Source organism: Dermacentor andersoni, chromosome 10 (genome assembly GCF_023375885.2).
Source record: "Dermacentor andersoni chromosome 10, qqDerAnde1_hic_scaffold, whole genome shotgun sequence".
Classification (NCBI taxonomy): domain Eukaryota; kingdom Metazoa; phylum Arthropoda; class Arachnida; order Ixodida; family Ixodidae; genus Dermacentor; species Dermacentor andersoni.
In genome coordinates, this window is record NC_092823.1 from 120,602,500 (window position 1) to 121,558,512 (window position 956,013).

The 956,013-nt window shown below is 46.4% G+C and overlaps 7 protein-coding genes, 3 long non-coding RNA genes and 5 other non-coding genes across 25 annotated transcripts; 6 read left to right on the forward strand and 9 right to left on the reverse strand.

Annotated features, from left to right (window-relative positions):
• Positions 1-2,159: 2,159 nt before the first annotated feature.
• LOC126546181 (uncharacterized) lies at positions 2,160-9,050 on the reverse strand. The gene is made up of 3 exons (XM_055061126.1): positions 8,562-9,050; positions 7,124-7,264; positions 2,160-3,176 (listed from the first exon to the last, which is right to left on the reverse strand). The coding sequence occupies exons 1-3, from the start codon at positions 8,853-8,855 to the stop codon at positions 2,601-2,603; spliced, it is 1,011 nt and encodes a 336-aa protein (XP_054917101.1). The 5' UTR covers positions 8,856-9,050; the 3' UTR covers positions 2,160-2,600.
• A 4,442-nt stretch (positions 9,051-13,492) lies between these two features.
• pcx (pecanex) lies at positions 13,493-115,918 on the reverse strand. Its single transcript, XM_050192423.2, has 38 exons — positions 115,606-115,918; positions 109,607-109,806; positions 106,919-107,136; positions 103,377-103,529; positions 99,101-99,172; positions 95,872-96,653; positions 95,394-95,565; positions 92,560-92,829; positions 91,946-92,098; positions 89,361-89,420; positions 86,888-87,009; positions 77,857-78,037; positions 77,438-77,543; positions 76,207-76,867; positions 75,051-75,205; positions 71,566-71,719; positions 68,613-68,645; positions 67,474-67,648; positions 66,839-66,949; positions 64,243-64,334; positions 62,438-62,544; positions 60,587-60,695; positions 57,487-57,579; positions 56,631-56,781; positions 54,857-54,992; positions 53,528-53,705; positions 52,589-52,697; positions 50,712-50,841; positions 50,519-50,577; positions 48,042-48,257; positions 45,023-45,276; positions 43,129-43,359; positions 41,033-41,136; positions 39,219-39,369; positions 38,866-39,014; positions 37,293-37,646; positions 31,858-31,967; positions 13,493-22,338 (listed from the first exon to the last, which is right to left on the reverse strand). Exons 1-38 carry the CDS (start codon positions 115,756-115,758, stop codon positions 21,731-21,733), a joined length of 7,272 nt encoding a protein of 2,423 aa, XP_050048380.1. The 5' UTR covers positions 115,759-115,918; the 3' UTR covers positions 13,493-21,730.
• Positions 115,919-210,271: 94,353 nt separating this feature from the next.
• On the reverse strand, positions 210,272-567,899 carry LOC126544898 (G1/S-specific cyclin-D2-like). 2 transcript variants are annotated; one of them, XM_050192430.3, is made up of 9 exons: positions 566,862-567,899; positions 406,683-406,742; positions 346,889-346,968; positions 285,076-285,159; positions 282,473-282,789; positions 272,610-272,825; positions 243,221-243,389; positions 223,341-223,480; positions 210,272-211,220 (listed from the first exon to the last, which is right to left on the reverse strand). In XM_050192430.3, exons 5-9 carry the CDS (start codon positions 282,698-282,700, stop codon positions 210,999-211,001), a joined length of 975 nt encoding a protein of 324 aa, XP_050048387.1. In that variant the 5' UTR covers positions 282,701-282,789; positions 285,076-285,159; positions 346,889-346,968; positions 406,683-406,742; positions 566,862-567,899; the 3' UTR covers positions 210,272-210,998. The 2 variants fall into 2 exon arrangements, with proteins under 2 accessions (XP_050048387.1, XP_050048389.1); XM_050192432.3 differs by lacking the exons at positions 285,076-285,159; positions 346,889-346,968; positions 406,683-406,742; positions 566,862-567,899 and having other exon boundaries at positions 282,473-283,341.
• A 1,929-nt stretch (positions 567,900-569,828) lies between these two features.
• On the forward strand, positions 569,829-624,598 carry LOC129387992 (uncharacterized). Its single transcript, XR_008615116.1, has 3 exons — positions 569,829-569,875; positions 591,126-591,187; positions 624,460-624,598. It is a non-coding gene; the product is annotated as an uncharacterized lncRNA (long non-coding RNA).
• TRNAT-CGU (transfer RNA threonine (anticodon CGU)) lies at positions 610,565-610,637 on the forward strand. The gene has a single exon. It is a non-coding gene; the product is annotated as a tRNA-Thr (tRNA).
• On the reverse strand, positions 612,853-677,042 carry Cat (Catalase). Of its 3 annotated transcripts, none has more exons than XM_050192429.3 (11): positions 676,723-677,042; positions 640,546-640,673; positions 634,772-634,923; positions 630,748-630,929; positions 627,276-627,455; positions 626,162-626,353; positions 624,942-625,094; positions 621,840-621,975; positions 620,257-620,405; positions 618,783-618,941; positions 612,853-613,077 (listed from the first exon to the last, which is right to left on the reverse strand). In XM_050192429.3, exons 1-11 carry the CDS (start codon positions 676,774-676,776, stop codon positions 613,063-613,065), a joined length of 1,500 nt encoding a protein of 499 aa, XP_050048386.1. In that variant the 5' UTR covers positions 676,777-677,042; the 3' UTR covers positions 612,853-613,062. The 3 variants fall into 3 exon arrangements, with proteins under 3 accessions (XP_050048386.1, XP_072141120.1, XP_050048385.1); XM_072285019.1 differs by lacking the exon at positions 612,853-613,077 and adding an exon at positions 614,286-614,366; XM_050192428.3 differs by lacking the exon at positions 612,853-613,077 and adding an exon at positions 617,536-617,621.
• LOC129387991 (uncharacterized) lies at positions 659,417-661,174 on the reverse strand. The gene is made up of 3 exons (XR_008615115.2): positions 661,029-661,174; positions 660,103-660,214; positions 659,417-659,891 (listed from the first exon to the last, which is right to left on the reverse strand). It is a non-coding gene; the product is annotated as an uncharacterized lncRNA (long non-coding RNA).
• Positions 677,043-684,268: 7,226 nt separating the features above from the next.
• Positions 684,269-684,341, reverse strand: TRNAV-CAC (transfer RNA valine (anticodon CAC)). Its single transcript has one exon. It is a non-coding gene; the product is annotated as a tRNA-Val (tRNA).
• Positions 684,342-694,741: 10,400 nt separating this feature from the next.
• Positions 694,742-713,972, reverse strand: BORCS5 (BLOC-1 related complex subunit 5). 5 transcript variants are annotated; one of them, XM_050192440.3, is made up of 5 exons: positions 713,776-713,972; positions 713,521-713,668; positions 712,081-712,259; positions 701,957-702,145; positions 694,742-699,417 (listed from the first exon to the last, which is right to left on the reverse strand). In XM_050192440.3, exons 2-5 carry the CDS (start codon positions 713,666-713,668, stop codon positions 699,202-699,204), a joined length of 732 nt encoding a protein of 243 aa, XP_050048397.1. In that variant the 5' UTR covers positions 713,776-713,972; the 3' UTR covers positions 694,742-699,201. The 5 variants fall into 5 exon arrangements, with proteins under 5 accessions (XP_050048397.1, XP_054933881.1, XP_050048396.1 ...); XM_055077906.2 differs by having other exon boundaries at positions 713,521-713,671; XM_050192439.3 differs by having other exon boundaries at positions 713,758-713,972.
• Positions 713,973-716,454: 2,482 nt separating this feature from the next.
• On the reverse strand, positions 716,455-727,224 carry LOC126544900 (uncharacterized). 2 transcript variants are annotated; one of them, XM_050192433.2, is made up of 9 exons: positions 726,962-727,224; positions 726,443-726,523; positions 723,916-724,135; positions 721,584-721,673; positions 721,368-721,457; positions 721,157-721,240; positions 720,674-720,754; positions 719,078-719,155; positions 716,455-716,676 (listed from the first exon to the last, which is right to left on the reverse strand). In XM_050192433.2, the coding sequence occupies exons 1-9, from the start codon at positions 727,076-727,078 to the stop codon at positions 716,600-716,602; spliced, it is 918 nt and encodes a 305-aa protein (XP_050048390.2). In that variant the 5' UTR covers positions 727,079-727,224; the 3' UTR covers positions 716,455-716,599. The 2 variants fall into 2 exon arrangements, with proteins under 2 accessions (XP_050048390.2, XP_050048391.2); XM_050192434.2 differs by lacking the exon at positions 720,674-720,754.
• Positions 727,225-731,704: 4,480 nt separating this feature from the next.
• On the reverse strand, positions 731,705-887,762 carry Nmdar1 (NMDA receptor 1). Of its 3 annotated transcripts, XR_008615117.2 has the most exons (20): positions 887,670-887,762; positions 790,239-790,408; positions 785,554-785,803; positions 780,004-780,132; positions 777,617-777,793; positions 776,493-776,593; positions 775,231-775,343; positions 774,562-774,736; positions 773,241-773,385; positions 771,905-772,112; positions 765,881-766,005; positions 763,765-763,929; positions 762,630-762,864; positions 761,891-762,039; positions 760,432-760,589; positions 757,766-757,938; positions 755,966-756,073; positions 755,230-755,375; positions 747,559-747,679; positions 742,511-742,596 (listed from the first exon to the last, which is right to left on the reverse strand). XR_008615117.2 is itself a non-coding variant. In XM_050192426.3 (19 exons), the coding sequence occupies exons 2-19, from the start codon at positions 790,388-790,390 to the stop codon at positions 742,288-742,290; spliced, it is 3,018 nt and encodes a 1,005-aa protein (XP_050048383.1). In that variant the 5' UTR covers positions 790,391-790,408; positions 887,670-887,762; the 3' UTR covers positions 731,705-742,287. The 3 variants fall into 3 exon arrangements, 2 of the variants coding, with proteins under 2 accessions (XP_050048383.1, XP_050048381.1); XM_050192426.3 differs by lacking the exon at positions 747,559-747,679 and having other exon boundaries at positions 731,705-742,596; XM_050192424.3 differs by lacking the exons at positions 742,511-742,596; positions 747,559-747,679 and adding an exon at positions 750,076-752,587.
• LOC140213741 (uncharacterized) lies at positions 769,087-825,991 on the forward strand. The gene is made up of 4 exons (XR_011890664.1): positions 769,087-769,213; positions 796,078-796,151; positions 816,137-816,240; positions 825,462-825,991. It is a non-coding gene; the product is annotated as an uncharacterized lncRNA (long non-coding RNA).
• A 720-nt stretch (positions 887,763-888,482) lies between the features above and the next one.
• Positions 888,483-888,555, forward strand: TRNAV-CAC (transfer RNA valine (anticodon CAC)). Its single transcript has one exon. It is a non-coding gene; the product is annotated as a tRNA-Val (tRNA).
• Positions 888,556-890,144: 1,589 nt separating this feature from the next.
• TRNAV-CAC (transfer RNA valine (anticodon CAC)) lies at positions 890,145-890,217 on the forward strand. The gene has a single exon. It is a non-coding gene; the product is annotated as a tRNA-Val (tRNA).
• A 1,460-nt stretch (positions 890,218-891,677) lies between these two features.
• On the forward strand, positions 891,678-891,750 carry TRNAV-CAC (transfer RNA valine (anticodon CAC)). Its single transcript has one exon. It is a non-coding gene; the product is annotated as a tRNA-Val (tRNA).
• The last annotated feature ends 64,263 nt before the right edge of the window (positions 891,751-956,013 follow it).

Genomic DNA, 956,013 nt, shown 5'->3' on the forward strand with positions numbered 1-956,013 from the left:
GACGTCATACTGACGTGCAGGAGCAATAATTCTAGCGCTAATTTCTATGTTTCCTTGAGCAAAGCCTAGCAAAAAGACTTTGCGGACCTCCCACGGGACATCCGTGCCAAGATAACGGTACGACCTGTACCCAGAAACGTACACCCCGAAAACAACAAGGGCAGACGACAAGCGAGAGGACAATTCCTCCTTAACCAAGCCTTGGCGAACCACGAACGCTCAGCTTCTGTGGACGCGGCTGCATACGCGGGAAACAAAGCTTTCGCAGTGGCGGTTGTGGACGGCCGCGGATCCACAAGACATGCAGCCACGGTAATCGCAAGGAAGCCTGAACAGGCCGAACAGGTTGCGATCGCTGTTGCGCTCACCGACGACAATCTTTGCCATATCTACAGTGACTCCATAGCCGCTATCAGAGCTTTCCAAAAGGGCACGGTCTGCGCACAGGCTCTCAGAATTGTTACAAAGAAAAAGATTAAGAAACACGTCATACACTGGTTTCCGGCACACTTAGGACCAAAGATCGGCGACGTCCCCAACCTTAACGAGGCGGCACACGAGGCTGCGTGCGCGCTTACAGACCGCGCTGCTTCACCCGACCACTCGGAGAACAAGGACGCCCCCACTACATACAATGAAATCACTAAACACTACTACCTACAACGTAGAGAGTATAGCACGCCACACCGCACGCTCACTCGAGCTCAAGCGGTTACGCTGAGAATGCTACAAACAGACACATACCCCACGCAAACCAGACTACACCATTACATGCCTGAGCTCTACGACAAGTCTTATTGCACCAATTGCAATAGATCCCTTAACGTATATCATTTACTCTGGCCATGCTCGCAAGCTCACGTAAACTACGAACAGGACAAGCGCAAGTTTGAAGAAGCAATCCGGAGCGAAGAACTCACTCCCCAACTCTGGGCCGTCCAGCAGGCCCACGACGCCGCCAGGAAACTCAACCTCCCGGTTCCATCGTGGGAGACGCCCACTCCATGAGAGCCCAAAGCTCTCGTGGCCTGCAGGACCTCTAATAAAGTTGATTTCCTCGTCCTCCTCCTAGCGCTAATCTCAAGAAATGAAACAAATTTACTTTCATTTTCTTCTTTAATAACTCATTGTCATGAAAGTAACAATACAGATTTCAAAGAATACTTTGTCAGTACATAAATTGACATAGTGTTTCACCTTAGTGGTGTCCTTAAGATGCTGTGTTACGTTGCGCCTCTACCTGGATAGGCTAAGTTTATCCAGTCGTCCATCTTTTGAATCGGCCAAGGTTGTAACGTATCTTAGAGTAGATAAACAAATCGTCGCGCCATCGTCCGCGCCACCATGAGTGATTGCGATGACCGCGAGCACTCAGTCCCAACGATGGCATGAACAGCGCCGGCAGTGGGGAGCGCGCGTGCATTTTTCCAAAGCGAACGTTCCCGTGTGCCGCTCCCTTTACCACTTCAGTATGCAGCGCCTTCGAAGCGAAGTAGATCACGTGACGACCTGCGGTCGGAGCGAGAGTCGCGCCTGTAGTGTCCGTATAATTTACTAAAACACAGGCCACCAATGTACTATAGGCATCGAGCCAACGATCTCTTCTCTTCCAAGCCGAGCACTTGACTCACTACCCGGCCACTTTGCGAAAGGCCCTCCTTAATTCGTCGCTGACACAGGTGCATTGCATGTGGCGTTCCCTTAGTTCCTTCCATCAGCGTTCGCTTTGCTCTGCTGTGCGAGAGGACCGCGTACAGGTTCGTCAAGCAAAGAACCATAAGACAAGTCGGATGAGTCGGTTTAACTGCACGCTTACGTAACTGTGCCAACATGTCAGGCTGAACACAAGGGTGTCGTCCTTACATTGTGTTCCATGTTAAGAGAATGCGCATAAAAAAATAATGTGCCACGAGTAGATGCCACCAGAGAGATCGTTAGTAGGGGCATGTCTTGCATGTCCTGCTTGCCAGTGGATGGCACTCTGTACTGTGCAGATTGCGTCGGCAGCATCGTGTCCTATATTGCTGTTCAGATAAGTTTTCCGCGCTGCATTCTTTCTCTTTCATGGTGTGGCAACGGCTTACTAGAACAGCCGTACATTGCACTGCAGATATTTCAGTGCATATGTCACAAAATTAGCATTCAAGGCACGGAGTATCTGTAGCAAAAACATTATGCATTGTGGAATGGCTAAGTTAGGATCTTAAATTAGAAACAATGTGCCTAAATTAGTTAAATATATATACACATTTTGTTCATCATCGCACGGGCGATTATCGAGTAAATCCCGATGCCCGCCACGGCTGCGAATCTTGGTAACTGCGCCGTGTTCGTCCTTTCTTCGTCTTGTGCTCAGTCAAAATTGCGCTGCCCCTCTACTTTCGCTTGGTTACCAAGAATAATTATATTTGTGATCTCCTATGTTTAGAAGTAAATCTCATACAGTCGATGCAGAAATTAGCTGCACATTAGCGCTCATTCGTGCGTCATCTGCATGCAATGTGTCCCACTGAAAAACAGTGTTCTCTCTTCATTTTAAACGTTATAACTATGCAGAGATCGTTCCGATATCAGTATTGGTTGTCCTAAAAACGCGGCGATTATGTTACAAGAACGAGTTTTTTCGTGGTGGCAGCGGACGAAGCCGTCGTGGTCGCGCTTCTCATGTACGCCGGAGGCTTTTTTGACGGTGGCGGGGAGACGGGGCGGGAAGTGTTCTTCCTGTGAGCCAAGACGACCGCTTTCCTGGCAGGCCTGTTCGGCAGCAGCAGTACCAGAAAGATGACTATGGACAGCAGGGCGAACGCCGCGACCACGTAGGGCGCCGACTCGCCGCTTGTCGGCGCTGCTTTCCTCACCGCTGCTCCCGTCGAACCCTTCGTGCTAGAATGTACAGAGCCCATCGAGTGGTCGATGCCGCTCTTTGTGCGTCCGGCGCCCGGCAGCAGCTGCATAGAGTTCCAGCCTTCGCTCGCGTCGGGGCTTTTCTCCGCAATCTTGTCGACCGAGATGGCCGCCGGCGGGAACTGCCCGACGCAGGTACCAAGGCCGGGACTGGAGGCCCCGCCCTCGACCTTGGTCGTCGGGGCGCCGTCGAGCGTTGGTGCGTAGGTAGCCGAGGCAACGTTCCCGGCGTTCGCTGTGAACGTTAACTTGGGGCTTGCTTCTGATCTGGCCTGAAAAGAAAGGAGAGCGGAGGAGATGGCAGTAAACAGGCGTAAGCAGAGAGGCCTGGTCATGTGAATTGATTGATGAGACCTGATCATATTGTGATTGTCACTGATTGGTTAATAGAGTGTTTGAGCGATTGTTCAGGACCAACAGCCGAGTTGTGAGGGACGCCATAGCGGGATAGTCTAGATAAATTTCGACCAAATAGAAATCACTAGGTTATTTTTAGTGGACTTGCGACGCAGTACCCAAAAGTATACGCTTCGCTTTTACTGGGACCCAAAGACCCTATCAAAATACTCTCATATAAAACGTATATTCCACACACCAAATAACCTTATATGAACCCACATTTCTTATATTAAATTTCATATGATCTTATCAGATTATGGGATATGTGCTAGACAAGATTATTTTTATACAATACGCTTGCGCAACAAAGACGAGAGTAAAAATGAAGGACGGATTTGATATTCTGGTTTGAAATTTGTTGTAACCTCATGATGTTTGTAAACCATCCGCTCAAAACTACAGTAAAAAGGCTTATTAAATAAATAAACGTCACAGTTTATTCTAACGAAACTAAACACCAATATTTCAGTGTTTAATGGCTTATTTGCGAACAAAAATGGTAGGAGCGCCCGGATATAGTTCGGAATCCATGACGTCATACCAAAGTATCGACGTTATACAGTGCGGGGTGAAATGCAAAGGAAACTTCCCCTAATTGGCACTGCTGATGACGTACCTTCTCACGCCAAATAAATACATGTCAACTCTTGAAAAATAGGCTTCACAAGACAGTGCTTTTATTATTTCAAATACCAGAAGGCAGCTCAGGGACACAATCGCTTTTCTATATTCTGTTCTTACGGTTTTCTTGTATGTTCTGAACGTGAAAAACCTTTTGTTTCCTTGATTGTTTCCTTGTCAGCTTGCTTGTTCGTTTTTTGTTTGGTCGCCTGCATTGTGTTTGTTTCTTTGCTCGTTCCCGTTTCTATTTTCTGTTTGTCTTTGCATTTGGTGTTAGCCTTTGCTTCTGCCTTTGCTTTTTCCTTTGTGTTTGCTTTTACGTTTGTTTTGCTAACTTGTTTGTTTGTTTTGCTTGTTTCAATTGATGCTAGTTTAGCTTGTTTTGCTAGCTTGCTTACTTATTTTGCTTGCTTGCTTACTTATTTTGCCTGCTTGCTTGTATTGCTTTGCTTGCTTTCTTTTCTTTACTTGCATGCTGCTTGTATTGTTTTGATTCTAATGCTTGCTTGCTTGTTTCGCTTGCTTTCCTTGCTTGCTTACTTGTTTGCTTGTTTGCTATGTTGCTTTGCTTGCTTGCTTTACTTGCATTTTCATTCTTCCGGTTTGCTAGCTCGCTTTGCTTTGCTTGTTTTGCAGGCTTGCTTCTTTTGCTCTGCTTGCTTCCTTGCTTGCTTTGCTTGCTCGTTTAACCTGCTTGCTTGCTAGCTTGCTTGCTAGTTTGTTTTGATTGCTTGCATGCTCTGCTCTGTTTTATGTATTGCTTTTTGCTTTGCTTTGCTCTGCTTTGTTCTTTGCTCTGCTTTAAGCACTGCTTTGCTTTTCGCTTTCTTTGCTATGCTATGTACTTTTCTCTGCTTTGTAATTTGCTTGTTGCTTTGCTTTTTTGCTTCGATTTGTGCTGCTCCGTGCGTTGCTCTGCTTTTCTCTTTTCTTTCTGTTTTGCTCTGCTTTCTGCTTTGTTTTTCTTTTTGCTTTGCTCTGCTCTCTGCTTTTCATTGCTCTGCTTATGCTTTGCTTTCCTTTTTGCTTCCCTTTGGCCTGCTTTCTGCTTCGCTTCTTGCCTTGCTTTGCTCTGCTTTGTGCTGCGCTTTGCTTTTCTCTGCTTTGTGCTTTGCTTCGCTCTGCTTTGTGCAATGTTTTGCTTTTTGCTTTCCTTTGCTTTGGTTTATGCCCTGTTCTGATTTGTGCTTTGCTTTGTTTTTGTTTACCTATTGTTTTGCCTTACTTTGGCTTGTCCTTTGCTGTGCTTTGTGCTTTGCTTTTGCTTTGCCCTGCTTTGCGCATTGCTTTGCTTTGTGCTATGCTCTGTTTTGTGCTTTGCTCTGCTTTGTGCTTTGCTCTGCTTCGTGCATTGCTTTACTTTCTCCTTCACTTTGCCCTGCTTCGTGCGTTGCTTTGCTTTGCTTTTTGCTTTCATCTGCTTTTTGCTTTCGTTTGCGCTGGTTTGTGCTTTATTCTTTGTTGTTTGCTTTTTTTCTTTGCCTTACTCTGGTTTGTTCTTTGCTCTGCTTTGCTTTTCTTTTGCTTTACTCTTCCCTACTTTGTGCTTTGCGTTTTGCTTTGTTCTGCTTTGTGCATTGCTCTGCTTTACGCTTTGTTTTGCTCTCATTTGTGCTTTGCTCTACTTTGTGATTTCGTTTGCTCTGCTCTTCTTTGTGCTTTGCTTTCTGCTTTGCTTTTTCCCTTGGTATGCTTAGTGCTTTCTCTTGCTTTTTGGTTTGCTTTGCCCTGCTTTGTGCTTTGCCCAGCTTTGTGTTTTGCTTTGCTTTGCTCTGGTTTGTGCTCTACTCTGCTTTGTGCTTTGCTCTTCTTATTACTTTGCTTATTGCTCTGCTTTTTGCTCTTTTTGCTCTTTTTGCTTTGTTTGCTCTGCTTCCTTGCTTGCTCGCTCGCTCGCTCCCTTTCCCAATGCATGCGTCAACAGAGCTCTCCTGAATCTTGACGTCATGGATTTTACAACTTCTAGTTTATCGTGTTTGAAAAACAGCTGGTGCAAGAAAGCTTCTCGAAACTTTCTAGTTTATCTCTTTAGACCCCTCAGAATGCCATCTTTGTTGAATGATAAAAAAAATGAACTACACTACGGCCGAAGGTTTAGGACTTCAGGATGTCACGTTGAGCTGGCACTTGTGCAAACTTCGGGTCAGTGTCGACACCCGATTTACCTTCGTTTCTGCATCTTTTCTAGCATACCAGGCTTCCTTTTGTGGCATAGGAGCAGTCGCCCTGTCATTGCAGAAACGAAATTTATTACTACAGCTCACCTTCACTTTTATCGAATCCTTTTCAGTATCCTTTTAACAGCGGGCGTAAGAACGCCACTTTACCAAAAGAAATGGAATGCAAATGCATTGGACTATGAATAAATAGTGTTCTAGCTCAGAACGAGCACGTTGACACTGTTACCATTGATTGCCTTCGTAAATTCTTCTTTCTAAAGCGCTCGTTACTTCAGCTTTTCTCCTACTGGCATATAAAACAATTATTCGCTCAATCTTGAAACACTCTGAGATCATGTAGAATCATTTCACTAAACATGACAGTAGAAGTACACAAAAGGCCTTGAGATTTGTTTATAATTCATACGGTCAAACGTCAGTCAGTCAGCTTGTAACACGAAGTGGTCTGCTACCTGTACTGTGAAAAAAAAAACGCATTCAATCGTTGCCTGAAGTTATTGATTCAGATAAATAATGTTCATTTTTAATATGATCAAGACCTCATGAATTCTGACGTAGTCCTCGAGTTACGTCAGTCGGAAGCAACACCGTAAAACTTTAATACAGCTAACCTGCCGAATTAATTGTTTTAAGTACTTGTTTCCTAGAACAATCATTAAATAGAATAATTTTATTGCTGATGTTGTAGTGCAAGGTGCATTCTCTTTGATCGAAAGCCACGTTGTGTTTTACACCTGTGAAACTCTGTTCATGCTGCATTATCTGACACCGTCTTGTGCAAGCTTGAAGTATCCGTAAATAACTAAATAACAATTAAAAATTGGTGATCGAAAGAACGGGTGGCAAGTCTGTATTCTGAGGTACACCGCGTACGTCAGGCGTTCACGGTCTCTACTCTCGCGTCGCCGCGTTTCCACAGGCTGATCGCACAACCCTTATTTTGCCTCCAATCCCAGATATAACACTGACACTTACATGCTCGCTCGGTATTGGCACAGCACATTTGAAACGGCACTGACCTTATTTTTGAGCTCGAGTAATGAAGGCGTTGGCACTGCGGTCACATGCTGCGACAAACCCGAATCGCAAATATTCCGCCTGGGAGGTGTCCAGCAGCCCGCCTTTACTCCGAGGTAGGTCACGTGATTTTCTCTTTGATCCTGCAACAAGCCCGATAAATGTGCCTCAGACGACGAAAACGTTTTCAAGTGCAAAGACAGAGACAATGAGGTAGAGCATGGGCTCGCGCATGGTCGCTAACAACTCAGCTCCGTGCAGATTAGAAGGCCGCACTACGTTCAACGTGTGCCAGCGCAAAGGACGCACATGGACAAACATGGACTCGTGTCATTCATTCTTGTTCGTGTCTCTTCTTTGGGCTGCTAAATGACGAACGTGACCACAGTCACTCAATTCTCTATTCTTGTACGTGCAGCACTACACATTTCCTTTGTGCCTCCACGCTTCAAAACGTAGTTGCCGAGATATGCCAACAGAAGAAAAATTCGTCTTTGCTATGCCTTAAGCTACACCTCAAAAGCTGTGTTTGTCGGTGTAACAACGCGCTACCTTCAAAACCATAGTGGTCGTCTTGGTTGTCGGACATTTATGCACCCCCTATGCAGCAGTAGAATTTCAATACTTTTCGGTTTTCAAATAATGACGACGTTCGCGAAGCACCTCATTCGTAACACGCACCTTTAAATTTGTGAGGTAGTTGACAAAAAACATAAGAAAGTTTGAAACAGGCGTCCTCAAGCTATTTCGGAGGCTATCGAGGCACGTATAATTGATAGTTATCCGGTTGAACACCCCAAAGATAATAAATTAGGGCGCCTAGACGTCAGCGCTGCTGAAGCGAGGTATCGGGGCACTCTATATTAAATAAGCTATGAGAGGCGCCCTTTAAAGCCACGCCCTGTAGAATATTTTGGTAATGCACTACAGACAAGTTTGAAAGCGTCGCCCAGGGAATGTTATACCGCAAGAATTTTGAAAAAAGGTTCATTACTAGCCGAGATTTGAGCAAATGAAATGTTTCGAGGTAATGTTGCGAAGAGGCGAGCTACTCTCCCGTAGCGGAGACACTCTCCCATTGCCTCGGCTAGAGCGGTATTACACTCAATCTCTGCTCTTGCGTCCACTACCGATGCGCATGGGTGTGTCAGTTTGCAGACGCAATCGTCACTGCGTCACCTGCGCAGATTGTGAAATAATTTGCACCCTTGAAAGTGAATAAGGGTGTAAATCGGTTTCTGACACACCTTTAGACCCAGAAATGGTATACTGGTGCGAGTTATGGACCAACTTGCACCTTTATTCAGTTCTAAGGGTGCAAATTATTTTACAACGCTCTACGCTTGTCTCTTTGCAATGACCAAACTTGGTGGCAGGCCCATTAGCGCGATTCAAGCCTGATTAGAAGTACTACGCTGTGAAAGTGCCCGAACCGCTAACCTTGGGCGCCTTCTCCTCGTGGCTGGCCGCGTCGTTGCGCTTGGCACCCTTCTTCCTGCGCTTCCTCTTTCTCTTGCTCCTGCGCTTCCGATGCTGCTTTACGGGCGCCGCTTCCTGGGGCTCGAGCGGAAACGCGAACATAACGGGCGGCAGCGGTGTTCCGGCCACGGGGCTGTCTAAGGGGGAGTGCCTGGTCGCCGGCGAGCTCGGGCGTATGACGAAGTGAGGCGTCCCTCGAGCGGGTGACCCGGCGTCACCTGGACTTTTGCTCGGTTCCTCCTGGCTCCAGTACATGGCGTCCACCTCTTCTTCTTCTTCTGTTCCTACGTCGTGTGCGCCTCTCGCATCTATACGGTTGTTGATGATGATTTCCAAGAATGGCCAAAACCCGCTGCGGGCGTGGTATGGTATGGTATGGTATTCCTTATGCGATGGCGCACACCCACTGTGCGGGCTTGGCCAAGATTTGGATGAAATTAGACTTCAGCGCCACAGGTGCCCGCCTGCTCGTCCGTTTGGGGATGGCGTGCCGTTTGTTCAAGGATGTGCAAGCCGACTAAGCATTAAATTTTTGCAACGTATTGCACACCTGTAGGCCCTATAACTCCTGATGAACACTAGTTGTTTGATAGATTATACCTAATATGGCATAGCGTGCTCTCTCAAACGTGTCCATTCCTACTCGTATAGACAAATGTACTACAGAACTAGACGCCTCTCCGAACGCCGCGCTCGAGAGACTTAATTTTTTTCTCTGATTGCATCGTGCGCGACGCGACGACAACGCCATCTGCACACGCGACATAGGCATGATCGTCTAATGGCCTCTTTCCTCTACATGATACCGAAAGAGAGCGCATGGCACCTATTGACGCATTATAAAGCTTGTTTAAATTGTGATGCTTCTAGTGGGCCCACCGTACATAATCAAAGGTGGTGGGCATGAATTGGCGTCCCTCTGTCTTGCCATTTCTGGTAACCCTGCGTGTCGAACACGGGGCACCGTAACCGAGCAAGTTTGAAATTTCTGCAAAAATTAGACACTCGAAGGCCTTATACGATTCCTGATGAGCAGATGTTTGAGTTTGATAGATTACATCTACTATGGCTGAGCGAGCTTTCCCAAGCGCGACCACTTCAGCTCGGATCGACAAACGCACTGCCGAGCTACGCCTCTCTGAACACCGAGCGAGAAGCTCGGTGAACGTGAGACATGCATGATCGAGTAAGGGTTTCTTTCCGTCTACACTGACACCAAATTATTGGTGCAAATATATAAGTGACAACGCTATAATATATTTTCGTTACAGCGGTTTCCGCAAGCAATCCTCTCTGACTGTTTTCTAATACCTGAAATTGCACAGCTGTGAACGAGCGAAGAGGTCACTCGCTGTCGCAGTGCGTAGAAGCTAACTACTTTTGCATGTGAACCGGACCGACAAATTTGTTGCACATTTTAGCATTACAGCGAAGTTTCATCTAGTAGATTAGAAAAATATATCGCACGACACGCAAACTTACTTCGCATGCCAATATACAGTGAACTCTCACTTGAGTGAACTTCAAGGGACCGAAGGAAATAGTTCACTTAACTGAAAGTTCACTAAACGGAATATTCACTAGACCAACATGAGACATGGCATACAGAGTCAAAAGTTTGAAGTGCAATTCATGGAGCAAAAGACATGGCAACCGTAGTGTTAGAAATGTGTGAAATGGAATTTGTACATATCAGCAAGTACAAGGTTCATAACAGTTATAATGCTGCCTTTCTCACTTAGAAAGAAATCTGTAATCTTCTGCACTTGTACTTTTAAAGCACAGGGAGTAACAAAACTGTCCAAAGAGTCAATGTTATTGTACACTTCTTCTGGCACAGCTTGCTGTTGAGACACAAAGTGTCTCTACTTTACAATGTACCCTACAACCTCCGCTAGAGTTATAGGGCTCGAAACTGGTTTGGCAGTTGCCTCTCCTTCGTCTTCTACACCTCTTCTTCGAAAGAAAGAGACGACAACCATGCCACGACTAGCCGGTCGGAAAAAAAAAAAAAAAAACACATCACGTGGCCTGTAGTTTGACAGATCGCCTCTTTGCTCTGGCGGCGTTGTACGCGCCAGCGATGTTACTTTGTTCATGGCCTCTGAGATTACATGCTTGCTCGTTTTGTGCGGGTGATCTCGGAGGCCATACCTAGTTGCCGTTCGTTTTCCGCGCCGCCGCTTTGCCCCAGGGGCGCTGTAGCGCCAGCGGCGTTACATTGCCGCTGGAGCGGCGGTTTGATGAGGGCGGGCATCGGTTCTGATCGTAAAAATAAGCCTTGGTCCTCTGAGCGAGTTCGTTAAACTGAAATATTGACTGTTGCGAAAATCGCTTAAGTGAAACACTTTTGCATAGAAACTATAAGAAAACTGCCGGGGATTTTTAAAAAGTTCGTTCTTTTGAAATATTCGATAAACCCACGTTCGTACAGTTGAGAGTTTACTGTAGTTGGTGTCCAAATCCACACCCAAGCGACGGCTCCCTTTGGATAATGAAAACTAATCTCGAAAGCTGTGCTTTTGCAGAGAGCAGATGCCGGAAGTGATTGCAGAGCCGTAAATGCGTCCGGGCTGCCATGTTTTGGACACTATTTATTCCAAAACCCTATAACTTCTACAAACGTGGACCTATTCTACCACTTTTAGCAAAATAATGATGCTAAGCAGACAAATGAAGCGCACAACTATGTCGACATCCAAAACAGTCGATGTTTTGAGCTCGTGGAGCACGTATAAACTACAGAATTTTAGTGCGTCCGGTATTCCGGCAAGCGCGGGCGGTTTGCCGGTTTAGCGGGGGCGTAAACGCGAGCGGCCAGATTAGTGGCGCAGAGCTCAACCACACAAGCATACCTAATTGCTATATTCTGCTTAGCTGCTGGAGTAAATTTTCGACAACGGCATAATCGTTTTCACAATTACGCCGATGTCAAGGATTTGCACCAGCAGCGAAGCAGGATATAGTGGGTTACTGCAGTTAATAGTGACCTGTACTGCAGTTTTAGCTTCACACAGATGACGTGGCCTAGCAAAATTCCTTTTATTATTATTCTAATTATACGAACGCACTAAGCGCATTCTGTCAGTGTTGTCGTGCTGCCTCGCTTGTCGACGGGGCGTGTTCTGCTCGTGTTAGAGGGTTTCCAGAGGGGTGAAGTGTGTTTTCCCGCACAAGCGACAAATTGAATGAAGTGGAGGCACCTTCAACGCTTCCAGGACAGCGTTAGCCCTTCCGCTGCTGCCATGAGCATTGTGCACGCGCATGCTATAAGGTTTATGCACGGTCTGAGTAGAACCGAGAGTAAATGTTTTTCCAATATTTCACTGGGCGCCGACCAACGCCCGTGGTTTTCCCGACCCTCTCGTGCACCATTGAGGTGCGATGCCTGCCACGGCAGCTGGTGGCGCTCCTCACCAAGCCAAACATGGCGAGATGCTCGTCAGGGAGCGTGTGCTTGCCAAGGCTGGCTGCATGACATTGTGCTCTCTCCTAACCTTTTCCTTCCTCCATACTGCCAGGGCACCGTCCCTTCTGCCCAGCAGCAGACGACTTGTGTGCTGCCTCGTACGTGCTATGCCGCGCCCGCTTATCATTAGAACACTGTCTGACGAGTCCGTACGTAACATTATAAACTTGATGTTGCTGTCAATGCTTCGCCCTTCGGGCGGAACTTCGAAAATTTTTTCCGGTTATGTGAAAAAATAGGGGGCCGACTTAGTCGAGAAAAAATGGCTGAAGATTTACTTCTTTTACTTCAGGGGCCAAAATGCATCACTGCAAAAGTATGACGTCACGGATTTGAAAACCTTGATTGGAAGTTAGCGTTCATCCCCGTCTCATGCGGTCCTGATGATAATGCTTCGCACTATACAGTAGAATACTTATTACAATATAAGTATTACTCTGCTCATATTGCAGTGAACTGGCCTTCTGCCTGCGCCACCAACAGAATTGTCACATCATATATTAGGTCTGTAATGTATGTTTAGGTCAGACCACGTTTGTATGCCTTGTCCTTCAAGGACGTAATGCCTTCATTATCATTTTGATCATGAATGCAAACAGTGTGCTGTGGAAGCTATGCACAAGTGCCGTCATACAGACTTAAAATCATGTCACTCTTCTTGTGACGTGTTCCCTATGTAACTGCTTTGCAAGTTGAAGCCAGATTTTACGAAGTTGACGGGGAACAGACAAACTCCCGTAAAATCTGGAATTCCGTAAAATAAATTTTGCGAGAGTGCCTAGTTAAACCTGGACTAATTTGTTTCTAGCTGAAAAAGTAAGTTATCTCGCTTTGCCCACGATTTGTCCGCAAGGGCATTATGCAGCTCCTGTAGTGATGCCAAGAGGGACAAAAATAAAGTTCACGCAATTAACCGGGGGAAGGGACTGGCAGGCAGGTGTTATTGCACATCATTTTATGCCAGGTATCTTGGTACACATAAATTCCGGGGCAACGTGGGGCCATCTGTTTGGTGTCTACACCCGGTGAGATAGTGCTCCTCTAGGAAGATAGATGTTCCTTTAGGAACTAGAAGTCGAGTGTTTGACCTGCTACTCGGGGTTGGCTAAACATGACCTAACTTATTAGTTGTGCAACATCCCAAAACCAACAGCCTACAGCAATTGCCATGCATGCATAACAATGAAAAAAAAAATTGTATGCATAGCTCTGCCCAAGACCACGTTTAGTTGTTCTTTTTGCCTCTTGGAAGGAGCATCACAATATCGTGAGCAAAAAATATGATTTCAAGAATTTCATGCGAACAGACCAGCAAACCATCTAGGACATGTCCGTCATCTGCTCGAGCTCCATCTTCATTTTTATGTTGGTATATATTTTCTGGAATTTGCCACTAGAGGAAATAAATGAACACTCAGACGCCTTCTTTGTATTGATGGTTTAATAGGCAATACAAAAAGCAATGCACTGATGGGTTCTCAAGGTACTAGACCCCAGGAACATAAGAATACGAAGAAAACCTCTTCAACCCATTCATCAACGGCAACTTACAAATCAGTAGAAAAATGCTTAAAGCTAGAAGCATCTCAGCCACTTCATCCCAAGGGAATACACACGACACAATCACACAAGAGTCAGCTGTACAGCAGAAGGAATCGTGCCTCAGTTCAAGACTAGGAGAACAAGAGCTCGGTTCCTGCAGGCCACTGTTGCAGCCACTGTTAACACCGCAAATAGGAATCAAGTCCATTCCACAGGAGCTCAACAAGGTAGCACACACACACAGTCACACAATTAAGAACCAAAGCCGGAAATGCTGGTAGAACTATGTACAATGTGTCCCGTATCACATGCTTGAAGAATTGTTCTAAGCTTTACTGGACGTCTTCCAAAACGAAAGTGGCCGATGACCTTTTTTTTTTTCTTTTTGTACAGTATGTACAACTGGTACCTGTTGGAAACGGGCATCAGTCAAATGTTCTACTGTGTATTTAAAAGGGTGACTAGCGAGTTCTTGCTGCTGACCTACAAGCACCGATAACCTGCGGTTACTGCTCTTCTTGAGGCAATAGAGTAAAAAAATTTAAAAATAAATAAGAAAAGCTCGAGCAAGCATTGTGAATCGGATGTTTGTGCACTGGATGCTCTTTACATACAGTACACAATACTAATAAAAATTAACACAATTAACGAGATGCCCCAGCAAACAGTCCGGCAGAACATCGGCATTCTTATGGTGAGTTCCAGTGTGACAGTATTTAGTGTTAAGTATGAAGTTTCACACTAGTTAAAACAAAGAGAGAAACATAAACATGAATGGTATCTTGTGCACTTGGGAGCCCCTCCCCATTACTGCCCAATACTGATGACAATTACCACAATTAACCAACTACATCAGCATACAGGATGTCGGCAAGACCTTGGCTTTCTAACAATGACTTTCAGTGGGTGAAATGAAGCGGTGTTACGCACAGAGCTTCGCACCGACAAAGCAAAAACGAATAAAAGTTATACTTTGCGTGAACTGGTACCTTGTGCAAATGATGTGTCTCAAATTCAGCGTATTTTTACCAATTACAATTACCACTAATCGGCTGAAACATTGAATGGAATGTCGGCCAAACAATGGCATCCTTTCGACAAATTCCAACAAGTGAACAGTAGTACTGCCAAGCATACAGTTTCGAATTAACAAAATAAAGAAAACAGAAACTTAAAAGATTGCACAAACTGCTTGCTTTTGCATCTTTGTCCCGTGTACATCCGCAGCACGAAAATAATTGGTCACCATAATTAACCAGCTCCGTCAAGAAACAGGATGCGAGCAGAACATTGGCATTGTTGCAGTAAATTTCACTGGGTGAACAGTAGTAGTGCAAGCAATTTCGTGTTAAAAATAATCAAACTATATCTCTAGTGTCTGCATGCATCACCAGTATTGTTCAAATGAATGAATACTCATGTTCCAGGTAGCGTGGATAATGACGGGCGGTACATGGATTTACATAAACTTCCTCCCTCTAGGTTCAAGTGTACCTACGACTTCCTAAAATCTTGAAGCTCACAGAGACTACAGAACCTACCATTTCTCTTTTGCTGCATTTGCATCGTAGAAGAGAAAAATACTTGTTTAGATCGTCAAAAGTTATATACGTGTGGCTAACGCTGCTGCCTGAAGGCTGTCTACATTTAGGGACACGCACGCTTTATTGTGCTCCGATCACATAATGAAAATTACATCATAAGATCAATTATTTTTGTGGCATGCATGCAAAACAGCAGAAGCCAACGCAAAAATAATGAAGCTACAGCATGGCTTCACAACAGAGCCAAGTGAAATTGTGCAAAGATCTACTTACTAAAAATGTTAACTGCAGTTAAGCAACCAAAGCACGAATGGTTGTATTTCCTAATGAACAATTTCATTTGAAGTGTTGTTGTTTTTTCGGCTCTTCGTCAATAGCTTGGACGGAGCCACATCGCCATTATAGCAGGGCATTGGTCATTCGGCATGACAGATGAAAAGAGTGGAAAAAGAAACTCGTCTATATAAGATATTCACGCAGGGTTCTGCCTAGTAATGTTATTGTGAAACACTATGCTGTTCCTAAGTGCTCTTTTAAGGGCTTCTGTTGGCACTGGCTGCGACATTGAACTGGAGGCTGCAGCACCATCACCGCATTAGTGCAGACAGGCAGTCGCGCCACGCGCATTGGAATGTACACGGTGGCATTTCGGTGCTGGCAATTTCAGCTGATCGTATGCCAATAAAGCGCACTGACTGCAGTGAAATAGTAATGTATTGCTCTACAGCTCAACATTCTTGCTCGAAATGCACGGAACATTCCTATATTGCGTGATTAAAGTGCAAACTGTCATTCGTACAGGAGAGTGGCATTCAGCCACATAGTGTGTTTCAGCGCTCCCTTGGTGTTCTTTGTGCGTGTTCCGCTTGCATTCTGCCTGTTCTGTTGGTATTGTTGTCGCGCAACTGAGATAATGCACTAATTTCTGGTAATATTGAACAGGCTTAATAAAAAGCCTTTTAATATGTTAACTGGTAATGTGTACTCTACTTCCCAACTTGTACGCATCACTTTTGCACTCTCTGTGAAGTCCAGGACAGTTAAACAGTAAACAAGCCATGTCACTATGAGTGAGAGTATGTTTTATGATTGCCATGTTGATCCACACATTATTTTTATCGCAGTAATAATAAATACATCGCATTTATGAACAAAGAAAAAGAAATAAAAAGGACAAAAAGGATTACGGCGCATGACGGTGATGCGAAAGCTTCAACTTACATTAAGCACCAAAATACGAGGGGAGATCAAAAGGTGTTGCAACTTGGCTATAACCAAATGCCTGAGAGTGATCTCTCTCTATCTTTTGTTTAGGTCATCTCTGCAGCCTAGCAAGGCCTGAATATCAAGCCTTCCAGTTTGTTACTTGGTCTGCACCAGTCAGTCAAACATGGCATCCTCCCACGATTTCAAGCTCGAGTACCGGAGCGTTACCAAATTTTTGTGCAAAGAAGGAAGTTCTGCCAAAGAAATCCACAGTAGGATGGTGATTGTGTATGGCAGGGAATGTCCTTCACATGCTACAGTGATTTGGCGGTTCAATGAGTTTAAACATGGCCACGTGTACGCGGGAAACGACCCAAGGTCAGGGCGGCCGCCCACTTCAACCAATTTGGACCGTTCAGCCTCAGCAGAGAGCCTTATCATGAATAATCACCGAATCAAGCTGTCCGAAGTTGCCGGACAACATTTCTCATGGCAGTGCTTTCACTATGATTCACAATGTTTTGGGTATGTCAAAGGTCTCGGCATGATGGGTGCCACGGAACCTCTCAGCACAAGATGGACACCACTGCTTGCATCCATCAAGGGAACTTCTGCACCTCTATTCAAGCAACCCAGAAAATTTTTTCTCCAGACTTGTGACTGGAAATCAGATGTGGCTGCATCCGTGGGACCCAGAAACAAACAGCTGTCTATGCAGTGGAGGCATTTGGGGTCCCCTCCCCCGAAAAAATTCAAAGACCCTACGCTCGTGGAGGAAAGTGATGGCGACACTTTTTTGGGACGTGAAAGGGATCCTGCTCATTGAGTATCTTGAAAACAGTAGGACAGTTACAGGCGAATACTGTGTCAACATTCTTCAAAAACTATGTAAAGCCATTGTGAAAAAAACGCCGAGGATTAGTGACAACAGGTGTCCTCCTTCTGAACAACAATGCCCCGGTTCACAGGTTTCGTGTTGCCCAGGCTGCCATTCGAGAGTGTTGTTTCGAACAGCTGGACCACCCACCGTACAGTCCAAACCTGGCCCCAAGTGACTTTTATTTCCGAATTTGAAGGAACAACTCAAGGGAACGAGGTTTGATGACTTGCACTCGCTTCAAACTGCCACAGAGGAGTGGCTTGGCAACCAGGAAGATTTTTTTTTTTTGCAAGGTATCAAAAGCCTTCCAGGAAAATGGGAGAAGTGCATTAGTGTGAGAGGAGATTATGTTAAAGAATAAATTTTCCAGGGTCTGGCAGTTTTCCTGATATGCAAGTTGCAAACTTTTATATCATTCTTCGTATTATGTTGTTGCCTTTATTGAATTTCAGAGGAAACACGGGGAAGGTGGGAGATGGAAATTTAAGACGATGAGCTAAACGAGAACAAGGCAAAAGCGAGAGCCTTTATTGAAGTAAATAATGGCTGCTACCTTCAGTTAAGCTTGCACAGCCGCCGAAAATAAGTGTTAAGATGTTCTGTCTAGCGACTGCCATGTCGCGCCTGATTCTCGATCATGTGATACTCACTTTTCGTTTCCATTTTCTAACATAGAATTACAATGCTAGACTGCCATAATTCAGTTAAGAGGCAAAATTATTTCTTTGTAGTGGGATCAGAACCACATATAAAAGGATACCTAAGCACACGTAAAGCTGGTCATGCAAGTAAGCGAGCGTCATGCAATTATATGCCTAAGATATTATACAAGTTCCTAGGATATTTTTTTATACTACACGCCACTTCGTGTTTCATGGCATTAAAAGGGTTATGGAATCATCGTAATTTCGCGACAAGAGTCACTAAAGCGCTTCACTCACTTCACGCTGCGACGACTATTTCTATAGAACGCAAAATGCGTTTTCGATATGCTTGAAACAAAAAGCGGTAACAAAATTGAAATCATTGAGGAGAATGAAGGGTGCAATGCTCACATATTGCACTCTTGACATGCGTGGTCATTGGTATTATTACAATGTAAAAGACTGCAGTGGAAGGCCATGAAAAAGTATATCATCAAGAAGGCATACCAGCATTTGCACTGTACAGACAGGGCTGAGGTAATACCAATAATTCGTGGTGCTCTTCGGACATTCCTGGCCCTTGCGCCATTAAATGCCACATATCATTATCATCATAATAATAGCACAGAAGCTGCCAGCTGCTTTGCTACCTCCGTTAGAAGAGAGACATTCATCTATATGTCCCCTGATATTTTCTATGCCATCAATGTAAGCTTTGTTTCAACATTACTATGTTCTTAAATAGTTTGACAGAAACATCTGAATGTGTTCTTTCATGTTGAATATAAATTTCACTGAATAAGTCGGCCCAAATGTTGCTGCTGCCTCTACAGTTGGTTAATTGCACCCCACTAAATTTTTTAACATCTTAGAATGAGGGCGAAACATTGAAGAAGCTTTGCAAACTCTAACACCTAAATATAACTAAGGGCTGTGCCATTTGTTTCAAGAAGTTAACCATGTACAATCTTTGCCTTTCAACAGAGCCTGCCTAACTGATTAAGTCTTTAAAGAAAGAGAAACATGTATGTGAACGCTAATATAAAGCAGTACAGCTAACCTGTTCAGCATCGATCCATAATCTCTTGAGCTTCCACAACCAAACATCCTTTTAGAACACCATCGTCACCAACAAAAAAAGCTTTTGAAGCAGCTGGACATAATCCTGCAGCTAGATCACTGAAATCTAGAAAATGAAAAGCCATTCGATATATCGATGTCCAGAAATGAAACACAAGGAGCACCAGGCACGCGCATAGTATATGTACTATCTATCTGTGCCTGCATGAAAGCAGGCACATATTGCGAATTGGAGATATTCAAAGTTCCTTGAGCAAGCCTGCCTGCAAGAATACTCACTACAATGACTTCTTTCGTAACTCTGTTGGTGCAATTTGCCAACAGTGCCGGACATGCACTGTATTGCACGAATTTCTAGTGTAATGTGTTGTGGAAGTACATGTCCAGCTCTGATTTACCAATATATTTACCCATACTAATATACAATTTACCAATATTACAATACCATAAACAGTACCATATACAGTACCATATAGAATACCAATTCACCAATATATACCTATATACAAATATATTGGTATGTAGTGAACCTAGAAGAAGTTAAACCTAAATCTAAGAGCTGCGCTTACTGAATAATGCTTACACTAAAAGAGGTTTCTATTAAGTCCGAATGGAACGTTAGTCTTATCTACTGACTGTATAATATCTCAAAATATACTGCAATAACTCTGAGTGTAGTGAGTTGCTGACGAATGTGGCAGCTTAGATTTTATCTTATATTTAACAATTTACTTATACACACTGAACCTAAACCTACAGGATGTGCATACTTGATAATGTTTGCACTCAATCAGGTTTGAATTATAAGCCTAAAGAGACTACGAACCAGGACACCTCTAAACAGATCAAATCAACAGTATTTTTCAAGTGAAGGTGTGCATGGCACTGCCATGTTTATGGCATTGAAATGCAGGCTTGCTCATGAAATTTTGCAACATTGCCTATAATAGCCCAAGTATCACTGCAGAGGGCACACAGTGCGCCACACCGAAAATGTCAACACAAGTTGTGTAACGAAGTCAAACCTTCACCGGCCTTTTCCCAATGTGGCTGACAGACGAGCCAACTAAGACATTGTCACTGTAACCGGAAGGAATACGGTTCAAGTACTAACGCAGATCAGTATGTCAACAAGCCTGACAGACTGTGGCTTCATATAAAACAGGGTGTTCTTCTTTTCTTACAGTGATGGCAAGAGAAGGACACAAACAATCAGGCAGAACATGCGGACATTCACACCAAGCCAGAAGGACATGGATGACAGGGAACCATCAGCACCAGGACGAATGAACACTTTAAGTAGTTCGAACCAATGACAACAGCTGAAACTATCTGCTGTCAAAACAAGTGCCGACAATGTGAACAAACGCACTTTCAATTCATGCATTTTGGGCTGACAGTTCTGGGTGAGAAAGAAACGAACCTAAGAAAGCGACGGACTATCAACAGCAAGTTCACGAAGCACAACAGAAGTACCGCAACAGTAGAACTTTGAATAACAACGCGATTTTTACACAAGACAAAAAAATATAATGGGTACCATTGTCATTTGTGACGAAGTACATAGTTGTAACACTGTTGGTCATCGCAGACAATACAGTACAACGTAGACACACAGGCACGCACGCACGCGCGCACACGCACACACACACACACACAAAGAGAACATGGACGTAGCAGAGTGAACTTTGCAGTTGTGGCTGGAAATGGCTTCCCTCCCTATCAATTCAGGTTCAAGGCTCACATGACTTGCATTACCTTGTCTTTCTGCTCACTAAAAAGCTAGAGGCAGAACTCGGCCCATCACACAAAGAAGAGAGATGCGGTTCCCAGGTACGACGACATATTGTCGGGTCGCTATGGAGGAAATGCTACAGCAGGTTCTCAACAAAGCACTCAAAAAGTCAGTCCATAAGGGTGCCACAAGAGGGGATTTTCTGGGTCCAAGGGTCTCGCACCATTCGGCGCATTTAGTGAAAGCGTACAAAGTATGTCTGACCTTTAACCACTGTGCATAAATGTGAATTGGGTTTTGGCTTACCCCACTGAATATATATATATATATATATATATATATATATGTATATATATATACTCTTCTCAGAATGCACCACCAGCTGTAAAGTAAGCCTGCAGTGGCAGCTGAAATGAAAGGTCCACGCAGGTCGTCTCCATTGAAGAACAAAGTAAAAGAAGTGAATATACAAGTTAATCAAATCACCGTCCCACCTGAAGTGCACAAATTGACTATTGCGTTGACTTTGTTGACGGCAGTCTGGCAACCGTGGCATTCTGTAGGGGAGCGCTTCTTGTCGTAACCGCTTAGCCCATCGGTCGGAATAGTGGCCGAACTTTCGGCGATGCTGACTGAGAGTGGTCATGTTTGAAGCAAGTCTGGCTATGCTTCACTGCTGAACTCTCAAGCGCAGTGGGGACAGCATGGCCGGACTCCTCCATGCAGCATCAATTGGGAGTGACGACTCGAGATGGTAACAGAATCGCGATGCGTGTGCACCTTGCCTCATTTGCTGACTGAGCGCATGGACACCCAAGGAGCATACATGGACTCAGATTTAACGCCATCCTTGTTATGACAGTCCAGCAGCCAGTGCCATCTCCTAGAATGCCCTATTGACTGTAGCTTGCATCTAGCAGTGGCAGTAGAATCATGTGAGATCGCTGTGCCCGGCTTTGTTCACCATAATAAGAAAAAATATGCAAGGTGCATCAAGATGGCCCCCCTTCACAGGGTGTTAAAAACTCGCTCAGATGTTGACTTTTTCCGTTGATGGCACACCGGAGACCATTGCTGTCTCCCGGAGGGCACTTCCAGCCGTAGTGGCGATGCTTGTGGGGATGCCGACCGATGACGCTCCGGCAATGCTGACGAGACTGGTCAGGTTTGCTGCGAGACTGGGTATGTTTGCCGCTATGCTGCCAGAGTAAAGAGGGGGCACTGCCGCCGACGCCGAGCTCCTTCGAGTGACCTCGACCACAAACGGTCCCGAGCATGCCGCTCCCAGGGGCGGCTGCTCCACGATGAACGGCTGGTGCTGCTGCCTCGACGGCGTGGTGCTCAGGATTGTCACGCCACTGCTGGGTGTCGTCCCGCCAGGCTTGTACACGAGCGAGGACGACACTGTGAGGTTGTTGAGTGAGGTCCTCGTGAAGCTGGTGCTGTTACGGCCGAGGCTGCTCAATGTGCTCCCGCGGCCGATGCTGCTCGAAGCCGATGTTCGGCCGACGCTGCGGCTCCCCTGGTCGAGTCCGGCACCGATGCCGCCGCTGTTCCCGCCACCGCCGCCGTTACTGCTCCCAGTTTCTGTCCCTGTGTAGCTCACCGAATGCGAGCCGCTTGAGTGGCTGCGGCGGGCTGCATTTACATGAAACAAGAAAAAGCACAGAGAAGGTTCTTTTGCTTTCTTTTCTTTATTATTCTTCTTTCTTTTTCCAAGGGAACCCAACCCTTGTTCAGCAAAACAGTTAGAGGTGGTATTCTCTAGCGATCACTTTTGCAAGAATTCGCGTGACTCAGCACCAAAACATTGGCACACGTGGCTGACAGCATCCCAGGCCCTGTGTCAAGGCACTGTATCAAGCTCGCCATCTTTGCCTAGTGTGGGCAACACTGTTGGCTGCATCTGCTGTAATCTGGTGCAGGCTCCCACATGCATCTGGTGCAGACTTGTGCCTAAATTTCACAAAGGTGGTCACATCCCCTAAAGTGATCGCGTGAAAATACTGCCGCTGTTCTCGACTGGTACTAACTCCTATGGCACAATTATATGAAAAGTCACCACTGAAAGGGACAATTATTATCTGTGCCAAAAGTAGCACCCAAAAGTAGCTTCACGCCTATTTCTGGTGCTACATTGGGGTTGAAGACAAGTTTCCTCTTTTGCAAAACTTACAAGAACATTGGCCAAACAACGGATGGCCTTGGGTGATACCACCATTTCAACAAGAGGACTTGTCTTTTTCACGGCAAAGACAAAATCTTTGTCAAAATAGTCGCCCCAGGCAGAAGTCTCCCTTGTTTCGACACAAATGAACACTTAAAAAAAAAAGAAACAAAGTCCCCGACATTCCTGACCCTTTTAGAGTTAAACCAGCAAAATTTTGTCATTAGAACATCACCCAGAATGAATATTCAGAGTGACACTGTTATGAGGTGTTCCACAGCCGTTTTCATACAGTGCACTGGTGAGGTTAGTATAAAATTTTAATCAAAGAACAGCCAGAGTCCAGAATTTTCGCTTTGAAATGCATCTGTCAATCATAAAACAAAAAGTTGTCTTGCGCATACCTCACTCAGATAGATGACCCCTTACTTGCGCTTTTCTTTTTGTATTCAGGGTTCCATAACATTTGTTTCTCATGTTGCATTTTAGGAGGTCACGTACGAATTTGTATGGCTGTGGCAACGAAAGCCAAAGCCGTAGTGCTCCGACGTACGCAGCTTGCATGCTGGTAAAGCAACAACAATGCATCATTGCTTCTGCATTCGAGCGAGGGTGTGAACCAGCAAATGGATCCCTAATACTTTCAAAGGGTGTGAGCATTCACTCATACAGCGCTGCTGACATACAGCTGTGAAGGAAATTTTTTTTTTTTTTTTTTTTGAGAACATACAATAACGCCCAAAATCAAACCAAATCATGACGTTTAACATCCTAAACGCAATACATGGGCTCTAAGGGATGCAATGTAGTGGGGGTCTCTAGATTAATTTCAACCTCATGGGGTTCTTTAACTTGCTCCTAAATCTAAGAAAAGCACATGGTTTTGCACTCAGTTCCCATCGTTATGGGGCTGCCATGCCCAAGAATTAAACCCATGACCTAGGCATATGCTAGGCAGCAAAACCCCACAGCCACCATGCTACCATGACGGGTCAAGAGCAACATCACATCAAACTTGGAAACTACACAAACCTCATTTCAACAACAAGCAAACAAACAACTGCCCACAGTGAACCCTAGAAAGCAGCTTAAAGATTAGAGATTAAATTAGCTACACTTTTGCACTGGCCCAACACTGCTGGCCAGCCGTGCAAACAAAATCTGCTTGAAAATTAAGTTCAGGGATTCGTGGCCCCATCTAATCAAACTTAGCATCACTGGCTTTCGTTCGTTAACAAACACTCCTGTTCGCACTCGCGTCTCCTCAAACTCACCAGCACTTGCTCCTGCCCATAATTATGTACACACATTGTCATTCACTAACACTCTACGTAATGCCAGCGAAAAGAGCGTGGAACAAGTAGGAGTTAGTGTACCCGTGGGTGGGCCAATCTATGTTGCCACCATCTCTTCCTGGCTACCTAACTTGCTGTTTGCAAGCGCACCCTCAACAACACAAGGGTGCTGCAAGCAAGCAGCTGGCCATGTTGTGCAGGGCTACCTAATGGTGTAAGAAAGCCCGCTTCCAGTATTAGGTACATCCCTAAAGCACTGCACAAATATTACAGAGGTAGCCGGAGGCAGCCTATCGCTAATTTAGCTCTCATTCACAATCGCTTCTACATTCTGCTAAAGAAACAACTGTTTCCCCTAACCTTTCCTTGGCTCCATATGGCAGTTATGAAAATCAAGCCCTTAGTTTCCGAGATTCTTATCATCCCACATGGTGAGTATATTCACAACTAGCAAGCACAGGACAGTCTGGAAAAGTAGTTCATTCTTCAGGGGGCACATCTTGAATGCGCACGTAGACTTTTAAAATTATTAAGTAGAACCACAAAATCTTCAGTGATGCTGTTTGGCGCACACAACCAAAGTGAAGAGAAGAATATGCGACAGAAGTTTTATTGAAATCCGTGAATCTAAAAGATCTGAAAAGCTGTCCTTTGAATGTGCTTTTCAATTATTTTCGCCATTTCAGAAGGCTTGCCGAGGAAAGAGAAATTAAAAGAATATTGAGCCTGCATCTTGTAAATAATTCTTTTCATTCTCAATCCAGCTTTCCCTTTGTGATTGGTTCACATGATGCTGCACCCTCCCCTATTGCCTGGATTGGCCACTAGGCAGGATGGCTGATAAGAAATGAATAAAACTATATGAAAGAACCACGGCCCTTGGCAACGTATCTCTGTGGAAGCTAGGCCAGTGGCCTGTTTAGTTCACAGTAGTTTGCATAAGTTAGAGCCAGCTGTCTAAAGACCCAGCTAAACAAAGCACGTATTACAGGTAGCAAACTGCACAACATCAATTGATACGTCGAAAAATGTGATTTATTAAAAAAAAAGAAAAATCTGACAGCATTCAAGTAAAAACCTAATGTAGGCAATAGAATGCCACATAAAGTGCAACATAAAGTCTGCCCTTTAGGACACATCAAGTTTCTCGTAACAAAATTACACACACACAACACACATGTTAACCTCTGTGAATCAAAGCTTTCTTGAAGCAGTTGCTTAAACGCTAGAAAACTTAATGCAATGCCTACAACTGTCTTTACTATCACATATGCAATGCATAATCTCGTACAATGTAAATGTTTATGCACTGCACTGGTTACAACTTTAATGTGATGCAATGCTTATGTGCTGCACTGTTCACAATCTAAGCCAAGATGCAAATGGCAGTTCCACCATTTGCATCTAATGTCATTGTTTGCCAGTAATGTCGTCACCGCATTGACACTGAAACGTCGATGCAGCAATGTCCAGAGGACGAAGGTGATGTTTGTCAAAGGAAGTGTGGTGAGGACAGACGCATGCTGAGAGAAGTACGATGCGAAATACCGGGGTAAAGTTGAACATTATTTTTTTACGTTTCATTCGTGTGTCTTTGGCCTAATGCAAGCTCAGTGGTGGTCCAGCCGGTTTAGGATTTGATGAGCACTTTAGCTATGATGAGCGGAAACTCGACCAGTACCTAAAACTGCCTTACAAGTAAGCTTACATGCACAATCGCCTGCTGTATACATGCAACGATGATGCAGACCATGTGTAGCATCATCTTCATCACTGTAAATTCTAATCGCTTGCATAGCTTGAGTTGAGAACGTGCTGATGGGCGAGTTGGTTGTGCATGATTACAACAAAGGCACCAAATAAAACACCGGATGAAGAAAGGAGACATGAGACAATCATGTAGGCGCACTAACAACTGAGCATTTTATTTCTTGACACAGGAATAAATAGCTGCTGTCAAGGATCAAAACAACAAGAAGAAACAGAGCCGTCATCTGCATCGCACAAGGAAACCACAATACAGAACAACTAAGTGCTGCTCCCAAGATACACCAGTTCCTTTGTCGAAAGGGAAACAGACACTTCACTGATACAATCAAGACCCCGCTTCCTGATATAAAGCGCTTCCAATATCTCCCTTGTCATTTGATCATCAGCTCTGTTCAAAACACAGGTTCTATCAAAATCTGGAATGCACTTGTGAGCCTTACAATGCGCACTTATGTGACCGGAGAGCTGGTTTTCCATCTTATATCGATGCTCATGCAATCTGTCATTCAGACATCTGCCCGTTTGGCCCACATATGATGAACCACACGACAAGGGAACCGAATAAACTACTTTCTTTACACATCCAACATGCTTCTGCCTATGTTTTTTTCCGCACACCTGCTTATTTTCCCGTTGTCCTGCGTTCACCTTGGCACACATTGGATCAAGACGTTTCAGAGCGGAAAATAAAACCCGAACACCAGCTCATTTGCTTACTTTTTTCAGAGTGCGAGATATGCCGTGAACATATGGAATGATAGCACACCTGGTTTCAGAATGACTTGCTCGACCCTGGTTCACAACGTTAGGTAAACTGTTATCCGCCGGAAGCTCGTCAGTCAGGATGAGAGGGTGCAAGGCTGTTTAAACTCGCACAATAGTAATGATGACTGAGTCTCCAATTCTGGACTGTCACGATCTAAGAACACTAAAAAATCATCCACAAATCTAAAGATCTGCATCACATTTGTCCCCGATAAGCTATCCGCCTTCTCTGTCGACATAAAAGACTTGTATTACTTGATACCACAAAATGAATTGATGGAATGCGTCACTAACTGTATCGATAAATTTGGAGCAGTTGCTTTCCAGAACGCCTGTGGCATAGCAGTAGGCTCCTTTTTGGAGCTGCTGTCCGTGTACCTGAAGTCCACGCGCATAATATGGAATGACGACGCCTTTCTACAGAAAGAGGGTGTGTGTATTATAGGTTCATGTATAGACCCTGTTTTAAGCAACATCTCTTTAGCTTCAAAAGACAACCTGTTAAAGCAGTGCTTATCGGGGACAAGTGTGATGCAGATCTTCAGATTTGTGGATGATTTTTTAGTGTTCTTAGATCGTGACAGTCCAGAATTGGAGACCCAGTCATCACTAGTATTGTTCGAGTTTCAAACAGCCTTGCACCCTCTAATCCTGACTCACGAGCTTCCTGCCGTTAAGTGTTTAAGATTTTTAGATTTGAAGCTCACTTTCTCATCGTGTCTTGTGTGCTGGCAGTTCAAGCCAAGGCCTAGCAAACCCATCCTCTCTTACCATTCCGCTCACTCAAAAGTAATAAAAAGAGGCATCATTCAATCATGTCTAACCAATGCACTTAACAAGTCATGAGGGCATCAGCTGCAAAGCAGTTTTCATTGTCAGGTCAGTCGCCTCAAAGGGGCACATTTACCTCACCATCTGATCATATCTGTTGCAGAAAAAATGCTCAGGCTGCTCAAGGAACCTAATGTAAACCAGGGTCGAGCAGGCTCTTCTGAAACCAGGTGTGCTATCATTCCATATCTTCACGGCGTATCTCACAATCTGAAAAAAGCAGGAAAATGAGCTAGTGTTCGGGTTTTATTTTCTGCTCCGAAACGTCTTGGTTCGATGTGTGCCAAGGTGAACGCAGGACAACGGGGAAATAAACACGTGTGCGCAAAAAAACATGGGCAGAAGCATGTTGGATGTGTAAAGAAAGTAGTTTATTCAGTTCCCTTGTAGTGTGGTTCATCATATTTGGGCCAAACGGGCAGATGTCTGAATGAAAGATTGCATGAGCATCGATATAAGATGGAAAACCAGCTCTCCGGTCACATAAGTGCGCATTGTAAGGCTCACAAGTGCATTCCAGATTTTGATAGAACCTGTGTTTTGAACAGAGCTGACGATGAACTGACAAGGGAGATATTGGAAGCGCTTGAGATCAAGAAGCGTGGTGTTGATTGTATCAGTGAAGCCTCTGTTTCCCTTTCGACAAAAGAACTGGCGTATCTTGGGAGCGGCACTTAGAAGTTGTTCTGTATTGTGGTTTCCTTGTGCGATGTAGATGACGGCCCTGTTTCCTCTTGTTGTTTTGATCCTTGACAGCAGCTATTTATTCCCGTGTCAAGAAATAAAACGTTCAGTTGTTAGTGCACCTACGTGGTTGTCACACGTCTCCTTTATTCGTCCGTTGTTTTACTTAGCGCCTTCGTTGTAATCATTGAGTTGAGAGCAGAAAATAGATTGAGAGTGTGTTCTGTCCTCAGCTCAAAACATGAGCCAAACGCAAATGCTTGGCTGCAACAATAATTGTGCCTGGTCAGAACTCACGGTAATGAAGGCAATGCTAGATCCCATAGATCCGTTACACAAAATGTTTTGTCTCTTACACACGCAAGCAAGCAACCGTGAAGGGCCCCTCACCAGGCCCTGTGGTAAATATTAGTTAAACAAAAATTACGCAGATCCAACACACATGTTGGAATCTATGTGAAGCAAAGAAAGCTTCAGTAACCAGTTAATGAAATGCTATAAATTTGCCCATTTCATTCTTGCGTCTTTGGCACTAGGAAATGTGACAAATCTTATATCGGCTTGGATTTCTTCATTTCTTCCTTTTAATGCGTTGCCATTAGGAGTGTCAAAGTGGAAAAAAATTATGAAGATCCCACGCACTGTGGAAATCTGTTGAATTTCACCCGAGTCAAAGTGCACCATCTCCTCTCAACCATTCCATCTAAATCCCCTCTGGACTGTTGCAGGTTAGTACAAAGGTATGCACAGCAGTTTCTGCAATGCTTTTGCGGGGGGGGGGGGGGGGGGGGGTCGAAGTTAATTACAGCAGACTAGAGGACATTGTGGCGACGCCCAGGCAGCTACAGGGGGCACTGTGGTGAAGCCATAGAAAGGTACGTTTTTACGCACATTTAAAATGGTAGCTCCATTTTAAATTCATGCATACGTAGGTACATACACTTTAAATGATTCAACCACTTGGCCAATCCCCCATTGTGGGTTTGTGCCATAGTATGGAAATCATCAACATGCGGCGATCATCTCAGATATATAGAGGGCGTTGGCACAATATGCACTGCTAGCTACTTGGGCAATCCCCCACGGGTATGAGCCAAGCATGGAAATGGTCATCACAACCAACACGTTGTGACGGTATAAAAGAGTTAGTTGGTGTTGGAATGAGAGAAGTAGATTTGTGATTATGGCCTAACAGAGCACCGGGCTGCTGCACGGGGGCGGAGGCTTGAATCCTGCTACTGGATGCACTTTATTTTTTATTTGTTTTTTTTTAAAGACTTATCAGTGAGAATCCGACCACCAGCGACCAACCAATCGACCGGCTGACCAAACCAGGCGAAATGGTGGGACGATGGGCAAAGAAAGCTTTGCTTCATTAAGTTGTGAACGGTCATTTAAGGAGTTTTCTGCTGCAATAATTTTTAGGACGGTTACATACCTGTCAACCTCACAGTTTCAAATATTATTAAATATCTTACAGATATGACAGGATTGGGAGGGGGAATGGGGGAATACCAGCATTTTCTTTAGTTTGCCCTGAGTGCAAAGGCATTCTGGGATACATAGGCTGTTTTTTAACGATGATTTACCTTTAGACACAGCAGCCAAGCAGCAGAAGACTTAAAACAGCAGAGACCAAAAGGCATCGTACACATTTTTTATCACAGTCACTCTACTGCTGCCAATACGGCCTGCTTCGGGAACTTGTCTTAGTTCATTCAAAGTAAGTACCCCTCTGGTAGAAGGTGTCTTGCAATGTCCCACACAAGTGTGGTGAAAGTACCATATTTATTTATTTTTTTTGTACGCATTCGTTGCAATGTTGCCCCCGCAAAATCTTTATTTAAACACCCTCAACTTTTTTCGAGAACAGAATTGATGCAACTTTTGCGAAATCTTAGAATGAGCCCGAATTTGAAAACTATGAAAAATTTGGGAGAGGTATGGAAAAATTTTGGATGGCGCATTTACAGAACACACTGCGTTTCGTGGGAACCCACGAGTTGCTCTCGCTACTGCTGGCCACTTGTGTGTTGCACATGGCATGTGTGTGACACAGATAAGCACTACACGTAAAGTAATCTTTACTTATTCATTTATTTACTTATATACCCTAAGGGCCTTTCAGAGCAATAACAATTATTTGATCGGTAACAAGTCACAGAATGCATAAACAAGTACACTTAACAATTTATAGAAGCGCGTAAGAGTACAAAAAAGAATATCTTATGTGCAGCTGGGATGCCTCCTTCGAAGAGAAGAATGTGCGGGCATTTGAGTGAGGACATAGAACATAAAGGTACCTTGGTTATACACAATATTGGTTATATGCATGTATTCATTACATGCTGACATTGGGGAGAAATATCTTAGAGTTACTTAGTTATACCTGAAAGGAAGGGGATTAACCGAGGGGCCCGATTTTTTTTTATTAGTCATATCATAAGTAGCCAACAAACACTGACACCAAGAACAACCTAGGGGAAATTACTTGTGCTATTATAAATGAAATAATAAAGAAACGATAACTTAATGGAAATGAAAGTGGATTAAAAAACAACTTGCCGCAGGTGGGGACCGAGCCCACAACCTTCGCATTTCGCGTGCGATGCTCTACCAATTGAGCTACCGCGGCGCCGTTTTCCCATCCACTTTTTTGGGTATTTATGTTTCCTAGTAGAACCCTGGGAGTGTTAGCCAGCGCCACCACTCACAGACCTTGGCGGCGGACGTGGTAATTTCACAAAGCTTGCAGCTCGCCGCCCCCCAGCGACGCTTTCGACGACCTTTCTGCCGCAGGCGTCATGAGAACATGATCTTTTTGGGTGAAGGCAACTGGTCAATAAACCCAAACATGCTACCTGAAGGCATCAATGTTGCCGGATTCGAGACCCTCGTTATGTAATAAATGAGAAAGGAAGGGGACTAACCGAGGGGCCCGATTTTTTTATTAGTCGTATCACAAGAAGCCAACACCTGATAATTCGTTTTAGCCACACTTGTTATATCAAGGTTCGAGTGCATTTGGCTATTCTCACGGCACACATCAGCTTTGCAGACACGATCGTCCCCACACAATCTGCACACCACAATTGTCTGCCTGGAATGCCCAAATCTGGTGAGAGGCCCCTTGGGTAGGTGAAAAATTGAAAAGAACAAAACAAAAGAAGCCCTATTTCTTGCTTCTGTGCTACTTAATTTGACACTTGCCTGCCAGGTTGAACTCTGCCTCCACAAACCTTGCAATTCACCTACAAGGAGCAAAACAGAAGGGGCGACAGCAGAGGGTACTACACGCTGTCTTCAACTTGGTTGACAAACTGGTATCGCACGCTGCCCGAGATGCCTGGGATGAGCCAGAAAAGCACGCGGAAGACGTGCGTACGAGCCAATGAACACACACGTCAAACGGCGTCAGCGCAAGACGTCTAGAACGGTGCGTGGAACAAACGAAGCGTACTAAAAGAAGCGTTGCTCGCCTGTCGACAAGCGGGGAGTGAAAAACTTACGTACACACCTGTAGAAAGAGGGAGGGAATGTGCGACAAAGTATTTTTAAAAAAGCAAAAAGGAGGAGGAAGAAGTCGAGCGTACAAAAGCGTGACGACGCAGTGCATCAGAAAGACGCGGGAGCCACTCAACTCACCTCTCGAGATGCTTCCAGACAGGGAGCCCGCCATGGTGTAGTCAAAGATGTTGTCGTCCTGAATGGCCGTGCCACCGCTCGAACAACCCTCGCCACATCTGATCTTGAGGCTACCAACAAAAAGAAAAATCACAGTGGGAAATGCTTGCAATGAAGAATCAAACTATTAAAAACAGCCTCAGCAGAATGAATAGTGTACCACATACGTATGATACACATAGAGCAACTACTTTTAACATAACGGAATCGAACAGAAATATAATCTTGTGTATTTACCTGAAAACTGTCTTTTTTCTAGCAAAGAATACATAAGCGACAGTAGCACAGGAAATAATTTTTGAGCTCTTTAAGAAATGTACGGTGGCAGCTTGCCGCACGACATGCAAAATGTTTTAAAAAGTACATTCAGCGCCATTCTTCTCTGTGAAGGTGAATGACCAGCAAAGTTGTGTATAGTGATGACTACACTGATTTAATATATGGTGATCACTATATATATTGAATAAAGACACATAAACGTGACTTCGTGATTCTACCGTCTCTTATTTTATTTTGTTATCCTAGTGATCATAGCTTTATGGCCACTATGGCAGACGGCCATGGGCTGAACGACAATGCTGGAAAGATACTTTAGCAAACGCCAAGTCTATACATGACCGACGATGTGTAGTTGGTACATCGACATGTGTACAGCATTGAATGCTGAACCTATCCTCCTCACGGCATTCGGGGTCCCAACGGGCATCGCGCACACGTTTGGCGTTGGCAGCCCGCTCATCGTCGGTGGTCTCCTTCTGCCGCCACCGTGCCCATTCCCATTTCTGCTCGCGAAGGCGATCTTCACGGGTACGCTGCTGTTCTTCATCGGACTGAAGGCAGCCATGCGACAATCCAGGCCCGTCGACCAACGATCGCTCAGCGTTGGCAGGTTCCCGCCGCCTTCGCGCCCGTTCCCGCTTCTGCTCCCGCCGTCAATCTTCGAGGGCAGGCTGCTCTTACTTGGTGCGCACAATACGCGTCCTACCCATAGCACGGCCAGTATGCAACTGCTGATAACGACGCTAGGTGATGTTGACGTCACAGTAGAGAGGCGCACACTTATATAACGTCGAACTATAAATGCACCTTTAGCATTTATAGCGCCTGGCACGTCGGAGTGCTGGAATTAGCTATATCGATTTCAAGGTCTGCGCGAACCTTTTCTATGCACCCAGAAAAAAATAGAAACATAGCCATATAAACCTTAGCTGTAATAAATAGGTTACTTTCCCACTTTATACTTTTCAAAATGGCACACAAGAATACCAGGGTATGTTTTAGCTGTTTGTCAGTCCACTGTAATGTTTTGAACAAGAAAGACATTTGGGTGGCTCTGTGAGGCAAGCATCAATTGCTGTATCATATATGATACAGCATGCAATCATGAGTTGTTTTTAGAGCAATAGCTCTCATACTACAGGTATAAACCCAGAAAACACCTGGTTCTATAAATCTGGCCTTCAAGCTCAGCCAAGGTCAAACTGGGACTTAGCCCACCAATACCGGTGACTGCAACGTATGCCACATCACATGGGCGCCCGTATCTTGAAAACGATCTGCGATGTGGACAAAGTGCACAGTTGTGCAGGCCTCATCTTCAAAGCGATTATCTGCTATGTTTACAAAGAGCGCCAAGTGCTGTTAGCTTCGTATGCACTGTGTTTTCGACACTTAGTTCACGCTGAAGTGAGACACGGCATGAAGGTTAATTCAATTCACTTGCTGCTGCTGCTGCGCCGAGCAGCGCCTGTGTGTTGTCTTGAGGTGCAACTGCAGATGCGATAGCTGCAGTCAGCGTCGAGCAGCATCTGCGTCCTTTCCCAAAGCAAGCAAAACTGTGCTATCGCTCGACAAACTTGGTTTAACCGCGTTCAAGAATGGCAATTTTTTTGAAGGAGTGCCAAGAGCGGATTTTTTGCGAAAGAACATGACTGATGGCAAATTATAATGTTTGTATACAAGCCATACTTTCTCTTAGCACCATAACTGCTGATGAATAGGCCAGAAAATGAAAATGCAAGCAGTCATCACAATGAAGATGGCATGTTTCTTGCCATGTCCCGAGAGCTAATAACAATAGCAGCAACCAATAACTTTTTGAGGAAAAGAAAGAAGATTCTGTTTTGGCTTGAAGTTGGTTGAAGTTCCTAAAAACTATGCAAAGCAAAAGTTGGCATAAGACCAAAGTCTAAAAATGATCCTGCCCAGATATTGAAGCTATCAATTGTTCAATCAAAGATGGCGTCATAAAATATTAAAGGAACTTGTACTAGCTGGTACTGTAATAAATGCACACCTTACTTAAAAGCAATATTTCAAGCTTTTTCACTGGTTCTGATGTTTCTGCAAGTTATCTGCCATTAAACGTGTTTCTGCATGGCCATAAACTACATATATGCATTACTGTATGCTATATCACATATTTGACACACAACTTTGGTTCATAATATTGCGACCAGGCATTTCTTTAGAAAAGTTTAATTTCTTTTAGGCCTACCTGGCCTAAACAAAGGCTTGTCTAACTTCTTTTCACAAGAAAGTAAAAACTGATGCAGTTAGAAGTTAAAGAAGAGCTAAAGGCAAATTGGCAATACTTGCTGATTAGGACAGACTAAAGTGATTGGTTAGGCTAAGAGAGTATGAATTTGGACAAGTCGGTAATTTATATTTAGACGTGCAAAAGCACGATAGTGACAGGACAGAAGCGAAAGGGACACATACAACAAACACGGAGTTGCTTACAGCTGAGGTGGCTTCCAACAGATTACCTTTGCAAGTTAAATATAAATTTCATAGCTTATAGCTCCGATATGTTCAAAGCACAACTTTTGCCAAGAACAGAATAAAGTGACGTAAATTACATTAACATAAAATATGGCTCCCGTTCCCAGGATGAGTTATGCGTCCCGCTCGTAGATCGTAATTTATGGCCAACCACCAGCAGTACAAGTGTTAGCCACACTGTTTTTTTAACGTACAAGAAAAGACAGTTTACCCAACCTTGCTGTATTTAGCTATGGGAGGAGACACTGGTGCTGCCTCTTCAAATCGCCCTGTTGGAAAATTTTTGAAGGGACTGTGATGCCCTCTCTGTGCAGCCATCCGAATCATGGCTGGCACAAGCACACAACAGAGCATGGCTTCCAAAATAGACGGCACAAGTGCGTAAGCGACCTCCGTCCGTCATAGGCAATCTGAACTGTGAAACAATGCCCCTTAAAGGGACACTAAAGTGAAAAATGATTTCTTCTGCATCAGTAAATTACCATTCTACAACATAAAAAACACCACTCTTACAACGATAAGATGTTTGGTAAGCCAGAAAAAGCGCAAGAACGAATTACGGGTGGCAACGCCTACTTAAGTTCCCGTTCCTGGGGGCTGTGACGTCTTGGATTTTAATGGCATCTTCTAAGGACTACTAATTACATATAGCGGTACAGATTGACTGCATAGTATTCTAAAGGAACCAAATATTAAACATGGCAAGTTTTGGGAACCTTTATTCAGCCAATGCGGCCCAAATGCGAAAAGATACTTTGGAATCCCTGACGTCACGCTGACGTACGGCGCTGGGGTTTCGGCGCGAAATTCAAATACCGTATTTACTGGCATAATGATCGAACTCACGTAATGATCGCACCCCTGCATTTTGTCGTCAAAATTCTATTTTTTTTATTTCCCGTGTAATGATCGTGCCCCGAACTTGCCGGAGCGATATGTCGTGTGCCAAGTCTAGCTAATAATGATCACGCTTACTATCTGTCGAATGCTACGCGAACGACTCTTGAAGACAAGCCAAGCGGTCTGCACACACCAAACATTCTTAAGTAGATGCCTCATTTCATTACTTTCATCACTTTCCGCACTTCCATGACAAAAAGAGGTACAACCAAACTTGCCTTTATTATGGGTTGGCTTCATGATGGTTGTGGTCAACAAAAACAAAAAAGGCGCCTTTCGATTCTTTTCATCTGCACTCGTGGGCACGCAACAAATCGCGAGCGACAATGATAGTAGCCACGTTTACACTGATACGTTAAATGTGTACCCTATTCATACGCGGAACCTTGTAACACAGCTAAGATATTCGCCCACCCTTACTGGAAACGCGCCGTATTAGATAGTAGCGAAGACAGATACCGCAGTTTCCGCAGCACGCCGGCTATGCGTTTCTATGTCATTGGCAGCTAAGCGCGCCCATCTGTTTCTGTCCCCTCAAAGTGGACATGGCTGCGTTATTGCCGCAACCTTGCCGATATTAACGATATTATTCATCACTGATATTGAAAGAAACTGTTTCAATGCACGTAATGTACTTCGGAGAAGAAAAAAAAATATTGTTTGGCACATTCGGCTTGCTCCGCCGGCCGCCATTTTTGTTTTGGTGTCCCGCACCCGCATCCCACAGCAAATGCGGGACGGAAAAATTTTTTCTTTCTATTTGCGGAAAATTTAACCCACGCAATGATCGCACCCCTGAATTTGCTTAGTTTTTCTGACAAAAAAGTCCGATCATTATGCGAGCAAATACGGTACTGATACTTGGACCTTCATTTTCTCATCTAACAATCAAACTATTCTTTTCTTTAAATGACTGCCTGCAGGGTTCTCAAACAATGCATCATTAGTCTAAACTGATTGATTGTTTCGCTTTAGTGTTCCTTTAAGTCACTATTTACTTTTGAAATAGGTCATCTCTTGGCTTAAAAGCAATGCTGCAATATTTCCAGATTGCGTATCTATGGGGGTGTTGTGCGAATATTGGAAGTTTTGATAGAAATCAAACAGATCTGTTTGAATCAAAGTGTTCCATTTGAGAATTTGGTCTTCAATGTCTTTGAATATTAAATTAGGTCCAAATATATGCAGTTGCTATGATTGTTGAAACTGGACTGTAGTAGAATAGGGCTGATGTACATGGCACACCGGCCGCTTAAAGTGCACATTACGAACTAACTTGAAACTATGGCAAGTTATCTAACATAAGCTGTCCTTTTGAATGTACTTACCGATAGTGACACCTGCACTGAACACATCAGTTTTTGTTTAGTTTTTTTTCATCTTTCCTTGCTTTATTTCTTTAGTTACACTGAAAGGAAGAAAATATTTAAGATTCCAATTTGATTCGATTAGATAATTTCACTATTTGCACACCTCTAGTAACGCAGGGCCAAATTCACAAAGCTTTCCATTCGTAAGTTGTCTATATCATTGGCCTGCCTCTGCCATAATGTGTCCAATATCATGACTGGTCACATCTGGTCTTATCAACAGCTTTAGCTTAAGAACCCTTCAGGGAATATAGACCCTGACCTATTTGACTGATTCAGCATTTGCTTTAAGTGTCTTTCCAAGTTCTCAAACCTCACTTAATAAATTCAAATGACACTGACCGGTTCCAGAACCCCAGGAGGGCACCACCGAACCGCGAAATGCTGAGGGGTCCCCCGATCAGTCCGCACAGCTGGGCCGACGTCTCCAGGAATGACGTGGTCAGCGGCGACACGTAGATGGGATAGCCAATGGGCTGGTCACATGATGAGTTGATGATGTTGCGCAGTGCCTGGCGGGCGTTCTGGATGCTGCCACGCTCCGGGTTGCGGTTCCGCAGGTACACCAGCTCCTGCTGCTGTCCCGCCCACAGACCACGAACGCACTCGCGGTTGACCTTGATAACCCGAAAGCTGAGCTGCCTCTTGTTCAGCATGATGATCTTGTAGTCATCTGAGCTGTCGTCAAAGACGTGCCTGCGTAATCAGAGCACGGGGTTTTGGCACACGGTGCTACGCAGCAGCAGGCTTAGATGGCCTAGTGGCAGGTGCCTTAATTATGCCTATCGCACCCCGATTGCATAAATTAGTTTGAGTGCCACTCGAAAGCTTGAAGGAGCCATGTACACTGCTTTTTACACCTATCATTATCAACACCATTAGGCGTATGTACGCTGCAGGAGAATGCCTCTCCAAGCAATTTCCAATTATTTGTGTCTTGCATCAGCTGACACCACCCTAGGCCTGCAAATGTCGTAATTTCATCACACCACCCACCTCTCTGCCATCATCGAACGCATTTTCCTCCCCTTGGCACCCCATCCCTAATCCTTTACCCTAATCCTCTAATCCTTTACCGTAATCACCTGTTATCTGCTCTACGCATCACATCACCTGTCCAGCCAAGTTTTTCCCTCTTAATATCAGGTAGAGTATTGGCTAACTTTGCTAGCTCTGTCATTACCACCACTGTCTTCCAGTTTTTTAAGGTTACACCTATCGCTGCATATTTCATTACTCAGTATACGGTCCCTAGCTTCTTCTCAAGCTTCCTTATTATTCTAGTACACCTAGCATGCAGGGGACATAAGCACAGCCAACTGTAGAAGTTTTCGAAGCACTGAACTTGTGAAAAAAAATTAATTTACTTGACATTTTGTCTCACAGCACGGAATTTAGGTAAGCAATAAGTTGGCAACACATGGACATACTATTCTCTCCCCGTTTCAAGCCACACAGAAATATATTGGCAAAAAAAAAAGTTATCTTTTTTCAGATCTTGTGCTCCAAAAATTTTTGTGCTAGGGGCAACCATTGATGCCATTGATTAAAGAGTTAATAATCACTGGCATCCAGAATTGGCACTGCATTTGTTTGTATGGCGAGTTGCATGCCACTCCTGGCTTGCAACAGATGTCACTGCACAATGAAGAGAAGAAACAATTTAAACTAGGTAACGATCAGGAAAGGGTCGCCCACCAGAACTCACATGCGTCAGAAGGTTTTCCAACATTTCCTACGATGCGAGCAACTCGAGAATTCCGTATCTTAGAAAACGGCAAGTTCGGACAGCTCAAGCTGCAGAGAGAATGCTCGACCCAGATGTTAATGACTGTGTGCTTCAGCAATGACCCCTTCTCGACAAGCAAGCCGAAAACTAGGCAACAGCAACAGCGACCACACAAGGCCAACTCACCGCAGAGCCAGAAGCGATGGAACACTTGACAGCACTGCATTGCGCCAGGCTGGGTCAGCTTCGTGGGAGATGACGAGGTTCTTCTCGTAGTTGCTGATGGCATCGTACAGCGTCGCATGGTCGTCGTACTCGGCAGAGAGGAAGTGATCCTGCAGAGCATTTGAATTTACAAAGCAGGTACCTAAATGAACAAAAATTGCTCGAGCCAGAAATTTTTCACGTGGACCCACCCTCGCAAGGTAAAGAGACTGCGTGCAAATCTTCGAACTAATGTACTGTGCCAAAAAAAGAATGAGGGATACCGAAGGACTTGACTCCACAAAGACATTCGAATGCTTTGCTCGTTGACCCACCTGATGCAATTTGAGGGCCATGCGTACGCTGGGTGCAACGACTCGTCGGAGGAGTTCCATATCCTGGAAGACCCACTCGTCCCGGACGCACGTGATGCGGAAGTCACCCTTGAACAGTGCGTGCAGGCCGTACAGCAGAAGGTCCACGCTGCTGAAAAAAAAAACAAGTCACGTGAACCTGGTAGTGAGAATGTGGTTGCAAAGGCCAGAGGCTTGGGCAGGTTTGTAATTCATGGCAAAACAAGCACAGCACGGAAGAACAGGACAAAGAAAAAAATGCTACATTTACAAGCAGTAACTCCGTGTGTGTCATTTTCTCAAGGCAGCATTTCTGGCGGTGTCACCATTTTGGGGAGACGATATCTTGGGTTCTACTTCTCTTATTGTAATATAATTGTTTTCCTCTTTCGAAAAGGCAGAGAAACAGAGATTGCAGTAAGCATATAATGTAAACAGATATTCTGACAGAAATTTTCAAAAAGTGACAGTTTGTCCTCGGTGTTACTAAGGGTTCATACATTAAAAAGTTTGACATGCTATTATAACTTTGGCTCAAATTAGTGTAGAGCATTCATTCTTACATCACTCCATATTCTGGTAATTCAATATCTACTTTATGTGTAAATTTTATCGCACCATATATAGTTTAGTAACTGGCTCACTCCCAAGCAAGTTCCGAATTTTTTGAATGAATGTTATTAAGTTTGCAAGAAAACTGAATATATTTCTTAAATTAGCACATGGAAATACACAAATCAGCAAGTTTCGCCCAAATCTACTCGGAAAAGAAAAAAGTTCTTAGATGAAGCATTCACCCTACATTATACTATGGTATACTATGCTACGCTGTACCATACTATCAATTCATACTATACATCTCCATTCATAGGCACCTAAGTTACTAATAGCTAGCAAGATTGTTGTTAAGTAATGCGATTAGCCTCCTGACCATGTGGAGCCCTGTGCTTCTTGCACAAAATTTGGAAGCATAAAAGTTTCTTTAACTTTTGCAATATTCGATTCGATTTGGCTTTTTTTCTTGGTTCGATTCGAAATCTACTAGTATTCGGTATTCACATACCCCTAATAACTTAACAATAGGCCTCAACGTGAGCAATTCTCGTGATTTTTTTAGTGTTGTCTAGGGCAAAGATATCTGCCTCAAATTTCTTCGTCTTTCATGGTAACAGGCGACAAAATTTGTAAACCGTGCTCTTCGCAGATACGGAGAAAAAAAATCTCAACCTTGACTAACATTGTGCAATGTTTCATTTTCCACAATTTTTTTCTCCACATCATAGCAGTCATGTCTGTAATAATTACTTATAACGGATGCTATTGACCCATACTCTATCATTCAATATTCTTATAGCCCTAGCCACAACACCTCCTCTTTGGAAGCTAACCAAAACGGGGATTGGGCAAAATTCACAAAAAGCATGTCTGACAGTCCGGGCACTTCCATATTTATTTCGTGAAGACCGATTTTTTTTTTCTTCCTCACAAAGACCGATTTCATTTTTCTTGACACTCATGCCACAAACATATTGTTTTAAAATCAAATTTAAAAACGGTCACCAGACATGCCTGGCCCAATTAAATTGAACGTCAACTACATCAAACTAATATGTACTGTGTTGTCTGTGCACATACAGTACCAAACAATAAGAGCACGAGAATACACGAAATGCAAAGGACAGGCAAATACGAAAGACACAAACAGGGGTAATGCCTACATGCAAGTGATGAGAAAACAAGAGTTAAGGTTGTGTCGTGCCACCAAGGCTGCTGCCCCCAAGCAAAAGGTCACTGACCTTGAGAAAGAGTTGTGCGATGCAGTTCCCAGTGCCCGCCGGGCCAGCAGACTCAACGAAAAGCACAGTGACACGACCAGAGAGTTTCGATCGTGCTCAAGGCTCTGAAACAGGGCAGAAAAACAAAGCTGCCTTCAAAATGTGTCTTAACCAACTCTCACGCTCCAGCTTACAAATGTCAAATCAATGCAAAAATGACCAACGCAAGTCCATACAGTGTGGCAGGTCATCAATGCTATAATTTTTACAATTTCTACAAACGGAAAAGCATTTGGGTTGATTGATACAAGAAAAGATGTCCGCCTCCTGACCCACCATGACGGCTGTTCAGATTTTCATTCAAGTACTAGTAGCTAAGCAAGTCCACATGACTTCCACGGTAGTTGAGAATATCAACATCAATTTTGCAAAACAGGCTGAGCAAATTCAACTACTCAGCATGGTGGACGTTAGCATTGCCACTCGTGCATTGCTTCGCCTTTTTGCAGTGACAGAATTGTCAAAATCATGTTATAGCTCTCTCACATGATTTGCCTGCTGTGTCAAACTGCGATGCCACTAATTTGATAGCAAAACAGACATTCCTATCAGACTGTACACACAATATAAACAGCGCAGTCCATTTCCGAATCTACACACACTACTGACTGCCTTGGAAATGTAAAAGGACAAGCACACAAATGGCAAATGGACTTGAGCACTGCGTTTTCATTCGACAGATGGCTCACCATGTTCAACTCATTGTAGTTACTTGACAGTTCTTCTGTTATTTTGACACAAGTGTAACAAACAGGGAACCCAATTCTTCTGTTCACACTATCACCCAGTGGCACTATTGTCTTTCGAGTGGGAATAGTTGCTTGCGATCCTCTGACCCACATGGGAATTGCTAACAACTGCCATTCAAGTGCAAGTGGCCAAGTCAATATGAACACAGCGGCAGTTGTTACAGACAGCCACAACCTGTCACACGATCACGATGATAGGCACTCATGCTACCTTTCAAGCATGTATGACCACTACAACACTTGATATCACCGAGCTACTGAGCACAGTTATGATATAGATATGATAATGACATGCAGGAGCAAGTGCCCAGATGACAGCAGCGGTCCGTTAGGTAGTAATCCAAGCCTAACAGTGGAGCGAATTCACAGAAAAACCAGTGTAACTCATGCTGCTGCAAGACAGTTTCAGAGCCAATGATACAGCAATTCACCCCAAAATATCTCACAGCTTGCATTTTTGCAAACGCTACTGACATTTAAATGCAATCAGTTGCACAAGGCAAGCCTTCAAGTACATTTTATCAGACTGATTAAAGCAAAGGGCCTCGATTGAAGCAGCACCCATCCCAGTCATGTAAAAGTTGATTTAGCCATTGACCAGTCAATGATCAGCCAATCATGATAACTAATGGTCAATCATAAAGTGAACGGTATTTCACCACCTGCATTTTTCCATACGCCACAGACATTAAAGTGCATCTAACTGCACAAAGCAAGCAAATCACAAAACACCTAACAGCCCACATTTTTCTAAACAATACGTACAATCAAGTGCATTCAAATGCACAAGGCAAGCCCTTCGAGTTCATATTAGACTTGCTAAACGGGTCTTAATGGAAGCAACACCCACTCAAGTAAAACTGTTTCTATTACCAATCAGCCAGGGTAGTCGACGGTGATAACTAATGGCCAATGATAGAGCGAAACCAACCCACAACACCTACATCCAGCATTTTTTCAAGTACAGTGTATTCTCGATAAAAGGAAATCGCTTCAATGGAACGCCATCCTCCTGGCTGGTTGGTTTTGTAGTCATGTGATTGTATTCAGCTTTGTTTCTCAGTAAATGGAACTCCTGATAAATGGAACCAATTTCCCTGGATCCCTTGAGGTTCCTTTTAAAGAGAGTCTACCGTACATACATTCTCGTGGATCCATGTGCACAAGGCAAGCCCTTTCGAGTACACCTTATCAGACTGGTTAAAAGTAAAGGGCCTTCGTAGAAGCAGTAGCTAGCCCAGGCAAGTAACAACTGTTTTAACTGATGATCAGAAGCATGCATGCTAAGGGTTAAGAATGCTGTCTCACCTTTCCAGACCGAGCAATGCAGAACTGCAGCCAGTCGAGGTACACGTTGCAGAAGGAGTTGCGCGAGATCCCCGAGGCCCGAAAATCATAGTCTTCGTCGATGTTCATGTTGAACACCGGGTCCACATCCGTGTAATTTCTGTCCAAGGTCGGGTGCAGTGCGTCTCTCACGGTTGGCAAGGCAAGCCACTCTTCCAGATGATTAGACGTAACCGTGTAGTAGACTATGGCCTGCAAAGGAAAGCACCCCTGTTGACATTGGAAACAACACGTTGACAGAAGAATGGAGATGAAGTGATTAACAGTGGCAGAACAAGGCAGGCCTCAGTCGGGCGCGGCATTTTAGTAAGAGGGTTATGTGTCATAACTGAAACAACCCCGTTGACCTGATCCCCCATGTAGAAACGCCGAACTGGAAATTCAGCTTACCTTGTTTGCCTACTGCTGTTAACACTGACTGTCAAATTATTAGGAAGTAAAGTGGGAGACACACGGTCCGATTCGGTGTCCGATCCGGCGTCCGACGCGCCGGAATCGAGGTGTTTTGCCGTGCCGAAGCGCCGGATCGGACGTCTGGCATGCGACAAACCGGGCAGATTTTCATCATCCAACGCGTCCGACAAACGCACCGCCGTCTGGCCGCAGCCAATGACAGCGCGGCTGGCATGTGACGTTCTCTGACGTTCCCTCCATGGAGGCGGCACTGGCTGGCCGGTTTCTTGCAGTGTTTCTTTTTTTCCTTGCCTGCTGCAGTTTGTTTCCGACACGAAATAGTTACCAGTTCAGTAACATTATCTCGAACGTGTGCCTGTTATGCAAAGCAGCGCCTAGCACACTAGCCCTAAGCTACTGGTGAGATTGGGAGCCGCAACGCAAGGGCATTTCGCGGGCAGACAGCACACACCGACCGTCTGAGCGAGGCTGCTCACTTCACTTGCACATCTGCCCTTCGCAACGACTGCTCCGAGTAAACCAATTGTATTTCATTATGGGCGACCTAAGTGTACAATGTTAATTGTTTTGGCAAACATAAGTGCTCTTCGGCGAGCTTGGGATGAATCGTAAGCGCCGTCAGCCGTGGCGTCTGCTTAGCTAGGCCTACTGGCCCTATCGCTGGCTGTTAGCAGAGTCGTCAGTGGACAATGCGCCATCATGAAGTGTTCTGTCACTCGCAGGGGCATAATTTTATTGACAGTGTTCGCGTAAAGCAAAGCAGTGTTGTGCAGAGTTGTTTATATTGCGTTACTCGACGTGGCTATGAAGTGAAGCTGGTGGGCTGGATCTTGGCGGAGCTTACGCGCTGCTCGATCTTTCAGATGCACACACCATGTGCCCCGAATCGTTGTATGCCGCACGTCGGATCAGACGCCGAATCGTACCGTGTGTCTCCTGCTTAAGGCACACAAGTGAGCAGAGAACTGTCCACACTACATTGACTAGAAGACAAGAATACAGACAAGTTGGAGACAAGTTGGAGGCAAGAATTTTGGCAAGCTAGTAGAGAGCAATAGATGCTCAGATGGGCTTCTTAAGTACACTGACATGCATCTGAGCATACGCAGATTGCATGAAAGGCTGTAGAAGCTGCACACACTTAATCCTGTTAATATTAAGTGGCATTCAACACAAAAATATTTTCGTAATACGTACACACTATTTGTTAAAGGCATGTATTCATTACATGCTGATATTGTTGATAGAGAGCGGGAATTTGCCTTCTGCAAAGGCCTGCTGGTTTCTATCTCCTCCCGATCACGAAAATCAGAGGTATGCTACTTTTCTTTCTCTTTATAAAAGAAGGTGTGTGCAATAGATTTGGGGACGCATTAGAGTCAGGTAAATACAGTAAACATCTGAGCGTTTGCAAGAGAGGTAGAAAGAGTTTTGGCTGCACCTTGACGTAGTAGGTAACGAGTGCCTTGCGCAGCTCGAACACCTGCAGCATGGAGACAGCAGAGTTGTCCGAGATGGAGTAGCCCTCGAGGACGTAGCGGGCGGCCGCCACCTGCCAGGCAAGCCAGCGTTGGCCAAAGGCCGCATTGGCCGACAGCAGATGTGGCAGCCGACCCGGCTCGCAGCAGCAGCAGCCCTCGTCCTCCTCGACGCCCTCCGAGATGGCCTCCACCTCGCGCTGCTGGCAGTAGGTGCCTGTTGGGACAAAAAAAAAAAAAATATGGCAGCAGCCCCGTGAATGGTTCTCTCCACGTGCACTTGTGCAATTACGGGCCAGGCGTTTTCTTTTTATTTTTACATTTAAAACAAAAAGAAGATTATCACAGCTTCAACCGAAAGGTGAAGCATCAACAGCTATATGAAGCATAGACATCCAGTAGCTTATTGGCAACATTGCTCTTGAATAGTCAGTGTCCTAGCACGAATAGATAAGACAGCACATGTGTACACATGACATATGGAAGCACTGCCTCTCAAACATTTCTCTTGGATGCATCAAACCAGGGCCCATTCCGTGGATTTTCATTAAACAGAACTTCAAGGGACCAGGGAAACAAGTTCCCTTTGTCGGGATTCCCATTTGCCAAGAGACTGAGCTCAAGAGTGCACAAGGTGCTTTACTGAAAGGGGCAAACACTTTATTGCCAACTGTAGATAATCGGTGAAGCAGGTCTGGTTACCAAGCTTCTTGTTACAAAGTTTCTACTTGCACAAAAGCCACTGACTAGAGCTAGCAGCACAAAACATAATTACGAAAAGAAATAAAATGGCCATTTCATCAAAAAAAAAATGAAATTAAAAAGTAATTGTTTTAGTGAAGTGACCGTTCTCAAAGTCCTCGAAAACCTTAACTTTTGTCTGCAACGCGAGTGTGTCGTCCGGGCGTTTTTGTGCCGCCATGAGAAACGCCAAAGCAAACTCACATCTAGCACAAACGAACACCAGCCACGACCATGGTAGAACCACACAAACCATGGCACCAACAAAAGTCAGCAAGAGCCACCTTGGCGAGAACGTGGAGAACCGATGAAAAAATTGCAAAAAGGAAAGGCAGGAAAGGCAAAGTGATTGGCATCGCAACGCCACTGAGATTGGCCGGTCAGTTTCATTTGCGACAATATTTGTAGTTCCGTTTGCCCGGATTTGAAAATATAAGGTTCCATTTAATAGGGTTCCGTTTAACAAACTTTTATTTGCATTGCCTTAATGCCAAACTAACCAATCATAAGACTGTTGTTCCATTTACCCAAGTGGCAATTACGTTTTAAGCGATTTCCGCTTACCTAGATTCTACTGTACTTTAAGAACTTATCTCACACAAGTGCTTTCTGCGATTGGCTATCACTGCAGCTTTTAACCCAATATAGTGCCAATCTTAGCCAATAGTCTTGTGCACTCTAGTGCCAGTCAGTGGCAAAAATGCCCTTAGACACAATAAATTTAATGAATACTACACATTCAGATTTTTAAAACATGCAGCCATGCACAACAAAGTGAACCAAGGCAGTTGGAAATTAAAATAAACAGATGGAAGTCAGTGGCTTTGCATTGTTCTGTATGACGTTTTAACATCTCCAGGAATCAAACCCCTAACCTTACATTCAGCAGTGGGCTGCTATAGGCAACCAGCACTGAAACTTTGTGTGCCAGCAGCAGTGCCATAACAAACAACCTGCTGCACGTAGGAGCTGTTTCCAGTGGGAAACTCGTTCTTCAGTAGAAAACTGTTTACAGTAAGAGATGCTGCGGTTTCATGCCAGCAAATCAGCCACTGATGTTTAGGCTTACGTTTAAGAATAAAGGGACCCATTGGGCTAATTTCTTTTTTTTTTTTACACTCAGGAGTCGCGACCACACCAAGCGACAGAATATGAAGCCGTAGAAAGCATACGAGAAGTTAATCGTTCAGTCTAATTGCAATTAGTCATAACATTTACATTACAATTAAATATGACAAGTTGAACAAAAGAATAGGCGAAAATGCCGACCAAAAAAGGAAAATCTTTTAAGAAGTTTCCGATTTCATATACAGGCTGTTGTTTCGCCTTCTGAACAATGTTTTGGCTTCGGTATGAAGGCCAAAACATTGTAATTAACCTACCCTGTTTTGGTCGGCTTTTTACTATTTCTTTTGTTCAATATGCTTCCTCCCGACCAGGTGAGATGTTGTGAAACCATTAATTTCATTAAACATAACAGCTTTTCCTACGCTTTTTGTGGCTACACATTCTGTCACTTGGTATGGTTGCTTTGTTACACGTGGCTCCACTGTACAGGAACATGTCCGTTCTTGGCAAATCAGTTCTGCAGAACTTCACAAGGTGGAGGAAGTATTCATGAAAGATAAAATTCTCATCCACCAAAATGTAGCACGAGGCTACAAAGGAAACCCATACGGGTTTGTCAGAAATACCGCTTCACAGTTGATGATAAAAAATCCCAGACCAGGATGAATTTTTTCTCATCTTTGAAGCGTTACATCTGAGCTGAGCGTTACATAGCTTTCTGCTACATTCGGGTGGATGAGAACTGCACCTTTCATGTATGTCATTGATCAAGATATTCCATTCTCATGATGCCCCTACTAGACAGTGTCGTCCCTTCTTTAAGCTCGACCCTCAAAATAGCCATGGCACCTCCTGGCCATCGCAGGTTTCCCATAGCCACCCAGCTGTTCGGGCAGGTTAAATTAAAATTAAATTATGGGGTTTTACGTGCCAAAACCACTTTCTGATTATGAGGCACGCCGTAGTGGAGGACTCCGGAAATTTCGACCCCCTGGGGTTCTTTAACGTGCACCTAAATCTAAGTACACGGGTGTTTCCGCATTTCGCCCCCATCGAAATGCGGCCCTCGTGGCCAGGATTCGATCCCGCGACCTCGTGCTCAGCAGCCCAACACCATAGCCACTGAGCAACCACGGCGGGTCTGTTCGGGCGGGTCAGACAAACACCACCCACCTCTGAACTCGAGTCCCCTGAGCTGGAACGTGACGAGCCCGTTGGCAAGCTCGATGATGTGGAGCAGGCAGTTGAGGTTGTCCGAAGCCAGCACAAAGCAGTCGCCCTGCGTCACGTTGCCCCAGCGGCCTAGGGCCAGGTCCCCGTACAGCGACTGCTGCAGGGACCGCGTCAGGTGCTCGTAGAAAATAGAGTTCAGATTGTTGTCATCCGAGCCTGGGCAAAGGCAAGTGGCCACTGAGCTTAAAGGGATGCTGAAGAGCAACACAGCGTTCAGTTTAAGCTGATGAAATATGATGCAATGATACAGCAATGATGCTATAATGATGATGATGAGCAATAATGAAGAGGACTTGCAACAAGTGACCAAGGATCTTAGCACCACAGTGTGTAAAAGGGTAGGCTTGAAGATTAACATACAGAAGACTAAGGGCACATTCACACCGGCGACTTGGGGAGGTCGCGCGACCATTTGCGACTCGCAATCAAAAAGCGACCGAAGGCGACTGATGTTCACACCGGCAAGCCCGGCTGAGCGCGACCCGCAAGTCGCAATCCCGGAGATTATCGTTCTCAGCGAGAACTTTCGGAATCTACGCGGAATTTGAACGCGACGCCGGAGGAGGCCGGATGTAGACACACGAAAGATCACTTCCGGTGCGCCGCTGATTGGTTTATCAGTTTTGCGACCACGGTCGCGCGACTGAAAAATCGCGCAGAGAGCGACTGGCCCAAAATGGTCGCTTTTCAAGAAAGGAGACCGTTTGCGACCATTTGCGACTGGTCGCATTGCGACCAACTTGGTCGCGCGACCACTGTCAGTCGCCGGTGTGAATGTGCCCTAAGGCGATCTTGAATAACCTGGCTAGAGAACGAGAATTTACAATTGGCAATCAGCCTCCAGAATATGTGCAAGAGAATGTTTATCAAGGTTTATCACTCACACAAGACTTCAATCATGAAAAGAAAATTCAAAGAATAAAAATGGCGTGGCGCGCGTAAGGCAAGCATTACCAACTCATGACTGGCAGCTTACCCCTATCCTTGAAAAGTAAAGTGTACAATCATTAGACTCTACCACTATTAATATATGAGGCAGAAACTTGAAGATTAACAAAGAAGCTAGAGAAGTTAAGTACCGTGCAATGAGAGATGGAACGAAAAATGACAGGTTAACATAGAGATAGGAGGTGAGTGCTGTCTGTGAGACATCAAACGGGAGTAGCTGATATTCTAGTTGACATCAAAAAAAAAAAAAAGTCGCAGTTTCGCCCAAAAGGTGAAGCATCGATTACTATAGCAAATTAGTACATAGCTATACGAAGTAAGGGTAGTAGTTTTGTCGGCCGTAAAAACTTGGAAACAGTTGCTTCATAACTGAAATAACAAGCATGATGTCAGCGCGCACAAGCAAACCTGAACACATCACACTCAAAGAGCGCAGACACTCGCCGCAAAAACGCTGGACACTGGTATAAGCAAGCACAGCAGCAACAGCGAGCGAACTGACATTCGTGAGCTCTATCACTTCCATGCAAAAGCAGTGAGAATACAGCGCACACTGAGCTATCTGCAGGTCCCTTTCAAGATACGGTGTGCGCAACGCCGCGCGGCTGTCCAAAGTACACACTTGATGGCGGAGTCGAAGCCACCCCTCCTCGCTCTCATGCTGCCTCCCGTGCCGCTTCCCTCACCGCCTCCCGCGCTGCCTCCCTGCATTGCCTCCCCACGTTCCTCCATATATGACACACGAGATTGAGCCGCGATCATCAGTTCCCCTTGTGTCCGGTTATGAAATGCACAGTTGCTGCTGAAAGCTGGCACGTTTGCTCACTGCTTTCTCCTTTGCATGCGCCAGATCGAGCCGTAATCGCCGGCTTCCCTCCCGTGCTTTCACTCGCACATGCAGCATATGACACGCAGCAACGGTGTTATCGCCCTTGAACTTTATACGGAATGTCACGGCGATGACAACAGCAAAAATGTGCCTAGAGTGTCCATATAATTGCAACTGCAATAAAAATAGAGTTGTACAGGCCATGCAATGCATACGGCATTGCATTGTCTATTAGAATTACAGAATGGTTGCCAAGGGAAGGAAAGCACAGTTGAGGATGGCAGCAAAATTAGGTGATGCGATGAAGTCAGGAAATTTGCAGGCATAAGGAGACAGGGGTAATCGGAGATTGGTGGGAGAGGGCTTCATCCTGCAGTGGACGTAAACTGGCTCCTGCTGCTGATGATGATTGAAGTATGAGAACAAGGGCTTTAAGGCATGCTGTAGTAGGAAGCTCCAGATAAATTTTGACTAACTGGGGTTCTGTAGCTACAATGCAAGTTCAAGTACTCAAGCATTACTGCATTTCCCCCAATCAAAATGTGGCTGCCACGGTCGGGAACCTGAACCAGCAACGTTGTGCTCAGACAGAGGATGCTATGCCTCTGACACATCATGGAGGACAGGGGAACCTCCTTACCTGGATTTCGTTCCAGCTGTGACGACAACCGTGTGTTTGAATGGTCCACTCTTTTGGTGCTGTAAGGAAGTGGGAGACCACGCATGCAAACTGCATCAACAAGTGCTGCACCGAAAAAGCATTCTGCAGTTTACCTAGCCAGGTTCGAAAAACAAGAGAGTGAGAGTGAAAGAGAGAGAGAAAGCTTGCTTACTTGTAGTCCCGCTCCCAGAATTTGACCGGCCTGACATACGAGGTGAAGAAGATGGCGCTACCCAGGACCGGACTAAGCGGCGTCGACAGGATCGCCGATATGATGGCTTGCACAAAAAGCATGGCCGAATCTAGAGGCGAGGCAGCTTAGGAAAAAAAACCAAAGCATTGCAGTTCATTCATGCCCGAATGGACGTTAATTCACAGATCTAGTAAGGACGCCCGGCTCTGTCGTGTCCCTTGACATTTGTTTTGCCCGCACAACAGTTGTGACTCCTGACATTCAACTTCCCCGTACGATCCGTACTTGCAACGGTGGGAGTCTGATGTTGATGGTACAGAGCTACAATGAGAGCTGGCACAAGTGTTCAGGTGCTAGCGCCATCTGACAGCATGGATCACTCGCATGCGAAAGGAACTTGTTTCCTCCTCCTTGGCAGCAGGACAGTGGCGCAGGCAGACCGGCCACGTTCCCCTTGGTTGCTTCATGAGACTGTCCCATGAAGAGCTGTTGTTTGTAAGCTTGCACTATGGTGCTGTCGTGTCCTTAGTTGCCAAGAGCTTTTTGACCCCGCAAACTTGAGTGCTGGAGCTAATTCAGAATGCGTAAAGCACAGCTTGCTTCTCTGTTCAGTGCAAGCAAGAGCTCTATTACAAGAGCATAATGTCTAAATTTCTCTTTTAACCAATTGCCAGCCCCCTGGCATCAGCAGGACACTACAAAAGAACCTATTTCAGTGTCTTTGAAAAGCAAACTTCGCAGTTGAAGAAAGATTTGTCCTCGTTTGGGCACCTTGCAACAACGGCTTCCCGGGGCAGTCACTGTACCATCTGCATTAACTATGTGCACATTTGTGCACATATGCAGAGCACAGGCATGTTTCTTTCAAGCGATAGCATTACTATAGGCAGCTCTCACACATGTTATAAGTATCCGTCCGACGAAAAATATTGGCTGCCTAAAAATGCAGTGCCGTCTAGAAATTTATGCCGCTTCCAAAGGCGATGCAGTCTAACACAACGTCTGAAAGTGCTTTCCGTCAAGAGGGAAGTGTGCGAGAAACTGCCACTCGATGCATATGCCACGAGTTTCAAAGAACGACTCTGGCACGAACGAAGCCCGCATGTTATCGTGGCCTAATGGTTATAGCATTGGGCTGCCATGCTAGAAGAGATTCGATCCCACCATCCATCATGCATTTCTTTGTAGCATTATAGGCAGACTTCACCCACCTTTAGAGGTATCTGACAGAAAACTCCAGGTGTGTTGTACACATGCAATTGCAGCATTACTACTGTGTTCCTTTTGTTTCTGGTAAATAAAACTGACTGATTGATTGATTGATTGATTGATTGATCGCGGCACAGTGTACACAAATCCCAAAGGAGATACGAGGTCTAGAAACATTACTTTAATAAATGAGACCATGCAAGACCACCCGCAACACACGTGCTTGCAGCTGTCAAGACATCGCAATCCAAGTTTGCCATCACATACTATGATAGATACAGTAGTGGTGCTGAGTTCTGGCCTAATTTTATTTTGGTTTGAGTTTCTGACATTTATATAACATCAATTTCAGCTTAACAGCTTCATCTTAAAGTCACTTTGCTGTCTGATCCCATAATTCTTCCAAATGCACACTTTGTATGTAACCTATGCCAGCTTGTAATAGAGGGGCAAGAACCTGTACAAATAATGTTTAAAGTTAAAATAAACATCAATAAAAGGCTATTAATGCCTTTATCACCTGAATCCCCATTGCTGTAAGAGTAACTCGATCTTCAAGTCATTTAAGAATGGTCGGTCTACCATTCTTGGAAGTACAACTAAACTGCTGCAGCCGAAAACACGGACAAGCAATCTTCGAAGGATACGTGGGACGCTGAAGGGCTGTGCAAAGGCATGGAATGCTGATCCCCAAGTGATCTGCCAGGGGGCGATGTAGGTGATGATGAAGCTAATCTTGAGCAACAACTCGTACACCTGCAAAGACAAAAATATGCATACAGTCAGTTTCTGGCTCTGGTTCTTGACCAGAACAAAATCCTGTTATTTAGCAATGCCCAGGCTCAGCAAAAATTTGTCCTAGGCTAGACATGCTTCAATCAGCTCACACATGTGTGGATCTATATCTGCCAAGCCCTGGTGTCAATAGTTGCCACAACACAAATGAAACAATAATTTTTGGGCTAGATGGATGTACACTTATTAAGGTACAGTAAAGGCAAAGGTTGAATCAATACAAGTTGTTAAATTACAGCCCTAGAAACATAATAATGCCTATCTTGTGCCTAAAGGCAACTTAAACTAGGGATAAAATAAGGACTTATGGGGCCAAACAAGTCTTTCTTTTTTTTTGTTTTTTTTTTGTTTTTACAAAAAATATCTCTTGCAAGCACCAGATAAGTGTTACAGAGCTGGGCCATCAATCTCGAAGGTCATGCTCTGACAAAAAGCAGGCACTTCTGCTTGCTTTGTGTTAGAGGGTTACGCATAGCAGGCACGACAATCCTGTAAAAAAGTGGTGGTAGAGCAATGTGCAGAGGTAGCTCCAGTGAGTTCTGCAGGAAAACCCAAGAAAATTGGCCTAACTGCGCTTCTTGTTTAAATGTAGTGTAACTTCTGTTATTGTTAATGCTTCATTTTAGCTTATCATTGCCTGTGGTGTCCACATATCTCCCCTCCCTCCCTGTTCTCACCTGACAATTCCCACTGAGCTAATGGAAGTTGTACAGTCGAATCTCTATATGATAGCAGTTGGCAAGAATTACGGGAAACACATTTACGGAGTCGGCGGAACTCGCACACCGCACCTTGGAGAAGACAAACAGGCAGCAGAAGTAGTTGATGAGGAATGGCTCCATGGGTCCCCGGTAGTCGTAGGTGAAGAACAGCACCGTGAAGAGCAGCACAAGGAAATGCTGCGACGGGTCGTTGAAGGCACTACGCAGGCACTTGAGGGCGCACACCACCAACACTAGGCAGCCACCGCTGATGGCATGAAGAAAAAGGAAAGCGTAGGAGGGGAGGGAGTATGACAAAGCCTAAGCTTGATCGATCGACCGACTGGCTGGCACTGTTACGGTGTGACTGAGTGCAAGTACGAACAAGGTGCACGACAGAGTAACGACACCTTTTGTGCAACACTTGCGCAGGTGTTTCTGAGCCATTTTGCCCTATTGATCTTGCATTACCTTGACTCCTATAAAGGAATACTGACACAAAGTTTTTAACATCTCAATTTTTACGTCTAAATGGAGGCCCTAGACCTCTAAGCACTAGAAAAAATACTGGCAATGAGTGGCAACATAGCAGACAATTGAGTCCAAAGGAAGGTTCAGAGACTGACAAGCGGAACTTGTTTCCCAAACATAAATTATTTTTTTAAAACTTGATGCAATATTCGTGAAGCCCCAAAATGAGTCTAAAATGAGCGCAAATCAATACGAATTAGTAAACTTTACAAAAACATTCTGGAGTTCGCAGGTATACATCTGGAATGCAATTTCAGGAGTCAAGAAACTGCTAACCAAGCAATCTTTAAGCAAGAGAAACAATTTACTGACAGGTTAACAGCCCCCCACCATGGCTTCTAATGAAGCCATGGCCGCGGAGCTGTTTACTGCATACACTCGTGTAACGGCCACACTTTTGACAATTTTGACGAGGTGCGGCCCTTCATCATCATCATCAGCAGCAGCAGCAGCAGCAGCAGCAGCAGCAGCCTGGTTATGCCCACTGCAGGGCAAAGGCCTCTCCCATACTCCTCCAACTACCCCGGTCATGTACTAATTGTGGCTATGTTGTCCCTGCAAACTTCTTAATCTCATCCACCCACCTAACTTTCTGCTGCCCCCTGCTACGCTTCCCTTCCCTTGGAATCCAGTCCGTAACCCTTAATGACCATCGGTTATCTTCCCTCCTCATTACATGTCCTGCCCATGCCCATTTCTTCTTCTTGATTTCAACTAAGATGTCATTAACTCTTGTATGTTCCCTCACCCAATCCGCTCTTTTCTTATCGCTTAGCGTTACACCCATCATTCTTCTTTCCATAGCTCGTTGCGTCTTCCTCCATTTAAGTAGAACCCTTTTCGTAAGCCTCCAGGCCCTTACGGCCTGAAGCGACCAAGTCCACTCACGCGACTCCGAAGCGGTTGATGATGTCAGGCGTGCTTGTGCTCACGGCACTGAGGAAGAGCAGCGGGTAGATGATGTTCTTCTCGATGAACCACATCCACACCTGCAGCTTCTCGAACCACATCACTCGGGCTGGTTCTGCGATAAGAACGTGGAAAGCAAAGAGCATTGATTGATTGACTGGTTGCTTGACTAATCGATTGATTGACTGTCTAACTGGTTTGACTGGTTCAATGACTGATTGTTTGAGTATAAAGGCATAAGGCGACGCAAGAGTTTTGGGAGATGCCAGGGTGGAAGACTCTGGATTAACTCTGGCTGCATGGAATTTCTTTAATGTGCATCCAAGGCGCAGCAAAGGTGAGTTTTTCCCATTCTGTACTGCAAGAATGCAGCCACTGCAATCGACGATTAAATCCCCTATGATCTCAAAACAACAGCCACTCATCCATCACAATGGATTGGAAGTGTCAGTGAGGAAGAGGCGGTGATAGGTGAAAAACTATACGTCCTGACGACTAAAGCACTGCACGTTAAATCATCTTAACATTCTGGCCCATTTCAACACTGTGTGCATCACCATCCCTTAGCCTCCTGGACAAGGAGATGGCCTACCTAGAGATAGTTACGTGAGGAAAGAAACGGTGCTCAAGGACACGACAACAACAGACGACAGACTTGCTCACTGACTAACATCCATAAAGTTTACTCGCGATGAAAAGCTACATAATATGCGAGAACCATCCCATGCAAAAGGACAAACGCAATTGAAAGTCACCCAGTTTTAGCTTAGAACGAGCAGAAAGAGGGTTCACCGAGGGGCCCGATTTTTATTAATCATATCATGAGAAGCCAACAAATAAAGATCCCAAAGAAAGCATTGGGGAAATTACTTGTACTTATTAATTGAATTAAAGAAATGATAAATTAATGGCAATGAAAGTGGATGAAGAAACAACTTGCCGCAGGTGGGCAACAATCCCAAATCTTCGCATTATGCATGCGATACTCTAAATGTCTTTGTTTGTTGGCTTCTCATGATACAGTTCTAGGTTAGACCTTTAGTAGTTATAAATGCCCCTCCTAAAGCGGGCACCATCCAACAATGAATGCCGGGTTTCTGCTGCGCATTTGAGTGTGCTCGTCTATGACAGTGGTGGTGTTCAAAAGCATGCGTGAATGGTACCATTGGCCACACTGCTCAAGTGTTGCTAATAAGAGAACTGGAAACATATTATGTTGTTGTTTTTCTTTCTTCTTCTTTTTTTTGATAAGCAGAAACAAAACGTAGGGCTTTTGTTTATTTCTTATCGCCAGTCGTAGCGAGTGGCTTGGCATCACGCCAGCCAATGACGGACGGCAACAAGAATGGAAAATGATAAGAATCATTACAAAACACACAAGTTTTGTGCACGTTTCCACTCACCAAAACAAGAATGCACACTGCAACTGCCCATTTTTGTAATTGCAAAGCTAGCTTTCCTGCGAGGCAATCTGCCAAATCAGTGACGTGGTAGTCATTCTTGTGAATCGGCGCATACGAGAAGAGCTTGTTCGTCCTCCGACATGGAAAATGTGGGCGTGGCTCTCGTGATGAAACCATGTGCAAGAGACAAGCCCCAGCCATGTACGTATGTGTAGTAAGCACTTCCGTCTTCACATGAGCCATTAGGCAAATGTGCAATGCAGCGAAGCGCACCTGCTTAAGAAAAAGAAAAGGCTACATCCTTCAAGAAACACTAGTGGTACACAGTCTTAGAGAAGAGCTTCACTGACCGCGCACTTCGAACTGCTGATGCTCGTTCGACTTGAGGATGGGGTGCGCGCAACAGAGCCAGGGCAGCTGCTTGCGCAGCTGGGGCAACACATAGTGCAGCAAGAGGCCCCACACGACCGCCGTCAGGTGAAGCAGCATTTCCAGGTACGGCTGCAACATTACAACACAGCAGTAGGTTACTTACCCCTCGTTCGTCCCAACAAGCAGCCCAAGAAGAAGACGGGCGAGCATGTCAACAGGACAGCCGTCAACTAGTCAAAGCACACTCTCATGGCGAACAGCATGAAAATCGCAAAACAGTTTGGCATAGTCGAGTGAAATTACGCCGGAAAGTATTTAACACCAGCATGATTTCTTCACGTATGCCATCAGAGCTCTCCGCTTCTTGATGCTTTCTATCATGCTTGTACCACGCGCAATAAAGCCAGCGTCACCACACAGAACCAGCAGCACCTACGGAGCTCCGAGCATTGCCTCTGACACTGCTGACACACCAGTGCGTGTACTGAACAGCTCAGATAGCCCAAATGACACAAGATACAGGAAGAGCAATGAAAAGAACCACACTCGTCTGGTCCGTTCCTCTTTTTGTGTCTTGTATCGTTGTTGCTGTTCTTTACCATGCAGTAAAGACATACCACACGGCGTACCTAGCACAGCAGAATGAACAAATAATGAATTCCTTACAACTATGCAGGTAGAGGAATAGAAATATTGTAACTTAGCGCCATACATCATCACACGTGACATGTCAAAAATAACATATCAGAATAACATTGCACACACAAATGGTTGTCCCCTTACACAGAGAAGCAGAGAGTACTGCACCAACCAGTGGCACTAGAGAAGGCTTACCTGAAGAGCTGAGAACATTGTGCTGACGTGCACTGCAAATACAAAGATTGCTACAAAGACACAGTGTATCGCATCCGTCCTAAGTCTGGCCCTCTGCAAAAATGAAAAAAAAAAGAACAGCGCCATTTAGCAATGACTATCTCGAACTCATGCAGACTACAGTGCAGATGTAGGTACACTAAAAATAATTCACTTTTTCACTAAACCTTACGTATTTCAGAATACCCCTAAAGGCCCTCTTTTGAGGATACATGTGCTCTGAGGTGTCACAGGATCAAGTAAAACATACCTACATGCACATTATTAAACAATGTGTAATATCCAGCCAAAAAAAAGCACTTAGGAGTTAATTAGAAGCTAAATTCTGATTAACCCTTTCGCTGTCACGGACGTACCGGTACGTCATCGCGCTTCCCCCCCATGGTGTCACTGACGTACCGGTACGTTCTCTATCGTGCGTTCAAAATTTCGCGCCTGAGCGCAAAGCTGGCGCTCCTGAATTGGCCATGCCATCTGTTGACTCTTTCTACGAGTTCGTATATTCTCCCCGACCTGTGTTAACCCATGTATTGAAGAGTACGGTGCGACTGCCACTCCCCACTTTCTCTTTGCTGAGTGGCGCGGTGGCTCGGCGTTCGCTGGATCCTTGCGTCGCGCGCGTGTGGTTATGGGTTCAAGGGTTGTTCTGCCATCTCCGCTGGTTTGAAGGTTTTTATTTTTCTTCTGTTGGTGTGTCTGCTATGCCGCGTCAAGTTCAGGCGCACGTGCCGTTGCCTCTCCGAAAAGGGTGACTCGATTGCTGCTTTCGCTGTCTCGCCGAACCCTCGCTTCCGGCTTGCAGCAGTAAACGTAAAGCCCTTCGAACTTTGTTTAGCCTTTTTCCATCTCCCTCTGTCTTCTTGATCACGCAACATTCCATTTCTCTCCGTTGTGCGGGCGACTGAAAGCGCATCCTCCCAGCGCGCGGTTACTTTCGAATGACTGAGCGCGCGGGACCTTCGTCTGCTCATTGGTGCGGTGGCTCAATTCCGATTTAGAATACGAGCCGAGCTCGGATTCGGACTCGGACAGAGTCGCATGCGAGGAAGAGGGTTCCGCATTGTCAGATTCGGATGTTGAACGGATTTTATAGTCAGGTTGATGATGATGATGATGTTTACTAACAGCAGCTGCAGAACACTGAAATGTGCATATAGCATTGACTACACTATTTGTATACTAATCATAATCAAAAATAAATTGCTATGCTCATTCCCTGTTATGCTCGTTCCCTGAAACCAAGCCGACGCTGGGGGTGCGTCACGGCCAGAAAGGTCCGACAGCGAAAGGGTTAAAGCAAAACAGACCACATAAGTTACACAATAAATAAAAATATTGACTTCAGTGTAGCTATACAACCTGCTAAAGTATGCACCATGGAAAACTGGCACTGCCCACAGGCTCGCAAAATATTTCTCTGGGTGACAGTAACTGTGCCCATATGGAGGTCAGATTAGTCCATTCAGGCATCATTCTTGGTACAAAAGACATATTAATGTCTTATTATATGATTGCACCTATGAAATGTTACTGAAGGCATTTGAAAAGAGTTCTTTTGAAGTGTTGATGAAATAATGCTACATTAAAGTCCAAATTAAAGTCCATTAAAGTCCAATGAATCCAAATTTTCACTTGGGCTTAAAATGTCACAACCGCACAGTACATGTCACCAAAGCAATTGAGGCAATGCGGAGGGAGTGGAAATGACAACAAATTGTGTCCTTAGGAAGCTGGCGAGTCTACAATAACTAATTTTGGAGGCCATCAGCCACGCCTTTACAGCACTGCTCATAAATAAACTACCTGATGCAATGTGTTCCATCACATATCAGCAAAAGTTAGTCCTTAAAGAGAAATGCATGACTTCAACCGTCACCTAGCTGACTGATTTCAAAATGTAACGGTCAATGTAAACCACAAACGTGCAGAACAATGTAACAATGTGCAGCTTTCTGCAACATTTTGCATCCCCAAACACAGGAAAAGGTATAATAAAGAACGCAAGAGGCACATAAAAAGTTGGCCCGAAGAATTTTTACTAGAGGTGTTTACTAGATAACAACGATCCCGCCGCGGCTCGAGGCCGCAACGAGGTGCTATGACCAAGATGTCCAAACTCAGGCCGTCCAGCAGATCTCGGCGGCCCTCGAAAGGCAACGACTGAGCGAAACCGGAGGGAGGCTGCCACCCCAAAAGAGGGGCAGGCGCGGTCGACCAAAGGGAATAGTGCGGCCGCGGCCGAAGTAGAGGCGCCACATGCCGCGAAGAGGTTATGGCCGCGTCACGGTAACGCCTCCCTAACAGGGGAAGGCTAACCGTTCTGCAGGCGTTCACAACAAAGTTTCTTCACTCACTCACTCACTACAGGTGTGTGGATACCGAATATATAGTAGGCTTCGAATTGAATATCAAATCGAATCAAGAAATAAAGTCAGATATAGAATCAAATTTCGAATATCAGGAAACTGTGAACGACATTTAATGCTTACGAATTGCGGGCAAGAAAATACGGTTCCGCAAATGCTTGGGAGTCTCTTAACATCTGCGTGTCAGACGAAAGGACCGCGCGCCGCGTGACTGGATCACCGCTTCACACGAAGCCAGCAGCAATGGTAGAAAGCAGGTGATGACTGTGCCAGTTCACTGTCAGGTTTGTCATAATTTGCCACCTGTCAGATTCTATTTGACAGGTGGCCCATTTCTACCCATTTCAAGAAATATTACCTCACTACCTTTCGGGGTGCCTTGGGAATGTCACCAATAAATTTGCTGCATTCCTGATGACCTCTATTTCCTATATTGTGCCTCAACATAGTTTTTAATGTAGTTTGATTCTCACGAGCAATAAAAAAAATTATTTGCATGCCATTTTTCATGTTGCTCACAACCTTTCCAATTTGTCTGCTAATATGACCATGAAAAAGCAAGCATTGCTAATAAAAAATAACAGCATCGTGAGTACACATAAGAGTATTACCCAGCCAAACGAAACTGGCAGTACACACACAAAATAAAGTAACACACCTCTATGACTGTCGTTCGACAAGAAAAAAATACTCACAAATGTTTTTTCTAGTTTTGCTGGCAGTGGATCCACATATTCGGGAGCGCTGTCAGTGGCATTGGCAGTTGGCAAGCTTTCAGACCACAGGTGGCGTTTGATAAGGTTCCTGTTCATCAGCAATATGACAACAAAGCACATAACCCACTGAGTGCTTGCACAATGGTAAGAAAAAGCTCGCAGGTCCTCGCACTTCACTTTCAATCAATCAATCAATCAGTCAATCAATCAATCAATCAATCAATCAATTTTTATTATTACATAAACATACTATACAGATAGAGGTATAGCTTTAGCAGCTGTAATGCGACAGTATTGTGAGGTCCTATCATTCGCTGATTATCTGTCAACATCCACATTACTTCTACCAAATTCACCCGATTCTAACGTGCGCATATTTTTCTGAATTTACTAAAAAATAACATGCACATTAATTTCAAGTACAAGAAGAAACTGCATTGACTCAAATGTTTTCTCTCTTTTTTTGTTGTTATGCAACCAACGCGGCGCTGCAGCTGTAGTAGTTGCGGTACACTTCGGTTAATACGACTCCAGTCAATTCAATCCCAACTGAAGATCCCGGCCAGCACCCATAGATTTCTATGGGCCTAAACTTTCGTTATTTTGATCTTAAAACTGGCCTTCACCGGTTAATTCGAACTTGACCAGTTAGTGTGCATACGCCTTGCCCCTAAATGGCGACCTCAATAGCGACCCCTTTACTGACAGCATCTGTCTGGCCAGAGCTCAGGGGACAGTGAATATATTACACACGTTATTTCCTATTGAAAGCACCAATTTTTGGCGCACCCTAGGAAGATATTCTGGCAATAATGGTAGCTCCCCAATGTCTGATCATGGTATTTACCTGATTCTAAAGTACGCCTTTTTTTTTCCAAGAAAACTTGACGCAATAGCATGTTAGTGGCAATTGTGTGCTTTGCCGCATAACGCGGCTGTATTGCAACGAAGCTGAACTTTAAAAAAAAAAAGTGCACTTGAATGTAAATTGCACCAGATTTTTAAAATTAAGAATGTAGCATGCCCTCCACGTTCATGATAAAAACAAACGAAACATGCAGAATTTACCTTCACAAAAGGGAAACATTTTTTCTATTTTTTTTTGGTGAGCTTTCATAATGAAAGCGGCATGTCGATGCCAGTTGTACGTCACTGGCCACAGATACCAAGCGCACAGGAGCGGTATTCTCGAGCGATCACTTTTAGGGATGCTATTGTAACTTCACAAGATTTTACGTAATTCTGAATTGTCCTTGTCGAAGTGTATAGCTGAGATTGTTCCTGACACTGTAAACAAACAGATAGCAAGCTTGGCACTACGCCAGGAACACTGGCGGCCATATAGTACGCCGAAGCATATGGTGCCGAGCCATGTGAAACCTCACATTAACATTATTGAACATTATGAGCACTACTGAACATGAACACATTACAAACATGAACATTACTCAGCGGGAATAACATTCCAGATCGTAGTCGAGCCCGGAGTGAACCCACAGCAAACTTTACAAAAACATGCTCTGCTGCCATTTTGTGATGCCAACGATGCTACATCGAACGATAGGCTGCTGCAAACGTCGCAAGTGCGGTTTCGGCTTCATATTCCATTGCAATTGCGATTCGTACAAACAGAGTGGTTCAAATTGCCCTGAAGATACTGAACGCCTGTCGATCAGCAGAAGTTGAAGGCAAGAAAGAGTGAACACAACCGCTTCAGAGATCGAAATCCACACGCTCAAAGGTCACATAAAGAGTCACGTGTCCGAGAATACATGTTGGCAAAAGCAGCACTTCACCACGCTGCAAATGTGGTGACCGGTGAAGACTCACCAGAGAATGGTGGGATCACTGGCACTCCTGCTGAGCAGGTAGCAGGAGGTGACAAGAAACCCACAAAACAGGGAAAACATTATGTGCTGTGATGGATTGTGGCCCTCCTAGAGAAAAGAAAAAAGAAAGAAAGATATGCGCAAGTGATTTAGCAAAGTATTTATACAAACTGACACAATCAACAAGGAGGCCACACTTCGGTTACAGACATTCACTCATTACCGTGCTCAACGTATAGCTCCATGGCTCTTTCCATCACCGCACAGCACACACTGCGCCAGTCCAAGTGCGAGTCCTGCCACCTCGTGTTCCATCTAGCGGCTAAGGTCCCTTGTGAAACACTTACGCCATCTCTTGGTATTCCCCCTAACTACTTGAAAGTGCGCTGGTGCAGCCGCTCCCTCTTTACAAAACTTGATACAAAATTCCTTGAGACCCCTTAAAATACTCGTATCACCTGAAACTTGAGTAATCCATAACGAATGATTGCCCCACAACCAACGCAAAGGCCACACATTATATAAGGTGATTCCATTAGGTTTGAGGAGTCATTGATGGCTTTGCGGACTATTCTTCCTGCAATGTTGTCAAGGGCACCCTTCAGGAATGCATAAAACTTTGTGCTCGTTTCTTCACCTACATTCACAACACTCACTGCAAACCACAGTGAATGCTTTCTTTATGTGTGCGGGTCTCTGCCACGATGGTCAAAGATTTGTGTTTCAAACATCAGCTTCACAACTGCCTACCAAAGCTGCATTCCCCTATGTATAGCAGATCTCACAGGAGCACAGAAATTCATATCACTCATTCTGAACTGAATGAGGGTTCCAGTCATCCCAAAAGAGCCTGTGTTCCACTTAGTGCTGTAGTGCCCAACGTATTGCATATGCGTACACTGAGCTTGGTACCTCAAAATTCTTATTTAAGCAAGGAAAACTTATTGCATAGCCTACAGTAGCATTTATGATAGGCTGGAGAGAGTTTTCCAGTTATGCGCAAGTGATTTAGCAAAGTATTTATACAAACTGACACAATCAACAAGGAGGCGTTGTAACCAATTCATTGTAACCAATTACTAATTATTCTTACAAATGTACTCCCCGTGGCCAGAAATAAACATCTTGTTCTAACGTGTAAATAAACATTTAAACATGTTCAAAGTTTATTTGGGGTCAAACTGTGTTTGCACATTATATGGTTAATTCATTCTTACCAGAACTTCTTGAAAATTCACATTAGCATAAAATTCAGGTGAACTCTGATCGCATCTTTGATATTTGACTGCACAAGGTAAACGTAAACATGACACACCGGGGCATGTTTAACAAGTCAGAGAGCGAGAACAATAATCATTTTCACTAGCTTGTTTAGTTCACACTGAAAGAAAGACCTTAAAAACTATAATGGCAAAGAAAGAGCAAAGAACACACGCATATTTGAATTTAGCACTTCAAAATACACAATGCGTGGCACTCCCATCTCGAAAATGTTCATTAAAAAAGTTCCACTGCTCTTAACACGAGTGAGTTTTGATTCCACAGACATGTGAGAAGTGGGCCCATAGCTATATAACCAGAATAAAATTCTGCATATAATCATGACTGCAAATATAAAGTTCTAATTTGGGGTCCCAAATCAGAAAAGTTTGCATATAATACGACTAAAGGACAATTCCATCTTCATCATATCAGACCACAGAGAACTTACCGCTGAAAATTCCAAATCATGCATAATGCAACAAGCAGATTTGACATGCTGAAATCCGAAACAAAATCCTGCATATTAGCAGGTTACAGAATTACCTTTAGGGCGACGTAGGCCAGCCCAAACAAGCACACCACAAACGCCAGGCTCCGTGACACACAGTAGATGGCTGACACCAATCCAGTGGTTGCTGATCATGCAATAGGTATGGACAGGACAGCATGACAAGCCACACACTTTATACAGTCGAGCGTCTCTACAGGGAATGCCTCTAGTACAATGAAATGACCCATATAATGAAGGAATAATTATATCCCGGTTCTATTGCGACTTGCATGGTGCACGACCTTTACAGCGAAGCGACCTGTATACAAAATTATTTCCAAGTCCCCAAGCACTTCATTGTAAAGGCAGTTGACTGTACAGTCGAACTCATTTATAACGAACTCGACAGTTCCATGAAAAGTGGCCGTTATATCAGTAAGTTCGTTATTTATAAGCTCGCCCATAAAAGCGCTCAAAAATTAACCGCACAGAATCAGCAGTTACAATGCGGCGGCATTTTGGTGTGAAAACCAGATTCCCAGCGTAATTTTTCTTCCCGGTGCGTTCCCGCACCTAGCTGCAAACTTCCATTCGAGACGTTCAGCTAAAGCACAAAACGCAGGGCCGTACATGGCTCTTTCAAAATTGCAACCGATTCTGATCACCTGTCATTTCAGAACTGCAAGTGCAGCTGCCCTTCTTAATTCGAGAGCTTATCATATATCTTACTACCAGCGAGACATAACTGCACTCTGCACAAAAGAGCAAAGCGTTCTAGTTGACTGGAAGCATAAACTTCGGAAACTACTGCGTCATGCCGCCATTCTGCAAATGTCTCTGACACCATGGTCTCGGCATTACGACTGTGCATTAGCCACAAAAAACCGTAAAATTACGTAATATGTGTCGCTTCAGGTGAAAAAACTGCAATGTTCAAAAGGTAAAACGGCACCGCGTACTGTTATCAGCAATAGGCAATGCATACACAAAGCTCCGCCAGATCGTGATCTCCCAATAACGGCACAGTAACCGCCGATCATTTGCAACTCGTGTGGCAGCAGCACATGGTGCAGCATTCTTGTCAATTCGGGCCATGTCGACATGAACGCTTGAGCGACCATTGTTTCCATGGTGGAAGGTCATAGATGGTCATTCCAAATCGTTGAAACAGGCGTAATGTACGTGGTGCCGCACGGACAATTGTTCAAAAATTAGAGTGACGCCATTGCGCCCTCCGACGCATCGGCACATGTGCCTGTGCACGCCCCGCGCCATGCAGTTTGCGCTGTACGCCTCCCTCCCTGGAGGCATGCCTCGAAAGTCTGTGACCTTCTTTGTGTTTGCGGCTTCTGAAATCTGTGTGTGGCTGTCACTCGCTCATCTCTAAGGACGCAGCATCGTCGCGGTTGGACTGGAGCGACGTGCGCCCAGTTTGGTCGTGCCTCCGTGCTTTGGTACTTTGCGCTGGTGGTCAAGATCGGAATACAATGCCGCCATACGATACATGACGCTGCCTTTGCACTCCCTGCAGCAGGAAACGCCGGTGCATTCGGATTATTGCCCATTAAAAGTGCGCAGTACACTCCTAATGGCACTACAGCCCATGCGCTGTGAAGCAGATAAGCGAAGATGCTTATCGCAACAGGGTTGGCAGTGACAGCTGTGAATGCCGTGTGCAATGACCTGGGAGGAGATTTGCTGATACCAGAACAAGAAACTTAGCGCGCACCAGCGTTTTCACGTGAGATGGGCGGACGAGCACTGCGGCGAGTGGCCACTGTTCACGATTGCACCCGCTTCGCACTTTTCCTTGTTCATACGAGATCTAGCGGCCAGAAAATGTACCATACGATCACAGTTCGGCAATCTACTGAATGTTGGTGCTAAAAGATCATGTTTTCCGGGAACGCATGAAACGGTAAAAAAGTAAGCATAATGTATTGGGCAATTTTTGGGGTTCCCGATCGCGAACATTGCGCCGGGAAATCATATATAACAGGATCATATCAATGAGGTTTCACTGTACTTTGCATTTGTGGATCGGAAGTATCAGTAAATACTCACTCATACGCACTCGCCAATAGTTTTGCATACTATGTATTAAGTAACATTCGTTGTTGCTTCAATTTCATTCGCACGTGCCAGCACCCATTCACATTCATGCAGTGAAATCTCGTTGATTCGAACCTACTTAATTCAAACTTCCGGTATAGTCAAACTGATGCTGTGGTCCTGTCAAAGTTCTATGTATTTCAATGTGTGAGAATGCCCTGTAATTCGAACATGTAAGCGTTTGTGACGGTTATATTGAACCCACCGCACCGCCAACCATGCTCCCAGCAGTATGACCAACTCACACGGCGGCGCCTCAGACCCCACAGTGATGCTGCGTGCTGGGTGCTGCTCCTATCTCCCATTAAAAGTACCATATTTTGGTGCATATAACCTGTACCAAGAACTTTATAAATTTAACAGTAAAGTCGGGATGCGGGTTAGAAGTGAACTTTGCCTTATCGCACGAAAATTTTTCCTAGGAGTGTGCCTCCACGGCAGCGCAGCATGTGTTGCCATGAAGACACTCCTTCAAAACTTGTCACCTAGGTCAGTTCAGTGCACAATTATTTGGCAGGACAGAGGGGTAACACTTACCTGATCCACCAAACAGGTTCATGTCGATCTGCTCCAACAGGTATGTCACGAATGTGTTGACTTGGGGCAGCAACCCCAAGCTGAAGGTCACCGGGAATGCCAAGATGAACACTACAAAATGATTGCACAAAAAAAAAAAGAAAGAAGGAGAGCAAACTTCAGTGACTCACTTATTTCTGAACTTACTTACTGCGACTGCGGTTACTCCCCTGACTACCTCCAATGTCCTCAACATCGCATAAAACCCCAGCAATCATGTGCAGAGCCCACCCCACCGCTGCTACATGCCGTGATGATGGACAGCGATGACAGAATGACAAGCACTTGCTGCCACAACACTGGCAAATGAAGAGCTGTCCTTTGTTAAACCCACGGCACACAGTGTGCAGGCCACTTATCGCACTTGGACTTTACACGGAACGTCACGGCGACAGCAAAGGCAAAAATTCGCCTGGATTATCCGTATAATTGCTAGTATCGCCATTACAGTGAAGTTAGCCAAGGGTGGAGCAACGTGTAGCCCACAAAAGTAGGGTGTTTGCTACAATAGAGGGCACTCCATAATAACGTGAATGCAGTAAACAGAATGAAGAAAATGATGATTACGGTCGATGAACACATGTCCTCTCACCCACCTATGAGGAAGCTTCGTGCCCAAGCCACGGCTCCGTTGGTGATGAGTCGCATCCCATAAAGGGTGACCTGCGGGTACTCGATGTTGGAGTCGAGCAGGAACTGTACCAGCATCAACATCGAGCAGCACAGGCAGAAGTACACGGGCCGACTGTACAGGACCACCCGGTTGTAGCCCTGTGAGGAAAACGACAAGAGATGTAAGCGCATCCTAACTTGTTGCAGTAATGGGTCATTCACACTTCACACGGCGTTTTGACGACTGCACATGTTCAACCATGAGGTTCCTTACAACATGACTCACACTCAGATAGTGATATTGGTACTGCCGCCTAAGTCACTGTTTTATGCACCGGAATGCCAGTATGTGGTGGCTTCAGAACAGTATCGTTCTCAGGGAGCCTGGACAACTTGAAGGCGCACCTGAATAGTACCGTTCCATCTGTCACAACAGGCGTTCCCAAGGCGGCACAATGCCCATTAGGAAAATCGCATAGACAGTGGCGCCAGAATTCCATCTAGGTAAGATTATAAGAAATTCTATGCGTGCAACACCTCGGCATTCCATGCTTAAGTACTTGCCAAGCCGTGAAGGTTAAAATTTGTAAGTCATATGTACATGACACCATGTGGGAAAAGTTGGGGTGGGAATAGGATGCATTTCTTTTTAGAGCTTGCCCCGAACGCACGCCTTTTGTGAGATACATAGACATTTTCCTAATGATAATCCTTTCCACCTTTTGCTACGAGTTCAAATGCCATTGTGCAAACATCATGGTCAGAATCAGCTTTTAAAGCTATGGAAGATGAAGCGAGACAAAAGAACACCAGCCCTAGTTGATCTATTCCACAGCAAAAAAAAAAACATAAGGAACACACAAGGTGGTTAGCTTAGTTAATCAAAGTATGTAACGAGTTCCAAATTGCTCACTGTGTTCCTGAACTTGTTTGGGACTGAGGTGATGCCTCAGGAAACAGCAAGATAGGTGTAGAAAAGCTCACTTAGCGTTACTAAGCCAAAAATAGCTATAATTATGATTTTACACTACAATCAGATTACCCCTTCAAAAAGCAAAGTTTTAGGTTTATGGGCTCCGGTGCAGATTTTTGTCGGATAGAACACAGGGGGTGGGCTACTCACGTGAGTCGGTGAGGCAGCATCTGGCTGAACACTCTGAAAGTACAGGAGAAGAACAATGTTGAGCGTGAACAACACCAGCAACAAAGAGAGTTCAAGGAGCATTCCCGGCCCAACCATGATTACCAAGAACATGCGCAGCCTCTTTACAGTCACCGCCCGATAATTTGGACCCAATGGGGACTGCCAAAACTTTAATATAATCAGAAGTCTTTAATATTGGATTCGCCAGAACATAAGTGAGTTTATTTCACAATTGACCGAAAAAAAAAGGTGCATTGTATTCTTGGATTGTCATTTTCGTTAATACCTTAAGATTCGCAGTGCCTAGCACAAGACACATCATCACCTACGAGTGATGCCCTTCTTGGCACAATGCAAAGCACGCTATCTTTCGCATGATTGTCAACTAATGCATTCGTGTCTACAAGCGACGACATTCTTGACACAATGCTAAGCACGCTACATCATCACAGTGGCGAAATGCTGCCACGTCTTGACATGTTCAGTGCTGGTCACATAAAATATCGTGAAAGTGAAAGTATTTTCAAAAGTGACTGTCTGAGAATACGGCCCAAGTTTTCCAGTGTGCAGGTACGCTTGTCTTTAGCCTTGACAGTCCACGGCCGCAATTTTCTAGCAATGCATGCCTTTCATGCACTCCATTTGAAGCTTTTTGCGCTTCGTCAGTGGTCAGAGGGATGCTTTGCCCACATTGTCAACGGGATCAACCAGCCATGAATGAAAGATGATAAGAGCAGCACAGAACTCGCAGGACAAATCATGCAAATCGCAAATGCAGCCTTTACGACTTAGTGGCTTGGCTTGGCTTGTACAGTGGTCTGGGCGTGTTCAGTGACTGCTAGATCAGCTAGTTTTGGTTTTGAGATGCCAGTATGCATGGCTGGCAACCGCGTCGGCGATGTATCAAAAAGAAAATATTGCTATTGCTGCCCAACTCAGTGGCCAAATTAGCACGTGATGCAGCTGGGGGTTTAAATTATTGCATGACATGCTGTAAGGTGTCAGAAATTTCGGTGGTCCTCAAGTTTATGGGGCCGCTGGTGGTGCTGCAGAGCTGTCCGATTAATCAAGAATGTCCGAACTATTGGTGTCCGAATCGTCGGTCGGTGACAGTACCTGACCGTGGCGCAAGAAAATTCGAGTCGGGACTTGGCAAATGTACATTACTCAGCGATTCAAATGAGATACTTGGAGTCAATGACTGCCGGAACTTGTGCCACCAATGGGCACCAAGGAACACCGAGCTGAAGCATTGTGGTACACGATGAGGTCGAGAGCATTTGTGATGCATGGCGACCGCATTTGGATGCTCCTGCGTTCATCGGTGGTGCTTCCATACGGTCCGGGTATCACATTTGAATCAGCGATCACTGTAAGTCGGCTAAAGGTTCACCTCATCAATCACCGTTACATAGTTTCCAGCATGTAGGGTAGAACACAAACTACAAAGGAGCATTTTGTGACAATCTTGAAACCTAGTATAGAAAATAAAAAGGAGTTGTTAAGATTGTGACAATCATAAGTATTGGGGAGAATCAAAATGGCTCGCCTCAGGTGTAACTGTTACAATGTATGACATTGCATAATATCAACCAAAGGAACAGCAGTTCCTAGTGTTAACAGTTAAACACAGCTTGATGCTAAATGAACCAAACAGGCATCTAGTGCACTGCAAAAATAACTGGTACATGAACAAAACAAGACAATAGACAGATGACAGACAGAAAGAGCACTGGCTCGTAAGTGATATGTTTAAACAGAACCTCATTGCATTTCACACATCAGGGCCAAGATGGCAGGATACAAGACAGCATACCAGCAAGCCTGCATCACAACCCTAGTTAAAGAGCAACACACAGAATCTATATCAAGGATTGAACCAAATAAATCTCTGAGGTGAAACTGAGCATGCGTTCACACAAATGTAGAGCCGTTAGCAATACGAGTGGGAACACCGAATTTGTTTCCGAGAAACTATTACTTGTGATGTGTGAATTGAAATGTGACATAACATGCAGCAGGTAGCTCTCCCTCTTAACATTTAGCAGCATTGAGCACTTTTGAGCTTCGAATGTGTGTTAAGCCATTACAGCGTGTTGAAAGCAAATTTTGTGTTCCCTTTCATATTGCTCGAGGGGGTCAATGCTTCAAGGGGTGATCTGACAAGTGATCATCCAAGAGAACAATGGAAAGATGGTTTATTATGAACCTTGAAATGTGACAGGTTCTTCCCATAAGCCCTGTGGCTTCTTCACAGTTTGTAATTGTTTTTTAAAGCGAAGCAAGTCCTGGCACTAAACTTTTTTATTTATCACATTCTTGATTTAAATAGAGGTTCAAGTCCTTTAAATGCTAGAAGAAATACTGGGAGATGTCAAAGCACCCTGAATAATTTACTTTCATTCTTGTTCCCATGAACCAGACTCATTGTCAGTGCCAAGGAAATGGATACTATATAACAATGTCACGATGCAATGGCTCGCTTCATTTCTGCAATAGACACAGTTGCCAGACATGCTCGCAGCACTCAGTATTTCTTGTGTGAAACGCCACGATACCTGGCTTTGCTGCCACATGACCTCGGCAAATTTTATGGTGTCGTGACACCACAGTGATTTCAATGACGCCAGGTCTGGCCTTTTGAGACCAATTATAGCATCAAATTCAGATACCTTAGATGTGTTTCCAAACCTTCGTAAAGTGTAATACAAGGAGTGTGGAGTTTGCTTTCTGCAAATTTGTAAATACGCGTCAGTAGTACTCCCTGAAGTCTTTAATATTCCTGGCAAAACAATTCAACGACTAAGACAACGTTAGGTTTGTGCCAGATGAAATGAAACAGTTTTGAAAGAATACTTTGCTAGAAGAAACTGATTTACTGTACTTCTTTATTATGACTCTAAAAAAAATTTATATCGCGGAGGGAACCAACCTTGAGCAGGCAGTATTGGCAGCTGGCCATGACAAAGCAGAAGAGAAAGCTGTAAATGTCCTGAAAGAAGCCCCTGGAGAGGCACAGGGATCCCAGGACAGCCACCAGGACTGCCAGGACAATGGACAGGACATTCTCCATCACCGTCAGGTTCCTGGACATCAACCAATGAGCTTACCATGTTGTAATGCGACAGCATTCACATACAGGTAAAAACTGGGCAGTCAGGATTGTAACCAAGATTGTGTCATGGGCCAAACCTGGAGGTGGTCTAAAAAGCAGGGATGGGCTAATCCAGATACAGTAAAAGCTCATTAATTCGAATTCCGCGGGGATGCTATGAAAATTCAAATTATACAAAATTCAAACTAATGAAAGTCAAGAGAAAAAAACAGCTCGGTTAAGGCGTGTATATAGCCTGACGTGGCGTGAGCACGCGCGCACACGCTACGTCACGTTGGCGTGAACAACGTCTATACTTCGAAGCACTGGCGCAGCCAATGTAACCGGACGCAGCCAGCGCGATCTGACGCGCCCGACGTCGAGATGGCTCTTCCTCCATCCACGCGTTCGTCGTGCTCACTGGGCCGGAGAAAAAAAAAATGTCGCAGTCTCGCGCGAAAAGCGAAGCATCGATTGCAATAGAAAATTAGTAGATAGCTATACGAAGTAAGGATAATAGTTTTATCGGCTGTATAAACTTGTAAGCATTGGCTTACTAAATAAATTAACAAGCACTGTGTCACACGCGCACAGATAAGCATGAATGCATCCCGCTCGATGACCGCGGAAACTCGCTGAAGAATGCTGGAGTGAGGACACGCAGCAGTAGCAGTGAGCGAATTGACGTTCGTACAGCTCTCACTTCAATGTGAACGAAACGTAGAAAGCACATCACATATGAAGCTACCGGCACTACGCGCACTCTGCAAACATCGCAGATCGCTTTGAAGATGAGGCCCATGCAAGCGCACACTTTGGCCACATCGCAGATCACTTTTAAGATGCGGTGCCCGCATGGCCGCGCCGTAAGCAGCAGCCGCCGAAGATCGTCTTCCCGTCCCTACCTCGCCTCACCCCCCTGCCTTGTGCGCAACAAGTGAGGGCGTGCTCCGCCCCACCTTCCCCTCTCGCGCACGCGAGATTGAGCCACGTTCGTGGGCTCACCCTAGCATGCTCGTACACAAAGAACACGGCGCGCAGCGACGGTGTTATCGTCCTTGCCGCTGATCGAAAAAGCAAAGCTGCGCGACCCGCGCGGCGACGCCAGCATGCTCCCGCGCACTAGCACCCTCCCCATCCACGATGATGCGGAGTTCGAATTATCGGTGGCGGTGCGGATTTCAGTGTGAATAAGCGGGATGTGTTACATATTGCTTTCAATACATTGTTGGATGGACCGCGGCAACTACTTCGAATTATCCGAAATTTCGAATTAACGAGTACTGAATTAACGAGCTTTTACTGTACCAGTGTGCTACATGTGTACTTGTAAAGGTTTTAAGGTGGGCTTGCCTATTTTGATATTTAGCTCACCATATTTACCTTTGCAAGAGTTTTAATGTAATTGCATTATACAGATAAAAACTTAGTCTTAGGCGATTTAAGGAGGTAAGTTCTCGCAGCCAAAGCTAGCAGAGCTGAAGCGACCCGGCACTCGCATGTGACCACAAGGTAGAAGTCATGAAGATGTCGACAGGTCATTATTGAATGATAGAATCTCATAATGCTATTGCATTATAGTCACTAGAATGAATTTTCAACTTTGAAGTGAATTCAATTAATTAAAACCAAGTGTGAATCATACTGAATATTTTTTCAATTACGATTCCTATTGGTATTGCAGAAATTAGATTTTTTTTCACCAACCAGAGGCACTAAAGAACAAAGCAAGTTCATTGCACAGCAAATAATGCACAGGAAAATTATACTTTGTGGTGAACAAAATCCTCTAGTACAGCACTTCTGCAGCATCATAACGGCAGTTATTTAATGTTGCCATAAAGGGAGGATAGCTGCTCGACATGCTTGGGGAGCAGAGTCCATCCTCCTGGGTGTCACAATTCCTTCAGGCTCTGAAAAGAGCTGCTCACTGGACGCACAGGTATCGGCAGGTATCTCTTTGCAAGCCAAACCAACAGTTGGCCCTATGCTCACACCACCAGTAAGATTGATCTTCTTTATGGTCCAAAATTTCATCATGCACATGTCTTTCAACTTGTGCTTGTTGCAGTGAAAATTGCTGCCACAAACAAATAAAAGTTGCTGCTGGTTGATGAGCTTATCAAGGTGCTGATGAGGAAGAAGCATCTTCATAAGGTTTCGTTGTTGAGGACATATCTGAGTTCATTCCTTCTAAAGGCACCTTTTTAATCTCATTCGCCACTGAAGAATCCTGGTGGTACTTAACTACTTTAGAATGACAGTCTAAAACATTGCCAAGCTTGTTACTTGGTCAAGTGTGTTGTTTCGAAACAGTGTTTTAGGCACTTAGCCATACTTATAGCAGACAGAGAGGTTTTCACTTGGCAAATGGTGTTGTCCAGATGCATGGAGAGACAGTACAGTGTAGGTACTTGAGCTGATAGTGTCAGGCAGCCCTAAGCACCAGCAGCAGCCCCGTGGGAATGCCCCCTTTTTACTTGTGATATGCTTCATCAGCATCATCATCAGCAGCAGCATCAGCAGCATCAGCCTGGCTACGCCTACTGCAGGGCAAAGGCCTCTCCCATACTTCTCCAATTACCTCGGTCATGTGCTAATTGTGGCCATGTTGTTCTTGCGAACTTCTTAATCTCATCCGCCCATCTAACTTTCTGCCGCCCCCTGCTACGTTGTACGGCACGATAAATATGCTTCAAGGCACAATAAATATGCTTTACCGCAACACAGTCTGTATGTTTCACCGCATAACAGGGATACAATGCGGCGAAGCTGACTTAAAAAACCGACAACTGCAACTTTTTTTCTGGGGGGGGGGGGAGGGGTCGAATATTTCAAATAGTAAGTGTCGTAATAGTAAATAGTAAGTGTAAGTAATAGTAAGAATCGAATACTAATCAATTTGAATTGAATACTCAAAGTTTTCAAAACTCACAGACCACTACAACATATAATTTTGATGAGTAGAAATCTGCCGCTGAAGGATAGCGGCTCAACATGCTTGGGGGAAGCCTGCTGTTCCTCAGCTTGAATCGCCTACGCCATAACAGATGAGTTGACATGTTCCCAAAGTGACCTCCCCGTGCCAGTGCTGACGTCACATGAGAGTTACCACAACACAAAATAGGCTCAGCTCCAGAAAAATTTCAGAGTTTTTTTTCTCATTGAAGAGCAGCGCATACCCAGTGGCATATATACCCACTGACTTAAGTTAACAAGAAAAATGTTGGACACAGACAAACAAACACGCCACAAACTGGGTGAAGCTTTCAAAGAATGCTAATCAGATTAAAAAAAGAACAGAAAGAAATGGCCCCACCCACCTGTCCAGCACAGTGATGAGGGCCAGGCGGTCGAAGCCCACCTTGATGGTCTTGCAGGGCAGCAACCGGAAGCGGTAGTAATGACGCGGCTTGCCGTCTCGCAGTGTCCCACTGCCCACGAATCGCATGTGACACGTTGAGTCCAGCTCGGTGTCCTGCAAGATGACAGAATATACGGATGCCATGACACACTGACCAAGGTCACAGTGAAGTCGTTTAAATTCAAAGAAAGTTGGGCTAATTGGTGGGCAGTATTCCAGGGTTGTGATGTATTGACCAGTGATAAAAAGACATAAAACACGAACAGAAAGCACACAGAACAGAACATTAGTTTTCAACTGTTGTTTTTATTATTATTATTATACCCTCAATGCCTCTGAGATCTTACAGAGAAGGTGGGTACAAACCATTTACCAATGTTTTGTCATGAATCTATTGCCTGTCATCGTGCCCCCTGTGTTTTAATTGAAGATAGTGTGTCAGACCCTTTTTAAACAAAAGCTGAAGGCTAGGATTGTGTCCTGTGTGCTGCTCATTCTTGTCCTGCTTTTCTATAGCACTAGTTAAATGGCAAATGTGCCACAATCCTGAACACATCGATCGGCCTTGGTAGATTGTACAGCAGCTATCGCAGTTGTTAGGTCACCCACCATGGTAGCTCCAAAGCTACGGCTTTCTGCAGTTAAGCGCAAGGTCATCGGTTCAATTCAAAGAGCAGACAGCCATGTTGCAATGAAGGCACAATGCAAAAATGCCTGGCTTTGAGTGCCCATTAAAGAACACCATGTGGTCTAAATAACTCTCACGCCTTCCACTACGGCATCTCTCAAAGCCCGTTAAATATGATAGCTTAATTTTAATTGTAGAAACCAGATCTAATACCTGACCACTAGTTATAGTTGTCGATGCATAGTCCATATAAACATTTAGTTATTGCAGCTGTCCCAGAAGTTGCATAGGGTACTACAGCAAGACAAAAAGCCTGATTGCATGACAATGCCTTGCGTTGGGCCATCTGCAGCTCAAGGGAAGTGAAAATGATATTTGTGGCAATTGCTACAACACACCTTAGTGGCACCAAGGCAAACTACTACATGTGCTCCAGTTCCAACCACCTCATTGTTGTTGTTCACTAGCTTCAACAGGGTCACCTCACCTGTGAGGATGCTGTCTGAGACAACGTTGCAGGTCCAACTCCGGCGCCATTCGCTGCCGCTGCCATAGCCATGCGGCTGAGAAGAGATTCCGCAAGAAGAACCGGTCCACTGCTGCCTCTGGAGCCATCAAACCGGACGCTGGCCCCTTCGCCAGCGGCGCCCAGATCAAACCGGTTCTCCAGCACCGTAGCGCCGCCCCGCCTCAGTCCAAGCGCCGCTGCCCCTACTCCGGAAGGGAGGGAGAGGTCAAGTGAAGATGGCACCATGGCTCCAACATCCTCCCCTCGCTGACCACCGCTGTGATGACCGCGCCGGCGGTGGTGATGTCGAGGTTGGTGAGAATACTGTTGCAGTGAAGTCGAGGATGACGGCTGTTGCTGGAGGAGTTGCTGTTGCTGCTGCTGCTGCTGTGAATGGGAATGGTGGGTGTGGTGGTGCAGACGGTGCTGAGGCTGATGGGGGGATGGCCGCAGCATCGAGCCAGTCACCATGGTCATGGAAGAGGCCTCTGTCGTTGTCACGCAGGGTGTCATGCCGGGCGCAGGACTGAACCCCATGGCAATCGGACAGCTGCCGTGAGGGGGCACGGAAGCAGAGGCGGCGGGACTGTCAAGCATCGTGGTGGAGCTTGAGCTTGAACTGCTGCGAGATGACGTCTCCCTGCGAGAGTCGAGACATGGGCTGTGCTTGCTTGACAAAGTTGTGCCACAGTGGCGCACTAAACTCAGGTACATGCTAAGCCTCATTGCATGCTAAGCCTTACTGCATGGCAAGCTTAGTTGTACGCTAGGCCTAGGTGGATGCCGGTCCTAGTCAAATGCTAGGTTTTGTTCTTTTGAATAGTCATACTCTTTTATTTCCGACACAACAAGTTGCAGGCTAGGCCCGGCTGCAGGCTAGTCCTAGTTACATGTCAAGCCCAACAGTTAGGCAATATTTACCCGCCAGCCAATCACATATACAAAAAAAAAAAAAAGCTAAGCTCAACTGTGCTTTTCTGTTTGTATTTGCACTCCAGTAACAAGAATGCTGTTGCACACAGCAAAAATTAAGGTCTCATATAGTCTGCAGAAGTAAATGCAAGCATAAAAATACATGCTCATAGCGAAGCTTCAGGATATGCACATTCCAAACCATGTGCTTTATTTGGAGTATGTTCTTTCATTGGCCCGATTATCATCCATATAATAATTTTCACCACAAAAGAAGCAACATTAGGGAAACACTCACCACTTGCTGTCGAACATCATCTGGAATATCTTGGTGTCTGGTGACATCTCAAGGCCCCTTGACACGCCCGTGCTGTTCTCATCAAAGGTGTATGTCTGCCAGTTCCCTGAAGCACAGGAGTACAAATATGTTGTCAATATCATGCCTGCTATATTTCATCTTTTTTTCCTTTGTCATTTTAACCATGTCAAATTGAAATGTTTCAAAGACCGCTATATAAGATTAAGGACACTTTTCGAATAATTTTTTTTTTGAAAGCTGCCTATAATCCCGTTTTTACAGATGATGCGATGAAATTAGGAAATTTGCAGGCGTAAGATAGGGTCAGCAGGCACAAGACCAGGGTAACTGGACATCACTGGAAGAGGCCTTCGCCCTGCAGTAGACACAAGCAGTTGGGTAAATGATGACTCCCTTACCGTGTTCATCTTGGAAGCAATGTACCGCACCAGGTGAAGTGTCATCGTGCGATATGGCTAAGTGGGTGCCAGGTGTTGACAAGATGCTCGCCAGGAGATAAGCTGGCGGTCCCCGGTCGGTGCAGTTCCGCCGGCCCGATGAAGTCCAGCCAGCCATCGCTGTTGCTGACTCTTCATCTTTCTCCCTGCACAAAGCAGTCAGACAGCACTTATAACATAGTAGACTCCTTCCAAGATGAGCTCTGTCAAACTGGATGCTCCAATAAGCTGACCAGTTCAGAACATGCCTGCTTTCTGTTTTGTATTCGGTGTATTCTGCATACTACCGTAAAGAACTGCCTATAATACAAGGGTTCTTTCTTAATTTTACCACGTGAAATTTCTGCCTTGTACTATATGCAGATCCCAGGGATTCTGGCCCGAAATTTGCAATCCCGCTTTCATCGCCGATCCTACATGCAGAGGGAACAGCGTGAGTGCCGATACGTTACCAGACCTGGCGTTCGTTTTGAATGTAACAACAGCGCACTGGCAAAATACGTAGGAAGATTTGGGGAGCGACGATGCGCTGATCGAGATCACGATAGGCACGGGCCCGAGCGGTCGTGGTACTAACCCTGAGGGCAAAGGCCGTAAGCTCAAACTCGTGAAGTGGCACACGTTCCGCAAGAAGCGAGAAGAAGGGGGGCGAGGCGACAAGCCGATTATGGACATAGACGAGTAGACCGAGACGCTCAGAAGGGACGTAGGCGCAGCAACGAGTGACGTTCCACCCGAGGCGAACCTCGAAATAATTGACAGCAGGCTCCTACACATGTGGGAAGCAAAGCGAGCCCTCCTAAAGAGATGGCAATGCCAAAGACATACCGTATTTATTCGCGTATAACCCGCACCAAAATGTGAAAAAACGCGTTTAAAAAGTGGGGGTGCGGGTTATCTGCGAATTTTTTCCTTGGGAGGGGGGGGTCGGCTTCACCGCAATGTGCGGCGGCCTCCCCGTGTAGTCCGCCATCCCCATCGTCATCGACGCTTGTCAAGCCGATGAAGGGCCAACGAAAGGCCAGCATTGTTGAGCCTCGCGTTAGGCGCTGTTTAGTGTACTTACCCCAGTTTGCACTGTTTGCCTGCTTTGTTTTGGCATCATGAGTGCGACTCGACGGCAGTGTTTCACAGCGAAAGAGAAGCTAAAGATTATAGCCGCTGCCGAAGAAATCGGCAACAGAGCTGCTGCAAGACAGCATGACGTCGACGAGTCGTGCATTCGCGACTGGAGGAAGAAAAAAGAGAGTCTCGAAGCAACGAACCGGGACAGGCGAGCGTTTCGGGGTCCGAAGACTGGCGCGTACCCCCACCTCGAGACGCAGCTTGCGAAGTTCATTGAGGAGCAGAGAAGTCGTGGCCACGCTGTTTCGACTGAGATGGCGCAAATGGAAGCCCTGAAGTTGGCCCGGGAATTGAACATTCCACGTGAGTTTCGTGCAAGCCGTGGATGGCTTCAGCGCTTCATGCGAAGACATGGATTTTCTATGCGGCGGCGAACAACCATGTGCCAGCGGCTTCCTGAAGCCTACGAGGAAAAGTTGTTGAACTTTCAACGATATGTGATCGCACTTCGGAAGGAGCACAGCTATTTGCTGTCTCAGGTGGGAAATGCTGATCAAACACCTGTGTACTTTGAGATGCCGATGGACACGACCATGGAAAAAAAGGGCTCCAAATCAGTCAGCGTGCTGACCGGCGGAAATGCCAAGCTGCGCTGCACAGTCATGCTATGCGCTTTGGCTGACGGCACGAAACTGCGCCCGTATGTCATTTTCAAACGCAAGACGCTACCTAGCATTCCACTGCCCCCAGGAATCGTTGTGCGTGCGGAAGAAAATTCGTGGATGAACAGTGGCCTAGTCGGTGACTGGCTTCGAGTAATCTGGGAGCGAAGACCAGGTGCCTTGCTGGCACGCCGGTCGATGCTCGTACTAGATTCCTTCAGAGGCCACTGCACTGATGCGGTGAAGGCTCGCCTTGCCGAGACCAGCACCGACCTCGTCATAATACCTGGCGGCATGACGTCCATGCTACAGCCACTCGACGTGTGCCTGAACAAGCCGTTCAAGGCACACGTGAAGCGGCTGTATGCCCAGTGGATGACCGACGGCATTTACGCCCTCACACCGACGGGACGCGTGCGAAGGCCTGATATTCCATTGCTGTGCCAGTGGATCGTGGATGCGTGGAAAGCGATACCGGCCGATTTGGTGCGGAAAAGCTTTAAAAAATGTGCGATCAGTAATAGTTTGGATGGTTCCGAGGACGACTACGTCTTTGAGAGTGGCGATGAAGCCTCGGATGGCAGTAGTGAGAGCGGCGACGATTAAGAATCGGATAACCAGTGACGTGGTGGCGGTCGTTTGAATAAATGTTCTGAAAACGAAATGATCACTGAGTGTGAGTTGCATCTTTCTAGCGCTCATTTTTTTTTTTCAGGTAAACGTGCGGGTTATACGCGAGTTTTTTTTTTTTTTTTCCGCCGAGTTCAAAGTTAGGGGTGCGGGTTATACGCAGGGGCGGGTTATACGCGGGTAAATACGGTAATAAGGCGTTTCTCAAACGCATAGCACAGTTAGACAGAGGCATCGAAGAACACGCACTTCAGGTATGCAGGGCACAATGGGAAGACACGTGCAACGGCCTCGAGAGGCAGATGACCGGGGCGAGCGCTTGGCGCCTTTTTAGACACCTATTAGATCCGGAGGAGACTCGGGCTGCTCAAGGCCACAAGACTAGTAGAATAGTAAGAGATTATAAAGGCGATAACTTCCTCGACGGAATACTTGACCGTTACTTTAAGAAAGCCGAAAGCATCCAGCACGGCGAGTACGACGGCGTCACAAACGAGAAACTGGACGCGGAATTTAGCGAATCGGAAATTCGGATAGTCCTGTTCGAACTCAACACTCGATCGGCGCCCGGCCCGGACCGGGTTACCAACAAGACTCTCCGCAACCTAGCCGACGAGTCAATCTCCCGACTCGCGGCCTACGTCAATGAGTGCTGGCGAGAGGGTTCCCTTCCCGAATCGTGGAAATGGGCCCGCGTTATCATGATCCCTAAACCTGGCAAGCAAGTTACGCTAGATAATCTAAGACTGATTTCGCTTACGTCTTGCGTCGGCAAAGTCGCCCGCGTGACCGACTTTCTCGAAGATTATGACGCGTTCCTGCACACCATGCTAGGATTCCGCCGCAACCTCTCCGCACAGGACGTATTGCTTCAGCTTAAACACCAGATCGTAGACATTCACTACCAGCTCCACTAAGGCAATTCTAGGCTTAGATATTAAAAAGGCCTTTGACAACGTTAAGCACGAAGCGATCTTAAAAACAATTAGAACATTAGGACTAGGCCAAAGAATGTATAATTACGTTAGAGATTTCCTCGCGGGCAGGCGCGCATGCGTCGTCGTCGGCGACGAGGAATCGCCGGAATTTGAGACGGGTCCGTGCGGCACGCTGCAAGGATCCGTCACATCACCATTACTCTTTAATTTAGTTCTACTTGGTCTACCCGAGAAATTAACAGAAATAGAAGGATTACATCACAGTCTCTACGCGGATGACATCACCCTCTGGGTTCCCGGGGGAGGATGTGACGGTCACATCGAGCGAACGCTACAGGCAGGAGTAGATGCGGTTCAGAATTACTTGCGTGGAACGAGCCTCGAGTGCTCGGCTACGAAGTCTGAACTCTCATTCTACAAACCCACAAGGAGAGGTCGTAAAACCCTACGCGAAGAGGAACGGGAATATTCCAAAATACGCATTACATTGGCAGATGCTACTCCCGTACCGCACGTAGAAAAAATTAGAATCCTAGGGTTACACCTGCAGGCAAACGGCCATAACGGATAGACGGTGCGAATACTTCGTCGTTCGGTAGATGACACGATCCGACTCTTGCGTCGCATCACGAATAGACGCAATGGTATGCGTGAAGAGTGCGCGATCCATCTCGTGCAGGCGTACGCGATAAGCCGCATAACGTATGTTGCCCCCTACCTGGGGTGGATCGGGTCCGAAAAAAACAGTCGAATGCATGATCCGAAAGGCTTTCAAGAGGCCGGTCCGCGTTCCACTCAACGCGCGCACTGACAAGTTTCTAGAGCTCGGAGTTCACAACTCCCTTAACGAGTTAATCTAGGCGCACGACATTGCGCAATACAAACGATTATCGAGGTCAAAGGCAGGTCGATGCATCCTCAAGTCGCTCAGCATCGCGTACCACACTCAGCATGGAGAAAAGACGGCGGTTCCCGCCTCTGTTCGCGACCGCCTGATCATCCCGCCGCTTCCCAAGAACATGCACCGGACGCACCACGCCGGGAGACGCAACAAACAAGCAAGCGACCTTCAGAAGTTTGGTAACAGCAACGAGGCGGTGTACGTAGACGCGGCGCGATATGGAGGAGAGAGAAGCGCACACGCAATAGCGGTTGTAGACCACTCGGGTAAGTGCCTCGCGAGTGCCACGGTGACCACGGGACACACGGAGGCGGCCGAAGAAGCCGCGATAGCCCTAGCACTCATCGCGGTGCCGAACGCTGCGATCGTGATCAGCGACTCGCAGACTGCAATCCGCGGCTTCGCGAGCGGTCGTGTCTCGCGGGAAGCGGCCTGCATACTCCAAATTTCTGACGACGGCGACTCGTCACCGCCCTCGCAACCCCAAAATTCTACGGTCTTCCTCCTCTGGACCCCGGCACACACCGATGTTCCGCTCGCGGGCAACGAGGCGGCCCACGACACGGCTCGAGGTCTCACACGCCGAGCCGCCGCTGATTATGTGGCCGCCTCCACCCCCGAGAGCGGGGCATCGGATCTGCCGGATCAGGACACTACAACAGAAACACAGCAACAAGAAACACACTGGGCGTAGGACGATCGCCTAACCACGTTCAGAGACCTCACCCAACACTAGACTCGAAAGACGCACATTCCCGCCACCGCACTATAAATTGAACAGGAACGAGGCCGTAACTTTACGCTTGCTCCAGAGACACACCTACCCTAGCCCCGCTATCTTACACCACTGCTATCCGCGTTTATATCCAACAGACGCGTGTAAAACATGCGGACAGAGAGCAACGCTGCGACACATGCTCTGGGAGTGTGCCGGCAACAACAGTAATCAAACCAGCTTCGTTGGCGACGCGTCCATAATCGCGGCCGTTGCCAGAGTAGGAGAAGGCTCGAGCTCGCTTCTTCCCGACGCCGCCCTGGATGCGGGAGCCGCCGGGGACCTTCTCCGCAGGCGTCACCGCTGCTGGGAGGCGGCTATCAGAAGTTCAGAGCTGGCAGACCAGCTCTGGGCCGTCCGGCAAGCCGAAGATGCCGCTCGAGTCCAAGGACTTCGAGCCATCACCTGAGGCCACTACATCAAGAACTGCCGGACTATTCTTTACTAAAGTTTCTTCTTCTCATTCTTCATCGTTGATCAGCGCTATCATCATCAAGACTCGTAGCGAAGGATGTGTCATCATACGGTGGCGTCGATAGGTTGTTGCTGCTTTCAACCGGTGCCATTTTGACCACGCCAAGAATCGGCACATTCACCTAAGGCTATCTCACACGATGTCGGGATTGCTGCCTCTAAAAGGAAAGTTATTTTAGCTGCCGCACCGAGACCATCAGGAATTACGCTGCAGGGCGACACTTCGGCATCACCGAGGGCAGAGTTCATGGCTGGAGGAAGCAAAAGGAGGCAATTTTTTCATGCAGAGGTCTGAGAAGAAGCTTCCGGGGGCCGAAGAACAGAGTCTTTCCCAAGATTGAACAGGAGCTGACCGCACTGAGCTGCTACAAGCGAAGGCAAGAGAAATTAAATTGCCCAGGAGAAAGGCATTCCGCGGAATGACTTCAAGGCCAGCAAAAACTGGGTGTCGCTATATGCGCCGCGCTGGATTTTCTTTACACCAACGAACGTCAATATCCCAGAAACTCCCTGAAAGCTATGAAGAACAGCTTGTGGCTTTTCACAGGCACATGACAAAGCTGCGGAAAAATGTTGACTTTCAGCTGGGCCAGATCGGCAACGCGGATCAGACACCGGTGTGCCTTGACATGCCGTCGGTGCTCACAGTGCGGGAGAAAGGCTCCAAGCAAGTTTGCATAAGGTCGACTGGCAATGAGAAGACTCGTGTCACCGTAATTTTATCCTGTACGGCAGATGGTCGCAAGCTTCCACCTTACGTAGTGTTTAAGTGAAAGACACTGCCGAAACATGAAAAGTTTCCGAAAAATGTTGTTGTGCAATGCCAGAACAAAGGGTAAATGGATGAAGCACTGGTACTTGACTGGATTAAGTCTGTCTGGTTTCGGTGGCCTGGAGTACTGCTGGGGCTCCCATCCCTACTTGTGTTGGATGCTTTTCGCTGTCACCTGGTTGATTCCATGAAGAAACTACTGCACGAATCTCGCACCGAGCTCGTCGTCATTCCTGGAGGGATGACATCCCAACTGTAACCGCTGGACGTTTGCATTAACAAGCCTTTTAAAGACTGGATCAAGTGCTGCTACCAAGTAGGAGACCTGGAAGTAACGGCTGCCGGACGGCTGAAACGTCTCCTCTCCAGCAGTGTTTTGTAGCTGGATCGCGGATGCCTGGGCCAGCATTCAAAAGGAGCTTGAAAGTCGCTCTTTTAAGAAATGCGGCATCTAAAATGCATTTGACGGCACTGAAGACGACTTTCTCTGGGAAGATATCTCCGACAAGTGGCTTTTGGGAGACAGTGCCAGTGAAATGGATGACGACTGAACGTTAAATGGAATGCAAATAAAGCCTTTCTCTGAGCTTTCCTCACTCACATTATATACGGATGAAAACTTTTTTTTTTAATTTTTGCTAATGCCAAATTGCACCTCGTATTATATGCGGGTCCATACTATACGCAAGCTTCTACAGTATTTTGGTTTGTGTGAAGTTAGATAAGAACCGACAGATTTCCTAGGCTCCTTCAAGCTTGCCTCCTCATTACGTCTCCTCAACTCCTCATTAGGTTTTGGCAATGCAAAAAGCCAAGCACGTAATGTAGATCATGTGGTGGTGACCACGTCTGCAAAGTACGACGACATAGTAGTTTGCAAGAACAGCTGTGCAAACAAAAGCCTGAGGGATCTTCTTCTTGGAAGGGGCACACTCCCCAAAACCACTTCAGGGAATATGCCACAAAGCAAGAAAAGAAAAAAGAAAAAGAAGAGGTGGGGGTTGTGATGTAGCATCATGTGGGCCTTAGGCTCTGCTATGGGAGCAGACAGGACAGTAATGTGGCTTGAAAGCACTGGCTGAAGCGATGGGATAAAGATTTTGCTACTGGAAGGACAGCTTGCCCCCTTGTATAATCATCTCACAACGTTTTATTCACTTTCTTCACTACTACTGCACCCTTTTATTAAATTGTTGCAGTAAAACGCTCCCTGGACAGTGCTTTGTAACCTTCAGTTTGGAGATCCATTTATCTGCACTGTGACAGCAATGTGTTTGGGAACACAGAAAAGTTCTGGATGCGTGTTTTTGGCACAGATGTGCCAAGCAATAAAAGCATTTTATCCTATAGTCTAATAGAGGTATACAGTCTTTGTGTTCAAGTATAACAAGCACGTCTCGTGCATCAAGCTTATGCACATACCTTTGTTGTGTGCTTAGCAGTAAAATTTATATATCAAACAACATTTTATCTGCACTGCAGAATTCGTGCCAGCTGGAGTCATATATTTGTAGCCTATTGCAACTTGTATTGTCGTCACCTGCTAAGTTTAACGAAAATGGAAGTCTATTGCGACCTGTAGTCTTTTTAGTCAAACCACAAAGACCAATGTATCATTTTTGATGTGCTCAGTTTGATGCCTCAAATTTTCTATTTAGGTGTGGGAAACTTAACTCAAAGCCAATACAGTTGACTTCCGCTAATTTGACCCTGGTGGGACCGATGAAATTAATAGTATTGGTGGGTCAAGTTCAACAAGATGCAAAAGAAAGGACACCACCGCTGATTCAATCGGCGGTTATTGCTAGATTCTAACACACCCCCGAATCAAACGTGCACCATCTATCCAAGTGTCCAATGTAGAAAATTAATGTAGAAATGACATTAAACCTTTACTGACGAGTGTTGCCTACAGGCAACATACCAGAACATTTTTTTTTCTAGCCGAGTTTCAGTACTGAGTACGAAGTTGTATGAATGACAGGCAGCAAGCGCCATTTGTTGGTTTCGACCAGGAACACTGGACGAATTAGTGTGGCATGCAACTCACTGCCTTTTGAAGGTCAGAGGACACATCCGAAGTAAGATATCCAGCCGCACTGGTATCACACATGTGATGTAAGACAAATGAAATGTACACCTATGGTTCACATATGATAAGACCTGTCTATATAAATTGAAAAAGAAGCCTTAGGTGGCTTGGGGTGAAGTGCACTTCCAGTTTCCTCTCTGGTGTTTTCTTTTTATTGGTGAAAAATTTATGAAAAATATTTTTTTTTTCCTTTCTGTTGATTATGCTTATTCTTGATGTGTTTTGCACATTTAGATTTGAGATATGTCTCATCCTTAAAGGGTAATAAAGCACCTAAACAAAGCAGAAAACTAATGAGCCCCCAATTTTTTTCAGCAAGAAAGATGGGCAAGGGTTCCATATGTGTTGCACCATGGCGGCCAGCTTTTTAGCTCAGCTTTGCCTCACAGTTTTCGTGATAATTTTTTTGATAATCAATATTAGATTCAGTACTATTTTTTTTACTGGATTCGATATTCGATCTGAAATCTACTATTCAATATTCGCAAACCTATAGAAAAGACACTTTGTTTTCATTTTTGGTATGAATGCACAGACTATCGGCAAAAATAAAGGTGAACATGTCTTAATTTTCCTTGCGGGGTTAAGGCAACAGCTATTGCTGTGAACGTACTGGGGAGTACACACTAGGACCGGTGTTTGTTCCAGAACACAGAAACCATCAGTCAGTACAAAAAAGGAACTTGCCCATCGGCCGGAGGCAAAGGCGGATTGCTTGGCAGGAGAGAGAGAAACTCGGAGGTGCCATAACTGGCTTTTCGGCGAGTGGCCGCCAGCTTTGGGCGCTTCCGGTTTGCAGCAGGGGCTGAAAAGAGGTAAAGAAGGAAATGACACTGTCCTTGATTTTCTGCATTTGTTGCACGTTGTTGAATACAAGCTGACTCCAAATAGTCGGCGGCCAATTTTTTGGACTCCCTAAGGGCCACGTAAACGTCCTAAAAATCGGGCAGTCTAAAAAAAATGAGTGCGTGCCTTTTACTGCCCTCAAGGGCTCGAATTGCCCCAGACGTGTCCCAAAAAGCTCTGAAGGCCTACCAATACACTTGTAAGGCGTATCAGTGCTCGTACTGCACTAGGAGAGGGCGGGTGCAGCATGTATAATTAAGGAATACATACAGAGTCCCGGGACAATTGCCCCTTCCCTCTCTTGGTATGCTTTAATGAGATACTTTGCCTATGCTTCACCGCATAACACTGCTGCATAGATGCGAAGCTGACTTTCTGAAACTGGCATTATGCAACACCAGTGCTTTCTCGGCTTCGAAGCAATTGGCGAGAATTACAAAAGCCGAGTCGGCAAAATTGCTAACCACGGCGAATTCTGTATTTCTCGTATACTGTAGTTTCTCATATCTGGGCCATTATGGTGCAGTGAAAGCACTTGAAACTTGTCAAATTCGTTCTTTGGCTCCTTTATGCAATGTAGCCAATCTTTGACGATAAAAAATTAACAAGGGACGAATAGATGCAGTCAAAATCCACGACATCCTGACGAGCTGGTGCAAGAACTGCAAGGCATCGTCACCGTTGGTCTTTCCTTCTAGCGTCTTTTCTTGCTTAACAAGTCCCTTTTAAGTTAAAGTGGATCTTTTTGGTATAATAGAAGGGTAACCTGCTATTACAGTGCAAATAGCTTTTCTCTTTAGTGTCTCTTAAACTGCTGTAACAGTAAAAATTCAGCAATTCAGGAAGGCTGGCATGCAGGTTAAACAGCAACCTCAAGAAAATTTTTTTAAAATTTATCTTGCACATGTCTAAATTTAGGTAAGCTCCTCCCTCATATTTGCATTTAGTCAAGTTAATGTCTTCTCGTGCAAGTCTAACATTTTACCCGCCGCAGTGGCTAAGGCGTTCTGCTGAACAAGAGGTCACGGGTTTGCTTCCCAGCTGCGGCGGTCGAACTTCGGTGGGGGTGAAATGCAGAAACATGCGTGCTTAGATTTTGGTGCACATTAATGAACTTCAGATGGTTAAAATTAAACCAGAGCTCTCCACTGCAGCATTTCTCATGACCACAGGGTTGCTTTGGGACGAATTGATCAGTCTAAGAGAAAGTTCTTATTACTCTTTGTGAATTACCGAGTTAGCGGAGATGTAAACAGAAGTAGTCGGGTTGGTGGCACCAACTGGTGGCACAGAGCTCGACCATAAAAACACAGAGCTATTGGTGCAGTAGCCAAGTGTATTCTACTTTGCTGCTGGTGTAAATCTTTGGCAGCGGTGCAAATTATGGCATGTCACAGAGGAATCTTGGTCAGAAAAACTATGAATAAAGCCAACCTAGGGTTGGTTTTATTTACTTTAGGTCTGGCAAATGATTCTTTCCCAATTTTGCAGTGGTCCCATGGGACACGTAGTCATGAGGCTTTAATCGACAGCTTTAGTTTAGCGTACGCAACTATAGCGTACGCTGTACGCTATAGTATAGCATATAGCGTATTCGGATCTCGGAGACCATATGCCGTCATTGCGGCTATCTCCTGACTGTAGCGATAGATGGCACTGACATCTCGAATATTTCTTTCATGATTAGGCTTCGGCTCGTTCGAAATGAGAAGCGATCTTGGAAACACCACAAGGTTATCCATCCATAATAACATGTCGTCGAAGCGGCCTGAGACTAAGCGAAAGCCGTTTACACAGTCATTTGCTACGAATGAAGCACATTTTACAAAAGCAACGCTAAATTCAATTCGAAGCGGGCTGCCGGGACCACAGCCATGTTTCACGGAAACTCCGCAAACAATGCAAAGACGTTAACTCTAAATCTGAGAAGTACCGCGCATACGCTATACGCTATGGGTTGTTTACGTTCTGCGCAAGCGCAGTGACAACCCGCTATTTTATAGCGTATACAATGGTATAGCATATGCTAAACTAAAGCTGTCTAATGTCCACTTTGTGCCAAATGTTTTCGGACCGAGGGATTCCAGAAAAAGCTGAACATCTCCATGGCCTCATAACATAGCCTGTTATTCCGATTTCCCTCCTGTACTAGTATGTACAAACCGCATACTGTTATATGCTTTTAATGACTGCAGTTTCCAAATGGTTTGAAAATTCAACGAGTTTTCTCAGATCACACAGTCTATAAACCATTGACACTGACTGCATCGAATCAGTTGTGCATGAATGAGCAAAGCAGTGAAGCCTGACCTTTGGAAGTTGGTGGGGAGAAGCTCGGAGGTGCCTCCTCGGCATTTGAAGCAAGCCGTCCTGAAAGAGCCAGGACAAGCAAATTGATCAAACGCGCAGGCTTCAGGAATAAAAAGAAATGCCACATTTATTCAAATCATTAGCTGACAGTTCCTTTTTTGCCTATCGCATGAGTGACGAATCTTCTAGGTCGTCTTAGACTTGCCGATTTCTTTAGGAGCCGTCAGGACTAGAAAAATGATCTCTCAAGCGAGTGTCCGAGGAGAGTACCGCAGCTGTCACTATCTGCTACCACGGCTGCGAAGTACTGCAGCTCACTGCAACGGTACGCCACTTTGACCGCACTGAATGCATGCAGTGCAAGCACAGTCACTGTTTTCTTAACATTTGCTTTCGGCAAGATGTCAGCACCAAGCATGCCAGTACAGTACCACCTACAGTGAGCTAGGGAAAGTGCACGGATGGCTCTGAACCGTTGGTAACAAATGTGATTTGCTTTTCGTGGCTGCTGTCATTTACTCTCATCTTGGTCGGCTTGCAATCGAGGAAGTCTTTTGTATTGATGGACCTTCCGAATTTGAGGTGTTGGCTTAGGGTCGAAGCCAGCCTAGATTCGAGTAAGTACGGTAAATAAAAGTAAAATAAAAAAGATTTCAAACATACAAATAAAGAAACAATAAGACAACTACGAAAGCAGAGTAATGATACAAATGCCTTGTCTCGCTTTGTTTTAGTCACTTAAGGGGGGACGCGGCCCTTGAAAACCGAAAAATCGCGAAAAAGTCGATTTTTGAAAAACCATATTTTTGGGTTGTATGTCTCATAAACTACCTGTTCTGTAATTATCAGCACCTAATTCAACCGTAAAGTACCAAAAAGAATGCTACTTTTGAGGCCACCGCGGCCCACAAAACACGCACAAATGCCGAAATGAAGTCGAACTTCGCGCGCACGCCATTCCCGGCCCATGCGGCCTGCCCACGCCATCTTGGTGTCGTTTTGACCGTGGATTCTTTATCTCTATTTTGCCGCCTTGCAAAATGGCATCGTCGGCGCGGTTGAGGCGCTATTGGCGTTTTCCCGCGATGTGATGCGGAGCGCTGATTGGCCGGAGCAGCACGTTCAAATCCCGCGGGCTAAAGCGCGCCTGCCATTGGCTGCTGCGCGGGCGGCGACGGCTGCTCAAATCCCGCGGGCTAAGGCACACTTGCCATTGGCTGCTGCGCGGGCAGCGGCGGGTGCTCCCTTTGATGCCGCGCCCGCCGCGCTCGCGTCGTTGTTGCCCCTTGCTCCGTCCGCCTCAACATGAGCTTGCAAGCTGCTCATCGCCTTGCGCTATCTTTAAGATTATTTGCTCAGCTTTTGTTTTCGCTAGTTCTCCGCTGCACGCGATGCCAGCAAAGCCCAAGACAGTGCAGATGTTCGGTGCACGGGAGCGCGATATGCGTCTTGTACGAGCATCGAACTTCCGATCTTCCGCAGCGAGTGCCGACTACGTAGACATTTCTCAGCAGCGTAACTGTGCTGTCGGTTGTCGCCAGTCGAAAATCCGACACACTGAGTGTGCCTGGAGCGGCAAGAGCTAATTAGAAGCTCTGCAGGAGCTTTCTAATAAAAAAACACATGTGTTCAACTTTAAGGCCTGTTTCCTCGGAATGGATTTTTTCTCTAGTAGTGGTGCTGGGGAAGGCGATATCTCAAGAACCGCTCTTCAGATTTGTATGCTGTTTTTTTTATTCTGTTCCTAAATGACTTTGCCAGGGGGTAACAGGCTTCTTTTTTTGAAAGCTGGTGCAGTTAATTTATAATAAGCAATTAATTTTTGATGAATGTGGTCATTACTGGCTACATCAAATTCAAGGTTGTCTTAAAATTTTTTGGAGGGGAAATTAAAGAAAAAAGCTCTTTAGCCCCCTGGGATATCTATCAAGGGATCATCACAGTGAATTTCTGCTTCCTACAATGTCCTGGCATTTCTCCAGGCTCTTCCTCAGGCATATACATGAATCACCTAGTTAGACCTCAATAACTCTGGAACTAATAAACATATCTTCATGAAACTTTGCAGTTCCTCATAGTTCGGTAGTGTGAACGAAACCTGAAAGTTTCATCTGGATATCTTAAAAAATAAAAAAAGTTCGGTCTCCAGGGTAGCCTCCAAGCTGTTTTCTTGGAAATCAGAGGTGATGGTCAGGTTGTACTGTAAACCACTATCGCAAAGCCAGTCAGCTCAGTCAAGGAGCCAGCCAAGCAGGCCAGCCAAGGCATTGGCCCAAATGCACATGTGCGTCCAGAAAGTGTCATTTCAGGTTCGTCTTGTCAAGTATTTGAAATTTTCTGCTACCAAAATACCTATTCTGAGCTGCAAGCGGCTGTGAGCAAACAAACATTTGCTCCACTGTGACCAATAGTGTCTTGGATCTTGCATTTTCAGTTTCATTGTTGCAATAGAATATCTTGTGAAGTAAAGCATTCCCAATAAAATTTAAAGTTCCTTTGGTAATGTACCTGATGATTCTTTACATCTGTGTTCATTATATTTAGGTCAACCTGTACCAAAAAAAATGTCACTGGTCCCCACTCACGGCAGATGTCCAACTCCCTCTTCAACTTCTGCAGCTCCACTTCACACTCTTGAGGGTCATTGAGGTTGAGAATGTCGAGCAGACGGCGGCTCAGCAATGACCGCACCGTCGTCCGCGTAAACGGCCCAGGAACTGGTGGGTATGCCTGTTCCCCTATAAAGGTTCAAACAAACATTGACCCAACATAGCACTTTCAGCAAAGTTGCTGTGGGAACATAAGAACAGGAGTTAATTTTGTGACGTTTAATGCCACAGCATTTCACAAAAAATAAGAATCAATTTAACTAAGCACAGTCTCAAGCTACGCTATCACCACCAGTCCAACTGAATGGTCGCTAGAAGCAAATATAATGTAAGGCTGAAAGATTCGCTAGTTTATTCACTCATGATTTCTACTGGCAAGAAACGGTTAAGAAGTGAAACAGACGGCATCTTTCCTGTCTAACCTATTCAACTTTTCTGCCGATGCACAATCATGGAGCAAATACTATACATATCTACAGTGGCATACCATGTGTCTCTGATGGCAAGATGTAGGATTTCTTTTTAATACGGTAAAGTGTCATTATGCTTGACATGGGTATAAAACAGCGTACATGTGGCCATACACTCGCCTCTGGCATCGTCTATGTACTGCTTGGGAATGGCTCCCAGAGCAGTGGAGAGGCGTCCCGAGGCACCAAGGGGAGTCATCTCGTCGGGAGACGATGGGGAACTGGCATCAGAGAGGCTCTGCTCCGATGATCCACTGCGGACCCGCATGACAGCCTCCTCGCACTGCCACGGAAGACTGGAGTCTGCATCGCTGGCCCCGATGCACGTCTCAGCTGCTTCGGCTGGTCGCTGTTGGCTGGGCTTGTGCTCCGTCTGCTCTTTGCACAGCTCTGCGAGCAGACAACACAAGACATGGTTTTGTGGCTTTGATCCCATACCTGCCAGCCTGTGAACTTCAAGATTCCTAGGACAGGGAAGCGATGAAGCAAGGGGGGGGGAATCTAACATGTATATTGAAGACAAAATCTTCTTAGCTGTTTGGCATATCTGAGACGTGGATATCTTGCAACCGCTTCCAAGAAAGAAATGTCCCTCGTAGAACTCCCGAGTATTGTAGCAAGTTGAAAGAGGTATCAAACTGTAGGTCTCAACGAGGGAAGAATAGAGAACCAATCGCAGAGAAGGTAAAGTTAACGATACGGGCATAACTAGCACCAATATAGTCAAAAAGTACACACATTACAAGTTAGCCCCTGTAAAGAGTTCACTGCTGTAGATATAGGCATGCCGAGTCAAAGCCACCGTATGGCACCCTTCTGGGAAATGGAGTGAGTTTGCATGGTCTAAGCAGGGCTCGCCAGAGGCAATAGTGTCTGAGGGGTAGCTTCGGAGATGCCCGCAAGAACCGACAATTTGTCACAGAGAGGGAAAAATTAATGATATGGGCACAATAAGTGCCAGTAGAGTCAAACATTAACCAAACTGCACCATAGACCACTATATCCAGGATTGGCATACCTGGCGTTTAGGGTCAAAAAGAAAGGTCAACCAAATGGCAACGCTAAAGAAGGCAAGGTCAACGTACTAATTGTGCGTGAAATACAATACAAATAAGATACGAAATGAATGAATAATGAACATGAACAAGAGACAGAAAAGGACAGAACAAAGAGGTATAATAAATCATAAATCCTTTCAACCACTATGTACGCCAACCTTGTCTTCTTTAGCATAGACACTTGGTTGTCCCATCCTTTTCATTTAACACCCTGAGCATGCACTTTTTATGGGAAACAAGTGCAATCTATTAACAATTATCCAATTTATTTGATAATAAGGCGAGGGTGCCCAGTTGGTGGACCCGAGAAATAGAACTAAGTATGCACCCTAATATAAGGTGATATAGAATAGCCTAGAAGTTAATCAAACTTGGCAGGAACTGTCCGAAATACCAAATAATTGGGTTGCTTCAAAGCTAAGAATTCTGGGGAAAGAAATTTACCTTATAATAGAATAATCGCAGTATTACCTTCAAACAAAACACAAGCAGAAGTGAACTTCGAACAGTGGATGTTCACAAGCAACACATTCTTCTAAAGCCGCAGTGAATATTGCAATTATTTTTCAGCGCCCAATTTGACCTGCTTCAGGAAGTTATGTAAATAAATTTGCTCAAAGCAAGTACCAATACCCACTGGTATAGAACGTCTGACGCTGCTGCAGAGAGCAGTACCTTTACAATTTTAAAAATTTGCATGCACATTTTGCAATCTTGCGCAGCCCAGTTTTTCAACAGCTTTGAAAAATTACGTGAACAGAATTCCCTTTTCGTAAAACTTGACACAACGGTGAAATCATAGAATGAGCCTGAATCCTCAAACATACCGAAAGAAACACGGGAGAGTTGGCAGGTATGCTTCGACCCTTTTACCCTAAAAGGGTCAACACATACCTGTCATACCTCGGACTTGGGGGGGTTAAAGGGGCATTGAAACAATTTTCTAAATAACCGGAGAATGGCCTCACTATTAAAGCAAATCACCTTACAGATCTCCTAGCGAAAGAATTTTTCAGATTCTTCAAGTATAAATGCAACTGGATGTAGTTATTGCACCGGTGAATGGCTATCTCTCTCCTTTGGTCTGCACTAGCGTGCTGGAAGCTGCACAGGGAAGATGGCAAATGTAGCAAGGCTCTGTCCAAAAGTAGAGTGCCTCACCAGCAACACGACTCGTGGCAGGCTCAGTGTCTACGTTATGCAGCAAGCCATTTTCTCAGCGGCCACACAGCTGCCGTGCGTAGACAGGCAGTGCAAAGATGAAATGCTTCTTCTGTCTTTTTGAGGTTGCAGACACAAATTTTTCATTTATCTGCCTCAATATCAGCAATCATAGTATTACAGAGAATGTTTTCGCAATCATGAAATAAGCTAACAGCTGTTGGTGGGCTTCGCTGCTTGCGATGACGACACTGAAATGGCAAGAGCAAGCAATTTTTCACTGTTTGCCACATGATATTGTAAATTCCGTGCTCCAAGTAGTGCATTAATATTTGGATCACATGTTTACAGGAGCCTCTTCTACAATGCAACAGAACACGAAAAAGAAGAATGCGCAAATGACAAATCTTTATGCACTAGAAAAAAAAAGTGAGGACATTTGGCCATCGTCCAACTGGGTGGAGTGAGGACACGGGACATATAGCGAAAAGTTGGAACCGTCCCGGTAAATTTGTGACAGTTGGCCACACTAGTTTAGACTGGTCGTCTTTCAAAACTCACTTTGTGCTGATTTGGATGAAGGAAGCTATTTAGGTATTACAGAAGAAAATAAGGGCCAGACATCACTTTCTTGAATATTACGCCGAAACCTCAACACCGGCACCAGTGTGAGGTACCAGTGCTCAATTACAGAAAAGGAGCGGTTAAAGCTCAGAAAAGAGGAGCAACTTTTACCCAAAGGTGCCAATGTCTTTGTCTCGTTCGCTGGTTGGCTTGTGGCTATGGCAAAAAGCCAATCCAAGCCAGCCACACTGCTACGTTCTGAGCAGGCCGGAGATGGAAGTGGTTCCGGATTTCTGGGGTTCCCTTCTAGCCATCCAGGGTACTGCTCAGGCAAGTCAAGTTCCTGCAAGCATAAAACGTGTGCATGTGTTGACATAAATGTGCAGCACTGTCATTGCTTTGGCACAATCTGAGTAAGCATCATAAAATGCAGTTCCCATGTTAAGCACAACCACAAGCAAGCAAACATTATGAACACTACAAAATCGCTGACTAACCGAATGTGACGACAGAATTGATAATGACACAAGATCTAGCACTGACTAATTATTGTCGTAGTTGTGGTTGCTAGCTCCCACTCTGGGTGCTTGCAGCTAGCCCAACCAAAGCCAAAACATTCATCGCTCTATAAAAAGGGGGATAACCTTACCTGTGGATTGCCACTGCATGGATCCAGTGGTTTGTAGATGACTGTGAAGTGGCTGCTGCTTCGATCAGATTCACCAGATGCCGACGACACGCTATCTGTCGACGGGAAACAACGGCCCGCCGCGGCATGACCGTCTGCACCACTTGACACCACTACCCCAGTCTTTTCCTCCTCTTTCTTTTCGCTGCCACGTCGACCACGTCGCTGCCTTAACGTGGCCGCGTCCAGCGAGCGGTGCCTAACCAATGACTTCATGCTGCTCGACCCACTAGATGCCGTGCTAGCCGGAGTCTCCGCAGCTGGTTGCTCCGCAATCGTCTTGATGGCGCCGTCGTTCATCAGTGGGGGCCGCGAGAACTCTACACTCCTCCGGACGTGCCGGACATTCGCTGGCACGGGGGTTGAAGAAGACGATGACCCGACGCGGATGGCCTCCAGTGAAACTGGATGAGACGGCGGAATGGAGGACCGCTGCTTCTCAGCAGCGCTGGTCTCGAGCTCGCTATGGGCACGCCGCACCAGCCAGTTGGCATCGGCATCCTCGACATTGCCGCGAAGTGCGTGACTGCTCTTGCGCTGTTGTGCTGCGCGCGCCAGCTCCGCGGCTCGGACGCTCGGGTCCTGCGACAGGAAAGCCAGCTCAACCGAGCCGGTGGCATTGCGGAGCGAGCCAGACGAGGAACCGGAAGAGAGGAAGCCGGTGCCGCCACTCCGGCGCCTGTGCTGGCTACGGGTCCGGTGGTTGTCTGGGTGCAGGGACGTCGATGAACCTGAAGCCACAGCTGCAGAAACAATGGAAAGATCAGCATTTAATTGACTGTATGTTTGGTAGGGTTTAACATACCCTATCAAAGCAACATAAACGCTACGAGAGACTCGGTAGCAGAGAGTTAACTGTTTAAAGGGACACTAAATAGAAACACCGAGTCAGTTTAGACTAATAAATTATTCTTTCAAACTTTAGTTTCATCAACTCAAAGCACAGTAAAACCTTGGTAATGTGTGCCTGCCTAAAAGGCACTAATGGTTAAAATGTAGTTGCGATGAATCTCAGACCCAGTCTCCATAGGGCCTAATGCATTGGCTGACTGCTGAAGCTTGTCGTATGACTACCGGTTAGTTCGTACCACAATCACTTTTTGTTAACTGCGCTTCCTCAATTCTTGGTGTAGCAGATGCAATGCTGTGCCGCAAAGTATTTTCTGCCTTTTAGGTAAGTACAGAGACCGGTCGACCAATGAGCCCTGCTTTGGCGTGAGTGCAGTGATGCTTTATGGATAAGCATCTGAAATGCACGGAGGCGTGGTAGCAGCCTCAGCAATGAATATAACCACTGACCAGCATAACGGTATGACTTATTGCCACCAACCTTATCGCCATAAACATCTTCGGCTATCTGCTTGACAGTGCCTAGCGCTGTAGTCAGCCTACTCCACGCTTTTAGATAAGCGATAACCCAAAAGCATCGCTATTCTTGGTCGACTTTTTGAGCAGGACTGCTTCAAGATACGCGCTGTTGGCACCACATCCGCGTGCCTCCAGGTGCAGCGTGGGCACAAAGAAAGCCCACAGCACAGACACCAAATCTGCCGGCAAACATGCCCATCAGATGAGTCACTTTCCGCTATTGTTTCACGTTTCACTTTGGCGAGACTCAGGCCCTAGGCCCGTCGAAGTGTACGACTGACAGCGCTTTTGGCATTCGGGAAATCAAAACATTCCCCAAAAGTGATCACTGGAGAAAACAGCTTCAGCAAGCGTCCCGGCAGAGCGACAAATCTTGGTGAGGATCTGTGCTCAGTAGGTGATACACGGATTGCACGGGACGATCGGCATCACACGGCGTCAGGTATGACGTTTCGACAAAGCAGTGCCGCCTTTGTTGAGCAGCAGATCACTGTAAATATGCCCATTTACACATTGGGGAAAGCCGCACAAGTTGTCTGCACAGCGGCCATGTCTACTGCTGTGTTCGCTGTCGCGAGTTTTGAGATGCTCCTTTGGTATTGCCACTGTAGTGTATTGCTTCTGCGCTAATGCACGGTCGAGCGAGAGAGCGAGAATTTTCATGTGCTTCCTAGTGCATATTTTGGCCAACGTTTAGAGCAGCATCACATTTATTTCTTTGTAGGCAACGACGGCACACATCAGGAAACACAAACTTCTACATGGTGGTTAGTGCATGCTACCGTTTAGGGCGTAGTTATGTCGCGTTCCTGCCAGGTACGCATTAACGAGGTTTCACTGTAACTGGTTCATCATTAGACAAAGAAAAGATAAGTTAAAAGCAAAGTTTTTAATCTCATGCCAAGACATCAGCACCCACAAGTCAGTATGGCAACATGGTTTCAAAAGCAATTTTTCATACCTCGGTCAACGTCGCTCAGTTTATTCTACGATTCTGCAAGAATACAACATAGTCAATCTTAACTGAATAAGTTTAACGGTGTCATGGCTAGCTAGTGTAAGAATTTCAACGTGGCGACGCCATCCATCTTCAACTTACTTTTTAAATTTTTTTCTGGCTTAGCAGGCCTCCTCCGATGGTAAGGGTAGATCTTTTTTTGTATTTTTGGGGAGTAATGAACTAAAACAACTAAAAAATTTTTTATTTGTTTTTCCTTTAGTAATTATTTTAAGGGGCACGTTGTAACGTGTAACTACAGATATGAAGCCAGCCAGAACTCAAGGCATCAGCTTTAATCAGCAGTGAAATGCACTGCTGATCCATTTATTATGTTTTTGCACGGTGTAAAGAAAAGTTGCACAGGAAATACATCAATTTGAACAGCATAGCATTTCATAGCACATTTGGGGTCCATCTTTCTCAAAACTGGTGATAGGGAAAAACTTCCTAGGGAACACTTCCTAGGAACACTTCCCTAACACTTCTCTAACTTCCTAGGAAGTTAGGGAAGTGTTAGGGAAAAGCTTCCTAGCAAAAGGTTATGCCCTGAATACTGGCTGACTTAAAATACTGCAACTACAATGCACCTCCCTAAACTTATCACCCACAAGGTTAATTAGTGAAATTTTGCTCATTTATATTCACACTGCCAATTATCATGCATATTCTGACAATATGCCACAACTGTGGCATATGTAAACTGTGAACCTTGGTCAGCAAAGATTTCATCTCAAATACTCAAATTTTAATAACGCAGCACTGATGTTTCAGAAACCAGCAGTACAACTGTGATATTATGCTGCCAGAAAGCTCCAGACTCACCAAGCTCGTCACCAGTAGACAATCCTGCTGGCGCAGGTAGCATTGAAACGGCCCCAGACTTCAGGTCCGACACTGCACAAGGGGCAACAATGCAATGAACAAGGTTCTTGCAATGACTTGCATAAACAGAAGAACCAAGTGTACATGATTCTTCCTACTAAACCACTTGCTCATTCATACTCAAGTTTTCCGCAGAGCTAGCATGCCATAGTAAGTTTAGTTTATTACTGTGTTTGCAGGCGTTCTATACTAGTTTCATCCACAATAGATTAGAAATGGGTGTCTTCAGTGGCACCGCTCAAAACATGACGATTTCGTTGCAATAAAACAGTGGCGCCATCTGTGATGGCTATGGTGAACACAATGTTTTCGACATTGCTGTGACAGATAGCACCACTGTTTTGTTGCAGCAGAATTTAAAATGTTTGGCCAGTGCTGCTGCATAGAGACAGTAAGAAAAGTGGTGGGCAATACAGAACCATCAATGTAAACACAATAACTAAATAAAACAGCTAATCACATCACTGCAACCTGTGCATAGATTATAAAATTATAAAATACAAGTCATAACAGATGCTGCAGATGGCATACAGTAAGTGAAATAAAAATATAGTTGAATGTGGTGCATAATTAAGCACATAAGTTTCAAGGAACCTAATAACATGCAAGCGTATCATATTCTGAATACATTTTTATTCTCGAGGAAATATGTTTTAGGAATACAGTAGCCAAATGATTTTCTGGACCTCACAAAATTGAAAAGCAGTACGAAAAATCAAACAGCCTGAAATATTTGTTAAGCCAAAAACAAATTTGTTAGGCATAGAGCAACCTTAAAAGATCTCTAATGATGCCCTGTCTCATACTATGCCTGAAGGCGATCAGATTTGCTTGCAACAAGAGGGCAAGGTTCCGACTGATGTTGTAGAAGCCGTGGGGCACTTTTTCGTTGCTGGGTGTACAACGGAAATAACTTCTCGTGCATGCAGCGCTTGTGCTGGGTCGGTCATGCTGGATTACACCTTCCTTGCGCTTTATGGTGCTGCACCTTCAAAATAACATCAGTGATTTTCCTAGGGGAACAGTAGGCTCCCTAGTACAGACCGGGCCTGCTCTTCTGGAGCCGTACCTTCACTCGTGCCAGGCTTTTCGCATGCTGCTCTCTGTGACTTTTCAAAAACATTTTCAATGGTTCCCTTCGAGTTAGATAAATGTTCTTCTGCAAAAACATGTGCCAAAATCGGTAGGTGGGAGCCGCGGAGCTAGCGAAATGGGAGCAAAGCAGGTACGTCCGATGTACCTTTAGTCATGGCATTATTAGGTACTCTCCCGAGGCCTTTGTTTGCCGGTTACATGTGCTCTCCTGGAGCAGTACTCGTAAAAAATCCAATCAATTATCGCGCCAAAAAAAAGCACACAGCAACGGAAAAAGCGTCCTGTGACTTCTACAACACCAGTCAGAACCTTGCCAACAAGAGATTGGCAATCTCCACCAACGGAGTTCGTCATAGCGACAGCAGTAATGAGCCATGTTTCTTCGCACCGCTTGGCACTCGCAAAAGGCACAGGAGGTGGCGCTGATCACACAAATGCGAAGCCGCATAAACACACAAATTTGCGATGTCTCTGAAACGCACCTTCTCAGTGGACACACCACAAGCAAAACAGCAACTGAAACTTAAGAAGAAGAAAAAAATACATCCCGCAGTGATTATGATGATAGTTTTGACAAAAGAAAGAAAGAAAAAAAGAAACAAATGGAGTCCCCTGGAGCATTTTGTGAGCCGAGGAAGAGCAGGCATAGCCTCCTAGATGGAATGATGGCGCGCTCTCTCTATTTATCGCATGCACCTTCTAATCTTGGACGCCATTAGAGCGAGCCACTGGGAACTAAGCCGCGCCAAGATTGGGTACGTGGCTCGGAACGAGCGATTTGGTCCAGAAAATTGAACTTTGAGGCCTAAGTTCCCCTGAAAAATCAGTCGCGAGGGTGCATTAGCTCTATGGGAACCCCGCTGGTGCATATATGAAGTCAGAAATATCCATCAAGTTTAAATTCTTGGAATCTGAAATACCGTTTGCTATTGTATTAACTCTTTTCTTACCATAAAAATATGACCCTTTTTCATGGGGCTAAGAACATTTTGTCACCATATACAATGCTTTAGCATATGATACAGCATCGTAACTTGCAGAGAGCTAGTTGGGGTTTTTAGGAGGGACACAGCTAAAGTCTCAACTTCCGACAGAAAATTTCTTTTTCTAATTTTGTTCGTTTTGCATTTCTAAACATATACAGAAGCCCCTCACCAAGTTTGGTTATTATCTACACGATAGAAAAGGAGAAAATTAGCTTTTATTTACATCGTGACGGCACAGATTTCATATTGAAAGCGCCTATGAAACCGTATTCAAGATGTGGCCACGGAGTGGGAGGAGTGCCTAACAAAGAGTCAATTTACTCACCAGAAAGTTTGATTTTCAAGCTTTCTAGCAATGAGAGACTTTCTGTTATGCTTTTTAGTGATGAGAGGCTTTCTGTTGGGAGTATCAAAAAGCTCTCAAAACAAAACGAAATAAAGGCACATTTTTGGCCACAGCTTGTCTGAATTGCCTGCCGAACCGAAACTGAAGCTTGGATTGGTGGAAATGAGATACATGAGATTCCATTTTTCCCGCCTGCTAGGTTTAGGTGACCTACTTGATTTTCATTATTGTCAGCGCTAGTCATTCGTATTGCTCTTGATTTTTTTGCTAGCTCATTGTGATCGGCAGGTAGCCGCCACTGCGGTTAGACTATGCCCGCCAAGAAGTCTTCGACACAGAAAAGCTTCAGAATGCTAAAAAGCACTGCAAAACAGAAGCAGTTGCCGCTGAGCGGCGCCAAGCTGAAGAGGGTCTATTCCATGCAGCAGGGATGTTCAACTGATCATTGTTGCCGGGAGGATAAAATGGTGTGTTATGAAGCTTTTGAGTTGATTTTTCTCAGTTCCCACTTGTTGGCCAATTCTCACTTTTGGGAACATCATTGTTTCGAAACTACAATGACGAAAACTGTTTGCAAGATCATTTTTAGGCTAAAGATTTGTGAGGTACAAGAAGTGATTTGATTTCTAGAGAAGAGGGCATACACTTGCTAGCGATTGCCGCTATCCTGTAACATAGGGCGCCAATTATAAAGAAAGGATTTTTATAACTTTATAATTTTTAAACAATATTTTTCCGAAAGTGACACACTCATTTGCTCAATGGGACATGAATAACTTTTTTCTCATTTGCGCTATGGTAATTAAATTTTTTACATGTTGTAATGACAAGACGGAGCATTCTGCCGAATTTTGTTAAAACTGGCATGTTGGTTCAAAAGCTTACCTTTCGGCCCCGTATCTCCCCTTATATGCATAGGTTGCTAGAAAAACTGTTTAAGAGATAATTACAAGAAATTTGTAAGGTTGGAAGTTTCCTGGCCACTTGAATGAAAAAGTCAATATATCTACAAAATATCAATGTCAAAAGAAATTTAGAATACAGTTGATTTACGTTATTTGAACCTTGATGGGACCAACAAAATTAAATTTACTGAGTTACTCAGCTAGTCAAATAATGCTGAAACACACCTCCTGCTTCACTTGGCAGTATTTTTGCAATTTTGACACGACACCAAATCTTAGAAGCAGCCAGTATTTTTTTAGCTCGAAGTTGAAAACATACAACAGGACATTAATGCCCCAAAACAAAATAGAAAGATAACATGCACCCGAATTTTGTAAGAAAAATGTAGGCTACCTCCAAATTCTGGAACTGAGAAGTGAAACCAGCAAAGTTTACCTCCGGATAGTGGAATTTTTTACTCTTAATGTCCACCATCATCATTTTCATACAGTACTTCATCACTGTCTATGGACCGCAAAGTGTCGTTCTCCGTATGTTCCATCGCGGATTTGATAATCCACATTTTCAAACAATTAAATTATGGGGTTTTACGTGCCAAAACCACTTTCTGATTATGAGGCACGCAGTAGCGGAGGACTACAGAAATTTCGACCACCTGAGGTTCTTCAACGTGCACCTAAATCTAAATATACGGGTGTTTTCGCGTTTCACCTTCATCGAAATGCGGCATTTTCAAACAACTTCACAACAATCAGAAATGGGGTGGTGGCCCATGCCTAGACTAAATACTTCGTAAGTTCATGCTGTGACAAGTTCAATTCTCAAAAACGTCAAACACATGATATTTGCTTTTACGTAAGCAAAAGTCAGCTGGGACACCCACCTTCCTTCAACACTTCATCAACAAGCCCAAAGTCCGGACTCCCTGGCCCTGGAGCCGCTGAGCCAGTCCCGTGAAATCCCCTCTCCTGTTTACCGGAGGCTGAGCCACCTGAACTGCCTGAACTGTTCCGATGGTGCACGTCCACTTGGAGGTCTGGACAGTGACGGAACACAGAGGGCCAAAGGGATCGATTACAGATGCTCCGACATTCCCTTATGGTCAACACACAGAAGCCCAGTCCAATGCCTCCTTTACTAGATGCCTGCCGCGCTGTCCGGTATGCTCGGTTCCATGCCCTCTCCCTTTTCTCGTCTCCGCGAAAAGGCAACGAGCGCCTCTCATGGCAAAAGCCTGCAACTTATATCACGTGCTACGGCCTCTGCGATTACCATGGCATCTGTCATCATCTCGGAGGCCTGCGATAACGCTCACTAACAGACGCCCGCTCATACAACGCACCGGCGGAAGCATTCAGCCGCCGCTGCCACATCCGTCGGAAGTTGAAAAGGCAACGAGCGCCGCCTCGCGAAATTTATGCTGAACTAAGGGAACCGCTGCTACAATGGGAAAGCGAGCAACACGGCGGGCATCTGGTAAAGGAGGCATTGCCCAGTCAAGCAAGTGTGTGGCAAGCAATTAGTTCAAACCACCGAAATAATGATGCCTAAAACGTACTGCATACATGTTGAGACACCTCTGACTGAATTTGTGCTCCAAAATTTGTTATTATGCTCAAAATGTGCTACTATAAGAAGGAGCTAGAACACAGTATTTGGGGGAGGGGGGCTCTTGTTTGCGACAACAGTATGTGATCATGTTGTGGACACCCATGTTTAGTTCGTTTTAAATTTCAATCCGGCAAATTTCTCAAGTGGTTGCGAATTTTCTAAGCCCACCTGCCATGTAACAGCCGACTATGTTACTGCACCTGAGATATCTTTTACAAATAAAGCACTGAAAATTCAATTACAGTAAAAGCTCGTTAACTCACTACTCGTTAATTCGAAATTTCGGATAATTCGAAGTAGTCGCCGCGGTCCGTCCAACAATGTATTGAAAGCAATATGTAACACATCCCGCTTATTCACACTGAAATCCGCACCGCCACCGATAATTCGAACTCCGCATCATCGTGGATGGGGAGGGTGCTAGTGCGCGGGGGCACGCTGGCGTCGCCGCCCGGGTCGCGCAGCCTTGCTTTTTCGATCAGCGGCAAGGACGATAACACCGTCGCCGCGCGCAGTCGTCTTTGGGCACATTCACACCGGCGACTTGAGGAGGTCGCGCGACCATTTGCGACTCGCAATCAAAAAGCGACCGAAGGCGACTGATGCTCACACCGGCAAGCCCGGCTGAGCGCGACCCGCAAGTCGCAATCCCGGAGATTATCGTTCTCAGCGAGAACTCTCGGAATCTACGCGGAATTTGAACGCGACGCCGGAGGAGGCCGGATGTAGACACACGAAAGATCACTTCCGGTGCGCCGCTAATTGGTTTATCAGTTTTGCGACCATGGTCGCGCGACTGAAAAATCGCGCAGAGAGCGACTGGCCCAAAATGGTCGCTTTTCAAGAAAGGCGACCGTTTGCGACCATTTGCGACTGGTCGCTTTGCGACCAACTTGGTCGCGCGACCACTGTCAGTCGCCGGTGTGAATGAGCCCTTTGTGTACGACCTTGCGAGGGTGAGCCGGCGAACGCGGCTCAATCTCGCGTGCGGTGAGGCGGAGAAGGGGAAGGTGGGGCGGAGCGCGCCCTCTCTTGTCGCGCGCGAGGCAGGGGGGTGAGGCGAGGGAGAGACGGGAGGACGATCTTCGGCGGCTGCTGCTTACGGCGCGGCCATGCGGGCGCCGCATCTTGAAAGCGATCTGCGACGTGGCCTAAGTGCGCGCCCGCGTGGGCCTCATCTTCAAAGCGATCCGCGATGTTTGCTGAGTGCGCGCAGTGCCTGCCGGTAGCTTCGTATGCACTGTGCTTTCTACGTTTCGTTCGCGTTGAAGCGAGAGCTGTACGAACGTCAATTCGCTCGCTGCTCCTGCTGCGTGTTTTCACTCCAGCGAGTTTCCGCGGTCATCGAGCGAGATGCGTTCATGCTTACCTGTGCGCGCGTGACACAGTGCTTGTTAATTTATTTAGTAAGCGAATGCTTACAGGTTTATACGGCCGATAAAACTATTATCGTTACTTCGTATAGCTATCTACTCATTTTCTATCGCAATCGATGCGTCGCTTTTCGCGCGAGTCTGCGACATTTTTTTTTTCTCCGCCCCAGTCAGCGCTACGAACGCGCGGATGGAGCAAGAGCCATTCCGACGTCGGGCGCGTCGGACCACGCTGGCCGCGTCCGGTTACGTTGGCTGCGCCAGTGCTTAGAAGCATAGACGTTGTTCACGCCAACGTGACGTAGCGTGTGCGCGCGTGCTCACGCCACGTCTGACTATATACGCGCCTTAACCGAGCGATTTTTTGTCTGACTTTCATTAGTTCGAATTTTGTATAATTCGAATTTTCATAGCATCCCAGCGGAATTCGAATTAATTAGCTTTTACTTTATAAGGTTTAATTTCCTAAAACTGCACAGAGGGTTATAGGGGATGCCACATATAAGTCGGGGGGGGGGGGGGGGTCGTCACAACCTCGTTCCAACTGTTTTTTTAAAGCACACCAATGCCTAAGAACATGAGCATTTTTGCACTCTGCCCCACTGGAATGCAACTACTGCAGTAGGGAATCGAACCCACAGCCTCATGGTCAGCAGCAATATGCCCTTGCCAGTGAGCCAACATGGCAAGCTGAGAAATGAAATGGAATCAAAATTTGTTGATGCAGGAAAACTTGACAAGAAATTGTTGATATGTTCTACTGTTGTATCTTTTCAATGATTACGAGGAAGCAAGATATGTGTCAAAACTAAATGTAGTACCAGCAGGGTGAAGTGGCACCTGAAGAGGGATGTGCATCTATAGAATTTACTCATGCAAGACTCGTCCTTTGTTTAGTGGAATCGTGGCAGGGCACAGCTCTTTACACAAGTATGACCACGCACATGCCCAATAAACCATGGACAATATTAGGAACCATTGACAACATGCCCTACACACACATTTATTCCCCATTCATCACCACTGATCAAGTTCCATTTTATTCTTCATCGCTCCCGCTGTCAATGTTACAATCTTGTCAATCTTGTGAATCAATGTCAATCTTCATTGGAGCTAGCTATTTTGTAAAGCAATTTTTGTGAAACATTTCCAAGTTTATGACCTACAAAGTCGGGGTGCAAGCCTTACATAAGTGCCCATCTTGCGAGTAAATACAGTATATACTAACATACCCATATTCCAGCTCTCAAGGACAGTCACCTACCAGCTACTTTCCTGCCAATCTCTTTTTGCATCCGTGCCATAGACTGGCTTTCTTTTTTCAGCCACTTCTGAAAATTTCACAGCCATTCTTTTATATGTATATATATATATATATATATATATATATATATATATATATATATATCTGCCAACCCTGATACCAGTGTCTGTCACTCACCGATTCCGCAGACACCAGTGTGTGACTTCATCTCGAAGTCATCGGAGCGGGCCAGCCGCCCCAGCAGCTCCATGGAGGCAGTGGAAGCCACCGCGCTGCCCGGGTGGATCTGGGCCTGGGCCCCATCATTGAAGGAGTTTCGTGAGCTGCATTGCACGGGTGGCGTCTCCTCATCCGGCCGCTGCTTCAGGACGGCCATTTCAATGTGCTCCGAATCCCTGCACCGGGCACCCCGTCGTCATCAGTCTAGTTAAAACAATGCCTTAACCTGAATGAGCTGGTTCACCTTGCTTTACAGCGTTTATGGTGCTTTAACAGCATCAAATACAATTACAGAGAACAGGACAGGCATATAAATGCCAACTGCAATGAAATTTCACCTTGAATAAACATGTTATTAAACAAGCAATGGAACAGATATGGAAGCAATCGAGGTAATGCTGCAGGGATGGTAATTGTCAAATTTCACAGGGAAGCTTTTAAAGGAAGTTTCACAAAGGCTTTCATGCGGTGGCAATGCGGTCAGTCATCATCATCATCAGCCTGGTTACGCCCACTGCAGGGCAAAGGTCTCTCCCATACTTCTCCAACTACCCCAGTCATGTACTAATTGTGGCCATGTCGTCCCTGCAAACTTCTTAATCTCATCCGCCCACCTAACTTTCTGCCGCCCCCTGCTACGCTTCCCGTCCCTTGGAATCCAATCCGTAACCCTCAATGACCATCGGTTATCTTCCCCCCTCATTACATGTCCTGCCCATTTCTTTTTCTTGATTTCAACTAAGATGTCATTAACTGGCTGGTCAGTATCAAATGTCAAACCCCCAGCAATGCAACCTGCAACCAGGGCATCGGTGAGAATGTGCCGCCATATGCCCACACTTCAATGCAGGAACGTGCATTAGTTATAATGAAGAGTACAGAAGCACTAAGCTTGGATATAGTGAAGCATTTGAAAAGGATAGGGCATAGCAAAGGCACTCCTTCGGATAACTGAAGAATTTGCGAAGTCTTGAGTAGATTTTGGGCAGTGGCAGCCCGTAGGAATTCAAAGGGTGCAGTAACTGCCTTACACAGCTTCGCTTCCCTTGTTGTATGAGCTGCTTGGACTGACATACACCTGAGAAAGTTTCTTTCTTACTGATAATTACTGAACAGCACCTCACCAGATGATGCAGGCACCTAGTAGTTCAAACAGACATGACGCAGTTACATATACTATGTACAGAAGGGTCTGTTCTTAAAGGGAACACCTAGCTGGCAATATGGCCAATAGAACTGAAGAACTACTACTTTAATGAGAGAAAAAAGAAATGTCTGACGGGTCATGTCAGGCTGACATTTCCACATTAAAAGATAATGTACATGCCTTCAAGCCACAATTTAGATGTAACAATGCAACAAATCACTAAGTGAATGTAGTCTTTAACCCCAAACCACACTGCACATCATGTTTCCATTATATGATTGGGAGAGGGTAATCAATCTTGTAGAGGTATTCATACAAACCAGTCAATCAGTGGTCATTCTGTTCACTGTAATGCCACCTGGTGCTGAAGAGTGATGGCGACGGCCTCTCTTCTCTTCTACTTTATGCCAAGAGTTAGGCCCACATTTGAATCAGTGAAAGCCATCCAGAATTTGAGGAGATAAAAAGACTCGTTAAGCCAAGGAAATACACTACAAGAACATTTCCTAGCCAAAAGTTGTTGAATGCCAACCTGTCCAAACACCACGACAGGTAAATGGAGAATTTCGCAAGTGTCTCGGCAAAGCTACAAGCTTGAATCCGCTTATATAATAAACAAAAAATGTACCAGACGATAGTAAATGACAACTTAAGAATTCAGTGGCATTTACACCACTGTCCCACTCACAGAATTTGTACAGATACACTCATTTCTGTGATGTCTTAATTATAGTGGAAGCAAACTTCTGTCAATGTCATTGTCTCGCATAAACTGTTTTGGACATCAGTGGTACAGGGAGCCAGTGCAATGTAGTGTTGCGGATGGAGCTTGTAGAGTAGAAACTTGTTAATATCAAGTAGCAACTGATGTGAAAATACATTCATCATATGCAATAATCGTTAAAAGTGCACACACTTACATTGGTGGCTAAGAATTCGAGATTTAGTCAATGCGAAAGACATACAAGTGTGTGGTGCCTCTGATGGACCAACAAGGGGTCTCTCCTCAAGTTCGATAGCCCAACGGTGGCTTGCCATGCTGATACATGGCACATAAACAGTGCTGAATTAGAAATTAGCTTTGCACCATAGTAACCACATGGGCTCAGCACTTGTGCTAGCTGGTTGCGAGCCAGCCAAGCCATTGGCCAAAATTTGCATGTACGTCCAGAGTGCACCATTCCAAATAGTTTTTGCCAAGTATTTGACATTCTTGCTACATGGATACATACTATGAGCTGCTGAGTGAGCAAATATTCAATACACTATAACCACTGTTGTCTTGGAACTTGCATTTTTTATTGCACTATAGTAGCAGAATACTCACTGAAATAAAGCACAGCCAACCAAATATCAGATTTACTTTAGTATATCCACGTTCGTTCCCCAGGTTGTTGCTAAGTGTACATATGACCTGGAACTTCTATCAATGACAGTGTAGCGCGTAACAGAACAGATGGGAAACAACCAACACGGACAAGCATCGTAACAGTGCTTACTTTTTCGAGCCATGGCCCTGCGAGCTTTGTCCAGTATGGTCTGCGGACACGGACCGGTTTGAATCATCGCTTGACTCTTCGATGCACTCCCCGCTGTCAAACATTTGGTGGAGCCGCACGTTGATGATCTTGAGCGTCGCAAACAGCGCACCCACAATGGCCGCATAGCACAGCCAGACAGGCAATGCTGGCTTGAGGAACTGGAAAAAAAAAAGGCAGAAAATGATTGATTGCTTTATTCAGTCATTCATGAGATTGAATGTCCCAAAGCAACACTGGAGCCAGGAGTGAAACTGAAGTATAGCAATGCGGATTAGTTTTGGAGCCCCCCCGTGGTTCTATAATGCCCACCTAAATCTAAGCACACGAGCTTTAGCATTTCGCTCATGCCAAAATGTGGCCACTGCAGCTGGGTTTCGAACCTGCAACCATGTGCTCAGCAGCAGAACGCATAGCAACTGAGCCACCACAAGTGGCAAGACAGAAAGTGAAATAATTTTAGATTTCTAGACGGCCATTTGCGGTATTCTAGAATGTTCCCCTACTCAACACACCAACTCTGCTTAAAGAAAGTAGATGGTAGTGCCACACGACAGAAGTGGCTGGCAATTGTGCTTCATCGACAATCCATGGCAATTCTCGAGACGTGTGGCTTTGTTTCGTTGATGGGCAGTGCCATGGTCAACTAGGTAGAGTAAGAGCTTTGATTGGAGGAATGTCTGAGAATATTGGGACTAATATTGGGAATATTGTCTGATTCCATGGTCATTTTATTTTTTGTCCATTTAAAGGGACACTAAACAGAAATACTAAGTTTGCACATGTAGATAAAGTATTGTTACAAAAACAGTTAAGTTCGAGGTATGAGGTTGATTAGTAGAAAAAAAAAGAAACGAAGGACAGACTGCCACTCTTTTCTTAATTTCATACCAAAACCCCAGCACCGATAGGTCAGTGTGATGCCACAAGTTCCGAAGTATCTTTTTTTCTCCATATCCATGCCATCGTGGTGCAGTAAAATTTATTCAAATTTTCCATGATTCAATGACTTGCTCACTCAGAGTGCAATGCAGCCCATCTCTACCAATAATATAATTAACAGGGTCCAATTAGACCCCGTCAAAATTTACTTCGCGGCAAGCCAATGCAGGCAAGTTCAAGGAAGTGTCGCCACCCGCCTTTGGTCTTTGCATCTTTTCCTGACTTACCAAAGCTTCCTCTGAGGGTAAGAGTGGCTTGTTTCTTTTCGTATTGTAAAGAGGTAATTGACTAGTATGACTCAACATACCTTTCTCCTTGCTGGCTCTTTAAATGTTTTCTAAATTTCTTGAGACGTCAAGTGGAGACTTGGACTAAAGGCTAAGAGAAACTGGCAGACACTATAACCCCTCAATTCTTAGTCGTACTGGTGACCTCTGGCGCGCCGCAGGGTAGTGTTTTGGCACTGGTATTATTCTTACTTTTTGTAAATGATCTGCCTCCATCTGTTAATGTCAAATGCAGATTGTTTGCAGACTGCATTCTGTACAAAGAAATCAATTCCCATGATCACCACATCACCTTAAATACAGCCTTAGAGGCAGTTGCAGTGTGGTGCAGTGACTGGCAAATGCACATTAACGAAAAAAAAGTCCGCTCTGTTATCCATAACTAGAAAAACACAGTCATCCAACTTTAATTATACCATTAATTCAAATAACATGTCTATAAAGGAGCATAAATACTTGGGTGTCATATTGTCAGAAGATCTATGATGGGATTCTCATATTCACTACATCACATCATCTGCCCTAAAGAAACAATTACAGATAGCGCCACCAGACACAAAGTTACTGGCCTATAATACACTTATGAGACCCATCCTGGAATACACAAACACTGCTTCGTTTCTGTATACAAAAAGACTAACCAACAAGCTCGAAGGAGTTGTGAAGCACTAAGAGTCATTTTTAACAAATTTAACTGAAGAGATTCACCCACAGAACTGCTTAAGAAGGCTGCATTACTAACCATAAAAAATAGGGCGAAATTGGCACGCTTAAAGGTAATGTACCAACTGTTACACAACCACCTAAATATACACAAGTCCTGTAATTTTAAGCAATTCACAGTAAGAACTACCTGCCAGAAACATTGCAATACCCTTGCGTCTTACAAATTCCATACAGATGCCCTCTAATTCTCGTTTTTTTCCCCGGGCGATCAGGGAATGGAATAACCTGACCCCCTCCATTACCAGTATCGCATTTTTAGCTCGTTTCTCTAAACTAACCGAACGCAATTTGCTAGCCTTGCTATTCGGAAACAGTGTTATATTTTTGCCTTTGTCCTCATATAAGCCAAATACCAATGTCATTTTGTCTGTGCAATTTACTTTTGTAGATTTTGTTGCATGCCTTAACAGCCCTCAATTGCATGGCATTTCGTAGTATAATGTTTTATTGTTTTTTTTTTTGCCTTGTACTAAAACCTTCTTTTCTTGCCCTCCTGTTATAATCTATATTGAGATTGACAGTATGTATAAATAAATAATTCAATAAGTAAATAAATAAATCTTGATGGCACAGTGGCCATGACATTCTGCAGCTGGGTGCAAGGTTGTGGGTACCATTCCCAGCTATGGCAGCTGCATTTCAATGGGGCCAAAATTCAAAAACTCGAGTTCACAGATTTAAGCGTATGTTAAAAAGAACCAGAGGTGGTCAAAACTGGTCTGGATCCCTCCATTACAGCACCCTTCATGACCCACCGTGGAGTTATACTCCAAAATTTATTTCATTTAGCCCCCCTCAATATATATTGAATTTTTCATTTGTGATGAACTCAGAGCGCTGAAAGAAGCAATGGCTCATGAAGCACACATAGCAGTTCACGTCGTAGTGCTCGGGACCGTCTGAAACTAGCAATGAGGTGATACAACGGACGTGAAAGATGAATGTTGCAAAGAAGCTGGCAACCTATTTTTTGCCAACACTTCCAATATCACAAGAATAAGTTAAAGAAGTACAGCTCAGCCACAGAAGAAAAATTGCAATGCAGCATCTGCCTGAGGAACCCCACCTTCAGCTCCCCATGACAGTCTAGGTTTGCAACATGCCAATTTCTATGTTGACATAATCACCAATGTGTCGCAACAGCAGCCTGAAACATAGAGCTGTTCACTGTCAATGATGCTGAAGGTTGCACAGATCTCCTCGGAAACTTTTAGAGCACTTTTTTCTGTTAACAGTGGTTAAAGTCTTAAAGGCTCCAAGGCATTAGCAGTCATTGCTTACTTCAACCATTTTGAGCTTGTCTGTATATTTTTACAAGGACCCAGTGACCCAAGTTGTCTACCAGCTAGGGCCACTACATATGTGCTTGTGGTGATGATGTCATCGTGGTCATTCCATCGTCCTCATTACAGCTTCTGTGATTTGCTTCTCGTCATGTCGTGGTTGTCACGCCTTCTATGCGAAACCAGTGGCCCAAGTTGCCGAATAGCTCGAGCCACTAGCTATGTGCTCACGATGTCTTCAGAGTCACTGCATTGTTGTCATCCAACTGTTGCCATGCTGTCACCGTCATGCATTTTTTGTCCCACTGCTGTCATGACACCGTTGCGGTCATTCTATCGTGATCTATCAGCTTTGTGACCCGACTCTTGTCATGCTGTTGTCATCACACAGGCTTCCTGATGCAGTCATCGTCATGCCGCTGTCATCATAAACTTGTTGCCATCCCATTGTCCTCATAGCATTGTCATGCAATCGTCATCATGCATACGTTGTCATACCGTCGTCGTGGTTCCAATGTCATAATTCTAACATCCTCATGTCATCGTCGTCATGCCATTGTCATCACACCATCTTTTTTGTTCTGTCGATGTCAAACTTTCCTTACCCTTCTATCAAATAATGCTGTTGTCATTTCATCACGATTATGCCGCCGTTGTCATGCCATTGTCATCAGACAGTGTCTATCATGTATTCGTTGTCGGACCATTGTGGTCATACTATCATTGTCATCATCGACTTCTGTCATGCCGTTGTTGTCACGCCATTATCATGCGGGCTTCATGATACAGTCGTCACCTCATTGTCCTCATATCATGGTCATGCATCGTCATCACGCATGTGTTGTCGTACTGTTGCCATGATGTCGTCGCGGTCGTTCCATCGTCATCATTTTAACTTCGACATCCGACTCTCGTCACGCCATCACATTTTTGTTTTACTATCGTCATCTCTTCGGCAATGTAATTCCTCTGTGATCATACTGCATTTGTCGATCTATTGACGTCATTCCTTCTTTGTCATTCTATCGTAATCATGCTGTCATCATTCAATCAAGATTATCTTGCCATGGTCCTGCCATCGTCGTCACTGTGTTGTCATAACACAGTTGCTATCATGCATCTGTTGTACCATTGTGATCATCCCACTGTCTTAATGTCTTCGTCACGCTGTCATCGTTTGCCATCTTCATCTCATTGTCATCATACCACATCTGTATGTTCTAGAGACCTTATACAGCTGCCATCATGCCACAATGCTAATGTGCGACCTTGGCAAGTGAGTGGCATAGCAAAGTACGACAATGCCGGAGTATGCCGCATATAGCCAAAGAAAGGGAAGTCTTGGAATGTCCGCTACCTGTCCACTACATGTCCAAACAAACATGACGTCAGGAAGTAGTGCGCTACACATCGCGAAAATTTAATTGCATTACTGTCAACAGTCATCATTAGACGAGTTCTGCCGTAATTAGTTTTGCAATTCTGCTCTCATCAGTATGTGTCCACTATGGTTAGGAATTGAACTTACAACCATGTGATCAGCACAAAAATTCCACAGCCACTAAGGCGGCGTAGCGGGTGTTTGTATTTGTTGAATGAGAACACTTGCTACATCAGGATTGTACGCGATAAATTGGATCATTTTAATTTCATGAATTAGTTTTTCTGTCACACCTGAAACTACATTAAAAACTAAATATAAATGGTTCAAATTCAATGTGCACGGTTAAAGCTTTTGCAATGAGGTGCTACGGACATCACATCCATAGTCCAAGCATCAATGTCAATCCAATGTTTCAGGATAACTGGACTGCTAAATATCTTGGGTGCATGAGCCAATATGCCCTCCGGTAACAACTTCATGTGAAGAAGCACCAATTTACTTCACTGAACACCTAGTGTACGCAACTGAATTTGTTTAAACAGTGCTTCTATTTATAAATGCACATTGAGGTGAATTTCGACACACTGAGGTACAATGCTGATATCTCTCCGTGACTTACGATGCTGCGCTGTTGCTCTAAAGTTTGTAGCCTTACTTGTTTTGCGCGAATACGTGCGAGATATTACAAAAATGCACAACGCACTTGGCCGGATTCACTACCTCTAGCACCTCGAGATGACTGGCGAGAAACTGTACATACCCGACAGGTACACCATACATTTGTGCACACAAATCCCAAAGAAACTTCTAGATATATGCAGTAACGTCGACAAAGAGCCTAAACTGTAGCATATGTAAACACACGTGCAACGTGCAATGTCAACGCTGCAGTGAATCCAGCGATGAGCAGTCGAGCTGCCCAATAGAGCGCTGCTATAATTGAACCCTCATTACAAGGAGGCTCGTCTAGAAGCTAAAAGCAGTGATACAACTTGAACAAATATTGCAAATCATTGTACCAGACAAGTAATCAGCTTCAGGGCCAACTCCAATTACACTTCTTTTCACCGTGTCTTATCTGCTGCAGGAGGTGTGCTCCACCGTGTCACTTATGCTAAACACAGACTTGCAACAAGTGGCTGCTCACAGCCGTTTCAGAACTAACGTTTCGTAACAAACGCGAAAAAAGTGTAACCGCGAGCATCCGGTTACGCGTAACGCTGAAATGACATCAAGCCTACATATAACAAGGTGTAGCACGCTTTGAGCACACAGCGAGGAGGGGACAACAGCACACGGGTCACGGTGCAACCGGAGACTCTTCGGAGGGTCTCTCACCATGTGCAACGAGAACGGCAGGCACAACAGGAACAACCAGAGGTAGAGGTGCAGAATGTTGGACTCATGGTCCTGCCTCGGATCGTAGAACCAGCCTCCCGTGAAACTAGCCCAGACCCCTTGACGGAGTATCTCCAATGTTTGGGAACCCATCTACGGGTGCACCTCGCGCCGCTGCGAACGAGTCCGTATTCTGTGTCCGCCTATCATTTCGCTGCTCGCCTTCCAACGGTCACTCATCGTGTCCGCACAGGCCTCAAACAAATGCAATTTCCCAATGGGTTCATTGCACAGTGATGGGAACGACACTCCATGACTCCATTTACAAGTAAAAAAAAGAAAGTTAACTGTGGCGAGCGATGCTATGCCGTTGCGAATGCCGGCTACTTGCTGAGGGCTACAACTTTAATACGGTTTCGGTTTCGGGATCTTTGTAGTTTGTTTGAATGTGCTTTTAGTGTTACATAAATTTACTTGCTCTGAAATCACAGCCCGAAACAGAGCAATCAAATGAATGTTTACCAACGTAGATGCAGATTATGTTATGTAAGGCCGCCACTTACGATAATTACAGTCCGACTTTGGAGTCTTCGAGCAGGGTTGGTCCTACATCACACATCCTACGTTGAAAACAGAAGTGCGCGTTCACCACGCGCTCCCAGCCGATCAGCGCTTCAGCAGCAGACGAAATGGACATATCCACTAGGTGGCCACTTGCAGAATGCCCACACTGCTCAAGTAAACCTCTGAGGAACGCTATGTCCGAGTTAACGCATTCCTCGACGAAGCTAGCGGTCTTCCAAGGACTTCTTTGTGAGCGTCAGCAGCCGGTAAGCGTGCACGGAGTAGGAAACTTGCTTTTGAATCGCAGTTCGCGCGGAGTGAACGACCATCCGGTGTTCCGCAGCCAACATATCCGGATCTCTTTACGCGCGCCATCTCGCTCGGCGCAGGTTAGTACGCGAGAAACAGTCGGATGACGGAGCTCGAATGAGAACGATGCCGGGACCACGCCGGTAACGCGAACTTGAGCTCATACCCAGCAGCTATAAAGCTGGTAAGCACCGCCAGCCCCGCCAGTGTATAGGAGGCTAGATATAGATGGTGGATAGACTCATATTGGTTGATGTTCGCAAACAATGCTTCGCATTAAAATCGTTTCGCTGAACGCGCCGCGCAACGTCTTATCAGCGATTCCGAAACCATGACGCAGCGTAGCCGGTTCGACGTTTCTTCTGTGGTTTGACAGTATAGTGTGCTCGAGTGTTATCGGCGGTTACGTGGTGAAAAGAAATCTTGTCGGTTGCGCGCAGCCTCGCACATATCGATAGTCCTTCTGCGAAGTCTCATTCGAACTGAGTGAAGCATTTTGTGGCTGTGTTTTCCGCTTTGGGCGATGGAACTGCATGCGGATACGTGCTCCGTGGACAACGGCGTCAGTGAAATTTCTGTGCTCGGGAAATTTCTGTCGAGACGACTGCATCTTGCCAGGTACGATCATCTTTCTCTTCTCTCTGCCTGTTGTTCCAAAAGCAATGTCGGAACCGAATTTCTGCGCAGCTGTAGACTTTATTTCTGGTTGTTGCACAGGGTTGTCTCATACGCACAATTGCATCAACATGAAAAGTTCTCAATCATGTCCTTGATATGCGAGATACGTGTATGCGCGTAATCTTGACATTGTGACAGTTACTTAATTGCTGTCTTTTAACATAGATGCGCGTAGATTATATTACGCTGTGGTATATACGTCACAGTCGGAGTTTTCGTTACCCACTGAACTCTGCCGGCGCTTCACAGGCAGCGCGCCATGTTCGTACACTCAGCAGTAAAATGCGGCGCGCACTGCAGCAGCTGCGCGTCGAATAAATTGTGCCATGCGCTGTCGTGTGTCGCAGCAACCACTTCGAAGTAAAATAAGATTAGCTAAGGACGACGCAGTGGAAGGAGGAGGAGGAGGAAACAACTTTATTGACACCAAGGAGTGGGCCAGGTGAGGGTGGGATGGGGGTCAGGGGAAGAGGAAGACGGTGGCCCCTCAAGCCTCTCTAGGTGGCCGAAAGTCCTTGTGCTTCGGCGACCCCCTATGGCCCAGCATACGATCCTGAGTTGGTATTCCGGCCGTGAGCTGCGCAGAGCAGCCTCCCAACGCTCATGTCGCTTAGCTGCCTCAAAGGGGGAAGTAGGTTTGTTTCGACAATAACCATATATATGATTAAATTTGGCTAGCAGTCTCGAGCAGTGACGACAGTGGCGTCACCCTGATGAATTAGAGAATGGATGAAAGGAGAAATCAAACTGCTCGTTTGGAGTTGACGGCAAACGACATGCTCAACCTGGGAGAGAGATTTGTGAGGTGGAGGGTAGCTCATGCGGGCATTGCGGTAGTGTAATTTCATGATAGGTAAGTAGGCATTCCTGCGCGCTGCGAAAGGAAGAGAGACAGTCCACAGCTCGGTTGCTGAGTGCTCGCGCTTGTTCGTGGGAGGCTGTATTCCCGGATGCCCGCAGTCCGCTGGAACTCATAGGATGGTGACCAAGGGTTTGGGAAGAGGGGTGCACAATTGTAGGATACGGTAGGCGGGTAGTGAATTCGGCGCATAGAAAAGTTACGAATCACGCTTTTTGAGTCTGAGAAGATGTATTCCGCATGTGTGAGCAATGGCGGCTTCTTCTGCCTCGATTGGTTGAGCCACTCGGTCGACGTTGGCGCAACAACGGTCAAAAGTACGGGTTGGATGGGCATTTTTCGGTAATGGTGGAATGTAGGCACTGTCGATAGGCACTGCCGCCGAAGGAGCTGCCCGCCTGTTTCAGACTGGGAAAGACGGGTGTAATAGTTAATCAGGTGTGCTTCGACTGATTCAACAGTCGTATTGTGCACCCCAGTCTGGAGAAGTTTACTTGTAACGGTACTCTTAGGAAAGTGCATGGGAGTTTTGTATGCTGTGCGGATGAGGTGGTCTACCTGGTCCCTCTGGTGCGGATAGGGGAGGGAGTAAGTTATCTTACAGAGGCAGAACGCTTGGACTAGGCGGCGCGTGTCTGCTTCGGACATCCCCCTGGGGCGATCAGAAATCCGCTTTATGTGGGCGGAGCTTTTCTGCACCGACTTCCGTATGGCACCTACAGCGATGGAATTGGAACCGATATTGTAAATGTGGAGGCCTAGAATACTTATGTTGTTTAGCCCTGGAATGAGGTCATCATCCATAGATATTGAATTTGCCGAAGGGGAAGGGCCTTTGGGGCGAATGAGAAAAAGCTCTGATTTTGGAGCTGAGCAGCTGAGCCCGATGCTTCGCGCGTGTCCTTGGACTGTTTTTACTGCTCTTTGAAGAGTGTATCCGGTTGCGCCACTGTTGCCCGTGGTGGTCCAGAGAGTAATGCCATGCATTGGCGTGCAGTGAGTGCTGTAGGGCCGGTACGGTGGATTATTTTTGCGCAACTGGCATTTGACTTATATTAGGAAGGAAATGGGATAGAACGGCCCCCTGCTTATTGCTCCTACTGCCGAGGTTGAAAGTTGGGGATTTAGCCAATTCTAAGCGTATCTCCATGGTTATATTAGTTAAAAAGGCAGTAACATATTGTTAAGTGCGGGAACCCGCGTTGAGTTGACTGAGGTTTTGGAGAATAGCCGCGTGTCGCACATTATCGAAGGCTTTAGTCAGGTCAAGTGCCAATACTGCTCTGGCAAAATGTGGGAATTCGAGATTTAGTACCTCCTCTTTGAGTTGCGGCATTACATTTTAGGTGGAAAGGCCTGCCCTGAATACGAACATGGTATGAGGGAAAATGTGGTTTTTCTCCATGAATCTGTTTAGGCGATTGAGGATTACATGTTCCATGAGTTTGCCTGCACATGTAGTGAAGGAGATTGGGCGCAATATAGCTATAGGTCGGCTGGCTTTGTGTTAAAAGTAACCTTTGCATGTTTCCGCTGAGGAGGCAGTGTGCCTTGTTCCCAGTACTGGTTAAGATATTCAGTTAGGACCTCGATATAAATACTCGTGGCTCAGTGGTAGCGTCTCCGTCTCACACTCCGGAGACCCTGGTTCGATTCCCACCCAGCCCATCTTGCAAGAGTTGAGCCAAAGCCACCTAGAAAGCTCTAGTAATATGCTTCGCATAAAAGCGCAGCTGCTTATATACCGCCGCGACGCCGCGAGCGACGGCGCGAGTTGGAGCCCCGTTTCCCCTCTGTCGTGACGTCACGGTGTCACGTGGTATTGAAGGCGACACCGCCGCGCCTGAGGAGCTGGGTTGAGCTCTAGTAATATGCTTCGCATAATAACCTTGGATGTTGTTACGGTGCATTGGGACAGGACCGCGCGCAAGCGAGATACGATCGAAGAGGAAGTGGTAAACTATCTCCTGGAGCTGTTACCTTTGTACCAGCTTGCGCGATTACCCCAAACTTTACCCCATGTAAGTAGTTATACTGTAAAGGATGTTGACAAACGGCGTGGAGGCTAAGAAGTAATTTCGCCCCAGAATTGTGGAAGATCACCGTTTTTTGGGCTTCGCCGAGAGCAAAACCAGCTGGGCGCTTGGGCAGTGAGTCAGGAGGCGCTCTTTGGCGGCAAAGAGCCCGCGTCGCCACCTCAGGGCATCGTAACCTGTTGCACGTGTGGTCTGGAAACGTGGGGAAGGGTGTGACGCTGGGGGCTCTTTGGCTCGGAAACGCGGACGGAGGCGCCCTGCGTGGTACGGACCACGAGCAAAGCGTCATTAGGGCGTCAATGGGCATGCCTGGGGGACAAAGGGGCAACTTCGAAGCCTGAGGGATCGGTGACCCGATGCGCGGTCTCTTGAAAGACAGGCTGGCACCGTAGACACAATCCATCGCTGCACTTAGTTTTGTGGGCCCGCCGGAGGAGACGAACCACGCACAAAACGGCATGGTGAATCGGTGGCTGCGCTTCGGCAGGGGTGCCCTTTGCGGCACGCAGTGCGCGATGGTTTTAATTAAGGTGCGAGGACGGGGCGACGCAGATGTTCGTTCCCCGTAAGTATTCTTCAAGATGTCGGGAGACTTTCCCATACATGTCGCAGAGCAGGACGGTTGGAATGTTGTTTGTTTGATTGTTGTTTGGCGGTGGTTCCTTTCTCTCCCTCTATCTCTCTGAGTGTTCCGAGGAACGCAGGGAGAGAGTGAGAGAGAGAGTGACCAGTGAGGGACAGCCCAGTTGACCCAATCAGGTCACTGGGGTGTTGTGATTGGCCGTGTGCGGATTTGAGAGGAGCAACTGAGGGGTTAAAACCTGGCTTCCGACCTCTCACGGGGGTTCCGGACGCAAGAAAGCTGCTCTGCCGAGTTAAGGCGCCGGTCCCAGTGTAACCGAAGGGTCTTGACGTACGAACGGTGTTATGCACTATCGGCTATGTCGAGTTGATACGTCAGACTCACTGTAAATAGCTGTCGATGTAAATATTGTGTACATAAAGTCTTTAAGTGCAAACGTCTATGGTGTCCCATCTCTAATGGAAGAGGAGAGTCGACGACGATGACAACTGAAGAGAAGTTTCTCTACCAATTAAGCTGGTTCCGCCAGCTTGGAGCACTCTGTGCTACGAGCGTAGGAAGCTAGAAAATTTAGTTACCCATACAATTGTGCATAAGGCTTCATATTCGTAACATTTGCTGGAAGTGCGGGGTAACGACTCAGCGTGGACCTTCGCAGTGGCCGCCGTTTCGGTTCTCCACCGATGTCGCAGGAGACTGTGTCTAGTTGGGCAACGCCCGCGTCGACTGTGTCGACTGTCGTACTCACGCATCCGCGTGATCCAGGAACCTTCTGGGGCATCGATGGCGCCGACGTCGACGACTGGGCGGAGATGTATGAGCGGGTGAGTAGCCACAACAAATGGGATCCCACAGTGATGCTGACCAACATAATTTTTTACTTGGTGGGAACTGCGCAAGTGTGGTTTCAAAACCACGAAGAAAAACTGCATGACTGGGATACCTGCAAGTAGAAGCTGCGAGATCTCTTCGGAAAACCACTGGGTCGGAAGGCCGTCGCCACGAAAAAGTTGGCACCACGAGTTCAGACGTCCACCGAAGGCTACGTCGCCTATATACAAGACGTGCTGGCACTCTGCCGCAAGGCCGAAGCTCAAATGCTTCGGGCATGTCTTAAAGGTCGGGCATGTCTTAAAAAGGTATCGCCGATAACGCCTTCAATTTACTTATATGTAAGAACTGTACTTCGGTTAATGACATTATCGCGGAGTTCAAGCGTTTCGAGCAGGTGAAAAGCCGTCGTATCTATAGTCATTTACACGGCTTCCCAATACGGCTGCAACATCGACTTGTGAAGACCGACAGGACCCTCCTCCGCGGCAGGAGCCGCCTTTGGAACAGCTGACGAAAATCGTGCGCCGTGAGCTGGAAGCCATGTGTCCCGTGGCTCTGTACCCGCTTGTCAACGATACATGCGCTCCTATGGTTCCCCTTGTTCAGGCTATTATGTGCCAAGAACTCGTCAATGTCGGCTTGCACTCAGTTTGCACCATGGCCAGTTCCCGGCCAACCGAACGTCCTTCGCTCGTGCGCACTCGAAACTAGTGGATCTCTCAGGCTCTCACAACATGGCAGAGTGGCAAACACCGGATGACCAACCTATTTGCTTCAGCTGTCGCCGCGTTGGTCCAGTCGCCTGATACTGTCGCAACCGCTTATCCTCGATGCCGTTCTCGAACAGCCCTCGCCCAGACGGTGGTTTTCGCCCTGTCCAGCCGCAAGCCGAGCTGAACGTGCACGCCACTGACGGTACGACCGCATGGCGCCATCGATCACCGTCGCCGAGCAGTCACCAGTCACGTTCGCCGCAAAGTCGTCGCCAGTCGTCCAGGTCACCTCAGTCCCGTCGCCTGTCGCCGTCATTCCGACCTGGGCGCATACCTTCGGAAAACTAAACGATGCAGCTCCCGGAGGTCTCCGCCGAAGCTCCTCACCCTGTCGACGAGACGCAATATAGTCGATGTAGAAGTTGACGGTGTATTTGTCCCAGCGCTTGTTGACACTGGAACCCATATCTCGGGGATGAGCAACCGTCTTCGTGAACGCCTGAAGAAAGCCCTTACACCTGCCGCATCTGGTGCTATCCGGGTCGCTGACGGAGCAACGCCCATTATCCTTGCTGTGTGCACTGCCTTAGAACTGTTGCTGGTTTTAACACTTCCGTTTTATTTGCTGTTCTGCAACGGTGTTCCCATGACTTGTTCTTCGGCCTCGTCTTTTGTCTTACCATTCAGCACTGATTGACTGCGCTGCTGGCCTCCTTCACCTCGAGCGGCCTATTGACTGCTGTCCTCCAAAATCAGCTTTTATGTTCTGTAGACTTCGTACGGCTGCTCCGTCAAGTCGCCATGACGTGTTTTTGACCTTTGACGTGCATGCCATCTCTTCCTGACGGTGACTATGTACTGACTCCTAATGTCAATATTCTCCTACGCGCAGTTACCGTTCCTCATACCATGGTGACTATCGCCGATAACCGCGTATTTTTTTAAATTTTGGTTTAAGCACGCTAGTTATCCCGAAAGGCATGTCGCTCGGCAACGCTTCTCTCATCGACGATACCGCCATTAAATGTTCCGTGCTCGTCTGCAGCCTGATCTTTGTCGCGTCCTGGAGTCTTATCGCGACGTCTTTGAGGATCGCCCGTTAGGACAGACTTCCGTTGGGACCCATAAAGATTGACACCGGTGATGCTAGTCCTATCCGCCGACGACCTTATCGCGTGTCTCGCGCAGCACACCACGTTATCTAAGCTGAAGTAGACAAGATGCTAACCAAAAGTGAAATTGAGCCCTCTTCGAGTCTTGGGCATCGCCGGTTGTCTTGGTCAAAAAGAAGGATGGCAGCTGGCGATTTTGTGTCGAATACCGTCAACTGAAACAGATCACGAAAAAGGGTGTCTACCCTTTCCCGCGGATTGATGATGCTCTCGACTGCCTTTATAGATCGAAATACTCTTCAATCGACCTCCGATCCGGTTATATTTTGGCAGAATTCGGTTGATGAACTTGACCGTGAGAAGACCGCTTTCGTTACACCGGATGGCTTTTACCATTTTAAGGTTATGCCGGTCGGACTTTGTAACGCCCCAGCAACTTTCGAAAGAATGATGGACTCTCTCCTTCGGGGCTGTCAGTGGTCCACCAGCTTATGTTATCTAAACGATGCCACCATATTTTCCCCTACGTTTTACAGCCACTTCAGTCGCTTGGCCGCTATTCTTGAAGTCTTTGGGGACGTCGGCCTTCAGCTTAACTCTTGTAAGTGCCATTTTGGACACCGCGAAGTCTTGGCCACCTTATCAGTGCTGCCGGTATACATCCTGATCCTGATAAGATTCACGCAGTCAAGAACTCAACAGAAGATGTGCGCAGCTTCGTGGGCTTAGGCTCCGATTTTCGTCGGTTTGTTTAAAATTTTGCGGGTATCACCCGGCCGCTGGCTGACTTTCTCAAGAAGGACACGGCGTTCTTTTGGGGCCGTGGACAAGCCGACACCTTCTACACCCTCATCTGCTTGTTGACAACACCTCAGATATTACGCCACTTCGATCCATCTGCACCAACTCAAGTTCGCACAGACGCCAGTGGCCATGACATGGCTGCTATCTCAGCCCAACAGCAAAATGGAGTCAAGCGCGTCATTGCCTGCGCCAATCACCTCTTGTCCCCTTCAGAGAGCAATTTTTCTATCATCAAGCGCGAGTGCCTCGCTGTGGTGTGGGCAGTGGCTAAATTTTGCCCTTATTTGTTTGGCCACCCATTTTCGGTCATCATGGACTACCATGCCTAGCTGGTTATAGTCACTGAAAGACTCGACTGGCCGCCTTGGTCGCTGGGCACTCAGACTTCAAAAATATTCTTTCGTTGGGATGTACAAGTCCGGCTGTTTATATCTGGATGCTGACTACTTGTCTCGTCATCCCGTCTATCCTCTTGACAATGACGAACAGGATGCCGACACTTGTCTTCTGGCCATTTCCGACTTTCGCATCATTGTTACTGAGGAGCGAAAGGGCGACTCTCTCCGGCGGATCATTGAGCGCTTGACCTCTGGACAATCAGATCGCTCAACCAGAATGTTTGTGCTCCATGACGACATCTTTTATCGACGCAACATCGGCTCTAATGGACCAGATTTACCTCTAGTTGTCCCTCGTCATCTTCATTCTACATTTCTTGCTGAGCTCCACGACGCACCCACTGTCTGACACCTTGTCACCTCCCGCATTTACGACAGAGTTCGACGTCGCTTATTCTGGCCAGGCCTTTACCGCTCTGTGCGGCGTTACGTTGCGACTTGCGACTCATGTCAACGTCGAAAGAGGCCATGTGCACAACCTGCTGACCACCTTCATCAAATTCATGTTCTCACGGAGCCTTTCTTCCGTGTTGGCATGGACTTTCTTGGCCGCTTCCCTACACCCATAAAAGGGAACAAATGGATAACCGTTGCCACAGACTATGTGGCGCGCTATACCATTACACGTACACTGTTCATTAGCTAAGCTACAGATGTAGCAGACTTTTGAATCGAAAACTTTACTAACCCCGTCGAGCTGAGTTTCGCTGTCGCCAACAATTTGACCCTTATTTGACCGCAGCTGCACCGTAGTCTTGGCAACACATCACGTGACTCGCCGCGCCGAGCTCCGCCGCCGCCGCCGACTTGGCACATGCGCTCTCCGCAGCTGGGTCGTCGCCTGACCACGTGACTCTCTGCGCGCCTGGCTAAGAGGAGCGCCGCGCTCGCCTAGTAAGTGCTAGTTTGGCCATGGATGAAGACGAGACCGGGCCGTCTTTTCTGAGCGTTGCGCGGGAGTGGGAGGCTTTGAGCAGTCGTCGCCAAGCGGCGTCTGACCACCCCGCGGATATCGCCCGGCGAGCTGCTTCACTGGCGAGGGTCTGGAATGGAACAGGCATCGCACCGTCGAGATCAATTTAACGACCGCGTTTGCGCCCTGTCCGTTTGTGCTTCGACGCTGGGCATGTTCGCGGCGTCTCACCCATTTTTGACACAACACGAAGCAGTCGGCTGGCGAAGGCTGCAGACAGGAACATTCTCCAATCTACACATCCTACATAAAATGTTTGCCAGTCAATACAGGGACACATGCCCATGGTGTGAGGCCATCCCAACACTATATCACATCACATGGTATTGCAGAAATAACTTCTCTTTCCACAAAGAAAAAGAACCCAGTGCGGAACAGTGCGAGTGCCTGCTCACCAGCGGCGTGCTCACAGTCCAAAAAGGATTGGTGCAACACCCTCTCAAAGTGGCCAGGCTCAGCGGTGCTCTGGAATAGGGGCGCCGACCACTCAAGACGACGGAGACTTCAGTAAAACACGAAGACCTCTGTTAGCCGCTGCAAGCCCACCCATCTTTAACACAACACGAAGCAATCGGCTGGCGAAGGCTGCAGACAGGAACATTCTACAATCTACACATTCTACATAAAAAGTTTCCCAGTCAATACAGGGACACATGCCCATGGTGTGGGGCCATCCCAACACTATATCACATCACATGGGAGTGCAGAAATAACTACTCTTTCCACAAAGAAAAAAAAACTCAGTGCGGAACAGTGGGAGTGCCTGCTTACGAGCGGCATGCTCACAGTCTAAAAAGGATTGGTGCAACACGCTCTCAAAGTGGCCAGGCTCAGCGGTGCTCTGGAATAGGGGCGCCGACCACTCAAGAGGACTGAGACTTCAGTAAAACATGAAGACGTCTGTTAGCCGCTGAAAGCTGTAAATAGAGCAATAAAGTTTTTCCTTCCTTCCTTCGCGGCGTCTAATTGCATATCTAGCACTTGCGCTTTCCCTGTGGCACAACAGGCGTCGCACGGTCGAACGATGCGTGTCTATCCAAGCCTAATCACAGTCATGTCTATAGCCACCGACCTAGGCATGGCCGTCATACCTGGTTTAACGATGATTGTATATGTGTACCTAAGTATAATAATTAAGTCTCTAGTTTGACATCCTCGGTGTCATTAGGTAGCAGGCAAAGGTTTATCAGCCACGTGCCTACTCACCTAAGATCACGTGTTACGTGATGCCATCGGGCAAAAAGGGTGTTCTACATCCGCGCACCGTGGCTCTGAGTGGCGCTAGCTAACACTCCTAGGGCTAGATCCAGTAAACATAAATACCTAAGTTAGTGGACGGACTGGTAGCCGCCGCCGTAGTACACTTGGTTGTGCAATGCTCGCGTAATGCGGAGGTTGTGGGTTCGGTGACAAGTTATCGTTTCGTCCACTTTCATTTCCCTTGATCGTTTTCACATTTCACTTTTAACTACAACTGATTTCCACGATGCTTTCCTTGGCTTCATTATCTGTTTGCTTTGTGTGGTCATGATTAAAAACTCACTGCCCTTCCACTCTGTGAAGAAAGATAACCAGCGAAGCTGTGCATGTGGGCCCCTTAATGGCGAACTGCACTTCCGCCGCGGGTCGGCCCGGCATTGCACCATCTTCGGGATTTTTTTCTACACGCGGACACGATATATATATATATTAGTAGCTGACGGTGGTTTGCTCCGGAACGCCGTCAGTTGCACGCACTTCGCACCTCGCAGGGATAGGACGTGTGTCGAGAGCGAGTTCCTGAACAGTACAGTGTGATAAACGTTGTTTAAATCGCGGATCCGGGACATCAAACAGTTGCGACATAATGCCTGACGCATTTCTCTCGTGTTTACCACTAAACCACCGCTGGTTTTTCACTTCTTTATTGTTACCGTCTTTTACGTGCTCGCTCTTTCTTCATTTAATTTATCTGTATTACGGACGGCAAAGCGTGGAAACTAAATTGAGGTAAAACAATTGCTATAAATATTTTTCTACGACGCATGCGTCCTGGCTATCGAGTGAGGGACCGCCAGGAAGGAAGCATACCTATCTGTTCCACCGCAAGCGCGTGGGAATTCATCAAAAAGCATCTGCAGAATCTGGCGCTGGGCGCAACAGGTTTGACGGAATGGAGCCGAACGGTGGGAAACGCCATTGCTCCACCTGGCGACAGAGGGCGGTGGCAGCGGCAGTGAGAACACACGAATGAAGACGATCCCGGCGTGCCGCAAGTTCCGGCGCGCTGGTCGTGAATGACGTGCAAGCGTGCGCAGGTTCTTCGATTTCAATTTGTTGAGGTTTGCTCGCAGCCCGTGTGGTTATTATTTTACGCCTCCTCTTGTTTCGCCCTCTAGTGGCAGTCAGCTGGCGCTCTCCCACGCCTTCGCTTGCGCCGCTGACAACATGTATCGTTGTGTAATGAGCGATAACCGTCTGCGATGCGGCCAATCCATCAGGTGGAGGGCCTGTCTTGTGGACGCGACCGAGACGGTGGAGGATAAGCTACGGTCGGGCCGTGGCAGTTCGTTCGGTCACCGCTTGGAGTCGCCGCGTCCCCGCTCGACCGTACAGGAACGATGAAGAGGAGACACCTTCTTACTCTCCCCCCCCCCCCCCCATTTTTTTTTCGTTTAGCTCCAGTGTTGGAGGGAATTAATAACGCGTACTTCAGTCCTTGCTGTGTGCCTGCCTCGCCTGCCTGCCTATTCGTCCATCCATCTATCTGTCCATTCATTCACACGATTTCCACAGCGCGCGTACGCGTGCATTCGTCCTTAGCTTCGTACCTGAGAACTGACGTGGATATGCGCAACGCTGGTGTGAAGGTCGGTCACGGGATAGATTGACGGCAACCTTGGATTTTTCGCTTTATACTTGTTTCACGTGCTTTTTTTTCTCGGAGATTGTGGTGGAGATACCTGTTGCCTTTCACAAGGAAGAATTACTATTAGTTGGTCACTATAATCTAAGAAAAATTAATTTACGAATTCCGTAACTTGTGACCTGCAAATTGTCTGCAAAGCTTGGACAAAATATTTTATACTGTTTCTCCTTTGTTTTGCTGCGGTGGCCCATTGTCTATGACGTCATAATGCTGCGCAGGAAGTCGCAGGTTCCATCTCCGACCGCGGGGAGGTGTCCAGGGAGCGGAACAAAGAAGCTCAAGTTGTAGAAATTAATCCGGTTCCCACCAATACGTCGTCCCTCATAGCTTCGGTGCAGCTTTTGAATGTTAAAATGAATGAATGAGTCAAACAATCCCCGCTTGGGTAATAACTACACTTCGGAGCTGGCGGGGTGTCATGCGTTGTGCGAGGGCCATTGTAGACTCGATGTGACTGCAACTCGTATAATTGCAACAGGGTGAGAGGATATTTTCTTTTCCACGTTGTGCAACAGAGAGTTCAGTCGACTGCTTTGCGTCTATCCGCGCCGCTACTTAACTGTTTTATCCGTTAATGTTGCCATTCATGTTAGTTGAAAAATTGATGTCGGTGCTCCCTTAGGTACGGTTATATTTCTAACTTTGTAGAAACGATCCAAACAGCCGGTCGCGAACGCAAAGCCAAACCTAGTGCGTCTCGAAACTGTAGAGAGCTTTAGAATAGGGGCATGCGTGAGATGCAAACTGCGTTTGGGTTTTGCATCGGGCACGCTATTTCACTGATTTAGCGGGAGCCCAAAAAGTTGCCCCAAAATATTTACGTAAACAAGCATGGTGGCACCCATCGAAGCGACGGCTGTAACCTAGCACCAAACTGGGTTCGATTCGTGGTAAGTACGCGTGAAGTTGGCAAGCTAGGAGAAGTGGCTGTGATTATCGCTTTCTCTCAACTAGCGTGTGTTATGAAGATTGATTCATTACACGCCGCTGATTCCGGATTGTGGATTTTATGGTTCGTAGGCCTAACACGACTTAGCTTGGCTGGTGAAGACACGTAAAGTTGTTTACTTAAGACTAAGCGCAACTAATTGTTAGCTGCTTACAGAATAACCTCTAAATTGTAATTGAACGCGAACACACGAAAGTCAAAATCACTTTTATTATCATAAAATGGTATATTTTATTTAATTATTTCTAATAGCTTTTCTTTGACGTCGTAGTGGCGCTGTCAGCGCAAGACGCTATCCACAAACGCAAAGCCCTATTCTAAAGCTCTTCACTCCTGCGTGCCCCAACGCTAACACCCGCAAAGCTCTTTGAGGCCCCAAACTATTGGGGCCCCTATTCTAAAACCGTCGACTGTTGTGCGAACCCGAACCAGCAGCAGTATGATCACTGAGGCCGTGGAGCGAGGACGCGAAGCCTTCCTTCGCAAACGTATGGTACCGTAGAGAAAAGAACACAATGAAATTATAGCTAAACCCCTGAACTCACTTCCGCTTTTGCCACTTCGCGCGGTGTCGGCACCGCTTCGCGTTGTACACTCAACAGCAAAAGTTTACGGGATGCGGTTTCCCCTGCGAATGTCAATTCCTGCACTACTAAGGCATGGTACTTCTAATTTAATGTATCGCTGAGTAGATGGCGAAGGCTCCATCGCCTCATACAGCTTTCCCGCGCGACTTGTGTTGCAAGGTCATTCTAACTTCATCGCTAGTTATACAAGGAGCCTCTCTGTCCTGTTACTGCATGCTGGATAATTTATTTCGAGGCTGTGTGAACACGCTTCGCCAGAATTAAGCTTCTTGGCAGATCCTGCGTCCCGTAAACTTTTGCTGTTGATGGTACGCTTAGTTTGCGGCCTCATGGGCACCTTGCATCAACCAGAGGGCGCTACGACGCTTTTGTTTATCACGCCAGCGTCGCCCACACTGCCCGCTAGGGGTGCGAATGAGGTGACATTCAAGATGACAATGACCCCTGCTTTATCGCTATCCGGAGTGTCACACACTGAGCTTTGCCAAGCCCACATTCAGCAGTGTCCGCGCTTTTGGGGCCGAATTCACAAAGCTTTTCGTTCGTAAATGCTGTTTGCCATTGGCAGGCTGTCTTCGCTAATAATATGTGCAGCATCAAGATTCGCTGTATTTTGCTCTTGCGAACAATTCTATAGCGTAAGTACTTTTTGTGAAATACGGGCCCTTGATGTAGACCTCAAGTACACCCAAGTCACGGGGAGCATGCGCACTGTCCATATACGCGACATTTTCGAGTTTAGGAGAGACTTGCCTAGGGATAAGCAACCACTGCGGGCCCTTCGCGCTCTTTATGTGCTCGCCTTAAATTCTTTTGTACACCCGGTGGTTTGCTGCTCCCGAGGGTTAGGTGCGGCTTGCCTCCCCTAATCTAAAACTCTTTAATGAACTTATTCCAGCTCGCCCAGGTCACTTTTCTTGGTCAAGAATTTGGAGGACGCTTAAGCTTCGCCTTTAAGAGTGGAACGCCCCGCGACAGCATTCAAACATCCCCGACTGCTTCTCACGCTTCCCGGCAACTGCAGCTTATGCAACCGTAATGTTTACCGGAAAACGCTGGCGGCGAACGCTAAGCACGAAGGCGAGCTTTCTGGTAGAAACGCAGCCTTGCCTGGGTCGATCCCGGAGATAGTGCACAGCCGGACCAAAAGATCACATAACGTTTCTGTTATTACCTCACACATTTATTATTTAAGTCTGTGAAGGTTTAACAGAAATTGCATGCGCTGTCGGTGTTTTGTTTCATGACATTTGTTTGTGGGTCCGTCATTCTCAAAATTCCAAGGAATAACTATGTCAAGAATGTAAGGCAAGGTGTGAGCAACTGTAGGGATAGAATGGTGTGGCAATATAACCCGCATATACCGCGAGTCATGCAACAAGGAGTGGCATATACATATACCTAAATGTATACGGCAATTTTCGCTCCCGGACAACTCCGCCGACGCCGACACCACGTTCTCTGCCTCTGGCAGCTAAAATTCAATCGGGAAGAACGAACTGAAGGGGAAAAAAAAGTTGACATGCTCCGCGAAAATGCCTGACCGACAAATGATTAAATTGCATGTCATATGGCAACTCTGTTCTGCGGAATCCGGCAATGTGGAGAAAAGTTCGTGCAATGAGAAAAGGAAAGCGGAAAAATTTTCCCTTTCATTAACTTTTCTCCACCTTGCAGGCTCCCGCAGAACAGATTTGCCATATTCAGGGTCCCAGTGCTTCGCGAGTTATCCATTAGGTCACCCTGGCTCTGTAATCCTTTAGCCTCCTGCTTAGCCTCCTGATTAATCCGTTGGCCTCCTGGTCTAAGCGACCGCCCTGGTAGTATCATTACGATGTCTAGTAAGTACAGCGGGGCGAGGCATTTCCCGAGGCACTCCGGTAAGGCGTTGGTCCCGTTCTACTCCGGCGGCGGCTGCGTATGGCGCGGCCGCGCGGGCTTTATCTTGAAAGCGATCTGCCATGGGTACAGTCTAGATGTGCGGAGGGCTGACAGTTTCGTGCGCGCCGCGCCGTGTTCCCGCCGCTTAGGTCGCGTTGAAGCGAGGTACAGCACGAAGGTCAATTAGCTCGCTGCTGCTGCCGCTTTTACTCACGTCAGCGTTATCTTGAAAGCGATCTGCCCTGGGTACAGTCTAGGTGTGCCGAGGGCTGACAGTTTCGTGCGCGCCGTGTTCGTGCCGCTTAGTTCGCGTTGAAGCGAAGTACAGCACGAAGGTGGATTCGCCCGCTGCTGCTGCCGCTTTTACTCACGCCAACGTTTTGACAGCGAGTGTCCGCAGTCATCGAGTGAGATGTGTTACGATTTCCTGTGCACGCGGGACACCCTGCTTGTACGGTCGACAAAACTGCCATCGTTACTTCGTATAGCTGTCTAATAATTTGCTATCGCAATCGATGCTTCGTCTTTCGTGCAAAACTGACACTTTTTTGCAAGATATGTTCTCTATTTTATAACTTGCCCGTTTCAGCTTAAATTATCCACGATATGGTACACTGTGATCAACATATTTATCGTTCGTTCAGAAAAGATTCATGCGAAAGTGTGTACAAACATCTGGATCACTATTGCAAGTGTCTAATCAGGATCCATTCGATATCCAAGATGAGAGGGAAAAACACAAACCGGGTATAAAGTGCGTATACTACAGCTCTGAAGGGAAGTAAAAAAGAAAAGAAAAAGCATTACATAAACTTGTTACGGAAATTAAAGAAAGAACACGGGAGCTGGGATTATATTGGAAATCAGTAGGGAGGTTGTTTCAAAAAGTGAATGTAACACTACAAATAATTTTTTTTAGTTGTATGTACAGTGGGTGTAAGATGTTACCATGTTGCAAACATTGCGCGCTATACCTAATTCAATGACTAACTGTGTAGATTAAAAGGGGTAAAACTGGCCAGAATGTATCGTCGGGCCAGTTGGTTTTTCATGGCCTGCAAATGGGGGGTGCCATAGAACACGAAGACATCGGCATCCTTGTGATTGCCTTGACGTGTCCTTGCTTGTCCTTCCTGTTCTCAGCGTCGTTTGTAAGCCATGAAAGGTATGTAGTTGTGAACAGTACTCACGTGTATCATTCATCATCCTCATCATTGTCAGCCTGGTTACGCCTACTGCAGGGCAAAGGCATCTCCCATACTTCTCCAACTACCCCGGTCATGTACTAATTGTGGCCATGTTGGCCCTGCAAACTTCTTAATCTCATCCGCCCCCCTAACTTTCTGCCGTCCCCTGCTACTCTTCCCTTCCCTTGGAATGCAGTCGTAACCATTAATGACCATCGGTTATCTTCCCTCCTCATTACATGTCCTGCCCATGCCCATTTCTTTTTCTTGATTTCAACTAAGATGTCATTAACTGCGTTTGTTCCTTCACCCAATCTGCTCTTTTCTTATTCCTTAACGTTACACCCATCATTCTTCTTTCCATAGCTCGTTGGGTCCTCCTCAATTCAAGTAGCACCCTTTTCGTAAGCCTCCAGGTTTCCGCCCCGTACGTGAGTACTGGTAAGACCCAGCTGTTATACACTTTTCTCTTGAGGGATAATGGCAACCTACTGTTCAGGATCTGAGAATGCCTGCCAAACGTACCCCAACCCATTATTATTCTTCTGATTATTTCAGTCTCATGATCCCGGATCTGCGGTCACTACCTGTCCTAAGTAGATGTATTCCCTTACCACTTCCAGTGCCTTGCTACCTATCCTAAACTGCTGTTCTCTTCCGAGACTGTTAAACATTACTTTAGTTTTCTGCAGATTAATTTTATGTATCATTAAGGCTGCTTTAACATTTACTAATTAATGGAACACCATTATAGTCTGTGCATGAAACAGGAAGATATTCTGCATCAGAAGCTGAAAACATCCCTAAGCAATTATATTTTTTACCCTTTCATGAATGGAACGAGACATGAACGGTCAGTACAATTCCATAACGCCACATAGTGTGATAGATGACAATGAAAAAACTGCCGAACGATGTGAAATGTAGTGCCGGCAAGTTTCTATAGCATAAATCAAGCTCTGCCTAATCTATCACAAATTGTTTCAGTGTGACAGTTCCAGCGAAGGCATTAATCCAACGTCATGGCCAGGTGCTGGAATATTTTCTACACACTCAAGTGGCTGTAGGGAGCGTGATAGTACTGCGTACGCTCCAGCATAATGAAAACCGGCTATGTCTTGATGTTTGGGATGCGGGGGGGGGGGGGGGGGAATCTGCGGCGCCAGATAAACCCGCCGACCGAGCAACCACTATATATCGGCTGGCCTCCCACACACATGGCAAACAGCTAAAACACTCGAACTCACTCGCGGCGCGGCGCCTACAAACGCTTGGCCCCCTTCCTTTCCACCAAGCATCCCCGACGTCACCTTGCCGGTGCAAACCACTCGGTCGTCCGAATGCACTCTCCCTTGTACGCCACCTTCATGTGTGTGTGTGTGAAAGGCCTTCTACCTCCTATCATCTGTCCTTACCTTTCTTTCTTTCTTTCTTTCTTTCTTTCTTTCTTTCTTTCTTTCTTTGTTCTTCAGCAACTTCCATACACTGTCTGCAGGAACTCGGAACCTGCGTGAGAAGCTTTTTCCAACTTTGTCATTTCTGTGTATTAACCTTTGGAGCTCCGAATCCTTCCTCGCTCCAAGCGTGGTAATCTGCCTCTCCCGCACCCTCCCCTCTCCCCACCTCCCTCCCCCATGCTTTTCTAATTTTGGTGTGCCACGCTGCTGCACTTCAGCGGTTTTCCTTGCGTATGTGTGTGTGCGTGTGTGTCGTGTTAAGGTTCGCGCTGAACAGGTTCGTGTACATTCTAAAATAGCTTGCAAAAAGAAAAAGAGAGTAAATGTCACTGCGACGCGTTCTGCCGTTGGAGTTGTGCGCTTATCCAAACCTTTCCCTCTTACCGCGGATTTTTTTTTTTTTTCAGCATGTTCAGACTATGCGCCATGGCGGCTCACGCATACCTCCCGAGCTAGCTCCGGTCCGACTGTGTGTCTCTTCGTTTTGTTTACTGTCTTATTTTTCTTTTTGCGATAGAAGAGAAGCGTAACGCGCATGATAACTTTGCCGCCATACACACGGGACGTACCTACCCCGAACCACATCTCCAAACAGGCATCTTAGCCACTTTCTTTCTTTCTTTCTTTTTCATTCCTTGACGTTTCTTCTTTGCTTCGCCTTGACACTCGACCGAGCGGCTGCCGTCTCCGACCTGAAGTCGTTAAATATATCTGTCCGAGAGTCTCGCCGGTTCTCGAATGTATTACATAAAGCACCGCGCTTGTATTTCGGTACGTCGTCACTGTACATACACCGTGTGCTTCGGTATGTGTGAGCGTATACGCGTGTTTGTGCCTGAACGTATGTGCGTGTGCTTGTGTACAAGTACGGGCGCGGTAGCGCTGATGTTAGCGCGTCTTCGTCGTGGAGAGAGCAGCGCGAACGAGAGTGCATGTGTTTGCTCGATTATGTGTGTGTGTGTGTGTGTGTGTGTGTGTGTGTGTGTGTGTGTGTGTGTGTGTGTGTGTGTGTGTGTGTGTGTGTGTGTGTGTGTGTGTGTGTGTGTGTGTGTGTGTGTGTGTGTGTGTGTGTGTGCGCGCGTGCTTCTGTGTGTACGTGTGTCTGCCCACGCAGGTGATAGTTCGTGCGCTTACATGCGTGTTTGGGAGGGCAATGTTGACGCCAGTGAACGTGTTCTCTCTTTCCCGAATGTATTTAGCTCGTGTAAGAATCAAAAGAATATAGGTCTGGGTGTAGCAAGACCTGTTGGTGAGACGAGGAGCCTCTGGCGCTCGTATTCGGGTGCCACATTCTTCTCGTCGTGCCAATAAAAAAATTAAGCACAAACGAACTAACAAAGTAGAAAAACAGAAAAAGAAGTGAACACGTTTCACTGATGCTGCGAAAGCGCAAAGAATTGGAGTGGTGCGCGAGAAAAATATGAAGCAAAGCCGAGAAGAAATGATTTGCTATGCGTGCGCGCAATATCGCCTCTACGCTATATAAAGTCGAGCTCCGATATCAGCATCCGGTGCGAGGGAAATCGGGTTATTCGCCGCTGAGAATTTTTTGTGATCACTGCTGTAGGCGAGGCCCGAGAGAAGAGCTGCTATCTGGAATGTCAGGCCTGTATAAGGTATACGCATATAGGAGGCATGTAGCTATGGTGAGCTTTTGAAGAGAGAGAGAGAGAGTGAACCCGTAAAGACATTGCCTACTATGAGCGGCCAACCTATCCCTTTTATTTCTCATTGTAAATGCAAAGTGGGGTACGCTACGTAGTCGACGTGACACTTCGTTGCATGTTAAGTTTCTCGCGGTAACAGACGATTCCTAAACAGCCTCGTGCCTTGTTTCTGTGCTCTCTTGAGCATAAATTTGAATGGTTTGAATCCGGGCCGCGCATGTATTATGTGCAAGTGGGATCGCACAGTGTAGTGAAGCTGCAGAGCGTGACGTCATGAAGTTGCGGTGGCGCTGCCGTCGCCATCTCATTCCGTTCGAAAAAATAAAGATATAAAAAGAAAATAAAGGACAAACGAACTCTAAGGTGCGAATTTTCTCCGGAATAAGGCGTCGTCAATGAACGAGACCGAGTTCTCAAAAATTACTTTGCAGATTGTTGTTCGCAGCAGCAAACAGCGAAGAAGACTCAACACAGTCGTCTGCTGTTCTTATCTGTAGTACGTTCATTTTTTTAAATTATGGGCTCGTCGATCTTAGTGAGCTTATTTGCAAAATTAAAGTTTGTGGCTACACCACGGCAGCGTGATGGAACACAGGCAAAAGAAGGGAGTCAAAGGAAATAAGCAGGACGTTGCGCTTTACCCGCAACTAAAGTTTTTATCGCGATAGCAATTACATGACACTCCAGGCGGATTTCCGCCGTCGCCGTGATGTTTCAGAAAAAAGTTTATTTCAATAAAAGACGATACGAACACTGAGTCACAATGACGGTACAATTCCACCAGGATGATAACATAGATAACATATACAAAGTACGAAGCGTTGTATACAATTCCGTGACGTTCCGTATATGTTTACCTATGTCTGTCTCTGAATGTCAAGGTAGATGCTATACAATTGAACCGCCATGGTTGCGCATATCAGGCCCTATCTTTATAACTAAATTGTTCCTAGAAATTTTCGACAGCGCGCAAACGAAATTTGTAAATATTTCATGCAAACCGCATTTATTTTATCCTAAATATTTTCAGACCATTAGAAATTGTAGAACAATGTTACTGCTCACAATCTGAACGTGAATAATTTCACTGGCGCCGCTCTTTACGGGCAGCGTAGAGGCATCTGTGCGATGTCATTACAGGCCCTACACGGCGCGTTAAAGTTTTTAAGGGTACCTGAAATTTTAACGCACCAGCGTACACGTCGCGTCCGCGTATAGTTAGAACACCGTCCGAGGAGTCAGCTCAACGCTAAACTTTTTCATCGCTGTGGGTGCTTCGTCCTTCGGGGAAAGTGCCAATTATTATTGAACAAAAACGCTTATACCAGGTGCTCCTTTTTTTTTTTTCAGACTACATCAAATTTTTAAACTTGCCTGTGGCAGACAGCACAATTCTAACCGTGAAATGAATGTCTCGAAGAGGCGGACATTACTTGCACAATAAGTCGAAATGCACAATTGAATATTAATCAGTATTTTGCTTATTAAGTTTGTTATAACTTTAGGGCACACATTGTAACTTAAACAGTTCATTTGGCCGCGCCCTCTTATAGTAGTTCGGCATACATTTAAACATTGGCTGAAGTTAGCTGGGACGCCGCGTATATGTTTTCAAAAGCATGCGTATCTGATTCTTTATGTGTTATGTATACATGTCTGTCGTCTTTCTTTCGCATAATTGACAGTCCAACGTTTCCACTACAAAGATGCGTACGGAGCTTTCAGAAAATCCCGCGTTACTGCCACGTAGCTTCTTAAACGCACCTGTCACGCACCTATATGCATACAGGGTGTCCAACTATCATGCACCAAGAGTGAAAGATGTGCAAATGCCACGTAGTTGGACAGAACCAAGGTAATGCTGTTTGTTGTCGCTTGGAGACACACATTATTTTTTGCATTCCCCCTAAATACATAATCAGTATTAATTAAATAATCAACTTCTCAAATATTACAATTAGATTAAGGGTGTCAATAAGAAAATTGTACAGCAACATGAAAAACACCCGCTACATGTTTCTTTTTCTCAGTACATGCCACGTAAAAGTGTTTTCCCGAGCGTGAAAAAAGCCCGCGAATGCACGCAATATTGCCGCGCAACTGGCTGCTCGAGGCACATAGACCAATTATGTAATTAGGTGAAATGCACAAAAATAATCTATCTCCAAGCGACGGCAAACAACATTATCTTGGTTCTGTCTAGCTACGCGGCACATTTGCATATTTAAAAAAAATATCTTCGTGCATGATAGTTGTGACAACCTGTATACGTTTCACATACTATATATGACGCGCAGCGTGGAGTACAGAGTTAGCGCAACACTTTTCTTTCTACTGACTTCTTGCTTACGTTACGCCGCGTGTTTCAAAGAGGAGTGCTGTCGCACATTTTTGAAGTTGTAGAAACTCTACCTATGAAGCACACACACAAGACGCGCGCACCGTGCTACGTGTCTTAGACCATACGGAACTGAGGGCGCGTTTCGTTGCAGTGGTCGTAGTAATCGAACAGCTCATCGCGTACGGGGGCGGCAGCGAGTCTATAAGGCCAGCGAACCCTTGCCGACGTACGCCCGTATAAGCCTGTCTCTACCGCCCTGCGATTCGCCGCCGTCGAGGCTCAATCACGCGGACCCCATCCTTCGCACGCTGGGTGGTTCCTGGGCGCGCCTCGATCCTTCTCGGCCGTTCCCCGGGCGGCTGCCGCTGGTCGGTGCGGCGGCCGAAAGCAGGGAGCGCGCCGCCGTCGTGGGAAAGTCCCGGCGACGTGTATAGTGTACGTGCCGTATATACATACACTACGCTAATCGCTTCCCCCCACCCCCTAGTTTCCACCAGGCGGCGTGGCGGCCGCACTAACATGCAAGATAAGCGGCCATTAGAGCTACAGAGAACTGCTGATGAAGGAGCTTTTAACTCCCAAGTAACTGCTTTACTTTGAACATCTGAAAATAGGATATCGAGGACAAAGTGCTGCAGGCGAAAGTTTGAAAATGTTTATATTGGATGCATGCGATTGCGAAGGAACTGCAGCATGGCTAGTAAATTGGGCCGGTTGACATAGTAGAGTTCAGATTCTGGGTAAAGATTCTGGATTCTGGAGAAAACATTTTCGGAGCACCCCGACCAGAGTTTTTTTCCCGGTAAAAGGGTTAAGAGAGTCGAGAGACATGACAAACACCGTCGAAAAAAGAAATCTGGAGTTTTATGAGCCAAAACCACGATTTGATTATGAGATGCGCCGTAGCAATGAACTCCTGATTCATTTCGACCGTCTGGGGTTCTTTAACGTGCACTCATGCACGGTACTACACTGTTTTTTTTTTATTTCACCCTCATCGAAATGCGGCCGAGATTCCATCCAACGCCCTTCAGCTTTAGAATGCAACGCCATAGACACTACGCTACCATGGCAGCTGATCAACACTGGAGAGATTGGATATTTTAGAGCTATGCTCCGTTTCTGGTAACCGAGTGAACAAGCGCAGCGAAAGATTAAAGTGCGAACACGCAGCGCAGCGGGGGATGAAAGGCGGTGATAGCGATGAAAGCGCGAGGAGGAAAGGGGAGGAGGAGACTGCAATGAAAGCATAAGGCGGAAAGCGGAGGAGGAGAGTATGGCGAAAGAGTGCGAAGCAAAGCGTATTGCTGCGCAAGATGGGCTCTGCGACGACGATCGCTACGAGATGACGCCAGAGTAGCGCACCGTCGTCTATTCACCGATGGCATACAGCGAGCGCGTCGACCCATGCCATATATGGAAACAAAGCGCTGCATGAGCGAAAGTCTGTCGGCGGCGGCTGGAGTGAATAGCTCCCAAGCGTCATCCACGCTTTCTCGGGATCTCCCTATTAACGACGTAGTCGCGCCACTTTTTATTCCGTTTCCAATGTGCCGCAGGAGCCAGGCTGTCCGCGCCAGCCAATATATCGCGAAATGAAAACACGTATAGAGCTGCGCTCAAATTTCGCATTAGGGAGTAACGTAATCGTCGGTGATTTTCGTTTTTTGCCAAAACCTTTCTCTACGAAAGAACTGGCTGCTGCTCCATTGATGAAAGGAAATAGTAAAGCTGCGCTCAAATTTCGCATTAGGGAGTATCGTAACCGTCGGTGATTTTCTTTTTTTTTCCAAAGCCTTTCTCTACAACAGAACTTGCTGTCGCTTCAATGACGAAAAGATGGTGAGTTTGAAAGATCTTGAGGTAGCATTTCAATGTCCTTTTTCACGAATTTCTCGGCCACAAACGTTCCTCCAGAGTGCAAATAGTGCTCGACCCCTCCGAACGTTCTCCAGAGATACAAAAGAAAGTGTTGATGCCTAATTTATCTCGGCATCGAATAAGTAAGAGTTCTTTTATCAACGTAAGCGTCGCGAAGGCCGAGCGGCTTGGTATGGCACACGATAGCAGTGGAGAATCCAATTCAGACTGGAATGCCTATTTGCCATACCAATACAGACGGAACTCGTGTCTTTGTGTCCTTAGGGTCCATACCGTCTTTCAGCAGCACTACTACTCTTGCCTCTCGGAAAGACAGGGTTATCAGACAATTCGTAACGTTGACATGCTGTACTTGTACTAGAGAGTATCTCGAAGAATTTCAAAGTGCTCGTTAGGATGAAGGGGGGAGGGGGGCAGGGGTGTCAGGCCGAGGCCTGGTTGCCTAAGGTTATGATGATGATTATCATGGTCATTATGGTTCAAAACATGGCACGTATACCCATAGGGAAGATAGATAAAAATTCGGGTTGTTGTACGCACAGATTGGCTCCCCACATTTCGTCTGCGGCTGTGTCGGCACACAGCTTCGGCAAGTCATCGCCGAAGGTGGCTTTCACATCGAAAGCAGCCTCTGCGGTGTATGTTTTTTCGTTTCCGAAGTACAGGCGCGTGCGAGGGATCTTTTTTCACTTCGTGCTTGGAAAAGAAATTATGCAGATCCAGCGCGCATGTTGGAATCTACGTGAAGCAAAGCTTTAGTGAAGCGGTAATCTAAATTATTCACAACTAATGCCCTAGTTTTGCTTGCTTTCAGCTTATATTCAACGCCTAATATCACGCAATGCTTTTCCACCACGAAGCTCACAAGCTTATTACCACGCAGTTTTTACGTTTGCGCACTGCATCGTTCACAAGCTGTGCCAAAGTGGAAGCTCCAAATCGGGCTGATGCGCAGTGTGAAACGATTACGCACAGATGTCTGAAAGAACGAAGGCAATTCATCATGCGTGTCAAGAGAAGAATGTCGGTGGCAGGTTCGTGCACAGAAAAGTACACGAGGATTTAGGTATTTAGGTATCCTGTACCTTGTTGTGAAGTAGGGGGTCGGTGCGGTCATGAAGGTTCCATGGATGGTGCCGTGCCAGGTGGCGGGGGAAAGAAAGGTCATGAGCGAAGTTTAAGAGAGCAGAAAAAGCTTTATAAACAAACGTACATGATTCAGTTTTACAAACACGACTCCAAATATCGGAGCACACTACATGCTAGAGTCATTGCATGCCCGAGCGTCTTTCACAGCCGTCCGGGTTCACTCTAAATGCCGTTTATTTCCCTCTTTCCCTCGTCGAGAGAATTCACCGGTCAATCACAAACGCCAAATTGTTCGCAGCCTCCCATTCCACAACGCTCCACGTGTCTCTAACGTTGCACAATATGAGGCAACCACGTGGCAAATGTGAACCTGCCGTCGATGCTTTCCCCGGATGTTCTCGACAATGACACGGCCATCGACCAGTGGCTTCTTCGTGACGGTCAGGAGCGGCGACCTTGTTCTCTTGAAGCGAGCTGTCACTTCTGGGCGCTCGAAAATCTGTAGATCTGGAACCTCACTACCTGTCCGAACGACTCAGATGACGCTGATTGAGCTGCCTTGAGCGAACAATGAGACGTGATCCGCATCCATGATAGCCGCATGTCTGCCGGTGAAGCATCCTTCTTTCTGAGGGATTGTTAGGCTCAACAGCACCCCCGCCACCAGATGGTGCGCAAGAAGGTCATATTGTTCAATGCAGCTCGGCCGGCTTGATGCCTGCATTGCTCAAAGCCATGGGGCCGCGGCTTCCGAGAATGAAGATCATCTGGCCAAAGGCGTTTTGATAGGTGGGCTCTGACTGGACTGCTTAAATGCAAGATGACAAGCTCCGAGGAACGACCTTTGTCAGCCACACAATGCCGCAAGAGCCTATGCAAGCCACTCCCATTGCCAGACTGTACAAATTCAAATAATCTGACAACCCCCTATCTAAAAGAAAATCTTGAAACGCAAGGTGCACGTTAATCTGGGCAACTATATACCAAGAGACTTTCAACTATGTGTCCACGCAAATAGACACAAACGAGGTTTATGTAATGAAGCTAAGTAATCATGCATTAGAGCTTCCACAGATCAGGAACGTGAAGGGAGAAGTGGCTTTGACTAATTCGTATCCGTAACACTCAGCACAAGATAGCTACGTGATCATTACATAATGGCAAATTGTAAAATGAACAAAAGGGAACACTTCTACAACCCTCATGACGTTGCTAAATTGGCTCAGAAGGCCTGATTATTCCTCCTTTCTCCTAGCGCACTTCTAAACGGTGTTAGCACGACGCAGTATGCTTAGAATAAATGACGAAATCCGACTAATAATAAAAAACTTTCCCAAAAATTGTGATGACTATCCAAAAGAAGCCGCAATCAAAATTACACTGAGGCTTTTTATCTTCAGCCTACACCTCCGTATAACTACGGAAAATGAAAAAAACTGACGCTTTCCTTTCTCTCGCGTTCAGCTGTCGCTTTTTCTTGGAAATTACCTAAATATAAAAGGGCTGCCATACCACGAGCAGAAGAGGTCAACGATGTCCGCTGCCTGACAAAAGCTCCTAAGAGGTTCAAAATTTTATATCGTCGAAGAAAGCTCATAAACTCAATCTACAAAACGTGCTTGCAAAAAGAAGCATTCCTACAAAATAAAACACGACTCCTTATGAAATCCCGTAAAAAATAATTTATCAACTGGGGTGTGACCTTCCAAGTTGTATGCAACACTGACTCTGCTTGCCTTACAATTCTACACGTGTCGCATAAACTTTCCTGTTGAAATTGGGGATTTAACCTGAGCCAAAAATGTTAATAAGCTAACAAAATTTCGTGCTATTCCTTACGCTGCTCAAGCGTTTAACACACGACAAAGCTGAATACAAAATGAATAAAAAAGAACATTTGCAACGCGTCTTCCTGATTTCATTTTCGGGCCTCAAACGAAACCTTTCAAACGAGCTCGACGGGACTTGCATTCAGGGGTTTTTGCACGGTATGGGCTCGAAGAAAAGAAAAGCTGCTAATCTGGCTGACGCACTTCGTAGCTGAAACTTTTGGACACCAGCGTCTAAGTATTCGGAGAGGGGTACATTCACAGATCCGTGCGTGTGTTGTTGCCTTATGTGCTAGCCAGTTGCCTTTCTTTGCCCCTGAGAGTGACCGGCTCTTGTAGCAGCCAACAAGACGCTTACCTTGATGCCTCTGTTTATGATGAGAGGCCCGCAATAAGGTTAGGTGACCGTTACTACGCATGAACTTTCGCGAAACTCCTTTTCGCGACGTGCGTCACGCCGATCCTGGATGTCGACAAATGCTTAAGCAGGGATTTACCCTCCTTCGCTTTTTCAGTCTCCGGCTGGATCCTGACCTTGGCGCATTCCCTCTGCCGCCTTGGCACTTCGGTCGTTTGATTCTAGATGCTTCAACCGTATCCGCTTTTCTCATCGTCAGACTATACCTTTCTTCACCATCTGGTCAGACCTATTTTAACAGCCACAGGTGACTTGTTGCCGCCAGTGACTTGTTGCCGTTCTGAAAAGCTGGCCGAACTTGTTACTTCCATACAAAGTCGGCCTAACGGGCCCTCTGTTTCCTGTGCTTTTTCTGGCAGGCTGGCCAAACTTGCCACCTCCGTACACACTTGGCCTAACGGGCCCTCGGTTTTTTGGGCTTTTTCTGGCCTACTGGTAGAATTTCCCACCTCCTGACTCACGTGGTCTAATGGTGCCTCCATTTCTTGTACTTTTTATGGCAAGCTGGCTGAACTTTTCACCTCCGTACACACTTGGTCTAACGGGCCCTCATTCTCTTGGGCTTTTTCTGGCAGGCTGGCCAGACCTGCCACTTTTGCACACCCTTGCACTTAGTGGCGCTCGGTTTCTTATGCTTTTTTGGCAGGCTGGCCAAACCTACCACCTCTAAATACTGGGCCTAATACACCCTCCGCATCTTGTGCTTTTTCTGGAAAGCTGGCTCAACTTATTACATTCGTACCCACTTCGCCAAAAGGGCCCTCCGTTTCTTGGGCTCTTTTTAGCAGCCTGACTAAACTTGCCACCTCCGTGAATACTTGGCATAACGGGCTTTCCATTTTTTCTGCTTTTTTCACAGGCTGGCCAAACTTGTCACCTCTGTACAAACGTGGCCTAACGTGTGCTGCACGTCTTGTTCATTTTTCTGTTGGGCTGGCTGGAAATTGCGACGCCCGTAGACATTTAACCGAACGGGCTCTCCATTTCTTGTGAGTTTTGTGGCAGGCTGCCCAAATTGGCTACCTCCATACACACTTGGCCTAACGGGCTCTCGGTTTCTTGTGATATTCTGGTAGGCTAGCGGAACTTGCCACCTGCATACACACCTCGACTAATGGACCCAGTGTTTCTTGTGCCTTTTCTCGCAAGCTGGCCCAAGTTCACAACTTCGCACACACTCGGCCTAAGGGGCCCTCGGTTGTGTTTTTTCTGGCAGGCTGGCCAAACTTGCCACCTCCGTAAACACTTGGCCATTGGGTTCTCCGTCTCTTGTGCTTTTTCAGGCAGGCTGACCAAGCCGGCCACCTCTGTACATACTGGGCCTAACGGGCCCTCCCTATCTTGCGCTTCTTCTGGCAAGCAGGCAGCACTTGTTATCTCCATACACACTTCTTCTGATGGGCCCACCGTTTCTTGTGCGCTTTCTGGCAACTTGACCGAACTTGCCACCTCCTTGTACCTTGGCACAATAGGTCGTCTATTTCTTGTGCGTTTTCTGGCAAGCTGGCCGAACTTGCCACCTTCAGACACACTTGGCCCAACGGACCCTCTGTTTCTTGTGCTTTATCCCGAAAGCTGGTCAAATTTGCAACCTCCGTACACACTTGGTCCAATGGGTCATCCGTTTCGTGTTCTTTTTCTGACAGCGTCACTGAACTTGCCACCTATGTACACATTTGGCATAACGGACCCTCCGTTTCTTGTGCTTTATCTGGTAGGCTGGCCGAGCTTGTCACCTCCGTACACACTTGGCCTAACGGGCCCTCCGTTTCTTGTGCGTTTTCTGGCAGGCTGGCTGAACCTGCAACCTAGGTACGCACTTGGCACAACGGGCCCTCCGCTTCTTTGGCTTTTTCTCGCAAGATAGCCGAAATTGCCATATCGATACACACTTGGATTAGCGGACCATCGGTATCCTGTGTCTTTTTCGGCTGGATGGCCAAACCTGCCACCTTTGTACACACTTGGCACAATTGGCCCTCCGTTTCTTTGGCTTATTGTGGCAAGCTGGCTGAGCTTGCCACCTCGATACACACTTGGATTAGCGGACCCACGGCTTGTGCTTTTTCCGGTAGGCTGGCCAAATTTGCACCTGTGTACACAGTCGGTCCAACGGGCGCTTCATTAGGTTTTTTCTGGCAGTCTGATCGAACTTGCCACTAATGTAGCCATTTGGCATAACGGATCCTCCGTTTCTTGGACTTTTTGTGGGAAGCTGGCAGAGCTTGTCACCTCTGTACACACTTGGCCTAACGGCCACTATGTTTCTTCGGCTTTTTCTGTCAATCTGGCTAAACCTACGACCTTTCTACAGAATTTGCCTAGTGGGTCCGCCATTTCTTGTGCTTTATCTTGCAGGCTCACTGAACTTGCGAACTCCGTACACATTTAGAATCACGGGCACTCCGTTTCTTTTGCTTTCTTCTGGCAGGCTCGCTGAACTTGCCACCTCCGTACACATTTAGAATTACGGGCTCTCCGTTTCTTGTGCTTTTTCTGGCAGGCTGGCCAAACCTATGACCTTTCTACACAATTTGCCTAGTGGGTCCGCCGTTTCTTATGCTTTTTCTTGCAAGCTCGCGTGAACTTTCCACCTCCGTAGCGATTTAAAATCACGGGCTCTCCGTTGCTTGTGCATTTTCTGGCAGGCTGGCCAAACCTATGACCTTTCTACACAATTAACCTAGTGGGTCCACCGTTTCTTGTGCTTTTTTTGCAGGCTCGCTGAACTTGCCACCTCCGTACACATTTAGAATCACGGGCTCTCCGTTTTTTGTGCTTTTTCTGGCAGGCTGGCCAAACCTAAGACCTTTCTACACAATTTCCCTAGTGGGTCCACTGTTTCTTGTGCTTTTTCTTGCACGGTCACTGAACTTGCCACCTCCGTACACATTTGGAATCGCGGGCTCTCCGTTTCTTGTGCTTTATCTTGCAGGCTCACTGAACTTGCGAACTCCGTACACATTTAGAATCACGGGCACTCCGTTTCTTTTGCTTTCTTCTGGCAGGCTCGCTGAACTTGCCACCTCCGTACACATTTAGAATTACGGGCTCTCCGTTTCTTGTGCTTTTTCTGGCAGGCTGGCCAAACCTATGACCTTTCTACACAATTTGCCTAGTGGGTCCGCCGTTTCTTGTGCTTTTTCTTGCAAGCTCGCGTGAACTTTCCACCTCCGTAGAGATTTAGAATCACGGGCTCTCCGTTTCTTGTGCATTTTCTGGCAGGCTGGCCAAACCTATGACCTTTCTACACAATTTGCCTAGTGGGTCCACCGTTTCTTGTGCTTTTTTTTGCAGGCTCGCTGAACTTGCCACCTCCGTACACATTTAGAATCACGGGCTCTCCGTTTTTTGTGCTTTTTCTGGCAGGCTGGCCAAACCTAAGACCTTTCTACACAATTTCCCTAGTGGGTCCACCGTTTCTTGTGCTTTTTCTTGCACAGTCACTGAACTTGCCACCTCCGTACACATTTGGAATCGCGGGCTCTCCGTTTGTTGTGCTTTTTCTGGCAGGCTCGCTGAACTTGCCACCTCCATACACATTTATAATCACGGGCTCTCCGTTTCTTGTGCTTTCTCTAGCAGGCTCGCTGAACTTGCCACCTCGGTACACATTTAGAATCACGTGCTCTCCGTTCCTTGTGCTTTTTCTGTCAAGCTGGCAAACCCTACGACCTTTCTACACAATTTGCCTAGTGGGTCCGCCGTTTCTTGTGCTTTTTCTTGCAGGCCTCGCTGAACTTGCCACCTCCGTACACACATAGAATCACGGGCTCTCTGTTTTTTGTGCTTTTTCTGTCAAGCTGCCAAAACCTACGACCTTTCTACACAATTTGCCTAGTGGGTCCGCCGTTTCTTGTGCTTTTTCTTGCAGGCTCGCTGAACTTGCCACCTCCGTACACATTTAGAATCACGGGCTCTCCGTTTCTTGTGCTTTTTCTGGCAGGCTGGCCAAACCTACGACCTTTTTACACAGTTTGCCTAGTGGGTGCGCCGTTTCTTGTGCTTTTTCTTGCAGGCTCGCTGAACTTGCCACCTCCGCACACATTTGGAATCACGGGCTCTCCGTTTGTTGTGCTTTTTCTGGCAGGCTGGCCAAACCTAAGACCTTTCTACACAATTTGCCTAGTGGGTCTGCCGTTTCTTGTGCTTTTTCTGCCAGGCTCGCTGAACTTGCCACCTCCGTACATTTAGAATCACGGGCACTCTGTTTCTTGTGCTTTTTCTGGCGAGCTGGGCAAACCTACGACCTTTCTACACAATTTGCCTAGTGGGTCCGCCGTTTCTTGTGCTTTTTCTTGCAGGCTCGCTGAACTTGCCACCTACGTAGATATTTAGAATCACGGGCTCTCCGTTTCTTGTGCTTTTTCTGTCAAGCTGGCAAAACCTACGACCTTTCTACACAATTTGCCTAGTGGGTCCGCCGTTTCTTGTGCTTTTTCTTGCAGGCTGGCTGAACTTGCCACTTCCGTACACATTTAGAATCAGGGGCTCTCCGTTTCTTGTGTTTTTTCGGGCAGGCTGGCCAAACCTGCGACCTTTTTACACAGTTTGCCTAGTGGGTCCGCCGTTTCTTGTGCTTTTTCTAGCAGGCTCGATGAACTTGTCACCTCCGTACACATTTGGAATCACGGGCTCTCCGTTTGTTGTGCTTTTTCTGGCAGGCTGGCCAAACCTAAGACCTTTCTACACAATTTGCGTAGTGGGTCTACCGTTTCTTGTGCTTTTTCTGGCAGGCTCACTGAACTTGCCACCTCCGTAAACATTTAGAATCACGGGCACTTTGTTTCTTGTGCTTTTTCTGGCGAGCTGGGCAAACCTACAACCTTTCTACACAATTTGCTTAGTGGGTCCGCCGTTTCTTGTGCTTTTTCTTGCAGGCTCGCTGAACTTGCCACCTACGTAGATATTTAGAATCACGGGCTCTCCGTTTCTTGTGCTTTTTCTTGCAGGCTCGCTGAACTTGCCACCTCCGTACACATTTAGAATCACGGGCTCTCCGTTCCTTGTGCTTTTTCTGTCAAGCTGGATAAACCTACGACCTTTCTACACAATTTGCCTAGTGGGTCCGCCGTTTCTTGTGGTTTTTCTTGCAGGCCTCGCTGAACTTGCCACCTCCGTACACATAGAATCACGGGCTCTCCGTTTCTTGTGCTTTTTCTGTCAAGCTGGCAAAACCTACGACCTTTCTACACAATTTGCCTAGGGGGTCCGCCGTTTTTTGTGCTTTTTCTTGCAGGCTCGCTGAACTTGCCACCTCCATACACATTTAGAATCACGGGCTCTCCGTTTCTTGTGCTTTTTCTGGCAGGCTGGCCAAACCTACGACGTTTCTACACAGTTTGCCTAGTGGGTCCGCCGTTTCTTGTGCTTTTTCTTGCAGGCCTCGTTGAACTTGCCACCTCCGTACATTTAGAATCACGGGCACTCTGTTTCTTGTGCTTTTTCTGTCAAGCTGGCAAAACCTACGACCTTTCTACACAATTTGCCTAGTGGGTCCGCCGTTTCTTGTGCTTTTTCTTGCAGGCTGGCTGAACTTGCCACTTCCGTACACATTTAAAATCAGGGGCTCTCCGTTTCTTGTGTTTTTTCGGGCAGGCTGGCCCAACCTTCGACCTTTTTACACAGTTTGCCTAGTGGGTCCGCCGTTTCTTGTGCTTTTTCTAGCAGGCTCGATGAACTTGTCACCTCCGTACACATTTGGAATCACGGGCTCTCCGTTTGTTGTGCTTTTTCTGGCAGGCTGGCCAAACCTAAGACCTTTCTACACAATTTGCCTAGTGGGTCTACCGTTTCTTGGGCTTTTTCTGGCAGGCTCACTGAACTTGCCACCTCCGTAAACATTTAGAATCACGGGCACTCCGTTTCTTGTGCTTTTCCTTGCAGGCTCGCTGAACTTGCCACCACCGTACACATTTAGAATCACGAGCTCTCCGTTCCTTGTGCTTTTTCTGTCAAGCTGGCAAAACCTACGACCTTTCTACACAATTTGCCTAGTGGGTCCGCCGTTTCTTGTGCTTTCTCTTGCAGGCTCGCTGAACTTGCCACCTCCGTACACATTTGGAATCGCGGGCTCTCCGTTTGTTGTGCTTTTTCTGGCAGGCTCGCTGAACTTGCCACCTCGGTACACATTTAGAATCACGTGCTCTCCGTTTCTCGTGTTTTTTCTGTCAAGCAGGCAAAACCTACGACCTTTCTACACAATTTGCCTAGTGGGTCCGCCGTTTCTTGTGCTTTTTCTTGCAGGCCTCGCTGAACTTGCCACCTCCGTACGCATATAGAATCACGGGCTCTCCGTTTCTTGGGCTTTTTCTGTCAAGCTGGCAAAACCTACGACCTTTCTACACAATTTTCCTAGTGGGTCCGCCGTTTCTTGTGCTTTTTCTTGCAGGCTCGCTGAACTTGCCACCTCCGTACACATTTAGAATCACGGGCTCTCCGTTTCTTGTGCTTTTTCTGGCAGGCTGGCCAAACCCAGGACCTTTCTACACAGTTTGCCTAGTGGGTCCGCCGTTTCTTGCGCTTTTTCTGGCAGGCTCGCTGAACTTGCCACCTCCGTACACATTTATAATCAGGGGCTCTCCGTTCCTTGTGCTTTTTCTGTTAGGCTCGCTGAACTTGCCACCTCCGTACACATTTAGAATTACGGGCTCTCCGTTTCTTGTACTTTTTCTGGCAGGCTGGCCAAACTTGCCACCTCCATACACGCTTGGCCCAACGGACCCTCTGTTTCTTGTGCTTTTTTTAGCAGGCTCTCGAAACTTGCACCCTCCGAACACACTTGGCCTAACGGGCCGTCTGTTTATTGTGCTTTTTCTGGCATGCTGGCCAAACTTCCCATCTCTGTACACACTCGGCATAATGGGCCCTCCATTTCTCGTGCTTTTTTGGCAGGCTGACCAAAATTGCCTCATTTCCACACGCGTGGTCCAACGGGCCCTCCGTTTCTGGCACTTTTTCTGGTAGGCTGTCCGAAGTTGCCACGTCCGTACACACTTGGCCCAATGGTCTCTCTGTTTCTTGTGCTTTTTCTGGTAGGCTAGCCAAGCTTGCCCCTCTGTACACACTTGGCCAAACGGGCCCTCCATTTCTTGTGCTTTTCTGGTAGGCTGGCCTAACTTGCCACCTCCGTGCACACTTGGCCTAATGGATCCTCCGTTTCTTGTGCTTTTTCTTGCACGCTGGCTGAACTTGCCACTTCAGTACGCTTTTATTCTAACGGGCCGTCCGTTTCTTGTGCTTTTTCTGGCAGGCGGATCAAACCTTCCATCTCCGTGTACATTTGATCTAACAGGCCCTCTTTTATTATGCTTATTCTGGCATGCTGGCTGAACTTGCCACATAGGTACGCACTTCGCCTAACAGGCCCTCAGTTTCTTGTGCTTTTTTGGCAGGCTCGCTGAACTTGCCACCTTAGTACGCCCTTTGTCTTACGGGCCCTCCGTTTCTTGTTTTTTTTTGGTAGGCTGACCAAACCTTCAAGCTGCGTATACACTTGACCTAAGAGCCTTCTGTTTCTTATGCTTTTTTTGGCACGCTGGCCAAACTTGCCACTTTTGTACACACTTGGCGTCACGGGCCCTCGGTTTTTTGTACTTTTTCTGGCAGGCTGCCAATCCTGCCCCCTCAGCACGTACTTGGCGTGACGTGGCCTCTGTTTGTCGTGCTTTTTCTGGCAGGCTGGTTGATCTTGCCACCTCCATACACACTTTGTCTAATGGACCCTGTGTTTTTGTGCTTCTTCTGGCAGGCTGGTAGAACTTGCTCCCTTCTTACTCATATTGCCTAATGGAGCCTCCATTTCTTGTGCTTTTTCTGAAAAGCTGGCTTAACTCGTCACCTTCGTACACACTTGGCACAACGGGCCCTCCGTTTCGTGTGCTTTTTCCGTCATGCTGGCCAAACTTGCCACCTCCGTACACACTTGCCCTAACGGTCCCTCTGTTTCTTGTGCTTTTTCTGGCAGGCTCTCCAAATTTGCCACCTCCGTACAAACTTGAGTAATGAGCCCTCCATTTCTTGTGCTTTTTGGCAGGCTGGCCAAAATTGCCACTTCTGTACAGACTTATCTTAACGTGCCCTGCGTGGCTTTTGCTTTTTCTTGCGGGCTGTCCAAAAAGTGCCACCTCCGAACACATTTGGCCTCACGGGTTCTCCATTTATTAGGCTTTACCTTGTATACTTGCCAAGCTTTCCACCTCCATGCACACTTGGCCCAACTTGGTCTAACGGGCCCTCCGTTTCTGGTGCTTCTTTTGGCAGGCTGACAAAACCCTCCAGCTGCATACACATTGGGTCCTCTGTTTCTTGTGCTTTTTCCGGCATGCTGGCCAAACTTGCCACCTCCGTACCCCCTTGGCCTATTGGGCCCTGTGTTTCTCGTGCTTCTTCCGGCGGGCTGGTAGAACTTGCCACCTCCTTACTCACTTGGCCTAACGGACCCTCGATTTCTTGTGCTTTTTCTGACAAGCTGGCTGAACTCGTCACCTTCGTACACACTCGGCCAAGGGGTCCTCCGTTTCTTGTGCTTTTTCTGGCAGGGTGGCCAACCTTGCCACGTGTGTACATACTCGGCCTGATGGGCCCTCGGTATCTTGCAGAAGCTGGCAAACTGACCGAACTTCTTAACTCTGTACGAACTTTGCCTAATGTGCCCATCTTTTCTTGAGCTCTTTCTGGCAGCCTGACCGAACTTTCCACCTCTATGCACACTTGGCACAACGGGCCCTCCGCTTATTGGAGTTTTCCTCGCAAGCTGGCCGAACTTGCCACCATCATACACACTTGGCTCAGTGGGCCCTCTGTTTCGTGTGCTTTTTCCGGCATGCTGGCCAAGCTTGTCACCTTCGTACAAATCTGGCATAATGGGCCCTCCATTTCTTGTGCTTTTTAGGCAGGCTGGCCAAAATTGCCACCTCTGCCCACGCTTGGCCCATCGGGCTCTCCATTTTTTGTGCTTTTCTGGGAGGCTGGCCAATGTTGCCACCTCCATACACATTTTGGCCTAACGGGTCCTCTCTTTCTTTTGCTTTTTCCGGCAGGCTCTCCCAACTTGCCACATCCATACAAACTTGGCATAATGGGCCCTCCATTTATTGTGCTTTTTGGCAGGCTAGCCAGAATTGCCATGTCTCACACGCTTGGCCCAACGGGCCCTCCGTTTCACGCACTTTTTCTAGTGGGCTGGCCGAACTTACCACCTCCGTACATACTTGGCCTAATGGTCCCCTGTTTCTTGTGCTTTTTCTGGCATGCTAGACAAGCTTGCTCCTCTGTACAAACTTGGCCAAACGGGCCCTACGCTTCTTGTGCTTTTCTGGCAGGCTGGCCGAACTTGCCTCCTAGGTACGCAGTTGGCATAACGGGCCCTCGGTTTCTTTTGCCTTTTCTGGCAGGCTGGCAAAACTTGCCACCTTCGTACACACTTTGTCGAACAGGCTCTTCGTTTCTTATGCTTTTTCTGGCAGGCTGGCTGATCTTGCCACCTCCGTACACACTTGGCCTAATGGGCCCTGCGTTTCTTGTGCTTTTTCTGGCAGGCTGGTAGAACTTGCTACCTCCTTACTAACTTCGCTTAACGGACCCTCCATTTCTTGTGCTTTTTCTGGTAAGCTGGCCGAACTTGTCACCACTGTACACATTTGGCCTAACGAGCCCTCGGTTGTGCTTCTTCTGGTAGGGTGACCAAACCTGCCACCTCTGTAAATGCTGGGCCTAACAGGCCCTCCATATCTTGTGTTTTTTCTGGCAAGCTGGCCGAACTTGTTACGTTCATACAAACTTCACCTAATGGGTCCTCCTTTTCTTGTGCTCTTTCTGGCAGCCTGACCAAACTTGCCACTTCCGTACATACTTGGCATAACGGGCCCTCCATTTCTTATGCTTTTCTGGCAGGCTGACTGAACTTGCCACCTCAGTACGCCCTTTATGTAACGGTCCCTGCATTTCCTCTGCTTATTCTGGTAGGCTGGCTTAACTTTCAACCTCCGTGCACACTTGGCCGAAGGAGTGCTCAGTTTCTTGCGCTTTTTCTTGCAAGGTGGCCGAACTTGCCACCTCAGTACGCACTTGGCCTAACGGGCCCTCCGTTTCTTGTGATTTTTCTGGCAGGCTGACCGAACCTTCCAGCTGTGTACACACTTGGCCTAACGAGCCCTCTTGTGCTTTTTCTGGCAAGCTGTCTGAACTTGTCGCCTCCATACACACTTGGGCAATGGGCCCTCTGTTTATTGGGCTTTTCCTGGCAGGCTGGCAGAAGTTCCACCTCCATACACACTTGGCCTAACGGCGCCCCCTTTCTTGTGCGTGAAAAACGCCTCTCTCTACTGCGTTACCCTCGCTACCGACGACTGAAACGTTTCACTTGTCACTGCACGCAGCTGTCTCTGGAATTGTTTCATTATCCTCTGTCCGCGGCTCAATAGGGAATACGCCTGTCAGTCTGTCAATGTACTCCTGCCTTTGTCCCCTGACAGCTCCCATATTGGGGGATTCTCCTCGTTCCCTCAATATTTGCTTTGACCTATCCAAAGACGAATAGCTGACTTGCTCTGGCAGGTTCACCAAAATTGCCGCCTCCGTACACACCTGGCATTTCACTGAACGCTGTCACATATGCGGTTTGTACAGGTGCTGGTTGTCGGAGTCCTGAATTGTGGCAAATGCCATCAGCTTGTCACAGCTCCTGGCAATGTGGCCCTTATCTGTGCAGTTTTAAGAAACAAGATTTTTCTGCGCCTCCAGCGCGCGTACACAGTCAACGGGGGCCTTCGTTTCTTGCACAACATTAGGTACGTCAGCCTCTTTCTCCTGATGCGTGCCGGTGGAGTTGGAAATCTGCGGTTGAAAATTCCTACGCAAAGACTTGTTAGCCTTTGGCTTCCCGGCACCAAATCCTGCTTTGTCGCCTCTTTCTGTGATCGTCGGGGAGTAATGTGAAAATTTTGGCGTGTGAGCAAACCTCGGCGCGATCTCCCGCTATCTCTTCTTGGCCTTCAAAGTCGGTGTGAAATGCTAAACCCAATGTCTGAACAACGCCTTCTTAACCCTATCGTAGTTTTGCGCTCTCTCATCGGAAAAGCAGTTTATGAAACACTTAGCTATACTTAATGGTGTCAGCGCTGGTAATTTCTCGGTCCACAAGTCCCGGCTGATACCCTCCTTCTTAGATACTCATTCAAGTGACGAGAAAATTAGCAATATATTTATTCGTGTGCCCTGAAAGTGGAGCTGGCGTCATGCTATGTGCCACCTAAGTATCTGACTTTTGCACTCAAGCTCTTCCATGCTAAGATCATTCCGTTTCGCTGCCTCCTGCTCGCGTCTCTCCTGCACTTCTGCTTCGCGCTTGCGCCTTTCTGCCTCTTCACGCTCGCGCCTCTCGCATTCCTCTGCTTTTCCCTTCCTTTCAAGAATGATTTCCCGAGCCTTGACCGCTTCCTCGACCATCACATATTTTGCGTTCATGACGTCGATAACTGCTTCTTTTATTTTTTAAGGATCCATGTGGAAATGCCGAACTCCTCGCAAGCTTGAAGGATGTCCTCAACTTCGAGTTTTGCCATAGCGAAATTGTTTGCCTTCAAAATTCATCCTTCCATAAAATTGATTTCACTATTTAAAGAAGGTAAAATTCAAAAACAGTGCCCACTAGAGAACTCAAACATACTATCCTAACATCTGCTTACTTGTACTAGAGAGAGTTCTGGCGACATGAAGAGCAAACATGAGGTACTTCATAGCCTGTCGTCATCGCTATCAGGAGACTGCAGAATTTCACAGCGCTCCTTCCTTACCAAATAATTATTCTGACCTCATTGGCTTCGTCCCAACTCCTCTCCTCCTTCTTAAAAAGCCGTAATTGTTACCTTTTGTTTTTCGCAGGGCCAACCGAAATGCCCATTTTCTCACGACTTTCTAGGATTACTTGCATCTGAATGTTATCATGCATGTTTACAGTGCACCCTGTGTTTCTTCCCCACTTGTAGTTTAGCCCACGAAACATTATATTCTTGGTCTACGAGAGAAACTCACTAACACCGAACACCATTACCAACTACCTGGGCTAATGAGCCTGGCGAAAATAGAAGCAAACACGTAGCGCTCACCACACCGATGTAGCCAACGCAAACCGACCCCATAAGCTGCCAGCAGCCGCTGTTGTGAAGTCGGGGATCCATGCGGCCATGAGAGTTCGATGAATGGTGCCGTGCCAGGTGCCGGGAGAAGGAAAAGTCCCGTGCGACGTTGAAGATAGAAGAAAAAGTTTTATAAGCAAACGTACGTGATTCAGTTTTACAAATACGGCTCCAACTATCGGAGCACGCTACATGCTTAAGACTCAGCATGTCCGAGCGTCTTTTAGAGCCGTCCGTATCCGCTTTTTATGCGGTTTATTAAGAGAACAGAAAAGGTTTATATTCAAAAGTACATAATTCAGTTTTACAAACACGGCTCCAACTACCGGAGCACACTACGCTCTAACCTTTGCATGTCCTAGCATTTTTTCACAGCCGTCCATTTATTTCCCTCTTTCCCTCGTCAAAGGAATTCGCTGGCCAATCACAAACGCCGAATCGTTCGCCATCATCTGTTCCCCAACGTCCCATGTCTCTCCAACGTTGCACAATACGAGGAAACCATGTGACAAACTATGAACCTGCCGTCCACCCGCTGTTCCCCGACATCCAATGTGTCTACAGCGTTGCACAATATGAGGCGACGACGTGGCAACTGTGAACCGGCCATCGACGCTTTCTCCGGGAGTTTTCGACAATGTCTCTGTCATCGATCAGTGGCCTCTTCGTGACGGTCAGGAGAGGCGACGTTGTCTTGAAGCGAGCTGTCATTTCTGGGTGCTCGAAAAGCTGAAAATCTGGAACATGACTGCCTGTCCGTAAGACTCAAGTAATGCTGATTGAGCTGCCTTGAGTGAACGATCAGGCGTGATCAGCAACCTTGATAGCCGCATGTCTGCCGGTGAAGCATCCTTTGCTCTGAGGGATCGTCAGGCGCGACCTCTTGTGTTACAGTAGGACATACCCATTCCGGAGGATTGACCAAGAACGGGCACAGCCTCGGCCACTGGCACATACTCTATGACCTACAGGTGACGTCTATGGGTCGTCTCGCCTGCAGAAACGTCATTTCCGGCGGCGCATACAGCGAAAAAAATGGAGAGGCCCCGAAACCTATTCGACACGGCAAGCAATCTACGGGGTGATCATATTTAAGTTTTCCGGAATTTAAAAATGAAATCGCCTGTTGCCGATAACATAACCCTAATCATTGAGCGTGATTATTCACAGAGGCGGATATGAACAAGAAATGGCAACGTATATTCACCTAATTAAAAAAAGCTTAATAAATTAACTTCTTCCTAATTAAATATTTTAGGCATATATTGCAATTTGCGAATTGTAGCCGCGGATATTGCAGGGTATATTCACGTTAATCCATTTCCATAGTGACACCAATTGGACATGCACCATCAAACATGCCGTAAAAACTTGAGTACTGTACCACTTACTTTTTTTTTACAAAACGCTCTTTTGAGTTTTGCATAACAGCATTTGGAACGCCCGTGCATTTCGTCCTTTACTTTGAGAAATAGTATCTCAAAACTAATTTCATCCTTAAGGTTAGCCTCAAGCGGATACGCATTGCAAATTCAACGACTACAATTCATAACTTACAGTACGTGCCGCAAGGTTAGGACGGTAATTAATGGTCTACGTTAATTATACTTGAATATGTGTGTCAATTTCTCGTGTTAGCAATTGCTACCTGTTCGAATAATGAAGCTCAAGGACAAGAATTATGCTATCTGACATGGTAGATTTTTTTTTTAATCCACAAAACAAAAATGATCACAGCTTATTATGCGAGCATGTAGGCTTTGTGCTGCGCATGTAGCGGAATAATAGTTGACTCGCATGTTCACGGCAGCATTGCCTACCGATCAAAAAAGTTTTGATACCGTGTTTAAAACATGCTCTCATACCTCTTCAATGTGTGTCCCTGCGTCCATGCGTAGCACGATGAACGCCTTCGTCTCGAGGCTGCCTTCCCCACAAGAAAAGGCTTGGTGAGGTGAAGCCTACTTCTGCGATTGCCTTAGTCTCACAAGCACATGTTCGACGCGTGTGCACTGCATTAAGGTGAAGATCACAAGCCACGTTGACGCTGCACGTATCAACTTTAGAGAGAGAAAGAGGTGCTGGCTTTAATGAGAAACTGGTATGCTCGCCCACCAGCAGGCCTCGCCTACTTGGCTATGTGTTAGGTGAGAAATGTGATGGAAATGGTGATCACAGGAACGCTCAAACTGTACATGTGCTCGAGGACACGCGAAGACATGATCAAATCACTCAGAACGCGCAGGGGGTGCAGGAATGTCGTGCGGCTCCAAGCTCGAGGCTGAAAACGAACACTTGTTCCCATTACGATTTGTCCAGTTGGTAGCTTAGCTCTGGGTTTGGTCTGGGGTCTAGTTGCAGGGAGTCAAGTGAAAAAGCGTTAGACGAAACAAAATTGAAAGTCAGTTTAGCATACGTCAAAGAGGGGGAAGGCAAAAGCCTGCGCGCTCAAAAGACACCCTTTTCATTACTTGACATTCTCATTCGAATGCGTTGTTACTTGTTATTACTTGTTTTCTCCCACCAAAGGTCGTGGTTTCGAGTACCTTAATGATGGCTACCTTTATTAACTATACGTTGATCAAATTCGCCCAAATTAACACCAAAGGGGGTGGGTTCGAGTGCCTTAATTAATTCTATACAAATTATTTGCGCCTTCTCGCATGATTAGCGGCAGCGATGTGGCAGCGATGGGAAGAAGACGAACGCGCAAGCAGTGGCGCGAGCGGTCCAATTTTCTGCACCTAACAACGCAACCTTGACACATACAGATCTAAGGCATTCGCCGTAAGAGTTAAAATGCCTCATTAGCAAGGTTTTATCAGAAGTAAGGGAAGAAAAATTTGGAGAACGCTTTAGCTTCGCCTTTAAAAGTGGAACGCGATAGTATTCAAAAATTTCTGACTGCTTCTCACGCTTCCCGGCAACTGCAGCGTATGTAATCGTAATGTATACTGGGAAACGCTCGCGGTGAACGCTATGCACGAAGGCGGGCTTTCTGGTCGAAACGCTGCGTCATGCAAGGGCTGCGATGCGGCGGAGGCGAGTGCCATCTGAAAGTCTTTCAAGGAAGCGCGCGCGCTGCTCCATGGACTCTGAGATATTTACGCGCCGGCGTGCGCAAATGGCGGACGCCGTCTTCGGTCTGTGCGTTGTAGAAATGCTGGAAAAGAGGTTTGTTTGAGTTTTCGCGTAACAGAATTATGTTCGCGTATATTCAAATTACAATCCGATGTCTGTAGGTTGTGTGTAAGTAGTAGTTTACGATTTTTTCATGTATTTTAGCTTGAGAAATTCACTTGGTTCAGTAAATTCCTTGCGTCACATGAACGGCATGGGTATGTGTGGTTTTGCCGATGCGACGTCTTACGGCGGACGCTTGGCGCCGATGTGGCACACCGGACGCCGAAGCCGCCGCCGACGCCGGATTTTATGCGACATGGGTTAAAATTATGGGGTTTTAGGTGCCAAAACCACTTTCTGATTATGAGGCACGCCGTAGTGGATGACTCTGGAAATTCAGACCACCTGGGATTCTTTAACGTGCACCTAAATATAAGTACACGGGCATTTTCGCATTTCGCCTCCATCGAAATGCGGCCCCCGTGGCCGGGATTCGATCCCGCGACCTCTTGCTAGCAGCCCAACACCATAGCCGCCGAGCAACCACGGTGGGTGCGACATGGGTTCCTTAACGCGATTGCGTTAAGAGCCGAAGAACAGCTATTACCCGAATATTTATTATAAAGAGCTTATACGTTAGCTTGTTGTTTGTCATTTTTACTCCAAATGGGGTTACTGTTCCAGATGCAACGGGTGCCCAAATTTTATGTGTATCTGAGATCGATTATATTCTTTTATGTTTTGTTGTCATATACATCTCGGACAACATCTAGACTTTTGTCGCATTTTTTTCTAGCCCTATTCGTGCTTGATTTGCTGAACGTAGGGCGTTATTCCTGCTGCTACACGATAAACAAATGCATAAGTCACAGCGATTAAGTCTCCTTATTTTACTGGCAGTAAAAAAATAGCCTGGCAGGTGTATTATGTGATGTAGTGTATTATTATCAAATCTTATCATATTCGATAATGATCTATTGAAATCCACATGATTTCCTACGTCATGACCATGTAACTTATACGTGACCTGCTGTTGCTGTCTAGTACCCTGTAACGTCCAATATGGTCGACCTAAACACTAGAAAGAACGACTCTTTTTGTTTGTTGCTCTTAACCACGATACCCACACACCTCAGCCATCGCCATGTGGTATACCATGCATCTATCGCTATACAACTCAATACACGTCAACTATATCTTTATATAACCATACGCACACGCATACAGCTAAGTAAACCGTTCCTATCGCTTCATTACCACCATGTCCTCCCCAACGAACTGGTGGAGAGCATACCGCTGGCGCCCGCCGCACAACAACGAAACCACCACCACGTGACTCACCGTGTCACGTGCCTCGTTACGTCACACCACTCCGGTGCTGCTCCTTCCCCACTCGATCGCTCTCACCCCACCAGTCGCTCCCAACCGAAGACATACCACTCTGCATTACCGAATATCGAGTCTTGATCTATATAATGCTATCGCATCAAAACCCTTCCGGATCAACCTATCGCGCTCTGGCATCAGAATCAGAATAACCACTACCTTTATTACACTACCTCCTTATCGGCTCGCGTTACAAACTCGGGGTTCAATGCCGACAAACCAGTTTCTATCTGTGTAATGCTGTTGTAGCAAGGCAAGTTGCTTTATGTTCATGGGTGAAAAGTAGCGCAAATTGAACACGGAAGGACACCGATCGGCCATGTGTTTATTTTATCCTTTCAATTTGGCGCTGTTTCTCACCATAATGCTATTGCATTAACAAGAGCTATTGATCGTCAGCACATCACGTTGCAGTTAATGTACAAGCGAAGAATCGTATCTGGGCAGGTAATGCAATGCGTAGGAAGCAATAAAGGAGAAAAAAAAGAGAAGTGAAGCAAATGAGGTGGCGACGTGATTCCGACGAGGCTGTTTCCGGGCGTAGCCCGCCAGGAGCGACCCATTTCTCATTCCGAGGCCCCTCCATGCGTCCGCGCATCCCTATTTGTCTGGAAGCGTGCTCGGCGCGGCCGCTTGTAAAATATTGGGCCCGACGCCGGGGCCGACGATGATGCTCACCGTGGTCGCCAGCAGCGCCGCTACGAGGTGGTGTTGGCGGTGTCTTTGCTACGCAGTGAACCGACGCTCACGACATGCCCATCAATTGTCTCAGTGCCGAGTCTGGCTCACCGGGGAAGCCGACCGCTTTGGAGCGGACGTTGTCTCTGTCGATTTGTTTCTGCCTCTTTTCTTGCTTTATCTAGATCTCTTTGTCCTTGTTTTCGTTTCTTCGCTATTTTCGTATTTCCTCACTCTTCCTCCATCTTTTGCCTGCTGACCTTGCGCACCCCGAGCCGAAATTGTTGCGTGCAGCAGGGTCTGCCCTGTTGGCCCCACAAAGCCCGAACGCCGTTCCGACTTTGTGCTGCCAGATCAATCAGAGCGGACTAGAGACATTTGTTCTCGTTTGGCGATGGAAAGTACAATTGTGCAGAAAGAAATGATAACTATGAAACATTACTTGAATAAAATAATTGTGTAATCGTTTCATAAACTCTTGCTGAATTATCCAAATTTGGAGACTCGCTCCAGGGTGTCAAAATACACTACAGCCTTTGCATTAAGTTTGCCGAGTTTAAATTAGAATTATGAGACATTAAACACAGCGTAGCAAAAATGACACGTTGGGATTTGTGAGGTTCAAAGGGAACTAAAATGACATTTCCGACTCGTTTTTTTTTTCCTTAGCACACCCTTAAGGCTAAACCCCATGAGAGCGATTTTGTGCACGACAGCGACGAGCGACGGCTTCGAGCGACGGATCGGGTCATCGCTTGAACAGATCGCTTGGTGTTGTCTCTCGATTGCTCGGTTTTACAAATCCAGAATTCGTCGCTTGTCGCGCAGAAATCTTATGAGCGACTAGCCAATAGCGCGAAGCCGGAACTGGATGTACTTTACTCCAATACTACTTATTGTCGCACGGAACGAGCAAACGGTTGAGCTTTTATACGTGCTACAATAAGAACCTACTGCAGGACCTTCGGAAATATTTTATGCCACTCTTTACAGTAAAATACATCAACTTAAATTAGTAAAGCACGAGTCACGCTAGACCCGACGCGTATTTGCTGCCCTCATTCCGGCAAAACCGGGGAGACGTCGCTTGAAATAGTCGCTCGGATGAGGTACAACTTGTAGGCGACGAGTGGACACGACAGCAATCTCCATCGCATCGCTTGTCGCTGTCGCGCGCAAGATCGCTTCCATGGGGTTTATACTATAATAACTTAAAGCAACACTAAAAAAACGCTAGTGCAGGCTATAGACTGATGAATTATCCTTCGAAAACTATATTTCGTTAATTTCGCAGTAATAGGTTCTTTATCTGACAATGAAATACAGGTAGAAATATTACTTCTTAAATTTTGCGACGAAACAACAGCGCCTGTACGTTAGTGTGACGTCACTGATTTCAAAGTGTTTTCATTAATTTTTTGTTGTTGTGACTCGGTAAAATGCATCAGGCTTTGGCTCTGTTGAAACACAGTGTCGCCCACCTTTACCAATAAAAAAAAAATAAGTCGTCTCGAGTCGACGTCGTCAAAATCCATGACTCCACAGTGAGATGGTGCGGAAACTTCAAACAGCAGCGCCATTTGTCTTTCATATTTGCGTCTATCCTGGCTTGGCAAGCTTCTATCATTGAGGGCTTTCGTGTTTCCATGATAGTAGAGCAATTTACAAATGCAGCTGAAATAATATTCCCCTTTATGGCCCCTTTAAGGTCAAGCTTTAGCTCGGGTCGAACTCCGATGCGGCCTGTTCAAATACATGTAAAATGGAGGAACGCTGTGCTGAGATAACCACTGGGCCGATTTTAATCAAGTTTGTTGCATTGAGAGAGAAAATTTAAACTTTAGTGACTGCTGGAAGCGCATCTTGATTTAATGCCTTGACTATTTAACTGGAATTAAAGAATGGTAAGATGGAAGGAGAATATAGAAGCAAGAAATTCACAACCTTGTAGCTCTGCACCGAGAAAATATATCGTAGTTATGTGAACTGCATCCATTTGAGCGTTCAAAGCGGACATTTGATATATGAACTTGTATATCTTATGTTAAATTGTTACATTGTTTACAAGGCTTTTGAAGAAGTCCTACTCCCATAATAGTGGTATACTTGAGAGCCATGTGTATATATACAACGTTTGTCCGCTTTCGATGTACTATTTGATGCTAAATACAGAATGGTGATATTGTATTTCGCTGCTGAGTTACAGAGTTGCAAGCTGGATAGTTTCGTTTCTTTAATTTGCGATTTTAACAGTGCTTATTAAATAATCGACGGCCTAAATCGAAAATTCGCTACCAGCAGTCACTAGAATTTAACATTCTCTCTTAAATGCAGCAATCCTCATCAAATTCGGTGCAGTCGTTGCCGAGAAGGACTATTTCTCCTAACCCATGTTAGGAGAAATAGCACTCCTAGCCAGATATGAGCCCCTGTGCTAAAGCTTCCACCTGATACTTGTTTCTAGGAACCGGTTTCGATTTCGGTACCACGGAGGAGGATGCGTCATGACGTCATGACACATCGGCTCGGCTCGTACCTGCAATCGCTGAGGCTTCCACATGCTAGCGCAGCCAGGTGAAGCCCGCACAGTAGTCTCGTTTTAGTGTTTTGGGAGCAGTACTGCCATACTATTGCCTTGCTACACGACGTCAGCGAATTTTGCTCTGTGTTATGGCGTCACGATAATGACTATCGCGCCAGGTTCAACATTGCGAAAATTAGTATACAGTATCAAGTTAAAATACTTTATAGGTTTTCCAACCTGCGTACTTGATAAATGTATTATTATGGATACATAATGCGTGGTAACGCTTCCACAACTTCGAAAATTACTTGTCAGCACTTTTTAAAGTTATCTTCTCTTATACTGTGGTCGGAACTACTGCTTGCTTGACGTGTTCTATTCTTTTCTTCAATTTTTTGTCCTAAAACGTAAGTTCACCAACGGAAGCATCACTCCAACTTCTTGCTTTGCTTCACTGTGGGATAACGGAGAAGGTCCCCGTAGATTTGCATAAAAGAGAGACGCAGAGGCGAACCTTGAACTGTCGTACCCATAGAAATTGTTAAAAACTGGAGTTTTACATGCCAAACCGACGACCTGATTATGAGGCACGCCAAACGCGGGTACTCTGGATTAATTGTTAACCTCTTAGTCTAGCCTGTTGTCGCCATTTCATGGCACCTACCGAATCTGATTTCGTAAATTAAAACGGGATGCTTAAGCTAGATAAATATGGATGTTGACGTCATGTGTGGTCATCCAGCAAAGATCCGTTAACATGTCACCATCTCTGACTCGGAAAACGCCGCGTTGTGCATGGTGCTTCCGACGAGGGTGAACACGCCAAGAGACTCGTGCGGCTGCATCCATTCGGGCGAAAGAAATTGAACCGACTGTTTTAAAGACTACCGTGAGAGGTGAGACGGTTCACTGGTCAAGTATGCTCTGGGTGAAAGCATGTGAATATAGAAGCTATGTTTTGTGCCAGATGCCCGTTTCTGTTTTAACGCAGCAGCGTTAAGAGCCCCGTGTCACAGAAAATTCGGCGTCGGCGTCAGGTGTGCTCTGAGTGAAAAATGCCATATATATTGTACACAGCCCTAAAGTTTTTCTGTCACTAAAGTTGCTCATACCTTGTCTTACATTCTTGACAAAGTTACTCCTCGCAATCTTGAGAATGATAGCCTACAAAGAAACGTCACGAAACAAAACGCCGACAGCATTTACGTTAAATCTTCTCAGACTGAAGTATTAAAAGTGCGAAACAATAACAGAAGATCGGCCCACGTAAGAGGCTGCGTTTCTACCAGAAAGCTCGCTTTCGTGCATAGTGCTTGTCGCCAGCGTTTCCCGGTAAACATTACCGTAGCAAGAGCCGTTTATAGCACGGGATCGGCTTATTACCCACCATGACATCTGTACACACTGCTGATTAGACCGGTTAACCTTTCCGACACTCATGCGCAAATCGCCGTGCAGGTGAAAAGTTCTGTGGTGACAGCTGCAAACTCACACCTTTGCTTTTTCCATCGCATTCATCCCACCATTTACCTTTCTCCCTCTTGTAAATTCTGCGTCTCTCCCAAAGCGGACTTAAACCACATCAAGCCCTTTCCTCATGCAATTAATATCTAATGAGGATCTGTGGGAGGTGGCCTTGCGCAGCTCGAGGCCTGACATCCTGGAGGCCATCCTGGAGTGGGCAGTGAGGATAGAGGAGGTCTTCAAGTAGCTCCTCCCCCCCCCTCTACCCCGTTGCCCCCTTCCCTTTAATGAGGGATAAAGTTTTTCATTGATTCATTCATTACATAAGCCTCAGTTGCCGGGAAGCATGAGAAGCGGTCGGGGATCTTTGAATGCTACCGCGTTCCATTCTTAAAGGTGAATCTTAAACGTCCTCCAAATATTAACGCGACAGCGTTAAGGAGCTCGTGTCGCAGAAAAGCCGGTGTCGGCGTCGGCGGCGTTGGCCGTGAGCGATAAATCCCAGCAGGCACTTCATGAATAAAAAACAACTTGCAAGATGGGCTGGGTGGGAATCGAACCAGGGTCTCCGGAGTGTGAGACGGAGACGTTACCAGTGAGCCACGAGTTCCATGCTTCAAAGCGGTACAAAAGCGCCTGTAGTGAACGCGGTGTTGCCTTAGAAACGAGCTGTTTCTAAGGCTCAGGCGTGCGTCGCTTGCTCAGGCGCACATTTCGTTGTCGCGCCGAATGCTGCTTTGCTCGACGCTCACCGCGTCCGATGCGGGGCACGTAGTCGCTGCACCGTAGCCCATTGTCTTACACCCCTTGGCGGGTCGACGGGAACGCTGTCGCGTTCCACTCTTGAAGGCGAAGCTTAAGCGTCCTCCAATTTTTTTCTTTAAATGAGTCTAAGAATATTGCCCCGGTGCAGCAAATGGCGTGGCAGTAATTGTGGATGTTCTTACCTCACATACAAGTATTTCTAACTGCACTTCTAAAGTATTTGTTCAGGCGAAAAAAAATGTAGGATATGAGAGGTAAATTTCCACCCACACGCACGGTGCACGAGTGTCTTTGCTTTCCGCCTTCATCGGAATGACGCCGCCGCGGCGGGTATCGAACCCGTGACCTCGAGCTCAACAGCGTAACGCCTTAGCCCTTGAGCTACCACGGCGGGTCCGTCGTATACCTTTGTTCGAATCGTCAACCTGCACGGAATATTTTTAACAGCCCATTTCGTATACAGATCGAAGTGACTTGAAGGCGTCCACATCGGGGTCGATCGAACTCGACTGAAGTGCCTGATTGCATCTAATTAGCTAGCTTATTTTATTAATACTTGCCGATGAGAAGACATTCTTCAGAAGGTTATGATGCATCCCCATCACCCCCTTTCTCCTAATAGGCCTTCGGTCACATCACGTATACACGTTCGCTGACAGCCGTTAGACTTAGAGCTGCGCTCTCCATATATCACTGAACTCTTCTACCTCCTTTTCTTTATATTTTTCTTTTTCCCCACTCTCGTTCCCCGCCTCCCTGTTGAAGTGTCTGCGATTGTGCGAGACCGTTACCGTAGTGGTTGTTGCCAGTAACATACGGCACCAAGGTTTTCTATGCTTCTCATAGTCACTGCTCCTCCTCACTTCATTCCTCCAGGTTCGGAGGAATTGTTTGTCTACAGTACCTTGTACATGCATGCCCTTTTCGTGCGGCGCAGTGGCTGCCTCGTGATGTGTTAAATCGTCAGGAACTCCCTGCACAATAAAATACTGATTGCAGTGCGTTGGAAGGTGAGCTTCCAGAGCAATACCACCGCGGCTATAAAATGCGCGTGCCTCTTGTGTTTGCCAACAATCTATGATTTCCTTCTGTCATGATGAGCCACCTATCACAGTCACAGTAACACGCTGATGGTCACTTCGGGTGACATCGGCGCCATTGTATACACTCTTGCGACCAGCGAGATTACTTATCATCGGTACTCGTGTAAAATGGAGCGCAGTGTGTCTAAATAGCACGCAACTTAAGCGGGTGATAGGTAGATATCGCCTTGTCTTTGCAAACCGGCTTGAATGCCCGCCACGCAAACCCGCACAACGCAATAAGGTGATATTTAAGTAGAGACTTGAATCAATGGTGGATGCACAAAATAAGCGTGTGCACAGGACCAGCATTCTATTAAGGGGACTTTCCGCGTGTGTCCTGTGGCTCTTTTCTTCCTGACCTTGACTTAAGTGGCCGCGCAATTGTAACGGACATTTCCAACTGACCCAACTGTCTTCCTATAGTATAGACGCTTCTTTATCAGGAAGCCGGAGCCAGTGTTCCGAGAAGAAAATGGTCGAAACGTTATGAAGACTTGTCCTCGCGAGGACAACTCTTCATACGCGTATGAGAACATCGGTTTCGAGTTGAGGCTTCTCTCCTTCGCCCATTGTCACGGGGAAAGGAGGAGCTTTTGTTCTTGGACGGTGTCAGCTTACTGTGACAATGTGGTCCGCAAGTAACATTCAAAGCGCTCACGGGAGACCCGACAAGAGCAGCTTTAGTCGGTTTTGTAGGATTGAAATCTGCGTGTTAGGGCTGCCATAACAGGTAGATATATCAAACAAAGCGCCAGGTCACACTGGGTCAACTTTCCCGCGCCGAATTGGTCAGCTTACTCACGTCTGGCCTGACAACGTAAACGTTGCAAACGTAGTGCTTAACCTTGCATAAGAAGCATTCCGTTTGCTATTATCTGCGCTCTTTTGTCTGTTATCGCTTCTTTTTGTGTTCTAAAGCGCCGTTTGTTCAGCCGAATAGGTACAAACTGACCCAAATAAGCCCATTGTTACCGTAGACGTGGCGAGGCCGGGTCGCATTGGAGGAGCGTGGCAGCTACCACTTCTTCCATGACCGGCCCTTCACATGTAAAAAGCGTGTGCTTTTTACCTTTCCAAAGCGTGTGCGGAGGCTAAATATATAAGGGCTTAGACTCCTCCTTCCTATTCCACGTATACAGTTACGAGGTCGTGACACTGCCGTCGTTACACATTATTACCGATCATGGGTCAGAGTCGGTTGTCTGCTGCCTCCTGAACGCTGCAGGCAACTTCGAAGAGCCTGGACAAGAAGTGTCGGGAGTTAGGCGTTCGAGCATGTTGCCATTCTTTCGCATATCGATGACGGTGGTTGCCGGTCAGAGAGAAGAGCCGTACGTGTCAGGATCTTTCATGGGTGACGCCTTCTCATGGCGCATTGCTCAACACGCCCCCCCCCCCCCCTCCACCTTGACATCGGTAGCGGCGCTGAGACGTCATTCGCTTTTCCTTTTTGTTCTGTTCGGTGCTTTTGCCCGAACTGCCACAACGTCCAATTTCGGTGAGACGCGCCACCGCCTTCGGCGGCAGTCTTCCCAACCTACGTCCCGCTGACGCGCTGTCTTCTTTGTAGCACCACGGGTGGTGGTCGGTCGTGACCGGCGAGGCCTGTCTCGCGATTTGGTCCCGCGTACGAGGACGGGGTCGGTCGGCCCGCAATGGCACGGATTGAGCGAAGAACGTGCGCATCAGGACTCCTGCGGAGCCACGAAGGCCTTCGCATCGCTCCACTCCGTCGCCATCCTGGCGGCATCGCTTTGACGGGCCTGTACCTGGTGGCGGAGCTTCGTTGTCGCGACTTCACAGTAGTTACACAAGCGCGTGTGGTCGCCGAGTTGACGCTGAGTTCAGGAACTTCAATTACGAGTTTTAGCAACAGGGGAAGCGCCTGTGTCTCGGAAGTTCATGCGCTGGCCACAACATGCTCACTGCCTCTGACGTGCGCCGTGGACACCAGATATAAGTCGCGCTCAGTTAAACAGCTTCAATTATGAGCTACCAAAGCAGAGCAGGCGATGTATGTGTCACAAAGGTTCGTAGGCTGGACACAACACGTGTTCAGTCCTTGGGATGTATGCCGAGGACAGCAGGGATTTGTCCAAGGGTATTAGGTGTTGGTGCTTCGTGAGACGCAGATGAATGAGTAATGTACTTCTGTAGATCTGTGTAGTTCTGTTAGAAGGGTTAGAATGTTTTCAGAGACGCGCAGTGCGTTTGGTGCAAAAACGACCAAGCTAAGTGCACGCACAGCCTCAGTACGCTCAGTCGGCTTTGCGTGACTTAAGGCAGCGTTCTGGCTTCCGATGCGGGCATGATCGCTGTGTACAGATATATGTCCCTGCAGAGCAGTTTTGCGTATGCCACACAGTGGTGTACACATTGTTATAATGAGAAAACAACGCTGCACGAGTTAAGGCACACACATAACGTGAACACAAGCACAGAGGATGAAGCGCTTCTATCAGCATTTTTGTCAAGTGACCAGTGCATACACTGGTCTGATCGCAACAGAAAGTAAACGTCCAGATATATCTACCTAATCGCGTCTTTGGGGGCAGCGAAATGGTAGCGGTTTTCTTTGAGTCTCATTGTGTGTACCACCGAGGTGCGCCGCCTGCAACTTTGCTTGTTGCGCTCCTCATCATATCAGCGTTCTAAGGCGCCTTCAGCGCTGCGCTAAACCTTGCTATCGCTTTCAATGCTCACCTTCAGACAAAACTGCCATCCTTCTCTTCTCCCGGCTTCAGATACTGAGACATCACATCAATTAGGTTGACTATCAACGCAGTTAGGGTTACCACAAGAACCGAGGCGCCTCAGCACAAGAACTCAGGCTTACGTGCCCCGCAATCTCGTGCGCTATTATGTGCGCCCGGATTTCATCTGGCAGACGCACTTATGGGTTCACGAATATCACAGATAGGCGTTTAGCAGGGGAGCTCTGAAGCAAAATGTGCTAACTGCTGTGGAATCACAGTCAAGACATTAAATTAACAACGGGGTATATTTGGAACCGAAAATGCAAGTACGGTTCAAGTTAAAGTGTGGCTTCCTTCTTGTGCGGTTAAAAGGTACTTTCTATTTTTTCCTCGCGTGGGCAGCCATGAGCGCCAGAAGTTTCTTGGGAACAAACTGCAGACATGTGTTGCTTATTGACAAGGATCAGCGACTCATAGTCTGCAGGCTGGTCTGCTTGTATCCTGGTAGTTTTAAGCACTTTTAAAGCGATACCGTTCTTTAGCTACTTCGGCTACTTTGGATGGTTGGTCGCTCTCGCACAATAAACAGTGGGACATGCCGAGTGAACCAAGTTGTTTCCATCTCACAACGAGTTGGTTGCAGCATTGTGTAAGCTACACGAATTATGAGCCAATAGGAAGGCTGATTGCCCCTCGAGATGTGCTCATCCGCGCCGTGTGGTCTTCTGAGCGTCTACTCGCCATCCTGTTGCATGCTCCGTGGTTGGTGGATTGACGCAAAAAGTGTTTTGACGCCGTAACCACAAGGCGCGTTTACATGCATGCGACAGCAGGGCTTCCCTTTACCTGCACGTTTTCCCCGCACTTACCTTGCAGCCTCCTTAGCAAGAAGTACGTACGAGCGAGTGCACTTACAAATGTTCACCGGTGCTACAGCGTCTGCTTTGCGTCTACTTGGCGTTAACTCGCTACCGTCATCACGTACCATGCTAGAGCCGGGTAGTATATTAATGGTGCAGTGAACAGTATGGCTTTTATAGCGTTCCGCATAGTCAACGCATCACCAATACTAATGATGGGGCGCCATACCTGGTAATTAGAAATCAAACCAGTTTTACGGCAAAAGCGCATCGATGCCGCTTATGCAGACTGAGCAACGTGAAAACAAATGGCCGGTCTCAGTAGTTACGACAAAACGTGCCTAATGATTTGACCTCAGCTCGCGATGAGAATTAGCGATGACGGATTTCGCCGCCTGTTTCTTGCTGACAGGGTGGAGAGCCAGTAACAAGCGCAAATTCGGATATGAGTGGGAGGTCGGCGCTGTATGGGTCCCTCCATGTTACACGGTTAGGGTGACTATTACGATTACCGGTGCTAACTGTGACAGTAATTCTCAGTATATGACGTGCATGGGCAAAGGTCCCAACATGTGACGTCTCGCTGTACCGTATCATATAGCAAACAAAAATAAAACTCTCTAGTGTAGCCAATAATCAGCCAATTATGCCTGGAACGGTATACCGCTGCGCAATGATTTTGCCTGTGTACGATTTGTACCTCCGGCAGTGCTAAAACCAGGTTGTGAAATGGAGTATAGCTTTTGTCACTGGGTATGCACCGGCATGCTGTCTTGCCGAACAGACAACGTGGGCCATAAGGTATGTGCCCAAATAGACAACTTGCTGGTGGCTGCTGTCTGGCCTAGTGCTCAAGATAGGCTACTGTATATGTGCCACTAGATATGTGCCTGTAGACACACCCTCAGTACAGCGTGTGTGATATTGGTATGCGCCCACTCTTGGCCAGACCCCCTGAATGGATGTACCAAAGTGACACAAGGGACATGTAGCATTAAATATATTAAAACGAGAGCACCCCATCCACAATAGGCACCTCCGTGTTGAGTGTGGCCGCTTGAGGGATAGCCGCTACAACGAAGATGCAGCTAGAACACTAGTAAACTGGGGGGTTGCATAGAATTTCAACTGGAGTGCAGTGATCACAACGAGATACACTATATCATGATGTCATTTAGCACTGTGGTTTGCCGTGAGATTGCCTCTTCGTGTGTATGCTGATAAACCCATAAGGTATCGTGATTCATGGATAGCCCTGGGATATGCAGCAGGTTACACAAGAAAACTATTGCTCACTTTCAAGATCATCTTAGGTGGCTTAATTCTGCCACAATTTTTCTTCCCGTGTTTTCTTTGTTGCTGCATAGACATAGCCATGGCAGATGGCGAGCACCCGCTGCAGGCATGGGTTCAGATTGCTATATACAGCTCAGGAGGTGTTCAGGCGCTGGGTCTTATCGCCCACGTTACGAAAAGTGTAGAGGCCGCCTCAGTCTTGGTTCTCAGGAGAGATACCTTCACGCGGGTGAGATCACGATGAAGATAGGAAATACAGTCGGGGATGAGAGGTGTGGGTCTCATTGAAGAGATTTTCGGGCTGTAAGGTTAAATGGATTTAATACACGAGACGTGGTAGCTAGTAGTATCTTAAGTTAGTGGAGCATTCGTTTCGTGCCTCAAAAGAAAGCTATGCGGGTGGAATGCCGTTTTGTGACAGCACACAGATTTGCGCAGCTTCGGCAAGTAACAATTGGTCAATCACTTAGGATGGCATGAGCTACTGCTGTGCGTTTTGCAAATCTAAGAACTTTATTTTTACGCCTGCCTTTTTGTTTTAATGCTGTTAAATTTATCGTTTTGTTTTGTTCATATTTGACAACATCATTATACCTATTTCTCAGGTGCCCCAAAAAAAAAAACACACACAGCATAAAAGAGAACTGATTCTGGCCAGAAGCAGAAGTACGAAAGCTAGGGAATTAATTGAAGCATTTTATATTGTAACGCACAGTTGAGTGACGGTGCTTTAATCACCTTACCTTGGGCGAACTTGTGCCCGACAAACAGCTAAACGAGAGCCTCACTAGAACGTTCACAGTCTTTTCGCAAGAGTCCCGCACCTCTTCTTGTTCCCTCGTGTCCCGCGCTGATGACACGTTGCTCCGATCGCGCGTGCCTTGCGAGCCCGTGTTGCCCGCTTCACTGCCGCTATCTTTCGCCGGTAGCAGTAAACAACTGGACGGACGCAGGAGGCGGCTGGCGCGCGTAACTTGAAATCATTTTGTGTCAATATTAATGAGAAAGGTAGCTTGTGTATTAGTGAAACGTCGTTACCATTACTTAAGTCAGAGAAACAGTTTTTTGAGAGAGCCTTATCTTACCGTACTTGTTGCTTGAGCGTGCTTGTTGCGCAGGCGCTGACCGAGGGTATATATGTACGTGTCTTCTGTGAAAATAAAGTAGCTGTGAGTGGCGCTCTGTTCCGTTATTGTTCTCTCTTGTGTGCTGTGTATGGTTTTGTGGGGCCCTAAATATAGGTATAATGAATCAATACCAACTTGCCCAGCAAGAAGTTCTCGTTGGCCACATCAGTACTCGCGTACTTAAAGTTCTGTAGATGACTCCTGTTAAGGCCAACTCTTTATAAGACTAAAATATTCTTGCGGTCCCTTTGAGGTTGCTTGAGCGGGGTCTATTGTACCGCTAATTTATAACCAATTTAGCCAAAGTGAAATTACATTACGCGTGGCCAGTACACACACACACGCCTATGCAGCTTTGTACGGACGCATTCTATGTCAAATCCCGGGCACACGAGAAAACGAACCGAAACAGTCGGTGGCGCACGAACGAGCGTGCGCGCACCAGAGTGACATCTGAAAGCCGAAAATGCTCACAGCCTCAATCTCGCTAGTGTAAGCGCACACGCAAGCCCATTTACGCTCAGCGGACGCACGCATAACCGCTTTCCCACACGCCCCTCTTTCAATTTTCGTGTCATGCGACGGAGACGCGCGTTCAATTCCAACACTTGACTGGCCTGTACAATCAGCGAGGGCGTGCATGCTCGGAGGCAGCGGAAACTCGTCCCCACGAAAGAAGAGCGGCAGGGCGAAATTGGGGCGCAAGCATTTCGAGCGGCAAGGCCAAAGAAGCCCGGCCGAACAGGCCCTGAGCTATAATGAAACAAAGATAACAAAAAATAGCGAACTGCAAAGTTGGCACTGCGCCTGTTTTGTGTGCTTGCGCGTTTCTTAAGGAAATGGCGAGAAAGTAGTACACACGCTAGAGCAGCTAGCCATTTGAGAAGCCAGCAAGCCGCAGTGGATTATAGAAGCTGGCGTTCGAATCCCGAGGCACGAATTGAAGAAGTCGGTGGCAAGAACTACTTCAGAGCGTAGGGTTTCCTGCTTTGCGGGGAAAGATAAAAAAGGTGATATAGTTTCAACTAGAAGGCGCACACACGAAACGGATTGTCAGCGCAGCACCCCTATATATGAGGCGTCTCTTCAGCGAATCGGTAGCTCTGTAGTGTTTGTGCTTAGTGCGACGTTTGTGGCAGAAGCCACGTTAGGCTTAGCCTCGAGTGCATGAACGCCCCCTTGCGGGCACGCGCGCGTGTTGTTTTGGTGATCATTCTTGCGCAGAGAACAGAAAACAAAAAAATACGAGCGCGAAAATCCGGTGATCCCTCACACGCCTGACAGATGCTGACACCCGCCCGGTCTTGACCGCAGGATCCCCGCCTCTACCTCCACAACTAAGGCGAAAGCCGAAATGGCTGCCTTCGGTAGATTGCCCACGCTTCCATCTCAGTTCTCACGAGGCGCGCCATAGTTCTGGGCAGGGGTCTGACCAGGATGCGCAACTAGTTGCCCAGAAGTTTGTCTGCGTGGAAAGCGAACAGTGACTATATATATGTATGCCTCGGTCACGGACAGCCATGACAACGGCGAGTATATATATATATATATATATATATACATGCATGCAGCCATCCACATACCGCGAAGTCAGCAACAAAGGTCTCTAGCGGTTGGTTTGTGTTTTGCTAATTAAGTTGTAGGGTTGTCCTTACGATAGACGTATAGGTCAAACAAGAGCGCTTGAGGCGTTTTGTTACAGAGACACTAAAAAGCAGCACAAGATAACTTTAGACTGGTGAACTCTTACCCCAAAACTACCTTTTATTATTTTAGCGAGAAAAAAAGTTAGTTCCACTGCTGCTGTCCTGACGAAGAGGCGTGTGCGTGACGTGCGCACGAGAGAACATGCGCGCGTGGGTTTCTATTGGGTGAAAGACGCAGGAATGAAACGCACGCGCACTTCGAATGAAATGGACGGACCAGCAGTTTTTAAAAGTGAGGTTGAATCTACTCTGCGAGAAGTCCACCAGTGACCGACCGACCGACAGACCGCTGACCATGCAATCCTGGCCAAACCATGGGATGGTAGGCAAAGAGAGCTTCACTTTAAGCCAACGAACAAACAAACACGCAAGCAATCAAAGCAAAGCAACCTAAAGCAAGCAAACAGCCTAAATACGCATGCAGTGGAACCAAAGCAACGTAAAGCAAGCAAAGCAAAACAAGCAAATCAAATCAAAGCAGCGCAAAGCAAAGCAACCAAGCAAGCATGCAAAAGGTAAGCTTCGTCTCTAACCGCAACCAGGGTCTGTTATGAGTACAAAAACGTTGTGTACCATTGAACATGCTTTCGATGGGTGCTTTCGGTTATAACGTTACTGAAGCTATAATGTCGCTTAATTGTGATGGTAACGAGGCGGCCTATACATATACGCGTAATGCGTTTTTTTCGGATACTGCGTCCTATTACTGCGGCCGCGTTGAAAGCGTGCGAGAGATGTGGTACTTTCATTTAAGGGCAGAGTGCGGGGAGGTCGCCAAACTTGTCCGCGTACCTAAATGTCTTACCACTAGCAGTACTCACTGGCGTTGTCGAGCAGATAGAGAAGGCAGATCAGATAGAATTAGCTGCTTTTGCAGTGAATGACTTCAGAGTCGGGGGAATTGCTGAAGTCCGCTGATTGTGTCTACGCTGTCATTAATATTCTATCATCATCGGCAAAAAGCACGGGGGCTCGCGACAACCCTTTAGGCAGGGTCCACACTTCCCAACACGAGTTATCACAGGGGCTCCGTTCTTCGCTACTCTGATAGATGAAAGCCGAGATCCCTGTGCATTATTCGGAGTGGAGCACGCACCATCGTTATGATCATAACTACGACGGCCATTCGACATTGATAATTATGACCAACATGGGTCATATACTTGCAACGCTTTTCATTCACAAGAAATGCTTGTAATTCGCCTACCAACTTTTCTAAGAGTTCCTGCCCGTCTACATATTACCGGCTACAGAATTAGCGGCGAGTGGCGCCCTCTCACGAGTGACGACACGGCCAGGAGGCCGCTTGCTCCGGCTCGCTCAGCTGCCGCGCGCTCTCGTTACCTTCGTGTATGCTTGAGGTACGAATGGCTCGAGCCGTACTTATTGAAGGATATGTCGGCTTCTTTCTGCTGCCATGCCTGAACCAGATTTCCTTCTTCAAAAGCGCGTTAGACGAGAAAAATTTCGGCTTGGATATCGCAAGCTATGTAGCGTTGAAGGTGTCTACTGGTCCACTGGATGCATATATGCGCTGGGTGGTGCGGGTGGTGGTGGTGGTGGTGGTAACAATTTTATTGACAATCCGGAAAATTCGTGGCCTGGGCCTAAGCCGTCCCCGAGGAGGTCCGGGGGTCCTGTCTCCTCGCCACCTCACGGGCTTGCTGGATGGCCCATAGTTGATTTTGGAGGTTTGGGCTGCGCAACGCGGCCGTCCATCGCGCCGCAGCTTCATCTGGGGTAACGGCATTTTCTCCGCATATAACCTCACATTCCCAGAGAATGGGTCTAAGAAATGCGTGAGCCCTGCCGCATAGCTTGCAGTTATCGTCTGAGTAGATGTCAGGATACATCCTCCTGAGATGGACGGGGTTGGGGAAGGTCTTGGTTTCGGGTCTGTCCATAAATTTTGCATAAATAGAATGATTGCAAATTCAACACGCGAAGTTGTGTATGATGCTTCGCTAAACACTAAACATTCCCTTAGTACTTAGCTATGAGAGACATTACATTTTACATGGGAGAAAAATCTTAGTATTAAATTTGGTGTCAATGTGTTATCCGTGTTAGAAAGTCACTGCCCAGCGAAGCTGTCATCATGATTTGTATTACTCTGGTGAGTTGTTCTAGTCAAATATGACCACTTTAATAATGCATAAAAGAAAGAGTTAGGCATTTTGTATGAAAGAGTTCGCTGCTACTTTCACCACGCTCTGAAACAGGCCGCCATAAAACCAATTGCTCATGCCTGCTAACGCGACGGCCTGTCATGTAGAGTATTTACATAGTTAATTCGCAAGTACCATAGCAGCAATCACCTGTAATAAAGGTTTCGTGGTCAAGAGGGATGGCCAATTAATTGCAAGCGATGAAGTGGTTCATGGTGGCCCTCAGTAGCCTTTATCGACAATGTGGCACACCGCTCATGCAACGGTAGCAACCGACTGTCGTTATGGCGAGGCACGCATTGTTCGCGAAACCCACCAGTTTACTACAACTTCGAATTGAAACCATGAAGCAGTTTTTTTACAGCGCCAATTGCAACGCCTAGAGTATACTCGAGGTACTACAGCGCAGCTGAGGGTGCCTAGAAAAAGAAAACTTAAGCACCTTCTGCGTCACCGTGTCTCGATCCAGCGTTGCTTAATTATACAAACGGAGAACTATTCGCTTCGTCAGTACCTAAAAAAGAACCTCGCAAACCTTTACAAGGAAGATACCACAAGCGTTACATATTATACTTTATTTTTGACGCTCCACAGGGGAATTATGATATATTCAATATGTCCCATACTACTAATGAATGACGCTTCGCCTTCTTTCTGGCTGCAGCCATACGGTTCAAAAGGCATATTTCACTAAAAAATTTGGGCTCAGCAGCCTGTGTCAGTTCGCGAAACAGATTTGTTATGTATATTCTTCAAGCAAAAACACCAGTAAATTACTCAACTGAGTTTAACGTGTAGCACGGAAAAAGGAATATATATTAGTACATTCCTTTTCGTATTCTGCAAACAGCTGTAAGCCTCAATTAGCTTTACTTAAAATTACCACCACTTAACATAAACACGTGAAGAATCGCTTAATTTTGAGAAGCAATTCAAGGAGCAAGTAGTGCTGGTAGAATCTAAACTGCAGTGTTAAGTTCTCGTGTTACTGCCGAGCGTTTATGTGAAGAAATGCTAAATTTCGATATACTATGAACTTCCCATCGTGAGAAAACCTATTTTCGCAGTTGAAAATCAAAGTAACTGTTGTAGAAGTCTTATATAGCCAGGGTTTGTTACATACTTGTTGCAATGCGGCAAATTGGTATCAAAACTGCATTCTTATATGCTATATTTTTGCGGTTGTCAATCCGCGGGCATGAATAGGCTGGTCTTCGCTCCTTCGGCTGGCACTGTGACTTTGCCTTTGAGAACTGTATTGTCGTCGAAGAAATAAGCTCTATAAATGAATTTTCTGGAACGAAGACGCCGCAAAAATATATTTGAGACGACCTCCATAAACATACAAGCGGAAGGAACGAGAGGGAACAAACGAAAACAATGCAGAAGGCGCCCGACACCGCCCCAACTGCAGCAGACGACAGGCGCGAGTCCGTGCCCTGACGTCACGCGAGCGGCGCTCGCAGTGCCCCTATAGTTCGTTCTCGGGACTAATACCGGGCTGTCGGAGACGTAGATGTGAGCAGCCGAGTCGTTGGTGCCATCTTGTGGGCCAGAGTTTAACGAGAGTGCCACAGCGTACGCAGAGCTATTAGAATGAACAACGACATTCTGCTACCGCAGCTGCTTCTACTGCTGCTGGTGGTGCAAAGCGCCAGCAGCCGCGTTAAAATGCAGTATTTTTTTTTTGTTAGAGCACCCATTTGTTTTTTGAAAACACTCTCGCAACACAAAAAAATTTTTCTAATACGTTGGGGTAGGACAAAGTGTCACAAGATGTCATCAGCGTTGTTGCTGCCGTATATCGTCAACGGTACAGTTGACTACCTCTAAACGAACGCATCTACAACAAAATAACCAGTATAACGAAGAAATATATTCTGTCTGGGTTCTATTGGAGGTAGCGTGGTGCGCGGCCTTTGCGACGAAGTTACCTGAATAACGGATGATTTTGGAGGCCCCAATCTCTTCGTTATAACGGCGTTCGACTGCATTGTGGAAGGACAAGCTCGAACAGCAGTATGTTCGAGTTGGCCACTGTCCGACGCCTGTGCTCCCACACAGCTTCACCGAATAGCGGGCTCAGATTTCTCTTATTATTGAGCGTTCAACTTGGGTACCACTTCGAGAAGACCTCTTCTGGCTTAAGCCCTGTATCGGTCACGCCCTCGCCATTGCACACGTCACGCAATTCGGTGCGGCGGCGGCGGCGTTTAGGGCTAAAAGGCGTTAGCGCTAAAAAACACACCTCTCGTATCTCATTCGTGCGGCAGCGGTTCTTTATTGGCCGTAAATCTGGCACTTTGCTGCTCGCGGGCCTGGCTTAGCTGTGATCTCGAGTATAGCTGATAAGGACCAGCGCTGTCCGACTGTGTGTGTGTTCCTCGTGGGCGCCATGTTGTCCTCTGCGGGCTCCGCTTCTCCTTGCACGGCGCCATCACTGCTTTCTTGGAAGCCAGTGTAAACTTAAAAGGTTCCCCATGTGATTATATACGACTTCGCCGAACCGCGTGAGCCGTGTACAATATATATTGAAGGAAGCACGCCGACCGGCTATTGAGCATATCTGTATATATGTGCGTTCAATTCTTCCTTGCCGGCGCAAGTTCGGTGTTGGCGACAAATTTATGCATATGTGCGTTCTCTCGCTCGCGCACCGAAACAAGGCCTTTGCGTTTAGAGTGTTTGGAGGAGTTCCCAACTCTTCGTCGATTTACCGGAAACGAACCGGTTTGCAGCGAAGAATGACCAGTCCCATCTTAAGGGATGGTTTCTACGCATAGTCTTTCTTTCTTTTTTCTGCCAAAACTAAAAATAGCGCGGGACGTTGCTACGCATGCAAGAAGCCATTGATAAGGTCTCTTTTTTTTATTCTGTTCTTTTATGCGCTCAGGGCAGGTTAGCTGCTTTCGGAACGGAGTTGCAGTTAAATATCGTGAATTGCTCCAGGGTTGCCTGTAATGCTGCAATCGCTCAAACGTTACTGGAATGCCGGGCATGTATTTTGCTAATTTTTCTCAGCGGCTTCGTTGATAGTGCACCTTTCGGTATCGCTAATGGATGGTGTGTAGTAAGATAAAGCGTGACCAGGCTATGTAAGCGGGGCAATATAATGCTTATGATTATCCGTGGCAGCTCGATGTGGTTCGAATCCTGCGTCGTGGCAGTATTATCTTTATCGTATATTTTATTATCACTTTTTTTACTTTATTGTTACCTACTTGGTTCGATCCCGCGTAACGGAGGAAAGGGTTAGCCGAGGTATTTTATAACTCAGTTTCTGCACGGCAACCCATTTATAACATAACAGACAATTTATCAACCGCCATGGATTTCTTTCTACATTTATCATGCGCACCTATCTCCGAGAATACGGAATTATTTCAAGAATATTGAAGATAAATGTGACTCTGAAGTATACAAACCAAACAGGGTTATAGGGTCGATTGAGCGAGCGAATACAGTGTGTCTCGTTTCTTCCATGCAGTGCGCGTGACCCTGCAGGTACAGTTTGCGTAACCCCAGCAAGTGAACACTGTATCATCGTATCACTTTGCAACTCGACCCGTTTTTCTTTTCTTTTTATTTATTGTTTCGTTAAATAGGAATCATGCAAACTTTACACAAGAAGGGACGCTATGTCTGTGGGGTCCATGCCGTATATCCTTTCTATACGGTGAACGATGCATCCCCTTCGTCATATAAGTCCGAGAAATCAGTGTGGTAACGTTGTTCAAATTCGAGAGACTGCAATTCGTATAGCACGTACGGCATTTTCAGCACTGACGACGCAGGGGCAATGCTGCACGCAACTATATATACAGTGCATTCGAGAGAGACCTGATGCTTAACTGGAGATGTTTAGAAGGAAAAGAAAGCATTGATTGAGAGGGCGATGAAGCAATGTATCATTCCGCGACGCGAATCTGTAACCTCGGCTCCGGTATTATCGGGTATACGAATTAGAGGAGGGAGGGTTGTTACGAAAATAAATCTTTCCTTGTGACAAGAGCGGTTAGCATAGGCTGATGTACACGTAGTTGTAGAGGGGTAATAAGAATGACTGACGACGATGGAGGGAAATGGCAAGGGGGAGCAGGGGAGCTTAACTGTGTCACACACACACAGTCAGACATACTCGTATCGACACATAGACTGACACAGTCGCCGACAGACATGCACACACGTGCGCACTCCTGCACGCACACACACACACACGCACACACACACACACACACACACACACACACACGCACGCACGCACGCACGCGCGCGCGCGCATACACACACACACACACACGCACACACACACACACACACACACACACACACACACACACACACACACACACACACACACACACACACGCACGCACGCACGCACGCACGCACGCACGCACGCACGCACCTGGCGCGCCGCCCAGTGGCTATGGGGTTGCGCCGCTGAGCTCCAGGGTTCAATCCCGGCCGCGGGGACTGCATTCCGATGGGGGCGGAATGCAAAAAAAGATAGCGTCCGTGTACCATGCATCGGGTGTACATTAAAGCACCCCGGTTGGTGAAAATTAATTCGGAGCCCCCGCTACCGCTTGCGCCACAATCAGATAGCGATTTTTGGCGCGTAATACCCTAGAATCGAATTTAACACACAAACACGCACACACAGGCACGCACACATACACACCACTCACAGCCTCTCTCGCTCGCTAGGAGACCGGACAGACCACCGGCCAGGCGGCCCATGTCCCCGTGACGTCTTTATCGTGGCCCTAATCCCCGTCGCCGGACGGGTCGTTCAGTCAGCCGTGCTGGATCGAGGCCGATCGGTTGCTCTTGCGTTGACCGGGCAAGAAAAGACTCTGAAGCGAAAGGATTGTCGCCGAGACCACCGCCGGCGCTCAGTTATTCGCCCGTGTGACCTCAAGGTTGCCTTCACCGCTCTGGGATAGAGCCTGCATTTGTTTCTTCTTTTCTTTTTTGCGTTAGGCTGGAGATGAGTAACAATTTCTAGTTTTTGTTGCTGCTGTATATATACGTCGTTGTTTGGCTAATGTTCATATCTTCACCGACAGATGAGAAGAACCACCGTTCTTGATTTTAAGCATCGCCTGATTCGAAGTGCGTACAAGTGGAGAATGAATACTGAGGTGTTCGTAGCTGCGTGCCACTCTGATGTCTTGCTTAGTTTTTCGTCGTAAAGTATGCGTTATTAAAATTATTTTGGATCAAACCCCCTCGTCGGTTCCGCAAACGTCCACTTAATTCAGAAGTAAAAGTCGCTGTCTGCAGTAGCTTTGAGATTCCCCCCCCCCTTTCTTTTTGCTTTGTTCGTTTAACGAGTGAGTCTACGACAGAGAGCTTTCGCCTGGAGAGGTCGATAGGTTGATCTACATATTACGTCCATGCGCGCTGCTGTATAGTGCGACTTGTTCATATAATATAACCCTGCAGCTTTTCTCGTCACTATGTATGCTCCGTTGCATATTTAGAGGTTGTGCTGTCAAGTAAAGAACAACTTGAATGCGAACCATCTATTTCTTCTGAAAATCATAGTTCATCCGCAGCCCCTTTATACTAACCCTATAGTTGCGCCTGTGGGATTGTGGCGTCTGGTGCTTCATTATTGCGCTTCCCTTCGTTGATATAATTTTACCCCGACTTCAGCTTCAATTCAATTGGCGTTGGGGGAAAATATTTTTCTTGTTATGATTCTCAATAACGAACTTATGCGATCGTGGGTTCTGACTACACCGCATGACAGATGCGGACAAAGGACAAAGCCGTTCACTGGACCACAAACGCTTGTGGCCGGTGTTAACAATTTCTTGATCACCAGAATACCCCAGAAACTGCATTGAAAATCTCTGTACATATCACTATACGTGTCTTGCTGATGATGCAAATGCGTATGCGCATTTTCACTGACTTTTGTAGCGCAAACTTCTAACGCAACGCTGTGCGTATACGCCCATCGTTCTACGCTAGATCACTCAAACAGAGTATAACTTTGATCGTGTGCTTCCCAAACTTATTAAGTTTACCTTCATCGCGTGTTCCCGAAAGGGAGTATGTTAGCTCCGATCGTGTATCAGCAGAGGAGGAATGTACTCCGTGGCAGAGTACTAGATTTCTAGAAAACTGAGGTAAGTATGGGACAAGACATTCAATTTCGAACAAAGTTTCCAACGCGGTATCGTTTACGCTATGTGGCGAGCTGGGGGCAAGTTGGTTGGTGATCATCGCGGAAGTTATACTCGCCTTAGTCGTCCTTTTATTTGTCCGTATTAAAACCTGTCGCGCTTTCACGATCAACACTATCGTTTCTAGTGCGTAACGCGACTCAATCTGATTGATCTGGTGACTTGGTGTTATATGCGCATGATCGCCTGCGGGAATTAACGTGGACGACATACTTTTCAGGTGAAGAGTGAGGATGCGCTGTCAAATGTTTGTGCGAGGGAGGAATAACCGCTTGAGCACATGCCAGGTCAACGTACCAGGTCAACGTTCCAGGTCAACGTGCCACTGGGGGCCGAGTTGAAGTCAGACACGTGGCGAAGTGAGCCGTTGCATAGGGAAAAAAAGTTGCACAGGAAAAGAAAGTTCGCCGTCGTTTTACACATATATTTTTTCAGAGGTTGGCAGGCATTAGAGACTGCGACTGAAACGCTAGAGTGAGCACGTGAATTCCCTCGATCACAGACCCTGCAAAAACCGAGTGTGGGCTGAGCGCAGTCAAGCGCCATTAATCGCCAGCGTCTCCCAGGTTCACTGCTTGTACCAGGGATCTCTGGTAGGGACCGACAACCGAGTCGTTCCGGTCCGGATCACACTTGTTTGTTGCATCAAGGACAAGTGCTGTCGTCAGCTCGTGACCTTGGGCCTGGGACCTTGGTTTTTGAACGCAGTTGTGTAAAGAAGACTGCATGCTTATGGAAAGACCTGGGATATAGTCTTAGGTAGAATTGTTATACCTTTTCCGTTCCTAAAGGTTGTTTACCGTTCGCTGGCCACCTTCGCTCACAATATACCCACCGTGAAAATTGGCTGATATTTGCTCCAACGAACAACGGTAAGAACTATTTGCTACTGCCCCTGAAGCAGGTCGACCGCGTTCTATCTTTGGTAGATTATAATTTATAAGTTGCGTTTAGGCAACTGTAACCAACGTAACCAGAGTTTGTGTCTTCCTTTTCGTCCCTCTTGTTTGTGTTTTAGGCGCCTAACTTTTCAAACCATGAATTCTTTCTCACTCGCTCAGCTTTCGATATTTATAAGTACCATCGGCCTATAATGTGCCCTTTCTTGACTTACTTTATGAATTCACCAAGAAAATTTGATAAATCTGTAGAAGACAAATTTAAAGAATACACAGAACATGCATAGAATAGAATACAGAGCTCAAGAACACTATCAGAAACTCTACAGAGAAAAAAAAATATTCAGAAAGGATTGTTCAGCCTTCACGTAATTCTTTAAACCGAAGTTTTCTCGAGGCCAAGCAAATCCAGAGTTATTTATATAGTCATTTGGAATCTAAACTTATTGGGTGCCCCGTTAAACAAATTTATTCTGGCGGATTCTGCTTATAGTACCTATGGACTGCAGTCACCTACGTCATTCACTTAGAATTCGTGGCAAATACCGTATAGACTCGTGTAACGGCCGCACCCGTGTAAGTGCCGCTCCACCAGCTTGGCAGCCCAAAATTTCGAGAAAAAAATCCAACACATAAGCAATCGCGTTCGGGGCCCTGATGCAGCGCGCGCGCATCGGCGAATTTTTTTGCGCACTGCGTACTTCCGCGTGTCGCTACTAGATGACAAGAGCTGCGCGTTGACCTCTGATGCAATTCGTCCGGGATCTGCAGAAGTCGCTGGCTAAGCCGGCACCATTTTGATCTAAAGGTTCGGTCCCGTGTAAGGGCCACACCTTGTCATACTTTTGAAGACAAAGTGCGGCCCTTACACGAGTATATGCGGCAAGCACTCACTCGAGGTGTTTCGTGGCTTTGAGAGAGGGGGAGAAGATAATGGGGAATGATGGTAACCAACCAGGACGGCATTTTATTTGCTACCCTACCGCAGGTGAGGAGGTAATAGTCGCAAGAGGCGTGGAGGTCGTTAGGCGCAGGCCCACATAGTGGAGTACACTGCAGAGGCAAAACCCGCCGCTGGTGTCCATTGGCTAGCTTTTATTTTACTGATGAACACGAGGTCGCGGGCTCAATTCCCAGCCGTGCACACTGGCATTCCGATGGAGGCGAAGTGCGAAAATGCTCGTGTACAGAGTTTTCGGGTACATTGTCAAAATTAATTTAGAGCCCTCCACTACGGAGTCTCCCCATAGCTCCTGCGTTGCTTTTGGACGTTAGTTAATACCCAGTTGACACCGAATGCTGCACTGCGGAAGACGCTCACACAGACGCTGGCATAGACCTTTGTTCTGCTCTAGGAGTGAAACTAAAGCTCAGTGACTCCACTAATTAGAACGTGCTTTGTGCCGGCGGAGTGCTCAGAAGCCGGATGGCATGCATTATGATGCCACATGCGTTTGGCTTAGCACAGTTTATTAAGGTGCAGTGAAAGTCATCTTCGTAACACAATACCATCAGACACGCTGGGAATCCTCTGAATCAGTGAATAATGAACGATGACGTGACTTTTTTTTTCGTACACTATTCGGACTGATAAGCTTCGAGTACATCCGGAACACAATATATAGCTGATGTTGCACGTTTCTGCCCATTTCTTAAGTAAAAGCATTCGCTGTGAAATTAACATTCATGGAGAAGGTTCGTGCAGGTAACGATTATTCAACTCATTAAATTATGTGAGGGTTAAAAATGTAAGTAACAGATTCTCATCCTACACCCTAATGAATGGAAAGCGACAAACCATTATAACATCCTTTAACATTCGATCGTCATTGATCGACATCCACGATTACTAGTGCCCCCTCCTGACCTCTTGATGTACGAATATTCGAAGTTTCGAATACGAATAAAATATTCTTTGCTATTCCATTCGTATTCGATTCGAGAATTCACTATTCGAAGCTGTCGAACATTCGTTCACTTCGGGTTTTATACAGGTCAACGACATGTGTTGTAGTCTCTACAGTGGATGGATGGAAGGATGGATGGATGGATGGATGGATGGATGGATGGATGGATGGATGGATGGATGGATGGATGGATGGATGGATGGATGGATGGATGGATGGATGGATGTTATGAGCGTACCCTTTGGAACGGGGTGGTGATTTGCGCCACCAAGCTCTTACTATTACAGTGCCTAATGTCCTACCTAGGTTAAAGAAACCATATGAACTCCCATAACCAAATTTTCTAATCCCCTATAGCGAACTTTGCTTTTGTACATCTCCGTTTTTTTGTCGTTTCCCTACTTTTCTTTCACCAATATTCCAATCGCCCCTTACTAATCCCTATTGCGGACATGTTTACTTTCCCACTGCTCTGGCTGAACCCAAGGGCTTCAAGGAGGCCTGTGGTGCCTAAATCGACCGCTGGGCAGACGTCCTCACATTCTAACAAAACATGCTCCATCGTTTCCCTAGCTTTACAGCAGCAAGCTCATGCTTCTTCTTCCTTTTTATATCTCGCTTTATAGGTGCGTGTTCTATGGCATACCGATTTTGCTTCGAAAAGTAATGAGCCTCCCTTTGAGTTATGATAAATTGTTTCTTTCCTGATTTCGTTTTTTTCCTCTTAAGTAGTTACTCATGGCAGGTTTCTTTTCCATTGCCGCCACCCATGAGATTATTTGAGCCTTTCTGGCTTTCCGCTTGACATTCTTTGTTGCTATGTTGCCCACCCTACAGGCCGCATACTTGTTGGTAAGTTTCTAGTCCTTTTCCTCCACTGTGAATAACTATTTTTCCTGTACAGATACCTCAAGTCTCTCCCAGCCATTTACTTTCATATTCCTCAGTCGTTCTTCATAATCAATTTCACTGTGAGCTTACCTCACTTCAAAACTAGTAAGGAAAAAAAACTAAGGAATACTAGTAAGGAAAAAAAATCCGCACCCATTTCACCCTGTGAAAGTGGATGTACAGCGAAGCTGTTGCCGACGTTAGTCAAGTATCACCACCCGAACTTACGTTGGACGACGTTAGACAAGCACCAACCCCACAAGCGGCGTACGTCACGTACGCATCCACGTGCCGCGGAAGTGCAGCATATATTCTCATTATTCTAGGCCCACCGCCAAGCGCAAGTGCCTAGTTGAACGCATTGATTTTTTCTTCAAAGTAAATTGCGTCAGCAAATTATCAAAGTACGATTTACACACATGGTACAGACATGATAGCTTCGAGGTGTAATTCGAATATACGAGAAAATATGATTCTGTTACACGGAAACTTAAAGACAAGGCCCTTTTCCAGCTGCCGTTTGATGTCTGTCTGAGTGGCCGCTAGGTGGCGATACTGTTTTGGGTGAGCTTAGAGCTCACGAAAAATCCCGACCAACTAGAGGGTATCAGTTTCCCTGTAAAAACATGCGTGCGGAGAATCTTCCTAATGATTATTCTGCGTAAGTACCACAGTTGTCGCACAGACGAAGCATTTTTTGAGCGAACGCATTGAGATCGCTTCTGTTTCCAGTCAAGCAAGTCAAGCAAGTAAGCCTGGCATTCAGCAGCCTGTGAATTTACCATCAGTTTAGGCAAGACCATTTATGATTTGGCCTTTACTATCGTACTTAGATTTTAATAAAAACAGTATGCGGTGTTGCGGCACTGTATTTAGCTCCTTGAACGAGGGCTGCGATTTACTATGTAAGTGCATCTGATGACCTGCTGCCCCTATTTCTTTTCGCGGTCACTATCATGGTGCACCAGATCAGTTCACCTCTCCTCTGTATTTTTATTTTCAAGCCTCTCAGTTGACCCGAAATCCTGTTTTTAGCGGCATCAGATGTATCAAGTAAGTATTTAATCACATCTTTACGTGATCTTGTTACAATGGTTACAAGGGTTCTGAAAGTGTCTATACTGACATATAGGTCAGAGTGGTACATAATAAATTAAATTTGTCCGCTTTAGATGTATAATTAGGTGCAGTTTACACAAATGTGATATAATTTTTAATTTCTTAGTTGTAAACTTTATAGTTGCGTTTTCGGAAATATAGCAATTTTCAACAATCTTTCTTAAAACGTTGACGGTTTAAGTTGAGAATATGCTTCTGCCTGCAGTCACTAGATTTTAACTTTTTCGGTTAAATACAACAAACTTCATCACATTCGGCGCAGTAGTTGCCGAGAAAAAAGATTTCTCCATTCGCATGTATTTAGATAGGAGACCCCCCTAGCTAAAGTTTCCTCTTAAGACCTTAATTTAGTGGCGCTGCGTTCGTACTCCTCACTACTTTATGATTTACTGATTACATTTGCTGACGGTGCAGCTTTTGCGAACGCTTCTAGTACAGTGGCTGCTACGCGTCACTGTCACATGACCACCAGTAACACAACATCACGATGCTCGACGCCCCAAACGCGGGATTAAGCGCCACAGTGATTAGGTCGTTGTTATCCGTCTCTCTTGCATAGCAACCTTTTCGAGTACACACATAGTACACTGCTATAAGGATCGCCAAGCAGGCACAGGACATTAAGAGAAAAATGATTTGAGCTGGGCCAGTAAATTATCTTTCCACAATGCCAAGAAAACTACTTTTACCGCGAGGGTTAAAACACGTTGGCGGGCTAGTTGGTTAAAATCCATGATAGAGTGTATAAGCGTGACTGAACGAGGACGTAGAAAGAAACAGATACACAGAAACAGCACTTCACTTTTAACCATATATTTTATTTTCGCACGCATCGATGTATATATACCCTACGAGCGGAAACAAACGTGACAGGAAAAAAACATTCAGTGGTGCATACCAATGAACCGTACACGTGTGCAAGACATGGTGAAAACACATACTGCAATGGTTACAAATATAAACCGAGGAACTGTCTCTCCTTTTCAGATAGCGACACTGATGGCTTGCTCACGCACCTTTCCTGTAATTCTTAGAGTGTATAAGCGCGACGGAACGAGGACGTAGATAGAAACAGACACACAGAGACAGCGCTTCACTTTCAATTAAAGATTTTATTTTCGCACGCACCAGCTCATATCATTTTTCTCTTAATGTCCTGTGCCTGCTTGGCGATCCTTATAGCAGTGTACTATGTGTGTACTCGAAAAGGTTGCTATGCAAGAGAGATGGATAACAACGACCCAATCACCGTACGAGCGGAAACAAACGTGACAGGAAAAAGAGATATTCAGTGGTGCATATCGATGAACCGTAGACGTGTGCAAGGCATGGTGAAAACACATACTGCAATGGTTACAAAAATAAACCGAGGAAACGTCTCTCCTTTTCAGATAGCGACATTGATGGCTTGCTCAAGCACCTTTCCTGCACCTTTCCCGCGAGGAGACACTCGGAAAATCGAAAAAAAAAATAATGCAAAAACGAAAGACGGGGGGGGGCGGCACTGCCTTAAAGTTCCCTCGCCAGCTAGCCGTGACGTCATGGATTATGGCGCCATCTGCTGTGGCCTAGTTCAGACTGTTATCAGTAAAAATTCACTACATTCAGTTGTAAAAGAGCCAAATACTGAATTTGGGAAGCTTCAGGAACTTTTACATGATCTGTAGTGGCCAGAAATGCTAGAAAATACTTTGCTATTCTTGATATCACGATGACGTACTAGTACTGGAGTTTCGGCGCGAAATTGAAAAATGACACTTTGACCCTTTTTTCCTCGTCTGCGTTGACTTCGTACTGCGAAGTCAGCGCATGTGCGGTTCTTCAAGTACACTTTATCAATCTAAACTGGTTCAGTTTTTCTTTTTAATTTCCGTTTAGTGAAGGATGACTTCGGCATCAGCCAGGCGGGAGTTATAAGTAACATCAACGAAAGATGGCCGGTGACTTGTCCCACAATATGCCATCGCATTAAAGAACAAAAAAAAAACAAGTGCAAAAGTGAAGGTAAGTGTAACACCGGGGCAAGAGATGAGCTGGGAGAAAAAGTGATCTGAAAAGGTCAGATACCAAACAGAAAAAAAAACTACGAATACGAAACCAAACAAACGTCTTGGAAATGCACCAAGGCTAGGTTCTCGTCAGAGGCCACGAAGTTTCGAAACGTATCCTGGAATGAGGGCGGTCAGCTGCTGGGAAAAACCATGAGTGAATATAGTACGGCTATCGTCCGCGGCCATTCAGCGTGTGTTTACAGGGCGGCAGGAATTGAACGGTCAGTCCTACGCGCTACGTGAAGCATGTGTACGTTCCTTGTCGTCACCAACCGCGCCTCAGGGTCGGTAAACTCCGGTAGACGAGTAGCGGATATAAACCACGCCGTGCTATTTTCCCACCCCACCTTGTTTCTGCTAAAACATAGGCGGCGCCAAGTCAGTCAGCGTGAATTGTGGCCGGCACTACGGCATTAAAAATACAGAAAGAAACAAGCCCGAGGGCCAGGCGGATCTTACGCACTCGCGCGCACACACCTCGTTATCCGCACCGAGTAAATGACCCCCAATGCGTACAGAATGTGCCGACGCAAGGCAGCACCTCCGCTAATCCCCGAGCACTAGTTCAATTCTGTGCAGTGTGGGAGATTTCAACGGCTATGTTTTCTGTCATTTCAGGTATCATAGACTTTTCTGCAACGCCAATGCAAGTTCTTTTCAGAGAGTGTAACCGGCCTTGTGGGAATCGTGCTGTACAGACATTTCTGCAGTACGCGGAATAGAGATGTTTTGTGTGAAGCTTCGCAACGGAGCCCTCTTGTGAAGGCCGCGTTTCCTGAAGCATGCATTTCTTGCGCGTCGGCCCTTCCAAGTGGTCTTTCTGCAGCGCTGTTTCAAGATTTCTTGCAGCGTACAGTTCTTGCAAAGATTATTTTGGCTATTTTTGACCACAAGCAGTTACCGATACAGTCATTTCATGCGTTTCCTTATTGTGCCTGATTTTTAGAGAGTATATACGTGAGATTCATAACGACCAGGCCACGACCCGGACAACGACGTAAATGGCGAAACGCTCCAGGAAAAATAAAATACAGTATGAAAGCTTAGGGTAAACAAAGTCTAGTGCCCCAAAGTCTAGATGAAAGCACCTAGAATTTTATATATACAACCCTAGCATTATGTACAATGATCTGGAGACTCAGCGCTTCAATGCACCATCCTGCAGGATGCGTTAACGCGCAAGCGAATAGTATCTAGTGGTTTCTTCAACCTCGCTGCACGGAAATTATGATCAGTCAGATCTTAGGCAAGCCCTCCTCTTCGCGAAGCCATAGGCGATACCTATCGGGGCATTCTTTTAACGGGTCGCGGGAGTGGTCAAGAGGAGAGAGGGCGGCAGCTCGGACAGGCGACGCAGGGCGAAAGCAAGTGCAACGCCGTCGTACGCCCTCCGGCATCGAAACAAAAACCACCCGAAGAGTGCAAAAACGAAGCAAGGGAGCAGCAAACGAATGCAAGAAAAAAGAAAAAGCAGAGCGCGCAATGCTGGAGAAGCGTGCATCTCTCGGATCGCTCGCGAGCCGTCCTCTCCTTGTGGGTCGGCCTTTCTCTTCTTTTTTTCTCGAGGTGGTCGTGGAGGAGCTGCAGATATAAGGGCGGTGCACTTATTAGTCGGCCTCCGAAGTCCACTAGCGGACCTTCCTCTTTCATTTCATGTTCGCCGCGCAGAGGCGCTCCACCTCGCAGGCTTCGGGGCAGCGGGCACGCACACGCACCGAAAGAGCGACGGCCATTTTATAGCGCAACACCGCCGCCGACGGCTCGGCTCTTGGCCCGGCTCGCGTTGGCTTCGTGCACTGCAATGGCACGACGAGCGTGCCTCCCGTTGGAGGACGGCGAAGGTGCGGTGGAGGAAGCGGAGGAGGCCTTGTTTACTGCGCACGCGGGAGTCTTTAGGGCATGGTTCAGGGTGTTCACGCTTTGGCCACTGCCGCCGCCGCCGTCGCCGCCGCCAAGATGAGTGGTTCACGGGCGCGGGAGATTAATCAAGGAGCGAAGCGGGAAGGCGGAGGTGACGCGGAGCGCGCGTTTGCCTCCCTGTTAATGGCGTGTCGGCGCCGTCCGCTCCATGATCGGTCGGTCGGTAGGTCGCGGCCAACACCGGAGCTTGCGGAGTCTGCGGCGGAGCCATCGCGCGAGTTCGTGAATCAGTTTTGGGCCAGCCGGCAGCTCTATCAGACAGAGGTCGATTGAAGCGAGAGAGAAAGCTGGGTATATTCATTGTGGGTTTTGCTTTTCATGATCTGTCGGCCCCCGCCGGTCCGGTAAGCGCAAACTGCGTGAGTGATGTCAATTATACCTGAAGCACGGAACCTTGTGAGGTACACGTGTGTACTGTGCGAAATTCGAAGGAGGCTGATCTTAATCTGTCGTCTCTGCATGGCCGGTTGAGGAGCGGCGCGTGATGGGTGGTGCCATGTTCGGCGGATCGTGATCGTGTAGGGCAAACACTGCGACTCAGCATAGTCGATGCTAGGCGCTGATTCTCGGTGTGCCGTGCGACTGACTGGTGGCTTGCAGGTGAGTTCACAGTTACTGTTAGGGCGAATTTCGGCGAAAGGGGCGATCGCGATCGCGATCGGCACCTCCAGAGGCAGTGAACACTGGCCTGCAGCATAGCAGAAGGGACTCGGAGATTAGTATGTTGGATAGCCAAGTTTTATCATGATATAGGCCATCCAGCGAACGTCTATTACAATCGCGTTTGGTGGTTAAGGTCTTCTAGGAGAAGAATATTAGTGTGCGATCGCTTAGAGTCTGAAATAAAGCTGAAAGAACACGATAGCAGAGATTTCATCTCATAATGTGCCGAGTACACTTGACAACTGCACTGTAAAAAATAAGTGACAGAAGAACACTGTAAAGTAATATACACCCTTAAAACTGAAAAAGGGTGTAAATCTGTCTATAACTCACACCCTTAGGGTGTCAGTTATATAAATCACACCCTAAGGGTGTGAATTATAGACCAATTTACACCTTCTTTCACATGTAAGCGTGTAAATTATTTTACACTGCCCGGGAAAAAGAAACCCAAAAATTTTGCTACAGAAAGTTCTACATTGAACGACCCCTACCATAAAATGCGATCTTGCTGCGAAATTTCAACAACAGAGAAGCGTGGTAAACAAATCATCTTTCTTTTTACTCATAACGCTTTTAAGAGAAGAACGGAAGTGCCCCTGCTCTACAGCAATAGGTATGGAAACCGCAACCGTCTATCACCTCAAACACTTCAAGAGCAAGTGTGTGGTCAAGGGGGTGCTCAGGGCTTCTCCAATAGTATACTGCATTCACGAGGATACTCGAAGCGCGAATTGGGAGATCTTTTGTAGCATGCGCTACCAACCATCCCACCGGTCGCGGTAGCTGGTTCATATAAAAGCCAATGTAAAGAAACATACGAGCCAGGAGTTCTCTTTAGGTGTAAGCGTACCTTTCTTAAAGCCCAGAACAGTCGTCGTTAATCATGCGGCAGTCCGGTAGAGATTACGTGATTAATCGTAAGCGTTTTGTCAATAAAGAAGATAAGCTGCTATTAGATAGGCCGCAAAGCGCCGCATTCCAAATTGAAGGGCGGAAAGAATGCTGCTAACAAATTCGGGAAAAATTTGCGGAAAACCGAAGAACGGAAGACTGCAGGACAATGGGAAGGGAAAGATACACTGCTCGTACAATAAACAAGAAGAAGAAGATGGAAAGGAAAAGGCAGAAAGTCCGGGCAGAAGAGACCGAATACCAGCAGTTCGAAGGGGGCTCAACGTTCGCATCGGCCATCGATGACCCGAGACGTTTAGTGGCTCCGAGATTGTCAATAAAGACATCCGACGCCGATAGCGCGCCGTCCGGAGGCAGGAGGAGACCGCTGCCGCTGCAACGAGGGGGTCGCACGTCAAAGGAAGGAATTCCGGAGTAACCGCATCGAGGACATGCTTCAGTTGCGAGCCGCCGCACTGGACGGGGTGCATGGACCTCGGGCGTCAAGCAGCTCGGCTCCCCGAGGGACGCACGGCAGCAGGTTGTGGAGTGGCCGAGGGCCCGTTGGGTCCTCTCTGCCTCCATTCTCAGCCCGTGGAATGCGCCTACCTGCATTTAATGTGCGCTCCGTTGATTGGACGGCTCCGCTTAATACGGACGTCTGCCCACGAATTGCGGACATGTCTGCGGCGGTGGCACGTATACAAGGCAGGCAGAGAAGCTCCTACCGATTGGTTTCGCGTGAGCTGGGTGCTTCGATAAATACCAATAAGTTTGATAGCCCTGTAGCCACTGCGCTGTCGTTATGTACGTTGTCCAGCGTTTCATTTTGATTGATTCGCTTTTATTTGTGCGTGTTGTGTGTAGTTTTCATCTCCTCGTGTTGCCAATCCCGAAATTATAGGGGTAATCTTAAGTGACAAGAAGACGACAGCACAGTTTAAAAGCAAATTCAGGTGTATTGATACAAATGCACTTAGGAACGTAATACATTACACAGAGCATGTAACAGGTGGTCTAATATAAAAACTGAACGGGTGCCAAAGGAAGGGAAGAATATTCTATGGTAGCAATGATGTAGGTGGTATGGTGGGATTAAGTAATTAGCAGGTCTGTAGGGTGAAGTTGGTGGACCTATGACATATGGACTATTCGAGATTGGTGGAAAGTGCCTTCGCTTTAAAGTGAACAGGAAATTATTATGGTGGTGATGTTGTCGGTCTTCATAAGTACGGGTAAATATTCAGCGGCGCTATGTTTCTGCTTTACATATTCTTGTAGAAATATGCGTATATAGCCATTAGATGGACTTGTGCAACGATGGCTAGCAGTTACTGATGGTCATTAAAGTAAACGATGCAATGGCCGAAACTAATTCAACCAAAATTTATTTTGTTACGGACAGTCGGCTCAACGGGGCGAGTTATCACACTGAATGGCTAACGCCAGTAAGAAGCTCGAGCATCTAATTAAGCTTTTGTTTAACCATATTGGCTGTTAAGACAATGTGGACTAATGGCTTTCTGCCGCTGAGAACACAACAATTGTTATTGAATTTAAAAATCTCAGCACGACGCTTTCTCGTGAGTGCCGCGTATAATATAGCTCACACTGTCAGGAAGCGCGCTTCTTCTACAGCTTCCGAAGCAATCAACTAAGCCTGTACTGCCGTCGTACGTGTACTGCGGCATGCGAGTCGGAGCACTGGAATGGTCCAGAGAGGACGCGAGGCGACCTGCTGCGCCTGTGCTGCGAAAGCTTGGGCATGATAGCATCGGTGATCGCGCGGGAGGTCCGAAAGAAGGCGCCGGCCGTGGCGGCGGCAGCAGCGGCCATCGGCTATTCAGACGCCAGTTCGCTTTGCCCGGCGTGCTTATTTCTCTTAGGCGGCGTGTGCAGAATTTACGTGCTATGACACCAAGGGACGGCTTCCTTTGCCCGCACTGCTTATCTCTCTAACTGCCCCCAAGCAAAGCAACGAAAGCAGTCGCCCTACGTCGTCGTATACTCTATATAGTATAAGGAGAACATGGAGTGTCACTGCCATAATGATTATGTAGGCTTTGACAGAAATGATTTTCCAAATGGGATGTCCCATTTCCTTCTGCAGGGAGACAGCTGGAGGGAGACAAGCTGCTGGGACATGGCGGTTGTTTGTAGGTGAGTGTGAATCGTTCGATGAAAGCGTGACTCCACAAGGGACTACCCGCATGCATGCCGGATGATCTTTCGTTACCATTGGCAACGCAAACTTCCTTAGTGCACGTAGTAAATATGAGGAACACAAAACGGATTTGCGATTCCTTAATGCAATTCGTTGTCTCAAGACGTGGTAATTATTGGAATCATTAACATATCGATTCCTACCTGAGCAGACGAATCTATGTCGAACACACGATAATGCAAACTTTCGCGGTGTGCGTGTACGAGACATTTTGTGAACAGGGTGCACTGGTGTGGTCCCAGTGTGTGAATAACGCCAACAAGGAAGGCTAAGTGACTGCAGCTTGTGACATTAGCATTCTCGCCTGACCAGACCAAGGGAAAATCTAGGTCTAGACAACGGGAACTTAATGTGGACGTGGACAGGATTAAGAAAAAGCGCCCGTATGCAGTTTCGAAACGCATGTAGTCTCATGGAAACTTGGCCACTTGCTGGCCCGGAATATTCATGTCTCACTGCACGAACTTTTCCCAAAACCTTTATGAAGGAAATCGAATGGTGCGTTAGTTTGTGAGCGAAATTCTCGCACACTCCCGCGAAACATATACCGCTTCATTGCGGTTGTTGTGCACAATTATGGGGGACATCTCTGTTTGTGTGTAATGAGACAAACGTATGTAAAACCTTCGGTACAAAGGCTTACTTTATAGCCGTGTGTAGACAAAAACACATTTCGAGCAAGAAGCATGTTTCGAAGCGTGTTTAACTGCACCAGTTGTTGAGTAACTACAATTAGTGGCATCAATAGTTACGACTTCGCAGCGGAACTTGCAACCTTTTGAGAATTGCGGGCAGGTAATCCTTATGCCGTTACGAAAGTTCAAATATTCTTGCAAAACTTGAAAAGTGACAGCAGTTATTGACCACTTTCATTCATGCCTTACCGGACGAATTTGCATAGAGTCTTTCATAATGCAAACTCACAAAGTGTGCACGGACAAGGCTGATTGTGAGTAAGGCGTTAAAGTTCGGCTTCGAAACCGAACAACTCATCCCATCAAAACTTCTCTAGAGAGCGAAAGATAGTGATATATTTATTCGTACTTTGTCAATCCCGTGAACTATCTTTCTCCGCTGAATGTGGTGTTCTTTAGCCTCTGGTAAACCCTCCGGATGGGTAGAAAATAAGATGACTTGTTGAGTAACTGACGAACATGCAAACTAGAGAGAGAGAGAAGGGAAGAAGGAAAGCAGGGACGTTAACCAGACTGAGTCCAGTTTGCTACCCTACACTTGGGGAGGGGAATGGGGAGGGAAAGAGAAAGAAAGAAAACATGAGTCTATAGCGCACTTTCACATGCACTAAGTTAGGTGTAGGACGTCTATAGTCTGGTACTCAAGTCTGTTGGCTTCAGGTAGTGAAGAAGCGCTCGAAATTCTTTCTGGGCTAATGAACGGTGAGGCCAGGCTCCCAAGATCTTTGCTTCTGTAAATGGCCTGTCATCCAGTCTATTCAAGGCACACTGGAGAGTCTTACGTTCGTTATTAAAGCGAGAACAGTGGCACAGAAGATGACTGATGGTCTCTTTACACTTGCACTTAGCGCACATTGGTGAGTCCGTCATTCCAATACGACAGCTCTAGGAGTTGGTGAATGCTACTCCTATAGCCGACACATCAGTGTTGCGTCACGTCGTGAAAGCTTTCCTGGTAATTTAAGCTTTAGTGATGGGTCGAGGCTGCATAAACGACACTTAGAGTTCTGTGGTAAATGCCAGTAACTTAATGTGATGGTACGAGCGAGACGGCAAACTACGTCGGTTCTACAGTAAGCGTATTAACTTTAGTTCCATAAAAACGCGACCGCTCCTAAAACAGCCACAGCACAACGATGCCATATAATGGTTCTTGTTTCATATCACACTTTGCAAGTCTGTGTTTTGTCTGAATGTTGTATTTTCTATGTCGCGTTCCCACGCTCAAACATTTGTGTGTGTTATATATGCTACTTCTCGAAAAGCAATTTTCTATAGTGCTCTGCCGTACTGGGTCAAGCCCGAAATCAAATTTGATTTTGCACTACTGATCAGCTTTTCTAGAATGGCATCAATAGTTCGTGTCCGTCTGAATGCAACATCAAGTGGGAGAAAAATTGGATACGGAAGCTCGGCTTTGCTATTAAAAATGAAGTTTTTTAAACGTCCAAATAATACTTTGGAGCTGGTATGGCACTTTCCCACGTAATTTTACTCATTGGTGATTAGAGTTACTGTCATCATAAAGCACATTCCAGCATAGCGCGACGCGCGATTTGCTATCGCGACGCGCATCCCTGGTGGTTTGCATGCGCATGCGTAGGATTTTTCAAGCGTTTCAAGATGGCACCTTCGGCTTGCGTTTGACTGTAGCGTATCACTTACAGCGCTATGAAGAAACACACTAATTAGAGAGTTTCAGGTTAGGGGTCGCAAGGAGCTCCCAAACGTTGGGTGTATGCAAACCGCCGGGGGTACAAAACAACCCAGAGCGAACACAACGGAACTATAAAGCCCACAATAGAGTTCGCGCCCCCCAACGCTTGGGTGCGGCTTGCCGTTACCCCTAATCTTAATATCTCTATTATCATCCTACCGCTACTGCACATCTGGTCAATCTCTCACTTGGTCTTAACGGCACACACTAGTTTTTTTTTTTTAATAGGGAGCATTCAAACTGCAAGAGCAAGGCTTATGGCCCTGTCTATATACTTCGCTATTGTGCTGTTTCTGTTTGAGTGTTTTGCACGTCCCACTTGGTTCTTGACAGATCGACCTGCTCATGCCCTTTCAACACCTTCAGCTGATAAGAGGAGGTTTTCACGTCGCGCTCGTCGCTTCTATGTGTCTGAGTCCACCGTGATTTTTTTTTTTTAATAGATGTAACCACCAGCCCTGTTGAGAGCCCGTCCTCCTGTCTCTAATAGGAATGACAGGTACATCTCTGCACCACCTGTCCGTGCGCTAGCGGAAATCATCGTAACTGAATCATTAATTAACGCGAACAGGAGAAAACGCAGAAACGTTCCCCTCCGTCTATCAACGCGTTCTGTTCGGCTGTACCGCGTTCCACTATGGGAACTACAGCCGCATTCTGAGACATTACCTTTCTGTGCGTGCCATCAACTGTGGAATCTTGAACGCGCAGCTTATCAACAAATCTCCGAAGCTAGGCAACATTGTGCTTTGTCGATACTTTGAAAAGAGACACGTTTCTATATGAACGCTGTGTAGAGGTGGTGTTTCTTTCTGTCACTGAACGGTTCCAGTGTGTCAGCTTCGATTGGGACAGTGTTTCTGCGTATAGAAGTTGTTGTTCCTGATCCATAACAAGCACTTAAATAGAAAACAGAGAGTTCTGTCGGAATGCGCCAAATTAACTTACACAGGGCCCACACAACGACTTCCTTCGCCGATCACGTGTGAGGTGAAAAAAATGAAACAGCTAAGCCTGAAACAAGGTTGTCGGATGCTTCCCCAGAGCAACGCGGCAATCGATAGGCAAGTCACGGCACCGTCAATATACGCTGGTTCAGAGAATCTGTCTCTTGCACTCCCTCTCTCTCTTTCTCTCTCTTTCCTTGTGCGACCTCGTGCCGCAAGGCGAGAAGAAGCAAAGAGAGTAATGCAAGTTTTCTTCGCCAGTTCGCGCTGCGGAAGGCAAACGCGTACGTGTATTTACGACGCCGCAGAGCTGTTACCGGCCGGCCCAGCCAGTGACGTCACGGGAATCCGGTTCCTTTCTTGTTTTCTGGCCGTTTTGCTCGTATCGGTTCTTTGGAGAGGGGCTGCTCGTGCCTTCCAAGTCCAGCCGCCACAGCGACTTGGCCTCGGCCAAGGTCGATTCATTAAAGTCCCGTCGAGACCGGCCGCCGCATGAAGCAGGAGTGCATCTGTATATACACATACTACAGAGGGCATTTGAGACGCTTCGCTGGCCGAATCGTCACAACACGGGCGCGGTTCCCACGCATCAGGGTGGTGTGATGACTGGGAAGTTTCGGCGACCTCAGGTTCATACGAGAGAAGAGTGTTCGGTGAATGAAAAGGTAGTCGCGCGGAGATTAGTGATCACGTGCGTCTCGCGAGCAGTTGCTGTCGCACCTGCAACGCCGGTTTATGTAGAAAATGCATCCGTATATAGATTACCCTCAATATCGTGGCGAACACGACATCTCAGGCTCATATCAGTGACACGCATGAAATGTTCGAAGCGGATATGCTCGATAATATTTCTTCGCGATTTCAAGCAATGCTTACGTTATGCGGCCCTCAAATGTCCTGCAAATATTTTAAAAGTTTTGGAAGCACCAGAAAACGTTTTTGGGGAGTCGTATTCATCGGGGCTTTATAAATTAGCAACAAAAATGATATTGCAATTCTCTCATGTGTACCTGCTGAGATATATGGCAAACAAAATGTACATATTAGACGCGGCTCTAAGAGAAGGCTAATGCTTACATACATACGAGAAGTAAACTAGACATTGCAAGTAAAAATGGAATCATTACGCTAAGTTAAAAATAAAAACTCTAAATTAATTCCTCGAAACTGGTGCAGTCCAGAGAATTCTTTCCAAGTGGATGCACCTTGTGAACTCACTGGCTATCATTTGTAGATATAAATATCTGTCGTAAAATAATTAAAAGGTTAGTTAGGGGGGAATTATATATTAATTATATATGTAGGCATATTGATTTCTCTTAAAGGTAACGGCAGCCTCATCGAGTAATATAGATCAAGGGTTAGAATTGCGCTACTGCCACATGCAACTTCTTTTTTAAAAATTTGGGACCTACTAAAAGTACACCCGGTAATATAATGTTTGCTCTTATGAATCTCAAAGCACACAGTGCCTTCTTCTTGAGCGTCTTACATGAAGAACGCATATTATTCCATGACATTTTAGTCTTTTTTCTTTAATTTGGTGCATTTGTCCTTCACCATTTCATGGGCAGCTGATTATGTGCTACGATATGCTCCGGCTTAAATATTATGAAATTCTTACCTATAAAGTAGTGCCATTGAGTGCACCTCGGTTCTGCGTAATATAGAAGTACCTGACTACATAAAAGCTGTATGTAAATGCTGTTTCAAAGTTATAGCTGCATAAAGCGCACTGACATCTACAGGACTTTGAAAGGCTTCTATGATTTTCTTAAATTTTCTATATTTCGACTGCCCATTCTCAACCCATTGCTTTTGTCGTACTGAGTATGGGTCCATATTCGGTCAGTACTCCATACCCTTTTAATGACGACACGTATAAATACACCAAAATTAGGTAAATTTTCTCTCTAAATGTACAAAACAAATCAAGAATAAGCATAATCAATGAAAAGAAAAAATATTTGTGGTAATTTTTTGGAGCAGTAGGTTAGAAACAACAGACCGAAACTGAAAGTGGGCTTCAGCCCAAGCCACCTCAGGCTTCATTTGGAACTTGTATGGACAACTTTCACCGTATGCAAACCGTAGGTGTACATTTCGCTTGCTTTACATCACGTGTGATAGCGCCACTGCAGCCTGATATCTTGCAACTGATCTGTCTTTGACCGTGTTCTCAAAATAAAGCGAGTGGCGTGCTGAACTTCGTCCTCGTGCTGTGCTCCTTCTCTAAACTGATAGATGATGTTTGCTGCCTGCCATTCAGTTTTGGCCGAAGGTGTCTGTACGGAAACTTCTTACTCAATACCAAAACTCAACAAGAAAAATAATTCTGGTATATTGTTCATAATTGTAATTATCCCCATTTTTATCATGAATAAACTGATTATGATTCTGATTGTGAAAGGGAAAATAGGTGCTACTGTGATACAGTGGGGACGTATGTATCGTACTTCTCTGTAAGCGTCTCATCAGTCTTCCCTAGACAAGCATCATACTACGATCACTTTACTCCTCGTGACATTGGTGAGTCGGCGTTAAATGGAATTACATGCATCGCATTTAGTTGCATAGCCTTTATACAACAGCTTCTCTTCACCTAGATTCCCACGTTTCCGTTGATCTGCATAATTGTTTTATCTATATGCTAGCGGCCTGAAGAGTACGCGCATCTTTTCTTCTGATGTGATAGCTTTCTGTTAGCTACATCGGCAAATTTGGAGGGACGGCGACCCATCTCGCACAATACAAACCGGGAGGATAGTCAACTTGAGCCACTAGGTGTGCGCTGAATGCTGTCTTGCCGAGCAGACTGCAAGGGCTACTAGTAAGTGCTGGAATAGACAACTTGCTGCTAGCTGTTGTCGGACCTAGTGGACAACTTGCGTCGTTGGGCATGTGCCCGAACAAACGACTTCAGCACTGCATACGTGACATTGGCCCGTGCCTGTTCTTGGCCAATCAGACAGAATGAATGTTCCAAAATGAGACCAATGCTACGTGTCATAAGCGGATCATAAAATGAGCATACGCTACTGACACTACAACAGCGATGGGATTCCAGGAACACTCCGCTGTTAAGTTCGCAAGATGGACGGATTTCTATTGTTGTGGCAGCTTCGAGATTGCACTGTGAACTTCCGAAACTGCGAAATAAAGACATCTGAATAAATAATAAATCAAAATGTGCATTCAACTTGCCCAGGACCTTCAACCTTGCCATTAAGCGCTATCGCTTGATGGATAGCCGTTACAACGAAGGAAGGAAGGGAAAAGTGGAGAAGGAAGGCAGGGAAGTTAACCAGTTTAGCTTAACCGGTTTGCTACCCTACACATGGGAGCGGGATGGGGGGGATGAAAAATGCAAGCAGAATACTAGGGAGTGTGTGTATGTACGGAGTGTCGACTGGGTTGCTGTGATTACAACACATATACTGTGCCGGGGTACCATTTGACATTGTGTTTGGCATCATGATTGCCACTTTCTATGCTTGCTGATGTTCCCATAAGATTTAGTAATTCAAAGATGGTTGGGGATATGCAGCAGGAAACACAAATAAGCTATTGCTGACTTTTAGTCTGCTCTTCGATGGTTCCTCCCACATTTTTTAATACGGATAGCATTTTTGGCATTGTCAGATCAGTTTTATTTAAGGCTAGCTAGCCAAAAACGTATGGGCTGCTTCCGAAGATAGTGCGGTCTAATAATGGGGACCTAAGCGCCTTCGCGGTGCCTCTTCAATGCAAAAAGTCCCTAAAAGTTATTTGGTGCTGGGCTAAATCAAAATCGGGTCACATGGGCTAAGTTCGTCGAACCACACTCACTCTAGTGGACATTCTTGGAATCAAGCTCCGTCTTCGGCGCGTGCATACGCGACTTCACGTGCTCTATAAAACAGAGGAGCCTCATGTTCAGTCTTATGTACACTCTGACCTGGTTCTTGCGTCGAGTTCATCTCGCTTTACGTCGCCGTTACCCGCCAAATAACTACGATACATTTACATTACAAAAGAATGCTATATTCGTATACTTGATCGGAATCGTAGATCAGCTCTTCCAGATTTTTTTTTTGTTTTTTTGTGCAGGTCACGAGCACTGTAGATTTTTAATACAGATAATTTTATCATATTTTCGTGCAAACATTTTGTAATTATTTTTCAGTTATGCGAACAAACACGAGCCGCTTCAAATCGGTTTGAAGAGCTTTTTTTTCTTCTCTAGCATTAGACCGGAACTGGACCATTTTCTCTGAGCCGGAATGAAAACTGGAACGAAAAAAGTTTCGGCTTTACACTTTGACTGTAAGGTCTCAGCCGGGCCTCAATAGTTCCTGAACAAATTCATCTTAGCCATTGGTGCCAAAACCTAAGTTTTTGCAGCCATGAACCGGAAAAACATGTTGTACAAGGTCTGAATAGTTCTTTGCAAACGTGCTTAAAGTGATTTGAGTCAAAACCTAACTTTTCTTGCGGTGCTAGATCTGAACACATCCCTAGATGACAGGGATCTGTAAGACCTGTAGGACCTGTAACATCTGTAGATCAACAAGTATGCACTGTAGCAATTGAGTCTAACTAGAACACATCCCTAGATGACAGGGATCTGTAAGACTTGTAAGACCTGTAAGATTTGTAGATCAACAAGTATGCTCTGTAACAATTGAGTCTAACTAAACGTTACATTTTCTTTCTTGCTGTCACGGATGGGAACGAATTATAGTGCGACATACTCTTTCATCGAAAACTCACTCTCTTGCAGTCCTAGATCTGGACAAACTACAAATGACAACAATAAGGTCTCGCACAGGGTCTGAATGGTTCTTTAGCAAGTATTCTCTGAGCCACTTTTGCCAATACCACACCTTTGGTAGCCCTTGAGCTGGCCAGATTTCTAAGTGTGTGGAATCTGTGAGATATCGTACAGGCTCTCCATAAGTCCTGAAAAAAATTTATGCTTGTGCCAAGTGCGAAGAAACCGCACTTATTAGCGTTACTAGTAGACATTGACCCATTACCTAGAATAACTATACGCTGGCAAACAGCTTCAAGATCTCGTGCACAGTCTGAAGTCCCATAGCAACCATGCTTTTACGCCATTTTTTCACAAGGCCCATCTTCGCAGTTCTAGACCTGGAGAAATTTCAAATAGGCAGTCAGAGGTAAGGCGTCTATGAGGGTCTTAACATCGCCTTAGGAAGCATGCTGATGTGCCAATTGTGTGGAAACCTGATTTTTTGCAAGTTCTAGACCTGTAACAATTATAAGGTGACAGACAGGTTCAAGATATCATGGAATACCTCAGTTCCTTGCTTAACAAGTGCGATTTCTCACAGTATTACCCGCTTGCAGATGCACACATGAATTTCCATAGTGGCATGGTTCGTGAAGAGCCCTTATATCATTTTAGCCAGGAGGAATCGGAGGAACACTTGTCTCTCAGTATCGGCCGCCCACTGTTGAACCGATTGTGGCCACATTCTATCGAGATCTTCTCCAGTCTGAGTATTTTGAACAAGGAGACCATGCGCTGAATTTTACATCTGTGAGTTGACAGAAAGCATCAAGCGCCCTGATGTGAATAACTTCTTCATACGATTGTTTTGCGTGGGCTAACGCTTTTCATTCGGACATGTGGATGAATCAAAATTGCGGACATCCTCATGACATCTGCCGCGGAGACCCAACATCTTTTCAGCAGGCAGGCACTACGGCGTGTCTTGCTGTCTGTGTGGACAATCAAAGGATTGGCCACACGGATGCTTGAACTGTGCTACCACCAATACTCCGAAGTCCTAACTTTTTCGGAAGCAAACCATGTGGAATGTTAAAAAAAGTTATTGGCGTTTTACGTGCGAAAGACCACGATATGATTATGAGATACGCTGTATAGTGGGAGACTCTGAACTAAGTTTGACCACCTGTAGTCATTTAATGTGCACCGAATTTATGCATAGTACACTGCCATTTTTCAGTTTCGCCCCCATCGAAATGCGGACGCCATGGCTGGAACCACCGTAGGCCCCTTTGTCTTGGGGCTAAACATAATCTTTCGCCATTCTATCTTTGGAAGAGTGTTCCTATGCCATGCGTTTTTTTTTTTTTTTTGTGAAACCAACTTCATAGTCGCAATATCACCTGTGGCTGACATAATTGACGGTTCAACTATCGCAATGTTGTAAGGTGGCAGTAACTAACTGTAGATATTAAGGTTCAATTACATTCATAGGGAACAAACGGACCAAAGTGAAAGACCTCCCGGCGGTGCTATTTGGGCGTTCTGACTGTTTTAGCAAACATCCCTTGGTGACAGAGTCGCGTTCGGTTCACGTGACAAGTTTTACGGAGCAGACGTACCCTGCGATGACACGCGTGGTCATTTTCATTTTAGAAAAAATTAAGCAACTCTTAATTCTTCATCACGCTATTTAAGTAGGAAGTCGAGGATGACACATAGTGTGCTGCTCCAACATCAAGTTGTCTGTGTTCGATTAAGAATACTGTTTGAAAGTTGGATGTAATATATATGGCAAGATTCGGCTGTGAATTAGTAACACTTTGACAGAGAGACATTTTCTATATCAATGAGTCAAGCTCACGCATTTATTGCCACTTTTTTCTTAGATAGAACGATTCTACGACGTTCCTTTCAGTTTTCCTTTTGCCATCCATTAAAATTTTTGTATGTTGGAACTTGCGAGTCTGAGAGCAGTTTTGCAATGGGCAGCGCACTGTCTCAAAATTGGTGCCGTGCACAATCTACACGTTACAGCTGTGCCGACATGCTCAATTATTAAGGCGCCGACAGGTTAGACCTACTACTATTTTTTCCAGGGTACGCAATCAGCGCTTGTCCTGTTCTCCACGTTTGCATCTTCTGTCCTTCACCGGTTGTATTATTGCAGTTTCCCTTAAAGAGAACCGGCAAGCACTCGGCAGGATTACATAGCACCTCAGTTCACACAGCAGATGTCCCTATATTTAGGAGCAGTTGGCATAGTTAGTTTTGTGAGAGTAACGAATTTTGTCTTGTATGCATTTCTGAAACGACAATAAGGCGACACGTGATCGGTCGCGGCCAGGCGCTTTGCTGCGAACTTAACAGTGTACTTGTGAAGACAGCGGCGCAGTTTGTTCATGTCAGCTTGAGATCTCTGCCCAACTGTCATCAGTTGTACCTTTTTCATGTGTGTTTCGATGGCAAAATGCACCGGTAATGCCAAATCAGAAGAACACACCGGCAGGGAAGGCTCGGACGCAAGGAGAACATTTGTCGTTTTCATTTATTGCGGGGACAACAAAAACATCACTGTTCACGATCAAATCATATTTACAAATGGAGACGTGCGAGTCGTCATGCGTAGCTTTTTTTGTTGTTTTTTTATCTTTTTTTTTCATTCCACAGGTGACGCAACAGGAACAGTGCGTACACATTTCAGGCACTTTTTGTAAACAAAGAGAGCACTGTACCAGATCGGTTACATGAAACACAGTCAGACAAAATCTTTTTTTTTTCGTTTTTTTTTCTCCTAGCATTTTATTTTATTTTACTATTCACTTTCGGAATAGAGCAAGTGTGCTGGAATACGGCCCTTCTTTATCGCAATGATTGCGAATGGAGGGTAACAAAAAGAACATTGCGTATCGTAGTGATCGCTGATCTGTTCTGGTTCGGCAGCCTCTCCGATAACGTTCTTCTTTCAAAAAGCTGCATATTTGCGGAAAGTCCGCCACAAGCAACGTTATGATAATTAGAGAAAAAAGAATGAACAGAGTGATGGATTTCCTACTGAAGGGTATTCAAGCACACTGTCTTACAACCATGACAAATTGACAAACACTGGGGAAGAAATATGGCCTTGATTCAAACTAGCATTATGATTCTGCATCATAAACTGTCTCCAGATGGATGGTCACGTGACTTCCGCATGAACAAAAAGACCGGTGTAGTGTGAAATACTGAATATCTGTATCGTCGCAAATCTCTATTCAGATTCTTTGTGTATAGAAAATGCATTGTACAAAATGGTGTTCTATTCTAAATACCGTGTTCGCAATTCGTGCTCGGTTAGAAGAAAACGAAAGCGGAAATTTCTGGCTGAGCGAAAAATGCACATACATATCAACGGCCTAGGGGTGCGCGAATATGCGAAATTCAAGCACAAATCCAATACTCGGGATTTCACATTTCACTTTCTCGGAATATTCGGTTATGGCTGAATATGAGCCGGCATGTCGTAGGAAAGGGCATGCGTGTATGTGGTATTGAGAAAGTGCTGCAACCTTTTATATCTGCTCATTTACGAGGTGCTGTTTTCACAGACCTATTGTGGACATTGAATAAATAGAGATATAATTGGTGATCACATTTTTTTTTTCAAGTTTTCTTCGTCAATATCTTTAAGTGACAAAATATTCTGTGTTTTATACGAAATTAGCAGCCCGAATTTTTCGAATATTTGAATCCGAAAGGTTGTAATTCAATTGAAACAATTTTCTATTCGCAGACCCCTAGTACGCGCTACAAAGTACAGCTTTTTCAAGCAAAATTTGCCGCACATCTCCTTCATAAAGACGAGGACGCATTAAGCTGCATCCGTTCGCGCTCGGCTCGGCTCGGCTCGGCCCGGAACACGAAATCGGAAGTCAAAATACTCTTTTATTCTTGTACCTGAGGCGATTGTTGTTTCAGTTTGTGTTTTTCGCTGTGGCGTTACTTAATTTGTACAACCGAAAAGCTGTCCTAAAGGAAGAAAATAACCCTAGTACATATCTCGGGAGGTATCAGTAGCTTGGAAGGGCCTATCGGCTCACTTGGCATTTCTCTGAGGCTGAAAGTCTGAGGAGAAATGAAAAAAAAAATATGATAAAGGGGTGCTGTGGGCAGCGGCCAAAGAAATGCTTGAGAATATCAAAACGGGAGGGCAAGGCCACGGTCGAAGATCTCGGCCACGCTTTCAATAAATAGGGTTTCTTTTCTACAGTTCGTATAAAAACATACGTACTCGCGAAAAAAATTGGGTCTGTAAAGATCACAATTTTTTTCTTCATCTGCAGCTGACGGTTCCTTGCGCTTTCCAATGGACTCTGTCTTAGCGAGAAAAAAAGCAGGTCGTCGCGGTGGACAGGTCAGCTAACACAGAACTGGGACGCAGAAAAAAAATAAGAAAAAAAAACATTTAGAAATGTACTTAAATGCCGGCGGGGTACCTAATATTATTTATATGTATATATAAAATATATATAATATTTATATGCGCGTACTAAACGCTGTGACGAGGAAGAAAAAAAAAAGACGGACGTAGGACGGGTGTCGAACAAATCGAACAAACGAGAACAAACGAAGCTGCGAGGACGTAGGACTGGCTGTTCGACGAGGCAGAAACGTTCAAGTGTACAACATATGACCAGCATATTTTGGCGGAAGACAGCGCACGCGGGGTACGAAATAATAATAAAAAATAATAATAAAGCGAGAGACGGCAACATCAATTTTCAATTTTTTTTTTCTATCAATCCCTGCACCATGCTTGAGGCGTGTGACTGGCATCATTTCTTTGACGAGAAGCTGCAGGATGGGATTTCTTTAGATCGGGCATCGTGGAGCGACAGTCGCGTCGAGATCCTTTTTTTTTTTTTAGTCATCAACTGGAGCATCTCAGCTAAAAAAAGTCACGCACGTTAACAGCTATAAATTACGAGGCTCTGAGGTATTGCTGGATGACTACAACATGCTTAGCGCAGAAGCTGCTCCAGTCAAGAGCTTTCTTTCGTTTCGACGGAGAATAAGGAAAACTCGAATGGCACTTGTCAAGCACTTGTCGGAGCGCTTTAGTACGCGTCGTTTCCACGGGAGGGCGTTTAGTGTTGCGTTTGTAGGAACGTTGTTATAAAAGCACTTCCGCGAACGGCATTGTCGGTGCCAGTGAAAGTTGCCACTTTCTAATTGGGAAATACGTCAATTATTCGTTTATAAACACTGCTCTGACGAAGCGTCGCCGCTATAGATGGCTTGTCGAGGTCGCGATAAAACCGCTTCTGACTCGACACGGACAAAAGAATTCGCCCGCTGACATCCGTCGGGGCTGCGAGAGAGTCGCGTCGAGTCTGTGAGCCCACCGCGTCGTAACGTGGGAGTGAATCTTGACGCGAGCAACGAAAAACAAGATTGCGTCGTCACTAATAAATGGGTTTGCTTCGTGAGGGCATTGTCACCGCGGATATAGCTTACTCTAGCATCAATGGCACGAGATGTCATTTCCGCGAAGCCTCTATACAACGAACCACACGGTTCCCTTTTTTGAGTGTTTTGTCATCGACCCCCGGACCATGTGAAGGTGAAAAATGAGTGATATAAGCACTTAAACGGTGTCGTCTCGTGACGCGTGGACCGCCCACAAGCCAATCCGCATTACGAATTGCTAGCCGCGCAAGAAAAAAAGCCTAAAGCTGACATTGACAATGGAGGTATTAAGTCACTAACGCAGTGGTCACCCCATGTGACAACGGCCATGCCCTCTGGTTTCCAAGTAACCATGGATTGAAGAGGAGCTGGCGACAAAAAAAAAAAAAAGAGGGATAAGATGACACTCAAAGACTGGCACATGCCGTGCCGCCTGTCTCGTCAAGGGACTTGTATAGATAGATATTATGTATGTACACAAAAAAGAAGGCGCAAAAAACACAAGTCACACACCCTCAAAAAATGCCCTGGTGCTCTTCGTGCAACGTTATAGAGGACTTGATAGAATAACAAAAGACAATAAAAATAATTATTGCTATAATATAATAATACCCACTTAATCCTCGAAAACTACTGCCTGCCTTTCCTGAGTTGTTTTTTTTTAACCACACGCTAACTTTCACACACAGCAGGCACGCGGAAAAACACGCAACATCACCACTGAATTCCTCCAACAATCTGGCTCTCAAAATTAAGTTACGCGGCTTCTATTTCCATTCCTATAATCAAAATATTCATCTAAAGTTCGGATCAAGGGCAAAAACCTGGGTGAGAAGTCAGAAAGGTCGCCAAGAAGTGGCTTTGCCGACTTTCTGCAATATGGCATTACACTGATCTACTACTTCTTCATTGCTTCCTACAAAACCTTCCTGCGCCAACTTCGAGCTCTTGCATTTTTTTCTTTCCTTTCTTGCCATGTTCAAACACACACCATACAAGCAGACAATCGCAAAAACACATTTCACACCGCTCAAAGTAGAGAGTGATGTCTTGTACAGCACCATTGCTTTCATTTTCTAGCCGTCGTCTTCATCGTTTCATTTACACACACTGATACAATGCCAAACAGACTAAGCTGAAACACAACATAAAAAAAAGAGTCACGTCCATCGTTGACTAGGCGTCTTCACATCTCTGCGTTCTATTATTTCCGAGACGCACATTTTGCATAAGGCACACTATTGGCAGTCGCACATCATCACCTCCTCTCTCCTCTCTCTTTTCTCCTCTCTCTTTTCTTTCCACTTATGGCCACGGCAAAAGAGTTTTAAAAACAGAAAGGCTTAGAGGAGTACGTAGTGACCATCTTTGACCAACGCTCAACGGCTAAGAGAAGACAAGGAAAGACAGCTTATAGAACACCAGTTCACTTCTTCGGTTTTCAGCGAGCGTTTGCGTCAGCCTTTCAGTTCTTTCAGTATCTTTCACAAGCAAAAAAAGAAGAAAAAAAGCCTTTGGAGAGTAGCAAAGGTGCTGAGGTCAGGTCGACAATTTTTCACAGGCTTTCTTCCCGTTGGCTGGGGCGTTTCTTCTGCTTGCTTTCTCGGCAGGCAGGTGGCAGCAGTGAAGCAACGAACGAAAAATAATAAAAAGAGACTAAATCGAGTGCGCCGAAAGTCTCAAAAAACACCGCGGCCGCACACGCACACATGCACACATACGCACAAGAGTGTTCAAATGTTCCATTGCATTTGCTAAAGGGATGGGTACTCAGTGAACACCGGAGTCCCTCCTCAGACGAGTTCTGTTGCATTTTCTTGCAGCTGTGGTAGGGTTTGGGGAAGGGGGGGACGTAGGAAGGGTGCCAACTTGAAGTGGGAGGCACCACTTCGCAGGGCTTGTGGACCACGAGCAATTGAAGCACAGTGGCCAGTGTTTCTTTTCTTCTTTTTTTTTTGCTTCTTTTTTTTCCTAAGGTAGTCCGGCAGTGCCTAAGCTTGGAGGCCGCAGCTCAGAATAGAACATCCTGGACGTCTGTAGGCGTCTCGGGGGTCTCAGACTCGAGGGTGACCGTCTCGGCGCTCACTTTAACTGCGTAGTCCCCCGACGGTGTCGATGCTGGCGACGGGGTTGGGGTCGTCCCGTTGAGCGTGGCAGCAAGGCTCTTGGTGAGTTCGGGGTAGTTCCTGACCAGCGTCTTCTCGATCCTCTGCTGGCAGTCTTGTAGGCAATCCTGCGAAGCACGAAAGAGTAAGAAAAAAAAAGGCAAGTTAGGCATTGAGTTCGTGTGTCGGGCTTGATTAATCATATTTATCACTCAACATAACATCCGGAGATATTCACCTGCTATACTTCACTGGCCGACAAGCGTTTCAAGCAAATTTCACGCTAAGCAGCAGAATGAGAGCGCTTCAGCTTCACTCACGGTTCGGAACACAAGTGAACCGCAGGTATTTTTCAGTAGTGGAAAGGATGGAAAAAGACAGGATCGAAGGGTATAAGTGAACAATTAACCCTTCACGCCACTCGTAGGAATATACCTGAGGCGCATTGCTCACTTTTTATTTTCGCAATACTAGGAATTTGAGACCGCTTTACGAGTGTCACTGTGATCGTCACGAACAAGAACGAAAACCCACGCGAAAGAGCATTTCAAATTAGTGAGAGACATGAGCCAATCGAACGTCATAATGCCAGCGTAGATGTGCTCCGAGCTCCGTTACCGTTCCACAGTGAAGAAACTTGCTGCAAGATCTTACATGGAAGATCGGCAAGGTCGACAGGCCTTGCGATGCTTTAGGCAACACCTGCTCTTGTCCTCGATAAGCGTTGCACAGTTCTTACAGGCCTTATTTGTTATGCTCGGCTACTAGAATGTATATCAGTCTGTGCCTGATATTCATTAGGAAAACACCGCGCGCGTTGGAAAAGTTTGAGTCCCCCCCCCCCCCCCCTCCCCAAGTGCGGAACCTCCTGAGAACCATGGCTCGAATAACATAGTTGGCGGATGAACGGTGACGCTGGAGCGGCACGATATGTGTTTCAGGGAGAGGTGCACCGAGCCGACATCGCAGACACTTCCGGAGTGCGCCTGGCCATGTGGGAAACTTTGGAAGAACCTTGTCAGCGCGCGGAGACCGACCACCGAGCCTACAGTTAAGGCGGAAGAACGAACTAGCGTGGTGACTTGTATGTCTTTGTCACTTGATCAAGAGCACTGGTTTGTGTAGGTGACTGCGGGCCTGCAAGGCTGTCGTCGGAAAGGAGGAGGAGTGAGGAGCACAACAGACATCGGCGAGCTAAGCAGCTAGAGAAGTCGAGAAGCGAGGAATTCCACCGAAGCAACGTATATCGACCATCAGCGGGAGCAGACCACAGGGGATGCGCGACTGCCACCCGCCGCAGAGACCATATATCTTCAAACGGGGAGCTCCGCATCGCTTGGGCCGTCGCCTACTTTCCCCCCCCCCCCTTTCGGGCGTCCTTCCGCCCTTGTTTCCGCTTTAAACAACCCATAACTCAGCATGGTTATCGAGAGTGGAAGAAGAGATGCCACCGATGATTCCCCGCGGTTCACCAATCAGCGTTTCAAGCTGGGAAGATGCCCGAAGCTGTGGCAGCACGGGCGCGCACGAGCTTCCTGTTGCGAGAATTTAAGATCACCGATCTTATCTCGAGACGTGCAAACACTCTTCGAGACCGCGCATGCCCCCTCGTGAAGGGTAAGCTTCAGTGCTGCACCCTTCGGCATCGCTGACCACCGTGCGGTACTTTCGGCCCCAGCGCTGCATGGAGGAAGACGTCGCCTACGCGCGGATGTGGCGCCACCATGGCCTCAATAATTCCTAAAGAATCGGCTGCCAATAAAACGACTAAAGTGAGGCTTCAGCGTTCCCACATATCTGTCGCAACGTCGAATGCCTACCACAAACTTAATCCGCACCTTGTACGCCTGTGATGTCCACAAAACTGCCGCAGCGTGAAAGTGAGCAGCATTGACATTCACTGTATCAGCATTTTTATGCCTGCCGCTCTGTCATGCACCAGTGAATCGATAATTTGTAGAAGCTTAATGGTGTTATGTAAGTGCGTCTTACGATTCGACGTTTTGAGAGGTGAGACTCACCTAATTTTATGACATTTCGTTCAAGAGGTATCTAATTTACTGACGTTGTGCTCTCAAACTCTCCAACGATTGGCCGATGCTTTTCAGGTAAATATTTTGCGGCAGACGCTCCGGTTCCTGGCTGTATACCACTGACACCGGACTCACACACAAGTGAAGTCGCCGAACGGCGTATCGGGCCTTTAAAGCGCCGCGAACACCCAACGACGCGCGGCGAACGGCAATCACCTGTTGCGCCACGGGCGACAAGGTCACTCCTTGTCTCCACTTCTCAGCTATCGACAGCGAGCATCAGCAGAGAACACGGCTGGCCTGGCAACAAAAGTTACATGCGCCTGACCTACACCCGTTCTCGGAGCATGTGCGGGCTCACGCACGTTTCTTCAAGCGTTCTTTCTTTTCTTTTTTGGCCGCCGGCCATCTCTCTCTCTCTTTAACTTCTTTACATCATTCTGGATACAACGCGTGTGCGCTGGACCACGAGGAAAGCACACAACCAAAAAATGGAATGGGCATGGCACGGCTGGGGAGCACGACGTTTAGAATGTGCGTGGAAGGTCGCGGCAAACCGAAAGCAGGCAAAGGGGTAGGAAGAGGGGGTGGAGGGGGAGCGAAATGAAAAACTGCCCCTGATTGGCTGCGCTCGGTGGCTGGTTAAACGGCGGACACTCCCTCCCACCCTCTTGGGCGATGCTAGGCCACCCCTTCACCTCATTCCAAGAGGGCCAGTATTTTCTGTAGCTTTGGAGCTCCTTGGGAAGAAGGTACGCGAGGAAGGGGGAGGGGGAGAGAGGTTTCGGTGGGTAGCAAGGCGCTTTGGAAAAGAACCGTCCCGCCGACTTCTTCCGCGAATTCAGCCACCGTGGAAGGGGGAGGGTGAAGCCGGCGGGCAGCGAAAACGAAACCTGCAGGCCCCGGCCATTCATACGCCGCCCTCCGCTGTCGCCCGCCCGCTTAGCTAAGCGCTCAGCGGCGGCAAGGCGAAAGAAGCGCATGACAAGCAGGGGAGAAGTGTTCGGAACTGCGGCGTCCGAGAAGGCTTAGCAGGCGAGCCGGCCTCTGCACGGGAGGGTGTTTTGAAGGGAACGTTCGTGGCACCCCTCTCCCTTCCAGCTACCACCACAACCACCAGCTCGGGCACATTCCAGGCGGCGTCGGCGTACGTGGTGCCGAAGGAAGCATCAGTGGCGCAGAAAAAAATAAACAAATGAAAGAAATAAAAGAGGGGGGGGGGGGGGCTGCAGGGTTGGTTGCCGAAGTATACAAGGGCCGCGGCCTCCTTCCCCTCCGCTGAAGAGCGAAAGTACCACTACACTTGATTACCGGCACGCCGCGGCTGCCGCCACAGTGGCCGAAGCCTGTCGCGCCTTGTGAGCCGCTTTTTTCAAAGCTCGTTCTGTCCCGCCTTCTCCCCCCCAAGCCCGTTTCTTTTTCGTCTTCTTCGCGGGCATTTTCCGTGGGGGTCTGCTGTCGGAGGTCTCGTTGGGTTCGACGCGGGGTGTCCCATTCTGCTGTTGTTGTCTTCGTTTTGTTCTGCGTCTAGCGCGCGATCACGGTTTCGGAGGGCGACGGTGTTCGGTGATTCGGGTTCTGGCTGACGGCGGCGGCTCGTTTTTTGAGAGCTGACGTAGCGACCGGCGCTCCCGCTAGATGGCGCTCGTAGCCCACGAAAGTGGATGCCGCGCTGCCACAGCAACTGGCGACGACGAACCTCTCCTCTGTGCTCTCCTCTCTTTCTCTTCACCTCCGCAGCCAGTGCACCTAAGTCTTCTTCGCCTCGGCCGTCCCGAGAAGAGACTTCGGCTCCTCGCTCGCTCCGTTGAAGAGCGTGGGAATGAGGCTCGTGTTTGCTCCCGGAGAATGGGCCGAAACGGAATGCCGCTGTGCCACGTAGTGAAGCGAGGCGGTGTGCATGGTGGTGGTGGTGGTGGGAGGGAGTGGGGGTGTTGGCTGAGCGGGAATGTGGAGGAGACGACGGCAAGTGTGGTGGCGCGCTGACTCGTGTGTCGGTGCGCCCCCCTCGGTCAAGGGGAGGGCGACCTTTTTACGATTATTATTTATGGACAGGTCGAACGGACGGTCGAGCAAAGCGGGGTGCGTGGCCGGTTCACGGAGTTCCTTTTGCTTTCGCCGCCGCTCGCACTCTGATAAGGTCAATCAGCCAAGCGCTTCTTGAATGCCCGGCGCGTTCGAAGGAGAACGACGGCGTTGAAGCAATGGCGCCGTCTTTTTAGTTTTTTTTTTATTGCGTTTCATTTTGGGTCCATTCAAAAGAGAACGACTGAAAGCTCAGTCCTTTCGGACTGACCATTCGTGCCGTAATTGTGTTTCCGAAGGCGGCCCCCCGGCGCCGTGTTGGCAGTGGACGAGATTCGCCAGTTTATGACGGCGATTCCGGCGATGGCATGACGTCGACAATGGTCGCACCTTCTTACAACCCACGGCGCGCACGCACAACAGACCCGCGAACCCTTTCGACCGTCTCAATCTGGAAGGCGTGACCCGACCCGTTCTTTTGTGGCGGGATTCGCGAGAATCCACGCGTTCGCTACACTTCTGTTTTTTGTGTTTGTGATTCGCCGTGAGCGGCTCATCGCTTGACCTTGGTAGGCTTCTGAACTGGAGAGTTTGCTTGAACGGCCGTGCGAAAGGTCTCGAAGAGCGCAGGCCTCCATCGACCTCTCGTGCCACCGTTTAGTTGCCAGGCGTGAAGGTTGTTTTCGTGTTCCGAGGCCGTGATTGTTGTGTTCCGAGCTGCGTCTCCGGTACCTCCCATGCTGTTGAACTCTATGGCCTCGCGCCGAACCGCCACTCGGAACTGACAACAGGCTGTTGAATCGAAGCCGTGACTCCCGCGAGCACGAACCACTTAAGGTGGCTTGCATTCGCCAACGCTCCTGAGTCAACGAGCGAGTCACCATTGTGGCGTTTGTTATACGCGTGAGCAAGAGCACTTTACTCTTAACCTAGAAGTTTAACCTTTTCTTTAACATGCGCCCATGCAGTTTACACAAGCTTATTAGCAACTTATAAGGGAAGTTTCGGCGGTGTTTCAGAGGTAGAGCTTGCAATGGTTGTCTTACTGCTGGTAAGCTTAGCTCTACTTCGCACTACTGGCTGCGACGTCGGGATGGCCCGTCAAAAGCAAGGTGTTGATTAACGCTTTCACGCTTCGTCGTAATCAGTTCGCCTGCGGTTTGACGCGCAGCATAATTTCACCACTCGCAAAGCTCCTCTAATGCAAGATCAAGTTGGCGCTCTCGGAAGTTCCTTCACTCAAAAGTAAACTGTGCTTCAGCCGGTTGTTGCGTTGCATCCATCCAGTGGTTTCGATCATCGCCTGGCCAGTGTAGTTGCTGCAGTCAGCCCAAGCTATAATATTGCTCGCTATTTTTTTTTCTTCAATGATAACCGCGTGGTTATGTGGCTTCCGGTTTCAGAATCACGTTGCCTCCTGCTTTAACGTTTCGGATGCCCATAAGCAAGGTCATGTTTTCTTTGCCGCCCAGCCTCCGTGCAAGGCGCCGAGCCAACCCGAAGCTTCACCGGTCCCGACGTGCGGAATCTATGCATATGCTCGTGTGCACAGAACCTATCCAGTTTCATCGGCCTGTGGACTTGAGCACACTCCTCCCACAGAGGGCACAAGCCAGCCTAAGTTCTCTGAGCATGTGCGCTGCCGCACCGTCCAGATGCGTCAGTGAATACATAACCGAGCCGAAGCTTCACAGGGCAGCGCACTGCGTATTTCCAGATGCTGCAGTTACTGAGACGAGCGGTGCTGCTGCATTTTTCATTGGCCGATGGGCTGCTGCCAAGGCAACCATTTGGCGCGGCAAAGTAGTGGCGCGGCGTTCTGCGTGGTGCGAAGACAGGCGTGTGGAGCAGTGCACACCGCATTTTAATTAATTGGGGACCGCTCCAGGATCTCTGTCGGGCGTGCTGCGCGGGTGGAAATTATTTATGTGGTGACCTCATACGTCGCGCACGAGCCCGCCATCTTGCCAGTCAATGCCCTCCCTCGGCGACTCACACAGCGTCTTTGGTGGGCAGGGCAAATGAACTGTTGCGGAATCCCCCAACGGTGCCGGAATACGAATCTAACAGGCGCTGAAGGGGTTTCGAGGGTGTGAAAAAAATACACTGAAAAGAGTCTGCGGGGATGTTGCGGAGAGAGGGAAGCCTTTATAAAAAAAAAAAAAAAATTTGACGTCTCGGTACACGAGACACGCGATACGGCCCCGAATGTATACAGAATATCTTTTCTGCTAGAGCGAAGTATCTCTTTCGCCTGCCTTACTTGCTTGGTATTTCATTGCTGCGACCCTGCAAACACTTTTTTAATATGTGCCGAGTTAGAGTAGATGTGCGAATGTATCCGCCGCTGCTGGAGCTGGTTTCGGCGACATCCGTTTGGGTCGGCAGTAATAAATGACACGATCCGCTCCTGGAGGCGAAATTCGAGGATGCCCCTCGGTTATATGGACAAACTTAGAGCGAGAAAAAGGAAAGATGGATACAAACAAGAAAAAAAAGAAATATTGTAATGCGTAAGCCTGAGCTGGAAGAGGGGCAATAGGGGAGGGAAGGAAGAATTTCGGCTTGCCCCCAGAGGGCAACCAAGAACATACATCCGCATCGGAGACTCGACGTTGGTATAAAGCAAGGAGCCGAGCGTCGTCGTTTTGGGTTTTACGAGCGTCTGGCACCGCTAGCATGTATTACACTGTTTGGAAAGGAAAAAGAAAACGGGCCTCTAAAGTGGAGAGAAGGTGGGTAAGAGAGGCCGCTGCTTGGTAGCGCATGCGCGCGGGATGCTAATTTCTGCGACGTCGAGCGAGAATGCGTGTATCTTGTTTGATTCGCGCTCTTCCCGCCATTTTGTGTGTCTTTATCCGCGTCATCAGTGCGGTGCTTGCTGCTCTTCCTCTTGTCGGTATATAGGCTTGGTGAATGAATAACACCGTTCGCCAGGCATGGAAAGGGGAGTGGGAGAAGCTGCGCGAATTGAAGAGGAAGAGAAGAAAAAAAAAAAACGTAGGGCAAGGAGTGTCGAGAGGGCGGTGCGAGATGTGCTGGCTGCCGTTTGACAGAGTAATTGCCATCAACGACGTGATGAGTACAGCTTTCCCACAGGGCTTTTATAGTCAGCAGGCAAGTGGCGGGCTATACGGTGGGCGAGGAGATAGCCGTTACGCGGTGTTACGCCTCCCCCTTACCAGAAGAAACTCGTCGAGGTGGGGGAGGGGGACAGATGCCGAAAAGAATAACACTGTGCCTGTTTTTAGAGGCACTCTAATGTTTCACAAAGCTTGAGCGGCGCCACGGAGCCCGCTCCAAGCGCGCTCGCACACATACACACACATGTTGCTCGCAGGCCTTGCCGCCGACGACGTGCCCTTGGCATTGCCAAGCGGCCGAACAGAAAGCCGCTCCCTGCTCGGGTGGAGGGCGACCCTAGCGACAAAAGCCAACGGCCTGCCGGCCGCCGACTCGTGTCACGTGCCCCCGGTGTCACGTGGTGGGGGTCACGGGACTCCAGTGGACGCGTGACTCGAGGAAGCGCTGGGGCGAAAACCAAAGCTGCTTCGGTATTTGCGCGGAATCCCCTCTAATAACTGATGCGGTAACCCTTCATGAGACATTGCAGCGCAGAGAACGTGGAAGTAGTGAGAGAATAGTGAGACATTTTCATTAGCTTACTGGTCAGAAGAGTTGAATATCTCTGGAAATGAAAGCCAAGTTGCACGTTCGAAGCCACTAATTTTGCATCACGCTTCAAGCCATGTACACCCGACACGTGGTGTTAAGCTTGACGCTTTCCATACGACACCGTTGTTGAGCGGTGCAGCAACCTTCAGCTCCATGCGCCGACAGTGGAACTGTATTTGGAGTGCCGTGACAACTGACTTCTCATTGCTTTTCTCAAGAAAGCACATGGCGATCGGTGTGAGTCCTCCATAGAGAAATGTGCGTCTTATATGAAAGAGAAAGCAGATTACAAGTACCAATCGTCGAATGGAATCTTGTAGCTAGTATAACATTACCTTCCTTATCAATAATCTCCTTTCTTGATGGGCATCCGCGTAGTTCCGCATATTCAGTTACACTATCGTGGCAGCTCCAAGAACTAGGAATTAAGTGAGCTGCTGAAAAGTTGCACGCTGATTTCAAGGCCTAATCCATCCGCCCAAACGAAGCAGGAAAGCGAATTTTACCGTGCAGTGCAATAGTTCGCATGTGCCGTACCCAATGGACGAAAAGCTCGTCCCCGAGCGTACGCCTATGCGGGGAACGGACAAATATGCGCGCGGAAACGGGGGCGGGAGAGAGAGAGATGAGGGCAACCACTCCTTTTCGAAGAACAAAACGAGAGCGCTTCGAGTTTCTTCTTTCTCGTACACGGCCTCCTTCTCGAAACTGAAGCGAAAGCATTGGCGCCGAAAGCCTAGAATTCTGTCGGAACCCCGACCAGCGAGTGCCTACAGCACTCCGCCGACAAGTGGAAGCCTCGTCCTACATGCCAGCTCTCTGCAGTCCCTTTCCACATGGTCGACCAACCGCCTTGTACACCGTGGTTCGCTTGGTCCTATTAGACACCGGCGAAGGAACTGCCGGCGCGAACTACGCCAGGGGGCATTGTCGCCCTCCGCTCCGTCGCGGTGTCCAGTTGCCGTCGGCGCGACGCCTTTCCCTAACGGCGGCATCGAGGCGCCGACGTATACGACTATGTCGCGGTACGCCTCCGCAGTGTAAGGCCGCTGGAAGCTATAGCGCATTGCACGGTTTCTGCGGCCGTCTTTGCTACCAGCTCATCCGCCCCCCACTCCCCCCCTTTTTTTTCACTTCTTTGCTTTGAGTTGTCTCTCTCATTTAGGACTTGCAACAGGGAGGGGGGGGGGGGGGGGGGCACCTTCAGTTTTGTAGCTCTTGCTGACCACCATTTATTGCTTTTCTAAGAACGCTTTCGCAGCGCCTGTTCACAGTGAGAGTTTTTTTCCCCTGGATTCGACTGGTTTCCGTTGGCTCGATCGTCGCCTCACGCTGCGTGCGGCATCTCGGGACGCCTTGAAGTCTCGAGTGATTTCAAGCGTTGCTTTCGAATAATGATAATACTAATAGAAAAGATCTGTTTCCTCGTAGCGAATATTTGCTTTTGTTTTTTGACGTCGTACTCGTAAACCAGCGGTGTTATTCTAGGAATTGCCAGATTTCGCCACATTGTCGCCATCTTGTGAGCGCCGACTGGCCCTCAAGGCCGCTTGGTGTCTCTGGTTGGCTCGAAACGTCGTAACTGCAGAATTTAATAACAAGGCGGATTTTCGCAAATGTTTGTTAGCACCCAAGGGGGCATGCAGCGAGCGAACATGACACCGCCATTATTAGCCGCAGTAGCGCCTTGTGTCGAAGCACAGCAGAATCAAGTTTTGGACTGCCATAGGAGGTGATTCTATATGTGGGTGTGTCGTGTTCGTGGGGTGTGCCGTCTTCCCGATGCTGTGTAATGGACTGCGAGCTGTCTTAACGCGACGTGATATAGCATGCAGAAATGATTGTTGAGGCAGATACAGGCGTATCTTAAGCATCGAAGTTTGCCATGATTGCTGTAATTTCCGTTCTCATTGTTCTTAGTTGAACTCAGCGTCACAGGATATGTGCGTCACCGGCGCACCGCGCCTCCGGTTCTTTTCTTTTTTTTTTTTTTTTTTTTGTAAACAGGGATAGTTTCACGAACGGGTTAAAGCTCTCTCGTTGCGGTAAATCGATTTTCAGAACTACGCGTACGAACCGCAACATCGCAGCTCGGAGAAAGGGGGATGAAGTCTTGCTAAACATTACCTTCCGGGCGACATATTTTCGCAGCTAATTCAAGATTAATTATTTCTTTCTAACACTGTGGCTGACCCGCGCCCGCAGGTTGATGCCTACGCGTATACACAACGCGTTTAAATAATAATAATGAAAATAAAAGATACGTGCACCTCTCGAGTGTGATAGATAACCTTGAAGGAAGACAAATGGTTTTCTGTTAAACGAAACATTGCCGCAAGACGGCGGGCAACAGCGAAACCGGTTCGTGGCGCGCGTGCGCGCACGCACACACACATACACATTCACAAACGCGCGTGGCTGCTTCTTTGTATGTGCAGGCGGACTCTTCGCGCAAAGAAATCCATTGACCTCGTCTCGCCAGCGTTGGAAAGTACGAGGACGAATCAAAAAGTCCTTGCCTCTGTTTCTTCTTTAGCCAAACTACGGCTGTGAATGCGAAGTCAACATATTCAATCCCAGCGGTGGACCTTTCTTGAGTCGGCCCGGCCTTACATGCCGACAGCTCCGCGCCATGGCGCTGCTGTCAGCTGTTTAAGATGGCGGTTGCGCTTGACACGTCCACGGCGTACGAGCAACGAAAGTGTGATTCGTTTTCTCGGAGCGAGAGGACATCCGCAGGGAAATGCAGCCCACGTATGCATGGGAGAGGTGTCTCGCTTTCACAAGTGTGAGGTGGTGGTGTTGGGAGCTCGCAAAAGGGCAGCGAAGGCTTGCATGACAATGTGCCTTCGGCGAGACCGCGTGCGTCGCTGACCGACGAAAGCACCGGTCATTTTACTGGGAGAGTCTGGAGCACCCACCATACATTCCGGACCTCGCCTCTAGTGATTTCCGCGTTTTCGGTCCGCTGAAGAAGTTCCTGGCAGGAGAGCGATTCACGCGCAACGATGAAGCCAGAACAGCAGTTCGACGGTGGTTCCAGAATCGGCTGCACAGATCCTACCACAGGGTCATCTCAAATTTAGTGCTGCAATGGGACAAATGCCTGAACCGGTGTGAGGACTATGTGGGGAAATAGTGCAAGATACGTAGAATAGCACGAATATTTATAATTACATGTATGTGCCTTATTCTGGCTAATAAAAAATAGGGGCAAAGTCTTTCTGATTCACCCTCGTAAAATACTGCTGTTTTACATTACTTATATAGCGCATGTTTTCCTGCAGCCCGGGATCATATCAAGAAGAAAAGAAGAACGCGAACGAAAAATACTTTCTCGTATTTTTCGTAATCGTCTTCCCGTTTCAGTGAGACTGCAACGTAGCATGCAAGCAGCGTTTCGCTGACTACTGCCGGGTAATCCGAAACTGAAACTCCTAACAGGGCCGAGAATTCGCCTTCAGCGTCCGCCACCGGACAACCCCAGTGCGCAGCGCAATTCATCAGGCACTTCCTGTGAGCTACGCGATGAAGAATTTCTAAACGAAAAACAAGGGAAGAAAAAACCTGCTCGTGCATATCAAGTTCGTGCAGAATGCTGAATTTAAGATGTAGTGGAATAAACGTTTGCCAAAGGTTCTATCCTAGACACCGTTAAATTACACCACATTGCGGAATTCGACATCTTGTGTGCTCCGATTGGCTCAAAGGGCTGTCAAGGCCTCTGTGATTGGTTCAAAACGACAATATGGCGGAATTTGACCATGTTCGCAAAACCACACGAAGACTTGGAAGTGCTGTGTAGCTGCGATTAGCGAGGATGGATTAGTTTGATTCAGTGCCTCCTCTTGGAGTCGTGAAAGGCTTTCTGCGCAGAGTTGAACCGAAAACAGGAGAAACTAAAAAAAAATTAATGAATAAAACGCAGGCAGAGCGCTTCGCGTGTGTTATGTGTAATTCTGCGCCGAAAGCATGATCGGGGTTAACAATTCCAGTTCGCCGAAATCAGTAGCTTGTTAAGCTCCTGTCGGAACATTATTTTGGTGAAGAGCTTGTGGTAATTCTGATAAGAGCTTTTATATCTCACTGGTCAGTAAAAGATCAGCGTAGATTCAATTAGTTTCGTTCTCTTTAACTTTTCGTACATCTCGCGAACTTCCTTCGCTTTGTGCTGTCTCATATCTGTATGGTTGGCGATGACTACAAAGTACAAGGTCCTGCTTGGTTGACATCACCTGGCTTCGCTTCGTTCAGATTATTCAAGCCTATTCGGGACACCCTGTTATCAGGCCAGGGGCGTAAATTTACATTCGCGATGTGGCATTCACAATACGGATTTCATTTGATTGAGCGAAAACCATCTGAAACAGCTTTTAGCTACAATATTATTTTTATTTTTGTGTGTGTGTGTGTGTGAGATACGCCCGAAGTATACCGTAAGCTTGCGGGCCTTTGTGCACCGCAGACGTTGTGGAAAGGGATAAAAAAATAACTTAGGATCGTAAGAAGACGTACCACTTCTATGCTGGTGATATCGTGCAGCCTCTGCAACACGTCCTTCTTCTGGGTCCAGTTGAGTTTGATTAGACCGCAGATGGCCATACTGATGCTTGCCGCGGCGATCATTGACGCTGGCGACAGGATGAACTCGAATTCTGCACGAAACGAAGGAAGGGGGCGCTTTAGAAGCACATCGCGTTGCTCAAGAATAACGATAATGAGCAGTTGGGCATTCTTCAAATACAGAATGCAGCACAGACAACTACACCTATGCAGCGCTGTGTGCCCCGCATACTATGGGAATGCGTCATCACGGTTAGCAATCGTAGTTTACCCAAATGAAATACTGGGATTCGTAAATAGTATGCTGGGTATTGTAACAATAAGGCTTGAAGCATCTTTGTGTAATCTCGTCTACATGTTTTTTAACACGCATTTCGCACCAGACATTTTCAGCATAGTTCACCAGTCTCTGTGGTGACTGGATTGCCTGGACCCTTCTGGATTCGTTGACTTCACTAGAATCACGTCATCACCGTAGAACCGACCAGAATGTTTTTTTCGTTTATCTCAACAGGGGTGGAAGAGCTCCCTAAATTAATATTGAAAAACAGAACTCTTGGAGTTGCGCAAGTCCGAGCGCACCTTGTCAAGCTTTCGAATGCAGTTTCTGCCACCCGTCTACTGGTATATGTAATGAGGAAACCTACAATACCAACATGTAAATCTTGACTAAGTGCACAGCGATATCGAGGGAGAAAGGAATTACCCGCGATACTCGCGCTCGTAGCAAGCCGCAATCGCAACAGCCCACCGCAACTTTATTTCATTGTTCGCACCACAAAGCCTCGCTGTCATGAAACGAGATCATATAGAAACGGCAGGTACAGCGCCCTCGCTTGGAAAACCGTATGGTTCTTGCAGTACACGTCACGGTCATTACAACCGTCTTAAAGCCCGGTCATTACAGCGTTGCGTCGCTGATCAGCGAACCTAAACTCGTCATTCTTCTCTTCGTGGCAGCAAAGCTTAACCGACTCCTCTCTCTCTCTCTCTCTCCCTCTAATATTTTTTTTTTTTTTTTTTGCAGCTGACGAAAGATGAGGCGGGAGAGAAAGCGCGCTATTTTGACGGTTAGATCCGAGACAACGGAGCGCGTCGTCGGAGAGACACCGAGAAGGGATTCGTCTCCAGCTTGCCACCGCCTCCCCCATTTCGCCCCGTGGTCGTTAACCCAAGACGCCGTCGGCGTCGCCTCGGCGACGCCGATGATTCAGAGGTTACGCGGTCGCGGAGATGGTTTGCGGTGCGGTTTCTTTTTCTTTCGTTTCCAGCGATGGCGGGTGGTCGTAGCGCAGTGGTGATGCTAATAGCGGCTGGCTTCGTCGGGAACACCGCAGCATTGTGGCCTCGCGTCATTCACAGTGATGCACTGGTTCCACTGCGTTAGCTTCACAAATAGAGAGAGAGAGAGAGAGAGAGAGAGAGACATGTTACTGAGGTATTTCTGCCAGTCTTCCCGACGTCTTGCTCCATGGCATTTCCCGGCTTTGTCACACTGTGTATAGTCGTAAAAAAGTAATCGCCTGCTCGCGTCTGCGTCTCGGCGGTTACAGCATGTCGCGACGAGGATGACGCCTCTCTCTTTTTTTTCTTTCTTTCTTTGCTCTTTCTTTTTTTTTTCCTTCTCGTTCGCCACGGACCACACGCGCGCACATTAGCGGTTTGTCAAGGAGGTCGTGGTGACGAGCCAACGCCAGGCGAAGGACGATACAAGACAGCATAAGCGTATATACGCCAGAGACGCCGGCAGGGCTGGTGTTCCTGCTTCTTCTGGTTTCGTTACGAAGGTGCGATGCATGAGCTTGAACGAGAGGAGGAGGAGGTGAGATGGAGGAGAATGAGGACGTGTTCGCGTTTACGAGTGTACACTATACAGCAGAGCTGCATGGTTTATCTAGAGGTGTGGTGAGAGTTCAAGAAGCCATATTTCGAAGTAATAATGGTCGCACGAGAGCGTCGGGGAACTCGTGTTCGAGTCGCGTCACTCTCTCTCTCTCTATTTATTTTGTTGTTTCAATATATCTCGTGTCGCTTCATCTGGAATGCCCCACGCCGAGTGAAAGGGACAACCGGACGCGCGTGTGATGATGATGACACAGCCAAAACACACCCGAAGAAGCGGTTTGAAGAAAGAAATACAGTGAGCGAGCAGCAAGCAAGCAAGCATGTCAGCCGCTTCAGTGAGAGCGCTGTAGTACATTAAAATATTGCCCGAGCACCCAATGCACGAGCTTTCATGCATCTGCCAGAAGCAACTTCGTAGGTTGATTATCATTTAAAGAAACGTCATGAAAGCGCTTATACATTAGCATGAAGCTAGACAGTTCTTGGCGAATCTACTGACGGGTAGAGAAAGAGCCTTGCGAGGTAATCCCGAGGTCCCTCTAGCGGCAAAATGTGTCGCGCCTGGAGCTTTCACGTAAAAGTAGCTGTCTGATTCGGCTTCCCGAACAACAAAGCGTGTATAGTCACCGGCACATGCATGATAAGCGAACGTCGGCATAACATCAATGGGGAATCATTAGGACAGAAACCGGATGCTTTTCTTTCTTTCTTTCTTTCTTTCTTTCTTTCTTTCTTTCTTTCTTTCAGTCATTGTTGACACTTTTATACACTACGTCAAACATCAGTGCAGAACACCTAAGAACGACACCAAAAGAAACTGGGCCCAGAACCACGGAGGCCTAAATAAATTCAGAAGCCAGCGGTCGGTTATAACGAACGCAAACGCAACACCCGCGCCCTGCCTTCCTTCTCCATTGCGCAAAAGCAGATGCTCTTTTACAGTGCAATCTTCTGTCTTTTTTCTTGCTCAACAAAGACGCGAGTCAATGATCGTAGTCGACGGCGTTGACAGCGACGCTCGTAGGCAGCCTTAGCATTGAGTGTCGTTATAACTACGTAAAGCACTGACACGGGGGAGAATGCTCAACGAGAGAGAAAAAGAAATAGCAGTAGGATGGGTAAATGCAAAACCAAACGATAACGCATAAACAAACGCACGTCACCGCCCCCGCTTGTAAGACGAGCGTTAAGGATCCGACGCACCAAGCGCAGCACAATGGCGGGGCGATCTTCACTGATGCGAAAGACGTGAGCCAGTGTTCGTTCCCGTTTAAGAGAGAGAGAGAGAGACACACACACGGAAGCACAATGATCCGTGACCAGCATGGCCCAACACGGTGCTCGATATCGCCGTTAGGAAGAAGAAGGACCCGAAGCCCGTATGGGCGGCGAATGGAAGTAAGAGGGAGTGAAACGTACGCGCACGGCACACACGACTCCATTACGACAATTTCACGGTCTCGCGCGCATCGCGGCCCTCGTGCTCTTCGTACTGTTGCAACGCCCATTACGTGCGCGATCGGCCGTGAGCACAGTTGCGTGCAGTACGGCCCCGAGCCGATATGACCGTGACCGCCGCCGTGTACGCACAACAGCTGTGCTTCGGCCTGCATCGTGTTCATGAGGTGCGGAGGTGGCTCAGCCTATTGAAACTGAAAGTAGCGCGGCTGGGTCTCGAAAGAAAGAAACCGGAGGATGAGCTGAACCGTCACATTCTGTTTATTTTTTTTTTCTTGCTCATCTCATCGCAAGAGGTAGCCTTTTTTTTTTCTTCTATACCGGTCTAGTTAGGCCAGGCCCGTTCTCTTTTGGAATTACACGAACTGTATATACATTGTCACTGTCTGCGAACCACTCGCTTCTCTTTCGATGCACAGTACTAGGATTTGAGTTGCCGGTGGTTGCGACTTGCGGAGCGTATACTGTGTACGCTAAACGGACAGCTAAATGGTGGGCAGGTCTCTGTCACGGAGCGATCGCTGGAACTACGTAGGGCAAAGTGCGATATATGGCAGCTCTGCGAAGGAAGAGGATGAGGGTATGTTTTACTGCTGGCCACGGGTTGTATAACGTCCGTGCCGCGGATGTGCACCGTGGCATTGTTGTTGGAGGAGGGCAGGTAGCGGGGTAGCAGTTGTTGATGGGCCGGCGCGTTTGAGAAGGGCCTCCCCATCCACGCGTCCCTTGCCTTTCGCATTCGCCTTTGAACACTGTTTTATGGCCCTTGCTTTTATGGCCGCATTGTAGCCGCAAGTTCTCGCATGGTCGCGCACGTCGCAAACAAAGCCGTGACGTGCGAGTAACATTTTAGTTAACGATGGGAGTTGACGTCTTAATGCGGCAAACCTTAGCGGGGATTGGTCGGGGGTAACGCGCGTGATATTTATTTACGAAAACAAAACATCGTAGAACGATTCCATGCACTTTCTTCTTTCTTTTTCTAACAATTTTGCTCGGAATCTCTGCAGAATATTATTTTGTAAGCTGTAGCATCGAGAGACGCGCGTTAGACGCAACGTATTAACGTCTGCCCTGCATATACCTGTTTTTATCCCTTGAATTCGCTGCGTCAGCGTGCCCGTGGGCAAATTTGGCAAGTGTTGGTTCTGGACCACCGAAGGAAGCGCAAAAGCGGAGTGACAACGAGAATTCGATTTCTCGCCATGAAAGCGAGTGAAGACTGAAATATTATCGCACTCGGACAGCCGCGATTTCTGTGAACGGAACATTAATTTCACTACCTAATTTTTTAGGCGTTCGCCGATTGCTCGGCGTTGCGGGCGTAAAGAGGCGGTGCACGCCTCCGCTTTAAACGCGTAGACCGGTTGAGGGCACCACAAGCCATTTCGCCACAAGTTTCGCTTTAACAGGCGCCGCGCTTGTAGACTTCGAGTAACTACATAAGTCCGCGCAGACCGGTCTCGAAGCCTTACTAAACACAGCAATTACGCTCGCTCGGTCGTTGACGTACGCATCTTTTTTTCTTTCTTCCTCTTCTTCGGAACTAACCGGCAACGTGTTCTTCGCTCAGTCACTGCCAACCAGTATCCTGTGCCTCCCACACGCGAAGCGGCGACTTCACGAAGGCCGGAAAGGATTGTTCAAGGGCGTAAAGAGCAGTAGAGATCGGAGAACGAAATGAAACCAATAAATCGAGCAGTGAATTACATGCACGTTGGCATGTACGTAATATTCAACCTGAGCAGGGCAAGAGCAAAGAAAAAGGCTTAGCGCAATCAAAACCGAAACAAAAGGGGAAAGAAGGGGCTAGGAAAGCGTCACGATGCGTGCGCGCTCTTTTAAGACCGAAATGGATGGTCCCGGATTCTGCGCAGCAGCGGCTGGAGACGCAAAAGAAGGGTGTCGGCAGAGCATCTCCTCACGGCCTTTATTATTACTTTTTTTGCCATATATGCGCAGCTCTCGCAGGCCCATCATGAGCTCGCGGCGGCAGGCACCACGTGGGGAGCCTGCATACCACAGAAGCCAGACACGCAGACAAGCCAAGATGAGTCAAATAGAAAGGAAAGGCAAGACGGAGAGAGTTGCAGACGGGAAAAGAAGAGTACCGGCAGGGCCCGCGGAGCACGCACAACAGCGCCGTCTTGCGTCTGTGGTGAGGAAGAAGAAAAATCCCGATCAGCGCGCAAAGAAGAGGTGAGACGTGCAAGGAAACACCGGCATAAGAACAGCCGTGATTAAACAAATACTCGGCAGCGAGAGGTCATGCTAACCGCGAGGCGAAGAGAGAAAGGGCCAGCCAAGCACGTACTTACAAGCGCTAGCCCGGACACTGCAGCATGAATGGTTTGGCAGCAGACGGCAGCAGGGAAAAAAATGCACAAGACAAGCATAGCCAAAGGAAAAGGCAGGCCGTAAGAAAGGGCGTAGGGGCAATGAATTAGACGAGCACGTAGCCAAAACCTCTGAAGATGGGTTTCCGAAAAAAGATGGGCAGGGCCAAACTTCCTGGCCTGGGCGGAAGTTTCTGAGCCAGTTGGGCCACGTCGACTAAGCAGACGGCGTTAGAATGGCTAGAATTCCGGTCAGCCAGTACAAGAAACATTACGAGCTGTAACCTAAAAGAGCAACTATGCAGGGCCTATAACGGGCGTCTTTGAGGCATGGGCGTCGCTCAATGTCAGCTGGCGTCACCCCTCCCCCCTTCTCCTTCAATTTCGGGCCCTGCATACATGATCTGGTTGTTATCACCAAAAGAATGCTCGTGATATCTATTATCCGCGTTAGTCTATAGCCAAATTTTGGCCTGGCAAATAGCGAGGGTAATCACGTGGCATAAAATCAACTCGTCGACGCGGGGTCACCCTCGCCTGAAATAAACTGCCATTAAATTTCAGCGCGCATGGTCATCCCAAAGCACGTTTTCTAACAGCGCACACTAGCAGTGTGGGAAAGCAACCACGCACGAAGCCAGGCGTGTATGTTTGCGAAGCCACCTTACTTTGGACAGGCTTTCGGGCGCTGCGCACGAGCAACGCGGCAAAGACCCCACACCAGGGGCATGCCAACTCTCGGGGGCACGCAACGGAGAGAGAAACAGCTCCTCATGAATGGCTGGCTCCCCGCAGGTAAAAAGACGGTGTCGGGAAGGTCCCATCCTCGAACTGTATGCACGCGAAAGCAAGAAGGGCTCCACCCATAGAGTACGTGCCTTGCATTCGAACGTTTCGCGCTGTGCACCGAGATGATGCGGTAAAGCACGATGTGCAGTGCGTGTTCGCGCACTGTAAAGATTTGTTCGCCGATGTATATTTTCCCCCTTCCCCCATTGCCCACGGTGCCCTGCCCTTAGCCCTGTGCGACTGACGCCGTTTCTTTGAACGGAACCACCGAACCGTGAAGTTGTTCATATCAAGCTGTCTTTGCTGCATATCTGGATATTTCTTTCCTTAGTTTCTGTTTTCTTTCTTTCTTTCTTTCTTTCTTTCTTTTTTAGTTCAACAAGTTTTGCGAATTTCGGAAATTTACATGCCATTTCTTGCACTTCTTTATTCCCAGCTTACTGCATGCTAAACTTCTGGAGAGGTGAATACCAATTTGCGAACATCGTTGAGGTGTGTACATTGACGCGGCGAGTACCAAAAAAAGAAAAAAGGAAATATCTTAGTCACAGCCGTTTAAAAAACGAAAAGCGGCAACGGAGAGGGCATGGCCGGGTCGAAATTCTCAGTTGTACCACCGACGAAGCTCGGAGTGTGCGGTAGAGTGAAACAGGTTGGTCTCGTCGTGGAATGCCGGCGCGGAGCGGCTGTTGGCAAAGAGTTCGCCTTCCTTCGTCGTCTCCTTCGGTTCGGCGAACAACGAAGGACAAAATAAAAGCCGGGAGCCAAGACAAGAATGCGTCCCGTCGGCGCGAGCTAAAAAAATAGTAAGGAGAAAAACCAAACAAAATCGCACGAGAACATGGAAAGGAAGGGAGGAGGGAGGGACCGAATTGAGGAGCCAGACCTTCTGCTTCGATCAGCCCGCGGGATGAAAATGGCGCAAGGAAAAACAAGGCGTAAAAAAAAAGAAAGAAGTTTGGACACGCAACCACCACTAGGCGCTGTCAGGCCGCGAAGTCTTTGGCCGATAGTTCGAAGAGTCGTGCCACCGTGAAGGCAACGTATAGTGGGCGCTGCAGGACGGTCAGCTGAGACAGCTGTCCTCCTCCTCTCGTCCTATAGGGCACGCCGACGCTCCCGCCGCGCATTTCTCTCAACCGTCCTCGCCACCATATGACGCCCCCGGGGCCAGGACTGTCTACGCGACGGGCGGCGGCCAATTAAGAGGTCTGCGAACGCGTCAATGAATCCATTCGCGTCGTTCACTGCTTCCCAGCGCACGAGCCGGCATTCTTCCGTCCCCGCTGGCCGGCCGATGAAGACGCCGCCCGGAGAAAGCATCGATGTTGTTGGGCGTCTAGTGGAAGGCGTTGTTGGATCACATCAACTGTTGTTATTAAATATGGATCGCCTTGGCTATTCGTGAGAACCTGACGAACCTGCACGTTTTCTAGTCCCCGCTAGTGCTCTGAGCATGTTAGTTCGTGTTCTTGGAAACTCGGGATTTTCTATTCAAACGTCATGAGATAGCGCGTTGTTTTCTCCCTTTGGACATTAATCTCTGTCCTGAACAGTGAAGTTATACATGCAGAGCTAGCTACAGAACATTTGCTGCTATGAAGATACATAAGCATTTTTACAAATGTCGTGTACCTTGCAGTATTTGATGATATACACTGTTGACTCTTCTGGTATCATGTCTTGCAGTACTATTGTATTGAATACCTCCCCCTCCCCTCCGCCCTTATGTTCGAGTACGTCTTTTTAACACGCTAAAACAAACTAAAACCCTATTTTTCATGGACATGAAGGCATATCGATAGGTGCAGGAAGTCACTGACCCGACAGTGTCGATGACAACAGAGTCGCCGCTCCCGCCTGCATTCTTTCGCATTTGATTATCGCGGAAAACGCGTTCGTTGAAAGAAAGAAATACCAGTTCGGTCATTCCATCGTTCGTCCATTGACGGCTCTCGAAGGCTTGACTAGTGAGGTGGCAGAGAGTGAGACTGAGAGAGAAAAAGAGAGAAAGAGAAAACAACAAGACCTGTCCCTACGTCGCGCACTTATCAACGCCGATTAAGAAAATTGGCGTTGAGGACGCGATTAAGGCCGCAGTGGCCCAACGAATGCGTGTTTTCGCTCCAGGTCGCCCGCGCACCCTGTCATTTCAACCTTCCCACGCTGTTGTCCGTGTGGCTGGCTCGACCCCCCCACCCTTTAAGCACCCACAAGTGAACCCCACCGCTCCCCCCCCCCCCCCCCCCGTATGCACACCTTCGATGACCCTAGCAAGCGTGGGACACCCCCTCACTTTCTTGCGCAGTTCCCGATACTTAATCACCCGTGGGCGGCAGGATCGAGGGGAGTTGAACTGCAGTGGCGGGTCTTGGTCAAACGCTAAAATATTCAGAGCTCGAGTAATCTCGAGTCGCCGCTTCGACAGGCGGAAAAATTGACCAATACTACGGAAACGCTTGGCTGACTGAAGCAAACAGCTCGGCTCTTTACAAGGTCCTGAAAGGCGAAGACTATACGAGCAACACGAGAACAAGGTAAAAGCGGGAGCCAACGTTTCGACAAGTGGACTTGTCTTTTTCAAAGTGTCATATCTTCAAGACAAGTGCACTTGTCGAAACGTTGGCTCCCGCTTTTACCTTGCTTTCGTTCTGCTCATCGTCTTGAATTTCCATCTCCCGCCTTCACCGTGTTTTCCCTGAAAAGCGAAGAGTCACATAAAGCAGAAGGAAAGCCTCTCCTTCCTGGCACCAATGTGCAGTCTACCTTTCAAGTTTGATGATCTCCAGGTTTTGAAGTTACCAAGAAGGGTTCTTACTGCGGGGCATGAAGCACTTTATTAGTACTAAGTATATGCATAAACATTCTTTTTTTTTCATTTAGGTATAATTTCATTTAGGAGATATCCTGCACACATCATTACGCACTTAATTTTAACCGACTCGCTTATTTATCTGCGCCAACACAAGAAGAGCGCAGGTAGAACCTCCTCCACGTGTGCCTCTTTTCGCGGCCCATTAAAGCAACGCGCATCATGAGCTCATCGAGCATTTTCGTGACACAATTATTACATCTCTACGACACGCAAAGCACAAGTCCGAACGACCGGAACGTGTCTGCGCCTATCGTGACAAAGCAAGCCGAAAGCGGTATAGCAGCGCCATACTTTTGCAAAATCATGCACGATATTCAATGGCATCTCAACAAAAAACGCTACAGAACGCTAAAGAAAATCGATAGCGGCATATTACAAACAGGAGGCAATCGATGAGCGAAAGAAAAAAATTGCGCTTTTCTCCCGGGCGCATAATGATAATAGAAACACCGGGAGATGCCTCTAATTAAAACGGTCTTAAAAGGCCCACAAGCGCTCGGGTCTCGCCCGTGCAATTACGCAAGAGAGACAGAGAGAGAGAGAGAGAGAGCCCCCCAGGAGGGGCGTTGCGCTGGCGGCGGCGGCGGCGGCGGCGACAAGGGAGTAAACGCGCTTACAGGGGGGTGTTCGCGGGGGGGTTTGCTGCAGGGTGTCCCCGACAGAAAAAAACGACCTTGAAGCCGGGCGCTCTCCCCTCTCGAGCTTACTGCTAGCAAAGAGCCATTACGCGCTTGTTATATACACTCTCCTGTGGCTATCTATCGTTTTCTTCTTCTTTGGCTGATATTGCGCCTTGTTTGTCAGGCAATTCCGGTACTTCGATGGCCGTCGTTGAAGGCTTTTGACTCTCTACACCTCCTCCTCCTCTCTATTGGAAAGGGTATGGCGTACCCGTAGGCATGCATTTGTCACTTGTGCAACGCGCCCGCAAGAGCTGCGTTTACCGTGGCGTTGTACTGCGGCTTCCTTTAGCTTTCTCGTGTTTTTTTCTCTCGTCTTCCTTGCTGTCACACTATCCTCGCGACACCGCGCTGCCCTGTATTTAGAGCTGCCGAGTGATTGGGTGAAAAATAGGAGAGGTGATCTCTTATCTTCGACGCTGATTGCGTGCGCCGTCATCTCTTATGTATATGTGTTCGGCCCGGGCGGCGGCGTGGGAACGTCGTTAATAACGGTCATTTAGGCTTAGGCCAGAGCCGTGGCGCCCTTCTGCGATGCCGTCTCTGCGCAGGTTCCGAGCGCAGACTCAAAGGGGAAGCCGCCGGCATAGTGTACGGCCGTATGTGTGGACATTCCACGCGGGCCACTGTCTGCACCACGAAGTGGCCGAACTAAGTCCATCTGCCTAAAGCTCTCACGGCTAACTGCGCCTCCTGGAATAAAAGAAATCTCATAACTTAAAGGAACGTTTAAATTGCGTTTCACAGCCACCTCGACGCACTGCATCAGCAAGTAGCAGCGAAAGTCCCCGCACCGCATTCACGGAGAAGTCGTTAGGTGCTCTATGCCTTTGGCTGGCCGCCTTCACAGGGCCTTCGCGAACCATTTGGTGCCGCATCGCGATTGGTTGGAATTTGCTCCTACGAACAATTTTAGCCTAAGAGCATTTTTGTGTATGCGAACCTTGGAACCCAGGGCCGAGATGACTGCGCTTTCCTCGCCTTTGACCCCCCCCCCCCCCCCCCCCAACCTTTTTGTCTCCCGTTCGCGAGACACGTCAAATGAGCGCAAAGGAAGGAGAGAAGGATGCAGATTACGTAAGAGAGTGTACGTCGCGCGCGCGCGTGGAGGAAGAGATTCGCTTGTTCCTGTCGTCATCACACTTCCCGTAGCCGCCTGGAGAACTCACGTACAACTCGCAGCTGGAGTTGGAAAGATAGCGTCGCGAACGAATACCGCAGAATCCAGAATACAAGCCGAAGCTTTTACTAGAATAATAAAGAAAGTACGTTTTCAAGAGTCTCTCAAGAGATAGGATCGCATGCGAACACGCCGGTAAAAATTCAGGAGACCTCTTCTCTACTACCACAACTGTGGTCTCACGTTTCAGGGTTCTAATTCAAAAACTTAAACAATGATCTCCGTTAAGGTAGCTGCAAATTGTGAGCACTTGAAATGATTTCGCACAAATTTGGTTGACGCGAACGTGTTGGTCGAACACTGAACTAACGTCATGAGAATCTGGAGCGTTCTTTTTTTTCTGAACGTGCAGCCCCGCGGCAGCTTGCGTCACTAATGACGTCGGGGCACATTTTATCCATGGGTGCCTTAGTTTAGCTTAGAAAAGTGCTTAATTCACAATACGTTTCGTCAGGTTCGATTACCTATTTTTGCTCTATGGCCTAAGCAATGTAACACTGGCGTACCTCTTGCCTCAAAGGGTAGACAGATGCCTTGTTAATCATCCCTCCATCGACTTATATAACTGCTCTTTTTTCCCCTCCGCTTGCCGTATCGCGTGTCGGAAGTGTAGGTGTGTTATACACACGACTTCCTTGCGGCACACAGGCCGACTGTGTAACAAGTGCCTTGCTCCAGAGCCCTTCATTGACGGAGTCGGGTTTCACAGGATGCAGCTAAAAAAGATATAAACATGGGGCGCCACTAGAAGCGACAGCGGCAAAGCAAAAAACAAAAAAAACTGGGACAGGATGAGAGAAAGGACGTGATTGCGAGGCAGATCCGCTGCCAAGCAGTTTTGAGGCGTGTGTACCAGCTTCATTTCTTTTTCTCTTCTTATTTGTTTTTGCTTTTACGCAATCACAGTTTAGTTCTAAGTTTTTTTTATCCTCAACTGAACCGTGCACAGCGCAGACAACTTCTCGCACGGTGTTCTTACGAGTAGCAGTTCCTCTTTCTCCTACTCGGCGTTTTGAAAGGCTCGAAGTATTTCAGCTTGGAAGTTTTTAAGCAGCGGAGCTGAGTATGAATACGTGCAAATGTCTGCCCACTCGACTGAAATTCGACCGCATATTTGCGTTCGCCTTATTCAGCTGGGGGATAATAAAGTACAAGTCGAGAATGAGCAATGTGCAGCCTGGCTTCTCTAAGGATATAGATGATTCTTACGTGTTCACACGTTAGCAGCCACAGAGATGAAGTAACTTCAAGACCTTGCCTGCCTTTCTTTTATACCATAGAAGGCACTATAACCAAGAAGAAATACTACAAGCTGCAACACTTGATGCACCAAAGTAGCGCAGCAGTTGAGTAAAGTCGGGGTGAATCCGTTAACGAGAAAGAAAGCTACTCTAACAAAAACTGTCAGATGTTAAGAAAACTAAGTGCGTCGTGAAGGGGTATACGTCGCCAGACAGTGACTCGTGACGCACCAAAAGCTGCGTGTTCTGTTAAAATCGTAGTGAAGAGGAGCAAAAGAAAGTATGGAAGGTACACCTGCCGATTCACTGTGTGCACTGAAATACACGTATGAGGTCATCGCGATGTGACAAAGCTTGACGTAGGGCTGTGTGGTCGGGTGCGTCTGATGACGGGGCTTTCTCGGAGCACGCCCCGTACAGAGATAGAAGCTCGGGGCCGGACCCTTTGTAGAAGCAACACATCGCTTCGAACAATGGAAAATTGCGCCCGCGAAAGCGTAGTCGTCAACGTTGTACTTTCTCTCCTCGACGTCCCGCCGAAATGTTGCTGCTAGGAAAAGATACCAAGGGCGGTAGCCACAAACAGAGACGCTTTCCTTTAACGGTTTCGTATATAGACTGTACGTACAGAAGCTGACCTTTAAGTTTTTATAGCAAACGGCAGTTTTCGAGGAAAGGAAAGAAATAGATTAGAACAGTGTCCTTGCGGGACAATGACAAAGAAATTGGGCTGGGCCCCGGACAATGGGGAGGGCACCAGCGGTGCGCTTCCTCCGTAGACAGGCCGCCGGATCTCGACCCGGATCTTGATGGGCCGGGCGCTTCTCACTCGTCGGCACTCAGTGACAAAGACAACGGCCATTCAGAGCTAGGAGAAGACACAACAGCGGAAGTTTTGGGCGTGAACACCTGTAGACAACGGTGGCTCAGCGAGAAGTGGCGCCTCGGCGTCTCTCACTCCGGAGCTCTAATAAACGTAGTGGTGCATGTGTGTGCGTGTGTATGTTTAGCGCTTGTTCTGGCAACAATAGCCTGCGTTGAGTAGCCGGAATACCTTTGGCGGAAGTTTGTGAACGATGCAGCGTTGTTGGTCCGATTTAAGAACTGCTTTGAAAGTCGTCCTTCGCCACGTTTCTAGAACGGTTCAGCCCTTACGGTCGTCGACTTCCATGAGTGGTGAAGCGGTTGTTCGCCGTACTACTTGCAGCCTCTTGATCGACGCGCCATCTCATTCCCGTTTCTCAAAAGATGGAAGAACGACACCGTAAAACTGAGTAGAGAACTGCACTATATGCAGTTTCTCGGTTTGTACGCTAACTTTTTGCAAACTTGCTTACGGTTAAAATTTAGCTTTGCTATATCATCATTTAGCCTGACTCGCCAGAATGCTTATAGCGCCACTACAGTTGAGCCAGCCGCAGCGATGAAACAGAGGAGCATGCACCTCTCTCGAGCTGGGCTACGGTATCCCCTCTTCTGCCGTTCGAGGAGCCTTCTCTTGAGACGTCGCCGTGAAACAATGAGACCACGTAACCACAGAAAAAAAAGTCGGCACGAAACACACAAGCATTCCCACGAGCCTCCATCCGAGTACGCTAACTATCCTATACTTCACCGTATTGAAGCCGGACAACGCGGCGACGGAGATGTACCAGTGTTTGCCCACAGTTACACCCCCTTCAATCGTGGCCCGACATTCAAGTGCCACAGGATACAGAGAAAAGAAGCTATTCTCTGCCCAAGTGTAACACGAGAGAGAGGGCAGCAATGACGTGGCTCCTGTGAATGACGCACGGACTTGCCGACTGGTCGGTGAGGGCTACTACCACCACTGCACACGTGTGGTTCGAATGCGTCGTATACGTGTGCGTGTGTACATTTTACAAACAGAGAAAACGCACCACGTATGTAACGTTCTAGCTCCGCAGCAGCACAATCAGAAGTCAGAAGAGCTTTTTTCTGAATGGTGGCGGTGGTCGTGGTTCTTGAATGGAAGGAGGCGTATGGTTCGTCGGTCGGTGCGGCGGGCTGGGCTGATCACATGTATACGAGGGTCTCGACGGAAAGCGCCCGCGCGTACATTACCGCCAGCACATCCGCGTTCGCCGCCGCATTATGGGCCTTTAGACGTCGTCTCCGTCGCTTCTGGAGCCACCCGAATCGCCGCTGCTCGACGGCTTCGCTATAGGCGAGGGCAGAGGAGTCAGCGCGCCAGCAACAGCGAGAGAGCCGGCTAGCTTGCTTGCTTGCTAGCTGTTGTTGCTGCTGCTGCTGCAGCCGCGAAAAGGGGCGGAGGCAAGAATTTCCTCGAAGACAGGAAGTGAACGGCGGCCGGGCCGGCGCTGCGGACTGTGCGCGATCCTTGAGCCGTCGGCGCGCTTCGGAGTTACGTTCACCGCCGTTGGCGTTCACGAACCCGTCGAGCAAGGAAAGAAGGCGACAGCAATGCCTACGCAATCAGCACGCATGGTGCCGCGCTTTCTCACAGATATTAACATAAACATCTTTGTAGAAAGTGTACAGACCTTTTGTCGTTCTTACCTGAACTCTAGAGATTTATCTGTTGATCGCCTAGGCATTCGTCGAGTAAGCTTTTGGTCATATAGTGCTTATGGAGAATAACAACTTGCTCAGACCTGTGTGGATATAGACTTCTGACGACTTTTGTTTGTAGACATAACCTTCTAACGTGTTGACAAAGAGCAAGTATACGAGAAGACAAAGTGCCTGGGAAAACCACATATAGACAGTGTATAGATTTTCTCAAGTGAGTTTGGCTATGCTGGGTTACGTATGCTCGTAAGCTGTGCCTTTCCATCCAGTGAGTAGTTGATATGGAAAAATTAGTGCTGGGTGGGCACGCGCTGCGCTGACCTGATCTCGAGGGGGTTCGGTAACGTGCTGTCGGTGCGACCTCTCTGCCTCGTAGCGGGGGCTTACAAAAAGGAGGGCATAGTTCCAACGGCGTTGCACGGAACTCTTGTCAAGAGGTTTTGAAAGATGACGAGTACTCTTATACTACGGCGTGTGCATGTCTGCGGCAACCCTCTGGGACGGCGAAGGGCGTCGGGTGGTGCTGCTGGCTAAAGAGGAGCAGACGGGGTAGGGGGGTCTATGGGGGGTGGGGGGCTGGGTAAAGCCGATTCTCGGGAATCCGGGCTCATCAAGAAAAAAGGAGGATAGCAGGCTTCGCTTGTCTGGCGCGTGCTTGACGCCGACGATGGCGACCCTCGGCATTTGCGGGGGCGGACGTGAAGGGAACGCTCATCTCCGCATCATTTATCCCGTCGCCACCACTGCCACACCGACACCCCTGCGTTGGGTCCTCCGGGAGAGAGTCCGGCGAGCTTCCTCTCATTGTCGAAGAAGCTGTTGACGTGTGCGGCGCCCCCGTGTTGCTTTCAGCGATGGTCACGGCATCTATTTGAAGCGCGTGACCTACTATAATAAGGGATGGTCCGGACCTCCCTGCCTTGCCCCTTTGTGTTCAAGATTACGGAAGAAGGATTGCCTATCTTTCGTAGCTCCTGGATCCGTGCCTCCCCATTAGCTACAGATCTCCTCTTTAATGTATACGATATAGAAAGGGAGATTGGCAGTGGGACGGCCCTCACCCTGCAGTCCCCCTTCCCCCGCCCATCACGTTTCTACGGTGGATTCTCAGTTTCGGGTTGGACATCAGGGCGGGGTAGCTTGGCGTGAAACCTCAAAACTATAAATAACCCCCCGCCAACCATTAAGAGGTGAATCGGCACGACCTCACTATCTAGTTAGCTGGCGCGGTTACCAACAAGGATTACTGCCCTATAAATATCGTGCAACTGGTTTTTCGACACGGTATTGTTACGCTTGGCTCAACGGCGTTCGCCGTTCAAAGCCTGTTTTTATAGTAGGTTCTCCAAAAGCAACAGGTTGGTGGCAGAGCCTCATCCGAGTTTTCTGCGACTGACGCCGCGCACTGAGATTACAGTCTGCTTATTAGTCCTCCAAGGTAACTTCGTTTAAAGACCTTTCATTTGCTAACAAACGTCAATTGCGATATTATTCAAGGAGTACTTTCTTTGCTAGCTCTACACGATCGTTAGCAAGCGACGACGTTGCTTTTATGTCTGACAGAAGGCTGCTGCACTCCAATCGTCGCTTCAGTGCAAAGCACGCTTCTTGCTTGTGTGCTAGGCTTGCGTTTGCATGCGAGAGGTTTTGAGCTCTGTACACTGCAATGTGTTTACCAGGGAGATTCTATTGTGCATATCTCAAAACAATAAAGGATGTTGGGATGTCTGTCAAACTTTCCTCGCCTATAGTCTCCAGAACCTTCACATGAATTGTCACGTGAACACTCATCACTCCGGAACGAGGACAACGTGTTCCCGCGGTAAGCACTGGCGATCGGTCGGTGGTTGATGACTCCGCTGTGCTTCCTTCTTGGAGGCCGAAAGAGCGAAAAGAAAGCAAAGAGATGGCGCTGCATCACCTCGCGTCATCATCTTCGTCGTGAGTAGGCGTGCAAGCACTGAGATCAGCCTGCTGCGTGGAAAAGGCAGGGGGGGGGGGGGGGGGGTTGGCTGCGCATTTAGCGGCGGAGAGGAGAGCAGACTCAAATCTCGGCGCGCACTCATGGCCACTGACTCGCGCATAGGCATGCGGCGGCGCATGCGGCCAGCATCTGTCCACCCCGGCAATGACTCCAGCAGAGTTCCCTTCTCGTGCTTCTGCCGCGCCGCTGACCTTGGAGTGACGACCTCCCGAGGCGCGCTGCTGCCGGCCGAGCTGCCATCGCGATGATCCTGCCATCTTGGCAGGCTGCGCCTCGTTTGGAGGGGCAAGGATGGTGGCTGGGCAGCGGATGAATCAATGGAGCAGCGTTCAGGCCAACCCCCCGCCTACTTGGCCCTCGCCCGCCCTCCCCCACTAAGGCCGACACCCCGGAGACGGCAGAGACGGTCTGTGACACCGTGGCCGTCGGGCTTTGGACTGCGGCACAGTGACCCCTATGCGAGTCCGCGCAGAGCAGCGAGCCTGCAGTGATTGACGCTGCCGTCGTTGCTGGGCTTGAATGTGTATAAGGAGGGAGAGCCCTTCCTATCTGTCTCGTCGTTCCTCGTGCCCATCTCCGCCTCGTTGGTTTCAATGGAGGAAGTGGTGGGACGGGGATTTGGTTACTGTTGGGTTGATTTATATAGCGTTGCACCTATGATAAATCTACCGAAGGCCACTTTGAATTGTGAGGATGAGAATGACATCGAGATATGTGGAGCATATATACCCGCTGTGTGGGATCGGTCGGGAATGGGGTGGTGTGAGGAAAGTAAATTGAATTGCGTTCGCTTCGGTGTGGTTTGCTTTCTATTTGTTTTCTACATTTATGTCCGCAAGAAAGAGAAGAAACTGCTCTACTTTTATCCCGACTGAGCGCGAGATAAAGCCCCTCTGATGACGTGTGTGTGGATGTTGTCACTGCAGCTGGTTGTGATGATTACTTGGAAAAGGAAATCCCCACGGTGTTCACACCAGCTAACACCGTGGGGCAACTTCGATCAGGCGCGACCTCCTCTATAGGTTAGAAAAATAAGGGTTACAAGAACAACAAAGTTGAAATGAATTAGGATATCATAATAATTATTATAATATGAAAATAAATGAAGTGAAGGCTGTGTGATGGGGAAGGAAAGTTACCATACGGAAGCGTTATAATGCGAGCGACGCACGCTCATGGCATTAGTTTAACCAGAACTAGGTGATTGTATTTGACTTGCGATACTCAGCAAGCTTTTTTTTTTTCTGCTGAGCAGATTGCTAATGTTTGTGATACTTCGTTGCAGTGTTCTGAGACTTTTGAGACAATGACCACAAAATGTTGTCGCTGGGCTCTGGAGGAGGCCTAAGGTTATGAATGCATGTGAAAAATGATAGAAAGTTAAATAAAGAAGCCTAAGCCCATCCGCGGAGGAAGTCAAAGGCAACAAAAAAGAAGGAAAGTAGACAAATCAAAGGCTGCTTGCAATATCAGGAATATCAAAAGAAGGAAAAGCGTGGGAAATGCCCCGATGCATCCCAGATGCACCCGTAAACGGGCGAAACACGCTCTCTCGTTAATTCAATCGGTGAACCTCTTATAAACTCCAAAGAAAACAAACCATAAAGTGCATAGAAAACAGGAGCGAAAGGCCCGAACGGCGACCTTGCAACCATGAGGAGCACGGGCGTATTTGCACTTGTTTCCGCTCATAATCCAGCGACCCCCTCCACAGAGACACACTCACACGCCGTCTCGCTAGACGGATTCCAACCATGCCGTTCAAGTTCAATGTCACGAGGTCACATTTTCGCTCCCGCGGCCCCTCTTTTTTGCTCGTAGATTCACGGCGATCCCCGACTCGCTTTCGAGGGTCTGCAACACGGCGGGTGTCGCTTAGCCCAGCGCCTTATGTATGCACCGTTCGCACCAGCTGACAGGATTGATAAGCGGGTCTCTCGCTGGCGGCGACGACTCTCTCACGCGCCCGCCGAAGCGGTGCAGTAAGCAACGCCCTCGTTCGGCGAAAGGAGTCTCCTTCCCCCCTCCCCCTCCATCTCAACCATTCGCACACGATGGCTGTGCGTGGACAGCGGTGGTGGTAGTGAATGCAGCAACAGAAGTGGAGTAATATATGCCCCGCTTATCGGCGCGGAATGCGCTCCCCGAACTCGGCGGCCGGTATCGCCAAGCAGCAGCAGCGCCCCTGGTGGCTGGTGCGAATGTCGTTCTGTCTCTACGGTATCGCGTCTGTCGTTCTAGTCCGGCGTCAGTTGCTCGTTTTCCTTTTCTTGTCCTGGAGCGACGGTGCTTTGATACGTAACAAATAGGCGGTGGTTTTTGTAAGCGATGCATTCGGTCGCTGAGACTGCACTAGTGTCTACAGGAAAGTATAGATGAGCCAAAACAAAGATTGCAAGAAATTGCAAGGATTGCAAGGCCTCGGTTCGTGTTGAGGAGTAGAAAGCAATATCTTGTCAGCTTTTCGGAATCATTTTCTTTTATTCCGGCCACACGAGGCTAGAGCACGTGAACCCTCTCCAAAACGTGTTGCGGTTTGGTAGTCCAGTCTGGACATGGTTATATGTCGGTAAGTACTACATTGTTGCTGGCAGGGTAGCATAGACACCAGTCGCCGTAGACTGCTCACGTGCAAAAAATATATGTACAGACTCTGTCAATAGTCCTTAGCCCACTAAGCGCATGACTTAGAGAAGTCATGGGCTTTTCTTCGACGTAAGGTAGAAAGCATTTGGTCTTGTTATCTAAAACAACCCTAGTAAGGAGAAATACAGGACTCATATAGGACTTATTTAACAAGACCTTAGTTGGCACAGGAACCTTTGACGAAGACTGCTTAAACACTTAACGAAGGCGACAAATACGTGCGGGCAAAGCAGGTGAACACTTACCGGTGTAGCAGAGGCTGATGAAGGTCTGCGCATGACTGCGGATGTGGTCCGGGCTGCACCGTGCCTCTTTGGGCAGCTCCAACCTGTGGATCAGGTGGTCGAGGAAGTCGCACGCGATCACACCACATACGTCCCACTTGAGAGTCGAGACAACCACCAGTTCCCAGTCCTGTAAAGACGAGCGGAAGAGAAGGAGAGAGACGACGTCACGATACAGCCGACGCAGATAATGCACAGCTACAGCGACAAGCACAGATGCGAAACGCGGCACTTGAAACTTGATCGTTAAATCTGAGAGCGCTTATGTATATGCACGTTCCCCCTCTCTTCTTCCCCCTGCTGCATTGAGAACTCTTTCAAGATGTTCTTAACTATTTGTTGCGTGGCGTTGAGAATATGCACCAGAAATCTCCTTAACATGCACCTAAGTACACGAGCGTTCTCGCCTTCTGCGTCCTCAGGAATGTGGTTGGAGTTGAAGTCGCAACCTCGTGCATAGCATTAGAACGCCGTAGCCATTAGACGTTATATAGCGAAGAGTCATCTATACAGATACGGAGGGGTATATATACATATATATATATATATATATATATATATATATGCATGGCTGTATGAATTCGTCTTCACAAAGACTGACATCCGCGATCCACCGTGTTGCATCAGAGGGATCGCAAAACGTGGCTACATCCTCGTAGAAAGGTAGGTTTAGTTTTTGTGCTTTTGTCTTCTTCGCCACTGTCAGAAATTCCAGTCGCTTCGACGTATCGGCGCCGCCAAAGGTCTGCGAAGGCGCCTGTCTATAAGCGGGCCGCTAATCCGCGCTACGCGCAGAGAAAACGCCCGATGACAGAACGACGAGGATGCACATGACGGTGCCGACGACACACGTGTACGCGTTCTCGCGCCGCTAGGAGCGTGGGAACGGTGCGCGGTGAGGAGAAGGCGTGCGAGCTCGCCGACAGTGGCTCGAAATATCTCGTCGAAAGCTCATCGTCGACTTCGGCGCCTGCCGCGTCGAACCTAGAAGGCGCCGGGGTTACACACGGCCAGACAGACGTCAGGGGGGGAACAAAGCGCGGCAAAAGGGTGTGTGCAAGTGTGTGTGTGTATATATATATATATATATATATATATATATATATATATATATATATATATATATATATATATATATATATATATATAGTCGTGACGCACGCGTGAGGCCCAGTACATATCCCGAGAGTGGAGCTTTAAGTTCCGGCGAGAAATTTCACAGCCACCCTTCTTCTCTTCTGCCATTACTACTTTTTCCGTTATTGTTGCATTTATCTGACGTGTGCAGAGGATAAAATTGTCCAAAATGTTGGCGTCAAAATGTAAACGCTGAGAGGAAAGAAAAATAAAATAGTGAAACAAGGAAGCACCAAAAAGAAGCAGGCCTTATGAAAAGAATCATCATTGAGAAGCGAAAAAAACATGCAGGCAGATAAACAAAATAGAATAAAGAAAGTCAATGACCTTGGCCATTTACTGCCTACTTCATATGCCGACAAATAGTAATGAGGGGCCATTGTGTCCGGTATCTGCGTTGGCGACAAACACGCACGCACCCACCCACCAGATGGCGGATTCCATTAGGTTATAGCACGAATGTGCCTAAGATGAGATCTAATTCGAGACGTTTGCTCCACGCCTTTTGTGCAAATGTCCATCAAGACGAGGTCCGACGGTCGCTGCTTCAAAGGAATCGATCGAAAAGCAATTTAAATGGAGACGGGGCTGAGCCCTTTGACTGTTCCGGCAGTAATCGCGGTAAGGGGAGGCCGAGGCGAAAGGCGGACAATGCGGCGGCCACATTCGCGCAGGAAGATCGCCTATTTGTTCCGTGATAGTGTGCCTAGCAATCTGTGTGATTGCAACGATCAAGCACCTCAAGAAGTACTGCAACGTGAGTTAAAGCGTGAGCGACAACTAGAGTTTGTTTGAATGCCCATTTACGATACTCGGGAAAGTCTTTGCTTCGAATTTCGATGAAGCTCCCACCTCTAACGTCAAATAAAAAAAAACCTCATTCCCGTGAGGCGCTTTGTTCAGTGCCTTCAGAACCCCTATTATCGAAGACAAATATATATAAGATGGTTTAAGTCGCGGCAGCGAACCAGTAACACTGTGCTCCCCAAAGTGACTACGCAATATAATACCAAACATATAGATAGTGCTTGCGATTCCTGTTGTGGGACCAACTGGCTCCACGCATTGCTTCTCCCCCATTTAACTCTCTATTTTCCGGAGTTCTTGTGATTCCCCAAAAGGAACATACGTTCACTGAATAGGAGAGGAGCAGAGTATGGACTTTCTCCACCAGGGAGTTAAAATGTTGTTAAACGTGCATGTAGCCAGTAGTTACACCCGTATAAAGGGATTACCAAGCGCCCTTGCTTTCAAAGGGTATACGACGAGACTTCGCATAATGAACAAATACACTCTTAGGCAAAGTTACACCCTTTGGACTGCATCTCTACCTCACAACAATAATCGTCATCTGCCTTGCTTGCGTTTCCTTTCTTGAAAACGCCGCGCTCGCTGCTTTCCTGTCGGGAATGCTATGTCATGCTGATAACACGCATGCTGTTCGTTACTGGAAAGTACCGGGCTCGCCGCGTTAAGGAAAGGAAATGCGGACAAGACAGATGACGATTGTTGTTGTGTGGCAGAATGGTGTAATTTTGCTTAAGAGTGTATAGTCGCTTGCAGTAGGTGGTTGTGAGAAGCATTAGTTTTATATATAATAGAACCCACCATTCTAAAACTGAAAAAGAACAACCACGTGACGCGTTTGTAGCCGACTAAACCGAGGCATAATCCATTCAGGGACAGTGACACAACGGCAGTCCATCGCGACTCCCATTCCCGTTTGCGAGTGTTTGCGATTGGATTTGTATTACTATCCGGCCGTGTATATGTATTTTTTCCCTCGAGACTGGAAACCGTGGGGGCCCGTATAATGTCCTGTCGTTCCTTTGCGGCGGTATCATCGACGTGCCACCACCACGTAGGAGAGAAACGATGTTATGGACAAGGTCAAATTGGGTGGAGTCGCCATTTGTGTGTCGCGATGCCTGTCTGCGGGGCCCTTGCTTCCTGCCCGCGCTGGCTGGCGCTGGCTTTCGAGGGGAACGTGTCGCGCGCGATACATTACCGGCCACCTCGTACACGCGGTCTTGCCATGCCATTCGCGAGGAACGTACTTTCTAACCCTTTCCCTGCATCCGTTCGCTGTTTTTTATACGGCGGCAGCAGAGGTACGTTGAAATGAGCCTGAGTATCGTTATAACAAAGACTTCGTTTGAGAAATCTTGAGCGCGCTGATACATCTTACGAAGATGTATTTGGGTTTTATAGTGCACTTCTTCTATTCTCATTTGCTTTTTGTAGAATCGTTATTTTGCATTGTCTACGGACAAAAGCTGGGAGATCTGTTTGTGCTAGCCTATCCCGTCGTCTATGGACTGTAGATGAAACTTATCAGTATGTCTTTTCTTGCACAGGTCTCGCATCGATGTTGTTGAAAGTGTGCCAGCCGGGTCTGTAATTTTTGTCAACACACACACACATACGCGCACAAACACACACGTACAACCAGTCCACGTTGATGCCTACCAGCAAGAACCCATAAATACACTCTTACTACAATCAACACTAACACGTCCACGCTGACAAAATGCATTTACAATAAACTTGAACTGGGTGCCGCTTCTACACTTCCCACCACGAACGGACCGCAGTCTTCGGACGGAGCGGAAGAGGAGGCTATGCGCACGGTAAACGAGGTCATCCGGAGCCACAGAATTCTACACCTGTACCTACGCTGCATCGACCGGACCGTGTCCGACGGACAGGACGGAAGTTCCCCAGCCTCTCACTGGCGCGTTCCCACCGGCGTCGATTGGAATGCATCCCGAGGGCGTCTGTGGTTTCGCGTTCGACACCGCCCGATCCTTTTTGACGCCGCTCCGGACCGCCGCCGTGCATGGGAATGGGTGGCGGGCGAACCGTACACGGCGTCTCTGTCGACGCGCTCTGACCATATGCGCGTTGCAGCGCGTTCGCAGCAGCTGAGCGCTTTAACCAATAAGCTGCGAGAACCAAAGGAAGGAACGGGTTCGTCCAGGACTTTATACCAGTGTGCACCGCTAATCCGTTCGAGATCCGCCCGTTACAGCAGGGAGGATTAGCGATTCGGAAAAAGGTGGTCTGTCTAGCCTATCGCTTGGTTTCTTTTTTTGTTACTGATAGGCTGAGCTCAATATTTGGAGCACTGCACGGATCTAGTGAGACGGTTTACGAATGAACGGCGGTGATAGGTGCTTGTGTAAGCGGGAGACCGCGCGTATACAAGGTATACCCCGACGCCGCCAGTCCCACGCGAAATAGGCAGTGGACCCGCCTCTGAGTACAGTGCACAGGATCATGTTCGTATGAGGCGTGAAAGAGACGCGGTCGAAGTGACGCTATCGGTCTGTCACGTGGCGCGTGCGTCTGCGTTGTCATGGGAGCGCACACACGGGCTGCCCTGCGGTCTCGATGTGCAGCGGCGCAATCTTTTCACAGAAAACCGTGCGCGGTTTCATGCGTGGTTTCACACTCGCCGAGGCTTCGACAATTGGACAACTGTCATTTCTTATTGCTCGTTTACCTTACGGGGGATGCCTCTCGCCTAGCTCTTGCCCATGCGGTGCTCGAGAAGATAATGATGGGTGCCGGCGGATATTGAGAACATGACCACGCGAACCGGACCCATGGTTTCTTTCTTTCCTTCTCTTTTTCTCTTTTAAATTAGAAGCTGGCAGTATGGTGAATTCGAACCATTAGCATAATGCATCTTTCCGTTGCACTCAGGAAAGCGAGAGAAGAAAGGTAGGGAGGTTAACATGGCTCCCAAAACTCGCTGCATTCGAGCACCGCTAAGGAGCTGCTACTATACGTTTCCGTCCAAAATGTTCCCACAAAGAACTTCCGTACGCCAAATGACATCCCCGTGCACGAAATCTGCCACCGTCCAACATTCAGTGGCATTCCGCGCTACCGAAAAAAGGGGAGCGGGCGGTGCGCACCATTATGAGACACTACGAAGCGGTGTTGCCTACTCTTACATTCTCTGGCCCACCATTCATACAACGCACCATGTCTTCTTAATACCACACGCTCTCCCGAGCCACTGGCGAAAGACGCGGGGTGAGCGGTGCCACACATGGCCCGTGACGTCACATTATCGTATGCACTCTCCGCGTGGTCGAGCGCCCCTTCGGCCGTGCCCCGAAATTTGGCCACCCTCTCGTGCCACCTGCCACATTCCTTCAGGCACAATCGCGTACGCGAGGCTACTGCTGCTCGACGGACCACCGTATACGCATAGAAGAGGGTGCTGCAAGTCTGGTGCCAGCTAACCAGACCTTGTCTGTATGGCTCCATTCAATCCGCCCAGAAAGGAGCCCAGCTCCTCCGCCGAATTCCTTCGAAGGTCTGACGAAGACCCCGCCGCAGGAAGTGGACCCCATTTGCAAACAGCTCTGGTGCTTGACGGAAAAGCCCACCTCCTTGCTCTGTGCCTGAATAACATTTCTTTCCGTATCCAGCTCTTTCATTCGATCGTTTTTTTTCCCGACCATGCGGTCCTGACAACGTTGTGGCGGCCGCGGCGTTCGCGCATTCGGCGACTCCTTGATCCCGACGCTGCCTTGTCGGTCTCGCGACACTCTGAGAAAGCGAGACGCACGGCGAATACAGCGGCACAGGACGACGACAAGGCCCCAGCTTTGGAGGCACAGTCCGAAACGAACAGACGTTAGGAATGCGGAGCGCCCCCCACTTGGCGCATGGGTCGTCCCACCACCGCTCTACTTTCGTCGGGCCGCGAACCGCGCGACAGGTCCCCGAACGGTGGTTGCGGCCACTCGACCTCAGCCCCCCACCCCGCCGTTCTCGTCGCCTATACTCTGCTCAAAGAACGTAGTTCTGGCCCGTCTCGGTAGCTGAGGGCTGGGTGGCTCCGGGGCTTGGCTTGACCGGCGGCTAAGGTTGTCCCGTCCTCTTCTCGGTTTCCCACAGGTGAAGGGGAGGGTTTGTGAATGGGAGAGTGGGAGTTGAGGCGGTGCAAGCTTTTCCATTCTCTGAGGAGCCCACGTTCCATTGATGCTAAAAAGGCCTCCTTCATCGCCGGCTGCTTGTGGGTATGCGGAGGGCGTCGACGATGGCAGAGGAACTCGGTGTCAGAAAGGTTAGGTTCATTCAGGAGTTTCAACCTGCCGTGCGAATTTCCTTTGCTCCTTTTTGATTTCCCAGCTCTCCTCACTGCTTGCCCTATGTACGCACCGGCACCGTGTTTCTGAATGAAGCGATGGAATGTGGAAATCGGAGGGAGAACGGGAAAGATAAAAATAAAAGGGAATGGGCGAAAATTCCACGTTTTCGACGCCGAAAATAGAGAGACGTTGGGCATCGAGAAAGAGGCGGTGGCATGTCTGGTGACAAAGAAAGAAAAGAAAGGGGGAGACGGCAAGAGGAGGATGGCGCGCTTATCTGGAGCGGCACCAGACAATGTGACAGAGAAAGAATCTAACTGCTAGGATAGACGGCGTGAAAGGACTCTGGTATGTGACAGGGAGGAATAAGGGAACCACGATGTCGGGGTGTGGGGTTCCGGGGAGCTCTGAGCCGTGGCTGCTGGCGGGGAAGGGACTTGAATGCTTGCCGCCTCAGCGGCTGATGCTTGGCTTCTTGAATACGACGACGGGCTACATCAATGTAAACAAGAATTCCGTGGTGCCGACTCTGCACCTTTCGTTTCTGCCTGCCATGTATTTTTTTTTCGTTCTTATTTCTTTCTTTCTGTTTTCTTTTTGTTACCGTTGCGTTCTCGCTTTTTACTTTTTCCCGCAGTGTCCCATGGAGCAGTGGAAGAATTTCTGCGGAACCATCCAGGGAGTGCGTCGTTTTGCGTGCGTGCGCGCGCGCGTGTGTGTGTGCGTGCGTTTTCACGTGTGTAGAGTGTGTATCACGCTCGCGTTGCTCCTTTCTGTCTAATCGTTTCGGCCCGCTTGGTTCCTTGAGGATTTCGTGTGTGCGTACGTGTGTCTACGCGAAGCCCCCTGGCTCATTCATCGGCTCTTTCCTCGAGCTCATTCATGTGCGCGTCTAGAAGCGGCGCAACTGCGGCTCGAGGCATGGATCTTTGTAACACGGATGTTTTTTTTCTTTTTTTCTGAGAGCTGGCTGCGTACTATGCGTGCCCCGAAGCCCATTCATGGGAAGGCGGAAATTCCGGACGAACTTGAGGGACGCGTCGTGGAGTGTTGCGCTGGGAACGACGTTGCCGATAGGTTTCCTTTGTCGATATTTTTTATTCTTATCTTTCGTATCTTGGACGCCTGCCACGCTGCATTTTGATTCCGCCTACCACCCTAGTGGCATAAGGCGTCGCCGTTGGCTTTTTCAGCTGTGAATACTTCATTGCTGGATGGTATGTATATTGATATTAAGGAAGGGGGGATGGAACTGGCATTTATGCGGTTCATTTGCAGATGGTTACGTTGATAGTCGGACCCTTTGGCAAGGAACTATCATTTATGTGTTTGGGGCAAAGCGTACCCAAGAAATATCGGGGTATAAGGCCTTTGTTTGGGACGTGAACACTTCGACTATATCATTGAGTAATGATTGGACGCCAAAGACTGTCGGGGGTGGCATTGAGAGGTGTGAAAAATCGAGGTGTTTGTAACATGTAACAAACGTATGTAACTAATGTAGGTTATATGCTGCGAATATGCTTTTAGTACGTTCGCGATTGCACAGTCAAAGGTTATGGTCTGGGCATTCATTAGAGAAAAAACAAACCGGATGGCACAGGAATGTTTCTTTCACGAACTTTAAAACTGCCGCTGTTTATTTATTACAGATATACAAAATGACTACGTAGTCCTTGCGAGCCTAAATAAAAAAAAGAAGGCTCCCGTTTTTACGGGATCCCACACATCAAAAAAAAAAACATGCAAAACATAAAAATTGTTTGCACTCCAATTATGCCTAGAACCGCCGCATGACGTCGCCGTTGCACGTCCTTTCGCCTCACCCTGCGCACCACTTAAGTTGCCACCTGTGATTCCCCCGCCATTTGCACCGTAAACTGTATACGTCTGATTATAAGTCGCGCGCGCTCCTAATCTCGGCGCGACGCGTCTCTGTAGAGCCGGCAGAGCGATAGTTTCGCAACAAACATCTCACATACTGCCGCTTATAGACGCGCTACTCCGCATTCCTTCACGCTCTCATAACCGCAAAACCTTCCGCCTTCTCCGAAGCGACGTCTTAAACGGCAACGGCAAGGTTGCAGGCCCTCACGAGGTGAACCAATGCGTCGTCGAGCTTGGAGGATTCAGTCCTCTGAGCTGTCGCCGCGATAAAGCAGCAGCAGCAGCCGGGCCCGCTGTGTAGTCTTACTTTGCGTGACTGTACAAGAGACTTCTAGTTCGTTCGTAAATAGCGAGGAAAAGTCAAAGGCGGCCGACACACATGGAGTCGACGGTGAAGAGCGAACAAGTTCCTCGAAGCTGAGTGAGAGGGTGAACGAGGAAAGAAAAGAAAGAAACGCCGATTGTGATTGCTACTCGTGGAGGCGGCAGGTTCTCCGACTGCAGCAATACGGCTCCGTATCGATAAAACCGTGCAGTACTGTGGAAGCTACGGAGAAATTAGGGTTCCCCGCAAAAATTTGTAGAAGCAACTAGGTGTCGCCTAATGTTTATGGGAGATGCAAGTACGGAGTTTTACCCAGAATGGGAATGATGGTTAGCGTTAAGTCAGGTCCATTTGACTAAACTTCGGCCTTCTGGCTTCAAAGGGCTTTGGGACTTTGGAAATTGGTCATTTTTAGCGAAATATTGCGTTATAAGTGCAATAATTCGTGACGATAATCCACATGCGTAGATACTGGTTTCCTTGCTGTGTTTAGAAAACTGTTGTTGCTTGACAATTTGGAAAGATATGTCGCTCAATAAAGGATGCCACATGAACATCTGAAGCAACAGGCACCAGGGTTAGATAAGTCCATGCATTACCTATCATTCCCACGGTTGCGAAATCATTGGTTGCAGGGCCACAGTTTTCTGAAGTAACTCTTTTTTTTTCACATAACCATGCTCGAAACTTCTGTCGTCTGCTGGACTGCTGCTGCGAACAGACGACGTTAAGGCAGCTGTTAAGGCTCAACAATCCAGCGCGTGCCATACCTAAGTATGTAGTGGGCCCGCATCGAAGAGTTCTCGCGAAGTACCTGATCAGGGCCATTGCGTGCACCTGCGCCCAAACGACGTCCCGGGCACCGCGGCACTGCACGGAATTGCCGAGGCAGCAAGTTACGCGCTCACTTCACAACCAGCGTGCGGCGTGGCCACATGTGTGCTCGCCTGTGCGGCGGCATTTCCTGTTTTGAAAGAACCGGGCGCCAAGAACGGCGGCAGCTCCGCGAAGGAGAGTTATGTACTTTATAGCCGTATGCAACAGCAGGTGACGACTCGGTTTCGACTCGGCGCCCACTCTCTCCCTAACCCTGGCCACGCCCCGAAACCACCTCGCGGTCGGTAGTCACCGCGTCGTAGGAACGGGCTGAAAGATGAAGACATTCTTCGGATAGCGTCGGCTGTGCGTGGAAGAGCATTTCTTTCTTTCTCTCTCTCTCTCTCTGGGAACGCGTCGCATGCCATACCTTATGGTGGCGGAGTAACGAAAAATATGTATTCTGGTGAGAGGGCTGTTGGATTGTGAAAGGCATTACCTGACTCAACGCTTTTTTCTTTTAACGCGACGAAGGAGAGCAAGAAATTCGTACTATATATGTAAGGGCAGGAGTTTTCGAGATGCAAGAGCTGAACAGAAAGATCCGCCTTTCTTATTTTGATCATTTGCACGAGTGAATGTTTTGTAACGAAGGTGGCAATAGCATAGAAAGTTTTGATTCACTGCCACATCACAGACAGCCCTAACAGAGAATTTTAATGTACTGCTTTACCCTTGTAGGTATAAAAAGCTACACGACTTGTATAGGCGGAATTAACACAGCAAGCTGAGCGAGTTGGTGACTGAACATGTTTTTAGGGGGGGGGGGGGGGGACATGCAGCGTGTTCAGAGGGCAGCGTGGCTTCTATTGGCGGCGTGGTCTATGTAGCACGTGCATGGCTGGTATGACCGACATGACAGCACTAACAGAAGCGATGCGCTAAAACTCCCTAACGAATAGATCGACTTCTTCGAAAAGAACCATTGTATTATACCTACTCGGGGGCGGATGGCTTTCATTAGCTTGTTTGCGTGCATGGTACGACCTTGTCCTTCCTACGCAGCTTCAATGGCTGTCTTTACAAACTAGCATTCGTGCTTGTTTTCTCGCTCTATCTCTCTTTCTTCAAACAGCGTTACGTGCCTCTGCTCAGTGGTTGGGCTCGAAATGCCAAGCGCCACATATCTGTCAATGTGGAGAGCGTTCTGGATGATAGGTCGCCATGGCCTTTTGGGGCGTCGCTGTTGCTTCCTCGGCGGCCGACCCGCTCTTGGCCGACTATGCTGTGCGCACCGCCGCCGCCGACAGGAACTACACACACGGCGCCGCGATACAGGGGCCGCGGTCTGATACCGAGGCTCCGGTGCCCACTATACTGTCAGCGCCACCCCACCCCCCCTCTCTGATAAGATATCGCCAGCTAGATTCCGAGAGAGAAAGCGATGAGTGGCGCTCTTCCCACGAGCAAAGCTAGCGAAGACCACCATCACTACCACCACACTGCCCTTTCTCGCCTCTTCTTTCACCGTTTATTTTTGCCTTTTCTTTTGTTCGTTCTTTCTATTTCGTTTGCTTTCCTTGTCCGGTCGGCTAGCCTGCTGCGCCCTTCCTTGGTTGCTCGCTCTTGTCTCTCGAGACTCGAGAGTCCTCGGTGTCGGCTTTCTTTGATGAACCGCGTCGTCGTCGTTGCGTCTCGAGAGAGATGTGAATGAAAGTGTAAGTCCCCGCCGCACCCTCCAACCCGCAGGACAGTTTTTTCTCCATTCACAAAACGCAGGCCCGTGTCTCTCCCTCGGGCAGCCTTGAAGAGGACAGCGCGAGTCGCTCGGAGGGTTCGCCCTCTCTGTGCCGGCGTGGGAGGACGCGGCGCGAGATACGCCGCGAGCGGCACGGACTCTTGGAATCCACACGTGCATGCGCGCGTCTCCGCGTGTGTCCGCTGGGCGACGGTCGCCCGCGAAGAGCGTCGAGCTCTGTCGTAATCGCCGGCGTCCTTTTTCCCTTCCGTTTCGCCACGCGTTCTCCCTTTTTCGCAGCACGTTACTCGATGAAGCGTGGTAACTGTGCGCGCACGCCGAGCAAAGAGCTGGCAGCGGACTTGCAAGTGTCAGCAGCTTGTGCGACACGAGGTGCAATCGTACGCGTTGCCGATCGTGCGGCATGATGACGCAAGCTCTTGCGCGGCAGTGATTGGATGCCACGATATGAAGGTCTGTTATGCATGCTCTCGATCCCATTGGCTGCGTCCTGGAATCGTCGATGGGATTTGGCTGTCTGTCGTAAAACATTTGATACTTTCACGTGTTCACCTGTATCATTTGGCGACTACTGAAGGAACGATTCCTGGTGGCTTAACACCCCGGTAATAGAGGGAGTAGTTCTGTACGCCAGTTTGTGTGTGTGTGTGTTTCGGCTCCGTTTTCAGGAAGTTACGCATCCTTATAGGAGCGCTTTCATGTCTTGCCAGGTAACCAGATGTGTACTCCGTCGGGGGGGGGGTACGAGAACTCTTTATAGCGAAGTCAATCAGTAATAACAGTTACGCTAGCTCAAAGATGCTGACAGAACCCTTTATTGCCGTAGGGGACAAATGTAATTTGCTTTAATTGCTGGCACAGCATGTGGCTGGCAATGAAGCCGATTCAGTTTATTTTTACACCTTTCTACCAGAAGCCTAGACGCGCTGCCGATCAGGGTTGGACGACCTTCACTAGCAACGCACACCTATGCAACGGGGCTCGCTCGCGTGGCTGCGTGAATGAGAAGTTTCGTAGTCGACGCTCGGAGTTCTCAGTTAACGCCGACGCGCATCACGGGACTCCCACCGGATATCGGCCAGCGAGCGAAGCGCCGACGCTTCTGCAGCAGTCATCACAGAGCCCGCGGCGCTGTGAAATAAGAGTAAAAGCTAAAGCGTGAAAAAAAAAAAAATGAAATGCACGCCCTGGCAAAGAGAGAGAATCGAAAGACAGACGGGTGGCAGGCGGGATCAGTGATCGCACGGGGGTGGCCTTCGGCGAGCCCAGCCGAACGACTGGCGCCTTCGGCGACAGCTGAGACGCGAAATTAAACGCAACGTGACGCAGAAAACAGGTATATGGTGCCCAGCGAACAGTGCGTTCCCGTGGAGTTGTGTACCACGCCACGGAGAACAAAGAAGACTGCTTAGAACACCTTTTCGTAGATGTACAGTTGCTTTTCCTGGATCTGATTCTTTTTCTAGAGTCAGCGTACTTCCCAATGGAGTATACGCCACATCTGCGCTTAGTGTGCACTAAGAGTGCACACTTACTCTGTTTGGGAATCGCGACAACTCCGAAAAAGTAGGAGTTATACACGGGACGAACTGTCACACCCCACTAAAGGAGTTTCCAAAATTCCTTTTTTTCCATTTTTTTTAACGTTGGCCACCTAATTTCTTTTTCCAAGTAATATGACCCTTAATTCACAAGGTTACAGCCGTTTTATATAAACAAGCAGTAGAAGAAGATGCGGTGCATTCCGACGAGCAGCAGAAAGTACGATTTAACCGGCACTTATTTATTAAACGTGGACTCCGAGATAACATACGCCGTATTCCTAAATCTCGGAGGCCGTGGTTACGTTATATACTGATTAGGACAATTTAAAACCAAGAAACATTTACGGCACGAACGCGTGCAGACTGGTGAAGCTTTTTTTCTGTTTTCTTTTTTTGTTTTGTGGTTTTGTCACATGGTAGCACGCTTTCTGTGGCACACAGTTTTTGTTTGCTTGGGCCGTGGTGAGGAAACTAAAAACGAGATATTTGCTTACGCATGACTGGAACCAAGAGGCGCGCGCGGGGCGGTTAATATGGGGGCCACTGCTTCCGGTGGTGAGAAGCCCCGCGTTCATGCTTTCCTACGTTGCCCACTCGCTTTCCGTTTCTCCACACTCCCCTTTTCCGTGAGTTTTCTGCTTCTCTCACGTTTTTACTTTTCTCTGACCAATTTGGGGTGGACCGTCCGCGCGTATAGCGTGCCGTGAACCCATTACCGGACCGCCCGCTGCCTAGCGGAAAGAAAGTACGTAACGGCACAGGGTGGAGGGAAAGTAAGAAATAAAGGTTAGGCTAGTGGTGAGAGAGAGAGAAGAAAATGACCAGGTAACAATGCGGTGCGATGGCACGACGCGTTTTTTCGCTCCAAGGAGCGTGAAAATAGCGCCCTCCCCTACCCTCGTATTTTTTTTTTTTTTTCTTCTTTTGCGGCGGTCACCGCGGCTCTCACATAGGAAAGGGATAGAGAAATAAACGTAAAGTGGCCGTTTCGAGGGAGCCTTTGCTTGATTTACCACTGTATTTACTAACGGGCACTCGACTAAAAGCCCTACCTCGACTGCATGCTGATGGTGATTTCTACTGGCATCCCATTCGAAACGGGGCGGTGACTAAATTACGCAGCCTACGTGAGCTGATCAGGTTTTGCTGCATCTAGTGCAGTCTAGCATTTCAACCATCTCTTCTTGATCGAAATTTTCGCTTAGGAATATCCGCTGTATGTCGTCGAACGCAGAAATTATTTGAGTCAGGAGACGGCTCGGAGTAAGAGGCGTCTCTTCGAGTCAAGAGTCGAGTTAGGAGTAACGTATTATAATGTGGACATTATTATTAGCGTTACTCGTTTCCCAGTGGATCAGAGCGTTGTCGAAGAGAAATATTGGAGGAATTGTTTTTCACTCCATGCAACAAATAGGCTATCATTGGGAGGCCACAGTGGAGGTCTGCGTATTAATTTTGGCCGCTTGCGATTACGCAACGGAATGCTAATATGCACAGAACATTAGTAGATGCCTATTGGTACTAGTATTTGTGTAAACGAGGAAGGGTATTCTACGTTTCCCTAAAGCGTAAATTGCATATTTAATTTCGCACTCATTTCGGACTAGTCTCAGGGAAATTTCAGATCCTAAACCAAGAAAGCTAAAGTGCCTTATGGGCCCCTTATGAATGAACGTTGCACGCACATGGTAGGCCAGCATTCCATACGCGACGCTTCAGCCGCAATGCGCTCCGTCTAACACCGAACGTCTGACCGTATTGGCAATCGCTTTTTTCTCTGGAAAGTTTTACACCAACGCCGTTACTCAACACACGGTCAGGCACGTTCGTGGCAGTAGCCGGCCGCGCATTATCTCCGCCCTATCTTCACCTTATCTTATCCGATACACATTTTGGCCATTCGCACTTGCGAGGCCACAGCTGCGAGTGCGAGCCGACGACGGGAGCAGTATTACAACTGCACGAGGTGGAGCGCATGGCTGACGCGAGTTATTCAGACGATCTGGACAACTCTTGAATACGGAATCCAATCCGCGTAGCAACCGATTGCGCTTGCGCGTTCTCAGCGCGGAAAAGAAAAACACCCTCGAACCGGAGAGATTAGAGCACGGACACCTTTCTTTTACCGCGAACGCTGCGCTCCTATTGGTCGTACGCTCTCCCGCATTTTCTCTCGCTGTCTCGTTTCACGCGCCATATTCTTTCCTAGCTGTCACCGCCTAGCGGCACATCCCGTCTGGCGTGAGATCCTCCTCCTAGAGTGGCCGGTATTGACCAGTAAAAGCTCGCCTTATTCCTTAAAGCTTCCGCTCTCTTCTTAAAAGGTAAGGAGACTATGTAATGTTTAATAAAGTACATGGTTTTTCTCGCTTTGAGAAAGAAGGCAAAGAGCGAGAGAGAGAGAGAAAGAGCAGTAATGCGCCAAAAGAAAGGCGAGTTATCAGCATTGACGACCTCTTTCACGCACCCTCCGCTAAGTCTGAGTGATTCTTTAGCCTCGAGGGTTCCGTCGGCTCGTTCCTGAAACGAGCTCTGGGAAGCGCCGAGCCGTACGGAGGAAGGAATGCCTCCTTAATATTCCTGGCCACCGTGTACAAAGATCAGGAAAAACGATACAGGTACGGACGTGCAGTATAAGAAAGCGGCGCTTCCTACAGGTTGGCGCGCAGCCGTATATTTGTTTTCCGGGCTACTTTGTATTCACAGACAGCTGAGAGAACCGTCCAGACGGGAAGGGGAAAAGAAGCGCCGTCCAGGCAGTAATATGTCCGCTGGCTATACGCATATATATGTAAGACGGCCATGCCTTTCCCGATATCTCAAACGTTTCTTTTTTTCAGTATTCACTGAACATTGCAACAAGTGTCGCCATTTACGCGCGAACCGGAGGAAAGAATCGGCTGGCCCCAGCCTGCGCAGTGAGCGATGCAGTGAAAAGCGAGACACAGCAGAGAAATGTATACGAGAGGAATAAAAAACTAGGACTAGCCTCATTATAAGGAAATTAAGTTTTACGGCGTGCTTGCACGAGGAGGGCAAAGGGCAGGAGTAAGTGCATAAGTTGTAAATTATCCCAAGGCAAAGATTGCGTCGCCTTTCCGATGGGCTCTTCGGCTAGCTCTCACCGTGAAGTACGGTTCACAACGGCCAAATAGAAAAGAAAAACGGTTTCAGTCCCGCATATTTCATGGGTCCAGCGACAAATGGGTGCTGTTGTATGGTACAGTCAAAGTCCTCGTTTTATTATTATTGTTATTATTGTTGCAGTTGTTGCAATTTTATGATTAGGGTTTATACGTTGCGCATTCCATATATACTGTTGCAAGGCATAAGAAATCCATTCATGGTGAAAGGAAGGACGGTTCGTGTGCACATCTGGCCATTTTCACTGGCCTGTTTGCCGAAGTGCGCTCTCTGATTGAAGCGGTTTGTTCTTTGCAGCGTACGAACCGACATGCTGCGCGGTGTAGGAGAAAGTCACTATACCAAAGGGACTACAACTCCGCAGATGTTTGGCGTATCGGAGAAAGACGAACGCGTAGTAACAGAGCTCTAAGTTACGCCATAGTACCCGCACTTCACATCAAAGCCCGTCCATTTTCGTGAGCGTCAGCCGACCGATTCCGAAACAATGCAAAGGGACAAACTCGTAACGCCTACGCCCATTCAAATGCGACTACGCCTGAATTGTTTGTCCTCGCATTTGTCATGATAACCATCAATTAGCGCTAAAATACATCTATAATAGGAGTTTTAGTGATGAGGTGCAGTCGCCTCTACAAGGGACCACCCATTACTCCCAAGGACGTCCTTAGAGTCCAAGGAGGAAGAAGCACACCGTTACTGCGTACTCGAAAGGAGTCGAACAGCGACATCGGTCCGCGATCGTGTGCGACACGGGTGCATAGAAAAGAAAAGAAAAATTAAAAAGGACCTAGAAAAAAAAAAAGAAGCATGTGCGTCTGAGAGCTGGCGCGCGCGCCAAAGTGAAGCCGACGGAAAACAAGGCACGTCGAGCGCGCCGCGTCGTGCGATATTCCCGCTCTCTTCGCCAATCGCGCGTGCCGAGAGCTAGAGACCAGCGAAGGCGCTATCAGTGGGAGGCTTCTTTTTTTTTTCTTTAAAAGAAGAAGGAAGAAAAAGAAATGGAGAAAGCGTTCCCGACCACCAGCTCGCTACTACGTTTAACTCCTTGCGCAACGTGCGCTGTCCGGCAGCCGATTTGCGGAGCAGCGTTTCGCGCCGAGACCGGACCGCAGGAATGCATCGTCGCGGCGTGGCACGGCTCACTGGCCATCGATGCAGCAGTTGCCGTTGCGCAGTAACAGCGAGCAGTGTGGTGAAGATCTCGCGAAGGAAGTCTGCGGACAAGTTCCATCGTGACGCCTGCAGTACCACGTTCAAATACAGCACCTAGTGAACGCGACGACAAAAAACTAATCTCGGCTTCTTTGCTCAGAGGCTATGGATATTCGATCAACCTTTCGCGAGTTCCAAGTTTTCTTGCCGCTTATACTACTGGAACACTTAACTATACGGTAGGAGAGCGCTGTGAAAAGTGCCTGAAAGTCTTTAGTGAAGTCCCTTCGCCTCTATGCTGGCTTTCTAGACTGAGCTGCGGTATCTCGGCTCTAGCAGTCCCCCAGCGGTGGGCTTGTGTGGCGCGTGATTCGGCGGCACTGAGTCCCGTCACGCTCGTCCGCAGGTTGAACCGGCAATCCGTCCCGTAGTGTCAGCCCCGCCTTATACGATTCGAAATTCCATTCCGAACTGCGGGGCGTGTTTGCATGCAGCAAAGTAGCTCAGGCCGTCGTCCACTGTCTAAATGAAAGGAACCAAGTCTGACTTCTCGGCCAGTGAAAAAAAAAAAGGAAATAGAAAGCAAGCAAGAAAGGAAACGCCTTTCTGTTGCGCTGAGCGTTCCGGACGCTTGCACGCAATTAACGAGATCGCTTGTGCGAGCCGGGTGGCAGCGCTGACGAAGCCCATTGACAGCGAAGAGACTTATCGCGTCTCTTCTTTGTCGTTCGTTGTTTTTCGTAGCCACGCGCGTCAGTTGAGGTTCATTACACTTCGCAGATTGGCGGGGCGCATTACTTGTTGGTGGCCATGGGTGCTTGCGCGTGCCGGTGCAGCCGGCGTCGACTCTCCCGCGGAGGTTCGAGTTGAATCAGTAATTACCACAGCGGCGGCGCCTTTTTCAAGCTATGCCGCATTTTGCCGTGCTGTGAATAAAAAAAAGAACAGTCCCTCTCCGTACACTGTTAATATGTTTTTCTCTGGGAGCGGGACCGGCTAATGCAGCTGTTTTGCGAGAAGCCCAGGGGTGAAACGGGGTGCGACACCTCGAACGTCGCGAGGAAGCAAAGCGATATGCCTGTCTGCCTGCCTGCCTGCTTTCCATGTACTAGGTACCCTGCTAAACTTTCATACCTCGACTCGAACGAAATGTGTGCATGGAAGCAGGCATTCGTGGACACACCTTTGTATGCGAGTGCGTACCGGCGCGTGTTTGTGTGGGCGCGGTCCACGTCAAGCTTGCGGAGTCGCCCATCCCGGATTCGAACTGATTCTAGAATCGTTCCGGTCTTTTAGAAAGCCAGGAGTGGGATGTTGAGCGATTGCGTGTGAACGGAACGGGAATGGAATGGGTTCGGCGCCATGAAACTTTCTTTTTACTTTTGCCCGGGAAGCAACACGTGAATGTACGGGCACGCAGATGTGTTCAGGGCGTCATTCCAGTGATGTTTTACAGAACAGGAAAACGCCTTGTTATAAAGACTGCTGCCTCAGCACAATGCGGGAATGTAATGTACCTGCATTTCTGTACTGATAATTGACTCGGGTTATTCTATTCCATGGAATTGAAAAGAATGGAATTGTGTCAACTACATCATTCCGCCAAACGGAACGACATTGAAATCGGTAGCCCGATTGCGGAACCCTGGTCTACGCGGTTTTTTTTTTTTTTTTTCGTTTTCTTTTTCTGGGCAACATGACAGTAAGGACAACGTAGTGACCTAATGTGTGCCACTAAGTAATTGAAATCTCATAGTGGATAAAATGCCTTTCTTTCTATATCGTCGTCACCTTATCACCATGGACACTCAAAAGAGTCCGATGTTAGGACTTGTAAGAAACCCGGCAGAGCCATCAGCGGCTCAGAAGTTCACACGGAAAGGCACCGACGTTTGCATAAATCCCACCGGCAAAGCAGGACTTACAGCTGACGAGTATATATATATATATATATATATATATATATATACACACACGAAGAGAGAATGGTAGGAAGAATAAAAGGCTGCATTCCACGACACTCGCATGCCAAAAATGCCAGGCTCGAAGGGAATCCAGGAGTGGCGCGGGCCGCTTCTGAGAGGCGGTGCTGTACGTTTCGCATACGAGGCAATACGATTCCCCTTTTGAAGCAGTAATGTCTAAGGGACAAAAAGAAGAGAAAAAAAAAAGAAAGTGAGGCCAGTTAGGGGGAACCCTTTCGAGGATGGGGTTAGGTTGACATTCGGGGCGTTTCTCCTCCCACTTTTTTCTTTCTTTCTTTTTTACACATAGACATGATTAACAACCACACTCATATTTCCGCCCTAACGACCTCTTTGAGACGTCAAAACAACCTCTTTTTTTCTCCCGGTCGTTCTCCTTTTCACTGAGACGCCCTCCCGTCCGTCTCCACTATTGCATTCTGCTTCCTTTCTACATGCCATCTTTTCGAGCCCGGGAGATTTGTTCCGTTTGAGCCTCGACCGAGATCACCGCGTTAGGGTACCCCGCATTCTTTTTCTGTTTAACCATAGCGGAGGCTTTACCGTCAAATGCGGCCATTGCCAACGAGTGACAGCGCTGAACCCCTATGTACGGCGAGGGTTTGGGCATCTACGCGTTCAGGATACCGCTACAAAGAAGCGCAGACACACCTCTCCATTCTCTGCCCGATGGTCATTATTCCCTTTTCTTTTCTCGCGCATTCGACCGTGCATTTTGGGCCCGCATTGGGTAACCTGGCATCATCGTCCACCATGCCGTGGCGAATTCGAAATTCGTACCCGCGCGAGAGGTTTCCGATGACGCAGCGCTGTCGGAGGAAATCGATGACGGGCTCACTTATCTTTCGTCGCTACTTCAGTGACCCGCTGCTTTCGGTCTACTTCACAATTTCGTCCGTCGTCTCGGGTCGCGTCTGCTGCGCAATTATTTTTCTAAACTGCTGGAATCCCGTATGGTCGGACGACCGTAGCCAGAACTATAGCGCTGCTTTGTCGAGCCCCAACATTGGGGAAAATCCGAGCAATTATTTAGTGCGCAAAAAAAAGAAACGCAAAACGCCCTGAAGCAATCAAAGAGTGAGTAATTCTGACCGACCCTCAATCCAGTGCAAGTGCTTTTTTGTGGTCGGAACGCTAAACATCAGAAAAGATCTCAAAATATTTGTTTTAGAAACATTTATCGCTGGGGAACGAGGAGAAAAGTGAGCAGGGCGCATTTGTTATCTTTACAAACATTCACGTGCTATCTCACCTCCAAAGGAAGGCGTCTGGAAGCTATGCCGCGATTCAAGAAGGCACAGGGCAACGACCATCCGGAAAGACAAGCTTAAGCGTCGACGGCATCACGTGTCATTAAATCTCTTCTTTTCCTTCTTTTTTTTTTTTTGTACATGCGTTGCTCATACTTGGGCCTCGCACCTTCAAACCTAAGTGCTATACGAAAATACGCAGTTGCTCTCTTTTTCTTCAACCTCCATTATGAAGCGAGAATCGCGTGATGCACATAAACAACGTTTTCTATATTCCCGAGCGAAACACGACAACTTTTATCCGAACCCTCGTTCTCTGGCCTGCACAAGAGCTCGGTTTAGAGTCATAACTCACCAAACGATGTTGACGACAACATCTATGGTTTGGGAGCAAGGCTTTTTTTTTCGTATGAATGGGACCTCTAAGTGGGCGCATAGTGGCCACTCGAACAATAAACCTTAAAAGGTCTCGGGCGTCGAAACGTTGTGATTGTAGCACAAAGAGAGAAAAGCTATGAGAAATGCATTTATGCCTCACTCTCCCGTGTGTACCTCCTCCCTGGGGTTGGATGAGGCCGCGTAATGGTCTAAGCCCCTAGATCTGTCTCAAGCGTGGATGGTTGCCAACCCTCTTCGAGGGCTAGAGCGAAGCGTAAATGGCTCAGACCGCTCGCGCAAGCCCAAGGGACGGGGGCCGAAGGCGCTAATGCCACTCACAAAGGGGAGCCGGAGAGAACGCAAATTCGTCCCGCTATGGGAACCGACGTCAAAGAAAGGAAAGCGGAAGGCCGTGGGTTCGAGTCCACGCACCTTCGAGGAAAATGCGGGCAGCATTTTGGCATCAACTCGAGTTGGGGGCCGCTGGCGGTCATTCTCACGACTCTCTTTCATCTGGCTCGCGAAACAGAGGAATGAAGATGACGTGGGATATTCTTAATAAAAACGAAAGTCGTATACGGACGGCCAACCATTCGGGACCCCCTCCCCTATAGGGCAAACCCTTCCCCGCCAGACACGCCCCGTGCCGTTCTGGAATCTTATATTTATCCGGGAATCCGTTGGAGGAGGGGGGGGGGGGGGGGGGGCGGATGCCGAGGTGTATTTAGAAGCGGGAAGCGAAGGAAGCGAAGCGTCCATATATACCCCCCTCCCTCCTTCCTGTTGCGTAACACTAACGACAGGTGGTGGCGACTTTTATGCCTCCTCTGTTGTATTTGTGCGATGTCCCTTCTGCTCCGGTTTCCGGGCCCCTCCGCTCCCATCCGAGGTGTCTACCGAAAGAAAGATCGCAAAGAACGGAGTGGGCATGCCATTTCATTCGTTGTTTACGGCCTCAAAATCCGACGGAACCGTGGACATTTTCTTTTTTTTTTATCCACGGAGTACAAAGAAAGGATACGTATAAGTGTCCTTCTTTTCATTCATCCTGTTGTTATTTGGACTGCCCTGCCCAATGGGTTGGCGAGTGCGGTTCCGCAAGGAACCGGTATGGGGCGAAGCAAACGATTCTTGTTCCGTTGCGCGTTCGCGCGCTTTGGTTGTTTGTTAGTTTGCTTTGACTCCGTCGCTGATCAACTCTGGCGCATCATTTCGAGCATTGGAACTGCTCTCTGAGCAGATGCATAGTAGCGAGAAAAGGTAAGGTTTTTGCCTCAGACGGGCCGGTTTCCGAGTCGAATGGTGAAGAGGAGGGGTTGTTTTGTGAGCGTGCCTCATAAAGCTTTTCTCGGGGGCTCGGTCGCCCCGCCGATGCAGAGAGAGAGAATGTGTATGTGTATATGTGCGTGGGTGTGTGTGTGTGTGCGTGTGTGTGTGTGTACATGGCGGATGAGGAACCAGAAGGGGGTTTGAAGCGAAAGTATTGCGACGGCAGTGGTGGTTGCATCTGAAGGGTGGAGGGACACGAGGGTTCGCTGCTAGAGCCTGGAGCGACTTGAAATACGACGTCTACATTCCGAACAACGGCAGCCGAGGCTTGCCGGCGGTGGCAACGTATCAGTAGACGGCGATACCGTCGGCTTATTTCGACTCTCCCATACCCCCATACCCCACCTGCTCCCTCCCCCCCCACCATCTCTTTCTTGCGCTTTCTTCCAAAAAAACGCACGTAGCATTCTTACACGCAACTCTTGTAGTCTCGTTTCTTCGGAATGACTCTTTTCTGGCGAAAATTAGGTAATGTGACTTCGTCTTGCTTGTAAGCATACAGATTTCCCTGAATGGAACGTGGCGCACTTATCAGGCCGGGTTAGGGTACGGCCAACATGAGTAAGCGTGCGCATATTGGGTAGAGAAAACGCTAGCGAACCGATAGCTCGATGGTATAGTAAGGAACGGTGCTTAAGGCATGGCAAAGTTGGTGCATAATACGGGCGTCCCACGTAAGCACCATAAATTTATATATCATATATCATCATCCTATCATTATCATATATACACACACACACACATATATATATATATATATATATATATATATATATATATATATATATATATAGAACCACTGTCTTTGACCTACTCGATGTGGCAGAGACAAAAAGTTGCTGCACTCTCTTTACTAATGGCGTCTGTCTTGCTTTTCTGATTGAGCATTTCGACTCGTAGTAAAGCAACTCCTGTATTGAGGTGTCATGGCGAAAATGGCGTGCTCTGAAACGTTCCCTCGTAGACCGATCTATAGCCAGTACAAAACTACATAGAAGAAAGGATGAAACTTCGCTGCGTAATAAACACTCCTGGGGGCACATAAGTATCGTGTGCGTTTGGCTATTCGAATCCACGGTGAAGGAAATCAGTCCGTCCGGCTTCTCAAGAAACGCAGGCGTGTTTCGAGCAAAATAGACAAACCTAGGGTCTCAAGAACGTTCTCACAGAACACAAAGGATGCATACGGGCTTTTCTAACGGCTAACAACTCATTGCCTTGCTGGGACAAATGCATCCTGCGTCGTGTGGGATTCGTTCCAATAAGCACAACAATAAACTGGTTTCATAGCCAAGGAACCAGTGTTTTGGCAGGACCAGTTCTTTTTTTTTTCCTTCTTCGCTCTGCTCATCTCTTGAGCGTGCCGGGGGTTACCTCAGTTTACGTTTTCTCGTGTTTGTTTTTTATTTTCCCCTCTTAGCATAAGCACTCCTTTTTGTCCATACTCGTTTTCTGGTTGTATCCGGTCCAGTCGAACGGGACGGCGGAGAAACGTGAGAAGCAAGGGGGGTGAATTATTGCGGGCCACAGCTGAACAAAGGCGACAGGTTCAACTTCCAGGTTCAAGCTGACTATCAGTGACGACAGGAAGACGTATTCGTTCAGCGACTTCGGGCTTTCCGTTTTTGTAGGTGGAAAATTCGCGGGATGATTGTTTAATTTTTTGGCAATAGGATTACCAAGATCACTAAAATCTAGGGAGAGGCTGGATGTCTGTAATGAACTCTTGAGAATAAAGAAACAGGGACTTGCTACAAGGAGGCGACAGACAATTACAACAGTTAGATGCCTTTCAGGAATTGAGCTGAACTGAATTTCTGAACTCTTTCTTCGTGTCGCATACAAACAGTTGTGCTGATAGTTTAATATTTCACAACTTGCGCTGATACAGAAACCAAACCGAAAGAGAGGGCAGGTGCCTATTAACCATAGCGCACGGTTGTGCAATTGTCCAGCGGCGAGAAAGACCGCATGCAGACTATCTTTAAGTTCACTGTCAGATTCTCTTAAGAATAGCAAAGTACGCAAGCTCTGGCCTGAGCAACAGCTTCAGCCAAGGAACTCTCTGTTCAAGGTTCACGTGCAGCAAGCAGGATAACGGTTTGTGCGAATGAGTACGAGAAAGCGGCCACCGGACGCGTCATCAAGGGTCACGGGGTTGGGGAGGGGGTGGCAGTGCAGGGCGAGGCCAAACAACGGAAGCAGCACAAAAAGAGTGCGTTAAAGAAGCACTAAGACTATAGAGGGAAGACTGCAACGTCCGGAGCAAATGAATGAGACCGCGGGAGGCGCTCATGTCGGCAAGAGGGGCGCCCTTCGTTGGTACAGAGGGCGCCACGGGCTGGGAGGTGGCGAGATGGTGCCGAAACGAGAAGAGGGGGCGCACTTTCCTCGAGAAGAAAATTTTGCTTTCTCGCACGGCGAGAGGGGGGGGGGGGGGGGGCGGTGCGTCTGTTTGTTATACTCGGCCGTTTCCGAGAAACGAAACCGAAGCCAACGAACGCTTTCCTCACGCCCCGTGGACTAGCACTCGTTTCTTCGGGTCAATGGGGACGACGCCGGAACGCTGTGTGGCACGCGCACGGAGAACAAAAGTATGCATATCTTCGCCAGAGGAAGAAGGCTGGAACCATCTCGTGCCGCTTGCCCCCTTTGCTGCCGCCGCTGGATGGTCTTGAAGAGAGGAAAGCAAAAAGAACGAAGAGCGAAATGGTCGGCACGTCGTGGGTGCAAGGAATATCCAGCTGGGTCCGGAGGCTGCGCGTGCCGTGGGCTCCGCGGCGCTGTCCGGGGCAGCCGGATCTTGTTTTGGCCCGTATGCAAAGCCGCGATCTGGTGCCGCTTGGGGTCTCTGGTCTCTTTCTCCGCGCCTTCTTGTTGCAGGCCCAGAGGAGAGAAACGGAAGTGGCTGGCACAGACGGACGTTTCACGGCCAACACAGTTTCTACGGGCTTCTTTCTCGCCTTCACCGCCCTTCACGCTCGCTCTATTCTGCGTGCCGAAACATTCCCGCAAGGGGGCTCAGGCCGCGAGAGGTTGTGTTGTTCTTTCGGCATCGCTCGCTGTTCAGGACATGGCGTTCCCTCCCCCTTCCCGTTTTCGACCACATTCCAGGGCCACTCTGCGCTCAAGGCAAACAGTATGATTCCCAGTCCCGTCGCCTGCCGAGACTTTCCTTGCTCGTTATTTCCGTTTACATGAATGACGGTAACTGTGGGGGGCCATGTCCCTAAAGGAAACACGGGTGGACTAATTGGCATGCTTGAGCCTACGGATACAGAATCACCGCACCAAATTGCCTATGCATCGGCGGCGGCCTCTTAACGCTGGCATCGATTGCGTCAGGGATCACTACTGCGGTAATTTGGCGGAAATAGCAAAGTTCACAATAGTGCACAGCGCTTGTCTCGCGTTTCTCTTTATTTCTTCCAGTAAACGACGGCGCACAGTGTTCGACTCATTTAGACTCATGCAATCTAAATTGCATGAGTCTAAATGACTCATGCAATTTAGCGTCTCAAATGATGTCTAGAACGGAGGCTCTGCGTTCAGGAGTCGCACCCGCAGCCTTGTGCTTAACTGCGGGACGTCTTCGCATTCTTCGCATTCCGTACACGGTATCCCATAATGAGTAAGCCTCAGGTCTTAGCCTCTAAACATCGAAGAAGGAACACTTTTACTGAGGACGCTAGCATAACCGCAAGCTTTGTGTGCACGACCATCTGGCCTGTAGAATAGGGCATCTGCACCGGGTGGCTGGGTTCCCTCACTTTCTGCTGTTTGTAGAATTCGGTTTATTCATTCATGCTCGCCAACAGAAAACAGCATCAACCCCGACGCAGCGTTCTCCAGCCACGCAGGCAATAGCGGGTATCAAGCCGCATTACGCACACCCTTTCGGGAAGCAAGCCATAGCTGTTATCTACGAACTCATCTAAAAACTACCGCCCTCCTACACAATGGCCCGGGCGTCGCGAACAGCAGTAAGGGTTAGCGACCGCGCACAAGAAGCAAGCGGCGCCGGCGACTCCCAGACTTGGCGGCGCCCGGAGCTTCCAGCCATCTATCTATCCAGCCGAGCAAGGCCATAAACTTCAGAAGCCACCGGGCTCGTCACGACGACTACCATGCTTCTTCAGAAGCACCGTAACGCTCATCTCTCTGTACGGCTACTAGAGCTCTCGGGGCGAACAAGGCTGTGGTGCCGCCCCCCTCTGCAGCGAAGCGACAAAGGGGTCCGCCTGTCCTCAAGACGTGCCTCGCTCCCAGGACTCAATGGAGAGGTCGGTAGGGAGGCGTAATCAAACCGGTGCGCGATGTGTTCGACGCGTGCGCCTCTTGTTTGTCTAGCCGCGTGATTCGTGGTGGCATCGCCCGGCCGACGCAATGTGTTTGTTATCGCTCGCCTACGTCCCCCCCACCCCTCTTCGACAACCCCTCCCTTCCCCCCTCGCCCTCTCGCATCTCCCCGAAGCACACACACTCTCTTCAAACACCCTTCCCGTTGTAATGATGGCATTCGGCGGCATTGGATTACATCGGCATGACGAAACTGCCGAAAGCAGGAGCTGGATAAGATGCGATGATCGTGAAGAGCTGTCGCGGAGGTGACAGTGTTTGACGAAAGGATTGATGATACGGAATCCGTGGCTTAACTTTACGATCGCTATAAACCACATCGAGCGTTTCGTCTCAATCTTCTCTAGTGCGCAGCTTCGATTCTCAGTAAAGCGCAACAGCCGAGGATGCCGTTTCGTATTCGTCTTCGCAAACGTAACGATTAATTTCGACCTAGGGTTGACTGCGCTCTCTAGATATGTCGATTATATAACTCGTACAGTGCTGCGGTAGATAGCGTGTCATACAGCACTGCGGACAGCCCTCTGCAACATGCCAAATGCCATAATAAGAAGGCCAAATCGATGCGAGCAGCAAACAGAACTGTATTTAAAAACTAATGTTTGCCAGTCCTCTTCCTCCTGAACCACTGCCAAGCGTATACTCGAGACTCGGCTAGTTCTTAAGCCCGGAGTGCCTCATTAGGCGTAGCCCGGCGTGCTTGATCAACGAAATTACCAGGAATTTCCGAGAGCTTTCTTTAGTTTTGCTGCTCATGTAACGCCTCAGTTCACAAGGTGACCTGCCCCTAAAGGCTGCCGGTATGTACGCCCGCCGGCGCCCACGGCACCTGAAGGTTACGCGACTCATAAATCCGGCCGTAACATTTCGCGGTCCGCGTTGCCGCCGGTCATTTGATTGCCCTCGGCGCAGTAGGGTTAAAGAACTGACAGTGAGACGCCGACGGGACAGCAGCTGTCAGATTCTTCACGACTTTGCTTGATAACACCCGTATCAAGATACCGGTCTTCCAGCATGGTGCATATAGGGGGTTGTAGCCCGTACTTGATGCGTTTTTTTTTTCTTTTTTGGTACGGCTACGTAGTACGTTGCGGGGGCCCGGCCCATTTACTGCTACACTCAGAGACCATCCTTCACGGAAACCACCAACGAGAGTGCAACGTTGGCGAAGTGGACGCAATGTCACTGTCCTTCTCCTGCCGCTAGGCCGCAAAGCTAAAGAGAATGCTACGTCCACTTTCCTGTGGTTCTGAGCACCGACAAGGTGCTCAGAAGGTCGTTTATGTAGATACTGGCGCATGGCATCTGAATGTAATTGTCAGTGCTCACCACGAAGCCATTCCGTTATATTTTTTTTTGAAACCTACAGATTTTAATTACACTATGTCGGTAGCTCTAGTGTGCATGCGTGTGTCTGCGGGCTTATGTGCTGTTGTGTGCTTGTGTGATCAGATTGTGTGAATTTCCCGCGCTTCGAGACTGGGCCCGCCTCTTTAGAAGGCTAGATATGCGAATTGAGAGGGCAAAAATTAACTTGCTTTTTTTCGTCTCGTGTCCGTAGACACGCGGGTCTTCGATGTCTCCATACGCAAATAAATGCTCACGAAGCACTGTGGAGGTTAATGGCACCGAAGGCAGGTCAACGAGTGACGAAGGAAGAATGCTTCACTCAGGTAAAAGTGGCCAAAGGTAAACGTTTCTTTTTTCTTCGCCCGCGGTTCCTTTTGATGTCACCTAGCACACGGAGGGGACGTCGGCGAGGATGTTGCCCGATTAGATTACGCACTGCTTTTCTTTACGCACTGGCAGCAGTATTTGTGCGCGATCCATCAATAGTACACACACGAGACATCTTTACAGCTGGAGCAACTAACAGCGAAAGGGCCGCGTGAAACAACAAACGAACAGAGAAATAAAGAAAACGAAAAGGTAGAATACCAGGGAAAAGTCACGAGCCAGTAGTTGCGTGGTCTTGCCAGGGGTCTTTACTGAGACGCTAGACTATCGGGCCGTTTAGGAGGACGTTGCTCCGTCCCATCCACTGCGCGCCTTTTATCTATGCAGGGGCATCACCGGCCTTGCAGGGCGGGAGTCCTCTTCTTGCTGCTGCTTCATTGCTTTTTTTTTTTGTCTCGCTTTTCTCCGCGCCGTGTTCTTTCTTTTGTGACGCAGGGTGGTAGAGGGTACTTTGAAAAGTGCACTGCAGGCTCGATATAGAGTTACAATCCCGAAAAGATGGCGGTAGCACTGCCTGCCTCCTTTGCAGCCGCCGACAGCTCGTGATTGATGCGCAAGCTTTTTTTTCTTGCTTTGCTTTTGCGTTTTTTCGCCCCAAGGAGGTCCCACTAGTCAGCGTAGTGTAGGTTTCAAGCGGTTAGAAGAGGAGCGGTTCTGCTGAGGCACCGAGACGTTTCCCACGACTGGTCACGCCGCTAACGCTGCCCGTGCTACTTTGTCTTTTTTTTAAAAGAATTTTCTTTTGTCTTCGTGGACTCTACAAGTGTGCGGCGAAGCTCTAGGACGCGATGGCAGACTCGACGTTAGATGTAGAGAAATCGACACGACATTTCCGCTTGTGTTGCAGCACCTTAGCGTCAAATCGACGAGGCTGACCTGTTGATGGCTTGTGCTCTGTTTTCTTCCAGACACGCCTCAGCAGCAAGTGCGCCTCCATGAACATTGTGCAAATAGCACGATTTTACGTAAAGATCAGTAGCGTTGCTCTTATGACGCGTGCTTGTCGGTGCAGGTTGGATCAGGAAAACTACCATAACACCGCGTTCTCTGATTCGCTCACTTCACAAATCCCGTGCATGACAATCCTACTCGCCTCGCAAACCAAGTTTCGTCTCTTCTCGTTAGTGATACCTCCATCAGTATTGGTTATAACTATTCAGTAATTTTTGAAGTAAAAATAAGAGTTTGGCAAATATTAACATCCTTAGCTCTAAACTTAGTTCTGAAGGAGCCCCAAGGGGATATCGACCCATCCCAAGCTTGTTGCTGCGCATCTACGTATTTGTGTTTTTTTAAGTTTCTACCGCTATTTACTTCTGCCTGAACTTCTCGTGGTTTGAACATGGCCAGAAGCAACCATAAAATGACAAAAAACGAAGCTACACTGGAACAAACCAACAAAAAAAAAAAAAACAGCAGTGTATATACGCTCACCTTGAGCTCCTCCCTGGTGACCGAGTAGTCTGTGAACATGGAAAGCCTCTCCAGAGACAGGGGCTTCGTCTGGCGAAACTTTGAGGCGAGCAACATGCACACGGCTCCCGTGAGTTGCAGCTGACACTTGCGTACGGGCCGCACTGAGAGGAACCGGTCCAGGCAGTTCATGGCCAGAGGGTAAACCTCCGGGCGGCACTGTTCCACCTCGCACACCTGGGGCACGATGGAACGAGGTTGGGGGGGGGGGGGGGAGAAAAATAATAAAGCGAGGTTAGATTGATTTGATTTCATTGATTCGATTATACTGAAATGTTGGCAACTTTCATCGCCGGCTTTTTGGACACCATTTGGTGGTCAAGACAGAGACGAGCATTGGGGGAGACAAAGCTTGATTCGATGACAAAGCGCAGTGGACGCGTTAAGAGACATGGTTCAATCTGTACATAAATGTACAACTAAAGGAAAATGAGCGTATTGAAAAAATTACATATAGGTAAAAGGAATCTCAAGCATATAAGCAGGCTTTCAGACACTTCCACAAAGAACACGAAAATGTACGGTAAGCCATACAGATTAGTTGATGCCTATAAAACAAGAAGAATGAAACAAAAATGAATGTGAGTATTGTCATACAGTAAACAAACAAAGACTGAGAGACACGCGAAAAAGAGGTCGCAAGTAGGTGTGAACACAAAATGCGTTTTGCCAAGTCGTGCTCGTCGACGGGCTTTTCACAGCGGCGAAATAAGCGGCTGCTATTATCGCCTTAGTTCGGGGTCGCTTCCTCCTTCCTTGTTCATCATCATTACCGCATTTCTCGCTACTTTTGTGCGTTTCTGCGACAAGTCCACTGTCACCTCGCGTTTCCTCTTCGCCTTCGGAGACAATACTACTGCTCACGACAAGCGTTGTACGTAGCTGCAGTTTGTTTGAGCTACTCCTTCACCGCTTCTACACTTCAGCACTCTTACGCAAGCGGTTTCTCAAAGGACTGTGCCCAGAAGTCACGTTACAAGCCGTGGTTTTGGCTCCTATGACGCGTGCTTGACGGGGCAGGTTGGATCAGGAAAACCACCATAGCACCGCGTTCTCCGACTCGCTTACTTCACAAATCCAGTGCATGACAATCCTACTCGTCTCGCAAACCAAGTTTCGTACCTTCTCGTTAGTGATACCTCCATGAGTATTAGTTATAACCATTCAGCAATTTTTGAAGTAAAAAGAAGAGTTTGGCAAATCTTAACATCCTTAGCTCTAAGCTTAGTTCTGAAGGAACCCCAAGGGGTCATCGACCTTTCACCGCTTCTCCACTTCAGCACTGTTACGCAAGCGGCTTCTGAAAGGACTGTGCCCAGAGGTCACGTTACAAGTCGCTGTTTTGGCACGTAAAACGCCATAATCCAATTCACAAGTAATGCTATGCTTTTGCTTTCGCCGAGTATTTGTAACCGCGACGACATCAAAGGCAATATTGTCATAAACGATACATTCAATGTGTATGACATGTGACAGTCAGGTGACCTTCTGAGCAGCCGATCGAACAAGGTAACTATACCCTCGCAGTACCTTGGTTTATAAGAATCGGGTAAGCTGCTTCGTACACGGTATACCGACAACACGGGACCAGTTTGCAACATTTACGCACGACTATGAGAATGTCGCGTGATCGGTATCCAAGCTCGAATTTTGCGTGAATGCCTGAAGGTTAATCTTTCGTATGCAGAAACACTACACATTTTCTTGTATATATGGTAGAAAAAACGTGAAAGATGCACCAAGTATGAATACTGCCTTAGTGTGTTCGTCCTCAGAGCGGTGGGCGCAGTACATACATTTCAATGCGCAGGCTACGTGCCTCAGGAGGCGTTTTTCTTTAAACACAGGGTCTGAACACCGCTGCCTCTTGGCAAATATAAACCAGATGCAAATAGAAGGATTATGTCACGCGTTGGAGAAAGCAACAACTCGGCATTATTCAACCACAGCCATGCGCTGTAGCACGCAGTGATAACAATATATTAGGTATTTCTTCGAGGAAAGAAATCGACCACTCGTCTAAATCTAGTCTGTGCCACACTGATATGGCGTGCAGTTTTCTCGCTAACAGCTATCGAGAGCTCCATTGTTTTGCGCCGCCACGTCTGATAAAAGGGTTGTGCGCGGTTTCGCGTGCCGCTCGATAATCGCAGAAAGTTACTTCAAGTGACCGCTAGAGAGAGAAGCGAAAGAAAGGCAGGGAGGTCAACCGGCGGAGCGTCCGGTTTGCTACCCTACAATGGGGGTAAGGGAAATGGGGACTAAAAAGAGGAAGAGTGTACACTGAGTGTACGTAGGAGGTTGAACAGGGACACTATAAGCGGTCTCTCAAACTGGTGAACTTCATGTAATGCACTAGTGCGCGAATCGCTTTTTTTTTTTTTTTTGACGGGTGTGACCACGGTCCGAGCATCTTTGATTCAGGGAGCGGTCACGAGTCCAGTCAGGTAAAGCTGTCCGGAGAGAGAGGCGTCGTACACAAGTTTATAAAGAAGCCACCAAGGCAGTGACAGAAAATCTATACCAGAACGGCGTCAACTTGGCCTTCTCAAGAGTCTGACGACGAGTTTCTCGCCCATTACAAACAAGAGTTGAGTTGAAATACATAATAGACGCGAGGCGCGTACAAGCGGTTGATGATAAATTGTTGATTTCACGGAGCAAGAATAAATGTCATTGCAAAAATTTGTATTCCGTTACGAGGTAGCAAATGCAAAACAGGACAAAAGAAAATCTCAGGCTTCTTATATATTAGCATATGAAATTCGCTTCACATGTTTCCTCGGGCACAGGAATGTCGAAGTTTACAAGCTTCACAAGGAGCGCCGTACTTTCGTAATCGCATTTACGAAGCTTTCATGAGCGATACCCGAAACCTGATCGGGAAATTACGAACACCGCGGACCAGACATCGAGAATGAACACCAGGTACGTTGTGGGTAACACGTTAATGAAATCGGTAGTACCACTTTCCTGCTATATGCACGTGTATCGAAAGCAAGCGAGCACGTTTCGGGCCAATGCCTCGAGCTTAGCTGCGCAGGATGTCAGACCACACAAGCGCCTCGAAGAACAGCTGACAATACACGGTATAGAAGTACGGTGTATACTGTGATAGCGGGGCTAGATAAAACAAGACGTGAGAGACAGAGAAAGAGAGAGAGAGACAGAGAGAACTGCCGAGAGAGCGACTCCCACGTGTACTGGGCTCTTATATCGGGGGCAGGGGTAGAGATAAAGAAAAAAAGATTAAATAGAAAAACCAAGGCGAGATGATACGTGTGCTCCTTGCGGATCTGCTCACACCTGCTGACGAATGCACGACTCGAGTCGCGAAGTTCAGTGGCAATCTGCGGATCAAGCGCGTTTTCTTTTATTTTTTTATTTTCACATTTTTTTTATCCCCCCTTCACATGCTGCTTGCGCAAGGTCTAAGGAGTTTCACGTACATAGAAGCAAGGACCGCTTCGCGGTCGCGGAAACCTATATACATATGGAGTTGGATGTTCTCTGCACAGAAGACAACAGTTCGTGCTTCGAAATTTCATTACTACTGCTGCATCTCCACTTATAGGAGTTTCGGGGCGTTAAAGACGCTAGAGAACAGTGTTATTACTTTAAAGAGACTTGGCACCATTACAAGTCATGCGTCCATACAAAGCTAATTAATTACTGTCGTTAGGCTAAGTTAATAACCCGTGTTTGAAACATTATGACCCAATATCTTTCAGAGCTAAATATGCGGCATGACTAACATTTATGTAGTGTTTATCTAGAATTCGCATCATGACTTCGTGTCATAACTCGTTAGTGCATGAATGTCTTGGGACCCGCCGTGGTTGCTCAGTGGCTATAGTGTTGGGCTGCTGAGCACGAGGTCGTGGGATCGAATCCCGGCCACGGCGGCTGCATTTCGATGGGGGCGAAATGCGAGAACAGCCGTGTACTTAGATTTAGGTGCACGTTAAAGATCCCCAGGGGGTCGAAATTTCCGGAGTCCTCAACTACGGCGTGCCTGATAATCAGAAAGTGGTTTTGGCACGTTAAACCCCATAATTTCATTAATTTTAATGAATGTCTTGAGGCCAGGTGGTGTCTGCAATCAAGATAAAGGTCATCCAGGCATATACAGACACCAACATATTATGGGTATATGACAAAAAGAAAGAAAAGAAGAAAGGCGAGGCTGTGAAATTTTCTCATAAATATTGTTATAGTATTCTGACAATATTGCCATATTACCAGAATACTGTTGCGGGGAAACAGGTATTGCTCAATGCCGGCAATCCAACAACAGCGTTCGTACGTCATTTCATCTGCACTTTTCAAGGATGCCGTCTGGCAATAACCGTGACCAGTGTGTACAGACTGGGGTCTTTCTGCATCGATACAGAGGCGCATCCTCACAACAAAGCACTCCAAAACGTTCCCATCTGGTTACCTGCCAAACCGCAAGGGGCCAACATTGATAGCAAGAAAAGACAGAAAGAAATAAAAAAAAAAAGTACCGAGCTAATCTAGTGCAGCTGACTAGCTAGTATGAGTAGATGGTAGGGAGATAGCGGAGTGAGAGGGCAGAGAAGGGGATATGAAAGATGGAGAGGGGGCGGGCACATCGTCTCCGAAGTGAAGTTAGAGAGGCAACACGGTAAAACAATGAACGTCCGCGAGTGGACGCGTTTGTCAACCTCTTATCTCGCATTGCTCGTGGCTTCGCGAGATTCTTCGCCCCACGACGGCGCTGAGTGAGCGAACCAGCTTGCGTGCGTCTAGATTTTCTGGAGTCCCTCGGGGACGAAGGGGACGCGGCTGGAGCCCATAGGTGCGGCCGATAAAAGAATCGTTCTCGGAGCTAAGACAAAAGGGGCGAACTTGTCCCGGTTGTGTCCCCTAAAGAGAGTTGTCCTGAAGAGGCTGCAGGCGCCGAGGGCCCCGGATAAGAAAAAGAAGACGACGCAGTACAAGATCTCTTTGCTCAAGAGGCCCCATTCTCGTTGCTCTCTTTCTTTATGTGTGATTATGGCTCCGGTGGGATACGGAGCGTGGAAAGGACTATTTCAATGAGACTATGCTGCGAATAGGGTGGGTATGCATATGTACTACTATTACTACTACTACTACTACTACTACTACTACAGTAGTACTACTAGTACTAGTAGTAGCAGTAGTAGTAGTGAGTGGTTGTTTATGGAACTAAATGTGAGGAATGAGAAGGTAGGAAATCACTACTGGTCACTTGCGTATGTAAGGACGAGAAATTCTCTTAAGACGTCTAGCCGGATAAAACACACGAACATTGCATGGGTTAGAAGGTCATTTCTCGGTGTTAGCACGGTACTTCTGCGCACGTGCTACATCGCAATGAGACCCCGACACAAAAGGAAAAAGGAAGCCGGGCTTAAGGAGGGGGTGAATCCTGAGCCTTGAATAGACACCACCATTTCAGCGGGAACCCGCCCAATTTGTAAGTGACTTTCGCAGGCGCCCCCCCCCCCCCCTCCTTATTTTTTCGGGGCACGTTATACATTCCCAAGATTTTATCGTAAACTATACGACTCCAATGGCCGCAGCTTCTGCCGCAGACCTCTCGCGGATGGCATTACAGCCTGTCGCGCTAGCAAAAAAACACCGTCTAAGAAGGACGACCACAGAATCAGCATTTGAGCGAAACTCGCAAACGTTGACGAAACGATATCTGGGCTGTCTCGAGCGCAGCCTCTTCGAGCGTCGGCGCTCGCCTTAATCCGTGCTGCAAACTTGACTCCAGCCCTCTGCGACAAGCTCCGATGGCTAGTTCTCGGTACGCACGCGTACGCCGTCGCATTTGCGTACGGTCTCTCGCCACGATGACTCCCTTTCGTATGCGTAGACATTGACACCAAGCTCCGTGAAGGTTACAAAAAGAACTCTCCGGCGCGAGCCAGGCGACCACGTTGCGAGAACATGCCCCTGCTAGACAGCGCATGGCAAACGCGGCACCGGGAACGCGTGCGACAAGCTTACGGCGCACTGCATGCAACTGGTGCGAAATAGTCGCCACAGTATCCGTCTGCGGGGAAAGAAGACTACAGCAGAAAGAAGAGTAGAATGCATTCGGGGAGGTGACGTTGAGAACTAGAAAAGTGCGCAGAATAACACAGAAACGCAAAGGCGGGGTAGCAAGTTAGAGAAAAGGAAAGGATCGAAAAGCCCCCAGCTTATACCTGTATAGACACTCCTACCCCCTACCCCCTATGAGCGTCTTTAGCTACTCCCTGCTTTTCTTTTTTTGCCAAGTCCTGTTGCACCTGTCGCCTTGTGCAGCCTTCGGCGCGGTACAGGGCATACAGGCTCCCCTGTGGATCGCCACGGGCGTGGAACCTGACTAGACTTCAATCAGGTCCTGCGCGTTAGCCGAAGGTGAAGCGAAGAAAAAAAGGAGAGAGACGAAAGCATTAAAAAAAGAAGCTGAAGTTAAGGGCTACGATATTTAGGCCCTCAATGCATAGAACACAGAAGAAAGTCGCGGCATGCCTTTCAATTATTACAGGAAGTTAATTTTGGTCGCGTAGCCAAGAGGCTGTCGGTGCGCGAAGTCATTATTTCTCTCTCTCTCGCTTTTTAATGCCGTTTCCTTATTGTGCTAAGTAGGATTACATTATTCGATCTCCATCGGGCTCTCAGCAAAATAGCGCCTTTCAAGTCCGGTCGCACAAACGATGTGGGAGTCCGAGCGTGCTACTACTCTGGATGTATTTATTTTTTACATTCCTTTTTTATATATAGAACACTCGACGTGTTTGCAGGGTATATGTACTTTCTTCTTTTTTCGAGACGCAACAGGTTCTCGCGACTGGTTTGTTCACCCCTTCACTGTGTTATTTATTGCCGCGGAGGCCGGCGAATTGCAAAATATCGTCGACGGAATTAAACACAGCTTGACCACTTCGATAATTAGACTAGGATTGCACTGAGGAATCGCAACACTCTCCTTGCTTTTTCATCAATCTTCATGTTTTTTTTTTATTATTTCGTTTTCAAGGTTCGCAGACCAGCGCCCATTCACGAACAGTGCTCGAGCCAGTGCTCTTGCCGAAGAAGCTTGCAAAGCATCCCTTCTCACCAGATAACTATAGGCAGGGTAAACTGATAACAATGTTGGATGTGAGGCAGCGGCTGTTTGCCGTCGCTCTGGGGAACTCGAACGCACAGGACCGATCCGAAGCACCGTCCCATCTCAGTAGAACATTTCATACCGTGGGCAACCACGAAAACAGAGGAGTTATCTCGAACGCATCGACGGTGCTTCAATGAATCGTAAGGATTACAAGTAACCGGCGATTCTTATTCGATTAAAGTTAACGAATCTGGAGTTGGCTGGAGGTTCGTGCAGGCCATGCGAAAAAAGTTATTGTTGAACGTTGTTGAGTGGGTTACCAGTGGTCAATTGCGGCGACAATGGATTCTAATCGCTCGAAAACCTGGTCGTGGGTGGCAGAGATTTAGACGGAGGGATGCACGTGTGCAGGGTGGTGTACGTTTCTGAACGATGGGAACGATCGGACATATTTAGGTGAAGCACGGGTCTTCTAGCGTCAAGCTGATGAAGATAACGATGATCGATGACTTGACAATTGCGGCTTAAGGCGTTACAGCACTCGCGGTTTTCGAACTGGCCTGCGAAGTAGCGCTTCGTTATATCGAACCTGCTGGGAAATTGGTTTCGCAGGTTTACCTAGAATAGCTGCGTCCGCACCTCGTGGGGAAAAAAAAAAAAAGCTATCAACTCTTCATCATCTTTCCAAGCCAACAAAATACAGGAAAGGGCTAATTCCCCATTTTTCTTCCTCTGTTCTTTAATTATTCAGTTGACTTTTAGGAAAACACTGAATTAGTCTTTTTTTTTATCTAGCATACAACTGACGCATTTACGCCTTCTTATTCATCGGCAAGCGTTGGATAATTTGCTGCCTACTAAAAAGCCTAGTCCCTCAGTTTCCCTCACTTTCCCGCAGTTGTGTCGCGTATATTTCGCAGCAGTCCACAATATGCGACGCACCTTCGGCAATCGCTTGCACCTTCTGATCTTGTAGTTTACATTTACTGCAGTTGTACATTTGCCGGAGCCAGAAACAGCGAGGCGACACTGTAGAAAACCTGGTTCACCATTTTATCACTAAACCAAGACGCTCGCGAAGCGCTTACACCTTCCTGCGACCATCGGAAAGCTCGAAAAAGAAGCAAGAAAAAAAAAATAAAAGCGTGCCACCAGGGAGTTGTTTTCTGGGCGGCTTTCCAACGCGATGTGGTCAGTCGTGCAGATGTACGAAGAAGCGAGCGTTGCAGTGACACTCAGAGACGCGATAAGCAACAGCAGCAAAACCGGAGACGATGACGGTGAGGCCACTTTTCCTCGGCCGAGAGGACGTCGACGACTGCTATCCGCGGCGCACACGACTAAAAAAAAAAAACGAAAAAAAAACGAAGACTAATAAAGCAGCGTAAATTGACGGCCCCTGAATGCGGCTAGTACCATGCGGCCGATGCTAACTTGTCTCGGTCGAAATGCGCTGGCGTTCGGACGAGTCGCCATCCCATCTCGCCGGCGAAAGCACCGATGGGTCGGTCGTCCGCGTACCTAATTTTCTTTTCTCTTTCTTTCGCAAGCGAGTCACGTGTTCTTCTTCTCCGAAATTCGGTGCTTCAGAGTTACCTTTCGAAGTTCAGCTTTTTGTTCTAGAAGCTCAAGTTTCCATGTGTAGATGACCGAGAAGGAAACTCTCTGGCCAATAGAAATGTTCTCAATATGCCTGGACGAAATGATACGTTTCTCGATTGGGCCGATATAAAGTTCTTGCCTTTCTTTTCTGTTTTTTTTGATCGAAATAGTGCATGGGTGCTAAAGAAGCTAAAGTTAAAGCACTTTTTCTTTCACCAATAAGCTGTGAGAGAGACGCCCAGACGATCCACCGGACGGTGCGAGATATCAGAGGAGCTTGCTATAAAAGGCGTCACATCGTAGCGATAAGGACAACTGTGGAGGAGGTCTCGGATTGTCGTTCCGCGCCCGATGTGCTTTTAAGTGAGGGGTAAAAAAAATCACACGCATTTGGCATCTGAACGAGTAACACCGCAAGCTGCTCGAATAAGGAGTCGAGACTAATAAAAGCTAGTACGCAAGTGCGCGGGCTTCACGATGCCGGCACTGCCGGTTCTGCAGGCTGCCTTGCTCGATTCCTGTATTGCGCAATGGCATTGCCGCAACCGCGCCGGCGCGTGCTGCACGCCTTCGCGGAAGCGCGGGCAGCGGAGTTGCAAGACACGTGGAACAGACCGAGCTGGTGCATGATTACGGCTGGTAGCAGGCATCGTGCGTTCGTGCGAGTCATGCCCCACCTTCGCGGGTAGCACCTGCGAACCAGCGGGAAACGTAGCACTCGTGCGTTGGTCGTGACCGCATGCTTCGTAGAGGATCTCTACTTGAGATTTCTCCACGTGAACTAGCAGCATTCAAGGACGTCGTGGCAAAGAGGAGTTCACTGAGGCTGTGGGGTGTGCTTTGCACAAGTCCCAGTGAGCACTTAGTGAATTCTGAATGAATAATCAGGTTAGGTGCGCTAGTCTTGCAGCATAGGCCCTGGGTGACATGCATGGCAAACCATAAACCGGGGTGCCCTTGACTTAGTGGAATTCAAGCACGTTCCGAGCGAGCAGAGAGTTTGTATCAGTCGAACGGGTGCATAAAGGTAATTGTTTCGATCCCCAGCTAGCACAGGCTACTGAGACACGTGACACGACACAGGCAAGAGAAAATCCAAGACGGCCGCGGGCCCAAAAGCACTGACCTCAAGCATCCAGCGTCCGACGATGCGCCTCATGTTGACGGAGAGCTCCTTTTGGACACAGGTGAAGTAGCGTGGGTTGATAGGGTACCTCTCCTCGGATCTGAGCAGGTTCTCAAGCACAGTGCAGTCGTCGAAGATGGCCGGGTCCCTGTACGAGCACACGGAGCCCTGGCCCTCGGGCCGCTCCTGGAAATCCACGTCCTTCTCGAGGCACAAGAGCTCCGTCATTATGCCGGCTGCAGAAGCCACGAAGCGGCGGCCCTTTTACTCTGCCAGTGGCGGGTTTTCCCGATCGGCGCTGGCCTGGCCGTCGTCCTCTGTGGCAGGAGCGACAGGTGCCCGGATGGTGTCGAAGTCAGTGCTCTTCTTCAAGACCCACGCCGTACCCACAAGCAGAAGCGGCTAGGCCTGACCGATCCTGAACACCGACTCGCACATGGGACAGGGTTCGAGGGGCCTGCCGGAACTCTTTTAACTCGGCTATGACGGCAAATTGTGCCCGAACTCGCAATGAGGCTCGTCTCAAAAGTTCCTTCTTTTTTCTTTTTCACGGATAAAGAGAAAAGCGTGAGGGGAAAGGTTCTGATTGTTGACGGTTGGCAAGTGGCGAGCTCCTTTTTTCTTTCACTTTCGCGTCGGCAGCCCGCAACGTCACGACAACCCTCTGGAAGTGTCCCTCGTTCGCCCTCGACAAGCACGGCAATGAGGGGGTCGTGGCCGTGTGCGGGGTGAGTTTCCCAGAGCGAGGAACGACGCCGCTACGAGATGTGCACTCGCCAACCGTCAAGTGTGTGTATGAATCGCGACGAGGGCTCCCAAGTTCGCATCCACGCCCTAGCGAGGAGGGGGGGCAAGTGAAAGCGTACTCTTGCGAGCGAGGGTGAGAGGAATGGGGAGGGAAACAGTGGCGATTACGCGTTACACCCCCTCCCCCCTCTCTCAATCTCTGAAGCTGTGTGCCGCGCGCTGCGATAGAAGGCCCCTCACCCCCTCCGCACACACTACGCACCACTACCACCACGTCCGTCTCGGCGCTTACAGCAGACCTCCTCTCCCGATCTGCGCATGTTCGGGAGTCGCTCGCAGTCCAGCCAACCAGTCTTCGGCGGGACGTCCGACGAGCGAGACGTGGGCCGCTTTTCGCTGCGCGGGGGCATCGTTCAGTTTTTCCCGTGTGTTTTGTCGCTATCGCTCGGCTTCGTCGTTTTCGTCGGTGCTGCTGGGGGCTACGCCGCCACTACCTCGTTGTCCTTCCTGCCCCTGGTTAGACCCAACCTCCTCACCTCATTCACAGTCTACACCCCCTCTCTTTACTTCCTTCACACCAACCTCGCGGAGGGGGGGAGGGGGGTGGTCTGTTGCTACCGGGCCAGTGGGTTAGACTCGGTGGTGCGCGTTCGTCGCCACGTTTCAGTTACTCCGAGAAGGCCGTCTCGGACTTCTCGTACGCTCTCGGAGATTCGATAGCGAGCGCCTCGACTCAGCTGACGACGTTACGGGGGAAAAAAAGAAAGCCTCATTCGAGCCACCTTTCTGTTTCTTTTGCTTTGGCCTGGCCCGGCCCGTGTCGCGGTATCTTCTCCGCCTGCCTGTTCTTTTTTATTTTGTGAGTCGGTTGGTGTCGCGCAGCTAGCTGACGGTGCACTAGGAGGCTACTTGACCGTGTACCTTGCGCGCTCCCGTTCGCGTGAGGTTTCTTTTTTACCCTGGCACGGCAACAAGGTTCGATGACTTTACCAATCCAACTCGCGATGTGATGGGCCGTGAACAGCGACGTGATCACAGAAGCGGTAACTTCTGGACCAGTTTCTTTTAAGCTTCAGAACAATTGTTCTCATCTCTTCTGATGCACAACCACTTCCAATTCATACGTGATAGAAACGCTCGTACGTAAAAGAAAAGACAGGAAAAAAAGGCAGCTTGTGAAATTGGTATAAGCAGTTGGGCATTTATGACCTCACTGGCCAAAGTATTTCGTTCTTTTTTTTCTATACTACTTGAAGTTGGATGTTTCTGGAGAGTGTTGCGTGAGTAAATTCGTGATTCAATACCGACGTGAATGTAGAGTACAAAAGACCAGGACAGACAGTGTCCTGTACTTTCTCTTGTCCTCCTCTTTTGCGCTGTACAGTCATGTCGATAACGTAATAATGGCTCAAACATGTACTACAAGCTGCAAATTTCCAGTATGTGTCAGTCAGTGTTAGCTGGAACATGAATGTACTTTTCGCCATAAACATTGCGGATGCCGTTGTTAAAATTCGTACGAAGCACGTTATTTTTTATAAATGAATATCCACTCATTACTGCATATCTTCAGTTCCTAAATTCTGAAATCTTTCCTAAAGCGAATAATTGAAAAGTGATCTAGTGAAACCTTTTTTTTTTTTTCAATAGTTTACATCACACTGGAATTCACCGCTAGTGACCACCTTTTCAAGTAATCCAACCGATGCGACAAAATGGCGCTATCTGCCGCAGGCGATGTTTATTATCCGTGTTCGTCTAGAAAACCACTTGTTACTTACAAAACTGCATAAGAAATGTTTCAGCAGGACTAAAGATTCTAGTGTGTTGAAAATCTCAAAGGTTCGTAGACTCACCTCGCTTGGCGTCTATGGTCATGCGCGATGCATCGGCTGCATTCGCGACGTTGATTGCTCACAGAGGCCAGTGAGTGCCTGCATCTGAAAGTAGTAGGACACAAGTAATAACTGATTAGGACAACAATACAAACATTCTTTTGGCTTCCTCAAGCTGGAATACGAAGAAAGCTGTGCAGAATTTTAGGTTAGCTTCGAACCTGTGATTTGTTTCCTTGTTCCTGCAATTTCGCTGTAATTTTTGTTAAGCTGCCAATAAAGTTGATAGGAAAAAGAACTAAGTGGTGATCTATGGTTGTTTTTTGCGTCAAAGGGAGAGATGACAGGAAATCACAATATGCAGTGTTGAAGTCGAAACACTTTATTCCTTGAAGACCCCGGGTATAGCAAATGAGGTGGGTGAACAAGATATGTAAAAACAAAATAAAGAACACTGCCGCCACAATTTTCAAATCCAGAAAAAGAAGTAGTTACATCTTGAACAAACTGCGATGGCAGTGACTTCAAGAGGAAGGACATTGTTGTCTTTAAAGGCTCGGCAGAAAAACAAGACCGCAAATGCATTTGTGTGCGAGCAGGGTTGTACTATGCCTGAAGGGGACGGCCTGTGCCTTGCGGTTTGCGTGATGGAAGTCAAACTTATGGTGTGCGATCAAGCGTCGAATAGAAAACCTTATAAAGAGGGAGAGAGAGAAGGTGGTGACTCGGTATAGGTTTCTTCTGTTTCAGCAAAGCGAGAGCGAACGATACTTTCCTTTTTTATATTTTTTTCTATTATCTTACGTTTCATTTTGAACGACCTCCACAACACCTTTGCAACGTTCGTTGTACTCCTGCATATCATGCACCGCGTGCCGTATGCGTGTTCCATAATACACGTAGTTACGTGAATGACTGTCACGCGCTGGATCGAGCCACGCTATTTGAATAGTTCGCGCTCCAAATTGTACCAACGTTTCGTATCCCGCTCAACTGTCTCCACCCGCACGCAAGACCTGTGGAATGTTTCATGCTGGGTGAGTTGCTCAGGTTTAGCCAATGGTGAGAGCGCAACATTGCAGGTGGTTAAATGTGACTTGGCCGAGAATCAAAGTGACTGGGAAGTCCAGAAGACGCTAAAGAAGAAAAGAAGAAGCAGAGTCCAGCTGTGCGCTCTTCATCTTGCGAAGAACAACTTTGCGATGCCCGCAATTAACGCAATCTTCGTCCACCTACAGCTTTGCTTTCTGCGTCTTCCCATGCAAACATCACACCCGACCACTCTCAGAATGCGCGTGGTGTTCAAATAAATCACCGCACAAATTGTCAAGCTCTAACTCGCCGAGCGATATCGCAGTGATTATACATTGCGTCCGGCCTCTTGGAGCTACACGTGTTTACAGTAGGCAGGAAATTCATTCCTCAGTGGCAGTGGCGAGCCGTACATGGCGAGGGTCAGCAGCTCACCTGATGTTGGCGTAACGGAAAGGACACACGGATTCTCTAAAGTACCAGCAGTAACAGGCCCACCTTCGTGAAACGATGCGTACAGTGTCTATACATAGTGTAACTGTTGTCACGTGCAAATGAAATTATTAAGAACGTCCTCTGGGACGCCAAATTACAACTGCCACGGAATTCGAGATAACAAGCATATGCAAACCTGCAGGCAAGGAGGCGAACGAAGACTATTATCTGCGGTGTTTATCTCTGGAAGCGCAGTTACCAGATTAGAATAGACGCGTTCGCCGCCGGTTAAAGGCCAGACGTGGGGATACGCGAACACCGGCTTCTTCTTTTTTCCCCACGTACAAGAGCTGACCGGCTTGTTACGTAGAAAGCTCTAAAAACTCCAATTTACGCTCTAAAAGCAGTTCACACTCTTTGGGACGTATCTTTGTCACATAGCGATATTTGTCATCCATCTTCGGTGTCTCTATTTTAACGCTGCGCGCCCGACATTTCCAGGTCACGAGTGGCATGCGCGTTATCAGCGTGACATAGAATTCTTGACAGGAAATCGGCGAACGCAGATCGAGTTTTCAAGACAAGAAGCGCAGACAGGACAGACTAGGCTTTTTGTTGTGGGACAACGATACGCCCCAGAGTGTGTAAATTGTTCATAGCGTGTGCGTATATACAAATATATTCAGGCGCCTCAACGTCTCGAAAGTGGGGTCGTTAGGAAATATTAGTAAAAGTGACTGCATGCGGCAGCACCTTATTAAAGCCCGTATATTCCTCAGACATGAAACACCAGCTCCCACGTGAAACAACTACGCAGTGCATAGACGAGGACACAATGCGAGGGCAGGGCTTCTTTCATCTCTTCAATATTCTTTTCCGGCACACTAGCTTCTACGACGCGGTGAGTAAATTTGCCGAGCGAGTTGTGGTCACCATGCGTCGGAGCCTTCATCTTTCTAAAGCTAAGCGTAATACCGTTTGAGTTGCTTCCAGTTGTTGACAAATTCGACTTCACTCTAGCATCTGCTAGCCGCCTGCTTAGCTCAGATGGTAGACCCGCTACTCCGGAAAAGTGGTGGTCCCGGGTTCGAGCCCCGGACCAGGACGAATTTTTTTTCAACTTCGAGGCTTTTCTTTCGAGGAACCCGTATGGGTTTGCTTTGTAGCAATTACTACGAACGGGTGGATGTCTGGTTTTCCCTTTATGAATTACTTCTCTCCACCTTGCGGGTTTCCGCAGAACTACTCTGTCAAATTGATACCGCTTGCTACACATGCGGAAAAGCCAGTGTGCGCATAAGCCCGCTACCCCTGAAGCTTCTGGCTGATTTTATTCGCGCACAGCCACAAGTGCGCTTACTAGTTACAGCGTAATTCATGGACATCGGGTACACCGATTTAATATCGACGCGGTGACTAGCACGGAGCATCAAACTAAGCACGAGAATAGATCGATGATGCCACGAACGTTGCCCTGCAAGTTACGGACGTCTTGCTCAAGGCAATAGCGCCTATTGAGGGCAGTCAACATGAGACGTTTTATTGGTCTTGTGCCACTAACTCAAGCAGGGTGGTCGAGAACTGTTGCGTCCATTCGAAACACCTTAACCGGATCAACGTCCACTGCATAGGCATGAACCGACAGCTGCAAGTCAGCTACAGCTTTGAGGAAGTAGTGAAACGGGCGTCGTTAGTCGTGATACTACGAAACATTAACGAATATCTGTAAGCGTGATGCAGCAGAATATGATCGGATCTGAAACATTGTCTTTACGCGTCTCGTTTAACGAGAACATTATAAAGTATTTGTTATGCATTGTTCTTTCTTTTTCTTAATTTGTGGGATTCGTCGCAATGGGTGTGAAGCAGGAATTAAAAAACAGAAAAACGTAAACGCCTGCTGCTGTATATAATACAGGTGCTAAACCTTGTCCTCATTCGGTTTCATGAGATGCATTTCGTATAAAGTTGGCTAGGATTTGCTTTTTGTCTTCATTTTTACGTAGCGTGTCCAGTTTACACACAAAAAATGGACGACGAACGAGAAGAGTTTCAGAATTGTATGTGAGGACACAAGTTTTGTTGTAACTACATTGTATATTGTTTTATGTTGTAACTGTATTTCGTAAGTACCACATATACAGGAGCGAATGATTCGCCGGCGCCGAACTTGTTTGTCAACATCTGCTTATATTACGAGAATAAACAAAGAAGAAAAAATAGAGATTACAGGAGACAGCGATGTGCGTCTTGCATTGTCGCAATCGAGGCCGCGTGCGTAGAACTCTTTTCGGAGTACCGGAAGTCTGGAGCATGTATAACAAGTATGAAGTCGACCACAGATATTTACGGAGCACGGGATTTCGGAAAACGTTGAATTTCCTCGCAGCCTGTAACACTATAGCCAATGAAACCGTACATCTCAATTACGTTCGCATATACTACGCTATAGAGACAAGAAATGCGAATACCAGTCTACACTGTGAGAATGCGGATATATTCAGCTTTATTTCTCAGATCCCTTGGTCCTAAACATTTAGGGTCGACAGCACATGACGAAAAGGAAATGTGCCCCACTTCTTAGCACGTACACTCCACAAGCTCTAAGCAGGCTACTCAACTAACGAGACTTAATACACGAGAGCTGTTTGGCTCTTCGCAGTTCAAGCCAAAGGGGAGTCTCACAAACGACTATGGTGTCTCGGAAGTACTTCACGCTGAAAAATGATACCAAGGACACGTATGCATTCTTTCAGCTTTCAGTGCATGAGGACGCTCATTTGGCCCTCTAGCATTGTTGAACGCACTCACCTTACGCCCAAGTTCGGTAATTGCGACGGAAGTGAACGTAACACAGAAAAAAAGAATAGCGAGCGATCGCTCGCCCGAGTGTCTTGCAAGTTACACTGCTTTGTAGAGGGGAAAAAATGGAATATACACGTATGGACACAGTTAAAGAAGGCACGAGGCGTCGATTATGTTCAATCGAACAGGTCGTTACGAACCATGGGTTGCCGGCGGAACACAAAGGGTCTCGGCGGAAATTGACTTTGGAATAACACGTTGGAAGCAATCACGGCGGACCCCGCAGTATTCCCCCCTTTGTTCTTCCTTTTTTTTTTGTGTTTCTCGCGATTTTTTCCCCCTCCGTTCTAAACTGACAGGAGAACCACGTGTTGACGTCGCTGCGGGTCCGAAACTGGAACTTTCTTTTCTATGAGAGCGGCCGTACTTGCTTGCTCTCTCTCTCGGGCTCTGCGATATACGTGCGTTTATTCTTCGGTTTCTCGGCTTTTACCTTATCGTGCTTCTTTTTTTTTGTTTCTTTAAGGGAAATACAAAAACATATTTCGAGAAGACAAGGTCCACCGCAGTGGACAGAACAAGTGCAGCGACCAACTCGTGCATGAGGAGGGAGGTAAAAAAGAACGGACCACTCCCCGAAGGAAGCGAAGAAACTTAACAGGGGCTTGGCCCCAAATTCTCGGATTCCTGGGAGGAAAGACGACTTAGCGAAATGTAGCAAGAAAAAAAGAAAGAAAAGAAAATATGCAGGGAGAAGAGGATGAGGGTGTGCCGTGTACCGAGAATCCACGCTTCCCATTCCAAGACGGCAACAGCCATTTCTCTCCCCTGTTCCTTTCTTTCCCTAAAAGGGGGCGAAATGAAAGGCAGTGCACACTTGCCGAACCCTGGAGGACAGTGTGTGTGTGTGTGTGTGCGTGTGTGTGTGTGCGTGTGTGTGTGTGTGTGTGTGTGTGTGTCTGTGTGTGTGCGAACCATAGGCTCCTAGCAAGCGATGGAAGCCACGCTGCTGAAGCACGTGCGTTGATGCGCCTCTGTGCAAAACGGAGCCACTGGTTGGAAACAAAACGAAAAAAAAAAGAAACTAAAAATAAGTGACAAGAGCTCTCCCCTGGTCCCTTTTCCGCTTTCCTACCACATCCGAAGCTTTCTGTCGATGCCGCCACGCTATTGCTGACACCGCTCGGTGTTCGCCGGGACTGGCGGAGGAATTTGTGACGCGCTTTTGGGAGCTCCCCGCTCCGTTCCCGGAGCCGCAGGGGTTGTGGCGAGGACCCCCGCCACCTTCATCTCGGAAACGCGTCGACGAGTTCCACATGATTTCCTGCGCTCTGTGTGTGTAGTTGGGCTGCCATCGTGGACCGTCCGTCCGGCGACAGCCTCCGTGTCGCGCTTTTGAAGGCTGCTGACGACGTGGGTTAAGCATGCTCGCGTGTCTAATGAATGAGCGTGTTTGGCTGGTCACCCGCGTTCCCCCTCGAGAGATTCTTGGTCGTTGCACTCCCGTTCCACGTACGGAGGCTTATGTGCAGCTAAGCGTTTGTGCATGAATAGAAGGAAGGGAAGGAGAGGCAGTACCGGAAGAGCGCGCACAGGGTTAACCGGTTGCTCTTTAAATCCCTTATGCCGAGAATGGAATGCAGCTGCTGCCGGTGCAGCACTGGCAAGTGCACTCGACCTGGAGGTCTCTTTGGGAAATGCCTCGTTTGGACGGGAACATGGACACTTTTTTTCTAAATGCTTTCGCGAACGCCTACCGCGGTCGCGTTTTTTGTTTGATATTGCGATGCGGGTGATAAGGCTCAATGAAGTGGAGATAGCATACCCTAGCTGACTTATTCGTCGCACTTCAGCGAAAACTGCCGAGTCTTGTCAGTCAAAAAAAAAAAAAAAAAATGAATAAAGAAGGTGAAGATAGGCTGCTCCATTGCTGCCTCCGGTTACCCTCTGTGTGATGCTGACTGAATGGAAACTTCACGGATCGATTAGTAGCGCACTACACCCGAATGATCTAGATCATCTACGAGGTGTGACACAAAAGAAACGAGACTAAGTGTGTAGCTTGAAAATGGAGTGGAGTTGGCAACAACTGTTTTGCTGACGTAATCCCACACACCTCCTCTATTCATGCCTCCAGTTTCGACGGAACCGATCACGCCAGTTGGGAGTGCTGCGTCATTGAGTGAACATGTGCAACTGCATTCCGCCGGGAAAATGTCTGATATAAAACCCGAACAGCGAATCAACATCAAGTTTCTTGTGAAACTTAAGAAATCAGCCACGGAAACATTTCAAATAATAACCGAGGGTTATGGAGATGTAACCTTGTCTCGTGCACGTATGTTTGAATGGCATAAGCGGTTTTCAGGGGGAAGGGACAGTGTGGAAGATGACGAACATGCTGGGCGCCCAAGGTCAGCGATTACAGACCAAAACATTGCCAAAGTTCGTGATGTGATCAGTGGTAACGGAAGATTAAGTGTTCGTGCAGTGGCGGAGTTGGTTCACTTGGATAGGGAAGCTGTTCGACGCATTTTAATAGACGAATTACACATGACGAAGATTTGCGTGAAGGTTGTTCCAAAACTTCTGTCCGTTGACCAAAAACAGTGCCGTAACGACGTGTGTGCGGACATGTTAGAACGCATTGCAAATGAGCCGAATTTGTTGGAATCTGTTGTAACATGTGACGAGACATGTATTTTTACCTACGACCCAGAAAGTAAGCGCCAGTCAATGCAGTGGAAGTCTCCAGGATCCCCAAGACCCAAAAAAGCGCGCATGTCAACATCAAAATTCAAGGCAATGTTAATCGTCTTCTTCGACATTAATGGAATTGTAATGATTGAGTGGGTTCCCAGTGGTCAGACTGTTAATCAACACTACTACATTGAAGTACTAAAAGGACTTCGTGAAAAAATTAAGAAAAAATGGTCACAGTTGTGAAGTGATGGATGGCTGTTGCACCATGACAATGCACCCGCTCACATGGCCCTATCTGTCAAGCAGTTTCTGACCAGCAAAAACATTACTGTGATGGGGCATCCTCCTTATTCACCTGATTTGGCTCCATGCGACTTTATTTTAATTCCTAAAGTTAAATCTTGCTTAAAGTAACAAATTTTATCTCGGTTGAAGAGGTTCAGGCAAAAACGGAGAATCTCCTGAAGGGCCTTCCAAAAACCTCGTATACCCAGCGTTCCTCGATCGTTCTCGCCATGTCGATCGCTAAAAACATGGCGGGAATGAAACGTCGCGAGGCAAAATAAGAAAAACAAGAGACACAACACGACATACAGCACGGAGGGCATCATTAGTACGCAGGTCACGTTTACGACAGGGGGGAACTCTGGGCTGGGGTTGGGCAGCTCGATGAGTGGGTGTCCATGCGGGGCTGCAGGTTTCCCAGGAAGCGATAACTTCGGGACATAGCGCGGCTGCCGACGCGCATCATCGAAACGTGGGAATTCGTGCAGCTGAAGAAAAAAAAAGGAAACGCGAGACCCTTGAGGAACGTCCCCGCGTCACGCTCAAACTCCGTCTGCGACCAAAAAACGGCCGATCCGGACAGGCTGCCGAAGGTGTCGCCGTGGTCTACATACCGGTGTACTTGCCTTTCCGACGCAGGCCATAGAGATGCGTGGTCGCTGAGCTCGTAACATCGTATCAACGTCGCCGTGACGCAGGAGAAAGAGGGTGTTGGAAAAGTAACACGAAATAAAGTAACCGTGAAAGATTACGATTTCTCTGTCTCTCTCTCTTTGGGCGCACAATGGAAGCATGGAGACAACTTGGTAGATGCCAAGTGATAACATCAAAAAAATGAGAGAGGGTAAGAGAGGAGCTTTAGTACATCTCCGCAGTTATCTGGTTGAATGTTGCAACCTTTGTCCGCAGCAAGATTAGGGGAAGGCGAGTCTGTTGCTGGGATGGAACATTTGAATGTGGACGTTTCTTGATGTATGGTGAGGGACGGTGGCAGAGTTGAGGGGGGCGAAAGGGTGAGATGGCAGCTTTGATGTTCGCCGGTATAAGCTAGAACGTGCAAACGTTGTGCGCAGTAATAGACATTCTTTGTTTTAATGCCCACCGTTGCGTTATCGTATGTTGGCTACTCGGAAACTCTCTTTCGCAATGATTGGGTAACAAAAGCGGATCATGTAAGGGAGTGGCAACAATACACACACACACACACACACACACACACACATATATATATATATATATATATATATATATATATATATATATATATATATATATATAATCTCTATTTGCCCTTTTCAGCCTTATATGTATTTAATATGCCATTTGGTTGCGGATACGTTTTGAATTCCTCTACAAGGGCCTCTGATAACGTCATGATGTACCGAAACGAGCTTATCGTGAAGTGGAAAAAGACACTGATGTCAATAGCACGCTGGAGGCGACATTAATCAATATCTGCGGCTTAGTATTCTCTCGAAAGCCTTGTTCTTTTCTTTCTTTTTGCTATATCAAATGATCATAGGAAAGGTGTAAAAGGTAAGTTAGTAGAACAAGGCATGAAAGTGAACCCGTGGAAGTCCGTGTAACACTTCTTCATGTGTTAACCCTGTAATGCCCAAATATATTTACACATCAAGAAAGACGAAAAAAACTTGTTCACGTTCATTTCTGCACTTGTGGATTTGTACAAAAACAAAATGAAAATCTTTTCCGTAAGAAAGTAATTCCTACAATACCGAATTCATTAACCACATAATTAATAATCGATGTTGCTGGTTGTGCGCAACTGAAGCATCTCTCCGGCGTGTCAGAAATGCTACATTGGGTAAGAGTTAACTTTCCCGTGTTAGATAAAAAATTTTAAGATACAAACTAAGCGTAGCATAAGTTATACTTTGGTTTAACATGTTCTGTATTGCACATATGTCCTCGTAGTCGGACACGATGGACGTTGGGACTTTAGCGCAGAAGGCAAATTGAACAAGGTCAAGGCACAAAAACTTGTTAAAAAACAATGAAGTAAGAAAATGTGTGTAAAAGTTGTACAAGTTCGGCAAACCGCGCCATACAATCTGTAGAACTGCTAGTAGGCCTAATTCTCTTTGCTCTTATGCCTATAGCTGTGCACAGACATCTTACAATGCACGACTGAAAATGCAAAATGTAATCTTGCCACGTCAGTTTCATGCTGCTGAAGCGAAATATCTATATATAAATGACATTGTTGACGACATCCCAGTTAAGGTTAAACTATAGGCAGATGACTGTGTTTTACACTCCGAGGTTAAAAGCACATCTGATCAGCTGCTCTTAAATCAAGCGTTTCAAAGAGTTTCGTCATGGTGTGAAAATTGGCAAATGTCCCTCAAGCTTGAAAAAACAGTAGCAATGAAAATTACTCACAAAGAATTACCCCTCATTTATCATTTATCAAAAACAATTTTCTTACCAAAGTAGCAGAGTATAAGCACTTAGGTCTCTTCATAACAAATGATCTTAGATGGAATAAACACATCGACCAAGTCAGAGCAAACACACCGCAAACTATATTTCCTTCGAAGGGCTTTGAAACTATCCACGCCTATAGTCCGTCTTATTGCGTATAAATCTGTCATTCTGCCTAGGTTAGATTACGCCGCTGTTATCTGGGATCCATTAAAAAAACGAATATTGAAAAGATGGAAATGATTCAGAAAAGAGCAGTTCGCTTTATATGCAGTCGTTATGACCGCACATCTGTAACAGGCTTCTTAACCAGAGCTAACCTAAAACCTCTAGCCACGAGAAACCATCATTCACGTTTAAAATTCCTATAAATAGTAGCGTGACATATTTAGGTTGATGCGTCTACAGTTATTCAATTTTCCGAAGTTTATAACACCAGACAACGGCATGATCGAACATTAACACCGTACCAAATACGTAATGACTGTTTTAAATATTCATTTTTTCCCAAGAACGATCTGCGATTGGAATTTATTAAGAAACGAGCAAGTGTTACAGCTTTCTCTGGCTGAGTTTCTCTCAAGCTTGTGCACATAAATCCGGTTCATTATATATACTCTGTTCTTGTGCTTCACTAGCCTGCTCTGTATGTTTATTGCTTTATATATGAACCAAAGGCGTGTATACGGTATGTATGTGTGTGCATGTGTGCTTATTGATATGTTGTATCTGCATATATCTGTGTATATGAGTGTTTATCTACGAGTATATGGATTGCATCGTGTACATTCTTCTTTATTTTCTCTCTTGTCCGCCAATATTGTTGTATCAAATCGTGTATCGCTTATTTTTCCACCCTATTAAAATCCCGACTAGGGATTGTAGTATTTATAAATAAATGAATAAATAAATGAATATCATCGCTTCTGTGCAAAATGTCAATGTGACTCCCGACTCTTGAAACTACGACGACAAAACGGGGCAGAAGTTGTACACCGTCTTCAGCAAAGACAACAATTTATTCACCATAAATACGGAGTGGGGTCTCCAGTTATCCAAATGCAATTTCTTTTTTTTTTTCAAAGGAAAAGAAGCCCTGTTGAGCTAGAAAAAGTGCTATGTCGGTGGTATGATGAAAAAAAGAAGTTTGCACGCATAAGGTGGATCCAGCAGCTGCGACTGAACATCGCTTCGAGATGCCTTCGTCCTGCAGTGGACATAAATATTTAACAGGGAGAGGCGGGCTAGTTGGTGGTCGATATTGGAATGCATTATGTAACCGCGCAAACGACAACAGAAGAAGAAGGAAGCACACACACTCGACGCTTGTCCTGTATGTTTCCTTCTTCGTCCGTTGTCGTTTGCGCGGTTACATAATGCATTCCAAGTGAACATAAAATAGGCTGATGATAATTTTTCTTCTCTAGCTTCGACTTTTGACATCGTCGCGGTCGCGAGGGAGAGAGTGATGGCGGACTGAGTATGCATATTCTAACAGATCGCTGCCTTCAGACAATCTCACCAGCTCTCTTAAGCTAGCAGCTAACCTGAGAAGATTGGGTCAATGTGCCTCTCAGTCACGCTATACGGAAACATGTCGACAGAACGCGTGATCCATGTAGCAGTTTGTCATCGGAGTGATGCTTGAACTGGGACTTAACGAGTTCGCTCCGCTTTCATTCGTCGTATTTTTTATTTTTTTATAGACACGCAAATGCTCATGCTTATACACTACAGAAGTACGCTCCTCGCTTGAAACAGGAACGAACCAATTAAACAGGGGTATAGTCTGCAGCTTTCAACACAACGAAGATGAGCTCACCGAGAACACGTACGCGTTCCTACGCTTATGAATTTTGAATTTTCGTGCGCGTCTTCTTGCCCACGTCGTTGATGCAGCGCTACACACCTGCAAACAAGCGACGCCTCGGCTGCAGGAAGGTTCGAAATATAACGCAAGATATTGCACGAAACGAAAACGTGCTTCTCTGCTCTATTCAAGGTGACACTGAAGTCCTTGTTGCGGTGCACAGCTTTAAGTATAGGCATGTTGTAGAGTCGTCGGATCCATTTCGCTATACGCGACATAACAAGGAACAACTCTCGAGGTACAACTCGTTGGTGCGAAATAGGAGTAGTGGTGACACAGGTGATTTGACTGGGCGCACTGCACAATGTGGCGCCTAAACTTTCAGTGTGAGCGATAGATGACGAACAGTTCTGGCGCATTTCTGGAGTTCCCGGAAGAGACTCTTCTCAATTCGTTTCGCACATCTGCGCAGAATGAAGGAAGCCGCTGTATTCAATCTCTTACCATGGAGCCACGTTTCGATTGGTCCGCCATACGATGTGCGACATGAAATAAAGCGCTCCGCAAGAAGAGACCCCTTGGCACCAGGAGACTGTGGGAGAACACTTCGTTTATGTCTTTTCTTTTTCGAATTCAAATACAAAAACTCGTGCGATAACACTTTTTAAAACAAAGCCTAGCGACATTTGAGCTTTCGACCATTTTTCGCTTATGCGTGTGTGCGTTCTCCGTTACCACCTACGAAAGCAGAATCCCCATTAATCACGCAAAGTTCATTAATTAAAGCGCCAAGCAGTCGCGCGAATGCTCCGAAAACGCCCGGCAACGCCGTTCTATTCTCTCGGAAAATCCTGCCATCTGGAAGCTTAGGAAGAGGGTTCATTTCTACATTCCCAATCGAAGAGGTCATTTATGGCACCGCATATGCGTAGAACGAATAGAACGCAGGCACATGCAACCACGCCATGACAGTCCTTGAAGGGGTTTTTCGGCGCAGACGAAAAAAAACATTTCAAACTAACGGACCCCGCACTCAGATGCCGCCTTCGTTATGAAGCCCCGCGCATGTGCGGTAATGGTTCGCCGGATCATTTGTTAAATAGCCAGTGGAGACAGCGTGTGAGCCCTTGTCCTTGGGTGGTGATGGTTAAACAAAAGAAGCAGGCGCCCGCTAGCAGGAAGGCGAGACGCTCATCACCAGGCGGCGCTGTTTTCTTGCGACCGGGAAGAAATAACACCTGGGACAGTGGCGTGCTCGGAGGAGTGGCCAGGCCGGCCGAAGATAGCTACAAAGATAGCTTGCGTGCATATACCCCGCAGAACAATAGCGCGGCAGTTGACGTGGTGGAAATGTTCGCGCCTCTCCGTAATCCTGCTATCGCGCTGGGTCGATCGGGACCTGCTGCATTCCGGTGTGTGCACGAAACATCGTTTGTAGCGCGTTCGTATGCATGCTGCATGGTACATGTGTGCTCCATCGCATGTATTTCGAATGAAATCAAATGAAATTAGATTTTATTTTTCAGTAAGGACAATCAATGCTCGTCTTGGTGGGCTGAAAGCTACATAAGTATACAGCTTGACTGTGGCCCAAAAGACCTTATATGGCAGTAGAATGGAATCATTTAAATAACGCATTTCGTGGCAACCCTAAAGCAATCTGCATACGCACACGTAAAATACGTTCAACTAGACCACATTGGACATTGTCAGAGATCACTATGGCCAGTAGCAGTGGGATTCAAATGTCTACAAATATTTACATAACGTCTTGTTGTTACAGTAGATATACACGCAGGAAAAAGTCAAGAAGAGACTGGAATATAACAAAATGTATGCAAATTTAACACTAAAACAGCCTATAGACTCATGCACAAAACACCTTCTAATTAGTCACATGCAATACTGTCTTCTCAAGCAAAGAACTAGACTCTCGACCCTTGTGCTCGCACTACATATGCGATGCAATGTGTTGTGCTCTCCTCTTTTTTTTTCCCATTTATGTGCGACTCCTTCTATTTTCTTTCTTTTCTTCCTTTTCTCTCCTTTTGAAACCAGTGGTGGTCGCATATGTTTCGATAATTATTGGTAATAATAACATTATATTTATAATTGTATTTATGTTCGTATGTGTGCTGCACACATCGCTGTTTCGATACGTTTGTGTCATCGCAGTTAATGTGCGTCATCACCAGACTCGCGATGCCCCTGGTTTTAAACTTGTTTTTTAAGACTCCTAATATATTGTATGGAACATTTGATAACTTCTTTTTCGTCACATCTCTCAGCTATGTATTCTTACTCAATAACAAGATCGACATCCCTGTATCAGCTGACTCATTTCGATCCATTAATAGTGGCAGTGACTGCCATAGCAAGGTTTAGCGTTGCAATTGAACTTCTCGGAAGGTGTAACTACAGATAGTTTGCATTGACGTCTACTTGGCCGCCATCTTGGCGTAATGGCATGCCGGGAAGCTGCGTAAGCAAGAAACGTGCCAGCACGACAGCCCGACATGACGCGTCATGCACCGAGCGACCGATCAGTAACAATGAGAGTTCGGTGAAAAACGGCCACCGTCGAAAAGCAAAACGATGTACGCGTGATGATATGGTATATCTACGTCATCGAGGCCGCCATATTTGAATACTAGCACGGTGAGAAGCTGCGTCCGATGACGTCACGTGCTAGCTATATACCCATACACGGATGCGCAAAAAACTTCTGAAACCCACAAAAACATGCCGTGTAGGGCCTGTAATGACATCTCACATGCGCCACTACGCTGTCCGTAAAGAGCCGCGCCAGTAAAATTACACCACTTTAAGGTTTGAGCCATGGTGTTATTTTGTATTTTTAATATTTAGTGGTCTGAGATGATTTAAGAAAAAAAAAATTATGTGTTGTGAATGCTCCGTTGCGTGACACATGTTTGAGGGCTGTTATTCTCAAAACTTTGTGGAATAATGTACTCGGGAACGTATGACGTGATATGAGCAACTTTAGTCATGGAATAATGGGGCAATATGACCAGCGGCATGGACTCGCATATAGCATGCACATACCTAAGTAAAAGCGGAGCCCCACGGCAGCGCTGACGGGGACAGGGTAAATTCGCTTGAGCTGTCCATGTAATTGCTACCGCAATAAAAAATTATGGCAGTGTCAGTTAGCAGTACAAGTGTCAAATTAAGGCATGGTGCATATATATATATATATATATATATATATATATATATATATATATATATATATATATATATATATATATATATATATATATATATATATATATATGTACTATAAGTGACTAGCAACAAGTTGAACTCCAAACAAGACAGCGGCTTCACAGGAAGACAGAGCTTTGAAGTGATCGACAATTGTTTACCCATGGAATCTGGAGCCAACTTTCTGATAAGACGACTTCTCTTGGTCTGGGCAACTCGTCTCCTGTCTCGGAAAGACAACGAGCGAGCGTGGGGTAAGTCAACTGCGTGTATAAACGATGCCAAAGAAAGCAGTTCTTTTTTCAGCTCGCGTAGGCAAGCACCCTTGTCCAAATGTTGGCTAGAGCCAAAGTCTCGCCTTGTTGACCCACTGTTGAGCACTTCAAGCGATAAGCTAACAAAAGAAATTAAATTAATCATGGTAGTGCACGAATAGATATTTGGAAGCAGGGTAATCCTAGTTGAGATAGCATGAAAAGGAAAAAAAAATGTCATCCACTCGAATGTGGCACGAAGCCACAAAGCAAACCCATCGGGTTTCTCGGAAAGAACGTTTGGTAGTTGACGAAAAATTCGTCCTTGTCCGGGTCTCGAACCCGGGACCACCGCCTTTTCGGTGCGGTCGCTCTACCATCTAAGCTACGCACTGATGAAAAATTCGTCCTTGTACTGGTCTCGAAGCCGGGACCAACACCTTTCCGGGGCTGTCGCTCTGCCGCATAAGCTACGCAGTTGACGAAAAATTCGTCCTTGTCCGGGTCTCGTACCGGGGACCGATGCCTTTTCGGGGCGGTCGCTCTACCATGTAACCCGAAGCGTTCGCTCAGATGGTAAAGCGACCGCCCCGAAAAGACGTTGGTCCCGGGTTCGAGACCCGGACAAGCACGAATTCTTCCTCAACTGCGAAGCGTTCTTTCTGAGAAACCCGTGCAGGTTTCATTTGTAGTTTCGTGCTACAATTCGGGTGAATGACACTTCTTCTGTTTCATGATACTTCCGCCACCTTGCGGGATTCCGCAGAACTGATTTGCCATAATTGAGATAACCACAAAGAAATTGAGTTGAGAGGGTCGTGGCGATGGCGTAGGCCATGTAACGGGTTGTCTATGCGCTTCCAATGTTAGCCGCTGCTGTCAAGCTGTGAGGGGAAATGCTACAGGGGACGGCGAAGGGTGGCGTAATGTGATTAGATAACCTGAAGTTATAAGATAGAACATACTGATATGAGAAAATGATAGTCAGAGGTCAAATCTTGTATTCTTGTATTTGTGCAATCTTGTATTTTATATTGATTATCTGTCCTCCCTACTGTAATGCCCAATGGGCGAAGTAGGTATGTAAATAAATAAAAATAAATAAATAAAGGAAGAGTGCTTGGTCTTGTGGTGGACATAAATAGGCCGAAGATCATGAGGACATGCATTCACCGTCCTTGCGAATTCGTAGCCGCGCACCCTTCTGATGCAAAAAATTGCCGCATAGGAAAAGACCTCCTCGTACCGGCAATCCTCGTTTAAAAGCGAACCTAAATCGCGAACAACGAGCTACCCAGGCTATTTGGGCCCATTCACTAAACTAGCTTCGCTGGGACGCTTACATTTACTACATCGCTTTGCGCGCCAAATAAAGAAACAAAACGAAAACTATGCAACACTGAACAGCAATGGAAAAGAACGAATCAGCCGTAATTCCGGGTCTAATCTGTGCTTGCTAGTCGCGCAGGAATTGATGATAGCGGCCGCAAGCCAGAACCTTGCAGCAGCGCAGATTGGTTCCTCGCTTGTTCCTTCATTCCGGTTAATGTCTTTAAGGCGGGTTAGGTGGCGTTGGCCCCACGTGTTGCACGCACGATTACCGTCCATCCAAAGGCGGAACGTGGAGTAACAACAACACCACCAGCAACAGCAGCAGAAACAACGAGAGCAACAACAAGAACAACAACAATGCGAAAACCCGAAGAAGAGACACACGCACGAGGTGGGCTGCTGCGAGCCGGCCACACCGAAAGGAACGAGCGAGCGAGCGAGCGTGATTTTAGCCCGGCCGGGTATAGTTAGTCGTGTTTCTCTTCCTAGCCAGCTAGTTCTGCTCTGGGTGGAGTCGGGGTGGACGTGGCGAGGGAGTGTTTAAAGAGAGGTCTGTGCGCTCGGGCTGAGGGCAGAGGAAGAGAGAGGCCTGAGCCGATCATGCCGAAGAAGTCTGTTTTTTCGTCCGCTGCCTCGCCGGCGGCGTCAGTAGGTGAGTGGAGGTTGGGAGAAGCGTGGCGGCGGCGAGAAATAACCAGAACCTGCCACGACTAAGCGAGCGCTGCTGCCTATAACAGGTTGCCACCATCCGCATTCCTGGGTCACGGCGGGCGCGAGGCGTGGGAAATGCCCCCTTGCCGCCACCGCCGTCAACACCACCAGGGGGCACTGCGAAAGCGTTCCTATAGTTGGCGTATTTAAGCACCCGTGTGTTCAAAAACGTTGAGTCGGTGCAACAACAACAAAAAAGAGCCAGAGGCCGAATTCGCAAACATTGTCGCTCGTAAGAACTATCTGTCATTGACCATTCACTTTTCTCTCATCGTACTTTCGCTAACGCGATTGGCCGGAACCTGCCCTTACGAACTCTTTTGTCTTACGATCTGACTTGCGAATACCGGCTGAGAAGAACACCCAAAAAGTATCACGCAAATGTCAGGCCTCCAGTAGGGAGAGACTTTAAAGTATTACTGGTGCCTGTGTGTATTTGTGATGAGTCTGAGTACAGCGAGGTGCAGAATACGGAAGTATGTTTGCTCGCAAGCGGTAGAGCATCAACTACCGACTAATTTATGTCTGTGACCTCTATTTTACTCTCCGTCTGTCCCTCTTTTATAGTACATCACTTGCAGTAGGTATTCACGCGTCCCAAGTGTCTGCATTGTACTTACCGTAGAAAGAAATGCAGAGATGCTTCCTCTGTTTCTGCGATATATGTTCCTATATTCAATCGTAAAGTCTAGCACATACAGTCGGCTGTCATTAGCTATTACGTTTCGGCCCGCGCACATCACCGACACGTTGATTTACTGCCAAGGGAGCTCGGTACAATTGCGATCAAGTAAGGTGACACGTCGTCTGACGCAGCGTTCTTCAGCGGAGTGGCATTACATGGCCTCGGGATGTTTTCCATATGTACTACCGAGTAACACCGATGACGTCAAAAATGGAGTACTTCGTAAAATGTTTCTTTGCTGGTATTTCTCACACTGAGTTCCGAACAAAAGTATGCATAACTAACTCATTGGTAACTTAACTCCCTTCCCTTCAGAATTCGCTCCACAGCACAGTATTGATAACGCATTGGGAAACCAGCCGACTTCACGTTTAGATAACTAGGCGGTGGCGGCCAAAAACTCCTGCCAACGCATGCGGCGATTCCTTTAACGCTCAGCACTGCCGAGGTAAACTTCTCAGAATTTGTCCGCGCGCATCGGATGACTCGTATTCGGCTGGACGCATTCTCATTGCGATTTGCTTTCTCCTTTTTTTTTTTTTTTTGCTTGGCACTACGTTGGCAATACGTTGGCACTACGTTGGGACTTTTCTCTGGCTGGACTTTCTTTTTTCCCCTTGCCTGCCAAGCGTGCTATCGATTCATTTTATTTCGCAGGGTAGCTTCCTCCCTTTTGTTGGCACTGCACAGATTCTGCACCGGACTCGGCTTTATCGACTGTGCGCACGCCAGCGGCAATGACGTGCCTCCGCCTCCGGTTTTGTCTACCAGCTTGACGCGACAAAGTAATCGCATCCGTTGAGAACCAACCGCCTGCTGCCCAATGTGACCTACATATGCACCTTAGGGCTGTCAGTTAGGAATGCGGTGTATTACGATTGACGAGAAACGTCTTACAGGGGTGAGCGACGTAATGGTCGTCTCTATCTTTACGTGGAAGAAAAGAAATATTTCACGGGATATATGCGGCGCATGCCTAACTTACGATCAACACTAAACTTTTATTCATGTCGCTGCACTCGCAAACGGAACTTCAGGAGTGTTTTTTTTTAAGGAATGGTGGATGTTAAGTATATTTCTCGCTGCTGATTTGTCGCAGATCACATTCGGTCACTTTGGGTTCCGCCACATGTGCCATACGTAACCAAGAGATTTTGTCGAGAGGAAACCTCACTTCTACGTCGAATAAGCACAGGGTCTGCTAGTACACCAGCGCGGCTATTTAAGACGGGGCGTATGAGTTCTCCGAACTGTACGACATGCGACGAGACAGGACACATCGAACACTTTCTGTGGTCGTGTCCAAAATTCCAAGATGAAAGGGACTCTCTCCTGGAATATCTGCAACAAAAGGGCCTTCCGCATACTTGCCTGCAACACCTTGTGTCCCCCGAAGGACCAGTTATAGCCCGCAAAGAAACTTCGCATCTCATTACCGCTTTCTTTATGGAGACTGCTCTGATGGACATGTGCTGGAACACCGCAGTGATTCTATGAGAGACGCTCGGGCGGAGCAGTTGCCGGCCTTGATCCCCAGGCTAAACGCGATTGTTGCTAGGATTCACTCAACACCACTACCAGCACCACATTAGAATATATCAATGGTATTGCAAAGCAAAAGGCGTTTCCTTCATTGTTCCCTGCGTTCCCTGCTGCTATATGCGGTGGAGCGGAAGAATTAGCGGCGCATTAATGAATAGTTTTTTTTAATGAGTTGGAAATACAGGACGTACAATACATGTCGCCGGCTTTTCCACGTTGTTAAACTGTTGAATGAATGGGTGCTGCCGATAGGCGAAGTGAAGTATTACCTGGACTGCTAAATTAACGTTGAGATTTAGGCAGATTGTAGTAGCCCTAGGCTTAACATTTGATATTGTAACGGGAATCCTGCGCCGCTAGCGGGATCCATGAGGTACATCCATGACACCACATCCACGACACTACGTCCATGAGACACACCCATATCACACCCAAACGAACTATTCCCCTGACCCGCTGCTACTCTATCCTTCTGCTTGCCCTTTTCTTCCTCTTCTTACACTTGCGGAATTCTTCGTTATCATTACAATATTTATGGAGACCAACTCATTCAACGTTCTTCATATTTGTGTTTCCTTGTGTGCATCGTGTGCAGGAAACAATAATTATATATGATGGAAAGCGTGTATTTTGTATTCACGATTACGGGTGGGAGGGAGAAAGGGGCATGCATCCTCTGCCATAGAGTTAATTATGAAGCAGCAATCTTGGTTAAAGCATGGCACGAGCCGTTTTTTTAGGCCCACGCTTTGCCCGAGCCCCAAAGAAACGGCGGCTGCCCGAACCGGATTCGGTAGTTTCAAACGTGACCCGTACCGGGCCCGGGCCCGAAAGATTTGAGCCCGGACCGGTTCGGCCTGCTAGCCCTCGAGCGTAAGCGAAGCATGGTCATATTCTCGGTTTATCGTGAATATACAATCCGCGGCACAGGACATTCTTTGACTGTGTCCACGTGGTTTAGCCCTCTCTGTAGATTCTGTGGGGAACTAGCAAGACTGAATCACATAATGTGCGACTGCGAGGAGAACAAGCCTCTTCCTAACCTGGTGGTCTCTCCCTCACCTGACGCATGGCAGGCGGTGCTGCGCAGTTCTATTCTGAACAACCAACTCCAGGCCATAGAACGAGCTGAAGATATCGCCATCAAACATCGATTGACGGCCATCTGGCCCGCCTGAAGAAACCACGTTTAATCACCCCACCTAACGCTGACGAAATAAAGTTTTTCCAAACTACAGTAGGTCGTTTTCAAAAGTCACCGATAGCATACCTGGCCTATTAAGAGCCTGACGGACACCCGGGCATATTACGGTACTGACCAAGGCGCGGGCCCGACCAGAGCCCGAAGCTCCTAGACCCGAGCCCGGCCCAAGCCCGCAGTAGAGATAGCTTACCCGACCCGCGGGCCGGGGCGGGCTCTGGCTTTCGGCCTGGCCCGGGCCTGTGCAGTGTTCTAATCTAGGTATCTCTACGCAAGCTCTGCAATTACAGAATGCGGCAACGGCAGCAATGCTTCACGCATGCCTCTGGAACCCTGGATTTGTATATGAAATCTTGTGGCAATAATTCGATGCTTCGAGCATCCACTAAGGTCAGCCAAGTAATTTTCCGACTAAACTAATGTCGCGGGACACAGGTAGGATACATCGTTTTCAACGATGAGCATGCAGATTTTATTGCTACAGACAAAAAAAGTTACATAAACACTCTTAGCTGGTAAACCAGGACAACGCCTCGGATCATACCGGTGGATTGCCTTCACTTTTTGATTGCACGAACTTCGGGCCGATATGTCTATACGAGATCCACCAAGCTTAGCCAAAAATTAAATAGAAATATCTTCAACCTTTTCATGAAATGTGAAGGTTTTAGAGACTATTGTAGTTACACTTCGATATTCAGGTGCTCTAATAACTGCTACGGAACTCTGTGAACTGTATCATCAGTAATAAGTGTGCACATCGTTCATAGTTGTGCCCGAAAGAGGTTGCATGAGGAGGTTGCAGGAGATTAGAGGTTTCCTATCCTAAACTGTTTCTTATTTCGGTCAACATGCGATATGGTTATTAAACGTGAAGTTCTACATACGTACAACTGCTTTGGCTATGTTGCATTCACCTCGTTTGACTATTGCAGGCCATCCCATACCTGGGTTGAAGCGCTTTAATGACCCCCATGGGTGTAGTGAATGTGAGGTTTTATAGCGGTATATACAGGCTGTGACAGGGACAGTATTCATAACAGCCTGCTTAGGATAAACGCAGGTCTATAGCAAGCATACTATCATGAACCTGTGACGGTTGTTCGAATGATAGCAATCTTGATACTAGCGTTTTCGTTGCTGCTCTACCGTTTTCCAGGTAACCATGCTCGCAAGCGCAACTGATTATGCTGTGACTGCGGTACCACGCTCATCGCTATATATAGTTAGTGTTGTGAATCAGCATGCGCCGCTGACACGTGTTTGTTTTGTTAGATTTACCGGCCTTGCCTCTTGTGAATCGGCAGTGGCTGCGGCTGACGTCACAAGATAAAGACTATAAAAGCTATCTAACCTTTAATAAAGCCTTGTTCATTGCCAACTGCTTCTCGAGTTACTTCAGTTAGTGTCCGCTATGAACCACACCAAGGCACATTTGGGGTATCCACTCCTTGGGATGCGTGCGAATAACAGCGTACGTACTTCGAGTAAGGTCTGCGAGTTGCTTTGACGTCACTACTACACCGCGCAGTTACTTATCAGTTATCTCAAGGAAGTGTAAGTCAGCTGAGGAAGGGTCGGCGCACGTTTCCCAAGCACACCGTACTCGATTCGCCTATTCACGACGAAGGTCCAGGTGCTGAGATGGTGTGTCAATATCAATCGTAGGCTGCGCGATCTTTTATCTGGAAATGGTGCCAGACAGGAACCGCCAGAGGAATTTTTGCTTGCAGCTAGAAGGAAGAGAATGGATGACAAAGAAAAAAAATGGAGAGAAAGAGCGAGAGAGCGAGATAAGGCAGAGAGATTATGCAGATGTTAGTTTACGGTTCGCTACCCTGCATTGAGGCAAGGGAAATAAGGGTTGGAAAGCGGACAAAGAGAGAGAAATTGAGGGAGGATGGGAATTGGGAGAAACACGCCGTTTTTTTTTGTTTCTTTTTTTGTCTGCTACTTGGCGCCGTATTGAAGATGTTTCCAGAATACGTGCCGTCCAAGAACATGAACGCCAAACAACAAGAACCAACCTAGACAGGCAGGAATCTTCCGATTCCTTTTACTTTTACTTGGCTTTGCCACTGAAGAGCGCCACACTCGTGCCATCCGAACCGGCCATGCGATAGTTGCGTTTCGCTCACCGCTGGCTGAATAAACCAGGCTTATAAAGTGAGGCTACACATACGTGAAGCGCCTAAGCCGCGCAAATTTGCCATTCCCCCGGCTGGTTCAATGCGAGCCTATCTGCCGCATGCCGTGCACAAACTGCGCTATTACGATAGCTGTCACCGGGACCGAACTACTTTCATTTTTATCGCAGCGTTTATCATTCCGGGCGCGGAGTAACTACCTACAGACTTGCGATGAGGGACAAACAATTTGAATTTCCTGTCGAGTCCGGGGCCGGCGCGAACAGGTTTTCACGCAAAAGAGCTGCTCGTTATGTACGAGTATATATATGTATATCTTTCAGACTAGTTATTCGGAAGCTCCTTGTCTGGCATTCACTTTTTCTTTTTCTTTCTTCTTTCTTTATTTTGTTTTTGCGAACAGGATTAGATTGCGTTTGGTCTGGTCGGTCTCGAAAAACCGGTCGCGCTTTGCTCCCTGATGCGCTCTGGGTGTCCTCTTCGCGTCACATTCCCAGCCAGTAAAAAGAAAAAAAAAAGAAAAGGAAAGAGAGAGAGAGAAGCGCGTGCACAGCTGGTCGGGTGACGCATTCATCGTAACACGTGGCCTTGGGAAATTTGAGATCTCACTTCGTGATGACAGGATTAGCGGGTTGGCCCTGGTGGTGTCCACTGCGAATCGGCGTATCCGCTGAAGTATTTTGTTGCACCTAAGTGACCTCCCTTATCACCTAACCGAGAATCACGACGTAGATCTTGACGCAGCTATAGACGTACTTTATCAAGGTGTAATATTTAGTTATAAGTGTTCTGTGCCTATAGGCATCGCCACAGCCTGCTAGCGAACCTCACATATATATATAACGGAACCGGCGTTGCCGTAGATTGAATTAATGGAGCACGTAGGTGTCATTGTTTAGTGACTGCGTAAAGTTTGATTCTTTCATGTACTGAACTTTGTTTCTTGAAAACAAAGATATATAATTAGCAAGTGGTAAGAGAGAGTAAGGAAACGAGGTTGAATAAACAAAAGCTATGTTTTGATGAGAACTACGACTATTTGAGGCGGTGAACAACATTTGTAACCAGCTCGCACGATTTAATCAGTGAAAAAAAAGAAAAACTTTAACTCTTCCATGCGCAAAAGTTTCTTTTTGTGGCACAGTAGAGTATTGTCAGGAGGCGGTGGAAGACACTGAGAAAGCATCTTTCAATAAAACGAGTAGGATGCTTGCTTGAGGGTAAGTAGATTTGAAGTGTTGAAGACGTGTAACTGATATGACAGAGTGGTTCACTGAACTTCTCGTGGATCATCTGCCAATAAAGCTATGCTTATTCAGAGAAAGACATCGCAACCTAGCGCGATCTTCCACACTGCTTCCACATTCAGGGTTACGTTAAAGGTTCCGTCCCTGTTGGCGAGATTAAAAAAAAAAATTCTTCCAACAGGCACCGGCAAGGGGTCGTGGTTTCGGTCACCGGCTGCAACAACGGAGCCCTCCACTATAATTCTGTTGAGTTGATGATGATGAGTTTCTGAACGTCAAACCCCATAATTTTTAAGAGGCTTGCTTGAGTGTGGCGTTAGAGTGTCTGCTGCCTGAAATTAGGATCAGTAAGGTTTCAGAATAGTTTCTAGTGATAGCAAGAAAGGAAAATTACTTTTGTCTCTTTAATACTTACGTTGCATATCGAAGGTATTTTTCGTGCTGTACAAAGATCATCAATGTTCACCTGGCATCGAATAACAACGTTCCTGTTTGTATTTGCCCAGGAGATCTAATTTATTCGCTTGGCGTTGCTTGCTTTACTAATTCAAAGTTGCTTGCTTGATGGAAACAATATCTCAAATGAAACAAACTGACCGGATTCTTCTGTTAGTAAACACTGCTGTGTCAGACAAGGGCTTGTTATCGGAGTGATACCTACAAGAATCCTGATAGATATAGGGTACGTGGACAAATTATTAATAGCAGCTTAGTACACGTCAACATAAAACTATTAAAGATCCATAGATTAAAAAAATGATGCAACCAAATTAAGTTCAGCGCTAAAGACAGCCTTTTCTTAAGCTGACGAATGGTGTTCAAACAGTGTTCTTCATGACTTCTGGGAACACCGCCTAAGCTACGAAAGCCTCCATATGGGTGTGACAAAGAAAGCGCCCTTGTACCTCCAGTGTTTAGGTGGCTTCCCTAGCAGGCTGACTAATCTAAACTTTGGAAAGTAGTCACGAGATTCAGCTGCCCACTTTCCACCGGTAAATGGGACATCAAGACGAAAAAGTATTTCACCAGTTAGTGCCCCTTAACCCGGTGACATATGACTTACGAGGTCGGTAGCGCGGACATGTTATGATGTTATAGCGCGCCAAGCCTGCTTACGAGGTTCCGAAAAGGCATAACAAGATCACGTGCAATACTGTAACATGGCTTCGCACTTAGTGACTTGAATGTTTGACGTTAATAGTAAACAACAGCACACAAAATTCCCCACACAGCACACAGAGTCCTTTTTGTAGTTGATGGGCTCTCGCGGAGTGTGCGTGTTCTTGTGGGCCTGTGTGTCTGTGTTGCGTGGTATTTATGAAATAGGACGTCAAAGCAAGTGTAAAAGACTCGCGGACTTGATATCAACATGACCGAGCCACGCAAGTGGCGTCTGAAATTTAGAACCTTGAATTTAGAACTCAGGAGAAAGGGGCACAATTAAAGATAATCAAGGAATAAACCGATATTCTGGTGCTATCTGTAGTGTAGTATTGTTGGTCAACTTTTCTTGAAAGTGACAAGAGCTTAAAGCTCATTAGGCTGTTCTCTGCTCTTCAACCATCCCCATAGCTCATTGACCTCCATCCGCTACCGCTTACTGCACGAAAGCGAGGTAGCAAAAAATTTAAACGAAAAAAAGTCGAGAGTGTCAAGGCCAGGCGCGTGCAATGTTGCCGCTTCCTCCCTACCGCTGTTACCATTTTTAGCAGTCCCATCGCGCATATTTATATATACTCGCACACTTGGTGCCTCCCTTATGCTGAGCTTGTAGCTGCAGAGTGGTTCTTGTGCATGTGTCTAGTGCCTGTCGTATTCCATATATAGCTCTATCATCTCGCTCGCCATCTACGGAGGATCGCGGCAGCATTACGCGGAAAAAAAAAAGAAGGCAGGGAGGGGGTGGCTTGCGGGGTCTGCGCAACGCTCAGAATGCTGCGGGCGACAAGTGGCCAATAATCGCCTCGAGGGGGGTAAGGAAAACGGCCCCTTTCCACCCCCGCTAGACGGCGCCGCCGTCGACACCAGGAGGCGCTGCGGTCCGCCCGCTGGCTAAAGCCCCCTAGCCTGTCAACGCAGTGGCGGTGACGACGCAGCTCGGGGCGGAAGCGAGGGAGCTTTGTCTTTAGCTGGGAGTCGGCCGAAGAGTCGTGTATGAGTCACGGGGGGAGCGTGGCCGTTTATTCGATTGGAGCCACTGGTCGTGCGGTCACTTCTAGCGTTGTTACGTACGCCCCCGGTCGGCACTCTCTCTCTTCTTAGCCACTTGCGCGCGCACGAACTGTAAGCACCGTGTCCGCGGCCTTCCGCTTCGGGAGTGCACGACGGGACCGGCGCCGGTAGGAGAGTCCTTATGTCATCGCTTTGGTTCTATTGTTCTTCTCCGCTCTCCCGCCGTGTTAGTGGTGTTAAAGTGAAGAGTGGTGGCGGCGGGGGGAGGCTGTTTTCGGGCGCCGTTAATGACGGCTAATAACTTGCGCCAGAAGGGTTGGCAGCCCGTATTCCTGTGCCACCATTGAAGAAGAGCTCTTGGAAGAGTGGGGGCAGCAGCGGGGCAGAGGTTCGGAGGAGGGAGGCAGGTAATGAAGCCCGGGTGGTTTTACAACCCTGTAACGTGGCGTCTGTTGAATGTCGTTTTAGTTAAGTGGCGTTAGCAGGATAGGAATGAGTGTGGAGAAGACGTCTGTTGCCGAAGCATTGACGAAGCACCGTCATCGCGTATGTCCCGTATGTTCGCACGTCCTTAAAATGAAAGAAAGCAAAATGACCGAACCTCGTAAAAGGTATATGTCTTTTAGACCGGCAAGCTGGCGGTGCCTAGGTATCAAGCACGTTAGTATGCAATGACCGCATTCACTCGCACCTTGAAGCGAGTCACCAAACTTAAACCAGTCGCCCATAAAGTTTTTTTTTTCCCCTACGCGGTTTTTTTTCCACAATGGGCGCGATTTTGTAATATATCTTGAAAGTTGGCTTTGATGCTGGCGTACAACCCAGCTCGTCTTATGTGCCGAACTACAAGGCGCAGCCGTATTCAACAGTTCCACTCCTTTAATCCTTCAATGAATGGGTGTCGGCGTCTTCTCATCGCGTGATTGTATTGTTACGTTTCGCCTACAACGCGCGGTAATGCCGGCGCGGATGCAACGGACGCCGGGGCTTCGTTCAAAGCGGCGGACATTTTGGCCCGTTCGAAGCCGCCGCAACGCTTCCCCGCCAAGCGTGTCCAGGCGTGTTTCAGTACCACGTGTCTTCGTGTGTGCGTGTGTGTGTGTGTGCCCTCGCTTGTCAAAGCGCGGCAGCCGGGGAGCGGAGTTCCCCGAATGAGGAGCCTGGAGGTCTCTCGGCTCAACCGTTCGCGCCGTCGTGTGGGCGGGTTGGCGATGCGTCACTACACTCGGTTCAGCAGGTCTCTCGGCTCGACCGTGCGCGCCGTCGTGGGCTCATGCTCCGCCGTCCCGTGACCTTCATCCCGTGACCTTCATCCCGTGACCTTCCCTTTTGGACCGCGACGCCGAGAGTATAAGAGCAGCTGCCCCCGGACGCCAGGAGAGAGGCTCCGATTTGTACTGTTGAGTTACGTGCTCTCCCGTCTCTCCACTTCGGTCGAACTGACCGGCCGCTCTTTTGCTATGTTAGAATAAACAAGTTGTTCTGTTACCAGTCTTCTCTTGCTTTGCCGGGACCTTCGGATGCTTCCAGTGCCCCAGGCCGCCAGGCCAACGCTACCCTTGGGGCTTGCGACCCATTGGCAATAACGGGCGTCAGCACCGAGACCCCAACAACTCGTGCCAGCGGTGCGATTCCTACATCTGGTTGCCAGCGGTGAGATCGCGACAACGGAGGCCAGCAGCGAAGAGATGCGGTTGACTGTATGCTGAGCAGCACAACGACCATCCGGGAGCAGCGCAACGAGCCCTGTGTGATGACTGGTTGCCTGCAGCGGAACGACTGCGCTGAAGTCTTGGCTGCGAGGTTTGGTGAGTGCGGGACTTTCTTCTTCTGAGTTTTGCCAGGCTTTTGTTAGTGTCAGAAACAGAGCTGGAAATTGTGGTTGTCGTTGCTGCCGGGTTAGTTTGCGGCAAGACAATAGTAGGCAGTAGAGAAAGCAGCATTCAGAGCAGCCATGGATTTGAAGTCGTTGCGCAAACCGATATTGCTGGAGCTTGCAAGAGAGTTGGGTCTGGATGTCTCAGACAAACTCAGAAAACCAGAACTGCTAAGGGCTATTCTTGAGTTAGAAGCTGAGGATGACGAGCTGTCGGAATGCCTTGAGACCATTGAGGAGAGGGAGCGTGAACTTAAAGAGCAAAAAGAGAAACAGGAGCGTGAACTTAAAGAACAAAAAGAGAAAGAAAAAGAAGAGCGCGGCCGTCAACACGCTTTGGAAATGAAGCGTCTCGAGTTAGAGATGGAACGCGCTCGTAATGGAAGTCAGGCACACGGTGCAGGAGAACGAGTATTGTTCAAAATGACTGACCTGATGCGGCCGTTTAAGATTGGAGAGGACATTGGTTTGTTCCTGGTTAACTTTGAGCGAACGTGCGAGAAGCAGGGGTTCTCTCGGGAAACGTGGCCACAGCGCTTGCTCACTTTGCTACCCGGCGAGGCGGCCGACGTAGTCGCTCGCTTGGAGAGAGAGGAGGCAGAGGATTTCGACAAAGTGAAATCGAGTCTGCTAAAAAAGTACCGGCTGTCAGCGGAGGCGTTCCGTCGGAAGTTTCGGGAAAATGAGAAAGGCAAAAGTGAGTCATATACAGAGTTTGCGTACAGGCTTATGTCAAACATGCAGGAGTGGCTCAAAGAAGAGAAAGCGTTTGGTGACCATGAGAAAGTTCTGCAGTGTTTCGGGCTAGAACAGTTTTATAGTCGGTTACCTGAGAACGTGCGGTACTGGGTCTTGGATAGGCCAGACGTTAGTACGGTGGCTAGAGCCGCTGAGCTAGCCGAGGAGTTTGTGACGCGTCGGGCTCGCGGAGCTAAGGACGGTCAAAAGGGTGAATTTGGCTCCAGGTTTGAGAGGCCGAAGTTCACACCCATGAGAGCAAAGGGGGATACACGTAGTGCGGATGCGAGTGAAGGCAGTCCGACCGAACGTACGGAGACGGCGGCAACCGAAGCCGAACGCAGAAAGCGGTTCGAGACGAGGCAAGCGCGCGTTTGTTATACGTGCCAGAAGCCGGGTCACTTTTCGGCGCAGTGTCCAGAAACAAAAACACAAGTCGTGTTTTTGTCTATATGCAGCACTGACGAGAACATGAAGCTTCTCGAGCCTTACATGCGAGACCTCCTCGTGAACGGGAAAGAGTGCCGAGTGCTTCGCGATTCCGCAGCTACAATGGATGTAGTTCACCCCTCTTACGTAGAACCCGATATGTTCACGGGCGAGTGCGCATGGATCAAGCAAGCAGTGGAAGCTCATAGCGTGTGTCTGCCGGTAGCAAAAGTGCTTATTGAAGGACCTTTCGGAGCACTTGAGACGGAGGCCGCAGTGTCATCTATGCTGCCCCCCCAGTACCCGTACCTATTTTCGAACAGGTCCGATCACCTCCTGCGCGAGAAGGGGCTTTTGTTTGGTGAGGCTAGCGTTCAGGCCTTAACCAGATCGAAGGTTCGGGAGCTCGCTGCAAAGGCGGTAGTTGCGGGGCCGACGTTGTTGAACGATGAAAAAGGGTCAGAGGCGCAGCAAGCTGGTATTCAGAGCACGCCCGAACGGGATAAAATTGAGCCTGTAGCGTTAAAGGCACCAGATACTGGAGAGGAAATTCCCGATGCGGGAAAGTTAGAAGAGCTTCCGGTCGAGCTTCCGGGACTAGGCTCAGTGACGAACAGGAAAGACGCCGATCAAGTCATTAGTGACTTAATAAGTAAAGCATCGCTGTCGCCTGAGCAGAAAACCGAACTACACCAGCTCTTACAAGAGTTTCAAGGTCTGTTCTCTGAGAGGCCTGGTAGGACTTCTGTCCTTACTCATGACATAGAACTTACCTCCCCAGAGCCAGTACGATCCAAGGCGTACCGGGTGTCACCCCGCCAGAGCGATATTATGGAGGCTGAGGTAAAGAAAATGCTACAGCTCGGTGTTATTGAAGCGGGTGAGAGTGATTATACCTCCCCTTTGATTTTAGTTGAGGTACCGGGCAAGGAACCTCGTCCTTGCGTCGACTACCGCAGGCTTAATTCCATCACTAAGGATCAGATTTATCCGATCCCTAACATCGAGGAGCGCCTTGAGAGAGTGAGTAGCGCTCAGTTTATTTCCACCCTAGATCTTGTCAGGGGTTATTGGCAGGTTCCACTTACAGAAGAGGCTAGTAGGTATGCGGCGTTCATTTCACCAATGGGGACATTCCGTCCTAAAGTTTTGAGTTTTGGTTTGAAGAACGCGCCATACTGCTTTTCAAGCCTCATGGATAAAGTGTTGCGGGGACAGCAAGAATTCGCTTTACCGTATCTAGACGACGTAGCGAGATTCTCCGCATCCTGGCCTGAGCATATGGCGCACTTGCGGGCAGTGCTAACCCGCCTGCGCGATGCGGGCTTGACAGTCAAGGCTCCCAAGTGCCAGTTAGCACAGGCCGAGGTTGTCTACCTCGGACACGTGATTGGTCGGGGTCGTCGCCGCCCCTCTGAAATAAAGGTGGCCGCTGTGCGAGACTTCCCGCAACCGCGCACGAAGACCGATATTCGGTCGTTCTTAGGTGTCGCCGGCTACTATCAGAGGTACATCCCCAGGTACTCTGATATCGCGGCTCCCTTGACGGATGCTCTAAGAAAGACAGAGCCGCAAACAGTCGTCTGGGATGAGACGAAGGAAAGAGCTTTTAGCGCCCTAAAGAGCGCCCTAACAAGCCAGCCTGTGCTACGATCGCCCGACTACACAAAAGGGTTCGTTGTTCAGTGTGATGCTAGTGAGCGAGGCATGGGCGTTGTACTGTGCCAACGGGAAAATGGAGAAGTAGAACACCCCGTCCTGTATGCTAGTCGTAAGCTGACGAGTCGTGAGCAGGCGTATAGCGCCACCGAGAAAGAGTGTGCGTGTATCGTGTGGGCCGTTCAGAAATTGTCATGTTACCTAGCCGGCTCGAGGTTTATCATTGAAACGGATCACTGCCCTCTCCAATGGCTGCAGACCATCTCTCCCAAAAATGGCCGCCTCCTGCGCTGGAGCCTCGCTTTGCAACAATATTCCTTTGAGGTGCGTTACAAAAAGGGGAGTCTCAACGGTAACGCCGATGGCTTAAGTCGAAGCCCCTAACGTGGGAATCAGCCTCAAAATTGCTTGTTACTGATGTTTTTCTTCCTGAGGCAGGATTTTTAACCTATTGCTTTTGTGTAGTGTTTCAAAGTGATGATGTGCTTTTTAGTGCAATTTTTCCGATTTGTGGACGCGTTCTGAGTGCTGCCAAACTACTGTAAGGAACTAGGCAGCAGCATAAAAGGGGAAAGAGCCTGGCAGGGCTTAGTGAGGGTTGTGCCGTGCTTGTTGACTGAGCGGTTGACTTTCGGCGTAGTTCTAACGCTTGCCGGAAACGAGAACAAAAATGTCAACTCTCCCGAAGTCACTTTGCAGTGTCCTGTGTGCACCTGAACGTGAGAACGAGGCCTTCTCTGTGCGCTGCGCTCAAGAAACGCCAAAGGACGCCCGACTTCGGTTATGAGCATCATCGAGCGACATCCCTCCGGACAGCGGATGCAGTCCCCTGACCATCGGGATCTCCTTCCCCCGGCGGGGCGGTGTGTTACGTTTCGCCTACAACGCGCGGTAATGCCGGCGCGGATGCAACGGACGCCGGGGCTTCGTTCAAAGCGGCGGACATTTTGGCCCGTTCGAAGCCGCCGCAACGCTTCCCCGCCAAGCGTGTCCAGGCGTGTTTCAGTACCACGTGTCTTCGTGTGTGCGTGTGTGTGTGTGTGCCCTCGCTTGTCAAAGCGCGGCAGCCGGGGAGCGGAGTTCCCCGAATGAGGAGCCTGGAGGCCTCTCGGCTCAACCGTTCGCGCCGTCGTGTGGGCGGGTTGGCGATGCGTCACTACACTCGGTTCAGCAGGTCTCTCGGCTCAACCGTGCGCGCCGTCGTGGGCTCATGCTCCGCCGTCCCGTGACCTTCATCCCGTGACCTTCATCCCGTGACCTTCCCTTTTGGACCGCGACGCCGAGAGTATAAGAGCAGCTGCCCCCGGACGCCAGGAGAGAGGCTCCGATTTGTACTGTTGAGTTACGTGCTCTCCCGTCTCTCCACTTCGGTCGAACTGACCGGCCGCTCTTTTGCTATGTTAGAATAAACAAGTTGTTCTGTTACCAGTCTTCTCTTGCTTTGCCGGGACCTTCGGATGCTTCCAGTGCCCCAGGCCGCCAGGCCAACGCTACCCTTGGGGCTTGCGACCCATTGGCAATAACGGGCGTCAGCACCGAGACCCCAACAACTCGTGCCAGCGGTGCGATTCCAACAGTATACAGGAACCGCGCGCTACGTGTCATGCATTTGTTTTCTTACGTCTTACAGGCTATAAATGTGAACAGATAGTATTACTTATATAGAGGCCGGAGTATTGGAATTGGCTGATCACCCATTGAGGGGGCAGTGAGGTAAGGTGAGAGCCCTGGCGGGTGTCGCTGGTCTTTTACCCGGGCCTGTCTGACGTTCATGTCCTCCTTTTTTATTTCTCGTGACAGTGAGTGCAGAGGGAGGGAAGGGGAGAGGGGTTAATGTTACAAGGAAGGTGCTCACGATCCGTAGTGTCGTTGTTCAAGGCTGCTGTTACCTAGGGCAAGTTGATAATGCACAGTGTGCAGGGGGTGCGCTAAAAGACAAGGGCCCGTATTCACACAAAAGCTCTTACGTTGGACTTGCTCGTAGAAGAGAATTTCATCCAATCATCATGCTGGACAAATTAATAGCAAAGGCGACCGGCCAATGTCAAAGAGCACTTACGAACGAAAAGCTTCGTAAATTCGGCCCAAGGACTGAGAGAGGCCACATATATGAATTTGTAACATTGTAACACATATGTAACACACAAACGCACACACACACATGTGTATATATATTAGCTTAGTCGATAATATACTTTTCTAAACTCAGAAGAAAGTGTGTGTCACGTGGTTCTGAGATTATGTACTTGCAAGCAGGTGATATTGTCACGTGTTGCGTGTGCAATAAACGTAAATAATGCACTGCCGTATGCGTCCTCGTGTGCCTCACTCAATTCTAGCGTTCTAGCGCCCCTCTTCACCGATTCTCATTTACGGTGCTGTCTTGTATGCGCACACGAATCTCAAGGTCGTCCATTTTGACATACTTGGTTGGAGCTTCCTTGGGCAAAATATTTCGTGCGTCGTGTACCTTTGCAGACTCCATCGCAGTGGCAAGACATGAAATCCAAAAGTTGATAACTTGCGATAGTTGAGAGGGCAGTGGCCTGCTACTTGCTGTTCAAAGCGAGATAAGTTATGCGAGGACAAGAAATTGTGGGAAGAAATCTGCCAAGGGCGATCTCGAGCATAGCATTTGGAGACGGGGCGAGAACCTTTGATTATTTTGTTACAATGTTACTTTATCCATCTCGAAGTTAGTGTAAAGGCAGTAAGCCTTCCCGAGGCTTTGGTGGTGTTAAGCAACCATATGCATGAATCTGCGCTGAAGAATAAATTAAGGTGGCGCAGAGATATCATCATTATCATCAACCTATCTGTAAGTCCACTGCAAGACGAAGGCCTCTCCCTGGGATCTCCAATTACCCCTGCGTTGCGCTAGCTGATTCCAACTTGCGCCTGAAAATTTCCTAATTTCATCACCCCACCTAGTCTTCTGCCATCCTCGAATGCGCTTTCCTTCCCTTAGCATCTATCCTGTAACTCTAAGGACCCACCGGTTGTCTACACTACGCGTAACATGGCTTGCCCAGCTCCATTTCCTAAGGCGAAAGCCTTTATCTATAGGCTCATGGTGAAGTTTTGTCAGCAGACCTGACCGCCGGAGTGTGCGCCCAAGCGTCATCACGCCACACGAAAACAGATCAGACACATTAAAGAATGAAAAACGATTGATAGTGATAGTGACTCATAACCTTATAATAGAGATTGGTAGAGGTTGATAATGACTAGTAATGACTAATAATGATTTGCAATGTCTGCTAATGACCTCGACATGGCCAATATGTCTAACGACGGCTTGTAATGGCTACAATTGATTAGAAATGACTAGAAATGTATAGTAACGAGTAGTAATTACTAAAATGTCCAATGACTTGTAATGACTACGAAATGACCAATATGTCTAACGACGGCTTGTAATGACCAAAATTGATTACAAATGATTAAAAGCTTACTAGTGCGCAGCAATTACTAATAATGACTGAAATGACTTGTAATGATATGAAATGACCAATATGTCTAACGACATCTTGTAATTACTACAATTGATTAGAAATTACTAAACATGCTTGGCAACGACCAGTAATGACTAATAATGACTGAAATGACTTGTAATGGCTATTAATGACCACAAAGTGACCAGTATGTATAACGACAAATTGTAGCCACTGCATTGAATTAGAAATTATTAAAATGTTTAGTAATGACCAGTAATGACTAATAATGACTGAAATGACTTGTAATGACTGCTGATGACTATGATATTACCACCTTGTCTAACGGCGGCTTGTAATGACCCTAATTAATTACAACTTACTAAAGATGCTTTGTAGCGAGCAGTAATGACTAATAATGACTGAAATGCCTTGTAATGACTAGTGATTACTACGAAATGACCAGTATGTCTAACGACAACTTGTAACGACTACAATTCATTAGAAATGACTAAAAAGGCTTAGTAATGACCAGCAATGACTAATAATGACTGAAATAACTTGTAATGACAACTAATGACTATGATATGACCAGCATGTTTAATGATGGCTTATAATGACCACACTTTATTACAAATTACTAAAAAGTCATAGTAGTGAGCAGCAATCACTAAAGGAAAGAAGAGAAAGAGAAGAGGTAAAGAGAACGAGGCGAATGATAAAAGGAGGAAGAGTCGGCTCTCGCCGTTCACCTCTTAAGAGATATCTTAAGAAACCCTGTAATTTTTTCTCTTGATGTCTACTAGAATGTCGGCTATCCCCGTTTGCTCTCTGATCTACTCTGATTTATTTTTCTGTAAGTTTCCTTCTCACGATCAGGGTCTCCTGTGAATAGTTGACCTAGATAAGCTTACTCCCGTACAGACTCTGGAGGCTGACTATCGAGCCTGAATTCTTGTTCCCTTGCCAGACTATGGAAGATTATCTTTGTCTTATGCACATTAATATTCAAAACCACTCTTACTCTTTCTCGGTTAAGGTCCACAATCATTTGTTGTAATTCGTCCCCAGTGTTGCTGAACAGGACAATGTCATCAGTGAACCGTAGGCTGCTTAGATATGCACCGTTTATCCTCACTCCTAATCCTTCTCAATCCAACAGCTTGAATAATTCTTGTAAGCATGCACGGAATAGCATTTGAGATATTGTGTCTACTCTCCTGACCCCCTTTTTGATAGGTAACTGATAGGCAACGAAGGTGTGGGCGGGGCAAAGTCACAGAAAAAGCACGGCGATGGAAACGCTGTATAATAACGCGATAGCTTAAGGGCCCCATGTCGCACAATGTCCGGCGTCCAGCGTCTGACGTCGTTTCGGCAAAAATAATTTCGACCCACGCATACACAGGCCCTCCATGTGGCGCAATAAAGTTACCGAACTAATAGAATTTCTCAAGCTAAAATACGTAGAAAAATCGTAAAATACGGCTTATACACAATTTCCAGACATGACAGCGTCGGAGGGTAATTGGAATATATGAGAAAACCTAATTTTCTTACGCGATAACTGAAACAAACCCCTTTTCCAGCGTTTATATCATTCATAAGACCGGCACGCGCAAATCTTGAAGGCCACGGAGCGGTGTGCCCAGTTCCTTGCAACACCTCCAGATGGCGCTCGCATCCGCCGCATCGCGGCCCACGCAAGAGGCGGAGTTTCTACCACAAAGCCCCCTTCGTGTGTAGCATTCGCCGCCAGCGTTTCCCGGTAAACATCACAGTTACATACGCTGCAGTTGCCGGTAAGCGTGAGAAGCAGTCAGGGTCCTTTGAATCGTATCACGTTCCACTCTTGAAGGCGAAGCTTAAGCGTCCTCCATATTTTTTTTGGTAATTTAATAATTAAGTACGCAAGAGCTAAATAAAAGAGCGGTGTCTTGTTAACACGAACCGCAAATATTTAGGGTGAAGTCAAAAAACAGCTTGAAGACAAGAAGTAGAAGCTAGGTCGCGGATGCTATCACACCTTTTCAAAAAACATTGGTGTCATCCACCTGCGCATCCAACCGTCCATCCATCCATCCATCCATTCATCCATCCATCCATCCATCCATTTCTCCATCCATCCTTCGCACCTGGCACAACCATTCTCGTGCCGACTTCCAGCAGAGATGCGATACCCGCCAAAACTCTCATCGGAGCGCAGTTTTCTGAACCCGCCGGCTTCCCAGAAAGATATACGCAACGCCTGACAGGAGTCCCGATCACACCATCGCCGCGCCCTCAGCCTGAGATCAAACGACTCGCAGAAGCACAAGCTGGCGAGCCTTTTGGTGGGGGGGGGGGGGGGGGGGCAGGAGCTTGTGCGGTCCAAGGGGAGGGGGGAGGTAACAAGGACCCTCCACTGAGTGTTGACGCTAAGACTGGCGGCCAAGTTTGTCGCGGCTTCGATACCAACACGACAGTGCGACCACCACGGAGGCGGCAAGAGCGCTGCAGCGTTGCCGCTTTGCGTGCGTGTATGCGCAACCCTCGCAGTTGCCAGGTGACGTGCGGCGCGCAAAGGCATTCCAATAGACGGCCCACTCTCGAGCAGCCATCGTTGTGCCCGCGCCGACCGCCGCGCGGTCTTCAAGAGAGGCGCGCCAGGCGCTCGTCGCGGAGATATAAGCGAGTGTCAGTGAGAGTGCGGCCAGCGAGAACCTTGAGGAATGCCGCCTTGCAAAGAAGAAATCTTGTCTTACGAGGAAGTAACAAGCAGCAGGAAAATAACAATAAGAAAGCAAACGCAACAGGACGGAGAGAGGCGCCACGGCTTCGTCCACTTGGCGAGTGACAGCCGCTCGCGGCTGCTCTCACTTGACGACGTCGTCGGCTCGATCGAGGCGTTGTCGATGTAAACACGTTGGCGTGCCCTACGCGCCTTTGTTGAGCGAAGACGTTGAGTCTTTGCTTAAGCCGAGCTTTTTTTTTTTTTTTTTACTTGGTGCACGTGCTCCGGGCACGCGCCACGTGCGCGCAGCGAGACGAATCTCTGTCTTCGAGCTTGAACGGCTGAGCCCCCGGTTGCACTCGAGGAACCGGAATTTAAATCCCGTCGGGTACGCCTCACTTCAAAGCGCAGGTGCTTCTATCGGTTGGCCGGTGGCTGTCAGAGTCGCGTGTATACTCATCGTTGGTGGTATCGTTGCTCCTACAGTTTGATTTTGTTGTCTTGCGTCAACATTGTTCAACGGAAGCTTGACAGAGACTGAACTGTATTCTAAACTTCCACGTCTACTTGTTGCTTTAATATTTCGCAGCTTGGCTAGACCAGCACACATTTTCCGTTCTCCCCTGTTTCGGAGTCCCAGCTCTTTCATTCTATGTCATCATCATAATATATGTGACCACAGAAGGACAAAAATGTCTCTCCTAACGTTCTCCTATCACCGCGCTACAACATAAGCTGCTTGCGCACTGTGTCTGCAGGGTTTCTTATCTCATGGCACCGCTTAATCTTGATATATCCGTTATCCGTTTGATCAGTATGTTAACCCACCAGCCTTAAATTCTTCAAGAAGTAATTTCTTGCCATCCTGAAGCCTTCCGAAGAGTGTGTACTCGCCGGAGTGATCTGAACGACTCAACATAATTTGTTGTACGAATCTTCTTAGGCCATGTGAAGACTCTTCGTAAGCGTCGAATTGCTGTTTCGCGAGCAACGGACGCATTCCATTCGATATACGAATCACTGACCCGCTGAAAACCTTAGCACAAGACGCTGTCAGAGTCTTGTCGGAGCAGATTGTGCTTGAGCCTGAGAAAAAGAAAAGCAGCTTGCCTGGCTTCTTGATACGAAAACTACAGAGTAGTTTCTTTCCCACGCGTTTAATGGCGTCACCTTCTACCAAAGGGCAAGGAAGCCCACGCAACGAACCTGCCACAGCCATCAGAGGAACTAAACTGGGTCTTTGAACATCTCCGAAATGCGTTCTCGACCCTTCGAGGCCAGCCCACGACCACTCTTCACGGGCACGGCCTCAAATGGCATCCGTAATTACATCTCGCCACACCGCCGACCTCTTTACTATCTCCCTCGGCCCACACTTAAAGTCACTATCAGGCCGTCAAGTTTCGCAAAGCGTTCGCTGCCATTTCATCGGCAACGGCTGCAGGAGGGGCCATTTTAGAAATAGTTATGAGGGGTGGGGGGGGGGGGATTCCGGTTACTCCGGAGCTCAGTTTGACCGGCTGAATGGCAGTCGTGCGACGGAGGTTACGCATGCAAATAACCCCGAAAATGGCTCGCCCCGGCAGCAGTGGAAGAGCTAGCCCTTTCACCGGCACGTGGTCATGAGCAGCTCCCGGCGCGGTGGGTGTATGCACGCCATATAGAAAGGCGACGTCGAGGCGCGTGCGTCTACGGGCTCGACAAGGCGCGGACGCCGATTAGATCTGCTCGCGGAAGGTCGAGCCCATCGCAGTGCCTTTTTCGCTCCTCTCTTTTTATCTCCGCCGCCGCCGACGTCCAGGCGTCCGCGGCGACGTCGTAGTCGTCGTCCCAATAACAGCGTCGTGCGAACAATGGGCCCATAGGGGCAGACCCGGAGCACCGAGATGGGTCGAGCTTCTTTTTTTTTTTTCTTTTCCTCGTTTCTCCCGTGGCCCTTTTCTCCGTGGCTTTCGGCGAGATGTGCATTTATGTTAGCCTCGACTGGTCGTACCAGTGCCCCGGGAAGCGTCTGACATTTCCATCTTCTCGTAGTTCGTGCAACGATATACGGCCGCCGTTTACGATTGCCTGTACATATTTCGAAAGGTCACGGCCGACCAGCCGCGGTGGCTCAAGTCACTGTGGCGTTCTGTGGCTCAGCGGGTAGGTTGTGGGTTCGACTCCCGGCCTCGGCGGCCGCATTTAGATGAAAGCGAAATTGAAAAAAAAAGTTAAAGGAAAACGTTCGTGTACCTAGATTTAGGTGCACGTTAAGAGGCCCCCGTGGTCGAAATTAACCTGCAGCACTGTTGTCGTACGTCAAGCAGACTTTGCAAATGACTGGGCACGCGTGTGCTTGTTTCATGGCAAGCACAACAGGCACCACCGTGTAGCGGACGAAGACGAAGTTGTTCCGCATCGGAAAGAAGTCGTTTTGGAGAAGACAGCGCCATTATGTGAGGAGCAGACAAGGAAGCAGCCAAGCAAGAAAGCAAGCTAGCTAGTTAGCGATAGCAACCCAAACGATATGGCATTGACCGTAGTTACAGCCTCCTGCTGCCGTGGCAGTAAATGCGCTGAATGCCACCGGAACCACCGTGCTTGTCTTTTTTGTCTTTTTATTTTATGAGGATTCTAGATCTGAGGCAGGCACCTTAGACTCGTTTTGAATAATAACCACTCTTATTTATTATTATTATTTTTGCTACTATGCGCAGCACAGATATTCGTGCTTTAATGGTTTGCGTCCTGTGTCCCGTCGCCCTACCGCCTCGCATATTAAAAATTGTGCCTTCTGTATTCGCAAGCGTGCAAAGCAAACTGTCCCCTCGGAACATCGGTCACAGGAAAGGGTGATTCGTTCAGCTGAAATGTAACGATTGGACAAACGGATTATGCACTCGCACAACGAAGGTGTCCGGCGCTGTTGAAACTTCTTGGGCCCCGATGTGTGCGCCAGGCAACGATGCCTGACGGGAATCGTGGCCCCTGTGACGCACTCAGTATGAGAAATACGGCACATAGAATGAAGGGTATGCAGAACTTGCAGCATACAGCGGTAAATACCGCAAAAATGGCAAAAATAGAGAAACGTATTGATGAATCTCTATGCAATAAATACTGGAACGACGGAAATAATAAATAAGTAAAAAGGCTTAGACTATTCGCACACAAATATGTTGCTATGAAAAACAGCGTTCTAATCGCTCAGGACGGGAAATACAGGTCTAAGAAATTTTCTGACGCCCAAGCTGGTTGGTTTCATTCCATTTCAATCAATCGATCGATCGATCGATCAATCAATCAATCAATCAATCAATCAATCAATCAATCAATCAATCAATCAATCAATCAATCAATCAATCAAGCAATCAATAAATCAATCAATCAATCAATCAATCAAATGTGTTCGTTAAAGTGCCCAGGAACAACCTCGAGGGTCTTGGTGCTGGCGCAGTTCTAGATAATAATAATAATAATAATAATAATAATAATAATAATAATAATAATAATAATAATAATAATAATAATTATAATAATAATAATAATAACTTCATTAAGAAATCTTGCAAGCACAATTACAGAAATCAGGCTCGCCAAAGCCGTCGCAGTGGCTTGTCGTGCGAAACTCGGCAGTCAGCAACAAGCCTCAGCCACAAGAACTCCGTATATTATAAAAAAAGAAAAAAAAAGAAAAACAGAATAAGAGTGACACTGAAACCTATTTGTAGACAATTAAATACAAGGCACGAAAACGGACAGAAGCCGAAGACAGGATTCATAACGACGCATATGGGAAAATATGACACCCATAATCATTCCATGTATAATTCATTTAGTTAGTTTTGCGAATGTCGCGTATATATTCACAAGAAGTGATTCCGGAGGGAAAAGCATTGAATATGACGGGAACCTAATAGGCTCGAGTATATCTATCAAATTTAGTGAGTGTGTGAGGAACTGAAAAAGCGGTTGTATAACGTAAAGGGCGGCAAAAGACAGTGTGGACTTATGTATCGGTCCAGAAATGTTTGAGTACCACTGTTTGAAGAAAAAGTGATCGTAAATTCGGCAATCTTAGCATCTGATAAAGGTTAACATCTTGCGGGCGGCACACGCTACGAGTACCAATTTTTAACATGCATTTTAAGAAATTTGGAGGATGTGTAAGCTTCGTCTGTACGAGTGGAACGCGATAACATTCAAAGATTCCTGAGTGCCTCCCACAATTCCCGGCAACTGCAGCTTATGTAACCGTAATGTTTACCGGGAAACGCTGGCGGCGAATGCTATGCACGATGGCGAGCTTTATGATTCGGGTGTTTCTGTCTTTTTTTGATGGCGTGCAAGGGACCGAGGGGGCCGCGCCGCTCCTGCTAAGAGGGACCTCTAACGGCAGCTGGAAAACGCTATCGCGTTAAAGGGGGTTGGCGTTTGAGCTTCCGCGTAGGAGAATTATGTTTTCTCGTATATTCAGATTACAATCCGACGCTAACGTGTGCGTAGGTTGTGTGTAAGTCGTACTTTGCGAATTTTTCTACGTATTTTACCTTGAGAAATTCAATTATTTCAGTAATTTACTTGCACCTCATGTAGGGCCTGCGTGGTTGGGTATGCGTGGTTCGAAATAATTCTTGCCAAAGCGATGTCCAACGCCGGACGCGGGATGCCGACGGCGGTCTTTGTGGCTTTGCGTTAGTGAATGTGGACTCCGACATTTCTTTCAAAACGTACCATGCATACCATGCTTCGTACTTTGTATATGTTATCGTCCTGGTGGAATTGTACGAACAATTGTTGTATTCCATACCTCAGTACACTCTAGGTTAACGAGTGAACCTAAAGTTTCCTGGCAGACAGAGGTAAAGACACTTTGATGCGATACAATAAACAGAAGATCTTACGGAGTTTGGCGCATGTACAAGATAAATGAATCGAAAAAAGACCGGAAATAAACCATATGACCAAATACTATAATAATAATAATAATAATAATAATAATGATAATAAAGAAACCAAGGACAAAATATGGCACGCAAACGATCTAATATGAAACCATGTCTTTATGTAATACGTACCCTAACATTGTTGACGAAGCTATATATTCTAGAACAATTCACAAATTTAAACATGCAATACAAAACATATTTTCTGATCACAGTGTGTTTAACGAATGTTAATAAAGTTTGTTTAATGTCAATAGTAATGTTATTAATGTTCTATGCTGAATGTATAACTTTGGTTAATAACAGAATGTTCTTATTTTTGCTGTGCTGTATTTATTTAGTTACTTGATATTTGGCAAACGGTTGATACTTTTCAATGTGTTTAAAATTTTGCTGTAAATAGTTTTGATGTTTTGTGTCTTATTAGTTGAACTTTGTTTTATCAGTTGACTGCTACTTTTGCTGCTCCAGCGAGGTAAAGGCCTTAGTCAGGAGGATTACGCCCTCCTTTTGCCTTACGTTGCGGGCAAACCTTGTATTTGTGTTGCCCAAATAATAATAATAATAATAATAATAATAATAATAATAATAATAATAATAATAATAATAATAATAATAATAATAATAATGACGATGATGATGATGATGATGATGATGATGATGATGATGATGATGATGACGACGACGATGATGATGATGAGAAGAAGAAGGAAAAGTTATTATTTACATGGAAAAGTACAGTTTGGTGCAGTACGCTGTAGCATTTGAGTGCCATGACATGTTCTAACTTCAGGGTAATACATGTGCATGTTAAATAGGGAATCTTAAGAATAGCGCAACCTAGTGGCTTAGCGTACATAAAAAGCCCAACTTCATTGTAGGCCTTTGCGTCCTCTTGTAGGCCTGACGGATTGCGCCCTCTTACTTTGGCTCCCCTATTTTTTAAACTTCCTAATGTCTGATATAAGCCCTACGGTTCACGTAAAGTTGGTGCCTAATGAACTGACACTGTGGGAAGGGAAGATACAATTTGTGTTTCTGGGCAGTCAATAAAGAAACATCAGGAAAAAAAATACCATAGCTTTTGTTGCTAATTTGGTTCCGGCTGGACCTAGTCCGGACACACGCGTGCCCACGATGATCTAACAACGGCTCAACGTTTTTTTTTTTTTTTTTTTTTCCCCCGAGTATACTCTCGTTTAAAAGTGGCGCCTCTAAATCATCCTACCCGCAGTTCAGCTCATCTTCCAGCGTACACCAGGATATCTCGTACACGTGGGAGGAATCACGAACGTTTGACAAGAAATTCCTCGCGCAGATTCGTGTTCCCAGACCCGGGGGCCCTGTAGCATTTACCATGCGATAAGGCGTGATCCGTAATTCGGATCCGTGTCGGCACGCCGATTAGGGCGAAGCTTATAAGGAGAGGATGAAATAAGCTTGCCAGCTCGAAACGTGAAGTGGCCACCCGCAGAGAAGTCAGTAGTTGCTCTTGCGATTTTTCCGCTCGAGAAGGCGGACTCTTCGGCGCAGGTGCGATCTGTTAACGGGACATTGGGCTCCGCAGCTCTCTCTATATTAGGAAGGTAGGAGATGGCGGGAAGAAGACCCGCTTTACGCAACTTTTCATATATATGTATATATATATATAGTAGTTGGTATGAAGCAACGCACGCAGCAGTGGGACACTGGCTGGGCGGCAGGTGCGAACGAAGATCGCGAGCTGTTGACGCCGGTAGAGACTGTCTTTGCTGTGCCCGTCGTGCGGCCCTTCCGCCTGCCGTCCAACCGTAATAAACCGCCTTTGAATATATATATATATATATATATATATATATATATATATATATATATATATATATTCGCAGTTGAAATTGTCATGGAACTAGTCAATAAGTGAACGCCGTCTTGGAATTTTAGTTTTTAGTAAAGACACCCGCGCATTGTGATATAGACGCGTTGTGACTCATGCATTGGCGGTAATAACCTTATTTTCTCTAACCGTTTACAAGTGAGATTTACTTGAATAGATGGGGCGACTCTACATCAGATGTTAAAGGGCGGTAGGCGGCGGAGTGCAGTTTTACGGACTTTAAATTCGGTTTTGATATCTTTTAGCAGACATGCACTCAGCGTCTTCTCAAGCTGTATAGACCACCTTGGCTGAAATGACGACAATCCCGTACATCTTCAAGGCTTTTGTCAAAAAAGCTAGCCTGTCAGCAAATGCTAATGAATCTCGTAGCTCCCTGGGCCGGTTTCGAAAATTAAGCACCACCAATTATTATTTACTATGCCTAAGGTGTTGGTTAAGCTAGCGGAGTTCCTTGCCACGCTTGGGACTTCATATTTCCGACGAATGTGAGTAAAAAACAATGGTCTGTGGTCTTCTGGTGTACTCGAAAGGTTCGAGATTTTCTGCAGAGTGTCTTCATTTAAAGAAGGTTCTAGCTCGTGGAGAAAAAGGTTGGCTACAGGCATATGAGTGTGCACAATTGCACCTATATATAAACCCGCCGTAGTTCATCAGCGGCTAAGGCGTTGATGCCTGCTGATCACCAGGTCGTTGGTCCTAGTCTCAGCCGCGGCGACCACTCGTATACCATGCATTGGGTGCCCGTTAGAGAAATCCAAGTATATAAAGGTGTCTCTGGAGCCCTCGATTACAGCTCTATGGCATTCCTCACCAACTACTGTGCAGCTTCAGGTGGTGGTGGTTCCTCCACACAACAGTTTCACGCGTTTCTACACAACGCTTTCGCACGTTCCTATACACGACAGTTTCGCTCGATCCTCTTACAAAACGTTATCGCATGCTCCTACACAACGCTTTAGCACGTTCCCGCACAACGTTTTCGCACGATCTTACAAAACGTTTTCGCATGTTCCTACAGCGCTTTCGCACGTTCCTACACAACGCTTTCGCACTTTTCTACGCAGCAGCTTCGCACGATCCTGTACAAAACGTTTTCGCATGTTCCTACAAAACAGCTATGCACGATCCTATAGAAAATGTTTTCGCATGTTCTTGCACAACGTTTTCGCACGTTTCTGAACAGCAGTTTCACACGATCCGGCAAAACGTTTTCCCATGTTCCTACAGAATACTTCCGAACGTTTTTGCCCTACAGTTTCTCACTATCCCACAAAACGTTTTCCTATGCTCCTACACGAGGCTTTCGCACGTTCCTGGACAACGCTTTTGCACGTTTCTACGCACCGGTTTCGCGCGATCCTGCAAAACGTTTTCGCATGTGCCTACACAACGCTTTCGCACTTTCCTGCACAACAGTTTCGCACCATCCGGCAAAACGTTTTCGCACGTTCCTACACAATGCTGTCGCACGTTTCTGCACAGCCAGTTTCGCACATTGCTACAAACCATTTTCCCACGTTACTACACAACTTTACCACACGCTCCTACACAATAGTTACGCACGTTCCTACGCGACGTTTGCCGGCAGTCGCCTGCACAGTTATAATGTACTGATCGCAGCACGCGGTGTCCCCTGCATTGCACTGCAGTGAGGTGCCTCATTTCGCTATAAAGCATTACTGCGTAAATCGTACTGAAGAGAGACAGAAAAAAAAAACAAAGACACGATGGGTCAAAGAAATAAACGGTCTCTGGGAGTAAAAGGGGAGACCGCCGGCGCCGCCCCTGACGATAATACGCTGGGGCAGGCATAAATGCCAGAGATAAGGATACCGTTGGCCACAAGTGGAGCGAGAAATGTCCATGCAAACGAAAAAGAAAGTGACGAAAGGGCAGCGAGAACAGACGGCACACCTGCCCTTCCTTTAGCTCCCTTCACGGCCTCTCAACCCTATCTCACCTCGCAAGGCAGTGGCAGTGAAGACGTTGACGACACATGCCAGAAGAAAAGCAGAAGTAAAAAAAGAACCAGACAGGAATGACGGAAGCGTGGGCCCGTGAAAGTGAAATCCGCGCACGAGGAGGGGACACTTTGGTGTTGATACTTCGTCTCGAAATGGCTGGCAAGGGCGCCGTAAAACAATCGCCTGTCGTTTCATTTTTTTTCTGGATGCTTTTACGCGAAGTGGCAGGTAGGGTGAAGTCTAGATTATGGGGTTTTACGTACCAAAACCACTTTCTGATTATGAGGCACGCCGTAGTGGAGGACTCCGGAAATTTCGACCACCTAGGGTTCTTTAACGTGCACCTAAATCTAAGTACACTGGTGATTTCGCATTTCGCCCCCATTGGAATGCGGCCATCATGGCCGGGATTCGATCCCGCGACCTCGTGCTCAGCAGCCCAACACTATAGCCACTGAGCAACCACGGCGGGTGGTAGGGTGCAGTCTAGAGACATCGCTGTGATACCCGTATGAAGTGAACCGGCAATTAACGGTCAAGGAAAGCATAGGAAAGTGAATTACATTTTTTCCTTCAATTGATATGTATATTAAAATTGAGAGTTAAATTTTCTATGAGCTTAATATCTTTAGTAAAAATTTAAAAAGGGAAGGCGATGAAAGCAGAACGAAAGAGAATTAGCCGCCGGTGGGAGTCGACCCCACAACCTTTGCATGACGCATGAGAGCTCCGCGGGCTGCATTGCAACGCTTAAAGCGAGGGCAGGAAAAGAATCAAGAACCACAAGACATCGGCTGGCGAGTTCGTTCTCTTGTGGTAACTACAGCATAACAATTTTAGTTCTTGCGATTCTCATTTTTTTTTCTTTTAGACTGCTAATGCCCAAACTGCGTGGCTTAACAGAAGACTGGCTATAGTAGCAATTCAGCGAATTTAGTAGGGAAAAATGCCTTTTGATGCCACTCAGTTTCATCGGATTAGTGTCGTTGGACAATCATCGCGCTTAGCATTGCTCTCGGAGCAGGAATACCGAACATTTCTAGTTCAATTACTGCTACGAAAGTCGTGCGGAATGTGGCGTGTGCCACACAATTGCTTTTCAGTAATCCTTGCTTCCTTTTCTGAATGACAACATTGGTGTCGTGAATGTACAAGGATAGTCTTGTGTGTGGTCGACTTTTTTATCGTAGGGTTATAGGCTAATAAAGTAAGACAGGCCACATCGTGGTGTCTAAGACACCACGATGTGGCCTGTCTTACTTTATTTTGTTCGTCCAGGTGTCTAAGACACCTGGACGAACACAAACATGGCAGCTATGATTAGCTATAATTATTTGACCATTATGCTTACAATTCGTACCGTAGTGTTCATTTCTAAGTCGTATTGCTCGAATGCGCTTGATGTTATTTATTTCCCCCACTGTAATGCCTGCAAAAGTGCTGTGGATATTGTACAAATGAAACAAAATAATATAAATAAACAATTGGCTGCTAATTTTCATGGCAAACGCTGGAGAGCCGCATGTCACTCGTGATGAAGCAAGGTAACAACAACCCGGTCATCACCGGCAGTTGGGCAACAAAGGCAAGAGTCCGCGAAGGTCCAGCCCCAACGTCAACGAAAAGAGACAGGTGGCGTAGCAGCCGACAGTCTCATCCACGGCACCCGTTCGTGGGCATGACGAATAGCGGGTCGTTCTCACTGTATCACAGTAACAATGCCCAGAGACGCTATGTTGATAACCGCGGGGGCCCCGGAGACAAAAAAAGGATGAAGAAAGAAGAGCGGCGTCGGAATGCATGGCAGTCCCGATATTATACAGATTAGCGCTGGCGCCGCACTTCTCGTATGACGCCAGGCGCGTGCTGTGTATCTAGGAGCCATGCTAACTTTACACGATATCTTTGTTTTTCTTCTTCTTCTTTACGCTGTGGCGACGTGAGTTCCGCGTAATAGATTCCCTCTTGTGGACTGCCTGTGGACTAAACGTGGTAGGGGCAGTGTCATCTGATGTGTTCGAAATGAGCTGTATGTTAAGACCTTAAGAGGGGAAAATAAGATATCCACCAGTTCACAGCAATTGCTACAAAGGAAACCCATACGGGTTCCTCGAAAGAAAAGCCTCGAAGTTTAAGAAAGATTCGTCCTGGTCCGGGACTCCAACGCGGGACCACCGCCTTTCCGGGGCAGCCGCTCTACCATCTAAGCTAACCAGGCGGCTAGCAGACGGTAGGGCGAATTCAAGACCTTACACGTGACTCGGTACACCTGGCGCCTCTAGATATGTGGTAGTATGGTTGTGAGAGTAGATCTGTATTTCTCCGAGTTTTCTCATTCCATAAATTGATTTCCTATTTAGATTACAATTCTTATTTGGTTTCTGTACGATATTCCGTGGAAGTAAAAGCTGGGCGCGGCAGCCTCGAAATGTCGGTATCTTAGTCAATGCGGCATGATTAACTCGGTAAAAAAAAAACCTAAACGCAATAGCTGTCTTTGTTGGGTAAGGTCTGTGAGTTGGACACGAGTGCGAAGCGAGGGAAAGTACATTCTCGGTAAAATTTGACATTGGGAAGGGCTTGTTGTGGAGCGGCATGTCAATTTCCACAATATTTTCAAGCCCGCCGCTATCATACCCGCACGAGTGCAATTTAATTATCTTCAGTAAGTAGCGTTTTCTTCCATTTGTCGAATCGAGAAAGGCAAGAGAGCAGTCTTATTGCTGGCGATGAGACATCTGTACGATATGTATAATACGCCACAGTGAATCCTTGTGCCCGGCGTACGTCCTCCTCTAGGCAAAAAAAGTCGCGGTTCGATTATCTGCTCTGATGGCTGCGATCGGAAGTGGACTCAATGACAAAGCGCCCGCACTAACTTGGGTTTGTTGGTACAAGTCAGGTGACGCCCACGTAGTCGATAATAATCCGGTCTCCCGCTTCACACATCAAACTTGATGGATCATTCCAGTAACAAGGTCACAGTTGATTGGGTCGACCATGCGGTTGATAGCGTTTATATAAATGGATGAATCAGTCAGCCAGTCAGGTTGCAAATGCGCGTGAGACTCTTGTAATTCATTGAAAACTACATTTATGGGAATTTGCGCACCAAATTCACGAGCTCATTTGGAGGCAGACCGCAGTACGGGCGGTTCCGGATTAATTTTGAACGCGTGGAGGTTCTCTAACGTGCACATAGTGGACGGTACACAAAAGTTTTTTGCATGCCAACCCCGTTGGCGTGCGGCCGCCGTGGCCGGGATCGAACCTGAGACCTCGAACTCAACAGCACAACGCCGTAGTCACTGGGTGCAACAGCGGTGGGTCATAATTTATCCATGATTTATTTATTTAGATACTGCCATGTCCGTAAAAAAGAGATATAAGAGGTTGGGTACAAAGAAAAACATAACGTAGATATATACACGAATGTTTAGACAAAAGAGAAAGTGCAAGAGTGTAAGAATATTGGAAACACTGCATACGATACGACTTATATTAAAAATAAAGACACACCAATTAGAGATGGGCAGCTAATGTAGATTATAATAGGCTCTTCAGTCAGCAATACATATTATTCAAGTTTTCAGTTGCATCAGCAAAAAAAAAAAAGTCTGCACTTTTCGCTTAACATTGCTGGGTGCTAGAAGCCTGCTTCACTTCCGGCGCGGGTGGGCCGGGTTTTGCAGTATCTCCGGGATCCGGCCACATTTTGTCTTACGTGACAGACAGAGGGTTTTCTCATTGGGTAAACATAGAAATGCTTACGAATTTAAAAGAAAAAAAAGAAAACGTAGGACAATCCATGGTGGGAATTCTGTGGCGCTATACGTTCAACGAGTTTTTACTGGGCCGATAGCATGCGGAAGTGCTGGTAAGCGAGGTAGGTACTTCAATATATCATAAGTGTACTAGGAAGTCTTGTGCAGTGACATAAAACGTTCGTATGCGAGTATCTGTGCCGTGCAGTGGCTGCAGCGATAAGCTTTCAGCGTGCGAAGGAGTCCAAGAAGTTTGTGTCATCAGTATCACTTGCATGCGAATCTATTCGCCTTCTTTAGGGCAGCATCAAGGCCCTCCGTGTCGCAAGAATAATGAGGCGACCAGACTGTAGACGCTTATGTCGTGCCCATTAGAGATTTATTAGCGGTCAGTCGGCATTCGTTAGTTTTGTTATATTCTAACTGCTGTTCTCAGTCTCTCAAAGCTGGCAGAACCACTGCGCTCGCAGTGTCCGTAGACACTGGCGCCCTCTATTTATATCCTAACAATTTTTCTACGAAACACTTTACAATCAGCCCGTGCTCTAAATGGGGATGCCGATGTCCCGTAACTAGAGGAGGAAAACCGAAACTATGGCACGCGTTTCGTGCATCTTAACAGTCCTAGCTGCATGAGAAATATGCAATGTACCGGACCTCCCAACAAATACGTTCGCGCCTTTTGCAGTGGTTGCACCCATTACACTCGATACAACTGCATTATGAGCAAAATAGTTGTGTTGCTTGCATTGCACCTGCAGTTCTTGCTAACTGCTGGTTGCGTACGTAGTCTGAACGTAGCCTTACTTTCCGTAAGGTTCACTTTTAGTTTAGTGAGTGTACATCTCTGTGCCGTCTAGAAGCCAGCTGCAGCGAAATGTTATTTGTGCTCAATTAGATTAAAACTGACAGTAGACATCATGAAAGTAATAGCAGCAATATCCTAAGGCCAGTAGGCACACCTACATTTAGTTAACAGCGCTTAAACTGCAGCTTAGCGGATAACAGGCAGCCTGAGCAGTGTGTCAACCAGCAACATGGTATGTGACAGATATGACGTGAATTCCAGAATTTCACGCGGCACGCTGGGACCTGTCGCAGTTGCATTTTTTCACTTGATGCACAAAGTGTATTGGAAGGGCTGTCGCATGCTGCATACAATATGCATCTGAAGAAGTGAGCAGGCACGTTAATTGGAGCCTCGAAGTTTGGGTTTTGCGTCATTTCTGGCGGACTCTAATGGTGGCGCTTTTTTTCCAGTTTCAGCATGAAAAACTGTTATTTTGCCGAGTTGCTTCTGATGCATTCTTTTGCATTTCGCGCACAATGTTTTGTAGTATAGGCTTAATTCTAGGCAGCTATAGTATCATTACAAATATTTTTTTTTACTCAATGCAAAGTTTACTCTCTCTCTCTCTCAATGCAAAATTTTGACTCAAGTTCCGTGACCGGTAAGATTCTGCGGTGCTCATTGGGCATACTGTAGCGGTGTTATCTCGATCAGACGTGCAACGTATGTTCGCGGCTAAACTTCAGATTTAGCTGCGAACTCGTTGCGATGTATCTGAGCCCACTGAGATGCTTCAGACCTGCAAGGCCTGTGTAATTAACTCCATAAGATGTTTCTTATCTGTATGTGAAGGTTTGGTCACTTTCATTCCACTTTGATTTAGCTACTTTCACTTGAGCAGAAGTGCATCGTGACAACAGGTCCAACTGGAGAAAGCATTCAAGTTCTTTTATAGCGAAGGTTTCTTCGCGAATCCTGCCAGAGTTCCTTGACGCTGGCTGCGGGGTGCTGCTGCTGTCTCTGTGATTAGCTCATACTTCAAAAATAAGAAAACAGATGTTGAATTACGTACGCGATACTGAGACTGGAACTTCGGCCCCCCAACACAACAGCCCAATAGGCTACGTATGCCCGTATATACTTTAACTGTGCCAACGCCAACTAACTCTTTGCCATGATCGCCCCATGTGTCACGTTGTGAAGCACGAGTGTGCATGAGCACGTGCACGCGCTTCATTTTACTATAAGTTAATGGCGCAGAAATGAAACGGGCAAATTTTGTAACATTTGATTAACCACATCACGAAAGCTTCGTTTCACATGGATTTACAATTTGCGCGCTCTATGTGCATATTTTATTGCAGAACAAAAGTAGAGGGATATCATGCAAAGCCTGCTCTCAACAATCACCGTCTTTTTCATCTTGATGGTGTGATTGTGGATTGCCTCGACGAATGATTACGTCGGCACATATCAAAGCAGCCTGACCAACACTGCGAGTTCCGATAACGCGCTGCTCTCGAGCTGAAGCAGCGTACGAGGCATGGGAAACGCCTACTTCGCTTCTTGCCTTTTGGTGAGCTGATATTTCGCAGTCCAGGAAATCGTTGGGCCCCAGCTAAGAAATACCAATACCGAGTTCTCGCAGCTTCCTCGAATGCGAGCTTGAGTGCATGCAAAACGGTACTGCAAGCGGCTTGCAATCGCAGGAACGGTGAAAGCACTCTCTCGAAAGTTTGAGCACTTGCCATTCTATGATGATTAGGCAGCAAGTCCACACCCGCCGTGGTGGCTTAGTGGCTCTGGTGTTAAGCTGCTAAGCACGAGGTCGCGGGATCAAATCCCGGTTGCGGCTGCCGCATTTCGATGGCTGGCGGAAAGCAAGAACGCCCGCGTTCCGTGCATTGAGCGCGCGTTAAAGATCCCCTGGCGGTCAAAATTAAGCCGAAGTTCCCCAGTACGGCGTGCCTCACAATCAAATCGTGGTTTTGGCACGTAACACCCAACAAATAAACGTATTGACTGCGACGTCCGAGTCCCTGGCTTTCCATGGACAGCTCCCAGTGTTGAGATGTCATTAAAAACGACTACCCAACTTTCAACGGTGCACTCTTCTAGGGATCACACCGCACCAGGATCTAATAGTGCATTGACCTGGCCACACCGCACAGATAAGAAGGCTGTCCCTATGGGCATGATCCTGGGCGATGAGCGCGATCGGTCGCTCTCGAGAACCTTGCGCTTTCGCTTTGTTTTTATCTCGTTCTCTCCTTCCCCGTCGTTGCCTTATTCCTTTGTTTCGCGATATCTCGCAGCGCAATGATCGTCACTGTCGAGTGCGATCACTCTTACCATAGTACTCATGTAACAGGCGCGCCAGCGATCGCGATATTAACATGCACGCCCTTTGACTCGTGCATGACCTTCTCGTATTTAACTGCTTTCAGCGTGATTCCCCTCCTTGCACGCTTGCGGTCCCTTATCACGCACTGAAGCAGCATTTCCCTGCGAGTGTATACAGATGACTTCTCGGTGTGTAATCGTTATCTCACCGTTTCTAGGAAAAAAAAAGAACGCGTGGCCAGTAAAACATCGGGTTAGGGAGATGGCGGACGCTTTCATAACACCGCCCGGCGACACTATGGAGGACATAGAATTTTATTGCTACTAAAACTTACCAGAAAGATCCCTGGTGCTGCGACTTTTTAGCTACCGTGAAAATGATGGCCAGTATACACGGAGTTTTCTTCCTGCTTGTGGCTGCAGACGTTCTTGTGGCCTTATTTCTCACGCTTTATTCTGCCTTTATTGTCCCAAATTTCGAAGCTAATAGATAGTGTCCGCATCCACGCCCCAGCGACGGCTCCCTATGTGTAACAGAAGGTAATCTCGAAGGCCATGCTATTCGTAACTGCGTGCGCCGGAAGTGATTGCTGAGCTGGAAACACGTCATCAACGGCATGTTTTAGACGCCAACTATTCTAATTATTTAAACGCAGAATGCGGTAAAGCTCTCAGCACATGCGTAATTACTGGCGATTGTGGCATTTGCGGCGCAATATTTGGTTGAGGGTGATCAGTTTTCAAGGTACCAAAGACGTCTGAAGTTAGAAGGACGAAGTTTAGGCAAAGGCATGTGCTAATTACCATTGCCATGCTGGCTGAACCACATGTGCCTGCAGCTCCCACAGACAGTAGCGCCAGGTTTCCTCGTAGTAATTTGTGTAGGAAACTCTATGATATATACTTTAGAGTGGGCTCTCACAAATCAAGGGTTACCGCAGGACTTGGCGTCGAACATTGTAGCACATTTAACGCGACAGCGTTAAGGGCCCCGCGGCGCAGAAAATCCGGTGTCGGCGTACGCAGTCGGTGGCGTTGTACGTCAGAAAAAAATTTATCCCGAACCACAACCACGCAAGACCTCCACGTGGCGCCGAGGCGTTACTGAACTAATTGAATTTCTCAAAGTAAAATGCTTCGGAAAGTTCATAAAGTCAGACTTACCCACAACCTACAGACATGATAGCGTCGCATTGTAATTTGAATATACAACAAAAATAATTAGAATATACGAGAAAACATAATTCTGTTACGCGGAAACTCAAACACAAACCCCTTTTCTTTCTTGCTTACGGGGGTATGAGCCATTCATGAGTGACTGCTCGTAGCCTCTGCCTTACGAGGGTATGAGCTGCCGGGATCGGACTCTTTTGTATCGGGCACCGTGTCGCGAAATATCCGGTGTTGGTGTCGCCGTCAACAGGGCCCGATAACCCTATCGCGTTCCACTCTGAAGGGCGGGGCTTAAGCGGCGCCCAAGAAGACGACGGAGACCTCGAGACGCCAAATCCTTGAAGGAACCAGATAAAGTTTCTCTCTCTCTCTCTCTCTCTCTCATGAAAGATGTTAGGGGGGTGGCATAGTCACGATTAAGCTGTTAGGCTTAAGTAGAGTGGCCGGTCTGCTGTGGAGTAGCCGTCTTGCAGAAGCTTGATACAATACCTAATCACCCTCTTTAGTGTCCCTCGAGGGCACCTGGGCAACAGGAAATCGAGAGACGATGGCGGTGTACAAACACGTACAATAGTGAGTACGTTACAGGTGTTTGTCACATGGTCCACATGTGGTCAAAATTTAACCGCATCCCGCCCCTCTACGGCATATCTCTCACATCCCATAGCATTGCTTTTGGACGTTGAGTCACATGGATCAGCCGACTTCTTTTTTTTTTTTCTGTCGTGATCCATGCGCCAGCGGAATGGGAAGCACAACGCGAAGGGTATATATATATATAGTAAGCACGCAACGGCGATTTGTGATCCGCAGCATGCGTCAGTGCGCTGGTCAATCACGACTGCCCAAAGACTCGGCAATGAGCTCCCCATTCGAGCAAATACCGTGGTTCATGTGCCGGAACTTTGCAACTTGGGTCCGTGTTTTGTCGAAGGAAAATGCAAATATGACGACGCAGTGCGGCTTCCGGAATGCCCAGGATGGTCTGTTTGCTGAGCCGTTCGGTTGCTCATTCTATACGAAGGATTCTGCTGGATTCATGGTAAAGACGAAGTACGAACACAGTAAGAACGATAGTGCAACACAGAATTTGCGGTGCCCTTCTTGTTTTATTGTGTTCGTGTAGCGTATAGTCGACCACAAAGGTTTACGGAGCATGGGATCACAGAAAACGTTGAATTTCTGAGCAGCTTGTGAGAGCAGCCATTAAAACCTAACATCAAAAGGTAGTTCGCGTGTACTAGGAGATGCGAATGGGCCCGTTGTAAGGATGCGGAGATAATCAGTTTTCTTTCGGGTCCTGTGGTCCAGTATAGGCTTTTGTGGTCGACTGTTCGCCTGCCTTTCCTGACCATGAATGCGAACCAACTTGTCCCGCTTTCTTTATTCACGTCATGCTCTATTTACTCGTCTTTGGTAGTGAGATAGTTCAGGTGCCCGCGGTACGAAGATAGCAGCAATACGGATGCCCGCGGCCACACACAAGCTTTTTCTATTACACTACTTCTATATTTCTGTGTGTGTTGTTTTTCTATTAATTAATTAATTAATTATTTAATTAAATAATTATCAAAATAATTAATTAATCCATCAGACATTTACATTGATAACTCATCGGCGATCACACAATAAGAGAACTCATAACAATCTTTCTAGCAACCGAAAGTTTAAGAGGGGCCGCAGTGAAGGACGCGCTCTTTTGAAGCAACATTAAACGAAAGCATTGATTACTTCGAGCTAGATTAAAAGATTGGGCTTCTGTAATACCGAATTGGTCCTTCGTAGCGAGAACACGCCTTTTTGTAAATGAGAAAATGGCGAAAATGGAAAATCGGTGCGACGCCTTTCATGAGATGTCAGCTCTGGCTGATTCACAGAGAGCGCCGGAGAGGCAAGTCACGTGGGGATTACGTCAACTCGTCCGTTTCGGCGCGGGTGGTTCAAATTGAGGAGCAGCAACGGGAACTACGCGGTTGCAATTTCCCTCGCAACAGTCATACGAGTACATATTCGCACATATGCAACGATAATAGACTTCTAGACGGATTGATTATTGATCTAACCCGGCCTAACATGTTGCTTCGGGGTCTCTTAAAGGAAGTTCAGCTCTGCTTCTGAATACTGCCTTCTTTCTCGGACCTGCTTGCGTGACCATCGAAGAAGCCATGTCGTGTGTGTGTGTATGTGTGTGTGTGTGTGTGTGTGTGTGTGTGTGTGTGTGTGCGTGCGCGGAACAAATTTGCGCCAGCAGACAAAGACATTTAGACAATGGGTTAATATGGTCTCCTCTAATAGTCGGTAGACAACGTTCGCAAGAACTCGTAACCACCTTACCCCGAGATATCTCGCAAGATTAATTGGAGCGAGTGAGTAGGATGCGGGGATTAGGTTCCGCGGGAGTGGGAGTTGATTACAGCACCGGGAAAACGCGGTAACGCCGCGGAGGCCATCGTACGGTGCTCCCGGGTAAGGGAGGCGCACGGATAACAAAGCGGGCGTGAGCGAACGTGCAGGACTCGGGACTCGCGCGAGACCAACGCGTCGTCTCTCGCTCCCATACACATGTAGCTGCGGCTCCTTCAGGCCGTTCGCGAGGCGGGCCAACACTGCAATCACGATCGCGCATCCTGGTCGGCCTAAACAAGGAGCGTGCATCTCTCTCGCATTATACGTCTCTCGCATTATACGTCTCTCGCATTATACGGGACAAGAAGAAAAGAAAAACTACCGCGCGAGCTCATCGGGCACGCACCGCTGACACTGTTTTCTGGTTCCTCTCGCTTAACAAGGCTGCAGGACGTTTCTGCATGCAGAGAGAGAAAGGCGGGTGATCTTTTTTATGTAAGTGTGGCTGGTCAGTCCCGGGAGCTACCCCTTCACGCCGATAGTGGGTGCGAGCGTGCTCGAGTGTGCTCGTATACGCGTGCGTTTGTGTGTACGCCAAGGTAGAAGAGGTGAAGGTCGTTCGTGTATTGAGGATGGAGGGTTCGTGGCGGGCAAGCCCTGTCCGTTTGTTGCGAGGCTGGCCCATAGGAGTGGTGAGGGGTGGACGTGAGGCGAAAAGTAAAAAAAAAAAAAGGGTGAAGCGCGTGTGAGTACAGCGTGCGTGTGTGTGACGTGCCCAGTCACTTAGGCGGTAATTGTTAAGTAGCGCTATAAGCTTGATATTATATATTAGAAAAAAAAAAGGAGGCCGCCGCCAGCGCGGGCTTTAGCGTGGTTTGATCATCACGTATTACTGCCACGGTACCCTTCTTGGAGCGCGTACTATCAACCCGCTGGGTCGGCGGCGCGCATTTCGTTATGGGTGCTTTGTCTTCTCTGTACCTTTGCATCGTCTGGGTAGCTTTGTTGTACTGGTACTAGGCGTTCCTTCTTTTTTTGTTCGTTTGTTTTGTTTTTATGCGTGTACTTGAGTGCTGCTTGATACAGAGGCATCTGCATTCTTTGCGTGGGGCTTGGGAGGAAGGGGGGGGGGGGGGGGGGGACTGCTGAGACAGGTTATTCGAAGGCGGGAGATAAAAAAAAAAATCGTGTAGACGGGAGTAGCCGCTCCACCACCAGCCACCTTTCCTTCTGCTGTTCCGCCTTTTATGTATTCGGTTCGGTCCCGAAGGCTTGCCCCCCTAAGAGGGGCGCGGGATGCCCTCTCTTTCAGTGATCATGACGTGATCGTTAATTTTGTACGCGGTCTACGAATGTAGGTCTCTGTGGAGAAAGGTTCTTCTTGGAGGAGTCCGGGCGTTAGCCGGTCGGACGTACGTGAGTTCTGGTTCCTTTGTGAAGGGGTAAGGGAGTTGGGGGGGGGGGGGGGGTGTATCTTTTGGTGAGTTCGAAATGGGGCTCTGCTGCCGTCACGTGGTCCTCGCGATCGCTGCGACTCTTGGGCGCATGGAATGACTGGATGTTTCTAAATTGAGGTGATGTTTCGGTTTGCGGACGCAAAGCAAAGATGTAGAATCGGAAGAAGAATGCGACCGCAAACGTCGTTCTTCTTAAGTTCAATATGTGCCGTAAAAAAATAATAATAAAAAGCTACGACTGCGTGCTAGCGAAAATAAGTAATCTCAAAGTGAAAGAAAGCCAGATTTTTTTTTTAACATGGCCATTACCTTAACCCACAATACGGCTCATAAATTACGAGAAGAACATGATCAGCATGCATTTTTTTCCACCTTGCGCTTTTTACGCTTACTTTCATTGACCTTTTTCGGTTTCGTTATGATGAATTATCTTGCTTCACTTGAAGAGAAGTTCGAAACTTGCGAGTTTAGTTGTGGCTTATGGTTTGTCAAAAAGCCCGTAAAAATGGGGGGGGGGGGGGGGGGGGATGGCTAGGCGCGCAAGTTATTTCTGTGTAAGTTCACCTAACTTATCATATTTTACCGTGATTAGATTTATACCATGACGAAACTCAAATAAAACGGTAATGGGCATTCAGGAAGTACCTAAAATGTTTTAGCACTCCTGCTTTGTTTTCCGCGCCAACTTTGCACCTTCAAAGTATTATGTACTGCCAACACGCAAAGGGATGGTTTTCTGTTTTGCATTCACATTTATTCTTCCGTTGCAGCTTCGTCATATCTTGCCGCCAGTGAGTCGGCGTCGAACCCACAACCTTCGGCCTGAGTTTAGTCATTCCATTCGACCTTTTTCGTCCCCAGATTCCAGAGATATTTTTATTAAGACTACCTCGCTCTGCTTCCTATCCCGGTGAGGCGTGGATAAATTCAGTGTAGCAAACCGGATCTTTTTCTCTGGTTAACCTCCCTGCCTTTCCCCTTTCCTCTCTCTCTCTCTCAGTCTGTTGAAACTTTACAGTCTAACTACATTTCTTATATGATCAGAATCACCAAAAAGCGTACATCTACACAGCAAATTAGGAAGTTTGAACAATTCTTCAGCGAGTTTTTTCAAGATCACATTATGTGGACTCGATGCCACAACTCTCTTACAGGAACGTCAAATGCGAAAACATCAACTACTTCGCGTCTGGCATACTCGGAAAACGCTTATCCAGCCACTTTGAAGATCAGTCCGATGTAAAACATTGCGAAAAACAATGGAATAAATGAAACCGTTGTACAAGACGATGTATCGACCCCTAGAATAGTCAGGAGTCGAACTTCCAGCTTGTTTTACTGAAACACTTTACACGTACATATTATTCAAACTTGCAGCAGAAGTTCAACCAGAAGTGTGTCAACATGTGTGCGACGACACGTCTCGAATCATTGTATTCATCAGTGCTTTTGCTTTCGATACACTATACCGGCGTGTGCGATTGTGCACAAAGCTTCCGAAAAGGGCTGTGCCCACAACACCAAATTCCAAGCGTGTTCCTTTAGCTACCGTTAGATAGCATAAAGTCTCTTTTTTTTTTAACTGACCCTAGTCGTGCTGGGTATACCCTCGCGGACTGTGTGAGACGACGCGCAAACCCATGAATTCTCATCACTGAAAGGAAGCTCGAAGCACTGGTGTGCAAGGAGGAAAATCCATGTCAAGAGGACGCGCCGCAGTATACCGGGCGGCTATGGCATTCCGCTACGGAGTTCGAGGTCGAGGGTTCGATCCCGGCCGCATCCCGATGCATGTTGAAGAACCCCAGGTGGTCAAACTTAACCCGGAGCCCCGCCCCACTCCAGCGCGCTACATAATCAGACCGGGGTTCTGGCCTGGAAAACGTCAGAAGTTAATTTTTCGTATGGTTAAATGACATATGATTTAAAAGAATAAGTACATAGCCAAAAAATACCTGTCAGATAAAGTGGGGCCTGAGTTCGATCTCAGTTGTTTCGACGATCGTCAAAGCAAATATTTTCTCAGTGAAACGCCCTGTATTTTTCGTTTCTGCTTTCATTGTCTATATAATGACGCTAGCCTAACCTTCATACAGTGCATGTGTTTTCTTTTTTTATTGGCGTCACTTTTATTTCTACGCCTTTCCTTCTCTGGTCGCGAGTGTATTTTCTTTTCCTCCTCACTTTTTTTTTTTGCAGGTACTGCTTTCTCGCACAGATGCCACTTTGTATTTTATGTCAAGTGAATGTCAGGGTGCGTACAGATATTACCCTTTCTTTCTATCCGTGTTTTCTTCACACTTTCATGGTGATATTGCCAATTGTATGTTTATTTGTCTATATTATATATTTCTTTTAACGCTAAGAGACCAAACTGCGCTTGTATTGTTTATATTGTTCGCATATGGTTCACATTTATGCATATTTAGCGTCTATAACACGAAGGTACACACGTGGTCGCCTAGTTATATTCAAATAAGTAATTAAATAAATAAACACGGAACCTCTAATCCTACCTAATGAAATTATACATATAATTCAATCGCATCTCAACAGTAAGTTGACTGAAGCCAACAAAACCTCAACAGAAGCGCAAAAGAACTCGTATAACGATTCTTGTAACGTATGCGCCTTTTGTTTCCCGCCCCGCCTTGCTTGTACGCTGCTTTCGAGTCGCGAACCTCGGCCACCTCGCCCAAATTGTCATTCTGACCCACGAAAATGCGTAAGTCGGGCCATCCTGGCAGCGGCGGCGGCGGCGAAAGCAATGTCTGCCAGTCTTCTTTTTTTTTACGACGGAGAAAGAATCTGGCCCGAGGTGTGGTCGGCTCGGAGCACCGTCCTCTCCTCTGCGGAGATCAAAAGTCAACAAGAACAGCGACGACGCCGAGGCGTTCGACGGCCCTCGGAGACTCTCGGGCAGCAGGGCGAAGAAGCTAGACCTCCGAGAAGAAGAGGAAGCCATGTTGGAGGTTAGGGAAGAAAAAAAAGAGAGAGAAAGTCGGCGAATTCAAGGCGGCAACGCTGCAATGGCGACGTGGGAAGTGCATCGCAAGCCGCTTTTCTGTGCGTCTCTCTCCTCCTGCACTGTCTGTGTATCTGTCTGCGTGCGTGCGTGTCTGCGCGAGCACGATCAAGTAGTAAGAAGAGGAAGCAGGCGCCGGAGAAGAGTTTCTTTTCTTTTTTCCTTTTTTTTTTCTGGTAGGCAACGGGCGGCAGCGCCGCGTGGCGTCCGCGGCGCGAACTCGAGGAGGCACGCGCGGAGGAGCATTCCAAGGACAACTGCTGCTGAACCAGACCTACACTCCGCCTCCTAACAACCCTCGGGTTGCCGCTGCCGGCGCCCTCAGCGGTGAGGCGTCGGCGACGACCCTCCCCGGGACAAGCTAGTGAGCAAAGGATTGCCGCGCGACGCCTTCGGCCTGGACGCGGTGCTTCTTTATGCGGTCGTCATTTGGGGGTAGAGAGGGAGGGGGGAGGGAGGGGATGTAGCTCGCAAACGGTCACTGCACCGTGTCGAACACCGTTGAAGCAAGGTTCCCTTTGTTGACAAACAGAAAGTGCGGGCCAAAGAACGATGCAGACACGAGGCTGTGTGTCTGTGAGAATCTAAATGGAACAGAACTTTGAAGTAGCGAAAAATAGGTGTTTTATTTTTTATTTTTTGAACAGTGGATACACGACTATTTCACTGCCCAGAGACAGCAGTGACGGTAATGATAATGTTGTGAAAATGCCCTTTGACATGGGGTGGTTACACATTCCACCTAGGGGCTTTCTTTTTCTTCTGGTGTATATGAAGATTTAAATAATGTTACACACTAAGCCGCATCCAATGTAAATTCGCGCAAGATAACAAAATTGTTAGCTTGAATTTTCGATAGATAATCTTCAAATTTTTTCAAACCTGTTGATACTTACACAATAAAGCGAGAGCGAAACAAGGCAGTTCTTCCCTTGTCAGTTTACCGGGCCAAGGCTTGCCACTGGCTGCTGGTTTAATAAGTATGCAGCATCAAAGCAGCGCCCAACCAGCACTGTCAAAAGCCAGTCGAGAGTATGTCGGTGGGCCATTGCGTGGTGAACGTGCTCAAATTTAAGGTACACAAGTATGTTTACAGTAAGAAGTAAGGTTACGATTGGCTGAAATGCTCAGGGGCTTAAAACATTTCAGATGAAGCAATGTCTGCATGCCTGCCGCACGTTGTACTAGATGCAATCATACATCCCCTCCCCCCAAATTCTTCCACGCTAAGGCGCAATCTCCCTAAGAAAATATACTTTCGCCATTGGAATTCTGCACTACTTACCACAACTATCTTCTTTGGTTAATGATCGACGTGGCCCCTCGTCAGCAGGCGTCAGTGTCCCCACCTTCCGCCGAGTGTCGCTGCGTAAGAAACAGGCAGGACAAAATAATTATACACCATTGCATGTTTACCCGTAATATCAACTTCATTTACGACATGTAAGGCCCGCATTTACCTAAATGCCCTACTTAAACATTTAGGACGTGATTTTCATATCCGTACGAAATACATTTCAGCGGTGCCAAAGATGCTGCATCATAACAATTTCTTTATTATTGTTCTTGTTAATAGCTAATCACGGATCAGCGTTTTTCCTTTAAGAACTCTGAAAAAGAAAATGTGGTTACAACTGGTTTGTTCTCGCTTAAATTTCGCAGCAAGATTGCATATTATGGTCCGGATGGTTCAACAAGTTCAAGCACTTGGGGCTGTTATTTGCGTAATTTCCCACACACACACACACAAAAAGAAAATCAAGTTTGCCTATGCCTGCGCCCCATATAATGAGGGATGCTTGAAACATGGTGGCTATCTAACTTCCGGAGTCTGCAGTACGGCAAAGCGTGGCCTTTGAGATCGGTTTTCAATAATCGCTGGGGGGAGGGGGGGGGGGCGTGCGTCCGAGAGGCGCAGACGAAGGAAAATTCGCAGTTTTCTTTCTACCAACGAGGCCGATCACCATGATTAAATTGATGGTGGCAATGTAATCAACGAATTAAAAATGCAGTTCACGTACGACAAAAATGTTCCTGGGAGTTCACAAGATATAAATGTTCTTGGGCAGATGCAAATCAGTTGCCACGTTCCAATCACAGCACTCGAAAACACGGACGCAGGAGCTACGGAAACAATCGCCACCGGTGCAACATGGTCTGCATACGTCGAGTGGGTTACCTAGAAAACATTTCTTACATATACAGATAATTTTTGAAGTCTTTGTATCCTTGCTTCCGGTCGAATGTTGTATACAGGCTGTCCCAGCTAACTTTAGCCAGAGTTTAAAAATATGCAAGTGCCACTTAGCTGCACAGAACAAAAATAATGTTGTTTTCCGTCGCTTGGACATAATATAATTAATTGTTTTTCATTCCGCCGAATTGCATAATTAATCTTAATTAATTAACCAACTTCTCGAATAGTATAGTTAGATGCAAAGTGTCAATGAGAAAATTGTAGAACGACATGAAAAACTCCCGATACAGCTTTCTGTTCATCAATAAGCTTTACATAAAAGTGTTGTTCCGAGCATGAAAGGAGCCCGCAAAAAAAATGTGGAATGAAAAAAAATAGTTTGACTATCTCCAGGCGACGGCAAACGATATTACCTTTGTTCTGTCCAGCTACGTGGCATTCGCGTATTTTAAGCTCTGGCTAAAATTAGCTGGGACACCGTGTATATATGACCATATGCCGAGCAGTGTCAGCGGTAAACCGCGACTTAATTCTTTTTTTTATGTAACTGGAGGCCCCCGGTGATCATTCTAGCGCCGGCTTTTCCACAAACAATACATGGTTAAATTAGTAAAGGATGTTAACATGTGATACGACAGCTATCCAGCGAATAAAGCACTTTTCACAAACGTGCGTGGAGTTATTTGAATACCGAAGAACTACAACAACAACAAAAAAGAACTCATGTAGAAGCACGCATGTTCTGTAGTGTCATCGATCGGATTAACGTCTTCCTGCTGGAAGAAGTGGCCATGTGGATGCTTTCTAACCAATTTCATAGAAAACATAACGAAGCGTTCTTGGACTAGAAGAGGATAAGGACAGCATTGTAGACAAGAGCACTGACATTTTTTTTTTTTTTTTGCCATTCTTGTCTTATTCTCTACACAACTAACGATTCCTACTTTTCACGAAATGTGCGGTTCGCAATGAACGCAGGTGTTTGAAAAACTACCTGACCTGAAATTGTTTTCAGGCATGCTTGCGAAATCACACAAATGTCTTTTGTAGGCTGACCTTAATTAACAGGGACAGTGCGTTCCGAATATTTAACTTGGGTCTGCTATTAGCAAGTGTTTATTTCGGATTAAGACACACCTGGACCTGTGGACTTGAACCGCGGTCGAAAACAGGGTCAACCACACATTTGTGGCTGCCCTTGAGAAAAAAAGTATAGGTGCTTACGAATAGACATGCACAAGATTATGCAGGTGACGCAAGTTATGGGCACTCAGGTGCATCTATCTATCTAAAATTTGTGTCATATACTCACTTGATTTTCCCGGTGAATTGTTCACGAGTTGTCGATGCTGATCGTAACAGGGCACAAAGCAAGGTTCAGTTGGAATTTGCCTCAGGATGACAGTGAGTTTAAGGCTGCAGTGACCATGTGACCTTCGTAGATGGCGCTATTGATTTAGTGAAGAAACGTAGCCAGAAAGACTAAGCAAAGGAGTACACGTACGCATAAGTCACCGTATCCTGCATCTGGCACGGTAGCACTGTATGCTTTAGCACAATGCATCGATATGCACGTTTCCACACTGCACTAGAACTGCACGTGGAATGGAGCTCAATGACGTCAGGAATACAAAAAAAAGGTGGCCGTAGTTTTTCTGTTTAAGGCACTGTCACACAATGAACAGCTGCTCACTAATGCCTGCAATGGGCAACATAAAACCTTGATTACGTCACTGGATACGACGGTATAGCGTAAGGGCACGAAAGCGCATGGACTGTACCTGTCACCCTATCCAAAAAATCAGGTACCAGTGTAGAAATGTTGTAGAATTGGTAATACCGGAGATGTATCGCAAAGAGCGCTTAATGGCGTCAGTAGCCTTGAAGTTGTCCTTTCTCCGAGGCATGCGAATGGGACTACACTTTACCTATGCCGTACTCATGTAGCAATTCATATCTCGTTAACACACACACAGACGCATATATATATAGGCTTTGTCCTGTCAAGCTGTCAAAAAGTCAACAACTCGCCTAACTGCACCTCTTAACAAGCTTGACCTCTCAGCACCCAAATTAGTCCCTCATAAAAAGAAGCACAAACCTGAGTGCAAAAGAACGCTCCGACATTCAGGAAATAAGCACCTATAGGTCATTTCAGTATAAGCACTTTCGCCACCACGTCGAAATGTCATCGGAAGGTATCAAGCACGTTTAATCGCAAGGAAGTTTCCCGTCAAACCTTCTGGAGAGGTGAACAACCAGAACAGTACGGAATAATACTCGGCGTCATGAAAAAGACCTCTCGCGCCAACCGCTTAACCTCGCGGCACCTCCGGAGACCTTGTTCCCGAGAAGAGAAAAAGAAGGCGCACACCGGACTATCTGAAGACTACGACGTCCTTCTCCAAGAATGCATTCTACATCGCCCGGGTCATTATATAAGCGCTTCCGCTGCCACGCCGGACAAGCATCCCTGCGACCGCCTGCAGGTAGCGCTCACAGGGCTTTCCGCTCCCCCTCCCCCCTCACCCCCTGCTTCCCGTTAAGCAGTGTGTGTGTGTGTGTTTGTGTGTGCTGAAGAAATCGTTTTGGAACGGTCACTTAGGCGCCGTTTGACCGGCACACAATGGGCCATCAGTGCCACGCGGCGTCGGCTCCCAAGTCACGCTCTGATGATCACAGCGACCAGCTGGGAGGGACCGCTGCGCCACTGTCCTCCCCAGAGTGTATACACAGTTGCTGAAAAATCGGCCGCCCCGTTTTATATGCCAGCCTTCCCGGCACTCTCCCATCTCTTACCTGCCCTTTCCACCGTCTCCGAATCCCTGTTGTCTTCCAAGGCGATGCAAGAAGTTAAGGTGCCTCGATGTGCCCCCCCCCCTCGCCGCTCCGTGCATCGAGGCACCATACAAGAAGTGGGCACGCTGCGACGCCTGTGAGACGCGTTTCTCGATCGCACGGGATCGCTTGGCCCCGTGAAGAACTGTCACGCCGGATTTAACGCCCATTTCAAGTTGATTGATCGGTCGATTACTGCATAGGACCGACAAAAGAAATGAAGAATTTCAGCAGAACTGGGCTGTGAGCTTTTGAAGGAAGCAAGCGCGTGCTTCGACATCCCGTTAACTGAGCGAAGGCATGCTGAAAGAACTTCGTCAAGGTGAATGATATAGTAGAATGTTCTGTTTTTTTGCAAGATGAAAATGATTATATTTTACGCCGTTGGTTTTTTGCCAAGGCATTTTTTAAGTGTTTCGTCAGAGGCGAGTTTAATATCAGCTTATGAGAAGTAACACTTTCTGTGAGGTGGGGGGGGGGGGGGGGGGGCGCTTACGGTTATGTGGGCATATACTTGTTCGGGTTCTCATTGTTATTTTAACCTTATTTGCACTGTGTACTTAAATATATGAGCTTGTCTTTTCATGTTTACTATGTTCGCTACTCAATGCCTGCACTTGAATACCTTAAGTGACACCCTTTGTAACCAATGCACCTATGAATAAATAGAGATCGTGCTATTTCTTACACGTCATTAAGCCTCCTAACCACGTGACAAAGGCGTGCCACATCTATGCTCATTTACGCAAAGCCAGGCAGCCTTAAGGTGAAAACAAACTTATATTTAGATGAAGTGCAGAAAAAGTTTCGTTATTTTCCCTGTCACCATGGAATTTGTCCAGATCTCGAGTATGCTTGGTAAGAAACTATTGAAACCCCCTGCATGAGATCTTACAGCTTGGAATTCATTCGCGGTCAGCACTGCGACAAAGCGATGGTTCCGTGATGTTTCCCCCATATCAATTCGCGGTAAAGGCCGATCGAACTGGGAACTTACATTAGCCGCGGCTTATGAGCCAACCAGTACCACAAGCCAATCCCACAGTTATGGCCCGAGACAGGGCTGCCATCGTTTATCGTGCGTGCCATGTGGCAGCCCGTTCGCATCAAACTGCCGCAACGGACAGGACAGAACAACAATAGATTTACGGGTCCGGATGCTGCTGGAGAAATAGAACAGAGCCTGCGTCTCAGCTGAGCGCGCCGGAAACTTCGCACCTGTTCTGTACTCACGGGGTTGCTAAACAACGCCACCTTACGGCGGCGCCCTCCGAAACGGACCGGAACCCACCACCTGCTGTACGGCTCGGTCACACGCGTGCGGAGGGAGGGAAGGCGCGTGGTGGACGCGTGTCCCCCCTGGCGGACCGCAACAGACGGGCACCTGTTGGCATGCGGCTAGTGTTGAAGCAGAAGCTCGCGCGCTCGTGCCGCAGCCAAGACTAGCCAAGCGTGCGGAAGACGTCGTGGCCTCCGTGTTGGGGGAAGGTGTGTGTGTGTGTGTGTGTGTGTGAGTGGGGGGGGGGGGGGGGAAGAAGGGGGTCGGGCTGTTCGCGTGCCGCGGTTGACACCTGTTCGCAGACGGCTGAAAGCTGAAGAGGGTAAAGAAGAAGCCTCATTCGCGTGTCTCTCTCGGGTTAACGGTCTGGCGAGACCTAGCGATTTATTTAAGAAAGCCTACTATGCTCTTTCTGGTTCTATAACCGATTTTGTCACCCTCTATTATTTATTTGTTCCTTTGTTTACTTGTTTATCTGCTGATTTATTCACCTATTATATTTATTTATTTACTTACTTATACCGCTTCTAGAAGCAACAAAAAATGAGAAATAAAGATGTCTGACTGTAAGCCGAACCCCGTGTTATTCTTGGGGCGAATTCACCAAGCCTTTCGTTCGTACGTGCTGTTTGCCACTAGACGAACGCCTCACTAATAGACATATAATTTACATTAGTGTACATTATATATTATTATTATACATGTGTTCCCCGGCATTGCAATGGACTGGCAGCTGCTCTTAAGAACAGCTTGAAAGGGATAACCTTTTTGTGAATGCGGGCCCTGAGTGTAGTACGTAATCTTCATATTCTTATATATCACGTATTCTTCCGTTCTGAACATTTGGTTTTGCTTCGACTCAGGAATTCACTGTTTGAACAACCCCTGCCATTTCTAAAGCTCAACTGATTAAGCAGTTGAACGGGCCCAACAAATAGCGTCACAGGCACTGCCCCACGTGCAGGACCCAAACTCTGTTTGGGTTGCTTTGTACGCAGCGCCGATAGCGTCCGCGGACTTGGTGTCCTTTGCTTTGAAGGCTCCCTAGTTTCGCTTATCATTGTCAGCTGGCGCATCAACAGTCTGAACGCACGTCAGCGCCCGCCTGAACTTTCCAAACAACGGTGTTGTTGTGGCCCGCGGGGTGTGAGAAATCAAAAATAAAGAGGAGCCAGGTACGGCTGACGGCGACGATCCATGGGGCTTCTCGCCCCAACTTCGACAGTCGAGCTGTGAGCGAGTCTGCGACGGACCTATGCATCATTATGTAGCTTGCTCAATCTCTGTCCTGCCTACCGGCGATTCAGGCTTTTCAAACAACCGGTGTTTTGGTGATCCAGGTGCGTGATAAACCAGAGACAAAGATGAGCCAGATACGATTGCCGGCGATGATTCAAGGGCATTTCGAGCCAACTTTGACATGTCCATCATGTCATTAAAGCTTTTATATCTCTGTCTGTAATAGACCTACATTATTATGGCCTAATCCCTGTCCAGCCCTCAAAGTAAACTTCTAGGAAACCCTGGTATCTCACATCAATCTGGAGCAGTGAGACGCTGGTCCAAATGCAGAATAAAGATGTTTATTATATGTATATTTTCCTTTTTTTGTAGTGGAGCACCCTGGCTCAATTTTGACGGCATATGTTCTTTATTATTTTTGATGACTATTAAAGTTTAGCTACACGAGCCTATTGTCACAATCTATGACGTCACAGTGGCGCAGAAACTTAAGGGTGGCGTCGCCACCTAACTTTTTGTTAGTTTGTTTGTTTGTATTGCGTCTTTTCTGGCTTACCATGGTAAGTTCCGTTCAATATGCATTGAGGAATGGAACTTGAAATATCAAGTGTTTTGATATCAAAAATATTCTGTGAGAATCATCAACGATGATGATGACGACGTCAACAACAACAACAACATGATTTCACAAGATCATACAGTCTCTCCAACCTCCATCTTTCGATTCTAACAGACATTTTACAAATTTTTTTTACTCCTATTTAGTACGTTACTCTGACATACGTGATTCTGGGCCAATGGCCCAGAGTGGGTACGTGCCAGTATTTCAAAGGTTCTACATCTACTTATATATCTACAACAACAGGAGGGCAGTGTCTGCTACGAGAGCTAGCTACTGTTCCAGTAAATGAATTCGGGGCCGGATGAATCGCAAAAGCCTGCTGTACATTACTATTTCGTGGCACCCTCGCCTGCGTTACGCTACGTTAACACCACGTGAGTGGCACCCCACATTATGGGGCTGCACTATACAGTTGCCCCGAGATCGTGGTTTGCCTGAAGCACTTTATGTACAGGCTGGAGTACGGCGCGTCCCACGCTTATACCCTACAAAAGCGCGCCGAGAGACGAAGAAACCGATAGCAGTGTGTTCAATGGGGCTGGTTGGTTCATCGTTAGAATAAAAACAGGAACAGCGCAACAGAGGATGAGCAACTAGAGAGCCAGGACAGAGCGCTGTGGTCGTCAGCTGTAAGCGAGCTGTTCTGTGTTCTCTACTCGGTTGTCCTCTAATGCGCTGTTCCTGTTTTTATTCTGAAAAAAAAAAAGCGTAATTATTGCATTCCTGCTTGGTTTGAAAGGAGAGGGAGAGAGAGAGAGAGCGATAGGACAGGAAAGGCAGGGAGGTCAACCAGACGAGCACCCGGTTTGCTACCCTACACTGGGAGGAAAGGAGAACAGAAAGAGGAAATAAAGGGAGAGAGTAAGCACTGAGTGCGTGTGGGAGGGACACACGATATGCACCTGGACACCAGCAAGACAGTCTTCAGCGTGGTGTCCCGAACCTAATTAGCCGCTTTTGCACACTATTATTTATTTGCTATGCAGCATGGCGCTCGAACGCTTCAGGTAAGCGCGAAGACGTGTACGTATACAGGCGGCAAGCTCTCTAGGCTGGGAAAAAAGACGTCGTCAGGCAAAACGAGGCACACGTCGGACAGGCCTTGACCCTGCAGCGAATTGAGAAAGGCGTCCAGTTTGTTTTTTTGGTCGTCGAACTTGGCTGAAGCATCGGATCGGCCAAGGTCGTCGGCTGCCGTTATAAGCAGTGCGCGGCCTCCTCGCAGCGTTTCTTGTTTGCGTTTTTGTTTTTCGGTCCTCGGCCGGGCAAGTCTGTTTCCTCTGGGAGTACAAAAAAAAACGTGTTGCACCATTCGCGTTGCGATCCGGATCAATTTCCCATGGGTCGCGGGCGTGTGAATCTGTCGGTGTGTGTGTGTGTGTGTGTGTGTTTGCCAGTGGCACGGATATGTATTCTTGCGGGTGATTTTGTTTGTCGAAGACTCCGGAGAGTTGTTTCTGCGCTCTCGTCAGTGGGTGTGGGCGATGCGCTGTCGTTTGTTACCGCTCGCACTGACGACAGGAAGTGGATGAATGAGCGGTGTGTATGCAACAGAACTTAAGCGAGACTTGTGATTGGGCTAGACTGTACTCGACGACTACTGAACTTGAAGCGCAACAGAGACAGTCTGTGTTTGTCCTGTCGTCTCTGTCAATCCCCTTGCGCTTCAAGTTTATTGGTCAGTAACAGAACAGTTGGCTTCAAATGATTCCGGGAGACGAAATTTGCGAAAACAAATTAATAGAAAGCGAAATTTCCATTTAGCCTGAGCAGATAGCCTATCAAAGTTATTTTCTTTGTTTGCGCCATAGTTAAACTATGTTTTGGCGCTCAAATATAGTGTCGTCGTCTGCTTGTTGTGTCACGAACGACTGGTAGCACAATTACGCGTATATTTTTTTTGCGGAGTTATCCACGTTCTTTCGCGTGGAAAAACTGGGGGGATGAAAAGTTGCTGCATGCTCACAAAAGCACTGCAGTGTAAAGCCAAAACAACAATGCAACATTACGAAGAACTTTTCAAATTAACCTTTTAAATTAAATATAACAACACTTATAACGTGCAAGGTGACAGTGCAAATAAAAACAAAACACTATCGACAAAATGCTTTCTACAACACACCAGTCTGTAGAATAGTTTCTGCAACGTAGAAATTGGTCCATTGAGTTAGACACGCTGTCCCTTCAAGAGGGCAGACATTCGCGTTTGTCGTGGAACCCGCGCGCTGTGACCTTTTGTTGTCGACCTTACGTGGGCGCCTTTCGAACCACCTCCCCCCTAGCCTCACAATCTGAAAGCAATGTTTTTTTGAATCGCTAACGGGCTCATGCTCTACAATAGGCAGTTCTTCTTGGTTTCTGATTACCTGGAGGAATCCACTTGTGGGTGAAAGTGTGCTTACGCAGCCTGGACTTAGTGACTGCTCATGCTCTACAATAGGCAGTTCTTCTTGGTTTCTGATTACCCGGAGGAATCCACTTGTGGGTGAAAGTGTGCTTACGCAGCCTGTACTAAGTGACTCTTTATCCATAACTTCCTGGTTGTTGACCACCTTCTGATACGTCGCAAGCAGTTGAATAGGCCTGCTAATAGAAGTAATCTACAAAGAAACACGATGGAGCACTTCTACAATGTTTGAGCCGTCCTTAATCGTACTGGTAATATATATGTTAGGGGGAGAATATGCTATGGGTGGCAATACGGTGCGATAACAAAAAAAAAAGAAAGTTGTGAAGTTGTGTTGCTTTCATTTTCTTTGAAAAATTATGCACGTATGTTTTTCTCAAACAACATTTATGGCGAATAATGCTCAAAATTGGTCCTGCGTAAGCCCGCAAGTTGGAAGAAAGTTCATGAAAGCGAAGAACTGACAACCATCCTTCTTGCGGCACGAAGCTACCAAGGAAATCAATATGAGTTTCTCACAAAGAAAGACTTGCAGTTGAAGAAGATGTTGCCCTGGTCCGGGGATTTGAACCCGGGACCTAAGCCATTTAGTGCTGGTTCCTCTACCATCTGATCTAACTATAAGGATAGCCAATCACAGAGCGCGGGCGAAGTAGTCAACAACTCGAAGCACTGGAGCGCTGAATAATGTTCGCTGTCCCTTAATAATGTGTTGTCGGAATCGTTTTGTTAAAAAATTCAAACGGAAATGAACGACGAAAATCATGGAGTTATGAAATAAAGACTTTAAATGCTTTAAATGTATGTATAAATTGACTGATTCTGACAGGTGGAGTTCTTAAATTGGAGGAACCTTGTGTTATAGACACAGTTCGTAGATTACATTAAACTATAGTGTTTAACGAACCGTAACTCCACAGTAAGTTATGAGGGACGTCGCAGATGAAGACTACGGATGAGTTTTGACCGTCTGATGTTATTTAACAATCACCTAATTATAAGTAGACCAGCGTTGTTTGCAACACGACCTCATCGAAATACGACCACCACGGCCTGTAAATCTAAGCTGCGACTCCGCGCTGAGCAGCATTCAATCCACTACATATTCAGAGTTGTATTCTTGGAGCGGATGCCTTTCTTTATTGCATATTTCAGTTTCAACTTTCACGAATTCCAATCAATCAGTCAGTCGGTCTGTCGGTCTGTCGGTCAAGCCCTCATTTCACCTCCAAGAGAGGAAGGGGGGAGTCACGAGAAAGCTGCTTACGAACTCTTCGACGAAGTCCGGCCTTCCCAACCTAAGTTTGTGCGCCTGTTAGTGTCACCAACATTTCCGAGTGCTCGCGTCGTAACCACAGGACAGCCCGCGGCGAATAGCTAACAAAAACAAAAACAAAAAAAAAACCGGCCCGGCAAAGCAAAAGTGGCGCGATCGCGGGAACGTCACACTCGACGGACGCGAGCCCCTTCTCGCGTGAGCATCGCTTCGGAATCGGTGGTTGAACAGCGAGCTCCGCCCCATGACACGACGGGCGGGTTTGCGCGGTCATCGGCTGGCATAATGGCTTCCCCGGAAAACAGGGGCGCGCGCTCGGAGCGCGCTTTTCGTACTTTCGGCGGTGGATCTCAGGCATCTCCCTCTAATAGGCACCACCGAAACTGCCAATGCATTCCCTCCGCACTTCCCCGGCTGCCTCTCCTAGAAATAATAATAATAAAGAAGTTACTGTGGCGTAATAGGGAGGCGAAACTTCTAGTATACCCCGCTCTCATTTCGGCCGGGACTGCTGCTGATGCCGGCGAGCGTCTGCCATAGCAGTTAGCTGTCGGCATCCTATACGTCTTCTAACCATCACTGCCCACGGCAGATACGTAATCCTGGTACAGCTGCCTAAGCGCAGATGATGTGTGCCCCTTGTAGCATATAAGACTCGAGTGGAACGGCGTCGTGCTAAGCATATTTTGGTCCACTATGTAGTTACGTGAAAACACCAGGCATGGACCGCATGACGGGTTTTTGTGGTGTCATCGGGTTAGGCGGAAAGTGGGGCGAGTTGGGTGCAGTTGCTCCTGTGTGGCTGTGGAATGTGAGCAAGAGTTCAGGAGAAGCAGTCACTGACGACAAAAAAAAAAGCGAGACGGTTTTCTCGGTAATCTGACTGCCCCTGATTCACACAAGAAAAAAAAAAGAAACTTTTTCAATGCGCAGATGTTTTGAAACATCGAAGCGCGGCACGTCTACCACGTCCAAGCAGGGCTGTGGCATCGAGGGGATCGTACAGGCTTAGACAAAATAAACATAAACCATTTCGTCTATAGACTCTGCAGTCAGTCGCCTATGGGGAGTAGTAACAGCTGTGCCACTTGTTGAGCATACCGAGAATTGCACACGCGATAAATCACGTCCTTTCAGAACACGTGGGTAGTTGCAGCTCGATGTTTTTCCCACTGGACATTGGTTACGCAACAGAATTGATCAGCTCTATTGGCTAAAGTCGATATTTATTTTTTCGTGAATCGTGAAAGTGGGCTTCAATATGTTTTATAAAATCCACAATTCGGTCCACTTATACATAATCAAGCTACCTTAATATCAACATTTTTTTGATTTCATTTGGAGTAAATGTTCGATATGATGCATTAGGTAGACTATGTTGATAAAACATATTTCTCCTGGCCTTCTTGTGAAGCCTAGACTGGTATTATAACCTAACACTTTTTACTGCGAACCTATATATGGCTAGCCGATTCATCCGTCTGTCTGTCGCCTGTACGCCGAAAACTCCTCTGGCGCAACCCCATGCGCATGAGCGAAAAAAAAAAAGAAAGACAGGCGCGCAATTGGCTGCGCCAGTAGTGACGTCGTTGATCTACGTCACCACCGACCGCGCGTGCAGTAGTTTCTCTCCGGCTCCGAAATGTGTAGGCCACGCCTCATACGCATTCCTGAGGAGCAGGCAGCTTTCGATCAGCAACGCCGGGAGCAGAACCGCGAACGAGCTCGTCTATGCCACGCCGATGCCGCGCCCGGGCACATTAACAGGCTCGCGCAGCCGAGCGAAAGCTACAACTGCGTACCAAGGATCCGGTAGCCAACCAAGCCGTCGTTTGATGAACTGTTTGAATTAACCGAGTGAGGAACACGGAGGCCGCACGTTTCAGCTTCGCTGATTAATCATCTGTACGGGGTGCTTGGGCAGTGATTTTTCTTTGTTCGATTCTATTCCTTTCATACCCTTTACCATTCACGACCGGCAGGTACCGGTGATAATGAAATAAATGTGAAATAAAATGAGGAATAAATAATGTGGTCGGAGCGCTGCTCGGGCTACTGAAGAAGCGCGACAAAGTATAGCACTGGATTGAAATCGTTGCGTTTTCCCGCGCGTAAGCTATACTGTCAGGTCTGAAATACTAAATAAGTGCTTCATTTAAGGGTGGCCTAGTCTTTACATCAAGCGCACGGTAAAACAAACAGTATAACAAATAATTACGCCTATTAGCAGGAGTGCAGTACTTCAAGTTTGTCCCGCAAGTGCAATTTCAAGTTCGTTCAGTTACGTGGAAAGCACGAGGGCACCAAGGCGCACATACGCGATCTTTGCAGCGCTCTAATACTGAAAACTAGCTTCAAAAGTGAACTAAGTCATTTTCTACTTACCTGAAGGTCATTTTTGAACATTTGAATTTGGCGGACAGCGTGACCATACGCAGTAGGTTGTCAAAAATTAGGGGCTTCCACTGCTTTATGCAATTGGGTCGATCTGTGATTGTTATTGTTTTTTTGTTCGGGCATTTCATTACTCGCGCAAAAACTTCACATGCGTTCGTGGTATTCGAATTCCTTAGCAGTCTTATTTTTTATAGTGCCATGTTGTACTTTCATTTCTTCTCTGCCCTGCGACGAACACTACTATATATCTTCCAAAGTTCCTGTCTCTTCTTAATTTGTATGAATAAGTAAGGCGTCTATAGGCTTTCAATAGACTGTCTAAATTTTATTTTAAGTAGAGCAATGACTTGCTTCAAGCAGAATTTTACGCCTGGAACCGAACGGCACGATTTCCCCCCATTCAAGAAGGAGAAAAAATTCAACGTCCCCAGCACGTCACTATCTGACAGCTATGGTCGTGCCAGGAGTTCTCCAGATCAAGGCAGGATGCTCGTTCCACGTATCAGTATCGGCAAACTGCTTCAATGTGGAAGGAAGAATTGCTTCACCACCATGCGCGTTATGCATTTGTGCCTCTCCACGTTGCGTTTTACTGCGCGTCTAGACACCCGCACGAACGCGCACACCAGCCATTCATATATAAAGAAACACCCGGGCGAGCACGTCAAGGGCATCAGGGTCCGGAAGGAAGTGGCCGCCGCGCAACAGAGCGCGACAGCGCCCTCCGGTGGCGATCGGCGATGTCTCATCGCGGAAGGGAGATTGTTCGTGGCAAGGAGGAACGGTTGTAGTAGAGACTCGTCGAAGCCTTGGGCAACATTTTTTTTGCGGAAGCCCGGCATCCTCCCGAAGGAGAAGTGGCGGTTGCGCTAACTGGACGGACCCGGATAGGGGAAGAACTGCACTGGCGACGAAGAGATAGCGAGTTGTGCTGGCCTGCTGGGAGGAGGAGAGCGGAATTGTCGCCCCGATTCGCGACTCGGGATATCTCTCTGTGTATATGTGCGTGTCGCCGGTTCCGCGTAGGCAGCCGCCACGCAGGCTCAATGGCGCCGGGGCGTTGCGAGACTTGAGCACGAGGTAGCGGGTTCGATACCCGAGCCGTAGAGGCGGCATTCCTGTGTGGGCGAAATGCAAGAACGCTCGTGCACCGCGATTTGGGTACACGTTAAGGAACCCCAGGGGATGGAAATTAATACGGCGCCCTCTGCCCGCAAGGTCCCTCACAATGAGTTCGGCGCTGTTTCGGAACTTTAAACCCCGTAATTAAATATTTTTTTCGTATATCGGCAGTGACGAAAAGACAACTGTTATAGACACCACAGGGTTTCTTTCAAAAATCGCTACAGGGAAATTTGGCGCCAGTGTCTAAGAGAGTGCAGAGGTGACGGTTCAGCGGTCGCCATGGGAATGATAGTTAGCATAACGTGGATCTGCCTGAACTCCGACGTTATGGCTTCAAATAGATTTGTGACTTTTGCAAATCGATCATCTTTCGACGAAATATCAGCCTGTAAATGCAGCGATTCACATTTGTTCGGCGGGCGCGCATGGTACTTATTGCCTTCAGCTCCTCAGAAAAGAAATGCGATTGCTAGTAATTCAGAAGGATACGGCGTAATAAATAACGCGACAAGAGCTTCTGAAACCACATATGCGAATATTAGGCAAATGTATGCGCAGTCACTGGCAATTTCAATACGTATGATTGACTGCGCGCGAAGCTTTCGTGCTATATATTCGCGGCAAGAAAGAAGCTTGCGTTCACAGAAAAGTGACAGTGCAAGACAGACTGTACGAATGGCTAGCTAAACCGGTTGATTTTCTTCACCTGTTCACTAAAATAACTAGTATCTGGGCACTTTATGCTAGTTCACTTAGGACTAACCTGGTTCCGCTCATAAAGTCAGCAACTGTACTAACCACGATTGTCGTGGTAGCAGATATATCGCAGTGGCATAGTTCCTTGCAGCAATTTTAGAGCGTAGCTCTTAGGAGCCCGTTCCTGCGGCCTCCCTCGGCGTAACCGAGCGAACGAGCACAGCGAAGGATGAAAGAGCGAACGCGGAGCGCAGCGGGGGATGAAAAACGACAGGAGGAAAGCGGAGGAGGAGGGTATGGCCAAAGGGGGAGGAAAAAAAGCATAGTGCAGCGACGATTTCTGCAAGATGGCGCCAGAGTAGCACGCGTCGTCTCTATAGAAACAAAGCGCTGCATGAGCGGAGGTCTGTCTGCAGCGGCAGCTGGGAATAGTGCCTACGTGTCACCCACGCACTGCCACTCGCTATCTCTAGTTCAGCTACAGACAGTCGCTCCCATACTTCGCTCCGTCTTACAGCTGCGCTCGAATTTCGCATGAGGGAGTATCGTAACTGTGGGCGAAACTTTTCCAAGAAACCTTGTGCTTTCACTTCATTCTTTATTTCTCCTTTTGAGTAAGCCGTTGTTTCTGCCACTGTGTGAGCATAAACGAACTCACCAATAACAAGGCCCGGCCTTATAGACAAAACGCGCTCGTGCGAGGATTGTTTGTCAGAGCAAATTCCAGCCAGTCCTGGAAGTATTATTAGCCAAGGCTGCCGGCTAATGGTAAAGATCGAGCACAACGAAACGAGAAGCTTTGTGAATGCGGCTCCGGAAGAGCGCAATCATGGCCTCCGATTTTTGAAGGAATCTGTGTCTTCTGTGAGCTATGTGTCATGGGCCCACCTATATTGCGTTGTTTTCTTGAGTACTCAATTTTTCATCACATTTTAATTACTTGATATCTTCCAGGATATTTGTTGTTTTGCCGTTTTTCAGTCACCTCTTTGTTTGTCTTTGGTTTTTTTTTCCAAGCCATGTCAGTCATTTCCTATAATTGTGAATTATCGTCTGCCTTTCTTTAGCACCGAAGTATAGGGTGCATGAAGAGTAAGTTACGAGAACGAATCGAATACGAATGAAATAATGTCATAAAGCTAATCTAATTGAGTATAGAATACTTTTCGAACAGTTTTCGAATAATGATTAGCCCTTTCCCTGATTGATCTAAAATGATGTTCGCATTCTAGGTAGTATTCATAACGTTCGCAAGTTTCTTTATTTATATGGCACGTTATGAGGTGTGTTTTATCAAAAACAACAAATGGAGCGTTAGGAACAATTAAGCAGCTCTCAGGTAAAGGACTCGTCAGACACTGGGAATGATCGTTGTAAAGAAGGTCAAGTTTGGCTTCCTCCTCGACGTAGCCTGCTGCCTTACGCAAGTTCTGTAGTTTTATGCCTATACTATGTACATGAACGCCAAATTAGCTTACTTTCGCTCCAGTTTTGTGTTTGATAGTGTGCTGTTGATGTTTTAAAATGTTCGAAAACTATTCGAAAAGTATTTATACTTATGTATAGTAACTATTCCATTAGAAGGCTGTATAGAACAGCAATTATTAAATTAGTTATTCGAAAGTTTCCATTATTAGCGTACACGTGCACAGGAGCCGCATGTGAGTAGAGCTAACACAGTCCTAGCACCAGTCTTGTGCATCAATTGTTCAGTGTGCCCGCTTTACAGCGACATCTGTAGCTGCGCGCGCAGGAAGCCGCAGATAGCTACAGTGATAGCTGAAGCATTTGGAAAGCGATAGCGAAACTCTTATCCCCGTATTCTCGAACGATTCTCAACCGAACTGACCACAGCGCCATCGGTCGACTGAAGAAGACGCCATGGTTATAAATAATTGCCGTGGCGCGTTGTTGGCACCGCACTGATCACTTTTGGTGAGGGGCAACACTGCCATTCTCTTTTTCGAAGATTTGTGGTGCAGCAATAGCCTGGAAGCAACTCGGCACGCCGTAATGGAATGCCAAGATATCACCCAGCGAGGTGCACAGGCAAGAACCACCTTACAGTAGCGTTGGGGTTCAAAGAGGTTGGAAGGATTAACTGGTCACCAGTCGAGATAGTAAGAGACGCCTGGAAGTGCTGGTGGAAAAAATTCAGGGAAGAGACTAATAGAATCGGAGTCGCCGCAAGGGTATAAGTAACTGTATTATATAGACGTAGAGGTTTCAGTGACGAAAGATCCAGATCAGATAGGCAAAATGTTAGACGGCGATAGATGTAGTAAAGCTTGATTAGATCAAGTAGACTGAGTGACTATTTGTCGCCGCATTGTTTCAAAGGAGATGCCAATAAACACCCCATCATTATCATCATCATCGTGAGAGGTGGAGGGTTGAGTGTAGGGACGTTCTACAACGCAGTCATTAAAAGGAATCTGCGCTTGCTAACCATTCTCTTCCCTGCCATCATGATTCCTTGGTAGAACTCGCTAGACAATCCCATCTCTCCCCACTCCAGATCCATACGTAGCCAGTCTACACGACGTGAGAGACATGTTGTAGTTATCGTGATTTGAACGCCGTCGTCATGCTGTCGCAGTCATCACCGTCTGTACTGTTATCGTCGCCGTTCCTCTCGCCAGGTCTGCCACTGCTGTTTTGGGTAACACTTAAAAACTTCCTTGCAGCAATCCGTTTTAGCTCTGGTAACGTGAAACTCAGTCCCGCCGACAATTCGTACAGCTTGTTCCATCGACTCTGCTTTCTTCCGCGTGTGAGCGTGCCTCTGGTTTCAAGACAAGCCCTTTCTTTCTCTGTCTGCACACTCGAAAAGCGCCGCCGGAAGCAAAGTAGAGCATGTTCAGCTTCACCATCGTGTACGTATTAAAGAGCGCTGGATATGCGCCAGCTTTCATTTCGACATGTAATGGCCGCTGGCCGACCGCAGAGCCGCGACATGGTGCCAGTGCTCGAGTTGCTGTGACGCTGAAATGTGGTATCGTATTTACTCTGTTTCAACACACCCTCAATTCTAAAGTGCACCCTACATTTGACGGCGAGAAGTGAAAAATGCCACGCTCTGAATTGTAATGCTCACCCAAATTTTCGCTCATGAACAAAAAAGCGCAAAATGCAACAGGCTTGATTATTTCCTCATCATGTTTTCGCGGTAAGAAAGAACAATTACTGCGGAAATTGCCTGGTGGGGTTGTACCGATAGCGTGTACACACACACACACACACACACACACACACACACACACACACACACACACACACACACACACACACACACACACACACACACACACACACACACACACACACACACACACACACACACACACACACACACACACACGCACACACACACACACACACACACACACACACACACACGCACGCACGCACGCACGCACGCACGCACGCACGCACACACACACACACACACACACACACACACACACACGCACGCACGCACGCACGCACGCACGCACGCACGCACGCACGCACGCACGCACGCACACACACACACACACACACACACACACACACACGCACGCACGCACGCACGCACGCACGCACACACACACACACACACACACACACACACACACACACACACACGTATATATATAATCTCATTAGTTATAAGGCAGTCTCATATTACCCCCATGCACTGTACGAAAGAAAGGACAAAAAGGGGCATCGAGTTTACTCCTTTCAGAGAGTAACTTACCTGCCACAATTACTCGTCCTCTTAAGGTGTAACTGCGAGGCGATGAACTGTTACTCGATCACCCAAGCAGTTACTCTTGCAAGGACTAAGAGTTGCTCTTTTGCAATGTTCCTCAAGGGAGTAATGGTAATTATTTTGATGCTCTTCAATTAAGTAATTAACGACATTAGCCATTTATACGCTTATGAAATAATTGTTGAGTTGAAAAAAATGAAAAAAGCGCCCCAAAATAGAATGCAAATTCGCATCTTCCCGTTTACGAGTCGGGTACTCTAACCGCTACAACACGGCAGCTCGTTTGACGATACGGAATACTGAGAGGACGATAAGCATCTGAAGGCAGGTGCGGCAGTACAGCAGATACTCGACATTTAGTGTATGCTACGGGGGTGTGGGGGGGGGGGGGGGGGGACAGTCTAACATTGCGTGTACTTGCAATCATATGCGACTTCAAAACGAACGATGCCCGATTATTCTTACGATGATTTAACCTGAGACAAATCACGTGATGCATGTGCTGCGTAAACGGAACACGCAAGGCGACAGAGAAGGACGATTTCTCTTTCGCTTAGCGTGCCCCACTTGAGCTACAGATTGCTGCACTCTCCTTCGGACGGAAGCAATGTCACCAAGACGAAGGCGATCGGTGAAGTTTGTCGATGGAAGAATAGTGATGAAAGACGCATCTCGAGAAAGACCATACACTGTAAGATTATCTTATTCAGTTCTAAAGGTCTAAAAATGTGCGACGGGAAAGGCACCGGTTTTTTAAGGGTCTAAATTATTTCACAGTGTACGACGGGAACTTACGCCGATAAGTTTGACTACTTATTGACCTGTTTCATTCCTGCATATTGATTCCTAATAGAAACCGGCGCTCGCTTACATGATCTGTGACGTGCTATACGCCACGTGACTCAAGCACCAGTCGTCTCAACGAGCTAGTTGACGTTGGCGTGAGCAAAGTATACGCGAACAATCGTGGCCTAATGGTTAGAGCAACGTGCTTTCGTGCTGGAAGACCGAGGTTCGAACGCAACCATCGGACACGTATTTTTTGTTCTGCTTGCGAGCTATTCGGCGAGACAGCAGAGGCGACAGAACCGAGCAGCACTGCCACGGTCAGCTAAAAAATCCGGGAGAGTTGCAAAGAAAACCGCGTTTAAAAGAAAAAGGAACAGTCACACGATAAGCCTTTCTTCCGCCACGTACTATGTCCAGCATCTGGAGCTTGTCAGGCGAGGCGAACAAAGGGCTGTTCAGGCCGTGGAACAAAGCTCAACTACGGCCTATTCACCTTGATGCCGAAGGAAAAATAGGGGGCGTGGCAGAATCGCGATGAGCTCTGGCAGTGTGTGCGTGAGGCGTCTAGCAAGTGCGTGCTGGATCGCGAGGCCCGAGTGTTTGTGCACCGTTCATTACGTCACTTTCCGAAGGAAAGAAAAAAAGAGTGGACGACGGGTTCAATGTGACCTTGAGTCTAGTATAGGATGTACACGAAGGGCGCCGCCGGTGAGACGAGACGAAAATGCGAACACAACGGAACGCGAAGGGCCCATTGCGATCGCATGAGCGGCGAGAGCACGCGCTTGGGCGGATGTGAAGGCAGGCACCAATTGCTGTCAAATGAGTTATACACGCCGGTGGGAGACCCTGCAGGGCTTGTTGTTCAGGTGTAGTCGATCGTTCACACAAATGCGCGCACCTGGCTCTGTATACGGTGCTGTGCCAGAGAATACGTTGCTCGCAATGTTGCCTCTTGTGTATCCATACTGCGTCGTTAGGTTAGTTCAACTGTGACGAAGCATATACTAAGGAGAAAACGAGCGCACGCGTGAGCTAGGAGACGTACAAAAGGAGGAGGCGTACAGTGCACGCTTTAGTTTCTCCCACTCGTTGAAAGGCCTCTGCCCATGGGTCTTGATTGTCTTCATTATTTCCGGCTAGACAGCTGGCGAGTTTTCATGGATTCAAAGTGAATGTTCAGAGCATGGCTGTAAACTGATCATCTTTTGCATTCAGCTGCCGCGGAATCTCGTTTTGAAATGAGCAGACTTTTGCAGTTCCTTCCTCTCGGAACTAATTTACTGTCACAGCAACAAGCCTCTCGCAGCAGACACTGCCTTGTTCGTGTTCCTTAGTGGAATGATATCATGAGAAGCCAACAAACACTCACACCAAGGACAACATAGGGCAAGTTACTTGGGCTTCATCATCATCATCATCAGCCTGGTTAAGCCCACTGCAGGGCAAAGGCCTCTTAATACTTCTCCAACTACCCCGGTCATGTACTAATTGTGGCCATGTTGTCCCTGCAAACTTCTTAAGCTCATCCGCCCACCTAACTTTCTGCCGCCCTCTGCTACGCTTTCCTTCCCTTGGAATCCATTCCGTAACCCTTAATGACCATCGGTTATCTTCCCTCCTCCTTACGTGTCCTGCCCATGCCCATTTCTTTTTCTTGATTTCAACTAAGATATCGTTAACTCGCGTTTGTTCCCTCACCCAATCTGCTTTTTTCTTATCCCTTAACGTTACACCCATCATTTTTCTTTCCATAGCTCCTTGCGTCGTCCTCAATTTAAGTAGAACCCTTTTCGTAAGCCTCCAGGTTTCTGCCCTGTACGTGAGTACTGGTAAGACACAGCTGTTATACACATTTCCCTTGAGGGATAATGGCACCCTGCTGTTCATGATCTGAGAATTCCTGCCAAACGCACCCCAGCCCATTCTTATTCTTCTGATTATTTCAGTCTCATGATCCGGATCTGCGGTCACTACCTGTCCTAAATAGATGTATTCCCTTACCACTTCCAGTGCCTCACTACCTAACGTGAACTGCTGTTCCCTTCCGAGACTGTTAAACATTGCTTTAGTTTTTTTTGCAGATTAATTTTTAGACCCACCCTTCGCCTTTGGCTCTCCAGGTCAATGAGCATGCATTGCAGTTTGTCCCCTGAGTTACTAAGCAAGGCATCATCAGCGAATCGCAAGTTACTAAGGTATTCTCTATTAACTCTTATCCCCAATTCTTCCCAATCCAGGTCTCTGAATACCTCCTGTAAACACGCTGTGAATAGCATCGGAGAGATCGTATCTCCCTGCCTGACGCCTTTCTTTATTGGGATTTTGTTGCTTTCTTCATGGAGGACTACGGTGGCTGTGTAGCCGCTATAGATATCTTTCAATATTTTTACATACGGCTCGTCTACACCCTGATTCCGCAATGCCTCCATGACCGCTGATGTTTCGACTGAATCAAACGCTTTCTCGTAATCAACGAAAGCTATATATAAAGGTTGGTTATATTCCGCACATTTCTCTATCACCTGATTGATAGTGTGAATATGGTCTATTGTTGAGTAGCCTTTACGGAATCCTGCCTGGTCCTTTGATTGACGGAAGGGTAAGGTGTTCCTGATTCTATTTGCAATTACCTTAGTAAATACTTTGTAGGCAACGGACAGTAAACTGATCGGTCTATAATTTTTCAAGTCTTTGGCGTCCCCTTTCTTACGGATTAGGATTATGTTAGCGTTCTTCCAAGATTCCGGTACGCTCGAAGTCATGAGGCATCGCGTATACAGGGTGGCCAGTTTTTCTAGAGCAATCTGCCCACCATCCTTCAACAAATCTGCTGTTACCTGATCCTCCCCAGCTGTCTTCCCCCTTTGCATAGCTCCCAAGGTTTTCTTTACTTCTTCCGGCGTTGCTTGTGGGATTTCAAATTCCTCTAGACTATTCTCTCTTACATTAGGGTCGTGGTTGCCATTGGTACTGTATAAACCTCTATAGAACTCCTCAGCCACTTGAACTACCTCATCCATATTAGTAATGATATTGCCAGCTTTGTCTTTTAACGCATACATACGATTCTTGCCTATTCCTAGTTTCTTCTTCACTGCTTTTAGGCTTCCTCCGTTCCTGAGAGCATGTTCAATTCTATCCATATTATACTTCCTTATGTAAGCTGTTTTACGCTTGTTGATTAACTTAGAAAGTTCTGCCAGTTCTATTCTAGCTGTAGGGTTACAGGTTTTCATACATTGGCGTTTCTTGATCAGATATTTCGTCTCCTGTGATAGCTTACTGGTATCCTGTCTAACGGAGTTACCACCGACTTCTACTGCACACTCCTTAATGGTGCCCATAAGATTGTCGCTCATTGCTTCAGCACTAAGGTCCTCTTTCTGAGTTAAAGCCGAATACCTGTTGTGTACCAGCAGAACTTTTTGTTGGGCTAGTTGGTGCATATTTACTGAAGTACTATAGCGCCAAACAGACGACACAAGAAGAAGAGACACGGACTAGCGCTGTTGTGTTGTGTAGTTGTAACCTGTTGTGTAGCTTGATCCGGAATTCCTCTATTTTCCCTCTTACCGCTAACTAATTGACCGGCTTCTTATGTACCAGTTTCTTCCGTTCCCTCCTCAAGTCTAGGCTAATTCGAGTTCTTACCATCCTATGGTCACTGCAGCGCACCTTGCCAAGCACGTCCACATCTTGTATGATGCCAGGGTTAGCGTAAAGTATAAAGTCTATTTCATTTCTAGTCTCGCCATTCGGGCTCCTCCACGTCCACTTTCGGCTATCCCGCTTGCAGACGCAGGTATTCATTATCCGCATATTATTCTGTTCTGCAAACTCTACTAATAACTCTCCCCTGCTATTCCTAGAGCCTATATCATATTCCCCCACTGACTTGTCTCCCGCCTGCTTCTTGCCTACCCTGGTATGGAAGTCGCCCATCAGTATATTGTATTTTGTTTTGACTTTACCCATCGCCGATTCCACGTCTTCATAGAAGCTTTCGACTTCCAGTCATCATGACTGGATGCAGGGGCGTAGACCTGTACGACCTTCAATTTGTACCTCTTATTAAGTTTCACAGCAAGACCTGGGAGTAATGTGCCCCAGCCCTAAATCTAAATGTAGCACTTTATTGGTAAGGGGACCTCTGTAACTCGCTTAGATGTCCAAATTTATCAAAAGGGCTGGCTGGTGACACTTTTGACATTCGTGTATGCATAAACATTTCCCTGCAAATCTCCATACCAAATATGAGCTGAAACCGATGGAAGCAGACTAACTGGGCGTTCGCTTGAAAGCATTGTGCTGAAACGTCGACAGACTCGCGGCCGGTGCAGGTGTGATCGAGACGTTATTGAGAGCGCTGTTATGGCTATAAAAACTGTGTTCAGATTGCGCAGTGTGCGCTGCCTTGCTGACAAAATGAGAGAGCTTCCTGAAGAAACGCTGTAGCCCAATGAACACTAGATGCGGACAACGCCCCACCTGGATTTGCGCACAACACTCTTTTGTATCGAATTCACATGAGTTAGACAATCCCGTGCAGAGAGTCATAGGAACGCACTCGCACGACCGACTTCTGAAGCTATACCAGAGACAGATATTAGGAGCACGTACGCGCTTTGGAGATCTCCGCTAAATCCTCGAAATTGAATCGTAAAAGCGTTGTTGGTTCTTGAGCACGTTCTCAACAGAAGTCAAAGGGAAGCGAACTATTGCATTTTTTTTTTTTCAGATTCGTTGCACAACTCATTAAACATCGGTATTCGTTCGTTCCGGCTCGCGTGCAAGCAGCGCCCAATTTATGCGAGATTGGCCATGCATCGAAAGCGGAATCGTTCATTTTGCGACTTGATACGCTTCCCCGGTGCAAAGGGCACAAACCGAAGACACGACCGGTACTGATGGAGGGGGCCGGTAGGGAGAAGTGTCTCAGGAAAAACGGGGGTGGCTGCAAGAGGGGGTGTCGCAAAGGAAGGACTACAGAGGCTGTAGCTGAGGCGTGGTAGAAGGTTACAGAGCTTTCCCACGAGTGATCGCTTGACCAGCCATGCGCGAACTTGCTCTACAAGGTGGAAGCTCGTACTCCGGCCGCCCCCTGGTCGCGCGCGCACGCATGTATATACGGGAGCAACATTTCTGTCTCGTCAGGTGAGGGCGGACGCCATCTCTAATTTAATCGACCACGGATCGGGTGTACATGTGACCGCGCTTACCCCTGCCCCCCCTCCCCTTTCCCGCTCCCTCAATCTCTTTCCTATTCACCTGCGCCCCCTAGCGGTGCTGGCGCGCGTCGTCGTCGCAGTTAGGCCTATAACTGTGTCGAAGTCACGCACTCTGCACGGCCATTCCGCTACTGCGGCTTTGAGGGGGACACGCTTCGATGGTCCTCGTCGTGGAGAAGTGGCGGAGAGGGGAGGGGGGGATTGAATATCCTCGCTGTACTCATTCGTTTGTCGACTGGCATTCAGCGCACACCACTGTAACGCCTGCATTGTAAGGAGCGGTTGAGTCAGCTTTTTTGGCCAGGTGCTGCTTGTCGTTGCTGCAGCACGAATGAGGAGGGCTTGATGGCACGTGTGATGACTCGTGTGTGATCCCGGATTCAAGAAAGGGTTGAACATCCTCTTTCTTTCTTTTTCTTTTATTCGGATAAGCTCCACAGTGCCGCTATCTCGATTCGGTGCGCGCTTTGATTGTCCTCTTCCTGCGCCTAGGTGCACTGATGTCGCTGCGGCGATGAGAAAACTGACGAAGCTCCGGAATGTTTGTTTCCTTCGAGGCCGTTCCTCTTTGCTGTAATCTGTTCGGTGTTATTATTGCTTCTTTTTTTGCTGTTGTGAGGACGGCCACCCGACTCTGTTTCCTATAGGCCAGGAGCCGCACAGGAAGTTAAAATGCGCTTCCTGCGATTAAGGACGCTAGAGCCTGTAGTTCAAGGGCGGTTCCGCGGACAGTAGCGTGCGTGGTGTCAACCAAGAGAGAGAAGGGAGGGGAGTGCCTTGACTTTTGTAAAGAGGAAGCAGCGAGCACAACAACCACGCATGCGAGCGCACGGCCTCGGCTTTGATGTGACCGAAATGTCATTGCCTCAGAGAGTGCTCAGAGTGGTGTAGGAATGCACTGCGTACACGCGGATTATATCAAAAAGAAAGCACGACAAGACCTTGAGAGCAGAGCTAGTCACTGTTGTATATTCACGATTATAAGGCGATGCAGTCAAAAAATCGAATTGCTATCCTTTTGAACGCGCAAAAGCATTACCCCCCCCAAAAAAAAAGTCTACAGAAAAAAAGGGAAAATGAAAACGAACATGTGGAGTTAACTATACAAAAATCTCGTCGACACAATTGGGTGGGTATATATATATATATATATATATATAGATATATATATATATATATGTGTGTGTGTGTGTGTGTTTGTGTGTGTGTGTGTGTGTGTGTGTGTGTGTGTGTGTGTGTGATTCTTCAATATGACGGGAGGTGCAAGCTGTCTATATAGCCTGCCTGTGGCCGCATTCTGATGCAAAGGGAATGTAAAAAAACTCGGGTGCCGTGTTAGGGTGCTCGTTAAAGAACCCCGGATGATTAAATTTAATTCGTCACCCTTCACTACGCCATCTCTCACATAGCCTACTGAGCCCACAACATCGGGTCTTTAAAACCACCCAGTTTAACTTCTCACTTCTACAGCTTCTATTGTCGGGAACAGTCGAAACGCCGACACGTTGTGTAGAGCTTAGGCCTAGCTCGGTGTCATGCGCTACCCGTTGATGCTGCCCGCAAGCCAGCCGTTTCGCCTTGTCTTGACCAAAAGGCATTCACCTGCGGCGCCTAAGCGAAACACTTTCCCAACGGCAAGCCCTCCCATCTGTTGTCAGGTCTTCACTTATTTCTACGCGCGCTGCGGCCTCTCCAACTACAGGAAACCCGTTCTTACAGGACACACCGTTGCACGCTAGAGAGGATGCTGATGTCTTCCAGCCTGCTTCTTGACAGGAAGCTATGCTCTCCTACCAACTGCGGTAGCGCCGGCATGTACGGGTTTAGATGCCTCGGCCAGAAGGGAAGACGACCGGGTAGGCGCAATTACAAACGGTCATTGAATCGCCTTCCTGGCATCCGCATATGGTGTCCGTGCATGAGCAACGGTCAAGGCACCCGGTGGTGAATCTCAAGGCCTTTCGAGAGCAACGTCTTGTAGCGGTCAGTGACTAACAGTCTCTTCCGGCGGCCCGTCTTTTAACGGCTTGAACTTGGCGGATGCAGCTGGGGATGCACTTGTGCGTTAAGTGCATGTAGTTTAGAGAGTGTACAGTAACTGTTTTAGACATTGCATGGGGTTCCTCCTCTACACTGTAAACTAATTTACGCCATCAAGGTTGCACACGGGTGTAAATGCGTCTAACTCACACCTTTATACCTTTACAGGTGTGATGGGGTGACTTAACACATATATAACACATTTCCAGGACCTATTATTTCTGAAAAAATAAAAATTGAATTGAAATTGGATTGAAATAACCTTGTATACCATTAAGGGAGCTAATTTGTTTACAGTGTGCATCGTTTTGTGTGGGCTTCCGTTTAAGGTCTGAGCATACATTAATTTGTGAGGATTTCATACCTTTACCATTCTATTCGTCACGACTATTTAGACCTGTCGCATTGTGTGGCTCTCTACCAGAAATATCCAATTACACCTATCTTGCGAAAGTTTATTCTAATAAAGAAAGCGCTATTCTAAGGAGCCTAAGGATGCGCCATCGTAAATATACGTTTAAGATGGGCAGAAAGAAAAAAAAAGTTTACATTAGGTTGGTGCCCCTCGATTGAAGCAATCTTTAAGGTGACAGGGCAACCAAGATATAAAAGATGTGACCGTGGATCCAGCGAATAGGCAGAACGACCCCGGAATCTTACTCCGAGTCATCTTCTAGAAATTTCTTTGTGTTCAAACACTGCATCAGCACCAATGCGTATACCTCTTATACACCTGGCAATTCACTGGTGCCCGTGTGCACACGGGCACCAGCGAATTCCATTTAACTCTTTCGTCTTTGCACCAAGGGAGTTGCACTCCGTGTCACGTCGTCTCCCTTGCGCCAAGGAAGTTAAACGAATATTTTGGCGAAGGGAGTTCGGCAATGACCATTACGACTGGATGGAGTACTCTCGTTTCCAGATAGCTAAAGCTACGCAGAAAACCACGCTATAATAACATCGTCGTAACTGCCTAACTTACAGATTTTAGCATTCTTATTTACTTATTTTTTACTTGCATTATAGGCTACGTATTGGGAGTTTTTAATTTTGTTTTAAGGACATTAGGCGCCTGCATCCTCTACGCCAATGCTTAGTCATGCTGCATGCGGAAATATCGCTCCGCTACTTCGTTTGTTTATCCGCTTCGTCACTCACCTGGAAGCAGGTGAGCTAAACGCGAACACACGCTCACGCTCGATTACACAGCACAGAATCACAACTCAAAGCGCACCGGTCGAACAACGTGACCCGCGCGCCCCCGCACGAGAACAAGAGCGCAGTGTAGGCAGCATCGCTTTCAACTTCGCTGCGAGCTTGGAAAACAAAAGCCTCGCGGTAACGTACAGCAAACTTTCTCGCTATGATTTTATTGAATAACATACTGCGTTAAAAAAAAACTACCTATAAATTACTTTAACGGCTACTGTATATGTGAAGTCTACATGTCCACGCGGAAGTAAGCGCAGCAGCGCCGCTTCTTTCCCTTGCGGCGCCCTTCGCAAGCTCGCACTTTGCCGTGAAGCACGGCTGCTACTCCACTGCCACAAATCTCCATTAGGGAGTTTCACGCTCAACGGATTTCGCGGGTGCCCGTGTAACAGGGGTATTGCTGTTCTTTTGGGAAGACGAGGTCATTGTAGCATTGGTAGTTTTACCGGTACTCTAAGACGATGTGTCAACGCACGTATTATAAAGAACGCTTGTCGGAGCAGATCGATTCCGCGGGATGCATACAAGGAGCGTAGAAAAGAGTGACGACACATCCTAGTTCTTTGTTCGGCAAACACCCATACAGTAGCCGGCCAGCCTGCTGAGGACTGCTATATATTACGGCCGACAATCTCTCCAGCAGCAGCAACGTCGTGAAACTAGCTGTGAAAGTCGTGCTTCCTGCTTTGAACTAGCAGAAGCATACAAGGTTGTTGTCTGTGTCAGGAATGCGTGACACCACTTATGCACCTTCGTATGGCGAGGGTGTCTCATTTGTTGCGCACGGCTACTAAAAGAAGGCATAATTCAAGCACATGTTCCCGCGTAATGGGACATTTGCCCTTCGAAGCACTTTCTGACTTTCACTGCCAAGGCCTGACACATTCGTGCAACCCTTCGCTGGTCCAATGCGAGCATCGGTACAATAAGTTAAGGGTGGTTCTGAAATTTCTAGAAGACTATTGTTTTCACATTATTAAAACTTTAGTTACGCAGTGCGAAGAGCCCACCCTGAGTGTAAATTCGTTTACAGTGTGCAGCAGCATGAACGGGGAAAAAAATGTAGCTCGGATTCTGCGGCACCGGCAAAGACCCGCGCAGCAGTGAAGATGATGTCTTAAGCCCAACGGCGCCGTCTGGAATGTGCACGGATCCATCTCGAGCGTCCTTGAGTCAAAAACCGTTTCAACGGAATCGTCCACTCCATCTCCCTTTCACCTCCTTTCCGAAATGACTCCTTTAATTTTTATTTTTTCTGCGAACGGAGGCCCTTCCCCCATCGTTTTGCGGCTCCCTCCACAGGGAGTAAAGCAGAAAGGGGGGGGGGGTGCATGCGTGTAACGGAGATGGTGGCGGTTATAATGGGTCCCCCTTATGCCGTCGTTGGAACATCCCCGGCCACCGAGCAACTGCCACCTCAGCGGAACACCCCGAGAGTCCTTGCTCGAAGTCTTGCTTCGAGTGCATCTCGCTTCTCCCAACCTCTCGGCGCGTCTCTTCTCTGTGCGGGTCCCCATTGATGTCGCCTCCAAAAACATTACAGTGTTGCCTAACAGGCCCGCAGCTCTTCCGTCACGCTTTTGCCCAAGTCCCGCCGCCATGGAGAAACAAACAAATGCGAGAGACAAGTGAGAGTCCGTCTCGAAACACGAGAAACGCACCTGTTGCTGCCCGCTGGAATGTGACGCAAGACCGGAAGCAGCAGTCATTGGCGTTTTGTGCTTTCATTTCCTTGGCGTCGCTTCAACAAGCACCCAACATTCCTACCGAGAAATAAGACCCCAGAGAAGGGAGGGAAGCATACAGGGTCTACTTGAAGCCAGAGATGGGTGGGGAGGTCTTAGAGGGAGGATGTAGAAGATGGTTAAGGTGGTTGAACGGGGGCGACCTCCGAATGTAACAACGCGTAGACGAACTTCAGTGACGTCATTACGAGCCCGCCCTGGGTCGACGAAGGCGTCGACTCATCACCGGAAACGGCAAGTGGCTCCCCCTGTGCGTGCGGCTGAAAATAGCGTGCTGCGGAGATTGGAGCGGAGATGTTACACGGCGTGGCAGATTCTCTCCCTACCCATGTTTTTTTGCACGCAACGAAATCTCACGGGCAGCTCGTTTTTCTTTTTTTTTTTCGTCGTGGTTTTTGGTCTTACCGCGCAGGTATTGGTGGCTACTATTCGCAGCGGCCCGTTTAGCGGTGTCACGCCATTTTTTTTGTCATTCTTCTTTCGTTTTCATGGTTCTGAATCATTGGCTGTGAATGAACGGATGGCGGAAGCTGCGTCGGGAAACAAGTGAATGAGAGTTGTTACGTTGGCAAGAAAGAATCGTCTCAAATTGTAAAGACAACAATTTAAGCTTGCTGGTTTCGTTTGAGACTGTAGCACGGCCCTAGCAAGAAACAGGTGCAGACAAAAGAGACTAACAACGGCCTTGACCAACGAAGTTTATATTTAAATATTAGTGCGTTCTCCAGGCTGTCCCCTTGGTCTTTTGTTTCAAGTCTGCAGTAAAACCGTGTGCCTGTTGCTTTCCTGTGGTCTAGTTCACTTTATCAAAATGGGTGTATCGAAGTATGGTGTGGTGATGGTAATTAGTACGAAACTTTAGATGGCTGTTGTCTTCCGTCGCGTTGCCTTCTCCTTTCATCCTGATTTACTTCAGCAACCTTCAGCATCTGTAAGCATAATCTATGAATTCATCTACAAATTGATTGCTGCGTGTGGCAAATATGGAACTACCAGCGTACCTGGTTAGTGCTCTGGAGTGACAAGCTCGCTTATATATACCTCTACTAATCACTACTGTGAGAGATGTCAGTGTACTAAGACCCAAGGCTGCACTTCTGCCGTGCCAAAAATTATCAACATTTCATTGTCCTTTGTGCAGAACATTAGGCACGCTGTGTTGCAATTTCACACCTTTCCTTGAAAATCCGTCATTGGTTTCCCCGGTTCTTTCCCGAGCCTCTCGAGGACTCACGGCTAGCTCCCTAATCCCCCCCTCATGTCATGGCTACGTGGTGATACCGAAGATGTTCGCAACGTTTAATTTACAAGCACTATATTTTACGCTGGAAGCAGTATACACTGCCCGACTATGCTGGGAAATCTGTAAGATGGGCAGGAAACAAAGCTTGCCCGCGAGCTAAGGTTAGAAAAAGTGTTTTTTCTTTCTTTGGCGCTGCCCAATGTAGAAAAAAGGAAACACAAAGAATGGGATAAACGACGCCCGCACTCCCTAATAAAAGGCGGCAAATTAGCTTTTAAGTGCCGTTTTGCGGATTGTGAGGGAGATGAGCAATGCGACAGCATCGCTGAAGGTCAGAATAGGGTAGGGGAGGTGACGTCGGTAATTTGTCTACATGTCCAAAGTAGAAGTTAACGCGGGGACGGGCAAAAATAAAGTAGAGCATGAAAGGACTCCCCTGAGGCTTCACGCGAGAGCATAGTTCGTAGAACGCTTGCTCAAAGCCGCCTCTGAGATAAAGACGGTTGGGGAAAGAGAAACGACCGGATAGCAGAGAAAACGAAGAGAAGAAAGAGGGAAGAAAGAGGAGACGATTCGGAGCTCTTCCGCAAAGAAAACGGCCAGTCTGGAACGCTATTCCACGATCACGTGGTGATGCTTCAAGACAAAACAGCTCCGCCAGCGGGAGTGGGAGACGGACGCAAGAAAGAAATCGGAGAGCGGGAGAGAGCTCGCGGCAATTTTACACTTGCTCGTTCGTGTGCGGAGAGGGAAGGAAAGGGGAAAAAAGAACGCCGAATGGGGCGGGAAAGCGCGCGAAAACAAAAGGGAAGAGGCAGAGCGACGTGTGAGAGCAAAACGCGCAGTCGCCGAAACGTCGGCTGTGCGCGGGCTGGAAGAAAGGCGCGCAGGGAAGTCAACGAGGGGAAAAAATGAAAAAAAAAAAGACAGATTGAAAGGAAGAAACGGTGGATGGGCGCGACGATTTGTCAAGTGTCGGCAGTTCCGGGCGGTGCCTTTTGAAGAGGCTGCGGGCGCTCGATTCGGGAGAGGTGCCTTCTATACGGAAAGCGTTGGTCCCTTCGTTGTGTTTTCCCGTGACTTACTGTGCGTGGACGCGTGTGTTAGTGTGTGTGTTCGTACGCATGTGTGTGGGGACGTGCGCGTGTGTGTGTTGAGGCTGCGCTTGCTTTTGCAAGCCAACTCCTCCCCTGCTCTTAAGTAGTGTGACATTCTTTAGGGAAGTGAAAAAGGAGAGAATGGGCCGCAGGCATGCCCTCCTCTGGTGGTGCGAAGAAGAAAAGATAAGAAGGCGCGGAGCGCTGATACTGGCGGTGAGAGCTCCGAGAGGGCGGAGCCTGTGAAAAGGAACGATGAAGTGAGAAAAAAAAACTAATAATAAAAACAGAGAATCGAATGGAAGAACGGAAAGAAGCGGCTTCGGATGGGGAGAAGCTCAATACTGACGATAGCGAACGTCCGCCCCGACAGAGGAAACATGTGGAATGCTTTCATTTGGGTGTTCCACAAAGATGTTAGTGGTCGAACTGGTTGTTCATTTTAGGGAAAAACATACTAAAGATTATTCGCATAGAACTGCTGCTGTAAGCGTTACGATAGCAAGTTCGGACCACTTGGCGATCCACTAGATACCATTGACATATGCGCAGTCTCCGATTAAAAGCCGCTTCAGATGCATGCCGGCGAACTTGCGATAGAAAGGCGTAGATTTTGCGTGTCTTGGTGGAGTCTCACAGCTTGCTGCGGAGGGGTATTCTGGCGCCATCTAGCGTGCCGTCCAGCAAATGACGGTGGTTGCCTTCGAGATATTGGTTCATGCCTTTCCGTCTTTTTGTACTGGTTAAAAAGAAGTGATTATGCATATGACACACACAGGGCTTCGGGCAAGATTCTACAAGCCAGCGCGAGGAAAAAGTATCACTTGATCTCGCGAATAATAATTTTCATGATTGCGCATCTCGGGGGCACATATGGCGCACGAGAAGCTTCTGACAAGCTGATTGACGAAACAGCAATTACTAAGTATGACTTGCGAATAAAAAAAGCATTTATTGTTTGCGAAGATCAGGAAGTGGGGAAAACCATAACTGCTATTTATTTTATCAGTCCTTCACTGGAGTAATAAAAGCGCGCTTAACTTACTTAAGCCTACCAATTGCTTAGGAGAGGAGGAGGAGGATGAGGAGAAGAAGCAGGAGGAGGGAATGAGTGAAGGAAAGGTACGCGTTCGACATTAGGCTGGTGCCTCTAATATTGTGATTAAACTTGGTACCTGAATAAGCACTAATACGCAGAATTCTTGTTGGGCGCATAAATAACAAAAAATTTATTCGTCTCCAAAGCCTTTATTCGAACCACCAGCTTTTCGCAGACCGGAATCAGTATCCAAGACTCGAAAGGCCTCACCTGCAACGGTAACTCAGCACATATATCTCCTTCTACTTTTGAGCACGAAGTCACACGTTCGACTCCCGAATGCACAGTAAAAAACGATCAGGGTGTTCAAATTTAATCTGGGACCTGGGGCGCCTCACGCGGCCGCAATACTGCTTTGCGACGTTAAACTCCAACCACACAATCACTCATTGACTCAATCAGTCGGAGTAGTCAACCAACAAGTAGAGACTGAGTAAGAGCCCGCATACAGAGGGCAGCATAGTGAGATCAAGTGTAATTACACAGTACCTTACAGGCGTAATAAAGTAGTGAAATAGCTAGCACTTTACAATTTATCGAACAGAGTATTCTCAGGAAAATGTAGATGATTATGGCATGCATACTGTGTGGGTCTGTAACTTCGGCTCTGGTTGCTGTAACGCGATAATTACTTGAATCGGAAAGAGCACTACGGTGAGGACGAAAGCCGTTCTATAGGCAGAATATTTTGCGTTATCTTTGTGTATTTTCCTTTCTACTGGTATTTTGAGCGGCCACACTGGCACAGTGTCCATGCGGCATTCTGCTGCGCTGAGCATTAGGTAGGTCGTGGGTTCCATTCCATGACACAGCTGCTCCATTACGGTGGGAGCGGATTGACCAATCAGCAGATCGATAAATCAATGCCGAGGTCCTTGCGAAGTGTTCGACACTCGGTGGTGTCCTAATCCACGCCCCAGCAAAGCTCCCTCTGGAAAGGAAACGCAGATCTCGGAGGCTATGCTTTCGCTGTCTGTATGGGGCGGAAACCATTGCCAGAGCCGGAAACACGTCACAGACTTATGGTTTCGTGCATCGCCTATATACGCGGATGTGACACGGCGCGTGACGCACAGCGCGACGCAACTGCTGCATGCGCAGCCGAAACAACGCCGTTGCAAGTAGACGCCAGGCGTGTCAAAACGCTGGAAGCAATGAGCACGGGACGCTCGATGACGTCACCTCGATGGCCGACGGAAGGCCGTCGGCGTTCGTGAACGCCAAGCGCATGGATTGAATAGATTTGTAGTATACATCTACGCAGGCGCGTCCTGCGCTGTGCGATAACATTTGTTAAGCGGTGAAACGTGGTCGCCCGAGAAAGATCAGCACGTACACGTGTCAATATGTACCGGCGGCATAAATTCAAACGCGAACAATTCTGAGAATACTACAGTGCACAACTGCCCCATTTCTCGGTTCAATTGCATTTCGAACGGTCACTGAATTCAGACTCCCGAACGCACTCCTGCGACTACTATACACGCATGAGAAACGTGCGACAGAGCGATTACACGTCGCACTTCCGCATAATTATGCGCAAAAGGTCTTCTGATCAAAGCGTTGGTCCGGGGCTAGATGGTAAACGATACTTATTAGTGTTTTAGCGCAGAATCTACAAAGAAGCACGGAGAGACACGAATGGAACAGGCGCTAGCTTCCAACTAATGTTTGATGCCGGATATTCTGAATATATACAGCAAAACAGACGAAAAAAGAAAAGAAAGAACATTACTAATTGATCATAGTGTAACTGATTTGTGGTCATAACAGACTTCTGATCAGTTATTTCCTGCTCATGTTTCAATTTGTGCTGTTGGTATACAGTATGTACAAACGCCATATTGACCTATTGTTTCCGATTCGCCCTCAGAAATTCCTTACACTAACGTAAAAAAGAAAGAATGTGTCTACGTTTTTTGCAGCTCAGCCCATAAACAGTTTTATAAGATGATAAAATAAACTTTGTTGGCTGCACAATTTGCGTGATTTCCTTTGTAGTTTTCCGCTATAGCAGACATTGTGCCCTCCAACGACTGGCTTACTACAATGGGTTTCTACTGTGTCACTTTGATCGCAGCCAGAAGACCGAAATGGATACGAAATGTAGAAAATCAACAAAGTGGGATCACCACTCTGCCCTTCGCGAAATGTATACGAGATCCGTTGCACACTTCTTAGGCGATTTCAATTTATTTGCACTTCAAAGGATATTCTTAATTGAACTGCGTATACTGTGTTATGTGCGTGTGTTAAGTATCGCATGTCTCGTGTGTACAATTTCCTTCATTATAGCATTCACCTGCACTAGCATGCTTCTCTGATTGCGGTTAGCACTCCTAGGATGTATACTTCCCGCACTTTCCTTCAGCCATATATAGCTATCTATCTATCGATGTCTCTAACCATTTTTCGCCAACACTGGGTAGTCCTGTGGTCAAATGGGTACTCAGCACAGCATCGGGCTCCTGCGCTGAGTATGCCCTGCACTAGAAGCCTTATGCTTGGCTTCGGCAATACGGTGCATCGCAAGATTGTTTCAATGATTATCGCATTGGCAGCGACATTCACGGTCAGATGACTTCTGGCGGAATTTCTTCGTCCAAGTGAGGACAGAACACCATTACCATATCGCTGCTTTAGTACAAAAAGAAGAAAGTGGCTACAGGGATATCAAGGGCATTCCATTTATAACTTCTTAAGGTATGACAGTCGGGGCTGCGCGTTACAGAAGACAACAAAATGTGTTTAAATTCTCGCTGTCCTAATTGAATAGTCAGCATTTACAATCGAGGACGCGTCAGAATCGAGTAAGTACGGTATGCTTTTTTTTTTCAGTGTGGAAGCAAAAAGGGGAGGATTCCGTGCGGTATTGTGGGAGGAGCTAGTATACTGAATTTTTAGGTTGTCACCTATAGTGTAGTGGATTCCTCTTCACAGCTCGACCGGCTGCTGCACCTTTTTGTTATTCACGCTGAGCGCTCTGCATGAAAAAAAGAACTAGTAAGCCAGTGCAGTGCGACGACCGCGATGCACTGCAGTGATTACTTCTGGGCAACATTTCCTGTTCTTGCAGCACAGCAAGGACGCAAGCAGCCGCGCTTTATAGCTTAAAGCAGAAGCAAGAAAGACACGCACACATGCCTAGCGAAAGTGCACACACCCTTGCCTGCACTGCGTGCAATGCGATGTCGCAAAACCACCGGAAGAAAAGAAGCAAGAGGTACGCGCTCGATATACGCATGTGTGACTGCAGACTGAAGCAGTTCCAAGGAACGAGCGGGTTACAACGCGAACCGAAAACGAAGCAAAATTGGTGCAAAGAGGGTCTGGGACGGGAAATGTAAAAGAGCTAAAATAAACATAAAAGAACCTTTCGACCAAAGCGAATCTCGAATTCCCGAATCGAATGCTTCAGTTTGAGACCTACACTAAACGTGATTTGTATTGCACTTATTAGATTTTTTTTTTTTTTTTCTGCACAGTCGTACAACACTGTGGGCGCTTCTCCGGTGGTCTCCTGGCGTAGCAGTGCAACGTAACCAGTAACCCCTTCTCTCTAACGTGAGATGAGAAAGAGAGAGAGAGAGAGAGTGAGTGAGCATGAAAGTCGCCCACTGTGGCGAGATGGAAACCTCAGTGTCGGTCTCTCGAATAAATCGGTGGCTTCTTCCTAAGTAACAAAGAGTGACAGTGACTCCTTGCTCAACTTCGAAGATTCGTCGCTTCTCATGGATGGAGCCAAGCCATGGTAGCAGCAAGAAGGGGTGGGTGTGGGGCGGGAGTGCTTGTTCAACAGGGCCGAATAGAACATTAAACTGGGCAAGAGGAGCGGGAGCGTGAAGATGATCATCCCACTAAGTAAGTGGAACTTGGTCATCTCGTTCCACTTAAGCTACAATGAGTAACTGACGCAAATCTGCAAAAAAATAATTAAGAAAGAAAAGAAAGGAAGAAAAGAAAAAGACAAATGTGTTCCTAATTTAGTGGAGTAGGTGAGCGATTTGTTCTGACGAAATTGGAAATGTTAGCCACTGTTATATGGGCCGGCTGCTCCGCAAAAAATATATCCTCTAACTCATGTGAAATGGGATTTAGATCGAGCGTGCAGGCAAGGCAGGTGGAAGAGGGGAGGGGGTGTAGAGCTAGTGCCTCGAGTGCGGGTGGTTGGGGTGGGGGTATGATCCCCCCTCGCTATTCAAAAGATCTGTCCTTATGAGCACATTAACGGCGCCGCCTTGACTAGGTACCTATGCGAATCTCGTGCGACGCGCTGATATTTCAAAACTCCCGATACAGCTTTCTGGTTCTCAATACGTGTTACATAAAAGTGTTTTTCCGAGCGTGAAAGAATTCCACGAATACACGCAAAATGCCTCGAGCGGCCAGTCGCGCGGCAATTCTGCGTGCATTTGTGGGCTTCTATCACGCTCGGAAAAAAAAAAAAATATGTAGCACGCATTCAGCACAGCCGAAAGCTGTATCAGTAGTTTGTCGTGTCGGTTTGCAATTTTCTCATTGACACTTTTCATCTAATTGTAATATTTCTGAAGTTGATTAATTAATTAGGACTAATTATTTATTTGGGCGGAATGAAAAAAATATAATAATTTGAGTATCTCCAAACGACGGCAAACAACCTTACCTTTCTTCTGTCCAGCTACGTGGCATTCGCATATTTTTAAACTCTTGACTAAAGTTAGCTGGGGCACCCTGTATATCGTATCGCCCTGTACGTCACCGGTGTTAACCTATATGCGTTTTGGACGGGTTATGGCAGAGCCCGATGACTACACGACTACGGACTCATCCGAGTTAGTGAACATCCTCCACCAGATGTCGCTCATATGACTGAGAGAGGCCGGAATGGTCAGTAGGGATGTGCAGAGAACCAGTTGACAGAACGAGAGCCGGAAAAAAGAGATACGTTAAAGAAAGTTTGCTCACAAATGTAGCGGCGCTGAAAAAGAAAAAGAAAGGAATGAAATACAAAAAAAAAGAGGAACAGGAATTCCAGCGCGTCGGAATTCTCGGGCGCTTCCTCTTCTTCTTCGACACTGCGGAGCGAGCGGTGATGAACCCTGGAGATAACGGAGAATGTTACTGCCGCTGCGGGAGAGCGGCGCGTCGTCGGCTCGGGCCCTGGGAACAGAAACTGCCTGCCTCCAGAACAGGCGTCATAAATCCGCTCGGCGCCTATGCTTCGACTACGCTTCGACGCTATCGCTCAAAGAGCTTCCGCGAGAACCAGCGCAATCCTGGGTGGTCGTTTATCATGTGGCATACGTTTCTTCGGATATGGTCCGGCCCACGTTGAACGTGAATCTCTGCGGAAGCTACTAAAAGATCATCGTCATTCTCGTCACCATCATGATCCTATTTCACGGCAGGATGAAGTCATCTGCCGGTGATCTTCCAGCGTGAGTCGGCTGACGGCTGACTAGCGTGAGCCGACTCCTTGCACTACATGCATATACACCTGAAAAGTTTCCTAATCTCATCCCACCCCCTATTTGTCTGCCACCCTGGAGTGAATACGCTGCTCTTGGCTCCTCTTCTGTTACTCTGTGAAAGATCAGCGGTTATCTACTCTCCGCATTAAGCACCCTATACCCGCCGACACATCTTTCCCGCTCAATCTATACTAGAATATCGACTACCCACGTTTGCTCCCTAATCCGCGTCGCTGTCTTCCTATCCTTTAATGTGGAAACTATCCCTCCATCGCACGTTGCGCCATACTTAGAATGACGCTGCATGAATTGTGTGCTATTTGCCTGATTCAGTTATTTTTTTTTTTAATGCGATGAGGTTAAAGGCACCGTGTCGCAAAAAATCCGCTGCCGGTGTCGGCGGAGTTGTGAGCGACAATTTCCTTATATATTTAGGTATATGTACATGCCACGCCTTCCTATGTGACATGAGGTATATGCGGGTTATATTGCCACACCGTTATATCACTAAAGTTGCACATACCTTGCCTTACATTCTTGACGAAGCAATTGTCGGAATTTTAAGAATGACAGCCCACAAACAAATGTCATGAAACAAAACACCGACAACGCATGCCTTTTATGTTAAATATATCTCACATAAGTATTGAAAATGCGAAATAATAACTGAAACCTGACAATTATTTAAATTTTTTGCGTGGCTGTGCACTATCTCCGTGTCGTCAATAGTTATACTGATTGCTTGGCTTATTCTATAGCGTAAGATTAAAAAAAGAAAGCTTTGTATTCCAAAGTCATAGCCCAACGCCTTACTTTCAGGCAGACTGACTGACTGACTGACTAATTGATTGACTGATTGATTGATTGATTGATTGATTGATTGATTGATTGATTGATTGATTGATTGATTGATTGATTGATTGATTGATTGATTGATTGATTGATTGATGTTAACGCTTAAAAGCAACAATATGGCTAACAGCGACGCCGTAATGTGGTTCTCCGGACTAATGTGCAGCGCACGAGTTTCTTTAACATGCACCGAAAGCACCATACACGAGCGTTTCGCATACCTCCCGCATCGGAATGTGATCGCCACGACCAGAAATTGAACCTGCTCAGATGCACACCTACTCTGAAATCAACAGCACTTTTTTTTTTTTGCCGTCGTTCCGTTTCACGGAGTGCATATCCCATACTTTACGGCTAACGGTAACAGGCGTCCGGACTCTCGTGATCATTTAACTGTATGCGGGGTCGTACCGGCTACTAGGGTGTTCTCCTTGCACGTCCACCACCACTTATACTATAGGAAAGCCATGTTCGATCCCGACCCCGGTGGCCGCATTCCTATTGGGGTGTAATGTACAAGATAGGGTCAACCAAGTGCCGACGCTAAAGACAAGATCAACCTATATACATGACTGTAAACATTTTAGGTTATTAATGTTTATTATATATTTATATTCTGTATCTATTTCATGTAAATTATTCTCTTATCCTAATCGTATTGTCCTGCGACGTGGGAGACGCTCGTTGTATTCTTTAGAGGTCTCGGTAGCTACGCGTGCGTTGGGCGAATCCGTTCCGCTCCAGCGCCTCCAAGCGCTTATCGACGTCCTGCCGCTCCTATAGTTACCACGATACGAATCACGCATTTAGGCGAGACGGGCCACACGAGCTTCGGCCATCTTCTTGGTATGGCTGGCGCGTGCTTCGGCTACACAAAATTTCACATGCATCGTCACTCTCATTGGCACGTCGTGTGCATGCGGCTTCGGCGCGCTCACGTTTTCTCTCTTGAGCGCCGACAGCTGTCGTGAGACGCGGCGGCATGCTGCTGTACGAACACCTCACACACACTGAGTCACCGCGCGGCGTTAAGGGTGCGTCAACGCCGGCGTGCCTCGTTGTCGCTAGCGCGCTCTCAGGGACAGTAAAAGCGCATGCGCATTCAGAGGTGCTTCTCCAGCCCAGCTCTCCTCCGTCCCGAACGGTAAGTAGCGCCACGCTTTGAAGAATGCCGCCTCCTCCTCGCGCGCTCTGGCCGAGGCCGACGCCGCGTCGCTATTGGCCTAACAGCGTCACGTGGCCCCTCGCGCCGTGTTTCAGCGCCATTTTCGCTCGAGAAGCGTCTACGGAGTGGCGAGGAGCGCATGTTGGCGCCGTTGATACGCTCGAGCGGTGTAGTCGGCGCTACGGTCCAGGAGGGAGCGGGAAAGAGAGGAGAAACGAGGAAGAGGGAAAGCGGAGGAGGAGAGTGTCGCTACTTTACGAAGTTTAAGGGGCTTTAAGGGTGTCTCGATGCGAGCGCCCTCCCTCTCGCAGTGCGCGACAGCGCGCGTGCATCGACGTACCCTACCGAACATAGAGGGAGAAAGAAGAGCATTTATTAGTACCAAAGGAGCTAAAGCTCCGCTCAGGGCCTCCTGGTAGACTCATTTCCCCAGGTCCAGCACGTTCTTGACGTGCTGCACCAGAAGCAGCCACCATAGCTTTTTATCAAACTTTCGTGTCCAGGGCCAAGGAGGCAGCGAAGGCCATAGGGTTCCAATCCTCCCAGCTGCCGCTACGCTAGTTGCGTTTAGTTTTGTGCGATTCGTAGAGGTAACTGTGGCGCTAGTGTCTACGGGAGCTGGAAGCATGCAGAGCTGTTCAGCCGGCGCGGGAATGATGGGGAGTTCATGGATTTGCCTGAACTCTCTCCATCTGGCTTTCAATTGCTTCGTGACATGTTGCAAAGCGATCATTTTAAAATATGTTACGCATTATATGTAATTAATTAAGCATAAATAAAACTGTCCGACGGCAGTACTTGAGCACAGGACCTCTAGTAAACAAGCCCGTTAGTGAAACCATTACGCCACGAACGCATGGGCAAGTGGAACCATGGCAGTTAGCAGCGATTGTGCGTGCATGCATTGTCTTATTATCCTCTCCATTAAAAATATAGATTGCTTTGAATTTTGGAGCACTTTAGGCCCAGATAAAGCGTGACAAACGAAGCTACAAGAAGGTCTGAAGTCCCAAGCACGAAGATCAGATGAATCCATGCACTGCCAGCGATTCTCACGATAGCTGAACGATCGTAACGCCAGGGTTCCCTCTAGTAATTGTAGGAAACTCTGTGCTACCGGATGGATAGATGGATTAATGCAACGAGCGTCGATCATAGGTTGAGCCACCAAGCTCTTTTTTTTATTTTGCCTAATGTCTTATCTATTTTTTTTTTTTACTTATTTAAGAAAGAGAACATTCCCAGCATAACGCTCTGCACTATTATTGGGAATTATTGGAATTGTTTTTACTTGCCTCGGGCACTCCACGCCATATTGTGGATAGCGCGGCTGTTAGCTTAGGTGGCACTTGGTGGCTGCATTGCAAAAGGTGACAGCGACACAGTCACACACATCCCATCCTGTTTACGGCCAATTAGACCTGCTGTATATTAGATCCTCAGTCGCCGGCTTATGCTACGTCTTCTAGGCGTGAAGCTGTATTGTTTAATACCATTTCCGTGTTCATGTGACATCTACGAGTCACCTAACCGGCTGCTTTTTTTTTCTAGAAGTGATTACAAGATACCCAGATCCCATATACGCCAAATCGGTCTGAAGTCACTTAACAGGACTTTGTCTTCAAAATTGCTCGTGTGTAACGGCTATATGGGGCAAGTTAAAGAACTCCAGGTGGTCTAAACTAATCCGCAGCCCTCCATTACGACGTACCTCATAGCCCGATGTGCAGTCTTTGGTTACGTTAAACCCCACCATTTCTATAGATCCACCAACATATATACGACCACTCGTGACTTCGAAAACAATGAATGTTTCAGCGCTGTTATGATCGACCGGTCAAGCGTGAGAGACATTCAGGCGTACGTTCCCATGACAAGATGATTTGCTTCCTCTCAGAAAAGGCTGTTACGGTAATCCTGGGCTTCGACCTATAAAGTGTGAAGCGTTCAGGTGGGCGTCCCCCATATCGACATAATTGCACTCTTCTCCGAAACAGCGCCATCCCTTTTATTCCTCGAGCTGACACAAAGGGATGGCGAAGAGAAGACAAACCGAAGGGCAGGAGGTCGTCGACGACAGAACCTGACGAAAGCGTTCACCGGCTCCCCAAGAAGACGTCGACGACCAACAAGACTGCAAGGGGTTATTTAAGGCCGTCCTGGCCCCCGTGTTAATCAGAACCGCTCGAGACTTGATAAGAGTAACAACCATGTACCAATGAAGCGAATACAACCTTTTCTACTTTTTTCATATCACGATGCGCTGCTTCGTCGTCGTTTCCTGATTCTCGAGGTTAAGACCCACCTCACCCGGTCGAGATCGTATCAGCGCGCGTGTGCGGGCGTCCATAGGATATTTGCTCCTCTCCTTCTCATCTTTCAATGCCCTTTTCCCCTTCACCAGTACCGGGGTAGCCAACCAGGCTTTTGCCTGGTTTACCTCCGTGACTTTCCCTTACCACTTCTCTTTCTCTTCCCGCCATGTCCATAGATCAGCGGTCCAAAACGCACCAGACTGACCTCTCCAAAATGAGTTGAGATACGCAAGCGCAGGGTGGCCGTTCTTGTCGTTGTACGCACTCTCCGAGGTACTGCGCCCTCTGAAAACGCGGGAAAGGGAGCGAACTGTGGCCGTGTCGCCGGCCTGCGCGTGTTCGTGCATTAGTATTTCGGCTGCGCTTCTTGCCGGCAGTGCACGGCCAAGCAAGGAACTGTGCGTTCCGGGTCATCTCTGCCTCTCATCGGCAAACACAACACCAGCAGCAATTAGTCGATTTGTGTAGCTGCTTCTCGAGCAGAGCTTGGTGCGAGCGCGCGCGCACGATTAGTTATCCGCGTCACGCTTATTCCCGCGAACCACGCACACAGAAAACACGCACTTTGAGAGCGGAACAAGTTTGCGAGACCAAATCGGAGGCAGTTATGACGCGTCCGCGAAAGACCCTCGAGGCGGGAACGGTGTAACGTACAACCTGTACGCAGTTTCGCACGAGCCTCCTTGACCCGAGTTCCGTGCAGTGTATGTTAACCTTAGGAGTATGTAACGGCGCGCACAGTCGTGAGTAAAGACGTACCTGAGCACAACATCGCCGGTTATATTGATCAAAAGAGCTGACTTGCGGGGCAAGTTGTCTGATACTGGAAGAATGCGCGCCTTGGCACAAATCAGGGCATCACGAAGTATACAGTGGACTGGACATCGACGACGGTATGAACTGGCGACTAGTTGGTGAGTGTAGTTTAGTTGATGTGAATCAGGTGTGAACCTTGTGATCATGATTTCTTCTGCACTTTGTGATCGTGTAATTTCACGAAGGTACATTCCGACTAAAGGTAACCTGAGCACAGTACCCTAATACCCTGAGCAATAGTTTACAGGCCGTGTATTCCACGATAAAATCAACTTTCTTCTCTGTCTATACATGTAACTTGAAATTGAAGGCTGCAACCCGAAACATTGCATTCTGAACATTCCAATGCACTCGTGAATTTCAATTTGTGCTTCTGAACTTACGGATAAATTAAGTGTGTTAGTAAGCTTGTAGTCCGGCCACTTTCGCTTACACGTGTGGTTCATCGCCGGGTTCTTATCACAAGATTCTTGATAAACCCATCTGGCGTCTGTTTTCCGAACATTGGCTTTCAATTAAGCTCCCTTTTTTTTTTTCCTTGGTCATTTTATCTGCAGATTGACGCGAAAACGTTCTTTTGTTTCCAACAGAACGGAATTTTGACGGAGCTCTTCTGATTGCTAGCAAAAGCCTTTATCGCGGCGGTCGAGCCTATGTTCTAATTGCTGTAGTACCAAGGTTGTAATTGCTTGCTTCCAGCTGAGAGAAAGGCAACTCCCTCTTTGAAAGGAAATGTGTGTACAGAGTATCCAGCTATAAGCTCTCAGCTTTGCTGTATGCAACTGGTGTAAACGGAGCTTGCTACGCGCTATGGACACATGGTACAAAAGAGCCGAATAGAAGAAAAGGAAGCAAAAAGCGAAAGAAGGCACGTGCACTTGTTCAGCGGGGATCAAACACATCCTGCTTCGTGAACTTGGGCCCTGAGCAGCGAAAACGAACAGTTCTATAGAGGAACGTGATTCCGCGAGAGTGCCAGAGGCATGCAGGCGACGTAATTAGACCCCCTCCCCCCCCCCCCCCCCCGACCGTGCATTAACGAGCAGTGTTACGCCCGCTCACGAATCTCAGAATCGCAAGCGCCGGCACAGCTCCTGCAGGTGGATCGGAGAGCTCGTTGAGGTGTACGTGAACAGAGCGTGGGCTCTCGCTTGCACCGAACTGCGAGGATATTATGTTTTAACCGCGCTCTGCACTCGCTTCGCGTAATGCGGATTGGCTACGTAGCACTCCGAGCCTTCTCCGATGTGCAGACAAATGGGCGAATGGCTTTTGCTTTGGTGCAAGGTAAATGAAATGTCGGGGGTCGAGAAGCAGGTGGCTCGTATGGGACTTTGGTAAACGGGGTAAAAGTCGTTATTTGTTGACCGACTGACTAGGCATACATACATACATACATACATACATACATACATACATACATACATACATACATACATACATACATACATACATACATACATACATACATACATACATACATACATACATACATACATACAGGGGTGACCATTTTTTGTTTTACGAAGTTATTAAAAATCGTCTTTGGGACATAGCATAATTCTTGTCCTTGAGCTGGATTATTCGAAGAGGCGGACATTACAGCACGACAAATTGGAACACACATTCAACTAATTGACAAATATTTATTTATTGTTAAGCATCATTAATTAATTAATTACATAATTGATTGATTGATTGATTATTTTACATCACGTATTGTAATTTATGGGTGGTGGCCTGTACGCTTGCAAGACGTAACCACTTGAAGTGAACTTCCAGGATGACATCAATTCCAACATATTATTTCCCAATGTGTGGGACGATATTGTCACGTAGTAGTGACGGTAAGAAGGAGTACACGCGTCAGTACACATTGGCGTTCCAGTTACTTTGGTGCTTCAGTGCCCAAAAGAGCGTTTCGTTAATGAAATAACTGGACGAACAGGGCATTTTTAAGAGGAGTTTTATGGCGCATGTCTGCCTCCGAACTAGTATCATTCTGGAAATTCCTTCCAATGGGATATGTCTGACAAGCTCACCGGCTACAATTCGTAAATATCATTGTGTACCGTAAAGTTATAATTAATAAATTACTTAATGTGTTTTAATTCTGTGATTATGTATTTCGATTTTTAGTGCAAGACGTGTCCGCGTATCTGAACAATCCAGTTGAAGGACTAGAATCATATTATCTGCAACAAGCGATTTTTAAAAATTTCATATAACTTAAATATGATCACTCTATACATAGTTCGCTGTGACAGTTTGCAGTGACAAGTTTGCGGTGACGAAACATTTTATAACATGGAAATCCGTGTCATAAATCTGTTCGTAACACAGTTCCTGCGAAGACTCCTTTTTATAGATTTATTCGTACGGAAATGTTGTCGACTGCTTTGACGCCAGCTTCTCAACAAAAATTAAATTGTTCGTTGGCTAACAGCAAGAGCAGCACGTGATGTCTAGACATTGAAATTGAAATTGATTGACATTGCGCCAATAAATCAGTTTTCGAAAATGTGCATAATTACACAGCAAGAAAACGGTACGCTCTGCATTTCTGCGCTTAGACACAAGTCAGTAAACAAGAAGTAATAAAAAAAACAAAAAAAACAAAGGGTAAACCGCCAATGTCAATACATATTAAGTATATTGTCGATGTGATTAAAAAAAAACTTAGGACGCTTTCAACAGTGGTCGAACTCACGAAGCTTTCGCTCATATGTGCTCTTTGTCATTATCCATTCGTCTCCGCTAATAACACATGTCCAGCACCAGGATTGGATAGAATCCGCTCTTGTGAACTTGGCAAATACGGATCCAGGGGACGAATTTACCAAGCTTTCGTTAGCAAGTGCTCTCGATCTTTCATTAGTGGGGGGCCTTCGCTAATATCCCGAGCATCAGGATTGCCTAGAATTTGTTCTTACGAACAACTTAAGCATAATAGACTTTTGTGAATAGGGTTCAACGCCTGGCATTTTCGCTAGAATCACTTATCTATTTCGTCTGATCTGCGCCGAGGCTTTAATTGTACGCGGCTTTCGCTATCATCATGCTTCTTGCGATTCAAGAGCTGTTCACGCAACCCACAGGGACGGAATTCCGAAGGGTTTTTATTTGTAAGAACAGTTTGGGCCATTGGCCTAATGCCTTCGCTAATAATATGTTTAATGTGACAGTTTCCTGGCATCGGCTCTTATGAATAGTTCTAGCTTGCGAACTTCTTTTGCTCAACATGTGACTCGATAAGTGTACTGCTTGGAACTTCTATTATTCTTCGCCGTTCAACGTTTTGAATAATATTTGCTAAGTAACTTCTTAAACCCTCTCCACGTCTGGTTACCATGCTTTCTGGCAAAACGGACAACGATAAGTTTATAGATAGCTTATATTTTGCGGCGCGAGATTTGACGACAGCGCTACCGCATCTTTGTGTCATCGCTTTGTGCTGCGCACCAATACATAAGTATAGTGTACAGTGGCCATCTCGACGAGAATGCCGGAAGAAGAGAGAGTTCATTTAGGGACGTCACTTACTTCAATAGAGCACTTTTACTTTTACTACCATAGGAGAGTGGAATAAGTTTTCTAGCCATAGTTGCCAGTGAACGTAATTTACTAACAGTCAGGCAGCTCCTCACTCCTCATTTCAGTAAATAACTAGTTGCTTATTACGTTTATTAGGGCTACCGTTTGTTCTTATTTTTTGTATTTGTATCACTCCTTCACTCATTCACTCACTCTCCTCACTCACTCACTCACTCACTCACTCACTCACTCACTCACTCACTCACTCACTCACTCACTCACTCACTCACTCACTCACTCACTCACTCACTCACTCGCTCGCTCGCTCAATATATACAAGTCATTTAATCATTTAATTAGTCGAAACAGTTAAGATGACGCCCAGAACTTTGGCAGAAAGTGACAGCAAACTTCCGTCCCCAGATCTGAAGGTCAATCAAGGTGAACGCAAGATCACGAGACCTCCGCTTGTTCGTGTATACACCACGAAATAGTGCCACACTCCGCTTACTGTGAACGAGCGCGCGCAAACCAGGAGCCGCAAAACAGTGAAAATAGCTACCGTAATGCAGTGCGCTCGCAGGTAGCAGGAGCCGCCGTAACGAGTTTCTCCCAATAATAACGGGTGCGACCCGAGAGGTGGCAGAACGTGATGGAGGGGGGGGGGGGGTTGCGGGTGGAGAGAACAGGGTCGTGGTTCGAAGCCGCCGCCTCTACACCGTATGTATATATAGTACGTTGCACTGCCGAGCGGCTCAGCAAAGAGAGAGGTGGCCTGGGGGCCAACAGGCATCCAGGCCTATATACACCTCACCCGCCGTGCCCCCCCCCCCCCCCGCCCCTCCCTGTCCTCCTCTCCTTGCACTTTTCGTTGGCCGCCCATCGTCGAAAAGAAGGTCCGCATTCCAGAGACGACGTCCCACCATCACCACCACAGGAGAGGTGGCTCCCCGCCGACACTGTGTTCCCCGCTGTTTACACGCCGCCGAGACGACGAAATTTGCGTGCAGCGGACGAGCGGCGTAAAATGCGGCGACAACGCACGCTACACGGCAGAATGCAACGCTAATGCGCAGCTATAATGTACGCGATGCAGCAGAAGAGACAGAAGCGTTCCGCACCTTTGTGCACCGTACTTTTTTCTACCGCGAACTAGACCACAGCATTTAAAGCCTGTCCTAACCTAGCCTAAGGCTAACCTGACCTAACCTAACCTAAGCTTGACAACGAGAAACAAGGGAGGAGAAATACAGACGCCACATCTTTCGTGTAATAAGACGCAACTAGGGTGAATTTTTAGTACTTCGTAGGCGGACGTATGTTCGCTATGAAATATAACATAATTGTGTCTTAGATTTTATTGTCTCATGCATCTCGCTCTTTAGATTAGGTTAGATTTAATTACTATGGGCTAGTCAATGTGGCCAGTCAGCCACTGTAAGTATTCACCAAGTGGAGTGTCAATATCAGCGCGCACTGATCGGATACAGCTTGCAGCCGGTAGAACATGGGCGCCAGGCGTCAGGACCGGCGCTCAAAATCTATCCATTCAACGCAGGGTTATATCGACAGTCTACTTATAGTGGACACTTACATAACACTTACCCTTTGGTTAACCTCCCTGCCTCTCTCTCTCTCTCTCTCTCTCTGCACGGCAGTGAAAATTACGGATCGCATCAACCAATCGACGAGAGAAGCAGAGAAAGTGCACATCCACTGTCTGTCTATGATCGCCCTTCGCATGCGACACTTCACGGAAGGATTACTAACGCACCATGGGCGATCCTTTCCCCGAAAACGCAACAAGATCTCTTTACCAATGGGCTGTCACCAGCATTATCTCCGCAGCACTACGCACGGAGGTGGGATGGATTATGGAGATTGTAACCTTGGACAAGTGCGAGCTTCTACTTCAAAGGACAATCTCAAAGATACTTCAACGTGACAATCAGTTACGCGTACCAGCCCAAATTTCCGGGTTAGATCGATATCCTCCAACTATATCCGACGCTATCCTCCGACTTCCTCACTCGCCTAACCTTCCTCCACCTTACCTCCCTAAGGTTAGGGGAGGAGCGTCACGCTCTATATAACCTAAGTGATAGACTAAAAAACCAACAGCACCTAATTCCGCGTCATTGCAGAGGGCGCGGACACCTCTTTGATAAAGGGCCTGACTCTGATAGTGTGACCAGTCCAGAAGCGTGCCGCCTGTATCAAATACGCTCGGCTATCTATCACTGTGGAGCCAAGAAGGAATGCGATGAAAGACTGTAGATGTGTATACGAAGAAGCCACTGTGGAGTCCAACTTCCGTAAACGGAAGCCAGGAGCCGCATGACGGCTTATGCGCCTTTATATGAACTGCCATGGGCGCATGATGCGCCGCAAACAAGAGGATGAGTAAGTATAGTAGTAACAGTGTGCAGGACACCCTGCCATGAACTAGATAATACGCATGTACATTTTAAATGTCTATCTCTCTCGCTCTCAATATATATATATATATATATATATATATATATATTGCAAAGGGTCTATAAAAAGATTTCGGAAAGGAGAAAAAAACTGTTGCAGTGGGTCCAGCGTTGTCCGGAAGGCCGTGAAAACACAAAGGACGATACAGGATCAGGATGCCACCCTACCTCGTGCGAACCTGAATGCACATCGCTCATGTGCGCAATTTTCTTGTGCTGAGTGACCGCTGAATGGCTCTTAAAATGAAAGCAGAAGCACTTGGTTTCGGAAAGTTGTCTGTCCACCAGATATTGACCGAAAATGTGGAAAACAAGAAGATTTCCGTAAATGATATTGAAACTGCTGCCTCACGAGTGAAAGTTTGTACAAAAAAAGAAAGGAATGCTGCATTGATTCGGAAACTTAAGCCGACAACGATGGGTTCTTGGAGAGAGATAGCGTAAAACTATTTGAATGTGTTTTTATTCCAAATCCGTCATTAGCTCTCCTTGACAGGTCAAACTGTCTCGGGCCCCGCACATACGAGCTGGGCCCGATACATTTTGACTTGACAGGGAGAGCTAATGACGGAATTCGAATAAAGACAGACTGGAATAGATCTACGGTTATACCGGCCTTTCAAAGGATCGCCACGGGTGCCTGAACTTGGTTTCATACGAATACGACATCCAGCTGAAGTCGCAGAGCAAGGAGCGGGGAAAATAAAAAAAGATGACTGAAAAGAAAGAAAAAGAAAGAAAACGTGGAACGACAAAGCAATATTCAATTATATTGATCTTGTTTTTTCTTCCTTTTTTTTTACTACCATGGCAATGTGCACCGCGAATGTGTACCTGAAGGTAAAACGTGTCAATCTTGCATTCTACCTGGAGGTACTGAAGCGTCTGAAAGATTGCGTGCGCCATGTGCGAACAGAGAGAGAGAGAGAGGAAAGAGGAAGGCAGGGAGGTTAACCAGAGAAAAAGATCCGGTTTGCTACCCTACGCTGGGGAGAGAGGGGAGGGGGAGGTAAAGTGGTAACAAAGTAGAGATAAGGAAAGAAAGGAGCATAGACACACAATCGCAATCCGTCACTGCCACCGCATACTGTCACCGCACAGCATAGTAACACTTGCAGCAGTATCAACATTTGTTCAGGCTACAGCCACTTGTCCAATTCTGTCGCCCTCGAAAACCGCAACAGTGCCCTCGTCGCCCTCTGCTGCGATGGCTTGTGATTGATGTGCGAACAAATTTGTCTAAAAGATGGCATGCTTGGTTGTGCACCACGATAATAGAGCTGCGTACTCTGCATTGATAGTGCGTGAGCTTTTGGCACCCTATTCTCCATCACTGTGCGCGGACACCCTCCCTACTCGCCCAAATAAGCCACCTGTGATTTTTTTTTAAATATTGATATTATATTTTGTTTCTCAAGTGCAAACTGGTACTCGCGGGCAGGTGTTTCGGGGATTCGACGGCAAATCAAAAAGGAAACGCATCGTTGCTGAAGCGCTTGAGAGAAGAGGGCTTCCAAGTGAGTGTGCTTCCAGCAATGGAAGAGGAGGTGGAAGCAGTGTAGTGCGCCTAATGGGGAGTACTTTGAAGGTGGAGACCTGGATGTGTCTGAAAGCTTGTGAGATTATTTTTTGTACTTAGCATGTAGAAACTTTTGCGGCTGATCTCACACGTCGCGGAAGACGCAATTACAGAAGGTTATTTCTGAGAGCTCCAATACTTCGAGTTATCATTATACAATAAATTGTTCTCGACGAAGTTAGCAGTCTCTCCAGCTAGCCGCAAAGGCGTTTGCATAAACTGCCGTTTCTTTTGCACCCGTATAAGTGGGACGAAGAGAACGCAAGGAGAGGAAAGGCAGTGAGCTCAACCGGACGAGCCTCTGGTTTGCTGCCCTACACAGGGGCATGTTCAGGCAACCTATGCAAGCGCTTGCTGTAGTCATCTCCTTCATTTCTCACTGAGGAAACGTGACTTCCTTGTTCTCGCAAAAAGGTTCTCGAACCTTTCCCGCCTGGAACACTTGCTCACTGATTTCTTTTAATGAGACTAGGCTGCAATGGAACCGGCTAGCCTCAGAATATAGTTTCACTGCTCTAGTTCAATTAAAGACAACTACGAATCCGATGTTTGGGTCAAGCAAGAACCTTCGATTTCTAGATATAATCATTTACATAGTTCCTTAAAGCGGTAGCGAACGTTGACAACTCCTACAAAGCGTCAGAGCTAGCTCCGCCTACACACTGCTTGGACAATTTATTACTGTGTGGTCCGCTTTGTCACTTGTGCCTTATGTAGAGAGATCGGTGATGAATGAATGATGATGAATTAATTAATGAGAGAAAGCTCAGCGTGATGGACTCCTCAACCGTACCTTCGGGGATTCTACTATGTGGTGGGACACTTCGTTGGGTTGTTCGCGCAGTTCGATGTGCAACAAAAAAAAACAAAAAAATAAACGTTGCCTAACAGCCTTCAGAAGAGGAGTGTTCCACACGAGATCTTTGAAGGACGCATTCTTCCATGAAGGTCCCCGAATAATCAGGAAAGCCGTTTTACGCCTGCCGATTGCTTTCCTCCGAGACACCGAGTTGATGGACGCTTCGCGAAACACCCGTGCTATCCAGGTAATATATGCTCCAGTGGAACAGTTGCCGACCGAGCATGCCAGACTTACCCCAGCATGCTGCAACAGCCCCACCGACTGGGCCGACTGCGGTACATAGTTCAGCGAGGGCATTTGGCAGTTTGTGTGGAATGTCGTGCATCATGCATGTTGCGGAGTGTGGCAGCATCTGTGAATGTATTTCAAAGGCCAGAGCAGGCGTTAATATAGCGGGCGAATATGGCAGTGTGTGCATCGCACAGGAGATAATCTTAAGAAGGTGGGGGTGTCAGCAGTGGGAGCCCACTGCTGTCGCTCTAAACGGATACATAGTCGGGAGCATCATTGACGTCTCGCTTTATGTTATTTATTATTTACTTTACTGAGTTTCACACAGCGATTCAGTCGTAGAAACGTGTCGTGCCTCAGGAACGTGCCATCCACTCAAGGCGTGATGGCCGAAGCGCCGCGAAAAATCAACGTACAAAGAAGCGTCACGGGGAGGAGCGCCGCCTGGGACCAGGGCGATGCACCACGTCTCCACCACGGCGGAGGCCGGGCTTTCGCGGCGGGCTTTTATTTTATGCAGAAGGCCTCGACCGGGCCGGACCACCGTACGCGGACTGGCGGCGGGAGGATAATAACCGGAGACGTCTCCGCTGGCTGAACTCCTGTCGAACGCTCCGCGTCCTTGAAGGTGACGTCGGCGTCTAATGACTGAGGGTCCCGCCGACGGCGCAGAGGGGTCCGCCCAGGGAGTAGAACACGCCGTCGAATGAAGCAGACCTGTCTGCTGCCGCAGGGGCTTGCGTTGCGGCAGCCTGTGCTGCTCGCTGCTCACTGCGGTGGTGAGCTCTTGGAAGCTGAGCCCTGTGGGAAGATGTGCGGCTGGGAAGCGTAGCCACCGCTGCAAACTACGGCGGTGTTGTGTGAAAGGCGGCGTTCTGGGTGACGTGTATCGAAGAGACCGGCGGACGAGAGGAGCAAGAGAAAGAATGAGATTCCGGGAGGGGCCTTTGTCTTTTGCAATGTTTGAAATTTAAGTCTCGGCATCTTTTTGTGCCCACGCCGGTCGTTTCTCGACTGATGTTCCTCACAGTGGATGTTTGTTGTCGGAGAAGTCGCTTTCAGAATAAATGCATTAAACTGACTTCAATGCTTAAATTTCATCCGTCCATCATGCCGCATGGTAACCCAGGCAAATACAAAGAGCAAACGACTTCACGGACGACGATATGATGTGAAGCACGCGAACCTAAGAATAAGCTCAACGTCGTGGTGTATGGCACTGTTTAAATGGTCAGAAACGGTAACAAAATAACCAACTATCAAGTAGCTCCCCCCCCGTAAAACATACTCCACAAAGGTTGGAATCTATATGGGCCTAGTGATTGCCTTGTAATGTAAGCGCTTGGATAACTGTTATCCGGACTGTAGAGAGTGTCGAAGTATACGTTATTGACTACTGTAAAGACTGATCGGTGGAGGCATGCTCAAGACGTTTCAACTCCGCTCTTATAATGCTAACAGTAAGAGCTGTCTCGTAGTGCAAAACTGCTGCCTGCTCATCAAATTGAGAAACTATGCATGTTTACAGAAAAATGGCCCAGATTTAAATGTCGCACGGGAGTAAACATTGTATATTGCAACCAAATTTATTTTACTGATTTTAATGCATTTGACATCGTTTACAAAAATAAAGTTCGTCCTCTCTCTCTCTCTCTCTCTCTCTCTCTCTCTCTCTCTATATATATATATATATATATATATATATATATATATATATATATATATATATATATATATATATATATATATATATATATATATATATATATATATATATATATATATATATTCATTTTCGATTACGACGCAGCATCGGCCTCTGTCCCCCAAGATAGCATTTTCAGCCTTGCATATATTTTGCCACAACGCAAGGTACTACACTATACGATCACGGCCGAGATAAAGAAGTTTGCAGGGACGACATGGCCACAATTAGTACATGACCGGGGTTGTTGGTGAAGTATGGGAGAGGCCTTTGCCCTGCAGTGGGCGTAACCAGGCTGATTATGATTATGATATTTTGCCATACTGTGTTTGTGGAATGGAGGTATTCGCAGCATAAACGAGATGGAAGGCTTGAAATTATGCACCGAAAAACTCCCTCGGTGACTTGGTTGCTTGGACAAACTTACGGTCCACAGGTTCTGGGGACCGCAGATATCATTAATTGGCAAGCACGCTCTCCTATCACCAGTCACATTTCTCGCCATCAGCACCATCTCTGGGTCGTCCAGCGAGCCGACGAAGCGGCCAAGGGCCAACAACCCTTGGCCGAAACTTAAGCGTGGTCCTGGCCCACCCCTCCAAACCGCAGGGCACTCAATAAAGTTACTAGAATGAATGAATGAATGAATGAATGAATGAATGAATGAATGAATGAATGAATGAATGAATGAATGATTATATGTGAAGGGGGGAAGGGCTCACGACAATTAAACAAAGTGCGATGCACCACTGCTTCAGCGAACCGAAAGAGGAAAACGACGAGCATGAAATGCTGTAAGATGTGAAGCGTGAAAGCATATGACCTGACGAAAGGAAATAGGAAGGACATCCCTAACTCACACCTGATATAATTATTTAAAATCAGTTGCTCATAAAGTACAATGAAAAATATCGGGAAGAATTTGACAAGGTACAACTATGATGATAGAAAACCGCAGAAGAAATAGTAAGCTATGGTACTCCGGTACTGCTGCCAACGCACCAGGGGTAAGGGGATATTTTATAGTGTCTACGTAGTGACCATGCCCATTTAGTCTGCTGCTGAAGTACTGATTGGCTGGGGGTGACCTGTCTCCTTTTCACGTTGAGGTGTCCTCTCACGAGAGACAGTTACTGCGCTGCACTTCATCCCAATTTCTTCCTCCTTTCAAAACAAGAATCTCTATCCCCAAGCCCAGCCAACCAGAACTTCAGCAGCAGACAAAATGGACATTGTCCACTACGTGGACACTTAGAGAAAAGACCCCTTCAGGTTGACTTCGTGCCAGTTCTATACGGATGCTGTATTTCGAAAGCAAAATAAACGATAAGCTTAGCAGAACCAACCAAGAAAAAAAATGTCGCAGTTCTTCCCGAAAAGTGAATTATCGATTGCGATAGCAAATTGATAGATAGTTATACGAAGTAAGGATAGCAGTATTATAGGCCGTGTGAACTTGTAAGCACTCGTTTATTAACTAAATTAACAAGCATGGTGTCACGGGCGCCCAAGCAAACATGAACACATCTCACTCGATGACCGCGGAAACTAGCTTTTAGAACAATGGAGTGAGGAAGCGCGGTAGCTGCAGCGAGCAAATTGACCTTCCTGCTGGCTCTCGCTTCAACGTGAACTAAGCGCCGAAGACACAGCGCACGTGGAGCTATCAGCACACTCGGTGCGTGCACACTCTCGCCGTCGCAGATCGCTTTCAATATAGAGCCCGCGCGGCCGACCCATACGCAGCCACCGCCAGAGTAGAAAGCCCCCCTCTCTACCCTCTCCCCGGTGCCTTGTGCGCGACGGAAGACGGCGCGCTTCCTCCACGCTTTCCTCCCTTGCGCGCGCGAGATTGGGTCGCCATCTTCGGCTCACCCTCGCACGTTTTCACTCGCACATACAGCATACGTAGCGCAGCGGCGATGCGGAATACAGAACATCACGGTGACGACGGCGGCAGACAGGCGCGTGGAGTGTCCGCATAATTGCTATCGGAATAATAAAAAAGAAGGAGAACAAAGCTAAGAAAAAAACGATGATGTTAATCATTGTTGTTCTTGTCTTCTCCTTGTAATCTTCGCTCGTTGAACAACCCGCTCATTTTTCCACCCAAAGAGCGCGTGGGAAATAGCTTAACCCTACACTCCTGCCAATATAGTGAAGTCAGTTTGCCTCTCCTTCCTTAGGGCGCGGCAGAGACGCGATATCCACCGGCCTTCAGCACGTGTCTCTACGCATGCGCACTTGATACAATCGGCGGGCGAGTGGAGCCGCGCGACGTCACAAAACGCTACGTCTTTAGTGACCGCAGCGGACCCTTGAGTGAGATAAACACTTCAGCTGCTTGGTCGGGCGCTTTCGGCGACGGACATTTAAAGGGAAGGGCAGGCGATATATTTGGCCCGGGTATTTACCCGCGCTTAGGTCGCTGAGCTCGGCGGCCTTGAAGCGCTGAGAGGATCGGCGCAGTGGATCTATGCGTCAGACGCTGTCAGGTGGCAGGCCCGTGTCCTTTGAGAGTGAGACGTGCAGATGTAAGCTCTCTAGCTTACGACGGCGTAATCAATGTATTGTGCAGATATTAATGAATCAGGCCCAAACTCCAGATAGAACAAAGAAACTTTACGCCAGCCACACTGCAACACGAGAAGCAGAGGAAATAATAATAATCCCAGTACAAAGCTTTACCGGAAGGCGGCCGCTTGATTTTGCAGATGCGTGTAGCTGATGCTCAAGATTAAGACAATGAAGCGGAGCAGGGCACCTCGTATAATCCTCTGAGCATAGGTATGCGCATTCGATTCGGTACGTCTATTTCGTTCCTTAATTGCTGAAGTGCTTGCTCGTTCATAAAAGTCCATCGTAGCGAGTTCCCACACTCTCTGATGAAGAGTACTGCCACTTGGCTTGTGTACCTAAGCATTGGAGAAAATTTTTGCTACCTGCGGAAATGCAATATTCTTTTGTGCCTGAAGTACTTGGTCGGAGATCATGGCCCGTCTAAACAGAAATGTGATTTGATAGCCCTAAGAGATCTTCTTACGCACAGCAACCTAATTCGCTGTGAAATTTAGATCCTCTCAACGTCTACTCACATTTCGTGTTTGATTTTAGGATAGTAGAACAATGTGACATTTTTGTGTGCACATATAATAGTTTTTATCCCACAGTGCTCCAACCTATCCTGCTTTTTTTTTCTTTGTTAACTTAGTGTGCAGCTGTGTCTATTGAATGCATAAGCGTCTCATAAAGGTGAAAGGGTCGCTTCAAATTCTTAACTGTGCATTGGTATATCCGGCGCTAACGTAGTCTGCCATCTTGCTCCTCATCAGTTATAAGCAAGAAATAGGCGAAGTATGTGACAGGCTTTCTACCTATGTAAAAGGAGCAGCTGCAGGGAATTTAATTGAAGTATAAGCATAAAATGTAGCAGGGCTTTCACATGCGCGCTCCAGAGGTTTTGAGGGTTCACCTTCTGCATGACCGCCAGTCATAGACCGTTAATCTTTTGACGGCAGACTTAGTCGCCGAATTGCACCATCAGCTTCTCATTCCAGAGAGGGAGCATCTTCGTTATTTCATTTTTTTTTTTTTTTTACCCAGCACGTAATACTCGTCTGATATCACTGATCCGCGTCATCCGAAGAACGGTGTCGCTAACCTCTCGAGGCAAGGAGGCCTCCAGACCCGTGCGGACTCCACGCATGCACGACGACATCTCGCCGTTCAAACAATCTAAGCAGCCCTTTAAATTTCTTTCCGAGAACACCGCACGGGAAAACACCGAAGAACGTCAAAAGACAAACTATATGCAAGGAGAAAAAAAACGTCATTACAAAAGCTACTCTATCAGTTCCTTGCACTCGTAATTCCTACAAGGCGACGTCCTCCCTAAGCGCCGGTGTTCAAAGGCTCCGAACCGACGTAGCACATTACAATCGTCTCGGCTCGGTCAGAACAACTCGTACACGTAGTAATGGCCACACCGCGAGAATAGCGCGGGCGTAAGCGTGTTGCGAGAAGAAAGCAAAGAGTAAGCAAAGAAAAAAAAAGGAAACAAAGTAGGACGACTGACGAGAAGCTGGCGAGCTCCTTCCTCCTTGACGCCGCGCTCTCCTGGCTAGCCCCCCTTTCGCTCGAGAGCCCAATCGGAGTAGGCTACGCACCCACGCAGCTCGGTCCCATTGGCGCGGGCGTTCGTCGGCGGCGGTACCTGTACATCGCTGGCACATGGACGCGCTTACACAAGGGTGTGTGCGTGGCAGCGTATGATCTCGCCGCCACAGCATTACCAGCCCTGCTGCTACTACTGCGACGACGACAAGGAGAGACGAAGACGCGAAAGGAGTAACTGCGCAGTGTATACCGCCCGCGAGGAGGGTGTCGCCGAAAGAGTAAAAGGAGCCTTGACGCCCCTTCTCCTCTCAGCCAATCACGCTTTCGCACAAGGTCAGCGGGTGCGGATCGGAGGAACGAAACGCGCCGGACGGCTTGGCGGGGGAACGGCTTCGCGTTGTAGTACGAGTGTATACAGGGTACATCGCCCACGTTTACGTAGCTCGCCTTAGCTTTTGTTTATTGTCCTCGCTTTTGCCTCATTTTATGGTTTGTTTCTCAGTCCGGACTATATACGCTTTAGAAGTGACCACCATGCAAGGCTTAAGAAGGTCCAGTGAGCGAGCTCAATCATAAATCCGGTTGGTTTGCTGACTTGGGACATATTCTCCATAGCATTGGTTTTTCTTTCATTCCACAACATATTTGTTTCTTTTCTTTCGACTTCTTTCTTTTTCGAAATTATGTTACGCTTTCAATTCCAGTTTCTTGGCATGTTGAAGAAGCTCCAATGTAACAACATTATCATACTGCCAATAGTTCTGTCTATGTAACATCTATCAGCGTTTGTTCATTATACGTGCTTATGTTATTTTCTTTTTCTTTGTCAGCTGATGTTATGCTTCGTGCACTAGTTCGGTGCAGCACTGAAGAAGGCCAGCGTACGAGTGTGATGCGTTGTGCGCTGTTATCGTACGCAGAAGAAGGAGACGAAAAAGCGTTGTCGTGGTGTTTGTTCACAGTTGCGTAGAGTTATTTAACCGGTAAGACATGACGAATTTTAGACATGAATTTTAGACAAATTTTAGAGATGAGCATCTCAAGTTCTCCAGAGCAGCGGCCTTAGCTACACGCTGACGCCCCTGTATAAGTGAACCAGTATAACACATCCGTCGCTGTAAACCCATTCTTTTAGATCGTTGTCGCTGAGATCTAGTGAACGACTTATACGCTAAATAACCGTCACTAAATACATAACAACACATGACCCATCACCTCCCTATACGGCGATCCGATATGTTCGTACGGCACGGTACTTACTTTTATACAGTATTCCCTATCATATCAGGTTATTCGATATGGAAGATCAGAGGAATACAATTTTTCTAAACCATGGAATTTATATAGGGTGCCCCTTGACCAACGGCGAAGCGAAAAGGAAAAAAAAACGAGTACCATAGAAGAAACAAAACATAATAATTGAACCAGTCAAAATTTCAGGGGTATACTATAATGGTACATAATCCGTGCCGCTAACGAGTGGAACCTGGCTGCTAGAGCGATAACTTATCATGGAAACTATACAGTAACTTCCCCAAGAGCAGCCATTTTATTTCTCCTCCTGGACATCTTAGAGGTGAGGACTGTACTCGTCATGTGCGCAAGCCGAAGATACACGGCACAAACATCGCCTCTTGTAAACGTGTCAGCAGCACTACGAAATGGGGACGGCCACGTTGCCTTACCCGTTATTCTGCCTGCCTCCAGCAATATCCAGGGCTCTGCCTTCAAGTTGACGTCGTGACCTGCGCAAGCAAAAAAAAAAAAAAAAAAAAACGGAATGCACAAAATTCTTTGAGCAACCTTTACAAGGCATAGCACTATGCGAAATTGATTTTGCATTATTTGACGATGGTCGAAGAAGTATGCGAATAGCGGGTCAAATGCGTAAGTTCGCTCCTTGTATATTCTTTCTTCACAGCATTTAGCAACATAATTACATAAGCACACTTACTTTTAAAGCCTTAAGTTTGACAGGAAGTTTACGCCTGCATTAACAGTTTCGCAATATCACGCTTAGCAGATATCATCAACCTCATTATGTCATCACAAATACCACATGAAAAGACCGGCGACTGCAGAAGACTGGTAATTATTCTAAGAGCTACGTGCATAGAAATTAATGAGCCCCATTAGCTTTTACCTCCGTCCTCATACAATTTAGTATGCATGGTGTTTTCGCGAACCCTTTCAAAATTTGTTAAAGGCTGCCTGCGGCAGATAGCTCAATTCTAGTTCATGAGGTGGTCTACTCGAAGTGGCGGATACTACTTGCTAAAAGCATTTAAAGGTAAAATCGGCTAATTAACATAAATTCACTAAGGGACTTTTAAACTAATTACCTTATGACCCATATAGCAATTTACAAATTCTAGCCATAGAGTTCGCAAGGTGTATGCACTTCGAACGAATTCTCAGGACGACAGCAGTTTCGAGATATTAATTATCGAACTTTGTGGAGAAATGCATTGGCGTTCCAGTTAATTGTGTGCTTCAATGCATAAAACGACGTTTTATTAGCAAATTAACTGGGACGCCAATGCATTTCTCCGCGCCAGTTCGGGAATTAATATCTCGAAACTGGTGTCATCCTGGAAATTCCTTCCAAGTGGATCCGCCTTGCGAACTCCACGGATAAAATTTGTAAATTGCAATTTGGCCCATAAGATAATTATTAGAAGTTAATTATTGAATGTTTGCTACTTAACCAATTATGCATTTCAAGTATTCTCCGCCTCTTCGAGTAGACAAGCTCATGAACTAGAACTGTTATATCCGCCACACGCAACCTTCAAATATTTTTGAAAGTGTTCGCTGATACACCCTGTGTAGGGTATATCACAGCGTATTCTTAGCGTATTGAAATGTAAAAATATAATCATTTACACCGTCTGGCAAAGCTTCAGGATAAACAAAAGGGTTTTTTTTTTCATAGAGTTACTAATCTTGTGCATGCCTGGCTTCTTACACTTGTAGAACGGAAACCTCGTTAGAACTGCTCGAAGGGAGCAGGCGCCGTTATTACGAAAAAAGAAAACATGTGCCCCACAACGTGGCCGGTATTCCGGTATACGCAATGGCGTTTGCGTAATACCGGCTTACCGGATGCTGGTAGCGATATCTTGTGACGCTTTGTCCGGCAATGGTTTGTGCATACCGTGAGTGTTCTTGTCCAAAAAAGTATTAAAAAGGCAACGTGTTCACATTTACGCCACAGCCGAAATTTTGCACCAGCAGCGAAGTAGTATGCACTTGGCCACAGCAATAATAGCCCCGTGTTTGTCTCGTTGAGCTGTCAACCGCCAGGTGGCTGCACCAAACCGGCCACTCACGCTTACGCCTCCGGTAACCCGGTTATTCGCAAACGGTGGGAAGGTTGGTATACCACAATATAGTATCGCCGCTGAACGTTTACGGTGCGCATTTCTGAAAGCAACAAACATCGTTTTTTACTTCATAATGTGAACTCTCGTATTCTCCCTCTTTCTTTCACTCTACCATCCCTTTCTCCACGTGTAAGCTAGCAAAGTGCGCGACTTCTAGTTAACACCCCCGCCTTTCATTAATTCTTCTCTTCTCTCTCTACGTGGGGCGCTACCCGAAATAAAGAAAAAAACAGAAATTACAAGCAGAATCTCCTGTGGGAGTTAGGTAAATTATGTGTAAGGATTTGCTACTAATCACGTGCTGTTTCGTCGTCATATGCTGCTGTGTTCGGTATAATTGCGAGAAACACGGCGGAAGAATCGTGAAAGGGAGAAGCGGGGTTGCGACACAGAAATGTTAACTGAGACCAGCACGAGATGCTGAAGAAGAAGTGGGGGGATGGGAGGGGGGTGAGTTAGTCCATTTTCCCGGCATGGATGTTCGCTTGGTCGCACAACTGCTCGAGTGCGTCGGTGACGTCAGATTCAAGACCAGTATTGCTGTCGTCTCAAAAATGCGCGAGTCGAAGGTGCGAAAGGTGACCCGTGGCATGTAACAGCGTCCAACCGCAGGGAAACACAAATATATATATCCGAAAGCCAACAAGAAACTATGCCGCGATGAAGCTCGGCGCCACCGGCTAGCCGTAGAAGGTATTCCGGCCTCAACTGTCTGTGCCGCCGTCATACGTGACTGTGAAGTGCGCGTTCGATTTCATCGGCCTTAGTAGCAGCTGTCACCCACGTATGTCGTGTAGACCCTCTGCCGCGCATAGAGTCAAGTTGTGGCATGCCATCACTCTCGTGGCATCTTTAAAACATGCCAGGTTTCTTCTGTACGTTCGGTGACGTTACGGGCTGCTCTTTAGTAGCATTATTTTCTTCTGTTTTTTCATTGTTCTCCTCCCTCTCCACGATTCGTGTGGTGCGACGAGTTAGCGTTTTGGAGCTTCAGAGTCGGTCGAACTCGTACGGCTCAAAGACCACCCACTAGCAGTTGGAATGTCAGTGTTCTCTTCCCGCTGCTACTATTTCAAATACATATTTTTTTCTTGCTCTTCAGCTAGAATGCCGATCCGCAGAGCGTGTGCTTGCAGCAGTAAAATCATGTGCGCTTTGTCCTCGATCAACCGACATGATGGAACCTCCGTCCCGGCCGCGAGATACGCGGGCAGGGGGAATACGTTTATAGCACTTTGGTACTTTGTATTATTGGTTCATATATCTATACAGGTGTGTGTTGGCGGTTGCTGTGGAACTACGGATATTGACTGTTGTTAGGCAGCTCGGCTTATAGGAGCTGCCTTTTGCGTTTCAAGCCGTCTCACTGCCCATATGCTGACGATGTGTTTTTTAAAGCGACACATTTTTGGGGATCTTCCTCCCGCTTTGCAGTTCGCCATTTTCCGGATATTTATGGTCAACCTGGAACATTAGATGTCAGTAGCTTCCACTAGCACTATAATAAATTAATAAATAAAAATGTCCGATGGTCGAGTTCGACGGTCGCTAATATCAAATCACATGAAATCAGAAGGCGTTCAAAAGAAATGCCTGATTAAGGCTGTGAACCAATAAATTATTCTACTGCGTGTCGTTAATTTCCAGTCTTTACTTCCCCAAAAACTTGCTGTTTGAAATTGAACATCATTGGCTGTTGTTCTAATTCCACCGTTATTTAGCAACTTGTGACCACTACGGAATGCGACTTTAAGGCTGAAGTATGCGCTAGAGATATCCACGTCCTCCAATGTACTGTGTTTGCTTCAAAAGTTCGACAATCGGTTATTCCACACAAAATACCCCTTACGCCATATATTCAGTATCTGTTGGAGTTTGCATACATTGCAAAAGTATGTGCCTTCGTTGAAACAGCTCGTTGAAAAGAATATCCGTTGGTATTCCTTGTACAAGCAAGATCTGCGGTTATTATGTATTCAACCAATGAGCTTAACGTAATCGTTCCAAGCACAGCAAAATAACTTGAAGCGAGATCTCAGCAGTTCTGGTTGCGGAGCTGTTACGATGTAATCTGTGCATCAGACTCGTCCGACATTTGAAATTGCATTCCTTGTAGCGTCGTGAAATTGAGAACATCTGTTGGTATTTCTTCTACTAGCAACATCTGCTGTTATTATGTATTCAATCCATAAAGCTTAAGGCTTCTACTATTGCCAGCACAGCAAAATAAGTTGCAGCGAGATCTCAGCAGTTCTGGTTGCGGAGCTGGTACAATGTAATCTGCGCATCAGCATTGTCTGACATTTGGAATAACATTCCTCGTAGCTTTGGGAAATTGAGCTATACATCTGCATAATTAGGACAGTTTTACGAATAAGTTTTCGGTGGAAATCTTTTCCACAAAGCACGTCACGGTTGAGAGATCTGCAGAATGCGACATCTGCATGCGCGCGGAGCATTGCGGAGCTGCTCCACATATTCCCGACGTCGATCTACACGGTTGTATCCAGCTTTTCTGGACATCAGGGTTTAGTTTGCGGGAATGCCACCACGTGGCGTATTGACCTTAAACTTTTCAAACTTCCCGCTGTGACATTGTGATGGCGCCAACGAAACAAAAAAAAAAATGAAAGAATGAAAAGCTATCCCTGCGCATTGAACTTCACCGCAAAGCTTGTCCCGCCGGCGTTATCAGTGTTCTTGGCGAAGCAAACCCAGTGGTTGTTCATTCCGGGCTTTTCAGAGGCTTCCCGAAAGGCAGCCACGTGTCTTTTTCTTTCATTTTTTTTATGCTACAGAGTCGACGGCCTAGGACAATCGTCGGAAGCACTTCGCGGCAGCTTTAGCTCGGGTCTAACTCCCATGTCGCCTATTCAAATACATGCAAAACGCAGAAACGCTTTTCTGAGAAAACCACTGGGCCGACTTTAATGAAATTTGTTGCATTTGAAAGAGGACTTGCTCGCATCCTCATAGCGCGGAAATCGGTATCAGCCTTGAAAGAGTTACACTATAGAGCGCATTCTACTTAATGTGATGGCGTCCGCGTCCCAAATTTCAGACCGATGCCTCACCCAGGGAGGACCCACCCTGTAAGACTGACGGCTAAACATTTCGCGTATATATGTAGCCATCCGATAATTGCCAGACGCTGGCGTCGGCCATACGACCTACCGGACTTCTCTTCAACACTTGCCGACATTGTCACCTTAATTTGTAACGTCTGCTTCCAGCTGAACTCTTTCAACAGTCAATTTATTTCTCCCGAAATTTAGCCCTCCTGGTAACGTGAGTTATGCTTTTTATCTTTATGTTATCTTTATATTTAAGTTAGCGCTGTCCTGAGGTTTCCGTCGGTTTCACCTTTCACAAGATGCCCGCATTCTTGTCGGCCGCTATTTCTATTTTGGGGGATTTTTGATAGACGTTGAAATCACAGCACGGCTCCTTGACCATGCTGCTCTAAAAGTCCTTTTATTTTCCTGAGGCTGTCTGCAAGCTTCTGCCTTCTTGCCATGGATGCACCTACTTCCTAAGTTCACTGTCAGTTGTAGCCGACTTTGACGACTACATTCCCACAGAAGTCAGCAATCACTCAAAGACCATTCAACTGAAGCCGTTTAAATCAAATTTACCATAGACAGGACAGCCACTTTTCCCCACTTCGAATATAACTATTCCATTCATGAGCGCAATCCTCAAGCCTATCACTTCACAGTCTAGAAAATTATGCCGATCCCACGCACTGTGGGAATCGATGTAAGCGATGCTATCTGTGCGGTTTGCTTTGATTGACGATATTTAGCAGTGATGGTGTTCCATTTCTTCAGCGTTTGGCGCACGAGAGTAATGAGTTGCTCGTAAATGTTGCCTTGCGTGTACCACTGCTGTTTGTCTGCGTAGCACACCTAATACAGAGGGAGACGTGTTTGCTTCAGGCGTTGTAGTTCGCCATTGTCGATAACCTATGAGAAGATTGCGCATTGTCATTGCCTCACATGGCACATCACATCGCGGCAGAACTGTTGCCAGAGTTATGGGGCTGTATGTGCCAAAACTACGATTGGATTATGACGCACGCCGTAGTGGCGGATTCCGGAAATTCGGACTACCTGGTCTTCTTTGGCGTGTACCTAAATCTAAGTGCACGGGTGTTTTCGCATTTCGCCCCCATCTGTAAAATAATTTAGAGCACCATGCAGCGGCGCCATCATACCGAAAATTCAATAGCTAAACACTTTCCGATTACTGGTATCAAACCAGCACTTCGTGGCTCAATGTAGCCCTGTAGTCCAAGGGCCACTTCCACCACAGGCACGGTGTCGGGGCTCATATTTCACGTGACCGTACGTATGTCAGCAGTAATTATCACAAAATCACAGTATTTTATTCAGGTCTTAACATTAGTCAGTCAAAATATATGCGGCAAAACCTTCATCATTACACTTCAGTACTTTTCGTTCTTACGTACATGAGCGCGCTGCTCCATATGTTACAAAGTACTGAAAATGTATCCAATGCTTTTCCCCAGGCACTTGTTTTTATTCCTAATGACGTCTGGAAACGAAGCCTGATGAGAGCAACGCTCAGAAATCTAATCGGCAGCGTGCACAATGTTCTCGCACTCCTTTTGTGATTTACCGTATATAGCCCCGAGACGCTTCTTGTAAAAGGTAGGAGAATCGATTGTAAAGGCAGAAGTACACGGTCGCGCACATTGCGCCTAGAAAACATGTCCAAGCTTTCACACTTGCTTTATAAGAAGCCGACTGCACCATCAATATGCCGGCCGCTTTTAACTGCACCAAATAAATCTAATAAATGAATACAAATATTGGTGACATCATTTTATCATTCGATTGTTCGGATTAGTAACATCTAGATACGGAGCAAGTTGAGAAGTTGTGTGCGTAATTAACGAAGCTACGTTATTTATCTTTTCAATAATTTATCTCAGGTGGGTAAAGCAAATGAGAAGTTTGGAGCGCGTCCTCGAGATTATCTAGCCGAGCGAAGAAATTTTACTTAAACATGCTACTGTAAGAGCTATCCGAACAAACCTTTTCCAATTAAACTCCCTCTGAAAGCATAAGTGAGGCAGAGAAAGGCACCTCTGTAAATCAATACAGACCGCACTGAACCTTTTGTGATGTTGCCATCAGTAGTATTGCTCCGTGAGCATTTCCCTCTCGGCCAGTCCGCTTTCAATTTTTATTCGCGTTGTTTTTTCGAAGGCAAGCAGTCTGAAGTTTTAGTGTCAAGATACGCATGTGCCACCGACAGTTTGCTTGGTCGTAGAAGCGATAAATGACGCATTGATGGCACAGAGTTAGCGCGTCGGGGGCAACAAGTCGATGCGCTGCCGCCGAGGCCTCTGGAAGATAACGAAGGTGAACAGCTGGGTACCTGCTCACGGAACTGTGGCGATGGTGACAGTGCCATCGTGACGAAATCTGGGGCGGCGATATTGACGGCTCAGGCGCTTTCCTGTTTTCTTTTTTCATTGATTTTTGCCTTAAGAGATACTGCTATAAATGCACTGTCATTCGTTCTTGTCTCGTAGATTTAAATATGGGTTTAAATAAACTCCGTATCCTATTCGTTCCCGAGAGTAGGTGTAAGCAGGTAAATGCTCGCTCGCTCACACACACTCACACACACACACACACGCACACGCACACACACACACACACACACACACACACACACACACACACACACACACACACACATACACGCACGCACGCACGCAAGCACGCACGCACGCACGCACGCACGCACGCACACACACACACACACAAATTCCCGCACATGAGGTTAAACTAGGGTGGTTGCTTGAGCTAGTTGGTAATTCATGATGAAAAATAACGTACAGCGCGAAGGACAAGGACTGCGAAGACGACATACAGAGCGCTGACTTCCAACAATATTTAATTGCGTTGCCACAACGTGTGTATATATACAAGAAAGGGCATGCGCAGAAAATGAAAGGCAGTCACATGGGGTGTTCTAACAGCAAGTCACCGAACTAAGAGCATGGTCATTAAAAAAATAAAAAAAACATTACGATTTCTGATAATCGCCGTACGTTATATAGAAACAAAATTTTCTAAAATTTTTGCCCATTCAATCACTCATGGGCATTGCCATGCGGTCCCACAGAATTGTGAAGGTGCAATCTCCACAATACCTGACTATGTCCATGCTACAAGGCACGATAGTTATAACAGCGGAGCTGTTCTAAGTCGAGCCTTAGCCGTCCAGGTACCGGAGCTCACCGCCAGAGCGCGCCGAGGGTAGGAGCGTTGGGCGCTCACGGGAAGACTACAAATTAAGCTGTGCAGGGCAATATGAGCTGGACTAGTTTTGAAGTGAGGGAAGCTCACATTAAAATTGAATATGAAGAAAGAGTGAGGAATATGCAAGAAATTAAGTGGGCTGGGAGAGTGTTGAGGTACCTGTACAGGAAAAACATTGATTCACAGTGTAGGAAAACAACTAGGAAGCTTACAGGCAAGTATGCGGCATGTAAGGTGGGCAACACAGCAACAAAGAACGTAAAGCGGAAACTCGGAGAGGCTGAAATCATCTCATGGGTGGTGGGCAATGGAAAAGAAACCTGCTATGAGCAACTACTTGAGAGGAAAAAAAACGAAATCAGGAGAGAAACGATTTATGATAACTCAAAGGGAAGCTCATTACTTTCCGAAGCGAGATCGGGATACCTTAGAACACGCCCTTATAAACCGATATATAAGAAGTATGAAGAAGCATGTACTTGCTAAGGTAAAGCTAGGGAAACAATGGAGCATGTTTTTTTAGAATGGGAAGATATCTGCCCAGCGGTCCATTTAGGCATCTCTGGCCTCCTTGAAGCCCTTGGGTTCAGCGAGGGCAGGGGAAAAGTAAACATGTCCGGAGTAGAGATTAGTAAGCGGCGATTGCAAGATTGGTGGAAGACAAGTAGGAAAACGACAAACGACGGAAACGCACAAAAAGAAAGTTTACAGTAGGGGTTCAGAAAGTTTTTTCCTTTCCTCTTTTTCTTTTTTAACACAGCTAAGACATTAGGCAATATAATTAGGCCACAGCATTAGGCCACAAGAGCTTTGTGGCGCAACGTACCGCCCCCTTCCAAAGCGGATGCTTATAGCATCCCTTCATACATCCATCCGTCCATTCGGGGCCCCTCCGGAACGGGAGCGGACCAATCAGAGCGATCGCCGCGGGAGGGTGGAGGATGGGGATATAGGAGTAGGTGTTACGCCGGCGCGCGCCCTTTCGCCCCATGGATTCCGCTCAGCGCGAGCGGCGGTGGAAGCTCGCCCAAGCGGCAGCGCTGGCGTCGCGAAATCCCGAGCTTCGAGAAGGAAAAGCACAAGCAAAGCGCCAGGGGAGGGAAGCCGACCCCCACTTTCATGAGAAGGCAGCCGAAACCCAGCGCCAGCAGTTACAGGCTAACCCCCAGCTTAGAGAATGGGAGGCCAAGCAGGGACATCGACGCAGAGAGATTCCTCGCAAGGACAATGCCGATGGACGGTTCAAGAGAGACTCCTTCGGCCGTGAGAGCAGCCACAGCAGCAAGGTGTGTGATAGACTGTGGTTTGATCACAACCTCGTGCAACTGAAGCATGTGCACAATCCGGAACCGAAGCCCGGATCTGGCTATACGAAGACAACGAGACAAAAGACTTTCATGAAAATTGCGCCCAACACGAGTTGAGAAGACGCTCACAAGTTTCGCTGTTTCGACAGCTTTCACTGCATGGAACTAACTGGCTTTACTTTTTTCTTCTTCCTTTAATGTAAAACAAAAATATACGCATGCTTCTTACGTTGTCCCAGGAATAAAATCTAATTATAAAAGCGATGACTTAACAAAATGAACAAAACATTGCTACCTTTTAGGTAGGAAAAATAGGAAACAACATTTTAAGAGCACCACTGAAAAACCAAACCTGAAACCAAACCTTGAGTGTTGTGTTGCTTCCATCTAGTGGGACAATGTGGAATTAAGTTTTTGTGCGTGAAAAAAAAAACACCATGGAGCATTCAACTGCTGCCAGCATTACGCGGGAGGATAGGCGCGACTGTGTTTCGAAAATCACTTTTGGGAACAGTGTTGCGCTTTGTGTAGAGAGTCGAGATAGGCATCAATCGAAAGCTGTCTCCAGAGTACATACGCTGTAGCAGCTATTACACGATAGCAGCCATAGTTTTGTTCCAGCTACCATATGCGTCTCGGAAATCGAGTACGAATTTCCGTCGTTTCCATAGGCTTCCACTGCTGAATCTTTAACCGGTCTGGGAACAAATTTCTAGCTTTCGACAGAACGATCACTGCATTTGTCTCCCGTGGATTGCCTTCTAGAACATATCCTTCACCTGTCTTTTTCAATAACCGACCTGCACTTTTAATCATTCGCGAAAAACCCGCTCGTTCCATTGAAAGCACGCTAGCTTCGTGCCGCGGCCGCTGGGGGCGCTAGTTGATGCGTGTCTAGAAAAGTAGGATATGTGAAGTCGAGTCGCAAAGAATGTCGCATTCCATCCTATTTTTCAACTTTCACTTACGTTTTTCGCCTGTTTCCTCGCATATCTGAGCGGAGCTTGCACGAATAACTTGTAGAGATAACGAAAGATAGCAGTTCACACTACGTGTCCGTGCTCACGTCCGCATCACCATTGTCTTAATTTTTTTTTATCATTTCACATATCGCACACAGTATGCGTGCACTTCTTTAGCTAATGTACGTGTCGCAACGTTCTTTTTTGTTTGTTTGTTTTACTGACAATAACTGAAGGTGCTTGTATTGGCAGGATATCAAGAACATTCCTCGTTCACTAATTTTCCTTCAAAATTCGGAACGACTAAGAAAAGAAAAGCTTATAACATTTTAACATTACCCTCACTTATCCCTACTTCGTCAAGTGTGCTGTTACGGCAAGTATGCTTCGCTGTAAACCTGAAAATCTGCTGCAGGCTAGACGCGCTCGCCCAAAACCGCCCACGCGTCGATCTAGCGTATACACATCCAGCTTTTCGCATCTTCTAAACAAAAGGACGTCACCTGAGTACTCGCACTATGGCATAACGAAAGCTTCTCTTGAGAACTGTCTCACTGACTGCCCGTGACGTGTTCGTCAACGAAAAATATTTCGCAATCGTCTGAACACCTTAGCTAGGCGGCCTTGCTTCATGCAATAAAGTGATTGCACCCTGGTCTTGTTCTAACAAACAGAAAAAAAAAGAAAAAAAATAACTTTCAGGCTCCATGGTATTTTCTTGCGGACAGTGGTTTCATGAAGTGTTTGTGAACATCAGTTTATGGGGCTTTTTTTATTTTCGGCTTCTTTTTATCCTCTATTCATGTTTGTGTTGTTTTAGTTGTCATATAACCTTTTTTTTCTATCGCTTTATTTTTCTCAGTAATCCACGAACTTGCTTTGTTATTGGAGTTATGTTATAGATTTTTGGCAGCGTTTTAAGATTTTTTATTTAGTGTATGTGTTTAGTTGTTTTTCTGAGCTCAGACTTAGAGATATCCGGCTCCTTCTGTGGCCAAACTTCTCAAGTTTCACACCTAAAAAAATCTAGAAAGCGTACACAACTGCAACAGCATGCGAAACTAAGCACATAAGGACCCTGCTGTTCAAGAACGCTTCTAACTCGCAAATGACGGTGTAAGGACAAGAGATAAGTACAGAGCCCGAGAAACAATTCCCAATATCTACAAGAACCCTTAGGCAGTAAACCAATTTATTTCATGTATTCACCGACTCAGACAAGCAGTCATTGAAATTAAGTATTTCTTTCACTCTAATTTAAACGCAAGGAAAATACGCAAGCACACAATCACTAAAAAAAAAACAAGGTGGGCAAGCACGAGGCAGGACATTTCAAACCGGTGCGCCTTTCTAAACATTAATGTTTTCATTATGTTCATAATTCATTGACCTTTATGTCGCTTGCTCTAATCTATTCTTTCTGATAACAACTTATCGAACTTTCTTGACAATATTTGGAACATCAGTGACATTAAGGCCGTTCGGCTGCACGAGAAATTTGATGGAGGAGCTGCATGCCTGTACGGGACAGTCTCATCTTAAAAACGCGAGCTACAACTGCCCTAATGGTTGCCAAAAAAGGAGAGAAAAAAAAACGCGGAACAACAAGAACTTGGGGAGCAACGCCACGTTGGCCAAAATTAGCAGTTACGTCGGCGAAATTCCTCAAATTGGGAATGGCCGTACTGCGCAGCCAGTCGAAAGCAGACGAAGAGAAAACATTACCTCTTATTCAGGAAGCACCTGAAAAACAACAACAATAACTACTGCAATAGCAGCAAGAACAAGTACTACAATAACAACCAGAATGGGAGTAGCAGAAGAAGGAGTCGACCGGGACTCTCGAACGAGGCTTGTTTGTGGAATTGGCATCGCGGGGAGTTAGGGGCCGAAAGCACACGCAGGCAAAACAAACAAAAATAAACAAAGCCAGGAATTGTGAAAAGAAAAACGAAAAAATCCATCAGTGAGGCGGATAGTACGAAAGCTACGGTACAGTCCGCTCCCTGAGAACTGCGCGGTTGCGCTGGAGTCCCGCTTCTCGAAGCGGCACTGCGGCGCAAATTACAGGACGCGGCTGAAAAAGAGCAACGGCGGCAACTTGCTCACTGAGTTTGTTTGCCGGTATAAGGCGCCCGGGAGGTGACGCCAGAGTCGCTGGATATACAAACACACGCGCCGGTTCGCCTTCTCTCGCGCGCGCGTGCGTCCGCAACACCGTCCTGCCGAGTATCTTAACTGCGAAAACTGAAAAAAAAAGAAAGAATAATCGAATAAAGACACCGGAAGGACGCGGGAGCAGCGCCGAGTTGCCGAACGCGGATGATGTCCGTCGTGGAATGGTCCCAAACCACGCTCCTCGTCCTACGTGTTGGGAGTCGTTTCGGCTCGTATACTGGCCAAAGGATGGTCTCCCTCTTTTGTTTCATTTTCCCCACGGTGTTTGTATCTCTGTTTGATTTTGCTTCTTTTTTATCTTCCTCCGTACTTCTGTTTATCACCCTGCAGAGGGCGCCACTCGCCGACGCGCGTAATGGACAAACACTGACCACCACCGACCCTGGCGCCCCCTCGTAGCGCGGCCAGAACCAATGGAATGCTCCTCGCGGCGCGCGTTTCGGGACGTAATAATGGCTCCTTAAGGGGCGACGACCATCAGTTTTTCGGCGGGGTGGCCCCTCTATCGAGCGAGTATAGAGTGGGCGAACCGACTGTGTGCCTGGAACAGTTCCGCTACCATTTCGACGGACCCCTCTCTAATTCTTGCGCATGCTCGCACCCGCCACCCCTTCGCCCCCACTTAAGCCTCCCAATTTCTCTCCTCCTTCAGTGGCCGCCACTCCGTGCGCCCATCAACACCGTCCTTCAGCACGCGAGAGGACACCCTCAGCCCAACCCGGGTGTTTACTACAGCACGGTCCAGTTGGAGGCTTATTCGTATACGGTCGTAGTCCGGTTCCCCGCTTGCGTTGATCGGCGCCCACGTAGTTGGACGAGATGCGCCTCCGCCAATGACCCTGCACGCTTATGTGGCGAAGAGGCAGCGTACTGTCGGCTTCGACAAAAAAAAAAAAAAAAAGCCGCAGCAGACAGCGCGGCTTTTTCGAGTGGCGCCGCACATTCGCCACGGGTCGCACCACTGTGCGGGACCCGGCCGGTCCGAGGTCTGGGATGGGGGTGGGTTGTTTCGAAGGGGTTCGCGCCAATCAACGCGTCAAGAAGGAGCGATCGCGGGTGCGGGCAGTGCGGATAGTGTGACCCGTATCCAGTGTATCCATGGGACGGCCGGACGGCCGGACGGACGGAAGACGGACGGAAGACGGACGGACGGACGGACGGACGGACAGACAGACAGACAGACAGACAGACAGACAGACAGACAGACAGACAGACAGACAGACAGACAGACAGACAGACAGACAGACAGACAGACAGACAGACAGGCGCGTAGTCGGAATAAGGCGGCCTCTTTCAAAATACTTTCACTGCGTACGTCTCCAAGCAATTGAAATGTTTACTAGTAGTATAAATAAGGAGCAAAGTTACAGCTCGTGCGACAACGTGATTAGGGAGTTTTAGGTTGTCATCATCCGCACTTTAGCCGATGCAAACCGCTGGGCGTACGAAAGAACGGCCAGAAAGGTAACAAGAAAGAAAAACGCAAGAGGAGTACAAAGGAATGCAAACAGAGCGTGGACTTTGGTTGCACAAAGCCGCTTCGGTGAGCTATTTCTCAATCTTTGGTGTGCCTGCTGTCTCTATGTGTCCTCAGAATTTCTTGTATTTCTCTATTTGTCCGTACATGTCTTTATCACTAGCTGATGCCGGACACGCAGATGATGGCATGCAAGCATTTGAAAAGTGGTGGTGGCTTATAGTACCGATGATCGTTACTGAATAAATTATTTTTACAAAAACGAATTATTAATAACTGCCTTTTTCAATCTAGGCAGGATGACGTTCATTTCCGTCTAGAAAAACTAAAGACCGCTGAAGGGTTAATGTATAAATTGAAGTTGTCTACGAAATAGAGGCTTCGTTTAAATGAGCATTCTTGGAGATTGTACAAATACCACATCCAACTACTTGCAATTTGTATGCAAATACTAACCGCATAATAAAGAAGCAAACAAAGGGATGTTGTTCAAAAATTGAGATTTATACCTTCAGAGACACCATTAATTCATGGATACCGGTAATTGTACGCTAATTTGACGTACCGCATAAATATTGAGCGGTAACAAGCCTCTTCAGCTGTCAAAGCTAACGGCTGTGTACTCAGAATCATCGATTACACGCTTGCCGAGCAGTGCGCGGGCATGCGCATAGTCTGAACACCGCCGTATCATTGCCCACTCGAAGTTTTTCCAAACTCTCCATTTACACAAAAGGTCACCACGGGATCCAGTCACCGGGTTCCGGTTCCCTTCAGCACGGATCATCTACGGACAATACTCAGAGTTGCCAGCACAGAGAAACCCATAAAAATCGAACACCGCGAAACTCCCAGTGACCCGACTCCTTATCCGCGGCACGAACCGTAAAACTGCGCACCGTGTCACTTGCAGCAGCCGGCACAAAGGACCGTATGTACGCGAGGACTCAAAGGATCACAGAGACCTACACGACCAACACCGAACACGCAACGTGTTCGCACGTCACGACGTCGATCGGCCACCAACGGTTTGCATTGTTCGAGAATAAAGAAGAGCCACCAGACGTCCCAAGGATTTGAGTGCACGGTGTACATACGAGAATTGGCGGCAACAAGTTGGCGGGGGGGAGGGGGGGAGACTTTCGAAACGGCGCGAAAACTTTACGACCAGGGGTCCTGGACCCCCCCGCGTCGGAGCATTGCGCTCGCGCGTGCGCCCTGGAAGGCGGGATACGGCACTGCGGCATCCGGTCCGGTCAGGGGGGTTTGCGGCGCGCGCAGTTGGTTTTGCTCAACGGCGTCGTAAACGTACTCGGCGGAGTCCGGCCTGCGACAAGCTTACACGGGGGCCCCAAGACCGCGACCGATCATCCGTGCGTGCGCGTGTGTGCGCTTGTGCGTGCGGCTTGTCAGGACGCAAGGACGCGTGGACAACCTGCTGATAGACGAGTCGTAACCTTCCGGGCGGGGTTCCATTGAAGCCCGACTTTCCGCTGCGCCGCCCATTTTTCTGCCTGTGTTTACTTGTTACTTTTCTGTCAAATATTTGAAGATGTTATTTTGGGCTCCACAGGCCCTTTTCTTAACTCGCCCCTCCCCTCCCCGAACATCAAATATTGGACCCACAGAGCTTGTATGTTCTTTACATTCTTATTCATTTTATTTCTGTATCTCTCACAGGCAAGGGAAGCGTCGGGCGAATACACTGAACTTTCCATTTCTTGTCCCAGACTGCTCAGACTTTCCGGGATGGTCCGAGAAGCTGCTTATGCCGACGCTTATTGGCGGAAGCCAGTCTGCACAAAGCTGGCGTATGTTTGGGGAAAGCAGGAGACAGGGAAACGGGAATGGAGGGTGGGGAGGGTGGAGGGGTGACGCAATATTTTCTTCCCAGTAAAGTTGTTCAAAGCTGCAGTCTCAGCACAGTTAACTTCCTCATCTGTGCCAGACTGAACATTAAAATTCGCGAATTAAACAGCGATGGCTTCCATGTGACCCTTTGTGTCTTCCTTGACAACCTAACCTTATGCCAATGTTCACAAAGATCCTCTACGAAGTCGAGGTACCTCTCTCGTCAGCTCGTTATCTTAACCTCGTGATTACTGTAAAGAGCGTCCATTGATCTCTTGGTTAGAAGTCGTTACCCTATGTCTAACCTTTTGTTTCGTCCACGCTGTGTACTGGGATCAAAGCGACAATTATTACAAGTTTAACATGGTTCCCCATTTGGATATTAAAAGTTATGTCCATCCAAATAACCGGGGACACAACGCGCTGTCTTTAAATGATGAAAATATTACATAGAATAGATCAAGCTAGCCTTTTTGTTGTTTTTATTACTCTGTTCTTACGTACTTTTCCCGAATCTTTTTTTCTATTTTGCGAAGCTTAAGTGAATTCTTATCCGTAAATTAGCCTGAAGAACGTTACGTATGCTGGTGCCAAAGATTTGCGTGGGCTTCATGCGCGAAATCAACATTTAAAAATGTGCACATCACCCGCACATTTATTTGCTTGTATTTCTCTTTGTTCCTTTTGTTACAGAATTAGTGCTAATGCCAAGACAACCTCCATACTTCTTCGACACTTCATAGGGAGCAGGGCTAAATTCGTTTTTACATGTCGGTCGTGAACAATTTCAAGCAACTGCAAAGTGCACATACGCACGCACACAACACATACACACGCACACACACGCACACACACGCACACACACGCGCACACACACACACACACACACACACACACGCGCGCGCGCGCGCGCGCGCACACACACGCATGCGCACGCACGCATACACACACAAACACAAAGAAAGAGGCAGCGCAATGAGCGGTAAACAGGAACCGCCACCACACCAGAATCTCCGAGAGAGGGTAAATGCGAGAAGTTGAGAGAGGTGAGCGAGTCGCTCTTTGGGTGTGCTTGTGGAGGAGGTGCGGCATTTTTCCCGCGAAATTTTTCTGGGAACGCTGGTCCGGAGGGGGTGGGGGTGCGGTCGGGGGTCCAGTGGGGTGGGGGACGAGCATGGGAGAAAGAACGGTGCGAAAGAGCGCCGCGCAGCAAAGCGCCGCCTCGTAGCAGCGACTGAGCTAAGTATAAGCACGTACAGAGTAGTCCGTTGGGACCTCGCTCACATGTTGCGGACACACGCAGGCAGCGCGCCAAGTCGTAGGGGCAACAGAAGGCACAAGGTGCATCGTACTAACGCGAGAATTCGAGCCGACAGCGCGGAGTGTAAAAGAACTCCAGTGTAAGCGCCAAGCGAACGCATCAGTATGTCAAATCACGCCGCTATATACTACCATGGCGCTATGCGAAGGAGGCGTGAACGAGCCACCAACGATGTACAATTGTGGACCAACAGGAGGGTTTGGAAGTAGTACACTGCCGATAACTCCACTTCGCTTATAGAAAAAAAAAATATATTTGCTTAACCCTGTAGTGGCGCACCGTATCACACATGCTAGGCTCAGTTTGGTAGCTCAGAATTCAGCTTTATGCATTGGAAATTTGTCGGAGAAGCGATAGTGGCGTTTTTGATACGCTTAAGCGAGTTTTTAGCTGGGTGTAGTTCAACAAATGACTTAATAATTAATAGATTGCTAAAATTATAAAATTTCTCTCAGTTAACATATCGTTAATGGTTAGGGAAGTAACAGCAAACTTATTTTGCAACTTTCGCTTGCTAAATAAAATAAAGTAATATCGATAACGGAGACCTTGGCATGCGCAAGCACACTTAACACACATAGAGGTAGAGAAAAAAAAAGAAATACCAAACAACGACAAACGAACGCGAGTCACTGGTTATAAAGTAGTCATTAATATTTAGTGCAGATGTCCGTTATGATAGGCACGGCTCTTCACTGCAATGAAAGAAACGAAAGTAACAAATGAATTCAGGCGTGAGGGCAAACTTGCCAGGTATGCAACGTTTACTGTGGGCACGCCAGTTTAGGTTCTCTTGTTTCTGTTCCTAGCAATGTTACCTGCCTAAGCTTACGGCGTACCGACTAGTATAGGTATAGTAGGCACAGCTAAAGAAGGCAGTTGTAACGAGTCTATCGATGAGAGGGCACGCGTACTTAGGACATACAGCACGGTTCAGTCTTGTATGGATGCACGATTAGCGTTCGCGCAGGCAACTGTCAATAATTCCTCAACTTTTGCTGGCGAAAAAAGATGACTGACATGTATGCGGTTACATACATGCACATTTATAAAAATAATATTTCTCCATTTCAAAGCTGTGCTGTAATCGCCGGGCTGTAATACTAATTAAACGTAAACTATGTTTTAATTAAACTTACATTGAAAGTAAATTAAATGTAAAAAAATATTTTTCCACCTCGGAGCTTTGCTGAAATCAGGGCTCTAATACTAATTAAATCCTCTGCTTACCAGAGGGTTTTGCCGTACGTTTGCGCATGCGCACGCGAGTCTCGTGCTTGCATGCATACGCTCGGACACATACATTCCCGAAAACATTAAGCAGCCCCCCCCCCCCCCCAAAGCTACCCCCCCCTTTCTACTACCAAAAACTAGCCGGCTTGAAATGTCCTTCTGGCAGCGCCATCTACATGGATGAAGTGCATAAAAAAAGATTCCAGTCGGGACTATGAGCCGTGCGAACTGTACCACGCGGAAGCATCCCAAAAACGCGCGAGTTTTCGAGACACTTGGACCGCCGTTCAGCGGCGATTTAGTTCCCACCGAGTACAGAAAGACCTCCTCCTAGTAGAGAAGCGCTGACTGGGAAGGCGAAGCAGGACTACAAAAGCGACAAGAATCGAGATAAGTCCGGACTTTTACAGAAGCAGAACGAATATATATATATATATATATATATATATATATATATACAGCAGAGCTAGATTGAGGGAGGGGTAAGGGAGGAGAATGGAGTGGGAAGTGTTGTGATGGCAGTTAAAGGAGAGAGAGCCAGAGCGAGGAAAAGATGGAAGAGGCTGAAAAGGAGAGAAGTGAGCGAAGAAGAGAGAAAAAACCTGCCACGGAGAAGGGCACGTCGACCGAGTGGCGATCTCTTAAAAGTACCGTAAAGAGGGCCCGCACTCTTAGAAGACCTCCGCGGAATTTGCGCGCGAAGGCAGGCAATCCTGCGCAAAAAGAAGTAAGCGGGAGTCGGCAGCGAAGATGTGAGTGAGAAAGGGCATACCTCGAGTGCGCAGAGTGGATGAGAGAGAAAAGAGAGGGAGAGAGAGAGAGAGAGCGCGTGCAACAGCAGCCCCACCTAGCCAGTGCCCCGGCGGCGGCAGAAAACTCCAACAGTCCACAGCAGTAGGGGGGGGGGGGGGGCAGTGGGAAGGGAAGGAGAGAAGTGGTGGGAAAGGCATCGGGTGAGCGAAAAAACACCTACGAATTGTACAACTTCTCAAAAGTAAATCCAAAAAGAAATAAATTAAGGAGAATGAAGAAGGCGGCACTTCGGCTTTCCCGCCAAATGAAGAAGGGAGGACGAAAAAGGGAGAGAGAAGTCTTGGCGGTGGTCGTTGGCCACACCACTGCCGGGTGCGCCCTTTTGTCTTTTTTCGTTTCGGAGGGACCCGGTGTTGATTTTGAACCTGCTACCGCGAGCAGGATCTGCTTCGTCGTTAAGCCAAATTTCGGCGTGCCTCCAAATTTTTTCTTTATTGCTTGTTGCACGGGTCAGTGGGGCTTCGGCCGACCGAATCGGCGGTTTCGCGAAATGGCGGGGATGGAATTGGTGGTGGTGGTGGTAGGTACTGGTGGATTAAGCACCAGGTGAATCGAGGCCCGCAATTGCTAGGACGTCAATCTCTCTTGCAATGTCACTGGAGTTTTGTCGCCGCAAGTCCTGCAGAAGCGCTATGGCTGCAAGACTACGTGAATCTTCCCTGCAGTCTGTAGTGGACCCTTCTGAAACACAAAGTGTTGCAGGCACGCATGCCGAAGCTCTTCCCTTTGTAGGTTCTCATGAGGATCGTCCCTTTGAGCGCAATATAGCTTGGGCGCCATCAAAAAAAAGTGTCCGACATTACCCCTTTGGACTACGCATGTTTGAGGTAATGATTAAAGGTACACTAAAGTGAAAAGTGATTTCTTCTGCATCAATAAATTACCGTTCTACAACACCAAAAACACCACTCTTACAACGATAAGACGTTTGGTAAGCCAGAAAAAGCGCAAGAATGAAATACGGGTGGCGACGCCTACTTGAGTTCCCGCACCTGGGAGCTGTGACGTCTTGGATTTTGATGGCATCTTCTAGGGCCTGCTAAATATATATAGCGGTACAGATTGACTACATTGTGTTCTAAAGGAGCCGAATATTAAACATGGCAAGTTTCGGGAACCTTTATTCAGCCAACGCGGCCCAAATGCGAAAACATAGTTTGGAATCCCTGACGTCACGCTGACGTACCGGCGCTGAGGATTCGGCGCGAAATTCAAATGCTGATACTTGGACCTTCATTTTCTCATCTAATAATCAAACTATTTTTTTTTTGAAATTACTGCCTGCAGGGTTCTCAAACAATGCTCCATTAGTCTACACCAATTTATTGTTTCGCTTTAGTGTCCCTTTAAGAGCAGTTAGTGGTGGCGTAGCTGAGATTTGGGCGGGTCCTCTGGGCATGAATTCGTATGTAGTCACGTCCTAGTGCCTGTTCTCATGTTCGCCCGTCATAAGGATAATCAAAGGGTCGTCGCCGTTCACATTTTCTTTCTTGAGATATGTATGCGAAGATCACTTACTATTATTACGCTTCTATTTATGCTTCTATTTCAGTACGATCCTCATTCTTTATATACACCTAATCTGCTTTGTCGAACCGGTTGTAAGCTCGCACATCATTCCTTTTTCCCCGTTTTCCTGTCCTCATGTCTTCGCACATTTCGTAAGAAGAAAATATGATCTCCCCTCATACCTGTTTCCCTCCTCTTCGCTGAATAAATTTTCCGCTCCCCTTCTTTCTCCTCTTGGCGGCTTGGCCAAACTAGGAGGGGGGAGGGGGCGAGGGGCTATTCTGTAAGCGACCGCCTAGTGGACATGTCCATTTCATCTGCTGCTCAAGTACTGAATGGCTGCAGCACCTGTCTCCAAATGACGCGTACCCCAGCCTTGCTAATCAGAACTCCAGCAGCAGACAAAATGAACATGTCCACTAGGTCGACATTTGGAGAAAACTCTCCTCCCCCGCTCTCACCTACTGCTGTCTCCATAATTCTCGGCTCTTCATAATGTTTACCCGAGCTGCAGCTAAATACATTAATTGAGTGGTTACTCAAATTGCATTGACGGCAAATGAGTTCTGCGAAATTACGCAAGGTGGAGAAAGGTCCATGGAAGGTAAAAGATTGTCAGCCACCTCACTGTAGCTCGAAGGTATACATGGGCCTTGTACAATACAAGCTACAATACAAGGACGTATTGAGGGTCCCTGTGGTTCGAGTGGTCGATTAATTCCTCCCTCTCGATGGGATCTTCTAGCCTCGTGGTTAGCTCCGATGATAGAGCAAACTCCCCCGGATAGACGATAGACGTTGGTCCCGGTATCGAGTTCCGGACCTGGATGACTTTTTCCACAACTGCGAATATTTCTTTCTGGGAAACCCTTTGGGTTTCCTTGACAGCGTGGTGCTACCTTCGGGCGGATGTCAGTTCCGCGTTTTCACAAACTACATTTAGTAGTTACAAATTACATTCAGTGTCGCTTATCGAGATCCCTTCCGCGTTTCACACGTATTTAACTAAAGAAGCCATCGCTGGGCGCAGGCTGAACCTCACTCTTAAGAATTTATTAGCCTGCTGTCCCTGCTAAATAGTTGTGCCCTCTTATTTTTTCATTTGCTCTTTTCATTTGTTTCATTTGTTTACCTTTGTTTCCTTACTGCTGACAATCATCCACGCTTACGGCATTGTTATGTCACCCCCTCCTCTCCCCTTAAGCTGACTTCCCTGTGACAGGTGTCCCGTTCTCATTTTTCTTTCTCTCGCAAGCATCTTGCTCCAGCTCCTCTCCGTCTTCGTCATTATTCACATATCATACGGGGTGGGGTTCCCAGCATCGGCAGCGTTTACACGCTCTATTGACAAGCGCACAGGGACAAGCTGACGAACTTCGTATACGTTTTCGTTCATTTCCCACAGCCGTTCATTCTCATACGCTTCGAGCCGCGATCAGTGACAGGGAACGGCGACCGAGTTTGCCTCAATGAATGAGTTTTTCTCCCCCAGAAGACACGCCGCTATAGGAGAGCTGCGAACAACTTCAACACAATCTCGACGAAGGAAAGAAAAGAATAGATGAAAGAAAACAAAGAGGGGAAAGAATACCAGAAGCGCTCGTGATGGTAGTCCTCTGATGGTACTGAGGAGGAGGGATTGGCTGGACCTGGGCAAAATGGGGAGGGGGTTCTGCTTAAAGCTGCGCGTATTTTGGAGATATATAAGTTGAAGCGGACGAGGAGGCGGCAAGTCGTAAGAACCCAGGCTAGTGGTGGGATGTGCGTGTGACATGGCATTCGTACTAGGAAAAGCGAGGGGAAGATGGGGGAGGGGGGGAGAGACGTTGTGGTCGAGCTTGGCAGCGACGACAAGCTGTGTGCCATTGGCCACTAAACGTGAGGACAGTAGGCGCCACATTCCGGACTGCCTCTCAAGCAAGAAAAGAGCGACCATGTTCGGGGGGCTTTTCCTTGCGCGGGCCCAGATCGTATGGCCTGTTCTCTCCCCCCCTCTCCCCTTCACCACTACCGACGCTTTCAAGCATGCTTTCCTCCTCAATTTCCTCCTCCCCGCTGCAAGAACGGCGCCGTCTTGACGCTTGCGCACGTCGTATTCTTCTTCGTTCGTTGAGTCGTCGTCTGCTGTTGCCGCTGCTGCGACTGCTGCGCTCCGTCTTCTGTTTACGTGCGGTCGCTGGGGGGCGCTGCTTTTCTTAATATCTTTCTTTGCTTTCGGTTACTCTCGGTGTCTGTACGTCTGCATCTTGTTTGCTGGCTTCCTTGGCCGGCGGCGCGGGCGAAAGAGCAATCTCCTGTTTCCAGCGGACTCTCATTCTGAACTTTCTTGCGGCCCCGGGTGGGAAACGCCGGAGAGGAGGAGGTGGGAGAGGATGAGGGCGACGGGAGCAGGAATTCCGCGCGGCAGAGAGACTTGACTGCGCCCCGTGACCCCCCCCCCCCCCCCCTCCCTTTCGACCGAAGAAGCCACCAGCATCCACCACCGCCGCCGACGACACCGCTGTGGGTCGTGGTGGCATGCGAGCGCAGAGCCTTGCCACGAGGGGTCGAAATGTCACTGGAAGGGCAGTGCTCGCTGCTCTTACACGAAGTGCTCCGAACAGCTGATGCTCCTCGAAGCGGCTGCTGTTCAGTTACGGACGTCAAGCCGGTAAAGTTAAATGACAATTAGCTGGCGATCAAGACGCTTAGCTGCCATTTCCACGCTCCCATCACATGCCTTTCTACACGACCTTCACTGAAGAGCTGCGAGAAGACCAGGCACTCCAGCATAGAAACTACTGTGAACCATATCGGGTATTCTAAAGCATTCAACTTTAATTCGCCATCAAGGGCATATTTCAGAATTTAATTTGTTAAGATCGTCGCAGCTGCAGATTCTCCAAGAGGAGATGGTTCGGCGAACTCATTCGGTCAAAGGCAAGCAAGGTAGCAGGTGCAAGAACAAGTGCAGTTTCGATTCTTTCGACTGCCGACGTCAGGCGACTTTGACTGCGAAGGAACGCATGCCCTTTAACATATTAGAGAACCTGTACCGTGGAAGTAAACGTGCCCAGATACAAGCCCGAAGGACAATGCACGATTCTGCGCACTGCTTTCCTGTCGGACTCCGTATGTCAGGATTCGAACCCTGGGCGTCGGTCGTACATGAGCAGCACACCGCATCACGGAACACTCGCTATGCAAAACGCAAGGACGAGTACAGTGTTGCGCGGACGCTCAGCTGTTGCTGAAATTCGACGGCCCGTCGTCCTGTAGTCTCCGGCCGTACGAAGGTGTGGTGGTCGTGCGAAAGGGCGTTGTCCACGTACGGCCGCTCCGTTGGATAGGACACCTCCTCCCTCGGCAGACGCAGTGTCCCGAGCGGCGGCTCCCATGAATGAATGGAGCTGAGCCGGCGCGCGGCGGGGGGGCTTCGTGTCGTCGTGGCGGGCTTCTCCCTCCCCCGCCCCACACCCCCACCCTACGTCTCTTCCCTCAGTGGTCCGGTCTTTGCAGCGTCTGGCAACAATTTACACAGCGACATAGTAAACAATGTCGCCAAGGGCAAGCACGGCAGACGCACACATGCACTTGCGGCCCGCAAGGCCAACAAGGCACGGCTGCATCGGCTCTGCTTTGGTGCTGGCCGAGAGAGTGAGTGTGTGGAAGGGCGCGGGAAAAAGGCCGTATAGGCCTGGCGGGCGAGCATAAACCACGTCTGGTGTCGCCGTTGTTTTGAGTCGCGTATATGCGTGCCGCAGCTGACAGTGTGCGAGCGCAACTCGCCCCTTTGTGTGCTTGCACATCTGTTTTTCGTGTGCGCGCGCGCTCCTCCGCGCAAGCCTTTAAAAACGCCGAGCACGTGTTTCCATTGGGAACGCTGCTAGAAATGCTAAACGGGTCACGTGATCGCGCGAGAACAACGGTACGCGAGCACGTGTTTCCCTCCCTGCGAGTGCTTGAAGAAAAAGAAAGAAATTCATTGATCGTCATACTGCGCCTGAGCTATTGTAATACGACAACGTTATCTGGATCAGTTCAGCTCGTTAAATTTCCTGCAATATTCACCCGGCGGGAACTCCGGCTACAAAATCATTCAGCTACCCTGCGTATGAATCGGGGCGTTTCCGTGAACTCGTCGGAAACGTGTCAAGCCGGCTTCTCGGGCCGCAGTCGGCCTGTCGAGTTGACGTAAGCGCTAACCGGTCGGGCTAAACACGCGCGTCGAGTCCGGCCGAGCGAGGTCGATCGCGTCGAGTGTAAGTCGACCCTGACCGACCCGTTCGCAGATCGCATGTGAACGCAGACGGGCAGGGCCTGTCCAGCACTGAGACTTGCCCCGGCGACGGGAGTGGCACCGGGGGTAACTCGAAGACAAGCATTGTGCAATTCGCGAGGACAAGAGCCATGAAATAGAGTTGTTGCAATCCGGCTGCGAGAACCCGGAAGCCTTGTTCGAACGCTTTCATGTCTCGGCTCGACGCTGGGTGCAGCCGTGTCCCAGACCCGAAGCGAGTTCGTGTAAACGCGGTCGCGTCGGGCTCGGTTATCCAAATTTCTGAATCGACGTTCACGCAAATCCAATTAATGATATTTAGTGAACGGATTTGTTGTAACCTTCGTGCTAGTGGCTTCAAATGTTGTCGCGACTATTTATATACGTTTCATCTTCCTAAATTTCCAAGTATAAGGCACGGAGCAAGACGATTACCCTCGGCACGCCTGCGTAACCATTTGCGAACTACTGCATTTATAAAGCAATGTTTCGTTGAAGATAAGCAATTTCCGAAGTGGCAACGCCATTTGAAGGCATAAGGACGAGGTTTGGACAAATTCGTGGACTGCCGGCATCATTCGTTGCTATGCGTCCCGAACCAGCAATGCTTGCGGCTCCCGTAGACGCTACAGGGCCAGAGTGCACTCAAGTGACTTTTGTACGTTATACGATGTCGCAATAAATAATAATAATGAGAAAAAAGAAAGCAAAAAAAAAAAGAAGCATTTCGTGCTAGTGGGCAAGCCTTCCAATACTGCATGGCGTGCGCGGTGCACATGGAAGAGGTTTACTAACATATGCAGATGGACACAAACGCAGCTATACGTGGAGAGGTATATCGAGATAAGCGCGAAGGCGTATGCGGCTAGTATGCAAATTTACCACGCGTATTTGGCTATCTGTAGCCGGTACACGTACGTCCTTGAAGATTTCAACTCCAGCGCACTGCACCGGGAGTGAGACCAGCCTATTTCTGCGGTTTGATGGCTTCATAACACGCATGTCATGCCCTCAAGACATGAACGCGCAAAACCATTTTTTTAGCAGCATTGCTTTACATTTCGCGGGAATCCTTACGATGGACTGTTTGGTCAGCTTATGCATAATAAAATAAACCATACACGGCTTGACCTGCGCTTGTATAAGTGTGCCCCCTCGCTGCACTCAGCGTCGAAGCAACCCTGTGAAAGAGAACGCAAGGAAAATAAAAAAGAAAATATAGCTGATCAGACGCGCAGGTTGGAATCGTAACATGTAGCGAAGCTATAGTGAAGCGAGTCTTTAAATGTTGTACGACTATGGCTGCGATGCCTACAGTTGTCCTTATTTCCATCTTATGCGATGTGTAATCTCCTGTTACGTTTATGCGTAGCGCAGGTCCCTACGCAATTATCTTGCAATGTTCTATGCTTATGCCCCGCACGGTTCGCAAACTGTGCCGGAATGCAAACACCATGTTCTGGTGGATGCACACTGTGGCACGTTTGCGGCAGCGATATCGCGTGGTTCGCCAAGTCACTGATGGCGCCTACGAGATCGTTCCCAGTCAGCCTCGCAATGTCTTGCGCTTCGACCACCAGTGATATCGTCCACGTCGCCAGGCTGAAGCCTTAAAACCTCTCTGCTTGCTACTAGCGGCACCGGGACGGCGCTTTTGCCGCCGGGGGTTGTGTTGCGATACAACAGGTGCTGATGAGACGTGTCGCGAAGGAAGACGATGATGGGTGACTGGGCTTGGCTCGAGCTGCTTACCATCTTGGGTCCCTGGCTGCGCTGCTCTTGTAAATGCACTGTAAATAGTGTCACGTGGTAGGAACGGTGAAGCAAGCCGCAAAGCTGTGAGTGACGAAACTAGCGTTTTACTGGCTGAACCTGTGCCCTCAAAAACAGGCTACGCTCAAAAAAACAACGGCAGTGGAGAACACAGTCGGGGATCGTCGGGAATCTCGTCTGCCGGTCAATCATGTCTGTTTTATACACGAGCCATCGAAGGTTCCCGAGTAATCGGTGGTGCCCACGTGTCCTCCAGAAAGTTCTGCGCAATTCGCGTAGCACGTGCAGCCAGATTACACAAGCTTCGGTGACAAAAGAACCATCGATAACATTCCAGAAACTTCCGATACATGCGGGCGCGTCCCGCGCTGAGCGATAACATTTGTTAGACGGTGAAAAGCGCTCACCCGAAAAAGATAAACAAGTCCACGTGTGAGTAGTATCTCTTGTCTGTGTATTCCCGCGCGTGATACTATGTTACGAGGACGGGCGCAATGTATGATGCCTATCGAGGGAAAGATTGTGATGACAGGTAAATATAGGTGCGGAGGTCGAAGTACGGCACACATCTATGTATATTTAAGGAACCTATAAAATGTGTGCCTTTGGCAAGTATCCATTATGGAAAACTGGCCAAGGGTGCGTACATATCTACTGGTCAACTAATGGCTAATGCAACGCCTAGTAACTAATCGCCCAAAGAATGAGGAAGCGAAGGGGGCGCAAGCGAAGAACGGCATCGCTTCAATAACGCGAGCTATTCATTTCTTTTTTTTTTTTAAATACAGGAGCCAGAACGCCCGAATGTACGGACGAAATGACGTAGGGGTGTGGGGGGGGGGGGGGGCGGGGGAGGAGCACAGGGTGAGATCTCCCTGTGCAAACGCACGTTCAGAAACACGGACACGCAGGCTTTTCACACTAACACCTCCAGCGCAGAACGAGAATACACGCATGTTTTGCATACGCATCTCTGGGGCGGCCGCACGTGCAACAGGAAGGACACCAGAGTTCGCTGCAATCGCGCGCAGCTTGAAACATCTGTTGTGTCCGCTTTAGTAACGCCTTCTTCGACCACAGGCCCCGGATGTACCCTTTCACGTTTGACGTCCCTATCGCAACGCGATCCTTATCAACGACAGCGCATGCGCGTCAGCTGAGCGGTAGTGGGCGTGTAAACAGCGGAAGCTGTGTTTAGTTTGGAGCATCTGTGGCCGTTCATTCACGATAGCGTGTGCGCGTAAACGCAGCGACTAGGCGTGTTGCTCGCTTATTCAAACAATGAAAGTCCGAATCATATTTCGACTAAAGCGCGCATTCAGCCACATGCGCTTGTCTCGGGAAATAGTCATCATCATCTTCATCAGCGTGGCTACGTCCACTGCAGTGCAAAGGCCTCCCCCGTACTTCTCAAACTGCCCCGGTCATATACTAATTGTGGCCATGTTGTGCCTACAAACTTCTTAATTTCATCCGCCCACCTAACTTTCTGCCGCCCCCTGCTACGGTTCCCTTCTCTTGGAATCCAGTCCGTAACCTTTAATGACCATCGGTTATCTTCCCTCCTCATTACATGCCCTGCCCATGCCCATTTCTTTTTCTTGATTTCAACTAAAATGTAATTAACTCGCGTTTGTTCCCTCACCAAATCTGCTCTCTTCTTGTACCTTAACGTTACACCCACCATTCTTCGTTCCATAGCTCGTTGCGTGGTCCTCAATTTAAATAGAACCCTTTTCGTAAGCCTCCAGGTTTAGGTCACCAAATAGTTATATAAAGTTAAGCATGGATTCTTTATTAGCTGTGAAATGTGGGAAATTTGGGCACCTGCAGGGCCGGTTATCTCGAACTATTTGCCAAGAGACAAAACAAAGTGTTACCCAGGTTACCCCAAGGCCTGATTGTGACCCTTAACAAGACGTAGTCCATAGAAATACGTAAACGAAAAAATAGCAAGATGTTAATGAAGCATGGGAGAAAAACATAAAGAAGGGAAGGAAGGTTACGGCGATATACACTGGTCAGCGATTGAAACACGATAATCCGACCGCAAGGCGGCCGACGCTGTTTTGCGCCGACAGAGAGCGCTGGATGATGCGATTGGACGATTGGTGGAAGAAAAGTAGGGAAACAACAAACAACATAGACGTACAAAAACAAAGGTCACAAGATGGGTTCAGAAACATTGGTTATGGAAATTCATCGTGGGTTTCTTCCGCTTTTCCTTTTTGTCTTTTTTAAACATAGGTAGGACATTAGGCAATAAAATAGCGAGAGCTTGGTGGCGGAACCCACGGCTTCGTTCCGAAGGGGACGCTCATAACATCCATCCATCCATCCATCCATCCATCCATCCATCCGTCCGTCCGTCCGTCCGTCCCACCACCCACCCACCCACCCGCCCACCCATCTGGAATCAGATGCAATAGGAATGCGTTGCAAGTGGGACTCTTTCATTGTACGACAGAATGAATCAGCTCGGTGCTCCCAGCGCGCGCCGGTGGCGTAAAAAAATGCGTCGGTAGCCATGCGCTCCGACTGTCGCGTTTCAACCGCTGAGCGCAGGGAAAATAAAAAAAAAAAACGCAAGCACGAACGGGCCATGGAAATTCGGAGTGCGCGTCTTCAGCATTCTTCGTACTACAAATGTCGAAGGTCACGAATAGTGCACACATTGGTGCGACGTCGTTCCACAAAGAGAGGATGTGACGTTAATAGGTTCACGCGGGTACGCGGCTATATGCACCTCAGATGCATCATACGTAGTTCCTGACTTAGCTCTTTTACCACCAATGACGCAAACCCAAGGGGTGAGCAACCCAGACTGCCAATTAACGCCTTCGGTATGCTCGGAATTTCCGCTCCTTCTCTTAACCATCCCCACGGGGGCAGGTGAAGATAGCTTATCGAAACCAAAATTGTAGCAGTCCTTGGAGAAACACCAAGCACGACAAGAAAAAGATGAAGAAAGCCATCTCTCAGCACCTAGCCAAAGGAAATCGTAGCGACGGGGTACACAGACACACGCGCACTTAACGGGATCTTGAACTGGCGCGGGGCATCTTGGCGCGGTTTCGTAAGAAAACCTTGAGAACCGCAGTGAGGCCCAGACTTAAGGAGACATGACTGGGAGCGTCTGAAAAGAAGGACGAGAAGAAAGGAAAAAAAGAAAAGAAGACGCGACGAAGTAGACATACAAGGAGAACAAGACCACAAACAGTGGCAGCAGACAGACAACCACCTGCCCAAGTCTTCGTCATCGGCAGCATAACGAACATCACGGCGGCGCGAGAGAGCGAGCGGCAACGTCGACGGGGTAAACAGCTCGGCGCGCTGCTTGGCGCCCACGACGATGACCACCAGCGTCGTCTTATAGGACTCGCCGCCGCTGACCACCAAGCAGCACCAAGACCGCATATATATATACGAGTCGGCGTTCACACCTGCAGCCTTGAAAAAAAAGATCGCCACGAGATCTCCCTCTGGCTGCAGCGAGCGCGTAAGAGAGGAAGAGTTGAATGGCCACACATGCTACTTGTCGCAGGTGAAAGGAGCGGGGGGGATAGACACGGGATGTGTAATTGCGCAACGCGACTACACGTGAAGCTATCGCGCCGACGCCCCGTCGCTGTCGGGCGGAGCTTAGAACTACCTCGTTTTATTCATCCTGCTCGAAAAGTAGAAAACAGAAGAAGAAAGTAAATAAACGATGTACACGGGCGAAAGGCGCGACCACAAAAACGAAATAAGCTCCCGGGAGGTTCCTGCGTGCGAGCCTCGTCGATTTTTGTGGCGCGGCGCCCAATGTGGCGCTGACTCAAAGCTGGCATGGATATCGTGGCGCGGGGAGTAAATAACGACCCCGCACGCTGCAGCTTTGGGAAAGATACTGGAAAGGCCTGGTTGCGACACGGCTGCTGCGCCGTATTTGTGCCTAAATACGGTCGGAGTGGAGTATGGTAACTCATCATGGAGCTCAATGGGGGCAAATGACTTATTTGAGGAATAATGTAGCTTTTTTTTTTTTTTTAGATCGGAACTCGAGGCAGCACAGAGTTGTATTAAATAACTAGCTGTACTGTGTCATGCCTACGCGCGGTGGTGCCAAGAAAAACAAAGGGCCCGAGAATGGTGGCCAGCGTCACTCGGGGACACGCATGGCTGCGGATATGGCGGAGTCGTTAAACCACAGCCGCAACTTGACACGTGATCTCAGGAGCAGGTAACTGGCCAATAAACCCTGTCGTGCTACCTGAAGGCACGATTGCTGCCAGAATCTGTTACTTTCATATGGCGGGTAGTAAAAGTGGAGCACCCTCTAGGTTTATGTTGTTCTCGCTTATTGTTTACGTACTATTGTGCGTGTGTGCGTTTGTTTGTTTGTTTGTTTGTTTGTTTGTTTGTTTGCAAGCTGCTTGCAGTAATAATTCGAGAGACAGACGTGTATCAACGCGGTCACTATTCTGGATTTTTTTAGCCAAGCATGCCAGTGAAGCAAGAAGCATTTGTGAGCAATGAACATATAAAGAAAAACTGAAAGGATACGGACAAATTATCACAGCTAGCCAAAGGAGTGGACAAGTAGTCGTGCAGCGGCAAACCTACCGAAATCTGATATCCACGTGCTCAGCACTTTGGCCTATCCTGAAGGAAAAGTAACCAGAGTGAGGGCATCTGCAAGTATCCAACATCTGCCAACTTAAAAGACCTACGCAGCGCGGAGATTGAAGGCGATTGAGGAAAGAGAACGACAGCGCAAAGAAAAATGAATTACGACAGTCTTTCAAGAACGCGTTGCGAGAAACATTACCTGAATCGGCCCTGCGATCGACAAGCAGTGTAGCCACTTCGAACTAGACCCCTAATAAAAAATAGTTCTTATGGTAAATAGCTCGTACGAAGTCGTACCAGCCAGTAGCGCGAGCGAACCTATTATTCGCAAAGGCAGCTGGCCAATGAATAACGGATATCACGAACCAAAAGCTCTGTGAAGTGGGACACTGCGCTCTGCAGGACCAGGGCCCGTTTGTACGAAAAACTAAAATAATAGAAATATAAGCAACTAAAAGAAAATGGACGTAAGCGTTCTTAAGAGCAGAGAGAGAGAGATGCAAATGAGAGAAAGACAGAGAGGTTAACCAGAGTTAAAACCTCTGGTTTGCTACCCTGCACCAGGGGAAGGGAAAGTCGAAGTAAAGGCGGAGAGAAGAGCGGTGACAAAAATAAAAGCGCGAAAGAAAATGATATGGGACGGCATGGTATCATTATAGTCTTTCTGATAGGCCACTGCCACGTAAAAAGGCCAACAAAGCCTTAACCGACTTTCGGTGCGACGACAGTTCATGTCGGCACCTTCATAGTAATGCTGGATATAATAATTAGGGAAGGCAGCCTCCAAATGCCAAACAGCTCTTACGAACGAAAGGCTTTCGGAAACTGGACCCTGACGGCCGGTATCACAAGGCCATGCCTCCCGTAGCACAAAGTCGTGGCGCCCAGGGCGAAACAAAAGGGCAAGAATCACGGTCTACGAGGCTAATCACTGGTGATGATGAATTCCCTCGGCAATCCTTTCGCTTTTCTATCCGGTCTTCTTCTTTCGGGTCCTGTGCGTCTTTGGCGGTCGCCGAGCCGGTGTCACGATGGATGAGGACCTCAGGAGGCAGGCATCCGCAAGTGCGCGCGCACTCTCGCTTTCCGAACGCGCGGTAGGAAAAAAAAGAAAGAACGAATGCACGAGGAAGCAAAATGTGAAAGTAAGCGAGAGGCTGGACGGAAGAAGGAAGCCGGGCGAGCCTTTCATCGGCGCCGGCATCCGTGAAAGAAGACTGCACCGACGCGGGCAACCCATCGGAGAAGAAGGATGCACCGCGGAGGAGTTCGCGGCGCAAGCTCCAAGAATCCGCCGATGAGCCTTTCACCATTCACGGGGGGTTGCTGCTGCTATACGCCGCAGGCTCTGTGGGGAGAAGCCGAGGAAGCGATGGTGGGCACTGAACAACAGAAGAGCAGAGGAAAGAACGTAGGAAGGAAGGATAAGGGAGCCAAGATAAGACGAAACAAGACCGAGAAAAAGGTTATGCCGAAGCCTGGGATGGTTTTGGGGGAACTTTAAAAAAAAAAATGAGGGGGCTCGAGTCGACTCGTACACAAATTCTCACCGCGGGACACAGTGGATTCTTCGCCGCTGTGTTTCTTGTCTTTTTTTTTCCTCGAGTTCTGGCGAGGACAGCTACACCACGAACAGCGCGGGCCCTTCTGTAGCTTGCCGCCTGACACTTTTGGTATGCACGAAAACGAGAGAGAGAGAGAGAGAGAGAGAGAGAGAGAGAGAGAGGAAAGGGAGGCAAAAGCAATGGCCTTCGGCTTTCCAGTCCTTAACCGCTGATCTCTCTCCACTCTTCTTCTTCACTCGGCAGCGGTACCAGGGAAGCAGAGGTTTCCTGGAAAGACTGCCCGTTGGGAAAACGGGAAAAGGGTCGTGGCCGACGAGAATTGTCCAACAGCCGCAACTGCAGGCTCCCCGAGACTCCAAACAGAACCACAGAGGATAGACGCTGCACACACACACAGACACACGCACACAAACACACGCACACACACATACGCGGAAGGTCACGGAAGGACCTTGCAAAGTACTTTGCAACCTACAGTGCAACGGAGAAGTGGGGCTTTGCCGCTGTACACGCAGGGTTCGGTCTTTCTTTATAGAGCCCAAAGAACGGCGGCAGCGTGATTGGGCAAAAACGGGCTTTGTAGCCACGGACAGGTTAGATCTGTCGGATGGTCGCAGGGTTGGCGGAGTAGTTGATGGCCTCTTGCCAGTTTCTTCTCCGTGCGTGCACCTGTAGGAGAGGGATTTCCCCGCGTTGCATTGTAGCGCAGGAACGGAGAGAAGAAGCCGAACCAAAGGGACGGGGCCGTGAAAAGGGGACAGCAGAGCTCTTTGCAGTGTTGCTGTGACAATCGGTCGTCCCCTTCTTTTCTACCGAACTCCTCAGTGAGCGGACTGGAGCAGTGTTTATCTAGTTTTTCAGATTGCCCCCGGAGATGCGAGTTTTCCAGAGGTGTGAAGCAGCGGCAGATATTGTAAGGAGAGAGAGAGAGACAGGCAGGCAGAGGTGTGGTTCAGATATCCAGTAGTGCACTGCTAAAAACCCCTGTTCACTCCCGCCCCGACTCTGTATTCTTCTACTTGCTATTTTCTTCCTTCTTGCTTTTCAGGCACTTTCCCCTATTCTATCACCTCTCACGTTCGCGACCTTGACATACATTGCCTGAGCTGATCGGAGAGCGCATAGTTGGAAATGACTCCTCCTTTCACTCAACACCCCCTCCCCCCGCACACACACACACACACACACACACACACACACACACACACACACACTCCTTACACATGCACAGTAACTGCTTGAACGAATGTCGCCACTGGATTCCTCGCGTACGCTGCATGCGATCGCAGCGCCGCCGCCGGTAGCAACTGTAGCAGCACTCATTCCATAGAGTGGCAGCGGGTGTGCTTCTTCCGTGTGTTTGCAAACTTTCGCCGGCCGCAGGTGTATCCCGCCTTAGTAGCCATGTACGTAGCCGTAGAGGTGGTCCGGTACGCGGAAAATTCGCCGCTGTGGCTTTGTTGCCACCGCAGTGGCCTCTTCGTCACGCGACGTCATTGTAAGGAATGTCAACTGCACGTTTCATGCGGCATGATTCGGTGTGCGTACGCGTCGAAAGAAGGTGCGGCACGACGATGCACGTGCTTCGAAGGAATCGCGCGGGTACGCCTTCGAGTGCAATATTAGTGCGACCACATTTTTTTCTTTCACCGCAGAAAAAAAAAAAAAGCGGCATCAGCCCTACCCTGCAGTGTTCCCGCCTTCTTTCTCACCAAAGTTACGGAAGAAATTCCGGTTTTGCGTTTTCCTGTCGGTGTCCTTGTTTGTTTAACGGCCGTAGCTCTAAAGCATACTACATCCAGGTTCCACGAAGGCTGCCGCAGGATACGGGAAAGAACAATACGTTTATCTTGCACATGTTCACGCTGGGCAATACAAGTCACCGGCAATTAAAGTAGACTTTTTTCGTTGTCACACAGGAATCGAGTTCAGAGCCGCGACTAGCGAGCCGCCGTCGTTTGCTTTTTTTTTTATTTTTTTCTTAGCCATCTTGTTGTCGTCGTGCGTCGTCAACGCCGGTTTAATTGTGATCACCATTGGGCTCTTCTTCACGGGGCGCTGAATTCATGCTATACTGCATCGTTTTTGCATTCGGCGCTCGATCGGAACGCGGATGCAAGTCGAACCCCTGACCTCGTACTCGGCAAGTAAATGCAGTATACATATGCTCTGGGGCGACGATGGTATCTGTGAGCGAACACTTCCAAAGCCATCTGGAGTGACCGAATGAAAGGCTGGATTGTGCTTGTAACTCAGTCGTTTGTACTGCTCTCACATGTGTCTCTACGTTTGCACTGATAAAACGTGATCTAACGAGGATATTTGTGTCGAACATCAATGCGTTATGATGTACGAATTGCTTCCAATTTATAATAATTAGATTTGGATGCAATTGAAAATGCTGGCAATGACTTTGCCTCCCAGATGCTATACGCAAGCAACATACTCTTCTGGATGAATAAATGATCACAACGTGAATTCTTGTGGAAGCATTCCGAGAGTAAAACAGTTTTCACAAGCCTGCATATATTTTCACATAAGTTAAGAAATAAAAAAAAACGGCAACAACATAATGTGCAATTTTTGTGATTGTGCGCATCTCCAATAAAGGGGTCAACAGTAGGAGTTCCACGGTCATTAGTACGCAAAACTGCCTGATAAAATCGAGTGCACAGATAATACAGAAACACCCAATAGAAATTTAGTACATTCGATAGAAGCCACCAAACGTATTGTCAAGCCAAGCACGTTATAAATTTCAGAACACTCCGGCTGCTCAAGTCATAAAACACGAAATAACAGAAAAAGGCACCAGGTGTCAATACATACAGGCGTGTTTCTACGAAGACTTCTACCATTTCTTTTTTTTTAAATCATGTATGACAGATAGCACAATTGTACTCCTTGAGCTGTTCTACACGCAGAGCGAAGATTACTCGTACGACAACGCGAAATACAGAGCGATTAATTAACCAAAACTCAATTTAGTTTTAAAATATATTTACCTTGTGGCACATGTTGCAATTTACAAATTGAAACCAGAGAGTCCGCAAGGCGGATTCACTTGGAACGAATGATCACACTGACACCAGTTTCAAAATATTAGTTCCCGAACTTAGCCAAGCTCTCATTACATTGACTGTTCAGTTACTTGTGTACTCAAGCGCATAAAGAAATTTCGTTAGGTTAAAAAAGTAAGTGGAACGATAGTGCATTTTTACCGCATGTTTGATGTGCATATTTCGAAAATGGCGTCATCCACTGATTTCTGTTCACGTGGATATGCCTTGCAGTCTCACCGGCTGTAATTTGCAAACTGCAATATGTGCCGTCCGGTAATTAGTTGAAATATTCATTAGCGAATTCTGGTAATTTACGCATCTCGACTTCTAGTGCGATTATTGTCCGCCTCTTTGAGCAGTCCAGCGCAAGGATTGAAATTGTGCTTGATGCCACAGGTGATTCTTAGAAAATGCTAGATTTTCGCAAAGTACACCCAATGTATACGGGGTATTTTATTTTATCCTTAACAGAAATTTTAATAATAACCCATGACATGTAGGAAAATTCTACTTATTGAGCTAGATAACTCTCAGAGACAGACTTTATTTGCAAAAAAGAAAAAATTAGAACGAATGTTTGAGTAATTAACGGAGCTTTGCTTAATCACTTTTAAACTAATTACCTTATGCCATATATTACAATATATGCATTGCAACTGGTGGCTTTTAAGGTCATATCAACTTAGAACGAATTCTGAGAATGCCACCAGTTTCCACATACGCGTTCGCAAAGTGCGCGTCGAAATGGTTTCGTGCTCCAGTTCCTTTCAAGCTTCAATGCATAAAAATGTGTTTTGTTAAAACAAAGTGGAACAACAATGGACGCATCTTTCCCACAAGTTTGACTGGGAATATATAATTATCTCAAAACTGGTGCTGATTTCGAAATTCGTTCCAAGTGGATGTGCGTTGTGAAATCCCTGGCTTCAATTCGTGTATTACAATATGAGCTCTAAGGTAATTAGTTTAAAGGAGTAATTAATGCGGCTTTGTTAATTAGCCAGGTATACGTATTGGTTTCCAGAGTAAGTAATGTTAACTTCTTCGAGTATTCCAGCTCAATAAGTAGATCTGTGCTGAATGCCACAAGTGATTAAAAAAAAAACTTTGTCAACGTTGAAATACAAGCACCCGGTATTTCTTCCATATCGCTTTCATTTAGAGTGAGTGAGTGAGCAAAGACTTTTTTGGAAAACAAGGTAAATAAATGTTATCGAAGTTTTGAGAGCAGATAACCGCAATGAGAAGTCATTCCGAGCACCTTTCTAATCAAGAGGATAATTGAAAATAACACGCTGGAACTCTGCATACGGAAGTAGGGTACTTAATTTGCATCGTACCTTAAGACGATCCTGCCCTGTGCCTGTCGCTTCTGGAGGCGAAAATACGCGTTGACGTACAGGCGTGGCCGGGTCGTCGCACCCTTCGCTGTTTCGTCGTGAAGCAGCTGCCGCATTATACATGGGAACATTAAGGGCGCGTATAACACGCCTGCACATAGGCGCTGCGACGTCGGCAGCGTCAATTAGCAACTATGCACGCCACGCGTTCGCCCCAAGAAGCCGTGACCATCATGCGTTGCGGCCCGCCTGGTGCTACGCACGCTGTGAATTGAACGCCATTCGAATTGCAGTCACGTCGTTTTGCCTTTGCTTCTCGGCAACTCATTCGTATACATGCAAGCTGCCACACTATTCGCGTATCGCGCGCAATACACAAGAATACACCGCAAACAGAGCAAAAGGTAAGACAGTCAGTCGGGCGAAGGTCCAGAGCGTCGGTGCGTATTCTCACAATAACGCCGGCTCGTATTAAAGGGCAACTCTGGCGAGTTTTCGATGTCCGCTGATCTTAATGAAATTTTGAATTTATGTTCTCTTTTGCACTCTGGTTGTCTGCGCCAAACTATATGGCTGCAAGTCATTTAGTTTTCCTGAAAACAAATTTTAAAGATTGGTTGCATTCCCGACTCTTGACTTTCTACTGGCCACCTTGTGTTTATGACGTCAGAGACTACACCGCCACTGCCGCTGAAATCATCGCTTAAATCGCCGCTGTCAAATTCGGGAACTCTGTGAAAGCTCCCTGTATCGTCAGGAGACATCATCAGCTTCGCTTCTTCGGCGTTAGCGCCAACTGTACTGCGTGTTTGGCATGCGTTCTGCGTGTTTACATTATGGTAGTGTAGGATCTGACGTCATCGACTCATCGTGACGTCACACACATCAGCTACCCGTTTCGGTTTCGGTATCTCGTTTATTGGTTATATGAAGTTATTCGAGTAAACTGAATCACCCTAACGGTGACAGGACTGTCCATGCCATTTGAAAATGACACTATCCTAGTATGGTTTAAAAAAAAACGGCGGAGAGGCCCTATAAAATATAAGTGGCCTCCGAGATCGGGCGGTGCGCGCCAACGAGTGCTGCCTATCTCGGAGGTCATGCCCCAGCTTGAAGTTTGTTGCATCATACGAAGTACTGGGCTAGTTTTAGTGATAAAAAAGAAAAGAAAAATAAATAAAAAATAACAGCGCCAAACACGCGCACCATCACTTGTGTCGCTAACTTCTAGTTCCTTCCCCGCGTCTTTTCCGCTGCTACTTTAGCGTTTTTTTTTTCGAAGCATGCATAAATATTTATACTGAGATAATTACATGTAAATCTGGCCGCTATCTGAAGCCGTCGCCAGTATTGATGCTCGCAAAACATGGGGATGATGCCCATGACATACATTTTCTAAAAAGGTGAACTGTAGTCCACCGGAAAGTTCTACAAATTTGTAGTCCGCCGGACGAATCTACAAAGGAAACTGATAAGTCTCATGATAATGATAAGAATGGGAGCTCCGTCGTCCAATAAATACTTTCCATTGTCTGGGGATCGAACCCAGGACCAGCGTCTTTCCGCAACGGTCACTCTACCGTCTGAGCTAACCGGGAGGCTAGGAGATGGCAGGACGAGGTCGAATGATTCGACAGATCGAAGCACAGTGCCTTGATAAAAGTACATCTTTGTGAATTCATGCTGCTACTAGGCGGATTAGAATTTTTCCTCTCACCAAATTTTCTTCACCTTGCCGATATCCGCAGCGGATTGGACGTTGAATGGATTTTTTTCGAACTTTGTTCTTCTGGCTCAGAACGACCTCGTAGAAACTTACATCAACTGCCTAAATGCTCGTTTTTCTTTGCGAGACCGTCGTATGTGGCAAGAACTCTAAGCGAAAAATTCGCCCGTCTGTTGCCGTTCCTTGTACGCTAAGCTACGTGGCCAAGAGAAACGTTACATAAACCATTGGGCAGTGTCGCTTTCCGCGTTATCTTCGGTCTGTTTCCGGTGGTAGAGGACACGCTGTTATCATATGCTATTCCCACACGAGGCATTCGAGCGTGCTATCGGATTTCTGAGTGGGTCATCGAAATTCTTGTAGACCTCGCTCGGGGGTTTGCGTTGCTACGCCTTATCGCTCGCCTGTAGTATACATATGCGTTGACGACAATTAGCGTAACGCGAACGCAATGTTCTCGTATAATGGAAGATAACTGAGTTGCATACGATCGACGAAATAACATTCTCATGACATCTTGTACCGCAGAACTTCCTTATCACGCTCGCTTGTGGCTTCTGTATGTTTGGTTACAACCCGCTCAATCGTGCTATTCGCACTTTGAAAATTATCTGGAAAGTATCAAGGGTTGCTGCTCACTGCTATAGAGAGACGTTGTATGATCTGAGTCAGCTATTTCTTTAAGCGCGTATTCTTGGGCTGTAGTTTCAAGGTTTCTGCGATGTAAGTATAACATGCCCTAGAACTTGTTATACCTTTTGCTTAACTTCTGTCTTGTATTCTAAATTGTGCTTGCTTGAACTGAAAGAAAACTACCAGTGACTGCGCTTCAATATCTCCCCTCCTCCTTCTGTTGTTTTCGCAAACTGTCGTTACTCGTTCTGTAAATTGTGTGCGTTGTGATGTGAGGCAAACTCAACTTGTCTTTGTAAACTATGCGTAAGCGCTTTTCAGTTTTTATTTAATCTTTATGTTATTGTGTGTGTGTTTTTTTTTTAGTTAGCTTATAACCTGTGCTTGATGTGTCTCGTTTGGCTAAGCGAATTGAGTATCCGGCATCACCGTTAATCCTAATGCTAATCTGTACACACAAACATCTAGTAGACGAAACAGTATCACAATTGGTAATTTCATCGCGCTGCAGCCATTCGAGTGTAATGTGTTTTGACGAACTACTCAAATTCCTTTGCGTACTTCCAGTTCAGAGCTCGTAGCTGAAAGTCCCAGGCAACCCGAATTTCTTACAGCGTAAAACTGTATCGAGGTAGAAGAGGCCCGTTAGTAGAATCTATCTATCTATCTATCTATCTATCTATCTATCTATCTATCTATCTATCTATCTATCTATCTATCTATCTATCTATCTATCTATCTATCTATCTATCTATCTATCTATGTGTCTCTCTGTCTGTCTGTCTGTCTGTCTGTCTGTCTGTCTGTCTGTCTGTCTGTCTGTCTGTCTGTCTATCTATCTATCTATCTATCTATCTATCTATCTATCTATCTATCTATCTATCTATCTATCTATCTATCTATCTATCTATCTATCTATCTACCTACCTATCTATCTATCTATCTATCTATCTATCTATCTATCCTGCGGTCTTCTACTCGCTTCTATGTGAAAAGGGGTAGGCGGCACCACGTGAAGGCGCCCGCACCCTATAAGTATCGTACATTCAAAGATGCGATCAAACAAGCGTTCAAGCCCATCAGCGCCTGCCGACGCTCCTTTGGCTCAGCAGGCTCGGCTCGGTTTCTGTCTCAGGCCGCCGGCAGCTTGGGCGACCGACGCGCCCTCTTTCTGGCCTCCGAGCCGCCTCGCGTACGTGCCACGAAGCAGGAGGCGCGAGCTCACCTTGCGGCGTCGCTCGCGAAGCAGCGCGAAGTCAGACAGAGGGGGTGGGCTTCCCACCGCATTCCGCGCACACGAGAGATGCCGAGAGCGGGAGCCACGTGAGCCGTTCCCACCGTCTGCGTGGCCCGCTCTGCCGGTGCCGACCAGCCGAAGTGCCAGGAGGAATGCCGCCCCCACACCAAACACCCTAGTCAGCCAACCACCTTACCGAGGTTCTCCTCCTTTTCATGCGTCCTCCCACGCCTCCTCCAGAGGCATCGAGCACCCCTTGGGATGGATGGAAGAGACCTTCTTGCCCACTGCCTAACGCACGTTCATCCGCCCGGACGTCGGCTTCCTGTGTGTGCCTTCGGTATACCTGTCCGCCGCTTTATGCAGAGAAGCTCTCGCTCAGATGCGAGAGAAGCGCCGATGGAGCCGCTTTTGCTGCTCTGCCGCCGCTTCCGTTTCTGCGCCCTTGTGACGATGACGATATTGACTTTGTTACTGTGCCCCAAAATCACACTGGCAGATAAGAGATGTTGAGGTAAAGACATGATGATGACGGTCGTTTATCGCATCCCCATTGACTTAGGGTGGCGACGAATGATTCCCTAGTCTATGTTGACTACTTGCGTCCTGTCAACCCCTTTCCAGTTCATAGGGTAGCAAACCGGACGTTCGTCTGGTTGACCTCCCTACCTTCTCCGTTTCTCTCATTTTCTTTTTGATCACGCTGCATAACGACGTAATAGTGCTCCAAGTTACACTCTATGGGTATCAGCTTTCTTGTAATGATGATGGTCATATTTATTGGCATCCCTTTTTAAACGGAGCAGCGACAAAATTGTCACCTAGCGTGATTGATGTAATTAGGTTCAACTACGACCTAACATATTACAGTCTCGCATATTACCTCATCTATACTAGAGTCATTCTTAGCGTGCCTCGACGCCATATATGTCTGGCCATCGATGGTGCTGTGGATGGATGGATGGATGTTATGAGCGTGCCCTCTGTAACAGGGCGGTGGGTTGTGCCACGAAGCTCTTGCTGTTATACTGTCTGATGTCCTACCTAGGTTAAAGAAGAAAAAAGAAAAGTAAAACACGATGAATTTCCATAAGCAAATTTTCGGACCCCCTATTTTGAACTTGGTTTTTGTACGCCTCTGTTCTTTTGTCGTTTCCCTACTTTTCTTCCACCAATGTTCCAATCGCTTCATAGTAGTCTCTATTGCAGACATGTTTACTTTCCACCTGATCTCGCTAAGCCCAAGGGCTTCAAGGAGGCAAGTGGTGCCTATATCGATCGCTGGGCAGATATCTTCACATTCTAATAAAACATGATCCATCGTTTCCCTAGCTTCACCGCAGCAAGCACGTGCTTCTTCTTCCTTCTTATATCTCGCTCTATAGGCGGGAGTTCTAAGACATCCCGATCCATTCTGTCATTCGCGCGCCCCCTCGCGACCGTTTTGCTGCATCGTTCTCAGCCGTGGCTCCCGTCAGCTGTTCCGACACCTTCTCCAGCACTGTTCGAATTCCTGCCCGTGTGATCTACACCCGCGGGCGTGTGTGTCTGTGTGTGTGATTTGTCTGTTTGTGTATTTTTGTCAGGAGGGGGACGTTTCTCAAACTAAGCGCGACGCGATGCCGTCTAGCGGACGTGTTTTGATTGCGCCAGCGGAGACTCTGTAGCTGTTCAGTACGATGAAAAAGATAGGAAGAAAAAGAATGAAAGAGAGGTGAGAGAAAAAAGGAAGTTTGATAGATAGGAATGGGAGGAGGAGGAGGGCACCGTAGCAACAGATCGACACCTCCTCTGCATGTCGCCTGAAGGCGCCGCTGGATTTGTACCGGTGTGAATGTCGGAACTGGGAGACTCGCGGTACGACGTACAGCAAGGCGCTTGGAGTGCATGAATATTTTCTCTTATTTCTTTTTTGGTGTCGCAGTTTGACAGAGGAGATGAGGGAGACGGAGTGACTCCTCCCCCTACCCCCTCTTTATTCCCCGCTCTCGCTTGGTACTCTAACAAGCCGCAGAGAGCTGCGGGGATATTGCATCGAATTGCAGGAAGTATGTGGAGTCTCAACCGGGGCCTGAGAGAAGGTTATTATATGTGTCACGGACAGTTCCACACGTTTCGCTATCGGTCGTGTGCTCTGTGACTCGAACTCTTTGGAGTCTTCGTGCTTTGGGCTTTGTGACATCGAGGACGCGTCCCCCCAACTCAACCGCTCCCTCGTGCACGTGATCTATTATTTAAGACAAAATGTATTAGGAACACTTGTCAAGGCATGGAGCATCCACCGCGACGGCTTAGTGACTGTACGGTGGTGTTCTGTCACAGCGCACGAAGTGGTGGTATTCGATTCCCGGCAGAGGGGCTGAAGTATTCAAATGAGAGCGAAATGCAAGAACCCAGTTTACAGTGCCCGTTGAGCAGCAACTCTGTTTCATGAAAAATAACGCGCAACACTCCACAACGGCCATTTACAGGGCCAGCTCTTTTACTACTACTACTACTACTACTACTACTACTACTAATACTACTACTACTGCATGTGATATGCCATCGTTTTTTTCGCGTGCTTGCACTTCTAGACACACCACAGGAAAGAGAGAGAATAGCGGGCTACGCGTTGTTTCTTTTTATTTCACTTCTGAATTTATTCTTTTTAAAGCTTTTCTTCCAACCTGCCAATATATGTGCCATGTATGACGATCATTATCACCGCCATCATAATCATCAATTATTTTTAATTGATAATTTTCCTCTCCAGTATATAACGCTTATCCTGCCGATAAACGTAATTCGAGCTTTGAAAGTATATACGTAATTAGTCTGACTCATTTAGTGTTTCTCTTTAAAGGACCCTTAAAGCTACCTCATCTCTATGCCAGGTAAGGAGGATATCAACGGCGTTATTGCTACCTGTACAATTATTGTTTTGTAAATATGACGTTTGCATACATAAAATTGTCACCGCGGGAAGAGAAAGCTGGTTCGCAACTGCCACTAGAGAGAGAGAGAGAAATGCCAAATATGCACTCTGCAGTTCACGAAGGGAAAAGCGGGAAAGGAAAAGGAGAGAGAAAGAATAACGAGGCAATCAGTGTGAACACACTTGCAGAGGATAGTTCACTGAAGTCAGGCGCGATCGTACACTGCAGTGACCTTTAGAAAGCGCAATAGGGTTTTTTGTGCTACGAGGAGCGGTACCTGCTTGCTGGAGAAGTAACAGAAGATGCATTCGTGGTACTAAAAGCAAGCAAGCGGAAACTGTCAAAGCTTCAAATTTTCAACTTTAGAGCACTACGATCGCTCCGCAACATGCATCTAGCGTGGTTGTCACTGACAATATATTCTAGTTTTTCACTTACGTGTGAACACTACCAATGTATTGTACTCATTGGAAATCGAAGTCGATGCTCTTTTGTAGAATGCCAGAGACAAAGGTCGCTGGTCGGCTTGTATCGGATGATGAGGCTCCGAAGACTCTGCCCGTTATAAGCGCTGATGTAGCCTTTATCATTAATCTGTTTTAAGGTCGTGGCTACATGTTACTGCACTATTTGGCTGCCTGGCATATACCATCAGACAAACCGAACCGGTCTCGCCAGCCACTCGTCGCTAAAGGTAGAGACAAAGATGCTTAGCTGGAGCAGGGAAATAAAACGTTCCTATACCGAAGTTCTAGCCGATGTTCTTGTTAATATCAAGAGGAAAAGAATTGACTCGCCATTCCGGCCCTGCGAAAGCGTATGCTCAGCGAAACTGTTGAAAACCGCCACGACAACTGCTGAGGGAGGCATGGTAGCAATTGTAGTAATGGGAGTAATGGTAGTAATGGTAGTTTTGACAGCACGGCGCCGCGCATATCAGTACTGCAAGAACATTGAAATCAGTTGCTAGGCTGGTTATATTATGTGCGAAAGGATCGTGACGTCACACACCACGTCGCAAGCTGCCGTCGCCGGGGCAGCTTGCGCAACAGTAATCGTTACCGGGAAACGTATGCGGGGAGTGCTACACGTGTTTCGTATTGTTATCGGGAGCGCCTTATCATCAGTTATGTGGTACGGATTATAGTTTTGTGCTTGTTCTTTATTGAAAGATATGCTGTTCTGTCTGTTGTATGCGTGATACCAAAGAATGTATGCACTGTTCGCCGCATCACTTTGCTGACTGCTTGAAGCCTTTGCCTTGCTGGCATGGGAGCCACTGATCCTGGCCCAGCACTGCCGCCGAGATCGGCCCAAAATTTTGGTGATGGATGCGGACCCGAAAAATGCCGACTAAGTACAGGCTGACAGCTTCGCTGTAATGAGCTGGGCAGGTCACGTAATGCGTAGGGCACATAACCGGTGGACCGTTAGGGTTAAAGAATGGCTGTCAAGGGAAGGGAAATCCAGTCGAGTACTGTAGAAAACTAGATGAGGTGATGAAATTAGGAAACTTGCAGGCGCAAGTTGGAATCGGCTAGTGCAAGACAGTGGTTATTGAAGATCACTGGGAGAGGCCTTCCTCCTGCAGTGAACGTAAAGGCAGGCTGATGATTATGCTGGTGTTGTTGATACTGAATGATGATACTGAAATTTGGTCGCCTCTTTTGTAAAGTGTTGCGCTTTAAAAGCAGTGAAAAAAAACTGAGGGCAGCTTAATTTATCGTGCTTGAAGAACAAATTAGCAAGCGTTCGAGTGATGATAATGTAGTGCACGACGACGGCAAAGTGAAGCACCCCGCTGAATTCCCTAAAATACTTGCGACAAGTGTAGTGGGCGAGATAGGTCAGCTCGCGACGCTTCTTGATATTCCAGTCTTTTTTATATTAAATGGAGTTCCTTCTTTCTTTCAAAGCCTCTTTCACTCGTTTTCGCGGTTGGTGGTCTGTGCCGTTTATGATGCCAGCGCAGATGCAGAGGCGCTGGCGCAACTCCCGAGTTGCCCTCGTGCACCCGTAAATTGCGGGACGTGTGTAACATATAGGCGTACAGATACACAGGTAATATCCTTGCGCAGCAGAATGTAGTTCAGGGCATAACTCTTTGAATAACGGCTGGATTGGAGCGCTTTGTTTTCTTCCTTGGTACATGACGCGTTAAAGCGATACGCGACACGTTAGGACCTCTTGCGCGCGCGCACGTTGAAAATGGTGGATTGTCGCGGCGCTGAGCAGACGACGCGGTGCGGATGAACACGTATCGAGGGACGTTCGGCCTTCCTATTGGCTGTGAAGTTCCGTAGCTGCCACAGTGCTGAAAAACGACTCGTGGTGTGGAGTACAGTTCTTCGAGATTCGCGTGATGCCGCGCGAGAGCTCTGAGGAGTCGTTTATATGTTGCGGCGGAGAGCTCGCATAGGACAGCCCTCCTCTTCTCCCGCCACCATCTCTCCCTGTAAGGAGCTGCGGAAAAGAAGCAAAACAGCCGCTTTCTACGCCGACGCACTCACGCCGTTGGAGACATCACGCATGAAGAATCGGCTTCTAAGTTATAGCCACCTGCACTACTACAGTTGGAGATATGCTGGTTGACGGTTCTGCTCTGCTGGAGGATTGCGCAATGAAACAACATACGCAAGCTAAAGTCCTTACTGCTACAAAGATACGCCATCAACCACATCGTTCCTTTCATAAATCGAATTACTCTCTCGAAGCGCTCGGCTATTCGCTCATACTGACAAGCACCGTCGGTGGTTTCTCTCTTTCTTTCTTTCTTTATTTCTTTCTTCGTCACTTTGTAACCGGTTCTTTCAGTATATCTATTTGAATTCGAGATCTCTCCAATAGGGCAAGAAGGGTTTATGCCTCATAAATCGTAAACTGTGGAGAATCACTGAAGCGGGCTTCACTGCACATAGAGTGCCGCTGCGGAGAAGCCAGTTTGGGCGAACGATGGAACCACGCACGAACGCACGGGGAGCTTGAGGGGCACGTCGCATGCATGGTTGCCAGATGAATTATGCTTGTGTAGTTCTGGAATTCCACCTGCTTTTTATGTATTCTCGCAGAAAAAATATCGGACTGATGCGAAATTCGTAAAGAACTTCGTTCAAATTTACATGTTTTACAACATTTCGTAATAATTCCGCACAATATAAAAGAAGAAGAATGAGAATGTTTAGGAAAACGTATGAAATGATTGTACTGCAAGCAGAACGTTTGGGTTTCAATGCACGTGCGTTCACCGGCGATATATAGAACACAGCTCAGAAGCGTGTGAGTTTGGATAAGTTTCCCCACGCAACACCTTTACGGCTGTCACAACGCAGAGCATGCAAAGCAGGTGAGGGTTGGTGCTGTTCTTCAAACGAAGTTCAAAGCCGAGCGAAGCAAAAAAAAATTAATAATAAATTTTAAATAATAGACGATTTTAGTGATTTGCCCGGCTCTGAAATTATTTACTGAGTCTGTACCTATTCCCCCAACTTCCTCCAACTCCCCGAAATTTTCGCGAAATGCCTGCCATCCTGAGAAAACATCACCACTCGTATGCTACGAAAACGGCATGACCAGAATGACTACGCGATTGCACGAACAACTTCCGAGAGAAACTGATTTGAAGGTAGTTTCGGTTGGAAACACTACCGGTACTACCGACTGTAACGGGGCTACCGACAGTTCCGGTGCTACCGGTACTACAGTCGTCGGTAGTTTCGGCAGGCGATATGCTACTGAAACTACATTTATTGCTCGTTAATTCCACCCTCAAGTAAGTTACCGTTCGATCTCGGCAATTACCCGCGTCGCCTTTTTTTTTTTTTTTGTATAAAATCCGAAATGCGTGAGGAGCGCCGTCGTGGCTGAAATGCACGGGTGGAATACCGTTCCTAGCCCTGATTGAGATGCGTACAGAAGAGAGGGACGTAAAGCAACGACACGGTCCCTTTCTCACTCTCCTGCGAGCGTCGGGTGCTCAGCGGCAGGTCGGCTTCGCTGCGAGACACTGACCCGTTGAAAGCGCGCCGACTACCGCTATACGCGGGAAAAAGCACATCGCGCCGAGACAACGGGTCGGCTTTGTTTCCCGCGTTTTCGGTGAACGCGTTCGTCGAACAGAGACAGATGAGAGATAAACTTCTCCATTTTCAGAAGGAGCGTAAACAGTGGGGAGGTAGGGGGGGGGGGTTGAGGTGGAGGGTGGGGAAAGGAGGGGGGTGAAGGGGGCGGGGTTTGAGGATGCGCGTTGCTGAACAACTTCGGGCGAAAATGCGACGATCGTGATCTGGCGCTCCTATAGAAACGTGCATTGCTCGTTGCAGCTAGTATAATACACGGCCTTCCCCTTTGAGTCACGAAAGTGGGCGTGTCGAGGAAAGCTTCGCGCGGTACGTAGAGTTGAGGAAGAGGTAGGCGTCGCTCGGCTTCGCTGCGGTTTTCACCGTCGTTCACCCATGACCGCGGCCGGTCCGCGGAACACTGCAAATGCTCGCCCACTTGTCGTTATCTTAAACCCTATCCCGGCTCGTGCCTCTTTCGCGAGAAGTCGTGAACAACCTCGTCGGAAAAAAGCCGGTGCGCGACTGTTGAGAACCTCTGCTAGCTCAGTTTCGTCGCTGTGTTTTTTTTTTGTCACTCCACATGTGTCGTGTGTGTGTGTGTGTGTGTGTGTGTGTGTGTGTGTGTGTGCGTGTGTGTGTGTGTGTGTGTGTGTGTGTGTGTGTGTGTGTGTGTGTGCGTGTGTGTGTGTGTGTGTGTGTGTGTGTGTGTGTGTGTGTGTGTGTGTGTGTGTGTGTGTGTGTGTGTGTGTGTGTGTGTGTGTGTGTGTGTGTGTGTGTGTGTGAACGTGCGTGCGTGCGGAGGGTCTTTAGAAGGACGAGATAATCAAGTTAGCTTCTTAAGAAAACAATACGCAAACAAATGTCCTGAAGGAGCTCAGCGAAAGGCTGAAGGCAGCCCTACCATTTGAATTGTTATAAGCGTGGTAATTACTGAAATGGTATTATAGCGTTACTAAACGTAGCCGCATGTTGCAAAAGGACATCAACGCAGAAATAGGCAAGAAATGCGCACACTATACACACAATGAACAACAAATACGAGGAGGCAAGTGTGAATCTTAATTATTCAATAATCATACAAATAATTGGTGGTAGGTGATAGGTAGACCGTCTAGAATATGATGGCTACTTCTAATGTAGTCCCCTCTGAAACTGGGCCGCGACAAATAATCACCTACCCTGAATGATCTAATCAAGTAATGAGTTGCGATCTAGCATTATTCTATTCTTTTTCTTCATCAATAGATCTATTTCTATATTGCGCATGTACCTGTAGCCAGTGACACCGCCCTCCTCTCTTCCCTGATTTTATTACTTCATTTTATTTCATGAACGCTCGTAACGTTTCCTCCTTCGCATCGGCTGCTGTCCGGCTAGCGCTTCCCATCAGCCTCGAATCTCAGGTAGATGCTCCCTATACTGTCCTCGTCAAGTGGCCTTCTTCGCTGCGCCACCTTTCGCCTGGTAGAGGCACCATTCGTTTTACTTAGCCGCCAGCGTGTAGTGCTGCACACAGACGATCGCAATTCCCGTGCCAGAATCGCCTTTTTGTAGCCGCTCACCTCGCCTCCCCGCTTTGTGATGGATGCCTCCTTTTCACCAAAAGTCACGACCCTGGACGGCCCACTCGGAGATGGAATCTGGCTACCGCCGATTATCGGAGGAAAGGAAAAAAAAAAGACCCGCTCGAAGGGAGCCAAGAGACGTATAATGTCGAATGTTGTTGGAAGGCGGTGCCTTCTTTTTTCTGCTCTTCGGCGCCTATGACGTCTCGAACAATCGTGACTGGACATGTGAGGTCTTCTTCTTCTCGGGCCAGTCTTCCGACACGAATCGCTGTCTTCTTGCAATACGTTACTCCCTTTCTATTCTTTCTTTTTCTTTCTTTTCTCACGTAGATATGTACTCGGGGCCCGTCCACCACATTGCTTGCACGGAGTAGTCACCTCCGTATACCGTGAAATTGCGGACCTGCCGTAACAAGTGCAAGATTATTAACATTAGGTCGCAGTTTCCTTTTTCCTAACCTAGCGGCTTCGTCTAAGATTGGCATGATCGCTTCATGGAGAAAAGAGAATTTATAATCGTTATTATTTGAATATAGGCAGTGCCGACCACTAGATTAACGCGATGTAACCGTCACCAGTGCCTCCTCATGGGTACGTGCGATATGTTGAAGGTGGCAACAACAACAAAACTACACTTCAACATGCCGGATACTTCCGAACTCGTGAGAAGAAAAGCATGCGCGTATTTGGCACCTCCTTTAGAGCAAAACCAATGTGGAATACTGTGTTAGGTCTCTATCAAATTGCCCATTGCACTATATTTCCAGACACGAGCGATTAAACCTTTCCTTGCTGCCTCCCCCTTCCTCTGCCATTCACAGTCCTTCTTGTGCTACTTACTGACCAGTTGCCGCCACCCAACTCGATCACGTACTCGTGACGCCTGCGGCAGAAAGGATGTTCCACATCCGCCACCAAGGTTTGTGAGAGGTGGCGCTGGCTAACACTTCCAGGGTTAGTTATGGTAGACAAAAAAAAAATCATAAATACCCCAGAGAGTGGATGGTAAAACGGCACCGCGGTCGCTCAATTTGTAAGAGCATCGCACGCGTAATGCAAGAACGTTGGTTCGTATCCCGCGTGCAGTCAGTTGTTTTTTCACGCACTTTCATTTCCAGTAATTTATCATTTCTTGAACTCAATAAGTAAGTACAAGTAATTCTCCCTATGTCGTCCTGGGTGTCTTTGTTTGTTGGCTTCTCATGATATGATTAATAAAAATCGGACCTCTCGGTTCCCTTTCTTCTCGTTCACACACACACACACACACATCTGACACACCTGCAAGAGTCTGAATTGACGAAGTAATGGTAACATGGTTTTATGACACAGAGCCTCACACTCTGCCAAAGCAGTTGCCGTGGCACGCTGCCAAGGTGATGACGATGACTGATAGTTTCTATTAGCATTCGTTTTGAAACCAAGCGGCGACAAATGACCACCTAATCAATTCTTTTTACTACATCTAGTCACATCAGCTCGTCAGCTAATCAAGTTTTACTACGTTTATTGCAGTATAGCATTTTGCCTATCTCTCCTTGATCGTTTGTCTCTTCATTAGAGCCTCCGTCTCGGTATTGTACCTATGGCGGCAGCGACTCCTGCTTGGTTGATGTCTTCTCTGCGTTTTTCCCACCAATGTTGCAAATGTATCTCGCATAGCTCCACCTCTCTCCCCTTAATACTACCATCCGCTTTGAATCGGAGCGCTTCTGGGATGTGGACATTTTCTACGTGATTTGCTGGGCGACCATCTCGGTATTCCATTGCGATGTGCCAAGACGGCTCCTGACTTTTGCTGCAATAGACAAGCGCCTCATGATGCTGCGAATATTTGATCCGGTATGCATTTGCTGACTCAAGGTGAACGCACCTTTAGCACGACCACCAAAAACAAAGGGCGATCCATCGTTGATTAACGAGTACGTTCGGAAACGAAGCACATGAGTCACTGAAGGCGAATATTCAGATATGGTGAATTCATAGAGCTAATAAAAAAAAATACCAAGAAGAATACGCAGCTCTTATCCTGAGCTACGGCGCATTTATGCCGCAATCCCAAAAGTTCCTCCTCACTCTCTATGTGACTTCAGAGATTTAGGCTGCGCGTGCTCGAAACCAAATAAATTATTCATCAGTACACAATGATGCAAAAATATATATGTATAGTCTGGCACATTGAAACTGGTGACGTCACACCATCGTCCTGGCGCTGTAGCCGGGCCGCGAAATTCAAGAGGAGAAAAATTGGTCGCCATTTAAATTTGGAAGCCAATATTGTCTCGCCATATAAATGCGTACAGAAACCTGGATGAATGTTTCGCTAAGAACACGACACCTAGCTTAATGCTTTAGCGCACCCCCCCCCCCCCCCCTTAAAATATATCCACAAACTCTGGCACATTGGAATCGCCAGCACTCTGTAAAGCGCACGCACGTTCCCTTTCAATGTGTTGTTCTTATACATGACGTAAGCGACTACAAGAATTTTAGGACAAGTGGTTTGCTGGTTGTTATACGTTCGATGACTGAAGGAGTCTAGATGCTTAAGCAAAAGATTATGTCATCAATTTAGTAATCTAGCCGCATTTACTTGTCGAAATACAATGCTCAGTTCTATACAGGTATATTCTTTTTTATTATCTTACAAATACATCCATAACTGAAGTGCCAGTTGCTAGAAATTTAGCTCTTTAGGGCACACACGATGCGATTCTGCCAACTATTTCAATGGGTCACATGCCGAGACTCGAAACTCACACCGCTTACCGGCGCCGCTGCTGTGGTCCCGTTGCGAACGCAACTCACCTTCACGCACAAAGGACGCGGGTTCGAATCCCTGCTGCGGCGCTTCGCGTTTCTTTTTACGTCACCGCTAGCATCCGGTCGCACACTGCTTTGCATTGATGCAGCGACCACGGCACATATAACCGTCGTCGATCCGGGCCGGCGGCTTTTTCGTGTGCCACAATTTACGAAGGCACACACCGTCTTGCTACGTCCAAGTTTTGAAAAAACAAAAAAATTCTCGCGCGGGGCTGTAATCACCTGTGTAGAGTTTCTTTTTGTTTTTCACCACCCGTCTTTCCGCAGACTCGCTCCCAGCCCGATCGAGCCTTCACCAACTGATCCAACACATCCGGTCACTCGACAGACAAATGCAACGGTGGCGACTTGTGTCTTAAGGTAGAGCATACTGCAGGCTGACTGCCGTGACTCCCTTAATTCTTGCTACCGTGAATGCGTAGGAGGCGCTCTATTCCCGCCTGTTCTTTATTTTTTTTTTCTTTTCAGCGTCATTGATTAAAGTTCACACTATTATGTGTAGTTTAAGCAAATCAAAGCTTACGATGTGACGTCTCACTGATGGCGCAGGAGGGCAGTGCCCCATGCTTTATGCCGTCAGTGAAGGCATACGTCAATTATCCACGTAGTGGAACGTTCGCAAGGCAAGTGCTCCAAATGCCATTTGCATATCCCAGAAGACGTTTGCGAAGCGGTATCCTGCCGTCATTTCTTCGTTTCGCTGTGGTATTGGTGAAGGTCGGGCTTATCCACAACCGAAGAACATATAGCAGTACTGCGACTTTTTACAAAAGTATTTCTCGGGTTTTCTGCATTTCTCCCCGTTATCTTTACTCGAATGATTCAATTGTCCCTACATACGATTTAAGTGTCATCTCGGATCTCTTGTCAAACTTTGAAAAAAAAATGAATATGTGTACAGAGATCTTGCTTGTAGGAGTTGAAACATACTGACGGACCGGGCTACTTAGAAGTTGATATATAAACAATCGAAAAGAACACAAAAACTAACACGACACACACACACACACACACACACACACACACACACACACACACACACACACACACACACACACACACACACACACACACACACACACACACACACACACACACACACACACACACACACACACACACACACACACACACACACACACACACACATGTATATATACGAAGAGAGAGAACTTGAGTGATGCTGCAAGGTACTCAGAACCGGTATTTAATTTAAGATTTTTTGCTAACCCACATGAAGACTTCTTCACCAGTCAAAACATTAATACTTTTGTTTACCTCGTAGTAACGCTCAAGTTCCTTACGTTTGAAAGGTAGCCTGCAATATGTATCTTAATACGTAATATATATATATATATATATATATATATATATATATATATATATATATATATATATATATATATATATATATATATATGCAATACATAGAGACATCCTGTATCAAGAAATATTGGAAGACATTGTTGTTCACCTATTAGTTCTAGGCATGGAAAGTACATTTGTACAAGAAATACAGTTACATCCTATTCGAAGAATAACTTAATTAGTATAGCATATATTTAATTAGTAATTCGTTTGTTGAGCTATCCATGACTGAGACTTTATTACGGCATATCAAATACGCAACATAAACATTGCGTTAAGTTTACATAAATCAGCCTGTTCAGGCATCAAATTCAGTGTAGCATTAATGATACGTTGGGCATTACAGAGGTATATATCAGCGCACTTTGTTTTCAAAGCGGGAGAGAAAGTTCTCAAGATTCGTCTAATACATTCTTCAAATGAGTTTTTCGTTATCAGTCTATTTCCCGAAAGAAAGGAAGAGCTAGGCCTCAGTAAAAGAACTGCTGACTGGTGCCGTCGCCAGTATTCTACGAAGTTATTCTTATTTTCGTGGATATATTTTTTGCTATAATCTTGGTAAAACGAGAACAATGGTTTGTGTGTGGTAGTCAGACATCGCAAGACCTTTCGCTGTGGCTTTCCTGACGTCCATCTGCAATCGAGCCAAGCCTGACCGAATCCACTTAGAACCACTGCGAGGTGACTGGGGGAATTTATTTCTTCCCTTGGAGGGCTTCGTGCTGGCCTAAATGTATCTAGTCATTTTCAGAGAAAACGATACGCTACTGCCGAGCAACATTTACAACTTTGACGTCGAGGTTCTCTGAACAGCCTCCAACAGTGTCTCCTGAAGCTTCTCCTCAATTGTTCTCAGTGCTAGTATTCGACCTTTATTATTAGGAACATTCTCAACCTCCATCTGTTATAAATGATTGTAATGCACGTCATTTTCTTTCATCTTGAAAAAGTACCCTCCCCCTCTTTTCTCTCTCTTTTTGGTTTTATCGTCGTCAAATGTATCGTCGAACATATATCTCCAGTTCTCTTGACAAAATTCCCGGTAGCCTACCACTAAGCGGCCTGTAGATGAATGATACGTAGACAGCCTGTACTTTCCGATCTTCTCTAACTTACGACAACGCATGTTTGCTGACGAACAAACACGAAGCATGCCAGGCGGTATGTTTATTTCATGTTTGCATATGTCCTATTGCAATACCAGACTCCCTTAGGCATTCTCACAGCACGGGGCATCATGATCATGACCAGTCTATTTAGTGCCGCCTGCCAGAGAAAGGCCTGTCACAGAGATTTCCAGTCATCCCCAGCTGTATCATGTGGGTTTGTGTTCCTCGCTATTCTTGAAAATGTTCTAGTTTTAACACCCGACCGTTTGCCGTGACGGCGTTTCACGTTTCTTACCTTGATAGGAAGCAATCTACTGTGTTCTGTGCGAGTTGCACATCCTACCCAAACTCCAGTTCTATTTCTCGACGAGGCTACCAGCCAACTGCGTCTGTTTTGCAATGCATCTTGCGGTTTTCATGTATTTTAACGGTACACCTGCCATTTACGTTGCAGCGATAGCTGTTGTTGGTTTCCTCCTTGGCTGCGTGGTTGCTGTGACGCCCGCCGGTGTCACAAGCAAGAAAAGGAATAATAATAATAATAATAATAATAATAATAATAATAATAATAAAGAAAGAAAAAAAGACGAGAAAAATTCAAATATATTACCCAAAGAACATCGCTACACAGTCGAAACTCGGGTAAACGCATACACGGGCGTCCGCCTATTGGTGCATCCAGTACTATGCAAGTTTCTGCGCAAGCGTAAGCAGTTCTTGCATAAGCTTCACTTTCACGATAAAAGGATCTTGTAGATAGTGGGCGTCCAACGTGGCGACCACACAGTCTATATTTGCAGAGGCTGTATAGACCGAACGATATGTGAACATGCCATAGGGAGGAGCGGCAGTATATTTAAACGGTAGAAACCCACTTGACTTTGGCGTGATGTCCATATCCTTTCTAGGCATATCCTATTCAAACCTGGTTAAACTGGAGAGGCTGCTTTGTGCCATATCCACGCATCGTGACCATGGATAAGTGTTTTATAGACTGCAGAAATACGATACCTATTGTTTTTTTTTTTTTGGAGGGAGGGGTGGATTCTCCGAGATATACATTGAGAGGACTTTGCCGATGTTACACAACAGTAGAGAACACTGATTGTGGAGAGTACAATCCTGCCAGCAGCTCTCACGATTCATCATCCGGGCACTAGATAGGACTGGCGTCCGCGCCTTCATCGTGTATTAGCACGTCGCCTTCCAAGTGGCGGAAGCGGTCCTAAATTAAGTTTCGTATTCTACATGTAATGGCTACGATCGAGTGTGCTTCGTGTTCATAATGAATGTTCTTCTGGTGCTGAACTCCTTCTTCTGTTTACTGGATGGCGCTGATGTCGGCGCCTTTCTTTTTTTTCTTGGATAGCGTGTGGCCTCTTAATGGGCAGCCGGAATGCAAACTTCAGAAAAGGCGAACGAATCTAGCAGTATAAGAAGCTAAAGGATTGTTTTAGCAGCTGGGACCAGGAACGACAAGTCCTGACAAGATCCTTCCAGTTCACGACCTGAAGACGCAACTTCCGCAAATAAATGTGATTCACGCTTTCATTTTTCGAAATGAGATTACTCGCTCATACCCGCGAATGTTTCACTCCAACGTACACCGCACGAAACAGTTTAAGGCTTACTTTTTTATATTTTGCAGGGTATCGCGTAACTGGTTTGCTGTATCCGTGAAACTGCAACTTCTTTTTTTTTTTTATCGTTCATTATGCGGAAGCTTCCTGTCAAGTTTCTTTGTTAGCTTTTCAAGTGTGAACACCATATCTGATATTACCAAAGGAATGCACTGATTATTAAGTGTATAAAGGAAAACGAAAGGTGGTTACGTAACAAGGGGAAATCACGTATGTAATAAGCTGTCACGGCGCTTGCCAGAGAACTCCCACTGCTCAAGTCGCGCGTGTGGTATCGCATGTGTATAGCGTTCCTCAAGAATGTATGTATGTATGTATGTATGTATGTATGTATGTATGTATGTATGTATGTATGTATGTATGTATGTATGTATGTATGTATGTATGTATGTATGTATGTATGTATGTATGTATGTATGTAAAATCTTCAAAACCGCGCTTCATCATTCTGCTGACCGGAAATGCATGCTGAAGTGTCCTTTTCTTTCGTCCATGCTCCTTTTCAGCTGATAAACCCCCCACTACAGCACATTTTCCTCTCGCGCATGTCTGCTAGCTGATCCCTCTCCCCCGCCCCCCTCCCGCACTCATCCTGCGTGCCTTCTTTTTGTACCCTCTACCCGCGTATCTGCTTGTCGCTTCTGATGTACAGTAGCAAACCACGTGTTATCAGCTCTGGCTATCTCCCCCGCCTGTGGACTTCCACGCCTCCCTCTTGCAAATAATTTTAATCGATATCTGTGGCCTCCAGGCCCACACCATGCACAGCCTCTCGCCTCGCGTGCCATGATCGCTGATTTTCTCGCAAAAGTGTAGGTGAGGAAGTACTTGAGAAGGAGAATGCCAACCTCCAATATCATGAGCCTAATTACCTCTTTCAGAGACGCGTCTTAACTTGAAGCTCATGCTTGACTTTATGAAAAAGTGACGCCTGTTTTGAACGCGCCGAAGGAAACGCGATGAGCGTCGGGTACGTTTATTCCGGGGGTCATTTAGATCAGCTTAAGCGTGGGCTCCAAGTGAAGCTGCATTTCTGAATACGGCGCTGTCACGAATCACTAAGCCAGCGTTTCTATCAACCTCACATCATCTCATTCATGGCCATTCTTTGGCGGGTTCCTTCGTGTATTCATCGACTGTCTTAAGCGTCCTTTGGATTAGTGTTCTCACGTATTCATTCACGCGTCCACGCGCTTGGTCGTTTCTCAAGCCTATTGCTTCTCACTTTATGCTAATTTGTTGGTGAAATTACTGACTCATCTGTTGAATGTCTGGCTCTTGCATTCACGGAATCGCAGTCTTGCAGCTGGCCGAGTTGCCACGGTTACAATATGAGGACAAAGGCGACAATGTGTGGACGACAAATCCCCATTCTCACTTGCTCATTCATTCATTCATTCATTCATTCATTCATTCATTCAGTCAGTCAGTCAGTCAGTCAGTCAGTCATCTGGACTGCTCAGAGGATACTGTTGCGTTGTGCACTGTTACGATTGGCGTGTAACACCCCGGGCAAAAAGGATGCTCAAAGATCATGCCTAATCAAAACGGAGGATGGATCCCTAATTTATTATGGTTGTCTCGAGTGGTTGCCGGTCTGGCAGGCGCCCCGCAATGATTACAGGCCCCTTTGTGTGTGTGCGACTTTAGGGGAGCACCCTTTCCGCGAACCGAACAGGACCCTCGGATTGCCGCCAGAGTAGGCAAGCACGTGCAACGTCGCCTAGGAGAAAGGATCAGCCGCCCATATCCGACTAGACTCAGTGCATATCACGTGACGCTGACGTGAGCAAGATCCCGCCTACGATTTTAGTGGGCCTATTTAAGCGACCCCGCAATGTATTTTTAATTCCATTCATTCTCTTCTTCTATATCCTTCACTACCGTTAAATAAACAGTGCAAGTTTCGCACCAGAAATCGTCTCGCCCCTGCCTGGTCGCCATGGCCTACGGACGCCTGCAGCCTGCCGACGACGCCACGCTACCCTGTAGTAACGCCGGTCGAGGTTCGAGTAATCGGCGTCGCAAGAGCACACTGTGCGCTGAACCTGTTCCGCAATGTGAGCCGCACCGAGATATTGATAGGCTGAGAGAGAGTGAGCGAGAGATACTGAAATTGAGAAACGAAAGCAACGCACTGTGTACTGGCGAAGCGCCTTGCCCGAGAGAGTGAACGAGGAACGTCGTGAAGGCCCGGGCACGCGTAGGTGGATACAGCTGTGACCGCGCTGGCGCCGCCACCGGCCAGTGGCGTTTCGAGATCGCGCGTGCGTTCACTGTCAAGCCCTCTGCCGCCGCCAAAGCGAAAGCAGCTGACGACTGCGTCGCCCGCAAAGCCCGAGGACCCGTCGCTCCGACACTGACGTCGTGGTCGTCTCCCGATAAGCGAGCGATAGCCCGATACCCTCTCTCCCCCGCGCGTAGTACGTCGAGCCTGTGACGGACGTTTCCTCTTTGATACGGAGCTGGCTCGAGCGAGCAGCGGCGCTGTAATTGCGCCGACGGGAAGACGAGGCGGAACACCGATACCCGTCCAAACGCTCCCAGCGGCAGAAATTTCGAAGAGATAACTTTTGAGATTGGATTGACACGGGAGCATACGCCATACGAGGGCTTTGTCACGCTTTAATGTTCGTATACGAAGCAAACAGATGGTGAAGGCAGATGAAGCACAGGGGAAATTGAATGTCAGGGGACAATGCAGAAATAATAAGGAAATGGAAAGCGAAAGGGTGGACGGAAAGACCATTTGCCACAGCTGGAAAATGATAAAAGGTTGAAAGGATGCTCATAAATCCGCCGCTATAGCCATGCGTGGCGTTGACTGACACTCCCAGGGTTAATCTTGTACACGTACGAAAATACCCCGGAAAGTTCATGCTAGACTGCTGCCACCGGTAGCTTATAATGGTGAAGAGACGAACGCGCAATCGTGTATACGCGGGTTTGCCTCCCACCCTGGTACAAGGTTCTTTTTTTATTTCGCCCACTTTTATTTGTCATTTTTCTTAGTATTTGTACATTTAATATAACATTGGCAATTATTTTTCCCCCGCGATTACTCTCATTTAGTTGTCCGTTTGCTTCGCGTGGAACTTTAGACAACGAAAATCGAGCCCCTCGCTTTGCCTTCGTCTTCTCGCTCAACAGTTATTATAGTCTGGCGTGATTTTGTGCACATATTTAATGCACATTGCCTTCGGTCCTTTTCAATATTTACTCGGTAGCGATTTTCCGGGAAAATATCCATCGCGGATTGTGTATGAAGTTGGCTTAACCAACCTTCTTGTCATCAGCTTTCGGAAGGGCCCGCCATGGTATCTTAGTAGTTATGGAGCTGCACATGATGAGCTCGAGGTCGCGGGTTCGATCCCTACCGGGGCGGCCCCAGCGTTTCGATGGGGGCGAAAGGCAAAAACGCTCGTGTACTTTACATTTAGTTGCCCGTTGAGGAACCCCAGGCAACAGAAGGAGTCCCGTGCTTCATAGTCCGATAGTGGTCTGGCAAGGCAAGCCCCACAACATCATTAATTTGATTACAATTTTGGATTAAGAACATCACCATACTTCATTCGCGGCAACAGTGCAAAAGAACTATGTACTCTGTATGGGCCGAGTACTTGCAGGGCATGTTTTTCGAAAAGTGATTTCTTTGAATACTCTCGGAGGTGTACTTGTAGGTAATGTTTCTACCTGTCACCGGAGAGAAAGGTAATTTATTGAGAATACCGGCCTTTTCAACGACCAATGCACTGTTACGTTTCGCCTACAACGCGCGGTAATGCCGGCGCGGATGCAACGGACGTCGGGGCTTTGTTCAAAGCGGCGGACATTTTGGCCCGTCCGACGCCGCCGCAACGCCTACCCGCCAAGCGTGCCCAGGCGTGTTTCAGTGCCACGTGTCTTCGTGTGTGCGTGTGTGTGTGTGTGCCCTCGCTTGTCAAAGCGCGGCAGCCGGGGAGCGGAGTTCCCCGAATGAGGAGCCTGGAGGTCTCTCGGCTCAACTGTTCGCGCCGTCGTGTGGGTGAGGGTTGGCAATGCGTCACTACACTCGGTTCAGCAGGTCTCTCGGCCCGACAGTTCGCGCCGTCGTGGGCTCCTGCTGCGCCGTCCCGTGACCTTCATCCCGTGACCTTCCCTCCTTCCCTTTTGGACCGCGACACCGAGAGTATAAGAGCAGCTGCCCCCGGACGCCAGGAAGGAGGCTCCGATTTGTACTGTTGAGTTACGTGCTCTCCCGTCTCTCCACTCCGGTCGACCTGACCGGCCGCTCTTTTGCTATGTTAGAATAAACAAGTTGTTCTGTTACCAGTCTTCTCTTGCTTTGCCGGGACCTTCGGATGCTTCCAGTGCCCCAGGCCGCCAGGCCAACGCTACCCTTGGGGCTTGCGACCCATTGGCAATAACGGGCGTCAGCACCGAGACCCCAACAACTCGGGCCAGCGGTGCGATTACAACATCTGGTTGCCAGCGGTGAGATCGCGACAACGGAGGCCAGCAGCGAAGAGATGCGGTTGACTGTATGCTGAGCAGCACAACGACCATCCGGGAGCAGCGCAACGAGCCCTGTGTGATGACTGGTTGCCTGCAGCGGAACGACTGCGCTGAAGTCTTGGCTGCGAGGTTTGGTGAGTGCGGGACTTTCTTCTTCTGAGTTTTGCCAGGCTTTTGTTAGTGTTAGAAACAGAGCTGGTAATTGTGGTTGTCGTTGCTACCGGGTTAGTTTGCGGCAAGACAATAGTAGGCAGTAGAGAAAGCAGCATTCAGAGCAGCCATGGATTTGAAGTCGTTGCGCAAACCGAAATTGCTGGAGCTTGCAAGAGAGTTGGGTCTGGATGTCTCAGACAAACTCAGAAAACCAGAACTGCTAAGGGCTATTCTTGAGTTAGAAGCTGAGGATGACGAGCTGTCGGAATGCCTTGAGACCATTGAGGAGAGGGAGCGTGAACTTAAAGAACAGAAAGAGAAAGATGAGCGTGAACTTAAAGAACAGAAAGAGAGAGATGAGCGTGAACGAAAAGAACAGAAAGAAAAAGAAGAGCGCGAACACGCTTTGGAAATGAAGCGTCTCGAGTTAGAGATGGAACGCGCTCGTAATGGAAGTCAGGCACACGGTGCAGGAGAACGAGTATTGTTCAAAATGACTGACCTGATGCGGCCGTTTAAGCTTGGAGAGGACATTGGTTTGTTCCTGGTTAACTTTGAGCGAACGTGCGAGAAGCAGGGGTTCTCTCGGGAAACGTGGCCACAGCGCTTGCTCACTTTGCTACCCGGCGAGGCGGCCGACGTAGTCGCTCGCTTGGAGAGAGAGGAGGCAGAGGATTTCGAGAAAGTGAAATCGAGTCTGCTAAAAAAGTACCGGCTGTCAGCGGAGGCGTTCCGTCGGAAGTTTCGGGAAAATGAGAAAGGCAGAAGTGAGTCATATACAGAGTTTGCGTACAGGCTTATGTCAAACATGCAGGAGTGGCTCAAAGAAGAGAGAGCGTTTGGTGACCACGAGAAAGTTCTGCAGTGTTTCGGGCTAGAACAGTTTTATAGTCGGTTACCTGAGAACGTGCGGTACTGGGTCTTGGATAGGCCAGACGTTAGTACGGTGGCTAGAGCCGCTGAGTTAGCCGAGGAGTTTGTGACGCGTCGGGCTCGCGGAGCTAAGGACGGTCAAAAGGGTGAATTTGGCTCCAAGTTTGAGAGGCCGAAGTTCACACCCATGAGAGCAAAGGGGGATACACGTAGTGCGGATGCGAGTGAAAGCAGTCCGACCGAACGTAAGGAGACGGCGGCAGCCGAAGCCGAACGCAGAAAGCGGTTCGAGGCGAGGCAAGCGCGCCTGTGTTATACGTGCCAGAAGCCGGGTCACTTTTCGGCGCAGTGCCCAGAAACAAAACCAAAAGTCGTGTTTTTTTCATTAGGCAGCACTGACGAGAACATCAAGCTTCTCGAGCCTTACATGCGAGACCTCCTCGTGAACGGGAAAGAGTGCCGAGTGCTTCGCGATACCGCAGCTACGATGGATGTAGTTCATCCCTCTTACGTAGAACCCGATATGTTCACGGGCGAGTGCGCATGGATCAAGCAAGCAGTAGAAGCTCATAGCGTGTGTCTGCCGGTAGCAAAAGTGCTTATTGAAGGACCTTTCGGAGCACTTGAGACGGAGGCCGCAGTGTCATCTATGCTGCCCCCCCAGTACCCGTACCTATTTTCGAACAGGTCCGATCACCTCCTGCGCGAGAAGGGGCTTTTGTTTGGGGAGGCTAGCGTTCAGGCCTTAACCAGATCGAAGGTTCGGGAGCTCGCTGCAAAGGCGGTAGTTGCAGGACCGACGTTGTTGAACGATGAGAAAGGGTCAGAGGCGCAGCAAGCTAGTATTCAGAGCACGCCCGAACGGGATAAAATTGAGCCTGTAGCGTTAAAGGCACCAGATACTGGAGAGGAAATTCCCGAAGCGGGAAAGTTAGAAGAGCTTCAGGTCGAGCTTCCGGGACTAGGCTCAGTGACGAACAGGAAAGACACCGATCAAGTCATTAGTGACTTAATAAGTAAAGCATCGCTGTCGCCTGAGCAGAAAACAGAACTACACCAGCTCTTACAAGAGTTTCAAGGTCTGTTCTCTGAGAGGCCTGGTAGGACTTCTGTCCTTACTCATGACATAGAACTTACCTCCCCAGAGCCAGTACGATCCAAGGCGTACCGGGTGTCACCCCGCCAGAGCGATATTATGGAGGCTGAGGTAAAAAAAATGCTACAGCTCGGTGTTATTGAAGCGGGTGAGAGTGATTATACCTCCCCTTTGATTTTAGTTGAGGTACCGGGCAAGGAATCTCGTCCTTGCGTCGACTACCGCAGGCTTAATTCCATCACTAAGGATCAAATTTATCCGATCCCTAACATCGAGGAGCGCCTTGAGAGAGTGAGTAGCGCTCAGTTTATTTCCACCCTAGATCTTGTCAGGGGTTATTGGCAGGTTCCACTTACAGAAGAGGCTAGTAGGTATGCGGCGTTCATTTCACCCATGGGGACATTCCGTCCTAAAGTTTTGAGTTTTGGTTTGAAGAACGCGCCATACTGCTTTTCAAGCCTCATGGATAAAGTGTTGCGGGGACAGCAAGAATTCGCTTTACCGTATCTAGACGACGTAGCGATATTCTCCGCGTCCTGGCCTGAGCATATGGCGCACTTGCGGGCAGTGCTAACCCGCCTGCGCGATGCGGGCTTGACAGTCAAGGCTCCCAAGTGCCAGTTAGCACAGGCCGAGGTTGTCTACCTCGGACACGTGATTGGTCGGGGTCGTCGCCGCCCCTCTGAAATAAAGGTGGCCGCTGTGCGAGACTTCCCGCAACCGCGCACGAAGACCGATATTCGGTCGTTCTTAGGTGTCGCCGGCTACTATCAGAGGTACATCCCCAGGTACTCTGATATCGCGGCTCCCCTAACGGATGCTCTAAGAAAGACAGAGCCGCAAACAGTCGTCTGGGATGAGACGAAGGAAAGAGCTTTTAGCGCCCTAAAGAGCGCCCTAACAAGCCAGCCTGTGCTACGATCGCCCGACTACACAAAAGGGTTCGTTGTTCAGTGTGATGCTAGTGAGCGAGGCATGGGCGTTGTACTGTGCCAACGGGAAAATGGAGAAGTAGAACACCCCGTCCTGTATGCTAGTCGTAAGCTGACCAGTCGTGAGCAGGCGTATAGCGCCACCGAGAAAGAGTGTGCGTGTATCGTGTGGGCCGTTCAGAAATTGTCATGTTACCTAGCTGGCTCGAGGTTTATCATTGAAACGGATCACTGCCCTCTCCAATGGCTGGAGACCATCTCTCCCAAAAATGGCCGCCTCCTGCGCTGGAGCCTCGCTTTGCAACAATATTCCTTTGAGGTGCGTTACAAAAAGGGGAGTCTCAACGGTAACGCCGATGGCTTAAGTCGAAGCCCCTAACGTGGGAATCAGCCTCAAAATTGCTTGTTACTGATGTTTTTCTTCCTGAGGCAGGATTTTTTTTAACTTATTGCTTTTGTGTAGTGTTTCAAAGTGATGATGTGCTTTCTAGTGCAAATTTTCCGATTTGTGGACGCGTTCTGAGTGCTGCTAAACTACTGTAAGGAACTAGGCAGCAGTAAAAAAGGGGAAAGAGCCTGGCAGGGCTTAGTGAGGGTTGTGCCGTGCTTGCTGACTGAGCGGTTGACTTTTGGCGTGGTTCTAACGCTTGCCGGAAACGAGAACAAAAATGTCAACTCTCCCGAAGTCACTTTGCAGTGTCCTGTGTGCACCTGAACGTGAGAACGAGGCCTTCTCTGTGCGCTGCGCTCAAGAAACGCCCAAGGACGCCCAACTTCGGTTATGAGCATCATCGAGCGACATCCCTCCGGACAGCGGATGCAGTCCCCTGACCATCGGGATCTCCTTCCCCCGGCGGGGCGGTCTGTTACGTTTCGCCTACAACGCGCGGTAATGCCGGCGCGGATGCAACGGACGTCGGGGCTTTGTTCAAAGCGGCGGACATTTTGGCCCGTCCGACGCCGCCGCAACGCCTACCCGCCAAGCGTGCCCAGGCGTGTTTCAGTGCCACGTGTCTTCGTGTGTGCGTGTGTGTGTGTGTGCCCTCGCTTGTCAAAGCGCGGCAGCCGGGGAGCGGAGTTCCCCGAATGAGGAGCCTGGAGGTCTCTCGGCTCAACTGTTCGCGCCGTCGTGTGGGTGAGGGTTGGCAATGCGTCACTACACTCGGTTCAGCAGGTCTCTCGGCCCGACAGTTCGCGCCGTCGTGGGCTCCTGCTGCGCCGTCCCGTGACCTTCATCCCGTGACCTTCCCTCCTTCCCTTTTGGACCGCGACACCGAGAGTATAAGAGCAGCTGCCCCCGGACGCCAGGAAGGAGGCTCCGATTTGTACTGTTGAGTTACGTGCTCTCCCGTCTCTCCACTCCGGTCGACCTGACCGGCCGCTCTTTTGCTATGTTAGAATAAACAAGTTGTTCTGTTACCAGTCTTCTCTTGCTTTGCCGGGACCTTCGGATGCTTCCAGTGCCCCAGGCCGCCAGGCCAACGCTACCCTTGGGGCTTGCGACCCATTGGCAATAACGGGCGTCAGCACCGAGACCCCAACAACTCGGGCCAGCGGTGCGATTACAACAGCACGTATTGAGACAATGCATATAGCGTCTCTGCTTGGCGCAGTTCTTCCAGCGTGATTTAGACGCACGTTCAGAAGGATGCGGACAAGGAAGATCAGCTTTTGATTTCAGCACCGACAACTGGAACCGCGCAACTTAGAACGCAATACACACACACACAAACATATATATATATATACACACACACACACACACACACACACACAAACATGTGTGTGTGTGTGTGTGTGTGTGTGTGTGTGTGTGTGTGTGTGTGTGTGTGTGTGTGTGTGTGTGTGGGAATGAACCGTGTCAACAGGCGTGTGAGGTTAGGTCACTCACGCGGTGAACGCAACAAAACGTGAACGACGCAAGCCCAGGAACCCTTCACGGGGATTCTCTCTGTCCTTCGCCGTATCGTCGCTTCAGATATCAGCTGTAAATAACTTCAGCGGCCCCTTGGCGACCACTGCGCAGCGGTCTGGAGTGTGACTGATATCGCCTTTACCCTTTGGGCACGTAACAAACAAACAAACGAACGAACGAACGAACGAACGAACGAACGAACGAACGAACGAACGAACGAACGAACGAACAAGCTGATATCACGAGTCTAGGCATGCAGATTTATCGAATCGGTTCATCGTAAATTCAGCTTTCAATATACCGTAAATAATCGAAATCGCAGACGCCTACCATATCCTCAGATAGGGCTTTTGTCTGGAACCGCGTATGGCTTCTCGTGTCTTTTAGGCCGGCTTTCTTTTTTCCTGAGTTACCACGTCACAGCGTTTTGCACTCGTGTCTTGTCGCTCAGCGGCAGAACGCCGGAGCCGCCGAGATCACGTGCCGGGCTAGCAACCTTTCTCAAACCTCCTTGAGACCCTGCCTAGTTCAGCAGAAGCATCGAAGCGACGTGCCGAGGCGCTTCAGGCGCTAGCGTGAGGCTCCTGGCGGTAAGATAATGGATTTCACGAAAAGGCCTACACCCGACGACAGTTGCTGCCGCGGTGCATCGTGACTAGAGTCTCAAGCCGAGATAACGCCGGGTACGTGTTTCCGGGTTCTGTCGGCGCCATCTCAGTTCGCTTTCCTGTTATTACGCACTGATGAGTCTGCAGTTTACTTTGTTCACGAGGCGTTGACTGTCAAAGTGCTTAGTTAGACTGTTTCACATTGTTCATAAACGAAAAATAGTTTCCGACAAAAAAAAAAAAACGCCCCAGGTGCTTCTGCACTTGATTTCAAGCTAGATTCTACTTAGTCTGAAATAACTCTCTTCGAAATAAATTAGAATCAAAGGGCACGAAGGACATTTCCAGTCGCAGTGTTTACCACGTGGACGAATTCACTTTTCCAGGTTCTCACCATCTGTCCCTCTGACATCCGGCGTTGGCCATTGCTTGCAAATATGCGTGATGCCTTTCCTCCGCACAATCGTCCACCTGTGTTTCTTAAGGGAAACCAGCCGTCACTGAAAAAATGCTGTCGCCGTCCGGTAATGATGTCACAGAAATGGCGTGTCGTCTTGTTTGATAACAGTAACGCTTCCGTAACGACACTTGGTTTTGCCCGATGTGCTCAGCTAATCCCTACACCTCTACGGCTGTGTTCGTGCAAAGGACACAAGTTCGGGCACGCCGGTGTATAGTCAGGTGGCCAGCTGGACGCATATGTGCCTCCTGATGAGCGGTCAACTTGACCGTAAGAAATCGCAGATGATGCTTCTGAAAACTGGGCCCGTATCCAGAAAAATGCCTCTTACACGCTTAGAATTGCTCGCAGGAGAAAACTTCAACAAATCCTGATACCTGACGCATTCTTAATGAAGGTGGTCTGGCCAGTGCTAAAAGCGCTGAAGGAAAAGCTTTGTGAATTCGGGTCCTGTTTGCTCCGCTCTCTAGAGTGTGTCTCATGCGGCAAAGTCTAGCGATTAACTCGCTGGCTTTGCTGGCTCGCAAGATTCCTTCAGCGACTAACTCTGATATCGCTGGTACTGTTAGATATACGCTATGCGTTAATCGACGTTGATTGCTGAGAGCACCAAAAACGATTACACCGTGATGGCGTCGTTTTAATATCACCCAATGGTCACAGAAAGTGTGCTGCTTGCCATTCGAGGGTCCAGAGCAGAACAGCTGCAGCTAAATGTTGAAACCCTCGTTTGTTTGTCACATCTGCATCACTTCGTGTGCAGTTATCGTGTCACATAATAGTGTTATAAACGAGAAGAAAGGGGGTTAACCGAGGGGCCCTATTTTATTAGTCATAGGAAGCCAACAAACACTGACACCAAGGACAACATAGGGGAAATTACTTGAGCTTAATAAATGTTTATTACATAATTATTACAGACACTCGTTTATTACATAACGAGGGTCTCGAATCCGGCAACATTGATGCCTTCAGGTAGCATGTGTGGGACCAGTTGCCTTCACCCAAAAGGATCACGTTCTCGTGACGCCTGCGGCAAAAAGGACGTTCCACGTCCGCCGCCAAGGTCTGTGAGTGATGGCGCTGGCTAACATTCCCAGGGTTCTACTAGGACACACAAATACCCAAGAAAGTGGTAGCTCAACTGGTAGCACACCGCACGCGAAATGCGAAGGTTGTGGGTTCGGTTCCCACCTGCGGCAAGTTGTTTTTTCATTAAGTTTAATTTCCATCAATTTAGCGTTTCTTTAGTTCATTTATTAAGCACAAGTGATTTCACCTATGTTGTCCTTGGTGTCAGTGTTTGTTGGCTTCTTAAGATATAATAGTGGTATGCGGCACTGGTTACCTGGCAGGCTCCAACATCTTCTCAATGCATTGCTAATCAGTCTGTCTCATTCTTGTGACATGAAGTGATGCGCTAGATAATATACCTAATCGCATAGAAGGGCCCAAACAGTGAGTGCTCAGACACAAAACACGCCAATAGCCCAGCAAAAAGCAACTTATTCGTTCCATCGTGTTCTCATCGCGCTAAAACACTCCCAAGTGATTGTGTATATTTTTGCACTACTTTCGTCTAGTGCATCTTACAAACTAGGCTGTGAAAAAAGTTTTACTGTAGTATAACACTCTCGCGCTCCTTCGCCCACAGTATACAGCACGGGCAACTCACTTCACCTTTCCTGCGCTTTCGCGTGAACTCTCCTCTCGTGAGATCGAACGACGTGCAATCTCCGTCACACTTAACCCGAACATGCTTTATATGTCTTGCTTTATCCCGCGGATGGTGCAGGGGTGTTAACTAGTTGTGGTGCTTCGAAAATGTGTCACCTTAATGCGTCTTCATTCCAAAGCATTCGATGCTTGCTCCTTAACAGACGTGCGTTTGATGAAGAAATCGTGCCCACCCCCCAAGTCAAGGTGTAGAAAACAGAAAAACACAACCTGTGTTTTTTTTCTCCCTCACTTCCTCGGTAACCGCAACGTCTTCATCATCGCGTTACCTGAGCAAGCGAATTTCCGTCGAATCATTGACTATACGCATACGTTTGTAGGATGAAGTCACTATCTTTCTTGTTCGGGTTAATATCTCGCGGCGGCTGCGCCGCAGCGCCCGAACCTATCTGCGAGATGTCGCGCAAGATAAACCCGGTATCGTTCCAACGACTCCAGGAAGTGGCCCTGTCGAGGGTTAGCCAATGCTGGTCGTAGCTTGCATGTTACATATGTTATCTTACACGCTCACAGCTTCCGATCCGTGTCCTCACTCACGCACACACACACTGCCAGCTCTACGCGACCAAGGATTGAAAGGAACGCGACGAAGTCCTCTTCAAGAAGGGCCGGCGCTTACTACCAGTCGCAAAGGAGATCAAGGAAGGCAGGGGGGAGGGGGGCGTGCGGTGAATGGAACTGCTCGCTTCTTACTCAGGTCCGTATCAGCCGCGCTTGAGTTCTGCAAGCAGAGGCACGCGTGTGTGGAAACCCCGAGCGCAAACAAGCAGAGTCGCAACTTCTCGAGGACCCTTCTCGCCCTTGGAAGATCGCCGCCTGCCAATGAGAGGCCCCGTGATGCTGCCGCCGCCGCCGGCGCCACTGCCGACGACAAAGAACGTTGACAACGGGTGCTGGCGGAACGCGCGTTCAAGGCAAACAAAAAAAAAGGGGGGGGGGGGTGGACGCTGTCGTCGCCGACACGCCGTGACTCGGCTTGGCTTTGAGTCTCAGTGAGCGGCCACATCTCGTTTGGACGGCGTTTCCAAAATTTTTTTAATGCGATAGATTTGTTTGGCTCTACGCCGCAGTTTGCGATTTGCCAGTGGCTGGCCCGTGTACTGTTTAGAGAGAAAGAAAAGTTATTCCAGCAACTGACTCTACGGACACTGCACTGCGGGACATGATGGTACGACGACGAAATATATCGCTAGTGCGGCACGATATCACTGCCTACCTGAGACACTTGGTGTCACTAGGTGCCACTAGGCGCCGATTGAAAGTACCAGCTAATTGACTCATATAACGCTTGTATGCTGATCAAATATGCCCACCTGCTAATCTAAAAAAATACCTCCTACATAAAATCTGAACAGATAACGTGAGCTCTCAAGAGAGCATCGACCTGTTAATGAAATGGTGAATTCAACGGATTCTGTGATTTAGCCAGTCAGTAAGTGACAATGGTTGTTTGCCCGTTCACGGCCAGACCTACCGTATGTACACGTACCACTACAATTCCTGCTATAAAACTCGTCAAACCAAACCAAAACAAAAGCAGTTACTTTGTATAGCATCAAATAGACATCAGCAATAAGCAAAGCTTCGCCAACCTGTGAAGAAGTGACGAAGGACGGCAATATGAACAGATTGATATGGCCCATATTGATTTTGTTGAACAATATCAACACATTGATAGATAAAGTTTATTGATCGCTGTATAGGCTTAAGGCTAGACATCATACTTTGGAACATCCCGCCGCAAGCTTTGCGCCTGGATACGTCAGTATGACCGAAAGGACCTCACAGTTGGGCTAGCTGGTTCACTTCTGACGTAATGGCGCCATAGAAATTAAATGTAGACGGAAAAAGACACGGTGTGCACAAGCGCGACTTTTAAGTCAACCTTCAGGAACAACTAGAATATACCACAGTAACACGCAACAGAACTTCATGCATTGCAGCCGCTGGGTGACTGGTCAGTATATGCACCCATTGTTGGTTGGTTGGTCGGTTGATCGTACGTGTTATGGCTTAACCCTCTACAAGGGATAGGCCATGAATCTTGGAGTAGTAGGGAGTAAAAGAGAGGATATTGAGGATATAATAATTATAGGCGTTAACGAATAATCATGATAAGGGAACCTAATTGTCTGAAATCTGTTTACATGAATTTTAAGGATATAGTAAACAGGTGCTATTAATATTACAGGACATATATGACGCGAGAAAAAAAATATAGCATGCCAGTTTCTCCCGCTTATAAAATTAAGTACGGCATCACATACGCCCCGTTTGCGGCAATCTTGTCGATGCCAGGATAGCACGGCCGCGGCGGGGCCAAGGCGCCTCGATTTTCCGTGTGCAGTCGAACCTCTTTATAACGCAGTTCTTTATAACGCACTTCGTTGTAACCGGCATGCACCGCACACCTCAAACTGGAACCGAGACAGAGTTAGTACGTAATTTTACAGGTCACTTCGTTATATGTGGGTACTCGTTATAGTGGCGCTCGACTGCAGTTACTATCGCAGAAAAGCCTAATACTATTACTCCCCAGTGCCCCTTGAAGAAGATCTACATCACATGTACACGGAAACGCAAAAATAACTTCATCAGCGTGTCACCTGCACCGAATTTGATTAGGTACCCTACATTTGAAAGTAGAAGTCCAAGTTTACTCTGAATAGAAAGAACATCATTGATCTCGACTATCAATGGTTTAAAAATTCTGAAGAAGCGAATTTTCGTAAAACTGAACAATCGAGTTTAGACAGCTCTGTAACCCAGCAATAAACAAATACTACTCCATTGCACCCTGTGAAAGTGAATGTACAGCGAATCTGGTGCGGACGTTAGACGACGTTGCACAAGCACCACCACCACGTGTGACGTACGTCACGCGCATGCGCGGAAGCGCAGCACACATCCTCATTCTTCTGGGCCGCCCGCCAAACGCAAGTGCCTTATTGAACTAAACTTTTTGACGTTTGAAAGCAAATTGCGTGAGACAATGCGTAAACTTCGACTTGCGCACAAGCTGCAGGCACGATAGCTTCGGATTGTTATTCGAATATACGAGAAAACATAATTTTGTTACTCGCAAACTCAAACACAAACCCCTTTTGCAGTTGCCGTTTTTTGGGAAAGCACGCCACGAGAAATCTCGACCATCTAGAGCCTATCAGCTTCGCTGTAAGAAGGTATCACAATTCTGTAAACTACACTTACTCAGACATGTACAGAGGACAAATTTGATGTTTTATAGACCGCTTCATGAAATATCTCAGTAGTTTACCAATAAGGATTTTGCAAAACCTTCGTAAACATGGTAGGCATTTCGCGTGTGCTATAAAATCACATATCGCATTCGTCCACTCTAGATGCACTAACAGATACAGTTCACAAAAGTGCGATATCTGTTCTTGGCGTACAGTTGCGAATTTATAAACTTTCATGCTTGTGTTTTTTTAACCTGCAATATCTGGCAATGTTCTTAAACTCGTTTTTAAATCGACATTGTGCCTAATCCACAGAATTCAGTCCGTATAACCTTCTTTTCCCTCTTAAATGCAACAAATTTCATTCAAGTTGGTTCAGCGGTTCTCTAGTCCGAGCATTTATGTGTTTTACATACATTTGAATACGGAAATTGGAATTTAGCACCGAGATAAGCCTTCCTCCAAAGGCAAAAGACATCAACTATCGTCTGCAGCTGCAGAAGACTCCTTAACGCTAATATTAAGCGACTATATGCCTGTCGCCGAGACACGTGCGTTGTCCAGACTCCGAGATAGAGATACAGCTGAGCACGCAGCAGATGAGGGGCTGCGGAGACCCTGTTGTCAGCTAGAACAGCGTCAGCGTCGGAGAACTGACGGGGCAACAGCCCCGTCACCTTCTCAGCCCTTGCTCTGCGTTCATATTTAAGGTCACGACGCATATCACGATTAAAGTGTTGTAGGCATGTGCAGAGCGTGGAGTTCAGCGTTCAGGGTTTCTTATGTAAACCAACAAGGGCTTCAAATTATGCAGCCTGGAGGTCTGTCTTTACGACACTTGTCAGACGGATATAGTATGCACACACCTGAAAACTAAGGGCGTGTTGGGGATGACGTAACTAAAGCATGATTGTTCTACACGTCTTCGTTACGCTCGTGCTTCCAGCAAAAAAAGGCTTCCGTCGTAAGCACGAGCTGATCGCCTGCATTACCAGCTTGGGCACACGTGTACAGAAACGTTTTTTGAAGGCTGTTGCTATGGTAACAAAAATCGAGATGTGTTTCGCGAAGATGCACAGGGTGATTTCGTGCATTCTCGAGGACTGCCCACTCATTCAGGTACCGCAATACCACCGACGTCACAGCATATTATGTCGTGGGAAGACGTCGTTTTGCGAACACCAGCAGCGAGGTGTGCTAAAGTGACAATGCCGCCTGAGGATCGACCTAATACCTACTGGGATTGCGTAAAACTCACGCAAAAACCCACGGTGACGTGGCCGCCCTTCCTAAGTTGGATCCAGGATCCTGAATTCCGTTAAGGTATCCTTCTGGAACTTTAGCTAGCCCCGTCACCATCAGAGCAACCGCGGAGTCGGGGCATCGCCCCTGCATGAGCCATATGCAACCTATAGTCGCCCCAGGCTGACAGGCCACTTCCTATCCCCTTCCGGCAGAGGACGAGTAAGTCTAGACCAGTAGTATCTGGTAAGGAACACGCGATAATGACGCTTTTCAAAGAATTTCATCCATTTATTTATAAACCTCTAATATTAGCTCACTCATTCAATATTTCTTCCTTTCTTTCTTAATATTTGCCACTAATCCGATCGTTATTTATCAGCCCGTTCACGCGTTTGATTGTCAGGAGCACGCGCTGTAGGCGATTGTCACAGTGAAAATGCTGAAAGCCGTTGTCGGGCGGGAGACGGTGCGACAGGACCTGCTCGCCTTCAGCCGCGACATCAAAGCTCGCAGAATCTCGGAAATCGCGAGCTGAGTGACACAGAACAAACAAACAAAGATACGAGACCGGTCTGAGGGAATGCCAGAAACGCAACCGCCTTCCCTACCCCGAGACACACCTTTTCTTCTTCGTCATTGTCTATGCATAAAGCGAGCGTATACCCCTCCGAGGAAGCGCTCCTGCTGCCGCCGAAACAGTGGCCCGGGAGGTGGTTCACGTGCCTCAACGTCGGGAGTGGAATAGGGTCACGTGCATGTGGAGACATAAAAGGGTGGAGAGGCGACTGCCCGCGCTGTTGTTTCTCGCGGCGGTGCCGCCGCCTGGGCGGATTGTTTATTTTACGACACCGTACGCGAACCGTCGGCGGAGCACGCGTTACGCAAGCCGCGGGACTCGCGCTTGGAAGCTGCCAAGAACGAGGGTGAAGAACGGAGACAGTGGGGGTGGACGTAGGGGGCGGAGGGGGAGGGGGGAGGGGAAGTGCAGAAACCTTTAGCCTGCCTGTTTCGCACAGAAGATCAAGAACAAGAAGAAGCCGGTCTGCTTGCTACTGCCGGGCGAACGACCCCCAGCCAGCAGACCATCCAGGGGAATACGGGGCCAAGGCGCGGGGTGTAACATAACTGGCGAAAGTGAAAAAGCTCTTCTTCCCGGCCCATTTCGACATGCCCGCCGCCGCCTTTCTGTGTTGTGTGTGTGTGTGTGTGTGTGTGCGTGTGTGTGTGTGTGTGTGTGTGTGTGTGTGTGTGTGTGTGTGTGTGTGTGTGTGTGTGTGTGTGTGTGTGTGTGTGTGTGTGTGTGTGTGTGTGCGCTCGCGCGCGACTGTGAGTCTCAGTCTCTTGTCGTTGCAGTTTCTTTGCCAGGAGAGCATACGTCATCAGTGCCGTGCGTGGAGTGGAAGTACGTGAGTTTTAACCGTTCAGCGAGGGCATTTGATCCTGTTAGACGCGTTGACACTGTACGGGGGGAGCCAAACACTGGCAAACCTGAAAGCGCGGAAGCGCTTGGCAACACTCTTTATTGCATTATTTGTCCATCTATAACCCTCGCCAAATCCTCGCAGTATTTGCTGCAACGTTTCCCTTCTGTCCCTGTTCCTTTTTCGCTCGTGGGTAAGATGGACCACTCTAAGCTCTGTCGACTCACCCTCCATCACATTCAGACAATTTCCCAACCCCAAAGCTCCAGATGACAGCGTGGTACCAGCAACCGACGGCTCGAACAAAAACCAGTTGGCTGAGAAAGTTGCAGGGAACTGCGCCAGATAACTGACGTTTCCGACGTCTTCCACAGAACGTTTCGTCTATCTGTAGATTGCTGTGAAGGGCGCGCTATTGTGCAGTTGGACGATCTGGGTCAATCATGTTTTCGACGTTGTCCGCCCTGCAGATGGCTAGCTGGGTTCTCGGGACTATCGGCCGTACTTCCAATCCGTGTAGTGAGGCTGGCGCATCGCCACCACGTCGATATCCTTCCTTACCCCGTTCAAACTCCGGCCCCGTCGCGCGACCGGTCAAAGTCCTCGTCTCGGCATGCGCCACAAGTATACACGCCTTTTCCCAGTTCGCTGCAGCCGCCTTTGCAAATTGCGCCATGGGCACTATCCTCCAGTACGCCCAAACCCCCCATAGCCTCTACCTGCGGACGCGGGTCAGTATCCTCTGGGATTCCGCCCTTTAGACGCTTTTCCTTCTCTCATACGACGTTCCTTTCTTTCGAGAAAAGAGAAAAGGGCTAGGGGATCTTTTGTTTAACGGATTACGCGAGCATGGCTGCCGTAGCAAGAAGGCCTGGCCATTTGCGAGTATATGGATGGGTTGTCGCTGATCCGACGTGCCGTTTCCGTCTCGGAGGAAGTTGCGTGCAACACGAATGGCGGTGCTGGCGCGGCAGGGTCAGTGACTGGGCTCTGAACCGCTCTGACAAGCTGGCTGCCATGTCGCCAGACTGATTGGCAACGATCACCTGGTTGTGTTCCTTTCCTCAAACTTGAAAATGCCGTCTTGCGAGCCGTCGGTTCAAGCAGTGAAAAGCATTGCGAGCCCGTAGCTGCGGCATTCTTGTGACCGAGTGGTAAGCTCCACAGGGGCAGTCCGCAAGCCATGTGAGGCGTATGTGTTATCAATCAATCAATCAATCAATCAATCAATCAATCAATCAATCAATCAATCAATCAATCAATCAATCAATCAATCAATCAATCAATCAATCAATCAATCAATCAATCAATCCGTTTTTACCATTATGAGTGTCACTCCATCGACGTAGCTCTCTGAGGCCGATATTGGGCGAGCGTTGTCCAGTCCAGCGCCAATGCGTCCCAACATCGAGCAGATTAGCACTGCGTCCTCTGATACTAGGATTGACATTAAAGAATAAGCTCGAAAGTCTGCATTGGCCGAGGCTCATACGACGCCAAACAAAACGCTTTTGCCCCTAAGCCCAAATAGTGATCCCAGACGATTCCTGGAATGAAGCAGCCAGCAGGAGATAGAAGCATGCAAATACCTTTCAGGGAAGTCATGACTGCAGATAGGCTTTGCTTGGCACCACACTCATCTTCTGCAGCGCAATTCAGAGACACCGTATAAACTATTGAAGGGAGAACCTGGACGACGACATAAGTGGCGGGAGTGAGACTTGATGTACTTTTACGGATGGTCAGAGCAGCCTCTAACGCCACTGATAGCGTACCTTATCCTTTCGTCTATCACCACCATCATCATCAGCAACAGCAGCAGCTGCCACCGCCGCCGCTTACTTTTATATCCTCTGCAGGACGAAGGCCTTTCTCAGCGATCTCCACTTACCCTTCTCTCGCGCTGGCTAATTGAAACTTCCGCCTGAAAATTTTCTAATTTCACCATCCCACCTAATTTTCTGCCGTCCTCTACTGCAGTTCCCTTCCTTTGGCACTCATTCTGTAACCAGAACTCTAATGGTACACCGGTTACATGCCCTACGCATCATGTTGCCTGCCTAGCTCTTTTCTCTTAATGTCAACTGGAATACCGGCTATCCCCATTTGCTCTCTGATCCACACCGGTCTTACTGTCTCTTAACGTTACGCCTGGCATTTTTCCTCCTATCGCTATTTGTGCAGTCCTTCACTGGTTCTCCAGCTTCTTTGTTAGCCTCGAAATTTCTGATCCATATGTTAGCACCGGTAGAATTCAAAGATTGTACACTTTTCTTTTCAACGACAGTGGTAACGGGGATCCCAGTCAGGATTTGTTTATGCCTGCCGTATGCACTCCAACACGTTTTTTATTCTTCTGTAAGTTTTCTTCTCATGATCAGGGTCCCCCGTGAGCAATTCACCTAGATAAACGTACCACTGCACAGACTCTAGGGGCCCTTCGTCTATTTCAAGGTTATTTTTCGAGATACCCGAAAAACTCCTTCCTATCAGAAGTTTTGTCACTGAAGCACGTCGTGGCGCAGTTGCTTAGTCAAACTGCGCATACTTGTGAAGTCGTTATTCCGTTGGTCTAGTTGGTTATTCGAAGCCGTTGTTCTCATTTGTCACAAATCGCACTCACTGCTCAACGACGACTGTAAAGAGAGCAGCAGTCTTTCTTTGCTGTCGGCAAAAGGTGTAAGACAAGTACTAGTGACGTAGAGCGCGGTGCAGAGCTCTCAAAGCCCGCGACGAAGAGTTAGTATGTCATCAACGTTATCTTGTGGCCTGGGCCGGTATAACGTAAACTATTCCAACGTATATACTTTGAAATCTGTGCCTTCACACTGACGTGCCAGTACTGTGATTCCAGCGCCAGTTTTTAATTAACGGTGCTCTCAGCTTCATTTTATCTTCTAATGATCACCTCATTTAGTGTTTTGTCTTTAGTGTCTCTTTAATGCCTCAGGTTTCAGCACACGGAAATCAATGGGAACGTGCCTTCGCCCTTCTGTGTTTAGGTATAGCCGCAGACACCTCTAGCATACGGTGCACGCTACTATTTGCGCACTACGCAAGCCAAGCTACACGCTGAACGCCACGCAGGGAGCGCCAAAAACAGGCATCGCCATCATGTGAGCAAGGTTCAACGAACGCATCACCCGTCGCCGCCGCCGCATCGGCCGCGGCGAGGCTATTGCACCAGGTGAGACGTGAAGACGCTCAGAGTCCAAAGAGGGCATGGCGAAAGGTTGGGCGTCGAATAGGTGGGAAGAGGACGGCGGAGGAAAGGTGGGCTGAGGGGGGGGGGGGGGGGGGGGCAACCCCCGCCGACGTGCCTCACTTTGCGCAACGAAGTCACCGAGTTGCGCGATTTAAGAAACGCGCCGTGTACGATACGGGACGAAGAGGGGGAGGGGGGCGGGGGGGGGAGTTCGTGATTCGTGAGGCCCCGATGCTCTTCAATGCGTGCGGCCATAGTTCTCGAGCATGTTCTCTTCCGGGTCTGCGCAGACTGCGTTGTCTCGGACGCTGCGATGAAGAATGCGCTTGCCGCGCAGGTCTTGGGAAGCACCTCTCGTCTGTGGCGCCGCCAGTCAGCGGGCCTTCCCAGCGCGTCTCAATCCCTGTATTTATATCTGTGAGATGGCTGGAGAGAATGTGGGATAATATGCGATTTGGGTAGCGACGACACAAGATACCACCGGCACTAAAATGATGCCGGTTTTACGTGACCATGATCTGTACAACCCTCCCGGCCGATACTGGCTTAAAGCAACGCAATCCGGAAAGGAGATCGAAATTTCAACGCTTATAAATGCTCAGGTCGCAAGTGGTGTACTGCATGCAGTCCAGTAATATGCGACCTATTTATATGCGGCCCGCTTATAAGCGGCCCCATCCGCTGCGGATATGCATGGAGGCAATATGAGAGAGCCGATTCCTCGCCAATTAAGGCCATCGAAAATTTGGTTTCGCCGCTTTTTCTTTTCTTGTTTTGAGTCCTCGGAGTCATGAAGAGCATACAGCTGCAGAACGGTTTCAATTCCCCATTCTGTTTCGTCAGGTTTACAGAACGTGAAAGCCATGCGATAATCACTAACATAAACGTTGGATATGACAACGTCAGCTATTCTATGCCTAGAATTACTTGGAAAGTACCCATTCAGGAACTGTGGTGATCGCAACGTTTACGCAATCTGTACAATTCTGTTCTGTACTTGCAGTGCATTACATGTGTTGTGTGTTTTGACTGTTCCAAACATCTGACTTTATATAAGCGTGCGTGGACTGATCTAATGTACATAACTTTGCGACTCATGTACTGTTGGAGTGTATATTTTTTATTCATCCGGTGTTCTACTGAGTGCAATATTTCGTGTCGCTATTCTCCCATTTTACGCAAATTTGGTTCCTTTGCCAAGTGACAAGTAGAGTAGCCTTAGCCACCATAAAGGCGCCAACCTCTCCTTATATTCATTTCTATAAAGAAAAACTTAAATGCCGGATCTAAAACATTGTCAAGAGACAATGATAGAAGTAAACCCGCTACATGATGTGCTTTTACCGAGAGCAAACACACTGACGTCTACCTTCCAAATCGTTTTACTAAAATACCTTATGCACGATATTCAAACTGACAGCACAGGTACATATATTATGTTGGGGTTAAAAGAGAAATGTAAATGAAATTACTCCAGCCCGTGCTACTAAGTATAACGGTCTTTACAGCACAGGTACAGTCAGAAGGGTTTCAACATATTTGCGACACATTTTAAACATATTTATTTTATATCAGTGGTTTCTATTTCAATACACTATCTTGGCGCACAATTGTGCATGCACCCAGTGCCTGAGTGCGTTAAGTCAGATCTTCGCTTAATTGCAATCGTGGCTATGATTTCATTAATGGCCATTTGCGGTTCCCTTTAACGAGCACCGAAAGCTGTATAGAAGAGTTTTCTGGATTACCTTGTCGTCGGAAAACGGCCAGCGCAGCCAAAAAAATGGAACGCGGGACCTCGCCATCAAAATGGCGTCAACGTCATAAAATGAAGAAGACCACACGCTGTCGCCGAGCCGTTTCAATTTCATGGGCAAATGGGAGAGAGAAAGAGCTAGAGAGAGAGGGGGGAATAAAGGGATAGCTGGCGTCGTTACTCAGATGGCAGTATTCAGTTTATTACCCCGTGCTGGGAAAGGCGGAAAAGGGAGAAGAAAAGGTGTATGACTGGGAGAAAGTACGGCACAACATAAGCCTGAAATAGCAAAAGAGAGAAAGGAAAAAAAAACCAGGCGGAAAATGGATAAATGGGGAAAATGGGAAGTGTGATAGCCTGCCCACGACTTATAAACGAGGAGAATTTTGATGAAGAAAATGTAGGCTTAATAGCTTGCATAACAGTTAGTTTGTAATCAAGAGTAGGTTATTGGAGCTCAAACCTCGCGACAAAGCACGACAGTAGGTTGGAATTGAGTGACACCCGTATGGCCTGAAATGAAAACCGTGTCGCGAAGACATGGGTCACAAGCGCTCGTCACCGTCGCGTGTGTAACAAACAATGTGTCTCAAAGCGTTCTTAATTCAAAATTTTTTTATTACTTTCAGGACAGGAGGAAGGGTTTCTGCTTCGTTTTGAGGATTCAATTCAGGTAAGCAGTTCTGAACAAGCCAGAAGGTGAGAATGAGGCTCTAGATGCGAATTTCCGCTGTCTGCTGCCTGATATCAAAAAGGTTTGTATTTGACCGACGTATTGCCATTATAACTTAGAAGCGACAATGTGAGTAAGTTGGTGTTGTTGGACAGAGCAGACAACGACCGTGCATTCGAACTGTGGAGGCGTGCTTAATATCTAATCGCCATTACATTCTATAATTTCGATTTTCGAATGATGCAATTTCATCGTGAAGCTAAAATGGGGCACTCCAAATTGCTGGAGCGTAGCCACTAAAACGAGCGTTAAGTATGCCTTACAAGGCAACTGCGTTATCTTCGTTAATGTGTACATGCAGTGAAACATGAACGAAGGTGCAGACTTTGAATTGTACTTGTGATTTGACTGCAGAACATTTAAACTGCCTCGCCGTCCTTGCTGGTCACGAAGCACTGACTGTGTCGTTAACAGGTGATTACGCAGGAATTAAACTATATGTTCAAGAAAAATACGATCACTGCAGGGGAGAATATGAGTGGTTTTAAAAGTCGCTGTACGAACTACTCCTGACAGCTGTTTTATTTTTATATTTGCTATTAGAAGAGCTACCCTCAGTGCCTCTGAATGAGGTGTGAAAAGTTCGAGAGGCATTTCACGGCCCAAGTTTTGAGCCCGTTTGTTGAAAAGCGGACTAGGAGCAAAAAAATAAATGTATATGAGAGGACCAGCCACGCTGACAATACATCTCGACTCTGCGACCTATTTCGAAACTTGTCGAAGTCTCCCCAGCTCACTATCAGCAATGCCGCCGAGGAGCCTGCCCTTGCTGACAGTAACGTCATTCGAGGAATGAATGGAATACAATTTGCGGAGTGACTGGCGCGGTTGGAAAAAGGGCGCTGCAGAACTCAAAGCTACGCCTGACGCTTCAGCGGCAACAACGCATCGCGGTAGTCGCTCATACTATGTGGCATGCTCCGCCGGGAGATGCGGTGTCTGCAGCCTCCTTTGATCCGCGGGTTCCTCGTCGTTTACCAACGTGTTCCGCCTTTTGTTTCTCTTCGCGGCTCCGCCATCGCTTTTCCGTCCGTGAGCCAGCTGTTGCCGACGCACGCCGACTTCTTTGTGGGGGGGCGCCCGCGGCGCCGACGCAAGGAGACGACACCGAGCGACCCCTAGCGGACAGTGTAGCAAGTGCGCCGAGGCGGTATCGCTTTTCACGGCCGTTGTCAAGGGCCTCGGGACGAGGCATCGCGATTCGTTCATTAACCCAAAGTCTCGCCGGAGGAGGGCCTCGCTGATGTCGCGGGACCGCGTTTCCCACGCGCTTGGTGCGCGTACGTGCGTGCGTGTGTCTGCGCGTGCGTATATGTGTTGCGTGCGTGCGTGTGTGCGCGCTCTAACGGGTGACGCCAGGCGCGAGCCGACGACGATACGTCGCTATACGCCAGTGAAGACACGTAGACAAAAGAGCGGCTCGCGGGCTTCTGTCGTGTGCGCGCGTACAAATTTTTCCAGTGTTTACAGAGTCGCGCACGCAGTTATACATAGACGAGCAAGCGTGCGGGCGGGCATCGCCCGCTCTTTTCTTTTTTTTCCCGGCAGCTCGAAATGGTCGATCGCCGAAATCGGGGCGAATGAAGGTCACTGAGCCACGCAGCCGCCCCAGTGAGCGCTGGGAAAGTGGGGCTGCTGGTATGACCGGATGATGCCTTGTCGTTGAACTCATTCCTTCTCTTTGCCTCTTATCTCTGCTTCGGGTTACCGAAGCTTTTACGTCCCCAATCTGAAGATAAGTGACTGGATCTGGAAACGGTCGTTGGAACTTTGATCTGGAGCAGATGACGTATGGAGAAAAGAAAAGAGAATATGGAGCGTTCGCGTGACGTCGCATAACGCTATAGTCTTGTCCTGTCAACAGCCTCCAATGTGCTACTGGAGACAAGTGAATAGCGATAAGGCGTAGCTTCTCACCGTGCTGACTGTACAAAAGTGTGGCTTGGATGCATACATGCTATAATGCCTTAAAGGTTCGCGCTGTTATCTCTGCTTCGGGTTACCGAAACTTTCACGTGTACAATCTGAAGATAAGTGACTGGATCTGGAAACGCTCGTTGGAACTTTGATCTGGAGCAGATGATGTATGAAAAAAAAAGGAGTTTATGGAGCGTTCGTGTGACGTCACATAACGATGTAGTCTTGTCCTATCAACAGCTGCCAATGCGCTGCTGGAGACAAGCAAATAGCGATAAGGCGTACCTTTTCACCGTGCTGACTGTACGACAGTGTGGCTTCAATGCATACATGCTTTAATGCCTTGGTGGTTCGCGCTGTTGTGATGACTATTAGATACGGACTAAATGTTTTCAATATGGAAGCCGAACACTAGACATCTCCTAGACGTATGGTTTAGCATCTGGCATCAAGGGCTTAGCCGGATTAATATCTATATATATATATATATATATATGTATATATAAGAAATTAGCTAGTCTAGATCATTCACCATTAAAATTGATGATGTCACAGTGAGCTGGTTCGGTGAGCTTCCAAACTGACGTCGCGGCGCTGTCACACCGGCCTTTCTCTTTCGAATATCATCTGGCTCGCGAGGCCTCTTCTCGCGCCTAGAGTGGCTTTTGTTGACATTGTGGAAGGGTAATTCACTAATGCACCTCGAATAATCTACGTTAATGTCCCTTCAACTGTCGTGGCAGTGAAAAAAAAATAATAAAAAACAGGTGATCGGAACGGAGTGGTATCGACCACCGCGTCACTCAATGTCTCACATTCGGGGCCGCAAGAACGCATACGACGCCCACGCGACTTTGTAACCACGCCGCAATCGGATAGGCTGCGGCAGAGAGAATATCGTTCTCCGTAAAGTACGGCACGTCTTCTTCCTCAGAGGTCACGGAGCCAGCAGTCTCGTTCGCATACACGCACACAGCGAATCTCGCGGCAACTTTCTCCCTTATAGAAAGCAGTCGGGCAACTGAGCCAAAGTGATCAATGAGGCAATTAAAGCGCGCCAGAAAAAAAGAAATGAAAAGAAGTAAAGGAAGACAACGTTGCTGCTGTTGCTCGTAGCACGGCGTGTGTATAGCTGAGTGGGCGTAGAGAGGGGTGCCCGGCAAACTAGCGCTCTCGCAACCATCGCGTTTATTCCGCCCCCCCCCCCCCCCCCCTTTCGAGCCTACGGGGTTTTTTTTTTTTGCTACGACGCATAAATACTCTCCGGCGAAGGCGGTCCCTGCTTCACTTTGCGCCTGCGCGATCCGCCGCCGTTGGCGCTTGCGGCTTGGTAAATGCGTGCAGCAATGTACGCATTTGTGATGCATGTGTCCGCAAGTTTTCTTTTTTTTTTCTTACTTGTTTTTCACACACACACACACACACACACACACACACACACACGATGATGAACCTTTTGGAAGACGTACGTACTTGACGTTTTCGGCTGGTGTACAAGCCTTCGTCAGAGTACAGCACAACTCTGGCCTGTACTCTGCCAGCCGAAAACGTTAAGCAAATACGTCTTCCAAAAGGTTCGTCTTCTCTTTCCTGCGTATATATATATATATATATATATATATATATATATATAGATACAACCCAGCCTTACTGTACTAACGTACAGAGTTTTCAGGATAAGGATTTAAGTATTTTATATCATCTCATTTAAGAATTCAAAACAAAATATTTACCGCCCAGAACTTCCATTTCATTTCGTAGTAAACGTATCCCTGCGAGATAAATCTTAGCACAGCAATGTTATATTTCGTGCACTACAATTACATACCTTATTATGCAGCGCATAACATAACATCGTACAGCTACATAGTATATCTGCTGAATTACATGTGACATCGTCGCGTCCAAGAGGAACGCTTCGGAATCAATATGCAACGAAGCAAGTTGGAAGAAAAAACGAAATCACCCCTGGCACGTGAGCGAGAGCAAGTTCAGGGTTGGCGTCGGTGTTTCTTAAACTTTTCTAGTACGTGACACATTTTAGCAGTGCCAAGCCTTTCATATGACTTGTAAGCCTTCTGAAAACTTCCTTTTTTTTCCATCACGCACATACATTTACACTTCAATTTATTTACAAGACATTAACCATAGCAGAGAGAGCTACACAAAATTCTTGATGTTTCTTATTTAACAAGGATTGGTTTAATCTTGTACTTTATTGAGAAGAATGTAGTCTAGCCCTTGAGTCCCGGACATGTAAATGCGACAGCATTTCGTTGGCTCAATCCCAGGGCAAAATTTCTTCATCTCGCGCCGATAAACGGAGCGCGAAGAGGCTAGTGGATAGGTTTGAAGCTTGAGGTCAAAGTTTGGTGCGAGGCATTGACGTCATTGGTGACAGTGATAGCTGGATCTCTCCATGTCCGCAGAAAATACCCGCCGCCCCACCCACAACTTAACGGGGAAGAGGCCGCCGATTGGCGTAAAATACAGACCGGGGTGTTCCCCCATTTAAAATTGCTAAACGCCATGTATCCCACTCGTTATAGGGCCAACTGTCCTTGGTGCGGTGGCATACCTACCCTAATACACATAACCTGGGAGTGCACTAAGCACCCTCATAGGCCAAATACCAGTAGGACAATGGAGCAGTGGGAGGCACAGCTCGCCCGCTCCGACCTGGCAGGACAAAAGTCCTTAATTAGCCAGGTCAGGCAGGCGGCAGAGGCCAGTGGGGCCCTGGACTGAGAGGCTCCGACCACCCCTCCTTCAAATCTTTACAATTGCAATAAAGTTTCTCTCTCTCTCTCTCTCCATGGCCCCCAGGAAGAAGAAGGCTCATGGCGCATTTGTGGGTCATAAAACGAAGTTTAAGAGAGGAGGAGGAAATGTTTCATTTTTTGTCAGCTGATGGAGTTCTTTGAACTATCGGGTTATTTATTCTGCCAGGTGGCGTGAGGTGACCGTACAAGCCCCTGACTTTCGGTGGTCTCCAAAGTTCAGCTGTCGGTCCGCGAGCTAGACTGCGGTATCCGAGCTGGCCACCGCTACCTCCCAGTGCGAAGTGCTGTTCAATTGGAGTTCCGCCCAGGGTTTTAGCCCCGGATCAGATTCTCAATATGTGTGTCAGGTCTGCCTCATGGGTGTCGCAGTTTTTGCATTTCGTCTTTAGAAACACTGCTTTAAGCGTAGTTTATGAAACGCTGCTTTACTTATTAAACGAGAAGGACGGGGATTAACCGAGGGGCCCGATTCTTTTATTAGTCATATCATAAGAAGCCAACGAACACTGACACCAAAGACAGAACTCGGCAGCGGACGTTCTACGTCCGCCGCCAAGGTGTGTCCGACAACGTCCGACTTCGCGAAATGCGAAGGTTGTGGGTTCGGCCCCCAGCTGCAGCAAGTTGTTTTTTTCACCCACTTTCATTTCCATTAATTTATCGTTTCTTTATTTATATTATATTATTAAGGACAAGTAATTTGCCCTACGTTGTCCTTGGTGTCAGTGTCTTCTTATGATATGCTTTACGTATCATCCTTCAAAGAAGCGCTACTGCACGCAACTGTAGCGCAGCGCACCTGTTCTACGGGCGCAGCCGCCGCTATACAACAGCAGCAGCAGTGTCGGGCGTCAAGGTGGGCCGCCTCCGAGTTATATATCGTCCGTGCACGCCTTCAGACCGAAGGCCTTCCCTGGTAATAGCGAACCGGAACTCGTGGAGACGGCCACGGTCGACGGTGGCGGCGGCATCGAACGTGTACGCGGTCGGCGCGAATACCGGCCGACGACTCGAACCCTTCTTTCCCGATGGTGGAGGCACGACGCGTTTCCGACAGCCACTCGCTGTTGCCGACCGCGCGACCCGTGGTTCCTGCGAATGTAGGCCGAAGATGTTCGGGAACGGGCCGCAAGCATCTATAGGTGCACGTACAGTCGCGGACAGAATATTATGGACCATGGAATCTAAGAAAAAGCTGAATATCTCCGCAACCTCACAACGCAATCTGGTATTTGCATTTTGGACCTCGACTAGAATATGCTAACAACGTTGTCGTGGGCAGTTTTAGTGGTTACTGCTACAGGCTGCTCGGGAATTGAACGTTTTCGGAGATCCCATGGTCCATTTTATTCTGTTCGCGACTGTACGTTGCGCGCGGGGAGAGGGGGTCTGCCCGAATGCGTTTGACGAGCAAGCTGCACTATTCCTATGTAGAGTTCTTGCGGCTGGAACTGGCTGGTTCGTATGGGGACTCCTGACCCTGAGCGGCAAACGCTATATGCTTTCCTGCGTAAGATGTCAGTGGCGTAAAGACGAAGATCGTGGAGACCTGCACAATTCGAGCAGCGAACACGACAGTGCCGCTGCAGCTCTTACAGAACTTCCGGCACAAATGAATAAAGAAGTGGAAAAAGCAGATAGATAGATAGATAGATAGATAGATAGATAGATAGATAGATAGATAGATAGATAGATAGATAGATACTAGCGGAATTACCTGCAGAAGCGTTACAGCTGTTGCAATATATATATATATATATATATATATATATATATATATATATATATATATATATATATATATATATATATATATATATATGCGATACCTCGTGTTGCGCATTTGCATGAAATCGGTTGACCTTCATGTGCCAAACGTTAGAGGAACGGGGCAAGAGTTCGACTTAGTGAAAACATCGCGAAGCAACGAAGGACAGAAGACGAGGGCTAGACGCGGACGGATAACACGCACAACGTATGGTTCTCGGTTCAAACGTGCGTTCTTAAAGTGACGTTTTAACAGGGTACAGGGCGCCCACTAAGACTGTTGTAGTTGCTGTAGTTAAATGTCAAATGTCTCCGTAGTACAGCTGCTGTATACCACGCAGGCTTTCAATAAGTATCTTGTAGCAAGACGCCAAGTCCATGATTTTGGGACCAACCTCAGCGTCAAATTTAAATATCGTACGTTTCCCGATTTCCGTGCTTGCTGAGTGTCCTCCTTTTAAGTGCGAGGCGCGCGAGGTAGAATCTGTAGACCACCTCGAAAGTATATGTGCCAATACTTTTAAACAATACTTTATCGGTCTAAGTTAATGTAGTGGTTTTAGTAAGTGTTTGTTTAACGGCGCTGACACTATACCTCCGAGCTGTGCCAACACATGGTTATTAACATAGAACATACCAATTCACGAATACCTATACATGTGACACGAGGAGGATACCAGGTTATTTCCTGAATTAATAACTGGATCCTTAAGAAAATTGCGCATCGAATTTGAAATCATATTCGTTTCATACATTGCAACATAAGCTTTACTTCAAGAATTCGCCTATTTTAATAGTATTTACAGAATTCCCACCTCACTGTGCCTTACTTTCTATTTCAAAGTTCTCTCTCTATTCAACCAAAGGCTCCGTGACCAATACCTTGTACTGGGCCATGGTATAATGAGCAAGGAAGCAAGCAAGCAAGCAAGTGAAGTTGTGGCGCCTATGCAACTTCCTCTCCCCCCCGCCCGTTTCCTCTCATGACTGGAAAGCACAGACCTGTAGACGTCGCCTAGGAAGCCTCCGTGCGTCCTGGTTTAGGGTGGTGTCAGCCTTCGAAAGGGCATATATACCGCTGCCCGCTTAATGCTGGGCGAAACTGCCCGCTAAATTTAGCGATTTTGAGACTGAAATGAAAAGACGATGCTATACCGAGCTATTTCCATCGTGCTCCCGAACTTGTTGCTTTCAGTGTTTCGCGCGACAGTGGGAATGTAAAGAACTAAATTTGATGTGCTGAAGTAAAAGAAGCAAAAAGAAATGAAACTATGTGTTCAATGTCTGTCCAGGTTCCCTGCTCTAATCAAAGTGTAACTAAATTAAATTAATTTATTTAACAGCGCGCAATTAGCGGCTCGTGCCAGCGCGTCACAAAAGACGATGGCAACGCCAAGCGCCTTCAATGGGGACTCGAGAATCAAGATGGTGGTCCGCGCGATTCGCAAAGCTTTTGGAGACGCCAGACGCTGAAAGAGCACTTGAACGTGTGTGCATATGCGAAGGCTCTCTAGCGACGCCGAGCCGCCGCCGCCACCACCACAGCACCACCAGCAAAGCCGACAAGTATGCGCAGCTTGTGGTGGCCGACGAGACAGCTGTAGTAGACGGGCAGCAGCGTGGCTGGAAGCGGGCTTGCTCTCGTCTCGTCGGGATCTTGAGGGGAAGGGAGTCACTGTGGGGTCGAGCAAGGAGAACCACGCGAGACAAGAGGATGACGACGGGCCGGGTTGGCTGTCGAAGCTCCCGCATTAGCGGGCACCATTGCGGCAGATTGCAATGCCCGGAAAGACCCCCTCCCCTGCGACTCTGCATAGGCTCCTTCCTCACTCCCGACACAATAGATTTTCGAACGGGTTCTTACTACCGGCCGGTGTGATTTGAAACGTGAGGGGGAGAAAAATTTGTGCGGATCCAAAGCGTACGTTCGAATTTATGCGAAGAGAAGCCTCCGTGAAGCGTTCGAATGAATGATCGCAAGACGAAATGCGATGCGTACAATCGCATTTATTTTATTACGGCGCGGTCTGTAAGCTCATTATGCAATCCGTATATTTACACACCGCACAGGTCGCAATTTTAATATCATGCAACGTTCATGTTTGTACACTACACTGTTCACAGAATGAAAGCACCAAATCAGATGTGAAATGTGGGACATTGACGCAGCGATCTCACGAGAACGAAGGCAACATCATTCATTCATTCATTCATTCATTCATTCATTCATTATTTGCAACATATTTTACAAGATACGAAAGCAATTACTGGACCCATAGCCATTGGCTAGTCCCGGGTCCGTAGTCAACTTAAGGTATAAAACGCAGCACGTGAGCAAACAAGAACAGCAGACAAAACATAATAGTAATATTAACATAGATAACTCAGACACGAAGGTAAATATAAACTCAGTGTACTTTTATCCTTCACGCACGTGAGCAAACAAAACACACCTAATACATAACAATGATATTGACACGCACAACTTCAGCAATTGACACGCACTACTTACGCAGGAATGTAAATACAATGAAGTGTAAAGGGAATAACGGTGATGACAGGTGTATGCAAAGAAAAACACGATGCGTATGGCAACTGCATTTCTTTTCACTTCTATTTCAATTTTATTTTTCGTTTCATAAAACGAGGGTAGGCTGAGACTAAATGCGTAAAACCTGACAGAGGTCCCAGCCCCCGCAAATGACGTTTGAAAGCAGAATGCATAGATATGCACATTTTCGCAAAGTACAATAGCGTCGCGTACTATGAAAGACCATGGTAACGACGTTTGCTATCATTATATTCAAATGTCATCAAACTTATACAGGAATATAGAGGAACAACATGCGTGCAACAAAAAATTCTCACTTTCTAAATTGTTTGCTAGAACTAAGGTTTTTATATTGCTTTTTATTAAGCCTGTTAAGGCTTTTTAAAATCCTTGTTTCACACTTCTTTGTTATAATTTTGAAGAATTGGCCAAGTATTAGTGCGTACTCAGTGGCCCATACCCAGTGAGTGTGGGCTGGGTAGTTTCGCGCAATTCATTCCCAAAGTGTGCGACGAAATACATTGGCGTTCCAGCTAATTTCGAGCTTCAAATCATAAAACGGTTCGTAAAAAAAAATAAACTAACTGTAACAAGAGTGCATGTTTTTCTCAACTTTTACAGCGCATATACCTAAACTGGAACCATCCAGAGACCTCGTTCTCAGCAAATATGCCTTTCAAACTTACCGGCTACGACTTGCGACTCGTAATTTGTGCCGTAGAGCAATTAGTTTAAAGATTTAATAAGTAAGCTTCATAATTAGTTGATTACGCATGTTGATTTGTCGTGCAAGCAACGTGTGCCTCTTCGAGAAATCCAGCTCATAGACGGTAATTGTCACTTCTGCTACGGGCGATTTTTGATATTCTGTATGTTCTAAAAAAAAAGAACTGATATTCAGCGTGCTTTTTTGCTGTGTTTTAGTGTTGTTCTCTCCTACCCAAAACCTGGCACTGAGACTGGCAGCACTGTGCCGTGAATAAAACGAAAGACAGAAAGAAAAAAAAACCAAATCGTTGCTTATGGATCAGCCTACCAACTAAAAGGAATGCTACGCATCGTTCAATGGCAGATGCAGTGTCACACAAATTTCGGCACGATGCTAAATATGGTCACATTGGTCTTGAAGATATGCACTGTCACGGAATGCTTCACGTCTACACGTATGTACAGCGACACACTGCGCCATTTACGAGCATGGAATGAGTTGAAGAGTATGACATGGAAGTGCCAGTCGTAAACCTGCCCGTTAACCAAGGCTCAGGAACTCAGTCTGTTTGAAGGCTTTGTGTAACGATTAGGGAAGTTGTGATTATTCGAAATTTCGAATAAGGACCTCGTAATCGTTGCTATTCCCTTATGAAAATTCACTATTCGAAAAATGTCAAATATTCGTTTCGCTTCGAGCAGAGCAACAGCGCCTGTTGAAGTCTCGAGGTAGAAGCACCGATTCAGGTAACGACTGTTCCGAATGACCCTACCGCACGAGAGCCGTGATTCCTTCCGAAATACACTAGGTCCGCACAGTAAGCTTCAAAGATTCAATAAGAATGGCTCGCTATTATACAGCCTATATACACATTTCTTGTCTCGATTTCAGCAATGCAATTTATTGTTGGCCACCGTCACTCAGTTTCGATCTCTCTAGAGCAATGTGCGCTGCTCTGGTATCACAATTTTCTCCTTCAACGAACACGACGCTCTACCTGCATCAGGTGTCGTGCTGTTGTCCTGTTTCATTTCTGCCATTTCAGCGGAGTTCAAGAAAGTATTCCACATTCAATTCTATATTCGGAGGCCGTCTTTCTCAAATATTCCTATAGAATTCGGCTTCAAAATTATATATATATATATATATATATATATAAATGAGATGCGAAAGAGAGGGAGATTAAAGAAAAAAAAAATAAAAAATAGAAAAAACGCACACACGCACGCACGAAGGAGTTCGGGAGTGACGCAGTCGTTCACCAGAAGGTTACTGAAGTTTCTCCGGTCAAGCGACCTGTTGAACGGCTCCCAAATGAGCTCTCGTTGAAGTATGCAGGAATGAATGTCAAGCGTTGCCACATTCTCCATGCAACGACGCTGTTGTTAAGAGGTTAAGCTACAAAGATGAGCTGTGCGGTCAGCAGTGAACAGCCTTGAGTTGATTGTAGAAAGGTTGGTTCGTCCACGGTACACGTAACTGCAAAGAGCCGCTCTAAAAGCCGTAGCAACGCTATTTAAAAATAAGTTGTATATATATATATATATATATATATATATATATATATATATATATATATACACACCGGAAAGAACCTTTTCTAGGCTCCGACCTTCGTCAGACTACAGTGCACTTTATATACATGCGCATATCAGCCGGATGAAGATATGTGCGTGTCAGTGGTTCTAAAGAACAGCTGATGCATGTATAAACAGATGGCGTTTGCAAACACATCATTTGAAGATACAAAGCAATGATACGTCCAAAAAATGAAGGTCGTAAGGACATTGTCAGGTGAAAGCAGGAAATATCGCTGCATATGTGCTACGTTACCGTTAAAAAGAAACGAAGAAATAAAAATAAACAAAAACATAATATAGCGACGTGCTAGTAAAAAGAAAAAAAGAACACCACCCATGGACTCCGTACAGATGGTTAACCAGCGAAGCTGAAGCGTGCTGCCCCGAAGTTTATCGCTGGGTTAATCCCGACGGTTCATTAAACAATGGTTTGGTAGGCTGCCGGACCATCGATACACAGTTGCTGCTTGCGCTCGGCTGCACGAGCCTGTTTTTGTACCCGGGATGCAGCATCGGCACGGCGTAGACGAGCTCGTTCCCGGTTCTCCTCGCGACGCTGCTGATCGAAAGCTGGCTGCTCCTGAGGAGTACGTATGACGCGGGGCCTATCCACTTCGGAGCCGGGGAGAAACTGCTGCGCGCGTGCTCGGCTACGATGGAGAGCAACGATGTCACTACCGCCTCAGCCAATCACGCACCTCTCCTTCTCTCTTTCTCTTTCTCTCTCTTTCGCCTGCGCATGGGGTTGCGCCGGAGGAGTTTTCGGCGTACAGGCGACAGACGGATGGAGGGACGGATTGGCTAACCATATACAGCTTCGCTGTAAATATCAATTGTTTTGAAAACGCATCTGTCAACGTAGAATTTTTGTCGATCACAGTAAAGGCTACTATAGCTTCGTTTACATCAACATTGCGCGAGCTGATCTTGTCAGGAGCCGAGTTGACTGGCCACCACCGATTGAACCATGTTTACGCGTATCTTGCCAAGCACGTTGGGCGACGAATCAACTCACCCCCCATGCGGGAATTTTGACCGAACTGTTCTCGACGCTCACTCGGCAAGCGTCTCGCTAGTCTTTACCCGACAACCGGTTTTCAGTCCGTCAAGTCGACTCACTCCGATTTTATCGGGTCCATGTAAACGTGTAGTTCAATATCTCTAAGTGAAAGCGGAAATCACTAAAAAGATATGTATCTAGACGTACGCTCAGCATGCGTGAATTCGCCTTCTTGATTGACTGACGTCGTACCTAAGCCTCACAGGAGTGCACCGGTGTAGGCGACAGCGTCTAGGACGGGCTGCGGCTTTGCAAGGGTGCTATGCGGCTACGCCGGCTGCGATGGGTCCCGTCGCGGATTCTCAGTTTTCCCACGGAGCTTGGTGCAACCGCTTGCAGGTCCCGTCGCCGCGCGTCGGCTGGCTCTTTAAGCTGACAGGCGACAGGGTATTTCTTTCGCGAATACATAACGAAGATGTGCGTACGGAAAGAGCCCGTTGAGGATGTAAGGAAACTTGCTGTCGCATTCACCGGCCACACCCTCGCGGTCAACTGGGTGGATTTTTTACTTAAGACAGAAACATTGTACTTAGTGTCGATAGCCGATCGTGAAACGACATGTGTGCTTCAAATACCACAAGTCATCTTCTTTGTCACTGTTCTCGCTTTTATAACCAATGTCAGACTCTCCAGTGTGTTTTGAATAGACTGCACGACAGGCCATTTACAGAAGCAAAGATCTTGGGAGCCTGGCCTCACAGTTCATTAGCCCAGAAAGCAGTTCGAGCGCTTCTTCACTACCTGAAGGCAACAGACTTGAGTGTCCGACTATAGGCATCCTGCACCTAACTTAGTGCATATGAAAGGGCACTTTAGACTTATGTTTTTTCTTCCTCTTTCAACGCCCATTCCCCTCCCCACGTGTAGGGTAGCTAACTAGACTCAGTCTGGTTAAACTCCCTGCATTTCCTTCTTCCCTTCTCTCTCTCACACATGTGTCATATGAGCTTCCAAAATGTGCCTTTAGCGGCCATTTTTTTCCGCTAGCATGAGGTCGTGGGTTTCATTTCGACCACGGCCACCGCATTCCGAGAGAAGAGGTAATGCGAAAACGCTTGTGTACCGGGCATTGGGTGCCTGTTGAAGAAACCGAGGTGGTCAAAATTAATCGAGAGACCACCTCCGCTTTACACGGCATCGCTCATAAACCACTCTGCAGTTTCAGGACTTTAAACCCCAAGATCGCTTTTTTTTTTTCTTTTTGCTTGCCATAGAAAGTTATAACTTGTGCTTGCAATGCTTCGTGTCATCTTGTGTGAAGCCTGTCACGTGTCATATGTCTAATCACGTCAGAAACAGGTAGAAAGAAAGGCGCAGAAAGATGGAAAGGTGTGCACCTATTCGCCTATCCGGGTGGCTCCCCCCTTTGGGTCGCTCTTTAAGATTGCCGTGTCCACTACGTGACTGACACCTCTCGGGAGCTGGCCGACGCAGAGCTTGTTCCACGGGTTCCGGAAGTCCGTATGACGTGTCGTTGTCACCCGGCTCCAGAAAAAGGGGGCGACGCACCAAGGGCAATGACGACAGAGGCGACTCGACGTGCGACGACGACCCCGGCGCGGTCGCCCAATTCCGTCCGAGCTCGCGACGAGAGAATTTGGCGGTCGCCAGACAGACACCCCAGGGAAGTGAGCACTCGCGGTCGCAGAATTTTCTTTTCTTGCACTTTTGTTCTCTTTGCTGTTTATTCCTTTGTGGAGCTATCTCTTTCCGCCTCTTCGCTTCGTGGTTCTGTCTCCTCCACCTCCTCAAGGCTTCACTTGGGGCAAGGAGGTAAGTGCGAGCACGCAGTCATTCATCCCGCGTTCACGCCCCGGGCGCGTCAATGGCACTGCGACGCGGAGACGCCGACCCCGTGAATGAAACGTTTGGTGACCCGGAGGGGGTAGGGGGGGGGGTGTAGCGAGCGCTTTACGAGATCCCGCTGGCCACGCAGAGTGTAATAAGTCGTCGTGCGTAGACAGACTGCGCGCCGTAATATATGGGCGCAACGAGGCGTGCCGCTTTGGACCACTCGCGCGGTTTGTCCGGCCCAGCGCTCTGGGTGCGCGAGACTCACGTTTTAATCCTCGAGAATGCAGCGACGCTGGGCACAAGGCAGAGATTTTAAAGCCCGAGGCTAAAGGTTAAACGCGTCGCTGTCTGCTGCACATAGAGAGTTCTATAGTTTGTCCGGAAAACGTAGTACCCTTCCTGGAGTACCAGGTTACAAGAGACGCGAATGGCAGTAGTAACGCGGGTAGTTACATCTTGTGACGCTTTGTACAACCGCAAGCAGGTAGGAACGCTTTTGTTTTTCTTTTGTTACATGAATGTTCTCGTCCAAGGAAAAACGCAACGTGCATCTCTTGGCGATTACATCGCTGCTGATGCTTTACACCAGCGGTCAATTTGAATATGGTTCATCACTGCAATAGCTCCACGTCATGTACAGTTGAACTGAGTGCCACAACATGGCACCACCGACGGGGCCGATTACGCCTATGGTGGCGGTAACCCGGTATTCCGTGAAAGATAATAGGTATACAAGTTCAAGGTGTCTAATATTAAATTTCAGCATGTACACAGACAGCCTGTCGACGGCCGGTGTCGACGGCTGCAGCAACGCTGATAGTATCCTTTTGTGGCAGTTTCCTAAACTGCAATGTATTATAAATGCTCTTGTGCTTCTTCATTATAGTCGTGAAAGGCGAAGGAAAAACATATATATCCACTACACACTTATTAATATGGCTGATGACGTCATTGCCCCAGCAGAAAGGTAAGAATTAATGATTTCGGAATTGCAGTACTCCGTGCTTCAGTTGATACTCGTCAAAAGACGGCTCCACTAGCGATGCTCCGCACGTCTCTGAATCCGGAGTTCTGGTATACAGTAAACTGTAGTAACTCTAAAGACAGGTTAAAACGCACTTGATGTATCAGGTTGAACCTCGAATGTTATGTGCTATAACGTAGTGCGTACAGTCCAACGCCAGTATAAAAAAGTGCCTGGGGCCTCTTAAATCATTCGTTATTCAGGTAACTTCGTTGTACAGGTACCGCAACGCACAGCCCACAATAGAACCGGAACATAATTATTCATCCGTTATACAGGGCATTTCGTTGTAGAGGCATTGATTGTAGAGGCGTTCGAATTTATTCCATTTTCATCAATTACACTGCAGTTTGATTGACATTTTGTTGTACGCCTTAATTCTTGTTGTTATCCAGTAGCTCGCTCTGTTTATCTATAGATTCTATCAAAGACAAGTATGCTTAAGCCGCCATGTCGACGCAGTAGGCCTTAGAATATCGAAGTGTTCTTCGATACAAAAAATATTCTGCGATTCTTGCGTAGAGGTTTCAAATCCGGGCAAATTGACCAACCACTCCTATCGAGAAGCGGTCTGGAGGCCCAACTTTCTGTCTTTTCGATACCCTACATTGACAGATGGAGACCTGACGACATGGGAATCTCATTCCGAGGACTTATGTTCGGCAATACGCAAACATTCTGTGTAGCTGTTATTTCCCGACTAAACGGCGAGAAACAGAGAAACAGGTATCGCAAGTGCACCTCCGCCTATATATGCATGGGAGCCACACTCGTCTCAGTAACACGTACGACTGATAGCTGTAACCCTACGTGCTCACTTTTATCCCAACTGCCTACTCCAAACGCTTGCAGAAAATAGGTTCTGTGGAATCTCGCAAGGTCAGAATGTTCCTGAAAGGGAGAATTCGTCATACACCCTAATATCGCACGACGCCACGAAGAAAGGCCGTACGCATTTCTCAGGAAGAAGGGTTCGTTGAGCAAAAGAGATGGTACTCGTCCTAGATCTTTTGTAGCTTCGTGCTACATTGGGGCGGATTAGAATTTTTCCTTTCAAATGCTTGTGCGATGCGAAGTGTATAGTTTGAGAGTCCTTTGCTTTGTTCTTCTACTGCATCACCAGTCAAAAGCCCTAAACAAGTTTGCTGGGTCAGGCCGTCCTTTTCGTTATATCGTCATTGTCCTGCCGCTGTCATTGTCGTTCAAAGACAGCTTCAAACTCGGCTTCGCCCTCACCATATGGCGACGAACAAAACTGCTCACCACAGTTAGCGAGTACGCAACACATTCCCGTACGCCATCTGCGGCTGTGAGCCGTACGCGCAACCCACTTGTACATATGGCGCAACGATGGGTGACGTCTAAAACATGGCGGCTATGACGCGCGTTTGGCTCCGCAATCACTTCCTGGTCCGGCGTATGCACCCTGCCATAGCGTATAGTATAGTCTACGAGCTGTGTTTCTGTTACCCAGAGGCAAGGGTCGCTGGGCCGTGTATTTGGGACTCCATCTATATTTGTGCGGGGTTCTATGCGTCGCGCTGACTACGAGAGTGCTGACGTCCAGTGTAGGTGTATTTCAAGACGCAGCACGCAATTTTAAGGTGGACGAACAGGAAGTTGCGTGCATACCAAAGCAGATACTTTCTTGGCATCTTTTTTCTCTCTCACATCAATCACAAATCGGCCTCTTGATTTTTGTAATTACATTGTGTTTCTTTTATTGGTTTAATTTACTGATGACTTAGCGGAGAGATGAAGTCATTCAGTGTTTTCTTCAAGGCACCACCCTGGACGATTCCCTCTTGTGCCCACGGGCCGAAAATAACAGGCTTCATTATCAACAGCAACATAACCAAGTACTTGATAAGGGGGTGGGCTCTTCGGTGGGAGCTTGCCGCAGTCGCGGTAAGGGAGTTCATAGCAGGAGCGATCTTATACGACGACTAATTGCCCGCATGAAGCATAAAAATTTACGGATGAGCTCATTTTACTGAGCAGGTTCTTTCTATTCTTCTGATTCCTCCACAGCTCGAAACAAAAATAACTTCTCTTTTTTTTTTGCGTGTGCGTACGTCCAAGCCTTCGCGTAGCGACAAGGGAGGTGCAACACATTGGGCATAAATAGCTCAGCGGTCATTCACACATAAGGCGCTGCATCTTCATCCATGATATAGATGTCCTTGAAGGATGAAGAATTATCCAAGATAGTTCACTGCGATAGCTGAGTCTGACAGCTGAGATAGTACAATGTCTGCCAATTGAAGTGGCTGCAGTGTGATGAAAAAAGTGTTTAATAAGAACATGCATGTTTGGCCTCTTGGTGGTTACCGTCCCGTTTGATTGGACTGTCCCGACTTCCGCGGCAAAGCCGCCGCGGAAGAAAAGTATGAAGAGAGGAAAGAAAATCGATCGCCTCAAACAGTGACATATGGGACTGTATTTGGAGCTGTTATAAAACGTCGGAATAGTACTTAATGCGAGCTTCCAACCTTTTAGAGCAGCGAAAGAGCAATGTGCAATGACTTGTGTTTGACACATCCGCTCTTGGATTCTAGTCGTAACGCACGTCTGCTCTTCAGCAAGTGCGCGTTGAAGTCAGCAGTGACGCACATTGGGATTACTCCGTAGTAACCGGTGGATCCACCAGGGAAACCATCAGTGATGCCACCGGTGAAGACACGGTCAAAACCACGATGACTGACCCGACAAGCATTGCGTAATTATGCCAAGTGGTGTACATATCTAAAATTGTCCATAATCATCACCTTAGCTAACAATGCAATCTCATATAAACATTTCACATTTCCAACCTTCGGTATACGTATGGCTTCAGAAAATTATACCGTTGTTTGTTATAGGGCTCTTCTACGAACAAACAACAAATTTTCGCATTTCATAGCGCGCTCAACGGGAGTTGCGGCTGCCAAACTACTTTTTTTTTTTTTTTTTGTACATGGCTCGTAGTACGTACCAGACTACAGTGGTGCTCGAGTACATCCGAGAATGCACGCAGTATTGTCCTTAGCGCAATTTGGTCGGACACGCCTTCAGAATTCGCGACCACGTTAAGAAATTTGGGCTGCTGTATAGGCGCGTCCTGGACGCCGAGCGGTAACTCGATAGCGTCGACAATCCGGGGAAAAGTGCAAACAGCGACGCGCAGCACTATTGTCTTTCCGTTGATTGCACCCAGAATTTCCGTGCCATGTGGCGTAAAGGTCTGGATCACTGATCCGGAAATTCGAACGGTTTTAAAGCAGCTGGCAAAGCAAAAAAGTTCGGCAGCGTATGTCGCGCTCCTGCAACACGTGAAGGAGAAAGCCTGCTGCGCGCGTGGTAACTAATGCATGAATTTATACGATCAGATGGGTCAGACTTCTTGCAAGGCATAACGAATTGCATTGTGAAGTAAACGTATGGCGCTGCAGGTCGACCTACCTACTCAACGACGCATCAGAGCACCTAATGCACTACCTAAAGGTTGTTTCTTTCTTACTTTGTTTCTTTCGTTTCTTTTTATCCTTCTTTTTGGTTCCTTCTTTTGTTCTTTCCTTTCCTTCGTTATTTCTTTCGTTTCTTATTTCATATTCAGCCATTGCTTCTGTGGTTGCTTACGTGGGTATGAGTCATTCCTGGTGATTATATTTCTTGCGTGACTAATTTTTTGCATCACTGGACTAGACGCCGCTTTTTTTCGGGCATGAGTCATTGCAACGAGCCACTTAAGAATTCCGACTTCAAGATAGCCGATCTGCGCCATTTACAGCGTGTCGATTTAAGCGCAACCACTAAATAAAAAATAAAGATCATCGCCCAAACACTCCGTACAGATGGTTAACGAGCGAAGTTAAAACGTGCGGCCCCGGTGTTTATCACTGGGTTAACACAGACGGTTAATTAAGCGACGGCTTGGTAGGCCGTGGGATCATCGGTAGGCAGTTGCTTCTTCCACTCGACTACACGAGCCCGTTCTTGCACCCGGGCTGTAGCATCAGCACGGCGTAGACGAGCTCGTTCCCGGTTCACCTCGCGACGCTGCTGACTGAAAGCTGCCTGCTCCTCAGGAGTACGTATGGCTCGTGGCCTAGCCATTTTGGAGCCGGAGAGAAACTGCTGCGCGCGCGCTCGGCTGCAACGGAGAGCAACGACGTCACTTCTGGCACACCCAATTGCGCACCTCTCTTTCTCTCTTTCTTTTCCACGCATGCGCACGGGATTGCACTGGAGTATTCGGCGTACAGGCGACAGACGGACAATCGAATCGACTAGCCATATACAGCTTCACTGTAAAAAGTAATAACGAATTTCTGGAGTTTTGCGTGCCGGTACTGTGATCTGATTATGAAGCACGCTATAGTGGGGACACCGGATGGATTTCGATCGCCTGGGTTTTCTTGAATGGGCATCCAACCCGCGACCCGGCGCCCAGCAACGCAACGCCATAGCCCCTGGGTTACCAAGGCGGGCGAGCAAAGAGACTGTACGGATCGGTATAGGGAGGAGAGGCTTGTGAATAGAAACCTACGCTATTTGTCAAAATTTGTGGAGCCGCTGTTCGGACATGTGACCAAATCTGTTGCGCCGGGACCCAGCTGCTTGCAGTGCTCCACCGCCACGTCCAGTGCACTCAAGTAAAATGTGCGAATGTTGGACCTCCAACGCTTCAATGGAAGCAAAATGCAAAAAAGCGCCCGTGTACGTATAGATTAGGTGCATCTTAAAGAGGCTCAAGCGGCCAAAGTTAAACCAGAGCCTGCCATTACGGCCTCTTTATAGACCAAGTGTTGCTTTGGGAAGTTAAACCAGATCCATCAATCGATCGATCGATAGATGGATGGATCAATCAATCAATCAATCAATCAATCAATCAATCAATCAATCAATCAATTAATTAATTAATTAATTAATCACTCCACCAATCAATCAATGAAGGATTCGTCTTATCATGCACGCAACAGCTTCGAACCCGCTGAAGGAGACTGTGCGGGTTGCGCCATCGGGTATACGGTCCACGTCTCGATAAAAGTGCCAGTGCAACAGGCGTTGTATACAACTGTGAGCATTTCTCGCCGTTAGGGTGAATAACTTAACGGAGTTCTATCCAGTTCAGAAGAAAAAAAGAGGAAAAAATTTGAAAAAGAAAAAAAAAGCGACCAACACAAGTGATTGCCTCGGGGAGCCTAGGTACAGAAGCTGGCACCGGCGCTGGCATCCCTCACAGCGCATCAGTCATAGCTTTGAGTATAAGTGTTGTGTGCATTGAATTTGCGACGAAAAAAATAGCGGAGGGAACGCTGGCGCTGTTGTACATCGGAGCTCCAATTGTGTTTCAGTCAGCGTGGGAGCAGTAAGCAGTTTTGCCTTAACTTCGCCCTCCTGGCTTGAGACGGCTTTGCGACTTCTTAAATTGATCAGTTCCAAGAAGCTACTGCGCCGTAAGTGCAACAATTTGCACTGGTTATTCGTGTGCGCCCGGTCAGAGACCTATTGCCTTTACACGTATAGAAATACATAAGCAGGGTGTTTCAGCGAACACTTTGAAAAATCTTTAAAGGTTGCCTGTGACAGATATCGCAATTGTAGTTCATGAGCGGGTCTACTAGAAGCGGCGGACAATACCTGCACAAGAAGTTGAGATCCAAACTCGATTAATTAATAAAAATTCACTAACTTTAGCTCATTACATTATGGCCCATATTGCAATTTGCAAATTCTAGCCGTGGAGTTCGCAAAGCGGATCCACTTGGAACGAATATTCAAGATGACACCAGTTTCGAGATGTAAATTCCCGAACTTTGCGGAAAAATCCATTGGCGTTACAGTTAATTTGTTATCAAAACGTCGTTTGATGCACTGAAGCACACAAGTAAATGGAACGCCAATGCATTTCTGCGTAAAGTTCGGTAATTTATATCTCGAAATTGGTGTGGTCCGGCGAATTCGCTCCATGTGGATCCGCCTTGCGAAGTTCACTGCTAGAATATGTAAATTGCAATATGGGTCCTAAGATAATTAGCTGAACATTTAATTCGTGAATTCGTGTCAATTAGTCGACTTTGTATTTCAATGTTTTGTGCAAGTAGTGTCCGTCGCTTCGAGTAGACCGGCTCATAAACTAGAATTGTGATACCTGCCACTGGCAACCTTTAGAAAATTTTGAAAATGTTCGTTGAAAAACACTGTATATATATATATATATATATATATATATATATATATATATATCATTGCTCTTAAATCTTGAAAGCTAAGGTTGAATGAGCAACGCCCTCAAGAACATTGGAAGCCACAGGCACCGAGAGTACAAGACAAATCTGTCGGTACACCCATCACTCCCATGGTATATAACTGAACAATCGCAGCGCCTGAGTTTCCGCTAGTAATTTTTGTAGGAAACTGTGGCTGGCTGGTTGGTTGGTTGGCTGGTTACACCGTGAGACGGGCGGCCCGGCCTAGCGACGATCGGCGCGCCTGTCCCATGCTGACGAGCCCGTAGCGTGTTACGCGAACAGATACGTGCGAACGGAAATTCGAACGGCGACATTCGTGATTGAACGCCTTCCTCGAGACGGCTCGGCCGAGCGATGCCTTTTGCGCCGGCTCGCCCGCTCGCCTCTGTCTGGTGGAACTCGCCGAGCGCCTGCTTTTTGTTCGCAGAATTTGCTGTTTTGTGTTTCTTTAGTTCTTTCTCTTTCTTTCGAGCGTGTGTGTGTGTGGGTATCATCTTTTTCCTCTTCGGCAGAAAACACAACGCTGCGCATGACACAACGCCGGGTAGGCATACGGCGCCGCCAGATATTGCAGCAGGCGTCGGCAACGTGCTAAAAAGGGTGTCTGTACGAAAACTACGATTGACGGGTCGGAGGCCTCAGATTTCCTCGTATTCATATTTTTAGAGTGTGTGTGTGTGTGTGTGTGTGTGTGTGTGTGTGTGTGTGTGTGTGTGTGTGTGTGTGTGTGTGTGTGTGTGTGTGTGTGTGTGTGTGTGTGTGTGTGTGTGTGTGTGTGTGTGTGTGTGTGTGTGTGTGTGTGTGTGTGCGTGTGTGTGTGTGAGGAGGCTCCATGGTACTTAAACCGTTAATGCCAAACTTAGGCCGACTCAAACAAGCAAAAGTACAGAATAACAAATAAAAGATTAATAAAAGTTTTCATCGCGGTCACTCATAGTTCGCGGACGCTTTACCTGTCTCAAATGATTTACTGTTTCTATTTAGTCTGCCTTTAAGGGCAGTATACTTGTTCGTGAAAACATCTTTAATACTGAATTGCAGTTAACTTGTGTCGACAACTGTGATGGGGCATACGTGCGCAGTGTATCCCTCCTCAGTTACCTTCTTCCTTCCCCTTCTATCTCAGCGCAGGGTAGCAGATCGTATTTTCTGTTCTAGTTTATCTCCCTGCCTTTCTCCTTTCCTTCGTTTGTCTCCGCTTCCTTCCCCACTCCTGTACCTGTTTGAACGTATCACCCTATGGTAACGCTACCGGTTTGTCAGTAAGGCTTTCATGCAGAGAAATTCGTCTGACGCAACGAAAGCTAAATGATCACTTTCGGTGTTTCTTCGTATATAACTAGGCTACACAATAGTTTGCAAAAGCCTAAAGTGGCACTTGACATAACGCACGCGAGCGCGAACAAACGAAATGAAGGAGGAATATGTATGAGCTCTCGAGTAAAGGTACATGTGTACATGACTACTGGCGTGCCATAGCATGTGTAATCGATAGTTTTCCTTAAAGGAGGGGGAGGGGGGGAAAGTGGCCAAGAGAGCGCTCGAGCATGCTGTCAATTTCCCTTCGAGCCACCGACCCCCGCAAGAAAAAAGAAACAAAAGACAAGCAGTTCTGTAGCAACCATCGAATACAATTCTCAAAGTAAGCGAAGCTTATACTGCTTTATGAAATACTGTGCTTTTCTCTGTGTGTGCGTTTTTTTTTGTTGTTGTTGTTGTCTAGCCAGAGCGTCTTGGTTTTGTGCGGCACTTACGTGGCTGCACCTCAAAGTCCTTCACTGTTTGCTAGTTTCTCTCATGGGTATTCCGGTTATGTGCAGGTTTTATGATAGTGTAAATACTGTGTTTCTTGTGTTTTGTGGTTTGAGCTGTGTTTTAGAGTGCTCCTTCTTTGTTCGTTACGTGCTGCTTTCCCGTATCTTCCCTGTAGCGGCTATCTGGGCCTCCGTCAAGTTACGTCTTGTTACGTTTCGCCTACAACGCGCGGTAATGCCGGCGCGGATGCAACGGACGCCGGGGCTTCGCTCAAAGCGGCAGACATTTTGGCCCGTTCGACGCCGCCGCAACGCCTCCCCGCCAAGCGTGTCCAGGCGTGTTTCAGTGCCACGTGTCTTCGTATGTGCGTGTGTGTGTGTGTGCCCACGCTTGTCAAAGCGCGGCAGCCGGGGAGCGGAGCTCCCCAAGTGAGGAGCCAGCAGGTCTGTCCGTCGGCGGGTTGGCGATGCGTCACTACACTCGGCTCACCATGTCTCTCGGCTCGACCGTGCGCGCCGTCGTGGGCTCATGCTCCGCCGTCGCGTGGGCTCATCCCGTGACCTTCCTTCTGGCCCGCGACGCCGAGAGTATAAGAGCAGCTGCCCCCGGACGCCAGGAAAGAGGCTCCGATTTCTTCTGTTGAGTTACGTGCTCTCCCGTCTCTCCACTTCGGTCGACCTGACCGGCCGCTCTTTTGCGTTGTTAGAATAAACAAGTTGTTCTGTTACCAGTCTTCTCATGCTTTGCCGGGACCTTCGGATGCTTCCAGTGCCCCAGGCCGCCAGGCCAACGCTACCCTTGGGGCTTGCGACCCATTCGCAATAACGGGCGTCAGCACCGAGACCCCAACAGTCTATAACAGTTTTTCTCTCAGGAAGCAGTATCTGGTAAATAAAGTGAACCGAAGTGAATTCAATTGAGAAAATATAAAACGATGTGAGAAAGAGACTGTAATCAGTCCAATCTTTTTAAGAATGAGAGGAAGAGAAACAGGTTTTGGGTGACCCATCATAAACGTCAAGATTTGTGAACGTCATGAACGTTAAGAGCGTTGGCGAGAACTAAATCTTATAGCGGTGTCACACCTACACTTCTAATCGCGATCGGGGTCGATTCGGATCATAATTCTTGATCGCGGTCAACAATGGTCGCTGCTATACGGTCCAACAATCCGGATGGAGTTCTGCTTATTGTCGGCAAATCTCATAACTGCAAAATGTCTTGGCTAGAAAGTCATATTTACAAAATATGGCTAAATTTGGACAATATTTTAATTTTATAATTTCCTATTGCTGATAAAAAGGTTTTTAAACGTTATTTATGGAGCTGCATTCACTTTTTTGTTTTTAGCGTTTTCAGAATACTGCGCTAGATAGCGCAGACGTCAGCTCTCGATCACGGTCAAAACGCTTAATCGCGATTCACCAATCGCGATTGTCTGGATCCTGATCCCACAAGAATGCGATCGCAAATGACCGTGTAGCCACACACGAACCGGATCAATCTCAATCCGGATCTGGCCGGATCGCGATCAGAAGTGTACGTGTGACGCCAATGTTAGATTCACGCCCATGCCCGGTATAACATTCTACACTCCTGAGTCCACCTTATGTAATTTCGTCAGTCCACTACCACAATACTTTCTTTTACGACTCGATAATGAAACCTTTCCTTAAGAAAAGAAAATATTACGAGTGTCCTTAGAAAGGACATTGAGCTTTTCCGTCAGACCCTCTTGACCCACGACACTGTGATATAATTTATCCTTCAGTTGTTGCGCACTCCAGAGATCTAATTTCCACCTTATTCTGACCGATTCGTGGAGCATCCTTTTCACGTTATTATTCTGCGTTTTGCTGATGATATGCAATTGGGAGCTCCACCTCAGCACTTCATTAGAATCTTTTATGCAGTTCATAGCATTGTTAACGCGACGTATAGTTGGTTATGCAGGGGATTCGGTTACGTTAAATTGATGCGTATATTACAGCGGCTTCTGTTAAACTTCGCATATTCTCTCTAAATGTATAGTTGTCGTTACCGCTGCCTTGTATTTTCTTCTAACCGAAGCGAGCATGCTCTTTCGAGGCCACCACTACGTCCACCTTACAGCTGTCTCGTACTACTGAGCGGAACACTAGTCAAAACAAATCAGTCACACAAAATTTTAGTTAATAATGTGCAATATAAAAAAATGAAGCTGCAGAAGGATGTTCTAGAGAAGAAGATTCGAGCAGTACTTTCTGTGAGGTCGCAGAGGAAACCAATTACAAATGTTAAGCGGCAATTAGTATTGAATAAAAAAAGGAACAATTATACATAGTAATAATGAGTAAAAAAGACACTGCTGATAATACAAGGATCATAATACAAATTATTATAGCCTGCAGAATACGGGAATAATACAAAAAATGTACAAGCAATACTACCAAATAGGATTGCACTGTGGTACGATGTAACACAGATTAACTGCGAACCTAGTCGATATAATATTAGAGAAGTAAAAGTAATAGCAAATTTTCAATCTGTAAAAAATAAATTGAATCCTTCGTTTCTAAAAGTAGGTAGCGAGAAAGGTTGTTTAATATACGTCGCGAGATTATTCCAAAATGATATACCAGAAAAGTAGGCTAATTCGAATATTTAATGCATTAGGAAACTAATAATTCAAGCCCTAAGACAGTCGACGGCTCAAGCCATTTATATATGGTTGTAGATCATACCTTATGTTTTTATATTTAGAATGCGAATTAGCATTGTGTATTATTTTATTTCCGTTAATTTCACTTTCCAATAATAAGAAATCTGGTGCCGACAGTGTGGTATATGAGAATACGCAGTACATGGATTTTCGAGAACTCTGCTATTTAGCCTTCTATAACGACATTGCGAATTCTCATATCCGTACTGAAGCGTTTTTTTTTTCTTTGATACCAATTTGTCACACGATAACAATTATGATCATTTAGCTTGTATTTTTTATCATTCGAAAGATATGATAGATTATACGCACGCCGAGCTTAGTTTACGAAACACATTCATAGAACTTGCGGTGCGAATAACTGGATGTGTACGGACATAGTTATGCTGTAAAAATTGTGTAATGATTGGAGGTCATTCTGAGCACAACAAATTTGTCTATTCTCAGAAAACTTAGTGAGCCTACAGTGCGGAGCGCATTAGAAACACGAACAATAATAGAAAATTAGATGCTTGCTCAACGATACTACGAACTTGAAACACACAGGTTGACAATGCAGTGAGAAACATAGAACTGTAAACATAAACTGTTACGGCTGTTCGTGCTGTAAATTGTTTGTACGTCGTTGAAAAAGCCGTAGCGATGGCGTAAAGGTAATATGAAGTTCGTGTTCACTGAAGGTAATGTGGAGGTAATATGGAGTACGCGTCTAATATGAAGATCAGGTTTAATGGGGTTCAGGTACGGTTCCGAGCAGTTCAGATAACCATAAAGCGATATCCTTGGCGCTAACCGTTAATAAATAGTATGAAACGTCTCGATAAGCAGTGCTTCTGTTACCCACAGATATGCACAAAACAAAACAGCACACACAAATAGCTGCATAATGACGGATGTGCTTTAGTAAGATTCATCGCAATACGGATGAAACACAGAGAAACGGAGGCCTCTGAATCCGAGATTATAATAAAACTGGGAGCGCAGGATATCCAGGGCAAACAAGGGACAGCGGTATCAGGGCGGTGCGTGGGGGGGGGGCCGAGACCGGAGTATACCGGGCGGGTGTTCGTGTACAAGGTTGGCTATCCACTGTTGCGGACAGGGAATGTTATAGCCCTCCCACCGGCGAGGACCAGGAGGCACCGCCAAAGTATACTAATGATGATTACACTCAGTTTACGCTTAGTACGTGAGCAAATCCTCACTTCCCTTCACTGCAATACATTACATGAGCTCTATTACATAATATTACTGCATTGTGGTGAAGCCTTTACCCAACTCGTAGGAGATCTTTTTTGCTAATAAATATATTAAATGCGAGTAGTAGACTGTGTAATTCATGTATTCTACAGACTGAAGTGATTTTATTATATTCACCGATTCGTCTGGTTTACGGGTGTCTACTTCATGCGCAGTTTTTTTTTAATTTTGTATTTGAATTTTATTGGATGGCCTTAATGTGGAATCGACGTTCTTACTCAACTTAGTACATCGAGGGATATTTAAACAAATCAAGTACATGGCAAATTGTACGGGGGTGCATTTTTAGACTATCCAGATCTTTTTTTTTTAAATATTACATGTTGCAGGTCAAATAACTCTAGTCCTTCAGCTGGATTACTAGAAGATGTGGACATTACTTGCACGAGAAATCGAGGTGTATAATAAACTAACTAAAATAATGCAATATTTACGTTCTTAACTAATAATTTTTTGCACATATCGTAATTTATTCATTGTAGCCGGTGAGCATATAAGGCATATCCACTTGGAACGAATTCTAAGGATGACGTGGGTTTCGTTATATCGCCATCAAACTTGCGGTAAAAATGCATTCTTGTTCCATTTACCCTTTTTCTTTTTAAATAAAACCCCGTTCTACACATTGAAGACAAAATTAACTGGAACGCCCCCGTATGTTTCGCACACTTTGAGAACGAGTATCTCGACTGGTATCATGGTATCATCACTGAGACTTTGGAGCGCATACAAAAGCCCACGTGGTCAAAATTAATCTGGAGCCGTCCACTACGGCGTCCCGCAGATGCCACTGTACCGTTTAATGGAAGTTAAACGGCTATAATTTAAGCGGGATGGCTTACACGCATGCAGAACCTCTCGGCGTCTCGCGATATCTCGAGTTAAGACACGTTTAGATGACGTCTTCGGGAGGTTTACGAATGGGCTCCGGCAGCGTGCGCGTGCCTCGCACCCCGTTCGCGAGGCGGCCGGCCGCGGTCACGGTTCCGAGCCGGGCCGGTTGTGTCAAACAACTTGACTCCAGCGCGCGAGTTGAAAGGTTACGAGATAGACGGGCGCTGGCTGATAGACGCTGGTCCAACATCCGGCGTTGCAGCCAGCTCGAAGTGCCGACGTGCCCGGTCGCCACCGCCGGAAGCCCGCCCCCTTCTGTGTGCCGGCGCGAGACCCCTCGTCGTGTCCGCGATCAGTACCGTGCACCGCGCCGTACGCCGCGGTCAGAGCCAAGCCGAAGACAGTCGGGAAAATGAAAAAAGGGTGTGAATGGCAGAATAATGCTTGTGTTACTCCGCTTCGAAGTCGTCTGCTTCCACTTTCGCCGTCTGCTCAGCATTATCGTGTCACGCTTGGAGTTGACGAAGCCGCGGCAAAATACAACAAATTCGTCTGCAAATCGAACACAAGCGCAAGAGGCAGGACCTTTTGTGTTGTAGACGTACGTAGAGCTTAATATATGAATGTCGCATACCCAGTCTGGGGCATTAATTCACCAAGGATCGAGTAGGCCAAAATAACAAAGTGCGCTATATCATGTGCTGAAGAATTGGGCAACTAAATGAAAATAGGTGGTTGAGAAACGAAAGAACCAGAGACTGGCGAGTATATAATAATGAAAATGAAGGAATGTGCTACTCCGCTTCGAGTCGTCAGCTATTCCGTTAGCCGTCTTGTCAGGGAGTTCCTGCGCCGCACTTTTGTATCCAGCTTGGAGTCAACGAAGCCGGGACAAACCACAACGAAATCATCTGCTACACAGAGAAGCGTCGATATTTCAGCGTGCTTGAGTCACGAAGCGTCCATCTAGCTAAAGCAAAAGAAAAGCAGGCAGGACACAAGGATGACCAGAAAGAAATTACACCTATTATACAAAGTATAAGGCATTGCGGTGGAACGTTCCTGAAATTGAGATAACTTATCTAGCTCGTTGTTAGTAAGCTGTTTAATCAACGCCTAGTTAAGCCATACGTGGTCGATAATTCATTTCCAGTGGTCGATGGTGCATCGAGACGACCACCTAGATCATTTGTGTTAAAAGGTCAAGTTCGCGCAGGTTCTTGTTTCTTCGGGATGCGTCTTTCGACGGGGATGAAACGGATGGCAACATTCATGATTCGCAGGAAGCTATTCTTGCTAAATGTATTTACCTACAAAGGTTTCGTCGATTCGGACCTTTAGATTTAGCGCTTTTATACACAGTTATACATGTCGTTATATTTAGATGCGGACAAAATAACTAGTGTATCTTACGAACTTACCCACGTCCGTTGTGCGCAAATTTCTTTTTGTTAGCCCTGATGTGATAGCAGCAGACGTACACGCGACATACAGGACTACATTTCGCCGCGGAACATCGTTTACCGGCCTGACGCGACGGGCTCGTACGAGCGGCCATGTGCTGCTGGTGCACGCAAGTCCCTCGTTTCTACGCCAGCATATCCCTCCCCGCCTTGTCTTCTTCCGCCCGCCAGTGATTTACTAGATCTCGCCAAACGAGACTCGAGGGGGCAGCGATGGACGCAGGCGTGCCTTGCCCCCGTGACTCGTGGTATCTCCGCCAGGGGGCGTAAGGTCATCGCGTAGTAGTACGCGCGGTTTCATTCACACACGGGACGCCCAGAAGGGAAGGGGGTCACATGACCCGCTCAGACGTCGGCGCGCCAGGAAGAAAGAGTGTGAGGATGAAAAAGAGATACAGCGACGGAAAAGGAAGCTTATTTATTTGTGCCTGCACCCAGATATATATGTCTGGAGGCGAAAACGAGAATAGGAGCAGAGAGGCCGCTTAGCGATTACTGATAGTCGCAAAGAACAGATTGGCGTTATGTGACGTCAGCAAGGCTCTTGGAAGTAGTGCCTTTCTAATTTAAGAGCAAGACTAGAAAAGATCATAAAAAAATTTAAAAGAACGAAGAGGTCGCTTAACGCGAGGTAGTGAATATATAGTGTGATGCTTTGCATAAAGTAGACGTGCCAATGACCTAGATAATGAATGCGATATTGAAGGGACAATGTGCGATGAAGCGCCGTTTAATAAGGCTGTTTTTATACTTCACGGAATATGTGAGCCAGAACGGGAAGATCTGCCGTGAATCCTGTGTACAGAAAAGCTTCAGTATGACCAGAAACATCGTCTCCGTAAAGGCCAGTTTAGAATGAGGGCTTGTTCCAAAACGGCATACGTATATCCTTTGGATTACGCATGTGTCACTGCGTCAGTATATCGCAGACCTGAGGATACAAATCGCAACTGAAGATGATTGCGACCTCGTCTTGTCTTTGTCGCTCTGTCCTGCTTCGCGCTGCACCACTTAACATTATGGAAAACCAGCTAGCCAAAACCACCACCCTTGAAGATGTAGCACCAGAATTTATTGCCCTCACTTATTAAGCGTCCCATGCATCATAGACTCGTGGAATGCTTTCTTACCCCTTCTTTTTACAGTTATCTCGTTTTTCTTTCTCATTCCGCAGTCGTCTGCCACCCTTGTTCATTCATTGAATACAGCGTTGCATTATGTGCATGTTTTTTTTCTTATTCTTCTTCTTCAGTAATCGTTTCCCCTGCTCAAATTCTGATAGTTCCTTCACTCCCCATTCACGAAAACCTGGTTAATGCTTAAAAACGCACTAAAGATTAATAGTCTAACGCGAATATATCGAACCCGAGTATATAAAATTATTATCTATACTGAACAGTTGTAACATCTCCTTCGAAATCCCTTACAGAAGTATGACATTTTACTACGTGCATATCGAATTTACCTTCGCCGTTTCATTCGATATGTATCGAACGCGGCGCCATGCTGCGCCCCTGCAAGTGCGCTTTTCCTAAGCAGACTCGCTTCATTGAAATATTCGTGTTTACGAGACGGCACAGCTTTGTCAGATAGTGCCTATGTTTTCAGTATGAAGGGAAGTACATGCCTCGTAGGAAAAATGATCAAGGTCTGTGTCTCAAGATACGAAGGGCTCGTGCAGCAACGGTCTCATATGTACTTCATAAAGCGGATGCGCTTTAGTAAGCTTAACCGCATCACAGGAGAGTTGTGCGGCGAAACATACTAGTAGCGGGCTGAACTGTGCCGCGCAGTGAAGCATACTTCCTGCGGCCGTTCGTTATCGGAAAGAGGATCGCCAAGAGGCTTAATTATGTACACGCTTCTCGCTAACTTCTATGTACCTTAGAAAGGCCCCTTTATCCGATGCGTGCGCTTCATAAGACATTGACAGCACTCGATCATTTCACTGAGCAGCTGCGGACATGGTATCGATACATTCCTGCTTTTCACGTACTCGAGAGACTGACTGATACGTGCGCGGATTTCAGATGCGCTTGAGACAGGCATAGTTTATATTTCGAGTTGTCGAAATGCTTAACTGTTTCGCAACCCCCTTCTAATGCGATATATCTGGGTTCGATTGCGTAAGGTCAAACTGTTTAGTAAATCGCGTTTTTGAAATTGCAAGATTTCAACTCTAGCCGTTGGATGGCAATGCCACGTGGTTGTAAATAAACCGCGGAACACCTTCTATGTAAGTCGTCCTAAAATGAAATACCTGCCCTCTGTTCCACTGCAATCAAAGCTACATGGCATACCTTTCTTGTTGGACGAGATCTTGGCGCCGTGGCCTCGCACGTCACAATCACAGAAGACCACAAGAGATGCTACTGCGATTCTTAAAGTCCACAGGGCTGGACTACCGTCTGAAACGCATCGTAGACAGTTCCAATATGTTGATGACCCCTGTACACATTACCCCTTTCTTTTTTCTTCTACTGTTTATATTTTCCTACCCTTTCCCATTCCCCCAGTAAAGGGCAGCTAGCCAGAGTCATTCCTGGGGTGCTATTCTTGACCACTGCAGAATTGCGTCATGTCGGTGCTTTCAGCCAATCAGAGAGGCGGTAGCAGCCCCACGAGCCGATCAGAGGTGGCAAGGTGGCGAATTCCACAACGTGGCAGAATTCAACAACGTCCATGATATAACCACCGGTTAACCTTTTCTTGCCTTTAATCTGACTTTTACCGCTAGAGGAGGTACGCTAGGCAATATCTTGTGTATTGCTATATGTTTTATGTTGGAACTGCATGTTACAACGATGGGTTTCCTTGCATCATGTAAAAAGAATTAAACAATAAAGACGCACGTACGAATAAAGACTGGTGACGCCGCGCTGAATTTTAGCCAACAGTTCGTTTTAATGTCATTGACATTTAAAGCGTCTGCTCTTGTGGAGTTCATTACTTATCTGAAAAGAAGGACCGCGATACGTCTTTTAGGAATCAAGGATTGAAGCCATAATATAAGTGTCAACAACGTGTTCGGCGTCAAAGAGGCACAAATGCGAGAAAATACCTTGAAATTCATCACCTGACCCAGTCTTTCCGGCCCAGATACATCGTTGCAAAATTCAAAAGATAAAAAAAACTGTCGTAGTTTGCATTCTTAATCGCGTTCCATATAGGTTCCACTATGTAATCAGGAGATATCTTCTAAAATGTTCCACTTATTATATTAGGCATTCGTGGAACAAGTCGCCTTGAGCGCCGGCCATTCCTTCGGTGGAACTTCCTGTCACGCTCACTACAACAGCACTTAATGCCGTTCCGCATAAATTTCGCTAAGTGGAGCATCTTAGTATCGCGCCACGTACGGCTAGCTGCCCATACGGCCTCACACATTTTAACAAAGCGGGGGGAACATGCAGACATAATTTTCTTTTCCATTTATCAATGCGCAACGAATGCTTAACGATATCCAGCGATAGTCAACATTTTCCCTGCCGAATGTCGCTGATGAAAAGTCGAGATTCGAGAGGACACCACGATACCGGTTTAAACTTATGAAGTATAGATCTTTGGCGCCTCTTTAACATTAACGCGCGCAGGCGAGCCCCTTCGACGTGTACGAGCTGTTCGGGAACAAGAGGCCGTGGCATACCGTGTCTGTCAAATACTAGCACGAGCGTAATATAGTGACTGCGTCAGTAACTACGCATGGGTGTAAAGGAAACCAAGTAAAAGAAAAAGAAAAGATAATTTAAAGAAGCAAGTACAAAAAAAGGACAGCCATAGTGTTCGGCACTCGTAAAAAAAAAAACAAAATACAAATGACAGCGCAGCGCATTGCACTTCAACTGCAGCATGTGTGTAGACTGCATCCGCTACGAAAAGCTGCGGTTCGGTATGCGAGCCGTAGACGTGGCGACGGCGTGCTAGCTGAGTTTCACCGGGCGTTTCCACCCGGCGAAAACGCCCGTTGTTTTCTCGGGCAGATTGTCCGAGAAATCGAAATCCGCAATTAACCAATCAAACAAGTTTCGCTAATTCACTTTCTAAACGTTTCACGGCACATATTGCAATTTAATTGAACTTGTAGCCGGTGAGATTGTAAGGTATGTCCACTCGGAACGAATTCCGAAAAATGACACGAGTTTCAACATATGCGCCGTCGAATTTGGGGTAAATATGTGCCGTTGTTCCGGTTACTTCTTTTAACGGGACTCCGTTTTACGCATTGAAGCACGAAAACAAGTGGAACGCCAGCGTATTTCACCGCACGCTTTGGGAATCGATGTGTCGAAACCAGTGTCATCCTCGTAATTTGTTTTAGTGGCCGGCGCCTTGTGAACTCGAACTGAAATACGTGTTTCAAGGTAATCAGGTAAGAAACAGAATCCGTAAAATTTGTTGAGGAGTCGATTGTGCATTTTGATTTCTCGCGCTGGTAGTGTCCGTTTCTTCGAGTAATCCAACTCAAGGGCTACACTGCAACACCTGGGGCGCTATAACGTAAAACTATTCCAAACTTTTCTATTCCAATTCTGCAATCAGCCCACTGCGATTGGTCTTTTGTACCACCCTTACTTCACCTTTCTGTCACGCGACGTCACGAAAACCGTGATAGCTCCCCATCTGATATAAAGTGTACACACTGATTATGCATAATTTGAGCGAACAAAACAAAAATAGTTATTTCTGATTCGACTTCTTTTTGCCATTAGCCCTCGGCTATTGGTGAAAAGTTTTCGGTCTGCACACACTTCAACTGCTTCTCACGCGACTTCACAAAACCGCAAAAACTTACCGCATCAAAGTGACGCGTACGCGTTAAAGATGTATTAATATGCCGAACAAAACTGAATTTTCTTCTGAATAGCCGCAGGCTGCCCCGTTCTAGAAGGAATAAAAGATGGCTGCCGCCGATCGCTCCGGCACTGGCTACTCGCCCCTGCCGGAGAGCTTGGGTTTATTTGCGTGCAATAAACCTTTTTGCGTGGCCGTGTAACGTTTTTGAGAACTTTCGGCACGTTTACGGCCTCGTTCTGCCAACTCTTCTTTGCTGAGGATCCGTTATAGCGTCATTCTTAAGCTTCCGTTGCATGCCGCCGCGATTGTCGACGAGCCACCGCAAGCTAAGTAAGAGAAAGCGGACCAATAGCAGACGCCGGCACCACCCTCTTCATCTGGTTATCGATATTCAGTGCAGTGGCTCGGCCCCATGGAATTCCTCTCCACTTGAGCATGCTCCTCGCCTCTTGTGAGCCAATTATATAAAACAAGCCACTCAGTGCAGGCAGTGTTATTCGTTTTTCAAGCAAACAAAAGTGACCTCCTATGAACGAGGGAGCATTTGATTGGTTTGTTCAGACAACCCTGCGGGTGACCGCCCGATGCTTGCGTCGGCGGTTACGCAAATTTGACGTCGGGAGATTGGAATAAAAACATATTGGAATAGTTTTACGTTACACGGCCTCTGCACTCAATCTTTTTCAGGTCTTCCATTGCAGTGATAGCGCACATTGCAATATCCACAATAATGACAATAAGGTGAACCACTCTGAAGACTGTGCATTTGAAGCTGCAGCGGGTCAATACCGAAAGAGTGAATTATTTTTCAGCGGCCTTTATTCTGCACTTGAACGTACAACTGCCTGTGCAACAACTTTTTTAGTAATTGGTTCAAGCTCCGGCCAGCTTAATTACGCCATATTTCATGTTGTAGCGTAAAAAATAATTTTACTGTGTTTTTTCGTTTAAATTGTACGTCACCTCTTTACCTCGGTCCAGTTATTGGCATTTGGCAATGGGATATCAACATTATTTCATCAATACGAAATTATTGCGTAGTTATCAATAAAAACTTTGGTGAACTACTATTGTGCTGGCTCAATCGATGTGATAAATTTTGTGGAGTTTCGTTTGAATCAGTCATAGTACAACAGATCAACAATGAAAATTCAACAACCATTTTTGTAAGGGCTAGAACTGAGCTGCCTGCCGCAGCTTATCTTCTTTTTTTAATTTTGGCAGTCGTTTACGAAGACACTCCGTATATAAAAAAACGTTCGCCAGCATGTTGCACTCCTGTAACACGTGAAGTTGAAAGCCTGCTGCACACTTTGCAATGCGCTGACTCGCATCGTCGCGTTACTGCTTTCGCAGTTCGGCTTCTTCAGCTCGTTTTGTACGCTCAGCTACAGCGACGCGTTTAAAGCGGGGCCCGACTGGCGCCGACGACATTTCTCTTCGACTTTACGTTGCATCCTCTCAGCAGGGGACTGAAATGTGTGCTGTTCTGTGTGTTGTACGGGTGGTTGCAATGAACGTATGTACCGCTCGCTTCTCTTTGCTGAGCGCTTGTAGCTTCATCCTTACGAGAGGTATCAGCCATTGCATGTTTTCCTTACTTTGAGGTTGTGAACCATTGCTGGTGATGATAGTTTTTGTAGCATTGGAACGGACGAGGCGTTTTTTTGTTTCCGAGGTCATCGAGGGTATGAGGCGCTTAAGGCTTACGCCTCAGTAATTCCGTATTAGCCAATCATCGCACTAAAACACTAGGTCAAAAGGCTCAAAACGCTTTGTCTGTGCCTTTTATACTGTCCTTGCCCCTTTCTTGTGCTACTCGGCTAATATGAAATTTCAACAGATTGAAACCTACGCTCTTTGTAAAAATTCTGCCTTTGTATTTATCGCTTTTCCGCCAGCGGCATAAAGTTTTGTCATTTATTTTATTTTACTTACAGATGCCCCAGAACACTCAGTGAAAGTCAAGTCAAACAAGCCAAAGCAGGAGATCTCATAAAAGATACACTGTAATTAGATAGGAAAACGAAATACCTATGTTAAAATTTGCTAGAGCGTGTCAGTGGATGTAAATATCGTTAATATCTCAAATGACGTCCTAGTTCATTCACGCGCAGTGTCATTTCTAAAAAAAAATAAGCTTTCAGTTAATGCCATTTGACTCTCACATGGTTCTAGAGGCAAAAGTTTGCACTTAAATTTGCTTGACTTAGCTAGAATTGTGGCCATAGCGACCTTTCACGATTACATCTGAATTACTACGAGTTTTATGATGCTTAAATTATTTAGGCAGCTCTAGCCGAATGTTGCCTGCAACAACAGCAGAAGAATAAAGACAACTAGTTAACATGTGCACGCAAATTGATGACGACTGATTATTATGCAGCCGCGGTTATAGAGTTCCATCGCTATGTGGCACCACAATCGCTCCGTCCCTCCGGCAGTCATGGGTAGTATGCGGATTTTTACACAGCTTATCATTGATTTGTTGAATGAGCACGTTGGGCAAGTTTATTGTTTCTGCTACATCTACGTTTTGTGTTAACCTCGCAATGTTCCCTTAGATAGCTACACAGGGACTTTCAAAAACGCACCTCTCCTTGCAAAACAAAAGTTAACGTTGATAAAATGTTTCTTGGTGTTTTTTATGTAAAACCCACCGAATGCCTATACAAAATCCAACGATCTTGCGATTTAAGTGGACAAATGACTTGCTCTGAGTAAAATAGAAAACTTTATAGACAGCCAACAATCTGTTGCGCACAGGCTTCCTCGCGTTATATAGCCACTTGGAGATGTCTGAAGACGTAAATTAGTTTCCAAGAAATATCTTGACATTCTAGATCACAGTCTAAGATGGTTTCCAATAAATCCCTATAAATTCTACAACGCTGTCTAAGTTCATTGTTGTACGGACACGTGTGTATTTTGACAAGGCATGATATGAACGCAGTGACTAATCCCAGGCAACGAACGCGTAAGCATTGTATCAGAAAATGGCAGCCGCGTAGTTCCTTACGATTTTTTACGCCGACTGTTACGGTGTCACAAAAACGTGTTGTCAGCCAACCAGTATTATTCAATTGCGCGTGAACTGCACATACAGGCTTCATGGCAAAGCAGGAGAAAGAGAGATACCAAAGGTAGGGAGGAGGTCAACCAGACGCGGGTCCAGTTTGCTACCCTACGCAGAAGAAAGGGGAAAATAAATGAAAATAAAATAAAGGGGATTAAGGTACTAGCAGAGCGACAGGTGGGGTAGCCCATCAGGCCTACAGTTGGTCACTGAGCCCAGTCGATCCCATAAATAGAGGAAACGCCTGCCTCGCTTTGTACATATGACGCATGGAGCTATGGACTATGTATCTTTGTCTGGGAAAATGATCTGCGATGAAGCCCGTTAGACACAGTGTGAACAATGTCGCGTTCGACGTTTTATCGGTGACAAGAACACAATGATGCATTGCATTTCAGCGACGACTTGACAATGCGGTGACGTTCATTGATCCTCCTTTCTGGTTATTATTGTTGAGCTTGATGTTAATTCCATAACGCACGGCCCATGCACATAAATTGGATTCGCTTGACACCGAAAAAATATCAAACAACTAGCAATAACAGTCAAATATCGCTCGAAACGAAGATAATTATTTGCACTTAGAGGATCGAGAGATGAAAATTAGTAGAAATGTAGAAACTGCACTGAGGCTGCGGTCAAAGTGTAGAGCTCCAGACATAAATCCGGAACTCACCGGAAATACAAAAGTTGAAGAGGGAGTTGAAGAAAGAATTGCTCAAGCATATGAAACAGCAACAATACACAAGATATACTTCAATTTTTGTCATCTTTCATTCACGTTCTGCTTTTCTCCTTTCGCGCGTAATAAATTCTGTCTGAAACATAGCGGCCATGATGTGTTTCCGGCTCCGCGATCACTTCCGGCGCACGCAGCCCGCAATAACGCAGCCTTCAAGATTCGTTTCTGCTGCTCAGAGGCAACCGTCTCTGGGGCGTAGATTCAGAGACCACTTATTTCATGCGCTGTTGTTCTTTCTGCTCTCTTCCACCCTACGGAAAATAAGTCCTCCTTTGTCATTCGTCACAGGGTGACGTATAACGGGAACTGCACGCAAATTGTGATTCCTGCATCGGCCTCTCTGTCCCGACGTGGGAGCGGCCCGCATCAGTCCCAGACTGATCCCTCAGGACCTAAATAAAGTTATTCATACCATACTGGCCGCTCGACTCCACAAGACTGCTAGAAACGGCCCCGCGAAAAGCAATTATGCGAAAACTGACATCCATGCATCGCGTTTCGAATTCCGTTCTTTTTTATTCCTTCTTCCCTCTGTCGAGAAACACAGGAATATTCACGTTGGATGTAATTATCATCTTCGTAATCATCATTATCATTCGTGCATTGTATCGAAGGCTGTTGCTGGTTTATGAATTTTCACTTGTTCAACGGCTGTTCAAGATTATTATTCTGTTTGTTCTCCCGCATAAGCATAAACACGTACTAAGTATGCACTTACTACTGTTGTAGGGCACTGTTGTGTTATACTTTTTTTCTATTGGCACTCCATTTGTTTCACAGTTTTTACTACTGCCAGGAGCATACGACAACGTCGCCCATGAGGCCATACTGAACTCACTTGAGGCTGTTGGAGTTGGTGGCCGGATATATAAATGCATTCGGGACTATTTGACTGAAAGGCGTTTTTTCTTACAGACCGAAGACGACCCAACTTCAGACCATTACATCTGCCGTGGTGTGCCGCAGGGTGGAGTGTTGAGCCCCGTTTTGTTCAACCTCGTCCTGGTAGGATTAGCGGATTACCTACCGCAGACAGTTCATGTCTCAATATACGCCGACATTTGCATCTGGGCCTCTGCGGTGACTCGCCCTCAGCTAAGAGCCAGGCTTCAGCGGGCGGCAACCATGACGGCGTCTTATCTCCGAGAACAAGGCCTCAGTGTGTCTACTGAAAAGTGCGCATTTCTTGGTTTTACGCGCAAACAAATGTCATTGTACCCAGTTTCTATCAATGGTCAAGCTGTATCCTATGCTAAGACGCATCGCTTTCTGGGCGTCGTCATTGACCGCAACCTCTCGTGGAGCCCTCACTGCGTCTATCTGAAGAAGTTAGTCGCCATTGCTCAGGTCTTCAAATTTCTCTGCGGGAAAAACTGGGGTACACCAGTTCATTCTATGTTGCAGCTGCACAGGGTTTTGTTTCTCGGACTCCTACGTTACAGCCTACCAGTGTTGTCAAATGTACGCAAGACGAACTTTCGCGCCTTGGAGAGCATACAAGGTCAAGCCCTACGCACATGCTTAGGGTTGCCTCGGTGCACCTCAACAGCAGCAACAATCGCCATCGCGGGAGACTATATAATCCAGACACATGTAGCTGTCGACTCTCTCAGAGCGCACATTCGCCATCTGTCAAGGATCCCCGACCATCATTTGGCCTCTCTACTAGCCGAGAGACCTCAAGCAACCTTTTCACGAGTGGTTAACGCTCATCAAGAGTGCATACTGGCATCTTTTACACCGGCGGCGAAGCCTTCCTCTCCCCTGTGGTGCCTGCGACAGCCTCAAGTGTATTTTGCTATTCCTGGAATTACAAAAAAGTCCAACCATCCAGCGCCGGCTCTGAAGCAACTTACTCTCCTCTTACTGCACCAGACGTATCATGACCACATTCATATATATACCGATGGTTCGACCTCACCTACCAGCTCAACTGCCGCATTCGTCGTTCCAGTCAAGAACGTTACAGTTAAATTCAAATTTTCGCACATGACTACATCTACATCGGCAGAACTTGCAGCTCTCCATGCCGCTATGATTTACATCACCGAAGAGCCAACAGAGAAATGGGTCGTATTTTGTGACTCTAAGGCAGCCCTTCACAGCATCAAGTCTGCATTACGTCACAGAACTTACGAGCAGATGATATCTGACATCAGGGAAGTGCACCACCATGCTCTGGAAAGAAGACACCACATTATATTACAATGGATTCTTGCTCACTGTGGCATCGTCGGCAACAACCTAGCTTATAATGCTGCCCGGTGTGCCCACGAAGACACCAAGACGCGTCCAACACCTTTGGCGAGGTCGGACGCTGCCAGGGAACCTAGCCTACTTGCAGGCAAGAAGTCACAAGATCTCTGGCTTTCAAGTCCCTTCAATTGCAGATTACGTAAACTGGGCCCCACACTACGGCTACAACTGCCATCTAGCCTTTCCCGCGGCGAAACAACCTTGTTGTGTCGCTTGTGGCTGGGAGTGGCGTTCAGGAACGCATACTCCTACCGTATGGGAATAGCCGAGAGCCCGATGTGCGACTCCTTTGGGTGCGAGGAGACCATCGAGCACCTATTGTGTACCTGCCCTCGCTACGATGTCCAACGCCTCTCTCTGCGGGCAACTTTACGCCGACTGAACTCGAGACCGTTCACCGAGTCAAAGATACTCGGACCGTGGCCACACCCGTCACTGGCTCGAAAAGCGATTCGTGCAGCAGTGCAGTACTTGAAGTGCACCGGCTTAAGAGACCGTTTATAGTGTCCTTGTGTATGGTGTCCCTCCCACACATACTCAGTGCTTACTATCTCACTTTCTTCTTCTTTCTATTCCCCTTTCCCCCACCCCCAGTGTAGGGTAGCAAACCGGATGCTGTTCTGGTTGACCTCCCTGCCTTTCCTATCCTTGTTTTCTCTCTCTCGCTCTCACTACTCCCATTTATTGCCGTCGAACATTTAAGACTAAACTAAACGAAAATAAACGGAATAGGTCGGCCTAACTAAATCCATTGCTGTCCCAAGGTCACCACTTATACGAGACCTTTGTCAGCCTGTTGCATTCTGTGCCTGCCTGCGAACTGCCCCACTTCGCTTGTTGTTATCATCCGTGATAGGACTACGGTACAATCCGTATTATGCACCATAATACTGTAATATATCTGTGTCATGCGTCATGAAAGCATAACTTATATATTTATGATTTTGTGTAGTTATATAACCTATGTGATTATGACTCACTCGTCTGGAGAGCTGTGAACTACGCGTTGACAATTTCAACTACTTTCACTAATTTATCGTACTGTGCGTGTTCGTACATATTCGTGCATGTTCCTGTACAATCTTCCGTGGCTTCCTTGGACTAGTGAGCAAAACTTTATGCATGTTCGTGTTGCCTGACTATTCAGTGTATAATACGTATAATGCGTTTTACGTATAATACGTATAATACCATTCGGCGCCTCATGGTAGCCCCGTGACGTTCACTGCATATATGCCACGCTTACTTAGCTAAGCTTGCAAACTTGCGACCGTTGACAGGCCGTCAATTATAAGGCGACCAGCTTATTTATGTAAAAATACCATGCTGCTTTCGAAAGGTATACGTTGTACATCAGGACAGCGGCAAATATCGCAGAGCGGTCACGGAGTGTATGCCACCATATCATTCAATTCTTATAAACGGATCGTCTGTAATAAATGCCACATTTAAACGGTTATTCTGCAATGCTAACCTACAATCATGTGAGGGGGCCTTGGAGTTTTGTTTGAGCCCTATAGGCCACCTTGAGGCTCATAACATATATCTAGGCCTAGTAGGCATATGTCATAATTTCAAGTTTTAACTCACCGAAATTGCGCCGCCACAAAGTACGTTATCTCGGACAAAGGCAGTGTTGAATACGGTAACTGAGTACACAATTTAGCGAATAGTTGGCGATAGAGTGCTTTAAGTGCACAGCAAGGAGCTGGAAATAATTTGGACGAATACTAAGTGATGAACCAAAGTCAACAATGAACAGCATATTTTACATTTCTAATTCTACGCTTAACAAAAAAACACAGCGCACCTCTTGTTGGTGCTGCCTCCAGCTACTTCTACGCGAATTTGCGTGGTACGACAGACATTCCAATTTCGCTACACAAGCAGTGATCGACGGAATTTACATTCTTAGTATGTAAAATTCAACATCGAGTCAGATTAAAATTCTTCTACACGTCTACTTTACGACTAAATCTTTATTGCTTTCTTTTGACATTCTCGGGACACGTATCAAGCGAACAGTGATAATTTTACAATGTTAATTTTTCGTTTCCAGCAGTTTGAAAACGTCATATCTAATCAAAAGGTCTCGTTGATGCACTGTCACACATTCGTGGCGCCTTCCCCAGTAGAAATATAGATAGCCCACGCTCGAGTTAGAAAACAGTTTCAAATTTATTTCATTACGCCTCGAAAGCTATTATAATATAATGCCATGCAATTTATATAGGGTAATTAGGTATTAATCAGTTTCTGCAACAAAGTGGTAGCGTCGTGAATTACTTGTTTCTAGCATTAACCCTATGATGTATGATTAAATCGTAACTGCGAATGCATCGTCAGAGGGAACAACTTAGACTAAGAATCCAGAATAAACAAAATCAAGCTAATAAATAAACGCGATCCCGCAGATTTGCGACGTGTTTTATGGAACAACGCAAACCTGCTTGTTAGATGAATTTGCCCTTTGAATAAACCAACCTATGCGGACATTGCCATCTCTTCAGATGCCAAAGATCAAATTTATTCGGTGTTTAGCGATCTCCGCGGAATATGTCGGGGAGAATTCGAGAGGCGGATTTTACAATGATATTTCGGCACAGACCCGCTGCGCCAATACTTGCGGACAAATACGTCGAGGAATATCTTGGAGTTAACGGCGTTTAGCCTGCGAAGCGTGCCTATCTTTAGCGTTCTTTGGATATCTGCGTGCATCAGATTTCTCTATAGCCATATGCATTTATCTGTACGTATGCGAACGGATAAAACAGCTGAAAATGAAACGAGGAAGGCAGATTTCTATCTCCCCATAATCTTTCATGCATGGTGGTCAACAGTGATAAACACTTCGTTCTCTGCCCGAGGTTCGTCTTCATCATTTTGAGAAGTATTCATACCCTTGATCGTATTTAGAAGAGAGAGAGACAGAGGAAAGGGGAAAGGCGGGGAGGTTAACCAGAGGGGAAGATCCGGTTTGCTGCCCTACGCTGGGGAGAGAGGGGAGGGGGAAGTGAAGTGATAACAAAGTAAAGATAAAGAAAGAAAGGAGCCTAGACATAGAATCACAGTCGGTTACTATCGCCGCATACTGCCACCGCAGAGCACAGTAGCACTTGCAGCACTAGAAACATCTGTTCAGACTACAGCCGCCTGTCCAATTCTATTGCCTTTAAAAACTGCAACAGTGCCCTCGTCGCCCTCTGCTGCGATGGCTTGTGATGGCGGCATTTTAAGATAAGTTCCTTTGTTAGAGGTCTTCGGTCAAAGCGCGTTATCGCGATTTCGAGTGATCGTCGCTGTAGATTATAGCGAGGACAGTCACAGAGAAGGTGTTCAAGAGTCTCCTCGTTACCACAGTCATCGCACGAGGCGTCGTCGGCCCATTCGATTTGGAAAGCAAAAGAAGCTTCGTGCTATGTCCAGCCTCCAAGGGATGTGACAGCACCCTTTGGGCCCGTATATGGGGTTTGAAGTAACCTTTTCAAATCCGTACTCGTTGAAATGCGCATTCGTTGGTCACCCACACAGAAGTCCATGGTCAATTGTAAGCGTCTGCTATTTACAGTTGTCTCGCCACGCATTTCAGAATAATCGCTGGTGATCGCCTGCATTCTAGAACGTACATGACTATTCACCGTGCACGTAAACTGATTAGGCAAGACTGCTTCGCCACAGAATCGGCGGTAACATTCAAGAGAGAGAAACAGAAAGGATGCAAACAAAAGCAGGGAAGTTAACCAGAGGTAGCTCCGGTTGGCTACCCTGCACGGGGGAGGGAGTAGTTGGATGAAAAAGAGAAAGAGAGCGAAAGGGGGAGATAAATTACGGATACAGAGCACATAGGCGCATCTTGCACCGAGCGTTAACTTGGTAACGGTGATAAACACGGCAAAAAGTTGTCGCCGGCAGAAAAATCAAAATACGTAATGCACGCGTGACAGTACATTGTAGTATCGAGGGAATGTTAAAACATATGAGAACAATGCAAGGTAGTCTCGGCACATTGTAAGGTGTTTTGAAAAACACACTTTGCCCGATGAGAGCCCCGGGATACAATACAAGCTGCACCCAGGAAATCTCACCAACTTCACTGCACCGGCTGTTCGAGCTACAAAAAACAGTTCTCGGCAGACGCCAATATTGGAAGAAGCTCACCTCTGCCGTGACGTCATGAAAAAGAAAACGGGCTTATTTGGCGGGCGTATGTGCACATGAATTATCTGAGCTGCAAAGCGGTGTGCTAACCTGACCTGAAGGCAGGCACTGCACCGTAATAATTGCAAGCAGTTGATTTCGATCGAGTGTAACATACCCGGCGAGTTAGCCCAGTGACTATGACATTTCTCTCGAGGTCGCTGTTTCAATCCCGACCGCAGTGGCCTCATTTTGAGGAGGGAGACGGGGTAGAAATGCAAAAACGCTCCTGTACCATACATTTTATGCACGTTAAGTAATCTCTGGTGGTCCCACATCAATCCGGAATTCCACAGGCTATGGCGTGTACCATAATCATAATCATAATCCGGCACACAAAACCACAGGATTTAATTAATTCTGAAACATAATAAGATTTCATGATAGCGGTGCCGGAAAAGGACATGCTGTTGCATTTTTCAGTAGCTGCCTGGCCATTATGGCATTTTTTGGCAGCCATCTCCCCGATGAAGCTACCGTGATAACGCACAGTTGGGCTGCTAAGCACGAGGTCGCGGTATCAAATCCCGGCCACGGCGGCCGCATTTCGATGGGGGCGAAATGCGAAAGCACCCGTGTACTTAGATTTAGGTGCACGTTAAAGATCCCCAGGTGGTCTAAATTTCCGGACTCCCCCACTACGGCGTGCCTCATAATCAGAAAGTGGTTTTGGCACGTAAAACCCCATAATTTAATTAATGATAACGCACAGACCATGTTCATATCACTATCAAGAGCGAACGCAGCCAGGAAACTTCAACAAATCGCTCGCGATATACCGTTGGTTCTATGGAAGACTCAATAGAATTCCAACCGTCGTTTGAGCATGCTTAATCCATCACTGCAACTGCGATTACCATCAAACCACGCCCGTTGTGACATTGCACTGCTGTGCAGCCTAGGACTGGGTGTAGCCTTCAAAAGTTCATGCTTCTTCCTTACTGAAATGGCTGCCACCTCTACATTCGACCACTGCAAATATGAATAGACCATCAACCACCTCCTCCGGCACTGCACCAAGTTTGACGCCCAACGTCAGCCTCTTCGCAGCATGCTCAGTCACCTGGACGGTCGAGCCTTTACAAAGGCAGATATCCTGGCTGCTTGGACTATAATCCGTCATCAACCCAAGAAGCTACTCCTATGACATGACATGACAAGAACTTTATTTGAGTCCTGAGGGACTGAGATCTTGGGGAGCTAAAACCGAAGGCTCCCGAAGATCAAGTCGGTGGCGCCACCCACGATGGGACCGGGAGATGAAGTTCCGCCGCAATGTCGTGGGCCCTCTGGACAGCCTGGAGTTGCATGTGGAGATTGCTGCTCTTGAGCGATTCCTGCCATTGTTCTTTCGTGATGGGTGGAGAGGCGTTAAGGGCTGGGCACAGCCAGAGCATGTGTTCAAAAGAGCATGAGTCATGACCGCTCTAATAATTTTTCCGAAATCAGCGGACCTGATAAGACGCTTATAGACACCCTGCGTCTGCTAGTGTGTGATTGAACTACCTCTCTAGTTCCTCTCTCAATTCCCTCTCTCCGGCGTAGGATAGCGAACCGGGCGTCGGTCTGGTTACCCTCCAGCTATTTTCTTGTTTCTCTCTCTCTCGCTCAATCACTGCATTATGAGGTAGTCACCGACTACCATTCCAACCCACTCATAAATAGGTACTACTGCTGAGGATATTCTTATAACCCACAATTCACGCAAACGGCTAGCGGAAAAAGAAAAGGACAAGAGAAAGATTTGAACATTTTCATCCCAAGGAAAGCATGTCACTTTTACCACTTCACCAAAGAAAAGCCATAATCTGTCAGCTTTGATTGCTTCTCATTGACATTTTTTTTTTTCTAGATCATCTAAGGAACCCACATAACTTAGTGACAGGTCTTTCGCAAAGCTCCGCCCTGAAAAAGCTCCGCCCTGACTCAATCATCTGTACGGCTTCCTGCAGAGACAGAACATGGGCAGGGTGCGCTACTGCGTCGTCGTCAAAGTCGGAATCGCTCAGGCTGGCGCAATTTCGCCGGCATCCCGCTTAGCTTTCTTGCACTCAAAATTAGCTCACACCAGGCACATGCATTCTTATAACTGATAACGTCACCTGAAGATGTTCTGGCACCCTCTTATTCTCGCTTAACATAGGTTCCAGTTAGTAAGCGAAACATTTTCGCCAACATGTTCCACCTACTTAGCGGAACCTCTAAGGAAAGAAGTTAAAGACGGTGCAACCCACTTATAAGCGGATAGTCACACAACCCACTTATTAGCTGGCTGTATTGTTATAGAACACATACCGAAGTCGATGGTGCCGCGCCTATTCGTTTTTGTATCCGATATAATTTCTTTCATAATCGTTATTTTAAGTGGGTTGTACTCTATGCGTTAAGACAACGCCTAATAGGTTATCATCTGTAGGATTTCCTCGCAGTCGCACGAATTGTACGTAACTCACTTGGGTTCTTTCAGGCGCTTACTTTTAATTGGCCTTCGCACTTGTGAAGAAAATTGTGTGACTTCCTAAGCTTGCGTGCCAAAAAAAGAAAAAGAAACAGAAGGCGTGATATACTCGTTTACAACTGCTTATGTTTATATAAGGGTGATCGAAAATCGCAATTTCAAACCAAATCGAATTTACATATTCGAGAAAGACGGCCTTCGAATATCGAATAGAATATCGGATATCTTTTATCTTTTGTGGGAAAGGGGGGAGGGGGGGGAGAGCAGCGGGAGGCGGTTAATGAGAACGAAGATGTAAATAAGAAGGCTTATTTACATAGTGTGATATGTGGATTGCCGTTGAGAACTCGACGCCCATTCAAGAAAGGAACTTGTCAATAAAAAGGAAATAAAAAAAGAACCGAAAGGCGACCCTATACCTGGCGGCACATCTCAACATTTGACACTAATGACACACTGGAACAGCATGTCACCAGATGCACGCAGGGCTCTCTGTTTGTTGAAGCAAGAAAATCTAGACCTATCTCACCGCTGGTTCTTTTAAAGGAGGGATGTAATCACGACGCGACTGTCCAAAATAATAAATTGCTTTGTCTAAAACGAGAAAACCAGCTCATAAACTACCTACCGATGAGCCATCCTTTTCGAACGACAGAAAATTATTCGGCAGAAGTTACGTGTTACGTGTCCTCGCTCACGAACTGGTGCCTTTCTGCCTGGAGACCAGAATTATTTCGGTTATCCCTCATATTTCAAGAGAAGTGAATATTCCAGAGCCTCGAATATTAAGTTCTCGAATCACACACGAACCGAAGGACGAACGGTATTCGATTTGTGCTGGAAATTTCGAATTTCCGCGCACCCTTATTCTACGCGTCTTTAATTGTTTCTTTTAGTAGTACATAGATTCACATTCTTCTATTGTTCGGGCGCTTTGTGCAACCTGCTCTTCTGGGCAGCTTGAAACGATGTAACATGCTGCCATCAAAAAGATACCTGGTTGATGGGATTCACGTCAGAACTATGCCGCAGTGCCGTGGCCTTGCCTTTGAAAATGCGCTCTCGAAATCATCAGAACTCTTTGAAATCGTTGAGCGCACGTGGCATAAATCCCGTCTGATCGCAGGAACGTGGGAGAAAAAGAAAGAGAGAATGCTATACGAGACAGCATCGCCCATGTGCCTTATTGAAGCAATTCCAAAAATGCACATACAAACGCAAAGCAAGTTCGCAAAAATCATTTCCGGCACAAGAGTGCTCGAGCAAAAAAATAAATAAAGCAGGCCACTTTCATCGAAGGCAGAAATAACCTAAATCAACAGGCAGGATTCATTTTATTATTTTGCTGCGAGGGCACCGGATTCGCCTGGGCGTAGCCTGCAATCGACACTGCGAACGCCTTATAGGCCGTGCGGACAGCGTGAACCCTGAATAGCACCAAGTTCCTGGGACTAGTTCTGCATACACGTGCTTTGCGACTGCCCTCATCAGTGCGCGCCACAGCCGAAGATGCTAGCTGCTATGCTTCTACGCATCGGAACGCAACCAATCTCGGAAGGTGCCGTTTTGATTGCAATGTGTGACCACCACGCAACAGACAAAAAGCTTCGCAGATGCACGTCAATCTAAGCAACATGACACATCAAAGACAGCAAAGCTGCACAAGCGACACCTCGCACACTTCTTCGGAAGTACTATAGGGATCTGCTTTATGGCTTTTCTTGAGTGATAATTCATCAACGACGCCTTCGGTCGCTGACGCAGTTCGGTCACCGACGCCTGTGGTCACCGACGGGATTCGTTCAGCGACGCGAAGGTGCCGGCGACCAGTTTTTTGGCCAGATTGGTCATGACCAGTTTTCACCGACGCGGCCGTACAAACACCTCGCGTGCTGCCGGCAAGACGCGAAGTGAAAATCCAAAATTATAAATTACTGGCAAGAAAAAAAAAACGCGGGCTTGCGTAAGGTATGCGCAAGGTAGCCTATCAGCCGACCCCTCCTGCCCTTCCTATAATAAGTTATCCTCTTACTGACATAGCCGATATAAGCAGATATCACATCACGCTCAGAACTTACTTTTCTTCTATATTGACATGTCCGTCCTTTCTGTTACGCTGTTGGCATCATCCTTATAATCATCTAGGCGCCGTTAGCCCACATCCTCGTTTTCAGCGTTGTCCTCGCCATAGGCTCACGGAAAACAAAATTTTGCCACCATCGGTATTGGAGGACAGAACTGATGCCGCTGCAGCAACGTGCAATTGAGCTGTACGCGCTAACCATGCGTAGCTTTTGTTTTCATTGCGATAGCAACTACACAGACGCTCGAGGCGCATTGGCACTGTTGTGCTCTTCTGCTATCGACGGCTCATGCCGGGCTCATGCTTAAATTAGAAGGCCTCTAAGGACGTGTCCATCTTGCATACCTAACCACAGTGCACTGAGAAGGTATCATTCGCGAATGCTCCTCCGAGGTCCGCCAGGCATTCATCCAACGGACCTCATAGGAACCCCGGTCTAGGGCAGCGCCTCCTAGGTACCAGGCCTGTGCACTTTACTTTAAGACGTCATATTACTTGGACTGAAATTTCCATTGCCAAGCTCCGCGCGACGAAAGCGGGGACGTCGAAATCACCGCGGCTTACTCGGAAGCGTCTTCCGTTAGATTCTATGGAAAGTCGGGTGAGGTAGCACGACGTCACGGCTCGAAGTGCACCGGCCTTGTGATATCTAGGAGGCGTTGACTAGGGGCCCCCTTCCCGAGTTCGCCTTCCATGATGATGTTTTCATCATCATCATTCATGAACTCGCGGGGCGTTTGGCTGAGAAAGCGACGAGGCCAAACGAACGCACCATCACCCACGTGCCGCTCAATCAGCTCTGCCGGAGCCAGGGCAGCGTGCTCTGGCTTCCCCCTGCTGGCACGACCTTTCTGCGCACACAGTGTAAGGTTCCTGCTTAGCAGTTTTGTGCAAGCCGCACCGTGGTGCTTAACATTGGTCTGAGCAGAATGGACAGCAAACGAGAAGCTAAATCGATGCAATCTTTCCCTGGGCGCTTACGAACGCTAGCGGTAGCGACTACACCACCATATTCATGCATAGCTTCATGCATAAATGCATAACTTAGACGCTTCTATTTAACATATGCTAACCAAATCTAATCTAACCGAACCTAACCTACCCCAACCAAACCTAACCCAACCTAACCTGCCCCAACTTAACCTAACCTAACCAGTGTTGTGTTGTTGCAGTTGTAGTCGAAAAAATGCAAAGATATATATATATATATATTGTTTGTCACGCGAATACAAATGCAGGAACAATTGCTTTATATATTTCATACGTAGAAATTTAAGGAAGGTAGGCTAGTAGTAACTGTTAGAGGCAGTTATTCCAAAATGTTCGCTGCTCAAGCAGCAGTAAAATTGTCATACACCTGACCACCCTGCAAATTCGATGGGAGCCCTCTAGTTTCGTCTAAAAACGAAATTCCAAATTCACGGTGTCACACATGACAATGCCAATATATGACATTATGAAAGGAGAATACGACATTGCAAAATAGAAATGGGGATAATGTTTTTTTTTTTCCTCTCTGTTCCATGTCCCAGAGTTTTCTGTATCGCGTGCTCGAAGAAGATGACAGCTGCCGGGAAATCCGGGCAACACCTGATGTTTGTTTCGATAGACTTCAGACGTCACAGGAGCTACAAACACCGCGAGAAAACAGAATGATCGTAAATGTCCATACGTGGTCGATTCTTGTGCACATATAACGAGTCGAAAATATTTTGTAGAATCCCGATGCTTAGGGGTGATTATAGGCAGTTTAAGGGTGAGATCGAGTTCCACCAAATTATTCCACTGATCGGTTGATTGAACAGTCGGTAAAATAATTGAACAGTGGTGCACGCAAAAGGAAACAAAAGAAAACTTGTAAATCAATCAGCATATTAGTTATTCGTCATGGCACCATTAATATAACTCCTTTGTGGTCACTGAATTCGCTAACGGCATTTTATAAAAGAAAGTATCGTGAGCAAGTCAATGTAGGAGTGGGATTTTTGGAAAACTTTAGCAAGCATTCTAATTATTTCTCATAACACCTGAAATCATTTATAACATTTGTTCGCTTCAGATGCTGTAACAGATGCGGTTTACACAGTAGAAACCGCTAATCTTGGTCCGGAGTGACGGATTTTGTGGATCTGTTGTCACCTCAGCTCTGTAATTTTCCCTAAGTTTTGCTATTCATTGAGTGAGTTATTTATATCCTGGGAAGACGGCCGCATCTTTAAGGCGGTACTGTCCCTATGGAAAGGGTACGGCTGCTCCGGCGCCGACATCTTTAAAGGGACAGCGCCATCCGAAGGAAGCCAGCGTGGCGGAGGCGGCCATGGCCTCGCAAGGCGTGGAGCTGCCAGTCATCAGGGACGATCAGCAGTCCAGTACGTCATTATCGCTCAGTGGGGACGACTCCACTATCGTCGGCCCTGACGAGGAAGTGGCTGATATGGCGGAAGTGGACAGCGACGGCTTCAAGGTGGTGAGTCATCGGAAGCAAAGAACGGTCGGAATCCCAGTGATAGTTTTACCAACAGAGAAAGGTGCTGATTTTAGAGAGCAGAACCCTATCAGGCTCTTCGAAGCCATTAAAGTGCTGCTGGGATCTGCTCCGATTCGCAGTCGCTTCACTACGCAAGGTGCTCTTCATCTAGATATCGCAACGGAAGAGCAAGTTGACGTTCTTCTCCGGTGCTCTCAGCTTTGTGACATAAGAGTTAAAGCCCGGTTGCCCCACTCCTACATGACGAACACATGTGTTATTAGGGGAGTACCAGTGTGGTATTCAGAAAGCGACCTTCTTGACTACTTGAAACCGCAAGGTGTATTGCACGTGAAACGTATGATGCGCCGGGTGGAAACTCAAGAAAAAGAATGGGCAGCGAAGCCTACTACCTCTGTTGTGCTAACGTTTGCTCCCAACACCGAGCGCCCAGAGAAAATTAACCTCGGTTTCACCAAGCATGCAGTCAAAGAATTCGTTGAAACTCCTCCCCGATGCTTTAAGTGCCAACGCTTTGGGCATGTAGCCAAAGTTTGCATCAAAGATCAACGTTGCAAACGATGTGGTGGCGCCCACGATTACAAAGCCTGCAAGGCAGATTTTGCTTGCGCTAATTGTGGGGGCGACCATCCAGCGAGTTTCGGTGGCTGCCCCTTCCGTGTAAGCGCCTTACACCGTCGAGTGTCCTTCATTAGTGGTCCCAAACCACGACCTACTGAGAAGCCGACACCTGGAAGTGACAAGTTCCCTGCGTTAGAGTCGGAAGTTGAGTTCCCTGCGTTAGAGTCGGAAGTTCGTGGCTTGGTAACAAGCGACGTCAGTGAGCGACCTGACCCTAGCAAGACGGCAAAGTCCTCTGTGAGTGAGTCGGTTGTTCGATCTGCTTCAACCAAAACTGTCCAAGTTCCTCAGCGACCAGATCACAACCAGACTCGAAGACAAGGAGGACATTCCCTTGCCTCAAAAGAGACGAAGAAACCAGCTGCAGCGACGAAGAGTGAGTCCCAGTCCGCATCTTTTGTTGAAGTGGTGAGGCAGTGCGTTCAACAAAATAAGGAGCTCAAAAATCGGGATCTGTCCGACCTTCTGCGAGTTCTGTTTGAAGTCCTCCGCTCCTATGTTCAAGCGATGCAGGCTGGCACCCTGAAGACCTTTCTACAGCTCGTTCTTTCGTTTGAGTCCATGATTACCGCCTTCGCAGCGAACTTTGCCTTATAATATGGCTAGTTTTCTTCAACCTCGTGCAACCAAAAATCACCGAAAAGTGCCGTTTATTATGCAATGGAACTGCGCTGGGATTCTAAGTCGATTAGCAGAACTGAAATTATTTTTGAAAGAAACTTGTGTTCCAGTATTGGCGCTCTCGGAGGCTGGCCTACCAAGGGGGAGATCTTTGACTGGATATGTTGCGCACAAGAATTGCAGCATAAAGTCATTTCCCACAGGAAGTGCCGCCCTTTACGTACGAAGAGAGATTCCTCATGTGGCTGTGAACGTTACCGATCTTTGCACCGATAGCATTGAGGTAGCGGCTGTGAAGATACGGCTCGGCTTTCGAACTCTTTCAGTTGCATCCGTATACGTGTCTCCGCGGAAGAAGGTAGCAATGGATTTGTTTCTCCAGCAGCTTTGTGACCGTTGCCCAGCGCCCCGAATTATCTGCGGTGACTTCAACGCCCATCACTCGGTCTGGGGTGACAGGAACACAGACTCCCGCGGACGCGAACTGGTAGAAGTTATCGACAGTTTGGACCTGTGCGTGGCCAATGACGGAAGTCCCACTTTCTTCCGGCCTCCCGCCTCAGCCACATCTATAGACCTCACTCTGCATTCACCTGACATTCGTGTGAAGTGGTCAACTGCACCTGACCGCATGGGAAGTGATCACTACCCAATTTTTGTGTTTACTGCCGACTTCAATACGCGCGGCACTAAAAGAAGCCATGTTGTTAATTGGGACAAATACAGGGAGCAACTTGCACATGTTTCTGGAGATGTGATAGAAAAAATGATTTATGGCAAGATGGCAGCTACCACGGCGGTCAAGTTGCCTAATCATTTTCCGACTCCAGATTTAAAACTCAGGAACCTTTGCGCAGCGCGCAGAAGGGCGGAGCGACAAATGATGCGGAAGAAGGACGACAGATCCTTGAAGACGACCTATAACAGGCTTAACTCTGCCATTCGTCGCCATACGAACAAGCTCAGTAGGTCGCAGTGGGCGTCCTTCTGCGCCAGCTTGTCTGTTTTTTCACCAATGACGAGAATTTGGCGAGTCATTGGCAGCCTTGCTGGTGATTCTCGTCCTCGTAAGCCTTTCGAAGCGCTTGCACTGCTAAAGCAGAAACCTCTCGCTTGCTTGGCAGAGGAATTTGCAGATGCATTTGTACGTGCAAGCTCAGGAATTCATCAGTGCGCTCGGCCTGCAACATCTACGTCTGTTATGGACGCCCCGTTCACACTTCGAGAGCTACAGACAGCACTCAACAGCCTGCGGCGTCGATGTGCACCAGGTCCTGACGACATTACCAACCAGATGATGCAGAACCTACCTCTAGAACACCGGAAGATGCTCCTAAGCTTTCTCAATCGAGTATGGGAGACTGGCGACGTCCCTCCTTCATGGAAGATGGCTTGTGTTGTCCCAGTGCTGAAACCCGGCAAAGAAATGACAGACTTGGCCTCGTATCGACCTGTATCATTGACGTCGTGTGTGGCTAAGCTCATGGAGAAGCTGGCAAGTAAGCGTTTATCATGGTGGCTTGAAGATAGAAGGGCTCTGCCAACATGCATGACTGGATTCCGCACAGGTCTAAGCGCGCAAGATAGCGTCTTGGACTTGATAAGCCACATTGAACATCAAAGAGCTTTCGGCCTCTCAACACTAGCTATTTTCCTAGACGTATCAAAGGCTTATGATAACGTACTTCAAAGTTCAGTACTAAATAGCTTGATGGACATAGGCGTACAGGGCTATCTTCTGCGCTTCATTCACTCACTTATCAGTGATCGTAAAATCCAAGTGCGGTTAGGAAGTACCATAAGCACCGAAAGGGCGGTATCGCGAGGTGTACCTCAGGGAAGTGTTCTTTCCCCAACGCTGTTTAATGTTGTAATGGCTGGTCTTCCCGCTGAAGTGCAAAAACATTGCAGGCATATCCATATGTCGATATACGCGGACGACATTTGTATTTGGTTAAGCGGATATCAACACAAACGTTTAGCTCTGATAGCTCGACAGGCCTTACTTTCAGTTCAAAATTACCTTCAAGGTGTAGGGTTGACTCTCTCGGTGGAAAAATCTGGCTTCATCATGTTTCCAGGTAGAGGAAGACGGTATGCGCGGCTGAAGATAGACATTGATCAATCTTGCCTTCGTCAATTGAAGTACAAACGCTTTTTGGGCGTAATTATTGACTACCGTCTACAGTGGCGACGAGCTGTGGACTCTATTGTGACATCACTATCTCCGCGTCTCAATGTGATCCGTAGAGTTGCAAGTGAGCAATGGGGAAATCACCCTTCTTCAATGATCAGGCTGCACGATGCACTAGTGACGAGTCGAATAATGTACCAGCTCCCTTTAATTTCCCCCTCACTATCACAGCTGGAACGACTTGAGGTATTGCACAGAAAGGGCCTAAGGAGGGCTCTTGGCGTTCCGCAGTCTGCTCCTAATAATGCAGTACTTTATGAGTCTCTATCGAGACCTCTTAGCCTAGTCGCTTCACAAAGGCTATTGATGCAAATTGGCCGCCTCAAACAGACGATAGCCGGTCGAGCCCTTCTACAGAGCCTTCGAAAGAGATCCGAGTCCCGAGCGTACTTGGCCCTTAATACTATTGGTTACCTGGGTCTTGACGCTAGAGGTCGAACTAAGAGGTTGAATCCACCTTGGTCTTTCGCGAGCCTCGATTGTTCGTTGACAATTCCTCACGTTCGTGCTAAGCGGAGTTCTCCTTTGGCGGCAACACGTTCGCTCGTACTGGAACATCTTGAAACTGAATATGCACGTCATCTTCAAATTTTTACTGATGGCTCTGTGGACAAGGTCAGAGGATCTAGTGCAGCTGCTTTTCATATTCCCGCTTTAAAGTATGATTGGTCGGTTCGCTTCACTACAGTCGTGTCCTCCACAACGGCCGAAAGCGTTGCCATTGAGGCAGCCCTAAAAAAGCTACGGCTTTGTACGCCTCAACCCGTAGTCATTCTTACAGATTCGAAATCCGCCCTTCAAAGGTTAGAGTATGGGTTCCCTACTGATGCTTTAGGTCTAAGCTCCCTACGCTCGGTGCACACTCTCCTTATCAAAGGCTTCTCCATACGATTCCAATGGGTGCCCTCGCACATAGGTATCATAGGCAACGAGATGGCGGACAGCCTTGCCCATAGAGCGCTGTCTGGGAATCCTTTGAGAAAAGTGCCTCAAGAGGACAAGAGACTCTTCAGAGAAGCGGTGTCGTGCCACTTCCACTCTTTGTGGAGCTCACCTCACAAGCCATGTGTGACTAAGGGTCTCAAAAGAAACCAAGCCACTTTACTGCTCCGCATTCGCACGGGCTCTGCTCGTACCCCTGCGTGGATGTGTAAGACTGGCCTGGCGTTGTCACCATTATGTTCAACGTGTGGTGTGTGCGGTGACATAGAACATTACCTTATGTGCTGTACTCTGTATGACGCGGAAAGGAGCGTGTTATTCGGGTCCCTCAAGAGGACAGGAATTCCCCACAGTTCTATACAGGACATTGTTTTCCCGCGCGGGAACCGGTTAGATAGGAAGGAGGTTTCTCGCCTTCTTTTAAATTACCTGCAGGACACGGATTTGGCCTCCACATGGTGACCTTAGGTGTGACTATGTGTAGTGTAGTTGTGAGGTCTGTGTCTGATTTATATGATTTATGTATTTTAAGTGTCGCTACGGTGGAGCAATTGCCGGCAGCTACTGCAAGGCTAATCCCACCGGTAGCCTACAACCACTCAACTCAACTCAACTGACGGATTTTGTATCTCGGAACTTGCCGATTTTCCGCAATTTCCGTGACAACTTTGATGCCCTAAATAAAGTTTCTGCTTTATACAGTCGCTAGGGTTTAGCTTTCTCTCTCAAGTGCAATAAATTTTATTCAAGTCGGTTCCGTAGTCATTTAACGACAACGTTTCTGGGTTTTCTATCTCGTTTTCCATGTCGTTTCACGCGGGCACGTTTCAAAGGCGATCGAGTCGAAGGCCTTTGAAACTACCATACTGAACCGAACTCGAAGGAGTTCTGTTGCTGCCACCCGGCAGTGTTCAGTGGTCACCGATAGTTTGATTTGTTCCACGTTACGCTGCTACATGGGGCCACGTGACCACCCATAAAAGGCCTGCGAGCTTTCGAATAAGTTCCATGAAACTCTGTCGATTTGATTGACTTTAGACTCGAAGGCCGCCGAATCTGCTAGTTTGCCGTTGAGTCGAAAAACTATCGGTTCGAAAGGCCTTCGAAGTTCCCGTGTGACACAGGTATAACGTAGTGACTAGCCAAACGGGTTGGCAACTGACAAATAAAAATGAAGAGCAACATTAATAAATAAATAAATAAACAAATAAAAGTTATCAGTGTCTTTTTGAGCGAAGAGCACGCTCTATGCAGGGAGTGGTGCCTCCACGATTACCGAAGTTTACGATCGCCGTCCCAAAATAGTTCGTACACATTGTGTTTCATTTATCGCATAGACGGCAATTAAACTGCATTTTATGGTTTAGATTTTCCTGCACCTGTACACTATCAGCAACATATGTGAGTGGAGATGGAACTTGAGGACGTGTTTTCGCTTTCGTGAGAGCATACGTCCATGCTCTTCGCTCGGTAATATACATGTCCAGATTTGTTAAAGTGGCCGTTTTTCTTAGCCTAACCCGAGCCTAATCCCAGCGAAGAAAAAAAAAAGCCTATGTTTAAAACCTATATACCATGTGCAAGCTCTGCATTTTTGATAGTCACTTTGAGAGTGCAAAGACCCATAGACTTTGGAGCACTAAAAAGCTGCCTCTTTCCTGTTCGCACTTTCGTGTTTCGTTTTTTTTTTTTCGTACTTCTGCTTTCATTTAACAGAGGCTTTTCACCCTTAACTCTTATCTTTCCTTTCTTTCTTTGAATTAACGCATGATTAACATGGTCGAGATGGCATCTCGAACGGACGTTACGGAATGTGAAATTCTTCCCGAGTTTTCTCTTTCTCCAAAAAATTTTCGAAAAGCTTTCGAAGTTACGATAGCAAGGCTTCATAAACACAAGGGTTCGTTTTGAACGCTCCTTAGGTTTCCAGACTTCCAGCGCCATCTGAACTCGATCATGCGAAACGCAACGAATAAAGTGCCGTTTTTTTTAGTTCTTTTTTCTCTTTTTGTTCACGGGTAAAGAAACAAGCAACTTTGCATTCTATGTTTCCTACGCGCATCTTTTTTTTAATCTTCGTTATCACGCGTGCAGGTTTTGACGCCACTGACAAAAAGCCTTCAACAAACGCAGGCTACATTGTAGATCAAGCTGTGGCCAAACAAAGCCCACAGTGTACACACAATGTACACACAATAAACACAAGAAAAAAATCTCAGTGCCCTTCCACTCTGTGAATAAGGATGACGAGCGAAGCTGTGTGTGCGGGCCCGTTAAAGGCGAACTGCACCTCCGCCGTGGGTCAGCCCGGTATTGCACTCTCTTCGGGATCGGCCCAATATGGCGAGTTTTGTATCTACACACGGACGCGATCCTGGTGGAACTAGCCCCTAACAGCTTCGCTGTAAAATTAGCTAAGTCACCGTGGTCCTTGATTAATTAATTAAGTCGATGAACGCGGGAAGAGTGGCCCGAGCTCGTTCGCGCGGTAGCGCCGAGGGGCGCCAACGAGTCAGATGTGGAAAAAGACGAGGACGCTGGAGCCAATCATGCTGATGATGAAGATAGTTTTGTGTTAGCACACGGACACTATCCTGGGGGAACTATCCCTTAACAGCTTCGCTGTAAAGAAACTGATGAACAATCACAGCTCTGAACACTGACAAAGGCATTTGTGGAAACCCCCCAGTTTGTGCCTCTATTGTTTCGTGTCAATCGCCGTCGCACACTCGGCACACAAGCTTCTGCAAGCAAGCTTGTTGTCCTATGAGTTTGAAGGTCCCTGCTATCCGCGCTTGAGCAATAGGCCGTAGGCATTTCGAAACATAGATGCGAGCTTTTGTTGTTGTTTATGAACTGCGTTAGTATGGAAAGTTTGGCTACTGAACATCGCGCTCTCTCAATATTTTAGGTATAAACAAAAAAAGATAAAGCTAGAAAAGGGCATATCAAAGAAACAGATAGGAATAAACAAATCCTTTTACAATCGATCAGTGGGATGGAACGAAACAAAGTAGTAATAACTCGACATGAAGTTACGAATATATACAAATCCTGCGTAATGCTTCGAAATGTACGTTGCTTTAGGGTGTTATAATTCTATGCCATCGTTTTGTCTCGCATCATTTCGCAACCATTAAATTTGCAGACTCTTCTAGTAGCTGTGTTTTACTTTCCTGCCTTTGCTAGTTGTACCGGCAATCACTGTATGCAACTCACATCTCACATTGCTTGTTTTGATCTTGTACTTGCGAGCGCGGTCATTCATGGGAAGAGCATAGAAGGTATTCTCATAATAATTTGCGATAATATTGAAGAGTGAGGATGAGGTGTCAGGTCAGCAATCAATCGCCTTGATCAGCCATGAATCGCTTTTCAGTGTAAAAAAGATGTTTGGGCAATGGATTAACTCGTACATACAGTGATCTGTGCTAAAACCGTTAACACCATTTAATTCCGGAGAGTGATATGTTATGTGATATGCTCCCAACGACCCGGATGTGATAGCGATGATACTCTCCAACGCAACAGTACAGGGAGAAAACAAACTATACGTACGCACTCACGGTGAAAGCCTGGTTTGGCTCGTATCAGCACTGAAAACACGCACGCACGCTTAACCCGCAGCTATTTTAATGCACATAACTTCGATGTAAGACGCAGTACGCGTGTCCTGTAGACCCCTCTTCAGGCGAACAGCGGCACGAATTTATAAAACACCAGCAAATGTACTTGCAAACTATGGTGCGAATGGCCACACCTGCGTCATTTGCTAAATGGCTAACCGGATGTTTACAGCAGCTCTTAACGCCTTCGTTCTCACGTAATCCCGCTTGCGAAAAGCGTTGCTTACATTTTAATTTTTTCTTTACAGCAACTAAAATCGGCCTCGACGAATCGGCGCGACGACGGGCTTAAAGGTGAAGCTTTCTTTATAACCCACGTCGTCTGGGGATTGTTTATGAAAAACTTTTTCCTGCTACGATTAGAACCAATCACACCCGCTCTCACTATGATGCTGTCTGAGAAAAAACAGAGTTACGCATTTTAAAAAATAAAACATCGAAGCTGTTTTCACCTTGAGTATCGTATTCAAGTTGCCAAATCAAGATGTTAGCTTTACATGCCATATTTCAGCCGTTTGACGACAGAAATTTGCGAGAAAAGCCGGTAACAAAGCGGATTCTTGAAGTAGTAGTAGTAGTAGTAGTAGTAGTAATTGTTTGTCTATTTAACGAAGGCATCAATAACAAATACCTAAATAAAAGAAAGAAGTGACCAATGCTCTGAAGAACATTGTGGCGGCGGGTACGTTTTGTGTCGGCTTTCATGTGCACATATTTAGAGGTTGAAGCTTGCAAAATACGAAAGACCGCGCTCCTTAGGAAGGTCATTTACGTGAAGAACAAAATTGAAAAAAATAATGTGAAAATAGAGCCCACGCATACTTAAAATTCCGATACTTATCGGCATTAGGTTTCGTGACCGTGGCCTTCGCTCTCGCATAGCTTAAATTATTGTCAGTTTGGCGCTTTCTACTGAACCGCCTATTAATGACATTAGCATTCTTTGCCTAACTCAGCAGCACCATCTATCTATCTATCTATCTATCTATCTATCTATCTATCTATCTATCTATCTATCTATCTATCTATCTATCTATCTATCTATCTATCTATCTATCTATCTATCTATCTATCTATCTATCTATCTATCTATCTATCTATCTATCTATCTATCTATCTATCTTTACGTCGCTCCTTCTAGTGATTCAAGTTGTCTTCTAGCTGAGGTCACTGGCTATGTGGTATGTTCCGCCTGCTGTATCGCAAAGCTGGGGAACATGGGTCAAGGGGCATGGGCCCGTATAGACAACTTGCCGCGGGCTGCATTCTTACTTATTTACTGTACGAAATGGATCTTAGTTTCCTTGAATTTGTTAAGCTCAGTAATTGTGCACAGTGTCGATTGGCAAACTGTACTAGTCTCTCCCTGTTCCGGCAAAGAAAGAAATTAAATGGGCGGTGGTGCAATCTCACGGGGGATAGTCTAATATGTGTGGTGTGGTGGTCGACGCGTAAAGAAAGACGGTTGGCAGAAATTATGCTTGGAATGACGCGATCGAGACGTGTGATAAAGCTACATACATACATACATACATACATACATACATAGACACATCCATCCATTTGTGTGTGTGTATATATATATATATATATATATATAATGTATGATTACTTGTGATTGGTGGTGCTGGTACCATTTTATGCACGCCTGTTCGGTGCACGTAATTACATAGCTTTCGGCCGACACTTGCACCTGTAGACAACTAGCGAAGTGAGAGCCTCACGTTGCAACCGCTTCAACCGTGGACAGCACTGTATATGTGGACAATTCAACTGTGACCTTCGCATATATTATGGGGAAACTCGCTTTTAGTCGTCGAAACACAGCAATTCAGAAAGAAGTAATTCTTTAACGAACGAATCGAGAAATCCAAAACCTCGTGATGCATTGGAATGTTGACGCTTCCCCATTGAATTTCCCTGTCATCTCGCAGTAATCCAAACATACCTCATGGGTGCTTTTCGTTGCCTTAGACTACGGAACAGTCTGTATAGAATTGGAATATTTAAGAAAGCTGGTGCCAGGAATATGACCAAACAGTATGTATAGGACTGTAGGTGACATACAGTGACACATGCATTTCACTTATAGCCTTAACAGGCATTTGACGTAACTGCTTCCGGGTTAAATTTAGAAAGATTCAACTCAATGTACAATATAATGTGCAAGGAATCTCAGGGGTATATATGCCTACCTCTCCAATGGATTCTACTGCGAAAACACTAAGACCGGGATTAACAGAATTTCACTTTGGCTAAATTGGTTGTAAATGAGCAGAATTCAGTATACGTTCAATTTTGGCAAAGCTGCAAGTTTGGCAGTTGCCTTTATTATTAAGCAGACGGCGCGTGTTCCTGGTGGTTACCGGCTACGACATAAATCTCAGCACATCGCCTCCAAGATTCGTTAGCGTGTCGCGGGCATCTCGGAGGTCATGTCGAGAGGCCGAGCTAAGTTCACAACGTTCTTGGTCATGCGTCACTTCCGGAGAGCGGTTTCAGTATGCATGTCAGAGGTGTCTATCTGTGTAAGTTTATTGAGACGCACCCCTTCGCGTTTCAAACGTAGAATTTTGTGCCAAGGCTCCTTTATATCTGCACTGCTTGAATGTAGGCTTTTTACGCAGTCCAAAATTTTGTTGCAGTTGCTGAAAACTGGATTTATTGTCTTTGTGTCCTTTCTGTTACACTGCCGTTGTTGTTCTTCGCAATCCGGCTGCTTCTTCGTCCCCAACTTCACTCTCGCCTTACCGCAAAGAAAAGTAAACAATACTTCACCCCGCACGGAAACATAAGTGAAACTCTGAGCGCTACGACACTGTGCTGTTGGGTGTCAAATATGCTAAACATACTGAACAGGGCGCCGTCGAGCTGCCGTAGCATTTGCACAGTGCGAGCACGGCGCCGCGCATACTCCAAGAAGGGCGGCGGCTGTCCACGTATTGCGGAGGCTACAGCAAGCAATGGTGCAGACGAAGAGACGTTACGTGCAACGCAAAAAATAACAAAATAAGTAAATAACAAATTATCGAGCGCATGTCATGTCCATTGTAGAAGCCCGCTGTTGTTGCACTAATTAAGTTCAGAGCCATTCGAGTCGCAGACGTCTCCTTTTTTAATGTGGAGCTTTGACTAACCTCTCAGTTTAATGAAAATGCGTTCGTATACGTGAATAATCTTTGTCGCCGAACAGACAACTGATACAGCCCTCAGTGTTTACCTGTATCAGGTATTGCCAATGATCGCACCCGTGTTCTGCGTGACCAGCCAATACATCGCGACATAATGACGCCTACACATATAATGTCGGATCTTGGGCATTTCGGAAGCGCACAGACTTCTCGATGAAATACCTCGTAATAACGGTGTCTTTTATTTTCTTATATATCTTACATTTAGTCTGCTCCATTCATTGGACCAGTCGTTATATGTGCCTCAGGGTATTGTTAGGAATGACCTGCCGAGGTGCCAACATGCAAAGTTTCTCAGCCAGCTGCAGCAGCAGGGTTGGTGTTTTCTGCGAAGCCACCGTCAACCTCTAGCCTCTTGGCGTCACGATGTCTGCTGCGGCGACCGTCTGTGTACGGAGGACAATACGCCGCGTCCGCGACTCATCGTCGCGGAATTGCCGAGATGAGTTCGACGAACCAGGCTTTGTTACGGAACACGTCACCGCCGACCTGGTCCGCCGTGAGCGGGGGAGTTCCCGAGGGAATGTATCTGGCGGCAACGTCCCACGCGCCTTTCAGGACGCAAGACAATGGAGAACCGGCGGCCACGCTGCGGGGGTCAGCTTGGGGAATAAGAGGCGCCTCCTTTGGTCAAGACGTAAGCCCCGAGTTCTGCGGAGCCCGTCTCCCCTCGGTGGGGGCAGTGAAAGCAGTGCGCACGTGTGCGTGTAAGCCCTGGCGCTCAAAGGCGGCTCGGCTACGATGCCTGGTCCAACGTTTCCCTCACCTAGGGATCTAGAGAGCACGGTGTGTTTATAAGCAGCTGTTTGTCGCTGCTAGGGTGTGCTCCTCAGTGTGCTCTGTGAGTGTGCTCGTCAGTGTGCTCTGAGATCGTGCTCGTGAGCTGTGTGCTCTGTGATCGTGCTCGTATGCTGAATGCTTCGTCTTGCGTGCTCCATTTGGGAGCCACGCTAGACTGTCGAATGCATCTCTTGTTCTAATGTAAATATCTGTAAATAAATTCTGCTCGCCTAGTCCTGTCCTCCCAAGTTCCTCCCTACGACCTACAACCCTTACAACTGGTGGCAGCGGCGAGATCTTCCGACAACCCTGACAGTATGTGCCCTCTCGTCGTTGGTGCCCCAAACTGGTATGTAGAATTGTGAGACAAAGGGCATAGAAGCCCTTTGTATCACATATGTATGTATGTATGTATGTATGTATGTATGTATGTATGTATGTATGTATGTATGTATGTATGTATGTATGTATCAAATGATAGAGAAAATGACAGTCACTGTAAAGTCAAGAAACTAGGTTATTACATCCGCCGGGCGTACGTGACTCCGGTGCGTGTAGTGAGATAGCGCACGAAAGAAAAGTGACTTTTAAATGGACTCCGAACGCCGCGCACGACTTCCTATGCATTGTCGCGTGCACATCTGCACGTCCTTGCCCTCCTTCCATCTTTATGCTGGGAGTTTGCGCATTCAGTTGCGTCAGCCGAGCTGTCGCCATTGTCCAAGTGTATTCTCTCGGTTCCTGACAAAAGAAGAAAAAAAATAAGAACAGCCAGCCCAGCGGTTGCGCGACAATGCGGAACTACACTCCAAATCTCGATAAAGGGCCCCTGAAACGGTTCGGACAGATTTTGTAGACGCGTAGGGCACAGCTTAAGTAGAATATTCGCACCACAATTTGAGTGAAGCGTTACGTATTAATGGAGCTGCAAGCGATTACAAGTTACCCTCCTCCCTAGCCATACTTTTCCTCCTCAACCCGTTCGCCGAGCGATCGCGGCTAAGCTCCGCCTTCACTGGTTCTGCGTCATGATGCGACGTCACATCATCCACTTCCGGTTGTTTTGGAGCCCGCCCCCGCCAGCGCGGAACCTCTCCGTTAGCCGCTTGGCCGTCGACCCCAAGCGAGAGCTATCAAAGTAGCGTGCGTTGCGAGCATTCTGTCGTAGCGCCGAACGTGTCTGGTATTCCGGTAACCACTGGCAAGCTGGTCATTTCGCCAAATGACTGGAGGCATAAACTCAAGCTGATGAAGGAACTTTAGCATAGACGTACGTGAGCGGCTGATTGGTCTGCTCGGTCCAGCCACTTGTTGGCGCAGCGCCAAACAAAGCGCTAATATTGCTCTAACAAAGTGTAAAACATTTCAAACATTTATAAAAACAACATGTTGATGATTACAGTCCTGCGAAAAATACACACCAGCAGCAAAGAAGAATACACTTCGTTACTGCTACTGTGTATGGTTGAGCTCGGTGCCACCAGGTGGCTGCACCGTGCAGACCATTCACATTTGCGCTTCTCATCCCATGGCTCATCCCGTTACGGCACAGTCAAGCCGCCAGACCCTATCCCCTTGCGCTTGCGTTTGCCCTGATACCGGACTCGTGAAACGCAATTGCGTTAGTAATCTTCCGGTGTAAAGTGACGACCACAAACGCGCAAATCCTGGATAGCGGCAGTCCGATGAGCAGCAGCCAGTTCGCTTGTATGCTGCCTTGCGGAGGGACATGATGTCGCAGCTTGACATATTGCCAGTCGCTACGTATGCAGTCCACAAGGCAACAAAGTCGAATCATAGTGCTCGCGAAAAGACTGAGACCGACTCTGACCGCGGAGCTCTCGTCAAAATGGAGTACGTTGTAACACAAGCAGACGACACTTGCTGTGTGCCGGAAGTGCTTAAGTGTACTGAAAAATTGTTCTTGTGCATTCTCTTTATGTTACTTTCTTTTTATAAAAACAAATGAACTAACATTCCAACTATTGCGAAGATCATATGTTTACCAGAAAGGTTGGAAAAATTATCGATCACGCTTCCTGGTCAGCCAATCGGATAGCTCACCCCACTGACGTCATATGGGTGATTTCCGTCATATGGGTAGGGGCGGCTTAAAATTCCGCCTAGCAGTGTGCTGCGATCGGCAGCGATGTGCATTTTTAAAACCTTATAATAAATTACACGCTTTACGCGGAGCACTTAGATGTGTCAATTAATGATCAGAAGTACCTACTCTAAGGACTCAGTACGTTTCTAGAAAATCGAACATTTTTGCATGTTCGTTCCTCTTATTAAGAGATCCTTTGTGAAACAAGATTATAGAGCCATATAGACACAAGAAGCTTCACAGAAGGAAGAACCGATGTCCAAGGGCGCAATTGCGTTTCACGAGTCCGGTATAGGGCAAACGCGAGCGCAAGGGGATAGGGTCTGGCGGCTTGACTGTGCCGTAACGGGATGAGCCATGGGATGAGAAGCGCAAATGTGAATGGTCTGCACGGTGCAGCCACCTGGTGGCACAGAGCTCAACCATACACAGTAGCAGTAACGATCGGGACGTTCTACCATAATTCTGAAAAGTATTAAAGGACGCTATTTCTACCCAGAAATTGAATTATTACTTTAAATGCGGAAGCATTTCTATGCTTACCGAATACGAAAAACCGTCCGTCCGTCCGTCCGTCCCGTGAGACGATCGTTTTCGAGATAGCGCGCGCCGCAGCGAGTGAATTCACCTTCGTGCTGCCTCTCTCTTCAACGCGAGCTTGGCGGCTAGAGCGCACAATGCTGTCGGCAGTCGGCGTTCTGTGTCGCCATCGCTGATCGCTTTCAAAATGTGGCCGCGCCAGACGCAGCCGTCGCCGGAGTGCGGTAGATCACGGTTCATAATGGTTCTACGCGGTTGGATAAGGTGCTAAAAAGCAATGACGGCTTATAATCATAAGAACGTCATCAGCGCACCTGGTGTCGCCAGCTGCAGTAGTCTGCTCGCGTCATCAATTCACGTTGCGCTGCCGTCCGCAGCAGTTCGTGTCGTCGCAGCGCCGTCGTTTACACTGGTCGGATCAAGTTTAGTAACATTGGTAATGACACAATGTAAAGCGCAGATTAGATAACCGTCGGACCATTGGGTAACAGAATGGGTAACAAGAGAAGGGAAGCGCAGTAGAGGAAGGCAGAAGACTATAGGTTGTGCGACGAAATGAAGAAATTTGCTGGTGCTAGTTGGAATCGGTTGGCGCAGGACATGGGTAATTAGAGATCGCAGGGAGAGGCCTTCGTCCTGCAGTGGACATAAATAGGATGCTGATTATGATGATGATGATAATAACACCGGGCTGAGCGGAGATGAGCAAGTGGCACAATGCTTACGCATGCTTAGACAACTCCCACAGGAGTTCCTGCGTAAATATTTTTATTGCGATAGCAGTTTGCGAACACCCGAGGTGAATTTCCACTGTCGCCGTGATGTTTTGCATATAATTATGGGTATTTATGCTGTATCTTTATAAGGGCAATGAACTGGGCTAGTTGGTGGCTGTTAGTAGTTTCTTCTTGTGCTGTGCACTTGATGACGAGGACGGGCGCCACCCGCACCGTTCGTTGTCGTCGTCTTTGTTCCCGTTCTGGTCATTGAATAGGCAGTGCAAGAAAAAAGTATGTATTTACTTTTTATTTATTTACAAAGTACCTACATCGCCACAAAGGCATTACGTAGGGGGGAACAAAATACAACCAGTAATACAGAGAAGCTTTCGGACAGATATACTGACAAACAGAATCACTACAATAACTGTTAGAGAAAGGCGTACAAGTAACGTGAAACAAGCAGGTTCCAAGATATATAATACATACATTTGTTTTACAAGAGCGCCGTCACAGCATTGAATAGAATAGTTCGTTATTTGACACATTTACTATATGATTTGATAAACTGTTCCATTGTCTAATTGTTTTGGGGAAAAAAGAGTAGTAAAAAGTGTTTGTTCTGCAGTTATAGGCTGAGATCTTTTTGTTGTTATCACAGCGACTCGATATATAATCTGGTTCCAGGAGATAGTTATAGCGATTAATACCTGTCTGATTATTATATATTCGGTGCAATAGTTTAAGCCTTAACTTCTGCCTACGCATATGTAGTAGATCCCATCCTAAAGTGGCCTTCATTTCGGAAATGCTAGAGTACGGGCTGTAATTATTGCAAACAAACCTTGCTGCTTGGTTCTGTAGTTTTTCCAGTCTATTGATGAGGTAATCTTGATAGGGATCCCATATTACACAAGCATAATCAAGTATTGTTCTAACATGTAAGAAGTATAAAGTTTCTTTAACTTCGCGTGTTGCCTGTTTAAAATTTCTGCGAATAAAATGTAACATCCTGCTAGCTTTTGCTATGACAGTGTCAATCTGTTTATGCCAAGTGAGTGATTCGGTAAAATAGACTCCTAAATACTTATATTCCGACTGTACGTCGATAAGCGTGCCATTGATGTTATATCGTTGCTGAAATTTGGATAATTTTTTGGAAAAACTTACGCTACTGCACTTTTTTATATTTAAGTTCATGTTCCATTTTTTACACCAGATCGCTACCTTATCTAAATCTGTTTGCAATGTATCTATGTCATCTTCAGTGGTAATTTCTCTGTAAATCACACAGTCATCAGCAAATAGTTTTATGGGTGATGTAATTAGTTCGACAATGTCATTTATGTAGATTAAAAATAGCAAGGGCCCCAGTACGCTTCCCTGAGGAACGCCCGAAGAAACAGTTATTGGTGAAGATGCAACGTTGTTTAAGACAACAGACTGGGTTCTTCCGTTTAGGTAGTTGCGTATCCAATTTTGAACGTTTTCGTTTATATATAATGCAGCGAGCTTTACATCTAGGAGCTTATGGGACACAATATCGAAAGCTTTTTGAAAATCAATAAAAACGGCGTCTACCTGACTATTGTTATCAATGGTTTTAGATAACAAGTGCTGGAATTCTATTAGTTGTGTGTTGCAGGAATAGCCTTTTCGGAATCCGTGCTGGGAAGGTGTAAAAAAAGCGTTTGAGTCAAGGAATGCAGATATGTTACTATATAAAATGTGTTCGAATATTTTGCAACATATTGACGTTAGTGAAATCGGCCTATAGTTTTCTGTGAGTTTTCTGTCGCCCGATTTAAAAACAGGTGTCACGCTTGCCGTTTTCCAATCTTGGGGAATGAGGCCTGTTTCAAGGGAAAGCTTATAAATGATCGTTAAATACGGAGAAATGATACCATGACACTCTTTAAGGACTACTGGCGATATTCCATCAGGTCCAATTGCTTTTGTGTCATCTAAATGCCGTAATAAAGAGTCGACGCCACTAACATCAAATTCAATATCTGGCATCATATCGCCTCGATTGGCGTTGTTCAAAAGCGAAGTCTCCCCAGCAGGTAATAGCGAAAACACAGATTGGAAGTACTTGTTGAAGCATTCCGCCCTCTGATAGTCCGACGTCACGGTTTTGCCGTCAACAGTTAAAGATGGTATCGATATGTCTTCTTTTCGATTTTGTTTTACATATTTCCAATGCTTATCTATACCATATATACAATGTAATAGCCAACCGCCAAAGTTCCTCAAACAAGGTCTTACGATCTTCATTAAATTATTACTCAGAAATATTGAGAATTGCAGCGTGCGAATAAATTTCATCATACCTCTCATTCTCAACGCATTTCTTTTTTCTTAAGTTGTCTCAGGCGATTCAAAATCGCAAAGCCATATAGTGCTCATTATCTAGAGATGATGTAACTTCATTGCCGCGCCTCGAGATCTCAAAGCTTTTAAGGGTGCGAGTACCCTCGTATAGTTAAAATACCATTCGAGGAGTCTAAGTGCAACGGTAAACTTTGCTATCGTAGCTTTAGCGGTTTCTCCATCGCAATTTCGCCCTTCGGGAAAATTGTGGTAGCTAACCAGCAATAGCTAAATTGCGATAGCTCAATTGCGGTAGCTAAACTGCGATAGCGAAATGCGATAGCTCAATTGGGATTTATTGTCAATTTTTCAGACCTGTTTCACTGACAAATGGGACATAAAGGGAATGGAATTAAAAGTGTTCGTTCGTATTGCCGCGGTCTTCCTCGCGTTGTAACTCTACGACTTCGCCATTGTAAAGGATGTAGTATGTACTCACCGAATGTTTCTGTAGGCTTACATTTATCCCTCTCACGCCGTGCATGCATTTTTCTGTGTGCCAATGTAGTGCACCAAAAGCAAAAGCGCTAATGAAAATAATGATAAAATAATGATATTGAGGGATTGTGAGGTCCATTTTCGGCCAGCATTAACTTTGCATTGACACTGACTGGGCTAGGAAGATAGCTTGGGGCCAGAGTAATGGAGCGCATCTCGAAGAGGTCTCTACTACTTTATGCAACCTAGCGTCGACAAGAAAAAGCTAAGGGAAGCGATAGCTGTGATTGAACGTTTCGCGCGTGTGCACTGGGCTTTGCTACAGGTGTCAGTGAGATGTCACGTAGGTTCACGTCTTTCGTTGTTTTTCATGACGTTTATACATCAGGCATGTTTATCATGCGGTGGGATAGCGGTTTTTCGAGTATCTCAGACACAGTTAATAGCTATATAGTTAATGTTCTCATGTCTGACGTTCCCGTTGAGATTTGTCACACAAAGTGCACATGAGTGTAAAGTTGACAAGGGACGCCGAAGAATCAAAAATCCTTAACCCGTTCTACATCAGTACGGTTTTCATTATTTCGACAACGCATGAAATGGGCAGGAATTGTCACCCGAAGGGGTTAAGATGGCGTCAACTGCCACCTCATTTTTGTTCTGCACTTCTCTGTCTCACCTCATCTGTCTTTTGTACTTGAAATGGGGGAATCATTGCCCCGTTCCAAATTGGAACATTGGGTGAAGAATAATGAAAAGGACTCGAAGCTTACCTTAAATGCACTGTAGATATATTTGGCTAGTTATGTATTATTGAATTTGGTGTTTTTGCAAGCAATATATGAATATGTTGCTGCTATGAATAACAAAATGGTGTTTTTTACCCAAGAACTCTTTAGCAGTTTAGAACCTGTTCTAGCACACGGTGTTCTATTAGCCGAGAAAAAAACGATAGTATTGGCGGGCTAAAACCGCTTGCTGTTCGGCGTACTGGCCCTTAGATGCCAATATATAATCGGCGTGAAAAATACGAAAACGAATGAACAAAGACATGGACAGAAACAAACTGACAGTACTCAATCCCTTAACTCTTTTAAATTGCGAATGTTAACTCTATATTACGAGAGATCCTTCCAAAGCTGTATGGTGCGAGGCAGGGCTGAGAAGTTCGAATCTCGTGTTTGACTGAAGGTACGTTGGTAAAAGCGAGTACATTTTTCCGACCTCACATGGCGATGTGGACGGATGAGTGACAATTTACAGTTTGAAGAATAAATGGAACATGCGGGCTTACTGGTACAGAGAAGTAGTGTCTGCCATGTTAAACGAGCCGGGCAAATGCTTCACTGACCGCTGTATAAGTAGCGACCTTTCACTTTGGTAAGCTTAACGGTGTTTTCAACTTTTTGCTTCTGTACAAGCTTCCCAATTCGAACGGAGTTCCAAATAGCTTTGCCCGCTTTGAAAGAAAGTAATTAGTTTTGTTTCTAGGGGATTTAGGATGCGTATTTCTGCTAATGGAAAGTCCTTCTGCATTCTATGTGACGTTCGACGTCCCCATTTGCAAAATACCGGCATTCAAATCAGCTCACGAATTTCACTCTCTTAGAACGTCACGCACTATTTCTGTCACGTCGCCACCAAGCAAGAGCGAACATCCGTGTCAAAACACTCAAGAAGGTGACAGGTTGTAAGACTAACAAAACTGTCGACGCTAGCAACACCTGCTTCACGATTCGAGATAGCAGAGCTGGTGGTAAAGGTCAGGTGGATTTTTATGCCACAGCGGTGGCCCGCACTTCCGTGTCATTTCTTGCAGCGTGAATGTCGCCTGCCTTCTTTCCCGTGTTTGGATTTTAGTGATATTTTCATGACATTGTAGCTATCGAAAACAGGTGTCACAAACTAAATTGTCCCGCTATGTTAAAATCTAAGAAAGGCGCCTTGATAGATAAGTTCGCCGTGGGTTATATCATGATAGACTAAACATAGCATGGAGGCGTTATTTGACTATATAAAACACGCCTTTTCAATATACTCGTGTACACAAGGGCGTGTCATGTAACAAGTGTCCGTGCCTGCCACGACACGCCACTTTTTTTTTTTTGGTTGTCTGTGTTCAACGAAGTAGCCGCTCGATGGCGGCGGCCATTTCTCTTAAATTCATACATATGCTGCACAATAGTTTCATAGATAGAATAGAGAAAATGGCGACAACAGTTGTAAAGTTCCCATACACACGCGCAAGTTAAATCCACAATAAAAATGTTCGTGACAAGTTCACTAAACTCACATCTTCATGTTGAAATACAAATGACACCCGATTACGGAGGCAAATATACGTAGTAGTCGCGAACATGCACACATAAGCCACGAGGAGACGTTAACAGTGGGATTACGGAAACAAGAATATGTGCAAACGGCGAAAAAAATTGTATTACTTCCGTGAGCCTGACGTCGTAATCAAAGTTACAGTGTTCGGACTTCGAAAGGTCTAGAAAGTGTGCTAAAGTGCGCAGTTCAACACGTTGCGATAGAGAGAGAGAAAGAGAGAGAGAGAGATGAAGAGGAAAGGCAAGGAGATTAATCAGATAAGTATCCGGTTTGCTACCCTGCACTAGGATTGGGATGCAGGGGTTAGAAAGAGGACATACACACGCACAATTTCTGCTTTGGCCATGAACCCAAGGTGTCACTTTGTCGTGCAGAATTCTACCGCCACACTCTTTCGCATTGCTTGAGCACGTTAGGGCTATATTTGTTGGGCGACATTTCTTTTTGCAATGAAGAATAAGCAATGCGGAAACACTATTTGAAAGGGATTGGAGATATTTTACACAGAATAGGAAAAATGAGATCCGATTCGCAAACGTTCCATTCATGTGCACTCGTATGACTCAGCTTATTTTCCGCTCAATTTTTGCTGATATTAACTGAACTTGCACAGAATCCGCATACATTTTGTAAGAATTGTCTGCAAAACGCGTTGCAGGACTGCATTGTACACTGAAAGGTTGTTTTACTGACACAAGTAAATAAATTCGTAATCTGTCGTTATACTTCTGATACCCTAATTTTTTCGTACACAGTACAAAGATATCGCAGGTTCTTTTTGTTGAATTATTCAGAAAATTATACAATTTCATGCAAAATTTTCGTCAAATTCTGGCTTGCGTAAGATATCTTACAGGGGACCCGCTCGTTCCTTATCTAAATCTTATAGAAACTCCCCGTATGCTATCCTGTGATATCTTTTATGTGTAAGTATAACACAAATTAGGCGGACTTATTACCGAATCATCGTTAATTTTGTCACAATTGTAAATAAACCTAATATATATGGGACTGCATACCGGAAATTCTAACAGTGTGAAAGTCAGAATTTAGCATTATGTGTTTGTTTTAGCACCCAAACTTTTTTATCACCCTGACTTTAACCCAGATATATATATATATATATATATATATATATATATATATATATATATATATATATATATATATATATATATATATATATATATATATATATATATATAGTGCCCCGGGTTTTTTACCTTTTAACCATGTTTCATCCCGACCAGACGGGCTTCCGTCAAACACTGAACTTCATATATATACATATATATACGTGGTAACGAAAAGATCGTTTTTCTCGGCATCTCCTGCACCAAATTGGATTAGGTTTGTTGCATGTACAAAAAAAGCAAATATATTGAGTTAACAAATTACTTTTTGATTTAGGCCATAACTTGTCAGAAAAAAAAACAAAATTGTCAAGTTCTAAACAAGACTGAAGTATCGAGTAATTATTGTAACTCGGCAAGAACCAAAAACGAAATCGCAGTTATATAAACAACACCAATTAAGACATCTAAGGCGATCAAAGCTGGTGAACTATAAACTTTTCAGTAATACACCATTGACTTGGTAGCAAGTCTTTTGGAAAACGCTCGCATTGTAACACTTTTTACCTAACTTAGCTGTAAACACGTAATCACATTTGACCGCCTTATTGCTCATAACTAAACCAATTTAGAGAACCGCGGTATTGACTTCGGGCCCAGAGTTGGCGAATTTGTAAACTTATTTGAACAGGGAAATGGAAGTTCGCCTGCGATAAAAAAACATAATAGTGGAATTTTTCGAGACAGAACCACTATCTGATTATGAGGCACGCCGGGGTGAGGGACTGCGGATTTATTTTGACCACTTATCCTTTCTTTTTTTAACGGGTACCTAAATCTCTGTAGACGATCGTTTTTGCATTTCGCCCCCCATCGAAGCGCGGCCACCGCGGCTGAGATCGAAACCGCGACCGAGCAACGCAACATCATAGCCGCTAAACTACCGTGGCGGCTGCTCGGCCTGAGTTCTGAGCTGAAGTTCCCTCTTTAAATCCTTATTCAAGTTTCATTCGCTAGTTTCACTACTAGCTAGTGTTACTAGTTTCAGTAGTGACACGTTTCACTTAGTTTCCATTGTGTGGCTTTTATTGATAACTTGGCAAGCAATGTGGTGCGGTGCGGAAAGTAACTACTTGTCCGCGCTCTGTTGATTTATAACGCTACTGTGACTACTTCGGTTGTGAGCGTGTGTTTCTTTTTCTTTCTTTCTTTATGAGCTTCGTGTTCTGCGGCTTGCCGGCAGCTGACGGCTTAATAGATACAGTGTATATCTGGAGCGACTGCCTCGGGTCATACGAGATACTGAATTCGAGACAATGTGACCATTTTTACTGACGAAGCAGCGTAGTATAGCGGCGAACGCCTAAACAATACGAAGAACAACAATGCGAGAAGCCACAGATAGCTTAGGGATGTTACAGATTTCTGACAAAGTTTAATTGTTTTTTTTTCTCATTGTTTTCTTTTTGTTGCATGTGTAGTGATGGGTTTTTATGCAAAGGTCCTTTCATTCCGTCCTCACAGGAACACGGCCTCCATGTACGTGAACTTGAAGCACTGGATTTACTGTATAGGCTAACTTTATTGAGCACACAAGCAGAGTGTCACAGTCGCCGAAGATGGCGTCCGAACGTTGATCTTGGAGGCCACGTATCGAGCTTATATAATGTAAGTTGCTGCGTGCGCAGCACCGTCACCACGAAACCTAGCTGAAACCACCGATATACCCGTGCTGTCAACCTAATTAATGCGCATTACGCGTGCACCACCCATCTCCTAATACTTCGAACAAACCGGCCAAGTGTATAGGTGAACGGCAACGAAATAGCGGATGACGTCAGCAAAAACTCAATTCCGTTGCAGGTTCGTTGAAGTGACTCTGCGTTAATAGGTGGCGTGGTGTTTTTTAAGCCACATTTGCTGCTTTTCTTCCCAGCCTCCTGCAACTTGTTGGAAAGTAGAAAAATAAATAAACTTCAAGCTTCAAGTGTTGATAAGTTTATTGCAGATGTGAAATAGGCCTCCACAGTAAAGGAAGTGGACAATCACTTCAGAATGAAATTTACACCAGGTTATGTTCAGTAGAGGCTAGCTTAAAATCTGGTTGACAATTTGTGATAACCTGGTGGTGTGATGTTCGCCTCAACCGTGGTCCAAGAGTCGGAAGAATATCATTCATCATAACTCTGGTCCAGCATTAACAAAAAATAAGAACCCCTAACTATGGGGTTCTCTGACGCCAGTAGACGCGGAAATGGGGCAGAAATCGACAGGCTGATTGTCCAATTCGAACAATAGCTTCCGATAGACCCGCTGAGATGTGCTGCTGAGATGCGCTAAGTTGTTAGGTCTATTGGTCAATGACATGATGCGTACATGTCGATGCTGTGGCACACTGCCTGCCTACAATACCACTACACTCCTTACAAAATCGGCCCAGATTACAATCCACATTATTACTCTTGCCAGGACATTCATCGTGCACTGCTATGAGGATATTCCCAGCGAGTCACCACTTTTAGTGCGTTTTGCGCACACCCACGCGTCACCGACGGCACCCTCCAAGTAACAAAAATTGATGACAAAGGCTGTGTTTTTGATGACTCCATGCCACGGGAGCAATTTCAGAGCCGGAAGCACGTCAGGGGCGCCATGTTTCGGAACACCCCGATTACATTGCCTTCGGGATCGGCGCAGTTTACCCGGCCAGACAGCCGTCTGGCAAAGTGTAGGGAAGCGCCGACAAATTCTGCGCTTTCATAACCTGTTTTCAAAACAAAAATTAATTCAGGAATTTTACGCGCCATAACCACGATTTGATTATGAGGCAAGCCGCAGAGAGGGGGTGGAAGGCATATTAATTTTGACCCCCTGGAGTTACTTAACGCGAACCTAAATTTACATACACGAGTGTATTTGCATTACACCGTCATCGAGATTTCTTCAACGTTGAAAAGTCGGTCAATACCAAACAGAATTATGAATTACCGAATAAAATATGCACAAGCTTCACCACTCATATGCAAAACTCATATAAATATATGACTACACGTACACCTATCATATAAATGTGCACAAGCTCCACCTGTCATTGCTTGCTAGGTATGTTCACACCAAGCGGTACAGCTTTGTACACTCAGACAAGTGTGACGACTTGATACGTTCGCAGAAGGGGGAAAAAACGCAAACCAGGTGTTTTTATTGTTCTTTTTTTGCCAAAAGAGCCGGAAAATGTCGCCTATTTTCGGAACATTATTGGTCGGTAGAACGTTCAGTTTCAGGCAATAGCGTGGTGCTGACAGCGAGAAAGGAAAAAGAAAACGGATTACTCAAATCTGTCCAATTATTGTTCTCCGTTCAGGGAATCTCGTTTTTGATTATTCTGTTGTTTTCTAAGCGTGGTGGCATGAACTGGAATAAATGTTGAATGCTTGGACTGCATGGAACAGGGCACGTGGCTGGGCGTCACACCTTTATTCTATTATTCTGTTCGATACTGCAGTCCCTTGCGAAGACTCATTACAGGACTTGGAAAGTTGCCGACATCTTGCAGTTTCTTCTCCGAGCATGTCATCAGTACCAATGCCGCAAGAAAAAAAAAAAAAGAAAGCACGGCATCACTGTGAGACCTCCTCCAAAGTTCTATATATAGCTGCAGTGGGAGCAAATATTGCCGTATCCACTTACCACTTGCTTCGCATGAGTGTACGTACTTCAGTAAACCAAATACTGACTGGTTAAAGAACAAATATCTCTGAAGATGAAAAGATGGTACACAAAACGAAAAAAGAAACACTATAAAAATTTGGCAATAAAGCCATGTTTGCGTGTTTGTCTGCAGTTGCCTCTTGTACATAATTCGCGTAACCCTCAACAGAACGCATTTCATAACGAACGTTTGAAAAAAAGAAACAAGCAGTCAACAAACAACAAGCTGTGGCGTCGAGAGCACATTACAGGCGTCGCGCGCGCTCCGATGAAACTGCGAGCGAATAACAGCTGGCCGCTTTTAAACTTTGCGAACCTCGCCGGGTTTCCTGTACACGGGCGCTGCGGCCATGCTGCGCCCTTGTAATGTGGGCCAACCAATCACAGCGGAGCAACGCGTGCGCTGCTGGGTCCCTTGCAGCACCATCAGATGGCACTCGCCTCCGCGCATGCGCGGCAGCGGTGGCGCCTGCCGTACAGAGAAAGGAAAAAAGAAAGCCAGAAAACTCGCCTTCGCGCATACGCGGCTGCATGGCAATGAGGAAATAAACGTTTCTTGCGGACAGAATGAATTCCAATTGCGCTACGTACGTGTGCGCACGCTGCCTGTGAAACCATGATGCGTTCAAGGCGTCCGTCGTACTCACTAGCAGTCAGTAACTCCGCCTAACAAAAGGCTTGGTATAATTTGGGTCCGCTTGCGTGTGTGTGTGCGTGTATGTTTATGTGTTTTTGTGTGTGCGTATGTATGTGTGTGTGTCCGTATGTATGTGTGTGTGCGTGTGTGCATTAATTTTCTTGTGTTTCGACTCTTTGTGCACTCACACAAAGCCTCGTTGTATATGGATTCCAACTCATTAGATCTGCTGCATATTTCAACACTCTAGATCATGCCAAATGAGTTTGTCACATTTTTTTTCCTTTAATGATCACCTTGCTCCGAAGGACTTTCGAATTGAATTGTAGGCTAGACTAAAAGGATTCGTTATAGATCGGTTTCTATTTATAGATCGCGCTTCTTGCTTCAAGCGTTCGCAGAAATACCTGGATTGCTCAAATCGTGAGTTTAAGGATATCAAAATACCTAACAATGTTCACGGTTTTGTCTTGATGTGATGACAGCTGGAAGAAATGTTTTGCGCGGTATAGGCGTCCAATTATGAAAGTATCGCTGATGTAAATGAAACGTCATTGACTTCAGAAAGTGCAAACATCGCATTCGCTTTGCCGCCAAGATTGTGGAAAGGAAAGAGCAGCCCGTGATATGAAACATTTATAGAAAGACGGACCTGCGCCGCGCGGAATAAATGATAGAACTGAAAGAAGAAAAGAAAATTAAAATCGCAAAAATGAGGAAATGACGAAACGCTTGTGCACCTCTTTCGGCACCATGGTACTCGGTTCCGGTCACAGGGACGTGTCTGACGCAGTGAGTGCTTTCATCCATGCAAGAAGACGCGCACGATACTAATGTCTACGTTACCTGCTCTGCCTATTGTATATATCTTAAATTACTAACATTCAAAATTTTGCCATCAATCTTCTTATTTATTGGTTTCAAATTTCCCCGTCCAGTTATTTGGTCTCGCTGCTCAATTACATAAACACTGTTTTATTCGCAGTCACACCTTTTCATTGTGTGCTTTATTATTGGCTATTAACTGAACCTAAAATTTACATTCACTTTAGCATCCGCCAAAGAAGGTCAAAGCGAAAGCCTGCGCCCTCAAGAGACGTCCATTAAGTTACTTGGCATTCTCATTCAGCTCCGTTGTTACTTCTTATTGTTTTCTCCCATTAAAGTCCTGGTTTCGAGAGCCTTCATTAAAGCTGCCTTAATTACCTGTGCCTTATTCAACTTCGCCCTAATTAATACCAAAGGTCACGGGTTCGACTCCCACGAGAGGTCGAGGATTCAAGTGCCTTAATTAACTTTATAATAATTAAATGTGCCTCTTTTTTGGAATCATTAGCGGCATCGGTGGGGAAGAAGCGATGTGGAAGAACAGGACGATGAACTAACTCGTCAGCAGTGGTACGAGCGCTCCGATTTTCTGTACCTCACAACGCGACCTTGAAACATAGAGATATAAGGCTTGCAGCTTAAGATTACCCCATTCTTGGCATTACCCTACTGTGCGTACGAGCCATGTTTTGAACGCACAACGACAACAACAACAACAACAACGTAGGCCTTACGCGCGAGGAAAGCATTTCTGTCGAATTAAAGGACAGATAATGTTTTTTTTTAATGAGTGCATGTTCATGAGCATCGAATTGTAGCTCAACACGCGTTTTGCGGTACTCTGATTTGGATAAACATGCAGCCGTGGTTTCGACATACGGCAGTTTGAACAAGAATGTCATTATGTACATAAAAATAACTTGCACTTCTTTTTTTAACACTTCTCAATTTTTCCGAGACGAAACAAGAGATAAGGAAGATGGCAGAACCAGTAAACTTTTCATTGTAATGTAGCGAACTGAACTGAACAAAAAAGTAAGAATAATAATTAAAAAATAACTTCGTAGTGTCTGGCATCTGATCGCAAATGTGCCGCGTAAATCATAGTCTTATTCATTATCATCCCTTGTCGAGGTGCACCAACGCAAAGAACCAAGTCTGTCTTCCTAGCACGACAGCAATATAACTTTTGAGTCTTTCACAACGGGGGGCCTATGACGGGCTTGCCGGCAAGGCAGTCCACGTAGCCAGTTGACAGGTGGATTTTTTCTGAGTCGGAAATCCGGAGAAGTACCAACTTGAAGTCGCTCAATATCTTGAGGTTAAGAGGTGTTATCATTGCTCGCGAAACCAAAATAACTCTTAACACTTCTTTGCTTTCTTCCTTTTTTTCTGCTTTTATGGACATAAACACGTAAGCATCCGACGCGCTAATGCCACCCTTTATTCGTACAGTTTTAAATTATACTTTCCACTCTCTGCGTCACCAATATACTGCACGCAACCTGACAGATTCGCTTCTATCGCGTACTTTTTTTTCCTCCACTAGAGGTCAGCTTGCTTGAAGGAATCGCTTTTTTAACCTAGGTAGGACATTAAGCAGTATAATAGCAAGAGTTTGGTGGCGCAACCCACCGCCCCGTTGCAAAGTGGACGCTCATAACATCCTTCCATCCATCGAACGAGAAAAAGGGATCGCATCGACTTCCGTATCGGCAAAGACGTGGCAGGCGCCAAAAGCTGCTCACCCGTTCGTGGTTTTCAAAGACACTCGCGGTCCTTTTTGTGCAGCCGGCTTTCTCTCTGCTTTTTGTTTGTGTTACCTTCGATGGCACGGCCGGACGATGCTGCGGTGTGATGCAGTAGAGCAGAAAAAAACGGAGCCGACGAAGCCGTTCCTGGAATTCGGGGGGGGGGGGGGGGGGGGGGAAATGAAAGCCCAGAAGGCGGCACGCACTGCACGGTTATCCGAGATCGTCCTCACGTTCGTAGAGACAGCGTACGACTGCGAGCGCTATGTCGCCCTTCGCTCTTCAGTGGCTTTATCCTTCGTTATTGTTTTCTTTTTTATTTTATTTTTTCGTTTTTCACTTTCTCTCGCGCACTTGTTTCGCCCATAGTTCATGCGCGTTTCGCTCCGGCGAACTATTCGTTCAGTCGGCGCCACCGGGCTGCGCTTTTTTTTTTTTTTTCACGCAAGCAACGTCGGGCCTGGCGCGTCTCTAAGCCGTAGTTGCGTGCAGTTTATGCGTCGCCACCGCTACGTCAACGGGTCGACTGGGCAGCTTGTGAGACAAAGGGTAATGCGTAGATTCACGTTCTCAAGAGCGAAGCTCTGTCTTTCTTTCTTTATTATTTATTATTATTCTTTTGAACGTACGAATCAGTGCGGGCGACTGCCCGCAGAACTAGTAGCAGACAGACGTTCCCAAGCCTCAGTCCTGCGAGCCGAAGACTAATCCGCAGCCTTGTGTTCCCGCCAGCGTACAATAGTGTATGTGTGCTTTTAAGTATGTGTGTGCGTTTCGCCGTGTTTCTTTATGCAGATGAACACTCGAATGCACAGGTTGCGTGCAGGTGGCTTTGCTAACAGAAGATACTTATGCACGACACGCTTCGAAAGGAGCAAGCCACCATGGCAAAGCCGCATTTTCAGCACCCCCCTAATTTCAGAGAGGTTTGATGTTTCACAGAGACTTAGCGCGTTTTCCTTGTGCCGCCGTTACCGAAGGTGTCGGGTGCAGCACTCTGAACGCCTTTGTAGATTGCTCGCCTTTTTGTCACTTTTTTTTTCTTCTCACTTTACTTAATCGGCGTTTTATATGCGAGGGGATCCAGAGAGCAGACGAATTCGCGAAGTACGAATCTGCGCGTGCGCGCGCGCATGCGCACGCGCGAGAACCACTGGCGGGGGAGTAACACGGTGTCTGGGTTGACACTTGATTGGCTGGAACTCCGCTCGCCGCGTCTGCACGCGCTGCACGCAACAGCTGACGTGCGGGGGGAAGGGACGCACGCTGCTTCGTGGCCCGTTACAGATGCGTCGTTTCCCTCTCCACAGTGCGGCAACAATGGGGGAATACGGAGAGTTTACGAACGCAGGTGGCGATCAGCTAGCCGGGAGCCGTGCTGGGGCCGGCGCAGCGTCGCGCCGCGTCGAGGCGGCGGCGGCTGCAGCACCGGCTTTCTCTGTCTGTCTAGTGCAACGCGTCGGGCAAATGACCATTTGTTATTTGTCTCCCTCGTGGGCCCCGCACGCTTTACGCGGTCTCGCCGGAGCGCGACCTTGTTGATCTCACTACAGAGGACGCCTTCTCGCTCTCTGCACTAGCTGCTGATATAGTATAAGCTCGGTGAAAGTGAGCGCAGGAGCGAATCCTCTCGCTATATTTTTCTTTCCTCCGTCTTTCTTGAGGAAGTCGCTCCGCAAATGAACTATGGCTAGAATTTTACCTAGTCGCCATATTGTACATGGGTAAATAGTTCCATTCTTTACCCCTCGCTGATGGCCTCTGTTCTTGCCCTTTTACTTCCCCACACGCATACACCTAATGTTGACCACCGTTCTTGTGTTAGCTAGCAGTCAAAGCTAGGCAGTTACAGGGTGGTAAGCAGCATTTTCCCTCCTTCTGCCTACCCTCCCGGGTTGGGCGTGAACATATGTTTACGTAGGAAATAAAGCATCGCCTTTGTTTCGTACGTGCATCCACAACCTAGAAGTACATATTGTTATGGGGTTAAAAACAGTCAGACGTATATTTTCAGGGTATTTACAATTGTAGCAGCTGACAAGATGGTAGACAGCGCGCGAATTCCAGAGCGTCGTCTTCTTTCCGACCAAGATGAAAACATCTTCGTCAGCGTGTCACATGACCCCCGGCGGCTGAAGCACCGGCTCGGTGATGGCTAGGAGGTGGGCAAGTGATACAACTTAAGACGCGCGACGTGGACCACGTCGCAGCGATGCTGAGCCACGGTTGGCTCAAGAGGGGCGTACGTGACGTCAGTTACTTGACGCAAGACACGGTAAGGGCCAGAGTATCGTGAAAGTAACTTCTCCTATTGTTCCTGTATATGCTCCCGCAGGGAGCAGAGTTGCGCATAACCTTTTCGGCGCTGCTCGCGCCCCTATTCGTCGAGCACGATCACGTGGAGCAAAATGACGTCAAATGATCAACTGCGTGCTCCGAAGCCAACTTTACGGAAGCGGCACCGACTCTTTTCCGTCAGTGCCATCGAAATTGCAATCAGCGGACCGTCGAGCGTGCGTAGCAACGATCGGTTCCGGGTTGCAGGTACGGTATTCGAGGATATTAAGGTAATGACTTTGGTGAAGTGCTACGAAGCAGATCATTTTGACACTTGTATTCCAGTATGACGGGGTTGCAGCGCACCAAACTGCGCAGATCGCACGGAAGGTGGCAAAGCCTTTTAGCGTGGTGCGGTGCGGACGAACGAGGCCGGCCGGTTCCTAAGGGCCGATTTACGCTCGAGCCGCCCATCGCCGCAAGCCGCACCGCACGCGTGCGGTCGCGCGTAAAATTGCACATACCGAACACTTGTGCACAAATTTCCGTTTACACTATGTACACAGTGTAAACCGTACACATTGTAAACTGAAATTTGTGCAGAAGTGTTCGATATGTGCAATTTTTCGTGCGACCGCACGCGTGCGGTGCGGCTTGCGGCGATGGGCGGCTCGAGCGTAAACAGGCCCTAAAGGGACCAGAATATGCGAGGTCCGTTCGCCTTGTTTACAGAGGTGAGTTCGGCTTGTTTACACTAAAGCGGCACTTATCTCGAGTAACACTCCTGTACACGCTGAAATGCGTACGCCTGGTATGAGAGGTTCTTCACTCGTGCAATTTTTGGTATATACGTGCAGCGTGACACAGACGCGGTACACAGAAAGCACGACACATGTGTGCGTCGCGCTGCACATATACGCCAAGAATGTTAAATTACCAGCTCGCTCAATTCGCTTTGTTGCTTGTACGATTGTTCTGACTACGCGGCTCCAGAAAAATGTGTTCAGAACAGAGTAAACACTAGCAGGTACAATTTGCCCGCTGCACCCTGGCTTCTCTCTGCTCCGTTTTTTTTTTTTTGTCGGCGTTCTGATTTTTCATGTAAAATCGATTGATGTGCTGGTGTTCATTGTTTTGTGTAAGGCCAGAATACATGGAGCGAACTTTCACGACGAAGTTCGGGCGGCAGAAAATCTGCCGCGGCGCGACGCCGTATTTTCGTCAGGCTGCGCTACATGGAGCGAAGACAGGCCGGCCGCCGCCGGCGAGTCGCTGCGTTGTTATCAGTGTGTCTAGACGAGGCAAATGCGCTGTCGTTATTACGACAATTATTATCGTTTTTGAATTACGGAACACTCTAAAAACGCGTAAAATTTTGTTTAGAAATGATTTCTAATATTTTTTATGTGTTTGAGACATTCATGTGCCGATGTAGTTTAAAGAAAGCGGCGATGCTATGCGTTGTGGCAACACTGGGCGGGTAAACAACTTTCGGCTCCTCCAACTCCGCGGCTATGTACTGTGGCTCAACGCGCGCGCGGCTGAAGCAAGCAGACCCGAAAGTAGCGCACGTGAGCTTGTCTAACCATGGCTGTTATTAACTTGTCGTTAAATTCCAGCCGCGCCGCTTTGGATGCCATGAATACGAAAAGCGGGAGACCGGCGTGAACGATAGAGCGGGATCGGGATACACGGACAAGCGGGGAAGCCTAGTCGGAAGTCGGGGCGGATAGTGAGACCTGATTGGCTCGCTTTGGGGTGCCGCTCGTTTGCCGCTTCCGGTATCGTCGACGCCCGACGAACTTTTCTGCGCCAGCCAGATCGGCGGCGAACGACGTTTTCTCCGCCGCCGCGAGTAGCGCGTACGCCGCCGGGCGTCGAACGCCGACTATTCGTGGCATATTCGCTCCATGTATTCTGGCCTTTAACTTCTCCGAGAGGCCAGCACGTCGCGACGGCGACCAAAGGAGAACCAGGGCGCCCGGTGTGTAATGAACGTCACGATGGCGGGCGTCATATAAACGCCGCTGATTGTCCTGCGACTCCACAAGTCGACGTCGGGCAATCTGGCGTGCTTTTTGTGCTTTGAGTATGGCTTCACGGGCGTTCTCGGATGTGGAATTCAGATTAGCAGGCAGAACGGTGTCGTAAGGTAGCGTAGGGTAGTGGCCAAACAAGAGGAAGAATGGAGAGAAGCCTGCGGTATCATGGCGAGACGAATTATAGGCGAAAGTAACGAACGGCAGTGCAACGTCCCATACGCGATGGTCAGCGGAGACATACATGGACAGCATGTCTATAAGGGTATGGTTAAGGCGCTCGGTTAGACCGTTCGTTTGTGGATGGTAAGCTGTAGCAAGTTTGTGTTTAGTCGCGCACGAGTGTAGAATGTCGTTTACAACTTTAGAAAGAAAGTAGCGGCCTCGGTCGGTGAGCAGCTGTCGAGGGGCGTCGTGGTGAAGGATGACGTTCTCTAGGAGGAAGTCGGCGACATCGGTTGCACAGCTTGTCGGAAGAGCCCGTGTGATTGCGTACCGGGAGGCGCAGTCTGTTGCTACAGCAATCCACTTGTTTCCCGAAGTAGAGGTAGGAAAAGATCCTAAAAGTTGAACACCTACATGGAAGAATGGTTCTGATGGTACGTCAAGTGGTTGAAGGCGACCAGCAGGGAGTGTGATCGGCTTTTTGCGTCGTTGACGACGGTCACACGCAGCGACATAACGGCAGACGTCACCGTATAGACCAGGCCAAAAGAAGCGCCGAAGAACGCGGTCATAAGTCCGTGACATGCCAAGGTGACCGGAAGTCGGTACATCATGAAGCTGGGCGAGAACAGTCTGACGTAGATGCTCAGGCACAACGAACAGTCGGTCAGGGCCGTCCGGGCGCATGTTAGAGCGGTACAATATACCATCTTGAAGTTCAAACATGCGAAGAGAAAGATCGGGCGTCATTGAAGTGAGCCGTTGAATAAGGTGTTGCAAGGAGGCGTCCCGATCGTTGTTCGGCTCCAATATCGCGAAAAGCAGCCACGGAGAGAACGATGACAGATATGCCGGCCACAGAAACGCCAGGAGGGTCGACAGGATGGAGCGACAAGCAGTCCGTATCTTGATGTAACCGGCCCGTCTTGTATACAACTGAATAGTTGTATTCTTGAAGGCGCAGAGCCCAGCGGCCAAGGCGCCCTGAAGGACCTTTGAAGAACGATAGCCAACACAGAGCGTGATGATCAGTGATGACTGTGATGACTGGCGCGCACGTATCACAGATACGTGCGCGCCAGTGTCAATCAGAACCGTAACAGGTACACCATCCGCGTTCACTATAATGAGGTTCCGATGTGTGGGCAAGGTCAGAAGAGGATTTTTGCGTCGGGCCGGTTTGGCAGCATCACCTCCAGGTGCTGCACCCGTTAGTTTTCCGGAAGGGTGCGCCGGAAGGAGCTAGGGGTCGGTTATCGACGAGATGGGGGCGATCGGAAGAAGCGGCGACGTGGCGAAGGAGAGCGGCTAGAGCGGGTAGGAAGAGAAGTGTCGCCAGAATTTACTGGCTGCGTTTGCGGGGCGAACCGAGGAGCAGCATGAGGGCCATGTGAGGGAAGTGCGACCAGGGGGTCGAATTCCACGAAGACCGGCAGTGACGTGAAATATTGCCGATACGGCCACAAGTGAAGCATATAGAACACTTTTTAACAGGGATAAGCGGGCTAGTTGGTGGTCGTTAATGGAATGCATCATGTAACCGCACTGAAAAACAAGGGACAAGGAAGGCCTGTTTTGTGTGTTCCTTCCTTGTCCCTTGTTTTTCAGTGCGGTTACATGATGCATTCCATTGAAGCATATAGGCCTGTCATCTGAAGTACGTCATTTGGCTGAGTTGCGATACCACGTTGGGGCATTCAGGCTGCGGGTGCATATGACAGTGCTGGACGGAGTGTAATCAGGCCGATTAACTGAGCAGACGTTGGTCAAGCCAATGTTGGCCTATTCTTGGCGCACGACGCACTGTTTCAATGAGACGGTCGCCTCGCAATTGTCTGGCCATAAGTTGGAGTCGTGACAGGAGATGGGGCTTCTGTTTCACGTCGGATGATATGTAGGATGTAATCAGAGCGATTAGGCGTGGGCGGACTGCGGAGGCCTTCGCAGGTGGACGTAGCAGCCGTGTTGGGAAGGCGGGGAAATGGCTGGGCAATGCGCTGACTCTTGGCTTCTTCGAACCGCCGACATTTCGTAATATGGCTTGCACAGTGGAAGAATTCTTGAACACAAGGAGATGGAAGGCATCATCTGCTATGCCCCTAATGACATGTGCAACTTTATAAGGTTCGGACATCTTCGGATCCACTTTGCGGCACAGAGCGAGCACGTCCTGGATGTACGCGAGGTAGGATTCAGTGCACGTCTGGACACGCGAAGCGAGGTCTTTTTGGGCGGCGCGCTGACGTCCAACAGGCTTGCCAAACAAATCCTTGAGCTTCTGTTTACAGATGTCCCAGCTGGTAAGTTCCTCCTCGTCTGTCAGAAACCAGACGCGTGTTGTGCCCGCGAGGTAAAATATCAAATTAGCGAGCATGATGGTCTGGTCCCAGTGCTTGCTGGCGCTCACCCGCTCATATAGTTGAAGCCAGTCTTCAACATCAGTGTCGTCGGTGCCAGAAAAGGTTCCTGGGTCCCGGGGTTGTGCTAGAATGACGGTGGGCGCGTGTGCCGACGGGCCCGAAGCATCCTCGCCTTGAGCTGGCATTGTAGATGCAGCCAAGGAGCGCCCGCTGCGTAAATCCATCTTGATAATGATCCCGCAACCTCCACCAAAACGTTACGTGGTTAAAACAGTCAGACGTATATTTACAGGATATTTACAATAACTGTAGCAGCTGACAAGATTGTAGACAGCGCGCGAATTCCAGAGCGTCGTCTTCTTCCGACCAAGATGAAAACATCGGCGTTAGCGTGTCACAATATATATATATATATATATGTGTGTGTGTGTGTGTGTGTGTGTGTGTGTGTGTGTGTGTGTGTGTGTGTGTGTGTGTGTGTGTGTGTGTGTGTGTGTGTGTGTGTGTGCGTGTGTGTGTGAAAGTGCCGACTTGCACGATTGTACCGGCCGTATTGTAAACCGGCACCGGATCCATAGCGCGGACGTGGACCGCAACACAAACAGGCTGCAGTCGTCATGCCGTCACGTTGTCCTTCCGTCGTCGTCATCACTTTATCGCCCTAATTCACTTGTGACGTAGCCTCCTTTCACTTACCATACCGTCGCTTTTTCTGCCATCATTTCAGAGCAGTCATCCTATTATCGTCCTTCTGTCGTTTGTGGTTCCATTGTCGTTACTCCTTCGTCATTCCGTCGTCGTCATTGCGTCACACAGTCGTCTTGCCGTCGTGTTCTTACAGCGTTTCGTTTTAGTGCAAGTTTCCTAAGCTGTTGAAGCTGTTTATTGAAGTCAACGTGACGGCCAGTATTTGACGCACCAACCCACTCAAAAGACAGCGAGGGTACCTGCCTGAGCAGTTTCCCGCCCCAGAAAATGGCTATAGGAGAGCACGAATAAAGCCCCTTAAACTTAGTAAAGTAGCGCCACGCTTTGAATAATGCCTCCTCCTCCTCGCGCGCTCTGGCCAACGCCGCGTCCCTATTGGCCTAATAACATCACGTGGGCCCTCGCGCCGTGCTTCAGCGCCATTTTTGCTCGAGAAGCGTCTACGGAGTGGCGAGGAGCGCATGTTGGCGCCGTTGCTACGCTCGAGCGGTGTAGGCGGCGCGACGGTCGAGGAGGGAGCGGGAAAGAGAGGAGAAAAGAGGAGGAGCGAAGGCGGAGGAAGAGAGTGTCGCTACTTTACGAAGTTTAAGGGGCTGTAAGCATGATAAGATAAAAGGCTGATAAGCATTTTTTTAAGAAGGTACGCAAACATTAGGTACGCAACCATGATGCCAGTCTCCCCTTAAAACGGATAAAAAGGTTCCCTAGATTTCTCCACTTTCTTTAGGAAGCAGTCGTTCCCTTTGCCAATATACGTTTCGTAGAGATAAACTAGATTCTTTTGCAAATAGGCTGCAAACTTACAGTTTGAATTCATTTTCGAGCCTGTTTTTTCATAAATTTCAATAATGACGTCGCTGCACTCAAGTATAATTATCTTGCAGTTCAAGTTCTTGCAGTGCAAGAGGCTCTTTCCTGCACAAATTTCCCTTAGAAATGGAAAGTCTTTGTCTAAATAACTACAGTCCCTAGATCTAGAGAAGTTTTTCTAGGGCAGGCAGCACCTTACTGCTGCCACCGACTTCGTGCTTTAAAGGTTAAGGAGAGCACTGCCCTTCCCTGCACTCCCACCCGTCCTTCAACACCCTCGTTTTTCTTTTCTTTAGACTGAAAACGAAACCGATCAGCAGAAAAAGCGCTGATAATGGGAAATATATATTGTCACGCCTAGGGAAAGTCGGTGTAGAGGGCGTATCAAAGCACTTTATCAGAGCAGTCAATGCGACGTCGTTGTCGTCCCTGTTTTTCTATCCGCGCGCTACTTCAGCGTCGTTTTCATCGCCTGGCACATACCCGCGGCGACCATATAGGATGTGGCAATATTACACATTCAAGAGTTTCACGATATTTGCCAGGTTTACGGCTGTGGTTAATACGCTGTATTGCAATAACTCTATTCCTTAAATCACAATTTACGATGGGCTAACAGAAAAATCTATCAAAATGTGAGCTTCAGCTCTAAACATAGCTGTATTCAGAAACCAGGTCAAGCAACCCTGAGAGCCGTTGGACGTTTTCCGGACAAGAGCGGAGAGCCGGGGTTTTTCAGCCTCGAACAATGTGACCGTACTTTATAAATCTGCCCAATTAAACGTTTTCCACCCTTTCCGCCCGCTTCCTTGCACGACGGGAAGACCCAACTTTCTTCGCCATCGCGCAAGGAAAGCTACGTGCAGTCACAGCAGACTGGCATGCCTCAACAGGGCGAAAGCTTACCACATGGTCCATCTGGAGGGCCGGACTCCAAGAACAATTCGGCGAGCAACATTCGATCATACAGTGGCAACAGAAGGTCACAGCCCTCACGCAAAAAGCCGGAGAGAGCCTGCAGCAGTACACTTTTGCAAAGCTCAAGATCATGTCACGCTGTCCAGTTTCCATTACTGACAAAGAACGCATCGAATACCTCGTTCAAGGCATTCGTGACGACCAGGTAGCCACATACATCGCTGTTCAGCGACCCCGTACCGTGGACGACTTCCCCAGCATTGTATCCGAAGTGGATAGAGCATTGGACCACGCCCGCCTGATCCGATCTCCGCAGTCAGCAGAGCAATTCGCAAGACAGCCGGGACGCCCCCAGCTCCAGAGTGCTACTGCCAGAACTGACAGTACTGTGAACTCCTCACAGACTGCTCGACCATCTACGTTCCAGTACACCACACGCATGACGCAGCCTCCTCGTATTAACAGCCTACAACATGCGGACCAAGAGTCGAGGTACGAAGCCATTTCAGCCAAGTATGGTTCCCCAGCATACAGAAGAGGACAAGACTTGAGAGATGCGCTGTACTACAACTGTCAAGAGAAGGGTCACCTTGCAAGTAAATGTACTTCACCAAAGCAACCTTCTGGTGACAACAAGCCGACAGTCCCCAAAGCACCAACAGCCTACGTTGGCCGTGTCGATGACACCCTGTATGGATCCAAGTTCAGATGTGTCGTCATTACCGCTCAAGTCAAAGGAATGGGAGAGATCAGTGCTTTCCCAGACACTGGCTCAAATGTCACAATTCTTGCAGCAAACTTAGCATCAAAAGTCAACATCGAACTGTGGACCAAGCCACCTTTGCTTGTCGTTGGTGGAAGCTCCGTCATACCGGAAGGATCTGTCTTCTTGAGGGTCACCATTGGACCTCTATCTGCAGTTGTCGAAGCACCCGTCCTTAAACGGAACGCCCTACCCCTCATTCTAGAAGAGGATTAGTTTTACGCAGCTTAAGCTAAACTCCACTTCAAACCTCCAAAGCTGCCTGTGATCTGCCAGCCATCTACCAACGTTGTCGTGCAGTGCAAAGAGGAACTATTGCCAAGAATGTCAAATGCAGTAATTTTGACAACATCTGCATTGTCACGTTTTGATCCATCGCAGCCCACGGCTGAGCCGCTTCAATTCGAGCATGAGCCGGACGAGAATGAACCCTTGTGGAGCCAGCTCAACAAGGCGGCCCTAGTTCAACTGGAAACCACATGCCCCACAAGCCCACTCCAAACAAGCTCCTCCAGCCTATTGCCTTCAGACCCACTTGATAACGTCCCTGACGATCCCCTGACTGACATCTGCCTCGGAGCTCAGCTCAATCCCGAAGAACAAGCAGCCGTGAAGCACATTGTACAACGACATGCTGGTCTTTTCAGCACCAGCCCTGAAGACATCGGTCTCTATGAAGGCATCGAACACGAAATCAAGCTGGTGCCTGATACCATGCCCTACGGTCGACAGCCGTACCATTACACAGCCAGTGATAGACAATTTCTCGAGCGTCAGACAGCGACTCTGCTTGAGAGTGACATCATCCGACCATCCTATGGCCCAGGGGGGTCCCAGCAGTGGTAGTGACGCAAAACGACAAAAAGAGGCTGTGTGTGAATTATATACCTCTGAACAATATGACAGTGAATGTCCTGCAGCCACTTCCCCGGGTCGATGACATTTTTGATGGCCTTGCTGGAAACTCCCTGTTCGCGGTCTTGGATTTGTGCTGTGCATACTGGCTAATCAGAGTGAAAGAGGAAGACCAAGAGAAAACCACATTCATAACGCACCAGGGTACTTTCAAATTGACTCGAATGCCTTTTGGGTTGAAGAACGCACCATCCACCTTTCAAGAGGCGATGCACAAAATCTTTTCTCAACTAAAGCCTCGACAGTCCACATCAGGTGTACGCACATACCTAGATGACATCATCATCTTCGCCAACACCTTGTCGGAGTTCCTAGATCTTCTGGACGAAACTTTGACTCCTGCAACGGGCCGGCTTCAAGGTTTCCCTGAAGAAGTGCAGGTTTGCTGTTTCTTCGGTGAAGTTTCTCGGATTTCTGATCTCGTAACAAAGCAAGCAGCCAGACCCCTCAAAGATTGAAACACTCCTGCGAATACCGGTGCCAAAAACGTCAAAACAGGTGCTCTCCTGGCTCCAAACAGCCGATTCCTACAGACGCTTCATACGTGACTTTTCGAAGATTGCTGCGCCTCTCCAAGCCGCCATTCGCACTGTCGTGTTCGAGTGGACACCTGAGTGCCAGAAGGCCTTTGACACTATTCGCTCTGCACTGACATCAGCGCCAATACTGGACCATTTTGACGCTGATGCACCTACGACAGTCGCCACATAAGCATCTGCTACAGCCCTTGGGACAGTGCTCACCCAAAAGAAAGACGGCAAAGAGACTGTGATCGAGTATGCCAACCGATTGCTCACAGAACCTGAGCGTAAACTGCACAGCAACGTTTGGGAAGCTTTGGTCGTGCATTGGACCATTACAGTGAAGTTTCGACATTACCTACTCGGACGACGGTTCCATCTTCTGACAGACAACTGGTCAGTTGCCTGCTTGACAACAAACTTTAAGCCGTCTCGACGCTTCACAGGAATGCTACTCGATCTAGCAGAGTTTGACTTCTCTGTTGAACATCGACCAGGACGCCAGAACCATGTGGCTGACATGCTTTCACGTTACTCATGCGCCACAGTATCTCAAGTCCACACCCTCATCACAATGCAAGCTGAAGATGAAACATGCAAGGCCATCCGTGCAAAGCTTCTGTCAGGACAGGAGAACCAGAACTTTGTTGTGGCCAATGAAATCCTCTACAGGATTGTGAGTCCAGACCTGTAGACAATTGTTGTCCCAGCCAGGATGCAACAGCAAGTCCTTAAACTTGCTCATGATGACAATGGACACATGGATGTGTCACGCACCTTCACAAAGATCAAAGACCGCTATTGGTGGCCGAAGATGGCTGCTACTACGGAAGCCTATGTTGAAGCCTGTCAAGTTTGCCAGGTACACAACCGGCCTACCACACGTTCAGTTGGCACAATGTGTTACATGCCTACTACTGAGATTCCCTTCAGTGCCATAGCTCTTGACTACATCACAATGCCAGGAACAGAAGAGAAGTACATCCTCAACGTCATTGACTTCACAACCAGATACATCGTCCCAGCAGCGGTGCCCACAGCCTCAACCAAAGATGTGCTGAAGCACTTGCATTCGTTGTTCTACAGATTTGGAGCCGCTGACGACCGTCTCTCCGATCATGCCAAGTCATTTGTGTCTCACCACTTCAAGAATTTCATGCGCATGCATGGTGTGAACATGCATTTTTCAGTAGCATACCGTGCTGCCAGCAACGGACTTGTTGAGCGTGCCAATGGAACACTTGTGACAGCACTTCGGAAACTGTGCGATGGTGACCAGTCACTTTGGGTCACGAAACTGGAAGAAGCCGCTTTCGCTGTCAATACAACCCACCATCGATGCACTGGCTTTTCGCCTTTCGAACTTTTGTTTGGGTTCATACCAAAGCTGCCACATCAAAACGTCTGCCCACATCAAGCCTCTAACCTCAGCGAAAGGCTCCTGACACTGCCAGATCGGCGAAGCGAAGCAGTCAGTAACTAAAAACAAGCGCAAGAAACTCGGAAAGCAATATATGACAGGACCCACTGCGATGCATCATTTGACATTGGCGACTTTGTATGGGTGCGCCGACAAGAGCCTATCTATCCTACAGGGATCTGAAAAGCTTGCTCCCAAGTTCAAAGGCTTATACCAAGTCACACTCAAGCGAATTCCAGTCACCTACGACGTTCGACAGGTAACCAACTCCACAATGTCTAGACAAGATACTCTAATTGTTCATGTAAGACAGATGAAGAGGTATCGTCCACCATACTTCGAGCCAATCCTGGGTCAGTCAATTGAGGGAGATGAACACCCTACTCCAGACTCCGCCGAGTTGCCGCCCGAGGACCACGTCCCTGTTCACGCCTCCGCCGAACTTTTAGACGCAATACCTCACCTTCACATGCAGATGAAGCCTCGGCCCACCCTTCAAGTCGACGACCCCTACGTCATCGCACACGACCCCGAAATCTACAAGACTATGACCTGTCAATGCAAGAGTAGTTTTTTTCTTTTCCAAGTGGACTTGGACTTCTAGGTGGGGTGGGATGTGAGCTTCAGCTCTAAACATAGCCGTATTCAGAAACCAGGTCAAGCAACCCTGAGAGCCGTTGGACGTTTTCCGGACAAGAGCGGAGAGCCGGGGTTTTTCAGCCTCGTACAATGCGACCGTACTTTGTAAATCTGCCCAATTAAACGTTTTCCACCCTTTCCGCCCGCTTCGTTCGCTCACAAAAGTGGCATAAATTTATTTGAAGACGTTGCAGGCAGCATTGATGCAAAGTACGCAAGGTACGATGAAGCTGCGGACATTTTTAACGAGTCATCGTATTCACAGAACAATTAAATCTTGATTTACTGTACTGTCAGATGTTTAACTTCTTTAAACAGAAAGAAAATAAATCACAGGCTCAAAGCAGGTGCACAACTTATGAGCTACAAGCATCTCGAGAAAGGAGAAAAAAAGCTATTTTTTCGCCATTGCGTTGCTGACGCCACGCGACACGTCGAATTAACGTCACGTCAAAAACGCCAGTGATTGCAGCATTGTACATGGTCTTGCGAAGAACACTCACGTGAAACCTATTTCCACAATAGGTAAGTGCCGGATTCACAGCCTCTGTGACTTCCTCCCTGACCACCACTGGATAGAAACGGTCAAAGCAGTTAAGTCACGCACGCATTTGCGTGCACCATGGCTAAATGGGCTAAGTAGTGCCGGCCGCTAGGGGAGCGAAGATGAGTTATTGAAAACGTCAGCGAAACACACTTCGTCGTTCATCTGGGTGTCATACGCACCGAGCTTCGCCGGACTGAAGCCCGGAAATGTTCACGCTCTTGATCTCCATCGCAAACATTCTGAGTCGCGCTGACCACGCGCACTCGGACATTTTCCGACCTCGGAAACTTTTTCGTCGCGATCGGCGAGTTGATTAGCCAGGGCGAATCTTTGCCTAATCACGTCCCTCTCATTTTACTTTCCGCCCCCCTGCCATTTTCCTAAAATACGTTTTTTTTTCGGCGCTGCTTCCCACCATCTGTGGAAAGCTTCAGCGCAAGGTGCCAGCAGCTTAGTCGATGTGCCCAAAACATCGTGGCGCTCTTCGCTGCTGGAACATGCAGGGCTGAGGTATACATATCTTGTATACCGGTAAGTTCACGCAAGTGGTTTCAAAAGGACTGCTCACCCGCACCAAACTTTAGTAGGACGTCCTTGAGTTGGTTCATACTTGAAGCAAGATTGTCCTCGTTTGTTTCTTTTTTGCGCAGTTTTAACCTTCCGCAGCAAACGCAAGACAAAGTGCTAAAAGTGCAGACATTGTCGCCATTTCCACCGATGAAATGTCGTACTTCTGGACGACAAAACTTCGCTGAAAAGTCACCCTTACTGTTTCTTCAAACATGTCTAATCCATAACTCCGAACGCGTAGCGGCGCCGGACCGACTACTGACGTCAGGCGAAGAGAATGATCAATAAGAAGAATAATTTAAATTGTAGGTGTACCGAGGTCGCCTTGCGCCGTAAAAGCCCAAATAAAGGTCGTTGCTGCTTGGAATTGTTCGCGAAGAAAGTCCGCTTCGCGAATGGCAGTGCGCGCAATTATAAGTGATCATTTGCACTAGCGAGCATGCGATGAACCTACTTGTGTAAATGTGAGGTTTGGCGTAACGGCACGTACACCTAGATGCATGTGTGGATAGCACAGGGGCATATGTTGAGTACTATAGACTCGTCACCTTATACTACGCCTCCGTGGCACCATTCCGTTGAAAGCGAATTGCTAAAATGATCGCACGCGCACCGCGCATTAGGTGCAAGGTAAAGAAACTCTCGAGAGCTATCCAAGCAGTGCGTGTTTCGAGCGCAGACGAGCTAGGCGTTTTGACGGATGGAGGGAGGTGTAAAGCCCATCCGTACTATTACTGCTGTGGTGAAGAGACAGCGTAAACGGGAGCGACCTGAGCGGCCTGCACAGTGCAGCCACCTGGTGGAGCAGAGCTTAACCAGCCATCCTTTTGCCATTGCGTTTCAAATTCAATGCATAAAACAGCGTTTTCTCAAAAAAAAGAAAGACTAACTGGAACCCAAAGCCATTTCGTCGGAAACCTCAAAAATTAATATATCGAAAATGGTGTAGTCCTGGAAATCGTTACAAGTGGATGCACCTTGCGAACTCACTATCTACAATTCGTAGTTTGAGGTGTGCCATAACATTATTAACTAAAAGTTCATTTGCGTAATTGTGTTAATTATTCAATTTTTATTTATTTTATTTTATTTAGTACATACTGCAGACCTCACGGTCCAAGCAGAGGGGCAATAGAACGTATACAAACAAAAGAGAACAAATTAAGAACAAGCAAATACAAATCTTAGTCACACTGTGTCCGTAAACTGTCGTTCCAGTCTGATACTGTTCTGGGAAAAAAAGAAAATTTAAACGTGTCAGTGCGAGCATAATAGGGTGTTAGTGAATCCGGATGATGCTGTCTTGTTTGCCGTGTTATTGCAGGCGTTATATAAGGCGATGGTTTAATTTCAAGCCTGTTGTTGAGAAGAAGGGAAAGGAATTCAAATCTTAGCAGCTTTCGGTGTGATTCAAGAGTAGCTATGGAGTTTTCTGTCATAATTTTAGAGGGAGAGTCCAGTCTTGCGAATTTATTAAATATAAACCTGACTGCCTTTCTTTGTATTTTTTCAAGACGCACTATATTTGATTTAGTGTAAGGATCCCATGATATACATGCATACTCTAACTTTGGTCTAATAAATGTAAAATAACACAGTAATTTCACATTAGGAGGGGCATTTTTCAGTTTGTATCTTAGGAAACAGAGTTTGCCGAAAGCAGATGAACAAATATCATTAATGTGCATGTTCCATGACAATGTGGAAGTCAAAGTAACACCTAAGTATTTGTAATTGTGAGTTTCACGCAGAGCTGAAGAACCTAGCGCATAAGAAAAAGTTAGTGGGCTTTTTTTACGAGTAACGCAAAGAAATACGGATTTATCAGCGTTAATAAACATACCCCATTCATTACACCACTTTAATGTTATTTAAATTCTTTTCGAGGACAGTCTGATCATTCTGACAAGTTATGTCACTGTACAAAATACAATCATCGGCAAACAGTCTAATTTGCACACCAGGAGTTATGGTTTTAACAATGTCATTTATATAAATTGAAAACAGTAAAGGCCCCAAGACACTACCTTGGGGCACCCCTGATGTGACTGGGAGAGTGGCCGAGCTATGTTCACCTATTGTAACGTACTGAGTGCGTTTGCTCAGGTAAGCAATAATCCAGTTTATGAAAATGTCAGGTATGCCAATAATTCTAAGTTTGAAGATTAATTTGTCGTGCGGAACCTTATCGAAGGCTTTTCTGAAATCTAAAAATATTACATCTATTTGGCCATTATTGTCTAGAGATAAAGCAAATGAATGAATCACTGATATCAATTGCGTTACAGTCGAATAACCCTTTCTGAAGCCATGCTGAAACTCCGTGAGCACATTGTTTTCAGCTAAGAATTCTTTTATATAGTTTGCCACGATGTGCTCCAATAGTTTGCAGCATTGTGACGTCAGAGAAATGGGACGATAATTTTGTAATCTTAGGCGAACTCCTTTTTTAAATATTGGAACAACTCGGGCCACTCTCCATTCATCGGGCAGTTGTGCCGACAGCACAGATGCACAAAAAATTCGTACAAGAAAGCAGGCAATAAGTTCAGGATAACGTTTTAGAAAGATGTTTGGGATTTCGTCAGGGCCACAAGAAGCTTTGGTTTTTAGGTTTACCAACATGTTGACATTTCCAGCATAAGAAATAGAATCCACATCGAATACCTGTTTCACTGGAAGCATAGTAATGCAATCATCTGACACTGCAAAGACACTTTGAAAATACTCATTAAAATGTTGTGCTATGTCTTCGTTATTAGTTATTGATGTGCCCTCAATTATAATTTGTGAAATCGGTTTCTTTCTTTCCTTCATATGGTTCCAAAATTTCGTAGGATCATTTTTAATAAAGTTAGGCAGAGAGTTCTTATAATAGTAACTCTTTGCAGCAGTCACCTTCTGTTGAAGAGAGTTCTGCGCCTCTTTTAACAGGATTACCATGCTTTCTTTTTAACCTTTTTACCTTGCGTTTAATATGATTAATCAATAATCATAATATATTAAGAATATTATTTAATAATTAATTAATGATAATTGATTAATATGATAATTAATAATTAATTAATTAATTTGATTTGATTTCTCCTTGAAGTAATTGCCTCCTGATCTAGTAATATTGATCAAGGGTTAGAACTGTGCTACCTGCCACAGGCAATTCTTAAGAATTTGGTGCAGCTAGAGAAAGCACCCTGCATATTCAGTATCCGATATACGTATATATGACGCAGGTTGAGTTCCGTCCAACATAGCAGAAAATTTTAAAGCATGTTTTGTCCTTGAAGAACGGGCACGTACACAGTGACCCAAGTTGACGTCAAAGTGCTTTGTTCGAGTTCGACCGATACTTTATGGCTCATCATTGCCAAGTTGGCATCAGAATGGTTCAGTGAACCGCGACACATAGCGAGTGCCGTATACCTAGTGCAAGACACACACTGATCCAAGTTTTTCCGACGGTTGGTTTGGAACCCTGCTCCCTCAACCCAGCAGCCCGATGCACTACCCATTTGACCATGGACTATCCAGTGACTTAAGTTGGAAAGAAAATGATGAGGTACATATATAGACTGTCAGCTTCCGGAAACTTCGTGAAGTATCCTAAGAATGCTAATCACATTAATGTAGTCAATACCCAATGCGTTGCGGATACCAGAGGACTATACATTGTCTGCGCCGACGCTACGGGAACACCGATCATCGGCCCAGAAGCCTGTGAAGACACTTCTATGCTTTTAATTTCGATTGGCATTCTTAGAGTACTTTGCGAACTTTCCAGAAGGCCGTTTGGGTCACGAGTAGTCCATGGACTAGTGAATAGATTATTGGGCTGCTGTGCTGGAGGAACAGGGTTCGAAACCAACCGCCGGAACAACTTGAATCACTGTGTCTGGGACACTGGATATGTGGCCGCTATTCAATGAATGTCTTTTACCCCAACTATGGTCAATATTTATGTAAAAGAATTTCAACGAACCTCTTCAACGCTGACTTGGGTCACTGGTTAAGAATTCCTGGGGTTCAGCACGTCTTTATTGATCCTCTTCGACGCCAACTTGGGGTCACTGAATATGTGCCGCTATGTTTCCCATGAAACACAAAAAGAGCTAAAGAACGACTAAAATGCGTCTTTCAAGGATGAGCGAAAATTTACAAAAATCTAAGATTAAACGTTATCGTGATGTGCAATTCTTGAAAGCCTTTTGTAGCTGTGATAACTCTACGTTGGTACCTGTCTGGAAAACTTCTCGGAGGAAGTTCTTGAATTTTTTGAAGACGACTGCCTTGTGCGACCGCCTTTGACTTGCGTGGGAATGTCCATGCGCGTTCACATGTTCACCGCGCACTTCTTTCGTCTCTTTCTCTGTATCTCCCGCTCATTATTAAAATTCAAAACTATATCAAGGAAAGGGGAAAAGAAAATGTACGAAAAGATAACTTGCAGAAGATTACTGCAAGTTGCAACAGGCAACTTGCAACCCCATTACGCATTCGGTGTTCTGCCGCTCTAGCTGTTTAGTAGATGTAACCGTGAGAGTGTCAACTAGCGCTAGCGTTAATTCTACGCGGCTGTGGAGCGTCCTCTCAAGGTTTCACATAGTATACACGGGCTCAGCAGCAGGCCTCTTAACTCTTAGGTCAATGTCTCTTATGCTAACCAAAGGTGTCGAGGCTGCAGAACTCGAAACTTTCGTCGTGAAACGAGCGGGGAGAATAAGGAGAACTGAATGATTTATTTTGTTAATTACAAGCGCAGTAATCCAACACACAATGAAGTCAGGAAAAACATCTGGAAAATTAAATATTCTCTCTTCAGTAATTAAAATGCAGAAAGAAAATAAGGGAGAAAAAGCTAAAGTAAGATACAGAGGAAATTTCCACCGCTCCACTCTCCTCAAAGCAAAGAACAAAAAAAACTAACCACAGATACAGATGGCGCGCACATAACATCAGCTGTCACCGCTTCAGCGAGGACTCCGGCAGCCCTGTTTTAAGTGCATCCTTGTCTGATACATGCAAGCCGTCACGGTAACAGCACGGTAAGCATAACGCGGATTTCTCGCCATCGTGTAGAAATCAGGCTTGACGATAGGTGCCGTGCAATGCTCGAATGTTCAGCGTATTAGTGGTTCCGAATGCTTTCGGCCAGCAATGATTTTCACGTATACACGGGTTCCGCCCTGAATCACGTGGTGCATTCAGTCTTAATAAAAAAAAAATTGCGCTGTGGTTCAGGTGCGCTTCCCGAGAAGAGCAGTCTCCTGTCGAGTGACCTAGTTGTGTACAAAAAAAAAAAAATATCGGTGGCGACATATCCGTGGCCCGTAAACAAGGCCTTGCTGCGTTAGTGAGGTTCAAATATACAGGTTATGTTACTGGTGATGTTGTCAGTTACGTAAACATACTTTTGCGCATACTCACGTGCTTCAATGTGCCCGTAATGTGCACATGCGCGTAGACGTAACTATGTATATAGGAGTACATGTATGTCAGGAATATATGATGCCCGAGTGTTTTTTTTTTCCTGTTACGCAGGACAGAGGTGCGCATACTTGGTCAGTCATACAAAGGTTAAATGAGCCACTTAGCCGGTACTTTCATATAACCTTTCTTTATTGAACTCCCCAAATATATCAGCCGAGATAGCGACTGACCTAGCTGCTAGGTAGTCATGCCAAACCCGGGGAAGTGTACGCGAAGAAAGCTCCGCCTAAAAAGCGACATTGTTGTGGGAATCTAGTAGCCTTTCCCTCACCTCGACCCTCAGCTAACACGTGACGACAGCCATTTGTCGAGCTTGATCTCCGGGAAACACCGCACGGCGGCAACGTGGCGGACATGGCTGAATGCATATAGTGCGCGCCGATGGACGCGCCACTGGTGGCGGTTTTGCGAAGTACGCTCGGGAAATGAGCCAGCCACGTGCCGTAGTTTTCTGCGTCGTTGCTTGTGCTCCTCTGTTTGATTCACGTTTTCAGAGCAAAATAAGCAACACCCTTCGCATGTGTGTGGTGGCCAAAGCTTCAAGGCATGTCGGAGAAGAACTGTTGCACGGTGCACTCTTAGGCAAAGCTACACCCTTTGGAGTGCCCTTTCTGCCGCACAACGATAATCGTCATCTGCCTTGATGCGATTCCTTTCTTTAACGCTGCGAGCCCGGTACTTTCCACTAACGAACGGCATGCGCGTTATCAGCATGATAGCATTCCCGACGGGAAAGTAGCGGGTGCGGCGTTTTCAAGAAAGGAAACGCATCAAGGCAGATAACAATTATTATTAATTAATTAATTTGCATTAATCAATTAATCAATTAATTTGCATTTATGTTATGCGCGACTTCGCGCGTGTTGAACTGTGGCTAGTTGCTTCATGTAGAAGTACTGTTGATCTTTTTTTTTATGTGTGAGGTTTACACCTTGCCGCATTTGTAAAGGACCTCAATCACGCTTTGTCTTATCGGAATGATAACAGGCAAGTGCTTCTTTAACGACTTTATTCTTTTCGCCCGAGGACATCTTAGACATTGTGGTTTCTTGGGAATTGTGTTAAGGAAATAGCTAGTTCATGGCGAGAATTGCTAATAGTGAGAGAGATAATATTTAATGGCAGAAAGGTGGAGAGGTCGGCCTGAGTGAAATGCCTCTAAGAATTGCTAATAGTTGCTGCATATAGTATTTCTGTCCAATTATTGCTGAACAGTTCGGTAATGTTTGGGAAGTTTTTAGACCTCGGTGCTGTCTGAGCAGACTTACCACGCCGAATGATTTGTTTGTATCACAACGTAGTCCATTTGTGCATGTGCATTTTGTACTCTACTGAATTCTTTCTTGTTATGCTTACGCCTCCCAGGACTAAGCCTGGCGGCGCATATGCCAACAGCCGCATGCTACTCGCTTCCAAAAAGCAGTAAACCGTTTCTTTGAAGCAAGTAATTGACTTCTTTAAAAGTGCAGTATCTATAAGATAACCAAAGTAATGCGGGATCTAAAATCCAATGGTCGCGGCAGTTCCCTCAATTTACATTTAAACAAATCAGCACGCGATAAGCTGCAACATCACAATGGCGAGATTCTCTGACGCCCGTAAGCAGCTGCCTGGTTTGTTGGTTGTCGCCACGTGGTACAGTTAGTATTGTCACGTGGTGGTGACGTCGCCACCACGTGACAGTATAGTCCCAAGGAACTGCCGACAAGTTGCGGGGTGACCTTCGCAGTGCTCTTTGCTTCGGCAGGTTGGACCGAAAGAAACACAGAATCATTATGTACACCCCACTGAGTGGTCTTGTGCGAATTTCCTCTGAATTCATATACTATATAGGCGGAGTTTGGTGCAACCGAACTTCGAATAATACGGCTCGAAATTAATGCACTGCTGTCGGATCGGCGAAGTTGTAGTGGGGCTGAGTCACCCAGCGTCACAGAGCGTTTTATCTCTTCACTTTCGACGTCACGCCCCTGCCTTACATGCATAGCTTCCTGTCGTCAATAAACGCTGTACCCCGGGCTGCCGGTCCGCTTACATAGACCATTCGAAGAAATTTGAATAAATGATTTTTTCAGTGAGGATTTGCCGCATCTTCCAACAAGTTCTGACAACCACACGAGTCACCTTTCCGGCATCTTTTTCCCGCTAATCACGTGATTTTGAGCGTACTTTGTGTTAGCCATCACAAGCTAATTGACTGCGACAAATAGCGCTGTTCAGCCATTTCGTATGAATTTATGGAAGAGATGGAAAATTACCTCCATAAAAAATTGCGCGTTCAGGTACCTAATTGAAAATATTTACTAGTTAAAATTTTTATGATTTTCGTTAGGCCACATGTTGAAATTACGTAACAGAAACTGAGTAGTAAGGAACCTTTGTTTGGTCAGCAGAAATATTAAGACTAGCGCCCCATTTCGTATATCCGTACTTGGAGAATCTAATAACTAATGCAGTGGCGTTTCAATTAGTAGTTACCTCATACGCGTCCCTCTGTAGCAACTCGTCACGATCTTTATTTGGGCTTTGATGTATCTTGTAGCACATTTTGGGCCCGGATATCTCCAAAGTGGAGCTAGTCCTAACATTTCTGCGAAGCATACATGACTCCAATATTAAACAGGTTTAATCTCGCAATTGCAATATCTGCCCTGCACCGATCTATTTAAAGAGACTTAATTAGTAAATGTAACTAATCACCGCCGTAAACATTGTCATTGGTCGTGCAAATCACACCAGCCTTTCCAGGTAATCCAAGCCGAATTGCGCTGTATGTTCCATCAGATGTGTTCCATCAGATCAGATCAGCTTGAACTAAGAAATAACAGATGTGTATGGGATTTCAGGCAACGAGCTAGGCAGAAGACGAGCGTAACACAAAAGCATTTTAACACCTTGATATTTTGAAAAATTGATTTGCACTGTGACCTTATATTCTCTCGTAGCGTTCCCTGATTGTTTTCAGAAAAGGTCAGTTGTATATCTTTTTCATTCATTTAACTTTTAATTAATGCGTTTCGCCACCCAAAGCATTATCTTGCAGCATAACGTTATCTTCGCTCTTAGCAGTCCGTACTCGTTATAAGAAAAGAGTGGTTAACGTCGCTTGCTGCTGCGACCATAAGAGTGCGCCTTCTAAGTTTTACCCGTTGCAATGTTCACATCACCCTTTTGCCGCTGTGGAGGTCAATCGATGTCTGTTGCGACAGCCTGCAATGTCCTGTCGGGTTGTTTTGCTTCTTTGACATATGACCGTGTACCAATGCGCGAGCTAAGCCGGATGCGTTCCGTCTGTCGCCGTGCAATTCGCAGAATTCAGAGGTTGCAACGGGAAAAACTGCCTCGTGGTTAAGACAGCATAACGCCAGGTGATTGACAAAAAAATTTTCTGTCTGCGTGTTTTCGATTAGGCATCGAATGAAAGTCCACCGACACGTATCTTCATCGTTGCATGGAAACGTACGTTTCTCGCACGTAACACAGTGACATTTCGCAAGTGTAGAGGTTCGGAACCATAAGACGTCTTCGTTTGACATGTCAGAGTAGGTCTCGAAATGCCGGACATCGCTTCATCGACATTATCGTGAACGTTACGTCAGGGAGCAAAGCTTGCTGTCGTAGCGTAGCAAATTGAGGCTGCAGTTGTGGTGATGTTAATTGCTCATCACAAAATGAAATGGAGCAACGATGCTGCCCAACGACAGTGCCGCGCATGTATTTATTTTTTTCATTTCATTTATTGTCAGCTTAAAGGCCCTAAGGCATTACACAAGGGGGGGGGGGGGGGGGGGGTGCAATACAAACACGTGTATCTCGCATGTGTCTTCCGGTTGCGCTTCACGTGTTCCAGCCGTGAGCTAGGTGTATCGTGACGTCATGACGAACTCAGTGGGTACCGAAACTCGGCCGGAATTAACAAAAAATGTTATGTCGCCACAACTATTCGCAAGAACCAATGCCAGCCGATTGCAATGTTGGATATTGTAAAACGTACGGTGGCCGGCCAATGCCTCACGAACAAAAAGATTTGTGAATTGGCCTACTGATTGATAAAGATGAGTGATATATAAAATTATTTACGGGGGCTTAACTCTCACGGATATTTTTTTTTCTTCTTTCATTTAGATTGGTTTGACCTGAAGAGGAAGCTTTAGCTCGGGAGCACCTATGTATATGCATGGGGAAAGGTAAATTGTTTTTCTCGGCAACCACTGCTCCAAATTTGATGAGGTTTTTGCATTTAAAAGAAAGAAAGTTAAGATGTAGTGGCTGCTGGTAGCGAATTTTCGGTTTATGTCGTCAGTTTTTAAACTAAAATTTGTAAACGTGCAAATTCTCAGAAAACGAAACTATCACGTTTAGAACTCTGTAACTCAGGAATAATAAAGCATATCACATTTCTGTAAATTGCGTCTAATATTACGTCTAAAGCGGACAAAGCTAATTTATAACACACGGTTCTAGAAAAAACGAGTAATATGTGAGTAGAGTTTTTGCAAACACCCTCGTAACTATATAATGCAACAAATTGAAGTAAGATGTAATTTGACTTGTCAATGTGTTTATTGACAATGTAAACAACCAGTGAGAGTCGACCTCGGTGCAGCAGTCAGAACCCTACAAGCAGTCAGAACCAACCCCGTGCGTAAAACACTGTCGAGGCGTCTGACTGACCGGCACTTCTTCATCGTATATAGTATTCTCTACATGCGCCTGGCTGATCGACGGTTCTTCTTCATTACAGACATAATAAATTTGTCCACTTTGGATGATGTAATGATTGCTGTTTACTGAAATGTGAAAGCAGTTCTTGGTGCATAGCTACAGATATGTAAGCTTAGTGCTTATATTTTCTTTTACAACTTTTGAAACTTGGAGGCATCGGACTTGGGCCCGAGCTAACGCTTCCTCTTCACTTTAAAAAAGAAATATACGCTCTTTTATGAACGGTAATGCCTCACTGGCCGTCTGGCCGGCCCACAACGCTTTCTCAGAGGTAACTGTGTTGCATTGAAATCAGAATCGGAACTTTATTTTCCTACGACATGTTGGGAGTGCAAAAACTGTCCGGGTCGGACTGCTTGAGTGTGCCGAGACACCCTTGAAGACATCGGACAACACAGGTACTGCAAAATTAGGCTGTGGTATTAAACACTATTTAAGTAGAAATGGTATTCAAAAAATAGGTGATGCTATAAATAATGTCTGCACTACGTTGACTGCCTAATAAATTGTACATTTCGTGTTGACAAAATTACGTATGTGTAACACTTCCAAACAATGCATGATTACCAAGGAGATACTTTTGCTAAGTATATATATATATATATATATATATATATATATATATATATATATATATATATATATATATATATATATATATATATAAAGTACTACATGTAACTTAGACCTAACCTTATACTAGTACTGCGCGCCTTGCAACAAGGTTGACCCTAAATTGAGAAGCGCTCCATATTTTTCCAGATTCAGTCAACCGCTGTATGTGGTCAGCTTACTGTATCAGTGCCCTGAGATCGCGAAGAAACCGTGCACCGAAATATGCAGCCGCATTGTTGAGGCCGCATAAAAAAAAGAAAGACGGTATATACAACTTCTCTTATTTGCCTATTAGCTGCAGCCTATACAGGCTCATTCTCTCCGACGTCTTCTCTCTCTCGCCTATCGAATCCCTTTGCCCCTCCCCCAGTACAGGGTAGCCAACCGGAGATAAATCTCTGGTTAACCTCCTTGTCTTTCCTTGGCCTCTCTCTCTCTCTCTCTCTCTCCGACATCGCACGCCACGTCGACACGAACCACCCACCATTCGAGGGCACCGTTTGCCAGCACTGCGTGCGTAAGAGGCAGCGCCTGTCTCAGAGCCAGTGTATTAGCCGAATTTCGGCAGTACAAACGAACACATCGAAACGAGTAAACTCAACGCGTTGTGCGGCGCAGTGGCTATGGGAACGCTGGCTCTTTGTTATCCACCGAATACGCGACGCTCCTTTTCCTCTGGAACTGTTCGTTGTCAACAGAGAACGCGCGTACGTGGAGCCAAAAGAGATTCGCTCCGCGGCAACCTTTATAGTTATAGCGAGACGGGCATTGTGTGTGCTTGGCGTGTTCAATGGCGGCAGTTGACATTTCTAACATCTCTCTCTCTCTCTCTCTCTCTCTCTCTCTCTCCTTCTTCTCTTCACAATCACGTTGAAGCGGCGTCGGCGTCGATTGCCATCTCTAACGCCACGAATATCCGGCGGCGCCGGTGCCCCAGCTGTGTATATAGTAAACGCCAAGCTTAATATTTTTGTCTATTCTTCCCTTTCGCGTTCTTTGAAGACCGCGACACTTATGGCTAAGTCTATATAGTCGAGATGGAGGAGAACAATGCAGTGCGCCTTATCGGCCGCATTCCTCGTCAAATGTTCTTGCGCAACAATAGGAGTTTCGGACATGTCCGCATACTATTTATTACTGCTTACGGAACATCGAAACACCCTAGTGACGTAAACGCTGGCTGTAGAGCATGTGGCACCACCTCGTGACGATGATGTCAAGTAGAGCGTCTAGTGTAATTGTAACGACCGTATTGTGCGACCGTCGCCAAGGCGTCGGCTGGAACAAGTGTTCGCGCAAGGTCTATTTGTTGTCTTTTTATTTATTTATTTATTTATTTATTTATTTATTTATTTATTTATTTATTTATTTATTTATGTGTATTCATAGTATCTTAAAGGCCCCTGTGTGCAGCATTGAGTAAGGAGGGCAAACAAAACGTGAAGAAAAAATTGCACTTGGTGGCAAACATTAATAACAATAAAAAGAAGAAGAGCAGAATGCATACAAATGGAGGTTACAGTAAAATATAGCTATACGTATATACAGAATCACATCCATAAACAAGTTTCAGAGGTAACATAGATAGAGTTTTGAAAAAAATCTTTTTTTTCTCACTATATTCTTTCATTTCTCCTTGGGCAAGTGCAATGGCCAAACGTCGAACCTTCCTGACGCGTTGTGGCTGAAGAAAGTTTCACAAGATGGCTCTGTCAGCAGTACTGCTGCCGTCTACGTCTACCGCTATTCCGCAAACTGTAATACCTCTTTAGACAAATTAGAGCTCTCTAATGATTATATTGACGGCGACAGCTTTACGGCTGCGGCCATGCATAACATAGACACACATTGCAATAGTAGTGGTACTAGTAAACTTTAACGATAATGGCTGGCCTGTGGCCTAGGTGGAGTTGAGGAGAATGATGGGTGAGGTCATATATGAGGTAGGATGCCGGCTTCATGCGCGTAGCTCAGAAGGGCCTTTCATCAAGAGTGGCAATCGCAATAGTTATCTGTCCACTACTTGAGTGCAGCTTCACAAGATGGCGTGACCAGCGCCACTGCTCGCACTTACGTCTGAGGTAAATTCATCAAATTGCAGCGGACACAAAGACAGGCTGAAGACTAAGGATTCAAAACTGTCACGTACAGCTGTGCCTCACCGTTCTGTTATAATCTAGGAAGGAAGCCGCAAACCGATAGCTGCCGGTGACATCTTGTCTTATTGTGTTCAACCAAAGGCCATGGGCCCCTGGTTGCATTTTGTGGCTATGTACTCCTATTGGACGCACCTTAAACATTTGAGAACGATAACTGTGCAAGTCCTTCGCCAGCGTGCGTTTCAGTGCCTTATACCTCAGAACGGTGCTGCAAATGTAGGATATCACCAGTGCAGTGAAAGCAGCATGACAAACCTGAAGTTGGCGAACAACAGCGTTGGTAATTTGAAGATGAACTAGTTATTTGGCCAAGCGATCCTGCACTCGCTACCACAAGCAGTTGATTTGCCTGCATTGAAGTGACTGCTCAATAAATAAAACCATATTACCCGTCTCTATAGCATTTGTTCACTTTATCGCTGTCCTTTCCAACTTTGAAATTTAGAATTCAGTTCAATTCAGCTCAATTCAATTTTAATCATCAATGTGATACGCCATACAAATATCCGCTATCTGTTTGGACCTATAGGCAAAAGCAAGTGGCTACTTCAGTACAAAAATACATTTCGAACTATAAACGCATACTACAACAAGAAAGCAAATCGATCTTATTCGCCTAAAGACGAAGAGCAGAGACGTACAAACGTCAACAGGAGTGCAATGTAATTCAAATGATATGCTTTGATCAGTAGCGCCTCCGGCTGCAACATAGTCTTGCTCAGCGTATCGTTCGGATACATTGTCGTCGTGCTCTCCGTGACCACCTGCAACCGCATTCTTGATAACATGGCTTGCGTCTGTACTCAGCGCGGAAGAATTGTTCCTGCTTCATTATTTCTGTGTTGATCTCAGCAGGTGATTTCTTTAAAACATTCTATAAAAGCCGCAAATTCTTGCTCCCAGCGCCCCCTGTTTCTTCTTTTCGACATTGGCGCACTGGTTGCATTTGCCGCTGTTCGCTCAACATATTTCATGTGATCAGAACTGAAGCAGTATTTTGACTGCGTTTCCTCTGCATGGCATGACTCTCTCTCCCTCCTTCTCACTTTTCACGCCTTTATGCCTTTCCCCCAGTACAGGGCAGCAAACCGGACATGCGATCTGGTTAACCACTTAGCATTTCCTTGCTTTTCTTCTCGTTATTTCTCTCGCCAAAGCTTTAATTACTGCAGTGTATCCGCGGCGCGAAAGATACACGACGCAGCCTCAGAGATTCGTGTTTACGCGCCATATCGTACATATTTCGGAGGCTACAGCGAATAGCAGTAAATACGCACGGACACGACCGACGCTGGCTCCAGTTTTTCTGCAATACGCGTGGCTAGTGAGTTGCTGGTGTACGACAACACGAACCTTATTGATAATAATAAAAGCTATGCTAAACATGTTCGTTAGCGATAGGGTAATTGCGCTCTATTGAAGAGTTCCAATTTAGAGGTTAATACAAATACAAATACCTTTATTTCAACATCAGGGATGTTAGGGGTGCACCCAAAAAGCCTATGACTGGCTGGACAGAGGGGCGCACCCCTGTACATAAAAACCGGCAGCAACAGAACACGGACAGAACAATAAGAAAAGACTACAGTGCATAGGTAAACATCACATTCAATAAAAATTAGTGAACATCCTCTTGTATTAACAAATAAATGAAGGCGGCAGAATTGACACGATAACCTCAGGAACACTCAAGAATGCAAAACGAAGAATAACAATAAGAAAGGAAAAAGGGAGGAAGGAGGCGCAAACTTGCAGTAAAAACAAAAAGCAAAAAGAAAACCGTATCGTTAGGTCCTCAGTGCTCCTTGCGCCGATTAAGAAGAGTGGGAATTATATGTCGGAGCATTTGACGACCGTAATTAGTACGAAAGGATGGCACATACCAGACGTCGTTGTTACGTGTTGGGTAGTAATTAGCTTTGGGCCGTAAGTTAGCTGTGTCACCAAAGAATGCGTCATGATTTTTCCAAGTTCCAAGTTAATGCAAGTTTCAAGCGTGCGCTTTCAATTTAGTCCATGGCGATCCTTCGGAGCTTCGTTGAAGGAAATTCTCCAAGTGTATATAAACAAAGCCGCTGTATTGCACCCGATTCTGCATGTCCTGTTTCAGTGCGCCAAATAGCCGTGATCTCGAAAGTTAGCTGTGTGACATCACAATAAGCAGCATCACACTCGAGCATACATATTCTTGCTGTAAGCTAACGATACTTGCACAACGGGGACGACAAGTTCTCATGGAGAGAATCGGAGCAGTAGACAGGATACAATATAAGCTCGAAAATATTGCTCTAGTTAGAGACAACTTTCTTCTACTCAGGGACAACAGATGACTCCGAGTGTTCTTAGAGAAGCGCAAAAGAGGAGTCCCGTTGCAATATACACGCCTCATACATAACTCGTTTCGACGGTGACAATATACGTTGTGTCGCTATATTAATTCAGCGCTAACGCCTTACCTTCGACAGTCATCGTTATATGGGTTCTGCCGCATTTTTCTTTTTTTGCACGCTGTAATACTGCTAGGGAAGCACGATAGGGCAAAACGATGTGTCAAACGGTAGTGCACGCACCCTTGCTCCGACAGTAGTGCGCGGGAACTGTTATATATATATATATATATATATATATATATATATATATATATATATATATATATATATATATATATATATATAAACTCATCATGCGAAGAAGCGTGCAAAAGAAGTAATCTATGCAAGGAGAGAAACGACAAAACCTAAATGTTCGTACACTCGTTAAAACTGCAATATACCGCCATCATAGATTTTCGGTCACGGTCTTCACTGGTTTGCTGGTATAAATGCGGAGCAGGATTTCACACGACAGCTCGTTAGCGCAGACTAATAGCCATAACTATCATAAAGGAAGGATACAAAGCACGCGGAAAAGTAATGTCAACTCATCTCGGGCCACAGATACACCCAGCAACAAACTTCGTCTTGCTTAGACGAAGCTCGTAATATGGGCACAATTTTAGGGCCAAAATCAGCCGGCATTACTTTCTGCGCGACGGTGTCTCCTCCTCTAGAAGAACGTAAAAAATGTGGGGCGTTATGCAGTATGGAAACAACTGTTAGACAATTAAGTTTAGACAATTAAGTTTAGCTGTTAGACAATTAAGTGCAAGTTTACTAACACTAGAGAACTCCTACATCCCGGCCACGGCGGCCGCATTTCGATGGGGGCGAAATGCGAAAACACCCGTGTACTTAGATTTAGGTGCACGTTAAAGAGCCCCATGTGGTCCAAATTTCCGGAGTCCCCACTACGGCATGCCTCATAATCAGATCGTGGTTTTGGCACGTAAAATCCTACTATTTAACTAAAGGTCTCCTACAGAAAGAAGCTTCTTTAGATGTATAAAAATAAAGTTATAGGTAGTAATATAGATAGCAACATCCTTGCGGGATAATCTAAATGACATCATCCTGCACACGTTTCTTACCACTCTGTCCTCGAAAGACATTCAATGTCGAAGTCTGGATAACGTGAAAGACGATACACTAAAACGAAGAACCGCGTACCTTCAACTAACTTTTATTGGTTGCTGCATGTGGAATATAAATGCACTTACTGAGGCTAAGAAAATTCCGACATCATTACAAGTGAATGTACATCAACTGCCACCCCTAAAGCAGCGAGAGAGCCCCGAAAAAGCAAATATCGTACCCAAGATATAACAAGAATCAATCAGTCAATCAATCGATCAGTCAGTCAACTAATAATAATCAATCAAACAATAATTTATTTACCGTGCTCAGGAATAACCCTAATTTCTGAGTCCTAGCGCAAACATGCATTAAAGAGCAAGAGAGAGAGAGAGATAAAAGAGATGAGAAAGGCAAAACCAAAACCAAAAGAAAAGAAGAAACACTGCAGGGGAATAAAAAGCACGCAATTAATAAAATTTAAATTTGTGAGAAGAAGAGTGTACCTACAACAAAGCGGGATGTAAATACGACAGAAGAAGGTGGAAGAAGGCAATTGAACAATGCATGAAACTATGGCACAACTAGGCAAACTTCGGAAAAGAACGTTGACAGCAAGTTATTGAAAAATATCAAGATCGTGAAAGTAAGCGTTATAAAGACTCTGTGTTCTGTAGACGGTTGACCGTTGGTGATGACAGGGAGGAACATGGAAAGGTACTATGGTCTCTGATGATCTTGCGCAGAATACGAGTCATAATGTAACTGAAGACCTTCCCAGGTGGAACCAGGTGGAACTGATGTGAGATACCATGTGACGTTTGTCGTGCACGAAGATTGGCGCGGGACAGAGGCTCAGTTGATAAGCAAGTCAGAAAATTTGCTGTCTTGCCGTGTGTCTACAGGGTGCTTTTCCTTATACGCCAAATTTTTAAAAGTAGCCTGTGCGCAACACTCGATGACGCGGTCATTACTTTATTAAACAATTAACCTAATTACGCTAAATAAAAAACATTACTTCGCGGCACTTATTTCAATCTACGAGTTGCAGCTAGTGAGTATACAAGGTATATAGACTTGAATTCTCAGGACTACGCCAGTTTCGAGATAATAATCTTCAATGTGTATGACGAAATGCATTTTGCTTCCATTGCTTCAATGTTTTGTGCACCCGCCGTGGTTGCTTAGCGGCTATGGTGTTAGGTTGCTGAGCACGAGGTCGTGGGATCGAATCCAGGCCATGGCGGCCGCATTTAGATGGGGGCGAAATGCGAAAACACCCGTATACTTAGATTTAGGTGCACGTTAAAGAACCCCATGTGGTCGAAATTTCCGGAGTCCTCCACTACGGCGTGCCTCATAATCAGAAAGTTGTTTTGGCACGTAAAACCCCATAATTAAAAAAAAAGAGATGTTTTGTGCTTCATTGCATAAAGCCGCGTTTTCTTAAAATTAAAAAGCGAATTCAACAACAGTGCATTTTACCGCAAGTTTTACAGCGCATATCTCGAAGCCGGTGCCAGTTAACCAGTGAACAGAGAGGCATAGCGCATTCATCAGTCGAGGGACAGCGGTGCGTTTAAGCGAAGTATCGAGTATTCACCGAGCGAGACCTGTAGGTAACGTACAACTTCCCTAAGCGCTGGGATTTAAAGTGGACGGAAGCATCGACCGGTCAGCAGCCGAGTTCTAAGCAAGAGACGCTTAGACTATTGATGGAAAAAAAAGAGGGAAGACATTGATACAACCTGATCAGTTACAGGCTAGGTAGCTCTACAAGGTAGGTGTAGAATCTTTGAGGAGGAGAAAAAAAAAGGTTAAGGAGATGTGTACGAAAATGGAAGCGGGTTGGGGGGAGGGCCGGCGAGGAAGGGTAGAATGAGAAGCATGTATGCGTACCTGATTAACTCAAGCAGGCTAGGCTACCATTGGTCACCGCTCCGTGTCAAAGGGGATGCCAATAAATCATCGCAATCATATCGCTTGAGAATACGTGGGTGAGAATCGTCGACGTACTGGTGTCTATCGGCATCGGATCGAAGCGGGCCAACAAGTCACGTGTGATTGTGCTCAGGTCTGACGACGCTTAGCGCAGTATAATTGACTCAATGTTGGAGAGCATTTTTTTTTTTTTTTTTGCTATAATTCATCGCTGTCAGGCCTCAAGTTCAGACGCCATTGCCGGTGAGAAAGGCAGCGGCTTCGCATTGTGAAGCTACGGATGAGCTCACGGCACACGACGGGAAAGTCAAGCCGATCGCCAACCATGTGCTCCGCCAGGGGCACGCCGGGATACGTGGAGTCTACGTACTCACCGGCGCCGTCGCCACGCCGCTAGCGCAGCTGTTGAACGAGACGCAAGCTCTTCGGGTGACGATCGAGCCTCGGTAGAGCAAAGGTCGCTCGCATCTGTCACTCGCTCTCTGTCAGCATTCGACCAGGAACGCCAAAAAAAAAAAATTCAGCATTGCAGCAGTTAAGAGAGCGACACCCACTACTAGCACAAAGTTTAAAACAAGGCGCATATTCAAACTCGTTCATCGTCCAGACTGCTCCTCCGTGCGTTGCAGTCAGGGCCCTGTGGCCGACAGGTTGCCGTATAGTTGATGCTTTTCGTCACCCGTAGTAGTCCTAAGGCAAAAGCGATGGCCGCGGTGTTCACGTCGCGATAGCCTTGCAGAATGGCTGCTGCCATTTTCGCCGTTCCTGTAACTCCTGTAAGCATGTACACTATACAATATTCCTTTCACCTCGAACAAACTACCGCACCAGCAAACTTTTGTCACGTGGCCGACTAGAATGTCACTTTCAAGAAACGAAAGAAGGAGACAAGCGTCACATCGCGTCTTGCAACGCGAGGTCCATTACTAAGCAAGGTGTCTGTTGCTATGTCTGCGGTCAGTATCTAAGAATCTGCTTTCAGCGAGACGTCATTCTCTATTGCCGACGCGTGTATTGGATCACTGCACAGCGGCGGTGTCGTCTCTGGAAATCATTGGTGCAGTAAGCTAGCATGTGAGAGTCTACAGGCCTGTTGTGCGACACTGGCGGTTTAATGGATGCTTCAGATCCACCGAGCCATGGCCCCCCGAGTTGCGCTGACTACCAACTCCAGGGCTGAATTGTAAACACGTGCATGTAAATACAAAAGAATGGAGAGAGTGACAGTTTTCGCATCGGGTCAATGGGTAGGACATGATACGCATCGTGTGATGGTTGCGGACGTCACTAATGTCAAAAGTGTTTCTTTCTTTTGCTGCCAGCATTTTTGGGCGTCTCTCAAGACCTCATTAAAGTTCTCCGTCCGTCCGTCCGTCCGTCCGTCCGTCCGTCCGTCTGTCTGTCTGTCTGTCTGTCTGTCTGTCTGTCTGTCTGTCTGTCTGTCTGTCTGTCTGTCTGTCTGTCTGTCTGTCTGTCTGTCTGTCTGTCTGTCTGTCTGTCTGTCTGTCTGTCTGTCTGTCTGTCTGTCTGTCTGTCTGTCTGTCTGTCTGTCTGTCTGTCTGTCTGTCTGTCTGTCTGTCTGTCTGTCTGTCTGTCTGTCTGTCTGTCTGTCTGTCTGTCCGTCCGTCCGTCCGTCTGTCTGTCTGTCTGTCTGTCTGTCTGTCTGTCTGTCTGTCTGTCTGTCTGTCTGTCTGTCTGTCTGTCTGTCTGTCTGTCTGTCTGTCTGTCTGTCTGTCTGTCTGTCTGTCTGTCTGTCTGTCTGTCTGTCTGTCTGTCTGTCTGTCTGTCCGTCCGTCTGTCCGTCTGTCTGTGTCTGTCTGTCTGTCTGTCACACCAGTTTGCGGTATGTCCCTATATATCCATTTATCTGTGTCCGCGCATAATCTCCCGCCCACTAGGGTCTCTAGGCAGTCCATACTATTGAAATGTTCCGTATGCCATTCCAATAACTCCGTATGTTTCCGTATAATTCTTACCGAACCTATATAGATTCCGTATAAATTCCGTAAAGTTTGTATAAGAAACGTATGGAAAGCATAGGAAATATGCGAATGCATATACGAAACGTTTCAATAGTTCAAATGGGTAGAGCCACAGGATACTCTGTTTGGGGAGCAGGGTTAAAAACCAACCATCGGGCCAACCTGGATCCCTGGGTATATGCCACTTGGTGTGAGCTTCTTTGCAGTGGACCTCTTTCACGCCAGCTTGAGTGACTGGGTATGTTACTCTGGGTACGAGGTGATCTTATGTGAGCTTCTCTGTCGCCGGCTTGGGTAACTGAGTGTGTCACTCTTCCATGACTTTCCTTCGGGAATACTTGAGGTACTGCGTATGTACCACTGTGTATATACCATTGTGAATGCGCCATCGTCCATAATAACCATCATATAAAACATATTGCTAAGAATCAACCACGAACCATAAGATAGGTGGCTAATATCATTAAAGTCCCTAATTATCGCTAGAAAATGGATGCACCGCTATATTTTTTAATATCCCATTTGCTTTCTTATGAATGTGAAGTTTATCGTAAATTTAAGCACCATTTCTAATTTATTCTAAAGGAAACGGGAATTTTTTCCATGATTTCCTTCTCTTCTTCTTATATCAGCTTTTCATTGCGACTTCTAATAATCAAATCCTTCCCATGGTTCCAATTCTGACGCATTCTATCTGTAAGTATAGGTCATCCTCTGTAGAACGCGTAACGTCGCTTACGGAATCAAACATTCGTGCGGAATGTCTCTTGAACTGCAATAGCCAGGCTAGCATACATGGACACCCTGTATTCAAATATGGTGTTGAAGCAGGTTTACTCCTTCCCTGGTCAGTCCCTCGGAGACGCTGGCATTTATGATTGAGAAAAGTCGGTGTGAGTAACGAAGCTCGAGGTATACGGCCAAAATTTAATTCATCAAAGCCCATGACTTGGCCGCTAAAACCAAAACCGCCCCATTCTTTTTGGCCCGCATGTGCGATAAGATATGATAACTATTTGGGCAACTAGGCACTGAATGTCGAAGGTGGTGGCCCGGGAAACCAAAGCTAGCGTAAGCGGTGACAAAATACTATCGCGGATTATGAAGATTATGAAATACTATCGCGGATTATATTCGGTTACCCTCTGTCCTGTATCAGTTTGCTCTAAACCTTAAAGGCCGTATATGTGTTCGCTAAATTACGCACACTTCTCAACAATACGGGCCAACATTCTCGTTACGTAGACTTTTACGTAGTATAACTTTTGTGAATACCAGCCCCGACTGATTGACAGGAACATGTATTATTGCAGAATGAAACTCCCAAGTGAACAGCGTACTACGTGCCTGAAAACGCAGCCACAAGTCTTAATTCTGTGATGCGTCCCTTCACGAAGTATCGAACCATTCTTTTAAAATTGAGCCACCTTTTGACATTGACATGCCGGAGGCCTCGAAAATACCAGCCTTGCTTTCACCGCATCAGGCTTAGCGTGGCCTGCACGAACCGCTTTAAATTAATGCAAACTTCGATTGTCAGACTTGCCACTGTGTTCCGCGTGCAATCTTCCCGTTTGCAAGATGTTTCAAGTGACTGCAGTTGTGAGTCGTTGCGAAGACAATCCCTGAAGACCGTGTCGTATATGTACCGTGACTCGAAGCTGGGCACATTCTCGGCTTGTGAAGAAAAATTGCACGGCTTTGCGCGCATCGAAAGAGCATCTGATATTCGTGAAAGCTACAGGTTTGGTGCGTGTCCGTAGGCATTTTGTGCCGTCTGTGTGTGTGTGTGTGTTTTTATCAGTCAGTGCGTCACATTTCTCACCGAGCAGCTGGAGTAGCGTGCCATGTATGGCAGACGAGCAAACATTTCCAGCATTGCAGTTAGGTCATCTATCTATCTATCTATCTATCTATCTATCTATCTATCTATCTATCTATCTATCTATCTATCTATCTATCTATCTATCTATCTGTGCGTCTATCTGTGCGTCTGTCTGTCTGTCTGTCTGTCTGTCTGTCTGTCTGTCTGTCTGTCTGTCTGTCTGTCTGTCTGTCTGTCTGTCTGTCTGTCTGTCTGTCTGTCTGTCTGTCTGTCTGTCTGTCTGTCTGTCTGTCTGTCTGTCTGTCTGTCTGTCTGTCTGTCTGTCTGTCTGTCTGTCTGTCTGTCTGTCTGTCTGTCTGTCTGTCTGTCTGTCTGTCTGTCTGTCTGTCTGTCTGTCTGTCTGTCTGTCTGTCTGTCTGTCTGTCTGTCTGTCTGTCTGTCTGTCTGTCTGTCTGTCTGTCTGTCTGTCTGTCTGTCTGTCTGTCTGTCTGTCTGTCTGTCTGTCTGTCTGTCTGTCTGTCTGTCTGTCTGTCTGTCTGTCTGTCTGTCTGTCTGTCTGTCTGTCTGTCTGTCTGTCTGTCTGTCTGTCTGTCTGTCTGTCTGTCTGTCTGTCTGTCTGTCTGTCTGTCTGTCTGTCTGTCTGTCTGTCTGTCTGTCTGTCTGTCTGTCTGTCTGTCTGTCTGTCTGTCTGTCTGTCTGTCTGTCTGTCTGTCTGTCTGTCTGTCTGTCTGTCTGTCTGTCTGTCTGTCTGTCTGTCTGTCTGTCTGTCTGTCTGTCTGTCTGTCTGTCTGTCTGTCTGTCTGTCTGTCTGTCTGTCTGTCTGTCTGTCTGTCTGTCTGTCTGTCTGTCTGTCTGTCTGTCTGTCTGTCTGTCTGTCTGTCTGTCTGTCTGTCTGTCTGTCTGTCTGTCTGTCTGTCTGTCTGTCTGTCTGTCTGTCTGTCTGTCTGTCTGTCTGTCTGTCTGTCTGTCTGTCTGTCTGTCTGTCTGTCTGTCTGTCTGTCTGTCTGTCTGTCTGTCTGTCTGTCTGTCTGTCTGTCTGTCTGTCTGTCTGTCTGTCTGTCTGTCTGTCTGTCTGTCTGTCTGTCTGTCTGTCTGTCTGTCTGTCTGTCTGTCTGTCTGTCTGTCTGTCTGTCTGTCTGTCTGTCTGTCTGTCTGTCTGTCTGTCTGTCTGTCTGTCTGTCTGTCTGTCTGTCTGTCTGTCTGTCTGTCTGTCTGTCTGTCTGTGAACTTATATACGCCTGTTAATCCATCTGGATGCCTATCTCTCTCAAAATAAAGCAAGGTCTAAAACGCCGTCCGAAATGGAGTTTTGCCACTCTGTACTGACTTCACACGTGATCCGAAGGGCTGTATAACCTTCGAAAGCTCTCTCAACCCTAAGTGCCCAGACAACTCCGCCACGAACAAGACGAACAACTAGACTTACCGTGTCACGGCGAAACAGAAGGTGCCGGAAGCCTCAACGCAGCGCTTGCCAGGACGGGCCACGAAACGACGTCGACCCTCGCGTTATCGAGTCGAAACCCAGCGTTGATCGCGCCGGTTCCGCGTGTATACGGCACACCAGGATTTCAATTAATCCCGAAAGAGACGAGACACTCTCCCCGCTCGCAAGCCGTGCGGTGGAACACCTGACTACCGATACATGTGCAAAACCGGCGGGCTGGTTGTCAGGCGCGGTATTGCACTGTCTGCTTGCCGAGCCTGGGCACCCCGATAGAGTGCGCCTGGTATCTCTATATTTTATTCCGTCACGACGTTTTCGCTTTATTCGTCGTTCTCGTGTTCTTTTTATTTATTTGTATTTCTTCGCTGCTACACATGTCATGTGACGAGGGCACAGACAGGCCCTGGCAATGCACGGTATATTGCAACGGGAAACAGGTGCGTCTGGGGTCTTTTTACGCACATGCGATGTGGAGCCGGCCAGACGCGCGACGTCCGTGGTGCGGAATCATGAATGAAACGGCAATGAAGCAATGTAGTAGTGGAGTAGAAAGTCGGCACACTATGCAGTAGTCGTAGCCAATAGACTGTGTAGTACCTAATAGTACTAGTAGAGTAGTGGTGGTGGTGGTGGTGGTGGTGGTGGTGGTGGTGGTGGTGGTGGTGGTGGTAGTAGTAGTAGTAGTAGTAGTAGTAGTAGTAGTAGTAGTAGTAGTAGTAGTCTCAGTGGCGTAGCCAAAACTTTATTTCGGGGAGGGGGGGGGGGGGGGGTCTCCGCCGACAACTGCACTCCTCCCCCTCCTTCACCTCTCTCTCACCTGCGAGGAAAGAAGTTAAGCACAGTTAAGACTGCTTACGTGTGGTAATGCGAAAGCATTATAATCGCTTCGGTAAAATGTTTTCGATTGGTGTTCTCCACATGCATCGAAGTTCTTTGTGCTGAATCGGTGTTTGCGTTTGCGCATACATTGGCCACAGGCTGGAAACATTCGGAACATTTTGCTGCAGTACGATTAATTTCATTTTATGCCTAATGGTAGCTCTTTCGTGACTATGTCGTCTTCTTTTGTGTTCCCTTGCTTCGTCTTCTGAGGCGTGCTTCCGTGGGCGACCGCGTTTCACAGACGCTTCGGAGTGCACCGCAGTAGACACAGCACCGATGAAATCCGAAGAGCAAGTGACGCCCATGAGGCAGCGACGTGACGTGTGCAGTGACACACGCACTAGGCACAACTTCAGTCAACGTTAACCAAGGAGACACTGTGGCATCGGGGAAACGCGCTCCTCTAGCATCCCGGTGGCTCGGGTTCTATTCCCACCCAGGCCGAAGTTCCACTTATTTTATTTTCGAAGGCACTAATTTACTTTGTTTACAGAAACCTGCCTGCCAAATCTGACGTCAATCTGAGCATTTTTTTCACGTGTTTTGACGTGTTTGATGCCGCGCACGGCAACATTCACGAAAACCGGCAGCAACGCGCGGCAAACGCGCGAATGGGTGCGAGACCCATTTTTTCGCGGCAGCCGCAAAACGAGTACCAATAAGAAGCGAGGCGCGCTGTTGTGGGGCCACCTGTTGCATAAGCGAAGAATCATTATCCATGGGCTCTGAGATCTAACAGTGACACGCATGCCGTAAAATCTGAGTGGCCATTTCCAGTCAAGGGGGCCGTTTTTGTTAAAGGGACACTAAAGGTCACTAAAGGGGCACTAAAGTCAACGCGGACTATTGAAATACTATCCCAGAAACCTCGAAACGCTTGTTTCATGCGAAGAAGAGACTTATTTTAAGAGAAAATGTATTCTGAAGCGTCCGCGTACCTCTAGCACAGTTCAAATCGCCCGCCCTCCGATCGAGGAGTGGTGACGTCACGGTCTCATAGTGACGTTGCGCCGTCGATGAGTAAAACGGTGCCCGCAGACGGCGCTACGGCTTTTCTGCGCAAAACGCAAACGCGCGGCCAGAAACAGAGCCAAGACAGAGTCGACAGCAGTGTGAAAGCGGAACTATGGTGGCTAGCGGAAGGGAAAGTGCGCGACGATAAGCTGGTTCTTTATTTTATGACGCCAACTTTGACGCTCGTTGCAATGGACGAAGCTGACAACGACACATTGGCTCGCGATGCTGGGCTCGATTTCAGCGATTTAAGCACTGATGAACGGGACCTGCTGCTGAGTGCTCGCGCTGCCGGCGTCGTTGCCCACTACTACGACGGCAACTGTATGTCATGGTTGTACATATTCGCACATTTGTAGCTTTTCTTTCGTGAAAACCAAATGCCGCACTCACCTCCCCGTCTTCGACCTGCAGTTGTTCTTGCGCTTCGGAGAATACAGGCAAGACCGACGGAACAGCGCTACCGGAAAGCATTGCTTTGAAAGGCACTCCACACGACTTCAGTAAGTCGGCGTTGAACTCGTAATCCTCTGGACGAAAGTGCAGCGAGCGCACTATGAGATTTTTTTCGGCTCTTTGCCAACGCGCTGTAGCAGAGGTGCGGCACTTAACCACTTTGAACGGAGAGGTTCACTCGTTGGCACACAGTGATAAGTAACGTTGGATTCACCGCTGCAACTGCCCTTGGTCAAGTTCCGCGGACCGTTCGCGCATCCCATGACAACACATGGACGTGTCATTCTCGCTGCTTGTTTCAAATGCTAGTTTCGCGAGCCAGCAGAACCAGCGCAGCACGACGCCATAACGAAACAACTGAAACTCCAAAGTGCGCGCAGCGCAGAGTCGAGCACGCAGAGTCGAGCGAAAACGAAACCTTTCGATCACCCATACTACTGTAGGGTAACGTGAAGATGTTTTTTCTTAGAATCGAACAGAAGTAGACAAGTAGCATTTTCTTGCGTCTTATAACGTAATGAAATGTTCTTTTTAATACAAGTAGTTGACTACTAGTGACATAAATTATGATGACGAGTGCCTTTGTCATCGGGCTAGTGCCGGAATGTCGCTGCGGGGGTCTCAAATCGTGTCATGCATTTACCTCAATTTCTCGGTTACTAAAGCTCTGTTCGCGATTATGGACGTCAGACTCTGGAGTTTTGCAAGACACGTAGCGCCACCTGCCGTTGCGAAGAGGCAGTAATTGAGTAGTGCGAAGCCCGACTCCCTTGCTAAGTTGCCTATGCAGATAGCAACTGCGAAACAACGATTTAACTAGATTTTGGTCCATATTGCGAGTGTTTTGCGCATTTAACACCCAGACAGAGAGCTATGAATTTCTACGCTAGTCGGACGCGCCGCCGAAGTGCCATAAAGCGCTTGCTGGCTCACTCTTCAAACTGATGGCGGAAGCGACGGCAACCACGATAGCTCCGCGCGCTACGAAGAAACGCCGCAATCAACGCTACTGTTGTGTTGTAAATCGCCATGAACGTGAAGGGCAGGATAACAACGTTCAGTTTTACCGATTTCCATTGCGATCGTATGAAGGGGAAAGGCGAGAGCGCTGGATACGGGCCGTTCAACCTGTTGGTTAATCGGATTACTTGCATTCCCCACAACACAGCGGCTCGCATGAGAAAGTGCGACAATTTTGTTATTCTGTAATTGTGTTGCGTGGCCCTGACGGAGGACCGTGGTAACCATGCGAAAACTCAAGCATCTGCAGCCGCCACTTCGTTAGTAACAGAAAAAACAACGTTGCGAACCATCCTGCTTATGTACCATCGATATCTCCACCTTTTAACAGACGTCCGCGTCCGCTTGACTCAACAAGTGGAACGGGGAGATTTGGCAGGTCAGCGTAACCAAACATTTTGGTTCGTTTATGAATTCAAAATCCTGTTCTAGAGCATCGTCGTATCGCGAGCACATTTCTACTTTCGGTATTTTGCATGTCCTGCGCCGATACAACAAGCACGCTTCGCAATGTACTGAGCCTGCTCGACTGCGTTTTTCAAATGTGAGCAATAAAGTTGCTGTATAGGAGCACTGGATGAGTAATTGCGAGGTAACGCATGTGTGTAAAGAAAAAACAAATGTCGCGTTTATTTACATTTATTTGTGCGCGCTTGTTGCTCGAAGCGTCTGCGAAAAGTTCAAATTAAGGTACTGAGCGATGCTGTAGCTCCTGCGAGAAAGAAAGATGCAGCGCGTAGGCACTGTAGGAAGCTTACTTTCGTTATGAGAGCTGTTCGCTGCCTTGGAAACCGTTTTCTGTCTGCTGCCCTGGAAAAGGCTATTAAAAGATTTACTCTCTGTAAATAATTGCGAGACAAAACATTACAATAAAATACATAAAAATATAGGAGATACTTAAGTCTTGTGTTCAGGACATATTCAACATGAACCAATTTGAAATCCTTAGATTTTTATGCTGATATGCCTATAGACAAACCTGATGCTCTCCGTACTTGCGAGTTGCAGCACGCCGAAATAACACTTGAGACTTTATTTTATATTGTACACGTACTTCGCCCTGCTGAGCTTCCTTTCCGAAGCGTGGATAGGCGGAAGAAGTTTTCCAGGTCCTTGATTTTTAGGAAACCGTGCCTCAACACAAACGAAAGAGAAGGGTCCATTGTGGTCTATGCACCTTCGCTTGCGGACAGCTTTTCTTGCACTACCCAGTTAGCGCCAAGGCTGCGATGGGGGCGCTGGTGACGGGTTTTTCCGCAGCGCCGCCTGGGCAGAGTCTGAGGTCTATATTAACGCCTTAGACATTCTAGAGCATTGCTTTATCACTTTAACTTCATAGTAAACTTTAGTGTCCCTTTAAGCCTTCCCACACCACCACCGAGACGTCGACGAAGTCGTATCTTGTTCTTTATTCTATGGTCGTATCGCAATGGCGGCGTTTTTGGAAACCGCTCGAGGATATGCGTGCCTCTATGACAAATCCAACGTCGATTTTAAGGACAAGGAGCTGCGCGCCAACCGCTGGCACATTACTGGACAGCAGTTTGGCATGACAGGTGAGCAATTAGTGAAATTTTCTGAATGTTGCGGGAACATGTGCGAGTATGTGTTTGTATATACCATGCAGGCGAGCAGGCAGCGGGGAAATTTAAGAACTTCCGCGACCGCTGGCTCAAAATAGCCCTGGATGGAACACGAAATCAGCAGAACGGAGAGCGCGTTGTCACGAGAAGTAGCGAATAGAACGAGACAACGCGGGACTCCACGCGCCGTTGCCGCGTGCCGCAAAACGCGACTGTGGACTTGCCCGCGCTTGCCGCGTGCGGCGGGTCGTGCGCGTTTTTTGTCGCAAGTGTGGACGTACCTTTAACGGGGCACATAATGCTTTCGCATTAAAATGATCCACATTCTCCTTGCAAGTCCGTGAGGTATGGCGCTGGCTAACAACGTCCAGGTTTAGTTGTAGTAGGTATGGCGCTGGCTAACAACGTTCAGGTTTAGTTCTAATAGATAAACATAAATACCCCAGAAAGTGGATGGTGAAACGGCGCCGCGGTAGCTCAATTGGTAAGAGCGTCGCACGCGTATTGCGAAGACGTGGGATCGTGCCCCACCTGCGGCCAGTTGTTTTTTCACACACTTTCATTTCCATTAATTTATCGTTTCCTTAATTAAAGTAATAAGTAGTACATGTAATTTCCTCCTATGCTGTCCTTTGTGTCCTTGTTCGCTTCTTATGCAAAAATCTAACAAAAATCGGGCCCTCGGTTCTCTCTTTACTCCCCCGCCACTTCGGAGCGGCGAAGGAGGACATCGAGGCACCTTGCAAGACGCGCGACTGTAGCGCTAGCGCGCACCCACCTTCAGCTCACTATTTTCGCTTTAGTAAACATCGTTTCGTATTAAGCGTGAAATGCTTTTAGCTCATGCTGTTGGCGACCTTCAAGTGACCTTGAGCCAAAAGCCAGAGCGATTATACGGGCAAGTTGCGAGAACAAAACGAGATCATCCATGCAAGGAGTTAGAAATTCAGGAAATGCGGTCTCTGGTCCCCAACCCTTTGTACGGCGTAACATACGTTAGTTACAGCCCAAACAAGTTACAAAAAATATTGCTTCAAAGTTAATTCTAATGTTTGTTTACGATATCACTCAAGCTGTAACTTCTAGTACGCAGAAGTTTTGTCATTTCCACTAGCGACGTTCAAAAAGCAGATACAGGTACGCTTGATTGTCTATTAGCACTGAGACAGGGTTGCCTGTTCAACGCCAGCTGTCCGCGAGTTCCGCGGCGCGGATTTTACGCCGGCTCGAGACTGCATGTAGAAGCCGGCAGCGTCCGGCGCGCCACGGATGGCTGTTTGGCCGAGACCACAGCTGCAATGAGGTTCAATTCAAGACAGGTTCGTGCGCTGTGGTGTGGTGTGGTCTGTTGTGCCGCTGCGAACATGCACTACACCCATTTCAATATTGTGGTTGGTGTGATCTCTAACCAATCTGCTTTGCTGGTAGCCATTTCATGCTTACATCTACTCTCGATTACGGGAGAGCCAATTTTTTTTGGTAGCAGTCGTAGCACGTCGATGGGGAGCACATGGATTTGTCCGATATTCGTGCTTGTGGATTCAGACACTCATGTGGCTTTATTATATGCTTTATCTGCCTCTTTCCTCCATGATCTGCCTCATTATCCGAAATTTCAGAGTACTGTATGCTTTTCCAAGTGCAGAATACTCTGCAAACACACCTAATTGCTATTAATTGCAGCGATTCAGCCTGTCGAGGTGGCCAAATCGGAACGCTCCAAGTGCCGCAACGTGCTGACCAGCGTGAGAGAATTTCACAAGGGCGTTCTATGCTGCTTGTCAATGCATGCATCCATGGCACAATGCCTACAACATCAGGCCCCTATACTGCAGATCCTGCATTCAAATCCTGCGGTAGGACACGTTCAATGTTTACTCAATTATTCATCACACAACACTTGGTTGAAAATGACGAGCTTACAAAGTCGCAAAACCGTCTGAAGCCAGGAGGACGAAGTTTAGGCAAGTCCATCTACTTCCCATAATTCATGCTGCCCCGACCAGCCCGATTGTAGCTCCCATAGACACTAGTGCCCGAGTTCCCTTCAATAAATACTGCACGGAACTCTATGGATCTATACGCTACGGTGAACATCTCAGCCAAATTTTGCAGTCATGCGTGGCTGTGCGGAGAGAGGTCTCCTTTCTCCGAAACGCTCTGTTCAAGAGAACCTCACTCTTTCCTGAACATTTTGAAACGCGGAGGAAGGACCACGTTTTGCAGTATTGTTACGTATGGTTACTACCCATCAGTCAAGCTCGTGCTGTACACAGTCCGCACCGCATAGCACAGCCCAACAGGAGGACATGAACACAAGCGCACTTTCTAGCCCTGCCGTGCACCAAGCAATCGCTGCTGTTGGTTTGAGCTATGGTCTGCTACGTACCGTACACACCGCAGTTTAAAGCTATCCATTTTCCTGCAGAGCAAACTTAAATATAATGCAGCACCTCATGTTCCTCCAGTTTACGTTTAGTCATAATCAACTACGAAATATATATATTTTCTTCAAGTGCTAACAGATGTATTTCACGCCATGCCCCCCCCCCCGCCCCCCCTAAACACTAAGCAACATCGCAAACATTTGAGCACTTATTACTAGACTATCGAGTACACACGCACCTGTTGGTCTAAATTCTGTTTACCTGTATGTGGCTGTAGTTCAAATAACCTGCAGCCTTTAAGACTCTCAGTTTGATCAATTTGTTGTGCATTTGGAATGGCTATGCAAAGAGTACAGCTATAAGAAAAAAAAGAGCAAACAAATGTTTATTGACCAGCAACAAGGAAAGGGAAGTATAACAATCAAGTTAAGTAAAGGACACCATAGCAGCAGTGCTTGCGAGTAACGTGACGCAGCACCCGTGAAACAGCAACTGTTATTGGCAGCAGATTAAGGCCTACGTGCACCATGTCCCAGGATGAAGTTGCTCAGTGAAGGGTTCATGTAGCAGATGATCCTCAAAGTTTCGCGCTCTGCAAAGAAACAACAGATTTCAATCAGGAAAAGCTGCACGAAAATATCTATTAACACACTAGTGTCTTTCTGTTGAAGAGAACAAACTCCAAGAAAAGTTTTACAAGGAGTCTCGCAGTCACCAGAATTGACGTGCACATCAGATGAGTACGGAAAATAATTCCAGGAAGTGAGACTTGCGAGAGTGCCGAAATTAAGTGCCAAGAAAGTGATTCTGGTGGCAAATGTTGCAGATTTATACACTACACACCGCAGCAATTTCTTGCCATGCATTTGAATTATAAAAATGTCTGATAAATACAGAGAAGGCTATCCGGAAAGCTTTAGATCGCACAACAATGCCTTGCGAAATCACCAATGACTGTATTGTGCTTCAGAAATTTCGAAGCAATGCAGCAATGTACACGACAAGAGGGCGGCTTTCAGCTCTTATCGAGTGTCTTGTTGCAAGTGCGTAGTTGCTGTGCAAGCTCAGGTGCCATTTCACTGACAAGTGCATATGAAATAATGAGAATTCAAGTGCATTTGTGGAAGTAAAAACAAAAGTAAATGTCCTTCTGGCCTTTACAATGGGATACCACTGCAGCAGCACTGCAAAATGTAGAAGTGCATTAAATTTATGCGTGTTCAACCTGCAGTAATGTGGCCACAACTGTAAGCACTGTGCAAATACATTGTGCATGAAAAAAAAAGAATACAGGCAAACATTGTTACACAAACGCAGTTGAATATTATTGAACATGAAGTAAACATACTACCCCTGGAAGTTCCCATAAAAAAAAAACCTGAATTTAGAATCCTTATAAGGAAACAAATATGCTATAAATGGTTATAAATGATAAACATAATTGACTGAATGAATATAAAATTTTCATTTCCTCCTTCAATTGCCTTTTGCTGTATTTCAAGTCAATTTTTGGCAACATAGGTAATAGGTAAATCGCACAGCACAGGGTATTTCTGGATGCTTATGCACTGAAGTAATACATAGAGCTTTGAACTTCCTGTGAACATATCAACCTATAGGTGGCTGCTCTGAAAAGGTTGCGATAAACTTACTTCAATATTGTAGTTACACATACGAAATTCAATACCAAATTATGCTTAGCAATAAATATTCTTAACACTTTCTTTCAATAAGTGCAACTAAGGTGCTAAACTAAGGTGCTAAACTAAGGTGCTAAACTAAGGTGCTAAACTAAGGTGCTAAACTAAGGTGCAATTAAGGTGTAGTGGGTGGAAAGCAGCAAAAAAAAAGTTCACTTACAGCTGCGTTGCTGGAGCGGGGCTTTAATACAAGAAAACATGATTGACATCTTACTTTCATGTGTGAAAACATTTGCAAAACAAACATTGAAGCAGTGACCACGGAAGGTCAAGCAGTAGCATCAGAAAATGAGCATGTTGTCGAGCCTTCCCACTTTGGAACATAGCCATGCTTGTGCTACGATTGTGCCAAGCAGTGCAGGCATAGCCACATTGATTTTCCCACCAAGTGACTAAGTAGCTTGAAGGAAAATACAATCCAAAACGTAAAGCACGAGGTGGTGTGAAGTATCGTGCTACAATGATAAAGTGGCTACGACAATGACAGCTATTCCTGACATTTATCAGTACTGGAGTGAAGGTTTGGCACACAGTGTTGCGTAACGGTGCATTAAGAATACAGTATAGAAGAGCCTTAGTTATATATTCCTCTATGTTCGATCTCTTATAAACTGAGCCAAAGTGTGGTACTGAATACTTCTCATTAGGTTGGGAAGCAGAATTGATGTTATCTTTGAAGCATCAACTGCTACAAAATTGGGTTTTACAATACGCCGCCTGCCTGCATTTTATTAGTGCAAAAAGTTTCAAGCGGCTCGAACGGAAACTTTTCCAGCACCGACAAAATCCTTCGGAGAAGAAAAAGAAAGTATAGTCATTGTTACCGGCACTAAAATTGTACATAAGACTACTGAAAATTATGTTGATTCATAAAAATTTTGTCACTTACTGCATAATGCAGTTTAGTGGAATTGTTTTTGTTTCCTTCATTCAAATGCTACCAAAACAGACTTCTTCCAACCGTTTTGATCTGCCACACTTCAGCTGGCTTTAGTATAACCCACCTTTAGCAATTGCACCTCTGCTCATTAGCCCACAACGTAGAAACTCTCAAAAGTTCTATTTGGTTCTTTGACCCATGATATACTGAACACTGCATCTCAATTAGCAGTTTGTGCTTCGAACGTTACATTACAGAGTGACATAGCTGATGCTCAAACTCTTTCACAAGACAGATTACAAGTAAACAAGCTAACCGTAGGATTTGATAACGAACTTTTTCTGCAGTGTATCTGTAATCTGTTTCAATGATAAAGAACTGGCATCTGTGCAAAAGTGATAGTGGGATTAAAATAATGTGCCAGTGCAAAGTGTTCTATACTAGCGAGTGTCCATTTCACATGCAAGCAAGCAGGCTAATGTGCAATTTTCTGCGCACGATAGGCGATTCACGACTCCAGCTTTTCTGCAGAAAGACTTAAGGGGGAAGTTGAACATGCTTTTATAAGTTAATTGTTTCATTATATTTTGCACGAGTGAAAGACAGCAATTATTACAAATGTAGTTTTGACTTTAATCCTATTTGCACAGAAATTACTTAGTTCAGGACATCAGTAAAAACAGTTCATTCATGAATTCACGTGAAATCAGGAATGTCTGTCCTGTCAGAAAAAGAAAGGCTGTGGTTACATGCCAAGAACTATTGTAACACGCTAACTGATATTACTGTATAAGTGGCGAATGAATTATAAGTAGTGAAGAATAATTTTGCGGCGAGAGATGTCAACAAGTTCCGATGGAAAAGAATGGTTAGACAAAATTTGTACCCCACGAAAAAAAAATCCGAGACTTCTCTTGCTTGAGTGAGAGTCTTGAAAGTATCACGACCAATAAAACATGAATGTACAGGGTCTGAAGAAAGTTTATAGGCTACTGCATGCCACAGTCTGAGCATTTGGTGCAGCAAAGGAAAGTTCTTGAAATTCTGTCAGTCCTGTAGAGAACCACTGCCTTTCGCAGCACTATTACTGCAGTCTCAATTTTCAGGATTTGGTGCATCGAGGCGTTTGCTGGAGCCGCGAACAGTGGAAGCTGTGTTTCTAGCATGCAAGAAACTTGCCGGGGTGCGCGGGATACAACTGGTGGCTAAGCAGTGCTGAAATGTGTTCATGGGGGGGCGCTCACCAACTGCTAGCTGCTGTTTTGATACCATGCGTTCTAGGTTTTTCCTAGAGAGATCCCAAGAAACGGCCTCGTGAACCAGGGTTTTAACTGGCACAGAAAAAGTGGACAGCGCATGCATGAACATGGGCAACCATCAACTTGCACAGTTCGAACGAGACAAGCACTAACCTGAGCTTCACCTGACAAAGCTAGCAATCATGTGAAGATTGAGGAAAAGAAACAACATACTATCTAACGGTATACTCAGCAATAGGGGTGTGCGAATTATTCACATCTTTTGACCTATTTGATTATGTCCTCAAATCCGATAGTCTATACATAACTGAAATTTTTCTAATAGTTTTTGAATATTTCACATTGATTGTGTACAGAACCAAACATGAAATTGAAGCAAGAATGCGATTACTGTTACCCTTCTGTAGTGGACATAATGTATTGGAGTACACCACATCACATAGGGATGCAGGCTTTTTTGACAAAACCACAATCAGTTACAATAAAATTGTTTGGATGCAGAAATCAGCAGTGGGTATTATTTGGTACTTGATACAATAATGGCACGATGTGCCATATCCATTCGATCTAGAGAACTTTTTTTCACTCTGCCACCAGCACAGACTGCATGCATTTCTGGTTTGGTCAACAAGGCATACACGGATGTCGATTGGGCCACAAATATGCCTAATGAATGAACATATGTAGTCCAAATTTAAAAAGAGCCTCCAGTTTATTAGCAAAATGCTTAGGTGTTCCTAATGCTCCCTTCGCGCTTTTAGAAAAAGCATGTTTTTTGAGCATGCAACTAATGCAGTCTATGGCTGGGGCTATACACGCACACACACACACACACACACACACACACACACACACACACACACACACCACAAAACACCTTTCAGCTTCTCATTACAGGTTAAGCTCATGCCGACTTGCAAGTTCAGTGTGAAAAAACAGTGCAGCTCAATGCAGGTATGTCTTCAGCAGTGATAGTGGGCCCCAGAACGAACCCACGTAGTGCAGTTTGTAAGAATCGGAGGTACGTGCATATTAACTCGACATCTTCAGCTCCCCATGCATGAACATTCCAAATCAAAAATGCCGTTTCTGAAAGAACTACATGATTTCGAAGCATGCCTTAATTCCTCTGTCCCATGCACCTCAAACTTGCACCTGCATTTGTAAATATTCCCCAGATACACATTACATACCAAGAACCAGGTCTCAGAATTAATGGCCTTCGCTTCGGTCAAGCGCAAAGTTGTCGCTACTTTGGGAAAAATCGATTTGGAAACGCAATCTTCACTTGAGAAGACTGAAAGACAAATTAGGTTACATCAAAATGAAAAACACAGGGAATGGGAGGGAGGCAGGTTAAGCGACCAAGGAGCTGTAGTTTAGGTCCAAATGAGTGGGCATAACGCAAACTGTTTCAATCCAAGGATGCCAAACCGCTATGAAGGAACCACATGTTTTGCATACATTTAAGAAATCCACAAGTGCTTGAACTGGAGAACTGATGCAAGGTCACCAGAGCTTACAACATAAGCCTCACCATAAGCTAAAAGCACAGAAATGTCACCTATGCCTTAAATGAAAGTCCCCCTTCGAACGTATAATATCTATGAAAACAATTAGTCATGTTATTGCATTTAGGAGTACTACTGAGTAGCAAGAGTAAGTCGCTCAGAACACAACAGAGTACAATGCAATCTCTGCCGCATAAAATGTCAAGCATTAATGGAGAGTATATCTTAAGTTGGTACCGATGGGCAAGAGTATATTACACATATTTTGCAAAGACTACACAGGCATGCTAGCAATGGCTGACAGGCATTTGCACACAAATGACTTCTTGCAGCATAGTAAGCACCTTGAGAGCACCTTGAATATGTAGTCTAATGTAATTATTATAGCAGAAGTAGCTGATTTTCAAATTCGTTATCTCATGTTGCTCTATACCTTGTTTCAGATGTTTTGAAACTAATACAAGTGCAGAACTAACAAACATTTAGTACAGCATACGCACATCAAGGTTTCCTAAAAGTATGGTAAGCTTGCTTGAAAAAGCCCATGCTTTAAATGGAAAGCATGCCTTGCTTTCTGGAGGGTAAGATTGAGTTCTCCAGACTTAACTTTATACACATGAACATTTGTGACATGAACTAGTTAGGATAAAGTGCTGCTTGTATATAAGGTCAGTAGCAATATTTGTTGCAATGGCTTCGATGCTATCGAGACTCCCATGTAGCTGGTCAAGGTGACTCGATACGAAGTGACTCGATACGAAGCCTAATGAATCTACACTAGATCACAAATAAGCTCATTTATTGTTGTTCATAGTCTGTTGCATTTTTGCAGCAAAATTGCAACAGAAAGGTGCATTAAATGACCACCAGTTTTATGTGACAGCTTTGAACCACAAGCAGCACGGCAGCGGACAACGCTGAAACGCGGTTGGTGCAGGTGGACTCACCTGCACGAGCTTCTCAAGCTTCTTGGCGATCTGGCCCCCGCATTCGGGGTGCGCCTTGGTGAAGTTTGTTACTGCCCGCTGGCGGATGAAGTCCTGAGCATCCTTCAGGTGGTTGGCGATGTTAGAGGTCAGGCGGTCCCTTTCCTCGGCACTCAGCATCTGCAAGACAGGACATCAGAGAAGATGTTTGTAGTCTGACATATGGTGCTAAAATAAAGTGTGGTACAATTAAAAGAGTGTTTGCAATCTACAAACACCGTGTACTGTGACTGTCTGTAGTGAAAAAGTTGCATCCTCTTGTCTCACTTAATCTCATCACACAACGAAAACTGCAGCAGCAAAGCATTCAGAACTAGTGTAAATGCTGTTTATTCCTCACTGAACAGATAGCTTAAGAAATGAGAGTCTCAAAACTCAAGGGTAGGCTTAGATTCGAGGATCTTGTTGGGAGCCACTGAAATGGAGAAGTGACACTGTGCTAGTACCACCACGAAAAGACACTGAATCCATCGTAATATGCTGGGCAGCCAAGAGAAGCACAGGTGAAAGCATGCCATTTCGACTGTTGAGTGCATGCAGTGGTGGTACCATGCTAAAATATTCTTCCTTCGTGCTAAAGATGCTTCATCCACGCACCATCCTGCTCAGCAGAAATGAGTATGGATGGGCTTTAGAGCATGCTGCATGGACATTAATGTTTTAGGAAGAAGACAGTGACAAAGAACCTAGCTATGATCGTGGTGAGAGCTTGGACAATTTCATGGCTGGGATCGGAGGCTCGTATTAAATGCTATTTGCGTTTTGAGGTTATTTACTACTTATCTCAGTTAGCTTGCATTCATGGATTTCTTATTTTCTGACGTCCCCAATTTCGAGGATCAAATAGAATCGTGGTTGGCTTGGATTCGAATATATACAGCAACCAATACAGTTGTACTTCGTTCTTCTTTGGTCCACGTTTTCTACACACAGCATTTCAAACAATCAATCATTACAAGCTCACCAAGCTTCATGTACTTAGCTGAAAAGATTCAGCTCAGCTATGAGCACCTAGCATATCGCTAACTAAAGCAGCAATTTTTCGAGAAGACCTCAAGCAGTAACCAACATTATCGGCAATTTGCACATCACGGCATTGCACATCACAGATTAATCGCACATTTCACATTGCGTGCATTCGCAACATGCCAGAATGAATGAAATGGTAAGCTTCCCAAGATAACTTAGTAATCAACATTTGTACTTTCAAATCTTGTAGGTCGATTCCTAATAAGGCCTCTGGAAACTTATTACAAGAAAATGAACAAACTTCAGAACATTGGTGTCATTGGAATTAATGAACAAGGTTCACAAGAGGATGCAGACATCAAGTGAACAGTAGTTGAACAACAATCCAGCAACATTCTTTGTTCAATCACACTGAATGAACAGCTAGCCAAACAGCTACGTGTATACTAATTGTGCAGCTTCGAACCTTCCAGAAGTTGCCTGGCTGAGTGAAGTTGTCCTCATCAGCACTGTTCCAGCGGTCAACATCTCCAGAAACTGGGAAGCTGTGCTCTTTCAACTTAGGGTTATCCACCGGTCCAGAGAAGCTGTTCGGGAAGTAGTTTGGTGCTCCATCTACGAACAGCAATAATGAGATAGACGTGAGAATCAGCACATCTGGCAACAAAAAGCCTCTCTGATAACACGAATATCGTGTTGAAGATTTTGCACTATAACAAAGCTACATCATAGGAACAAAGTACTTTGGCTGTCTGTGGCCTTTTAATGATAAGTCAATTTGAACAGATGAGTGGCAATTTACAGGCATTTCCTTGTTTTTGTGGATGACTTCTCAAGGGCCTACGTGCATCCCAATGTAACCAACCGAATATTTGCAAATAAAGTACTGTATTTAGCAATAGTGAATGCATAGCAATAACTTGAGTCAAATATTTGATAAAAAGCAAGGTAATATCACTATGACAACTTTCATGACTAACCTACTAGGCTTTCATTAGATAGAAATGGCTACTTGAAACCTATAACCATGTATTTTAGAAGTATCACAGCTACACATGCATTGACCCAGTAAAGAAAATAATTTTAAATGTAGATAATAAATTTGTATTAGTTTCCAAAAAAATAAGTTGTCATGTCATTCCGAATCATGTTATGGCTTGCATTAAAGCTCTTCTGTTCTTGCAAAACTCGTTTAGTGGTCTTGCTAAACATTTACCACATTTATTCGATTATAAGGCGGTCACGAATGTATAGCAAGGGTGCAGTTGGAGGATCCAAGAAACCAACTTGGGCATGCACACTAATATAAGGCGATATAGAGGAACCGCTGTAGAATTGCAACCATGAAAGGGGGAGGGTCAACAACATGCAGAGGCAGGGAAAGGGTGGAGTTCTATGGGAGATAACGAAACTGAATCTGGGGGAACTTTCCCTTGAGGTGCGGCTTAACGGCAATGCATGCTGCAGTGTGGTGAAGCCGCATTGCAAGATAAAATTCACACTGCCAAGAAGCCACACCACAAAGCAAAATTCATACGTAACCCGCACTCCACCTTTACTGTTCAGTATTTCGAATTCTTTGTGTGGGTTACATGCACAAAAATACGGCACAGCACCATTGTCCTAATTAGTACAGTTTGCACTGCAGTTTAAAATCTGGATCACCAGGAATGTGGCATGGCTGCTGCCATATTAAAACAGTAACTGCCTGGCGCTCTTTGGCCACATTTGGCCTTTACGCCATAAAACACCACGTTCATCATCCATCAGCTTTGCATATAAGGAAACTTAAAGGCCAAGGATTCTGGAATAAAACCTTGCCTTATATTCTATTAAATATGGTATCAGTGCGCATTAGGACAGGCAAAGAAGATTTTGGATCCTACAAAGTGTTCATTTATGTATACAAATCCCACACTGAAATAAAAATACTTCAAATATGTTCCACACACATGAATAACAAGTAATGTTGCTCCTGACTACAAATGCAGTTACATCATGTTTTACTTCACCAATAAGTGGTGCACTTGAAAAAAAAAATTACTGTACCTTGTTCTTTCACAGCCATGAAACCATCGCGCTCATAGTTGGCTGTGCGTGCCTTGTAGGGGCAGTTCACAGGGATCTGCAAGAAGTTGGGCCCAAGGCGGTGCCTGTGCGTGTCACTGTAGGAGAACAGACGTCCCTGGGAAAAGACAAGGGGCGGGAAAAACGTGAATATTTTGTAAATGACACCGCTCAAATTTATTCGGAAGTGAACGTTATCGACGGAATACCGAAATTCACATCACAGCCCAAGGCTGAGCCCTTTCTCTACCGACCGCAAGCCAGGCTCATTTGAATTTGTACTGCTCCTACCAAGGACTTATTCTGGGCCCGTCCAAACTAAAGCCTGCAAACAAAAGTTGGGCTTCACAGCACATATGATAGTTCAGATTCACTTCACTGCATGTATATTTTTTAGATGTTGCTTGATTGGTAACATAACAGCACAACGTGTGTTTGTGCTGTAAATCAGCTTTTCCAAATGACATCTCGTGAAGGCTCCAATTTACGAGAACTCTCAATCTAAACCTCACAGAAGGGATGCAAATCCTCAGCTGCTGATGTCACGACTTGTCGCTCACTGCTATCCCAAGTACATTCTGCCAACTGCTGAAAGTCCAAAGCCAATAAAGCAGATGCTTTGTATGCTCAAAATTATCCTCAGGTCACTGGAAGAGCAGCGCTCGAACGGGGATTATGACCTGCTGCGAAGGGTGCTGCTTCGTGCAGTGCCTCTACTTTAAATTGCACCTCGCAGAGGTGAGCCTTAGGAAGTTCAAAGTCAAGGAGTGTGGGGTCCTGAGGAGAGACTGAGCAAAGCAGAGTTATACGAGTATTCACCAGTGTGATAGAGCTGTAGTTTAGAACAGAACACCTTTTCAGCTAACCTAGAATTTTGAAACTTTGCAGTTAAGTTTGATTAGTACTGTGGTTAAGCAACATTTCTTTCCCTTGTTTTGCAAAGTTTGCACTTGGTTGCATTTTTTTTTGTCATTCAAGAAGTTGCAATAACTTGACGTGCTTCACTGTTATGTGTTCACTTATCGATTAGTTAAAGTGCCTCAATCCAACTGCCAAACTACGCTTACACTCAAAGGCTAGGGAAGTAAACTTCAGTGCCAATGAGAGAAACTGTTATAGGGTGAAATGTAGAGAATGAAAATCTGAACCAGACCACAAATCTAAGGCATCTATGAGAAATTCCATAAAAGCAGGCCAAGGCTGGTTGAAAATAATGGTTCATTGAAAATTTTTTGCTAAGGCAGTTGAGCAGTGTTGAATATGTTCACTTTTACCATCTACCACTACACTTAGTCTGCATTACAATACCACCTGCCTTAGTTTTCGGTGCTGAACAAAATTGCAACGCTTCATTTTTGTTCCTCTTGCTCTTTAGGTGTGTTCACGTATTGATCTGTTTATCTGCAAACTATTGAACTATTCGACATTGCGAACAGTTAGCATTAAATTTGAGTACAGATTCAAATAAAGAGGTACTGTATCGATGCGTGAATTTTAATATATTTGCATGCCTAGTCAGCACCAGTGACACTTGCAGATCTAAGTGTGGCTCTACTCGCATTACATGCTGCAAAGTGTTACCGGCAAGTTTTATCAGTGCCCAGATGAGATTTGCTGAAGAAGACATAAGCACATTTTCAGTGTTGAGCATCAATCATGATGAAGTGCAATGGTAAATGGTATATCAATACTTATTGTGCCAAAGCTACATGTGACCTATCGTTAATTCCATGGTTGAAGACTCTGGATTAACTTGGGTTTTCAGGTCTGCACAGGTACTCGCAAACTGCCGTTTGTTAGAGAGCCATTCATGCATAGTGGGGAAAAAGCTAAATAAACCTATAGTAAAAAACAAAGTATACAGGGTTAGATATATTGACAGCATAGCCAAAGGTGGCAACTCAGTGGGTTTATCCTAATACTACGCAGTGCACATGTTATGTGTCCTTGTAATGCTTTTATTTTAGTTTGCATATCCTTGAGCCAGTGCAATGTTAAGGCACCCGTACGCATCGTTGCATTAACCAATAGCGCTAACTATCAAGTGCCTCTAGAAGCACCTCTCAGCAAGAACACCAAGAAACTTGACATGGACATGGCTGGACATGAACAACCACACTGCAGTTAATATTTCTACAACCTCTCGTCCCCCATCCCCCACTGTTGCACATTCTGCTCCTACGAGTATGCACCCTATGACTGGCAATCAATCTTGAAAGAATTTCTAAAAGGTTTTACTCTTGTCGAGGTGCTACAAAATAGATTTGCAGAGTGCAGAACAAGTGCAAAACAAGTGCAGAGCATAGTAACACTGGGTGCCTTCTGCAAATTTCTGCACCGGGTGCCTGCAAACCTGATGGCGTGCAAACAGTAATATTTGAGACTGAATTGAACACAAATCAAACAGCCAGAAGTGGAAAATCAAATACTGACTGGTTTTTTAATATTGAATGGCTGTTTTCACAATAGGAAACCATGTTCACCTCCTAGTACTTATAATGTTTGCAAACTTCTGTCATTGCATGGCACAGAATTAAATGTTTATTATTGGAAGCACAAATCGAGCATTAGGAACAAATGAGCACTTTGTTTGCATGTACAGGATTCTTCAGAAAGTGCAAATAATCAAGTATCACCAGTAAAATCTGGCTCCCCGAGCGACGTAGCCTGCTCCACTATTCAAGTACTGGTGTTTAATGCCTACATTATGCCTGCACTGATTAAATTTATTGTAATTATGCTCCAGTTTCATGTTTGATTGTGTACACTCAACATTTTCAAATACAGTTTGAAAACTAAGAAGAAATACGTATGTACAAATAGGGAAAATACAAATGACAACTATTTGATTACAAGACCGAATTGAATAGGACACTATTTGATTTCTCATTCGAACGTTTCAATTATGTTCACACCCCTACTGCAAACCATTCTTAACAACAGTATACTGTAAGTGACTTCAAGCAGCACTCATGAAAGATGCAGAATTTTACAGTCTGCAGACTTTGCGAGAAAAGCACAAGGCAACAACGACCGAAGTATGGTAAATAGCGATAAATTAAGAAACCTGTGCAAGTTGCCTACCTGAAGCATCTTGTCGGGACTGGGCTCGACACCCGGCACAAGGTTCGCAGGACAGAAAGCAATCTGCTCCACTTCAGAGAAGTAGTTCTTCGGGTTGCGGTCCAGCACCATCTTGCCCACAGGAATCAAGGGGAACTCCGCATGAGGCCACACCTACAAAATGTTGAAGCAGGAGTGTATAAGAACTTCGTCAAATGAGCACAAATCAATAAGGGATACTGACATAAAACGCCGGAGTCTTCTGCATATCAGCAGAATACAGCAAAGCAGTTCTGCAGAACTCTGAGGTCAAGGAAGTTTCACAAAAGGGAAGAAGAGTCACCAGACAGATTGACACAAATCTAGGTGGTACTCTTAAGTGAATAACAGCACTACCTTATTGTTTGCCTTCTCAGAGTTCTAGCTTTTGTTGAGCACGCATTCTATTCTGCAAAATTACAGACATACATTGAGAAACGCTACCTGCAGAGCTGCCAATCAAAATTCAAGCACAATGACATGGAGGAAAAGAATGCACATCATGAAAGATTTAAAGTCCTGGACAGGAGCATACATGCAATTTATCATTTCACTGTGCATTCATTGTAAGTAGAACAGAAAAGCATGTCGGAATTTTACACTGTCACTGCCAGAGGCACAACAGTATACAAGCACAGTTCATATAGCAATACTGCTCAAGCACACATTCTAGAAAAGGTGACTCGTAGCCATGTCCTGCACAGTGACAAGGTGCACCTACAGGCACCTTGCTACTGTCAAAACAAAAACCGATGTGTGAAAAATGTTAACTGTTGGGTCTGAATTAGTGGGCCAAATTGAAGGCGAAGTGTTTAAGCCTTGTAAAAAATTGTTTTGTGCAATCTACAACATTTAAGTGTATGGCAGCCTAATAAGAGCACTTGCTTCAGTGCTGAAGATGTTATAAATTGTACAGATTACCTTGGCAGAATTTATGATGGCTGCAAGTCTTGCAAACATTACACACTCTGTTGCTTTGAAGCAATAATTAAATGTGAAACTTGCGCAATTGGCTAAAGCAAGTAGAGTGAATTGCATATGCAACCGTAACTATCATCTGCATTTACGCAATATGATGCAGCACTTTTTATTGTAGTTTAGCCAGGTAACAAAGGAAAGTGTTCACAACTTCTTTGTGTATCAATATACTGTACTATATAGCAAGATGCCAATGAACATGTGGCTATACTTCAGCCTTTCACCTTAGTCAAGTCGAAGGGGTTGAACTTCCAGGTCTTTGCCTGTTCGAAAGTCATAACTTGGATGTAGAAGGTCCAAGATGGGTACTGCTTGTTGGCGATGGCATTGTAGAGGTCACGAATGGAATAGTCTGGGTCTTTGGAAGCGTACTCATCTGCCTTCTGCACAGGCAAGTTCTTGATTTTCTGGTCAGTCTAGAATAAACAAAAACGCTTGGTCAGTGCGTTTAAAATTAAGAACATGCTACATGGCAATCAAATATCCGAAATATCTTACTTTCTCACATGACGAAAGCCACTCCCCATATGAACAAAGGCTACATGCGAGTGACAATTGCCGTCTAGTTGGAGGCAAGTAGCAAGTCTAAAGTAATAGTACAAGTTTGTAGAAAGTGCAATAATTGAACTGCACAATTCAGCAACTGGCTTTAATTCATCCAAAAATACTGCTAGCACCTAGAAGGTATTACTGTACTGGCAGTACATTGCATACAGTAAAAATGCAGCAATGAAAAAGCAGAGGCAGACATGTGAAATCAAGAGAAATTAAGACAGCAGGAGGGTACACTAGGGACATGTGTCGGTCACAGGTAGAAAATCGGAAGTTCAAGATATATTATTTTAGGTAACCACATCCCTGACATGACCACAAATTATGAAGGACTGTGGCCTTAAATCCGCATCAGAAATGAGTCATCGTATGTAGTGACAATCGCATCGAGCAAATTACGAACCGGAGTCTGACAGCGTGTCATTTTTTTTTGCTCTCATCTCCCCTTTAGGAATGAAGCATGGGAGTCCTTATGTAATGTCAATTATGCACTCCTTACGACATGCAAATTTAAGGTAGGAACGCCTGAAAAAGCAATGGTAAATTACTTGGTTGGTCCAAGATTCAGTATTAAGGGCAATGACACTGACAGCAAGGCTGTGCAAATTAGTAAAATGAGTGGCATGATTTTGAATGGCTTCTAACTTGTCAGTATTATGTTAATCAGATGCATGAAGAGTACCCAGCCTCATGCATGACAATAGTACTTCAAAATTTTTATGCATTAACAAAAATTGCACAAATGCTATGATACAGTTGACGAAGTGCTGAAAGGCAATTGCCGACCTTGTAGTGGAACTTGCAGTAGACAGCTTCACCCTTGGCGTTGACCAGCTTGAAGGTGTGCGAGCCATAGCCATTCATGTGCCTGTAGCCATCAGGGATACCACGGTCGGAGAAGAGGAACATGACCTGGTGCGTGGTCTCTGGACGGAGGCTGATGAAGTCCCAGAACATGTCGGCATCCTGCACAAAAGAATAGCGAACATCATATCACTGTGGCATATCTGCTGAAAAGCCACTCCTGTTGTAGGAACAGGATTGTGAGGGCATTTGCGATAAAACAAAATTGCTGTAAACAGTGCCAAGTGCCATGTACAGCAAGCAAGCTTTATAGAGCCATCCGAATACTTGCTGCATGGCTAGTAGTTATTTAATGCTTGCCCAGGTAAAGAATTCTGTTAAATCAGATGTGTTGTGACCTTGGCATAAATTGATTTATTGCAAAAGGCAGCATGTTAATATACATTAGCACAGCATTTGCCACAACAGCAATGGACCCAAAATATGAAAATTAATGTTATTGACAAGGTGGCTGAATGTGTAGAGCATTCAGGGATTATTAAACCTCTCGAGCAATATGAAAGGAAAAAAAAAAAGGATTGTTTTTAAAATGCTGCAGTGGCTAAACACAGATTTCCATCATGAAAGTTCTCAATGCCACTAAATGTTATAGGGAGAGCTACCTATTTCAAGTTAAAATGTCAGACTTCAAATGTGACATCACGAGTACCTGTTTCTTGAAAACAAATTTGACATTCCTATTCATATTGCTCAGGACTGCACATATAATATAGAAAAACAATATATATGTCTATATATACACATGTAAGAAAACAATACAAGGCAAAGGACATTACAAGAAATATATGTTAAGTACGAGCCAAAATTCCAAACACGAGGTGTACTCCTATGGCTCCTAAAGCTACTATACTCCCAAATCTTATTTAAGCTTAATCTGGATTAGTCATGCTCAAGAATTAGGTGCACTAAAAGCATAGATTTGATCACTATAGACAGCCACCTACAATCGTTGCAATCCTTTAGCTGCATTTGTATGTGTAGACTCTAAATGACTAACAGTCTCATTTTTCAGACTCGTCAAAATAGTGCGTTGCTACATTTGGATTAGTTCAGGAAAAAGATGCACAATTAAATGAATGCATGTTACTACTAAAGCATGTCCACATGATCGGCAGTACATACGTTTCACAAGCAAATTATTGCTATACGTGAAATGTTTGAGAGTGCACATGGCCTCATACATAGCCTGCATGGTCGATTAACAGCAACATGAGGGATCGAAATGACTAGCAAGTTCTATGTTTAAGGCTAAGACTGTCAATAGCTCTTTGTGAAATTAGGCATTTGCCTTCTCCCTGTGCAAGTACCGTAATTATTCAAAAATGAGACAAGGTTTGTTTTTTCCCAGAACCCTTAGCCTCGAAATCAATCTACCTTATAGGCGAGGCTGATAGATTCAGGTAGCGTTTCAATATTCTGGCGGCTGTGCCACATTTCTGGCAATCCAGATTTTATACGGCAACACAAATTGTAGTAACTAATATAGCTTGGCAGATGAAAGAGTCCCATATTTTTGCGCATATCATCCACACCAAGAATTAGAAAATTTTAGTTGTAAAGGCGGGGGGCGCAGGTTATATGTGAATTTTGGCTTGAGGTGTAACACGAGGTGTAACATGAGATGTAATACCCCTGTCACACGAGACGTGTAATGTCATTTGTAGCAAATGAGATTGCATCTTAATGCCATTTTTGTTGTTTCTACACTGGCATAGTGAATGACATTCACAGCTAATGGTATTCACCCATTGAATGAGCTTCCCAAACTCATTCAAGCACGACTTACGTAATCTCAATCACAGGGGCTTGGCAAAAGAATTATGAAATCGTTAAGTTAAAACGAAATGTAATCGGAGTAAAGGTTTTCATGATTGCTGTTATGAACTTTAATAATTTTATGATGTACAGCAGGATAATTGTAGTTTGTGTAGCTATATCCTTGTTCCCAACTGGACGCTATCACCTCTTGCCGGCCACATTTACAAAAGCTCGTCTTTTATTTTTTGATTTCTGCATATTGATTTCTAAGTGGTGCCGCACTAAAGCCTATCTACCAGCCACGAAAGCCGATTCTGCAGCTTCGTCAGCGAAGAACGAGAAGCGAAAAGCGGACTGGACCAACGACAAGACGCGCTGCTATAAGTGTGGGAGGACTGCCTCACCAATTAGTGCAGGGCGAAGCACAACCTGAAATTATACACATCGATTGCCGACTGCCTGTGTGCCGATAAACATCACAGTCTATTACAAATGCAATTTTGTATACCTGTGTAGACAGGGAATGCAAGACTGCAATAACATTTAGTATGAATGTCATTTATTGTGAATGTCATTGACATCTGTCACATTTGCCGTGCGACAGAGTTATTGCAGTGCAAATTTTGCATTTGCTGCTATAAAGCGCATCTCAAGGGAATGTTTTTATAAATGTAGTGATCTCCTAGGAAGGGCCTTCCAATTATTCGCTATATGGGGCGACCCCCACCGACTGAGCATTTTGTTGTCTACTCTATATCCCCTTATATTGGTGTACATACTGAAGAGGAAGCAAGAGCCAGGGGTTAACTCCGATACCACCTATTTAGGTACATGTAAAACAAATTCTTTTATGAGGCAACCCCCGGACCGTTTTGAATGTAATTTGTATTTAAGAGAAAGCAAAATTCTTGTCACTGTAGGAAACGGAATACTGATTTAGGGCCTAGATATCTATTTCCAGACATTGCCAGAAGTTAGCTTGAAAAAAAAATGGAAGCACTATGCTTAGAGTTCCATAACCCTGCATTCAAAACATCAGGTTGGTAAGCTGCATCCATTAGAGCATCTAAAACGGACATATTCGATGTATTGACACCTTATTGACAATGTTTACAAGGGTTGTTCAAGTCTCATACACAAATTAGTACCATATTTCACACGAGTGTATAATATATCAATTTTGTCTGCTTTAGGTGTATTTCGCTCCAGCTGACAGAATTAGGCTATCATTTTTGAGGGCAGAATTACTTGGTCACTTGTAAACTTGATTGCTTTGTGTTTGGAAGATTTGCAATTTTCAAGAATCGTTATCAAAGAAATTCCTGGTCTAAATAAAAATGTCGGTTCCTTCTGCATTTCTTTTCAATGCAAATTTCATCAAATTCAGTGCAGTGGTTGCCAAGGAAAATGATCTCTATGTTTCCATGTATTTAGATATAGGAGCCCCCAAGCTAATGCTTCCTGTCAAGTTTTTACTCTTAAGTCAACTGCACCCTTGCCTTATAAATGAATAAATGTGGCAAGTAGGATGGGCACACATTACAGGCCTTGACAAATCTGTACAAAATACCAGCAATGTACATAGACATATCCACCACGACCTTGCACATGTAAAGAATTCAGAAGAGTGACCAACCTTCAGGTGGGTGGCCGGGTTCCGCTTCTGCGTGTGGATGAAGCTAGGGAAAAAGAATGGGTCCCGGATGAAGAAGATGGGGGTGTTGTTGCCAACAAGATCCCAGTTGCCTTCGTCAGTGTAGAACTTGACAGCGAAGCCGCGAGGATCACGGACGGTGTCCGCCGAGCCACTCTCTCCACCTGAGCATACGCACAAGTGCAAGTAGTGTTAACTTTCATGCACTGCCCTGCTGAGACAACTGAAATGAAGCAAGCGTTTTAGGCTCCTGAACGTCTGAAGATATTGAACTTGTACAGGTTTGCCACTTGAAAGCTACTCCAAGGTTTCAGCCCTATGTTGCCACCAAGCAGCAGTAAGCATATCATGCATATAATTATTGCCAGAAGTAGGCTTTATTTTTCAGTGCTGCAGCACAGTACGAAACCCTTACTTTAACTTTAATGACACAAAGTAGACGGGAATTTTTTTATTCATCCATAGTAGCAATCATCTTGTGAACAATTTTCAAGCTAAAATGCTTACAAGCAAGCGAGTAAAACTTACTCATAATGGCTCTCTAGCGTAGGGAGCTCACAAGTGTGTCTCGAGCTATAGGTTAGGTCGTGTGGAATACTCTACAATATGTCAACGAACTAGGCAGAGCAAGTTGTGCCACCATTTAAGATACAGTCCAACCCCGTGGCATTTCAGGCAGCTTGAATAAACCTTTCACACTGCCTTTATGTCTTCTGTTTGAGAGTTCTGCAGTTCTTTAAGCTTTTGTTTCAACAATATAAGGTACACAAATGTAAATATTGAATCAGATTTCAAGCAGATGACATTTCACAATCCAGTAGATATTTGCACCTGTTAGGATCCATATACCACATCTTATGTACAGTCAACGTTGGTTAATCTGACCTTGATATGATCAGCAAAATTGATCAAATTATCCGGCGGCAGAGTTCAATGAAGACATAAATCGTCGAAACACCACTGCATCATTTGGCACTATTTTCTCGATGCTAACGTGCTCCCAAATTGAATGCATACCGAATTTGTATATGTTCATGTTGCAAAACAATGCACCCAAATCTGAGGCGCTCCAGAAATTTGAAAATTAGCATGCCCAAGATCTGGCAATGACAAAGCAGAAACCTGTCGAGTTACTTATAGCTGTGTACAGGCTACAACATATTGCCAAAATATCAACATGTAGCCACATGGAGCCAACATATTGCCAATATATTGTCAACATATTGTCAACATATTTGAGCTACACAACCATAGCAAAAGACTAACCACTTTGAGGGATATTGGAATGGGAGGAGGGGCTCAGCTTTCCCCCTTTAACCCCCGCAAATATTTTGAGCCACCCCACTTCAAAAACACTTCCGAAGTCCGACTTCACCAGTTCGTTTTGAGATGCAAGCAACCATCGGGTGCGCCGACATCACTCATTAAGAGGAAGCTTTTGCACGGGTGCTCCTGTCTAAATACATGTAAAAGGAGAATTCGTTTTTCTCGGCAACCACTGCACCAAATGCGACAAGGTTTGTTCCATTAAAAGACAAACTTAAAATCTAGTGACTTAGTTTGAAATTTTCGATTCAGGTTGTCCATTTCTTATTAAAAATTGGCTAAAATCGCAAGTTTTCAGATAATGGAACTTACGAGTTTACAACTGTAACTCGGCAATGAAAAATGATGTCACAATTCTGTGAATTGCATCTAATAGTACATCTAAGGTGGAGAAAATCGATATGCAACGTGAATGTAAAAAAAATTTAGTAATATGGAAATAGGAATCGAGCTCCATGTTCGGGAACTTATGCGTCTATTCAGGGCCGTCCAAAGGGCTCGCGAAGCGACGGCGAGGCTCAGCCTACCCGTCCCAACGTGGGAGCGGCCCGCTGCTCCACCGCCTTGAGCGGTAGCGTACCTCAGGACCTAAAGTTCTGTCTGCCTATGGAAATACAGCTTTTGCAGAACCCTGGTACACAACGTAAGGAATTGACGTAAAATATAAACTGACATGTCGAATTTGTCCGCTTTGATTGATCTATTGGGTGCCGTTTACAGAACCGCGATATCCGTTTTCGATACAGCGCTATTAGTTTGTAAACTTCGTGCTTGTATTTTTTCTTACTTTCAAATTTCTGAAAATTCTTTGAGCAATACTCAGGTCCTAAATCGAATTTCCGCTTCCAACAGTCACTAGAATATAACTTTCTCTCGCAACTGCAACAAATTTCATTAAAATCGGTCCAGGGGCCATCTCAGAAAAGCGTTTCTGCGATTTACATGTACTTTAATCGGCCGCGTCGGAGTTGGGCTCGAGCTAAAGTTTCCTCTTAAGCCTGTTTCGCATGATGCGGTTTTCATGATGAGTAACGATCCCCGTTGTAATTGGTTCCTTGTCCTCGCCGCATGTGCGTTTTCGCCGAGTTCAGCACTCTGAACATCGAAAAATCGCACGCACGAAGGGTTCGATGGCCCTTTTGGCGCAACTGCGCAAGTGCGAAAACGCAAGCAAATCCGCACCACGAGAAACAGGCTTTACGCGACGCTACTACTGCTACATTAGCATATAAAATTCATCTTTAAAATCAGCCTTCGTAATTAAACCCTTAAGGCGGCACGTCGTTGTCGCCATCCGAAACAAGACTTCCTATGCCGCCATGTATGGATGGATGGCGGCTACACCCTTTGTAACGGGTGGCGGCTGGCGCCACCTAGCCTTTTGCTCCCCCTCCTGTTTTTTTTTTTCTTTATATCCCCTTCTTAAACTATCTTTCACTCCTCTCCTCCTCCCAAAATAACTATCTAAAATAGTATAGAAAACGTTAGCTCCCCGATTTATGGTATTCTCTCCCTTGACTTCCTCCACCAATCCTCTAGCCTCCCCTTCGTTACTGCCACTCTTCTCGTCTATTTGCCCTCATTCCCCAGGAAAACCTAATGCCCTTCCATATCTGTCACTGTTCCCTCAGCCAGAGTCGGGCGAAGGTCTGTGCATCTCAGCACTATATGCTCTGTGATCTCAATTTCGGCTCCGCAAGCTGTGCATAAAAGGCCCACGTCTTGAAATTTAGCCCTGTATGTTTTCGTTCTCAACACCCCCGTCCTAGCTTCGAATAATAGTGAGCTGCCCCTCGAGTTATCAAATAAGAGCTCTCTCTATCTCCTGTTTTTGTTGCTTTTGACGACAGTGTCGATGACACTAGCTCGGACGGTACGCTGTTGCCGACGCCGCGAATGCCATTTCGATTTCAGTTTGCGCGCAACTTGCCACATTAGAAACGGGTAAAAAAATAGTAATCATTCATTGTGAGCTGCGCGTTTTCGTGTCGAAATCGACAGGAGGCATGTCAAATGTCGAGGCAGATAACGAGTCTTCGGTACATTCACTGGACAGACGCTGACACTATTTGGGTCACGATTGGAAATACTTTTTTTTTTTTGGCGGGCGGAGCGGGTTCAATATTTGGGCCAGACGTGTACGTGGGTGAGCAGTAAAGTTGTAATTATGCTGAGAGAACCAATTTCAAGAAATAACTAAAGTTTTGGCCCACAGAAATCTATAGGCGCCGGCCAGAAACTTCGGTCGGGATCGAGTTAACCGAAAAACTTAAGGTATATGAAATGGACTGTACACCTGGTGCATGAATAACACCGCCACGTTTCTCGTGAACCACTCAACGAGATATTGAGTAACCCGTACACTGGGAACAAGCGCCAATTTATTGTTTTAGACGGTAGTGCCTTATAGGCGGCAAGGGCGCATCTAGAATACCGGATGTTTGTTTTTGTATGAATAAGGAAAAAAATACGCTTCTTATAGCACAATGCACATTGAGCGTGTTGCGAAGGACCCTGCGCTTGATTACATGTGCAAGCAAGTACACTTGCTCGAATTCAAGGAAGAAACAGGTCAATATATGTTGCACATCTTCTACAGCAACCAGAACAAGTATTTGAAGAAGAGCAAGAAAATATTGCAAACTGTCCTGGATAATTTGACAAATCAACAGTTGCGTACCGACGGTGGAGAAGCGCACGGCCATGGGAGTCCTCTTGCCAACCTGACTGAAGATGGAAGCCTTGGTGTATTTGGTGATGTCATGGGTCACTTCAAAGTAGCCAAACGCTCCGGCGCCCTTGGCGTGGACGACACGTTCTGGGATACGCTCCCTGGACGGAAAGAACGAACGCACGTCAATATGAGGTTTGGCAAATCAAATGCGAGTAATGCAGGAAAAGCAATCATTGTACGCCAAAAAGAAAAAAAAAATCGATCGGCTCCACCTTCAAGATGGCGAACCACCCGCCGTGGAGGCGTACAGTGGCTTAGGCTTCGCGCTGCTATAAGCCCCAGGACGAGGGATCGAATCCCGGTCGCGGCGACTTTCTTTCGATCTAGGCGCAATGCAAGAAAACGCCGATGTAAAGTGCACCGGGTGTACGTTAAAGAACCCCAGGTGGTCAAAATTATTACCGAGTCTGCCCACTACGGCGTGCCTCATAATGATATCTTGGTTTTGGAACATAAAACGCAGAATTTAATGTTGCCGAATCAGTCACTTCAAGTCACGGCTTTCGACAGAGCCTGCTCAAGGCTGTACTCACTGAGAAAGCTTTCATTGCATTCGAAAGGATACAAACACAAACTATATGAAGTTATTTCCGCGCAGGAAGGGGCTCAAACACGAGTGTGAGCCGCTACGTCACACTGACGTAGTGGCTCTATGGTGTGGGAAGGAATAAAAGAAGCAAGTTTCTCCTTCATTTTCTCTTCCAATGAATCCACGTTTTCCACTCCAATAAACGGCATTTCAGTTTAATACATTGAAAGCATAGTGCCCGTTTAATGTACCTTTAGGTGGCAATTAAAGGCGATGGTTTTAGCTGTCCCGACGCATTTTTTTTCACCAACACCTCCACCGCGCCCTCGTCAGTTGTCACTGCAACAATGCGTGACACGGCGAACATGCCTCACGCAGCACTGCAAAAAACTCTTTTGCGCAAGCGGGTATTTCATGTCCCGGTAAGTGCAATCGCCTAAGCACCGCTTTCGTAACAAACAACCGCAAATTCGGTCCCGGCTGGCGTGCTTTTTTTTTTTTACCATGACGCTTACCATTGCCATGGCAACGTTCTAGGATAGGCAGACACGTACTCGCTACGCTGGCGGACACGTCAAACTGAAGGAACCGCCGAGGCAGGCTTCACCCACGAAAAGTGTTGTATTGCAGAGAAGCCAGATTTGACGAGCGCGCATGGTTTCGCAGGAATTGCACGCGCGCGCGCAGGTGCAGCCGAGTCGACGCGTTGTGACTAACTCCCGTATTAAGAAAGGCAGCTTAAGTTGAAGCCCATGCTTGATTTGATCTAAGTGACGCCTCTTGTGAACGCGCCGAAGGAAACACACTGAGCTTCTTTGGGCACGTTAACGCCAGGCGTCAGTTAAATCAAGTCAAGCATGGGCTTCAACTTAAATTGCATTTCTGAATGCGGGGGTAAGAGTGGCAAGCGTACGCCATTAACAGCAGTAAACGGATCCGTAATAAACACGTGTACGTGCGAGGCAATGCGAGCAAGACGTCATTAGATGAAGCGTGGCAGTATAACCCAGCACTGCGGCGAGCCAATTACATACGGGCGGAGCTGGAGACATTTATACTTAACCCCACAAAGCCCGTCGTATCATTTTTGACACACTGAATTCGATGCCTCAAAATTGATGCGTTTTGGAAATCCGATGTAGAGCCCATACTAGCGTTTTTGATATCCTGGAGCGAATTTTCTATTGTGGATAGTTCAGCAAAACAATTACCAGAACATTTCTTAGCCTACTAATTAATGTTTAATAAGTTATAACGTGAATGATTTATCCGCAACAATATACTCTGCATGACGAGAAATAAACGGAAGTTTTAATTGCATTTGACTTGAAATTGTGTTGGGCTATGAGGGGTGAAAATGTATGCATTAGGAGCTTCTACGAGATCGCGAAATAACGTCCTGCAGCTGTACTTCGTCGTTGTCCAACCATGCTACAATTTATGCCGACCTGCCGAGCTGTAGCTTTTTTGGTTTTCATGCAGACACCTGAAAGGAGACCTGCAGGGGGAATGGGAGGAGACGGATAAAAGACGAAGGTACAGGAAAGAGGCGAAAATTTTTTCAAATTGCATCCTGGGGTGTTGCGCAACAAAACCACGATCCGATTCTGAGGCACTGCATAGTGGGGAAGTCCGCATTAATTTTGACCACCTGGGATTCTTTAACGAGCACATAACTATATGTACGCGATCATTTTTTTTTTTCTCTTCGTTTTGCCCCTATCGAAATGCAGCCGCCACGGTCGGTGAAGAGGGTATTTACGTACCTGGCATATACCGCACGAGTGAATGTTCAATTAAGTTAGCGAGTTTAACGCATAGCGTTGCAATTCTTTAATGGTGTACTTTTAAGGCACCCCTTCACTCCGCCCCCTTCTTTCCCCACTTTTTTTTTGTGTTGCTGGACCACTTTCCCGGACGAGCCACAACCACCCGCTCTCTCGCCAACCGACTCGATTCGGTTCACCGCGGTGTGAATTGCAAACCTAGTCTTAACTTTTTTAACTGGGTTATGACAACGTGCGTAATTTTTGAGTGCCAGGTGATGAGGTCTTTTTTTTTTTAATTGGCGTTTATATCGTGCATTTATTTCTTGCAGAAAATTATCTCAACTTTTTTTTTTCTTTGGCGTGTTCAATTTCCTAAATAGCTGAAACCCACGATAATATAGCTAAAGCAGGGACTTTCCTCGATTTTATCGTAGGTGCTTTTAGGACAGGAGCCCTCGAAGGAGGCACCCTGATTATTGTGCGATTGGCAGACGTCATCGTCCATTGATCTAACTGACATCCACCGGATAGACATACATACACAGATATACATATATCCCCTTCAGTCACGAATTACGTTGGACTGTCGATAAATGTATGAAATGTACATAATGTTATGCCAAGGTGCTGGAGACTCCACAGAAAGCAAGTCAAGGTGGCATGACAATAACTCTGCATTTTATAGAAAGCGACCATAATCACATAGTGATTAATTATTCATTTATTGTGCAGTTAGTCATGCTACGTTACTAAAAATAAATCACCCGTTCGGATTACAAGCACACGTTAACTATTAGGTGGAAGCATTGGAACGAGGGAAAAAAAATCTTTCGCAATTACTACCAAAACACCGTCCCGTCCTGTCAAACACGCTTGTGCCTTCACCAAAGGGGTCGCCTGAAGCAATAGAATTCACTGAGAAGTGAAATTGGTGTACCTTAGGGAAGCAGAAGGTTCAATTTACTCAAAGATTAATGTTCGTTGTCTATTCTTTGCAACCACTGCACAGTAATGGCAAAAGTAAGTCGCGTCCACAAATGTGTACGCCGTGACTGAAGAGGATATACATACATACATATACATACGTTTTGTTTCATTTATCACGTTATTTATAGTGTTAGATATTTGATCCTTCATGTTTACTCGCTAACGATGTATAATTTCTTTGTACTCCCTTCTTTTGTGCAAATTCCCTGCATCTTCCCCTCACGCAATGCTCCTTCGGGAGCCTGTGAGGTAAACAAACAAACAAACAAGCAAATATCCATTACAAGGATGTGGACACGCAGCCGTTTACTATATACGTTCCTCGCAAGATCGTTCGGCAGCCACTTTCATCATCCTGCGGACACATCCTTCGCACGTGTCCGAGTGACATGCCGGGCGTGTCACCATCGGCATGTCGGGGCCCTTTGCACAGTGCTTCTCGGAACGACGTGGATTATCTGCGATATCACCTTAGTTAACCATGCCTGCAAGTGCTAAATAATCGTACATATAAATATGACACCAGTTGGTGCTAACCAACACATCGAGTTGAAATTCGCACGGTTGTACGCGCAAGGGCACGAGTTAAAAGTCGTAGACATTCGCCTCATTTCTGCCTCTTCACCGCCATACCGCCGTGGCAATATCCGAATAATGCAACCGCCTAGGCGACGATTCCATAACAGAGGGGACCAGATTCGATCCGTGCTGATGTGCCTGTTTGTATACTGCGGCGCTTACCATCGTCATAGTAACGTTCTCGGTAACGCAGACGCTGCTACTCCAAATATTGTCGCACGTGAAACAAAAGGACTCGTTGAAACAAGCTTCTGACAGAACTGCTTATTGCACAGAAACCAGCTTTAAATGTTTCGTAGGGAGCTGCAGATGGACGTCTTGTGCTGTGCCACATCGCGAACGTGCGAATTCAGTTGTGATGACGAAAGAAGCAGGCACGGTGCATGTATGGTGCTAACTTACGAGACTTAACAGTGGCAATGCAGTAAAACAGCCGGGACGGGCTACATCGTAAACCTACGCTCAGGCGGAGGCGCAGGCTCTGATCGTGCTCATTTGAATATAGTTCGACGTCTATCACCGTTATCTATCTAACTTTGCCTCGACAATGAGTTGCCCTATAGCGTGCTTACCGGGCGTTTATCACATAGGTTTGAGGCATTTGTCGCATTAAAGCTATTTCACCGCGTGCCAAGAAATTCCCGTCCTTAGCATCAACAGACAAAAGTTCAACGTGAGAGTGAGCGGACAGCAGGAGTCCTTGCAGACTCGAGGGTGCTGGTAGCATCGCGAATACCAGTTCGCTAGCAAAATTAGAAAACTATTTCACGTACGAAAAAAAATTGAGAGACTGATTGCAAATTTCTGTGTTCGTGCACAACTTGTGCTTTATCGTCTAACGGTGTTATCTAACTGCGCCGCGACAATACGTTGTAACGATTCGGAACACCTGAAAAACGCTTTAGAATGCATTTTAAATATGGGTTCAGTGTCGTCGTACACAAAGCTACATATTTTTTATATAGCCAGCTCAATAGTATTGTTCGGAGACCTGGAGTGTAAAATTTAAGGCGGTGAGCAGGTGCTGCACCAGTCCGTAAAACGAATGCTTACGAATGTCACAAATATGCACCTTATCGTGCTGTCACTCTTGAAAGAAAACCGAGTCTCGAGAAAGGCAAAATACGCACGCCTAGTCTTTTTTTTTCCTTATTTCATTTTTAACTTGACACACGCTTGCTTAGTTTTCTCGGACTGCAGTCAGGCGCAAGAAACCCGCGCTCTACAGGTAGGGTATGTGAAGGGTTCGGCCTATCTGTTAGACCAACTGATGCCACAGAATTTCAAACTAAGAACACTGCAGGTGGCTATTTGGCATCAGCGGTCAGCATGCAACACGCGTGCTACTGCTCATTTGGCATGGATATTAACTGAAGTTATGGTACGTGGGTTCGACTGGAGTTCGTCCTCCTGGACTCCAACGACCACGTAGATCCTGCGTGCAGGTCTATGACGTGCGCTTGCCCCCCGCAAATTAAGCCTTCGTGTTACGTGAATTCTGCTGGCTGCATTCGTTGAAAATGCATGCGACAGCGCTACCATCCGGGCACGCAAGCGCTTAGAGAAGTCTTTAGATATTTTGCCAGTTTGCTGCAGAGTTAAAAAGGCAAACACTAATAGTATATCAGCACGTTTTTTTTTAGGTATGCCGTGCAGCGCCGCGTATATTTCGTTCACAAAGTTTTCTTCTTTATTTTCAAACATTTTATCCTCCGCCACTGGTTTTTCCTTCGTTGTTGTTGCTTTTCCAATTTTATCACACCCCTTCTATGTAATTCGCGCTGAGCATATGCTTGAGATTTTATTCGCATCGTCGTTTGCCATCTATCATCTTAATAAAAAAAAAGGCTACGCACCTGTCAAAGTGCGCCATTTCGTCCAGAAAGACGACATCTTGCAGCAGGACGGGACCTCGGGGTCCAACGGTGAGCACATTGGTCTTGTCGGCGACGGGGGCACCCCACGAGGTGGTCAGGAGCTCCGGCTGCATGAACGGTAGAACAAAGCCCTTGTTTTAAGAATGCAAACTGGCACTAAAACTGCAAGCAAGAATAATTTCTGTGAAGTAAATATACGTCCTTCAATATTCCGAAGGCAGCGACGACACTCCGTACTGCGAGAACAAGCATCGTTGGAAGCACTTCATGAAAAAAAAAAAAAAAAAAAAAAGTTCTTACGGCCAGGTCTTTCGAGGCTCTCCGCTTCCAGGTCAGAAAAAAAATTATCGCAGTTATATTACGCGTAGAGTTTTTCTTACGTTGTTGCGCGGTGTGGAAACATTAAGTGGAACGTCAATTCACCCGCCGCGATAGCAGTGACCATGACGTTCTCGTAGTCAGCAGGAGGGCTCGATGCCAGCCGTGGAGGCTGATGGGGGGGCGAAGTGCTAAAACGCCCTGCACTCCGATTTAGGTGCAAGTCAAATCCCAGTTGGTAAAAATTTATGCAGGCGTCCCCCACTATACGGCATGCCTTGTAACAAGATGGTGGCTTTGGCATGTTGAACTCCAGAATGTTTATTTTATGAGCAAATGATTTTGCAACTTGTCCATGTGTAGACGCATTTACGCAAGAAGTAGTTATTCAAAGAAGGGTATACACAGAAAGTTGTGTACGCACGTACGTAGCAATGCATTTGTCTCAAAACCGGTGCAAGGCATAGCAAAACGATATGCCTTGAGTAGTGGCCGACTACTACTGCAATAACGACACGCATCGTAAAGTCACTGAAGGTAACAGGTAAAATGTTATGCAGTAATCTAAATGGCGATTATCTTGGAATTTGCGATGTATGCCACTGTTGCGAACCTTGGTCAGTAGAAACCACTATCCATTGCCTTAATAATTGTTTTAGAATCCCGCGGTAGTTTATTTTCGTGCGATAAATAAGTATATTGCTCGACGGACCAGTCGGTAACGTCTCGCACACCATAAAACAACGACATGCGAGCACACACACACAAGGATATTGCCGCCGATTTGCTGGATTGTATTGCGGAGCTGCTCAAATCAATGGTCCTCATTGCGCCATATTAACTTTTTGCGGGAGGCGGAAGCACTATTGAAGCGTCCTCTCCCATGACGTCAAAACTGCGGGTCTGAGCAGACTACACCCTAACTTAAAATGGTGGCTCATATAAGTTATTAACACTGCACGAAAGCTGCGCTCCACAAACAACGCATCCGATATGTCGACAAAAAATCGAGACGTGTCCAAATTGAAGAACGTAACGCTTACAGGGCGCTTATGCATTCGCGAACAGCTTTGCCTTGCGCCTAAATATAGAGTGGGCGGATGCCTTGAAACAAGTCTTTCAGGCGTGTATTAACATAAGTTTTCCTCAACTTAACACGCGACGCTAGTACCGCAGTTCAAAAAAAAAAAAAAGAACCTGACCAAAGCTCAATTTCACTTTTGTTCAAGCGACGATCGACCTTCATAAACGAGCTTACATCGTTCGTCGGGCACCCCGGTTACAAATTAGGCTTGAATCGCGGTGCGGCCTTGGCGAAGGAAAGCGCATCACGAACATTGTACGAAAGCCTTCAATCCCTTATCCACGCGGGTTGATTAAAATGCCTGCCGGTGTTTCTATGTGGTTAAAAGCAGGAAACCCTTGGGGACTACGTGCCCATTCAAGGTCGAGACTGTTCGTTCCCGCATGCAGCTGGTACGCACCTGGGCGGCGCTCATACACTGTAGCCGCCACTGTCGCAACAAAGAAGAACGAATTGTACCGTTTTCAGGTACAGGACAATTGCTGTTCTTCTGCAAGTGTCCAAGAAACGAAAGAATGTGCATTGAATACTCAGTTTGTCACCGAGGTTCAAGATTCCGCCCATAGAACTGTATGCCGCAACTGCCGTCTGTGCCCTCCGCATATTTCGAAACGTAGTTTCCCCAGATACGCGGATATATGGCGAAAGATGCTTGCCTCCGCCACGAGGTCACGAAAATAAGCGAACGCAAACGTGGCTGGCGCATCCGTGCAAGTTCTTTGCGAGATAGACAGCGGTGTATTTGCCGACGCATTCTTAGGTTGTCACCGAATGCAGATTTCCAACCCCACCGAGTGCAAAGCGTGCGCTTATACACTTTGGGCTGCAGGCAATAATAATTCAATTTACACGAGTGCCGTCCTGTGCACAAAGATCGTTGCGAAAGTGACCGTCTTACGCAGCCTTGCATTGAAATTGTTCCTTATGTCTCCATTGGCATCCCACCTGTGAAGCTCGTTTCGGGCGTTGCAAACCTGAATTGGACGCACTCCTAAACACTTGTTAAGGAATCGAAGACCGGCACCTATGGAAAGAAGCAAACAGAAACGAGCATATTTCCAACTTTCGCCCTACACAAATATGAAAGATTCCTCATCCTGCAAAAGTGATGTAAGCGCGGAGAGAGAGAGAGAGAGAGAGAGAGAGTGATGGCGAAGAGGAAGAGGCGCTATGTTCACCAACCCTTTACAGAGCACGACTCGGTGCCTGGTGTACGTAAGCGAAAAACTGCGACCTCGTCGCGCGAACAGCTGGATAACAGGGAGGAGCGCGCAGTCCCGAGTTCAGCGACGTCAAATGCGCACCGACAAAACTTTTGAAAACCGTTCACCGGAAGTAATGTCTGTGCCAAGCGGTCGCCCGGAGTCCCCGTAGAGACGGACACTTTCCTGCCCGGTGTCACTGCGCAAAATCGCGCAGGCATCGCATCTGTAATGTTTTACGTAGGTTTCCGTCTTTAAGTAGCCAAAAAAATTGCTCGAACGATTCCTCGCTTATTCTGCAGCGTCGAAACAATTATAAAGATGAGTAGTTCATTGCTTAGGCCTAACTGTCGAGATATCCGAATACTAAGAGCAGCGGATAACCAAACGGCCTTCGTAGCTTGATTCGTGCATTGCGCGAGATCTATGCTAGCGCAAACAGTATCAGCTGTTTAGCTGTAGAATTGTAATCGCCAATTTCGCTCTGCACCGTCCAGATGATGCATTCCGACATAGAAAGATGAGACACTAACCGGACGGAGCAATGCTAAAGCTATAATGTGCTGCCTACCTTGACAAGTGCATTAATTTTTTCTATTGGCTTAAAAGCAACGACACTTAATAAAAGCTCGAGTAGACAACCCTGTGTCAACTGAAACAAGCACGTTAGTGTATGTAATTGTTATATGTATGACCTGCAATACACTTCATAGAAAGAAAAAAAAAAGAAAGGAATTCAATCTTATTCATTTGAGGTGTTAACGTCCCGAAGGAGGTTATGAGAGACTCGCGGCACCGAAGGAACACGGATCAGTTTTGACCACTACATGAGCGTAATTGGTTGCATTCCGCGTCCCCGTTGGAAAGCGGCCGTCGCGGTCGGGAGTCGAACCCCCGTACCACGTGGCGGGCGCGAGAGTTGCGTTCAGTGGCATGCGGAGCTATACGCCGTTTACACCGTTAAAAGTGAAAAAGAAATTAAATTATGGGGTTTTACGTGCCAAAGCAACTTTCTGATTATAAGGCACGCCGTATAGTGGGGGACTCCGGAAATTTCGACCACCTGGGATTCTTTAACGTGCACCTAAATCTAAGTACATGGTTGTGGTTTCGCATTTCGCCGCCATCGAAATGTGGCAGCCGTGACAGTTAGAAGTGAAAAAGGATGTAAATGAGTCTATAACGGACACCCTTAGGGTGCGAGTTAGACAGCCTCTTTCACTCTTAAGGGTGTAAATTATTTTACAGCGTAGCGCGCAGACCGCCTTAAAGTGCAATATACATGTTAGCGAAACAGTGCTAGCTCTGCCAGCTCTTATCGCATCCCAGACGCAGCGCGTGTATCTGCAGCTTGCGACTAACACGCAGTGAGCGAGCGTGTGAGTGAGCATGAAGGCACTACGCGAGCGCACGGCCGAGTTGCCAAACACCTCGCGCGTCTAGTCGGAGCGGATTCGTTTTGCTCGTGGCTGCAGCGAGAATCGCCAAAACGAAACGAGTGAAGAGCCTCGGAATTCTATACGTGCAGCTGAAAGCGTACTTTCCTGCAATTCGGCAGGGCATGCGAGCTTTCGCCAGGCGCTTCGTCGACAGTTGCCCGAATATGCGGCACGAATGTGTAACCACCGAACGTCGTCGCCCGCCCGCCTGCCTGCCTTAACCGCTGTGATATGCAATGCAGCAGACGGCAAAATGCAAGCGTAGAAGTTAAAGCAGCAGATGGCGTGCAGGCTGAGAACGGGCTGGTGCTCGAGCACTCTTGCTCATTTGCATAGCTCGCTTGTCTATAGTTAGGGTAAGCTTTTACATCAGGTGCTGCCAAATATACGCACGAAAAAAAAATCCGTTTCTTCAGCATGGAGTGCGCAGAATTTGACGAGGTTTTGGTCCGTTTAAAAGAAAATATTAGAATCTACCGATAACAGGCCGGAGATTTGACTTGGTAATCGGTGGTGTGTGTATAGTATTGAGGAATACGAAAATTTAGAAATCAATATTTAATCAGAAACAGAAAAACGATCACAATTCTGCGTAACCGCAACTGTAAAGACATCCCAAGCCGACCAAATTGACTTGATCATGCATCACTTTATTACATCTATCATTGAATGGCAAATAGTAATTCCGAAAAAGAAAGCTGCGTGAAATTGTAACAATCCTACGCAACCTGTGAACTTGCACTTACTGCTTCAGATGCCCCAATTGACGTAGTTTACGTAAACTAACACATCTGGTGTTACGGTTTTCTAAACATGGTCTGAACCAAAATTTTGAACTTGCATGTTTCCTATAACGATTGCAAAAAAAAAAAAAAACAGACTCAAGCAAAATGCTGCTTCCTAACGTAGGCAGAATTAAGTCTCTTAAGTGCAGCAATATCCCACGAAGCCCAACGTATCGTTTTAGGTACGCTGAATTTGGTGCATGTAAACATTTAACAGCTAGAAACACGTACTCGAGCTTGAGCTCAGCTAACCATTTAATTATCGTACTAAATAATTTTAGTTCAGTATTGACTTTCTTACAAATATACCCTCCGTGGCCTGCAGCAATAAATGTTAACACGGTGTTTTAATTGAAGTGAAATCGTGTTCGGGGTCTGCGAGATTAATTCAAATCGGTTCAGCGGTTGCCAATGAGCGAGTCTATGCATTTCATATGCGTTTGAATAGGGAAGTCGCGCCTGCTTGAGGCACATTTTTCGCCTTGAAGTCGGGTGTTCCTTCTAAAAGTGGCACTTATTTGCAAATTGTTAATATGTGCCCGTCATGCCTGGACCACATCGCGGTCCGTACTATACGTTAGACAAATATGCTCACCGATAAAGCGGGACGAAACCGCGCAGTTAGCCGCAATTTAGTTAGCCAGTTCTCGAAGTCGATTTAATGACTGTGCTGCGTTACAGCTGCACAGAATTAACGGAGCTGCGAGTCTACGTGCAGCGCGGTCTGCCTGGTTTAGTAGGACGGCTTACACTTCCAGCAATAGTAACGACATGTGACTGTAAGAGCACCTGAACTAGGTTGCATATTTAGGCGAAAAAAAAAAGGAGGGGGGCGAGATGGGAGAAGATGCCCTGAAACACTTTGAAGAGAACCAGAAAGCATTGCGGCTCTGTAGACGAGGCTCCTGCAAACATTCGAGCCAAATATTACCGCGCAGCAAACAGCAGGGAACTTAATCTCGTGTCAAAAACGGAAAAGACAGCCTACTCCCGCCGCCTGCAGAATGTGGTCACCGCAAATCAGTGGAGCCCAGCAACAGCTATTGACCGGTTTCGTGATCGCGAGAATACTAGGTTTACGTCAGTAATATTACGAACGATAATTTTTTGAGGTAAATAAATGTAAACCTATACGTGTCTGCCGATCTCAAGACTACAGAAAAAGCCATTTCGTTTTCGCGCGACTTGTCTACGCACACGACAGCAGCTTTGCTGCAGGACATTTGTAAGGCGATGTCCTTTAATAGCTGGCGATTCTGTGATTTTATAGCTTACATTATGATTACGTCACTAGCGTTTCATGGCCCATTTAAAAGGACACTAAAGATATGAATGCGTTGAGCTGTATTCGTAAACTATAGGCTTCTACAGAACCATGGAAACTACTTTTACCGCGATATGCTGCCTAATAAGCCAGGAAAGAGGCAAAAAAAATGGAAGAAAGACTAGCGGGGAAGCAGCGTTGAAGGTCCCAGCAATACCTCACCGTGAGGTCACCCATTTTGAAGGCATCTGCTCAGGCGTACTTAATTTTTCAGTGGCAAGCGCTATATACCTCGTATATTCCCAAGGAGCCAATTAAGCGAGCTTCCAGAACCGCTATATATGCGTGCCAAAACGCAACAAATACGAGAGAACACTCGAAATACGCGAGGTGACAGACGCTGCGGCTTTTGGCGTAAAATTGAAAGAAATGGGAGTTTGGTCCCCGCTTTACATTCTAGTAATCGACGTCTCACGGCGAGGTTAAGAAACCGGAATTTGGTAACGACACTTACCAAGCTGGATTTAGCGTTCGAGTGTAGCGTCTCTCATTAACCGTTAAGTGGTGTCCCACACGTAGTAGACTGCTTTTATTCGGCCTTACTCCGCACATTTCTCACAGTAAAGAACAAAGCACCTAGCCTGCGATCACGGGATGATAACCATTACTAATGCAGATGTAAGTAATGCGTATCTAGACCTTTTTGACATGACGCGGCACTCAATTGAGACGTTTGGCATGCGACATACACTAAAGTCCGGAGTTTACTTACCGCAGGTTGAGGAGGTGCGTTCGGAATGTGTGCAACGAAATGAATTCATCTAATGCCCATCTCTTCGAGCAATCCAGATCAATGATTAGAATTGCGCTGTCACAAGCGATATTTTTTTAAAGTTCTGCTAACGTAAAAGAAAAAAGGGGGGGGGGTCAAAATGTATGTATCCACAAAAGCAAGAAATTAGGCAAGAAAAACTGATACAAGAATCGCAAGAAATCGTACAAAGCAGAACAAATAAAGAGCGCGGCGTTTGTTCCTAAATCCAGTAGAGGCAGGCTCTCGGGGCCTGCCCGAACAAGTTGAGAAAATTGTGCAGGAAGCGCCAACGTCAGGCGGCTGTTTGCGCTAGCTACTGGTGCGATTATATCGTTTTCCTCGTATAGCACCCTTCGTTCAAAATGTGTACGTGCATCTGAATGCAAGCGAAAGCGGAACCTTGGGGGGAGGGGGGGGGGAATTCGTTACAGGTGAAGCAGAAATCCGGGCATGCCAGACGGGAAGCCGAGCGAACAGACAAGGAGGTCCTGCGTGGCAGCAAACACCGCCGCAGAAAGGGGGGCCCCAGAAGGCAGAGAGGACGCCCGAAAACCAGCCAAGCCGGATCGGCCGAACTGGCCGGGCCAATTTGAAGAGGCAAGCGGGCTCGCGTGAAGCAAAGGCATAAACGAGACAGGGGACGAGAGGGGCCCTCCCCGCTTCGGCAAAGTGGGGAGGCCCGAAAGCGCGTCGGCAAACTTATGAATGCTGCGTCGTCTGCTGCAGCAGACCTGTTACCTGAAGAAATTTATGTTGAACGTAGATGAATTGTGTAAAAAAATGACGTTTCGGTACCTATTAAGCACCCATGGAAAGAGCCAAAACATAGGTGTGTTATAGAAACATTTTCACGTTGGTCCGCATGAGTTCTGTTTTTTTCGCAACTGATACCGACCAGACGAGGTTTCCTTAGAAGCTCGACTTAACATGGTCCGAGAGTTCGTAAGCTGCGGTAACGTAACGCTAGCGAAAACGAGAATGCTTGTGAAAGCCATGCACACGTTACACGCAGAGGCGCATGCGGACGACCCGAAACGTCCAGAATATTTACACCAATACATTCCAATAATGCGCTTAGTTCACCTCGTGCTAATGTCTTCAAACACACACTTAACGCGGTAGCGCTTATGAAAACATTTTCAATTTATGATACGTGCATGTAATTGTAGAAATCGCAGACAATAGACTGTCGCGGCCTACACTGGAAACGCGCCGTCACGTTAACAGTCACGTGTTTTTTTCTTCATGTTTGAGAAGTCATCCGCGTCATTCCAACAAGGCGTTTCTATCACCGCTAACACTGAAAGGAGAGAGTCAGGAATAAAAACAAAAAAAAGAACAAGTGCTTGGGGTAATAAGAAGATTCGACTGACTGCCGCACTGTGCATTACTTCATGGTGTACGCTTTACAACATGACAAGCCTGCCGTCATATTCATGGTCAGTGCTGGGAAATAGAGGTGGGAAGATGTTTCCCCGAGATTTAATGTAATATTTTTTACAGTAATTTGTTTTTTAACATTGGTCCTGACGCTTTGACCTTTGTCGCAATGTCCACATGTAATATAACGGAACAAGAGAATATTTGGAAGCAGTAGCAGCGCATTGATGTTGATGTAACAGCAAGTATGAGCAATGTTTAACTTCCGCCATACTGTACATAAAAATTGAAGTAATGAAGATGGGCTTCTTTCCGGAACCGTCTGGGTTTGGGGGCTTTGCTGCCTAAACAAAGCGTCTAACATTTGGAGGAGGTGCGCGTCCATCGCAAGAATCGGTTATCTCGGAGTTCTTTGCTTCTAGCTAACGGTACATTCTTTACAACTTTAATTCTGCTTTCAAAGGCACAAAAACTTAAATGCTCACCCGAGGTTACAGCGACGATAGTGTACGATCCCGATCATCAGCACCGTCCATCAACACTCAGTGATAACCAATATCTTTCAAACGCACTAACTATTCAATATTATTACAGTTCCAATACGTCGGATAAGTTTTCAGTTCTGCCTAGTTTTAGCGAGAAGGTCAGGCAAGCTCGCGATTACTGCAGTCAGTAGCGAAAGCGTCAAGGTTCAGTGCTTCTTGACCGATTAGCATTGATTGGGTGCGAGAGAACCCTGAAGCTATCGCTGTCAAAAAATATGCCCCCTTTTCCCCAGTATCCAATTTATCCCCATCAGACTTATGGGAACGTACGGGTCTTCATAAGGGCAACCAGCGCTGAAACATCGCGTGTGAACAACACCGCCATAATACGCCGCCTAGCGAGCGGGGGCAACAGTTTTCAGTAGCATGCGCTTTCGCTTCAGCAAATTCCCCGCTTACTTGAGGTACACGTATTCAGACTGGGTACCGGCATGATCGACCGTTGGGGCCCACGCGCTTCTTGCAACACTCTTAACAATGGTTGGGCGCATCGGGTCAAAGCAGACGTTCATACCGTTATCAATCAAAATGATCACGTGCCATGCATTTGTAGCCTCCCCATCGGACGGCGCCAGCATATTTTCGTTGCACACTGGTACCACCGCATAAAGCGCCTCCTGACGAGCTCTGTGTCCACTAAGGACGATCCATAACCGCCATACAGCAGATTCCATTTTATATGTGCATAGTTACGGGGTGATTGGGTGTCTGCAATAGAAGTTCCGAACGCCTTGATCCCCGCTCGTCCACCTTTCTAGAGGCGAGGGCTTGGCAAGGAGATTTCCTTGCTGGAAGTAAAGAACGCCTGTTCGCCTTGTGTGGAAAAAGATCATGACGCAGGAAGTACACATACTCGAACCAATAGAAAACAAAACGTTCCTATTTTCCGGTATATCCGCCTGCATCACTCTCCTTTACAATTGCACCTGGCCACTACGATCGTAGGTCGCTGAACGTCGTGACGGTGTGACAACTGTCTGAATTGTAAATCTGGCATTACTTTCCACTAGAACGGCTGGTCCGCGAGCTCACGGGGAAAAAAAGGAAACGCCGAATTACGAAGTTGTGTCAATAAGATTAACAAAGGTATTCTCGAAGGAACAAATTCCACACAGGTTGGTAGACTACCACCTTTTTAAGTTCGGTTTATCTTGATTTCACTGATAGAGTTGATATGAGATAAAACAAGCTCACTTCTAGACCTACGTTCAATTTCGGCGAATGAAACGCCTGGCTGTGACCTTGCGCTCACAATCCTAAACAAGAGCGAGGATCTGAAATTGGCAGGAAAAGAAAAATAAATTACGTTAACCCTCTCCGGCTACCTGCTTGCGCAGCATTGGCGTCTGAAACGATTTTGCAAATCGGGCAAGTTGGTATCGACCAATCTTCGACAGGACCACTGGCGACAAGGATAAGTGGAGTCCCTGTCGTAAGTGGGGCTACCAAGATGAAACTGATGCATGCACCAACAAAGCCCAATCGAAAACCTGAAAATGAAAAAAATACGCGGAGGAGACGGTACCGCGACATTCTATCGTCCTAACGTCCTATCGACGCCATCTTATTTGCTGAGCTACGTGTCTTGCCGAGTCGTAATTGCATGATATCAAAGCAGTCATCGAGTGATGCAAGCACCGATTATCTTGAGTATCCTGCCGAAACTTCTGACGCAAACGCACCCATCAAGCGAGCGACTTGTGAACGCCTTCAGAATTATAAATTTGATGCGTGCAGCATCCTTGAAACTCGCTGCCATGAACAAACTAGTAATTACACTCAGAAAGAGACTTCGCAATGTGCGACTAAAGCGGTGCAGACCTGTCAACAACAACCATAACAACCATCACAACAACAACCACCCCAACCACTACAACCACAACAATCACAATCACAACAACCACCACAAAGTTAAGAAAAAAAGCACGCGGGTTTCGCAATACATGGAAGCTGGACTGCGGTCAAGGGATTGTTATTCGCCGAGATCACGAGGGAATGAAGAACACCGCCGGCATACGAGGAAAAAAAAATGAAATTGCAGCCCCGGCGGCATGCGAGGTCGACGAATGGCCGTGTTTTCGTCGAGTGTTAGATGCGCAGTTCGTGCAGATATAAGAGACTCGCCGACGGCGGCCTGTTGTGTACGCGCTAGCAGCTTGGCAAACAAGTTAAACTATTCCGTCGCATTTGTATTTGGTCGATTACGTTGAGTAAGCGTCACAACAGGGGCGATGCTGGAAACGACCTTCCCGGAAACTGCTTTGAATGCGATAGCGTTTGTGCGCGTCCCATCGCCCACTTTCCTGAATCGAACACGGACGATGTGCCACCATGGCTAGCATAGTAGAGGCACTTTCAAAATAATTGAACTTCATTGTAAGCCCAATACAGACATTCGTATAGAAAGACATCTTAGATGCTATATCAGTGATTTTAGTATGACCCTCCCACTGTATCCCGAATGGTGACTGAACGAAAACGATAATACAGGAGACGAAGCGCGCAAATTCTCGCTTCGTCGCTGTTATCCGCTCGCGCAGAGACTTCCACCCATTACGTTGATGACGTCACAGCTGCGAACAGCCAGCGCATACTATAGCTGCGGTTCTTGCCCTAATCACAGCCAGTCATTAGCTATCGGAGAGGTAAACAGCGCCGCGGGTTAGGCAACCTGCTCTGAATTCCCTGGCCACGTGCCAATACACAGATTGGCAACACATTCAAAGCGACGACGAGCTTGCGCTGCAAGCGGGTACAACGCAGGCGGCGAATAAGTTTTGTGCACAACGCACGGCTTCAAGTTTGGATAAGAGCTGGCAACAGCTATTTTAAACACAACCACATACTCCCCTGAAACCCGAAGAAAACCACAGCGGTGCAATGTTTCGTCATTGACAAGTCCGCTCTTATAGGTGGTGTCGAAATCCGCGCCCTTGCGACAGCTCCCTGGATAACAGAAGCTGATCTCGAAGGCTACGGTTTTGCTACCTGCGTATGCCGGAAGCAATTGCAGAGCTGGAAACACGTCATACACGGCACGTTTGACAATGAGGAATTGCGTTAGGAAAACAAGAGCGCGTTAAGAAAAAGTAAATAAATTAAGGATTGTTTGACCATTACCACGGTTAGATGAACAGAGTGGCATAGCAGTGAACTTGGATGAAATGACATTTTTTCTCGAGTTATTGAACGGATAAAAAAATATCACGCTTCACTTCATCAAAACGGCACGATGAATACGTAGCATCGCGTGATGAGCTACATTCGTTCTGCAGCCTGGATTGCCAGGTCGTCTGAGAGCACTGGAAGTGTACTTGGCGGGAGCTTTATTCAACAGTCACGAGAGAATGGTCTCGCACTGCAGCAATCAATTTACTGTAAGATATATCGCCGAAAATATATAACCGCTAGCATATCGTTGCCCTCCCCACATGAACCTGGTTTTTAATCGTTATCGGACATCGGTTCTAACTTACTTTCAAAAGGAAACATACAAGGGGCTCCAGTCTCGTCGTCTAATACTTGCCATTGACCGTCTCATTGTGCGGGCAACAGGTATAACGCACACGTGTGAAGGCGTTCAGTCATTCAGACATCGTGGAACGTCGTAGATTGCGGCGTGCCCCAACTGTGCACAGTATATACGGTTCACTTTTATGCGGGACACGCAATTATCGTGTTACAGTTCACGCATTGCATGAATCTGGCCTTTCTATTGTGTCGATGTCGTGCGAATTAGTCCCACCGTCAGCCACTTATTTATCTCAATAAAGTAGAAGTATTTCAGTTAGCTATAGGCTTTATTACTCGCAAGGCGTTTCTTCTGGAGAACGAACAGTGCTGTACACGCAAAAGAAAAAAAAAGTGGAAAAAACAACGCAAGGAAGATTTGACAGTTACCCTGCCTCCCGAAAACATGGTTGGCGGGATGAACGAATTGTGCACGTTTTACGATTCTGTACAAGATAGCTAGCATCACCGTGTGCTGCGTTACAATGTACTGGGCACAAGCAAAAAGGGAGATGCTGCCGGAAGGGAAAAACCCGGGGACGGCTGAAGTACCCAGTGAGGAAAGAAAAAAACCCAGCGCAAGCGAGCGAAACTCGCTAAGCTGCTGCAATTCGAATGCGCTACACAAGCCAGTCGAGAGGACTTATAACCGGTGTTCTCTTTACTTGAAAAGAATTTTAATATAGTCGTCTGTGGTAGAATTCAAAGTTCTGCTCCTTCAGCTCTATTACCAGAAAATAGATGACTGGCGTGAGAAGTCGAAATGCGTAATTGAGTAAACAACAAAATTTCGCTAAACCAAGTTTTTGCCAACTGCTTTGGGACTCGCATTTCAATGCGCGCATTGCAGCCAGTTATCGCGGCTCATTCACTTGGAACAAATTCGAAACTAGCACCAGTCTTGATCAGTGTCGTCGAAATTACGGTTATAGATGCGCTGCTACAACTATCGGAAAAAGAAAACGCCTTCTGAAGCAGTTCAGGACAAATTTAACTGGAACTGCGAGGCATCACGTCAGTTTGTGAACGAATATGTTAGATCTGTTGCAGCAACAGAATTCCTGCTCTCATTGCGTATGTCTTGCAAAATGACCAGGCTGAATTAACAAACTGCAATATGTGCCGCGGAGGGTTAAGCTTGTTAATGAATTTTATTATATTTACGCATTCCAGTTCCTCGTATAAAATCATCTCTATTTCCGGTAATACCGTTCATGGAGTAGAACTGTACCTGCCACAGGCAATTACTCAATTCTGGTAAAGGTTAAAAAAGAAATAGAATGAACAGCTGGTATACAAAAGTGTTTACGCGATACGGTCCGAGTAGAAGTTTCCGAGTTGCAAGCACCTCGACACAAACGCTAAAGAAGCAACTTCAGGCGGAAAGCCAAGATTCGTATAGTATTCATGGAAGTCACTGAAACCAAATGCTCTGAACAAAGCCACAAGAGCAGGGGATTGGGCGGGCTTTTCCTCCGACACGTATAGTTCTGAGGGAACTCAGTCGAAAGCACGCGTACAGTCAACCACAAAAGTTTACGGGCCACAGGAAAACGTTCAATTTCTGGGTAGCCTGCAACAGTAGTCAGTAAAACCGAATATCACAACGCTGGTTACATACTGGCAGAGGCTGTCAATGCGAACAGTAGGCTGCGCTGTGAGGCTACGCAGATCTTCAGCTTTTTCTCATATTTCGTGTTCCGTAAAATTTTGTGGTTGACTGTACGATCCGTGTAAGTATGTAACACGCATTTAGTGCTTGTACACTGCCATTGAAACATCGCAGCTGTTGCTCAATGCAAGACCAAAACAATGTACTTTTTTTCCATGATTTAAGTATTGCGTTGTATAGCGTTTCGGCAAGTAATTACGATATTGAAAGCAAAACTTGCTAAACGACAAATTTTACTTTCGTCTTTGAGAATGACTGCCACTGTGATCGCGAACTGTTGTAATATGAAAACTAATTTGACTTTTCCTTTGAAGCTCTGATGAAACTGGGACTGCGGAAACTAGTAAACAGATCCGTATGATCGCTACAAAGTCCAACGCATCAATCGATCTGCGGAGTTCGGTGCATTATAATGGTGATTTAAGCGAAAGAAACTTGACGCGAACCCATACATTCGTTCCCTTTCGAGCTCTAATCAGAACGAGCGGAAACCAATTAGTGCTCCCAACTTGTATTTCTCCATAGATAGCGTCTCCAGCACGCTGTAGCGAAGTTTCACTTCAGGTTAGCTCATAACTGGTTACTAAGTATATATTCTATACAGTGAATATTTTAAATAGAGATAGCATTTCATTTATTGCACGAATGCAATGGCCAGAAGTGAATGATTGAGTGAGGGGCTTCCGGCCACGTTACTTTAGACTTCCTCTGGCATGTTAAAACTGCCCTAGTGTCAGCACACTGGCGTGTACTACGCTGTCTTTTCGTCGTCTCGCCAGCTTCGACTGGCCGAGAGAGCGAATGCGGCCCACTGCGAGTGGGTTAAGAAAACGCCAACATGGCGGAGTTTTGAAGTGTCCCGAGTGGCATTTCGAGACCCTGAAGAAAGGTAACGGAACAACAGATCTTTGAGAATGCCGCGGATGCGGCCGGTTTAAGTCGCGTCTGGTCGCGTCACAATTATTGCCGTTTCAGCGCAGAAGAGCAGACGTCCCCGTTCATTAGGCTCCCGACGCGCTTCACTTCCCACGCTCAGAGGCGGTGCGGGAGGGCGCCCTGTCAGGAGAGAAAAGACTTCCTGGTACGCCCCGTCTGGACCTCATGGCGCAATAGCGGCTCGACGCCCTGACCACGTGACCGCGCTGGACCGGCGACCTCAATACGGACAAGGCGCACTGTCCCGGTTGCAGTGCATTGCGTGCCAAAAAACACTGCGGCGAAGTGGTCAAACGGGAACGACGTATAGCACTGCCCTCGGCTCGAAGCAGACGATTCTAAGTAGCTTCTCGACCGTCTGCATCAAACAGGCGAGGCTGAACAGTTGCCACGAGCACACACACACACACACCCATATCAAGGATGCTGCGGGTACGCGAAATAAAAGTACACCACCGCAACAGAAACCGAACAGCATACAAAAAAAAATGGCCGCCGAATCGTCACGCTTGGGTGAGGAGCGGTATACGTGCGGGCTGATGTCAACGACCTGGAAGCGCTGCCTGCCTAACAGTTTATGCTGGCCACTGCGGGTTTTCGCTTCTTCGCGGGCTCGGCGAGACGGTAGGCGTATTGACGCGAGGATTCACAGGTGCGCACTGAAGATTGCGGTCGATGCGCGATGAAAAGCTGGCTTATCGATGCCGGATTGAAGACGGGATAGCGAGAGACGAACGTGGGACAAACGCCATTCTAAATTTCACGGCAGTATAAATCGTGACACTGCGCAATACTCGCAACCAAATAATACAGCCTGCAGGATTCTTCTAGGGTCCTTGGCGTGCTTCGGAGGATACTCTGGCGCCACCTTGTAGTAGCGCCAGAGTGGTCTGCCGAGATCATGGGAATTGCGGACACGTGTGGTTTCAGAGAGTTAACGGAATATCGCCGCTTTTAGATGTGCCACATACTTGGGCGAAAGCCCAGCGGAAAGAGATGTAATGAGAATACAATTTCATCTTGCGTTGAGTCTTCCAAATCACTAAGGTAGATAGATTGTCTGTCGCCAGCTAGATGGCACGCAAGTTCCGTATAGACGAAACCTGCATAGCCTCCCCATAGAATAAAGAACAACTTTAGAGAAGGGAAACTGTACCTTCCACAGTGGTTCGAAAATAAGAAGCGGCAGCGCATGGAACTTAGTAGGGGGCCCGACAGATGGCGCTACTTAAACAGGAAGCGGAAATGTTTTTTTTTTTTTTTAGTACAACATTCCATATGGCCGTTTTATACCGGTGCCGTACGCTGGGTACGCGCCGTGCTCGCCTCGCTGGCTTTGCGGCATGCCTCAGCTGCCGCGTTTTAATGGCCAGGAGACTAAAGAGCCTCTACTGACGCCCATACAAACAAGCCACAAGTGAGTGAACAGGACGTGCGACTTTATTGGCAGAAGAAAAGCAGTGCACCTTCTCATACAAGATCAGAAATAAAATTTGCATGTCGAGATGCGTAAACTGCTCACTTTCGTCGCCGCACATGGCGATCTGGTAACGAGCGACAATCAGTAGCGCAAGCAAACTGGGCAGTGCACCACCTGTTTGCATTAACAGTCGCCGTAACTTACATTGCGAAGCAATCGGGTGACGCAAGGCATCTGCTGCCGCAACCAACACAGCGACATGGACTAAACGGCATTTTAGCGTTCCCGCCTTTCCAACCTGCACGTTTCTTTTTGTTCTTTCGGGGGCCGCTAATGTGTAACTCATTGTTGGTGCCCCACATTCTCAATGTGGGCATCACCATTTTGCAGCCACTTTTGCAGGCCTTTCCACCTATGTGGCTATCAACTTCGGACCACGTAATAACGTGTGCTGTCTCCGCTCACGGCACATCACGGCCGATGAAGGCCCACAAGCATAATTTGCCGGCGGCTGCAGCAAGAAATGTTGAATGGGGAGAGCACCAATTACGGTGCATGTAAATTGGGAGTCTTTGTCGCTGTGTGGACTGCAGGAGCAGATGGTTACCTCGGGAGACTGTTGCCCATGCAGCTAACCAGGTCGCCACATCGAAGAAACATAACACGGCGACCATTATCAATCACCGCATAAGGTTCAGACAATACACTGTACATTGGCTAAGATCCATATGACAACAGTGGGCATTCACGCACTACAAATTGCATACAGCTTATTCAGCTATACGACTTCAGGCACAGTGCTTGCCTACGTCGCACATGGTGGTCTAGTAACGAGTGACAACCAGCAGCACAAGCAGATTGGTCAGTGCCCCACCTGTTTACACTGACAGTCACCATAACTTGTACTGCGAATCAATCGGGTGACGCAGGCACCTGCTGCCATAGCCAACACAGCGACATCAACTACCCGGCATCCTAGTGTTACCTCCTTTCCTACATGCACGTTTCTTTTTGTTCTTTCGGTGGCCACTAATGTGTTGCTCACACTTGGGGCCCCACCTGCTCTCAATATGGATGTGGTCTGTTTTGTGGGAATCGCCATTTCGCAGCCACTTTTACAGGCCTTTCCACCCATGTGGATATCAACTTCATACACTTCAAACCATGTAATCATGTATGATAGTCTCTGTTCACGCCAAATCATGGCCAAAGAAGGCCACAAGCACGCTTTACCCACGGCTGCAGCAGGAAAGGACAAACAGGGAGCACCAATCACACTACATGTAAACAGGGAGTTTGTGTCACTGTGTGGACTGCAGGAGCAGGTGCTTTACCTCGAGAGGCCATTGGCCAATACAACTGAACAGGCTGCCACATCCCAGAAATGTAACACGGCAACCATGACCAAGTGGGACAACATTGAAACAAGATTATGCAATCAAATCACTTCAGCATACTCTAACATAATGCTAAATCTATACATTGGCACTATGCATTGGCTACGATCTACATGACAACAGTGAGCATACACGCACACGGGTTGCTTGAGGCACATTCAACCGTCCGACTGTAGGCATAGTGCTTGCCTTCGTCGCACACTGCAGTCTGGTAACAAGCAACAACCAGCAGCGCAAGCAGATTGGACAGTGTGTCCCCCATGTTTGCACCGACAGTCGGCGTTGAATATGAGCAGCTTGCATTGCGAAGCAATCGGGTGACGCAAGCATCTGCTGCCACAGCCAACAGTGACATGGAGTGCCCGGCATTTTAGCGTTACCGCCTTTCCAACCTGCATGTTTCTTTTTGTTCTTTTGCATGCCACTAATGTGTAACTCACACTTGGTCCCCCACATTCTCTATATATGGGCATGGTCGGTTTTGTGAACATCACTATTTTGCAGTCACTTTTGCAGGCCTTTCCACACATGTGGATATCAACTTCATGCACTTAGAACCATGTAATTATGTATGAGAGTCTCCGTTGACGCCAAATCATGGCCGAGGAAGACTACAAGCAAAATTTGCACACGGCAGCAGCAGGAAAGGACGGAACGGGGAGCACCAACCACGGTGTGCGTGTAAATTCGCAGTCTATGTCACTGTGCGGACTGTAGGAGCAGGTGCTTGCCTCGAGAGACTGTTTCCCAATGCAACTGACCAGGCTCCCACATATGAGAAACGTAACACGGTGACAAGTACCAAGTCGGACAGCGCCGAAACCAGATTCTGCAATCAATCACTTCAATGTAGCTTGCACAAAAACACAGGCTGTCGAGCAAGAATAGCAATCCTGAATGAGACTAGGAATTCAATATGGGAATGAGAAAGCTTGCATTCAAGAAAGAAGCCAATCTACCTTGCAAGCATTGAAAGCCAAAAACATTAACAAAAGTTAAATGCTACATAGCACACAGTGTAAAGGTTAATGCAAGACACACGCCAATGCTGCATCAGCTAGAAAGAACTGCTACAGATATGTTATGCTACTATACACTGACTGGCATTAAGTATGAGCAAAGAATCGGTTGACCTTTATTGTTTGTATGAGGAATAGGAATGATCTCTAACAAAAGTGTGGAATGAAAAAGCTTGCATTCATTGAAACAAAATTATACTTGGCAAGAACTGGCAAGGCCAGGAAGCTCACTAAGGAAGGGCAAGCTGACAGAACACTCTTAGCCAGCGTCATCTGTGCTTGTTCAGAGGTTGCAGGTACATCTGAAGACAAATAATTTTTGTTGTTGAGGTACCTGGATGACTCGGCCAATATCCGTGCTGGTGGAATGATGGCGTAGGCTCTTTTCACTCTTGAAACAGTCGTCCGTAGACTTGATATCTCATCCAAATAATTCTGGAATGGCTTCCTTGTTTGTGGTCTTGCGAATTCAGCTCCAGCCCCTTCCTGTTGGTGTAGATGGGGGCTCCCGTGATGACCAAGATGTACTTGGCACAGACTCTGTTGGGGCAAAACAATGGCACATGAGATACAGCAGAGATTATCCAAACTCATGTAGTGTTTTCTTTTATGTTCGAACTAATTATGCTGAACTGTAAACATGAACAAATGTTCATATCATCTGCTACAAACAACTGACATGTATCTCAAGACTAGCAAGTCAATACAGCATATATCAAGCATATTTATTTCTGAACCAGGTGTTGTTTACCTTGTAGTAGCAGCCAAAGTCCACACAATGACCTTGTTGTAGCAGGCAGCAGCTTCTGTTTAGTGCATGGAGTGTGTTGCTTTATACTGGTGCCATCCTCATTACTGCATGTCTGGAACAGAAATTTTGACTGCATCAGAAATTGAATAAGCACAATTTTGCAATATAAAATGCGTAAAGGTGCGACATATACATTGCAATGGTTTGTGACTACAAAACACATGCAAATGTACACTGTTTGTTCTAGGGTGCTTAAGCAGCATGGTAAATAAATATGGTTACTCTCCGTAAAATTGATGTCTGCGTAACTACAATGCATGTCAACAGCTTAAGTATTATTAAGATCACAAATAAGTACATTTGTGCGCTCGTTTATACACTAGAAGAGATCACACTGCTGATTTCACAAGCAAATAGATGAAAGACATGAAGCTATTAGAAATGATGCATTCTTTTTGTGCATGAACGTGATGCACCGCTTCGCTACTGCAAAAATAGATGTCCTGAGGTAAGCCAAACTGAACAGCAAGAACATTTGGAACCAACAGGTACGAAATATGGGTGAATTATCATGTGTGCAACTGTTTAATACATTAAATTCAGTACTTTAGCTTCAGTTTATCAAAAGGTTATTCGGTTCTGTGAACGAAAGAAGTTGCCGGTGGACTCGAAAAAAAAAATATATTGATAAGGCAACTCAGTCACTTATGGCTACGGCTACAACGAGATGAAAAATGTGACGCGCGTTCCGATATCGTTTCTCTTTCGTGAATGTGTGTATAATGATGGCCTCGCAACTGAAAGTTTATTTCGGAAACAGTAACGGAGGGTCCTGACTGCCCTTATGCAATGCAGCATCTAGTTCGTTAAGTTAACGAGACGAATAAATGACTTAGCGATTGAAGCAGTGATGTTAAACGACTCACCGGTATTGCTGTCCCCAGTTGCAGCAGGACCCGGCTCCCATTTCGATGCAGACGTGTTCCACATGGCTCACGACTGAAACCTAGCTTTCAGGCTTACACCCCAAATTAAATAACGCGAGACATCTAAGCGCAGTGAACTGGTGTTAGCACAAAATAACCAACCAATGTACGAACCAAGGAATCCGTACCTGCCGCGCACGTGAAAATACCGGTAAAAATTTTAAATCCAGGCCAGAGGTCACGTGGGAGGTCGATGATGCTGAACGCTATTTTGCGTTTAAAATGACAAAAAACAACAAAGTTGGTAATGAAAAGTACAATGTGAAATTAGGAATTATAATTTTGTAGTCTTTATCATGCAATAAGAACGCTTCCTTAACTGTTGAAGAAAGTTTGTAGGTTAAAATTGCGCTTACTACGGCGCCTCTAGCGGGAGATAATGTGCTCAACGGGGAACCTTTTTAATTGGTGTACTATGCCTGTTTCTTTAGCAGCGCCGCGCGGTCGATTTTTTCGCCCTCTGTGGCCATTTGTTGAACTTGAGAGTGTGCGGGGCCTGGCCTCCCCTTCGAGGTTCATGCATGTGCCAGAAGGGCAGAAGATATGACACGAAGCGCTGAATGCCTCGAAGTTTAATGGAATTCACGCGTTGCCACACGGATGTATAATTAATGGCACAAGAGCTTAGTTCAAATGAAGTCATAGCGCGTTTTCAGAACTCGTAATCGGTTGTCGAATGCGCATGCACTTGCGCTCGCAGTATTAGCAGATACAGCTGCACACGGAAGATGGAATTCTACAGTTGACAAGCAATGTCATACAACATCGTTGGGACGGAATGCAAGCGGAGATGCTGGTTAAATAATTGAGTTGCATAAATCGGGACCACAAATTGATACATAGGGTTAATGAAAACGAAGCATTATAAGTTATCATCGCGCATTCGATCAGTTATTGGTGCCTCGACGCAACAACTGCGACTGTTTTGCGGCAGTATCATTTGGCAATGTCCTCACTTGCTTCGATCTCTACCGTAGGAGAGGGCCCAATAAATGTTCATAATCATTATTGTCGCGAACAGAAACGAAAAATGTGGAAATTCCGGATAGTGAATAGTCGAATCGAATAGCAAGCAATTCGATTCGTATTCAATAATCCGGATGTTTGTCACGTCCATACTTTAGTTGCGTTTCTTCGATCAAATGTTTTCATCTCTCCTTTCGGCGGAACATATTTGGTTCGCCGAAGCTGCAAGTGCATGGAGCCTCGCTGTTAGAACGGCTCTCAATATGCAGCTGGTGTGGGTGCGTGTACAGAAATAGCTCCGGATGCTTCCACTTTGTTTTTTTTTTGGACAGGCCGAGCCAGAGCGACAGGGCTCCCTTCGAGGACGCGATCGTTGTCGATAAACGGTCGTCGTCGGTTTCACCGGACGAAGCGGCCTGCGCGTCACGGCGCAAAATATGTCAGCCACGCCAACGTAGATAACGCGCAGTGACTGAAACTATACAGGCGTCTAAACGACGAAAGAGGCACCACGCGCCCTCATGCGAAGGCGGCGAGGCCTTGGGGGAGAGGTATAGAATCGGCGGGCTCACGGTGTGGCAGTGCTCGCACAGGGTTAGATGGATTATGCGATCGCGCCGAGGCGTTCGAGGCACGCGGCGATAATCGATCGAGTTGAACGTCCACGTAGAGAGAGAGAGAGACCTGGGGCAGCGTGCATGAAGCGGGCGTTTAAAGCATACAGTCGGCGTCGAAAGTTGACGGACGACATTGGGATCTGAGGAAAGGGCGTACGGCCGAGCAGTTTGTGACTGTTTATGTAGCCAGCACAACCGCAAAAGGATGTGTTGTTCGCACATGTAGCACAAGCTGCGCATGTATGTGCATCAAAAGGTGTTCGAAGGTGGCTTAAGTATCCCGCTTTTGTTTTCGCTTTGTTTTTCACATCATGTGATCCCTAGACTTGACGTCTGCCGTACATTGTGCGCCGAAAGGAAACGGTACACTGCAACTCTGTTCAAACAGTGATTCCCGATTGGTGAAGCTATTGCTGACAACCTATAACGTCAGAAAGAACCTAGCACGAGATATATGAGGGACGCCTTAACTGTTGCGGTTTGATACAGACTAGCTGGGCCGGGTTATTTAATATGCACGGAACACGTGGTGCACGAGCGGCTTCCGCTGATACGGGAATGGGGCCGCGGAAAGCCGGGACTCGAACGCGTAACCTACGTTCAGCAGCGAGCCGCCATAGCCAACGCGGCGACCAACCCAGCAGACGCGCAAGTTTGCTACCTGCAAAGAGCAGCAAGTTCTGGCAACCTTGCCATGCACTTAGGACCACGATCCGACACTACAATTTTAAGATACTAAGTGGGCGACAGCAACGCAGCTACGGGGACGCGGCCGATACTTCCGACGCTTGGAGACTCATGCGTTCGCTGAAAAATATCCTTGGTCGTCAATGCCAACATTTTTTTTTTCGGCCATCTGCCCACAGCTGCAAAAGCAGTGGGACGCAGAAAAAAAATAACGAAGCGCGGTTTCAACGGCGCTTTTGCGACTGATTTGGCCGTTGGCATCGCTTCGTTCGCCCGTGGCGACGGCGTTGCAGAGTCTCGCCGACGAACCGCATTCCAGCGTGTTTTGCGCTGTACATACATATTTGAAATGCCTACCCTGCCACGCCTCTTCGCCGATACCTGCAGTGCTCGCCTGCGTCGGCCGTGCTTAGACCGGGCGATCGACCTCGTCCGAAGGCCTGCGCTTATGCATTGCAGCAGTCGAGAATTTTTAATATTCTTATTTTTCCACGCCAGGAGGTAGGCCTAACTGCTTGCTGCATGGGCGGTTGTCATGCAGCGGATCTTAAATCGTAAGAGTTATTTTCATGGCCCAGTGCATTAGACACACCTGTTACAAGGTGACGCAAATAAACACAGTCGCAACGCAAAGTTCGAAGTACAAGCGCTAACTAATCACCTCGTTAGAGCGCATCACTCGGAAATGGTCGTTTATGCGCAGTATTTTTTATTTCCAGGTGGCCAGAAAAAAAAAAAGAAGGAACTTGCCAATCTAGAACTTCAGTGCCCGCTTCACTAAACAGCGCTTGTTTGCACCCTTCCTTGCGATTGAGCTGATTAGACTACTTTATGTTACAAGCTTTACCTTATACTTTATGTTATCCATTCCACCTTATTCACTTGTGTAATATGACGACTTTAACCGCCACACAAATTCTTGGAGCGCAATCTATAAACGTATTATTGTGAATAAATGTGAGCCTGTAGATAAGACGACTTTAAAGGCGCTGAAAAATTGTACAGCAAACATGTAGTAAGGTTTGAGTTTTGTGTTAATTTTCCTTTTCCGGTATGTTTATGCGACTAGGTTCTCAGTAGTGTATGAATTGCTGTTTAGCGCGTATGTGTACACGATAAAGTGATGTTATATACAGGGCGTCCCAATTTTAATGCACCAAGATTGAAAGATATGAAAATGCCACGTACATAGCTAGACAGAAGCAATGTTATGTTTGCCGTCGCTTTGAGAGATACTCAGTATATTAATTGGTCATTCCACTTAATTGCATAACTAGTCTTAATCAATTCCCCAAGTATTATAATTAGATGGAAAGTGTCGGTGAGAAAATTGTAGAGCAGCATGAAAAACTCCCGACACAGCTTGGTGCTGCTTAATATGTGCTACATAAGCCTTTTCCCTAGAGTGAACGAAGCCCGCAAATACGCGCAAGATCACCGCGCAACTGGCCACGGTATATCTGCATGTATATACATACAGGTTGTTTCAGCGAGCGCGTTTAAAAATCTTTAAAAGTTACCTGTAGCAGATATCAACATTCTAGTTCATGAGCTGGTCTACTCGAAGCGGCGGACAATGCTTGCACAATAAATTGAGATGCGAAATCGGCTAATTAAGAAAAATCCACTAATTAAGTTTTTAAGTAATTAAGTTATGGTCCATATTGCAATTTACAAATTCTAGCCGTGGAGTTCGCAAGGCGGATCCACTTAGAACGAATTTTCAAGATGACACCAGTTTCGAGTTACAAATTCCCGAACTTTGCGGAGAAATGCATTGGCGTTCCAGGTAATTGTTTAACAAAACGTCTCTACATGCACTGAAGCACACATCTAGAACGCCAATGCATGTTCGCTGAAACTCTGTATATACTATACGTATGTATAAACCGCAACTTCTGGACAGACGCTCGTCGCACGAGTGTGGCGGGAAAGAACGCCTCGAATGATCGCCGACACACCGGATGCGTCCTAGAAAACAACGCACGCAACGAACCAATCACCGGCCGAAGAAAAAAAAAAGGGGGGGGGGGTCAACGCCACCTGGCACAGATAAGGAGGATCGAGAGAGCGGCATACAGGTCGACCTTCCCATGCAATGGGTATAGATACTCTGTCGTGAGCGCTGGACAGGTGTAGACATGCAAAACGCTAGCCTGTCTCGAGGCTATGCGTGTACCATTCACAAACCGCGCGCGGCCAGATGGACGCGCACTGAACGGTCACTGCACACATGGGCCCTGCGGGAAAGGAGGTGGTCAGTCTGGCCTCCTCGCGACTGACAAGCAGAGAGCCACTTGGGGGAGGGGGGGAATGGCGTACGTGGCGGCCGGATTGGAACGGTTCGAGGATAAGTTGCGTGGCTGGGGCTGTTCGGTGTGCGTGGCAGCTCCAGCGGTACGTAACTACTACGCCTTCACTGAATGTTTCACCGTACGTCAACTAATCGCACGGGGGAAAAAAAAGGAACAATGTGGTTAAACGGTAGTAATGGCGAAGAGAAGTACTCCGGCAAGCAAGTGCACGGAAAGAGGGCGGTGGACGCAGTTGCGAAAGGAAGCGAAACCGAAACTAATTAAGTAAACATGCCGGGTACAGCAATTGCCCGTTATCTATAGGTGCTGAGCGGGAAATGAGTCAAGCTGCTTTATAATTTCTTCCGCGGTACTGGCCTCACTCGTGTAAGACTCACATTACCAGCCGCGTCAAAAACGCAGAACCAGCTTGACATCTCGCACACGCAGAACTGGAAGTGAAGATTAGGTAGTTTCAATTTCTTGGCTTCGCACGATTCTGCGACCAGACAGGATTAATAGTTGCCATTCAGTGAGCAGGAAGCTGTCCCGAAAGATTTCCTCTCAGTGTAACAGTCTTGATTTCTATAATATAATCCGATTTATGAAGGGAAGATTCATTTTTGCTTGATTTAAGACCCTTTAAAAAAAAGGACAAAGAAAAGAGGCGCTCTTCATCGAGTCTGCGTATAAATGCACAGCAACAGCGAATCCACTATTGTATTGAGTCCAAAGTCTAAGAGACTGGCCTCTGTATAGTCAGTGCTTGGAGACTCGGCGCCACAGATCTACAGGAGCACGTCTATACGGTCTCGCAAGGCGCATGCCGAGTCCGCGCATTGTTCGTGCCGACGCAAGGACTCGTGGAGGCAAGACAATGGACCGAGCAAAGGACCGTGCCTTTCCAGCGACAACAGTATCTAGAGACCGGCGTTTTAAGAGACGCACCTCCTCCGATTTTCTTTTCTTGCTTCCAGTTCCACGTGAAGTGACCGAGAAGGACCGCACGTAGCTTCGTATCTTGAGCGATCCCCGAAGGACGGTGTCAATGTGAAACACAGCCGGACACCGCAGTCGCACGGTCACGTGGGTGCGTACGGACTCGATCAACAGGCACGGAATGGAAGGGCGGACCAGTGACCACCACAATGGGCGGACAAGGCCGGCGCCATTTTTTTTATTTATTTCGCGTTGCGTCGGCTGAGGCGATGATATCGGAAGGCAGGTGGTCGTGGCTGTACGCGAGGAGAATGATTATGTGGTTGGCGCGTTATCGACAAACCTGCACTAACATGTCGCTTACCAGATGAGTTAGCGCAAGGCACGATCTGTCGCATTGATTAGACGCACTTTGGCAAAGAGATAAGGTTCATTAGTGCATTTGACCAGACCACTCGAGCCTAAGTAAATGAGCCCGACAGAACGGCATACGAAATTAGACACCGACACTAGAAAGATTTCTACCTAAGTGGGTAAAATACCCGAGGGAAAGACACGGTTGACTGGAGTTGGAGCAAGGGCTCCAATTCTCTGACACAAGCAGCAAGCTAGAGGAAGGGAGAATAGGGGAAAATGGCGCTAAAAAAGCAAAAAAAAAAAAAAAAACCGGAGCAGTCAACATAGTGTTGAGTGTACGTGGCCAGGTTGTGTAGCTGTATAGCTAGACTACAAAGATTCTACGTAAAGCAGATGCTGAGCTGCGAATTGAAATCAACGCACTGAAGTATACTACCGAGGATTACTAGAATACTTAAACAGAAAAAAATAGGTAAATTGGAATAGCCGATGACTGCTAGACCGAAGGATTTCAGTTCTCGCTAATCAGACTAGATTTCCGACGCAGCGGATGAGAGGTGGTGCTGCTGACATGGCTGCGAATGACAGTTGTACAGAGTTGTGCCCCTGGGGACAATATTTGACCAGCATTCAGTGCTGCAGAATGTGTACATTTCATCTATACTGCAGAAGGAAATGTAGGTGGTACGATGCCTAACACAAATATAAAATATTCTGCTGGAATTGTCCGTCAAAATGAAGATGCTATGAGCGCCGACTAGTACTAAGGCTTTATTACAATCACATCCTGAACTGGCTGCAAGCAATAGGGGGCCGCCCTTTGAATTAAAACTTCCTTAGGATTTCACATTCTTGCGGTTCGATTAGTTTATTAGCCGACTGCTTCTCCATTGCGCCTATATGTAGTGAGCATTCTGCAGTATGCTGCCGATGATGAAGCGAGCGTCCCCACCGAAATAGAGCTGCGCATTCCAAAGCTCGTGCCTTAAATTTTTTTTCCGTCTATGGAGCGCTATCGAAAGCCCAGTCACTTCACGCATAGCAGGTGTCACCTAAATCTGCGCCAAGAACTGTTCTACTTCTTTCCCGAAGCCGTTACATTCACGCGTGACAGTTCACGGATGAAAAGTCGCACTTTGACTTTTGTGCGGCGCTCCAAGACATATGAACGACTTGTAAAAAAACACGCAAGAAATGGACTAAGCATTAGGTACAGCACGCTTTGAAGACTGCATGCACCTGCGACAAAGCATATACGCGACTTCGCCGAAGAAAACGCGTCGGAACACTATATCTTGTCGAATGTTAGTCGTAGGGCAACACGGCATCGTTGGTTTGTATATCTTTCTCTGGCCTGTCAGTTCAGACTTGACAAGTGTGACGTGTGTACAGTCGAAAGAAATACCGTATCAACGTGTGCGAGCTGCAAGAAGAACGCATTGGTTTCGAAACGAAAGGCATTCAGTGCGAAGTTGGTTGTCATCGGAACGAGTCTCACTCCTCCATGGGAGCAGAACTATCACGACATGCTGGGGGATTACACACATGTACACGAGTACATAGAGAACTAGATCACAGAAGTTAACATAAATTGGAGGGATGCTTCCTGAAACTGCACAGTGGATTATGGGGGACACCGCACGGAGAAATTTTGGTGACCTAAGGTTTGAATGTGCGCCGAAGGCACGATGCATTCTGCATTTCTGAATTCGAGGCTTACTCCGATTTAACTTGTCCTTAAACCCGACGAAAAAAATATACGTAAACACCCAAGCTCGGGCGGATACTGCCAGTATTTGAGGACGAGGCCCCGGTATATCAGCAATGTTATACCGGGGCTTTGTCCTCATACAGTGGCGGTTGCACTTTTTTGCGTTGAATTCGGACAGACGTTTTTAAATTCGAAATAGCACTGTTCCGTCCTTTCGGGCAGATTTATGGAAAACGTGCGGAAATTACTTGCTCTTGAAGCAGCTAGTCAAAAATATTGCTTCTTATTTGTGTAACATGGCCCCAGAATTCCGTCCGTAATGGCAGTCCCTAAAATGTGCTACCGAGTATACATTCCATTGAGCGAAGTATCACTAAAGGTCGCTAGCAATTCGGGACGACCTTAACTGGAAAGCTAATGTATCTTTTATGTAGCACACAGATTTTGGAAACAGACCTATATAAAGTGGTTCCAGCCGTAGGAAATACGTTGCTGCTCCACTTAATTTCAACATGGAAACATGCCTACTGATATGAATAAAATAACTGACGGTAATTTGTGAATAATGTGCAACGCGGACATTGCGATTTTTCGTGTGTGTACGCCTCTTCAGGTGCACCTGAGAGGCTGATATGCCCACATGCTGCATCCGACGTTTCATAAATCCACTCGAACTAAAGTAAAACATCTGATACAGTTTGCATCGTTCAGAGTACTTACTATACAGACAAAAATAGCACGCTGTATATCGTGTAAAGAAAAAGAGCACAGAAAAACGGTACTCGCATACAGATACCTCTTGTTAAAAAATAAAAAAGTACTGCAAGGCCGAAATCTCATAATGCAGAATATATATCATATCGCAGTCTTCCGAGCTATGAAAAACATACTCAGACAATAGCCTCTTACGTCACCGTCGAGCTGTTCAAACCAGATTGTCTACGCGTCGTCCAGTAACTTGACAATTACCAAGAACGTATGGCAAGGAAGGTCACAAAACACGTGTAAGAGAAAGTTACGGTAACTGTAGAGGTTAGCCGATAGTCATGTCATCTGTAGATGCAATATATGCCGAGAAAAGAAAGCAAGAGAAAAAAAACGCGGAATGGGGTAGCTAGCTCGAAATTTAAGAATCTAGGCAAGTGTGAGTACCATTACCTGAACTAGGTGTAAAGCGAAATTGCGGCAACAAGAATGTTATCCGTGATTGTTCTCCTGGAGGCGAAAGCGCCCATTATGAATATTGAACCTGTTACTCGATTAGGTTACACAATTAAAAAAAAGAATAGTAACGTGCAACTGCACACGTTTCTGTATCGCAATAAGTGGTCATGTAATTTTTTTTTTGCCTATAGAATGTTACTTCTGCAGTGTTTGCGTACTTTTGATGTTACAGAGCCATTATCTTTACCAAACTGTTACTGATGTCCTCAAATGTCTGTATAGACCCGAAGGAAATTATCTTTGCTCATTCCCGAGTAATCCGGAGCCTCCGTTTCTAAACGTACATTATTTTACACGTGTCATAACAGGAGCTTCCGCGACTCAACAGTGGGGCCTCCTCTGTATTATGAATTTTAACAAGTAACAATTTTGCACAAACTCGAACGTGGTAGCTTTATAAACGGAGACGTTAAGTATATACATACATATGTTTTCGCACCAATAACAATACGGTATACCTTTGGTCATTACTCTATATCGGGAACAGCTGTGCTAACGACGGTTTAACTGCCCCTGCAAAATGAGACCCCGCACGGCGGCCTAAAAGGAGCCTGCAGCGACCACGCGTAACGTGGTCAGGAGTCGGCTATTGCCGCAGGTCGAGACGCCGAATTTACCGGATTTGCGGTGAGTTCAACAGAAGGCGGATAACGAGGGGGGGTCCGGAAATTTCAGCCGCAGTTCTCGAAATTTTTGGCGCAGAGGAGGAAAGAAAACGAGAAGAAGAAAACATGTGCATATCCGGAAACCAGTGCACAAATATACGAAAATAAACTGCAGGATTGTCCTAAGGATATGAGAGAAAAAAATTATAATGAAAGGTCAGGCAATTGCAGATTACGTTCTCCCTGTTAAAGGGAACACGAAATAATTGTTTAGCCAACAACTACAGTGGAATTTTGGCATGATTGCATGCTAACTATAATTATTGCATAAAAATCAGCCTAATGCGTCCTATCAGCATTTGTTTTTCTCTCAATAAAATACAAATGCTTTAGCGATATATTTTTTTCCTTACCAGCCAAGCGAGATGTATAAGAGTATATCGCACTGTACATTCTAAACCCTGCAGCTATCTAATGCCACTTGGCAACCCGTGTGGTAAAAAAGAAAGAAAAAGCTTTGGTGACGTATAAAATATGAGCATTTTTCATATTTCTATAGGTCGGTGGTGCTCTGTACCTTAAACATGAAAATAGCAAGATCTGCATGGGCTTGGGTTATTTGGTTATTTTTTTACGTCTGAAGGTAGCAATGATGTTACCTAGGGTTTCCAGGGGCAATATGCGCATGAACTTCAGCGTCACACACCGTGTTACACACGCCTTGACGCGACACCTGACGCCACAGATTACATATTGTTGCTTCGTTTAAACTCCCCTTTCATTAACAAATATTTTAGGCCTCATTTTGCCATTATTTGTGGCTATACAGGCAACTAGCAACAGTTAATTTGCAAATATTCTGTTTGCCCAGGTAAAATAGCTTTGCGAGCTAGCTGTTTTGATAACAGGTAAGAAGTGCCTGTCACCTATACAATGCGAAAATACGCACCCACACATAAGTTACCGTGCACAACAACTTTCCGCTCAGAGTACAACTATAGTCTGCAGTGTACAACTACGGTGTGCCATTGAAGGAGCGCCGACAAGGGCAGTGAACGCGAAAGGACTTCCACTATCATCCACACATTTTTCTCTCATGTTATGAAAACGTGAAGTGTAGACTAGAGAGCAAGACAAGAACCTTACACACTTGGCGCCAAGCGAAAGCCTAAGGATAACGCCCACCGCCACAACAGGACGTCAAAACCGAACAGCTGTTGTCTTGCTCAGTGTGCGATATGCGGTATGTGCGATATGTGCAACTGTCTTTTCGCTAACAGGGCTAGCAATAAAAGTTACGCCGCCAGTAATGGCAAACAAAACACTTCACGCGTCGCAAACGCCGCGCCCGACTGATAACGGGAGTGGCCAACGGGAATGACAGATAAAGCGCTCGAGCCAGACGGCCGTCTCGGAGGGCATACCAAGATAAGCCTAAAGTACGTATACGTTGGAGATGTTGCCACGAGGAGTGTGCCAGTTATGGTGCTCCGATAGCTTGTACGTATAATGGCGCGCAAGTAGTAAATTCGAAGAAAATCAAACACCAATATTTTCCTTGTTGGCTAACAATGGGAATACATAACCACGGAAAGTACAATATGGCGCACTGAAAATGAACAGGCATATCGCTTTCTACTGTGGGCTACAGCTCAGACAGACACAGATCCCAAACACTTTTCCTTTAATTGTAAGTATATTCATCGTCTGTAAGAAACTTTTTTAAACGTCCGCATGAGGTTAAATACGCATGCCCTCAATAAAAGTGTTTAGCGAGGCTAAACGTTCAACAGGAAAACTTAGTTACGTATCAAGGTCCTAGATTTGACCCCGTGCATCATGAGCGTTACCCATTTCGCGTAACGGCATCCACCTTTTGCATATTATGGCGCTAGTTCCGACGTCTGCGATTATGTGAAGCTGAAGTCGGGATAATGTAATAGTTCTAGGGGTGGGAACTTCGTCAAGCGTCTTCTCGCTTTTATGTCTGCATGCTGTCAATATGTATGCGCTGTTGGGAATAAATACAATGATATTCCAAAGCTATTGCTCCCTGCGCCTCGTTATTAACGAGATCGGCGGGTTGTGAATGGTCGGCGATAAAGGGAATAGAATACAGCGGAAAGAATTACGTTATAGCGGCCTGTTGCTGTAGACTGAATAATGCTCTATGACAAGCTGAAACAATCGTAGAAAAACGCAGCAGCGGTTTCAGCTCACAAAGCTGGTCGCATATCGCAGCTGCAGGCGGCCACACATCTGTTGACAATGTTGAGCCCGGCAATATTTCCAGCAAGAACTGAAAATTTATACTAACGATATCAAATTTCTTTCAATAGAAACTACAATGATATTCTTCGATTCATAAAATTTTTAATTTTTTTAAATCGAGTTATTTCCTATGGGGTGAAGTGAAGATAAGAGTACGAGCAAAATTAGTTTTGTTCGTTTCCCTATATGTTCCTGAACTAAGGCTTGTGTGTATAGCTTCAACGCCGACGTAACTGTAAGCCAACAGATCTCGCATGCGCGAGCCAATTATTCTCAGTTTCCCAAAGCAAGATACAGCTGTCCATCAGGCCATGCTCAGTGGCCCTGAGACCACGGCTATGAACAATGGCAGAGCTCATGCTAGAATGTGTCGAGCACAGTGCGGGCGCCGTGTCGTTCCACATATATGTGTTTTATGTAGAGTGCTGATCTACAGGGTGTCCCACTTAACTTGAGCCAAACATTAAAAATGTGCAAATACCACGTGGGTGGACAGTACCAAGGTAATGTTTGCCGTCACTTAGAGATACTCACATAATTTTTCATTCCGCCTAATTCGATAATTAGTCTATGAATGAACGTCACAAATGTGTAACACGCATTGAGCAACGAGAAGCTGTATCGGGAGTGTTTCATGTGGCGCGACAATTTTCTCATTGACACTTTTCAGCGAATTACAATGTTTGAGAAGGTCATTAAGTAAGTAAGACTAATTAGCTGAAATGAAAATGAAAAATGAATGAAAAAATGAAATGAATGAAAAATGAACCGAGTATCTTCAAGCAACGGCAAACATTACCTTGGTTTTGTCCGTCTGCGTGGCATTTTGCATATTTTTATAGTTTGGCCCAAGTTACGTGGGACACCCTATATACTTTATGTTCTGTTCCAACCGCACTGCAGAACGACTTTCCTACACTCCCTGGAAAATGCGGCCAGTAAGCGCGTAAAGGTTACTCCCATAATAGAGTGACCTATATACAACAATTTTTTTTGTCCGTACAGTTATGGAAAAAGCCATCAGACTATTTTACTCGAATTGCAGCAAAAAAGTGAGAAACGAAAGTTTTCGCTAAAATTAACGCACTTTCTTGGTGTTAAAGTATTTGAGGCTGCGTGAAACAGGTTGCTTGCCTACGTCATCTATAGTGTATGCGTTCAGCACTTTCAATATACCCCAGGATACTTTTTTTTATACCTACGCGAGCCGCATTCAGCCTAAACGCTTTAGATCATAATACAAAAGCTGCTGTCATGAAAAAAAAAAGTATGCTTTAGATCAGCGGCGTGTTGACCAATTGCCGTATAGAATGAAGCGCAGACGTTTCTATTCGAATTATAATGCTGATGCTTTGCCAAACGCGTTGACTACACAATGTAGGAAGCCAAGGGGGGGGGGGGGGGGGGGGGAAAGGAGCCAAGGGAGATTTTATAAGAAGAAGTCTGTACCGCAGTTATTCATGGTATACCTGTATCACGTGACAATACAACCCGCGAATGCAAAGCCATTTCCGTTCCAAGTCGCTTATCGCACATCGACGCCACTCGAGCTCTTCAAACGCCATTCGCGGTGCGACAGCTCTGCGAGGCTTGTTTTCGTTCGCGTGCGTTTCTTTTAATTAGGCTCGCTTCTAGGTCACGTGTCTGTCAGGCTAGCTTTTGGAAGAGTAGCCGCCACTGTCAGAAGAAAGCCGCCCACTTTTTTTTTTCGTCTATCTTTCTTGACACCGGCATCGTGAAGCCATTGTACGGCCCCAACCGTGTCGAGCTTTCTATTCCCAGCCTTGAAGCAAACCACCAAGTCCGGCGGTCTGTGGCGCGAAGGTCACCGGTGAAAGAAACAGACGGTCTTTCGCGCAAGCCGGAAGTGCGCGTCTCCACTTTTCATTTACGCTGAATCTTTTAATGTTGCCAGCTGTGGCGACAAGTGCTTGTTGACAGTGGCGCAGAGTTTCCTACATAGCTGTCATACGACGTAATGGACGCAGCTTTACACAGTGTTAGTACCAGAACATGGCGGCCACAGTCACGTCATGGCACCATATCAGCACCTGGTATGCTTTGCTTTTTCTACGGCGACAGTTTATCACTGCATTATCACCGTTATCAAACTAACTCGGTGCAAGGCGCATCAGTCGTGTTGTCGTGCTGTTAATGTTTCTTGGTTAGGTGCCTTCTTGACGTTCTGGCATCTCAAGATGGCGGCCATGATGTCATTGCAGACCGATGTAAACTGAAATTATTAAAGGGAAATAACTTTAACATTACAGTCGTTCAGTTTGGACCACGAGGATGGTTGGTACATTGCATTCGTCCGATTTTCGTGCTTGTGGCTCCAGACGTCCTCGTGAATTTATTGACACCGATTCAAACGCAGAAGACAATATGACTCTGCACACATGCGAAATTATAGCAAACCTCCGATTTGTAATGAGACATTTTGTCGAGAACGATCAATGTACAAAGTAAAAGCCGTTTGAAGCCAGAAGAACGAATTTTAGGCTAATCTGTACAGGTGCGCGCACAAAAAAAAAAAAAATTAGAATACGAGAAAGCTGTGGCCGACCTGCATGCCAATGTCAGTTTGCAGCGTCGATGGGAAGCAACCAATTTGAAAACGGATGGGGGCAGTACGGAGATCATAGAATGTTAAGCAATGCCCCCTACACGCCTCAAGGCTTCTCTATAGAGGACATTTTGAGGCAGTTCGACTACAGCTCCCATGTTCCACTTGCTTGTATCTGCACCTGTACTGCTAACCAACATTCCCATGATTGCTGAACCGCCTTTTGTGCCAACTCTCATGGACACTAGTGCTGGAGTCTTAGCCAGCGGGAGACGCCGAACCGCTAGGCGCAAATCGAGACAAGGCACGTAACGGTGAAAAGTAAAAGTAGCCTACACGGCACAGAAGCAGCATTCTCAACTGGCCCACGCAACAGTAAAAGGATACGTGTGCCAGAGGTTAATAACAGACTGCGTGTAAGTGCCCACGCATGCAAGCTGCGCACAATTTTTTTATTTTTTTGCGCTGTTCAGCCGAGACTATGCGCGCGGAAAATTATAGCTGTCACACAGTCCTTCAGGTACCCCCCACCGAGACGGGTTCATAGCAGGATGTGCTATAGTAAGCAGGAAAAGAAACCCTTTACAGGGATTACAAGCGGTGTACGCAAGGACTGCACGAAGTAGGCCGTGTCTTACGGTGACAATTGTCACACTGTCAAAAATAAAGTCGTAGAACAGGAGCAGCACAAACTCGGATATGTCAGCAAACACTGAATATTTGTTCTGGTACAGTTGTCGAAAGTGGCAGTGCGTTGCGTTGAACGGACGTGCGTTGGCCGTGTACCGCCTTTCAGTGTGGATACCTTGGCGATAGAAGTAAAATTCGTGGCATCCGAGGTCTCGAAACTTGCTCTCGCGGCCGTACGGCTAGTTTAATGTGACGCTAAGTTTACTAAAAAAAGACATAATGCAGCTACAGAATATTACGCCAGTATTGCGCCGGTTACTATGCATAAAGACGTGCACTGGAAACAACTTTCGATGTGCAAGAGCAATCTTGGGCGCCTAATGCCTCGTCGACACTGAAGCTCCACGCGAAACTCGAACAGAAGCGACCTTGAGAAGTGCGCGTTAAACCGTGACAAGTTTCCTCAACTCAAGCGAGAGCGTCGTTCCAACACAGAGGAAAAGTCCAAAGGGTCCGCGACTTGTAAACACGTTCGCGACCATCCTGCAGAAGAACGGCCCGATCATACTGCTGCCGGCCAAGTAAAGCACAGTGAACAATGGTAGCTCATGAAATTGAGCAGCGATGGGCAAACATGAATACACAAACATTCACGTATAATCAAGACGAGCCATGTTGACTGGCACCGCAGCCGAGGTCATAGCCCTCAGGCCGTAAGCGTATGCCAGATATTTCAAGTATTCGCCGAGGAAACAAAGCCTGTTTACCTTGTGAGTCTCCTTGTATTCCTTGAGCTGGTCGGATGCCTTGTCGCGTTCCATTGCGCTGGGTCGATGTCGCGGGGGCTACTTTCGAAACACGGGCAGAGAAGAAGGAATCACCGGGAGACGGAAGAAGACGAAGAGGCGAATGCAGCCGACAGTCGGAGGAGGAAGAAGAAAGTTGGGAAAAAAAATAGGAGAACCGAAAGTAGGCGCTAAAGTTGACGTGCTAAAACACACACGCACGCCGGTTACAGAGAGACGATAGAAACAACGGCTGCTGCAGACGCTACGAACACGCCTCCCTCGCAGCTGTTGTCCCGTGCGACGCTTTTATACCGCGACGCCGGTTCGGCAAGGAGGTTTAGAGGGAGGGCAAGATGGCCGCTGCGCATGCGCGTGAACGGGGCAAGCGGGCGCAAAGCAACAAGGCGACAAAGCTAGACAAAGCGAACAGACGCGCTCTCGCGAGATCACGTCGCGGCTGTCGTCTGCTTCTGGCCGTGGCGCGGTTTGTTGTTTTTCTTTCGCGCCCTGCCCCCCAGACCGGCTCCCGGTTATCTCCAGCAACGCCCTGCCACGGAGGCTGTGTCTCGCGTAAAAAGCTAACGCCTCCCCGTAGACAGATACGCCGTCCAGTGCAAGTTTACCGTTTTCTTTTGCGGAAACTGTAAGCCAAGCACGTAAAGTTGTAATACCGTTCTGCATTCTCGATACGCGTTGCAGCCACCGCCATGGATCAGTAGCTGTGGTCTTCTGCTCCTGCGCTTTGTCATGTCGCCGGCTCGATCCTCCGCTGTCAAGTACCGTACCGAAGTACGGTACCTTGGTGTGCACCCAGGGTACCGTACCGTACCCTGGGTGCACACTATAGCTTATCAGACAGGTAGATCAATGTTATGAGCCACTGCTTTGAAAGGGGATGGTGCCAAGCTCGTCAGTATTGTTTCGTTTTTTTTTTTTTTTGCAGCGTTTATTGCCGGCCTCTAACCATGGTTCCCTTTGACAAACCGTCGATTCTCAGATAAATTTATTAGTTTTTCTCCTAAAAAGCCGGCAGATCCCACACTCTGCGGAAATCGATGTTATGCGAAGCATTGAGCGGGGAGCCTACCATGTTAACGAAACGACCATGAGAGCACCAAGACGTAGGCGGCTGTTTCATGACCTTCATGACGCGCATGTCATGACATTCGTGTCATGACCTATCATTTATGTTCGCCATATATTCTTGTCGTACTATGCCAATTTTTGTACATACGAAGATGTAGGCGGCTGTCTCATGACGGTACACGACACGCATGTCATGACGTATCATTTATGTTCGTCATAAACTCTTGTCATACTACGTCAATTTTGGTACATACCAAGTTAACGAAACGACCATGAGAACACCGAGACGTAGGTGGGCGTTTCATGACCTACATGACACACATGTCATGATATTCATGTCGTGATCGATCATTATGTTCGTCGTACGCTCTTGTCATATTATGCCAATTTTGGTGCATACCAACGAAACGACCATCAGAGCGCCAAGACGTAGGCGGCTAGATTGATAGATACATAGATACTGCCAAAATGGCAAATGTTCGCCAAGAAATACTTTGCATTTAAAAGCAGTATGTGAATTTATTCATTGCGCCTTCCATTATGATACCAATACTGCAGCCGTCTTTCACTTCTGTCTACCGCATAATCATTCACTTTTCCAATACACGAGAGCAGGGCAGGGCAGGTGGGGCAGGGATAGCGCAGGGCACTTTGATTCGAAAATGATCATGACGATTTATGATTTCTATTGGCATTCTCTTTGAAACACGGAGGTTACAAATAGTCACATAACCTGTTACAGCGGAGGAAGTTTACTATAAATAAACTGCACCTTGACATTTTCCCTTCATATTGTCCTTGATCTTTGCTCTCTTGCTTAAAACCTCTATTTGCATCATGTAACGTAGTTACGTATGTCTGTAACGGTTCCGGTTCTATCAATCTCTTCCCTGGCTTTTTTTCCCACCAATGCTCTAAACGCTTATTACTTATCTCGATTGCTGAGCAGTTAATGCTTCCGTCCACATTTGAATCCCAGAGCTAGATGGACGTTCCCTAGGGTTCTCGCTATGTTAACATCTTCGCGTTCCATGACAAAGTTCTGAGCTGCGTCAGGACTTTTGTTGTATGTAGCAGACAATTTGCTACAACATATTTGCTTCTTTTTCGGCTTCAGATTAATGTGAAGTTCCACTCGCAGTGCAGTGACTGCCACTGTCACGACGGAAAACTGCCCGATTTTATTTGTGCTTACCTTACCATGTGTTGCTCTTTGCAGTATTACTGTCAAGCAAATAATATTGCTATTTATAAGTATAATCAGAACTAAGAACACATGAGATGCGTTTTTAAAACATCTCAAGAACTGTCCCGTGTAACCTTCCGCAATATTTTCTCAATCGTTACCTAATTGAAATGTTCCTAACGATTGACGAAATGGCCAAGGTCATTCCAATTTCTAAATCCGGTGAACATCCTTCACCGCTCAACTATAGAACCAAATCCTTAAAGAGTAACATATGCAAACTTTTGGAATATATCATACACTCACAAGCCATCAATTACTTGGAAGAGCATAACATTATCTTTAGATATCAGCCCGGTTTCTGCAAGGGTTATTCATGCGATACTCAATTGGCTGGTTTTGTTCACGAATTGCACTCATGCCTAGATGTCGGCTTTCAGGCTGACGCATTATTTCGTGATTACTCGAACGCTTTTGACTGCGTTCCTCAACACCGTCTTCTAGCAAAACTAGCAATGTGTACAATTCATCCTGTCGTGATAACATGGATGAATTATATACATTTTATCTCCCAGGCTGCAATTCTAACTCTTCAATGACCAAGTCATATGAGGTGTACCTCAAGGCAGCCGTGCTTGTGCCGTTACCTTTCCTTATCTATATTAACGACTTAATTACCAGACTGCGTTTCATCTTGAATCACACTTTTTTTGCAGATGACTGCGTAATCTACGGTATTTCTTCTCTGACCAACAAACTTTACAATCTGATCTTAATGCTGTAAACGCTTGGTCTGAGACATGGTTAATGCCGCTAAATCCCTCGAAGTCTAAATTCATGCCTTTTGCTGATCGAATTTCTAGAATTTCTGGGGAAAAAAGAGCGGTGTGTGTGGAGGGTGTTTTTTTGTGTAGATGCACGTGTGGGTGTGTGCGTGAATGCGAGAGTGCGAAACTTGCGCCTGCTTACTTCAACATGTTCTCTATATGTTTTTATGTATATTTACGTATATGTATGCTATATGTTTATCTATGCACATTAAGAAAGATAGATGCTACACTATCAAACCACCAAAGTTTTACCTTCCTGGCTGAATTATTCCTCAGGTATTTTTTTAATGGCAGCTTGCAGCAAAAGGCATTAAACATTTCACTCACAGCTCATGCATTTTATCCTAAATCTTCACAGACTATCAATATCTATCTATCTATCTATCTATCTATCTATCTATCTATCTATCTATCTATCTATCTATCTATCTATCTATCTATCTATCTATCTATCTATCTATCTATCTATCTATCTATCTATCTATCTATCTATCTATCTATCTTAACGCGACAAGTTCTGAATTGATCTCCCAGCTTGCACCATTAAGTATGTGCTAATGGTCGTGCTGCCGTCGTCGTCTTTCCACCAGCGTCAATTTCGCTTCGTCGTTTGACTCTCGTCGTGCCGTGATCGTCACGCTGTCGTCGTTACACCGTCGTATTATTTCGTGATCGTTATATCGTTGTCATCATGCCGCAGTTGTCATACCGCCTTTGTCGTTTCATAGAAGTCATTTGCTCCTTCGTCATTTTATCGCCGTCGTGCCGTCATCGTGGCACTGCCTTTGTTGTCCCGTCGACGAGATTCCTTGATCGTCACTTCGTCGTCGTCACACAGTTCTCGTCGTGCCGCAATGCTCACGGGCGACCTCGGCAAGCGAGTGCATTAGCAAAGTACCGCAAACAGTGCACGTCGCATGTGCAGTCGAAGCAACGGAAGTCTGAGAATAACCACTACAGATTTTAAACAAGTGTGAGTGCAGCGATCGGTCTGTAGCTACAGTGCTTTCTTCGGCGTTAATTGCGTTACCTCTCACAGTAATCGTGAGATGAATTCTACCGTAATTTTTTTTCTTTCGCGAACTAGTTGACGCAGAGTTACGTTGGAATGAATGATAATGAGGATCTTTTTTTATGGGACTTTACGGTCTAGTGCAAAGCTATTTCACCATTATACTGCTCGATATTCATCGAGCATCCGAAGACGGTAGGTATTCGGTAATTTTCCTTCAGGAATTGGATAGCGAGCGGCCTTCGGAACGACACGCACGCGACGAGAGCGTCATATGAGAGAGAGAGAGAGAGAGAGAGAGAGAGAGAGAGAGAGGGAGAGGGGACGCAGGTGAACATGTTCCACACTCCCAGGATGTGTTATCTATAATGGACAGGTGACGTTTGAACGAGACTGATTATTTACTGACTGGGGTGTTGGGATAGTAAAACTACTGAATCGAACATATTAAATAGGAATATTGGAGAAAACGACCTCCGAATATCGAATTGAATATCGAATTTTTTTTTTCGCTTTTAAGGAAACAAATATTTCCGCAGAGTCGGGAAAAATAAAAAACGAGGCCTATATACATCATTTGTCACAACGATGTCGTCCCGTTCCCGAAAGGATGTCCGCACAACGGAGCAGCTTGTAAATGACAAATAACAGCCATAACCGGAAATATTCTACATTGTTGTATTTCAGGAGTATAGGCAGAGTTTCCATAACTATCAGTTGTGGAACACAACTGAAATATGCGAACACAAACTGAATAACATGCCTACCGACGACACTTAGTCGTAACGTCCTTGCTGAGTTATAGCAGAATTTGGTCTGGGTTAAAACATTGCTATAACGCAGCAGTCAAATGCCAAATAAACACGCAAATTATAGAAGGGTGCACCCTCTCGACGTCGCCAAATGAAAATTGTTTAAATTCGAGCGGCCTCGTGAAATATCATTTTTCGAATATGCCGCCCATTGAGTGACGCTAGTGTACTGCACTGAAGTTTGGCAGATATGCGAAGAGCAATGTTATAAATTCCTGGACATGTTGTGGTTGTCTACGACACCAGGACAGTGGAAATAATGAGGTACCGAAACAAGGGAAAAGAACGTCACCGGATCTGCAAACACTGTTGTATTCGACGAAAGAGGAAAGTGTGATACTACATCTCCCCTCGTTTCATGTGAACTAATGCAAACATGGTGCGACTGGCCTAATATTAAATAACGACAGCATATTCGCATGCGCACTGTCTGAAAACGATCCAATCTCATGGAACGTCAGGAAATTATCGAGCAGACGTTAGTTAATTTTGACAACCTGGGTACGTTTCTTTCATCGTGCACTTTAAGTACACGAGCGTTTTTTAGCGCTTCGCCCCCATTGGAGTGCGGACGTAGGGACCGAACCCTCGACCTCCGTCTCAGCAGCACAACGTCATAGCCACTGCGATACTGCGGTAGGTGAGGAGGACGAGAGAAACGCCTTCTCATTTTACTTCTGCGCATGCGTGTTCCCCCATCCCACCCCTCCCCGCCGCCTGGCTTTCCGTACCGTAAATCCCTATCAACTTGCTCGACTTTCAGTCCTTCTATGCGAGAATATTTATTTTCACCATAAGGAAAGAAAGGGTTGAGCGTAAGAGCTGCAGCTAGCTTGGTTGGCCCGTGGCTTAGTAAGTACCGTATACAGCTGCAGCAGCGCAAATGCGCCATCATCATAACAACGCCAATAATACAAAACAGGCATAAACAAAAAAGGTACAAAAATAGAAGTAAAGACAAAAGCAGCGATAGTACTGAAAACAACAAAGAATTATTCTAGGCTGAATTACAGACCTCGTAAATTTCCTTTTGGACATACAAAACAAAACCAAGATTCATTACTTCCAAAACTCAGAATATGTTGTGTAAAACAAAAGGTCGTGGCCTACGTGAAATAGTACTACATCACGTTAACGAATGTTGCTAGTGAAGCAGAGTTTTAGACGGATGTGTTACGAGTGCACCGAAATTACCTTGTTGTGGGGGATTTAATAGGTTTTGTATGGTTGACACGAGATCACTTGCTCACCATACACCCTTCAGCCTGAAACTATACCGGCTGTTCATTTTTCTTTCTTCTTTTTTTAGAAGGTCCATAACTTTTAAAGCTCGCCTGTGTCAGGTAGCACAATTCTAATCCTTGATCAAGATCACTCGGTGAGGTGGCCATTACTTCTACGAGAAATCAAAATACCTAAATAAATAATTAAGATAATGGCCCTAACTAACTTTTATTTAATTATTTTACGGAACATCTTTTATTCTACAAATTGTAGCTAGTGAGTTCGCAAGGCGTTTCCACTTGGAACGAGTTCTCAGGACTGCACCAGTTTCAATATCTTAATTTTCGAAGTCTCCGACGAGATGTTCTGCTGTTCCAGTTAATTTTGCGCTTCAATGCATGAAACAGCGTTTTCCTAAAAGAAGTAACTGGAACGCCAATGCATTTCGCCGGAAGCTTTGAAAATTAAGATCTCGAAACTGGTGCAGTCCTGAGAATTCCTTCCAAGAAGACACGTCCTCCGACCTCACCGGCTATAATTCGTAGATTTAAATATGTGCCGTAAAATAGTTAAATTAAAATGTATTTAGCGTAATTACGGTAATTATGCAATGACGCATTTGGATTTCTAGTTGAACTAATGGCCGCCTCATCGAGTAATTTAGATCAAGGGTTTGAATTGTGTTATCTTCCACAGGCAATTTTTTTGATATATTGGACCTTTTGTTAAAAAAAGATCACTTGGTATATGACCGACTGCCGTTCAGTGTGTCAAAGTGTCTACGTTCCGGGTGCCCGGCGAGCCCACCCCGACAATAGGATACTCACCTTGTGCTTGATGTGTCTTCTAATGAGCCCTTAATTATAATTCGAGAGCATAAAGAAATATTGGTATGTCGTACAGCCACGCATTTTTCGTTTATTTATAACAGGATATTGAATGACTGGCCCGAAATACGATGGAACGAGTAAGATACTGGCTTAGAATAACGAAAGCCTGAGGAAAAACAATTGTGTCGCCATTGCCAACCCAAAAAATAATTAACGCCGCACGGTAAGCATCCCCGTCACCCGTGGTGGTGCCTCTGGTAAAGTGGTCGTGGTAAATTATTCAGTGCGCTGAATTCAAATGCAGCCAAATGAAGCCACATTTGTTAAGCAAGGAATTCATTTTACCCGCAGCGCAATGGCGTATGTTTTTTTTTTTTTCTTGTTTTCATTCGACGCCACTGGCCTGAACTGACAAAAACAGGCAGTTCCAGAAATGTGTTCAGTGCAGGTAAATCACAGACATAATTTGTGCGTTGGGCACGTTGTGCATGGTAATAACAAAAATAAATTTATAAAATAAATTTATTAAAGAGAAAAAAAAAACTTGTTTCCGCCCGGGATCGAACCGGGGACCTTGCGCGTGTGAGGCGCACGTGATAACCACTACACCACGGAAACCACCGTGGCAGCTATTTAGATTAAAGCGGAGTTCAGACTAAGACCTCGTTCAGATGGGTAATTTAGTCATATTCGTTTCTGTAGAGCGTATGCATTTGATAACACGTGGTACATTTTAACACGTGGCACATAGACTGATTACTCAGTTCAGCTGCTACGCACAAAGTCGCGGGATCTAGTCCCAGCCGTAGCAGCACCATAGCAGCAGCACCGTTCCACTGGAACAAAAAAAAAAAAATGCTCGTTCACCAAGATTTGAAAACGCAGTTAAGGCTATATTGGTAAGCTGCATTTCTAAAACACGAAAAATGTCACATTTACTGTGAGGAGACGCTTCCTAAGCCAGAAAGTACGCAAATACGGCTCGCGACACTAGCTTGATGGTCCCGTTACCTAGTACACTGTAGTCCCGTCCCAGCTCGCACTGCGGCGTCATGTATATTAGCGACCTCTACTAGGGCGCTATTAATTTTTTTATCGGTAAGCATTTACAGTGCATTCTAATGCACCCAAAGAGTGAACACAGTACGTTGCGAGAACATTTACTCCACCATGCAGGCCCATGCACAAGAATAGCTTGAAATGCGTGACGACACCCTGACGTGTCAGTGTGCTTTTGGCGCGAAGTTTAAGAACAAAGGAACTTTGACTTTAATTTTCTCTTATATTACAAACCTCTGACCGCTAAATTAACGAAGATAGAGTTTTTAACAAATACTTCATTAGTGTTTCTCAAATGTGTCAGTTTAAAATCAATCAATCAATAAGTCAGTCAGTGTTATCTGCTACTGGAAGATTCTGAAATAGATCAAGAGCTTGCATGCGCTAGAGGGAGATCAGTGCACTTATAAGTTGATGTTGTCACAGGTATAAAACTATTCATGCGTGCGGGGTACGCGTCTTCGCCACGGAGCTCCGCAGCGGACGTCTCACCCCGCACCTCCACCAAAATGTCACAGGTATAAAACTATTTACACGGTGTATTTACAGGGTGTATATAGACAGCAGCCGAGGATCCCGAGAGGTTGTTGCCACTTCGTCGTCTTCAACGTCGACGACCTTGTTCTCTTTTGCCACCGTAACAATATCTATGCAAACTAGCATGCGCGGAAACATATTTTTTCGTACACAAGACAGACATACGGCGACCACTAAGACCATACACGCAAGCCTGCAAAAAAAAAAGGACACCGTAGTTTCATAAAACAGGCAACAGTGAACACGCCAATATTCTATTGCGTCAAGAAACACACTGAAGTCTACACCGCGGGACGAAATGTTAGGCGGGAAAGCAGTTTTTTACAATGTCAGGTTCACATCAATAGCTACTGAGTAATCGTTGCCTGAAGACAAATCAGTCCTCTCATTTCATATTACTCGCTGATGTGCAGTCAAATCCCCGTTTAACGCTCATTATCATCATCATCAGCCTATTTTTATGTCCACTGTAGGACGAAGGCAACTTCCTGCGATCTCCAATTACCCCTTTCTTGCGCTAGCTGATTACGATCATAAGCTACCACTATTTCAGCACATCTTAAACTCCATAGAGAAAAAGGTGGATATAATATGGCGCGTCAGGCAAGAATCCCAGAGAGAGAGAGAGAGAGATAAACTTAATTGTTTCAGAACCTAAGTCCGGGTCGGAGATATCCGCGATACAAGACCGGCATGAGCAGGTCTTGTGAAGTTTCAGCTCTAATGAGTAATTATGTGCTTTATTTAGGAGTTTCGTTAAGACGTGCACAATACTGTACACTCGAAGGCTCGCGGACTCTTGTGGCGAGGAGGAGGCAGACGTACGTGTCTCGATCAAAAACGGGCAATCCGACTGCAGATAACTTCGTCACCTGAAACTGCAATTGTATGTTGTATATACTAGATATCTCTTGGCGCGCCGTGCAAAGTTCAGCGCTTGTTACCGTGGCGTCGTCCTTTCCAGCTGGAGGGCCCGCTGTCGTCCTCGCCATTTTGAAAGCGAAGTGGCGCGCTCAGCGACAGCTTCAGCTGGTTCGAAAAAGTGCTAGCAGCAACTGTCGCTTCCATCTGCTGTCAGGTGAGGCAGCCTGGTTATACACGTGGGATGTCTATCAATAAAGCACGTCGTTGTCTTGTGCGTATGGTCGACTGCGACCCAACGAGGCATACTGATGCACGCCTCTCACAGAAAGTTGCACAGGAATAACATGGTTATATAACAGCTACACAAATCGACGTTAACGAAGTCTCATCTACGTATGATGAGTATCCGTGGCTTGCACAGATCACATGGTACATGCTGGATGCTCGCGCCATTCGATGCCATGAACGCGTTGCACAGCCATACAGCAACGCGAATACATATGCGTAAACACAAGCAGGCGCACACGATGATGTTTATTGACATCCCCTTGGAAATGAGGCGGGGACAAATATGGTGACTTAGCTTTTGTTTGATTTAATTAAGTTTAACTACATATATGGCTCTCTAGCATCGATGTTAAACTTTCGTATTTAAAACCTATATCACTTGAAATTAAATTGTGCGGCTTTACATGCCGAAACCACGATATCAGTATGAGGCTCGGGTACTTCTATCACTATACTGTGTCATTACACTTGCAATGACTCCCGGCACTATCAATCTCTTCCATCCTTTTAATGCATTAGCATTCTTAGGGTGCGTCACGCACTTTCCAGGGGTTATCTATCGATGTATGTTTGTATCTAACCGGTTCCGCGTATACCTGGTTCACTGGATAATGGATGGTACCATCAGGCTTCGCGGCAGCGGCGCCTGATGGCGCCGAGTGTTCTTAAGGAAGCGCGAAAGAGGAATACCGCTACAGTACACGCCTCGTACATCACTTGTTTCGATCGCGGTAATACGTTGTGACGCTATATCGATTCAATGCTAGTAATGTATTACCGTCGACAGTGATCGTGAGATGTTTTTTTTTTTTTACTTTCTGGTGTCCACGTCTGGTTTTCTTGGTCCTGTAAATCACCAGCATACGTCGATACTACTTGAAGTAGTAACACAAAAGCACAAAATTCGTACGTGCGAGCGCGTAGCTTTGGCTGTGCTGCTACAGAAAGTTGTCCTCGGGTATAAAAGACGATGTAATTTATTTCTTGTACAGCATCGTCTTTAGTATATATGTTCCTTCAAATAAAAGATGGTTATTAGTCAGCGTCCTTTGTGTTTTCTTTCTTTGTCCCGTCATTTAGCGCTCCTCCAAATGAGTTTCAAAATGTACCAACAAGCTCAATTTTCAAGCATTCTGCAGAGAACAAACACATTTTGCGGTAGTATCACAGGTGACATTTATCCCTAGTCCGATGCCTTGCTTTCTTGTTTACGCTAGAAAGTTCCACGTCGTTGATCCCCGTCCTATTCGTTATGGCTCATTGTCTTCGTGCGAGATACACAAAGGTAACTTAATGACTCAAAGTCCCTAACGACTGTCTGATGAGAACCCTTGTGTATTGTTTCATGCAGGAGACGAAAACTCTTTTTTGAGTGACGAAGGGAAAGCTTCGCTGTGTCTTTTTGTATGTGCCTTCGCTGTGACTTTTGTAAAAGGGACGAGTTTGAGTACTCTTCACGTGACCTCGCTCTATGCCACACTCTGCGAGTCAGCCCACATCCGGGCTAGAGGGGCGATGTGCCAGCTTTTCGGAGGACGCGTGTCTCCCCTCTAACCCGGCCATGGTCAGCCATTACTGGCGTCACACGAGAGGTACCATAATCTACAACAGGTGGAGCCACACCGATTTTTTTTTTTATTTTCGCCATTTTCATTGTTTACTAAACCTTTGTTCTCGCTACGAATGATGAATTCCTTATTGCAGATTCCTAAGCCTAGAATCTAGCCCGACTTAACAATTTCACGCCATTGAAGCGTCGATAGTCTGTAATAACAAATTATCGTTCAGTGCTACGCTAAATAAATGAGATGATTACTGACAGCCCACACTTCTGTTATTAGCTATAGCTATTCCTTCTGTGCCTTTTCCAACATTTGCTGTTATCGTATTTTTCACAACAGAAATCGTCATCTCTCTTGCTTGCGTTCCCTTTCTCGAAAACTATGCGTTCGCCACTTCCAGTCAATGCTGATTACGCGCACTCCGTACGTTACGTGGAAGTACCAGGCGCACAGTGTTAAAGAAAGTCACACAAGATTGATTATTATTGCTGTGGGTTAGATACACACTAAATCGTGCAAATTGTGTTCGCAGTGTTAAGGGTGAAATAATCGATGTTGAAAGCGTCAAGATACTTATATATTAAGTGGAACTGGTATATCACTCTGCTCAGTAAGACAAGAACATATGCCGACTGAAAGTTCTAACACGCTGGCTTGGAAACACGCCACACGTATTTCACGAGGGGCCAAACCAACGTGCCTATAGTAAAAGCGCCTGGCAGTGGCAGATTGCGCGCGACTGTTTGCGGATCCGAATCGCTGCATTCGCGCTTTCCGGGGATGCGTACACATTTAATGCTGAGTATGCGATTGGAAGATATCCGGAGAGGGGAGGTGTTCACGCTTGGCTGGTTGCTTCGGTCGCGTCAAGTGGACGGGTTGCGTTATAGGAGTACACAGATCAACCATATACGTATACGTTTCTCGCTATCGTCCGAAAACGAATTATACTATATGCGCTCCGCTGCCAAGAATGTGCGATTATGGGCATCCAGTAGCTTCGGCAGTTGGCCCACTAGTTTTCTGGTGTACTGTCTTCTTGGGATGATTACACCAAATGCAACAAGAGAGATGGAGGTTTTGCGTTTTCGCAAACTTATTGCAGTTGCCGGACTACTTGAACATCGGGGACACAAACGTGCACAGCAGCGCGGTGGTGCCACCTTGCAACTCTGACGTCAACTAGAGCACACAGAACCACGGTGCACAGAACTGTAATCGCAAAAACCATGTTCTACCTATCTTTATCGTTATGTAAGTACGTCAATAGCAACAATCATTAGTGCATTGTTGCATTCTCCTTTTTTCCCACCCTCTTCTGCGAGATCAGTACCGCAAAACGAAAAGGTTTCTCACAGGTTGTGTTTGAAGAAAGTGTCACAAGATGGCGCTACCTGCGCTGCCGCTGCAGTCGACGTCACCGATGCTCTGGTGTTCCATAAGCTGTCGTATTTCTCATTAAGGAGTTTCAGCCTGTCCACATACGTGCATATGTGGATAGGCTAAAATTTGTTAAGGAGAGACGGTCCTCAAAACTTTTTTTCCTACTTGTACTAGAGGTTTTAAAATTCAGCCAATTATAGTTTTCTATACAGATTTCAAATATGACGCTACTTTTGGGCAGATGATAGTTTTTGAGTTATATGATGCACAATGACAAGATATAGTCATCTTCGTGGGCACATTTTTATGCACTAAATTTTCACAATAAGCATCGTGCAGTAGCTTGCTCAGCTCTTCGTAGATCGCTAAGTGCTAATATCTAGCCAAACAGTGTGTACAATTACAGGAATTATGCAAACAAATTAGAACATTTGAACTAATTCTTCTTGTAAATTCTCTGAAATATAACCTTGCACTTTTGCAACTACTGATTGGAGATATTGCAATTTCAAGTAGATAAGAGCACTGTACATATCTTCAAGAGTATGTATGCCAAATTTCATTAGTATAAGACGTTTATAAGTGTACAAGGTTATTTTCATGCGATTGTGAAAAAATTAGTTGTGTCCTCATTTTTTAAAAGTAGTTCCAGTAATTGTAAGCTATGTTCGAATAGATATAGGCACTTTGCTGTCTACAAGGAGCTAAATAAGTTACGGCAGAAAGCTTCTTGCGAAAATTTATGACACAATAAAGTGCCTGCAAAATCACTCTATTTGCCATTGTGTACGTAGGACTTAAGAACTATAGGATCTGCAAAGAAACTAATGACGTATTTGAAATATGCTTGAAATGCTCTTTAAGTGGGTGGATTTTCAAATCTCTAGTACAAATATTAAAGAAATGCTTTTTTTGAGGAGCGTCTCCCCTTAATGAGAAGTACTCAAATGATGCGAGGCTGGCTTTCTACTCTGGATGTTGGGTGAAATGTGACTGAGATTATATTTTCTGAGACACAGTTTTTTCTTTCAAAACATCTGGGTAAAGAACGTCTTCCCAGAGCTGTTTTGGAGGATTAACTCCTCTTATGAATGGGTCCAGCCTCAACACAGCAGGTCACTCGTCGACTGGTTCCGAAATTCACCAACATGATGTCCTGGAGCAAAATGAATCAAACTCAGCATAGCATATTACTCATTGACTCCTTCAGACCTTGACCAAAATGATGCCCTCGAGTAGATTGAGCCAAGTACTGGTCTGGCAATGCCCCAGTTCACCCACAGTGGGTATGTGCCTCCTCTCTTTAACAATAGAGGACTTTCAATCACATCGTGAACACACAACAGTTACAAGTTGTTATGCTTTGGTTACTTAAGATCAGTGAACCAGCCTTTGTTTGTGGAAACAAAAGCGTCATCGTAAAGCCCCTTGCATTAGGCATGTGCTGATAGAGTAGAGTAAAAAACTTGATTGAATATAAATAAAATAAGGCATGATGGTTGGAGCCCCTATTCCAGGGCCCCACTAGCACGAGCGGCTCGCTGGGCTTGGTCCAGAAGAGCCAACTGGCACTCCCGACCCTCGTCCGCAAGCCATGCCTCCCACTGGCTATTCCTCATTATTGGATGTTGGTGTCATATGTCATATGGGGCTGTCTATGTGCGGAGGCCTCCTGGGGCACTCCCATGTGATGTGTTTTTTTTTTTTTTTTTTTTTAAATGCGAGGTCCGGTTCCCGACTCGTGTACCATCAGACCCAGAATTTTTATAGTTGAACATTGTTGAAGAGGGGTTCCGGACAGATGAAGACGAATGGGTGTTCCAGAGAGTTTACGCCGGCCCCAGCGATTGGCGACTGACATGTAAGCAGATTTGCTGACGGAAAGCCTAAGGCCGACCGAAGAGGCGTAAGTTGCCGTGATATCTAAAGCTGATTGAAGGGCAGCGGCTTGAGTCTGCAGGTCCTGATGAGTGCTCCATACCGTGATGTCATCAGCGTACAACAAGAACTTTATGTCGGGTACATCGTGCAAGCGCCATGCAAGCGGGATGAAAGCAATATTGAATAACGTAGGTGACAATACAGATCCCTGGGGTACGCCACGAAGAGGGACAAATGAGCCGACGGCGTTACCACTGAGGCGAATCGCAAAATGTCGGTCTTCAAGGAAAGATTTCACAAAATTCCGTACTCTAGGGGGAAAATGCAGCATGTCAATTGAAGCCAAGATGGCAGCATGACTGATGTTATCGTACGCCTTTTCGACGTCCATAGCGAGGACAGTACGGACACTGTGGCTACGAGTTGACGATAAAACCGAGGATGCCAAGACAGCCAGCCCATCTTCAGTACCTATGGATGGACGGAAGTGTGATGTGTTTTAGTGTGGGTGTGTCTGTGCACCACGGGCACTCGTCAGTGAACCTCGTGGCGTGTATTCGGTGTAGGTGATGCAGGTTGGGGTATGTATTCGTCTGAATATAACGCCAGTCCCTCTCCTGTTGGCTGTTTAAATCGGAGTGAGGATGTCTAAAACGTCTCCGCTCCTGCCTTTGCTGTAGGAGGATGTCACGAGAATTCGGTGGAAGGTCGTAGCTAGGCCATGCTGTTGCTCGGACGTTCAATCCTCGAGCAATACGGTCTGCCCTCGCCTTTCCTACCAGTCGCTCGTGTGCCGGACACCATATGATAGTGTGGTGCCTCTCTAGTTGAGTGCCTAAAATTTTGATTATTGATTTGGGTGCCGTTCCATGTAGAAACAGGCGGCAAGTCGCTTGTGAGTCAGATAATACGACAGCCGAATTGGTTTGGAGCTCGGCGTCCTGAATGGCCAAGGCGATGGCTGCGGACTCTGCCACGCATGCCGAGGCAGTTTTGAAGGATGCCGTTATGTTGTTGCATGTAGAGACTATGGTGAAAGTGTCTGAGCTGGCTCGGCTGGCATCCATATAATACACCCCCGGTCCCATGCCAAAACGTTTGTGAAGAGTCTTTACCCTTGCTCTGCGTCGTCCGGGATGGTACTTGGGGTGCATGTTTTTGAGAATTGGGGCCACCGCGATGTGCTGGTGTTATGTGGAGAACTAACCCAGCAGAAGGTTGTGCACATACTCCGACGAAAAAACAAAAACAAATTGCCACGACACATAATTTAATTATTTTCTATCATCTTGTTGCACCACCACTTGACTATTTCACCTACGAGAGATGACCATATACCTTACTGAATGCCGTGGTAGTGAAAAAAAGATAAAATCCCTCATTATACCTAAACATCGCCAGAAAGTATGCGTAGCGCTTTCAGAAAAACATGGGAATTTCCCAACCCCGAAACACCACGCGATAATGTGATATTGGCACCGGCACCACATCTGTGAAGCTGTAGGCTCCGATGTGCTTGACACATCAACTATTTTTGGTTCACTGGTATTACTAAAGTAAATTATGCAGCTGCTTCGGCAATAAATATAGCAAAGTGCACATGCAAGGAGGTGGGGCCGGAAAGGGGCGTCAACAACTGTCGTTACTATGTGCAAAAATAGAACATGTGAAACTATGCAGACAAAAACAAATGAAGACACAGTAGAAGATCAAAGGCATCAGGAAACAGCCAAGTGCAAATGATAACACAAGTGAGGGGGCAAAGCATCCATACGTGCGCGCACACACACAGAGATAATGGTGAGATAAGGGTGCCATCCACAGGCGCAAGATATGGCCAACAAGTGGCTTTCTAGAAAGACAAGAGCGAAGGTCGGCTGACACTTTGATTCCCAGTTGTACAGTACACGAGGTGGCCAACGTATGCGAGTTATTGAAAGAAACATTTTGCTGATAAAGCTGCTAGTGCTGCTTATTAGGCTGCACTCTCCACACACAACAGCTTTGTTGAGAATGAGACCAAAGAGTAAAATTCAGGTTACTTAATTTTTGGTGCAACTGATCCTTCATTTTGAGCTCACTGCGTAAAATCACATTGCTGGGCTATTCTACTGTGCACAAGTGACAGTGTTAACACGTCATTTGTCATTCAGTGCGGAGATCATAAGCAGGGCTTGAAAAAGCAACTGTGATCCTTTTGAAGGTTCACTTATAGTGTTAGAAGTGCAGTACGCTGTACTTTCTAGTGAACCTAGAGATAATATTATGTGGTTCACATAGAACTAGCTTTGCAATGTGAACAAACCTACTTCTTTTGCAAAGAAAATTTGTTGGTGAGCAATGTGGTTCTTCTCTACAGTAGCGAATTCTGAAAGTATGGGCCTGTGCATAGAGGGGCAAAGGGCAGTGACTCACACCCCATAGACTGATAAAACTACCAAGGGGGTGGGACACAAACACATCTCTTGTGCTTCATATCATGCAGAGAGAGACGAGCGGAAAAGGTACATTATTTGAATGCCACTTGTGTTTTTGTGTGTGAGTGCAAGCTTTAAAGAATGGTATACTATATGGACTGGATCGAGCCTTGCGCATCTGCTATCATTCTTCCAATCTTAGTGCTTGCACTTGGAAATAAACCTCATCTTGTTACTGTAAACAAACATGAAGCCTGCATCTTTTCATGTCACTTGCAGTCTCGTTACCAGAGTCCTTAGGAAAGGTCAAAAGGCCACTTGCAAAGTATGCTTCACATTGTAGCCATGTCTGTGAAGATAATTCAACATGCAATCATAGCTGTACAGATTACAGCAGTGGCATAGCCAGAAAGTTATTTTTGGGAGGGAGGGGCGGGAGGTGTTCTTAGCCGACAACTACCAGATGAGGGATGTTCCAAAAGTAAGTTTTGCCATTGTCTTGAAAGATGGTGCACTAGGTGAAACAACGCTCGTCACAGGAATGTATGCCTGCTGCTGGCTCAGTGACGGAAGGAGTGTCAGCAGAGGTGGAATCATGCCTGTGAAGAGCGCTTAAAGAGAGAGAGTAGCAGCAGACCGGTGTGCCTGAGGTTATTTGAGTGCAAGTCACAATGGCAAACAGACGTGTGCTGACAACTTCGTCACTGATGGAAGTGCTTGCTCTTATCCGGTATGAATGGGCACCTGTTCCCTGCATTGAAAGCCGTACTCTTGGGACTTCCAAAACAATGCTGAGGTGGAGCAGGCTGTGCGACAATTCCTTGCATCGCAGGGCACTGAGCTTTACCAGAGGGGTTTCTTCAAATTGATTGCATGCTGCGACAAATGTTTCAATGTCGCTGGCGACTATGTGCAAAAATAGTGCAAGGTGTATAGTTCATGATCATGTATATTTTTTTGGCAATAATGTTTCCGTGTGAAAAAAAATGATTGAACTTCCTTTGCCACGCAAAGAAAAACTCCTAGCTCTCATCGGACAAGAATTGTTTAATGAGGATGTACATATTGCAGTCACTTCACATCAAATTATGCTTTCATCCTCATGCTATATTTAAAAGTGATATTAAAACAAACTAACGTTTCATTTACAAATTGATGCATATATATACACATATGTCGCTGATCTAGCTGGTACATGACATGGCAAAACTAACAGCATTAAAATGGGGCGCTAAAAGAACAGGACAGCACACTATCATGCGTCTTCTCATTTGCTGGCCAGAGTCGTTGCAGAGCCGGTAACAGTGGAAATTACCGTTGTTTTCCAGCCAGGTCTCCTAGTGAGCAGTGTGGCCACGGCTACATACGGGATAGGGGTGGCACTATTTTGCAAGTTGCCTATCCCTCACTCGTGCTTTCGGCGTTGTGGGCATGCTATGTTATTCTAGATTTAAAAATACAGGAACAAAGCTTTGCGTTTGAACTTCAATGGTATCATATGATGCAAGTTTCACTCACTTTGGTGACCTGCTGTCAGACTTGATTGAAGAGATGTTTGGAAGTAACTTGGGATTATGGTATTCCAGTCATCAAGAAATGCATACTGTTATCTGGTCACACTTGGGAACTGATGAGGAAGACAGTCCGAAGCAGGGCTGCTTCCTGTTTAGAAGCGTTTATGAAAATTATGGCGTCTGTTGTTTACAGTAAAATAAGGGCCAGTAGCTCTGAGAGATTTTAAAGCGCCATGTCTCCTGACACTCGTGTATTCTGAAAATTTACGATGTTTAGTTAGGATGCACTCTTCGCAGAAATGGGGCAAGTGAACCTCAGCAAGGTGACTGGCTACGGCTGTCTGGTGCAGAGTGATCGGGCAGTGACGAGATGCTCTTTCTATATCCATAATTATCCACCAACTTCGTTCTTGATGCTTTTTATGCACGTTCCAATTTCCTCATATCCATCACTCCACTCCCCTTCTTAACATATTTTTCCGTTAGTCACGGTCACGCTCTTGGACATTCACCGGTTTGTTGAATAGTGCGGTGGCTGCTAACATTCCTCCTGCATGGACTTCAAGGCCATTCATCTACCTGCCCTCCCACCTGTTTGTTGTGGTTTTTTAACTTCCCTGACCTAGCCTGGCCTCCGTCATTGATATATTTTGCTGTGAGCAAATCAGCGTTCTGTAGGTCTTAATTTATTGTCCTGTTTTAAAATGAAGCTTTCTTTGCCACTTCCTTCAACTTTCCCACTGCTGCTGCTGCTGTAGCTGTCTTGCACGCCATGTTGAGGCTGGTTCAGAGCATGTGTATACACGAAAGGAGTGTGGCAGAAATGAAAGGAGACGCGCAAAACTCGTTTGGACCTTTGCACTGCGTCGAATGTGCACAATGGCTTCTGGAGCACCCGGGGCCTCAATTGCCACATTAGCCTTTTGACAGCTGTAATTATCCATGACCCCCTGCAAAAGCACTGCAGAAGTTGCAGTGCTTACCTTTCTACTATGCCAAGTCCAGAGGGAAGCTAGATAGAAGGGTAGAGAGGAGTGAGGGAGAGAAGGCAAAGAATGGGTAGAACTGACGCAGTTGCAAAACGAGTGAATAACAGCCTTGCCACTTTTTTGTAGTTCCCATACCAAAGGGGGTGGATAGGGAAAAGGCGACTTGAGGAGGCAAGGAAACACTGCTAGCACTATAGCCACAATAGCGGTTGTGCGGAAACTAGATAAACTTATGTTCAAGGTACGGTGACATGACAACCCCCCCTCTCCCCCTTCAGACCGCCCTGCATTCACGTTCAAGCTTTCCCTTTCATCCATGTCGCTCTTTAAAAGCCCACCTCCTGAAACTTTCTGTTCCCCCCATGGCTATGCCAATGGAGTACAGACAAGTGAAAAATCCGGAATGTCACCAATAACAATTCAATGGAAACAGGGCATCAATAAAACATGGCTTGTACTGCACAACTGCACTTGCATCAGAGCCGAAATTGCACACAGACAGTATAGAGGCAACACAATGACTTTGTACGGGCATGAAATTTACCAACATCTGGGAATGCATTACCACATCCTACTGTAGATACACTCAAAGTTGTTTCAATAGCTTAGCCTATTGCCTGGTCGCTACATGACACGCCAATGCACTTTGGTAGATGTCCACGAGGTGCACAAGCCTTTGTTGACAATACCTGCAGGTCATTGCATCCATGCCCAGCACTTAATATTAATAATGTAACCATGAAAACAATAAACTGAACAATAAAGTACTTGTGCTTAAAACGCAGCGCTGCAAAGTTGAACTACAGAAACGGAGAAGAGCACATACGAAGCACATCTATCAATGCAAGCTTTAACCAATTAACAATAAAGGCCTAGCAACTAGCTAATGACATGCACACATTAGATCACTGCTATAACGAAGATTACTAAGGCCCCAATAGTGTTGCTTAAGGGCTAGAATGAAACATTCAAAGAAATGACACATTATATTAGTGCCTAGTAGACTTTTTTCGACGTCATTGTCTTCAGATTGAAAATATCCTGTGCACATTTTTACAAGATGCCTGTGTTGCCATGGCATCTGTTGGCTTGTCTATTGTTACAGCTAAAGCACACTGCCAATTTCAAGCAGTCATGAGACAATGGTGCAGTAGCTGCATCGAAATGCCAATGAGGACCTGTTACGCTTAGTTACCGGCTACATTGTCGACAGCTAGACAACAGCTTGAATTGACATATCACCCATCACAGCTAAATGTGCTACTTCATAGCATCACAAAGGCCAGGTTAACAATAGTGTGAAACAGATAAGATGATGCATGGACTCACAACAGTTTCATTTTACATTAGAGACTGGAATGGCTTATGTACAGAACTCAAAAGACAGGAAAATTTGAGAGAAGCGAACTTGACAGAAAGAAAAAGTGACACAGGTATTATTTTCTGGTAGAGCATGTGAGCTTACGTAAAGAACAAGCTATCTGCTCGAACAAAAAATAAGACAGTTCTGAATTCATGCATCACCTTGTCGACGTCATCTTGTGGTTGACCTGTCTTTCGTTATGCTACGAAGCAGTGCATCTAGTCATAATGTTCCACGAACTAACCCCCATCGCAGCATTACTTGTCACCCAGTTCAGATGGGCACCAAGAGCAACGCCTACATTTGATATCATAATCCTCCAACTGATTTCGTTGTTCTACTGACCAGTGACATCTGCCTCAAAGTAGCACTACTGTAAAACTCATGTAAGTGTGCTCGTGCTGCCATTGTTGCAGCTAGGGGTTGACAGAGGAGGCTGCAAGGCACAGTCCTCTGCTTAGAGGCCAGCAAAGAAACATTTATATGCAGGCAAATATTTTAACAAAAAGCTCCCTTGATTGATATTGTATTGTAACACAATACACAATATACTATGCAATATAATACGGTAATACAAAATATTATTATTAGTGTTACAATTGGTGTTGTGCAGCGTTCGTGCTGCTGTATGGTAGGCAAGCAGCATGTACAGATGTCCTTAATACACCGCACCAGCTGGGCTAAATATTTCCGAGTCAATCTTCAACTTATGACACAATTTCACTGCAGCTGAAAAGTGCCTGAGACTACGATCAAGCCATTACGACTTGAAACATTCAAGCCATGCATTATATGAATGTCAGCCACTTCGTGCAGATTGAGAGGAGTCGATAATCATTTCCTGGGTGCCGACATATGACTTAGTTGTACAGAAAACTGCCATTGAACATCCTGCTGTTGCTCCTCAATTTTAATCGCCAGCGCCAAAAGTGACGCCCTGACGTAATCTCTTAGTTACCACCACTGACGTTCTATAAAAACCAGCCACTGTTCCCTCGACTTGCATCTTTGGCGTTCCTCGAAAAGCCTGCCTCGTGCCTGGGATATATCTCCCAGCTGGTGGGCAGAGTCAGCCGCCTGGTGCCCTGACGTCACACCAACTGTCCCCCGTCATGCCACCCGTCACTACACGACGGGTGGAGCCACTGTTACATGTGCGTCATTTTCTTGCTTACAAAAGTTCCATTTTCGCTGTAAGTGACGAATTCGTCAATACACAAGCTTAAGGTTTCAACCTAGCTTGACATAAAATTTTTTTTTAATTGTTCCTTTAACTTACAGCTGTGAAAAGAAGCATAGAGGAACTTTAACTACTGATCAGCTGCAGGTTCAAGCTAATGTTGCAATGTGAAGGACAGGCATGAGTAGACAGACAGGACAAGGCACCTGTCCTATCTGTCCTCGTTTCTGTATGAACACGCCTGTCATCCATGTAGTAATGTTTCACCAGCCAGATCAAAAAGAAACACTTCAAGTTAATGTGTCTAGGCCGATCAGCTAAAGTGCATTGCACTAGAAAGCACTTAAATACGATTTTATTTACCAGTTAAAACACTGCTGAAAGTAGTCTGCCGAAGTCTTTTAAAGCCAAAACATCACAAACGTTTCACAGCACTAACGTTCAGCCAGTAACCATGATGAATGGTTCCAGCTGTTCCTCTGGAGGCAGCAGCCGATTGAGTTCATCCAACTGCTGTATTGTTTTTGACAGCATGCTCTCTGTTGTGTGAAGGAGGCTCGAGAGTTCATGCACCTTGAGCAGTTGCTCCACATACTTTCCAAACTTTTTTTGTCGCTCTGTCATCATTGTGCTGAGCGTGGATACCGCATAGTCAATCTGAAATGGAAAAGACCATTTGTCATACCACTATTATGCACTATAGGTAGGGCTCTTGAAAAATGGAATTTTTAATTTTAACTGTACTATATGAATATTTGGAAAACCTTGACTTTGAATATCAAACTGAAAGCTGAATATTTCCTAAAAGGGAAATAGAGCCCCACTTGAGAGTGAACATATTCAAGTTCAATAAAGATATGCTCCTTAAATTTATTTAACAAATGTTCCCAGAGCCTTACAAAGCATTGCTAAAAATATGCTGCTCTGTCCTGTATTTCTGAAATAGGTACCCGGTACTCTGTATTGGCGCAGTGTTTCAAGTAATGATGAAATAAGTGTCACAGAGCGGAATAAGGGCAGAAATAAATGATGTGGGAAGGATACACCATGATACACCAACTGGCCCAATAGTCAACGATTCTGAATTAAGTAGGATACATGTGAGGCAGCTTTGCAGTGTTTTTACCCGTGACAGCCACTAACTGCTCTTATACTGCACTCAGCAGCAGATGAACATACCTGAACATTTGAATATCAAATTCTATTAATGAATACATTAAAATATCATATATTATTTTCTTCATATTCGAAATCCAGAAAATTTGCACATACCTAACTACAAGAGGCTGAATATCAGGCTGATGTGTGAATGCAGATACCATGTCCCAAATTCACTCTTCTAGCATGAATCGCGTGGTTTATTGCTGATTTGCCAAAACACTGGAAACAGTGTTGTGAACCATTAAATGTAGACATCAAGGTAAAAAAAATTGCAGAGCTTCCCTTAAAGGAGCATTGAAAAACACTTTTGAAGTTGTGCAAACGTTTTTGCACACTTCGCACACATAGAAAGTTGACACTTGGGAAATGCTAGGGTTGGGAAAGAGAAGACATTTTAATTTGATACTAACGTCAACCTCGAAATGCTTCATATGACATAATCAACATTATCGCAGTGTCATTACACAGAGTAAAACTTGCTAATGTCGAGTAGCAATAAAGGTTGCTCGTCAAAAATCCGAGGGCACCTAAGCACTTCTTGTGAGTTGTGAATGCGAAAGCATTAACTTCCAAGTGAACACCGCTGAGCGTTCGTTTGAGTTATGGGCTCTTCGTGGGCAAGCGAATGTGTTGAGTTGTTTGGCGCGTTTTGTTCTGGCCTTACCAGATAGAACGCAGGCATGAGCTTGCACGGACAAAGAACATGCGAATAACAGCATCTGCAGGCGGCATCGCGTTGCTGTATCTGCTCTGTCAAGGCATGCTAGTGGGGCTGCAGGTGCTCCGATTCCCCCGCTATGCTCCGTTGAGGCGCACTCATGACGTGGCATCGCAGCCAATGGGAATTTAGGTGCCGTTTCGCTGCAACAGACGCCGGCAGCTTTTTCGCTCAATGGATCATTTGATGCTTTCGCATCTAGAACTAACAAGAGTGCCGCATGCATTTCTTTTCGCCCACGCTCGTGCATGGCAGCTGCAGTGATAGCAGGAACAGAGCAAGCCAGTGTATCATGATGTCAACGAGTCATTCATTTCTTGAGCACTGAACACAAGCTGCTTCATAGAAGCAAGTATATATTATACTAAACTATTTAGGGTGCTCTGACATTTGCCAATATTTTTTCTCGGATCCTCATGTCTTCTTGCTGCCGTGTTTCTGTTAAAAGTCTGCATTCACATACTTTTAGTTGTGGCTTGATGCTATGATTAATCTGCTGCTGTCCTCAATCATGGCTGTGTTAGACAAGATTTTGGTCTTTTAGAGTGTATAGACAGACAGGTGTATATATATAGAGCTGAAAAAAAAAACTTGAGGTAGTTAGCGCCGCAAAATCAGTATTTTGATGGAACTCGTTGCAAAGCCCTGCTACTGCAGTGACAGCACAAAACAATTTCATGCTTGTCACCAAAGCTGGTGACTGCAGTCATCATATTGGCATTATTCCACAGCGGCTAGAGCATGCACTGCTTTGAATACACTAATGCTTTGCATGACTTGGCTAAAATGGGTAGGCTTGTCGACAATAAGCAACCATTACACATCTAACGTCTATCTGTCGCGTTCACAATGACAGCAATGGCTTTGAAGAGCCCAAAAATGATTCTGTACAGCAAAGGAGCTCATTACTCCATATGTAACAAAACTATCAAAGTAATATATTACTAAGTGTTGCTGGGCTTGTTAACACTTCATTGTGGAAAAGAAGACACAAAGCTGTTTTCTAGCCCATGACTGCCTGTTCACGGTAGAACAGTATTTTCTATCATAAAAGGCAAAAACAACCATTAATTCCCTAAAAACAGTGGTGTGCAAACACAATACTAACAGAAAAGTTGATGTGTGAAAATGCCAGAAAGAAAAAGCCCTGTATCATCTGCAAGATTTTATGGCACTTTTGGCTGTGGCTACGATAGGTGTTGCAACATGCCTCAGAGAGGATCAATGACATGTCATCCCAGCTTAAAGCAAAAGAAAATTACATGCTGTTCTTTCACAAAATAAATTTTCAGCAAAGTTTTGGTAGCACAAACATACCTCACGAATTCTCGCCGCCAGCACATTCTGCTCCGTGCTGACCACTTCAGCACACTGCCTCAGGTGCTCCTGGTAACGGGAAGCCAACCGGTTCACGGCACGGTGATCCAGCCTCTCACCTACGTCGCTGTCGCATATGATGGGGCTGTGAAGGCTGCCTTTGAGGATGGGCCAGAACTGCGGTATCGACTGACAAAAAGAGAGAATAGAATTACAGTGAGAAGCAAACGTCAAGAAATGCCATCTCATTCGAGCTAAATAACGGGGAACCTTGAGCATCATAAAAATTCAGAGCAAAAGCAGCACACATGAGAAAGAAAACACATAGCACGAGCAACAGAATGAAAATTAATAGGCATAGCATTAAGGGGCCGTTTTACCAGATCCCAAACAATATTTTGGTTATGCAATGGAAGCTTTAAAGCACCATCTAGGAAGCATTTTGCCGTTATAATTTTGCAAACTGGTTGGTTGTTACAAGAAGAACGAAGAATTGGATTGTCCCACTGCCACATTTCCAGGAAGCAAGCCTCATTGCCAAAATCTACACTCCCTTCCTTTGCCTCAACTAGAGTCTGCAAGCAACGTCCCTTCCTTGCCTTCTATAGAATAGCCGAAGCACTGCACCATGTTCACATGACAAGCCCCACCTCCTTCTTTCCCCCTCTCCTTCTTTTGGTGTGCAATGTGCTTCCAGTGATGGTTTTGCATATTCTGCATAAATAATTTACCAAAATCGTGTGCCACAATTGGGGACTTTGCAGGCAGTGTAGTTCATGTAGAGGGACTTACGCATGTCACATTAATTCTGTGGCAAAAAGTGGGGCTCCCTCGAGAGGCAATTCTGCACTTGGAGTGTACAATCTTCCACTTAGAATTTCAGCCTCTTTCATGCCACGTAGCAGTTTTATACCTCGCAGACGCGCTTTAGCGCTTTATCTGGGCACTGCATTTGCTTGTTTGCAACACCCATATTTGGTGAGTGGCCCCTTAAGACCAAGAAAAGGAGTTGGGCAGGTGTGTAGCACGAAAAACTAGTGGTAAGTTAAGGTTACGTCATGGCGGTCAAGGGAAAGCAAGTGCCATTGAGGATGGCAGAAGGTTAGCTAGTGGGATATGGAGAAATTTGCAGACATAGAATGGAGCTGGTTTACACAAGGTAAGAGAATTGGCACTTGCTAGGAGAGACTTTCATTCTGCAGTGAACACAAGATAGGCTAATGATGATGACAATAAACTAAGAGAAATAAAATTGTTGCAAGAACAATCAAGGATGACTGTGAAAGTAAGATAATAGGCCCTTTATATGGACCGCAGAAATAAAGTGGACTCAATAGAAATAGTACTTCTGAAGTATATAATGCTGGCATTGAGGTGGTACAAATTGTCATCAACATGCTTTGGTAGGCAGCATGACAATGGTAGCGGTATGACAGCAACGGAATGATGACAGCATGACGTCAATGGCATGACAATGGCTGGTGTTCAGGGACGAATGTGCATCGGTTGCCTGAGAGCACTTGTTTCCATCAAAGGAGAAAGTCTGACCACCTACCACAACAAAAATAGGCGAAAGAGCCAAAGAAGGCTAGTCACATTAAAATATTTTGCGTGTGCACAAGTGCACCTTTCTGCATGTGAGTTCTTATGGTCATTCAGTATACCTACAGAGTCTGTGAGACTGCTGCTTCCACAGCAAAAAAAAAAAAAAGGCATTTCAGAAGCGAAATCTTTTTGCTCATTCAATGCCAGTCCCTCTCCACATGATCATGTGAGAGATCATGTGATCTCACACATGATCCCTGCCCTTTCATCCAAGTGGTAGATGCCAAGCGAGTGATCGTATTTGAAAGAAATGAAGGAATGTGCTAGTCAATCCACCAACCAGCCGCAATTAGCAAGACTTATTCGAAAAGGCCTTGCTGGTCAAAAAGCTCACAGGCTGGACCATTTCGCTGAAATTCTATAAGTGGCCTAGCAAGGACCTTCTTTAGCTTGTGAAATACACACAACGCTACACATGCAAATATTGGACATGTGTTACTGTGAAATTCATGTACTTAACTGAAACTGGCAGGACATGTAGAAAGACTAAAAACCAGTGAATTCTGCCAGAGTTTACACATTCACCTATGTACTACTCTGAATCATACGTGCCAACACCTGTGAACGTTAAAATTAGTAAAAATCCAACAGAAGCTACAAAGGGGTGGGGGGTGAGAAGAAATACCATGCATGTGTTTTTTTTAATTTGCCCTGGACCTGAGCACACACCTTCCTTAGCATACATATGCGCCTTATTAACTGTGATTTAGCTTTACGCTTTACGCTCAGCATGCAAGCAGCACCAAACATGGAGAAGAGAATGAAAAGCAACACATATTCAAACACGAATAAAGGTTCATTCGTATATATTGAACTCGCCATGAAATAAAAAAAAAAATATTCAAGTATGGGTCGACCAATATTGTCTTAGAACAACAAGTAACTTTGAACACGGCACACCTTTATTTAGCATCATCATCATCATCATCATCATGATCATCATCAGCCTGTTTTATGTCCACTGCAGGATGAAGGACTCTGCCTGCGATCTTTACCCATGTCCTGCACCAACCAATTCCAACTAGCTCCCGCAAATTTCCTAATTTCATTGCTCCACCTAGTCTTCTGCCGTCCTCGACTGCATTTCCCTTCTTTAGGTATTCATTCCGTAACCCTAATGGTCCAACGGTTATCTAACTGGCGCATTACATGACCTGCCAAGCTCCATTTTCTTTCTCTTGATGTCAATTAGAATATTGTCTATACCCGTTTGCTCTCTGATCCAAACCGCTCTCTTTCTGTCTCTTAACGTTATGCCTAGCAATCTTCGTTCCATCGCTCTTTTCGCGGTCCTTAACTTGTTCTCAAGCTTCTTTGTCAGTCTCTGCCCCATATGTCAGCACTGGTAATCTGCACTGATTGTACACCTTCCTTTTCAATGATAATGGTAAGCTTCCAAGTCAGGAGCTGACAATGTCTGCTGTGTGCGATCCAACCCACTTTTATTCTTCTATGAATTTCCTCCTCATGATGAGGGTTCCCTGTGACTAATTGACCAAGGTAAACATACTCCTTCACAGACTCTAGGGGCTGACTGGCGATCCTGAACTCTTGTTCCTTTGCCCGGTTATTTATTTATTTTATTATTATTCTTTATTTATTTCTTTTATTTTATTCATTATGATCTTTGTCTTCTGCATATTAATCTTCAACCCCAATCTTACACTCTCTCTGTTAAGGTCCTCAATCATTTGTTGCAATTCATCTGCATTGTTGCTGAATAGAACAATGTCATCAGCAAACCGAAGGTTGCTGAGATATTCGCCGTCGATCTTTACCCCTAAGCCTTCCCAGTTAAATAATTTGAATACTTCTTCCAAGCACGCAGTGAATAGCATTGGAGAGATTGTGTCTCCCTGTCTGACCCCTTTCTTTATAGGTATCTTCCTGCTTTTCTTGTGTACAATTAAGGTAGCTGTAGAACCTCTGTAGATATTTTCCAAGGTACTTACGTAAGCATTCTGTACTCGATTCCGTAATGCCTGTTGGTATCTCGACTGAATCAAATGCCTTTTCGTAAGCTATGAAAGCCATATAGAGAGGCTTATTGTACTCTGCAGATTTCTCGATAACCTGATTAATGGCATGGATGTGATCCATTGTAGAGTATCCCTTCCTGAAGCCAGCCTGTTCCCTTGGTTGACTAAAGTCCAGTGTTGCCCTTATTCTATTGGAGATAATTTTGGTAAATATTTTATATAATACTGGGAGTAAGCTAATGGGCCTATGATATTTCAGTTCTTTCACGTCGCCCTTTTTGTGTATTAGTATAATGTTTGCAATTATCCAGTTTTGTGGGACCCTTGCAGACGATAGACACTTCGTATAGAACCGCCAGTTTTCCTAGCATTATGTCTCCTCCATCGTTGATTAAATCGACTGTTATTCCATCTTTTCCTGCCGCTTTTCCTCGTTTCGTGCCTTGCAAGGCCTTTCTGACCTCATCACTAGTTATGGGAGGAGTTTCTGTATACTGTTCATTATTGTTTTGAATAGAGCGCTCCTGAGTCATCTGGGTACTGTAAAGGTCAGTATAGAATTCTTCTGCTGCATTTACTATATCTTCGAGATTGTTGATGATATTGCCCTGCCTGTCTTTTAGTGCATACATCTTGGTTTGTCCTATGCCAAGTTTCCTTCTGACTGATTTCAGGTTGCGTCCATTTTTTACGGCTTCTTCAGTCTCTCTCACGTTATAATTTTTAATATCACTTATTTTCGCTTTGTTGATCAGTTTCGACAGTTCCACAAGTTCTATCTTATCTCTTGAGTTGGACACTTTCATTATTTGTCGTTTATTAGGTCCTTTGTTACTTGGGAGAGCTTGCCTACTCGTTGCCTTGGTGTCTTGCCTCCCACTTCAATTGCTGCCTTGAAGCCAGCCTGGTTACGGTTTCATTCATTACCCCTATGTCATCATCATCATCATCTCTCTGTTCTAAGGCTGCATATCTGTTTGCAAGTACTAGCCTGAATTTGTCTACTTTTATCCTTACTGCCTCTAGGTTGACCTGTTTCTTCTTGACCAATTGTGCTCTTTCTCTCTTCAAATTGAGGTGAATCCTAGCCCTCACTAACCTATGATCGCTGCGCTTTACCCTACATATCACTTCTACATCCTGCACTATGCTGGCATCAGCAGAAAGTATGAAGTCAATTTCATTTCTTGTTTCACCATTAGGGCTTTTCCAGGTCCACTTTCTGTTGCTATGCTTCCTGAAAAGGTGTTCATTATTCGAAGCTTATTCCTTTCTGCGAATTCTACCAGCATCTCTCCTCTAGCGTTCCTAGAATCGACGCCGTAGTTGCCAATTGCTTGTTCCCCAGCCTGCTTTTTCCCCACTTTTGCATTGAAGTCACCCATTATTACAGTATACTGAGTTTGCTAATTCAACATCTTCATAAAACTGATCGAATTCCTCATCATCATGACTGGATGTTGAAGCATAGGCTTGTACTACCTTTAATCTATACCTCTTATTAAGTTTGATTATGACTACAGCTAACCTCTCATTAATGCTGTAGAATTCGTCAATGTTGCCCGCTATGTCCTCATGGATTAGGAATCCTACCCCGTATTGATTTTCATCTAGGAGACCTCTATAGCAGAGGACATGTCTGTTATTCAGCAATGTATAAGCCTCACCGGTTCTGCTAATCTCACTAAGGCAGATGATATCCCAAAAAATGTCTGATAGTTCCTCAAAAAGTCCTGCTAAGCTAGCCTCACTCGAGAGGGTTCTGGTGTGTTAAACGTTACAAGGGTCAGTTTCCATTGGCAGCCTGTCCGGACCCAGAGATTCTTAGCACCCTCTGCTGCAGTACAGGTCTGACCGCCGCCTTGGTCGGGTGCTCCGCAGCTGCTGCGGACTGAGGGCCATTGGGTAAATGAGGGAGCCATGAGTGAACCACCTCCACCGAGAGCGAGTGAGCCCACTTGCTCTCGGCATCTTTTGCCGGTGACAGGCATCACTCCAAGCCTGCAGATGTTGTGCAGTGGAGGAGGTGAATTTCAAACTCACCATCGTAGAAAAAAAAAAATAGAAGAACCCCTTAAAGAGGAATTTGAACTTCCGACTATGGCAACCGGGCATTCGACATACCTCATTCCATAGGCAGCGAGGCTACCTTATCACCGATATATACGATCCAGAGGGCCCTACATGCTTAAAAACTTCTTTGATTAATCTGTGATAGATGTGTTTTCCTGATCACGATGGATAACTCAATATAGAACGATTTCTAAATGGTTCTGGCCTCATAGTTCCGGAATCGCACATGCGCAGACGGCTGTGAACTCGGCTAGGCAAACCCTACAGGTGTACCGACGACCATTCACAGTTGCGAACACATGCTGGTGATGTAGAGGAGTACAAACAGAAACCCGCAAAAACGAATATAAGTGCACATGTAGAAGAAAAAACTGGGTGCAAACTACGACTTTTTTTTTTCTTGATGAAAATCTGTATATGAACTTTGCAACTGTTGACATTACGTTATTTATTTCCTATTGTTTGTGTGCTACTGCAAACCTTCTCATCCCCTTTTCTCTTCCTTTAGTGCTGCATTTTTTTTTTTTTCTTGGGAGGGGGGAGGGGCGGGGCTCTCATTAGAAAGTCAGCACAAGACATGTCGGTACCGAGTTGATACCACAAGCTGCATTCTCATTGGAACCGCCAAACAAGTATCCTCGTCAGATGCTTCACAGGAGTGCTCAGCACCTAAAACGTCTTCTTGAGTGCGTTTGATATGCAGCATTTCCTAAATCGGATCTGGATAATTTCCAAACTGGCTTTACAGCAAGCGCAACAAAGGAACTCCGTTAGCTTGGTACTGTTGCTAGCTTTGTTCACGAATACAGGTTGATATCTCAGTGTGGGTAGCATTAAAAAAAAAAAGTCAACCTACAAGGGCAAATCAGGAAGACATTGCCCCTATTCTTTTTTTTCCGCATTTCCAGCTGTAAATGTGAAGTCAACATAGTCATTCCCAGCAGTGGACCCTTCTTGGACCGGCCCAGCCTTATCTGCCAGTAGCTCTGCGGCATGACACTGCTGTCTGTTGCTGAAGATGGCGGTTGTGCTTCACATGTTCATGGCATAAGAGTAACTAAGCGTGATTCGTTTTCTATGGAGCAGGGGACGAACACCCATTGAAATCCATGGGGAAATACAGCCTACGTATGGGGAAAGGTGTGTTGCTTCGAGAAGTGTGAGGTGGTGGTGTTGTGAGTTCGCAAAAGGCCGTGAAGACAATACATCAGTCTGATGGTGGTTCCACTATCAGCCGGACGAATTGTACCACAGGGGCACCTCAAATTTACTGCTGCAATGGGACAAATGGGTCTGAACCAGTGTGGGGACTATGTGGAAAAATAGTGTAAGGTCTGTAGGAAGTATGTATGTATGTATAGTATGTATATTTGTAATTACCTGTATGTACCTTATTTTGGCTATTAGACAATAGGGCAAGGACTTTCTGATTCGCCCTTGTATATTCCCTTTCTAGGTCACAGCGACGCTTTCAGCATTGTGCTCTGGCCTGCTTCGGGAAGTTGTCTTTAATATATTTGCTCAAAGCAAGTAGCCCTCTGGCCATGGCGTCTCGTACTACTACAGAAGAGTGGGGCAGGTACCATCACAAATTATTTTGGTGCATTTTTGCAATCTTGTGCTGACTGACCTTTCAGCACCTACGAAACTCTTTTGAGAATAGAATCCATTTCTTGTAAAGGTTGACGCAACATTTATAAAACCAGAGAACAAGCTCAAATTGATAAACTTCATGAAAAATTTTGGAGATTTTTCAGGCATGCACTGAGCAGACAAAGGCATGCACTGAGCAGACAAAAGGACAGGGCATAGAAAGGTCATAGAAGGAGGAGGCCGAGGGCACAAAATTTTTTTAAGAAGTGTAAGAGAAAGGCAAAGAAAAACATGATTATGATGTATAAAGGTATGACAGTGCCCGATGAAGGTGTACCTGAAGGTATATTTAAGCAAGTCAATTACACCACTGTCCCACACTGATGAGAAATTTAAAGCTTGCCATTTTGTTGCAGCACAAGCCATAGGACGTGGTATTCTTTCCGGCCGCAGTAGTGGTTGTTCGGAATTCAAGTTGGTTTTACTAAGTTAACAATTTTTCCTTTCATTTTTCTGAGCTGGGCATTTCAATAACACATGCTCTACTTTCTTCTAACACAAACCTTACACAAGAGCCTCCTTGGAGACCTGTAAGATATTTTAAACAAATAAATAACTTCACGCACAGCCACCGAACTACAAACTTATTTCTCTTGTATCAGAAGCGCCACAACTGCGTCTGACCATCAACAATATTGTGGTCTTTCGATAATGATTATCGTCAGCTTATATCAGGTCCACTGCAGGACTGCAGCCTCTCCCAACGTGTCTCCAAACTGAACCGGCTAGGTCCTGTAGATGCAATGTCCTTATCTCATCACGTAACATAACCTTCTGCCATCCCCGACTGCGTTTCCCTTCCCTTGGTACATGCTCTAAACAATAAACCAACACTACTTTTTCCTTTTAGAGGAGTACCGGCACGTGTCTTTGAACTTGCGGAAACTTTGACACATGCCTCTCGCACATAAAAGCATGACACTTAGCAAGCGTGAAGGTTGGGAAACAAGAAATGTTCACTTGGTAAGAAAGTTGGCCTTGAAATGATGAATCGGGTGTCATTGATATCATCGTGACAGTGTGACACACACCAAAGTTGCCAACATCAACCAGCAACAGGGCCAGACACGGGGATGTGCCTGACGAAAAAAAAATAAGCAAAAGTGTGGAGTGTGTTTCATCTGGCTCCCGTGTGGCAGCCACCAAAACCACAGTAGCGGAAAAAGTTGGTTGTGCTATGACCTCATGACACAACCGTCTCCGGGGTACTGAAACACAAACAGGTGTAATTTATTTAGGCCCCCTCGATTATTATTATTATTTTTTTTGGTTTGGAGGATTCAGAGCTTTGTTTAACTTATTCTGCGCTTTGGACCAGCTGGGTTCATCTACCCATTTTCAGTAAAAAACACAGCCAAGGACAAGCGAGGCTCATCGACAGTTACTTTTAATTTTCTAGCAATGTCATGGACGAGCTGGTTTCATGTGAGTACAAGCAGGAATGAATTTATTCAGATGGTAAAAGAAGCAAAGAACAAGTAAATGAAGTTGGTAATCGGGTTCAAGAGGACAGACTGGTGGGCTAGTTGGTGTGGCATTATTAAATAGTAGCACAGAAGCATATGGATGGCGAAAGAATCAGATGGGACACATTGCTGTGTCCCGTCTCTCTTTTGCCATCCATGTGCTTCTGCACTACTGTGTAAATATTTGGTAATCGGGGTATTTTAGGATAGCATGGGCAGCAGCTCAAGCTTTGTTGGCTTATTTGCGAAAAAGAAATGGTGACTTCAACGATGAAACGAGTGATTACAAAGATTAGTTATACTGCTCTTCGAGTGAAGAAGACACCGAAATCGCTGATGTACTAAGCTTGTACATCAGCTCAAGCTTTGTTGGCTTATTTGCGAAAAAGAAATGGTGACTTCAACGATGAAACGAGTGATTACAAAGATTAGTTATACTGCTCATCGAGTGAAGAAGACACCGAAATCGCTGATGTACTAAGCTTGTCTTGTGAGAGTGAGCATCGCATGGTATACAGTATAGTGCTGTTCAACTTAAAGCATTGTCTACAGTATTGTTAATTAAAAAGTTGTGCAATAAAAAAATTAGCAATTTTCGGTAAAAATTCAGGATAGTAGTGTGGCAGTGAAGGGGTTAATGATAAAGATGACAAATCAAGAATGTCATGAGAGTAATCCTTTATTACTCAACCATTTCAACTGATTCTAAAAGTTGTGGCATCTCACAAGAGTTGCCTCAGATACTGATTTGTCAGTAGGTCTACTGATTTCTTTTTCATTTAGTGATTCAGAGCTAAAGCTACGGAATCTACAGATTTCTGATATCTTGCAGGAAAAAGCTAGCAAAATTAACTTTTTAAGAATTTTCTACTTGCAATAGAGCTACTTTTTCAATGTGTAGCTGCTTATGCAAGATCAGATTGTACTTCACACAGGCAACAAGCAGAATGTGTCTTTCTTAAATTTTGGGCTTTACACATATAGTCTAAATGATGCTGAGCACTTCAGACTACAGGTACCAGATGTGCTCTTAGGCCCTTTCAAAACTAGTTTAAAGTTTGGAACAAGATGTCCTTTTAGAATAGTCATGGTGTTCCAGATGCACTGTGCGCCACATGGTTTTTCATGTGATGCACCACATCAAGAATTTCGAAAGTCATTGTATTGTGTCACTGCTTCCCAGACGACACATTGTCGAACTAAAAATAAGCACTGGATCCATGACAGTGGAAACTTAATTTGGAATAGCTCTTTTGCCCAGAATAATTACTTTTCTAGTTTCTACAGATTTTTCAAGCAGAAATCTACTAGAATTTTTTTTACGAGACTCATGACAACTGCCTCTCACCTGCAACTTGATGAGGTCCTCATCGTTTTCTGGAGTCTGTACATCCACGCTTCCTTCCTTGACGACCACGATGCTGTGACCTGAAGTGCCCGCATATGAGTGAGGACGCGGTTTGGGTGAAGGTCGCGGTGAGTTTCGCAAGAGATGTGCCGGGCTCTTGCTCCCAAGTTTGGGGGACTCTTTCAGAGGAGCAGCACATGAGGTTACCAGTGTTCCCAGTGCAAGGCGAGGAGAAATGAGTGAAGCAGCATGAGAAAGAGAAGGAGGAAAGTAGGCGTTAGCAGCACGAAAGCAGGTGTTGTTAGGAAATGCAGTGAATGGGGGCAAAGTTAGCTGGGAGTCCTAGAAATAGCGTCCCCAAGCATCAGAATAGTGGCTAGCCGGGTATGTTGGTATGAACACATTCTTTTGCAAACAGTGCATATAACGGGACACAGAAAGAGGCACACAACCCAGGCGCTGTGTTTTGTGCCTCTTTCTGTGTCCCGTTATTCGCACTATTTGCAAAAGAATCCCGAAGGAGCATACCTTCTTTTTTTTTTAGTTGCTCTTATGCGTACGATTCTGTTTCAAAATTTAATCCACATTGAGCAAAAGATGAAATACAGAGCAGCGCATAGAATCGTCTATGTTGTTGAGGAAATTAGCCTGACAATGCATCGTCAAAGCAGAAAGGAAAGGAAATGGCAGGTTTTTGTAACACAGGTGCTCAGCGAAGGCAGAGGAACTGCTACTAATATTGAAATGTGTTACGGGTTTCTTCTGAAAACAGGAGTCAGTAGGTCAATGCAAATTATTGTGTAGGTGCCAAAAGCACAGAAAATAGATTATGAAGGAGACGTAATAGTCCTACACAAAGTCGTTGCGATCATTTAGACAAACCTACGCTAACGTTGGGGTACCAACAATACGTTGCGCGAATTTGTGAAGCCAGAATAAAAGAGTGGTTCATAATGTTACGCCTGTAATCGAGCCGTACAGCGGAAAATTGAAAGTTGACTATAGACTGTGGTGCACGCAGCCTATATTCGTGAGCAACTTCACCGTTATAATGACGCCGTGCTCAATGTGGCCGTGTTTGTCCTGATAGGATTGGCTTTCTTTTTGTATCGCGATCGAGCTCGATCCGGATCAAATTTCTCGGTCGCGATTGGCTCAATTGCGCAAGCTGCGGGCGGGAGCCAATCGCAGTCGAGAATTTCGACCCGGATCAGGTTCAATCGCGATCGGAAGTGGCCGTGTGACAATGGCATTACACCGACCTTGACATCGTGACAACCAACGTCACAACCTCTTCAGAGAGCCGGCGGTTATTAGTGCGACATAACGTAATATTATTCATCTTTTGGTAGCATTCCCGGTTCTTTTTTTTTTTTTTCTTTGTCAGTTACTGCACTAAATAGCATGCGACGTCTACGTGAAAGTCTCACGAAAACGTACCTCCGATCGGGTTGTTCACTGTTGATGAGACATACGGGACATCGGAGTCGGAACTAATTGAAGGGCGTGGCGAAGACGCCTTAGTGTGACGACCCTTTCCAACTTTCAGAGAACCGCCACTCGAGTGACTGCTCTGTTCCAGCCCCATCTGCTGCAACGACAGTGGTACGCTCAGTGATTTTCAACCATAGTTTCTACGCAGCGAGCTACTGTCAAGCGTCGACGAACAGTACTTACGACGCTTACGACTTTTACCGTTATAAAGTGGTATACAAGGCTGACAATTGTGATGTAGAGTCAAGGGCGCGAAACGAGGGTCACGGACTCGTTTCGGCGACAGTCGACAGAAAGTTTCGAAGAAATAAACAGAACTGCATTAACGACATTAGCGTACACAGAGAGCAACAAACAACAAGGGCGCCGCCATATTTGCAACCATTGTTGCTAGGCGAGCGATGCCTATGAGAGACGCAACCAACTCTCATAGCGTCCTCGATCACCGTGCCCCGGGGTTGCCCCGAAACCAGAATAGTGCGCTTTGCCCCGCCGTGGTGCCGCACTGCGGAGGGTCAACATCGAGGACAAAACTGCACCCTGTGCAGGGTGCTTGCATGCAGCGCTACTTTGCCCCTGGCGCGCAAAACGTGTGCGCGCATATTTTATTGTTTGCAGATGCTGAGCATCTGCGGCAAGTGCTCGAACCTTGTCAAACTGCGTGCTCCGACATACCTGGTTGCAAGCAAACACCAATGCATTTTATAATTAATCCTGACGACCCGTTCAATGAACCTGTCCACTTTCGGCCGCTCTTCACCCCACTGTTTTTGGACGAGGTCGAGCAGCATATGTCGTCTTCGCTGTCAGACGAACTTGAAGAATGCTCATCGATTGCGGCAACTAGCAGCGCTTCCTTTCTCATTGCCGACAAATCCACTAGCTAACTCTGTCAACTCCGTTGCAACGTACCGCAGCTATTGGGCCAGAGCGGCCGCAGTTCTGCAGTCGGCAGTACGCGCGCACGTCGCGCGTCCCGCAGTGCTTGCTGGGATTGCACTCCGGCGCACCGCCGATTTTCTCGGTGCGAGACGGGGCAACGGAAAACCGCTCCAACAGGGTGCGCTTCCGGTGATCGAGGATGGTCAGTGCGCACCGGTGCGGTTGATCGAGGATGAAAGTGCGCACCAAGGCGCCCCGGTGCGCACCGGTGCGGATGATCGAGGACGCCATCAGAAGGGCAGTGCTATTTTCAGCGTTTCGGTACACTCTAGTTTCGGTTTCAAGGAACATGCGATCTTCTAGTGGTTGCCAGGCATTCTAAGACCTGGTGGAACGAAGTAGATGAGGATGTTGGCGTTTATTGTCACTCATAAGTTTCTAGAAATAAAAAAAACCTTGAGTGAACGGTAAACAACGCTTCTTTCTGTTTAGTTTTTTTCCCTCTGTAAGTGTATTTTAAATCGGGCGAAGCGCGGGAAGTGGTTGATTTCATGCGTCCGTCGAGCTTGCCTCCTCTCGCCCTTTCCACTCGCTTAGCGATATCACAAATCGGATCGCGCTCGGTCATCTGCTTCGGTTGTCGTGCCAAGTATGAAGATGGGAAAGATAAGACAGAAGCTTGATCAGGCGTGCAAGGAACGGAAGACGCAGGAAACCAGATCAACCAAGCAGTGGAAGATGGCTAACATCGAGGCATCACATGTGCGGCTCTGTGGTGTTCTAACAGCAGAATTTCCAGTTCTATGAAGTCTTTGAGGTTTCCTAATGACAACAGGTAAGCGCAAGTATTTCACTGTATATTCTGAGCAGGTACACATTTTGCATGCATAAACTAGTTCTGTGCAATCCTGAGTGGACTAACGTAAGATCAGTGTCGTTCGACTCATTCGTCATGACGGCAGCCCCTCTGCTGCCGGTGAAATACCTGTAATGAAGGGCTTGAGTGCGTGTTTATCGAGCTATACATTTTGTTCACTCTTTACTTTGTCGACATGTACAGCCAAGTACACATCCTTTATGTTTTGTTAAATTTCAAGAGCAACATGACAAAATGATGCACGCACGTAATTCCTTGTGGCGTTCTGATAAAAAAGGCATGTATAACATGCTTGAATAAATTAAGCAGGCTAGGTGACTATTTTTCACCGCCCCGTTTCAAAGGGGATGTCATTAAATCATCATCAGCAGCAGCATGTGACCGAGCATCCCAAGCATGCCTTCCTCTACGGTCCCAAGTGACGTAAGGGACGTGCCCTTTTCGCACCTTGGACGCGACCGCGCTACATTTGACAGGTCACAACCAGCTGCCTCATTTAAGGTAAACCTAGAGCAAGCTGTAAAAAAAAAAAAAAGGAAAACGAGTGAGCGAAAAGGGCACGCTTGCAGCGCCGATACAACGAAATATAATCAGGCGCCTCTCGGAGACACGCCACGGCATGTTCGAAGCAGTAAACACGTCATGAGGTGACATGTAAAAATTGCGCTTTTATTAAGTGCTGACCAACTGCGTAACACCGCACGGAGCTACGCCGCCACAGTCGCAACATTTCGCATCAACTCCGAGGCTGAAGAACTTTATTTTGAAGTTTATATATGCATGCTTTTGGTTCCCATATGCAGACGACCGTCGTCACCACTTATCGTCAGACAGACAGATCACTTGTCCGAGCTGAAAAATAGTCTCGTGAACCAAGTTACTTCCACTACATAAAGCTTTCGGCGTCAACGGCTTGCAAAATATCCGTTGAAATCAGTAATGCGTTGGTTCGCGCCGTGGAAACAGCGCGAAACTTTTTTCAATGAACGCTTTGTGCCAGCGGGCTTCGTAAAACGCAGATCACTAGAACGGCTGGTGTAGCGTATATTTAACGTAATGTGCAGGATGTCAAGTGTCAATGTATAGTACACATATATATGGACAAACAGGCCTGTCGAAAGATGATTCTTTTTTTATTTCATAACTCTGCGTGTTTAATTTAGCCATCCTTATTACTAGATTTACTAAATAAGGCTTTTCTGCGAAAAGAAAATTTAGCTCCCCAATTCTTTCTGTGCAGAAGCTGGTCAGTAGGAAAATTTGACGTTAGGATGGAGCCACGTTAGTAAGCTTTTCCTCTGTTCCTGGGATAGCCACATTCTCATCCAGCGAGGTAGCGTTTCCTGTAAAGCGTAGATGCGAAATTCAGCCGCCAGGATTTTTGAAGAGAGATGTCACAAGCACGTACACTTGCTTTCTGTGTAATGAATAACAATAATAACAGAAAAGAAACAGGAAAACAGTAGTACAAGAAAGTAAAATAGTATTCAGCTAACCACAAAGGAATTAAATATGTCATTGTCAAACTCAACAATATCTCATTGTTGTGTCTAGACACGTATTATGTAGCTATGGAGTTTGAAAAACCCACTTAGAAAACTCCGGGACTACGAGTTTCCTCAAGGCACAGCGAACGTTTGAGCCGATGTGTTACAGCTTGTGTCACGAGAAGTGATTATCTGAATTATTATATGTTATGAAGTAGATCAACTTGTTGTGGCTGAAAAACATTTCACAAGGAGGAAAAACAAAGGTCGTTACATGACACCAGCGTGTGCCTCACCTTTAAATTACTGTCTCATTTTCGAGCTGTTTTCGTATGTACACACGCGTGAGAAGCCAACCGTAGCAGGACGTGCGCGTGCTGAGCTATCCATCGCGTATTCTACGACGAAGAGGAGCGAACTGGGAAAGGCTCTGTTGCACAGAGACAAAGAAACAGCAGTACCGTGACTACTAGCTTTCAAGGTACCCATAATCTCAGGTAATGTTTTTCGAAGAACTTGCTTTATTTTAAAGCCGAAGGCCGCAGATTTATGTGAAGGCATATTTTTTTTGTTTCCTTGCGGGTAAAGTAGCACAATAAGGTGATTTTATTTAGTTTTTTTTTTGGAGGTGAAGCATTCTTTGCGATCCCTCCTAGACTTTTCTGATGGTGGCTGCTGTCTTGAATATATAACACACAGTTGAGCACCTTTACAACAAAATGACCCGTATAACGTATTATTTCGAAGACTCGAAGAACATCGTTATAAAGGCGTTTGACTATATACGCAGAGGTTAACTGGCTCATATAAATCCTGTGTGCTGGCCACGTAGGTCAAGCTTTGTTCTGGATAATAAAAAAAAAAACTAACATTTTACATAAAACCTGTACATATAATGTCGGCTCATAGGAATCTCTAAAATATGCCGATCTGTGAATGGCATGGCGAACTATATTTACCACATTCTTTAATTTACTTTATTTTCTTTGATTTGACCGCTCAGTACTTGCCACTGGGTTATTGTCCACTCCTCCGAAATGGGCATGCCATTCTACGTACGATTCCTACCTAAATCAAGAAGCTATAATGTCGGCTCACAGATATATGTAGATCATGCCGATTTGTTAATATATATATATCGAATGGCTAATTATATTTTACGAGTTATTTGATTGACTTTGCTTTCTTTGGTTTAGCAATCTGGTACGTGCCACTGCGAGTGTACCTGTCCTTTGCCAAGCATCAAGAAGTAGTATTTCACATTGTGACACTACAGGTACGGACATCCCTATGTTGCTTGATACTTGTCGTCCTTTTCTGCGCATACAACTGTCATCACCAAATTTTACGCATCGCACTTGGTCGTAAAATATTTGACCGCTTTGCTCAAGCTTAGTTTCACATAGATTCCAACATGTACGTTCGTTCTGCATGACTTTTTTTTCCTTCATTTTTTTGTTTGCTGGTGTGTCACGTTCGGTTCATTGAACGTCAAAACGTTTCTTTCACGAGTGTGCGCGCACTTTTGTTTTTCTTTCCACTTAATGTATAAGAGAGAGAGAGAGAAACGAGGAACAGTAGGAAAGTTAACTAGGTTAACGTCCGGTTTGCTACCCTGCACGGGGGAGAGGGGATGAGGGATTAAAAAAGAAATTAAGAAGGTGAAGGAGAGAGATAGCGCACTGGCTCATTAGTAGTTGCAGGCTGTCTGTAAGCATATTTTCAGGCTCATTGATTTTATAAAAGTTATGGGAGAGCGTGTAGCATTCAGGGTTGTTGACGGATGAGGCCGATCATCTGGGCTTGTCACGACGTGTGAAGTGCTTACACATGCATATATACGAATGCGCGCTCGTGAAGTTATGCCCATAATTCTTATTGTGAAATGAGCATGTTATGGTCACTCCACCGAGAACGGCATTAAAAGTTATTCGTCTTAGCAGCAGCGGGTGAAGGCACCAGAGCAATGTCTCAATGTCTCAATGCCTACCATCTTAACAGTGACATTAAAGACACTGATCGAACATGGACAAAACAGCAGTGTATCCATACTCGGGCACAAGACGACAGTGTAGTGTACGTGCATTCATTAGTACTGACTGTCACTAATACCGAAAAGCAATGCCACTGTCCTTCAGAATATTTCTGAAAGCAATTATCGCGTGCCTTGCATGACTCTTTTAGGGCCATGGACATAGTAAAATTCTTGTTTTCTTCCTTCAAAGTTGAAATTAGACACTCTTGGATCTTCGCACACCTTTGTCCGTGACCGAAACTGGCTGGGTGGCAGTTGTCGTCGTTGTTACAGTATCATTTTGTATAGGCTTTGCGGTATCTGAAACGAGAATAAGAAGTGAGTCTTTTTTGCATACAACTGTGGGGGGAAATGATTCGCGATAGTGAGTTCCGGTCTCTCTGGCACACAGTTCTGCTGATGTAGGCTAGATACGCGGTCTCCGTCACCGATGGCTGCTGTAAATGCACTTTGACAAACTTGTGATCAGAGAAAAGCAGATACCACGCGCCTCACTTAGGCCTCGTCGTTTTGGTGCGGCGTTGTATTACGTCGCCGTCTCTCGTGTACCCGGCGAATGACAGCTGTTTCCTCCAATACTTTGGTTCTCACATTGCTGCCTTTCCAGCCTTTTTACTTGCTTGTGTGATTAAACATATGACAGACAAAAGGCTTCAGACAAAATGACTCCCCCGCAACGGTGCTAACACCTCATACAACATAACTTGCAACCGCAAGTAATGCGATTTGGGCTGCATTTTCTTCGTAAGCTGCTATGACCTCTGATTTCAAGATTTGATTTGATTTAACGAGACCAATTATTTATACAACCATCGGCTGGTGAAACTCTGTTAGTCGGGCCCGTTAGCCGCGGACTGGTAGGGTCTACGATCTTGGTTTCGTTACCCACATTAGATCCTACAACGCAAGAGGACAGTGCCAAATGGCCGGCAAAATTGAGCATTCTCGTCGTATAGTGAGCCGCTAGGCGTTCTATGTAACGAAGGAAAACCAGTAATTCAATTACTGATATTATGATTCATCTCTGCGAGTTTATCTTGTCGTTCAAGTTATATCATTTTTATTGGTTCGCTTGTAATATAAAGTGCAAGGCAACAGCTGACGAATTCTAGCGTTTGAGTTCGCTCACTGAATCAACCAATCACTCAGCCTGTCACTTTAAATATCCTATATTCATGTCGAAAACAATAGAAGGAATAACGCACATTGAAATTCCAGCGGTAACTTCATTGTTTTTGCTGTCATTGCTCCAGATTTATTTTATCATTTCGATTTAAATTGTAGCTAACTGACAAGCGAGAAAGATGGTCAGTCAGACTCTAGCGAATCTTTGATTGCCTTAATAAATAACATTATTTATGAGCTCCCCAAATCTAGATACAATTAGAAAACATCACGTGATTTAGAGCACTATCTCCCTGCGTTCCCGCATAATAAATAGTAAGAGAATTGCGGGGCCCCCAGAAGAACGACTAGAAAATCCTGGACAAGCTTCATGTTTGTAAACAAGGAAGTCATGACGCCGCTAGCGCGCAGGCGATCGTTGAAAGTAAAACTTGCCATTTCTCGATGAGCCACTTCAATTTGTGCCTGCAGTATAATCTGCGGCTTTGGTGGTTTTCCTGAGCGACGATAAAAGTCTAAGGACCTATATAATCACGCGCGCCTGGCAGAACCGGCGGGTTCGCGGTATAGGCAATGGTAGGCAGCTGTCAATATGACGTCATGTCCTTAAGCAGGTCTCTATAAGAGTCTCCATCGCAGTCTTAAGTAGTACGCAGCATTTCATGCAAACTAAATGATTACTGGCATGCTTACTGGTTGGTTCTGGTTCGGTAACTGTGGTTGATGTCTGCGAGGCGGTCGATGACATGGCTTCATTAGGAGTGTTGCTGGTAGCTGCGTTATGAGAAAGTAGAAAGGCATAATTTAATTTAACATTTGCGGATTGACCATTAAGGAGCCGCCCGCTTAATTGCAGCTAGTTCAAATGCTAAAAAGATTGTCAGACTGCAGTGACTTTTTGATTCCCTTAACTAAAGTAGCTGAGGAAGGCAATCAAGAGACGCCGAATTCCGAACACGATATTTCGCGTGATTAAATACCACATGATATCATCTGATCGCCCGATCAGACCATGCGTTACATTGAGCAGAAATCCTCAATTCTCCTGCAAAATATTGAGAGTATTCTCGTGCCAACGGAAAACCTACTGATAGCTTTTGGAAAACGTTAAGTGACTCCCTTGCAGTGTGAAGAATGGAGCTTGCATGCAAACTAGAATATCACTAGCGTGCTCACTGGTTGATTGAGTTTCGACGACTGTAGTAGTTGTCTGGGAGGTGGTTGATGACGCTGGTTCGTTAGATGTTGCGTTGTTGACAGCTGCAATGTGAGAGAGCGGAATGGCGTAATATACCATGAGAAACAGCATGGGGCAGTACACATTTAATATCATCTCAAGTTTATACATATAGATATATATTTAATAAGGAACATCGCGTAAAATTACCAGGTGGCGAAGCCTTTTCACTCAAAGCCGTTGACTGAGTGGTGGTGTGACTGGTAGTTTCGGTCTTGTTACTTGCCGTACTGTCAGTGGCTATAGCGGACGGAACAAAAATACAACGCCACTCACGTTTTCTCTTCACGTGATGAGCGTCTAGACTATCTATTGCAGCGATATATGCTCAATGGAACAATGAAAATTAATGAATAATATAATTACCAGCTTCTGTAGGTTCGTCACTTGCCGACGTCGCGTCAGGAGTCGTTGGCGGCGTTGTTTGGACCTTGCTCGATGTACCAATGTTGCTAACTAAAATTGAAGTTGCTCATGCGTTAAACAGCACTCAGAAAGAAAGGTAAATAATGTACTACCAGCTTAAAAGGGAACAAATTTCCGTTAGCGTCTCTGAGGCTTTCCAGTAAGGCTTTGAGTAAACGTAAATGTACAGTTGGTCAGCGCGTGTAACAACTATACATTGAATGGGTATTGACCGATTTATTGAACGGAAGTGTGGCCTTAGTTTGACGCAGGAAAATGAGAATAAAACACATAACAAACATAAACACACATACACTTCACATATGACGGCCCACTCCAGCCGAACGCGCAAACCCTCACAAGAAGAGGGACTCTTTAGCAATAAGCTGAAGACAAACTATGGCATTCAGTGCAGTGCCTCGCTTGGGAATTGTTGGTCACGGGACCAGCAACTTGCTTGAATTGACAGGCCTGTGCCATTGTCGCCATCCTGCGATCAATTTTCTCACGACTTTGTCTCAGTTAATAGGGTTAATATAAGCAGCTTATGGCTGGAATTTCGAGGGTCCTCACGGGTTACATAAGGGAGGGAGATGAGAAAGCATAGACGGTGTCTATATGGTGTCTTTGTCTATATATGTGGCTGCTTGCCCTGGTCATTGCCTAAGTTAACTTTGTTTGTCATCATGATCATCATCATGATCATCATCATCATCGTCGTCGTCAGCAGCAGCCGCCGCCGCCGTCGCTCATTTTTATGTCCACTGCAGGACGAAGACCTCTACTGGCGACCAGTTACCTCTGTCTTGCTCTAGCTGATTGCAACTTGCGACCAGTTAGCTCTGTCTTGCTCTAGCTGATTGCAACTTGAGCCTGGAACTTTACTTATTTCATCACCCCACCTAATTTTCTGCCGTCCTTGACTGCGCTTCCCTTCCCTTTGGCATTCATTCGGTAACTCTGCTGGTGCTTAAGTTATCTGCCCTACGCATTACGTGGCCTGTCCAGCTTATCTTTTCTCTTGATGTCTATTCATTATGGTTCATTCCTAAGAGTCACGCTGAGAGACCATTTATTGTACCGCATGCCGCCTGCTGAAGTGCCACGTGAGTCGGGGTCGGGTACACGTGAGAGACATGCCGTGAAGTGTACATACACGATGTTTATAATTTCCTGTACCGTACACTCTGTAAACCTCAGCACGCATTCTTCAGCAGTCTTCGTTTTCCACATGCCTACGCTTCGCCGCTCACAGCGCTTATGCACAAGCACGGCGCGCCACTCGGACGCTTATGCAGCGCGGCGCCTTCTTGTCGCTTCGACAGTGCGCCAGCCGTTATCAGCTCATTCCCCAGATACGATCTTTCTTATTACCCCTTCTGCATCATTCCTCGCACTAGTTATCACTGTATGAAGACAATACACCCTGATCTCATTGCAACCTTGTCCGCGTTTTCTTACAACTCGCTGCATAACATACTGTGCCGTACACGCGTTTAGACGCCGTCCCCCCCCGTTCTTCAGCAAGTCCCGTTTTCTGTGGGCGCCGAAGCTTCGCCTCTCAGCGTTTCCAAATGCGCACTTGAGCGAGAGGATCGCGCCAACATATCCGGGCGTCCCTATGCATCTGGCTGGCTTTCCTTTCTGATATCGCTTCCTCAACCGACTGAAGCGAGTTGCAGGTGGCATGGCCTCCGAAATAGGGCGCCGCGCGCTGTCGGATCCCTGAGGCCATGCAGGTGGCGTAGTGTTTCCTACAAAAGTTACTTAAAGGAACTCCGGCGCTGCAATAGTTGAGTCACCATAGGTACGATGGTACGGGTAGTACGTTGGTTTGTCTAATCTTCGTGCTTGTGACTTCAGACGATAAGGTGGCGTCATTAATTACGCTTTTCTTTTATCTCAATTTCCAGGCACTCATCATTTTCTAAACACAGTAGGGCAATTAGTTACTGCGCCAATGCCGAATTACTGCGAGCTGTCTGAATTACAACGCGATATATTGTTGTAAATGGCGAAATTATAAAGTAACAAAGCCGGTTCAAGCCGGAAGTATTTGCCGTTCTGGCAAATTCCTTCACTGATCATCATTACCATAGTGGTTGAACCTACTCCTATAGGAAGCGATCCGAGGCAATAGCTCCAGAGCTTGCTCTAGTAATTTTACTAGTAAACTATATCGCAATTGCAATGCCACCGAGATTGGCTTGCGCGTGCTGTCTGCGCCGCCCGATCTCGGAGGCAACGGTAGGTGCCCTAAATGACGGAACGCATGATGTTACCATGCACCTACCAGTATTCAACGTCGATGAGACGGCAGTGCTAGGTGAAGTGTCCGGCATGGTTACAGTGGTACTTTCGCGTTTTGTCGTCCGGACCGTTGCAGTAGACGTCGACGCAGTGCTGTTGCCGCAATACATATCTGCGGCAGAAGGGCGGGATCTCCACCTTGTGCAGAAACCACGGTAGCAGTAGCCTCTCCAGTCGAAAAAGTTTCCCACCGGAGACAGATGCTAAAAACAAGCCCATTAGAAGAATAAAAGTGTGTTTCCTTCTTGGCTACTGTACGAGTCATCATCTGAGACAACAGTAACTACTACTACTACTACTACTACTACTACTACTACTACTAGTAGTAGTAGTAGTAGTACTACTGCTTCCACGGAGGAAGAAAAATAGAAAAATACCAGAAACAAGCCTATTAGAAGAAGACAAGCTTGTTTCCTTTATGGCTACTCTACGAGCCATGATCTGAGGCAAAAGTAACTACTACTACTGCTACTACTACTACTACTACTACTACTACTACTACTACTACTGCTGCTACTACTGCTGCTGCTGCTGCTGCTACTGCTACTTCCACGGAGGAAGAAAATAAGCTAGGAGGGAGTATCACGCCACACCACCAGCCTTTACAAGCTAATTACTGACCACCGTGAAGCTACGATACCTTTGCCGTATTCACTCTAGAAGAGTCTGCCTCGCACGTGACCCTTCTCTCGGCTGACTCAGCGCAGTGTGCTTGGTTCCCGGTAGGTTTCAATTGATGCGCACTTGTTCGGTCGTTCGCGCTTGTTTGGTCCTGAGGAAACGACGATGCAGCGTGAAATGCCTTTCACAGCTGCACGCTCTCCGGTGAAGCATTATTTGTCGGGAAAGCTTGCCGGCTATAACGACGCCAAACGCCAATCGTAAAGGGAGCCGTTTGTCGAATCCGATAGGCTTGACTTGTTGTCTCCTGACAGCCGCGACGGGAGTGATTTCGGCCAGTGCTAAAATTGACTGCTATACGCAGTCTAATAAAAGGCTCTGGCTTTTACTGGCTGACAATAAAATTTTATCCCAACCTAGCGCATACTGCTCCCAGAACAAAAACCCAAAAGCCCATTTTCCGTTGAAGTTCGTCTGGGTGGAGTATACAGGACCTACTTAAAGAACACATTGGTTTCTCCCTCTTTAAATGAAATTGGTCATACCACAAAAGTGAAACTTGTACTCTAAGATGTGGCAGCTTCGTTGCACATTCACAAATACAAGTCTAGAAATGGGCAGTCATTTTTTAAACTATAGTTTAGCGCGAAGGACGAATCAGTGACAGCGATGGCGAGCACGCGAGGTGTCATAAGCATATCAGACACGCTGGTGAGTCCGTATGCGGCGAAAACTGCGTCGTTACCGGATGGTACTTTTTTGGCGAGCGAAAACGCTACTTGCCAAACGGCCGCGCACCCGCGGACGCGAGAGCACCCACACGTGAATCTTCATGCCTGATCGCACTTCGTATCGTTTCTGTGGTCACAGCAGAAAGCGCACGCCGTCCCTACCGCCCGCCGAGGTGTACCGCCGTGATGGATGGATGGATGGATGGACGCTATGAGCGTCCCCTTTGGAACGGGGCGGTGGTTGCAATGTGGGCTTGTTGGTAATGCTTCTTCAGGGGGTTGCTCGGTTGCGCCACCAAGCTCTCATTACATTACCTAATCTCCTGCCTATGTTAAAGAAAGAAGAAAAAAAGAAAAGGAAATATTCTCACGAAGAATTCCCATAACCAAAGTTTCCGAACCACTATTGGGAACTTTCTTTTTGTACGCCTCCGTTTGTCATTTCTCTACTTTCCTTCCATCAATCTTCCGAACGCCTCTGACTAATTTCTATTGCGGGCATGTTTACTTTCCCCCTGCTCTCGCTGAACCCAAGAGCTTCAACGAGGTCAGAGGTATACTTAAACTGACCGCTGGACACATATGATTTGCGGACGCCAACACCATCTGGTGGCGTTCTCAGGACGTCCTGCTTTAAGCTCACAAAATTAGGGTGCCTCGATGCGCGCGCTCGCCTCCGCGCGCATCGAGGCACCCTACACAAAATGGAGAAGTAGTGCCATCTCACGCGGCAGCCAGGAAACTAGCGTGGTGGTGATGATGGAGTGACAAATGACGTGTGACAAATGTTTCTGAAAGCCTTCCCCATCAACTCGCAGGGCACACATAAAGTTATTTCCTCCTCCTCCTCCGGCATAGACCACTTTCTTCCTCAGAAAAAAAGCATTTTATTTCTAGCCCACATTGGCCTCTGCGGACTATAGACTGAACATGGGTCACTTTTTTTCTCTGGGGCATGCAGCAGGATTTCTTTCTTGATCGACAGACATGACCTGTGGCTTTCTCTGCATTACATAAAATTGATGGGGTGGAGCTGAATGTTCAGCTGATGTTGCGTTCGTAATCTAATATTTGAAGTTTTGTTAGGCAAGTAAATCTAAATTACTGTAAATAAGAAAAACCGGGCGGACGGAGACTGTCTATGAACGAAAACCTTACGTAGCACTCCGTTCCGTCGTAGTAACGCCCATAGGGGATGAGATTTACGCAGAAATAGAAGCACCGGTTCACAGGCCTATCCTGTAATACATTGAAAGAAAGAGGGAGTCAAGCAAGGTATCATCTGCAAGATTGTGTTGTTTCTTGAGCCCACAAAGGCGATATATATATATATATATATATATATATATATATATATATATATATATATATATATATATATATATAATCACCGCTATATATACTACATAACTGTCGAACATGATTTTGGATTGGTAAAATGATTGATCTCAGTAAAATCTCGAAGAGGTGTCGTGCGCCGTTAGTTTAGTGCACTTCCTCCTCCTGTTCTTTCTAGCTTTGACAAGCGTATGCCTCAGTTAACTATACATGTAGAGATTTCTGTAGAGTTCTGTAGGAGCATTAATAGAAAACGGTTACCAACGCTGGTGTCGAGTGCAGAGGCATGAGCTTAACTAAGCAAAATCACTTCCACCTTCCCGTCGCTGCCGAACTTACCGGGTGTGGGTTGCATCTGTCTGGACAGCGATATCGCCGAAAGAACGCATCTGCCAACGGTGCTGCATGATAAGAGGCAGGTGCAGTTTCGATATGGGATAAGCATGTTTTTTTCATGTTATTTCTAGAAAGATTTTGTTAGCAGTTCTTTAATTGATAAGTAAAAGTTCTGCATTGTTTTTCTGTTCTTCTATTTATTGCATTCTTTTAATGATTGCATGCTGTTTTGCATTGTAAGCTTTCAGTCATATATTTTTCAGACATACGCCAACTAATGTTCACCGCGATAGGTTTATATATTCTTCTTACACTTTGTGTAGTTGTTTGCTCTTGTTTTGTATTTTTGCGTTTTCCCTAGCTATTATGTAACATGTATTGTTTATTGAATTGTATAACCATGCTGTATTTGCACACAATATACATACGTTTTGCTTTAGGAGGTCCCCCTGACAGTTTCATAACTCTGGGACCTCCTAATATAGTTGATTTCATTAATCCTTTTATAATGCGCACAAAAGGAATCTATAAAGCTTGAACTTGAAGTAAACAAAAGCCCGTCGAACATGGCTCTGACGCGGGTATTTATTATTATTATTATTATTATTATTATTATTATTATTATTATTATTATTATTAATGATGGTTACCATAATGTTTACTCTGATCAGAAGTTGACTGAGCGATATGTCAGAAATTTACGATTACGAGTTGATCATCATGTGAATGTCATGCGAAGAAGGCATAAAGATTTCAAACATCAGCAGAGGTGTGGAGTTCTCCAACCAAAATGAAATATACTTTAGAACGAGCACGACAATTTTTTAATGAAAATCGCAATTCTAAGAAACTTGTTTTCACTCAAAAAGTCTTTTTTTTTTCTATGCTTTCGCTCATTTATGACAATTCCGCTGTTGCTAGCTGACGTTGCTTACAGAACAATTGACCATGGGAAAAAAATGTTATTTTTTTTGTCCTTGACGCCAAGAAACTTTTTAAAAAGTTCGCTTGGTCACTGAACTGATACGTCCGCTGTACTCCACACTAAATGGCAGGCAGTGATGCAGTGTTTCAGTGCATTGTCACTGCAAGTTCAGCCTAAGTACTCATGAATGTTATACGAACTAATCGGTCGTGTAAAGTCAGCACAGCGCAGGTAACTTCGCCTAGCACTTACACCAAATAACCTAAATGTCGCGGCTCCTTGTGCATGTTACCATTTTCAGTAGCTGACCGTGTGGCGCGAAACACTGTAACGTCAATAGAAAGGCCACGTTGGGTCGGGTACTGACGTCACGCGAACTTGATCTTTCGCAAAAGGCCGCGAGTGTTCAGCTTTTATTTATTTATTTATAATTTTTTTTTGCAGTGAGAAGCTTTGCTAATGTTGCATTCGGTGTCATCGAGCTCGGTCGCGCTGACTGACGGCAACCAAAAAACCCTTATCAGCACCTGCCTTCCCCCCTTCCCCTTCCCCCTTGCGTGCGCCGCCTAATCTCGGAGGACGTGTTGAGAGATACAAGCGTCAGAACATGCCGCCAGGTGGCCCTACCGTCGCGGGTCGCGGTAACCATGACGTAGGGCGTTTTAGTTTGCTGTACAGCAGTGATTCTCGCCGCGATTCTGCCAGTTTTCTTTCGGTGCCGAGGTAGACATTGTCAGTGCAGATTGCAAGCCGAACAAGAGCCGTCAACTAATTTCCTTCTCTTTAATCGCTCTGGGCGACATTTGAACTGTGGAAGTGAACCTATAGACTGTGAATAAAGCTTTCTCCATCAGTAAATCCTGTGTACACTGATGCTCATGCACTTACAGAGAGCATTATTGCCTTAGACGTTTAAAACAACTTATGCAGATCCAACGCATCTCTTGGAATCTGTGAAGCGGTTAATCAAATGCTGTAAATTTGCTCCATTTCGTTCTGGCATCTTAGGCGTAAAGGAAACTCAAGCACGCGCACTACGCACTGTTAAAGAAATCTATTTAAAAAATCTATTCGGCGTTGGCACGGTAGAAGTATAAGTGTGATTGCGGCCTAACGGTTGTTTAGGGCGTCGAACTGCTGTGCTACGGGACCGTTATTCGGTGTCAACACTGGGCACGCAGGTCATTTTTTCCCCTTTAAAACGCGAGCTATTCGACAAGATGGCGGCAGCAGCACCCAGCAGCCGTAATCAGGGAAAGTCCGGAGGGAGTTCTCCAGATGGAAGCTTCCCTTTAAAATGCAGGATTTCTTAGAAATTTGCCCAGCAAATGCAGCTATACAACGTATAGTCAAAGCCACAAGAACGCCTCAAGCCGAGCGATCGAGTCACGGATATCGAACGAATACGTGTACTAACCGCCATGCCCGTGAAAAGTCAAGCGAGCGCAGTGCGTCAGAATTTCCTCTAGTCATGTTAGTACAAAACACTATGTGCGCGACCACTCTGAATTAGGACTGAAGATCGAAAAAAAGCAAAGCTGAATGAAACGTTACAAAAATACGGGACCACGCGTTGCTCAGAGAAATTACATTACAAATGCATTCGTACAGGCAACGATGGTTTGTGAGAGGCGGTATCCGGTTTGTTTTTGTTAAATAAAGAGGCTTGTAGAGCGCCCTTTATTATCCTAAAATATTGTCATGGGGCGGTCACGCTATGCACATGCACAAACAATAGACTAAAAAGTGAGTGAGATCAATAGAACTGAAAGGGAAAAGTTGCCATCCACCCGACTATGGAACAAGGAAAAGTCATGTGGGCCCACTGAAGGAAGGATTTTACATTAACGCACTATGGAGTAACAACTTTGGTGTACATTTAAATGGACCACACGGAATAAAAGTTCGGTTATACTCTTTCTTTTTTTGACCAGTTACCTGATAGTGATACACACGCATTTAAGGTCAACAGACATGCGTATACTTACTCAAACCGCAGATCAGAGCAAACGCAAGACACATTTGGGCTAACGACATTTTGCTGGGATGTCAGTTTCTTCTGTGCGTCTAACCGGCGACGGTGTCCAGTTTTGTTCGCGTGAAGTTCGCTTTTTGCGCACAGACTTAACTCAGCTTTAAAATGCCGCTGATGTCTCCGGTGCACTCGATTTCAATCCTGACTTTCCGTGCATTGCTCGCACTACATCAAAATGAATGTATAGGTCACGAGCATCGTTAGGTCCTGGGCACATGCCTAAACGGTGCAGACTCGCTGCATGTAAGGTTCAAGACTGTTGAAGCTTGCCTTGTAAATGGCGCATGCGACTTACCTTTAAACTGCCTGAAGCTTCTGAAGAAAAAAAAAAAGAAGGATACGCTGCCGCTTCCCAAAGTTCAGTGAGACGAGTGTGAAAAGATGTGGCAGTTGAGAAATGCTGTCACAAAGTGAGGGAAACACGGTCTGTTATTCCAGAAACTGCTTGACCAAAGTAATGTAGAGGCATGGCTGGAGATAAGTCTGATTTTTATTATTGCCTCGGATTAAAAAAAGAAGTAGTCGTGTGACATGGGTGTCGCTATCGAAGAACAAAAGCAGGTTAAAGAACGGAAACGAACGGGAACCTTGAAAACAGTTTGCAGAGAAGCCGACCATGCCTCCTTTTCTGGTAATGATGCACATACACGTATATTTAATGCTGTTTTTTATATCTTTTTCTGACGTGAATACGTGGATGCAGCAGGAATAACAAATTTCGAGTTTTGTTGGATCACTTCTGTTTAGACGAACTTCTTGTAAGACGAATGGAGTATCAAGGTCTCTTGAGTATGTTTCAGCGAAAGACTACTCTGCTTCCTTATTCTTTGTAACTTACTGGAACTTAGCAAAGGGCCAACGTCCCATTACTATGGTATCTTGATGTCTGTGCCTCTTTGTTCATATGTTAATGAACCTCGCATCGCCCATAGTTTGCGGAATACAAATGAACAAGAAGCTTAGAGCTGCTATGTAAATGCATGGGAACGGTGAAATCATTCTCCTCAGTACTCACTTCATCGAATTTGATGAGGTTTGCTGCAGTTAAATGGCAAAGTAGAAATCTACCTACCGCAGGGACCAAATTTATTAGTTAGCCCATTAATGTATGTACAAAATTAATTGTGCACCGCAAAATTAAAGAAAAAGATGGCCGAAGAATTACGTTTTCAGGTCTGTAACTCATCATTAAACAGCGATATTACAACTCCATAAACTGCACCGACTGCGCCATCTAATGCAGACAAAATTGATGTGCTATACACCGCTGAGGAATAAACCCCTAATTTGTATGTGAGCAGGAATTTCGCAAAACATTTGCAAGCATTGTAAAAATGTAAGTATAAAACTGTGAACTCATATATCAAATTTGTCTGCTTGAAATGCTGTAACAGATTCAGTTTACAGGACTGTGTAATTTGTTCTTGGTGCAGAGTTGCGAATTTGTAAGCTTCTTGCTTGATGTTTCTTTAAGCTTACCGATTTTCATGGAAACTTTAAAGAGAAATGTGTGGTGCTAGGTTAGGCTTCAGCTATTTGCGTTCGGTAGTGTTCAAGATTCTTTTTCAAGTGCAACACATTTCAGTCAAATCTGTAACATGGGCTGGTTGGATATTTTACATATATTTGATTAGGGAAATCGCAGTTGGCCTCAAGTTAAAGCTTCCTCTTAAATAAAAAAAATGAAGTGTAAATCTTAACAAGTACAAGCACTGTTACAGCCATGCCATTATTATTATTCCGTCAGTGTGTGTCTCTGCCTACAAAGAAGACAGAACAAAAATACTGCCAACAAGACATTGCTTTTTTTTATTACTTCATTCCTTTCATATCTAACAGCTCAGAGCAGCTCAACAGACAAGACGCGGTCACAGCATGACGCCGCCGCGTCTCAGCGGCGACAAATCAGTGACGTCATCAAGTCACAAATCTCGCGGACACTCGACAAACTCGTGAGCACAGCGAGAACACCGTCACGCGGTCCCCTCCCACGGCATCATTCGAACCTTCGGCGTCGCGAATACGCCGCGTTCTTCGTTTGGCACGGTCGCACATTTTTGCAATATTTTGCATGTGCATGAAAAGCAAGCACGCAAAACCGACGTAGACACAGACGTAGAGGAACATGGATATTCTTTTAAAAGGTGTTCAAGATGATCTAAGCACTAAGAGAATATTCACACGTAGGAGTACTTTGTGCGTCGTGCTGAACGAGAGCGTGCAATCGTCCTCCCCCCCTTACACACACACAAAATTAACATCGCGATGCTGAGCTTACCATTTCACTATAAAGAGATTCATGTTAGGCTTAGTAATTACTGTTTGCACGCATATTTTGTCCTTGGTTTTAGAAAGTATTAAGATGCCATTTCAATCGCATGGTTTATTAGTGGAGATTTTCCGCTGTATTGCCATTTGTGCATGGTATATTTTCGCGTGAATTCTGTGCGAGTAAGCTATCGCCCAACCCTTGCCAATTACGGAGTTCTAACTTCTGGATTCCTTAACATTGTAACCGTTCTTGTAATATTTTTACGAATGGACTTCAGCATCAAGTCTTGTAATATCATGCATGAAAGGATGAAAATCAAGCAAGAAAAAAAAATCATTTTGTGTATAGCAGCATGCAAACGCGTAGTTTCGTTAGGATAGCATGAAAGTGGCACTATGCACACGTACAAGTCTGAATATTTGTTCTTATCTCGTTGCTATCTTGTTTAGGTACAGAGGCAAGTTTGCACAGAGAAGATAGATGGAAGGACGCTCAACATGATGCGCACGTTGCTGAACGTTGCCAAGTGAACCGCAATCAACATTCTGTTTGGCTCTCACAAGGCTGGCAACGCATGCAGATGCACTTGAAGAAATAGCCGTTTCACTATCTCTCTATGTGACAGGCGAAGCGTAAAATGCACCCAGTTAAGAGCAATGAGATGCGTAGGAGAGGCCGAGCGAAGAGGATTTCATTCATTAAAGCAAAGTACGGGCATCTGAAGAGCCTTAATAACTTAATGAAAGTAATATTGTATCCGTGTAGTGACCCTCAGCATGTTTTTGTGTTAGTTTGTGCAATAATATTTCTTAAATTTGTATTTGATTTTTCGGCTTTAATGTTGATATCGTTGTCGTATTGGGAACCGGCTTAACTTCACCTGGCGATGCTTTTGGTGACCCAACTGGGCTGAATATGCCGACTATTTATTTGTCTGTGTGCTTTTTATGCAGCTGATTTCTTTTGAGCTTATCACGCTTTTATTACAGATTTTCGAAATTAAGTTGTTAATGCCTTATTGACTGGGTACAGTCTCAGGAACTGTAAAACGTACAATTTTTTTTTGTGTTAAATTGATTATATATGCGCGTTAGCGAAAAATGCTTCATTGTCGGAATGTTTTCTTAACACAGAAATCTTATCACCATTTCATCATTTAGCAATATACTGTTAGGCTAAAAATTGGCAATGAAATGGTTATCAAATTTTTCCATTTCAGCGTCGTTTAATTTAATCTCATTAATAAAGATACATTAGTACTGGAAGGATATTTGCTAATGTGTATTTAGTATACGTGAAGACAATGTACTCAGTTCTAGTTGCGTCTTTCATGTGTACCGTATTATCTGGCTCGTAGCACCGCTGATCACTGGCAGCATATAACTTCGAAAGTTCACACAGAACGTCACTGTCAGTGCTGATACAAGTTCAGGTTGCACAGACACGTGTCATCTTAAGCCAGAAGTCACTGCCTTCACATATCATTTCATCTGCGGCTAGGTACAATATACGCAAAGCGACAGTTCCCTTGCACATTCGTAGTTGGGTGGCTTGTCAATTGTGATTTGTCAATTGATTCGTTACTGTTGACTTGTCATAGAAGTTGCAACGTTGAATGACGCAGTGAGGCCTTTATGACTGAAAATTTGGCCCGTTTTCACTTTTTTTTAACGGTGGTACCGGAGCTCAGAATACTTGGCATTTTTTTCTGCTCAGGACAGTTCGGTGTGTGAAGCGTTCATTCTTTGCCACTTTCAGTAAAGAGCAATGAAACTGCCATTGCACATTATTCTTTCGGTAGTTTCCCTCCATGTCCAGAACTCAGTTTCTGCCGAGCGTTATACGTGGAAACGCTGACGTTTAAGCAAGCTTGGATAATAATTGTTGGCGCGAAGCCGTGTATCTATATACAACATTTCGGCATACAGACATATGTTTGTCAGAATGCGACATCACTTTACCAGCCAACTAAAAGGTTGCCTGCGAAGTGCGACAAGGTCACTTTTGACAAATGTGCATGTCTACGTATTGATACATATAAGCCAGCAAACCTGTGGCAATTCGCCATAGTTGAACCTCCTTTTATGCACCCCCCCCCCCCCCCCTTTTCGTTCATTCCGAATGCTAGAATAATCACAAACCCATCTTCAAATGAGGAGGGCCTCTCGTTCAAAGCACCGAAAGAGCGAGGAAGGAACACCGGGTAAAGTACACGTTATATAAATGCGGTAACAGTGAGAAACTACACTACTAGCGTCCCGACGCAAGCCGTTTCCTGAGCAGTTGCGCGCGGGACGTTTTGATCGGTCCATTGCTCGAGTTCTCTATGCTGGTCGCGACGGCGACCTCGAGAGAGAGAGAGAGAGAGAGAGAGAGAGAGAGAGAGAAAGAAAGGAAGAGAACACCTTCGTTGTAGGCCGGTTTCCCGCCGTGTAGCAACTACGTAGCAAAATACAGCGTTACAAGCGAGAAAGATGCGGCAGCTACGCACAACATTTCTATAAAACTATAAACAGTCTGTGCACGTGTAAACGTTCCGTATGCAAATCTACGTCCACTACAGCACGTGCGGCGGCGGCGATGGCGGAAGCGGCGTGCGTAATATGGAGCGGGCGATACGGGATAAGGCGTTTCCCGCCGCCGCCGCCGCCGAAGCAATGAGATAACACTCTATGTCAGCGTATACAAAGCACTTGAAGATTCAGCGAGAAAAAAACCCGAGCGACGTAACAGGACGAGGGGCACAACTCTTCTTGGTGAACGGCAGGTGGTGATAACTGCGTCGAGCTCCGTTTAGAATCGATCGCGTTAGCGACAGAAAATATGTACTTTGTGAGAAAGTACCATCGCCTAAGTGCGCAGAAAGACATTTAAATAGCTACTTGAATCAGGGAAGTGCAGATTTCTTGATTATACTGAGAACATTCTTCGATCTGGATCAACAATGGTCAAGCAAGAGATGCCTCAGGTTGGAGCCAACGTTTCGAAAAGAGGACCTGTTTTCAAAGATCCACTTTGTGGGAAAGCACCTTTGATAGTTTGATAGTGATCATCATCAGCAGTAACCAGGCTGATGATGATGATGATGATGATGATGATGACCTTGATAGTTACCACCACCTAAGTGCACAGAAATTTTCTGGGCGGCCACGTAGAGCAAGAAAAATGCTGGTTTATAATTATGTTTAGCACGTTCTTGTTTCTTCATTATTAGTCATCGAACCAGGGATGCCTCAGGTCAGAGTCAACGTTTAGACAAGAGGACATCGATGATGATGAAGTCCTCTTGTCTTGACTTTAGCTACAGACTAAAGAAGCTTGTATTTGCCCACTGCATGCTCAGCACTTAAGATCTCCCTCTTTCCATAAACTCTTCCCTTCTTCCCTCCCTTTTACTGTCACTCTTAATGATTTTTTCGCCTCAAAGCAGCGCAGAGACCTCTAATGTTGTTGAAAGAACATTGAGGCTCTATCACATTAAGCATGGATTGTGCGGTGCTTGAAGCTAATTCGCCTAAGGTTTTGCAGACACCGAATTACGAATAGGCGGCGTTGCACTTATATTACGCAGCTTTGTCTCCCAGAACACGGCCGTCTTAATCTAACATGAGGGCTGCTAGCTACGGAGGGAAAGTGGTGCGTTTCTCGGGCGCTGCGCAATCGTACCCACCTGCTAGTCATTGAGAAAGTCAGTATTTAAAGATCTACTGGCGTTAACAACGAGCTTGTTACGTGATGTTCAAAATTGGCTTAATACTTCAAGTTGCTCTACGTTAAGTGCTATAGTTTGTGCGCGTGCGTTGTGTGGAGTAAAGTTGCCATAACGCTAACAATGCCAAAGTCTGAATTTTCTTTCCCTTTTCGTGAAGCAGCGAGCAAACAATGTTTAGAAGCACATCCGAAAACCTTTCGTGCATATTTTCCGCGGAATAACTGGAGTTTTACATTAGAAACTGCAACAACCTAATTTTAGTGCAAGAAAGTTATTCACAGAAAATAAAGCGAAGGCTTCTGCGAAAGCACCGTGAAACGCCCGAACTTGCTCGAATGTATTCATTCGATATTCCTTTCTGTGCAATTCTGGGCAACGCCAGCTACTCAGCAAACGCCAAGATGGAATGAGCATCCTCAGCTTCCTTGTTTTTTTTTTTCGTGTATGCTTGTTTCCTACGTAACATACTTGGGTATAGTGTCACCGCATAAAGAACGGGCTTACTTGAAAGTTGAAAATAAAAAGTAGTTGCTTTAGCCAGCTATCTGTACGAGTCATCATAATGATTCATTACAGCCGAAGCTTTTGAGGGGGAAACATTGTCAATCGCCAAAGAATAGCACGAAGCTTTTCTTCGGTCGTGCCTAAACAGCTCTTGGCTAGTGCTAGTGACTAGCTAGAGCGTAAGTGCTCTTAGTTAGTGCAGCTGGTGCGCAATTTCTCACCCTCATGGTCAAAACTCATTTATTGATTATTAACTGTCTAATGTTGTTGGAAGGCTGGCGAGAAACTATGCCAGCCCTTCTAATATCATTACGACCGATAAGTCAATCGATCGAAACGAAGACGGCGCTTTATCACCACACGCCTCGAAGCGCGCCCTCGGTCCCATTCCGTCACCGCAGGCGATAAGTGTAGCAGCGAAACTGCGGCGAAGCATTCTCAGCGTGACGGCATGACTGACAGACGTATATTCACGGAAACGATAGCGTAAGCTCACGTATTCGTAGGAGCTTGTTTTGAACAAGCGAAGGTGGCGTCATTAGATGATGGTGCTCTGTGGCATTGAGTACAGTCGTGCCAAACCGACGATGACCCGCAGCGAAGCCTCCACAGGCGCACGATTCAAGTCTATTGAACACGCAATCCTTGACCGATGCGTAAATTTCCTGGCGAAGTAGTAATCACGTGAAATAGACTTCATTCGAACCAGCACAGGAAGCAAGCTCTGTTTCGGAGGACACATTCACAGAGCTTTTGATCGTCGTAATGCACTGCGTAGTACGTACTACCTGTTTTAACGAATGTAATGAAACTTTCTCGGAGGCAGTGCATTGGAATAATGCCTTTTTTCTTCAGCAACACATTAGTGGCGGCGAACGTAAGGAAATTAGTGAAAACAACCACTGAACTGATTACTTTTCGTATGTTTTCTAACTAGACAATTTATTAATATTGAGCAAACGCTACAATTATGGAATTGACGCTAGTAAACGTTGACGGCATGTTCACTTTGCAGAGAATTGAAAGAGTGGCGTCCGCTCACGAGAGAGAAGCTGGACAAGGTTGCGAATAACTTTGTTGACGATCATTCATTCTCCCGCAAGGCCTTGCTTGTTCAGTGCCGAACAAAATCATTTGGAACGCCAGTGTACTTCATGATGTGTGCTGGGAACTAATTCTCCGAAAGTAGCTCATTTCGCTGCTGTAGAAGTGGTCGGGAGGCACCGAGACTACATATGTTGTTTTGTATTTTGTCTACTTTACTAACTTATGACGTTACTTAATGAGATTTTTTTTTGTCAGCCACCAGCACAGAAATATTTCTCCTTTTACATTTCTTCTCGACATTACCTTTCATCGACTACAAAATATCTACTTAAAGAACGAAATATGCAGTCTAAGAGCCTATTCTCTGGACTGTGAATTGGTGGCTTCAGAGGGTTCCGAAAGGGGACTTCGATATTTGAACTGAGGACACGTTCAGATAGCTCTCCGTAAATACAGGCTATTCTCCCGAGTGCTTAGGCTTTCAGAAATCATGACCATAGAAGAAAAATGTTTTATGTTTACGCATGTTGAGACATTGCTTCGTCCATCGGATCGGCTTGGCAAGATCTTGCAACCGGACAAACACTGCAGCTCGCATTGGCTGAAGATATACAGACATATCCGGAGCAACGTGGGAAAGACGGAAATGCTTATGCGTTTATAGTGATATTGAGCTTCTTTTTTTTTGTTCAGCACTGACGTATTCTGGTACTGCCAAGGAAATTTGTTTATTTCGACGAACTCAAATATGTATCAGAATCCAGCCAAAAAAAAGAAAAAAAATAACAGCACTATCTCATTACTTCTTTTAGGTTGGAGTTGAATTAGACGAGCGTTACATTGCCTTTCTCATTTCCTGCATAAGTTATCAATGTTCCGTATGATTTCTCTAAAAGCTAAGCAGAAAAGGTAGAAGATAATTGTATAATGATCGAAACAAGTCATCATAGAAACAAATGGAAAGTGAGCAGAAATGGGCGCACTTGCTTGCAGTAAATATTTTTGACGTTTCGGTAAACTGAGGGCTTCTTTCATTCACTGTAAGCGGCCAACCACGTAAATTCGCAAATCTTCATCGCTGAAATGGTCGGTGGCTAAACGTATCGTCAGTCACTCTCCCTTTCGACATGGGACGCGTGTAACATACAGGAAGCAACCATCAGCAGTCAGCGTATTACTTGCTGAAGCGCGACACGAAAAACAAATGATACAAGCAAGAAACAAGCACTTCGTGTCGGAGAACACGCCCATCAGGGTGACGTTAGATTGGCGCCCAGGGCCAGGACAGTACTGTGGAAAATGGTTACGTCGTGACACTGTATAGTTATGAATGTTACTCTTCGTTCCTATCATCATGCTATCAAGCGACGAGGGAGTACCCTACGCGTCTACATGAAAACAATGCCGTTACTATAAGCACTCCGTCAAAGATATACTCACGCTGCAATAGATGAAAAAAGAAGAGAACGCCAAATAAACGTACGAATGAACGACCCAAAGCACGCTTACATAAATTTCTTTCTCAAGTGCTATGTGTATACCTCGAAGGAAACACTTCGCAGAGTATAGCTCCTATATAGTGCTATGGCTACGTGGCGTGCGTAAACAGTGGGCACGCTTGAGCCAAATAGGCGGAGATCTCGGGCCCCAAAGGCAAGAGCGAGCGTCTGTATCGACCATATAGTAGAAGGCCCTGAGATCTTATCGGCTCCTTACGACTGTAACTAGTCCGTCCAGCGTCACGCGTTAAAGGCAACACTCCCGAAGAGATAAAACGGGTAACATCGTGTTGTCGAGCGTTTCTTCCACCGGGAAGTGCGCTGTTGCCTGGATCTTCCCGAAAACGTTTTCTCTTGGTACGATATATAGCTGCATTGAAGCCGATAATGGACAGTGAAAACACGACTATTTGTATCCCTATGCGCGAAACTTCGTTTGTCTGAACAAACACTTAAGACAGCACGACAGTAGCATAAAGATGGCTCGTCTTTGCGTTTGCGACCCGTAAAGAACGATAACGTTGCGACCGTTGTGTTCGTAATGTCATACGACTAACTCGTACCCTTGGAATGCATACGCTAAAGCTAAGCTTGCTGTAAGGTCAACCTAGCATTTGTAGCTACTGTTTCTATATAGTTCGGCTATGTAGTATCATTCGATATTACGCGTAACACTTCATCCTAAAGATAGAAACTTTTTTTTTTCAACGCTGCGCAAACGTACTGGACCTGCACTCTGAGCTATTCGCATGAAATGAGAGAAAGAAGACAAAGAGCACCGAGCGGTTAAATGCAGTTTTGTGGATTACGCTGTTTCACTCGCGCTATTTCTTGAGGATATCTTATAGAACGCTCTAACCGTAACAATACATTTGTTATTGTGCTTCAGAGTTTTCAAGGGACTGAAACGCTCGAAAACCGTCAGCCCGCGGCGTAAGATTTTCAACAAGAATTCTTTCTTTTTGCCTCACTCTACTGTAAACATTGGCCTCGCCAAAAGCAGCTAGGTGGGATTATATCAGCTAAGCGTGTTTAACCGTGTTGAATGCGTGTGCTAAGTTGAATGTTGGGCACGATGAAGGATGTTTTCAAATCCTACAGAACATTTATAGCAAGGGAGTGCGCAGATCCTAGGATAGTTTTGTTAATTTTGTTAACGTCCTCAATAAACTGTTTAATACGCCACCCTGAAGGCTGATTCAACCCGTGAGCACAGCCAGTGTATTTGTTACTAAATTAGCTTCCGCAGCACGGCGAAATTCTGTCCATCGTATTCCGCACAAGAACTCATTGTTTCAATATGGTAACATGATACCACTTTCGAAGCTATAACGCATGTTGGTTGAATAGCATGTGACCATGTCTGCCACAATGGCCTAGAAGCTTTATCGTCACTTGAGCCCTTACGTTATGTGCAATCTTATTTGCGAACAGATATTCGAAATCGGAAAGTCCGCGCGATCGTTAACTAGAGTTTTGGATAGTTATCTAATCACCTATTTCTTGTCAAGGCTAACGCGTTTGTTAATAGCTACAGCACTTAAATTTTTGCTGTCACACCTACTTATAATGTGCACAGCCCCTTGTACATAACTATAACGAAGTACTGGGCACAAATGAGAAAACTGAAGCATGGACACCTGCTTCGATGTGTTTCTTGCTTTTGTCTATTTTCGTGGAAACGATGTAAGTGTTTGCAGTACATTTTATATCAATTCGATTCAATGCGAGGTTTCTCTGCTAGAAAAAATTGATGTCAATTCGCATTTGTTATGCACTGTGAAGCCACCTAAGTGCCTCTAACAAGTCAATGTAGCTGTTCGTAGGCGCCGTGTAAGTTCATACTCTGATAGGTGGTATATAATTTGCTAAATATAAATTCAAAGTTTCAACAGATGAAAAATCTCTCATCGAAGCAGACGACTCATATCGGCTTAAACAGGTATCCTAATTTGAGACTAGCATGTACAAGCAGCTACAAACCGGCGACAACTTCGTCATAAAACAGTTGAACACTCTCTTGTCCAAAGCTACTACCGGCGTTGGTGATTGTGGCCTCAATTTCTTTTATTACATTTGTTGTGTCGTTATTTACGGACTACACCCCGCGTCAGACTTGCACACCACTGGCGTTACGTGGAACGCAGTACTCGGGCTTTGAGGAAATAACACTCTGAAGATTTCTTCCTTGAAATATTGAAAATGAAAGACATACGTCGGGGCGACTTTCTGCGATACTGAGGCTAGAAACTCGCCCTCGAGATGGCAGCACTAGTGTCAGTACGGCACGGCTTTAGAAACCGTCAGTTCGGAATGAGCCGTTTTGGGGAGTAAAATAACTTTCACACGGCGCGCACTGAATCCTGTAATACGGTGCACACTGTAGATATAGCGCAAAGCGTAAAACCTCGACATTTAAACAGGTGTGGCCTGCAGATTGTAGTTCAGGAAGAACAAGAATATGGACACCTTTACGTGCGAAATAAGTTCGTTAGAGGCTTTCTTTACCATTCCTTTTGGCGAGGTCAATGAAGTTTACGTGACTCTGGTTGACGCATCAGGACAGATGGGAAATCAATATGGAGGTATGACTTAAGAGCGAGATATCAAAGAAAAAAAAAACAGTAAAGGGTAATAAACCGCGAAAAATAAATTTGTCTAAAACAGCCTCATTGCGTAACGAGGAAGAACAAAGGGCTGATCTCAGCATTTGATTTAGATAGCCTAAATGTATTAATGTATGATTATTGGGTGTTTCCGTTTAAATAGGAGGTTAACGATCGTTATGGTTCGGCCCGGAAGCGAGACAAATACGCCCAATGCTATCAGCCGTTACTGAAGAAAACAAACGATGGCATTATAATCGGAAGGTTCTCATCAGACGGCTACGTTTCCAGACACCGAGTGATCCCAAGCCTGCTTAGCCCAAAGTTTAGGGTGAACAGCTAAATTGTATTCATCTGTGCTCATTCAACATTCCCATTCAACCGCGTAGTCCTCTTTTGATCTCGAAAAACGACAATAACGGCTCATTTTGTAGTTGTATGCCTTATTTCCATGATTAGAGCGAAAAAGACCGCCTACAAATGTTGCGATAAGTGTAATTCAATAAAAGCGATGATGATGAGAACGTTTACCACCACCTATGCGGCGAAGGGCTTGTCGTAAGCCAAAGTGACGATCCCTCATGACCTGAGGTCGTAAAGACCCCTTAATTGAGGGGTTCAAGAGGATATTCACGATCGTTACGGTTCGACTCGAAGGCGAGACAAGTGCGCCCGTCAGCTGTTATCGCTAAGAAGAAGTTAAGGAAAAAGCGAAAGACGCTCTCCTCATCAAACGGTGATGTCGTACGACTCCGAGTCACCCCTGAGCAGGTACCGGACGTGGCCCGCCGTGCGCATGCGCAGTGCTGCCGGCGACGACGCCGGCGGCGGCGGGGGCGGCGGCGGAAGAAAGAAGGACGACGGCGGCGGTCCCGCCGACGACGCCACCTGGTGGTGGTACTGGCGGCCGGCGGCTGAGCTCGCTGCTGGCGACTCGAGCATTCCCAGCAGGCCCCGCTCGGTGGTAAAGGGCTCCCGGCCGTTCGCCTTCACGCGCCGAGTCTGTAGCGGCATGGTGGACCGGAGCGTGCGCCGCTTCTGCGGGAACACGTGACCGGACCAAAGGGTGGGGGGGGGAGGGCAGAAGGCGCGGGGGGGGGGTTCATGTCACGCAGCTGCCAACGTGCCACCAGACACTCCGTTTAGGACACATAAAAAGGAAATGCAGGGTGACTATAGCCAGGCGCACTTCCGGTTTGCTGCCCTACACTGGGGGAGAGGGGCGGCGCGGGGGGGAGAGGTAGGGCATAAGAAAGCGCGATGGTAGTTCTTTCATGACACACAGCTGCGAACGTGCCATCAGGTACTTTGTTTAGAGAGACAGATAAGAAGGAAAGGCAGGGAGATTAACCAGGCGCACTTCCGGTTTGCTACCCTACACTGGGGGATAAGTGAAGTAAGGACCAAAACAGAAAGAAATGTGGAGAGAACACCAGTTGAGTGCACACGTGAAATCGTTTTTCGCTTGTTGTTTGCGCATAATTTTTTTATGCTGCTGCATTTGCTTGCATCTGCATTTTACAATGCAACGGTTGTGATTGTAAATGACTAAATGTGTTCTTATTCAGTTATTTGTCTTACGTTGGGATGTTTTTCACAGTAAAAAAATGTTCACTACTACTTTATGTTTTGCAGCACTGATCAACTTTTGGTTGTTCATCGAACCAAAAATGTAACGCTCCTTCCCTCCTACGTTATGTCCCACGGGCCGTTAGGGCAAAGGACAGAGAAAGAAGTGTAGAGACAAGAGGTTTCGTGGTTCTGCACATTCGATCTCTGTTCGCATGCCATGTACCACCTACTTGGTGCACCATTACGCATAGGAGCACCAGGTTTGCCGTTCAAACCGGTATATTACGCCATGTACCAGCACCAGATGGGTCAGATTTTTGAACAGGGGAGTGTCAGCAGACAGGTAGACAAAAAAGTTCAGATGAAGAACATAGGCACAGTTGAAGTTAGAGCGCTCCACCAACTTGCTTCACGTTCGTCTACGTCTTCCTTTGAATTCGTGAAGAGAGCTTCAAGGAGACATAGAGAAATAAATTTGTAGAGGGAGACATAAAAACAGTTCAAGGGCAGGATGCTTCAACTTTGTCAATGTCTCCCTCAAAGGTTATTTTCTATATCCCTTTCTCTTTGCTGGCCACTTCCTGTTAAAAAAAACGTGTACCTAATTCGCCAAAAAAAGCGGTCCTCTTTAGCACGGGTTAGATTGTTCGTAAAACAAACAAAAATGTTATGTTTCAACATAACGCAATTGCATTGCGTACCGCTACAGCTATAGCCAGAGACTGGTGCAGATTAACGGACCAGTCGGGTGTAATTCCAGACCGTGTGTTGTCAGAGTGGCCAATAACATTCCTGCCTAATAAAGGAAATTCCTGTTGAATGCGTAATGTACAATTAATACGCGTTTCGCTCATTAATTTGTCATTGTTAACGTTACTTCCAGTGCTTAATTTCACATTATTTGTATGCTGTTACAAGATGTGCAGCTGTGGAACATGAACCTGGTACTAGCCATCTCAGCTGTAGTGCCCTACACTGTCTTGAGACTGTGATGCGATGCTAGTTATGTATTAATAAAAAATTTAATTGTGGCTGCGCTGCTGTAAAGAAAGTACCATGAGGTGGATTATTCTACGCAGTGCCTATGTAGCAAATGAATTTAGGCGAAATTCAGCTTGAAATTTTTACAGTGGAATCACAGTTTGAACACAGATTAAACGCTTCTTTTCACATTATCGAAGAGAGCATCCAATGTGTGCTGCCTGTACCCCGCACACGCCCTGTACGTAGATGGCCTCAATCTAGTGCCATGTATCATATGTCGCAAAATTTCCAAAATCTATAGAGCTCAATGCCGTATTGGTAATAAAGCCTCGTGACAACTATGGTTATCAGCACTGACTGAATAAATAGTGTATGCAGGAGTGAACATCTAACAGTATGCCCCGATATACTTGCTGATTGCTGGCGTGAAGCTGAGTGCTGGCGTGAAACGAAATTGTTCGGGCCAGCCGACACGACAATGTCGACTGGCAGTGTCGTCAGTGACAGTGTCAACATCACAGTGCCAATACGGCATTTTTTCGTCCGCCGTCGAGGGCTATAGCTTGAAAAATTTTGTGAAAGGTAGTTGGTATGTTCTATTTGTCGTTCCAGACTGTCGAGGACTGCAAAAGGCACTGCATTCAGCCAATGAGCGTTGGCGTACGCGGCCTCTCGCACAGTCCAGGGCAGTCTGGGACGACAAGTCGAAGAGACCCGGTACACGGCCTGCACATGTTACCTGTGACGCATAATAAAAGCTGCTAGTACGCACTATGCGGAGCTCTGTCTAAGTTGAGGTTTTGCTTATGAAGCGTTCTTCTTGTTCCGCAATCGAAATTGGCAGAGACGGTAACGCGAACACGTTAGAACAAACAAAAATGTGATTCTGTGTTTCCGCGTTCGTCACTGCGTGAAACACCAGCGTGATTGCTTCACTGACGTGCAGTTTTGACGTAGTGCATGTTTGATGACCGTTTACCCAGTGTGTACGCACAATTTAGTTATCGAGCCAAGGGTCAGTGCTCTACCTTACTTCTTGTTCAAAATCCAATATAAATATGTTGATGGTAATTTTCGGTATCAGTGATGGTAGTTGTACCAGGTAGAATCGCCTTTTTGTACATAAAGCGCACGATACGCTAGCTGTATTACCTGTAAGATTCTTGACAGCTAAAATTAAGCAGAAAGTTCCAAGCGAGAAGCGCAAGATATGTGCTCTGTGAAAGGGACGGACGTTAATATGATTAGGACGTTCACCTTTATGTGCAGTCCGTTTCTTCGCTTTTGCTTGATCTGTCCTGTTTCGGGTCTGACTTGCTGACATCAATACACGCTTCACTTATGAGGGACCACCGGAATAACTGTCGAAGCACTTGGGCGTAAGCTTCTGTTCCGTGCACGCGTCAAGGCTGGCTTCACCACAATAGCGGACCTAGTGAGAGTAAGCCAGCTTACGCGCTTCCCGCCGTGTTACGTGGGATTGTCCGCATACCGGAAGTGTTCATGTGTCTATACAGTGTAACCTTTAACGTTTCACAATGCGGTAAGCTACTGTAATTTTTCAAGTGCCATGGGTCGAAGTGGTAAGGAAAGGTGCAGGAATAGACATACGCTGGCGTGGAGGGCGTTGTTTTAACTGTATGTTGGAATTGTAAAATATGTCTTACTGGTATTTGTTATCTGTTTCTTAATTGCAAGTTTATCTGATATAATATGATGTTTCGTTGCGCCATATTCTTGCATTAAGTTTTTTGTATTTAGTAACAGGAGCCTTTTCCAATGGTAGCTCCTTCTCTATATTGACACATCCGTGTATTCAATACATTCCATTAATAAACGACTGATTGTATAATTGAGCCAAGCACTGTTATTGGCGACATAAGTGGAAAGCATAAGACCATCAGCCGTGACAAAGTCGGAGATTTCTTCATGTTAAGAGCGGGGAATAAGCAGTGTTACTATCAGGGCACTGTACTTATGTACACTAATAGCAAAATGGCGCCTATGTGAAACGGACCAACCAATTAACATTAAAAAAACTATTGCTGCAAAAGTAAGATTTGGAACTTGGCTCGCCTGATGCGTGCTGAGAAAGTTCTCAAGTTCGAAGAACCCTATTTGATTTCTCAGGTAAGGACGCTTAACAGGCTGGAAATAAGCTTACACGAATTCTCTATTACAATGGTTGAATTGGTCTCCAAGCTCTCGCGAACCGGTTTGTGGGACGCCTGCCACTTCAAGAACCCTGTAAATGGCTTCAGCGCGTGTAGTGGTGCCATACATAGCGTGCTACGGCTTCGGTGACTCACCGTTGTGTATACTCACCGTCATATGGCTTGACCAGTAGTCTTCATTGTCTTCGATACAAGTTGCCATATGTGGGAGACTCAAACAAGCGCCTGACATTCAACAACACTTGTGTTCTCGCCGCGCTTCGATGGAACGAAAAGAATTCATTCACCGTGCTCGTCGAAATTATATTTCGACGTCTCGGTATGAAAATCTGGGTTTTCGTTTTTCTGTTAGATGCACGTGGACCAGTGTTTGCATTATCATGCTTAGCAATTGGTATCAGCAAGTCTTCTCATGCCTGCATTGCGACATCTAAAGAGTTAAATGCAAAGCTGGCGTTTACAATGTGAACAGTCTCGTTCTCGTGATTTTATATGTGCTGCGTTACAGATACTAGCATTTTAGTACTTTTCGCAATAACGTGGTTATTATGTGATGATTTATGGTAATTATTAAATATTTTTGAAGGGCTTTTGAGAACGACGACATTATTTCAGTACCTGTTTCTTATTTCTGCACAGTTTAAGGAAAACCAACGCCTCAGAAGAGGTGCAATAAATAACGTACTGATTAGTCAGAAGGTTAGCATCCATGTTTTTGGTTTAGTTCGTAGGTTTCTTGCTCAATGCTCATCTTGACTGTTGTGCGAAGAAGTCGCAAATGGTCTGGCATGTGATACGTGATGATTCGTCGTACAAGACGCCCCCATAAGCATTTACGACACTCTAACCAAAGTGCTTGCTACACAATACTCTCTTCGTCAAACACTAACGAGGGCACGAGAGGTCATCGTCATATGCCGTTCTCTAAATTTCCAGGACAAGTCATACCGCAAGTAAGAATACACAACTCTTCTAGAAAAACGCTCTTCCTTCAGAATAGCGTTTCCGCGATAAAGAAAAAAAAACACAAAATCGAATCGAGATGCAGTATGCATTCCGCAGCCAAGGATGAAAGTAAACTCTATGGCAAGGCAAAGAACACGAGCAGAGGGGGTGACAGGCAACCGTGGGGAAGGTAACAAAGTAAGTCGACAAAGTAACCAAGAGCGGCTTTCTAGAAAAAGAAAACGAAGTGGCGGGCGTCTCTACGTGCCTATAGGCCTATGGTCTACGCAGTCTCTAAGCTCTACGCCAAGAAGTGGAATCTTACCGGTGTACACACTTTAGGAGATAGAGAATCAATGATTGAGCAGTGAATCGCGGTCGACCCGTCACACCCTCTGTCGTATGAGGCGTGCTGCCGCTCGAGATGTGCCAAACCGCTGTCTCATCTATATTGGTGAGGAAGGCGTACGGGGATCGCCTGTTAGGATTGGCATTCACTGCCTTATCGGGTGTCGAAGCGCTAGAACATTGTTGCAAGTGTCATGGATGAGAGTGGTAAGGCAAGCTGTTTTAACTGGCATATCCTGAAGAGAAGGACCGACGTTTCGGTATTCAAATGCATGTATGAGAGTAGCGTTAGGTGGGGCCCATGTCCTTCCCCATTGAGATTGACTTCTGTCTTTTTGAAAGTGAACCATGAGAAATATTGAAAAAAAAATGCAGTTCTATCTTGATACCAAATGAATCCAGCGCCACATATTGTTGCCACCAGCTTTTGAGAACACAAATACTACTTTGTGTGAAAAATTGCGTCATCAGCGTCGATAAAAAGATGTTCGTGAGTACATTTCTAATGACATGATATCCCGGATGAAGAATCGAGGTAAAGCTATTCGCTCAGTTTCCTTTATGCATTTTTGTAAACAATAATTTTTGCTTGAACAAACCCGAGAGATTTCGTACGTGACAATAAGTACAGCGCGAGGAAGACAGAACGGGTACGACTACAACGCACACAATGCCGTACTGTCCTCCTCGTGCTGTATCTATAGTCATGAGCCACCAAGCCAAACCTTCCACGCTATTTGTCTGTGTACATACAGATGCTATTGTTCGTATGTACCTGCGTCACTTCATAAAACGATTTTTTTTTCAGTTTCGCAAGTGCATTGCCTGGTACTAAAAACCGTCGCTTAAGAACATCGGTTGCCGGTCTTGGGACATAGGAGTCTATCAGACACAGAGAAGCACAATTTTCTTTTTTATGCAACGAGGTGATCATGGTGTGTGATTGCACGTCGATTTAGCTTGGCAAACTGAACCAGCATTGACCAGCATTGGGCCCATGATGATTTCACGTAGCAGGAGCATTTTCACTAGGAAGATATTGTATGGCAAATGAGTTGATGTGCCATATGGTAGCAAGAGTAACGTTGACAGAAGAACTGCATAAATAAAGAACGCAGTTTTTTTTATTGATACACAAATCACATTTATTGCTGCAGCACAGCTCTGACGGAGCTGGTGTGCTTAGAAATGGCTGATCAAGCAACCTCACCAACTTGGTGTATAATACCGTTTTCTTAGTAACTACAAGGATTAGTGCTTCAAGCACAAGCACGTATTGGTATTGCACTGACGATGGCGGGGTCCCGGTTATAAGAAAAGAAAAGGCACTTCTGTACCTGGCTTTTCTTGAGCGTCTGAAAGCACTTGTTCTATCATGAAGCTCATTGTTGTTTTTATAAGGTCGGTATACTTTGACGTAAATACGGCATGGTATGTGCAGATTGACGATCTCTTAAATGTGTTCTGAAACTGCGAAACTGACCAAAATTAGCAGTAAATTATCACTGGAGCTTACAACGGGAGTTTTCCGAGAGGACATAGTTCCGAGAGGACAGCTGTCCACTGGCTTTCACATGGAAGATCAGGAATCACACCAAGGTATTTAGAAAATTGACGAACCGTGCCCCGTTTTCGACATAATATGCAACGCTGTGGAAGCTACGCAAGTACGGTCACGAAAATGTATCACCCATGCTTCGCTGCTCGTGCCGTCTACGCTTCCCTGCGCGCCTGTGGTGTTTTCTCGCGCGAGCATGCAAGTGAGGCTGTCGGGGTGAGCTGCAAATAAAACTCGAAAAGAGAAACAACGAAACGCAAATTTATCTAAAACACTTCATCAGCCGTATACCACTGTTTGTTTCTAAAGAATAAAGCTTTTTTTAGTTCAATACTGACCTGATATAAAGAACATCTTCGCACAGTCGCAGTAAGGAAACATCGTGCTATGTAAAAGTACCAACGTAGCCACTGCAAAAAGTCTCTCTAGCCTCCACAGCATTGTACATGTCTGAAACGGAGTATAAGTTGTGGTCATAAGACGAATTTATTTGAATGTGTTCCTTGGGGGGGGGGGGGGGGGGGGGGGTAGGAGGCTCCTTTGTCTCGTGTTACCGGACAAGTCACGCGCTGTTGTGGCTCTGTGGCTAGGCACCCTACTGTTGAATACGAAGCTGCGGGTTTAATTTCCGGTTGTGGTGGCAGCATTTCAATGGGGGCGGAGTACGAAAACGTCCGCGACGCGTTCTTTGAGCACATGTTAAAAGTACCGCAGGTGATCAAAATTATTTCAGCGAGCTCCACTGTGATGTCTAGCTCTGATTGCATGTTCTTTGCTCTGGCATGCTGAAACCCCGTCTACCTATAATTGATTCAATGATCACATCACGAGAACAAGAAAATTGCCACCACTGGACTGTTTTGCTACATTTTGAACGCTCATAAGGTGTCAGAGATGTGCCAAGGTGAAGCGGACAAAAAATAAATCAGACAAATGTTGCATCAAAAAAACATTTTTACTAGATAGAATCTCAACGAAGAATTGTACCAACAAGTGACATAAAATTTACAACAACAGAAACAAGCGAAACAAGTATTGAAAATGCACAACATAACAAACCTGTAACACAAACACGTCATAAACGCCAAACAAACGACAATTCTAACAATATTTAGAAGGAAATGTCCATGTGAACACAAGTAATGAAACTGTTTGACAAACAAATGCACAAATAAAAAATCAGATTACGACTTCCGTTCACAAGTATCAGATAATAATTGTCTGTTTACTGAAGGGAAGCACTAAACTTTCTGCCTAAAAAAAGTATTCTCTAAAGATGTGTTTTCGGAATCAGAACTATAGGCGGCGTAAGTTATCCAGCAGACCTCTATTTCTGCTTAAAACACAATACTTATAACCGCAACGTTGAGGTGCTAACCCAGCTTTTCATAAAGCTCAATCTCGTCAGGGAAACTCACCAGAGAAAAGAGTCTGGCCAAGAAATATTAGCACAATAAGATCTGTATCACGATCTACAAGGCCTAAATACACTGTTCGAAAACATCGGAAAGGGGGTCGAAACTAATAAAGATGTTATTCTTCCTATCAGTGGCCATGCTTGTCGGAAGATCTTGCTGTTCGTAAGTTTTTGACGCCACCAGCGCCTGACCGGGTTCGATAGAAGCACAATAGATGCTCTCGCTCTGCGTTATTATTCAGCTTCAAATAACCTTACTGTTTATACAATGAGGCGTTTAAGACTTTTCTGTAAACCTCACTCCAGGTGACCGGAAGCTAGGCCCTCACGATGTCATTCCTTGTCTAGGAGGCGCTTGGAGCGCTTGTAAAACGTGGGGATTTGATGTGTATGTTGCCTCTGGAAGCTTGAAACCTACATGTTCGGAGCTTGCTTACACCCTCGGAAGGATTTCCTAGCTGCCCAACTTCCTTCAAGTAATGTGTTTAAAGCCGTATTCCAATCCTACAGGCAAGCGGACCCCACGGATTGAAACTTATCGGTATCCTTAAAATGACCATCAAATATAGTAAAATATGATGGGCATATATTCGAAGTTTCGAATCATAATGGAATACTACACACTAGCTGTTCGTATTCGTATTCTTAAATTATTCGGTAATTTCGAATATCAAAACTAATCGAGTCTTTCGCAAATACCGAATGACAATGTCTGGTTGCTCTTCTCCGCATGCTAAACAATGTATAGCAAATCAACAGAAGTGAGGCAACAACAAACGTTTTCGAAGCAGTGCAGAAACAAAATGGCCAATGAAAGTCTGTTTTTTTCGGTTTCGTGGCAGAAGCCCACATGATAACTTATGATTCTGGTAGTATGTCACTTAGTGATTTTGGAAGCCTATTCAATAACAGTTATATCTGTTACGCTACAACGCTCTCGAATTGTAGCGTTTGTTCACGCTCTAAAGTTATTTGGAGGCTGTTCGTGCAGTTACATTAAAGAAAATTTTGAGTTTGTTTTCAAAACTGATCCTTTTCAACCTGTTTTTTTTTGCACTAGTAGATATAGGCGTGCTACCTAATTATACCGAAAGAAATATTCCTGCAGTTAATGTGTGTGCCTCCATTTGCGTATTCGATACTCGACCTCTACTATTTGTATTCGATAAAGATGATATTCGCCCGCCTTTAAAATAATAAATTGGACTAGACTGGTAAAGTACTCTTTGTGCAAAATAGTGTATTGCTAGTGCAGAAGGTGAGGCTAAGCTTCCTGTTCTTGAATTTCACAGGCAGACTGAGATGTCAATGCGGTCAGTGTGACGTCGTCAAGGTGTTTTCGCCCATTTTGGGCTATTTCAGTGCTAGAAAAGTTGACAGAAGCTACCACATTCAGCCTTGGCCTGCCTATAATATTAATCAGTGCAGCCCTCACTTATTTATAATAAACGCTTCAATACCTCCTAAACAATGCTATCACAATATGCTACCTCACGGTTAACGGTGAGTGAACTTCAAGGTGGGGACACGACCTTAATCTTCCGTTTCCTGCTTAATTATCGCTACTCAGACCTACGCTCACGGTAAGAGTGACCTATTCAGCGTTTCAAGGATGCAAACTGTCAATCTAGAATGACAACTTCTGGCTCTTCAGTGCACCATTGAAGCAGGAGACGACGCCTCACGTTTCAGCTTAACAGCCGCAGGGCGGCTGTTCGCAGCATTGTCATCGCTGTGGCTAGAGTCAGTGTCTCGACTAGAACTTTGGCATAAGTCTCTGCTAGAGCTTCGTTCTCTGGCTGGTCGCCTTCTTCGTCGCCTTCTAGCTTTGCTCCCGGGAATTTCCAGGAACGAAGGCTCAGTGTTGGTCCCCACGGTTCTCGTTCGAGATGCTGCGAGCACATCGAGATTCTTCCACATGTGCGACAGGGGCTGAAGCTGTGGCTGCTCCGCGAGCTTTTCCTTGTCACCTTGACGGTTAGGCCTGGGGCTCAGGTCGTAATAAGCTTCGGGGTTCCAGTCCTCCCAGTGCTTCGACACATCAAGGGAAGTTTGTTCGCAACACAGGATAGAAAATAAAAGAAATGAAAGAAAAAGAACGAGTGAGAGAAGGATTAGAAGCAACAAAACGAAACAAAACAAAATGGCAGAAAACAAAGGCTTCTAGCATAAACCTGCGATTGAAAAAACTTGTAAGACCATGTTGACGTTTCTTTTGCACAGGGTGCCGCTGACGCAAATGCTTCTGCTCATTAATCGGTGATTCGATCAGGAGCATAGACGAACTTTCGCTAACAAGGCAGACTTACTGTACACCTTGATGAAGCCTTTGTGTCGGCTTCAAGGCAGTATTGACAGTATCGGGGTACCATGTAACAATACGAAAGGAAACCTATTGAGACACATGAAAGGAAACCAATGGTCTCTTGTGCAAATGAGCAATGATTATAAAGTGCACGGGCTAAATTTATTGAGCCGTGGTTTGTTAACTGAGGATGGCCATGGCAGAAAATTTGCCAATCAGGAGTTTTTTATTCGCGCGACGGGCTGGAGTAATGAGCATGGTCAGCTTACTGCAGCCTTGCTAAGTCCCAAATTAAAAGCAGTGGTGGTAATGTAGTTCCTGTTGTTTTCTTTTTTTTGCTCGCTTCCTTCTCGTTTTCTGTAGGTTTCAAATAGAAGCAAAATAAAAAGAAATGTAGTGTTGAAGAAATCGACAACAGTCCAGGGCTACGTTATCCCTCGAAGCAATCAATACGTTGGCACAGAACACAAATTTGCTGCTACATGAAAAAAAAAAAAAAAAAAACGCGTGATAATGCATTTGTAACTTGAGGTATATTTAGTAAAACTTTTTTTTTCTTGCTAACTTGCCAACTTTGGACGGTCGTCGGTTATTCTTACACAATAAAAGTGGGACGGGGCTCAACTTGGGTCACTAGGTATGTGATGGCTGCTGTTATTCCGAGCATGTTGTTTTGTCGAGCAGACGCGGGATCGAATCCTGGCCATGGCGACTTAGGTGCACGTTAGGTGCACGTTAAGGAACCCCAGGTCGTCCCAATTTCCGGAGTACCCCACTACGGTGTGCCTCATAACCAGATCTTGGATTTGGCACGTAAAACCCCTCAATTGGTTTCTGAAGACTGGCCATGCATACAGGAGAACTTCCTTTTCAGCTTCTCATTCGCTTATTTTTAGTTTTTGTTTTCGTGGTAACACTGTCATTTTGCCACAATTTTTCATTCGTGATCGCAACGCACCTCCTGGTTTATAAGAATTGTTTTCATTGCATTTTCGTGTTACCACGTACCACGAGGCGTCTTCCATTTGGAAGACGCCTCGCTACACAGTATGCACTGACCAAATATGCCATGGTAATGTCATCTCAAACAATAGCACCGATCGTCATAACGCAAACCAGTTCGGCACTATAGCAGCTGTTTTTTCAACTATGCGAAATCTTAAAGAATTACCTTTGACAGACAGAACAACTCTCACCCTTGAGATGAACTACTCGATGAGGCGGGCATTACTTCTACAAGAAATCATAATGCTTCATTGAATAATTACCTTAATTGCAATTATTAACATTCTAATTACGTGTTTTACGGCACATATTGCATATTATGAATCGTAGCCGGCGTGTTCGCAAGAAGCATCCGTTAAGAAGGAATTCTCAGGTTTACACCAATTTCGAAATAATTTTTTTTTCAATGTGTCCGATAAAACACATTGCCGTTCCAGTTATTCTTGGCTTTCGATGTATAAAACAACGTTTTCCTTAAAAAAAGCATGTTGAACAACAATGCATGTTTACCACAAGTTAGACGGCTTATATCTCGAAACCGGTGCCATCTTCAGACGTCGTTTCAAAACTCTCTGGCTGAAACTCCCTAGCCTTGAAAACTCCCTAGCTGTAGAATTCGCAAATTACAATGTTTGATGCGAACTATTTAGTCAAAACCTTAGTAAAAGAACATATATTATTTAGTCAATTCCGCATTCGATCAGTCGTGCAAGTAATGTCCGTCTCATCGAGTACTTTAGTTAGAATTAGAATAGTGATATTTGGCACGGGAGATTAAAGAAATTATTCAGTTAAAAAAACTTTGGAGGGAGCTTAAGCTTCGCCTTTAAGAGTGGAACGCGATAGCGTTCAATGACCTCTTACTGCTTTTCATGCTTCCCGGCAACTGCAGCTTATGTAACCGTAACGTTTACCGGGAAAGGCTGGCTGTGAACTCTACGCACGAAGGCGAGCTTTCTGGTAGAAACGCCGCCTCTTGCGCGGGTCGATCTCCTGTTATTGTTTCGCACATTTAATAGTTCACTCTGAAAAGAGCTAACATAAAGAGAGTACATGCGCTGTCGGTGTTTTATTTCTTTTGCACTACATTTGTTTGTGGGCTGCCGTTCTCAAAAGCCCGAGGAATAACTTTGTAAAGAATGAAAGACAAGGTATGAGACACTTTGGTGGCAGAGATGTGGTTGGATAAGCGTAGTTCCGAATGTGGTTAGAAACTCATTTTTTGCGGAGGTGACGTCCGACGCCAACGCGGGACGCCGACGCCTGATTTTCTGCGACGTGGGCTCCTTAACGCTATCGCCTTATATAAAAAAAGACACCCTATGCAAGATCAGCGTTGCGTGTACCTGCGTTGTGAACTCACCTCAACAGCTCCGCGCCATTTGTCGGCGGCGTGCCTGGCGAGCTCGAGCCTCCGTTGCTTGCGTGTCTGGTGCTTCTTGTACACGATCTCTATCACAATGAGCCCTATACCACCCACGATACCGGCGCCCACCAGGATGAACACGCCTGCGGTAAAACGCCGAGCCTCACTTTCAGTGCGCGCGTCAACACGAAAAACAAGATGCGTGCAATAAAAGAAAAACGCACACGATTCGCATCGATAAGAACAAAAAAATAGGCAAACAAAATTTGTTGCTGGGCTAGTAGGTTCGTGCTAGTCGTAAAGGAATACTGGTAAGCGCAGTTTCAAGACGGGACAAGAGGAAACACCGACGCGCAGTCCTGTGCGTCGGTGTTTTCTCTTGTCCCGTTGTCTTGAAACTGCGTTTACCAGTATCCATTTATCAGGAACAAAAATGTAAGACTTGTCAGAGAAACAGTTTACCAGGAAGAATACCGTGCCATTTAGAATTGTCAAATCGGCGAGAGAAATGTACGCGCCAACATCTAAACTACCAAGTATCAGTGCAGAAATAGTGCCAGGGGAAGAATAACGAGGTTCTTTAGAATTGTGAAATCACCAAGAATAAAGTGTGCACAAGCATTTGTACTGCCAAGCATTGGATGACAGCCAGAGTACATATGTCACAAAAGCATTTTAGCCAAAGGAAAAAAAAGAAAACAAGGATATACGGAATCGTCGTCAGGTCACTGACCCGCCATGTTGGTGAGTCCCAGCGTTGCCGGAGTGCGTTCATTCTTGGTTTCGCATTTTTCGCCGTCGCGGATTATCCATTTGCTGTCTAGCTGTTCCATGTAGCCACCTGCGTTGCAAGAAGGCAAGCAGCGGCCGTAGGTTAGCTGATGACCAGGACCTGTACAGCACTCACGCAAAACTTTTTTTTTATTGTTCTACAAACCCTTTTCAACGCGTTTGCTGTGAGCAAACGGTACCGGTTTTATTTGAACACACATGCACATGCACACACGAAATGCGGTAATATTTGTAAGATTAATTGTCTTCTGTAAACTCATTTAGTTCAGTAATACAGTTTATTCCTTTATTTGCTGTATAGCGTAGAGAAATGCTGTAGCCGAGGTACTCTTTACCTCTTTGCGGGGAGGTACTCTTTACCTCCTCTCAGCAACCCGAGTCACAGAACAGTAATGGGCCTTCCAAAGACAGAAACATTGCAAGAGCGTAGTACCGACTATCAAGCCAGTGCCGCAGGTTCCGAGACAATGCGTTGTTACCACCAGCATCTGCATTATTATGAAAGCTAACGTGATTCTACATGCTCTGTACTTGGTTCTGTACCATGCACCTGTTTCAACCGCTTGAAATGCTTTCTATTTATTGGATCATTGCAGAGCAAATCGGTTCATTCACGGTACCTTCAGCTGGAGGTACCTTCAGCTGGAGTTCAAGTTAACCCTATGTCTTACGGAAACCTCGGTTAAAAGCCAAAGAACTTGCAGTACACTTGTTCCTATGAGCGCGCGATTAAGTTCCATTACAAAAGCTGTTCTTGACAATCGACAAACTCGCGGCACACTTCCGCAGTCAACACACAAGACGAAAATGGCTCGTCAGTGCCCGACCAACTGGCACGAAACTGACAAACTGAAACGATTCCTTTCAAGTACGTGCAATCGTCTGACCAAAGCCGAGCACTCTCGTGCCCATGTCAAATGTTAAACCCGTCTAAGCGACCTGGCGCGCGACCGCGACAAGCGACGCTGTGAAGATGGTTGTCGCGACCACTGGTCGTCTACAAGTAGAACCCCACGCGAGCGACGACATCCAGCAGCGACGTCTCCCCGGTGTTGCCGGTATGAGGCCACCGAAACTGGCGTGTTTTAATAGTTTAGTTGCTGCACAGAACAGCACAAGATATTTCTGAAGGTGTTGTAGTAGGCTTTTTGCGTCTTTATTACCCTTGCACGTATCAAAATTCGGTCGTTTTATCGTTGCGCTCGACAACCGGTCGTATGTTCCTGATGTACACCGCGTTCCCGTTTCGGGCTATTCGCTGGTCGCTCGTAGCACTTCCCGGGCGACGAGCGACGAATTCTGGATTTCGCGAACCGAGCGATCGGGCGACGAAAAGGAGCGATCTGTTCGCACCACGGTCCTTTTCGTTACAAAATCGCAGGACTTCCCGCAGAAGCAGTTTACTAGGAAGAATTTTATGCTACTTGGAATTGTCAAAGCGCCGACATCTGCACTGCCAAGTGTCAACACAGAGACAGTACAACGGGAAGAATAACGAGGATATTTAGAATTGTCAAATCACCGAGAAGAAAGCGTGCGCGAGCATTTCTACTGCCAAACGTCGACGACAGCCTCTGGACGTGTCACGAGAAGTATTGTAGCTGAAGGAAAGAAGAACAAGGGAATCTTGAATCGTCGTCGGGTCACAGACCCGCCATGTTGGCGAGGTTCGGGCTTAAAATCGCTTGCGGACAGCGACGGTCCACAAATGAGAGAGCGCGTGCAAAGCCTATAAACTCACTCTCGTGCATCTCCAGGAGCGTAAGCGTGACCTTGTCGACCCAGAAGGAGTTGCGTTGCAGGCCAATTCCGTACCCCGAGCGGCCAAACTGCTCGCCGGCGGTCACCAGGTCGCAGTGCTGAGCCGCCTCGAATTCCAACCGGGAAGAGTCCCAGATGAATGCATCCAATTGGCTGGATTCCGCCACATGATCGCGAGGGACGAGAAGGAAGAAAAGAGCGGGTACAGTGAGCAGGTTATTCGTGCCATTTAGATGCAGCGTGCTCGCTTAAGACAGTCATTCGGGATGGACTTTAAGAGAGGCATTGGAAATGTTCAGCAGCTGGAGTAGGGGGTGGGGAGGGAGTAGGAGAACGGTTTCCTCTTAATTTGTAGCGCGCGCTAGAACACGACATTTCAAGCAAGGAAAAAAAAAGCGCGTTGTGAGCTGCCTTACTGACAGTGGCAGTCGCCCCGTGGTTCGGCACCGGACGGGTTAACACTTCGGCAGAAAAGTAGAATAATGGCGAAATGATAGGACATGATTGAGAATGAAATTACAGGTATAATGTGGCCGACAACAGCCTGTTCGCTCCGTTGGTGTGTTTCACCACACGAAAGCTAAGGTTCTCGTCGGATGACACTCGCCCTGTACTTACGTAATTGTAGTATTACAATATAGCTGCGCTTTATAATTGCCCAATGTAGTGCAGAACCCCCCCCCCCTCCTCTCTCGAACTTTTACCTCCTTCCCCCTGAAAATCGTCGGAGTCCAAGAAAACTTAAAAGCATTCGGGTGGTGTGGCCCAAAATTCTACGCTTGTTACCTTTATTCAGACAATCTATAGAAAGTCAGTAGATTGTTTACCTAAAAAGTATGTAGAATGTCCCGAGGGTTAGAAATAAATTACCGTTCAATTTGAAGGTTTACATTGGAAAAGACTCCTTAAGGCCCCAATGATTTCTGATCTTTGAAGATTTACCTTTGTCACATTTATTGAACCTTTAAAATCACAAAAAGCACCTAACCACAGGACAGATGAAAACTTTTCGATTCTTTTCTGAATTTTGTCAAGTGTACAGAATGGAGACTCCACTTCAGGACTAGGTACAGGAACATCAGCACAGGTCCAGTAAGAAGTGTTTCAGGATGTATGCAGCATGCCTGAAAGGAGTAATGGCGTGGTTGTCCTGCAATTCTCATCTTGTCAATGTAACTGAGAGCACATTCTAACCCGTAATTTCAGTGTGAAAGACCTGTCTCTAATCCCTTTCCCATCGAAGATCGCCATTCATTTAATGGCTTGTGTGACGTCGAGAAGCGCGGGGCCAACGAACGCTGTGTCGTCTGCTCCAAAACATTCCGAAACCACGAGCGCGGCGTTCCGAACTTTCCTTGCTCCGGATGCTCTGGCACACAGAGGCACAACAAGGCTATCGCCTTACATTGCGCCCGCAATTCTGCCATTGGCACGATAACGAAAAAAAAAACGCCCAAGCACTCTGTACAGGTAGTTAACCAGCCTGTTTCTTTGCCCGGGTTACAGCATCGGCACGGCATAGAGGAGCTCGTTCCCAATTATGCTCGCGGCTTTGCTGATGGAAAGCTGCCTGCTCCTCAGGAATATGTATGACGCGTGGCCTACCCATTTCGAAGCCGGAGAGAAACTGCTGCGTGCGCGCTCGGCTGCGACGGAGAGCAACGACGTCATTAGTGGCGCAGCGAATCGCGCGCCTCGCTTTCTCTTTTTTTTTGCACATGCGCATAGGGTTACGCCGGAGTTTTCGGCCTGCAGGCAACGAACGGACGGACGAATCGGCTAGCCATATACAGCTTTCGCTGCAAAAACACCAGAAAACAGAACGCTTGCAGGAGCTATCTCTGTCTGGCTGGAAAGACGCACATGCGAAACGAAACTACGAGTGTACAGCGCATGATGACAACGCAGAACGCATTTCGTCACCTGTCAGTGTTGCCGGCTGCTGGTCGGTTCAATTGCGATATGAAAAAAAAAATACAATTTTCTATTGTACCGAGTGCGCTCAAAGTTTGCCAGCTTGCTGTTCAACACGTATGGTTTAACATGCAATGCATAATTCAAGTTAAAAACTTTGGCGTCATGAACCCTTTGAATAATACTTTCACCAGTGATATTGATTTCGATGCACTATGTTGGCCGGCGCAAATGTTCGTACATCGTCCGACCTTATGCGAGGTATTGTGACAGTAACTTGCATTTTCTGGGTATGCCCCCTTTTATGTAATTAACTTCCAGAAAAGAGGCTTTGAAAGGTGCAATGAGTGATAATCACGAACTTACTGTCTTTTGCCTTTGCAACTCTGTATACTCCCTATAGCCAAAAGGACAAGCCAGTGGGATGGCAGAACAGTCTAGCTGAAGTCTGTAAACACAGCCTGTATATATTTTTGTGAGCTCACTATGTTCTTGTTTTTTCTAAGCCTACTACCTACCCTCAGCCGCAGCCGTGACTGCTGGTTCCGCTAATAGGAGCTAGCTCAAGTCGTGTAGTTGTCGATTCCTTATTTGTGTCAGCAACACACACCTTACAAATATCATACGGAATATTCAGTTGTATCTTAATCAAAAGTAATTCATAGAAGCGGAACAGAATTTCTACAGTGACTTCTGTATAGCAGACTCGGAAATCGTGCTGTGGTGACTCACTTGTTCTTCAGGGCCTCAATACCTTCTTCCACGGTCTCATAGTTCTTGCCCTCCATGATCCTGTACATATTGGACAGCTCCACCTGTCGCCGGAAGTACATGTCTACGGCACTGCCTTTCACAGTGGCGTACGTAAAGTTCTCCGAGGGATTTCTCAACTGAAATGCAAAACAGTGCGAAAGGAAATGAACTCGGTGTGCAACCAGTGATGACACACGGCCGAGCGCTTCACTACAGTTTACTTTGCTGGTCTGTAGAACGGTCATTAACATCGATAATTGCTGCCGAAAACTATAAACACTCGATAGAACGTCATTTGGGCGTCATGTTGACTAGCGTAAAAAAGAAAACGAAAATATAATTATGCGATGATATAGCTGTTACAAGCATGCAAATGTCACTTAACATTTTTTCTCGTTCTATCCTGACACCTGCGTCTTGTTATGTTAACAAAGCGAGAAAAGGCTGGTTGTGCCTAATTGGAGGCTTGGAAAAAGCACTATTTCTCTATCGATTACTGACGTTTTTGAATGAACTTAAGTGCGCCACGTGTGGCAGTGGACTGCACTGATGCTGCAATTTCACTTCGCCCAATGTCGTCGTTTCATTCATTTAACGTTAAATTGTTGTGGAAAGAGCACTACTACAAATGTATTGTGGTCGTCTTCCATACTACGAGAACTAACTAAAACAGTGAAGTTAGGAAGGGGGAAAAATTAGTGGGGGCTTAACGGTAAATGCGTGAGCATTACGTCACAGCGCTTGGAGGTGCCGGATCCATGACGTAAACTACGTTTACCGCATTGCAAAGTGTTGTTGAGGAGCTGACTCAACACACATCCTGAGTCTTCAAAAAGCGAAGGGAAAGTGACGGTAGTCCGAAGCAGAACAACGTCATATATGTATGTGACGCGAGCAAGAGGTTACGGGAGGAGAAAAAAAACATGGCCACCCGAACACTGTCCTTATCCTTCGTCTTTTTTATGACGTTTTCAAGATATATAGAACCATCTTGGGACGTTGGACTAACTGTGCATTCTTATGCTATTCATTCATCAGTCTCTTTGCTTCCTCTCACGTTGTTTAATAAAGGCTGTGTTCTGCTGTTCCATCCCCTCTCTACTTCTACCACGTGACCGGCTTCCCATACGTCACACACACATTTTTTCTGCTTTGACACTCCTCTCCTAATGCTGACGCAATCAAAAACTTCTTCTGGAATATTCGACTAGTTGTTTTAAAGCACTCTGGCAGTCGCATTTCCGCATAAAACAAGAATGAAACTTTTTCACAGACAAACGACTTCATTATAGCGTTATTCTGTGTTTATTAAAGTTGGAGGAGCGTGTTTATTGCCACCGCAAAGCTGAGCAACGTTGTTAAGCGACCTATGAAGCTTCTCAGGAGCATCTGGAAATGAACAGTCGAATGTGCCAATAGAACACGAGCTGTCACTTGCCCTCGGGTCGTTGATACCGGAAAGCGAAGATTCGGGCTTTTCTAAGACGAGGAATGCTGCCAGGTTGGCAGTGTAGGAGGCTACCACAATCATGGCAAATCCAGCCCAAACCATTCCCAGGACGCGGCCGCTGAAGCTTCTTGGAGTGCCTGCAGGATCGAAACACAATCACCCATCACCATCGCCATCATCATTATTCCTATCACAGAACTTCTGCCGAAGCTGAGCCGCAGCTGCCATTTTTTTTTCTACAAATGGCAACGCGGAGAAAATTTGCGATCTATTAGCCTAAACCGATTTAGCGTAGATGCAATATAGTTTTCTACAAAAACTAGGGCAACTCCGACGCTGCGATTGTTCAGCAAGCATCGGATTAACGGGCAGTGCATGAATTTCTCTAATATTCGTGGTTGTGGCTCGAGTCGTCTTTTTAGGCGTCACTTATTACGCTTTATTTTTCTGAATTCCTAAGCACGGGGCGCCAATAATTATGTCCGCATGTGCATAATGATTGTAAATTGTTGCATTCATACTAGAATACTTCGTTGAAAGTCAACTAACTGGAGAAGCAGAGAAAAAAATCCTTGAAGGCAGGTCGAAATCAGGCAAATCCACGTATTATGCCCGCCATTATCATGCAGGCCAAACCGCCATGCTTGCAGCTCCCGCTGACACTAGCACCCTCTGGTTGCCTTTAGGAACTTTTGGAGGACACTTTATGGTTGCATAACATACGCACCTTCAGCAATGCCGCTGTTGAGCAGTACTCCCCATGCAAACCAGATGGCGCTGGAAAGGTTGAGCGCGTCTTCCTCCGTCGCATCACTGTTGGGGAGCTTGTATCGACCGAAGGGGCTGAACCGGTCGAGCAGGTACAGCGCTAGCGCGACCACGTGAACAGACACCATCACCAGAATCCATAGCGTCTTTTGGAAAGGCTGAAGAAATGACGCTAGTGTAGAACTCTTGTCTTGCTGTGGAAGCCATGAAAGAAAACAACCACCCAAAGTTACTTTTTTTTTTTTTCAGTTCGGAATCTAAACACTTTCAGGCATACGCACTTCAATACCGAACTGTGCCATACGTCACTAAACTGAGGGGAATACCGGTAAAGCGGCCTGCGAGGTAATCAAGCATCTACCGCGTCGAGCCGCATACTTAGCGTAAAAACAATGTATTAGATAATTCCGCATGCGATTATTATTCTCCTATACTTTAGACAGCTCGATCACACCAACTCAAGAGCTTTGCATGACACGGTGGACACTACTGTGACCCACATCAAGTATGTGTGCAGAATCAGTCATTCATTCTTCATGAAAGAAAAGCCATTAGTATTCAAACCAACCTAACCATATCATATATGACTATACAGGCGAAAAGCATTTGATGTGTGATGCACTAGGCAAACATACAACCATAACAAGAATATTAGTGAGACATCTTTGTCAAAAGGTCAAGCTTTCCAGCCTTTCTGACAAATCGAGTCTTGAGAGAATACTTCGCCACAGTAAACTAACTTGGCGCTGCTTTTCAGTGTCTTTTGAACAAGAAAAAGAAAATGCACTTTCAAGGGTCGCTAACTGCTCACTGCACAACGTTGCACGTGCAAGTGGCTCAAAATGTAGATCTTAGGTGCATAGAAACGCGCTGCGACATCACGAGGACGCATTCTCGGACGATCACTTTCGATGATGCTATCACTGTGGCGCAGTGCATGGCGCATTGCATGATTCGAGCGGTTTCGCTCAACCAGCCAATCGTCTCACGCTGGCTTTGCTCAACCAACCAATCAGCGCTACCGAGAGCGATATCTCCGAAAGTGACCGTCCGAGAATATACGTTCTTCAAGACAGTGGGACAACGGTACCCACCTTCTTTGCCAGGATGGTGATGCCTTGGTATTTAAACGGTTTGGTGAAGTCGATCTCCATCGATCTCTCCGGGGTTATTGTGAGAGGGGCGATGATCATGTCAGCGACCCCGCGCACCAGATCACCAACCATGCCGGACCAACGTTTGTACGTCGACCCGTTTACCTGGCGAGAAATACAAAAATGATAGTTTTTCTCACACATTCTTTTTTTTTTCAAATACTGATTCAAGCATGTGCATCTATGTTTGCTTCACTTGTAGCGAACAAAAGGGACCCCTTGGCTCAAGAGTTGTGTTCTTTCGTGTGCATTGCGCATGTGACGGTAGTGCAATACGTGGGACGCAGACGCTGCTGTTCGTCGAGTTATGATGTCCCTATCATCATCATCATCATCATGGTTACGCCCACTGCAGGGCAAAGGCCTCTCCCATACTTCTCCTGTACTAATAGTGGCCATGTTGTCCCTACAAACTCCTCATCCGCCCACCTAACTTTCTGCCGCCCCCTGCTACGCTTCCCTTCCCTTGGAATCCAGTCCGTAACCCTTAATGACCATCGGTTATCTTCCCTCCTCATTACATGTCCTGCCCATGCCCATTTCTTTTTCTTGATTTCCACTAAGGTGTCATTAACTGTCCCTATAGCCTTTCTTTTCTTTTTTTCTCACATCAAGTTAACTTGCGTTCTGGTGCAGCAGTTGTGTCTAGACTCGGTTTGTGAGCGTAAGAGTTTGTTAACTATTCGCGCAAACGCCTCGGTAAGCGCTTTCTGCAAGAGGACTATGGCTTTAATTAGTACGTCGTTCGATTACTTTTTTCTAATCACACGTTGTAGCACTGAAATATCCGGTACATCTAAGAGGCGCCAGCACTTTCTTAGATACGTTTAATAAAGAAAGAAAGAACAAAAACTAAAACATCGCAGTTATACGATGGCGTAGACAGTATAGTAGTCGACGCTGCGCTTATTTTGTTGGGTCTCTGTTGTGCTGTCTTCTTTTTTTATCTTTTACCTTGAATCTGATACGATTAGTTGAACTTGCGGTTGTGTGTGTGTGTTTTTTTCAGCTCATTACGATTAGCCAGGCCGTGCACATGCGAAATGTGTGGTCAGAATTACTTTGCAATATTTCTTGTTTCTCCTCATGGTTATAGGAAGCCGTGAGGTCGAGGTGGGGGCACGTTTTGTTTCTCACCTACGGCTTCGAATAGCCGACTTCGTCTAGCTGTATTTTGTATTTTTACATTTATAGCCAACACACAATGAAGACAACAGAAAAATACTGCGAAAGAATAAATACCAGATGCAGTGCGTACTTGTATGCTGCAAATTTGTTTCTCTGGTTAAAGCAATGACACGAAAGGGCTATAAATTAATGTAGCTGTCCTCTCTGCGTATGAAACACTGAAGCACGCAATAATTTGCTGTAAAAGCTTATTCTTACATGTCTGAAAGTTCGCGCTACTTGTACACCTTAAGAACTTGCCACAACGAGAAGAAATAAAAAATATATATATTTAAAGAAAGCTTATGGCCTATAACTCTCATATCGAAGAGTCCCAGATGAACATATAGACTCCGGTATATATATATATATATATATATATATATATATATATATATATACCCGTAAGTTCTCATATGTTACATGACATTATTAGACATAAAACCTATTAATAATAAATTTTTTGGTTATGCGGTTGACGTGCCCTTTTGCACTTCATATCACTTTTGTTAAGTGGGCTATTCAAATATCCCTGGTCCATGGCGCGTAACTGTTCGTCCTAGCTGTGCATTGTTGAACAGCTCCGGTCACTACTAGTAACTGCGGTACTATTGTATTACCACTGTAGCGGGACACGAAGCACCAGGATTGACCTCAATATATACTATACTATATTCACGTGATTGAAAATATCAGTGGCAGTGGCGTAGCTAGAGTATGTTTTTTATGTAGTTGAGAACGGGAAGGAAGGGTTCGAGACTCCACATGCTAAACAAACTTTTTTGGGGGGAGGGGGGTGGACGAGTGACCCGCTAGGAATGTCAACCTCCCGGCGACGCCACCGATCGGTGGCACCACGATAAAAACGTCACATTCAACACGAACTTACGAAGTCAAACGTTCCGTACTGCCCATCTTGGACTTGATACAACGTATATGTAAAGTTGAGTTTACGGGCAAGGCTTCTCAGGAGATCCATGCAGTATCCCTCGCAACAGTAGGGATACGCAGTACCTGAAAGAAATACAGCGAGAGGTTACGGCAAGACAAACTGAAAGAAAGACGAAGAGAAAGCAAGGAGATGATATGTAGGGGAGGTCAACCAGACGATCGAGCGTCCCATTTGCTACCCTACACTGAGGGAAAGGAGGAATGGAAAGAGGAACGAGGGAGAGAGTGAGCACAACAAGCCTGAGGGAGGATGCAGGGTTAAGTGGCTGGAATTGCCACTTAACCCTGTACACTTCGAGAACTGCTCCAGCGCACGAACATTTTTTTTTTTTGCGCCAGCGACGTTTGTCCGAGTAAATCTGACTCAGAAAGTTGTACTGAGTCTATACGATTTAATTGTGTCCGAAGAGACGGGCGCTAGCTGTCGTAGCGAGGATAGGTACAGAATAGGTGCTTAATAGTCCCCCCACACCCGTGGGAGTCGCAAGTGGGGCTATCGGCCATTCCTATACCGCTGGACTAAGCATTTGTAAACGCCACTCCAAGCAGCAAGCGGAGCACCTAGAAATCGACGAAATTTTCTTTAACGGGGGGGGGGGGGGGGAGGGAAAGAAACGTTTGTGTAAAAGCATAGTGGAGCTGGTGTCAAAACAGCCATCCCGAAAAGGCGACATCGCTACAGTTGAAAATAAAGAGGCCTACGTCAGGCGTGAAAAGCTATGCAATATACCATGCGAATAAGGCGCGAATCTTCACGGTGTAATAAACTTTACGGCATTTTAGTGTTTAGTTCCTAAATGTAGAATTTCGTGAATTCTCGTATGGTTCGGGAACTTGTCCGCCAGCCTTGTTCACTAGAACTTGAGAACAAGGCTGCACAACAGCTTGTGAGCGAGGCTCCCATGAAGAAGCCGGAACGTCTTTTGTTCTTTCTTTTAGACTTCTAGTCCACTTCATTTTGGAAGTGTTCGTGCTATTATACAAGCGCGGCCGAATCCACGAAGGATTTATTTCGTAAGTTTTCTTTGCCATTGGCCAGCTACTTTTGATAATGATATGTCCAACATCGGGATTGGTTGGAATTTCCTCTTACAAACATTTCTAGGGTAAGAGATTCCTTCGAATACGGGCCCTGGTCTATGCTTAGTTCCTGCTTTACGTATTTTGAGGAGATGGTGATTCTACTTCTTTATCTTTATAAAGCCTTTCATAACAGCGTAAGTAGAACGTTATCGGAAAACTATTAGAATCGCATTCTGTGCAAAAGTAAATATACAAAATCACCTACAATGCGAAAAAGAATTGACTTCGGTGTTCTGTCGTCCACTAGTCACAGCATATAACGTGTTTGAAATGTGACATTAAACAAGAACCTTATGCAATAAAACTAAGGTATGCGATGAACCATCTCTACCGTCAAACCCTACAACGATAAAATTGCAATCAGTAAGGAAGAACCTGGGAATGCCGTAACTTGGGACGCCGTGAGCGGCATAAGTGGTTGCACCGTGCGGGCAGAAGAAAAAGAAAGATGAAAGATGTAGGGTGATAAGGGTGGAAATAGATTAAAGTGGCGGTATTTTACCGAAATGTAAAAAAAAATGAAAAAGAAGAAGCACGGCTCGGTTTTCTTTTTAACAAGAAAAACGTCTTGACAGACTTGCTATCTACGACTTGAAAGGATAGGAAACATTTTTCTTTTTTTTCTCGGGGCGCTTTATCTTGAACCACCAAAGATACATTGCTACTAACATCAGGACTGATGCGCCAGCCAGCTAATGAGAAAAAAAAAAATTGAAAGCAGAGCGCACCCAGTGAAGACTTCAACAATCAAAGACAAAGAAAATAGGAAAGAAAGCAACGAAAGAAGAAGCAGAACGCGAAGAAGAAGAGGGGGAAAACTGACGCTCACGAAGCAGTCAGTAAATAAAAAGTGGCAACGGCAATAAGGTGATCTGCTGAGCTAAAAGCAAAGCGCCGCACGCGCCTGCCGGCGCACAGAAGCACGAGCCTTCTCTATCGAAGAGCTGCAGCCGAAAACAAAGAAAACGTTTAATAACGTATGAAGGTGGTGAACAAAGGGGGAATTAATTTGGCAGCAGCAGACAGCGCGCTCTGGCGGCAATAGTCCCGCGGCTATGTACGTGCGACGTGAGAGGTAAAAGGCACAGGTGAAACCACACACACACAAAGAGCTGAGAGCAATCTGGCCACAGGTTTTCAGTGATGGGGACCCTCTTTCCTCGGGAGAAGAGCGCTCGGCATTGATTTACCGGGCTATTTTTCTTTCCCGTCTTCAGCGCGCCATTCATTGCGTTATTGGCTGTGGCAGGTCGTTGTTCCTTTGTCCTTGTTCGCCTGCGAGGCTCTTTAATTGTGCTGCCGTCTTGATTGTGTTCTTATTCCCTCCAGGCCTTTCTAGTGTTACAATACTCCCAAATTTTTTTTTCGGGGAGCGGATTGCGCGCTGTTTCGCTTTTGTGGGGCCTGCGTCGAACCGGCATAGTGTACAGAACATGTTTTCTTTCTCTTGGGCTTTTCGCGAATCAGTGTTAAGAGCAGGCTTCGGGTTTACTTTTACTTGATCACATTGTATATGCGTATGAACATAATCGATATGACGTGCTGTTTTCATTGCATTAGTTTAATCATAAGCTCCGCAGTTACATCGTACATATTGAATGACACAATGTGCTTGCATGGAGCAGGCTGTGAACTATTGTTGCCTGCTCACCAACTCTATATTTTCGTTAAAAAACAAGCCACGATTGACCGCTGGACGGCTGGACCGCTGGACCACTGGACCGCTGGACCAATTTTATGTTTTGCGGCATGCGTTATGCTTGTTTGAACTTTATGAGAGCTATGCTTAAGCACGTTTAGACACCTACTCAAATTACAGTTTATTATTGTTTTCTTTCCTCTATTGTACCAGCCTATCTTCGGTATGTATGTATCGTTTAGGCTAAGCGAGACGGGAGTAACCGGCATCACCGAAGACGCTACCAGCTGTGACACACAAATTTCATACAAAAAATCTTTAGTTATAATTTATAGTTATGTTTCAGTTATGAAGATGGTTACTATTCAGGTTGCGGAGCCATCATAATTTTAATATGTATGTCCTTGTAACTAAATTCAAAACACCGAAGAAAAAATGCTGTAGTGTGATGCGTTGTTTTTTTACCTCAGAGGTGGATCGACTATGATTCCAATTGATGGAGTTTAACTTCCCAAACCTGGTGCAGTGGACCACGAGAGAAGCCATAGCGTAAGACTTGACGTTAATCCTAAATGTCTTCCTTCTGTAATACGCGTCCCATCCTATAGCAAGAACGTATCCCCTTCCCGTCGGAATGCGCTTGTATGTAGCGCGGCTGGCAGTCGAACCCACCACATAGGGCTCAGCAGAAGAACGGCACAGCGTTTCGCGACCGTACTGCAGTATACGCCTATACGGTACCGGAACGAGAGGCCGAGGCGAATAGCAGCGCTAGTGGCGACGTATCGTGGCGGTGTGGTCAACTAAAGCGCGCGGGAGCTTCTATCGCCACGACCGACCCTGTCGCGCTTATCTGACGCCCTAAACGTGCCTGCACAGCGTATTGACCATCACGGAGGTATTGCACGTTTACTTGTTCGAAGAGTCGCGCAATAGAGCAGCGCTACTATAGGCGGGTAGAGCTGTTCACACAATCACTGCAAGATGTCGCCAGAAGTCGCCGTTGTTCCCGCATCCGTCCTACGCTATTTCGGCACACGTACGTTCGGGTGGTGCAATTTTCGGGCCACCTTCGCCCTCCTTATCCGTAACAGGCACGCTAATTTGTGTGTGTGCCCACGGCCATCATGGCGACAGCGGGAGCCAGTGCCGGTGCGCTGGCTCTGGCAGAACCGATTGGGCGGTGCGTGACGGTGCGTTCAGTCGGCTTCGTCGTTTTTTTGTTTTTTTATTTGTTTTGCAGCCAAACGCTCTGTCCTTCTTTGGGGACATTCTAAACATCAACGCGAGGCCCGCGCATGCGCCGTCAATATTAGGACAGCACGACGGCGGCGGCGCCAACGGCGCGAACGCGTGTCGAGTATTCTCGTATGATTGCTAGGACAGCGAAATATTAGAGCTAGTTGCCGTAAACGTGCACGAAGTCAAATACTGAATACGTTCACGATGGGTCGTCTTTCAAAGAGACGTGAATAAAGTCAGCATATATCAGAAATTCACGAAGAGCTGTGACGGCGCGTCTTTGTATGTATGGACCCAACCAGCCTTTACGAAGTATTGTTCTTTTCGCAATGGGCCCACAACGCTACGCGTGATGACGGTGGTCGCAAGGAAACCCTTCAACACGGTCTCTCTGGTGATACCGGCTGCAGTGCGCACAGTTATCGCTCACAGCTGCGCTGGCTCACGTTGATCAAAAACCATTACCAGAGTAAGCCATTTCGTAATTCCTACTTCATAAGCCCACACAGCAGGGGGCGACGAAGCCGCTGTCGCAATATTGATACGTTAGTGTGAGGAGAGTGTCAAAGTGGGGGAAAAAAGTGTACGTTTATGAACTGTGGGAAGCCGGTCACGCGATATATAGCGTTAACTAACTGTAGTATGCTCCGGCGCGCCATCAGTTGCACTTGGCTCCTCGAAGAGGCAGACAAAAGGTGCATCGAGTGAGCTCCTGAACAGCACTTTGCAATATGGTGATCGCAGTTTAAATCATGGATACGGGACCTCAAGTAAGTGCAACTAAAGCCTAACAAATTTTACTCGCATTTACCGCTAAGTAGCCGCGGATAATATTAAAGAGAACTCACCTCAGCAAACGGCTTTAGCCCTAGTTGGTGTTTCTTCCTGTCTTTCTACTTCGTCAATCTCCCAGTGCAGCATAGCAAACTGCATTTTTCCTTCCGTTTAACCTCCCTGCCTGTATCCTTTCTTTCGCTTCTCTCTCTCTCTCACCCCGGCACACGTCCATGCCATATTTACCCTGGTCGTCAGTGCTTCAATTCTTGCGTGAAACATTGATTGGATTCGGGCTGAGAGAACGGGAGAACAGGTTCATTTAATGCGATTAGAATCCTTAGCCTACTTCCCCCGCTTTGCAATTTGTAGTTTTTCTAGCCTATTTTCTCTGGCGGCCTTTCTAATCAGAAGAAGGACGTAAAATTTTCGTATTGGTCAGTATCGAACCTAGGCGCCCGAGCACAGCAGCCGACGCTGCATCCGCTCGGCTGCGATCTCGGGCTGCTAATGAGGGATTAATTGTCAGCTTGGACACACACACACACACACACACACACACACACACACACACACACACACACACACACACACACACACACACACACACACACACACACACACACACACACACACACACACACACACACACACACACACGCACGCACGCACGCACACACGCACGCACGCACGCACACGCACACACGCACACACGCACACGCACACACGCACACACGCACACACCGGCATGCCGCTTGCGCAATCTCGGAGGCCACGCACGGGAAATGAGGAGGCACCTAGGGCGCCCGCCACTAGATGGCGCAGCCTCCCCAGAGGTAAGCGCGAAAGATGAGCCCGGCTGCGGCTCTCACGCGGCGTGATTAATGCACGACCAGACCTTTCAATAATGACCCTTCCGTCACCAAATTGTATGTGCACCACCACTTGAACGCTAATTTCATTAACGACGATCGATGAAAATCCCCCCAAAGGTTGGGTTTCGCCTGAACTTTTTCCAATTAGTTTTTGTCCCTCTGAACAAACGTGTGAGTTGTTAGCGTCCGCCCTGTGTGGCTCTTCTCAACTGATTGCTCTGCGTTGCAAGTATTGTGGAAATGTGTGACGTCCTGGCAGCCTGTACGGAGGTTCATTAACGACGCTTACCTCTCTGGCATCACGCACGTGCAACAATATGCTAATGCGAGGGAGAGGACGCGTACGCACCGTCTGTGCTGTTGGTCCATGGACAGAGTATCTCGGATGGCAGGCACTGAGACTCGTCTGCGACAGGCCTCACCCACACGAAGGGCCTCTCGGCGATGGTGGCGACGCGCAAGTGCTTGGGGATCACGTAACCCAGCGGCGTCTCGGTCTGCCGCCCGGGCCAGACCATTTTCTCCAGCTCCAGCTCGAGCTCCATGCTCATGGTCCACTGGAACAGATTAGCCAGCGTGTTGCCCAAGCGTCGGCGACATGACTCGCGACTCGTTACTCGTCAGATGAACATTGTCTGAAGGCTGCACTATGCTGGCACATTGGAGCTCGTAACTGCGGTACAATTTTGATCTTTGGAGAACCTGTGCACTGAGCACCGACGAAGGCACTCCTAATATGCAAGAGAGCTACGGGCCTTGAAGACCAATTATGCAGCGATATTTTGGGGTCGCGCATAAACCCTATAGCGTCAGATAGCGTAGGCACACAGCAGCATCCGTGCGAAGTTCTACATTTGAAATGCGAGTCGGCGCGTCACAAGAAGACGTTTTTGATACCGAAACCGTGATAAAATGGCGTCATTGTCTCTCGCAAGAAGTTATTCATGACTCAGAACTCGCGGTTCCTTGGCGTGGACACCGAGATTGGGCCCGGCCCGCGGTGCGCTGAAGAATCTCGGAGGCGACGTGCTGGGGGCACTTACGTCATATCCGCTTTCCGCTAGGCGTACGGGTCGTCTGCTTAAGCACTATTAGAATTGTGCTGATTAGCAAATTGGACAATTACTAGCCCTGTAGCTTTGCCGAGATTGTTTCAGTCAATGATACAGTACTCATTTATAGCCAATTTAGCCAAAGTAAGATCTCGATGCACTTGGCCTTTAATGAGACGTTATAACAACTTTATAGTGTGAGTGGGTGTTCACATGCGTATGGGCCTTTTATGCTTTGGTGTGTTCAGTGCCTGTATCGAATTTCTCGCCCAACACTTGTATATGCGTGACAGGTTGTCAGCCAGGCCAGCATCTGTGGTTTCTCATAGAAGACAACGTCTCTCTTTCTCTCCCATGAGTGGATTCACTAACATTTAGAGTAGTTTGCCTCCTCGTGTAATCTGTCTCAGACAGCGGAAATGTGCTGTCCATTGCAGGCAATTTTCCTTTATTTTTGCTGTAATAGCTAAGATTTTCAAACAAACAGACAGAGTAAGCACCTTATGTATGTTTTCAACTTTTAGCCAGCTACCAGTAGTACACCATCGTTGCAGTCCCGACGAGAATGTGCCTTTCAAGCGTGCTAACCTTGCTCGTTATGTCAGTCAAGCAACCATGGACGCGCAGGCTCACCTTGGAGAAGACGTACTGGCCCACTGGAACGTGGCTTCCACGCACCACGTTGAGGATGTCGTAGTCGCTGTCGAGTCGGTCACCCTTGTCGTCGAATCGAACGCGTCCTGTCTCCCCGCGAAGCAGCTTCTGTTTCTTGAGCAAGCTGTCGATTAAAGCGCCGAGAGAGTGGTGTGAGAATCCCCTCGTTAAGAGTGACACAATGTTAAGCCCAATCGCTTTGAAGTTTCTGAAGTGCGCCGTTTCTTTTTCAAGCGACGCGGATTTGTTGTTGAAGCTTGAATGGTTGTCTGCGGTATCGATTCTCATCTCATTGAGCCAGGTTGCGGTGATCAAACGCACTGTGCTTTTGGAAATTAGGAACGACTGAGTAACGACATTAATTCGCTAAAGTGAGCGCGCTTAATGCCGGTGATCCAAATGTAACGAAAGAAAATAAATATTACGAAAAGTACAGGCCGTAGCATTATGCGGTTTTCACAGAAATAGGCAGAGAACGTGCTATTTGTTTTAATAGCAAAAGAAAGAAAAAGTCAGGATAGTTTCATTTGCCACCGAGAGGCCCTGCTTGATGATGATGACTAATTTGATATGGCGGAAAGGGCAAAAGAAAGCTTCGTGGCATGTGCAACCAGCTCCTTTCAAAGAGTATGCTCATATCATCATCGTCGTCGTCATCATCATCATATAAAAACATGCCTTCTCAATTGGAGTGATGACCTATCGCCACGTTGCTTGCGTGAGTTAGGTTTTTCAGTGTTACTATTGATAACATAGCACCCTGTCTGGCTCAAGTTTATGTTATAAAGCTACCTATATCTGTGACGACTCCGTGCATACTTCAACGCTGTTTTAATACTACAGTTGTCGACGATCTTCACTGCTGGCCAGTTGGCGCTCCGATCAGTAGTGCCAAAATGTTGGCGGTAGACTTAACCATTATGACAATGGTGTTTTTGTAATAAGAAAAACGCTTTCTTTATCTGTCCGGGAAACTAAATTGTGCTACTGCGTGTGCTTTTCAAATTATTGAATTTTACTTTGGTTTTTACTTTTTCATCGCACATTGTTTATTGGTTTAAAAAGCAGGAGGGGGAGAGCTGATGCTGCATGACAAGAAAGCTTTATCTCATCGGACTAAAGTGATGACCGAGAGGAGCGACTACTTTTTTTCATTATTATACATCTCCAGTGGTTAAACTTTATCTCTCTATGCCATATATTTTTTGCATAATCGCATTGCCAATAATGTGACTAAGAGTTGCGATTAGGCGGCTCGGTAGTGTCTAACGGAAAAAAAAAAATATCGTTCGAAGCGCACCTCACAAGCTTGAGTCCGGACTCCCAGGAGTTTCCAAGCATGCTGCAGCTAATGTTGGGCTGAGTCATGTTGGGGTCCTTCTGGAGTTCTTTCAAGGCTAAGGCAATCACCTGAACACTGTCACGTATATGGGCTCTCTCGTCGGATGCGTTTACTAGTTCTAGCCCCAGCACACCTGAGAAGAAATAGAAAGAACATTGCCAACAGATTTATGACACAAGGCCGTATTAGACATTACACATATACCGTAAGCTAACAGTGCCTATTTCGCTTGACCTGTTACTATGTAAATTGTTGTGCCTAATTTCATGCAATTCATTCATGCCCTGTTTTAGCCTATTTATTTATATGATATGCGTTTTGTAGTTCTTTATGTGACCTAATCTCTGAGCTCTATTTAGCACATTCAGGTGATGCGACTTTTGTGTGAGTGTTTTATGTTAGTTTGTCGTTCATGCTGCTTTGCTTGCGGCCTTATGTGACTCTGTCAATCATACGGTACAGCGTCGTCTTTAATGACTCTCTTTCGAGGCCGATATATTAGTCATCTGGTACCTTCATTGCTGTTTTGAAAGCAGTGCAACCCCCCCCCCCCCCCCCCCTCGCCTGCCTTGAATAACAACTTGTTGGCAGGTTTTTGCTTACTGTAAAGCACGGAAGATGCCTTACCGTCGGGCACATTTGGCGCTCTGAGGGCTTGTTCAGACACAATCCAGACATAGCCTGGACTTGTCATGTTCAAAAAGGCCACTTCGGAATATATTCCCGTCGCATCTTCTGCACTGGAACACAGACAGAAATATTGGGAAGGCGATCAGTTCGTGTACTTCCTTGGGGGCCCACCATCGCGCACTATATATTTCCAGGCAATGGGGTTGTATACCTTGCTGTATTCATGAAGCTGTTTAAAAAATAACGCTGGTTTACTGTCCTTAAAAATGTCGTGCTTATATCTTCTGTCATTTGATAGTCCTTACTCGAAATCATATCCTCCCTTCATGATTCCGGCCGCACCACTGAAGGTCGCTGCCACTTTTTGAACTTTGTGTGATGTTAGACACATTACATCCGCTACAGACCAGTTGGTGATCGAAGTTCAAGCGCATGAGGCAACGAGACATTGGTGCATTTTTGAATGAAGACAACCAGTCATTTCGCCGATATCGTTCATGTGTCGAATTGGTGACGTTGACGACTTGCTCGGGTCTACCGCACGTACCCTGGGCAGACGCAGTCAAACTTTAACTGTGAACATCTTACTTAGTCTGGAATTGCGTGTATGACGTAAATAAGATATTTAAAAAATTGCAAGTGCATTAGTTTAAAGTAACTTTTATCCTTCTTCATGTTCGTTGCTTTCCCGTCTCCATGACCCCCTGCAGGCCACCATTCAGGTGTCGGCAGCTATTCAGGTGTCGGAAGTTACATGTTATAGTGAGACAGCGAAGCCAAAGAAAGCATAATGGTAATTAAATTTTTTTAATACAATGTAGAATTATTTGGTAATGAGGGCTAAACTGCGAATGGTGGTGGTAGTGGGTTCGGCATTCCCACGAGCGGCAAGTTGTTTTTTCCTTCCACCTTTATTTCACCTACATTTTAATAAAGCTTTATCATCATTAGGAATAAGAAGCTTACCGTAAGATATCTTTCATTAAGGATTATTTCTACATTGCAGTTAGAAGAACAGTTAGCTTCCCTTATACCTTCCTTTGCTTCATTTTCTGTCGGCTTCATAGTCGTTACTAAATATCGAGGCCTTCGGTTCAACTGTTGCAAACAGAAAAGTTAGTCAGTTACGGTGTGGTCAGCAGGAATTACGTTTCCATTTCGTTCAATAAAGCGAGGCATTAACGATCAGCAAGATGATAAAGCAAGATACTGCTACTACTACAGCATCGGATATAAGTTTCGCAGCGTATCAAACTCACGTTGCGTAGAGCACAAACACACGGCAGTGAATTTCCTTGGTTTCTTCCAACTCTTGCGTAATGTCGGTGATGCCTGGTTCGTATTCGATGACTCGTTCGAGCTGAAACAACGAGAAGAGGCGCAGAAAATGAAAATTGTCAGAAACAGATTGGGCGTGGAATCAGATTCTATTGACGGACTTGAAAGAAGTCGCACCCGTCAACTACGTGCTATATTGACGAGGATGTTTATTATCCACTCTGTACCCGCTAACAACGTATTCTCTTGGGAAATAAGGCGACTTTCAAAAATAAAATGAACACTTTTTTCTGCGTCTAGGCCGGGTCTCACTTGCCAGCAATGAGGATGGTGCCAGCGAGCTGAGATAGATGGGGGCTTCATGTGTGCTGTCCTTCCAGGCGCCTATAGTTCTGGCGGGCGAGTTAACTGAAGTTTTGGAGAAGCGTTAAGCAAGAGGCAGCATGAAGCGTTCTGTCCCCTCTGCACGCGCTATTTGTCACGCAGTGCGTTATGACAGCGAGTGTTTGCTTTCGTCGAGTGAGATATGTTCATGTTTGCCTATGCACTCGTTGCATTACGCTCGTCAATTTAGTTAGTCAGCCAATACTTAGTGCATATTATGCTGCCGATAAAACAACGAACTTTACTCGTAGTTGTCTAATACTTCGCTGTCGCTATCAATGTTTCGCCTTGCGGGTGATACTGAGATTTTTTTGCTGCTAGCAAAGTTATAGTAACCATAGAAGCTAGGCAACCTTTAAGGTACACAGTTTTGCGTTTCATTTCAGTTGCCTGCACGCCTAGTTGTCCCTCTTTTCCAGCTTTTCTTTCGTGCTGCTTTCATCTGTAAACATGAACCAACTGGTTCGAAAGTCCATTTTACTAGACAAAAAATGCTTTGTTTTAAATAGAAACGAATCAAAGGTTATATATCTCAAGTTACGCCACCTTTGGCGCTGTTTTTGAGTGAGGATTTGCAGTGTCCGAACACGAACCGTGGTTCCTAAAGACTGAAAGCAGATGGAGAAGAAAGAGGTGACAAGCCAGGTGGCATCCGCCACCACCCCGTTTCAAAGGGAACGCCCATAATATCCACTCATCTATCCATTCCTCTTGTATATACCTTGATGCCCTGGGGCTCGGCTTTGTTCTGGAATCGTCCCAGCGTGGCGCGGCCGTCGTTGTCCGAGCTGTGGATGAAGACCACGCAGCGGTATTTGAGGAACTGCAGCAGCTCCACCCACACATCGGCCTGCTGAGAGTACGGTGGCACCGTGCGAAGGAACGTCCGGTGCAGGTTCTGGTACAGTGGGAAGAACAATTCAACAGAACTTGAAACAGCGCCTCGTCGTCGTAACCCTGGCGTAACGTGGTGTAACAAAAAAAAAAAAACCTCCATGCAGAGCTTGACGTTAGAGCTCGGGAAATGCGACGACAAGAACCGAAGTCGCCAGCGACCTCGATATGTGCACGTGGAACAAGCCTTGCTGACAAGTGTCCCTGAACATGCTTCTCCTTGGAGTTCCTTACCAGAATTACTGGACAAGAACTATGGCGCTGCGATCCCTAAGCTACCATGGGTATGACGTTTACGACGTGGATACGTCTGCATTTCGCGCTTCTAGCTTGAAATGTTCTCTTGACGTTGTCACACTTTATCTTTATAAATTTCCAAACATTCATAGTTTTCTAAAATACAGCAATTAGTTCCTCGCGCACATGTGTAATTATTGCAAGCAGACGAATTTACGTGCAATAAAAAGGCGTTGCTAAAGATCGTCAATTTACAATGTCACAAAGCAGTTGCAAACTAGAAGGACATAGATTAGACATAAAAACACGTTTGCTGCACGCCACTTCCAGGCTGGCTGAACAACCGTACTTGCAACTCCCTTAGACAGTAGAGCCAGAGTTCCCTCTAGTAATCTTTCTAGCAAATTTTATGAGCCTTTGCGGACATTTTTAGAGACCACCAGAAAGCAATTGTCACGTCAATGCTCATACAGCATACCGCCGTTAGCGATTCTATTATTATTGGTGGAGCAAGTTTTATCACCGTATGCCCCTTTATAATGTTTTATGCTGCGATCGCTTGTTGTGGTTACCTGTCCCCTTGAATTTGGGAAAGAGAAAGGCGAGTGAATCGGCAAAATATGACGCAATATTCTTGAGCGAGATCGTACGGGAGCAGGGCATTACTGGTCCGGAAATGTTAGTACCAAGCCGCCTCACCTAAAAACCACTCTTTTTGCCAATAAAGACTTCCGGCTGAACCCGTCTCACAATTAATGTCGACGAAAGCATTGTCGATGTTGGCATTGCCAACTTTAGCAGTAACATTGAAGCAATGTAGCGACACATATTGCCAACGTCGTACGCAGCCGGGCTTCTCCCTCGCGCTTCCCGCTGCACACGCTGCGCCATCTGGCGCCGCCGCCGCGTAGTCCGCACCTGGCATGGTTTCGATTCTGCCGAGCACCAGGGCACATTTAAAGGTGCGGCGGTTGGGCGGGGGGGGGGGGGGAAGGGGAGGAGGCTGCTTGAACTTTGTTCCTTGAGCACAGTAGTCCGATCTGCTAGCCATTAGACCATAAGACTACTCATTGGCCCAATTTGACGGGAAAACGGCTAGAGGCATAGATAGATAGATAGATAGATAGATAGATAGATAGATAGATAGATAGATAGATAGATAGATAGATAGATAGATAGATAGATAGATAGATAGATAGATCACGGAAAGTGCGTCAAGTACTACCAGTATGCTAACCGCAATAAAATATCTTTCGTCACCCACATTCTGCAGCCTGTCCGACTAACTGTGTCTATTGCAGTGAAAGATACGGGTTGTGTCAAGAAACACAGAACGGAGAACAGGAAGGGCTTCTCCGTTGTTTGTCTTTGATCACCCTATACGCGACGCCGTCAATATGAAAGCTTCAATGAAGAATTAGTAACGCACAGTAGACGAGCCGTCCTCCCTCCATAATATAGTTAGCCGTCTCTCGTTGCAGGCATAACAGCAGCGTCAAAAGACACCCACAAAAGAAAGGAACACGAAAGTTGTGAGTGCAGCGATTGTCCGTGTCTGTCAGTGTTTCTTTTGTGGGTGTTTTTTGACGCTGCTGTTACTCTAAGTGACCAACACGCCCAAGAACTAGTTTTACCGTCTCTCGTTACTGAATGGCTTAGGCAGTTTCTAAGCTTCAATATATTGTCCGAAAATTGATGCTGCGAACTATAGGTAGTCTGCCTGAACTGTGCTGCATTGAAACATCTTCACTCAAAATGAAGCAATGGCTTTCAAATCCACATGATGTGGCGTCAGGTTCTTGACAGACCACATCGACTCACTCACTCACTCACTCACTCACTCACTCACTCACTCACTCACTCACTCGCTCGCTCGCTCGCTCGCTCGCTCGCTCACTCACTCACTCACTCACTCACTCACTCACTCACTCACTCACTCACTCACTCACTCACTCACTCACTCACTCACTCACTCACTTTGTCGGAGAGGGAGCTGTGCCTGGAGCTGATGCCGATGACAGGTACGTTGTAGAAGCCGCATGTGTACGATACGGCGGCGGGAGACAGTTCGCCGGACACTGGGTGACTGATCACGACAGCAAACACCTGTGAATGGACAAAACAACGTGCTCCTCGAGCTCATTGGTGGAGCTGTGCTGACGTCACTACAAAGGAGTCTTCTACAGTCGGCAAATCAGGAAGACCGAAGATGGTGACGACTTTACATAACGCGAGCATTTGTTGCTATGTGATATTTTTTGGGCTATATATTCCCCCCTCCCCCAGTTTTATTTCATTACTTTCAAAAGCAATGCAACGCGGTATTATCAGATACGCAGAATAAGACCCCAGAGTGAAGCAGTGTAACGGAGTCATTTGCTTTAAGACCAATAAAAAAATAGATACGACAATAGCTGAACAAAGTGGTTATGTGCAGAATAATACGATACTTTAAAGCTGTTGCGAATGCGCGCTATGCATAAAGATGATGCGAAATGTCGGGAGAACATTTTTATATTGGATGTGACGGCATTTTTTCTAATAAGCCCGGTCGTATCGGAAATGAACTGATAAAACTGTGGAGTATTAATGTTTCCTGCCTTACATGCTTGCATAAAAGCTTGTTGCAAAGGAGAGAAGTTGAGACTTTCCATTATGAAACAGGCTACCTTAAATATAAAAAAAAAAAAACTCGACATCTTTGTTTTCTGTTGTAACATGGTGTTGCTACACTAAAAAGATTCAGTGTATATCACGTGCGTTACAGAAAACAGTAATAACAAAATATGTATTTTGAGCATATTGTTGTTCCATTTACCCCGAAACTGGTCGGCTGGAGGCTCTTTAATGTACTCAACGTTTACATTTGAGCTGAGTATTATTAACTATGACGTTAATATAGATACAGCAGCCGTCGCTCAAAAACAGGATGAACATGTTGACAGGCAAGGCTCTCAAGTGGTCATCTTGGTCTACCTACTTTCGAGGAGTTACCGAAGTTTTTGCGACGATCCAGGCTCTTGAAATCTTTCGCAAGAAAGAATAAAAAAGAGAAGGTTCTGTTAAACAAGCCACTATTTCCTATTTTACGAAAGGTTCTCCGCTGTTCAAGCAAAAAGAAAAAAAGAAAACGTGGAGGAGAGAAATAAAGAGCAATGTCGAAGGTCTTGAAGAAGTGTGTATGACAGCGCATTCAAACTTGGTGAGGCGTGAAGTGCATTTTGAATGGGCGCGCTACTTCTGAAGCGTATGCTGCCGGAAACTTAAGTACGCAGCCAATACTCCAAGTCCAAACACTGCGTTTGAAGTAGTTTTTGTAAGAAGACGAGACTGAAAAGCGAAGTATGAAGATAGTTGCTCAAGGACTGGTTGGTTAACCTGTGTTAAAAAATAAAACAGATGATGATGTTGAAGGCGTAGACACGGACAATGGTTTAGCAAAACTAACGGACAACATAGACGGGCAGACGAGAGAGCAGTTTTTGTTATCGTTTTAATACGTTCTTCTTATTAGTTTCCTTTTAATTACTGTAGAAGCAGGTGAGTTCACCAGGAGAACATTCGCAGACATACACAGCTACACAAATAAAGTACTGAAAGGAATCCGAGAACATGCGCGAAGATCAGTTTTCCTGCACGACACAACTGAACTACATAGCTAAACATAACTACAAAACTAGGCATAACGAAACTTAACATGCACAGCAAATCAATGGACAGTTGTATTTAGACGTTTCTAAAGCAGGCTCAGACAAGAACATTTAGTACAAACTGAACACCGGCTTGCTCTCCTCCTAGACACAGAGTTGGCGAACGTAAGGAGAAACATCCGTGTTACCAAGGTGGAACACTTGCTGGCCAAGCACGCCAGGCTAACCCCGCCTTCTGTACCGCCAGCACTACCCTCACCTTTATGCGTTTGTTCTAACAAAGAAATTTAATGCCATATGGGACCTATCTTGTCCCCAAACAATAGTTGTAACCCGTATTTGATTGTGTTTCCTTTCTTGCAAACTCTGCGCTCGCCACTTTCCTGCCAATGCTATGTCATGCTCATAACGCGCATATCGTTAATTACCCGGCGCGCAGGGTTAAAAGAGAGTTTTAGCATGCCCGGTATTCCGGTTTACACACTGGCCTTTTACATAATACCGTGCTACCGTATGCTGGTAGTGGCATCTTGATACGCCCAATCTATATAACCACAACACCTTGTAGATACGTTTTCATGTTCCCCAATTGTTCTTGTCAGAAAAAAAAAATTAAGAAAGGCAATGTGTTCACGATTACGCCGAGGCCGATTACTAACGCCAGCAGCGAAGCGGAATACACTTGAGTACCACAACAATAGCTCTGTGTTTGGTTGAGCTCTGTGCTACCAGTTGGCGCCACCAAGTCATGCGCTCAGGTTGGCCGGTTGGCTTTGGGAGTCCACGGTAAACCCACAAGTGAGGCAGTGCAGGGAGATATGGGTTGGGCCGCTTTTGACTTCAGAAAATCACAGAGCAAAGTTAGTTTCGAAGAAAGACTCAGGAGCGTGGACGAAAGTAAATGAGCAGCTAAAGTGCACAAGTATTTCTACTTGAAAAGCATGGACACAGCATGGAGGAAGAGGTCAAGGCAGTTGGCAACCAAGTACAGGGTAATTGAAACTGTAAATAGACAACCGGAAGTCATCAGAAAGAAAGTGAGGGAAACAGAGACAGTTAATTGGACGCAAATAATGGAAACCAAAGGGACCATGGAGATTCTCAAGAATGAGGAGAAAGAAATTAGAAAGGAAAATTTGTACGATAAGAAAAATAGCAGTGCCTTGCTACTTGAGGCTCGAGCCGGTTGCCTAAGAACAAAAACATACCGAAGCAAATATTCGGAACCAGATAAGGCATCTGTAGGCTGCAGCGAAAATCCGGAGACCACTCAGCACATCCTAATGGAATGCGATGGGGTCCACCCAGTGAGAACCGTAGGTAACCCACGCCTTCCAGAAGCGGTTGGGTTTAAAGTGGACGGAAGCGTCAACCGGTCTGCAGTCGAGATGAGCAAGAGACGGTTAGCGTATTGGTGCAAAAAAAAAAAAAAAAACAGGGAAGAGATTGATACGACAGCATCTCTTACAGTCATAGGTAGCGGTACAAGGTATATATTCAAGGGGAAAAAATCACCGCCCTCTACACTCCGTGAAGATGGTCGAACAGTGGAGCTGTGTTAGTTACACGGAGTGATACAGCATGCAAGTGAGACTTCGCAAGCAGCCTATATTGTAAATCTCTTGTTTCGCCATTCTTTCACCTCATTTTCGCTTTTAATTGCGTGCTTCGCGTGGCGACCATGTTTTAGGAGTGCTTCTTTTGCGGTTCCTCCAGTGTTGCCTTTCTTTTTCTACGCGTGAGATTTCTGTCTGTGTTTTTCTGTGCTTTTTTTTTTGCGTGCAAGTAGCTCCACCCCTTTGCGCACCAGTAATGAGAGCAAGGTTTAATGTGAAATCAAAACCATCTGATTGGTTGGATTGGTTTGACGATTGACGCCTTTGTTTTTCCTAATGAGGTTACACACACGTTTGGCTGCGAGGGAGAGAACGACGTCAGTGACGGTATGTCCACAGTCCGCCGTTGATACTTGCGTTCGATGTCTCGAGTTTGCTCGGTGGCGTGGTTAGCAGCATCCGCCCGGCATGGCCGCTTGCGATTCTTCAAAACTGAATTGCTTCGAATTCAAATCAGTCCGTCACGTAAGACAATGAATGCCTCACACCCCCTTAAGCAATGGCTCATACACCCGTAAACGCGGCCTTCCCTTTACGACGACAGAAGCGAAATTCTGCGCAGGAATGACGAGCCGCAACGGATCCAGCTGTGGAAGAAGACAACGACGCTCGAGCCATTGCTGATGATAGCTTTAGTGAAGTGCTACAACGAGGGCACAGGGTCCGCATGAACAGCTTCGCTGTAAAAGATTAAGGAGATGTATACAAAAATGGTAGATAAAGAAAAACATAGCATGTCTGAATAAATCAAGTGGGCTAGGTGACTGTTTATCACCGCCCCGTTTCAGAGAGGATGCCGATAATTAATAATAATAATAATAATAATAATAATAATAATAATAATAATAATCACCTCAGGTTTACACCTCAGGAAACCCCACCCTCCACCCCAGTAATCTGCAACCATAAGTCTCTAAAGAAAGAAAAGGCACGCATGATAGATAACGAATACTGTTAGCAAACAAGATAAGCCTCAAACTATGCAAACTTTTCATACAGTGTTGAATGTCCCGCAGGGTACGCTGACGACGACTGCCATCGGAGTACTATTATCGTCACTGTCAACTTTCACCGTATTGACGAATCCCAAAGCTGCTATGGCCCCTCCGATTGGCTCAAAACGCCAACATGTCGGAATTTGACACTGTCAACAATAACCCTTCCGGATTTATCTAAATAAGTCACAACCTATATTAGGCATTCTCTAACTTAAGCAGCTGTTTGCTAAGTTGGTGGCGGTGACGGTGGCTTTGCATCAGACGGGATCAGCTTGGCATGCTTTGTCGGCAATGGTTCCGCCCGAGCATCACATGCGTGTTAACACTGTTGCGAGCTACTGTAGATATCACAGACATCTGAGGGCTGCGCGTTCGAATCACGTCCTGGTCACCAGCAACTGTACGTGGACTACTCGGAGCAGTTAAAAAAAATTGCCACTTTATTCTCACGCTCATGAAAGACAAAACCATGCACCGAGCCACATGGTGCCCCGACTTCCTCTTCTTTCACCTCCTCCTGCCCACTGACCCGAGCTCGAAGAACCGACAGGTCAATGCGAAAGGCGCGCCATGCCAATGTGTCACTAAGCAATTGACCAACTCAGTGTCTAGGAGAAAGGTAGTCAGCAGGCGCAGTAATCTTTTCCTTGTTGCTCCGGCGCGTTCGAGGAACACTAGGTTTTGAAAGCTCTTTGCTAAGGCTTATTCACACAAGGCCAACACGACACCGACGCCGACCATTAGCCGACTAGTCGGCAGACTGTGTCGCTGAGAAGCACTCTGTCACACTAGGACGACAACGCCGCCGACGCAAGTGACGAGTGGGATGACCTTGCGTGGAAGGTCATCGAACGCGGCTGCGTCCATTCGTATCCATCGTCTGTAGGCTTCAGCGTCTTCGAGAGCTAACTCCCGCACGAGGTTTTCGTACGCTCCCTGCGTCTTCCTCTGTTCAGCGACCGTCGGCAGACTGTGGGCGTCGGTACAGTGTGACAGAGACGGTGACACGAAAGAAAAGCGCTGCCATCGACAGTCGGCAAACCGAAATCGGTGTCGTGTTGGCATGCTAGTGTAAAGGAGCCTTAACGACAGCAGTCTGTGCGGAGAAAGCCTCGTTGTATAACTCGCCTCGTTTATATAAATTCTAATCCAAGGGTCCCGGTGCAGTCTCTGACTTTGGGACCCTTGTCTATATACTATTTCTTGTAACAAATTGTTATGAACGAATAATAAACTCAAACTGAAACTGGCGCGAGTACTTACCTGTGCGGAGATGAGGTTTTCGCAGACGCTCTGTGCTATGCGTATGGGGTTTGAGTTCATGTGGACCGTCTGTGCGTAGAGCGTGATGCCGTGTTCGCCAACGGCGTCCTCTATGGCTTGTGCGAAGTAGCTGGTGCTGTCCGGAGGGTTCACCACGGCGCCAATGTGGAAGATGGGCTGCGCCTGCTGCCGCCGCCGCAAGAGTGCCCCCGCGGTAGGCGGGGATACCCCCGCCGTAGCCGTAGAGCTGCTGTAGGCACAATGCAGAACAGTATGACTGACCTGGGTTTGGTATATGCATTATTTGTGCAACTCGAAAAAACAGTAGGCGATAGGCAGCGACGGTAATAACCTCTGTTCTGTTGTTTTCTGTTCAACATGGGTGGTTGTGGAGGGATATTGAGGCACGGAGCACCTCGGCTACTTCATTTATCTAATGTTATGCAGAACAAGCGAAAGAAAGCAATAACATTGAAATAAAAAAATGAAAGAAATGGAAAAGATATAAGAGGGAAACTAATAAATGTAACACCAATACAACAGTAAAACAACTACACAAGAGTTCTCATCACGTCTGTCGATGCTGCTAACCCAATGACGTGTACACTTTCTGGTTCTCATCTACCGATCCTTCGCGTACTGAATGGATGGTAGGCCTAAACACAAAGTTCACTTCAGGTTCCGTCTGCAGGTTAACTCATATGCCCGTCACCTCGTTCATAAACGTTCGGGACTACCTACGTATCACAAACATCCGGGAGAACAGTGTGTGGTCCACAACGCTTACCTCACGCGCCTGGGATGTGACGGACTTGTTACTTATGCAGGCGAATTCTCTTATTTAAATGGTGTATGCTTTGAACAGCGCTCACGAACTACGACATGTCTGCTTCCGTTTAGACTCTTGAGCCAGAGGATAGAGAAATCAACAGTATTCAAACAAGAGTTGTTCCTGGAGCCAACCTTTCGACAAAGACACTCGTCTACGTCGGGACGAACACAAGACCTCTTGTGAAAATGTCCCCTGGATATCCTTTGTTCGAACACTAATAATCATTCGAACTCTTTATCTTCCCGTTAACTTTCTGCGTCTTGTTAGAACGGTGTAACATTAGCGCGGCCGTAGTCGGCGCACATGTCCTGTCCTCCTCGTTTAATGTGTCCCTCGTGTTACGCGCCTTTTTTTTATTGACATAAATACGGAAATGTTGGCTTCAACAGTTAATACCGGTTACTCTTTTCTCACATGGGCCACATGAAAATGCATCGCACAGTTTCACCAAGATAAAGAAACACATAATGAAATGGCACTTCATAACTGTCACAACCACAGACGCAGTACAGACACATAACGTGTCATAATACACATGGCATATTATAAAACGACACATCATAAGGGTCACAAACACTACGCATACAATACACAGCCGTTTAGTAAAAGATTTTTTCCATGACACGTACTATCACAGTTCTAGGAAGAGAGAGAAAGATTAATCATATCTGGAGGGTGTAGCCTATTCGATAGGTCTTGCACGTTATTCGAGATAAAATGGTGAGCGATGAAAGAAAGGCGGCGAGATTAAAAACAAACCAAAATAAATTTCACGCTTAATAAACACACACACGCTCGCTACATACGCCAACACAAGTTATTTACAGAGTCCTATTGAAGCCCTGTACCTCGCAGGAGTAACATAAGCGCTTAAGCGGGGAGCAGTCGAGGTCACGGACATTGTCATGTTCTAAGAACGTCTCTGAGCTTGTCACGTGTCACGTCGCAGGTGTAAAGCGTTCCTCAGAACAGCCATAGAGGATCTAAAACGACTTCAAAGGCGAATTAATTTAGTTAAGTCCTCCTCAACACTGCGGGCAGCACACGAGGGGCAGGCCTATAGGCAACAAACTTGAATGTTCCAATCTGCGATGATGATGATGATGATGATGATGATGATGATGATGAGGAGGAGGATGATGATTTATTGTCATTCCTATTGAAACGGTGCGGTGATAAACAGTCCCCTAGTCTCCTTGAGTTGGTCAGGTATGCTATACATGCTTTAAGTTCTAGCATTAGTTCTTTTTTATTGCGATAAAGACTTGCCCTTACAGCAGAATTCTTGGTGCGTATATGTGTAGCATTAGTTTCATTCTCCACGGCTCTCTAAAGCTTCCGCGTGGTTTCACCGGCGCTGACTCGCATCGGTACAAAAGTTTGCGGGTTTCCTCTTGACGGTGGGATCCAATAACTCGGATAACTCAATAACTAAATCTAATAATAGCTCCAAAATTGCGTCCCAGTTTTACGCGTCGCCTGCGATTCCATCGTTTCCGCTCGTCTCCGTCTCAGTCAGTCGCCGACAGTGTCCCCTTGCATGTCGCTGCGCTAGCGCTGTTGCAGAGTAGTTTCCAATATAACTCCAAATTAGAGCGCCCCCCCTTCCCCCCCCCCTCCCGGACAGGCGCACCATGTATACCTATACTAAGCTTTCAAACGAACGACGAACGACACACTGCGCAAATTTGGAAAGGGGGGAGCTAGGAAAGAGGCGGAGATTTCAACACAGCGCCTTGGCACCGTCTCTGCGGCTGTCGCCGTTTCTGCGTGTATAATTTGTTTTTTTCCGTCTTGCAAAGATGTACCATCACGCCCACGCATCTCCTCTGCTTTGCTAATTTGCTAAGGAGTTATTGCGTTCTGGTGCTGAACTATGGTTGCGGATTTAATTCTCGGTCGGAGCGGACCCCATTCCGATGAGGGTGGAATGCAACTGGGCTTTGGGTGCACGTTAAAGTGGTAAAGAAATGAACCCGGAGTCCTCCACTACGGCGTACCTTACAACTATAGCTCAGGTTCGGGAACGCTGAACCACACAATGAAAGTGATTGCTATTCTTGACTAGACAGGTTTAGAATAGTGTTTGTCGCCTTACGTACGTTAAACGCAAGCACCTTTGCGAGACGTTACGGTGCGTGTCCTTTCAAGTCTTTTAGTTTACCTTACGAAAACACAAACGTCAACAAAACGTTATAAAACAGGGCGCCTTCTGGTGCCTCGTGCCAAACGTATCCAAGCCAAGACGGTCCATTGGCAACCATCCTGCTGTTGCTATGTGGAAGCGTCTCGTTAAGCGTACGGGCGCCAGAACCACCGAACGATCTCAGAAAATGGACGTGCTATGCGCTCATAACTAACCTTTCAGGTGAGTTTAGAGGAAGCGAAAGTTCATTACAATGGTTACTGGTGATAAAGGCGAGTGAGAGCGTAGCCATCACGAGAATTCGCGCTGAAGCGGGAGCCATGGATGCCGCCATGTTCGACAACGCTACTTCTTAACGTCCGTAAACATTGCGGACGTTAAACTCGCCAAAATAACGTACGTTATAATAGCGCGCGTAAACCGCAGAAACCCAATAACGTTCTGAGCATGCGCAGTGAGGACGACGCTATTTCTTTACGTACGTAATGCTTTTACGTTCAGTTGCAAACGCTAAACTAAAGCTGTCTACTAACTCAAGCCTTTGCCGCAAGGAGACGAACCCACTACTCGCGTGACCGCAGCTGACCATAGGAAAGGGAATAACACGCCTGCTGAGTGGCTGTGACGTTGCGCCGCTGAGCTCGAGGTCTTGAGTTCGATCCCGGAGGCGGCGGCGGCCGCATTTATATGGGCACGAAATGCGAGAACGCTCCTGCACTTAGCTTTAGGTGCACGTTAAATAGCCTCAGGTGGCCAGAACTAATCCGGAGTCCCCCACTGCGGCGGACCTCATAATCAGATCGTGGTTTTTTGCGCATAGAACTCCACGATTTAAATAATTTTCAAGGGAGAACACCGAAAGGGTTATCGCCTGGCAAATATTAAGACAATGATCACTGCAGAAGTAGCAAGTGTAACGTGATTTGACAATTAATGTCAGAAGACCTCGTTAGTTCTCGTATTGAATGCTATGTTTCAAAGGTTTGCGTTTTTACGAGTTCTTTACTGTTATGAGAAGCAAATGCATGTTATGACCTGGAGGGCAAATAATGCATCCGCAATATTGTTTAAAGGTATAGGTATGCGAACACAGCACGTTTCGAGCACGAATCAAAATGTCTTTGTTACTCAAATCGTATTCGATTCAAGATTTCAGCAGTATATTCATTCTTGGTCGAGCAATGAGTTATAAGAATGGCTGTTATAATGCTTGTCGGGGAAAAAAAAAAGAAGAAAGAAAATCTTCGAAGGTTGCCTCAAATGTGTGCTCTTAATTGATCTCCACAGAAAATACTGAGCCAAGATCGAGAGTTAGCATTTTCCGCGGTAATTCAAGGCAAGCGTTCTTCTGTTTTTTTTCCGCTGTACTCTGCAATTATCTTGCGTTCGCATCTTGCACGACATCCTGCATCAATTCAGGCAAAATATTCTTTAGCGAACTTCGCAGTTCGCACTATATATATATATATATATATATATATATATATATATATATATATATATATATATATATATATATATATATATATATATATATATATATATATATATATATATATATATATTATAGTTCCATCTTTCTTTTTTTTTTAAGGGAATGTACAGTGTTTTATTCAATAGGGGAAACCGAGAATTTTCCGAACATTCGTATTCAGTTTGATTAACAAAATTTCGTACTTTCGAGCATCCCTTTCGAAAAGTTCGTACCTCTGCGTCGCGACGAGTGAGGCGAGGTGTAGTGGCAGCAGCAGTAGCAACAGCCAGACGGGAAGGCGGCCGTGGTGAGTCCCCCCGTCGCAGGCCCCCTTGCGGGGGGTAGAGGGGGCGCCCCAGGTCGGACGGCGCCCTCGGCCAACCATCGGAAACCGCCGGCCACGCTGCAACCGGAGATAATACAGCTCAGTGTTAGTAACACGGAAAAACAACACAATAAATTGTCGCCGTCCATACTGCCGCCTCAGCTGTGGTTGCGGCGCACGCGAACTCTCCTTTTAAATCCTCCGACATGTTATCAGGCATGCGACGCAGCTGGCGAAGCGAGCGGAGGCGCGCGCAACGACGAGGAAAGCGGTGTAACGTCATACCAAACGGCGGCCGCGGAGAGGCGCGGCGCTGCGCAGCGGTGGAACACCTGTGGCTCGCTGCTACTAGTGACGCATGCGCAGTAGTGACTAGGGAGTGAGAGAGAGAGAGAGAGAGAGAGAGAAATACCCGCGGCGAGGCGCGCGTTGTGACGTCATGTGCCTCCTCGGAGCACCGCTACGGTGAAATCGCAAGTAGGCTGCCAGTGAAGCTTTCGCTTTAAAAGACTTTTTCAAATAGAGCGACGTAGCCTATTCGTAAACTTATGATCACGATAGCAATTATATGGACATTCCAAGGAGATTATTGCCGCTGTCGGCGTCGGCGTCGCCATGGGGCTCCGCATATATTTACGTATACGTATGATATGTGCTGTCCCCTGCCGTAAATGCGGGTTATATTGCTACGCTGTTCATTCGAAATAAACTTTGCTCATGCAAGGTTTTAGGTTGTTGACTAAATTATAACCTCGGAATTTTCAGAATGGCAGCCCGCAAACAAATTTCAGGAGACATGACACTGACAGCGCATGCCATTTATCTTAATTTCATCTCAGACTATTAAATATTAAAGGTGCAAAACAATAACAGTGCTCTAACCTGGAAGTGTTGTAATTTTACTAGCGCGGCTCTTTGCGAGCAAAGTATATAGGGGTGCCTGTGCGACGCCATTACAGGCCTGAATGGGGGCCAGAAATTATGGCACACCAGCGTATGTCGCGTCCGCGTTACGTGTCCGACTAACGCATAAATCGTAACGCATTTATACACATAAAATGGTCACTCAAGAAATCCATTCCAAATGAACACGCTTTTCAAACTCACCGGCTACAATTCGTAAATTTCAATATGTCCCATAAAGTAATTATTTAGAAGTTGATTAGTGAATTTTAATTAGTTGAATATGTGCTTCGATTTTACGTGCAAGTGATGTCCGCTTCTCTGAATGCTCCAGCTCAATGACTAGAATTGTGTTATCTGCAACAGGCGATCCTCAAAAAAATTCCGGAAGAGATTAAAATTATCATCTCATATAGCGTCAACAGACAGGGAACAATAGCCACGAGATTAACGTGATTGAGAGTTTTAAACTAAAATAAATTGGGGAACCCGTGTTTCAAGGATTTATTTTTTGTCTGTCTGTTTGTTGCTATCAATTAAGGACAAACTGCAATCAGACTTTGTACCATGTAAATGCCTAGTTTCAGATAATGCAGACATGGAGCACCCTCTGCATAAAGTGTTGCGTTTGAAATATCGACGAATGCAGCGCTGAAGGATGGGATAAAGTATGCGGTTTTAATACTCAAACTGAGAACAACGGAAAAGGTAGGCATTACCGCTCAATGGAAGAATGCACGACCGAACGCGGTTCTTTCACATGATCTCCGAGATCATAGGAGGCGTTCGCACGACTTCATGCCTGCGCGGCGCGCTGGAAAAGATCTCGGAGGTGACGTGCTGAAATGTACGTCATACTTGGTAACCACAAGGTACCCCGCGTGGTCAGCTTAGGTGTTCTGTAGAAACTATAGAAGCTGCTTATAAGAACACTAGACAGTTGCGAGCCCTGCACGCAGCTTTGCCAAAATGTCTTCGACAGTATATACTGCTCATTTATAATCAATTTACTCAAAATTAAATTTCATTGCAGTTGCCATTTAAATGGCCACTCTGACTAACATGCCAGATTGTTGCTTTTAGTAGCACGCCTTCAGAAGGACAAGTGAACGATAGCAGAGGCAGCGAGTTGCGACTTAGAGAAGAGCCAGATAATGAGAGAAAAAGAAGTCAATGCAAAGTGATATCTAGCAGACAAGCGATTTGCCGATAGGGCGTCCACGCACTTGCTAACAGAGCGAACGACGTTCATTTCGACGTTCGGAGACAATGTGTCAACTGTGCAAGTCGGCGAGAACGCTGGAACAACAAAGACGGGAGGGGGGTACGCGTCAATGCGGATCACGCTGTCAACCAACATGGATTGTTTTCCCGGTCCCAGGTGGGCATGGGCGCTTGAATCGCGTCTGGAATAAGCAATCTCCGCTGTCAGTCTTCTGGAAGAAAAGAACATTGCGAATGTATGTTCCGCCATGCACCCCTCGGAATCAGCGAAAGGTGTACACGAAAGCGACAGAAGAAGAAAAGAAAGAAAGAACTAAGGAAGGAAGAAAAGTAAACTGTGGCCGACGCCTCTTCATCAGAGAACCTGTACCGCATGTATTTGTTGTGGGAACAAGGAAGACATTGGTAAAGGAAGTCGCGATAAAATAAGCACAATGAAAGAAGTTCCACGCAGTACTGAGGGAAACCAGGAACAGACGGGGAAAGAAAAGTGCCTCACCATCTCTTTAGATAGTACGGTGCACTATTGTGCAAGAGACAGCTGAGGCCTTCCAATCAGGGAAGCCGCTGGATACCCATATCTGTTAGCATAGCACGAACGGTTCTTGATAGGGCAGGCCTGGGTGCGTCTTGACGACGCTAGTTGTACATTCCGAAGTTCTCCGCGAAGGACACCTTTATTGCAACATCCAAATAACGCTTTGCTTTCAAAGCTCGTGATTGGTCAAGGTCGTCACACCAGCTACCATAATTAGTCAGCATCGCCTTCGTGCCTGGCTGGTATATATATATATATATATATATATATATAAAGTGTGGCACTTTCTGCAGGCGTTAATTCTGCCGACGGGCAAAATAAACAGAAGTGCTCAAGTCGTCAAAAGTTTCGTTACACAGATCGAGGCTCGAAGCGGGGAACAGACGATGGCTAAGTATCAACGTAGCCGTCCGGTCACTCTGCTTATACTAGGACCGTTTGTTTGCGGTCGCAGAGCTTGCCTATGAGGGTGAATTCGAAATCTCGGTGTATGCAGCTGTCAGCTAGTCTGTCCATTTCGCCTGGTAGCCGCCATTTTAAGGACCGTTCCAATTCTGACGTATTGATGGCAAGGAATATGCAGCCTTCGGTGTTGTCTTTCCCGAAACTATACCCTTACCCTCATAGGCAAGCTCTGCGACCGCAAACAAACGGTCCTAGTATAAGCAGAGTGACCGGACGGCTACGTTGATACTTAGCCATCGTCTGTTCCCCGCTAAGACGACGAGGCTCCGCTTACTTTGGGCCTTTGAGCCAGCAGGCTTCCACCTTGGTCTCTGGCGGGTCTGTTCTTGTAAGGAGTTGATAAACTTAGTCCCACATTTGTGCGTGCTTCTCCACGAGTAACATTGATGGTGCGACTGCTCAATCTGCGTCCTGGATGCGTATAGCTCCGCAGATTTCACTACGTATAGAGATTGTTGCAGTACCTAAGAGGTTGTTAAACCTCATCAACGACGGCTACTGCATTGATAAGGCTGCTCCAGTCGTCGCTCCTTCGCGCCATCGCCATCCTGGCATGTCCTTCTACTAGGACGACTTGCCGGTGCACCACGTACCACACGTATAACCTGCATGTATACGTATCACTATTTGCGAAAGACCGACGACGTTGGCCTGAAAAGCCGCGTTGGTGACGCCATATTGTGGCGAATGGTCTAACGAGAGATTCCCGCTGCGTCTGGGAATCGTACCAGCGACTTCGTGCTTGGCTGGGCAACGCCGTAGCTGCTGAGACACTGCGGCGGTTCGGTTGAAGAGTCCTAGTTAGCTATCTGTCCCGTCCGCTTATTCCCGCGAGTGTCTCTTTACACGCGTAATTCAATCCGAGCCTTCGCAAATGCACAAGCTAGTCCCAATTGACCTCGTTCACAACGCTGCCGGACTTTGATGACTGTGAAGGCACGGTGTACACAGTGCTGCACCGTTCTGCTGAGACAAGAACGGCGGTGCATCGCAGGTGGGGAGTATAATAAGGGCGGCAGAAGTGGCGGGAAAAGAGTGCGGGATCGGGCTGAGTACGGAAGCTATACAGAGACAATTAGGGAGGAGCACAGGGCGTGTGACAAGCGAAGCGCGACCCGAGAGCCCATGTTGACGCAAGCCTCCCAAGGGGTACATGGGCGAGGCAGCAACAGGACAGCCACGATACAAGCGCAATATGGCCGCGCCGGCCGGTGCAATAAAGATCGAGGAGAAGCCTACGGCATCGGTTGGGCGACGACCCATATATCCCGTTCTTCCCTGTTTCTCCCGGGAAATCGTCGGCGAACCGAACGACGAGAAAGACACTCTGCGGGCAGCCGTCGCTGGGGATGAGAGGGGGGGGGGGAGGCGTTTGCGCACGGCTCAGAACCCTGAACGCTCCATCTCTTGGCGCCGCGTGTAACTGGATCTGCACGATCGATACTGTGCAGCATAGTGCAAGGTGCGATTTGCTGCTCCAGGCGTTTGTTACGAGGTGATTGCGCTTGAAGAGGTGAATGCCTGAAGAAGAACGGCAGATTGGGCGAGTTGGTGGTTTTCCATAATGTTTAGAAAACAGAGCTAAAGACGTACACCGGACAACAGCATAGAGGATGGGACACACACGGCGCTGACTTGGAACTGCGTTTATTAGAAAAAAACACAATGGCTTTTTAAAGCCTTACATAAAGCGTGCGCGCATGCTCGATGTAAATAAAGCAAGCACCTGTCATTCCCAACACATTGCCTCCTGGTCGCGGGTGAGATTTACACCGTTGTTCACTCCTGTTTAGCAAGCCCATTTCCTTCAAAGATAAGGTTACGGAAGGCTAACACACCCACTACCTTTTCTCATTATGTGAACTGCTTCCGCCACTTCCCTTGTAATGCTATCGTTGTCTACGGATAGCAACAGTCTACCAAATCCTCGTACTTGTCAAGCGATATTATTTTGGCTCCTGGTAAGACGAGATTTAAACGGAGACGCATGGGGGCTGTCTGCGAAGACCACTGAGTACTTTCCAACGCACACCCGTCATCATAGCTTTCGAATGCAGGATCAGCGGTATAAAAGTGCAACAAAGAATAAAAGCCTTGCACTCGCAAGCCCAGTTAGAATTGCGTGTTATTTCTTCTTCTTCTTTCAGGTGAGTCTCTTTGGTCGATCCGTCGATTCTTCCGACTTGTGAAAAAACGAGGCCTGTAGGTGAACAAAACCCACCATTTTGCAGCCACGGAAGCTCGTCTTCAATGCCTAGAATTGCTGTCTAGCCCATCATATCACCTGTACTGGTTTTCGTTGTATTTTGAAGGAAAATTCCGAAGTCTCCAAGAAAAACACGACTGTTCAGCAGCGTCGAAATGTTCTACACATGTTTTCCATTCGTTTTGTCACCAGGGCATAAGAGGAATTTGCTTCAGGCTGTGCTCTATCTCTAACACACACACACACACACACACACACACGCACACGCACACGCACACACACACACACACACACACACACACACACACACACACACACACACACACACACACACACACACACACACACACACACACGTTCGCTTTTGAGTTCGTTGCTGTATTCGTGCTGCAATGAGATTCTTTTTTCCAGAACGTCGGCAGAGCCACATGGAGGCACGCGAAGTCAACACCCGGGGTGCTCGACAACATTAGGAGACAGTGCAGGCAGGTTTTCGAAGCTTCATACCTCGCTGTGGCATGCATTTATTGTTTGCTTTTTGGCCTTTGAGGAGCAGATGAAGTGTGTTGTGTGCACACGCTGTTATTGGCAAAGCGCAAAAAAAAGTGTTTACATTAAGCGATGCAAACGCCTTGAGGCGTTCTGGAAGATGGAAGCTGTCAGTGGACTCATGCGAGGAGGGAGGAACAGGGAGGAGGAGGAAAGGTGCAGAGAAGGCAGGGACGCTAACCAGAAATGCGCCTGGTTGGCTATCCTACACTTCCCACTATAAAAAAAATGTAACCAAAGGAAGTCAGGAAGAACATTTGTGCCCTTTCTAAGTCTGGCAAGCGTTCTTTGAATAGCTGTGGATGGCTAACCTCTAAAACGAAATACGATTCTAATCTTTGACTCACCTTCGGCGCTTTGAAATATATATATTTATATATATATAAACGAGAAGAGAGGGGGGTTAACCGAGGGACCCGATTTTTTTTGTTAGTCATATCAAAAGGAGCCTACAAACACACCAAGGACTACATAGGGGAAATTACTTGTGCTTAAGAAATGAAATAAAGAAACTATAAATTAATCGAAATTAAAGTGGATGAAAAAACAACTTGCCACAGGTGGGAACCGAACCCACAACCTTCGCATTTCGCGTGCGATGCTCTACCAATTGAGCTACCGCGGCGCTGTTTCCCCATCCACTTTCTTGGGTATTTATGTGTCCTAGTTATCGACTGGTTAACATCCCTGCCTTCCTGTATTCTTCTCTCTCTCTCACTCTCTCTCTCTCTATGTGTCCTAGTAGCACAAGTAATTTCCCCTATGTTGTCCTTGGTGTCAGTGTTTGTTGGCTTCTCAGAATATGACTCTCTCTCTCTCTATATATATATATATACATATATATATATATATATATATATATATATATATATATATTGTAAAGGATACCATTCATTCGCGGTTAACTCTGGCAAATTCCTAATATATGCTCATTATCTTCGGAGGGAACTCAGCTTTCGAAGCACTCGGAGATATTCGTCGCCGGCGAAATTCTTGAGCCCACATGTTCGGCCTCTAATGAGGCAAATCCGAATATAACGAAGCCTGCTCGTATGGACGAAGAACTTGTGCAATCTCTTCGGCGAAGCACGCACTGTCGTTCCTGTATTATGCAGATCGCGGTTTAAGTAAACCACGAAAAAAAAAAAGATATGTTCGTTTTATTTTTGCAATGCACGAAGGAGTCCAACTGGCGCACTGGCTCTTATATTGAATAATTAAGGAACATCAGAAATGTTTACGGGGGGTGGGGGGCGGGCGAAACTGTACACGCGACCGTGGAAGAAATCAAAGAGTGCAGCACAAAATCTGAAGGCAGCACTTCTTGCTTTAGTAAATCGAAAATCAGCATACGAATGATGTTTATTTATTCAACATATTACGGTGCTCGTATGTTTCACGATGGGCAAACAGCGCGATACCAGCAGTAATAATCGATTCGGAGCTTGCGAAACAGTACACAAGCTAGTCCGGAAAAGTTAATTCACGTCTGCGGGAAGCCAAGAGCGGGAGCCGGTCTGGGAGGAAAATGGTCAGAATTTTGAGTAAGTTCTGGTGTGCACGTAGTTTTGGTTGCAGTTTCTGGATTTATAGAACGAAAGTTATCTGTAGTGCGTTGATAATATGCAGTGTATTAGCAAAATCCAATTATAGCGTAACGTTGTGCTTGTAGAGGCGAGGTTGAGTTGCCCACTAAGGACCTGACTACCATAAACAAATAACGAAAAAATAGACAATATTATCGTTGCGTTCCTTCGAGCGAAAAGGAAATGAACACTGCATTTTTATAATTCAGCCTACACGCGCTTGGCAATAACTCTTGATGAAGAGGAGTGATGTGAAACTTAAGAATAATGAACTATCTGTCCTCTCACATCTCTTTCTTTTTGCTGTGGAGATAGTGTAACAAAATTTACCACGCGATGTCGCAGGTATTGTTCGCCTCCATGTGGCGTTTCCAATCTCTGCTGCTGCTGGCCGCGACGTACATAGTTTCTGATCCATCGTCTCAAGTTGAAAGATGCGTACACTGGTATGGTATGGTATGAAAAACTTTATTTTGGTCCTGAGGGATCAGTCTGGGACTGATGCGGGCCGCTCCCACGTCGGTACAGAGAGGCCGAGCCCCTCTGCCATCACACGGGCCCTCTGGACCGCCCTGAGTTGGTCCGCCAGCACTTCACTGTGCAGCATGCGCTGCCACCACTGTTCACCTCGAGAGCCATCACCGGCCAACGCCAAGCAGCGCCACAGCATGTGTTGTAAATCGAGCAAACCCCCACACTTACTACAATAGACTGAAACCCCGCAGTCCGGATTAATTTTATTCATGATGACCGGGTTAGGGTACGTTCGTGTCTGCAGAAGCCGTAATGTAACCGCCTGCGGCCTATTTAATTTAGGATGTGGCAGCGGGAATGCCCTGCGCCCTAAGTAATAGTGCTTGGTGATGTCGTTGTAGGTTAACAGTTGGTCCCTGTACTCAGGAGCGGGAGATCCAGCCCCTTCAGGGAGTACACGGCACACTAATCCTCGTGCCTCCCTGTGCGCCACCTCGTTGAGGTTACGCGGGGCTCCCTCCACTGTCCCCATGTGCGCTGGGAACCAAGTAACTGTATGCGAAGTGATATCCCTACCCTGCAGCAGTCTGTTAGCCGGTTTCGCAACAAGTCCTCTCGAGAAGGCTGTAATCGCAGATCGCGAGTCGCTAAACACCAAAACTCTTCTTGAATCAATTAGTGCTAGAGCAATAGCCACCTGTTCTGCAACCCCCGGATCTTTGGTATAAATGGAAGCAGCATTTCTAACGCTCCCTTTGCCACCTACCACCACCACCGAATAAGCATTTTTACCATTAATCCATGCGGCGTCAACAAACGCAGACTGTTCCTCCTGATCCTTTGCCTCTCGCAACAAAGCCCTAGCTCTCGCGACCCGCCTCCCTACATTGTGCACGGGGTGCACATTCCGCGGAAACGGACGAACCATGATATTTGCCCTAAGGTTCACGTTCAACTCGTGTAGGGGCGCCCTATCGTGCGACACAGCCACGGATTCTTCAATTGACTCTAAAATATACCTACCCGCTGGTGTACCTAGCAACCGCTCCCTCTGTGCGGTACGTTGAGCCTCAGCAATTTCATCTAAAGTATTATGCAAACCCAGTTGTAACAACATATCGTTTGACGTAGTCATAGGCAGACCAAGCGCAGCCTTGATGGCTTTTCTGATTAATGCTTCCAATTTATTTTTCTCCCCCCTATTCCAATTTAGCATAGCTGCTACATACGAGAAATGACACATAATAAATGCATGAACTAAGCGCATTGCACCTTCTTCTCCTAAACCCCTATGCCTATTAGAGATCCTTCTTATAAGTCTTATGGCCTCCTCCGTCTTCTTGGTAATACGCTGAATAGTTCTAATGTTCGATCCGTTTGCTTCAAGTACAAAACCTAGGACCCTGATTGCTTCAACTTTGGGTATAACCGACCCTTCCCTAGTATGAATTCTAATGCAAAGCTCAACTTCCGGTACCCAACCCCTCGGCCTTCGACCTAGCTTCTTAGATTTGAAGATCAACAACTCCGACTTTTTAGTGGAGCACTTGAGCCCCATGAGACCCAGATACTCCTCCGTAAGCGTTACCACCTGCTGCAGCCTAGCCTCAAGCTCTCCATCACTACCACCGACACTCCATATAGTAATGTCATCCGCGTAGATAGAATAGCCAATATCCTGGACAGTGTCCAGTCTATTAGCCAACTTCGACATCGCCAGATTGAATAACATAGGCGAGAGTACGGATCCCTGTGGAGTACCACAGCAACCCAATTTAAAGAGTTCCGACTTTATCTCCCCAAACCTGAGACATGTCTTTCTATCCGTAAGGAAAGCCTTGACAAAATGGAAAAGCCGCTGCCCCAAATTCAAGTCCGATAGCACCCGTAGAATGAAAGAATGTCGGATTTTATCGAAAGCTTTTTCCACATCAAGTCCAATTAGTGCCTTAGTATCCCTTGTCTGCCGGTCAAGGATCTGATGCTTAATCCTGATCATAGCATCCTGAGTTGAGAGGCCGGGCCGAAATCCTATCATCGAGTGCGGTAAGACCCCATTGCCCTCTACATAACACGTTAGCCTATTTAAAATGACATGCTCAGCGACTTTCCCCAAACACGACGTCAGGGAAATGGGTCTGAGATTTTCAAGCCCTATGGCCTTCCCCGGTTTGGGTATCAGAACAGTAGTTGCAAGTTTCCACTCTTCCGGGAAAGAGCCTTCCTTCCATAGGCAATTGATCTGCCGCGTAAGGCACTCAATTGACCCATCGTCTAAATTCCGTAGCATTTTATTCGTAATGCCATCCGGCCCTGATGCCGATCGACCATTAAGATTCTGCAGCGCCATCCTTATATCACTTTCAGTAAATTCCGCGTCCATAGCTGCATTTTCGTCTCCACTATATTCCCAAATCACGTCAGGTGGATCGTGCCAGGTCTCCAACGGAAGGTATCTCTCAGCCAAATCCTTCAGCAACTGCTGCTCCGTGGAGTCCCGACACGCCTGATGGACCAGCTTACCTATCACAGTCCTCTGATTAGACTTAGTGTTTGTCTCATCTAGTAAATGTCTGAGCAAACTCCAGGCGCCTCCCCTCTTAATGCGACCATCAATAGAATTGCACACTTCATCCCATTGCTGCTTGCACAGTACCCGACAATGGTCTTCAATTTCCTGATTAACCACTGCTATGCGCTTTCTAAGCCTTCTATTCAATCTGTGACCCTTCCATCTCGCTAACATCGACCATTCATGGGAGAAGGTAGAACACATGCTCCCAAGCGGCCCTTATAGGACTGAGCAGCACATCTGTGCTTTGCCGGTAAGCTATGAATCACACACGCCTTAACAACGTTTTAATGCGTCAGCATTAGGAGTGTCAATGCCTGTGTGGGTGTGTCAACACACACACACATATGATGGTCCCCTCCGAACCACCATCAGTTCGCTTCTTCAAGACCCAGGACGCCTGTCGAGTGAGCTCGTGAACAACATCTTGCAATGTATTAAACGTGGTTTGTGAAGGATCCGGGACCTCAAAGAAGTACGACGCAATACTAATACATTGCTTTCGCATTTACCGCTAAATCTCCACTGCTTATACAAAATGAAAGTTATATGGTATACGCGTATTGACATTAAGTAGGTTTTGTGTTTGATGCGACAGCTCGCATTATTTTTCTTCGTTTAGTGACTTGTGTGCAGTCGAAGAAACGGCAGAACATGCCGGTCTGTTGACATATGTGGTGCGTGCGTGTGCGTGCCTGTGTGTATGTGTTTCTATTGTGGCTGTTCACGGCATATTCTCGAAAAGTGGTTTATGGCTGGAATGCGCTCATACCATCTCGCATTATCATTCTTTAATCGTTGAAACGATTTATTGTCTGCGGAGAGCGGTTTTCATCCAGGCCAATAAATCGAAATCATCAGAGCGCGCAACTCTCTGGAAGCAGCTCCTGTGGCCGAAAGTGGTGGAATTCATTATGCAAATATAACATTTCAGAAGCAAAGTGAGCGTCGTCGTGAAGGATAAAGACTTGCCTGATTCCATAGAGTTTCTTACTATATTACCTATGAGGGATATCTGGCAATTCTGCGCTGTCGTATGCACGGGAATGCCGGTATATATTGTGGCTTCGGATTGACATCGTTCTAGGAGAGCCAGCAGGACGCCTCGAAGACGCGCCTAGCAAGCACCGTTCCATCTGTCACAATTATCCATTTTCTACTAAAACAGCACATAAAAAGCTGTTTTAGCTTTATTATTACGCAAAAACATGTTTTGTTCCATTATGAGAATTTGTTATTGCAAGTATAATTATATGAAACGTAAAATGTATCAGCGGGCCGCTAAAGTTAAAGGACAGACGATAAAATTCGTGCTCGCTTTGGAACAGTTTCTCGTTTGTTCTTTCTTTTCTTCACTTGGTTATGCATTGTAGGTTAGTAAGCTTCATTGGAAGATGTATAAAAAACCTTTTTATGAAGATTTTACCTTAGAAACGTGTTATTTGTATAGCCATATCCACGTTTTAGATGAAGCCTCTTACAACACGAGCCAACACAAGCCTCGCAGGCACATATACAGTCATTCCCGTGACGTCACAGCGCCCCTTAGGAAACTCCCGTAGACAGTAGCGCCAGATTTCCCATCAGGTGTTATAGAGAGAAACTCTATGCCAAGCGGATACAGAAACGCTCCGGATTTGTGTCGAATATATGCCGGAAGTTTATTTCCGGAGTAGTCGCCAACAAAATTATCAAACGCCCTTCTGTTATTGCGATGCGTGCTGCGCGTTCGAAACAATGAAAGAGCTTTTGCGTCTCCAAGGTTTTTTTTTTTTTTTTTTTACTACCTCATTGTCGTCGATGCCTCTTGTTATGGCGCATCAGTGGGTGCGACGGCTGCCGCTGTTGTTCTTGGTGACAAAGTCATGATGTAATCGTAAATGCATGACGACCAACGATGTCTTCAAAGCCATCTATAGGTCCTCGATGAAGCGACTGTTAACGAAGGAAACAGTGATGCAGTTCCTGTAAACGAACCAAAAATTTTGACGACAAGGGAGGTGACGGCGGCATTGGACACTCTCCACCTTTACATGCCACGAACCTCGGCCCAATAAGGTTAGCTGCCGTCGAACATATTCATATAATGTCACAAAGTAATTAGCGACTTATTAAAAAAAATGTATATTGAATTCCTGTAAATGAAAGCTTTCCTTTGATGAAATGGCGTAGCCATGCTCTATTGTGAGCGGTACGGTACGCGACTTTTACAAAGAAGTTTACCAGTACATCGAAGAGTTTGGGAAGTCCAGAGCATTTAGCTATAAATGTTGTTTGAATGTACTATGCATATTGTTAGCAGGTCATGCCAGAGTTAAAGGATGCTCCATTTCTCCGCTATTTTGAAGCGAAGCTTTGTTTGTCTCTTTCTCTCACTTTTCGTTCGTTGGCGGCCGGCTGCTTATCGCACGATTGGCCGGTACCGAAAATCATGGAGCCAATCACCAGATAAAAGGCAAACAAGTGACGACTCTGGGTGCCATGCGATGTGCGCGGACGTGGTTTCCAACGCAAACACGCCGCAGTCATTCATTGTCCTTCCTTCGTCGTCATTTCATCGCATGCATTCCATTGCGATTATTTCTTCGTTGTCACGCTGTCGTCATCGCTCCTCCATTTTCACATTGTCGTTGTCACTGCATCGTCATTCCGTCGTCATCGTCAGCCGTCGTCATTCCGTAGTCATCAAACTGTCGTCATTACGTTGTCCTAATAATGACGTCGTCGCCATGCATTCGTGGCCTTACCGGTGTGGCGATGCCGTCGTAGTCGTATTTTCCTCGTCGTTCCATCATTCCATCGTGGGTCATCCTGGTATTGTCATCCCTACGTCATCGTGCCGTCGCACTGGTACAGTTATTATATTCGAGCATCATCACCAATTTGTTGACCTGTCGTCGTCGCCAGGCCGTCGTCATCATGCCAGCGTAGTCATACAATTGTCGTCGTGTCGCAGTCATCACACCGCAGTGCACATTTCAGCGCCGTCACTCCGCGCTGTCATGCTGCAGTCGTCGTGCCATCATGGTCTTTCGTCGTCGTCATCCTGTCGTAGTGATTCCAGCGTCGTCATCCCATGGCTGTCACGTCATCGTCCTCATTCCACCGTCGGCATTGCTTGGTGGTCATAGTGACCTCGTCATCCCATTGCCGTCATTCCGTCATCGTCTCTCATCATGCGGTCGTTGTCATTTCGTCTTCGTCATACGTCCGATCCGCATGTTCGAGCGCCACAAGATTGTGCTGAAGGAGGCATTTCTTGTGAAAATGTGTCCAACTTGGTCGAATGCACTACATATGCAAATGGTTGCTGAACAACAACAGCGTTTTTCGCAAGCACCAATGACATCCTCGCCTAAACTGATTGCTACTGCAAGCGGGTATCCGCCATACTTTCTTCCTTCCTGCCTTTTGTTCTTTCTTTTTTTCCTTTTTTTTTTCGCTAGATCTTTTCGTCATTGGACAAGTTTGAAGATTGGTGTGCCGGCTTCTCGGTGGCCTATTTTCCCGCGAATTCAATGTTTATTAAACACAATCTAGAGCGTAATAGAAGACCAACAATTCGAACGCACAAGTTATAACGTTAGGCTATTCTCAGGTAAGCGGACGCTTATCGCTGAATAGCTAACTCGGTATACGTACCCTGTAACTTACACAAATTCAGGTATGACACTTCTCAATTGTGCGGCCTTCGAGACAAAATGGAATAAGTTCAGGAGCTATCCACCTTTGGCAACGCGGAAACATCAAACACGACGTGTCTCTTCTATCAAGCTAACCGCGTAACTGATTATATCCTGAAACACGATTACTCGTAATTTTTTTTTTAGGAAATGCTCGGGTGCTCAATTCCGACGAACAGGTTGCACTGAAAAAGTGATCGGTGGTTAGCGGAGCGAATACATCGTCAGGAAAGTTGGCTACATTGCCATGTTGTACTCTATGCTTCCGAGGACCTGAGAGACACCGTTGTGAGTAACGGTTATTGCTTTACAACGATAGAGGGAGACTTGAGTGTATAATAAGCAGTGAGTAATAACAGTGTGCCTTGATGTGTAATATATGATCAAAGACGGACGAGCAAAGCATGCGATCACGCCCGTACACACGCACAAACGCACACACAGATACACACACGCTCTCTCTCTCTAAAGGTGCCAGTGTTCTTGAGTCATGCGGAAGATGGAGACCGCCTGATGCTGTCGTTCAGAACCACGAAGTCGCAATCAATTTCAGTCAAGAGGACGCAGACGGCGAAGTAAAGCAGACGCTCTTTTCGGTCGATGTTTTCCGTTTTAAATACCGGCGCCAGACTTTTCGATTTGCTGCCCTGCAGTACCAGCCACCCGTCTCGCCAGGGAATACAAGCAGTAATTACTTTTCAGGCTACGTGCCGAGCTTTCTGCGTAAACGCATTGCTTGCTTGATGTTGGCTTTTTAATGGGAAGGGGGCACTCGCACCGGCGAGCGTGAAATCAAAGACGTCTTGAAATGAGAATCAGGACTCATCACTGGCCGCTGCAACCAGGAATTCGATTCTGCGAGACGGTGCAGTTTATTTTTTGCGTCGTTTCTTTATATCAGAAAGCAAATTCCTTACTGCAGTCCCATTTCTCCTATGTAGGGTAGCCAACCGGACGTTATTCAGGTTAACCTCCCTGCCTTCTGCTTTTCGCTTTCCTTCCTTCCTTTTCTTACTGCGGTCAGAAAGCTATCTGGAATATTTGGAGCGAGTTGGCCCGATTGGGCCGGGCACTACGATTTAGCGAACCTTACATATCTGGATGGAAGGAGCGAAAACAACAAACCATCTTTAGAGAGCGCGCGCGCGCAATATGTGAGGCTGCGCAGTTCTGTCGAAGAAGAGCTGCGGGTCACCACTTTTTTGCATCGTTTAAAAGAAAGCTTTGTAATTGAACTTAAAAGGACGCTACACGCTTCGCGAGCAGGCTTAGTGGCCTGGCATTGTGATGCCGAGCTCGAGGTGGTGGGCTCCAAAACCGGGCTCTCGTTAGCAGCACGTAAACGCGACACTCGCAGATACCATAGCCATCCATTGCGATGTCATCCGACAACAAAGCGTACGGGAAATCAGATGTCTTTCTTAATTCGAATGCATCGTAAATTATGCATCAGTTACGGATTATGCATTTTCATGCACTTTCATGTGGCTCGCCCTCTTTCTTTTTTGAATTAGGAATGTAAAGTCTGTCTTTTTGACATTGTATACCTTCTCCATAATTACCTCTAGATTTCAGCAAAAGAAAAAGAATGTGTTACTTCTACTATGCTTTTTCTTCGTCATCCCCTGCCTTCATATGATATTCATTAACTCATGTTATTGAAAGACAGGCGTGCAAACAAGGGGCAAGTAGGAACGAGAAGGCGTTGCACTGCCAAGGTGTGGTGGCCGCGTTTCGATGGGGGCGAAGTACAATAGCAGCCCTGTATCGCGCATTCGGTGCGCGTTGAAGAACCCGAGTCGGTGAAAAATTAATGCGGAGTCAACTACTATGGCGTGCCTCATAATAATGTTGCTACGGAATAGTATTACCGATCACGAAAAGGCGAGCAGTAAGAAGACGACGACGACGATTGGAGGCTAGCGCGGGCTGTTGCCTCTTGGCCAAGTGCGGCGTATTACGTTGTGAATATACTTGTATATAGCGTTTCATCTGCGTCTTCTTACGTAACATATCTGGTGGAGGTGCTGGGTATCGATCCCGTCTTCTTACGTAACAATATTTCTGGTAAGTAGAACCCGATAAAAAAAAAGAAGCAATCGTACGCTCAATTTTGTCAGCGCTAAAGCGCCTCATGTCTCAGGAAGAACGAGGGGACAACCAAACTCCCTCCCCTACTCCTCCCCTCTCCTTCCCTCCACTCCCCCCTTTGGTACCTCCAATGAGTTTAGGCCAGTTTAGGCGTCACAATTACTCTCGATTTTTTTTTTCATTTTTACGCGATCGGTGAGTCGTCGTTGCCTTGTCGTCAAGCATGCGGATAATTTTTTTTTTTTTTACTTATTCCTTCTCGTCGTGCCAATGTGCGACCTTTAAGTCGATATCCGGCATTTGCGCTGTCCTTTTCGTTCTTTCTTGCGTCAATGTTCTTCCCACACACAAAAAAGGTCACTCACTCAATATAGTAAAAAAAAAAATTATTGATTTTTCTCAACGTATGCGTTCATATTCCACTGTTCTTTTTTTCTTTTCACGATTGTTTTCTTTTTGTCCCCGCTCTTCTTTCCACCTTTACTTCCCCTCTCCCTTCCGCTAGTGCAGGGTAGCAAACCGGAGGCTTTAACTCTGATTGACTTCCCTCCCTTTCTCTCATTTGCATCCCTCTCTCTCTCACTGCTCTGGTTCGTCATTAAACAAAGAAAATTAAGAACGCTGCGATGGCACCATGTCAAACTAATTTTATACGCCTTCACCAATATTTCGAGACGACGTACACAAAAAAAAAAGCAAGAAAGGAACTCGACGAAGGTCGATTGGATGTGAGAATGAGCCGAAGACGAATGCCGGAATGGTGGAGGGATCTTTTCGTTCCGGCGGTTCCCTCGTTTTCTTCTGGGGCGACGACTGCTTAAGGCGCAGCAGCTGTTGCGTCTGTAATTAAAGAAGCGCCCGATAACCGAGCGCAGGGATCGATCGGAGGAAAAAAAAGAAAGAAGGGCGGCCTTGCGAACTCGTGCGATCGCTCGCGAGAAAAAGCCGGGGCGACATCTGGTGCGAAGTGCATGCCGCGCGGAGTTTATTTACGTCTCGCGGAGTGGAACTGCAGTCTGTACGTGTTACAAAAAAAGCAAGCAAACAAAGAAACAAACAAACAAACAAACAAGCGAGAACAAACAAACAAAGGGACGCGCAAACAAACACACAATCTCCCGGAATATTTTCAGTTGCTTCATAATGGCGCCTGGCTCTTTTGTGGTTGCCCCCCAAAAACAGAGCTTAGCCGTTTTTCTCATTAGGTTGGGATCAAAATTCATTATCTGAGCGAGGCCTTTACGCTGATGTTCTTGTCGCTTACGAGAACGTTTAAGAACTGTTTCACAAGCGATAAGCGAATTAGCAACATCTTTCTCTTCATCTTTCTTTTCAAATGTTGACGGGGAGAGTTAGCCACCCGTTGCGTTGCCGAGCATGAGCTCCAGGTCATCAGCTCCAGGTCATGAGCTCCAGGTCATGAGCTGATGTCGTTGTTGTGGTTGCTCCCTCAAAACATAGGTCTTACAAACGACCAGGACTGACTATACGAAAGAAAACAAAAACGACACCCAGCAAAAAGAAAAAAAAAGGAATGGAGGGAACAACTAATGAGAAATATTACATTGGGCGGCGCCATGACAGCAGTAAGCTAATTGCCATAGCACACAAGGGAAACGAGAAAAATTCACCACGATGGGGCAACTCTGGGGCAGTGCAACCTTCCGAACACTTTTCTGAAACTTATGGAGATAATCTACATTAGAGCCGTGGATGGCACACAGTTTGCCTGCGCGAAAAAACAACAACAATGGATTTAAAGTCGATAAAGTTAATCCTAGATGGCTTATCGGAGATTTGATGAACATTCTGCTGAGAGAGGAGGAGCGCTTGCAGGAAAAAAAATCTATTGCTTCAGGTATTGTTTCAGGTTGCTAATAGAGAGCTCTATGAAGCTAAAAATTCAAAAGAGAATCATTCTCGGCGCCGTTGGCAGTGCTCCCATATACGTAAGCATGGTACAGGAAACCAAAATTCACGTCTAGACGTTGAAATCGATCCGGAGATTTCAACTGTGACGTCTCTCGTGTAGCGGGCTTGCGTGCGTTTTCGGTGTAAAGAGAAATGGTTAGTAATTAAGAATATTATTAAATTAGTTTTACTTTGAGTCTTTTTTTTCTTCTCTTTCATATGAACGGGGCCTTTCTCTATCTTTATATTTTTGTCTTTATTATTTCTTTCCTTCTAAATTGATTGCTTTCCTTTCTTCCTCGCTTCTTTCTTTCCTGATGTCTCGACTTTCATTTGTGGAAAGAGGAGTTCTTTCTCATTCATGAAACTTCATTTGTTACCAGACGAGTTCTCGTAGCTAATAAACGTGCCATTGTTTCGAGACTTGAATGGCAAGGAGAACATATTGTGCCTTCACGTTATCGCTCTTTTAATTCTTTTCTCCGTTATTGTTTCTTTTTTTCATTTCAAAGACCGGATGCGAATTAGGGTTATTTGCTTGGTACGCGAGGCTTTGTTCCAGATGCTACGAATAGCCGTTAATTCCTCAAAGTTTGGCACAGAGTAAAAAAAAAATATTCTTCCTCCCCTCTTGTGTTTCTTCCGGTTTGCGTTCTTCGAAATGAAAAACCACTGGGTTTCTTCCTCACTTATACAGCAAAACGTAGTTCATTAGTCAAGGCGCGCATACCCATTGTATATTAAGCCCGGTTTCTCCAGACGAAAATTCAACGAGAGAAGGTGGCTGTTCTTTTTTCTTCTTCATTTGCTTGTATTCTTCTGTTTTCCATTACCAGAAATGACGGGAAGACAAAAAATAACTCGATATAAAATAAACGGCTTACTCGTTCCGTTATGGGCGCTATGGCTCATTTGTGAAGGCTCAAATACCCATTGTTGTGTCCTCGTTCTTTTTTCCGATTATTGGGCAGACGTAAAAAGCGGCGCTCTCAATCTTTTTATGCGCCTGTTTGTATATACTAGTGTGTTCCGTTTAAACCCCGGCCCAATGAAACAAAACATAAAAAGTCACCTTCTTTATTCAGTTGCATAATCAAGGGTCGTTAGTTAAGGTCTCTCTTTCGGCGGCTCTTTTCATTCTGCTCATTCGAAGTTAAAAAAAAAGGAAAGTTAACGTAAAACGATGAGCCGCACCAGCCTTCTCATTTTCCGGGCACTTCCGTGTTCTGCTGTCTTCTTAGTTCAGCTGCACGAAACTAAATGTAATTTGTCCGCCTTCTTATTAATTCAGGTACAAAAATCTAAACATAATTTTCTAGCCTTGTTATTTCACGGAACGGACTTCTCAGCAGGACCAGTCCAAAACTTTTGGATGCAAGAATGCACAAGGGGTTTAGGGTTTTTCAAATCGTCTGTGTGTGGCTTCCTTCTCAACCTCCGGCATATTCTCAATGGGGAAAGAAGGTAAAACTGCAAAGCACCGTTGAGGAAGCGTTCTGTCGAAAAAAGAAAAGTGAAAAGAAATCGTTAAGTAACGGCGGATATCGAGGCGACGGTAATTTTGTGAAACTATGGTGCGAGGAGGCCGACTACACCCTCCCCGCTCCCCAAATTCTCCTTTCCATTGCCTCAACCGTGCAGCGCCCGAATGCGATATTCATCCCTTTCTTTCTCCTATATTGAAGCTTACGTCACGAGTCCTGACGACGGTGAAGAAAGAAGCGTAAAATTTCCTGCAGTCATCACTAGAGGGAACTTGGCGCTGCGATCGTTCAGTCGCCATGGAAACAATGGTTACTGCATGGATTTATCCGGTCTTCGTGCTTCTGGATTCGTTTATTACGCTTCATCTGCCTTCATTGGCTTTAATTTGAAAGCACTATATGCTTTCTTTTTTTTAAACGGAGCAGGCAATAAGGCTCTGCTCTGCGCACACGCATAACCGCAGTTAATTGAAGTGTAGTTTCGCTTGTCCAGGTACGTCCACAACGTGATGATTTGCACATCACGCTTCTGTGCAAGAGGCCCTGTGTTCGTATGCTGCCGTCGGACAGTTTTAACGATGTCTAGTTAATTATTTTTGACGGTGCATACTGTAACAGAAAAAAAAATGAAGAGTTTGCAGAGCCACGAAACCGTTTAAAAAGACGGACGTACTAAGTTTGGGCAGACCCATATATTTAACGATCGTTCCCATGCTAGCTGAACCTTCCAGCTTGCAGCTACCGAAGACAGTATAGCGCCACAATTGCCTCTATATAGGAATGGTGCGAAATTCCACTTTTTTAGTCTCCGAAATTCTCTGCGCGTTTTCTGCTCGTATCACGGGGCCGTGGCGGGTGTCCTGTGATTCAACGCATTCAAAACAAGCGTGCAATCTGCCAGCCTACTGGTCAACTATGACAGCAGATCGACCCTCTCCTCCTCCTGCCCCCTCTCCCTCCCCCCTCGTGCTGGCCTTGGTTGTGGGTTCGGCTCCCGGGCCAGGACGAGTTTTCCGACTGTGAACCTATATTTGTGGTTCGTAGTCGGGAAGCGTGACTTTGATAAGTAAAACGTATATACCAAGTTGTCTCTGTCGGCTAGAAGACCGCATGCCCTAAGAATGATGGCGTGCGCTGGCTTTCGTTTCGTTTTACCGCCGCTTTGGCGGAGTACGTCGGTGTGATAGTTTGCAGATACGATTGACGCTGCGTGATGGAATATTGGATTTGTTAGTTTGTTTGCAATATCCCGACCTTGTAATGGGCCTTTTAGGAGAACAAAAAAGAAAGGTTAGGCGGCTCCTTTTTTTGAATGTTAGTAATGCGTTTTTCCTCGTCTGGCGATACTAGCTCGCACATGGATTTCTTTTTAGTCAGCTAAATGAGTAAAATTCAATTACTTCAACTCTTTCTATTGATATGACATGATATGACGTGATAAGATACATTTGATGCGATTATTTGATAGCTGCATTCTAAAAAAAAATATTCGGACTATTTAGTTTTGTTCTAGTCCCACAACCGTAGTCGTAATAAACCTTGCGTACATTGTTTTTTTTTTCGTGAAACCAGTACTTCCCTGTGAGAAATCACGCTATGTGCCTACCAGCCCACCAAATCATTCTTGACAGAAAAGTAGCGAGCTCAAGGTGTTAAATTGAGGAAACGCACGCAGTATTGATCAACATTTTTGTTGCTCGACATGATCTAGGCCTCGAAGGATGCAAAAGCTTTTTTTGAGTATGCACGCAATAATTATTTTCTTTTTCACAAAATGAAACAATGGCGAATTTCGCCACTTGCTTTGTCTATTTGCATAATTATTTCCCATGTCGCTTTGTCTCCTGAAGAAAGGCGTAATCGAAGTGTTTTTTTTTTTCCTTTTGCAATTAGTTGTTACAGTGAGAGGAGATTACGTGATACTTCTGCTTCAACGCGTTCACGCGTGCCTGATTTCGCAAGTTATGAAAGAGAACATAAAACGTGCTACCCGCTCTCGTATTACTGCAAAGCAATAAGAAGAATGAACACTTTGCCATTGTATGAGACGCTGAAATAACACGCAGAAACAAGCGCAGTCAATCACGTAATTGTATTTCATTGGATACCCGGACACTGCAATATTCCTGGTAACACTACAGCGGACGCAGTAGTTGCCAATCGGGCGCACAATAACGCGGAGACGATTATTCTTCCTCTTTTGCGCAGTGAAATCCGTGTGCTCCTGAGACAGATATCCTGTCGTCTCAGCAAAGCTTCCCGGTTTGATCGGCAATCTGAGAAATCGGAGCGATATTTTCCAGACCCATGTACAAACCTATCAATTTCGTGAAGTCTGAGAGAAAGCGGAAAATTCGAAGCGTTAGTGAACTGTCTGCGACTTGTTACTGCATTCACGCGAGACATTTTTGTACAGGATAAAACGTGCCTCTAGTCCGCAGTGTACTCTCGGCCATCCAGGCGAAGACGTGCACCATCTCCTCCTCGAGTGAAACAAATATGATCCACAACGAAGGGTACCGCAAGCAAATTTGCTGTTTTTAGATAGAAGACCATTCACACTAAAAAAGATACTTGGTCCATGGCCAACAGCGGCACTTCAGAAATGAGTACATCTCGTTTGAGAAAGTTTTTCGAAGACACAATCGTATTGGGGGAAATGTTAAATTTCAGCTTATCCTAATAAGTTAAATGAGCGATATAAATATGTTAAAGTTTGATTTGTTGGGTTATCGTGTTCTTTACGCTATGTGTAATTACTTGGGTTCTGTATTTTGCGGCGTAATTGCTTGCGTTCTATGTTTTCGCCGTTCAAAATATTCGACTTTATATATGCGCATGTGTACGAAACTCATGCACAAAACTTTGTGATTCATGTACTGTTGGACTGTATTGTTTTTATAGATCTGAGGCTTTACTGAGCGCCATATTTTGTAACGTTATTCGCTCTCTTTTCGCGTATTTTTTTCCTTTGCTATAAGTCACAAGGACTAGCCGCTACCGCCATAGAGGAACCAACCTCTCCTATTAATCATTGCACTAAAAAAAATCCCGTGTCCTTTTCTTAGTTCAAGATAACGCGAAAGGAGACTTCGAGATCTCAGGGACCTAGCCCGGCGCATATGAAATGAAAAAAGAAGAAAAAAGAAATAGGTGAGGATATAGGTGGTCTTACGTTCGATGACCTTAACGCGCCGACATGGCCCCGATCAGCTCGTGGGGCTAGCAGCGTCGACTAATTAAAGTGTCATTTCGCGCGAAAGGGATCTAGGGAAAGCAGACGAGTGCGGGAATATTCCGGCTCCGTTTTCTTTAATTTTTTTTCCCAGGCGTCCTCGTCTTGATTTGCTGTCAGTTGATGCCCCGTAAATTATTGGTTTGTGTGCTAAATATCAATGCTTAAAACACTTTCGCTGGAGAAGTTCGAAAATTTTCAAGATAATTACGACGTGGAATAGAATGTCAACATTTACTTCGGCTTTCTTTGTCTTTGTTTTTGCGTAAATATCGGCGATTTTCCGCAAACATTTGGTAACATTTGAAGAAGACTCGCAAGCTTACCCTATTCTTACTACTCAATCACTCCTCACTGATTCACGCCGAGAGACACTCTTTTACTCTTAACGTACATTTCGTTACCGCAACACACAAAAATAACATTTCGTTTATTTGACTCGTCAGCCATTGAATGTCGTTTTATGCTACCATTTTGTTCACCTACGCTTTGCTAAATAACGGAGGTGTGCCCACAAAGGAAATGTCACAAATTTAGAAACCCAGTTTTTCATGTCAAGAAAGCGGCATAATGAGTACCGGACGCGCAATATACACTGTGTCCCAGCTAACTTTAGCCAGAGTTAAAAAATATGCGAACGCCACGTGAGTGGACAGAACCAACGTATTGTTGCTTGCCGTCCCTTGGAGATACTGACGGTATTTCTGTTCATTCCGCCTGATTATATAATTAGTATTAATTAATTAAGCAACTTCTCAGATGTTATAATCAGAAAAAAGTGTCAATGAGAAAAGTTTAGAGGGACATGAAAAACTCCCGATACAGCTTTCTGTTGCTCAATACGTGCTAAATAAAAGTGTTTTTCCGAGCGTGAAATAAGCCCGCGAATACACGCAAAATTGGCGCTTGACTAGCACTTCGAGGCACCTTGCGTGTATTCGCCGGCTTCTTTCACGCTTGGAAAAATACTTTTACGTAGCACGTATTGAGCAACAGAAAGCTGTGTCGGGAGTTTTTCATGTCACCGTACAATTTCCTCATTGACACTTTTCACCTAACTGTAATACTTGAGAAGTTGATTAATTAACACTAGTTATTTAATTATGTAGAATGAAAAAAAAATCAATCTGAGTATCTCCAAGCGACGGCAAACAACATTACTTCGGTTCTGTCCAGGTACGTGGCATCCGCATATTTTTAACCTATGGCTAAAATTAGCTGGGACACTCTGTACATGGTCAAGGTAGGTGCGTCGCATGCGTAATAGGGAATACCAAACTCCGTACAAGAACTGGATTGGCAGATGATTTCAACAGTGATTGTATCGGCTGTCGATTGATGCGTCGTCACACTGCGAGTAAAAAAGGGCTCTACTTTTGCAGTGATCACCGTTTGTGCTATGTAGTGCCACTTCTGCGCCTCTGGCACGTGAACACCTTATCATTAAACCTCTGTGCATAAAGGAATCATAATTAATGTTGACAGGGTGGTAATCACGCCGGGGGTTGGGAGGGGGGCAAACCAAGCAGATGCCGTCCCCCTCACTCAAAGCGAGAGAGAGAGAGAGAGAGAGAGAGCAAGGACAGGAAAAGCAGGGAGGTCAACAAGACGGGCCCCCGGTTTGCTACCCTACACAGGGGGTGGGCAAAGGGGAATAGAAAGAGGAAAAGGGGGAGAGAGGGAGCAATGAGTGCGTGTGGGCCCCTCTCCCAAAATGTCTGTGAACCAAAGGTACCTGGCATAAAACGACGGGCGCCTCACCTGTGCTGTTTCGGGAAGTTAAGCACCGCAATTTATTTCACTAAAGTCAGTAACCTCCAATATTGCAAGTGCGCGGTTTTCGTCGTCTGCTAAAGCACATATTCTTCTTGGTGTGATTTGCAAGTGCGCATCTCCGGAGCTGGCTCAAAGTTGCAGTTCGACTTGTATTTATTGATTGCGTACGACTGCTAGCAGACAGTTCAGACCTGCCTGCTTTGTTCTTCTAGCTACCTGGAGCGCAACATAAGCTGGCTAATCATGCAAACTAAGCCCAACTAATGTACAGGGCTGAAAAGAGCAATTGCACGAAGCTCTATCCATCAGAAGCGAATACTGACAGAAAGAAACGAAACTACTGGAATTGATGCATATGCGTGGTTCAGCACAAAACTACAGTTGTGTTATTCTTTATTCTTATATATTTGCAGAAACTTTTGCCTTAGTGTAAAACACAGCAGTAGTGGATAGAGACAGTAACTTCGACGCAGCACAAGATACGCTAAACGAAATACACTTATTAACTTGCTAAATGGTTATGTAATTCATATACAAAACATCTGAATGGCAGACGAAGTTGATTGGTTGGTTGTGCCTCAGTGTAGTGGCATGTTCCACTCTGGGTGATCGGCCAGCGATCGAGGTGTAAGACGGGTCCATGAAGAGCAAATAATTTTGAGGGGTGCACGTATGTCGAAATGAGGTCAGCACCTGAAAACATTTAAATTTACACGATAGTTGTAAAGCGTGAGACACACTGGTAAACACTAAAAAATAACAAATTAAAGGTAATAACTGAATCGAAATATTAGACCTAAATGTAAACTGAATTGCATTATTTCGGCTAATTCTCCAGAAATAAATGCATAATTGAATAAGTATTACTGTGGTGAATGTGAGTATAGTAGAAATATGAATATTAGTACGCAATTCTTTTTGCCATGCTCATAAAATAAGAATTGGCTTCTGTGGCTAAAATCTAAAGCGGTAGCACAAAGGGAACCCGCCGGCAAAGTCAAATTAAGGGAAAGTTTTCGAAAGGCATCCTCCAAAAATAAATTATTTGCATCGTCTTCTTTTTTCGATCTCTCTCTCTCTCGCTGTCTTTCTTTTTCTTTCATTGAAAGCGATGATGGCACCGTACATGTTTCATTGTAACGCTTCGTCGAGGTTAGTGCCACGCAAGAACCTTTACAGTTTTCAACTTCCGGGATTACATTGCGCACTCCAGGTAAGTACGGAACCATTTTCCGCTTTTCCTGTTCAAGCGCGTTAAAGAGACAGAAATATATTCTTAAACGTATATATAATGTAATATAACGTCGCTCGAGAAAAATAAACGACATACAACAAGAACTCGGTGGAAATTAGAATAACCAAAAGAAACAAGCGAGACGTACGCTGAGAGCGCGGTGTTATTTGGAGTCACTCGAGGAAATTCGCTTCAGGATTCGAAAAACCATAGAACACAAAACAAAAACGAAAAGAAATGAGCAGGAACGTCGCAGAAGTTGTGCAACGACCGGCAACAACGCTTTATGGCGCCACCACTGGGGAGATAAGGAAAACTCTTAAGCCGTAAAAGAAAGAAAGAAAGAAAGAAATCCTCTAAATGAAAGTGGCTTCAGTCCTCCAGCGTTCTTTCGACGAAATGGAAACATTTTCTTCCCATTTCTTACTTCTTATTTTCATTAGATTAATTTAAACATAAGACGCGAAGAAAACGTTGACACCGAAAGGAGGATAGGCGAGGTGTCCACCTCCACTCACGTAATGCAACTTCTCTGCGATTTTTAACTTAATCCTACGCTTTCTCTAAAGAAGGTCACGGGATTTCAACGGATGTTGAGAAAAGATAAGGTCCCCTATACTTTCTTTTTCTCGTGCTTGTCGTGAAAAAATCGTCCTCAAAAATATTGAAAAATTTATCTCGCTTTATCTCTTCTTATCCGAACCAAAAATAGAGCGAACTGAGCGAATACATGGAGCGTAATAAAAAATAAAATATAAATGATGCTTTCTCAAAAAAAAAAAAAAAAGGAGACAGCTTTGCCCCGTGGCTAGCGAGCCACGGGGAAAAAGCAACAGCGCGGGCAGCCAGTAGCAGGGAAGATAGGGATTCGAGGGAAAGGCAGGAGTTGGGAATATGGGAGAGACGCAGGGGTCTGCGTTCGTGCCGGTCGGGAGCCCATTTCATGTCTCCGACGTGCGCTGAATCTTGCATGACCCGGCCGGGAACTGGCACAGGAGGTAGAAGAGGAAGAAGAAGAAGACGTGGATGGATACGGGCATGAGACGACGGCCACTCGAAGGAGACGATCTCTCCATTCCGGGAGAGAGACGCGACGAAGGTTTAGGCTACGGAACACCGCATCAACGCGAACTTAGCCGGCGCTGTTTTATTGTAACTGATAATAGTACTAATTACAATAACGACAGGAACAGCAGCAGCAACAACGAGATTATTATTATTATTATTATTATTATTATTATTATTATTATTATTATTTATTTGAGCAATCAATCTATCTACAGTCCTTTCTGTACAAGAACAACCGCACGTAGGGAAATACTGGCGCACAGAGAAACAAAAAGAGTGAAAGAACGAGGAAAGAGTAAAACAACCATAATGAAAAAAAAATGAAATAAAGGTATAGGATTAGAAAGAAAAGAAAACAAGATAAACGGGTGCATAAACAGCAACAATCAAGCAATAACAAGATTACCTACGTTATACATTACACACGCATACGGAAAGAGAGAGAAGCTATGTGAAGACGGAAGAGGATTTAGAAATAAAGCTCACCGCAAAGTGCGAAGTTCGGAACGGAAAGAAAACAACATGTTTCGATATATATATATATATATATATATATATATATATATATATATATATATATATATGTCAACATGTTAGTATTGTGAAGCCCCTGCTTAAGCACAACACCTCGTGATCGTGGCTGATAGTACAGTAGACCACATATAACTGTCAGTCAGGCCGCACAGCGATCAGTCGATCATCATCATCATCGTCATCATCCTCGTCATCAGCCTGGTTACGCCCACTGCAGGGCAAAGGCCTCTCCCATTCTTCTCCAACTACCCCGGTCATGTACTAATTGTGGTCATGTTGCCCCTGCAAACTTCCTAATCTCATCCGCCCACCTAACTTTCTGCCGCCCCCTGCTACGCTTCCCTTCCTTTGGAATCCAGTCCGCAACCCTTAATGTCCATCGGTTATCTTCGCTCCTCATTACATGTCCTGCCCATGCCCACTTCTTTTTCTTGATTTCAACTAAGATGTCATTAACTCGTGTTTATTCCCTCACCCAATCTGCTCTTTTCTTATCCCTCAACGTTACAACGATAAATCAAACACTAAATATATAACTTCATTATCGTTCAAGTGGTCACGTATACAGTTCATGAAATTAAGTGGCTCATTGCCTATGGCCAATGAGACGCAGTAGGGCGCGCTGTGCTTTCTTAGAAATCCCTGTATGTACGTGTATGCACCCTTCTCACACAAATGAACAAACACGATAGTACAAAACTCAACCTGAGACACAAAGCAAGTTAAAGGGTGATTACGTGGATACCCCGAAAAATAATGCATACAGTAGACAAGCACCATTGTTAAAATGTTGTATATCAACCAATGTATGCAGTGTATACATCAACTCATCTCCAAACCGCACAGTGTGCAAAAAAAAAAAAAAAATCATGCAAGACAGCGGCAGAGAATTCGAAAGAAAAAAAAAATGAAATGCGAAAAACGACATCGACTCTTTCTTACTTTTGTAGTTTTTCCAGCTTCCGGGTGAAGGTATACTGACAGCAACGTTTTCATTTCTGTGTTTAGGTTTGTCAGCATAGTATGAGATGACTGCAATAAGCAGTTTGCGCCCCTGCGCTGATAAGCACTTGAGAACCGCAGCGAAATTCTGCGAAATTCAGAGTGCTTCTATTCAAGCGTCTCTTACATTTGCGGTGATACGGTATTCTCAGGTTGCGTAAGTGGATAACGAGAAGCTAAAAAAAATAAAGCAAATGGCCGCGCATGAAATGCGTTCGCAGGGCAAATCGTTCGCAGTTCGCCCCATTTGTGCTTCTGGGGGAAAAAGCATTTTACAAAACCACTTTTTCTTTACCGTTTCTTTTTTCGGTCCACTTCAACCTGCCCCCAATTCGTTCTTTCCAAGAAGCGAAGGCGGACGAAATTGATGAGCCACGTTTAAGCGTTATTTCTCATCGGTCTCTCGCCGCCGTGTTCGTAAGCTGAAAGAACAATACATGCGCGGGTTGAGTGTTGTACTACTTTTTTAACCTTGTTTGCGCATAGGTTCCACTTAGTAAGCGTAACGTATCTGCACAAACGTTGAGACACTTATGACTGGCTTATGTGTGGGATTGCGAAAGCATTAGACTACCTTTTGTTGATTTTTTTTTTCGCCGCGCGTTCCTTGTAGGCGCTAGCTCTCGCATGCGTTCTAATTGCTCCTCGGTAAGACCAAATAAAAATTTGGAGAACCTGTAAGCTTCGCCTTTAAGAGTGGAACGCGACAGCATTCAAAGATCCCTCGCTGCTTTGCACGCTTCCCGGCAACTGTGGCTTATGTAACCGCAATGTTTACTGGGAAACGCTGGCGGCGAACGCTATGCACGAAGGCGAGCTTGGTGGTAGAAACGCGGCCTCTTGCGTGGGTCTATCTCCTGTTATTGTTTCGCAATTTTAATATTTCAGTCTCAGAAGAGCTAATGTGAAATATATGTGCTGTCGGTGTCTTTTTTTATGGGAAGCATATTACTAGAGCTCAACCCAGCTCCTCAGGCGCGGCGGTGTCGCCTTCAATGACCTTTGACCCCATGCCATACCACGTGACACCGTGACGTCACGACAGAGGAGAAACGGGGCTCCAACCAACGCCTCCTATAATAAGGAGGCGTTGCTCCAACTCGCGCCGTCGCTCGCGGCGTCGCCTTCAAGGCTGACCACGTGACACCGTGACGTCACGACAGAGGAGAAACGGGGCTCCAACTCGCGCCGTCGCTGGCGGCGTCGCGGCGGTATATAAGCAGCTGCGCTTGTTTCTAGGTGGCTTTGGCTAACTCTTGCAAGATGGGCTGGGTGGGAATCGAACCACGGTCTCCGAAGTGTGAGACGGAGACGCTACCACTGAGCCACGAGTACGATGCTTCAAAGCGGTACAAAAGCGCCTCTAGTGAATGCGGTGTTGCCTTAGAAACGAGCTGTTTCTAAGGCTCAGGCGTGCGTCGCTTGCTCAGGCGCACATTTCGTTGCCGCGCCGAACGCTGCGTTGCTCGACGCTCACCGCGTCCAATGCGGGGCGCGTAGTCGCTGCGCCGTAGCCCATTGTCTTACACCCCTTGGCGGGTCGACGGGAACGCTGTCGCGTTCCACTCTTGAAGGCGAAGCAGAGTAACGCATGAGTTGTTTCTTCGTCTAGCCGAACCAAATATAGCCAAGCAACAGCAGTTCACCAGGCTAAACAGTGGTTCAACAACTAAAATAAAGGCTAGTATGCTTCGCATCCTGGGCTTAACCTTAGCTAAGCCACAGCCATTTTTTTTTGTTCGTTACATTTGTTTGTGGGCTGCTGTTCTCAAAATTCCGTGGAACAACTTTGTAAAGAATGAAAGACAAGGTATCAGCAACTTTGGTGGTGAAAGAGTGGTCGGGTATGCGCGATTCGAAATTACATAGGAAATAAGTTTTGTCGGAGTGACGTCTGACGCCGTACGCGGAACTCTGACGCCGGATTTTTTTTTTCATTTTTTTTTTTTTTTTTGCCACGCGGGGTTTTTAACGCCATCGCGTTAAAACGCGTCCAGTGTCTCAAAGCGCTCGCTTGTACGCGAGGAGTTCATAACTCTGAGGACCACTCAGCCGTTCACTTGGACATTAATGCTTTTTATTAAAACGCTCATTTTACGCACTCGTGATGACGTGGCGCCACCTCCTCCCCACTGGCTGCGTCGTCACGTGTGCAACGAAGCACGCGCTAGGCACACCTTTACGAGAACAGTGGAGCCAGCATGGCGTCGGAGAAGCGTGTTCGTCTCGCACCCCGGAGGCCCGGGTTCGATTTCCGCGCAGACGGAAATTTACCAAATTTTCTTTTGAAAGCCAATAATTTACTTTGTTTACAGGAACCTCCCGGAGAAATTTGACGTCAGTCCGAGCATTTTGTGACGTGTTTTTATTCTTTGCGCCGTCGGCCATTTTCTGTACCATCTTTTGGTCACGCCGACTACGTCGACAGATTTTCGCGTAACGGGGCATATAATGCTTGGGCATTAAAATGTGCCGCTTACTTAGTGGCACCTATGTCACCCAAGTGTCATTGAGCGTCGGGTTCGGTTGAGTTGCTTGGCACTGTTACTGCGTATGACGCTTATTATCGTCATACATAAGTTTCATTAGGTAACTGGACTATCGTGAAGATTAATATGCAGAATACAAAGATAATGATCAATAGCAGGGCAAGGGAACAAGCAGGATTGCCAGTCAGTCTCTAGAGTCTGTGAACGGGTACGTTTATCTAGGTCAAATACTCACAGGGGACCCTGACCATAAGAGGGAAATTTACAGAAGAATAAAAATGGGTTGGAGTGCATACGGCAGATATTGTCAGATCCTGACTGGAAGCTTACCATTATCATTAAAAAAAAAAGGTGTACAATCACTGCGTTCTACCGATGCTAACGTATGGGGCAGAAACTTGGAGACTGACAAAGCCGCTCGAAAACAAGGACCGCGCAAAGAGCAATGGAACGAATAATGTTAGGCGTAACGTAAAAAGACGGGAAGAGAGCGGTGTGGATCAGAGAGCAAACGGGGATAGCCGATATTCTGATTGTCAGTAAGAGAAAGAAATGGAGCTGGGCAGGTCATATAATGCGTAGGTTACCGGTGGACCATTAGGGTTACAGAATGGGTACCAAGAGAAGGGAAGCGCAGTCGAGGACGGCGGAAGACTAGGCGGTTTGATCAAATTCAGAAATTCGCTGGCGCTACTTGGAATAGGTTGGCGCAGGACAGGGGTAATTGGAGATCGCAGGGAGAGGCCTTCGTCATGCTGTGGACATAAAAATAGGCTGATGATGATGGTATCGTTCCACGTAGGTTTCATCAACTAAGTGGTTTCATCAACATTTACACACACGTCCTACCTAATGGATCTTCTGTGGAGCGAGATCAAGAGTGTACGGTTGAACCCAGACAAAGCGACTTAATCTCTATATCGAATACGTGAAACTCGCTGACCAATACTCATGGAAAGAAACTCCCTCATGGTGAACTAGGCATTGTGTGTACCGAACGCTCGGCATCACAGCAAGCGCCATAAAGCCGTTTGAGATAATCCGCAATGAGTGCCTAGAGGCGTATAAAAAGAATACCGTATATTGACGCAGCTGAACGACTCAAGGCACAAGCAAAGATTACAGCCTACAACACGTAGCTTTGTTTTCAATAAATGGATTCCGTACTTGCTCGTTTTATACGCTGGAGGCAACGCATCTCGTGAGTAACTAACAAATCACAAAAGTTGGTTTGAAGTTAGTTATCGACAAGTTTGGGTATATCGAATCAACTGATATATGAAAATATTTTTAGTTTAAGACGAAAAGGCATAAACATCCCCGTTTTAAGTGAGTTTGTATTTATTTATTTATTTATTTATTTATTTATTTATTTATTTATTTACTTATTTATTTGTCTACCTGTCATTTTCCCACAGCGCGAAATCATGGCACTACAAAGCAAGGTGGGTGGGGTTGGGGATTTAATAAGAATGTGCAAGTTGAGGTTATCAAACCAAAATCTATAAAAGAAACTCATAATATCACAGTACTTGTCATCCATCGCTAACATGACATTTATAACTCCTTTACAACAAACAAGCTAATAAACCAGCGGACATATACAAGTAACGACATATGGGCTGGTGTTTTATTCCCGTATGGTTCCTTGAAAAAAATGAAAAATAAGAACAATATGAAGTCTGTCTTGCATTTCACTTCATTCATTTTATTGACGTGATCTCAAAGTGGCGTTATGTAACAGACACTTACAAGATGCTTAGAGTATGTCTATGTTAGTCTACGGCTATATTTGAGTGGAATATGCAGTGCAGTATATGTTAGTCTCAGTTTCCTCCTTTAATTTTGAACTCGGTGTCAGCTCAATGACAACTTTGCACTGGAGGCACTAAATGAAAGCTTGAATATCCCATAGACAGATCGAACTGGCACTTAAGCCGCAAAGAAGGACTCTGCGAGATATCAATAATCTTTATTTCATCGATTCAAGTGAACCTCCCTTTTATCGGAGATAACTTATTTAGGATATCTATCGTCTTCAATAAGAAACTTGCTGCCCACATAACGCAAATGATCACTGATATCAATCGTAGGTTTGAAACTCACTATCTCGCAATCACTTCAGTGTATTATTTCAGAGATACGCGATACGAGGGCCCGCATTCACAAAACGGTTCTTACACTAAATCTACTCTAAACTCAAGACGCCGGCAACTACTAACATTGAACATAATGTTAGCGCTTTCGGCACACCTTATCGTTCTAATATGCATGCATAATCATTGACCATCCCAGACGTTCCTGGCGGGTGCTGTCTGTGACCTCGCCCAATAATAGCGTTTGGTCTGCTTCCGTTACTTCTATTGGTATTATTAGCGAAGGCTGCAAGCCAATGGTAAACAGCGCTTATACGAACGAAAACCTATGCGAATTCGATCCCGGCATTTCTCAAGCTGTTACAAACCGCGGCTTATGTACAATGCAGCATGGTTGCAAGCTCGGCTCGCGTGTGGCGCCCATGAAAAGGATTAAGGTGAGGAAAGCAAGGAAGGAAAAAGTGGAGAAGGAAAGGCGGGGAGGTTAACCAGTTCAGCTCAACCGGTTTGCTACCCTACACATGGGAGCGGGATGGGGTGATGAAAGATGGGGAGGAGAGAGAGAGAGCACATGGCACAGCACACACATCGTCAGTTTCAGTCCGTCACTCTCGCGCGGTACGTGACATCACTGTCACAGCCACTTGTCCAAGCCCGTCTCTTTCAAAAACCGAAGTAGTCCCTTCGTCGCCTTCAGCTGCGATGTCTTCTGCCGGCGATATGTGAATATCGTTTCAACTGACAATGGTCTATAGTCAAGGTGCGCTAGAACGGACGCAAGGACTGTCTCTGAACATTATATTCATTAAGGTGAGAAACGTGCACGATCTCAGTGCTGCGACAACGGCGGCCCGAAGCGGCGTCGACAGGCGTGACACAATAATGCGCAGGGGAAGCTCGTTCCACTGTGCTGTGTAGAGGCTGAACGTGCGAATACAAGCTCGGACACGCTGCTGCTTCGTGTTGTCCTCCTCGCTGATATATTGTCGGAAGGAAGTTGAAAGACGGCTCTCAGATTTCGGGCTATTATTCATCGGGACGTGAAAACCCAGACGGCCGATTGTTTCTCTGGTGTTGTCAGATTTTATCATCCTTCTACGTGCCTTGCGAAAAATATCTGAGTGAAAAATGGTCTCCGCTGCAGCAGAAAAAAAAAAGTTTCAGTCAATTCGGCGGTACAGTTCCGAGGCATATTGGCTTAGTGTTCGGAAATATCTCGTATAATCTGTCATTTGTGGAAGCGAGCGACATTCTGGGCAAATATTAGGTTGGCTTCTTATCGGCTATTGTACGTGGTTTCTCAGGCTAGACTTTGTTCAATTATGTGCGTGACTTTGTGTGCTTTCTTCCGAACTTAATGTCTGTGCCCTGACTTATAGCGTAGTAATTTCTAATTATTGTGTGATGTTATAAAGTAATTTTTAATGGTATAATGTTATAGCGTAGCTGTGTGACTGGAGTTGGAGTTTCAGTGTGATTCGCGTAACACATTTTTGATAGCTGTCTATAATGTAAATTTGTGACTTCACTGACAGAGTGCGTTTCACTTTATCTGTGTGACTTGAATTGAACTGTATTTGACTTTATATCGGTTGGTTAACAGCTTTAGTGCGTTATTGTGTGACTATTGCATAACCTATGCAATTCAACCTATGTATTTCTATGTGAAAAGGTGTTCATCACAGCACCTAATTTCCTGCCGTCCTCGACTGTGCATCCCTCTTCCTGGCACCCATTTTGTAACTCTAGTGCTTACGACATAAATACTGTGTTACTGCTGTTTCTGCCTCATGATGTGTGCAATATAGTTATTATTTAAAAAAATACATTCTTTTAAATCACGTAAACTCAAAGATCCTGTCGAACCCACAAAGATTCAACTGTATGAATCATTCGATACAGACCCACACCTCTTTAGTAGCATCGCACGTTCACAGACCACAATTTTTTTTAAAGAAGTTGGAGCTGACGTTAGTGAATAAGCGTGATGTTGGTTGTTCAACTTTTCCAGCTCTCCTCTGTTTAGCAGAGAGCAAGCCGCCGGTCTCATATTCCTGTGGCCACACTGCTGCGACCGGCTCTGTCTATTAAAGAACACTCAGCAAACGTGCCACAGCAACATCACGTGCGACGGAACGGAGAACCATTAGGGGACGAATGCGGCGCAGGGAACAGAGAGAAAGAAAGAAAAGCAATAGAGAGAGGGTTGTGGTCTCGCCTTCATACAGTTACAAGGACAGTTGTGCCTTGTCAGATGTGTGCAGCATTTTCGAAGCTATCAGACGGCGTCAGTCAGTGCTATGGAAGCGAGGTTGTGCAGTTTGCCCGGCATCTCCCGTGGCGCGGTTGACCGTGCGTCGCGTGGCCTTCTCACGATAACTGTAACTGGCGACGCCCACAGAGCCCACGGCGAGTCTTATACTACCCTGACGAAAATAAAGTTAACATCATCATCGACAATAGTCTCATGTATGTCCATTGCCACGCAAACGCCTCTCTTAGCGATCTGAAAATACCCATGTCTTGTGCCAGCCGACTACATCATTCGCTTACAAGTTTGCAGACGCAATCCCGCTGTTTAATCTTCTGCCGTCCCTGATTACTTTTCCCTTCCCTTGATACCCATCCTGTTACTCTGGAACCGCTTTCCCGTACCATTCCCGCAACATGAATTTACTCTTCGCTTGCGTTGCCGATTTTGTTTCCGCATAGTTTCGAAAACTTTTGCGGTTGTTTTTCTTCTGATAACTTGCGATACTTTGTTCAGCGGACTAACAGTTAACTCCACTTTGGCACTCGATTGTTGCGAAATATTAGCTTAGTTTCGATATTGGAAAGTACCGAATACTTAGTTTTCGAATATGAATCAAATATTACACACTAGCTATTCTGTTCTTATTCGAGACTTCAAGTTTTCGCCCACCCCTACGAATGATACATTCATAATAGTCTACAGATAGGGTAACGCCATAAGTTTAACGACTTCTCACAGATGTTCTGTAGACATTTACAGTAAAACTTCTATAAGACCTCCAGACTGCTCTAATAATATCTTCCGTTGGAGAACTGCACGAGCAAACCTGAGTATTTCTGTGGTGACCAGTTCATAAATGTACGTATTACCAGCCAGTCAGCGGCTATTGGCGGGGAAAACAGGGCTATTTGCTAAGTTATCTGAACAAAAAGACGCGTCAGTAGAAAAGAATGACAAAAGAGGTAGAGTGGTTGTAGTGTTCAAAAATTTAAACGTAACGCAACGATATCATGCAACGCAAGCACTTGCGCAATCACTGAATGGATGCAAGTATGTGTTCCAAAAAAAATGTGCGGCGAGGCAACTGAGACAGATCTAATTTTGGGAGCTTGACGTTGTACAACCCACACGAATAAGGAGAGACAAAAGTAGAGCTAGAAGGCAAGTTGCTCGTAACATTGTGTTAACACTGCGAGTTCAAGTTCACTCATGTGTTAATAGGGCCGAAACATGCACTGGCAGGGAATGTTCAACATCACGTTTCTTTTTCTCTTAGTACAGATATAATATGATAGAAGAGGCAGGCACGCTTAAAGTGAGGCACCGGCTACATTTCGTAGAAAAAAATTTATCACAAGATCTGTCAGAAATGTGTCACAAAATATAGTCAGACAGCATGAACACAAAGTTCTGCACATGATTCGAAGAGCCCACAGAAGATGGGCATGTACATACAGTTGCATATATAAGTACAATTACTTCGAATTTAACACATGGCCAAGTTCACAATTTCGCATTTGAATGAATGAAACGTAAGTACATACAGGCAACATACTAAATAACGGTTCGTCAACATAAAATCCGACTTACGCTACACATATACCTATCGGAGGACATTAAAACTTCATAAACATCTAAGATATTGGTATTTTCTAAGTCATTTAAAGCAAAAATAGCTTTTCTCTGCAGCTTCACTGTTGGCAATGGGCCAAGTGCTTTCTTTCTGGGTGAATGGTCGTCGATATCATCGGCATTAAATGTGATCTCGGTGTTTTAAATTTAATATATGGGGTTTTATGTGCCAAAACCACTTTCTGATTATGAGGCACGCCGTAGTGGAGGACTCCGGAAATTTCGACCACTTGGGGTTCATTAACGTGCATCTAAATGTAAGTACACGGGTGTTTTCGCATTTTGCCTCCATTGAAATGCGGCAGCCGTGGCCGGGATTCGATCCCGCGACCTCGTGCTCAGCAGCCCAACACCATAGCCACTGAGCAACCACGGCGGGTTGATCTCGGTGTTCACCTTGCTGTTTCGCGACATGGGCACTGGAGAAAGAGGTGATGCATATCTTCGTCTGGGTGGCCATAAGGGCTGTGCTGACTATGGGCACCTTTTCGTTTAGTGTATGCATAAAAACCTGATTTAGCGACTGACTTTCACGTTACGCTAAAATGCGGTAACCGTGCCGACAAGTTTCAACTGTTTGCATCGCTTGTAAGGTGCATGACGAGTTTCAGGGACAGCGAGAGGACTCGAGATTTCTCGAGGAACACCGAGACACAACCCTAAACCCTCCTTGCCAGTGAATCGACTGAAGGTCCCCTTGTTGTGCCGGTTAGTCGGCGAAGAACGCTTATAACAGTGTTGACTTGTTTTTGAATGCTATACGTAAAGCCAGAAACACAACACTGCCTTCTCATGAGTGTTGTCTACGACCACAGTGCGCGTCGCAGCTTCCACTTCACTGCATGGTTTTAAGGAACTGCTTCATTCGGCACTTTCGCATCGGCAATCCAGCCACATCATGTTCGTGTCCTCCAACGCCAAGTGCGTCCGTGTGTTATCCCACGCTCGGACCCAAAGGCTACCGTAGCATGTACGGTAACTCTACCAAAAGCCGCACTGTCGCTTCGCCTAGTGGTGTGATGAGGAGTCATAAATCAGGGGACTTGTTGGAGGACGCTGCTCTTTGACAGCCCCTCGTGCGGTGACGCCGAAAATGTGAGCACAGTCTCCCCCTTCTCACTCCCTAACCCCCTCCCCCCCTTTCCCAACTCATACCTCTTCCGTTTCCCGTGCAAATCTCCTGCCGTTCCAAATGCTTGCCACTGAGGTAACGCAATTTTATCTTCAGAAAGAAACAAGCAAACAAGCAAGAAAATAAAGCAAACAAGCAAACGAATAAGTAAGCAAAACATTTCAGACGTGCATGATGGTCGACTTCGCGCGGGCTTTGATGCCTCGATTCTACGTTCTCTTTCCTTTTTTCCTTTATTCTTTCCTCTTCGCTTCCTCCTTTCCCAAACACTCGCGCTGATTCCAACGTCTGCCAAAGAGCTCGGCCTTGGAAAGCTTTCGCCGAAACATTCTCTCACATTGGATATACCGGCAGCAAACTTCGATCAATTTTCCGGTCACGAATCGCACTGAATGCAAACGGCAGATTTGTTTGAAATGTTGCGCGCACGCGAGTAATGTAAAATGAAAAGCACAATAAAAAAAAGAAGACACCGAAGAAAGGGAAGAGGATTCTACCATGGACCCGCTCCTTTGCTATATTTTTCGTAAACGATTGCGCTTCGTTCTTTTTTTTTTTTTTTTTGCCCGCGCGAATGCGGACTTACCGACGGTAAAATAGCAGGCGTACCGAGGAAAGTATACAGCAGTACGTCGCGCCGTGCATAGCGAGAGGCGTACGCGCCGGCTCGAATAAGATCACTGCGTGCGACGCAGCGCGAGATATTCACTCAAGTCGCAGTCGATGTTATTGTCAACACCATAGGGAGAGAAACAGAGATTAGATAAACACGCCATCTACGTGTATCATATTTTCGAATAGCAGAAAAGCATGTAGTTTCACAACACGCACATAACTATATTAAAGCGTGTGTCTGTGCACAATCTACACGCATCGTGGTTTCAAATAGCACAAAACTGTACAGTATTACTGTGCACATACACTTGCACAAAAATGTATATATACGCAAGCTATCTACATATATCATAGTTCCAAATGCTACAACAAAATGAAAATCCAAAACAAGACAGCGGTTCACAGCAACATGGAAGCTGGCAGCGATTAACAGTAATAGAACAAGAAATGACGCTTCAGCGACATTCCTTCTTGTATTATTGTTAATTAAAACACCGTAGAATTTCATATGATTGTCACTATAGAAGGAAATTAGGCGTTACTAAATGTTTGCGTAGCCAGCACGGCCGTTTATCCAGCATAGAGGTGACCTTGTCCAAACTTCGTCCTTCTGGCTTCTATACTTTATGGAATGTTAAGTAATCTTCCCAAAGCTAACTTCGGTCGCTTATTTTTCGTATGAGAATAAGTAGTAAATTTTTGCCGTAACAGTGTTTTTTTTTTCTTTGATAACCTTACAAAAATAATCGCCTGTGAATATCGAAAAGAAGCCGTGGTGAGTAATTAACCCTGCCTGTCCTTCCCCTTCTCTCGACTCATCTTTTTGCCGCCACTGAGATGCTTCGAAAAATTTACATTGCTTTAGGCGAGACCACCGTATAGTAACCGACGACTAAATGTGCCTGTGACCTTTGTACATTTATTTAAAAAAAAAGAAAAGTGGGCTAGTTGTGAACAGCTGATATATTTAGCAGCGTAAAAAATGACAGCAACCAATGACCTATATATAGCATGTTGTTTCCACATGAAAATTTCAGTTAGAGCTGCGCTTGCCCACCTTCTTCCTCTTATAGGTACTTTGTATGTGTACAATGATTTGTATTCATGCATTTCTAACGCTACGGGTGATCGCATTGCTATCCAAGATGAACAATCAACAGTGGGAACCGCAATGCGGGCATAGCTTTAGCAACCTCTTCTGGTAAACAAACGAGCCTATTACCTGAACGAACATGAGATATGATCACTGCGGTCCACGTTTTGTGGAGATCCTGGTGTGGGCGTGTATATATGGTTATGGCTCCAACAACGAGTTGTTTAGGTTCGCGAGATGCCGGTTTTCACCGAGAACTGACTGTACAGAGTGCTAAGCAAGAAGAATAAGGGGGACATTCGCAACGACAGCTAGTGGCGCTGGCTGACATTTTTAGGTCCAACTGTAGTGCACTTATACAGGTACGCAGGGCGAGGTAGACGGAGAGATGGCCGTCGCCGTAGCTAAATCGGTAGAGCATCGCGCACGTAATGCAGAAGGTGTGAGTTCCGCTTCCACCACTTGCAAGTTGTACTTCTCGTCGACTTTCATTTTCCTCTTCCATACTCTATCTGAATTTCAATTAAAAGAACAGCTAACTGAACTCATGGTTTCCTGGGCTCCATTCTCTGTTGCCTTCAAATGGCTATAACACACAAGGCATTTCGTGGTTAGGCTTTTCCTGGACTTTCACGAGGTTAACACACCGTTCTCTCTCGAGCGTCTTCCTTTGCATGCTGCATTTGATCAGACGAAGTTCGCACTTTCGCCAGTTACCGCTGGCGGGCGCAGCAATCGATTGCGATAGTGTGGTTGGCGGGATGTCCCCGGTTGGCGGTGTGCTACCCAAGTTGGACGACACGGCCGTCGACGCCCGTAATTCGATAAAAGCGAACTCGGGCCTCTGAATTCGCTGCACAAAAGGAGAGAAACACGCGGCAGACACGCGGCGCTTATCGAAAAGACGAAGGAAACTAAAGAGAGAGGGAGACAGAGGGAAACAGGGAGGAAGGGGGTGAGGGAGTGGGCTTGCACACTGCTCGAAACGAGGCTTTCTCCTACAATGCGTTACAAATGAACCAGAGTGTTTCGTCGCCACAATAGAGAGCTTTAGATTAGGGGCCGCAGGCGGCTTGCGTCCCCTAATCTAAAACTAAAAACCGGTGAGAAAGTATCTGAGACTACACTGCACTTTGTTTTGCTATGTAGCTGTGGACCGCTGTGAAAGTTGACGGTGGGATTTATTAGCGCTCCAACGTTACTGGTGTGATTTAGGTGGTGCGGAGTGCGCGCCCCAGCGCACCCGTAGGTTTCAAGCACGCGTGAAGTGATGAAATGCGCGGTTATCTTACAACCTGTGCACATTAGGTATCTTAAGGTAGCCCGAGTACGATGCGTTATGTATAGCTCTAAAAAGTAAAAATAAGTTGCTCTTGTGACTTTTCATAACTCTCAGAAACACTGCAACGAGTTCATCCAAACTGAAGAATAACTCACTCGGCTAGTCGGCTTTGAACGCGTTAAATACACAGTCCGCGCAATGGATATATCCATCTTCCTTACGTAAAAAACGGGCTTGCAAATTTGGTATACTACGACATTGCTTTAAAATTTCTTGTTTGCAAAAAAAAAGAATATATAGTAATGTTCGTCGAAAAAAAAAGAGCGAAGGATCTCATCCAGAAATTTGTTTGTAAAGCTCACTCAGTTTACATTTACGATTCAAAGAAATAAATCATATTGATTTCAGCTTGTATTTCAGCTTGTATGAAAACATTTGTGAGAGATGAACTGCAACACCGTGCCCGTGTTCCAAGTGGCCCAAAGACTGCACGACGTCGCCGACATCACTTGTTGTAATTACTATAGTATTTAATAAACCATCTATTTAGATCTCCGCCACCGTGCCATCTTAGAGGCCCATTGACAACGGGCACTGCGTTGCAGCTCATATTGAACGCGAATGTAAGTTTTCCGTATGTCTGTATAATAATCAAACGGAAGTTGACCACGAATGGTTTCGCCTCAACAACTTGTCGAGCAGGCTGGGTGGCTATTTCGTGGCCTGGAGCAAAAGGTCGTGGGTATAATTTCAACCGGCGCCGGCTGGCATTCCGATGGTGGTGCAATGCAGGAACAACCGTGTCGAGAACTTTCAGGGCACGTTGGAGAATTTCGACTGATTAATGTTATTCCTGAGCCTCCCACTGTGTCGCCTCTCGTAAAGCCTGTGTCGGTTTGAGACGTTAGGCTTCAATCAAACATTCAGACAGCCTCAGTCACTCAATCAGCGAGACACTATGTAAATCAGTCGATGCATTAATTTCGTGTCAGTTGATAACCTGGTCAACCAGTCAACGCGAATAAACGAATAACTCAATCAATACATCATGCAGTCAATAATTATATAATAAATCGATTAATCAGTCACTCAGGCATTTTCTCTATCAGACAACAGTCAACCAACGAGTCATTAAACTATTCAATCTATGAGCGGCTAAGTAAGTCAATGAATGCGTCTAGGAGTGAATTAGTCTGTTAGTCACTGAGTGAGTAGATCACTTAGTCAATAAATTAAGTAAATAATCACTCAGTTGTCAAATAATGAATCGCTCAATTAGCCATCTCAGTACAAAAAAGTTTTCGACATGCGCCGAACGGTACGGCAGTTTTACGCATCTGTAACATGCCAGTAGAGGTGTACTTCAGTACAGTCGTTTCTACCGCTACACTGGCCGGGAATGCCCATGGTAGTTTAGACAATGGAGCACCCCCCCCCCCCCCTTTAGTTTTTTTCTCTGAGATTTGGGTTTTCCTGGCAGAAGTACTTTGTTCTGGACTTCCTCTCCAGTGTGCCTAATGAAGACGCGTTTTTTTTTTTTTTTTTCGCATCGCATCCGCAGGCTGTCCAATTAGCATCGCCGCCCGTACAAATTAGCGGAGAAAGCGAGCACAGAAAGGCCCAGCTTCGTGTTCGGCTAACTGAGACAGACGCGAGACAAACCGAGAGAAAAAGAAAAAGAACTTATAAAACTATACTAAACTTGTGCAAAGTGCTTACGAACGGCTTTTGTGTCCTGGCTCGAGCGTTATCAAGCGCGTCGGTACGTACGCCTGTGTTCAGAGAAAAGCGGAGCTCGCTGCGTCGAATCAAAATGCCTCCGGGGATTTCACGTTAAGTAAAAATGGAAAGAAAGCAGAAACGGCAACTCCCTTAATGAAAACTACTGCAAAACAACGCCCTCTGCGCTGCGCCATTTAAGAGGCTTCCACGGTTGCACGAAAATGCACTTAGCCGCGCCGTGAAAGCCGCCTCAATCTGGTCCTGTCAGCGCTTCAGCGTCGAGAGGAACGTATACCAGTCTATACACTCGACAGTTTGAGAAGGCGGAGATTTCTTTCGCACTTTCGTCATGGCTCATCATAATGCTTTTACTGGTGGTAGTGTTCTAGTTGTTGTTGTTGTTGCTGCTGTTATTGGATGCTATTGCAAGTTCGGACTGTATGCTGCAGAAGCCGGTATTCCGAAAACGTGGCTTCACGTTTAGTACCATACAAATAACCTCCTCCAAGTCAGTAGAACATTTATACGGACGTGTGTACCCCTTACCCAGCGGAACCTATGTGGAACGACATCAAGACGTTCCTCTTGGTGGAACAATCGTGGAACGGAATTAGAAGTGTCGTGCAATACTAGCGGCAAGAAGCTCCAACGAAAGAAGAACCGACGTTCAGAAACATTAATTTGCCGTAATTAGTAACTGAAACATCTTTGCAAATATGTTTGGCTCAGTGGAACTACGTGAATTAAGAGTGTAAAAACAAACCAACAACAATATGCTTCATAAAGGAGAAAACTAGAGAGAAACGAAAATAGAATTAATAAATACAGTTCTCAATCACTTGGAGCAAAGGAAACTCACATTACGTACTAAAAGCTTGACATAAAGTTGAGGATACCATACGTAACGCTTCTTAAGAAAGCCTGGCTTTAATGTATCGTAAGAAGCCAACAAACACTGACACCAAGGACAACATAGGGGAAATTACTTGTGCTTAATAAATGAAAATAAGGAAAAAATAAACCAGTGGTTTAATTGGATGAAAAAAAGAACAACTTGCCGCAGGTTGGAACCGAACCCACAACCTTCGCATTTCGCGTGTGATGCTCTACCAATTGAGCTACTGCAGCGCCGTTTCCCCATCCACTTTCTTGGGCATTTATGTTTTCCTAGTAGAACCCTGGGAGTGTTAGCCAGCACCAACACTCACAGACCATGGCGGCGGATGTGGAACGTCCTTTTTGCCGCAAGCGTCACGAGAACGTGATCTTTTTGTGGGAAGGCAACTGGTCAATAAACCCACACATGCTACCTGAAAGCATCAATGTTGCCGGATTCTAGACCCTCATTATGCAATAAACGAGAATAAAGGGGGTTAACCGAGGGGCCCGATTTTTATTACTCATATCGATGAAAAAACAACTTGCCGCAGGTGGGAAGCGAACCCGAAATGCGAAGGTTGTCGGTTCGGTTCCCACCTGCGGCAAGTTGTTTTTTCATACCCTTTAATTTCCATTGATTTATCGTTTCCTTATTTTCATTTATTAAGCACAAGTAATTTGCCCTATGTTGTCCTTGATGTCGGTGTTTGTTGGCTTCTTACGATATGACTAATAAAAATCGGGCCCCTCGGTTAACCCCCTTTCTTCTGGCTTTAATGTAAGCACATAAGAACGCGAAGCTGTTGTACGGCATTAAGGAAACTTCCCACAACAATGTCCGAATCTATTTTCGTGCGGGTCAAGTGCTGTATCTCGTCATTCAGGCATATGCGTTAACGGAGCAATGACATCTCACTGGGAATTCCCTTTTCCTCGCATCCGAGTCGCAGGAAACGAAACGAACGCGATCGAATCTGACACGCGCGCGAGAGACCACGCTGTGTCGGAGGCAAGAGACAACGTGTCGCTTCGCCTGGTTACCGAGCCCGACAGATCGACACCGACGCAAACCAATTACGGTGCGTAGGACAAAGTGGGGCTTTAAGCCGTGCAGAGCTGGCTCGCGGCAGGCTGATTTCCCCGTGGAGTTCGGGCCCTACGTTGGACGAAAGAGCCGCGGGATCTAATGTTGACGCCGGTTTGCACACTATCTCGACAACCTGCCCGTGCAGCCTGTGGTTACAGTGTAATTCGGGGCGCACGTGGCAGGGAGAGGGAGAGGGTGGAGAACTGAAAAGAAGAAACTCGGATAACCTTGCCTGTGGTAATATTACAGCCTGCTACTGAGCTCAGAAAGAAAGCAGGCGAACAAAATTCGGGTAGAACGCCCTCTCAAGATGACTGTCGACGTTATTGCGATTAGCATTCAATTCCCGACTATAATTTTTGTTTCTAGCGAAATGTTTATGTGAGGTGGGAAAATGTCTCTGTAGAGAGGAACCAGCCTCTGTGTTGCGGGACGCGGCGCGGATTTTGAGAAAACGTTGTGCTTCATTGTAGAGATACACCGTACTAACCAGCACCGAGGCGCATCCTGTATGAGACTTGTACTGTAGCTGCGCTCGTCTCGCACTATGATCCGGATGACGATTTATTGGCATCCGCTTTGATGCCGGATGGTGAAAAATAGTCGCCTAGCCTGCTTGAGCTGATCAGGTAGGCTACATATGCATATCAATTTAGCATTTTTCCTACGTCGCCTTGATCTTTCCTCTCGTCCTTGATGCTTCAATGTCTATCTTGTACATATGCAGTATCTGCGTATGCCTCTAACGAATCTGCTCCTATAAAACTATTCCATACTTTCGTACCACCAACACTCTAGACGTCTCTGGGTTATTTCGACTGCTGGCCGGTTTAATGTTTCCACCGGCATTGAATACCAGGGCTTCTAGGAGGCATGACGTTTCTTGCGGGTCTCGCAGATGAATACCTTCGCACTCCATCAGGATGTGCTGAGCTGTCTCCCAATTTTCGCTGCAACAAACACATGCGCTTCATCTTGTTGCGAATACTTGGACGGTATGTTCTTTTTTTTTTTTCTGTCATTGGGCACCCCGCTCGGGCCTCAAATGGCAAGGCACTGCCCTTGATGTCATGGTACGGATATTCATTTTTGAATTTATTTCTTTCCGTTCCTGTAAACCTCTGTGGTCTTCCGATGGATGGATGGATGAATGGATGGATGCTATGAGTGTCCCCTTTGGAACGGGGTGGCCGGTTACGCTACCAAGCTCCTGTTGTTATCTTGCCTAATGACCTACCTATGTTAAAGAAGAGAAAGGAAAAAAAAACCCACGATGAATTCCCTTAACCAAACTTTCTGAACCTTTACTGTGAACTTTGTTTTTGCACGCCTCCGTTTTTTTCTTTCCGCTGCTTCCACCGATTTTCCTATCCCCGCTTACTAATCTCTACTGCGGACATGTTTACTTTCCCCTTGGACTTCCATCTTCCAATTCATCCATCTTCCATCTCGCGAAGCACCCCCCCCCCCTCCTCCTTTTGCATGGCCTTCGTGATTGAACCTGTGGAGCGCCGGTGCATGCTAACGCTCATAATTATATTCGGGGCACGGCACCAAATAGTCGGGCTGCTGCTCTTGAGGAACGCGTGGGAAGAGGGTTAAAATACGCCCAGCACGAACAAATTTCGCGACATCTTAGTTGAAGAGCGCAGAAAAGAGGTTCATCATCATCATCATCATCAGCCTAGTTACGCCCACTGCAGGGCAAAGGCCTCTCCCATACTTCTCCAACTACCCCGGTCATGTACTAATTGTGGCCATGTTGTCCCTGCAAACGTCTTAATGTCATCCGCCCACCTAACTTTCTGCCGCCCCCTACTATGCTTTCTTTCCCTTGGAATCCAGTCCGTAACCCTTAATGACCATCGGTTATCTTCCCTCCTCATTACATGTCCGGCCCATGCCCCTTTCTTTTTCTTGATTTCAACTAAGATGTCATTAACCCGCGTTTGTTCCCTCACCCAATCTGCTCTTTTCTTATCCCTTAACGTTACACCTATCATTCTTCTTTCCATGGCTCGTTGCGTCGTCCTCAATTTCAGCAGAACCCTTTTCGTAAGCCTCCAGCCTCCAGTGAAAGCCTCCAGTGAAGCCTCCAGTGAATCCTCCAGTGAAACAGTCACAAAAAGTGACTGTTTCACTGTGCGAGAAGTCCATATTTAAGTTTTGAGATGAAAAACGTGCTCATTAGGCCTCAAGACTAATACGTAAATTTTTTTTCGTATAGCTCACGCAACTACGACTTGTAAAATTATTGCTCTGCAGCGAGAAAAACCGTTGACAATCTGCGGGCTTAGATTTCAGCGCACTCCTGCTACTCGAAATCGCCGCCAGTGACTTTCTTTCTCGCTACATTTAGCCGACTACGTCAGTGAGCAAAACCGGAAGCCGTCGAGGGTCTATGTTTGTCAGCAACGAAAGGGACCTAGCAAGCCCGATCTACAGCGAATCAAACCGATTACGAGGAAGGAAACAAGCCCTACGTTAAGCGAGGGACGCGCGATGCTGTGCTTGATTTCCCGTGGGAGCTTTGTATACACGCTACCGTGCATCGGCTTCTCAAGAATGCCCAGGGATTACCTGCCTCCACAGAGGCCCCTATGCCTCAAGCCCACTAAACCTCGCGCGGTAATTACACCGCCACATTCGTAGTGCCGCAGGAAAGAAACCTCTGTGCCTGTGAATCCATCAGACTTGTACACCTGTTGCTCCACGTAAGTGTTTTACTTTTCTTAGGATAAGTATACAAAATAAAAAAAATGCCAGTGGCAGACTGCAGGATCCTAATACCCAGCTGAATTATTCGATATATTTTGCCAAGCAATGTGAACCTTTTCGAAGTGAAAAATTGGCTAATTATCAAAATTTCGCAGATTAGGTTTCTAAAGAACTACGTTAAGGAACATATTGGTATTTACGAATTGAAGCCGGTTAGCTTGCAATTCCTATCCACTTGGAACAAATTCTGTCGATGGCACTGGTTTCGAGAAAGTCGTGGTAAAAATGTGGCATTGTTTCACTTATGTTTTTCAACAAAATACCGATTTATGCATTGATGCGCAAAAAAAAAAAAACTGTATTGCCGATGCATTTCATCGCGCCCTTTTGGAATGAATATCCCGAAACTGGTCACATCCCGCGTACTTAGATTTAGGTGTAAATTAAAGATCCCCAGGTGGTATAAATTTCCGTAGTCCCCCACTACAAGGTGGCTCCTAATCAGAAAGTGGTTTTGGCCCGTAAAACCCCATAATTTTTTTAATGCTAAGCATTTAGTCTAAGTGGGCACGCCTTGGGAACTTATTGGCCACAATTGGTAAATTGTAATACGTGCTGTGAGTTAAATAGTTAAAAACTCAATTAGTGATGTTTTTTATTAGTCTACCGTGCATTTCATTTTATTATGCAAGTAATGTGCGAAGCTTCGAGTAATCTAGCTCGAGGGCTGGCGTTGTGCTTCCGTCACAGGCAATTATTAAAATTTCCGTACGTACATTCCGAAAAGAGAACAAACAGCCTGTCTATCTTAAGACGCTAAAAAGATGATCTTCGTATCTCTGCTTATTACCGCGCAATGTATCCGTGTCAGTAACATTTTGTGCACTTTGCTGCGAACTCATTGATTTCCGCATGATTAGGGGCGACTTACGCTCCTCACGGGTCACACGTTTGCTCTATTACAGGTGACATGCAAACATTGGCAGTGCTGTATAATGTTCTTAATATATGCTGCGAATGTTCCGTCTCCTCCTGTGTGATTGTGAGAGAGATTTAATTACTTCTATTTGCTCAAATCTGCATTTTCTACTGTGCGGAGGTTTGTTTCGATTTGTCGGACTCATTCGTAGCCAAGCTTTTAATTTTGCGACATGTTGATAAATAACAAGAGAACCAAGGAACGTTAAATGACGCTGTATGAGTAAGTTATACATTAGTAATATACAAAAAATGACTGTCCTTACCGTGGGATAAAGCTCGGTAAGCCAGGAAAGACAAGAAGCGATGCCGTGACGTCATTTTTGTGACATCTATTTCTGACGGCGTCCACCGGGGTATAGTCGACCGTTCATCAATAAAACAGGACTGCACTGTATTATATGGGGACCATGTATTCTGATGAACAGCTGCTTTCCCACTGATGCCATTAAATGGCGGTGCTCTCCCGCGTGTGCGCGGGTCTGTAGCCACATGGTATATCTTACATATTTCGCAGGATCTCTTTTTCTCTCTCTCCCCCCACAAAAACAAACAAATACTTCAACTCGCGGTATGTACACTGCTGGAAACAACTCGTTGCGACATCTCTTGCGATTCTTTAAATGTTTCTAGCTGACATCTAGGCGGTTAGAACAACGATTGAGCCGCCGTGGTGGCGTACGTATAATGGCTGTGGCGTTGCAATATAGCACGCAATAATCTTCCTCAATAACCCTGCGAACAGCATGCGTTTGGTAGTGTTTTTGTAGAATCACCCGTGTTTTTTTTTTTAAAGTTTCGTACATTGTAGCTTGGATAGCGTGCGTGTGCGTGTGTGTGCGAGTTCATGTGCTTGTGCATGTGTGCGCCTGTTTAGCGCCATATCCTTTTGAAGCCGCTTAATCTCTTCTATTCAGCCAAACAAGTATCACATTTCGTGGGGGCAAAGAGCGAAGGGACAAAATATATAAATAGCAGCACGCCGCATTAAATAAAGGAACCAACGCGATCAAACATCATGAATGAACATCCGAAAAAAAAAGTGAGAGAGAGAGAGAGAGGAAGAGGCCTCTGACTCCGATTTCACCTCGGAAGCCGCATCGCAAGTCAGAGGAAGGCCGGATGATCAAAGAGACAAGTGGAAACGACGGCAGATGTGAGGCAGCAACGACATTGTCATGGAAAGAACGAAAAAAAAAAGACAGATAAAAGGCGGAAGAGAAACGGGCTTATGTAACTCGAGACCTAGAAATCATCTCGAGAGGGTAATAACGACGCCAATAACGGGATCGACCGGTGGATTCTTGCGCGTGGCGCGGGAGTTATCCGAACGGAACGCTGTCGCAGCAGAGGAGACGTACACGTTTTTGCTACGACTTCAGTGTCCGATACATGGAAGGCGCCCCATGTTCTCGATATTTAATGCTGTCGCTCATAAAAGGATGCTATACGTGAGTATAAGGACCGACGTTAGGTTAACTGCAACAATGTGATTCAGCGAGCGAAAGGCCTGAGAACCGTTCGAACCGATGGCAGGAGCTGAAGAAGCTCCTCCTCCTCCTCCTCCTCCTCCTCATCCTCCTCCTCCTCTTCCTCCTCCTCCATCTCCTTCTTCTCCTTCTTCTGACCTCGCAGCACGAGGCACGAGACAGACTGGCCGGAGCGCGCCATGTATAAAATGGCGGCCGAGGAGGGTGACGATGGCTGCTATAGCAGCCATCGTCACCCTCCTGCTATATATAGCAGTGTATAGATCTTTAGGTGATCTAGAGATGATATATACATACAGATCATCTATATAGATCATAGATATAAATTATCGATAGATATAGATCATCTATATAGATCACAGATATAGATTACCTGTAGATGATCTATAGATCTATAGATGAGCATCACCTGAGGTTCTGCGCACGCACGCTATATGTAGGGTTCCCAGCTAACGTTGCCAAGCTCTACAAAGAAAACAAAAGATTAAAAAAGACATGCTGCAAGAAATGGTTTAAAAGATGCGGTGTTCGGTCATCAGAGGCCTGAAAACCGAGCCCCGTATGCATCCTAAATTCGCATCTTGCGCCGCGTTTTCTAAACCTTTCTTTTTCTTTGAACAGCTTGGCTAATGTTAAGTGAGACACACGGCATATCGTTCACTTGCAATAGCTACCAGCACTGCGGAAAATAGAGCGCTAATGGTGGTCCGGTGAAACATCAATGCATTTCGCCGCAGATCTTGAAGACGAGTGGCTCCGTGTACTGGTGCTAATCACGCCTTGCAGAAGGGTTGAAATCGGGGCCAGTTGGTACATTTTGAACGAAAAAACCAGAAAAAACAAGGACAATCTTGTCCTTTGTGTTTCTGACTGGTTTTTTCGTTCGAGTAATCAAGCCGTTTCTGCAAAATGAACCTTCAGTACACGGCTCGACTTCCAGTCCCGCAAGTGGGGCGTACGTGCGGCCTAAATGGACTAATTACAAGGTTATCCAGTGAAATTTCCTTGATTAGATAATAGATTCCTCTAGAATTTGTCTTCCAAGCAAGTGTCCGTAAAGTAATCCAGCTGATGCGACAGAAGTATTGCAATGCATAACTCATTGGAGATTATTCATCAGTCAGTTTCAATTGGTTCTCTTCGTGTTCGCGTTAATATGTCTCTTGTCAATATTTCAAGCTCAGGAAGCGACACGCGTAAGGCAGCAGCCCATTAAGTCTACCCATTTCAGTGACCGTCTTTTGTCTCGATGTGCAGCTCCGGATGAAATGGCACCTGCAGTGCTGTGTCTCGTTTTTTCCCCTCTTCATGTCTTTAAGGAGTGAAAGAAAACTGGGATGAACTCGCATGAAATCGGTACATCACGATGCAGGAATTCGCTTCGTGAAAATGACCCTAGCTTGCATTTTTTTTTTTTTTTTTGTGGTAGCAACTACACGGGGGCTGGGTACGCGTTCGCACCACCGACATCGGCGTCTTCGTGCTGTCTCACTATCGACGGCGCATGCGCCGCTGGAACCCGCTATGTTAGAGGGTCTCAAGAGACACTGAGTGCTTTTTTGGTTGCAAGAACGACGGAGTTAAGTGGACACACCGTCACTGCTGTTTCCAATCGCCTCTGTGGAGGTGGCAAGGGCAGTGTTATGTTAACGACGGTTTTCCGCGGGCATACTACAATCCCGCTAGCGTTCCTGACGAGCTGCAGTCCGTATGTACTGGTCCGACGTAAGCGTCAAGCTAAAGTTATCTGAATTTTCGCTGGGTACTAACTAGCCGACGGTTGTTCCTGTCAATCTCATCTCGTGCTCCATCGGGAAGCGACGCCTGCAACGCCACTGGCGGCGCTCCTAATCACGCCAGCGTTCTGAGACGCCTGGTACAGCTCCCGGGGAGCTGTTTCTTCCGCCGAACTGCAGTTGCCTTACGTGCCGCGTCGCGCCAAGATCTCTCAACTGCGTATAGTTAAAAGTTTAGATAAAAGTTAAAAGCGTTCGGTGAGTTCGAGCGCGGCGCGATACGTTGGTATCGCTGTCAATGCTTCACCTTTCGGGCGGAACTGTCAGTTTTTTTTTTTTTCGTTGCTAGCGCAGTGACGCTGAAACCAGCGGTTACTCAGAGAGTCCACACATTCTCAGTAGTTGGTCACAGCTTAGAGGGCATGCTTAGAGTCAGGTCAACAATCTTTCATCGCACGTCATGCGGAAGCCGAGCATCGGGCTTGGAGTGGCAGCAGTGCCCAGCTAAAGTTCTGCATGCTCTAGCAACAACAGGCGTTAAATAAATGAATGGGAATGTGGTACTGGCACAGTGGAGTTCAAGACAGTCTTCTATGCATTGCGGAGAGACCGGGAGGGCACTTTAAAAATTAGGAGGCTGTGAATGGATGTGAATGCCGTAGATATGCTTACACTACGATCGTTGGTTAAACGTGTTATGTGCAATTTGCGTTCGCACGATATCGCAAGTGCTGCGAAAAAAAGTACGACATCAGGTTCTACAGCCAACTTATTTATCGCCTATTAATCGCGACAGTGCCACGGGAGGTGTTGTAACCATAGAAAACGACGCCACCAACACGCAGAGCACATGACATGCCAACTTCCCCCTGGCGAAATCTATTGTGCTATCTGAGCTGCCAACAAGCTGAGCAGGCTTGGCAACCATGGCAGGCAAACTTGCGCTACGGAGCATCGATGCCCTGCTGCTATTGGGCACCACATTTCTACGTCATGGGAGAGTGAAATGCGGCAATGAGAGCAGAGAAAATTCGGGTTGAAGGTAACTGTCATTTTGCTTGTATCGTTAAGTCCTTGTGACGGGTAACTTGGGAGGTTTGCGCGGCTTGGACATCACAAACCATTTTGTTCTTACTGCTTTGACAGGCTTAGAATAAATCTAGAGGAATGATGGCGACTTTGAAAAGTGTTAAGTGTTGCAACGACCCTTTAACCTCCTTCTCCTTGTCCAAGGTACCAAACTAGATATATAGGTGGTTAAAAAAAAGCATTGAAAATTTCGAGAAAAAAAGAACTGGTTTTTTCGTTTTCTTCAACCCGGATAAAATTTTATATATACAGAGCTTCCCCGCAGAATTCTTCTGTTGCGATGCGACTCCTTTCGACGTATCTAACAGTTTGATCGAAAGGAGGCGTTTGAGAGGTTGCGAGGAGCTGGATTCATTCAGAAGGGGTGAGGGGAGGGGTCAAGAACTTTGCTTTAACCAACCCTTGAGCCCCCTCGCCTGTCACGTACTGCAGATTCCGCCTTCTTCTGCGGCATGTGAAAGAAACTGGTCCGAGTTTGGAAATGTGCACGCCAAGCTACGCGACAGGCTCCCAGTGGATCGCATGTAAAAACTTGTGTTCGTGCACTCGAACCTCAATGCCCGGAAGGCTTCGTCCACTGCACAGTGAAGCGTTGACACGTCAAGCAGAACTGAATCGCACACATATTGATACAAGTGTCGGTCGTGACCCTTTGATGTGAAATCAATGTCTTGACGTGAAATCATGCCTAGAATGTGAACCCGGAAGTTCTGCTGGGCCTTTTGTGAGGCAATAATATAACAATGTTTTTCAGTGTTAGAGAAATAAATGTGTCGGGTTTTTAACTGCCCTGTGCGCAATCGTCTTTTTTCAATTTCTCGTATATTCCTAAAAAAAAAAAAACATGAAAGATACCAGTTTTCTTTCACGCCCTCGAAATATCATGAAATTTTACATCTCTATACTAAAATGGATTCGCGTCTGATTGACCTCCCTGCTTTCCCTTTCCATTCTGTTTTCTCTCTCTCTCTCTCAGGTGCTGTTCCGGTTCAAATAACTCCGTAAAAACACGGTAGACATTGTCATGACGCGTCTCTTTCTGGTTAAGCCGACATTTGCATTTCCTCGTTGCGAGGCAGCGGTCCGCTCTTGCTTGCTCGCACGTCAGCGTTCGTGCTTTGTAGTCGCATTACCATGGCATTACATCACTTTCCACTTCGCCGCTCTCCGTTCGTCGCTCGCTGGCGAGGTGTTCGCGCATCGCCAGTGGACGTCGCTTCGGTTCTCCGGTTTCTGCGGTTTCGTTGGTTACATTCTGTCGCAGCTGTCGTCCGACTTCTTTGACATTTCTTGCCCGCTCCGTGGAGCTCTTTTCTTCGGGTACACTCTGCTGCTGCTACGGCATGCAAATGCAGGCTCTTCGGAGCCAAATCACAATAGAAAGCTGTGCCATGACGGGACACAGAAGACATAGTTGCCACTGCCATCACTGCAAAAGCTTTCGTTTTTTTTTTCTCTCTGTGTTAGGAGTCCTTTCCCGAGCCACTACACATGTGTATTACGTCACTGTGTAACACAGATTATGTCAGTATTCACGTTCTCAGGCAGTACGAATACTTTTTTTTCTTTTTTAAGAAAAAGTCACCTGTGAAAGATTGGAATGTCAGTCAAGAAGCAGCTGCAGCGTGAAAACCGACGACAAGAGAAAAACGAAGTACCGATAAAAGCGCCCTCTGCTGTCTGTATTTGTCGATTTCCACACTGCATTTACTTGCAATACTGGGATTACTACGTGGACATGTTCCTATAGACTGACAGAATGGCGTTGCGGCTGTTTCAGCTTCCTACCAGTGCTGCCGACGCCAGTTGCTTGGACTACGACGGAAATGAGACGATATCGCGGACAACAGATGCTCGCCCCCTTCTGACTTTCTCGAACTTGCTAAGCGAAACCTTACCCGATAAGCGGCTGCGAAGCATAATTTATGGACCTTCGCCGCGTTATCCTACAGTCATGCACAGCACGGACGATTGTATCGGATTTACAGAACACCGAAAGTATTCTCTCTAGACAAAGATAGCCAGAGGGCGCCACGAACGCGCAGCGTCTCCCACGAGATATGGTTCCTCCGGCCCAGTACAGAACGCTTGAGCGCAAGGTGCCTATACTTTGTTGCAATGTCACGTCTTCAGCACGGTTGTTCGTGTAGGCCCACCGTGGCTTAAAGCTCCCACGTTTCCATTGCTACAGAGGAAGCTGTGGCCACAGAAACGGTTGCATGAGTCGGGATTTAATAAATAACAGAAGGCGGCCCACAGCACTGCTATGCTCCGCCGTGCATGAGAAAGCATAGCAAGATGCAAAGACCACGCGTAGCAAGGTCGGCAGGGAAGCCGACTCGCCTGCCTCGCGCTGTATTTGCCACATCCAAGTGTAGCGTCCCAACAACGCGCAGCGCCAAACTTCCTTCAATGTTCTCTTTCCCCGCTCACCTCCTCTCTTTTTCGGGGCTTCTGAATGCGCCCTCTCTCTGCCTGCCTTCTCCGTTAGCGTTTAGCGTTTAAATATACGCGGCGCCGTACTGACAAGACCGGAAGCAACAATGGTGCAATCAACGCTGTGGGAAGCATTTTGACAGTAGCTGGCTATCTGTCGCCGTAGAGAGAGAGAGAAAGAGAGAGAGAGAGAGAGGGTTCATTGAAAAGCAGGTCAACCAGGGGCGGCTTGTACGAACATTTAATAACGAAAATAACAACGAATTTATGAACACATTCCTAAACGTTGCATAGACAACCCTAATTCGCTCAAGAACGCGTTCTTCACTTCGTTATTATTTTCGTTATTATGTTCGTGAAAGCCGCCCCAGGGATGAGCCCGGTCGACGCACCGTGGATTGCGCACAAAACAACACGCACCAGAACGAACAAATGGCCGACACGAGCACAATCGTTGCGTTCAGTTTCACTCGTGTTAGTCCGTTCCTTCCTTCCTTCCTGTCCGATGGTTTTATGCGATACCCACGGGTGTTCATCGACACCAGCTCGCCCAGCTTGCAGCACGTCACGACTACCCTACACTGCGGAAGGAAAAGGGAGGAAAAGGTTCAGCGAAATACACTGTAAATATTTTTACACCCTTCAGGGTGTTTTCTTGTCAGACTGGTAACACCCTTACCGTTGGGGCCTTACAAAAATTTATAGAGGCCAACAACGGAGCTCTAACTAGACGTGCAATGACAAACGACGTAGTTGAAAACTACGTAATCATTCTGACAGCCTCGGGCGCACAGAAATATCCGATAAGGGAATTTCACAGGGACGGACATATCGCACACACACACACACACACACACACACACACAAACACACACACACACACACACACACACACACACACACACACACACACACACACGTTCGCTTTTGAGTTCGTTGCTGTATTCGTGCTGCAATGAGAACTTACTTCGCCTGCCAATATACAGTGAACTCTCACTTGAGTGAACTTCAAGGGACCGAAGGAAATAGTTCACTTAACTGAAAGTTCACTAAAGTGAATATTCACTAGACCATCATAAGACATGGCATACAGAGTCAAAAGTTTGAAGTGCAATTCATGGAGCGAAAGACATGACATCCATAGTGTTAGAAATGTGTGAAATGGAATTTGTACTTATCAACAAGTACAAGGTCCATAACAGTTATAATGCTGCCTTTCTCAGTTAAAAAGAAATCTGTAATCTTCTTCTGCACTTGTACATTTAAAGCAGAGGAAGTAACAAAACTGTCCAAAGAGTCCATGTTTTTGTACACTTCTGGCACAGCTTGCTGTTGACAAACAAAGTCTCTCAACTTTCCAGTGTACCCTACAACCTCAGCTAGAGTACAGGGCTTGAAACTAGCTTGGCAGTTGCCGCTTCTTCGTCTCTTCTTCGTCTTCTTCGCCTCTTCTTCGAAAGAAAGAGACGACGACAATGCCACGACTAGCCTGTCGGAAAAAAACACACACCACGTGGTTTGTGGTGTCACAGATGGTCGCTTTGCTCTGGCGGCGTTGTAAGCCAGCGATGTTACTTTGTTAATGGCCTCCGAGATTACGCGCTTGCTCGTTTCTCGGAGGCCATGCCTCGTTGCCATTCGTTTTCCGCGCCGCCCCTTTGCCCCAGGGGCGCTGTAGCGCCAGCGACTTTACATTGCCGCTGGAGCGGCGGTTTGATGAGGGCGGGCATCGGTTCTGATCGTAAAAATAAGCCTTGGTCCTCTGAGCGAGTTCCTTAAACTGAAATATTGACTGTTCCGAAATTCGTTTAAGTGAAACATTTTTGCATAGAATCTGTAAGAAAACTGCCGGGGATTTTTAAAAAGTTCGTTATTCTGAAATATTTGATAAACCGACGTTCGTACAACTGAGAGTTTACTGTGTATATATATATATATATATATATATATATATATATATATATATATATATATATATATATATATATATATATATATATATATATAATAATGTGGCGCCTGCGGACTTCTCGGCGCACAGCATTTTCCAAGATACTGTAGTTTAACTGCAAATGATTGTAGGCATAAAATAAACACGCTCGGGATGCAAAATACAAGACATGATTTATGTGACAGGCATATATATTTAAACTTCCCCGCGGCTGAAAGATTAATAGAGCCACGTTATCTCGAGCGCGAGATATCAGTACGAGACCCGCGCACGTTTAAGCAAGTGCTTTCGCCTTTTCACCCTCGGCGCGGCAACTGAACATTTAAAAAGTAAGTACATTTAGCATAAGCAAAGTCTCGCCAAAAGAAAATAAGATATATGCAACAACAGACGCACTGAATCGCCCGTATCAAGCCAAGGACATAGGCTATACTGCGATATATATATATATGAAGGTGCTTTAATGAACTGCAGAATCCACATAAAATAAACTGCAAATGTGCTCATCATCTCATGCCATTAGCTTTGTAATCTTCGTTCATCATTGCTGAAGCTCATTCAAGCGTCGCTCATTTTAGGTTGCTTTTGAAGTAGACTCTATATTTCTATTTCTTTTCGATATTCCTATTTTTTGTCATTAGAACACTTCCTTTTACTTCTTCTCTTTATTTTTCTTCTTTTTTGGTGAGTAGGGCTCTCGCTTGGAGGCTCTCTTGCGTTCATCCGCGCACCAGGAGGCGCGTTTATTTTTAGAGTTACGTAAGCTCGCACTAAAAGGCCGGCTATATAGTTACGCGTACACAACATACTCGATTGCATGACGTGTTGGAGTTAGTCTCCTGTCGGTTACTACTAGGGGAATTCTAGTCAAATTGTAAACTGCGCTTAAGTGTACGAAGTACCAGAGACACATACGTGCAATTATTATTATTATTATCATTATCAATATTATTATTATTATTATTTGCAATGGCGCTGATGGTGCCATCTTGTGATGCTGAGGTGAATTATAGAGTATACACATATATATTTAGAATACTTCGAGGTTTAAGAATAGCACGCCCTCAAGGCGATATAAGGAGGTATACAGGGGACAAACGCTAGTCTTGTGACCATATTCTTTCACTCCGTCTAAGGTGTGCGCTTGTCCAATCTGCAAATACGAGGCAACTAGCTGAGCACCACGTTTTATTACTGAACATGTTTTTATTCAATCGATAATCAGTGTAATGTTCAATGATCATATGTTCTAGCCATCTGCTGTTGCAAAGGTATTGACCGCAACCAATTAGCGTACGGTGAATGTTATTTCCCTTCTTTTGTTTACACGTTTTCTTGTAGCAGTAAGCGAAAGATGGCGCTACGACGCATTCCTCCTGACCGAAATGTTCTCTGAGTACGGTATATCGCAGATTGTAATACCTTTAGGGACAGGCCCAAGTTATGCAATAAAATACAGGCAAAAGTACTGAAAGTCGTAAGATTCCGTAACCATTCATTATGAAACCACTGTGTAGCGTTTGTTGTGTGCGCGCTGCAGTTTCATAATGAAATGTAAGCAAGCCGACGCGGTCGCGGAACCCGCCGCAATGTGCGACAGGAAAGGCCACTTAGACGTCGTCCAACATCGCCATTGACTAAGCATACGCATGTATATATATACAGTTTTGCCCTTCTGCGCCATAAACTGAGGTGCTTGAAAGACGTTTCTACCAAGAACGATTTTTGATTGGAACAAGCTTAAGTCGGGCACTTTTGTTGATACAACTGCAGTGCAATGCCTTGAAGAAAAACTTGAGTTGCTGTTATTGTGATCTAATGTGTACGTGATGTAGAGTGAACGTTGTACTCTATGCGAAATGTCTGTATGTGTTTGTTCCCCTCCTGTAATACCCTGTTGATACTTGCAATATTGAAAATAAAATAAAATGAAATAAAATAAAGGATCTGGTTATATGACACCTTTGTTAGCCACACCTGCTTTCACAGTACTTTTGAAGGTATTTATCGCAAAAGCCGTACTTTAAACAGCTCTCGTATTAATCTACGGTAGGCATCCTCATCCTTATTTTTACTTGAAACTAACATGTCCTTTGCACAGTCCTTTCAACCGTTTTCTCTCTCTCCTTCTCTCTCTTCTTTTTTAGCTGACAAGGTAGTTTAGAAAGAGAAAGGGAACAAGGAGGTTGTTTGTTTAGGTTACCAGTGTGGTTAGAAGCGATAAAATATGGTAGTGTTGACACTGGCTACCATGGGCGGCGGAATACGCAAATTTAATTATGTGTTTGTTCTTCTTTTTATCTACCTTCTATCTGCATTAGCCCACTTTTTCGCCGGCATGCTTCTGCTTGAGTTACTAGTGAATTTCAGACATACGGAACAAAGCGAATGCGAACCCCACTGTATAGTGAGGTAAGACTAATGTCGGCCATACTGGCAGGCGTCTTATGCTGTGCACGAGCATCTTAGCATTCATTGCCGTGATTGTGGGTGTACTCCGCTTCGTTATCGTTTCGTGGTATGGGCAAGACATGGGTTTCATTAAACCATAGAAATAACGGAAGCGGACAGTACGTACGAGTTTCGCGACTGCTGCGTAAGCACCCCGTCCGTCGCTCTGTCACGACTTGAGCGCGATTACCTGGCTGGGCGTAGGGCAATCGTGGGCACTTGTTGAAAAAGCAATCTGACTTATCAACGATGCACGTGACTCTAGGTATGAGCGTTGTTTCTGCGTTGTTTCTGTTTGCTGCCCATGTAAATCATGCTCGTCTGCAAATAAAGATCAGTTGGAAGTTACCGCTCTTTACTCTGTACTTCTCCCTACATTCGCGCGCTACGCGCTACCGCAGTTGGCTCTATCGCTAGTAGACGTAACGTGCGTTATGCGTGCTCTCGCAGATCGTTCTCTCTTTCATCCTCCTCTCTCTTTATCTCACCTCTGTGCAGGGTAACAAAACGAATGCGTCAGGGTAACGTGTCTGTCTGTCTGTCTGAATATCTGCGTGCCCCCGCAACATAGGTGCTACCCTTTGCGAGCATTTACAGGGTAGCAAATCGGACGTGCGTCTGGTTATCCTCCCCGCCGTTCCTCTCTCCCTCTGTCTCTCCCCGTTGCGAGCTCCTACAGCAGGCGCAAGGCGGCCGTACAATCGATTCGCGGAGTTCATCAACGTCTCACCAAATGCGCCCATTTCGTGCCAGAAACACGAAACATATATATATGGCAAACGAGAATGGCGTCGTAAACGCATCAACATCGCTGGGCGCCTTCTCGCACGTCGCGAACGCGAGACTGCCGACGAGCGGGGCGTCGCTTCTTCCCCTTAAGCGGACATCGCGATAGCGGTTATGGTAACGTCTCGGCGGGTGTCCACTGCGGGAGGTCGTTAAAAGCGACGGCCCGACACGGCGGGCGACGCTCATTTACGGCTCTACGCCGCGGGTCCCGACACTCTCGATCCAGCGGCAACTCTCTTCAGTGACGAAGGGACTACACCCGAAGAAATAGAAGAACTCCATTTCGGCGCGCATCTTCCCGAAGGCGACAGGAGACGAAGAAAAAAAAGGAAACCAAGGAAAAAGAAAAATGAAGCGAACCGGAAACGACGTGGTTCCGGCTGACAGGAATTCTGGGGACCATCTACGCGGCGTCCGCCTCGTATGTAGTAGAATTCTCGCTCCGGCTGTGCTCCATTTCGCCAACCCGGCCCAGTGCCTCGATAACTAGGGGATTGCGTGAGCCAAAAAGAACCAGGACTCTTCAATTGTCTGCCTCTCGTCACGTTTCGCGCGACACCGACTGAATGGAAGCTTCGCGGAAGGAATAATTGCGTACGATTGTCGAGCCCTCTTCTATTCTCTGGAGCGCGTATATTTTGCTTTCATTACTGATTGGCTGGCACTTCGCTGCCCTGCGTAGAATGTGTTAGGCAGGTACAGCTGCAGCCCAACGTGCGTCGATATGGCACCGCTACGTCTACTCAATCCATCTCTAATTTTCAGCGCGCTACGACTTTTCGTTCTTAGAATCGGTTCAGACAATTAATTGATAATGTAGTTCTGCAACCAAAAGATACTCACGGGCTCTCAGACGAAGTAGGGATGACCTCAGGATTAATTTCGATAGTCTGAGCGCGTATTACATAACGATTATTTACATTTTTGATTGTTGCTGCCCTTCGTCACCGATTCGCTCGGTGCCGAGCACCTGTTGCCTCCGAGATCGGGTACTCAAGAGGACAGCGGATAAGTAATAGTATAAAAACTTTATTATATACAACGGCGGAGAAGAAACAAATATAATCAGAGGAGACAAAAAATACCATTGCAGTATAGGGGCCTCGTGGTTTGTAAGTGTGAATACAAAGCACGCTGTTTGTGCATTGCACTTGCGTCAGAATGCGTTCGGGTACCGAACCCACAACCTCTTGCTCGGCAGCGCAACACCATGGCACCTGCGCCACCACGGCCGATGCGGAGATTTTCAAAGGTTTGAGCAATTATAGTCGCAACAACAACTTCTCTCGAAAAAAAATACGGCAAAGAAGAGAGCGTTCGCAGCCCGAGTTTCCATCTAACAGCGATGGACAAATAAACTTACCTCACGTCATGTTAAGTTAAAAAGCTACAGCTTTGTTTCCGCGAGCCCTCCGTCGTTATGCTCAACGTTATCGTTCAAACGAACATCTCGAATGAAGAAGGCAGTTCTTCTACTGTGGAAGTGTATGCCTATGCGACGTCATTTTTTTCTTTTTCTCTCGGCTCGAGCGTCGTCACTGCACTATAGCACATGTATTACTTCTCCCCAACAAAGGCAAAGAAACAAAAAAACAAGACAATTGCGCAGCACAAAGAACGGTCGCCCACGTCGTCCGCAGACGGCCTTCACGTGCCAGAACTTCCTACTACGCAGACACGCACACCCGCACGAACGACACACATGCTCCATACGCTAACGCCGAGGCTGTAGGTACAAATACACGAGCGCTGATGAAAACCAAAAGGGCCTGCTGCAAGCACGCACTAGTGCGCACGGGGGAGAGAACAAGCGAGCGGCCGCCACGCGGCGTCCCCGTATACGCGAGGCATTATTCTTCCCTCCTCTCCCCAGCCACCCTTTCACTCCCCCGCGCCGCGATTCGCGCATCGCAGCGCCCCCTCGGCGCGGATCCCGTCCACTTCCCTTCGATCGCTTCGTTGCATTCGGACAACAGCCGAGGAGAGCAAAATGGGTCACCTTTCTCTCTGTGTTTTTTTGTTTCTCCTTCTTTCTTTCTTACGCCTCTTCCTTCGTGCTTCATCCTTTTCTCACGACGGAGTAATGCGCGCGACGGAAGAATAGGTGGGGTGATGAAATTAAGAAATTCGCAGACGCTAGTTGGAATCGGTCGGCGCAGGACAGGGTGAATTGGAGATCGCAGGGAGAGGCCGTCGACATACAGTGGACATAAAGATGATGATGATGATGATGATGATGATGACGATGAGTGAAACGCATTAATGTGTTCTGCGGGGTGGTCTTTTTTGTTTCGCACTACGGACACCTTCATGGGCACAATTTTATTCAGGACTCCTTTCTGACTTCTTGTTGTGGTTGTAGCGCATATCTACAGCGAGGGATTGGCCATGGATCTTGTGGGATAAAAGCAAGGGAATTAACAATTTGGATGTTCCAACTGAGAGAGTATCGTGTGCCTCCAGTAGTGCGAACCAAGTAAACATTTCAACAAAATGGTGATGATGATGATGATGTTCATGTGCTCTGCCACCTACCCACAAAAGGAGATTGGCCGAGAACCTGGCAGCCGAAGTACACGTAACTCAAATGGTTATTGAAAAGAGGAGGAAAACACATGCGCAAGAGAATACGCGATACCAAGAATATTGCACAATTGTGCAGTTAGACTTGCTGAAACAACATTGTAGATGCGGTGCTCCTGAACGAAATTTAAAGGCCCGCATTAATGAAGAACTTGTAGAGTAACTCAACTTCAGGAAAAGCATCAGTTAACGCTCGAACAGAGCATAAAAGGGAGAAAAGTCAAAGAATGTAGAAATGAAATTGTTAATCGTTTTGTTTTCCGCAAGAAATCAGCTACTACGCGGCAAACATCAACGCGGTTCAAACCTAGTTTCAAGGCCACGAATGATATTACGACAGTGATACTTAATCGTCGCCCTACATGGCAAAGACGAGCTTCAAGTAGCTCCTCTCTCGTATTTTCATATTGACGGCATGGCGAGAATAAGCAAGGAAAAAAGTCTTTACGGGCGGTGAATGAAAAGTCGTCGTCCGTATATATATATATATATATATAATATATATATATATATATATATATATATATATACAAGGACACCAAGAGCATCGCAATTGTAATGCGAAGATGTGGGTTCGTATTCCACCTGCGGCCAGTTCTTTCATCCACTTCAATTTGCATTTATTTAGTTATCGTTTCTTTATTTCAATTAAGAATTGCAGTTAAGTTCCCCTTACTGTCCTTGGTGTCGTTGTTTGTTGGCTTCTTACGGCATGACTAATAAAAATCGCGTCCCTCGGTTTCCCTTCATCTCGTGCACATACACATCCATTTATTTATTTTAAAAAAATACCTTGTAGGTCAAAATGTTATTCAGTAAGGCGGGTTTTTATTTATTACAATGAAAGCACAAGCAAACTCACAAGGAACAAGGCTACAAAGCAAGTGAACAAGAAAACACAACGCAACAAAATAAATTGCAATATATATTATCATAGCATAAGAAGCCAACAAACAAGGACACCAAGGACAACACGACGCAAATTACTTGTACTTACTAATAGAAATAAAGCAATGATAAATTAATGGAATTGAAAGTGGATGAAAAACAACTTGCCGCAGGTGAGGAACGATCCCACATCTTTCGCATTACGCGTGCAATGCTGTACCAATTGAGCTACCGCGGTGCCGTTTCCCAATCACTTTCCGGGGTATTTATGTGTTGCTACTAGAACTAACCATGGGAGTGTTAGCCAGCGCCGCCACTCACAAACGTTATATATATATATATATATATATATATATATATATATATATATATATATATATATATATATGATGAAAGCTGCATTTATTGAATCTCGTCCGAGGGGTCGTACGTGGCTCTGTAAGACTAGTCCCAGCTCTTGGCATCCGCAGCTCGAGCTCGGGTCTCGCGCCGAAGCGATGGCAGTGCGCACAGCGCTACACGTATATTGCCCGCTACAGTATATATATATATATATATATACCATGCCACACTTCACTGCCGAAGAACGCAGCCTGTTCGTGACGTCAAGCGTGACGCGCGAGATGGCACCACCAAACCGTATATAAGCTTCCGTTGGAGATCGATGCAATTATGGACTGCACCGTGACCTCTGGACAGCAGCGGGTCAAAAAGGTCGGGATAAAGATTGATGGCGACCTATAAGATACGCTCGCCACCACGTGGCGATGTCTCGGTATACGCGGCCGTTGACGCAAGCGAAACCGAAGTTTCCCGCAGAAAGCGGGAGGCTACTTGCGCGGAGGAAATAGGGATACTTGAAAGAGCGTGGTCGGCAGGCTCGATTGCAGGGTCAGTTTTGGAACAAAGATTACCGATCGATGGAAGACTGAGCGGGTTGGTAGGCAGCTCATCTTCGTGTTTGTGCGGCGTTCACAGTTGGAGGAAGGACAAGGAAAGTACACGGTCTGTCACGTGTTTTACGCGCTGTCAGTCTTTTTTCTTCGTGTGTTTCCAAAATATATAATCGTCAGTTGAGACTTAGCGTATGACTCGTGTACTTTCCTTGTCCTTTGTTTTTTTTTTTTTTAATTTTGTCTAAGACATACTGCCAATTCCAACGGGGATTATGCTGTGAGCGTTGCACAATCTCCAACATGAATTTCTAAAACAGCTTGAAGTGCGTACTCTCCATGACACTAAACGAACTCGGAAAACATATTTTGAGAACATTGGCGAGTCTGCAGATTATGTCGGGCTTGCCTTTTTTCAAGAAGAAGAAAAAAAAAACAGTACTCTAAGACAGTGCAATAAGAAACGCATTGCTGAGTTTTAAACCTATGAAGTTACATACGACTATTCGGAATGATGGAGACGTGAACGTTATCGCAAGAATTGTTGAAACATTTAATTCGATATTAACCGACTTCATAACTGAACGATCGGCATTAAAACAAAGGCGGTGATACAAAACTTACACCACCTGCAAGAACGGCGTAATATATTTTTGTGACAAATCTCCCGATGCTCAAGGGTGTGATAGCAAAGCAAGTCATTCTTTGAGTCGTTACCCGACTTAACGTGGAGTTCACATTGCGGTCACGCTAGTAATCAACGAAATAAGCATTGTTCTTAGAGAAATGCTACCCACACTAAGACCGCTTATACAGTGTTTAATTCAATAGCTATGTTGCTGTAGCCTGCAAAGTCCGCCAGTGACCTTCTCCACGCACCCAGTGGGACCTCGCCAAGCTGGCGAACGTCAGGCTAGAATGCTAATTAAGGTGTCAGCATGCTGGCGTCATATTGACACGAGCAAATTGTTTATCTTATCTTTTTCCGGGGCGACCATCTTTCACCACTGTTGCAAAACTATCGCTCGGCGCAAGACGCAGCTACGTGTATATCGAAACTGTCATGAATGCGGTCGCCAATTCTATAGCGAAATAACCTTGTTTAATCGGATTGCATTCTTTAGGCGAACGGTGGTGTACTTTCTCGAAGGGACGCGAGCATCCGTAATTACGCTGGAATGCATTACGAGTCGAGTGCAAATACTCTTGACCCGGTAATGAGATTTCGACGACTGACGACTGTACTCGCCGCTACCGCTGTGCTTCCATTGTCACTTCCTTTTCTGGACCCAAGTTCGCCCGATAAAGAGTTAAATCTTTAACTATACCATCTTTTCTTGGCAGTCACATTCTTCTTCCGTCACGACAGCGTGACAATATCCTTACCGTCTCCGTTCAGCATACTGTACCAAATCTTTGAAAACGCGTGCACAAACTTTAATTACACTACTACCACCGGGACCGCTGTCGTTTCGGTTACGACAACGTAGATGTGTGGGAAAGCCTGCATGCCCAATTTTGCATGTCGTCTATTGGATGCGGTTCGCCTAGGCAGCATAAGGCCGAGCCCGTGCACACGCGGTCAGACTTAGCGAGGAGTCCACGCTAATACGTAACGGGCCACAGCATATGTACACAAGGCACGCGAGAATGAAAACACAGAAAAGGAAACGAGGAACGAAGTGGGCAATGGAAGACCGGGGGAAAGGCTAACTTCGAAGGCGGAAATTGCCGCCCGCGCGAGATTGATGCGCAGTCGCCTTCGCCGCAGTGGCGCCGGACAATGCGGAGAAGCCCATCTTAACCACGCTCTCTCTCTCTCTATCTCTCTCTCTTTCTCTATTTCCCTTTGTCTTCCTCTCGCAACTTCCTACACTTTCTTTGAGAGTGTCTAGCACCGAGCAGCCGTAGCAATATGGTGGCCTGGCTCCCCGACCGGCTTCGCACGGAGCTCGGAGCCAAGTCGAGACGAGCCCGCTTGCTCAGGATGGAGCCCCGAATTTTATATTAGCCAGCGCGGTCCCTCGCTTCATTTCGCCCCGCTGCGCCATTATTCAGGGAGAGGAGAAAGGGGATGTGGGGTTGAAACGGAAAGGTCGTAGCGTGTACGCCTGCTTAAATATAAACGTGTTCTTCTTTTTCTGCTTGTCTCTCTTATATTTATTTAAATATTTCTCGTGTTTCTTATGCTTTCCGATACGGCGTTAGTCGCCGATGTCTTAGAATTATGGGTGATCTTCTCTCGCTGTAATCTTCGGGGCATAAAATATCGTAAAGTCCCGAGAGATGTGCACGGGCCCAGGAAATGTAGATAAAGCAAAAATGAAGAAAGATAGAAAGAAAGAAAGAAAGAAGGAAAGAAAGAAAGAAAGAAAGACATAGTTATAAGTTATAACATAGGTATACGAGAGGTTTCCAGCGCGGACATTGGGAAGCAGGAAAAGCTAGACGGATCAAAGGCACAGGCCACAGGCTTGGACTGTGGTCGTGAACAGAAATGAAAAGAGGAGAGGAAGGCTCTTGCTCTTCAGATGATGAGCTGAAGACCAGCATCCTTCCTTCCTGCTTTCATTTGGAATAATTGAATCGAATCGAATCGAAAGCTCCCTGGTTTAAAAGACGGGCTAAACTGTGTCGAGTTTCTAGGTTATTTAAGTAAGCCTGTTTTTTTTTTTTTAGATACCTTTCAATTAGCGGAAACACCGCCTTACCGGTAGGAATTTCGATGTAGAACAGTAGTTCTGTAACGGAATTCGGTGTACGACAATTCTCTAATGAAATCCGCTGTAGCGCGCTTCTGCAAAAAAAAGAAAAAGAAAGTGTAGCTGTGCAATAAATCTCTAATTAAATAAATTGTGCCAGCGAGCGGAAGCTAGCACCGTAGCTATAGCCGTAGTGTTTTCAGGGCTTGCTCTCCCGACTCAAGTTAGCGCGCTCGTGCCGTCTCTTGTCGCTGTTGCCATGGGAACGACCGGTCGTGGCGGCCATTTCGATGCGAAATTTAATCTTGTTGAGGAAAGTTTGTTTTCTCGTTCCCATAAATCCTCGAAGGCACAAAGGCGGCCGGCATCAGCGTAGCACAAAAAAGAAAGAAAAAAAGAAAAAAAAAGAAACAAGAAAGAAACATGAAGAGCCGCTTTCATTTTGCGAACGACATCGCGTTGGCACAGCGAATGAGAGTCAGTTTTTGCCAGGCCGTGTTTTATGGACGCTGCGAGAACGGGCTAGAAAAACAAAAAACGCTTAAGAAAACGAGAACATGCCCTTCCACGCTAAGCGTATATGCCCTTTAAACCCATCTCGTCTGCCTGTGCTTCTACTCGCACTAGCTTTGCGCTAGTCTTCAAAAACCGTCCATCCGAATACGCGTTCTTTGCAAGCTCTCCGTCTCCGAGCAAGAAGTGAAAAAAAAAAAAAAAACTTGCTATAGTCATATATAGAATTTCGTCCACTGGAAAGCGCGAAGTAATCTTTGCATGCCCTGGAGGATTAGACGGAGCAAGAAAACTTGGCGGGACCCCGCGGCATGAAGAAACAGAGGACACTAGTTGTCGACCGCGCCAATACGATCCAGCGTGATGCACCTGTAACTGGATTTACAACGCTAAAAAATTCAACGGTTACTACCGGTTGCCGTTGTACCTGACCTGATAAACCTACCACCGAGGAGCATTTGCACATTCTCGTAAAATCTGCTCTGTCTTTGACTGGGGTGGCGTCGAGACTGTAACTCATAGAGGTTAAAACAAATCAGGTAGCTAACTATGGTGGTAAAAAAAAATAACGTTAATGTTGCAGGGAAATTTCAGCATTGATTTATTCGAAATCAGGGTGATATTTGGGGCACCGATTTAAAGACTAGGGAAAGGCTGGACGATTATCAGCATCCCCTGCAAGAGGCGCTTGTCTCCATAGCTGATGCATAAGCTATGTGTACTGGTGAGCTAGGCGTATAGTTGGCGAATAAAGCCCGGAGTGTTCTGTTCGTAATTAAGTACGAAGTTCTGCTTAAGTACAATCTGAATTAAGCCAGAAGTACCGTGTTCGCAAGGTGGGGGCTTGACAGTCATGGGGTGTATACTTCACCGTTTCTTTGCATTGAAGTTTAGAAAATGTAGTCGCCTCCCGTAGGCACGTGGAAGTACTTCGGACTTCGTGAAATCGTCCGTCAAATTCTAGTAGGCAGTTTTAGAATACTCCAGCCGACAGCTGCGTTGTTAGCTCACCGTAAATTCGATGTTCTATTTTGAATGTGTTGCTGTATTTAACTGAAATATGATTTTTTTTGTCTCTAAGATAGTATTCCATTACTGTATCTTGTACGCGATCATAATTCATTACGTGTTGTTTAATTTTGCATGCAGGCAGCGGGGAAAAATTATCTGTAAACTGGGTTGTACTGCATAGTCAGGTGGTCCTGTGCGACGACTCTAATACTACGACTTCAGTCATCACCCCGTTTGAGATCTATGTCATTCAGCAAGAACTCAATGAAGTAATTCTCTCGTGCTTTTAGGCCTACTTACTCACAAGCTCACGTCAGCAACCACACATACAAGAAATTCCAGATGTCAGCGAGATATATTATTTGTTGTAGAACCCTTTCTTGAGTTGAGAGTGAGACGGATGCCACAGATCTGTGCTCATTGTAGACATGAACATATATATATATATATATATATATATATATATATATATATATATATATATATATATATATATATATATATATATATATATATATATATAAGCTTCCTCACCGATAGCGTTCAAATCCTTAGACCACACAAAGGTTTCCATCCAGAACACAGACTTCCTTCCCAAACGCGACCTCCGTACAAATCGCGACGCCAAAACAAAAACACAACAAAAGACATTTTGTTCCACAAGCGTTCATAGCGAAACCTTCCGTTTCTCGCAATGTTTAACGCTCGAAGACCGGGAAATAATGTGGCGCGTGTTTTTTTCGAATATTTTGACGCCAGATCCTAGGTCACTGGAATCTCTTCTGAAAGCCCTCGCCTTCCAGGTATTGTGAGAGAGCCCGAGGACAATCAAGGCAGAGTATGGGAACGCGCATCTGTGTTTGTTGCCACGACGCGCCTCCGAGATCACAACGCTGGCGGCCTGAGCACTCCCGTCTGTTTTCTTTTTCTCTTTTATTTTTTTTTTACCTTAGCTTCAAAGGATGCGTCGTTCGTCCGCGATCCACGCGAGCTGTCTGAAGCTGGAAAGAAGAGGAGGGTGAAGGAGAGAGCACGCCAAGAAGGCTAGCCAGTATATATATACGCCTGGTTACTCTTTGCTGGAGCAAGGAGGCAGAATATAAACGTAGAGTGCAGAAAGATGGCGGAAACGCTTCTTTACCAAGGGAGAGGCACTTCAATGAGAGCTGAACATGTTAGTCATGCGACATGCCTAGCACCCTGCTTCAGATTTTACGGGGGAGTTGAAATAAAGAAACAAGAAAAGAAAATAATTAAATAAAAGTAAAAATTTGTAATAATAATAGCCAGTAACTATTTAAACGTTTTAAATTCAAAAGCCCTCATTATCTAAGAAAGTGATTATGTGATGTACGTCCGCCAATGAAGTCCAGCAATGTCATCGAAAGTCTTTTTTTTCTATGAAATTTTGATATCGTTGCATGTACGCAGACCTGAAACGCTTGAAAACTTCTCAATCGCGTTTTTCCCTCGAGTATCCGGCATATTTCTTCGTTGAAACCGTGAAAAGCCTTAAATATTCATGGGGACGCGATGGAAGCACGTGGTGAAAGGAAGTCTTTTTTTTTTTTTCTAAGAAAAGAAAACAGAATCGCGAAACCAATCTCGGCGTATCGAAGCGTGCTTCGGCAAACATTCTTTCTTGGTTCTTTGTTCTTTCATGAAATTCGGAGGCCGCTGGTTTTCTTCTTTTATTTTTCTCTTTCTTCTTATTTATCTTGCACTCTCTTTGCAAGGAAGCGTCGCACTCCTATGATCGAGCTTCCGAGTCTTTCACATCAATGCTGTGCAGCGTTCTGCACCTCAGGAGGTGCGAGCATGTAGGCCCCGAATGTCGCGCACATGAATGTTGTCCAAAGTTTATGGCAGGATATGACATTAACGAAACGCTTCCTTATAAAGTAAGTTAAAAATATTTCCTGCGCACAATACACAAACGGAGATGGGCAAGCTTGTCTGTTCGGAAATGAATAGATCGAGTGTTCCTGAGGAAGCCAGACACTCGTGTATTACTAAGCTATCGCAGCAAGGTTACTGCTGCCTGTAACAGAAGAAACAATCTGTAGAAGAGCAGACGAGGTAAATATTTAAAATGGGTCATACCTATGCCGCATGCAGGCTACACAAGCTGTGTGTGTTAGCGCTGGCTGTAGAACATTGCGCATGATGCGTACACACATGTGTAGCTTTGTTTTTTTTTCTTTTTAGTTTATGGATTTATTTTTACTGAGAGCTTCTTTCTATTAGCGAATGTGAAAGCTTCTCGTTGCTTATACTTATTACAGTTTGCTATTCTTTCTAGGAAGGTAACAAACTACGGGTGGATGCACGAGTGAGGTTCCTCGTTAGGGGCCACATTCAAAACACGACACTCGCAAACGTTGCACATGAGAAACACGGGAGCACCGAAATCAGAACACGTGATATTCCAGCGAAAAGGAATTGCGTCCACAAAATTTAACATTTAGCGGAGATTAACGGCACAATAGTGTGGTAGAGATAGAATCGAGGTATCTTTGTTTATTTCAAGACTCTCTACTAGTATGTATTATGTGGGTCTGGAGTGCTGGAAAATTTATAAGCCGCGTTTTTCCTTCATGTATATGATACATATCCCTCCTCTGAAAGCCTGAAAAAACATATGTTGCAAACATGTTTCACGTGGGGCCTATTCGTGGGAAAACGTAGAACACGTTCTGATAAGCTGTCCTAGTTTGAACAGCAAGTGTTTGCCGTTTGGGAAGGACAGTCAGGATATCCTTGATAATAGTCCTTTCAGCAATGTTGCTCGGGCCATCGGATAACACGCCATTACAGCGACCAACTCTGAAACCTTCAATAACACCCCTTACTAAAATTTTATGATATGGTAAATCTGTGTTGGCGCTTATAGTATGTGTCCTCGTATGTTTATTTATTTATTTTGTATTATTCAATTTTTCTTGCGTGCAATGGGAGAAAGTTTATGGTGTGCCGTTCGTCGCTGTCTTTCTTCTATATTCAGAGTGCAATCATGTCTACGAAATGTGCTTAATTTCCATAACGCTTTTATTTTTTTTTCATAATGTCGTCATCTTTGTGTCACTGGTCAACTTAATATTTATGGAGAAGCGGATGACACAATAATTCTCAACATTTCCAATTTCATATAGATAAATCACTCACTCTATATATTCATAGGGATACGTTGCAAAAGCGATGAAAGCACGGCGTATATATTGCGAAGTTTTGAAGCAAAATGGCCACGTGAATTATGTATCCATGGAGCTCGTGCTCCTTGGATATATGGATCTCCACCCGACCACGCGCACCTCCACCCGACCACGCGCACCTCCACCTGACCACGCGCACCTCCACTTGACCACGCGCACCTCCACTTGACCACGCGCACCTCCACCCGACCAGCGCACCTCCACGTGACCACGTGCACAAACCATCACAAAATGAGTCTGCAATCCTGCTGCCTGGTTCGCTTTCGTTCGCTCAGCGATCGCCATTAAGGTTTCGCTTCGTCTTCCGGTGTACTTGCAAATCCGTCAACGTCCCCTGAACAAATCTTGCTGTAAGAAACTGAATGTATACGCTCAAGTGCATCTACGCGTACCGTGTGGAACTGGGGAAAAATGGCAGTCTCGCCGAAAGCTTCTTACGGTCAATCCTTTGGCGAGTCTTCGCAGAATATGTAGCGTACCGAATCACGTGGAACGAGATGGATCCGAAGACAGATATGGGACAGAGCGCTGCACACTGTGCAACCCTGTTTCACGCATTACGTTAGTTCTTCCATGTGAAACAACTACTGCACAATAGAAGAAAGTGTTTCTGCAGCGTGCTTCGTGGAATACTTCATAGCGTGTGCTCAAGGTAGAGTATTGTTGACATATAGCTACGCGCATCCGTATTCATTTGTGAGTCATCGCGCCCTCTTGTCCACCCAGTTTTGCCTACCAGTGTTGCTAACGTAGCGAGAAAGTCGCTAAATTTGGCAAGCTTTTAGTCACCTTAATGACAAATTTCTCTCTTTCGAGCCTTGCAACTTTTTAGTGATGTTCGTAGTTGGTGGTGGTGGTGCTCAAGTAAATAAATCGCTTTGGTAATATTCTTCAAGGGACTTCGGCTAAGCCCAACGCCTCGCGCTCACTTTATCCCAAGGGAGCTAAATGCATCGTTCACTTTACAATTTTCCATCGCAGTTCTAGTCACTATTTGTCTGTTGTCTTTATAAGCTATGACCACTGGGAGGGTAACGACGTCATCGTTTACCGCTGGGTGAATTCTGCGACGTGCTAACAAGATACGCTGTAAGGTACCTCCACATACGTGTAAATGAATAGGCATCATCGAAATCTTTTATTATAACAGAGTCTTCAAAACTGTTGCCGTTTTAAGAGAATGAGGGCTGCTTCACCTTCTGACATTACATCTGCTGACTCGCCACCAGAGAAGGTAATTTAAAGCTTAGAATGACAGAAAGTTGAGCTAGTTGGTAAGGATTCATTATGCAAAAAAAGAGGTAGAGAAGTGGACAACACGAACGCCGACAACACGAACGCCGATAGTCGGCGTTCGTGTTGTCCACTTCTCTACTCTTGTGTCCTGTCTGCACGCCTCACCTCTTTTTTTGCATAATGAAATTAAAGCTGTAGTTTAAGGTGGCTCGTACGGAAGACGTGTAGGAACAATTAAAAAACAAAGAAAATTCCGAGCAAGTTCTCATCATCACCATCACTCAGTAAAGTTTCGCCAGGAGTTTTGTGTCGCAAACGGGTGGCTTTAACTCCGTCCCCCCAGAAATAATAAAAAAAAAAAGATGGCTACCAACACTGATCGATACTTGAGCGGTACAGAGGTATCCTAACGACCGGAAGTTTTGTATGCGCCTGTTTTCCGCGAATTCCTATAGCGACTGGTTCGGCTTCTCCTTCTAAGAATCGAGATCCCGGTGGCCTTCTGTGTGTAGTAATCTTATTTAGAACAGAAAAAAAAATGGCCCTTCGGCTGCGTTGCCGCAGCTTCAACACGGCTGCACACAATAGAGGAGAGATGTGCGTGTGTGCATTGTGCTTCGTATATCGACAGATTCCATCGCATCGCGCGCCAGCGCGTCGCGCTGAGAGAATTTCGCGTTCCTTCGAGCGGCGCCGTGATCATCCACGCGCGCCGGTCGGTTTTCAGCTATAAACACGCTATACACACACATACACGCACACATACACATATACACACATACACACACACACACATATTATACACACGCTATACACACACAGGTTCGTCCCCAGCGTATCGCAGCATCGTTTCCGTCACGGTGCTGCGCCGAAAAGTTGCAGCTTGCGTACAGCGGACAAGCACCCCCACCCGCCCCCCACCGCCCGTTCCTTGCCTTACTTCCTTTCAGGCGAGCTCAGTTTAACAATCTCGGCGTGCGGGCATGCAGCCGTGCGAAGCCCCCCGGCACACTGGGAACGCGTTGCTAAAGGAAGCTCTTGAATTTTGTAAAATGCCTTCCCCGCACGACCCCGTGCGTTCCTTCACATCGTGCTGCTGCGCGTCGCGCACCGAGTCCTTGCTCTTCGCGACATTGCGCGGAACGACACTCCTGGGACTGAGCCGACGACGAGAAAGCTCTCGGCACTTCGACTATAGTGGGTCTCTCTCGCAAGTACTCTAGTTATCACAAAAAATAAAAATAAAGGGCGCAGCGCGTGTGAAAGCGCCTACAACACTACAGTGAAAAAAAAAATGTCCTGCAACTCTACCACACTTCACCCTGACTAAATGTATAAATTGATGTATGAGCATCCCCTGTGCAGTCCCTGGCGCCACCAAGTTGTCATTTTTGTAAGCGTGTCTGCTGTGTTGATTAACTTTTGGGGTATAACAACGAAAATTCTGGCGGTGGTTCATGAGAGACGCCGCAGAGTACGTTTCCGGTTTAACCACATAGTTTTTCTTTTAAGCTGCACTTAAAGGACGGTACACGAGCTTCATTTTTTTGCACTCCGCCTCCTTCGGAACGCGACGGTGAACCGTGCTGAACAGCACGGTTCACCTGAGCCAGCGGGGTGGGCGCACTGCAGTTGTCACCGGCGCTGCAAGATGCGTGGTTGTTGGTACTGCAGACCATTGAATATTAAAGAAAGTTATTACCGTAAAAAAAAGTGTTTTTTTGCATGTGTTAGCATCCGTATACGGCACTTCGCGCACTTACCAAGAGGGGCAACTATCTATCTATGCTTGTATCTATGCACGTTTGTATCTAACCGTTTTCCCGCCTACCTGGGTTGCTGGGCAGTCCGCGGTCGAATGGGCAGCGCATCGGGCTTCTGTGCTGAGAGAACGGGAGGTTTCGAAATGAACCGTCGGACCAAATTGGGTGAGTATGTGCCAATGTGCAGTACATACGTGCCGCCATTCAATGAACCTCGTTCGTTGCTGACAAAGGAGACTGTAGATGCGAAGCTATAGGTAGGTACCGCTGTTCGAATGAACTCGCTGACTTGGAACACTGGGTATGTCCCACTCTGTTCTGCTGATTAATTTCGACGGGCGGGCGAGATATGTGGGGCCGTGGAGCACGTGAGAAACGAGAAGCGATGCGCGGCCGAGGAACTGCAGCGACACGCCACGCCTACGGCTGCTGAACAGGCCGCCCGGACCAAGCGGCGCCTGTTCGTACCGGAAGTACTGGAAGTGGGCGTACTGGACGAACGACCACTTGCGGGATGCAGACGCGTACTTTCAAAAAGCACTTTGTTGAAGATGACTTTGGTGCGGCGGTAGCATCTTCGGGCCTCCCCTGGTTTCGATCGTACGCCGCCAGCGAGTCGCGGACCACGCATATGGTGGTCCTCGAGCGAGCGTTTCCCCAAAAGGGACGTGGGTTGGTTCGGGCTTTGCGCCACGTGCGGGGGAGAAATGATTCGCACTGACCTTCAGATAATCATAGAGGGTGAGCTTCTCCCATAATTATTAATTTTTTGTCGTTGTGAATTCCCCGTGATTTTTGCCGCCAATACTCCGAGCCCGCTTTTACTGTACACCACCGCACATCCATTCCCCCTTTGTTTTATTATATTTGAAGCACAGGCATCGGACATATACGCCCTCATTTACCTCCGCATGGTACTACAAGACGCTGACAAAATAGGTTCAGTGGGTTCTTAATTACTTCTTCACGTTACATGCGAGTCGTCGGTCTTGGGCAATTTTTGTTCTTGTAACACTGCATTCTCAGGCGTCCTGACCTGGCTTTGAACTGTACAGTGCATCGTAGTTTCGCTTATCATAATATCCTTTAATGTGATTAGTTTTTGGGAATTTCACTCGCTCTTCGGCATGGCGTCCATTTCTAACCTCTTTGACCCCAACTTGGGCCAATAGGTACGTGCCACTGGGAAAGTTCCTCTGGGAATGTTCCACTGTTAATGTGCCACGGTAAATGTTCCATTGGGAATGTGCCACTGGGAATGGTCCACTGGGAAAGTTCCTCTGGGAATGTTCCACTGGAGTTGTGCCACGGGAAATGTTCCATTGGGAATGTTCCACTGGGAATGTTCCACCGGGAAATTTCCACTGGGAATGTGCCACTGGGAATGTGCCACTGGTAATGTTCCACTGGGAATGTGTCACTGGGAATGTGCCACTGGGAGCTGGCCACTGAGAATTTGCCACTGGGTATGTACCAGTGGGTGTGTGCTCGACTATAAACAATTTGGGGAACAGACAACTTTATTTTTTATACAGGTACCTGCAGCGCCACAAGGGCAATTGAATAAAAATGAATATGTGACAAAAACTTGATACAGCAAGTTGCGTCATCGGGTATGCGTAACCGGGCATATTCGATGCCACAGGGTCGCTTTGTATGTGCTACTGGCAATGTGCTATACTCTTCAATGAAAAAAAGAAAGAAAAGAAAAAAAAGGTGCGGTGTTGTGAAACAGGCACGCTGTTGTGTGTCGACGCCGAAATGGGGAGCCTTCGCCGTATTAGCGTTTTATGATTCTTTTTTTCTCATTTGTTTTTGGTTGTCTGTTTGCCTCGCCGCGCCCCTGGATACAAGGCGAGCGGTGTTGCGTACGCCATCGCACTGCTCTTCTGTAGCGCTAGACCCCTAATTTATCCCCTAGTATGCGCTGGTGTCGTTCCCAACCTGTGCGACGGTAAACAGGATAAATTGAAAACGACGCGAGGTCCCACCTAGCCTTGAGGATATATATTTCAGTTAGGACGTAAAGGCGGGAACTCTTTGTGTAAGCTCACTGAAAAGATGTGCGTGTGTGTGTCTGTGCGTCGTGTTTATGCATCTATATTCATTCGCGAATCTGTGTTTCTGCGTGCGCGCTTGAGCAGTCTAGCGTGCTGTCTTAGTTAGTTGGGAGACCAAGGCAAGTCGCGTCGGAAAGACTAGTAAAAGTCAAACAATTGCTGATCCGTTTATTAATACAATGCGCCGTAGAATCCCACGCATTGTACTTTCAACAAGTGCGATATGGTTAGTGATCCAGCGCCTAAAAAGTGTCAAGATAAAGGCAGTGTTGTCGTCAGCTTTCCTTGGTGAAAAGAATATCGAGGAGAAAAAAACAACATTTAAATTAGTATTTCCACATAACTTTCGAAGTTGTAAATCTTTACCACACACTTCTCCATCGTTAAAGTACGACAATTAGCACGCATGCAGATCGGTAAATAGTTACGAGATACTAAAGTGATTCTCGAAATAGCAGACCATGGCGTCATCCACGTTACTGTGACGTCGTAATGCTGAGCAAAATTTGCTTACGTCGTGGAGTGAATCATATGATGCTGTTGCTTGTAAAACAAACAAGAGTGGTGCACATGTTTATTCTGACTGTGCTCGCGTGCGGCAGCCGCGGTGAAACGGAGTCGCTTGTGGTCACTAACCACGCTATCGTGACGTCATGACGCATCCGCCTCCCGTGTACCAAAGCAAGACTGGTTAATACAAACAAACAATACGGACAGGTATTGAGCGTACTCTGGTGCTTATCGTTATTTCGTCTAAGGTTTGCAGGCTGCATGTGGACCTTCACTTAAAGCAAAAGAAAAGAAATAGAAGTTTAAAATCTAGGGTCAATAAATTTTTAAGCTGAATCAATTCAAAAATAATTCCGGTTCTATTTATGAGCATTAAAAGACTTCACTCTAGCGAACCTTGGAAAGAAGGACTTGGTTCTGCCAGAACCGTGTCATAACCGCGTACGTCAAGCGATAAGAATACTAACCTATTGCAGTTTCATGTTCAATGCATCGGCCTTGCTCCTCACGCACAATATTTTATAATTGCAAAAACTAAATAAACATTTTCTCAGCACTCTCGCGTATAAATTTGCAAATGGCAATCTTCCATTTTATTTACTACACCCAAATAAATTTCGTCGGGTATGACCAACCCACTTCGCAGCCTTAAGCAACGCCTTTTTACTTAAACCCAGGACCAATTACGGCATGTATACTGCAAATTTTTCATAAATATCATTTTGGAATTGTTTGCCTGCAGGTAACAAAAAATCATTGTAAGATTTAAAAGAAACTTACGACCATACTCGTTTCTCATGGTTATTTCATATTAGTCATTCTAAACTGCTTTTCCTTGTTTCATATTGTCGTGTACGTTTATTTCCACTTTGCACCACCATTTAGTATAATTTACTTTCTGCGTTTGCCACTGTTAATCACAATCTTCTTCATCTGTGTACGGTCTAACAGGAGGTCTCACTCCTAGTCTCGCAACTTTGAGACCTCCGTCTGAATTTTATGCATGCTTATGCAATGCATCATGTGTAATCTCATAATAAATTTGAAAAATTTAGGCCAACGTGACCAAAATCCATTCTCACTGTTTACATTTACCCTCTTTCCTGCTTTACACATGAGTAATGATATGTGTCTGGTATGCCTCTTTTGAGCTGTGCGAGCATACAACAACAAACCCAATGTTTGGGTGAAATGCCGCTGTGGCTTGCAAGAAAAATCGTTACGAATAATAAAAAAGAAGTTATGGCTAACGCGTATAAGTTTTGAAGGACTTGTTTCGTAGATATATAACATATAAACAATACATTATGATGCATCTCTTACCTTTAATTCTTTTGTCACTACAGTTGTGCATGTTTTATTGCTGATGTTGATGTTATGACTTCCAACTGTTTGATGCTACTAATACGACACGTTCCATGTAATTAATAGCAAGGTATTTCATTTCGGCATTGTTTACACCTCTGGGACCTGCTTCTGTATATGCTACTGTAAAATGTAGCGTAATAAGCATAAAATGATGATAAAACACTACTGTGACCACTACATCTACCGGGTAGTTCGACATGAGCCCCACAAAAGCTGGTTGAGTCGAACGCCGTGTCATTTATGACGAACTTGCTACGAGTGTGTCTTTTCCGCAAGACGCAATCAAGCGCCTCTTCAACGAACGCCTCTACAGCGAAGTTACCTGTATAACGAAGGAACAATTCTGACCCGTTTCTATTGTGAGCTGTGTGGTGCGCGGCGTTTACAACCAGTGATCCGTATAACGACTGATTTCGTATGTCTCAAACACTTCGCTATGAAGGCGTTCGACTGTATGCTAGACTAATTCCATCCTTAACAGCGAAATTACCCGTATAACGAAGGAATAATTCCGACCCGTTTCTATTGGGAGATGTGTGGTGCGCGACGTTTACAACGAAGTGATCTGTATAACGACTGATTTCGGATGTCTCAAACACTTCGCTATAAAGGCGTCCGACTGCATGCTAGACTAATTCCATCCTTAGAGACCTCATGTTCCATTTTCCATCCTGTCTGTCATCCCGCACCGATCCCCAATACAAAGTTGGTGTCCAAACGCGTGCGCGTGTCAACGTCTACTTCAAATCTTTCATTCGAAAGTGCCTACGACTGAAACAACCTTCCTGCCGCCACCGCTGCCATCTCTGGCGCCACAAAATTCAATGAAGCTGGCACAGCTTATCTTCACTCATCTGTCTAATGCCTTCTCACGTAAGAATATTACAAAGAAATAAAATAAATAAACGCGCCTAAATTCAGCTTGACTACTTTGGCGAGACGCACACAAAATTCAATAGCTCAGAGTCGTTAACGAATAGTTTATTGTATAAAGGCAAGGAACTGAACGAAGGTACGAGACAACAGGAAAAAAAGTACAAGGGTACGAAAGTTAACAAAGGATGGGAACCCACGAACCGGCTGTCAGTCAGGCCCTTGACGCTTTCCCAAAACATAATATCAGTGCGGCGAGGTTGAATCATTACAAGTATTTTTCTTTTCTTCTTCAATAACATCTCAAAAGGCTTCGCACCTTGGTCATGATAAAGTCCTTTCCGTTTCAAAAAGGAATGAACAGAAAAAAAAGCACGGTCGTCATCAGGTTTAACAGGCCTAGGTGTGATGAAATTTCCGGCGACAGCTGTCAAGCGTGCGGTACTATATGTATATATATGCAAATTTATTCAAGGTTCCCTTCAAGCCTTCGATGGCCGCAAAGTCGGTTGCTGAGCCGCATAACTTTTCACGCTGTCAGCGAGGGGGATTAAGGCTTGTGCGCTACTCACAGGAGCGGACACATTGTACAGTAGCCCGAGAATCGAAGCCGGGCGCCGCCGACGCATGGTTAAGAGCACGTTCCTGTCATAATGGGTCGTCATGCGCGGCGTGTAGCTTTTCCTGCATTACTCCCATCTGACCAGTTCCGTGGAGTGCGGGAGTGCGGTTAGTCTCTCTCTGTTTATTTAAGACCCCGCTGTGAAGTTGATATGATACTGTATTGTCAGGTTGTAGTGACAGTGAGCAACAATCTAAGCGCTTATTAACTCGATGAACGGGGCTAGAGTTGGTGGACGTTCATGATTGTAGTGCGCTTAGTATTACGATGACAGAACGACTGAATAACGAACATAAAATGAACAAAAATGTGCACGCAGGTGGTGGGCTAGTACGTACTGCTTTTTGTACTTTTACGTTCGTTCTTTGTTCCTTCCGTCACAATTTTCTTTTGTTCTTTTATGTTGGTTCTTTGTATTGCGCTTAGTGTTACGCTGACGGAAGGAACAATCGTGAACTTAAGCGCTGCCAGAAAATGCGAGTCAAGAACTTAACTTTTTATCGTGCGACCTTAACCGCCGTGATGTAGCCCGGCGGTTATTTTTGTTTACTTCTTCCGGTGTTTTACGTGCCAGAATCACGATATGATTATGAGGCACGCCGTATATTGGCGAGAACTGCGTGTTCATTTTTGACCGGCTGGCGGCGTTCTTTTATGTGCCTCGACAGTTCTAGAACATTTGGAGCTCCGCCTGTATTATACAATTGGCCACGGCGGCCGCATTTCGATGGGGGCGAAATGCGAAAACACCCGTGTACATAGATTTAGGTGCACGTTAAAGAACCCCAGGTGGTCGAAATTTCCGGAGTCCTCTACTACGGCGTGCCTCATAATCAGAAAGTGGTTTTGGCACGTAAAACCCCATAATTATTATATGTATTATACAATTACTGTACTGCGTCTGTAACTAGTAACGGAGTAAACTTGGAACTGTATCCTCAATCTGAGTATATCGCACCCGCCGTGGTTGCTCAGTGGCTATGGTGTTAGGCTGCTGAGCACGAGGTCGCGGGATCGAATCCCGGCCACGGCGCCCGCATTTCGATGGGGGCGAAATGCGAAAACACCCGTGTACTTAGATTTAGGTGCACGTTAAAGAACCCCAGGCGGTCGAAATTTCCGGAGTCCTCCACTACGGCGTGCCTCATAATCAGAGAGTGGTTTTGGCACGTAAAACCCCATAATTTAATTTTTTTGAGTATATCGCGACGGCTTTTTTGCATTTCGGCCCCGTCGAAAGGGCGATCGCCGTGGGCCCGGATCGAACCCCCCGACCTCTAGGTTCGAAGCGCAACGCCATATACACGAAGGTACAGCGGCGGGTCACCCAAACCGGCTAACGTTGCGCTGCTGAGTTTGAGATCGTCGGTTCGATCCCGACCGCGACGGACGCGCATTTCGATGGGGAAGCGAAATGAAAAAAAAACAACAAATAAATAAGAAACGCTCGTGTACAGATTCAGATGCACGTTGAATGAACCCCTAAGTGGTCAAAGTTATTTCGCAGGCCACACCAGTACGGCGTGACTCTAAATCAGATCGTGGTTACGGCGCGTGAAAGCAACTTATTTAATTTTACTGTGTGAACTTGTGCCCAGAGAAACAAGCAAAGTGCAGTCTTCGTTCGCCAAACCTAAACGCACCGGTAAATTCCATCCCCTATTTATTCAAGTACTACCGTGTACGTTCCATCAGTGATCGCTGGTGCTTGCGTTTAACGGAGAATGTAAAACCCCATTTACGATGCACGCACCATCAGATTAGACGAGTCTAGTTCGCCGCGAAATCGGCCACAACACTCAATGCATTTAGGATACAGCATAGGCGCACCTTTTCTCGCGCCGATCGATAACTTGGTAGTAGCGATAATTTGGGCATGGAGTGGTCACCGGGAAGAAGTATATATATGTGCTTTTAGAAAAGGGTAGATACGAAGCTTATAAGTATTCTTAATTTTTCACAGTATTATTATTATTAGTAGTAGTACTTCTGCAGGGCGACAGCGGTCAACAGAAGCTGTCCCTTTTAAAAAATATCCGAGACGGGATATAGCACAGCCGTCGATGACGACGTTGGCGATTATCATATTTATTTCGAAGATAAAAGGGGGAGGGAGAGGGATAGAGGGGCAGGATAGCTGGCTACGGCTCATTTACCGCACGGCTACCATAGCACGACGTCTCACCGTTAGGTCTTTTCGTAGGTGCTTTAAGATGGCTGTGGCGTTTCGATCGAACTTTCAGTATCACCAGAAGCGCGCTAATGACCGCCGTTATCCACACGTCCGTAAAGTAAATAAAAGCAGGGTTCGATACGAGACAAGGTACGGAAGAGGGGGGGGGGGGGTAATTGAAGCGCAACAACAGAAATTGCAGTCGATTGTTAGTAGAAGAATGAAATGTGAATAACAAAATGTTTTGGTGATCACTTAAAAGCGATATGCAAAACGCATAATCGCATAACGAGCCTGAGGACATAATTTGCGATAATACGCGACAGAAACGCATAGGCAGCGATGGGTGGTTTAATGATTGCTGAACGGTTCACTCGTCCAAAACGGAGGGGCTGGTCACGTTGGCAAAGCGACGGAAACCCCAAAAATCGGGCAGTGCAAATTGAGCTGGGCATCTAATTAGTGATAATGTAGGCCCGTCGTCACAATCTGCACGCGCAATATTCGGGTCGATGTTTATATGGGACCGCCTCTGTAGCAAATTACTGCGCGAATATAGTACCATGCAATATTTCGCCAAAGCTTCTACAAGCGTGGCCGTTTAAGGCCGGCTAACGCAGGGTCGTCTGACCAATGACTGATCGCACGGAGTGTTTACCGTGTGGTGCAGCGTACAGCACGCCTCACTCGCGTTGCGCGCATGTCTACGCTGGCATGACTAGGACATTTTGTAAGAAGGCTGAAGCATTTTCTGCGCAAATCTACGAAGCCTGGATTTCTCCATTAATTTCTACGAAGCCTGGATATTTTCTTCTTAAATAAGCAATAAATGCGGTCACAAAGAATTCAGAAGGAACGGTGGGAGGCCGGATGTCTATCAAAGGCTGGCGATAGCTTGAAGGTGAACCTGCCGAGAAGTGTTGCTGGGCACACTTGTTGGTTATCTCTATCAATGTAATGATACGAGGCGTGAGAGTGATGTGACGCTGCGTTGCCTCTGGAATCGTGCTTTGTTACAAACCACGTTAAATGGGCGCTAAAGTGAGATAAGAAAAGGTAATTTCACCTGTATTAATAACTTACCCTTGAACAATACAAAAGAGAGATAGAGCATGCTGATGTCTATGGCGATTGGTAGTCTTGTCCTCAAATACCTCGCGACGTTTTTTGTATACATAGAGGAAGGAAAAAAATTAGGAGATAGCATTACGCAACACGATTGAAGCCGAAACGTACCGACCCAACACGTGATCGTTACGTAAAAGCGCGCGCTAGGTGTTAATGCTCGCGTTAGGCAGCCGGGCAAGTGAGCATCGATTAAAAACTACTGGGAACCAAACGCTCTCGGTCAGTGCGCAGCGTTTTTCGAGTCACGTGTTGGGCCAAGGCTGCGAGACATAACGGCCTCTCCCTGTTTATTTATGTCCGCCATATCTTTATCGAATTTACAAATTTCGCAGTAGTGTGGTACGTCGGTGTCCTCAATTTTCTTGTGCAATAAGTACTTTTTTGCGCGCTCTTTCAAATTGTGGATTTCCCGTGGAACCAATGGCCCACACAGTTTTGAACTTCACTGTAGAACTACGCTTTCCCTAACGCCATACACTAATGTAGTCTTAAAGCCGCTGCTGCTTGAAAATGCTTCCATTTTCTTCTCCGGTCGCAGACTATTCTCAGTCATGGCAAAAAGAAAAGCAAATAAGAAAGGAATGCTTGCTCCCTGGCTGAGACTGTCAGAAGAAAAAGGAAGAAAGCGCAATATATATTCTTTTATTCTTTATTTCTGGCTGGTCTGTATTGGTATTTTTATTTCGTCTATTTCGCTGGCGTTACTGCTTCTCGCAATAATGCAGGCACGAATGGAATGGCGGTGTGAACGATTGAGCGCAAGGTACGTGCCACAAAAAAAAAAAGAAAGAAAGAAAAAAGAAAAAGAAGGAGGTGCGATCGCGCCTGCTAAATCTTCACGGCTTTGAGCTCTTTGTCTCCCATTTCCAACCACTGTCTCCTGCATACTTCTTCCTTTCTTTCTTTCTTTCTTTCTTTCTTTCTTTCTTTCTTTCTTTCTTTCTTTCTTTCTTTTCTTTCCTTTCCTTTCTGTCTCTCTTTCTTTTTTCAGAACGGTTCTCGTGCATTTGAACTGGTAGTAGAATCTCATTTGTAGTTGGCTCGAAAGAAGATGGAGAGGTGACTATTTAAAACTTCGTTTACACTGGTACGAGCTGTAGTTAAGCCACAATAAATGGCGCCAGCTGAAGAACTGCCCGTCGTTTCATTCAGTGTGCGTATCTCTATCGACCCCAGACGTTCGCAATAAAATGTATAACGCAGCTTTTCTTTTTATTATCGCCGTGTCGGGAGTTATAGCAATGAACTTTAGCAAACGAGCAGGCGACGTCTTCGCCCTAGGCGAGCGGCGTCCTCGGGTCCAGGACGCCGTGGGTCCTGGCCCCTCGCCGCCCCATGTCCACCAGGCTTGCTTGGTGTAGCGACATCGCTTTTTCATGGCGAATGAGCATATACTCCAGCAACATGCATTTGGTCGGGTTGTTTTAGACTGCATCGACATATTTTTAAACACTGGCTAAAGTTAGCTGGGGCACTCTGTATAGATTGACGTCACACATATGGTGGTACTTCTATTGCGTTTTCGCCAGGCAGAAAAAAAAAAGTGACTTTCGACAAACTCTGCTGGCGCGTATTTTCGTGGCGCACAAGATTGATAGTAACGGCCGACAGCACAGGATTTCTTTACGAAGATTGTTCTCGGAAGCAGAAGGACGCCAAGTGTCGCCTGCTTTTCTAGCCCGAAGTAAAGAACATACAACTAAATTGACACTCCTGTTCTTCTCGAACAGCAACGTCGAGCCGCCTTGAACAACAACTTTTGCTTAGTATAGATTTTAAAATCTGGCTGCCATGCTTGGGCGAAAACTTAGGCCGCCAGAAATTGTCTGGTTCCTTCCTTCCTCCCTTCCTTCCTTGCTTCCTTCCTTTCTTTCTTTCTTTCTTTCTTTCTTTCTTTCTTCCTTACTTACTTACTCACTTTCTTTCTTTCTTTCTTTCTTTCTTTCTTTCTTTCTTTCTTTCTTTCTTTCTTTCTTTCTTTCTTTCTTTCTTTCTTCCTTCCTTCCTTTCTTCCTTTCTTTTTCTCTTTCTTTCTTTCTTTGCACGCACGGAAGGCGACATCAGCGCCAGCACGTCTTCATGACGTCACGATCTGCACTACTTCTCTAAAGTAACCTGACGCCGGCATTCGCGTTGAAGATTAGCCACCAGGCCGTGCTCTAATGGACGCCGCTCGAAAGCCTTCGCGTGCCATTTCCCATCGCTTCGCATGAAAGACCGGGAGCTCGAGGGGAGTGCCGAAAACGTCCGGCCCGAACCCGGGGAGCAGTTAATTACTTGGCTCGCGCGAGCATGGTTTCGAGGGCCAGTTACGAAACACTGTTTTTCGAAGACTCGTCGCCGCCTCGGGCTTGATCAATAATTCAGGCTGACGGTCAGGTCTTCGATGCAGTCGCACACACCCGCCGGTCCGCGGCTCATGCCGTAGAACTTGAAGCATACGTTCGTCCAAAACTTAGTGATTTCGGAGGACAGCGAGAAAACTAATAATAATAAGGTACGGTACGACGAGCAAGTCCATTTCAGGGGTACGGGTGTACCGGCATACAGCGCTAGCGTGCCGTCTTAATGAATTCGTATGCGGCGGGGTCTTTCTAATGAATCCTGATGAACCCTAACCCGGAGGGCCATTTTAGGCCGGAGCTTGTTGGGTGAAGCATTTCGGTGTCCAGGGTTCGGTGTCCAGGGTTCGGTGTTTCGGTGTCCAGTCCACCGAGGCGCTGACCTGCGGTCAGCGCCTCGGTGGACTGGGCCAAATTTTGACTGCCGAGGAACAAGATTAAACCTGTGGACCTCAGTGCAACGTGCGCCACATACGATAAACTATGATTGCTGGGCGGTATTGTGCCAGGCCTTACAAAAATGAAAAAAGAGAAATGGAGCCTGGGATTGTCTACTGAAGTTTATTCATAAATCGTAATGCTTGTATACTGTCTTCAGGAAGATTTAGTAACCGTCTCACTGTTCACATGTACCTACATTGTCAACAGATTTGTAGTGTATATACAACATAAGAATTGAACAGCCTTATTGTCAATCGGCAAATATATGAACTATAGTTACTCTTGCTTCATTTCGGTAATTTTGTTGTTCACATTGTAATCCATTTTTCACCTATAAGGGTGTTTCCCTGTGTCTATAACTCACACCCTTACAACCCTCGAAATGGGTGTTGCACTTGAAGATGCACCCTTTTCGAAGGTGCGATTCACAACATTCTAATCTCATCAACTTGAGATTTCGATGGGTGTCATCGCAAAATTACACCCCTTAAGTCACGAGTGAAAATAAGAGTTTAAAATGGATATAAAGAACATTCACGCAGAAACTCGTCTGAGTATTTCTAAGTATGCGTAAGCATTGAGACACTTGCTCGTCTACATTCAGCCCGCGGTGTCGTTATCGTTGTTAAGAAGCTTGATCAGGCCAATATATACGACAGCGCTGCGGCAACGCGAACTGCTCTTACGCTCTCATTAATTCTGTAGAATTCATTGATGTTGCCCGCTATGTCCTTATGAAAAACAAATATTGCCCCGTATTCTCCACTGGTGACTTGAATGTGCATCACGAGCTATGGTCACCATCCACTCTGTTTCTCTTTTTATCCCCCTTAACCCTTCCCCCTACGCAGGGTAGCCAACCGGAACTACCTCTGGTTAACCTCCCTGCCTTTCTCTGCATTATCTCATCTCTCTCTCTCTCTCTGCCAGCTATGGGGAAGCATCAAGATTAGCTTAATGAGAGCAGCCTAACGTATCGGCAGAGCACTTGCTTGGACTTGACTGATTTCCAGGCGCTTTGCTGCGTGCGCAGAGTGTTCCCTCTATCACGCTTTCCTCTTTCTGTTCCCCCTTTCCCTTCCCCCGGTGTAGGGTAGCAAACCAGACGCTCGTCTGGTTGATCTCCCTGCCTTTGCGATCTCTCTCTCTCTCTCTCTCTACGCCGTATTATCTCTTATTTGAAAGACCTCTGTAGCAGAGAACGTGGCCGTTAGTACTGTAAAAGCCTCAGCAGTTCTTCCAACCTCACTAAGGCTAATAATACCTCATGCAATGCTTGACAATCCTTCAAAGAGCCATGCTAAGCTAGCCTCACTCGAGAGGGCTCGCGTGTTAAGCGTGGCCGGGCTTATTTTCTAGTGGGGGCCTGTCCGGATCTAGAAATTCTTAGTACCCTCTGCCGCCTCGTAGGTCTGACCGCCGCCTTGGTCGGGTGGTCCGCAGCCGCTGGGGACTGAGGGCCACGAGTTGATTGTAATATTCACCAGGGAGGTAGTGGCCGAATACTGCACCAATTCCTGTTCCGATGAGGGAGTGTCTTTGTTGAAGCTTTGTGGGCCTTCCTAATTTGATTGCACTTGGACTAGGATTCCACTTGGACTTCCTGTCCTCAGCGTCAGCTTTAATATCTTGCCGTCAGCGAATTATTCATGTGACGGACACTGAATCTTCATCCGATGTCGATGCTCACAGCCTGCGTTTCGTCACGTCTACCGACTGTTCCGTTCCCCCTGGGCAATGGGCATATTCGAACACTGACTACGGACACCATTGTTAATGGCGATATGTTCCTTGCACCGAGCGGTCGCTGGTGATCCGGTGGTCTTAGCTTTGCTCCTATAGCCTAGTGCGGTTTCACGACGGAAGGGCGTTGATTGCTGTACTTAACCCTACTTCTTCGACATTTGTGCACTCCCAGGGCACCATTGTGACTTTTCTTACGAGACACGGAATCTCTTTCACTAGTACGCCTTCACACCGAATCGCCACCTTTGTCTACCACGACTAATGATCATGCGGCGACCGCTGCTTTAACGGTCGCGATGAATCCCGATCTGACTGCAGCGCAGAGATAGATAGATAGATAGATAGATAGATAGATAGATAGATAGATAGATAGATAGATAGATAGATAGATAGATAGATAGATAGATAGATAGATAGATAGATAGATAGATAGATAGATAGATAGATAGATAGATAGATAGATAGATAGATAGATAGATAGATAGATAGATAGATAGATAGATAGATAGATAGATAGATAGATAGATAGATAGATAGATAGATAGATAGATAGATAGATAGATAGATAGATAGATAGATAGATAGATAGATAGATAGATAGATAGATAGATAGATAGATAGATAGATAGATAGATAGATAGATAGATAGATAGATAGATAGATAGATAGATAGATAGATAGATAGATAGATAGATAGATAGATAGATAGATAGATAGATAGATAGATAGATAGATAGATAGATAGATAGATAGATAGATAGATAGATAGATAGATAGATAGATAGATAGATAGATAGATAGATAGATAGATAGATAGATAGATAGATAGATAGATAGATAGATAGATAGATAGATAGATAGATAGATAGATAGATAGATAGATAGATAGATAGATAGATAGATAGATAGATAGATAGATAGATAGATAGATAGATAGATAGATAGATAGATAGATAGATAGATAGATAGATCGACGAAACGGGCCGTCGCGCAAACAGATCGCTCGTTCTTATCGGTCGTTCTCGTCGTTCGATCACTCGGTTATGGAAATCTAGAATTCGTCGCTCGTCGCCAGGAAGTGCCATGAGCGACTAGCCAATAGTGCGAAGCCGGAACTGAATGTACTTCAATCAAGTACTATCGTCGATTGTCGCACGGAACGAGCAAACGACTAAATTTCGACACGTGCAAGGATATATATATATATATATATATATATATATATATATATATATATATATATATATATATATATCAAAACGTTTACTAAAAAAGAATATAGGTGAAGAAAGCGAGTGGGTGGAGCCCCTGGTCCAGTGCTCCACTGGTTTGAGCGGTCCGCCGTGCCTGGTCGAGGAGCGCTAGTTGCATCTTCCGATCCTCGCTGGCGATAAGAATATACTACAACACCTTCAGAAGTATCTTATGCTCCTCTTTACAATGAAACACACCAATATACATTAACAAAGCAGCGTTACTCCAGTTTTGATGCGTATTGGCTGCCCTCATGCCGGCAACACCAGGGAGACGTCGCTCAAATTCGTCGGCCGCATCGCCTACAGGACTTGTAGGCGATGCCCGTACGCGACCGCCATCTCCATCGCGTCGCTTGTCGCCATCGGGCGCAAGAACGCTTGCATGTGGTTTAAGGCTAAACCCCATGAGCGCGATTTTGAGCGCGACAGCGACGAGCAAAGGCTTCGAGCGACGGATCGAGCCGTCGCTTGAACAGATCGTTCGGTCTTGTCGCGCGATCGCTCGGTTCTGCAAATCTAGAATTCGTCGCTCGTCGAAGTGCTATGAGCGACTAGCCAATGGCGCGAAGCCGCAACTGGATGTGCATCACTCAAGTACTACCTATTGTGGCACAGAATGAGCAAACGATTGAATTTTCATAGTGCAAGGATAAGAACCTACTGGGAGGCCTTCAGAAATATTTTATGCTGCTCTTTACAGTGAAACACATCTACTTAACTTAATAAAGCACGCATAACGCTAGTCTCGGCACCTATACTGCCGCCCTAATACCGGCAACACTGGGGGAGACGTCGCTCGAAGTCATCGCTCTCATGGGGTACGACTTGTAGGCGACGAGCGAACGCGACAGCCATCTCCATCACGTCGCTTGTCGCCGTTGCGCGCAAGGACGCTTGCATGTGGTTTATACTTTGTTCATTGCTGCTCATTTTCGCGCGCGAGGGATGGAACTGTATGGCTATAAGGCGCGCTCTGCTAATTACTCGCTCACTTACGCAGGGAGGTTGTCATGTAGCATAAGTCATTTGTGAATTAGCATGACGCCTACGGCAGAGCACCTTCCCAAACGAGTTTCCTGCCGTCTCCCTAATGAAAGCTGATGCATCACATCCTGGGCAGCGCGTATGTAAGTGCGAAGAGCCGTAAATTACTTCGCACTCTGGAATTGTGAGCGTACATGCGACTTCGGGGAGGCAGATTAACTTTTTGAGTCCTGAAGAACGAGACGCAGATAAAAAGCGCTTAGCGTAAACTGAACTTGAGTAACATACCCTCATGGCAAGCATAACGAACGCCAATAACTACGGGTCGTCATACTGTGTGTTCCTGCTTGATCTATTCGGTTTACTGCAACAGCATCTTAGGAAACATGCTATATTGTGGTACCGTTACAAGAGCCGAACGGTATACATAGGTCATTGCTAACTGTTCCGCAGCAGTGTCTAATACATTGTGCAGTGATACCGCTGTGCGGCCGTTAATAATAATAATAAAAAAAAAGCTTGTCGACGAGGTATGCGTTACCGATGCCTAACACATTCGTGCAAGAATAAAGACATAACAGAGAAAGTTTGCTGAATTATTGTTTGTGATATTCTGGCGCTTAGTATGTTTTTTTTTTTCGTAGTGCTGTCTCTGATGGCTCTTGTTGACACCAACGTATAAAACCTTTGTCTCGTGCTGCAGTGTAGCAGGATAGCGTATTGAATATTAAGTTCCGTAGGTTCATCGCTCCTTTCAACTAAATTAAATGTATACTTACAAATAACTGCACCTCCTCAACGATGCCACTTCGCTCACAGATAAATCATATTATAATATAAACATAATGGAGCTACACCGCATTATTCTAGGGCTTCCCGCCAACATAAGTATGTATCCGGACAGGGTGCAGGGTAAGTTAAGTAATTACGCTGTAGTAGTCATCGTCAAGTAGCCACATGCCGGATATGGTGAGGTATAGAGTGGTTGTAGGATGTACGATAATGTCATGTCTTTAGAAACGTGCAATGCCATGAAAAAGTACTACTAATGTAGAACTACCGAGGCACATATATAAAAGGCAGAAGAGGAGTGTGGTTTACCGTAAAAGTCCATGCATCATAGAAGCTATCATATCACAAGCCACTGCGGTTAACGACTGATGTAGTGATAGACCTTCATGCTACCTCCTGTGTTTCAGTTAGTACAACTGGTTTCACGGACCGCCTAAGTATACGTGAAACATTACATAATGCGTCCATCTTTATAACGCCAATAACCATAAGCTGCATGTTGCACCGAGCTGAGCGTTTCAGCGCATTTTTTGAAGCGATGGCACAACCTTGGCATTTCGACAAACTTCACAGTGGTTACGCAATGGAATGAAACGTAAATTTAGCAAAGCGTCTCGCATTTTTTTTTTTTTTTTGCCCGCTCAACTTTGCAGCTCTCTGGAACCACGTGATCTCTTATGTAAGTCGTTTATCCATTAAGTCCCAAGATAAATCTACCAGTTACATTTTGTTGTTTTTTTCGTGTCAGACTATCTTTTCACACTGTAAATACATTACGAAAGTTTTGTGAATGGCGTTTTATTCTTTGAAACGCTACGATAGTCTACTTCATAAAGTACGCTGGACCTTTACGGGAGCAAAACCTGATGTATACTATAGGTCACGAATGATGTATGCTATATCTTGGAGCTTCCAAAAATAAAAAGGCTTGCAGCGAAGAGTCAAACAAAATTTTGCGCAAGCCTGCATAACCTTCTGGTAGCAAAATTAGCATTTCAGTGGGAAATATTGTTGGTCATGGAGGTGTTTTTACTTACCAAGTGTGTAACATATGACTTCATCAAGTCACAAGGAAGGGCTCTTTGCTGTTGCTTCCAGAGGCGCTCACAACATAAACATATTAGAGAGTATTAGAATAGGGGCCCCAATATAATTCGGGGCCCCAAAGACCTTTGCGGGTTTTAGCGTTGGGGCACGCAAGAGTGAAGAGTTTTAGAATAGGGCCTTGCCTTTGTGAATAGCGTCTTGCGCTGATAGCACCACTATGGCGAAGAAAAGCTATTAGAAATAAAGTAATAAAATGTACCATTTTATGATAAAAATAGTAATTTTCAGTGTCGTATTTTAGAGTTCAATTACAATTTAGAGGTTATTCTATTAGCAGCAAACAATTAGTTGCACTTAGTTTTGAGTAACCAACATTACGTGCCTTCACCAGCCAAGCTAAGCTCTGTTAGGCCTACGAGCCATAAGATCCACAATCTAATTCGGAATCAGCGGCGTCTAATGAATCAATCTTCATAACCCACGCTAGTTGAGAGAAAGCGATAAGCGCAGTCACTTCTCCTAGCTTGCGAACTTCACGCGTTACCACGAATCGAGCTCAGTTTGGTGCTAGGTTAGAGCTGTTGCTTCGATGGGTGCCACCATGTTTGGTTACGCAAATCTTTTGGGGCAGCTTTTTGGGCTCCCACTAAATCAGTGACATAGCGTGCCCGACGCAAAACCGAGACGCAGTTTGCCTCTCGCGCATGTGCAGCGGCTTCGACGCTGTCTCTTTGGGGCCCCAAACATTTGGGGCCCCTATACTAAAACTCTGTATTATTGACGCAGATCTGGACGCGACCATTGACGATGAATACAGGCATTCAAAACATTCAAAACTAAAGCATTCAGCATTTGGTTCAGTGGTAATCGAAACATTCAAGAGACTGGTGACACCTCCACTGGCATTCGGTTCTTGCATTACAATCCTGTTGTACAATTGCTAGGCGGCATTTTCGTTACAATTTTCTGTCATTTAAAAAGGTGTGGTCTACGTCTGGTTCACCAATCTGGATTGCCCTACTTTTATCGCATAACTCATCTCGACTGGCATAGGAATATACATAGTCTTTGTTGTTTTCTGTTCCCTCTCACTGATTTTCCAATTTGCAATAAAGGATGCATGGATCATCTTTCTTTTTAAATATTCTTCATATGATATCTAAATGGTTTCTATTTATCTAAATTTGCTCTAACACTGCTCGCTGTTTTATTGATTGAGAAGACAAGAGTATATCGTCATACTTGTCGGCATCAAGAAAGGAACCCGGAGGAATATTAGAAACGTTGATGTAATTCTAAATGCATTTCTTTCCTGCAACAGCCTCTGAAGTTCTGGTAATAATAAAAAAATATCTTGACGAACTACAGGTAATAAAAAACGATTGTGTGTGCTTCGAGATCAAGCACACCCCTCTAGCCCAGCTTAGTTTACAGCATACACCTGCATTCATTTTCTTGCGACGGTACAAATATGTAGTCTATATGGAATGCCATGCGTTAATCGTTTACACCCTTCTTTTCTAAAACTTATCCAAAGACTTCAGCTTCGAGAAGTGTATGCTATGCTTGACAAAAATAAAGGAGCTGCATGTAGAGCAGCACCTGCTATGTTCAGCACTTTACCAAGTTTGGAGATGAATAGATCAAACACTATGAGCAGCTCGCAAAAAACTACAATGCGGTTGTCTTCGCAGGACCCTTCTTAGCAAAATGGCATTTCAAGGAACATTGTCTGTTTTCTCTTTAATTATTTACAAATGAAAATGGCACTGTACTTTTAAAAGTACGCTGGGCGCTGATGGGTTAATTTGACGCCGTTATCTATTTTTGTTTTTGTCATAGTTCTCCCTGTTGTCTTCAACGTGCCGTCGACGTGCTGGTGGAAGGATTGACGTGCGTTGGAATGTGATGAATAGGCATAGTTTCCTAGTATGTAGAAAACATTGTGCTTCTAGGTTGTATGACGGAAATAGAAAGGTTTGCCTTGTGCGTATACATACTACTGTTTACAGAATGCTAGGATACCCGAGAGGTACACGCGAGCAGCAACGCTGGTGGTGACATCTTGTGAAGCTGAGGTCAACAACAGTACGGCCAGAAATCATTGCCTTCGTTTTAGAGCGCAGCTCTTAGGCGCCAGCTCCTGCGTTGAGTGTCGGCTGCCTCGGCGTAGTCGTACCTCGTAACCGAGCGAACGAGCACAGCGAAAGATGAAAGCGAACGCGGAACGCAGTGGGAGATGAAAGAAGAGCGGGCGAAGAGGAAAGTGGAGCAGGTGGCTGTACTGAAAGCATTTGCGCCTCACATGAGGCGGAAAGCGGAGGAGGAGTGGAGAGAAGACCTGCGCATGCGCTGAGTTGCCGGCGGCCATGGCATCAGCAGCCGCGTGGGCGATCTCATCTGAGTTTCCGAGAGGGAGCTAGGTTGGCGTGAGGTGGGGAGGGCTACGCTCTTCACCGGCGTCAGCTGCTGAAGTCAGTCCACGGTACCAGCGTGTGTGACGGGGATCACTGCTCCTGCAAGGAGCGATGGCGAGCGGCTACGAGAAAGGCTCGATGTGAGGCCCCCTTGGGTGTCGGGGACGCTGACGCTGGTACCAGGATTTCCCCACGACGAAGGAGGGCCGCTCTCGTCGTTGGTGGAACGAGATAGGTAGAAGAAAAGCGTAGTGCTGCGCAAGACGGGCTGTGCGGCGACGATGGCTACGATATGGCGCCGGCGTAGCGCGCGTCGTCTGTATGGAAACAAAGCGCTGCATGAACGGAGGTCTGTCTGCGGCGGCTGCTGTGAATCGCACCAACGCCTCACCCATGCGCTGCCTTTCGCAATTTCCCGATTACCGAGGCAGTCACGCCACACTTCGCTCCGTTTGCAATGTGACGCACGAGACAGATTGTCAGCGCAAGCCACGCTACTCGCAGCGTTCTGTTCCTGTTATAAACCGTTTACCTATATAATCATAATACAAAATATTGACACGCGAAATGAAATCACGCATAGAGCTGAGGTAAAATTTCTCAATATAGGGAGTATCGTAATCGCCGGTGAATTTTTTCTTTATTTATTCGTTTTAATAAGCAGACTACTATCCTTGTTTGAAGCAGCTGTTACACTCAGAATAGTACATCTTTATTCACTTCTTGGGGTAACAAAACGACCTGCTTTGATAACTTCTGCACGAGAATATATATGTTTAGTGTTATCTCTGTTGCGTTTAAAGCGTATCTTTTCGCCCATATTCGCCTGCGCCTTTTCGCCCATGCGCAGCGCATCCTGCTCGGACCTGCGTTCCTCGCGTCAAGTGCAAGCAAATAACTCATTTCTCTCGGGGACGCTACGATCATGCTTCTCATTCGACCTTACGTTATCAAGGATGGAAACATTTGACAGTGAATACCGCACTAAAGCGTCATTCAAGATCGTAAAATGGCCAATGGCTGTTTCCATAGAAAGTCATGTTCAGGGAAAGAGAATAGGGTGGTTGCCTTGAATTACGAATTCAATGTACCAGTATATTCGTTCGCGCATTGGCTAAACCCATCGGTGTGCCATGCATGGTCTCCAAGCAAGAAAGCTGAGATAGTTGGTAAAACCTACCGTGGAGCGGCAGTATAATGACGTTTCATAATTACATGACATTCACGATTACGCCTGGCTCAAGGATGGAACGTTTGTGGACAGCATTGCGTTTGTAGCGTGATGTGATCATGCACACATCGGAGGCAATACTGTATTGTGTATAGCGGATCAGTTACTTCTTTGAGAGTAAGTACTCTCCACTGACAAGGGCCTTTACAAATTTTAAAGAAAATTTGTACGTGCAGTGGCTTTACACATTCGAAGGGTACCGAGAACCGACTGCTGAAAATTGCTTCTGCAAAGCTGCTCAACTCGATTTCTTCAGGGAAAGCCTGCTGCAAATCGCTTTTCCACAATGTAAAAGAAAGAGAAAGAAATGCGAATACTAGCACCGGGCACCAACAGCAATAACCGTTGGAAAAATAAAGTTTATTCCTATCCTATCCAAAACGAATAAATAAATTTGTAATCAAACCGAATTTTTTCACGCAGTGCAAGCAAACGTTGATTCATGGCTTTACTGAATCGAAGCGATGCACTGCAGTGAACACGTACACAAGGGGGTATGCAGCTGCACCTGTCAAAGCTAGGTTGCACTACTGAGGCCACATACCAAATATTTTCTTTCCTTTTTCTTTCTTTTTTTCACAGCAGCGTCCCGTAGGGTTTTGTTGGCGTCAATATAGACGGTGAAGAAAGATCCAAGAGTGCGTATACGTTGAAGTGAACAGGAAACTGCCGAGCTCCTCTATCCACCCTTGAACAATAATCGTAACATACCCGTAACTAGCGCGAGCGCAACTAACCGCACGTGCAACCTCCAGAAGCAGAGCGCCGAGAGTCGTTGCAAAGAGGAGGCACCCGTGATAGCGCCGGAAACTGCCTGCAACGAGCCATTGGCGACGGCGCCGAGCCCCACTTGCAACCTCGTTTCGTCCGCTGTTCAGAGCGCCGCGCGCGGCCCAAGAGAGACCGGGGCCGCACCGCCTGCCTAATCGCTGCTCCCCTCTTCAAACTACAACTTCTCGTCGAAGATGCCCGCGATGCCGCCTTGCGCGCAGCGACATGAAGATTCTTCGTAAAACGCCGCGGACAGCCAGTCCGGAGGAAGCTGCAAGACGAGAGGATAAAAGCAAAGAGAAAGAAAGGTACTATGCGCTCACGTTTCAGCCGGCCGTCGCTCAGGACATCTTCCACGTCCACGGGGAGAGCGCTGTGTGGTTCTTTTTTGACTTTCTCCGCCGGGATACTCCGGACGCCGGGATGCGGCGTGACGGAGCATCCGGGAGGATGCGGAAGAAACGACCGCGATCTGTTGGCAAGTGTCGCCGCGTGGCGACATTTATCCAAACCATAATTCAAAGCGTCTTTTTTTATGTCCAATAGATGGCGCCCCGTACTTTCTCGCTGGAAAAAGTTCAGAAGGTCGTGCACGTCAGAACGCTGCAATACGTGCCTGTCGGATGGGGCAAAAAAAATGACGTCGTCAGCTCTTGCCTAGTTTGCAAAGTAAAACAGGAATATTTCCTCCATTACACACCGCCAGTGCTGTGACAAAGTTGAGTGAGGTCAGCGCGTCTTTAGTTCTGATATTGTGCATAATTCGTTCCCGCATGAAATTAGTCGTATTTTCTAGTACAAATGGTGAGTTACTGCTAGCCTTCGTTTAATGCGACCGCCTTTAAAAACATTTTCTGCGTCTGTTTCATTTACAGTAGCAACTTTTAACAATATTCTGGACCGCAGCGGAAACAGCCAGCGCCTATTCCTGTGGGTGCACAAGCTTTCTCTCTCTTTCTCTCTTGTCCTCCCTCTCCGGTTTTCCTTGTTTAAAGCTGAGCTTCGGCGCATGATTTTGTTGACTCTCAGACACCATACAACTGCGATTCCCCTCATAAACTTCAAAAATGCAATACAGCACGTTTTCAACGCGCGCAAATGATAAAATAGTTTTATTTAGCCCAGTAGGCATAGCCGTTTCCGTGGTGTAGTGGTTATCACGTGCGCCTCACACGCGCAAGGTCCCCGGTTCGATCCCGGGCGGAAACAGTTTTTTTTCATTTTCCTCTTTTTTTTTTTTTTTTTAGTTTGTATTTGTGATTGTATTAGTGCGTTTTAGACAAATGCACAGTTGATAAAGAACAAATTTCCTGACGGGACGGGTGAAATGCACCGTAAACCGGACGCACAGATTTCTTAAATTAGGCCTCGTCTTAGCTTTCGCAGCTTCTGTGAAGTCTTGCAAATGCTAGAACGGCCTGCAGGCATGTCTCACCAGTGGTTGGTTTCAAAATCAGAATCAGTTTTGTTGTGACGATTAGTAGGATTACGGGGTGTTATATGCCGAGGGAGGTTCCGAAGTCAAAGACTGCAACGCAAATTGCAAATTTTGCAATTTGATTCGTGCAATTTGGACTCGGCAAATTAAACGCAATAAAGCACAGAAAACAGCTGTTTCAACAAGTCGTTAACAAGCAAGAATTACAGGAAACGAGGAGTGTGGCCATATTTTCACCCGATCCCCTCACAGGCCTTCAGAAGGTCCCCTCAATAAAGACTGTACCAATCTCCTTGTAAAGTTCACAGCAGAAATGAGGGACCTGTTGGACCTGATATGCTGGAGCCGATCTTCCTGCGAAGCCTTCGCAGCATTTGCGATGTTTTATACATGCTTATCACCTCTGTAACGTGTACAGCGAAATTACGAATTATTTTCTCATGTTTTGATCGCCGTCAGTAGTGTCATCTCCAAACGAAAGCAGCTTGAGCTTAATAATTTGCAGGAATCGAACTAAATATGTGAATGAAAAAATATACGCACGCCTGCTCGTTGATGCACCAGCCTGTGTCTATATATGACACACCAGACTGTGTCACCAGCCTTGTACCAGCCTGTGTCTATGTGAACTTATTGAAGCGGAAGTCACCACTACGCTCACCCCACCCCAACGAACACACACGCAAATGCACTCTCTGCATAGTTTTCGGCCTTATTAATGTGCTAGAATGGGTGCCAAGAGAACGGAAGCGCAGTCGAGGACGGCAGAAGACTAGGCGGGGTGATGAAATTTAAGAAATTAGAAGGCGCTAGTTGGAATGTGTTGGTGCAGGACAGGGGTAATTGGAGATCGCAGGGAGGGTCCTTCATCCTGCAGTGGACAAATATAGGCTAATAATGATCATGTTGTTGCTGTTGTTCTTGTTATACGGCTTACATGTGCAATTTCCCCCTTTCTCTCTGCGAAAACGGGGCGCATGTTTTTTTTTTTTTTTCTGTCAGCTTATTTTACTTTTGAAGAGTTAATTAGGCTGGTTTAGTTGCATGAGAGTGTAGAGGCACATCAATTGGGACGTATAGCGCGTCGACGAAAGAAATTAAAATGGCGGCAAGAACAACAACGACAACACATAATCTAGAAGGGGATGGTACGTTATGACTTGAATGGTCCAGCATATATGATTGAATGAAGTATTCAGCGCTACTGCAAATTTTTTTGTTTACCAATTTGCTTGTCGCGTTTCAAGTGCCGCATGTGCGTAAAATAAATTCACTGCAGACGAGGAACACTGGACCCGTCGTTAGGGTCCAGGTCGATCTTAGTCCTCACCTCGCCGAGACCTCGCCACTCGAACAGCCGGTTTCCGTGGTGTAGTGGTTATCACGTGCGCCTCACACGCGCAAGGTCCCCGGTTCGATCCCGGGCGGAAACAGTATTTTTTCTTACTTTTTTTTCTAATATTTTCCTGAAACCCCATGTGTAGGTTAGCCAATCGTGCACCACTATCACTGGATAACCTGCCCGCATTTCCCTTTTATCTAACACGTTCCATGTATTGCTTATCGGCCTAAACCCCTTTCTAATTCGAAAATGATTACATAAATCATTAATCTCGAATATACATTCAGCTGCCTGAGGAAGTTCGGTTATATTCTTCCCGCCAGCTTTCGACAAAAGCGATACTAATATAACATAGCAACACTGCAGAAGAGTTACAACAAATGATTGACGACCTCAACAGACGCAGTGTAAGAGCGGGGTTGGAGATTAATATGCAGAAGACAAAGATAATCATCAATATCCGAGCAAAGGAACAAGAGTTCAGGATCGCCAGTCAACCTCTAAAGTCTGTGAAGGAGTACGTTTACGTAGGTCAATTAATCACAAGGAACCCTGATCATGAGAAGGAAATCCACAGAAGAATAAAAATGGGTTGGAGCTCATACGGCAGACATTGTCAGCTTTTTACTGGAAGCTTACGATTATCATTGAAAAGGAAGGTGTACAATCAGGGCATTTCACCAGTGCTGACATATTGGGCAGAGACTTGGAGACTGACAAAGAAGCTTGAGAACAAGTTAAGGAACGCGCAAAGAGTGATGGAACGAAGAATCCTAAGCATAACGGTAAGAGACAGAAAGAGAGCAGTTTGAATCAGAGAGCAAACAAGTATAGCCGATATTCTAATTGACATTAAGAGGAAAAAATGGAGCTGGGCATTTCATGTAATGCGCAGATTAGATAACTGTTGGACCATTAATGTTACATAATGGGTAACAAAAGAAGGGAAGCGCAGTCGAGGACGGCAGAAGACTAGGTATAGTGATGCAATTAAGAAATTCGCAGGCGCTAGTTGGAATATTTTGGTGCAGTACAGGAGTAATTGCAGATCGCAGGGAGAGCCCTTCGTCCTGCAGTAGGCTAAAATAGGCTGATAATGATGATGGTGATGATGATGTTGTCATACGGCTTCCATGCGCAATTTCCCCCCTTTTTCTCGTCGAGAACGGGGCATGTTATTTACTGTCGGCGTATTTTAATTTTAAAGAAATAATTAGGCTGGTTTAGTTAGTTGCACGAGGGTGCAGAGGGACATCAAGTGGGACATAGATCGCGTCGACGAAAGAAATTAAAATGGCGGTAAGAACAAGAGCAACAAAAATTTTGGAAGGTGATGGTCCGTTATCAAATGAAAGGTCCAGCATATGTGATTGAAGGAAGTACTCAACGCTACTGTACATTTTTGTGTTCACTCACTTGCTTGTCGCGTCTCAAGTACCGGATGTGCGTAAAATAAGAAATTCACTACAGACGAGGACGACTGGACCCTTCTCTAGGGTCCAGGTCGATCTTTGTCCTAACTTCGCCGAGACCTCGCCGTTCCGGCAGCCAGTTTCCGTGGTGTAGTGGTTATCACGTGCGCCTCACACGCGCAAGGTCCCCGGTTCGGTCCCGGGCGGAAACAGTTTTTTTTTTACCTCTCTTTTAAATATTTTCCTGAAACCCAATGTGTAGCCAATTGTGCACCACCCAGACTGGATAACCTGTTATCTATCTCGTTCCTTGTACTGCGCATTGGCCTCAATGCATTTCTAATTCGAAAAGGGTTACGTGAATCATTCATATCGAATATAAAGTCAGCTGCCTGAGGAATTTTGGTTACATTCTTGCCGCCAGCTTTCGACAAAAGCGACACTAATATAACACAGCAACACTGCAGACGAGTTACAACAAATGGTTGACGACCTTAGTTTAGAGAGTGTAAGAGTGGGGTTGAAGATAAATACCCAGAAGACAAAGATAATGATCAATAACCGGGCATAGGAACAAGAGTTCAGGATCGCCAGTCAACCTGTAGAGTCTCTGAAGGACTACATTTACCTAAGTCAATTAACCACAAAGAACCCCGATCATGAGAAGGAAATTTATAGAAGAATAAAAATGGGTTGGACCTCATACGGCAGACATTGTCAGCTCCTTACTGGAAGCTTACGATTATCATTGAACATGAAGGTGTAGAATCAGTGCATTTTACCGGCGCTGACATAGGGCAGAGACTTGGAGACTGACAAAGAAGCTTGAGAACAAGTTATGGACCGCGCAAAGAGTGATGGAACGAAGAATCCTAGGATAAAAGACTGGAAGAGAGCGGTTTGGATCAGAGAGCAAACGAGTATAGCCGATATACTAATTTACATTAAGAGAAAAAAAAAACGAAGCAGGGCAGGTCATATAATGCGCAGTCGAGGACGGCAGAAGACTATGTGGGGCGATGAAATTAAGAAATTCGCGGGCGCTAGTTGGAATCGGTCGGCGCAGGACAGAGGTAGTTGGAGATCGCAGGGAGAGGCCTTCGTCCTGCAGCGAACATATAATTGGCTTCTGTTGCTTTTCCTGATGATGATGATGATGATTCTAACATATCGGCCACTGGGTCCTCACATACGCTGAAAAGTAAGCATGAAGTATGTTCCGAATGCCTCGAAATGCCATGAAAATCCAGGATACAGAGTAAACATGGCAGCCTACCAAAATTAGGAGGCCAGACACCACCCTGCAACAATGAAAAGTAATAGCCATGCCTGTGATCTGCCTTGCAAATTCCGCAAGCCGAATGATCCAGTTTCGCTAGGCATTCGAATTAGGGCCTTTTCGACCACTTCTGGAAATAGAAAACCGCTGCAAGAAGCTGCTGCATCTGCGACTCCTTCGAATCAGACTTATGATGATGGTTAGGATAGATTTCCCCTTTGAAACGGGGCGGTGGCATTTGCCACAACAATTTAGTTTACTGTTTAAGTGTTTATGTTACTATAATGTCAAATGTTTGTAATTTATACTTTTCTTTGTATGTAGTTATATTTTGCAGTTACAATTTTTTTTCCATGTCCCTCTTGCTGCTTATACGCCACCAATCCTGCCATCATCTCTCACGTTTACCGCCCCAGTGTTTATCCCTTCGCTACCGTCTTTCAACCACAGGACTTCCTGAAGACTAACCCCATATGTATTTACTACTGGATGTATACCACAATATTGCAATATGTGTAATGGTTTTCGAAGTTTTTCCGCGTGTCACACACAAGTCATTTTGTTGATTAAATATCCTGTTGTAACTTCGCATCCTCAGACAGCCCGACCTAGCCTCACAAGGAAGTGTACTGCCTCTTCAGTTACCCTTGTTGATTTTCTTGTTAATCTGTTTATTCCCTATTCTTTAGTACGACAGTGACGTGTTCGATCTTCTCTAGCCAATTCTCGCATTCCACTTGTATAGCTTTAACATTTATTTTCATTATTCTTTTTTCGCACTAATGCTGTAGCCTGTATACTTTCCCGCCAGTTTTCTGGTTCGTTTTCACCACTGTGAGTCGACAATTTGTCTATACGAGTAATTAAAAACTCTGTAATAGCTGTCCATGTACTGTCGTCCATGTGTCTCAGGGACAGGCTAGAAACTCTGTAATAGCTGTCCATGTACTGTCGTCCATGTGTCTCAGGGACAGGCTAGCTATTGATGATGATGATGATGATAATGATGATGATGGTGATGATGATGATCTGGTGGCATCCCCTATGAAACGGAGCGGTTACAAATAGTCACCTAGCCTGCTTGATTTAATCAGGCATGCTATACATGGTTTTTATCTCGCATTCTTGTATACATCTCCTTAACCTCTTTTCCTTCAAAATCTACCTTGTACCGCTAGCTATGACAGTAATTGAGAGATCCCGTCTTATCAATCTCTTCCCTACCTTTTTTCCCACCAATACTCTAAACGTATCTTGCTTATCTCGACTGCTGACCGGTTGACGCTTCCGTCCACATTAAACCCAAGCGCTTCTTGAAGGTGTATTTTACCTACGGTCGTCACTGGGTGAATTCCTTCGCATTTCATTGGGATGTGCTGAGTGGCCTCCAGATTTTTGCTGCAGCATACACATGCCTCATGTAGTTCAGAATATTTGCTCCGGTATGTTTTTGTTTTTGGGTAACCGGCTCGATCCTCAAATAGGAAAGCAGTGCCCTTTGTGTTACAGTACAGATATCCTCTTCTAATTTCTTTTTTGTAATTCTCCTAAATCTCCATGATCCCTTTGTTTCCGTTCTTCGCATCCAGCTAATTGTCTCTGTTTCTCTCACTTTATTTCTGATTATTCCTGGTTGTCTATCTACAGTTTCAATTACCCCGTACTTGTTTGCCAACTTTCTTGACCTTCTTCCTCTGTTCAGTGCCCACGCTTTTGAATTGCACATACTTGTGCTCTTTAGCTGCCCATTTATTTTCATTCATATTCCCCAGCCAGCTGCTAGCGGTAATGTGGTGCTCTCTTTTGCCTATAGACGCAAGTTCTTACATCGCCATTATTGCCTCTGAGATCGGGCTACAACGTGCGTCGCCGAATCTCAAAGGCCATGGCGTCACTTTTCTACTCGTCGGAGATTTATGTACGCAATGTATTGTACAGAGAAACGTGTGATAGAAAAAGATTTATTGCATTTAATTATCAATTAAAACACCCACAATGCCAGAGTGATTGCAACCGTAGGTAACGGTTCAGTTAGGGACAAAGGTTTTAAATGCGAAAGAAAAGATCGAGATCAAATCGACAAAAGGCTGGATGGCGACATATGTAGTAAGCCCTGAATAAATCAAGCAGGCTGGGTGACTGTCTCCACACAGTTTTAAAGGGGATTCCAATTAAACATCATTGTCATTGAGTCATGGGGGAGTGTTGAGTTACAGTGCATAGAAGTATATTCTAGACACTATAGTTGAGTGGAGGAATGGTCTAAAAGGCGGGGTCAGACTGCAGAAAATGTTTGGACAAGGAGCCTTGTGTTACTCAGACAGGAACTGCTCTCGCATTGTGGCGTTATTTAAATGAAACGGTGCATCTGTCCAGCAGATTGCGCTCCTGCAGGAAATCGCCCCGTTAATAGTGTTTCTGCCTTCCTATCTCCTTCAATCCGGTTTCATTGGTGCAAGGTAGCAAACTGGACTTTTGTATGGTTTACCTCGATGCTTTTCCATTGTTTGTTTCTCCTATTATTGGCAATAAAAACAAAAGGAAGGACTGCCACAGCCTGCAACACCCAGGTTACTGCGAGACTATAAGTTTGCATACAAATAGAGCCTTGTACACATACTGGGTGTCCCACGCAGCTTGTGCCAAAACTTAAACCTGCATGCCTAATTGCATAATTCTGTATTACTAATTAGCCAGCTTCTCAAACATAATCATAATGAAATCGTCGATCAGAAAAATTGTAAGCCATCATGAAAAATCCCCAATCTATCTTCCTGTTGCTTAATACGTGCCACATAAAACTTTTCGAAGCGTTAAGGAAAACTCCCAAATAAAAAACAAATGCACTTTTCACGTGCTTCTGCGGGCTTCTTTCAGGCTTTAAAAAAAGAAATAATAAAAACATTTATATAGCACGTATAGCGACATAAGGACGGATCGGGAATTTTTCATGACGATCTCCAATTTGCTGATTGACAGTTTTGCTCTGATTCTAATACTTGAGAAGGTAACTAAATAATAAGAGCTAATTATGTAATTAGGCAAAACACAAGCCAAAATATAGTCCGGCTTGCTTCAAGCGACGGCAAACATTACCATGGTTTCATGCAGCTATATGGCACTCGCAAGTATTTTTTTTTTTTTTACGTTTTGCGCAAGTTACGTGGGACACCCTTATATATCGGCCCGCTAAACCGCAGCTACTGGGACCATCTATTCGGTAGCTACGCCGGTGGCTGCTTTCTGTGTACGCAATGATGAAAAAAAAACGCGCAAGTCGCTGAGAGACGGATTGATGGAAGACACTGTCAGAACAAAAGCACCACCGGCAGCACAGGTTGCAGCAATCAACGGGGGGGGGGGGGGGGGGGGGGTCATTTGTAACCTGGCACTGGCCGCAAGTTGTTGGCTTCCGTATCCCCGCGTCTCTCGTGTTAGGAGTGTCTGCTGCGACGTACGGCGCCGTGTTGTACTGAGGAAGGGGGAGACGGTGACAAACGACAGAAACGACCCTGACCTTGGTCTCTGAACCGCGCCGGTGGTGGCGTTCTCAAGCTCCACTTCCCGTGCTTTGCCTCGGGATGCTGTCGCACATCTTGTCTAAGACGCTGAGGCCGTAATCAGGGCTAAGGACGTCCTTACACTTGCAGAAATTAGGGCTGCGGTGATATACTGCTGAGGGCAGCTTCCGCATGTGTCAGTATACGTAAAAAATATATAGTAGATGAAGATGACATAGAGGCAATGAATGAAACCGTAACTAGGCTGACTTCAGGAACAGCAATTGAAGTGGGAGGTATTGCACCAAAGCAACCAGTAGGTGCGCTCTCCCAAGTAACGAAGGAACTAATGAAGAAACGACAAAGAATGAAAGTGTCCAACTCAAGAGATCAGATAGAATTCGCGGAACTGTCAAAGCTAATCAATAAGGAGATAATAAGGGATATTAGAAATTATAACGTCAGGAAGACTGAGGAAGCAGTTAAAACACGCTCGCAGCCTGAAAACAGTGAGAAGGAAACTGGGCATCCGGAAATCAAAGATGTGCGCACTGAAAGATAGACAGGGTAATATCATCAGCAATTTCGAAGGTATAGTAAAAGCAGCGGAATAATTCTGTACTGACCTGCACAGTAACCTAAGTAGCCACGATACCTCCATTCAATATAGTCTATTTTTATTGTATATATTATATAATACATATTACTATTGTATATATAACATAGTATATATTATATATAGTATATATAATTTAGAAACTTCTCCTATAACTAGCGATGAGGTCAGAAGGGCCTTGCAAGACATGAAACGAAGAAGAGCGGTAGGAGAAGATTGAATAACAGTCGATTTAATCAAAGATGGTGGAGATATAACGCTTGAAAAAATAGCGGCCCTTTATACGAACTGTCTATCGACTTTAAGAGTCCCAGAGAACTGGAAGAATGACAACATTATACTAATCCACAAAAAGGGAGATGTTAAGGAATTGAAAAATTATAGGCCCATTAGCTTACTTTCAATATTATATAAAATATTAACCAAGATAATCTCCAACAAAATAAGGGCAAACCTAGACTTGAGTCATCCAAGTCCAGTGAAAGGCACATTTGCCGCTAAGATGACATAGAAAGAAAAGGAGGCCACGAACGACGCACTGGCGGCACTTTCAACTGATTTATTTTTGTATGCGTCCTCCCAGCCGGAAATATGCCTTTCACCATAAACTAAATAAGCCAAGAAGCAGTTATAATGTGGCACATATCTTATAAATGTTGCTCAACATTCGTGCTTGCTAAGTATTATCATTTCTAAGTGCCACAAGCATGTTGTAAAGATTCTACAACCTGGAAAATTTGTGTCAGAAGCTCGTTAATATAGGATCATATATGATGAGATGAAACCATGACGCTTTCATATGAGATACCGTAAGATCATATGACGTTGATCGACACAGGCGTTGGCTATTATAAAGCACTACCAACTACGTTTTTAACTGCATTGTTAACATAATTTAAAGCACAGCACTCTCCTTTAGTATTTTGTTCGTTAGTCTCTCACACTTACTTTTACTGCAGGGTTCTTGCGGCAATAGCCTCATAAAGAACTCGTAATAACATAATAGCAGCTCAGAGCTTCGATTCAGGCCAACCTTTCAGCTTTTCTACCATAATAAATCTCTCTCTCGCGTAATAGCATAATTAGCCTCTTTCATACGGACAAACATATACACGCACTGAAAGAGACAAAAAAAAAAAAACTTTAACGAACAGACGTAGATTGGTAAAAACAAGATTGGGTGCTCACCAACAGGTAAAGGTTGAATGACACTCAATTTCGCGCAGCTTGAGTCTCTGTTAAGTGGTAGTCATTCGTATTTGGAAAAAAATAGGCAACAAAACGAGCTCCACATAAGACGGGAAGTGTAGTTCATCGCTCCCAGCACCACCATTTAATCGCAGGAACGCCGCAGCCGCCTAATGTGTCATGGAAGACTAGTTCTGCCTGAAGCCAAGAGCCAGCTATATAGCGTTCTTTGAGTTATATGGCCTGTTAGGCGCACTCGACAGTGCCAAAGCGCCTCTCTAAAATTGCGGACCGAGGCTGTAACCACAATTCGGTGATTTTTTTTTTTAGAAGGTAGAAACATAAATATGACTTGCGAAGGAAAGCAAAAAGAAGAAAAAGAAGATTCGCTGAGCCGGAGCTGCGCCTGCCGTGAAGGTCCTCATCGGTCCCAGAAAACAAGTTGTGCCTTCAACGATCGTCCCCTGCACTCGGGCAACCTTGAGGCAAGCTGGCGATGCCAGCCCTCCCTGTCAGTAGACGCTTCATACATGGCCCTGCAGCTATAGGCGCCCGTACATAAAGCAAGAAGTGCGGAAAAGTTCAGAGGCATCGTAGGCGAGCGGCAAAAATCCTTCCCGGGTCCCTAAATAAGGCAAGTGAGACCGATACAACGCCTCCTGTTGAGGCCACGGTTAGAGCGACGGGTGGGGAGGGTTCGTTCAAGAGGGGGGCAAGGGTAGCGCAGTCTGGTGGCTCGGGCAGAAAATGAAAGACCGCGTTCATCAGAAGGCCCGGTGTGCCGCCCATGGCCGGGGCACAAATTACTTTTCTCGGGCATGAGGCAAGCCGACAACGGCTTGGCGAGATCGTTCGCCCTCGGCTCGCGCCATAAAGGGGCCCGAGGAAGACGACTCCGATACGGAGATAAGGCGGCCTGCCTCTCGAGAGCGCAGCCAGTTCGATATAATCAATCGCAACAACCTGCGGTGTGACTCACGCCCAGCGCCACTCCACGTCTCTCCCTTCCTCTACTTTTCTTTTGACTGACGTCTCAATCTTCAACCAGAGGGCGCGGCGACCTCACGCCGAGCGCCATCTGGACGGGGAATTACCGCCGGAACGATGCCCCTGCTGGCCTGGTGGCACCCGAATCAAGTCGGCCTGGCAGCAGCGTTTCCTGGCATCCTGTGAATGAGACGGAGAAGAAAAGTGATCCGCGTATAATGAAAACTCTTCCCGTCAGCATGTGATAGTGAACGGAGAAGCGGCGTTAGGTCAGGGACAACTACAGTGCTCTGGAAAGTTCTTTCTTTTACTTCTTTATTACCTGTCAGAGACGCACCTGGTTCGGTCAGCGTTTTCGCCTTGTTTTGGGGAACCATTTGGTAGTGGTAGTAATGTATTTGCAGTGCGCTGTCATTACTATAGCTGGAACTTACTGTCACGGTAACAGAGTTCGCAATAGGCGTTTCGATTGCATTTCATAGTTATAGGATTCGGATTAGGCTTACGACGTCCGTAATCACACGTTGTGTTTCTGGCCAGCGACAAGCAAAGAGGCTCCGCAACAGTGCCAGCAGTGGTTTATAGAGGACGCACGCACGCACGCACGCACGCGCGCGCACACACACACACACACACACACACACACACACACACACGCACACGCACACGCACACGCACACGCACACACACACACACACACACACACACACACACACACACACACAGAGAGAGAGAGAGAGAGAGAGAGAGAGAGGGAGACAGACAGACAACATCAAGCCGTTGATTTGCTGTGATAACGTTCAGAAGGCTGGATCTGACTATATATATTTCTTTTGGGGTCCCAGGTGAGAAATTGTGTAAAGTAAGTGTAGTGCCTTAGTACCACGTGCAGGACGTCGCATATGCATAGATGCATATATGCCAACTAGCCTGAATGTCAACTTTCATGGCCCGCCATAGGGCTCCACCTTTACGATGACAACTCTGTGGGTGTCACCGCAGTGCCCTGTAGACTGTTCTGAGCATGTGTGGGTGTGTATTCCTGGCTGTTCGTGAGCCTTGGGAGCGGTGCGGTGAGTGTTCTTCTGCTCACCTTGTAGTATTGCTAGAAGTGCAGATAAATGTCCGCATGCTTTGACATGCTTCCGTAGGATGGATGGCTGGACTAGTCGTTATTTCATAGTTGGGGAAACATAGAGCACTGGGACGACGAAACGCGAAGGCACTTGTGAATGAGCTATTGTACGTGTCACGGAATTTCGAAAATTAGCCCTTCGACGATCTGTACAATTTCACCGCAGTGTACGTGTACCAGCGTAACTCAATGGGCCCCACTTCATATATATATATATATATATTGCGGAAGGCCACCAGAATTTCAGCAACATTCAATATAACCGTAATGTCCCTACTGCGTTATAGCAGTGTTTTGGTCAGGATTAAAACATTGCTATATATAACGCAACAGGAATGTTACAAACAGGTTTCGTAACTATGCATGTTATTAGAAGGGTGCACACTCTTGACTCTGCTAACTGCAACTGTTGAAATTAGGGTGACCTTAGGAAATACACCTTTTTCAAATGCTGCTCATTAATTTACGCTGGTGTATCGCGGTGAATTTTCACGGATCACCGAAGAGGCAATGTCCAAAATTCACAGGAATGAGCGAAAGGACGTGCGGGGTAATACTTGCAAGACTATGCCTATACGAAAGCTTACAGTACAAAAAGGCTACCTGCCGTATACCCTTAAGTTAAAGGGGGCACGCGTTACCCGTACAGAATGTTACTTATAAAGGTTACTATACACGTAACTTATAGGTGGGCAAAATTGTGAGAATACATACCTCAATATTGCCATTTGTTGGGCTTGTTGGTAAACTGACATTGAAATCATATTTAGTGCCAGCGAACCAGGGCAGAAGGGAGACGACACCACAGTGCGCCAACTTCAACAACTTTAATTTCAGGCAACAACCACCTATTTAACCCATGCACAGTGGCACTACATCATCTAAGTTTTTAACCATTCAAAAAAGCCGTCTCCTTATCTAACAAGTTTCCTTACTTAAACCCTTTGGCCGACTTTTTAGATGAGACGGCTTTCTTCAATGGTTAAAAATTCGGATGGTGTGGCGATACTGTACATGGGTTAAATAGGTAGTTGTTTCCTTCAAATAAAGTTGTTGAAGTTAGCGCATCGTGGTGGTCGTCTCCCTTCTGTCCTTGTTCGCTGGCGCTAAATATGCTTTCAATGTATACGTATTTATTGAACGTTACCATGCTAAGGAGTGTGGGCATTGGCTATGTCGATAGCAGCTAGTGTTTACCTCTAAACTGCACGAAAGGCCTGAGAAAGCTTCCCTTTAAAGAAATTCGATTCAAATACGGTATATACCCGTATTCTCCCTACCTTCCCTACCTTCCCGGGATGACAAAGCTAGAATGACGACGACGGCATAATCACGATAGATTGAAGACACTCGTACGATAACGGGTGCATGAGAGCCAGTTTGACGAGGATGCAATGACGCCGATGGCATGGAAACAACGACGGAATTGCGAATAAATAACGACAGGATGATTACAATATAATGAAGAAGACGGAATGACGTCAGTTGAACAACGTAGGCAGTATAATGACGACGGAACCACGGCAATGGGTTGACGCTTTTGAATTAATGAGGATGGCCAAACGACAGCGTGATGATGATGGCATGACGACAATGGTATGACGAAGACTGTGTAAGGACGACGAAATGACAATGGTGTCATGACGAGAGCGAGAAGTTAAAACGAGTACGGTGTAACGACCAAGATGGCGTCGCGACAATGGTGCGGCAACGAATGCCTGACGATGACTGTATGATGACGACGCGTTGGCAACGATGCCATCACGACGATTGCTCTTTGGTTGCTAACAAGCAAATAGCAAAGTGATATGCAACGTCTGGCTAATATCTGTGGACAGGAAGGTGAGAATTTACGATTAAAATATGCCGCTAAACAATCAGGTTTTATGGTATTCAGTGAAAACAGTGAACATACAGTGTCGATACAGGGCCAGGAAATACCTCGGGTAAAAGAATACGAATACCTTGGTATATGGATAAACAAAGGCAATAGATATACGGAAACACTGGAAAAAACACTAACAGCAAAGGGGAAGAGAAATGCGACCACAATGAAACACTGAGTGTTATGAGGATAGAACACGTACGAGGTGCTCCGGGGTATGTGGAAAGGTGCAATGGTTCCTTGTACTTACATTGGGAAATGCGGTTGTTTGCTTAAAGTCAGGGGTGCAATCCGGACTACACAACAACGAAAGGTCAGTGGCAGGCCTCGCATTGGGCGCTCACGGGAAGACAACAAGCGAAGCTGAGCGGTTGATATGGGATGGGCAAGTTTTGAAGTGAGAGAAACTCAGAGTAAAATCGATGTTGAAGACGGACTGAGGAATATGGAAGAAAGTAAATGGATTGCGACAGTGTTCAGATATTTGTACAGGAAAATATGCGACCCGCAAGTATGCGACCGGTATGGCAAGTAACATGACAACAAAGAACGTCAAACGCAAAGGCAGAGAGGCTTGGACAATCTCAAGGGTTTCGGCAATGGAAAAGAAACCTGCTAAGAGTAACTACCTCAGAGGGTAAAAAAAGGAAATCAGGGAAGAAACTATTTATGGTGGCTCCGAGAGATGCTCCTTACTTTTCGAAGCGAGATCAGGATGCCTTAGAACGCGCAGCTATAAGTTACAAGGAAGACGAAGCGTGTGCTTGCTGCGGTAACGTTAGGGAAACGATGGAACACATTATTAGAATGTGAAGATATCTGCCCATCTGTCAGTTTAGGGTCCTCTGGTCTCCTTGAAGCTCTTGTGTTAAGCGATAGTAGGGGGAAAGTAAACATGTCCGCAATAGCGATTAGTAAGAGGCGATTGGAAGTTCTGTGACCGAAAAGTAGGGGAGAACCAAGCAGCGGAGGCGTACGGAAACAAAGTTCCCCAATAGTGGTTCAGAGAGTTTGATGCCGGGAAGTCTTTGTACGGTTATATCCTAAAGATAGGTACGCCACCAGGTAAAATAATAAGAAGAGTTTGGCGGTACAACTCACCGCCCCGTTTCAAAGGTGACGCTCATAGCACCCATCCATCTATTTTATGGCGGCGCCCATCAGAAAAAAATTGCAGGACGCTTAAGCTTCGCCTTTAACAGTGGAACGCGATAGCATTCAAAGATCCCTGACTGCTTCTCACGCTTACCGGCAACTGGAGCGTGTCTAATCGTAATGTTTACTGGTAAACGCTGGCCGCGAATGCTATGCACGAAAGCAGGCTTTGTGGTAGAAATTCGGCCTCTTGCGTGGGCCGTGACGCGGCGATGGCGAGCGCCAGCTGGAGGTATTGCAAGGAACCGGGCGCGCCGCTCCGTGGCCCCCGAGACACCCAAGCGCCGGCGTGCGCAAATGGCGGGCGCCGCGGCCGGTCTGTGAATTGTAGAAACGCTGGAAAAGGGGTTTCTTCGAGTTTTCGCGTAACAGAATTATGTTTTCTCCTATAGTCAAATTACAATCCGAGAGCTATCATGTCCGTAGGTTGTGCGTACGTCGTAGTTTACGATTTTTCCACAGATTTTAGCTTGAGAAATTTAATTAGTTCAGTGAATTCCTTGCATAACATATGGGTGGCCTGGGTATTGGTGGTTTGAAAATATTTTTGCCGAAGCGACGCCGGAGGCCCGAGGTTGTGTGACACGGGCTCCCGTTTATAGGGTAAGGGTGTCTTGTCTGTAAATAAACCCATTGTTTCTAATACGCATTCTGCTACATTGAAAACAACAGTTTTTGAAAGCGAACCGTACACAACGTGTAGTTAAACCCCGGCGAAATGACGTCTGCGTGCAGAAAATGTGTTTCTTTTTGGTTAAAACATTATTGATCACAGATGAATCTTTAAGGAAACCCGTTGTTACATAGCCGTAGTTGACGAAAACGTGCGCCAATAGCAGCGTGTTTGAGTGTATTCGCGCCGCTCCTCCGCCCCCCCCCCCCCTTTTTTTTTCCTTTTTTTGTTTGTTTCACATTGGCACACCATACATGTTGGTTAAGGACGCAGGCGCTTCTCCTGTGACTAGCTTTACCGAGGACGACGTGACGGCTTAGCGTTATTTATTTACTTTACTACCACACTGCGAAGCTATCTTGAGCTATATTGTGCCCTCAGTTATTGAAGCTTCGAAATGATTTTTTTACTGCTACCTCGACATCGTTCCTAGCTATATTGTACCTCAAGGGTTTACATTAACACGTCAAACTGCTAAAAATCTTTCTTTATAGTGACTGTACCGCTTAATGCGCCCTCTGATGGGTTCGTTTACCGTACATCGACCACTGTGGGAACAGAGCAGCTCACTAAGGCGGCGGAAGCCAATGATCTCGGGTTTCTTTTTCGGGGCACGTTGAGAGCCGGATCATTTGCCGGGGCTGAAAGCCTCGCAATGCGGCCAAGTGGTACTGCAAGAGGCGCTGGACAGAAGCGTTGTTAACTGTTATGTTCCCGCCATTCTTCTCTTTTCCCACCGTGGCGCAATCACGGCTGCATCTGCTGCTCTCTCCGCAGCGCCCTCTACCACCGGGTGGCATGATTGGATGGCGTTCGGTTTCGGCGGCGGGCAGAAAGCTGTAACGTTTATTTTGTTGTTGTTTGGTGCTTGCGCACTTGAGCAGGCACGCACACACAAACACACGAACATAAGTATGTACACAAACACTCCATGCGAACACACACACACACACACACACGCAAGCACGTATCGCGTTTTGCTGGACCCAATAAAAGTTTATTCACTCACTCACTCATAGACACGCCCGCCCGCCCGTACGCCCGCACACAAAAACAAATAAACATAAGCGCGCAAGATAAGCGTGCGATCACGCACACCCACAAAGGCACTCTGAAAGCACGCGCTCTATCTTTCCACACGCTAAGTCTTTCATACACACGTGTGCTACACTCGCGCACACATGTACACAATGACACGCATGCAAATACACCCCGCACATACATATATATTCAGACACTCACAGATGCACACAGGTACACGTGCGCGTGCAAACTAACGTACACCGGCAAACGAATGGGGTTGTCTTCAGCAATGTGCAGTCCGTCTCATTGGGGCCATTTACAAGGTCGGAATGTCGAGGGTGTCGACGTGCGTAAGCTTCGCGGCTCGACAGTTCACCGCTCAGCTCCCCTAACCCGTCCGGACCCAACACTACAGGCTATGACTTGAGGCGCCGCTGAACCCGACCCCTAACCTGTTTCGAGACCGCAGCGTGACATTCGTATTCGAAAATTTTGTTTAATTCATAAGGTTGACGTAATTTGCTTATTGGTTTTATTTCGAGTCGTTGATACAAGGGTATATGCGCCAGGAGGGTTGCACACGGAGAACCTTTACGCAATATGTATAATTCTGTTCTGCACTTTTTGCAGTGTATTACATATGTTGTGTGTTTTGGCTGTTCGAAACATCTGACTTTGTATATGCGTACGTGGACTGAACTAATGCACAGAACTTTGCGACTCATGTACTGTTGGACTGTATATATTTGATTCATCCAGTGTTCTACTAAGTGTCATATTTTGTGTCGCTATTCTCCCTTTTTACGCAAATTTGTTTCCTTTGACAAGTCACAAGGAGTAGCCGGTGCCACCATAAAGGCGCCAACCTCTCCTAACATTCACTTCAATAAAATAAATAAATAATAAGCAGGCATGCAGGTCGTCAGAAGATCACCGACGTACCGTTTATTTTTTTATTTTTTGACTGCACGTAACCATGGCTGCCTCGTTTATATGCGAGGAGACGACTTCTCGATGTCCGAAAAAAAAAATTCGCAGTGACTTAGCTCGGCTAAGCCAGGATATACGTAGCGAAAGCTAAGGCATAGCATCGTCAGCCTTGCTTAATCTTGATTGCAAGTCCAGGTTAGTCTGGTTGTCTAGCTATGTTGCAGCGTTTAGGCAGTCGTTCGGCGCGATGTTCGTTTTTTTCTTGGGCGATTCGTTTCCTCTTCATCTCGTTCCGATGTCGATTCCAGGCCTCCTCCTCCTTATCAGAACTGTCGCCGTCCATACTGCCGCCTCAACTGTGGTTGCGGCGCACGCGAGCTCTCCTTTTCAATCCTCCGACATGTTATCAGGCATGCGCGACGCAGCTGGCGAAGTGAGCGGAGGCGAACGCAACGACGAGGAACGCGGTGTGACGTCATGTGCCCCCTCGGAGTACGGCCACGGCTAAATCGCAAGTTCGCGGCCAGTAAAGCGTTCGCTTTAAACAATTCCGTGAACTCGCCGCGTTGGCTCCGTGGTAATGACGTTCTGCTGCTGAGCCCGAGGGCACGGGTTCGAATCCCGGCAACGGCGACCACGTTTCTCTCTTTTTTTTCACCATGTTATAGATTTATGTATGTATTTTCTTTCGTCTTAGCCCATCCTCTCTCCCTGTATCATTGCGTAGGGAGAGTGGCGTTGAGGTTCTTAGAAGAAAAGTGAAGGCATTTCACTTCGCTTATAACCGATTCCCATATTTACGCGGGACCGATAGCATATCTTCTTGCATAAGAGCGTTATTTACCGTTATTGTGTCTGAACCTGCTTATTGAGGACGTTTTTGACGTTTAATAATCGTCGGTACTTTTTATCTTTTTTTATTTATAAGATCGGCTTAACCTGCTTGTTTGCTTATTTCGAATCCTTGTTACTGTCCTCCACGGTATTTTTCATAAGCAGATTGTGGTTCTTACGCATAAAACCTCAGAATTTTTTTCCTTATCATCCAAACTATTGCATTCTTTGTGATATAGTTCGGGATACTAATATTAATTCGTGTTGGCGTTCGTGTTGTCCACTTCTCTTCTCTTTCGTCAGTATGTGCACGCCTTACCCTCTTTTTTTTTAATATTAATCACTGCGTTTCGATTTAAGAAAGCACGCGTTGAGCGCAACACTCGAGTCAGAAGATCCAGGCGAGAAGAAAAGCTGGAGAACGTGATGGTATTACGTGGCCGGTACCTCTGTATTCTTTTCTTCCTGAACATCGCGCACATTCCAAATGAATGGCCTTGGCTGTCTTTTCGGCATTGTCATATGTCACTTTATTCTTTTTAGTGGCTTAATTGTAGTAATGCGAATATAAGTCCAGAAGCCAAGTAGTTACATAAATAACCTACAACTGAAGACTTTGTTTTATGCGTCATCAGAACAGGATGCATTTGCTGGCGTTGAAATGACGCAAACGGCGAGTGTGCGCTACGTTTCGCACATCCCAGATAAAATGAAAAAAAAAAGAAAGAATTCATTCTTGGGTTTTGCGTGGCACAACCACGATTTTATTACGATTACGATGCACGCCATATTGGCGGGGGGGGGGGGGGGGGCACCGGACCAATTTTGACCGCCAGTGGTTCTTTAACGTGCAGCTAAATTTAAGTTCAGGAGCGTTTTTTTTTTTTCAGTTTTCTTTTTCTTTTTCATTTTGCGTCCATAAAAGGGCGGCTCCCGCGTTCGGGATCGAAGCCAGGCATCGATTTCAGCAGCGCAGCGTCATAGCCACTGAGCTTACAACGCGGCGGGTCTTTCCAATTAGCGAACACTGCTGACAGTCGTGCTGTATTATGCGCTTTGCTTTTACACTGAGCTAATTTAAGGTGAGCTGATACTACTTGCGCTTTTTCACAGGTCACGCGCCGACTATGTATTAGGCATTGTTTGTACAACCTTGCAAACTTTATGTCAAGTTCAGTGTTAAACAAGTTCTCCGCACGTCCGTACATGGGCGGAAGGCGTGCTGAAGGCCGTGTGGATTGAGCGTATACGTGAGATTGTGATTTTTTAAAAATTATTTCTGTGTTTATTCCCGGTTCACATTGTTCTGTCGTCTTGCGTTTTTCTTTCCTCTTGTGCGTGTGTGTGCGTGCATGCTTGAGTGTATGCGTAACTATGTGTATGTGAATAGCGGGCTCTGTAGCAAGCAAAATTCCCACATTGCCGCCAGTTAAGAAACAACAAACAAATTTGCCCCAGTTTTGTTGTGCTTCGAAAGTTCAGTGTCGAAATCGAACCTATTATTGATCGCTGCTTGCAAACAGAATCAATTTCTTTCGGCCACTGTGAGACTTAATTCCTGCATCCCTCCTGCCTTAGAGGTGTGTGCATTGCTAATATTACGGATTTCAGTGCGGCTAGATAATAACACTTAAATAACTGCTGTTGTTAAACGTTTTATACCTCGCTCATGTGACGTGGACCAACGAGTGACGTCTGCGAAATTCAAAATTCTTTTAATGTGAAGTTAAATAGGTGATACAGGCTTAGAAATATGTTACCGACCTGACAAAGTGCGCGAAACCGAGGTTTTCTTAAACAGTCTTTGATTAACCTCCTCGCATGTGCTTAGCGCTCGGTCCTTGATCGCAGCTGTGGGGTTAGGTTAAATGAAAGAAGAGGGCGGGACCCACATACCTGCCTTTCGCACAGCCGCCTTTGCGCATGCATCGCTTTCAAAGCTAGCATACCCTCGGTGTGCCTCAAGAGCTGCTGATAAAAAGATCGAACATGGGTTGCAGAGCAGACTTTCTTGTACAGCTCAATTGCTTTGCGGTCGATCATTGTGCGTTGCGCATGGAACAAAACCATCTTGATTAAAAATTCGCACCCCCACTTGTAGCCCGTGAGCAGAAGTTTGCACGAACAGCGGTATACGAGAAGGTTAAAACTGAGCGAAAAACGAGGACAGCGAAAGGAACACTCAACACACCACTGCGCTCGTGGTGTGTTTCTTTCGCTGTCCTCGTTTTTCGCGCAGTTCTAACCTACTTTCAAGTATGAACCAACTAGCCCTCAAGAACGTCCTACTAATGCCGGTATACGAACAACAACGCTAGAATTGTGCGCATTGCGTTATAACTAACCTTCCCGCGTATAACCCTTGCCGCCCACCTCCTTCGCTTCAGTTCTCTCCGTCGCTCGTCGGCCCACAAAGCTGTGAAGGCGCTTTTGTCTTTTTTGAGGGTGACTGGCCTATGTGAACACCTTTGACTCAATCAGACCCTCCCTCCGCATGCGTGCGTGAGCTCACCGCGTCTTTCCTCCTCCTCTCCTCCTCTTTCTATCTCATCTTTCTATTCCCTGTTTCCCGTCCCCCAGAGTCGGGTAACCAACGAGACGCATTTCCGGTTAACGTTCTTTGTCTTCTCTCTTTATTTCCTCCTCCTCCTCGTCCCCTGCTGTCAAAGCTGGCGTCCCAGCAATGCATATCGCCAAGATAACGCGAACGTAAAGGCTCCCTCCTTAATAGACAGTTTTAGTTACACGTACGTAGAGGCTTTGCGTACGTAGAGCTTCTACGTGTGAGCAGTGCGCATGCGTAGAACGTAGCGGGCGCGCGCGCGTCTCACGGACGTACGTGAGATTCAATTCTTTGCGTGCGTTTCTTGCGCACGTAGACAGCTTCGCGCAGGAGTTCCGCAAGATCACGAACAAGCGATAGCGGGCCGCGCGCGCGCAGATGGCTCGCATCGAAACACGGCGACAGGATTGAATTGGCTACCGCCGTGTTCACATTTCCCGATAGATGGAGCTACGGGGTCCCTCTTGGCTTACCTCTTGGCGTGCGTCGCGTACGTGTAGCTAAAAGCGTTTAAGATGGCGTGCACGTAAGGTACGTAGGCTTTTCACGTTTGCGTACGTGAAGCCTCTACGTACGTGGGACTAAAACTGTCTAATAATATGAGTAGCACATGTTTGTGAAGTTTGAGTGGTTTACGGGATGAAGATTGCTGACCTGTGTATGTGTTTGGGGGGGGGGGGGGGGGGTGTATGTGCATTTCTGCGACGAAGCAACGACCCAAGCACAGTGGCACTCACGAAAAAATGTCACGCGCCGCCGTCAGTATGCCAAATGTGCAACGTGCGAATCGCGCTTCAGAATTAGGAAGAATGAGTTCACGACGCAATGCCCGACAGGTAAGCAAGCGTTCCCGTGTGAAGTAACACGCCTGCGCATGAATCGATTGATTGATTTATTAGGCTGAAATTGGAAGCGTTGACATTTATTGCATTGCCGCAGCTTCTTCACAAACGATTATTTCTTCGATGATCAAATTACGATGACACCAGGTGATATGGAAACGTCCCAGCAATTTCTGCGATCACTTTCTCGCAAACGTACCCATGAGCAGTAAACACAGAGAAATAAAAATCGATGCAATCAGATTGCTATGTTGTTTTGTTTTAGGGCTTTTAGAAAGTGTACTCCAATTCAGCCAACGATCGAGGTACGTTTAGGGCCCTTTTTCACCCGTTCTAGGGTGTTAAATTACGACATAAATGACGGGCTCATATTATACTCACTTAAACGCGGCCTCTATAGGAGGTGTGAGCGGAGCGCCATCTGTATTAATTCTCGCGCGTCTTTGACGCGCGAAGCGGCAGGTATATAGGGACGGCGGCAGGGGAAAAGGAGGTGGAGGGCGAGGGAAACTGGTTAGGCTTAGCCGAACTCACAGACGGCAAGGGAAAGCGGAAATTTTTTTAATAAAGTCGCCCACACGCGCGCACACACCCAGCCATGCCGTGATGGCCCCGAGGGCTGCGGGCTCGCGCGCTGCTAGTCTGATGGAAGCGCCGCTGACACCTTGCAATATTGCGCGGGAGCCTGTTTCCTCGCTATCTCGCAGCGTCATCGCGTCTCGTACGTCGCTCGTGGGATCCGCGGCAGCTGCGTGGTCGTCGGGGGCGCACTTTCGCTTCGCTATGCACACGAGCTGAAAGGTAAACGCGTGCTCCCGAGTCTATACGGTGCCGGTATGCGTATGTATGCCGGTATACCGGTATACCGGTATTGCGTGACCAGAGGGTTACCGAAAAAAACGACAACCAAATTTCTTCATCATTAACGTGCGTAAACTAAATATTGGCGAGTGTGCTGCAAATTTCGCAATGCCACGTTTGAACTGTAGCCTTCAATTTCGAGTTACATTCGCAGGCGTGAGCCGCCTTGGAGGGATCCGAACTGAATTTTTTTTTCAGCCCGCGATTGTTTAAGCAGCTACTGTGACGCGAGCGTTTAAGCAGCTACATGTGACGTATGTGTCACATGTGACACATACGTCTACGCTTGTGTCGACGAAAATTGCTCTAATGGACGTTCGGACCTGCCGTGGTAAGTGTGCGGCTGTGACGTTGCGCTGTTGAGTACGAGGTCGCCGGTTCGTTTTCTGGCCGGGGCGCTTGTGGAGCGTGCATTTAGTGCACGTTAAAGAACGCCAGGCGGTCGAAATTTATCCGGAGCCCTGCGCCATACGGCGCCCTTCATAACCTTTAGTGTGCCCAGTTTCTGGACGTTAAACCACGCAGTTTTTATTTAATGAGGATGCGACACTTCGTCGGGGAAGCGTAATTTGGCCAGTATTAGCCCACCAAGGCAGCAGGAAGAAGTACGTAAGCATCAAAGTGCGAACAAAAGACTGGAAGCTCTCAGAAGATGTTCCCGACCACTTCACCATGTTCCCGCACACGTCTCTCTCGATGCTCGGGTAAATTAAGTTTCTGAACAGCGCACTGTGTGCCCATGTTTCGGCTCGTTGTGGTGAAAAAGCAAATGCTTACTTATGAAATCCATTGTTTCCGTTTTTAGTAGAGCTCCTCGACTGAAAGTACGCCAGGCCGGGTAGCGCGGTCCAGCTTCTTACGCCGGGGTATGAAGTTTTAATTGCGCGCACTGGGACACAAGTGACTACGGAAAAGGAAACACAACGCACTGGCACTTTAATACCCCTGATACATTCTTGCATTGAAATCAGCCTCTCACAGGTCCAGTGGTGGGTAATCTTGTTCTGTTTCGCGTGTAAAAGCGTGAAAAAGAAAAGTTACATTTTATCAAGAAAGTTCTGTTACTTCCAACCTATTGGCAAGTTCGAACAAAAGGCTAGAAGAAATCATACAATAAAAGAGATAAGGAAAGTTTGCTTCACTCCGCTATAAATCTCCAGAAAACGTTCACGTTTTGCGTCGATGCACTGAGAAAAGTATATTTTTCTTGTCTGAGGCCTCGGCAACAGATGTTGCTTTTGCCCAGCAATTTAAAAGGGCGGCTGACTTCCTGCGCCCATCAAAAACACGCCACTGTTGCATAAGTTTAAATAATTAATTAATTAATTCATTCATTCATCTATCTACGTGAGCGAATCAGGAAGTCCCTACCCCTATTTCTTATTAACCAAAATAAGGTACCTACAAGTACAAATGTACGCACTATTCTACGTACCTGACACCATTTTTCCACATAGTCCACAAACCGGTTCAGACATTTGTCCCATCGCAGCACTAAATTTGAGATGTCCATGTGGTAGAATTCGTCCGGCTGACTGTGGAACCGCCGTTGGACTGCTGTCTTGGTTTCACGGCCTTTTGCAAACTCACAACACCACCAACTCACACTTCTCAAAGCAACGCACGTTTCCCAACACATGGGCTGCATTTCCCTTTGGATTTAAATGGGCGTTCGTCCTTTAGTCCATGGCAAACGGATCACACTTCGTTGGTCGTACGCCGCGGACGTGTGAAACACAACCGCCATCTGCAACAGCTGACAGTAGGGCCGAGCCGTGGAGCTACCAACAGATAAGGCCGGGCTGGTCCAAGAAAGGTCCATTACTGGGAATGAATATGTTGACTTTGCATTTACTATCTATCTATCTATCTATCTATCTATCTATCTATCTATCTATCTATCTATCTATCTATCTATCTATCTATCTATCTATCTATCTATCTATCTATCTATCTATCTATCTATCTATCTATCTATCTATCTATCTATCTATCTATCTATCTATCTATCTATCTATCTATCTATCTATCTATCTATCTATCTATCTATCTATCTATCTATCTATCTATCTATCTATCTATCTATCTATCTATCTATCTATCTATCTATCTATCTATCTATCTATCTATCTATCTATCTATCTATCTATCTATCTATCTATCTATCTATCTATCTATCTATCTATCTATCTATCTATCTATCTATCTATCTATCTATCTATCTATCTATCTATCTATCTATCTATCTATCTATCTATCTATCTATCTATCTATCTATCTATCTATCTATCTATCTATCTATCTATCTATCTATCTATCTATCTATCTATCTATCTATCTATCTATCTATCTATCTATCTATCTATCTATCTATCTATCTATCTATCTATCTATCTATCTATCTATCTATCTATCTATCTATCTATCTATCTATCTATCTATCTATCTATCTATCTATCTATCTATCTATCTATCTATCTATCTATCTATCTATCTATCTATCTATCTATCTATCTATCTATCTATCTATCTATCTATCTATCTATCTATCTATCTATCTATCTATCTATCTATCTATCTATCTATCTATCTATCTATCTATCTATCTAAATGTTCGATTCTTTCTTGACAATGAGCTTTACTTCCTCCGTACTTTGTTCGCCGAGTTGTGTTTGTTCGTCTGAGGTAGCGCCACAGGACAACTTCACGCACCTGGTGACAGGGGACGCGAGTGCACGGGCTGGTAAACGAGGTAAACAAAAAGCCCGGTCCCGAACGGTGGCGAGTGCAATCGGGGAAACGTCACTGTGATGCGCTCAAGCCACTCCCGCCAAAAGAAGCGAGCGCCAGCACGAAAAATGCCGCACCAAACAAACGCTCGCGGAGCAGCAGCGTATTGCGCTGTTCTCGCGAATAAACGCACCGCCGTGGTGCAACATGTGGGCTTAAGCAGTGTAACAAAAGAAACAAAGAATGAAAGAAAGGAAGGAAGAAAGAAACAAGGAAAGAAAGGAAGAAAAAGCGAATCGCAAGGCTCCGCTTTACATTTACTGTCATCGACAGTATGCTCGCGTCCCTCCTTTCTTTGCACGCCCTCTTGCGGCACACCCTGATTGTTCCTCCCGTTTATTTATTTTTTTGTTGCTCATGTTGCGGCGGGGCTCGAGACGTAATTAGCGCGTCAAAGTTTCGCATTTCCCTTCCATTTTTGTTTTTGTAACTTCTCAGCATGCGAAAACTGCGCAGCCTCGTGTGAGCGGCAAGACACGGTGACGTATAGTTAGTGGCAGCACACGGAATTGAGGCGCAGTAAGCTTTTTGACGGTGGTGGGCGGCAACGCTAACCAAACGCTTCGTTTCTGCCACATTTCAGATAGTTTTTTTGACAGACCGCTGACGCGGAGGGGGAGGGGGGGGGGTTACCGCTTCTGCCGTCTGCCAGCTGTTCTTGCAGCTATATGTAAGCACCTACAAGCCGCGCCAGACATACGCGTGGTCTGGCGCAGTGCTGGCACGTGTAATGCTGGCAGTAAGCTGAAGTGGAAGCGCTACAGTGGCGGCGGTATATTCTAACACTCTGACAATTTTCTCACCGAGTCTATGCTGCAAGATATGTGTTACTAGGAGCTTATTTTTTGTGGCTAGAAACGACGTCGGCAATTGACGGAACCGTCGCTGAGTGCGGCCAGATGCAAAGATTGCTTCCAATTGATACCTAGTGATGTCGATCGTGAGCCAGATAATTTGGCGCTTATACGGTGATTAGCTTGCGTAGATGCTTGTTGCAGGTGTCTTCCGTGGCAGTGTTATATATTTTGTGTTATTTTAACCACCTCTGGCCTACCAATAAAATGTTGTTATAACAATTTTTAAAATTTTTGTTCCTTTTTTCACGCGATGTCTTTGGAAGCTGCTTTTACGCCAGCCGCTATGTATCCTGTGGCTTCGTCCCTTACAGGAACTCTCGAAATGGTGACATAGGTGGCCAGGGTGTTTCGTGGTGTAGGTCGCGAAGGTAAGTATATTATATATTTATTAAGCATGTACCTTTATTTCTATTAAATTATGCTAGAGCATTTGTTACCACTGCCAACAATACAGAGAACATACACAAACGTCTGGCGTAGAAGGAACCAATGGGCTAAAATTACGGGGCATAGATGGAGCTTTAGCTGGCATTCGCCCCGGTGAACTGCAGATGTGGCGCGACCAACTTGGTCGCGCGACTTCTGCGTGTTAACGGCTTGCAGCGTGTATGTTAAATAAATAATTTGTTTGTTTACGTCACCGTACATAAAGTCGTACTTGAATATCACACGTCTGCTACGTGGCGAAGAGTCCACCTGTGGAAATGTAAAATAGTCGGAGATTACTTTGAAAAATGCCCGATTATTTGAAACACAAAAATATGCTGGCCTTATTGCGTTTTCACGATACGAATTTGTGTAGTAGGAATGGCTTTTCATAAATACGTGACACGAAGTACGCTCCAGGCCGGCGCAAGGGCGGTGTCATCGTTCTATTACGGGGTAACACGCTGGAAGTGTCACCAAAGCAATCCTCTGCAGCTTTCGTTTAAAAAAGCCTCTCTACCTGATTATACCACATTTAAGATGGAGATTCTAAGTCGTCGGCATTCCGATTTTCAGTACAGAGGACGCACTACTGCGAGTACACGTAGTCACGTAGCATGTCAAGGTGTGGAGAACATTTGAAAGGCTGTGCTCCGAGTGGAACACAAATTTAAAAACTTACTTTTAAGTTAATTGTTCGTTAGGGCAGAAACCGGGACATGTGCAGGCATAGGATGCCTGCAGTCAACTGAGGCAAGAAAGGGTTAATTGTAGATTGCTGGGAGAGGCCTTGGTCCCGCGATCTTTAGCGAGCAAAGGAATTCATCGCGAACCGGAAAAAAAATAAACAAAAACGACAGCGTAATTTGACATTCACCGACGAAAACCTTCACTTTCCATACCATTTGTTCTCTCATTTTATTCGCATGCGCCACTGCAGGTTGAAATATGTACTGTCATCATTAAGCTCGTTCCGATGGCTAACCCTATACTGGCTCCATCTGACGGCTAGCTTCCGTACTGCTGCACCCATTTAGCGGCGCAAGGTATCACAGCATGCGTGTCTGCTCGGAGAACCGGAATTACACCAGAGGTGTCGCCCTTGATGCTGCAGCGACAAGGCCTGTCGCCAGCAGGGGGCGTCGGTGAGGCGGTGATGGCGGCATTGGGTGGCAGGGGCCGTCGCCTGTCAGGGCGTTCGTCGCGGAAATAATTAACCGCGAAAACGCCCCCGTCCCCAAGCGCAAATGCGTAGACGACGGTGATGCGCCGCCGCTTGTAATAAGAGCAGCGAGGGAAGATGCCTGCGATGCGGGGCGTCTCTGAAGAGTTTGAGCAAAAGTCGACGCATAAAAGAGGTTGCAGGCTGCATGCCGGGCGTCGCGGTAACAGCTGGCCATCTTCTCAGACCGCAGGAGAGGGAGGATGGCGCGAGGGATCTTGAAAAAAAGAAAGAAAACTCGAGCGGGAAACTTGACCGCTCGGTAACAACCTAAGGCGCTGCTAACGAATCTGCTCGAGTGAATCTGACAGTAACGATGTAACAGTCGCTGTTTCCTGCCGCCGCATCCCTGCCATCGTCGTTGTGAATTAAGTTTCTTTATTATTATTTCCACAGCGCCATCCTTGTGCAACATTTCACGTTTGCGTTCATCGTTTGTTAGTAAGGAGAAGAACGTTGGAAATGTGAAAGGCAAAGTGAGACGAAGGAGAATGGACTGCCTCTCGATTCATTGGCGAAATTTGTCCAACAGTACAACACTGCCTCGACTGTTTCGGGTATGGTGAATTTTCCAAAACACTTCACCTTTGGTACGGAGGCATACTTCTTTGCTGCTGGCTTTGAGGACCCGCAGAGGGAGTGAGGGCAACCACCTTCTTCCACGGGAATTCGCTGACGTTGTAAGTTTCACGACAGAGAGTCCGAAAGAAGTGTGTGAGCTTGCGTCCACCTATACACGGAATTTACGAGTGTATATCCTTAGGCTGACACTTGTAGGGCGTGAACTTGTCTACGAAGCTCAGAAAGGATGATCTTCGTGACCTTTTTATTGCGATATCAATTATATGGACAATCCAGGCGCATTTCTGCCGTCGTCGGCATCGTCTACGTGGGCGTCGCCGTGAGGTTCTGTATAAAGTCCGAGTGCTATAACACCGCCGCCGCGCAGCCCTACGCTGTATGTGCGAAGGAAGATGACGGTCGCGGCTCAGTATCGCCCGCGCGAAAGGGACGAATGCGAAGAGGAAGCGCACCGTCTTCTCTCGCGCACGCGAGGCACCCAACGTTGCGAGGCGCCGGGAGGAGAGGAGGGAGGGGCGGCGTTCTCTCCGGCTGCAACTGTGCATGTGGCGGCTGCGCGCGGTCGTACGGCCGTATTTTAACGCGACAGCGTTAATGAGCTCGTGTCGCAGAAAAGCCGGTGTCGGCGGCGGCGTTGGCCGTGAGCGAAAAGTCGCGGAAGGCAATTCATACATAAAAGCAACTTGCAAGATGGGCTGGGTGGGAATCGAACCAGGGTCTCCGGAGTGTGAGACGGAGACGCTACCACTCAGCCATGAGTTTTTTGTTGCCTGTTTTGTACTTCTATATCAAACAACAAATCACATTTGAGAAAAGATAAATTAGCAAGTTTTCAGCACCAAGTATCAGCCTTACAGGGCTGACTATTTTAGAATTCTTTGAGCGCGGTCAAGGGTTCCACCCTTGACAGCCACGCAGGTACACAATCTTTTGCTTTCTGAATTTCCACAAATCTCGACATGCATTCTAGAAAAAGCATTCGTGCAGGCCGAGCCTCCGGATCGCAGTGATACCCCGCCATACGGGCGCGCCATAGACAGTGAAGGCCAACTAGCATAATAAGGTCAAATGGCAGTCCCTCATCGTTTTCTATAGATAAATATCTAATACCCTGTGGATCTAAAGGAAAGTCCTTTTTTATAGTCCTCTGAAGTACGCCTCTGAAGTATGCAAGTAACGCCAGAGACCAAGTCTTTCTTTTTTAAGCTTCACTCAGCCATGAGTTCGATGGTTCAAAGCGGGACAAGAGCGCTTCTAGTGAATGCGGTGTTGCCTTAGAAACGTGCCGTAGAAAGTTATACTGCGGTGTATATCGGTAATTATGAGCATGTAAATTATAGAAGTCGCAGTTAATTAAACGAGTAGTGAAGTACGTTTCCGCTACATTTCTTCTGCGCTTGGCGCACACGCAAAATCATCTTGCGGCAAACACAGAAGACCCCCTCCTCGCAATGTACGGCGCTGCCCCGACAGGTGGCGCGCCACTCGCTCGCCTCTCCCCTTCGTCCCATTTGAGCGCATTGAGGCCGACTCAAGAGCATGCCGAGCGAATGAGTGGGCGGTGCGAACGGGGTGCGATAACGCTATCGCGTTCCACTATTGAAGGCGAAACATAAGCGTCCTCCAATTTTTATTTGTTTCTATTTATTTACAGATACTGCAATCCCCAAAGGGATTTTAGCAGGGCGGAACTGCAATATATCAATGTACAAATGCAGACAACAAGAAACAAAGCAAGACGCAGTACATTGCTTATACTAAGATTGCTTATACATTGCTTATATGTTGACAGCGATCTGCGTTGGACGCGAGTCTAGGTACGTCGGCGGCTGGTCGATTTCTGCGTGCTGTGTGTCCTCGGCGCTTGCTTTGCGTTGAAGCGATAGACAATAGAAATGTCACTTCGCTCGCTGCTGCTACCGCGTTTCCTCATGCCAGCGTTTTGACAGCGAGTGTCCGCAGTCACCGAGTGTGACGTGTTCATATTGGCTGTGCGCGCGGACCCCATGCATATTAACTTTGTTAGCAGGCGAATGTTTACAAGTTGATACGGCCGATAACAGCACTTTTCATGCTTCGTATGACCGTCTGTTAATTTGCTATCGCAATCGATACTGCGCCTTTCGGGCGAAGCTGCAACATTTTAGGCTTGAAATGCTTTTAGCTCCCGTCACATTCACGTGACCTTGAGCCAAAAACCTGAGCCGTCACCCGGGTACAGACTCGAGAACATCCGGAGAAGATGGCAGAATAAAACGAGATCCCCTACCCTTTGTGCAGGACCGCATTACATATGCTAGTTACTCCTAAACAAGTTAAAAAAGTATTGCTTCCGAGTTCTTCCCAATGGTTGTTTCCAATATCACTCAAGCTGTAACTTGTAGTGCGCTGATGTTTTATTTGTCATTTCCAATAGCGACATTCAAAAGGTAGATACGATGCAACGCACACTTTAATTCTGGCAAATATGGTACTGTGTATCTCTCTGCCGGGAACCGAGCATGCCAGATGCTGTCACATTAATGAAGGCATCAAGCTTGCCAAACGTCGAGTGACAAGAACTGTGAAGATCTTGCAGTCAACATTGAGAAGCGTGATTGGCCTCCATTCCTCTGAACAAACTGATGATGGATCGTTCTCAAGTACCAGCACAATACGGCCGTCGCGAAAACTTGCCGGGAATTCAAAGTTCTCAAAGCAGCGGCTGATAAGAAATACGAAAGTGGCACTAATATCTTCCCAGAACGTTAGACAAAACTCAACGGGTAACCTGTTCGGCCCTGCGGCAGAGCCACGCTTCATGGAAGATAATGCTGCCTTCACCCCATCAGCTGATGGTCGTGCACAAAGACGGTCAGCTATCTGAGGCAGCCCACTAAGCATTGTACGATATCCTCGAGGGCCAGGATCTATTTGCATAGTCGTATGCGGCATGTTTTCAAAATGCGTTACGAAGAGCGAATAATCACGCGCGGGAGGCGACGTGACAGGAAGTGGTCTTGGGCCGCATAGCCGAATGAATTCGGCTGTCTAAAAAACTAGTTTCTTGCAAATCCCAGAACTTCAGGGTGTGCACACGGATTACGTCTGCATCGTCAAGCAGCAGCTGACAAAGACGACGCCGTAATGAGGCGTTCGAAAGGCCTCCATAGCTCACGCTGCCTTGACCGCATCAACGGAGCCAGTTGTCTGACCCGACGGAGAATACGGAGCTCCGTGGCAGTATCTGCCAATTCTTCTGACATACATCGTCTGAGTGCACGTCCTTCAACTGAACAATGCAGACGCCACTGCGCCTTGAGCACGTCCCATGACTCTGGGTCAAACCTAGAAAGAGAGGCGCGCAAGACTCTTGACAAACAAGAGCGCGAGCGCGCGTCATGTAGAACGCGGATGTCAAGACGCCAAGATTTTACTGATGAAGAAGCAGGGAAGCAAATTTCAAGTATAACTCGTCTGTGATCGGAAATACAGATAGGAGATAAAGGTAAAGTTATCACAACAGATTGGGAGACATACTGAGCTAAATTGCATGGCACATAGGAACGGACTAACCTGCTTGACGACGCGCCGCGTCGCCAGGTCGAGACAAACGAAGAATCATGAAAAAGTCGACATGTATCAAGCCATGAAAAGTGCTGGAGGAGGCGACGCCACTCCCGCGCGTTCCAATCAGGGTGACCCCAGCTCAGACTTTGCACATCTGCTCGCGTGTCTCAAACAGAATTCAAATCCCCGACATGCAACACGTGACGACCGTCCAGGAAATGTACGTCCAGGTCAAGAAAAAGATCATTGGACTTAGTGGCTTGCGCGCGTACATATATGCACAAAATGCGTAACCTAAATGAAAATAGCATACAAATGCTAATATGCGCCCTGTCCCATCATAAAAAAAAAAAAACATGATGATCTCGCAAGAGAGTTGAAAATAATGATACCGACTCCACTAGAACGTGATGTCGCGAAAGAGTAAAAAGATTGTCTGCGTTGAAAGTGCGTTTGAAAGCAAGAACATGTCTAATGGTGAAAAAATTAGTTTCTTGCAAACATAGTATGTCACAATTTTCAGCGCGGGCCACGCTGATAATTACGACCTGTTTGATAGGATTTCGGAACCCCTGTGCGTTTACTGAAATAATATTCAGGGTGTCAGCTACACTTAATTTAAGTGTCACCAAACTGACCTGGTCGTGTTGTTCAAGTTGGTATCGCGGGGATAAGTACAGGGGACATGCAGTACACACGTCACTTGTTCAACCCTCTCGAAGGAGGCCGAGATTTTTTTGGCCGCTGTAACTCGGCACGGCGATCCGGGGTGCCATCCGAGCCAGAGGCTGACGCATGGCCGCGCTTTACGTCTCGTGAGGCCGCCATTTCTACGTCGACTCCATTCAGGCTTGGCGAGAGTTAAACGCTGCTGTCAACTCCGTGGCTGAAGCTGTTTTCTGATGACGATGATGTCGGTAGCGGCAGGGCAGCGGGAATGATTTCATCACCGCCGACAACTTCTGCAGCCAGGGGCTCATTCAAATGCAACGGATGCGGCGTTGTAGGCGACGCAATTCAGGCGGATGAAACCACAGCAGATTTCGTGGGCGTATCGACTGTAGAAATCACAGGGTCAGGTGTTTTAGCCGTGTTTAAAACCTCGGTGCGATCAGGAGGACAGATGGTAGCAGCTGAAGTGCAGGCGCTATCGGCCACAGCATGCGTGTCCATCGCTGCTTGGAAGGCCAGGGAACATGGTGTGAGAACGCCACGTCGCCATCTCATAAGACCAGCGTTGACAGACAGAACCTTGCTGTATGGTGATAGTGCCTGGACGAGGACTTCGTTCGGGATGAAGGACGGCAAGTAGAGGCAGGTTACGTCGGTGACCTGCGGGCCGACGGTAACGACAGGACAACGCAGGCCACCGATGACAAGGCAGCCAGCATCGACGATTAAAGTCATGGAAGCCACGCTTTTGACGGTGACTTGGAAGTTGAGGCCTCCCATGTGCTGAACGCAGAAGACCTCAGAGAGGCCAAGCATTGAGGCCGTCGCGTCGACGACGGTCTCGAGACCATTTCCCGTATAGGGACAACAGCATCGAAGACTTGGGCCCTCGAGGGAGACCACGACGCTGTAGGCGCCATGGCATGAGAGGTGGACGTCCCTGGCGTGGAGCACGCAGGGACGTCAGCAGAAACTCTTGTTTCGTCCTTCTTTTCCCTCATTGTTACGTATTATGTTACTTATTGTGAACAGCATCAATATATGCCCATGTACAGGGATTGGTACAGGAAGCGGTTATAGCGGCGTGTGAGCTAAACGTCGCGTGGTACCAAACTAGATAACATAAATAACATCTGTAGGTGCTCTGGTTTCATACATGCAGCTTGGCTGGATATTTGCTCGAGACTTATAAAAGTCGCAGCGCATTAACAAACACAATAAAGGACTCGTTTTGCGTTCGTATTTTTGTTAACTAAACAGCACCGTTACCTTGAGGCAATTCTCAATATCGCAAGACATATGTTCACCAGGTTGGAAGATTCCGCGCGTTGTCTCAACAATAGGAATATGAAAACAGAGAACGAATTGACGAAAGGTTTGTGTCTTGCATTTTCCTTTCGTCCGTGTTTTTTCGCTCTGTTTTACCATTCCTAAATAGCAATACGTAATCCTAAAGGAGCTCCAACGGGAGACGCCATAGTCAAAGCACAAAATCGATATTTTAACGGAAGCGAATGTGCACATTCATCCATGTAAACTATGTGACTATACTACAGTTTACTGCAGTAACTATACGATAACGCACAAGGGCCGACTTACTAACGGGGAACTTGCACAGTAAAGCCAGTCTGAAAATTTATGAAGGCTTGTGGCACAGCCTCGCTGCCAACGTTAACAACGGAAGCATTCTAGCCACAGACGTTCAACTGGTGGCTATACGCACCCCAGAACGTTCAATTAAAATAACAAACTGGGACACTTTCCGGCGCAACAGAACCAAATCTGAACAACACGACCCGCCATCTCTACGCGAGTGGACACAACAGCTACAAGCAGATTTTAAAGCAGCCACTAAGCAAATTACTGCAGCAACGGAGACGCCGGATGTGGACAGACATCTGCTCCATCTCTGGGATGCTCTAAGAGGCCTTACCAAACGATGGAAGAGGCAGAGGCACAACCGTAGGCTGAAACAAAGAATCGCCCGGATCACAGCAGAAGCTGAAGAATACGCCACCAGCCTCACTAATAGCAATTGGCACAACCTCTGCGACCGCCTTAATGGCACATTAAGTAGTTCCAAAACGTGGTCCTTCCTCAGAGCACTACTCGACCCAACGCACACAAAAACGCATACATCGAACACAGTCCGCACTATCATCCACAAAGAACAAATGAATGATGACGCGCTCCTCCAAACACTGCAACAAAGATACATTGCTACAGGCCACCGACCGGAGTACAAAGACTATCCACACGAGGAAGACACCCAATTGGACGGCGATATTACAGAGGCAGAAGTGAGGGCAGCCCTACACGGCATAAGACGTAACACGGCGCCCGGAGCAGACGGCATTCACTATGCACTGCTACGCAACCTCGACGACCAGGCCATACGGCAACTCACTACATACTACAACGACAATTGGCAAAACGGAACGCTTCCACAGGAGTGGCGACACGCCGATATCACCTTAATTCCGAAACCCGAGAAACCGCTGTCCCTCCAAAATCTCAGACCCATTTCCTTGACTTCGTGTATTGGCAAACTATTCGAGCATGTAGTTCTAAATCGCCTCCAGCCTCACCTCGAAGTGAACGACTTCTTTCCCAATACCTTATTCGGCTATCGACCAGGCCTGTCTGCGCAGGACATACTCCTACAACTTAAGGAGGATGTTGTGGATGGTCCAAGTAAAGCTCAAACAAGAGCCATTCTGGCGTTGGACCTCAAAGGAGCCTTCGATAACGTCTCACATGACCTCGTTCTAAACAACCTTGCATTCTCCCGATGCGGAAAGCGGATCTACGATTATGTCCGAGCCTTTTTATCCGACCGAACAGCCACCATCGGCCTAGGTGATATTCGGTCGGATATCAGTCGGATATCATAAAACTTTCCGGCAGAGGGACTCCCCAGGGTTCGGTTCTCTCACCCACCCTGTTCAACGTGGCGATGGCAAAGCTACCACCGCTCCTCGACAAACTTCCGAACGTGCAGCACGCCCTGTACGCCGATGATATTACAATCTGGGTGACCACAGGATCAGACGGCGCCATGCAAGACGCACTACAGGAAGCCGCAAATATAGTTCAAGAGTACGCAACAGCCGGAGGACTCACATGCGCAGCTGAGAAGTCGGAGCTCCTGCTTGTATTCAAAAAACGGAACAAGGCCGATTTTCCACCAGCCATCACATTGCATCTCGATGGCAACGTTATTCCAAGGGTAGACAGACTACGTGTACTAGGACTTCACATACAACACAACGGGAAGGCCACACATACCCTACACATGCTCCGCCAACAACTAACCCAAATAACGCACATGATAAAGCGCATTACAAACTGCCGACAAGGACTGAAAAAAAAAGACGTACTCCGAATCGTGCAAGCCCTCATAATTAGCCGATTAACCTATCACCTGCCCTATCATAATCTGACTCAGACTGAGATGCACCAGATGGACACCCTCCTCCGTACGGCACTAAAGGCAGCGCTGGGATTACCCCAACATGCGTCTACGCAGCTCTTACTACGACTGGGGGTGCACAACACCATCCGCGAACTAGTTGAAGGTCATTTTAACAGCCAATTGCAACGTCTGCAACGAACAATGCAAGGGTGCCACATTCTATCCCGGCTAGGATACCAAATACCAAGACAACCACAACAGGAAAACCGCACACTTCTTCCGCTTAGCATTCGCAACAAAATTCACGTGGCCCCAATTCCCCGGAATATGCACCCTGACCGTCATAAAGGTCGACGAAAGGCAAGAGCACAAGCCCTCGCTCGCCTATTTGGCGATGACAAATCAAACACTCCAGTCCTATACACCGACGTGGCCCGCTACCCACAGAAACGTGCCCTATGCCTAGTCGTACTAGATAGTGCAGACATTCTGAGAGCTTCGGCAACGCTCAACACTGTGGAGAGTGGCACGGCGGAAGAGGCTGCTATTGCCCTAGCCATCGTACACGCTTCAACCATGCCGGCGCCGGACGGACCTATCACAGTCGTCACTGATTCTCAGACCGCCTGCAGGACTTTGGCACAAGGGAAGGTGACACCCTACACACACCGCATCCTTACATCATTACACCCCACAGCGTTACACAGGGTGCGTATCGTCTGGACACCTGGACACGCCTCTCTCCATGGTAATGAACGCGCTAATGCGGTAGCCCGAGAGCTCGCTAACCGGGCGCCATTGGAAGAGCTGTCCAACCCAGACGACGCACCGACAGAACCACTGAACTACACTGAAACTCTACAATATTACAGAGATAACAGGAGACACTTCCCTCCCCCACATAATTCCCTTAATCGAGAAGATGCCGTCGCGTGGCGACAGCTTCAAACTAATTCATTTCCCTGCCTCTTTTATCTTCACCTCTTCCACCCCACACAATATACCTCATACTGTCCCTATTGTGGAGCAAAGCCCACAGTATATCATTGCACCTGGGAGTGCCCACACCCTCCGGGCTACTACCCTATTCCTTCACCTTCCCCTTCCTCCTGGGAGACTGCGCTGGCCAGCTCAGACCCGCAAGAGCAGCGATGGCTGATCCGGCGGGCACGCGGAGTGGCGCGAGCCAATGGGGCCCTGAACTAAGGGCTCCACCCTGCGAGGAAGTCGCCCAAACTCCTGATAAATAAATGTTTTCTCTCTCTCTCTCTCTCCGCTTCCCTTCAAGCTGCACATAATGTACCCATAGTGGCAAAGTAATAACAGCGACAAGTCATAGCTACGATCAATAAAACCGAGTTGTTGCGAAAGCGAAGCAGGAGATTAGGCATCGCTGCTATATCACTGGAACGAAGGTTCTGCTTCGGTGGTGCTTTGTAATTTTACTTGCTATAGCAAGTTATACTTGTTCCTGCACCGATCGGTGTCGTCTTGTCTGAAGCCTCTTTTCCGTCATATGTCTAGTCCGCGAAAAAGAAATGTCGTGCAGATTTCAAGCACTGTGGGAATCTATTGGTTGTTTTGAGAAGCATGTTGCGGGTAGCGAGCTGTCGAGCATTGTTTGGGGTTCGGCAAAGCGCTGCCAAGTGTACGAACTTAGTCGAGCGTGTATGGAGAACTAAGTGGAAGCCTATAGCTGAAGGGTGCGTCGTAGGATATGCAGACTACTCGGCGACCAGTCATGATAGCAACAAGGAAACCAATGGTTTATTCGCGAGAGTACGACAGTCGAGGAGCCCAAGCGTACCATGGAAGCACGCGAAATTTAAACAAACATGAATCACGGACAAGGAAGACGCGGGCGCCACTAGAGTGTTGTGTCGTCCACGAGGAAGTATGAGTATGTCGTCAGCGGCACCTTGTGTAAATCTTACGTGATGCTTTAGTCGCAGATTTATGCTAAGAGTTATCTTAAGCGACGATTTCATTGCCTACCTTCCCAGGGTTTGGCTTGTGGTCGCCTGTCTGAACCCCCTCCCCGCCCCGAGTACACTCGCAATAAATGAATATATCTTGTCTCCGATGGTGTATTTCTGACGCATGTCCCCTAGCGCAGTAGCCCGACGCTCTCAGAGTAAGCAGCCGCTGACCACACACGTGGCGCTGAGCGCAGCCGTGAAACTGCGGTACTCCTTCCAGTACTGCTTCTACAGTGGCTCACACGGCCAGTGTTCGTCCCTCGCTGAAGAAAATATTTTACCAAACTTTTTTAACAGTGAACCAAAGTTGCTATCGAGGAGGATACAGGAACAAGCAAGTAAACCAATGTATATACGAAAGGTCGCACGCAAAATAAGCCTTGTTTCTGGTAGTTCACATTTTGGCAATGAAAACGCCGATTCCGGCTATACATTGTAGAGTGCTCATAATTTGAAAATCGTGAGCACTCCTCCTGGTTTCCTGGTTTCCGAGTTAGGAAGCTCCCCAATCCCGCGCCTACTGACTCCGGTATAGCGTTAGCAACATATGCCGGTGATCCTTGCATCATGTTCTGTTTTTCTTTATTAATTAATACGCACAGATCTTCTGAATGGTCAACACCCTGCACGCCCTACCAAGTGAGGGTCCGCATCTCGTAAGCTTAGAGATAGAGCATGCGATGCCGCGCCAGTCACTTCAAATGGCACAACTCGGAGTACAGATTAGAGCACACACCCGCAGCCCGCAGGAGCGCGCGCGCGCCCACACACACACACACACACACACACACACACACACACACACACACACACACACACACACACACACGCACGCACACGCACACGCACACACACACGCACACGCAGACACACATTGAAACATCGCAAGCGCGTACGTGCACAGCCGGACATGCACGCACGTACGCTCATGCGATCTAAACAACTCACTTAAGCACCCACACACGCAAACAACGTAGAAATAGAAGCAGACGTACGCGTATTCACATACACAAACGTGTACCACATAAGCAAATGAATGCACGCGCAGCCCTCATTCACAGAAAGTTCCGCAAGAGCGATACAGCGCATGGCGTACACACGTGCTTCCCGTAAACCTCCGAGCCCAGTTTCCCAAGAAGCGGCGATCTGATGCACGTGCTGCGGCACTGATTACATGCAACCCGCACACACGCACCCACACAGAGAAGGACGCACGCAACCGCGCGTCAGAGAGATGAACCAACGTTGCATATTTCAGCGCCGTGGCTTCCTTGAGAATGCATGCGCTGCTCTCGTCCCTCGGCTGATGAGCGTGCAGGGAAGAGCCGCGCTGGGGCGAAGTCCCGCCAAAATGGGGACCGCGAGGAAAAGGGGAAGGGAGAAACAAACTTTAGAAAGATTCCCGAATTTCAGCGGCCACTTCAACGAAAGAACGCCCGCTGTCGGTTTACCGCTGCCCAGTTAAAGAAGAAAAAAAGAGGCGAATACAAATAACGCGCGAAAGGCGTAAAAATAGGGAAACGGGTTTTGAGGAAACCAGCAACTCCGGTCGCCGACACGCGTGCGTTGCCCGTATACAACAGCGCGCACTGGAGAGCGGGAAAGGAACGCGTTGCTCGCTACTCTGCGGCTTGGATGCACGCCGAGAGCTAGGCGACCGTGTACGTACACCACAACTCTGAACATATATGTGCCGGCGCCAGCACGAGCGAAGGAAAAGCCACGCGCGCGTGCAACAGCAGCTCGGTGCGCGGACAGCAGCATCGTAGGCGCGTTGAAGGAACGGAACAACGCGAGCCGCGCGTTCCTCGAGCACGTCGGACGAAAAGCCCAGACAAGCACTCGCGCGTTTTTCGCAGAGAGAGCGCGCAGGCGTGGGATACGCCGCGTAGCGGGAGACCAACGAGGGAGAGACTATAGCCGTGGCAGGGACGAGGAGGGAAAAAAGGCCGCGGAGGCGCGGGGAAGCGGTAGAATTGCTTACTACTGACGGAGGCGTCTCGCTCGGGAAACTCCTCTTCACTCGGGACATGGCACTAATCTCCTTCCCTAAAACCTCCTCGCCGCATAACTTATTCTCTGTGCTCGTGCTCGTACGAATGCCTTGCTGCCGTGCTTTTCGTTCATTAGTTGCCCGGTTGTTGCTCCACGCAACGAGAGCGAAGCGCAATGTCTTCCCGTTTAATCCTTTCCCTATTCGCCCTTTCCTTGCATTATGTTCCCACACCCGCACTAATTTTTTTCTCTTCCCACAACTCTCACTAAACACTCGCCTAGCATTACTGCACTATAGCTAGCCTCCTATTTTCCTGAAAGTATTGCACGTTTTCCAGGTTTCGCGCCGACTTGAGTCAGTCCATCGTCTACTGCTTAGAGTATCGCGCTGCTGTGATGAGGGAAACAAGTTAGAAACCAATGGACAGGCCAACTTGGGTCAGGGGTATAATACGTCGCATATGTGCGACTCATCAGTTAATCCGTTTCACGCCAGCCTGCGCAACTGGGAGTGGGCACCACATGTTCTCAACGCTAGGGCTGTTGTGCTGATGGGACAGCGTTCAAAGCTAACCGTCGGAACAACTTTGTTCACTGGGTGTGTGGCACTGGGTATGCGCCGCTGTTCAGTGAAGCTCTTTGATGCAAAGTTAGAGCACTGGGTATGTGTCACTTGGCATGTGCCGCTCTTCACTGCACTTGATGGCAAATTCATCCACTACGTGCGTGCCGCTCTCGAAGGAATCTCTTTCAGGCTATCTTGGTCCAACAAGGAATCCACGAATAACCAGTTGAAAAGAAGAAGACGTTTCGAGAAAAGAAATAAGTTGCAGTTTGCCTGAAAGGCGAAGAACCCATTGCGACACCAAATTAGTAGACAGCTTTACGAAGTAAGGATAGTAGGTTTATCGGCCGTGTAAACTTGTAAACATTCGCTTACTAACTTAATTAACAAGCATGCTATCACTCGCGCACAAGCAAATATGAAAAAAAAATGTCACTCGATGACCGCGGAAACTCGCTGTCAAAACGCTGGAGTGAAGAAGCGCAGCAGCAGCAGCGAGCGAAATTACCTTCGTGTTGCCTCTCGCTTCAAAAGTAACTAAACTGTGAAAAGACAGCGCACACGAAGCTATCAGAATTCGGTGCACTCTGTCCGGATCGCAGATCACTGTCAAAATAGGCAGCGCCATACGCATTAGCTGACGGAGTGGAACGTCCTTCCCCTCCCCCCGGTGTCCTGCGCGCGACGCAAGACGGCGCGCTTCCTCCCCGTTTTCCTCCCTTCCGCGCGCGAGATTCAGCCGTCATCGTCGGCTCACCCTCACACGTTTTCACTCGCGCATACAGCATACGGCGCGCGAAGACGATGTCATCGCACTTGGACTTTATACGGAACAACACGGCGACGCTGGCGACAAAAATACACCCGGAGAGTCCGTATAATTGGCATCGCAATAAAAAGGGAACTAACTGAGTTGGAGAAGAATGCGTGCAGTGCGTGCTTACGATGCCGGCGTTCGTGCGGTTCCCCCGTGTTTGCCGACGTGTTCCTCTCATAAATCCCTTGCATTGCGGGAAATAGAGGGGACCCGGGTAACGTTATTAACGGGAGGATTGGCGCCTTCAGCGACGAGCATTATTGCCAAATCGTACCGAATCCTTCGTCCGTGCCATACGCTGAAGAGCGCATCATCCGAAACGCGAAGGTGATGAATAATAGGGGTTCGTATTATTCTGTAGGGGTTGTTCGGCTGCACGCAGAAGTGCAGAGTTTATTCAGGCAGATTAATTCACTTGGGAATGCCCCCTACGCAAAACATACACCTCCCATTACCAGTCCCACCCACGAACAGTGACAAACCATGCGCGCATAGGCTATCGATACAGGTTATATATAGAACTATATACGTATACTATATACATATAGACACGTATAGGTTTTCTACATATAGGTTTTCCAAATACGTGTCTTTTCATTTGTGACGTCACTTCGGACGAAGGGCCGAAAGCAACTGAAACGTGAAACGCAGAGACTTCAGTGCGCCCGCGTTTGGAACTCGGACCTCGGATGCGGTTTCGGTGATCCGGCGAACGATACTACTGCTTGCGCCCTTCTACCCCGAAAAAACGGAGAGAGCTCAATTAATATCCTCAACTCCGGCTCGGCCTTCTGCATCACGCATGCATACTAATGTCGCGGTCGCGGAGCGCCTTTTCCGGCGGTGACTTTCGCAATTAGGCGAAACCGAGACACTGATAGCGGCCACACGAGGTCGGGAAACGCTGCAACGTGCGCATATGCAAGAAGGCCTGCGTGCTCGAAATATGAAAGAGGGGAGGGTGGGGTGGCGCGGAGTGCGGCAGACTGTGTGGGCACAGCGGTCCGTGATGTAGGAGGCGGCCTGTGAAATCCGAGCCGACGCTTGCGGTCCCGTCGCCGGGGCGTATCAGTCCCAATCTCGCGTTGGCTTTCAACTAGCCGGTGGCGGCTTCATTCGCATGCGTCAGCTCTGAAGAGGTCCATCTTCGCGGCGAGAGACGTGGTTGCCACTGACGCGGCTATATGCAGAGCACAGCTATAATGACGGCTGCGCTACAGAGTTTGCCAGACATTTGACGCGCTTTGAGGCAAGATAACAACATTGTGTGCGTGTGTGTGTGCGTGTGTGCGTGTGTGTGTGTGTGTGTGTGTGTCTGTGTGTGTGTGTGTATCTGTGTGTGTGTGTGTGTGTGTGTGTGTGTGCGTGTGTGTGTGTGCGTGCGCGTGTGTGTGTGCGTGCGCGTGTGTGTGTGGGTGTGTGTGCGCGTGCGTGCGAGTGTCCGTACAAGCACGTGTGTGTTGCTAGCAGCGTTGTTAATATGCGTCTGTGTTACTTTGGACACATCGGCGATTCAGTTCAGGTGCAGTGTTCCTGTCTGTACGTGTTCAAACCCATGCGACTAAACCGAAAGTGGGATAATTCGTGTCGGTTCGCTTGTGTGCCATACCTAAAGCGCGAAAGCAAACGCTCAACGTGAAGTAGACATGACGAGCGTTGAACACCAACTGGTTTACCGTTGCACGAATAGGCCAGTCAGGGTTCTTTTTTTGTTTTATTTTCGTGTTGAGACAGCGATCAAAGAGGGTGCTAAAGCCGCTTTAGCGTACTTTTCTAATGAGTAGGGTTTCAAGAAAACGTATTTCTTTCCGCTCTAGCCTCCATTCTCAACCTCGTGTTTTCCCCCACTTCCGATTCTTCCCTGCCTCTCTCCTAACACTCAACTTATTATTCTCTTCCATGCTTTTACTCGCATGTCAATCATATGAGCCCTTTTCCCATGTGCACCTGCCCCCTACCGTTTATTCTGCTGTCACAGTCCTATTCGTTCTTCCGCTTTTCTTCTTTCCCTCTGGTATTTTTCTCCTTTTTCTCTTTTAAAGACCCACGCCAACACATTCCAAAGTCCCAGACGCCAGGATACCTTTTTCGGCGCCTCGATCGCACGGGGTCGTGCCACTTCTGTATACCGCCGTGGCGACACCTGCGCCGGACTACTGAGGCTGATGTCCCTTGAACGACCAAGCTGCTGCCTTATAACTACCTTATCCATTGCCCCCAGACTCCGTGTCGCCATCTTGATACCTTCAAAATACACGACCCATTTCTGCTACGCTATTTAAGAAATTTTTCCAACTCGTGTCTTTCTTACTCGCACACTGGCCGGCTGAGCGGCTCCTCATAAACCACAAACGCATTTGCATTTCAATTTTTTTGTGCAAGTGATGTCCGCCTCTTGGAGTAGACCGCTCATCGACTACAATTGTGCTATTTTTGTTAATTAGCAATAAAAAAAATTATTGCAATAGCAATTATATGGACCGTCCAGGACCATTTCTGCCGTCGCCGTCGCCGTGATGTTCGTTATAAAGTCCAAGGACGATAACATCTTCGCGCGCCGCATGCTGTATGTGCGAATGCAAGCGTGCGAGGGTGATCCGACTATAGCGGCTTAATCTCGCGAGCGTTTTCCGTTTTCCGTCGTGCGCAAGACACCGGGGGGGGGGGGGGTGGAAGGGAGGAGGAGGGGGAGCGATCCGCTACGGCTGCTGCTGCGTATGATGCGGCCGCGCTGTACCTATCTTGACAGCGATCGGCGATCGGGACAGAGTGCACCGAGCGCTAATATCTTCGTGTGCGCTGTCTTTTCGCCGCTTAGATCGCATTTAAGCTAGAGGCAACAGGAAGGCTAATTTACTCGCTGCTGCTGCTGCGCTTCCTCACTCCAGAGCTTTGACAGCGAGTTTCCGCGGTCATCGAGTGAGGTGTATTCATATTTCCTTGTGCACGCGTGATACCATACTTGTTAAATTTGCTAGTAAGTGAATGTTTACAAGTTTATACGGCCAATAAAACTACTATCCTTACTTCGTATAGCTGTCTACTAACTTGCTATCGCAATCGATGCTTCTCCTATCGGCCGAAAGTGAGACATTCTGAAAGTGTTCGCTGAGAGAGAGAGACGAAGAGGAAAGGCAGGGAGGTTAGCCAGATATCAGTCTCGGGTTTTCTATCTTACACTGGGCATTGGGGATGAGAGCTAGGGGTTAGAAAGATGACAGAGAGGAAAATGCTAAAAAAACACGCACACATGGAGACACACACACGCAAAAGGCGTTCCAGTTAAAGACGTTCGCGAAGGCCATTAAAGTGTTCGCTGAAACACCCTGTATAGCTTACAGCCTGGACAGCCGGCCTGCAGGCTCATTGCGTCGCGTAAAGTGAAGTTATGTAGAAGGCTCGCACTGCTGCACTGCAACTCAACGGAATTGTAGTAACCGATCGACCGAAGGAACATATATCACGCGAAACTCGCTACTGACCACCTCAATGACTGTCGCCAGACTTCGTGTTACCACCTTAATACCTTCAAAATTATCCGACAAATTGCTGCTACGCTACTCAAGTCATTATTTCGACTCATGTCTTTTTTTCTTACTCGCACGCTGACCGGCTGACCTGCTGTTCTTAAACCCCAACGCACGCCGCCTACGACACCTTTGAAGGTTCCCTAACTCCTCGATCCCCCAACGCCCCACCCCCATACGTCCTTCGCTTTGTTTTCCTTTCTTTTTCGTTTTTTCTGCCTCCTTCCCACTCTCCCGGTCTTGCCCCTCGTTTTTGACACCACGCCTAGAGGCGTCTAACGACAGCACTCATTTTCTTTTCAGTCTCTCCCTTTACAGCCAGCCGCCACCGACAACGACAACACGTGACGTCACTCTACTAAACCGTTAATACTAACTACCGAGGATGACGAGGCCGCCTTTGAAGAGGATAGGTCCTTCTACGGAGACGCTGACCAGCCTTTCTGAGGCACCTTATCCGTTTTTATAAGCAATATATACTACGTCTCCGAATTAAAGTGATAATAGGCTTACCAAAGCTAAGCACTATGAATTATATCGCTCGTATTCGTAGTTGCGAGTGTTGATGGAACGCAGCATCGTGTTAGCCTTATGTGTGTTATCACTGACTTCATTTTTTCGTGATTATAAAGTATATATTTTTTATTTATTGACGACGTAAAGCCTTGAAGACTGATTTAGATGTTACTTTTTATTTATCTTCAACTGTTTGGCACTGAGAGCCTGATTTAGATATTACAGCAGTGATCAGCAAGTTACGCAGCTTCAACAGAACGCATGAAAAAACTACGCGTGGCTCTGCTATCGCAAACACCAGAGACCAATGGAGCGGGGGGGAAGTTATGGCTTCCGAAAATTCCACGCCATCTTCCTCTGTAGTGGGTTTCGGTTGGGATGGCGCGCCACTTGAGGCGCCCGCGGCAACGGAAGCGATTTGTTGATACGCCATATGCGCCGGTGTCGTGTGCCAGACGCGACGCGGTGGCAACCACCGCGCCTTAGCTCTGATGCATGCTAGCTGCGACGCCGTGTACCTGGTAGTTTCTTGAAATCCGCCGAAGCGAGCGCGCGAGATTTTATCGGCGAGTAATGACGTCACACCACCTGCGGTTCCGCCGCGCTGCTCCTTCCCCCCGCTAGGCTACACCCACGCGGTGAGGGTGGCTCACCGCGTCGCTATATATGCTGCGCGATGCTATTTTTGTACTCTGCTTTCACTCTCTCTCAGCTCCCTCTATTCCCAGCTCGACGAAGCAGCGAACGTCAAGAGAAACTCAGCGAGGTTCTAACAGCTCCATTGTAAAATTAAGAACGACGCATTTATCGCTCTGCGCTTGTATATACTGAGCAATACACACATGCATTGCGCATTGATGTTTTGACTGCTATAAACGCGGGCGAACAAGCGAGTGGATTAAAGTCCTTTGAAGTATACACATCCCTTATACACTGGAGCACACATGATCAGAAGGACACATGGCACGGCATGGCCTCCTTTATATGTTTGCAGTAAGCAACGCACATTGCGCTACTTTAAACTAAAAATGATGAAGCGGTAAAATTTTTCTTGCGTCTGAATTGCGTTACTGTTAACCACGAAATCGTTTTTGCAACCATTAAAATTATTAGTGACTGACCAGTGCGTTTCGTAAAAATGTTGTGTTGTTGAAGAGTTGCGCACGGAGCTTACGTCTGTTAGCGCCGTAAAGAAGTCCAGATATCTCCCCTTCTTCAACGGGCTTCCACCGAAAAGGGTGACAGTTTGTCGCGTGACACCCCGCGTGAACGCCTTTACGGCTAGGAGTGCCCGTGCGGTACGAGTACAAAGTGCCTGTAACGCTGCCCACCATAATTTTCCAGCTCTTTTGAATCAGATCCGATAATGTAGCTGACCGCTGAATCGCGCTGTGTTTTTAACCGCCTGCTATATAAAACAGCTCGCCAAAATCTAAATCCGACAGTAATCTCCCCCCCCCCCCCCGCCACTCCTGTTCCCACCGCGGTCTCTCCTTCATAATGAGTTTAGCGGGGTTAATCCTAGCTGGAAAACAAATTGAACCAAGGACAGCTTAGAGACCGACCCGGCGTTTACCCTAAAAATGCGCAGGTCGTCATTCTCTCTCTCTCTCTCTCTCTCTGTCTTTTTTTTTTTATTTGACGGCCGAACTCGCAACGCATCTCATTCGCTCAAGCTTTGTCCTTTTTCTTTAATCTCAGTCCCGTTTATTCTGGAATTAAAAAGCCGCCTGCTTTTTCTGCGGTTTCTTATGTTTGACGCTCCAAGCAAAATGAAACAAAGATTTGAAGGGAAAAGAATGCAGCTGAGCAGAATAAAAAAAAACAAGCAAAGGCTTGTCTTAATTATGAAGCAACAGATAATTCCAACGGAAATTGCGCAAGCGCCGTGCCTTTCAATTGCCGGGGCTTCGTTCCGCTATCACCCGCCACGTGTCGCTTCAAGCGCTGAGATTACGACGGTCTCTTCCTATTCAGATAGGACGTGCGGGCCAAAAGAAAAATTGGATAATCTGACGGCAAGCGCTGCTTTTTTAACCTGTCGAGTGTGTAACGACCAAACCACGGGATTAAATATTCAACTTTCTGAGAGCGGTCGCTTCGCAAATGTACCAGAAAAGTTGGTGGAGAGGTGAAAGCGTTTTCGCGTCTATTTTTTGTCCTCTTTATTTCGTTCTGCCATGTTCATTCATTCATTATGCCTTTCCTTCTTTTTTTTCTTTCCTTGAAGCTTGTTCAGCTTTCTTTCGTTCATTCAATTTTTCTTTGTTTTCCCTTAGCTTGTTCTTTCTTGTTTTGTTTCGTTAATTAATTAATTCTTTCTTTCGTCCTCGGTCGTTCTTCTTTCATTTTTTCTTTCATTTCCACTCTCTTTTCTTTAAACTCGTTCTTCTCTCCATCTTTATTTCTTTCGTTAACATTTACGGCATCTAGCTTGCTTTTCTTATCTTCCTTCCCCCTTCATTCATGGATTCATTTATTCATTAATTCATCAATTATTCCTTTCTTTCTAGCTTGTTCTTGTTTCTTGTTCTTCCTCATTTTCCTACTGTTTCTTTTTCTGTGCTTCTAGGCTATTCTTTTCTTCCTTCAAAAATTAATTTATTATTGCCATTAGCAATTTTTGTCTACTTCAGGCACTTGCAGTCTGTCTATATATCTATCTAGCTCCTTACGCCGACCCAGGGCTTGAAGTTGTCTGCTAGCTTGGGCCACAGGGTGTGTGGTCGGGTTCATGATGCCATCGGGATCGTTCCATCGCCGTCGTTCCAACTTCGTCATCCGACTGTCATCATGCCGTTACCATCGTCTTCACGCAGTCGTCTCACGAACGCCATAGTTTCAGAAACGCCTTCCCATTGTCGTATGCCATCGTCGTCATTCGGTTTTCGTCTTTCCATGTGTGTCAATCCCTCTTTGTCATTCATAGTGATAACGCTGTCGTAATTCAATAATAATTATGTCGCCATTGCCATGCCATCATCGTCATTGCATCGTCGTCGTGGAGACATCGTCATACGCTCGTCGTCGTCGTCGTGCCATCGTCGTCCTACACTCGTCGTCGTCGGCGTACAGACGTCGTCATACGCTCGTCGTCGTCGTCGTGCCATCGTCGTCCTACACTCGTCGTCGGCGTACAGACGTCGTCATACGCTCGTCGTCGTCGTCGTGCCATCGTCGTCCTACACTCGTCGTCGGCGTACAGACGTCGTCATACGCTCGTCGTCGTCGTCGTGCCATCGTCGTCCTACACTCGTCGTCGGCGTACAGACGTCGTCATACGCTCGTCGTCGTGCCATCGCCGCCATACGCTAGACGTCGTCGTGTCGTCGTCGTCATACGCTCGTCGTCGCCGTGCCATCGTCGTCATACGCTCGTCGTCGCCGTGCCATCGTCGTCATACGCTCGTCGTCGCCGTGCCATTGTCGTCACACGCTCGTCGCAATCCCATTGTCCCCATGCCGTCGTCGTCAAGATGTCGTTGTTATACCATTGTCATCATCTCATAATTGTCACCGCATTGTCCGTCATGCCATTTTCGTCTTGCCATCGTCGTCACCGCGCCATCGTCGTGCTGTCTGTGTTATGGCCAGCCCTCGTGAGCTAGTGTAATAGCAAAGTGGGCCGATCACGGAGGCACTGTACGTCGCATATTGCTTAACTAATGGAAATCTCAATCAATGCTTACTACAGATTCTAAATACAGGCGTCTTCACCAATATGACGCGTGGCTACGTCGCTTGAATGCTGATAGCAGCAACCTCGACTGTCATCGTAATATGGATTCTTCCGAAAATTTTACTTCTTTCTTTCCTTCATTGATTCATTCAAATTTAAAATTCAAGTTTATTGGAAATTATTGAACGAACTTGCATGTATGTGTAATGTATATATGTAGATGTTGTATGCAAGTGGAAAGCGCCATACAAGAGGCCGTAGATGTCACGGAGCAGCACCGGCTACCCACCGGACTAAGGTGCTCCCCGACCAAATCCGAGCTTGTGTTTTACAGAAAAGAAAGAGGCGGCAGACTCAAGTGCTGGAAACCTGTCTGAGAAAGTGACATTCACCGATTCACTAGGAGCGGCGACCCGATACCCAGGGTCGAGATCATCAGAGTTCTGGGTATGTTCATCGAATGGGGTGGCGGCAACGGCACTGCGTTGCGCAAAATCATTGCGAAGACCGACAACGCTTTTCGCCTCGTGCGAAGGGTCACGAATAGGCATCGTGGCCTCAAGGAGGACAAGCTGCTTCGGATCGTCAACGCCTTTGTGCTGTGTCACTTTACCTACACGGTGGCCATGCACAATTGGCTCAGCGCCGAGCGGGACAACCTCAATGCCCTCATTAGAAAATACGTCAGGAGAGCACTTGGGATGCCCGTCAGAACGCATACCGAGGACCTCCTTCGGCTCGGCATACACAATACCTTGGAGGAGATAGCCAAGGCTCAAAAACGGGTCCAGCTAACTCGGCTGTCCACCACGCTGGCGGGCAGGCGGGTCCTCGAGGAGATTGGACTCGCACCCACCAAGAACTTGGCTAACAACTCCCAAATCCCCAGAGAAATAGGGGAGAAGATCGTGGTCGTCCCGGCGCCCCGCACCCTTCATACCGTGCAGAACGCAGGTCGTCGCAAGGCAAGAGCGTCGACGATACTAAAGTAAATATACAAGGACAAGATCGAAGCAAGCTTCGTGGACCACGCCTCTTACAGAGACGGCAAGGCTTTTGCGGTTTCCGTCGTGGACACGCTGGGCAAGGTCATCAACTGTGCCTCGGTCCGGACGACGGACCCAGAGGTGGCCGATAAGTGGCCATTGCACTCGCCATGCAAGACTGTCGGAGAGACAGGGTGTATACACCCTGACGGCCGCTTTCGAATCGCTATATATAGCGATTCGAAAGCGGTTGTCAAGGCATTCCGGAATGGCCGCGTAGCCCAGCAGGTAGTTCAAATTCTGGAAGGCGCCAAACACAGCGACAGCTCCACACACTCCATCCTTTGGTCCCCTGCTCACGTCTGGGAAATTTAGGTGGTTCCTCTAAACCTCAATGAGTCTGCCCACAAGGCCGCGCGTGGCTTTACCGACCGCGCTGCCCTCGGATCGGGCGGCTCTCTCCCTGGACACAGAGACGCTCCTATCACGCACAATGAAATTAATATTTTTTTTACTTAGAATGGTTTTCCCACAGCCTCATTCCGAGCTAGGCAGGCCACAGGCGGTCACGCTCAGACTCTTGCAAACTAACTCCTACCCAAATCCGGCGTCCCTTAACAGCACATATCCTGACATTTATCCGGATTGTCCTTGCGTGGCCTGTAGTGAGGTTGCTACTTTGTCTGACATGGTCTAGAAGTGCGGGTCCTTGGTCACGAAGTTAACCTAAGAAGAGTTGGACGCGCTGCTGCGAAGTCCCATCTTTGAAGACCAAATTCTGGCCGTCCAGCGCGCCCGCGATCGGGCCGACAGCCTAGACCTGTCGGTCCCGTCGTGGGATTAGCCGGGTGAGCATTTTATCATTTGCTTTTATCAAAGTTTGTTCACTCACTCACTTATTCACTCGCTCACTCACTCACTCACTCACTCACTCACTCACTCACTCACTCACTCACTCACTCACTCACTCACTCACTCACTCACTCACTCACTCACTCACTCACTCTCTTATGTGACATTTTGCGTATCTATACTTCACTTGGTGTGTTTGCGAGATTTATGTTGTCTCATCGTGCCCTTTTCTCTCTTGTGGCACTTGTGTACCGGCACTTCATAAGCAGCGTTTGTGACACACGTATTCTCTCGCTTTCTTTCTTTCACTCCCCCATACCCCTCCCCACTTGCAGGGTAGCAAATTGGACAAAGTCTAGTTAACCTCCCTGCCTTTCTTTCCTCCCTTCTCTCTCTCTCTCTATCTATCTATCTCGTGAAAATATGTGTCATTTTATAACGCCTTTTTTAAGGCGAATAGTATTCTTTGCCTACATCTATCTATCTATCTATCTATCTATCTATCTATCTATCTATCTATCTATCTATCTATCTATCTATCTATCTATCTATCTATCTATCTATCTATCTATCTATCTATCTATCTATCTATCCTCTTACGCCAACCCAGTGGCCCAAGGTGTTTACCCGCTTGGGCCGCCATGTATGTGCTCCTGGTCCACAGGCCGTCTTGGTCCTTCCATTGTCATCATTTCAGCCTTGTGATCATACTCTTGTCATGCCGTCGTCCCGTCACGCGATCTACCCCAACCCAGTTGTCTAACCGCATGGGCCAATAGGCATGAGCTCGGGGTCGTGATGCCATCGTGGCCGTTGCATCGCCGCCATTCCAGCGTTGTGATTCGGCAGTCGTCATGTCGTCGTCTTCACGCCATCGTCGTCACACAGTCGTCACGCGTTCGTTGTCAAACCGCCATATTATTACCGTCGTGGTCATTCAGTCATTGTCACTCAGGGTTCGTAATCTGGGTCTCGTCAGGCTGTCGCCGTCACGCCTTCTACTCTGACCCAGTGGTCAAAGTAGCTTGGTCCCTAGGGACGTGTTCGGGATCGTAATGCCGTCGTGGTCACTGCATCATCGTCATTTCTGCTCTATCATCCGACTCTCGTCATTCCGTCGACATCACGCCGTCGTCGTCGCACAATCGTCATCATGTCGTCATTCGTCACGCTTTCGTTTTATCATTGTAATCACTTCAGTAACGGCAGCCCGTCGTCATTGTGTTATCGTCGTCATACCGCCTTCATCATTTCATAGAGGTCAAATCTTCTTCGTCAGTGTATTGTAATAATACTGTCGCCATTCAATCGTGATTATGGCTTCCTTGTCATGCCGCCATCGTCCTTCGCTCGCATGCTTCCATCGTTATACCATCGTTTCGATGCCGTCGTCGTCGTGCCGTCATCGTCCATGCAGCTACGTCCTCCGATTTTCATCATGCCGCCGTCGAGCCGTCATCAACATATAGGTTTCGTAATATGGTCATCGTCACCGCATTGTCATCATACACTCGTCGTCATACAGTCGTCGTCATGCATTCGTCATCATACCGTTGTTGTCACGTGTCGTCGATCGTCGATCCACCGACGTCATTCCTCTTTTGTTAATCAATCGTAATCACGCTGACGTCATTCAGTCGTGATTATGCCGTCGTTGTGATGCCATCGCAGTCATTGCGTCGTCGCCGCTTAGACGCTATCATGCATACATTTCCATACCTTCGTCGTCGTGCCGCCTCGGTCGTGCCATCGACGACATTGTCGTTTCGTCATCCGGTTGTCGACGTACAGTCGTCATCACACCATCGTAGTCTCCTCATTGTCTTCATGCCGTCGGCGTCCCGTTGTCTTCGTTAAACCGTCGTCGTTATGTAAGAATCGACACGTAATTGTCATGACGTCATCGTTGTACATCTTCGTCGTTTCTTCAATATCACGCCTTCTTTCTTATTTCATCATCACTGTGTCGGCGTAACACAGGCGTCGCAATGCATCCATGCTCATGGGTGACCTTGGAAAGCGAGTGTCGTAGCAAAGTGGGATAATACCGCAGTATGTAGCACATAGCCGAGTCATCGAAAGTCTTAAAATTACCACTACACGTGTTAAATGAGCGGGACTTCAGGAATATGGTCTGTCGCTGCATTGCTCAATTGATATTCGCATTACCGGCGGCAGTCATCGTGATATGATTTATGTAGTAATTTTTACCTTTGTGAGTTTTTGTGATGCATTTGCATGTCACCCACGCGAAAAGCGGTAATCGGCGTCATCTGTTGCTGCCAACAATTCCTATTTATTCATGGAAGCAAACAGAAAAGAAATAATACAAATGTCTGCATATTAGAAGGCATTGATTGATTGATTGGTTGGTTGATTGGTTGATTGATTGATTCATTCATTCATTTATTCATTCATTCTTTTTTTTCTATCTTCATGATGGAATTAAGTCAGGACTTCATGCTTTGAGTTACTCCCCTTATACAAGAAGAAAAATGACTGAGCGAAAGAGATGTACACAAAAAGGTGGGCAGGAGTGGGCAAGGGCTTCGATGAAATAAAGGAGAAAGAAAAACTTCCAACCTCGAAGCCGGAGTCACCGGTGCATTTTTTTATATATTTAGTATTATGTTATATTTTTTGCAGTACGCTAACGTCTGGACAGCCGCACACGAATGCTCGAAAGCGGCGAAATGAAAAATCGTAACGCCCGAATGCGAGGGCAAAAACGGGAAGCGCGTAATCTCGGGCTTTGTTTCGCGGGGACACGAAGATATTTCGCCCTGGCGCTGGGCGAACAATCGCGTTTTTGTGAACGGGAAAGCTATGAAAAAAAAATAAAGAAGAGGAGAAGCGTTCAATGCTGCGAGGTATGGATAATAAATTTTGTCTTGCGGTGAATTAGCCCGGTCGCGATAAGGTGGTTTGAGAGAGGAAGGGTGGGGGTCTGAAGAACATGAATCGACAATCGCTTAGACAAACAGCCGAGAACGGAGTCGATGAACTGCTCGGTTATTAAAGCGTAGCAATATGCGCGCGGCCGTCCTTCTTCAGGGGGGAAACGAATGTGAGGAGGAGGAAGAGTTATAACAGGGCTTCATCTGAGGCCGGTGCGTTATTGATAAGTGTTGGGCGCGAGTGCAACTTAGGGAACGTATATACGCGAATCGCGAGTTTTGGAAATTACAGTGCGGCGATTGAACGCGGAAATGATTTCTCACCCCCCCCCCCTCCCTCCGATATTCTGTATTCTCCGGTAAAATGCGCTGTGTGGAGTGTTATCGAAGCAAACTGTTCTGTTGAACAATGCGTATTTCAACTGTTGTGTATGAACGATTATACCCGTGACCTGTATTGTTTATGGATTGGTAAATTGCGGTTCTAATCTAGAGCTTTCTTGGGGAGAAATTTTCATGCAATTTTTATCCTTGTGTATTTACTGGCAAATGTTTCTGGAGCGCCGTGAAAATCTTCTGCAACAATTCTGTGCAATTTCATGTCTTGTTCTCCACAATGTGAAAGAAGTTACACCCTTTGACTTGAATAAAGTGTAAATTGATCTATAGCTCCCATCCTTACCCCCTAAAGGGTGTAAGAATGCGTTATAGACCGAGTTGCACTTTTTTTTTACTTTTATGGCTGTACGTTATCTTACAGTGCATCCCTTCAAGGACCCGAGTAGGGCCTGCAACATTTCAAGATAAAATAAACATGATACATCGCTTCTGTAGTTTTGTGCCAATAGAAAGCTATAGCATGTCCTTCTATACGGGCACGTTAATGCAGCATGTTTGACACGTTACAGTTTACGGAAGACCGGAACGCATTGCAGTTTAAGAAACACCGTTCGCCTCACAGTTTCGAGAACACAGGGACGCGGTACAGTCTGGGAAATACTGTTATGCATTACAATCCGCCTTTTTTCACGGCGCTACAGCGCATATGCTCCCTGTCATAGCGGATTAGTCGCGAAATGTTTTGGAAGGGTCGCGCGCGTGCCCGATCTCGAAGGCAAGCCCCCCGAAAAAAAAAAAAAAAAAGCACCGGTGCGATGTACGAGACCGACAACAAGCCGATGCCAACCGTTGGCCGACTATGCAGCACAGTGTGTCGCTAATAGCACTCTATCATTTACCCTGTTCAGCGAAGGTTAGAGATCTCGCCGAGCCGTCGAGTTTGTGCACCCGCTACCAACGCATCAGAACTGAAAAGTAGGCGAGTTAGGACGAAAGAAGCTGCTTTCATAATTCATCTCTGGCCTTGGCGATTTGAAGTCAGCCGCTCTTCACTTCGCACGGCGGACACACCGTAAGCGCAGGAAGCGGCCCGGGGCACAGCGGCGTGTACCAACATGTGTACACGTGACCGCTTCCGGAGGTTGCCGGTCGCATTCGATACGTAAATGGTGTGGGTGGGCATACGCCTTGTTACGCTGACGTCATTTCTTAATTCCGGAGCACGCTGTTTACCTCTACGTCACAGGGGAAGCAAGAGTCGGTGCATTCGGTGCAGCAAGCATAAACAAGCGCCTCCCTCAGTTACCAACCGCATACGTCAGCGATGACGTCCGTGTCTTCGCGCGAGAACCGCACGGCGAATAAATGAGCGGTAATGCAAGCATAGCCTTATTTCGAATACGCTATTAAACGCGCAATGTAAGTTTGATGAAGTGAAAGAAAGTTGAGAATTAGTAATATTAGCCTGTAATTTATGTATCTCGCTCCCTGTCGCCGTTGTCTAGGGAGCTCTGCCGCTCATACTGAGTCGGCTCAAGGTGGAATGACGTGGCTTATGTGCGTAAATGTGTATGTTTTGCTACGTTTTGACATCATTTCACATCCGCGATGCGCCTTTCCCACATTTGAAGCCGCGGCAGCGATCTGTGGCTGTGTATTTTGATGCATAAACAAATGCACCGCTTTGGTAAATCCGACGTGGAAGGCGGTGCTCGAAGACTTTCTGAATATGCGAAATGTCTATGCGGTGCGTAAAGGAAATATATAAAGCGAACCCCAAGTGCATAAATCAGCGGCAACGTCAAATTCCAAGGCAGCTGCGTCGGCAGACGGAACTCAGCGTGCCTTCAATTGGCTGCAATTTAGCACAGCAGCATACTCAGGTCTCAGCGTTCTCGGGTGTATACTCACATAGTAGTCGGTGAGCGCCACATTCAGGAACAACAAGCTGCGCAAGAAGCTAGTCATAGCTAATTGTGGTCAACGAAACTCACATTCGACGCACACTCAAGATGAGTGCAAGTGCACAAAGCAGTCGAAAGGCAGCTGCACCCTTCCGAAACGTTTCCAGCTGTGTGCGGCAGAGGGCAGCACAGGAGAACGAAATGTTGGATTGACAGAACACCGGAACACGTTACAGCTTAAGGAACGTCATAAAACTGACGGCAGTAAGCTGTGCGGGTGGCGTCATCTTGTAATGACGACGTCAGCCAAATCACACAGGACTGTAGCTGTAATGACCGTGTTCTACCTGTCTGCTGGCGGAAACGAGTCTGGGAGCAACAATCAAGACCTCAATGAATTTCTTTTTTCCACTCCAATGACCTAAAGCGTCATGGTTGGAGAAAATATTAGAAGACGTTTACTAGCGTTCCGCAAATTGTAACGCATGTAACGACAGACTTGATTTCTCTACTATGAAATCAGTGAATTCACATATTAGTTGAAAGTGAAGTGAAAGTGAAAGTGAAAGTTTATTTTCTTTTCAACGAAAAGAGGGCGCCAAGACAAAAGGCAAGAGCCTGACAAGGTCCCGGTCACCCGTAAAACAGCTGGCATTGTGCATAAGCACTTCACAACAAATACACAACGAATTTCTCAAGCATTGTAAAAGCATGAAGCGGTAAGTTAACATGCAAAGTTTGTACAGGAAAAGAATAAATTGAATACACAACTTATCGTATTAGTGGTGTAAAGACAATATCTTTTTGATACAAACATAAGAATATCAGTCCTAAAACAAAGAAACAATATCACAGCTTAGAACATGTGCGTTATAGAAAAAAAAAACATTTTGAAAGGTAGTAAATTGAATACAAATAAATACAAAGTATGCAGACTAAATAAATGTATCATTCCGTTTGTTCCAATAGGTATTTTTTAATTGTAGATTTAAAGCGTTTTTGTGGAAGGTAATACTCAGTTTCAAAGGGAAAGTTATTTATTACTGTGGGAATCTGGTAGCATAGTGTTTGCTTGCCATAATTGGTGCGTGTGATAGGAACAAGCTTACGTTTCGTACGAAATGCATAACGGCTGTTGGAATTATCTGGGCATGAAAAAAATAATCTATGATGATGGATGTACTTAAGTAGACAGAAGTTATATACTTCTTTTACTTTAAGGATGCCATATTTCTGAAATAGCGGTAACGTAGGTAAATCTGAAGGTCTGCCATGAAACCCTTCAATGGCACGTATAGCGCGTTTCTGAATTGAAATTAACTTGAGGTAATTGGTGGACGTCGTAGTTCCCCATACGAGGATACAGTAAGATAACCTTGAGTAGAGAAGTGCGTAATACATGGATATCTTTAACCAGGGGGGCAACAAATGAGATATTTTATACAAACAGCCGACTGTTTTACTTAAATCAGACATTAATTTTGTGATATGAAAATTCCAAGAAAGATTGCTCATCGTAACGACACTGGCCAACCGCTTTTTTTTTTGTACTTACTTGAATTTCATGATGAAGTCGGCACTCTTTTGTTCGATTTAAACCAACCCTATAACTGAAAGACTTGACCGTAAAATGAGAATTATTGGCTTCTTGTCGGTTCAGTCTGCCCCCTCAGAGAAGCTATGTGCAGTGCAAAAGCATATTAAGAATCAAGTTATGGGCGCTACAATTTTCGTTTCTTTTGCTTCACCTGCAATTTTGTCTTGAGCAGAAGTACACCATGCCTGGTAGGCTTAAAAAACGAGAGAAAGAAAACGAAACAGGAAGGAGAAAGACAAAAAGAAACGCAGCCTCGGTGGGCAACACATGCTAAATTCATGAAATGTTGCACGTTCTTCACAAACTTCGATGATCAGAAACACAAGTTTTCTTAGAAACGATACGAAAGGCCAGACGCTCGAAATGACCATCCGAGTCTCGGCAAGGCTCTCGCTCGCAGCAGCAAAATTCAATATCACCGAGCTCTTGCTGCTCCACATTCTGTCTCACGCTGCCCGTCTCACGTCATTTTAGCGCGTATGGGAACGTATTTTTCACGCAGCCGTTATTCGCTTTTTCTCACCTGTCAGCTTAAATTGAAAACGTAATGTTCTTACGTAAACGCCTTGTTTGAATTTTTTTCTCCTTCGTTACCCCATAAACCAGTGAAACGTGACTGGCTTGTCCAGACAGTGATTCACTTATAAGGTGACTGCCTGTGGAAGCACACGCACTCTCATGCGTGTGCGACATTGGCGACACAGGCGAGATTGACATGCAGTGCAGGCTACGTTGCGCAAGCTTAGATGCTGGAGAGAAAGAAAAAAAGAACTTTATCGAACCTGGGCATAGATTCGCGAAAAGTTATCGAGCTGTAGCAACACTTTAGCAACCACTTGGCAGTACTGCAAAGTTCAGGATAAAACCGTATTCGCACTGTAGGCAGCTTCTACTTACGCTTAGTAAGTCGCCACGTTTTCTCAGAAGGCGACAGTATGCGTACGCATCCTGGTCTGATGTGCAGTGCCGGGCAGATTTTTCCGGGAAATAGAATGTTATTTTCTGAGAAATCGGAGAATGCAAATTTTGTTCCCGGAAAAATAAGAAGGCCTCGTGGGAAGTACTACACTTCCATCTGAGGTACGGAAGAAAAGAAGCAGAGGCTATGTACTTGGCTTTCTAGCTTCCGACTATGTCTGAAAGCTTCAGACTGACACGGCACTGGGTCAGGCGCAAGAGGAACTTAAAGTGGCACTAAACAGTCAGCTTTAAGTCAGCTTAGGTTAAGAAAAAAGGCTTTATCTCGCAATGTTATTTTCGTTAATTGGTCGAAACAGAAACAAAGTGGGTAAGTATACTTGAACAACATTATTTTTTCTGTCCTTTTTATTTCCCGCCAGAATCTCAGCGCCAGAACGTTTGGGTGACATCACGAGTCTCAAAGTATATTGTCGTACTTGGGCGAGTTCAGTGCAGCAAAATGTTTTCGAAACCCATTGGGTTGAGTCTTTCGGTTCTTTGGCGCACACTGTACCAGCTAGTTCAATTTGGCTGCCCCAGTGGGACGCTACCACAGCCACTCGGCAAACCTGCTTTAACTTTTGAATAAAGCCAGTCGACTCTCCGTTCTCAACCTGCTTGTAAAACGTGTATTCCTTGCCTCCGCTAAAGCGAGTTTCCAACAAAACAAGACACGAGAAAGCTCGGTTATAATGCGCGTGGCGTCCTCGCAAGCAGGTGCAAGAACTCCCGTGCACTAGGGTTGGGGATTGGGCGAGTTGGTATTGCATGCTAAAGCGGCTACAGCGCCACATAGAAAAGAAGAAACAAGCCGAGCCGGCCAGATGAAAGAATAGAGCGCGCTCTGTTCTTTCGTCTGGCCAGCTTTAGAACTTCGGTGCAGCGTCGCCGCCGCAACCCATCAGTTATGACTACATATCTTCCATGTTTATCTTCTATCTTATCTTGTACATATCTTCTATTTTCTATGTAAAGCCGACTCTCACGCTAAAGGCAGCTGCTTCGCTATTGCGGAAGCTCAGTTTACTGATGCAGCTTAACCCTTAACTAACTTTTGAAGTTCCTTTCAGTGTGTCAAATGGAACTTGTGAAAGCTAGGGACTATATATATGGAACAACCGTACCAACACAACGCGTGTGCGGATTGGTTGAAGTGCTACAGCCTATATGGCTGTCACAGAGTGCATGCCCGCGCTCCTCTCAAGATGGCCGCCATTGCCGCAGCAGCAGCAACGCCGCTTGAACGGCGATGGGGAAGAGCTTCCCATTGTCCCGAGCTCGCCAGACCGGTTTGGATCACGTGGGTCGCCTGAGCGCGACGGAGGGACGAGGCGGCTCGGCGAGCCAGCAGAGTGGCTTGGAAGACGGAGCAGGGTGGTCGTGCACCGGGAGACAGCTGAAGATGTGGTCGGCAGGCTGAAACCTCCAGGCCGAAGTCCTCGCCGTTCGACCGACAGACGGTGCAAGTCCGTCAGGATCTTCGGCAGCGAGGTACCAGCAGCCCGACGCTCTTCAGACCGGGATCTCGGCAAGCACGCCACAGTTAAGCCTCGTGTTCCAGCCCGCTCTCAGAACTTTCCGCCGGACTCTCTTTTCTAATCGCGTTTAATCTTTCATTTATTTATCCATCGCGTGTTACTTCTTTTATGTTCTGTTAGTGTAGTGCTTGCCGTATTTATTGTCGCGTGTATTTTTTATTTCTGTCGCGTATTTTTTGTTTATTCGCGAGTGTTAGGAGCTCCCACGTGGTGGGCTTAGTGTCGCGCGAGTGGCGTCAGGGCGTGTGCTGTGTGACCCGCACGCCTTCCGCGAACTAGGCCCCACGGCTTGTAATTTGTATGTTCTTTTTCTTTTATTATGTTTTGCCCATGATTTTATTTTATTAAATTGAATGTGTTAGTGGTACGTCGCCCCCCGTCTCATGCCTCTGGTTCACGGTCGATCAGGCGTGGACCTTATCGCCGGTCAGCAGTCGAACCCTCACTAAACGCACGCGGGGTGGGTTTGTTGTCGCCCCATCCCCTCCGGTTCGGAGAGTGCGACTAGCTCACCATCAATCCTTGACAATGGCATCGCAACGTCCAGAACGCCCGGAAATTCCTGCGGATACTTCCGCATGAGCGAATGAACGCATGAATTAATGAAAGAATGAAGGAAGGGGGGAAGTAAGAAAATAACAAGCTAGCATATTAATTAATTTAATCAGTTTTAGTCGTGTTTTCATGCAGGAAAGATTGAAAATAGCGCAGCTACAGATTTCTTATTCTCCGTTGGAGATTATCAAAGGATGACTAGAAAATTTACAATGCAAGGAAAAGGAAAACATGCAAAGTAACAAAATTTCTATATTGTGTAATGTAACTTGCTCAAGCGATTGTGGACCTTAGCCGACAAAATGCAAGGGTAGGTCTGAATATTGATATGCAGAAGGCTAAGGTAATGCTCAATAGCCGAGCAAGAGAATTCGTGATTGGCATGCAGTCAGTCTCTAGAATTTGTGAAAGAGTACATATAATGTAACCCTATTATTCACAGTGGGTACCTGGCTCATGAGGGAAGTCTACAGAAAATTCAGTGCCTTTCTACTCTGTGAAAAAGGATGACCAGAGAAGCTGTGAATGCGAGTGCCTTAATGGCGAACTGCTCCTCCGAACCACTAGTCGGCACGGTACTGCACTATCTTCGGGATCGGTCCACGTATGGGGAGTGCTTTTAACGCCTGCTTCACCTCTGCCGTGGGTCGGCCCGGCGTCAGACTAGCTTTGGAATCAGCCCACGTATGGGGAATGCTTAACGCCTGCTTCCCCTCCGCCGCGCGTCGGCCGGGCATTGCACTACTTCGGGATCGGCCCACATATGAAAAGTTGTTGGTCTATGTACACGGAGACGAGATTGGCCAGAACCTAGCCATCAACAGCTTCGCTGTAAAGACAAAGTTGGCCTGTTGCGCATAGGGCAGGTATTACGAACTCGTGATCGGTACCTAACCGCTATCCTTAAAGATAAAAGGGTACAATCACTGCAATCTACTTGTACTAACATGAAGCAAAATCTTGAAAATTGACACAGAAGCTCGAGAACGAGTTAAGCACCACCGCAGATGGCTATGGAACGAAAATTGTTAGGCGTAACGCTAAAGACAGGAAGAGAGCTGTGTGGATCAGAGAGCGAATGGCTGTAGCCGATATTCTAGTTGAGAATACGAGCAAGTAATGGACTTTAGCAGGCCCTGTAATGCGTAGAGTCGATACCCGAGTGTTTACCAGATTAACCAAATGGGCGCCAAGGGAAGGATCTAGGCGGTGTGGTGAAAGTGGGACATTTGCCGGCTTAGAATGGGTGTCTTCTAGCGCAACGTTCTATTTAACAAGAGCAGTGCAGGGAACTCCTTTTGAGAGAGTATTTGTTTGTCTAACATATTGCTATGTTTTTTCCAAAGTTTAAGAACTCCTGTTGTGAGGGAGTATAACAATGCGCCGACAGGGTTTTAGTAGGCTTTAGTAGTCTACCAAAAGAAAGTGCTATTACTCCTCTGCAAAGAGAGTATTAGTGCTACTGGTCACCCCGGAAAAAAAAAGAATGGGCTAATACGCCCTCAAATAGAGCGTTCCTAATACCCGAAACACAGTATCAGTACTCCACTTAATAGCGTCAAAGCCCTCTCAACGCACTACTGCCCCTACCTTCGTAGTACTTAGATGTCAGTATGTTTAATTCCTTGAAAAGCAGAGAAGGGTAACGGTATCAATCTGGGAGAGGTCCTTATCCTGCAGTGGACATAAAATAGATGGATGATGCTGAGTGTCGTTTATTTAGGGAATATCATACACAATAAACTATAGAAATAACCATCTTGGTAACGTTGGCCACCATCCCGTTTGAAATAGGATCCTCATCTATTCGTGATCATAATACGTAAATAAATGAGCATTTAACTTCAATGGGCTTATGGACGATGTGGCAAGGAAGGACTAGGTCATTGTCCGATATCAACGGTGACCATCATGAAAGGCGGAAAGCGCTGAAATAGCGGGCGAAGGCGTACTGCACCGAACCAGTCAGAGGGTCCCAAGGCGTTCTCGTTTGATTGTTTGTTTTATTGATTAGAAGTGCTGGCAGTGTAGGTACGCAACGGATCCGCCCTCTCCTCCCCGCTCATCGCAGTCTCCTGCATATAAAGCGAGAGAACGACAAAATGTGCCTGTTTTCTTTTGTGAGCCTCGTAAGGAGACGCATTTCTCCAGGCAGTGTCCGCCGCGTACAGGGCGTCATCTCTTCTCAGTGAAGCAACGATTCACTGCTTCAGCGAAAACTTTCTTTTACTACGATGGTGCGACAGAAATGCACTGTAACCAAGCGCTCCGTAGCGGTCACCGACCCTCCCTCGTCGCCAGAGGCGTAAAGCTCGCTTGACACGATCTTAAAGAAGGTTCTGCATAGCAAAGCTATATTCGAAAAGTGTGGGATGACGTGAAGCGAGAGGAGCGGTGGTGGCTGCCCCCTGGTGGTCATGGTAAGGGGAGAGAAGGTGGGATGAAGGAAGGAGGGTGAGTGTAGGGTGTATGAGTGCATAAACATGGCCAGCCTGAAGTTTCACTGTAACTAAGGCTGACTCCCACCGCTTAACGCAGCTAGCTCGTCGTGGTACTACAGCGAGTGTCTGATGGAACCCTGGGCTGCACTGCGTCGTAAAACTAGTTTTGTTTACTCACTTCCCGGGCCCCAGTGTCCGAAAACGGCCTCGGAGTACGTGACTCACTCGACGTGTGGGAACGAGAATACCAGGGAGATTTTATGTTGTCTCCCCCCTTCTCTCTCTGTACCTTTCTTCTTTCCTTTTTCTATCTGGTTACAGGAGTCGCAGTAAGCATTCCGTATCGGAAATGCAGACACATCACGTTCCGAGTTGAGCACTCCGAGGCGGAGTGCTCAGCTCGGATAAAAGATGCAACTCGTTCCAAGCATGCAGATGCAGCCAAGCCTGAGCTTGTGACGTCACTTGAGTGCCACTTTAGGCCGTAAGTGCTGCGCACAGTAAATGGTGCTAACTTTTGGTTTATCGCTGGCGCCGGTGAAATATCGGAACCTTGAACGCCTCAATATGTGGAGTTTTGCTCGAAGCTCTGTTTTGCGGTTGCACGTACCTTTAAGCTGTACCAGCGTGTACCATGCGTGGTGAGCCATGACCGATCTTCCCTTCCTTACCCTTCAAGCGAAACGTCGATTTTTTCATTTATTACATTTGTGTCTTACGCAATTGCTGGGTCTGACGGATCCGTAGAAGATGCGAACTTATTTGTTATAGGTTTCTGTATGTTTGCGAACAATAAAAAATAGGTAGAACACATCTGACGATGATTGTTGATGGTAATGCATACATATAGTATTGAATCATTACAGGTGCCATAATGGTAGGTGTTCTTTATTTTTCTTTTATTCTTGACGAGTGCACGTTTGATTGGCACCTATAATGATTCCTCGCCAGACAAGTTCTCGTCGAACACTTGACTATGAATCATTATAGCGTCACAACGCATTGCCACCATCGAAACGAGCAGCGTATGAGGCGTGCACTGAAGCGGGATTCCTCTTTCGCACTTCCCTAAGAACACCTGGCGCCATCTAACGCCGCCGCCGCAAAGCCTAGGCGTGGCCTCCGAAATACACAGCATGCCGGTGCGTGTAAGCGCCGACAAACGCGTCGTGCTGCAACCGGTTTCCTTTCGCTCTTTCCTTTCTAGGCACGCTGTGCCCTCTAGTGGCGGGGCCAAGAGGTCCGCGTGTGGCCTCCGAGACTAGAAGCGTGGCGCGCCGGTGTCTGCGAACGCTACGAATTGTTCCTTCGCTTGCCGCGCACTAAGTGGTACGTACTCAATGTAACAGCGGCGCGTACCCAGTGCAGTCATGGCGTAGCTCACTAAAGCGTTGGCTTGAAAGACGTTCGTTGAACAAAGGCACATACCCAGTACATTTGTGACGAAGCCTGCTGCAGCGTCGGGTTGCTCTCCTGGAGGAACCCTTTTGGTGTGGGCAGGATCAAAGAGTTTCGTTGAATACCGGAACAGACCGAGTGCTACATTCGCAATGCTCCGAATAGACGTCAAAGAGCTTCTTCGAACAGTGGTACCTACCCAGTCCCGCATTACAATAACCCACGTTGGTGGGAAGGAGCGTCGTTGAAGAGCGGTGCGTATGCACCTATTGCCACACACTCAGTGACTCAACTCGGTCGGACGGTTGGCTTCGAACCCTGTTGAGCAGTTACGACTACATGATTAGCAGCCATCAGAAGAATAAGAATGGGCTGGGGTGCGTTTGGCAGGCATTCTCAGATCATGAACAGCAGGTTGCCATTATCCCTCAAGAGAAAAGTGTATAATAGCTGTGTCTTACCAGTACTCACCTACGGGGCAGAAACCTGGAGGCTTACGAAAAGGGTTCTACTCAAATTGAGGACGACGCAACGAGCTATGGAAAGAAGAATGATAGGTGTAACGTTAAGGGATAAGAAAAGAGCAGATTGGGTGAGGGAACAAACGCGAGTTAATGACATCTTAGTTGAAATCAAGAAAAAGAAATGGGCATGGGCAGGACATGTAATGAGGAGGGAAGATAACCGATGGTCATTAAGGGTTACGGACTGGATCCCAAGGGAAGGGAAGCGTAGCAGGGGGCAGCAGAAAGTTAGGTGGGCGGATGAGATTAAGAAGTTTGCAGGGACGGCATGGCCGCAATTAGTACATGACAGGGGTTGTTGGAGAAGTATGGGAGAGGCCTTTGCCCTGCAGTGGGCGTAACCAGGCTGATGATGATGATGATGATGATGATGATTAGCAGCCTTAATAGTAACGTCCGGCATAATGGGGTCCACATACATACATACATACATACATACATACATACATACATTCATTCATACATACATACATACATACATAAATACACGCACACACATACGGACGCATGTATGTATGTATGTATGTATGTATGTATGTATGTATGTATGTATGTGTGTGTGTGTGTGTGTGTGTGTGTGTGTGTAAACTTCTAAAAGGCAAGCCGTGCCTCTACAGCGTTCGAAGCACGTCTCACGGACAGTTTTAATCTGAAGATAACTCTTCGCAGCACAAGTGACACGCGGAAAGCGTTACCATTTCGATATGTTATTTCAGGTATGTCTGACAGCACTGCAAGTTATTTTTCAGACCGCTAATCGATGGAAATGCGGGCTTTGCTTAGCAGCCTCGTGCGGCGCTCCAAGACGACTAAGTGCGTGAATATTAAACCATCGTACGTCGACTATGCGAATGCTCCAGCCATCAACGCGGCGATCTCAACCGAGGAAATGGGACGCCGCTATTTGATTAGTAAAACCATCTCACATATGTGCTTACTCTCCAGGAAAGGGTCCTTGGCGTAGTAACGCATAGTAATATATATATGTATATTTATATATATATATATATATATATATATATATATATATATATATATATGAGAAGTGAGGGTTCCTGCAGAGACTTCAGTACACTAAAAGTGCACAATCTAGTTACTTATTATATGCTTCCCATATTGTGCAGAATAATTAATGGTAATCTAAACCTAATGATAACGTCCCTTAACCAGTCAGCGCGGGAGAACGAGTGTACATCAGATGCATAAAATAAACGCTGAATATGGTCGCCAAAGTATAGAATTCACAGGAGCTATAATTTGGAAGAGCATTACTAATAATGTAAAGGCTGCTCCAACGCTTCACTCATTCGGGAAAAACATGAAAAATTATATCGATCAGAATTTTCAGTTCGCTTTCTTTCATTCTCAACACCATGTGTAACATAGAATCCACATTGTTAGTCACTATTTAATATTCGATGCCTTGCCATATTACAGATTCGTGTACGTCCATGGTCTTGATTTTATAAGTGGTTGTTAAAGATATACCTTCTTTAACGTACTCGTCATTTAATCACTTTTTAATGCTGTTAAAATTAATCGGTACATTTTAACATTTCTGTTGGGTCGGTGAAACGATGGCACTGTTCTCAAAACTTCATTTAATAAAACAACTAGTGCGGACAAAATTCATTTTACTTTATTTTATATACACCCCCGACTTTCGCAAAGCTCTTGTAAACATCATAACATGTCCATATAAGCTGTAACTTAACTAAATTTTCGCGTTTTAGATGCTCTAGCGGATGCGGTTTACAAAAATGTGATATCCGTTCTACGTACAGAGCTGGCTGCAAACTTGTAAACTTCATTTCTCTGTGTTTTTTAAAGCTTACCCGTTTTTCGAAACTTTTTGAAAAAAAAAAACGTTCGAGACATAAATGAAAATTCCGTTACATAAAATTTATCTCTCTTTTGAACGCAAAAGTCATCATTAAAATTTGTTTAGAGGATATTTCAGAGAAAGGTTCATGCGTCTTACATGTGTTTGAATAATCGGCATCGGAGTTTGGCCCGAGTTAAAACTCGCTCCTCATGTGGAATGATATCAAGAGTGGACATGACAACATACGTTCGTGCTGTCTCTTTCCCTGTGAACAACACAGGCAACGAGGCCAGAAAAAGCGCTGGGGAAATTACCTGTTACGTTTAAATGAAATGCAGAAATAATAAGTAAAAGGATAATAAGAGCGGGCGAAAACACAGCTCTCCGCAGGTGTGTTTCGGTTCCTGAAAGGTAAGGATTGACTAGATACGACGGAACAAATTCGACACTGCTACAGCACCCCGCCATTGCTCCTACATGGTTGCCAACTGTGTGTGCAGAATCGGCTAGATGTAGCGGATGTGAAACTACACTTACTCCACATGGCTGCCAACTGGCTGTGGAGACTTTGCTAAATATAGCGAATGGATACACTAGG

Coding starts and splice junctions, on each gene's coding strand:
- LOC126546181 (XM_055061126.1), bottom strand. CDS start 8,855: ATGTACTGGAGCCAGGAGGAACCGAGCAAAAGTCCAGGTGACGCCGGG. Junction 7,265..8,561: donor ACGAGGAGAAGGCGCCCAAG/GTTAGCGGTTCG, acceptor GGCTTGTTGCAG/GATCAAAGAGAAAATCACGT. Junction 3,177..7,123: donor TACTCGAGCTCAAAAATAAG/GTCAGTGCCGTT, acceptor CTTTCTTTTCAG/GCCAGATCAGAAGCAAGCCC.
- pcx (XM_050192423.2), bottom strand. CDS start 115,758: ATGGGTTCCCAAACATTGGAGATACTCCGTCAAGGGGTCTGGGCTAGT. Junction 87,010..89,360: donor CTCCCCACCAACTTCCAAAG/GTCAGGCTTCAC, acceptor ACCTCTTTTCAG/CCCCTGCTGCAAACCGGAAG. Junction 50,842..52,588: donor ACAGCCCTTCAGCGTCCCAC/GTATCCTTCGAA, acceptor CCTCGCCTCTAG/ATTCGGCCATGCTTTTTGTG.
- LOC126544898 (XM_050192430.3), bottom strand. CDS start 282,700: ATGACGGAGCTCTTGTGCCTCGAGAAGGACGTGGATTTCCAGGAGCGG. Junction 272,826..282,472: donor TCGGACGCTGGATGCTTGAG/GTCAGTGCTTTT, acceptor ATCGTGCCCCAG/GTGTGCGAGGTGGAACAGTG. Junction 243,390..272,609: donor TCACCAGGGAGGAGCTCAAG/GTGAGCGTATAT, acceptor TCGTCTTTACAG/GACTGGGAACTGGTGGTTGT.
- Cat (XM_072285019.1), bottom strand. CDS start 676,776: ATGGAACGCGACAAGGCATCCGACCAGCTCAAGGAATACAAGGAGACT. Junction 634,924..640,545: donor GAAATGGCGCACTTTGACAG/GTGCGTAGCCTT, acceptor CTTTCCGTCCAG/GGAGCGTATCCCAGAACGTG. Junction 630,930..634,771: donor CGTGCGCTTCTCCACCGTCG/GTACGCAACTGT, acceptor GCGTATGCTCAG/GTGGAGAGAGTGGCTCGGCG.
- BORCS5 (XM_050192440.3), bottom strand. CDS start 713,668: ATGGGGCTGGAACAGAGCAGTCACTCGAGTGGCGGTTCTCTGAAAGTT. Junction 712,260..713,520: donor AGTGAACAACCCGATCGGAG/GTACGTTTTCGT, acceptor CTCCTCTGAAAG/AGTCCCCCAAACTTGGGAGC. Junction 699,418..701,956: donor TGGCGGCGAGAATTCGTGAG/GTATGTTTGTGC, acceptor TTTCCATTTCAG/ATTGACTATGCGGTATCCAC.
- LOC126544900 (XM_050192433.2), bottom strand. CDS start 727,078: ATGAAAAAAACATGCTTATCCCATATCGAAACTGCACCTGCCTCTTAT. Junction 721,241..721,367: donor TGAAAAGGCTTCGCCACCTG/GTAATTTTACGC, acceptor CTCACATTGCAG/CTGTCAACAACGCAACATCT. Junction 720,755..721,156: donor CGTCGAAACTCAATCAACCA/GTGAGCACGCTA, acceptor CTCATAACGCAG/CTACCAGCAACACTCCTAAT.
- Nmdar1 (XM_050192424.3), bottom strand. CDS start 790,390: ATGGTTGGCCGAGGGCGCCGTCCGACCTGGGGCGCCCCCTCTACCCCC. Junction 763,930..765,880: donor AGTACGGAACGTTTGACTTC/GTAAGTTCGTGT, acceptor ATTTCTCGCCAG/GTAAACGGGTCGACGTACAA. Junction 760,590..761,890: donor CCGGTATCAACGACCCGAGG/GCAAGTGACAGC, acceptor TTTGCATTTCAG/TTGAGAAATCCCTCGGAGAA.